Raw genomic sequence first — 1,112,716 nt, forward strand, 5'->3', positions numbered from 1 at the left:
CCTTATACTTTGTCAAGCCAGAGTCAAGGAAAGGGGAAACAGACCCCATCCCTCAGGAAGGGGCTTGTCAAAGAATCTGACCACCTCTAATCTGCCGCAGCCAGCCTTTCTCCTCTGGTCCCCAGTGCAATCAGCTCCATTCTCTCACAGACTCCTACAATCCTCCTTCAGGATTAGAATACCAGAAGTTTCATGTGGAGACATAAGAAACACCGTCAAATGCTAATTTCACCTGAGGGCAGCACCCCATCCCTCAGGCGGCCTTAGGGACAAGGACAGGCCTTTTGAACGTCTGTGCTGAACAGTGAGGCTCTGCTGCTCCTCACTCCTCCCACTTCTAGCCTGTGTGTCTGAGAATCACCAGGTGATACTTCCCTTCTGTTTTTCTCATCAGCTTGGCCTATGGTTTGCCATCAGAAGAGACTGACGATTGTTTCCAGTCCCAAGAGGGTCTGATGCAGTGTGACCTCCAGGCTCACCTGGCCCAGTCAAGGCCAAAGACCAAAAAAGAGCCATCATCTCGTTCGTAAGGATGCAAGGTTTGCTACATATTTTGGGCAGCCCTTATGACCTCCAGAAGAGGTCATCTCAGTGCTAGCAGAAAAACAGAGGGTGCTGGTGGGGCAGTGGTCTGGGGAAGCCCCAGCCAGCATGGTGTAAAGCTGGGAATCAGCCACCAAAGTGGCAAAGGAATGTTCCCAAGCTTCCTCCTCTGCAGCACCAATGACAGCTGCGCTTTTGTTGCCAGGGAAGTGATGCACCAGAATTCAAGTTTGTAGGGCCATGACACCCTCTGCCTGTCACCTAGAGGTACTGGGAGGCAGCCTGGCCCTCTGTGCCTTGAAACTGGGTGTGAGCTCAGTACGGGAGACCTGTCAGCTTCATCCCCTCAACATCTCCCTCCTGTGAGCCTTGTGCTCAGCCACACGCCCTGCCAGCCAGCTGGATCCAAATCCTTAACTTGCCAGGGAACTGGCTGTAAGGAGCAACAGGAAGTGGAATTGGGAAAAGACACAACCATGATCCAATCTGCAGGCTGCAGTGAGCATCTCCTGGTGTCACTGTGACCCCCTGAGATAGACGCTGCTCTGAAGTAGAAGGGACATCCTCATGTGTGAATGCCTCTCAATTTTCCAGCAATGTCCAGCCATGTCCAGCCAGTCTCTGCTTCCCCAGGTCCTGTGCTGTACAAAGGCTGAGACTCACTTCACGGGGGTGATGTTACCCACTGTCCCGGGCTAGGGACAGCCTCCCCAGGGACTTCTCTACCCCTCCCCTTTGGTTGGCTGTTCTGCAGCATAGTGGTGGGAAGGGGTCTGCATGGGGAAACCAGATAGGGGCCAAGCAGCGTTTTCCTTTCTCAAAAGGCAGGGAGACCCTAATCATCACCCTCTCCCTGAAGGCAAAGGGAAATACTTGCAATCAACGTAGTAAGGGCTGCAAAGTACACAAAAACATAACACTTTAAATATAATGATTACCTGAGTATTCATAACCTGCGAAAATTGTACTCAGTCCAGAGGCAGCTCCAAGTGTTGGAAAGTTCTTTTGCATCAAATCAAAATCTGCGTATCTCTAACTTCTACCTAATAGTAACGAGAGGTAAACTTTATTAAGCACTTACCATGTTTCTGGCACTTTGCGCAGGACCTCACAGCTGTCATCCTATCCTGGGGTGACTCCGGGAGCTCAGATGTACCAGCAGCCGCGTTTTACAGCTGCGCCGAGGATGAGAAGAGCTAAGGAGATTGCCAGCTCGCGCAGCTGGGACCCAACGCAGGTCTGCTGGATCCAGTGCCCTGGGCCAACGTGAGCCTGTCGGCGGGCTCCATTCCCTCTCTCCTGAGGCAGCCCTTCGCTGCTTGGAGGTGGCCGCCTTCCCGTCTCTATATACCAGTCTTTCCCCCAGACCAAGCATCCTTGGGCTTTTCACTGCTGCTACCTGCCCTCGCCTCTGTCACCTCGCCATCCCGGCCACGTTTGTCTGGGTTCCTTTCAAAGGCAGGCAGACAGGCAGAGATGAGCACAGCGTCCCAGCACTGGTTCCCACTGCTCCAATTCCGGATCCAACATCCTTATGATGCGGACTGAGGGCGCCCTGTGATCTTTGGCGTCCTCTCCACGTGAGCTCAGAGGCGATCCCGACACCTGAGACGTCGCCACGTGCCGTGTTTTAGGGTACTCCTTCTCCATGCAAAACAGGGGATGGGAAGAAGGCTTGGCACTTATCTCAGTTAAATTTCATCTTATGACTTACTGACCCATTCAGTCTGTGCAGCAGTTTTAACGGCGTCATTCTGTGATTAGCACAAAACACGTTAGACGTAAACATGAGTTCCACGCCGCAGGGAGGACCCTGGTAACGCTGCCGACTGCCGCGTGGCCACCACCCACCACTGTCCAGACTGGGGCCCGTGGTTGTAGACAGGACTTCTTGGGAAGTGTCACTCAGCCACGTGTGGCTCTCGCACCTACTGGCAGCCCCTCTTCACGCTTCTCCTTCCAGCGTCCCTCCTGGCTCCTTGGATAAGCAACGTCAATCCCTCCCGGGAGGCTCGTGGCATCCAGGTGGAAGCTATGCGGCGAAACCTCCGTGGTGCCTGCCGTGCAGGGAGCGAGCGGGGCCTTGAAAAATAACCAGGTGGCCCCAGTGAAGAACGTGGGCGCGAGAGTGGAAGAACTATTAGTGCCCATCTCCAGAAACTCACGCACCTGCCCTGTGAAATCTGCCGAGAGCACGAGCAGGAGGTGCAGACTTCTGCCTCCTCAGTACAAGGGCAGGAATAAGAAAACCTGGCCTGGCCGCCCCAAGGCTTCCAGGGAAAGGAGGCCGCTCTGCCCTCCCCGACTTTTTCCCTACGTTTTGCTCAGGAGGCGTTTCATCCCCGGTTTGGTTCGTTGCTGTGCTGGCAGTCAGCCCCTCTTTGGAAATATTACTCTGGCACACAGTACGGGGCGCCTCACTTTGAGAGCACCTTGTTAAAAAGCAGGCATTATCAGACAGCTGGCTAAGAAGTTGATTAGCTTCATTGCCAAAAGGTGCTTCTAACAAGCAATGAAGGCACTCAGGGCTCCCAGAAAGTCCCTCTGACACCTTCCTGCTCGCCCACAGATCAACCCGAGGGAAGAGGCAGCGATCGAGTTCCAGCCGAGAGGCAGAACTGTCTAGGGCGAAAGAATCCAAAAGGAAAGTCAGGTCCCTTTGATGGTATACTGTGAGTCTCTGAAAAGAGTAAAGGACAACAGCTGTATTTCCGTCTGATTATTAGGTGGGCACGTCAGGGTGACATAGATCAAGAATTTGTAAGAAAACCGCAGTGGGCCCCGTTTCCGATCCCTTGGGAGGCATTCACGTCAGTCAGTCTGTATTTTCCGCGTGTCCCAACTTGCACGGGAGGTGCCAGAAGCGCTTGCGCGGCGCCTGTGCTGCAACAGCGGGCCGCTGGCGCCCTCTGCTGTCCGCGTCTCGACTTGCTTTCACGTGCGGAGGGCCCTTTCGGTGCCGCGAGACGTTCTCAAGGCAGGAAGGCTTGGCTCGGAACCCAGGGCTCCCCGGGACCCGGATAGCCCCTAGTTTGAGGTGGGCAGGACCCTAGCCCTGCCAGTGTCTGAGCCCTCGGGTGGGGCTGGGAGTAACCATCCGTCGACCAGGTTATCTCCCCCCCTACCCCAGGGCTCAATTTCTGTCAAAGACTTTTCTGGGTACCTGGGGTGGGGGTTGAAGAGGGAGTCTCTGGAGGCAAAAGGATCCTTAGAGAACTGAGCAAATGACAATGGCTTTGCCTAAACCTGGAAGGCCATTCAGAAGAAAGAGAACTTCTGTTGATGGTTTGTATTGTTTTCTGCCGAGAATCTTCATTTTCCTCTCCTGAGGCTAATGGCAAAACTTCCCACCACCTATATAACCTCCTTCCACTGTACTCTACCCAGGGCGGCAGAGTGAGACTCTGTCTCAACAAAAACAAACAGGGCAACTGAACACCCCTCCTTACGACCCCCACCCCTTAAAAAATTTTTTTTAAATAAAAAAAAAAATAAAAATTGAGAAGAAATTATAAAAAAAGAAAATACGGCATTGACTCTCTGAAAAGAAAGAAGTTGAAAAGAGAAAAAAAGTAGAAAATCTTCAGAGAAATGGACTGCATAAATTTTTTAATAACTGGAAACACCAAAAGTGAGCAGGCTTGCATATCAAAAGTCCCTCATGCCGTGATTAAAACTGTCAAAGGCAGGCTGGCTAAACAGCCAAAAGTCAGGGTATTTAACAAAGACAAGGAAATACGTGTGAAGGCTTGAATTAATCATATTACGTGTCCAATATTTAGCCAAGTATAATGATGCCTTTGGTAATAAAAGCACAGTATTTACAGAAAACAAATAATTTTAAAGTTTACTAGAAATGATTTTGAAATTTGATGCTAGAATGGCTGAAACATGTAATCTGGATAAAAATTAATGAAATAATCCCTCTCCAGGATGGAGAATTCAAAATGAGATTGTTAGTTTATGAGTAATAAAGTGAGGAAAGAAACCCTACATATAATATATCCAAATCAATTAGATTTTACTAGGGATAAAAGTCATACTGAATGTCTAACATTTATTATATATATCATTGAGCTATCAGCAGAAACCAAGGAAGTTAAAATTAATCTTTTTAATTGGCTTTATAAATATCATATTAATAAAAAATATTTTAAAGTGAAGAACTAAAAAAAAAAAAATCTGAATTTTCGGCACTGATTTAAAGCAGAGGTTTTTATGTAAAGGGCTAGATTGGCCGGGCGCGGTGGCTCACGCCTGTAATCCTAGCTCTCTGGGAGGCCGAGGTGGGCGGATCGTTTGAGCTCAGGAGTTCGAGACCAGCCTGAGCAAGAGCGAGACCCCATCTCTACTAAAAATAGAAAGAAATTATATGGACAGCTAAAAATATAGAAAAAATTAGCCGGGCATGGTGGTGCATGCCTGTAGTCCCAGCTACTCGGGAGGCTGAGACAGGAGGATCGCTGGAGCCCAGGAGTTTGAGGTTGCTGTGAGCTAGGCTAACGCCACGGCACTCACTCTAGCCTGGGCAACAGAGTGAGACTCTGTCTCAAAAAAAAAATAAATAAATAAAAAAAATAAATAAATAAAAAAATAAATAAATAAAGGGCTAGATTGTCAGTATTTTAGTCTTTACAGACTGGACTGGGCCCTTCCAGTCCTTCTAGCTATTTCAGGCATAAAGGAGAGCTCCTGGGATTATACTGAGGTCAGCCTGTCCCAGACAGAAAACTTCAGGAAATGCTGAAAAGATCACAGGAGCCCCAGCCCAGGATGCTGGCAGGGTTCTTGTTTACAAATGTGCCATGCTAAGGGCTTCTGTCGATTTAGAGACCCCAATCTCAATTTCTCAACATCCTGTTTACTGCCTGCTCCTACAAGAACAAATTAGACATGCCTGTGACACATGATATTTCATAATCTCTTATTGATGTTGCACATTTTCTTTGTGAATGTTAGGACTTTCGTCATTTAATTGGATTCCCATATCTTCTAAGAGATCCAGCCTATTTGACTAACCAAGTCAAGCCTTTACATTGCAAATTCAGTGTAGAAGAAATTTCTTGGTTCTTTTAGGTTTCTTTCTGTGATCCAATCCATTGCCTTCATATTTCTGCAGGAAGGAACATGAAAAGAAAAAGAAAAAAGCCCTCACAGCCTCATAGGGGTTTCTATCCTGCTGATATCCCAAACAAACCAGACAGCAGAGTTACAGGTAAAAGTTTAAAAGTTGTGACTCAGTTTTATTGTATGTTCAAAAACAGTTTTTTTATTTCACTAATACCACATGCAAAGTCCTTGAAGTTATGGAATAGGGTATACGTGCTCTCCATTTTTCTTTTTCTGGGCTGGGATCGGACAGAGAACTTCAGAGAACAAAGGCAGAAAACCAGCCGTCTCTTGAAGTTTGCTGCTGGTCTCCTAGCAACTGGTTTCTTGTTGGAGGCACAACTGAGCTGTGTGGGGACTCGGAACACTGGAAAGGGGCACGGATTCATTTTCCCACTGGATAATTAAGTTGTTTTTCATTACTGTAATAGCAACACTCCGTTTAAGCAGCAGTGAAGGAAAGCAGGAAGTTTCCAGATCGAGCTTTTCTGAGTTATTGGATCTGCTTTTGAGACAAGAGAAGCAGGTGTGAGAGGTGACGGTTGGTTTCTGGCACATGGGAGCCTTGTCAGGGCCCGCTGGGCCAGGCAGGCTGCAGCTGAGGGAGGTGGACAGGTGAGGCACTGCGGAGCGGAGTTGGGACTAGAGGAAGGCACCTGGGTGAAATGTAAGGAGGCATCCGTAATCTAGATTCTCAGCCACCAGGCCCAGGCTCTCCGAGAACAGCTACCAGATCTGATTTACCTTTATTTCCTCGCTTCGCCTAACACAGCACAAACCACCCTTTACAAATCAGTCAGGGGGTGCAAGGCGGGAACTGTGGCAAGAGCCTAAAGCTCTAAGAAGGCACAGGCCTCGCTAAAAATAATGATAATAATCAGCCACTGTCCCCTGTTTGCTACTCTATAATTGCTACTCTGGAGTCGCATAGCTGGTGGTCATAAAGATTCTTAACTTTCTCCACAGATAACATCACCTTTTTGAAACCTAAAGGTAGTTTCTGAGATATCTTCTGGTCTGCCTTCCAGGGGATTGGCTGACCCACCCAGAGGGGCAGCCCATACCAAGAAACTGACTCAGCTGGAATCGTGACCTCAACCCAGGAACTGACTCGGACACAAGAAGATGATTTCTACACCCCCGTAATTTAGCCCTGAACCTAACCAATTGGCAAACCCAATTGCCTAATCCTTTTTAAACCCTGTCTCCCAAATTCTCGAGGAGGCAGATTTGAGGAATTCATTGCATCTCCCCGCTTAGTCCTTTGCAGAATTAAACCGTTTCTCCATTGCAACCCTAGCTGTCTCAGTGTATTGGCTCTTCTCTGTGCAGCGGGCAATACAGCCCGGTTGGGTGACGACAGCACCTGGCATATTGTAGATATTCAATATTTAAGGAAGAGATTCTGGAATTTCGCTGAATATCACCATGTGAGAATCACTGATGTTTGCAGATAAGTCTGTGCTTTGCAGCTGTTTTCAATATCAGGTTCACCTTTATTAATTTAGGGTAACCAGGAGTGGGCTGTTTACAAAGTTTAATTCTTATAAATTTTTTTCTCTGTGTCAATATTTTAAAAATTTTTTTTAATCCAGGGTGTAGCAAAAAAACAACAAAAAAAATTTTACCTTTCTGAATGAAAATTTTCATATATATATATAGGTACATAATTTTATTATGTGTATATTTCTGCTCTTTGAAGTAGAATATCTTGAGCATAGTGTGATCTTTCAAAGGACCATGACTCAGGATAGGAATTCTGTTTCTGCAGAACAGAAAACCTCCAAATGCCTATTGAGATGTAAGTTTCTTTGCACCTGTGTTAAGTTACTGCTGTGATTTTCAAGTTCAGGGTTTTCTATCTTCTCCCTTCCTTTTATTTGATACTCATCACATCTGACAGGGGCTTACCTCCAACATCCAGTTAGCTGCTTCTAGTTTTGTGTTGGCTAGGAAACCAGGTAGCTGGGACTGTCGTGACTGCGTGTTAAAAAGAAGAGTGAAAAGATTCCAAGTGAGAAGCTGAGAATGGCTGAGCTTTAGAGTATAGATATCACAACAGCCACACTCATTGCCCACTCTGCTGGGTGATTTCTGTGTCTGTCACCCCCAACCCCCTAGATCCCTCACAGGTGCTGGGGAGGTGTACAAGAGAAAGGGAAAACCCTGCCTGCGTTTCTAAATAGCTTTATTGAGATATAATCCACATACCATATAATTCATCCCTTTGAAGTATAAGATTCAATGGATTTTAGTATACTAATAGATATGTGTAGCCATCACCAGAGTAAACTTTAGAACACTGTTTTAACCTCAAAAAAGAAAAAAAAAAACAACTCCAAATCCTTTACCTACTTACTATCTATCCATTTATCCCTCCACCCCCATCCCTAAGCAACCACTAATCTACTTTCTGTCTCTATAAAGTTGCCTATTCTGGACATTTCCTATGAATGGAATCGTATAATATGTGGTCATTGGCAACTTGGATGGGTGATCCTGGTTGAGGGTCTTTCATGAAGTTGTAGTCAAGATGTTGGCGGGACTACAGTTGTCTGAAGACTAGACTGGGCTGGAGGCTTCACTTCCAAGATGGTTCCCTCACATGACCATTGGCAGAGGCCTCAGCTCCTCACCATGTGGCCCTCTCCATAACGCTGCTTGATTGTCCTCATGATATGGCATTTCGCTCCACCCAGAGCAAGTGACGAGATAGAGTAAGAGGAAATTGTAATATATTTTACGAGCTAGTTCACAAGTCACACACCAACACTTTCACCATATTCTATTTGCGAGACGTGAATCACTAAATCCGCACTCACAAGGAGAGGAATAGGCTTTACCTCTTGAAGGGAAGAGAATCAAAGAATATGTGGACATATTTTAAAACTACCCCAGCAGTATTGCTGGATTAAAGATCAATGAAAGATGCTATTTCTTTATAATCGTAATAATTAACTAGAAAATATAAGAAAAACAACAGCACACTATTCACCATAGTATCAAAAATAAAATGGATCAAAGAATTAACTTAACCAAGAATATCCAGTCCTCTATAAAGGAAATAAGAAAAGATCTGATAAGTGGAGAGAGACTCCATGTTCTAGGATAGGACAACATATTATAAACACGTCATTCCTTCCCCACTCCAATTATCTAAACATTTAATATTCTCACAACGAAGATCTGATTTTTAGCTATTTGAGGATTTTATTAAGCTTTTTGTTAAAATTTATAAGGAAAAAATGTTGAAGTCTATAAATAGCTAAGACAATTTTAATCAGCATACACAGGGGCATTTGCCCTATCAAATATAAAGCGTATCGTAGAGTTAAAACAAAAACAGTGTGGTATTGGCACAAGAACAGTCACATGGACTAAAGAGACAGAATAGAAAGCTCAGAAAGAAATACCCAAATGTATATGAGAACTTATCATAAGATAACTTATGCCACAAATTAATGAGGACTGGTTGGCTTGTCTGAAAAATGGTGCTGGGAAAAGTGACCACTAAATGGTGAAAAGTACAACTGGATGCCTACCTAGCATCACAGATAAAAATAGACTCAAGACAGAAGAAAGAACTAAATATAAAATATGAAATAACTAAGTATAAAAGGTTCGTATTAAAAAACTAAAAAATAAAAGAAGTATAAAAATTTAAACTCTAGAGTTAATAGGAAAAAGCATAGACAATATTGTTTTGAATTAAGCATAAACCTTAAGACAAAAATTATATTTGTTTAAATCGAAATTAAGTATTTTTTTAAATAAGATAAATGTTGCCTTTTGATAGAATAAGAGAAAATATTTGCAATGTTTAAAACTGAAAAGGGATTGATATCTGGAACAATGGTTCTCAAACTTCAATAGGCATAGGAATTCCTTGGGGAACTTGTTACACTGCAAATTCTAATTCAGTAGCTCTGGAGTGGAGCTGTGGATTCTGCGTTTCTAACAAGATTCCAGCTGAATATCAAGGATCTGGAATATGTAACAAACTCCCCAAATCATTGAGAAAATGACAGAAACCCCAATAAAAAAATGGGCAAATGTCATGAGCACATGACTTATGGACAGGAAACTCAAAAGGTTATCAAACATATAAAAGGATATATCAAATTCATTGATTATCAAATACATGAAAATTAAAACAAGATATGTCACATATAACAGAGTGTCAAAAATTCGAAAGCTTGATAATGACAATTATTGGTATGGATTCTGGAATATGAAAACCCTCGTGAACTGCTAGTGGGAGGGCAGACTGACATAGCCATTTTGCAGAACAGTTTAGCACTGCTTGGCAAAGTTAAATATAACCGCACCATATGTACTGCCATTCTAGTCCTGCTTATATTTTCCAAAAAATTTTTCACATGAGTTCATAAGGAGACATACATATTTGTGAGGATGTTTACTAGAGTACAATTTATAGTGCAAGGAGTTGGAGGCTCTCTGGAGGTCCATTCCTGAGAAAGTGGGTAGATTTCTACCTTAGAACATGCACCTTGTTTACGGACCAGAAAACTTAATGTTGTTAAGATAACAATACTCACCTAATTGATCTACAGATTCCACACAAGCTCTATGAAAATCCTTGTCACCTTTTCTGCAGAATTTGTCAAGCTGATTCTACAATTCATATGGTAATGCAAAGGACCCTGAATAACCACTTGTGTGGGACAGGGGACTTTTGGCATGGTGGAGTGAGAAGCTTCATAAAGCCAGCACCTAATATCTTACTGATAAAACTTTAAATACTTTTTCCTTAAGATGAGGAACAAAACAAAGATATCCAATTTTTTCGCTTCTATTCAACATTGCACCAGAGGTTCTACCCAGGGCAATTAGGCAAGAAAAATAAATAAAAGGCATCCAGATTTGAAAAGAAGAAGTAAAACTATCTCTATTTGCAGATGACATGATCATGTATATAGAAAACCTTAAATAATCCACTTAAAAACTGTTAGAATTAATAAACAATTTCCACAAGGTTGTGGGATACAAGGTCAATATACAAAAATCAATTATATTTTTTATATACTTGCTTTGAACATTACAAAAATAAAATTAAGAATACAATGTCATTTTCAATAGCATCAAAAAGAATGAAATACATAAATTTCACAAAAGGAGTATAAAACTTATACTCTAAAAACTACAAAATATCCTGGAAAGAAATTAAAAGAAGACCTAAATAAATGGAAGGACATCCCACATTCATGGATCAGAAGATTTAATATTGCCAAAATAGCAATACTCCCCAAGTTGATCTATAGATCCAATGCAATCCCTATTAAAATCCCAGCTAGTTCCTTTGTAGGAATTGACAAGCTGATCCTAAAATTTGTATGGGAATTCAAGGGAGCCAAAATAGCTGAACAATCTTGAAAAAGAATAATGAAGTTGGACAGTTCCTGATTTTAAAACTTACTACAAAGCTATAATAATCAAGGCAATGAAATACTGATAAAGTTAGACATAGACGGCAACAGAATAAACTTGATAAACTGTCACATTTACTGTCAATCATTTTTGACAAGAGTATCAAGAAAATTCAAAGAGCAAACAACAGTTTTCAGTAAAGATTGGATAACTGGATATTCACATGCAAAATAATAAATGAGGGCGGGCACAGTGGCTCACGCCTATAACCCCAGCACTCTGGGAGGTCGAGACAGGTGGATCATCTGAGCTCAGGAGTTCGAGACCAGCCTGAGCAAGAGCGAGACCCCATCTCTACTAAAAAGAGAAAGAAATTATATGGACAACTAAAAATATATAGAGAAAAAATTAGCCGGGCATGGTGGCACATGCCTGTAGTCCCAGCTACTTGGGAGGCTGAGGCAGGAGGATTGTTTGAGCACAAGAGTTTGAGGTTGCTGTGAGCTAGGCTGATGCCATGGCACTCTAGCCTGGGCAACAGAGTGAGACTCTGTCTCAAAAATAATAATAATAATCATAAATAAGAAACCCCACCTCACACCATTTATAAAAATTAACTCCAAATGGAGCAAAGATCTGAATGAAAGAACTAAAAGTATCAAATTCATAGAAGAAAACATAAGCATAAATCTTTGTGACATTGGATTAGATAATCAGTTTTTAGATATGACATCCAAAGCACAGATAAAAAATATTGGACATCATCAAAATTAAACACTTTTGTGCATCAAATGATACCATAAAGAAAGTAAACAGATAACCTGCAGAATGGGAGAGAGATTTTGGAAATCATATCTGATAAGAGACTTGTATCCAGAGTACAGGAAGCGCACTTACAAGTCAATAATAACCCAATTTAAAAATGGGCAAAAGATCTCAAAGAAGATATGTAAATGGACAATCAGCACATGAATAGATGCTCTACATCTTTAATGGCTAATACAATCAGGGAAATGTAAATCAGAATCACAACAAGGTAGCCAGACAATAACAAGAATCAGTAAGGATGTAGAAAAACTGTAATACTAATACATTGCTAATGGGAATGTAAAGTAGTATAGCCATTTTGGAAAACAATTTGGCAATTTCTTAAAAAGTTAAACATAAACTTACCATATGGCCTATCAATTCCACTCCTAGATATTACTCAAAAATGAAACATCATATCCATATAAAAATTTGTAAAGCATATTTGTATAGACAGGAAGCATATAGGTGTTTGCCTGGGGCAGGAGGTAAAAGCAGGTATTCACAGGTGGAACCAGTGAACTTTACGTGGTGTTGAAAAATGTGTTAAAAATAGACATTTGCAATGGTTGCATAGATATGTAAATTTACCTAAAGTCATTGACCTGTACACTTAAAATGGATGAATTTTATTATATATAAATTATACCTCAATAAAACTGTAAAAAAAAAAAAAAAACCAGCAAGAAGAAAGGGGTGTGGTAGTCTGGATGAATCAAGATTGGCAATATGTTGATAATCACTGAAGCTCAGTGATTGGTAATGGGGATTCATTATATTAATACTCTTCCTGGCCAGGCACAGTGGCTCACACCTTTAATCCCAGCACTTTGGGAGGCCGAGGCAGAAGGATCACTTCAGGCTAGGAGTTCAAGATCAGCCTGGGCAACATAGTGAGACCCCATCTCTACAAAAAATAAAATAAAATAAATAGCTGTGCGTGGTAGCACGTGCCTGTGGTCCCAGCTACTTGGGAGGCTGAGGTGGGAGGATCGCTTAAGGCCAGGAGTTTGAGGCTACAGTGAGCTATGATCATGCCACTGCACTCCAGCCTGGGAGACAGAGTGAGATTTCATCTCTAAAAAATAAAACAAAACATTATACTAATACTTCTACTTGTGTGAATGTTTGATAATTTTCATAATACTAAGTTAAAAAATAAACCAGTAGTAGCCTAGGAAAATTTTGTAGCCAAAAAGTCATGTGAAGGGAAACCTATTTAATGGTAAGAATATTCAGAAAGGAATTACACATTGAGACTAACTGCACATGTCTCTATTTGTAAATTCAAACTAAGCATTGTTGTCTTTAGTCAACCATCCTTAAAAAAGAAAAGTTTACAAAATCTGTACCACAATGGTTACAGGTCTGTGTCCCCAAATACATTATGTTGCCAGTGTGCAGCATCCTCCCCTGTGGAGAAACAAGCAAGATAGTCCACTGGATGACCCCGGACACTCTCTGCAGGTTGCTTGGCAACAAGCCATCTGGGCTCAGTGGCCCTCCCTCCCTCAGTGCAGAGGACTGCATGCAGTCTCGACTTCCCACAAGGTCTCCAGGTGCTAACAGCACTGGCCTGCCATCCCCCTGGACAGCCAGGGCTTATGTTCAGACTATTTTCTTCTGTTTGTGAGGGTGCCCTCATGGTTACCCTATAAAAATGCAGAGTGACAGAGGGGAAGTTCCCAGATGGAGCACGGGGCAGGGCATATCCAGCTGTGTCCTGACTTCTGACCTCTCCATGGGACGAGGAGAGCTTGGAGGGCCCCAAGTCTTCTCTTAAAGACTTTCTGCTTGTAAGTTTCCCCTAAAAGTCTGCCTTCTATCACGTGGGATATCCTTTCTCCCACATTCCACAGGTGATGCCCAATCTGGAGCACAGACAGCTTGTTCTGTTGATAGCCCTTTTGAAACAGTGATAGTGCTCAGTTAGGTCATCCTGGCTATTGGAGACCACCTGGCTGACTGGGATTGTCAGTGACCACGTGGTCGTGGGATTTATGCCCATGGGCTGCAGGAACCATCAAGTAGTGGGCCTAACCTAAAAGAGAGGTTGTAGAAGACATTCCTTTGTTTTTCTGAAAATTCTTTGGTGCTCTAAGGACCAGAGGAAGACACAAAAGAGGCCTTTAGTAGGCCATCATCAGAGTAACTAAGTCATCCTACCCACCTAGATCTGAAATCTATTGATATTGTGAAAGTCGATCAAAGGAGTTGGGTCATTCTTGTCATACCCAATTAAAACAGGGTTGAGAGGCAGGGGAAAAAGCACTCAGGACACAGAACATTGCTCTAAGAATGTAGTTCTCTGCAAGCCTGGCTGCTGAAACTGCCTGCTGTAACTTGGAACCAGTTTTATCTAACAGTTGCTGAAACAACCTCTTGTAACTTGAATAGTTTTACCCACTGCCGTCACGTATCAATCAAAACTTGCCAGTTCCTCAAAACCTTACTAGTACCAGTGAACTTTCTCAAAGAGCAATATGTAACATTTCTCTTTTTTTAAAAAATAAAACCTCTAACCTTCTCTTTGTTCTCTGGACATACCAAAGACCACCCAGTCTGCATGTACGTCCAGAATTGCAATTCTTTCTTCCCTAATAAAACGTCTTATTTCAGAGATTTGTATCTATATTTTATTTGACTTCCACAACATGCCATGTGGCAAGAAGGGTCGTTTTGTGGAGAATCAACAACAGGTAGAAGTGTGAATTGAGCTCTTTCTGTCATTACCACAAACGGCCAGAGGAGTCCCTGAGAAGCATGTTCATCAGCAGAACACAAAGGGGCTACATGGAGAAACTTAAGTGAAACCAGAGACAGGTAATAGGATGGAGAGTTAACTCAAGATCTCCTGTTGCTAAATGGATTGTCTAGAACCTATCCAGTTATTGAATTGAGTGGCAGGATAATCATGTCCGCATACCTGCACAAAGGAGACCTCTCTGAGACCTTGGGTGTACTGTGGAGTTTTACTGATGCTGTGGTTGTTTGAGACAACGTGCCATTTTATTATTGTTATATGCTAACCCTGCGCATTGTGACAAGCTCCCAACAATATTCCCTTGGCTGAGAGTCTGTGGGATGAGTTAACACAGAGACTTCCATGTAGAAGACATCCCTGGCCTTGTTCCACATATGGATGAGAGTTGGGGAAGTATCACGAGAGGCGGGGTGATGATTTTAGCTGGTCTATACCATGCCTCAAGGCAAAACATGAAGATGAGGGGCCAGATAAGGCTCCATGTGTTTGGCAGTGATAAAAAGAAGGGGACAGGGAGGAGGTGAGCAAAGGGCAGAGAAGAGCTAAGGACCAGACTCCAATACAATAGTGTGGCTGTTGATCAAGGGGTGTGACTGAGGCAGTGGAAAGACTACCACCTCTTTCCTACCCAGTCCGAGTCTGGGAAAAAGAGAGACTGGCAGATTTTTGAAGTCTGGGCTGCTGTGGGCTCTGGGATTCCCCTTCTGGCCCGTCCTGGGTCAGGGGTCTAGGAGGTTCCTGAGGGGCCATATCAGTTTCAGTGCTGACCCTGGAACAAATGACTTCCTTGCCCAGAGCGTTTCTTGGCCAATCCTGGGCCCTGCCTGTAGGAACACAGAAGACAGAGTCCTGAGCAGTTGTGGGGGGTGGGTGAGGTGCTGATGAGACATCCTGCTCCAGGCCTGGTGCCATCCAGGGAGTGTCAGGAATACAGCCTTGGCTTCAGGAGTTGTCTGGGGGCATCTGGTTTCCCAGGCTCATGCACTGCCTCTTTCCTCTCCTTGTTCTCGGGAAGCCTGTTGTAGCTGGAGTAATCGTCACAATGGACAAGTAAGCCCTGGTTTACACGGGGGAAAGTGTGAGGCTCAAATAGGCATTGTGACGTTGGGAAATGACAACAATAACGGCAGTAATAGCTAACCCTGAATGAGTGCTCTCCAGGAGTGATGCCCAGTGCTAAGGTCTTCACCCACGTTAACTCATTTCATCCTCACACTCAATCCATGAGGAGACGGAGGCCCAGAGAAGTTACATAATCCAGGGAAATACAGCTGGTGAGCAGAAGGACTTAGCTGTTTAGAAGGAGCCTCTGGTCACAGGGATGGACAGACATGGGAATCACACACAGACTGTCACACAGACTCCAGATGACCTACTTGTGGCTGCTTCCCTACCTCCCTCTGCTAGTTACCAGGAAGGCTGGGCAGTGAGCAGTGTGATGTGGTGTTGATGAAAGTAAACTATGGAGTCAGATGGCTTGAGTTCAAATGCTGGCTACTACTTCCGAGCTGGCCCACAGCAAGTTACTTAGCCTCTCTAGGCCCCAGCTACCTCATCCTTAAAAAGTGGATGGCTAAATTAGCACCTACCTCATGCATTCTTGTGAGTATGAAATGGGATGCATTAGCTCTAGGGCATGTAGGAAGGCCTCAGCAATGGTGGTCATTATCACTCACGCTGCTGGGAGCTACAACCAGCACATTTTATGGCTATATTATACCCATATGTCCTTAGTATATGCAGGCAGCGGGAAGGAAGATGGCAGGAAGGACAAAAGGGTACCCTGTTTAAGGGAGCCCTCCAGGAAGCCTTACCCAACTTTCCTGCTTGCATTTCATAGACCAGAACTCAGGCATGTGACCACACTAGCCACAGAGGAGGCTAGGAAACACATGGTGGTCCTGAATCCAGTGTCTGGTTCCAGGGAGGAAGAGATAGTGGATGATGGTGATAGATAACTAGCAGTCTCTGCCATACCTCCAGAGACACAGAAGTTTTCAAAAGAAAATTAATCGTGCAGATGTCAAATGCATTTAATTGTACCATTGTGTTTAATAGCATTGACTTCTAGTTGCTTACTCAATCAATATCCATTCTCCCTGTCTCTCCTTTTCTGGTAGAATCACTGTGTGTGTGTGTGTGTGTGTGTGTGTGTGTGTTTTGAAAATGCAATTTTGAGAAAGAGCTGTATTCTTCACTTCCCTTGTATACAGTGGAGCCACGTGATCCACTTCTGGTCCACCAGGCGTAAACCAACATCTTGGTATTTATGGGAAATCTTTGCTTCCTAGATAGAGGTCCCTTCTGTAGTTTCCCTCCTTCCTTCTGCCTGCCTGGAATGTGGACTTGCTGGCCAAAGCTGAAGCACTACCTTAGGACAAAAAGAGGAAAGCCAAGGGAATAGAGGAGACCTTAATCCTAACATCCCAGAGCCTCTCAGCTGATGTTGCCAAGTCACCTACCTGGACTTACTGTGCGAGATTAAAAAACAAACACAGGTATTTAAGCCATTACTGATTGGCTGTCCATCCTAGACAGATCATAGTACCCTTGCTGATACACTTTGTCTAGGAGAGAACCAGTCATCATCGATACCATTCATGGGACCAGAACACGCGGCCAGTGGACACCAAGATGAAAATCCATCCCAACTGCTGCTGCTCTCCCCTGCCCTGCCATTGCCAGGGCAAGGGGAAAAAACTGCTAAAACTTTGCAAGGCATAGAGGGGATTGATGAGATTGAAATTTGATTATTATGGTAGGGAGGTGTGGTTTGATTCCTAGAAGAAAAGATTTCAATTTTAACAGAACAAAAGAGATAAAGTGCATAGGAATAAACTTAAGAAACTTTAAAAATTCCCCTGCAGAAACACATTAAAGACTTGAACAAATGGAAAAGACATAAAATGTTTCCATATAAGGCAATTCAAATGTTAAAGATGTTAATTTTACCTAAGATAACTTATGCCATGATCCTGGTTAAAAAAGAAATATTAACAGGATATTATTGGGAAATGGGCAAGCCGGCAATAAAGTTCATAGGGAAAAATAAATGGGCAACTCTAGCCAGGTGATCTCCCTCCCAGACCCCCAGTGGAAGTGGAAGAAAGCACATGAAAGCTTCTCGTAAGGCTTGGCCTCATCAAGAACTAGTCCTCTGGCCAGACCTAGATGCAGAGGGGCTGGGGATGTAGGGGCCTCCCTGTGGCAACGCTGTACTGCAGAAGGGTATCTCTTACAGTGGCTGACAGAAGCCTTAGTATCATGCCTATTTTACAGACCTTCCTGAGCCTTAGGGAGAGTAATTTTTCCAAGTTCACAATTAGTAATTGTCAGAGCTGGGAATCAAACTGGGTTTGTCTCAAAGAAATGAATTGCAAGCCTGAGGCTCTCTTCTGCACAGCAGGTTAACATTTTAGAGCTGGAAGGAAACTTCAAGATTATCTAGTTGCACCCCAGACTGTAAAATCCATGTAGGCTTCTCTGGGGACCCTGCTGGGGATATTTGTCCAATGTATACATGTTGCCTGGTTGACCAATAGACTGGCTGATTCTGCTGCAGAGGAGTGCACTGAGGCCCCAGGCCTTTGAATGACGTGCCTGAGGTCCTCCACTGTTAATGGCAGAACTTCTTTCTTTTTTTATTTTTAGAGATGGGGTCTTGCTCTGTTGCCCGAGCTGGAGTGCAGTGCTGCCATCGTAGCTCACTGCAGCTTCCAACTCCTGGGCTCAAGCGATCCTCCCGCCTCAGCCTCCTGAGTAGCTGGGATTGCAGACACACACCACCACGCCTGGCTGCTGTCTTCTTTCTATGCCACACTGCCAAGATTCCCTCCTCTCCTCCATATGAACTCATTCTAATCAATCAAGTCCCTCTCATTAGCAAGTAAGTCCTTTATTCTTCAGTAGGAGGGTTAAACATTCTGGGTGGGCACCATGCCATTTTATATGTACTGATAACCTCATAGAAGAATCTGGCTTCTCATCTTAACTCTTTCCCCTCACTTCAGAAAACTTAACCAGCTACATTCCTCTCTTATTTACCCCAGTTCTGGGAGAAAACAAGTTCTTTTTGGCTTCCTCCCTCCCTGACTTCGGTTTGGACATTGACCTTTTGCCCAAATCTCCTCACACGGGCTTTTTCTCTCAGCTGCTTCTCTCCAAGTCTAGACTTTCTCAAGTTCTTTGTCCTACATACTCCTCATCTGAGGCCAGATCCACCCTTGGATTAATTCCGAGTACCTTCTGCCTAATAATTAACCATTACCATTTCTGGCAGACAAGGGGAAGAATCTCGCACCGGTCTAACCCTGTCCCCAGATGTCTGCCTTAGGTCACATCTTCTGCTCCAGCCCACGAGCACCGCCTGGTGCTTTCCCACACTATTCAGTCACCTACAAGTAAAATTTCTTACCCCTTAATAATTTGCAGTTGTGGGACCGACAGACACACAACCCTTACTGTTTATGTGGGTTTGTTCTTACCTGCAACTTAGGAGAGATACGTTTTTAACACCCCCAGAACCAGAGAGTTATTCATCACTGCTCTTGGAGCTGACTTCACTTTTGCTTGTTGGGGACGATTCTCCTGGGTGACAGGAGAGAGTAGGTTGATATCAATCATTTAGATGCAAAAACCAACCAAACCAAACCAAAAACACCTAAGTGCCTAAGGCACTGGAGGACTCTAACGAAAATCTCTTTAAATAGAATTATGAAAGGCAGTGATTATCTTGCTAAGTAATGCCTATTTAAGTTGTCCTCCAGAGTAGAAAAATTTTTGTCTGAATAGGCTAACATCCTTTAAATTTCATTTGGATGAAAAAAAAGTCAGACCATACAAGACAAATGAGTAAAAATGGTTCCTCCAACTCATGTATTTATTTGACACTGAGATTAATGGCTTCCATTTCAAGGAATATTATGTGATGTCTTGAGCCTATGGAGTTGGACATTTGGTTATATAATTGTTGATTTTTTTTTTTTTTTTTTTGAGACAGAGTGTTGCTTTGTTGCCCTGGCTAGAGTGAGTGCCGTGGCGTCAGCCTAGCTCACAGCAACCTCAAACTCCTGGGCTTAAGCGATCCTACTGCCTCAGCCTCCCGAGTAGCTGGGACTACAGGCATGTGCCACCATGCCCGGCTAATTTTTTTCTATATATATTTTAGTTGGCCAGATAATTTCTTTCTATTTTTAGTAGAGACAGGGTCTCGCTCTTGCTCAGGCTGGTCTCGAACTCCTGACCTCGAGCGATCCACCGGCCTCGGCCTCCCAGAGTGCTAGGATTACAGGCGTGGGCCACCTCACCCGGCCAATTGTTGATGTTTATTTCCATTCACCTTTGGATCTTATTTTAGAGATTATGGTACATTTGGAGATTTGTATTATGTTATTTTTAATATAAATCTAAAGAAGCACAATGGAATTAAGTCACGAAGGATTCTTTATGGACCAACAAAACACTGTAACTGTGACCCTCCAGGACTACATCTGCAAGCTAAGTCCTGAAGACAAGTGGTGGGATAAAAGGACTAAGCCCTGTTAAAAATACAAGCTCTCTTTCTATCTAAGCAAAAACTGGCCTTGCAGCCCAAACATCTTTGAATTTTTTGGTATTCACGTCCTAAGCCTTCAGTTTATTCCTCATCCCGGGAAGGAAAAGAAAGTTAGATGTGCTGCTCGACAGGATGCTGGTGTGTGATCTCCACCCCAAGTTAGCTGGAAGGGTAGGGATCTGCAGACATCCCTGCCTCCTGCGTGTAGAATATAATACAGGTTATTTTCTACACATTCCCAAAGGAGAGCATGTAATTTTCTCCTTTTTTTGTTTGCTCTTTTTACAGATGTTATAATTTTCATTATTTATTTTCTTACTGTAAAGAAAAAGGGAAAGGATTGAGGTATTTTGCCTATGAAGGTGCATGGATGTCTGGGCTGGTTACTGTGGTTGCTGGAGCCACAATAATGAAGCCAAGGGTTTAGTCCATTCTTAAACCTGTTAGCTTCAGTGTCTGATCACAAATTGTCCTCTTAATGTGACTTGCAAATGGCAAGCATTGGTCATGAGACTGGTTGTGAAGTACAGATGGCTCAGGGCACATCTATCACCCCCAGTGGAGAAGTAACACCGAGTGCATGCTGACAGCTCATTCCAGGCAGCAACAAATGGCTTCCTTTCTGGTTGTGTTGAAAGCCACAGGTTTTTCTTCTTATAAAAAGATGCTCTTTAAATTATTGTTTGCTTTTGCTCTGATGTGAGAAGAGGAAAAAAAAAAAAGTGTGAATTGCGAAGACCCTCTCCAGCTGAGATGAAATGAGAAGGGTAGGCCGCAAGCTGAGAGGGCATCTGTGGTTTCTGGTCGGCCACGGATCCTGGGGTAGCAGAAAGACACCTTCATTCCATTATAGGGGTGACCATGCAGATTCAGAAAGAAAGTAAAAAAGCCTCCAAGGTCATGGGCTTTCTCTGAGAGGAAAAGAGAGCTAATGAAGGAAGCCACAAAGAGATGGCAATGGAACCAAGGCAGGAATGAGTCTGTCGATAGCAATTTTCCATTGGCCTCTGTTATGCGCAAGACAATTAGGTGACATCTGAGGCTGGGTCCTTCAAGGACGATCAGAAACACACAGAGCTTTTTCAAGCATCTGCAGTAGGTTCACAGATTAACTGGGTCAGTGTCTCATTTACAGCTCAGCTGGTGAATGATTCTCCTGCCCTTCAGACATCATTTGGCAGTTTGTTCTCTGGGCTTTGAGGAATCCATGAAGATAATTGGTAAGTTGAGAGTGCTATTCAGAGGATAGTCTGTGTCAGATGAGGCAGGACCTCTTTGGGCAGTCGGGCACATTTGGTTTTGGTTTGTGTGTTCAGAGGTGAGGCAGCCCAAGGGACTGACTCACCCTAACTAAACCCATAAGAGGCAGATGCAAAAGTCTGAGCAACCATTCATTAATTTGCAGCAAGACACATAATTCAGCATACTGTGTCAGCTAGCTAGCATGCTGGCTCTCTGGAGGGATAAAAAACTCCAATGCGTAGGAAGCTAGGTAGGTAAAGAAATGAATGGGCCAGGTGCAAGGTGAAAGGGAGTTGTGGGGATTGTGCTGAACAGGGGACCCTATTCCCCTTCTAAAATATGCAGCCAGTATGATCTCCACCTAATTGTTGCTATTTGAGGTTTGGGGCTTCCAGAGCTTTTGAGGTTTCAGAAGTTAGAAATTCAGATTTATATGAGAAATTTCATGATTTATAAATAATAGCAACCAATTTGTAAAGATTTAAAAAAATCATCATGCAAGCCAAACCTGCCCCCACACTTCTCATTTGCAACCACTAATGAAGTTATAACCAGAAGGCTGCTTTGAGAGCCAATTTCAGGACAAGGGGAGTCAGCTGGTTGACTTCCACGGTTACTGTCATTAAACTGTGAAAGTTTGATGGATCTGTTTCCAAGCTGCAGACACCTCTGACGGGAAGGGTTGGAGCCTCCTCTTCAACAGTCGCATTTGCCTCAAACTTCCTAGATTTCATGAAACCGCCAATCCCTCTGCCAGCACACTTTCTTCGTTTACACTGTGGTGTTTGCCAATTAAGGCTCCGCCTTCCTAGACATCTTCTGAGCCTGCATTCTCGCTCCCCACTTAGATTTTACAGATCCCCTGCTTTTTTCCTGAGAATTTAGGGGCATTTTGTCCATGCAGTCACACAATCTTCTCCATTAAGGACTGATTTTGGCCAGGCGCGGTGGCTCACGCCTGTAATCCTAGCACTCTGGGAGGTAGAGGCCGGTGGATAGCTCGAGGTCAGGGGTTCAAGACCAGCCTGAGCAAGAGCGAGACTCCGTCTCTACTAAAAATAGAAAGAAATTATCTGGCCAACTAAAATATATAGAAAAAATTAGCCGGGCATGGTGGCGCATGCCTGTAGTCCCAGCTACTCGGGAGGCTGAGGCAGGAGGATCGCTTAAGCCCAGGAGTTTGAGGTTGCTGTGAGCTAGGCTGACGCCACGGCACTCACTCTAGCCTGGGCAACAGAGCGAGACTCTGTCTCAAAAAAAAAAAAAAAAAAACCAAAACTGATTTTTCTTGTTTAATTTTCCAAAGGTAACAGCGACAACATTAATAATATTCATTCAACAAGTGTTTACTGAGCTGCTACACTGAACTAGCCTCCAGCTAAATGCATCAGAAAACAAGCTAGAAGCTTACATTTGAATCATTACCAACAATTACCAAGCTCTTTCGAAGTGCCCAGGTCTGTGCGAAATATTTTACGTCCTTATTTCATCTTCAGGCCAACTCTACAAAGTCAATATTATACTGATCTTGGTTTTATGGTTAAGAAAACTGTGGCTAATCAAGATCAAATACCTGACCTCCACCCTCCAGAGAGGCACCGCGGTCCCCGTCTGTCAGCTTCAGTATCTAAGTAGGTACTGATGACTCAGCTCCTTAGTGGCGTCTTTAGGAGCAGACTTAGGACGTGGTAAATGACTTTTCTTCTGATGGAAATTCAACACATGTGTTGAAGGTCTTTCAAATTTAAGAGTTAATAAGTATTGAGATGCCATTTATTGAGTGCTTACTTTGTGCTAGACTCCATGCTAAGTACTTTATATATATTATCTAACTAATGCAAAACTGTCATATAAAGTATGTATTATTACCTCTTTTTAGAAGAAACTGTAGAGAGGTTGAACTTGTCCAGGATACAAACGGTCCCTGCACATCCCTAGGGGGCCACCTTGCAGACCATGGAGTTAGGTAGTGCCCGATCTATTCAGTCGGTCACAGAGTTAATACATGGTGACACTGAGAACTCACCCAGGGCAAAGTCAGTGAGATTGGAACACAGGTGAAGGGCTGGTGGAGGGGAAGAACACTGCCAAGAAGGGATTTGAGAGAAACCCCCAAGGAAGTGGGAGATGCCACCAGCATTTGGGAACAACCTCTCCAGCATAATAATTTTGCCTGTGGTCAATCCTGCCCATGGGAAGAGTGGGCTCAGCTAGTAACTGGACAAAAAGACAAGCAACTGGTTGCTTTACCTGTAAGGTAGTCAGTGTCTTGTTTGACTGTTTGACTCATTCAACTTCCTTGATCTGACTGATTTGGGAATGGAATTGCTTTCTTGATCAGTTATTTTGACATTGTGTGAACAAGGTAAAATAAACAATTGGCTTTTTGATCTAGAAAGTCTCGGCCAAGATATGGCTTTTTTCTTGAACTTCTTGAGGTTTAGAAGAGTCAGAATGTTTTGTAGATCATAAGGCTTTCTCTGTTTATGGTTTGTCCTATTGTCCTAGCTGGGTTTGGGGAAGGAAGCATTTTCCTAAGGCTTAAAAATAAACAAGTAAGTAGGATTCTATCAAAAGCCGTAAACTAAGAGTCCCTGGAGAGCAGCCAAACAGGATTCTTATCAAGGTGGGGCAGCCTTCCTGAGCAACCTGTCAAATCAGCAGCAGCCCAAATGGATGGCAAATAGAAAAAGTAGTCTTGGAATTCTAGAACGTTAGATCTGGAAGCTGTTTTAGGGCAGCTATGCCACCTCCCTTATTTTATAAATGAGGAAAAACCTTAAGAACCAGAGAGCTAGAGTGACTTACTCAAGGTCACATGGCTAATGAAAGAGGGAAATTAGGATAATGGTTCCCTGAAGCCCTTGCTCCATGCCAGAGCGGCATTTCTGCTATCCTTGATTGCTATTTAGCACTAATTGGGGTTTTAAAATGAATAGTTGATTTATTAATATTACAAATTCAGAAACCTAGTTTTTCCCTAAATGTTTATGTTCAATTTATGTCTTATATTTTTATTTCTCAAACAATCCTATTTAGCCCAGTTAATAAAATTCTTTTAAATCCTGTAAACATGATTTACAAAGGTGATATATCCCTTTTCCCTTTTAAGGCTTTTTAAATGTCTAAATAAAAAATGCAACTCTCCCAAGTACTTAAACACCACTAACAAATCTAATAAATCTAACAGGATCATCAGTGGCTATCAATCTTGAATGTTTTAGTAAAGTTGTAAAATTCTCTTAACACTTATGAACTAAAAATCATAATCTATAGGATCTACAGCCTGGATTTCACTAGAGTAGCACAAGTTTGCTACATCTGCTATAAACACTCAGATATTTTGTCAAATTCAGCTAAATATTTGTGTTAATACATAAAATAGCTAAAGGATCTAAAATTGTAAAATTATCTAAACACTTATGAACTGAAAAATCATAATCTAAACTTAACTACATAATCTTTTTAAATTGGAATCACAAGGCCTAATGTATTATTCCCTAACGTACTAAATTCTCTTCAATATCTTAGATATTTTAAGTACCAAATATACACAGATTGTCCCAATGTTTACAAAATCTATGCTTAAACATAGATTATTAAGTATGAAATGTCTGAATTCCTTACATAGTAAGTTTGACGTTAATATCTATGACATTTCACTTTGACACTTCTTGTTTTATTTTTATTGAAAAGGTACATCCTCATTCTTTCAAACATATGTTTTGACTTGTGATTATCTTTCAATTTTTTTAGAACTATTTTTGTACAACCATAGATAAGTCAAAAATTTGTATTATTTTCAAATATGAGTTCCGTTATAAAACCAATACAATGCAGATAGTTCAAAATATCAACAAGTGTTTGGGAAGGATGTGGCTAATGAACACACAGTACGTTGATAGTTTAAAAAGTTCTGTTCTGGTCATTTCAATCTTAAAAATGAGCCACATGGGTGACCTGAGAGCAAGGTAGATAGTGATGAACTAAAAACTGTAGTGGAAGTGAATCCATCTCAACCTACGCATAAATTAACAATAAGGTTTGACATTACTATTCAACAATATTAGACCATTTAAAACAAATAGACAAGGTAAAGAAGCTGGATAGATGGGTACTACATAAATTAAACAAACGTCAAAAGAACAATTGTCTCGAAGCTTGCCTTTCTTTGCAGTCACAACATAAAGGCGAATCATTTCTACACTATATTGTTACGTGTGATAAAAAATGGATTCTTTTTGACAATCACACATGTTCAGCCAATGACTGGATAAAGATGAAGTGCTGAAACAGTCCAAACCCAAATATGCAACCAAAAAAGCTAATGGTGTCTGTTTGGTGGTCCAGCGCTGGTATTATCCACTACAGCTTCATGAAACCTGGTCAATGGATTACAGCAATATCTACAGCAACCAACTGGATGAAATGATGAGGATGCTTGCGATTAAGCAGCTGAGATTGGTCACTAGAGACAGGCCAATCTTCTTGCAAGATAACACTCGACCACATGTGACACAAACAACGCTGCTCAAACTACAGAAGCTGGACTTGAAAACTCTCTGTCACCCACCATATTCACCAGACCTTGCACCAACTACCACTTCTTCCAGACTTTGGACCACTTCTTGCAAGAAAAAATATTCAATTCTTAACAAGCTGTGGAAAACGCCTTTTGTGATATCATCGCCACTTGCTCTCCAGGCTTCTTGGCTGCTGCTGGCATAAAACAGCTACCGTTAAGATGACAAAACTGTGTTGATAGTTTAGACACATACTTTGATTTATTGTACTGCTTCTTGTTTGAGATATAATAAACTAAATTTTTGATTCAAAACTGGACATTTCATATTTAATGACCTAATAGAAAAGCATTCATTCTGTGGCTTTGGTACCCTTTGTCATCTCCTTATTTAGGTCTAAAGCTTCTACAGGGTTAAAGAGGAACATCTCCAGGTTGAGGTTCTCATTTTAGTGAACTGAAGTCGCTAATGGAAGACCTTGAAGAATTTGACGTGATCAGTTGGGGGCTGCGGGCACCCTGAGAAATCTTCCCCTGGTGCTCACTACATCTTGAACTCTATAAAGATTGTTGCTCCAGCACAATGGCCTTACAGCCCAGTTTCTCCACTTAAAAATTATACATTCATTCTCTTGACTTTCATCTTCATTGCCTTCCCACTCTGGTTAAGTGTGCTTTGCAACTTGATTGCATTCTGCTCATCTGTTTCCTGTCTTATTGTCTTCTGAAGCTTCCCCCTTGTTTCTGTTGCCTAGATCACAATTCTTACAGATATTTAAATGGCATCTGTTTGGATTCTGCATGGATATCTCAGAGCTTTGTCCGGTTCTGTGGGCACTTAATCCAATGACACCCAAGAGGATTTTCCATCACACAGATTTTTTGTTAGACATGATTGTCAGCCTCTGGGCAGTATCTGGGAGTGGCTACTCTCCTCCCTTATCTTTCAGGAAAAATACCCCTAGATGCCAGTAGGCTTCTGAAGTAATGCTCTGTTGTTCCCAGGTAACTGGTCTCCAAGTCGCATAGAACCGGACTTATGATGGCACTGTTCTTACATTGAGGAGATTTTATAAGAATAAAAACTTATTAATGAAATTTCTGTTGTATATTAACACTTCACGTGAATATGAATTTTGGAGGGTATATTTGGGTGGCCATAAATAAAAGTTATATGATATGCCTAATTTTCTTTGGAGGGTCAATTTTACTTCTAAGGTCCTCATGCCTCTAAGAGATTGGGAATCACCCTTTAGAGAAATACAGTCCAAGTGGCTTCCCATCAGGAGTAACCTACTATATATGAAGGAAGCTGTGAACAGAGAAAACAAGCGATGGTCTCAAATATGAATCCCAAATCAAAACTAACCTTGAATTTCAGGTGTCTATGTGCAATTGAGCTGCTTCTCTCATGAACATACCTGGGTATGGGGCGGCTGGTGTGGATGATTGACCCACGTTTAGTTGAGTCTCCCACACAATACTGGTTAGCATGAATTTATTAAATATTTCATGTGTATATGATGTGTGTATGTGTGTGCATTATATATGGTTAGATTTTTCAAATTAAAAGAGAATTAAACAAAAGATCCTCTAGCTAGTTTATGTATTAACACAAACATTTAGCTGAATTTGACAAAATATCTGAGTGTATATAGCAGATGTGGCAAACTTGTGACACTCTGGTAAAATCCAGCCTGTAGATCCTGTAGATAGGGTTAGTTTAGCCCTTCAACATGGGCCCATACAGTGTTTAAAAAAACAAAAAAGAGATCTGGGCATGGTAATGTGCACCTGTAATCCCAGCTACTCAGGAGACTGAGATGGGAAAGTCACGTGAACCCAGGAGTTTGAGACCGGCCTGGGCAACATAGAGAGAACCCATCTTCAAAAAAAAAAAAAAAAAGGAAGAAAGAAAAAAGAACCGACATTTAGGAATAGAATGGAAGCACATAAATATCTAGATTTCTTGATAGTAGAAATACCTGGCTACACAAGTGTTCCCATGTGGTGACAATGCTGGTGCTCAGTGGCTGCTGCCCTCACTAGATGAGACTTGGACTCTCTGGTACTTCTCAGTCCTCTTATTTCCCATTTTTGACCTGACATTGAGTGTCGGTCACTGTTTATCAGTGACTTGGCCTCTGGGGTTCCCATTGGCATGTGAATATGACATGCAACCTCTGGGTTAAATTTGCTTGGGATTAGAACGTTGCCTTTGGCTTCCTGACAATAATGATTGTCAACATGCTGTAACCTATTACAATACTCATGGGCATAGAAGGTGGGTGAACTTCACAAGCTTCAAGAGCACCCCTTTTTAATTTTTATTTCTTAGACTCTTAAGGACTACTTACTCTCTAAGGCTTCCTTTTTCACAAAACTTGCAAGCCAGTTGTACTAACTTCACTTTACACAAACGTAATTGTCTTCACTGCTAGCTTTCCCTTTTCCAATCTCCCTTGAAATAATTGGGTTGTTATACTAGAAATGTTCCTGGCAAAGAAAGACCTAAAAGCTAATAGAGATATGTAACACAGAAGATTCAGCATTCCCTTAGGAAATTACTGTGGAATATAGTTGAAGGGGAAGATATTAAAACCAAGATAATGTTGAATGAGCTTGAAAAGGAAACACTGTAATTGGGGAGGGGAAAAAGAAAGTAGTTGGAGGGATTTCTTGATTTTAAAATTTATTCTATTAAAGGGAGATTGTCAGTTTAGAAAAGGCCCTACTCGTAGGTTTTGATTAAAAGGTCAGAAGAAGAAATAAATAGTTCAATCTTCAGTATGTGCAGAAATAGCATTATGGATCATTCATTTTAGAGAGGCAAGAAAATTCAATGTTTTCTTGCAGTGGTGGAAATAGCGTTGAGAAAGAGCCACATCATTCAGACAATGAATCTCATCTACCTAAATTCAGGGTCTGAGAAAAGGAAAACATAAACCACTAGAGAGTCACTGTAATCACGTTCTTTGTTTATATAGGACTGCTCTCTGGAGTGGTAACCTATTGTCACGATGAACAAAAAAATTGACTTCTCAGGTGCAGCCCAAAGCAACCATATTGGTGACCCAATTCCTGGGTCCTGGCTCAGATCTGCTCTGGGCAACTACTTTTCCTGACTCTTGGGTGAGATTTGAAGCAGGCCTTAGATTATCTTGGTTAATCTCATAGTAGAAAAAAATCTAGCGACATCAAGTCACAAAACCACTTGCATCTCAGTAATTAGGATGTTGGATTCCAGGAAATAGTCAAAACTCCAACTACATTTAGAGTTAGAGGTTCTCTTCTTCCTTAGCACAGGCCTATTTCAAGAAAAACGGGCCTGTGATGGTTAATTTTATGTGTCAACTTGACTGGGCTAAGAGATGCTCAGCTAGCTGGTAAAACATTATTTCTTAGTGTATCTGTGAGGGTGTTTCTGGACGAGATTAGCACTTGAACAGGTAACTGAGTAGAGAAGACTGCCCTCTCCTGGGCATCCTCCAATCTGTTGAGGGCCTGGGCAGAATAAAAAGGTAGAGGAAGAGAAGATTTGCTCTTTCTTCTTGAGCTGGGACAACCATCTTCTCCTGCCCTTGGACATTGGTGCTCCTGGTTCTTGGGCCTTTGGACTGGGACTTACAACATTGGCTCTGCTGGTCCAGGCCTTTGGGCGTGAACTGGAAATACAACCTCAGCTTTCTTGGGCCTCCAGTTTGTAGGACTTCTCACCTTCCATAATCATATGAGCCAAATCCTTATATTAAATCTATATCTATATATAGCATATATGCATATATAGAGGATAAATATGTGTGTGTGTATATATATAGGGTAACATGATATATACATAGGACATATATATGTATGTGTGTGTGTGTGTATATATATAAATATATAAAAAAAGATATTTATAAGGGATTGGCTCATGAGATTATAAAGGCTGAGAAGTCCCACAATATACAATCATGCACTGCATAATGACATATCTGCACTGCATATACAACGGTAGTCCCGTAAGATTATAATACTATATTTTTACTGTACCTTTTCTATGTTTAGATATGTTTAGGTACACTAATACTTAACATTGTGTTCCAATTGCCTGCAATCTTCAGTACAGTAACATGCTGTACAGATTTGCAGCCCAGGACAATAGGCTATACCATAGAGCCTAGCTGTGTAGTAGGCTATCCCATCTAGGTTTATGTAAGTACACTCTATGATGTTCACATAGCAATGTAAGTGCCAAATGATGCATTCTTCAGAACATATCCCATCGTTAAGTAAAACATGGCTGTGTGTACACACACACACACACTCTCACACACACACATATATAAAAGGATTATATGTATATCTTCTATTGGTTCTGTTTCTCTGAAGAACCCTGACTAATACAATATAGGGTCTGATTGCATTCTTCAAGATTTCCCAACTTAGCACTTATATCAACGTTTCCTACCCTCCTTCCTCAGCGTGCTAACCACAGTTTCTGAAATTCCAGGGCAACACAGGGAAGAGGGAGGAGAGTTAAGATGTCAGGAGATGTCTCACCTAAGAGGTATGGACACATCTGATATCAGCGCTGGGATTAGGACATAAAATGTATGGGGTACCCCAAATTAGTAATAAAAATAAATAACATTTTAATGCAAAATTTTAAAGAACTAAAATTAATGCAAAAGTCCATGGTGAACAAAATGTCAAAATTTTAAATAAAGACAGAATAAGTTGAAATTAATTTAAAAATTATTTCAGATCATCACTTAAGAGAAATTGTCAAACAACAATTCTCTCCATTGAAAATGAGATAAGCAAAGAAGTTAATTTTGAAAATATTGAGTTTTTGTCCACTAAAGCAAGGAAATTAAAATAATAAATCTTTTTGAGGTATAAATAAAATATTTAAAGTAATGTTTCAACACACTTTTTAATTTTTCCATATTTTTCAACTGTGCTAATGCTTTTAGCAAAAATTAACCATTAAAAATATACATTAAACGTGTACACAGGCATGCCTCACTTTATTGTACTTCATTTTATTGTGTTACACAGACACTGTGTTTTTTACAGATTGAAGATTTGTGGCCCCTGCACTGAGCAAGTCTACTGGCACCATTTTTCTAACAGCATTGTGCTCACTTTACGTCTCTGTGTCACAAATTTGTAATTCTTGCAATATTTCAAACTTTTTCATTATTATATCGGTTATGGTGATCTGTGATCAGTGATCTTTTATATTACTGTTGTATTAATAATTGTTTTGGGCTCTACAAACTGCACCCATATAAGATGGTGAATTTAATAAATGTGTGTGTTCTCACTGTTCTACCACCAGCTGTTCCCCCATCTTTCTCCCTTTCTTTAGGCCTCTCTATTCCTTGAGACAACAATAATATTGCAGTATTGTTGCAGTAATTACTGCAGTAATATTGCAGTATAATATTAAGTCAATTAATAACCCTACAATGGTAAGAGTTCCAGTAAAAGGAAGAGTAGCATGTCTCTTACTTTACATCAAAAGCTAGAGATGATTAATCAAAAGCTTAGTGAAGGAGGCATGTTGAAAGCTGACATAGACCAAAAGCTGGGCTTCTTGTACCAAACAGCCAAGTTGTGAATGCAAAAGTTCTTTTTAAAAATTTTTTTTTATTATTATGGGTACATAATAGTTGTATATCTTTACAGTGTGCCTATGATGATTTGATACAGGCATACAATGTGCATTAATCAACTCAGGGTATTGAGGTATCGTATCCATCACCTCAGGCATTTATCGTTTCTTTGTGTTAGGAACATTTCAATTCCACTTTTAGTTATTTTAAAGTATACCCTAACTGTTCATTATAGTCACTTTGTTGTGTTGTCAAATAATGTTCATTCTATTTAATGAAACAATTAGCTGGGCATGGTGCCACACACCTGCAGTCCCAGCTACTCAGGAGGCTGAGCTAGGAGAATTGCTTGAGCCCAGGAGTTTGAGGTTAGGTGTCAGTGAGCTATGATCACACCACTGAACTCTAGCCTGGGTGGCAGAGAGAGACACCGTCTCAAAAAAAAAAAATGTAGCTACTAGTCTAATTTATCATTTACTACCATAAAATATACATGAATCTATTAAAAAAAATTAAAATTTATCAAAACTTCTGTACACACTTATAGACCGTATACGGCACCATTTGCAGTTGAGAGAAATGTAAACAAAAATAAAGATGCAGTATTAAATCATAACTGCATAAAATTAACTATAGTACATTCCATACTAGTGTAATCATTTTGTAGCCTCCTGTTGCTATTGTGGTGAGCTCGAGTATTGTGAGTATCCGCTTAAAGTGCCATGTGAAGCTGTCATCTCCTCAGGAGCAGTTTGTCTCTCCAGTAAATTGCGTATCACAGTAAAAAATGATCTCTTGTGGTTCTTGAGTATTTTTCGTGTTTAGTGCAATACCATGAACTTTGAATAACACTGTGTGATCCACATGAAGTGCCAGTAGTGATGCTGAAAGTGCTTCCAAAAAAACAGAGACATGTCATGACATGACAAGAAAAGTTGAATTGCTCAATATAAACCGTGGATTGAGGTCTGCAGCTGTGGTTGCCCACCATTTCAAGATAAATGAATCTATCTGTAAGGACCATTGTAAAAAAAGAGAAGGAAATTCATGAAGCCGTCACTGCAGCTATGCTAGCAGGTATAAAAACCTTGCAGTTTTTGTGAAATAGCTTTTCAACTCATATTGAAAATGCAGCTTTTATGTGGGTGCAGGATTGCTATACGAAAGGCATACCTACAGACTCTAAGATGATTTGAGAAAAACCAACATCATTATAGGAAAACTTAAAGCAAAAGGAAACTGGAAGATCAAAAGCTGAAGAATTTAATGCCAGCAAAAGGTAGTTGGACAATTTTAGAAAAAGATATGGCTTAAAAAATGTCAGGCTAATAGGAAAAGCAGCTACTGCCGACCAAGAGGCAGTAGATAAATTAGGAAAGTCATTGAGGAGGAAGAATATCTGCTGAACAAGGTTTTTAATGGAGATGAAAGTGCCCTGTCCTGGGGTGGGGGAGAAGCAACAAAGGATATTTATTAGTAAGGAAGAGAAGCGAGCACCAGGATTTAAGGCAGGAAGGGATAAGCTAACTGTACTATTTTGTGCAAATACAGTCAGGTTTATAATCAGTATAGCCCTTATGTATAAAGTTGCCTACCCGCCCCCCCCCCCACCGCCCCGCCCCAGTCTTGCAGAGAAAAAACAAATTCCAAGCTGTTAGTCTTTTGGTTGTACAAAAGGAAGTCCTAGACAACCTGAAGGCATCCAAGTGGTCTTCCACTACACACATCTCTAATTCAGCCTTTGCATCGGGGAGTCGTAAAGACCTTTAAGGCTCATTATACACAGTAGTCTATGGAGAGGATAGTGAATGCTGTGGACGAGAACCCAGACAGAGAGAGCATCAGGAAAGTCTGGAAGGATCACACTTTTGAAGATACTCTCATTGTATAGACAAAACTTGTGAAAGCCATCAAGCTTGAAACGAAAAATTCTTGCTGAAGAAAACTGTGTCCAGATGTTGTGCGTGACTGCACAGGACTCACAACAGAGCCAATCAAGGAAATCATGAAAGAGATTGTGGACATGGCAAAAGAAAAAAAAAAAAAAAAAGAAAGAAAGAAAAAAAAGTGATGAGGGAGGGGAGGGGTTTTAAGAGTGTATCTTAAAGAAATTTAAGATCTGATGGATATCGAATGGTTCCCTTCGCAACCAGAGGAATTTGCAAAAGATGGCTTTGCTAGAGCTGAGTGCTTCTGAACCATGGCCAGACGATGGGAAGAAGATGTAGAAGCAGCAGTGCCAGGAAACAAATTGACATTACACAACCTGGCAGAAGGGTTCTGAGTATTCAAGACCGCCTTGGACTTCTTTTACAACATGGACTCTTCTATGATATGGGCACTGAAACTAAAGAAAACGGTGGAAGAAGGATTGGTACCACTTAGAAACCTTTTTAGATAAATGAAAAAGCAAAAGAGTCAGAAATTAGGATGTATTTCCATAAAGTCACACAGAGTGTGCTTGCCTCTCCTGCCTCCCCTTCCACCTCCTTTGCCTCTTCTGCCTCTGCTTCCCCTGAGACAAAAAGACCAACACTTCCTCCTCCTCCTCCTCCTTCTCCTCCTCCTCCTCCTCCGCCTACTCAACATGAAGATCATGAGGATGAAGACCTTTATGATGATCCACTTCCAACTGGAATAAATGTATTTTCTCTTCCTTATGATTTTCTTAATAACATTTTCTTCTCTTTAGCTTACTTTATTGTAAGAATACAGTGTATAATACACAGAACATATAAAATATGTGTTAATCGATTTTATGTTATCAGTAAGGGTCTGGTCAATAGTAGGCTAACAGCAGTTACATCTTGGGGGAGTAAAAAGTTACACATGGATTTTTGACTGTGCAGAGGAGTCAGCACCCCTGACCCCTGCATTGTTCAAAGGTTGACTGTATTTGCCATACAGTGTGTGGCTGTGATAGCTTATCAGACTGTCCTTATTTTTGGAGATCTCAGCAGTGTTGAGGGGTACTCATCAGTTATTTTGCAAGATGTCCCTCTATTGAAACTTGCCTGATGCTTTTCTCATGATTGCTCTGGGGCTGTGAGTTTTTAGAAGAAAATTCACAGAGGTAAAGTGTCATTTTTATCATACCAGATTAAGGGTACATATTATCAACATGATTTATGACTACTCATGTTGACCTTGATCACCTAGCCAAAGTAGTGTTTGTCAAGTTTCTCCACTAAAGTTACTTTTACTTTTAATCCTCTTTCCATACTGTACTCTCTAAGAAGGAGTCATTATGTGCAGCCCCCACTTAAGAAGTGGGGAGCTAGGCACCCCCTCCTTTAGGGCGGAGTATCTACATAATTTCTTCATGATTTTCTGCACAAGAGATTTATTATTTATTAAATGCTATATTTTTATGAATAGGACTCATGCATATTTATTTTATTTTTTCTTCTTTTAAATGTGTTTATAGCTATGAAATTCCCTTTAAGCACTGGTTAGCTGCATTCCATAAGTGCAAAACTGGTTTTTAACCAACTCCTGAGCAAGTCCTTTGACGTGCGTATTTGCTAGCTATGTCTTGGGGCTGAGTCAAAACTTAGACTGAGTGCCACTATAACATCCTGGTACCCTTATAACCAGATTCTTTAGCATTTTACCAAGAACCCCCTCTTTGACCAGGTCTACAATGGATTTGCATTTATTTCACATTTCTATGATATTAAGCAAAGTGTCAGAGCAAGAAACATGGTGTGGTTGGGGACTGACATAGTGGGCAATTAGAGTTCTAATGTTTACAATGGTTACTTTTGGTTTAATTTAGGTACACCCTGTGCCAGTTGTACAGCTGCAATGTAAGTTAAGCAGAGTGAACAGATGCATCTTTTCTAGATTATCTGGTTAGCTGGGATAAGCACGTGTGTGTGTGTGTGTGTGTGTGTGTTTGGAAGTGTGGAGAGAGGAGATGGGAAGTGAAGGGACAGAGATTGTAAACATTTGCAGTAGTTGAGGCTTGCCTCATAGTCCAGAGGGAGCCCAGACAAAAACCAAAGGGCAAAACTCTCAGGAAGCCATAGTGACTTTAGAAGTATAACAGCTTGAAAATCTTGTTGGTGCAAAACCCTAAAATGTAGCTTATTTGAAATAGAATATGTCCTGGCCCATTTCCTTGTTTCTTGGCCCTGAAGTAAACTAAAGTTGGGCTGTGGCTCTTGAAGGACTGATGTCCAGCATTGGCTCCTGGGGGAAGCTGGTATCCACTGGGGTAAGATAATGCCTTTGAGGGTCCCTCAGGCTGTAATACTGTTATACCTGCCCTGGCTGCCCCACGAACTTGCTGTGTGACCTTGGGCAAGCTCCTGAGCCTCAGCTTCCTTATCTGGAAAATGAGACTAGAATGGACTCAGTAAACAATCTCTACAGTCCCTTTTAGTTCTAATCTTCTATGTCAGATTTCCCGTCTGGTTTTAACCCATCTTCCATTATACGGCATTGAAAAAGACAGGAGGATTCCCATATATCTTTAACAAAGTAGAATGACTATTTTAATTAGTGAGGGAGACCTCTGCAAACCTAGCATAAGAAACACAGATCCCAAGGCATGCCTCAATTGTGATTTCATCCAGGGCATTTTCAGTTAACAAAACATAGTTACAATGAAAGAGAAGCAAAGAAAATCCATTTGTACCCATTTGCATTCTCTTCACAGAATGATGAATAATTCTGAAAGCAGTGGTAAAAAAAAAAAAAAAATCACAACAAAGAACCCTGTTGTGATTCAGTTGGTAAACAGCACACTTCAGTTCTTTTCAATATGTAAAAGGTTGGGGAAGTGGTCAAATATTGTTAGATCGCAAGTGCCTCGTTTGGCAAAAGCTCACTGAGTTTTTCATGTCTTCTACCTACCTCTTCTGAAATCTACTGCAGTATCTTTTCTGCTACATTTCAGAGAGTGCTGTAGGGGCACAGGGCAGAGGGAGAGGAAAAACAAAAGAAATCATCTCAGAGATAGGTCCAGCAAAGACCTAGTGTTAGACATTTCTGAAGAATGACAGTGTAGTGTAATGAAAAGAGCGCTGAATCTGGAGTCACAGGCCTGAGTTCCTAACCTGACTCCACCCTCAGAACCTTAGCCACCCTGAACTGCAACACAGAACTACAAATACTTGCCTGACATGACTGTTGCAAATGTCCAAAAAAGATTTGTTAACGTGCTTTGAAAACAGCAGCAACTCAGTTTGGCCATTGTCACGAAGAGGCCATGCTTCTTGGATACATAAATGCATTTTCAGCAAAGCAGGGCTTGTTGTGAGGGGGTCTGTGTTTCTGGGGTGAGGGCTGCAGCAACATGCTTGTAACCAGTGAGGCAGGGCCCTGTGTGAATTGCCGCAGGGAATAGAGGGGTAGCCAGCCTTGGGGACTCAGGCTGGGAAGTTATCTGAGGATCTTGTGTTATGCCAGGGAAGGGCTGGTACTCACAGGGGCCCAGAAAATGGCCGCAGCCTGCCTGCCGAGAACCAGCGCATCCCTCCTTCCTGGCCAGGACATGCGTTGAACTTCAATGTATGTTTAAGGCTTCCTTCTCTGCAGGTTCAAATAAACATCTCCCAAAACTACAGAGACAGAGGTTCAGGAGTTGTTATTCCTTTTGCTTAACTCATTTCCTTCTACTATCCAAGGGAGAATGGGGTCTTGTTCTTTAGGATTCCAGAGTCCTAACTCTTCCCAGCTTCACTCCCTTCCTGTGGCTTTCCACCCCCCCCCCACACACCCCACAGTCTTCCCGCTCTGCTCTTATAACCCTCCCAGACATCTTCATTCCTTGTACATAATGGGGAAGCTCTAACCTCACATTCCCATACCTTGCAAATCCTGGCTCCTTGGTCTTCAACAGATGGTAATGGAGGATTCCTTTGCTGACTCTAACTGGTATGTGGTAGGTGGGGCAGCAGAGAGGTAAGCTGGTTCTGGAAGGAAAATGCAGACGTAGCATGTGATGTGGTTTTCTAATCCAGTGCAGGTTAGGTGCTCCACCAGCCAAAATTGGGTTACCTCCTAAATGAACCTATAAGGAAACATACCTGTGTGTTTCTGGACAAAAGTATGAAAAATTCTGTGCGTTCGTGTGTGTGTGTGTGTGTGTGTGTGTGAGCAAGAGAGAGAGAGAGAGAGAGAGACAGAACGAAAGGGGCAGAGGGGTCGTGATGTTATTCTGTTTTTAAGTAGAATAATTTTAAATTTTCAACTGTGAGCATAGGTGGATGCTGAAAACCATTTAAAGTGTAAACTTTGATGTCCACGTAACAATGAGGGGCATCCAGAACAAACCGAAGTATATAGTAAATAATAATCATAGCAGACCTGGTGCAGCCTTGAAGCTCCACAATGAATCTCCATAATGAACAGCAAAGATAGCGCTACTAATCGATAACAAGTGAATCACACATCTGATGGAAAATTTCTTTAACTTGAGCAAAAGGAGTTTGCAGATCAACACATTTCTACCCACACATCATTTTAAATGAAGCAGACCAAGCACGATAAAATGTCAAATTCATTAATGGCTTTAGTCCAATGAGAAGGTAAAAATGGGGCTGACTTTAGTCTCTCACTCAGAGTTCAAGTATGCTTTTCAACAAGTAAAGATGCATCACTTCTGCTTGGCTGATCTCACATTGAGTCAGATCCACAGCATAGGGCTCAACCAAGTTTTCACCTATTAAGTGATTTTTTTTTTTTTTTTTTTTTGAGACAGAGTCTCACTCTGTTGCCCGGGCGAGAGTGCCATGGTGTCAGCCTAGCTCACAGCAACCTCCAACTCCTGGGCTCAAGCAATCCTCCTGCCTCAACCTCCTGAGTAGCTGGGACTACAGGCATGCACCACCATGCCCAGCTAATTTTTTCTGTATATATATTTTTAGTTGCCCATATAATTTCTTTCTATTTTTAGTAGAGACGGGATCTCGCTCTTGCTCAGGCTGGTCTCGAACTCATGAGCTCAAACGATCCACCCACCTCAGCCTCCCAGAGTGCTAGGATTACAGGTGTGAGCCACCAAGCCCAGCCTTACGTGATCCTTTAAACTTTGAAAGAAGTTTCAAGCAATTTTAATTTTGCTTTCCATTGTATTATTTGTAGCCAGACAGCTTTCTTGTTAGCCATAAGAATTTCTGAGAGTCTTTCAAAATTTGCATAATTGGTTTTTAAATGTGACTGCAATAATGATTGTTCAATGATCAGTTTTATCATACAAGAGACAAAAGTTTAGGCTCATTTGCATCTCCACCAATAATAAAGCCCAGATTTTAACTAAGCTGCTGAGTATATCCTACACTTTTAAAATTTCTCATAGTTCCTTACTACTAATTCACTTGTTCTGGTTTTGGAAGACCCATGTTATTTTTTAAAGATTGTGCATAAGAGGTCGTGAGCATGCATTCAATTGGTATGAGCATATACATATGTGGGGAGAGCTCAGGAGAGGCAGTCCACACCAACACACTGATAGTCACACCCCAATTATTTGGATCGCTTTACCTCAAAGGGTCTGAGTCTTGATCTTCTTGGGAAGCATGAGTGTTCTCAGCTCACTGGTAAAAATAGCATGTACCCTGTGCAAAGACCAGGGGTTTCTGTATACATGTGGTCTCCAACCCTCAGGCCACAGACCGGTACTAGTCTGTGGCCAGTTAGGAGGAGGTGAGTGTTGGTGATCCAGTGAAGCTTCATCTCTATTTACAGCCGCTCCCCATCACTCGCATCACTGCATAAGCTCTGCCTCCTGCCAGATCTGCAGCGGCATGAGAGCTTGAACCCTACCATGAACTGTGCATGTGAGGGATCTAGGTTGGGAGCTCCTTATGAGAATCTAACACCTGATGATCTTAGGTGGAGCTGAGAAGGTGATGCTAGCACTGGGGAGCGGCTGCAAATACAGATTTTCATTAGCAGAGAGGTTTGACTGCACAATAAATGTAATGCACTTGAGTCATCCCGAAACCATCCCCCACCCCTGGGGCTGTGGAAAAATTATCTTCCATGAAACCAGTCCCTGGTGCCAAAAAGGTTGGGGACTGCTGCTGTATACAATCTCAGCTGGGGGAATGTACTCATTAAACTTTTTAGGAAAAGAATTAAACCGCTGTTTGTGGAGAAAACTTAAGACCTGTGGCAAAGGCAAAGGCACAAATGGGTGAATGATTTCACTGTTGACCTTGATGATCAAAAGTGACTCACGAAGTTGCCTTTCACAACAGCAGTATGTTTTTCAAGAACAGTCTCATTCAACACAAAGGCAAAAATATTCTTAAATTGCATTTGATTTGATCACAAGTAAAAAGAAGTTTTTGAGAGTTGGATAAAGACAGTCAATTGTGAGCACTATGAGTCATTTAAGAGTCTCTCTTTATCTTCAACCAAAATTACAGCATTGCTGGTAAAAATAAAGAACAATGTGTCTAGTCATCTTTTATCATAGAAAAAGCCACTTCACCAATGTTCTCTGAGATATTAAGAGAGCCCAAAGAGGCTCCTTCAAACCATGATGTGACATGAGCAACTTGACCTCTTAACAAAGACACATTTGTTGCGTTTGCAACGCCTGAGCTTCAGTAGCCTGAGAACATTCTGCAACCTTTTGAGTATGATTCAGGCATCTCTCCTCAGTAGTTAGACATTTGTCAGGCTGTTAAAAAATTGCAGCCATTATATTTATGTAAATCTGTCTTTATAAATATTATGACAGAAAGGGAAGAGACTGTGCCTTGATGGCGAATGTCTTCTAACTCATCCCCTTTGTGCCCCAGCTGGCTCTGAGTCCCCAGACCAGCAATCTGTCCTGCTGGTGCAGCCATGGCTTTTACCATGGTGGCTCCATTTTCCCTGTTGCGTCCTGTCTGTTTCAAACTTGCGTAAGCAGGTCACTCAACGATCACTTCCTCCTTACAGTACAGTTCAAGGAGCTCTTATTGACCCAGGAGTTCTCTGCAGAGTGCTCCTTAAAGTCTTCTTTGGCTCTATTCCAAGTTTACATAGTTAGTACTTAATAAAGCTTCCCTGTTGAATGTTGTTCACTGCTATGTCATGCGGGCTTTCCCATTCTGGGTACCTGGGCTCTCGTTCCAGTTTTTGAAGAGTCTTCCTTTCATTGTGGCATTCTCTTTGACTTTGTTGGTTTTGAGTGCCTGGTATTTTGGTTTTGGGCACACTTTTTATCCTGGGTTCCCAGTAACTGGCCATTTAAATAGTATCTAGGTTTCCTGTGGGTTTTCTTCTTTAAAAAAAAAAAATCTTGTGACTCTTTCTTTACTTGTTTTCCTCTTAATTAATGCCACATAGAATCAAATTTCCCTTTTCTCAAGAGATATCCTTGTTTTTCCCTCTCCCTATGGAGAGTGGGGTAGAACTAGGGGTGGGGTTGGATGGTGCTGTGGTTTGAATGTTTGTCCCCCATAAAACTCATGTTGAAACTTAACCCCCAACATGGCACTATGGAGAGGTAGGGCCTTTAAGAAGTGATTGGGTCACGAGGGCTCTACCCTTATGAATGAAATTAATTGATCCATTCATGGATTAATGGATTCTTATGGGTATGCATGGGTGGCTTTATAAGAAGAGAGACCTGAGCCAGCACACTCTGCCCCCTTGCCATGTGATGCCCTGGGCCACATCAGGACTCGGCAGAGTCCCCACCAGCAAGAAGGCCCTCACCAGATGCACCCCCTTCACCTTGGCCTTCTCAGACTCTATAAGAAATAAACTCCTTTTCTTTATAAATGACTCAGTTTCAGGTATTCTGTTATAAGGAACAGAAAGTGGACTAAGAAGAATGGAGAGAACTAACATTTATTATATACACAATATAGACTTTGTATATGATTTTATTTAATCCTCATAAATGCTTATGCCCAAGATTATAATAATAGCCAATATTTATTGAGCATTTACCACCTAACTCAAGACCAGGGGTTTTTTTGCTGACTGACTTATGTGCACTGTGTCATTTGATTCTCATGACAACTCTGTAAGGTAGATTATATTATTTCACCCATTCTATTATATATTTTTTAGAGACAAGTTCTCGTTATGTTGCCTAGGGTGGACTCAAACTCCTGGTCTCAACCTCCCACCTCAGCCTCCTGAATAGCTAAGACTATAGGTGTGAGCCACCACCCCGGCCTTATTTTCCCCATTTTAAATATAAGCAGTTTCAGAGAGGCCAAGTGACTTGTCCAAGGTCACACGGTCAGTAAATGGCAAGAGTGGGCTTCATACTCAGTCCAAAGTTTCAGCAGCCATGCACATTGTTAAAAAATGCCCATCAATGGATGAATGGATAAAGACAATATGGTGTATATATACAACGCAATACTATTTGGTCATAAAAAAAGAATGAAATCCTGTCATTTGCAGCAACATGGATGGACCTGGAGGTCATCATGTTAAGTGAAATAAGCCAGGCAACTACTACAGACAAATACTGCATATTGCATATGTGGGAGCTGAAAAAGTTGATCTCGTGGAGGGAGGGGGTAAAATGATAGAAACCAGGGGCTGGAGAGAGTGCGGTGCATGGGTGGGGTGGGGTGGGGAATCAAGAGAGGTTGGTTAATGGGTAGAGACATACAGTTAGACAGAAGGAATAAATTCTAATGTTCAATAGCAGAATAGGGTGACTATAGTTACCAATATAGTTAGAAGAGAGGATTTGAAATGTTCCCAATACATAGAAATGCTAAATAACATCCTAAATACCCTGACTTGGTCATTACATATTCTGCACATGTAACAAAATATCATATATACCCCATAAATATGTACACATATTAGGTATCGATTAAAACAAAGACATTTAAAAAAACTAAAAAAAAAAAAGTGTTGCAGTCTGGGTTCACAACCAGGGTAGGCTGGCTGTGATGCCCAGGCTCCTTCTACTACTGCACCCCTGCCTCTCTCGCCATCGTATGCTATTAAATTCAACTCCAGGGTGTGTACTTTAATAGTCTTGTGATTAGTGGCCCGTGGTGAAAAGATAATATCCTTACATTACCTTTAATGACTTTTAAAGCCATGATATGGCTGAACAACTGTAGTAAAAAAATGGATATTAAAAAAGTCAAATGATCTGGTTTATATTGAATATTGAATAATTTGCAACAGGTTAAATGACATTGAGAGGTTATTTCCATACTAGATGCAAAAGATGCACCAGCCCTGTTTGAGCCTATCAACCACATTCCTGGTGGGCCATATTAGCCACAGTTTTGAAATAAAGAAAGTTGAGTTTGTAAAGGACTCTAATTCCTTCATTTATTCCTTCATTCGTTAAATAAATTCCAATGACGTACCAGGCATTCTTGTAGGTAATATGGCTATAAATGGAATAAGATTCATGAAGCCCCTGTTCTCTTGAATTGTGGTCTGAGGTTCGAACAGGGGCTCATGAAATGGTCTCATGTATGTTTTAAAAAGATCACTCTGGGTGCTAGAAGGAGAATGGGGGCAAGAGTGGAGGGAGGTAGGCAAGTAGGGAGGATTTTGCAGTTGTCCTGGCAAGAAGTGACAGCCACTTGGATCACCAAGGGTGATAGAGGAGATTCAGTTCTGGAAATGCTCTGAAGGTAAAGCCACTGGGCTTTTGTCAACAGATGGGTCATGGGCAGTGAAAGAGAGAGAGAGAGTTGAAGAAGATTCCCAGTTTTTTGGCTTGAGCAGCTCAATGAACAGAAATACCATTTTCTGTGTAGGGGAGCCCTGTGGGGGCAACAGGTTTGGGAAGGGATACAGATCAAGGTTCTGTTCCGGCTACTTTATGTTTGAGGTGTCCATCAGGTGAATTCCAGTGGCCATGTCAGAAGGGTGGGGAATGTGTGGGTCTGGAGCTCAGGAAAGTCAAGCACTCCTTGCGGTTGACTACCCCACCCCCCGCAACTCACCCTACCCGACCCTACCCCAGCTCACTTCACTCACAGGTAGATAAACTGGGAGCAGAGCTAAGGTTTCTGTCCTCTTCTGCTGGGTAGTTGGCCACACGTCACACAGACCTGGAGGAAACAAACATGTGTGGTTCCTCTGGTGTGGGCTTCTCGGAGACACCTGACTCCCTAGTGTTCCTCACACTTCCGTAGAAGAAACTCTTGGGCAGAGGACGTGGCTCCCAGGGCTCCAGCATGTGGCCCCAATGGCCAGCTGGAAGAGGTTCTGATCAACTGACAACTTGTTAGGTTATTTAACTTTCCCACCTCCACCGCTCCTGCCTACATCTGTGGGTTACAATAACAATAACTACTTTATAATGCTTACATGAGCCAGGCACTGTGTTAAGCACTTTGGTGTATTGTCTCATTAATCCCTCATTAAACCCTCGTTTTGCTGGAGTTCTCCTTCCTCATCCCTGCTCCTGCTGCCCCTCCTCGGCCCCCCTTCCTCTCTGTGCTAAGCCTGGCACAGGTGACGGGTTCCTGCTTAGTCTCCGGGCCTGATTTTTCTCCTCCGACACCCGTAGAGCTGAGGGAGCACCAGCCCAGCCCTCTGCTGTGGGGTCTTCAGCCACATCCTGTTTGGAAAAGACGAGGCCCCCTTCTCACTTGACCTGTGAAGCACCCAGAGCAATCCCCAGGGCGTTTACTGAGCAGAGTGTGACGAAGGAAGTTCCCAATCACGGGAAGAGAAAACTTTTGGTTCTTTGCACTGGGTAGAGCACGTGACCTGGATGAGGCCAAAAGCTGCCCGATAGATCCATTTATTTCTGTTATGTTTGACCAAGGCTCCTTTTGGGTCATTTAGTAGTACTTAAACATTTTCTTCATGTATCCTTGTATACTTTTTGTTAAGCTTATTTCTGGGTATTTTATTATTTATTTTTTTTGCTGCTACTTAAATAAAAAGTATACTTATACAATTCTTATTTAAATAGCACTACATCTGCTAACTGGTGGTTGTTTATAGATATGAAAACTATGGATTTTGTATATTTACTTTGTATCCAACTAAGGTACTAAACTCTTTATTGTGAACAGTGAATTTTCAGTTGATTTTCTTGAGTTTTACAGATACAGAGTAATATCTTCAAATAATGATAATTTTAGATTCTCCTTTAATTTTTTATATTTTTAATTTCTTACTCTTTTCTGACTGTCTTGGCTAGTACAGCTGAGATAGCATTAGATAATAACGGTGATTGTGAGCATACTTGCTTTTTCTTGACAGTAGTGGGACAACCTCTCATGCTTCTCTATTTAACTCTGCTACAGGGTTCATATCTATCCTATGAAATAGGATAGATATAGCATGTTGAGAAGTATCCATGTATTTCTACTTTACTGTGTGTTTTTATCAAGATGGCTTATTGATTTTGTCAGATGCCATTTTGGTGCTTATGAACGTGATTATATGATTTTCTCTTTAGAGCTATTAATAAGATAAATTATATGAATAGTTTTCCCGATATTGAATCATCTGACATTCCAGGAATAAACCTCACTTAGTCATGATATATTAGTTTTAAATGAGCTGTTGAATTTAGAATTGATATTCATGCATGAGATTGATTTACGGTTGGTTTGTTTTGTACAAGCTTTGGCAGATTTTGTTATCATTATTATACTGGCTTCATAAAAAGAATTTGAAAAGTTTTCTCCTTTTTCCATATTCTGAAACAGTTTGCATTAGAATTCTGTTCCTTGAGAGTCTGATAGAATTCTTCTATGGAAGTTTTTGATGCCGTTTTGGGGGTCAAGTCTGTGACAACTTTTCTTTTTCCTGCAGAATAAGACATTGATTTTCTCTTTCTTCGGGTTAATGTTATTAAGTTATATTTTCCTGGAAAGTTGTCCATTTCGTTCATGTTAATAGGTTGTAATTCTCTTAATTTCCTCTGTATCTATGATTATTGTCCTTCTATAATTTATTATACTGTGCTTCTGTGATTTTGTTCTTTCTTTCCCCTCTGGGCTAGTTAGTGGTTCATTGCATGTTGGGTTCCCAGGGGAGAGGACTCTGAGGCAGAGTTGAGTGTTATTCCAGCACATTCACCAATGTGCTGGAATAAATACCTGTAAAAGGGAGGGGAAGGAAGCAGGAGAGGGCAGAGGGAGAAGTCTCACTGTGATCAAGTTCCAATGACAACCTCTGGTCACTTCCCGGGCAGCTCTGGAGCTAGAATGGCCCTTCAAAATTCTTCCCCATGAGGCAGGGATGGCCAGGCTTCTACTCCTGCTTTGATCAGGTAGTGCATGTGCACCACCCCAGAAAGTAGCATGATCTGAGTGAGGGGCTGTAGCAGCATGGTGTAGGGGAGTGAAGAAGGGCTTCTCTCCACCCTTATAGGTTCCTTGGCTACAAATTAAATTGACATAAGACAGATCAACAGGAGAAAAACCATATTTAATTTCATATGTATGCACTGGAGTCCCATAAAATATGAGACTCCAAGAAGAGTCAGATGATTGAAGCTTGTACAGCATCCTGAGTTGCAGAAAGGAACAGGGTCTAGGGGCTTTTGGCGGGTAGTGAGGACACAAGCCGTGGGAGGGTGAGGTGAGGAAATATGTGGTGATTAAAGGTTGTCTTATTATGCAGATAAAGTTTCTCGGGTAATAAAAGTTGTCTCAGAAGAATAGTGAGTGTCTGGGCAGATGCCAACCAGCAGTCTCCCCGCCTGTGACCCCAGTTAATCTTCTCTGGTTGGTGAGAAGCCATATTTTTAATTTTTAGCATACACATTTGAATGCATATCAATTCAAATGTACCTTATTAATTATTTAGGTATTCTATGTTCTACTTATTCTTTATTTCACTTAATTCTTTTTAGCCTAAATTCTAGCTCACCTTGTATTTAAGACAATGACCTCCGCTTTTTTTGTTTGTTTCCATTTCCAACCTTACTATAGGCTTTATTTTTTTTTTCAGGTATGTGTTTTGATTGTTGCATAGAAGTAGACTTTGCTTGTGATCCAATCTGAAAATCTTTCTAATAAGTGAATGAAGCCATTTATATTACTGATGTGATGGATGTTTGGTTTTAGTTCTGGCATTTGAATCTAGGTTTTCTGTATTTAGCAAAGTCTGTTTACTGTATGGTCTTTTTTTCTTTGTGTTGATTCGCTATATGGTACTTCTGATATTTAGAAAGGTATCTATTTTTGTTTTGTTAATAAAAAAATAATTTATAATTATAATTTCATTTAGTGTTCTTAGTTGTTTGGAAAATACTTGTTAATTACTTAACATGGGAAGCGATAAAGTGAGCATCACTTTACTTCCTCCCTTCTTCTTCTCCATGACTTGATTTTTGTCAACGTTATCTTTCTTAGCATTTATTTTAAACTGTTTTGTATGCTTACACTTCTATTACTTGTTAAGTTTTAGATGATATCTTTGGATCCCGTTTTTACAGATAAAGCCATCTGTGAACTTAATTTACCCTCTCACAACTTTCTCCCTTTCTCTCTCATTCTCTCTTGTATAATTTTTACGTTGTCAGGAATAATTATATTTAATATTCCATCCTGTAACATTTGCCCTGACATGAAATGTGACATTTTAATACACAAATTTAAGATTCAGGAATGATCTCTTGAATTTTACCTTTAAATGTTCTCCTGTTTCATTGAATTTCTTGATTAAAAGTATTTTGGGTTTCTTTCATCTGTTCTCTATGTCTATTACTGTTTAGTCCTTTTTAGTGACCCTTTATTTCCATTTATTTTATTCTCTGTTTTTCTTTATATCCTCTGTATCCTTTATTGTGTTTTTCTGAAATGCCTATATTCCCTGTGCTCCTTCCAAATTTTGCTCAAAATGTATCTCCTCCTGAAGTTTTGTCATCTCTTCCTTGATTCCTTACCTTTGTGCTTGTGGCTTTTTCTTTATATCAATACAAGCAATTACTTCATTAGCTTTGAAAACCCAAAACGAGTGACTGAAGCGAGGATCTCAATTGAGGTTTATTAAGTCAGGTTTAGGATGTGCCTGGGAAAAAAACACAAGCCACAGATGCATCTGTGATTATTTTTTCTGAAGAGGTTTTCAGGAGGTTTAGTATTTATACATTTCCTTAAAAGGTGGGTAGCCAGGGATGTAGGAAGAGGGGCAGGTAGGTGGTAAGACAAATGGTTACATTCTTGTGGGACTTTAGTTAGCATCCAGGAAATCTACATTTTACATAAGGTGAATGTTTGAAGAGAAAAAGGGACTGAAGGAAGCACCAATTATGCAGATGTCTCTGGGTGGGTGGAGGAATGATTGATCTCCTCCTGTCTCTGTTCCGCACCTGGCAAGATAAGCTTGGGATCAATGTTATCAGTGTGGAATGGAACAGACTTTAGTTTTAGGAGCTAGCCGATTGGCATGTCCTTGTTTATGGGAGGCCAGCACAGAATTTCCTTGTGAATGATTTGTGCGGTAAGTCCTTCATAGATGCCCGAGGCTTTTTACCTTTCTGTGGGGATTTGGCTACTGCGTAATGTTAGTAACAGCTATTCATTTGGAAGGGGTGTTGCACAACTCAGCCTCCGGGCTTGACCTTCCTTCTTATTTAAGGCGTTGGGAAGGGTCCTGAGATTTTTATTTTCCTTTACAGTTTGTTTTAATCCTCAGCAAACTGTTTGCTCATGATTTCCATCTATTTCATTGTGACATTTTGAATGGTAAATGAAATTTGACATTTCAAATGATTTTTATCTGTTGGTAAGTTTTTCTGCTCTTTTTTTTCTTATGGTCTCTTTGTATCACCATTATGTTTATTTCTTTATTATTACTCACCTTTGAGTGAGATGCATTTTTGTGGAAGCTGTTTGCAGGAGATTCCTTTGGGACAGAGCAGTAAGGAACTTTTCAGGATTTGTAATCCAAAGGCTCTCTACTATCTGCAAGTATGGGTCATTTGGCTAAATCTTTGTGTCATCCATCTCCATTGCCTCTCTGACCAAACAAGACCTAGGAGGTCATACTCGCCCTGCTCATCCCATTTTCCATGCTTATATTGTAAATAAGAGAGAGAGTTTTGCACTTTGCATGAGCCCCTCCCTTGCTGGAAGAGTGTTTTACGGCACTTATTTTTAGATCTAATACCACTGAACTCTCTTTCAAATCTCTCTATTTCTTATCCTTACTGCTTTGGGGCACCTTTTAGCATATTTTGATGCCTATTAGTCTCCTAGTATAGCTGAAATTGAGTTTGTGGGTATTTTTTTCATTCTTTTTATTGCTTCTGTATAATTTCCAGGAGAAGGGGAAAGATGCTGATTTGCATAACTGTGTTTCTATCAGAAGTTCTGAAGACTGACCTTCTAAAAATAAAAATCAGATCATGTCATTTTCAGCTTAAAATCTTTCAGTGGCTTCACACTTCATACAGAATAAAATCCAATTTTCTTCCCAGTCCTAATAAGTCTCATGTGATGGTCTAGTTTCTGTTGATCTCTCCAACCTCACATTGGATCTCTTGTAACCGAATCCCAGCTTGTACCACTTGCCACGTGTCAGCTGGTAAGTTCAGAGACAAGGTGTTGGGGCAAAGAAAGCAGCTTTTATTCGGAAAGCCAGCAAACTGAGAAGATGGTGGACTAGTGTCCCAAAGAACCACCATAAAGTAGTATAACTTTGAGCTCCTTTTTATGTTAAATGAAGGGGGAAGAGGAGGTTAAGGTCAAGAGGTGACCACTGACCACAGACATCTGGGTGTCAGTGAGGGTCCTGTCAAGGAAGTTGTGAACTTCTTTGTTCTTGGTCAATTGACTTCCTATAAATCTTTAACATAACATTGTTGCTGTGTGCACACTTTCCTTATCTCCCTGAGAGGTCATTTTGGGAAAGGCAGTTATCATTTTTTCTCTAAAGTTAAACTAAATTCATCCTATTATTAGTTGGCCTTTGTACAGTACTAAGCAGAAGCTTTTAACCTAAGGGATATTACCACTGCGGGTAAGAGGCAAAAATGGAGTCACTCATGCCTAGCCTCCATCCCTGTTAATGCTCTCTCAGGTATACTCCAGAACATTGGCTTTCTTGGGGCCCTTCGAATATGCCAGATTCTTGCCTACTTAAGGGTCTTTGTCCATTAAACACTCCTTTTGCCCGGCCCCCTCTGGGCCCAGCATTCTTTACTTTATTGGCTCCTTCTCTTGCTATAGGTCTGAGCTTAACGCATTTGCAAAGATGCCTTCCCTGACCACCCCCTCCCACCCTCTCACTTGCTTCTTTCATAGCACTTAATACATATTTTTAGTTATTTCTCTTCACCTTCTTCTCTCCTCTCCCTCTTTCCTTTCTTTTTTCTTTCCTAATTTCTCTCTCACTCTCCATATTTCTTTTTTTTCTTTCTTTCTATAAGGTTTAGGAGTACAGAGCAGGAACTGTGATTATTCTGCTCTTTATCTTCAACACCTAACACAATGCCTGTCCATAATAGGTACTCAATAGGCATTTGCTAAAAGAATGAATACATTAATGAAGGAATAAATGAAGACTGTTTCACATATGGGTGTCATATTCCAATAGGGACCTCTGCAGTGTCTGTTGTTTGCAGAACAAACAGATCGGAAGGAGGTGTGGAGACCATTTCTTGGAAAGGTTGATTATAGGAACAAGGAATATTTAATTGTGGAAAAAGAAGTTTGGAGATAGATATTAATAGCCTTCAAATAGAGGAAGCGTCATCTTGTAGAAAAGTGTTTTCAACGCAAGACTCACCTGAAGAGCTTGTTAAAAATATGGAATCTCAGGCTTTTCCCAATATTCAGTTTGTTGGTGTGGAATGGGACTGGAGAATATTTTGTTTGTTTTGTATTTTAACAAGCACCCCAGGTAGTTCTTTCATTAGAAAATGTTGAGAAATACCATTTTATAAGAGGTAGTATTGTTACTGTGGGAAAAACTAGGACTCATGGGCTGAAGTTACATTACAGAAAGGCAGATTTTGACTCAGAGAAATTATTTCCAACCAGAAGGCCCCAAAGCAGCTGAAGCAACCTCCCTGGTTGGCTTCCAGTACAGCTCATCCGGCCTCCAGGGGCTAATCTTCTAGTGGGTGAAGAGATTCTCATGTAAGTGGATGAAATCTTAGGTTCAAGGAAATGCAAGCTCTTTTTAATGCCTGAGGATAGCAGTTATTGTGAGGGTGGGAAAGGCAGCCACAATAACAAGTAAACAAAGAACTAACGGACAAAAAACAAAACTACACACGCATAAAACCAAGGGAACTTTAGGGGAAAGGGGGAACAAAACAGTGGATATAATTAAACCCTCAAAGGTCTTGAGAGCCAGAGGAAACCTGACATTTTTAATATACTTGGAGCCGTGGGACAAACAACAAGATGATGAAGTGGACTGCAGTCTCAGTTATGAACTAGATTAACTGAAAGTGCAAGGGCCTTAGAAATTAGCATGGAGAATCAGCTTGCATTTGCAAGTAAAAAATTATGAGGAAATGGACTGCGAAACAGTGACCCCAAGGCTGCAGGAGATGAAGTAGTCAGGGACTGTTCATCTGCAGTCAAGAATTCCCCAGGCAGCCCTTGGAGGAGGAGGGAGGCCTGCGGCCACTCTGACCTCCAGGCGGGAACAAGTCAGAAACAAAAGGTCTGGTTTGTTTTTGGATCCCAGCGAAGTCTGCTATAGAAACAGAAGCTGGTTCTCGAAACTCATTCTTGACTGGTCTGAGGGAGGCTCAGAAAGGTAGGGGTGATCATCATTGTTTCTTAACGTTTATTATTAATAAGTCACTTATATTTTTTTAAATTCTCACAAGAATCCTGAAAGATGGATTTAATCTTTCCCGTCTTACACTGAGGAAACTGAGGCTCTGAGAGATTGTATAACTTGCCCAAAGGAACACAGCTAATCCCTTAACAAAAGTTTATTATTTCCTAGGGGCTGGTAAGTGAAAGATTTCAGATTTGAACTCATATCTAATTCCAAAGTACACACTCTTTTCCTTTTTAACAAAGAGCCAATATTAATAATAACTAATGTGCTATTACAAACCGGTAAGATAAATTCCAATAATCCAAAAGAGAAATTGGCAAAGGGCGTGAACAGGCAGGTCACCAAAAAATTAATGCACTGAGGCGGGTGTAAAACTGTAAAGACATCACAATAAAAGGAATGCAGTGACATATTTGTTGGGAGACAGGTAAACTAGTGCAACTAGTGCAAGTTCTACTCTAGGATTTTCTCTTTCATATGTATGTATACATACATACATATACATGCACACACAAATAAGATGTATCTCTGAAGACACTCGCTTCGGTGTTGTTTGTAAGAGCAAAACATTAGAAGCAACAGAAAAGATCTTCAAATGGGGACATATTAAATAAGTCATGGTAAAACATAAAATGAAAAGAAATGCACAAAGCACAATGCACTTAATTACTGGATGATTCCACCCTTCAAAAATGATGGGGAGCTCCAGTGATAGTCATGGCACCTTACAGAGAGATATAAAGCTTTGTACCACTTATTGATCATTATTTATGTGGAGCCTTTCTGCAACCGTGGGAAGCAGACAGGGCAGGTGTTACCCTACCCTATAGACAGACAAGGAGACAGAGCCTCTGTGAGGTTAAGTGAGTCCAATACAATGGTGAGAGATGATAGAGGCCTAGAACGCAGGTTTTGGGACTCTGCCCAGGGTGCTTCATGACACCCAGTTTTTGGACTATTGTCATCTATGGAGGGAGTGACAAGGAAGAAACAAGATCAAGGAATTACTGTGTAAGCTGATGTGGAGAGATCCCCCTTGGGAGAGAGTGGCTTGCTCAGCTAGTAGAATGGTTTCTCCAGCCCTTGGTGAGCCTGCTCTTTGGCCCAGGGGAGCAGACAGTTCTGGGCAAAAGACACCAGGTACACTGACCACTCTAACCGGATGACCAAAATGAAGGTAAAGGCAATTCTTATAACAGATAGCCTCTAATGTGATACTTCCCCCTTTGGATATTCATAGAGGCATAACCTGACATTGCTATCTTAAGACCAAATAGAAGGAGAAAAGGAGAGTAAAGCTGAACCAGCCCTGGAGTGGAGGAAGCCATGCAGGTCATCCTGTGCTCACAGGCCTCAGAGCAACAGAATCTCATCCTGTTTTCTTCTGTGGTAGGGTTTCCAATCCCAGTTGCCTGTTGGACTCTTCTGGAAGAAGTGATATTTTTGAGCCAGTTCATACTAGCTCATGAAAACCAATTCTAAAATTTTCAGAAATTTTGTAAACCAGTGGTTGAACCCATCACTACTAAAAATTGATTATATAAATGTATAATTAAATTATTTTAAAAGCGAAAGTAATAAATGCTAAAAACTCATTATTTCCTAATTACTCTTACCTATCCTCTTGAGGTTATTTATGTTCAATATATATACATAATAGAAATACTATATAATGATATATAACTGCTCATCTCTTCCCAATTCCTGTGCTCAGTGATGTCATGTTGTCAGCTTACAATTGACCATGGCGGGAGAATTTATACCATGGAAATTGGCAAATAGTACAATTAAGGGTTGACTTATCTTGATGATTGTATTGATGGGAAAAATGTAAATAATACAGATTAAATTTAAAAGTAAATCTTGTCTGTAACCATTACCTTGTGAATAGCACAAAAAGTTGAGGAAGTAGTCTTCTAGCATTCAAAATTATTATCTTATTTAGCAAATAATTACTCCTGTTATTGACAATCAAGTAAAACTCTGACATACTTTTACATGTTTCACTTTCCTTTTCCTCATTAACAACAATGGAAATATCAACCAACATTCATATCTGAACTACACTTACTTATCAACTGCAACCATATATTAACTATGGATATAAGAGTTCAGTGAAAATCAATGAGGACATTCTGTGAGGATCCATTGGATAAATTAAATTTACAATAGAGTATTATGGTTTTTATTTGTATATGCAAATTGTGTGCTACACATCCAAATTTATAAGAAACTTATGTATGTAAGATTATAGAGTTTTTTTTTTTCTTTTTGAGAGCTGGCTATTAAACATTAACACCACACCACTACTGCCTGGGAGATTTAAAAATCATTAATACCTTGTCCCACCCCCAAAGTTCCTGATGTAACAATTACATAAGCCTCATGTGATTTTAATGTGCAGCCAAGACTGAGAACTAGAGCTCCAGGGATTTTTAAAACTGAATTCCAGAAAGTCTAAGTTGGGCCAGTGGACTAAGACTGGCTTTATAGGAATGTGAAACTCCTTCCTAGGTACAAATGGCTACGGGGAAGCTGTGATATAATCCTCTGACATACAGCCAGCCCATCTTTGAACAAGGACATGCAAGCGCCCTTCCTTCAAAAAGATTCCAGCTAAGTCAGGCAGGGAAGATTGGCCTAAATGAAATGTGATGATTAACATAGAATTTAACAAAACTAAGCTCCAGATTATGGGCAGAGGAGAACAGTGTGAGGATAGATTTGTCACAGGCAACTAGTTAGGTGCAGGTTGGCAACAGCTAGAACTAGATCAGGGCCAAACTGAAAGAGATCTTATTTAGCAAATGTTACACATTTAGCAATTAATAAGGCACATTAAATTGTCTACATACTGAGTCATTTTTTATTTTCCTGAAGGAATGTATCTGTACTAGAGAGAAATAAGAGGAGAAAAAGGAGAGAAAACAGACACAACACAGGTGGATACCAGAAGCAGAAACATAGATCTTTTAGGGGAGATACCTGCCTAAATCAGTAGTTTAATCTTTTTCATGAAGAGTTTCTTTTTCTCCTGTTGGTTTTAAATTATTCTTTTTACACTGTATTTCTTCCTATCAATTCTTTTCTCTGCTCTTCTTATATGGCCTTTTACTCATTGAAAAAAAATCAGAGTAACTGCCATGTTCTTCCCAAGTCTCCTCAGAGCCCGCAAAATGCCAAAAAGCTGGCCAATTACCCCAAGTTGAGTTTCTCAGAGAGGTAGAAAACCAGAACTAGAAGCTGCAGAAAAATGTAAGGGAAAGAGAGTGGTTAAAGAGCCACCCCATGCCTTGCTCTTCTAACCAAACTCAGGTGGAATCCTAAGAGATCAACAGATAGAGGGAAGCCTGTGGGAGATAGTTGGGAGGGGCCAAAATATTCCTATTCTCTGATTTATAAAAATTCAGCTGCTCTGAAGTCCCTCACAGGGTACTACAGGGACACTAGTAGGAAATGCAGAGCAGCCTGTGTTGTTCTGCAATAATTCTCCATCTTCTATAATTTATTAAGGCTTCAGTTCTATACACACTTTGGAAATTTTTAAGAGGTTAGGATTAGAGCAAGAAATTGGGAAGAGCTCAAACAAAAACAGAGGCTGCCACTTATTTCCCATATATTAATTCTCTTCTTCCTTATTAATACCATTTCTTAATTGGGCAAATTAAGAATAGAGCCCCATCTGCAGTTTGTTGAGGCTTTGACAAAATTCTGACTGATAAGATGTAAGTGAGGGTTATGTGAGATTTCTAGGAAGTGTTCTTAAATGGAATGGATGTCTTCCTCCTCTCCCCCTCGTCCTTGGTGACTAGACTATAGACATAAAAACTAGAATGTTGGCAATGACTTTGGACCACTGAGGATGGTAAAGAGCAGATGGAAGGAGCCAGAGTTCTGGTTCCAGATAAGATGGAGTAGACACACTGTACCCTGTCTCTCCTATTGAATGCAGCTATAAACTCCCAAATCATTTATGACTTTACCCCCCTTTTTCCTCTGTTTCTCCCAGCCTGGACTACTCCAGGCAGCCCAAACCAGAAAGTGGGTACCCAGGTGTGAACACAGCACCAGGAGAAGCCCTTTAGGTCTGGCTTGAGGAATGGGAATGGGGGTTCCTAATATATTGAAAAATCCCCCATTTCTCTTTGTTTCCTTCATTCTCTTGCACCTGGCCCCAAGACAATTCTGCAATGGCAACAGCAGTAATAGCGGCAGCAGAGGGACCTACAGGGACCTAAAACTCTGAGAAAGGGAACTTCTTCTCTAATTAGGGGGGCTGTGGTCCCAAAAGTGTAAGGTAAACCTCTATTTTGCTTTTTCTCTCCATCTTTCCACCTCTTGGTTCCTGTCATAGGCTCAGTTGTAGAAAATATGCAGCAAAATGAAACTAAAAGCCCCAGCTTTGTGGCCAGAGGACCATAAAGAGAGCCCCAGGAAAGTATAAAGTACCAGAGATATCACAGGGAGGGAGGAGCTTGGGAAAGATCCCCTGTAAATCCCCAGGTTCACCCTCAAGTTGTGCATATGCGGACATGAGCCTAAACAGCATACTCTAGACTTGAGAAGTGAGCAGGATAGGTCCCTACCCGAGTGTCAGGCTGACCACTGGGCAGCACACATGCCAGACACATGTGAATAGCACAGGAAAGCCTTTGAACACAGAACTGACACTGGAATTACATCCCACAGAAGGCCATTCAGAACTTGAGGCCTGAACCCACGGTCTATTACCTGGCAAAACAAAAGTATCAGTGCTTTCCATGGGATTTAAACAAGGCTTAGAGTCTGACAACAATATCCAAAATGTCCAGGATACAATCCAAAATTATCTGGCATATTAACTCAATTTGTATGAAAAAAGACAGTCAACAGACACCAATCCTAAGGTGGCACAGATGTTGGAATTATTGGACAAGGACTTTAAAATAGCTATTACAAAATTGCTCCAAGAAGTAATGTTGAACATTCTTTTAATGAATGGAAAGATAGAAAGTCTCAGCAAAGAAATAAAAGAATCTTTAAAAATATGGATGTTTTAGAACTCACAAATACAATAAAAATCTCACCGGATGGAATCAACAGAAAAATAGAGATGACAAAGGCAGGAATCAGTGAACTATCAGATACGTCAATAGATGTTATTCAGTATAAACTATAGAGAGAAAAAGATTGAGAAAAAATTAATAGAGCCTCAAGAACCTTGGGACCATACCAAAAGGTCTAACAGAATCCTAAGTCAAAAGGTCAGCAGAGTCCTACAACATAAAGAGTGTGGTGCAGAAAAAAATATATGAAGAAATAATGGCTAAAAAAATTTTTCAGAAGATGTAAATTTACAGATTCAAGAAGCTCAGCTAACCTCAAACAAAATTAACCAAATAAATATATTTTCAAATATATCATAATCAAACTGCTGAAAACTAAAGACACAAGAAAGAAAAATCTTAAAAGCAGCCAGAGAAGAACAACATGTAACTTGTAGTGGGAAATCATTCAAAAGGCTATGGATTTTTCATTGTAAACCATGGATGCTAGGAAGAAGGAGAACAAAATTTCTAAAGTGCTGAAAAAAATAAGTGTCAACCCAGAATTGCATTCCTGGGATAAACCAAACTTGTTTATGAAGTAGTCATTTTTATACTTTCCTGGATTTGGTTCTCTAATATTTCATTTATTTTTTCATCTTTATTCATGACAGTGATTGCCTTGTAATTTTCTTTTATTTTCCTTGTCTGGTATTGGCATTAAGATTATATTAGCCTTATAATATAAACAGGGGAGTGTTCCCTCTTTTTCTATACTTGGCTATAGCTTGCATAGATTGTTTTTTAATTTGCATTTAAATTTGGTAGAACTAGCTAAGAAGCCATCTGGGGCTCAGGTTTCCTTTGTGAGGCTTTAAAATTGGATTAAATTTCCTTAATGGTTTTCAGACATTCGTATTTTCTATTTCTTCTTGAGTCAGTTTTGTTAAGTCATATTTTTCTAAGTATTTACTCATCTCAACTAAATTTTCAAATGTATTGGCGCAAAGTTGTTTGTAATATCCTCATTATCTTAAAATTTTTTTTCTTTATTTCTCCACTTTTGAAGGACTCATCTTTTTAATGGCTACATCATCTAGAGTTATGTTTCCCTTTTTATTCCTAATATTATTTATTTTGCCTTTTCTTTCTTTTTTTAGGAGTCTTTGTAGAGACTTTTCAATTTTATGAGCCTTTAAGAAATCAGCTTCTGATTTGGATTCTGTTTGCAATTTCTTCAATTTTTGGTTTTATCTTTATTATTTTCTTCCATCTATTGCCTTTGAAATTACTTTGCTAGTCTTTTTCTAAATCTTTACCTAATTTTCCAACTATAGTACATTAATTTCCAACCTTTCATATTTTCATATATTTATTTGTAGAAGCATGTAAGGCTATACATATCCCTGTAAGTTCTGCTTTATCTTATCCTTTAAGTTTTCCTATCTAGTGTTTTCATGATCACTCAGCTTTAAATAGTTCTAATTTCCTTTTTTTTCCCCCCAGGCTGGGGTGCAGTCGCATGATCATATAGCTCACTGCAACCTCAAACTCCTGGGCTCAAGTGATCCTCCTGCCTCAGCCTCCCTGGTAGCTGGGACTACAGGCATGTGCCACTATGCTGGCTAATTTATCTATAGACATGAGTTTCTCTCTGTGTTGCTCAGGCTGGTCTCCAACTCCTGGCCTCAAGCAAGCTTCCCACTTCAGCCTCCCAAAATACTGGGATTAGAGGTGTGAGCCGCTGCACCTGGCCTAATTTCCTTTTTGATGAGAAACAGTATAGCATTTTGATTATGACCGTAGAATCTGGGGCTTTACTGATTGAATCCAGCATCGTCAACTGTGTGAGCTTGGCTAGTAACTCAACTCCTTGGGTCATTAATTCCTTTGGTTGTAGAAATGGGGAAAATAATGTTGCCTACCTCAGGGGGATTGTTGTGAAGATTAAATAGAGCCTGGCACTCAGTAAGTGTAACATAACTGTAAGTTGTTATGTGTTAGCTGTTATTTCTTCTCTGATTCATTTGTTATCTAAAAGTGGTTCCTTAATTTCTAAACATGATTTTTTCTAGTTATCCTTTATAGTTTATTTCTAGTTTTATTGCATTGTGATCAGAAAACATTTTTTGTATGATTTCAATTACTGTATGAGTCCATACATGGTTAATGTTGAAAATGTTCCACCTGTGTTTGAAAAGAAAATGTCTCCTACAATGTTGAGTGCAATGTTCTACTTAATTGTTGTATAAGTCAGTATCCTCTCAAGGAAACAGAAACCATTCTAGTTATTTCAAACATTCAAAATTTAATACAGGAATTTAATACACTTATTAGAATGGCTAACGTTTAAAAGTGTGACAATACTGAGCATTGGTAGGGATGCAAAGAAACTGGAATTCTCCTGTACTGCTGGTGGGAATGTAAAATGGTACAATCCCTTTGAAAAATAGTTTGTCAGTTTCTAAAAAGTTGTTATGACCTAAAAGTGTATGTCCACACAGTGATTTATACATGAATGCTCATAGCATCTTTTTTTGTAATAGCCAAAAATAGGAATGTAGTAAAATATATGTAACATAAACTTTTATCATTTTAGCCATTTTTAATTGTACAGTTCAGTAGACTTTTAAGATTTTCATTGCTGTTTTTCTATTTTCCATTTTAAAATTACTGTTCTTACCTTTATCATTTTCTTTCTGTTACTTGTTTTGGGTTTAGTTTGCTTTTCTTTGTCTAGCTTCTTAATCTTAGATTAGCATTTTAAATCTTCCTTTTTTCCCTAAGATTAGCATTTATAATGATATATTTTCCTCTAAGCAGTGCTGTAGTTGCATCACACATATTTGTTATATTTTCAATATCATGAAATTTAAAATATCTTCTAGTTTCTCTTATGATTTCTTCTTTGACTCATTGCAAAGTAACTCAGGAATGGAATAATATATGCTGCATGTTCTCTCTTGTAAGTAGAACCTAAACTATGGGTACACAAGGGGACACAGAGTGGTATAATGTACACTGGAGACTCAAAAGGGGGGACAGTGGTGGGGGTGAGGGATAAACAATTACCTACGGGGTACAATGTACACTACTTGGGTGATGGGTACACCAAAAGCTCAGACTTTACCACCATACCATACATACATGTAATGGAATTCAACTCGTACCCCCTAAACTATTAAAAAAAAAAACTAATAAAAATATGTAAGATAAAAAATTTTATAACTATGATTATGAATTTGTCTATTTCTCCTTTTAGTTCTGTTAAATTTTCTTCATGCATTTTGAAACTCTATTATGATATACATAGTAATTTAGGATTATTACATCTTTTTGATATTAAAAAAACTTACCCTTTTATCTTTATGAAATGTCTCTTTATCTCTGGTCATACTCTTTGTGATTTTTCCCCCCTCCATTTAGTGCCTAAGTTCAGGACAGTTAATTCTCCTTACAGTCTTCTGATTGTGAGGGGGCGGGGTGGTTCACTCTTATACTAATGATGGATTATTTGGTGTTCTGGCTTTATAAATGGTAGGTGCAATTTATTTTTCTTTTTTTCTTTTTTTGGGATGGAGACAGCTGAAAGAGGAAGAGGAATTGGGAAGATGAATCATAACTCAGCTGTAGACATGTTATGTTTAAGAGCTATATAAGTAAAAGTGGAGATAATTTTTTGAGCCTTTTCTATATGACAAGCACAATTTCAAATACTTCATATGTACATAGATTTAATGCTTGTAACAGTCCTATGAGGTATCTGTGAGGAGGGTACCCTCATTGTTGTCTTTCATAGATGAGAAACTGAGGCTCAGAGAGGGTAAATTACTTGCAGAGGTAATAGAGGAGAAAGGCAGAGTGTGAGCCCAGGCAGTAAGCTCAGGAGCCCAACTCTGGACCACTATGGCTACATGGTGGCTTCAAGTAAACTGTTGGGCTCCGAATCTGAAATGCACATCTGGTCATGAAACTTTACTGCCCAAATCTTTGAAATGTTTTGACATGGTTCTTAGGTTAAAGACCAAAATTCTTTACCTATCTTATAAAACCCTACAAGATCTAGCTCCTGCTCACCTCCCAAGCCTCGTTTTGAATTACTATCTCTCTCGTGTTCTACTTCATTCATAGTGTTCATGTCTAAGATTTTCGAATATAATATGGGTTCTCCTCCAAGAACATGACACATACTATACTTGAAACCAAGCTTGAAACTCTCTTCCCCTTTCTCTTTGTGTTATCATCTTTTAAGTCTCAAATATTACCTCCTCCAGGAAGCCTTCTCTGCTGCCCCACCTGGGTTAGGTGCCCCAGCCCTATGTGGCCATGGCAATTGCCAACACTTACCCTGTTGGAACTGCTGTTGGAGGTGTGTCTTGCCTTCTAGCTTTAAACTTATTTAGGCCAGGGACAGTGACCGTCTTATTCACAGTTGTTTCCCTATTGCCTACCAAAGGGCTTGGCACATAACAGCCCTATGAAAAATATGTTTAAACTGCTTACGTCCCAGAAGTAAAACTGGCATCACTGAGATATATTCCTCTCTCTAGGTTCATGGCCTCTGAGAATTTTGGGTGTCTTAGAAACACTTCAGACACTTTAAAGAACTCATATCCAGGATTTAGTTCACCATCTGAAAATTAGGTTAGCGTTCTTATGGGAGCAACCCTCAGGAGATGAGATTTCTAGAACTTTTTGCCTTATAAAAGCTAGAGAAGCATTTTTTCTGGTATTTTGACCTCATAGATTACAGTCCCATCTGGAACCTAAAAATGCAAAGTCATGTATATTTATGAAGGGAAAAAGTGGCCAAAGCTGTTAAATTATCCTTTTTTACAGATTCCAGATAAATTTGCTCTAACCAATGGGAAGATGGCACATGGACTATTATTACTTAAACGAAGATTGATTTAAAGTATGAAATGGATGCAGGCAAATTCCCTACATCCCATAGAATTTCCTTGATGCTGCCTAAAATTCCACCCATAACATTTGTTTGCTTTGAATAAAAGCAAATTGTGTCTTTCAAAATGAAAATCTCACCAGGGGTTGCGGGGTCAGTGCTAAAGGAGATAAAATGATGAACTGCTTTTAGTGTTCATTTGTGTGTGTGTGTGTTTTAAATTTTTGCATGAATTAGCAAGATCAGCTCTTTTCCAAAGTGACAGATAAGTTAAGAATAGGTCCCAAGAGGAGGAATGAGAGAGAGAAAAGATTAAAGAAGCCACTGCCAGGATGATCCTTTTGGGGAATAGGATGGCAGACCCTGACTACCAGGCAAGCAGAAAATGCCACGGAATGCCAGGGAAGGAGGAAGATGGGTCCTACATAGGCAGGAAGGGAAGACTCACAAAGAAATTGCATCCTGTTCATGGTGCTTCTAGGGGCAGGTTTATTTTGTTCATTAAGCTCTGCTTAGTGACCTGTGTCTCTACCCTACCTAATTCTATTCTATTAATTTGAAATAAGGCAGTCTTTTTTTTTTTTAAAGACAGGTTTGTTAAAGTAGAATTGGTATACAATGAACTGCATATATTTAAAGTGTACAATTAAATAAGTTATACACTGTGAGATTATCACCATAGTCAAGATAATGAACGTATCTACCACCAGCAAAAGTTTCTTTGACCTTTTCGTCTCGCTCCTTCCCACGAGGCAACTACTAATCTGCTTTATGTCACTCTGGCTTAGTTTGCATTTTCTTGAATTTTATATAGATGGAATCACAGTGTAGGTATTCATCTTTTACTTGGCATAATTATTTTAAGATTCATCCATGTTAGACGCACTAATAGTTCACTATTTGTTTTTATTGCTTAGTATTCCATTGTATAGATACGCCATCATTTGTTTAGTCATTCCCCTGTTAATTTACATTTGAATTGTTTCCCATTTTTGGTTATTACAAAAAAAGCTGCTGTGAACATTCATGTAAAAATCTCTGTGTGGACATACACTTTTAGGTCATAACAACTTTTTAAGAAACTGACAAACTATTTTCCAAAGTGATGGTACCAGTTTACATTCCCACCAGCAGTACATGAGAGTTCCAGTTTCTCTGCGCCCTTACCAATGCTCAGACTTGTCACACTTTTAAACTTTAGTCATTCTAATAAGTGTATAATGGTACCTCCCCATAGTTTTAACTCCTATTTCCCTAATGACTGAAAACAATGAGCATCTTTTCATGTGCTTATTTTCCTTCTGTGTTATTTTCCTTTGGTGAAGTGTTTATTCAAATCCTTTGCCCATTTAAACATAATTTTTGAGTTTTGAGAGTTCTTAATTTATCCTGGATATAAGTCCTTTATTAAATATATGCTTTACAATTTTTTTTCTCAGTCTTTCAGTGTAGTTTTGTTCTCATAACAATGTCTTTCAACGAGCAGAAGTTTTTAACTTTGATGAAGTGCAACTTATCAGTTTTTTCTTTTACGGACTCCTTTTGGTATCATGGCTAAGAAATTTTTGCCTAACTCAAGTTCATAAAGATTTTCCCCTATGTTTTCTTCTAAAAATTTTATAGTTTTGGGTTTTGTATGTAGGTCTATGATCCATTTTGAATTAATTTTTATATATAATATGAGGCTTGGATCTACGTTCAGTATTTTGGGTCATGGAGATCCAATTGTTCCAGCACCATTTTTTGAAAAGACTATCGTTTCTCCACTGAATGGGCCTATTTCTGGACTTTCTATTCTGTGCCGTTAATCTATACATTTATCCATATGCCAATACCATATTGCCTGGATTACTGTAGCTTTATAATAAGTCTTAGATTCAGATAGTATAAGCATTCCTACTGTGTCTTGTTCAAAGTTGTTTTGGCTATTTTAGGTCCTTTGCATTTCCATATGAAGTTTAAAATCAGCTTGTGAATTTCTACCAAAAAAAAAAAAAAAAAAAAAAAAAACACCCTGCTGGAATTTGCATAGGGTTTGCATTAAATCTATAGAACAATTTGAAAGACCTTAAAAATTTTTCGTCTTTCAACCTATGTACAAGGCAAATATCCATTAATTTAGGTCTTATTTAATTTTCCTCAGCTATTTTGTAAATTTCAATGTACACTGTTAAAACATTTTTTGTGAGATTTATTGCTAGATATTTCATATGTTTGACATTATAAATGATAATGCTTAAAATGTAAATTTTTGGTTGTTCATTGCTAGTAAATAGAAATTTACTGATTTTAAATATTGATCTTATATACTGAAAACTTGCTAAATTCATTTATTAATACTAGCAGCTTTTTTTATAGATTTCAGTAGATTTTCTATGTAGACAATCATACCAAGGGTTGTTTACAATTTATTTGCTCTCTTTCCAATCTGGATGCCTTTTATTTCTTAATCTTCCCTTATTGCACTGACTAGAACCTCCAATATAATGATTAATAGAAGTGGTAAGAGCAGACATTCTTATCTTGTTCCAGATCTTAGGAGAAAACATTCAGTTTTTTACCATTAAGTATGATGTTGGGAGTAGGTTTTTCCAGGTGACCTTTATTTAGTTGAGAAAGTTCCTTTCTATTCCCAGTTTGCTGAGGCTTTTTATTAGAAGTGGACATTGGATTTTGTCAATGCTTTTCCTGCATCTATTAAAATGATCATATGGTTTTTCTTTTTTAGCAAACTTTTTGTTAATAGGGTGAATTACATTGAATGATTTTCCAGTGTTTAACTAATCTTGCATTTCTAGGATAAATTCCACTTGGTCATGATGTATTATACTTTTTATAGATTGTTGGATTTGGTTTGTTAAAATTTTGTTTAGAATGTTTATATGTATGCTCATTAGGTATATATTGGTCTGACGTTTTCTTTCATTACAATGGTTTTAGTACCAGGATAATGCCAGCCACAGAATGAGTCGAGATTGTATTCCTTAATTTTATGGGAATCTTTGTGTAGAATTGACATTATTTCTTCCTTAAGCATTTAGTAGAACTTATCAGTGAAGCTATATTGGCCTAGAGTTTTCTTTGTGAGAAGATTTTTAACTACAAAGTCAAATTCTCTAATAGATACAGAGCTATTCAGTTTATCTGTTTCTTCCTGAGTGAGATTTTGTATTGGTCTATTTAACGTAAATTGTCAAATTTGTGGTCATAAAGTTGTTTGTAATATCTCCTTATTTTTGCTTAATATCTGTAGAATGTATAATGAAGTAGCCACTCACATTCTTGATATTGGTAATTTTTGCTTTCTTTTTTTTCCTAATCAGCCTGGCTAGAGTTTCATCACTTTATTGACCTTCTCATAGAACTAGCTTTTAGTTTTATGATTTCCTCTACTGTATTTCTATTTCACTGATTTTTTTGCTTTAATCTTTATTATTTCATTTCTTCTGCTTATTTTGGGTTTAATTTGCTCTTTTTCTAGTTTCTTAAGGCGAAAACTGAGGTGATTGGCATGATACCTTCATTCTTTTCTAATTTAAGCATTAAAAGCTATAAATTTCCCTCTAAGTAATACTTTTGCAGCATTCCCCAAATTTTGATATGTTGTCTTTTCATTTTTATTCAGTTCAGAATACTTTCTAATTTCCCATTTTATTTCATCTCTGACTCATGGATTGTTTAGAAATGTGTTAAGTTTCAAATAATGGGAGATTTTTCACAGATCTTGCTAACTTAATTCTACTGTGGTCAGAGATCATACTTTATATAATTTGAATCTTTTTCAATTTATTGATTCTTATTTTATGTCCTAGAATATGGTCTATCATGGTTAACTTTTCCTTGTACACTTGAAAAAAATGTAAATGCTGCTATTGTTTGGTGGAGTGTCAATTAGGTCAAGCTGGTTATTTGTGATGTTCAAGTCTTTTCTATTTTTACTGGTTTTATCTATATTTGTTCTATTAGTTATTGAAAAGGGGTATTAAACTCTCTCATTATAGTTATACATTTGGCTGTCTTTGAAGTTCTATCAGTTTTCATTTCATGTATTTTGAAGCTCTGTTATTTGATACATAAACCTTTATTATTCTTATGTCCTTTTGACAAATTGATCCCTTCATCATTATGAATTGACCTCCTTTACACTGGTAATATACTTTGCTCTAAATATTATTGATATTAATCTAGTCATTCCAGCTTTCTTTTGATTAGTATAAGAGTAGTATATCTTTTCCCATTCCTTTGCTTTAACCTATTTGTGTCTTTAATATAAATGTTTGTTTCTTGTAGGTAGCATATAGTTGTGTCTCACTTTTTTCATCAACCTAATAATCTCTGCTTTTTGACTCTAAATTACATATTTATTAGAACACTTAAAGTTGTCTCACAGCTCATTTAAAAAATTTATTTTTTTCTGTTTCATTTGGTAGTTTCTACTATTATGTCTTCAAGTTCACTAATCTTTTCTTCTGAAATGTCTAATCTGCCATTAATTCCATCCAATATTTTTGTATACAAGTTTAATTTGGATCATTCTTATTTCTTCCATGTGTCTACCTAAATTTTGAACACATAAAATATAGTTATAATGATATTTTAAATTCTCTTGTTGGAGGATTATGACCTCTCTGTCACTTCTGGGTAAATTTTGATTGATTGATTATTATTCTCATTGTGGGTCATATTTTCCTGCTTCTTTGGATGCCTGGTAATTTTTGAATGGATGCCAGACATTGTGAATTTTACATTGTTAGGTGTAGGATATTTGTGTCTTTCTAAAAATATTCTTGAGCTTAGTTTTGTGATACAATTCATTTACTTGGAAACAGTTTGATCCTTTCAGGTTTTGATTTTAGGATTCTTCAAGTGGGACCAGAGGGTTCCAAGACCCTTCTGAGTTGCCTATCCGATACCCTGTCAATTCTGAGGTTTCTACTTTTCCATCTAATTCTTTAGGGTGGTTCTTTTCCTGGCTTGGGGTAGTTTCATTACATGAATGTGAAGATCACATTGCTGAATTCTCAAGGCAGATCCTCTGCTGATCTCCAGGGTTCTCTCTCTGTGCAGCTTTTTACTTTCTGGTACTCTGTTTTGCCAGTTCCAACTGCCTTGACTCTCAGCTCTCAGACTCTCAGCTCAGTCTCTTCAGATCAGGAATGGTTGAACTCTGCTTAGGTTCCCCGTCTCTGCATAATGGCTTGGAAACTCAGGACAGTAAGCCAGGGCAGTTGCAGGGCTTATAGCCTTTTGGAGATCACTATGCTCCATTTTCTGATGGACAGTGCCTGGAATATCATTATCTCTTATATTTTGCCAATTTTTTTTTTATTGTTTTAGGCTGGAGAGTAAAGCCAGACCCTGTTACTCTATCCGGCCTGAAAGAGTGAGCCAAGGAATTCTTTTTAAACTATAAAATTAGGTAATCATACTTAATTCCTCTCTGAATCCCTAGAGAACAGACTGGTTGCAGTCAAATGTCATCATGAGAAGGCTCCCACACAAGATTACCTGGAGCCCTCAACTCCTTCCTTGTCAAATCTTGAGATTCTCATTGAGATTACCATTCAGAGCCACAAAGGAGTTCTCCACAAGGGCAGGGAAATGCTCTGTTCAAAGGGGAGGTTTTGAGACTAGATGTCAGTGTTATTTTCCAGATTAAAAATAGGAGTAATTCTTTTTTCCATTGAAATCCTTTCAATGATGATAGATGATACGACTGAAGAGTTTCTTAAATGTATATCTCAGTTTCTTTTTTCCATAAGATCCAAACACTCTTAACAGGTATAGTAATCACTATGCAAACCAGGATCACAATCAAAGGGTTTTCTTTTCCAAATCCATTTCTTCACCACTGCTTCTGGCAGGCTATTATCTGTCTCGTATGTGTTTTTCTTTTTTCCACCATTCTCTGTATTTATCTCTCTCTCTCCCTCTCATTCTTTCTGTATCCCTTTCATCGTGTTCTTTCATTGTGTATCCCTTTCATTGTGAACTTTCTTACTACATTGGAACACAAGACGTGTGCATTTTATTCCTAGAATTATTACTATGCCCATGAAACTGGCTAAGTCACTTTACCCTTTGACTTTTAACAAAATAATAATAAGGGTTAAATTAGTTGTCACCTCTCTCCTTGTCTGCCAGGAATCCTGGTGCTAGGAAATGAAGTTTGTAGGTGAAATTTTCTCAAGGTCAAACAGATTTCATCTGTTTAATTCTTCCATATGGGCTCTCTCTTATTAAATGCCTACTGTGGCTCAGGGCTGTGTAAAGCGCTGTACCAGGAGAACTTCCGGGGTGTGCTGGGTGAAGAGCGAGCTTCCATGGAAAAGGAGCCTCCAGGACTCTATAACCTTATAATGCTATTCTCTTAGGTATAGATCCTGCTTTGGCTTCTTAGAAGAGTGACTGGGCTTACTATAATCGGATAGTGTTTACTACAAAGAAGGTGCTTTTGTGTATGTGTATATGTTCGACTAACCTGGCATCTTTGGATTTAAATACTAAGAATGTTTTGAATTTTTAAACCAGTCTCATTGGTAGCTGTTTTTACAGAGACAGTGACTTTTAAAATGCAGTGGAGTCAGATTACATGAGTTTGTTAGTCCTTTAAACATGAGTAGGAAAGGAACCTCTGATTCTTGATCTGAAGCATGAGAACACTCTATCCCCTGCAAGGGGTTAGCACGGAGACTAAAAGAGATGTTGCATGTAAAGCATTTAGTACAGATCCTGGCATGTAGTAAGCACTCAATTATTGTCAGCTACTGTCCTTATTCATCATTCAGTAACTCACTTATTCAGTACCTACTATGTACAAAATCACCTAGAGAAAAAACTGTCATCCCTGCACTACAATCTAGAGCAAAGGTTGGCAAACTTTTTCCATAATGGGCCAGATGGTAAATATGTTAGGCTTTGTGGCCCACAAAAGGCCATGTAATCTTTCTTACAACTACTCAACTCTGGTGTTATAGTTCAAAAGCAGTAATATATGTGACATAAACAAATAGGCGTGGCTATGTTCTAATGGTTTGCCAACTCTGGCTCTAGAGGGAAGACAGATTTTCAAAGACGCCATGACCGTACAGTGTGATAAGCGTCATGATAGAGGAAGTGGGAAATGATGCAGCCCGTCACTACTCAATGTGCCGTCCTCACACCAGCAGCACTGGCATCACCGTGGAGCTTGTTAGAAATCCAGAATCTCACAGCCCACCCCGGAACTGGGGAATCAAAGTCTGCGTTTAACAAGAGAAGCTCTGATAGAGGGCGACTTTATAGAGAGAAAAATATCCCATCTGAAGGATGAAGGATAAGTAGATTTCGAGGTGATGTATGCGTGGTGGCTGGGGGGACATCTTTCAGGCAGAAAGAACAGTAATTGCAGAGGCCTGGAGGTGAGAAAAAGCCCATTTGAGGAACTCAAGAAGTTGGAGACCTTGCTGGCATTTAGACATTAACACTACTATAGGTTAGAAGAGATTTAAGCAACATGACAGTCAAATCAGTGACTTCATTTTGTTTAGAGCCTGTTTTGAAGAAACTAAGTTATAAAAAGACATTGAGACAGTTAAAAATTTGAATATAGAATAGGTGTTAATACTACTGATTTTTACAAAGGTTTTATATTTATACTTTAAAATGTCTGTATTTATTAGAGATACACATGGAAGGACTTAGGGGTGAAATGGACCAACAACAACAGGAATCTGCTTGAAGAAATATCTATAAAAAAGGAAGACTGACAAAAGGGAATACAAGAAGCAAGTGTAGCAAAAAAAGCGAATAATTTTTGAATCAGGGATGGGCATATTGGGTTCATTATACTATTCTCTCTTTTGTGTACTTGTGAAAACCTTCATAATAAAAAGTTAAAGAGGAATTTTGGACTGCATCAAATCTCTCATCTCTGCTTTTATGTGACATTCAGCTCATGATTAAACTATCCCAAGAGCTGTGCACAAAGCAATATTTTTCTTCTTTGAAGACAATTCAGAAGTCCTTGACAGAAGGTCACTTTGAGCCCAGCGGATCTACGTGCATTTCCTTTTGGAAAGAGTGGAACAACAATGGCTTTGTGGAAGTTTTATTCCATTTCTTAATGTAGATGTGTCTGAGCCTCTGGGTGAGGCAGCCGAGACCCTCACCCAGCAGGCCCTTTGGGAGGAAGGCACAGCCGGGCCTGCAGGCTGGGGGACAGCATTCTGCCATGGGCACAGGAAGATTGTGTACCTGGGTTGGAATGAAATATACACAATTGTGGCCTTTGATGGTCAGGGTAATAGAGTCTTCAGTCAGGAACATTTACTGCGTCTCTGAGACAATCAGTAATAAGGAAATGAGGACAATGAAAAGTGGATAGCTTTGGACCCACCCTTTACCAGCTCTGTAGCCTTGAGAAAGCTACTAGGTCTCTTGAGGTCTCATTTCATCATCTGGAAAATTATTTAACCTACTCAGTCGGGTTGCTGTGGGGATTTAATGAGATAATGTGTATTGTCATGGTCTCATTACAAACTATAAGAAGTGATGACTAAATATTAGCTGCCTTTTTTTCCGAGTTGAACTTCATAGTATTCTCCCCTATTTCTTTGTTAAGCTTATCTTTCCTCTGTGCTTCACATTTGTCAGTGCTGAATTAGAGTTGCCAAGTGGTGGCCCCCAAGTTTTACTGCTCCCTCAGCACCCTTTCTTCATCTCTAATGCTGAGAGTGGCCCTTTAACATTTGCCTTTTTACCTGGATCCTCCTTCTTCATGCCTGGAATATTGATGTGATTTCTAGAGGTGCAGCAGCCTTATTGCCACCATGAGGATTAGCCTACAACCTGAGGGTGTCAGAGCAGAAAGATAGAGGGAGCTTGAGTTCTTGATGGCAGTGTGAGACTGTGCTAGGGCTCGACTACCCACCGAATCTCACCTTTAAAGAACACACACTTTAGAATTTAAAACTCCAATTGTCTCTAAAATCAGAAAGAAAATAGGTGTAGGTAAGGAAGTATGGTAGAATATTGATACATGATGAATCTGGGGAATGGACATATGGGTTCGCTATACTTTTCCATGCATCTGTAAAAATTTTCATATCAAAAACTTAAAAGAAAATTGAACTTCAACAAATTTCCTATCTCAATTATTAGATGAAGATGCGGCTCCTAATTAAACTCTTCCAAACGCAGAACACAATGGTTTCCTGTAGGCAGTTTTCATTAGCTGAGTCCACATACCCCAGGCCTGCTCAGTATTCCTGCTGTGCTGCTGCCCCCTGCTGACCCTGCCGTTTTATGAGCCTGAGGTTAAGCTTTCACGGTGTCACAGGGTCCTTTTAGATTACGTTTCATAAATGAGTGTCCCTTCTATACAAAAATTCTTAGTGGCTGCTTTTTAAAAGCACCATAGGCTTGTGGGGAGATACAAGAAACATAAAAGCCCCTGCCTTTGAGGTTCATTTTGTAGGGACGTGGGTTCATAAAATTCACTCCCCCCAGCTGATCCCCATTCCCCCTTTTATTCCCATCCCTCCGATTTTTTTCACTTGTTTGCTCCTGGACATGTTCTGGGATATATTTTTGAAATACCATCCTTTCTGGTTTTACTTAATCTTAGCTTTCAAGGGTGTGATGCTGATGAAATATTTGAAAACAGAATGACTAACTGAGATGGACCAGGGAGAGAGAAAGGGCTGGGTGTAGGTTGCTCTGTTGGCAAGATGTGCCCAGGTCTGCTAACTCCAGGGAACTATTGAACACAACATATTTGGCTGATTTGCTGGTTTCTGGAACAGCCAGCAGTAGTCTAACTCGGTGGAGAAACAATACTAACCCTTCCGTCCAGCAGAAGCCTATTGTGTTGGCCCTTTGCCAAGGAGATTGTGGAATGACTTCTGTAATCCCAGATCACAAGAGAAATTGTACCACTAAGGCTAGTGAGCAAGAGACTAAAGAAATTACAATATCTTTTCAGGTTAAAAAAAAACCAGATCCATATCCTCCTTTCTTAACATTAGGTTATATGGAGACGGCCTTGTAGGAAGGAACATTTTTTTGTAAGTTATTCCTGGGTATTCTTCTGGGTAACTAAAGACAGGGCATAGCAAACAGGTTATTTGCATCTTCCGTGTCCCTTCGGGAGCAGATCAAATGGTACTTGTAGAGATTATATAATTCATCATCCTCATTTTCCAGACATGAAAACTGAAGACCATGTGAGATGAGGTGACTTTCCAGATGTGTCATTGCTAAGTCAGTGGTAGGGCAGGCACTGGAGCTCAGCTGTCCTTCTGAGTGTACTTGGAAATCTACCAAGATAGACTATCTCCTGGGTCATAAAGAAACCTTAGCAAATGTAAAAGAATTGAAATTATTCATGTATATTCTCTAATCATAATGGAATTAAACTAGAAATCAGTGACGGAAAGATAACAGGAAGGTCCTGAACTACTTGAAAAATGGTAAACATCACATGTCTAAATAACCCATGCATCAAAGAGTAAGTCTCAAAGAAAATTAGAAAATATTTTGAACTGAATAAGAATGAAAATATAGCATATTAAGATTTGCAGAATACTACTAAAAGTGCTTGGAGAGAAATTTGTAGCATTAAATACTTATATGAGAAAAGAAGAAATACTTCAAATCAATAATCTCAACTTCCACCATAAGAAACTAGAAAAAGAAGAGCAAGATAAACCCAAAACAATTATAAGGAAGGAAATAATGGTAACAGTGGAAATCAAGGCAATTGAAAACAGAAAAAAAAATAGAGAAAAACCAAAAGCTGGTTCTTTGAAAAGATCACAAGTACAAAAAAAGAAAAGAAAAAAGAAGGAAAGAAAGAAAAGAGTAACCACCTTGTCCTGGTTTGCCTGGGACTTTCCAGTTTTAGCACTCAGAGTCCCACATCCCAGGAAATCTCTCAGTTCTGAGCAAACTAGGACAGTTGGTCAGTTGGTCCCACAACAAATTACTCAGGAATAAAAAAGGAGATTTCACTACAGACCCTACAGATGTTAAAAGAATAGGAAGGAAATACTGTAAACAATTCTACACACATAAATTCAACAACTTGGATGAAATGGACCAGTTCCTCAAAAACCACAAATTACCAAAACTCATCCAAGATGAATTAGATAACCTAAATAGTCCTATAAGTACTAAAGTAAGTTAATTCATAGTTAACAAGCTTCTGAAAAAGAAATCTTTAGGCTCAGATGCTTTCACTGGCAAATTCTACCAACCATTTTAAGAAGAAATAGCACCAATTCTATACAATCTCTTCCAGAAAATAGAACAGGATAAAACACTTCCCAACTCATTGCATGATTACTGAATTATTCTAATATCAAAACCAGAAAATATATTACAAGGAAAAAAAACCCCACATACCAATATTTGTCATGAAAATGGGTAAAAAAATTTCAATAAGATATTAGCAAATTAAATCTAGCACTTGTTCTCTCTCTCTCTCCTTCTCTCTCTCTGTAAAACACCATACCAAGTGGGTTTTATCCTGGGAATGTAAGAAGGCTGGTTCAATTTTCAAATGATAGTCAATGTAATCTGCCACATTTAACCAACTAAAGACAAAAAACCACATGACCAAACCAATTGGTGCTTTTGATAACAATAAAAATTTTCTGTTAACTAGGAATAGAAGATAATGTTCTCAACCTGATAAAAAGCATCTACAAAAAATGTACAGCTAACATTGTATTTACTGGTGAAAGAATGAATGTTTTTCTCTAAGATCAGCAACAAGAATGGGATGTCCACTCTCCTCACTACTATTTAATATCATACTGAAAATCCTAGCTACTGCAATAAGGCCAAAAAAAAAAAAAAAGAAAAAAAAGGCATACATGTTGGAAAGGAAGAAATACAACTGTTTCTCTTCAGAGGACGTGATTTTAAAAATTCCAAAGAATCTACAAAAAAACAAAAATAAAAAATACCTCCTAAAATTAATAATTGTGCTCAGTGATGCAATAGTAGGCAAGATCAATTCACAGTATCAGTCCTATCTTTATATACTGGCAATGCACAATTGGAATTCAAAATTTAATGTAATAATTTACAATAGCTCAAAAAGAAAAGAGAGAGAGAGAGAAAGAAAGCTGAGGTATAAATCTAACAAAACATGTGTAGGTCTATATACTGAAAACTACAAAATTCATATAAAAAAATTAATAAAAACCTAAAAACAATGCAGAGACATACTGTGTCCACAAATTGGAAGTTTCAACATAGTAAATATGTCGATTCTCCTCAAATTGATCTACATATTTAACATAATTTCAAAAAAATCCCAGAAGATATTTGTAGATGTGAACAAATTTATTCTAAAACTTACATGGAATGGCAAAAGAATCAGAATAGCCATAACAAGTTTTCAAAAAAAAAAGTTCGAGAAATCATACCACACAATTTTAAGATTCATTATGAAATTACAGAAATCAAGAGAATGTGATATTCATGAAGGGATAAGCAATAGATCAATGGACAAACAGACCTATAAAAATATAAGCAATTGATTTTAGACATAGGTAAAAGGCAATTCAATGGAGGAAGGATTATCTTCTCAACAAATAGTGTTGGAACAATTGGACATCCTTATGCAAAAAAATGAAACTCAACCTAAACTTTGAACCTATACAAAATTTAACTCAAATGGATCAGAGATCTAAATGTAAAACATAATTCTATCAAACCTTGACAGGAAAACATAGGAGAAAACTTTTATGACCTACAGTTTGCCAAAGAGCTCTTAGATATGACACCAAAACATGATCCACAATAGAAAATATTGATAAATTAGACTTTGTCAAAATTAAAAACTTTTTCTCTGATATTGTTAAGAGAATGGAAGTACATACTACACACTGGGAGAAAATATTTGTAAATCACATATCAAAGGTCTTATATGCAAAGTATATAAAGAGTTCGCAATAATTAACAGGACCAAAATAATGCCAACAGAAAATGGGCAAATGACTTGAACATTTTGCCGAATAGATGCATGAAAAACGCTCATCATCATCAGCCAGTAGGAAAATGCAAATTAAAACCATGACATGATACCCCTGAACACTTACTAGATTGACTAAAATGAAAAATACGATACCCAGTATTGACAAAGATGTGGAGCAACTATAACTTTCATACATTGCTGGTGGGGATGCAAAATAGTACCACTACTCTAGAAGGTGACCTGGCAGTTTCTTATAAAATTAAAAATACATTTACTATATAATCCAGCAATCCCTCTCCTAGGTATTTATCCTAAAGAAACGAAAACTTTTGTTCATAGAAGCTCTATTCAAAATCTCCCCAAAGTGAAAACAACCCAAATGCCCATCAAAAGATGAGTAAGTAACAAATTGTGGTATGTCCGTACAATGGAATTTTACTCAGCAATAGAAAAGACTGAAGTACTTATCCATGCAACAACCCAGATGATTCTTCAAGGTGTTATGCTAAATGAAAGCCACTCTCAAAAAATTATCCACTGTGTTATTCCACCTATATGACATTGTTGAAAAGGCAAAAAAAAAAAAAAAAAAAAAAAAAAGAGACAAAAAGACATTCTTGAAAAGACAAAGTGAGAGAGAATGGATTAGGACCAGGTTGAAGGTGTGATTACAAGATAACAGGAGGCAGTTCTTTGGAGTGATAGAGCTGTTCTGTGTCATGGCTGTGGTAGCAGTTATAGAAATCTATACATGCAATAAGATTCATAAGTTAATTTAAAAATAAAACACTTGAATCTTTAATAGACATTTACTTTTCTGAAATAATTTCTGCAATCCCTAAGAATGAGAGATTGAACTAAATGACCGCTCAAGATTCTTCTAGTTCCATCTCTCTGATTTTTATCAAGCAGTTCCTTTGAAAAACACGGAGAAATTTGTCTAAATTTAATTTATTGCTTACAATACTGTAATTTTGGGGCAAAACTTAGTCTCAAATACTGGAAGGATTAAAGGATGGTAGAAAAGGAAGAAGTGGGTATTTTACTGATCATTGAAATAGTCATTTCTTTAATGTGTGAGGCAAAAAGATGGAAGGGAAAAGAATAAGGAGTCATTCTTAACCTTATTGGAACATTTTTGCATTTTAGTCAGAAACTATTTTTGAACACAGTGGCTTAACCACAACAGAGACCCAATCTTCTTGGATTTTTCTGCTCCTCCATTCTTAGTATATAGTCTACACCCCGAAATTCACCTCATGCTCCATAGCTGATAGAGCTCTGACCATTATGTTCATCTTCCTAGGCAACAAGAAAGATGAAGGGGGTGAGGATGGAAAAGGGTGCAGCTTTCAGCTGAGTGAATTCTTAAAGAGCCTTCTTAGGAGTTCCATATATACTCCCTCTCATTGGCCAGACCTTAGTCACATGGCCATACCAACCTGCATGGGAGGTTGGAAAATGTAGTCTTTTAGAAAGGAGGGGAACTAGATCTTGGGTATTTAATTAGTAGTCTCTGCTCCAGTGTGGCAATAGGTCCTTCCATGGGAGAGAGAATTAACTTGATATCACAAGGAAGGATGGGCAGAAAGGCCAGTTTGCAGTAGTCTGGAGGAGAATTTGTCTTTGGAGTTTACCTGGTTGAACAAGCTATGGAGAACAATTCCACTTCAGTTTAAAACCAGGACTGTCAGTCTGACCAGGAGAAGACCCTCTCCAACATGCCAAGGTTGTAGAAGAAAAAGTGTCTTCTGTGCTCAGAGGATTTTTAGGGCAGTGGAAACACCGTATGATACTATGATGGTGGGAACATGTCATACATTTGTCCAAACCCACAGAATGTGCAACACTAAGAGTGAACCCTGTGTACACTATGGACTTGGGTGATAATACTGTGTCAATGTAAGTTCCTCAGCTGTACTAAAAGTACCACTCTAGCGGAGGATGTTGATGATAGGGGAGGCTATGGAAGTGTGGGGGCAGGGGGTATATGGAAAATCTCTGTACCTGCCTCTCAATTTCACTAGGAACCTAACTGCTCTAAAAAAATAAAGTCTTTTTTTTTTTTTTTTAAGTGTCTTCTGTTCCTGGAAGCTTTTGGGAAGAATTAGAAGTTATAGCTCCATCTTGACTGGGACTGGCCTGAGTTGAGGACCAACGTGAGCCTTCAGCCTAGCAGATGAGGTAGGACTTCCCAATGGTTGAGGCTAAAGGCTAGGTTTTAAGGGTTTGCACACATGGGGGTGAGCACAGGATCTTCCCACTGGCCCGCTTCTGTGAACCTAGGGCTTACCTCTCATTGCCTCTCCACCGTGGAGACGTGGCTGGCTTTAGTCTGGTGGGACACGTGCATAGTTTGTTTTCATACCTCCCATTTCGGCACCCTCATTTGTTCCCCTCAAGGACTCCCTCTTCAGGTGTCCATTAATGCTAGTTCCTGGAAAACAAATATTTCTCATTACTTGATCTTTCTCTTTCCCAACTATACCTCTCTTTCTAGTTGTGTCTTTAGTTCAATCTCTTCTCTCCCACTGTATTGCTTTATGGTCCATATGTGGTTATAAGTAAACTATGGAAATATTCTTGCATCTGTTTGGCTTTTGAGCACAGCAGTGGGAGGCGCGGAGAAGCCAGAGAGCTCTGGTGACGTTAGGGGTCTCTAAAGTGGTAAAATGTGGTGGCAATAATAACTCAACATGCAGAGTTTCTACCTCTGTAGACTTTACCGAATACATCCTGTGGCTGTCCTTGCATTTCCTGCCCAGATCCCTTCACTCTTCTCACTTGAGTGTCACCGCCAGCCTTCCCACTGGTGGCACTAGTGTGTCTTTACCTGAGGACCTTCTCTGGCTGCGGGAGTGCATTTTCCTGCTCACGTAGCAGGCCAGATGTGCTAGGTGTTGGGGCTCAGAAACCGATACCCCAAAATATGGCACTTTGACATGCTGGACTAAAGCAGCAGCCTCAAGTTCTCTCTGACCTTCCTCCCCTCCTGTGTCTCAGTTCTCCGTCTCTCCCAAAGCAGAGGATGAAGCTGTTCTCTGAAGTTCCCTTACCTGCCTAAAGTCCAGACCTGCCAAAGAAGAAAATAATTACCTTTGGTCCCTTCGTTGAGTTTTCATGAACTTACCTTATATCGCAGGAAGAAAGACAAGTCTGTCAACATACCTGGACAGACTTTTGTCAGAAATCATTACCTTTTATTTTGGTCTCCTTCAGTATTTCAAAGAGAATCATTTACTGGCCATCGTCTGCTCTGTGGACCGAATAGACTCTGTCCCAGGCCATTCTATGTTCTTCAAGCCCCTTCGTTTCCCCCTAAAAGTCATTTGCTACCCCTCAGATTGCCACATTTCCCCCATCTCCCCTTCCCCTATGTGGAAGGGTATATAAACATCTGTACCCCATTGAGTTATTGGGTAATCATTCTCCTGAGATTCCCCCGTGCTATGCACGTTAAAATAGATTTTGTATGCTTTTTCTCCTACCAATCTGCCTTTTGTCAGTTGATTTTCAGCAAAACTTCACAGGGTGAAGGGGAAGTTTTCCCTGGGCCCTACACAGGGCCCCAGGAGCAGCCCTCAACCAGTGACATCTGGGAATTGGTATATAAATACCTCCAGCAAACTGTCCCGTTGGTGAGGTGCATGCACTTTACACTGGCTGCCAGGGTCTCCCCAGCGAGTGAGCTCCAGGCATCTGTAGAATTCTTGTCTTAGGGTCTGCTTCTCATGTAACCCAAACTAACACAGGACTCAACTCAGAATACCATGAGAAACGGCATCTATAAGCTGATACAAAGAGACAGCACAAATTTCATGAACTTTCTTTTCTTTTTTCTTTTTTTGGAGTGCTCTGAATTTCATACCAATGACTTCGCTACTATTGCGTCATGCCAATCCTAACAAACTTGGCAATCTAGTTTCTAAACCTGGAACAGGTTAGAAGTAAAAAAAAGTAGAAGGGAGTGGTTTTGTACTACAGGAAAGCATAGAAAGAACTAAAATATGAATGCAAGGAAAGGGCAAAAACTTGATTTAAAATTAAGAGTCATGATTATCAGCATCTACAGCAGTGTAGGGGTCATTTAGTTTGGGCTAACAGCTTAATACACTCCAGGTGGCCCCGAAAGGATCAGTGTTTATAGACTTATAGATGAAACTGTTTCAATTTCTAAATCCTTGCTCTTGACTTGATATAGTATTCCATTGCCTGTTGCTGTTGCCCAGGTATAGACGGGATTGTTAAGGTAGCCTCCTCCCTGGTCTCTCTGGCTTCAGGCTCATCTGTCCTTAATTCATCCCCACTGTTGTTTCCAGAAAAATCATTTTAAAATGCAAACCAAATTATGCTTAAAATCTTTCAGTGGCAGTATTTCCCAAACAGGGAACCTCCCAGATGTTCCAGAGGATTCGTGCTCTTATAGTTTTTTTCTATTTCCTGTTTCAATTTTTATTTTTCTGAATTTGAAATATGAATGCTAGGATCACTTAAATATTCCCACCTGTTAAAGCAGAAGCATTTTTCTGCCCTCTGAATGGGGTGCATAGTGTTATGTGAGATCAGAAAGAATACTCTCTTGAAGTTCTGAGCCAGTTGGGATATCAGGGGACCACTGATAGGCACTGTGGGGTCTTAGCTGTTATACTATTTTAAGTTGTTTTTATTTTGGGGCATATATTTTAAAATTTATACCCAGAATGGATTAATGGCTAAAGATGGGACACATGAAGATTCCCACGTTGAACTACAACAAGCTATGAAAAACATCTGAAGGAACATTCTCTAAATTCTCTTCAAGATGATTTCATCAGATCTGGAAGTTGCAATTACATAATAAAACTTCTTATATAGCACTTCAAGATATCTCTGCTTATGTCAACATTAAAAAAAGATATCTCTGATACTTCAAAAAATAGTGACTGTTACATGCGATTGTGTGTCTAGTTTATTGGCATAAAGACCAACAATACCTGTAATGTGTTCTTTGCTGGGAAGAACTGGGAGAAGGCAGCCTGAAACCCTTTTCTAATGTCATCATTTAGAAACAAACATGAAAGTTTCAAAAATAAACCAGTTGGCTATTTTTTTTAATGGCAAAGGCAAGCATTCCAGCATTAGGTCATGAAAGCAGTTTTAATCTATTTTTGCTACTGTAAAATGCAGTCAAAATCCTTCTATATTAGGTGTGCTCAATCTCAAAACACACCCACAATACAAGATGCTAATGTTAAATGCATTGGTCGAGAAACCATGCTACATAATTAATTAAGGTAAATTAAGGAGCATATGTTGCTTATGAAGTGGAACAAAAAATTGCATTTTAAAATAAATATTATTAAAGATTGCATTAGAGAGTGAAACCTGTAATATAATCTGTAATATACTAATCTAAAAATATTTTTTACACAAAACTATTTCTTTATCATATACCACATATAAATGGCATTAGATTTTGTATATCCCTGGTGGGTGTCACAAGCTTATCTGCTATCTCCCTCTTAAAGGAGTTCAAGAGTCACTTTCAGACCCTTTGGCATAACTAAGTCTCTCTCTGGGACTTAGTCCAAATTTCTGCCATTCACCAATACACAATAGCATCTGGCTAGCCCAAACCACTGGAAGTTCCTCTAAGTATATCCTGAACAACTCTGGGTTTTTGTGTACTTCTTTCTGCCTGGAATGTTCTTTCTTCATTCGCACTGTTTTTGAACTGAAGCATTTCTTATTTAACCTTTGACGTCGATTTCTCTCTAAGGATTTCCCTTTCTGAAAGTCAGGGAGAGTTAAATGTTACTTTCTGTGTTACCAAACCATCTATTTCACAATTCATTCCGTCATCAGGAAGTGTTGTAACTAGTTGATTAGTTCCCTATCTCTCCCACTAGACTGAATTTTTAGCCATGGATTTTTTTGGGGGGTCTTATTTATATTTGTATCCCTTTAGCATAGTTCCAGGAACAAAAATTGGCTCCCAATACATGTTTAAAATGTTTTGTAAGGTGATTCCCATCAAAAAAGCCTTACTTATATTCAATGTATTCTGTTTAAAAGCTAGAAAGTATGACATGTATTCTGAAAAAGATTACCATCTCAAATGACTAAAACAAAATAAAAAAGTGCTGATGCTTAAAAAGGTGCCCTATCAGATGTTCACGGCCTTCCTGCAGAAACAAGTCCCTAAGGAAACCTGGGTAGATGGGCTGGCGTGGGTTAGGATTATCCACGTGTTTCCCTTGAGCCCAGCTGCACCTGCCTGATGGATGGAATCAAGTTGGTCCTTTTATCCCCAGAAAAAGCAGGGCTCCCTGCTTACCTTCGGAGAGGGCCTTGTTGCTGGAGTTAACGAGAGAAAGGCAGAAAAGTACAAAGAAGCCAGGCTTTTGCCCCGAGACGTTACTTTAGTGCCTTGCAAGGAAAGAGACTCGTGGACGAATGAATCCCTGGTCATGAGCACAAGAGGTTACAATTAATTTAGCTTCAGAGAAATCCTGAGAAAAGCCGAGGGAAAGGAGCAGTTCGTTCTCTTTCCAGCACGAGTATCAAAAGGAGTGAACGCCGAAAGCCTCCTGGCTTCTAACAACTCAGGGTGGGGTGGGTCTCCTTTCTTTGTATCTGAGGGATGTCAGAAAATCTCTAATTAAGTATTCTGAAGAGTGCTCCAAACTTTTTGGAATCCTATTTGAGCAAAACCCGAGGGCTGGGGAAAGAGAACGACGGGTCTTTAATGTACACCTTCTCTTTTGTGATTGAAAGGGCACTAGCACATTCTACCAACTGTACCCGAGCACGTCTCTAAAGAAAAGGATGCAGGTGGAGACTGGGTGCCCTAAATGCCTTCCAGGTGAGCTGAATGATTTATCTCAGCTCCAGGTGATTTGGCTGAAAGCAATTTGAGCAAAAGCCATTTGGTGAAACATAAACTGGCCAGTAAGATAATTTTGGTCAAAAATGAATGCTTTTAAGTCATTGACTTTTCATTTGTTAATCATTTTGGCAGAACACGAGGCAGATTTCTTTTTGTGTCCCCTCTCCTGCCTTTTTTATTCAATGCGGTGAGTTTTTTCCTTATTTTTTGATATTTTAAATTTGCAATTAATTTTCAAACAATTACTTTAGCTCCACACTGTGTATGGTAATGAAAAATTGGAAACATCCTGAACACTTAGCAAAAGAGAATTAGTTGAAATGACTCCATGTCTAACAATAGGTGATTGCTTAAAAAAAAATTACAGTATGTTTCAAAGAAGTATGAAAATCCTCAGCTATCCCCCAAATTAGCTATTTTTCAAGACCCAGACCTAAGGTACAGATATGTAATCCATTCTTATAGAAAAGACATATATGCACACATAGAAAAAAATCTGAAAGATGTATATCTTGATTATTTCTAATGGGGGGGTGCCTATGGGGGTTGTTTACAATTGCCTTTTGTCTATTTTTTTCTTTTAAAAATAAATCTATTGCTTTTTTAATAAGAAAAATAATTTGGGAAACTTTCTTAGTAAGGTAAACCATGAAAGAGAATGACCTGGAATTTTCCTGCCGTTGTGGCTGCTGTAGGGACTCCAGTTGCCTACGTGACCACGGTGTCATTCGAGGCAGCAGTGCACTCAGCCAAGGGCTGCCTTTCCCAGCCTCCCCTGCAGCGGGATGGGCCTTGGGACTGGGTCTGACCTTAGCAGAGGGGTTATGTGGTCCTTCCAGAATATCTCCTTAAAAGGGGTGGAGTGGGCCCTTCCCATCTTCAGTCCTGCTGCCTGGAACTTGGGTATGAGGCCTAGCACTCCAACAGCGGAGGCCGGGGATAATTGGCTGCAAATGAACTAAACTCTAAGGGAACAAGCGGCGAACCTCCCCCGCCTGGACATGAAAACATTGAGAAAAACAGACAAAAATTCAGAGAGGCTGCAAAATCACCCCCAAAGGCACCAGAGTTGCTAATACTTAAAAAAAAAAAGAAAAAAAAGTCAGTAACTAGAGATATTTATATACCAGGATGAAGGTAGGTGCCAAGTGGGAGTTTTTTTCTCATATTGGTTAGAACTGATAGCTAATTAACTGCTGAAAACAAAAGCACCCGTGTCCCCATATTGCACAGGCAGAGAATGGCCAGCAACTTGGGGACAGCAACATTCCAAAAACACTTGCTGGGGGGCCACACTGTCAGCAGACCCCACACCACCACCACAATCACCACCGACCCCGTCAGGAGAACGTACCATCTGGAAAAGGAACATAGTCGGTTTAACGAGGAATCCGGCACAGAATTGCAGACGGGATACGGTCCGGCTTCTCCGGTGCCTGCTCTCTACTGGGCTCTGTCCATACCCTTTCCCACTGGAAGGGGGATGACATTTTACTGTAAGCCCATAGCTCTTCCATGACCTTGTTATCGGAATCCTCTCCTTTTAGGCCTTAAAATTCAGTCTTGTTCATTGGAAACTTCCGATTTCAAATTCAATGCACGGCTCCCCACTGCCCACCCCTGCCCAGCCTGGGCTAGATAGGAGCGCTGTGGGGCAGGGTCAGCTCCCCGCCACACCCCTCCTATTTCCTGTGCTCTTCCCGCTGGTGTTGGGCTGGGAGGAGGAAGCGGGAAGATGGCATTGGCTCCGTCAAGGCTGGTGGATGTATGACCCGTTCCTTGGTTGGTCATTACTCCTTTTCTAACTGTTTTCTATTGTCTGCATATGGATGGGTGACGGTCTCGGCAGGCCTCGTGGATGTGACACTCACTTTCAGACTGGTTCTGAGGTGTCTGGGGTCCCTTCAGAGAATCAATCACATCTTCAGGGTGGCCCCTTCTTGGGAGGCTGTGGCTCTTTGCTCCTTCGTGTGAACTTGCCCTCTTATCGCAGCACCAGTCCCACTCACGACAGTGACGCCCTCCTGGCCTAATCACCCCTTGAAGGTCCCACCTCTTAATACTGCAGTGTGTGACCAGTGAGCTGGTCACATAGTACAGGTGTGGAAGTAAGTTCTAGAAAGCCAGTTTGTGATATGTTGTTGTGTTAGATACCTTTCATGAACCATTCAGATCCTCTTAATCTCACCTGTCCCTGGGAACGTTGAGCACTTGGACTGCTCCAGCAAACATTTTCTCAAGGGCTGCAGCCAACCTCAGGTGCAATTCCGTAGCCCCTTGGCCTCTCACCCTATTGCGCTCCTTCCACCTCCTGCCCCAGGGCATCCCTGCTGATGGGGCACCACGACGCCCCGCACACCCCCAGAGTGTGGGGTTCATGTCCTGTGGTGTGAATCTTTGACCAGTGAGACATGGAGCCCGCAGGTACATTCTTCCCCTCCCCTCCAGGGGCAGGCTGCCCTGGGATGCCCTCTTGAGCAGCCCTGCGAAGACCAGCCTTGGAGATCAAGCCGTCAGCTGTGCTTGATCCCAGTGCCCTCTGCTTTCCTGCCTTGCCCCTTTACTCTCCCGCCTACTTCCCTGGGATCCTGCTTCTTAACAAGGAGAAGCACATAAGCTTTTGCCTTGGGCTCTGCTTCAGGGGAACTCAGGCAGGGACAGGTGTGAAAACCTGCTTTGCATTTTCAGAGTACTGTATCTTGGGTTCTGTGCCAACTTTGCTTTTAAAATCAGCTTAACATTGGAAATGTTAGCACCGAAGACGCTAACAGCTAGAGAGGAGCCAGCAGGTTTCTTACCTGCATTATCTAACAAGACCCCACCTGTCTGCCAGAAGAAAGCGAAACTAGAAGTGTTCTCAGACTCCCCACCCCCAGTGTGACTACCAGGACTGCGATTCCAGGGGTTCTTTCCCAGGTGGAGGAAGGGTGACCATCCTTTGCTTTGCAAATGGAATTATGTTGAAATGACAGTAATTGGGGAAACAAAATTACTCTCTAGACACTGTTGCTATAGTCACTGCTGAGACTCAAATTGAACCTGACAAGCATTCCCAACAAAGGAAAATGACTTACCCTTCAATGGGCTAAATTAAAAGTAAAATATCCATTTTGAAAAAGAGAAAACCTATTACAGCGATAGAATGCCTGTCAAAAACATGAGGCAACACTTTCGGTTAAAACTCCCCAAACTTGATGGGCATGTAAAAACTGGGCACAGTGTAGTGGCTGTGATTTGAATGTTTGTTCCCTCAAAACTCATGTTGAAATTTAATGCCACTGTGAGGGTATTAAGAGGTGGGACCTTTAAGAGGTGATTAGGCCAGGAGGGTGTCACTGTCGTGAGTGGGATTGGTGCTGTTATAAAAGGGTGAGTTCGACCCCCTCTCGCCCTCTCACACCCTCTCACCTCCCACCATGTGATGACGCAGCAAGAAGGCTCTTGCCAGGTGCCAGCACCTTGACATTGGACTTCCCGGGCTCTGGAACTGTGAGCCAACAAACTTCTGCTCGTTATAAACTACCCAGTCTCAGGTATTCTGTTATACTATTAGCACAAAATGGACTAAGATAATAGTTTGCCAAAGGAATGATGTGCTAAACTCCAGGCCACTTTCTTTTGGGCATCCCTTAGTCTGTGCCTTCTGCAATCGCACAATGACCAATCCTATATGACCAGAACACAAATCCATCTCTACAGAGTTTTAGCATTTTTTTCCTTTTCTTATTTTTCATTCAACTATTAGCTCCTTTGCAACTAGGCTAAAGAAAGCCGAGTGGAGTCAGGATAACAATTACATGAATCTGATTCACCTGGAATGTGGGCGGAAACTAGAATGGAAGAGTCTTCAGCGTTAGTAAGGCTGATTTACGTCATCGCCTCCCTGCGAAACACCCAAGGCTGTTGGCGTGGGGAGGTGAAGGGGTGTGTGTGTGGGGGGGTGACTTTGCTTATGGCCCCTGGGTACCGTTTAAGGAGTTGTCGCTAAGGAAGTCTGAGGATTCACGCAGAGTGAAGGGAGTTTTGGTGGACTTGTGCCTGCCTCAGCGAATGAGGAGTGAGGCACTTCCACGGTGACGCAGGCTTGGTGTCACAGGAAGGCTGTGAGATCACCAAGGCTGTGAAAAGTTCCCAGAGAAATGAGTCTCCAAAGGCCTGTCATGCTCAATGGTTGTCACTGTGTGGTTCTGGCCGTCCCCCTGGAGGTCCTGGCTCAGAGCACCTGGGGGGAGGGCATTTGCAGTCGGGGATGGCAACGGGGACCCTAGGGGCAGCTGCCAGGTCCTTCCCTTCCAGTGTGGGCCTAGGACACCAGGGTTGTCCACTGTGACCACCCAGCTAAGGGCTGCACTTGAAAAGTATGCCTTTAGTTGGAGGCCATAGGCCTCTCCTCTGGGTCTCTCTGAAAGGCGTACAGAGGGTTGTACTCTGTGGGGATGGCAGAGGAGGGGAAAATGACAACAGTGGGGTGGGAGCATGGAAGAAATCAAATCAGCTGTTTAATCGTCTTGCCAAGGACTGGCCCAGCCCAGGGGCCCCGCTGACCTCTGGACCAGAATGGAACAGTGTAGGTAAAGCTTCCTGCTCAGAGACCCTGTTCCCATAGACGGAGCCTCTTTGGGTCTGCTCTAGCCCCTGCCTATTTGGGGGTGGGAAGCTATTTGGTGATTTCAGGGTGGTCTGAAAGGTTCAACCAGGCCCCCCACTCTCAAAACAATGACCGGGGAAGGGAAATGGAGGAGAAAGTCCCAAACCAGAGCATTTTCTCCAGAATCTTCCATTCACACAAATGGACATGTGGTTGATGGAAGCCACACTGCCTCTCAAAGTGACCAAAATCTCCTTCCAGCATGTCACTGACGGACTTTCATATTCTTTCGTGTTGTCTCTGATGACTGTTTTCCGTCTTCAGACCTTGTACTGTGTATTGAATCCAAGGTTTGCTCTTTGGCTGTTTGCTATGATTTTTTTTTTTTTCTTTATTTGAAAACTAATTCCCCAAGACCTGGTTCCCTAAATATCACCTTTGTGGATTCCTCTCAACCTATCTCCACTCTCGCCTATAGATCTTTCCATGAGGATGCTCCCCTTACCCAGGTGTCACCCACAAATCTGGAACTGTGAGGTCCCCCCAAAACTTTGTCTCCACTTGCCATACCAGCATGACCATCAAGTTCAGGCGATTTCCTTCTTCTCCTCCATTGTTTGCTGCTCCTGTATCTACCCCTCCGACTGAGGTCTTGATCATCACACACCTGAGCTAGCATGTCAGGGATCCAGCCCACAGTGCTCTCTTCCTCTCCAGCTCATCCTGCACCATCCTGTGGGACGAATCTGCCTTGGGCATCTTCCCTGTATCCTGTCGCCCACTTACATCCAAACCTCCAACATCTATTTCCTGGTGCGATGAATTTGAGCCCAACCAGCATGGGGGTGGACCGAGTGGTGGAGATGAGAGGGGAGGAGAGAGGGAGCAGGCAGCTGCCCCTGCTTGGCAGCTCTGTGGGGAGCAGGCCACGGGCAGCCACCCTGCAGGGCTCCGGCTCTGGTTTGGACCAAGGTTGATTCGGTTCTAATTGCAAGTGAACACTATACCCACCCCCCGCCCCGCCCTTAGCCACTAACTCATGTTACTCTCACTAAGAGAAGCTGAAAAATGAGCAGTTTCCCACACTTCCGCCCACAAGATCGGATAAAAGAAGAATGGATTCAGTGACTCAGGGCCTCCTTCTCCTGCTGACAGTCCCACCCCTGGTGCACATTTCCCAGGATTAGTGTCGCCTGGTCCATGCGGCGCGGCTGGCTGCAGTCTCTGATCAGGATGCAGAGGGGAATGATTCCTTTCCTCTAAGCTCAATAAACTGCTTTCTGTTCTCTCCTCTTTTCTCCCCTCGGGGCCTAACATGGCTTGAGGGGTGCTCACCAGCTGCTGCGGATACTGGGGTCCCCAACCTTCCCTTTTGTGTAGAAACCCCTTAAAGAGGATTTTAATCTAATACTATAATTGGATAGAACCTAGCAAAATTGAAGAGAGAGTATATATATAGAAAATATATTCTAAAACCTAATGTAAACAAGCTTCTTCTTTTTTTTTAAATCCAGCATTTTGTTTTCTCCTTGCCATATCTCCCTTTATTTAGGGATGATGATGTAAAATTCTTTTTCCTAGAGTCCCATCAAGACTTTGTTTCTGTGTCTGGTTTTGTGTCATTTAATCAGACATATCGGGCATATTTGCTCATTTTTCTGGATGTGTCCATTTCACGGTCCATTCTCTTTTACACCCAACACAGGACCCTTTTCTGGGTTCTCAACCCTGCAATATGCTCAGCCTGAGGTTTAGGAGAAGGAAGGAAAAACTCACCAAGACCGGAGCCTTCTAAGTTATAAGGCCCCGCCGGGGAAAAAACTCCATGTGGATGTATGGGAGAAAGTCATTTTCATGTGCCCTCTTTGAAAGCACAAGAGATTGAAGACACAACAAGTAATTCTGAAATCTGCTTTATTCAGAAATGAAAGAAGATTTGGCTGGAAAGAAGAGGAGTGGTTAAGAGCAGAGGCTTTGAGCAAAGACAGACTGGCTCTGCTGTGTGGCTTAGAGGAACTGACTTAACCTCTCTGAGCCTCTGTAAGATAAGCAAGGTAACTCCTCACAGTGTTGTGAAGACTAAATGGCAAGTGCTTAGCACAGAGCCTGACATGCACAGCAGGCAAAATCACAACCCCCAAACTAAAGGTGGGTCTGACAATTGGACAGTACATTTTTCTTTCTGTCCGCTTTCTTCCCTCCCTCTATTCCTTCCTTCCTCTATTTTTATTGTGGTAAAATCCACATAACATAAAATTTACCATTTTATCCATATTTAAGCGCATAGTGCAGCACCATTAAGTACATTTGCATTGTTGTGCAACCGTCACCACCTTCCCTCTCCAGAGCTTTTTATCATTCCAAACTGAAACTCTGTACCCGTTAAACACTACATCCCTGTTTGTTCTACCCCTCCCGCCCCCAGCTTCCGGTAACTACCCTTCTACTTGCTGTCTCTGTGAACTTGCCTATTCTAGGGGCCTTATATAAGTGGAATCATGTAATATTTGTGCTTTAGTGTCTGGCTTATTTCACTTAGCATAATGTCCTCAAGTTTTATCCATGTCGTAGCATGTATCAGAATTGTATTCCTTTTTACAACTGAATAATTTTCTACTGTATGTATACACTTGTATAGCACATTTTGTTTATCCCTTCATCTGTTGATGTGGACCTTTGGGTGGCTTCTGCCTTCCGGCAATTGTGAATAATGCTGCTGTGAACATTGGTGTACACATAGCTATTTGAATCCCTGCTTTTTGGACATCAGTTTTAAAAGATGTGGTGTGCTAAGAAAAATGACAAAAACTTGGAAATAGGCTGAAGGCCATTACTGATGTTGTTTCAATGAAGTTCTGGGTGCTGTTTAAGTTAACAGGTCTACCCTGATCTGAATTTTCTAGGGATGTTTACCTTTGTTTGAATTGCTATTTATGATTGATTCTGTTATTTTACAATCTATAAGGGTAGAGGTGAGTGTGTATAAAACCGATTGCATTACACATGATTCTTGTCCAATAGTAATGCAAATGATTTCTGTCCAGGAGCAAAGAAAGTTAACCAAGGATATAGTTAATGCTTTGTAGGATATTTTAACAGATTTGAAAGAGTCCATGAAAGAAAGAGAAAATCTGTTTAATTTTAATAAGGATGATTTTTGCTTCTTGGTCCGTATCTTGCTCTGCTTCCGAAAGAGTCCACGTGTAGATTTGCTTATCACTTCATCTACCAGATGTTTTCCCTAAATTGCCTTTCCTTAGGCCAGGGTTGGTCCTGGGCCCAACAGCAAAGAAACCCTTGTTTGGGTGCTAATGATATCCCAACTCTTCTTCCCACAGGCCAGCCTCTTACCTGCGACTTTCCTTCCCGGAGCCGCTGAGTTTGACTCAGTGTTCCTCTTTCAGGGGCATTTACATTTTAAGCTTCTTAACCGTGACCCAAATAAGCTCCATGGAGGAATTTCAGGTTTTATAAATCAATGTGATAACTCAGCAAATATTTATTTAGTACCTATAATGTAGTTTGGTTTTTTGTTTTTTTTTTTTTTTTAAATGCTGTCTTGATCCAGTTTTGAGCCCGACAAGTTCCCCTCTTTGAGCAGCTAAGTTCACACAACCAACCACATGCCTTTTCAGTCTCTCCGACTCTAGGCCTTGTGTACCGATCCTAATTTCCCTGGGGCCAGATTTAGGAACAGGCCCTGCAGCCTGCAAAATTATTCAGCTTAGCCAATCCACAGGGAGCCCATGAAACCTAGCTCACCCCACCCTGATTGCCATACATACGCTGCCGCCAAGCTCCAGCTCCATGTTACCTTGTCCTTGGACACAGCCCTATCTGTGGCCCTGCCTGTACAGAGTTCTGCCTTTTATCTACTCCAATGTCATTGTGTTGTGTCCCACCATCCACAGAAGCTTTAGTTCTTATCCAATGGCATCTACTATGTACCAGGTGCCCTACTGTGCCATGGTGGAGTGCGGGAGGAGGAGAGGTGGCTTCTGCCCTGGAGGAGTTGACAGTCCGGCTGGGGAAATACAAATCCTTACACTGAGAGGTAAAGAAGCCCAAGGTGTCTTGAACCTCTAGAGCTCCTGGGTGGTGGTCTGAGGAGGGAGTGAGGTTATTTGGGGGGGGGCGGGGGGGGGGGGGCTTTTTCTAGCCTCCCACTCAGCTTTTTGGTCAATAACCTTGACTCCTGATTGGAGTCCTCATATCATATGGAGACTCCTGCTCTCTAACAGTTCAGGTATATTCTCCCTCTTCTAGTTCATTTTGTGACTTAGACTTGTTTAGGATCGCAGTTGGGCAGTAGGAGAGGCGTTTAAAAGAGAGGAACATGAGCAGGCAGGCGGGAATCAAGGGGACAGGCTGAGTTTTCTCTCCTTGCCTGGGGAGAGCGATCCTGTCTCTTCTAAGCCAGGGCACACTTTGTTCTTCTTAGCCAGGAGCATAAGGGCTACTTCTTTTTTAGTGGCAAATCTGTCAGCTCTTCACCAATCCCGTTTTCCACCTTTGGATACCCATTTGTCATGATTATAAGAATTTATGTCTGGATCCACAGATTTCCTGAAAACCCTAATAGAGCTCATTTCCCCAGGGCCAGAACTGGGAACTAGGGTGCAGTGGGGCACACGATTTAAGGAGGCCCTCACTCTCCACGTGGTACAAGCACAGGTCGGCACCGGAGCGCCTCCTTAAATTTTGTACTCTGGATGCCTCACTTGCCTCACCTGGTCCTGGTCCTCAGACAGCAGAAGCCTTCTCTCCAGTGCTGTGGCCCTCCCTCAATACAGCCTCACCTGGGCTCAGGTGGCTTCACCAGGCCTCCTTTACTTCCTTGGAGCCCGGCCATTCTTCTAACTCACCTGTTGAAAGAGACAGTGTATTGACATTGTAAACAAATTGTTGTTTAATGAACACTAAAGAAAACAAACCAAAACCAAACATTTCTATTCCACGAACATAACCAAGCTAAAAAAATTTTTTCTTTTCCTTCCTGAAGTTGCTAGGCTAACTCAGGATATAAGGACATTGTGACATTAATTTCTAGAATGCCTGAACTAAGTGGTATCACAGCCTTCGCTGGGTTTTAGAAATTAAAAATGTTCTTCAGTTCTTACCAGAGCCAGTTCTGCCAGGGGCAGCTTGCTGTGGTTTTGGAGCTCAAGCCCTGGAGAGAGGGAAGAGTGCGAGAGGAAGTCTTGGTGGTTCTCCAAGGATTATGTGAGGCTCACTCATCACTCCAAAGAACCCAGAAGGGATTTGAGGGACCACAATGACTGAGGCTGTCAGAGGGCTTGAACATAAATGAGGGCTGCAAAATTAAAAATACAAGGTACTGTGCATTCTTTTTGTTTTTTTTTTTGACAGAGTCTCACTCTGTTGCCTGGGCTAGAGTGCCATGGCATCAGCCTAGCTCACAGCAACCTCAAACTCCTGGGCTTAAGTGATCCTTCTGCCTCGGCCTCCCGAGTATCTGGGACTACAGGCATGCACCACCATGCCCAGCTAATTTTTTCTATGTATATTTTTAGTTGTCTGGCTAATTACTATTTTTTTTTTTTTTTAGTAGAGATGGGGCATTCTTTTTAATATAGGAGAATTGGAAGGCTGTTTTTGTGGGACATTAGCCATTCTTCCCAGTGCTGTCTCCTTTCATAGAAGACCCTGCCTTTTGGCCTCCTCTTTCACCTGCACAGCGTCTCTCTGGCCACAGAAGAGGAAGCCTCTTTAATACTAAGGGATAAAATTCCTTCATTCCTTTGTTCTTTCCTTCTTTCCTCCTTCTCTCCCTCTCTCCTTTTTCTCTTTCCTCCTTCCCTTCCTTTCTTCTTTTCCCTTTCTTCCCTCCTTTCCTTCCCTTTCTTCCTTCCTTTGCTTCCTTCTTTCCTCTCTCCTTTCTTTTTTTTCTTCCTTCAGAAATGCATGTGATCCTAAATACAAAGAAGGGAAATTGACCTACTATCCCATGCTAGTCATTAGAAAGCAATTAGTTCTCAGAACTTGGGCTGTGTAGATTGAAATGATTAAGGTTTAAGCGATGTTGATACAGTGACGGTGAATTATGCTTAAGTACTGCCTTCCCCAGAACACTCCAGGGGAAGGCAATATTTAAGCATAATACCATCTTATCAAGGAATTATCATGCTTATCACGATCTGAAATCCTTTTTTTTTCTGTTTAAATGCGGATTGTCTGTCTCTCCTATTGGGAGGTAAGCTCATTAAAGGCAGTGGCTTTGACTTATGGCAGGATCTTCAATTAATATCACTGTGCACATTGCTTAGTAGGCAATCAATTAATACTGGTTGAATGAATGAATGACTATATGAATGAGTTGTGTTCCGATAATGAATAAGCCAAGTACATAGATAATAGTGTGTTTGAGTTCTTTCATTTAGTAGTCCTTCTATCCAGGGTACGTTTGGATACATAAGCCAGGCAGTGTGTTAGGCACTGAGGATAAGGCAGTGAACAAGACCAACATGGCCTTTTCCTTTAAAAGCTTAGAGTCTTGTAGGAAATGAAAGCCACAAACAAGTAGTTTCAGTGGATCACATGTTTGAAAGGTAGATCTTTAATTTTGTTGGTTTATTTTGAAGGAAAATTACTAAATATAACTTGAAGGCTGCTGGGTATATCTTGACAAATTTCTGAAAGAAACCCAGGGCTTTTGGAAGGGAACATTAGAGATTGCTTTTCCTGCACACATTGGAATCCTGACTTTGGAAGCTTAACCACATTGGGATTTGTTTTTCCTCCTAGAACAAGCAGGCGGGTGAGGTAATCTAAGGCTGGTGCAGTGGTTCCATGATGTTGTCAATGCTTCAGGATCTTTCTGTCCTTCTGCTCTGCCATCTCAGGCATTAGATTTTACTCCTTGTGGTTGCAAAATAGTTGTTCCACTTCAGGCCTCCATATTCACTTTCCATTCAAGAAGGAGGAAATGACAAGGTGGAAGGAGAGGCACCCATAGTGGGAGATCAAAACCTTTCTTGAAGTTTCATGAGACTTTCTCCAACACTGTGCAGTATGGTCACCCTCAAATACAAGGAGGCTGAGGATACAGCTTTTTTTTACCTTACACACATGCATTTCTGAAGCAAAAGCTATATCGGTGGTGGTGGTGGACAATGGCAAATGCTACCCCATCACAAAATCAGGTTCCATTAGTAAGGAAAGAGGGGAGGATAAACGTTGGGTAAACCATTAGTAACTACCAGAGACTTGCACGGAGGACTTATTTCCTCCCAAACCTGTTCAGATAGACTGAGCCTGCCTGCCTGGAAAATGGGCAGATGAGAGCTCAAGTATGGAACCTAGAGATAGTGTAGTACTAGATAGCTATTATTTATACTCCATTCTGGGAAGTAAACTCCAACTCTCAATAATAAAATGTAATCATAAGTGAGGGGGACTATTTTGAACAGAGCTCGAGGCAAGGATTAGCGTGCTCACCCTGTTTTGGGGGGAAGGTGCAAACTCAAAGCAGAGCGAGCAAAAGCACAAAGAAGTGAAGCAAGGAGGGTGGGAGGCAGCGTAACGCAACATACACCACCCTAGTCACTGCTTCACAGTGAGCTGCAAAGGGACAAGGGACACACAGCAGGCTGGTCGGCAGGTGTGTTTATTCAGCACGCAGGACTTCTCCCAGAAGGGTCACAAGGAGAAGTCACGCCCTGGAACAGCTAAAAGGTGAAAAAGAAGAAGGTGAGTTTGTCTGCCTGGCCCTCCCCTTTCCTGCTCCCTATTGATGAATGGTCACCCCACGGGAAGCAAACTCTCCCTCCCAGGATGCAATAGCTGGCTCCCTCGACGGCCACTTGGATCAGCCAGATCCCACACTCTGCAATGGGGTGTTTCATCTGAGTCTCTAAGTGGCGGGGTGACTTGGTATAGGTAGGATTCTGTTCAGGAAGAAAAAAAGGAGTTGGTCCGGCGAATTTGGGAAAGTGCACAGGTTTCTGTCCTAATTACGGGGACATATAGACTAGGATGGGAACATAAAGGTTCAAGAGGACCTACTTTGGTCTAACGGGTTAGCTGAGCTGCCTCAATATATCTTCTCCATTTGGCTGCTGAGTAGCTAAAAAATATATATCCTTAGAATTATTCCTAAGAGTTACTACATTTTTGGAAACAACCACCACCATGAAACACTTAAATGTGCTGGCTCCCTGCACCAAGTCAGGAGTCTTTGATGTAGACTGTCTCTTGACCGTGGCATTACTGTCACCTAGTACAAGCTCAGGGCTGGGCATGGTTCATCAGAGACACCAGAGATGTGTGATATTGTCACGGCCCTTCATTGAGAAAGAGAAATATACACAAATGGATAATATTCCAGCACAGCATGCGTTAAGGGCCAGATGAGCGATAGAGAATTCAGAGCAGAGCAGGATCACTGGGGCTTAGGGGAGAGGAGAACGCTCCATGGAGATGGTCACATTTGCTCTGGGCCTTAAAAGAAAGGTGGACTGAGGTCTGTCTGAAATAGGAGGAAGGGCATTCTGGGTTGGGGGCAAGACACAGACAAAGATATGGTTGTGGGAAAGTACATGGTGACCAACCGCAGCAGAAGGAGAAGCAATGAATATCTGCCTTTGTCTGGAGAAGGAAAGCGTGAGAAATGTAGCTGTAAAGACAGGTCGAATCTTACATTGTGGATATTCTTAAATACTAAGATGTGGAGCCTGCGTTTATTTCCTAAAGGCAGCGGAGGGTCAGTGGAGGGAATTTAGCTCTCAGAGAATGGGAAACTAGAGGCTGAGGGAAGCGGAGTGGGGAAAAGTGCCATTAGGAAAACTGTCCCTTAGCAAGGACATTTCACCAAGTGGGTCACACCTACCTGATCAGAGTGGTAGATGGGGTAGTGGGGATAATTAGGTAGGGGAGGACTGGGGGCCGTGCACTTCAGGGGGTATAAGGTACAGAAAGGAAAAGCAGGAGGGCAGTGAAAATTTTTTCTGTTTTAGTTTTGCCAGGTTTCTGCTCTGAGCAGCCCAGAGATTTGCTCAGCCTGACTCATGTTGGGTCATTTTAACGCTATGTGAAAGGCAAAAATCAGTGCAGGAGAAGTCTGCCAGGAAGAACGGCAGCAGGTAGTATAAGTCTGATATTGTGGCTCTAAGATAATTTTCTCTGTGTGTACATGTGCGTGAGACAGAGAGAGAGAGAGAAACAGAGATCTTGTCTAGAGGCTGAATTAGCATCTTCGGCTCCCCTAACATCTCATAATTCTATGGCACCTGTCCAACCTGTAAGGCCCAACTGTCAGCCGTTTTTGTTGAGCATAGATCTTCGTTCTAACCCACTCTTCAAAAGGTTATTTTATAGTTTATTCCATTTCTGACCACGTACCCGCTGCTAATCCTCAGCACGGTTAATTCTAGGGCTGCCTGCCGATTCTGCCATGGATGTTTTATAACTGTTACAACTTATTTTTCAAAATCATTTGGGATGTTTCCCCTGTAGTAACTTACCCTTCTAAAAAGCCTTTAGCTGCTACCCACGCACCAGATGAGTCACAACAGAATTTGATTCAGAGCTAGTGAAACCTTTACGAATAAAACCGTTATTAGCAAAAAAGATTTAGCTCAGGAGCAACTAAGAAGGATTCAATTCAGCTTTGGTTTAAAAATAGCAAAATACAGAACTTTTTAAATAAAAATTTCCTCTTTACATCTCAAATCTATATATTATGAGAAAATATTTTAATGCTCAGTAAAATACAACGTGAGAAAATGGATTCTAGCTGTAAGGGGTAATTCAGTTCGGTTTTATCGGATGTCTGAGGGACAGGGTACTTTTCTAGATCTGGAAAGAAAAGAAGGCTCCACAGTTGTTAAGACAGTTTGTCAGAATCTGCCAGTAATTTCCCAGGCTTATTTTTTAAAAACTTGCTTAATGCAGTTCACAGAATATTGTAATTTGTAAAATTCTCACCATGTCTCCTGTAGGTCAATGAATCAGCCCTCGTTCTAGTTATTGCTGATATAATAACAAATTACTCGAAGGCCAGAAATTCGGGAAAGGCTCAACTGAGGAGTTAGTTCTCACTAGGCATCTCTCACGTTGTTGCAGTCAGATGTCTCCTGGGGCTACAGTCATCTGAGGGTTTGGCTGGACCTGGACATTCAGGATGACGTGTCATGCGGCTGGCAGTTGGGGCTGGCTGTTGGCCAGGAGCCCCATTGGCACCTACACTTGGTCCATCCAGCAGGGTGATCTTGGAGTAGCCTGATTTCTTACGTGGCAACTGGCTTCTTCCAGAGCAAACATCCCCAACAAACCAGGTGGAAGCTATAAGCTTCAAAAGTCATATGGGACAGTATTGTTTATTTTATTTTATTTTACTTTATTTTATTTTTTACTCCAGAGTATTACCGTGGTACAAACACTTTGGTTACATAAATTGTCTTTGCACCGCCCGACAAGTGTGTCCATCCCCCAGATAGCGTGCACTGCATCTGTTAGCTGTGGATTTACCCATTCCTTTCTCACCCCTCCCACCTGCCCGACACCCTACCAAACCCTATGTCCGTGTTAGTGTTGATCAATTAATACCCACCAATTTAATGGTAAGTACATGTAGTGTTTGTTTCTCCGTTCTTGTGATACTTCACTTAGAAGAATGGGCTCCAGCTCCATCCAGGATAAAACAATAGGTAGTTCATCATTTATTTATTTAGTTATTTATTTAATTTCAGCTTATTATGGGGGTACAAAAGTTTAGGTTATGTATATTGCCCATGCCCCTCACCCCCCCACCCCCAGTCAGAGCTTCAAGCATGTCCATTCCCCAGACAGTGCGCATCGTACTCATTATGTAGGTATACACACATCCCCTCCCCCCGCCCCACATCTGCCCGACACCCAGTTGGTGTTACTCCCAAATGTGCACTTAGGTGATGATCAGGGAAACCAATTTGCTGGTGAGTACATGTGGTGCTTATATTTCCGTTCTTGGGATACTTCACTTAGTAGAATGGATTCCGACTCCATCCAGGAGAACATAAGAGATTCTATATCACCATTATTTCTTATAGCTGAGTAATACTCCATGGTATACATATAGCACATTTTATTAATCCACTCATGTATTGGTGGACACTTGGATTGTTCCCACATCTTTGCAATTGTGAATTGTGCTGCTATAAACATTTGAGTGCATATGTCTTTTTTTATAGAATGTCTTTTTTCACTTTGGATAAATACCCAGTAATGGGATTGTTGGATCAAATGGTAGCTCTACTTTTTAGCTCTTTGAGGTATCTCCATATTACTTTCCACAGAGGTTGTACTAGTTTGCAGTCCCACCAGCAGTGTATGAGTGTTCCTATCTGTCCATATCCATGCCAGCGTTTGTTGTTTTGGGATTTTTTGATGAAAGCCATTCTCACTGGAGTTAAGGGATATCTAATTGTGGTTTTGATTTACATTTCCCTGATGATTAGAATTGTTGAGCATTTTTTCATATGTTTCTTGGCCATTAGTCTATCTTCTTTTGAAAAGTTTCTGTTCATGTCCTTTGTCCACTTTTTAATGGGGTTGTTTGATTTTTTTCTTGTTGATTTTCCTGAGTTCTATGTAGATTCTAGTTATCAGCCCTTTATCAGATGTTAGCATGCAAATATTTTCTCCATTTTGTAGGTCATCTATTCTCTCTAGTGATAGTTTCTTTGGCTATGCAGGAGCTTTTTAATTTGATTAGGTCCCATTTATTTATTTTTGTTGTTGCTGTGATTGCCTCTGGAGTCATCTTCATAAATTGTTTGCCTGGACCAATGTCTGTAAGAGTTTTTCCAACATTTTCTTCTAGAATTCTTATGGTTTCATGCCCTAGGTTTAAGTCTGTTATCCATCGTGAGTTGATTTTTGTGATAGGTGAGAGGTGTGGATCCTGTTTTAGTCTTCTATATGTGACTTTCCAATTTTCCCAGCATCATTTATTGAGTAGGGATTCTTTTCCACAGTGTATGTTTTTGTCTGCTTTGTCAAAAATCAGATGGCTATGTGAGGATGGTTTTATGTCTGGGTTCTCAGTTGTGTTCTATGTCTATGTCTCTGTTCTTGTGCCAGTACCAACCATGCTGTTTTGGTTACGAGAGCCTTGTAGTATAGCTTGAAGTCTGGTAAAGTGATGCCTCCAGATTTGTTCTTTTTGCTTAAGGTTGCTTTGGCTATAAGGGGTCTTCTTTGGTTCCATATGAAGTGTAGAATTATTTTTTGTAGATCTGCAAAAAATGATGTTGGTATTTTAATAGGGATTGCATTGGACACAGTGTTGGTTGAAGCAATCACAGCCCCACTCACACACAAGTGGGAGGAGTATTAGATCATTTGCAGCCATTTAAAAAACAAAACCAAACTGCTACAGGTTTGGCTTAAGGATGTCCAGTCAGCCTTGAGACTTCCCTGAGCACTCTCTAGGGATTCTTATGGAGCTCATGTCTCCCTCTGTTAGCATCTGCACGTCCACTTAGCGCACTGCGTGTTTCAGCTTCTTTCCAGAACCTCCTTGCACTTTCCTCCCCTTTCTTTCTATCTGCTTGGACAAATCATCTTAGGTATCTCTTTCCTCCTTTTTAAGCACTTTCTAGCTGATTTGGTTCTAATCAGTTAATAGATTCCTAGCTTGCATGTAGAATGTCTGTCATAAAATTTTATTTTTATATGTCTTACAAAGTAGAAATTTTAATATAATAGCTCGTTCTTTGAAATATCTTTCACATGACTACCTAGCACATGCATCTTATTATAATACACATTATTTCAATGAAGAGTCTCTGTGTTTTTCCCCTTAATAGCATCTAATTGCCCTTCCCTTTCAAATGATACAATGAAATTCCTTCACAACAAAATATACTACTACGGACAGTTCATTTGGAAACCACTGTAATGGGTTGGGTGCACCTTAGAAAAGGAAATCTACTGGGAGCTGGTCCAATGCCTGAGAAATTATATTCTGTCTAACATTTTTAAGCAATTAGCCACCGGTAGGTAAGCCTCATAAAAGTAGATTCTTCCTTGCTTTAAAAATGGGATGATTGCCAATAATCTCTAGCTACATAGGTACAGCTTTTTCACAAGCACCTTAAGTTTTCCTTCCCAGGGTCCCTGTTCAGCCGCAGCATGATGCTTATATGAGCTGCTTAATAATGAAGAACCGAGGTGGACAGAAGGCAGCCCACCCACCTCCCTGTACTTGAGTAAGAATGCAGGTGTGGTTTCTCCTCTGGGAGGCAGTCCTGAAGATGGGCTATGCAGATAGAGAGCACATGGCCCAGGATAACCCAAGCATTTCACACTGAGAGCACTTCCCAGGGTGTGGACTTTGATTTGCAAACTATTTAAACGTATCCTGAGCAAAAGGAAACGGTGAATTTAGAAGGAATAGCATGCCACTGAGATGACAATAGGGTTATTCAGTAAACTATGAATGCTTTCTTAGAAATTAAACCTAGTTTATGTAAAGTAATAGATTATTGGGAATTGACAAGTGTAATATGGCTTCTGTAATATGATGGCATTTTATGGCTTTTTGTGGTGACTTTATGTTAATGTTTCATGTGTAGTTTTGTCTTACAGGACAAAACTTAACAAGACTTTAATAATATTCTCTACATACAGATCAGTACGTGGCCCCAGCCAGCCTCCTGGCATGGCAATGTTCTGCCTTAGGGTTTTTAGCTGTTGTATTCTCTGTTATTTGCTTTAAAAACACTTCTTTGTAGACCTTGTAAAATCTTTATTAGTTGGTTTTTATCTATACTTTAGAGGCAGTGAATATTTGAGAAATCAGAAATTATACACGAAAAGGATGGTTATTTAGAATTTGAAAGTTCTAAACAAAGTCTACACTCCAGAGACAGCTACTACTGAAGGGCTTCAGCATTCCTCATCTCTGATCTACACTAGAGGATTTGATTAAGAATTTTGTCCCTGATGAAATAAGGGTCTTCAAATGTGTGCATTTGCTAAAAACGTTGTTTGGGTATTCCTACCTACATAAACAGGATGTGAGAATCCTGCACTAGGATGTTGATTTGAAACCTGCCCTGTGCTCAGATGCTGATGGGAGGATTCTCATGACCCTGCTTTGGCTTGGTAGCTGAATCCTGCCTCTAGAATATTACTACATTGGAATGAACTTTTCCTGAATGATGCTATCCCAGTACCTAAAAGGACAGAAAGCAGGGACTTCATTGAGTTCACAGAATAGGATATATGACTCTTTTTGCATTTGCATTGTGAACATAACTTAGGCAAACTAATCACAAGCATATATCAAAAGTATTTTTCAAACTTGCCGCCAGGGAGGAGGCTTATGAGCAGAGCAACTTAAATGTTTCTTACTTGATACAGATTTTTTTTAATTCTTTTTTTAGCATATTGTGGGGGTACAAAAGTTTAGGTTATGTATATTGCCCCTGCCCTCCCCGCCCCCCCCCAAGTCAGAGCTTCAAACATGTCCATCCCCTAGACAGTGCGCATCGCACTCATTTGATACAGATTTTTTAGGGATAAAAATGTAGTGAGGCCGGGCGCGGTGGCTCACGCCGGTAATCCTAGCACTCTGGGAGGCCGAGGTGGGCGGATCGTTTGAGTTCAGGAGTTCGAGACCAGCCTGAGCAAGAGCGAGACCCCATCTCTACTAAAAGTAGAAAGAAATTATATGGACAGCTAAAAATATATATAGAAAAAATTAGCCGGGCATGGTGGTGCATGCCTGTAGTCCCAGCTACTCGGGAGGCTGAGATAGGAGGATCCCTTGAGCTCAGGAGTTTGAGGTTGCTGTGAGCTAGGCTGACGCCATGGCACTCACTCTAGCCTGGGCAACAGAGTGAGACTCTGTCTCAAAAAAAAAAAAAAAAAAAAAAAAATGTAGTGAGATAATCACTATTAGACTGTATTTTTTTCTTCAAAGAATGTTTAGATAAAGATCATTAGACCCCCCTGGGAGTCTGGTCAAAGGTTGTTAAGCAACTTGCAATGTTGAGGAACAGCTGGTGAGTGTGTTAGTCAAGGTCTTGGTAGAAAGCAAATGGCTCGCTCTCAATGGGTAACGAGAAGAAGGTTAAATAAAGAGACTACCTGGCATGGTGAGTGCAGAGTTTGGGGGTACTAACAAGGGGTGGTGCGGTCTTCGCAGCTAGCAACAGCAGGAGCCATTACTACTCCTGGGCCTGAAGGGGAAGGGATGGGAGCCGGTGCTGGAACTAAAGAAGGAGCTCCATGGAAGTTGCTCTCTGCCAGGAGCTGAGGCCTGTGGTAGAGGGATTTCGCCAGCCCGTGGCATCTCTGTTGAGAGAGACCAGGGGATGTAGACTCAGTCTTTCGTCCTGCTCTTTCCCTCCTGTCTGCTGCTGGCTGGTGCTTCTCATGGGTCAAATCCAACCCCAGCTGGAAGGCCAAGGAGCCTGGGGTTGTGGTCCATGCAGGCCAGCTTCTGGGACTCAGGGAGAGGAGAAGGGTGGGGAGTGGAACTGGAGGGGCAGACCGAAAATCTGGCACAATAAATTTTCTAGAAAGGACTCTTGAGCTCATTGGAGCTTATCAGAAAATAGCTTATGCAATTTATCAGGAATGATAATTACCTCTCTGAAGGAGCAGCTATTCAAATCAGATCACAAAGTTCTGCGTCGGTTTAAGGACAATTTTTTTTTTCTCAGTATGTGTAGCAGAAATTGGTCTGACCTTGCTTTTATTATAAATCACCACCTGGTAGGAGGCTTACTGCAGCTATTAATACTTCTAAGTAGTGGAGGCTATCAGAAAGAGGTCATGTTCTTGAAACCGCATACCTGCCAAGAGTTAGATTGGATTAGGCAAACTCACTGCCATCTCTATACTCAGCACCTGTTCTCCCTTGTTGCACTATTGCCATTCAGAATTATATATTTAGTAGTTTGTTGATCCGTTTATTGTTTCCATGTCACGCTGCCCAGTGATCTTATTCCATGAGGTCCAAGGGATGTGTCTCTCTACATGCCTAGAATGATGCCAAGCACATAGTAGGTGCTCAATGATTACTTGTTGAACGAATGAATAAATACACTGACTATCTGCCAGCAAGGCAGCACTAGTGGAGAGAGCATGGGTTCTGGAATAAGGAAGAATTTGATTTGAATCTTGGCTCTACTTAGAAGACAAGTGGCCTTGGCAAATTGCTTAATCTCTCAAAGCTTTAATTTCCTCCTTTGTAATATGGGGATTATAAAATTTACTCACTTGTTAAAGTTTAAATCAGATACACTGTCAAGTGCCAGGCAGGATTGGGAATATGAAAAAAGACAGCTGGGAAATAGTGACACCTGCTGCTGGTGTCACCACCTATTGTTAGGTTTTGCAAAGGAATGTTTACAGCAAGGGAGGACTCCTTTCAAATGAGTAACGCTCATTGAAAAAAATAATTTTCTTTAAGGAACAACCAGGGGCTTAACATACAATATAAAGGATTTATCCTTTTGAGGGTTTATTTGTTTATTTATTTATTTTTTTTTTGTCGTTGAACAAGTCTCTATTCCTTCCTAATTTTCTTTCCTTTTTTTTTTTTAGTAGAAAGTGATCTTTCCATATATGTATACATTGTGAAATAATTAAAGCTAATTAACAATTAATATATTGATCACCCCACAATGAGGATATTGTGATGAGAATATTTAAGATCCACTCTTTTGGCAATTTTCAAGCATACATTATTATTAACTATTCACAATGCTGTATAATAGATCTCCAGAGATTACTCATCCTATCTAACTGAAACTTTATACCTTTTGACCAACATCTCCCCATCCCTACCCCCCATCCCCTGGTAACCCCATCCTAGTCTTTTTTAAAAAAAATTAATTTTGGGGGCACATTATATTTGTATATATTTATGGGATACGTGTGAAATTTTGTTACATGTGTAGAATATGTAATGATTAAGTCAGGATATTCAGGGTATCCATTCCTGAGTATTTATCATTTCTACGTGTTGGGTACATTTCAGGTCTTCTCTTCTAGCTATTTTGAAAAATGCAAACATTATCATTAACTATAGTCACCCTACTCAGCTATAGTAGAATTTATTATTTGTTTCTCTAACTGTATGTTTGTACCCATTTACCAACCTCTCTTCATCCCCACCTCCCACCCATGCATCTTTCCCAGTCTCTGGTGTTTATCATTCCACTCTCTACCTCCATATGATCACTTTTTTAAACTCCTGTATATGAGAGAGAACATGGAATATCCATTTCTGTGCCTGGCTTATTTCACTTGACATAATGACCTCCAGTTCCATTCATGTTGCTGCAAACGACATAATTTCATTCTGGTTTTGTGGCTGAATAGTATTCCATTATGTACATCACATTTTCTTTCTCCATCCCTCCATTGATGGGTATTTCAGCTGGCATATATACCTTTGATGTGTTGATTTCTTTTCCTTTGGATAAATACCCAGTAGTGGGATTGCTGGGTCATATGATAGCTCTATTTTTTGAGAAATCTCCATAATTTTTTCCATAGTGGCTATACTAATTTACTTTCCTACCAACAGTGTACAGGAGTTCCCTTTTCTTCACATCCTCATCAAGATCTGTTATTTTTTACCTTTTTAATAACCATTCTAACTTGGGTGAGATGATATCTCACTGTGGTTTTGATTTGCATTTTCCTGATGATTAGTGATGTTCAGCATTTTTTCATATACCTGTTGGGTATTTGTATGTCTTCTTTGGAAAAATGTCTATTCATGTCCTTTGCCCATTTCTTAATGGGATTATTTGTTCGTTTGTTTGTTTTTACTGGTGAGTTGTTTGAGTTCTTTGTATATTCTGGATATTAGTCTCCCATCAGATAAGTAGTTTGCAAATATTTTCTTCTGTTCAAGAGGTTGTCTCTTTACTCTGTTGATTATTCCTTCTGCTGTGCAGAAACTTTTTAGTTAATATAGTCCCATTTTTTAAATTTTTGTTTTAGTTGCCTGTGCTCTGGAGGTCTTAGCTATAATATCTTTGTCTAGACTGATGTCCTGAAGAATTTACCCTAAGTTTTCTTCTAGTAGTTTTATAGTTTTGGGTTTTATGTTTAAGTCTTTAATCCATCTTCAGTTGATTGTTATATACAATGAGAAATAGGGGTCTAATTTTATCATTCTGCATATGGTTATACAGTTTTCCCAGCACCATTTATTGAAGGGTGTATCAAGAGGGTGTCCTTTCCCCAATGTGTGCTCTTGACAGCTTTGTCAAAGATCAGTGGGCTGTAAATATGTGGGTTTATTTCTACGTTCTCTATTCTGTTTTATTGATCTATATGTATACCAGGCTGTCTTGCTTACCATAGCCTTGTAATATATTTTAAAGTCAGATAGTGTGATGCCTCCAGCTTTGTTCTTTTTGCTCATGATTCCTTTGGATATTCAGGCTATTTTTTAGTTCCATATGAATTTTAGGATTGTTTTTTCTATTTCTGTGAAAAATGGCATTGGCATTTTGATAGAGATTGCATTGAATCTGTAGATTACTTTGGGAAGGATTGTCACTTTAATATCAATTCTTCCAGTCCATTAACATGGAATGTCTTTCTATTTCCTGTGTACTCTTCAATTGCTTCCAGGGTGTTTGGTAGTTTTCCTTGTAGAGGTCTTTCATCTCTTTGGTTAAATATATTACTAGTTTAAAAAATTATTTTTTGTAGCTATTGTAAATGGGATTGCCTTCTTGATTTCTTTTTCAGCTATTTCATTATTGTTGGATAGAAACACTACTGATTTTTGTATGTTGATTTTGTATCCTGAAACTTTACTGAATTTGTTTATCAGTTCTAAGAGTATTTTGGTGGCATCTTGGTTTTTCTAAATGAAAGATCATGTCATCTGCAAAGAGGGACAATTTGACTTTCTCTTTTCCAACTTGGATGCCTTTTATTTTTTTTTTCTCTTTCCTGACTTCTCTGGCTAGGATTTCCAGTGTTGTGTTGAATAGGAGTGGTGAAAGTGGACCACTGGGGGTCTGTTACTTTCCCTTTCCCCACATGGGGGAGTCTCTCTCAGCTCCCAGCTGATTCTGGCTGGGCAGGTTGCCTCATTTCCTTTCCTTTCCTTGCTTTAGGTGTTTCCTGTCACTTCTCTGTTGAATTCCAGTGTTCTGTCTTGGTGATCTAGTTGAAGTATAATTATCTACTCACTATTTTTGTTCTTCTCAGTGGAGGAGATGAGTAAGAGATGCCTCTAATCAGCAATCTCAAAGCCCTCTTCATCCTACTCTTTTTGAGGGTTTATTGAAATCACTCTTTTAAATGAACATTGATCACTGGTGTTTAGTGAAATTTGGTAGAGATATATTAAGCCTAGTGGAAGCCGTTAGCACCTGCAAGACAGGGTATCCCATGGAATTGCCATTGGGCTATGTGCAATAGAGATGTTCCTAAAATATATAGCACACTGTTATAAGTTAGAACATATTTTAAATGCATTGGAAGCATTCATCTTGTGATGAATTTTCTTCTAAAGCAAAGAATGACTCCAATGTTATTTTTTAAAATCTAATTTCCTTTAAGTGATGCTGGTATGGGAAAACCCATATGCTAATGATGTCCTCTAGGCTGGCTTGCCAAGTACTCATCAGTGAAGCACACTCTCTCCCATCCTGTTTTTTAAAGTAGCTTTTAAAAATATTTAAAAACCATACAACTTGAATAGAAAAAAATAAGAAATACAGATAAGCAAAATCAACAACAAAATATAAAACCCACCCATAATCCAAGTGTTGAGTAGCTAACTTGTACTTGCTTCTTGCTGTGCAGACTTCACCAATAAAATTCTTCATCAGAGCTACTTTCTCTTCCCTGGAGTATCCGCAGTATCAGCAGGGTTTCACCAACTTCAGTGAATATTTTTGTAAATGAATCCTATTTGCAAATTTCCTCCACTTTCTCATTTTAAGAAAACATTGTTGGAGACCTGCAATTGTCTCCCCAGCATTGATTTTACCTCTACCACAATGAGTAACAACCATGTTGTTTAGGGGGGATTGACCCAACCCCTCAATTTTAGAGATGGGTCCTGGGTGGTATAAACCAATCCAGACAATCCCATTTTCCTTGCCTGAAGTGATTGGCTCAAGTAACCCAGGCCTAAACCAATTGATATGTGCCATTCCTTTAGCACAGGTGATCTAATCAGCTGGTGTAATTTGAGATGTTTGCTGGGAATTCTAGGATACAAAATTTTCTCTCCTAGATATAAAATGTGGATGTGAAATCTAGAACTTCTATAGTCATTTAGCCCCTATTAAGGAAGCCAGGCCAAAGTCTAATCTTTAACTCATTGATCACCTTACAGTTGTGCCCATTCTGCTAATTAGCCTATTCAGTGAGATTTTAAGTTTAACAGTTGTATTTTGTTCAAGATCTGTAATTGGTTCTTTTCCTGTTCTTGTTTAGAACTACCTGTTCCTGTTTTAAAATACAATCCCCTCTCATATATCAGAAGACATTAATTCAATTTAAATTACTTTTCTGCTTGTTCTGTTAAATATTTCTTCAGGCATAAGTTTTTTGTAGTGGAGTTTATGACCTTTCTTTTGAAGTGTTGGCATTCTCCAAATGTTGGTGACTCTTTAAGTATATCTTTGCAGTTGGTATTCCTTGCTAGACTGCTTGCTATATCTGCTTCTATATTACACTTGGGAAAAGGAAAGAAGTATCTTTGGGGCTTGTATGCTGCTCTGCTTCAAGAGAGAGAGAGTGAGAAATATGCAGAATGTGCAGTTTAATAGGGTGCCTCACTGGCTGTGTGCTAGGCTTGAGTGTTCCCCAGTTCTCTGGCTGCCTTGAGGTACTCATTCTGTTTAATTTGGCTCTTGGCTGCTACCACTTCTGGATATGGAGCACACTTTGTATCACTTCTGCTTTTTTATCAACCATATTTGGTGATGAGCTACTGCACATGTCCTGGGATGCCATTTTCCTCTTCTATCCAATCTCCTGTCTTTTGGTTTCTCAGAGATTCTTCACAGTTTCAGGTCCATGAGACATTCCCATCTAGTTTTTTGCTGTGGCCACATATTGATTTTAAGATATTCTTCTATAATTTTACCATTTAAGAGCAGGGAGGGCTGGGAGTGGTGGCTCATGCCTGTAATCCCAGAACTTTGGGAGGCTGAGGCAGGAGGATCACTTCAGTTGAGATCACAGGGAGACATTGTCTCTACAAAAAATAAAAAATAAAAAAATTAGCCAGACACAGTGGCACACACCTGTAGTCCTATGTACTAGGGAGGGTGAGGTGAGAGGATTGCTTGAGCCCAGGAGTTTAAGGTTACAGTGGGCTATGATGGTGTCACTGCACTCCAGCCTGAGTGACAAAGTGAGTCTCTGTCTAGAAAGAAAGAAAAGCAGGGAATGACTGTCCTGTGTATTCATGGTATTATCTTGAATTTGGAACTATGATTATTCCTGGTATGCTTGTCATTTTTCCCCTTGGTGAAAAAATGATCAGATCTCAGAAATATTGTATTTTAATCCCCTGACATAGAGATTATTTCAGAAGTGGTCATGTGATCCAAGCTTGTTCAATCAGAGATAATCCTGGGATTTGTTTTTTTTCTAGAATAACCAGGAAAGAGGAGTTCTCTTTTCCACAGACTTGGAATCAAATATGAAAGACTAGAACATCAGAGAGATATTTTCTCCATAAGGGGAAAGCCTGTGAAAAAGGAACCAAAAGAGAGGAAGTATAACACTCAAGAGGCAAAGACAGAGAGATTGAGTTTAAATGATGTTATTTGGGCCCCTGAATGCCTTGGAGTCCAGATATACCACTAAACCATCCATTCACATTGACCAAGAGATTCTTGATCATTTTTGCTCAAGACAGAGTTGAGTTTTCTCTCACTTTGCAACCAAAATTTGGTACCTCATTTACTATTTTGCAGTTATATTCAATTACTGCTAAGCTAACCTTGGTCTTGCCTGATGTTTGTGTGGAACTCAACTTTCTAATAACTTGAATTTGTCTTGGATTTATGCTTTTCCTGCTATTTGTCTTTTACCTCTGGGGTTTAAACAATGATAGTGCATACTGGGCTCCATTAGCATTTTAGATTTCCTAGCATAGTTTTTTCCTCGGGCAACTTTAGGAATCACATGAAGTGGTCATCAAAAATGTAGATTCCTGGGCCACGTGCCTGAAGGATCTGACACTATGCATTTTTATATCACTCCTAGGGGGTTCTGTTATGCACTAAAGTTTGGAAATCAGAGTCCTAGTGCTAGACCCGCATCTGACTGCTTTCTGCTGTTCCCCCAAAGACCTTCAGTCACTGCCTGCCCTTGATCAGTTTCTTTTTCCATCCATGGATAGATGAATGAGCAATGGTAGGGCTACATGGACTTCCCATTGGCCATGTGACCTTGGGCTTTCCCGTTCACTCGCTTAGCTAGGAAAAATTTCCCGAATGAACCACCTCAAACCTCAGCTCCTTATCCTTTGGAAATCTGAACTTATATTTTCTAAGCAAGTGCATTAACATGTAGTTTTCTGTATTTTTGGCAGCTGCAGTTTTTGAAATGGACACAGAATTACTAAAACCCAGCCCAAATCAGAGATTAACAATATATATTTAAATGGAACATTGCAGGATATTCAAACATTTTTCTTTTTCTCTCCCCTTCTATGAGAGGCAGGAGAGGTCTGAAGCTGCCTGCCCCCTTTTCTGTAAGGTGAGCCCATTTATCTTGTAGGCTTGTATGGCAGCACCATATCTGGGTCTCAAAACAAAGATATCAAAGGATTTGCTCAAATCCGACAGACAGGATTGTTGATAACCATGATACATGAGGCTGAAGGAAAAGTTATGGGATAGGCATAGAAGCCAGCTTTGAGCTTTAAGCCTTTCCCATGGCCTTGGCCCCCAAAATAGTAGCTCCCTGCTAGCGACCATCTGAAGCCTTGACCTGACCATGCCAAAACATTTGGCTTGTGGAAGCTGGCCCAGCTGTCACAGAGCAAGGAGATAAATAAATTCCCCAGTGTTTATAGACTTCTCTTGGACCTCTGTATATCCTCGCAGTAATCGCTGTTTAAAAACACCCGATAAAATTCAAGAATGTGCCACTAATAACTCACTCATCCCAGGCTGGGCTGGATTTCCAAAGCACCAGATGCTGAAGGCTGTTCCTCTACAAGAGGTGGGCAGGGTGCTGTCTGCGCAGCTGGGGACACGCTTCACAGCACCCCAAACCAAAGGATCCGTATACTTCAGGTCAGGGGGTGTGGGCGAGGAGGGACATGTCACCCTTTCCACCTCCTGTTGCTTGTCTCTCTCTGCCCATCCCCCTCAGCAGATTCCTTGAAACTTCACGCAGAAAGTTTGAGTTTCTTCTCTTGACACCATTCATTCTCCCCCTGCCCTTCCTTCCTAAATCTCCTCTATGATACAAGGGAGGGCCTAAGACTTTGAGTTGAGATGTTAAAAAATATGTCTTTTAACTTAACAAGGAAGAGGACATACATGGTCTTCCATTTGTATCAAGAAATTGCAAGAAGAAACATGGAGTTTATTTAGGTACCCGTGTCTCAGAAGATCAGGCAGAAGTCAGACCAGTTTACCCTGAAAAGCATAATACTGACATTTCAGACACATCCAGGGGAAAGTTCCTCCAATTTATTGTATTCAGACATTTCTCACCAAAACAACTTTAGACAAGGACAGGAAGGGATGGGAAGCAAGGGAGGTCATGGGACTAGGTTGAGGTAGAGGAAATCCTGTATTTACATGTGTAAAAATTGTCCTTCCTCTTGGTAAGGACCTCTGCAAAAAAAGGGAGGCTTGGGTATCCACCAATCCAGGAGATTAATGTTGTTTCCTTCAATAAATACTGAATGTCCTATATGTGCCAGGCACGGTATTAGATGCTGAGGATGCAATGATGATCAAACAGATGTGATTCCTGACTTCGTGGAACTATGATTTGGAGGGGCTAATCCTATTAATAGATTAATCATTAAATAAACTTGTGAATGCAGCAGAGCTAAGTGCTGCAAAGGAGAGGTCTACCAGGCTGTAAGAGCCAATGTGGAAGACAATTTGACTTCAGCTGCAGGGTCAGGAAAAGCTTTCCTGAAAAAGTGATCACTGGGGCCGGGCGCGGTGGCTCACGCCTGTAATCCTAGCACTCTGGGAGGCCGAGGTGGGCGGATCGTTTGAGCTCAGGAGTTCGAGACCAGCCTGAGCAAGAGCGAGACCCCACCTCTACTAAAAATAGAAAGAAATTATATGGACAGCTAAAAATATATAGAGAAAAAATTAGCCGGGCATGGTGGCGCATGCCTGTAGTCCCAGATACTCGGGAGGCCGAGGCAGAAGGATCGCTTGAGCTCAGGAGTTTGAGGTTGCTGTGAGCTAGGCTGACGCCACGGCACTCACTCTAGCCTGGGCAACAGAGTGAGACTCTGTCTCAAAAAAAAAAAAAAAAAAAAAAAAAAAGTGATCACTGGATTGAGATCTGAATGATGAGCAAGAATTGGGTTGATAAAGAAGGGAGGATGGAACAGGAGCTGAGGCCTGTGGGGTGTGGGGCATGGGGGGAGGACCCTGGGCTGGAGCACGGGGAGCATGGAGAAGGGGCAAAGCTGGTGAGGTTCTAGGGCACAGATCAGGGAGGTCCTTGGTAGTGGACCATGTTGAGCATTTTAGTCTTTGTCATATAAGCCAGAGGGAGCCATTGAACAGTGGTGGTGACAGCAGTGGTAGGGGACGTGTTCAGATCTGTGGGAAAAGATTGTTCTAGCTACAGTGTGAGTGGGGGTGGGGTGGGGTGGGGTTGGGAAAGTAGATTCCAGGTGGGAAGAGCAGATAGGGTTTTGCAGGGGGCCAGGCAGGACATGATGGTAGCTTGGGCCAAATTGGTGGCAGTGATGGCAATAGAGATTTCAGAGGGGAAATTGACAGGGCTTGGTGTTTGTGTTCACCTTATCACCTTCAAGCTGCCTTGAGTGCAAATCTGACAGGAGCCTAAAGGTAGCACGCCCATTGCTGTGGGCGAGAGCAGATCAAAGCTAATTACATTGGTCTGAACAAACGGCGCTGGCACTGGATCCCATATTTTCCGTCCCTCCTGAATCTTCAGCATGAGCAGGCACTGAAAATGAAGCACGAGGGAAGGAAGCAGGCACCCCGGTTATTTTTAGCAAGCTATAGGAAATAGCCAACATTCTAATTTGAATCCTTCTCATTAAAACCCAGAGCCTAACCTCACACAGTTCTTGTTTCTAATGTCTGCAAACTTCTCTTTTTCCAGATAATTGACAATAGGCCCCCACGGAAGTCTTCTCTGCATTTCTGCAAAAATTTAGGAAACATTAGGTTTGACACCATCATCATGTTTGCCAAGGCAGCAAAAAATCCCAGCCGGCAAAACTGCAAATGTGATGAAGCGGAACAGCGAGGACAGCACAGAATGACTGATCGTTTCAGAATGTCTTCCAGCAAGTTTCCAATGTTGGAGTTTTCCATCGTCTTCGAAGCGGCAGAAGTAGGGAGTGGCTACTTTCGGGACATGTCATGGTCATGCAGGCAGGGTTTCCTTGTCTTTCTTTTCTACCTTTGCTCTCTGCCCTCAAGTGATTCCTTGAAGTTAGAATTATTTTGAAATATTTTCATGTAATGCCATCACAAACTTTTTTATATTCAGTAACTTGAAATTGTATAAAATGGTCAGTGTCTGATTTATTACTCAGCTGATCTTCATGATGGCATCCCAGGCCCTCCACAGGCTGGGCCTGGGGCATGTTATTTGGCTTCCCTGGGTCTTAATTCCCTGGCCAGTATCATGAGCAGGACTTAGACTAGCTCAACATTTCTCTAGTTTCAGTCGTTTCGGTTCCACCATCACAATATTGGCGTGTTGACTCTCACTCATATTATTACTTTCTTAACATTTTTTTCTCTTTAAATTGACTCATTTCCCCATTCTAGGAAACTCTGAATGAGCACTGATTTCTAAGCCCTCTTCTGGTGCTCACATACGATGTTTACTTCTGATCTTACCTGTGCAGGTGTATTTCCTGTGGCTTCCCAAACTTTCAGGTTTGGCCACATCAATATCCTTGTTGCTCTTTGTAGACAGTATACGCATGTTGTTCCCTCCATTAAATCAATAATAAGGAGAGAGAAACTCCGACTCTAGCTAAGAAAGAAGAAATTGCAAAAGCACATACATGGTTGGGTGGACAGTAGGCCAAGACAGTCCTCAGGGTGGGCAGCTGTTGGGGAACAGTCAGGTATAAAGAGGGGTAAAGAGGGGTTAGTTGTGTGTGGGCTATTTTTTCCTTAAAAAGAAAAAGAGGGTTACTCTGCCTGTTTATGGGGCAGATTTCTGAGTTCCCCCCTGGCTTCTTCAACCTCTCTAACAGAGAGGAAATCTGGTTGGAAAATTTGTGGTGAATAATCAGTAATTGCTGTAGAAATTCATTAATTCACTTATTTTACTGTGTATGATGTGTTTATTCCATGCTAGTCACTAGAGATACAAAAATAATTAAGATATTTTTCTCTATCCTTTAGGAGCTAAAGTTTTGCAGGAGGCAAAAAAGTAAATAGGCCAGTGGAATTCAAAGCATCACAGATCACACAGCAGAAGTACATTCAGGGCACATTGTGGCCACGGGAGAGGGAGTGTCATTTCTATTGGAGGATCAAGCAAAGCCTTCCGAGGAAGGTAACCTTAAAGCTGAGTCTTAACTTACAAGCAAGTGTTAGTTGGGTAAATGGGCAGTGTAGGAGGGAACGTCCTTCCAGGGAGAATAAACAGTTATAAAATTATGTGGCATATTCAGAAAACTACATGCAATTTAGTAGGTGTGAAACATACAGTTTGCTCTATGTGTGTGTGTGTGTGAGAGAGAGAGAGAGAGAGACAGTGACACACACATACACATGCACACAGAGAGATTGAGGTGGGGCTCCAGTGTCTATAAAAGAAGGAGCTATTGAAGACTTAAGCAAGGGGGTGGTATGTTCAGAGCCGCATACTAAAGCTCACTCAGCTGTGTAGAGGATAATTGGGCTGGAAGGGGATCCCCAATTATAGTCAAAGAGACCAATTAAAATACTTTTATAAGGGTGAAGGAAATCAGAATATGTCACCCCCAAATATGCTTCTTTGACACAAGTATTTTTGAGCTAAAGGCAATTAAGAAGCAGCAAACAGAAGAAGGGCTCTCCTATCCTCCCCTTTCTCTGCCTTTTAGTGGTGTAAAGGAAAATAAAAATCTCACATACTCCCCCTCTCCAACTCCTTATGCAAAAGGGAACGGCAAGGCTGGAAGCTGAGTCATGCAACACCGTCTTCCAAAGAAATAGCTGTTACTAATGTTATGCATCAGTCAGATCCCCTGGAAAGGTAAAAGGCCTTAGGCCATGCAAAAGGACTGCCCTCTAGATCATTCATAAGGAAATTCTTCACTGGCTTCCCGTAAACAAGGACACGCAAATTTTAACTTAGGGTCTACAGGCAAAGTCTAGCTCTTAAAACTAACATCTGTTCAACTCTACACTAAAGATGTTGATTACAAGTTTATCTTCCCAGGTGCAGAACAGAGACAAGACAGGATCAAACATTCCTCCATCTATCCAGGGACATCTACATAATTGATGCATCCTTCACTCCCTTTTTCTCTTCTAACATTCACCTCATCTTATGTAAAATATAGATTTCCTAGGTCTCATGAGAACATAACCATTTTTCTCACCCCTCTCCTTTTTTTTTTTTTTTTCTGTATGCCTTCCCTTAAATACTGAAGATCCCAAATTCCTCTTTGAAAAACTGTCACAGATTTGTCTTTTTGTTTTTCCTGGGCTGTCCTCAAACTTTGGCTTAATAAACTTCCATTGATTGAGACCTTTGTCTCAGTCACTTATTTTGGGTTGCCACTAGGGCCAACTCCAGTAAAGGAATCTGCAAACAAACCTTACTCCATTAGTTCCTTCCCATGTGTTTACCTTCCCATAGTTTCCCACCTTTGGAAGCCTAAAACTGCTTCCCTTTGTCCTGTCATTTCTCTACAAACTTATTGTTTTTTTTTTTCATTGAAGATGCTCTATAAGCCAGAGTACTAAGCCACTGCTTTCGTTCTTACATTTCATTGAGGAGTTTCTCACGTGCTGTGCACTGCATGTTAGTAAACTTGCTTATTTTTCTTCCGTTAATCTGTCTTTTGTTACAGAGACCTGTCTCAGCTACAACTTAAGAGGGTTGAGGAGAAATTATGTTTCCTCCCAGGCAAGGGTCCAGATGAGAGATGATGAGGACAGCAGCATTGGATAGAGAGAGAGAAAGAGAGAGAGACAGATTTGAGAGGTATCAAGAAGGATATGATGAGGGATATGGGGAATGAGAGAGTGTGAGATGTTTAGGAAGATGCCAAAATTTTGAGTTTGGGTGATTGGGTAGTGGTGCTATGCTCAGAGTGGGAACTCAAGAGGAAGGATGCAATCTGGGGAAACATGAGTTCCTTTTGGAACTAAATTCCTTGGAGTCTGCATGACACATTGACAGGGTATGGAGCAATGACACCTGAGTTCTTTCCCAGCTCTGTTGGTATGACCTTGTTCAACTTCCCATTCTTTCTGAGTCTTGTCTTTTTGTCCATAAGATATATTATTTCCAGCTCTGGCTTGATTTCTAATCTCATAGAGAAGAGACCTCTGAAAGTGCTTTGTAAATGTCCTCACAAATGTAAATATTTATGTCTTTGGGAAGTGCAAGGTGTAAAAGGGAGAGTCATCAACACATTTAGCTTATAAATAGGCAGAGTGAGTGGCTGCTTTGCATTGTGATGGAGCATCTGTTAGAGACCGCTCTGCAAAGTTGCCAGTGTCACTGCCTGTCCTTTGACCATGGTGGCTTAATTCCTATGGGCCTACAGGGTATTGCTTCACTACTCATCACCCTGATTCAAGAATCATCACACTTCTTTATTTTTTCTAAATCTTACTAAACTGCTTCTCCATTCCCACTTGCCAAAGTGAGCAAGACATCCATCTTCCATCAAAATTGGGATTCTCATTGGATCATACAAGTATCCCGTTTTCCACTGGTGAAATGAATGGGGTTCGAGACATGTAGGTAGGTGAGAAATACCACACAGGCAGCTCACCTTTGCATGACCAGGGTAGAACGATTGTCCTACCCTAGGTTTAGGCAAATCCTAACACCTGTTAATTCAGATGCAGGTCTTTGTGATTAGCTGCCCGTAGGACTCAGGCAAAGGTGAGTCTGGGGTACTGATTAATCTGTGCTCAGTGTTGGCACACTCAGCATTATTATCCGGAATAAAGAATCTACTGAAGGATCTACTTTTGGTTGTCATTGTGTTTGCAATTTGCTATAGAATAATCCTATCACTTATAAATGAGGAGAGTGGCAGTGTCAACAGTGTGGGGGAAATCAAGGTGGAAGGAAAATCCCTAAACCGAACAAGTGAGGGAGGGGCTGGTGAGGAGGGCTGATGGTTGAGTGTGTATGATGGAGCTGAGGTCTGCTGAAGAAAAAGAGGTAAGAAATAGAGACTTTATCTGAGAAAGAGGCCAGAATGGAAAAGGATAAGAATAAGGAAGAAAGAAAGAAAGGAATAAGAAAGCATTTTGAGTTAGTTGAAAAGAACTCAAAAACTTTTCTTAGAATTCTTTCTTGCAAATTGAAAAACATGAACTTGGAGCAACCACCCTTAGAATAAGCATTTCTGACTAGTGTATTTTAAATGCTAACTCACCCCCTGGGAGGAGAGAAAAGCCTACATCTTAGAGTGGTGTTTCTAGAGTAGAATGTATATACCACTATGAAATGATTGTTAGAGGTAAACATATGAAAATTCTTCTGTTTTAATAGTCGGATATTTATTTTTATGACTATCATTATCTTTGGCAAGTCATTATGGTGTTCTATTTAAGACAGTGACACAACATTTTCTTTCAAAATAAATTCATTTAAGAAAAAAGGTTGATTTAAAGAGAAAGTATTTATTAAAAAAAACAGCTGGTAGAACAACCTCACAAATCATGCTATATTTGCATGGAGAAATAGGGAGGAAGGGGAAACACGTGCGTTGCCTGGTTTGTGATGGCTCGCAGACAGTTGATTTCTCAATCAGGTTATCTCAGCACATGGGCTTTTCTCTCATGATGATTATTCTCTAAAGATGAAAATATTTCTGGGAAAGGGTTATATCTCAACATGGTATAATATAAGCATATATCTTAATGATCCACTAATACTTTGACCAGCACATATCTGGAGGGAGAAAGGCGTCTCCTGGGCTACAGTGGGCGTGAGAAGGAGCCAACTCTTAGATAGTTCACCAACCTCACAATTCTGTCCAAACCTTGAGCAGAGAGAGCCCTTGGGTGGTAGTAATATTGAATACAAATGACCTAAAGGTTTACCTCTAATGTGGTGATGAGGGCTGCTTGAGAGCAGACTTACAGCATTATGACATTTTTTATATGCAAACCCTGCAATGCTTAGCAGAGTGCTTTACGTGTGTACAGGGGCTCAGTAATCATTGTTAAATGAAAGAATGAATGGCTGTGAACATTGCAGATACTTTACAGTCAAATTTGCAAATGAGGGGAAAGAACTCAGGGTTGGAATTATACAGAACTGAGTTCATGTCCCATTTCTGCCATTTACTTGCTGTGTAACCTTGGGCAAGTTACTTAACCTCTCTGACTCTCATTTACCAAATGGAGCTCATCAGTGGTGTGCTGGTAAATGTTTTACAACTGGTTCTCCAGGAAGAAAAAAACAAAACAAAACAAAACAAAAACTCCTGCTTTATAGCACTTGCTGATTTCTGTGGTGTAAAAACTCCTATCAAGCTAGCAACCATTAAACAGCTAGCTGGAAAAATTCCTGCAAATTTAAAATCAGTTCCCATGAGCCACCAGGTGCAGTTCACCACTGGATACCACCTCACTAGGGGTGTCTATAATTCTTGGAGCACTTACTGCCTGCTAAGCACTGTGTTCTGGTCATCTCATTTAGTTATCATAATGATAGTATGAAGTAGATTCTATTATTGTTCCTGTTTTAGGGATAAGGAAATAGAGTGTTGGAGATATTAGGGGATTCGTGGATGGACACACAGCTAGCCTTTATCTTCTCTGCTAGACTGCCTCCCCTGTTCCTTGAATGGACTCAAATAGGACAAGTACCATGTACAACATCTGGCATATAATAGATGCTTAATTAATGTTCCTTCTTTGCCATTTCTATAAAAAATACATTGGTAGAAAATCTCCTGGACCAAATCCCAGACATTTATGGGAAGGGCTAGTCATAGAACAAGCTCAGAAACATTGTTTTTATTTTTGAAAATGGGCCTTAGGTATTGGGGGAGGAAAAAAGGACAACATAAGAAACTCTGTGAAGATAAAAAAAAAAATCCAGGTGTAGTTTTAAGCATTAAATATTTTGACAACCCAAAATAAGTGAGTGAAGCAAGTATCTCAATCAATGGAGGTTTATTAAGCCAAAGTTTGAGGACGTGCTGGGAAAAGCACAAACCACAGAAACGTCTGTGACCTGTGCTCTGAAGAGGGATTTGGGAACTCAGTATTTAAGGGGAGAGGGCATACAGAAAGAAAAAGGAGAACGGGAGTGGACACTGAGGCAAATGGTTACATTCCTGTGAGGCTCTAAATAGTGCTCAGTAAATCTACAGTTTACATCAGGTGAAAGTTTGAAGGGAAAAAGGGAGTGAAGGAAGCATGAATTATGCAGATGTCTCTGGGTGGGTGGAAGAATGATTGATTTCCACCTGTCTCTGTTCTGCACCTGGAAAGATAAACTTGTAATCAACATTATCAGTGTGGTATGCAACAGACTTTAGTTTTAGGAGCTAGACTTAGCCTGTAGACCCAAAGTTACAATTTGTATGTCCTTGTTTATAGGAGGCCAGCAAAGAATTTCCTTATGAATGATCTGGGGGGGCCAGTCCTTCATAGATGTCTGAGGCTTTTTACCTTCCCACGGGGATTTGGCTAATGGGTCATCCTAGCAACTGCTACTCATTTGAAAGAGGGTGTTTCATGACTCAACCTCCAGGCTTGCCATGCACTTTTGCATAAAGAGTGGGGTGGGGGAGGTCCTGAGATTTTTATTTTCCTTTGCAATTCCAAACATTACATTGTTGTCTAATGATCCACTTAACAAGCCAATGCCTTTGAACCTGTGTGGTTCCTCCACAGGAGGGCATACTCTAGCTCCAGTAACTTCTGGCCCAGCAAGAGGGCTTCTTAATGGTCTACTGGCAAAGTGAGAGCTTCTTCCAATACTCTGCATATCACACGATGAGAAGCCCATGAGTGTTTCTAGGAATTTGATATGCAGCTATTCATTGCATAGATAAGATTTGGAACCCATACATTGTTGTTTCATGGCATCCTGCAGAGATATGTTCATAACTTGGGTTGGAGGTGTAGGGGTCAAAGGGAAACTTCCCCTTTCCCTCGAAAGTTCACTACAATATCAACTCACAATTAAGGCAGATGAATAAGAGAAAGGTTTGTGTGTTGTGTGCACGGGGAGAATCACAGACTGATTACCCAACCCAATATCCCAAGGGGATCCAGATATTTTTATACCTTCTTTTGGGAAGGGGGTGTGGGGGGGATGAGCAATATAGTTAATTCTGTTTAGGGACAATAAATGGTTGCAAGGCAGGATGAATGGATGGGCGAAACAGATTGACTTGTAAATGATTCTCTTAGCAAATTGAATTAACCTGAGAGACAGGTATTATATTTAAAATGATTTGGGCCAGGTCTGGTTGCATTCTTGATCATTTTTTTCCTGCAATATACTGAGATAACACGGAGGGGAAGGGAAGCCAATTGCCCTTTGGATCTTTTGATCAGTCAGTCCAGTTTATGCACATAGGGGGAAAGCCCCTCCAGTGCTTTTTGATATGGAATGGCCTTTAATTCAAAATATTCTTCATACCAATGAGTCATATTTTGTGGTGAAATTTCCTGAGCTCCTCCAGAGGAAATTGGGTTGGGGATTTGGCTAAGGGAATGGGGTGTCCTGTCCAGCAGTCACTCCCCTCCCATGTCCTCCTGCCTGGCAGAGCCAGCTCTGTAAGAGAGGCTGGAAAGGCCAGCCACTTGCTTGAAGGCAGAATGGCCACATAACCCACCCAGTTCCTGCTGATGAGACTTAAGAGGAAGTGAGCTGAGGGACTTCTGGGAACAATATTCATTGCTCAAAAAAGGGGAGACATGTGAGAAGAAACTCCACCTCTCTCTTTCTGCTTTTTAACATTTGAGGATCATAGATTTGGAGTCTAATTCAGTGCAGAGCCTGGAAGTACCTTCCTCCTTGTTTCTTGTTAAACAAGATAAATATCCTTATTGTTTAAAAGCCTTTTAGTCATGTATTCGGTAATTTGCAGCCAAAAGCATCCTAACCAATAATTAAAATGGATTATCTCATTTTCCTGCTGGAACTTAACCGTTAGAACTCATGGTTATCAAAACCCTGGTCTATCTGTTAGGAAGATTTCTGCTGCAAGAAGTTCAAGATCCTGACTCCAGCTGGCTCAATACAGGGAAGATTATTGACTACAAAAGAGGAAGCACAGTGTTAGGGCAGGGTTCTGGTGCCATGTGTGCCTTGTCTTTGCTTCTCCGAGACTCTCCTGTTTGCTCCTAGGGGTGGGTTTTGTCCTCAGGTCAGCTGACTGCTAAGTTCTAGGCATCTTGTCCCAACAGGACAGTGCTGGCTGACGAAGAGGTATTGTCTATTCCAATGTTTCTTTAGACCAGTGAGGAAAGCTCCTTTTTTGGCCACGGTTTGTTTCCCCATTGTCTCCTAAAAAATCAGCCTCTGGCAGTGGAAATGAGATTGGTCATGGGCTACATTTCGGGTAGAATAGATTTAAAGGAACCTACACCAATGACCAACTCCAAGTTTCACTTTTCTTATCTTTCCTCTTCCTATAGATCTTTTGTGGACCCTGGCGAGTTTGTTTTCTACTCAGAATTTCTTCGAACACTAATTGATTTTAAGTTTTTCTCCTCTCTAGCTTGGCTTTAAGTCTTTACTCACTCAGGTCCCTCCTAGCTGATGAGTGTTTCCTTCATTTTACCAGCTGGTTTCTTTCAACAGAACCAGATCCTTTTTTTTCTTTGTGGGTACTTTACCACTCCCCTCCCTCCATCCCCCAGTATGAAAGAGGTATTTTTATTTGATAGAAGAAATAAGACCTGGGGTTCCACAGATCAGTAGGGTGACCATAGCTTATAATAATCTATTGTATGTTTCAAAACACAAGAGACTAATTTGAATGTTTCTAGCACAAAGAAAAGACAAATATTTAAGGTGGATGGATATCCCAATTATACTGATTTGATTTTTACAAATTATATGAATGCATTCCATTATCACAGGTACCTACCCCCCAAATATGTAAACATCTATTGTGTAGCAATAAAAAAAAATTAAAAAAACCAAAAAAAGACCAATAGAAAAAATGGAGTGTTTTTTTAAAAAACAATATGGTACCAATTTTTTTTACAAGAAAAAAAATCTAGACAGACACACTATTGTTTTCATGATTGAAAATGTTTTCTTCTATTTGTTCTTTTGCTTGCACATATTTTTCTGCTCACAAAGAGAAGCTGCGCCATTCCTTTAAGAGTGGATTATCTGTAGATTTTTATATGGATACAAAGTTACTTAAGAGGTGAAAACAATTAAGTAGGAAGCCACTTTTATCTGGAGCAGACTTCAAGATTCAACTTGGAAGAGAAAATTGATGGAAGAGAGAAACTTGTCTGTCAGTAAACTCTTTCCTCATTTGATGGAAACCCTATCCTTCCATGATCCCTTATAGCTTCTGCACCCATATATACATGTAGTGGACTAATTCTATACGTTGTTTCTTCTGCTTTTAGTCGGGGAGAGGCCTGTGAGGTCCCTGGGTGGATTTTGAGCCTGCAATAGCTGCTTTGGCCATTGTTGTGTGAGTACCCAGCGTCCTGGTTCCCCCTTCCCCTATCCTAACAGGACCAGTGTCCAGCACACCCCATATAGCCTATGTCCTGGGAGGACTCTCATCCCACTCCCAGCTTCAGGCTGGGATTGTTTAAGTCAAGCAGCACATTCTTCAGTTATTGGCTCAGGGATAGGCATGTGCCGTGGGCTGCCTTACATGTATCCTCTGCCCCCTGCCAAATACATATATTGAAGCTTCAATCCCCAGGACCTCAGAATGTGACTGTATTTGAAGACAGGGCCTTAAAAGAAGTAAGTTAAAATGAGATTTTTAGGGTGGGCCCTAATCTATTGTGAGCGGTGTCCTTTTAAGAAGAGGAAATTTGGACACAGACACCAGGGATGTATGTGCACAGAGGATAGACCGTGTGAGGACACGGCGAGAAGGCATCCATCAGTAAGCCAGGGAAAGAGGCTTCAGGAGAAACCAAACCTGCTGCACTTTGATCTTGGACTTCTAGCCTCCAGAACTGTAAGACATAAATGCCTATTATTTAAGCCAAACAGCTAGTTGTTTTATTATTTTATTAGGGCAGCCCTAGCAGACTAATACAGCATGTGACTGAAGTGGTCTAATTGGGTAGCATCTCAGGGTTCTTTTGCTTGGATGCTACGGCAGACATGTCCCTTATCCTTTTGTGGTTTGCAGATGGAAAGTTGGGTGTTGCTTATGTCAGGGAAGGCAAAGTAGAGAGATTGAAAACAAGACAAAACAGCAGAAGGAAAGAAGCTGAATCAAAGCAGGCCTGAGGCCTGGCTGGCTCTGGACCTGGACCTTCCAGTGACTTGAGCCAAAAAAAAATCTCTTTACTGTTGATTAAGTTTCCATTAGCAGCAACCTAAAGGCCCCAACTGATGGAATGGCTTATGCTTTGTGTTTACAGGCGGAGGAAGAAGCTGCCCTCAAGAAATATTATTAAATAGGCCTATGTATTTTATAAGTCTAGGTTCTTCAAGGCAAATAAGTTTTGTTGCCCAACAAAGGGAGAGAAATGAATCCTTTTGTGTTTTGAGGATTGAAAAGAAAATTAACCTGATTTCAAGTGTGGATTTGCAGTGTGGAGCTGCAGGCTTGGGAGACAACAGTGCTTTAGGAATTTTCCAGAGGCTGAGCCCGAACCCACTGGGAGACAGCCAGGTGTGGAATCTCTGAGGGGATTGGCCACGTGGATGCATGGAAGGATCGGGCAGTTAGGGCAACCGAGACTGGGGTAGGTGGCAGAACGGCCCATGGAGGTACCTCCTGGCTCAGTGAGGAGGCCCGTCTGTGTCTGGGTCAGCACTGTAGCCCAACGGGTGGAGGACCTGAGGGGTTTGTTAAAATGCAGGTTCCCAGGACACACGCCAAAGTTGCTGAATCAGAGCCCCTGGGTGCATAGCCTGGGGGTAAGCATTTCAACAAGCTCCCCAGGTAATTCTTAGGTGAGTACTATTGAAGAATCCATGCCTTAGAGTATGCAGAGGGTTAAGCTAAGGAGATTTAATTCCTTAGCCAGGCAGAAGAATGGCTGACAACAGGTGGCAAGAAAGCCAGTGGTCAGGGTTCTACCAGATCCAGAAATAGAATGCCACAGGTCATCACTTTGGGCCTATACTCATGGGTCAGGCTGCTTTAAGATCCTGGGTCAGGATGGATCTTAAAATAGTTTAGAGTCAATTACCAATGTTTCTGGTGTTAGAACCACCTTTCCTGTTACCAATGACCTTACTTAGATGCTTCTCCTAACTCATTGGATTTCCCTGCCAGCTTTGATGGTGTGGAGATGTGGGGTGATGGTGTATGAGCCCCGTTTTCATCACAGCTTCCCAGGCCTGTGTCAGGGTCATGTGGTCCATGTGACAGAACTCATCACAGAGGCCACCAGGTCCATGTCACACACCCTGTACTGTTGCTGCTCTTTTTTTTCTTTTTGAAACAGAGTCTTGCTCTGTCACCCTGGGTAGAGTGCAGTGGCATCATTGTACCTCACAGCAACCTCAAACTCCTGGGCTCAAGCGATCCTCTTTCCTCAGGCTCCTAAATAGCTGGGACTACAGGCATACACCGTGATGCCTGGCTAATTTTTCTATTTTTAGTAGAGACGGGGTGTCGCTCTTGCTCAGGCTGGTCTCGACCTCCTGAGCTCAAGCGATCCTCCCGCCTCGGCCTCCCAGAGTGCTAGGATTACAGGTGTGAGCCACAGGGCCCGGCCTGTTGCTGCTCTTAAAAGTATACATACAGCAATTGGGCAAGGAAAAGATTTTTACCACCACTGTTTACAAATGAAGTCTGTAGCACTAACTAATCAGGCTTCTCCAAGGTCAAGCAACAGGGGGTTAAGGGAGACAGGAAGCACCTGTTTTCTACCTGTGACCCTAGGAGCCCTCAGGGTTAGCAGAAGCCACAGCTTGGGCTGCAGACCCTCACGTGGCCCACCTCTCCTCCTGTCATTACTTTAGTCCTGAGTGTTCTTTAGCTGAAAAAGCAACACAGATCAAATGGCAGCAATAACTGTGAAAAGTGCCATTAGGAAGAACACAGGGCTGGAACTGGGAGAACTGAGCTCTCTTCCTTCCACTGGGCATCTTTCGGCGGTGTGACCTTGGTTGTTTCACGATTCTCTCTGGGCCTATTTCCTCATCTGTAGAATAAGTAGCAGAGGCTCACTGCACACGTTATCAGCCAGGACTTCTAACTCAGTGTTAGAGTTTTCTTGTCAATGTAAGCTTCTCTAGCATAAGGCCAACTTGGAGAAACTCTTTAATTGTATGTTTTCATACTGGTGGTTCTTAGATTTTTCAGCTTGAGTTTATCTCACTTGGAAAACACATCTCACAGTTACCATCATAGTGAGCTTAAAGGCTGCACTCACCATTTACAGGCTTGCTTCCACTTGCTACATTAAATCAGTTGCTAAACCCTGATTCTATGAAAGAATTAGCTAATAGGTTCCTTCTCTTAATTTTGCCTAGGTGTAGAGACCCCTCCAAGAGAACAAAACTGCATGGTTTATTGGGATTGGGATTTTACTGCTGAAATTATTTACTTCATTCATTGGAAGGAAAGAGATGCAAACAGAGATGTAGTTTACTGCAAAATAATTTTGTGCTCCCGTTTGAGTTGATACAGTAGTTAAAAAAATAAAAAGCTCTCCTGCTTAAAAATACTTCCTTGGTATAAATATTTATGTGTGTATATTTTCTTAAACCTCAATCTTTTTCCATTATGTGAAATAGTTTTCATTCCTGGTATGCAATCCTGTTAAACAATCTATGGCTCTCAGACTTAATCCCCTAATAATTTCCTTCGGGATTAGTTTTTAATCTTCATTTAGTCCATTGTTCTATTTTTTAGGGACAATATGATTTTATTGCATCCTAAGATACACATTTAAAAGAAAAACAAATATGTATGGTAAGCAGGGGGCTGAGTTCCAATGATAAAAGTTTGTTTGAGGCACATCTGATGGTACCAACTCTTCTCCCCTTCATGGTTAGAGAATAATTTTTCTTTTTCCCAAGACAGTGATGCTCCTAACAAAACCATATATAACCTGCCCCAGTGCTGGGTAGTTAGAAAAGAAACAAGGGCCTACTTCCTTTGTGGTCATGTGTTTGCAGGGGCTCAGGAACCCCGGGTAAGGAGTGGATTCTGTCATTCACAGCTCCCAACTGCAGCTTCTTGCACAGACTCAGCCTCTGAAGGGGGAGAACAGAGGTTGGTTCTTCCTTCGGCTTGTCCGTAGTTTTCTAGAGTGAGTGCATGTGGGGTCCAGGGCAGGTCCCTACCCTTGCTCTCCACAGCAGGGGTCCTCAAACTCTGGGGTGTTTCAGAGTGACCTTCGTTGCCCACAGAGCTCATCATAGCATGGATTTTTAGCTCCCATTGCCAGAGTTTCTGATTTACTAGATCTCTTCTGGGCATGAGAAAGCTGCATTTTAACCTACGTGTCATCAAGATATTTTAATAGATATGCATGCACGTGTGTCTGAGTGTGTGTGTGTGTGTGTGTGTTAAGTTTAATGGACACATAAGCAGGCAGTTAATATTCAAAATACCCTAATCAGGAATGCCTATTCCAGGAGTAGGCTGGGAGTCCATAAAGATCTCCTATCTAAAGCCCACAGATGTGTGTGTTGGGGGTGGGAGGAGGTTTCTACATGCAGCTTCAACTATATCTCTGATCAACGTCAGAGGACTTATTAATTAGCATAATGCACACTAGAAATAACTTTTCATTGATGAAATGAGTAGTGTTAAAATACACAAGTAGTTGAGAAACATTATGTAAGCATCCCATCTGTGCATGAATGGAATCGTCCTACCTTAGGTTTAGGCAAATCCTAACACCTGTGAATTCAGATGCAGGTCTTTGAGACAAGCTGCCCACAGGATTGAGGCAAAGGTGAACCTCAGGAACTAATTCATCTGTGCTAAGGGTTGATACACCCAGCATTATCATCCAGACTAAAGAATCTACTAAAGGATGTACTTTTGGTCACTGCTGTATTTGCAGTTTGCTGTAGAACAATCATATCGCTTATAAATGAGGAGAGTTGTAATGTCAACTGTGCAAGGAGAGTCAAGACCAAACAAGTGAGGGAGCGGGCTGGTAAGGGGAGCTGATGGTTGAGTGTATATGATGGAGCTGAGGTCTACTGAAGGGAAAGAGGTAGGAAATAAAGACTTTATCTGAAAAAGAGGTCAGAATAGAGAGAAATAGGAATAAGAAAGCATTTTGAGTTAATTGAAAAGAACTCAAAAGCCTTTCTCTTAATTCTTTCTTGCACACACAAGAGATCAACTTGAAGCAATCACCCTTAGAATAAGCATTTCTGCTTAGGGTATTTTAAATGCTAACTGCCTGCTCATGTGTATATTAAACCTAATGGAAACGCTTATATCTTACTAGAATTCAGGTTAAAAGGCATCAGTTTCTTGGCAATCATTTTTTGGATATGTCCCCAAAAGCACAGACAACAAAAGGAAACAGACAAATGGGATTGCGTCAAACTAAAAAGCCTGTGTCTGGCAAAGGAAACATCAACATAGTTAGGAGAAGAAGCGACGGAATGGGAGAAAATACTTGCAAATCATATATCTGATAAGGGGTTAATATCCAAAATATATGAGGAACTCAACTCAATGGCAAGAAAATAAATAATGTGACTGAAAAAATAAGCAAAGGACCTGAATAGACATTTCTCAAAAGAAGATACAAAAATGGCCTAGAAGTATATGAAAAAGTGCTTAGCATCATAAATCAGAAAAATGCAAATCAAAACCACAATGAGAGATCACCTCACATCAGTTAGAATGGTTATCATCAAAAAGACGTAACAAGTGTTGGCAAGGACATAGAGAGAAGGAAACTCTTGCACACTGTTTGCAGGAGTGTAGTGTAGTATAGCCATTGTGGAAAACCATATGGTGGTTCCTCAAAAAATAAGAAATAGAACTACCATAGGACCCAGCAATCCCATTATTGGATTTATATCTAAAGGAAATGAAATCTTTGTTTTGAAGAGATATCTGAACTCCCATGTGTACTGCAACATTATTTTTTTTTTTTTTTTTTTTTTTTTGAGACAGAGTCTCACTCTGTTGCCCAGGCTAGAGTGAGTGCCGTGGCGTCAGCCTAGCTCACAGCAACCTCAAACTCCTGAGCTCAAGCGATCCTCCTGTCTCAGCCTCCCGAGTAGCTGGGACTACAGGCATACGCCACCATGCCCGGCTAATTTTCTCTATATATTTTTAGCTGTCCATATAATTTCTTTCTATTTTTAGTAGAGGTGGGGTCTCGCTCTTGCTCAGGCTGGTCTCGAACTCCTGAGCTCAAATGATCCGCCCACCTCGGCCTCCCAGAGTGCTAGGATCACAGGCGTGAGCCACCGCGCCCGGCCGTACTGCAACATTATTTACAATAGTCAAGATATGTAATCAACCTAAGTGTCCACCAATGGATAAATAGATAAAGCATTATGATATATATACACAAAGGAATATTATTCAGCCTTTAAAAAGGAGATTTGTAGTACAATGTAGTTGAACCTGGTGGTAATTATGCTCAGTGAAATAAGTGTGACACAAAAAGAAAAATACTGCATGATCTCACTTATATGTGGGCTCTAAAAATGTCAAACTCAAAGAAGCAGAGAGTAGAATGATGGTTGCCAGGGGATACAGGGTGAGGAAAATGGGTGCATATTGGCTAAAGGTACAAAGTTTCAGTTATACAGATATAAATTTTTTTTTCTTTACAAAAGGCATCAGTTCCTGATGCCCCTGCTGAATTCCTCATAAGAGGGCCTAGAGCAGTGGTTTTCAATGGGAGGGGAAGGCCCATGGGCTTGTATCAGGATATCTGTGTGTGTGTGTGTTGTGTGTGTGTAATTTAACACATATTACATGCTTGGGGGATTCTTCCAACCTTTTTCACCCTGTTTTGCTCTCTGTAGACACTGTTGCTGCCACAGGAAATTCTCTAAGTTCTGTGGCTTTAAATCTTACCTATTTTATATCCGTAGTCCTGATCTCTCCAAAAGTAATGAAATACAACCTCCTGGTAGACATGTCAGACCTAGCAAGGCCCCAGACCCAGTGCTGTTCTCCAGCAAACCTGCTCCATCTCATTGTTCCTCACCTTGGTCAGTGGTACTATCATTTTCTGAAGTTTTTAAGGTTAAAATAATTAACTCCCCTCTTTCTCTTAACAATCCTCATCCAATCTATCAACAAGTTTTATCAACTAAATTTTATTCTGAACTCAACCATTGCTCATTACTTTCTCCTGTAGCACTGAAATCCAAGATAAGACACCGTCCTGTCTTGCCATGTTGGATTACTACAACAGCCACAATCCTTGCTCTCCTCTCCCTGTAGTCGATTCTAAACACAGCAGCTAGAATTGGAATAATACATATGATTGCTTTAGTCTCCTGCTTAAAGCCCCCCAACAGCCTTCCCTCACACTTCAAATAATGTCCAAAGTCTTCATCACCGCCCAATGAGGCCCTGCATGATCCCTGATGTTTAACATCTTACAAAACCATGGCTTTGGCCAAGAAATTAACACAGGTGCAACACTGTTAACTAAACTACAGACATCATGTAAATATTACCAGTTTTCCCGCTAATGTCCTTTTTATGTTCTGGATCCAATCCAGGATCCCACACTGCATTTAGTCATCATGTCTCCTTGGCTTCCTCCAGTCTGTGTTAGTTTCTCAGTTTTTTTTTTTTTAAATCATGACCTTGACAGTCTTAAACAGTACTGGCTAGGTATTTTGTAGACTGTACTGTGCTCTTTTTGTTTGTTTGCCACAAAGGTCAATGTGATGGAACCTAGACTCTATAGCTCTCAAAAATTCCGTTTCCGAAAGCCCACTGACAACCTTGCTAGAGCTTACCTGCTGTGGGTTCCTATGTGAATAAGTTTCTGATCAAACAATCAGCAGATTATGGAGACGAAAGAGATCAGGAGAGTAAGGACTGAGAGCTAAGTTGCCTTTTTCCAGAAGCCTCCAGCAGATTTCCCATCAAGTCTTATTGGTCATAATTCTACACCATGGCCAAAGAAATGGAACTGCTATGATTAGCTTAGTCTAGTGAAGCTCCACTCTGGTGGAGGCCGGATTAGGACTTCTTCTCTGTGTCATGGCTGCCAGAAAGAAGAGAAATCAGCAAAGAGTTGAGTAGAGGAAGGTCAGGGATAGAGATGGGATAGGGAATGGGTTTGGTAGACAATAAACAGTGGGTGTTACAGAGTCTATTTATATGTTCTATGTATAGGTAAAATTCAAACAAAGCATGGCTTCCTAGGGGTAGAGCACATCAGAAGTGTGACACTTATCAAAAGATGTCTGGTATGGATAAAAAAAAATTGTGGTAGAGCCAGTGCAGTGGTGCGTCCCTGTAATCCCAGCCTCTCAGGAGGAGGCTGAGGCTGGAGGATCCCTTGAGCCCAAGAGTTCAAGTCCAGCCTAGGAAACATAGCAAGACCTTGTCTCTATTTTTTTTTAAAATTGTTATATATTCATACAATGAAACACTACTCATCGATAAAAATGAATATGCTGCTGATACATGCAACATCATGGATGAATCTAAAAAACATGTCAGGTAAAAGAAGCCTGACACAAAAGACCATGTGGTGTATGGTCCTATTTACATGACATTCTAGAAAAGGCAAAACCACTGGGACAGAAACGAATCAGTAGTTGCAGGGCCTGGGGGCAGAGGGCGGTGATTGGATCCAAAGGGAAATGAGGGAACATTTGGGGGGCAATGAAAATGGTCTACAAATTAAAGAGAAAATTACTCATGGGTCTTGGGTGATGGTGTGAGAAGGGACAAAGGAAACCTTCATTTTCTACATAGGGTATAGTTCTGTTGTCTTGCAAAACAGAGTAATCTGTCCAGGCTTTTGTTTGGACAAATGGTATGAATTTCTATTTTTTTAATTAAAATTTTTCTTTGTTTGTTTCAAGTGTACAAGATGATGTTTTTATATATATACACATAGTAAAATGATCACTACAGTCAAAACTGGTATATCCATCACTTACCATAGTTATCTTTTTTTCTGTGTGTGGTTAGAGCACCTAAAATCTACTCTCTTAACAAATTTCCAATGTACAATACAATATTATTAACTATAGTCCTCATGTTGCACATTGGATTTGTAGATTTATTTGTCCTACATAACTGAAATTTTGTACCCTTTGACTTATATCTCCCATTTCCATCCTCCTTTCTCACCCCTGATAACCACTGTTATTCTTTCTGTTTCTATGTATTTGACATTTTTTTATATTCCACATATATGTGAGATCATGCAGTATTTTTCTTTGTGTCTGGTTTATTTTACTTAGCATATAATGTTGTTCCTTCTCATCCGTATTATCATAAATGACAGAATCTCCTTTTTAAAGGCTGAATAATATTCATTGTATGTGTGTATATATGTATGTATGTGTGTATATACACACACACATATATAATCAAATTTTATTTATCCATTCATCCATTGATGGACACTTAAGTTGTTTCCATATCTTGACTATTGTGAATTAATGCTTCAATGAACATAAGAGTGCAGATATTTCTTCAACATATGAATTTTATTTCCTTTGGGTATAAACCAGTAGAGGGATTTCTGGGTCATATGATAGTTCTATTTTTAATTTTGGGGGGAACATTTATACTGTTTTGCATAATGGCTGTACCAATTTACATTCCCATTAACAGTGTACAAGTGTTCCCTTTTTGCCACATCCTTGCTAATGCTTTTTAGTTTTTGTCTTTTTGATGATAGCCATTCTAAAGGCGTGAAGTAGTACCTCACTGTAGTTTTGATATGCGTTTCTCTGATGATTAGTGATGCTGAGCTTTTTTTTTTTTATATACTAGTTGACCATTTTTATGTCTTCTTTGGAAAAATGTCTATTTAGGTCCTTTGTTCATTTTCTATTCATACTATTGGTTTTCTGGATATTGAGTTGTTTAAGTTCCTCACATATTTTGGATATTATAACCTCTTATCAGATATAAGGTTTGCAAATATTTTCTCCCATTTCATAGGCTGTACTGTGTTGATTGTTTCCTTTGCTGGAGAGAAGGTTTTCCTTTTGATATAGTCCCAGTTGTTTGTTTTTGCTTTTGTTGCCTGAGCTTTTGGTGTGATAGCCAAAAAAATTATTGCCTAGGCCAATGTCAAGGACCTTTTCCCCTTTGTTTTCTTTGGAGTTTTACAGTTTCAGGTCTTATGTTTAGGTCTTTAATCCGTTTTCATTTTATTTTTGTCTATGGTGTAAGATAAGGGTCCAATTTCATTCTTTTGCATGTGGTTATCCAGTTTTCCCAGTATTATTTATTTAAGAAACTTTACTTTCCCCTTGTGTTTTCTTGGTGCCCTTTTCAAAAATTAGTTGACTGGATATTAGTAGGTTTATTTTGGGGCTTTCTATTCTGTTCCATTGGTCTAGGTGTCTGTTTTTATGCCAGAAATATTGTTTTGATTACTATAGCATACAAAATCCACACACAAAAACCACTTGCATTTCTTTACACCAATGACAATCTATCCAAAATATAAATCAATAAAGCAATTCCATTTATGATAGCATCAAAAACAATAAAATACTTAGAAATAAATTTAACCAAAGGAGTGAGAGATCTGTACTCTGAAAACCATAAAACATTAATAAAATATGTTGAAGAAGACACAGATAAAAGGAAAGATATCTCATGTTCATGAATTGGAGGAATTAATATTGTTAAAATGTCCATATTGCCCAAAGTCTCCAACAGTATTTTTCTACAGAAATAGAAAAAAAATTCTGAATTCATATGGAAGCACAAAAGACCTGGAATAGCCAAAGCAATCTGGAGAAAGAAAAACTAAGTTGGAGGTATCACACTTTCTGATCTCAAATTATATCACAAATTTCATTATATTATATGTTCTTTAGAATATCAGTGAAAAGTTGGCAAACACAGTACTTGGAAGAAGGGTAAGAATACTCTGTGATCTGAGCTCTGGTTCTTAAATACCCACAAAAGGATTTAAATTAATTGAAATATGGTTTTCATTAAGAAGAAAGCTTTCTCATGTTTTACAGGGTGTTATGCATTCAATTTTAGTGTCCTTAGTTTTCTGCGCTACCTGTGGTCATATATGACTAGGACTTTTGATAGGTTTTATAATTGACATATTTTGACTCAATAAGGGATTCTGCTTGTTGAAGTACATTCCCTGCCTATTAACCATGATCCTGACCAAATATACCTGTCACTGATTATAATCAACTAGGGGAATCCCAGCATCTAGCAGGAGGGAGCTAGAGGTGGGGGTGAGGTACAGATATTTTTGGTTAAGGGGACCTGTCCACCCTTCAAGATATATCATACATGCTGTTCTGTCCTGTTCTGTGACAATTCTGACTGTAAGATTCTGGAAGGCAGTGCATGAAATAGTGTCTAGGAAGTGCCTAGGTGAAGAAGCTTGGTCCAAACAATTGGTGTGAACAACACTCCATGGTTATTTTGGGCCCGACATAGGTTTTTAAAAACTTGTTATTGGTGATATAAATTTTCTCTCATGTATATTGGTTGTATATATACATATCCCTGCATCTTAATTATGAAGCATTGAGACTTCGTAAATATGCATTTCACTCTGACATAACATTATTTCTGAGTCTCAAAATATAATCATTCCAGCACCATGATACAAACACATTCATTCCTGGACACATAGTTTTTAAAACCATAGATCAAGTGCTAATTCCAGAAAGAGAAAAAGAATCCACTTCACTCTGTAATAATAGCTTGTTTGCCATAGGCCCCTCCTGAGAAGGAGATTATGTGACTGGTGGTGACAGAAATGCTGGTCATCCTATGAAGGAAGCATCCCATAGGCTGTGGTTCACAAACTCTTATTTAAAAGTAGGTTCCTGGGTTCCAGCACTAGACATTTTGACTTAGCAGGTCTGAGACGGTGTTTAAGAATCTTTACTGCTAACTTTTAATAAGTACCCGAGGTGATACTGATGCTGTGTCTTTGAGCCACCCTTCGAGAAGACTCTTTTCTAAAGTACCTAATCAGGACATTTGTGTTCTTTCAGTACTTCACATGAGGCAAAAGTGACTCAGAATCTTTCCTCCTTTTATTGCCTAAATGCAAGGAAAACAGTCCTTAGCTTTCATAAAAAGACTACACTTAAGAGTTGGGGAAAAGAAAATGTGGGGATTTGAGGAAAAGTAGCATCAGCTGTCAAAAGTCACAAATGCACCATCCTGGACAATGAATTTCATGGGTCCAAAACTCACTATTCTCTCCAAATCCACTGACATAAATACCTGCACTAACTGCACTGGCACAATATTTTTCAACCTTGGCCTGTCAATGCAGTTATTGAAACTAAATTGCCAACTCATTTTCATTCTTCTGTTCAATTTGTCACCTGGTTTGAGAGCCACACCACAATCAATTCTATTACACACGTTCCTGCAACTCCTCACTTGATAATGAAGTAATCAAAAGATTCAGGATTTTACCTATACATGTATTTCATTTTATACTTTGGATGAGTTTCAGGAAAGATCCTTGTATGCAGCATGCCCTTAATAAATAACTGCTGAGTGGATTAATGAAATGTTGGGCTGAATCATATTATTGTGTATATTCACAAAGTAGTAGATAAAATCCTATTTTTGGTACAGCTAACAGGGAGTTGATTCTTAAAGGAAATCCGTGGTGAAAACTTGAAAAGTAAAGACAATTTTTTTTTTATTTGGTAAGGAGAGCAATTACATCTTAATGTATTTTTAAAATATTTTATTTTGAAATCATTTTAAATTATAAAAAAGTTGTAAAAATGGTTTGAAGAGTTACCTTCTACCCTTCATTCACCTGTTAACATTTCTGAACCATCTGAGAGTAAGTTGCAAACGTTAATACTCTTTTATGACTTCATACTTCAACATGTACTTCCTAAAAACAAGAACACTCTTACATATAACTAGAGTTTAGTCTCAACATCAGGAAAATTACACTGATTCAATTTAATCCATCTAATTCACAGAATCCAGTGATTACGCCATTAATGTCATTTGTAGGTCTTGGATCCCATTCAAGATCAACTGCTGCATTTAGTTATCTCATCTCCTTTAGTCTCTTTCAATCTGAAACATTTTTTACTTTCATAGTCTTGACATTTGTAAAGAGTATAGGCCAGTTACTTGATTTTCCCTCAACTTGCATGTGTCTGATGTTTCACCATAACTTACATATTTATGCATTAGAAGTTATGCTGTATTCTCAGCATATTGTATCAGGAGGGAGCACAAGGTTGATTTTTCCCATCACTGTTTTTTATTTATACAAAATTTTCCAGTTGATTAAGATGGCTATCTCCCAAGTATTACAGCTGCAATGTTAATTAATAAATACTCTGTACTTATTAATAATTAAAAATATATTAATAAGTATTTTTAGAAACATACTTTGAGACTATGTAAATATCCTGTTCATCATCAAACTTTTACCCACCAATTTTAGCAAACATCGATGATTCTGGCCTGAATCAATTATTATGTTGGTGGTTGCCAAATGGTGTTTCTCTTTTTTTTTTTTTTTTTTTTTTTTGAGACAGAGTCTCACTTTGTTGCCCAGGCTAGAGTGAGTGCCGTGGCGTCAGCCTAGCTCACAGGAACCTCAAACTCCTGAGCTCAAGAGATCCTCCTGTCTCAGCCTCCCGAGTAGTTGGGACTATAGGCATGCACCACCATGCCCGGCTAATTTTTTCTGTATATATTTTTAGCTGTCCATATAATTTCTTTCTATTTTTAGTAGAGATGGGGTCTCGCTCTTGCTCAGGCTGGTCTCGAACTCCTGAGCTCAAACGATCCGCCCACCTCGGCCTTCCAGCGTGCTAGGATTACAGGCGTGAGCCACCGCGCCCGGCCCCAAATGGTGTTTCTAATCCTATCTTTCCTTCTTCATCTATTAGTTACATTCTACTATAGAGTTCCCTTCTCCTTGTTCCCTTCCCTTCCTTTCTTTTCCTCTTTTCTCTCTTTCTTTCTTTCTTTCTTTCTTTCTTCCTTTCTTCTTTCCTTTGTTCCTTTCCTCCCTTCTTTCTTCATGGACTATGGATTCTTACTTTACTCAAAGGGTTACAATCTGTTTCTGTCATTAATTATTTTGATCCTTAAATTTTCCTAGATTTGGCCAGTGGGAACCCCTTCAAGCTGACTCCTATATTCTTTTGACATGTCTCCGTAATTGTTTTAGTACTTTCTTATTTCTTGCACAACAAATTATTCTAGTATCATCCACTATATGAAGGTGCCATGGATCCTTTTAGTAGAGGATGGTATTTAGAAACTAAGGTCTGAGTGTTAGATGTGTTCATTGCTACTGAGGTGCTGTTGTTTTAGGCCTTCTCAGTAGACATAACTAGGAAATATATCAACACACACACACACACACACACTCTTACATTTTTCTATCTATCATCTTTCTAAGCTAAAAAACTATTTCACACCATCACCTCCAATTTCAAGTCATATCACTGGACTTTAATCCCTTTGTATATTTGTAATTCCCTTCTTCAATAGTGAGAAACCTGACTTCCGATATCCTGAATATATTTACTTGTTTGCTCAATTCCCCACTGAGTATGGAAACCAATCTCTTGGCCATGCCAGCAAAAAGTGTGGCCTATCTCTATAAAATTGGTCATTTTATCACTGTATATAAATAAATATACCACACATATCTATACATACATACATATGAAATCAGACATTTTATATATATAAGAAATCATAATGTATAGATATATCAGAAATCCCATATAATACATAAAATGTATCAATATAAATACATATATAAACATCTGATTTTATAGATATGTAATTTTTTAAGAGAAGTATGCACTAAGGCCTTTCTTCAGATGAGCCTGGAGCTTGTTGCTCATACTTCCATGTGGTGGTTCCCTCATACCCTGCCTGGCCCTCAAGGAACTGCTAGTCTCAGAAATGCAGAGCTCCGCAAAGCAGAAGCTCCAATCATTCCCTTTCTCTTAGTAAGCCTATTCTGTAAGTGTTACAAACAGCTGCAGACAGCTCCATAACACGCTTAAGCCAAATGTTGAACCTGGGGAAGGAATCTTATATTTCAACTTTAATGAATAACTGAGACATCTATTGAAATTCTATTTTACTCACTAGCTTGGGTGTGGCTTTCCTCCAGGTTTCCCTGGCACCTCTTTCGTGTACTAAGCCTACCTTAACACATTTATCTGCTTATTTATTTATTGTTCCATTAGACCAAGAGGCTTGAGGACAGAGACTGCTTCTTTTATTATCCGCTTCTAAGGCTAACAGAGGGTCTAACACATGGCAGGTGCTAATTATTGTTCATTGAGTGAAAGAATGAACACATCCATTAATCAACGTAGAATGGTGGGAAGAGATGCATGTTGGGAAGGAGACTTTAAATTTCAACTTCTGGACCCACATGAAGGAAGAGAGTCCAGGCATTTAGGCATTTTATTTCAAGTTTTTTTCCTGGTGACATAATACAATTCAAGAATAAATCTTAAATAAATTTATTCTTGATATAGATAACACTGATATTGCACACAAATCCCATGGTTACCATCCAGGACCAACAATCTTGTCCTTTTCCCACCTGCAGCTTCCTAAATCTTTAACTAACCATCAAATTTCAGAAGTCCCACATTAAAAGAAAGATATCAGTTCAAGTTACTCTTTCTCATTTTCTAAAACTTTTTTTTCTCCTTCCAAGAATATTTGATAACTAATTTTTATTGTAAGTTCTTTTGTAGTGTTCCAGATAAGAATAATCACACAACACTCCAAATACAGCGTGTGGTGTACGTGTTGAATAAATAAAAATGACGAGGTTAGGAACAATATCACTGACGATCGCGGTGTCCCGTTTTAATTTAGAGGGCGCCAGCTACACGTCAGTGAGGGATTCTAAAGCTACCGGGCACACAGCACCCCGGGCCAGGACTTCCTAAGATAACCTTGACGCCGCTAAAGTTTCCAGACGGGGCCAGCTGAGAATTGACAAAAGGAGCCTCCGCCCGGTTGAGTCAGTCTCTCAGTTTTCTCGGCGGCTGCTCAAGTGCCAGGAATTTCTAGGCTTTCTCTTCCTCGGGCAAATCACGGTCTCCACCTTCCGCGGCGCTGGAACAGGTAAGCCGGGCGGCTGCGCCCTTGGGACGCGCTCAGGTGCCCGGCCCCGCCCCGGCCGCCGGCCCCTCCCTGCTCGGCGCGGCCCGGGCCCAGGTGCCGGCGCCCAGGTGCGCTGGGCGCGGGGCTGCAGCTCCGCCGGGCACCCGACAGCGGGCGCCGCTGCAGTAGCTCGCGGGCCGCGGAGCTGAGCAGCTTCGCGAGTTGGGGCAGCTCGTCGCGCTCGGCCCTGCTCAGCGGCGAGAGCTCCGCCCGGGAGCCGGCTTCCCCCAGCTGCGGGAGCCCGCGGGCGCCGAGGGGGCGGACCGACCTCCGCGCACCCTGCCGGCCCGGGGCGTGCAGAGGCGGGCGAGGGGCGAGCGCCCGGGAGCGCGGAGAGCCAGGCGGGCCCGGAGCGCGCTGGAGACACCCCGAGCGCCCCGCGCCCCGGCACCATGCGACCTGCCGCGCCTCCTCGCGGGCCCCGGGCTTCGCTCTCCGCTCGCTGAGCCCCTGCGCTCGCCACCACGGAAACTCGGAAAGAGGAGGCGAGACGTTGGAGAGCCCCGCGGAGACGGACTCGACTTCCCCTCCGCCCCCAAGAGGCTGCGGGTCCCCGGCTCCCTGGGCTTCTCTAGCTTTATCATGAACCTGGCGCGAGCTTGGCTTTAGGAGAAATTCAGAAGCCGGAGGGAGAGTCAAGGCAATTCTTTGGTTGCTAAGGTAATTGTAGTTGTGACCAAAATGGGCAAGAAACAAATGGGGGTAAGGGTGGTTTAAAACAGCCCCCCCCAACCCCATTCATTTGTGTTTGTTTCTTCTCCAGGGTGTGGGTGCTTGTCCATTTAAGATGCGTGACAGGTGCCGGTGTGTGTGTGTCTGCAGTTTGGGACTGTAGGAGCACGAGCTTACATAAGTGGTTAGGCAAGCTGGCGTGTGGACTTGTGTGGGATGGGTGCAGGTCTGCATATAAATCGTGTTCTGGGTTTCTGGGTGTGAAGCGCTCACCGACTGGGACGACAGTGAAGAGGAAGGTGCTTTTAGATACTAACGGTCTTCCCATTTTGTGATCACAGGTAGGGCAGCTTTACCTCAAAAGCAGACGTTCGTTAACTTTTTCTCTGAATAAGCTCGCCCATTTGTGGTTTGGAAGAAAAGAAAGTGCGTCTCTGTGGTGAGGTGTGGAGGGCCCGAGCGGGTAGGGAGGTCTGTTATTTCGGAACTGCTGGAGGAAAGGAGGAAAGGCATCCTCTAGGAGGATGCCAAGCAAACTGGTCGGTGAGGACAGTGAAGAGACGGTGTTTACAGTCCCTGTCAGACTGCGTAAAAAGTGGCCCAATGAGACAGGGAAAGTGACCCAGAAAATTTAATTTTGTTCAGAATGAAAGCTGCTGTATTTCAATTTTTTTTTAATTTGATGGAGTAGGAACGTTATTTTCTTTCTCTCTTGTTGAGACCAGTGGCATTTTTGTGCTACAAATTGAAGATATTTTGGGTCTTGTTGGCTTAGAATTGTTCTCTCAGTATTTATCAGTGCATAGGGGCTGGATCTGCAGCTCAGACCTGTTTTGATCAGTACCTTTTAGCAGCCCCAAAGTAAAACTGCAAAAATAATCAGGACTGGGTAAAACCTCACATTGGACTCTTTTTTCTTCAGGGGTGGCGAGAGATGGAAGAATAAGAACTAGGCTTGTAAGTATCAGAATGGAGTTTGAGAATGAGCTACAAGTTTGTGTGTGTGGTGTTTGTGAAAGAGTGTTAGACTAAAAAGAAACTGTTAGGTTTACCTTAATGTGTTAACAACAAGGCTCTTACAGGTCAATTTTCTAGGCAAATGGGTGATTATGTGGCGTGGGAACTGGGCTATTGGTGGGAAACTTTCTGTGAGTTGTATATTCTTTATTCATATTCTTAGTTTATTAATTTTGCAATGAGTGAGACTAACCTTATGAAGAAAAGTAGAAGACTGAGGGAAATTTTAGACTTTTTGGAGAGACACCTTTGTAAACCAAAGCTTGCATGCTGAATAGGGAAAGTCAAGATGATAAATTCTTTTTTGAGTTCTCTGACACTGTACCACTCTTGGGCTAAATTGTTGTGAAAATATGGTAATTTCATGTATTATAAACTATATATAGAAAGTCTATTCCCAACAACTTTTCCTTTCCCTAAAGAGTCTACAAATTCTAGAAATATCAACTATTGGGAGGTATTGTGATGAAGGGGAGAGTGACTGCTGTTTCCTTTTTCATATTCATTTCATTGGTCCTTAACTTTACTTCCGGTTTCCTTGAAGAAATTTCAGTTAACATTCACGGAATTTATATTGCTGACAGTTTCGGTAAAACAAAGCTAGTGTTTCTTTGAAGCAACAAATTTGTCTTATCACGTGAAACATTACAACAGTGCTTTTGTGGCAGAAATGTCTCTTTAAAGGAGCCCATTTTAATTATTTATTTATTTTTGGCCTGTGGAATAAGAGATCTAACATAGATATTTTTTTAAGTGAGCAAACATTTCTTGAGAAAGAAAAAAAAATTTAAGGGCATTTTGGTCAATGAAAGTTGCCAGTAATTTTGAATGTCTTATTGTCCACAGGGATGGAATTTTATTAGTATCCTTCTGTTTTTTATCTCTCTGATCTTCTCCCATGCATTTTATCCCCTGAACTCCTAAGACTATGCCAGGAATTGCTGAACATTCTGTTTTGTGCCAGGGGTTAAACATCAGGGAGATATGAGTAAGGAGTTGTGTGTCACATAAACGTTTTTCAAAAGGGATGTTCTCAGAGATCTCAATACTGGGATTAATTTTTTTCTTCAGCTTCACAGTTAGCTTGTCTTAACTCATAGTGCTTTGAACCTAGGAAAGCATTTGACCTCTTCATTTTCAGTGCCAGCTGGAAGGAATATATTTACTGAATTTCATCCTCATTGTAACATAAGGCATGATATAAATAATTACTATACACACAATATCCTGCTGTATGGAAAGAAATAGAATTACAAAATAAACCTTCGGGTTGGGTGATATGGATATAATGTTTGAAAAAACAGTTTTACTTTTTCCCTGATTATAAAAGTTATATTTAGCTATTGAGGAAAATACAGAGAATAAAAGAAAGATTATTCATAATCTCCCATGGAGGGTGAACCACTATGAACATTTCTTCAAACTGTATGTTCTTCCAGATATTATTCTGGTTGCATTATTCATTATATTTCTACCCTTTCTCCCTCTCCCCCTCCAAATTTTTAAATCCTATAAATATTAATACAACTTGGAGATGTGTTAAAGGTTTGGAAAATTACTGCTTGCTTACTGGATCATTTTCGATAGATCAGCTTTTAATTTTTGTTAGTGGTCTTTGTTTTCTAAGAGAGTAGGTTCTCTCTTTCTCTTTGAAAACCAATGTTTTTACTTTGGGCCAGAAATACTTGGGGCTCCCCAACAGATTTAGAGATTAAAGCATCAGAAAAGAAGTAGAAAAAAACATTGGCCATTCAGGATGAGAGACCTAAGTTCTGGTTGCAATTCCTTCGCCAACTTCTTGTGTGGTTTTTGGCCTCTGGACCTCTGTTTCCTTAAAGTACAAATGACACTTTTAAATTTAGCTCAATAAGCTAATGACATATTTGTTGCTTTGACATTTGATGAGAATGATCTTTGTTTGAAGAAGTCTTATTCAAACATAGATGGCTGGGGGTCACCCCCAGAATCTCTGATTCATTCTTTCTGGGCTAGAGCCTGGGATTTTATATTTCTAACAAGTCCCCAGATGATGCTGACTCTGCTGCTCTGGTGATGACACTCAAAACTAGAGGGTAAGTTTCTTGAGGGCAAAAACCCTGTTTCATTTTTCTTTGCATCCATCTACCCAGTGCCCAACAATGTACCTGCCAATAGGTGTTCGGTGAGCATTGGTTGAATAAATATCAGTTTTCTCCATGGGAACATCTTTCTGAAGTAGTTCAGATAAAATAAAATAATCATCTAGAATTTGGAACCCTTAGGTATGTAGTAAGAGTAAAAACTAGTCACGAAACCCAGTTCTTCAAACTGCAAGGAAAGCAAAATTACTTACAAGCAGGCAGTTAAAATGAACATTAAACTTATTGAGTTACATTAAATAACTAGAAGTATTTGCTTGAGATATTACAAACCACGAAGTTTACTAAATACTTCTCTGTGGCCTCCCCTGGGACTTTTAAGAAGCAATTTATTTTCTACTACATACGTATATTTCAAAAGTGGAGGAGGGGAGTTCACTATTAATTACCCCAATTAACAAAGCAGCAGGTAAAGCAAGCAGTGGCACCTCCCCACTGTCCCCTTCCTACCAATAAAAAGGCAGAACAATGCTTGTTAGAGGCCCACCACCATTGTATAAGATAGGTCCCCATTTTATGATTGAGGAAACTTAAGACTTAGAGAAACAGATTAACCTACATAAGCCCACAAAGCTAATAAGTGGCAGCATCAGAAATCAGTCCTAGGCCTCTTAACAGCAAAGGGTGTTGTGCTTCACCACTTCCCTTTACTAATATGGAGTGAGTGTATTTGATATCTAGGAGATTCTGGCCTACTACAATACCCCAGTGAGAATGTTTGGTCATCCTTATATGGCTACTTTTTGAACAGAAACCTAATCTTTTCTTTCTACTTAGGTGTTAGAAACATAGTATACAAAGAACACCCATTTTTATGTATGGAGACTTTAAAAAAAATGTGTACATATTTGAATATGAACAAAGTAGATGCTCATTTAATTCAGGCTATTAAAATGAGTTGTTGCAGAGACTAGCTGTCTGGCTTCTTTAAATAGTTTGGTAAAACCATCAAAGGGAAAGGTCACCTTTAAATTTTTGCGTAGTACAATAGTACATATTCCCTTATTCACTAGTATCTACCCTACCTGAGAGGCTATTTTCTTGCCCAAGTGGAAGTGTGTATTACTCAAAGCTTTCTGAGCTGAGGGTCTCCCGCATGAATGGGAGCTAGTGGTGGCACTCCTTTGGAGGTACCCAAGGCACTTGTGTTGCACTCACAGAGATCTGGCTAGCCCAAAGCCCAGACAGAGAACTGCTATTGTTTGCTCTTAAGGTAGCACAACAAGCATTTACACACACTGTTAATTGTGTTTTGGAGAATCAATTTCCTCCTTTGTAAAATAACAATAAAAAATATACTTCTTGAGTATGTTTGACCACGAGGAGAACACAGGATCCTGTATAGAATACGGGGCATAGGAGGCGTAGTTACTTAAGAAGATGGAACTGTTACTCCATTGTATCTGTTATCTGATAATTTTGATATTGAGTCTGTTGGGAAATAAATGTTTCAGGGTAATTGTTCCTTCATTTTTCTGTTCCTGAGGACTTGCTGTATCAGTCTAGCATTTGAGGGACTCCCAAGTCTCTTTGAGAATCCTGCTCTGTAGTTCTAATATTGAGATTGAGGAGGCTTGCAGAAAGCAAGTGGCCCAGACCTCTAGTGGGAGAAGGCAGAGTGGGAAGATCTCCTTTGAGGTAGCCAAAGATGCCTTCATTTCCTTGAGGCTGAAGGCCATTAATCATCAGCAGGAAGAGAAGTGAAAAAGAGGAGACTGCTGCTATAATGGTATTGCTTATGTCAGACACCCAGAGCAAGCCCATGTTTTATTTTTTCTCTACCTCCTTGTATTTCTGATAGTGGTTGGCACATAGTAGGAGTTTGGTAAATGTTTGCTGAGTTGTTGACTTGCAGAGTGACAGCTATGGGTGGGAGTAAATGGGAGGAGGGATGGACTAGTGTGGGTGTGGATGTATGGATTGGTATGAGTGTGATGCAAGGTGCAAACAGCTATAACAGCCATTCTGATTGCTTGCTTGATTTTACCTGGCTAGATCCACTTCAGATCCATGATGTAGTGGGACCTTCATCTTAGCTTCCAATTATTCATTAGTGTTTGTCTTCCCCATGGGGGTGTGATCTGTTTGTCTGGATTTTTTGTTTTGTTTTGTTTTTGACCATATTTTTTACCTCCATGCCCATCACAAGGCCACAAACATCGTAAATGCTTGATAAAAGTTGGTTGCCCAACCTAAAGTTGCTCAGCCTAAAAGCTATGGATCTGTCATATAGTGGTAGGCGGATCTTATAAAATAACAACAGCATTTGTAAAACTTTTTGTAGTTCAAAGTCCTTTAACAGGAGTTAAAGGTGGTATAACTCCCATTTTACAGATGAGGAAACTGAAGCTGAAAAGAGGTTCAACTACTTTGCCCTAGATCAGATAGTCATTGAGTAAAGGAAACAAGACTTAAACTCAGATCTTATCAGATCCCAAAGTCTTGACCTTGAGATAATTTCAGCTGTCTTGGACAGATGATAGGAATAAACAGAAAATTAGTAATAAAGAATGTTAAGTGACAGTTTAGGAAAGAATGTCTGGAATTTTACAAGTCAGATTTGGTAACAAATAGATGATGAAGGCAATACGTATGGTACAGTTCAATTCAGAGTGAGGGCATTTTATCATCAGCTCTGGAAGACACAGGCTTTGGGAAACAGGAAGAAATTTCATAGGTGGAGAGAGGGATAACGACAAGATTTTCATGTGTGAGGTGTCGATGATACAGTCATTTGTCACTTCACTACGAGGATGTGTTCTGAGAAATGCATCCTTAGGTGGTTTCATCGTTGTGCAAACATCGCAGGGTGTACTTACACAAACCCATGTGGTATAGCCTACTGCACACCTAGCCTGTGTGGTCTGGCCTATTGCTCCTAGGCTACAAACCTGTACAGCATGTTGCTGTACTGAATACTGTGGGTAATTACAACACAATGGTAAATACTTGTGTATCTAAACACATCTAAACATAGAAAAGGCCTGAAATATTATGTGGTGCATGACTGTAATTGCTTTTTAAACCAATTATTGTTTGATTTCAGAGTAAGAACTGATATTTTCAATCTTCATAGTCAAAGCCATCCCAGACCACCGTAGCTGAAATAGTAACTCCTGCCCCTGTTCATTGCTCTTTGTTGTCTTACCTGCTCTATTTTTTTTTTATTTCATCTTATTGTTGTGGGGGATACAGAATTGCAGGTTACATACGTTGCCCATGTACCGCCTTTCCCGCCAAGTCAGAGCTCCAGGCGTGTCTGTTCCCCAGATAGTGTGCGTTGCACCCATCATGTAGGTATATATCCCTCCCCTCCCCACCCCCCTTTCCCGAGTCAGCACCTTCAAGCGTTACCATTCCCCAAACGGTGCGCAATGCACTCATTGTGTAGGCATACCCCCATCCCCTACCCCACCCCCCACCTCAGTCTGATATCCGATTGGTGTCGTTCCCAGATGTGTATTTAGGTGATGATCAAGGAAACCAATTTTCTGGTGAGTACATGTGATGCTTGTTTTTCCATTCTTGGGATACTTCACTTAATATAATGGGTTCCAACTCTCTCCAGGAGAACCATAGAGATGTCGTATCTTCATTATTCCTTATAGCTGAGTAATATTTCATGGTATACATATACCACAGCTTACTAATCCAATCATGTATTGATGGGCATTTGGGTTGTTTCCACATCTTTGCTATTGTGAATTGTGCTGCTATAAACATTCGGGTACATGTGTCTTTGTTACAGAATGACCTTTTTCCCTTTGGGTATAGCTTTATCACCATGACATTGCATTCTATGCATTTATTTACACATTGTCTGTCTCCTTCCACTGGAATATACATTCCATGAGAGCAGAGACTGTTTCATTTCCTGTCGTAGCTCCAGCATCTGTCACAGATTCTGGCTCGTAGTCATTGTTTAAGAACGATTTGTGGGATGAATGAATGAAGGAAAAAGCATTAGAAAATGAGTTGCAAACTCAAATGACAGGACCAGTTAGGGAAAGGAAATGAAGGAAACAAGTGGGGTTTCTTTCATAATGGTAACTTAAGTTGTATTTTTAAAAATCAAAACATGCTTTGTTTGTGTGATTTTACTCCCAGAAGGAAATACATTTATACCCATTTTTCTTTAAATATGGGGTCCTCTGACCCATTTAGAGAGAGACGTGGGTACCAAATAGCATTTCCTTTATCCTAAAAGCAAAACTGCCATCCATGTGTGATGATGAACGGCATCTAGCTCTGGACCTCAAGGTTGGGAAGGCTTTAGGGACAGGGAAGGACTGTGTTAAAGCAAAAGGTATGTGCTGCTCAGAAAGCCCTGTTGTTGTTATGTTTTAATCCATTTTTAAATCATTAACAATTAATTCCAATTAGAAAAATATATAGATCTACACTGCCTAATCCTAGAGAAACACTTGTTTGAGTGCTGTGTTTTATCTATTTGTGACCTCTCTAGAAAAAAGACAAGTTTAAATAAAATGTCCAGCGTATTTTTTCTCTTAAACTGCTATGTAAGTGCTACTGTGTCCAGATTCCAAACGAAGCAGGAAGGTGCCATTATGTTGTTTTGCTGACCGTACATCCTAATACAAAGACTGATTCAGCAGCTGGTCAAAATAGAAAGGACACATTCACAAAAAATAAATCTATTGATTATATTTTAGACTTTTTATTTTAGGGAAAGGCACTTTCATTTTCAGTATAGCAATATAGCAGGTAGTTTAGGGCTGCGGTCCCCAAATCCTAGGCCACGCCTGAACGAGCCCTTCTCTGTCTGTGGAAAAATGGAAAAATTGTCTTCCATGAAACTTAGGACCTGGGCAGCACAGCAGGAGGTGAGTGGTGGGCAAGGGAGCGAAACTTCATCTGTATTTACAGCTGTTCCCCATCACTTGCATCACCATCTGAGCTCCGCCCCACCCCCAGCCAGCACACCCCCCATCCATGGAAAAATTGTCTTCCATGAAACTGGTCCCTGGTGCCAAAAATGTTGGGAACTGCTGGTTTAGTGGCTTGGCTGCTGATACATGTTGGGATAAACTTTATCTAACAAACTGGGCATGACTGATTAGGAAGTCCTCAGATACCTCGCCCCGATGCAAAGGGTATTTAGTGTCATGCCAAAGCGTCTGCTTATCAATTCCAGGTTTTCATTTTTGGGGCTTCCTTTAGCTTTCAAAAGCTTCTGTACAAAAACCACTTTCCCTGCCTGCCCTCTGCCTTAAAACCCTCCCACCACTTTAAAAAAAAATCTGTTTCAAACCTGCAGTTTCCGGTATTTTCTAATTATCCTTAATAGGAGTGACCATCAGGCTATCAAAAATGTATTTGGAAATAGGTTTAAGTTTATCTTTGTTTATTGGTAATGCTTGGTTTGGGAAAGTTTTCTGTGGTTGAGACTGGCCATGTTGTTGGATATATGAAGATAGAGCAGTGATTGATAAAACTGGAAATGCAAGTTGGGGCCAGCCTGTGAGGGACTGGAATGCCACTTACATAGGATAATTGTGATGACAGTGGTGGTGATTCAGGGCTCACTTGGATGCAGACAAAACAACAACAACAACACACACACACACACACACACACACACACAAAACCCCCAACAATACCCCTACTGAACCCAAGAAAAGTCCAATATTTCAAGCAAAAATAAATTTTTCTAGCTATCTATCTGAGAATTCAGGCGTGGCTGGATCCAGGGACTTAAACGACATTATCAGCTCTCTTACCTGACACCTTTTGTGTTCTTTCTCCCTCTGTGACACTAGAGAAAAAGAAGATGGTCACTAATATTCCCACCCTCACATCCTTTCAATACAGTCACCTCCTGGGGAAGGGATTTTCTTTCTTCCAGTGTGCTTATCTCAGTCTCAGGGAAGGACTCTGGTCCAGATTAGTCGCATGGCTATGTTGGGCCAATCTGAGTGACCAGTGATAAGGTGCCATCTGGCTGGGACAGTTCACAGGCCTGTCTTTCTCTACTAGAAGAAGATAATTTGATAGGAAAATATACTAGGCAATCCGAAAGAGGAACTGCCTCAATCTTCTAAACTTGCTGAAGAACTTTGTATTTTATTTGTTGGGCAGTAGAAAGTTATTAAGAACAAATGCAGAGTATTTCAGTCCTTGGGGGAGTTCTAGAATGTTTTATGAGTTGGAAGACTTTCCAACTCTTGGAAGATACTGTGAGGCGTTCCTTTAATTGTATATTTTAAATCTCATTTCACTTCTGTGCTGGTTCTCTCATTCAATGATTACTGCTTCTTGTCTGTGCCAACTGCACAGACACAGGGCAAGTGCATGCAGTGGTGACAGACACCACCACTTCTGGCCCGCTTGCCATCCCTGCAACCATAGCCCTCCCATTGTAGGACTTGCGTATGGCTGTGCCTGAGATGGCTCAGATATCAACTTAAGGACCAGATATGCTGTATCCTTCTCTCAGATCTGCCTTTATTTGCACTATTCTTATTTAAACATACAATTCTATTAAATATATTAATATTTATAGTAAAGTAGACAAATCATTGCTCAATGAATTTTCCAACAGTAAACGTATCCATGTTCTCTCTCCCAGATCTAGAAATAGAATATGACCATTCCCCCAGGGACCACCTCCTGAGCCTTCCCAGTGAATACACACCCTCTTTTACCCAGTGGTAACCACTAACCTGGTTTACTTATTTACTTTTTAAGAGATAGGGTCTTGCTATGTTGCTCAGGCTGGCCACGAACTCCTGGGCTCAAGCACTCCTCCCACTTTAGCTTCCCAGGTAGCTACCACTAACCTGATTTCCAACACTATAGCTTTTTCACTTTTTAAATATATGAAATATATATGGAATCCTACATATATGTATGTATTCTTTTTTGTTTTTTGGATTCTTATATACAGCATTCATGTTGTGATACACGGGAATAGTTTATTCATTTTTTTCTTGCTATATAGCATTTTACTTTGTGATATTCCACAAACTATTTATTGATCTACCATTGATGGACATTTGGGACTTTGGCCAGTTTAGGGATATTATGAATAGTGCTGCTGTGAACATTTCCATGTGTTTCATGGTACACATATGAATGCCTTTCTGTTTGGTATACACCTAAGACTGTTTGCTGGGTCATGGGGTATGCATATGTTCAGCTTTAGTAGGTCCTCACAAAGAGTTTTCCAAAGTGGTTGTACTTTTTATACTCTTAACATCACTTTGTGAGTGTTTTAGTTTCTCTATATCCTTGACAAGTCTTGGGATCATTAACTTTTGAATTTTAGCCATTCTGGTGGGTATGTAGTGGTATGTCATTAGGGTTTCAATTTGCATTTCTCTGGTGACTAATGATATTGTGCTTTTTAAGTACATATATTTTTGCCACTTTTATTCATCTTTTATAGTGCCTGTTCAAGTTTTTTGCCTATTTTTCTACTGGATTGACGATCTGTTTCTTGTTGAGTTGTAGGAGTCTTTTAAAAAACAAATTCCTAATACAAATAGTTTTACCAGTGATATGTATTTAAAATATCTTTTCCCACATCTAATGGCTTGCCTTTTACTCTCTTTAGATGAATAGTAGATTTTTTAATATAATCCAATTTATCCATCTCATCCTTTATGGTTATTATTCTCTGTGCCCGCTTTAAGAAATTTTTGCTTACCCTAAGGTTATGAAGCTACTTTGTTTTAATTTTTAGAAGCTCTATTATTTTGCCTTCTATCTTTAGATCAAAAATCCACCTGGGGTTGATTTTTGTCTATGGCATGGAAAATACATCTGTATTTATTTTGTTTTCCATATGGAGATCTAGTTAACCCAGCACCACTTATTGAAAAATCTCGTTTCCACTGCCCTGAAATGTCACCTTTGTTGTCAGTCAGGTGATCCTACATATATGGGTCTGTCTCTGTGTTTTCTAGTCCCTTTTAATTTTATATTTGTCTATCCTAATACTGACGCCCCACTGTCTTAATTACATGAGATTTATAATAAGTCTTGATATCCAGTAGTGTATGTACTCAAGCTTTGTTCTTATTTGAGAATAGTTTGGTTATTCTTAGCCATTTGCATTGCTATGTAATTTTTAAAATCATCTTTTGATAGGATTTTGATTGGGATTGCATTACCTCTCTAGCCCAAAAGGGCAATAAATGAATATCTTTACAGTGTTGACTATTTCAACCCATTAATATGGTAGATCCCTATGTTTATTTAGATCTTTCATTTCTGTTAGTGTTTTTGTATCCCTCTATGTTGTAAAAGTATTGCGCATCTTTTTAAAGACATATTTCTAGTATTTGAAGTTATTTGATGCTATTGTAAGTGGTAACTTTGAAAAACATGTTCTCTGATTTTTTTTGCTGATATATAAAAATACAATTGAGTTTTATTTATTGACTTTGTATCCAGTGACTTAGCTAAATTAGCTTATTAATTCTAATAGTTCTGTGCAGATGATTTTGAATTTTCCATGTATACAATTAAATTACCTGCAAAACAGTTTTTACTTTTACCTTTCTAATCACTGCGACTTTTGTTATTCTTTTTATTGCCTTTTGCATTGGCTAAGACCTCTAATATAATGGGGACTAGAAGTGGTGATAGTGAGTATCCTGGTCTCATTTCTATTCTCAGTGGGAATGTTTTCAGAGTTTGACTATTAGATATTGTGGTTGCTGTAAGTGTTTTACAAATACCCTTTGACAGATTAAGCAAGTCCCCTTACATGCAAATTTGACTAAGAATATTTTCATGAATGCTCTTCAATTTGTTGACTTTGGCTCAATACTTTAAAGCAATAGTTCCTGGAATATCAGGCTCACCTCTGTACCTGCCTTTCCCTTGGATCTTGATCCTGTGTGTACTCAGTGCCTTGGGAACTCTTTTTTAAATATATGTTTTATCCACCTTTTCCAGTTGTTCTTGAGAGTTGATCTGTAACAAGCTAGATCCTCATTGTAGGAAGTGGTACTGTACATTCTAATTGTACTATTTTTGTCTTCCATCTACATGGTATGAGTAAAACTGTAAAACTAACCCCCAAGAACCTATTCAATTGTTATTTCTTTGACCTATATTGCTTCTGGCTGGTGAGTTTTGTGAATAGATCTTTCTTTTGTTAAGTTTTGCTATCTTAAGAAGAGGAAAAGCCTATTGCTGCTCCAAATGTATGCATTATGGAGGCATAGCGAGATACACCATATATTACATTTAAATGCCTAGTTTTAGGGTATAAACATACTGATTTTACCTGTTCTTTAAAAAAAAAAAAAAGAAAGAAAGAAAACAATGAGATCCCAAGAAATAAAACTGACATTCTTTAAAAAAAAAAAAAAAAAGCCAATCAGAGTGCTTTTCTTCTTGGGTCCCCTGGGAACATGTCATCCTCTTCATCTCTTAGTCATCCCCTTCTTGTGTATAAAAATTGGCAAAGCTTCTCTGTCACTCCCACTTCTTTTCTAGCAGTCATACACTCTTTCATGTGAAATAAGAGAATAATAAAATTTTACTTCTGCAGTCCCTACCGTCAGTCGTATGAGAAGCTATAATTTTAGAACCCATCCTTATAAAATGTCAGTCCCCTCATGTGAGAGGAGAGGCATTTGGGATCTCAAGACCCAAGTTCTAATGCTGGCCATATTACTAAGCAGCAGATCATTCGAATACACCTTGACCTCCCCAGGCCTTAGTGTCATCCTCTGAAGAATAAAGACTTAGACTTGTTCAAGGGACAGGAAAAATGTTTATGTAAGAGACTAAACAATCAATATGTTGAGATTTGTGGGCCACTACTCAACTCTGCCATTGTAGTGCAAAAACAATCATAGGCCATGAATAAACAAATGGGTGTTTTTTTATAAAACTTTATTAATAGGCCCAAATTTGAATTTCATACAGTTTTATGTGTCATAAAATATTATTCTTCTTTTAACTTCCTTCAACCATCTAAAAAATGTAAAAACCATTCTTGGCAAACAGATGGTCTAGAAACAGGCAGCAGGCTACATTTGTCCCATGGGCTCTGGTTTACCAACTTGTGAGCTAGTTGACTGTCAAGGGCTATTCCACAGCTCTGTGTTAGGACTGATCTACTAATCTTTTTAGAAAATATTTTTTCCTATCTCACGAACATTGTTCAAAAGGGGCTATTCCTTTCTTTTAGATTAAGAATAAGAAAAATAAAGGATTTTATTTTACCTTTATTCCTTCTCCCTTGCTTGCTCTTTCTTTTTGTAGATCCAAGTTTCGAACCTATATCATTTTCCTCTTTCAGAAGAACTTTTAGCATTTCTTGCGTGGCAGGTCTACTGGGGATGAATTTCCTCAGTTTTTGCTTGCCTGAGAAAGTCTTTGTTTTTCCTCCACTTTTGAAGGATAATTGCACTAGATGTAGAATTCTAAGTGGGTGTCTTTTTTTTTTCTTTCAACATTTTAAGTATTTCACTCCACACTCAGGCTTGCATGGCTTGTGATGAGAAGGGCTCTGTAATTCATATCTTTGTTCTTCTATAGGTGAGGATCTGGCTTCTTTCAAGATTTTCTCTTTGTCTTTTGTTTTCTACAGTTTGAATATGATGCACCTAGGTGTAGTTTTTTGGGAGGCGGGGTGAGTATTTATCCTGATTGGTGTTTTCTGATCTTCCTGGATCTGTGGTTTGTTGTATGTCATTAATTTTGGAGAGTTCTCAGCCGTTATCTCTTCAAATATTTCTTCTACTCCTTTCTCTCTTTCTCCTCCGGAGTTCTGATTACACTTATGTTACACCTTTTGATATTGTTTTGCAGTCCTTGAATGTCATTTTTTAAAAAATTTTTCCCGTAATTCTCCCTATTTCTTTTTAGTTTGGAAATTTTCTATTGACCTTTAAGTTCACTGATTCTTTCTTGGCCATTTTGAATCTGCCGATGAGCCCAGGAAAGGCGTTCTTCATTTGCACAGTGTTTTTGATTTTTAGCATTTCCTTTTTAAAGGAGTTTTTTAAAAAAGAGTTTCTGTCTTTCTGCTTTCATTACCATTTTCTTTTTCCATTACAACCCTTAACATTTTAAATCATAGTTATTTTAAATTTCCTGTCTGTTAATGACACAGATAATTCCAACATCTGTGTCATATCTGAATCTGATTCTGATGATTGCTTGTCTCTTCAGAATGTGTTTTTTTCCTTGCCTTTTAGCATGCTTTGTAATTCTTTGTTGAAAGCCAGACATGATGTATTGAGTAATAGGAACTGAGGTAGATAGCGGTTACGTGCGGTTTGATTTAATCTGGCTGGGAGTTGGGCTATGTTTAGTGTTTGCTGTGGCTGTATGTGCCAGAGGCTTCAAAACCCCCTAGTGTCCTTACTTTTGTCTTCTCTCTTGACTTTAGGTTTCCTAAGTACTCGTCCTCAGGGAGTTTGTGTCCTGGAGGTCTTTGAGCTGTAATCTGCTCTTATACTGGAGCCTGTTGGCGGGGCAGTGGTGTGTAAGTGAGCAGGAATGTTCTGTAACCATCCAATTAAGAGCCAAAATGGAAGAACTTCCCTTTAGTAAATGCAGTAATACTTTCCCCTATAAAATAAGGAAAGATGGAGAACATGGTGGCTTAGATGAGGGTGTCTGAAGATGAGGGACTTGCCTTCTGCTGGCTTCCATTTCTTTAGTGAATTTTGTGTTTGAAGAGAATAGGCTGGAGTGTAGTGGCATCATCATAGCTCACTGCAACCTCAAACTCCTGGGCTCAAGTGATCCTCCCACCTTAGCCTCTTGAGCAGCTGGGACTACTGGTATGTGCCACTGTGCTGGGGTAATTTTTTTTTTTTTTTTTTAATTTTTTGTAGAGATGTGGTCTCACTCTGTTGCTCAGGCTGGTCTCGAACTTCTGGCCGCAGCCTCCCAAAGTGCTGGGATTACAGGCGTTAGCCATCACCCCTCGCCCTCTTCAGTGAAGTGAGTCCATCAATGGAGGCTTTCTGTTAAGTGTGAGCAAGAACAAGATAGGAGATAGCCAATTCAAAAAGGGAGAAAGCAAGCTTGGTGGGAAAACATTTTAGGTTTGGCGGGCAGTGTTGACTACTCATTTAAAGTTTGTGGTCATGAATTTAAAATGCAGCCAGTCAGCCTGTTTGTGTGATTTTCTCCCCACCCCAAAGCATTCATCCATTTGGATGTGAGCTTGGAGTTGGTGGACGTGTGGGTTCCATCAGTGTTGGAGTTTTGCGAGGGCAGTATGACATCGCAAGGGGGAGGTGTGGCAGAAGAGGGTATTTGCAAGGGAGTGATTGGGAGTGACTGTAACCAGGGAGCAGACAGTGAAGGCAGAGTGAGGAGTAGTAATGGATGGTGAACAAGTTGTGCGTTCAGTGGAGTGACTGTCTAAGTAAGTTTGAAGGAAGTTTGGAGTGTGTGTGGAGGAAGGGAGCTGGGAAGAGCAAAGGTGGACAGAGTCGGGGATGCTTGTACCCGGAGCTGAGGTGATACAGACACTGGTGATGACAAGGTTCACTCGAGGTGGCGGCTGAGGAGGAAGAAGGTTCAGGTGGGGAAACAAGGAACTGAGAAACCGACTTTTCAGGTAGGTCTTTGGTGTTAAAGTTACTGAGATCGATGGAGAAGAAAACCTCTGAGAGCTGGAGGCTGGGAGTCTTCAGGAAATGAAAAGGCACAAGCAGGCGGGAGGTGGAAAACAGCAGTGAGGACGGGTAGACAGTGGCATAGCCAGATGGCCTGAGTGTCCCAGCAGGGATTTGTGTCAGAAGGAGGGAGGGAAATCGTTCGGAGCAGCAGCGGAGAGCCAGGAGGATGCTTCTCCTACTTCCTGTTCTCAAGATATATGGGGTGAGGACAGCTGGGCTGCCGGGGAGGGGATGTCCTCAGGGGAAGGCAAGTTTCCATGAAGGTCATAGAAGGTCAAAGTTCAGAGAGGAAGTGGAAGGACACAGTGGGCATACTGTTTACAGAAGAGGAGATCAAGGAGTGGGACGGGTCTGTGGGGAGTCGGCAGGGCTGAGACTGTCCAGAGCAGGGCGGATGGAGTTCGGAGCCCTCGGAAGAGGATGCCTGGGTGGCATCTGGCTGTACCTGCACTTCCAGCAGCGATTGGAGTAATAGGACTCCCAGGCCCAGCACATCCCGTTATGTGGCCGACTTTCCACCTCTCCCTCCCAGATCAATTTTAGGACTTTTGCTTAACATAGGGAGTGTAAAATACTTTTCTTTATAAGCAGCTTTGGTAGACTGATTTGTTTAGGCTGTCAGGCAACTGTAGCAATTTAGGATTGTGTTTGTTTATATTAAGGTAGTATTAATAGGGAGAAGTCAATTTCACTGATAAACTAGGAAGTGGAATGAAGGAAACACAGATTAGTTGAGGACCTACTATGTACCAGGCTTTGCACTAAATACTTTCTGCATTGGGTTTCACTGGAGACCTGCTGGATTTCACTGATGTGTTTGTGGGAAAGACCATGGGCATCGGAGTTAGTCCTGGGTTTGGATTTTAGTTCCTTGGCGGACAAGCTGTGTTATTTTGGGCAAGTTACCCAGGTTCTCCAGGCTTCATTTTCTCATGTATTAATAGATTGGGAATAACCTCCACCTGTTGTGGTGGCTGTGAAGAGCGGCCCAGGTGATTGTACTGAGCAGACCAGGCTGAGAGCCACTGTAGCAGGGTGATTAGTATGTGTCCCATTTTAGTGACGAGGACACCAAGGCCCAGAGAGGCTCAGTATGTTGCTCATGGTCTCACAGCACTGAAGTGGCATAGGCAGGATTGAGAGCCAGTTCTCTGACCCCAGGACCTTTGTTTTATCCATTATGTTGAGTTTCTGCCTTAATACAAGGGAAGCTAACGGAGCCCCGCATCAGCCTGTCTGCTCAGACGTTAGGCAATATGGAATGGGATGAAGGGATCAGGTGAAGGGAAGGCAGGCTCTGTGGAATCTAGGTCAGTGGTTTCCAAACTTGGCTACACTTCCAAATCACCTGGGGACCGGTTAAACTACAAATCTCCAGGGAGTACCCGCATGGGAGCCAGGAGTATGTATATTTATTTTTGAAAATTAATTTTTTTTTTTAGAAGAAAGCTCACACTTTCTGTCTCCCAGGCTGGAGTGTAGTGGCCATATGTAGTGGATCATAGCTCACTGCAGCCTAGAACTCCTGTGCTCAAATGATCCTACCCCCTCAGCCTCCTGAATAGCTGTGACTACAGGTATGTGCCACCATGCCTGGCTAAGTTTTAAAATTTTTTGTAAAGATGGGGTCTCGCTATATTGCCCAGGCTGGTCTCAAACTTGTGGCCTTAAGCAATCCTTCTACCTTGGCCTCCCAAAGCGTAAGCGTGAGCCACAGTGCCCTGCTGAGGAACATATGTATTTAGAATCTCCCCAAGTTTATTCTGAGGCTGCTGGTCTGGTTCAGTTCCTTGGACAGGCTTTCGGGAACCATTGCATTCTAACTGAAGTCCTCAAATGATCAGGTGATTATATCCCAGTAAAATTCTGGGTGCCTGGCAATGCCACCAAAATCAGCCTTTAGGGGTTGAGCACTATTGCCTTGCTTTAAGATCTTTGGTTTGTTACCTGAAACAGACACTCGATCTGTCATTGAGGATTTGAACTTTGAGTATATAGGAGATGTCAAGTTGGCAGACTCTGCTATAACAGAAAGAGTTATTTGTTATTTAGAGCTGTTGTTCTTCCTTCTTTCCCCTTGAGATTCCTGCCCACTCAGTCAGATTAGAGCTATATAAACAAGCTTGTACTACTGAGCTAGCACACATCTTGTAAATTTTTTTTTTCTGAAGTGCTTAACATTGCTGATGTCAGAAAAAAAAAAATCCACTGGATTTTAATGGGCGGGGGCAAACAACGTGAATCTGATATAACATGGAGGAGAGGGTAAAATATCAACAGAAATTCTTATTTGGCAGCATAAATATTCAGACTATATCACAGTCAGGCTGTGATTACCTCTCCTACATGACATTTCCCTGAATAGGTTTTGAGGGCTGGGCACTAAGAGTGGCAGGCATGATGTTTAAGGCTTTTAGCTGCATGTGATGATGATTTTAGTGGCATTGTAGGGTAATTGCAGTCGTCCTCCGTGTAGCGAGCTCTGCATCAGGATCACCTGAGGCGGTCGTCAGACTGCTGAAGGCTCCATCTCAGATGCAGGAGTCAGAACGGAGGGTGAGGGTTGGAGTGGGCTTCGCCATTGATTCTCGTGCCAGTAGCCTGCAAATTACACTTGGCCAAATACTGGCCCAGAACAAGACCGCTGGTCAGTCTCTACGTTCAGCCTATGCTAGGGCGTTTACGTGACGTCTTTAAAACCAACCCTGCATGGTAGAGGGTTCTCATCTTCCAGATGAGGAGCTGGAAGTCCAGGGTGGGAACATCAATTGCCAAAGGCCACTCGATAGCCTCAGTGAGGGTAGCGCTGCGATGTGATTCCCAGCCTGGCTTCAAAGCTCCTTCGTTTTCCATGTCATCGAGCCCCTTCCTTCCTGCTCTGCTCAGCGTCATTGTCTGCTACACCCTAGGCCGTGCTTGCTCCAGAGGGACTGAGCTATAAAGAAAACAGCAGGCATTTGTTGTAACTGCCAGTTACAAATGCCAGGTAAGTTTGGAATAATTGCAGGCACAGTCCTGACTTTTACAGGCTTTGCTAATCTGTTTGTCACAGATGTTCAATTGTTCTGTTATTCACAGGGTCTCTCCTCACTGTATTTTCTACCTTCCCCATGTAGTACCTTCTTACAAACTGCTTGTGAATTCCTGAGTTTAGGGCTGGCCCCTATCAATAAACCCTGGGGACAATCTTCACCTGTGATTCCACACATGGGTCATTTTTGGTAAAGAGCCTTCATTTGGGGGCAGTTTTAATGGCTTGTTATCCAGATGAATGTTCCAGAAAGTGTCCACTGCATTTTGGTGGAATCTCATCAGTTCCATCATTCATTTGAAAATATTTGAGTACCTACTATGCGCCAGGCCCTGTTCTAGGTGCCACAGACAGAGGGTGAACCCAGCGACAGAGCCCCTGCCTATGCAGAACTGGCCTTCTAGCGGGGGAAATCCCTAATCCACAAGGAAACGAAGAAGTCCTATGAATTCAGGTAGGTGCCAGTCCCTGTTAGCTCACCCTCCACTCTTGGCTGTCTCCCCCTTAATCTCTTTGAGATCAGATCATCTTCGTGGTATTTTTCTCCCGTGGGTTTAGCGCGGTGCTGAACCCCCTCCTGGGGCTGCAGGGTTCCATGCCCCTGTGTGCTGCAGCCTGGGCTGAATGGCAAACTCCGCCTCCCCCGGCGCCTCATCACCCTTCTACTCCGATCTCAGTTGTCACCTCCTCCTGCTCTGTGCCATCATAATGGAGCACTTACACATCACTATGTCCCCCTTGTGAGCATGTCTGTTACCTCTACTGGACTCTGAGCATTTTAAGGAGAGCGCCTGTGTCTGATTTCTCTGTGTATCCCCAGGGCCTAGCGTGGAGCCTTGTGAAAGTAGATGCTCGGTACATTTGCTCAAAGAATAAATGTTCGGTCTCACAGAACCTAGTGGCGGGTGGCGGTGTTACAGGAATTACTTCATGGGGAGGGATGCTGAGTCAGACTGGGGGCACTCCACCCTGGGATTTTTGTGATTCTTTGAGACGTGCAGCGGAGAGCACTGCCATGAATAGAGGAGAAGGGCTAGGTAGGCAGTGACGGTGGAGAGAGGTGGCATGGAACATTCTGGTGAGAGCCTTTGAAGCAAAGTTAAAACTTTGAAGTTCTGAGGTTCTAGATTGAAGCTGGAAGGAACTTTAAGGATGCTGGTTTTTATAGCTAATGTCCAGCTGAGGTCTAGACAAGCCGTGGCTTGACTTGCTTCTGACAGCTAGCTAGTTGCAGAGCAGGGGACGACCCAGGCCTCCCAGTTCAGAGGGCTTTCTCCTGGGCTGGGACTGTGATTTGTGATGGATAAGGGAACAGAAAGCACAGAGAGGTGAAGTAACCTGCCCCAGATCACACAGCCAGTAAGTGGTGGAGTCTGGGTTCAGATGTGGATCTGTCTGATGACAGAGGCCAGCTTGTAACCACTAAGCTATATTGTCCCTTCTTGGAGGTTGTAGAATGCATGGTCTTAGCTTATTTTCAGTTTTCCTCTTTTGTTAGCCATGAGTCATTATAGGAAAATAATATTTTTATTTTTATTTATTTTTTTATTTTTTGAGACAGAGTGTCACTCTGTTGCCCAGGCTAGAGTGCCATGGCATCAGCCCAGCTCACAGCAACCTCAAACTCCTGGGCTCAAGCAATCCTCCTGCCTCAGCCTCCCAAGTAGCTGGGACCACAGGCATGTGCCACCATGCCCGGCTAATTTTTCTATACATATATATTTTTAATTGTCTAGATAATTTCTTTCTATTTTTTTGGTTGAGACGGGGTCTCATTCTTGCTCAGGCTGGTCTTGAACTCCTGAGCTCGAATAATCCGCCTGCCTCAGCCTCCCAGAGTGGTAGGATTATAGGCGTGAGCCACGGCGCCCAGCTGGAAAATAATATTAACACACTTTCTTTCTATTGAAATGCAGCTATGTGTTTGCAGAAAAAACACTGACATTCTTCAAACATTAAAGTAAAAGTCCCTGGATTATTTACTATGTGTATGTACATGCAGTATATGTTAATATAAATAAAATAAAGAAGGCTCTCTTTTTCTCTACCACAAAATTTAAAAAACTCCTATTTCTTTCCATTGTACCCCATGTAAAAGAAGTATTTATACCATGTTGCAATGAATGAAAATCTAGTCCTTTAATTTCATGAGCCCCAGCCTTGCAGTCAATGAATTTAATTTAAACCTACCTATGTAGGTTTCACATCCAGTTCTCTCTGACATCTGTTGACATAGGGACTAGAAGGTAGGTACATTATTATTTTAGAAATGATTCTTTCTAGACACAGAAAAGTTAAATTGCTTGTCTGAGTTTCAAAAATGAGTTAATAGAGGAACCCAGAATAGAAGCTTTTCTACTGAGTAGTAGACTCACTAAAATTCCTAACATAAAGATTGTCTGCGTTCACTTAGTAGTTTGAAGTCCAGACCCTGGAACATCAGCCTGTTTTAACACCCAGAAATGCTTCTGTGGGTGGGAGGGGGAGGCCAGGGATAGGCAGAGGGAGAGCTGACACGTTTGTTTCTAGGTCACGTCCAACTTTACCATGATAACACAGTTTTCTAGGCGGAAGAGAATACGCTCATTAAAGTGAAAGTGTTCATTTTAAAATACAGCAACAGAAACCCACAAGGGCTGTGTTTCATAGATAAATGAGCAAACATTAATGGGCTCAATTTTTGTTTTTCATGCCCTGTCATATTCTGTATTAAGGCAAGGGAGTAGGCAACTAAATAGTTGTTTAAAAATGGAACCGTGTTGTTCATTTAACTTTAAAAGCCACTGATTGGAATAATAATCAGTGTTTCCATGTAGTACTATATTCATAGAAATACTGATATTACAGTGGGTAGAGATAATAGAATGATGCTCTTTATCTCTTTTTGTAATCTAATTCTAAAACATCCTTATTCATAAATGATGAAGAAAGCAGGCGATGTTATTCAAATGGGATATTTTGGGCAATTAAATTCTTAGCCTAAATTACGAATTCCTGTCTCTCCTCCCTCTTTCACTGAGATTTGTTTTTATGGAATGACCTTTGGTACCAACTTATTTTATAATACAATGTTTCCCGAGTTTTTATTATAAATTGAAATTACCTTTTCTGTGAAGTATGGTATTTATAAAAGTTTCTTTGATGAAAAGCCTGTGAATTTTGTACAAATAGCCCAGGCAGGTTCTTAGATTAGTGATAACATTTGTATAGGACTTTTATGGCTTTACACCATACTTTCACACTCAGCTTTTCTACCCTTCCTGGGCGGAACCCGGTGGAATTCGCGTTTTACTGATGAGAGTAGCGTAGAGGAAGGGGCCTTGGCATGATTCTGAACACAGAGCAGGCATTCGCTAAACAGAAATTAACAAAAGGAACCCAACAGGTTATTCAACTTGCTCAAGGTCGCGCAGCTAACATGGTGCCACACCAAGAATGGAACTTGCTTCTTTACTCAAAAATTCCACATGCCTATTGTGTCACTGTTGTCAGGCTTTTAAAAAGACCAAATTAAATATATTCATTTTTCTTGAGGTGAAATTCACATAACATAAAATTAACCATCTTCAAGTGTATAATTCAGTGGCATTTAGTACATCCACAGTGTTCTACAACTGTCACCTCTATCTAGTGCCATAATATTTTCATCATCTCTGAAGGAGACCCAGTATCCATTAAGCAGTCACCCCACGCCGTCCTCACCCCAGCCGCTGGCAACTAGTAATCTGTTTTTTGTCTCTATGGATTTACCTGTTCTGGATAGTTCACATAAATGGACTCACACAATATGTGACATTTTGTGTCTGGCTTTTTTCACGTAGCATAATATTTTCAAAGTTCATGCGTGTTGTAGCAAGTCTCAGTCCTTCATTCCTTTCTATGGCTGAATAATATCCCATTGTATGGATACACACATTTTGCTTATCCATTCATCCACCAGTGGGCATTTTGTGGTGTTTCTACCTTTTGGCTATTGTAAATAGTGCTGCTGTGAACATTTGCATACAAGAATTTGTTTGAATATTTGTTTTCAGTTATTTTGGGTTTGTACTTAGAAGTGGAATTGCTAGATCATTTGGTAATTCTATGTTCAACTTTTTGAGGAACCGTAATACTGTTTTCTACAGTGACTGCACCATTTTATATTCCTACCAGTAATGTATGAGGGTTCTGCTTTCCCCATATCCTTGCCAGTACTTATTTGAGGGTTTTTTTTTAATTATAATCATCTTAATGGTATGAAGTGGTACCTCATTGTGGTCTAGATTTGCATTTCCCTAATAAATTATTCATATTTTAATGCACAGAATTAATCAGAAAATGAGCTTTGGCAAGACAAAATCAACATCAAAATGATTGGCTTCATCTGTCTTCAGGAGATTATTTAAGAGCAGCATATATTCACTCCTAGGGTATATGATTCTGGGCTGAAAATAAAGAACATGTTGCTTTGGGATTAGAAGAATGTATGTGGGTAGTAAGACCACAATTATCCCTCCTTTTTTAATACCTCTTAAGTAAATGAGGAAAAATAAGAAATTATATCTTTTTTTTTTTGTTTTCATGACATCTGCCAAAAGATACTTAGTTCTTTGCATTTCAAAGCTTTCTTTGTATAATTCCTTCCTGACTTAATGGTCTATTCATTTATTTTTGCAGTGTGAGTGAAGACGCCCAGGATGGCTCAGGGATCCGGGGATCAAAGAGCGGTGGGGATTGCGGACCCAGAGGAGAGTTCTCCCAACATGATAGTCTACTGCAAAGTAAGGCATCTGGTTAAATGCTGTGCGTGCTGCCTGTGTGTAGGGTCGTGTTCTGTGTGGGGCTGACTGATGGGTTGGCGGCAAGACAGATGTTTTCTGCCTAAATTGCCTTGACTCATAAATGAATATTTTCTTCTCATATCCTCTGATTCTTTCGTTCTAAAATTCAAGCAAGTTAAGTTTTATTAGACTTGAACACTTGGTATCTAACATTTGAAAAATATTATACCGTTTAGTTTTCTTTAAATCCAAAGGTTGCCTAAGCAATGCAGTTGGAGACATATTCTCCTTCAGTATAAAGGCTTTAATGTAAGATTTATTAATGTAGGTTCTTTGAACTCATAGTATGTACAAGGTCTGGGCTGAATGCCATGGGAGATACAGAGGTATGTTCACATGAGATATGCTTACAGTTGGTAGGAGATATAAGATATACACAACTGAGTGTAATAGAGTCTGAATGTTAATTTCCAAAATGGTGGAGCATGTAGAGTGTTATATAATCTCAGAGGAGGGGGTGATTTCTCCCAGCCACAGCTGTCAGAATAGGCTTGTGGAGGAGTGGTCTTTGAACTCAGTTTTAAAGAATGGATGGGATTGCTTTATGTGGAAAGCAGAGAGGAAGAACATTCCAGCTGATGAGATGCGTTCAGAAGAGGCACAGAGCTGAGGAAAGTAAACAGTAAATTACAAGGAGTAAATGAAGGTAAGATTTTAGGAAGAGAGGCTGAATGGAGCCAGATTTTAGTGTTGGCTTATAGGCAATTTAATTGTGACAAACCTGTGTGCTGGGAATTGTAAGATCAATATCTTTTTGGAATTATGCGTCTTGCCCCAGTGTGCCCAGGGGATTGTTATCAAGATAGAGTGGAGGCTCTAGAGGGGATATTTCTGTATCTGTGTGAAAGGTAAAAAGGACACTAATCTTGCCTGGGAAATGCTTTCAGAAGTGAGAGGGACTGATAAGAAGTATTAAAGAGTTTGAATTAAAAATGACTTGGAAACTGACTGAATGTGGAATTAGGAGAGTGAGTAGAGGGTCAAAGATGAGTAGGTTTTTGATGTTGGGTGAATGAAAGCCATTGATGCTATGAGTTCAAATAGGGACATTTGGAAGAAAAATTCATTTTAAAGGAAGAAACTATGGCACATACGTTTATTTTTGCACATGTTGAATTTGGGGAAATAATTGCTTCTTATTATACACCTTCCTAATGTTTGCATGTTTGTGAACATTAAGCCTAACATTATATGTTAACAAGGAAATGAGTTAATGTTCATTCATTTCAGTAACTGTCTGAGTTGTCTGCTCAGTTCTGTGCATTCTGTAAGACTGTGTTCTATCTATGTTAATCATATGGGCAATGTTGGACTAGATATTCCTGGATGATCAATATGGCAAATTTTTGTCTTTTCCTTGTAAAAATAGAGCTCTCAAATTGTTCTTGCTTTGAGTGTAAAATTCTGTAATCTTTGCTTTGCAAGAGAATTCTTAGATAACCCATCTCTAAGAAAGATGCTTATTAAATTATAAATAAAACATAGATTAATGAGGCTAAGCAATTAGTGGAGCATCATACAAAATCATAGAAAGATGTTTATTCATTGTTACCTTCTTAACCAACCCCAAACTGCAGGACCCTGTGCCAGGCTGGCAGGAACATAAGCTTTGGAGTCAGACCTGGGTTAAAATTCCAACTTTAACACTTTCTAGCAGTATTAACTTAAGTTGGTTATTTAACTTCCATGAGCCTCAAATTTTTTCATTTATAAAAAGAAGAAAACATGCAGGAGGAAGGTTATTGTGAAGATCTATTTAGATAAAGTGAGTAGGCATCTTATATCCTACTTGTCCCATAATGTGGTCTATAATGAATATTTGTTTTTCTTTTATCTTTAGGTCTTGTAGAGACAGTGACACTTGGGGAGGAAATAAATTATAAAATGTATAAATGTTGGTGATGTTAATAAGTTGACTAAAGTAAATTCATACACTGAGTTGCTTTTTTGAGACACATTGAAACAATATAAATATTTTTTATATTATTCAAGGGATTGCAAAATCCATGGATTATTAAAGATGAATAGGAAATGTAAAGGTCATGCAATCTGAACGCCTTTCTACTAGCATGTTTGGTATTATATTGAAAGGAAAAAACTTCCTACAGGTTTGTGAGAACTTAGTTTTTACTTTCGGAGTAGTATTAGGGGATCTTTTCTGGTTTTAGAAGCAAAGTTGTCAATTGTTATAGTTCTTTAGAGAAATGACCACTAGTAATGACAATATTTCTTGCTTCCTTGTGACAAATTTGTGAACGGTATGTGTGTGTTCGTGTTATTTACTATATTAATTAATTGCTATAAAAGGGACGTTGAATCTGTTCAATCTATTAGAAAGAAAGAAGGTACACTTATTGCACAATGTGGACCCAGGCCCTGGAATAATTTTAAACCTAGTTAACTGGACATAATTATTTACACCATGGTGGTACTTGAACCATGGGATAGTCACATAAATTTCTACTGCCAGAGCTGTAGCCTGCCGTTTGGCTAGGACCAAGAACTTACCCACAGTAGGACATTATCCTCAAGGTATCGGTAAAGGTCAAATCTTGAAGCCTGAAACCAATGGCAATTGAAAGCATTTTCTATGGATATCCTTTTTGTGTAATCATTTATTCAAGATCGTAACCATCAAATCAAATCTTTTCTTAGATATCTACAACTAAAATTTACATTTTAAAAAAGGGTACTTTTGTTTTTGTTTTCTTTCGTTTGTTGTTTCTTTCTCTTGTTGTCACACATTTTCAGTGTGAAATTTTTGCTTGGACTGTGTTGTGTTGATTCAGACGCTGACATTTAAAAAGCCAATTCTAGAGAAATGAAGCTTCTGGTAAACTTTTGAGTAATAAGTGGGATGATTATGTCCATAATGTTGTTGTGACTTTTAAATGCCATTTAGAATGGTAACCTTCTGACATATGAGTAATGAGGGGTGGATTTCTTAAGCCCCCACACTTTTCAGAATACTCTTCATTTTCTTTTCATGTTTTCATGTCATTAACTGTGAGAAGTAGCATGTTCCCAAGGCATGACTTATTTATTGACTTGAACAGAGTTTCTAACTTAGTTTTTCATCCTTCATATTCACATTTTGGATTGGAGGTATGTATGAAAAATGTATTGGTTACATTAAAGATATATTTAAAAGAAAACCTTAATTATTTGTTAAGACACCCAGACCTGTTAACCCTTTTAATATTCCTAGATCCTAAGGATCCTGGGTTATCAAATTGCCCGATGGAATGATGAGATTTGAATCTAGCTATACATCATATCAGTTAGGGGTGCTTTGTAAAAATGCCAATCCTCAAAGGACCCCCTCCACAAGCCATTTTCATTTTATAGGTCTCAACTGGGTCCTAGGAATCTGAGTTCCAAGATGTTATCAGAAGAATCTGATGCCCAACTAAGCTTGAAAAACACTTATTTAGCATCTTTTACAATATCCAGGTATAGTGTGTGTTGCAAAGTAATGGGAAATTTGGTGTTTTGAATTAGAGTTTTGATTTCATAATTATTTGTAGATCTCTCAAGATGTAGAAGTGCCAAGCTCTTATCCTAGTGTTAGAATTAAGGGGCTTTAGTAGCTTTATCTTAGAGATTTTCTTGTCTTATTTTATAGATGAAAAAAAATGAAAGGTCTGGAGAGGATGATTAGCTTGCTTAAGGTTACTCAGCAATTTCCCAGGGAAGCTGTGATTGTATCCAGGAAGCCTGGCTGCCCCGTCAGTGTCCTTTCTACACACCATGGTTCTACCATGTCATCAACCACAAACTGCTATTGCCACATTGTTGGAGTCCAGTAGCCATAGGTTACATTAAATTGATGAAAATAATATGTGGCGGAACTTTGGCTTTCATGCTCATTCTGGAAGAGTGAGCATGGGTTAATGTCTCACATTTGTACTGCTACAGTTTCATTCTGCTTGCTGGGACTTCTGTTTCTTGGGTAAAGATTTTCTGAAATGTTCCCCCTCTTTTATGACTAGGAATTCTTTTGAGTAATATTAGGTTGCTTTCTGAATTTGTTTGGTTTTCTGAGTGGTATTAACAATGTTTGATATATTTGACATTTTTCCCCAACTAGACTGGCAATTTGATTTGGTAGAACTTTGGGCTCTTAAATGGTGGGTGGACAGAGAAAATTATATCTTCACTTGACCCAGGCTTGGGTCAGGAGGCAGTACAGTGGGGTGGAAGATGCCAAACTGGGGTCTGAGGGCTCTAGGTGTCTGGTTCCAGCTTTGGTTCTCTGCATGGGAAACTTCCTCTTCCTAACTCTGTTTCTTGTTCTTTCTCCCTCTTTCTTTCTTTCCCCTCTTCCTTCCTAATTATGAAATATTTCCAACACAAAAAGAACATATTCTGTGTTCATGAAAAATAGAAAGAAGAATTAAAAAATGACCTCTGTATATCCAGCATTAGCTTAATAAATAAAATATTACTTTGACTTCATTTCCTCTTCTGCCAAGTGAAGGAATGGATCTAAATAATGTGCAGGTACTTTTCTGAAATGATTTCAAAGTTCCATTCTATAATTTTTTGATCTTTTGGAAGCTAATATACTTCCTTGATATTAAAACAATGTTGTGAGACTTTATGCACATTTAAAGGTCTTTTGAACTTTTCTGGAAATATTTTGGACAGTTGTAGATAATCTAAATTGGATTGAGATTAAACCCAATTTAGTCAGGCATTGGAAGAAAAAATATTAATTGTAAAGATTTAACATTCAACAGGGAAAGTTAGATAAAGTATCTTCTTGGTGGCAGCCTGTTTTTTTTGGCTTGCTAATAAGATTTAAGACAATTGTACAATTATTTTGCAGTTACCTATATAATTGTATATTATATAGGTAACGGCAACAGCATTTAAGTAGCAACATTGTACAATGTCAATAATATATAGTGTCATGGATGAATTAGGAGTTTTAGAGGAAGAAGAAAAAGCCAATATTCTTGTATATCAAAGGGGTAGTTGTATAGCTTTGTTGTTGATGGCTTTCTTTACCCATTAGTTTCTAGTTATTGACTCCTTTTCTGCTGGTGAGTCTACCCTTTGTGTTGCTGTGATACCCCAAGGTCACTTTCCCTAATGAGCTAGGGCCCTTGGAGTCCTGGGCAGAAGTTGGTTTAGGCATACTTCCAGAAAGTAAACGTAGCACTATTTTAGTTACATTGGCCGTGGCATGCAATAAGAAGGGAAAAATCTAGCCTGGAAGAGGCAAAGCTATGGAGGAAGCTAGGACTAGGATGTTGTTTTGGAATTCACAGATGGCAGTGGTAGAACCCACATAATTGAGAGTCTGGAAACCTGCAGGTCCTGGTGACCAAGGCAGGATGAGGATTAGAAACTAATCAGTGAGTATGTATGAAGTGGTGTTTGTATGCCAGATATGTTAGATGTTAGGGCTGAGTCATGAATGAGCCCATAGGACAGTGAGGGAAGAGGTAGGGAACAAGCAATTGCAGTGCTGGTAGAGGCAAGCTGAGGGGGAAGGGAGATGATGGTGTCGTAGAAGACATCCAGAGGATTTGGACCTGCCTTAATTCTTGGAAGATGAATAGGAAAAGGGGAGAAAAGGTGCAGGAGGCAGAAGGACTAGCATGTACAAAGGCACAGAGTTGTGATGTTGTATACTGAGTTCTGGAAACTGCAAGTGGCTGTTTTCATGGAGCTAGAAAGATTGAGAAATAAAGGTATATAGGTAAATCAAGGTCAGATCGCAAAAGACCTTATGTGTCACGTCAGGTAGTTTGGAACTTGTACGGATATCTTTGCTTTGTGCCTCCACACCCATGTTCTACCTCTCTACATGCTGCTCTCTGCCCTAGAGGCTGAGCCATGTGGACCACGTCTACAGGGCTCCTGTGACTTCTATCTTTCAATCAAGTTTGGTCAACAGAAGTCTGAGGAGAGATGGGAGGGAAGGAGAAGAGCAAAGTCAGGGTGTTTCTTCCCCTGGCTTTCGATCTGCAAGGTCTTGCACTTGCTAGACGCCTTGACTGAAGGTCATTGACTCTCTCAAGGCAGGCCACTCCCCTCTTCTAGATGGTCACACCCTTTTCCTCTACTCATCTGTTTGGGGCTTGGGGTGGTTCCAATGTGTATTAATTATCTATTGCTGTGTCATAAATTATCCAAGAAGTCAATGGCTTAAACACAACATTGATTATGTCACAGTTTCTGTGGGTTAAATAATCCATGTGCAGATTAGGTGGGTTCTCTGGCTCTCAGCGTCTCTTAGAAGGCTGCAGTCAAGATGTTGGCTGGGGTTGCAGTTTCATCTGGAGTCTCAACTGGGCTCACCCATGCAGCTGTTGGCTGCATTCAGTCTCTTAAGGGCTGTTTGGAATGATGATCTCAGTTCTGCACCAGCTGTTGGCCAGAGGCCATTCTAGGTTCCTTGCTACAGAACAGCTCACAGCATGGCAGTTTGTTTCATCAGAGTGAACAAGTAAGAAGAGTCAGAGAGGGAGGGTGGGTAGGTGGTGGAAGCCTTAGTCTTTTATAACCTAATCTTGGACATGATATCCCATCCCTTTTGTTAGTAACAAGTCATTAGGTTCAGCCCTCAGCCAAGGTGAAGGGTTTACATGAGGGTTTGAGTATCAGGAGTCATTGGAATCCAGGAGATCATTGTGGGCCATTTTAGAAGCCATCTTCTTGTGTGGTCCCCAACCCCCAGGCTGTGAACTGGTACCAATCCATGGTCTGTTAGGAACTGGGCCTCACAGCTGAAGGTGAGTGGTGGACAAGTGGTGAAGCTTCATCTGTATTTACAACTGCTCTCCATCACTCTCATCACCACCTGAGCTCTGCCTCCCCTCCACCCCCATCTCCCGGTCCACGAAAAATTTATCTTCTATGAAACTGGTCCCTGGTGCCAAAAAGGATGGGGACCGCTAATTTACAGCATAGTTCTACTAGCCAGGGGTTTCCTTTATAATTGCTCTGTGCCCTCATGCTTCTTTACACTTGGTCATTTTGGCAATAAACTTTCCTTGAATTGTCCTATATTATGTGTGTCATTTATTTACTGATTAAGACCCTAACTCATGCAAGGTATTATCCCACAAGCAAAGGAAAACCATTGAGACTTTGTTTTACTTGATGAGAAAATTCTCCATAAAAGGATTGAAAGTGGGGGAATCGTGTGTTCAGTGTGGGGAATGGGATCTCAAGTAGAGAAGTCAGTGTGGAGCTCAACGTGTGGTCAACGTGGAGAGAGTTCAGTGTAGAGGGAGAGTGTAGGAGAAAGGGTAGGATCGTGGGCAGGGGCAAGGTTTGGAGATTTTACAGGAATTCAAGAGAGGAAAAATGATGTCCAAACCAGTGGCAGTGGTAATATAGATGAGGGGATAGACATGTTTGAGAGATGTTTAGGAAGGAGAATCAACTGGACTGGTTACTGATAAGATGTAGGGAGGATTTGAGGGTAAGGAGCAGGAATGACATGGGGTCTTTTCACTAGGTTATACCTAGGAGTTCTCAGAAAGTCTCCTGGGACAAAATTTTGAACCCAATACCTGTAGAACTGGATCGCCTGCCCCTCTCTTCCCTGTTTATGGATAAATTAAGAGTGCCGTGGAAAGAGTATGTAACTGGACCGAGATATCTGGGTATTTATTCTAGCTGCACCACTAGCTCATGTTTGGCCATGCTTAAGTTGTTTCTACTTTTTGTTAAGTTCAGTTCTTTCATTTGTGAAGTGGGGTTAGCTAGTCTGGGTGATCCCAAAAGCATTCTTCAGTTCCAACATTCTAGGGTTTTCATAATCTAAAATAAACACACATTTTATTATTTGTTCCTTCTTCCTAGCTTTTCTTTTAAATTTTTTATAAAAAGCTAACCCAGGCAAAACTTTAAAACCAGGTATGTCAGAATGTTTAAAACAATGTTTGGTCTTGAACACTTAGGGCTTGTTTTCTTTCTCTCTTCTCTTCTGTCTTCTCTTTTCTCTTCTTTTCTTTCAACATTAAATAAAATTCCCAAGGACTAACTTCAGAGAGTGTTTGGGGTAACTCATTTAATTGTTCAGTCTGCATTTTAAAATTCCTTTCGTTAAATTTTTTGAAGTTTTTTTTTTTTTTTTTTTAAATCGCCTTAGGAAAAAAACTGTTCTGTTTTCCTTTTCCCCCAGGATTAGACTTGCTGGAAGAAAAGCTCCCCCATCACATTATCTTGGTTGGCAGGAGACAGGCGTGCAGGCAAGTCCCAGACCAGTGGTATCAGTGTCCACAGATGAAGGGATGGTATATTTAGTGTGGGGAATAGCTCAATGTAGTTTAATAGGATGTGTTTCCATGAGTATAACTTTCTCATTTGAAAAACCTCTGGTGTGTTTAAGTCTTCATTTCATCTTTCCAATTTTTCTCCCCTCATTTCATTTCAGAGAGTGTAAGATTTTACATTTTGGCAGTTTATCACTCTTGCTGTTGACACTCCTTTGCAGTATTCTTACCCTCTGGAGAACTTGAATGGTCACAGAGCACATTCCCTGTTGGCAGGATTTTGAACAAGAGAAATTAAAAGCTAATAGTTAATCTGTGAAAAAATAAGTTTTAAATCATTGGAGGATAGGGGGATTACTTTTAAAGATTCTATTAGTTTGCCGATACAAATACAAATCAAAACAGAAAATAGAGCTTTTGATTAGTATTCTTGATTCTAAAAATGTATTCCAATGAGGGAATGGAAATATATGCAAAGACATAAATATATAGACATATGCCTACTTCAAAAGAATATTGATAGCTCTGTAGTAAATAATATCCAAAGATTGGAAATAAATCAAATATCCATTGAGAGGAAACTAGTTAAATAATTACAGTGGAATAGGATTCGTATTTGGAATGATCCTGTAGTTAGCCTACTGGATTTACCTCCTGGTAGACCCAATAATTGCCTTGGAAGGAAGATGGCTACTGACATTCTGGGATATGGTTAGGGGAATATTCTTTGCTTTGTAAACCCTATAAAATTTTATCATTATTTAAATAAAATTTTTGTTTTATTTGTTAAATACAATAGTTATGTAGATTTCCTCAAAAATTACCTTTTCCCTTACCCTTTATTACTTTCTTTATCTCCCTGCTTACACCTGAAATCATTTTTAGTATTTTCTTTAGTGCAGGTCTGCTGAAGATAAATTCGCTCAGTTTTTGTTTGTCTAAAATGGCTTTGTTTCATTTTTACTTTTTGAAGGGTGTTTTTTTCTAGAGATAGAATTCTAGATTGTCAATTTTTTTTTTTTCCATACTTTGATGATAATTGTCGTTGTCTCTTGGTTTCCGTTGTTTCTGTTTGGAAGTTAGCTCTAAGCTTTATTGTTGCTCCTTTGAATGTAATCTGTTTTTCCCCTTGGCTGCTTTTAAGATTTCTATGACTTTGGTTTTAGCAGTTTTTCTATGAGGTGTAATTTTATTTTTTATTTGTTCTCCTTAAAGTTCATAGCACTTCTTTATATTTGATTGGTACTTAGAAAATTCTCAGCCATTAACTCTCCAAAGTTTGTTTATATGTAGTTTTCTCTTTTCTGTCTTCTTGGGATTGTGTTCATATGTTATGACATTTTTCTTCTGAGTTTCATGTGTCTTATGCTCTTTTAAGTAATTTCAATTCCTTCATCATTTTGTGTTTCAATACGGATATTTTCTGCTGACTTATTTTCCAGTTCACTAATTCCCTCTTCAACAGTTGGATAATCTGGTTAAATTTATCCCATTGAATTTGTAACCTTAGGTATTACCCTTTTAACTTCTTAAATTTCCATTTAATTCCTTTTTATAGTTTCCTGCTAAAGTTCTCTATTTTGTCATTTGATTCCGAAACATATTAATAATAAAGTCTATATCTGATACTTAAAAATCTTTCTAACTTGGACTGTTTCTATTATCTTTTTCTTTCTTCTTCTTCTTTCTTTTAGTATTTCTAGTTATTAAGTTCTAGACATTGTTTATTTTACTAATGTCAGAGAGATAATTTGAGGCTCTAGGAGAATGTTATCTTATTCCTAAAAGAATTTAACTATTTTTTTAAGGTCAGTCAATTAAAATAGAGGCATGTTACCTTAATCTAGTCAGATACAGAAATTATTTGTAGCTGGAGTTTAGTTCTTCTTAGGACTAGTATGTTTCTAGATCACCTTTACTCTTTATAGGGAGTCTTTCTGGTTCCAACCAAAACTTTGGGTGTTCATTCCAGCCCCTTCTCCCTGGTGGACTCTGACCTCTAATTTGTGTCCCGTAAGCTCTGTGAGACTGCCAAAAGCTCTGTTCAGCTTCTCAGTCATGTTTTCACTTAAGAAATTGACAATGTCCTTGAGAGGAAAAAGTACCTGCACTTGCTGGGCTCACCTTCTTAGCTTTCTTCTTCTTTCAGATCACGGCCTCACAAATTCTTACTGCCTTGGTTGCTCTCTAATGCCTTCAAATACGTTTAACAAAACATTTTTCAGCCTTTCTAGTTGCTCTCAGCAGGAGAGTCATTCTGAAACATCCAGTTAGCCATTGCCAGAAGTAGAACCCCAGCACATTGGTCTTGAAAGAAGATGGATCCATCTCTTACAGCCTCAGTTTGCTCTTAAAATGTTTCAGGAAAGATGGTTTCCTGAGTGTTGTATTAGATTAAGTTGGTGGTGGTAGAGAAGAAGAAAAAGTGAGAGAAACTTTCATCACATTTAGGAAATAGAATTGAGAGGGTGAGAGAGAAGGACTCAAGGCTGGTGGCCAGGATCTGGCTGGCTAGCTGGGTTGGTAGTGGTGCCCGTCACTAGGGTAGGTAGCAGGAGGAGGATTATGCTGGAGCCTAATGTTACCACGGTAACAAGATGGTATTCATTCACTCCAACCTAGTTCTGCGAAACTCTAGAAAGGGGGAATAAATCCAGGCAAATAACCCTCATAGGACATGGACCTGAAAAGAAGCTTTATTTGGATTGGAGGAAATCTTACCCGGCTCCAGAGACATTTTTGGTTTAGAAAACAGGAAGTAGCTTCTGTCTCTCAGTATGACACTTCTGAATATTCCTGTATTGGTTTCCTAGAGTGCTGTAATAAAGTACCTCAGACTGTGTGGCTGAAAGCAACTGAAATTTATTCTCTCACAGTTCAGCAGGCGAGAGGTCTGAGATCCGGGCATTGCGGGGCCATCTCCTAAGGAAGGCTCCAGGGAAGACGCCTTTCATGCCTCTTCCTAGCTCTCTGTGGCTGCTGGAAATCCTCAGTGGTCCTTGGCTTGCAGCTGCGTCATGCCAGGCTCTGCCTCTGTCCCACGTGAGCTTCCTCCCCGTGTGTCTACCTCTGTGTCTTCACATGGCCTTCTCCTAAGGACACTGGTCATAGGATCGATTTAGGTTCTCCCACCCTCCCAATCCAGAATGACCTCATCTTAACTACTTACCTCTGCAAGGACCCCACTTCCAAATAAGGTCACTTACACAGGTACCAAGAGTTGGGACTTCAATATATCTTTTTGGGGGACATAGTTCAATCCATAACAATTTCTAGTTTGCCTCTGCCTGAAATGTAGTGCTCTTGGTAAAAATCAAATCAAGAAGTAGTGTATTTATTGAACTTTTGCTTCTGGCAAAGCACTGTGTGAGGAATGAAAAGTAGCATAGCACACAGACCGAGAGTGGTGCAACATTAAGGAAGAAAATAAGCATTTATTGGCCACCCACTGTGTACCAGATACTATGGTGGGTGCTGTAGGCATACCCAGTCATTTAATCATCAGAATAGCTTGTTAGGTAGGTGGTGTTCATCTGATATTTAGACACGGAAAGTGAGGATCAGAAGGCCTGAATAACTAGCATTAAGTTGGTGGTATCAGGATTTGAGTCTAAGTTTGCTTGATTACTTTTATTACAAAAAGTCTGTGGTTTGGGGGACGAAATTGAGTTACATAAAAAAAAAATTTAAAAAAACAAAGAAAATATCAAGATTGTTTGAATTAATTATAAAAGACTTGGTGTGGACAAGGCAAGCTTATAGAGGAGGAAGAAATTTGAAGAAAAGGCTTGCATTATGTCCTTAAGAAAGGGTAGGATTTGACCCAGTAGAAAAGACTTGAGAAGTAATTCTGGGTAATGGGAGGGATGTGAGCAAAGGCCTGGTGATAAGAAAACATCAGATGTTTTTAGGAGACAGTATATTTTACAGTATTAGATAGAAGAGATGTACCTAACCTAATTATAGCCTTACTCTTCATATGAGGACCCTGATGCAAGAAAACAGAAACACTTTTAGCTCTGTAACTCACGTGGTAAGATATTGGTAAAGCTGAGCTTTCCACCAGCTGATTTTCTTCTTTCCTTGTAACAAATAATTGTTTTCCATTTTAAAAGTAATAGTTCAATTTCAAAAGAATCAAAGCATGAAGTAGAGGGAAAAAAAGTCTCATATATTCCTACCATGCAAATATGACTAAAGTTAACATTTTGGTCTGTTTCCTCCGAGTCTTTTAATTTGTATCAGTAATATATATATAATGTATTAACCTAGGGCCGGGCGCGGTGGCTCATGCCTGTAATCCTAGCACTCTGGGAGGCTGAGGCGGGTGGATCGCTCAAGGTCAGGAGTTCGAGACCAGCCTGAGCAAGAGTGAGACTCCATCTCTACTAAAAATACAAAGAAATTATCTGGCCAACTAAAATATGTATAGAAAAAATAGCCGGGCATGGTGGCACATGCCTGTAGTCCCAGCTACTCGGGAGGCTGAGGCGGTAGGATCGCTTAAGCCCAGGAGTTTGAGGTTGCTGTGAGCTAGGCTGACGCCACGGCACTCACTCTAGCCTGGGCAACACAGTGAGACTCTGTCTCAAAAAAAAAAAAAAAAAAAAAATATTAACCTAGTGGATAATCACAGTGTATACTGTTCTGTGCTTCCCTACCATATCCTAAGCATTAATGTGTGCGTAATATGCCATCATCACAATTTTAAAGGTTGCATAATATTCTGTTAAGTGGATACTGTACTATAATTTAATTATTTAGTGTCTTACTTATTATTAGTAGCAAAATTTAGTTGTGACCTGTGTCACAACTCCTGATATATATTGTTTACTAGGAGGTCAATATTGGTTTCCGCATAGATAGACTGGGCTTCCCTGGGTTGTCGTAAAAATTCTGTGTCATTGAACTTCAGAGAGAGAGTGAGGGGATTTCTAACAGTTAGGGCCTGTGTTTTCTCTCCTTCCTGCCTCTGAACCACATCCCCGTCCCAGTGTCTGAGTGGCTTTGCAGCACCACCCTTATCCTGAGAGCTCTGTTGGCGTTGGGGTATTCAGAAATTTTCAACTTGGAACCTTTCCAAGCCATTTGCTATTTTATCCTCTATTTGTTTTTCTTAAGCAACTAACTAAATAAGAATAACATTTCAACCTCTTTCCACTCCCCACAGCATTTTTCTTGCCTGCACCACCTCTGCCTACAGTTTAACCGTGGGGTTCTTCTTGTATTTTAAAGCTAAATACAAAAGCACAGTTCTGAGAAGCAGCCAAGTTCTGCAGCCAAGTTTGAAGAATAAAACTTTAAAACAGCTCTTCTGTCACACACTTGAGAGGGGAGGCAGGCTTTGCTATAAATAAGTCACATTCCATTTCTATCTCATCCTTTGCAGTCCTCTTGGGCAATGCTTTTTGTATATGACTACAGTGTTCTCGAACTGCCCACTCACCCCTTTCAACCTTCCCTTTTATACCTCATTTTATTTAAATGTTCAGTAGTTTTGGAGTTTAGGGACCCTGCATGAAAGAGGAGTAGAACTTTCCTTTCATTCTTCAGGATTAGGTGAGATGAGATCCAGTGGCTGACTTTTTAGAAGCTACACTTTCCCTTTGTAGCATTTTTAGCAGTTGCTCAGTATTAGTTTCCTGTAGTAACAAACTTAGTGACTTAAAACAAAACAAATTTATTCTCTTGCAGTTCTGGAGGTCAGACATCTAAAATTATTTGGCAGGGCTGCATGCCCTCTGGAGGAGCTAGGGGAGCATCTATTTCCTTCCCTTTCCCAGCTTCTAGAAGCTGCCTGCATTCCCCAACTCATGGCCTCACATCACTCCAGCCTCTTCTTCCATCATGATATCTCCTTCTCTGACTCTTACCCTCCTGCCTCCCCCTTAGGGGACCCCTGTGATTACATGGAGTCCACATAACCCAGGAGTACCTCCCCATCTCACCATCCTTAACTTTATCACACCTGCAAAGTCCCTTTTGCCATGTAAGGTAACATATTCACACGTTTGGGGGATTAGGATGTGGATATTTTTGGAGGGCTGGTATTCTATTTACCACACTGTCTTAGAAAAGGAAAGGAAACTAATTTTGGAATTTTATCATTCTCATAGCTAAGAAGGGGTATGCTGATGTTTTGTTTTCCTTCCAGTATTTGCAGTGGTCAATATGTAGCCATCTGAACTAAGTCTGGGACCTTTGTTTGTATCAGCTGAAGTCCACTGGAGGGCAGATAAGAGAGTTTCAGAGACTGGTGGCGAGGCTAGGAGGGTGTCTTAGTTAAAGACCTTCACTCTTTGCTCACTGTGTGCCCAGAGTAGGCCCCGCTCAGGGCGTGAACAAGCCCAGGCTATCAAGGAGAAATGACCAAACAGACGCATTCAAAAGAAATAAAGGAAAATCTCATTTACTGTAGCCCCATCCAATGTGGCTTCATTATAGGACTGTCTCCAATTTTTTTATATTTCAAAATATATAAAAATTGTGAACTAAACAGTCCAGTTAATAAACACTCTTCAAATGGCTGGCCAGCCAGTATAAGAGAAGCCCTTAAATGTTTTCTCCGAATAATGAGAGTGCAAACAAAATGCACTTCCCTTAGCTTGAGAGGTGGGTGTCAATCTGCTTGCTGACTCTGCTGAGACCTCTCTTTCCATCACTTTTCATGTTCTGCTGCAGAGTTGTGATATGTAGTGGCCAACAAAAGGTGCACAAGCCATAGTGGAGGCAGTGAAACTGCCAAGGAAGAGTATGACCCTGGATCCCTGGACGGGAACATGACTCAAGGTAGATGAGCCCCTTCAAGAAGCTAGTCAAGTAAACAAATGATAAGCTGTCGATGAGTGGGTAGGGAGTGAGCTTGCTTTTCCCCTGAAGGGAATTATTAATGTCATTAACTTTACTGTGTTGATGGGAAGGTGAAGTCAGTAGTTGAAAAAAAATCTGTGGCTGATGACATGTTATCCCTTTAGGACAAGTGTCAGCAAACTACTTGCCCTTGGGCCTATTCTGTCCCCATGCCAGTTTTGGATCCCTCAAGCTCAGGATGGTTTTTACATTTTGCAATGGTTGAAAAAAAAAAATCAAAAGAGAAGCAATATTTCATAACGTGTGAAAATTATGTGAAATTCAAATTTTGGTGCCCGTAAATCAAGTTTTATTGAAACACAGCCACATCATTTGTTTATGAATTATCTATGGCTTTTTTGGAGCTACCATGGAGGAGTTGAGTGGTTGTGACAGAGACTGTCCGTATGACCGGTGAAGCCTAAAATATTTACTAACTGGCTTTTTACAGAGAAGTGTGCAGCTTCTGTTTTAGGAGATTTGGAAGAGACTGAAAAAGCATCTGCAAATGTCCTTGTTGGGACAATATTTCCATAGGAACCAAGACCCAGTGATTCCAAATAGTGCTGATTCATTTCCAGGAACCCATGGAGGATCTAACTGGGAAATGGGCATACAAGATAATTGAGAAACCAGCACACATCCATAGCCTATAAATGATATACAAGTCCTGCCATTCACCCCTGGATAATACGTTTCCTTTACTGAAGGGTCACATAATTTATACCAGTACATTATTAATGAGATTTTTGTTTATTTTTTAAACACAAAAGGACATGTTGAGCTGCTGGAAGTGTTGGGCTGGGTATTCTGAAATATCTCAGTAGGACATTCCACTTGCTGGCTGGCCACCTCCATTTCAGAGATAACGTCAAGGTGGCTTTCACTTCTGCAGGACCACTTTGTACCAGGCATTGGGCCAGTGCTTCGGGGACATGAGTTGCTCATACTGGCAGCACTGCTATAAGGTCATTGTTAGTCCCACCCTGCATATGAGGAAAGGGGCTTACAGTGGTTAAACCCATGCCTGGGGTTCTCCTGTAGTTGTGAAGCCAGAGTTGCAGCTCAGTCTGTCTCCTCTTCATAGACCATACTCTTTTCATAAGACCTGGAAGGAACAGGACAACCACCTTAGAGGTGCTTATTTCTGGTCTTTTCTCTGGGATGGCAGGGCTAGCACAACCTTATAAGCAATAAGCAAGATGCTCTAATCACAGAATTATGGTAGTTGGTGATAATATTGACTTCCATTTGATAGTTCCTTTCAGCACTCCACATCCTGCATGTTGTGTTTGTGAAAGTCCTGTGAAAAACATAGCACAGATATTATCTACCTTTTCTTTGTAAATGAGGAAACTGAGGCTTGGAGAAGTTAAGAGACTTGTCTAGGATCATCCAGCTGTTAGTGAGAGGCAGAGCCAGACTTTCTGACCTGAAGTCTGGTGCCCTTACGCTACTTCCCATGGCTTCCCCATGCAGCAGGGCCAGGCCTTCAGACCTAGAGCCATGTCCCTCACACCTGCCTTAGCAGAGGCTGTGCTATAGTCTGGGCATTATGATAATTAAGTTCAACCTCAGTGGTGGTCACCAGTTGACCACCAAGACCAATTTCACATCATGAGTGTTTGTGACTATGTTGAATACAGTGTACTGCAGAATCCCTTTTTCTTCCATATCACCACATCTGTTGCTTGAGTTTCAGCCCTGTATTAGTTTGTTTTGTGTTGCTATAAAAGAATGTCTGAGGCTGGGTAATTTATAAAGAAAAAGAAATTGGCCAAATGTGGTGGCTCACATCTGTAATCCTAGCACTCTGGGAGGCTGAGGCAGGAGGATCGCTTGAGCTCAGGAGTTCAATACCACCCGGAGCAAGAGCAAGATCCTGTCTCTACAAAAACTAGAAAAATAAGCCAGGCATGGTGGCACACACCTCTAGTCCCAGCTACTCTGGAGGCTGAGGTAGAGGATCACTTGAGCCCAGGACTTTGAGGTTGCAGTGAGCTATGATGATAGCTAGAGCCACTAGCTATGATGAGCCACTGCACTCTAGCCAGGGTGACAGAGTGAGACTGTCTTAAAAAAAAAGAAAAGAAGAAGAAGAAGAAGAAAGAAAGAAGAAGAAAAAGAAATTTATAAAGAAAAGAGGTTGTTGAGTTTTTTGAGTTTGTTGTATATTCTGGATATTAGTCCCCTGTTGAATGGATAGTTTGTAGGTATTTTCTCCCATCCTGCAGATTTTCAACCTACTCTTGTGATTATTTCTTTTGCTGTGCAGAAGCTTTTTAGTTTAAGTCCCATTTGTCTATTTTTGTATTTGTCACCTGTGCTTTTGAGATCTTAGTCATAAATTCCTTGCCTAGACTAATGTCCAGAAGAGTTTTCCCTAGGCTTTCTTGTCGTATTTTTATAGTTTTGGGTCTTATGTTTAAATCTTTAATCCATCGTGAGTTGACTTTTGTATGTGGTGAAAGATAAGGGCCCAGTTTCATTCTTCTGAATATAGCTATCCAATTTCCCCAGCACCATTTATTAAAAAGGGTGTCCTTTCCCCAGTTTATGTTCTTGCTGGCTTTGTCAAAGATCAGTTGGCTGTAAATAATCCCATTAAAAAGTGGGCAATGGACATGGATAGACACCTTTCAGAAAAAGATGTACAAATAGCTAACGGGTGTATGAAAAAATGCTCTACATCACTAATCTCAGAGAAATACAACCCACAATGAGATATCATCTTACCTCAGTCAGAATGGCCATTATTAAGAGGATAAATAACATGTTGGTGAGGATGTGGAGAAAAGGGAACTCTTATACACTGTTGGTGGAAATGTAAATTAGTACAACCTCTATTAGTACAACAGTATGGAGATTTTTCAAAGAACTAAAAATAGGAATACCATTCAATCCAGCAGTCTCATGACTGACCACTGTACAATCTGTGCATGTAACAAAATTGCACTTATACCCCATAAATTTGTACAAATAATAAAAAAAGAAGATAGAGAAAAAAACAACAAAAAAAGAAGCTTATTTAGCTCATGGTACTGCAGGCTATACAAGAAGCATGGCAACAGCATCAACATGGCGGAGAAGGTCAAGGCGGGCACATATGAAGAAGAGGCCAAGCCCGAAGGGCATCCTGGTTTTATAACAATGCACTCTTCAGGGAACCGATCCCCTCTTGCCAGAGAGAGAACAGCACCAAGCCATTCCTGAGGGATCTGCTCCCATAACTGAAACACCTTCCATTAGGCCCCACCTTCCAACATCACCACACTGGGGATCAAATTTCAGCATGAGATTTGCGGGGGACAAACCAGATCCAAACCATGGCAAGTCCCAAACAGAACAAAACCAAAAGCAGATTCCCATTCGTGGTTCTCCTTACCACATGACTCCAAATGAGGAAGGGCAGAACGCATGTGTTCTGCTTCAAAAAAGGCTGAAGAATCTCCAGAGATCTTCAAAGGTTTGTGCTCTTTGGGACACGGGAGTATATCCTTAATCAAGAGTGCTGCTTATAGCTACACAGGATATTTATTGAAATGGCTCATTTTAGGCAAATTTTAAACACTGGAGATCATTCTTGGGCATATTTGACAAGCACTGTCTTGGTTTTGCCCACATCTCTGCCATTCCTTCTTAGACTTCATCACTGGGGTAGCTTCCTCTGGCTGGCCCCACAAAGAATCCTTGGCCTCTTAGCTTCTATGGGCTTTGCTTCTAGGGTAGCAGTCTCCTCACCTCTGCATGCCAATTTGAGGATCCCCAAATTGCTATCCCCTCTCCAAACTTCAAATGTCTATATCCAGCATTGGACATCTCTGTTGGAATCCTCACTCACCCTAAACTCAACAAGTAGGGCGTAACACCTTGTTTGCCCTCCTGAAAGATTCTGCCTCTGAGATTCAATGGCTGGTGTAGCATCCTTTACCCAGTTGGCATCTGAGTGAAAACTTGAACCTGATTCTCCTTGACAAGAATCATCTCTCACCCCTCTCTGCCATATAAAATTTACATGCCATGTGAATTTAATGCCATGTTAAAAAAATTACACTTTGTTCATCTCCCTAGGATATTGTAAGTGCTTGGCACCAAGTGGGCAATAAACAAATGTTTGAGGGACAGGCCTGTGAATTAAGCATTCCTAAGGCATATCCTGTTATCGTTCTCAGATTAGAGTTTGTACCACATGACTTCTTATATTGGGTAGATTGCATAACTCTGAGGTTCAAAGATTGGTTAGTGTCTCTAAGCTTTGCAAAGTTTTTTATCATAGCAATTACTGAGGTTGGCTGCTCTCCACATCATGTAACAATTCTGCTATCACGTTCCCTTCCTTGCTTTCTTCCTTCCCTCTCTCCCCATCTTTCACATTCCTATCTGAGAGGGAGGATGAGGAAAAACAAAGATAAGAATATAAACCTGTATTTCTCTCACCAATGGAAAATACCTTTCCATTTTGTTTTACCGTTAAATGTATTATTTGTCTGCTCTCTATGTCTCAATTAAAATAGCTTCTTCCCTTCTTAGTTTCTTTCTTCTAAAATTTGTTTTCTTATTGCAGAAATGGTTCAGTTTATTGTAAAAAAATTCAGAAGTTATAGATAAGCACAGAGAAGGCAATAACATATAAAGGCACCCTCCCTCAGAGAGTTATGGTTAACTTCTGAAGTACCTACTTCCATGTGTCTTTCCTATGTACGTATTTTAACACAAATAGAGACTCACATACTTACTGTTGGGAAACTTCTTTTCACTTACTAGATTGAGAATATTTCCCCATAATAGTCAATATTCCTCCAGATTAGGAGTTGACAAACTTTTTCTGTAAAGGGCAAGATAGTAATTATTTTAGGTTTCATAGGACATACCGTCTGTGTTTCAACAAATCAACTCTGCTGTCGTAGTGCAGAAGCAGCCGCAGGTAGTATATAAATGACTGGGCATGTCTATGCTCCAATAAGACATTATCTATGAAAACAGGTGATGGACCATATTTGGCCCATGGGCTGAGCTGCAGTTTGCCTATCTATCTCTAGAATATCATTTTAAATGGCTAAATAGTATTCTATTTTATCAATGTCATGACTTACTTAACTAGTCAAAGTAATAACTAATGTTGTTTGAGGCATTACTGTGTGCTTAGAACATTGCTGGGTTTGTTCTATTTACTTTCTTTCTTACTCCTGCCCACAACCCTGTAAAGTGTAGGTATTATTCTTTCTATTTAACAGATGAGGAAACTCAGACAAAACACAAGTAGGTTATTGGCCTAAGGTTAGATGGCTATTAAGTAGAAAAGTCAAAACTGAAATTTGTTTGAATTTTAGAAGCCACGTTCTTAACTACTTATTATACTTTTATTCTCATTGGTGGTTATTTGCTTAGGATAAATTCCTAGAATTAAAATAACAAGTGCATTTTAAGGTTTTGATATCTGTTGTCTGGTTGATTTGTATTTCCCGGGTGGTATATGACAGGGCTGGGTTCCTACACCCTTACCTATAACAAAGACTCTTTTGAACCTTTGCTAATTTAATACATGAAACAAACTTTAACATTTTACATCATATTAAAAATTATAAGTGCAGATGAACATCTATCTTATGCCTATTTCTCACCTATATTTCTTCATAGGGGAAATTCTCATTCATGTTCTTTCCCCATGATTCTATAAGAGCATTTATCTTTTCTATTAATTTGTTGAAGCCTTTTTTTATAAGGGACTTATGTGGTATTTAAGGTGATGTTACATTGCTTGTTATGAACATGGCCCTTTCACTTTAAGGAGATGTTGTCTTTATAATTGAAGAGAATTAAACAGAGAAGTATTTGGTTTTAACATAGCACTAGTTAAACTGTTGGAATTGGGAAAATAACCTCAAAACTGTAAGGCAAGAGAGGACTTATTTCTGTTGGGGAACTTGTCCTTTTAGTTTCTATCTCTTTCTTAAGTCACTAAGATTTGTGTTCTTTAATTGGAACTACTGCTTTGCTGTGGCCATGGCAACACATCTCAGCTGCCATGAACAGCACACACCTTGACAAAATATTTTTTTTAGAGAGTGGCTTTTAGATGGAATTTATTATCCAATGTATTCATGGAATCTAGATGAATTAATGGATGAGAGACCCATAATTTTATAATAATAACAGTAATAACAGTGAAATTAACAGTTACTATCTACTGATTGCTTATTACATTCCAGCCACAATGCTAAGCGTTTTGCATTACTTCATTTGATCTTCACAGTAAGCCTGTGTCATAGATATTGTTCTTATCCCTACTTTATACCTGAGGAAATGGAAAGGTGAAGTGGCTTGTCCTGGGTTATGCAGCTGGGGAGTAGGGGGGCTTGACCTTGACTTTTCCTGTTGTCTGAGGCTTACAGGCTTATTACAGAAAGGCCTTTGGGGCATATGCTCAGTTCAACAGTGGTAGCATGGATGGCAAGTCTTGGCTGCCAACCTGGTCTAGAACTCCTGACCTCAAGCCGTCCTCCTGTTTTGGCCTCTCAGAGTGCTAGGATTACAGCTGTGAGCCACCACACCCAGCCTAGAAGAGCCATTTTTATTGGCCGCCTAAGTTACTTCAAGTTGCCTACTGATTTACATCCAAACTCCTTATCCTGACAATTAAGGTTTCTACAAACTGACCCCAAACTACGGTTTAGTCTTCCGTCACACGAGTCCAGTACACATACCCAATCCTCTGGGCAAACAGATCTGATCCCAACATAGCTTGTGCTTTTCCTTTTCTCTCATTTTTTCAGCCTGTTCTATCTACTTCGAATGCCCTTGATTTCTTTGCCCCAGCCCCAGTCAGAATTCTGGGTCTCCCTCAATACTGGGGTCAAATAATACCTAAGGATCAAATCCTGAGTTTTACAGACAAAAGTGACTTCTCTCCTGCTATTTGATTCTTATGGTTACTTATGTTGCTCTCAAGTCAATTATAACTTATTTGCATGACAGTTTTTTGTGCGGATGTCTTTTCCCTCCAGCTCCATTGGAAGGCCCTTGAGAATTGGGATCTACTTCATTTTTAAATTCCTTATAGAACTTGCATGATGCCTTGAATATAGTAATTTCCCGAAGGTAAATGATGGCATGCCTTAATTTTGTTCTTGGGGATTCTGGCTCTGGAAGAAATGAAACTGCTGTTTAGAGTCTTGTTATGGGTTGAATTGTGCCCACCTCCTAATCCACTTATGGACGTCCTAACCCCCAATATCTCAGAATGTGACCTTATCTGGAAATATGATTGTGCAGAAGTAGTTGGTTAAGATGAGGCTGTGCTGGAGTAGGGTGGGCTCCTGATCCGGCGTGACTTGTGTGCTTACAAAAAGGAAACTTTGGGCACAGACACACACAGGGAGAGGGGCTTGGAACACAGCCTTCCCCACAGCCTGCGGAGGGCGCATGGTCCTGCCGACACCTTGATCTCAGACTTCCAGCCTCCAGAACTTCCAGATAATAAATGTCTATTATTTAGGTCACTCAGTTTGTGGTACTTAGTTACGGCAGCCCCAGGAAACCGTTACAAGCCTGATGTTTTCACCACCCGCACAGCCAACAAGATGGGGTGTTTTGGATGGCCCTGTCCTATGTGGAACTGCGGCTGAGGTGGGGTGGCCTAATAACAAAGTAGCCAAGGCGCCATCCCCGTTATCTGCACCCCTGGTCGTGGCTCCAGCACCAGGGCTCTCCCGGCCTCTGGGCATCTTCAGCGCCAGCAGCTCAGTGTGCCAAAACCGCACGCCCTGTCTTTCCTCTGCAAACCTCTTCTCTCTCGTCAGCCCATCGCAGTTGCTGGTATCATGTTCTTCTTGGCGAAAACCCTCTGTGATCCCCCTTTTCTCATCCTCAACTTTTAAAAAATCTGGATTTCTGCCTCTTCTTGGAAGACAAGAAGACAACACCGGGCCCTGGTTACTGCGTGGCAGTAATTGGCCAGACTGATGGGCTGCCCCTTAAGGAGAGACTGTTCTCAGCCCTGGTTGACATCCCACGCCCAGACCCTGTGTGCTGTAGACTGGGACCCTGGTGGAGTGCAGGGCATTGCCCCTCCCTCACGGAGGCGGGGGGCGGGGGAGAGCAGAAAGCGTCAGGTCATGGGTTCTGAGTCCGAGTCAGATTGCCAGGATTGTATCCTGTCTTGTCACTTACTAGCTGGGGGCCACCCCGAGGAAGCTCCTTATCTCCCTGGACTTTCCTATTCTGTAAATGGAGATAATAAAGGTGCTTGCTTCACAGGGCTGTTGAGAGAGTTAAACGATTTAATGCTCATCAAGAAATTAGAGCCTGACCCGCAACAGGCACCCCACAAATGTTCACTTGTATCACTGTGCATTCAAGAAAATCTCGTCACCCTTTATCCAAACTGCTTTATTATTTTTCATAAAGAAGGGTGTGTTTACGCATCCGTTTTCCTGTGCTTCTCCCATCCCCCAGTTTCACACCATTAAGAAACGCGCTGTAGTTTATCCACACAGACGCAGGGCTGGCCTCGCAGGAAACTTGGACAAAGCTCCTGGGATCTAACTTGGCCGAGCTCCTGGGCCTCTCCTGGCTGCGAGTCCCCTGAGCTCACTGCCTTCTGTCTTGTTTAGGTTCCAGTGACCAAGGGCACAGTGTGGTGACTGGCCTCCCGAGGCGTTCAGAGTCACCAGGGGGTCTCTCTAATGAGGGACACTGTTGAGCATGCAGGTATTTATCCTGCAGGCAAGAAGGGCTGCTGGGAATAGCTGCTTAACATGAAATCCAGGCAGCAAGTGAGTGTTAGATAGAGGATGTTATTTGTGACTCGGGTGCTGGCAAGTCTCAGACAAGCGACAGTGAGGACTCCCCACACCAATTGCTTCCCTGCGTTATGTTCCCCTTATAGGGCCACTCCCCAGCAGAGCTGATGACTCATTCAGCTCACACTTGTCAACTGAATTTTTGTTAATCAATGGGAATTTATTAAGCACTTCCTGGGCACTGGATCCATTACTGATAAATAAAATGGTAGGTAAGACACGGTCTTGCCTGTGAGAAGTGTGCAGTCTAGTCACTGGGAGAGACCTATGGCCAACAGTGGGTGGTGTTAGGGGATGACAGGTGTTGGTTATAGGGTCCCAGAGAGAGGGATCCTGACTTGGGCTGGGATTGGGGGCTGTAGGGAAGCAGCATGCTTGCCATTATTGATCTAATGTCCCTATAAGACTGGGCTTTGCCAGGACAGGTGCTGTGACTGTGTCTTTATTGCCCTGTGTCTAGTACAAGCCAGCATGGTGGTTGCCATGTAATAGAGGCTCAATAAACATTGATGAATAAGGGAATTGACTGAGAACTGAGGGATGAGGAGTCAGCCAGGAGGAAAGGGTCAGGGGTGGGAGAGAAAAGGGGTGGCAGTAGGAAGAAAAATGGTGATAAATGACCTCTGGGGAGAGATGAGCATGTGCTCCTTGGGGCACAGTTCTGGGAACTGTTGGCTCATATGGTGGGTGGAATGGAACCAGTTCAAGGTGGGGGGGGGGCCTGGGCAGGGCTGAATGGTGACAATAACAGAGGTCTTTGTTCTTACGTGATTAGATTTGATATGCATGTTCTAAGATGCAGGAAATGGACTAAGAAGGACAGAGTAGAAGAAGCAAGCCCATTTGATGGCTCCTGCAGCAATCTTGATGAGAGACGGTGGTAGCTGGACAAATTACTGACACCTGCGATGGAGAAATGGCTAGATTCCGAAGCAGCTGGGGAGGTAGAATTGTCAGAACCTGGCAATTAACTGTCAGTAGAGAAGGAAGGAGAGATGTCTGAATGATGCCTGGGCCTCTGGGGGAATGCATGCAGGTACCATTCACTCATGTGATAAATTGGACAGGAAGAGGCCCTGTGGGAAGGTGACATTCAGAAACAGACATGGTGAGTTTGAGTTGCCCATGGGAAGTCCAGGGGGCAATTGCATACATCAGTCCTCACGGCTGGAGGGTGTTCTGGTTTGAGATATAGATTTGGACATTTCATTGGCATATAAGATCAAAGTTTCATAGCCTAGAAGTCCATAGATAACATTCAGAAGGCCCATGAACTTCAGAAATTATATTAAAATTGTAATGCATGTGCATTGTTCTGGAGAGTTAGTTTTGTATCAACTTTTCAAAATCTCCCCGTCCTCAAATAGGTTATCCCTTGATCTATACGGTTATTGAAGCTAGAAGGAGAGATGAGGTTTCTCAAGCAGAGAGAAAAGGGAGGAGGGCTGAGGGCGGTGCTGTCGGGAGCATTAACATTTCAGGGAGGGCAGGCCCTGTCCTGACGCAGAGCTGGGGGTCAGAGTGTGGGGGATGAGATGCGAGTTTACAGATAGCAATAGCTTTACTGTTTATAAAGCACTGTTACATACCCTATCATTTCATCCCTCAGTAATGCAGCTAGATATTTATAATTTGGCTCTGTGTCAGGGCTCAGTACAAGAAACAAAATCTTGGCTATAAATTTTAAAGAAGGGATTTCATACAGGAAACCAGGTGCTTACAAAACCACTAGAAGGGCAACCCCCAGGGAGAGACTTCCAGAACAACCTAGAACCCTGGTCAGGGTGCACCCCTGTAGCTGTTGTTCCAGCATTAGGAAGCTGGGATTGGAAAGCCACCAGAGCTGCTGCCACTGCTGCAACTATTTCTCCACCCTCATGAAGCTGGAGAAAGGGTGCTGGACACTGCTGTCACTACAAAGTCCCCTGTTTCCATGACCTTCCTTGACAGCAGTGAATAGTTGAGAAGGAGCTGAAAGATGGCCGCCATCCCGTGTCCACCTTGTAGAACTCCTTGCACAAATGCCTCTAATTAGAGGAGCTCATTTCACTCCTGGGTTCCTAGATGCAGAGAGGTCTGGAAAATATTTTTATACCACTTCTCCACCTAAAAGGAGAGTGAAATGGCGCTAGAGAGGGGAGTCTTTATTTTGTCAAAGTTGAGAAAATAACTATTTTAGTGTTAGTGAGCCCTGTGGTCTCTATCGCAGCTCCCAATTTTATAGTCGTAGTGTGAAAGGAGCCATAGACTATACCTAAGTGAATGAGCAAGGTCGTGTTCCAGTAAAACTTTATTTATAGAAATGGGTGATGGGCTGGATTTGGTCTGCAGGCCATAGTTTGCCCACTCCTGAGGTTAGTAAGTCAATTCACAATAATGACCACAGGTTCTTGTTACAGATGAGAAAATTAAAGCCAGAGAGAGTCCGTCCTTGAGCCAGTGCAAGTGAAAACACATCCTGGTTGTTTGGTTTCAAAGAGCATGCCCTTCGGCGAACCATGATGCTTGGTGCCTCCCTTTGCAAGGCTTGTGATCGCTGTCTAAGAGACGATGATGTGTGTGCTTTATCCGTGTGAACCACAGTAAGTGCTCCAAGACTGGTGCAAAATGCTTTTGAGTACAAGGTATTTTTGGCAGGAGAAATCAGAGTAAGTTTCACTGTGGAAGTTGTTTGAGCTGGGGGTTGAACAAAGGTGTGACTTTAACAGGCGGAGAAGGGGAGGGGAGGGGTCAAAAGAGCATTTTAGTTGGAATGAGAAAGGGAAGTTTAGGAAACAGGTAGGAATCGAAACTCATCTGAGCACTGGGAGTTTCTGGGGTGTTAGCAGAGATAAGAGTGGATTATGGAGCCCTTTAGATGTTAGGACTAGGAATCTGGACTCGAAAAGGGGAAGGAAGCACTGACAGTTTTTGAACAGGATTGTGATTCACATGTTACTTCAGGAAACACTATCTCACATTGCTCTGGGTCATTTTTTGAGAGTCAGAAGATACAGTCAATGAGAAGTCAGTTAGGAAGTTCTCGCGCTATCTCTGCATGAGGATGCAGAGGGAGCGATGGATATGAGGGATATCTCGAGCCATTCATGGGACTAGGAAACTTGTAAATGTAGGTGGAATACAAGGATGGTTTTGATAGGAAGAGATGAGATGAATCACAAAATTCGGAAAGCCAGGAACAGGGACTTGTTTTTGTGGGAAAGCTGGTGGATCCCCTCTTGGATATGAGGTGCTGAGGGGGGGAGAAAGAGAAATATGGAGCAGGCAATTGGAAATGTGGGCTTGATCTTCAAGATGGAGCTGGCTGGGAGTTGTCACATATGGTGGACAGAGAGCCACTAAGAGCTCAGCTGTCTGAGGGAGCGTGGAGGGGGCAGTGGGGGCAGTGGGGGCAGTGGGGGCAGTGGAGGATACCTGAAGGAGGACCCAGGAGACTCAGGTGATCAAGAACTAGGAGACGGACAGGAGATAGCAAAATGCAGCAGCTGGGGTAGCCAGAGAGACAGGATGGATGTTGTACCAGAGGAGTTAAGGGGAGGAGCTGTTTCCAGAAAAAGAAATGGCCAGTAGCGTTGTATGTTGCAGGGAGGTCAAGAAATATTCATGAAAGGCCCGTGGACTTGGTGACCACACTGTCATCATGGGTGACCCTGAGAGAGCTGTTTAGTGTGTGGACTCTTCTCTTGAGGAGTTTGATATTGAAAGACAAGAAGAGAGAGGATGGTAGGTTGAAATCTGTTTTTGTTTTAAAGTTGATTATTTCTTCAGTGCCTCAATACCACAAATGACTCAGACTCAGAATGTACCCTGATTTCTCCTCAAAGCTTTCCTTAAAAAAAGAAAAAAAGCAAATGGAAAGACCATCATTTAGTTCTTCTTTTTTGATTTCAGGATTCATTTTTTGGCCGGTTGTTTGTGTCTGACTTGACTCTGCTTCTGGCTCTCTCAGTGTCCTCTCCTGGCAACCCCAGGGGTCGTGCACAAATGTGCGCAGTTGTTAAGCAACTGCTTCCCGCCGCTGTGGCCCTGCTAAATTTGGAACGCGTATTCGTCCCGATCTAAGTCTTCATTCAGTGGGAGAAAAATAAGTCCCTGACTTTGAAATTTCAGGGGTTACACATTTGTGGAATATGAAATCAGTGGGTTGATGATTTTTGCCTTACCTCACAGAATTCTTTAAAAATACACTGGAGAATTGCTGTGCAGTGCTGTGAAAATTTAGTTCTTTCCAGGGCGTTTTCTAGAAAAAAAAATAGCTATGCCCAAATCACAGAAGGAATCACATATTTTACACCCGTGCTTTCTAAGATAATAAACAAAAGCAGAACATGCACACAACACAGCAACAACAGCAAAAATCAACAAAACAACAAACCGAACAAACTCTAGAGTTTCAGATAGAAATGATTTTGTCAGTCTAAATGAAAGACATATTCTATCTCTTCTTTCACGCCTTGGTTTGTGGCTTCCACAACATAATCGTCTTGGTCTCCAGTGGTTTATGAAATGAATGCAAGAAAAGGTAACTTGGATTAATATTTTCCCCCCATTGGAATTCTCTTCCTCACTTTCATATTTAAACAGTTATGTTGCACCTAAATGGCCCTAAATTATATTTCTCTAGGGCTCTTTAGAGATTAAAAGTGTTACAGTAGTCTTTCATAGCTGTGTAGAACTTGAGTCTTTGAAGTGTTTATACATCCATTAATCTCATTTGTCCATGAGATAGACAGCCCAAGTATTATCATTAAGTCCATATTGCCCATAAAGGAACTGGGATTCAGAATGGTTTATTAACCAGCCCAAGATCATACAGCTTATTAGTGGCAGATTCAGGGCTGAAGGTCGGATTTTCCAGTTCCAAATTCATTATATTTTTCCATTCTGCTTTGAGTGGCATTTCTGTCATTAGGGTTTTCTTTCATTCTTAAGCACTTCAATGTATAAGCTTTGTATAACATCAGGTTAAGTTGCTGGTAGTGCATTGATTGTGGAGGGCCCAGAAGCAGAAACCACAGTCTTTAAATGACAGTTACCCTTATCTGAGGTTTGGCCTTTATTGAATGTAAGTCTCTTGTTAAGGGAAGGTATACATTGAGGCAAGAGGCTTGCAACCCTTTCAAAAAATGGAAACGCCTGGGCTTCTTGGAGATGGTTAATGATGAGAATTAGTGAGGAGTTTGTAAATGTGAAGCACTTTATACATCCTGGAAGAGTGGCAGTGGGCTGTGTGTTTCTGGGGAGGCAGATTTTTGCATATGTTGTCCTCTGGACACTGCTACCTTTGGTGCATGCTTGTTTTTATAAACAAGCTTGTTTTGCTCCTTTTTAAGATGTGCGTCTGCTGTCTAGCTTCATGGTGGTTTTCTGTACGTGTGAGCTTGTGCTTCAGTTAAACTGAACACTTGTGCTACTGCAAAACTGAATTTAGTAACGTTGCCAATATCTTAGCCCTCAAGTAGGCTTTAAATATTCTTAACCCTGGGAGCTGGCCCAAGAAATTTCTTGTTCTTTTCCCTGTACCACTCAGCATATAAATCCTGAATTACTGCTGACCGATGATACATCAAGTACAAATCGATAAGCATTTTGTTTCTGTATTTTGGAAAATGAGGCAATGAGTGAAAGAGAACCCCTCTTTGAGGGCTTAAAATATTATCATTGTTCTATGGATTAATAGAGCTAGGGCTGCTATTTTACTCATTTGCTAGCCACCCTGTAATTACATTGCACTGAAAGGATTTTTAAAAACATCTTTATTGAGATACAAGTCACATACTGTACAATTCATTCATGTACAGTGTACAATTCAATGTTTTGGGTATATTAATTATTTTTTAAAATTATGGTAATAGTGACATAAAATTTGCCACTTTAACAATTTTTCAGGCCGGGCGAGGTGGCTCACGCCTGTAATCCTAGCACTCTGGGAGGCCAAGGTGGGTGGATGTCTCAAGGTCAGGAGTTCGAGACCAGCCTGAGCAAGAGCGAGACCCCGTCTCTACTAAAAATAGAAAGAAATTATCTGGCCAACTAAAATATATATATAGAAAAAATTAGCTGGGCATGGTGGCGCATGCCTGTAGTCCCAGCTACCTGGGAGGCTGAGGCAGGAGGATCGCTTAAGCCCAGGAGTTTGAGGTTGCTGTGAGCTGGGCTGATGCCACGGCACTCACTCTAGCCCGGGCAACAAAGTGAGACTCTGTCTCAAAAACAAAAACAAAAACAAAAAACAAACAAACAAACAAAAAAGCAATTTTTCACGTACGGTTCAGTGGCATTGATTACACTCACAATGTCGTGCAGCCATCGCCGCTTTCTGTTTTCATCACCCCAAACGGAAACTCTGTACTCATTAAACGATAACTCCCCATGAAAGGATTTTCAAATAGACTTTGATTATTACTTTCAGGTATGTGGAAGACCTTTGAGGAAGATTTTGTTCAGTCTATTTTTTAAGGGAAAGTTTTTTCTTTGAGGAGAAGTTTGTTCTTTTAGGGGAAGTTCCCTATAGCACGTGACATAGATTGGGTTCCCTTGGAAGGTGGCCTCTAAGAGTAGCATGTGGGACGCTGGGAGGGTCTCAGTCAGGATCAACACTTATCAAGGGAGAGAAGAAGGGAGGGTTGGGCCGAAGAAGAAGGTGCACAGTGTTGCAGTCATAAAGCCTCATCCTACCCAGTGGGACTCTGGAACTGGGATTTCCTGTGTTGGGGCAACAGAGATGGGTCTTTATACCATCATTATCATCCAGTCACAGCATGCAGCAGGCAGCTTCCAGGAAGAGGCATGAGCTTAGGCTGACTTTCACCAACCAAGGACAACCCAAGGCAAAGAGCCAACAGCTGGGGGGTGAAATGCTCTGTCCATAGTCGGCTGCACTTTGCTGCCCATTGAAGTCACCTCTGCATCCTCAAAAACACTATGCCTGATTTAGTGGGTATGGGGTGAGAAGTGAGTGGAAAGCTCCCCAGGGGATTCCAGGGGGCCCCACAGACTGGGAATGGCTGCTCTCAGTCCTGAAGGGGCATCAGCATAGCGTACACCACTGTGGAAAATGCCTCAACTTTGGATTCAGGAAAATTGAACTTGGTTCAACCATTTACTAACTCTGTGAGTTCTTATTTATATTCTACTAAGACTTTACTACTGGGGTTTGAAAAATACAAATGGATGGTGCATCTGAGTGGCTAGGAGGGCACTTACAAATCAATACAAAAACAGTGAACACCTCCATAAAAATTTGGCCAAAGCCAAGCCCGCATACCGATTCACAAAGAAGAAGTTCAAATGATCTTTAAACATTTGAAAATATATTGTTTTGGTAGTAACTGAAAGAATCAAAATTAAGACTATATTTGCTTGCTATATTGGCAAAGATGAAAAAGAATTTCTAGAACTCAATGACAGGGAAAGTGGTGGCAGAAGGCATTCTCATCTTCTTGGTATGAGCATACATTGGTATAACATTTGCGGTGGAACATGTAGCAATACGCATAGAAATTCTTAAAAAGTGAATGTCTTTTACATAGTGAATCTAATTCTAGAAGTTCATCCTGAGGAAATAATAGGTAAGTGTGTAAAGATATGTGCATAAGGTGTAATTTCTGAGTCTTGCTGGCAACAGTGGAAAATTAAGAGAAGCATAAATGCTCACTAATAAGGTATTAGTTAAATAAGTTCTGGTATATACCTATGTACTTCTAAATGAAAGACACAGTTAATAAACCAGCATGAGCCTATTTTTGCATTAAAACATATTTGCATTGAAAACGCCTGTAAGAAAAATATCAGATGTTAACAGTAAACAGTTTTTCTCCCTGAGTAAAAGAATTACAGGTGAAGTTTATTTTCCATCCCATGTCTCTTAATAATATTTGGACTTAAAAAATTTACATGTTAATTTAAATTTTTGTGTTAATTTTATATGCATAAAAAGCATAGAGCCATTTTCAAAAATTATATATTTCCAAAATTACACACACACATATCTCTATTCCTAGCTATCTGTCTGTCTCCCTGCTATCTATCTAGCAGCATAATCCAATTAGTAGTCGTCTCTGGAATTTGGGGTCATGGGTGATTTTTATTTTTTTTCTTATGTTTATTTATACTTTATAGATTTTTATAATGAGGTTGTATTATTCTTATAATGAGAAATAAGAAAATAGCTTTTTATATGTCAGTGCATTTTTCCTGACCTAATTTCCATTCACTCTTGCATCTATTTCATTTGAAGGGTTTTTGGTTAGCATTTCTTTCTCCATGTCTTTCTTCCTACCTTTCTTATTTAAATAATCATCATTATGTGTTGAATAGTTGTATGCTTTACCTAATTAGGAGCAATTATTCTGACTCTTGCATTTGTTATCAAGCTGTGCATTTTCACTGTATTTCTTATTTTCTTTTTCTTAAGTAAAGTTTGACCTTTAGGTGAGACATTGCTATGCATAGCATCCATCATCTACCATTATGCTTTTGATTCATCTATTAAATGATAATGTGTCCTCCAAAATTATTGATATTACATTAAATTATTCCATATTTGCCCTTGGGAAGAGCTTTGAGGCCATAAAATTTCCCAGGCAGGTAGGATATGCGAAAAGAGAAATACATAGAAATGTTTCCCACAGGCAGATGCTCTTCTATGAGTTTGACAGATCCTATTCATCCCGTAGGCCCTAAATTAAATGTCACCTTCTCTGTGATACTCGGCTTGGCTCTCCCTGGGTAAGCTGGAGCTGACTTCTGACATGTTTATTACGGCTCGTATTAAATTTTATCATAAGTAGTTGTTGGTGTCTACCATCTCATTAGACCTCCAGGTAGGAAATGTGGTAGCCATCCACCTATATGGATCCCAGTGGTCCCCACCTCCTTGAATTCAGCCCTTGACACATAGGTGATGACAGAAGTCTTGTATGTCATTTCTAAGATTAAGTTATAAAAGACCAAGGTTTCCATCTTGGGCTCTTTCTCTTGGCTCACTCGTTCTATGGAAAGCCAGCTGCCATGCTGTGAAGACAGTCAGGCAACGCACAGAGAGAGGCTCACGTGGCAACAGCTAATAAAAAATGGAACCTGACCAACAACCACATGAGTGAGTGTGGAAGTACATCCCCCTTTACTGAGCCTTCAGCTGCTGCAGGCCTGGCCGTCAGCTTGGTTGCAAACTCATGAGACACTCTGACTCAAAACCATCCATCTAAATGGCTCCCAATTCCTGACCCTCAGAAAATATGTGAGATAATAAATTCTTGGTTTTTTCTTTAAGTTCTGAGTTTGGGGGTAATTTATTATGCACCAGTACATGATTAATATAGGCTTTGGTACTGGAAGGGCAACAAAAAACTGACCTGTTATAGAAGCTTTGAACTAGGCAGTGGGCAGTGGAAAAGCTGTAGGGATTGAGGAATGTATTAAAAGCTTAAAGTACCTTGAACACACTGTTCACAGAAGTTTGGACTTGGAGGAGGCTGTCAGTGAAGGCTTGAAGGGAAATGGGAAAAATCCTATTGGAAACTGGAAAAAGGAGAATCCTTGCTATATGGTGGCAAAAACATCGGCAACATTGTCACCTGCAGTGATGTGGAAAGCAGAAAATGCACCTGATATAATGACATAGTTAAGGATGCTGTGTTGAAAGTGCTTTCTGATTTTCTTCCTGTTATTTAGAGTAAAATTGAAAGAAGAGAGAGAGAAAGTTCTGAAGGCAGAACTATTCAATAAAAAAGAGAGCCAGGGCTTGCTGGTTTTGAAGGATGCCAACCTCTCCACCTGGCACATAATGCTAAAATTAAGACATGACTTCTTCAAAGCATGAGGTAGGCTGGTAAAGAAAGAAAAGAATAATAACAAAAAAGAAATGGCTTCTGAGCAAAGATCCAACTCAGGGCACTTTTAGGAAAACAAGTCCCACACATTAAGCCAAAGGTGTGACTATAAAATCTTTTCTTAAGATCTCGGCAATCAAAGATGGTGTCTGGGGATACTGTCCAGTCAGACAGAGGCCACTGAAGAGCACCTCTGAGGGCTCTGCTTTCTAGATCCTCTCTTCAAGCAGTAGGCCTTCCTGGAGGCTCCAGGACCTTGAACTTCCACAGAACCCCAAGAAGAGCCTATTGCAAAGAGATTGGTGGAATGAAGTCTAAAGGGATTCCCAGAAGATCCTCAGAGTGTGAACAGAGTTGTACTTGAAGAAATGCTGTCAGCTTGACATGAAAGGGATCTAGAGAGTACAAAGTGAAAAGAGGCCTTTGGCCCACCAGTGTCAGCAGAGAGGAAGCGGCTGATACAGTCACTCAGCCGCAAGCACGCGCCACCTTTCCTGAAAACTGAAGGATGACTGAGAGGGCAGAGCCAGGAGTCCAGAGGGCAGAGCTGAGAGCCACAGAGAAATATTCCTAAACCTCAGTTAGAGACGCAATCCAGGAACTTCCAGCATTTGCTGGCCTGGATTTTGGCATTGCTGTCCCTGCATACTTCCCGTTTCCCCCTTTGTGAATAGGAGTGTTTATAGCCATTATCCTCTGCTTGTCCACTGTTGTCTGTTGGGTGTGGGGACAGATAAGTTGTCTCTTTGTTTGTACATGCTGGTGATCAAAAACCACCATAGTCCAGATGGTAGATACTACACCTGAGGAGGCTCGTCTGTGCCTACACCTGATTTGGATAATGAGGGTCTGAACTTGGAGCTGATGCTGTGATGAGATGGGACTTTGGGGGGTTATGGGAGGAGTCAGTGTATATTGCGTATAGGAGAGATGCAAACCCCTGGGAGCCAGAGGCTGGCTGTGGGGGCAGCCTGTGAGATGGCCCCCGGTGGTCCCTGACTCCTGGGACTCACAGAGTTGTTAATCCCCTTCTCATCCCACATTGTACTAGGGTTGGCCTGTGTGACCAGTAGCATGTGGTAGAAGTGATGCTTAAAGACTGCAACTTCCATCTTGGGCCTGCTCTTCCTCCCTTGTTCTCCTGGGTACCCTCGCTGCGGGGAGAGCCAGCTGCCATAGGTTGAGGTCGCTCAGGAAACCTTGTGGAGGCCCCCATGGTGAAGAACTTCCAGCTGATGGCCATGTGAGTCAGCTCTCTTGTAAGCGTAGCCTTCACTTCCACTCAGAGCTTCAGATGATGCAGGGCAGACCGACAGTTTGCAACCTCGTGAGACACTGTGTAGAAAAGAACCGCTCTAGGAGGCCTGTGACTGCTGTCCTTGGAAAGATCTGCATGCAAGATTGGGTTGGCTGACATCTAGGAATTTGGATTTAGGGAGGGTCCTCACCATTCCCTAATGGATAAGAGTGGCTCACTGGTCCTAAACTGTGTAAATACCATTATTTACACTGAACACCTGCTTTCCCATCTGGGAGTCTGGAATCTTGCTACATGCTGGGAAGTGGGTGTGCACATGAGCAGCCCCCAGTAAAAACCTTGGGCACTTACTGAGTCTCTAATGAGCTTCCCCAGTAGACAACCTTTCCAGTTTGTTGTCTCAATAGGATGCTGGAGGAATTAAGCCCATCCTGTGTGATTCTATGGGGAGAGGACTCAAGGAACCAAGCTTGCACCTGGTTCCCTAACCAGCAAAGGGAAAAGGTACTGATTTTGCTTTATATCCTTTTGCTGTAATAAATCATAGCTCTGAGTAATTCTTCATGAGACCTGTGAATCCTCCTAGCCACCACTGAACCTGGGGGTGGTCTTGGGGACTCCCCCAACACCAAGCCCCTGAGCTAGGAACACTCAGATCTTCCCAGATTCCTGACCCTCAGAAACTGTGAAATAATAAATGTTTGTTATTTTAAACCATTGAGTTTTAGAGTAGTTTGCTTCATAGCAATAGGTAGCCAGTCATTTCTCTATCCCCAGCATTTAGCTTAGTGTCTGCAGTGTAAGTGGTTTTTTTTTTTTTTTTTTTTTTTTGAGACAGAGTCTCACTCTGTTGCCCAGGCTAGAGTGAGTGCCGTGGCGTCTGCCTAGCTCACAGCAACCTCAAACTCCTGAGCTCAAGCGATCCTCCTGTCTCAGCCTCCCGAGTAGCTGGGACTACAGGCATGCACCACCATGCCCAGCTAATTTTTTCTATATATATTTTTAGCTGTCCATATAATTTCTTTCTATTTTTAGTAGAGATGGGGTCTCGCTCTTGCTCAGGCTGGTCTCGAACTCCTGAGCTCAAACGATCCGCCCACCTCAGCCTCCCAGAGTGCTAGGATTACAGGCGTGAGCCACCGCGCCCGGCCAACAGTGTAAGTGTTAAAGAAATATTTGTTGAATAAATGGATGATATTTCCACCTTTGAAGAATTTCATAGTCCATCTGGTTCCTTGCTGGAGAAATCTAAATCCTGGCTTGGTATTGTAAAGCAGGCTTACCCTCTTTTTTTTTTTTTTTTTCACCCCTTGTCTAGGAGAACCAATCCCAGTAGTAGCAGCTTCCCCTAAAGTTACGAGGTTCTGCCATCTTCCTTTTTGAATGAGATCCATGGGTATGGGAACTGGTGTGCCGCCATGCCTCTTCTCCGTTACTCACTTCTTCTTAGGTCCTTTGATTTTTATTTTCTGTTTTTTCTGTGCCATGACAATGGTAGCTATTCTTACCATTGAAATAAAAACTTCTTCCTGCTGAAAAATTAATTACCAAGTGTTTCAGGGCCTTATAAGATATTAATATTTCCCTATTGAGACTTGCCTCTTACTCTGTCATATGATCGCCTTGAGAAAAGTTCAAATTAACTTTCCGTTTTACATTGCGCCTTACTTCCTCTGGTTCCACAAACTATCTTGAAATAGTCTTACATACAAAGATAGGAACCATTTATGCTGAGATGACTTTAATGTGGGGGAAGATCCCAAAATATGTACTAGAAGTAGACTTCTTAGAGTTATTTCCAGTTTTTTGAAAAAGTATTTTAATCAAAGGGTGTATATGTGTGTGTGCACGTGCACATACCCCGTGTTGATTCCTGTGACACACCTCTTGGAAGTTGTTGGAACTGTTAAATAAAAATTACAGGAGGTCATTGTGTCGGACTAAGTTCCTGCGCAACGTCCCAGCAGACCAGATGAAAGATCAAAATGGAGTCACCATGGCCAAGGTCCAGCGCACCTTCCTATGAGTCAGGAGAGAGAGAACAGCATAACTTTCCAAACGGAGCAGTTTCCATCTTCCATTGGCCTGATAATGATGTTCCCTCTGCTGTAATCCTTATAACAAAAAGTAACCTGAAGGAACATGATGCTAACCAATCAGTTATTTTTCTATTGTTTCCCAGTTTCCATCTTACAGGGAAGGCAACTTTGAAATGACCAATAGCTTTTTATTATTTGTTTCTGGCTCCTTCAGCCTTTTTCTGTCTATAAAGCCAACCTCTTCTGCTCAGTTCATGGGAACACTTATTCTGTTTTATGGAATGATGTGTTGCCTTATTCTAGAATCTCAAAGCCAGTTGAGATCTTTAATTTGTTGTAATTTTGTCCCTTGACAGATCCTTTTCCTTTCCTTCAAGTCTCCTTCCCTCTTACAAGGTGACCTTGATTGCTAGTTTCCTGATAATGCTGAAGTGATCTAGTAGGAGCTCTCTCATTTATCTCCTTTCCATCTAATTTTTTAAAATTTGTTTTTCGACTTGTTTTACAAAATCATCTATCCTTTTTTCAAGAGATTCCCTCTAGGCTGGGCACAGTGGCTCACACTTGTAATCCCAGCACTTTGGGAGGCCGAGGTAGGAGGATCTCTTGAGGCCAGGAGTTTGAGACCAGCCTGAGCAACATAGGAAGACCCAAATCTCCACCCCCCAAAAAATAAGTAAATAAAAAATAAGAAAAATTAGCTGAACATGGTGGCATATGTCTGTAGTCCCAGCCATTCAGATTCAGTGGGCTGAGGCAGGAGAATCACTTGAGCCCAGGAATTTGAGGCTGCAGTGAGCAATGATCATGCTCTTGCACTCCAGCCTGGGCAAGAGTGAGACCCCATCCTCCATCTTTAAAAAAACAAAAAAGGGATTCCCTCTCTACCTTTGCAGTCCTACTTTCAATGCCATATACTTGGGCCTGATGGATCTTTCAAAAGTGAAATTCTTGCCCATGATGGCATCATTTGAAAACCTTCAATGATGGTTTTCTGACAAAGGGTAAATTTTGTCTCCTTACTTTCCCTTGCTTTCTTGTCTCCATTTTTTCCATGGTCCTCTGTTAAATTAGATTATGTGAGTGGAATACAGCTTTGAAGGCAATTCTAGAGATCCAAGAAAAACCCAGGAGTTTGGAAGCAATTAATATGTGTAAAGAAACATACAGCTTGAGAATATTCTAAAACAATACAGCAATAAAAATAATGCAAATTACAAAACCAGTGCAGGATAACAGCTATTTACGTAGCATTTAAATTGTGTTATTTCTTATAACTAATTCAGAGATGATTTAGAGTATATAGGAGGATATGTGTAGGTTACATGCAATTACTATACCATTTTGTATAAGGGACTTGAGCATCCACAGATTTTGGTATTCTTGGATACTGAACGATGACTATATTTTCAGTCCTCTGATGACACAGTGTGTTTATGCACTATTGTTACTTAGAGTAAGTGGATGATAATCCATGAGGATCTGAAAATAAGAGATTGGAATTCCAATTTATTTTATTTTTTGAAGTTTCTGTTTTCATGAAATTTTTAAATGTATATAAAGTTTGAAAGTGTAATTTTGAAATAACTAAATATTCACATTTTGGAAGTGCATGCTCAAATTTTGAGTGACTGAGGTACACAACCAAAAAGATCTGAAGACCAATAACAAATGCATGTCTATCAGCAGGCATTTTATAAATAGTCTTTGATATTAATTTGGGGTATAAATGATTTGACTAACACTTGTCATTTAATTGGATGGTTTGCAGAGAACATTTTTTAAAATTTAAACAAGCAAAAGTTAATTAAACTCACCTGTAATATGACCACTCAGAGACAACTATTAACATTTTATTGTATATTCCTTTCGGCTACTTATTTACACATACAGACATGGTGTTTCTTTTAAAAAAGGAAAGATCATGCTGTATTTATAATTTGTGAAACTTTTGTACATTGCTCTTTGCACTTTGAAGCATGTCATCAATATTTCCTTTGATCCTCAACATTCTTTTCCCATATATTTTAATGGCTTTATTCTAAGAACATATAAAAATAATGTATTTAGGTACCTTAATTCATGTGCTGTTAGAGTTCTAGGCTCTTCTAGATTTTTTGTCTTCTCTTTTTGCCATTATAAAAAGTTCTATAAAACAGACGCTATTAGGCTTGCTTTATATATCCATGATATTTCCTTATGAGAGACTCCTAAATATGACATTTTCCTTTCATAGTTAAGATTTTACCTCTAACTTTTTCATCTGTCTCTAGGGTAATTTTGTGTAGTGGTGAAGAGCTCAGACTAGAATTTGAATTGTCAACCACTTACTAGCTGTATGACTTTGGGCAAGTTGTGAACTTCTCTATACCTTGTTTTCCCTCATCTGTAAATTGGGGATAACAATAATACCAATGTTCCTGGGTCCTTGTGAGGATTAAATGAGTTAATAAGTGGGAAATACTTAACAGTGCGTGACATTGCATAAGCAAACAATACATTTTAGCAATTACTTCTAGGGTACTTCTCTTGTCAAATAAGCAAAGTTAATCAGCAAATAGCTCCTGCAAAACAAAGCATGGTTATGTTCTTCAGTAAGGTAAATGACACACTAATAACTCCATTATATTAGTTCTTATATCCGGGAACCAAGAACACAGCAATCCCATCATGTGGTAGTTTATAGAGATCGTGTGCAGTCTTGCAGATTTAGCGGGTAAACAGGAGTCCTTTGGTAGGCAGATTCATATATTGGCAAATAAGGGGGGAAATTAAAGTCTTGCTAGAAGAAACTTGTGAACAGGGTCGTTAATTTACTGCAGACTAGATGAGGGCAAGAATATGGCTATTTCAGTTTACTGTTTGTGTACAGGTCCAGCTCTTGGGCCTTAGTAGGCACTCAATAAATATTTGAGAAATAAATAAATATTCATGAGCAAACATGTCTTTGCTTTGTTGAATGTATTGCAATGTATGTTGTAAATACAATGAGGGCTTTGTATGAAGAACTGACAATTGACAATGAAATTATTGTCTGCAAAGTGGGATGGGGCCTTTCAGGCTTTTCTCCTGATTATAGATTCAGAAATAATGCAGGAGGCTGTTGCTCACTGTGAATCCCTCACTTTGAGCTGGTCATGTTCTTTAATTCCTCTGTGGTTCCCGTGTGTGTGCTCCGTCCTTATTGTAGCTGCTGGATCTAATCTCACTGTGAAAATAGTGTTTCCTGTCTGCTGACCCATAGGGCTCGGTGTTTGATGAACAGATTTCCCATTTTCTGAGCAAAATACCGAGGTAAATCCCCCTTGCATGACGCAAGGATCTGCAGTAATTTACAACCACTGTGTGAGCCTCGTGTGGAATGACTTACTCTTTGTAAGGATGTGCTGTAATTTATAATGCTGGCACCTACATCTACTCCTAGGGCATTCTCAGTGCAGTGCATTGACTCCAATATTGGATAACGTTGACAGTTATGGGAGGAATGACTTCAGTTGCTGCCACTGGATTTAAAAAAAAAAATCAGACTTACAGTATAAATGGATTTTGCTCTCTTCAAAGCAGTGACCTTGGGATAGATGTAATTCTTTGATGCTTCCATTGATGTTGCTATTGCCCCAAACATTTCCGGAATCCTTTTAAAATTACCTTTAGTGTATGTAGCACATTCTTTTCGGTATGTTTGAGTCTGACAAATGCTCATTCTTTGTAGGAGGCTTTGATTTTTGAAAAGAGCGAAGAGTTACTGGCATCAAGTCAGGCAACTGAGATGGGTATCGAGGGCAGGAAGTACTGGTTTTGTACAAGGCAACATATGGTTTTGGAGGTCTTTTAATAATGTCATGAGACTTGTACAACATTTCTTCCAAACATGATTTCTTTTTAAAATAATGTTGCAAATGATGAAATATTCCAAGGCCGCAGGACAGTCTGGAACAGTGTATAACAGATAGACATTTTCTAAGCATGGATGTTGAACAGATCCTGGCAGGTGCAACATTGGTTTGCAGGTGTTCTTTCACCTTTCTCTCCTCCCCTGTTCTTTCTTTTAAAGAAAACATTTGAGATAGTCCTAAAACCCTACCCTGCCCCCATGTCCACCTTCCTCCTTGTCTCCCTCCGTGTATAGTTACATCTCTGCCAAAGTTGCTGTGCTTCATTCTCAGTTGTATTTGTACCTTTTGGGGAGAGTTTTTTTAAAAAAATATAGAAATTATATTGTATGTATCCTTCTGATATTGGAGATGTATCCATGTGGATTTGTTTTAACTGCTGTCTTAGTCTCTTTGTGTTGCTATGAAGGAATACCTGAGGCTGGGTAGTTTATAAAGAAAAGAGGTTAATTTAGCTCGTGGTTGTGTAGGCTGTACAAGAAGCATGGCACCAGCACCTGCTTCTGGTGGGGGGCTCAGGCTGCTTCCACTCGTGGAAGAAACAGAGAGAGTGAGAGAAGAGAAGAGGAAGGGGATGGGAAGGATGGATTTATATGAATAAATCATTTTGTTCATCTATTCACCTGAGAGAAAGTTAAGATGGTTTCACTTTTTTTGCTATTACAAATGGCGATGCAGTAAATATCTGTGTGCATATCTGTTTAGAAATATGTACTGGATTGTAGAGCCAGTACCTAGAGTATAAATTGCTAGGTTCTCGAATATGCACATCTTCAATTTAGTGGATATTTCCAACCTATTCTCCAAAGTGGTTGTAATTATGCTCCTATCAGCTGTTACTGTTTACCTATATCCTCTTTTTATCAGAGGTTTAAAGATTTTTTTTTATCAGATTTTTAATTTTTGCCAATCTGATTGGCATGGAATTGTATCTCATTGTTTTAATTTGCATTTCTCTGCTTACCAGTGTGATCGTCTCTTCTGTACTTGATGGCCATCTGAGTTTCCTCTTTTGTGAATTGCCCATTCATATCCTTTGATAGTTTTTCTATTGCCATTGGTCTTTTTCTTAATGATTTATAAGCATAGTTTAAATTCTAGATATTCTTTGTAAATTTGGTGGGCCACAAATATCTTCTCCTAGTCTGCGGCTTATGCTTTTACGTTTTTATGATGTCTCTTATGAAACAGAAGTGCTAAATTTTAATGTGGTCGTATTTATCAATTTCTCCTTGATGGTATGTGTTGTTTTGCATGTGGTGTTTAAGAAATCCTGCTCTTCCCCAATGTCGTAGACATAGTTTCCTATATATTCTTGTCAAAGTTTTGAAATGGAGTATTTTACAGCCACCTAGAATTGATTTTTATATAGATGTAAATTGGAATCCACTTTTATCTTCTTCCATATGGATGTCCAGTTGTCTCAGTTGTGTGTGTCAAATCTTTTCCTGCTGTCATGCACACATTCCCACAGACGTCTGGCTGTATCCTGCTTCTGTTCCCTGTTCATAGTGTATTTGTCTACTTGCTCTAGCTCCACCCTATTTTAATCACCTTGGGCTTATAGGTTTGGGTAGTTTAAATTTGACCTTATTTTTCTTCTTCAGAATTGTTTGGCTAGTCTAAGGCTCATCATACTTTCAAATATCTTTTAGGAATAGGAAAACCCTACTGGGCTTTTGTTGGAATTATTTGGATGTTTTACCAGTAAATTGTGAGAATTTGCCCTCTTGGGATACTGGATCTTCTCATCCACAGCCATGGCATGGCTCCATTTATTTAATTCTTTTTTTAGGACCTTCAATAAAATTTCATAATTATCATACTTTTCATACATATCTTTGTTAAATGTATTCCTAAGTGTCCCATAGTTTTTATTGCTGTTAATAGCATCTTTCTATTAATATCATATCTTTTCCTGTGTTGCTGGTTGCTGGTGTATAGGAATGTTATTTGTTTTTGTATATCTTATTGAACTCATTAATTTTTATGTTTTGTCTTTAGATACTCTTACAAATTATGTAGACAGATATATAATCTTTTAATAATAATGACAGGCCTCTTTTTTCATGTCATGTGACTTTCACATATTTTTCTTGTCTTGATGTACTCACTGGGGCTTTTACTGTATCACCTGTTTTTGTAAATAAAGTTTTCTTGAAACACGGACACACCCATATTGTCTATGGCTTCTTTTGCATTACAATGGCAAAGTTGAATAGTTGCAACAAAGACTTCCTAGTTTGCAAAGCCTGAAGTATTTGCTTTCAGGCCCTTTACAGAAAGCTTGCCTGTTTTCGCCTGTGTGAACAGAGGCAGTGATAGCAACCTTTCTTGTCTCATTCTCCTGGCATTAAAAGTAGAGCTGGTGTCATCACTAGGGGCTCAAATCCTCCTGTGGAATGTGCTTCTATATGTTGTAAGCTTAGTGGGTCTGATTTTTCTGTAGGATGTGACTGCAGCGTGGATCGCAGAGTATTGTTTTAGTTTTCCTATGCCCATCATTGGTTCAGGACCAAGTTTTATGTTGATTTCCCAGGTTAGGCATTTCTGGACTGTACAGGAAGCCTAAATTTATGCCACCAACATGTTCCAGAGGCAGTGGTTTGGAGTTTAAATTTTGCAGGGAAATCTTGAGTTCTCCTCCCCTGGAGACAGAGACACAGAGACAGACAAGCCTCTTTTCCCTATGTGCTAGTTGACATACATCTAAACTCTTCCTTCCCTTGGATCAGTACTTGCTTCCCTCCTCCCCCTCCTCGTGACTAATCCCCTCATTCCTGAGAGGAGCTACCCAGCCAGATTCTGTGCTTACTTCCAGTTTTAGTTAATTCTGGCACCTGGTAATTTCGTCCTCTTTATTGCAGGTTCAGCTATGAATTTTAAAAAATATTGTATGTGCTGACTCGGGAAGGGGGGGATGGGGGGAGGGACATATACCTACCTGATGGGTGCAATGCACACTACCTGGGGAACGGACACGCCTGGAGCTCTGACTTGGGGGGAAAGGCGGTACATGGGCAACGTATGTAACCTGCAATTCTGTATCCCCCATAACAATAAGATGAAATAAAAAAAATATATATATTGTATGTGGTACTCCCAGGTGCTTGTAGGAAGAGTGTCAATGTGTGTGTCTTCTCCCCATCATGCTGGAATGCAAGGCTACCCTCTAAATGCAATTTCAATATTCAAAAGAAAAACAAAAACCCACAAATAAAAGTTGAAAAAAACAAAAAGCAAAACCCCAAAATCAGTTCCCTCAAGGGACTAACCATGAGCCAGGCAGCACGTGAAGTCCTTCGATATTAGCTCATGTAATTCTTGCAAAAACTCCGTAACTCTTTAAATGGAGAAGTTAATAAACTGGCTCAGTGGCTTCTGAGGACAGAGCTAGGCAAAAAAAATTCTGCTTTATCGGACATGATCTCGTCTTAAATGTCTGAACAGTGATAACACGGGGTGTTAAGCATACCCCGCCTCCACTGTAAAAGTCAATGCTGTTTTCCATTTAAAATTTCTAATATATTTACACATTAGTCTCACCTGGTAATCTAAGATAGAATAACGATTATGCTTGTCTTTGAGAATTTGCGATGTTTTCTTGGATTTAAATTCAAGAAAAATCAGAAGAGCAGAAGTGGTTCAGGGATTTCCCACATTTGAAAAAGGAACATGGTTGCACCACTGGCACTTCCTGCTAAGTCGCGTAGATCTCCAGGGAGTTAAAGGGCCTGTGGTTTTCCATGTCGGCAAGATTAGAAAAATGTGTCTTATTCCCAGATCTACTAAGACATGTTTTAAAGATTTGTTGTCATGTATGTGGCTTATGGAAGTCTACGGAGAGGTGAATGTTTATGTCTCCTCTCGGTTTATTTGTCCATGCTCTGCAATCAAGGCAGTGCTCCTGTAAGGATGGAGTCAGTGGTCACTATATTTTTTGATTGGGGGTTACAGGTGGCTGGCATTTTAATCTCAGTTAATGGCTGCAGATGGACTCCAGGGTACTTTACCACAGCTCACCCTTGTTCACCATCTAATTTAGCAGCATCATAATTTGAAGTAAAAGACAGCCAGGGGAACTTTAGCTCAGTATGTGTAAGAGCTTTCTGGAATGCTGCACATTACCTGCTGCTACCTGAGAGGGGGCGTTGGGGCCAATCATGGCCTCCCTGAGACCTGACCTATCTGGAAGAGGTTGAGAAGTGGCAGAACTTCTATTCTACCAGCTGTATAGACCTGTCTCACTATAGAGCTGTGCTAATGAGTTTGCCAAGAATTTTCTCAATGCACAGTAGGCACATTTGCTGGAGGAGCTGATCTTGCAATCTCAGTATATCTGGATCAGTCAATTATGAATCTGCTAATTAACTTGATGTTTGGTCTCCCAGCTAAGTGAGTTCTTGTGAACTCTGCCAGAATCTGGATTTCTGAATGATCTGACAAGAAGAAAGGGAAAGATTGGGCCAAGGAGGCCATTGTGGCCTTTCTGTGAAGTCAGAAATTTACTCAGACTGAGCGCCTTTCTTTTCTGTTGCCAGAAAATACCCATTCCTTGTCGTTCATGACCTCTAAGCTGCCCCAGGGTGACCTGGTTTTGCCCCCCTTTTCTGTTTTCTGTATCGGTACTTGGAAAAGCCTGTGGCTCCGTGGTCTGAGGTGTGGCCTTTCCAGTGGGCAGGTCTTGCCTCTCTTCCCTGCCTGAAAGGAGGCCACAGTTTTCGAATCTCTGTAACTTCTGTCTCCTGTTAATTATTCTTCCTCTTCCTGGCAAGCAAGGGTGACTATTCTCCAAGATTCAGCACTTCCCGCCTGCCTTTCTCTTTTTACAAGTTTTTGAGATATTCACCAATAAATGCTAACATTTATTGAATATGTTTTGTATGCCAGGTACTTTTTAAAGCACTTTAATAACAATAACTAATATTTACTAAGTGTCAACTGTAAGCCTGGCACTGTTTCCGGCACAGGGGATGTGACGTACGCAGCACAGGGCCGTCCCTCTCAGAGCCTATGTTTTATTGGGAGGCAGCCCGACTATAGAACACATCAGTAAACAAACGTACACTTTAAGAAACAAAGTTGGGGCAGAAAATGGCCGTGTGTGGTGAGTGGGGCAGGGAGAGCCTGTCTGATGAAGGGGATATTTGGAAAAAGTAGGGTCTCTACAGAAGTGAAGGAGCAAGCCCAATTTGCTTCAGATTTCCTCCTCCTAATGTCTTGCCACTCGAGCCAGCGTGCCTGGTGTGAGCCTCTTCCTGTTCTCTGCTGACGGCACCACTTACTCCCAGAGCCCAGTCTCTAGGCCTGAACCTAGACCCTTACCTCCCTTTTCCTTATCTAATTGCCAAACTCTTTGACCTTCCTTTGAAATATTTGTAACAACAAAGCCTTGTTTTCCACTCCCTTTGTGGAAAGGAAACCACTGCCTGGCTGAGCACTTTGCCATTCCATTGTAGAATTCCCCAAGCAGCCTCCTCAGTGATCTCAGCACTAGCCTTGCTCCTCTTCCTAATCTCTGACCACCGGAGTGCTGGACATTACCTGCTGCCAGGGTCGGAGTGCTTACCCATGCCATGATGACACTGGTATGGTTATTATTCCCATTTGACAGAGGAGGAGATAGACTTTTCCAAGGTCTCTCACTGATCCAGTAGGTGGTCAAGATTTGAACTCAGGTCCGACTGAATCTATAGGCTCCTTCTAGCCACTAGCCCATGCTCTCTACTCTGCTGTGAAGCCTGATCAAGACCCTGCTTTGACCTCTCACTCCTCCACTCAGAATTCTTTTATGCTTCCCATTATCTGTGGGGAAAAGTCCAAACACTTTGGAAAAATAATTCAAGGTCTTTCATACCTGGGCCATACTCTACCTGTCTTCTGCTTTTGTGTTTGAGTGCTGTCCTGTGACAACCTTTGCTGACCGTGCTCAAATGTGTCATGTAGGTAAACACAGCTACGCTGATGTTTATACAGTGAGCGCCTTCTTATTCCCTCTACCCAAACTCCTTCTTCATGCCCCAGCTCTGAGGCCACCTCCTCTGTTCCCTTCATCTGCCTCCACCTTTACTTCAGCCTCCACTCTCAGTTAGAAGGAGTGTCCTGCCTGTTTTAGGCCAGTCCTAACTTCAGAGGATGTGCTTGGTGGTCCTCTGAGTGCCTGCAGCTCTTCTAGTCCTTAACACCCACTTCCTATTCCCATTAATTTCCTTAGTACATTTTCACACGTGATCCTAAACTGCTGAGAAAATTTATGCATCCAAAAATGAGTATAACTTTTCTAAGCAACGGTCTTAAGAGATATAAACTTATTTCACTCGAGCTTCCCAGGGCTCAAAACATATTTGATGGAGCTTCTTTTTCTAAATTGCCTTCCGGCTACCCAAGAAAGTTAATTTCCTTTTTTTAATAGCTACGACTCACTTTTGGACTCATGATGGCATGATCCCAGTTCAGTCACCCATCTGAGTCATCAGTAGGGACTTCATTTAAAATTTGACTCCTTCCCTAAATCAAATCCATCCTTAAGGGATTAACACTGGATATTCACTAGAACATTCCATGGGAAATTCTGAAATAGGAGTTCTGAAGATGTTTGCTCAAACTGTCAAGGGATGAAACTGGGAGAAGGGTGGGACTGGAACATTCCATTTAACCTGTCGCTCACTTATCTGCTTCTTAGCAGAAGGAAGAGGAGGAAAGGGAAGCTTAAGAATGAAAGGAGAGAGGTTCAGAGGCATATGAATGAAGAACAGTTGAAACTTCCAAAGCAGAAAATGAATGACATTCCCCCCCTAATTCAAGCCTTCCTCAGGGGAGGACTGAACAGGACACTTAGTTTAAAAAATGGAAGGAGACCTGGTCTGGAGCAATTGGAAAGGTGGATGATAGGGACAGGAGAAATAAGATGGAAAGGAATGCCAGGAGGGGATTTCACAGAGGGGGAGGTTGAACAGCAGACGGCTTTGTCCAAGTTGGAACATGAACTTGATCCTCACTCTTTCTTCTGGGGAGAAAGAACTGCATATAACTCCAGCACTCAAAAGTTACCTTGACAATGAGTTCACTGAGATTCGCCACTGAATTTGATTCTACTTTGTACATCTAGCACATAGCACTGTGTCTGGAATGTCATGAGGACTCAGGAATCATTTATTGAATAAATAAGAAATAATGGGTTGCTGGCAGAGGTGGAGAGGCTTTGTATAATTCTGCACTGTCATTTCTGGTAGTGACCACCAGGTGGTGCCTTCTTAAGAGCAGGAGCGAGTGAAATCTTCACTCCAGTGATGGAGAATGAGAGAAGCCTCCAAGTTTACTGGGAACCCTCAGCCTTGTGCCTGTCGTCCAGCAATCCATCACAATGTCTTGTTCCCAGTGTTGAATGTGTGCACAGAATTCAGATTTGTGGCTGGCACTGACTTTCTTTCCTTGGAACAAGGTCACAGGGGCCCAAAAAGAATCCTTCTGAGAGGTTTTCATTTATGGCTAAACCCTGGGATTTGAAACCAGTTCTGCCCCATGTTGCACAGTGCCAAGTGGGTGCCTATTGTTCTGTTTATGCTTCGTCCTCCAGAAGAACATGCACTGCCCTTGGTTCTGTATTTTCTCTGAAATTCTTCCCCAGCATTACCAATGGAACCATACCCAGCTCTTTTAGCCTTTAAGTTGAAGTATTGGTTACCCCTGCATATTTTAAGCTGCTACCTGATGAATACCTATGTTGAGATAGGTTTCTATGGTTGAAATTCTCCCAGAATAGTCCCACAAGATGGGCGTAGATGAAGAAACTAGCTCAGCAGCCGTGTTAGTCCACTCAGGGGTGGGGAACCTGCAGCCTTAAGGCAAAATGTGGCCTTCTAGGTCCTTAAGTGTGGCCTTTTTGACTGAATCCAAATTTTGCAGAACAAATCCTTTTATTAAAAGGTGTGCAGCAGAGAAAGATGAAGCTTTTCTTGCCTCCTCTGGTGCTTCTAAAAGAAGAATCTTGAAATGAGAAGGCTGCAGGGTTCTGCAGGCTGTACAAGAAGCATGGCACCAGCATCTGCTTCTGGTGAGGGCGTCAGGGAGCTTCCAATCAAGGTGGAAGGCAAAGGAGGAACACGCATGTCACACGGCAAGAGAGGGAGCAAGAGTGAGAGGAAGAGGTGCCAGGCTCTTTTGAACAGCCAGCTTTCCAGTGACCTAATAGAGCAAGAACTCACTCATTGCCCCATGACCCGGACACCTCCCACTAGGCCCCACCTCCAACACTGGGAATCGAATTTCAGCATGAGCTTTGGAGAGGCCAAATATCCAAGCTGTATCAGCAGGTTTAGGCGGGTTTCCCAGAGTAACACAGATAAGTGAGCGGCAGAGAGAGGATTCAAACCCAGGGCCATCTGCCCACTGGTCATGGTGTGATCTCTGTTGCGTTTTATGTAGAGTGCAGTATAATGTATCCGCATTAATGAGATCCAGCAACAGTAATAAAACTAAAGTCAGGTAATATGAAGCGATGTCTTGGGAGTACAGTTCACTATCGGTGTGAGCGCACACTCTCAGCTCTTGGCAGTTTTCAGACAGTTGCAAAGGAATAAATAAGCAGCCTGAAGCTTTTTGGTGCCCATAAACCTAACTAAAAGTACTAGAGATTTTGATTGGTGGAGCTGGGGATGGGGATGCTGAGTCAGACTGTGTGTGTCCTGTGTTTCTGCATATGTTGGGGACGTTGGGGGGGGGGTGGGTAGATAATTTGAAAGAGAGAGAGAGAGAGAGAGACAGAGAGAGTGTTAAATCCTATGTAGACCTGGAAAATGATCATTTTTGCCATGGCAGGACTGGACTTAGGGAAAACAGCAGAGTAGATGGACTTTGCCTAGAGAGGTCCACAGAACCCTCTACCCCAACAGGGCCAAACCAGTATCTGAGTCCCCCCTTCAAAGTCTATCTGTCCTGTGTCTCTGTGTTTCAGGTTCCTGCTGTTTGGTAGGCTCACAATGAATTGTACAGGTTTCAAATAAATAGATTAATGCAATGCACTAGCTAAATAGCTTTTCTTTGGGGGAAAATGGTTTAACTCACCTAATGTATCTCCAGGCCTAGAAGGTGTTACTGGTGGGGATATCAGGGGGATTGGCTTCAGGAGGTTGCAGGGAGGCAAAAATCTGGATGGTAGCAGGGGCTGGGATTACAGGAGGATTGAGGAAAGGGGCTGGGGGATTTAGGGTCGAGGACACCGCTGAGAGTCTTTTATTTCAGACCTTACTCTACACCTTTCCATAGTGCCAAGCGTGGTCATCCTGTTTTTATGGTCAGAAATATCTTCTCTGAGTCCTTTAGAAACTTACAGAGCAGTAATACACACGATTAATGTGTTTGAATGTACATGCCAGGAACTGGGCATTATTTCAGTACTCCTCAGAGGAGCCTTGGGGGCAGATACTGTGGTTCCTTCTTGTGCCTTCTTTTGAATAATGGCATGGAGGTTTAGGAAGGCCGTAGGCTAGTTAATGGCAGAGCCAAAGCCAGGACTGTGTGATCATAAAGCTGTGCTCTTTACCACTAGATTATGCTGTAAGAATAAAGTAGCAAACCTCAAAATAAAAGCTCTCATTCTCTGTAACACAGCAAATAACATTCATTTACCCATCCAACAGCAAATGTGCCAGGGGCTGTAGTAGGTACTAGGGTTATAGGATGAATAAAACAGGTAAACCTGATTGCATGGGGTTTACCTTCAGAGAATAGTAGAATGAAAAGTTTCTACAAACTTCGGAAAAGCCTGATTGTTCTGTAGCCATGGTAATAAGCAGCCATCAGAATGAATTTTAAATCTGTTCATTTGGTCAACAACAGTTTGTCGCAGTGAAAGTTAGTTTTAAAACCGACTGAGCTGACCGGTGTCAGATCCTTACTTCAGCCAATCAGGGACAGATGCTCTCCAGCAAACATGCCTCTGAGTGCCAGCCAGTCAACAATAGCCTTACCTGAGCACCCTGAGCACCCACCTGCATCTGCCAATGACAGAGCTCCGTGTGTTCCAGAACTCGCTATGCGATCAGCCACCTGTCCTGCTAGGAGAGACTGTTTGGCCAGCATAGCCCTTCCTTCCTATAGAGAACAGGACATTCAGCCTTGTGGTTCTGTGTCACATACTGAGTGGTGGCCTCCTTGTTATTTGACAAAACAAACAAGCACACACACAGCAGATAGTATATGGCTTTGGAGAAAATAGTGCAGGTAAGAGGTTGGAGCACGACAGGTGGTGGCGAGGGCTTCTTTAGATGGGAAGGCAGAGCCTTTTTGGGGTCAGAATGTTTGTGCAGAGAACGAAATGATTCGAGAAGGTCCCAGACATTCATAGATCTAGACCCAGAGCTTCCAGAAAGAGGGAAAAGTCTCAAGGTAGGAGAGGATGCCCGTGTGTCTGGGGAAGGAGAAGACGATGAGGTCAGAGAGGAAATAGTCAACAGTGGATGGATAACGTGTTGGATATGGACATTGCTTGTAAGTCTCAGTGCACTTGTAAACACTATTGAATGTCGCCGGTAGCAGGAACTGTTTTTTCTTTATCCTTCCGGCAGTGACTGCTAGCTGGGCTCTGTCTTGGAGGCCTGTGGTGTAGTTTCAGATGCAATAGCAACTGCGTGATCCTTGTCACCCAAAGATTGCAGACCTTGGTGGAACTTGTATAATAATAGCCTTGCTGATTATTGATGTATATTTCTCTTGTCATTTGGCCATATAAGAAAACTATAGTCATTGCTATATTTTGAGGTATCAGACTCTGTGTCCTCTAAATGTGATTCAGCTGCTGGACTTGGTCATGAAGGTGTCTGGAGTACCTTGTGCTTAGCGATGTGAACTGCTGTGAAAGTTCCCTGGGCTTGTTGTGCTGGATTTCTACAGCTATATCCTCACAGAGAGCCCTGCCTCTTGCGCAGTGTGCATCCAGCACCCAAAAGTGGTCTCCTTTGCTTCAGGAGCAGGACTGAACCCAACTATGGATGTGGTGGGAATGTGTTTCCCAATTCATGCTAACTAGTAGTATGATGTGATGAATAAGTTCCAAGGCAGTGCTTGGTAGGAGTGTTCCCCTACCTACATGCGACCAAAAGCATTCCTCTCTCTTCTCTTTGAATAGAGGAAGGACTTTGAATAAGAAAGGAATGATGTTCTTGGACTATAAGATGAAGAGAGGAAGGTCTAGTGTTTTTATTCTTTCTATGATGAAAACCAGCTCATTGCAGAACTGAAGGTGAATGCTGAGTCTCATACTGAAACTAGGGGCTTGTATTGAAGTGTAAGTAGCGATGAAATTTGCATTTCTTCCTTGAGGAGGCCAACAGTCTGCTCTTATAACAGGAGTCTGAGTTTCAAGCAAAATATTCAGCCTTCACTCTTTCTTTGATTCTTATCCTGTCTATTGCTGCGTCTGGAAGGGGTTAAAGGGTAAAGGGTTCTGAGATCTTTGCATTGTCTGGGAAGAAGAAGAAATATCAGTCAATATTAGTCTTTGATAAGTTAATGACACCTTTTGTAATTGTTAGAATAACCCCCAAAAGAATAGTAAAAGAGCATATAACTTCCATGTTAACAGGTTGAAAATAAGACAAACAACAGCAACACAGGAGTAGAATAATTTGAACAGAGATGAAATTGCCGCACACAGTGGTAGATATAAACACAAATATTCCAGTAATTACATTATATATAAATGGGCTAAATGTTGTAATTAAAAGACAAAGACAGATGAATTAAAGAAAACTTCAGGAGACATATTTAAAAGATAAGCAAATAAGAGTTTGAAAAATAAAAGGATGGAAAAATATACCACGCAGATACTAAAGGAAAGCAGATGTAGGTTGATTGATATCGATGCTGATCATATCATGGACATGATTGATTATAGTAGGAGTTTGAGCTTTATATTGTATGTATTCATAATCAGAGTTGCCTGTAGTTAAAAATACTAAATGATCAAACTGTATGATTACTAGAAAGATTTTATAATTGTTGCTGGTTTCTTTTTCTGTTTGATAAAGATGTAGGCTTCTTACTGCATCTGAAGAGGCTTTCAAACACGATGTGAATTATGTACCATTATGTAAGGTAAGTGAGATAGAAGTACTTTGTTCAAACCATTGTAATTTAATTGGAAACATCTTGTGTTAACAATATCATTATCTTAATGGTGAAAGGGGTGGGGAGAATGCAGTAGAAATCAAGTTCCTTGGGGAATAGGCTCTACAGCCAAAAGTCAAGTCATTTTTTCCTGACCGGTGACGTAGCTTATTTCTGAATAAAACAGGTTAATGCTATTCTCTAAATAAAGCAAGATTTAATTGGATTCATTTGTAGCTGATATGGATTCTGGGGCCTGACTAGCACTTACATATTGAACTGGAGATCTAAAAAAAAAAGAGAAATAAGACCTTTAGCAATAAAGATTTTCTAGGATTTGAGATTAGTTAACACAAGACACAAGACATACAGTGTTAGGTGGTAACTTTGGGTAAGTATAAATATGTATGTACTGGGTAGATTAAGACATTGGCCAAGTAGACCGAATTTTTCAGGGGAACGTGTTCATGTAAAGGGATAATCTCTTCTTTCTGGAAAATATTTATTTTGTGAATATTAAATGATAGAATTCCCTTCTGAAATTTTTTTATTATGACTTCCATGCTCTTTAAGGAATGGTATTTTACCCATTAGAGGTAATCTATGAATGTATGATATGAATGGATGCACAGGACAAATCCCTTACATATCCACTGAGAGATAATCATTTTTAATATTTGGGTATATGTCCTTTTAATCTTTTTCCTGTGAATAAGCTGTTTATAAAGCATAGGTGTACTCATACAGCATAATGACTTTTATTGTGTTCTTTTAAGCTAATTACTTAATATAATTAGCATTTTTTCCCTGGAATAAAAAGACTTTATTATTTAGATACTGTGGTAACATAACTCCTCAAAGCTTAGTGACTTAAAATAACATGTTACATGTCTAATGCAGATAGACAGGAAAACTGCTCATTTGAATTCAGGGATCTGTGCTGACACTGATGGAGGCTCTGTCCTTATGCACTCATTCACTGTCCCCAAGGCAGAATAGGAAAATATGGTAATTCTCACACTGGCTCTTAAAGTCTTCTTTCTAGAAGGGAAATATCACTTCTTTATATTTCATTGGCTAGAACAAGTCATATGGGCAGTATCTTCAAAGAAGCTGTGCAAGTGCAGTCTTACTACCTGTCCAGAAGGAAAAGATCTGGAATATTTGGTAGCAGCCTTCATGACTACCCCAGATTGCCAATGAAAACATTTTTTTAAATGATTGGGATAATACTTCAATGAATGTCTGTGCCATAGATTATAGAGTTAATCCCCCCTTATTTTAATGTTTCCAATGCCAATACTTCATTAATGATGCTGAAATGGACATTTTGGTGTAGTCACCATCCCTCCACACTGCTCCTTTGTATTTGGTTAAGCTAATCCTAGATTAAGTCCCCTGCTGTGCATCTAGTTTGTAACACTTAATTTCTGCCTCCACACTAAAAGTTTCATATAGAGACCATGCCTCTTTTTGGTGCTGTGTCCTCTGTTACATGATAGATATTAAATAAGCATTAATGAAGGAAAGAATAAATTGGGAAAGGGGAAAGAGGATAAATTGATAAAACCATTATTAAAACTTTTTCTATATGTCACCAAATTGCTTTCCTGAAGAATTATAGCAATGCACATGTCAATCAGCAATGATTTATCAATTCACCATCCATAGCCACCACTGGTTATTTTTCTTTGCTAAATGGAAAGGCAAAATAAATAGTATCTCAATGTTTTCAGCATTATAATTTGCATATCTTTGATTATCAGTAAGATTGGATATTTTTCATACATTTGGTTTTTGTTATGGTAAAAAACATAAAATTTACTATCATAACTATTTTTAATTGTGGAGTACAATAGTGTTAATTATATGTACATCATCATGCAACAGATTTCTAGAAATTTTTCATTTTTGAAAACTGAAGCTCTATAATTATTGAGCAGCAACTTGCCTACCACCCTCCTCCCAGCCTCTGGTATCCACCATTCTACTTTCCATTTCTAAAAGTGAGTGTCTTAAAGATACCTCACATAAGTGGAATTCTGCAGTATTTGTCTTTTTGTAACTGGCTTATTTCACTCAGCATAATGTCTTCAAGGTTCATCCATATTATAGCATATGACAAGATTTCCTTCATTTTAAGGCATGAATAAGGCTCCATTGTGTGTGTGTGTGTGTGTGTGTGTGTATACACACACACACACACACACACACCCATATATTCTTTATCTGTTCATCCATTGGTTGACCTTTAGGTTGCTACTGCTTCTTGGCTGTTGTTAATAATGCTGTAATGAACATGGGTGTGCAAATATCTCTTCAAGATCCTATTTTCAATTTTTTTTGATATACAGATGCTTTTCTACTTATGATGGGGTTGCATCCTCATAAACCATCATAAGTTGAAAATGTTGTTAGTTATAAATGTATTTAATACTCGTAACCTATTGAACATGATAGCTTAGTGACTAAGCTTTAGTCTAACCTGCCTTAAACATGCTCAGAACGCTTACATTAGTCTGCAGTTGGGCAAAATCATCTAACACAAAGCCTATTTTATAATGAAGTGTTAGATATCTCATGTACCTTACTAAATACTGTACCAAAAGTTAAAGTCAGAATCTTTGTATCGGTTATTAACCCTTACGATGTGTGGCTGACTGGGAGCTGCGCCTTGCAGCCTCTGCCCAGCATTGTGAGAGTATCACACCTCATGTTGCCAGCCTGGGAAAAGATCAAGATTCAAAGTATGGTTTCTTCTGCATGTGTATTGCTTTTGCACCATCATAAAGTTGAAAATTTGTTAAGTTGAGCCATTTTAAGTTGAGAACCGTCTGTATAGCCAAAAGTGGGATTGCTGAATCATATTGCAACTTTATTTTTAATTTTTTATGGAATCTCCATACTGTTTTCCATAGCAGCTACACAATTTTACCTTTTTACCAACAGTGTACAAGAGTTCCAATTTTTTTTCTCATCTTCGTCAACACTTGTTATTTTCTATGTTTTCAGTAGTGGCCATCCTAACAGGTATGAGGTGAAAGTCACAAAAAGACAAATACAAATGAGATGATATCTCATTGTGATATTTGAGCTTAATTTTCTTGACGATTAGTAAAGCTGAGCCTCTTTTCATAATGCTTGTTAGCCATTTATAGTATATGTTCTTTAAAGAAATGTCTATTCAAGTCCTTGGCCCATTTTTTAATTGGGTTATTTTTATTATTGTTGAGTTTTAGTTGTTCACATATTCTAGATATTACCCTCACTTACTGTTTGCAAATATTTCTCCCATTTGATAGATTGAATTTTATCTGCTGATTATTTCCTTAGCTGTGCAGAAGTTTTTAAGTTTGACGTAGTCCCATTTGTCTATTTTGTTTTTTGTTGCCTATGCTTTTGTTTCGTAGCCAAGAAATCATTACCAAATCCAGAGTCGTGAAGCTTTCCCCTATGTTTTTTCTAGGAATTTTATAGTTTCAGATCTTATGTTTAACTCTTTAATCTATTTTGAGTTAATTTTTTGTATATGGTATAAAATAAGAGTCCAACTTTTGCATGTGGATATTTTTCCCAGCACCATTTGTTGAAGAGACTATCCTTTCCCCTTTAGGTAGTCTGGACACCCTTGTCAAAGATCATGTCACCATATACCTGAGAGTGTATTTCTGGGCTCTCTGTTCTGTTGCACTGATCTATACGTCTGTATGTTACTATCATACTATTTTGATTACCATAGCTTTATAATGTATTTTGAAATCAGGAAATGTACGGCCTCCAACTCTTAGTTTTCCTTATCAAGATTGTTTTTGCTATTCTAGGTCCTTTGATGTTCCATATGAATTTTAGGATTGTTTTTTTCTATTTCTGCAAAAAATGCCATTGAGACTTCAATAGAGATTTTATTCAATCTGTAGATCATTTTGGATATATAGATGTCGTAACAATATTAAGCTTTTAAGTTCATGAACACTGTCTATTTATTTGTTTTCTTTCATTTCTTTCAGCAGTGTTTTATAGACTAAGTCTTGCTTTGTGGTGAAGTTTATTCCTAAGTATTTTGGTTTTGATGCTATTATAAATGCATTGTTTTCTTAAATTCCTTTTGGGATTGTTCATTGCTAGTTTATAGAAACACAACTGATTTTTGCATATTGTTTGTGTATCCTGCTACTTGGCTGATTTTGTTAATTCTAACAGTTTTTTTGTGTACAAAATCTTTAGTATTTTCTATATAGAAGATTATGTCATCTGTGAAGAGAGGAAGTTACCACTTCTACTCTAATTCAGATGCCGTTTATTTCTTTCAGTACCAAGTTGGCAGAAGTGGCAAGAGTGGGCATCTTTGTCTTGTTCCTGAACTTAGAGGAACAGCTTTCAGTTTTTCATCATTGAGTATGGTGTTAGCTATTGGCTTTTCATATATGGTCTTTATTATGCTGTGGTAATTTCTATGTATTCATGAAATTTATTGGCTGTTTTTATCATGAAAGGGTATTGAATTTTTTCAAATGCTTTTTCTGCATCAATTCAGACAGTCATGTGGTTTTTATCCTTTGCTCTGTTAATGTGATATATCACATTGATTGATTTTTATGTGTTGAGCCGTCCTGGCAATCCAGGAATATATCCCACTTAGACATGTTGTATAATTTTTTTAATGTGCTGTTGAATTTGGTTTTTTAGTATTTTGTTGAGAATGTTTTTATCAGTATTCATCAGGGATATTGGTTTGTATTTTCTTGTAATATAATTGTCTGGTTTGGGTGTCAGGATAATGCTGGCCTCATAAAATGAGTTTGGAAATTTTCCCTCCTCTTTAATTTTTTGGAAGAGTTTGAAAAGGAGTGGTGTCAATTCTTTTTTAAATGTTTGGTAGAATTCTCCAATGAAACCATCTGGCCCTGGGTTTTTTCTATGTTGGGAGATTTTTGATAACCGATCCAATATCCCTACCAGTTTTTATAGTCCCCCCTTATGTAAGGTTTTGCTTTCCATAGTTTCAGTTACCTGCAGTCAACCATACTGCTAAAATATGAAATGGAAAATTCAAAAGAAGATATAAAAATGGCTAACAAACATATGAAAAAGTGTTCAACATCTCTAATCATCAGGGAAATGCAAATCAAAACCACAATGAGATATCACTTAACTCCAGTGAGAATGGCCTTTATCAAAAAGTCCCAAAACTATACATGTTGGCATGGGTGTGGAGAGATAGGTACACTCATACACTGCTGGTGGGACTGTAAACTAGTGCAGCCCCTGTGGAAAGCAATGTGGAGATACCTTAAACAGATTCAAGTAGACCTACCATTCGATCCAGCAATCCCATTATTGGGCATCTACCCAGAAGAACAAAAGTCATTCTATAAAAAAGACACCTGCACCCGAATGTTTATAAAAGCACAATTCACAATCACAAAGATGTGGAAACAACCCAAATGCCCATCGATTCATGAATGGATTAGCAAAATGTGGTATATGTATACCATGGAATATTATTCAGCTATTAGAAATAATGGCGATATGGCATCTCTTTGGTTCTCCTGGAGAGAGCTGGAACCCATTCTATTAAGTGAAGTATCCCAAGAATGGAAAAATAAGCACCACATGTACTCACCAGCAAACTGGTTTCCCTGAGTGCACATTTGGGAATAACACCAATTGGGTATCGGCAGAGGTCAGGGCTGGGTGGAAGGGATGGGTGTATACCTACTTGATGAGTGCGATGCGCACTGCCTGGGGAATGGACACGCTTGAAGTTCTGACTGGGGGGGATGGGGTGGGGGGAGGGGATGGGTGCACACCTACATGATGAGTGCGATGTGCACTGTCTAGGGAATGGACACAACTGAAGCTCAGACTCGGGGGGATGGGGAGGCATGGGCAATGTATATAGCCTGATCTTTTGTACCCCCATAATGAGCTGAAAAACAAAACAAAAAAAAACCAAAAACAATGGATAAGTTTTAAATTGTATGTCATTCTAAGTAGTGTGATGAAATCTTGCTCTGTCCTACCCTGTTCCACCTGGGGTGTGAATCATCTCTTTGTCCAGCATATCCATGCTGTATACACAGCCTGCCCATTACTGTACAGGAAAAAATCCAACATGTATAAGGTTCATTACTATCCACAGGCCTTGGAATGTATTCCCTGTGGATAAGGGGGAACTGCTGCATCAGTTATGTTCAGAGTTTTTATTTCTTCATAATTCAATCTTGGTAGATTTTATATTTCTAGGAATTTATCCATTCCTTCTAGGTTATCCAATCTGTTGACATATAATTGTTTATAATACTCTCTTATAATCCTTTGTTTTTCTTGAGCATCAGTTATGACATCTCCTTTTTCATTTATGATTTTTGTTATTTGAATCTTCTCTCTTTTTTCTTAGTCTGGCTAAGAGTTTGTCAATTTTGTTGATCTTTTAAAAAAAACCCAACTCTTAGTTTTGTTGATTTTTTTTTTCTATTCTCTATTTTATTTCTTACACTAACCTTTATTATTTCCTTCTTTCTGCTAACTTTGGGTTTAGTTTTTTTTTCTTTTTTCTAGTTCCGTGAGGTATAAAGGTAGGTTGTTGATTTGAGATCTTACTTTCTTTTTTTTTTTCATTTGATCTTTTTTTTTTATTTCAGCATATGATGGGGGTACAAAAGTTTAGGTTACGGATATTGTACCCCACCCCCACCCCCGCCCCGAGTAAGAGCTTCAAGCGTGTCCATCCCCTAGATGGTGCACATCGCACTCATTATGTATGTATACACTCATCCCCTCCCCCTACACACATCTGCCTGACACTCGATTAATGTTATTCCTAAATGTGCTCTTAGGTAAACTTTCCTCCTAGTGTAAGTTTTGGTATGCTATGTTTTCTTTTTCATTTTTTTCAAGATACAATTTCCCTTGTGATTTCTTCTTTGACACAATGATTGTTCAAGAATGTGTTGTTTAATTTCTACATATTTGTGAATTTTCCACTTTTCCTTTTGCTATTGATTTCTAGGTTCATTCCATTGCGGTCAGAAAAGATATTTGGTATATTTTGTGGCCTAACGTGTGATTTATCCTGGAGAATATTTCATGTGCACATAAGAAGAATACATATTCTACTATTGTTGGATAGAGTGTTTTGTACATGTCTGTTAGGTCCAAGTGTTCTATAGTATTATTCTAGTTCTCTGTTTCCTTATTGACTTTGTATCTATTTGTTCTGTTATTGAAAGTGGGGTATTATCGTGTTACTATCTTTTTCTCCCTTCACTTCTGTCAATGTTTGGTCCATAATTTGGGTTCTCTGATGTTAGGTACATATATATTTGTAATTATTATATCTTCCTGGTGATTTCTTATTATATAATGTCCTTCTTTGTATCTTCTGATTGGTTTTGACATAAAATCTATTTTGTCTGATATTAATATAGCCACCCTTGCTCTCTTTAGGTTACTATTTGGGTGGAACATCCTTTTCTACCCTTTCACATTCAGCCTATGGGACTCTTTTGCATCTAAAGGGAATCTCTCATAGACAGTATATGGTGGAGTCTTGTTTTTTTAATCCCTTCAGCCACTCTCTGTCTTGTCTGGGTAGTTTAATCCATTTATACTTAAGTAATTACTGGTTGGAAAGGACTTACTGTCGCCATTTTGTTCATTGAATTTGATGTATGTTGTGCCTGTTGTCCCTTTTCCTTTTTTGCTGCCTTCCTTTGCATTTTGTTCATTTTTTATAGTGACTTGCTTTGACTCCTTTCTTATTTTCCTCTGCCTGTCTTCTATAGCTGTTCTCTTTGTGGCTGTCACAGAGATCACATAACACATCTTATAACAATCTATTTTACATTGATAACAACTTAACCACACTTAAAAACTATATCCCTTTATATCCCTCCTCCCACATTATATTACCGATCTCACAAATTACATGTTTTTATATTGTGTATATGTTTACATAACTATACAGTTAAAGTTATTTTTAAGCTTTTATTAAATTCTATACCATAATTGAAAGTGATTTATGCACCATATCAGTACAACATCACAGGATTCTGCATTTGTCTGTACATTTACCTTTACCAGAGAGCTTGGTATTTTCATGTGCTTTCATATTGGTGTCCAGCGCCCTTTCATTTGAAGAACTCCTTTCAGCATTTCTTGGAAGGCACATCTAGTGGTGGTAAACTTTCTCAGCTTTTGTTTATCTGGGAAAGGTTTTATTTCTCCTTCATTTAAAATATTTTTTACTTTTAATTATTATGGGCACATCATAATTGTATACATTTATAGGGCACATGTGATGTTTTGATACAGGCATACTATGTACATTAATCAAATCAGGATAATTGGGATATCCATTATCTCAAGAATCTATCACTTCTTGTGTTAGGAACATTCCAATTCTACTCTTTTAGTTATTTTAAAGTATACCCTAACTTATTGTTGACTATGGTCACTTTCTGGTGCTATCAAATATTATTCATTCTATTGAACTGTCCAGTTATATTTTTATACCCATTAACCACCCCCCACACCCACCCACTACCCTTCCCAGCCTCTGGTAACCATCATTCTACTCTATGTCCCCATGAGATCGATTGTTTTAACATTTAACTCCTACATATGAGTGAGGACATGTGAGATTTGTCTTTCTATGCTTGGTTTATTTCACTTAACATAATGTTCTCCACTTCCATCCATGTTGTTGTACATGATGGGATTTCATTCTTTTTTATGGCTATATGATATTCCACCATGAATATGTGCCACAATTTCCTTATCCATTCATCCATTCATGGACAATTAGATTGACTCCAAATCTTGGCTGTTGTTCCTCATGAGTATTATCTTTTAAAAAGTTTTAGCCTACTTGATTGGTAAAAATTATATTGTACTTTATTTATATTTTTTGCTTATTATAAAGGCTGAACAGGTATTCCATTTATATATTCATTGTTCTGCTTCTGTCATTTATTTATTCTTATCTCCTGTGCCCTTTTCTCTAGTGGGATATTAGAAACTTTCCCTTTAGTTGGTTTTTACTCTTTATATATTAAGGGCATTAACATTTTCTCAGCTTTGTGGTAAATATTTCCCCCTGGTTTATGGTATATATAGCTTTTCATTAGTCTTATGTTCTGGCATGTTGAACCTTTAGTCAGATTTGTACAACTTTTCTTCAGTAATTTTTTGCCTTTGTTATTGTGTTTATAGACATCTCCGATTCAGATATTAGGTAAATCTCCACCTAAATTTTCTTGTAAGTTTTTAATATATATACAAGTTTCTGGCTATGGCATTTTTCTTCTCCCTGAAGAACCTATTTGTGGGGCAGATCTGCTGGCAATGGGTTTCTTCAGTTTTTGTTTGTCTGAAGTATTAATAGTTCTATTTTTTTCTTCACGCTTGAAGGATAATTTTTTGCTGAATGAAGAATTATAATTTGTTGGGTTCCTCCCCCAACGCTTTAAATATTTTATTCCATTCTCTTTTTGTACGGTTTCTGACAAGAAATCTGCTCTTTTATCTCTATGGGTAAGATGTTTCCCTCCTGTGGTGGCTTTCAAGATTTTATCGTTTTTTTTTTTATTATTATTATTGTTATTTCAGGATATTATGGGGGTACAAACATTTTGGTTACATGTTATGACTTTGCCACATCCAAACCATGATTTGAGGCATACCCTTTGCCCTCTACAACGCTTACTGCATCCATTAGTTGTGAGGATGTGGAAACAACCCAAGTGCCCGTCAATCCATGAGTGGACTAATAAAATATGGTATATGTATACAGGATGGTAGCTGTCTGCGTGCAAGGTTGAGAGCCTTCACTCAACTCTGACCTTGCCGACACCCTGATCTTGGACTTCCAGCTTCCAGAACCATGGGAAAATAAATTTCTGTTGTTTAAGCCACCCAGTCTGTAGTATTTTGTTATGGCACCAGGAGATGGCTAATATAGTTACTCTTCCCTTTTTCCTGGTAGAGCCATGAGGGGATCTGTGGAATTCTTGATGGTAAAACTTGTTAGAATGTGGGGGCCCCACTAAGGCCACAGTACTCCAGAATTTCTTATTCCCAAGCTAGTCCAAACTCAGTCTCCAGCATTTGGGAAAATTACGATTTAAATGTTTCTACCGGTTTATGGCTCCAGCAGCTTCTGCTCCAGGTGAGCAGATCTTGGCTGTGACCCACTGGATTTGCCTGTCTCTCTAGATTTTGGGGTGGCAGTTTTCCCTGAAACCTCAGTTCTTTGATGGGTCCAAGAAAATCATCGAAAAATTCTTGTTACCAAAATGAGAGTGACAACTTCCAAGCTCTTTATGTGTCAGAGCTGAAACTGGAAGTCTCTTTGTATTTTTGAGTTTTAATTTTTTCCTCTGAGTTTCATAAAATATTTAGTGCTCGACAGTAAAGAATATTTTGAAACTTCCCACAAATTGCCAATTAGATAGTCCATCTCTTTCTCAGTGATCTATGATGCTTTCTTTATCACATTAAACACACATACATTTCTTTCTCTTGCCTCAGTATGTTTTTCAATACTATCTAACTTGCTCTTCTATTCAGTCTGGGTTTTTTTTTTTTGTACTTAAGCCATACCATTTTAATTTTTTATTCAAAATACATTTTTTTATAAGGCAGAACACATTTCCCCTTGTAAACTCTTCCTTTGCATCTTCTATCCTCCACTATAAATATTAATCCAGATGAATTTTGTCTTTTCTGTCATCTCCCCAAATGTGTCCCTGCCCAAAGCAATCCTACTGGGATTTTGGTCAGAACTACATTAAGCCTATAAAATAAAATGGGAATAATTGTTGTGGTATTAATAAGTCAAGTTAAAAAAAATCTCCATTGCCTTTTTTAAAAATAAACTTTTTATTTAAATATTTTTAGCTTTATAGAAAAGTTGTAAAGATAGTACAAAGAATTCACATATGTACACACCCAGTTTTCCCGATTATTTCTATCTTACATTAGTATGGTATTGGTCACAATTAGTGAGTTGATATTGATATATTATTTTCAACTGAAGCCCGTACTTTATTCAGATTTTCTTAATTTTACCTTTTTCAGTTTCAGTATTACATGCAGGAGACCACATTACATTTAGCTGACTTGTCTTCATAGACTGCTCTTGGCTAAGAGAGTACCTTACATTTTTTCTTATTTCTGATGACCTTGACAGTTTTGAGGAGTATTTTTTATAGTATTTTGTGGAACATCCCTCAATTGAGGTTTGTCTGATGTTTTTCCCATTGTTAGACTGGGATTATGGGTTTTGGGTAGGGAAGACCAGAGAGGTAAAGTGCCAGCCTCATCACATTGTGTCAAGGGTAATGCTATGAACATGACATACCACTGTCAATGTTGACCTTGGTCATCTGCTAAGGGAGTGTTTGTCTGGCTTCTCCGCTATGAAGTGACTCTTTCATCCTCCCTTTCCATACTGTACTCTCTGGGAGGAGGTCACCATCACAGCTTATACTTAAGGAGCAGGGAGTCATGTTCTACTTCCTTGAGAACAATTAATTGGATATGTTCTGTGTGGGAGATTTGTTTCTTCTCCTCTACTTGTTTATTTATTTCAGTATAGATTCATAAATATTTATTTCATACTTAGGGTTGTAATCCCGTACTACTTTATTTTGTTCCTCTAATTGTTCCAGCTTTGGCCATTGGTAGTTCTTTCAGTTGACTCTTGGGCCCCTTTAACAAACACCCCTATCATCGTGCGTATGTGGGTGCATGTTTGTTTGTTTACTGAGTACTTCCTTACTTCCCTGATACTCCACGATCATCTTGTATATTTCTTCCTAGGCCTGGAATCTACCATTTTTCCAAGGAACCCTGGCTCCTTTTATTGGAGAATGGTATTAGAAACCAAGATCTGGGTACTGGGTGTTCCATTGCCTTTCAAAATCTAAATTTAACAGAAACTTGAATTTTTGGAGAAATTTTCTTTGCTAAAGGAATTTATTACAAATTCAACATATTTATCTCACTTCTTAGGAGATATAAGTTTGTTGAGCATCCACCCTGTGCCAGGCATTGTGCCAGCCACTAAAGAGGAGCAGGAAGTGAGACACTTTTGTGTGTGTCTGGCAGTACATATTCTAGTTTGTGTCTTATGGGGGAAGGATGGGGGGAAAGGAGAAATAAATAAATAGATCATTTGGATAAGAGATCATTAGAGGATCAAGAAGAGGGTCACTGTGGCAGAGAATGACTTGGGTTGGGATTGGTGCTCCTCAATCACTGATCATCAGAGGGGGTCACCCTGAGAGGCTGCTTTTGTTATCACTTGAATAATGCAAAAGAGGCAACTCTGATACTTGGGGGAAGATTGTTCTCAGCAGAAGAAACAGAAAAGCAGAGAATTTGACATGTTGGAGATACAGAAAGGAGACCAAAGGAGGATCAGCTGGAAGATAGTGATTGAACAGGAGGATGGAGGAATTGGAAATCAAAGGTATAGACAGTCCTGTGTGGCGGTGGTGGTAGTAGACAGCAGGTAGAGCGATTGATCATGGGACACCGTACCTGGGGTTCTGAGCACCCTGACTTTCTTTCCCTCTAGACTTTATTCCTCTCTCCAAACCCTGATGATTCTTATTTTCAGGTTCCTTAGGGCCATTTTTGGCTCTTGTCTGCTACTTCGGTCCTGGACCAGCAGACTTGCTTTGGGAAGCAGCTCAGTGCTGAAGAATGATGATGGGGCTTTGGATTCGGAAAGTTCTGGATTTGAATCCTGTGTGATCTTGACCTTGGGGAATTTACTTAACATCAGAATTCTATTTTTTCTTATAATAAAACCTTGTTGGTATCTTGTGTGGATTGGAGGTGATGTATGTAAAGTGCTTTGGAAGTACCCAGTAGATGTTGCTTATTATTTGTAGTCAAAGTTTAATTGTACATCACGGAAAGACGTTTCTGGCACAAACTGTAGGTAGTTAAATCGTGTCTCATGAAGGGTAACTCAGGGATACATACTCAGGGTCACAAACCATTAAGCAGATACCGTGGTCCTGTTTAAATTTACAAATCATCCTTGTAGGGGCTGCTGGGCAGAGCTGCTCTCCCCTGTCACTGCTGCTTTCTGGTCTTCCATTTAGTCTCTACACTTGCTTCTGGGTTGTCTCCCACCCCCGCCCACCTGCTGGTGCTGAGTCCCAGCCAGCGTCTGCCTGATTCTGGGGCTTCTACAACCACGTGTGCTGTTTGTGATTCTCTTGTGTGCCCACCAAGCATTTCCTGCGTTCAGAGATACTGACAGCTGGGGGCAGGGTGACACAGAAGACCACACCCCTTAGTGCTGGGCCTCCCTCCTACTCCCTTGTCTCTCTTTTTTCTACCCTGCTTCAGGAGCAAACCAACTCTTCTCCACCCTTCTGGGTCAGGCCTTTGGAGGTCCCATCTTCTACCCCAAACTGGCTTACCAAGACATTTCCTCCAAACAAATACAGTAAATCTCCCTAAGAAGAAATTCTGTGACTCACATTTTCTCCATATGTTTTTTTCTGAACTTCCATGTTTCTTGAGTGATTGCTCAAGGTCGTCTTTTGAGAGAGGCCTTTTCTGACCATCCTATCTAAAAGCTTCCATCGTCCTCGCAGTCCTCTACCTCCCCAATCACTCCTCATCTCTTCCCTGGCTTCATTTTTCTTCATGGTGTTTCTCACTACCTGCTGTTGCTTTATGTGTGTGTTTGTTGATCAATTTCCCGAATGCCTATTATTTGACAGTCCATTGTACTGGGTTCACGAAACATAGAGATGAATTAGACCAGCAGGTAGTGCATAATTTAGTCTCTGGTTGCCTTTTGTGGACTTTGTGTTCTCTTTTCTGAGGGCTATTATCTGTCTCTAGTTTCTTGGCATCATCCACTTTTATATTTTAATAGGGGGGCCTTGGTCACATCAACTGGAGCTGTGAGAGACCAGATGAGTAGAAACCAAGACAGAAGCAAGTTGGCAGTGGTGGCTCACACCAGAGAGCTAATTGGCACCCTGATGTGTTCTCACAGGTCTGGCTGCTCTAATGAACTAAAGGAAATGCCGCCCTCTTAATCTGTGGTGGCCCTGGTTCCAGGGTATATCCTAGAATGTGTGGTGTATATTCCTTTGTGAGTGTATGTCTGTGTGAGGGTGTGTAGCAGGGTGTGTGTGCAGGTTATTGGGGAATACAGACTCCAAAAAGTTTGATGGTCATACAGTCCTCAAGGTCTTGAGTTTCTCCTTTGTGCACCAGATTCTCACTGACGTCATCCATTCCTGGTTATGGAGGTCAAAGCAGTAAAGCCAGCAATTTTTTCCCTAGGAGTATCTCCCCCCTCAACGGCCAGGCTAGTGTTGAGGGAGAGATTTACTACCTGAATTTTGTTTTTCTTACCCTATTATGGCTTTAATGTTGAAATTTCTGTTTTGGACATTTAGGCCTATCTACATATACCTCTCTTTTATTTTATTTTCATTGCTTATTAAACTCCCATGTCCAGTGTTTATTTTTAATCTTATGTTTAGCAACCTAAAACATTTTCTTTCTAAAATTAATTCTCTAATTATATAGCATCCATATGGCTTGTAATAACATCAGTTAGGCAGAGTCTAGGATTAAACTCGGGTTTTTTTTTTAAGAGTAAGTAGCTTATTTTGATCAACGTAGTAAGAGGAGGTTCAAAGTTTCCAGTGTGTGCATGTCATGTGTGGGGGGTGAATGGTCTCTCCTCCTCCCCCCTCCTCTTCCTCTTCCTCCTCCTCCTCTGCTTACTCCTTCTCGTCTCATCCCTCAGTAAAAGGGTGATGTTAGCATAGAAATATTCCTTAATGGCTCTACTTTTCAGGTATTATTATCACTTCAGAATTTCCTAGCTGATAACAGAGGGATTCTAGGGCAAATGTCATATAGGATATGGCTCTTTGAGTTCCAACACAGCAAGAAATTTATTCCCTCTATTGAAGTCATATCATTTTCAGCTGTTCTGAAAAACCTCACAGCCTTCCAATATTGACAAATAGTAAAAACTGACTCCACCTTTATTCGCCTAGCCTTGTGGCCCTCTGATTTTGTTTGATGATCCACAGGCTAAAAAATGCACTGAGAGTAATGTTCAGATAAAGAGTAAATGTCCATTTCTCTTGACAGTAGATGCTTTCCATACAAAGTACCAGTTCTGGCAGTAATAGGAGTAGGCAGCTGTTCACATGACATAACACAATGTACACCAAGAACTGGGATAGCCCCAGATATTATTGTACTCCGGCATACGCTGGTATCTGGAATGTCCTCCTAGCTGCTTTGGATGGTTAAGCCATAGAAGCCCATGATTAAATTATATTATTTCTGGAAAGAGTACTGGAATCAATAGAAGTGGTTATTACTTAGTACTTACTGTCTGCCAGGCCCGGTAGTAAGGGGTTTATGTGTCTTGTTTTGCTTAATCCCCAAAGCAAACCTGGGAGGTATCCTCCCCCCTTTACACGTGATGACAATAGAGGTCAAAGAGCTAATAAGTGGAGCTAGTGATATGTCCCGTTCTAGCCACTGACATCTATGAACTGCATCATACAGACACAGTTTATCAGACTAGTCAGCCAGGCAAGTGGCCCCTGAAGGAATGAGGGAAGCAATGACTCGGGACTCAGGGTGGAGAAAGATTCCTTCCTTACCTGAGAGTGGGTCTGGAGTTACTTGAGATGATGCCTAGCACAGGTGGCATTAACCCTGGCTGACGGGCTTATCCAAATGTGGTATTTGACCTTTGCCTTTCCAGCACAGTTTGAGTTTGCATCAGATGGGGGCATTGCGTCCAGAGTATATTGGCCACCATTGAGGCAAGCGGCCACGTGGGCCCTGAGTGAAGATTTCATGTTCATTCAAATCACGAATTATCCAGGCAAAGTGAGCCAAATGGGAGAGAATGTCGATTCAGATTTTTCCTGTGTAGTCATCCTTCTGAGCAGGCAGTCACAGTGTGTTTGAGGGTAGACGGTAGCCAAATTATCACCCGTTTTTAAATGTTTTCACTTTAACAGAGATACCAAATGGTGCTTTAGCCCTAAATTTCCATCCAGCTTCAGAACCACAATTTTTTTTTTCTCAGGAGCTTTCTAAGATTGTCTAAATCAATGAGGCCCTTAGCTCACTTCTCTGGATATCAATAGTCTTTTAAGTCTTTGCCAAAGGTGAGAGAGTCTCTGCTACCTCCTTTTAACACCTATTTTCCTTTCCATTTTCCTGAGTACCCTGCTGCTTTCTGTCTCCCTCTGCAATTCAGCAGGAAGAGAGAGAAATCACAAAGCAGTATGGAATGAGGGCCTTTGCCAGGCTGATTTTCCGTTTGAATCGGAATGGAGATTATGGTCATACCACTTTCCATCAGGTATTTAGACGTTTCCAGGCAATCAGTGCTCTTATCAGCGGCTCTTACAGGCTCTGGGAAATACTAGGTTAGGCTTCTTGCAGTATAGACTGCCCTTTGTTACAGAAACATTTTCTTTTATGCAGATTTGTTTCTTAAACAGAAAACAGAGACATAAAATTGTTTCCTTAATCTCTAAAATAATAGACCAAACCATAATCATTCCTATTCTATTTGTTAAACTTTTAAATTTCACTATCAATATGTGGCAATTGCAGTAATTTAAAAAATAGCAGCTAACAAAAATTAATAAAAACGTCTATAATTTCACCACCCGGAAATAAGTTCTGACCCCATCCATCTCATAAGTTCCATGCAACTACTGCATTTCGTGTTGCCTCCTCATTAAGTATCGAGAGAATGACATTACTTTTATTATGGTGATGATTTATAAATAATTGCTCAGAGTTAGTTCATGGAAATTTGATATTATGACCGTAATTGAAAAGTCAGGATTTTTCTTTTCAGTTGGAAAGTAGAGAGAAGAAAACAATGTTAACAGTGAAAAAAATTTTCCCTAAGTGTATATTTCTATTGGGTGGTTCTAATTTTAAGGCAGAAAAAACTTTTAACTTCTACTTTCATAGTTCATTCTTAGAAAAAAAGAAAAAAAATTATTTTTCCAATAAAGCCTTGGAAGCCCCCGTAGTGATAGCAGGGGCATATGGAAGTAGGAAATGGCAAGTGGAAGGGTTTTAATTTGGAAACTGCCACCTTTTAGAACACAGAAGAGCTGGTCATGGCATTGGCCCCAAGCTTTACTTGCCCTTAATGTGGGCATAAATCTGGGCAAAATGAAGCAGGGGCTTCAAGCCACAGGTCAAGTATTGGGAAAGCTCAGCAAACTGTGCCAGTCCCCTATGATATCTACCTTTATAGCTTATTGCTGTTCTAGGATAAAAACAGATCCTGTCTTTTACAAATACTAAGATCCCATCAGTAGAAAGAAAGGGCTGGGTGAGTGAGAAGCGGTCAGCCAGAAGCGAACAAATGGGTTTGGACGTGTCCCCGCCAGTAACCCACACAGAGTAGCTGCCCGCAGCGTCTGCCCCTGGATCCCCCCATGAACACAGTTAGATACAGTCGGAGCTTTGTCTCTGAGGTCCCCGTGTACTCACCTGCCTCATTTGCTGATTGGTGTCTATTCTTGAAACTCTGAACGGGAAACCTTCTGTTGACCCATCCCTACTGTTCAGACAGGAAAGGACTAGCAATTTTATCTACCGCGTATAGTCTCTACAAATTTTTTTCTTTGCAGATAAATGTATCAAAAGCAATTTAAGAAAGTAGAAAACATAAAAACCCAAAACAAACACACAAAGCAATGACACTGAAAAAAAAAATACAACTGAACAGAAGATGTGTCCAAAACTGACCAGCTAGACGATCTTGATACAGTAAAGACACGTTTCTTCTGCCAACAAGAAAAAAAAAGGCAATTAGAAATTCTTGGGAAAACAAAAATTCACAAAGGAAATCCCAATTTAATGTGAGATAAACTGAAAATGTGACAGAATTCTGAGTGATGGATGATGTATCAAAAAAAATTAGAACTTGATGCTTGGAACTGGTATAGTGACAAAGGATTATGTCTCCTTTAACTGATTTAGTTTCGACATCTGGATTTGTACTGAATAAAAATATTTACCTACCTGTCATATTAGAAATATTTTATTAGTTTTCATTTTTTGTAATTAACCTATATTCAAAGCATGGAAGATAAATTTACTGAACAAAATGGAAATACTTTAAAAGTCGATGTAAAATAATGTTGTAGGTAATACTAATAAAATGTAAGAGAGGAGCTCAGGTGGAGCATAAGAGTATATTTTCTCCTATCTCATAATGGGTAGTTGAATGATATTCTTTAATCTTGATAAATAGAGAAATAGAGGTCTAGGAATGTAATTACATGATTATGGTAACAAGCAAAAGATTATATATGCCTGAAGGAGACAAAGGGGAAAAGAGATGCTGTATCACCAAATTGTTTTCTCTCATAGCAGGGAATCAATATAAATTGTTTGAAGTTCACAGAGGCATATGTGGGTAAGGCAAGTTCGTATTTTTTACTATATCCCTGTTTAGTGTGTTTTTTTTTTTTTTTAAAAAAAAACGTGTATCTTTTGAAATTGAAAACAATGAAAACAAAAGTGAACACATAATTTACAAGAAACTGTGATAAGCAATTGTACTAGCAAAACTTCATTATCTTTCCCTATGAGAAGACACACAGTCTCAAATGCAATTAAAAAAAAAAAAAAAAAGAAAAGCAACATCTGCCTCCATGTTGTTTTCAAGAAAAGGACCAGAACAAAATGGCACCAAGTTTGACAACAAATAAATGGGCACAGACCCTAGGTAAGTGCAAGCAAAAGAGAAAACAGGGCTGGCAGTATTAGTGTGGGGCAATTTCCGGGCAAAGACCGGTAAGTGGTAAGGCGCGATATTTTGTAATGGTAAAAGTTACAATCCACCAGGAAATTACTATAGCCGTGGATCTTTACATATGGAAAAACAGCACTGAAATGGGTAAAGCAAAAACTGTATAGGAGATAAAAGAATTAAAGAATAAGGTAAGAAAATGCTAGCGCATTGAAAATTAGAATAATAAATTAATGTACAAAAATAAAATATACTTAAACAGAAGTCTGCATCTACAAAGGAAACATGAAAGGCAGGGCCCTTGGAGATGGGGTGTGTGTGTATGGGGTGCAGACAGTTTATCCTAATCTTAAATTTTAGTCACTTCCTTGGAGAAGGAAGAAAAGGTTTTATTTCTGTGACATTTTCTCATGATAAAATCCCATAAAATTGAAAACTTTGAGATAAAGATATTATCAGGAGTTACTGTCATGAGTTTTAGAATATGAGCTATAAATTCTGCTCTTATCACTAAATCACTGAGAACTAAGACTCCTGATTTTCCCAACTCAGTAAAACAGAGTGACCTGACCATAAAAATGTTTCTATGGACTTTCATTCTCCTCCATGCAACCCTAATACTCTTCCTGACTCTATTGATTCTAGTTTATATAAGAAATTTTACTGGGATGATCCTCTTCCTCTAATGGAAACTAAGGTTGAGAGCAAAAGGAGATCTGCTAGGTACCTGTGCAAATGTCAGGTGGGTGAGGGGTGGGCGGGAAGCAGGCAGGGGACTGAGGAAGACGTAGTTTGAACATTAGGAACAGCTTTTCTAGCACTAGAGACTTGAAGAAGAAATTTATAGCTAAGTCAGAAGAGCATAGTTCATTTAAAAAAAAAAGGCTCTTGGTATATATCTTTTAATCAAGTAGCATTGCAATCTATGCTATGGATGATAGATATTTTGAGCACATTTGATACTTAGCATAGAACATGTTAATGTGCTGTTTTATCAAAAATCTGTAAAAGAGTCCATTAATGGATGACTAGAATGAACATAAGCCATAGCAGGTCCTTGCCCTCATCCCCCTCCCACTTTTCGTAATGTACTGATTGAAACATTTGTGAAATCAATACAGACAAATTAACTTGGTGAGCAACTTCTCCCCAACCTCTTGCTGCAGTGATGAGAAGCCTCCTTCTGAGTGTACTTGGTCCTAGATGGTAGACAAGGCTTATTCCAACACGTGGAGTGAAAACAGGGCAGACCAGTGGTTAGGACACCTGTGTAGGTGTCCTAATCTAGTAAGATCTCAAAGAACTAGATTTCCCAGCAAGGAATTTTTCTTACTGGGTTTTTTAATGCTACTAGTTGGCAGTAATTTATTTCAATTCAAACATCGGGATAGCTAAAGAAAATAGCAATTTCAAGTGATTAAAACTGGCCCATCACTGTACTATTCCTTAAAAATGGCTATCGGGTTTTGTAGGTAAGGAATTGGAGATATTTTTGCAAGTGCATTAACTCTCAAAGGCCACAAAAGTATATCTTTAAACTTAATGGTAAAGTCGAGTGGATACAATTTCAGACCCCCAGGAGTTCTTTGAATGTGTCTAATGTCCAGGACAGTTCACGTGTTTGTTGAGAGTTTCAATGTAAGTTATAGGACCGTGTTTTCTGCGAAGTGTTGTCCAGGGCTCGCTGTGTCACTGTGGCCTGAACCGCATGTTAAGAATGCAGCTTCCCGATCTTACCATCCAGTGTCTGAATCAGTAGGTCTGATTCAGGTAAGGCTTAGGAGTCTGCATTTTATTTAGCGTGGTCTCCAGGGATGTTTTTAGGCTTCCCAAAGTTTGAGAACCACTGCTTAAGGGCCATTCTATTTCTGCAGGCAAACCTATTTTTCTGTTTTCATTTTATGTCATACAAAGCAGGAGTTTAAGGATTTATTTCTGGTAAAACCAGAACACCGTCTTCAAATTAATAAGAGCCTTGCTGTGTAGGAGAAATATTCTCTTCAAAATCCCTCTATGAAATTGATCTTAAAAAGACCTGCTGACTCAAATGCTAAACAAATCTGTCCTGTATCTGGCTTCTGCCTGTCAGAATTGCTGACCTTACGCTGATATATTCAAATGCTTCCTGAAAGTCAAAACATATTTTCAAAAGTTTCTAGGGGAAGAGAACTAAGCCTATCACTTAGTTTTAAAAGGCGGAAATCGAGATAAAACAAAATGGTTGAGGTAAATTTCACATCACAAGAGTAGAGCTGAGAAGAGGAGAATAAAAATGTTCACAACTCCTATCAATTATCTTTTGTGTGAGGATATTGTGAAATAATCCTTCCCTTCCCAACCAACAATACAGATAATTGATACAGCCATCACACTAGATGATTTATGCTTGTCAGACATTCAATCACATTAATTTCTTATAGAAATATAAACAGTATAACCTTCAAAGACCTGGGAATTGTTGAATTAGAAATTGGATATTTTTTGGGTATTATTGAGAGTTTTCTTTTTTTGTTTTTCCTTTTTTCATAACAATTCACTCTCAATTAGCTATACCAGAGGTGTCTCTGGCTGGTACCATGAAGGAGTCACTGTGCTTGAAGATGACAGTTCTATATCTTGTCCTGACAGTTTTGAGATTCTTGCTTCCAAAATGGGATGGAATCTGGAAGGTGAAATGATCCTAGCATACTAAGTATTTGACTTGAACTAGAATCATTGAAAGTCCTTTGAATTTTCTCCTTATTGCTATTGTCTTTACTAATAGAATTTTCTTTTCTTTCCTTTCTTTGGAACCCTAGTGGGCAGAATTAGAGTCATCATAATTCCTGGTTCATGAAAAACCACCAACTGTCCATGCATGGCCTTCTTTCATTTTATTTATATTTTAGATGAAAACCTGTGAACACATCGCCTAATCTAAGAATCAGAGTCTTATTTCTTTCTTACATCTACCAGAGGTAACCATCATTCTGAACATTGTTTATCATTCTCTTGCTTTACCTCTCTTTATCTACATGTATGCTTAAGTGATACATTGTTTCATTTTGCCTGGCTTTGAACTTGATGAAGAGATATCATCCCTGGCTTATACAGTCTCTTAAGACTTGCTTTTTCACTCAGTCTTATATTACTAAGGTTCATCCATGCTGTCACTGCTTTGTAATATTTTGATTTGCGATTATCCTATAATTTATCCTATAATTTATCCATAAATTATAGTATAATTTATGTTATGATTTATCCATACTCCTCTCATTGGGCATTTAGGGTGTTTCCCGTTTTTGCTTCTAAGACCAGAGCTGTTTGTAAGCATTTAAGTTTTCTGGTATGCATGTGCTGAGGTTTCCCCTGTGTGGGTACTAAAGGTAGAACAGCAACCACCACTGTATTGCAGCATTTATGAAATCCTTCAACAACAAGATAATGTGAAGGTGCTTTCCAGGGTTTTTCTATCAATTTACACTCCCACCAGCAGTACAGAAAAGATCCTATTAATCCACATCTTCACCAACTCTTTGTATTTGCAGACATCAATTTTTGCCATTTTTGTGGGTATAAATCTACTGATATACTTTTAAAGTATTTCTTTTATCACTTAGGAAAAAAAAAGGTGGGAAATAAAATTGGTTCCTTTCATGTGTAAGGGCCAGAAAACAAAGTATCATGCCTGCTTAGTTTAACGGCATCCCAATTTTTCTACTAGTTATCTCACTGCATATAGTTGACATTCTTCTCTCATACTTGCTAGAAATATTAGAACCTTGCCTGCACAATGGAATCAGTTGGGAAATTTAAAAAAATGCTAATATCTGGACCTAAGCTCCAGAGACTCTGATTTACTTGTCTGGGGCATAGCTTTGAGCATTGCGATTTTTTTAAAGCTTCCCAGGTGATTTTATGTGCAGTCAAGGTTGAGAATCGCTGCTCTAAATTATGGAAAACTTGATAAGTAAGCACAAGCTCAGGGTAGCCTGATACTGCTAATTATTCTTTTTCTCATTTCTAAAGTACACATTGTTTGTTGTTTTGGAGAATTCTCTTGCCTCTAATTTCAAGCTCAGCATCCTTTGAGAGTTCTTTGCTTTTTGTTTTCATGTGTTTATTGTTGGTAGAAGTAAATAATAGACATTTAATAAAAGTTAGTATGGGCTATCAATTGTGCTTGGCACTTATTTTGTGCTTACCATTGTGGATCTCAAACTTCAGTGTACATAAGAAACACCTAGGAAGTGTTTTTTTTTTTTTTTTTCAATGTAGACTTCAATTCAAAAGGTCTGGGTGTGAGCCCAGGAATCTACATTCCAACAAGGTGATTATGATGCAAGTGGTTCTAGAGTCGCCTTTGGATTCAAGGTGATTATGATGCCTCATAATAATCCTATAATATAGGTAGTAGTATTTACAGATGAAGCCCAGAGAAGTTAAGAAACCTGCACCAGGTCACACAGCTACCTCGGGGTCAAGGCTTTGCTCTATTTGTTCTCAGCCCTGCTCATAGTGTGCCTCCAGCAAGGCTCCCAGAATTTGGGGAAATCTGCCAGGGTTTCGAACATGTGTTATATTCTCTATACTTACATTCTTTTTACATCTGAGATGACTTTCTCTCCCCACCAAAAAATAACCTTTAATCTCCTTTCCAGATCTGTCTCATTCCTGTGGACCTGTAGGTAGGCTGCACTCTGAACATGGCCCTGGGCTGCATGGTATTTTTTACAGTGTGGTTCCACCCCATTGATGTATAACCAAAAGCAAGTGTTTTCTTTTAGACTTGCATGGATGAGTTTCATTTACCTCTGGGTTTTGATTGTTTGGGACACTTTGGGTTGCAAGGGAGAGAACAGCAATCCAAGCGAGCAGAGAAGAACTTACTGGTTTATGTAACAAAGAGCAGGGCAAGGGTGCAGCTGGGGTTCAGGGACCTCTCGACATTCAGGATCCCACGCCTCCACCCCTCTATACATGATGGTGTATCTCTGACTGCCCTCTCCTGCTTAGTGGCAGAGGTGGCTTTTGGCAGGAGTACTGCCTTGTCCTTCACAGCTTCAGGACTGGAAAGGGTGTGCATTGCCTATGCTAGCTCCACTGTGCACAGCTCCGGGAAGGCTCTGGCTTGATTTTGGTTGCGTGCCTGACCCAGGATCTGTCAACGGTGAACAGAAGGTGGGCTACTGTGATTGTCAGCCTCATGGTGGGAATGGAAAGAGGGACAGTTTTCCATAAAGGGGGGAAATGTGTCCCAGATAAGGGGATGGGGGCCTGCTGGACAGTTATCAGTAGATGCCTTATTCAGTGTGCCTGTGGCTAATTTTGAAGGGGCATAGTGTATTTGGCTTTTTGTGTGGTTAAACTGTTGAACTTGACTTACATGCAAGTAACTTTCTTTGGTATACCTATCCCCATAGATAACCAAAGAGAAGGCTAAAAATGCTTACTTGCCTGTAATTGGCTCATTGCTCTTGATTTTGACTTCGAGGTAGATTAATCTTTTTCTGAGAAAACTGTACACAGAATTTCTTTTTTTTTTTTTTTGAGACAGAGTCTCGCTCTGTTGCCGGGGCTAGAGTGAGTGCCGTGGCATCAGTCTAGCTCACAGCAACCTCAAACTCCTGGGCTTAAGCGATCCTATTGCCTCAGCCTCCCAGGTAGCTGGGACTACAGGCATGCGCCACCATGCCCGGCTAATTTTTTCTATATATATTTTAGTTGGCCAGATAATTTCTTTCTATTTTTAGTAGAGACGGGGTCTCGCTCTTGCTCAGGCTGGTCTCGAACTCCTGACCTTGAGCGATCCACCTGCCTCGGCCTCCCAGAGTGCTAGGATTATAGGCATGAGCCACCACGCCTGGCCAATATTCTTTAATCTTGGTAATTAGAGAATTTATTTATTCTCTCCCGGCCCACAGAATTTCTTATTAAAAAACTGAGCTTACAAAAATCAAATGTGTTACATTTTTGTTCTTTGCCCTAAAACAATGGCTTTAGTTGACAGTGACTTCCATGCAGCGTTAAGAATTCTTTCTAAATTCATGTACAAGAGGACAGAAGTATTTCAGTGCATGTTTCTAGAACTTATATTCAGTGCATGTCCCCCCCCCCATTAGGACTTTGCCATGAAGTTTGGGCCTCTGGCCTATGTATTTTTAATCATGTTCGTATTGTACTATATCTGCAACCATCTGTAATACAGCTGTATGTGTTTACATGGAACACAATATACTTTTAAGTTTTAATTCTAGTTGTGAGCAGATGGGAGCTTGTCAAGGAGACATTGTGATGACGTTTATGTCCATATTTTGCCATGAAAACCCCATAATCACTCTCAATCGCATGTCCATGTCATGTTACATGTAATAAATGCGGTGCTGTCATATGTGTTGGCACTGTGATATATCTCCTTTGTATGTAAAGACAATCCTCTTACGAATGTTTGCTTCTGTAGGCACATTTCTGTCTACGCTGTGGATGTCAGGGAGTATTCCAGTTTGTATCTGTAGCTACGACAAGAAGGGTGCCGTGGGGTCTGTGGTTACACTCTCTCTCGATTACCATCTGGGTGCGTCCAAGTGCATTTGCTGCAGGAGAGTCACTGGTTCTGTTGGCTCCATGCATCTGTCTGTTGATGCCGTTTCCCAAGACAATACTCACTGCTGAGATACTTCTTAGAAAGTTTTACTTTACGATCACCTCCTTTCCTTTAAGTATTCTCCTTTTAACTCATTATCAAACTGGCAGACTCGGGTTGCAGTGAATTTTTCGTGAATGACATCCAAACACTTCATTTCAGGGTCTCTTGAGGGTCATTTTGTGTTTCTACTTACTGATTACAGGTGGTACAAAGTCAGCTTCTTAAGAAGCAAACCTGCCACCCTGATCTCTCCAAGTCCTCAGGATGTTCAGAACATTAAAATTCCATTCCGTAGAATTTCCGTCTGGCTTGGCAATCACTGCTGGATTTGCTCAACGTGTTCTCTCCAAGTCTCTTGAAGGATGCGCGAGCCTCGGCAGTGAACTCTGCTTCAGGATCACACCATCTCTGCCTGCCATGAGGCAGGAAGGACGTATATGAGTGGCTGCCAGTAAATTCTCTGCAGTGAAAATGTTTGCTTATCCCGATATATGACGCTGGTTATCATATTGTCAGTTCTTGATTTTTTTTTGCTGATTGTCCATGTAAGTATTTCTAGAACACAGGCATTGGCTCACAGAAGGCACCATTGTAATCAATCCAGTTTCCCCAGATGTGCTGAGGCTTCAAGAAGATTTTAAAAACTTGTGTTAATAGACTTATCTTCAGAAAATTTTCTTTAAGTTGATGCAATGAAATGGCTGCCAACTAAGCATACATTTTGAGGTGGTTTTCTTTCTTTTTTTTTTTTTTTATTTTTATTTATTTATTTTTATTTTTTAAAAGACTTTATTTAAGCAAGCAAGATTCATGAGTTGGGCAGCTCCAAACCAGAAATGGTTCAGGAGCCCCACTGAGGATACGCCAGGGGGAGGTTTTTATAGGAAGGACACAGAAGTAAAGCAAAGAAAATATGTCTTCGGTTACAGTTATACTCTTGCCACATTTGGTCTATCTCATTGCAAAGTCCCTATTTCCATAATGATAAGTTTGTTGGCTACTTCTTTTTTTTTTTCCGATATATTTTATTTTATTTTTTTGTTTTTCAGCTCATTATGGGGGTACAAAAATTCAGGCTATATACATTGCCCATGCCTCCCCATCCCCCCGAGTCTGAGCTTCAATTGTGTCCATTCCCTAGACAGTGTACATTGCACTCATCATGTAGGTGTGCACCCCTCCCCTCCCCCCACCCCATCCCCCCCAGTCAGAACTTCAAGCGTGACCATTCCCCAGGCAGTGCGCATCGCACTCATCAAGTAGGTATACACCCATCCCTTCCACCCAGCCCCGACCTCTTTTTCTTTTAATGAGAGTATGTGCTCATCCACACTCTCTTTCCAGTGTTACATATTTTAAGAAAGGTGGTTAGAGTTAAGGGTTCCTTCTCTGGCCATGAAATGATAATGACAAAACTCTAAAATCACATGGTTATTTATCATCATCAAAACCATTCTTTTATATTCATTCATTCATTCATTCTTTATAACTTCTGTGGAGCAGATATAAAAAGTGTTTTTTGTTTTTGTTTTTAGTCTACCATTATTTAAGAGCAACATAAAACCTGAGAAAGGAAAACATTATTAGTGACCATCCAGTCTAATTTCCTCATTTTACAGATGAAGAAATTGAATTTCAGAGAGATTAAGTCACTCGTTTAGGGTGCCATAGCTAGTTAATGGCCCAACAAATTGTTTCCCAGTCCAGCGCTGTTTGTGTGGTTAAAGCCACAACATTGTTTAAGACCTGACTGTACTTTTGATTATGTGGTGCCTTCACATAGTCAAAAATTTCTGGACCTCAGTGTTTTTTTTTAATCTATACAATGAATTATTGTAAATATTATATTAGACTGCATCTAAAAAATGTTATTAACTTACTGCCTACCTTTAAATAAGTAGTTGCTTATCTAGTTCATGACTGCATTTATTTTCAATACTCTTTGCTCAGGGACCTTGGAAATCAAGGCAGGATGGCAGTTTTTCAGCTTTTATAATGCCATTGTTTGGAGCCCTTGTATGTGTGTATCTGCTCCAAAGTTCTCCTAATGCCATTTAGAAGGGTTAAATGTGGAAGAATAGCAGGGACATTGTTTAGGAGAGAGTTTGATGATAGCTTGTCATGTGTTGGTTCCCTTAAAAGCTGAATGGGGTGGTGTTTTCCTTATTTGTACACTTTTATTGAACTGTGAAGTACCCTGGTACTTAAAACAGGTGCTGTTTTGTGTTTTGAACCTGGTACTGTTTTGAACATGTGCTTCAGAGCGGGGTCTGTGTTTGGTTATCACCCAGTCATGGCATATGTTACCTCTTGTTATGGACCAAATGCTCGTGTCCCCCCCAGATTCATATGTTGAAGCCCCACCCCCCATGTGATGGCATTTGGAGATGGGGCCTTTGGGAGGTGATTAAGGTTAGGTTAGGTCATGATAGTGGGGCCCTCATGGTGGGGTTTGTGGTCTTATAACAGGAGGAAGAGACAGCTCTTTCTCTCTCATTCCACAGAGTAAATTCCACATAAGGATTCAGCAGGAAGGCAGCAGTCTGGAAGCCAGGAAGAGAGGCCTCCCTAGAAACCAAACCCTGCCTGATCTTGATCTTGGCCTTTCCAGCCATCAGAAGTGTGAGGAAATAAATTTACATTGTTTAAGCCATTCAGTCTATGATATTTTGTTATGAAGCTGGAACAGACTAAGATACCTACGCTGGCATATGTGTTGTTTAGCCACCTGCTTCTTTGTTGTCCTAAATTATACACTTTCAGTATGTCTCTGTGATGGAAGGGGCATAGTTGTTCAGATGCATTGAGGGTCCTCTCTTCCCCATCTTCCAAGGTCCTATCTTGTGAGGGGACATTGGGCCAGGGACTCAAGCAGGAGCAGTGATCAAACTCCCTTCTACTCAGTCTTTGGTAATTTAAAATCTTCTCTTGGCCGGGCACGGTGGCTCACGCCTGTAATCCCAGCACACTGGGAAGGCCGAGTCAGGAGGATTGCTTGAGGTCAGGAGTTCGAGACCAGCCAGAGCAAGAGCGAGACCCCGTCTCTACTAAAAATTGAAAAAATTAGCCGGGAGATGTAGTGCACACCTGTGTTCCCAGCTACTCGGGAGACTAAGGCAGGAGATCGCTCGAGCCCAGGACTGTGAGGTTGCTGTGAGCTAGGCTGACGCCACGGCACTCTAGTCCAGGCAACAGAGTGAGACTCTGTCTCAAAAATAAATTAATAATTAATTAAGTAAAATAAAATCTCCTCTTATATAAATCAAGAGTTGGGAGAGTGCTGATGTCCACAGGTCTTTGTTGTACATGAAAGCTTTGTAATACAATTATTTTGTATGGTATATAAATAATTTCCTTGTAATTATTTATTCATTTACTCTTCATTTCTGTAATTGCTTATAATCCTTTTTTAAATATTCCTTTCCCCTGTGCCACCCTCCTCCTTTTGCTTTTTAACCATCATTCATGGCTTTTATGTAACCTGAGCTATAAAAGATGGGAATACTGCAGATATTCCTCACTTTCGTACTACCTGCCACATCTGTCATTTTCTTATGAAGAGTACTTAGTCTATCACATGCAAATCTCTGTATATACACTAACATCTTTTTGGCTATTTATTAATCTTATCTTGTTCCTTTGGCTTCTGGTCATTTATCTGAAGTCAAAATCATCTGAGGTCAGAGCTAGTTTTTATCTAGATAGATTGGGTACAGCTAAACTTGGGTTATAGCCAAGAAAGATCTTACATCAAGTGCCCACAAAATTAGAAGCATTGCCAAGGAAGCATCAGCAGAGTGTTTTATTTACTGGAGTCTTATTCTCAAATATATTTTATGCATTGGTGATAGAAGCTTTTGGTTGCTGTTGGTAGAACTCCTAGTAACTGTAGCATTGTTTAATTTTGCCTTTCATTTTTTTTTAGTAGGAATTCTCTCCTTCCTTTCTTCTTTCCAGGGACTTGGGGGCTGTCCATTGGTGGCCATGTGTGTGTTCAAACATATTCCAGGGTAGAAAGAATAGAGGTAAATAAGAAAATATTCACCTGCTATCAGTTACAAGTTATTATTCAAGGCTCTGTAAGGGGATAGAAGCAGTCATAAAGGTTGCAAATATTTGGGCAGGATTGTAGGATTGCATGTCCCCTCCTCCTTTGAAGGGGCCATGGGACTTGCTCTGGCCAGTGAAATGTGAGCAAAGCGTTGGAAGCTTTGTGAGCCAGTAGGTGATTCACCATGTTCCCATCCTATTGCCATAGCTATTATGCAAGAGATTGTTGAGATGGAGCCTCTGTTTTCTGGGTACTTAATTGACTGTGATAAGCTAAATTGTAGCCAACCTGTACTAGACATATATCTGAAGCAGTATTCTTTTGTTGGGATAAGAGGCTATGATTTGGCATACTCAGTGTAACCTAACCTATTCTGACTGTCCTAGAGGGTCAACAAAATATCCTTACCGTCTGGGAGCTTGTGGTTTAATAAGAGAGAGGAGACATATTTGCATAATGAAGAAATAACCAGCCACTTCCCTGTGATCTCTATTTAGCTACATTTATTACTGAACATGAGAGAAGCTGATTATAGTGTAAGATTGAGCTTTTGAGTGTATTCTTGAGACCCTAGTTTAAACTGGGAAAAATAACTTTTTTCCCCCTCTGAGACTTGCAGATCACAGTTTATCAAAACACTTATGTAAGGAATTAAGATTTGCTATTAATTAGCCACTAAATGTATGATGTCTTTAATCTGAAATTGGGGGTAAGAAGACCAATTATGAGTATCTCTTTATTCTTTCTATATTATAATCTACATAGGAAATGGAATGAACATCTTTATAACAATACAGATTTGTTTTGCTGGAATCTATTAATCTAAATTGTTCTTTATCTTTTCAGTACATGGGGACAGCCTGCCTGACTATACATAGTCATGGCTAATATTGGTTAAATTGGTAATTCATTCATTCCTTAATTGGTAATCCATTCAACAAACATTTATTGGGCACCAGGCACAGCTCTTGATGCTGCAGGTACGGCAAGGAGCAAAACAATGTCTCTGACTTCCTGAATCTTACATTTGAGGGAAGGAGTTGGGTAACAAACAAGTAAGTAAAGGTACAGTGGGACATCAGTGACGAGTGCTATGGAGACAAGCAGGAATGTGAGATGAAGAGTGGGAGGTGCATGAGTTTAGACAGAGTGGTCAGGAAAGGCCTCTCTGAGAAGCTGACATGTGAACAAGAAATTAAAGGTAGCAGGGAGATAAGCCATTTGATGCCCTGGGCAGAACACTTCAGGTAACAGAAATAGTCATTGTGAAGTCCCCAAGGCAGGGATGTAGAAGGATGTTTGAAGAGCAGCAAAGAGGCCAGTGTGCCCAGAGAGGGGTGAGCAAGTGAGGGATGGGGAGGAGATGAAGCCAGAGAGGTGGTCAGGAGTCAGACCACCAGGGCCCTGTGGGCCTATTCTGCATCTGATGGGAAGCATGATCTGCCTTATGTCTTAAGTGGATGAGTAGTTGTGGATGAGTACTTACTGGAGTAGTTGTGGAGGGCAAGGGACAAACAGAAAGACTGATTAGGAGGCTTGTGCATAGTGCAGGTGGGAGATGATGAGGCTTGGACACAGTTGGCAAGTGGTGGTTATGAGAAGTGGTTGGGTTCAGGATATATTTTGAAAATACTTCTGTTAGGATTTACTGATTTGATGTAGATTTTGGCCTGAGAATCTAGTTGATTTATGATGCCATTTTTTTCAGAGATGCTGTTACCTACCCAAGAGAAAGTGGCCATTGCATACATGAGCCTGGAGTTCAGGGGAAAGATTAGGACTGGAGAAGGAAGGTTGGGCATTTGATGGATAGGTGCATTTAGATCCTTGAGTTTGGATGAGATCTTTGAGGGAGAGAGTGTAGTGGGAGGAGAGAAGGTGTCTGAGAACTGAGTCTGGGGTGCTCCCAAAATTTAGAGGCTGAGGAGCTGAAGAGGAGCCATTGAGTGGGACTGAAAAGGAACAACCATTGAGGATAGGAGGAAGTGTTCCAAAGCCACGTGAGGAGAGTGCCAAGAAAGAGGAAGGAGTGAATAACTGTGGGAATACCAACAGGTTGAGGACCTTAATGGAGACCTGAACACTGGATATAGAAACATGGAGATCATGGTGACATTGACAATGTCATGTCAGTGTTTGGGTAGGGGCACAATCCTGATTGGACTTGGTTCAGATGAGAATGAGAGATGAGGAAACAGACAATACATAGTTCTTGAGACATCTTTGCTGTGGGGTAGGGAATAATAGAGAATAGCTATATAGGATGTAAAGTCAGAAACATTGTTCATTTTTTTAAGGGTGGGAGTTATACTTGAAAACTGATGGAATTATTTAGATAGATAAAGGAATTGACAGATGATCTCCTTCAGTAGGCAAGAGGGGACAGAATCTAGTGCACCACGTGGAGAGTTGGCTACTTTTTAGCTGGAGCTGAGGCCCTGTGAGCTCTAGATTTGTACAGCTGCGTGTAGGTGAGACACACACTTGTGGGAAGATGCTGTGATTATCTTCTGCTTGCTTCTGTTTTCTAAGCAAAATGAGACTCGAGATCCTCAGATGAGTGTGAAGAAGGGAGAGAAGTGTGAAATAGTTTTCTAACAGTAGGAGTTTAAGTTGGCCAAGGAATTGTAATAAAATTGTTGAACAGAGCGAAAAGTCCTTTGAAATTAGTGTCAAATCTTTAAAGCAAACCCAGCCAGTATAGTTGTCTATTTTCCTCTAGGTTGGGTCAGTAGCTGTGGTGTAGGGAGAGAATCCAAGGATGACCATAGGTTTGACGCCTGAATAGTGTGGAAGTGGAGATGGGCAGACATGGACTGGGGACAAATGCAAGGGCGTGATTATTGTGTGGTGCCATGGACTGGGCTGAGCAAGCAGGGGGTGAAGACATAAAGGGGTGATGACCCATGAAAAGGTGGTCAAGTCAGTGGATTCAAAGACCACTGATGTCAAATGGTTGAAGATGGGGCACTCCAGGGAATGAGCTGGAAATTCCTTTGAAACAGAATGTTGGCAGCTTTCCTCAAGCTTCATCTCAAAAGAGACATTTAAAAATTACTTACTTTTGCTGCATGGCTGAGGAGAAATGTATTTTTCAAGCATGACTTCAACTCATTTTGTACCAGGATATTCACACTGATATTCTTGGGTAAGTCATTAAAATTAGTCAACTATTTCTGTGTCTTCACCCATAAAAGGAGAGGAGTGAGAAAGCAGAACTGAACTTAGTGATTGTTAGATTCCACTGAATTTTCACTGCTTTGATGAAGTTTAACGGGCAGGCTAGGATTGCAGGGCTGTCATTTCAGTTGGGCTGCTAAGCCTCGTTCCTATAAGGAGATAAACTGGAAGATAAGGTCTTGGTAGGCACAACAAAAGAAGCTTTTGAGAGATCGTTGGAGAGATGTCATCTGTTTGGTTGTTAAATAATAGTGCACAAAGAAATCTCCCTTGTGTAGATTTGTCATGTGTATTAATCTTGAGGAACATCCGTGAATTAGAAAAAAACTTGCTTTGGAAATATAAAAATGTCCTCATCAAAGATATGACAATGGTAAAGTACATTTATATATAAATATATTTAATATCACAGATGAATCTTATTGTATTTTACTACATCTTGGGCATTATTACTGCTAGACCTATTACAGTAGTCAGATTCATTTCATATGTATTAAAAATCTACTGTATTTTCACATATGTTCTGTTTTTAGGGGAAATTTTCCCGATGATTAATATATGTTGTCTGGAAGCAGAGCTATCTGAATTGAAGCTGAAATGTGACAATTGCCACTTTTATTAAACATCCAGCTGAAACACTTTGAAAATGTTATCTCAGCATCTAGCATTGGTTTTATTTTGGTATATTATTTTATTCTTTTTTTTTTTTTGAGGGGCAATGGAGATCAGGGTTACAAATTTCATTTTTTCCCTGCATTATTGGTTTTTATTAAATGGTTTACAGGTCAAAACTTGTGGATCTGTCAGGGACTTCATCTCAGAACTATTGAAATGATTTTAGATTGATTTCTGCATCAATATGTGTGTGTTTCGGGGCTGACAGTGCACAATTCTTTAAGTGTTAAAAGGGCTGTTGGTTTAATTTGGCAGAGTTGGATGAGGTGCACTCGTTTAATATACCCATCCTTGACTACCCAATACAATTTCTCCCTTTTAAAATGATCTCTTTCTCTTGCCATGCTCTTTTTGCCTGAAAACAACCTCCACCCCTCAAAAGTCTTTGGTGTCATCAGGATGTTTATTTATTTTCAAACCTGCAAAAGCCTCTCCTTAACATGGAGGTTTTCAAGGGAGTAGAGAGCTGAAGGCATCTGTACATCACTTGGCTTTTGAAAGTGGTCCTCATTATTAAATCATGTCTCTGCCTGTTGATTGATATGTTAGCTGTCTGTTTACTCTGTGGACTGAGGTCAGGATGTCAGCTGCAGATGTTGGGGAGGATGTCTTCTTTCTATGCAGCTGAGGTTTAAAAATCCCCATAGGATGCCCTGGCATCTCCGAAGGAACAATTGTAGCAGTGCCCGATGTGACCACTTTATTGCTGCCTTCGAAATACTTTTAATCTCTGAAAGCCTGTGGTTTGACTGTGGCGAGGGAACAAGTCACGGGTCATTTTGCCTTTGCTGTGTCTCCAGGTTTCCTGCTTTGACAATCAGAGGTAGGTAACAGTCTGGAAAAACCCTGTGGGGGGACCAAAGATTTTTCTAAAGGTTTTTCTATCTATATATAGCTCTGTATGGTACTCCTTCAAGCCCAGCGACTAGCAATTTGGGTTTCACTGAAATTGTGTTTCCCTTAAATATACAAGTTAACAGCACTTTAACTAGAATTACATTTTATAGAGCTATATTTTATTTAATCTTGTCAAAAGTTTTTAAGGTGCTTTTATGCTAATTTGGCACCTTTTTTCTTTTCAAAGAGCGGCATCTCTAAGGATCAGCTCTGCCTAGAAGGTGCTCATGGCTGTCCACTTAAAAGCTGAAATTAGGTCAGTGTTATTTTGTCTTGAGATAACAGAAATCAAACTCCAAGTGAGTAATGGCTTGGGGTTTTACTTAAGTACTTAATTTCCAGAAAAAAACAGTTTTTGAGACTGAATAATTATTACACTACTGAATAATTCCATTTTTTCTCTGCTCCCAGTGCTCTTGTACTTTAGAGGCAAATGTTTTCTTAAAAGATCACGAAAGCTCTGATTAGTCAAAAAAATGAAAGAAACGCATTATGGGTCCACAGGCTCTTATCCACAACCTCTGGGACAAATGTATTTTGGAATTCAAGATTTTTTTTGGATTTTAGGAAAATAAGGTATTTGGATTTTTAAGCCAGGTCTGATACAGCACTTTTTAATCAAACACACGAATATTTTTGTAGTGAAATACAAGTATTCAAACTGAGATAAAGAGTACTAATAACCTCACCTCAGTTTAGGTAAGATTTTGCCTCCGGTTGAATCTTGACACCAAACTTAAAAAACAAAAAACCCGAACAAACAAAACAACTTTGTTTCCAAAACTTTTGATATCTGGACTTGCAGTTAGATGGTGGACCTGTCCTTATTTTTCTCTGGATTAGATCTACTTTATTTATTAGTCTTTGTAGAGAATTTAAGTGTATGTTTACCACATACTCTAATATTTTGCCACTGCGAGTGTAGACCAGAGACCAGCAGTAGCAGCCTCCCCTGGTAGCTTGCTAGGAATGCAGAATCACAGGTCCCACCGCAGACCGGCCCAATCAGTCTGCATTTTCATAAAATCCTCAGATGACTCAAGTGTACATTAAAGATCAAGAAGCATTACTCTAGTATTGTATTTGCTTTAATTTAGATACCAATCTTGGAGGGAAAGGCTAATGGGGGAATACTGTACTTGTCCAAACCTCTGGACAATGAAGATTTCTGTGTTCCCCTCCCCAGTGGTGTGTCTCTTCCCTGGAACCCCTGCCCAGAAGACCTTAATATAACCGACTTTTATATTCAATATTCCCTCCCTCCCCCCACCCTGTTCCTCCCTCTCCTCCTTCCTTTTCTTTTTCTTTCTTTAAAAAAAAAAAATCAGTCTGAAAATGTTAGATTTTATTGGTCATTTAGTCCACTTATTTACATTTAATTCTCGATACATTTGGATTTTTAGTTCTTCTGTTTTATTTTATACTTTCTATTCTGCTTTTGTTTCTCTCTCTTGTATGCTTTTGGATTGATACTTTTTTTCTCATCCCATTCATTCCTCTGCATTCCTCTGTTTGTTATATGCTCTATTTCTGTATTTTAGCAGTAATCTTAGAAATTTTATCATACATACTTTATTTATAAAAGTCTAAATTCAGTCAGTCTCTTTTCTTCCTCCCAAACAATAGCTTAGAACATTTTGACTCCCATTAGCCTCTCTTGTACTATCTACTATTGTTATTATCTATTTAAAAAATTATTAATCATATAAGACTTTGTTATTGTTTAGTGGATATTTATTTACATTTATTCACACATTTGCCACATTATTTGCTTACTACCCATTTTTGCGTTTTAGACTTTCAACCTGGGATCACCTTTTTCAACTTGAATTTTTTAAGTGTTTCTTAACTGAAGGTCTCTTAGTGACAAACTCTCTTGGTTTTTGTCTGCAAGTGTCTTTATTTTGCCCTTCTTCTAATCTGTTGTTAAATCTGTCCATTTCGGTTTTTGTTTCAATTTCAATATTTTTTATTTCTTGTATCTGAAGTATATCCAGTTTCTGAAGTCTTTGTGTCTGATTCTGCTGGCTGTCACTCATTGTGCTTGTATGTGTGTGTGTATGTGTATGTGTGTGTGAGAGACAGAGAGAGAAATTAACTAATTCTTTGATTAATTTTAACTGTGAGCTGCTCGTTTTTCATCTGTGAGGATTATTCCAGGTCTGGGTTACTGAAGAATTCTCCGAGCAAGTATTTAAGGTTGCTTCTCCTATGTACCTGAGTTATTACCAGCTATGACCCTTAACATTTTTTGCTTCAGGGTTTTTTGGAACCCTGATAGTTGTATGAATTTATGCTGCAAACTTATGGGAGTTTTGTTGTATTGTAATCAATTCTCAGGATTGATTCTTCTTCTAGCCATGGCCAAGATTTAAGACAGGTAAGTCTCCTTGCACTCCTTTAGGAATATAGCTTGACTCAGTGTTCTTGGTGGTGGTAGTGATGCTGTTGATGACATCTCCTTAGCATCCTATCTTTGTCAGGCCTTAGGCTTTGTTGGAGGTACCCTGAACCCTTTGTACCGTGCTTCTATTAGCCCATATGGCTCCTTTATGCAAATTGAAAAGGTTCCATTCTAGAGAGATGGGAGCACTCAGCTTGATAAAGGGGGCTGAGGCTGGATTTCAGCAAGTTCCCTATTTGCTGTGGTCCTGCCTGCTAGGCTTTAAACCAAAGCTCAAGTACTCTGGAGTTAGACAAGTGACCTCAAGGCAAAAGCCAGCTTCAGTGCTTAACTTACTTTGCAGAAATCATTATGTATGTGTATGTGTGTATGTATATGTGTTATATGTGCATATATGTGTTGTGTGTGTGTATTTTACCACTGAGTATTAATTGCTCTCTTGTTAGCTCATGGGTGCATTTCAATAAGACATTTAAAATATTTTAATGTACCACCTTTCTTCTTGGTTTTCAGCAGAAATGTAGGTCAGGTAGACCACCAGAAAATATTGGGCTGGCTAGTTGTGGTCTTCTTTGCTTTTCTTAATTTTACCATCGATATATTATAATATGTATCTATAAACAATATAAACAACGACAGTTTCTGTTGCTCCACGTCCTTCCTCACCAGCTCTTGGTATTGTCAGATTTCTTAATTCTTGCCTGTTAGGTGAGTGGACTTAATAGCTTCTTAGTTCGGTTGTTATAACCTGTTTCTTAAAATTCAAATATCTTTATACATAGTCATATATGTTTGTCTTGTCATATAGGTATTTACATATACTATAGCAGACTCAGACTAGAGATTAGCTATGGCAACATATATGTCACAGTCTTTGTATTGTCACATTTAAAAACAGTGATGTTATATTTACATAAATATGAATTGAATATATAGAATTAAAAACTTTCAAGATGCCTTATCTTATCCTTCATGTTTCATAGAATTCTCTATGTTATTGGCCAGATTAATTGCTTTTGAATTGTTCTTACTTAGAGAAATTACAGATTTATTGTTCTCAATGCTGTATTTAAGTTTCTTCTCTGTAACAATCAGGTATGATAGTTTTTATAAATTCATTTTACACGAGTAATAAAAATAAAAACAGCAAAAGTTACTTTGCAACTTTCTGTGTGCCAGGCAGTGTGCTGAGAGCATGGCATGCATTGTTTCATTTAATTCTCTTTACTCCCTTTGGGACAGGTACCGTTATTAATACCCCTTTCACGGGGGAGTGGCATTGGTCCCCAACCTTTTTGGCACCTATGACTGTTTTTAAGGAAGACAATTTTTCCAAGACTGGGGAGGTGGGGGATGGTTTCAGGATGATTCAAGCTCATTACATTTATGGTGCACTTTACTTCCATTATTATTACATTGTAACATGTAATGAAATAATTACACAACTCACTACAGGTTGGGGACTCCTGAACTAGAGCATGGAGAGGTTAAGGGTCTTGATCAAGGTCTCACAATTTTATTCTCAACCAACCTTCTCCGTCTTCAACCTAAAGCCCCCTCCCCCTTTTTATTTTGGGAAGTGAATGTACATCTGGGAAGCTTGCATGTGTTCTAAATTAACAGGCAGATAGCACTTAGGGGAAGCAGAAGCTCTGGTCTGAGAAGACAGTGGTTTACTTATTAGTTCACAGTCCTTTCAGGTACTTATCAGTCCTCCACGCAATTAGCAACTTAATATATGTTTTACTGATTAAGTTAGTTTCAAATTGATATTAATTTTCATGTCAAAATATATTAAGCAGCATCACATTAGAGTCAAAATTAGCCTTGTAATCATTAGAGCAATAAGGCATCATGCTGTGGTTCTCAAATTTGGCTGCACATTCGACCACTGAAGAGCTTTAAAAAACGCTGCTGCCTGGGTCCCATTCCCATGAATTCTGATTTACTAATATCTGGTCTGGGTGTGGTCTGGGGCACCAGGAATTTTTAAAGCTCCCCAGTTGATTCTATTGTGTAGTCAAGCTTGAGGATTACTTGACAATAGTTAATTATAATATACGGGCGCTATGTTCAGATTAACAGGGTTCAAATCCTGCCTCGGCCACTCAGTAGGTGTGTGACCTTAGGCAAGTTTCTTAATGTCACTGTGGCTCAATTTCTTCAGGTGTCAAATGGAGATGAATAACAAAATTAGTATCTATATCTCAGAGTATTGTTGTGAGGATAAAATGAGTACAGTAAATCCTCACTTAATGTCATCAAAAGGTTCTTGGAAACTGAGACTTTAAGCAAAATGATGTATAATGAAACCAATTTTCCCATAGGCTAATTGATATAAACAGGAGTTAGGTTCCGGTAGCATATTTCTGGTCACGAAAATATCACCAAAGTTCTAAATACAAACCAAAACACTTCTAACATTCAACATTGAGATAAATGTGAGCTATACATACATTGATTAATAAGAAAGATTAATAAACAACCCCTGTGGAAAACAATATGGAGATACCTTAAACAGATTCAAGTAGACCTACCATTTGATCCAGCAATCCCATTATTAGGCATCTACCCAGAAGAACAAAAGTCATTCTATAAAAAAGACACCTGCACCCGAATGTTTATAGCAGCACAATTCACAATCGCAAAGATGTGGAAACAACCCAAATGCCCATCAATTCATGAATGGATTAGCAAAATGTGGTATATGTATACCATGGAATATTACTCAGCTATTAGAAATAATGGCGATATGGCATCTCTTTGGTTCTCCTGGAGAGAGCTGGAACCCATTCTATTAAGTGAAGTATCCCAAGAATGGAAAAATAAGCACCACATGTACTCACCAGCAAACTGGTTTCCCTGAGTGCACATTTGGGAATAACACCAATTGGGTATCGGCAGAGGTCAGGGCTGGGTGGAAGGGATGGGTGTATACCTACTTGATAAGTGCGATGCGCACTGCCTGGGGAATGGACACGCTTGAAGTTCTGACTGGGAGGGATGGCGTGGGGGGAGGGGATGAGTGCACACCTACATGATGAGTGTGATGTGCACTGTCTAGGGAATGGACACAGTTGAAGCTCAGACTCGGGGGGATGGGGAGGCATGGGCAATGTATATAGCCTGAACTTTTGTACCCCCATAATGAGCTGAAAAACAAAAAAATAAAATAAATAAAAAAAAAAAGTAAGATAATTATTTACCCAATTATTCCAGTCCAGGTGGCCAGAGCTTCTCCCAGTAGCTCAGGGTGCAAGGTGGGAACTGACCTTAGACAGAGAACCATCCTGTCACAGCGTGCACACACACATATGCACCCACTCGCTCACGCGGGGAACATGTAGACACACCGGTTCATCTAACAGGCGCAGCTTTGGAATGTGGGAGGAAACAGGAGTACCCCAAGAAAACCCATGTGGACATGGGGAGAACATGCAAACTCCACACAGACCGTGGCCCTGGCTGGGAAGTGAGTTTTTTCCCCTCATCATTATAATGAAATGACATTATTCGAAGACCTACTGTATAATATATATAAAATGTTTAGAATAGTGGCTGGCATGAAATAAACATCTATTTTTAGCTACTTTAAATAAACTACTCAGAAAAAATTACCACTATTATTGGATGTTCTCCATGTCAAAAGCATCTTGGGGGGCTAAAAATTTAAATCAAACCAAGTTTTGCATATTATCAATCCCATTTTGGTGTTTGCTTGGTTTTGTTTAATTTTTCGTCCCATGGTTTTATTGAAAAGTTAATCCTAACCACCCTCTGAAGTTAGCAGGTTATCTGTTGGAGTCATTTAAGATGTTTGTTTCCAAAAGACTGAAGAAATTAAATCAAGATATTTTCAGAGGAATGATTGACAGCTTGTAGGTAGATTGGAGAAAATGCTCCCACCGTTAACAAAGAGGAAAATGGTAGTATAAAAGTGAGCACTTCTTTAAAGTGGAAATTTGCACTTTTAGAATAATTTCATGCATAATATTATTGTGAAAATATTCAGATTTTTAGAAGAAATCTTCATTGACATAAATTATATTACTTTTTGAAATCATACCAGCGTAGAGCCTATTTTTCCCAGGATCTACATGCTTCAATGCTGTTTTTCCAGTTTTCCGGAATCTCCACATTGGTTTCTATCCAATCTCATATACAAGAACGTGTAGATGATTTTGTGTCTTGCTTTTTTTAAAATTTATCTCTCAAGTGGATAGTGAGACAGTCATCAACAAATGTTGCATTTGGAGGTCATATTCTGTTTTTCCATTAAATTATTTGATCATTTTGGAGAAATTTTCTTTCCATTTCTGGTTCATCTTCAACTGGCAATACCCCTGATTCCAGGATTTTTATTTAGCTTTTGTCCTTGGTGATGTAGAAACATACTTTTAAATGAACTGTCTTTTTAAAAAAAATATTTTATAAAGTGAAAGATCTTTTTGTAATGCAAATAATGTTTTGTTCAGGATTTTCTTGAGAAAATCCTCCATGTTCTGTAAGCCTTTGCCTCCATACTGAATGTGCCTTCATTTATTTTTATTGTGAGTAAAAGGCATGTGCAAATATGGTTTCTAATGATTTATCTGTCTGGTTTCTCCAATTAGGTATCCTTACGATTAAGAAAATTAGCTACTTTTCCCATAGTGTTTAAAAGTAAACCAGGATTTGTGACACCATGCTAATCAGGGCATTTATGAAATATAATTTAATTATTTTGTTCCCATTGTAAAGAGTCAGTTTCATTAATTCCTAAATTCATTTATTCATTATTGGTATACCCAGCAAGATAAATATACATGGTACAGCCTTGGCCTTAAAGATTTTATAGTGCGTTTATGTGTATCATGTCTGAAATATGAACAGACTTAAGATGAAGATGGGACCCAAATCAAGTTCTTTTTACATTTTGTCTTTCCCATAATCTAGTCTATTTTTTCTTTCCCACAAAACAGAATGGATTACCTTTTCTTATAAACATAATAAATGTTCACTAGAAAAGAGAGACAAGAAATAAAAAGAGAAAATGACCTGTGATCCCACCACCTAGAAGTAATAGTTATTGTTAACATTTTGCTATTTACTCTTACAATTTTTTTCTGTGTATGCATAGGCTGACATTTTTTTCTTGCAGACATTTTCTCCTCGTATTCCTAAATTGCTCCAATTGTGCGAGTTTCATGCCAGCCTGTGCAGGCTGTCAGGATGAGCGCCTTCCTCTTTTAGTCCTGGTATCTTGTGTCCTCCAGAGAGCACTGCCAGTGTTGGAACTGGTGGGTTGATAGAAATATGCTAAAACCTGATAGATGGTCTTTAAGTACCTGACCGAAGTCAGTGGGAAGGACAAGATGTCAGGGATACCCAGGAGTTCTCCCCAACACATGGCTCTCATTAACTCCCATTAACTTCAAATTCTTTCTTCCCATTCTAAAATCATTTGTTTTTCACAGTACAAAAGCCTTCCAAACCTAGACATTTTCCCCCAAGCAGTCCTGGGGAGACCATATGTGACTTTACCTCTATCTTTATAGCATTTATACTTTGCTCCTTCTTTTTATTAATATCATGCCATGACTGGAGGGAGAATGACTAGAGGTCATTGCCGTAGCAACCCAGAGGTGAGGACTCACTGTGCAACCTCAACAGGCACCTGAACCCTGTCCTTCACTCCACCATGCTAAGAAGAGGAGAAAATATTCTGCAGCCATACCTTTTTCTGTTCTTGTCTTGTCTTTCTCACTCTAACTTTATTGCTGACCTTACTAGTTTTATTTTTCCATTTCTAAATCTCAATTCTTTTTATTTCTCCTATTCAGTATAGTTCCTAATAGTTACATAACATTCCATTTTATGGATATCCCTCCACTTATATAATCAACTGTTTGGTATTTATTTCCAGTTTTTCAATAATCTAATTAATACTCTAATTCACGTCTTTTAATTTAGGATTTATTTCTAAAAGGGCTATTGCTGGCTTAAAAGATGTGTACATTTAACATTTATATACACACATATATAAAATTGGCTATATACATTTTAGCTACATATAAATTTTGGCTATACATAGCCAAATTTTAAATAGCCAGTTTATATATATATATGTGTGTGTGTGTGTGTATATGTAGATGTATAAATGTTATATATATATAAATAAATGTTTTATATATAAGCCAAATTTATATAAAGCTATATATATAGTCAAATTATCCTACAGAAGATTTGTACCAATTCACATTCCTGTAACAGGGCATTCGAATTCCCTTTTCCCAGAGCCTCACCAACACTGGCTATTTACAGTCCTTTTAAACTTTGTAATTAAGATCAATATAACAAACTTTTATTAAATTGATTGGTAATTTTTGCTGGTGAAGTTGAACATCTTTCCATATCTTTATTAGACTCATGTATATGAATTCGCTCTTCATAGTTTTGCTAACTTTTCCACTGGGTTGTTTTCCTATTGCTTTGTAATGGCTCTGTATATGGTGAGGACATTAATCTTCACCTATTTTACAGTAATAGTACAAATATTCTCCCCAGTTGTCCATTAGTCTTTTAATTTTTGTTTAGTTTCTGTTTCTTTCCTTTAGAAATGCTAAGTTTTAGTAGTCGTATTTTTCATTCTTTTTCCATATTGTTTCTGGCTCTAGCGTCATGCGTTGAAAGCCCTTTCCCACTCCAAAGTTATCAAACCATTGAAAAATGATGTTGAAATGTCACTTTTAATATTTATTTAATGCTATTGCATAATTTGTTCTATTTTGAAGCCCTCTGGTTGTGTTCCTTTAGTCTGACTGTCTTTTCCTGTGCCTGTTTCTTACTTCCTTGACTACTGCAAGATACATACTTACATCTAACAGTAGAGCAACTACACCTGTTCTCTTCTTTTTCAAAAAAACTTTTTCAGCCTCTTCTTGAATGATTCTTTCAAGTGAATGGTAAACATTATATAAAGTTCCAAGAAAGACTCTAGGGGTATTTGTATTTAGATTACGTTAAAATTTTAGCTAATTCATGGGAGAATTGACATCTTTGTGTTAATAGTATTATGTCTTCCAAACTAAGTTATGGTATAGGCATCGTCTGTGTTTATCCCCCTAAATACTTTCAAATTCTTGGGAATGGTATTAAAGTTCTCAAATGCCTCTCCAACAGGATTTCTGTCCCCTAGAGCCCACTGATGGCTCTCCAGGCCCACAGTGTCCCAGCCTGACGTTACACTTGAACTTCCCCTCATTACTCTTCTGAAACCACGTCTGCAACGTCATTGCCCATCATGGTTTTAGGTTTTATCTTTGATTTTATTTCTTTCATCTTCCATTATAATTTTAATATTTTATTTTCTACTTTCTGCTTCTATACTTTTACTGGATTTATCAGAATCTGTAAATCTCCTTTAACCATTGTATTAATGATTGTTAATTCAATTAAATATATCTGTTTTGCCAGTGCTCATCTTCCTATTTTTAACAGTCATATGTCAAACTACATTTCCCCACTGATATACCAAAATTAAAGGACACCTAGATGCATCCCCCCCCCACTAAAGTGTTTATTACCATGTTCCCACCCCATATAGTCTCCCGAATTGAAATGGGACATTTAGAAGGCTTTTGTGTCTTTATTTTTTTTTTCCCTATTTCTTCCTTGAAAATTCTGCAGCTTGTTGAAATAATTTAGGATTTTAGTTTTAAGATAATATTATTATTATTAGTTTTTGGAGCATGCCTCTGTTTAAACAATCAAAGGTTTTTAAACACATCACATATATATTATCTATTTTGACTTAACTCCATTATCATATATTTAATCTATTTTCATAAAAAGTAGTACTCAGTGCTAATTCTTCTTTTAAATTTTTAATTTTTTAATTGACAAATAAAAATTATATATACTTATGGTCCCTCTACTTATGATGCTTTGATATACACATACATTGTGAAATGGCTCAGTCAAATTAAATAACATATGTATACTCACATACTTACCTTTTTTTTTTCTTTTTGTGGTGAGAACACCTGATATCCACCCACCCAGCAATTTTCAGGTATGGAATACATTATTATTAACTGTAGTCACTGTAATGTACAATAGATGTCGTGAACTCATTCTTCCTTCCTCATTGGAACTTTGGTCTCCTTTGACCAACATCTCTCCAATCCTCCCAGCCCCCAGCATCTGGCAACCACCATTCCCCTCTGTTTCTATGAGTCTGTTTTAGATTCCATATGAGTGAGATCTTGTGGTGTCTGTCCTTCTGTTTCTAGATTATTTCACTTAACATAATGTCCTTCAGGTTCATCCATGTCACAAATGACAAGATTTCCTTCTTTTTAAAGGCTAAATAGTATTCCATTGTGTATATATACCACATTTTCTTTACCTATTGATCTGTTATTAGACACTTAGATTGGTTCCGTATCTTGGCTGCTGTGAATAATGCTACGATGAACATGGCAGTGCAGATATCTCTTCAACATACTTCAACATACTGATTTCAATTCCTTTGGACATATACCAATAGTAGGATTGCTAGATCATATGGTAGTTCTATTTTTAATTTTTTAAAGAACCTCCATATCATTTTCCATAACGACTGCACTAACATACATTCCCACTAACAGTGTACAAGGATTCCCTTTTCTACACATTCTAACGCTATCTTTCATTTTTTTTTGATAATAGCCATTCTAACAGGTATGAGGTCATAGCTTAGTGTAGTTCTAATTTTAATTTCCCTGATGACTAGTAATGTTGAGCATTTTTTCATATACCTGTTGGCCATTTGCATGTTGTCTTTTGAAAAATATCTATTGAGGTCCTTTGCCCATTTTTAAAATTGGGTTATTTTCTAGCTACTAAGTTGTTTTTATTCCTTATTAATATTAACCCCTTGTCAGATTATAAGTATATCTTCCTATGCTATAGATTGTCTCTTCACTCTGCTAATTGTTTCCTTTGCCATGCAGTGTTTTAGTTTGATGTAATCCCATTTGTCTATTTTTGCTTTTGTTGCTTGTGCTTTTAGGTTTATATCCAAAAAATCATTGCCCAGATCAATGTCATGGAGCTTTTCCCTTATGTTTTCTACTAGTAGTTTTACAATTTCAGGTCTTAGGTTTAAATCTTTAATCCATTTTTAGATGATTTTTGTATGTGGTGTTAGGTGATGGTCTAGTTTCATCCTTCTGGATGTGGATATTCAGTTTTCCCAGCACCATTTATTTAAGAAACTATTCTTTTTAGTCAATATTTTATAGTTTTCAGTGTATAGATCTTTTGCCTCCTTCGTTAAATTTATTTCGAAGTATTTTATTTTTTTGTAGCTATTGTGAATGGGATCATTTTGTTGATTTCTTTTTTGGATAGCTTGTTGTTAGTGTATAAAAATGCTACTTTAGCACTAATTCTTACATGCTTTATCTTCTCCTTGAGATCTTTTCTTTCAATTTTTGATTGAGATGCTTTCTTAGAGCCTAGTGTTCATGTGCATACTTTCTTGAGTTTATTTCTAAATTATCTTTCCCTCCTCAAATATGTATTCAGGCTGTGTGGTCTTGGATTGCAGTTCTCTTTATTCAGATGTATATAAATACTGTTCTGCTGTTATTTGTTGTCAAATGTGGCAGACGAGAAGTCTGATGGTAATTATTTTTCCTTTTTAAGTTACTTGCTGTGTCTGTGTGAGAGATTATAGAATTGTTCTCTTTGTCCTTGAAGAAATTTCTCCAGAATGTGTACAGATGTCTTTTTTATTAAGCCTTACTAGGATTTCTGAGGCTTTTAATTGAGAAAATGCAAATCTATCTCAGCAAAAATTTCAATCTGAAAATTGAAGTTTTAACATCAGTGAAGCTTTCTTCTACTTTTCAATATTATTACCATACCTACTTTTTCTTCTCATAATCTCTTAAATTAAAAAAAAAATACAGAAAGTACGGAAAATAATGCAGAAGGTTCTCATTTAGCCCAAACAGCAAGAGGTCACTGTTAACCTTTTGTCATGTTTATTTCAGATCTTTTATAAAAGTATTATTCTATTTTAAAGTATTATCTAGAATACTGGGGTTATAGTCATCCAATCATTTTTTAATAGTACTTAGTTTGTGAATTAGAGGATAATGAAATTTGAGGAATGCCAGGGCAGCAGAAAGAAGTTCTAGGGGCTGTCTGGGGCTTTTGTGCTTTCATATGAATGTTAGGATTTTTTAAATCTCTGTGAAGAATGTCATTGGTATTGTGATAGGGTTGCAGTGAGTCTATAGATCATGGTTGCTGAGAAGAGGGCGTTTTCCCCCAGATCACAGGGCTAACGAGGGGCTGTGTGGTTGTTCTATAGACCACCAAGAGTGCTCACTGCTGTGTTCCCCTGGTGAAGCTGGTCTTCTGAGCTGCCCAGAGTAATGGGAGGCTTGAATTTGTGGGGTTTAGACTCCTACTAAAAACTAATGGAGTGCATTGAATTTATGCTATTTTCCTCATTCATACCTAGTCTTTTTGCTTGCCAAACTTTCTGCTAAAGATAATTCTAATCCATTTTTGAACACATTTATAAGAAAAATATCTGAGATCCTGTATATTGCTTGACTAGAAGCTGCGTGGGGAAAATGTCCTGAATTAGGCAATTAGAGAAGACTGCCTCTCCGCCTTGTCTTGGGACACCCGGGACAGTCCAGAAGACAGGGGGTGGGGGGCTGTTCATGCTTTGCATAGTGGGTCACTAGCACTTGTACCTCCAAGCACTGGGGGCTGGGAATTGCCAGAAATAGTCAGGTGGTGAAATTCTGCATTGTATAGGCCTTTGCATTTCTTTCGTTCTAAAGACACAGTGGTTTGAGAATTAATTATACCCTAGAACTTTCTGGATTAAGCTGTTAAGGGTCTCCTGCAACTCCTAGCTTGATGGCTCAACTTTTAAAAGTTGTTCGACTGTTTTCAACTTTGAGTACGTCATCTGTAAAATAAAGGGATTGAATTGTAAGATCTCACAGGTCCTGCAATAGTAGCTACAGTTAGCGTTTGCTCATGCTTTTATTGTTTTTGGCAATCAATGGGAAGTACATCAGGTAAAATCTCTCAGGCCTGCGTATATCTGGTCAAAGCTCATTTATTGATTTTTTTCCTGCTGAAACTTGCACATATATAAAAAAAGCTAAGAAGCCAAAGTTAATTTTCCCCAGCTCAGTGTATAGTATTGTGGCTGTTCATCTCCCTGAAGCCTAGGTTGTTCTCAAATAATAAACTAAGCTGTATAATCTTTAAAATATTTGGCCAGGTAGAAAGCCTTTCTGGAAGGAATAATACATTTGTGCATATTGTGTTTAATCTTTAATCTCCTGGCCACACCTCTGACTTGTTTCCGGGGAAATCTGCTACATAAAGAGCCTACCACTTTGGGCAACATTATCTTCATGGTCAGCACGCACAGGATGGTAGATATTCCACATATGCATAATTACTGAGAGTAATTATCTTTGCAAGAGTAAGGCACAAGAGCAAGGAATCAGTAAAGCAAAAGGGAAAGTTATTAACATTTACCTGCTGCCTTCTGCAGGAAGCCACCTTAGATATTTTAATCACAGTAGGTCATTATTACAATATTATCTTAATTTATATGTGAGGAAATTGTTGCCCTGAGAGGTTAAGTAACTTCCCCAGGGTCCCTCAGTGTTAATGGGCAAAGCAGAGATAACCTCCTGGGCTACTCTGGCTCCACAAAGTTTGGCTTCCTCAGTCTAGAGCTGTGAGCACCTGGGCCCAGGTAGGAGACAGGGTCCCAGCTCAGAAGCTTGCTTGGTCTGTCATTTCCTCAGCAAACACAGATTATTTCCAAGAGTTTAGAAATGGGGGCTGTGCTTCATAGGAAGAATAAGCATTGGGAGGGTTACAATGACACTGGTGAGGAATGTTACCTTTGCCTCATCTCACACTGAATGAGAAAAGTTTGCCTTCCCTGGACTCTCTCATGTTCACCTTTTTCCCCTCCTCTTCTTGCTTATGATGCCAAGGCTGTGGTATTTATTTCTGCCCTTTTCCCTTAGAGACATACTAAAGTCATTAAAAGAAAATCTTAAGAATAAAATGCACTAAATGATGACTGTCTTAGAAGAGACTCCAATGAAGCTGTGTGGGCACCCAGAAATGCAGCTGTGCTGGCCTGTCTCTGCCTCCCACGCCCTCCTGATGGATGACATGCAGTGGAAGAGGAAGCCCTTTTCCGAAAGTGTCCTGGGTCCCCAAGACATTTGCTCAACAACACCTGTGCCCTCCATTGGTCTAAAGACACCGGAGTTGTTCTCCCACAATATCTGGCTTTGTTATTTTGAAATTATGACAACTTGGTTGTTGGAATTCTTCTTTGCACTCACACCTGATTCCTGACCTCCAAAAGGGTGGGTACATACATTTTACTTTAGGCTGGAAATTTCTACTGTGTAACCTTGACAAGGACCCCTGTGATATTTTGCTTTTTATGAAGGCCTTCTCTTTCTTCGTCGCTTTTACATCTTCTCTTTTCACTTCATTACACTGCATCAGAGCACATTTAGTTCTTCTCCGAGCCCTCTGCAGAGGGATTTTGCAACTGATTTAAGCCATGTGTTTTGGTGGAGTATCGACTCTCTGGACCTTCCCATCTCGTGGTTGACTATGAACCCCCGTCCCCTAAAAAGAACTCTACATCTAAAAATGCCAAGATTCATGGGATTTGTTCAAAGGGAAGCTCTGACACATCTGAAGCTGACTAGTTCCTTTGCAATTAAAGGGCAGAAAAAAAAAAATCGTGTGAACTGGTTCTTAAAAGTATGAGATAATAAATGTAAAATTTCTAACTGAAAGTTAAAAACACAAGTTTTCCTCTTGATTCAGTTTCTAATTAGCTAGCTAAATGGTTTCTGAATATTTATAGCTAATGAGCAACATTCCCCAAACAGTTAATAATCCTGACTCCTAAATATTTATACCACATTTATTTTCCCTGAAGTGTTTATTACTATGTGTTCTTAAGACCATAACTGTAAAATATTGAATTAGGAAGACCCAGAATATTTTTTCTCTGAGTATTTTTGCCTTCTTATAATAATCATATCAGATGAAATAATTTTTTTTAATGTGGAATGTAATGGAATATTATGAAATAGTGAAACATGAATAAACTGTAGATATATACAACATGGATGAATCTTAGGACTGTGAGTGAAAAACAGACGTTCCAGAAGAATGCAAGGTGTATGATACCTTTTTCATAAAATTTGGAAATGTACAAACTTCAACAATACACGTTTCTTTTTTTTTTTAAAGAAGGAGACAAACATGAAATTTAGGATAATGGTTACTATGGGGGTGAGGTGAGCACATAAGTATAATCAATATTGGTAATGTTCTAATTTTTAGTCTAAGTCATGGGTTCACAGCTCTTCATTATATTATTAAAACCAATTTTTTAAAGGCCCACCTGTGGACCAATGATGATAGTTTCTCCTAATTATGAACCATCAATTCTGGTCATCCAAGACCCTTTTAAATAAATTGCAAGGATGAGGTCATTCTTTACAAATTCATGATCTTTAAATTTTCTGATGTTCCCATTTCTTCTTTGGATTTATAGCTACGATCCTGAGGGAGCAAACAGGCCTCTACTTCCTAAGGGCAGAAATAACGGTCTGATGGGAATGCGCGATCCATCAGCTAGAGACCAACGAGGAGGAGTTTGTGCTTTGGGCTGAGCAAAGAGAAGCCCAGAGTGGTTCTGCATTTGAGGTGATACTTAGTCTTGTAAAACACAGGTAGTCACCTGTTCCCTGTGTTGCCAGCAGCCTGAGCTAACTTTGGGGGCAGGGTTTTGATGAAAGGGTATGCTTTGCTCATCAGTAACGTTCAGGCTATTCATAAGAAATAAATGTGAGCACCACTCATTTGAATTAAAGCTGAAAGTGCCATCTGCGATGCACTCCTCTTTCTCATTAGCACATAAATGTGTTTCTGAGTGACCGGCTCCTTGATTTTTTAGGCTCTCTAGGCTGCTCCGATTGCTGGCTGAGAGGTTATCGCAGGTCAGCCTTCGCCATGTATCACTACATTTCTATTAAGGCTTCTGCTCTTGGCACAACAGAAGTGGGACTTCATTTGAAATGATGTGCTGCAGAGAGGGAAGGAGCCGTCTCCCTCGTGGCTCTTGACCTCAAGCCACTATCATCTCTCGTCTGGACCACTGTGAGGTTTCTCAGCTCCCTTCCTGCCTCCACCCCGCACCTTCCCAGCCCATTCTGTCCTCAGCCAGAGTTATGTTCTAAAGGCTTCAATCAGACCAGATCATCATCTGCTTAAAAATCCTCCCATGATTTCCTGTTGCTCTTAGAACTACAGCCACACTTTTTATCATGAGCTGGGAGGCTCTCCGTGGTCTGTGTTTCTCACCTCATCTTGTGACGCTTTGCACTTCGTTCACTGTGTTCTACTCACCTGGGACTTTTCTTTTCTCTGTCACCCCAAGGCCTTTGCAGATGCTGTTTCCTCTGCCTAGAATGTTCCTGCTCCAGATCTTTGCAAGGCTGGTGCATTCTCATCATTCACAGAAGGGCCTTCCCTAGCCGCCCCATCTGAAGCAGCCCAGCCCCACCCCCAGGGACATTATCTCATTGCAATTATGGCTCTCTGAAATTATTCTGTTCACTTGTGCGTTTATGGCTGTTCCAATTAGGATTAATTTCTGCGAGGAGAACAAGAATCTTGATTGGCTCATCATTCAATTCCTCCTGCCCAGAACAGTGCCTGGCACATGGAAAGCATTCAAGAAATGAAAGCATGGCTAAAGATTGGAACTCACTCATTGCCATGTGTGTCGGTCACATACAAAACCAAATTAGATTGCTTCCAATGAACATAGGGGAAACCTTCTCATTTTTATAGAGTAATATTACAGATGGAAAATAAGTACATGCAACTGGAAGGACATTTAATAAATACAGTGATCCACCAGTATACATATCAATAAACATTGCCAAAGACATAGGCCAACATCAGATCATCTGAGTTTATATTCCTGCACAGTGTGTGTCGGTCTCCTGATGACCAAAACTGGATTAATCAGTATAAGATGTGTCTTTCCTATTAGGGATATGAAGATTATCTGCTCTATCCAATTCGTGTTTTCGTAGCTGAGAAATCACTCTTGAACTTAAAAAGTGGTGTGCCTGGCCCCTGTTTCCTGGGCTTTTGATGGAAATGGTTTAAGGAAAGAAACTATTTACTAGCATCAGATAATTAAGATGTTTTATGTATTTTTCATATGCGAAGGCTTAGTTCCTTTGGGGGAGAGCTCCGGGGCACAAGGCAGAGTGGAGAAGATGCTTCTCATCCCTTCTCCCAGCCTCCTCCCCTGTCCAGATTTGGAACCTCAGGGCTCCCTGGGACTGTCCTTCCTTCTTCCTTCCCCAGTGGCCATCCCCACACTAGAGTGTCAACTCCCAAGTGGGCTGACAGGAAGGAAGAATGAAAACAGCTTTATCCTTAATTGGTACTTTATGAGACATGTTGTAAGATATTAGGTAAATACAACACATCCAATTGTACTGATAATAAAGATTCTTTAAAAGCTTTCAACAGTGGGTGAGCATAAAACCAGAATCCCTTTCGCTTTCTTAAAGTGCCTTTATAGTTCCCTTTACCATGGGTCCTCGTTGGACAAAGTTAATTGTTTTTTTATAGGCAGCTCTCCTTTAAAGGGTCATATTCACATAGGGTGAAAAAGCAGATCTTCTTAAAGAAAGTGAAAGGGAAGGTAGGACAATTCCCACAAAGCTCCCTTTATGGAGAGTGCCAAGCTAGTGTGCTCGGTGGCGTAGAGCCTTATGGGGACCCACCCTGGCCTTACTGATGTCTTTATGTCCTTGAAATCTACATGGGATTGGTGCAGGATCCCATTGTCGCACTCAGTGAGGGTCCTCTTTCCTCCTCAGTGGCTCTCATTTCCGAGGGCCTGCCTTTCTCTTGGTCATCTGGGCACTGAAGACCTGCTTCTGGTGGGCCATCTCTGTCTCCCTGTCACCCTCAGTGATCTCTGCTAAATAAACCCCTCTGACTGAGCAATTGCGAGTATGGTGGAGATAGAGAGCGGCACAAGTGTTTATAGTGCACTGGGGCGAGAGAGTCACTCCCAGTCATAACACGCCCTCCAGCTGCCCTGCGCAGGGAGGGGACTTCACAGGGCCCTTGCCGTCTCTCGGGCACCTGGCCTTCTCTCCCCTTCGCTGGCACCCTCTGTTGTAAGCAGCTAAGCTTAGGCAATTTCTTCCCTAGGAGGACCTTGGTCACTGCCAAGGTCACATTTTCCCTTCCTTAGATGAAGAGGACATTAGGTGCTCTTAGCTTTGGAAGGGGCACTCTGGAGGGAGGGGACCTGGACCAGATCACTCCACCTCCCTAGATCCTGCTGAACTCATCCTTCAATGAGAGGCCAGGCGAGCTGAGCTCCAAGCTGCTTTCCGGCTCTGCGTTTCTGTGACTTTCATCTCATCTGAGGTTGGCTTTGAGAATACAATGTCTTTTGAGTATATTGGAATCCACGTGGTACAACCCTGTTTGCTGAGGAGTCTTTTTTACTTCATTTTACTTTAAAGAGAATGTAAATAGTTTGGCTGTACTTTACTATGAAAATGGCCTAAGCAAGCAGGACAGAGAAGCTGCAAGGAGAGAAGTCGGGAGTGGAAGGAGGCCAAGCCATAAACAGTTTGCTGTAGGCCTCTGTTCTCAGATGTACTCACTTCATGGGAACGGAATCGTGTTTGAGTGCTACCCAGTTCTTACAACAGGATACCTGAGCCATCTGATATTTGAGAGGAATACAGCAATCCAGGGGATATATTAACTCACCATTCTTGAAATTCCTTCCTAGAATAAGTCAGATCTTTGAAAACCAACACACTTGGACTGTATTAGCTTCCCATAGGAAGACCTTTACTGAGTTTAGCAGTTTATTATAGCTCATGCCTTTTTTGAAGGATTGCTATGAGAAAGGTCTACTTGGAGAATATTTTTGTGTCCTTTACTTTTTTAAAGTAAACTTACTATTTTAGAACAGTTTTACAGAAAAGTTGCAAAGATAGTTCAAAGAGTTTCCACATACCCTGCATCCAATTTCCCTAATTGTTAGCATCTTATATTAGGATAGTACATTTGTTACAATTAACAAACCGATATCAAGACATTATTATCAAATAATAATTTTTTCACCTTCCCTTAGTTTTTACCTAATGTCTTTTTTCTATTTCAGGCCCCCATCCAGGATACCATATTATATGTAGCCATCATCTCCCCATGTCCCCTTGGGTTCCTCTGCAGCAATTTCTCAGACTTGCCTTGTTTTCATTACAGAACACTTCAGGCATACAGAGAGAGAGTAAAGAACACCAATATAATCACCGTTCCGCCTCGGAAGCAGAACATTACAGATAAGATGGAAGCCCCATGTGTACCCTTCTCCATCCCATTCTGCCTTCCTCTCCAAAGAAAGCCAATATCCTAAATTTGGTGTTTTTGTCCCCTGCGTGCTTTGAAACAGCCATATTTAGGGTTGCTTTGCATATTTAAAAACGATATGAATATTATCCTGGAAGCATTGCTCTGCAGTTGGCTTTTTTTCACATAACATTTTTTGATCTATATTGCTCCAATTTGTTTATTTTAATTTCTAAATCAGATTCCATTGTCTAGATCTACTCTCTTCTTCATGGACATTTAGGCATTTCCCTTTTGTTATTGCCATGGTCATTGCCAGCAGTGCTGAGCAGACACCCTTTAGGAGTCACTTCATGCATGTATGCAAACATTCCAGCTGGGTGTTTGGGGAGAGGGATTTCTGGGTTTCAAATTTTACCTTTGACAAAACCATTCATTCATTTATCAAGTAAATATTGATTGAACATATAAAATGGGTCAGAAACTGAGCCAGGCTCTGGAGGTAAAAAAAAAAACAAACAAACAAAAAAAACCACAAATAATCCCTCATCGTGGCTTTACAGTCTATTTAGGTAAACAAACATTCAAGAAGTAATTAAAGATATGTATGTACTATACAGATGTCTTATAAAAATATAGAATAATAAATTGTGTTGTATGCCATGAAAATAAGATACAGCTTATTAAGGGATGGTGAACCTTAAAGTTTCTTATACCATAAATTCCGTAAAGAAATTCCTGCCAGGAACATGCTACTCTCCTACTGAATTTATGTGCTTCCTTTTCTCTAACAATGGGAGCAATGTAAAGCAAAGTGTTTCTCCTTTTGCCTTAGCCACTAGGAATCTCACATGTACATACTGTGCCCAGCTGTAGTGTCTGGAACATTCCAGCTACATTTAATGTATTCATATTTTGTCTTTTTAAATAAGAGAGTTTTCTTTTTATACTTTTATATGGCCTTGCTTTGCATACCAAATCATTTTGGATGTAATGAGGTATAAATCTTGAAGAGAGGACAAGACGTTGATAAACCGATGGTCATCCCCACTTTAGCTTTTCCAAGACAAGTGGCCTTCCTTTTCCTGGTTTGGGGGTGTTTTTGTAGGGGTCTTACTGTATTAGCATGTTTGCTTGATTTCAATAGAAATTTCCTCAATTAGTTTATTATCCATCAAGAGTCAATTTGTCCTCTAAATATTTCACTCAGATGATGATGATTTTTAATCACCACCAACACGCACACAAACAGAACTCCTTACCATTCCATTTGGCTGTACTGCTATCTTTAGGAACATTTGTCTTGCCTTAACTGCTCTCCTTTTAAAGACATCTAGCTTTCTGTGACATTGTTTACTTTCATTATGCCTTAATTATGGGATTCTGATAACCATGGAGGAGTAGGAGAGACAATAAATGGGGTTTTGCGGATGATTAAATGCTAAAGCAAAGCTGAGATGTTTGATAACCACAGCAGTTGTTTCTGCAAGTATATTCCAAAGGCAGGAATATTATTGCTATTACACAAGAAGCAAGGGCGGGGAGGGGGAAAAGCCTCCCACAGATCACTCTGATATTTTTCTTAACCACTGTGCTTTTGAAAGCCTCGTGCTCTTTCTTCTGATTTTTTTTTGACTGTCAGTCTGAGTAGTTGGCTCTTCCTTGGCAGAATGCTATTTAAAGGACAGGCTCTCAGTGTGGATGTGTCGGTTATCTAAATGAGTGGTTGAAGTGGGCAGAAATGTACCCCATCAGCAACCATGTGGACCATGGTATGGCCTCAGAAAATCATATTTGGGCAGCTATGATTGAGCTCAACCTTACAAGCGCTTATTGGGTTTTAACGAATAATTTAACACCGTCAAGTGGAAATGCATGTGGCTGCAGGTAATAGAAAACTGAATGGAGGTTTTTAACAAGTAGGGTTTATTTTTCTCACCTGGGGCATCTAGGGATAGGCAGTTTCTAGGCTTTCTCCAGCTGCTCCGCAGTGCTGTCGGAGTCCCAGGTTCTTTTGTGGCTTCTGCTCTGCTCGTCTTAATATTCTAGCTTTTTTCCTGTGCTCATTGCCTCATGGTTGCAAAATGACTGTTCTACCTGCCGATTTTCAAGAAGGGAGGTGTGGAGTGGTGGTGCTGGCCACAGCTCTCTCCCTCTTTGTTGAGACAGCAAAAGTTTCATCAGAACTTCGCAGCAGACTTGCTCTCTTAATTCTAAATGTCTGTAACAGTGTCACATGGCTGCACCAGTTTCAAGGAAAGCTCAGAAAGTTGGATATTTAGCAGACACATTAAGATTTCAAACAAAGTGGACGGCATTAACAAGGAACAGGGAAGGAATGAACGCTGACGGCAAAGAACTGCCCATCATCAGCCTATTGTGTATTGTACAGGAGAGGTTTGCTGTTAAGCATCAAATATAAAAATGAACGTTAGCACCACGAAATGGAAAACCACATTTTTTTTTATGTCATGTCAATTCCATAGTTAAAATGGAAAGGTAGGAAATGCTGGTGCATAGTCTATATCAATATATTTGGTTGTTGGCTTTACTGCGTAAAAGATAAGAGTGGAAGCAAACTAATCTGGCTTAGTTTCAGAAGATTTTGCTTTTGTTCTTACCTTGCTAAAAACTGAACCTTAAAAATAATTAAGAAAGATACCTGGACATATGAAACATATCTAATTAATTTAGTGTGTATTTATAGAATTGCATATTTTTATTTATCTGCTCTCATTATCTGTAGGTGATCACTGGGAATAGGAGCCTAGAGATAATTAACAACTACACTTAGAAAAAAAAAATCATTGGGCTGCAGATTTCAGTATCATTTATCACATTGCCACAGGTAGAAAAGACTCTTCCTGAATTTCAGGGTTTTTTTTCTTCCTTGGCATCCCACTTCTGGTTATGTCTTGCTATGGGTTGACTGAGCTCAGCTGGGCGGTTCTCCTGGGGTCTCTCATGCTCTTGTTTTCAGTGGGGCTTGGGCTCCTACACATGGCTGCTCCATGTGGCTTGGGCTTTTCATAGTCTGGTGACTGGGTTCTGAAGCTGAAGTTTCCAAGGGGTTAAGGGGGATGTGCTAAACATATTTTGATCTGGCCTTGCAAATCATGCAGCGTCCACCTTCTAGTGATTGTGTGGGACAGCCCTGATAAGGGAGGTGGGCACACAAGGACACAAATACTTAGAGGCACGTTTCGCTAGGAACCATCTTTAGAGACAAGCTACCACAATCTCCTTCTTTCTTTTCCCTGAGGGCTGAAAGGGTCATCAGAAGCTAGTCAGAAAGAGAAGCAAAGGGTGAGGATACTGCGGCAAGCATGAACCCAGGATGCTAAGAGTTGCCACCTTAGTCCACTCAAGTAGGCTTTTAACGACATTTGAAGCATGACAGTGGTGATTGGGAGTTGAAATCTTCAGCATTCTTTTTATTTTCCCCTTCAGAGCAAAAGGAAATAAACATTCACTTCCTAAAAAATGTCTTTTAATGTTAGTAGTTGCAAATAAAAAACAAAAACATGTGACAACCCTAAGCTCAAAGCAAAACCAACCCTGAGCTTTGATGTGCAATGTCTGTTCTTCATGTGTGACTATCTCCTCTTGTGTTAGAGGCTGAACAGACAATGCCTTATTCCAAAACAAATAGGATCAGAATTGATTTTATTAACAGCATCATCTTGCATATCTGAATGTACCATGGACACTTTTAATCATCTGCTTTACATTGGTCTTTGGTGGATTTTCATCTTCATTACCTTTTCATGTGAGTGAATGGCAATAGACTGAGTTTTAAGAATCCATAAGGATCTCCAGAGATTCCCATCTTGCCATGCAACAGGAAAGCCATAATTAGCAAACAAACCAAGAATGAAGAGGTGGCAAGGAGGGCGGCTGTCTCAGTTGTTGTAAACTACTGGTTTTCACCATTCTACGCCTCAGCCTGTGTTGCTGCCACTGCCTGGAACATCCTTCCACCCCTCCCCTGCCCGGCCGACTCCCAGTTACCCCCAGATGCAGCCCAGCTGCTGGCAGGCATGAAGCCCACCTCATCTCCCTGGACAGGGCGCCTTGTTGTCCCTCACACCCACAAGTCCTGTGCCTACCACTTTATCTCTGTATAGTCTGTTTCCTGCCCTGGATTGTGGCTTCTTAGGGTCAGGAACCAGCTCTTAGCCTGGTACCCATCAGCCAAGCAGTGTTGTGTACAGAGGCTCGGTAAAAGTTTGAAGCAGGAATACATAGTCAACTCCACAGACGTCTGGGTCAAATATCATTTTTCTGATATTTGGTGGCAATTGTGTTAGGTGGCTTATCCCTCTCTCTGACCCAAACAAGACAAACTCTAACAATAAGCTGGACCACGCAAACATTCCCAAAGCCCAGTATGGGCAAGATGTTATAATATGCTGACACAGCTGTGCTGGTGCTCATTTGGCCTCTGTTACCTAGACTGTCCCCCTCTGTCTTCTCCAAAGCCTTTCCCATCCTCAGGGTCTGGTTCAGGACCTTGATCCTCAAGTCCTGTTTGAACCCTCTGAACCTTAGGGTCTCCCCTTCCCCCAATTCCTCTGATGCCTTGATGTGACACTTTAACCTTTGCTATCATTTCACTTGCATCTGCTTGGCTTCTTGGCTAAGATGGTAAGCTCGTATCCTCACTTTTCTCTGTCCCCTGAAAAGGAGAAGTAGTGTGGACATCCAGCGTGCACTCACTGGAGCTGTGTTCGGGTGCCTGGAACCTGGGGCGGTGTGTGGCTGTTTGCTGAGCACGGGCACTCCTCTGGCCTCCCAGCCACCACATGGGGGGAATTCGTTCTTGTGAAGGTGTGGACGGGGACAGAGCTTAGGGGCACTGTTTTTCTTTAGCTTAATGAGAACAAACTCAGAGTTCAGGCAAGTTTGTCTCATAGACATATTATAATTGAATTGCACATGGTCTTTTAGAAACAACTAAAAGAGTAGCCAACATTTAACAATCAGGAGACTGTACTTAAGAATACACAGTTCTAGTTTCTCTCAAAAATATGGAAGTTTTGGCAAAATTGGGTCCCAATTCCCAGTTAGCAATAATTGCTTCTAACCAAGTGGCGACTATTCTCTTTGGACAGAAGGTGAGCTTCCCTTCCCTCATCCCCTGTACTATTGCACCCCACATTCTCTCCTTTCATTTGTGTTACCTGCCTGTTCCTGGATAAATTATTCTAGAAGATGTCTATTATTAAAATAAGTGCGGTTGTACCACGAAGTGCAAAGAGCTCTAGTATACACAGGGCTGCCAGAAACAAACCTGATAAATGGTCAGCTTATGTGTGGAATTCTTTCTCATTGAACACATGCTAAGAGGTATCAGAATCTCTGGGCATCCTTAGAATTGTATAGATTTTTTTTTTTTTCATCATCTGGCTTGTTCAACAATGATCATAATAGCACCTTTTTATCAAGCACTTACTATGTAGTAGTTACTGTTCTAAGTCTATATTAACTCGTTAATCTCACAACAGCAACTCCATAAGATAGGAGCTTTTATTATCCCCATTTTACAGGTGAGAAGCAGAGTTCTAAGTACCAGGCTGCACAGCCAGGATCAGGCTTTGAAGTCAGGCACAGGTGGAGGGAGTCATACATCTTTAAGATTCATTCCCAGGACAAAATCATTTTCTTTAAATGGCTGTTTGGGGGGGGGGCACTTAAAGGAGCTCTCAGATATACACACCCAGTTCCGGGGAGTCTTGTGCTGCTATTGCTTATAAACAGAGCCCACTTGTGACACGCAGAACATCAGAGAACTATGCTGAAGTCGAATGCATTTTCTGTTGTTAAGCAGTTTGCACTGAAGGAAGCTAAATGTGGGGGGTCTCGATGTTTAAAGTATTCGATATAATTAACCTTCAGAAGCACAATCTTTTTTTTTTTTTTTTTTACATGAATACAAAAGAGGAATTAGTAGCAAAACACTTTCACGGTGAGGGATTTAGTTACATCTTTAATCCTAACCGTGTCTTTGAATCCTTTCTCTGAAGCCACCTACTCGTAGCGCAAAGTTCCTAAACACATGTACCTTTCGTTCCTGATTGTCCTTCCCTCTCCCCCAGCTTCTCCCCGCTTCCTTTGCATCTTTTCTTACTCTCCTCCTTCTCTCTTCTCTTTTGCTTCTCTTTTCTCTTCATCTCTACCAAGATCGTTATTGAGTGCTGATGCTATAGAGAAAAATACAAAAATTTCCACTCTCAGAAGACTTCGTTTAGTGCGGGCAGGTGGACATGTAAAAAAAAACTTAATCACTTTTTAAAAACTTCACTTTGTAGTGCATCATTTTTCATCAGTTACATGGTCAAGAGCACAAACCAAAAAAATGGTTCCTAATCCTGGCAAAACTACAGTGAAATGGGGATACTCTTATACATTAGTGTTATTAGAAAATATTTTTTAGAATTAAAAAAGTGTATAATTTGTATATTATTCAGAATACAAAACAAACTTACATGAACTTCAAATATGCTTTCATCTAAAACAGATTAGTCCATTTAATTGTAGGCATATTTTAATATCTCATCCATGAGAGAGTTCCCTGAAGAGGAAAGGAGAGTCCAAGGTATACCGAAGAGAGAACTTTTAGAAGGGATTCTGAACCAAGGTAAGATATTCTGGGTGCCTATAGACAATGTGTCCCTACAGAATAGATTTTCTACAGGGGATACTATGGACAGTAAGGAGGCACTAGTGAGTAGACAGAATGTGTGACAGAAGGACGTAACTGAGAGTAGATAGGATGAGTTGCTTGGAGAATGAGAAGCAAATGGGTATTTGTACACAAGAAACTTTATATTCTTTTAAAAAATGATTCGACAATTTATATAAAATGATTTGACAGTATATATCCGAAGCCATCGAAATGACCATTCTTTTAATCTAGTAATGCATCTTCTGGTAATCTAATACTAGGAAATAACTCAAAATATAGAAAAATCCATATGCATGAAAATTCTTATTATAATCCTATTTATAGTAACCAAAAACAAGGAATGTTCTGCACATCCCACAGTAGGGGCATGCTTAAGAAAATTTTAAAAATTTCTTTCGTGTGTAGTCACTCATGCCTGTAGTCCTAGCAATTTGGGAGGCTGAGGTGGGAGGATCACTTGAGGCTAGGAGTTTGATAAGCCTGGGCAACACAGTGAGATCTCATCTCTAAAAAAGTAAAATAAAATAAAATAAAATTAGCTGTCATGGTGGTGTGTGCCTATAGTCCCAGCTACTTGGAGAGACTGAGGCAGGAGGATTGTTTGAGCCCAGAAGTTTGTGGCTGCAGTAAACTATGGTTGCACCACTGCACTTCAGCCTGCAGTACAAAAACAATCTCTGTCTCTTAAAAAAAAAATTTCCTTGATAGAATGTTATGGGGCAATTAAATGATGATGTTGAAGACTGCGAAATAATTTGAAAAATGCCCAAGTAGGATAACAATTGTACATTGTGAGCAAAACTATGTAAATATGCACGGGAAAAAGAGATGGGGATGAAATATAGCTAAATATTTGTAATTATTGTGCTAGATGTGGGATTTTTAGGTGGAAAGTTATTATTTAATTATCATGCTAATCCCAGTTGTATGATGGATTTGTGATTATTTTAACTATAAAAGTGGCATAAGTTAAACTTTTAAAAATAGCACCATGGTAAGTAAGTGCATGATAAAGGCAGATGCAGAAGCCTTGGTATGATATGCAAACAGAGTGAGTCAGAAGCACAGTCGATGGAAGCTTTGCTTGGGAGACAGGGCTAAAGTTGAACCCAGTGAAGGCTATAGCTTGAGCCAAGGGACCAGGACTGGGAAAAAAGGGCTGCAGAGGTGGGCAAAGGTCAGATGACAGTGGCCATACTGATTTAAGAGTGTGTGTTTGGACATGGTATGTGGGTCCCACACATCCGAATCCCATCTGCTACAGCTGGTTTGCCAAGGGAAATACTAATTTTTCTCTTCTTTCTTTGGAGACTCTCTTCCACTTGATTGGTTTAGAAGGTCTGGGTTGTTCTCCTCGGGAACTGTTTATGCCCTAGAAAAAGGCTGATGCAGATGTATTAAGACAGCTCTGCCATTGGTCTTGTAAGGAGTTCTCGGGATATTGGGACTTTGAGACAGTAGTCTGCCAACCATCTCATTTGCTGGCAAATGAATAAACGTTTTCCTTATCCTCAAAAAAAAAAAAAGGAGTTCTCCTTCACTTTTCCCTGTGACTTTGGCTAGGATTAATTGTCTTTGGACTTACTTCTTTTTGTGAAAGTGATAGTAGTGCTAATCATAGCAGTAAGTCCTGGTTAACTTTGTTGAGCATTTACAGCGTCAGATGTTGAAGTACTTTGGAATGTTACTACTCTCCCATTTTGTAGATGAATGCATGGAGGCTTAGATAGGTTGAGTAATTTACTCAAGATTATACATCTAGTAAGTGGCAGAGTATTCCACTGAGCAAAGTTGGAAATGAGCTTCTTTAATATGTTTCTGGCAGCTCAGTTAAATGGAGTCTTCCAGATATCGGCCCAACTCACCAGGAGATAAACGTCATGTTTGAGACAAAACCTTATAGTAGCAAATAATGTGCATTTGGCTGACCATGTCGTCTGTACATCTCTCCAACCCTTGACTGTGATGTCCTCGATGGGGATGGCTGTGGCAGGGCAGGATCTGGCTGTTTGGAGCCTCTAAAACCCGTATCTCTTAAATTCTTGCCCCAGAGACATAACCAACACAGAATCTGGGAAACTGAGTACTATCCTGTGTGTGATGGAGACTTCTTGAAAGATCTTAAACATGGGAATGCTGTAATCAGGTTGGTATATCCTGAATTTGGCTCCTACAGCCAAGCAGAGGGTGGGCCACTGGAGCAGCATTAAGTAAGAGGGAAATTGAGACTTTTATGTAGGGGTGAGAGGTTCCAGGGGCTTAATTAGGGGGATGGTGAAGACAGTGGTAGATTTCAGAGGGATTTTAGAGGAGAGAAATGGAAAGGCCTGGTAAAAGAGGGGAATCATTTCTAGTTCTTTTAGTTTGGATAACAGGGTGGATGAGACTGTAAAAAGGAATCAGGGGAGAGGAGAGTGAAGACTCATAAGTTCAGTTTTGAACTTAAGTTTGCAGTGCTTCTATGCCTTTCCATTGAAGATATCCAAAAGACTATCATAAGAAGCTCCCAGTTTCTTCACATAGTTTTCCCAGCTTACCCAGTAAATATTTGTTCTCTAAATGAATTCCATAGTTACTGAGTAAATACTTGTTTCCTAAACGAATCTGTCTGTAGACAACTTAAGTAATATCCCTTCCTACCACATATCTCAGTGTCTGAATTCTACCCCCAGCCAATTAAATCAGTCCCTAGAAGATGGGACCTAGGAATTAGCATTTTAAAATTGGTATTCACAGATAATTCTAATTTGTGGCCGGATCTCATGACCACTGCTTCAATTTTAATGAAATAACAGGTGAGAAGAAGGTCCACTGAGATGTTCATTCACTCTTTCATCAATTTCATTTTTGAGTGTCTACCATGTTTTGGGCTCCATGTTACTTAAAATTAAGCTTTGATGGGTTCACCTGTATATTCCCAGTACCAGAACAGTACCTGGAACAGAATAGGTGCTCAATAAATACTTGTAGAATAAGTGAATGTCATAGGACTTGGAGCACTTAGAGAACTTGAGTGCTAGTAAAGTACCACCACTTGTGCTATAGCGGCAGTGGGAGACCTTCTGCTTCTGAGGCCTCTGCATCTGGATAGTTGTGCTGTGATCCTCTTGTTTCTTTGGGGCAGAGGCGTTGCTGTCTGGGAAAGGTGTGTCCTTTGGAACATGAAATCAGGCTTTGCCAAGTGACCACTTGGATGCTTTTTGTGCATTCCATTTGCTCCCTAGCACATTGTCTGCTGTGGACTGAATTGTGTTCCCCCAAATTCCTATGTTGAAGCCCTAATCCCTAATGTGATGTTATTTGGAAATGGGACCTTAGAAGATAATCAGATTTAGGTGAGGTCATGAGGCCAAGGCCCTCATGATGGAATTGGTGCTTTTAAAAGAAGAGAAAAAGAAACAAAATCCCCCCCCTCCACCCCACGTCTCTCTCTGCCATGTGAAGATATGGTGGGAAGGTGGCTGTCTGTGAGCCAGGAAGAAAGACCTCACCAGAACCTGATGATGCTGGTACCCTGATCTTGGACTTATACAGCCTCTAGAACTATGAAAAAATAAATCTCTATTGCTTAAGCCACCCAGTCTGTGGTATTCTGGAATTCAGCAGCCCAAACAGACTAGAACATTCTCTGATCTCTTGGAACTGTATTTCTCTCCCACCCTTCTCTCAATTACCTGCCCTCAAACTGCATAGGTGGGGTTGACCTCTTGGTTTTGACAAATCTTATAATATCAAACTCTTTGTAGGGCATAGGTGTCAGCTTTTGCTGCTTTAGTATTTCCTTGTATTAGGCTTTTGAAAAGGTGGTCCTGGATAGAAAGCATTTTTACTTGTCCACTGGTTCTGGCAGAGGAATGGCAAGTCTGTCTGTTAGTCTTGCAGTATATGCAGGACACCTTTCTCTGTGGGGTACATGCTCTTATGCTCCTCTAGAAGGTCCCCTTTGTAAGTTGAAAATGGTCCCAATTCCTAATTCAGTGGCTGTAGCTATTTTCCTCCTTAAGTTTTTTTTTTTTCCCTATTTTTGTTTCTCTTCTGCTTTACCAAAACACATTTATATAAGCCATATTAGTATGTGCACAGGAAATATGAATAAATAAATGAATATAAAAAGCTAAGAATTGGAGAAGAAGCCCCAAATCCCAAGATTGACCTAAGCTAGAGGAAAGGGTTTTTTCATACATATTTATCGTAATTCTACCATGTGCTAGTCATTGGGCTAAAGGTTTTATTTACTTTCTTTTAATCACAGAACTTTACAAGATAAATATTATCATCCCCATTTTATAGAGTGGAAAACTTAGGCTCTGAGGCTCAAGATTGTGTAGCTAGTACACAGTGGAGTCAAGATTTTAGTGTAGTATGCCTGAATAAAATCACCTTGCCTTGGTCTAAAGAGCAGTGACAATTCCTGATGAGTCTTCATGGGTATACAATGAAACAAGAAAATGAAGACAATGTAGAAGATTTTTCATAAAGCAAAATACAATTGACTTTCAAAAACCTGTTTATTATTTTTAAATACCTTTGTTGGCTAAAAGTTGACAATCTAATGCCACACTTTCAATCATTATTATTACTTTTTTCCTAAAAGTATACTTGTTCATGAAATCACAAGGTCTGACTCAGGGTCCGTGATTTGATAGTGGAGCAAACTATTTAAAGTAGAAAATGTTCCAGAAAATCCTGATTATATGATTGTCATAAGACCCAGAAGAAGAACCCTGGCTTTCTGCTCAGAGTTGAATACTGTATACAAAATATCTTAGGAAGAATTTGATATCTCCATATGTAAGATTTAGGAAATAGTCCTTTCTTAGCTCATATCATCTTGCCTGTCTCTCAGTAAGCAAGCCCTTCCTTGCCATGGTAATAGCAAGCCTGTGGAGCCCCTTCACAAATGCATTACAACAATTCCAGTGCCTGCCTTTCCCACTAGGAATCCAGGCTTGAATCATCTTTTAAAACGTATTTAAAAGCCCGGCGTGGTGGCTCACGCCTATAATCCTAGCACTCTGGGAGGCCCAGGCGGGTGGATACTTTGAGCTCAGGAGTTCACGACTAGCCTGAGCAAGAGCGAGACCCTGTCTCTACTAAAAACAGAAGGAAATTAGCTGGACAACTAAAAATATATAGAAAAAATTAGCTGGGCATGGTGGCACATGCCTGTAGTCCCAGCTACTTGGGAGGCTGAGGCAGTAGGATTGGTTGAGCCCAGGAGTTTGAGGTTGCTGTGAGCTAGGCTGATGCCATGGCACTCTAGCCTGGGCAACAGAGTGAGACTCTGTCTCAAAAAAAATAAAATAAAAATAAAACGTATTTGAGTTTCAATGCGTGGATATGTGAGTGTCAAGTATGGCGTGTACTGTATTTAAGTATTAGGAAGAAAAGCAAAAACTTGAGCACTTTGAAATGACTTTTAAATTAATATTTTGGTGGACGATTTCTGTTTATCTATGCAACTTACCTTTTGTGCAATTTTAGCCAACTTCTGGAAAACACAGGAGGAAAACAACTTTTCACTATCCCTTTTTCTCCCCATCGCAGCAATCAAGCCACCTTCTACCACCTTCTGGTTTTCCTAAACTTATATTAATATATTTTTGAACATGAAACAACTTAGGGGAAAACATAAAGGTAGAACAAAACTTTTCTCCTCAGTAAGAAAAATTCAGAAAATCATAATTATAATGTGCCCCTCAGGGAAAGAAAATCAAATTGTGAAAGGTTTCTTTCCCAGATAGAAAAAACTAGGTCCAAGCTTGTTCCCATGGTGGTGACAGGGTCCCTGGGAGTGTGCTAGAAGCATGCGAGGCCGCCAGCAGCCTAGACTCAGAAATGGTACATTGTCACTCCCGTGGTGACATTGGCCAAAGCAAGTCATTAAGGGCAACCAAGATTCAAAGGGTACAGAAGCAGGTGCCGCCTGTGAAAGAAGGGTTGTGACCATTTTTGCAAGTTACCAAAAGACTGACTTGGTCATAGGTTATTAATCTAGTTAAAGGCGTTAATGTAGGCAAAGCTCTTAGAAGAATGCCTAGTGCATGGTAGTTGTTATTTTGCTATCTATTATTACTGTGATAACGCTAGGCATTTCCCTCAGGAGCTTATTGAACGTCCTTTAATCTTACTTTTGTTTTTAAAAATGATGCAGGAAGAGCAACAGTGACTTTTCAGGCCTTGAAAGTGTTCCATGTGGGCTCCTATCCTCATGAGGCGGGAGAGAGGTTTCTTTTGGGCCGTGGCGGTCCCCACTGTGCTCTCTCTCCCTCTAGGTGGCGCTGTCGGGGATGCCCAGTTGTCCTGTGTTTTCACGCTTTTCCTTTCTTCTGTCAAAACAGATTCTGATCCTCGATTCTTACCATTGTAGCATTTACCAAATTTAAGTGATATTTCTCTTTTAAAGGAAAGCAGTCTTGTGAATTTAGTTGTTGATTTATATTTGTATGATAATGTTACTTCAATATGTACAAACCTAAAGCTATGTATAAACTAATTATGCTAGCTTGTGGTGTTTATGCATTGACAACATTTTAAAAACTGAAAATGAAACTTGAACAGAAGAGATTTGAAAACTAAAGGAAAAAAACTTCAAAATTTCAAACAGCAGCGTTAACCTAGCATGACAAATGGTGTTATTTTTACCCAAACTACATCCAGACTCAAAATCACCATGGCCTTGGATGCCTCAGCTCTCCCATGCGACTCTGTTTGGACAACTGCAAAGCCCTCGATTCCACAGTGTGCTGTGACATTATTCGGCCTTCATTTAGATACGAAGTCCATCTCTGCTGCCTTCTCTTTAGCCTACAATAATTAACCTGGTGCCACATGGTGTCAACTTGATTATAAACACAGATACGAGCAGTAGAGTCACCTGGCAGTACTTGGTTATAAGACGGATATTTCATTTAGTGCCTCTCAAACTTTAATGTGCAGATGAATCATCTGGGGTCTTGTTAAGATGCTCTTTCTGCTTCAGTGGGGCTGGGGTGGGATGTAGGATTCTGTACTTTAAATAAGCTCTCAGGCTATGCTCTTGGTCCAGGTATGACACTTTGAGTACAAGGACAATCTGATTACGTTTCAATTTTTTTTTTTTTAGATTATTGTTTAAAAGAAATACAGAAACATTTAAAAGCCAGTGGAATATTAACATGTTTGTGGACAGGTCCACAGTCCCAAGTCTAAGAATCGCTGCACTAAAACATACAAGCTGCTAGGTTGTTAGAGTGTTATAGTGGCCCCGTAGGAATCAAATCCTGACACTAAGTAGGAAGCTGCATGCATTGAGTGTCAGGCATCGGCCAGTAACATATGAGGAAATTAGGATTATACGAAGCCCTCTCTGGACATTCCAGACATAACTCATAGATGACTCCTCTACCAGCGAGACAGGCCAGCTGTGTTTTTGCCTCTAATAAATCAAATCTCTCTCCTTTTACCCAAACAAAATTTAATTTGTACCTTTCCTGTATCAGCACTCATATTTTGCCTGGTCTTATAGTTAAAAATGTGATATAGTTTTTTTTCTTCACTTTTAATATTCTGAGTGCAAGGATCATGTTCTATTCATTTTTATAGTTTTCATACAGCAGGCATATAAACATTTGTGGTATTGAATTTATTAGCTAGATAAATCTTGTGAATGCCCTTTGATATTTGCATAGCCAAGGTTTGATTTTCTTACAATTCCAGATATTTTGCTCTTTCTGTCATATTTCAGACTTGCCATTTTATTTGCTACTACTGCTTTTATTTTCTAAGAAATATTTCTAAAATTTAAATGACGAAAGCTCTGCCTATGATATTTGAACATATGTCACATTTTTATTCTTTGTTCCTGGCTCTCAGGTGCACTTTGCTTTTAATTTTGGGCTGAGAATAAATGTTGAGAAGATTAGAAGCACTTTCTTAGTTGGTAATTTGTGTGACCAGAACTTATTTTTTCTAAATACTTCCATAGCAATCCTCTGGAGAAAAACCCTGTCAGAAGATGAAGTAGAGTGAATTGTTCTTTAAAAAGGAAATGCAAGATTGTAGAGAGATACCCAGATGTAGACTTTTTGCATAAAATATTTTTCCTGTGATGAAAAAGAAAACAGTGCCTGACTTTGTCAGTAAACCATTACAAGATGTCTTCCATGTGGGCACCAAGGACATCCCAACTCTTCTTTTGGACTGAGAAGCTCTCAGGTAATGGTTGGGAGAAAAAGATCCAGTGGTCTCAGTGGGATACCTAACAGACAAGAATCAAATGGCACATCGGTGAACAGAGAGTGGATATATGTGAGTGGTAAGGCAATCTTCTCATGGTATTGATAAGAACTTTTTTCCCAAGTTCTACCTATCTCTCTGTCTCCTGGCCTATCTTTCCACCTATCCACCCACAAACCCATCCACCCATCTATTTGTTCAATCTTGCATTTAACCTTTTATTGAAAAATAAAGCACAGACTCAAAAAAACTACACAAAACAAATGTGTTATTATCTTAGTGCAAAGACTCTTGAAGCATGGTCTCCAGATCAGCAACATCAGCACTGCCTTAGAGTATAAAGAAGGAAGCGTTTGAGCTCCAAACTCTGAAACTATAGAGATGGGGCATCCGTTTTAACAGGCCCTTCCGAGGATTCCCATGCATGCTTGAGTTTGAGAACCACTGGCTCAGTGTGAACTATTATGAGGTGGACACTTTGTAACGACCACCTAGGTCGAGTTCCCAACCACAACCCCTTCCTCATTCCAAAATAACCACTATCTTGAGTTTTACAGTAATTACTCCCTTGCTTCTTTATACTTTTGTGATTGAATTGTACATCCCTAGATACTATGGTTTAATCTTTTCCATTGATATTAACTTTGTCCTTCAATCTACATGTTCCCCTGCTGTCCCTTTCTTTTTCACACAATGTACCTGTTGAAGAACTTGGACTGTTTGGCCTGTTGACATTTCCCAGAGTATGGATTTTGCTGACTGTGTACTCGTGGTGCGGTTTAGCATGTTCCTCTGAACTTCCTGAGTATTGGCAGTCAGACACAGGGGCTTCATCAGACCCAAGCCTGATCCTTTTGCTAAGACTATAGATAGATTGTGTTTTCCATCAGGAAGTACATGATGTCTAGTTTTCAGTGTTTTTTTGGTGTTAGCAGCCATAGGTGCTCAGTACCTAGATCTATTGGGAGGTGCATAATGGTGATATTCTGTCATTTTGTTTTCATTTATTAGCTGGAAAAACTTATGTGGAATAAATTACCATATGGCTACCCCATGATAGAGTTCATACATGAAAAGCAGGTCAAATATTAATTTTTCCTTTTATTTACCTAGTTTTCAAGACACTGAATTGCTTTCCTGCCATGTTCAGAAGGTGACCAATTAAAAAAAATATCATGAACTACTAGGTTTAAGCATCCAACCATGGCAAATCTTATCTTTATGGAAGCTCAAATTGTCCCATTTTTGGCCAGCAGGAGCCTCTTCAACTTGGACTCTGGTTCCTTTTGATATAACTCTAGCACTCTTTGATTCCTTCCTTTTTTGTTCTGGGCTCATCTTATACATTTCCTGCCCCAGACCAAAAGTCAGCCATTTGTCCAAGAACCCCCTGTTTCTTTTAATGGGAAAATATGTCAAAACCACAAACTAGGTACCCATGACTACTGGCTTGGTTCTTTTTTCTGAGTCTTTTCCATGGGCAAAGCTGGGATATATCTACATCTGTATATCTTTTTCCATACCTGTATATAGATGTAATATATCTATATATTTTATAATTATGTATTTAAATATATTTAAAATTAAAATGCCTCATAAATTTATACTGTTATTTCCAATTCAGAGCTATAGGGTTTTAACCTCTTCCATATATCTTCCTGTTCTTTTCTCCACCCCAAGAATCTTGGTTCTCAAGGGCAGAGAGCACACTAGGTTAGAATATCTCATAATTACTCCTTTGCACTTTTCAACAGTACATACACAACGTTATCACTACCACCACCAATAATGGTTACTAAGATGAGTTCAAACATTTTTGTGTATATGCTATTCCCATTTTCCCCTATTATTTCATAGTTATACCTCATCTGTGTTATCAGATAATAGGTATTACATGTTATATCCTCTCCCATTTAACCCCATTTAATGTTAGTTCTTAGTTTTATGTATTTAAAGCTTACCACCTTCTATATGTCAATGATGCTCCTGTCTTTTGGTTGTCTGAAGCTCACTGTCTAGTAGTTGCCTTAGGAAGGGGTTATAGGAACAACATGCCCCGAGTGCTCAAGGTTCAGTTTTGCTTGGATATAATGTCCTTGGCTTATACTTTCTTTCCTTGAATATCCTAAATATGTTAGATCATTTCCTTCTGGCATAAAACCTGTCAAATTCTGATGATAATCCAGTTTTCTTTTCCTTACAAGTCACATTCTTGTTTTGCCTAGAAGCCCAGGGGGATTTTATTTTTTCTTTAAAGTTTTGTCACTTTACTAGCATGTGTCTTGGTGTTGGTAGTTCTGGGTTGTTATTCTCACATATATAGTTTCTTTTTTTGTATTTCAGGAAAATTTTCTTGAATTATAGTTTTTTTTTTTTTTTTACTTATTATGTTTTCTTGTTTTACTTTTACCCCCCTTCTTCAGAATCTCCTATTATCCTTATGCTGGATATTACTTGCCTGTCTTCAAAATGTGTCCTTTTCTTGACATTTTTTAACCTTTCTTCATTTCTTTTGATTTTTAGAACTTTCCATTTCCCTCTTCTATTTCTGAAGGATTATTATTTTTATTTACTTTTATGTTTCTTCCGCTTAAGCCTTTATTTTTATTTTTATTTTTTTTTTATTTATTTTTTTTTATTTTATTTCATCTTGTTATGGGGGATACAGAATTTCAGGTTACATACGTTGCTCCTGTTCCGCCTTTCCCCCCAAGCCAGAGCTCCAGACGTGTCTGTTCCCCAGGTCGTGCTCATTGCACCCATCATGTAGGTATATATCCCTCCCTTCCCCACCCCCCAGCCTTTATTTTTAAAATTTTTAATTCTCTCCTAAGTTCTGTCATCTTACTTCTGAATTTTTTCTACTTCTGATTTATGTTGTTCCTGCATTAACCAGTATATTTTCTTAGTGTCTTTTGGAAAATCTGGAAACTATATCTTACAATTGGGATCTGCTTTTGGAGCCAGTCTTTCTGGTGTGCTTTCATTGTCTATAGAGATGTTATTTTGTTCCTTTTTCTCTTCTTCTTTTTTTTTTTTTTTTTTTTGAGACAGAGTCTTGCTCTGTTGCCCAGTAGAGTGTCATGGCACCAGCCTGACTCACAGCAACCTCAAACTCCTGGCTCAAGCAATCCTACTGCCTCAGCCTTCCGAGTAGCTGGGATTACAGGTGTATGCCACTATGCCCCGCTAATTTTTTTTTTTTTTTTTCTTTTAGTTGCCTGGCCAAATTTTTTTCTATTTTTTAGTAGAGACGGGGGTCTGACTCTTGCTCAGTCTGGTCTCGAACTCCTGAGCTCAAGCAATCCTCTGCCCTCGGCCTCCCGGAGTGCTAGGATTACAGGCGTGAGCCACCATGCCCGGCCCCTTTTTCTCTTCTTTTCCTTAGAGTCATATTGTATGCAATTTGACCTCCATACGTTTCTGTTGCTCATTTTCCTGAAGTTTTAGAAAGAGACTTGGTTCCGATAGCTTTTTCTAACTTCACAGAGTTCCTTATTCTATTGTTTTAAAAAAATAACTTGCTGTTGAAATTCCCTTTTTTTCCTTTCCTGGCTATTATCTGAATCTTCTCATTTTTTAAAATCTTTGTTATTCCTGTTATGCTCAATTTTTATTTTCCTACCAGCAGTTTCTCTCCAGTGTGGGGCTTTGTCCAGGGAACAGGGGTTGGCCAGTCATATAGCTGTTGGTGGTTTATCCTTACTGCTTGTATTCTGATGTTTGTGGGGGCACCTTGTCACCTATATCTGTTGTAAATGTTCATGAATTTTTGGTTTTTCTATTCCATTGCTCTGTCTCTATATATGTAGGGATTCTCGGAGATCACAAAGAGAGGGGAAAAAAAAAAAAAAAAACTATGTTGCTATTACCACTGCCATCTCCTCAGAATGCCTCTGTTTTTAAAATGATGATTATGGAACTTTAGACTCTATAACTTGAGAGAGATAGCATTTTTGGAGCTGGGACAAAAAATTTATAAATGTAATTGTGAGCAGTAATGAAAAGAATTGGCTTCTGAAATGTAATGGATTCTAATGCAGAGGTGGGTAAACTTTTTTCTTTGTCTTGCCCAATTACAGAGCAAAATAGGGACAATGATGACAATACAGAGGTAAATATGACCTGGATTAGAAGTAGGTTAATCAATGTGGTTGAGGCTCCTTTTCAGGGCATACACCTTATTTATTTCTTCATGAAATGAAGAAATGTATATATTACCTTACAGTGGACACACACCGTCTTAAGTGCTTTAAAAACTTGTTGGCCCTTGCCTGTCTGGCACGATGGCCTGTCTGGCCCATTTCATGATGCTGTTGTTTACCAGAATCACACACAGAGGACCTGAGATGGGGCAGCGTAAAGTGAGAGGGCAGTGACTTCCCCAACACCACCCAGGCACTTCGAGAATTAGTGCGCAAGTGTGGGTATCTGTGACTCCCGATCCAAGATTCCTCCCATCCCAATATTCTTATCTTATCACTAAGTATCAAGAAGATGGATTTATTAGCCAAAAAAGAAAATTTCCTGGCATGGAGTACATGCTGTTTCTTGAAGAATATTATGAATTCTCCTTTCTTAAAAAGTCAGTAGTGCGGTTTTCACTGTGGAGTTCTTTTGTTGCTGTCACCATTCACCAAGTGACTTGCTGTGTTCCCCACACCATTGGCTGCTCTGCATACGTGTCCTTATTCAGTCCTCACCACCTGGCATAGCGTTATCATCATCCCCAGTTTACACATCAGGAGACTTAAGGCAACTTAGAGTATGTTGCCCAAAATTACCCTGCTGATAGACTGTGGATCTATGGACATAGACAGTTTCTCCTTTTATATTTAAAGTGTTCTGGGCAGCAGGTAACAGACTCTCTTCTCATCACTATGGGCACCACGGTCTGTGTGCCCCATTGCCCTCTCTACCCAATGCATACACAGGTACACACACACACACACACACACACACTCACATGCATGCACACGTGCCCACACAGAGGAGAGGAAAGCCGAGTCCTGAATGACTGTCTTGGGGCTGAGTCTACCCTGTCTAATGGGCCTTACAGGAGGCCGCAGCCACTTCTATTTTCCTGCCTTCTCCCTTCCATTTCCCTCCCTACTAGCAGTTAGCTCATCGAGCATCAGAGTGCAAATCCAATTTCTCTCCCTTACTCGTACCCACATGTACATTCTTGTGCCATTTTCTGTATAAAATTTTACTTGAAGTCTGTACAACCTGTTGCTTTGGTATATAGGGCTGTAAAATAAACAATAAATAAAACCAGAAATGCTTAGGGAAATAGAACTTTTCGTCTGATCCTTTATTTATACCCATTGGCTCAGATAATGGCCACAAAGATCATGTGAGGCTGGATTTATTAGCCAAAAAAGAAAATGTTGAATGTGAGGGACAGGGGGCATTGCCCACGCTTTGCTGATGAAGAAATTGAACCTTCATATTTTAAAAGGGCTAGTCACATCCAGCCCAACCCAGATCTTTCTTGAATTTGTGGCACACTCTAATCAACCCAGGCCCCAACACTCTCCCTTTGCAAAGTCACTTTCCTGCCCAGAACCCATGGACATTTTCTCATTGTTCCCCAAATCAAACCTGCCTGACTTCCAAGACTCTCTGGAATCTTTCCTGGTGCTCTTTTCCTGACCAACTTGGCAGACTGAGCTCTTTGAGAAGAGAGTTGGGATTGATAATGGTCAGATTCTTCTCTTCCTTCCACTCTGCCTAGCTCCGCCCCCTTTTGCTTTCGTGGAGTAACATTTTCCATTCTGCAGTTACTGTAAAAAGAAATCGATTCTTTTTAGCTAAAGTAAATGACATCTAACTCTCCTTACATGGAGAAAGGGCACTAAAGTGTTCTTGCTGTTTCCCTTCCAAGACTATCAGGAACAAACCTAACTGGTGCATGGCCATTCCACATTCCACACGGAAGGGAAGCGGTAACTAGCACTAACCTAGTACACCTCTCAGTAGGATTCCTGGCATTTCTGTGTAATTTCCATTCATAACTCTCACAGAACCTCAAACGGGAAGACAGGGTGGGTCGTATACTCAAGCCACATTTATGCCTTTAAAATGCAATTTGAGCAACAAATCCATATATACATATTAAAAGGCCTAGTAAATTTCTAGAACATAGGAGAACCTCAAAAATCCTGATTGCCATTATATATTAGCCCACACCACCCCCAACATTGTTTGATAAAATGCTTTGTGCCATCAGAGGTTACCCCTGCCAAGACAGAGAAGACCTGGGGAGGAACACATTTGTGTGAGTGTGGCCAGCCCCGTCCACAGGGTGTGTAGCTCAAGGAAGCTTCGAGTGGCCATTCAGCATGGCCTCGAAAAGGTGTCCTCAGAGGAGCATTTGGACCATTTGCTTAAATCATTTTATGTCCATAAAAATGGACAGACCTGCAGCCAGCTTCCACCAGTGAGCTGCTAGTTAATCCAGGTCCAGATCTTCCTTAACTGAACACGTTAGAAGAGCTGGATAGGCTGCTCACTAGTGCGGTTCCTCAGCCTCGCTTTCCTCCTTGGCTACAGTGCTGTTTGACTGTTTGGTATAATCCCTCCCCGAGAAAACAGAATCCACTGGCAGAGCTCTGGGCCTTAGAGAAATATGGCTGTAAAATGTACGAGGTTTATTCTGATGGTCCTTGTCACGCTGGGCAGATGGTGGCATTTACCATGTTGATCGGTGAGGAGCCTCGGTGCTCTCAGCCACAGATGGGCCGGGAGGCCTCCCAGCCGCAGCGCCCCCACCCTCTCCAGCACACAGCAGGGTGGTTACTTGTTTGCTCTCTTTGCTCCTGTAGCACCTGTGTTTGTGTGTCTCTCATGCTACTCACTGGTGGTTGCTATAATGATCTGTTTTGATGCATGCTTCCCACTAGGCTGCCATGTCTTTAAGGGCGGGGACCTGGTTTCTCTACTGCAGGGCTTAAAGGGTTCAAAACTGTGCTCAAGGTCACAAGGCTGCTAAGTGGCAGCAATGTAGGAGTCTAAGCCTCATTCATCAGCCTCCAGAGTTCAGCTTCTTAATTAGAAGGCCTGTCACGTTGTAGAAATCATAACGATCCTCTTAGGACATAATAATGGGCATGAAATAGTGGATCGTCCAATGAAAATTATAATAGGAATTGTTTATTAGGTTCTCAGAAACTGTACTAATCATTTTATAAACATTATTTCAGTTATTTCTTCCAATCGCCCTGTGCATGGGTAATGTCATGACCATTTTCAGATGAGGAAATTGAGAGTCACAAAAGTTAAATGATTTGTCAACCAGGTCACACAACTAGCAAGTAGTTCCAGCTCTAACCCTGTTTAGTCTGATTCCAAAACCCTGGTCTCGTCTGCTGAGCGTTAGTGCCTTTGGGCACAAACAGGGCTTGGACATCTGAGGAGACTTCCAGACCGGGCCCCGCCATCAGTGGGTGTCACTCTCTTGCTCAAACCCTGTGATTCATTTGTTGTTACCTTGAGCATAACAAACACACAGAGGGATAAGCAGACTCTTTGAAAACATAATGTATTGTTTCCCTGAATCAAACTGCAGAAAGGAATTCTTTTACCTGTTGTCCCACTTTTCATTTGAACTTGGAGAGGAGCGCAGGAGGGACTCTTTCATGTGTCAGGCCTCCTACACGCACACACACGCACACACACACACACACATGCGCACACTTCATGCTGAGGTAATGGTAGAGGACTGACTCTGGCAAGTCCTTCCAACATGTGGGTGATTAAGGTGGTAGTGACGCAGGAATGGTACCTCATATCAGTGCATGGTTACACAGATCGTTATTTGATCTACCTCAGAGGTGAGTGACCAAGTATTATTATTTTCTTTTTCCTCATTTAGGAAGGAGCTGAGTTTCAGAGTGGTTAAGTGAGATGGAGTGGATACAGACTTAGGACTTCTGTTTCCTGATCTAGTGCGCTTTCTGCTAGCATAATAGCTGTCAAGCTGTGGGGTGTGGAGGTGCCCCAGAAACTGTCATACTGCGTAGGGACAAGGGGGACTCAGGGACCTAATCCTGCTTCAACTAGAGCAGCTCTGCTTTCATCTGATTGATTTATAGGGTTTTGCATGCGGTTTTGTTTCATAGAGTCTGGCATTCTAACAGTTCTATTGCTGTGTAACAAACCACTACCAAAATTTAGACAATTATTACTGCCCATGCCTATGTTGGTTGGCAGGTGTGTGTGTGGCGGTGGGGGGAGGCAGGTGGTGTTGGCATGGCTCTGCTAGGCTGCTGTGCTGCAGGTGGCAGCGGTGGGGTGGCTGGGATGGCTTCGCTCCACAGGCCCCTCATCCTGCTTGGACCAGTGGGCCAGGCAGGGCATGCTCTCATGTCAGCTTCCAGGCTGAGGCTTGGAACGGGTATATTATCACTTCCAAAGCAAGTCACGTGGCCAAGCCCAAATTTAAGGGGCAGGGGATTACACTGCTCATAATGAGGCCATGGCAAGGGTATGGATGCAGACAGTAGTGAAGAATTGGGGCCAATAATGCAATCTACTGCAATGCCTTGAAAAAATTATAATATAATTGCTCTGTCTAAATTGGGAAGCTATTGAAGTTTTTCAAGCCCTATGTGCCCATAGGATCTATAGGAGGTGGCTGTTGTATTGTAAAGGACAAGGAAATTGTACCCAGAGAATCAGGCCTGATGAATGCTCCTTGTGAGCAGCTGCCAATTTGGGTTGTGGTCCATGTTCTCATCTTTTTATCCCTTACTCAGGGTGGGTGGGTGTCTAAGTGTGAGTGTTTGTGTGTGTGAAACGCAGAGAGAGGTGCATAATACAGACACGTCTCCATCCCCCAGCTTGTCGACTTCCATCCTTGTTTCGTTCTGTGTCTTCCCTCTCCCTCTCGTCACTGCTGTCCCCCGACGTGTACATCGGGTTAGTCTGCAGTCCAGTCTCTCTCCTTCTCCCATCTCTGCAATTGTCGCCCTTGTGTTATCGCCCCCTGAGCTCTACGTCTTTACCTGCTGAAAGCCATTCCTAGAAAAGTTGCCAGCACCTGTGGTAGTGTGTACCTTCTGGCCCTTGCCTGCTAATCTGCCTTCCTAAACTGTCAGATGCTGCTCAGGTCATTTAATTCTGTCGTCTTTGCAATGTGGTTCAAGAAAAATAGATGAGAGGCCAAACAGAAAACTCTTTGTTCTAGAACCCTAGAGGATTCCAGCATTTTTTTTTTTTTATCTCAACAATTGGAAAATGGTGCAGGAGTTACCCAGTAGAATATTTATGGAAATGGGCTCTCTGAGGGGTTCATAAATACAAATGCAGAGTATTTAAATATGCAGAGTTACATTTGCAAAATAACAATTCTGGAGGATTGGGGAGACAGAACGTATTTAAGGATGATTTTCCCAGTAAGTTTAATTATTTGGGCGACAGTCATTAAACATTGCAAGTCACATATCCCAAATGTCTGAGTGGGAAGGTGATTACCTTGTGGGACAAGTAATTATGATAAAGAGAAACAAGAAAACAAGTAATTATGATAAAGAGAAACAAGAAAAACCACACGTCCAGTCCGTTTAGTGGAAAGAATCACAATCACAGACACTGTATAAGTATGGCCACTTTATCTGATTTAACAGATCATTTACTAATTATCTTGAGTTAGTGTTGAGTGTATCTACATGCTGAAATTTGTTTCCTTCTAATGCGATTCCATCCACCTGGACCTCAGCTGTATGGCAATCTGCTGACGTGGAACACGTCTCTGAAAATGGCAGGATGTGGGAAGGCCACCAAATCATTAACCCTAGTGTCTCAATCAGGGTTTGATCAGAGAAGCAGAACCACCGGGATTATTTTACAGGATTTATTATCTGGATTTGACTTACACAATCATGGGCTCTGGTCCCACAGTCATTAGAAGGTTGTTGCATCTTTGTCTGATGCTGGGGTCTGAGGCCAGCAGGCTGGCAGTTGGGAAGGAAAGATGGACAGGAAGCAGGGAAAGCAAAGATGAACTAGAACCCGTGAGGATAAGCTGGAATCGCGAGGATGGGCTGGAACACATAGTGGTCTCTCACTGCATTTAGCAACTTCCATGGTGGAGGTGACCTGCAGGAGAAGCTGACGCCCCTTCCTTGTGGAGCTGAGCCTGCACCTCGCCAGGGGTCAAAGGAGGTGAGGGAGGAGAGCTAGGAAGGGCTGGACAGGCCTGCCTGCTGCCCCCTGACAACCTGCCGGTGACCTAGCAGATAAATGAGGACCTGCAACAGCCCCTGGCACCCGCATCAACTTTCAAATGCACAAATGCAAAAGACTACAGCTGCCACTTCAGTTCCTTCCTCCCAATCTCACATGCAATGCCTGTTGGGGTCCGTGCTGACCCAGAACCGTGCAGGAGAGGGAAGGCTGGGAAACACTGTCCCAGCCTTGCTAGATTGATGTGATATAAACTTACCACACCTGCTCTCACTAAGCCCATTTGTCATGCATGGCCTGGAATAATCTCTGTTAGTTCACCGTTTTATAAGGGCCAATCTTTACCTCGTTTGCCCACCTAGGGCATTAGCTTCTTAAATGCAAAGGTCAGTTCTGTATTCCCTGCTAAGAATCTGCTTACCTGATAGGAATCTTTAAACTGCTGAATTTGTAATGACATCAAAAGGATTATTTGAAACAGACCAGTAATAGAGTATGACAAGCTGCACTTATAGTCACATATGATGTAGAGATACATAAACATAAATGGATATGACTGTTATACGTACATATATGCTGCAAATAGTATACAAATATTGATATAGGATGACCCAGTGGTAACACCAGACACTCACTGGTGCACTGGTAAAACCCTGGAACAAGAGTGTGTTAGCCAGTCAGTAAACGCCTGTTGAAGAGCATCCACTATGTGTCAGGTAGTCGGCTAGAGGTGGGCCCTAAGGGTCTTACATTCTGTTCCATTGTGTCTCAACTGTGGCACTGTTGACATTTTCGGTTGGTTAGTTCTCCGTTGTACAGGACCGTCCTGTGCATTGTAGGGTGTTTAACAGCGTTGCTGGCCTTTGCCTACTCAATGCCAGCATTCCTGCCTTACCTCATCCCCATCCCTCCTGCAGTTGAGACAATAAAAACGTCATTAGTTGTTGCCAACTGTCATGTTTGGGGCAAAATCACCCCCAGTTGAGAACCACTGTTTTAGGGAAAGAGAGAGAGAAATAGCACTGAGATACCTTCAGGTACTATTAGGTGCTCTTGTGAGTATAAAGTAGGATGATGTGGTTATGAGACTGCTAGGATGGTTAAGAAAGGCCTTGTTGAGGAATGGTTCTTGATTTGGGATACAGGCAGCCCTTCAGAGATATGGGGGCCAAACACTTCAAGCAGAAGGAGGAGCCAGTGCCCAAGCCCTGGAGGGGAACAAGCCTGACACGTTGAAATGGCAGAAATGCCAGGAGTCTTGGAGCATGGATGAGAAAGGGGAGAGAGGGAGGCATGAAGTAGGGAAGGATGGCCAAGACATTTGGGGTTTTGGGTGTGGGTCATGGTGCGGGATCTGCATTTAGCTCTGGTCACTCTGGCAGTCATGGGAGAGATGTGACCCAGGGAGTATGTCACCTGATTCATGCTGGGACCATGCAGGCTGCTGTGTGGTGGGTGGGCAGATGCCTCTGCCTCTCCCCTCTTCCCTCCTGGTTTTGCTCTCTGCTTCCTCTGTCCTGTGACTTACAGGGATCCCTGACACCCACCTGCAGCTGACTGTTTCCATCTCTCAGGACCTATCTAATGGTAAAGATCTTTGAGTCTCTGCGTCTATAAGTGGTCAAAATGGGGCTTGAAAATGTGACTCCATCATCACTAGAATTTCTTGAGCACTGGCTACTTCTGGCTCTGGTCCTTGTGTGCACACATGCACTTCCTTGCCGCAAGCGCTGGGCCCCATCCTCACCTAACTCACGTTTAAAAAACAGGTCGTTTGCAGCCTGTGGTGAGCGACATCTCCCTAAGACTATAATGGGAGGGATCCCCATAGACTGTGAGTTTGGGTGAAATACAGAAGCCTCCTATCCCAGTTACTGCCTATAATATTCTTTTCCCTTTGATCAAAAAGCCTTTACTCTGTGAGCTATTTCCTTCCATTTATTCCCCACCCCACTACTCCATGTCTCCATGAGGTTTTACTCTTCGCTGGTTTCATGCCCATTTATGTTTGAATTACACAAGCATAGACATTTATGCTCTTTACTTATAAAAAGAAGCACCTTGTTCTTCCTGTAAAAATGATTTACTTTCATTCTGGATGTCTTTGAATATGCCCAGTTGTCTGAGTAGAAGCAGAGAAGCAGGTGGAAAGCAGGACGCTGCTGTTGGCAGTGGCAGTGGTGAGACACAGCCTCTGACAGCCTGGGAACAGGACAACAGACCTGGGATTCCAAAATATCTTTCTGAGGTCAGCACATGGTCACAGCCTTGGACACTGCTGTCCCTGAGTCATCCTTTGTGTGACAGGCCAGCATGGCAATGGACTTCATAATGAAGATCACGAGATGCTGAGATAAAGTTGATTTCTTCTTAGAATGGTCTATTTAACAATGCAGGATAATGTTACACTCTTTAGTTGTACTTACCTAAAATGCTGAAACACAGGAATAGTTTTGCTGCTTAAAGAGTTATCTGGGAAAACAATTGATTATCCAGAATGCTTCTCTAAAAGTTACTCCTTCCCCAAATTTTATTATTTGGCATAGTTTCAGTGGAATCTTCCAAAAGACATTATTAGTCCATTCTTTTGCTTCAATGCATGTTTGCTTGATAGATATTATCTATTTTTATATTATGTGGTGAGGTTTCCAGGACACATAAAAGTTGGAGGATATATAGTTGGTGCAAAATAATTCTATAGAAAAGTAAGATTGATTTTGGGGGAGGAGCAGTTTAAGGAATATAGATGCTTTTCTTTTAGCTTTCCTAAATAGCTGTACAAGGAGGGAAAGGAACAGTATCCAAAGCTAAGGAAGGAAACATTCGAGCTGGAGAATAACTAGGTAAGAGATAAATAGAGCCTTTCAACATTTTTCGAGATAGCTGTTGACTTAGACCATTGGCAAAAACTGGCAAGGCAAGGATTCAGGAAGCGTTTTTGTTAGTTATTATTGGGCTTTCATGGAAACCATACCCCAGAGGTCATAAAAGAAAATTAGAAATAGTTTTCCACGGGCATTTTGTGTTAGTGGTAGTTTTGTTGGAGAAAAGATTCATAAAAATGACCATGTATTTGAAAGATCACTGATGAAGGTAAGCTCGTGAATGAATTTTCCGTGGATGTACTATAAATTTTGCTTTTTTTGCGAACAGCTTGAACTTTTCACTTGGTTTGACAATTTGGGGAAATAACAGTGATATATACTTATGAATTAAATTCAGCCAGTATTGATCCTTCTATGAGCAAAGACTATTCTTGGTGTTAGACATGAAACAAAGAACAGAGAAAAAGGGAGGGAGTGAGGAAGGGGGGGTGGGGAGAGAGAGACTGCCCTGGACCTTTTAATTTAGAACTGAAGATGTAGGTACATGCACAAGGAGATCTGATGTGAAACATGGGTATCATATATGTCCGTCAGAATACACAAAAATATTCTAATGGGTTTAGGAACATTTCTAGAAGGGTGCAGATTTCAATCTGTTTTAAAAGAAAAGCCAGGAACCTCGGCAGATACAAGTCAGCAAGTGTTGCCTGTTTTGTTTTGTGAGGTCAGTGGGGGGAGTGGAAGTGTTGGAGAGGGTCCTTGAGAGTACCCAGACTGACTCCAGAACAATCGCGAGGGCCTCACCGATGGATTTGTACTGTATTTCTCATGCAGTGCAGGATCCATTAGAGGGATTTGTGGAGGAGATTGTCATGGAAAATTTAGAGGACATAATTTAGATCTAAACTATGGGATATGTTCCTTGAAACTATTAAGGGATTATGAATTCTTTGAGCTAAAAGGAACTTTAGAGATTATCTATTCGGGTGGTTTCCAAATATTGTTTTAACATAGTGGAAACCTTCTTTCAAATGCCGTCTTACACAAATGCCTCAGCTGTAAAACAGAAGAGCAGTTCTTGTGGAAACATACGGGGTAGAGTCTTGCATTTGCTGTTTTATGTTTCTTCACTCCTGTAGCAACCCCCAAGGTACCTGTATAGAAAGCTCAAAATCATAGGACAACCTGCCATTTTACAGATGATGTAACTCAAAAGAAAAGAAAACGTGCTTACAAAAAGACATGTACAATAACATTACTGGCCACTATTTTCATAGTAGCTGAAAACAGGACACCACCCAAATGTCTATCAATAGCAGAATAGATAAACAAATTGTATTGTATTCATACAAAGGAATAGTACCCAGCAATAAAAGGAGAGACGTACTGGTACGTACAACAGCATAGATGAGTCTCAGAAACATAAATGAAAGAAATATGACACAAAAGAGTGCACACTCTTGGATTCCATTTACATGATATGCAAGAACATGTAAAACTAATCTATGGGGAAAGAAATTAGGAAGTGGTTGCCTGGGTGGCAGGGTGGAGAACTGATTAAAAATGAGCACAAGAGAACTTTCTGGGGTGTTGGAAATCTTCTCTTGTTTTGTAAAGTGGTCACATTTGTGTACTCAATTGTCAAAACTCATCAAATGGAACACCTAAGATGTGTGCATTTTATTGTATGTTAATGACATCTTAATTAATAAGAGCTGAGTTCAAAGGTTCTTGGAGAGTTGCTCAGTTCCTGTAGCCTGTTATGAGAAAGACTAGAGGCTGGGGCTTAGTTTTCCAGGATTCCTGGTCTAGCAAATTTCACCATATTCCCCTCTCGCAGAGTCATCCTCCTCTTCACCAGCAACACCAAGACTGACCCCCGCACCTGACCCCCAACATCACTAGCTTGAAAACGTCACTGTGGCTGAGAAGTATACACTGCAGGGTTTCTGACTCAGCTTTTTCATTTTCCTACCATGAGACCATAACTGGCAAACACAGCCACACTTTTCTTACACCATGCTTCACCTGCATTGCCAACCCACTGTTGATGCTGTGTTCCATAGCCTTGGGGGGCTTGTGCAACTTAACCATTTTATTGCTCAATGGGAATGGGGCAGCAGAGAAGGCTCTGGAGGCTTCCATTGCAGGCCCGTCTACGCGGAAGGAGTGCCAACTCTCCAGCACACCTGTTGTTAGGTAGCCTGGAGGCTCACCTCCACTGACATGCAGTTTCACTCCATTAGGGATCACACTCTTAGTGCCACACACTGTGCTGTGCTATTTGGCCTGTTATCAAGAACATTGTTCCCAGAGAAGGGGAGGTGTTGAGAGTTTACCACTGCCTTCTGTCTCATGGAAGCATTGGCCAGTAAGGCAGCCCAGCCCCAATGGATTACCAACTACTCTTCAAGAATATCTCACTCTTTAGACTTCCTGAGTATTTGTACTCAGTCTGTTTTCCTAGAGAGTCCTGGGCTACGTTGCCCAGCCATAGTGTCACATGTTTTCATGCCAGACTGTCAGTCTACTGAGGACTCTCCAAGGACTGGAACTGCATCTTCATACTCTTTGCATTCCCAGTATGCACTGCAGTGCCTCGGTCTAGAAGGGTGGATCTTAACAGGGAGCTCTTTTGCCAGCACCATCTCAAGGAAGATTTTGCCGTGTCTGGAAGTGTTTTTGGTTGTTGAAACTGGGAGGAGAATGCCCTGACATCTAGTGGGTAGAGGCCAGGGATGTTGCTAATCATCCTACAGAGCACAAGATAGCTCCCCACAAGAAAAAACTACCCAGCCCCAAATGTCAATAGGGCCAAGGTTGAGAAACCCTTGTCTAGAATATACTTTATTGTACAGAAGATAGTAGGTCAACAACATCATGTAACCATTGCTTACTCAAGGCTAGGACCTATGCTTTCCATCATGATGGGTCTCTCAGCTTCTGCCATTACCACTCTTGATTCTCTAAGCATCATATTCATACCCTGATATGAAGGGTGTCAGATTGAGTTAGGTAGCCACTATCCAAACTGGAATAAACCTTTTTGCAGAGTTTGAACCAATCTATCTCTTAAGTCAATGTTGCCTTGACTCAGGTTCAGATACCTTATCTGATCATCTGTAGCCATAATAAAAGGGGCCCTTAGCACAAACCACCGAGATCTGCTGTGGGGGTAGAAAGTGAAGTCAGATTAAATTTACTTGTGCACAAATTGGTACTAACTGATCAACACTGTGGTGCTCACATGGTCCAGGGATTAGGGGGTTGGGGGGGGACAAACTCACAACTAAGGGTCGCAGACACGGTGAGCATTGTAGAGGGGAAGGGCATGCCTCTAAACCTCGCTTGGGTGAGGCAAAGTCATAAAATGTAACCAGAAGATATTTGCACTTAGTGTTTATTGCAGCATTATTCACAATGGCTAAATTATGGAATCAGCTTAAGGGTTTATCAAGGGATGAATGGATAAAAATGATGTGGTGTATGTACACAAAGGAATATTAATTAGCCATGAAAAAGAAGGAAATTATGTCATTTGCAGAAACATGGATAGATCTGGAGGACATTATTTTAAGTGAAATAAACCAGGCACAGAAAGACAAAAAAAGAAATTTACTTGTGCGAAGCCACACAGCTAGTATGTTTCGGAGCCAGATTCAAACTCGGGCTGTCTGAAGACTACTCAAGTCATCATTTATCATTATAAGTTTTCTTTTTAGCTTTCTTGGATTTCCTTAAATGTTCCCTCCTCTCCCCAGTAAAACTGATTTCCCTCATAGTAAGTTCTCTAAGAATCTTGGTCCAGGGTTTAGGCTCTTAAATAAGTGCAGGGACTTCATCATGTTTGTTATAAACTGTAGTTTCACCATCTCTGTTCTCAATCTCAATAAGGCCAGCACTCGGGGCTCTAGTTTATCTTTCTGTTCACTCTGTATACTTTCTAAGAATCTTTCTTTGGTTTAAGGTAAAAGTTTAAAAGTGGAAAAAAACTGGAGTGAAATGAAAAGCTGAACATTTTCTAGTTATGTATCACTAATTAATTGTGTGACTAAAGAAAAGTTACTTCTAAATCTCTAATCTCTAATCTTTAAGATGATAAAAAAAGATTTCCTTCAAGATCTTAAAATTTATGATCAGAGGGATAGGTTTTTTTTTTTTATTATAACATATCCATTTTTCTTGGTTTAAACCTCCGGTATTTGACAACTTTGGATGTAGGAATTAAGAAAGAACTGTCCTAAAGCAGGAAAGGCAAGGTCTGATGAAATTGGCAGAAATCAAGAAATACAGTCTTATAAGCTTAGATTGGGTATGGATTGGGAAGCTATTTCTTATTTCTCCAAGAGTGCTTAGCTTCTCAGATCGTCTCTTCTTTTTCAGTTTACCCCTGTTTTAATGAGGCAACCAAACGTAGAATATAATCACGCATGACATGGTCGTAATGATAGTGTGACTGGCCCTTTGGAAACCTGAGGTGGCAAAAATCAAACCTAGAATCAGGTAAATTGGGAGCCACTTTTTGGCTTTTTTGGTGAAAATTCGTGCAGGAAAACTAGTAATAAGTTTTCTTAAAATAACAGACTTAATTTTGAATTTTAAGTGATACAATTTTTCAAAAACTGGACCTGTCCAAAACCTTTTGCAAGTACATTATGTAAAGCAGAGGTAGTATATCTTTACTGACAAATATGTATTCCTCCAAACTTTGAAATACATTCAGAAGCTTCAGATGACAAACATGTCAATGGAAATGGAAATGCCCTCTGTTTGACTCCATGACAGATGTTTCCTGTCCCTGGTGTGCTCAAGGACTAAGTTCATCCCAAACTGGCCAGAGCATGATTACTTTGGGTAATGACCCAAATGACCTTAAAATATCAATAACTGACAGACTATTCAAAGTCACAGTTTATAACATTCACTTAAAATTTCCCCTTAACCTGCTGGCTGAAGCACTAATTAAGATCTGAAACGGAAGCTAGGGGACAAGATGCTTTGTGTCTTTTTCTTTTACTTGCTGTATAATAATAGTAACAAAAGGCATTTAATCTGTTTGCTGATAAGGTCTCCTTTGCTTTATTATGTTGTTTATTCCATGTGAGCTTTCAATATTAGTTATAAAAATGTCACTGTGTCTGCTCCTGCATTTTTCATCTTATAAACTCCCGGGGATCTCATCAATTTAACCTGCCTTGTACAGTTTGCAGCAAACCACTACAGGCAGATAGGCTTAATCAAAGTGTTTTGTTAATAACGAACACAATACACAGAAAAGCATGGCAGTGAATTAGCCTGTAACTCTAGGCAAGGACTTATTATATGAAAATCTATATTTAAATTAGGGGCTTTGCAATAGGATTCTTAACTGTACAAGACAAATCACCACAGGATGCCTCTAAACGCAAGTGTGTCCTAGGCATTTGAAATATAATTTAATCTAGAAACTGTTTACCGTAGGTTTTCAGCAATTCATTGCTGATGAGAAAAATCTAGATTCTTTAAAATAAAAATAGAAAAGCATTTGCAGTACCTGGCCATTATTGTAGCTACAGGAATACAAAGGTAATTTTCTTTTGTATAAATTTTGAATTATAAACTGTTTATCTCTCCTTAATAACTTTCACGATAGAAAGAGCTCTTTTTCTTGCTCAATTTACATAAAAGTGTCTGGAATAGTTCAGGGACAACACAGATGCTGGGAATTAAGGACTGACTGGAGACTGAAGCTTTTCAACCCCCACCCTCCACCCCACCCCCTTTACACTGAGCAGTGTAAAGGCCAAAAGTCAGATAAAACCACATGAGAGGAGAAGGTGTCAGCACTAGGGACGAGAATGAGGCTGTGTCATCATGTAATGGAAAGATAGTAGTTGACATTTTCCAAAGATTTTTAGTAATAATCTTTTTTCAAAGGTTCTCTTTTGCTAGTTAACAAATATAAAACATGCCAACTCCCTCCAGATTCCAAGTGCTTGAAATAGAATTAGAGGGCGCTCCAACTTTTCCTTCCAGATGTCCTAAGAGGGAAGTCCTTGTTGGCACCCCAAGGCTGAGTCATTACACCACCTTGGGGACTCCACTGTTGCTTGGCTTCCAAGGGGGGCATCAAAGGAGATTTCACCACCTATCCAGGTGCTCAGTAGAGCTTTTCCTGGCTGTGGTAACCGTGCCCGGGGGAGACTGTGCACCTCATGCTTCCTTAGTAGTGCTGTAAAACTGCTCAGTCAGCACTCTGATGGATCCGGTTTGGGTTTCCAGAACTGCACGAGCGCTGCACACGTGCAGTCTGCTTGGACGCCTTGCCTTTCCCAGCACCCCCAGGCCGCCGCCTCCAGCCCCACTTCCAGTACAACAGGGGACCATCTGCCCGGGTGCAGTGAGCAGATAAAGCCAGGTCCTTCTTGGATCCTTTTCTGAGAAGTTTGGGTTGCGGCTCTTTCTTCCTCTTAGCTTTCCCCTCCAGAGGTGGAAATCTTCAGTTTCCTCATATGCTAATTTTTTGCAGTTAGTAGAGATCGGTGGTGTTGGGCCACCTGCTAGCAGGGACTGCTGTGTCCTGAGTGGCCCCTGCTCTCTGGAAAGCTCTGTTAGGTGAGGAGGAAAGCCCCCGAGTGGCTGGTGTAGACTGCAGCTCCACGGGAGCCCTCCTGTCTCCAGCCACCCGCTCCGGAGCACAGTAAATTGTAGAATCAGATTTGCTGTCTTCAGTCATGGCTGTCTCGTTCCTTCTGGAGGGTTCCCTCTGCTCACACAGTGCCTCTGGTTAAGTGGTGGTGTTCGTTTTCCACTGTGGAGACCCACAGATGGCTTTATGCCCTGCTGGCTAGTCCTGGGACGTCATGAGCATTTTTGTCTCGTCATATATTTGGTCAGCTGATATCTTTGAATTCCTTCAGCTCTTTTGGGTGGGTGCTATATAGGCAATTCTTACTAAGAAACTAGAAAACGCTTGAGTTCTGTGTTTGGCATGTTGCTGTCTTTAAATCAGGACATTGGAAGTGACTGACTGTATGGAGCCAATTTCATGAGACTCTTTTAACCGGGAGGACGGTTTGTCCTGGCTGGGCTTGTGCAGCTGAGTCAATAAGGAAAACACAGCTTTTGTCTGCTTGCTTGTCTTTTAAGTGGCTAAATAATGAAAAAAATACATCCCTCCAGTCCCACCATCACTCTAGTAAAGCCTCATCCCTGCCTCACACCCTGTAGTCTCCCATCTCGTATGGTAGCTTCAGCCCGGCTCGTGGTGGGGAACTGGAGAGGCACGAGGCTAGGGGTACGTGTATGTGTCAATATTACCTGGGAGAGAAAAAGCTGAATGCTTAATTGTTTTGTTTTGGTTTTTATTAAAAAGCTCCTAAGTCAAAAGAGCAGCGTCAAAATTGTCTCATCAAAATGTCCTGTCCCATTACATTTTTCTGTTTAAAGAGACTGCCAATCTCTAAGGGGATGCCCAGGTGAGAATCTAGAGATTGTGATTTAAAATTAAAGTGATAGGGCAAGGGATAAAAATAGGAAAAAAATTGCTTTGGCTATAAAGTCTCTGACTTATTAAACCACCCCTTGAATGGTGAGCAAAAATAGCAGTAATTACTAAAAAATGTATGAATTGTTACCTTTACTTTGAAATTAGTATGTAAAGGAGCATTTTGTTTACTACACTAAGTCTTTATCTTCAATTTTTAAATTATGAGATTTATATCACCTAAGTCTTGCCTAAGTACATTTTAATATTGTTTAATATATTGTCTCTAAACTGTGATTGGAAAACAAGAGATAATTCTTAATGTGGGTTTCATTACTTTGGGAAATAACAGTGCTTTCTGGTAGAACACCTTACTGATTTGAAAATGTAATGAAAAAATAGTTTTCACTTAAAGTTTCAGCAGAGTTCTAGCCCGGGGCATACTTACACAGGACTTAAAAAATTAAACTTTTAATTTGGAGACAATTGTAGATTCACATGCAGTTGTAAGAAATAATACAGAGAGTTCTGGTGTTACCATTTACCCTGTTTTCTCCAATAGTACCGTCTTACAAAGCTGTGGGACAATGTCACAACCAGGATATTGGCACTGATATATTATTAGTAAGATGCGGAACAATTCCATTAACACAAGGGTCCTTTGAGTTACCCTTTTATAGCTGCAGCCTTCTTTTCCATCCTTGACTTCTGGCAACTACTAATCTGTTTCTATAATTTATTATTTCAAGAATGCTACATAAATGGGATCATATAGGATGTAACCTTTTGGGATAGTCTTTTTTTTTCCCCTCAGCATAATTGCCTCAAGATTCATCCAAGTTGTTGCATATATCAATAGTTGTTTCCTTTTTATTGCTGAGAAGTATTCTATGATATGGGTGGACCACAGTTTAACCATTTGAATGACATCTGGGCTGTTTCCAGGTTTTTGTCTATTACAAAAATGCAAACAGGACTCTTAAAAATCACAGTTACAGAAATTCTCGTGGATATGTCTTCTTACAGAGTACTTATGGGGAGAGGGAATAAGATTAAAGGCTTAGTCATTTAGGATGAAAACAAATGTTATGAACTCTGACAGTCTACCTCAGAGTAGCTTGATTTCATAAATGTATTCTATTTATGGTATTTAATCAAACTTAAGTAAATTATTGGCCCATGTCCACAATGGAATTTGCAAATAGGTATATTGTGCCCATGTTTTCATTTCCGTTTTCAACCTGAATGATTGCTCAATACAGTATGCTATAAATATTCTCTCTTATTAAGCACTGCTCACACATCGCATTGTGTTTGTTGAACCTGGCAATGTGATAGCATTTGATTGTGTTGGTTTTTTTGCTGCCAAGCCCAATTGTGGGGTGTTTTAAAAACATTAAATACCCTCATGCACTTGGACTCTATGAAGAGAATTCATTAACTGAACGTTTGATTATGAACAGAAGACTCAGCACAGGCACAGTCGGTGAAGTGTGCAGCTTATTGATGGATGGTAGGAAACCAGCTGAGGGACACTCAGAAACATGTGGTTATGTTGGTAGGAAGGAGAAAGAAGCCTGTCTGCTGACCACAAAGTGTACGTGTGCACCTGCTCATGCTCCAGGTGAGCCCTGACAGACGCAGAGATGCAGAATGACTGGCCTCTTGTTTGCCCAGCAGATACTCCCAGGAATGGTCATTTGTTCATGCTTTTAACGTGATGCACAGAATTTCTCTAGACACGTTTTAAAACTGACAGTACAATGTCGCCTGCTTAGTAAAGTTTTTCTAAAAGGTATGAACACGATGTTGCCCAGGCTTGCATGACAATCTTTTGGAAATACCCCTCCTTTGGACTTTATTTTAGAGTTAGAGAAATTGAAATACAGAGATCAGGCTGGTCTGAGAAAACCACATGGAGAATGGGAACTTGAGTTGAATCTGTTTGCCCCAGAAAGAGGGGAAGCTACAGAAGGAAATACTACTGGAGGATGCGAACCGACAGATTTATGGAAGAAGGAAATAAGCAAATGAGAATATTTGGCTGGGAGCTCCCTGAAAGCAAGAATTCTCTTTCCTCTTTGCCCTCAGTGCCTAGAGTCCAGCCCCAAGGAAGGGTTAATAAATATTTGCTTAATGAATAAAGAATCAAATGGATGAAGAAACTGAAATGATTTTTGATGTTGTTATTAAAGATGCCTTTCTCAGACTGCTCCACATACCTTGCCCTGGGTGTGCTGTTGCTGCTGAGTGCCTATGGCCGTATAACCAGCTTGTCCAAAACTAGTGGCTTATAACAACAGCTGTGGAGGTCCACTGGCTTCCACGGGCCAGGTCTTCTGGTTGTCCTTGACATCTCTCCTGCAGTCAGGAGGTGGGGCCGGGATTTCTGGAGGCTCTACTTGGCTGCAGGGATGCTGGGCTCGCTCCCTCTCAGGGTCTCTCTTCTTTGTATGGCTTTTCCAGAACGGTAGCTGGACTCCTCCCGTGGTGTGGCTTGGGACTCTCAAAAAGCACAAAGGTGGAAGCTTCCAGGCCTTCCAAAGGCTGAGGCCTGAAACTGTCACTGTGTTGCTTCCTCTTTTAGTTAAGCAGTCATGGGGGCCAGACAGGATTCAAAGGGAGAAAAAATAAACTCCACGTTGTGATGGTGCTCAACTATTTTCCCAATAAACACTGTCTCATACCAACTGGGTTCAACTCAGTTCAATTCTGACACTAATTACCCAGAGTTAGTGCAGATCCCACAGGTTAAGGACTCAGTCCCCAAAGACTGCCCCACGGCTCATGCCAGCCACAAGTGGAACATTTCCAAGTCATCCTCACTTCTGCGTAGCCGACTACAAATTTGGAGGTTTCCCTGACCACACCTCTGGTCTGGCAGTTCACTGGAAAGACTTCCAGAGCTAAGAAGTGTGTTGTACTTATGGTAACAGTTTATTTTAAAGGATGCAAATGAACTACCAGATGAAAAGGTACATAAGGTGAAGGCCGGACGAGTCTCTAGTGCAGGATCTTCTGTCCCCAAGGAGTGGGGATGCGCCACCCTCCTGGTACCTCAGTCTGTTCACCAACCAAAAAGTTCCTGAACCATGTTGGTCAAGAGTGTTTCTACAGGATTCATTACATAGGCCCGATTGATTAACTCATTGGCTAATGGTGATCAATTCAATCTCCAGTCCCTCCCTCCTCCCCAGAGGTCAGGGATGGGGTTGAAAGTTCCCACCCTCTAATTATGTACAAGTGTAGCTGGCAACTGCTTTGAAACTATCTAAGGGCCAACTTGAGTCACCTTGATAGTACAAATTCAGACGTAGCCAAAAGGGGTTCATTATGAATAACAGAAGGCACTCCTGTCACTCCAGAATTTCCAATGATTTTTGAAGCTTTGTGCATGGTGAACCAGGGACAAAGACAAAATAGATTTTTTTTTTTTTTTATTATGCCACAGGAGTCATGACAAAGAATGTGTAGCCATCTTTAATCCACCTTGCTGGTCTTCTGCAGACTCAAGCCGGCTGGTTACCTTCTGCAAAATAGATAACATTTTAAAAGTGACTGTTTTCCTATTATTTGCTTGGAAAATGACCCTATGTATACATCCAGATTGCCCCTAGAGCAGGTTATGTGCTCCTGCCAGATATATAAATCAATGAATAAGGAAAATTTGTTGCATTGATGTGTGTGTAGGGCAGACAGGAGGGAGACGGGAGAGCCTCCTGGGACAGCCTCAACGTAGGACCCTGTTTTCCAATCACGGCTCCTTTGGCAGCTCCTTCCTGATCCCCTCAGCCCTCAGGCCTGCTACACTGCATTGGGGGGAACTCACACTCCTCTGTTTCCCTAAACCTGACTGTCTCCATTGTCGCCTTGCCTACCTTTGTTCACCCAGCCCTGACTCAGACCTTCTAGTCTTTGCCTGTCTTCTTCTGTGCTCAGATGATTCTCTTGGGCCAGATTCCTAGCCCCCCAACTCGGTCATCTTATTTTGGCTTCTTAAGTGTTTTTTCAATCCAGTCTTGCTAAAAAGCTATTTTAGTGTCTGACTGTGGATTTTTGGCATCATTATCTCACCAGGCATAGCTTGGAGGTTCCTCTGAGATCTCTTACTGGAATATTTTCTTTTTAGGATTTCCCAGTCCACATTGGAAACAGAAGAAAAATTATCACCTTGTGTTGGGAAGGATATTATTGTCTCTTTTCAAATATTTAAAAGTTCTGAATGTTCCCCCATATGGAGTTTTATTTCATAAGGAATATTTTCTGATAAGCTGTCAGTGACAACCTATAATATGAAATTCTATATGCCTGTTTGGGTTCGACAGTCATCCGTATGAGATAATTTCATCTCCTCCTCTCTCGCCCAAGGTTACCGTGTAACTGAAATCCTCCAGTGCAAAGAAACTTTTGTATCCCTCCCACATCCCAGAGCTAGCTTGGAGTTTGCCTCAGGCAACCACCAACTAACTGTACCTTGAAGATAATTCTCTGGGGAATTAATTAGACTATACTGAATAATTTATGGGGCAGTTTTGGCGAATTCAATAGAGTAGAGATTTTTGAGTGTCAAAGGTTGAAGCATCTTCTCCCTCATTCAGCTCTTACCTCCACTTTCTTAATACACATGAAAGAAAAGTAAACTTGTTTGATAGATTTGATATCATCAATTAATTTTGAGTGCTTACCATGAGCCCACAATTGGGCTAGGCTCCATGAAGTTTGAATCATGATTATAAAGTAAGCTTTTTTGTTGTTTTGTTTTTAAATGTGAAGTAAAATCTTAGGCAATCTTCAAGACCACCCCAGAAGCCACCACTGTAGGAATCTGAACTGAACTCTTCTTCAGGATTAGTCATTCTCTTGTTCATACCCTGTACAACTTTTTACACAGCTATATTACAACCTTAAGACCTTGTCTTGTAATTATTTGTTTCCCAATCTGTCTGACCCACTGGACCCGTGCAACTCATAAGTGGGGACTGTTGGCTTCATTTGTTTATTCCTCATTTTAATTAAGCACCTGATATGGACGGGGCACTAATTTGGTCCTAGGCTTCCACAGAATAAAGATGATCCTCATCTTATGTGTATCCTGTATGTTTGATTCGTGTGTCAATCATTTTGCAGCTGTATGTCCACTTAACACTCTCTTCTTCCTATGGACAGTGAAGAAATTCAGCCATTTTGAAAAATTACTTGACCACAGTTGGGCTCTGTTGACACATCTCTGGTCAAAGATTTGGAAGCCACACGTGTCTTGTTTGTAGTCTTTTCTCTGTCAGAGATGGCCTGCACCATCAGCTTGGGGCAGACTCTTCCAGGCCAGAGACTTGGCTTCATTGGTCAGAGTATCTTTGGCAATGTTTTGCTTTTAGGAAAGATTCAGTAAAATGGTGTTTGGCATCAGACTAAAGGAAATGCCTCCACTCTGCATTTATATCCCTGTGGTTTATTTTCAAAGCCATAGTTTTGTGGTGTTTCTTTAAAATGGGATTGACTTGCAATGCCCAGGAATGGCTTCCTCTTAGAAGAAGGAACCTGGAGGACCAAGGAGGTGTGGCAGAGGCAGGGATGTGTTCATCTCTCCTTGGGCAGGGATGGTGTCCATTAATCTGTTCCTGCATCACCTTGCAGATTCCTTTTCCGCTCTTACGCTGGCTGTATGCCTTTCCATCTCAGAGTTTCAAGATCTCTGGTGCTATTTGTTTTCTATACACTCTACCTACCCTGCCTTGTTCCTCCACACTTCCAATACTTTCCATTTTTGTCCTCTCTATTCTGCTGTTTTATGTTTTATGGATTTTGAGATATGCTCTAGTTATTCAAGTCTTATCTTAGAATTGAGGAACTGAAAGAATCCAGACTTTCTCACTGGGTATCCTTTGCTATGCACGAGAAAGGGGATGTTAAAAGGAGCACTTTGAGGCTTTAAGCAAGAAAATTAGTAAATGCCGACCCTGATGACCAATTAAGTATTAATATGTTAATACTTATTGGTTCTCTCCTTCAGCGTATTAACTAGGCTTCCCCTTTCCCAGACTTGGCTACTGTCCCCTGGCTTGTGATAACCATCCACCCCTCCTTAAAATCTCATTGTTACTAAACCAAAAAGGGATCCAGCCTAGGTGCAGTTACTCACCACACAGCCAATCATTGAGACAACGAAGATTGTCAAGGAAGAAAGGAATTTTTTAATATGAAAGATGTCTGTCTGGAGAACAAGAGAAGCAGGCTCAAATCCATCTCCCCGACAAATGGAGAATGTGGGCTTTTTAACGAGGGGCTACGTGCACTGGGGCAAGTTGTGTTGAAATTAACAGGTTTGTGTGCATTGGGGCAGGCTGTGCAGGATGGTGAGTCTTGGCATCAGGAAGTCTGCCCAGGGGCTTTCAGAATCTCAACCCCTTTGTCTTGCAGAAATTTCACCATTTCTTGGAAACAACTCAAAAATATCAAGTAGTTGTTAAGGGGGAGGATTAAAAAAAACCATATAGGGATCATTGAAATTTGTTCATAGAGCTAGTTACGCCATGTCTTACACATAGGCCTTTTTCAAGTGCTCCTGCCCATTCAGAGCATGGGAAGATACTGAATGTTAGAGGATCACAGGGTTTGATTGGAGGGACATAACTGATGTAGCCCATTCCTCCACCATCAGATAAGTCCCTGAATTTGTGTGGCTCCTCTACTTTCTTGACTACCTTCTGCCATGAGCCAAGCTTCCCTAGTAGGTAGACAGTCCACTCATCTCATAAATCAAGGGACACACAATCACATGATTGATGGCCAAATCATATAGCTGCTTTCTAGAAGACATCTTTCATATTTAGTCTTTTACCTTTGCTAGTAGTGTTGTGGTCTACACTTCATGAAAGTGGTTTCTCCATGGCAGATCTTTCCCAACATGGACTTAGCATCCTTCTCAACTCAGAATTCGAGGCAACTACTTTCGATTGATTGGAGTTGTCATTTCAAATGGAGCCTGTTTGGATCCCCGGCAGCTAGTCTTCTCTTGCCTAGATATTAATAGTTTCTCTTTGCTTATTTCCACTTGCTTTAAGCCCCTTAAGTGTAAGTACTGTCAGCTTTGCCTGGAGAACCTATTCATTGAAGGTGTCTGGTGATTTCCTGCCACACCCAGTTGCCTCTGAATGTTTTGGCCGTCTCTGAAAGAACAGGTGTTCCTGCACACACACCGCACGTTCACTGAGGCTTTTGTCTGTGGTTGGTCCGTGACTCCTTTTCATATGTGGTGACCAGTTCCTCATCCATTAGAAATGATGTTGAACATTCTTTTCTCTAGAGATGTCACATAGTTGTCCCAGAGTTGCCTGGAGTGATATTCTCACACTTCAACAATGTAGAGGCTCCTGGGTAGATCCTACAGAGGCATTTCCATTTTCCCTGGTTCTGTGTACACTAACATAGTCATTAATTAGACCTGTGGGCACATAAATTGAGGCAGGAATGTACCATTTAATGTATGTATTAGTGAGGGTTCTCTGGAGAAACAGAACTGGTAGGATATAGAGAGAGATATCAGAGGAGACGACTTATGGATGTTGGCTGGTGCGGTTATGAAGGCTAGGAAGTGCCATGACTGGCAGTCTGCAATCTGGAGAGCCAGGGGAGTGGTGGTATATAATTCAGTCTGAAGGCCTGAGAACCAGGGCAGCTTATGGTGTAACGCCCAAGAACCAAGAGCTCTGATGTCCCAGGGCAGAAGATGGATGTCCCTGCTCAAGAAGAGAAGAGCATAAATTCACCCTTCCTCCACCTTTCTGCTGTATGAACCTTTCTGTTGTATGTGGGCAGGCCATCAACAGACTGCATGATGTCCACCCACACTGGTGAGGACAGATCTTTACTCAGTCTACAAATTCAGTGCTAATCTCTTCCAAAACACCCTCACAGACTCATCTAGAAATAATGTTTTAACAGCTATTTGGGTGTCCCTTAACCCAATACAGTTGACACATAAAATTAACCATCAAAATATGCTTTGCATGTGTTTTTAAAATAATTTTTGTCTTTATTTCTTGTGTACATGTGTAATTGTTGAGTTATCATCTTATCACTTGAGTATGCCTACCCCTAGGGTAGGGTCAACGTCTTAGAGTTCTTTCTATGGCATTTAACATACTGTCACAAAAACCTTGGCCTTCAATGTTTTTCATGACAAACTTCAAGGTATTTTGGTGTTTTTGAGAACTTTCTGGACTGTGGGGCAGAGACTCACTTGGTTCTACTCCTGGTGCAGGCTTTAACTGGCTGCTACTGTGGGGTCCTCTAAAGTCACAGAAACTCAATTTTCTCATCTGTGAAATGGGAGAATGGAATTAAATAATCACCAGGCTCCCTTTCTGCTCTAAACTTCTGAATCCTCTTTTCCCCTGCTCTGTATCATACTTTCTGACATGTATTTTGCATTTAATATCATAAACTTGTCCCCACTTCCAAAGCTGTTATAGCATGAGAGAGAGGTAAGCAGTAGTTAACAAAATTATATACTGAACAGCCTAATACTCTTTTTCTTTTCCCCTACCAAACTTTTCTTTCCTCCCTTCTCCCAACATTTTTTGGGGGGTGGGTGGATGGGTGGGTGGCTGTAGTGATATTGATATTCAGAGAGGAGTAGAAAATGCAGAGTTGCAAGATTAACAGCAGATGGTTATATGGTGCTATTTTAGGAGTGTTATTAAAATAACAAATCTATTTTCCTGAATAGTAGGATGTCTTCATGTTTAGGCTTGAATCTACTGTTGAAATAGAAAAAGAAAGAGAAGGAGGAGGAAGAGTCAAGGAAACACTGAGAACATTTTTGCATGATCTCAATTTTCTTATTGTCCCTTAAGTGTTTAATTTGGACCATGGTGTCTATTTGAGATTGACTGCAGAAAATTTGTTGCAATATTTGCCTGACAGTTATCATGTCCCTTAAAAGAATGCTTTGCTGGAGCTACCTTCTCTGTTGCCTGAACAAACTTACCTGCTTAAGTCATAGATGTAGCGGATTGACAGAACCTTTCTAACAAGAAAGTATACCATACTCTGGGTAGATCTAATTCATACTTCCACTCTCCCCCAAAGAAGAAACACTGTCTATATTGATAACCACAAAGAAGAAACTGATGTGGGAGTCTGAGGACCTAATATTTCCAGCATAGAGTGAATATGTGGTTTGTGGTAGGTGTTTAATAAAGGTTTTATTTTTTTAAAACTTTGTAACCAAAGAGAACTGAGATATGAGGAAATAAAGAAACTTATCAGGCTTATTTAAGGGAGCAGTCTTTGAACCTTTTTAGCTCTGTCCACTGGAGTATGCTGCTCATTAAATTATCAGTTGAGTGGATTATCATGCGAACATTCAGTTACATTAAAATGACTGTTTTCTTACTTGAGAGCCTAACTCCTCTGAAAGATATCATCCCATGTAATTTCCAAGTGAAATGGAAAGAGGATGCCTTAGACTGTTATTTCTTTTATTTTTATATTCTCAGTGCCCCTTTCTTTATCTAACCCCAACCCCACATATTTTTCAGCAGAGGAAAGTAACTTGGATTGTAGTAGCTCCTGGACATTGGTGAGAGATGTGCCAAAGCTTAGAGGAGCCCCAAGTCCTCAAACACTGCAAACTGAGGTGCAACCTCTGGGTGTCAAACTAGGTTTTCTTGCTGGCTCAATGACTCTAGTCTTCACATTCACATTTGTGCTGGGAGTCTTACATATCTTACTCCGTAAAATCCTTTCTGCTGCCCTGTATGGTAAGTGTTAGAGTACTGAACCCAACTGTAAGAGATAGGAGACACCAAACTTTTTCCTACTCACATATACTCGCCAGTTAACACAATTCTCCAGCAGACACCAGCTGGATGTCCTATGAGTCAGTTCAATTCTGACCCTATCTACCTGGAGATAGCCTCAGATCTCGCAGGTAAAGGGCTCAGTCCTACAAGACTGCCCCCACTTCAAATGCCAGTTGCAAGTCCCAGATTGTGACCTGTGCTTCTGACCAACCAGCCATAAATTTGGGGTTCCCACTAACCCCTTGCAGGTTTGATTAATTTGTTAGAGTAGCTCACAGAACTCAGGGAAACACTTTACTTGCTGTTGCCCATTTATTGCAAAGAATACAAATGAGCAACCAGATGAGGAGATATACAGGACGTGGTTCAGAAGGCTCCTGAGCACAGGAACTTCTGTCACTGTGGAATTGGGGTACACCACCTTCCTGGTACGTTCATGTGTTATTGTTCACCAGCCTGGAAACTCTTTGAACCCAGTCCTTTTGGATGTTTATGGAGACTTCATTACATAGGCATGATTAATTTAGTCATTGATGACATAGGCATGATCGATCAACCTTCAGCTCCTCTCTCCTCCCAGAGGCCAAGGGTGGGATTGAAAGTCCCAACCCTCTAATCACAGGGTTGGTTTCCCTGGCAACCAGCCCTGCTCCAGAGGCTTTCTAGGAGCCCCCATTCACCAGTCATCTCATTAGCATACAGAAAGACACCACTTTGGAGATTCCAAGGCTTTTTACAAGCTATGTGCCATGGACAAAGATGAAATGTGTTTTTATTATAAATTACAATATCCCACCTGTTATTAAGCACTGCACATAAAGTTTATGTACTCTAAGGATAAAAGATACAAATATGGAATCCTCAAATACCAAGGGCCTGCTAGATACTGTGAATGGGAATCTAAGCTACAGCACCTGTTAATGAAAACCAGAATACAAATGTAAAATTGGGACACCTGCAGAGTTGGAGAAGTTTGATACCTTCCAGCAGCATCATAAAATGAACACCATGAATACACTAACAGAAAGGGTTAATGTCTTCATCACTCTTCCTCTGGTAGAATTTTATCTGCATCCTCTCCAAAGGAAACTTGGTACTTCACTACAGTGGGCCTTAATTTGTTTTTTTTCTTTCTTGAAAAGAAAGTCCTTCTGTCTCTGAAGCCAAAATGGCTGGAGACTCCATTTCCCTGTCCCCTAGCAGCTAGAGCAAGGGTACTTTACTTAGACTTGACCAGTTGAATGCTCTTGTTCTGGATTTTGGATCTGGGAAGTCTTGCAGAGATCAAGCAACACTGGAAAAAGGTTTTAAGGCAAGAGTGCTGTTGGGGGAGTAGTTTGAGCCCAGTGTGCTAGTGTTTGTTGCCATGTCTTGGGCAGATACTTCCTGTGATAAGACCTGCTTCCCAGGTACTCTTGGTTTCTGCCTCGTTTTCTAACATATATGCCAATTCTCTATTCTTGAATATTCTTCCAAAACAGTCCTTTTCTGTTCAAGGCAGCCAGATAGAACTTCTCTTGCTTGCAACCAGTGACCTTGTCTAATTTGATTACTTAATATTGTGTAGCTTTGCTCAGTTATTTAGCATAAACCACCTTCTCTCGGGCAGCTTAGACACAACCATGGACCATATGAATCACTATTTATTTAACTTTCATAGTAAAAACTTTCTCCATGTGGGAGAGCATGAATATTTTGGTTTTTGAGTTTAATACGCAGAAAGCAAAGGAGAAAGAAATACTGTTTGCACTGAGCATTAAAATATACGGAAGTAAAGTTGTTTATAGATAGAGTTTGAGCTAAGCACTAAAGGTTTATTTATATTTTCTGCATAGTTCTGCCTAGGAACTAGGAAAATCCGTGGCAAGGAGAAAATAAAGCATCAAAGAGGACAAAAATGTTGAATAAAGTATAAGGACCCAGAACACTTAAATCTTTAACATTCATTATGAGAGTACTTCACATTTCTCAGGCAGATTTTTTTTTTTTCACCACTTGGTATTCTGTGCCTATACTTACATATTTAAATAACAATTTAAAAATCACGTAAGAAATGATCAGCATTTTTTTCCCCACTTGACTCTCAGTTATTTCAATTCCATGAGACTTAGTGTTGTAAATGCGACCAAGTTATTCCAGAGTAAAGATTAGAAATTGTCTCACGGATTCCAAGTTGAAAAGGTCCTGATGTTTCTTGATGGAATTGGCCTGTGTGACCATTTACCAGTGGCCATCTCACCTCCATGCTCAGATGCCCCCGTATGTGTATGGTCTTTGCAAAACGTGGAGAGAAGCTTCTTGGGTACCAGCAGCCATAACCAGCCTTGTATAAAGCAAATCGGATTCACAGTTAGCTTGATTGCTGGGCAAGATCTCCGGTAGGAGGAAAAGGAACCACAACCACACCTCTATCCCTAGTTCAGCTTTTGTACACAGTCTTTATAGTTAAAAAATGCTTTACAATCATTTTAATTAATGGTTTCTCACCAAAGCCCTGCATTACTGGCACCATTTTCCAAGAAAACCATGTGTCCTTGAGATGGAATTGACACAGGACGTTAGTTGGTTGAGAGTCATGGCTTAGGGCTCAGAGAGCCCGGTGAGCCCTGCTGTTTCCTCCATTCTCAGAAGCCCAGGGAGGGTGGTAAAAAGGAGTTGATGATTGCTTTTAGTTAAAAGGCATAAATGATGCTTAAAAACACTGTTATAAATGTTAACAGAGGTCTGCTACAGAGTTAAAGTGAAGTTTCTCAAAACACACACCTGAGTAAAAGCACCCTTGCTGCATTAGTCAGCATGAGCCAGGGTCTGAGATCACGCTGGGTTTGCCCCTTTCCAGAATGGCTATTTGTGCTGGCTTTTTGTCTTGACCTGAGGGTTTTCAGCTGGGCTTTTGAGCAGGCTGGGTCTTAAATCTGGGCATAGGGTAAGCTAGCACAGAATTTTGAGGATCCTTGCAATGGTCTACTGGCTCTCCCGTCTCCCTCTTCCACTCATAAACACAGACTTGGTCCCCACTGCTTTTGATTTGGGAGCAGTTGTTTGCCCTTTCAACTCTTCCCATGTACAATGCGCACCAGTCCTTGTCAAGACACAACAAACTGTATTTGAACACTGGTGTGTGCATGTGGCCATATTCTCCTAGTCAGATGGTAAGTTCTGTGCGGGCAAAGACTGAGTCATTCTCTATTTACATCCAGGGACTTGGTGATATTCTGAGTCTGTATTATTGATCAAAGCCTTCACCTGGAGTTTCTGCTGACTCATCTATACTCAAGAACGCCAGTCTTCATGCACATTCTACTACCCTGAGCACTTACTTCTAGGAATGTTGGTCCTCGGCTCCCAGGTTCTGTCTCCTCTCCGCACCCAGCACTGGAGACTCTGGATCTGCCGGACTCTCCTGTCGCTGAAGCCCTAAGTCCTCTCTCTGTGATGAGCGGCAGACACCATGCCCCTGGAGGGATGATGCTGAGTCTCCACCCTCTTGTCAGAGTTGATTCTCTGGCCAATGTTTGAAGCTCTCTAAAGCTGCAGAGAGAAATAAATCCCTGATACGCCTCACCGTTGTCATTCTGGCAACTCTCCTTGAGCCTGTCCTCTGAGAGACTGTGAGGAAGTCACGATTTCGTGACTCTCAGTGATTTCTTGTCCTTACCAAAGGTGTCCATCCTTGGTGTGCCCTTTATGAGCCCATCACTTCTTGTTCGCTGTGTTCCCCACTTGGGTTCCTCCAGGATGTGGCACCCTGAACACATCTTTGTATATTCCCTCATAGGACCTTGAGGTTCATGTTAAATTTAGTGCCAGGAATAACCTCAGTACTCACATTCCTTATGGTTCCTTAGATTACGTTCCTCAATTTCACATTTTACATGGGAGGAAAAAAATGCCCCAAAATATCTAGGGCCATGGTGGATCCTTGGCAAATGCTTGCATCCATTAAATACATATTGAAATAACTTTCTCTGCTTCAGTGACCCTCTCTTGATCCCTACTGTTTACTTCCCTACTTTGGGAAGCTACTCAGACAGGACTTTCTGAGAGAGAAGAATTGGTATATTTAGTAGACATCAGATAGTTGCTGTTACCGTGCTGAGTTCTTTAAAAACCTGTTAATTGTACTAGCTTGAGGCCAAATTATATGTTCCTCTCTTCATAAGGAGATGATGATGATTTTATAAATACTGGTTGGATAGCACTGTAATTAATGGGCACCAGCTTCTATTTTGGTAACAATTTATTCTTATACCACATTTAAGAGATTTCTCTTTCCTGTGGTCAGAAAGAGGTAAAAAAAAAAAAAAAAATGACATTCTTTTTAATAAGGCATCCCAAGCAATCTGAGTACCTATGAATTATAAATGAATACTTTTCAGTGATGAAAATAAAGATACTGATGCAGTCCCCTTTTCTGCGTCACTGCTTCACTAGACCTGCATGAAAATCATTCAGGGGCAGTCCCAGGAGTCCCTGAGATCATTTCCGTCTGTTTTGTGCGTTTCTCTGATGTAAATAAGAAGGAATCAAGGGCTGTGGCATCCCGGTTGGTCTGGGAAGAGGGACTCTTTCTTCCACAGGAGTCCCCAGCAGATTGCTGATGGTCAGTTAGGGCCCTGGGCTGCAGCTCTTTGTAGACTAGTCTTTGCAGTAATGTGCTCATAATATAACCTGGTCCATGTTTTCTTCACTCAAGAACCAATTTACAACATTTAATGTTCAATGATGGTTCCATTCCTTCTTTATTTACACAGGTGAGGCCTTATTTAGTTGTGGCAGGTGATTGGGCATATGGCTGAAGGGGTTCTTTATGCTGCAAGAGAGAGACCCATAAATTGAGAAATCTTAAAGTCTGTCCCTTTAAATAAGAGCCAAACACAATCTCAGGCAGATATTAATTAATATTATTCTTAGGAACCTTCTTTCCCATTTCTCACTCATCGCAAAGCTCTTACTGACGTGGGGGGGGGGCTTGTGCAAGAAGTGGGTAGTGGGGCAGTCGCTCTCAAAGACCATGTGGAGGTACACGAGGAAAAGGAGGGAGAATCCTGGGTGAAGAAGACAGATGTCTTGCTCTAGCTCTATTTCTTCCTCTTTACCCTCCATTTACCTTTTATATGAGTGGTTGTTGGTTAAATACCATTAATTTCTATGGTGGGATTGTACATAAGAGACTGCTGGCCTTTTCCTGTTTGAGCTGGAAATGAAAAGTTATGGGCATTCTGGGTCATCAGTTCTAAAATGGCCCATTTTGCTGACATGATTAATGGCTTTTGGGGAACAGTTAAAGTCAAAGCAAAAGCTGTGAATGCTTCAGCAAACTGGGATGTTGTTTCTGAGTGAAGGGAATATTCGCTTAGCCTTTCTTAGACCTTTCTCCCATCAGAACATGTCTTAAAGGTGCAATGTCTAATATTTTCCAACATTTTAGTCCAAATTTCTACCTTATTTAGAGTTCTGTTGATGGTCTGTTTAGATTATGAAATCTTAATTTTCTCTCAGCAATGTACATAACAATAAGTAATGCAGGAAAGACAGTGTTTAGTAAAATCTTTAATGTTAATAGTGTTTATCACAATCAGATTAGAACCAAATCAACTTCAGATTAGTAAGTGGCATCTTAGTCACAGAACTTTTAGGGATATGAGGTAAAGACAACCAAAAAGCAAAAAAAAAAAAAAAAAAGCAAAAAAAAAAAACCTGAAGAAACAATTGGATTCATCTTTGAAGAATTTCAAACTTACATTGAGACTTTGGCAACACTGAGAATATTATTTCTGAATCTTGAGCACGTTATACCTCACGACCAGACCATTTGATCATAATGTGTTTAGAGAGCTGTAATGCTTCCTGCTATATTTAGTCTACAAAACCTTTGCTCTCCAAAATTAGGGAAAAATTACAACTATAATAAATTGGTCTGAATTGCATGGACTTGTGAGACCACTCTCTTTCCATTTCTCTTTTATGTTGTTTTTAAATAGTGCTCACTTAATAAAGTTTGGGAATATAACTGGCAAAAAAACCCTAAAATTATTAGGCCCTAGAGGAAAAGTTTGTAAAATTGTATGGAATGATTTTTTTTTTTTTTTTGAAACAGAGTCTCACTCTGTTGCCCGGGCTAGGGTGCCTTGGCATCAGCCCAACTCACAGCAACCTCAAACTCCTGGAGTCAAGCGATCCTTCTGCCTCAGCCTCCCTAGTAGCTGGGACTACAGGCATGCACCACCATGTCCGGCTAATTTTTTCTATATATTTTTAGTTGTCCAGCTAATTTCTTTTCATTTTTTCAGTAGAGACAGAGTCTTGTTCTTGCTCAGGCTGCTCTCGAACTCCTGAGCTCAAGCAATCTGCCACCTCGGCCTCTCAGAGTGCTAGGATTACAGGCGTGAGCCACCTCGCCTGGCCAAATTGTATCTAATGGTTTTAAACCCCTTTCTCCCAATGGACCTTAATGTAGCCTTAGGATAACCTTCTCTTTCATGAGTTCATAGATGAACATTTGAAAGATGATTGTATTTTTTAAACTTGGAGGTTCAACTTTTTCTCTTCTTAAGTCTTATATTCTGCAAGAAACCTTTGGAATGATTTGAAGTAGCATTCTCTGTTTATTCATAATTTATTGAAAATCTATTTGGAGCAAGGTATTATGCTACATTTAAAGATAGAAGAGCAATGACTCATTCACTCAGTGAATATTTATTGTGCACACACTGTGTGGCTAAGAACCGGGAACAGAGTGGAGAGCACAAGATGACACCATTCCTGCCCTCCTGAAGTTGAGTCTAGGAGAGGAGACATTCATGAATCTTTTGATCATTCAAGTAAATGCAAAATTATAAATATAGTGAGTGACAGACGATGTATGATAGAGGAATCTCATCTGTCTGGGGGCAAAGGGCTTCCCCGAAGAAATGATATTTAAGGGAAGATTGAAGGATAAGGAACAATTAATTTGGCATGAGATGGTGTCTTATTCCATTTTCTGCTGCTATAACAGAATGCCTGAGACTAGATAATTTATAAAGGACAGAAATTTATTTCCTGCAGTTCTAGAAGCTGGAAAGTCCAAGGTCAAGGTGCTGGCTGGCGTTTGGTGAGAACCTTCTTGCTGCATCATCCCCCAGGGGAAGGTGGAAAGGCAAAGGAGCACACATGCCAGAGAGAGAACAAGAGAGCAAAAGAGGGCTGAATTCACTTTTGTAACAAGCCCACCCTCACGATACAAACCCACTCCTGCGATAATGACATTAATCCATTCATGAGGGCAGAACCTCGTGACCTTATCACCTTTTTGAGGCCCCACCTCCCAACACCGTTGCATTGGAATTAAGTTTCTAAAATATGAACTTTGGGGGACATGTTCAGACCATAGCATTCTGCCCCTGGCCCCCCAAATTCATGTTCTTCTCCCATGCAAAATACATTCATTCCATCCTAATTTCCCTAAAAGTCTTAACTCATTCCAGCATTAACTCAAAAGTTCAGAGTTTCATCTAAATCAGACATGGGTGAAACTCAAGGCACAATTCATCCTGAGGCAAATTCCCCTCCAGCTCTGAGCCTGTGAAAATAAAGTTTATCTACTTTCAAAATGCAATATTGGCACAGGCATAGGATAGCCATTCCCATTCCAAAAGAGAGAAATAAGCGAGAGGAAAGGGGTAACTAGTCCCAAGTAAGTCCAAGTAAGGAAAAATGACAGAAACTTTTAAAGTTGTAGAATAAATCTCCTTTGATCCTATGTCCCTGGGCACACTGGGTGGGGGTTGGGCCCCCAAGGACTGGGGCAGCCCTGCCCCTGTGGCTTTGCTGGGCTCAGTCTACCCGGCAGATCTCAGGAGTTGGAGTCTCATGCCTGCAGCTTTCCCAGGCTAGGGTTGCCTGCTGGTGTAGCTGGTGCTACAGTTCTGGGTCTGTCCCATGGCTCTACTAGACATTGCCTTAGTGGGGACTCTGCCTGTGGTACCTTTGCCCCTGTGTCAAGTCTCTGCCTGTGCCCCCAGGATGTCCACAACATCCTTTGAAACCTAGGTTGAGGCCACCTTGGGCCCACAGTTCTTAACATTCTGCACACCTGCAGAATTAGCACTACATGGACACCAAAGTTTATAGCTTGTTCCTTCTGGAGTGGCCAGTTGAGCCTCATGGGGCCCCTTTGAGCTGTGGTTGGGGCAGCTGAGGAGCATTGCACCAGAATCCAGGGAGCCGTGTCCTGAGGTGGCACAGGAGAGTGAGTGCTGAGGTCCCATGGGCACCTTTCTGGAAACCTGTCCTCAAGGTCCTAACTTGCCTGGAAGCTCTCTGCAATGCCTTTGGGAGTCATCCTCCCATTGTCTTGATGAGTAGCACCTGGCTTCTTTCTAGTCTTCTTAAGCTCTTTAACAAATGGTTGCTTGGCCACACTGTTGGTGTTCTCTCTGGGCACGCCTTTTCCTTCTTTACGTGGCCAAGCTGAAAATTTTCAAAACTTTTACTTCCTGCTTCCCTTTTAATTATAAACTCTGTCTTTTCACTTTTTCTCTATTCTCTCATTTTACTATAAATGACCAAAAGAAGCTCTACAGCACCTTGAACGCTTTGCTGCTTAGATATTTCTACTGCCAGGTATCCTAGTTCTTTGCTCTTAAGTTTTGCCTTCCACAAAGTCCTGGGACATGGACACAATTATGCCAAGTTCTTTGCAACTGTATAACAAGGATGGCCTTCACTCCAGTTTCCAATACATTTCTCAGTTTCATCTGCGCCCTCACCAGAATGGCCGTTTCTATCCGTGTTTGTACCAGCATTCTGATCATGACCACTTAAGTCATCTCTAAGAGGCTCCAGACTTTCCCTACAGCTCTTCTCTTCTTCAGAGCCCTCACCAGAATCACCCCCAGTGCTCCATTCATGGAAATCTAGGCTTTTCCCAAATTCTTCCAGCCACTACCCATTACCCAATTCCAAAACTGCTTCCACATTTTTAGGTATTTGTTGTAGCAACAGACTCACTTCTTGGTACCAGTTTTCTGTCTTAGTCCATTTCGTGCTGCTTATAACAATACCTAAGACTAGGTAGTTTCTAAAGAATAAACATTTATTTTATTTTATTTTATTTTTATTTCAGCTTATTATGGGGGTACAAAAGTTCAGGTTATATATATAGATTGCCCATGCCCCCCCATCCCCCCCAAGTAAGAGCTTCAAACGTGTCCATTCCTTAGACAGTGCGCATCGCACTCATCATGTAGGTATATACCCATTCTCTCCCCCCACCTCCCACCTCTGTCTGATACCCAATTGTTGTTATTCCCAAATGTGCACTTAGGTGATGATCAGGGAAACCAGTTTGCTGGTGAGTACATGTGGTGTTTATTTTTCCATTCTTGGGATACTTCACTTAATAGAATGGGTTCCAACTTTCTCCAGGAGAACAAAAGAGATTCTATATCACCGTTATTTCTTATAGCTGAGTAATACTCCATGATATACATATACCACATTTTACTAATCCACTCATGAATTGGTGGGCATTTGGGTTGTTTCCACATCTTTGCAATATAGCTCTTGAGGCTGGAAAGCCCAAGGTTGAGGGGCCACATCTTATGAGAACCTTCTTGCTACAACATACCATGGCATAAGGTGGTAAGGACAAGAGAGCACGTGTACAAGAAAGAGCAAGAAAGGGCCAAACTCACTTTTACAACAAACCCACCCTTTCAGTAACAACACGAATCCATTCATGAGAGCAGAGACCTTGTGACCTGATCACCTTTAAAGGTTCTACCTCTCAACACTGTTGCACTGGGGATTAAGTTCCCAGCACATGAGCTTTGGGGAACACATTCAAACCATAGCAGATGGGGTGCAGAATGTATTGCAGGCAGAGGCAGCAGCTCATGCCAGTGTTCTTGTGGTGCAAGGAAGCATAGAGCAAATGAAAGAATAGACACGGGTGATGGCCCTGGAGCCCAGAGAACAAGGGAGAGTACAGGCTAGATAAATCTGGAGTGGGAGGTGGAAGCCAGGCAATGCAGGACCTTATAAACACTTTAAAAATTTGAAGTTTTATCCTAAGAACAGGAGAAAACCATTAATGGCTTTTGGGCAGTAAAGGTGAAGGGAACACGTTGGTGGTTTGCAAAGACTGCTCTAGCGCCATTGGAGAGGAGTGATAGCTAGGTCACTCAGGGCACTGCTGCATCCGGGTGAAAGATGACAGCAACTCAGGTGGACATCATGAAGAAAATGGATTCCAGAGATGTAGAAGAGGCAGAAGCAATAGAACTTGGTATTAATTGAATATGTTGTGGGGGAGGGTGTTGGCATGACCCCTAGATTTCCAGCCTGCTGAGTAGGATGCATGGTGGTACCATTCTCTGAGATAGAAAGCTGGGATAAAATAAGATTTGGGAGGAAAGCTGAGTTTTACTTTGGACATGTTGAATTTGAAGTATAGTATGGTGTCATAAAGTAGGCTCTTGTTACATAGCCTAAAAAAAATGAATGGATTTTAGGAAGGTCAAGATGGCTAGAGGGAGAGCACTCCAGTTATCTGATATTGCAAAACAAACTCTCAACAGTTTGGTTCAAAACAACATTTATTTTGCTCATTAGCCTTCAATTTTCACAAGGCTTGGTGTGCATAGCTGGTGTCTGTACCACTTGGTGTGAGCTGGGGTAGCTCAAAGGCCAGGGGCTGGAATCATCAGAAAGCTTGCTCCCTCATGTCTATGGCAGTTGATGCTGGCTGTTGGCTGGAACCTGTGCTAGGGCTGTGACCAGAACACCTACATGTGTCCTTACCATGTGGCTTCCAGGCAGAGATTGAATCATGACCTTTCATAACCTGGCCTCAGAAGTCATCCAGCATCACTTCTCCTGCATTCTATGCATTCGAAGTGAGTCATTAGGCCTGGCTGTATTCAGGGGGAGAGGAATTAGAGTTCACCTTTTGATGGAGTATTGAAAGACTTGAGAACATGTTTTAAAACCACCACATGGGGTAAAAAGTGGGGAGAAGAAATCAATGAGCATTCCAGCTGGAAGAAACATGTTGAAACAGGAAAGTCTGTATTCAGTAGAAGTTAAGTTGTTGATGTTGACTGGACTGGAGGATGTGTGAAGGGTCATGAACAGTAGGAAATATTGGTTAAAAGAAAATTTTGGACCAAATTATGGTGAAGCCCAAATTTTTTCTTGAAATCCGTTTTTTTGAATCCTGAAACGAATTGTCAGGGAAGAATACAAGATCAGATTTATCAAATCAAGATCAAAAGTAGACATAACAGGCCAGGTGTGGTGGCTCACACCTATAATCCCAGTACTTTGAAAGGCCAAGGAGGGAGGATTGCTTGAGCCGGGAGTTTGAGAACAGCATGGGCAACATGGGGAGACCCTGTTTCTACAAAAAATAAAAAAATTAGCTGGGCATAGTTGTGCGTACCTGTAGTCCCAGCTCCTCGGAAGGCTGAGGTAGGAGAGTTGATTGAGCCCAGGAGTTTGAGGCTGCAGTGAGCTGGATCATGCCACTGCACTCCAACTTGGGTGACAGAGCAAGACCCTATCTCAAAAAAAAAAAAAAAAAAATGTAGAGGTAACAGTTTGGTGATTGGTGTGGGTTAAGAATAATTCTACTTGCTAATAAAATGATTCATACCAATTTTCTGGTTCTGTTCTACAGATTTTGGATCATATGTCTCCAACTTTAAATTGTAGACATGTTCAAATCTCTTCAGTTGGGCTTTGTGATTTACTTTATGCCAGTTGAAAATGTGAGTCAAAAGAAAAATCATGCCTGGATGGTTCCATTAGGAGGTATTTCTCCTTTATCCCTTAGTGGATTAACTGCAAGAATCTTGGTCTTTCTGTTCCTGGCTGTGGCTTTAAATTCTTCCCATCTCATTATTGATCTACCCAAGGGACTGCATCAGGAGGAGTGTGGTTGATTGGATAGTGTTCCTCCAAATTTCATGTCCACCTAGAACCTCAGAGTGTCACCTTATGTGGAAACAGGATCTTGGTAGTTGTAATTAGTTAAGGATCTCAAGATGAAATCATCCTGCATTTAAGATGAGCCCTAAATCCAATGACTGGTGTTGTTATAAGAAAAGGAGAGGACACAGAAGCAAAGAGAAGGAGGCCATCTGAAGATGCAGAGGAAGAAATTGGAGTTATACAACTCTTTATAGAAACCAAAGAGTGCCAGGAGCTACCAGAAGCCTCACTACAGCCTTCAGAGGGAATGTGACCCTGTTGACAGCTCCATTCCAGACTTCTGGCCTCTAGAACTATGAGAGAATAAATTCCTGTTGTTTTAAGCCACCCAGTTTGTGATGATTTGTTAAGGCAGTTGTAGGAAATTAACACAAGAAGTTAGAGCCAGGTATGGAAAATGTGGGTGTTGGTTTGCCACATGCCAGACAGAAACAATTTTTGGTCTGTTGGTAATTGCATACCGTCTTTATCAAGTCTACCTTCAGGAAATCAGAGAGTTTAGCATATTTCTTTTCTTCATGTCATGGCTAAGTATAGACTGGGACAGGAGGCAAGGAGAGTGGATGGTGGACTCTGCCACGGTGCCCTCTGATATAACTCTGGGCCGGCCCTTGCATCTGCACCAGTAGATGATCAAAACAAAGGGAAATGGTAGAATGTGTAACCTGAATGCCTAACCAGGTTCATTCACTGCACAGGTAGTGCTGCTGTGTACCTAAGAGGGAAACCTGGTTCTTTGTCTATCGTGGTAAGTAGAGAAGAAGGCAAGGCTTCCTATGGCAACAGGGGATTTGTAATGAAGTAAAGGAGACAAAAGAAGTGTCCCACTGGAGAATGAAGTGTGTCAAAAACAGATTGTGCACGTAATTACTTTCTCCAACCTCCCTGACATTATCAGCAGGACTGGTGTTTTGATGAAAAAACTTAATTAAAACTTAATTTTTTTAAGTGGAAAATATTCAGCATGGTTACAGGAGGATTGAAATCAGGGCACTGTGCAATTTTAATTGCCTTCAAGAGATGCACTTCACGGAGACTAGTATGGGGGAGGGGGAAGACGCCAAAGGGACAAGACTAGAGGTGAGTGGCCATGTGGAATCCCAGCACTGGCAAGAGAGGTGGTAGTTGTGTGCACGGGTGGGGCTTTTCCCACTTGTATGGGTGACTGATGGCATCTCAGGTTCCATGTGTAAGGGAGGCAGTGGATCCACTCTGAAGTGTACTGGTTGGGCCGTGCTTGGAGTACATATCACAGGAAGAGTCTTGATTTTTATTCCCCCAAAAAAGAGAAGCAGGAAACTGAGAAGGTTAAATATCACGAGGCAGCAGTTTTTAAATATTGATCTCTGGATCCATTCTCTCAGAATCAACCGGTTCCGATTCATGTAGTCTGTTTTAGGACCTGTGTGCAGTATTCCTATTTTAAAATGAACCTGCCTAGCTGATTCTGGGAGTTAGGTATGGGAACCACTGGTATGCAATGAAAGAAACATAAACTTGGAAACAGGTAAATATAGGCTATGCCCTTTACTTCTGGGGTAGATTTGCGTTGACTGCTTAGCTTCCTCCATCAGATGGGGATAATATGCTGACCTGGTGGGGTTTTGTGAAAATTAAAGATAACACAGGTAGCGTGACTGAGACACAGTTAAGTGATCCAAAAATGGTAAAACTTTAAGAAGAGTTGGAGCAGGCTGCTTGCTAAACTGGGGAGGGATAGGGCAGCTTTCTTCAAACATTTAAAGGGCAGCTCTGTGGAGGAAGAAACAAGTTATTTTTTGTGGCCTTTAGAGGTCAGACTCAAGTCCAGCAGGTGGAAGTCATGGGGAGATAAATTTCAATGCAACAGAAAGTGGAACTTTCTGACAAATGGCCCGGGGATGACATGGGCTTGCTTCAGAGGGTAGTACGTTCCAAATCACTGGAGCAATTATAGCAGCTGCCATGTTTTGCAGCCATACAGGGCTCTGGCGCAGCTGCCGAATGGGAACACTTGGATCAGCTCCGCAGTGGGGTTTCTGGCTTCCTGTGGGGCCATGGCTGACCTACAGTCGTTTTATAAACTGACAATACTTATTCAAAGGAAGTTTAGCAGATGCGTTTACAAATAAGACATATAAGAGCAGGAGTGCTTTTCCAGGTGTTCTCTACCAGGGACATTGTTGTCATCCTCATCCCAGGTCATTCAGAAAGGGAGGAGGGCATATTTAGATTTTTTTTAATGACTGCACAGCTCCACTGGCATTTCAGGGGTGAGGGCTAGAGCTGCAAAGTGTTCTGTAATGAGGGGGGCGGTCCCAGGTGGTGAGAAATGATCCCACGCCAAAGGCCAGCTCTCCATTGAGCAACTCTGCACCTCACTGAAGCCCAGAGCATCTCCCTGAATTGGCCTTTGAGGGTCCTTTTTGGAGCACAGTTTGGAAACCTCTGGTATAGGATGAGTTGGGTTTTAGGGCTGCTCAGCCTTCCAGCCTGGCTTTCCCTGGTGACCACAGAGGTAGAGCAGAGCATCAGGAAGGAGGTAGATGGCCAACCACACAAAGCCGAGTGTGAGGACCATGGTGGGAAATGGAGGCAGTTCACCCCCTTTTCACTGGGGACCATATCTGGATGAATGCTGACCCACTTTTGAGCAGCACAGGTAACCAGTTTCCCCATCTGTTCCTCTTATTAATGAGACATTCAGGGACCATTTGATCAGGGAATAGGGAGCAGTTTGTGTTCACAGAGTTTGATCTCCCCGTGTGGCACTAGCCAGGCTGCGTGGGGATCTGATATCTGACTTTGGCCTTGCCATCAGGCTCCAGCCAACCAACATTAAAGCAATTTTTAATTAATTTGCTATTAGTCCTGGCGAACTCAAGTTTCTAGATCTTCCCTTTCTAAGTAGATAAATGATACTAGTTGTTCCTTCTGCTTTTCTTTTTTTAAAGATTTTTTTGTAAATGCCTGCCCCCCAACTATTATGTCATTTGCTCTGACTACAGAGTGAGGAGGAAACCCCTCATCCCTTCCCCCTTGGTGTTCCCCAGTGAGGCTGGTTTTCACGAGGGGACCTTGATGAGTGACAATGACATGACCACGTTCCCAAGCCACGTGCTAAAAAAATAAAACAATTCTCAGAGGTGCCCTACAAGCCTGAGAGAGGCACTACGCCACTGGGTGGTGGGTAGTGACAAAATCCCTGAGAGAATCTGGCCTTCTGGATGAAGGTGATCCAGAGTCGAGTAAACGGTTCCACTGTCACCCTGCAGGCTTCATTGCTGGCTCTCTGGGGAGCCAGTAAATAAGACAGAGAAGCCGCTGATTCCCTGCAGGGTTCAGGGGCCCCTCTCACCCACACAGTCCTTCTGGCTGTCACTTTGAGTCACACCCCCGGCTTTCTGGAACCAGCATGATTGTCCCTAGTTAGCTCAGGTCTTGCAGCGACTCCAGATCCAACCTGTGACATTGTCCGCACAGCGGGCGTTCTGTTCCCCTGGCGTGGTTTAGCTCCTCGGAGCAGAACAGTGGCCCAGGCAAACAGCAGATCATTTCCTCTTCCGTTCTTTAGAACCCTGAGGGCTTGTCACCGGCAATCAAAGACTTGTCAGAACTAAAGAAGACCTTAAGGGCCAGCTCATTCAACCTCCCACCCAGGGTACGCCTTCCAGAACTGAACACCCGCATTGCAGATTAGTAACATATGTAGGTACTCAATGCACTGTGTCATTTCAGGAGAAATGACCTGTCCCCAGGTGTCATGAAACCCATACTAGCAATCTGGGCTGTGAGGGAGGTTTACTCTGATTTCCAACAATAATTATTAGTCGTTTGGATTCCTTAAGTTTATGACGAGTTTTGTGATTACCGATTATGATTCACTCATGAAGCATTTTTTGAATATAGCAAAGCTCTGACCCACTTTCAACAACACAGTGGTAAATGCCCAACAATTGGCAATTTCCCTTCTGATATCAGCCCTTTGAATCATCACACCTCCTAAGGCAGCTGGGGACCACTTTATCTTCAGCTCTCTCTCGCTTCCAGATTGTTTTCTGGTGGTGGTGTTCCCTACCTAGATGCAGCCTTGAGCCAGGCTGGGGCCCCAGCGCTGGGCCAGCGAGAAAATGAGGTTCAGCGGGGGAGGAGGCCTGGTGCAGTTCTCAGACTTGACTGCACATTAGATCACCTGGGGACTTTTGAAAAGCATTGAGGCTTGCGTCCCACTCCTGAAAATTCTGATATAATTGGTCTGCGGTGCAGTCTGGGCATGGGGAACTTTGCAGTCTCCCTGAGTAGTTCCAGTGTGCAGGCAGGCTGGCAAACCGGTGTCTGGAGGGACCGGTCAGCAAGGAGGATGGTCCAAATAGCAGTGCCCAAGGTGGGTTAAAGACAGAGTTGTATGTTAGCGCTTTCACCCTTGAGGTCTAATTTGGTGGTAGCGGGAGTTTGGGGGGGATGTTTACTGATTAGATTGGTGAGTGTACAGAGATAAGATGTGGCGCTAAGGGTCAGATGGATGGCAAAGACTGGGCAGATTGATAGTCCTCTAGCTATTAAGATGGGCTCTACAGTTCCAGCAGGAAAAGGTCAAGTAAGGAACTCACACAAAAAGCCAGTGACGAGGGCCATGTCCACAAGCTGTGGTTAAAAGAGAAGGCCACAGCCGATTGGCAAGCTCACACAGGGGCTTGCCGATCTCAGGACAGTGGGGCTGACTCCAGAGGCTGCCTTCTGGTTGGCTTCTCCAGACTTGAGGCAGAAAAACCAACTGAGTTGTTATGCCCACCAAGACTGAGACACTCAGAGACTGGCAGGCTTGGAAACAGGAGGTCTGGGCGAGAAGCCTCTTAATTTGCCTTAATGATTTCATCAATACTGGCTGGAAAGGTAAAGATACTCTTTGCCTTCTCTTCCTCTGAAAGTGTTGGACCTCCCAAACCGCAGCTGATAACACCCTTCGGCTCTTGTAAAGGAATGTTAAGGTAGGTAATACCTCTGAGGCAGGGGTCCCCAACCTATGGTGAGTTGTATAATTATTGCATCATATATTATAATGTAATAATAACAGAAATAAAGTGCACAATAAATGTAATGTGCTTGAATCATCCTGAAACCATCCTCTGCCTCCCTTGTCCATGGAAAAAATTGTCTTCCATGAAAATGATCTCTGGTGCCAAAAAGGTTGGGGACTGCCGCTCTAAGGAACTCTCTGGATTCCTTAGAGAGAAATACCATTTGAACACTTGCACTAGCAGGAAAGCAAATGCAATTTAACTAATTACTGCACTAGGGCATTCAGTATTCACCCCGGAGTGGACTGCTGGCAGTGAGAAGCAAGTGCCTCAGTGGAGAAGGCTGGCTCTCTGGCCAGTGGAAACAGGGATGGGCTCAGGTTTTACGGCTCCTGAAGTTCGGAATCTTTGGGTTCCCAGGCAGATACATCTGTTACTCACTTGAGCGTCGAGAAAGTCTCTTGTGTAGAAAATCCTGCTTCTCATCCTTTGACTACCAGTAGCAGCACAGGTGGTATGTGTCGGTGAGGAATTTCCTCCTTGTTCTGGGAGATGAGTCCCAGGTTTCCTTTGCCATAGTGAACGTGAACATGTGTGCTGCTGTGATAGGATGTTTGTTTTCTGGCTTGAAAACGACAAGATGTCTTCAGGACCACTTGGGAGAAATTTGAACTTTTCCTTCGAGGCAGAAGGGGAGCTGCCGGAGGCATTTGGGGGCAGGTGGGCAACATGCTGAAAGAAGTATTTTAGGAAGATGAACTTGGCAGTCACGTGTGGTGGGGTAATATTCCAATACTTAACCGCTGGCTTGTTGGGAAGAGTAACGGAATGACATAAGTGAAGGTAAAGATGCAGGACCACCTTCCTTCGTCCTTTCTTTTGCTTCCTCTGACGCCTGGTGCCCCAAGGACACCACATTCTCCTGGCCAGTGTGTTAGTCTGCCAGGGCTGCTGTGACAGAATGTCACAGACCAGGTGGCTTCAACAACAGAAATGTATCTTCTCACGGTTCTGGAGGCTGGAAGTCAGAGATCGAGCCGGTTTCCTCCCAGGGCTGTGAGGAAAGGATCTGCCCCAGGCCTCCCGCCTGGCTTGTGGGCGTCCGTCTTCTCCCCGCGTCCTCACATCCGCTTCCCTCTGAGAGTCTGTCTGTGTCCAGATTTCTTCTTCTTATAAAGAACTCGGTCATACTGGATTAGGGCCCACCCTGATGACCTCATTTTAACTTAATTACCTCTGAAAAGGCTCTATCTCCAAATACGGTCATATGTGAGATACCAGGGCTAGGACTTCAGCATATCGTTCTTTGAGGGGATACAATTCAGTCCATGACAACCAGTCTTTTTGAAGATTTCCTCCTTTGGGGGTCTTACACTTAGTCCATTACAGGCTATTTGAAGGGGTATTTCAAGACCCAACAGCCCTCTCCTCCACCCACCATCTGCCCAAAATTATGTTGTTCGTCTCTTAGTACCTGTTATATCATCATTAGAATTATTTGGTTGAATAAAGTAGTGTTTTAAGATACTTTCTGTAAAACATGCACTGCTTTTACATAGGAGCAGTAATGAACTACTGGATGAATTTGTTTACCAAATTGCATAAAAGCACTAATATGTGACAACTAGTCAGGGAACCGAAGATGTGGGACACAGCGCAGCCTGTTTAGAACACCCAGTATGACGTTGTGGAGAATAGCAAGGGCTCTAGAGCCAGTCTGCCTGGGGTTCAAGTCTCCGCTCTGCCTATTTCTGTCAATGTGGCCTTAGGCAAGTTACTTAATCCATCAGTGATTTTCTCCATCTGAACAAGTAGCTTAATAATGGTACCTACCTCCTGGATCTTTAGAATGGTTCTTTAAAGTACCATGGGTTCTTTAGAGCTAATACATATAAAGTGCTTAGAATAGTGCCTTGCCTACAGTCAGTTTTCAGTGAATGTTAGCTGCTGCTGCTGCTGTTGTTACGATGTTTTACAGATTACAAAGCACATCCCTACCTGTTTTCTTCTTTGCCCTTATAACAACCCTGTGGAGTAGAAGGAATTAGTCCTATTTTACAGATGAAGAAACTGAGGCTTTGAGACATTAAGTGAACCATCCCAGGGCATATGGCAGTGTCCCTGAATTCTATTTCACCATTCAGGACATCCAGGGCAAAATAAAAAGAACTCCAAAAATATAGGCTTTTCCCCAGGGAGGAGGGTCAGCGGGTGGGCTACTATAGATGGCCTTGGGGCGGAGGAGGGTATGAGCCCCTAGGACTAAGGAAAGCTGAGAAGAGAAAGAATGAAAGAGACAAAAGCTGGGTGAGAGGTTCTCAAAGCAGAACTTTGCCTCTTGGTCGTGCGTCACAGATTATGTTACTGTGCAGGTGGCTGAACTTTGAACCTTTTTTGACTACTTGATGCTAAAGGCAGTCTTCGAATGTGATGGTACCCTTGATTGGATTTGCAGAATTCAGTTGCCTCGTTTCCCAGTCATGTGCTGCCTCTGCCAAGTGGTCCTCCATGTGTGGGCTCTACCATGTGTTTTTGGTGCTCAACAAGCAGCCTGTGGTTTTTTTCCTCCTAATGATACACTCAGAGCACTGCACAGAAAAAAAGTTTCTCCCTAGTCTCTGGAGTGTGTTAGTCACCAGGATCCTTACTGCATCCTCAAGCATGGACACCAAAAGCAAAAGAGGAAAAATCACTGTCCTCTTAGTGATGACACAGGTTTGGAGGAAGATACCATTAACATGACCATGTACAGCCAGCCTGGAACTTTGCAAATGTCTGTAAGGTTGGCCAATACTGTTAATCAATTTAAGGTACTTTATAAAATTGTTTTTGTCATATTGAATTATAGTTCTTTATGCATGTGTCTTTACTGATTAGATTATGAGCCAGTTTCTCAGTGAGCCCTAAGATCTACTTAACTTTGTGCCAGAGGGCTCAATGATGCCTGGGAAATAGTAGGTGTTCAGTAAATAGTAAAAGTTGTTCAATTGAATTATAACTGTAGATATAGTCTAAACCTCTTTCCTGGGCAACTAGGGATGCTCATGTTATGCCTTAAAACCATTGAATTCAGGTGGAAAAATAGAATTTATTTTAACAAATCTAGTATGCTTTGCATTAGAGCAATTTCCTTTTCCTCTTAAATCAACTTATAAAATTGGAAGCTAATAAATATATAAAAGAGTTATCATATGCCATAGGAGAAGATTCCTATTTGGTTCATGTGTGATTCTTATTGTTTAAGTGCATGAGGCAGGGATGAATGGAAGTGGTGTCAGGTGAAGAAAAGCTCAGTCCTGTCAGTGAGTCATTTACCTTCACCATTGTTATGGACTGAATTGTCCTCCAAAATTCATATGTTGAAGCCCTAACCCCCAGTACCTCAGAATGTGACTGTATTTGGAGACAGGATCTTTAAAGAGGTGATTAAGTTAAAGTTAAAATGAGGACCTTAGGGTGGGTCCTAATATCCAATATGACTGGTGCTTTTGTAAGAAGAATAAATTTGGACACCCATGAAGACACAGGAGTGCGTGTACATGGAGAAGAGGCCATGAGCGGGCACAGTGAGAAAACAACCATCTGCAAGCCCAGGAGAAAGGCCTCAGAAGAAACAAACCCTGCAACACCTTGATCTTGAACTTCCAGCCTCCAGAACTGTGAGAAAATAAATTTCTGTTGTTTAAGCCACACAGCGAAGGTATTTTGTTATGACAACCCTAGAAAACTAACATAACTTCCTATTTTTCAGAACTTGCAGGATCCAAGGATTCAAAAATGTAAAAAAATAAAGGAAGGAGAGGGTGGTAGATGTAGGCTGCTTCTTACGTAGAGAAGTATCGTAAGGATCACAGCAGGCTGTGAAAGAATCTGTGTGACTCTCCATCGTATCTCTCATGGTGCCGGTTCCTGATTCCTCCATTCTGACCCCCAGCCAGTCTTAGATAAGGCGGGATGGAATTTTTCACACAGGTGTGTGAGCTAGTGGGCTCAAAACAGACACTGTGGTGAAATCATTATTAAAATAAAAAGCTTCTGCAAAGCAAAGGAAATAATCAACAGAGTTAATGGAAAACCTACAGAATGGGAGAAAATATTCAGAAACTATGTATCTGATCAAGGGCTAATATCCAAAATCTGTGAAGAACTCAAACAAATCAGCAAGAAAAAAAATGAACAACCCATTAAAAAGTGGGCAAAAGACATGAACAGTTTTCAAAAGAAGATAGACAAATGGCCAATAAGCCATTTGAAAAAATGTTCAACATCACTAATCATCAGGGAAATGCAAATTAAAACCACAATAAGATACCACCCTGAGGTGGTATTACCCTGTCAGAATGTCCATTATTAAAAAGTCAAAAAACAATATATGCTGGCGTGGATGCAGAGAGAAAGGAATGCTTATACAATGCCTATTTGTGGGACTGCAAAGGTTAGTTAGTACCACCTTTATGAAAAAGAGTATGGAGAGCCCTGAAAGAAAGAAATGTAGCCTTACCATTGGATCCAACAATCCCACCACTGTGTATCTATCCAAAGAAAAAGAAGTCGTTTTATCAAAAAGACACCTGCACTCGAATGTTTATCACAGCACAATTCACAATTGCAGAGATGTGGGGTCAGCCTAAGTGCCCATCAATTCATGAGTGGATAAGGAAAATGTGGTATATATACCATGGAGTACTACTCAGCCATAAAAAGGAATGGAATAATCTCTTTTGTAGCAACTTGGATGGAACTGGAGACCTAAGTGAAGTATCTTAGGAATAGAAAAACAAATACCACTTGTACTTGCTAATCATTGGGAGCTAATTGATGGGCACACATGGGCACAAAGAGATATAAAGGTCATTGGAATCCAGGAAAGGGGAGGGTGGCAGGGGATGAGGGGTAAAAACTTACCTGTCAGGTACAATGAACACTAGTCTGGTGACAGGCACACTAAAAGCCCCTACCTTAAGCATTATGCAGAGTCTCCATGTAACAAAAACATTTGTGCCCCCTTAATATTTTGAAATAAAACAAAATAAAGAAAGAAATAATCTGTTTCCATGAAGTTTTTGCATGTCATTCTAGGCCCTTTTCCTGTAACCTTAACAATTTGCCAATCTACAAAAGTGCTGAGTAACGATGCCTTTCACATAGAATTTTGTTCATGGCCAGCCTTGCTTGAATTAAACTATTTGACCATTTCTACCAACTAGAGTGCTGGATAATGGATGAGAAAAACTAAATTCAAGTTCTTTTTTTATAATGTATAATGGTGTCTCTGTTTTGTTTTCCTCTTGTTCTTAAGTTCTGTGGGAAACCCATGGGAAGCGAGAGCGTCTATCCAGGGTATTTGACTTCAAATCATTTCATTTCTTCTGTTCTCCCTCTCATCTGTTCCTCTGTGTTTTTGTAATATACTCAAGGGCAAGATTAATAGGAGAGCAGAATTCTGCTATGAAATTCGAGTGATGTGAATTCTTTGTCCAAATTTCAAGAATTAAAACTGACTATGATGTAGCCCATAATTTGCACTTGTATGCCTTTGACATTGTTAATTTACATTACTAGCATACAATGCCTAATTAGTGCAGCAGAAAAAAAAAAAACTTGCTATATGGAAAAAAAGAAATGATTGCTTTTTTTTTTCTCATTCAAGGGAAAGGTTGGATTTGTTTTAACTCCTTATTTGGGAAAATACCTTTGCTGGGCTTTTCTGGAGTGTGAAGCATGTAGACCCTGGCCCCGCCTTTATTCTCTGCAGGGTTGTCTGGAAGGACGCTTCAGAACAGGAATAAGGTTGAACTACTCTGCAAAATGAAATTGGAGAAATTTTGTGAGTTCTGGGAAGTCAAAAGAAGAGGGGTGAGATATGAGGAGAATGTTGGGCTTGGGCGACATGATGTCTGGAGTGGAGGACTGAGGCCAGCCAAGAAGATGGTCCCTGAGGTGGGACCTGGTAGCAGACAAGACAGCGATGCCTGATGTCACTGAGCTTTGCTATTGGTAACCTCTGTCTACCACATTCTCTGAAACCCTCATAAAAGACTGCTGCATGCACTAGAGCCTTCTCTGGGAAATTGCAATTCTAATGGTTTCCACGTTAGAGTTAGTAGAGTTAGGTTTTTTTTTTTTTTTTTTTTTTTTTTTTTTTAACTTTAGTACCCTCATCCTTATTTGGGAAGGGGAGAAGGGAAATCCTGGGACACTTGCCCCCACCTGGCTTGTCCCAGCTAAGCTTGCCCCCTCTTTCATGGGCAAGGGGAGAGAACCAGGTGGGCATGGGGGTGTCTGGAACGAGTGGAGGTGGTGAGTGGGGCAGGAGGTGGAGGTGAAGGTAGGAGCAGATCTGGGACCCAGAGGGGAGACGCTGGGTGCCCAGGATGGGGATGAGACAGCTGGCATTGTGTTTGCCTGCACTGCCAGGGCAGGAGCTGTGGCATGTGCCCTGAGGGGCCCAGCGAACAGACTGTCAGTTACGTGTTCAGAACAGGGGAAATGCTGTGCGTGTTGGATTTCTTGAGGTTTTGCTCCTTCTCACCTGATCTCCCATTTGCCCCTGCAAGCTTTAGCTTGCCTCATCTATGAGCAGGTATTCATTCATACTACAGGGGATGAAACAAACGCAAGTGAGACTGAGAGTTCAGTGGGACCAACAAGCAAAGTCTACCCATGGCAGAGAATGTCAACCTACCAGGAATCCACAGAAATTTCAGGGCAGGTGCTGGGCTCCCAAGAGTATGTGAGATTGGTGAGGCATTGGTTTGAGCCATTGAAAATAAATGCATTAATAGTAACACCTAGCAGGCTGGAAAACTTGGGAGAGAGGGTGAAATGCAGATCAGAGACACTTGGGTGTTATTATTAATAGCAAAAATGCAGTTGTAGAAGCTTTGAAATCCCTACTGTGAGGATGCGGAAAGAGAATGTTTCTGTCCAGGTATCACTGGAGACTTGGGCTGTGAATTTTTGTCAGGGGAATGGCAGGAGGAAAGTGTGAAAATCAGATGAAAACATTCCAGCTTCTGGTGGTTAGTCACTCCAAAGGTTTCAGGGGGAAAAATTGACCTGTTCCAGCCAGCACGGGGATTGTTTAAATCTGCCCTCTACCGGAGTCCACGGCACTCCATTCCCTCATCTACAGCTTTCCTTTTGGTTTGTAGAATTTTGTTTTATGCAAAGAGATTTTCTTGTGAGAGTAAAGGAGGGCCCAGGACAGGGAAGGCATTTTCTGCCTTCCGGGCACAGGGCTTCAGACATGTACTGCTCTGTGGCAAAAAGACAAGCAAGTCTTTGATTTGCAGGTTGTTTATTTTGCTCTCCCTATCGAGGAAAACTCAGATGGAATTTTTCATCCTGCTCTCCTCTGGATGTTCACCGCAGCCCTGCCTGAGCAGCCAGGGCAGGACAGAGCAAGGCGGTGGGACGAGTGAGGAGAGAGAGAAAGGGACCCGGAATTCATCCTTGGAGATCTTCCATGTCGGTCATCTTAAAGGAATCATTTCACAGAATCTTCGACACAACTCTTTGATAGAGGGATTATTTCTATTTTATTATGAGGAAACTAAACCTCAGAAATCCTGAGCAGGTAGCTCACAGTTAGACAGCCATGAAGTGGCAAGGTGCAGTTATGTGACTCAAAACCAGTGTCCTTTTGTCAGAAGCAGGAAATTTCATGACTTAACTCTCCTTCCCTCCTCCCTCCCCTCCTTCCCTCCCTCCCTCCCTTCCTCCCTCCTTATTGTCTATCTTGAGATGAACAGTGATACCTTTTAACTAGTGGAGGTATATTTCGAATAAATAATGATGACTTAAATTTATAATCACAATTTTATCCTAGAATTTAAACAACTGTAACATTTTAGAGTTATTTTCCATAGGCCCGATAAGGTGGAGTATGACTGTGCCTGTTGTCATTTATTTTCTATTTGTATAATAAAATTCAGGGTAAAATTGCAAACCTCTGATGCAGACGTGGCATCAGCAAGCAGGGCTGTGGTGAGATCAGGAACGTGGGAGCCCGTTGCAGGTCCCCCCTCTGTCTAAGGGGCACCTACTTCGGCAGGAGCTCAGCTCATGCTTTGTGGGCTCCAGCAAGGAGCCAGGGACTTTGCTAGGGATAGAAAAGCAAAGAATCCCCGGCTCTCGCCTTGAGTTGCTCACAGAACACGAGTCAGACTCAGACGCAGAAAAGTCAGCATAATGCGTGTGTGTGGTGTTTATGGGATGCCCAAGCAGCACCTTTATACCCGCCTGGACATGCAAGGAAGACTCTCCAGAGAACATCGACCCAGCAGGTGGCTTTGCTTCTGGGGAACAGAGTCTGAGAAGGAGGAACAAAGCAGTTCAGTGGCTGCATGATCATGAGGAGTGACGGCGTGCCCCATTAGATCCTAGGTGTCCTTGCCCATAATGAGCAGTGTGTTCTGTCACCTTAGCTGCACGCAATTATGCTTTACAGCCAATGTCTTTCTCCTAGCTCAGGATTCAAAAGAGCGTTGCTGGGGTTCCTCGGAGACCCTGCTTTTATTTGTTGAGGTCTGGTGGTTTATTCTGGTAAAAGATACTGCGTGGATTTTTACAGCTTGCGTTGTGCTTGGGCATCTTTCCACCCAGCAACATGTTTACAAATGCCAGCCCGTCGTTTTCTGAAAATACTGCTGAAAAGAGCAAATGCATTGGGATGTTCCGTGTGTTTGAGCAGACCAGGCAGCCAAACACCAGGATTGCCTCTTCCTGGCAGTGTTGTTACTCAGAATCATTCTTTTTTTTTTTTTTTTTTTTTTGAGACAGAGTCTCACTCTGTTGCCCTGGCTAGAGTGTAGTGGCATCATCACAGCTCACTGCAGCCTCAAACTCCCGAGTTCAAGCGATCCTTCTGCCTCAGCCTCCTGGGTAGCTGGGACTATAGGTATGCACCACCATACCTGGCTAATTTTTTCTGTTTTTAGTAGAGACAGGGTCTCAAACTCCTGAGCTCAAGCAATCCTCCCAGAGGGCAATCCTCGCCCTCCCAGACTGCCAGGATTACAGGTGTGAGCCACCGTGCCTGGCCGAATCATTACTGTGCCTGGTTCTCCAGAACTGTATAATCCAAAATGGACCTGTCCTCTGTTGCTATGCAGTTACTTTGCAAGTTAAAATTCTTTCAGGCAATTCCTGCTATGTTTAGTGTAATAATGCACTGATAAAAATTTGTCACACATTATAGAAAACTCACTAGCAGTATTACAGGATTTACCAAAACCACATAGGTAACATTCTCAGGGATCTTAGAGTTAATCTATAATATCTATCTGAATGTTTTAAAATTTGTCTTTCCTATACAAATCCCTTCAAACCGTCCCTTCTATCACCATTTTTGAGAGAGAGAGAGAGAGAAAGAGAAAGACAGACAGATGGACTGACCTCACATATCTTACTGGTCAGATAAGTCCCTCTTCTCTGCTAATTCCATTATCTTCCTGCCTTCAAACTCTACACTTTTATTGCAGTTTTGTTTCTTTTACTATATTTCTTACTTTTAAAAAACATATAGGTAAGTAAAAATTGAAGAACTTCCAATATTTGGTTGTATTTGTGAGCTCTTTTATGTATTCATTTTTCCAAAGTTAATCCTGAACATAGACTAATACATTTATATGACAGAATAGTAAATTATATTGTTTCCCACCCTCAGGAGCTTCGGAATTCAGGAATTTTCTAGATGGGGAAGATCTGGTTATAATACCTGATGGCACTAGCTAGCCAGGTGTCCTGCTGAAGCCTGTCTGTGTTAGACTTCAGAAATAGACCAAAGATGGAGGGAGGTTTGAGAAATCTAAGGAAGGAAGGAAGCACAGAAGACATTCTTGTTTGAGGTCAAAGAATAATTGGTAGGAATGGTTCCATTTAACAATTTGAAAATGCTATAAGGAAAAAAAATATGCTTTTCTATAGACCTCTTGATTCCAGCAAATACAGCACAGCTGGTGAAGGGTCATGCTCAACCTCCAGACTCCCACCACTCTATTTTCTTCTTGTCACATGGACTGAATTTATTGTGAATGTTTTCTCCACCTGATTTTTCATGGCGATTTTTGAGTACTGGTAGCTGAACCAATTTAATTCTCATTCATTCCTTTGTTCATCTAATCATTTTGCGTGTGTGTTTTGCCAGATTCTGTTTTAAATGTTAGGTACTGTTTTAGGTTCAGTAATTTAACCTGTTTTAACCCCTTACCAGCCTAGTTGTATATTTCAAATAAATAAGCCATTTTTATATGCCAGGTTTTTTTTTTAAGGGAGAATGCTTGTTTCTTAATTGGGCCTAGTGGTCTAAAGGAAAAGATAGTAATGACTCCAGTTACCCTCACTTCCCAGTCCTGGACATTCTGCTTTGAGCCAGGTGACAGATGTCGAGTTGGTGTCCCCTCTTGGTCTAAGACTTGGCTCTGTGGACACTTAGTTTCCATTGTCTGCCCTTAGATAGAAGTTTAGAGATCAAAAAAGCATGATCTGAAAAAGTAAGAGGTAACCACAGCACTGCCTCCCTAACTCAGTTTGGGTCCTTTCAAAAGGTCCTGCCTCACCCACCTGAGAATCCCACCTGTGAAAATTGCAAGGCTAACCTCTCTCGGTCCCTTTCTTGAAAACCTAGTGCATCAGAACTATGGATTCATGGTTTGTCGGCTTAACAGTCATATCTTGGTTAGAAAGATAAGATTGCAGTTCTAAAAATTAAAATATTTTCCAGGACAGATTATTATGTTGTTTGGAACAAAATTGGTCTCAAATCTATTGTACATTTAAGTTAGTTTTTTTTTTTTTTTGACTTTATGAAAATAAAACACAAACCAACAGCAAAACTAAAGTAGTACAAAAGGCTATACAAGTAAAGTGAAATCCTCCTTCTCTCCTTCTGAATATGTCTCTTTCTCTGAAGAGTTAACCTGTTAAGAGTTTGTTATTTGTCTAAAATTTTTCTACACATACACAAATTTGTATGTGGACATGTGTATATACGTACATATTTGTACGTTTTAAACAAAAATATACTTGCTAACTGGGTTAGCCAGCTATTGCTGTGTAGCAGATTACCACATATATAGATGCATAACACACATTTGTTATCTCACAGTGTCTATGGGTCAGAAATATGGGCATGGCTTAACTTGAGCTCTCTGCTTCAGAGACTCTCATGACGCTACACTCGAGGTATTCCCAGGATTAGATCCCATCTGAAAGCTCAGCTGGGGGAAGGGTCCATGTTTGAGTTCATTTATGCAGTTGTCAGCAGGATTCAGTTCCCATGAGACTGTTGGACTGGGGGCCCCAGGTCTTAGCTGGCTGTGGGCCAGAGACCACCCTCAGCTCCCTACCAGACGGGCCTCCCCATCAGGGCAACTTGCTCATTAAATTCAGTAAGGGAGAGATTCTGCTAGCAAGACAGAAGTCACAATTGTAGGTGATGTGATCACCGAAGGGACATCTCAGCACCTTTGTCATATTTTATCGGTTAGAGGCAAGTCACCACCCCTCTCCCCACATCCAGGGCGAGGGTATTACACAAGCACATAAACACCAACAGATGAGAATCACTGGAGACCGTCATGGACGCTGTCCTCCTCGCCATCTGAACATCCAATATTAATGTAGTCTATACTGCTCCATAACAGTGCTCTGGGGAGGAAAATTCGCTGTGTGCAAGACAATACCTTTTGATCTTCTCGCTTTACCTTTCCTTACTCTATTCATCATTATTACCATCAAAACTTCGGGCCTATCAGTGCTGGAACAGAATCCTTATTTCAGAAATTTAATTAACAGCCAAAATGAAATATGGGCCATTTGTATATTATGGCCAAACTAAAACATTATCATCAGTAGAAGTGGGTGAGAATATATAAAATACAATAGCTAATATTAAATAGCTAGGGGTGATAGAATAATGAGCAGCCTGCCCAGTGCAGGTGTTGATCGATGGCTCTGGCCCTACTGGAACACCTGCCTAGAAGACATCGCTGTGCCCGGTTAACCCATCAGTTGCTGAATAGTGGGGAGGTCTCTGGTGGAGGACCCTGGAGGACCTCAGGGCAGTTACTATTTACTAACCATTAAAGACATTTTAATTACTTAATAATCAACATGGCCAGAACAGTCCAAACTGCCTGAATAGCAGCTCTCTTGTTAATAACTAATAATACTAGCTAACCCTTATATTGCTCTATAGACTCAATATTAATATTTGTATACACAGAAAGGGAGTGCAGCCAGTATTGCCTGTGCCAGCATCTGAGCTCTGTTAGAGGGGCGGGAAGTCCATGTGATTTATAGCTTTTTCTATAAAGATCCCAGAGTGTTTAGGACAATTTATTCAAAAAATATTTATTGAGCACCTACTATGTGCCAGGTTCTGTTCTAGTTGCTAGGGGGTGAACAAAGCAAAGGAACAAGGGCATAACATGAATTGCAATGTTTAATTTCTATAGTATAAACATATCCAGTAGTATCTTTAACCCACAGCTTCTGAGGACAGTGACTCACCTGAAACCTCCTGGCATCTACCTGTTGGACCTATAACAAACAGTCAAGTGCAGAGGCACAGTGATGACCAGGGAAATGAAGGGCAGGTCATTAAAGCATTATCCATGATCATACAGAGGGCTCCCCGGGGCTTCACAAATTGTCTCATGTTATCCACTCACTTGCTTTAAAATTAAAGAATGAAATTCTCTCCTCTCCTCTGATGGCTGCAGAGTTTGTGACTAGCTGCTGTTGTTGTTTTTATCAGACTTTTAAAGCAGCTCCTCTTCCTTAATACTTATGGGGCTGAATCAAGATATAAAAAGAAGACCAAATACCCTGTGGCTCAATATTTTAAAGAATTTAAAATCCTTGGATGCTTTCAAGGTTGGAGCCAGCACACGGGGTGGTGAGGAAGCTGTCTCCTGGCCTGCAGTCCAGTCCCCTTCTTTTTCCACCCCACCCCATTCCTCTCATGAAGTGGCAGGCACACATGCATGTGACCCATCTGTAAGTCAAGGCTCTACCCAAATGCCCCTTAGACAGCTGCTCTTTGGTCCCCCTGAGGCCTCGGAGTGTGGCATGGTCTGCCCTCGGGAGCATGGACTCAGGGAGTGGACGTGGGATCCTGCTGGTAGGGAATTCCAGGGTCCTGTGACCTAGAGCTTGGTCTAGAACTGTGCCCAGCAGCCACTGTTGGCTGTAGAGCATTGGTTGAGATGTGCCAAAAATGTAAAGGATACACTAGATTTTGAAGACTTAATATAAAAAATAAAGGATATAAAATATCGATAATTTTTTATTGATTATATGCTGACATAGTATTTTGGATGTAGTATTGGGTTATAAAATATACACTTAAATTAATTTACCTGTTTCTTTCTCACTTACCAATGTAGCTACTAACAACTTTGAAATTACATATGTAGCTCACATTTGTAGCTTCCATAACATTTCTATTGAGCAGTGCTGCTCTAGAAGGGGGAACTATGGCTCTGCTAAGACACATGCCCCGGTACCTTGGGGTCCTTGCCCTGTGAAGAGGGGGAGCCATAGCAGAGCCCCCTGAAGCACTGGGTCCCAGGCAAGGGCCCTTCTTGCCCTATGATGATTTCCCTTTAAGTGATGTTGATAATTTACTTGGTCTCTAGCTCTCATAGCTAAATGACTTCCAAGTCTCACTCTTCTTTGCTCACATGTGGTTTTAGCCAAGGTAAGAAGAGAGCCCCTCCCTGCCCTGTGGGGGTGCCCCACCCAGTGCTGCTGCCACTACCGCTTTTGAATCGGTTTATACCAGGCATATTAACAATTATCTTTGGAGAAGCTGTTATACTTTGGGTAAGACAGAATCTAATCACCAAGCAATTTTTCTACAGGGGGAGGGAGTCTTTTTCCCTCCCCCTTTTAGTTTGTTGAATATGTTTATCTTCAGAGTTCTTCCAGTGGATTCTTCTAGTAGAGTGATGACGTAAGGATCAGGAAACGTTTTGGGGTTCAAAGGGTGAACAATTTGCTGTATGTGTTGGGGTTAATGTAAGTTCTGTTGAATTACACTGCAAATGTCTTCTAAGAAGAAAATTTTCTTCTCTGATCCTTACAAAAGGGAACTTTAAGTCCCTGAGGACCTAAGAAATTTGTGTTTATGGTGTGTTGCTCTATGGCAGCTTTAAGAATTTAAGACAAATGCTTTAGATTGTGGCTTTAGAGTTTCACCAGACACAATGACTTACTTAGGGTGGTTGAGCCTCTTGCTCCTGAATAAATTTAATCTGAGCTTACAAGTAGGAAGGAGTAATGATTTAGATGTTTGAAATCTCTTTGGTTTATTGCTTCTTTACTTATTATGACAGAGAGTGGCTAACTGTTAATAAAACTTTTTCCTCCTGGACTCATAGCTGGACCACATTACCCAGCCTCCATTGCAGTTGGGTGTGGCCATGTGACTGAGACTGGCCAATGGGATGCTGGTGGAAGTGGTACATTCTTGCCCACGTGATCATCTACTCTTTCTCCTTTTCTTCCTCTGCCTGTGAGATGCAGAGTATCTGGGGCAGGTGGGCATCACCTGGGAGCTTGTTAGAAATTCAGAGTCCTTGACCACACAGACCTAGAGAACCAGAATCTGCATTTTAACAAGATCCCCAGGTGATACTTATGCACATTAACATTTGAGAAACATGCCCTTGGAGATGATAGGGCCACTAGGTAGAAGTAGCTTGGGTCACTGCCTTATGGCTTGAAGGAGAGCCACCCAGGAGAGCTGTCCCTAGGAGCAGGCAGCTTCAATTGGCTCATAAACAAGAAATCCAGTTTTATCACTATTAAGCCACTGAGATTTGGGAGTTGTTTGTTACAGCAGTTAGCCTTCCCTGGATAATATACTCACAAAGTATTTAAAGAATGTTGGGCACCTATAATGTATTCCCTTCTTACCAATAAATTCTGTCCAACAAAATGATCATATTGTACTCCCAATACCCAAAATATTTAGTGAAGACTGATATTATATATATTTCATATATATTTATAAAGGATATCAGTAAAGCCTCGTGGACAATTTTAAGAAATCACCAACATTACAAAATGTTGACTGGCAAATTTGCATTCACCCTTAGATATACTTTGTAAATTTCCCGATCTCCCTCATCTTTCCATCCTTTTCTTCTTCAACTGCCTCCTTCACTTCTCAGCCCAGCAAGGTCAAGGAGGTGAAAACCGCCATTGCTTCTGTGCATGTGGGAGGAGATCGCTCATTCACACAATCTCTACAAGAACCAAATTGAAAGATGCAGAGATAAGCATACGTTTTCATCTCTTTTAACTCTGTTATCTTATTGTCATTTGCCTTTCTGTAATTTATTTAGGTCCAACCGTTGATTTCTATAGCTTAAATATACAAGTTAAAATGATAAGATATATGTTTGTTATCATGGGGACTGTGATTATTTATGTATTTATCTGTTTATCCATTCATTCTTAATATATAGAACAATCCACTCAGGAACAATCTGTTGTACCTGTGATAGGTATAGAAAAGCCCTTAAAGATCAGCCTTGAAAGTGTTAATATGAGAGATTTACTGATTTTTTTCCCCCCTATTGGATCTGAAGACAAGGTTTTAACAAGACGGATGAGTTTATTGGGTTTGTATTTGTATGTCTCAGTGTGCATGCTTTTTCCAATGATAGCTGTCTGTGTTGGATTGGGCACAGCCAGTATTTTAAAACCTTCATCAGAATTCCCTATATTGAGATGGACGTTTTGAATTTAAAAATCTAGGTAATTTTTCCCTATTGGTTTAAATTACACATAGAACTAAATTAGTAAAGCACCAGCATGTTTAAGCCTCACCATTTTCCTTAATTATACACATATGTGTGCATATGCATGTATGCTGAAGGGGGCAAAGAGAAAGAAGGAGAAGCTGAAGGGATTTGTGCACACACATACATATGTGCACACACGTAAGAATGTAGAGCACACATGCATGAACACACAAATCCCATCAGTCTCTTTTTTTTCAACCACTTATTGTAGAGACAACTGTACAATAAATGGCAGCTTCTATTTGTTACAAAAATCAAGCAGACAAACGTCACATACAAGAACCACCAGCCCAGTGGTTGAGAAAAGAAGAATCTTGGATGCTTTTTGCGATTGATAATCTTCATTAGCAACAGGCTAGTGTTTCCCCACAGTCCATCAAGGTGTTGAAAACGTTAGGTACCAGAGTGATAGGGATTTTACCAAATTTTAACTTTCCATCACTTCTCATCTAAAATATCTTGGTGGTGATCTATGCTTGGATTTTTTTTTTAAGGAGTGGGAGGGTAGTCTGCTTCTGAAGTAAAAGGAGAAGGAACCACTTGTCCTCTGGTTTCTATTGTAAAACCTCACAGTCCGATAGCACATCTTGACTTCATTGTTATCTTTAGTGGTGTAGGAGAGGAAACAGTAAATAACACCAAAAAAAAATGTGAATTTAATTAGCCTGACCTTTCATACTGAAATCTGAATTATTAACAACAAATACTTTACATGCAGTTTCTTATTTAATCCTTACAACCATTCTGTGAGATAGGTACTGTTATCATACCATCTCGGGGAGGAGGAAACTGAGTCTCAGAGAAATTAAGTAACCTGCCCAGCATCTGTTAGGATTCTAACCCAGGGCATCTGGCTCCGAAAGCTGGGCTCTTCGCCGCACTGCTCTACAGCAGCGTTGATGGGCTTGCCATGCCTCGTGGCCTTTCCCTAAGGGGTTGCATTTTGTGATTCTGGAGCTGGCCAGCTCATTTAAATGTGGAAGTTTCTCAAAGATTCAGACTGCTGGGGGAATACAAAAATGGCTCATTGGCAGGGTGGGGCTTCCAAGGAAATCAATTTCATTCCCTTCCTAATGGGCTATGCTAGTTTGCAAAAATCAAGAACTGTGATGATTTAAGATGCATTTGAACTCTTTCAGATTTCCATAGAACCTCACTCAGCAGTCCTTTTGAGATGATGTCATAGTTCTTTTGTGTAAGCTAGTAATGCCTTTTAGAGGAGGAAGCCAACGGATTTTACAATGTTATCCTTACAACACCCTTGAGGCTTAGTGAGTGGTATTTAGTTACTGTTTGGGGGACTATAAAAATTAGGTTGTGGTTTTTAAAGTTTATTTTTATGACAGTAAGAACTAGTACACACACCCTTATATGCATATATATAACATATGTTATGTATTATATTATTGTGTACATAGACATCCCCCCAGCATTGGTGGGTGTAACTCAGGTGGTGGTCTGCTACCTCCCTCCTAATATTTTGCAACTACCATCAATTGTGATGCTTATTGCACTTTAAAATGTTAACTTTTTAAATATATGAGAAGCTAGCAATTTGGCACTAGATCAGTATCCTTGAATCCCATTCACAAGCTCAGTGGTTTTTGTTGAGTGCCAACTGTGTGCTGGGCACCAGTATTACAGCAGTGGCCAAAACAGTCTCTTCACTCGAGGACCTGACTGTCTAGTGGGGGAGCCAGAGAGAAAACAAATGCATCACCTACTAGGTGGGTGTAAGTGCCTCTGACAAAAAAGTAATGTAGGTTGAGGTATGGTGACATTTCAGCAGAGGCCTACGTGAGCTCTCTTCCCAAGTCTCTCACCTCATCCCAGGCATTTCTTGCTCTAAAGTAGTGATTCTCAACCAGGGGTGAGTTTGTAAGAGCTGGAGACATTTTCTGCAATATTTGGAAAGTTTATAATATCTGGAGACATTTTTGGTGGTCATGCTTCAGAGGAGGGTGCTACTAGCATCTAGTGGGTAGAGACTGGAGATGCTACTAGCATCCTACAATGTTCAGGACAGCTGCTCACAACAGAATGATCTGGCTCACGATGTCAATAATGCCAAAGTGGAGAAACCCCGCTCTAAAGCCACACTGCTCAGGGGTCCAGTCGATTTCCCCAAGTGGGCATGGAAAGGTAAACTCAACTCCCTTTCCCCTGGGATCCCTTTTTCTGGCCTATGAGAGCCTATGCTGTGGCCCGTCTCAGTGACAGAATTGTTTTGTGCAGGGCATCAGTGATAATGGCAATATCAAGATGCTGCCTTCATGCTTGGACTTGCCAAGGATGTTTGCCGATAAAATGTGCATTCAGGGAGAGAGCTGTCATGACATGACATGTTTTTTCCGTGACACGTTTTTTTAGTCCCTCTGCATTAACCTCGTCAACTTGAGTGGGTGAGGGACATTTCAACAGGATCTGTCTATCAGGGCTTGGGGCCTGTCTCATGAATTGTATTTAAAAATACTCAATGACCCCAAGATCTTTGGATCAAAATAACCATCTCCCTCCCCTTATTGCTGTGGCTCCAAAAACGAAAGATTGACTCCTTTTTCAAAAGCACTTCATACTTCTCTCTTTGGTATCCTCTTGATAATTGGTCCTCAGCTGCCAGGATTTCCCATCCACAGAGTGATCTGAGAGGATTCTTAGGCCAGCTGTAAAAAGAAGATACCCTCTTAGATTTATTTGCAGGACCACAGCCTCTCATGCAATGCATAGAACGTGCTAGAAGACCTCTTTCCTGCTCAGTGTGGGGGCAGGGGCAGTGTGGTTGCTTCTCCTTGCAGACGATTCTTCAGCCCGTTGTGCTCCTGCATGCCTGTGCTTTACTGAGGCAAGACTGTGCAGGACAGCTAAGAAGTCTGATGCTGAACCAAATGCGATTCTTGGGAACTGGCTCTGAGTCTCCCAGCCACAGGCAGGGGAGCTCAAGAGCAAGCCTGGGAAGGGGATCTCAGAAAAAAATCATTTTTGTTTAAAACTCCCCAGAATATCCCATGTAATTCAACTCTCGAGGGTCCCTGGAAACACCACTCACCACCCCAGTATCTAGCCAAGCCCAAGGTGGACCTGGTCAGAGTGTGTGGACTGTCCTGTAAGGCTTATGTCCTGGTGTGCCCCTCCTGCAGGCCAGGAGCCTCCACAACTCCCCACAGGTTGGAAGGGACTTGGTGCCTGGATATGGCTTTAAGTGACCTACCCACCTGTCAGAGCTAATCACCTGTGGGGCGGCATGGCTGTGAGGCTCAGGGTCACAGTGGTGTCAGGAGGCGGCGGTTTTGGCAGCTCATAGCCCTCACAGAGGCCCTTGTGTGGAATGGGCCTATTAAGCATTTTTCCCACTGGATATGAAATGGAAAGGGATTCAGGACATTCCACTATCACACAGCTAGGAAAGCGGGTGGCCCCTTGAGCCTTCAGGTCCCAGGCAGGCCCATTCTCCGTGGAACACATGAAGGGACTGATGTACCCTGCCGTGGAGCTCTTCAAAGTGTGGAAGAGGGACTGTCTGAGTGTCATGGAATGGCCAGTCTCTAAGCGGAACTTCTTTGTTACTGCAATTATTAAATGTTTTCCTGGCAATTTCTCTGTTTTGACTAAGGGTCTTTTCCCAAAAACCATTCTTTCCATCCTCGCAGAACCCTGGATAATTCTCTTCTTCTGTTTGCCAGTATTGTGACATGGACCTGGCATGCTTGTGTTCTGGTTAAGTATTCCAGCATAAGAAAGAAGCAGCAAATCAAGGCAAGAGAGCATATGTCTCAGCACTCTGTAACTTCTAGAATCTTCGGTTAGTCACACTTGTGTTTCATAGTCTCTACACTGAAATCAACTTTTGTTTTCAGTAGAGGGAAAGTAACATGGTTGTAACCTATGGTGTCTGTGCTGACTTGCGTCATTCATTCACACGTTGAACAAAACGTTATTGAGCACACATTATGTTCTAGGCATGGGGCTGGGCTGGGCTGGCCCTGCGGGAAATTTCAAGATGAAGTAAGACATGTTCCTCCTCTCAGGTGAGTTTGAGTTTGAGTGGAATGGAGAAGATCGGACACTGGTTTAGGAGATTGTAAACTATTTTGGAGAACAGCGGTTTAGGATGAAGTGAGCAGTGCACAAGCCAGTGAGACTGGATTAGGGAGAGGTTCCTCCAGGGTGGGGACTGGGCTGAGTGTCCCCAGATTCCCAGGGCCAGTGCAGTGCCCTGTGGCTGGTGTGTGCTTCCTAAGTGTCCGCTGGAATGTTGTGACGGCAATGCCAGGTCAGGGAGAGAGGGGAGGAGCGGAGGAAACTGACCTGGTGCAATGGGCAGTGCTGGTCCTCACTCTGCCTTGATCTGGGAATGAATTACACGCTCAGTCCATGTGGTTTGGGTACCTGAGTCTGTCTCAATGCTGTGAAGTATCCCTAAGACATGCCCTTCCTTGCTCCCCCAGTTTACCACTTCTTCCTCTCCATCTCAGGACTTGTTGGAAGGACAGGGAGTCCTGTGGGAGGAGCTCTCTGTTGAAACAAAAGCAATAACTTCCAAGTGGCAAATCTCATAGGGAGCCCCAAGTTCCTGTGAAGATTTTTCTAACCCACCCCTTAGTTAGAATGAGGCAGAATTTGTCTGGAGTGGGGAGTGGTCCCATAACAGCAAGATATATCCATTGTTTTCAAGCAGTTTTTGGGAGAGAGAAGCATGCATTTTGGAGAACCATATTTGAGGAACCTGAGAAGATGATGTATCATCCCTTCTCCCATCCAGCCCCCACCCATGGGGAGAGATGATGCAGAACGTGCTTCTCCATGTACTCTGGGGGTCTCTACAAGAAGGGGAGAATGGGATTCTGGTCATTTCTTAAGTTTGCTGAAGGTAGGACCTGCAGACCTGTTCTGGCACCTTCAGAGCAAGGAGGAAAGACCCCAGAAATAGATGCCAGCATAGGTAGGAGGATTTCAGTGGGGCACACAGAGCCCACTGAGGACATGGCACTGTGTCCTCTCTCCACTAACATGCCTTTACCCACATAATAGATAAACTCGTCTCTGTCTTTGCTGCCAAGAATAAGCAAAGAGCAAGCCCGAAGCCTCTGGGAATTCAGGCAGCTAGGAAGTGAGGCAGGCGGCCGGGGAGGGGCGAACTTAGGGCTGGGAACTGTGATGAGTAATGAAAATATTTGAATCTGCCAAAATAGAAAGAGTATTTTAAACCAAGAAAGACGTTAAACCAGGAGAGGCTGAAAATATAAAGTGCACTAATCTTATCTGTCTCAGTGAACTTTTACACATACACACGGTCTCGCCTGGATAACCTTCATTTAGGTCGAGGCACAGAGCATTCCAGCACCCCAGAAGTATCGCTTGTGTCCCTGTCCAGTCAATATCTCCCCAAGATAACATTTATTCTGATTTGTATCACCATCGATTAATTTTGCCTATTCTTGAACTTGACATAAATGAAATCATTTAGTATGTACTTTGTTGTATCTGGCATCTTCCCTTCAACATAAGTGACATTTATCCAAGTTGTTGCATGTATCAGTTATTTTTTTTTCTTTTTTAATGTTGTATAATTCCATGGCATGAATAAGCCACAATTTCTTTATCCATTCACCTGTTGAAGGAAATTTGAGTTGTTTCCAATCTTTGGTTCTTTCGAATGAAACTGCTATGAACATTCCTGTGCATGTTGTTTGGTGGATGTGGGCACTCACGTCTCTTGGACGGAGGTCTGGAATTGAGTTCCAGAGGCCACATAGGAAGGCCTGTCTGTAGCTTTACACCTGATTCATTCTATTCTGTCCAGGACAAAGGTAGTCAACAGAGCGTGTGAAAGCAGGAAGGCCGAAAGCGTCTCCTGGGAGCAGCGTAAGTAGACGGTTTGTGAGGGGCAGAAGAGCAAGATGATGGAAATATCCCAGAGGAAGCGTGATGCCAATCCAACCAGAGATGGGGGAAAACTTGTTAACAACAGCTTTTTACTACATCTAGGTCCAGGGAAAGCTGATATGGGGAAAATGATTGAAAAAAAAGACCCAAGTAAAGGACCAGAGAGGTAGATTTAAGATGGAAAGATTTTCCATCTGGTCTCTAGTTTTGTCCTCTAGCACAATACAAAATAATTGGCCTTGGGCATATGACAGGATCTCTCAGATCCTGTTTTCTCATTTATAAAATATGAAAGCTGTACAGGGTAATTCCTAAATGGCCTTTGAGCTCTCATCATCTTGTAACTGTACCAATAACAGCTTAGTTGTGAATTACCAATTCTAGTGGTAGCAGAAAATTGCGTGGAGACTACTAAGGAAAGCCCACCATACTTCCCAGCTGTTATCTTAACATCCACGACTAGATGTTAAGGGAATATGAGAATATGTCCTTCCAGGGCTTTCCTCAGTCCAGTCACGTGCCGTTGGTCCTTCTTGGGCCTCGGCTGAGCCTCTTTTCCTCCTCCCCCATTCTTTGCACCCCACCAGAGAGCACTGTACCCTGACAGCCATAGGTACCTGTCCGTTCCCTTCCTGACTCTCGCTGCTTCAGCCACTGCACCTGCCGGCTGTTCTGTGTCACTCACTGAAAACCACATCTCAGGACGGACATAGATTGGTGGACCATTTTCATTTATTTATTCACTTACAAAATAACAGTTACAGTCACCACACACACTGTGCTACCCAGTATCCTCCCGACATTGCCGATGGCCAGGGCCGCCCAGCATTTTCCCTCTCCCAGAGGTGCCGCAGACCTCACTCTCCTTTCTTGACTTGGGCCAAATCACCAAAACTGTCAGCAGACCCCAGAGGACACTCCTATGTCTTACTGCATCTCCCCCAGCCTTTCAGCTCGGGGACTGGAGAAAAAAGGACAACCCCAGGCTTTCTGATGACCGTTGGGGTTGTGAAATGACTCTCCCACCAGCATGGGTGGGGGGCTCTGGAGAGAGAAGCTGGGGCCCTTGGGGGTTGCTAATTCACAGCCTACTGGGTGCTGTCCCCACTTTTGACACCTCAGAGTGCTTCCTCCATCCAAAGAGCCCCACCTCTGCAGCAGGGAGGCCCTTTGCCCCTCAGTCTTGGTCCCGGGGCCAGGCACATTGCCGGAGGCCAGTCATTCCTGACCTCCTCCTACTCTGAGCAGCGGTTCTAGACTTTACTGAGTTCTAGTTTGTTCTTTCTTTTAAGAGCTGCATGAAAATATCTTTACCACTTGTGTGTGTTTGCTGAAGTTTAGTTGTTTTAATAAAGAATTATATTTGTGATAAAGTTAGAGCCAGGTCAGTTCGTCTTTCTATTCTGGGTCTCTGGCTTGATATCTAATGTACACAAATATTTCAGGGAAATCTTTCATATTGAATAAGGAGAATAGTTTTGCCAAAAGCCCGACTCAAGGTTGGGAGGTGCTGATGCATTACTGCCACCTACTGACAAATTACCTAAATTGCAGGGTCATGGAATATGTAACAAGACAGGAGTTGGTGGTGAACATCTCAGATAATTCCGCATAATTTTTTTAGAGGGGAAAGGTCTTCTTAATTTCTATAAATAGTTCAGCCTTTCAGACTTTTAAGAGAATAGTCCTGCACTTGTGGCAGTGCCCTCATAGATCAAGGAAAAAACTGATACTATCCGATCTAGGGAAAATCCCTCCCTTAGGTTTGTTATTATCCATAAATATATTCGCTGGACTTTTATGTACCACATTTCGTCATGTGGGACCCAGCACATACTTATGAGCTGGTGAAAACTAAGAGAAGATCGGTCATAGAAATACTCAGAAAATTATAAAACAGAAATCTGGCCCAAGGCAATTTCTCAGGAAAAGGAAGAAGCTGCTTTGAGAAACGAAAATAGACAAATGAGCCCCAGCATTGAAACAGATTATTCCAAAAATTACGAGCAAAGGTCTTTTTTGCTATTATGCAAGTTTATCTCCTCTGCTCCTTCTCTATGGCTGAAATGTTTGCCTAATCTGCATATGAGTGCCAGCCCCAGGTGTGGTGGGCATGCTGGGAGTCCTAAAATTCAGCTGGCTTGGTTAAAGAGAGCTATCAGGCTAGATTTCACGTTTCAACAATTTCTACCCGCCCACCCTGGGCTGGCAAGCCCTGCTCAGTTTATCATAGTGCCTGGCACGTGGCAGGTCAAGTGTTTATTAAACTAGCACATATTCCCAACAGGTACAGGCAGCAGCACTGCTAATGAGCAGTAGCATGGCCCCATGGCAGGGACAGGAAAGGCAAGCCTGCTCTGAGCCCCCACTACGTGCAGAGCATGACTCTAATCCCAAAAGAAGCAGAGAATGCTCAGCCAAATATTTGTGTTGACCCCTTTCAGTGCCAATTTTGTATGACTTGGATGTCCCCTCCCGTGTTGTACTATTAACTCCATAGTTAATGGTGCTATAATTTTAGGTTCGTTGTGAGTTGAGTCAAGTCATGTAACAGCAGTTCTCAAACTGTGGTCCCAGAACCAGCAGGATGGGCATCACCTGGGAACTTGTTAGAAATGCAAATTCTTGAGTCCCACCCCAGATCTACTGAATCAAAAATTCTGGGGGCGGGGCCAGCAATCAGTGTTTTAACAAGTCCTCTAGATGACTTGAATGCATAATAAAGTTTGAGAACTGCTGCTGTATAAGGGCCACAATGGATCCAACACCAGTCTCAGAAGAACACAGCTGCTTGTTCTGATAGGTCAGGTGCTTTCTCTGTTAGTTCTGCTACAGAACATCTCTGCTGATAATTACTTGGATTTTCAGGCCTAGAGGTGGAAAACTAACAGGTGTTTAAGAAAGACTTGGGCTTTTACTGCTGGGAGAATCATAAGCCAGGTTTATCTCTTCTCCATTATTTGTGTGGTGACTAAAATTGCCAAAGAACTACTGTGATCTGTTAAAACGTCAGTGTGTTACATCTCTACTTACTCCTGACCTGGCATTTTGGGTGTAGCACTTAAGTAACAGATGTATTCCCCAAGCCGATGAAATCTTAGCAACCAGAAAACTTGGGTTGGACTAAACTAAGGCACTTCTCCGTATAACAGCTGTTGTTTGAATTGAGGAGATGCTCAATAAATGTTTGTTTAATTGAATAGAATGGGAAATGAATGACTCACTCTAAACTTTGTAAAAGGCAGATGAAGGTAACTTCAATCTTAGCCTTTCTGATAGATACACTTTCTTACTACCTTTTAGAAAATTTCAGTCTTGGTTGTTATAGACTCAACTGGCTATCATGGTAAGTGCTATCTCAGAAATGCCCTCAGATCTATGTGGCTGAGGTATATTGCAGTTCATTGTCAATTTCAAAAAAAAAAAAAAAAAATTGAAAATTCACCCCATGTATCTTGAGTAGCCAAGGTAGCCAGAGTGTATGCTATGGTTTAAATGTGTCCCCAAAAGTTCATGTGTTGGAAACTTGGTTGCCATTGTGGAGGTGCTGAGAAGTGGGCCTTTGGGTGGTGATTGGATGAATGCCTTTTTCACAGGAGTGGGTTGGTTATCTCAGGAGAGGGCTCCTGGTAAAAGGGTAAATTTGGCTGCCATTTTCCTCCTGTCTCATGTGCTGGCTTCCAACTTCCCTCTTCCACCATGGGATGACCCTAGCCAGATGCTGGTGTCATGCTCTTGGACTTCCCAGTCTCTAGAACCATGAGAAATAAATTTCTTTTCTTTATGAATTACCCAGTCTTGGGTATTCTGTTATAGCAGCACAAATGAACTAAGGCAGTAGAAGAAAGCTCCTCTGTTGGCTAGGTGCAGTGGCTCATGCCTATAATCCCAGCACTTTGGGGGGCCAAGATGGGGCAATCATTTGAGCCCAGGAATTAGAGACCAGCCTGGGTAACATGGCAAGACTGCATCTCTACAAAAAAATTTTTTTTAAAAATTAGCCAGGCATGGTGGAATTTGCTTTTAGTCCCAGCTACAAAAATTAGCCAGGCATGGTGGAATTTGCTTTTAGTCCCAGCTACTTGGGAAGCTGAAGTGGAAGGATCTCTTGAGCTCAGGAGTTTGAGAGTGCAGTGACCTACTGCACCCCAGCCTGGGCAACAATGTCAGACCTTGTCTCTAAAATAAATAAATAAATAAATAAGAAGCTCCTCTGTTATAATTCTCTACCTCTATTTGTAATCATGTACTCTCTTAATTCTGGAAAGCCTAGAGAGGGTATGGGAATGGGAACTTGTCATTCTAATACATCCCTTTAGTGTCTCTACAATGTTGCTTTAATTAAACTACTTTGCTTTATTTGTCCCCCTTTAATTATAATTCACATCATAGAAAGCTATCGTTGGGACTTTTGGGTTAGTTCAGTGTGGGAAATGGGATTTCCTGTCCTTGACCTTCACATCTACTAGGTAAGTAGCAGATGAAATAATTTTTTTTGCTAGGTAGTTATTATGCCACAGGGGCAAGTAATATCTATTACCTGATATTTTGATTCAGGCTTTCATAATTGCTGTGCAGGCAGTGTTCAAAACCAGATCCTTCCTGACCATAAGGAGCTGACAGGAGACTCATTTTTTTTTTTTTCGTCATCATTCAGAGCACTGCAAGGGAGCAAATTGCTTGTTACTTAAATGTGTTACCTTTGAAGAATAAAAATATGAATTGGTACTGCTGGTATTTGAGCCCCCCCCCCCCCCCCAGTGTAGGGACAGGGGCAACCCATGTATCCCACAATCCTTAGCAGGACTAAGCTGATTCCTTCTGTCCTATATCCTGTATACTGATCTGCAGTGTGAGGAGTGAAACCTCTTGAACCAGATTTGGCTGATGGATATTTTCTTAAAAATACCTTGATGATATGGTAAAATAACCAAGTTCTCTATAACCTTGAATACTAGTAAGCTGTTTCTTTGTAGTCCTGGTATTGCATGAGAGGCTTTCCTTTGTTTGTTTTGGGTTTTTAAGCAGCATTTGAGTGCCTTCTATGTGCCTAATACAGGGAGGAATAGTAACTCAAATGACAATTATTAGAATTACTAACAATGTGTCCTTATTACACAAGTATGCAATGACAGCAGTAAAAATGATTATCAGCAATGAATGTGTATGTACTCACAGATCACTAAGTGTCTAATTTGCCACAAAAAGGAAAGTAAAATCAATTAGATTTGTTGCTTTCCACTCCTTATTTTGCATTATGGTTCAGTTTGGATTTTCACCACAATTCAGAAATGAAAACTATGCTTTCCATAATGAAATCAGGTGTGGGTTTTCTCCTAATTTTTTTCTTTAGAAAATATATAGCTTGTACATGTATATGTTTTTTTTAAAAAATTCATTTTAGAATATTAAAGGAATATAAATGTTTTGGTTACATGAATTACTTTTGCACAGTTTGAGTCAAAATTGTAAGTGTGCCCATCCACCAAATAGTGTGCATTGTACCCGTTAGGTGTGAATTTATCCATCCCTTCCATCCCTCTCCCACCTGCTGGATTTCTGATGAATGGTATTTCCACATGTGCACATAAGTATCTATCGATTAGTTTCAATTTAATGGTGAGTACATGTGATGTTTGTTTTTACATTCTTGTGATACTTCACTTAGAAAAGTGGTCTCCAGAGGTATTAGTTCACCATGTTTTTATAGCTGAGTAGTACTCCATGATATACATATACCACATTTTATTAATCCACTTGTCTATTGATGGGCACTTGGGTTGTTTCCACATCTTTGCAATTGTGAGTTATGCTGCTATAAACATTCACATGTGTGTGTCTTTTTTATAGAATGTCTTTTTTTCCTTTGATTAAATACCTAGTAGTGGGATTGCTGGATCAAATGGTAGATCTACTTTTAGTTCTTTGAATTATTTCCATACTAATTTTCATGGAGGTTGTACTAGTTTGCAGTCCCACCAAAAGTGTATGAGTGTTCCTATCTCTCCACACCCACACCAGCATTTGCTTTGCAACTTTTTGATAAAAGCCATTTGCACTGGGTTATGGTGATATCTCACTGTGGTTTTGATTTTCATTTCTCTGATGATTAGAGATGTTGAGCATTTTTTCATATGTTTGTTGGCCATTAGTCTATCATCTTTTGAAAAGTTTCTGTTCATGTATGTTGCCCACTTTTTAATGGAGTTGTTTGATTTTTTGCTTGCTGATTTGCTTTGAGTTCTCTATAGATTCTAGGTATCAGCCCTTTATCAGATGTATAGCATGAAAATATTTTCTCCCATTCTGGAGGTTGTCTACTCATTCTAATGATTGTTTCCTTGGCTGTGCAGGAGCTTATTAATTTGATCAGGTCCCATTTATTTATTTTTGTTGTTGCTGTGATTACTTTTGGGGTCTTCTTCATAAATTCTTTGCCTAGGCCAATGTCTGTAAGAGTTTTCCAACATTTTCTTCTAGAATTCTTATAGTTTCATGCCTTAGGCTTAAGTCTCTTATCCATTGTGTGTTAATTTTTGTGAGTGTGAGAGGTGTAGGTCTTGTTTCGGTCTTCTACACATGGCTCTCCAATTTTTCCAGCACAATTTATTGAATAGGGACCCTCTCCCCCAGTGTATGTTTTTGTCTGCTTTGTCAAAGATCAGATGGCAATATGTGGATGGTTTTATATCTGGGTTCTCAGTCTTGTGCCAGTATCATGCTGTTTTGTTTACTCTAGCCTTGTAGTATAGCTTGAAGTCTGGCAAATTGATACTTCATGATTTATTCTTTTTGCTTAGGTTGCTTTGACTATACAGGGTCTTCTCTGGTTCCATACAAAGCGTAGAATTAGTTTTTCTAGATCTGTGAAAAATGATGTTGAAATTTTAGTAGGGATTGCATTGAATCTGTAGATCACTTTGGGTAGTATAGACATTTTAACAAAGTTGATTCTGCCAATCCATGAGCATGATATGTTTTTCCATCTGTTTATATCCTCTGCTATTTCCTTCCTCAGTGTTTCTTAGTTCTCCCTATGGAGGTCTTTCCCCTCCCTAGTTAAATATATTCCTATATCTTTTATTTTCTTTGTTGCTATTGTGGAAGGTATTTAGTCATTGATTTGGTTCTCAGTTAGACTGTTCTTGGCATATATGAATGCTAGTGATTTGTGTACATTGATTTTGTTGGGGGCCTGCTGCTCTCTGGTCAATTCCCATGACCAGGTCCTGCTGTGCTCTAGGGGTGAAGCACCTGGCTTCAAGTTCTGGGTTGCATGTCTGGGAAGTCACAAGTCAGTCCACTCCCTCCTCAGCCCGGTGTAGACTGGTGCGGTTCACCTGAGAGTTCAGGATGAGTTTGGCTGTTGCCTGATCCCCCCAGCACCTACTGTCTAATGCAACGGCTCTGCACAGACTCTAGGCAGGTCCCTGTCTGATCAGGTAGGAGGTCTGTGGGGGTGTTGGCAGCCATCTTGCAGTTCAGTCCGCACCGCCCCAGCAGGGCAAGCATGACACTCCCACACTCTATTTCATTGTTCCCCTCTGTTCTCTGATTTGCTTATACGTATCACCCTATCACCCTTTTTTCCACACTGTGTGTCCCATGTTGCTTCTCTGTGAACTCACAATGCTGCTTCAGGGGCGAGCGATCCATATATAGGCAGCTGCCTGCACCTTTCACTTCCTTACTTCGGAGCAGCAAGCTGGCAGGCTGCCTCTGGTCTGCCATTTCTTTCCTCCTGTAGCTTATATTTTATATTAACTCTAACAAAACAAATTTTAAAATGCTACCTTGGTGCTGGAGGTACAAACCAATAGCACTGTGCCTTTGTAATTCACTGAAAGAGAGATGGTGGACAGGACATTCTAGGAAACTGCTGATGGAAGCAATTGTCCATACCAAAAGTCAAGTGGAAACTTGGTCTGGATGAGAGCAAATTAAAATAAGCATGATGTTTTCAAAGAAGCTAGGAATAAGTCGGGCAAGTGCACATAACCATTTTAGATAAGGTTAGCGGCAATTTTCTAGTATATAAGAAGGAATATCCATTGTGGGGAAAAATGCCAATGACTATTTTTGGTTAAAGTTTGGAATGGGCAAGATTTGGCAGAACTTTACAAAATGTGTCTTAAAGCACTTTGGGAAAACATTTAGCATCGTCATTGATGATGTCTTTTGTTGAGGTCATATGCAAACGAAAGAAAATATAATGTAGTGTCAGTCCATGTCCATGTCCCACCCTAAGCTAGCACCTTCTTCAACCATGGCGTAAGGTCCCTATGACATTTTATAGAGACCACACAGGTCAAAGGCAGATGCTTATGCAGCTGTGACTTTTGAAATACATTCTTCCTAGCCTTCAGATGTGCTATTAATTACAGGTTAAAAAATCCTCTTCTATTTGATCTGATAGAATAGCCTTACTTCATGTCACCTTAAAATGAGGTCAAGCTAAGTACTGCAAGATATAAAATATTCAATGGTTGTTCTCCATTTCTGCTGGGACAAAGAAAGGCTGGCTTAGGTAATTGCATTGTAATGCTCAAACCTGGCTGAATTGCTTCTGTCCCTGCAAACCTCTCCTCTGTCTTTTATGTTTGCAACCATACATCTCTTCTGCATGTATATCTAGCCTCTTGTATAATTTTGTATGATTAATAAACTGTGGGTCTGGCCTTATATTTATACTGTAGCTCCATAAATTATCATAATAATATAGGCATAACTACAGGTACATTTTTATATCTGTTTGGTTCTGCAGCAGTTTTATCATTCATTCACTGAGAACAATTATTAATCTTCAACCCCAAGACAGGACACACAGTTCCAATTTGATACATAAATAGTACATCAGTCTACAATACAGTGGGGGACAGTATCATTGAAAGAACATGAGCATTACACTAACCCCGAAAGCAGGGAGGGGCACATGCAGCAAGTGGAGAAAGAGATACTGCAGAGAAGTTTAAAAACAAAGAAGAAGAAAAGATAATATCAAAGCAAGTATGTTCACATCTTAAATTAGATGCAAGGAATTCTTTTTCCCTCTGTGATTCTGAGCTGTCTCTATGTGACTATAGGTGCCTTCGGGAGGAAGGAGCATGGTATGCCTTGAGTATGACGATTCTTCATCTCGGAAGATGTAGGTGCTTATGTTGGTTCAACTCAGGGTAAATATTCTAGATGCTTTATACACAAAAACCTAATAATATGCCATTTAGGAGATTGTTTACTAGCAGTCTACACATTTAAAGTCTTTTTTGCCAGTTTGAACCTTCGGTAGTTTCTGTAACACTAGATTCCAAGGTTTGCTTTTCACTGGACTTTTCTAATTAAAAGCAAATTTATTGTCCCTACACCTTGTCTCTTACTTAGCCCAAGCTTACGTGCCCTTTGAGGCTTTCTCAGATGTTATTTGTCCTTCATGAAGTTTCTTACAGGCAGAAACTGGACCTCATTCATCTTTTTATCTTTTACAGTGCTCTCCACAAATATTTATTGAATAAATGAATAATGTGATTTACAGAGCCTGTGAGGCTTACAAATACCTTCTTTAAGCTATTTAGTAAAGTGATAATTGTACCGGCATTTAGTGATTTCCCGTTTATATAACAAAGGTATTTTACATTCTCTCTCTCTCTCTCTCTCTCACACACACACAGACACACACACACACACACACAGAGAAAACAAACTCAACCCAAAGAACCACTTAAGGGAAACCATTAAAATGATATCTTTGTTGAGGGTTACTGAGTTTATAGTTAATTTTTGCTTTCCCCTAAATATATATTATACTCATGTAATAGTTACAAGTAAACTATGACCATTTTTATACCTATCATGGATATTCTAGATCTAGAAATACTTTAAAGCAAAAGGCAGAAGGGGGACTTGGGCATATTCCTTTATATATTAAATAGTTATTCTTGGGTCTCTTATGGAGTAAATGCAAAAATGTCAAATTTGCCTTTCTGTCATTTGGCAAAGTTTATTATTTGCTTAAGCACAAAGGGATACATGTTTTTATCCAACTGACAAAAAGTACTGTTGATGCAAATATAAAATTCTGTTTAACACATTGATATGTATATTCCTATCTGAGTATTTCTATAAATGACATGCTTTATTTTTTGACAAGTCAGCTCCTATCAAAGAGCCCTCATAGAAAACTCTTGATAATAATAATAATTATATGTGAGCCCTTTCAATAACAAATTTATTTCAATCAGTATTTAATATTACAAAATGACAGTGTGACAAATGAAGGATAGCACGTGGTTAGTGTATAGTGTGAACTATTTGGACTGGATTGTGAAGTAGACATAAATGATCGCCATGAATGAAATTGTAGTCATTACAAATAATAAAAAATTCTCATCTGTACATAATTTTTTTATATATCAACTACTTTCCAAACGTTATGTCACTGATCTTCAAAACAATCCTGTGTGTAGTATCATCTCTTTTGCATACATGGAGGAATCGAGTCTCTAAGAGGTGATTGGCTTTCCCACGTTGCGGCAGCTGGTGAGGAGGGTGTCAGTGATTTGAGTCCAGTACTTCTGACTCCAAAGCCTGTGGCTGGAGATGTCTGTCAAGCCGACTGTCCTCACTCTTTCACATACCAAAGCAGACCTCACCAACTGATCTCATTTCTTTCTCACTAAACCAGATGGAGCCCAAGAATCCTTCTCAACATAGACAAAAACTGGTCTCCTCACATGTGTTCTTTCTACATGTATTTTGCTGGGCATTCATGCAGATAAAATCCAGCCAGAGTTTGCATAAGCACTGAGTGGTACATCACCAGGTTCCCTAACATGAGCCTGCAAATCGCCTTTGTTTGAAGGAGGTAGATTTAGCATGAAAGGCTTTCATCTATTTATCTTCTCCAGGAATTTTGGTCTGTCTCCTTTGGGAGTGAGAAGTGTTCTGCTAAGCATCTGCTTCCTTTATTTCTTGTTGCACAAGAACTTCGGTCTAATTGGCCAACCTTGAGTGTACTGGGGTGACCTATTTCTGTCTGGAATAATAAAAACATTCCAGATGACTGATGCCTTTTATTGGGGACAATTTGACCTGATTCTAACCCTCCTGCTCTGCCTGCCAAGGAAGATGACCACTGCAGGTCTTAGCGCCGACCTCTTTTTATTTCAACTACATTGTTTTTCCATTTTCTTGCAAAAATAGCAGGCTTGTCCAAGTGCCTAGCTACTATGGCAATAAGTGCTATTTAAATAGATGCCGAATGCATGTGTCCCAGCTTAAATGAGTCAGTGGAAGCAGTTGTGGGATCTGATTGCATAAATGCATGGGAATGATGTCTGTCTCTGGGGCAACAGAACTTCTTTGAGCTCTTGAGAGGACCGTGTTCAGCTGCAGAAAGGCTGATGTAATGATCATACACATTCAGGTGGAAGGGTCAGTTTCTCCCTGAATGGAGAGTGTCAAAAAGTGGCCATTTAGATTTTCTGCTTTGTGACCAAAGCAAATGCCCCTAAGAAAAAGAATGAACAGGAGAGCCCTTATAGGCTCTGAAGGACTTTGAAAATGTAAATTTTTATTATTAGTTTATGATATTTATTTGCCTAAGCAAATACTCTAGCTTATTCAAATGCATGTGTTGATTTTTTAGAATCTACAGTTGACATCAAGAAACTTAGACCTCAGTAAATGAACACTGCTTTACAGAATACTGCAAAACCAGAATATGTTTTGAAGAAGTTGGAAAATCACACTGCTATGTATAATTGCAAACACAAAACTTTGTTGACACAAACACGACATATTTTTCAAAGATGTCTCTATCATGTGACTACAAGTATGTTGTGCTGACTTTACCACCCCACGAAGTTCAGGGTGGTCTATTATAGTAACGGGCTATTAGCTCTGCCATAAACACACGGTGTGGTTCCTTTGGTTAAATTCCTTCAAAATTGGCAGTGGACTTGAGTGTTTGCATATGCATAGAGATTTGCAGCCTTTTTTTATTTTATTTTTTTTTCTGCTTTGGTAGTGGGCAAAGAAACAAGGAATAGGCTTGAAATTTCAGTGAAACGTAAATTCAACATTAGAAAGGACTCCTTGATTTTAAATGCCCACAAATATTTCCTTTTAAAAAATCCTGACGAATCCACTCTGGCTCTAGCTCTTCTCCCCTTCTCCTCCCCCATTCCTCTCCTACCTCATGCCCTTTTCCCGTCCTCAGAGATTCCCTGTCTGTTAAATGAAGGAAATGAGAATAGAGTCCACCCTCATTATTCATAGATTCTGTATTTGTGAATTCACTACTTGCTAAAATGTATTTGTAACCTCAAACCAATGCTCACAGTGCTTTCAAGTGAAAAACTCGAGTCGCTCCACATGCGTGTTTCCAGCTGGAGTCAAATAAGGTGGCACTCGGTCTCTTTGTCTCAGCCCTCGTACTGTAAACAAGCGTCCTTTTCGTGATCTACTTACTGCCACGTTTTTTAAATTTTTCTACTTCTTCTTGGTAATTTTTCTATTTAAAGTGGCCCAAGCATAATGCTGAAGTTCTGTCCAGTGTTCTTGAACACAGTAAGGCCACGATGTGCCTGATGGAGGAGATGCACATGTTAGATCAGCTTCATCCAGGCAGGAGTTACAGTGTTGTTGGCCATGAGGTCAATGATAGTGACTCAACCCCATGTATTAAATAAACTGTCTTTAAACAGAAACACACGTAAAACAACGTCACGTATTTACCTGTTGATGAAAACATGGCCCGAGGCACCTGGCCCTGTATCTCCCCCAGGGACAATGTTCCAGTATTTGCAAAGACTTTAAAGTGGGACATAATGACCAGAAGTCACAAGAGTAGCCTGCACCTCCCTCTTAGGTCATCGTAAGGATCTGACAATGTCTATAAAATGCCTGGGGCCCTGCCCTGTGCCCAGTAGGTGCCACAGCAGTCATCGTCACCATCCTCATCCCCATTATAAGTTAAAACTTGGGAAAAGAAAAAAATTACCAATAATCCCACTATTTTATCGCAATAGCTCTTCTCTCGTTGAGTCTTTGTTTCCCTGCTTCACATTTTCATAAAACCGCCTCAAAATGCATACAATTTTGAATAGTTTTTCCCCCACCATCCTGTCTCGCGTGTCGCTCTGTGTTATGACACAGCCTTCATTTCTCTGGTCTTGTTGACTGAAAGTGTTGAAAACTTTCTTCCTGGGATGACTTAAGAGCAGCCCTTTTCAAGTATAAGTCTGACTTAATCTCTCACGACACTGACAAGCCTTAAAATTCTGTGATTCATTGTAAAACAGAGCTCTCTCTGAGCACCAGAGAGAAGACTCTTACCCAGCAGAGAAATTTATTATGCAACCTTTTTCTCTCCAGTGGAAAACTGAGTGTTTTAAGTCAGAGGATTTGGGTTATTAGTCAATGGAATAAGGTGCTTGAGGAATTACAAAGGAAGAATAATTCCAGTCTTAGTAGAGTGATGGTCTAATTCGAGGGTTGGCAAGCTTTTTCTATAAAGGCCCAGATAAGACATATGTTAGCCTTTGTGGACCATATGATCTCTGTTGCAGCTACTCGATTCTGCCATTGTAGCTGAAAGTAGCCATGGATGATCCTTAGACAACTGAGTGCAGCTATGTTCCGATAAAACCTTATTTACAGTTAAGGCACAGTTCCCCACAGAACATGTCTGAACACCAAAGTGGGCAGTTGGTTCATTACTTTATTCTTTCCCAAAACTGCTGTTATGTCAGGCCTTATACTGGTTGCTACTAACAACAACAAGAATAGCAAGAAAAGATGCCTCATGAATTTTACAATCTGGAGGAGGAGAGAGAGGTCTTAATAAAATGATCATGTAAATTAATATCTAATTGATAATTGCATGCCACAAAGGAAAAGAGCAGTGGGCAATAGGCTGTACAAGAGAGTCAGGAACTAAGGTTAGAGAAGGGGCCGCACTTTGAAGCAGCCACCAGAAACTCACTGAAATAGCAGGGCCTGGATCCTTGTGCAATAAGTGATTTGTATTAACAAGAACTGAAATGATCTACATAGCTGGCCATAAGTAGAGGCTGGCTCTGAATAGATTTGCAGTGGTCAGTTGGTCATTCAACCAGGGGCAAAAGAGGGGCTTTCTACTTTGAATTCATCATCCCACAGGTGAGCCCTCAACTTTTACAACATGGTTACAACATCCATGTCACCTGGCTTCTTATTACAAAACTCAGATTTCGTTTTTGTCCTTTGTACATAACATCCTGTTTTCTTATGGTTTTACTTGCCAGCTTCTCATTTGCTAACTTGGGGCTGGATTTACCAGTGTCAACTGCTCCCTTTGTATTTTGTTGTTTTGTACCATTGGTCTTTCTAAGGAGAAACAATTAGTGCATGGTAGTGCATGCTTGAGACATGCTTGAGATTCAGGCCTGTCCTTAACCTTGGGCATCCTTCTGGTAACTTACACATGAGCCATATTTAATTTCTATGTGGGGTGTAGGATCTCATTCATAAAAATACACACCTATACTTCTTAATCTTCCCTTGTTTTAGTTCTCTCATCCCCTGCAAATGGTCTTCCTCTTCAAACCCTCAATTTCTTCCCCGCATCTTATTTGGGTTGGGTCATTCTTATTTCTTTAAGGAAAATACTGTTTTTTCCATGGTTTGGTTCTATGAATCCAGTGGGGAATAAGGAGACAGACATCTTGGAGTGTGTGTGTGTGTGAGAGAGAGAGAGAGAGAGAGAAAGTGAGAGAGAGTACTTTTGCTTGGGCTGGCATGATGTCCACTCGTAGGATTTTCTGAAGTGGCCGTGACACAGGAAGAGGCCCTGGCAGCTGCCTGGCAGTGGCTGCTCAGCAACACCGAGTACTTCAAGGGCAGCGGAAAGTCGCTGGGGTGATGCCCCCAGACCTTAATTCTCCACGGGCGGCACCGGACGGGTCCAGGCACCCTCATGGGGCTTCCTGGGATGATGTACACATGCAGGAGAAGCCCAGAGTCTTCTAGAAGTATGTGGAAGAAAAGCTGGGGGATGAAGTGCGGGGACTGAGAATTCGGAATAGACACTTTATTACTGTTAATGTGATCTCAGCTTGACGACAGGCCGTGCGGCCCACCAAAGCACGGATTACACTGTTCACGTGTGAAAATTCCTGATTGCGCCTCTTTTCTAGCTGTTCAATCCTCACATTAGTCCTTTTGAAATCTCTGTAAATCCTTGGGGTTGCAAATGTAGGCTATCTCATCTGGTGCACTCGTCAAACCACTGCTGGGTATCAGGTAGAAATAGATTTCCCCGTTCCACTAGCAACATGTTTATTTTCTCAATGGTTTGTTATCCTTTGCTCATTTTCCATGACAGGTCTTCCTGACTCCTATATTTTAAGCTATCTCATCAATATTATTCCAGGTGACTTTCTCAGTATCTTTTAAAGAGGAAAACTAACCATGTGATTCCCTTGCTTAAAACCCTTTGCAGCTTCCCAAGGGTATTAGGATTAATGGGGTTGGTAAAATTTAAAGAATAGCTAAAAGAGTCAGTAGTCAAGATAAATAATATTTTAATGTACTATTTTTTAAAAATCTAATTGACAAACTGTGGCCCACATCAGCATTTGTAAATGAGGTTTCAACCCACATTCTTCATGTGGCTGAGGTCACAGCACCCCCTCCAGCCTCACTGAAACTCCCTGTACCTCCCATGTTCTGCTGACCATGGTGGTCTTTTCTACCCCTGGCCCTTGCATGGGTCATTCCCTTCCAGCACACCTCCCCTGGGCTGGCTCCTCCTCCAGAACTCGCTCAGGGGCCCCTTCCTGCACTCCCATTTGGAATCCGGCTCCTCTGCTGCCTGTCCTCATAGATGTGAGCGCCCATCCTCAGAGTACTTGGCAAGCACCCACACACGTGCACCATTCAGTTCATCAATGTCTAACTCCTCCAGTTGATTATAAGTTCCATGAGGGCAGGACTGAGTTTGTTTATAACTCTTACAACACAGTGGCTCACACATCAGTGATTACTGAACAGTTCATGGGCATTTGATCTAATGTGCTAGGTGTGATTTCATGATATTGGATCTGGAGACTTAAATAAACAATTGTTTTCCTGCTGGTGAATGTAACACCACCATCTTGTTCACCGTTCGCAGAGTTCTTGTTGGTCTTCCCGGTAACTCTGGCAGGTAGACTTGGTTGTATCATTATTTCTGTTTATAGCTGTCTCAAACAAATCCTTTAGAGGAGGCAGTAAGATGAAGCCATCACTCTACAGATGACGAAAATGAATCTCAGAGAGGTTAACTGACTTGTCAAGAAAGTCTTCAGCTCAGCAAGAACACATAAAAATGTGGAATCAACCCAAGTGCCCATCAATTGATGAGTGTATTAATAAAATGTGGCATATGTGCACTATGGAGTAAGACTCAGCCATAAAAAAGATGAATTTATACCTTTTGCAACAATCTGGATGGAGCCAGAGACCATTCTCCTAAGTGAAGTATCCTAAGAATGGAAAAACAAACACCACATGCACTCACTATTAAATTGGAACTAATCGATGAGCACACATGTGCACAGAGGGGAGTAAAACTCAGTGGAAAGTAACCAGAGGGGAGGGAAGGAGAGGAGGGGAATAGACCAACCTAATGGGTACTGTGAACACTATTTTATTTGGGTGATGGGCACACCTATAGCCAGGACTCAAGCCTTACAAAAATGATCCATGTAACCTAAAACATTTGTACCCTCTTAATATTTTGAAGTAAAAAAATGCATACCTGCGTTTTATACTCTGAGCATCATCCTCATTCTCCTCCCCCTCTCTCAGGAGAAGGTCCTGGAGAAGAGTCCCCTCTCACTGTCCAGCAAAAGGACAAAGGGGATTAGGAACATTTTCTTAGGGTTAATGCTTTGCCAATTGCTAAACCTTCTCTCCTGTTCCTCCCTGAAAATATCCAACTGGCACATTTCTGCTCTTAGAGGCTGTTTGGTTTAAGCTCCACAATAAATAAACGACAATAAAATAAATAAATAAAAGGCAATAAAATGTATCTCCTGATAGAACATAATTTTCTTCCTCTCATTCACTCTCTTGGATTTATTTTATCCTTTTCACCATGAGGGGCTTAATTGGAACTGGCTGTCTTATTAGCCTTCAAGTTCAACTGGCTTCCACAGAGACATTGTCTCCTATTAGCTTTGTTCACTTGACAGACCTCTGCAGACGTTTCATCAGTGTAAGGCCCCAAAACACAGTCCTCCTGGCCCCGTGTGGTCATGGCAGGTGCCCTCAGTTGCTGTTTGCGCATCTGCCTGAACCCCGCTGTGACAAAAGGACAGGCCTTGAAATGTCCCATTAGTAGCGATTGCTCCCTCTAATGTGAGGGCACGTCCTTTCCCCTGTGGACAGCCCAGGCCCCAGAGAGGACTGAGTGATGCTTCAGGAATGGGTTTTCCATTCACTCACTCAACAAATATTGACTGAGCACCACTATGTGCCAGGCCCTTCTGGACCCTGGGGACACAAGGGGACCAGCTCAAAGATCTCTGCCCTCTTGGGGTTTACATTCTCATGAGAGACACAGCTAATGAACAAATAATCAGATAAGTACTATTTCCAATAATCAGTGCTATGGAGAAAAATAAGGAGAATGGGGATAATGTTTGTTGATGGTGGAAGGTGGCAGAAGAACCGGATCTGATTTATGCTGTAAAGAGACCTTTCTGGCTACTGTGCAATGAAGATGGATGTGAGTGGGGCAGGACAGGAGGCGGGCAGAGAGATCAGGTGAGAGGCTCCTCCAAGTAAAAGACGAGGGTGACTTGGATTGGGGAGGTAGCAGTGAGGTGGTGAGAATCAGTCAGGTCCTTACTAATTCACAGTTGTTGCTGGACCAGATATGGGCTATAAAGGAAAGAGGTGAGTCAAACATCACTAGTTAGTTTATTTACAAATATTTATTGAACACCTGTTATGCACCTGCCATTGTTATAGGTGCTTGGATATACCAGTGAATAAAACAGTCAAAAGAGTTCTGTCCTAGTGGAGCTTACATTCTAGAAGAAAAAAGACAGAAACAAAAAATAAATGTAAAAACAGTAAGTAAATTATATTGCATGTTCAGAAGATGATATATGTTATGGTAAAAAGGAAAAATAGAGCAAAGGAGGGATGCCAGAGGAGGAGAGCAGTTGACACTTGAACTAGGGTGGTCCGAGTGGGCCTTTTTAAGAGGTCCCCTAGGTTTGAGGCCTTCATAGTTAGATGGATAATAATGCTATTTAATGAGATGTCTAAAAAGAATAAATAAATAAAAGTGGAAAGAGAAGCAGGTTGGAGGTCAGGTTGGGGTAAAGAAGTTATTGTTGTCTTTAAATATTGAGTTTTCTTCCTCTTAGTGCAGATATCAGGTAGGTGATTGGATGATATTCAAGTCTGGGGCTCAGGGAGAGGCCAGGGCTACAGATATAAATTTCAAAGTCGTCAGAGTCTGGAAGGTGTCTGAAGCCATGGGACCAGATGACATCTCCAGGGTTGTGTGTGTAGAGAGTGAAACAAGAGCCAACGGCTGGGGGCTGCTGGGTCCTCCAAGGAAAGAGAAGGAAAGAGGAATGAGCAGAGGGGACCCAGAGGAGCAGCCAGGTGGAAATGAGGCGCTTAGAAAGAGAGTCGCAGAGGAGGAAGCTGTCAATTGCACCCAAAGCATCAAGTAAGACGGCGAGTGGCTTGGGGGAAGCAAGCTAGAAGGTCTTTTTTACAGGCTACTTCTTGAGCGGTAGGTAATCAAGTTACCATGTTGTTAGCTGTTTGTCAGTGGTGTGTAGAGTCACAGAAAGGTGGCCTCTTGCTGTGTGCCTTTGGAAACACCAGGACTGAGCTCTTTGTGTTTGCCGGTGTCGATGTGTTAGCTTAAGAACAAATACTACTCTGCAAGGCAGTGTGGCTGGTACAGATCACAGGAGGCTCAATGCCACACCTGAGAGTTTAGACTTAATTGTATGGACAATAGAGATGGAGGTAACGGGTTTTCAGCCCAAGAGTGACATAACACAGACCTAATATTCATGTAGATATTTGGGGGAGCAGAAGGGAGGATGGGATGGAGGAAGGAGAGGAGACAGGGAGGGAGACCAGGTAGGAAGAGATGGGAAGGGTCTGAACCCAAGGAGAAGCAGCCAGAACACAAAGGGGAGGACAGATGTGAGAGACGCTGGGAAGGCAGATTGGATGGCGTTTGCTAAGTGATTGTGGGAGGGTATTGAGAGAGGGAAGAGTGAAGACCACTCTTGGGGGACTGTCTTGTGTGACTCGGGGATAGGGCCCACTGTGGATTTTTGCTGGGAGATGGGGAGAAGAGGCTGTCAGATTAACCAGTTTAGGGCTTAATTATTAAGAAACAGCGGGGACCTGGAGCGCCCCTCCTCACTAATTAGTTAGCTGGTAATTAGGCAGAGGCTGACAAATGTTATTGCCTGCCCCCCGTGGGGTGGGAGGCACAGAGCTGAGCCACCGCCCCGGAGTTGCTTTGGTGCATGCAGGAGGGGGACTCGGGAATCTCTGCTGTCACGTGACATGCCCTTCACTCCTCCCGGAACCCAACTCTAAAGGGGTCTCCTTGACACCAAATTTTCTCCTTCCATAGCACTTTGGATGTTCTTGCCTAATGGAGAAAAAGCAGAGAAAAGGGGAAATATGTGTACCACAGAATTACAATTCTCAGTAGTGGTGTTTTGCAAAAATGCCATGGCAACTTTCCTCTTCAAAGACTTAGGACTCGTTTTTCATGCATCTGTCAAGCGCACATCAAAGTTTAATTTTCCACTGTGGAACTGCGACTTGCGTTCTGCTTCTTCCATCTGGGCTTCCATCCCCCTGAAAACTGCCTATCCTACTATGAAATGAAAGTTTCCCAAGGCGGATGCAGCAGCTTAACACTAATTGTTGGGCAGAAACCTGAAGCTGAGTTCAGCAAATGCTTTTGAGATCTATAAATTCCCCAGAGACCTAAGTTGCTTTAGTTCATGAGGTACATCCTGACCTCTCGTTGGAGCACTGACAGAACAAAAAGCAAGGATTGCGAACAATCGGAAGAAATGTTCAGCATCCCCCGCCTTCTAGCTTCCCCAATTCCAAACGTTCTCTGATTGCCAAGTCCAAATACCCACGTCGGAGTGCCTGTCTCAGACTTCCCCACAAACCTCTGCCTCGGGCAGGAGTCCTGGGTCCACGTTCCCACCGTCCTGTGCATGACCGACATATATGCAGAACACTTTGCAAATGAAGAAGAAAAAGCCAGTACGTCAGTGGGTAGGGGGCAGTGGGTACCAAGGGGGTACCTCAGCTTATGGGCTGAATGAGGACTTTATTGAATGTAATTTTAAAATTAAAATTAAGTACAAAAGTTTAAAAATTAGTAATTTTTATTTAAAAATCCAAATATCCTGCTTCTCTTGAAAAGTCAGAAGACATGGCATCTCAGGGCCCAAATTTCCATTTGGTGGCCATCAACTGGAGGTGACTTGGTGTCATCCCAAACTCAGAGCATGTGGTCCCCGATGGGTCACATTCCCCACACCCCTTACTGTCTTGATAGCTCCGAGGTCCTTCAGGACTCACTGGGGAATGATGTTATTCTGGAAGACTTCCTTGATCCTCCAGGTCTAGGTTAGAATATTTAGTTGTGAAATTCTGTTGCTCTGATGTTTCTCTTTAAAGAAACAAATATTTGTATGTTTCCTAGTAGAGTAAGATACTGTATTTGTCTCTACCTATACCTGAATAAGAATATTTTGCCTTTGGTTAGTTCTTTCTCTTTTTATTTCATGGCATATAGAATGTAAGGATTGGAAAGAACCTTGAAGTTCAACCCCCTAATTTGCAGATGGGGAAACTGAGGCTCAGAGAAGGTAAGCGAAAGCGTACCATTATAACTGGGTTAAAACATGAGCCTCCAGAGTAGAGTCCACGTGCCTTGACCTCTAGTCTGGAGGAGCCAGTGACCAATGTAGGAGGAAAGAACAGAGCGTATGCAAAGCTTATACAAAAGGGTAGAGAGAGAGAAGGACAGCAGCACTAGACAGGAAATGTCAGGTGTCACCTTAATGGTGACAACAGAAAATGCTATAGAGGTTTATAGGAAGACAGAAATCACTTCAGAAACATAACAAGGTTGAACTAATCCAGTGGTTCTCAAACTGGGGTGCGCAGGTGCATTCTCGGGGGACTTTGCTTTGCCTTTGAACACAGTGGATGTGCACACATTCTGCATCACTTGCTGCTCAGTTTCGGGGTTTTCATTTGTTTCTGTGAGTCGGTATGACACTTTCCTGGCCAATGAAGAGGAGAAAGAAGGGGAATTGATTTGTAAATGATGTGTATACACTAAGTGAAGGCCCAGTGAGGCATGATGTTTTGCAGTAGCTTGGAGCTGTGGCAGTTAGTGACATTTTTTACATAGCAATGATTTAATCACAGCAAAATGCCATCAACCATTGTATTATTTTAACGCAGCCAAATATTACTGGTTTGATATTGAAGTTTTACATTTATTTCAGTTTCAGGATTGTACAAGAGCTATAAACAAAATCACTTTGCATCTAGTTGCATTAGTTTTACATACATTTAAGTAACATGGTGATACAAATAATCTAAAACAATGCCGAAGTTCCAGGAGATCTTATCTTTCCTTTAAAAAATCTATGCATTATTCAAGGATGCTGTGAACCCCTAGCACTTGCATTGAAGTTATGAGAAACTAAGGTGTGAGAGATAATTTAAGCGGCATGAGTTCTTCTGCTGTCACTGAGGACGTACTTGGGAAGAAATTGGTGTAGGAGACGTGATACGCTCTTCCCTCAGGAGGTGGCTGTTCCCACGGGCAAGTCTAGAATCTAAGAGGTAATTCTAACTATGATTTTGCTGACTTTAGAACTGAGTCCTTTCTAAGATGCTATGATGTACTAGGTCTGAGTGGTGGAAAGAGGTATCTTCCCTTTAACACACTAGAGAGTCCCTCTGGCCCAGAGTCTAAAATCTTTACTACCTGGCAGACCCCTGGTGCACGTAGTCTAAATAGAATCACTTCTGCACTGTGCTTTCAGCCTCTGTATATTATATTTGTTTGATTCTCTAAAATGACTTGATTAATCTGTCTTGTGTGGGTAATTGGGAAATTCTAGATGGTTGTTGCTTGTAGAGGATTCCTTGATTTCTCTAGTGAGGGAATCTAGTCTGTTTTCAACACGGCTTGCTGTTTTCCTAAAATAGGGAATCAGAGGCTAGGAAGATGCTGTTTGACTCAGGGCACTCCCTGGCAGAGCTGGCTCTAGGCTGCACTGTGAGCTGGGTGCTTGTGTTCTCACCACAGCCCCTCCCTTTCTGAGCCTCCGTCCTTCATCGCATCTTCCCCTCTGTCCTTCTCACTCTGTCCTGCCTCTCTAGTCACATCAACAGAGGGTCGGTGTCTCACTTTTATCTCCATGTACATTCTCTTAATTTGTCACTTCTGGCTTCTTCCAAGGGTATTTGCACTTGAAACGTTTCATCCCTACTGCATACGAGAAGCTTTGTCCTCTCTTAAAGGTTGGACCAGCTCCCAGGGATGCAGAGAGAGTGGAGCCTGAGCAGCACAGGGAGGGAGGACGTGGTGTGGACAGGGCTGTCCTGGAGATGGCACGAGTCCTCCTTAGCGACTGCACGGCTCAGTGCACCTGATCCCAAGACTACTGGAGAGATCAAAGTCTACACCTCCCTCACCTCAAAGGCCCCACATCGTCAGGGGGATCCCAGGCTTTTCACAAATAAGCTCTGAATGTGTTTGAATTTTTTATGGAACCACCAACACAAAAAGTGCAAGAGTCAATGCTCTTTGGAACCCTTGACTGGAGAGGGCTTTCTGCTTAGACATGCCTAGGGAAATCATCAAAGAGTGGTGTGTATTGGGGGGGGGGGGGTTGCTGCAATTTAGGGACCATTCCTAAAAGGAGATATTTACTCCCTCAATGTGCTTTGCTGGAAAAAAAGGAAGTTGTGTTGGGAGTAACCACGATAACGAGACTTCTTAAGCAACCTGAGCTGGTGGTGCTCACCGTCCTGGGACTAGGTCAGCCACAGTGAGCTTTCTCAGGGAGGTGGCGTCCTCTGGGAGCCGACAACTGGAAAGCAAGGGCCGGGGTGACGGTGGGACTTAACCTGGTCCTGCTTTGTTCATATGTAGAGAAAAGGTCCTACACTCTCTTCATCTTCAAACATAGCAGGATTGTTACAAGGTAATTGCTTATGCTGGCCACTCGGGATTTGCCACGTCTTGTGTGTTCCTGCCTCTAACGTGGCGAGCACCTGCTGTGCACCAAAAGACTCTCTAAGGTTTTCCCTGTCTTGGAGGAACTCACAGTCTGGTAAGAGTGATGACTCGTGAGTGATTGCGATCTAGGCTGGAGAGACTGGGAAACTGTCCTGTAGGGCTGTGTTCCCCTCGTACACTTCATGCTGAATTTGACGTTTTACATTCCACAGTGATTATCTGAAGCCTGACCTGTTCAGGTTGTTAGATAACAGTACTCCAAGTTAATCCACAAGAATTTTAATGAGAGAAGTGAATTGGGATATGTTCACATCGTGACTCTGTTGGAGAACAGCTTCTCTGCTGTGCGTCCCCCTCGCCATTTCCACCCGCCGAATGTACTTGGTGCGGTCGAGTGCGAGGGGTCCGGCCAGAGGCTGCCAAGCTGCATTCCACTCTGTCTTTGTAAATAGAGCACTGGAGCACAGAAGTAGCCGCTCGTTTACGTGACGTCTGTTGTCTATGGTCACTTTCAAGCTACCATGGCAGCGGTGAGTAGTTGGGACAGAGACCGTGTGTGGCCAGCAAAACCCAAAACATCTACTCTCTTGCCTGCACAAAAAAAGATTGCCAATTCTTGGTCTAGACTGTATTACTAAACACCCATATAGAGTAAAAAAAAAAAGAAAGAAAGAAAAGGAAAGGGAAAAAAAACATTACTTAGCTCCTCTGACTGCTAAAACAACTTAAAAACAGGGACGTTGGTACGTTTTAACATTGGTTAAAAATCTAGACAGATTTGGATTTAAATTGAAATCAAACATCCACCTCTTCACGATGAAGAATTAACATGGTTAGCTAGCTAAGAAATATTTAGCACTCATATAGTTGAAGTCTCTCTTATTTTGGTGTGTGTCTCTTTACACAAATCAGGGAATACGAAATATGTTTATGAAGTAAGTCATCTTCACCAACAGGAGGGAAACAGTACCCAAATCGCTGAGAGCAGGCATCACCCCCACTGCACAATTAGAAGAAGGGCCCAGTTAGTTAGCTGAGGATATGAGAGCTTTTTGGAAGAGAGGTGGCCTGGAGAACAAGCGCATATGTGGTGCCTTGCAGTGAAGTTCCCCGGCCCTCCAGACTCCCCAGGGGACCTCCTCTGAGTGTATACTGCAAGAGGACATCTCTCTGCATCTGAGCCGCTCAGATCTTACCCATTCTGCAGCCTTGTACAGAGGGGACTCCAGGAAGACCTTATACAACTAATCTATGTCCTACATTTAAAAGAATATTTTAAAATATCTGGCTCTCCTGATTCTAGCCAAACTCAGAATCAGCAAGGCCACTTCATCTCCTGGGAGAGGAAGCAAACCTACTGCCCAGATGTCCATGCAAAGTGCCTTTGCCTCAAACTTTGCTGCAGGCTGGAAAGGCTATTTCTCCACAGATACTGGAGATGCAGACCCTCGGAGGGAAGGGACCAGGGGAGGGCAGGCATGTGTTAAACGAGCAGATGAAAACAAGTGTGGCTGCAATTGTCCACCTCTGCTTGAACAGCAAGTCTGTCCCATGATACGACAGTCAGGGAGTATGTAGAATGGATCCTGTTTATTTAGAGAAAGTGGACTGTTAATACATTACTCTATGATTGTCTCTAACATAGTGTTTACCATATAGATAGGAGCAAATACATATTTAAGTGAATGAATAAATTAATAAATGAATTAAGACCTCAGACTCTAGGCCGGGCGCGGTGGCTCACGCCTGTAATCCTAGCACTCTGGGAGGCTGAGGTGGGCGGATCGTTTGAGCTCAGGAGTTCGAGACCAGCCTGAGCAAGAGCGAGACCCCACCTCTACTAAAAATAGAAAGAAATTATATGGACAGCTAAAAATATATATAGAAAAAATTAGCCGGGCATGGTGGCGCATGCCTGTAGTCCCAGCTACTCGGGAGGCTGAGACAGAAGGATCGCTTGAGCTCAGGAGTTTGAGGTTGCTGTGAGCTAGGCTGATGCCACGGCACTCACTCTAGCCTGGGCAACAGAGTGAGACTCTGTCTCAGAAAAAAAAAAAAAAAAAAAAAAAAAAAAAAGACCTCAGACTCTAGAGACAAGTAAAATTGGGTTTTACATGCCAGCTTTGCTAGTTAATAGCTATTAGTTATCTATTGCTGCATAACAAGTAACCCCCCAAATTTAGTAGCTCAAGTTATTATCTCACAACTACTGTGGGTGAGGGATCTGGATGTGGATTCCCTGGGTACCTCTGGCTCAGGGTCTCCCAAGGCTGCAGCCATCTCAAAGCTTGACCACGGGAGGACCCACTTTTGAGCTCACTCACGTGGCTATTAGCAGATCCTCGCTGGCTGCTGGCTGCAGACACCAGCTCCTTGCCACCTGCGCTTCTCCAAAGGACAGCTCACAACATGGCGGCCTGCCTCTCCTGGAGGGAGGAATCTCAGAGAGAGTCCCAACATGGAAGCTACAGTGTTTTTGTTTTCTGGGTGGCTTTTTTGAAAAAAAAAAGAAGAAGAAGAAGAAACTTTGTGGTAAAATATATACAACATACAATTTGCTATTTTAACTATTTTTGTGTGTGAAATTCAATGGCATTTAAGTGTATTGACAATGTTGTGCAACCATCACTACTATTTCCAAAATTTTTCATCACCCCAAACAGAAACTTGAAGTGACAATGTTTTTATAACCTAATCTCAGAAGTGACATACCACCATTCTGTTGTGTCTGTTCCTTGGAAGCAAGTCGCTAAATCCAGCCCACACTCACGGGGAGGGGACTACGAAGAAGACCAGGAGGTGGGCATCTTTGGGGGCCATCCTAGAGGCTGCCTGCCACAGGAGCTGTGGGATCTTAGGCAGTTACTTAACCTCACTCAGCCTCAGTTTCGACCTTCGTCAAACAGGGAGGATGTCTTAGGTTAGGCTGCCATAACAAAATGCCATAAACTCCGTGGCTTATAAACAGCAGAATTTTATTTCTCATAATTCCGGAGGCTGGAAGTCCAAGATCAAGGCAGATTCGGTGTCTGGTGAGGGCCCACTTCCTCACAGACTGCGCCTTCTTGTGGTGTTCTCACGTGGTAGAAAGGGCAAGGGTGTCTCTCTAAGACCTCTTTTTCAGGGCACTTATTCCATTCATGAGGGTTCTGTCCCATGATCTAATCATCTCCCAAAGGTCACACCTCCTAATACCATCACCTTGGGGTTTAGGATTTCAGCATATGATTTTGGGGGGGACACAAACATTCAGACCACAGCAGATGGTTCTCTCTACCTCACAGAGCGGTGCTCATATCCAGGGGAGGAGCCCCAAGTTTTCTAGTCATCAGCATGAGATGCACCAGACAGCCCTGAGCCACTCCAAACAGTGTCTTCCCACATGGCCTCTTGGATCTCAGTGATGGTTCAGCGGCTCTCACATCTCCAGACCCCTGACAGCATGAGCAGATAGAGGACAGAAGAAGCAGAGAAACAGCTATGGAGACCCAGAGTGTGAGTCCTAAGCCTCCCTCCCAGTACAATCCGTGCAGAGCAGAGCGTCCTCTAAGGAAGGAGAAGCCTACTCTGGACAATACTTGGCTCATACATCCTTGTTGTAGCAGCGCTGGGAACCGACCCACCCCTCCCTCGGCCGCTCACATTCACCACCAAGATGCTGTCCTTGCTTCCATGCAAATTCCCTCTTTCCTCACGGAGCTGTCCTGTGCAGTGACTAAGAAACAGCCACTTCCTCTGGAGCTCCACCTGTGATTATGCAATGAGCAAGCAACTTCTTTTAAAAACTCTTCTTTAAATCTCTCCAAAATGGCAGTATATATTTTCGTTCTTGTCTCCTCTCACGGGTCAACTCTAAGCAGATCAGGGTTTCATTCCAAACACCCTCTCCTGGGTGTGTCCTAGGCCACAATATATTCCAGCCTTATCTTTATACTTCCCTTCTGTAGTCCTGTAGGATACTACCAGTACAGATCTATACTTAATCAGCTGAAAACTAATTCAGATGATTGTACTTTTAAGCCAAAGAAGTGAATTAATATTCTGGGCAAAAGTTTCTGGTGATAAGTATTTTGGAAAGACTATTAAAAACATTTGAAATAAAAATAGTTCACTGGCTAATGCTCACAAAATCAAAAATAATTACTGAACAGTGTTTTCCAAAGTGTGTTCTGTGGGTTGAAATACTATTTGTTTGCTCACTGATCACGATTAAATTGGTAATCTCTAGGGTTGATGAGAATATGGTGAGACAGTCATGGATAGTTTGCTGCTCAGGGTGTAAATTGACGTACCTCTAGGGAGGCAATTTGTGGTATCTATCAGAATTTAAAATGTATGTGCCCTTTGGCCCAGCAATTCCACATCTAGAAATTAATCTTAAATCATCCTTGCACATGTGCAAAAGGGCATATACATGAGGGGCCTCATTGCAGTACTGTTTTTAATAAGCAAAAGTTGGAAACAAATATTTATCAATAATAGACAGGGTAAATCAATGACAGTGTGCCCCTAATCTGGCAACTGTGCAGCACTTAAAATAATCAGCACTCACATGGAGAGATGGACATGGTATTTTGTTCCCTGGAAGAAGCAAGTCCTAGAGCAGAACTTCAGTACGATCACTTCTGTAGTGAAACATACATATATGTGTGTATAATATTATATGTATAACTTATATGTATTTGTACAGTATTATATACATATGTTTAATCTATGTACAACCACACAGATTTGTTTGGAAGGATACACACAAAAACCATTAATAGTGGGTTACTCTTCCCCTTAGGAAAGAAATAGAATTTGCTAAGGGGCGGTGGGGTTGCTTCCTGCTTTACTGTGTATACTTGCATATTGTTGGAATATTTTTAATTAGTGTACATTGCTTTTGTAATTTTTGAAAGAATTTAAAAATTACCTCTTAAGTATATTACAGAAATAACTGTATTTTTAAGCAAAGAAAGAAAACTCTATGATCTCTCCACCTAAATTTAATTACTATTAATCTTCCGTATATTTTTCTACACTATTTTTTTTTTTTTATTTTTTGAGAGAGGGTCTCACTCTGTCACCCAGGCTAGAGCACAGTGGTGTCATCATACCTCACAGCAACCTCAAACTTCTGGGCTCCAGTGATCCTCCTGCCTTAGCCTCCTGAGTAGCTGGGACTATAGGTGCGTACCACCGCACCCGGCTGTTTTTTTTTTTTTTCTTGTTTTTTTTGTCTTTTCTTGTAGAAATAGGGTCTTGTTATTGCTTAGGCCGGTCTCAAACTCCTGGGCTCAAGTGATCCTCCCTCCTCAATCTCCAAAGTGCTGGGATTATAGGCATGAGCCACTGCACCTGGCCTATTTTTTTTTAATGTCATTATTCCATATAGACCATTTTGTAAGCTACTTCATTTATTTCACAATTATGGGATAAATGTGATTATTCCCAAAAGAGTTTCATAATAAATACATTTAGGTGCCAGTAGACATTCAATTATATTTCTAGTGATTATAATGCTATGGTTTTTAGGTACATGAGATTACTGGAAACTAGGAATTTGAAATGGACAAGGTAAACTCTTCATGCAGTACCCTGTTACCTGGCTTCTTGGGTTCAGGCTTGCCCACCCCTGCGTCCACACTGCCCACCCTCCACAGCTGCCCTTCATCAGCGTCTCGAATTGCCCATTGGCCTCCATTGAAATTTCTGCCTTCCTCAGTTGGATGACAAGGCCCCTCATTTTCCAGCTCACATTTATCCTCAGCTCATCCTTGGTCAATGCCTTCACCTCCAACTCCTGTCCCGGCCCACTTCACGCTGGCTTACTCTCACTCCTCCCCAAGGTTTCAGCTCCAGTGACTCCATTTCTGATGCAGTCACTTCTCTGATTCCCAGAGCATCTTACCCTTAGTCCTGGGCATCTCTTGTTTTTGCCACCCAATAGTCATTCTCCCTTTCCCAGACAAAATGGTCCATTGTGTGTAAGAGACCTTGGGCAAGGTTATTAAGCTCTCCATGCTTTGGGCTCATCTATTAATAGGATAATAATAGTACCAACTCCTAGGATTGTTAATTGGAGGAACCAAGTGAATATATCTCAGTGGCTTAGAAGTGCCTAGAATATAGTTGGGGCTCTATATGTTTGAGGCTGTGGTGGGTGTTGTAGGAATCACCTCTCTTACTCAATCCATGTGGTTTGGTTGAGATTGCTTCCACCCTCTGCTGTAGAGGTTGTTAAGGTAATCAGCTAGTCTCATCCTCCTAGATGCTGTGATTGGTTCGGAAGAGGGCACAAAACCCCATTTGAACTACTAATAGTCATTATGAAGAACTTAATTTGTGAGGGAGAGAAACCCTTGTTTCTCTAGGCATGAGCATAATGTTTGCTGGGCTTATGGCTGTTGCAGCCAAGAGATTGCAGGTGGGAGCCCCTCTGAGTGTGGAGCCAACACAGATGCAAACAGAGCAGAGCAAAGAGAAAGAAATCCTGTCCTGGGGACACTGTGTGGGCCATGCCTGACCGGCTTTGCCCTCAACTCCTCCATCAGTTGAGCCAAAATACTTCCTTTTTGCTTAAACCACTAGGGTTGCGTTTTCTGTCCCTTGCAACCCAGAGTTCCAAGGGATGTTTAACCAACATCATACCTTAGTGTAATAGTCATTCTCTTAGTCTTCGGTCTCTCCTTTGCATTTGACCTTAAACTCTGTGAGGACCAAGGCCTGGGTCCTGTTTCCCTTTGTATCTCCAGCTCCCAACATAGTGCTTGACTGTATTAGATGCTAAATATTTGTTGAATGAATAAAATGTCTCAGAGGCTACCTTGACTATCTCAACATAACTTGTTCAATGCTGCTAATTTACCCAGGCTAAAATTGTGCTGATCCTATTAGGAAGACATAAAAGGGTGGAGAAAGGAATTAACATTATTGAATGCCTATTAGGAGCTAGGTAATATATTGCAATACTTTATATTACAGTATGTCATATGATCAGAAAGCCTTCCACTTCCTCCCTTCCTGCTCTCCCATGATAGGTTTATTACTTTACTTCCAAATGAATGAAATATCAAGGAAATAAGAGCAAAATATGCATCCCTTTAGGCATCTAATAAGAAAAATGAAAGACAGATAATAAGTGTATTCTTTAAAAGACAACAATCATTTGAATCTTTTGAGTTCAAGAGGCTGTGTTTTATAAAGTTTTCCCCTCTTTCTTCTTCTCCTTATTATTATTGAAATGAGTGATTTCATTAAAATATGTCATTTCAGTAGTAAAGCATTTAAATTGAAAGTCCCCTTCAGAGTACAGAAAGTGATGTGCTTATACCCACCCAGCCACTTAATTTGCTGGGAAGGTGATGCAGTTGTCTGCGTGTGAGCCAGTGTGAAAGACAAGGAAACCCTCTCCCCTCTCCAGGGTGCCAGCTCATTGTCCCATACTTGGTGACATTCAGGTTTAGGGAGGGATGACAGGAGAAGAACACTGAACAGCCTTCACACCAGAAGGTTTTCTGAGCTTGGCTCTCTGACTTCTCCTTTTGTTCAGGGAGCGTGCAGTAGGAATGCCTCAATCACGAGCTTTCCCTCCATCAGGGAAAATTCGTGTTGTTTTAGGTTAGTTTCTCAGAGCATAAGAATGAAGATTGTCATATAGCCCCAGCTCTTTCTTTCTCTCTCTTTATTTTTAGTGCGAGACTAGCTCTTCTTATGAAATTACTCTTTATAATCTATATATGTCTATTGACCATTTAAATATAGTTATTAATAGTTCAGTTATCTGTATAATGGTACTTATCAAAACCGATTGTTGCTATATTTATATTTACTCAGTAAATATTTATAGAGCACCCTCCTGTGGACCAAACTCTTTGTGGAATACAAAGATAGATATGGCGGAGCTCTTGTCTTGAAGGAGCTGAAAATCAAGTTGAGTTTTCTTTAAATCACTTTTTTCCTATAGAGTTGGAATTTTGGTGGATGGAGAGAAACATTTTAATAAAGTGTTCAAGAACGTGGTTGGCCTGTGTGTGGGTTAAGGATTAATCCATTAGTGAGAGCCATACGCAGATATTCTTTGAATAGAAGAAGCAAGTTATTCAGAGAAGGATGGGAAATTGCAAGCTACCTCTAGTGTCCTTTTGTCATTAGAGCGGTTAGCTTCCAGGGCCTCCTAGTTCAGATTGCTTATATTTTTCTCACCTATTTTGGGGTTCTACAAACCTTCATTTCATCCTCAAATTTGTCTGAAGTTTAACACCTACCTGTGTCTAATCAGGGGATGACATGATACCATATCATGAGTACATCTAGGTGGGAAATCTTTGAGGAAAATGATTTTTATGTCATTTGAAAGAAAGAAGAGTGTTTTATTTTTTAGTCACTTCAATTCTGGCAAATTGAAGTGACTGTGTCACTTCAGGTCTTTGTCCTGATAACAGATTCGCTCTTGTTTAAACTCTGTCTCAGTGAGAATGTTCAAGGATTGGGGGGTGGGGGGCACTTCTAAGTCCTTGCATCCAATAAGGAGATGAAATTGAGACTAACATTAACAGTGGAAGCCCTTTTAGGATTGATTTACTTGGTCTTCTGCTTTTTCTTTCTCTACCCTGTTAAGTGCCATCTTAGAATTCTTCCAAAACTGTCTTCCCTTCTGTCCTTCCCTGCCAGTTTTGTTTTGTTTTGTTTTGTTTTTTTTTACTATCTTCTAGAGGGACAGCTTCCAAACAGTGCTCTTTAACTGAACAATAAGCAAAAAATAGTAAACTTGTATCTGTATGTATCTATACTACCAATCAAGGTACTTAGTAATAAAATATCAACCAAGAATGGCCAATGTCACATTTTCATCCTCTGTCAAAATCAGAACCTTCTACTTTACCCTTTGCTTTTAAATCTGAGGGAGCATAAATTTGTACAAAATGCCAAGCATGTCAAAGAATTCAGACAAATATGTGTGAACAGAGGAGGACACTGACACTCATCTTGGCCACAGGCTGGAGTTACTCAGAAAGGATATCTAGAGACAAATCTTAGAGATTTTGAAGAATCAGAAAGGTAAGAGGGAAACCTGCATATAGAGGTGTCACAGAAGACAAGGAAAGTGTTTTAAGGAGGAAGAAGGGGTCAACAGTGTCAGGTGCTGCTAAAATATCAAGTATAAAGAGGACTGAAAAATATAGTTTGGATTTAGAGACTTGAAGGATATTAGTGACCTTAACAAGCATTGTTTTTAGGTGAGTTATGGAGCTAGAAATCAAATTGGTAGATTGAAGAATGAGTGGAAAGTAAGAAAATTGAGCTGTAGGTATGAACACTTCAAATCAGCTGTGAAGAAAATGATAGGACAGTGGCTGGAGGAGTACAGGGAAATGAGAACTAGGAAATTCTTTATTTTAGATGGGAGATTCTTGAACAGGTTTAAAGTTGACAGGAAGGATTCAGCTGGAAGGCAGCAGTTGAATAACCAAGAAAGAAGATATTAATATAATATAACAGATATTAATTTCCTGAGATCTGCAATGACCTCAAACCCAAGAATCATCTTAGAATAATAGAGTTGAGATACAAGGTTCAACTGGAAAAGCCTCTGAATTTAGGAAACCTCAGGATTGCCGGCCTGGCCTGGAGTTTGAAAAGAAGAAGAGGGCTGAGTTACCATTTCTTCCATCTTTCATCTTCCATTCAGGGTTATGTTAGATATTACATCAAGCCTTGGAAAATAAGGGAAGAAGCAGGCAGTGAAGATACATGAAATTAAAATAAAAAACGAGACATGGCAAACAGATGCATTACAGGTGAATCTAGCTTTGCCATAACCTACGAGAGGTGAGGTGGTCGGGCAGCTAGGTTTTATCTCAAGTTGGACTTCCAAATATTGAAGACTATCACCAAAGAAACTGACGTGGGGAAGGGTGCCTAGAGCCATAGATCTTGGTTTGCCTGAGAAAGGCCACAGTTACAAAAAGTAAAATTAGAGTAGCTGTGACGGATGAACAGTGCTCAATTGCACACCACTCCCTTTGTGTCCATTTTGAGGACTTGGCACCAGGATTTCTAAGGCATGAATCACTGGGCAGTGCTTTGGGGAGATGGCGCTGCTAATTATGCTAAATACTCCTGATTGGTCATCTAGTCTTATATTTATATTGACAACTTCGTCTAACTGAAGACTCACTTTAACCAAGCCAACCTTGCTGAATTGCCTGGGTTAGCCGCCAACGATTTCATCAGAGAGGAGGGCAACGGGAAAACTGGAGGCAGATTGTGTTATGATTTATGTGGGACCACGAAGGCAGTGTTTTTGTCAGTGGGAGCTGTGAATAGATGCTGTGGGTAGCTGAATATGGCTGAGATTTTTCAAAAATTGGCAGACATGTTACATTTGGAAATTGTCCAGGGAAACATCATAGATTTAATAAATTATTACAGTTTTGTACTCTTGCTTTCTGTGACATCTCTCCCCTTTATGTTTAATTAAGATTTGTTTCCCAGGTGTGCTTGTCACTGTTCGTAATTTTGGAAGATAACAAGAAAAGCCCCAAATCAGTACATGACCTCAAGGAGTGATCCTCTGGTCCTGGTCCTGTGAGTGGACACAAACCCACAACATTACCCCTTGTGTAGGCTCATGCAGGAGTCAAAGAATGTAGCTTCCCTGGTGGTGGGGTAGGCCCAGTCCCAAGGATGTTGTTGGTATCTTCACATTAAGAGAGGATCATGGCATCTTCCTGACTCTTTTATATCGCTTTTTGAGAGGAAGAGAACATCCCAAAGCAGAGCCATACACAGGTACCTGACATACCTATCCCCTTTGAAAGCCCCACCTATCAGGTCTATACACCAATTATGTTCCATTACCTGGATAAGGAGTTAGGTGGGAAAAGGTAGAGGGGAGAACAAAGCCAGTGAAACCAGCATTCCCCTGCGTTATTTTGTAGTTTCTCTTGTTAATCCTAAGAGCTTACCTGTGGGGCCTGTGGTTAACTGGGCTTCTCCTTAGGAGAAAAGTAGTCTCATCAGCATCTGTGGGCTGCTTTCCCAATTCTTAACACTACTCCTGTATATTCCCCATTGGAAACTGTGAAATAGGCATGTTGGCCACTCAAGACGTTCTGTGAAAGCTTCTTTGAGGGTACTCCTGGGAGTTCCTGAAATGAATCAGGAGAGATGCCTTGAAGCCACCCTGCATACTGGGTTAAGTCACATGCCCTTTTCTTTCTCATCTCAACTTGCAGTGCATGATGGCATCCCCCCAGGTTGGCCAGAGGGTGCCATGAATAAAGCACCCCAGGGGTCAGCACCGTTCAGTGGGAAAGTAGCCCTCCCCCTGCAAGACATTTTCTTCATCATCAAATCCTCATTAACAACATCTTGAGGGACAGCGTGTAAGGGCAGGTGTTTCGATTATCATCAAAGCTGTGATAGATTGGCAGCTACCATTGCCTAAAGTCAGATAGCCAGTGGTTCCAGGTAGGTGAGGGTTTATTCATAAACATCAGCAGGTTTGGGTAGAGATTTTTTGAACTACTGACAATGTTGAACGTCACCTGAGCCCTGTGCTCCTGGAAAACAGCAACAGTTAAGAAATCCTGCATCCCCTTGTGTTCTGGGGAACAGCTTAGTGCAAAGAATCTGCATCCGCATACGAGGAGTGTATGACTTCGTGGGTCAGGGTTTGCCTGCGATGAGGCCAGACACAGCCCCTGCACATTTTCATCCTTCGTCTCATAAATGATGAGCTGAATGTTTGCTCCCACTGACCAATCTGGACCGAGGCCCACTATAATAATTTCACTTGCCCGCATTAGTTAAGCTTGTCTGCTCCCTGCAGGCCTCAGGACTTTGACTCACCCCTGAGGTTAAGCAGGCTTTGGGGCGAACAACCCGTCCTTACCGGCCCCTCCTGAAAGTCTCCCCTGGGTGCAGAGAGGAAAGTCTTCCTTGCTGTCAGCTGGTACCATGCGCTTATCCCATGCACCTGGCTCCGGCTGTCCTTTTTATTCTTCCCCATTGAAAAGGAGGCCCTCTCTGCCTGACCTTTTGGACACTTCCAGATGTTATGGTCAGTGCCTTCTCCCTATTGCAAAAATGACCCTCCCCTTTTGAAATAGTCTTGTAAAATAAAGTCTCTCCTTACCTAAGTCTGGATTTGTTTTTATTTGATTTATAATACTCTCTCTATATTTTAGTATTTAGTACCGCATATGTTGAACATGATCTTTTCTTGATGACCTAGCTTCATCCTGAAGACTGTAAGTTATCACCTTATGTGGAAGAGGTAGTTGTCAGTGAAGCCAGTTCTGGGTGGGATATTGACTGACCTGGCATTAATGCTGGGGACCATTTATTTCTGGGACAGAGCAGCTGTTTTTATTTTATGCATTTTTGAGTTACATTAAGCTCATTTGGGTAGAGTATAATGCTGATCTTTCACTTGGCCAGAAAACACAACACTATTTGAAAAACTTCTGGAGTTTCACACTTTCTGTCTAGCACGAATGAGCATGTGTGTGTTTGTGTATAAAATACAAAAGTCTTATATTTAGACATTAGCCAGAGGAATCAGATAATGTGAGCTAATTTTTCTGAAAAGCTATTGAGATATAATGCAATCATCTGACCACCATCTTATTTTTATCCCAATATATGCAAATGTTAGCAGAAAAAAAAACCTTTAAAATAGCAATTGATAGTAAATTGCTAAATTATCTGTATGATGTCTGGAAGAACATGAATATACAGTCCTTTATCAAAAAAGGGGGTTAGGAAAACCAGATATGGAGGTGTGTGCCCATAGTCCCAACTAATTGGGACACTGAGGTGGAAGGATTGCTTGAGCCCAGGAGTTGGGGTCCAACCTGGGCAACATAGTGAGAACCCGTCTCTACTACATTTAGAAAAAAAAAAAAGTGAGGGTGGGGACAGGTAAGGAAAGAACCAGGTAAGAAAACCGTCCTGCCATGAAGCTTGTGATATAAGCTTTGCCACAGAGCAATGTGGTATAAAAATTATTCTCATTTACAGGCCAGGTACAGTGGCTCAGGCCTGTAATCCTAGTACTCTGGGAGGCTGAGGTGGGAGAATCACTTGAGGTTAAGAGTTTGAGACCAGCCCAAGCAAGAATGAGACCCTGTCTCTACAAAAAATAGAAAAATTAGCCGGGCATGGTGCCAAATGCCTGTAGTCCCAGCTACTCAGGAGGCTGAGGCAGGAGGATTGCTTGAGCCCAGGAGTTAGAGGTTGCAGTGAGGTATGATGACACCACTGCACTCTAGCTGGGATGACAGAGCAAGATTCTGTCTCAAAAAAAAACAAACAAAATCCCATTTACAAATTAGAAAAATGAGATTTGAGAAATTGTGACTTCCATGAATGCTCCTAACTTGTAAGTGGCAGAACCAGGGTTAGAACTCAGTTATTGTGTTTTCTGGTCTAGGGCTCTCCCCAGTATGCCATGAAGCCTTTCCTCTGGTAAGTTCCAGGGAACAAAGATCAGAGAACAGTTCTCATTTTGTTCTTTGTTGTTCATTCCACTGTGAAACTCCCTGCAACGTGTCGCCTCCATTGCTGATTTTAATACCAGGGGCTGCTATCCACTCTTGTCTCCTTCCTTTTATACTAGGCCTTCCTCTTTGCATGTGTAAGAGCTCATTCCTGACTTCAGACCAATTGGTGGCATGATCTTCATGCGAGCTCTTCACGATCTTCCCTCATCTGTCGGAGGCTGTGTCTGTTTCAGAGTACTGGGGGGCCACTGCTTTGCTGACAGTGGTGGGGACAGAAAGAAAGGGCATGTTTCTGTTCCTTCCTCACCTTCCCAGATCTTCTGAAGCTCTTCCTCAGGTTCTGGAAAACAGAACATATCCTAAATACCAAAATAGTACCATGTTCTACCCCGTGGTTCACTCTATCATCAAAAGATCTCATGACAAACAGAGCATGGAAGTATAGGTTTATCTCATCCAGTAGGGCCATATTTTCTTTTGATAATTACATGGACTGCAAATCTAGTTTATTCCCTGGAAATAACATTTTCATTTCAGAGAGGCTTAGTGATACAGTCAAAACTGCTCTTGGTAAGACACTGGCCTCACCCAGAACAAGTTACAACCTTTGGTCTAGCCAACCTCACTGGGTATTGTCCAGTATTTTAGCTCTTGGATTATGCTTTCTATAAATGCAAAGATGACATGGAAGCTTGTATGTATTCTGCAGGCTTTGCCATTTATCCCAAGTCCTCCTATTAGTCACTGCAGGGCCAACAAAACACATGTAAGGCACAGCATCAACACAGGCATTATCAATCATGTTATTAAAAAGAGAGAAGGACCCTACCATATAGGGTAAATTTCTTTCTAGGCTCTTTAAATGTGAAATGTAATAAAGTATTTAAAGAACATTTCACTAGCATGTAGAGGAAAATACGAACGTGTGCACACTAAATTGCAGGTCTCAGAATTTTGGTACTAAGGAAACAATAATTAATATAAGTTCAAAATGATACTTGCTGACTGGGATGAACAGTTCTGGTGAAATAATGAACCTGTAGAAATAGTACTGAAGAGCTAATCAGCCTTGAGAAGCATTGAGATGTTCTCTCTCTCTCTCTCTCTCTCAGTGGTTTATCTCTTGCTTTTCTGTCTGCTTTCCTCTTTCTATGCCTTTGATGAGACACGTAATTTTTACTTTGGGCAGCAAGGTCACAATTCTCTTTGATAATTACATAGATGAGAATATATTTGGTTTTGAAGGGAAGAAACATTTACTTTACAAATGAATAAAGGAAAGAAAGAACTTTGACCTCGTGGTAAAGGATAACCAAGTCCTTCCTTCAGCAACAGAAAAATAGGCACACTGCGGGTGTGACTTCCATTTTCAAGGGACGGCTTCTCCTAATAAAGGCCTTGGTAAGGAAAATGACAGGAGTCCTTGGTTCACAAGTCTAGCAGCAGATCCCTTCCCCCAATAGTTCAAAGATAGAGAAAATCAAGGTGCCCCCTGAGAGTTAAATGAGAGAAAACCACACACAAAGGATGCCATTAGCCATCTGTGGTCGAAAGGAGCAGCGCATGGTTAAAGAGCTTGAGAACACCCCAAACCCCAATCAGGGTGATACGGGAGGCATCTCATGGAAGCAGAACTGGAGGATGGTTGCATTTAACTGTAACAGCCTCATCTGCTGATTCGCATAGGAAGACTGCCTGGGTATTAGGGTGATGTCAGCCCAGAGCTGGGTTTCTCACAGTGTGGTGAGAAGACCACAGCGTAAGAATCTCCTGAGATACCTGGAAACATGCAGGTCCCAGGAGTGTACTGCACAAACGCTGAAAATATTCAGGGTGGGCTCAAAGAATCTACATTTTGTTCATCTATTTTTAACCAATTTTTTTATAGCTTCTCTTTAATTTTATAAAAATTAAACATAATATGGGCTCACTATAAATAAGAATATAGATATGATTAAAAGAAAAATAAATCTTACCTGATCCCTCTGTTTCTTCTACCCTGAAGTAACAATACCAGTAGCCTGGTGAGTATCCTTCAATCAAATTCTCCACAATCTTACAAACATATATACAGTTATTAAGATGCTTTTTTTTGCCTATTGTTATTTTTATGTATTTATAGACTGAGTCATTATAAACAATATTTTGAAATTTATTTTTTTCAAATTTTAATGGAAAACCTTTCAGGTTTTTAAAAAAAATATATGTATATCTATGTATTCACATATATGAACACATATACACACATATATGTGTGTCAGGCTGCTTAGAAATGCAGCTCAAAATGGATGGTAAACTCTATCTAAAGCCAAATATTGGCACAATAGTCAACAAGTTCCATAAGGAAAAATTATGTACATATAAATCTTTCAAACTGTATAATTTTCCATGGTATGGATTATTAAGATACTTAAGCATTTCCCCATAGATGAGCATTCAGTTTCCTATTTTTGTTATATGTGTTTTATTTCATTGCCATTACAAATGCATTAGCAGAAATAGTATTTCTGGGTCAAAGGCTATCTTCACTTTTAATTTTATTAGTATTACAATATCACTTTCCTAAAAGCTTGAAGCAAATTACAGTCTATTATCATTATTCTGCCTAGTTATATTCTATGAAATCACCTTGAGCATTGAAGTGGTAAATACTGAATTACTGTACTAATGTATTAAACCATTGTATCAATAGATTAATGATTAACCCTTGAGGAAATACCAGGTTAGGTTTCTGCAAGCTTCTGGTCACAACATTTTTGTCAACCCATGAATACATAATCTTGTTTTACGTGCATTTCTGTTTAAAGACAGATTATATCCTATATATTGTTGATTCACCAACATTGAACTCCTGCCCACCAATATGTCTTCTGCCTGAACAATGCTTATCTAACACATGGATTTTCCCCATAAGGCACCTCACAGATTTCTTGTGCGTAGGAACACTAGACAGCACTTCAGCACTATACTTGGGGGCTACTAAAACAGCAAAATCACCGCCAAAAGAAAAAAAAAATTCAGAAAATCTGGCACTAAATTGACTGCAAAAGGATATTTGTTTACATTGTGAGGACTGAAACAAGAAAGCAGTGTCACCTGGTGCTACTTGAACTGGGAACTGGCCTGCTGGGTGACTCAAATTGTTCACCACTCTGCACATATCTGTGAATGACCACAAATGACCGCAAAAGTGCTGCACAAGTATTGATTGGGGCTTACAAATTAAGTTGAGCAAGTAGGCAAATTTGTAAGTGTGGAATCCACAAATAAAGATTGACTGTATATTCCCACCAGCAATGTGTTTGTCACGCCAGTTGTTCTTCCTCTTCACTGGATGTTTTCATTTTTTAAATATTTTTGAAGTTTGGGGGAAAAATAATTTCCTTGTTGACAACTACTAGTGAAGTTGAGCATATCTTCTTGATTTATCATACATTTGAATGCTGACTTTGATCACTTACCTGTTCATATACTTTGCCCTTTTTCCTACTTACTGACTTACTTTTTCTCATCAATTTGTAGAAACTTTGTATATTAGTGTTGTCAACACTTTGTCATATGTTATGTAAATATTTTCCATTCTATTGCTTGCCTTATTTTTGTTTTGGGTATCTTTGCCATATTTTTAAGTAATCAAATATATCTGTCTCCCTTTTGTGACTTAAGGTTTCCTTTCTTGTTATATCTCCAAGATTATATCAACTTCAAATATTTATTTCAATATTTTTAGTGTTATATATTTTACATTTAAATCTCAACTCCTTCTAGAATGTTTTTGTATGTGGTGTAAAGTGGGATCCATGTTTGTTTGTTTTCTTCCAGATGAATATACCCAGTTGTTCCAATGCTAATTAAAGTTTGAGAACAGCCAGCCCATGGAACAGAATAGAAACTTGGTAAGCCACAAGTAGGTAGTGTTCATTCAAGCACTTTGTAGAAAAAAGAATACCCTGGCTCAAAGACATAATCTGTATATCTGTGTGGTAGAGGTAGCTCTTAAGTCAATTAGCACCTATGTTGCAAACATTAAGTAGCCAAATTCAACTAACATAAATAATAAAAAATTCATTCACTTACCTCACTGGAAAACCCAAGGTAGAATGGGTTTTCAGGTTGATTTATCTAGCAGCTCAATGACATTTCAAGAACCCAATTTCTTTTTATTTTTCCTCGGCCTTCCTTGGTATTAGCTATAACCTAAAGTTGGCTGTCTTCATTTTTAGAAAGTATTTTCAAGCAATGAAGGCTATATTCTTTCTCATTCATGCACAGTGGCTGTGGGGGACATATTTCCACATTAGCATGGTTCTTCTGTGGTGGCTGTGATCTGGAACCAAGCAAGGTTGGCGTCAAACAATGAGCATCTATATCAGTCTGTGATGTGGTTGAATGTTTTCTTCCTGTCTGGGTTGTTCCCAGATCTGCACCATTCAAGCCTGGTCCCCAAGTCCTCCCAGAGATTCTGTGAGCTACCTAATAACCTTTATTGATCGCTTTCTACTTAGTCTGAGTAAAGTAGATTATGTGTTTGAAACTAAGAGTAGTAATTGGTGCTGGACACGTTTGCATATAACAAACTGTCAAGGAAATGGGAATCTGGAATTAGTTATTTGATCCAGTTGGGTTTGAAGCCATGTAGAGTGAAAAACATTTTCTTAAACGTTGTCTGTGGTTAATTAGAGCAAAGTGCCTACTGAAGGCAATGTTTTGATAAACTCACTGGTAAACTATATGACTGCTTCCATATGATATTTTAAAGAAATGTGGCTGTACTGGCTATGTGTAATTGTGCTAGAAAGTGTAAAGAAATAAAAAGAAAACAGGCTCAAGGTTTTAGATTCTTGCATCAGTAACAACTCAGAAAACAAGGGAATTTACAACTGGCCTAAAAGAACATCATCTCTTATAGCCACAGGGTTGATGAAGCTGAACATCAATGTAAGTTCTGATCTCGTGACTTGCTGAATTAAAATGTAGGCTGAATTCAAAGACTTGCCAGGTTCCTTAAGTGAAGGTTAGGCCATTGGGAGGAAAAGAATGGGACCCTGAGAACTGGAGTGGAGACATTTGGGAGGATTCAGATGACTCACACACCCAACCTCCAATACCTCCCTAAATCTTCCTTATCAGCTGGAGCATCCGTTCTCCTCTGAAGGACACAGACCTGTCTCAACACCCTGTAAAGACCTTACCTGGCTTCTAAGAGATGACAGTCCCTTGTCACCCACTGCTATGACCCCCTCATTACCTCCATTTATCTATTTGAGACCAGATCAGTATGTCCCAGAGAACTAATCATAAAGTCACACCTTGGGAAAAATATATTACAATTTTTTACATGCCCTCCCCAAATTGCAAGATTTTGCAATTTGTATAGATAAAAGTTTGCACAATGTTAACCATTACCTGTCTTAATTTTCTTCCTAATAGGGACATCTGTTTTTGCAATGACTCCACTAAAATACTACATTTCCCAAACTTCCTAACATCCAGGGGTGGCCATGTGACATAGTCAAGGAGACATTACTATAAGTCTGCTGATTATGTCTAAAAAAGTTTTGATATCCTAAGTGCTACTCTTCCTTCCTGTACCTTTGTCCTTCTTACTGTCTGGGCATGATCATAATTTCAGGAACTGCAGAGGTCATCTTGCACTCGTTGTTACCAAAAGCTTGGCACTTGTCCCCAGGGCCGCATCAGAAGAATGAGGACAAGTAGTTTGAGGAGAAGGAAAGAGAAGTTTATTAATTTGCCAGTAAATGAGGAGGTTGGCAGACTCCCATCTCAAAGTACCAATTTCCTGCCTCTGAGCAATAGCCTCAGGTTATTGCTGTTCAATTATAGTTGATGGTATTTGATGTTTCTGACTCATCCCATCTTTGGCTAAGACAATCTCATAACCTCCCCCTGGACAATTCCCTTGAGGCATTTTCTGTGGTACAAAGAACAAAGGACACTCCCCTTCCCCTCCCAACCACTGGCCTGAGGCAAGGATGCAGGTTTTGATTCTCAAAAAGGGTGAGGTGGTTTTGAAGAGACAAAACATTTTTATCCTTTTTTAGACCATTCTCTCTGTTACCTCATAAGGGTAAGGCCAGGAGAACTGCTAGGACCTTTGGTCTGACATTTTTAAGCCCTTACACAAGTGACAGCAATCACTTACTTTATCACTTCCTTTTATTGCTTAATGGAGGGAATAGAGAAACCTAATTTATTTAAATCATTGTTTATTTGAGTTTACTCTTACTTTTAGCCAGACACAATCATAAACAGGTAATGAGGCAAAAATGTAGCATAGATGTAGAAAGCATGTATTTTCCCCTCGAAAAAGTAAAAATCCCAGGGCTTTACTGATTGGGCAAATTTACATCCTATACCAACCCTTTATCCGATAGTTTGGCCAGGGAAATGCTGTGCGCTAATTGGCTTAGGCCAATAGGGTCCTCCCTAGGAGCTGGGGGTCATTCCCATTATATCTGCTTGTTTGCAGCTCCATGGGGGAAAAGGCTGACGGGGAAAAGAAAGAGGTTTGGATGTGAAGCAGGCAAGTAACACGTCCATTCCATCTCTGTTGTGGATATGGCATTTAAATTTATTGCTAATTACTCTTTTTCTGCTTTCATAGTCACTGAGCAACCGGCTGGTTAGACTTGACTTCCCGTGTAATTTATAACAGAGTGACAGGAACTAATCCACTGACAAGAGCCTTGGGGTCTGACTGCCAGTTTAGTTAACAAACGTACATAGAAGATTTCATGAATCAGCATCCCTGAGCTTAGCTAATGTGATTCCTCCACCCTTACCTCCAAGACATGGATCTGCTCTGCCAGTAATAACTAACCAGATATTGAGTCCGTAAGGCTGAGGCCAGATCCCAGACCAGGGAATTTTCCAGGTAAAGGAAATTCAACCCACTAACTTCTGGGGTTCTCCCCCTGCTGCACCTCTTAGCATCTACCTGAACCCCTGAAACTGTCACAGATGCCATGTTATGTTTTCTTTATGTAAAATTTCAGCAGTAACATTTGTTCCATCTCCAGGAGTACCCAAGATACAGGGTGGGACAAATCTAGTTCTTACCTTCATGGAGTCAACATGATTCCAGAACCTTCACCACTATAACTTAGGATCACTTTGATCAGCTTCAATTCAGTTTAAGGATGCTGTGGCAGCTATAACTAGAATTATACCAACCACAAAAATGTAGGGTAAGTTTGTAAAACAAAAAGATTGATTTTGTAACCCTGATGCTACCAGTGTCCTTGCAGAACATCTGGGCTATCGTTAACTTACTAATACTTATTGAGTACAATAAGATACACATCTGACTAATAGAGATCTTATCAATGACAATCAATAGGATGAACAGAGGCCCGGACTGGGAGGTAGAAGCCTTAAGTGCTAATTTTGTTTACTGTGAGTGTGACCATGCACAAATCACCTCAATGGAATGATCTTCAAGATTCCTTTTAGCTCCAGAAAACTGAGTATTATACTCATTAAAGTTAAATATTTCCTGAGCAGTTTTACTTATCTCATTAATTTACTTAAAAAGGCCTTTTGTAATATCACAAAGTCCAATTTCTGAACAAATTATAACAAATTTTATGTTTGTGGAATCCAAATTAATGAGGTTTAACTGCATCTAATTAAAATCCATCAGAATTCTATGAAGACTTTCCCTTCAAGAGTTCAAATTTGGTGCTTGCTTCGGCGGCACATATACTAAAATTGGGACAATACAGAGAAGATTGGCAAAATAAAAGAAAAGAAACATTAAAAAATAAATAAAAAGAAAAAAAGAATAAAAGACAAGAGTTCAAATTTGTTGATGAAATTTTCTCATTAGACTTCATGATGAGCTTGGAAAATAAATGATAAACCTATCAGCCCTAAAAATAAAAACTCTGAAATATTCTCTCCAGTTTTTACTATGGAAGGCAGTAACAGAATAGCCTTACAAACCTGGCCTTAAGGTTGTCTCGCAGGTAATTCACTCTCTTAAAGAGAGTCACAGGGTGAGGTGGCTCATGCCTGTAATCCCAGTGCTTTGGGAGGCTGAGGTGGGAGGATCACTTGAGGTCATGAGTTCAAGACCAGCCTGAGCAACATAGCAAGACCCCATCCCTACAAATAAAAATAGAAAAATTAGCCGAGTGTGGTGGCAGACGCCCATAGTCACAGCTACTCAGGATTGCTCAAGCCCAGGAGTTTGAGGTTGCAGCAAACTATGATGACACCACTAAATCCTAACCTGAGTGACAGAGTGAGACCCTGTCTCAAAAAAGAAAAGAAAAAGAAAAAAGAAAGCAACAAAAAGAGATATTTATGATGATTGAAAACCAACTGTAATGTGATGTTGAGGTACAATTAGCAGGTTCATTTGTTGGGTCTTGACCACCTCTGATGGTCACCTCTAATAGGGACTAATGACTGGAATGAATGAAAACTTTAATATACTCTGTCAGTAATAGGGTTGTGAAGAAATCCATTTGTGTTCAACTTCTAAATTAGTGTATTAAGTGGTGTCTCTGCTTAGAACATTTATTGGTTGTGGATCAAGGGTGTGACCCATTTAAAAACTATTCATGTAGATAAAGTCTAGGAAGTTTGCTTGGAATAGCTAAGGCAAGGTGATACCACCTAGTCTGGTAATAGACAAGGGCAACTTAGAAGGTCAGATAAGTCTTTTTCCAGAGTCAAGAAGGAAGGTGGTTTACCCCAGAGGAGAGAGGTGATTGCTTTAACCAATCCAAAGGGGTTCTTTGCAATGGAAAGAAGGGTTCCATTAGATGAGTTTTACTCCACAAGCTTGGGAAGACCACCTGCATCAGGATCGTCTGGGAAGCTTGTAAGAAATGTAAGCTCCTGAGCTATACTCTAAACCTCTGTCCTAGACTCTAGGACTCAGAAAATCTACACAGTTAATAAGCACCCCAGGCTCATGGAAATTTGAGAACCATCACAGAAGATGCTTGAGAAAAGAGGAAGAGAAACAAATTAGGTACAGCAAAGACATCAGAGCATTTTGTAATCAAGTATTGAGAAGCCATTCAACTTGTATTTATTATTGGGATTTTGCCCTCAACAGCTGAGATATGCTGTTAGAGTGGAGGGAATGTTCAAATTTGCAACAAGTAGTAAGAAATGGGTTCTTGGTACTTAGGAGGCTTTGGGATTTTGTTTTTCTTTCTTTCTTATACTATGTAGTCTTATTTAGTTATGTGTATTTGGGTTGATCACATAAAAATTTTTGTACTTTTAATTTCTCCTACTCCTGAAAAGTTGTGCACCAGTAATTCATAATTTTTCTAGTATACTTTATATTTTGGGAATCTGTTGAAAAGCATGGCTCCTGATTTCCATAAATGCATTGCATCAGTGTATAATGTTTTACATTTAATTTCTGGTGATTTATAGACGCAAGATCTGTGAACTCCAAATTAAGAACATCTGACCTGAGCCTAAGCCACCCAGGCTGCTGCTCAACAATCCAAGTGGCTACTTCTATCACACTGTCAGAGCCAAGAGGAAAAGGTTTGTGTGGGTCACATAGATGAAAGCAAAACTGCAGAATTCAGCAGTTCTCAAGCCTTGATTCAGACCCTTAAATATGTCAGAATTGCCACAAAAATATTTGCTTCTGCACGAGAATGTTAGAGGTTTACCTATGTTGGCCAGCAAGTCCCAGATTTACCCTATTCACTCATCAAGCCCTGGTGCCATCTTTAGCAAAAGAGCCATAATTAAAGGTACATTTAATGAATTTAATAGGATTACCTCCTACTAATGACATTAGTCTTCTGGTCAGGCTTAGTGTCTATATTTATATTTTGTCATTGCAAATGAAGGTGACATTCTCTAGCATATGGGTTTTGTAATCTCAGTGTTAGTTTAGAGATATGTGAAGTGGCCCTTGGCTTGGTCTGGGCCCATTATAAATTAAATTTTTAAAAAACCATTCACTTTGGAAAAAAGAAAAATCAAATCTCCTATAATGCTATTACCAAAGACACGTCATGTGAATAGAGTTTTCCTCTAGCAAGCATTCTACACTTTTTTCACAAATAGAATCATCCTGTACTTAATCTAATAAAATCTGACTTCTTCACTTAATATATCTTAAGTATTATCTCAGTAACTTATATCTGTTCTATCATGTTTGCTGGCTGTGAGTATTCTGTAATATTTATGAGCACACTTTAACTAAGTGCCCATTAATGGACACTTAGCCTCATTCCATAGATTGGATTTCTAACATCCTTCTGTGCTTATAGCCATTAACTTTGGGGATTTTTGCTGCCGTTATGGTTAATCTTCATGTCTCTGAAGGAACAGGTGCTTTGTAGAGTCCAGTTTTCTTGCTTAAAAGCAAATTCCTCAGAGTTAAGGGTGTTTAGATGTAATTTTCACTTTTCACTTTGTTCTGGAAAACTAAAAATAAATAAAACTTCAAATCTATAGCTCATGCCCACCCACCCCCTCTCGAAAGTAATCAACCTCAGCCTCTGAAATTTCAAAGGAAAAAAACCACTAAAATCATTTTTAATTAGACATTTAGCAGTTCCTAAAGCAAGTTCTAATTTGGCCTTCAAAAGCAGTATTTTTTAAGAAGGGAGCATTTTAATTGGTATGTTCTTATTTAGAATATTTTATCAGACATTAAAGTTTTAGAATCTAGATATCATATCTAAGTGTACCAGACTAAGAATATGATTTCTTCTGTCTTCTAACTAGCTAAACCATGGCACATAACTGGATGTGTCTGTATAGATGGGTCTCTTGAAGACAAGAAAAACTATTCCATTAACTGTGGCTTGGTATCATGTTTGGGGGACCCAGAGCTGCCAATTTAATCATGGATAAGCCCTGTAGAGCCTGATACTCAAAGTGGGGTCCATGGACCAGTGGCATCAGCATCACCCAGGAGCTTGTTAGATGAATAGAACCGTCAGTCCATGAATCCCACCCCACACCTCCTGGATCAGAATCTTCGTTTTAACAGGATCCCCAGGGGATTCTTATACACTTTAAAATTTGAGAAGCACTGTGTTGAGAACACCAAATAAATCAGACCAACCAGATATATACACAACCTCCATCTACTTCTCCCCACTAGATATACTTGGAATTCCTTTCAAAGGAATTGATTCTTGCAGTAGTGGTTGTAAAGTGATTTAAAATAGGAAGATGGGCCGAGTGTGGTGGCTCACGCCTGTAATCCTAGCACTCTGGGAGGCTGAGGTGGGTGGATCGCTCAAGGTCAGGAGTTCGAGACCAGCCTGAGCAAGAGCGAGACCCTATTTCTACTAAAAATAGAAAGAAATGATCTGGCCAACTAAAATATATATATAAAAAAAAAATTAGCTGAGCATGGTGGCACATGCCTGTAGTCCCAGCTACTTGGGAGGCTGAGGCAGTAGAATCGCTTAAGCCCAGGAGTTTGAGGTTGCTGTGAGCTAGGCTGATGCCACGGCACTCACTCTAGCCTAGGCAACAAAGCAAAACTCTGTCTCAAAAAAATAAAATAAAATAAAATAATATAGGAAGATGCATGTGCCTTAATATTGGAATGCATGCATTGAATCAAATCAACATAAGGAAAAAGTTACATATATATAGTGAATAATATTATTTCTCACTTAATTTTCATAATAGGGGGTTTGGCGAACACCTTCATTTATTCCTTTCATTTTAATACTGTAAACTGGAGAATTATCTTAATCTGGAGACATCTAAATTTAGAAAAATCTCCCAGTATACAACATTAAAATGAAGAAAACAGTGAATGAAGGTGCACCCCAAACTCCTGGTACCCCAAACTCCTGGTGTTTGGGGTGACAGTGATCTTAAAGGCTTTGGAGCCCCTTCTCAATGCCAGTCATTCAACAAACATCAACACCTACTGTGTGCCAGCTATAACATTTCACTGGGGAGAAAAGAAAAAAGCAGGTCATATGCCAATAATTATAAAGACAGAAGTGTCCTGGGATTAGAGCGGACACCTACTTTGTATGAGGGTGCTGGGAAATCTCAACAGTGGAGGGGACATTCGGACTGAATCTTGGTGGATAAGTAAGATTCCCCCAGGGGAACCAGGAGGAAACAGCACATCAGGTAACTATAAAAATGAATCTAAAAATACAAAAGTAGGTAGCCATGTTAATACATCTGTTCTTTATCTTCTTGTTAGGGAGCCATTGGAGGATTTTATTCAGAGAAATGACATCAGCTTTGTACTTGGGAAAGATAATTCTGGCGGTTCAGTGGAAATTGAGCAAGGTGAGGCAGAGGCAGGGAGATGGACTGGGACTGAGTGGGGGGAGATGGACTTGGATGGGGGCAGAGAAGGTGGCAATAGCAGTGCTAGGACTGACTGCAGAGATACAGTGGAATAGAACAGACAGGGTTCGGGACTAAGCACAGAGGTGGAGTGGGGAGAGTATAAAGACAAGACGGACTTTGAAGATTCTAGTTAGAAGAACTTGATGGTTGTTGGTGCCATTAACTTAAGATGGAAAATAAGGTGTTTTCCTACCTTTTCCACTTCTCCTACAGTTGCTCCTTGTTCATCTCCCCTTCCATATGAGGTCACTGTAGACACAAATGTGGCCCATAATGCAAGGAGTTTCTATATACTCTTAACCCAGTGTTTCTCAATGGTAATACCTTGCAAAGCTATAGTAAAATAAGCCCTCCTAAAAATTTTATGATCTATGGGCAATTTTGAGTTAAAATATTCATATACTTTCGTGCTTATTTCTAAGTAGTCACTTTCCTGACACCTCCTCCCTGCCCCCCTATACTCAAAGGCTCTCATGTACCAGCCCCTGTCCCCATGCTCCCCCAGTAGGGAAAATCATGTCCCTGGTGGTCACTGGATGCCTGGTGTCCATCTGGTACCCCCAGGCTGGGGCTGTCCACTGTGGGCTGGTGCCTCCTATGGAGTTGCTCTCAGTTTCTACTTGTAGGGACCACAGCTTCAGCAGTGCTTTTTACCAGATTGTTAAATATGTAGCATGTCGAGTGTTGATTCTGGTCTCAGCTCTCCCCAGATGACTGGCAGAGTCACTTAGGGTCTTCGTTCCACATTTCTGGGAAATTTGTTCCTATAATAGTTAGGACTTGGGTATGCAAGTGACAGATGGACAGATCAAATTAACTTAAGAAGCATAAATGTACTCGCTCACTGAGCTGGGAAGTCTGGGGACAAAATCTCCCTTCGGAGATTCTGGGACTCAAACAGTGATCAGACTTCTCTCTTCTTCTCCACTTTTGCCTGTTTGTTGACCTCATGCTCTTCGTAATGTGGTTTGCATGGCCGTTGGCAGATCTGGAGTCGTATCCTCATGGTTCAAATGCAGCATGAGGAATAAGACTTGCCCCTCCACCATCGAGGCAAAACCCTACCAGGGAGGGGCGCTTTTGGCCTCATTGACATCCTGTGTCAATCCCGTGGGCGAATCACTTTTGTAGCATATGATAGGTGTAGCAGTATATGATAGGTGACTCAGCCGCGACTCAAGTTGAGCTGCCTGTCCTCTGATGGTCCTGGGATTGGGGCATCAGGTTTGCAGCCTTAACAGAACCAGATGAAAAGAGAATGATTCTTCCAAAGGAAGGGGTGCTGACGGGCTGGGCTGGGCAAAACAACTAATGTCCATTTCAGTTCTGCTTAGATTCGGCATCTTCTGTGGTGGGGAGAGAGGGAATGCCGCGTGGTCCCTGTGGGTGTCCCTTCTGGGAGTTACGATCAGTGCCGAGAGAATAAGGCAAGGGTGGCTGCAGGCAGAGAGATGGCTATGTGTGTGAGGCTGGAATCTGAAGGACTCTAGGCCTAGTAGCCTCAATCGCCTTTGTGAAATTGAGAACAAAGTCACCTGCTAGAACAGAGGAGGGCAGAGTGGGGAACTTGAAGAACTAGCTGAGGGTTTGAGGAATGAGCTGTAGTTGACCAGGGACAACAAAAAGGACTGCTAAGAGATATCAAGGACCCAACTAAGATTGAAGACTTATCAGTCAGGGTTCTCCAGAGAAACAGCAGGGTGTGTGTGTGTGTGTGTGTGTGTGTGTATACACATACATTATATATTTATATATACACATATACACTGTACATACATTATATATACACACATACTACACACACACACACACACACACACACACACAGATTTATTTCAAGGAATTGGCTTACACAGTTGTGGGGCTGCAAGTCTGCAATCTGTAGGGCAAGCAGAAACTCAGATGTTGCTGCAGTCTTAAGGCAGAATTTCTTCTTCCCGTGAGAAACCCCAGTTTTGCTTTTAAGGCCTCCTAATTATTTAGATGAGGCTCGCCTGCCTTATCAAGCGTACTCTCCTTCACTTACTGTCCACTGGTTATAGCTGCTAACCACATCTACAGACTGCCGTCACCGCAACACCTAGTCAGTGTTTGATAGAATAGCGGTCACTAGAGCCTCACCAAGTTGACACATACAACTGTCACAGAGACCTAAACTCCATGAGCCAATCTGCGTAATATTTGATTATTTTTTCCTCTTCAGTTCAGCTGAGGTAAAGATCTGACAAACAAAAGCCGAGAACATGAACTGTTAAATTGATTATGGAAAGACTGGAGGCATTTTCAGGGATACTGGAACCGAATGGGGAGATCCCCAAGCTGCCAGAGAATGGTGGGGTGATGTCCTTAGGGTCGCAGCAGGACTGAGAATTTAGTTCCCCAAGTGTAAAGTGGTGGTAATCAGAGTTAGCAACCATATAGCTTATAATAAATAATGCATGAAAAATGCTTATGTTGGGCACTGAACTAAGTACCATATTAATTTTAAATTATCATCATCGCTGTGGTTTCATTTAACTGTCAAGGAACTGACAGTTTCCATAAAGTCAAAGAGAAGATTTAGTGGAGGAAGAGAATGAGGTAAGTGTGGTGTATTGTAGTTTATTTATTTACTCAACCAACCGGTTATTTAATAAGCATCGATTATGAGCCAGACACTGTTTTAGGTGCCAGAGCAGTGAACAGAACAGAGTCTGCTCTCCTGGGGCTTACGTTCTATTGGTGGGAGGAGGATCAGCTAATAAGCAAACAACTTCAACAAACAAAACAAGCAACCAGTCCAGTGGTAAACGTGTCTTGAAGAAAAGTAAAGCCGAGTCAGGCAATAGATGGGGCCGGGCAGAGCTGGGGCAGCATAATAGACTCACAGGGAAACACTTTCGGATAAAGTGATCTTTAAATAGGAACCTGGAGGAATGAAGTGGGAGAAAGCGGTATGTGCAAAGGCCCTGGGGTCAGGGCCTAACTCTCCCTGTGAGGATGAGAGGGGTGGGAGATGAACTTGGATAGGCGGCAAGGGGCCAGGCTGGGTGTGGTAGGTCGTTATAAGTTCTCTGGAGTTCAGGCTGGTGAGGTGGTAAGCCAAAAGAGAATTTTTAACAGGGAAGTGACATGATCTGACTTGCCTTTTATAAGGGTCATTTTGGAGGCTGTGTGAGGAATGGTCTGTAGCAGGCCAGGGAGAAGGAGGAGACAAGTTAGGAAGCTGTTCTCACAGTCCAGGCAAGAAGAATCTGTGACTTGAGAGAGTGCCAGGCATTAACTCGGCCAGGGTGTGGCCGTGGCGCGGCAGTACTGAGGCGACCTGCTGGCAGGGATCAGGGTGGTCCAGGACCCTCGAACAGGGTCCTGGAGGTGTCTTCTACACTGACGTGGAACTTGTTCAAGATGGGGCAGGATGGGTGGGGGCAGGGAGAAGGACTCCGATCTGAGTTCCAAAGTCTTCCCTGATTGAGAGGGTGTGACTGAGACAACGGTAGGGGACGCCGCACAGGGGTATAAAGAGGAGGATGGCTGGATACAGGTAGGCTCTTGAGGCTCCTGCCTCAGGGCCTTTGCACGCCTGGCTTTCTTCCTTGGAACATTCTCTTCCTGATATACATGTGACTCAGTCTTGTCCTCCCTCCTTCACTCAGGTTTCTGTTTAATAGACTGGAGGACTGTTTGGTCAGGAAAGAGCACACGTACGATCTTGCCTCCCTCCCTACGTCACATGGAATGTCGTGGTATGAGTGGCGTCCGCCAGGGAGGTCTGTGTGGAAGTAGCGTCCACATGGACGGGTGGAGTGTGAATGCTGGAGACTTTATGGACCATGGGCTTGGAGTTTGAGTGGGCGTAACAGGGAGTATCTGAAGGGAGGTCAGTAGGTGAGGAAAGAATCAACAGGGACAAAGTCATGAGAGGACCAGAGGGAACAGGTGCTGGGATGGGAGCCGGGGCTGCCGAAAAGTGGGACCGACTGAACTCAGAAGTCCTGGCAAGACTGACGCCGGCAGTGTGTGCACCTCACGCTTCCCCCAGGACAGTCCCACCAAGCAGGACGTGGGTGGCCACAGGCGCTGTCAGTGGGCGTTGTCGGAGGCGGTGTGAGGAGTGGCCCGGCCCTGAGCGCACCCTGCCTAGGTAGCTCTGAGGATGCTCAGCTCCTGAATGAGCTGGAGCTGGAGCGGCTGGAAGCCCTGAATGCAAACCAGGTGCAACTGGCAGAGGGGAAGTAGGCTCCAACAGGTCTGTACCCGTCATGGCCAAATCCTCCACACTGGAACACATCAGGGTCCCCAGGGCTCTGTTTCCAATGCCAGCCTCTTTGGCCTTTGTAGAGAAGTGAGTTCCCTGTCATTGGAGGTGTCTAAGCCATAAAGTGGACAGCCACTTGGGAGGAATGTGGTGGATGGAAGGAGGCTTAGATATTTCTTGGGGGTTGAACTGGGTCACCTTTATTTTCCGCTTGACCTCGTCCGTGATTCTCTGTCAAATACTGCCTCGGTATTTACCTCCGTAAGGACGCAGAGCAGGTATGTCTCGGGCGGGTAATTGTGAAATGAAAGGCTTGTGGGACTTAAAAATGGTTTATAAATGTGAACACTGTATTAAAAATTAGTTGAGATCAGCAACTTCCACAGCCTCTGCATACGAAGTGTCACATTTAAATCCACACCAAAGGATCTGGGTTAATTATTGGTATACTTGCTAGGAGTGGAGACCATTTTCCAGTAACCGTTCTTTAGTGTGTGCTTGGCAGGGCCGATTCCACACCAATGTTCACAGTGAGCGGAGGGCAGCATGGTGCCTCCCTCTGCAGTTTCAGAGTTAGCAGAAGGGAGAGGGCTGCAGGCGTGCTCAGACGGACCACAGGCTCCAGGCTGGTTTCAGCAGTGGGGCTGCAGCACAGTCCTCTCTGCTCATGACACAGACGTCGGCAGATGGGCAGGTGGGCAGCTGGGCTCTACGGAGGGCAAGCCGTGGCTGTTTGTGGGGATGGTGTGAAGGGCAGACCGGCCAGAGTTCTTTCTGGGTGTCCGTGATGCAGGGAGATGCCAACCACAGCATTCAGGGGTGGCGGCTGCACTCAGGGCTGGTTAAGGGAGCCCTGAGAGGGCATGGGGAGGCATGTGCTATGCTTGAGAGTATGTTCACTGCCCAGAGGGAATGAGGGCCAAATCCTTCTACCATTGTGTGGCTTGTATCTTTTATTGAACACCTACTATATTCCATCTTCTGATAAGCACTTTGCACACATTGCCTTTAATTTTCCCAATCATTCCACTTTGCTCTTCGAGGAAGCAAGCAGTTAAGCTGGTCCCTGTGGACAGGACCCCACATAGTGACTACATCTCAGAAGGTCTAGTCTCTATTTCCTGAGGTCTAGATCTCAGCTATGTTAGGTTCAAAACGCAGATTTGCATAGCCAGTGGTGAATGGGTGCCTAGGAGACTGACACACACTTTCCTGATGTATAAGGAACTGATGTATAAAAACAGAAATGTCAGCTGGTTATTTTGTGGTGAGAAGGAAAAACACAATCCTGTGAACCAGATACATTGTTTTCTGACCAGAACATTCTATCTGAAGGCAAGTTTCTATGAGAACATAAATCCAGACCAGAAGGTTATTTATGAGCAGAAGCAGTGCAGGCTGAGTGAGGTCGGGGATCTTGCTGGCAGGGTCACAGCCTGTAAGAGTCTCGGCTCCGACACCGACCTGCCCGCTGTGAGGCTGGATGCTAAGTTTGCTCTCACAGTGAGGGGGACACTAGCCTCGCTCCTCTCTGCTTGCAGTGCCACTAACATTGACCGTCACCCCGGTGGACTGACACCTCCTTTCTTTTGACATTTTAATATTGGGTAATATTAATATTGTTATTAATTGAGTGATTATGTTAATTCATGTTAATATTAATATTCAGTAAGTTGTAGTCTTACTTTGAGAGCAAGTTTTCTCTTTGCATATCACTATTTCAGTCCATTTTTTTTTGTTTGTTTTATGGCTGTAAGCCCTGCAGAGAAACTTTATTGCTCCATTTCCAAATTTGTGGGAAAGGGTAAGAAAAGAAGAAAAAGCACCATATTGTCAGCCCCATCTCCCACCCGAGAGAAGGTATCGTTATCCCGTTTTCAGCTGAGCAAACTGGGTTACCCTGCTTTGCTTCTTTCCTTCGCTCCCATCGCCAGCTGATGTGATGATCATTTAGTAGTTTATCATCTATTTCTCTCAATAGAATGTGGACGTCATGAGAGCAGGGTCTTTATCTTATTCACCGCCAAATTCCCAGCACTGGGAACAGTATGTGGCGCGAGGCAGGTGAGGGCAGGCGGAAATAACACATGCTGGGTGGAAGAATGACCCAGCGGGCTCCATCGCAGGTCTGCACCGCACCCCCAGCTCAGGTTGGTGATGTGGTGGAGGGAAGGGAAATGCCATAAGGCCTGAGCCAAAATGAGGATCCAGCGCAAACTCAGGGCATGGTCCGCGGGTCCTTGTGCCCCAACCTCCTCCTAAAGATCCAGCCTGGGTGGGCGGGGACTGGAGCCGCTGACCCACAGTGACACAAGAATGTGGAAGGCCTTTCTCTGGCATAGCTGAAATAAACTGCAATGAACAATCTGTCTTGTTTTTAACACCTTCATAGATAATATCTAGAGGCAGATGAATCGTGTACAATTTCTACTTCCTTTGTCATTTTTCTCTTTTATCATTTTTATTTCAAGCATATCCATCTACAATGTCTTATCAAAGGTAACATCATTTACCTGGTAGCAGCCACCTGCATTTGAGGCCTTGATAACTAAGAGAAAATGAGTTGGCTCAGTAGCTGCCTTTTTGTAATCCCACACCGGAGTATGATTATGTGGCTCAAATGCACTGGTTGTTAACAGCTCATTGATGGAATATGTATGTATTCTGCAAATAACCCACAACATATTAACTCAGTGTCCAGTATTGCTTATCAGAGGTAGCTTTGATATAGAGATACATACATTCTAGACATTGTCCCGTATTTATTGTATTAGAAAGTGGAATTATTTTCTCTAAATCTTCTTAAAGGCCATTAAAATAATATGTTGTTCCAAATCAAATGGAGCTACTTACTACCAGAGAGTTCTTCAATAATTAAAGGATGCAAGCAAGATTTGTAGACAATGCAGTTTTCATGATGCATTGAAAAATGTGTTCTTACAGCAGCTGTTTATCACATACTTTTATTTTCTTAATACCTTAAAATTGCTTGGCAAAAGGAAAGGGAGGGGAGAGTGGTCAGGGACCTTCCCAACATTTTATTAGGATCATTTTCAAACAGAAAATCTCAAGTAATTATTCAGTGGGTGCTATGCACCCACCACCTACAGTTTACAACTAATGTTTTATTTGCCTTATCATGGTCTACACATGTATTCATCCTTCTCTCCATTTTGTTTTTGATATATTTTAAATTAAATTGCAGAAATCAATATGCTTTACCACTAAAGAGTCTGGCATGCATATCACTAACTGGAGTTCAATATGTATTTTTTCTTTTTTTTGTTTTTGTCTGTTTTTCAGCTCATTATGGGGGTACAAAAGATCAGGCTATATACATTGCCCATGCCTCCCCATCCCCCCGAGTCTGAGCTTCAATTGTGTCCATTCCCTAGACAGTGCACATCACACTCATCATGTAGGTGTGCACCCCTCCCCCTCCCCTACTCCATCCCCCCCCCAGTCAGAACTTCAAGTGTGTCCATTCCCCAGGCAGTGCGCATCGCACTCATCATGTAGGTGTGCACCCATCCCCTCCCCCCACCCCATCCCCCCCAGTCAGAACTTCAAGCGTGACCATTCCCCAGGCAGTGCGCATCACACTCAACAAGTAGGTATACACCCATCCCTTCCACCCAGCCCTGACTTCTGTCCAATACCCAATTGGTGTTATTCCCAAATGTGCACTCAGGGAAACCAGTTTGCTGGTGAGTACATGTGGTGCTTATTTTTCCATTCTTGGGATACTTCACTTAATAGAATGGGTTCCAACTCTCTCCAGGAGAACCAAAGAGATGCCATATCGCTATTATTTCTAATAGCTGAGTAATATTCCATGGTATACATATACCACATTTTGCTAATCCATTCAGGAATCGATGGGCATTTGGGTTGTTTCCACATCTTTGCGATTGTGAATTGTGCTGCTATAAACATTCGGGTGCAGGTGTCTTTTTTATAGAATGACTTTTGTTCTTCTGGGTAGATGCCCAATAATGGGATTGCTGGATCGAATGGTAGGTCTACTTGAATCTGTTTAAGGTATCTCCACATTGCTTTCCACAGGGGCTGCACTAGTTTACAGTCCCACCAGCGGTGTATGAGTGTACCTATCTCTCCACACCCACGCCAACATGTATAGTTTTGGGATTTTTTGATAAAGGCCGTTCTCACTGGAGTTAAGTGATATCTCATTGTGGTTTTGATTTGCATTTCCCTGATGCTTAGAGATGTTGAACACTTTTTCATATATTTGTTAGCCATTTTTATATCTTCTTTTGAAAAATTTCTATTCATGTCCTTATTTTTAAGGTAAAATTTACATACAGCAACATACACAAACTTTACGTTTCTCACTCAATGAGTTTTGACAGATGCGCATACCTGTGTAATGCCAATCCCTAGCCAAGTTGCATACGTTATTATCACCCACAATGTTGATGCTAATGCCCCTTCCCAGTCAATTTCCACCCTACCTGCCCACACCAAGGTAACCAAGGTTCTGATTTTTCTCAGCCTGTTTCAGAACTTCATACAGTTCTAGAAACATATAATATATACACTATTTGGGGTAGGTACATAGAGTATATACTATTTGGCATGAGACTTCTTTCACTCAGCATATTTTTGAAATTCATCCTTTTCTTTTTTGCATATGTCAGTAATCTGTCCCCATCTTGGTGCTGAGTAGTATTTCATTGTACAGATACAACATAATCTGTTTATTCACTTATTGATTGATGGTCACTTGGGCTGTTTCCAGTTTGAGGCTAATGTGAATAAAGCTTCTTTGCAAGTCTCTTTGTAGGCATAATCTTTCTGCTTACTTTTGACATGCCTGGAATATGTAGCCTAGCATAGAGTCTATACATAGTAGGTACTCAATATTTATTGCCCTGGCACAAAACTTACATAATGTATAGGGTTTTACGGTATACCACACACCACACTTTTTTTCTCATCTGTTCTCATATGAGCTTCATAACTACCAGGTGAAGCGTCAAAGGCCCTCCACAGAATGGAAGCTGAGAAGTGAAGGTCGTTGCTGCCTAATTGTTAGAGTTAGACGAGAACCTAGGTTCCCTGACTCCTAGCGCCATGCTGTTTGGACTGCTGCTGTCACAGGGCCGGATTGAAGGTGTCTCCACTTTACATCCTACCCTTCCCCACTGGCTCTGCACCGTGGTTTTGGCCTTTAAGAGAAAACTAATGGCTAGTACAATTTAAGCTCCTGGTCACCAGAACTTAGGATCTTTTTTCTCTTCCACATCACCTTGTTTTCTCACTGCTAGGTCTTCACTGTGTGTACAGGGAGAAGGGGGTGGCCGGGGGTGGGGGCGCTGGGGAGTTGGGGAGTTGGAGGTGTTGAGGAGCAGCCTAAGCCAATCCGGCAGTTCTTACTGGTGACTCGCAGCCTCCTGCAATCAGACGAGTCAGCCATGAAGTCCCTAAGTCTCTCTTTCTCTACTGTCACTCCACCAGCTGCTCTGGGGTCATGAAAACCAGCCTCAGACCTGATTCTGCAACACATAGAAACATTTATTAGTAAGGAGATTCATACACCACCTAAAACACTCATACAACCATTCTGTGAACCCAAGGAGTCCCCCATCTGTGGTTTTAGGCCCTCCAGTGTCTGATAGCAGGATCAGATGGCTTCCTGTTCAGGGCAGAGTCCTTCAGGAAGTGGTGGGACAGAGTCCTGAATGAAGTTCTGGGCCTTAGCCCTCCTCTGAAAGCGCTAGTTGGTTAGGCTAGCTAAGCCCGACACCCTTTGCATGCCAGTCCACAGATCCCTCATAGCCTTCATTTCACCTTTGAAAATTGATTTCTAATGTCCTTTTACACTAATCAATGAAATTTCCCATGCAGATTCAGATAGAGGAGACAGAAGCTTTAGTGAAACCACCTCTAGGAATGTGAACTCTGATGGGGTCTTTCAAATGCTCACTAACACCTCTATCTATAGATTTCTGCTTAGGGTACTTCAGATGGTAACGAGTAACTGTTGGGGGCGGCCTAACATGAATACACACACCCCCCTCCTCAACACACCCCTGGAGTATTTCAACATAAAACACAGATTGTGTTGGGGAGATACAAGAGTCCATGTATCCTTCCCTTTAGCCCCCACCCAGGAACCCTGCAATACTGGCATTTCCACTGGAACTCTGAGTTTTCAGTTTAAGAGAATCTTTGAGTAAATGCAGTTTTCTGCATCCACACTTAACGTGGTTAGAGCTGCAGCCCTGTTCCTAATCGCCTGCATCTCCTTTCACCCTCACTGACAGCAAACCAGGGAGTGGGCAGCTCAACTGTGAGTTAACCAGTGGACGGATTTACATGGAGGATTTTTAAATGCAAGTCAGATGTTTAAATGCAGCTCTGATTCTGCTTCTTGGCTGTCAGATGTGACTTTCACTTGCATAGAGAGCCACTTTACTCAGGCGAGCAGCACAGAGATGAGCAGCTGCATAATGCTTTCAAGTGACTCTTCGGGCTATTAAAGTGCCACTCATTTAGTAACTGCTGCTGTTAATTAAGTTTATAGCCTCATTATTCCTGGCTATGCTATTGTTATTAATTATGTTTATATAAATTTATACTGGTAGCTGGTTCCGCGGGGAATTTTTTAAGTTGTATATTAAAATTAGAAATAATAAATATTTAAGCTTCCTTCTCAAAATACTAAGTTTGGTGTTTTTGTTTCTAATGCTTTGTACATTTGAAAGGTACATGATTGTATAAGAGTTGAGCTTTTAATTCCATTTCCTCTCCTTACTAAAATGTTATCTTTGTAGTTTGCAGCAGAAATTTCTTAATTTTTTTTCTTTTAAGAGACAGCTTCTCACTCTGTTGCCCAGGGTGGAGTGCAGTGGCTTGATCATAGCTCACTGTAACCTCAAATTCCTGGGCTCAAGCCATCTTCCCGCCTCTGCCTCCCAAAGTGTTGGGATTATTGATGTGAGCCACTGTACCCAGCCGCAGCAGAAATTTCTATTACATATTTAACCAAGTGGCTTAATATTTAAATGTTTAACCCATTCAATGACTACTTATAGCAAATTCCAACAATTAAAATTATGTCTTTGCGAGAGTAAGGATATAAAGGAAAAGGAAAAGCCTGGCGTGGGATTTTGTGTACAATGGAACTCAAATAATGTTGGTCAAATATGGATGTAAACAAGTCAGTGTGCATATTGACAAACCCCGCCACACACACACACACACACACACACGCACATACACACACACACTGCTGTGTGCTTTGATTTTGAAAATGCTTTAAATCCTTCCCTATCTCTTGATCCAACTCTCCAGACAATGTTTACTACCTGGCTTCATACGTAATTATGGTACATTTTGATTCTTTTACCTGCAGCTTGGTCTTTTTTTCCCCCCGTCTTAGTCTAAAAAGGAAAAAAATCAACCATAAGTCTTTAGGTTAGAGAAAACAACCACTGGCATTTTGGAATATTTCCTTCTAGATTCCTTTCCAAGTGTATATCAAACATAATTTAGATCACACAGTTTTATGGCTTGATTATACCTCTTTCTTTACATTTTATTTAACTATTCTTTATTATTGTACATTTAAATTGTGATTTTTGTTCTTACAAATAATAGATACATAGTGTGTTGGAAAGTTCTTTAAATAAATATTTGAGAGCATCTCTATCTCTTGATGCCTAGAAATAAAATGTTTATGCCTAAAGGCATGAACATTGTTAACATTCTTGATACATACTGAAAAATTGCTTTCCAGAAAATTGTGCCAATTTCCAGTCCACTAGAAGCATTTCAGAGTGCCTGTCTTACTGCAGCCATATCATTTAACATATCTGATAAGATCATAATAATATTCACTTGCTAACTTTATAGTTTCTGAACTCAGAAACTTGATGAATGAAATATGCTGGAATATCAACTAATGGCCTATTTTATTTCAAAGCTCCATTTTGCTTTTGTTGGGAGGAAAAACTTTTTCCTCTCCCAACTTGGGTCCAGTAGTTGGAAGCCTGTCAATTAACTGACCATAGACAGATTAACAAGAAAAATGACAGCATTTATTCACACATGCACAGGAGAGCTGCTCAGTAATGAGTGACTTGCTGAGTAGCCAAAATAAAGGTTTATATACCAACTTAACAAAGGTGGGAAGGTTTATATACAAACTTAACAAAGATGGAGAGAGGGCACTCAGGGCTTCAGTGGGAAAGCGTGAGGTTTTATTGGGCTTTTAGATGCTGTTGGGAATAGGCAGTATGTCTCCATGATAGCTGAATTCCCAGAAAACTGCCTCAGAGGGGGATTAATGGTGGCTGTATTTGGGGGAGGTTCTGCTTTAGTCAGATAACAGACGTTCAGATAAGATTTCTTTCTACAGCTTCTGCAGCTCAAATATTTCACTTTAAAATAACATTTATAACAACTCTGGGGGTCTGAGTGGGTCCTCTCACTTTCTTTTTTTTTAAAATATCACAAATAAATGTGCTCAATGATAGGTGCATTTTTATCATGAATTATGCTGAAGATTAGTAATAATGGTGTCTTCTCCTATTTTTAACAGGTAAATTACCAGTAAGAAATGATAGGCCAGGCGAGGTGGCTCACGCCTGTAATCCTAGCACTCTGGGAGGCCGAGGCGGGTGGATCGCTCGCGGTCAGGAGTTCGAGACCAGCCTGAGCAAGAGCGAGACCCCCGTCTCTACTAAAAATAGAAAGAAATTATATGGACAACTAAAATATACATAGAAAAAATTAGCCGGGCATGGTGACACATGCCTGTAGTCCCAGCTACTCAGGAGGCTGAGGCAGAAGGATCGCTTAAACCCAGGAGTTTGAGGTTGCTGTGAGCTAGGCTGACGCCACGGCACTCACTCTAGCCCGGGCAACAGAGCGAGACTATGTCTCAAAAAAAAAAGAAAGAAAGAAAGAAAAGAAAGAAAAAAAAATAATAAAAAAAAAAGAAAGAAAAAAAAATTAAAAAAAGAAAGAAAGAAAAAAAAATGATATAGGAGGATAAAAGGAGAAAAGAAATGGCACAAGGATAATTTTTATCACAGATAGGAATATATTTGTTTGGAACTGACAACTACTTTTAGAAGATAAATTATGCAGAAATGGACACCAGTGTATGGAGGGGGGTGAACAGTAGTTGTGGGTTTCTAATAATTTTTAATGTGTTTCTTGACACAGTATTATCCCAAGTACATCATTTCAGGATGCAGTCATGGCATTTGTTTAAAACTTCTGAATTATATTATTTGGGATGAATAGTCATAAATATCAAGGACGGAAAATTAGATTAAATCCCTGTTTTGATATTCTCCTAGGAAGTAGTTTGTTCTATAGCTATTATTCAAGCAAATCTCAGTTCCTTGAATCTTGACTTTTGTAGCCACCCTTGATTTGAACATCCCCTAGCAGCTTTGTGGATAATGCAGTGTGACAGATATAATTGACAGGCATGACAAGTGAGAAAACGGCCTCCTGGCCACACATAGTCATTGCCTTCCAACTCTTCCCAGAGCCTTTTGCCAGTCTTAAAGGCATAAATCACCTGGGTAGAAGGATATTTTTCCATTTCAACCAGATAAACTCTTTCCCCTTCATTTAAATTTAATATGAAGGTGAAATGCCTTGTTCTCCATGACCCACCTTGTTTCCTTTTATTTTATTTGGGGAGGGGGCATTTAAACATTTCCTACATTCTCTAGGAAAAGCACCTTTTTTCTCTACCTTCGTAACCCTGGTATCTGGTGTCACTGATTCAGCTATTCAGGCTGGGACAAAGCAACTTTTAAGTTCTAGCGCTAGGAGAAAGCCATAAAGAAAATACAATTCACTCCATTAGAGAAAAAACAGCCCGGGAGCTCAGGGACCAGAAATGTTGCTCTCCAAAGGTTTGCTAGAGCTTTACTTTGAATTTTATTCCTCAATATTTTTGTTGGCCTGAATCTGTGACTCTAATTATATACAGAAGATAGAAACAGCAGATATATTTAGCAAGTTGGAAACGTCCCCACAGTCTACCCTTGGAACAGCTAAACATACGGAGCCAACCTGAGACCCTGAAGGCTCCATTTATCCCCTGAGAGATATCGAGGACTGGAGACACTGGTAGTGCAGGGAACACAACAGAGCCAGCGTGTACGGCAAGGAAGGGCAGCAATAAGACCTCCAGGAGAATGCCTAGCCCTGCCCCACACTTTTGTTTTTATTTGCCTAACTTTTCTGGGGGTGTGGGGGAGATTTTCTATTTCAGGCTTCTGTTACTTTCCTAAAATGTCAGCTCTACCTACCTCTCTCTGAGCAAACAACCCACACTTTCTACTTCCCCGAGAAAACTGCGACCACGGGGCTGATATCAAACCCACTGCTTTGTGATGCTGTCTATTCCTGAGCCTGTGCGCCCCACGTGTTCCTGTCTTCCAGGGAGAAGGGGACTAACTGGCTGCCCCAATCTCTTAATGTCATCCCTCTGCCCCCAGTGAAGACTGTGACGTTGCTCCAAGGACAACCACTTCCCCTGCCACAGCTGCTGGCTCCTTCCCCAACACCAGGAGCCAGTTAGTCACAAGGTAACTGAAGAAAAAAAAGGCAGAGCTCCCCCTAATCCTTCACTCCATGTTCATACTCAAAGTGTGTCGTTCTCTCTCCCATTCCCAAATCTTCGGTTGCGAACCAGGGGGAGACCATGGGCGCCACCAGCCCCAGGTGCTGGCAATAACAGGTGCATTGTATGTGGAAAGTCTTAAAACAATAATAAAACCAACTAAGAGTCGGTCTCTTTAAAGTTATCACCATGTTCCAGCAATTCTAAATGATGTCAGCGTGGGGAAGGAAATAATCTTTTCCTTCTACCCACCTTAGGGTCACTGGCTGGGGCCCCTGTAGCAAAAGACAGACCGAGAAGAGAAAAGCACACAACTCCGTTAAATGTGAGTTTTACGGGACACAGGAAACTTCATAAGGAAATAGAGACCCAAGAAACAGTTAAACCTGAGTGTTTTTATGGTAGGTTTGATGAAGAGGGGAGAGTCATGGAGAAATGTGATAGGACAGAGAAAAAGCATGAACCTAGGTAGTTAAACGGGGCTGGGGTGGGAAGACAGCAAGGCCTGCATGTTCTGATTCCTCCTGCTGCCCCTGAATTCAGACATAAGGATGTTCTTCTCCTCTGGGCATAGGCAGGGCACCTCTCACATGAGGGTCCTAGGACTTGCTCTAGGGGAAGGACAGAAAATCCTTCCTGCACATGCTGTTTTTCAAATTCCTTCAGATTAAAATATTCAGTATGCCAAAGTGCCGTATTTTGGGATTAGTGTGTCCTGAACCTTATCATTAGTGCATCCTCCCCAGAAAATTCTTTTTTTTTCCCCCCATCTTTTGTTGATAAGTTCTAAACAATTGCCCTAATGATTGTTGAGTGTTAATAATAATAATCAAAGTAGCACATTATGATTTATTTTTAAGAAACATTGTATTCTACTTGGAATTGATCGTGGAGAACTCTCATTTATACCCATTGGCTCCCTACAGGTGACCCCGCTGTACACAATCAATGTTAAGTTCATAAGGGTCAAAATCATTTGAGTTTGCTGCCCGTGCAGCCTGTGTCTCTAAGCCCTGGGACACTACCTAGTAATATGTTTAAAGAGTAGATTCAAAATAATTAAAATGCAACAATTGTAAGGATGAAGTAGCGGGGCTTGCCTTATTGGAGTTCTGTGTGCAAATCTTTCTCTAAGGCATTAATTCCTTTGAAGTGTTTCTTTTATGTGCCCCTTCTCCCTTAAAAGGAATACTTTAATGTAATTAAAAATTATTAATCCATTACTTTGTTTCCTTTTCTGTACTGTAATAACTAATTGATTTTTAACTGGTCTGAATATATATATGTATATATATACAAAATTTAACAAAAGACCATTTGTTATGTTTGCCATCCTTTTCTGTCTTTTGTTATTATTTGCTTTATTTTAAAAGTCATTCTATAAAAAAGACATCTGCACCCAAATGTTTATAGCAGCACAATTCACAATAGCAAAGATGTGGAAACAACCCAAATGCCCATCAATTCCTGAATGGATTAGCAAAATGTGATATATGTATACCATGGAATATTACTCAGCTATAAGAAATAACGGTGATATGGCATCTCTTTGGTTCTCCTAGAGAGAATTGGAACCCATTCTATTAAGTGAAGTATCCCAAGAATGGGAAAATAAGCACCACATGTACTCACCAGCAACTGGTTTCCCTGATCATCACCTAAGTGCACATTTGGGAATAACACCAATTGGGTCTCGGACAGAGGTTGGGGCTGGGGGCAAGGGATGGGTGCATACCTACATGATGAGTGCGATGTGCACTGTCTGGGGAATGGACACGCTTGAAGCTCAGACTCGAGGGGATGGGGGGGCATGGACAATATATATAACCTGAACTTTTGTACCCCCATAATGAGCTGAAATTTAAAAAATAAATAAATAAATAAAGAGGGTGTTGAAAAGACAAAAAAAAAGAAAAAGCATTACTGGAGGTAATTTTGTTGTATGGAAGAGAGGGTCTAAATGATGCGCTCTGGATGTCAAATATGCTGCTACGCCCTCTGCCCTGCCATCTGCCTGGGCTCTCTCCCTCCTGCCTCCCCCATTTCTATACCTAAAACATTTCAGAAAGTTATTCTAAAAGCCTAGAATAACTTGGCTTCTTCCATGAAGACTTGCCCTGGTAATTCCAGCTCCTTTCTTTCTTCTCTCAATTCCTTTAACATGTTAATAGTTTCCTGCATGATTTAGCATGTGGTGGTAGGCCAGCTTAGACTCCTTTCTAGTATTTTTTTCCCAAAATAGAATGTTAGCTCCCCAAAACCTGGCTTATCCCTCCTATTTCCTCTTTTGTGTCCCCCTAAACACACTTAATGGAAGTATCTGATTAAGATATATGCTCTGTAGTAACCAACTCAATCCTTCAAAAGCAACTCTTCTACCCCTAAAAACTTCATTATGCTCTCATTACTTCATGTGATCATTTCTTATTAGGTTTTTCTGAAACTTTGATCTGAGTGACCACATGCAATTGCTTACCTTCAAGGAAATACAGTTTGATTCACACATTCGTTCCAAAGGCACGTGAGGAGAGAGAAGTGAAGTTAACATCAGCCATTAATTTCTGGTTTTACCCCCGAAATAGTGACTGCTGTAGTTTGAACGTGTTCCTCAAAATTTGTATTTTGGAAACTTAATCCCCAATGCAACAGTGTTGGGGTGGGGCGTTTGAAAGATGATTAGGTCATAAGGGCTCTGCCTTCATGAATTGATTAATGCCGTTACCCTGGGGGTGGGTTCCTGATGAGAAGGATGAGTTCAGCCTCCTTCCCTCTTGCTCTCTCATTTGTGCTCTTCCCCTTCCGCCTTCTGCCGTGGGAGGATGCAGGCCCTCGACCTTGGACTCGCCAGCCTTTAGAACTGTAAGGAATAAATCTGTTCTTTGTAAACTGCCCTGTCTGTGATATTCTGTTACAGCAACACAAAATGGACTAAGATGGTGAGTCTGCAACACTAAGGAGGTACGCACTGAAGAGAGACTGGCTTAGTATCAGCTGTGTCAATGAAAGCCATTCCTTTGCGTCCCCTCTCTTAGGCCAACAGTTCTCAAAACATGATCCAGGGACCTCCAGCAGTCCTAGGGACCTTGTCAGGGGTCCTGTGAGGTCAAATGGTTTTTATAACATTACCTAGACATTATTTGCCTTTTTCACTCTCCTCTCACAAGTGGACAATGGTGTTTTCCAGATACCACATGACATGTAATATCATAATGGATTGAGTGTGAAAGAAGATATGAAAAGTCAGCTGTGGCCCATTAAGCCAGACCATAAACAGATTTGCAAAGAATGTAAAATAGTACCAGTCCTCTCACTAGATTTTTTGTTTGGGAAATTAGAGTTATAATTCATAAAATATTCTATTTATGTTAACATGTAATGAGTTTATTGTTAATGTTCAATAAATTAGTAAATCTATATTTTTTAATTCCTCAGTTTTAATTTAATATACAGCAAATAACACTGTATGTAACCCACACAAACAAAAGCTCTTGGAGGCCCTTAATGAGAGTGTGAAGACCAAAATGTTTGAGAACTGCTATCTTAGGCCAAGGCAGGTATTTTAAGAAACATATTCTTAAAATTCTTTCTTTAATTGCTTGCCTCCAAATCAAATCAATGTGTTGCAACTGAATCTAGTGGAAAAATTATTTAGCTCTTATGTTAATTCTCTGGCTTTGTTATTAAAAGCCTGATCTTTAGACCACTGGCACCTGTTAGAAATTTAAACTCTGGGGCCCTACCTGACCCAGACCTACTGAATTATACTCTACATTTTAACAAGATCCCTGGGTAATTTTAAGGCACAGTTTGAGGGTTAAGAGCAATGCTGAACTATGCCTTCCTTAATCTTGCTGGGATCATTTTTTAATTTCTCCTGGCTGTGTTGATCAACTTTCTCTTGCTTTGATTCTCTCCTAATTAGGCTTTCAGCTATAACTCAGAGTTTATCCTGGTAAAACTTCTTTTGCATAATTTTCTTCCTACCCTTCATGAGTTCTTAGTCTGGGACTCCCTGTAACAAAAGACAGATTAACAAGAGAAGTTCAATAACACGCACATCTCCTGTATATATGGGAGATAACTCAGAGAAATTAGTAAACCTGTAATAGATTTCAGATATGGTCTCTTAATCTTTGTGCTTAAATACATTTGCTGAAACAACGAAAAGGATATGGGGAGAGGCCTCCTTAACATGACATGACCAGGAAACGCACCAAAAACAAAAGCAAGGTGTGTTGTGCAGATTTAAGGCATGCCTTCCCCATTGATAAGTGTCCTTTTCAATTTAGACCTTCTTCCCTTCCCTGTGCAGAGGGGGAGACACCCTTATAAATTGCAATTTCCTGTATAGATGTACATTTCTCTTACAAAAAGGTAACGTTTTAGAGCCTTCCGTGTGTATGGTTTCTCAAAATAACCAGCTCAAATTAATCCTATGCCAAAGAGACATATTTAGGTCGGAATATTCTGGTCTCCTACCATCATATTTTGAGGTGACGTGTCCTGAACCCTGTCCCTTCCTAATGAAATCTGATAACGGACTGACTTGTCTGACATTTATGTCCACCTTGCAATGTGAATGGAATGAAAGATCAGTTTGCAATTTTATTTTTCTGTGGCCTTTTGGATTTGTGCAGTAGAGAGGTGGTGGAGCTGACAGATTGAATCAAATGAGGAGTAAGAGGAGTGAGAAATTGTCAAAAACCTGTGTTTTCTTCTGTTTCATCATCACTACACTGTCCCATAAATGCTCCTTATGGAAATTTCCCTAGAACCCTTCTACCTTGAATTTATAAGGGAGAGGCCTTTTGGTGGGTGACCTCTTTGCTTTTACATGTAAATCAAGGGACCAAAAATCCCAAGAGATATAAAAACATTGACAAAATTCTTTTTTTTTTTTTTTAAAAGTCCAATCTGACCGGGTGCGGTGGCTCACGCCTGTAATCCTAGCATTCTGGGAGGCCAAGGCGGGAAGATCGTTTGAGCTCAGGAGTTCGAGAACAGCCTGAGCAAGAGCAAGATCCCGTCTCTACTAAAAAAATAGAAAGAAATTATATGGACAACTAAAAATATATATAGAAAAAATTAGCCGGGCGTGGTGGCATATGCCTGTAGTCCCAGCTATTCGGGAGACTAAGGCAGGAGGATCGCTTGAGCCCAGGAGTTTGAGGTTGCTGTGAGCTAGGCTGACACCACAGCACCCTAGCCTGAGCAACAGAGTGAGACTCTGTCTCAAAAAAAAAAGAAGTCCAATCTGTCTGTTATGACTATGATATAGAAGAAATTCCCAGGATCTGAGGAAGAAGGGAAAAATATTCTGGTTTTCAAAATTAAACTGTCTTATTTATGTACCTGGGAGAATAATAGTCATTGAGATAGGCCAGTAGGTTTCACTCTTGAATACACATTGGAATTACCTCAAAATAAATTCAAAAAAACCAAATGCCCACGTCTGGGTGATTGGATCATAATTTGGTAGGGGCTAAGTACCACTTGTGTATTTTTTCAGTTCTGACAGGGTGATTCTGGGGCACAGTGAGGATGAAGAGCTGGGGACATAGTCAAATATGTGAGCAGAGAGCAAACAAAGGGTGTAGTTTTTAAGTATAAGATTCAATTGTTTATTCATTTTCCTTTATCCAGGGCTAGGACCTGTGGAAGCAAAGAGAATTTTCCCGCCCCCTCTGAAGGTTCAAGTCTGCTGAAATGACCTGACAAGAGACAGATCAGTAGGAAAAGGGGCATATAAACTTATTCATGTGCGTACGCACGGGAGCCATACAAAATATAAGACTCAGAGACGAGCGGATAGCTGAAGCTTAAAAGCGCCCTCTCCATAGGCAACAGGGAGATGAGGGGGGCAATTTTGACGGACAGTACATGATATTGGGAGAGTTTGATGGGCCCAGAGAGCAGACAATAGCTTGAACATGATTCTCTTTGGAAACTGAATGGGACCAACAAGTTATGGGATGGTGAGAGGAGGAAATACCTGCAAACAAAAGTTGTCGTTTTACGCAAAGTCTCTCAGGTAATCGCTGGAAACTGCCCACATGGGAGAATAGGTGGAAGGTCTGTCTGGGTGTGATCAGACTTTTACTCTCTACTCTTCTCCTGTGCTTGATCTTTCCTGATTATGTAATGAGATCTCTAGGGTGGGGGTTTAGGACTATTGCATTTCTTTTAGAAAAAGTTTCCTCAGATAAGGAAATTCCAGAGAGAGCCCCTCCCTGAACTTGGGGGCAGGGTGGACAAGAGAAGTTTAGAAAGTCGTTGGTTCTGAGGCAGCTTCTAAGGTCTTCCCATTTCTTTTAATTCAGAAGTTCTCGGCATGTCAAAGCACCATTTTCTGAGCCCCAACAGGCCCTTCTGGAGATGTGATTTTAAATCCTGTTTAACACTGGAGTATCCTATGGCCTTATACCTTTTCTAATGACTGATTGCTAGCCCCAAAGGGAAACTTGTTGAAGGTGGGGATGAAACCACCTTTTGCACAAATAAATAATGGGGTGCAAGGCGAGAACTATGGTAAGGGCCTGGCTAAAAATAAAACACAGGCCTGGCTAAAAATAATGATAATAATTAGTAACTGTCCCCCTGTTTGCTTCTCTATAATTGCCACTCTGAACCACACAGCTGGTGGTCATAAAGATTCTTAACTTCTCCCCATAGCTGGTGTCCATAAGTTTTTAAGATATCTTCCGGGCCCCGAATTCCAGTGGATTGTTTGGCCCACCCAATGGACCAGAGGCCCATATCAAGAAACCAACTCAACTGGAATTGTGACCCCAGGGACTGAAACAATACAAGAAGATGATTGCTACACCCCTATAATTTTGCCCCATATAACAAACCTAATTGCCTAATCCCTTGCCTGTTAAACTACCCTTAAACACCCTGTCTCCCAAATTCTCAGGGAGACATATTTGAGAAATTTCTCCTGTCTCCCCACTTAGCGCTGTGCAGAATAAAGACTCTCTGCCTTGTAAACCCTGCTGATTCAGCACGGCTTCCTCTTGGGCAGTGGGCATATGAACGTGGTTGGGCAACAGCAGGGAGAACTAATCTCAATCCCTCAAATACAGTTTACTACCTGGATGAGCAATGCCATTGGAATGAAGACTCTGAACTGAATTAAAAAGAATGTGTTAGACTAGTTTTTGCACTATAAGGTGGATTTGCCTATGTTTCTTTGTCCAGGGATCCAAACTCATGGACCAGAGATCCCTGGAGGGTTAAGGAAGTGTTACAAGGAATGCAAATCCATATAAACAGCAAGCATTATCTGTAAAGCAAACATGTAATATGATTCACTCATGCATATGCCCGCCATTCTTCTTCAAAGGTACGTGTGGGCTTGATTGACAGAAAAGATTAAAAAAAATCATTCAAAAGCATTACTGAATACATGATTCCTTTTATCAGTTAGTCTAAAAATAACTAATGAGCATCAATTACATATTAAATCCCTGGAAGACAGTATTGAACAAGACAGTCCTAAATCAGACAGACATACAGATTAACAGATGATTACCATCTAGTGAATTTAGTACCAATCCCATTATATCTATCTGTGGTATAAATTTAGATGTCTGTAATTCCAGAAAAGCTGCTTTAAAGCCAGCATGTCTGTTCCCATCTCCTTGTTAGTCTGTACAAATCTGCTCAAGTGTTAATTAGTAATCTCAGGAGAGTATTGTCATTCACAATTTTCTCAAAATTACCTTTAGAAATAGTAAACAATGGCTTACAATTGATAAATATGATGGTTTTTAGCCAAATGCATGTTCTCAATCTATAACTACTCAAAGTATTTGGGTTGTAGATCATGGTGATAGAATTTACTTAGATGGTGTTTTGATTATAACATCAGCATAATATATAATATTACGTAATATCTCATGCAGCACGTGCGTGAGAGTCACCTTTCCACTGCACCTGTCTCTGTCCCAGGTCTGGGTAATTGCTTCTCTGTGTAATGCGCTTTACATTGTATTACCCAATTTGAGCCTACCGGGAACCCTTCTGCAGTTACTGCGTGATCACCACTGATATTTCTGGTCACAGGGGACTCTTCTCCCTTCTTTATGCTCAAGGGAGAACAAATCACAGAGAGGAGCAACAATGCCTCCCTGTCTTAAACTACAAAGCCTGGGTGGAGCCACAAAACAAAAGGCAGAATCCCTTTGTTGCCCAGACACCGCCCAGTCCTGTGCAGCTCTCTGTCTCGGGGTGTCTGGCTCATCAGCACCTAACAATGGCTCAGGCTTCCCATACGTTCCTGCCAGTGTCACCCCCAGTTAGCCTTAGAGGTTTTTGGGTTTTGTTTTTTTAAATCACGAAAGGTTATAGACTTGTGCTTTAATCATATCCCCTTGGGTGAGGTATGGTATGTTGAGCCCAGAAGCAGATCAAGAAATAGGAAGAGTTTACAGTTGTGCCGGGCGCGATGGCACTCGTCTGTGGTCCCAGCCACACGGGAGGCTGAGGCGGGAGGATCACCAGGGCTCATGCGTTGGAGACCAGTCTGGGCCACACAGCACGACACGTCTCTTAAAAAAATAATAATGAAGGATTTAAAAGGTCATTGTTTTCTTTCTGGTTATGTATACCTGGGAAAAAATTAAAAAATATAGTTTTGTCACTCACGGCTTCCAGGGAGGACACAGCAGGCCATGCAGAGCCACTCAGGGGAAGCACAGGTGGGTGGTGAGGGACAGGGAAGGGGAGAACAGTGGACAAACATTTTTATTGTGGTTTTCAGGGAAGGAAAGGGTGAGGCAGGGCGAGCAGGATTAGGACTGGCTACTTTCAAACATTTCTTCACACTCTGGGGCACAGGGGCTGTCCCTGGCTGTCTGGTACCTGGCCTCAGGTGATTAGGGTGAGTGCACTAAGTGTGGCCCAGAGTGTGACAGCTGGTTAAGGGAAGTGAGTGGAAGTGTGAACTTATTCGACTCCCCAAGGAGGAGAACTGACTGGCCTCTAGCTTGGGCCTCAAAACAGGGTCAAGACAGCACAGAAAAAACTACAACTAGGACAGACACCAAAATGTTGGGGACTTGTACCTGCCACAGTTATTCCTTACACAGAAGTTTTGTCTATTTCCATTTTGTTTATTTGTTTATTTCCATTTTGTTAGGCCTGCTCAGAGTGGGAACCCGGAAACTATGTATAGCACGGAATGCGGTTAATGGAAAACTTAGCTAGTGGTCGTAAGGCCTGTGAAGCAATAGCCGCAGGTGTCTGGAGAGTCCAGAGGTTGTAAATCCAACTCTGACCACACACGGTTGCAGCAATGCTGGCAGGAACCAGTTACTGTTCAGAGGAAAAAAAAAAAAGTTCACCCTCCCCAAACTTCCACCCAAACCTCCTATAAACCTACCACTCTCCCCTTCCTAAGGGTGTATTTAGGTACGTAGCCTTTGCCAGACCCCTCGGGAGATAAAGAAATGGAATGCAAGAGGGGAACTTGTATTCCTCATTCCTCCTGATAAGGCCAAAGGGACCCCTGACTATCTCTGCAGGACATGACTGACCAGGGGTCCCAGGAACTAGCTGTTTGAAAAGAATTTATTACAGCGGCTGTTCTGGCCCAGTTGCTCACTCCCCCTGGAAAAACCCTCTATAAAACCCAAGGCTCTCCCCTTCCTCATGTGAACGCTCTTTTTGGCCTCCACTCATCTGCACCCAGATGCTCAAATAAACAGTCTTTTACTACACCTGAGGCTTCGTGTGTCTCCCTCTCTGCTCTGGGCCTAACATATTTCACATTTTCTACCATTTGTTACTAAATAGAGTAAGTTGCTCACATTCCCCAGGGATAGAACTAAGTAATAACTTACAAGGAAAGTGTTATTCAAACATGCATATTTTTTCCTGGCTTTTATATCAGTAAAATTCTTCCCCTTTTTTGTAGCTTTCCTTTGTGATTTCTTTTGTAATTTTGGAAGCAACTTCCTTTGACACATAGTAATTGTTTTAAAATTTAGATAAGAAAATAAACCACTTGCTCTTAGTAGACAGTACTGTAGATGCTTCATTCAGTTTTAGAATTTCATTTGAACTTAGCAAATAGCTACAGACTGCTGTCACCTTACTGGTGTTGGGATTGGGGCAAGGCCTGTAGCAGGCCTCTGAAACATACATGTGCACTGCAAAACGTGTCATCGAGAGGGGTAGCCACCTGCAAGAGGAGTACTTTTAAAACATTTTCTTGTGAAGGCTCTTTCTACTTTAGTGGGTATTTTGTCAATGTTAGAAGTTGCCATGGAAACCAGAATTAGGGGGCACTATATTTTTGATTTGTTCTAGTGATATAATGTCTTTCACAGTTAATCATCCAGATGATTACTGGACTGACAATATGTCCTGAAAAAAAAGTAGTTTTTGTGCCAGGTTATATGTATGGAACCCTAAGACTCTTCAAAACTACTTCAGAGGTTCCCCTAAACATTTGTATCACATTAAAGCAGGCTCAAAAATAAGAGCGCAGCTGAGGGTGGGCCACCCTCTAGGAGAAGAGGGGAGAGGCCAACCTAACTTTATAATAGCTCTGATCAAAGAAGGGTGTCCTGTCCAGGGCCAAACCACAACCCCCACCCCACTCCCGTGTATCACCAGCCACAGAGCACTGGAGTTCCATGAAGCGATTGGGGAAAAAAAAGAGTTCTACTGCTTAAACAGGTTTCAAAACTACTGCTCTAGCATTGTTTATGAGAAAAGAAATGAAGAACAATACTGAATTTGAACAACTAATTCCTTAAGACCTGGGAACGTTCTGTTGCTCTTGTACAGTTATAATTTAATCCAAATACATTGGAACCACACTATCATTCAATTCTAGGCCAAGAACAGAGTTTTGTGCTTAGCAGATTCATTTTGGATCCCTCTCTGGGGATTCGGTTACAGAAAAATCCAAAGGATTTCTTTGTGCTCTCTCACCCATAAAGCTGCCCCATGGCCTAGATTTTAGAGATGGCACTACAGTGAGGCCCTCCCCGGGACATGCCATGGGATACACCACGATACGCCACTTAATCTTCACGAGGTTCATTGAATCAGTTCTTTTTTTTTTTAATACAGTATGTCCACATGTTTCATTTGGCCAGATTCTGTAGCCTGATTCTCAAACTGCAGTGCCAGTTCCAAGTCTGGCCCATTAATTTGTTGCTGAGCTTGTGAGAACAGTGGATTTTAATGCCTTCGGGAGAGGCGTGCAGTACTGCACAACTCCAGGGGACATGATTTGTGTGGTGATCATGTTGTGTTTTAGGGCACTATGCCGCCTGACGATGCAGTGGCTTTGGGTGTGTCATTCAAAAGACCACAAGGATGACTAAATAGTAGAAAGGAGTTTTATTGGCCATATCAGTTTGCAAACCAGGAAGAGACAGTCTGGCACATACTGAAGGTGACTTCTCTTAGAAGAGGAAAAGGGCAGGTTGGTTTTTATGCCCCACAGGGTGTGTACTGAACAATAGAGTCATCCATAATCAGAAGGTTTGGGAAAAAAGCTCTACATATTTTTTTTTTTTTTTTTTTTTTGAGACAGAGTCTCACTCTGTTGCCCAGGCTAGAGTGAGTGCCGTGACGTCAGCCTAGCTCACAGCAACCTCAAACTCCTGGGCTTAAGCGATCCTCCTGCCTCAGCCTCCCAAGTAGCTGGGACTACAGGCATGTGCCACCATGCCCGGCTAATTTTTTTCTATATATATATATTTTAGTTGGCCGGATAATTTCTTTCTATTTTTAGTAGAGATGGGGGTCTCACTCTTGATCAGGCTGGTGTAGAACTCCTGACCTTGAGCGATCCACCCGCCTCGGCCTCCCAGAGTGCTAGGATTACAGACGTGAGCCACCGTGCCCGGCCCAAAGCTCTACATATTTATGAAGCAGTGGAACACACACTGGGTGAACATATATGTAACATACATCCAATGTTCACTTTGGGCTGGGGCTTTAGAATCAAAATGAGGTGGAATTTGGCTCTTTATGTCAAAAGGTGAACTAGGGGACACATAAGCAGTTTGTCCATGGTCTCTATTGTCTGTCTGACATTGGCCTGCGATCTGCAGTCGCTTACCAGGAAAGAATGTTTGTAAGGCTGGCTCTGTCCAATCAGAGTAGTGGTCTGGGTTGTAAATCAGAGTTAGGAAGGGCCTGACAATGTGCCAGATAGCACCTATCATTGGGGAGTTTAGCAAGAGTGTGGTTTTTCTAGTAGCTGTGGGAATTTAGGAAGTTGCCGTGCCAGTGGAGCCCTGAATCCTCAACCCGTAGGTAATTTTTGTTTCTTTAACCTTAGGGTCTGTCTTGGTTGATGAAGGGGTGTCTGTTTTGGTCTTTCCAATCATAGGTGACACTCTCTCCAGCTTCTACAGTATCCAAGTCTAGGTTGCATCTGAGTTTGAAATCTCCGCTATGTGACTACATTGGTTTTTTTGTTAATAGTCAATGGAGCACTTGACTTGGAGCCGGAAGAGAGAGGTTGGGTCTTCACACTTCTTGATTCATTAATGAGTCAGTTAACCTTGTGGAGCCTTGATTTATTTATTCATTTGTCAAATGGGACCAATGATGTCTCTTTCATGGGGGTTGTTGTGAAGATCATTTATACTCTGCTTTGTTCCAAAGAGGATTTAAAGTGGACCTATGGGTTTGTATGAAATACACCAAGATGACATATATTAAAAGTAGATGATAAAGAAAAGGGGAGGAGGATAAGGGTACAAAATGGGGCCAAGAGGTTGTGCCTTCTGTGCAGATCATATGCTTGCTAAGAGCGTGCCACAGATTTGCTTCTGTGCTTTCTAGCAGCCAAGGAAAAAATGGAAGCCTTATCATCTTCTTAGTCACAGTGTCTCTGAGATCAACAACAAACTAGGAACTCAGGGAAAATATTCGTCTTTCTGGTACCTAACTGAAAGAGTTTGCTCTCAGGGTCTGCACAGAGAAGATACTGCATAATGCAACCAACAGTATCTGCTCCATAGAGAGGTTGCAAACTGACAGCTCACAGATGTCAGCATTTGTGGAGTTTTTGTATAGTTTTGCTTTGGCTTGATGTCTAAAAAATTTGATCCAACATTTTAAAAATCAGTATATTTCATTATAATTAAATTTTTAATTTTTCTTTAAGAATCTGGTGCTCAGATAACATTGCAGCTGCATGTCAAAGTTAATTGGCACAAGTAGCAGGGTTTTTTTTTTCTTTAATGTGGCAGTGATTTCAGGTTTGCCACAGTCCCCACCATTCCCTACTGCCTTACTTCCTGTATTATATTTTCTGCTTAACAACTTAGGCTACTGATTTAGTGACTACTATACTATAACATGCTTGTAGTAGGCTCAGTAATATGTTTTATAAGGCTGATAATCCCTGAGAGGACTGATTAAGATAATATATGAGAAAACGCTGACACACTATACAACACTGTACCACAATAGAAGTATAGAATATTGCTATTACTGTTAGTACTCTGAAATTAGGTCACTGAGGGTAAAAACATGCTTAATGAACAAGAGTCTCACATAGCTAATTAACACAACCTTAGCAAAGTAATGAATCTTCTAAAGTACTCTTCTCCTAGCAAGAAGCTTACCTAGAATATCTGTTCCAATCACTCTTTAATCAAATAAGAATTTAAGAATATTTACATAGCTATATATTTTAATCAGAAAACAGTATTATAGGAAAGGCATGCCTTAAGTATGCCTTTAAATGTATAAAGTATGATTGTTAAGGTCTATTATACAATTATAATTGTCATTACTGTTAGAGTAGAATCCCTATAAAGTTAGTATTTTTGGCAAGGTCCTCTTCTGACTTCTAGACTTGTTGCATTTGGTAAGATGTTTTCAGCACTGAGCTGCTAATTTTCCAGAAACATAATTTGAAGTGAGGATGTTGAAGGAGACTTTTCTAATTATCAGAAGGAATTAGTTTTCTCCTAAACTGAAAATGAGTGATAATTAGCCAGTGTTCTAAAACGTGCTGCTAGACATGGATATGGAGTGTTTAATAAAAGATGTCAAAGTTGGTCTAGTGGCTATCAGCCCCCGTCACTGCTCTGGCCTGTGTTAGAGATGACTCGTGATGGAGGGGTAGGGAACCTGTGGCCTTCTGGTTTCAAGATTGTTCTTTTTTAAGCACCAAAGGAGACAAGAAAAGCTTTATCTTTCTCTGGTGCACCCCTTTTAATAAAAAGACTTGTTTTGTAAAATTTTTATTCAGTCAAAAGTCCGCACTCAAAGATCCAGAAGGCCACATGTGACCCAAAGGCCGCAGGTTCCCGCCCCCCCCACCACGCCGGCCCAGTCAAAGAGGCCCCTGGAGGGAATTGGGGCACCTCCCCCCCATTGCCATGGAGAGAGGAGAAAAGTGTTCTTGCCCTCACCACCAGCCAAGAGAGAAGGGCTCTAATTTCTAATCTCCTAGCAAGAAACTTACCTAGAGTATCTATCTGTTCCAGTTGCTCTTTAACCAAATAAGAATTTAAGAATATTTACGTAGAGACTGAGGCTATGGCAACAGCGGGCATCTCACCTCCCAGTCGCACACCTGCTGAGCTGCCTCCGGGCCCGTCAGAGTGGAGCACGGTGATGAGCTGGGGGTATGTGAGCCTGTATTTCGACATAGAGGATTAGGTAGATGCAAAGTTGCTAAGGCATCCCATGAAAGTGAGGCAAAGAAAAAGGTGTTCATCAGTTGGAAAGCTCAACTTCCACCATTTGGCAGAGTAAAATATGTATGTTTTTGTTGGGCCAGGCAGCATGGGGAAAGGTAGGGCGTTTGAGCGATTGTTGCTGGTTTGTTGCCTGGAAGGTGGTCTTTTGGGTTGAGGGGACCCAGACAGAGGATGTGAAGTGTCTGTTGAGGTAGGAGGTGCATGTGTGGGGAGGGGTCACAAAAGGCCAGTCAAATGGGTGTTCCACCACGTGAGGGACCTGGGCACGGGGAGGCCCCTATGGGCCTCTGAATAACCTGCAAATGCCCCCCGTGAAGGTAGCAGTATGTGACTGCCTGCCTGCCTCTCACAGATGACTCTGATAGCCAAGGAGAATTGCAAACAGCACCACCTGGTGAGAAAGATGCCCAGGCCCTCCCTACTGTGTCCCATTCCCTGCATTGACCCCGGAGGAGCTACAGCAGCAGGGTGAGGAAGAGGAGCAATAAGAAGTGGGGGGTGGGGGCTGAAAGGAAAGGCCACAGCCACCTCCCCATTATAGGTCATGCAAGGAGGGGAGGAGGGGGAAGCTTTAATTGGACTGACGTTTTGATATGCGGTCACTAGACCTTTAGTAAATGCGTGAGTCTTCGTTTCCATGAATAAGACTATTTTTACAAATGAAAGTGATTGAAAACTTGTGGGGTCTTCCTGAGATGTTGTCTGGCCACCGGGAATGCAGATCCAACAGGACATGTCAAAGATAGTGATGAGAGGGAAATGATCCTTAAATTCCCACCATTCAGTGAACCAGTTTCCAAACCCATGTAACACTGAGACATCATTTGATAACATTCCAATATCAATCTTTCCACAAAGAGAGCCTTCTTCTCTTGCCATCTTATGTATCTTATAACCATTTTTTGGAGGGTGCTTCTTGTTCAAAAGTCTTAGAGCTAAAAGTTGAAATCATATCCTTCTATGCTTCACTTAAAAACATTTTCTTTTACAGTTGAATTAAAACAAATTCTCTTGGTTTATTGGTGTTAAAGGTGAATTTATTCTAGAGATAATTTCTGACTCATGATACCTAATAGTTAAAAACTATATTTTGATTTTGATCTTCAGTCATGGTGATTTCAAATGAGGTTATTAAATCACTGTAACTTCATGTTTCATAGAAAATATGAAGAAATTAACTAAAATATCTTGGATTGCTTCTTTCATTGTGTTGGAGTCACTGGTGCCTTCTAGCAGTTTTGGTTTTTGGAAGGCAGGCTCAGGTTTCCTGTTTATCCTCATCATAGCTCTTCCTTTCAGAGAGTGATAGAGAATAAAAGGACAAAAAGTAACCCTCACAGTGTGACAAATTGTCAAGTTCGCTTGCTCAGAAACTTTATGGGGTGTATATTAGTCAGGTTGGGCTGTCTTAACAAAATACCACAGACTGGGTATTTATTTTCTCACAATTCTGGAGGCTTGACATCCAAGATCAAGGTGCTCTCCGGGCTGGTTTCTTAGGAGTCCTCCCTTCCTGGCTTGTAGACTCACCTTCTCACTCTGTGCACCTAGGAGAGAGTGAACTCTCTGGTGTTTCTTCCTTTTATTCTAAAGACACCAGTCCTGTCATTAGGGGCCTTCTCTTATGACTTCATTTAACCTTCCTGAAGGGCCTGTCTTCACAAATAGTCACATTGGGGGTTAGGACTTCAACATACGAATTTGGGGGTGGGGGCAGGACAATTCAGTCTGTAACAGGGAAGAAAGAAGAAATTCTTAAAAAGTTTTCTCTTCTTGAAAGTTGACATTTCTGAAAAATATGTTTATTCTCCAAATTTAAATTCTAGACTTCTAGAACTAATTGCCTGTGAAATTTTCCTTTACAAATGACTGAAACCCAACTCGCACTAGCCGAAGCAAAAGTGGACCTTTTGTGTTTGGCTCACATAGTGGATGGCTAAGGGTCAGACATGTCAGCCACAGCTGGGTCCAGGGGTTCATGTCATCAGCTCTCTCTCCTCTCCCTGAGCCCTGTTTTCCACTCTGTTGGTTTCCTCCTCAAGTGGTCCTCTCCCTGGGGTGGTATTGATGACCCGAGGCAGCTCCAGGCTGACCTGGCCCTTGGCATGTGCAACTTTAAAAGGAGAGACACTCTCTCCCAAGGGTCAGCCCTGACTGCACCAGCCTGGGTTGGGGATACATGTTGGCAGCCTGGCCCAGGGCCCACCCCTGTGGTCACAGGCTGGGAGTACCAGGCAGAAGATTCCAGCCAAATGAAATTGTAAGACATGTCCACAGCCTTCCCTTCTAGTTCCCATTTTAGGTTTCTGAGCTAAGATAACTTATTTGTACTTTGTGACTTATATAATTGCATATAGTCCATAGAAGGTTCAAATTAGTTCATCTTTATTATCCTCTGAGGAATTCTATCTGAAGGTCATCAGAACCTTTTCTGAAAGTCAATTGATGTCATGTTGTTCTTTGCAGATGTCACTCTGCAGACCCTTCAGATTATACGGCCTTATCGCTGGCTCACATGGGCTGTTAACGTGCTGGCTGTGGTCTCTGCACTATTCCTCCAGCCTCTCCCTTCTCTGCCCTATTGTGCATACCCACTGCTGTGGTCTGAATGCATGTGTCCCCTGAAATTCATACATTGAAATCCTAACCCACAAGGTGATGGCATTAGGAGGTGGGGCCTTTGGGAGGTAATCAGGTCATGGAGGCAGAGCCCTGATGAATGGGATTAGTGCTCTCATAAGGGAGGCTTGAGAGAGACCTATCACCCCTTCCCCATGTGAGAACACAGAGAAGATGCCATCTGTGAACCAGGAGGTGGGCCCTCCCCAGACACTGAATCTGCCAGCATCTTGATCTTGGACTTCCCAGTCCCCAGAACTGTAAGAAATAAATGTCTGTTGTTTATCAGCTTCCCAGTATTTTGTTGTAGCAGCCCAAATGGACTAAAACACCTAGTGTCACCCATCTCATGTGAGTGCCAGTGCTTGATCCCTTATCTGAAATTCATGGAGTCAGATGTGATCCGGAACTCACTTTCTAGTTTTAGAAAGGTCACACTGTACATATGCTGTTTACTGACACCTCTAGCAGAATCTGGGGCAGCACCCTTCCATCTCATTAACATTTCTGCAGTGAAACGCATGAATATTCATACTACATGGGATAAAGAAAGTCGATAGTAGCCTTACATCAGCTCATGTCAGGTTTTGCTATTAAAGGAGTTATGAGAAAGATTCGTTTTCAGGGCTCTTTGTATTTCAGAATTATAAACAAGGGATCCTGAGTCGATATTTGCTTGTAAGTAGTAAGTGCTCATCAATACTTCTGTTGGAATCTCAGTAGCTCTGATTGGTCTCTGTAAAATGTAAAACTTAAAAAATACTTCAACTAAACACTTTTAGCAACACATTCCAATGTTTAAAATATGTAATTATATCTTTGTGAGTAGATAACTATAAAGAAGAATAGAGTTTGAGCCAATGTCTTCACTTTGAGAAGTTACTGGTGGGCAAAGAGTTAGAAAGCCACTGTATAAGAAATTAAATGTTTTTATTTATTCATTTATTTAAAGTACATTTAATATACAGTGGAGAGAAAAGCATTCTCACCAAAAAAGGTTATCACCAAGTGACATTAGGTTAACATGAAACTTGTTGATAACTCTCTGTTTCTAACAACCCTTGTGGGGGGTTTGCAAAAGGATTTTCCAAACGTTTTGTCTTTGTGCACAAAAATTAGAGGATACGCTTAGCAGGAATGAAAGCAGTTCAAGCATCCAAAATAAGTTAGTTTACCACTTGGAATCATGAAGTTCAAGAGAATTTTTCAAGTTTGCAAGGCTTGGTCTCTCCCAGGGAGATTTAGAGGGCAGAATCAATTCCAGTTTTGCTGACGTTCCTGCCAGCTTGTGTCAACCATTTACCATCACGATGTCTCAGTTATCCCATCTGTCAGCTCCAAGAGTCTTTGATGTATTTCAACATAGCGTGTTTTCAAGAACTTCTCAGTACTATACATTCTGGTGCTTGGCAACTGTCACTAAATTTGATGCACCTCCTTCCTGATGCCTGCCCAGAGGGAGTGAGAGGAGGGGCTTAAAGGGTCTTCTAGTACATCCAGATGATCACATATAAGCTGCCATCAGTAATGAAATTAGGGGTAGCTGTCTTATTAGAATTGTGGAAACTTAGATGAGATCGGGTGCGTTCAGGGTGCTATGGCCACAAGAATTGTGGAAACTTTGGATTGTAGAAATACTCAGCATGAAGACTTTTGGGTTGGCTAAGAGCATGTAAAATGTCCTAATTCAGAAAACACTTTGGAATTGATTTAATTAGTGGTGCTCGGTACAGGTGGTGGGTTAGACGTGGTGACAAGGACTCAGCATCCTTGCATACATGAGGCATCAGAAAACTGGCAAGCCAGGCAACTCTGTCAGCAGGACAGCATTTCCGGCCTGGTCCCACTGAGCCTGCGTCTCTCTCTGCTTCATGGGGATGCTGCCACCTGGTCCAGCCACAGGCCTGGTGGGTCGCGTGGAGCATTTCCTGCCAGGTGCTGGCCAGGGCACTTGAGGGTGGACAAGACCCTTGGGAGCTAGAGGCAGGCTGCAGGGTGGGTGTGTTTGCTTGCTGCTATGTGACAGGCCATTGGATCTCATCCCACTAGTAGGGAAGTTGCCAGAGGTAGGGCTTACAACAACCCTTCTCACTGCCACTGCCACCACTACCTGCCACTAACTACTGAAGGCTGCCGAGTGGCCAGAAGAAACTTGATGCTCACCAAGAGCCAAACCAGCATCCCCTGCATCACTACCACAGCCCTCCTTGTTGAGGGTCTCTTCTCCCCATGCCTCTTTGCCAACACCCCTGCCTTCACACACACACCCCTCCCTGACCTAGGGTGCTGCTCCCATGCACCCGCCAGGCCTTCCCCACGCTGCCTGCACAAAGCCCATTTTTCCCAGCCCATCAGCCTCAGTCTCTTCCCATCCCCCCTTCCCTCAACTACTCCAGCCCTTACTGACCTTTTCCTTTTCTGAATTTCAGCCATACCACTTTTTTTGGGGGGGGGGGAGCAGTGGGTGATGCATCTCCTCATACTTGCTGTTTTGCTTATCTAAGCTACATATTAATAACAAACTACCCCAGAATCTAGCCTCAGAGCAGCCAGACTTCCCTGCCACAGCTGGCTTCTGCAAGGGTGAGCATTGCAGGAGAAAGGAAGTGGTAGCTGCCAGCCCCCTAACCCCAAGCCCAGTGTCACTTCTGCCGTATGCTAATGGCCAGGTGCTGACACAGTCCTCTCAGCAGTAGGGAAAGAGGACCCTAGACCCCAGCTCTCCACGTGTGGTGTGGCAGAGTTCGCCACTGCCACCGACCTTCCACACTTGCCTTGTTTGTTAGCTCATGTCCTTGAGTAGCGTGCTGCTTTCCCCAGAGCTAGAAGGTCTCATAAATGTTTAGTACCGAGGGCAGGTTTCAAGAGATATGAATTGAAATGCAAAGCATTGGAGGAAAGAAAGTTTTCCCCTCTGATCACTTTCTCAGAGGGGTATCTGGGCTTTTTGGAGGGGATACCTCTTCTGATCTCATCACTCTGGGCTCGGAACAAAGCTGACAGCCATTTCTAGATTTTCCTCCCCAGGTGTGTCAGGCTGGGAGGTAGGAGGCACTCACTGCTCTTTCTGCCCAGGGCTCAGCCGAGGACCAGTTCCCCGTCAGGCTGAGCGAAGGCTCCTGCACCCCAGGCTGTGGCACCTTAGGCCAGGGTCCAGCAAATGGTGGCCCACAGGCCAACTCCAGCCCGCCACCGGTCAGGTGCCACCGCCACCTTACAGCCCATGAGCCACACATAATTTTTACATTTTTAAATGCTTGGGAAATAAATTTTTAAAAAGAATATTTCACGATACATAACAATTGTACGAAATCCAAATTTCAGTGTCCATAAATAAGGTTTTATTGGAACACAGCCATGCTCATTCATGTACATGTTATCTGTGGCTGCTTTCCCACGACAAGGGCAGGATCAAGCAGTTGTGACAGAGATTGTATGGCCCGCAAAGCAAAAAATACTTATTATCTTGCTCTTTACAGACAAGTAACTCTTTCACTGACCTACCCGAGACCAGTTGCATTTCTCAAAGCTGGATTCCAGGCTCAGGGTTACAGCAAGGGGAACAGAGAGTGCAGCTCATGATTGGGCGCTGACGTGATACGGGGGAAAGATGAAAACCATTATGAGCGTTAGCAACAAATACATGCTTTGTCATTCCAACTCCATGGAGCACATGGCTTACTAAAAGCCAGAGAAGAAACTAATTACTCGAACTGGGAGAGAAATGAAAGGCTTCTGCTGTTAGAATGGCCCTCCCCATCGAATCCCTTCGTTCAACCCATTGTATTTCAGTGATTCTTAATAAAAGGAGAAAAAAAGTATCTTTGTCCTCATAGCCAATTAATTTCTGCCCCGAAGCATGGAATATGATTATTTCTGTCATTGTCTTAGTTGCCAGAGTGACTAATAACACAGGGAGCGGCGCACACCTACTGACACACGGTCGCACGCACTCAGGCGGTGCCTTAGATAATGTGTCGGAAGGATCTGCCTTCACTTTCAGGGGCCATCGCTTCCCCCCAATTATTCTGCACATGATTCTTAAACTGTTTTATTTACTGAAGTTTGCCGACACTCTGGCTTGGCTTGTAGACGACTGTTCTCGCGTCTGCACATTGCGGGAAGCACTCTTTCAAAATAGCCCACGCGGGTTCCCGGCCAGCTCGCGTCCAGAACACCACTGGGCCAAGCTGGTACCTGAATGTGAGTTTTTTAAGGTATGGTATTGGAAGTTTTCTGTTTTACTCTTCTCAGCTGTTTTTGGTTTTTTTTTTTAAATTCCACAGCGATTTTTAAAAACCTCTCCACCTGGTTGGATAGGCAACGACTTTCTCTCACGGGAGGTGTCTCCCCCTGGGGGAAATGAAATCGCACCCACATGATATTTTCCTTCCTCGCTCCCTCTCTCCTTCGCAAATCAGTGAGAAAGAGGCTGCACGGATGTGTTCTGTGGCATGTGATTTTTCAGTTACTTTCACTCGAAATAGGATTTCATTCACCAGTTACTGTAAGTTACTTGTGCCTTCTAATGTACTTGGCAGCGGTGACTTACTCTGGGCTCAGAGAGAGAGATTTTAAGTGAGAAAGGGTGGTAGGGCGCGAAGAGACACAGGAGACAGAACAGCTGCAGCAGAATCCTGCCCCGAGAGACTATAGCAATCTTCAGTGTCACATGCTTTAAACCGGGAAATATACCGGGACATAGCACCCGGGGTGAATCTTATGAGGAGTCTGTAAGCTAAATAGACATGGCCAAATACAGAGGGGGACTTTGAGGTTCAGAGAGGTTAAGTGACTTGCCCAGTGACACGCAGCTTATGCTTCAAGCTGATCCTCCTCTCCTCCTTCAGCCTTCTCCATTTCAGTTAGTGGCAGGCCCGTCTTTCCACCTGCTCATGTCAAACTTACTGGTGACTCAGTTTCTCTTGTATTTCTCTCGCATCCTACTTTTAATACAGCAGTAAATCTGTGTTTGCTTTGTGTTAGGTTTGTTCCAGGTGGGAACCCGAAAAGTATGTCTAGGACAGAATGTGGTTAATGCAAAACTTAGGCTCGTAAAACAATAGTCCCAGGAGTCTGGGGAGTCCCTGGACTTTGTAGATCTGGCAGATGACTGCAGCCAGCATTCCTTCCTCCTCCCTCCCTGATGGAGACCAAGGCTATCCCTCCCTAGCTCTCCTGATAAGGACAACACCAGAACAGAAGGATGAATGCGACTGGGGCAAAGGGGTCGTAGCAGTTGATTGTTTGAAGAAAAATTCACTGCAAACAGCTGTTCTGCCCACTGTCGTCTGCTACACGTAGCAGGAAGCAATTCTTCACCTGCCACTTTGGCCCAGAAACAAAGAACTGAGGGCCAGTGGGAGGAGGTCGGCTATCCCTGTTTATAAAACCCTCACTAAACCCCCTGTTGTGCTGACCCTCTTTTCGGACTCAGCCCACCCACACCCGGGGGATACACCAGCCATATTGCTCCCACATAGCCTGTGTGTGAAATGTGTCCTTTGGGTCATTCACCCTTTCATTTTGCTTATAAAATATACCCAGAATCTATCACTTCTGCCCTTCCTACCCTGTTCCAATCCACCATCGTCTCTCTCCTGGACCATCGTGAAATCCTTCTATCTGGTCTCCCTGCTTCCGCCCTGACTTTCCTAAAGTCAATTCCCAACACATGCAGATAAACCAGACTCGTCACTGGCTTCCCATGCACGGGGCAATCCCATTGCATTCCAAGTAAAAGCAGAAGTCCTTACAGGGGCTGCGATCGGCCTCCTAACCCACATTAGCTCTCTGGCCTTGTCTCCCATCACTTACACGCTCTGCTTCAGCCACGTTGGCCTCCCTGCTGTATCTTGAGTAGTCACGGCCTTTACACTTGCTATTCCCTCTGCAAGAAACACTCTCGCCTGGAGAAACTTCATGATTTAGTCCCTTACCTCCTTCCTGTCTTTGCTGTGAAAGCCACCTTGCCCATTCTGTCTAAACACCTTTCTCTTTCCCTCTCCCCCATCCTGCTCCACATTCCTTATTTCTTGTACCTGCTTTACCTTTCTTCATAGCACTACTCATCATCTGATATGCTGCATATATTATTTATGTGTGTATTGTTTGTCTCCTTCTATTAGAATGTAAGCTAAATGAGGGTGTGACTTCTGCCTATGTCATTCAGTCCTGGGTCCCTAGTGCCTTTTACAGTGCCTAGCACTTAGTAAATGCTCAGTAAACTTTAATAAGTGAATGAATAAGTTATTGAATCCTAGGACTTGAGACCGAAGCCCCTTTGCTTTTTCCAGATTCCCACCATACTGCTGATTAATTTTTATATGATTCCTTGAGTAGAAAGCCGCTCATTTCAGGAAGTAGCTAAAAAAGCATGTTCAGGAAAGACAGATGACCCCTGATTTCTGAGATTCATTTGGATATTGATATTCTAAAATTACAAAAGCTGATTTCATGATACAAAATCCCAGATGATGGGCTTCCCAGATCTGTGCCTTTGGGAACATGATGTCATCTCTTTGTTAGCTTTCCTACCTGTATAATAGGGAAGTTGGTAGACAATCATTATTCTTCTTTCTATACCAAAAATTCTATCATTTAATCTGGTGAGTTAAATAAGCCAACTCACTGTTCAGTTTGTGTTGCCTTCTTCTGAATGTGTATCAAAGGCTTAAGCTCTTTGCAGACCAGAACTAAGTTTTCTTTTTCTTGATTTATTTCCTCACGGTCCTAGATGCAGTGTCCTGCACTCAGTTGCATGTCAGTATGCTTGGTTGACCCAGCGACAGACAAATTGCATTGAGCTCTGAGCTCACCCTTAGTCTGAAGTCTGTTGGTTTGATGAAGTGGTCAGAGGCCACTATACCCCTGTGTGCTTATAGCTGTAGTGGGTCTATCCATCGTCACTCTAATCAAACATACTTCTGTTGGGTAAAGTTAACACAGAGCTCAACATTACAGGCTGTCAAGAAATATTAGAAATATGTTGGAAATCTATGGATTCTATGGATTGGTGTGAGGTTCCACTTTCAAAAGCCATGTTAAACGAAGGGGTGAATGTTAAGATACATGTATAAGGTTGGAACCAACTTGGCTTGACCAGCATTGAGGGGCTGTTACTTATTACGTAAGATTAGAGGAACGAGTACGAGGGAAAGGAAACACCTGCCATTGTCCTAAAACTACAGCTTCAACGAGGTTAAGGCATTCAAGATGTGAAAATACGTTTTAAATCTTCATGGACCCCAATGACTGAGGTCTTACTCCTTAAGATTTTTAATGCTAGAAAACTCAAGGCAGATCTGTTTTAATGTCACAATCATTACATTTTAGTAAGAATTGGTTGTTTTCTGTTTAAGTTTGAGATTTTGGAAAATATGTTGTTTTAATATGTGATTTTATAGATGATATTATATAATAGGACATAATATTTTCTCCCTCCTGGGGGACACTTCCTTAATTTTATCTCAATGAAGTACTATGTAGCTTTAATTTTATGCATCAAATATGGGCTTTGTCCCTACTGTACAAACTATTGTACAGTAAATTTAGATGATAAAAGGATAAAACAGTATATATGTCCTGCCTTCAAGAAGTTTACATTTTGAAGAGGGAAGAAAACGAAGAGCTAGAATTTGTAGCAGCGTATCACACGTGCCGGAAAAGTTGCAAGTCAGGTGCTATGCAAGGAGAACCATTTGGCAGAAATCTGGAGAGATTTCCTGGAGGAGGAGCTAGAAGAGGAGACCTTGACAAATGAGGACTATGCCACGTGCTCCTTTTTGCACTTAAAATGCTCTCGTTTGCAAGATTTCAGGCACATGCAACTTTTCTGGCACTCACTCACAATGAGGTTCATGGCCACACTGTTGGTCCAAGAAAAAGAATGAGACTGGGTGACAGCCAGAACAAATGGAATCCTCTAGGGCACGGAGAAAACGAAAGAAAGAGGAAATGAAATGGCATAATCCCAGGAACTGCCAATAGGAAAGGGCGGGAGAGAGGACAATTGGCAAAGACTGTGACGTGTTGTGCATTGTCAACTGTCCAGGCTTTCAGATGTCACCCGAGGACACTGCCACAATTAACATGCAACCAGACGCGCACAGTGACTACACATTTTTGGCTTGGTTGGCGGCATTAGTTGAGTCTTAAACAAAAGCAGTTTCAGTTGCAGATCTTGTGCCAGGCTTTCAGAGAAAGAGAATAAATTATGCTGCTGTGACAAGCTGTTCCACTGTAGCAACAATAGTTTGGACTTCCAACACTGCCTGTCAACCAGGCCTTAAAATACATCTTCATTTGTTGTTGGGCAGTTGGGGAAGATGAGTCACTAAAGAACTTTATAATACATCAAAGGCCACAATTTTCTCCCTTTCATGCAGTTACACCTTATCCTAAGCCCTCATTCTGCCACAGAAAACTTTTGAATGCACCAGAAGTTAGGTAGAATTCCTTTGTTTTATTTATGTTCTGTGTACATATTTCTGTGGAAAGTGCAAAAGATACAGGGCATTCCCTTTCGGCAGGCATTTCCATTCCAAGCTTTGTTGACCGCCTACTGTATGCCAGGCATTATGCTAGATGATGAGGTTAAAAAGATGAAAAAAATTTGGTTGGAAAGCCTATGCCTTTCATTTGGGCTGTTACGGTGCAAGAGAAGCTGCATCAACCATGCATTTGGAGGCCAGGGGAAGGAGTGAGTGAGAAGCTGTTGCACCTGTTCCCTGCATTTCGCCATTGTAGACCTGACCCGGTTCACACATGGTCAATAGTCAAAGGAGCCCACGAGAGAATGATTGGTGCTGCATCTTCCACGTAAGTGCACAGCATTCTAACCCCTGATGGATCTATGTGCAATCATTCCAACTCTGTCTTAGTTTTCTACGGTTGCTGCAACCAATTACCATGAGCTTGATGGCTTAAAACAACACAAGTCTCTTGCCTCACAGTACTGAAGGTCAGAAATCTGAAACAGGTCTCCCTGGGCTAAAATCAAGGTATGCCATGCTGTATTCCTTTCTGGAGGCTCTATGGGGAGAATCTATTTCCTGGCCTTTTCCATCTCCTAGAGGCTGCCGGCAGTCCTTGGCTTTTTGCCCCCTCCCTTCCTCGAAGTCAGCAACAGTGAGTTGAGTCCTGCTCACATAGCATAACTGACCTGTTTTGTCTCCTTCTTCCACTTTTAAGGACACTTGTGATGACATTGGGCCCACCTGGATAATCTTGCTATTTTAAGAATGGCTGATTAGCAACCTTAGTTCTGTGCAAAATTTTCTTTTGCCATGTAACCTAACATAGCCACAGGTTCTGGGGATTAGGATGTGGGTATGTTTGTTGGGGGGAAGGCATTATTCTGCCTGCCACAAACTCTCATCCAGTCCCTAAATGCACTGATGGTGACAAGTCAGGTAAGGGCTGGGGTTTGCACTCTGGGCTCAGGAAAGAGCAGGGTTCCCTGGCCTTTGTCAAGAGTGACCTCATTATCATCATACTCAGTGCAACTGAGGTTGCTCAGCTGAGGGGAAACAGGTGGCTGGCATGTTATGTGGAAACAGCACTTGTCTGGTAATCAAGAGCCTTGGATTTTAGCTTCTCTTCTGTAAACAAATGGCTGAGTGTCTATAGGCGAGTTGTTGAACTGCTCTAGGCCTCCATTTCCTCCCCTGCGAAATGAAGGTGGTGGTGGTTAGATGTTCTCAGATCCTCTTTCAATTTCAAGCTATCCATGGATCTCCAATCCTACAGGGAATGTATTTAAAATGGAAAGGGGCTGGCCTGTTGAAAATGTAGTGCCCCATTATTTCAGCATCAAAATGCTGGAAGAATGTACGAAATATTGTCCAATCTACAACTCAGTGTCTGTACCCCACTTAGCTCTCTCCTGGGCCCAGCCCCGTCATCCTGCCCCTGATGGCTATAACATATGGTATCCACTACCTGTCTGTTTTTCCTAAATTGTATATTATGCCAAAAGAGTAATGCATGAATTAGGTAAATGAATTAGGTGAATTAGAGATAAAATTGTGGCTCTACAGTTGAAGTATGGCTTTAAGAAAATCGACTTGGAGACGCATGAGGTCACCTGTAATTGAAAGTTAGCATTCCAGAGTGACTTGGGAAGGTTAATTTGGGCTTTCAAAGCTTGCATTATGGGTAGGAAGTTTGAGCCCAAAGAGAAATCATACATACGACGGTCATTAGGCAACCTCCTTCCTCACTACCGTGTTTTTCTTTAATCAAAGAATTATACATATGCAAGTAACTGAATCACCTCTCCTTCTCTCCTTTTTTCCCCTTTAATCACAACTGAGAGGAAAGTTTCCAGCTAGGCATTAAATTGGGTCAACAGCTAACGCAGCGTGAGTGTAGACAGCAGGGACAGCGAGCGGCACATACACAGGAAATAATCGACACTGTGCTGCTGGCATTGATAAGCTGTTGAATAGTGCAAGGGCCTTATTAAGATTTAAAGTAATAAAAGATGAGAGGAAATATGGCTACCAGCAGCTGATAAACATTCCTGCCTTATGAAGGCATTAGTTTCACTTAATAGCTTCTAATGCCTCGAGTATAATCTCTCATGGTAACCTTTCTTCCCCAGAGCGGACCTAAAGAACACCTAGAAAATCTCACCTTTGTAGTCACTCAAAGAATAGCTTTGGGTGGCTGCCAACAGACCTGAAAACATTCAATGTGGCAGGTACATGGAGTTGCATCCATTTGCAAAAGCTGTCCTTGAAGGGAGGTGTAGAAGGGATGACCTTGACTCCAGTATGTACAGATAGAAGTGGAATTTCATCAAGAGTGTACATGGAAATGTGCTTAGCTGCCTAGACACTTGTCTAGGGCAAGTATTCCCTGCTCAAGTGTGTAGAATGGCTTGGAACCATCTATTGCTACCGAACAGTAGTATTTCCTCACCAGGAAACAGTGCTAATACCAGACTAAGACAGTCCATGCAGTTGGTGGCTATGCCTGGGTCATTCCTAGAAATCTGAGGGAGGCAGTCGTTCCTTCTCATGCCACACCCAGTTAGAGGTATACCAGATTGTCATTTCCTCCACACAAACCTACAGTGACCAGGATGACACATCAGGAGAGGCTTTAGCACCAGTCCTCACCGGGCCCAGAAACTGCTGCAGGTGTTACAGCAGAGAAAGAGCTTAATGTCACAGGCGCCATGTAAAGAGACAGGAGGAAGTTCTCAAATCTGTCTCCCAAGGAATTTGGGTGAAAGGGTTTTTGAATATAGTTAGTTTGGCAGACAAAGGGCTAAGGAATTGGATCTGCTAATTGGCTGGGTTTGGAGTGGAACCTTAGGGGTGTAGAAATTGCCTTCTTTGCTGAGTCAGTTCCTGGGTGGGGGTCGCAAGACCAGTTGAGTCAGTTCCTTGGTATGGGCCACTGGTCAGGATGGAATGCAGGGCCTAGAAGCTATCTCAAAAATTAGGCTTAGGTTTCACAGGGGTGATGTTATCTATGAGAACAATGAAGAAAGATAAGAATCTTTATGACCATCAGCTATGTGACTCCTGAGTAGTGAGCAATTATAGGAAAGCAAGCTAGGGATCAATGGCTGGTTTTATATATATATATATTTTTTTTTTTTTTTCTTTTTTTAACTGTGCCTATAGCTTCAGGTCCCTACCATAATTCCCATCTTGTGACCCTTTATTAATTTATAAAGGACAGTTTCAGGAATGAAACTCAGGTGCATGTCCATGGGCTTTCCAACCATGAGTGCTACATCCAGGGCTTGTAATGGTATTTTTTTCAAACACTACAGTTCACTACAAGACATCATATAGTGATGCATCTTCTGACAGGTATGCTTCCATTTGTATAATGGACCTAGCTATTCAAGTTCGCCTAATATTGCTGCCATCAATGACTTGATTAGGGCAGCTCAACCCTCACCAGTGGCACCACTCCCGTCCTCCCCTTGCCTCTGAGAGTGAACCCGAAGCCAGAGGAATTGGTTCTCTCCTTCAGGCTCAAGGCTTGTGTGGTAAACAAAATGATGATCTCCCACAGATGCCCAGGTCTGAATACCCTAACCTGTGTATATATTCCCTTACCTGGCAAAAGAGACTGTGCATAGGTGAGTAAGTTAAGATAGAAATTGCCCTGGATTATCTGGGTGGACACAATGCAATAATCAATAAGAAGGTGACAGGAAGGAGGGTCAGAGTCAGAGGAGTTATAATGATGGAAGCAGAGGATCGTGAGCCTAAGAATGTGAGTGGCCTCTAGAAGCTGCACAAAGCAAAGGGACTGATTCTGTCCCAGAGACTTCAGGAGGAACGAAGCCCTACCACCCACACTGGATTTCTGACCTCCAGAACTATATGATAATAAGTTTGTGTTGCTTTAAGTCACGAAGTTTGTGATGATTTGTTACAGCAGCTGTAGGAAACTAATACAGTTCACCCTATTCCTTTCCTCAGGATTAAGCACTTCATAGGTTAACTAACAAGAGCACATCTACTGCCTTCAACAGAAAACTTACCCTCACCCACCAGAATGAAAGTTTGCCACCCTTGTTCCAACAAATGCCACAAACCACCGCAGCATCAACTTTGGGCAGGTCAACTCATCTGCTACGGAATTTTTCTTTCACGTTGCAATTAACCAAATGCTCGTTTGTCTTGTGTGATGATTATATTTGGAAGGTAGCATTACTGTTCCTACTATCCTGATTTTCTAAAAATGTCTTTAATGAACATGTATTAATTTTGCAATTAAATGACATAATAATTAAAAATTTATAATGGAAAAAAGAAATCCATCATTGCTGTGGCACCCTAATCTGGGTTACGTAATCATTAATGAAAACATGAGTGTTGTTTGCCCAAACAGAAGACAGAAGAAGAAAAATAAAAGAGCAGTCCTCTAAGTGAAATCAATTAATTCCCTCATATCCCAAGCACAATGCACAAGAATGAGTATTGCCTGTAGATTTCCAGTTTGTTATGAGTTTAATAAGGGCATTATAGTAGGCAAAATTCTAAGACAACCCTCAAGGAAGTACATGCCCTAAATCATCTCTGGGTCTATGGAGATGATGGATTTTGCTTCTGTGATTAGGTATGTCATATGACACACACTTTATGACAGGGAGATTATTTGAGTAGGCCCGGCCTAATCACATGAGCCCTTTAAAAGGAGACATTTTTTTCAATCTGGTAGCAAAAGAGGATGTCAGATTTGAAGCATGAGGGGAATTGATGTGTGTTGATCACTTGGAGATGGAGAGGCCCCATGTCAAGGAATGTGGGCAGCCTATAGGAGCCGAGTGAAGCCCTGGCTGACAGCCAGCAAAGAAGTGTGGACCTCAGTCCTGCACCTGCCAGGAACCGCATTCTGCCAACAAGAATGAGCTCAGAAGTAGATTTTTCCCTAGAGCCTCAGCTCAGCAGACGCTTTGATTTTGGTTTTGTGAGACCCGGAGCAGAGAGCTCAGTCACATTGTACCAGACTTCTAACCTCATGAACTGTGAACTAATAATATGGGTGCTGTTTTAATCCACTGTATTTGTAGGAGTTTGTTATGCAGTTTACAGAAAACTCATACAGGTCCTATAAATAAATGGTAGTTTTAGTTATTTAGCATCTAATTATCCCAGCAAACTCAGGCCATGTGCTCTCTCAATTGGTAGTCCTCAAAATCAAGTTTGGTTCATAGCCCTAGAATTTAGGTTGGTTCATGAGGCAATTTGGATGGCTGAGGGGCCTAAGTATGCTGCTGGAAGATTGGGTATTAGGATGAAAAGACATAACTACAACAAAGCTTCGTGGCCCATCAGTTTCACAGTAGGGGGACTGAAATCCAGGCTACAGACTCAAAAGCTTACAACCTAGCAATTTATGTAGCTTAGGGAGCCCATGTCTATAGTCTCAATTACATGTAGGCTACGGCCTCAATTATCCTATTTCTGTGGGCAGAATTGCTGTATAACTCATGGCATCTCTTGGCATAAAACATTCTCAGTAGCACACACTCTGTCCTGCTGCACATTGCCGGTGCCTTTCCACCTCTCCTTTATCTCCCCCTCACTCTAACGTCCATATGTGGGTTGTCTGAGCTTCTGAGTTAATTCCTTGCCTATGAGTAAGGCAGATATTAGAAAATTTTAACCATAAGTAGAGTATATTACAGAGTCTCCACCTGCCGTGAGCAGCTGTGGAGGGCATCTCAGGAGAGGTCAGCTGGCGGTAGGTGGCCAGTGGGCACTGGGCCTCATTCCACTAGGGAGCCATCACCTTCACCAGGGCTAGCACCTCTGTCCAAGATCTAGACCTCTCTCTCCCAGGGGAGTCCGGGGAACAGGGCTGGGCAACAGGGCAGAGTTGTGGGGAGGAGGCACTTAAGAGCTTTGGGCAGCTGCTATTTAAAGTACAGACTTTTTTCAATATTCTAACCACCAGTGAGGGTGTGCTGCTGGTACATTTCTGCCCATAAATAAACATTGACGTGTTAGTTGTAACCCCCATTTTTATATAGAAAAACCCATGTCACCCTATCCCTTTTTGCATAAAACTTGACAATTTACAAAAGTTGTTTTTAAATTGCTTAGTCCCATACGTTGAACCTATCTTTCCTCATCTGAGACTATCTAAGCAGCCAACCTTTTTTTTTTTTTTTTTTTTTTTTTGAGACAGAGTCTTGCTCTGTTGCCCGGACAAGAGTGCCGTGGCGTCAGCCTAGCTCACAGCAACCTCAAACTCCTGGACTTAAGCAGTCCTTCTCCCTCAGCCTCCCTAGTAGCTGGGACTACAGGCATGTGCCACCATGCCTGGCTAATTTTTTCTATATATATTTTTAGTTGTCCAGATAATTTCTATTTTTTTTAGTAGAGATGGGGGTCTCGCTCTTGCTCAGGCTGGTCTCGAACTCCTGACCTCCAGTAAACCACCCGCCTCGGCCTCCCAGAGTGCTAGGATTACAGGTGTGAGCCACCTCACCCGGCCCAGCCAACCATTTTAAATGAATGGAAAGAATGGGTCTATAAAATGCATTCTCAGTGGGGACAATATGGCCCCCAAGGGATCAAAACTTGGTTCTGGGTTGGAGTGGTGAAAAATATCTTACTCTTTTGTATATAAATCACAGATATACATATAATACATAAGTTTATATACTTTGGTATTAAAATTTCATTTGGAGGCAGTTGGGAAAAAAATGTCTAAAAAGCCTCCTTAGGAGGATGATATTGAAAAAATAAGAAACATTGATCTACAGTAAAATTTAACTATCTGATTTCTACTGTTTTTGTTTACATTTTTACTTTTTTAGAGACAGCGTCTCACCCTGTTACCCAAGCTGGGCTGCAGTGGTGCGATCACAGCTCACCGAAACTATGAATTCCTGGACTCAAGTGATTCTCCCACCTAGCCCCCCAAGTAGCTGGGACTACAGGCATGTGTTACCGTGCCCCGCTAATTTTTTCATTTTTTATAGGATAAGGTCTCCCTATGTTGCCTTGGCCTCAAGTGATCCTCCTACCTCAGCCTCCCAAAGTGCTGGGATTACAGATGTGAGCCATCGTACCTGGTTTTGTTATTTCTATTTATTTTTTTTTTCTTTGCTGTCTGCTCCTAGTAGAATGCAAGTTCCAAGAAGGCAGGGATATTTGTTTTGTTGACTGATATATCCTAAGTGCTTAGAACGGTGCCTGGGAGGTAGGAGGTGTTCCATCAATATATGTTGAACTGAATGAATGAATGAACCACTTCTCCGAGTGTCCCGGCGTCAACTTTCTCTCAACACTGCAGTTGGCAAGTTGGAAGGTTTTCTAGCAGCACAGGAGCTGTGGCTCTTCCTGGTGTGTTCAGTAGTTTAAAGTGGCAGGTGCATCTCAGTCTTCTTGTTTCTTGTATCGTGCACATTGATCTTCATAGCGAGCTCCCTGCAGACTCAAGCATCCCTTGTGTCCCTTTTTAATACCTCTCCTGTCCAATCCCCCCACCCCTAATATCCCAGCTGTGTGGCCCAGGTATTTCTTTAGCCCAGTCCGTAAAAGTGAAGGATGGTAGACTGTATCTTTGATAGGAAGGTGAAGCAGAGTGACAAAAAAAAGCATTAGTACCAGCGTAGAGGTGCAAGTAGGGGCCAGAGGAAGGGGCTTTACAGACTATTTTCATGTTTTAAAGTCATTTGGTGTTCACTTTAACATACAAACATGTAACGTGAATCTCTGAGCACCATTCAGTGATTACTGAATTTTCACAACCAGTATGTCCAAATGACACACCTTGTCCAGAAGCAATTTAGTTTTGATAGAAAGAGGAGCTGAATGGAAATGTTGACTTACAGGCTCATGGTGAGGAGCCCAGGGAGAAGGCCAAGAAGAGAATATAAAAGGGATGTCAAGAGCAGGCTTAGTGGACTTGCTTAGGAGACATGTGGCATTAAGGCACATGACACATGCCAACAATATTTTGCATGATTTGATAGCTTTTTTAACATACCCAACATCTTTTTAAAGGAACTTCACTGGCGGGGTGGGGTTGTATTTATAGTCACAGTGGGGATTAGGGCTTCAACATAGGAAGTTTGTGGGGACACAAACATGCAGTCCATAAATATATAAAACATATATATACATGTTATAAATAAATAAACTTATAAATAAATAGGTTTGTTACAGGAACTTGGCCTTACACAATTGTGGGAGCTGATCAGTCTCTGTGAAGCCGTTGTCTGCGTCTGGTGCTGGAGTTTGAAGTCTGTAGGACAGGCAGTTCGGAAGGGAAGATGAATGCTGTCATCTCAGTACTTTGTTGTAGCTCAAGCTGCCATAAAAAAAGTGCCACAGATTGGGTGGTTGAAACAACAGACATTTATTTTCTCACTTCTGGAGGCTGGCAAGTCTAAGATCAAGGTCTCACAGGGTTAGGTTTCTGGCGAGGTCTTCCTCCCTGGCCTGTAGGCAGCTGCCACCTCACTGTGTGCCCACGTGACCCCTTCTTTGCACATGTGTGGAGAGAGAGCATAAGCTCTCCAGTGTCTCTTCTTGTAAGGACACTAATCCTATTGCATCAGGGTCCCACCTTATGACTTCATTTAACCTTAGTTACTTTTGTAAAGGCCCTATGTCCAAGTATAGGTGTATTGGGGGTTAGGGCTTCAACGTACAGATTTCGTGGGGACACGAACATGCGCTGCATAACAGCTGTGAGACAGGGAAGCAGGAACAGCCTGGAACCTACAAGCAGAAGCTGGAACCTGCGAAGATGGACTGAAACCCAGGTTAGTTCTTGCTGCCTCTGACCTTGCTGGGCGTCCTGGAGGAGAAGCTGGCGTCCCTCATCAGGGAGCTAAATGCACGAGGGGCCCAGGAGCTGAAGCTGGGGAAGGGTCTAGAAGAATGTGGTGGGTGCGACTGCTGCTACTGCCAATGAGGTGAGCAGCAGATAAGTAACAAGGTGTGTGAGCCGCTCAGTGTCTGCTGCAGTGTCTTCTGCCTTCCCAGTCCCCCACATGAAGGTCTCTTATGGCCAGCTCTACTCAGAAACATATAGGGCAGGGAATTCTGGGAAGTCTAGTTGAGTCCCGCCACGTTGACATGTTACAAAGCTGCCATGGTCTCTAAAGAGATATTATGTGTAGGGCTGGGGCATGGGAGCCATTAGCAGTACTTGGATGAACAGTCAGTGGCCCAGAAACTGATCTATAAAGGGCCAAGGGATCTTTGTGGATGAAAAACAGACAGTGATGGAAATAAAGGGAGAGTGGTTTGGAGATTGGAGACAGGGTGTTGGCTCAGAGTTAAAGACATGAGAATGAGAAAGAAGGGCAAGGGTGGCCATTGTGAGGGCCTATAGTAAGTATAGAGTATAAAAGTATAGAATAGAGTAGGGAAACAAGAGCAAAAGGACCAAATAGCCAGAATGCACTAATGCAGAGAGTAAGGCATATGAAGCCAGCTAAAAAGTGAGAGGTCAGGCCAGATTGTTAGCGCGAGGGAACATCAGCGAGAACTGGCCACATTTATTGCACGGGCTCAGTGATACTGAGTTTCTACTACTAGAGAGCACTATGTTTGGTGAAGGAGTGTGAAGTCAGCACAGTCCCCACTGCCCCCCAGCCCAAACACTAAAGGTGATTACCTGCATTTCCTTTCTAAAAAGGAACAGATCTTCTTCTTGAGGAACCAAAGGTTTCAAACATTGCAACAAGCATCAGAAAAGATGAACAGGTTTCTGAAATAGTGGGGAATGAAATGGGGAATGATAGAAAGCAACTAACAAGGGTTGTTTTAGAATTAAAACTCTACAAAGTAGAAGAGGTAGCATGAATGACCCCTGACATCGTATGTATAGGACCTGATTCCCTCCGAGTCGTGGTACAGAGAATGCACGCCTCGGAGTCAAGTGTCAGCTGCACCATATTGGCCGGCCAGTTATAGCTTCCGGCTTGCCATGGGTGAATGGTGATGATGCATTTATCTCCCAGCACAACTGTGAACATCAGTTGCTAACATAGTTGCTCTACAAATGTAGTGGGCACTAACTATATGCCAGGCACTCTTCCCAGCACTGCAGACACAGGAATGGAGAGAGAGACACAATGTCTTTGTTCTCACAGAGCTTATGATGTAATGAGAAGAGACAGATAAAAGCAAATAAATAAATAATCATTAATCTCTCACTGCCTGATATCACTGAAGTTATCCATTCACGTTTACCCTTTTTCAAATGCTGAAACAGAGGTTACGCGCCTGAAACCTCTCTGCTGTCGAGTATCAAGAGTGAAACTCGGCCCAGGCCTTCTGATGCCACATCCAGCACCCAAATCCCTCTTCCAACCAGAAGATATAAACCTGCAGTTCTCATGTACTTAACAAAACTTAAGTACATTATCTCATGTGGACAGATGGTTATGACTTTATATACTAAGAAATTCTATTTAGGCAGATGTTTAATTGACGACAAAAGGTGTAAATATGACCCTAATGAATGCATGTGCTGCAAGTTATTGGTTGCTATTAATATAGAGATAGTTGTGGTGTATTAATTGGACACGTAAGGCGTATGTAGCAAGCTAAAACGTGGGAAGTAGAACAAGATTCTTAGGCCAAGAGAAGCCACTGGGGACCAGGCACATCTGTTTCATGCATTCAGATGATATTGAGTGATAAGTACAGTAAGGAAAATAAAAGGGGGAGGTGTGATCCTGTGACTGGGGGAGGACATCTCCTTAGACTGGTTGGTGAGGCAGGGCCTCTGTCAGGAGACTGCTGATTGATGGGGAGGAGGCAGATCTCTGAAAACCTAGAGGAAGCGCATTCTAGAAGAGAGAATATAAGTGCAAAGGCTTAAGGGCAGGAATGAGCTTGAGGTGCTCGGGGAACAGAATGAAGACCAGAGTGGCTGGGGGTTGGTGAGCGAATAGGCCATGGGACCCAGGCATCTGGAAAGGTAGAAAGGAGCTAGATCCTGCAGGGCCTCGCAGCCCACAGTGAGGAATTCGAATTTTATACTTGGCACAGGGGAAGCCATTGGCAGATTTTAAGCAAGAGTGATGTGACCTTATTTGTATTAAAAAAAAAAAAAAATCACTGTGGCTGCTATAAAGGCATCGCTTACAGAGTGCTTCTAGACTTTTTGTCCTTTTTAAAGATTCTTGTGCACTGGATCATTCGTACATGCCAGACTTGGAATGGACAAGATGGGGAAAATGGGGAACTTCTGGAACTTCTCAGTGAGAGTAAAGGGACTGCTAGGATCCTGGCTGTGGTGTGGACCCTTGAGTGCAGCAGCCATGAGAGATGGATGTGATGGCTGTGTGGTCCCATTTGTCACTCTTCTAAATCAAATATGCATGACTTTTGTATGACCCTTTCACCTTTTGGTGATGGAATACCAGTAGATTAGCATCGGTTAATTATTGTGTTGCTATGACAGATAATCAATGTGCTACCCTTTTCAGGTAACACAGTTCCTTAAACCACTTGAAATGCCTGAATTTTCAGAAATCCCTTAATATCTGGCTCCAACAGAGTGGGGATTTCCAAGTCAGTGTCACATCACTAAGAGAGATGTTGGAGAACAGGAGAGAACCTCATAGGTGGCACTGGCCACCCCTCTGGACATAGCTATGCCACTCCCGGTTTAAGATATGAGCCCAATTTCTCTGTAGCTGGTGGGAGAACAGAAATACTTTAACAGCTTTTTGAGGTATAATTAGTATATACAGAATAGCATGTATTTCATGGGTACACTTTTCTGAATTTGGTCATAAGCAAACACTTGTGATACCATCACTACAATCACGGTGGATAACAGACTTAAACCTTAGGCGTGATACAATCAGAATTCTAGAAGAAAATGTAGGAAAGACTCTTACAGACATTGGCCTAGGCAAAGAATTTATGAAGAAGACCCCCAAGGCAATCACAGCAGCAACAAAAATTAATGAATGGGACATGATTAAATTAAAAAGCTTCTGCACAGCCAAAGAAACAGTCCAGAGAATAAACAGACCACCTACAGAATGGGAAAAAATTTTTGCATACTACACATCAGATAAAGGACTGATAACAAGAATCTATTTAGAACTCAGGAAAATCAGCAAGAAAAAATCAAGTAACCCTATCAAAAAGTGGGCAAACGACATGAATAGAAACTTCTCGAAAGAAGATATAAGAATGGCTAACAAACATATGAAAAAATGCTCAACATCCCTAATCATCAGAGAAATGCAAATCAAAACCACAATGAGATATCACTTAACCCCAGTGAGAATGGCCTTTATCAAAAAAACCCAAAACAACACATGTTGGCGTGGGTGCGGAGAGACAGGAACACTCATACACTGCTGGTGGGACTGCAAACTAGTGCAACCCCTGTGGAAAGCATTATGGAGGTATCTTAAACAGATTCAAGTAGACCTGCCATTTGACCCAGCAATCCCATTACTGGGCATATACCCAAAGGAAAAAAGGTCATTCTTTAACAAAGACACATGTACCCGAATGTTTATAGCAGCACAATTCACAATAGCAAAGATGTGGAAGCAACCCAAATGCCCATCAATACATGATTGGATTAGTAAGCTGTGGTATATGTATACCATGGAATATTACTCAGCTATAAGGAATGATGAAGATACGACATCTCTATGGTTCTCCTGGAGAGAATTGGAACCCATTATATTAAGTGAAGTATCCCAAGAATGGAAAAACAAGCATCACATGTACTCACCAGAAAATTGGTTCCCCTGATCATCACCTAAATACACATCTGGGAACAACACCAATTGGATGTCAGACTGAGGTGGGGGGCGGGGGAGGGGATGGGGGTATGCCTACACAATGAGTGCATTGTGCACCGTTTGGGGAGTGGTAACACTTGAAGGTGCTGACTCGGGAAGGGGGGAGTGGGGAAGGGAGGGATATATACCTACATGATGGGTGCAATGCGCACGACCTGGGGAACAGACACGTCTGGAGCTCTGGCTTGGGGGGAAAGGCGGAACAGGAGCAACGTATGTAACCTGAAATTCTGTATCCCCTATAACAAGATGAAAAAAAAAAAAAAAAATCCATGAGTAAGAGAAACATAGAATATAATGTCCTTAGAGATAATACTAGAAAAATATGTGACCTTTATAGAGAAACAACTTTTTTTAATTGAAAGAAATGAACAGTGTCTATACAAATGGAGATAGGAGGATTCAATATCATAAAGGTGTCAGTTGTCTTCTACTATTCCTCTAAGTTTAATTCCAATAAAAATCTCAATATAGTAAAAAAAAAAAAAAAGATAATAAACATGTCCATCACCTCCCCAAATTTCCTCATGCTCCTTTATTTTTATTATTTGTTTGCTTGTGTAGTAAGATTACTTAACATGAGATCTACCTTCTTAACAATTTTTTTAAAGTGCACAATACGGTATTGTTAACTACAGGCACTATGTTGTACAACAGATCTCCAGAACTTACTCATCTTGTATAACTGAAACTTTATACCTGTTGAGTAATGACTCCCCATTTCTCTTTCCCCCATTCTATTCTCTGCTTTTATGATTTTGACTATTTTAGAATCCTCATATAAGTAGATCATGTAGTATTTGTCTTTCTGTGACTGAGGTATTTCACTTAGCGTAAGTGTCTGCCCTACAGATTCATCCATGTTGTCACATATCCAGAATTTCCTCTTTTTCAAGGCTCAGTAATATTCCCCTGTAGGTATGTACCAAAGTTTCTTTATTCATTCATCTGCTAATGGACATTTAGGTTATTTCCATATCTTGACTATTACGAAGAATGTTGCAATGAACTTGGGAATGCAGATATTTCTTTGAAATCCTGATGTCAATTCTTTTGGATTTGTATCTGGAAGTAGGATTGCTGGATCACATGGCCATTCTACTTTTAATTTTTCGAGGAACCTCCATACAGTTGCACATAGCAGCTGCCCTATTTTATATTCCCACCAACAGTGTACAATGGTTCTAATTTCTCCACATCCTTGCTAACACTTGTTATCTTTTGTCTTTTTGATCATAGCCATCCTAACAGGTGTGAAGTAATAATATCTTATTATGGTTTTGATTTGCATTTCCCTCATGATTCTCAATGTTGAGCACCTTTTCATATATTCAGACATTTTTAGGCCTTTTGAGAAGTGTCTATTTATTAACTCACTTGCCCATTTTTTAATTTTGTTATTTGTTTTATTGCTATTGAGTTGTAGGATTTCCTTATATAGTTTGGATATTAACTCTTATCAGACAGATGGTTTGCAAATATTTTCTGCTATTTACCAGGTGGTTTTTTCACTCCGTTGATTGTTTTCTTTGCTACACAGAAGATTTTTAATTTGATATAGTCTCACTTGTCTATTTTTCTGCTTTTGTTGGATGTGCTTTTGGTGCCATAGCCAAGAAATCATTGACAAGGTTAATGTCATGAAGCTTTTCCTTCATGTTTTCTGCTAGGAGTTTTATAGTTTCAAACCTTATGTTTAAGTCTTTATTCCATTTTGAGTTGATTTTTTGTATATGGTGCAAAATAAAGGTTGAATTTCATTCTTTTGCATGTGGATATACAGTTCTCCCAGCATCATTTGTAGAAGAGATTTACCTTTCCCCAGTGTATATTCTTGGCACCCTGTTGAAGATCAGTTGACTGTATATGCATGCATTTGTTTCCTGTCTCTTCTGTTCTATTACTTTGTAGGTCTGTGTTTATGCCAGTACCATACTATTTTGATTACTATAAATTTGTTATATATTTTGAAATCAGAAGTTGTAATACATCCAGCTTTGTTCTTGCTCAAGATTGTTTTGGCTATTCAGGGGTCTTTTGTGGTTCCATAAACATTTTAGGGTTTTTTTTTTTTTCTATTTCCATGAAAAATGCCATTGGGATTTTGATGGAGACAGCATTGAATCTGTGGATCACTTTGGATAGTATGGATATTTTAATATTATTACATTTTCCAATCCATGAACACAGGATGTCTTTCCATTTATTTGTGTCTTCTTTAATTTTTTTCAGCAATGTTTTATAGTTTCTAGTGTATAAATCTTAAACCTCCTCGTATATAAATTTCCTAAGTATTTTATTCTTCTAATGCTATTGGAAATAGGATTATTTTCTTAATTTCCTTTTCAGATAGTTTGTTGTTAGTGTATAGAAATGCAACTGATTTTTTGTAAGTTGATTTTGTATCCTGTAACTTCACTGAATTCATTTATTAGTTCTAACAGCTTTTTGTGTTGAGTCTTTAGGGTTTCTACATGTAAGATCATGTCACCCGCAAACAGAGATAGTTTTACTTCTTCCTTTCCTAATTGGATGCCTTTATTTCTTTTTCCCACCTAATTGCTCTGGATAGGACTTTCAGTACTATGTTGAATAGAAGTGGTGAGCATGGGCGTTCTTGCCTTCTTCCTGCTCTCAGAGGAATAGCTTCAACTTTTCACTATGAAATATAATATTAGCTCTGGGCTTCTCATATATGGTCTTTTGTACATAGAGGGAAATTCCTTCTATACCTAGTTTGTTGAGAGTTTTTATCATGGAAGGGTATCGAATTTTGTCAAAGGCTTTTTCTGTGTCTGTTGATGATCATGTGATTTTTGTCCTTCCTTCTGTTAATGTGGCGTATCACATTAATTGATTTGCATATGTCAAACTATATCATATCCCAGAGGTAAATCCCATTTGGTCATGTGTATAATTCTTTTAATATTAATATACAGTAGAATTCTGTTTCCTAGATTGTTGAGAATTTTGCATCTTAGTTCATCAGGGATATTGGACTGCAGTTTTCTTTTCTTGTAGTGTCTTTGTCTATCTTTGGTACCAGAGTAATGCTGGCCTTATAAAATGAGTTTGGAAGTGCTCCCTCCTCTTCAATTTTTTGGAAAAGTTTGAGAAGGATTGGTGTTAATTGTTTTTTAAATGTTTGGTAGAGTTTACCATTGGAGCCCTAACAGAAATATTATATATATATATATAAAATTATATGTCAATAATTATTCCTTTAAAGTATTAGAAAACTCAATTCTTGCTTTTAAGACTCTTCTCATTATTCTAGTGTTTTGGTTTCTTAAGTAACACTGTAGTGCTGAAATTCACTCCATGATACTATTGAATGAAAGGGACCCACTGCTAGAAATAGGCTTTATATTTGACCAAGTGCAGCCTCCAATACTAGGACAGGTTGCTAGGAGGCCGCCCCCACAGGTAGAAGGGACGTAGGTCATATTGGTTTGGTTGGGATGGAAGAAGAATAATCTAAGTGCTCTGTCGGCGACTGCCAAGTCAAAGTGGAAAGATGAAATTGCAGGCTGGATGGAAGTCAAAGTCACCATTTGGGGAAACTGGCTGCGTGTTGACCTGAAGGGGCACGTCTGGCATATAAGGGTGGAGGACGGTGAGGGCTGCAGGCTAAGGAGATTTAGTGAATGAAGTGAGGAGTCAGGCTTGGGGGAAAGAAGGTCAGGCATGTTCGAAGTCTCAAGGTCGACAAAGCGTGGGTGAGAGTGCCCCCGGAGGGCTGTCTCCTTGAAGGGGGTGCTTCACCATGCTTTTGTCATGGATTTTCACCCCACCAGAAACACCTTATTAAGACAGAGTTTTTAAAGGGAGGCAATTTCCCTGGTTTGGCTCACTCTGAGTACCTGAATCTTGATTCTAAGACTTAGATACGATTCACTTGGCCTAGCTATTTATAAATGCCAGTATCTAGGGGAGTCCTTGAAATGACACTCAAAATGGCAGAGGGTTCTGTTGAGCCACTAAACCCAAATTCTGAAATGGGATTATAACCAATGTGTATACAATATACCAGAAAGGATTATATAGTATTTTCTGGTGTCTGCCTTTAAATTCTCCCTACCTGTAAATTGATGTTAACCCTTAATCAGCAGCTCAGGAAACAGCCTTAGTCCAGTGTGGATCCTCTTCTTTGTATTTCTTTTACTGTCTGGTTGCTTTCCGAAGAGTGGTGGTTGAGACCAGATCTCTTAATCTATGCTCTCCCTCTCTATTTTCATTGGCTCCCATGTTCTCCCTATCAAATTAGCATTCTCTCTCTCTCTCTCTCTCTCTTTTTGGGGGGATATTGAAAACTTGTCGGAATGAGTTCTTTATTGCTTAGAACCCACTTTATTGATGAATTGCCCATTTCACAGAATCATGAATGCCACGTTGCTTCCTGGGCAACACAGCTAAGTGGTACTACACACCCCTACCCTTAGCAAAAGCTGCTCAAGACATTATGGTTTAACCACTCAATGCCCAATATCGTAGAAGTTATATATTCACGTTCATCCTGAGAGGTAGCTATCATTGCCCTTTTACAATTGCTGAAACAGAGGTTACTTTCTGGAAACCTCTCTGCTGCAGTGTCAAAGGTGAGACTCAGCCCAGGCCTTTGACTCCACATCCAGCACTTTTTATACAGCCAAATCCCTCTGCTGCCAGAAAATATAAGCCTGCAGCTCTACATACTTATAAAACTTAAACAGAGTACATTATCTCCTGTGGACAGATGGTTATGACTGTCTACACTAAGAAAACCTATTTAGGCAGATGTTTAGTTGACGACAAGAAGTGTAAACATGACCCTAATTAATGGATTTGCTGAAAGTTATTGGTTGCTCCTTGTCAGAACTGTTGTTTTTCCTGTCACTCCTCAGATTGGATTAAAAAAATTAAGTGTGAAGAAAATTGGCATTTAAAATGTGTTTATTCTTCACCATCAAGACAAATGAACTTTTTATTTGAAAAAAAAAATGGGAAGTTCATTTTGGTGTGGTAAATCACAAATAAGAAAAGGGGAATAGGGAAATTCTAGGAAGATCAATCTCTCGTAAAACAAAAAAAGGAAGCAGGAGAGATTTTCTTGCAGGAAATTCTGCTGCTCTCAGAGATCAGCCTGAAATTAATCCTTTCTTGCAAAGAGTTGGACTGATCTTAGGGTTCGAGCGTCAGACCCAATAGACTGCAGAAACCCTACTCACCATTTGGGCTTATTCTCAAGGAGTCGATATGGTTCCCGTGTCACCTCCCTGGTCCACCCCTGGACTAGGCCACAAGCTTTTCAGGCAGTTCTCATTCTGCCTTCTTCATTCTCAAATGACCCCTGCCCTCAGGCCCTCGCTGGCTTCACACCTAGCAATTGGCCATTTTTCCTTCCCACTTTCTGCCCTCACCCTTCCATCCTCAGCTCCTTTCTTCTGTCCAGCTTCAGTTTAAGGCAATTTGGAAGTCCCTTTCAACGGATCCTTGGTGAGTCAACCCCTTATTGAGTCTCAAACTTTAAAAAGTTCTTGGCCTTACAGGATGCCCTCTTCCACTACACACCTTGGGAGTTGACTTGAAGAATCATCTGTTGCTGATAAATCAGTGTCGCTTCTGTTGTTGCAGAAGCAAGGGGAAAACTAGGCATGTGGTGGGAAAAAATATGCCTAATTTGAATTTGGTCCTCATTAGAGGCCCTTAAAGGAAGCGTTCAGTTTGCACCCATCTTAGCAGATCCTCGCACGGGTTAATTAAAAGCAACTACTCTCACCAGTGACACCTTTATGGCCGGGTTGAATTGTTTACAGCTGCCAAACATGTACAAAGGGCAGAAAGGTTGGAATCTGGGTTCTTCCAAATGCAGAAGGTTCTTTCGCTCACTCTGCAGAATCCGGGGACCCAGAATCTCAGGGGAAAAGAGCAGTTGGCCTCCAGCCTCTGTTGTCACCAGGTGGCCACTGAGCCTCTCAACCCCACCCTCTGCTCTCCTGCCTGTGCTCCAGCTCACATCCGTCCTCCCGGGGCTAGGCTGCGGCCAGATCCTTCTCATTGCTCTCTTATGCTCCAGCTTCTCGGCTCCTCATTCCCTGTGCTGTTAAGTTCAAGCTCTTAGATCTGTTCACGTTCCTCAGTGACCACCCTGTGTCAGTCGCTACCCCCACAGCATTCCAGGACCTCCATAGTCAAGCCACGAGTGCTTCACATCCTCTAGGTCCCCATGTCGTCATTTCAGCCAGACTGCCCCTTTTCTCTTCTCCACCTAAGGAAATTCTGTTACTTCTCCATGGCTGGTTTGGAGTCCACCTCCTTCGTTCCCTGGTAAGAGTTAACTGTTCTGTTCCCAGTGCTTCTAAAGCACTCCTCATACAGCACCGGTGCACGGATTTTGTTCTGCTTTTTGCTGCAGTAGTCTGTATGGCTTTTCTCCCCACTGAATTTAAAAACTTCAGGGGCTTTCTCTGCGTCTTATTCATCTCTCTAACCTCACAGTGCCCAATCAGGTCCTTTGTACAAAGCAGTGTTGAAAAGTGTTTGTTGAATGGAGAACAGCAAGCCAACCTTTCTGATGAGCTAGAAAGATACACCTAGAAAGGCAGAGCAGATAAGCTTTTCTAAAGTGGGACGGGCATGGCTGGGCAAAATCGTTCTCTAAGAAAGGTTTTCTGTTAGGATCCTCATCACTTCACAATAGTAGGTTTTAAAAAGGACAAAAATTCAGGGCTGAGCTCATCCGTTTATTTACTGAGTACACCTGCATATAGGGCAAAGTCCTGCACACAGTAGAAAGTTACTAAAAGAGCAGAAACTTTTTCTACTTTACAGCTGATTGTTTTTTTGCAAGTGAGGCCCCAGAGTGCATTCCATTATTAACCCTGAAATAGCTGTACGTAAGTGTCCAGATATAGACATGCCAACGTGCTTAAAAGTCTGGTGTCACATACCACACTCCAGAGGAACCCAAGCCTACGAGACATGAGCACAGCCACGGGACGCAGCCCACGGCCAGTGAGCAGCGAGATGCAGACACTTGTGAGCAGCAGAGGCTATGGGTGGAGAATCCTCACACCAAGAGCTGGGGAGCCTGCCTTCCCAGCTCACTGGTTTTCCCAAGGCTTCAAGCATTTTCCTTAGTGGGCTTATATTCAGTCACAAGCACAGACTTGACACCCTTGCACGGCCACCTCCAGCTGTCATCAGCCCTGCTTTCCTCTCTTCTGGCACAGTGGTTGGAACCTGCATCTAGGATGTCACAACACTTCATTTCCCTGACCACACGGAGAGAGGAGTGACAGCCACTTCTCCCACTGCCAAGGACAGGGGAGGCCCTGGCCGGACAGGAGAAATGCAGGCTGAGACAAGGCAAGTGGACGATGGAATTAAAAACGGCTGAGAAATCCCAGATACTTAGAATTACTCATATCTGCAGACTAGAGGGAAATGAGTTGGTCCTGGTGATAAAACAACCCTTTCTTTTCCCTTTTATGTTCAGTTAACTTGCATTTTCCCCGTCAGACTGTTTTAACAGTGCCCTCTACTGGCTATTTCTAAAACTACAGTGTTCTTCCGGCCTTGCTCTTGTTCTTGTTTAGGAATTCCCTTCTTGTTTAGGAATTCCCTTCTTGTTTAGGAATTCCCTTCTTGTTTAGGAATTCCCTCTGCAGGATGGGCTGAGCCCAAAGCTTTCTTGACCTAAGCAAGATGTTACTGATTTATAGCTTCTTAGGAGTACAAAAAGTGGACCAGCCCGTTCCACTGGAAGGAGGGATGCTCTTTGATTTAACTATATGGGTGTAACTCCATGAGTATACCTTACCGGGTATTCCCACCAGAGCCCCCACCCATCTACTTTGGTTCATTCTAAGCCGCTATCATATAACAAGTTCGGGAAAATTGTGTTTTCATCCCCAATTATTATTCACAATCCCTCTTCATGTTGAAGATTACTGAGGCAGCACAAAAAAAAATAGTAAAGCAAAAGATAAGGTCTACTTTGCAAAAACTGTGGAACTGGTACACGGTGTTCTTCAAATTATAATTGGGGAGAGGCTTTGAAAATTTCTTCTGTTGGGCTAGTTTTTGTTTTCTCTCCCTCTCCTTCCCCCTTTTCCTCTTCTTCTCCCTCCTTTCCTCTCCCTCCTTCCATCTCTCTTAAATAGAAACAGAGTCCCATGTATTCTTGGACTCAGTAGGATCCCAGCACTGGGTTGTGTTTATGCGCAAATGCTGACCAAGTACTGGAAGTATCTTTCAGTTCCCAGTTCTGACACTTGAGTGGTATATTCTGTACCCAGTGGTAGGTTCATTTCATTATTTGGTAGTAAGGGCCCAAAGACAATGAGTATTAGACATGGGCTAAGCCAAGGGTCAGTAAACTTTTCCTGTAAAGGCCAGACAGATAGTAAATGTTTTCAGTTTTGTAAGCCAAACGGTCTCTGTAGCAACTGCTCAACCCTGCTCTTGTAGCCCTAAAGCAGCCACTGACAATAATAGTAAACCAGCAAGTGAGTCTGTGCTCCAGTAAACTTGTTTTCAGAAACAGGTGACAAGCAGGATTTGGCCCCCGGGCCCTCATTTGCCGACCCCTGGGCTCAGCTACTGCAGGGCCACTACTGACGGGTGTGCAGGCTGTGCCCTGCGTCACGGAGCCCGGCCCAGGGGGCGGATGGGACCTGAAATCTCACCCGTGCTCTGCTTCTCCACGCCTCCTCCCACAAGGAGTGCTTTTTGCTTTGTTTTTCTTTTGAATCAAAAGTTTAGTTTATTATATCTCAAACAAGAAGCAGTACAATTAATCAAAGTATGTGCCTAAACTATCGACACAGTTTTGCCATCCTTTTTTAATTTCAGAATGTTACCGGGTTACAAACGTTTTGGTTACCTGAATTGCTTTTGTGCAGTTTGAGTCAAAGTTATAAGTGGGTCCATCACCCAGATAGTGTTTTGTAATTCACACAAAGGCACCGTCTGCTCACAGGCATTCGTCCAACCAGAACAAGCACCTTTCCTAATGTATTAGGGTGCTTAGAGGGTCTGTGTAAGTTGGAGGGAGAAGGACTAGACTCTCGTCACTAGAGGGACGGGATTAGACCAAACTTTGCTCCAATTGACGGTTACTGAAGTGAGTAGATCCACATGGTTCCAACATGGCTGCCTTGGCCCACACCCAAGGTCTGGGAGTGGGTGGCGGGAGAAGTTCCAACCGAGGTGAAAGCTGGGCAGGCACCCCAGGTAAAGAAAGGTAAAGGGAACCCCAAAGAAGGTATGTTCATTGGTTACAGGCTTGTTAGTGGTTATTGCCAAAACCATAGTATCTTTACAAAATTTCTGCTGCCCAAAAACTGTGATTTAGGCCACTAGTCTCCATCTTAGGATGGTAGAATATTAAAAGACGGGGGAAACAAGGCAAGCTTTGACCAAGAGTGCCACTCACTAGCCCCATCCCCAGAGCCTGCCTGCCCCAGCAGTGGCTGCTGACACTCCTCCAGGAGCCAGATTGAGAGCTACTGACCTCATCACTCTGCAAGTGAGACAACTGAAGCACTAAGAAATGAAATAATTTTGAGTAATACCATTTTCTATCAGCTTTTGTTGGTATAAAAAACCGTTTCCTTTCCAGTTCCCCGACTCTAAACTTGTTTGTTGCATATATTCTTAGAATATTTTTATAGAGTGTAATATAGAATTGTAAGGCTTAATATAATATTAGTATATGACATTCTATTGGATCTAAGCAGCCAATGGGAAGAAAGTAAAGAAAAATAACGACACAAAGGAAACTGCTTTCAGTGTTTGTTCCCATGTGAATGAAATCGCACCTCAACTGTGCATTTAAAGATCTCAATAGAAGTTATTTCACTTATTTGTTTGTATTGAGGTAGAGTTACACACAGTGAAATGCATAGCTTGTAAGTGCACAGTTTGATCTGTGTTGACAAATGCATATACATGTGTAACCCACGGCTTTGTCAAAACCTACAAAATTTCTATCATCCCAGAAAGTTCTTTCACTGCTCTTCCTAGTAGGTCCCTCCTCACCCAGAAGCAACCACAGATGTGATGTCTATCACCATACGTGATTTTTCTATTCTAGACCTTTGTATAAATGGAATCATACCATATGTACTCTTTTGTGTCTGGTTTCTTTCCCTTAGCATAATATTTTTGAGATTCATCTATGTTGCAGCATATGGAAATACTTTGTTCCTTTTTGTGCCTAAGTAGTGTTCCGTTGTGTGAATGAATATGCCATAGTTTATCCATTCTCCTATTGATGGATACCTAGAGTGTTTCTAATATTTGGTTAGTATGAAAAAGCTGCTATGAAAATTCTTGTTCAAGGCTTTTTGTGGACATACATTTTCAGTTCTCTAGGATAAATACCTAGGAGTAGAATTGCTGAGTAATAAGATTGATGTATAACTTTAAAAAAAAAAAAAAAGGTCAAAGCGTTTTCCAAAATGATTATCCATTTTACATACCCATAAAATATATGACCATTTAGGTTGTTCCACATCCTTGTCAGCACTTGATATTATCAGTCTTTAAAATTTTAGCCATTCTAGTAGGTTTGTAGTACTATCTCATCATGGTTTTAATTTGCATTTCTCTATAACTAATTTGTTGATTGCCTTTTCAAGCACTTACTGGCCATTTAGCTATCTTTTATGAAATCTCTGTTCAATTTTTTGCTCTTTAAAAAATTGTGTTGTTTGTCTTATTATTAAATTATGGGATTTCTTTATATACTCTGGATACTAGTTCTTTGTAAGATATAGCTCTGGAAAATATTTTCTCCCAATCTGTGGTTTGCTTATTTTATTTAAACTTTGAAGTTAAATGTATGAATATTTTTCTTTTATGGTTATTGCTTTTTGTATTTGAAGAAATCTTGCCTTCTCAAAGTCACAAATATATTCTTTTATATTTCTTCTAGAAGATTTGTACTTTTAGCTTACACATTTATGTCTGCAATTCATCTTGAGTTAATTTTTGTATATCATGTGAAGTAGGATTCAAAGTTCTTTTTTATTTTCATGTGGATATCCAGTCATTCCAGCACAATTTGTTTAAAAGAATTTCCATTCTCGTTTGAATTGCTTTGGCATCTTGTTGAAATTTATTTGACCATATATATGTGGGCCTACTTCTGGGCTTTCAATTTTATTCCATTGTTCTATTCATTTTTTCTTTCATTAACACCGCACTTTTTGATTTTTGTAGGTTTATAGTTATTCTTGAAATCAGGTAGAGTAAGTCTTACAACTTTGTTCTACTATTTCAGGAATGTTTTGACTATTCTAGGTCTTTTGCATTCTGAATAAATTTTAGAATCAGCTTATCAATTTCTATAAAATATCTTCTGAAGTTTTACTTGGGATCTATTGAGTAATTAGATAAATTTGGGAAGAACCAACATCTTAACAAAATTGAATTTGCTAATCCTTGAACATGGTGTATCTTTTCGTTTATTTAGATCTTCTTTAACTTCTCTCAGTAGCATTTTATAGTTTTTATAGTATATAAATTTCACACGTCTCACTAAATTTATTCCTAAGTATTTTATGATTTTGGATGCTATTATAAATAGTATTGTAAAATGTTACACTGATGAATTATTCAGCTTAGAAGATTTTTAAAGTATTGTCTTTATAGAATTTTATTTTTCTATTAGGTGTGCTAATCTGTTTTTGTTTGTTTACAAAATTAATTATAGCCTTATAAAATATTCCTTAAATATTGTACACTTGTGATTTGCTGTTCTATCTTTTGTTATTTTGTTATTTTATAGCTGACATCAGTCAAGAAACTACATTATGGTGGAATAAAACTTTGATTTACTAGAGTATTCCAGTTAAAGAAGTTTTTTTGTCTCTTACAGAGAGTTTTAATTATGGATCTTTTCTCAGGTTTTCTTTTTCTGCATCTATTTAGATGATCATTTTGTTTTTCTCCTTTTAATCTATGAATATGTTGAATTATACCGACTAATTTTAGAATGTTAAATGACCTTCCATTCCTGAGTTAAATATCACTTGGTCGTGATATATAATCCTCTTTATGTATTGACACATTCAACTTTTTAGTATTTTGCTAATGATTTTTATGTCTGTATTTATGAGAGGTATCTGTCATTAATATTTTTTTTCTTTTGATGACTTTATTTTGGTATCTGGGTAATACTGGCCTTATAAAATAAGTTGGGAATGTTTCCTCTTCTGTTTCTCAGAGAGTTTGTGGAGGATTTTTTTTTTTTTTCCTTAAATGTTGAGTAGAATTTGCCAATGAGCCTCTGCAAGCTGAGAGAGTTCTTTTTGGGAAGTTTGTAATTATGAATGAAATTTCTTTAACTGACATAGGGCTATTCAATTTTTATGTTCTTTCTTGGATAATTTTGATAATTTGGGTCATTTGTTCATTTCAGCTAAGTTGTTAAATTTATTGGCATAAATTTGTTCATAAAATTTCCATATTATCCTTTTTTCTGTTTTATGTAGGGTTTTTTAGTAGCATCTTTATTGAGATATAATTCACATATCATACAATTCATCTTTTTAATATCTATAATTCAATAGTTTTTTTTTCATATATTCAGTTGTACAACTGTCACCACAATCAATTTTAGAATATTTTTATCACCTCAACAAGGAGCCATGTACCAGACTGGTGCTCCTCACCCCATTTCACCATTTCCCCATTTCCCCAGCTCTAGGCTACAACTCATCTACTTTCTGCCCCTGTAGATTTGCCTATTCTGGACTTTTTATATAAATGGAATCATATATTATGTGGTCTTTTGTGACTGGCTTCTTTCACTTAGAATAATGTTTTTAAGGTTCAAATGCTGCTATGAACATTCATGTACAAGTATTTGCGTAGACAGATATTTTCATTTGTCTTGAGTATGTACCTACATTTCCACCCGCAATGTATGAGGGTTTCAATTTCTCCATGTCCTTGCTAACACTTATCATTATCTGTCTTTTTTATTAGAATCTTCCTAATGGGTGTAAAGTAGAATCTCATTGTGGTTTTGATTTGCACTTCTCTAGTGGCTAAAAATGTTGAGCATCTTCTCATGTGCTTGTTGGCCATGTGTATATATCTTCTTTGGAGAAATATCCATTCAGCCTTATCCTTTTGACGACTGTAGAATCTGTAGTGATGTCCCTTCTCACTTTCCTGATATCAGTAATATCCGTGTCTTCTCTCTCTTTTTCTTAATTAATCTAAATACAGGTTTATCAATTTTATTGATCTTTATATAATACCAGCTTTTGGTTTTAATACTTTTCTTTGTTGTTTGTAAATTTTCTATGTCATTTCTCCTCTTTACTATTTCCTTTTTTCTACTTACCCTAAGTTTAATTTGCTCATTTGATCATTCAGATCAATGATCTAAATTTCAACCTTAAGAACCTAGCTTTCTCTAGCATATGGTCTATCATGGTCAATATGCCACATGAACTTGAAAAGACTGATAACATTGTTAGTGGCTTTCAAATTTTTTATCTCTCTTTTTTTTTTTCTGGTACTATCAATTGATTAGAAAAAAGTGCTTTAGATTTCCTCATTCTAGTCTCACAAAACTTGAAGAGGATATAGTCTACCCAGTTTACAGATAAAAAACAAAAACTGAGGCTCAGAAGTGTTAAGCAGATGGCTGGTCCAAGAAGAACCCAGAGATGAAAGTTAGGGAGACTCCACTGTTTGGGTTAGAAGGGTGCACAGCAAGGGAACCAGTGGGAAGGGGACAGTACAATTTACCTGCAGACCTGTTCGTTCCAGTATAGCAAAAACAGCTTGTCACAATTTGATGAAATGTATTTTGGGGAAAATAGTGAGATTTTGGTTTATGTGTTAAGCACCTGGATTTTTGTGGTTTAATTTTAGTTTTTGACTAAGAAAAGTAGTTGTTGACTAATGTGACAGAATTGTGAAACATCTCTAGATGACATTTCAGCTGCTGTCAATGAATGGGGTGGCAGAGACCAATGATTCCTTTATATCCACTAGTCTGAGTCTGGACTCTCCCTGAAGGCAGATATGCAGAGTGTTCATGTGCTGGCATCTTGCTGGTGGTCAGTAAATGTTAGCTGAATGGAGATGATTCATATCCGGCTTCTTGGACTTTTGTCTGTGAGTCAAGCTCCAGACTCATCTGAATGAGAAAATGCCAGGTGGGTGAGACTGTGATAACATCTGTACACTACAAAAGATCTCACCGCGATCATTACTGAATGGAAGTGTTAAAAGTGGCAGTGTAGCCACAACAGAAATATGCACGTATCAGAGAATTTTAATAGTTCACAGAACCATACAGGGAAAACTTCAACAACAGAAGTGTATCGTCTCATAGTCCTGGAAGCCAAAAGTCCAAGATCAGGGTGTTGGCAGGGTTGGTTCCTCTTGCGAACTGCAAGGAAGAATCTGTTCCCTGCCCCTCCCTTAGCTCTCTGATCTCTGCATTTGTCTTCACAGGCTGTTCTTCCTGTGTGTCTCTGAACTTCCCCTTTTTATAAGGGCACTATACGGGATTAGGGGCCTACCCTTCTCCAATTGGCCTTAATTACTTACCTCTGCAGGAGCCCTGTTTCCAGATAAGGTCGCTCTGGGATACTGAGGGTGAGAATTTCAACATTTGAATTTTATGGGGACATAATTCAACCTGTAATACTGCTTATAGTTGGAAAAATCCTGCATGTTTATGAACAAGAAACTTCCCAAATCACCAGCTTTGGAAATCTAGTTTTTCTTCAGTCTGTTCTTAGCATCTGTGTGACCTGGAATAAATTACTTTATTATCTCAACCTCAGTTTCTCCATCTGTAAAGTGGATGTGATAGTACTTGTCCTTCTTATCTCACAGGGTTATAGTCAATTATAACAATAGCTACTGCCATTTATTGAGTGGTAATAATAGTAAGTACTACAATAATACTAGACACATTTTTCAGAAAAGGAAACAGTGGCACAGAGAGGTAAAGTAATTTGCCCAAGGTCACACAGTAAAGTGGCAGAGCCACGACTCAAACTTAGGAAGAATGGCTACAATGCCATCTCTTTCAACTAGTAAACCAGGAAAGCACAACTACACAAATTCTGTGCAAAGTGGAAAGCACAATGCAAAAGTTAGATGTCATTAAAAGGAGAATTCAGGACAAAGTTGTGTCCTTTCCACCACTAGCTTTTTTTTTTCCCCTACCCCCATGTTTATCAAACTTCTCCCCTTTTGGAATATTCATCAAAAAACCCACACAAAGCCAGGTACAGTGGCTCACACCTGTAATCCTAGCACTCTGTGAGGCTGAGGCAGGAGGATTGCTTGAGCCCAGGAGTTCGAGACCAGCCTGAGCAAGAGCAAAATCCATCTCTACCAAAAAATACAAAAAATTAGCTGGGTGTGGTTGGCGCACACCTGTAGTCTCAGCTACTCTGGAGGCTGAGGCCGGAGTTCAGGGTGACAGAGCAGGACCCTGTCTCAACAACAACAACAACAACAACAAAAACATACAAAACCTATACCTCCTTTAATGTTATTTTAGTTTAAAAATCTGCATCATTACTGAAGTAAATCCAAGTAGTCATCATTTTGAAATCTACCTTTTCAAACTGCCTCAGCTGGCCCCCAACACACAAGCACTCTGCTCATGCTACCTCAGTCCTTCCTGTCCTCTGTTTCCACGGTAGAGCCATGGAAGGCTATTAATAATTTAAGCTTTCCTTCTACTTTTTTTCTATTATTTACCCCTTCTCTTTGTCATGTACCGTATGATTTATGTGAACTAAAAATACCAGTTTCCCTTACATTCCCCCATGATTTTCTGACTCTGTCAGTTAATTCAATAAAGATTTATTTTTAAGAACCATAAATCATATATTTATTTATGGGTATGTGCACGTGATACAAAATATTTCACAGCAAAAAAAAAAAAAAAAAGGCTCCTTTCCATCCCATCACCCAATCAACCAGATCCCTTTCTTATTAAAATCCATCATTACTAGTTTTGTGTGTGTTTCTCATTGCAGAGGTATTCTATCAGAATACAAGTATATTAGCCTACATATACTACTTCCATCTAAAAGAAGCAAACTAAACATAGCGTTCTAAACCTCTTCTTTCGCTTATGGTAAGAGAAAAAAATAAAGGGTAAGGCTGTTCTTCATTCCTGTATGTTAAGAATTAAAATTTTTTTTTCATTTGTTTAAAATTTCAAAGTATTACTGGAGTACAAATGTTTTTGGTTACATGTATTGATTTTGTTATGCTTGAGTCAGTGTTCTAAGTGTGCCCAACACCCAGATAGTGTTCATTGTACCCATTAGATAACTTTTCATTCATCCTCTCCTCCCCCCTCCCCCCTGCTTGATTTCCACTGAGTTTGGCTTCCTTCTGTGCACATGTGTGCTCATCATTTAGTTCCAATTTAATAGCAAGTACATGTGGTGTTTGTTTTTCCATTCTTTAGATACTTCACTTAGGATCATATTCTCCAGTTCCATCCAAATTATTGCAAAAGGCCTTAACTCATCCTTCTTCATAGCTGAATAGTATTCCATAGTATACATATACCACATTTTGTTTATACACTCATGAATTGATGGGCACTTGGTTGATTCCACATCTTTGCAATTGTGAATTGTGCTATAATAAACATTTGAGTGTAGGCATATTTTCAATAAAATGACTTCTTTTCCTTTAGGTAGATACCCAGTAGTGGGATTGTTGGATCAAATGATAGATCTACTTTTAGTTCTTTGAGTTATCTCCAGACTGCTTTCCATAGAAGTTGCACTAATTCACAGTCCCACCAACAGTGTATAAGCGTCCCTTTCTCTCTGCATCTATACCAGCATCTGTTGTTTTTGGACTTTTTAACAAAGTCATTCTAACTGGGGTAAGGTGATATCTCATTATGTTTTTAATTTGCACGCCCCTGATAATTAGTGACATTGAGCATTTTTTCATATGTTTATTGGCCATTTGTCTATCTTCTTTTGAAAAACTTCTGTTCATGTCTATAGCCCACTGTTTAATGCGCTTGTTTGTTTTTTCCTTGCTTATTTGCTTGAGTTCTTTGTATATTCTGGTTATTAGCCCTTTGTTGGCTTATAGCTTGAGAAATTTTCTCCCATTCTATAGGTTGTCTATTTGCTCTGTTGATTATTTCTTTGGCTGTGCAGAAGCTTTTTAATTATTCAAGTCCCATTTATTTATTTTTGTTGTTGCTGTGATTGCCATTGGGGTCTTCTTCATAAATTCTTTGCCTAGGCCAAGATCTAGAAGAGTTTTTCCAATATTTTCTTCTAGAATTCTTATATTTTCTTGCCTTACATTTAAGTCTTTTATCCATCTTAAATTAAGTTTTGTGAGTGATGAGAGATATGGATCCTGTTTCAATCTTCTGCATGTGGCTATCCAAGTCTACCAACACCATTTATTGAATAGGGCTTCTTTTCACCAGTGTATATTGTTGTCTGCTTTCTCAAAGATCAGTTGGCTATATGTGCATGGTTTTATATCTGGGTTCTCTGTTCTGTTCAATTGGTGTACATCTCTGTTTTTGTGCCAATACCATACTGTTTTCATTTCTATAGCCTTGTAGTATAGTTTGAAGTCTGATAATATGATGCCTCCAGATTTGTTCTTTTTGCTTAAGATTGCTTTGGCTATTTGGGATCTTTTCTGGTTCCAAATGAAGCTTAAAATTATTTTTCCTAAATCTGTGAAATATGATGTTGGTATTTTGATGGGGATTTCATTGAATCTGTAAGTCACTTTGGGTAGTTTGGACATTTTAACTATGTTGATTCTGCTGATCCATGAACATGACATGTTTTTCCATTTGTCTGTGTGTTCTGTGATTTTTTTTTTTTTTTAAGACAGAGTCTCACTCTGTTGCCCAGGCTAGAGTGCCATGGCATCAGCCTCGCTCACAGCAACCTCAAACTCCTGGGCTCAAACAATTCTACTGCCTCAGCCTCCCAAGTAGCTGGGACTACAGGCATATGCAATCATGCCGGGCTAATTTTTTCTATATATTTTTTTAGTTGTCCAGCTAATTTCTTTTCTATTTTTTTAGTAGAGGCAGGATCTGGCTCTTTCTCAGGCTGGTCTTGAACTCCTGAGCTCAAACGATCTGCCCTCCTTGGCCTCCCAGAGTGCTGGGATTACAGGCATGAGCCACCGCACCCGGCCTGTCTTCTGTGATTTCTTTCTTCAATGTTTTGTAGTTCTCTTTGTAGAGATCTTTAATCTCTTTGGTTAGGTATAATATATTCCTAGGTATTTTATTTTCTTTGTAGCTATTGTGAATGGTATTGAGTCTTTCATTTGACTCTTAGCTTGACTGTTATTGGTGTATAGGAATGCTATTGATTTGTGTACATTGATTTTGTAACCTGAGACTTTGCTGAATATATTTATCAATTCCAAGAATCTCTTGGTGGAGTCTTTGGGGTTTTCTAGATATAACATCATATCTTCAGCAAAAAGTGATAGTTTGATTTTCTCTTTCCCGATTTGGATATCCTTTATTTCTTTCTCTTGCCTGATTGTTCTGGCTAGGCCTTCCAGCACTATGTTGAATAGAAGTGGTGACAGTGGGCACCCTTGTCTTGTTCTAGTTCTTAGTGGGAATGATTTCAACTTTTCCCCATTCAGCATGATATGGGCTGTGGGTTGTCATATATGGCTTTTATAGTCTTGAGATATGTTCCTTCTCTGCTTAGTTTGTTGAGAGTTTTTATCATGAAAGCATGCTGAATTTTGTCAAATGCTTTTTCTGCATTGTGATGATCATATGATCCTTGTTTTTGCTTCTGTTTATGTGGTGAATCACATTTATTGATGTATGTATGTTGAACCATCCTTGCATCCCTGAGATGAAGCCCACTTGGTCATGGTGGATTTTTTTTTTTTTGATGTGCTATTGAATTAGATTTGCTAGTATTTTATTGAGGATTTTTGCATCTATATTCATAAGTGATATTGGTCTGTAGTTTTCTTTTTTTGTTGTGTCCTTTCCTGGCTTTGGTATCAGAGTGATACTGGCTTCATGGAATGAGTTGGGGAGGATTGCTTCCTTCTCGGTGTTATGGAATAATTTTTGCATGGGTACCAGCTCTTCTTTGTAGGCCTGGTAAAATTCAGCTGTGAATCCATCTGGTCCAGGACTTTTTTTTGTTGAAAGATTTTTTTATTACTGCTTTAATGTCATTGCTCATTATTGATCTGTTCAGGAGTTCTGTTTCTTCCGGATTGAGTCGTGGAAAAGTTGTGTGTTTCCACGAATTTGTCTATTTCCTCTACATTTTTGACTTTATGTGCATAGAGATTTATTTACAGATGATATTTTGTATTTCTGTGATATCAGTTTTAATATCTGCTTTTTCAATTCTGAGTGAGCTTATTTGGGTCCTTTCTCTTCTGTTTCTAGTTAATCTAGCAAGAGTTCTATCAATTTTGTTTATCTTTTCAAAGAACCAACTTTTTGTTTCATTGATCCTTTGTATTGCTTTTTGTTTTTCATTTCATTTGTTCTACTCTGACCTTAGTTATATATATACATATATATATATATATTTTTTTTTTTTTTTTTTTTGCTGGTTTTGGGTTTGATTTGCTCTTTTCTGGTTCCTTGAGATGTGTTATTAGATTATTAATTGGTGATCTTTCTGTCTTTTTGATGTAGGCCTTTAAGGCTATGAATTTTCCACTTAGGACTGCTTTTGCTGAATCCCATAGAATTTGGTAGATTGGGTCCCTTTGCCATTCAGTTTGAGGAATCTTTTCATTTCCATCTTAATTTCACAATTGATCAAATAATCATTCAGCAGCAGGTTGTTTAATTTCCATGACTTTGTATAGAATTGAGTATTTCTCTTGGAGTTGATTTCTAGTTTTATTCCACTATGGTCTGAGAAGATACATGGTACGATTTCTATTTTTTTTAATTTGTTGAGACATTTTCTATGATATGAAGTTGAAACTTGTCATTACTCATTTGATTTTGTTTATAGAAGGTTTTGCTTTCCAGATTTTTATTTTATGTTGTCAAGTTTATCTTCTTTTATGGATTCTGGTTTTGGGGTCATATTCAGAGGGACCTTCTCCAGTGTGTACAGGCACACCTCATTTTATTGTGCTTCACTTTATTGTGCTTCACAGATAGTGCATTTTTTACAAATTAAAAGTTTGTGCGTCAAGCAAGTCTATCAGTGCCATTTTTCCAACAGCATGTGCCGACTTCTTGTCTCTGGGTCACATTTTGGTAATGTTCACAAATTCCAAGCTTCTTCATTATTCTTATATTTGTTATGGTGATCTGTGATCAGTGATCTTTGATGTTACTATTATAATGGCTTTGGAGCACCATGAACTGCGCCTATATACGATAGCAAACTTAATAAATGTTGTGAGTCTCTGACTGCCCACCCACTGGCCATTCCCCATCTCTCTGCCTCTCCTCAGGCCTTGATATTCCCTAAGACACAACAAGATTGAAATTAGACCCCTTAATAACCCTATAATGGCTTCTAAATGTTCAAGTGAAAGAAAGAGTCATACGTCTCTCACTTTAAATGAAAAGCTAGAAATGATTAAGTTCAGTGAGGAAGGTATGCCAAAGGCCAAGACAGGATGACAGCTAAGCCTCCTGGGCCAAATGGTTAGCCAAGTTGTGAATGCAAAGGAAATGTTCTTGAAGGAGATTTAAAGTGCTACTCCAGTGAACACATAAATGATAAGACAGTGAAACAGCCTTAATGCTGATCTGGAAAAAATTTGAATAATCTGGATAATCAAACCAGCCACAATATTTCCTTAAGTCAAAGCCTAATCCAGAGCAAGGCACTAACTCTCTTCAATTCTGTGAACCTGAGAGAGGTGAGGAAGCTGCAGAAGAAAATTTGAAAGTTAGCAGAGGTTGATTCATGAGGCTTAAGGAAAGAAGTCACGTCCATAATATAAAAGTATAACATGAAGCAGCAATTGGAAGCTGCAGCAAGTTATCAAGAAGATCTAGCTAAGATCATTGATGAAGGTTCCTGCATTAAACAACAGATTTTCAATATAGACATAAAAACCTTCTATTGGAAGAAGATGCCATCTAGAACCTTCATAGCTAGAGAGGAGAAATCAATGCCTTGCTTCAAAGGACAGGCTGACTCTCTTGTTTTGGGGTAATGCAGCTGGTGACTTTAAGCCAATGCTCATTCGCCATTCTGAAAATCCCAGGGCCCTTAAGAATTATGCTAAATGTACTCTGCCTGTGCTCTATAAATGGAACAACAAAGCCTGGATAATAGCACATCTGTTTACAGCATGGTTGACTGAATATGTTAAGCCCACTGTTGAGATGTATTTCTCAAGAAAAAAAAAAAAAGATTCCTTTTAAAATATTACTGCTCATTGACAATGTACCTGGTCACCCAGGAGTGCTGGGTGCCAGGAGATTAATGTCGTTTTCATGCCTGCTAACACAACACCCATTCTGCAGCCCATGGATCAAGAAGTAATTTCAACTTTCAAGTCTTATTATTTAAGAAACACATTTTGTAAGGGTACAGCTGTCATAGATAGTGATTCCTCTGCTGGATCTGAGCAAAGTAAATTTAAAACCTTTTGGAAAGGATTCACCATTCTAGATGCCATTAAGAACATTTGTGATTCATGGGAGGAGGGCATTAAATCAATATTAACAGGAGTTTGGAAGATGCTGATTTCAACCCAAATGGATGACTTTGAAGGGTTCAAGACTTCAGTGGAGGAAGTAACTGTAAATGCGTGGAAATAGCAAGAGAACTAGAATTAGAAGTGGAGCCTGAAGATGCGACTGAATTGCTGCAAACTCATAATAAACCTTGAACAGATGAGAAGTTGTTTCTTACAAATGAGCAAAGAAAGTGGTTTCTTGAGATGGCATTTGTTCCTGGTGAAGAATCTGTGAACATTGTTGAATTGACAACAAAGGATTTAGAATATTCCATAAACTCAATTGATAAAGCAGCAGCAGGTTTGAGAGGATTGACTCCAATTCTGAAAGGAGTTCTACTGTGGGTAAAATGCTATCAAACAGCGTCACACGCTACAGAGAAATCTTTCGAGGTAAGACCCTGCATTAGCAAAAAAATTACAACTTGCCAAAGATTCAGGTGATCATTAGCATTTTTTGGCAATAAAGTATTTTTAAAATTAAGATATGTACATTTTTTAGACATAGTGCTATTGCATACTCAATAGACTATAGCACAGTGTAAAGATATCTTCTATATGCACGGAGAAAAATCACGTGACTTTCTTTATTGTGGTCTTAGCTTTATTGCAGTGGTCTGGAACTGAACCTGCAATATCTTGTAGGTGAGCCTATGGCTGTATAGAGAAATTCCCCTGATGTTTTTGTTGAAATTTTAATGGTTTAATGTTTACATTTGAATCTTTGATTCATCTGGAATCTATGATGATATAATGTATGAGATAAAGATCCAAAACTTTGTTTTTACAACTGATTACCTACTTGAGAATAATTCTTTTCTCCACTAACATGCAGTGTTATTGTTATCAAATACTGAGAGATTGTTTCTGGTCTGTGTTCTGTTCTATGGATCTATCTGTCTCTTCATTCACTAAAACAAGAATGTTTTAATTATGGTGTATTTAAAATGTTTTAATATCCATTGTTTCTATATTTGCCTTCTTTTCCTTATTCTTGCTTATTTTATTTTCCAAATGAGCTTTAAAATCATCTTGTCTATGACTCCATGAAAAAAATTCTATTGCTGTTTTTGGATTATTGAAAATTTATATACTAAATTAAGGAGGATTGAATCTTTAAAATGCTGACTTTTCCAATCAAAGAATGTGATAAGCATGTTATTTCTTTAAAGATCTTTATGGCCCTAAATACCATTTTAAAGTTTAGTTTATACAGATCTTTCATGTCTCATTATATTTATGTCTAGGTGTTTAAATAATCGTCTTTTCTTCCTTTGAGATTTTCTAACTAGTTGTAATTTATAAATACTAGTACTGTTGATTTTTAGATACGAACTTCCCACAATCTGCTGATTATAATTTTTTTATTATTTATAATAGTTATCCAGGTATACAGTCATATCATTCCTTTCTCACTTTCAGTTTTGATAGTCTCCATGTGTTTCTCTTGTCTGTTTTGGGTTGTCCTGCAGAACAATGTTGAATAAAACATAACGGATGTCTTTATCTTATTCTCGACTTAACAGGAATGCTCCTGTGGTCTCCCCACACTCAATATTAATCAAATATCCACTACGTTATGGGAACCAGGATATAGCAAATCCAGCTGTCATTCAGGACTCAACTCAAATCTATCTTCTAAAGCCCATTCTGATCATCTCAAACAGAAGTTGTGTTTGCCTCCTCTGAACTTCATATTTTCCTCCCTTGTGTCCATTCCTACTTTTTATCCAGTTTTAGGGTTATTTGTATACTTGTCTTATGTGGTCCCCTAAAATTCCATAAGCTCAGAGAAGGCAGTCTTTGATGAGTCATCCAGTCATGCTCACAATTCTGCCTTGCCCACAGCAAACACTCAACGCAGTGCTGCTTAATTAATTATAAATAGATTAATTAATATGAAGATCTGTTCAAATCTACTCAAAGTCTAAGTAAACATCTGCCCACATAAAATGCAGCATTCTCATGCAGAGTACTTAGCCATGAGTAATAAATGTAAGCCCAGCTGATAAAAGATACACATATACATATTCATATTCAGCACTAGCCAAAAAAGGGGTGGGGGGGCAACATTTACCTTTAAATTGTTATAGAGGGACTGATATAGAAAGGAAAAAGCCACTTGCAGCCAGCAAGCTTGGAACCTTTGAACCTCGATCAGTTCTCTAAATCTAGACAAAATAATATAAATCATCAAGTCATTTCATGCCTTTTACACTTAACTTCAGAATCTTTTTTTCTAAAAAGCCTCTCTCAACAGGGATAATAGAGTGAGTGACCTTAGTATCAGTGTTTGGTTTCTTTGTAATGTGCAATTCGTTTTATCTAGTGTGGAATGTCCCCTGGATTTAAAATTCCTAATTTTAGCTTCTCTGTATATTCTGTTATGTGTTCACTGTCACCCTCACAGCCTTGCAAGTCTATATAAAAGGGTTTAATGCAAGCTGGAGCTGTTCGGGGGAGCCTGTCATCCATCAGCCTGCCCCCACCTCCCTGCCAGCGTCCTCAGGGCCCGGAGTGAGGATGCAGAACCTCCTCTGGTTCCAAGCCATAATAGGAGGACGGTGTATCCAGGCCAGGAACCGTGATTTGTAATCGTGGTTACAAATCCAGCACCGTAAAACCTAGCACACTGGTTGGCACATGCGATGCATGAATGACGAAATGACTAAGTGAAGGAGTGGGTACACTTGTGTCTCATCAGGAGCTGCCTCATGAACTGATGGCCACTATGGGCTTTTCTCATTTTTCAGTACGACTGGAGTTGGTAGTTTGTATATTTGCACTTGGTTTAGAAAACTTCCCTTAACCTAGTCCTCAGGCGATATTGTGAACTTTGGTTTGCTTACTTGGTAAATACGGTTCTATTATTAATTCATGCACTTGCAAGCACACAACAGCAGCAAATCCTTTTAAGCTATATGCTCTTTGGAAGAGGTTTTTTTTTCATGCTCAGGAAAAAAATCGCTGGTGATGATGGCAACAGTCTGGTCCCTCAAATCTCTGGCCACAGCCCAAGGAGGAGAGAACTGACAATCACAGGTCACCTGCATTATCATTCCTGTGATTGGCCAAACTTCTATGATGAGTTTTAAACTCAAACAATGTCTTTGTAATTACAGACATATTCTGGGTACTGTGGCTGTTAGTGCATCCCAGCCTTTGTTTCAAGGCACTATCTGCATTCTTTTCCTTTCTTTCCTCCTTTGCCACCAACGCTGATATCCACTGAGTTTTGGGGGTGCCAGCTGCCTGTGTCAGCTCCTCGAGAGGGCAGCTTCTCTCTTCCTTCTGCCTCCCCATCCTTTCCTCTCTGCCAGCTCTTCTCGGCATGTTGGTCATTCATTATTGATGACCCTTCAGCACCTTCATCACCCTGGTGTTCCCAAAGCCCTTGTGCACCGCTGAGCAGGACCAGGTGCAGGATCTACTGGGGGTCCGGGACCGCTGCTCAGAGGCTGCCAGGGGTCTTGAAAGATGCCTGGCACCAGCGATACGGCAGCAGCCGCAGCAGCCGGTCTTAGGGAGGGTTTGTTTCTCTCCTCTGTTTTCTAGGAAGCAAAAGCTTAAACTGTTCATTTTTAGAGACCCCCTAGGTATAAAATCCTGAGCTTTGTCTTTCTGGAGCAGGCTGAGTCCCAGGCTTTTGACCTTTACTCCGGCGCTTCCGCTGCCCAGTTCTTAGAGTGGTTTTCTTTACTTTCTACTCAGTCAGGAGGAATGAGGCTAATGTGTGTTGTTAGCTTAGCTGCTGGGGACAAGTGTCAGAAGAAAAGAAACTGATTCTCTCCATTTTCCTATTTCTTATTCAACCAAGTCTTGACAAGATACAATTTAGTGAGTAATTTGCATGGGGTGCCCTTTCTGAAGGCAGACGCTCTGCTTGCGGATTCTGCAGAGAAGGCTGGAGTCAGACCGTGGGGACACCTGTCCACCCTCACGTTCGTATTCATAATTTACACACACCGAGCTCCGTCCACAGCCAGCCTCCCCTGAGCCTTCTCAAGACACAGGCTGCACTTCAGGGAATGTTAACAGCCCAGGGACTCCTCTGAGTCTGGCTTCTCCCATAATGGTCAGAAATCATATTTGAGAATTCAGAAGTCATAGGTACCAGGATAATGTTAGAGAAAGACAATCACATACCTATTTCCCAGGACCCATAATTAAAGCAGATATTCTTCTTGACAAAATAAGGAAACCAGATCTTGCTATGTTCCAGCCACTGGGCAACTTTGTTCTTAGAATTATCTAGAAAGTAAGGGAGTGATCTGTGTGATCACGGTAGCTAAGGAGTGTAGAGAGAAAGGAAAACTGTCTTTTTAGTCCTCATCTCCTACAAGGGACAATGTCCCTAAAGTTTTTCAAGCCTTGCTCAGAATCATACCACAAAAGGAACAACCCTTTGCTCCACAAAATATTTTAATGAAAGCAAAACAGAGACTGAGAGTCTCATGTACTACTGGTTCTGCCTATTTCAAATCTTCAAAGGGCTTTAATAACCTCCATTATGTGACTATGTGATTTTTATCACAAAACCTCAGACTCTTACATTTTTTAAATAATTCACCAGCAAGAACCAATGTCAGAACTAAATGCTAATAAGATTTGGCCTGGGAGAGTAACATGGTAAGATTGTTAATGTTTAATGCACTCACATCAAAGTGGGATAATCCCGCTGCTGAAGGTCAAGAGAGCCTTTTTTTCTAATAGGGGAGAAAACGTTATTGTAGCTGTTCCATTTTTCTCACTCAAATGAATCCAGCCTAAACTTATTACAGCCAAGCCCAGGATAGACATTTCCTGGCGATCTGGCAATTTCCCTTGCATTGTTCATGTCGTTTGTCGCTTCCCTTTTCCTCTGTGTTTCTAATGATGATGATGAAAAGCATCTCTGGAATATGCCACATCTTCAAAGTGCTCCATTATTGTCACTAGAAAAGACCTCTGCTGGGCTTTATTATGATCGTTGATATGCACAGATAATTTGCATGCAAAACTGTGGTTTGGTTTTAGAGCTGTGGCTACTGGAGTTATCACTTCTCATGGGAAAAGGAAGAATGACCTCCAGCGATGCAATGGGAAATTGCAGAGAGTTCTGCTCCCAGTTCTCTTGCTAAATCAAAAGATTATGAGGGTCAAGATCGATTTCTTCATTTTCTCTAGGCAGCAATCTGAAGAGGCTCCAGCAGCAAACTCCTGCCCTAGAATTTCAAGTAATTGAAAAAAGCAGCAACTGTTCTTGGGTGACGCATGTTGCCCATAAAAGGGCATCAGCTCCTGGGGGCAGCCTGAAGTTACCAGGTTCACTTTACTCACCGGGAACAAGGATGGCTTTATGCAGAGCCTCTGCAGGGGGGTGTAGACTCTGGTGTTCAGTATTGGGCATCTACACAAACTTGTAGAATGGCTTTCGATTGGCTGGTAAATATTTTCCTGGTATCCAGCACTAATTTTCCCTGGCAAATATTGTTCCATAGCTTTGAGATGAATGCACCTATTGAAAACTCTGGGATAAATTCTCATGCAGCTCTATTATCACTCATCAGTTTGTCAAAACACTAGCGAAGAAAGCTATAAAGTGGGCAGTGAAGTTGTTGTGTGTTCGCTTGTCTTTGCTTTTCGTCTCTTTGTGTTTTAATAGGAGAAGAATCCAAGATGAAAGAGCCAGGCTCTGATTTTAGCCTTGCCACTAACTTAATGTGTTTCTTTATGCAAATATGTGAAGCTTGCTGGGAATTCATTTCTTATTTGTCACATGGAGCTAATGATACCTGCCCCAGCCAACCTATAGCATGGCAGTGTGGGTAAAGTAAAACCACAGATATCAAAGTGTCTGCAAAACTCTAAAATGTCTAGATAGCATTTGCTTGTGTGTCAGCAGGAATAATGAATTATATACCTGTAGCAAAAGGTGATTGTGAGGATCCAGTGTCTAAGGGCTTCGAAGAGAGCCTGACATTAAGTAGCATTCCGTAGACGGCAGCTGGAAGACCTAGCAGCAGGGGTGTTACTCCCCAATCCTTTCCATAACCCCTTTCTCATATAAAGCAAACGAGCCTAGATAGCCTCACAGTCATTTCACTGCTACTAATACTCTTTGGCTTTGGAGACTTTGCTTTTTCGAAACCCCACATTCCTGCTTTCCAGACCTTTGCAGAGTTCAGCTGTGCTTTCTAAGGCAATCTGGCACTAACACAGAACGACCTTGTAGTTGGAATGACCTTGGAGCTGTAGCAACCTGAGTTTAAATTCTAGCTCTGCCCCTTACTTGCTGGGTGTGATTGAACCCGGGCAACTGTCAATACCTTGTGCCTCAATTTCTCCATTTGGGGTTAGTGCCATACCATCTCCTTCACAGAGGAGTTAATAGATTGAAATGACACAGATGTCAGTCAGAAGCAGCTACCTAATTTGCAGGCCCCGGTGCAAAATGCAAAATGCAAAATGCAGGGCCCTTTGTTCAAACATTATTGAGGATTTCAACAAGAGGACAGCAGAGCATGAAACCAAGCACAGGTCCCTTCTGAGCACAGAGTCTTGTGTAACTGGTCAGGTCGTCCTTGAGGCTTGAAGCCCACCCTGGCCACAGTTCCCAGCAGTGGCAGCCCACCATCTATAGGCACTCGATAGACTGTTCACTTTTCTCTGTCCTCTCCCCTTTTCTCTCTTCTTTCCTTGATAGCTATAAATCTCTAAGGAGAGTTGGGTTTACTGTTAAACTTCCTGTTGCAATTTCTCTTGGAAATTTCTTAGGATAGTTCCTTCTAATGGTTAAACTACATCTTCTCTTTTGCCCCTGAAATCGGGAGCCAAGTAGTGGCATCTACACATACACCCCATTCCTCTGTCTATATTTCTCAAGTTCTTTCAAAGACAACCCAAGAAAATAAAGGACCAACAGTATCATGGTGCATGAGAAGTGGCTGGGATGTACGTGTGTTGAGGTGGGGAGTGAGGAAGAGAAGATAATCTGAGGCAGAGTAAAAGGGATAAAGGCAAACGAAGGCGTTAGGAGAAGATGAGAACTTGCACTTCACAAAGGATATTATTTTGCCAACACATATCTAAGCACAATTGAGGAAGATTGGTTGTAAAATCACCTCATATACTTTTTTCCTCAACTTTTTTCAGCCACTTTCACTAACTAAACCAAACAAACGTTTTCAATGGGCTTGGGTCTCTTGTCTCTGAACTTCATAATTAACAAAACATTTCATTTTGCATTATTTTATTCAGGATTCAGAGTATCTGCGAATTTGGATGTGGTACTTGTTTCTTCATTTTATAGAGGAAGAGATAAATTAGCCATCCATAGTTATTGTGTTCGATGAGAATGTCTTGGCTCCAGATAACAGAAAGCTTGACTTACGGTGTTTGTGTTGGGTGAGAAGGAGGGGTGGGGAGGGGTCCTCCTAACAAGAGGTTTAGAGGCAGACCAGCCTCTCAGGGGTTAGGCAGCCTACCTATATCCTGCCTCCTATCTGCTGTTCTTTTGGCGTTTCCTTCATTGTCACAGAATGGCTGCTTTGGCTCCAGGCATCACACCATGGTCAAGAGAAGAGGAAATGTGGGAAGGAACAGTACCAGACATATTGTTTCCTTTTCTCAGAAAAGTTACACTTTCTCAGGCATCCACTGGCTTACAGTCTTCTGCTTATGTCTCATTGGCCAGAACTATGGAAGTTTCTAGGCTACATGAAAGGCTGAGAAAGTGGGTGGGTAGCTTTTCCAGCCTTCATACTGGTAGTGAGAATGAGGTGTGTTGAAGCACCTCTTAGGTGAAGCATACAACAGTGTATAGTATATAGTGACACAGCTAGCCAGTGGCAGAGATAAAGCTGGAACCCAGGTCCTTGAGTCCTGAGTTTAGAGACTTTGCCATTCTGCTATATTGTTCTTCTTTAAGAATCCATTCACTAGCATCCAACTTGGCTACTTCCTGCTGAGACAAGCAGGCAGAAGTCACTCCCAATTATGGAAATTGAAAACAGGGAATAGGTTTACTGTGCCTTGCCTTAAGGTTCCTCAGAGGGAACTTCCTCCAAGTTATGTAAAACTGAGAGATAAGGTGGCTTATAAAAAATTTATGCCTCGTATGAGAAATTCTGTGCATTTGAAGTTCCATAGAACTTGTTGTAGTATATTTGGAAACACGTCACAAATCGTATAAAGCACTGCTTTAAGCCCTGTGCCCTTCCAGTCGTAAACCGTTTCTCTCCTCACTTTGCTGTTCTTCAAACAATAGCCAATTTATTGTTTGGTAGGAACTATTTACATATGAAGATCGTATTTGGATACCCTTAGTAATTTATTAAACTCTCTTTTCCTGAAGCAAGGCCAGAGTCAAAAACATATATAAATATCCGCTTGAGAGATTAGAAACAAAAGCTAAGATGAAATTTCTCCATTGTAATCACCACATGCAGCTAACAGAGCAGGGAAGCCAAGCTGGATCATTCAGTCCAGGAGAAATAACAGAATCTGGAAATGTGAATGTGTTTCTGTTGGAGACGCTTGAAGAAGTAACATTTATACCAGTTTTTTCCTTTTTAGCTGGGGAATGTTGTGTGAGGGATTTTTGTTGTATTCTCCTTAAATGCTCCGGGCAGTAAATTGGAAGTACAGCACCTGCCAAATGTTTAGTCAGTAGTCAAAACACTGAATAAATCATGAAATCTGTAGGTGAACTGAATAATAGATGCCCTGGAGAGCTTTGTAACTCCGTGTTGACAAAATAAATCCCCTTACATTTCTGTGGAGAATCTTTTAGTTTTAGCCAGAGTTTTTGCTACTCCTAAGATAATTAAGAGCTTTGGGATGTTATTGAATCTAGCGGTGATGTTTGAGAACTGATGTTTATGTGCCGGCACCAGGTTAGGTGATGTATAAGCATTGGATCATTAGATTCTCCCTCAGCCCTATACAGTTCTTAGCTCTGCTTTTTCAGATGAATAACCAAGACCCTGAGAGGTCGTGTAACTAGTCCAGGGCCACACGGCTGGGAAGGAATAAAGCTCTTCCACCGCTTATTCATACACATAAGTTCTTCCCAGGCAGTGCGGCAGACCCAACAGACTGACTTACTTAACTCTCGTCACAGCCCCCCTCTATCCCGTCTGCTGCTCCCACGGAGGCCAGACCTCAAATCCCAGCCTCCTGTGGCCTGGCTTGGGGACGCCGTCAGACACAGTTCTGTCCAGGGATGTGCAGACAGAGCTCTCCGGGGAAAACTCCCCTCCCCTCAAACAGGTAAAGCCTCCTTGCCCTTCACCCTTGGTCGTTCCTGTTCTTCCTTCATGAAAAGAAGATTCACTTCCTAGACACACAACAGCCACCGCGTAACCATGAGAAGCAAATACACAATGAAGGTTGATGACACAGGAAAATGAAAGTATGGTTGCTTGATGACATTCTCAAACAGTTGCTCTGGCCCTTGACTGCTGGCCATTAGATTGCTTGTTACACACAAAAAATAATAATCTCTTAGTGTATTGGAGTCATTGATTGTTATTCTTTTTTCCTTTTTTCTTGATAGCCAAATATATGGCCAAATCAGCAAACCTACGTTTCTCAAACTGGCCATCTGATAGCTGCTAGTGTATAAGCTAGTCCCTAGGTATAGAGTATAGATAATTGGGAAAAGGTGAATATATATACATACATATATTTATATATATGCATATATATATCAGTCAGGTCAATGTTGCTTTTAAAATTAGGGTATAAGTCCATTAAAATAATAGTGTACAGTAGGTAACTGATCACTTATAGTGATTAGAGTAAAAGATGTAAGAGCCAGCAGACCTGGGTGCTCATGCTGGCGGTAGCACTTATTGGCTGTGTGACCTTGAGCTAGTTAGTTAACCTCGCCAAGTCTCCATCTCACAGAGATTTAGGGGGCATTCAGCACAGGATCAGGCACATAATCAGCACTCAGTTGGTGGTATTGTTGCTATTAGTAATAATAGAATTATTTCAGACTTATAGATTGAGGGAACTTTTATGAAATGTATAACAATTGAGGTTAAAGTTAAAGTGTTCTAATTTTCTCTGTCTGGAATCATCTATAATGGTCTCTTACTAATTTAATCTAACATCAGTGTCTTTCCAGAATTAAACTGTTTTTTTCTTAAAGGTCAATGACTTTGCATCCTAGAGAGGCTCCTTTAAGCGCTTATGAGTGGTGAAAATGTATGTCTGCTCTGCTTTCTATTTCCATTGTCAAAGACCTGAGCTATTTTCCCTAATGATTCTAGCAACTACTTCCCGACATGCTTAGGAACTCAAAGTCCGATACTTGATTTGGTTTTTTTGAATTCAGTTCTCAGTATTGTGTTGAGGGCAAATTTTTACAAACTCACACAGCTTCCTGACTCCTAGCACACAAAAACATCTTCCAAATATCTGGATCAAGAAGAATTTTCCACATTCAGAAGAGAGTAACATAAAAAAAAAAAAAAAGAAAAAAAAAAACAGAACCAGCACAGGATACTATAATATATACTACAGAGATATTGCAATATAAAAAGGAAAAAAAAAACCCTAGAAAACAAATGATAAATGCAGAACACTCACTAGAGGTGATACCAACAGACAAATGAGAAAATAATGTCATGAACTCAAACAATTTAAAGAAACCACCAAAGAGCTCAAAACAGAGATAAAGAGGTCAGAGATAATATGTTGAAATGAGAGGAGAAGAAATCTAAACTGACATAGCTCACCAAAGAACTGAAGGAAGAAAATCATCACAGAATCACAGATATGAAAATAGATGATTTTGGAGCAGCACAAAGTAAAATAGATAGTAGATACAGCTGAAGATAGATTAGGGGATATGAAGGACAGGATTATCAAAGCAAATGAAATAAAATGGAAATAACAATTTAAAAGTATTAGAAAGAAAACGGTATATTTGGGTGACAAGGAAGACCCCACAGATAATCAAATGTCCCTGAAAAAGAGAACTAAACAAATAAAACATAAACAGTCAAATATACAATTCCATATAATTTTAAGAAATAAGATTTGAATTTATAGATTAAAGGGGTCTACCATATTCCAGAAAAATTTGCTAAAGAACCATCAACATTAGAGGGTATTATAGAAGTATGAATAGACTTTAGAGATAAGATTCATTTGGTCGACCCAGCAGGAATATCAAATAAGCTATACAAGATAAACTTTAAAAAAAAAAAATCAGGCTAACCTAAGCCTTCTTTTTTTTTTTTTTTTTTTTTTTTGAGACAGAGTCTCACTCTGTTGCCCAGGCTAGAGTGAGTGCCGTGGCGTTAGCCTAGCTCACAGCAACCTCAAACTCCTGAGCTCAAGGGATCCTCCTGTCTCAGCCTCCCGAGTAGCTGGGACTACAGGCATGCACCACCATGCCCGGCTAATTTTTTTTTTCTATATATATTTTTAGCTGTCCATATAATTTCTTTCTATTTTTAGTAGAGATGGGGTCTCGCTCTTGCTCAGGCTGGTCTCGAACTCCTGAGCTCAAACGATCCGCCCACCTCGGCCTCCCAGAGTGCTAGGATTACAGGCGTGAGCCACCGCGCCCGGCCTAACCTAAGCCTTCTTTACAGCAACATTCCAAAATAAAAGAGAATAATGCCCATGAACCCCTCAGTGAAAGAAAAAAACGGGTGTGGCCTAGGAATTTTATGCACAGCCAACCTGTTAGTCAAATAGGAAGACAATAGGTAAAATTTTTCTAACATTTAAGGACCCAAAAAAGATAATTCCCATGAGTTATTCTTTTAAAAACTATTAAAGGAAAGACATTCGCTAACAGCTAACTAAGAGATGAATGAAGAAACCCTGGCAAAGGACTTTCAGTGTGTTATAAGCTCTGAATGTACATAAATATTATAACTAATATAATATTAAGGATAGGAAAGACAGAAGGTGGTATATATTGATTTATTCATCATTTACAGCTAAAGATCAAAGGATCTCATTTAAACACAAATCAAGTAATTGATGCATAAGTATATGTAAATATATGAAGGTAAAAAGTACAAGAAATAGCATACATGTTAATTTAAATATATATAATATAAAACCAAATTCAGATGATAGACTGAAGGAAGAGAAAGTAGAGTAGAACAAATTTTATTGTTTGTGGTGGAAAGTTAAATGTCAGTGTTTCAAGAAACACAGAATTTAAATAATTAAATAAGGTTTAGTTATAAGGTGATCACTGAAAGAATTGACCATAATACAAACCCGACCAAATAGTACAAGGAACACTCACAAAACAGAACAAAATGTACACTGAAGAGTAAAAGATTTTTTTAAAAAGCAATAGAAACAGAAAACACAAAATAAAATATTATGAATTAAGACCAAACATGAATTTTAAAAAAAGACCAAACATGTCTGTCATATCAACAAATATAAATGGGTTAAATTCAAATATTAAAATAAGATTCTCAAATTGAGTAATAAAGTAAAACTGAACCATCTGCCAGACACCAGAGATATACCTAAAGCAAAGTGTGTCAGAAACTTGAAAATAGAAAGATGAGTGAAGGAATATCATCAAATGCCAATAAAATGTAAAGCAGAAGCCAATGATCTTAAAATAAAGCAAGGTTGAAATTAGAGCAAAAAGCATTAAGCAAAAAAAAAAAAAAAAAGACACTTTGTATGATAAGATGTGTAGTTCACAAGGAAGATCTAACAGTCATAAATATTTCTGCACCAACTAATGTAGCATGAAAAGTTATTAAGCAATCAGCCAGGTGCAGTGGCTCACGCCTGTAGTCCTAGCACTGTGGGAGGCCGAGGCGGGAAGATTGCTTGAGTTCAGGAGTTCAAGACCAGGCTGAGCAAGAGCGAGACCGCATCTCTACTAAAAATAGAAAAAGTAGTCTCAGCTACTTGGGAGGCTGAGGCAGGAGAATCGCTAGAGCCTAGGAGTGTGAGTTTGAGATTGCTGTGAGCTAGGCTGATGCCACAGCACTCTAGCCCAGGCAACAAAGTGAGACTTTGTCTCAAAAAAAAAAAAAAAAGAAAGAAAAAAAAGAAAAGAAAAGTTATTAAGCAAAAACTACAGAAAAACAAGTAAAAATAAAAGCACTTTAGTTATAGGAGGCTTAACAGATAAAATAGACCAAAGAAAGCAATGATATAAATAGCCTAAATAACATAATTAGCAAAATTTACATATGTCAAACTCTATCCCTGAAAACAAGAATCTCCTCCTTTTAGATGTCCATAAAACATTTCCAAAAACTATACTTCAGACCACACAGAAAACGTAAATAAACTTCCCAAATCAGAAATGGTACCGATATTGTTCTTTAATCACTCTGTCAAAAAGGAATCAATTTGAAATTATAGAATATTTAAAATTAATGATAATGATTATAACCACATTACCTATCCTGTAGCACCAGCTAAAGCATTTGGTCAAAGGAAAATTCATGGACATAAGTAATTAATGAACAAAAAAATAAAGGAAACAAATGCATTGATTCTTCTACTTATAAAGTTAAAAATAAGAAAAATAAAATTAACCTCAGGAAAACATAACAATAATAAAAGCAGAAAACAATAAATTAGAAAAAATATATAAATCTTTTAGTTCTTTATGAAAAAAGAAATAAATCATCAGTAAACTAACCAAGATGGATGCAAATAAATTATTTTCTAGGAAAATATAAATTACCAAGCATGACCCTTGGTGGAGAGGGGAAAAAAGAAATCTAAGGAAACTAATTAGCATGGAAGAAATACAGAATGTGGAGAAAAAAGCAAACAACTCCAAAGAAAAAACATCAGTCCCAGATGTTTCACAGATTACTTCTACTGAACCTCTAAGGAAGCTCACATACATCAATCATATTTTGATAAAGAGAGCACAAAAAAGCAAACTAAAGACCAATTTTATTTATGAATATCAATACAGAAGAATCCTAATTAAAGTATTAGCAAACAAATCCAAGGGCTCAGAAATACAAGAATTTGCTATGGCCAACAGGGATTTATTCTTAAAAGTGTAAGAATATTCCAAAATCCAGAACTGTATTAATTATATTCATAAAATATTGCCAAATTTAGGAATCACTTTATCATCTCTAGTAATAACTGAACAGGCATTTGATAAAAGTCTTCAATCTTGATGAAAAACCCCAAATGATACTTTATTACACAGACAGAGACATACACACATATATACACTCACACATGCTTAGTAACACATGTCCTCAAAGCTACTAATATACGGGCTGGAGAAAGAGTAGATACAGTGCCATTAATGTCAGCTACAAGAAAAAATACCTTCATCAACAGCATTAATTAACATTACTCCAGAGATCCTACTCAGCCCAAGCAGACAAAACAAAGAAATAAGCACAGCAGTTGGAACCAAGAGTTAAAATTATCATTATATGTAGATGATATGATTATATGCTATAAAATAGAAAGAATCAAATGGAAAAAATAGTATAAACAATAAAGAAATTCATTTAGGTTTATTGAGTACAAAAATACTATTCCTAATAACGTTTCCACAAACAGAAACTGGTTAGAAAGTACAACTGAAGAGATCCCATTTATAAAAGAAAGAAATTTAATTTTAAAAAGTGTCAAAATTATAAACAAAACTTTTAAAGGCTATTGAAAAACATGAAACATGATTCAAACAAAAGGAGTTTTCAGATTTTGAATTGACAAGGATCAAAAAATTTATTCACACATTGTTGGCAACACTGTAAGGAAATAAGCTACCCTCATACATTTGGCGGGGGGGGGGGGGGACTGTGAATAGGTACAATGTTTGTTAGGAACAAAATTGCCAATACTTGTCAAGATGTTGCATGTATCTTCTGACTCAGAAATCCCACTTGTAGGAATTTATCCTACATAGCACTTGTGTGAATGATGTATATATAAGAATATTCTTTGTCACATCGTGAGAGCAAAAGATTACAAACCACCAGACGATGATCAGTACAGACTCATTATCACAAAGATCTGGTCTTGGCCAGGTGCAGTGGCTCATATCTGTAATCCCAGATCTGTAATCCCACTTTGGGAGGCCAAGGTGGGAGGACTGCTTGAGGCCAGGAGTTCAAGACCAGCCTGGGGCAACATAGCAAGACCCCAATCTCTACAAAAAAAAATTAATGTATTAAAAAAAGGTCTGATCTTATACAAAGGAATCCTATTTCCATTAAGGATATAATCCCTAAGAATACAAAGTTCTGAGAACATTGCTACCATTATTGTAAAATAATGACAATAATAATATATAAAGTACATGCATATATATGAATAAAATGTCACTGACAGTATACCTAATTGCCTAATTGCAGTAGATGCCTCTTAGGAAGGGACTTGAGTAGCCAGGGTCAGTAGTAAGAGGTACTTTTAATGTACCCCCTTTTCTATCTGTTAGATTTTGTACTGTGTGTATGTATTACTCATTCAAAACTCAATCAATTTTGAATTAATTTAGATCCCAATTCAAATCCCACCTCTGCTATCTCCAGCCTTGTTACCTAGAGTGAACTGCATACCAGTTTCCTTCTCTGTGGGGCAGAGACCGTTAAAATTCCCCCCTCCCAGAGCGACATGAGATAATCATGGGAAAATGCCTGGCAATTGCATGCAATTGTTTAGCAAATGCCCTCCACCTCTTTACCCCAGAATTAAAGTAAGCTGCATCTAACTATTACAGCTTAATAAGATGCATAATTGTGCTTTGCTGTGTTTTTAATTTTCTTTGCAATACTTGAATGAGTTAAACATCTGGCCTCCTTAGGCGTAATGAAGTAAAAGTGAGAGCAGTGTACATCACCACTCGGGCATGCGTCTCTCCCTGTTGTAAAAGTAACACTTTTGATTCAGAGCCAAGATTAGGTATTAACCAGTCCTTGGCACAACTAGAATAAGATTCAGAGGACTAAAGCTGCCAAAGCACAATTGTGTACCAGCCTTGGACTTGAGATACCTGGGTTCTGTCACTCCTGACTGTCACTTAGCGTTTGTCACTGGAGATGCTTTATTACGTCTGTGCCGTTCCATAGCCTCGCTTGTAAACTGGGAATGACTACCTCACAGAGGCGCTGTATTAGTCCGGGTTCTCCAGAGAAATAGAATGGACAGGATATAAATTAGATATGCACCAATAGGACATATCTTACGAGAGGATTTATAGTGGGAATTAGCTTGTGTGGTTATAAAGGCTGAGTAGTGCCACCATAGGCCATCACTAAGCTGGTTCTAAGTAGGCTTGAAGTCAACGTGAGTGAGGGTCTGCTGCTGGCATCCCAACCCAGGATGACATTTGCAATCTTCCAGCCCACTCCTCCCCATGATTGTCAGTTTTTGTTCATGGCAATGAATGGCCTCGATGCATGTATTAAATGCCCGCCGAGTCTGGCATTTGTTAGGTCGGTACCAGAGAAGAAGCAACACTTCTTCAAAGGAGCAGATTTTCCAAGCCCTTTCCATCTCTCCTGAGCATCTGCAATGTGGGTGTACCTACTGCACCCCTCAGCTATAAGCTGTGGATGTAAATGGAGAGGAAATCCTCGGGAACCTGTGTTGAGTCCCTTGGGGCAGCCGCACCCTGAACACTCAGCGCCTGGGGAGGAGGCATATGCATCCCTCCCTCGTGCCAGGGAGGTCACTGGCAGGTTGGAAAATCAAGGATTTTAACCACGTGTCTCTCTGAGTTTGATTTCTCTCCAAGGGCATTAACTTTTCATATACTTCAGCTGAGTGGGATTTTAAAATCTGTGTTAGCGGCAGGATATTTCATTTCCGATCCACGGGGCCTGCGTCTCCACTTAATATTGCATGCTTGTCAGAACAAATGCCAAACCCTCTCACAGCAGGCCCCGCTTGGGACCTAGGGACTCCTGGCCAGATGAAGGTGATGAGGGTCCCGTCCCAGCTCTCAACGAAACACTTGCAAGGGTTTTTTTTCCTGAGATAACATTTTAAAACTTTTAGGTGTGCCTCCTCGTCCTAGACAAGGTGTGCGTTTCTGTCACTCTGTGCTCTTTCCAGAGCCCAGTGTTCTGTGGGGTGCCTTGGAGCGGGGACTTGCTGCACCAACTAATCAATTACTACTGACAGTGCAGACGGGGCTGCCGGCCCAGGCCAGCGAGGGCTTTCAGCCGAGCCCATCTGGAGGGCTGGTCTGCAGAGAGACTCTCCCAGGGTTCTGGTAGACACAGAAAGTCACCTGGCCAAAAGCAGAGGCCAGGAAGACCCAAAAAGGGGGCCCTGGGTCCACCTGTTCTTTCCCCATAGCCCCAGCACTGGCCAACGGTTGTGAATCGTCGCCAGGCTTAAAACCACCCCACTCTTCAAAGAAATTGGGCTATTTGCCCATGGAGTTTGGACAGTTCCCTTAGGGAGTATAGCAGTTTGTTAGAGAAGTGACCAGGCAATAGGACATCATTTATAACCTGGGAATAAACACAGGCCACCAGATAATATTCTTGAAGGGTTTGTTTATGGCCTCTGCTTTGGGAATATGGGAACGCCCCACTAAGTTTTTATTATATTAATAGAAGGTTGAATATGGTGAATATGCACTGGAGGCAATCGTCCTGGGAGAGCAGCCCCCAAGCCACATTGCGTCGGTGTCAAGCAGGGGCTGCCTTACCTGGGTTTCAAGGTCCCTTTCAGCCCCTGGTTCCAGAGTTAAGGTGACTGTCCTTTGCTTTTGTCATTATCATCCTCTCTCTCTTCTTCCACTCACTCTCTCACCCTCCTTCTCTCTTGCTGCTCCTGGGCACTTGCTTTGGTGCAGAGCTCAGGTGGTGCCTCCCACTGGCCTTGGGCACCGTTGAGGGCATCCCCCGCGTGGAGGAGAGGAAGGGAAGGTGTGTCTGATCCATTACTGTAACAAACGCCAGATTCTGTTGTTCTTCCTGGGCTATCCAGATGCATGCATCTTTTACAGTTCATGTTTGAAATATTTTGCTCCTTAGAGAAAAAAGCCATTTACAAATTTGAAATTATTCCAATTATCTAATCTCAGTTGCATTCCTCAGCACTGCAAAGAGTTAAATGATGCATAAAATCACCTGTCAGCCTGCATTAGCCAGAGCCGTGTTCACACACGCAGAGGCGGCCCGTAAATTATTTAACTGAAGGGACTCCCAGCTCCGCATCTGGCTAGACACAGTTCAGCCCAAGTTACTCTGGAGGTGCGGTTTGTGGCCCCTGAGCACCCACTTGGCTGAGGAAACCGTCTGACAGACACCACGGGCTGTTGCCAGAACCAGGTTTCCTTGAGAACGTCTTGAACTAAGCTCCCACGGGCTCCAGATGGCTCACAGACTAGGGAGGAGTTTTGCAGAGTCCCGAAGGCTTTGCCAAAAAAGAGAGGGTTGGCAATATTTCAGTCCAGGAGGTAGGTTTGCCGTCACGCTGTGAACTCAAGGGTTATCGCTGGGGGGTTAGAGAGTCCATTTAATAACACCCCTGGGTCCCATCTGAATTTGGAACCAACGAGAGAGAGAAAGGGAGAGGAGTGAGGCAGATGGAGATTAAAATGTCACCTTTGTTACTGAGTGACCTACTGAACCTGGGGTCCGCGACACTGGACATCTTGATTTGGAACCCCTGAATGCAGGCGCACTTCCTCAACCAATGTGGGAAACCATAGGCCGCACCCCGTGGGACAGGATCTTGGGTCCCTTGACCAGGGGCAGGGAGCAGACACAAACCATACTTTCTGCAAGCACCCAGCTCCTTCGAGGAAGAAGCCAGGGCCCAGTCCCTCGGCTTCTCCTTGGCCGTTTCACCTTTCAGGTGAGTTTCTCCCCTGTCCTGCCAAGGAGAGACTGGAGGCTGTTGCAAGAGCCAGGAGCACCTGGGAAAAACCTGCCTCAGGGAAAGCAGCATTCCACGGTGTCCTGAGGAGATGTGACAAGTGCATATTTGCAGGAGGAAGTCACAGAGATTGCAAGAGCTGGAGCGGATTTTAGAAGCCATTGAAACCCTCTCATTTTGCAGAAGGAAACTGAGGCACAGAGGCAGCAGGGACTCCCCTATGGTTATACAGCCAGTTAGGAGCAGGGCTGGCTTCTGTGTGGCACGTTACAGTTTACCACCCCACCCCACCCCATGGTATGAAGAGCACCTGTGTGATGGGCAGCAGTGGGCTTTGCACACCCGTGATCTCACGTGGTGGCCACTGCCTCTTGGTCCATGGGGTTCTGCCCCACTGTGGGTCTCAGGCTAGGTTCCCAGCCCTACTGCAATAATCCCTCCTTGGGAACGGGCTGTGCTTAGAGGATGCGCAGTAATCAGACTGCTATTTGTGGCAAATGATAATACAGGGGAACAATGTAAATATCACAAAATCAAGTCAAATAAAGGTGCTTTGTTGGTGCTTAGTCCCTGAGCTTTTCAGATTCTGAACAGATGGTTGGGAAGGCAGTCGGCTCCTGCCAGAGTCGTAGGGCAGGACAGCCAGCTTGGGGGGAGACGAGGGAAGGGGGGACCTGAAGTGGATGTCCTGGGGAGGGTGCTATTGCCTCCCTGACCAATGGGGATTGTTGTCACACCTGCTTCTGCAAGTGCTCAGAACTGCAGGCGGCTCCTTGGCCTTCCTTCTGTCCCCTGGACACAGCCCCCACCCCACTGCTGTGTGTATTACTACCTCATTGGCACACCCCACTGTCACAATCGCATTCCTCCCAGCCGCTCACTGTGCCACTGCCTGGGCACTGGATCTGGGCACTGTCTTTTCTTCAGCTGGTGTTTGGGACTCAAGCCCTGAAGTGCTTCGGTCTGGGCCCCACTGGAGCTCCCACACTGTGTGCTAGAGAAGGCAGGAAAGGGCCCACCCCACCATGCCCATGACCTTGGGGAGGCCAGCACCTTTGTCCTCACATTCCCCAAGGCCCCTCGTTCGCTCCCTGCCAGGGAGCTATGGTAATCTAAACACCCACTGGCTGCATTTTATTTCCAGCACTGCAGGGTAACAAGTACACACACACACACACCAGATTTCCACTCCCATTAAATCTCCGCATCCTAAAATGACCTACCTGTTGGCAAAGGCTTTTTATCTGTCAGAAGCTGTTATCACATGGAAGTCGTCTCTTTCCCTTCACCGCACATGCATTATCACAAATGCAGGTTGTGCAGGTCTGCCTCCAGCCCGCCCACACCCTCCTAAAACCTCTGCCTCCCAACTCCCCGGAGTCTGAAAGGCCCCAGGAGAATTTCTGAAGCTAGTGTGTAATTGCTGTCCAAAAAGAAGCCTCTTGGGGACCAGAAAGGCATTTTGAGGGAGGTCACCCCTATGTGTAATGGTCACCCCTATGAGGCACAGTGCTGCAAAGCCAGGCCCCTCTCCCTGGAGGCTCATGCTGAACCCCACTCCTCTGCAGGGGAGGTGGGCCTGGGAACTGGGCCAAGCACAGCCCCTCCCAGCTCTTAAAAGAGCTTTCATATATGTCCCGTGTGAACCCTACGGACACAGGGGAAGCTGGCAGGGCAGGCAGCTGAGAGGTTAAGGCCACAGGGTAGGCAAGTCACAGTGCTCTTCTCGCTTCTCCTTTCCGTCCCTTTCCCCCTCACTTGTCCACCCCATCCCCCATGAAACCATCCTTCACCTTGATGACAGGAGGGAAGGGCGCTGGGCTGGATTGACCTGGAAACACCCAGAGACCCAAATTGCACCCATGGAAGCACTCAGATTTCAGGGAAATGAAGAATGTCTGTCTTAAACATTTCTGCAAAAGTGTGTTCCATGATGGAGCTCATCCAATTCAGTCATGAGGAGAGTGAGACCTTCAGGGGGAAGTGATGTCCTTGTGACCCAGCAAGGGTCAGAACCGTGTGCAGAAAGGCTGCTCACAGGGCTTTCCCAGATGAGACCCTTCCCCCACCCCCATTCAGCCTGTGCCCTCCTTGCTGGACATCCTCTCCCGCCAGGTCTGGCCACTGCGGGCTTCCCCTGGCTCTAGAGAGGCCCTGCCACCCCACAGCATGTACACCCCTCACCTGCAGCCCCTCCCCTGGGCCTGCTGTCCTTAGATTTCAAGCCTCAGACTCCATCCCTTCACCCGCACTGCCCCCAGCCCCATTCTTTTGGGGTGCTTCCACCCTCTGGGTTCCCTGGGGAGTCTTAGCTCATCAGATGGACTAATTCATCCTAAGGAGGACTAGACCAGTAGATTACCATGTTTCCTTTCCAAGCTGACCTAATTGCATTTGAAGGTGGAAAAGTGTCTCCTAGGGACCAGGGCCTTGGCTTGACAAGTGCTTCCAGAGCTTGGCAGCGGCAGATCCTGAATCTCTACAGAGCAAGGGCCAAGGGCTGCCGTCCTCACTTGAAGCTGCAAAGCAGGCACACAGTTTTTAACTTGGTTTGCGGTTTTGTTGAAATTGATACATATTTGGGAAGAGGAGCTAATCCCTGTCCTGCCAACCTCTATCCCTGTCATTTAATACTTTCACAGGATCTAGGTCACTTGCCTTTACAATCACTACAGTTTGTGGATGTCCTAAGTCTAGTGCCCTAAGTCCAGATGGGAACTTGGTATTCTTAAGCGTGGCCTCCTTAGTACAGATAAAGGAGCTATCACCTCCCTCACTCAGATCACTATGTTTCTGTTAATGCACCTGTCCTAAAATCACATTAACTTTTTTTTTTTTTTTTTTTTGCTGTCATATTGTAAGTTTTCAGTTGACTCAAACACAAAGTAACTTATATTTAGTCTTTTGGATCATTTCTCTCTCAAATTGTTTGTGTGGTGTTCTAACTATATATCTGTGCCCGCTCTTACCCTGAGTTTACATTTATCTTTTTTCTATATATAGTTTCAGAACAAACAAAAGACAAACTCTAATCATGATACTCCTCATTCCTGATTGTAGAAAACTGTGCCTTCCTGACCCTCCTGGTTTTCAGTCTGTTCTGAGGCTCTAGTATTCCTTCCCATCCCCTGATGTTAGACATGGTACTGGCTTTCTAAAGCCAGAGCTTTGACATATATGCTGTGGGGCTTACTGGACACAGGACAATGTGCAAGAAGTCAAATTAGTGAGTTTGGCACTTGGGACACTGTCTAATTTGGAAATAATTGGGTACCATCTCCTGAGAGAGAATGTGCTCACATGCGTGTGTGTGTGTGTGTGTGTCTGTCTGTCTGTCTGTCTGTGTGCATGCACACACATTCAGGGAGAGGCAATGGGGGAGGGAAAGAGAGGACAGAGGAGGAGGATGAGAGGAAATAGTTTTCATGTTGTTACATGTTAGAGAGAAAGAGATGGAAAAAATTAATTTCCAGGATCTATAAAGTCGTTTCAGGAGTGTGTTAGTTTGCTAGTGCTGCCGTAACAAAGTTTCACAAACTGGGTGGCCTAAACAGAGAAGTTTATTGTCTGACGGTTCTGGAGGCTAGAAGTCCAAGATCAAGGTGTTGGTGGGGCTGGTTCCTCCCGAGGACTGCCAGGGCGGGGCTGTTCCAGGCCTCTCTCCCTGGCTGCTAGGTGGCATCTTCTCCCTGTGCATGTCTATCCGTGTCCAATGTCCCATTTTTGTGAGGACACCAGTCATTTTGGATTAGGGCCCACACTAATGACCTCATCTTGACATAGTTACCTCCATCAAGGCCCTATTTCCAAATAAGGTCACATTCTAAGGTTCTGGGAGTTAGGACTTCAATGTCTGGATTTTCAGGAAGGGCACATTTCAATCCACACCAAGGGGATCCACAAAGAGTCGTAATAAGAACATCACCAATCCAGCGAGGAGCCCCATGAAGCACATAGAACTGCCACTGTGGAAGTCACCCGTGTGACTGTGGCCTTTCTGATGTGACTCAGCTCTGGAATGGGTCCCTACCCCTACCACCCACTTACCTATCCAACAGCCCCTCCCTTGTAAAAGCTTTTCTTCTTAGGTGGGGGGGAAATCCCACTCTCTGCCAGATTATCATGGACAATGTTTCAAATGCAGTGGTTTTGTGAATTTGCATCCTTCCTCTCCACTTCCTGGTTACCTGCAAGTAAGGGAAAGAGAACAGAAGGACCCTATTGTTTAGAGGAAAGGTACCAGGTGCTCCACGTGTAACCTCTCTCTCTCTCTCTCTCTCTTACTCTTCCTGATGGCTGTGTAGGGTAGACAGCAGCAGCCCCATCTAAACATGAAAAGTTAGGCTAGTGGCCCAATGACTGGGGGGCCCCAGGCCTTGTCCCCTGGGTGGGGCTGGGCGCCCAGTGGTTCTCCAGGCTCTGCCTCTCCTGTGAGCTGGGGCACCACACTCACACTCGCCTCCCTCCGGTTGCCGAAAAGCTGCAGGGAGACGAGCTACAGAGCCACTTAGTCTATGTGATTAACAGAAGTGATTGACAAGTGACCCTGCCCTTGTCCCAAGGGGCATGCAGGGTTTATTTTCGGATACTGGTATTTATCCCACTGATTTCCAGTGTGCGGCCTACAGGCCATCAGATGCTTCCCAGGGTTGCTTGGGCTCCTTCTTAGATTAAAATCAGAATTAAATCAGATAGATACATAACTTTATTAAATCTCATTTTCTTGGGGATGGAAAGAAAGTTTCTCTTTCAGTCTGTGATTTCAGGAGCAGGAGGCAAAAGGTTTAGAAATTTAAAAACACCTGCTGGCCTTGCCTTGCGTAGCGTATCCTTTCTCCAGGCAGATGTGTCCCTCCCCTTGGCAAGGTGCCTCCTGTGGGCAGGAAAGTCCTGCTGCTTATCCTGCCATGTTGTAGAACTTGGGGTAGAAGGTGGTAAAACTAAGGCTGCTCCGGGGAGCCCAGAGTTATTATAGAGTTGGTTAATGAAATAATGATTTTCTGTGTAGTTGGAAACCTATACAAAGTGGGGCCTGTTAAGTTGGAAGTGACTTTGGTGACACTTGTTTGGAAAGCATGGCTCTCCAGCCCCAGCTGCCGCCCTCTGGGGCGTTGGCGGGCAGCTGCGCAAAGGAAATTCTAGTCATGCGCTTCTGAAGGGAGCAGTAGAAGCTTCTGTGTTACTCATCTGCTTCAGATAGAGGACACTAAAACTGATTTTGAAGGAAAGGGAAATGAACATTTATGGAGGAGTGAATAACTATGTGTCAGGCACTGTACTAAGAGCTTTTGCCTACACGCTAATTTAAATTTTAGAAGTTAAAATATAAAAACTAAGTAAATTTTAAAATAAACCAATAGCAGGATCACAGCGACAGGAGCAGCGTTCTCTCTAGGAAGGGTGGTGGTCCTGCTGAGCCAGGCAGAGGGCCCGGGGTGTTGGGGCGGGGGGCGCTGCAGGCAGGGAGGACCCCAGAGGGTGGGCAGCCTGCAGGAGTCACCCTTTCCAGACCTAAGAGCAGAGTAAAAGGAACGGGAGAGGCCAGGGGATGGCTTGGCCTCAGGGGCAGACCAGCTTTTTCTTTTTAACTCTTTCAGCCTTCTCTGGGCTTTCTGGTCTTTCCAAATGCCAAGAAAACTTCACTCTGTCCCTTCTTGTTCCATCTGGAAAACCACTTCTCTCAGGATCTCTGGGAGACTTTGAAGGGCTCTCTCGTTGCCCTGAAACATTTTTTAAGGAATGAATCTGATCCTCTCTGGTCTCTATTTCCACTCAGTGCAGTTAAGGCGTGGAAGATTAGGGACGCTTTAGAGATGAGCACTGTCACCTCCCTCCAGGAGGTTACGTCCCAGAGAGAAAGAAGCGGGATTCTAGTAACAGAGAATGAGATAAGTGCATGTGGCACTTGTGATTGGAGCAGAGGGAGAAACACTTTATTGTGGTTCTTGCCTCACATCCTGGGAGTGGGAAAAGGGCATGAAAAACCAAGACATTCCTAATGCAGACCGGGCATGTCCTGGGAACACCAAGGGGAGTTTCCTGGAGGAGGTAGCTTTGGAGCAAGGCCTGGAAGCACAACAGGGGTTTGCCGTGGGTGGATGAATTACATGAGGAGCAAGGGCAGATCCGGGGAGGTTTGTGCAGATCAGTGTGTTCAGAAGCAAAGAGGCTTGGGAGGGAGATTGATGCTGGAAAGGTAGTTGGCTCCAAATAACAGAGGACCTTGAATTCCACAGTTGGAAACTGGGTGTTGATTTTGTAACTGTGGGAAGCCACAGCAGGTTTTCAGTGAAGAAATAACTTACACCAGTTGTTCCAAGCCCTCCAATCCACCCCAGTGGCCAGTTCAGTTCAGATTGGGGTAGGGGAAGGCGTTGAATAAGGGTCAGAAAGGAAGTGAACCAGGAAGACTGAGTGATCCCAGAGTCCAGGGTATCCAAGGGGCAGAGGAAGGACAGGCCCTTATGTCCCTTGCTCTTCTCCAGGAGGAAGAAATTGTAGTAATATTCCAGGACCCTGGATGGACCCGTTTTTCTTTGGAAAAAAGGGTATTGACCCCTCTGTGCAGCAGTAAGGGAACTTGAGACTTGAATATTTCTATTGAAATATAAAGTGAAAGGCCTCGTGTTTGAATTGGGAGCATTTTACGATGCTGGCTGAATTCATTGGGCCAAGTTTCCATGTGGTATTCCATGTACAATTCTCCTTGGTGGGCTAAGTTGGAAAATGCGGCTAGGTAAAATCAGAGGTGAGAAGTAAAAAAGGATCTTTGCTTTTTCATGTGTAGACTGTGATGCTTAAATGGAAGACTGTGACCCATTTAAGAAGCTCCCAGATATAACCTCTGAACCACCCCTCTAATTGGTCCCAGGTAGACCAAAAAAATGAAGCATTGAAAATGCCATGGAGGCAATTACTTGGGGTTGTAGACAGACATCTTCCCCAAGTGGGCTGCCACAGGTCTTGGTTGATGGTTAGTTTGGCCATTAAGCTGTTCAGAAGGTTCAGAGAGCATCAGAGTGTGGGGAAATCCACTCACTGCCTGTCCCGAAGGAGAAAATGCAGACTAATCTGTTTTGGAAACAGATACTGATAGTGTTTACTAGTGGGTAGGGATCGGTGGGTGTAATCATTTTCTATCCACTGCTGTAACCAATTACCATAAGCTTAATAGCTTAAAACAACAAGCATTTACTATCTCACAGTTCTGAAGGTCAGAAGGTCTTACTGGGCTAAAATTCAGGCGCTAGCAGGACTCTGCTGCTTTCTGGAAGCTCTAAGGGAGACTGTTTCCTTGCCTTTTCCAGCTTCTGGAAACCACACTCCTTGGCTTGTGGCCCCTTCCTCCACCTTCAAAATCAGCAGAGTCCCATCTCCCTGATGCTTTCCCCATCATCCCATCTTTTTCTCACCACCTACAGCTGGGAAACATCTTCTGCTTTCAAAGACTCGTGATTAAACTGAGTCCACCTGGATAATCCAGGACAATTCCCCACCCCCCCATCTCAATGTCCTAAACCTCGAGCCTATCTGTAAAGTCCCTTTTGCCACTTAAAATAACGTATTTGCAGGTTCCAGGGATTAGGATGTGGACATCGTTTGGGGAGGTGGACATTTTTTTGCCTTCCGTACTGTGCATTAAACTTGTATGCATATGATGTGGCCCCATTTTCTGCATCTTCTGCCACTCAGCTAAAGCCATAGGTGAGCCAAGGCCTCTCTGGCAGCTGCCCTGGCCAGCTGGTGTAGTGATCCAGGGAGCCAGCTCTGGAACAAGCTCTGGGTTTCGTACCAACAACCTCATTTATTCAGCCCTCTCATTTGGCCTTGAACGATTTACCCTTCCTAAATCTCAGCATGTTTTTCTGTAAAGGAGGGATGGTTCCCAACAAGAAGCAGATGACACATTGAATTTAGGGTAATTTGAGGAGATTATAATAAAGGTCTTCAGCATTTGCTAGAAAGTTTCATTGGCCAGTGTCCTTTGTCTTCATCTGCATTGTAGCTGGCCTGCAGTCAGAGGTTCCTCAATCCATGGCCTGCCCAAAGGACCTCCTCCAATCATATTGCAAAGCAAACAACAGATTCTTATACAAGAAAAATGATGTCTTCTAAGGCTTGGCTATGTCAGCCAAGCTCAGGGGAGACATTTTCCCTAAGGTATCATTGACAAGTCATTTGATCTCTGACTTAGAATGTCATTCTTGCCTGCTTTTCTCTCCACTTAAATGGGAAAAAATTAAGTGTTTTCCATAAAAGTAATTTATGTAGCACTACATATGGCAATATTAAAAACATAAAAGTGAGCTTCCAGGGGACAAAACAAATAATGCTGCTTCATCCTTCTGCCCTGGTACCACCTCTGGGTAATGCCAGGCATGGTACATTGGGGACTGGCTCCTAGCTCAACTGGTCCTTGGGTGCCAGTGGAGCTTTTCCCTGAGCATCGTTGCTAAGGTTCATGAAATCTCGAGATTTCTGTTTATAGCACCCATTCCCAAAGCAAAATGATCTTAAATGTAAATACCAAATTTACTTTCAGTTGAAAACATCACTATCCCCAAGACCTTTTTAATATATTGAGAGCCCTACTCAATGCTGGAATCCAAGGTGAAGTTCTTTAAGAATACAGCAGTCATGCCATGCATGCATGCATTCATTTATTGATGTATTCATTCAAGAAATAGTTCCTGAGTACTATCAGGATTCAGTGGTGAGCAAAATAGTCTAATGGGAGATGTAAATACAAATTAGAGTGATAATTGATACGGAGGAAAGATAGTGGGTCCAGTAAGAGCTTATAACAGGATAAACACTGGATACCACAGACGAATTTTAAGTGTGGGGGGTTAAATGATCAAATTTTCCCTTTTAGCATCATACAGGCTGCAATGCGGAAAACAGATCAGAGAGGAATCAGGGCCTGCCCTACCATCCTTTATGAGTGTTCTTTAATACAGGGTCTTTGTGGCAGACGGTGTTATTTAGTTAACCTAATCCCATTTCCATTCTCTCTTCCCCTGCTCCTTTGTGGTATAGAGGCTGGAAAGGCCAAAGACCCTCTTCCCCCACCCACCTTTGCAGTTAGACATAGCCATGTGACCCTGTTCTGGCCTCAGACTTGAGCAGCGATCTGTTGGGGTCTTCCAGGAAGGACCCTTCCCTGTTCTTCCCACTTTTCACAGAAAGGGTATGCCTAGAGCCGGGCAGCCATCTGGCAGCCATGAAAGAAAGACCAAGACAGTGGCTGTCATAGAACCAAGCCACTGTAGCAATGTCAGCACCACCCACATGCAAACTGCTTCATATGTGGAAAAAAATCAACCTTCATGTTTAGAGGTCAGATTATTTGTTGTTGTTACTTTCCATCAAAAGCATCCTACACCGATACAGTGATGATTCAAAAGTAGGTTTAACCAAAAACAAATTAACAGACATTTCAGTCATTGTCATAGTTAGCATGTGGAATCTCCAAATTCCCCCTCGTGCCCTTGAAATCAGTCTTGTGAATGGGATAGTGAAAGAGGGTGGGCGCCTGGACGGTTCCCACCCCAAGGGCCTCCTAAGGTGGTATTTGTTAGCGTTTCACCTCTGACGTCTTTGGAACCCACACTTAGCTCTGCTGTCTCCAACACAGCCTTAGCTGTGCGCCTGAATCCCTGAATCGCTCTGAAATGTGCTCATCCATGAGCAAGGAGAATAGATTCCATCTTTTACCTACTTTTTAGCCGTACAAACTAAACACAGTGCTTGAAACTTCACAGGCGCTCAATAAATGTCCACTAAATCAATGAGTGAACCTGAGTACCTTTAAAAGTTGAAAATAGCAGTGTGTTGTGTTTTTAAAAATAAAAAAGAGAAATGGCCTGATCTTCTGAAACACATGTGGGGCAGAGCCTGCCTGGTGAAGCATGCACATTGTGGATTAAGAAATCTGATTGTCATTTGCCAGCTCCCGTCCTTGCCTCCGGGCAGATAAGATGGTGTCCAAGGAGTCATTTTCATGCATTCACAGACATGAGAACAGGAAGGGTCTTTAATGAAAGGCAGAAGGTGAAGTGACAGTCATTAGTAGCTAGGAACAGGCAAGTGATTGCAAAGTCAAGATGAAATGCTCTGATAAAAAGGACCTTCACGCTTGAGGCACACACTGCCTTCTTTGCTAAAGTTGTGGTGGACATTTTTTTTTTTAATAATCACAACATTGTTTTCCTATACTTGAAGTTTTTTTTTTTTTAAATCTCCATGGAGAAAAAATTGGAAGAACTAAATAAATTTGTTCACTGGATCATTAATTTGCACAAAGAAAACTAATATTGGCCCTTTGTCATTTCCATTAGGGGTGTCATCTGTCCAAGCACAGACAAGAGGCAGGGGCTGGACAGGCCCAGCGGTGTCAGGACCTGTCTAGGTCGTATCTCTGCCTGGCTTCTGATGCCATTTGTCTGACATGGTTTCTAAAAACATCAGAAACTCCCCAGCCCTGCCCAATACTCTTCCCTTCCCCCACCTTGCACCTCTTAGTACAGGGAAGTGTTTTGCGTGAATTCCCCTGGGGAGACAGGCAACATGGGGAAGCAGGTTCCAGACACCTGGCTGCCTGTCCTTCCTCCTCGCAGACATCATTTTGCATTTGTCAAGTCAAAGATGTCAGAGAAGTCTCTCATGTGTTAGAACTAGAAACTTTAGTTTAGCAACCAGGCTGATCGTTGTAGACATGAGGTAGGTCAAGTCCAGAGAGGTTAGGCAACTTGTCAAAGGTCAACACAGCAAGTGGGAGAAGCCACGGCCAACAGGTATCCCAGGCCTCAGTCTGGCGTTCTTCCTACTGTCCCGCTGTGGCTTTGATTCATAAAGAGAGGATTGCTTCTTCTTACTCCCCTCTCACACTCTGGGGCTACTGCAGAGAGTTGTGTATACTTTTTAAATAATACTTCTTATTTAAAAGAAAGCCCATTCCATAGTGTAATGGTTTCCATCTTCCTACTGTCTGGAGAATGTTTTACCTGAGCGTCAGTGCTGAGCTCTGAGCTCCTTGGAGAAGAGCATCCCGGTTGTTGTGGCCCATCCAGGCAGAACTGGCAGAGCTGCCAAAGTGCTTTCTCTGCACCGCTTGGCTGTCAGATAAGGGTCACCTGCTTGGCACAGGGACACTTAAGGCCACATATACTCCCTATTGACACAGAACTTCCTATTAAAGTATGTTAGGGAATTGGTTTTGCTTTTCCTTAGGAACAAAAGGTGTCAGATGTTAGAAGGAACTGAACAGTAAAGAAATCATAAGTATGTACCTTCCCATCTCCCCATCCTCCCCCCAGGAGCTGTGATCTTCCAGTGGAAGATAAATCTAACCCAACCCATGGGACAAAGAGAGACCCCTGAGCAGCGAGGCAGTGGCAGTCACTGGCAGAAATAAATCCTGGGATGGTTGAGAATCAGATTATTTGGACTGATTTCTCTGCATCCTCCTCTGCCCCTTTAGGACTGCGATAAACTTTCCCTTTGATGCAGATGGTATTAAGGGCCTGAAAGTGTCTAGAAAGGATGTCAGCAGGCACTGGCTGAGGATACCAACATGAGTCTTGGTTCCCTTGTCTACGTCATGCAGATATAAGCATCTACCTCCTGTCAGATTTAAATAAGTTTGTGTGTCTGGCCCAGAGTAAATACTCAACAAATGTTAGCTAAGAAAATGGAAATGAAAGCCCAGGTGCAGCCCCTGCCTACAAAAGGGTTTGAACCTAAGGAGGAAGATGAGAGGCTGCATATATATGCCTCTGTTCTGCACTGGTAATCAACTAGTAAGGCCATAGAGGGCAAAGAGTTGCTCTTTTTTAAAGGTAAAATAAATTATACTTGTTGTCCAGCAAGGAAGACATGAATCAAAAATACTAGAAGTGGGAAAGTTAACGTTTGGAGTCCAGTAGGTAGCACTGGGACTGAGAGCTTTCTCTGGGTGCCACGTTCAGCTCAAGATTTCATGGGTCATGTAGTATAAGGGGCGACACCAGGCTCTTCTGGAAAGTGCCCTGGGATCCACAGCAAACTAAGCACCAACCTTGGTATATGGCACTGGGAAAGGTAACGTGCCCAGAGATCAGCCCGGCTCTGGGGCACTCACTGGGTTCATGCCTCCGATAACCCCCCTTCCAGGATCTGCCCCCATCGCTAAACCTCATAGCCACACGACTCAGAGAAGGATTGTAGTCACGTTTTTCTGAATATCTGAGAAATAGAAGATGAGTTTTAGATCTGATAAACAGGGCTGTACACTGGAGGCATTAAGACTTGGGTAGGAATCTTGGCTTTGCCGCTTACTAGCTATGGGACCTTGGATAAATCACATAACCTTTCTGAGCCTCAATTTCAACATCTGTACTGAATAACTTTTAAGACTGAGGAATAAGTTAAATAATTAAAATACCTAGGGGAGTATTGATCATAAAATAGATGTTCTGAAAATGCTTGTAATTATTTTTATCAGCTCCTGAGAGTCCACTTGTAATTTTTACTGGATCTGTACCCTTGAGAATTCTCCAGAAACCATGACAAAGAATTTCAGAAAGAGTATTATTGACCAATATTGTAGCAGAGTATGCTCAAGAATCAAACACAGTTATCAAAAATTTATCTGGCACAACAGCGGAATGGGCTACCTGAAGTAGTGTAGCTCCCAAGAGTTTTTAATAGATGGCAGATGGTGTAATTGAATTTCTGTATTCTTCAAAAGGGTTAGATTCAGAGATACCCCAATTCTAAGATTCATTGCCTCTGATTGTCAAGTATTTGTTATGACTTCGGCAATTTTTGATAAATGCATTTTTTCAGAGCCCTGTTAGATCTTAATTTTTCTGTAGAGCAAATCACCCCAAACTTAGTTAGTGGCACACAACAGTAAGCATTTCTTGCTCATGAGTCTACAGGTCAGCTGAGGTGTGGCTGATCTAGCTATGGGTTTGGTACCATTTGCTCCAGATGTCTCTCATATTCCTTGGAATAACAACCGTCTGACACATGTTCTTCTCATGGAACAGGCAAGAAGGCAAGAGAAGAGAGTGAGCACAACCATGCAGGTGTATTGCAAGCCTTTGCTCACATCACATTCAGTAACATCCCAGTAGCCTGGCAAGTCATATGGCCAAGCCCCAACGCCAAGGGGTGGACTCTCTGCCCACCATGAGGCCAGGGCAAGGATTCAAGTATATATTCATACGATGGAGAAGTCAGGAATTGGAGGCCAATAATTCATCCTTCCATGCCTGTGATGTTATAAACTACTGCTAAAGTGCAGTCCCCTTTCTGGTCAGTTGTGGGGATTGTGCTTTTGATCTGGCTGTAACCCTGATGAGTGATATGCCTGCTTGGTACATTGCAGGCCAACATAAGACAGGACTTACTGTTTAGTAAATAAGTCCTTTTAAGGTTCAACCGTGTGATGAAGCAACTACGCTAAGCAGAGGAGAAAGGCGTTGTGGCACCAATCCTTAAAATCCAGCCCACAGCTGCAAAGACTGGAAATTATTACCATCTCATGTCTAGTCTGGGGTCTAACCGAATTGAATTATTGGTTTCCCTCCAATTCTCAGTGATTTTCTGGCCATTTTCTTAGAAACCATCAATGTAACTGATACTCCTGCACTAAATCAAAAGCATAGATGACTTTGAAATCTGACCATTTTTCTAGGACTAGCTCTCTTTGGCTATCAGTTAGGAATATTCAAACTACTCCAAATTTTTGTGTTTAGGAGACAGGAGGCCGGCAATAGCTGAGACCATTATTAACACGAATGTGGATGCAGATCCTTCTTCTATGGTCATTTAACAGACGCAGGTCTTCAGGGAATGACCCCCTCTTCTAGCTTGATACCCTCATCTACCGCCTGAAGGGCAGGGAGCTTAGGATTCCTTCTCACTCTCAGTACTTCTCAGGGAAACCCAGAAATATACAGGTGAGAATGGTCTCCCTGCTTGGTTGGTTTTCTGAGAATCTTACTGGGAGGCAGGATGTCTCAGGGGTCAGAAGCCTGAGCTCTGGGGTCTGCGGCTGACTTCTGTCTGGGCTGCGCAACTGGGTAGGTGTGAGACCCTGTGAAGGTCGTGAAGGTTGCTTAACTGCTTCAGTCATCACTGATGTTGATCACAGATGTTCAGGTCCACTCTCTTCCTGACACCCAGAGGACTGAGCCCCCCTGGCTCCTTTGTGGTTGAGTGGTACTGTGTGACTTGTTCTGGCCAAAGAATTGTGAGCAAGCATGTTATATGTAGCTTCTGGGCTATATCATTTACTAAACAATGAGATACTCTCTAGAATTCTCTCTTGGCCCTCTGGCACAGTGACCAGCAACATTGAAGATGGTGACTGCTCCATCAGCCCAGGCTCTAGAGTGACTAGAATGAGCAGTGTCACCCTGCTAATCTGCACTAGACAGATAGCAGGAGAGAGAAATGAACTTGGTTGTGCTAAGCCACTCACGTTTTGGGGATTACTTGCTACCACAATTTAACCCACACTACCCTGATGGATATGCTTCACTAAATCTTAGTTTATTTATCTGAAAAAGTGAGGATAATAGTGGAATCTATTTTATAAAATAATTATGAAAATTAAACAGGATATTGTCTATATAATACTTAGAATAGTACCTAGTACATAATACATTTTTGAATACATGTTGGCTATTCATAATGATGATGAGGATGATACTATGCCAAAGCCAAACTTTGTCTCTAACAAATTATCTATTTCTATCAAACAAGTTGTTAGTCATTTGTCTTTGAGATAATCACTTAACCTCAAATTGCAATAGTAGTATGTTAGATTATATGAGCTACAGCTCAAATTTCTAGCCTTAAGATTATGTGACTCTGTTAAGGAATCATTCAGAGAATCCATCCTGGTGTTTCAAAGCTATTGCTGCTATTGGTTAGGGGAACACAATATGTGATAACAGTAAACATTATTTCCTCCTCTTCTCCAGTTTTTCTCCCTTCCCCAAACAGAAAGATATGTGTTCTTGTTACAGAATTTTTTTTCTGTATCTTATTCTGAAGATATCTTCCCAGGAAATTACACCCAGCTTATAAATTCATAGCTACAAATTGGCTTCCTAGATTAGGCACCTACATCCTCCTCAGTCCAAACCCAATCTCTGTTCTGTTTTCACCAATAAGATGTCACGTGGATCCAGGTCACAAATCACCATGGTCTTTCTCCTGATAATGTGGTCTCATTTAGCTCAGCAGGAAAGGATCCTTAGTCCTGGCTAAGGTGACCATCCACAGGCCACCAGGCCACCACCCACAACCACTGAGACCTATTTTCCAGCTTCTCTAGATCAGGGCTTGCCATGTCCTGATTTACAGTCTTGTTTTTCTCTCATGTGACTCTGGCCGTGTCCTTCTCTGGTCCCAAAGGCAACTCTGCCTGCAATTCCTAATAGCAGTATGTTAATCTACATTAACATATTAAACCATAGGGAATTGCCATGGGGAGGTTGAAGATAGCAATTTCCTATGGTTCAACCTATACATAAACCCAGTTTGGGGAAAGAGGAGGAAGCATATGATGTACATATTGAATTACATGTTGGATCCCATCGAGAATCCTAATGTATTTCTTTCTCCTCACCTTGTTGACCTGGGGGGATATTCTTCTAGAACATATTCTATGCTCTTTTATAGTACCTTCCAGACTCCCCACACCCAGCACTTGGTCCACAGCAGATACTGATATTTATTGACCAACTAGGTGGGGGCTTGTCCTGCTATCTATTGTTGGCATCCATATTTACATATTTGGGCTATGTATAAAGGTACCATTTACTGTTATTTTTTGTGGGAGAAAATAACACTTCTTTAACCTCTTTCAGATTGAAGACATCATTACGAAGATGCAAGATGACAAGACAGGGGGTGTGCCCATCAGAACAGTCAAGAGCTTCCTCTCCAAAATCCCCAGTGTTGTCACAGGTAACGGACTTCTTACAAGGTATTGTTGACAACCAGAACTACTGAAGAGTTTTGTAGTCCAGATTGTGTCCTGGAGGGTGTCTAAAAATCTGCGAGTTCTCAAAATGAAATGTTCAGTGTTTTTCTTGTCTCAGGTCCCATCCTGGTCTTGATTTCTAGGAAGAAGCTGCTCTTTGCTAGCCATTCAGAATGGCTCTACCATGACCAGCCCTTCAAGTGCCTATAGATAGAGGTCTATGAGAATAAACAAACCCATCAATAAACTGACCCATTAGCAGTTTGGCCTGTGGGATATTCATAAGCACTAAAATATTTAAGAAATTACATTTAAACAGGTTTTTAAGAAAAAATTTTAACAAAGTATGTTGTTCAAATTCTACAAAATGCTTTTATTTATAGTTTCTTTTAACTCAATGTACTTGAACTCCTGAAAGAGAAGTTTTACAATCTTTTCCTGCATTTCTTTTTTTGTGTTCTGTGCTCAAACATATTTCTTTTAAATTTCTTATTCTGAAATATATTAAACACATGGGTATAGTTTCAAGAATAATAAAACACATCCTATGCACCTACCGTCCTGCCTTATAAATAACATATTATCAATATCTTAGAGTCTCTTTGTTACCTACTGGATTGCATCCACCTCTCTAACTACTATCTACTTTTATGCCCATCAATTCATTGTTTTTCTTCATAGTTTTGCTACATAGGTATGGATCCTTTGCTATCCAAACAAATAACCAGATGAATTAAGATAAAATTTTAGAAGATTCTTTCATTTTCAAAATCTTACTATATGCTGTTCAAAATTCAGGAGCCAAAAAGGCTTAGTTTCCTCTATACACCTATGAGAATGGCTAAAATAAAACATACTAATGATACCAAGTGCTGGTGAAGACATGAAGCAACTGGAATTCTCATATATTGCTGATGGGAATGCAAAATGCTACAGCTACTTTGGGGAATTCTTTGGCAGTTTCTTATAAAGTTAAACATATGCTTGCCATATGAGCCTGCAATCCCACTGCTAGGTATTTACCCAAGAGAAATAAATACTTGTGTTCACACAAAAACTTGTACATAAGTGTTTATAGCAACTTTATTTATAATCTCCAAAGACTGGAAGCAACCCAAATGCCCTTCAGTGGGTAAATGGATAAACAAACTATGGTCTATCCATACTAAGCGATAAAAAGGAGTAAACTATTGACACAGCAACTTTGATTAATCTAAAGTAATTTTTTCTGAGTGAAAGAAGCCAGTCTCAAAAGGTTACATACTGTGTAGTTTCCTTTAGATGACATTCTAAAAAATACAAAGCCATAGTGATGGAGAACAGGTCATGATTTCCAGGATTTGGCAGTTAAGGGGAGAGTGTGACTACAAAGGACAGCATGAAGGAGTTTTATGAGGTCATGGAACTGTTCTATATGGTGGTGGTAACATGCATCTATATATGGGTTAAAATTCATGGAATAGTACACACAAGAAGAGTCAATATTACTATATGTTAACTTAAGAAATAAATAGACTCAGTTGAAGTACCCATAAGTATCCCAACTCATTATCCAGACTGTCAGGGCTTGAATTCAGGTACTGTCTTAGTCAGCTGGGGCTGCAGCAAAGTGCCATAGACTGGATGGCTTATAAACAACAGAAATTTATTTCTCAACAGTTCTGGCAGTTGGAAGTCCAAGATTGGGTTGCCATCATGGGTTCTGGTGAGATCCCTCTTCCAGGTTGTAGACTGCCAACTTCTTATTGTATCCTCACCTGGTAGAAAGATAGATAGTTCTATGGCCTCTTCATGAGGGTGCCTCCTTCATAAAGTACCTCCCAAAGGCCCCACATCCTAATGCCATCACACTGGGGATTAGATTTCAACATATAAATCTTGGGGAGATACAAACATTCAGACCATAACAGGTACCAAATAGATTTGAATGATGAAGAATACTTGTATTGCTAGTGTTCTCTAATTTTGTCATTTATATAATTAGAATTTTATTTTATATATTGGCTATAATAGATTAATTTTCATACATTGCTGGATTTTGTTTGATAATGTTGTTTAGGATGTTTGTATCTATTTTCATGGGCAAGATTTGTCTATTTTTCTTACCATCATTGCTGGTTTGGGTATCAGATTTATGCTAGCCTCAAAAAATGAACCATGAAACATATCTCTTTTGTTGATATTGTGTTGTTCTTTGAAAAATAATTGTCCCTTTAATCCAGATTTTAAGTGTGTCATTTCAATTATTTATTTTTTATTTCTAAAATTTCCTTCTGGTTCTTTTTCCAATGTGCTTGGTTATTCATTTATTTTTAATTTATTAATTTAGATATTTATTGGATGTTTAATATTTTCTAAGCATTGTTGAGCACTTCGGATTCAGAAATAAATTAAACATAAAAATTTCTGCCCTCATGGAATTTACATTCTAGTGGAGGATACAGTAAACAAGATAAATAAGGAAAATTTGCAGAATTTTGGGTAGTTATAAAGGCCAAGGAGAAAAATAAAATACTAAAAAAGAATAGGGAATGTTGGAGTGTTATAATTTTGGAACAAGGGGTCAAGGAAGAACTAACTCCCTGAGAAGGTGACTTTTGAGTAAAGATGGGATGAAGATAAAGGTTTGAACCATGTGGATATTGAGGAAAGGAGCATTCCAGACAGCCAGTGCTAAGTGCCCAGGGCAGGGATGTTCCTGGTCTGTTGAAGATCTGTGAGGAGGGAGTCAGAGCAGCTAGAGTAGAGACAAGAAAAGAAAGATGGTAGAGATGAAGTCACATGATAATGGTGAGCTAGGTCATGTGGCCTCTCATCATTACAAGGCCACTGGAGGACTTTGCACATGCTCTGAGTTACCTTTCCATGCAGCGATGTTGAGAATACCCTCAGCAGTTGGAAGCTTAGGTGCCAGATAGGATGCTATTGTAAAAGTGATGACTAAGACATCAGCATTGGAGATGTGTGAAGTAGTCAGATTCTGATTCAAGTTTGATGGTAGAACAGACAATATTTGGGGATAACTCAGATGTAGAAAGTGAGAGAAGTAAAGGAATCAACCATGACTGCACATTTTTTGGCTTGAGCAACTGGAAAATTGGAGTTGCTGTTAATTTTAATGAGGAAGACTATGAGAGGAGCAAGGGGTTGTTTAGCTGAAGGGTAAGAAATCAAAAGATAAATTTGAGACAGGTTAAGTTTTAGAGACCTGTTAGATATTCAATTGGAGATGACAAGTAGGTATTTGAATATGTGGCTCTAGATTTTAAGGGAGTGTCTGAGCTGGGTACATAAGTCATGAGCATGTAGATGGTACTCAGAGCCATGGGATTAACAAAGTCACCAAGGGAGTGAGTGTAGCTAGAGCACATAGTCCAAGTCCTAAAACTGGGGATATTCCAATCCATAGAGGTGAGGGAGAGAAGGAGAATACAGAGGAAATTGAAAAGAAGTGGCTGGAGGTAAGGAGGGGAATCAGGAGGGATATGGTTTTTTGGAGGCCAAATTTCCTAGAAAGTGTTTTAAGGAAGAGTGGAATGATCTACTATGTCAAATACTGCAGATAATCAGGTAAGCAAAGGGCTGAGAATGGACCATTGAATTGAATAACACTAAATTCATTGCTGACCTTGATAAGTGCACATTCCATGAAATATTGGGGACAAAAAGCCTTATTAGAATGTGTTCAAGTCAGAATGGGAGGGGAGCAATTAGAGGTAGTGAGTGTAGTTAATCTTTGAGGGAGTTATCCTATAAAATGAAGAAATGCAGTAGTATCTAGAGGGGTACATTAGGTCAGGACAGGAAGGTTTTCAAATGAGAAGAAAATGACAGTATGTTTGTATGATGATAGGAATGACTCAATAAAGAGGGGGAAATGGCACAAGAGAAAGGAAAAATTCAAGAACTGATACCAATGAATAGCTAAGAGGGGGTTGAATCTAATGTGCAGATAGGTGGGTAGCTTTAGCTAAAAACATGTACCATTTATTCATAGGAAGAAGAAGGGAGGCAAAACAGATGCACAGAGGCACAAATAAGTGGGGAGTTGTGATGGGAGATGGTGGGAACTTGTAGAAGTTCTCTTCTAATTGTCTCTGTGTCTTCAGTGATATGGGAAGCAAAGGTGGTAGAGAGGTTGAAAGTTTGAGGAGAGATCAAAAGCTATGAAATAAATCGGGCATCAGGCAGATGGGGAGAGGAGGGGGAGGGGGAGGGGTGCTCAATAAATATATGTTGGTTGGTGGAATCCCAAATAGAGCTGTTTAAAATAATTCTCAACCTCTGAAAATAATCAATATATTTTTTGTATTGATTGGGTGTATACATACATAATGAGTGTGATTGCAAACCGTCTAGGGGATGGACACACTTGAAGCTCTGATTGGGGGTGGGGCAAGGGCAATATATGTAACCTAAACTTTTGTACCACCATAATATGCTGAAATAAAAAAAATAAAATATTTTTTAAAAGCTACAAAATAGTCACTAAGAGAGTAAAGAGATTGACTGGACTAGGGAAATAGAATTTTGATTGTGACCCACTTAGAATTATTAACATTTATGAATTTAAGAAGAGACAGTTCTTTCTTCAGGCAGTTAGCTCTGTGGATTTGGGCACATATCAAGTAGAAAGCTGGACTTGATTAATGCTAGAGCAAGTGCGAGGGTGTGATGAATTGAGAGAGCAGCTAAAGGGACTGGCTATTACATTTTAACCAAGTAAGGATTGAAGTGAGAACATGAGATGGATGTGGAACTGTGAAGAGTAATAATTGCAATAAATGGTTAGTCCAGTGGCAAAGGAATTTTGGAGTTAGAGGCAAGAGTAAGAGAGCTGGAAATATAGGAGCTGGTGGTTGGATATTGGAATGTTTGAAACTGAGATTCTGGAAAGGTTGTGATTATTGGCAGTGACAAGATCTAAGGTCTGATCCTGTGAACAAGTGACTGAGATAGGATGGCGGGCAAGATCGCTGCAGGAGAGAAGGGTAAAGAACTGAGAGGCTGTGATATTGGAACATTGAACTGTATGGGTATTGAGATCACTACTGGGCGAGTGTTAGAGAGGGCGGTTGTGAGTTAAAGTCTTTATGGAATGAGAGGCAGAGGCCCAGGGATCAGTACTGTAGGTGGTTTCATTTGATGTCATGGCTGAGTGTTTTTTAGAGGAGAGAGAGAGAATGAAGATAGTCTAAAAGAAACCACTAGAAGTGAAGAGGTCACTTATCAGCCTTCAAAGCCCATGGCATGTAAGGTGTAGTAGGGAAAATAGCCACCACCTAAGAGGTCTGCAGGGAAGCAGTGCCACTGGGTAAGAACAGAGGATGAAGGGAATAATAGCTGATTTTACTGAAGACCGGACATGAGTTCCAGAGGGCAAGTGAAAGGGTTTCAGGAGATGGTGAGTATATATATATGACTCAGGTAATAAATGCCTGCTGTTTCTATGTGCCAGGTACTAGAGTAGTCACAGGAGATAAAAGATGAACAAAAACCTGATCTCTTCAAAAGCTATTGATCTGGTGGGAGAACAGACACATACAGATCAATAATTATATGAGCTATGTGCTATAACAGAAGAATGGACAAAGTGCTGTTTGAGTCCAGAGGAGAGAACCATGATTTTTTCTTGGGTATGCCTAGAACATTTCTCTGAGGAGGCATATCAGTTATCTATTGCTGCATAACAAACCACCACAAATTGCTTAAAACTACAATGATTTTTAATTTCTCATTAGCATGATTCCATGAACTGGTAATCCAGACAGTTCTGCTGGTCCCATCCACGGCCGTAGTCATCTGATGGTTCAGTTGAGGCTGGGGCATCTACAGTGGCCTCACTCACTTATTTGGCATTGGTGCTTATTCTTAACTGGGGTGTCAGTCCTTCTCCATGTCATCTCATATCCTCTAGAAAGTTCGACTGGGCTTCATCACAGCCTCATGGTTTCAGGGTTCCAAGTGGTAGAGGGTGAAAACTGCAAGGCCTCTTAAGGCCTAGGCTCCCGAATTCATACAACGTTAAATCCACCACATTCTGTTCTTCAAAGCAAATCACAAAGCTAAGCCTAGACTTAAGGGTAGTAAAATCAACCCCACCTCCTAGAGTAGGAAGGGCAATGTCACATTGACCCTGGGAGACATGATTCATTGGAGGCCATTAGTGTAATGATCTACCATGTGAAGTAATTTAGAACTGAGCCTTAAACATAAGCAGAAACCCAGGGAAGGAAATTCTGGGTGGAGAAAATAGGATTTTCATAGGCTCCAATACATGAAAAGTATGCCAGTTTTCAGTAAAGATGAGCTTGGTTATGTGGTTGGAGTTTGAAACACATTTATATGTTTCTGAGAAGAGGAGCATATAGGTAGAACAGCCACAGGAATTAAAAGGATATGAAACTTAAACTTAATAACAGATTATAAAGGAACTTTGACTTGTAGACTTTATCTCAAAGGTAACCCATCTGCCCTGCTCCGATAGGCTGCTGTCAGGGGTTTAAATAGGAAAGAAATCACATCTATGAAGTGGATGAAAGACTGAGCAGGAAGAGGTGGGGAGTATGGAGACTAGTTAGGGGGTCTCTAGGTGAGGGGGTCTATGCAGGAAATGAGGAAGGCCATGGCATCACCAACCCCACAGCATCACCAGAAACTATAGCTTTAGAACCGTACATCATTAAGTCCTCACAGAACTTCTATGAGATAGGAACCGTTACTATCTCCATTTTATAACAAAGGAGACTACTAATTCAAGAGCTTAAGTGACATTTCCAAGGTCACACAGCTAGTAAATGTCAGGATCTCTGCCTCCGGGGCCACATGTAACGATAGTAGCAGTAGGGAAAAGACATCAGAGGAAAAAGTAGAAGATAGGATTGATGGTGGCTAGAGGTAGAGCATAGAGTAACTCAGTCAAAATTGCTCCATTGTGGACCAAATACATCCACCTAACTTCTTCTTCTCTGAAACCCAACAAAAATTATAGTAAAGGATTTTTATTTTAAAAACATAATCTCAAAGTTAGAGGCCACCATTCTAATGATCTACCATGGGAAATAAACATCCTTAATTTAAATATCTTTGAAAAGATAGTCCAATACAAAGGGCAGTCGATGCCTCACTCTCAAGATGTGCAGATGTGTGAGAGACTGCTAGAGAATTGTCCCCCAACACAGGTCAGGACAACAGCAACAGAATTCATAGATCTGAAAAACAAATGGATGAGTGGTAACTGACAATGACCCTGAGACAACCTAACCATCACTTCAGTAGAGAAAGCTAAGAAACAACACTGTTTGTATGGTGGAACCCTCAAAGGCTCAGAAACTAGTAGCATCAGCACACTGTTCTATCTACTTGGAATGAATTTTGCCAAAATACTCACCTGCTTAACTACTGCACAAGCCACTCACGAGCCCAATGTTCCCTGTCTATCAATATCAGTTCCTACACTAAGCCGAGACAGCTCAGGCTGGTGTTAAAGTGGTCCCCAAGAACAGTCAAACCCCAGGACAACAGGTTAGCCTCATCCTCAACCTGTTCAAGGTATCAGACGTGGCATTCGGCCAGCACCTGCTGTGGCATAGGGAGTAGTCAGCAATCGGAACACAGGAAATCCACTCAACAACGCCAGCCAACACACAAGGACTTTAGTCTGCACCAGTGCGTACTCAGCAGCCACAGACTGAAACAAAGAATTGAGCTGTATTGTCAAATAGAGCCGCAATTGTAGCCAGCCCCATGAGCTGTGTGTTCAGACCAGGGCAGGAGCACTAGTGCCAACACAGCAGCCACAAGCTCTTCACCCCCTTCACCCTCCTCTAGAGAAAAACCCTGGGATGATATTTCAGGATATCTTACTTTTCTTCACCATCCTAAAGATGCTATTAATAGTACTAAAGAGGAGAGCTACATAAATAAAAAATCCAGGGTACGGTGGCACATGCCTGGAGTCCCTACTTGGGAGGCTGAGGCAGGAGGATCACTTCAGCCCAGGAGTTCAAGGCTGCAGTGAGCTATGATCGTGCCACTGCACTCTAGCCAGGGTGACAGAGCAAGACCCTGTCTCTAACAAGAAAAGGAAAGGAAAGGAAAGGAAAGGGGGGGAGGGGGAGGGGGAAGGGGAAGGGAAAGGGGAAAGGGAAGAAAAATCACCCAGACCCGTGGATACTAAACCTAAGGTGGAAATCTATGAATATGTGGCCACCCTGTTACTGTGCCAATAGAGGTTGTATCTACACAGAACAGTAATCAGCCCACATTGCGGCCTTTCCTCCAGCTCAGCAGCCTCCATCAGACTTTCTAACCATTAGTGAAACAGCCACTCTCCCAACGTTGGAGCTTCCCCTCCAACAGCAACAGCTAGGGAAGTAGCTTTATCTCTTCTGTCCTGGACCCTAGTTCTTGAGTAAAAATTGAAAGTAAGGATGAAAGAATGATGAACACAATGAAGCTGCTTGAATCAACACAGTGCCTTTATCTCTTGCATTGCTGGACAACAAACTGTCCGTACCTATATGTGACCTTCCATCTGCATAAAGAAGAAATTATCTCAGTGGAAGAGGGCAAGAAGGTGGAGACAAATGGCATGATGAGAGTCCTCTGGTGAAAGCTGCTTCCCAAAGACTACTTCGCAGAGGGGTGTGTGAGCGTATCCCAGTGCATCCAAGACTCCGTCATGTCAAAAGCTCTAGGAAGCTGCTTGTCACCACTTTCTCAGCAACATGGTGAAAAATCACAGAGTAATGTTAATCTGCAGGAAGCAGCATCCTGGAAGGCCCATCTCTGTGCTGTTCGGTTATGACTCTGAATTGAAAATCTGACCAACTTACCCAAATCCTCCCAAAGGCAAACAGAGAAGCAACTGTTCATGACCCATATCAAATAAATATGTAGCAATATGCAGATGTGTCCCTTTGTAATGGATCGAATGAGTCTGGGTGAAAAAACTATAAAACAAAGGTTTTAGAGTATAAGAAGGTTTCAGAACCAGAATGTATTTGCCAAAATAAATAAATAAATAAATAAAAGTCAAATTGAAATAAAGGAAAAAATACTGACCTGGGAAATATGGATTTTTAAAAAAAGAATTTGTGAGCAATGAGGGTTGGAAGGAGGAGGAAGGTAAAACTATATAAGCAGAGCAGAGAATTGACATAAAGAAAGTTTTCTAGAATTCACAGGTGACATCAAAGGGATTCATGGTGCCAAGTGACACAAAAAAATCAGAATTGCAGAGATATTATTTCTCTCAGATGAATCTCTTTTAAGCAGACTTTGTGGTACATTTGTTTACAACCTTTCTAATGCGTTGGTGCCTACCAGTTGGAATAGCAACACAAGAGGTCGCGGGCATTTCTTGACCTTCCATCTTACAAATTAAATCTGTCTGGTGAATTCCTGCAGGACCCATGCAGGGCCTGGACTGAAAGCATCTGTTAGGATCTTCAGTGCTGAAAATAAAACCTTTTCCCATCATGTTATTCTCTTCTTTGTCTTTCTGGCCTCCAAATGTCTGCTCTAAACTCATTGGTTACATCTTTATTAATAATAAATGTTTTAAAAAAATTCAGTAAATTTAAATAAATACCTTTAACAAAAATAAAGATAACCTGTATTGATCTAACCTATATTGAGTAAAAGGGAGAGATAAGAGATGGATATATTTGAGATAAGAAAATCAAACACAGGAGATAGTCATTACAATACAATCCCTCCCTTAAAAAGTGAAAAATTAAGAGCTATAAGGGGTGAGGCTTAGCAAATAAATGTTCCCTAAGGGAAAGTAGATGGAGTATTGGGGAGAGAAGAAGGAAGGAAAGATTAAAGGAGAACCCAACATTAGATCAAAAGTCAAGGCTCACTGGCTCATTCATAAGAACTGAAAATCCATGCCCAACCACCCTACCTTCCAGAAGCTTCAGATTTCTGAGCAAGGTGCCCACAGAAAGGGCACATCACGGTCATCCTACTACCCCCTTTTCAGGGCAGCAGATCAGCCTCCTCACACTTTCCTTTTCAAGTAGTAAGTAGGTAACAAAGATGATAGTTGGAGTCAAGGTGGTGAGGTATCTGAATTTCTAACTTCCAGCATGCCAGCTCTATCCATGCCCCACCTGCCCTGCAGGTGATAGCCATATCCTGGGCAGAATGCCTGCCCGCTCCAGGAGAGCAGCCAGATTGCACAGCCTTGCCCAGCTGTCACAGACTGTCATTCCAGGATAATGCTCTGTCACCTGAATGTCATAAAGAATTTTCCAGAGACTTTGGAAATTTATTTCTTCCAGGCCAACCTCAGAAACACAAATTCTTAACATGTAAGAGCCAAAAATCTAGTCTCACTTATTCTTGCAGACAGGAAAACTGAGTCTCAGAGACATGATGTAATGTGCTCAAAAATTGCACAGTTTGTAATCCTGGCCCTTTGGGAGACCAAGGTGGGAGGATCACTTGAGGGCAGGAGTTTGAGACCAGCCTGAGCAAGAGCAAGCCCCTGTCTCTACTAAAAATAGAAATGTTAGCCAGGAATGGTGGTAGTCCCGGCTACTTGGGAGACTGAGGCAGGAGGATCACTTGTGCCCAGTAGTTGGAGGTTGCAGTGAGCTATCATGATGCCACGGCACTCTAGCCCAGGCAACGGAGCCAGACCCTGTCTCAAAAAATAAAACATAAAAAAAATAAAAATTACACAGCTTGTTAAGGACAGAACCAAGACTGGAATATGGATTCCTCACTACCATTGCAAATTGTTTCCACTACCTCATGCATAAAATTATAGACTCTTGAATTGCAACTGTTTCTTAGATGTGTCTGCTGCATTCCTCCTGAACATGAGAATCACTTGTGTAGCTTGTTTTTTCAGCATCTTCCCACATTTATCTCTGACAGCCTGTCTGAATTTGGGAATCAGCATAATCCCTGCCAAGTGCTCTCCAGCCTCATTTTAATAACCTCCAGTGATGAATGTCATCATCTCTCATTCCATCTTTGGACAACTTTGACCTTTTGAAAATTTCTTCCTTATAATGAACTTACCTGCTTCCCTGTTGCTTCAATTCATTAGTCCCAATTCTACCTCTTTCTCACAATCAAAGAATAGAGGAATGGATTTGATTAAAATTATACTCACCTGGCTCTTCCTTATGAATTTTTATTGCACAAATAATTTTCAAAAAATATACTAAGTGTATACCTGGCACTTTTATTTGGCTTATCTCAACACATTTTTTTTTTCATAAGTACATTTCTGTCTCTTTTCATGGACCACAAATTTATTTTTAGTGACTTTATGTTGACATAAACATTTGAAAGTATTTTCCTTATGGCTTCTTGTCAGTGCAGTTTGGAGTCCAGGGCTCCAAAGAGCCTGTGTAACTTGAGCTGGGCACTGTGTCCCTTGAGCTGGTCCCCAGCCGCTTTGGGCCTCAGTTTTCTCATCTGTTAATTGATAAATTTGTATTAAACAATATCTGTGGTCAATTCTGGCTTTGATTTCCTGTGATGCTTCACAGGATATGTACAAAGGTCTGTCTGAAGTTAGTGCTTTCCACTTTTCTTCTAGATGTTCTAACCGAATATACCCCTGGGTTAATCCAGGCCATTAGTTTTCTCTTAAACTGTCTTAGTCCATTTTCTATTGCTAGAACAGAATACCACAACTGGGTAATTTATAAAGAAAGGAAATGTACTTCTTACAGTTCTAGAGACCTGGAAGTCCAAGAATGTGGAGTCAGCATCTGGTGAGGATTATCCCAGGGAAGTGGAAGAACACACATGAGGCAGGAAAGAAAAAGGGGGCAGAACTCATACTTTTATCGGGAACCCACTCCCTTCAAAGTAACCCACTCCCATGATAATGGCATCAATTCATTCATGAGGGTGGAGCCCTCATGATTGAATCACCTCTTCAAGGTCCCACCTTTTAATACTCTTACAACAGTAATTAAATTTCAACATGAATTTTGGAAGGGACATTCCGACCATTGCACTGTGGTACTCCCAGATCATAAAACAAGAGAACCAGGTTAGGGAAGCTGAGGATGACCCCAAAGTAGTCAACATTCTTAGCCTTTGTTATTCTCTTTCTGCTTCTATATCACTGAAAGGAAAAAAAACTAGAAAAATGCCACAAAATAGACATAATTTGTTGGGTGCATGAGGTGGGCTGAATAACTACCCCCAAAGATATTAACTCCTAATTCTTTAAATCTGTAAATATTAGCTTATGTTAATAAAGGGTCTTTGCAGGTGTGATTAAGTTAAGGATATTTATATGGGGAGATTATCCTGGATTATCTGGGTGGGCCCTAAATGCAATCACATGTATCCTTATAAAAAGAGAGTCAGAGGCAGGGCACGGTGGCCTATAATCCTAGCACTTTGGGTTGGGAGACTGAGGTGGGAGGATCACTTGCGGTCAGGAGTTCATGACCCCATCTCTACAAAAATTAGAAAAATTAGCTGGGCGTGGTGGCCTGTGCCTGTAGTCCCAGCTACTCAGGAGAATGAGGCAGGAGGATCACTTAATTCCAGGAGTTTGAGGTTGCTGTGAGCTATGATGACACCACCGTACTCTAGCCAAGGCAACAAAGCAAGACTCTGTCTGGAAAAAAAAAAAAAAAAGGAAAATTTGATACAGACAGAAGAGGAAAAGGCTGTGTGACCTCAGAGGCAGAAATTGGATCCAGAATCTTCTCTAGACCGTCCGGAGGGAGTACGGCCCTAGCAACACCTTGATTTTGGCCCAGTGGAACCAATTTTGGCCTTCTGGCCTCTAGAGCTGTGAGATGATACATTTCTGTTGTTATAAGCCACAAAATGTGTGGTGATTTATTACAGCAGCCATAGAAAACTAATATAGTGACAAAATTGCACTAAACACATTAATGAGAGATAAATGACAGAGCTATTTTTTTAGAAAATTGAGATGTTAATAATTGAAAACAAGAAACAAGCAAAAGTTTACAAATAGTTTTCTTCCAAATCTTAGGGGAAAAATATATATTATAATAATATTGAAAGCAAATTGCACTGACATAAACTTATGTAGTATAATTATTCCATGAATAGTCAGCTTACATTGCTTAATGTTATAACACAAATTGTATTTGTCCAGGTCTTAATGCAGTTTAAAATATCTTTCAGATATCCTAAGTAATTATATTATTCCTACATTTGTGGTGGATTAAATCAATTATAAGTACATAAAATCTAGATTATTTTTCATTAGCATGCCAGAATTTATACATATATATTTATACATATATATATATATGTATATATTCACATATTCACTTTGAGAAGTGGCATATTTATTTCCAGAATGCTTTCATTGCTTTGATTATTTCCAGATTTTCTCTCTGGTAAGAGTTTTTAAAGCTTCTAGAACTTGTTTAAATATCCTCAACAGAAGCAAACCATAAATCCATATTCGTACATCCATATAACCAAAATTTATTTGGGGATTTCTGCTTTGGGGAATAGACTAGTCTACTCAGAACAATTTTCTGGATGAGAACAATTATAAAGGCCACAAAAATATCAACTTAATGTGATTGGAGAGTTAAGAGAATGAAGAATTACTAGGCCAAGATTCATGATGATATAACGATCCATAGATGTGATCCTGGCTGTGGGTGCTGTGTTTTCCCCTGGGGACATTTGACAATCCAAGAGAGAACCTGTGGAAGTGTCTAGGCCTTTATTGCGGCCCACGGGCATTATCCCTTAGGCTTTCCTGTGGGGGTTGTGATTGGCTAGTTTAAAGGGGAGAACTTATTTACATGACTCTGGCGTCGGTCATTCGGTTTTACCGTGGTCAGCCTCTGTGGGCTGTGTTGGGTTTGAGTCAGCGAGGTGAGGAACAAGTGGGCTACACTGCAAACCACAGCAGGGGGGTTTTAACTAGGCCAAAGGTGATGAGATACACCTGTATTAACTGTAACCTGTATTAACTTAGGCCTAAAAGTGGATGCCAAGGCAGCAACTCTATTAAACCAATTCATGACGGGCAGGGATTGCCATTTACCTGGAAGGGGCAAGGAATACATTGTGATTGGGACAACACATGCAAGGGAGTACTGGAGTGTTGAAAAAAAAATTTTTTTAGGTTTTATGGTAACATGATTTTTTTAAAAAATAATTTAAACTGTATATACAGTGTTGGTTTTGAACACTTTTCTGTTTGTGTAATATTTCACAATAAAAAAGTAGCTTTCCTTTTTCTTTTTTCTTTTGTTTTACAAAAAGTAATTTATAGTCAGTTTGGTGAATAAGTCCTGTAAATCAAAGAGGGAAATGCCAATTTTTGTTTAAATAAGGTGTGACTCTGAGTAAATGAAATTAGTTTTCTTGTTATCCTTAAACCCCAAAAGGGTTTCCAAAAACATCTGTAGCACAGGCCATGCTGATTGAAAGAAGGCTTGTCTTCTGTTGGCCACTCTGAAATAGACGATGCTCAATTAAATATTTATTATTCCGAGGTTGCCTTAACAAATACAACTCCACTGCCACACAGTTTCTTTAAATCTGTGCATTTTTACTTTCTCCTTATGAGGTTCATTTTAGTAACAACATCCTGAAACCCTGTCAAGTTAAAATTGTGAAAGCAAAAGGCATAACTCTGATGTTCCTGGCCTTTATGTCATTAAAATCTTACTCTAAATGTCACATTAATTCATCTTTTCCGTATTTTTTCTTGTTTTATTTTTTTCCATTTGAGAAGAAATGCTAAGTGGGACGAAGGAAGGAAAAGACAGGTCATTGATTAAAATTAGGAATACACCATACATACAGCTCTCTAATTATACTCTAAAAATTCTTTTTAAGCATTTCTGTAAAAAATTCTATCTCTGATGAGATAAAATTTGAGACGGGAATAAGATCCAGAGTTAATGAAGCTGACCTGGGGTCACTGAGTCTTTTTTTAAAGAAAGAATCAGGAAACTACATCGTGCCCTGTAACAAGGGGTTGTGTTAGCAACAATGACTACAGATTTCATTGTGTCAACTATTGTAGCGCTGAATTCTATACACTCAGATGGCTGGATGTGGTGCTGGTAGAAGACCCTAGACCATGTTGCTGGCCAGAGTCTATGCCACGATTGTGACTATGGAGACAACTAATTTTCAGCTTAGTTCCTTGTGCAGTTTATTTTGTTACTGTGTTCTACTCAGGACAATGGTGCCAGATAATGTTTTAATTTATGGAAACACAAAACATTTTTACTGGCATGTTAAATAATTATGGGATGTATTATGTATACAAAATTTAGAAAGGTAAATTTAGAAGTTGTCACTATATAATTGTCATCTATATAGGCTTTCTTTCTCTTAAACATATTGGCTTTAATAAGACATGGTTTGTACAAATAAAGTCTAATTCTATCCTCAGCTGCAGCCAGAGAACATTTGAAGTTATCTTTATATAAAACTTGGATTAAAACACTTAGCCTAGTTTTTAGTTCTAAGGTATCATTTTCTAGATCCAGGAACAATATCATTGTCTCTATTATTGCCTTCTCAATTTAAAGACATAATAGTTGATAATGTTCCTGAGTTGATTAAAAGTATCAGTCCTCATATTCCAAAAGAGTTCTATCCTATATAGTCCTCAGATAATATGTCCCTGGAGTATTATATCTCCTGAGCATTAATAACAGAAACATTTGTTGAACTTAGTCGATTAATAACATTCATCAACTACCAATATTGTCTAAAACCTCCCACCTTTATCCACATATGTACAAGCAAACTGCTGGGGTGGTTTGGAAGGTAGATTACGGAGTCAAAAGAGGGAACTCTACAGATTCAGTTTATAGGTTTTCCTAAACAACACTGTCTGAGTCCAAGTATTTCCTCCCACTAAGCCAAATGAGGAGGGCTCTGTGAGAATCCCTGGTAATGATTAGGGGTGCCACAAGAAGGAGATATTAACCCCTCTCCCCAGTTGGATTCTTACTGAGCTGTCGGACCTGTAGCTCTTCCCTGCTTCTGCTGCCAGAGAGGAAAATGTGGAAAAATTCACGGGAAGTTTGCCAGGTGCCTCTTGGAGTTTGTGAATATATGTGAACTGAAATTGATGTCTGCTTCTTGAAGCTAAGAAGCAGATAGGGTAGCCCACACCAACAGGCCTACAGGAACCGTAGTGTCATATGACGCCAGTGGAGGAAGATATGGAGCACTGACACTGCCCCAGGATCCCCATGACCCTTGGAAGCACAAGGAAGGATCACCATGGAGACTGAAGAAGAAGAGAGAGAAGGAGAAGAAGTGAAGGAGCAGAGCCCACCCTGTTCCACTGCAGGGTCCTCCAGACAGACCTGGTAGAAGGGAAAGAAATACAAGTTAAAATGGGATTGAAATTTCAAATGGAACTACCTTGCAAGTGACCATAAAGCTAAAAGGTCAGCCCAAGAAGTCATTAAACAATGGTAAAGGATAACTGACTTTCGTGTTTGAGGGCAATAATTAGAGAAAAGTAAAATCGTTTCACGTTGATACCTCATTGAGTTCATATTGTTTAAGAAACTGGATATAATGCCTAGTGACAAAAGGAGACTTGGACTTCTGTTTCTGGTCATTCTGTTTCAGCCAGCTAGACATCTCAGGAGCACCCTTTGGTGCAGACCACCGGCCTGGTGAAAAAGTAAAGGAAATCTTTAGAGACCTTAAAAAGGGCAGTGAGAATCCACAAAGTAAACTAGTGCCGGACTAGCATTTTCTCAGAGGACATCTGTCCATCTAGGTAGCCTAGGCCCTGGATTTTAAAGCCCATGAATATAAGTATCAAGAAAAAAATGAGTAGGGGGGCAGTCATTTCAGAAACCCCCAGAGAGCAATATCGTTATTGGTGAAGAAGGTGGAGGGGAAAGGCTTTAGAGAAGGAGATGAAGGAAATAATTTTTTTGGCTTTGATTATTAACATAGTGAAAGAAAGGGAAAAAAGTCTACCTAGATAATTCCTAATTCCAAATTCTAAGTTTCTCCTCGCTGGTGTGTCTCACTAAACCCTGTGTGGCCCCAAAATCCAAGCAAACAATTTAAACTTTCTTCATATCAGTATTACCCCCAGGTATCTGGCAGAAGCAAACCCATCTCCTCTCTGGAGGAACACACTTTAAATATGGACCACAAAGATCTCCAAATAAAAACAAAAATCACTAGAAACATAAGAAAACAAAACAACATTAGTGAATGTCAACAGAAAACACAAATGGAAGAATCTAACCCATGAAGATTGCAGACATTGGAATCATTGAATCAGTAGTAAAAAATCTCCCAACAAAGAAAAGTCTAGGACTGGATGGCTTTACTGCTGAATTTTACTGAACCCTTAAAAAATAATTAATACCAATTCCTCTCAAACTACTCCAAAAAGCTGAAGCAGAAGGACTTTTTCCTAATTCATTCTAGTAGACCAATATAACCCTGATACCAAAACCAGACAAGGACACAACAAAAAAAGAAAATGACAGGCCAATATCTCTGAGGAATATAGGTGCAAAAATCTTCATCAAAACACCAGCAAACCAAATCCAACAACATATCAAAAAGAAAATACACCATGATCAAGTGGGATTCAAGGATTTATCCCAGGGACTCAAGGATGGTTAAACATATACAAATTAATAAACATCATACGTCACATCAATAGAATGAAAGACAAAAAACATATGATCATCTCAATAGATGCAGAAAAAGCATTTGATAAAATTCAACATCGCTTCATGATAAAAACTCTCAAAATATTGGGTATAGAAAGAAAATATCTCAACATAATAAAGGCCATATATGATAAACCCACAGCTAACATCATACTGAATGGGGAAGGACTAAAAGCTTTTCCTCTAAGAACTGGAACAAGAAAAGGATGCCCACTCTTACTCAACATGGTACTGGAAGTCATAGCCAGAACAATTAGGCAAGAGAAAGAAATAAAGGACATCTAAATTGAAAAGGAAGAAGTCAAATTTTCCCTGTTTGCAGGCAATATAACATTATATTTAGAAACACCTAAAGACTCTACCAAAAAACACTCTTAGAGCTAAGTGAATTCATTAAAGTTCCAGGATACAAAATCAACATACAAAAATGAATAGCATTTCTATACATGAACAACAAACTAGCTGACAAAGAAATCAAGAAGGCATTCCCATTTACAATAGATATAAAAAATAAATAAAATATCTAGGACAGAACAGAGGACCCAGAAATTAATCCACATATCTATAGACAACTTATTTTTGACAAAAGTTTCAAGAACATTCATTTTGGGAAAAACAGTTTCTTCAATAAATGGTGCTGGGAAAACTGGATATCCATGTGCCAAAGAATGAAACTAGACCCTCACCTCTCACCCTGTACAAAAATAAACTCAAAATGGATCAAAGACCTAAAATTAAGATCAAAAACTATAAAACTTGTAGAAGAAAATACAGGGGAAACACTTCAGGACATTGGTCTTGGGAAAAATGTATGAATAAGACCTCAAAAGCACAGGCAACAGAAGTGAAAATAAACAATGGGATTATATAAAACTAAAAAACTTCTGCACAGCAAAGGAAACAATCAGTAGAGGGGAAAGACAACCTACAGAATAGAAGAAAATCTTTGTAAACTATTCATCAATAGAGGAGTAATATATCCAGAATATACAAGGAACTCAAACATCTCAGCACCAAAAAAAAAAAAAAACCATTAAAAAAATGGGCAAATGATCTGAACAGACATTTTTCAAAAGATGACATGCATATCGACAAAAAAAATATGAAAAAATGCCAACATGGCTAATCATCAGGGAAGTGCAAACCAAAACCACAATAAGGTATCATCTCACCCCAGGTAGGACAGCTGTTATCAAAAATACAAAAAATAACATATGCTGGTGAGGATGCAGAGAAAAGGAGCTCTTATACACTGTTGGTGGGAATGTAAACTAGTACAACCACTATGGAGAACAATATGGAAGTTTCTCAAATAAATAAATAAAACTATCAGGTGATCCAGCAACCCCACTATGGGGCATTTATCCAAAGCAAAGGAAATCAGTATATTGAGAAGACATCTGTTCCCCTGTGTTTATTGCAGCGCTATTCACCTTAGCCAAGATACAGAATCAACCCAGATATTCAACAACAGATGAATGGACAAAGAAAATGTGGTGTATAAATGCCATGGAAGTTATTTGTGCTATTCAGCCACAAAAAAGAATAAAATCCTGTCATTCACAGAAACATGGATGGAACCGGACAGCATTATGTGAAGTGAAATAAGCCAGGAACGGAAAGTTAAACACTGCATGTTCTCATATGTGGAAGCTATGAAAAGTTGATCTCATAGAGGTAAAAAGTAAAACAGAGAGTAAGAGAGGCTGGGAAGAGGAGGGGGGAGTGAGGGATACACAGGGACTTTTTAAAGGATACAAAATTACAGCTAGCGAGGTGGAATAAGTTGTGGTATTCTATAGTACTGTGGGATAACTATAATTAACAGTAATATATTATATAGTTTCAAATAGCCAGAGGGAGAATATTGAATGGTCTCGATACATTCAATAGAAATGATAAGTGTTTGAGAAGACAATTACCCTGATCTGATCACTGTACATTATGTGTATCAAAATATCACTATTGACTTCATAACTATGTACAATTATTATATGTCAATTTAAAAAATAAAATAACACAAAAAAACAACTAAGAGAAAAGATATATTGGCTACTGAAAAAATGACCGACAAATGATTTCTTGGTAAAAATGGAAGCTATGAGGTAGTAGAAAAAAATCTTTAAAGTGCTTAGAGAATATAACAATTAACTCAGAATTCTACATGTAATGAAACTATCTTTCAACAACAAGAGCAAAATAAAAGGAATGTATTACTAACTATATTACAGAATATATTTCAGGAAGAAGGAAAACTATCTCAGAGGAAAAGTTTGATATGTTCAAAGGAATGATAAGCAAGAAATATGGTAAATGTGGGTTAATCTAAACAATCGTGGACTGAATAAAACAAAAACAATAGTGTCTACTGTGAGGAGTTAATAAAAAAAAATGACTTCTAATACTAGAAAACAAGAGTGTACAAACTGAGAGACGGTTGATCAATTAACATGTGTAAAGGTCTCGTATTGATTGGAAAAGGAGTAAAGATACTTAGTAGCTCTAGACTGCAACTGTCCAAGATGGTAGCCAATATTCACGCGTGACTTTTTAAATTGAAAGTAGAGTTAAATAAAATATTAAAATTATCAAAAGATACTATAAGGAAAGTGAAAAAAGCCACAAACTGGGAGATGTTTGGAACACACAAAAAAGCATTAGGATCATGAATATATAAAAAACTTCTAAAAACTAAGGAAAGAGCAAACAGCACTATAGAAAAATGGGCAAAACTGAAAAAACATTTCATAGAAGAGGAAATATAAATGACCAGTAAGCATATAACAGTTGTTGAATGTCATTAATAATCATGGAAATGTACATTAAAACTACAGTGAGATATCATTTCAACTCACCAAACTGGAAAAAATCAAGGACTCTGACCATGCCAGGGATGCACAAGTACATAGGGCAAAGGGAATGCTAATCTAGTGCTGGTGGAAGTGTAAATCGACAAACCACATTCGACAACATTGTGGCAATGCCTATCCAAGTTGAACTCATGCATATTTTATGACTTGGCATCTCCACTACTAGGAATATATTACAGAGAAGACTTTGTGCAAGTGAGCAAGGACATTTATGTTGGCAGCACTGTTCATATTAGCAAAATTCTGGAATAATCTGGGCATGGCCTTTGGCTCTAGAATGAAAAGAGAAAGCAGGTTATGAAGTCATATACACTTATATACAGCTGTAAAAATGAATTCTTTATAGGCTTTAACATAGATAAAATTGAAAAACTTATTGACAAAAAAATAAGCAAGCAACAGGATATTTCATGATCCCATTTGTATAAAATTTAAAATCAGACAAAATTAGTATTGTGTTATTTAGAGATTCCTGCATATTTGGCTAAATGGTAAAAATACAAACTCTAAGAGGGGCTAGCTCTTGTAGGGAGAGTAGAGAACAAGAAATGCTTAAGGGGGGAGGTATACAGGGATCTCAAAGTATACTCATCATGTTTTCTTATAATTACCAGGTGGTAGGGACATGGATGGCCATTTTATTGTTTTTAAATATGTCTGTACTTTATACCTTTATATGTTTATGATATATTTCACAATGAAACTTTTTTCAGCAGTTTACAAATGTATTTTTATATACGCTATAATTACAGCTATGTAAAAATTGTGTGTACATGCACATAACTAGGTGTGTGGATGGATGAGGGAGAGAGATTGATTTTATTAAATGAATACCGTGAGGTGAGACTTAGTGAACACATTCACTTATAGAAGATGAATTTGACTTTGCTGTGCTTTTGGATTATACGCTGACTCATAAATCTAACTTTGGGCTTTCAGCAGACAAGAGATATTGAAAACCATTCAACCTTACGTGTTTTCAAACAGGCTGTATCACTTTGGGTGTCGTGTGTTTCATGCACACAGCCAAGCTTCTGTAAACAAATCTGCAACATGATCTATCTGACTGCTCTCTACTTACTATCCAATTATCAGCTATTCCACTTATTAACAGCCATAAACAGGCGATATTTCTGCCTGGAGCTGACACCCTTCCTTATGGATCACTGGTCCAGCTCTAAGATTGTGAAGGGAAGGAGAACTTCATCATCAGCACGGAGTTCTCTCACCCAATCCCTTCTGTTTTCATCCTTCCCAAAGATGGTCATGAGTCCTCCAGTGGCAAACCAAGGGCAGGCTGTGAGAGACAGCCACCCCAAATGGAGGCATTAAAAGGGGGGAAGAACTGTTAGTAGAGAATTTTAAAACAATAATAAAACAATAAAAGTTGGTCTGCTTTATGTTATCATCATGCAATTCTAAACAATGTTGATATTAAAATACTCCTCCCTGAAAAATTATTTTGTTGGTCTAAGAGTTTTAAATTGCTACAGTTACTATTAAGCTATAATAATATATATGCAATATCACCAACTGTGTGGCCGGATATTGGTCCCCTTGGGGGTGCTGCCCCCCACTCCAGGTTCCTTTCGTTCCTTCCTTTGCCTCCATTCCTCGCTAGACTGCTTTGCCCCAGAGTCCCTAAAGAATAAATGGCCTTCTGCAACGCAAATGCTGAGGACTGATTCTTGGTATGTTGGTTCTGCTGGGTCACCCCTTACAAGCAGGAAGTATAGATCACCCGCTGCTCCCTGCGGTGAAGGGCAGGACACACACTGGGTGACAAGGTGTGGTGGGAAAATCACTTAACTTACCAAACTACAATATTCCCCAGTGACACTAGAGAAAACTTATAAAGGCCCCTCCATCATCAGAGATTGAGGCTATATCTCCCATATTCCATCTCTCAATCCCCAGGGCCTGAAACACAGGCCAGAGAATATTTGGAAACTAATTGTCACAGGTAATAACAACCTCAATGGTATAATTGCGCACCTCCTAGGATCTACCGATAATTATGGGGGTGTTTTGTTTTTGTTTTTTAAGTCATTTAGACACTAACTGGTTTTCAAAAATGAAGGGGAAAAATCCACATAAAAACTGTTTGAAGAGCTTATATTCAGGTTTGAATGCTTTGTATAAATAACATTGAAGTCTAGCCCATGTGAGTAAAAATCTTAGGGTCATGTTCATTAATGAGTCTATTGAATTAATTTTCGTAAAATTTTCTGGTTCAATTGCGTATTCTAAAATTAACAATAAAAGTTGAACTTAAAGACTCAGACAGATGGTGGAAACAGCAAAGTGTAGGAAACTGGGGGAAAAAACCTTAAAAATGGGTCCCTAAAATAAATGAATACCATATAAAACAGAAGAGTATAAAGAGCCACTTTGTTAGTGGAAAGTGAAGCCTTTCCCATCAGCTATAGTGGTGTCTGGAAAAGTCCTATGTATGGATGTGACAAAAGGCTTAATGGGGAGAAGAAGGAGAGCACTGGGACAGTTATGAAAAGTTTTAATTGTAAATTTTAATTGTCTTGTGAAATGAAAGTTATCGTATACTTTTATGCACACACACGAAGTCATTCTCAGATTAAAATATTCATGTGGGACATGTTCAGAGGCAAAATGTTTAGAGGAAAAAAATGTTTGAGGAAAGCCAAAGATAGTCATTTCATAAATTTATTGTTTTACTGGTTTCCCCAAAATCATTTTATTTGTCTAATAAAAACCATATACCATGATTGCTTCCAGACAGAGGAAACCTTCAAATCATAATATTCCAGAGTGTAAAAGTCCTTGGTGATCTTCTGGTCTAGCTGACTCATTTTGCAGGCAAAGACACAGAGACTTGGACTGCTTATGTGAGCTCCCCAAGGTCCTGTGGCCAGATAGTAGCGGAATTCAGAGCTACAGCCAGATTTCTTAGCTTTTATTCCAGGGCTGAGATGTTGCAATCTGATCCTCACAGATTGCTGGCTACTTCCTTTTGGGGCCACAGATAAGCACCAATCTTCTAGAACCTTCTACTCAGACTTCATGCCCCAGGGTTTTTTACAGGGCTTATGAGAGTGTTGTCCTAGGTTAGAAGCAAAGATAGTGACATTCAAACATACCTCAGCAAATGCAAGCACATGGATAAATCAATGAACATCAGGATAGACAGCTTTTCTTATATAATTGCCCTCGGAAAGAAAGGTGAAAACTTAATCATAATTCATGAACGTGTTAATTGTTTTACTTTTCCACAGACACTCACTAATTTGTTCTGAAGCGGATGATACATTTTCAAATTCTACTTTCACTTTAAAGAAATTCAAACTTTGAGAAAAAAGTTGAAGACCGTATTGCAATTGCTTTAGTAGTTACAAATATTAGCTGTCATGACTTTGAAAAATAATTAGCAAAAATCGGCCATTGAAAAGGGAAGTCTATCTAGTACACAGCAGGCATCTTATGTGATTTAGTATTAATAATTCTTCATCTCTTACTGGGGAAAGATGCGGCACCTGTGTGCTGTTGGGATGGGCTTTCTCCACAGCGGTGAACCGGAGAGAGCCCCAAGCCTCAAATTCCTTTACATCTCAGCCCCTCAGTCATTTCCTGCTGCTCTTCCTCCGTCTTCTTCATCTGTCTAGCATCTTTTGTTTATTCACTCATTCAACTGCTATTTCTTGCGCCAAGAAGAAAAGTTAACAGCCTGCAACGGAAGGTACTAGGCGTAGGGAAAACACAAGGAACAGCCAGCCCTCCCTGCCCTTCTGGAGCTTAGAATCCAATGGAGGAAAGAAGTGTTAGACAAGAAATCACACAAACAAATGAACAGTCAAGTGTGTGCTGGTGTTCAGAGGAGAGGTAGAGCGTGATATATGAGATTACCAGGGAAGACATTGACTCAGCTGACCCAGGCGCTGAGATATGAAAACTGAGTTGGTGTTGACCTGGTGATCCAGGCAGAGGGAACAGCATGTGCAAAATCCTATTGTGAATGAGAACAGGGACTAAAAGATGATCGTGGTGGCTGGAGCAGACAGAGGAGGCAGAGGGGACACGGTATGGGGGGAAAGGTTGGGGGGCATGGAACAGTGGGAAACCATTGGAGGTTGTAAATGGGGATGACATGTCAGATATGAATTTTGAAAAGGTCACTGTCAGAGTTCAATCAGCAAAGCAGAACCACTAGGATAAAGCATTCTGTGTGTGTATGTACTTAAATATATAAATTCCATTATAAATATGCATGTGTGTGTGTGTGTATGTTTGTTGTGAGGATTTGACCTTCTGCAGTTGTGTTTGCCAGTTAGGCAGCCTCTGCAAGGCCACTATCTTCACGTCTGATCACATGACATTGGAGCTTGAAGTCCATGCAGCAGGTGGTCAGCAAGGGAAGACGGATGTGAGTAGGGAGAGCAAGGACAAGCCGGGACCCACACTCTGGCACTCGTGTCAGTTCTCACCGCCTCCCTTGATGGTGTAGCTGTCCTGCAGGATGTGGCAGCTCCTGCCATCACAGAGACAAACACACACGTCTGCCCAGAAGTCAGAGAAGCCGAAGGAAAATCCAGGGAAGGTGGCACAGTTGCAGCCTGGCTGCTGCCCCGCCCAACACGTGAGCCCAGGATAAGTGAGAGATGGGAGCTACCAAACGGCTGCGGCTTCCCTTCCCCCTCCGAATCTCACACACAAACGTGGCTTGTGGCCCACCCAAAGGAGAGCTGGGGAAAGTGGTCCAGCCTGGCCACGCTGACAATTTACAAAGCCACCCAGGCAGCCCAGCTGCAGTGCGGAAAAGGGTGTGCAAAGCCTTCCTCATTCCTCTCTGGCAATTCCCACTCTGGTCTCCTGGGCCATGTGTGCACATTCTAGGGGTGTAGCCTCTTCACTCTGCACTCCAGCTGTCCCAGAGAAAAATCTGGAATCCCCAAATGAGCTGCCAATGGGCAAAACTTGAGAAGCAGCAGCTAATAACATTACAAGTCCATTTGGCAGCAGTGCAAGCCTTCACCAACACAATTACAGCACATGGAGGTGAAAGAGACTCTTAATGGCCAAATCAAATAAAAAGTGACAGGTTTCTGAAAATAATACTGAACCCTACATGGCATGTTCATGAAACAAAGGGTCTGATTTCATTTCATCTCTGGCTTATCTGTTTAGATAGATGGAGTGTTTTTCTGCCTTGTCCTACCTAAGGATCTCCAAGCCATCCCCCACATGAAGATCTGACACATCTTGGCCCCCACTTTTCTCAGGGTGTTTAGGAGCCAGGACGGAGCCAGCAGAGAAATATTCTGTGATGTAAGATGGAATTTAGACTAAAGGTACTCGGTGGTCAACTAGTCCAGTGGTTCTTAACCCTGATGGTACATTAGAATCACAAGGAAAACCTCAGAGCCTTTGCAATGTCCAAGCTGCCTTGAGATTTCTGGGGTAGGGCCAAGGCATACTAGTTGTAAAAGCTTCTCAGTTGATTCTAATATGCAACCAGGGTCTAGAACCAGGGATCTAGTCTAATATTCTTCTCCAATAATGAAGCTAAGTCATGGAGACGTTGGATGTGCTGGCCAGAAGTGCATACAGAGAATAGAACCCAAGTCTCCCGACTCCTAAACTCATCACTTTGCACTATGTACCCTGCCATATTCCCTGTTGAAAACAGGAAGAAACATAAATTAAAGCTCCATTCTCTACTGTGTTCTGAGAGTGTGATGATTTTGAAAATACATGTTATTTTTAACAAGTAGGAAGACTGACACTTTGTCATTTACTCACATGTGTAAAGCATGTGACCCTACAGCCTTAACGCTTCCTGGCAGACTGATTCTCTTAGTTCACCTTTTCCATAGTGTGAGAAAGGGAAAGGAAAATAGACTAGTCTAGGAATGTATTGTTCAGTGGAATGCATTTTGGAGTGATTCTATAAATTACAGGAAAGCCTTAATAGCCAATAATTAGGTATCTTATAAATGGACCTATCTTAACTAGTGCATGGACACATGATCAGTCTAAAATAGGCTTGAGCCGGGAGCCTCTGTGACAGCGTGCTTGAGAGAGAGAGAATTAGATTAAGAAAACCTTTGTAAATAAGCAAAGTAAAATTCAACCTACAGTCTGTCCTCATCACATCATTAATTATTTTAAAACAAACAAAATCAAATTATTGGACATTTTCAATCTGATGGCAATAACATGATATACTAGTATCTACTTTCATCATCACCTTACTTTATTAAAAAATTTTAAACAAAAATTGCAGTATGTTTCCATGAAGACCATGTGTGCTCATTTTAAAGAATTCAAGAGTTGCAGAGAAGTTAAAAGAAAAAAGTAAAATCATTTCCCAAATCTCACATTCCAAAGATAATGATCTTGAGCATTAGGTGGACATCATTTCATACTCTTTCAAGGATTATGTAGAAATGTGTGTATGTGTGTGTGTGTGTGTGTGTGTGTGTGTGTACATATACAGATACATCTATACGAGAGAGAACCTGGCTAGCTGGACAGATGGATATATAAATGGGATCATACTCTAATGCCTTTTGAATTCAAAAAATATATACTCAGGTTAGTTTTGCTTATATACAGAAGTAAAAGAAATCAAAGTAACACTGGAGGGATTCTGATCCTCATATAAATGTTCTTTGTTATCCAACATACTGTTTGTTTAAAGATGCCTTATCGAAAGAGATTATAAAAGACATTGGAATCATATTTTTTATTAATTAATGGTTCAATTTTATATAGTATCCATCAACTCTCTGCCTTGAAAGAAGAAGATATTAATGCTTCTTTCATTTCTCTATCCCTCACCTCCTAATTTTTGTAGTTCCTTCTCATTCATTCATCAGCTGGTGCTTATTTAGAGAGTGCTTTGTGCAAGGCACTTTCAAGGTGCCGGGCCTAGAGCTATAAGCTATCGATGAAACAGACAAAATCCTCACCCATCATAGGACTTGCACTTTAATAGAGAGAAAAAATAAATTACTATTTTGACATTGTGCTGACTCTGTTCCCTAACCATAAGCCTCATAATCGTTCAGTATTGTTTCTATATTTGATTCTTTCTATGCATATACATAAGTAGAAGTCTGGCAGACTAGAGAGATAGCCAAACTCACTTGTATGAAAATGGGATGATACTATAAATTCACTTCCGTCACGAGAGTCAGTCCATCCTCCACCTACCTCCTTAGCTTGGTTCCGCCCCAGCATCCTTCTCCACCTTTCCCTTATTAGAAGAAGAAGTGCTGTCCTTTCCCGATTCACAGGGAAAGTTTCCCTGGCATGCTCACTCCCAGGTTGCTTTTGAGGAGTGAGGAGGGGTCGGGGTGGCAGGTACAGGCTGAGCCTTTCTCCACTGCTTCTCTGCAGACTTTCCTGGACCGCTGGTTTTGGAAATGTGTGGCATTCGGTTTTGCCTCTTCCCTTGTTTGGTGGCTGCTGATAAAAATTTTGATGGGTTTCACTATTTCAATGCTATGATTATGCATTTTATTAGGTATTGTTAAGTTAGAGAAATATTATAATCAGTCTTTCCTATCTTATCTTTACCCAAAGTCTAACTCTTTAAAGGACTGTAATGAACACAAATCCCTGGTGTAAAATCAAGCCATAGTGTGTTTCCTGGAGTAGGAGAGGACAAATATGTTAACTAAATTTTCCTTGCATGCTTCATGTTGGATTGATTCTTAAAGACCAATTTTTGCTCAGTCCAGTCTGTTGTAAGCTTCCCAGGTCTGGCTTGTTCTCCTGAAGAGCTTCAGAGCAGATGGGGGAATCTTTGTCCATTAGCCAGGTCAGCGGTTCACAGGCCTCATTGTTGTGATACACACCACATTTGTGAGGGTGTTCCAACTACATTGTTACTAGAAATAAAGAGCCAAAAGTCACAAGTGATTTTCTAATGTGAGATGTTGCCCAAGGGCGTGGAATGAGAAGAGCTATACTAGGCGGCCTCCCAGGTCCCTTTCAAACTTGAGTTTCCACAGCAGTTTGGGACTTCTGAATGTTTCTAATGAGAAAGAAAAGGAAAAGTATCTAAATAAATTAGAAAACTCCGTAGCTCTTTCTGAAGAGCTGTGATTTTTAAAGGCTGCATATAATAAAGCAAGGAAGACAAGGAGACATAAATGTCAGACATCCGAAGCTGAAAGGATAATATTCAGACAGTCTGACGCTGAGAAAGATTGCAGTCTTGCAAAGCATCCTGAGGTCAGCCTCCACCACAACAAAAAGTTTGATTTGGGATGACAAGAAGGATGATGGGATCTCAGAGGAAACGGACGGTCGCTGAAGATATTTGAGGGTATTTTAATAAAAGGGCTATTTAAAAAGGTGTGAGTAGAGTATAGGGAAAGTATTAAGAGATGGGGCAAGTTGGAAATTGATGGGAGTAATTTGGGGGAAGGGGACACGTAACAAAAGCAGTGGCTGTCAGCGGCAGACCCCAGCGGAGCCACAGAATTGGGTGGCAAGCGAGCTGACCCCCTGTCTTTCTACTCCGCCACCTCCTGGTGCTGCCTCCCCTTGGCTGAACCCAGCCAGAAGCCAGAAGGCAAAGAGATGCACTGGTAAGTCCATCCAGGAGAGCCTGTCGGGGCTCAGAGCAGGGTGGAGAAAGGTGGTGATTCTGGAGGAAGAAATAGAAGATACCTTGCCAAAAGGACAAGGAGGGACAGAACTGCTTACTACTTCGAGGGGCTGAGTTGTTATGGTAGCTGATGTTAAGAAAGCAGATGAATTCAGTAACGACTTTGCATTTATCTTGTCTACCAAAGACAATGATCTAACTGGAAAGAAAATCACACAGGATTGTGATTTTAAAATGGGCAAGTGGTCTAAATAGACATTTCTCGAAAAAAGATATACAGATGGCCAGCAGGTATAGGAAAAAAATGCTCAATATCACTCATCATCAGGGAGATGCAAATTAAAACCTCAATGAGGTATCATCTCAGTTAGAATGGCTATTATCAAAAAGACCAAAAAGAAGAAAAGAAAAAAAAAAAAAAATGCTGGCCAGGATTCGGAGAAAAGGAAACTCTCATACACTGTTGATGGGAATGTAAATTAGTATAGCCATTATAGAAAACAGTATGGAGGTTTCCCAAAAAACTAAAAATAAGACTACCATATGATCTAACAATCCCACTGCTGGGCATATCCAAAGGAATGGAAATCAGGATATTGAAGAGATGTCTGCACTCCTATGTTTGTTGTGGCACTATTCACAATAGCCAAGATATGGGATCAACCTAAGTGTTCATCGACAGTTGAATAGATAAAGAAAATGTGGTGTATATACACAGTGGAATATTATTTAGCCATCAAAAGTAATAAAATCCTGCCATGTCATTCTCAGCAACAATAGGATTAGAGGCAAAATAAAACCAAAAATGGTCCAAACAGTAAACCAATACCTAACTACTTTAAACCAATCTGTGGGCCTATATGAATTTTATCTAAGAGTGCTGAAAAAAAAAAAAAAACTATACCAAATTTCCAGAAAGGGTCAAAATAGTATATTATTGAACCTATGATAAAGTCACTGAAATGAAAAGAAATGTTAAAGATCTTGGGTATCTTAATTGCAGGAAGCTATGTGATGGAGCCTCTCAAAGTTTATAGGTAAAGAACCTGCTGGAGAAATGTTGGCAGTGCAGTAAGGCGGGACTTACCCTGGCTGGACGATATACGTGAGTGTTGATTACAGGCCATGAGGAGAGAGGGGCACAGAATCCTTCTCTTTGACCCACTCCTCCTATTCAAGTTTTTGTGAAGGTCTTGAATAAAGCCCGGAGGTGTATGTCAAAGTCAAGGTTATGACTGATTCAAGGGTAAAAGTGAAAGTTCTATGGATGCCTGAGCAGCTCCCTTAAGATGCCTCAGGCTATGAAGCCATGAGAGAGGTAGAAGTTCTGGCTAGGTGGGAAAACATTTCCCGAAGCTGGAGGGAAGGTGTTACATGAAGTTTGTCTGATATGCTCTGGGTGGCACCAGAACCAGAACGTTCCTGCTGCCCTGGACTCGCACTGCCTCTGATCTTCAGATTCCAGCTCCTGAGAATGACCTTTCATCCCCAGGGTCGCCCCAATGTCAGTTCCTCTGCTGCCAACCGTGATGTGGTGTGAGCTGTCCCCAGGAAGGCAGGGCCCCTGCCAGCAGCCCAGCATGTGTCAGAACCCTCGGTGTGGCCCGCAGGGCAAGCATGATGAAGGGGCCAAATGACAGAATTTACTAAGATCTCAACTAATGCACTAAATTAAAGGACATGTTACGTAATAAAATTTTCTGGTTTATGGAGCTAATTTGTCTACCCCAGCCAGAACAAAGGCCAAAAGAGTTGTGGGGCTGTCACCGCACTTACTGCCACAGGCGGAGTTAGAGTGTCCAAGTTGCGTGTCCTCCCGTATCCCGACACAGGAAGAGCACATCAGAAGTGCTGTCTGCACATCAAGGCTCCCGCTTTAAGAGAATCAGGATAAACCTCAGCCTCTCCCTGGGGAGGGTGCCCAGCAGGGTGATGAGCTGGGAAGATTTGTGGAGATGAGGAATGGTGACAGGAAGTGGGGACCCTGGACAAGAGAGGAGCATAAAGGGATTCACAGCAAGCCGAGGAGGGCAGAGCTGAGCAAGGTGAGGTTGCAGGGAACAGACTTTAAGATGAGTGTAAGGGGAAAAAATCCTTGGCAATCAGAGATGTTTCGAAGTAGAATCGGCAGCTTCTTGGTCTTGGGTCACTCCAGGAAGAATGTGAAGGATGGGGCTGGATGATCCTCGCAAAGAGGCAGGAAGACCCTGCAAGGTCTTCGTTGTCTTCCAAATCCGCTGGCTTGTGATCCTGTAAACCAGGAGGGAGGGTGGAAGGTAGCATAGAAAAGAGAGGCAAGAGGGCGTCATGATAGTATTTCCATCTTTTCCTTTTCCCGAAAAAATGGACCCGGCAGTCGACTCTTAGCAGGGAAGCAAACTGGCCACTAAGTAATAATAATCATCCCTGATGTTTCTTTAGCATTTAAACTTCTGAAAGGACATTAACAAAGCAAAGCAAAGAGTAAATAACTTGCTTTCAGGATGGGGTTCAGAATCTGGCTCCACCAACAACCAACGGTCACCTTGGGCAGTTGCATAAGCCTTAACTTCCTTCTTTGTGAAGCATTTCTGCCACCTAGGTTGGTTGTTGAGAGCATAGGCACAATGACATATACAATCTTTGTATACATATATACAAGTAGGTATGTATGTATAAATGGTGGCCACCTCTAACCCATGTGGCTGTGTGTCGTCACACATAAGTGCACTTAGGCTCCTAGTGACCAGAGTTTTAGGGAAGCCCAAAGCTCAGCATTTGTATCGCGTATCCTTGCCTGTCCCCCTTAGCTGGAGAAATCCTTGGCAAGGACTTCCTTTGGTGATGGGATTTAATTTTCTATGTCCTGAAACGTAACCAGCTTTCACTTCCAATTGTGGTCACTCCCTTCTACCTTCTTTCAAAAATTGGAATGCCACCTTCGTTTCTCAGGGCTGCTCTTGTCCTTATACAAGATGACTCACTTTCAGGGTATCCTCTTCAGGGCTGCACAGGCTGTCTGAATCCAGATTTTAACATTACTGTAGATAATAAATGGCAGGGGGTAAGGAGGATGCTTAGAGAAGATTACCCAGTCACCTGGAGGAAAGGCTCTTAACTACAAAACAGGAAATAAGATACTGTTATGTAGCAAAACATCAAATAAGCAGGTCGTTGCAGGTCTGCGTGTTTACTGCTGTGAAAACTGAGGTGGAGGCAGTTGTGTGTGGGTGTTGGTGACGAGGGACTGGAACTGCACAGAGGCTGTGGGGGCTCCCGAGGCTCGTCAATTGTTTATGAAGTTCAGGCTGCAGGGTCGGGTGGGTGGAATGTTAATTTCTGCCACTAGCTACCAGCTTTCTCTTAGAGATGGAAAAAGCCCTATTTATAGTGACAGCTCCATTTTGTGTTTTCTTTGTGTCTGGCAATGTCTACTCTTTCCTTGTAGCTGATGTGCAGCAAGATGGGTGTGGTCATCTGAGTATTTTGGGGCTAAGACTCCCAAACCAGCCATCACACAAAGGTGTCTGTTGGTTACAGGTAACAGACGCGGGGGAAAGCCAGCCTCCCTAAGGCTGGATTTGGGAAGGATCATGAAAGGCAGGCACAGCTGCGCCTTGGTTTTGCCCACTGTCGGGTGTCCCGCCTTGATTGCTGCAGTCAGGTTGGCCACACTGTTCAGGTATCGACACGTAACATTAGCTCAAACTTAAAGAAAATAACTGAGAATGACTAACGCCATATTAAGTAATGATAACTATTATATATACAGTTTCTTTAGTTACATTGATGTTGCTACATTCTGTTCACAATAAATTATATTGATTTGAATTGTATCATGTCCTATTGTATTGTAGGTTCTAATGCCAAGCCCCTGGGGCTTCCTCTCTTAAAAATTGGTGACCACTTTTAGCTCATGTGGCAAAACACTGATACTTCTGGAACAGTCTGGGTCCTCTCCTGTGTGTCCCACGCAACATTGCCCCATGCTAGGGTGCCTACATTTTTTTTTGCTCTGTGACCCTCAGAGCTAAGTGTTAGCCTTTTCTTACACTTATTCAGAGAATGTCTTGTAGTATTGAGTCTGTATTGGTTGATGTCTATGGAAGGCGTTGCTTTCTTCTAGATGCTCAGTGGTGTTGCTGCCTCCAGTGTCTTTCCGATGAGTGCTGTGTGCATGGATGTGTAAAGAGCTTTCTTACAAGGAATGGGCTCATGCGATTATGGAGGCTGAGAAGTCCGCAGATCGGCAGCTGCCACCGGGTGCGCAGAGACTTGCTCCAGCATTATTGCGAGTGCTGTATCTGTTAGCCGCCCCTCTCCCCTCAGCAAGGTCGGTGTTATTCTCAACAGTGAGCTGGGAAAGGAAAGCCCCCTTTGTCAAGAAAAGTTAGTGTTTTTAGTCTCTGCCCTTGTGTGAAACACAGATGCCAGGATCTTCCCAGGGCAATGTTATGAACATTCTCTCCGCGCAGTTGAAGTTCAAGGGAAGTAGCTCCACAGATCAAGGGCACCATCACCACTGCTGCTTTCTTGAGTGTGCTTTTCTCTTAGGGTCACATTTGTTGCAGTCTGTGTTAAAGAGGGAGGTAGAGCGGTCCTGGAAAGGAGCCCTCGATTTGAAACAGTATAGCCAACTATTCCTGGAAAGGAGCCCTCGATTTGAAACAGTGTAGCCAACTATTAAACCTCCGGCTTCCTTTGCTTTCGGATCCCAGGCAGGCTCCCCCTCTGCTCCCCTGGAGAGAACTAGAGCAATTGGCCCTTGCTTTATGTGAAGGATATGCTCCCCCCAAAATTGCATTTAAATCCAGTTTTAACTAACTCACTCATGCTTGTTAATCCACTTATAACACTTACTACTTAAAGAAAGTGATGGAGAGTGCTTTTTTGTTGTCCCAGCATAGTTGGCAAAGCCATAGCTTCTGAAGACTGACTTGCACCAAGCAGTTTTAGGTCAAATCGGGTTCATTTATACTAAGATCTGCTCTACAGACCCCCGGTAGTTCTCAGATGACTTGAGGATTTGCAAATTCTACTAATTTTTTAAAAATTCTGTGGGTTTTTAAAATCATTTTTTTCTATTTTTATGACAATCTTTTCAATGTTTTTGATAATTATATGTATATATAACCTAGATGACCACCTTGTAATCAGGTACAACTACGAGATTTCATTGCCTGTATTCTCAGTCCTGTTGATAACCTAGACATCATCTAAAACAACATTGTTTAACTTTAAATGTTCTCAAGACACATCTGGCTGTTGTTCTGTTGACAACATCTGTCTTAATCTCACTTTGTACTGTGTCGGACTCTATCACTAGATTCAAAGCAAAACTTTTGCCATGATAGTGCACAGTTGAATGACATTCTTACAGACCAAGAGTTTAGTTTTGTAGAGTAAATATTAAATCAATTTGGCATCATGGAAATGGCATAGTACTGAGAGTCACATACTGTGGCAAGTGTCACAGTCTAATGGTAAAGGACAGAAAAGGGCATATTAGGTAATTGGTGCATTTCTGCTAAATGAAGCCATGGCAGGCTGAACAAACAAGTTTAACAGCAATTTGGAAGGATAAAAATGATGGGATAATTGATTCATCACAGGGTCCTGCCCAGGAGCATACATACCTGGCTCACCTTGCTAGCAGGTGTCCTCTTTGGGTTCCATCTTGGTACATACCAACTTGAAATAATTCAACAGCCCAAAGTAGATCAGAAAATACAAAATGACTCTTGTTTTCATAAAACAAGGTTTTTGAAGTTTTTAAGTCATGTGTTTTGGGGTATACTTGGATTGGTTCTGTGAAAACTAGTACATCTTTTTAAAATAATAGTAGAGTCTTCAATGAGGGGTCCCTCTTTGTTCAGAGTCAAAACATTCAAGTCAACAAAAATGAAACGTGTGTGCCTTCCTTTGGTTGTACATTCATGTAAGAACTAAAAGCACAAAAAGTTTATTCCTAGCTTTATGTTTGTAACATTAAAGTAAAAATATTATATAAATAAGTACTAGAGCACTGTGAGAATTTGTTCTTTAACAGAGCTCTATATACATTACTCAATTTTGAAAAACATTGATCTGAATATTTCTATCCCATCCCTCATGGACCCCACGCCCTGGCAACAGGCATAAGGACAGGAAAAGTTTTGCAGATATGCCAATATTTTGTATTATGCCTCAAACTTACAAAGCATCAGATTTGTAAGTGAATTGTCTTAACTTTAACTTCCTCAAAATGTTTTCAGTTAATTAAGTTAACATCAAACTATAAAGTGGTTCCTCAAACCCACCCCCCCAAAATTAATTTTAAATCACCTGTTTAGAGTTTTAAACCCTTTGGTTGAACTTCCCAACTCTTCTAAGGAAGTAGCAGTAAACACCTGACCTTAGGTTCTGTGTCAGTACCTGCCCGTTGAAACAAGGAAATGCTCCCTGGACTCAGACTCAGGGAGGAACAAGTCCCTTTAAGTTCTCTAAAGCAGCTCTCCAGAGAGTGTGGTTAAGCACGTGGGCATTGACAACAGACTGCCTGGGTTCAGGTACCACCTCTGATGCCTGCTATGTGACTTTGGGCCAGTTTCTTAATTTCTTAGCATCTCAACTACAACATGGTTCTGATAATAGTATATATACCCCATAGTGATGGCATGAGTATTAGACAGGTTAATTGATATGGATTAAACACTCAGAACAGTGCCTGGTACAGGGTAAGTCTGTTAGCACCACTGCTGCTGCTATGACTGCTCCTCCTGCCACCGTTGCTGCTGCCACTGCAGGTGGGGCGGCGGAACTTAACCCTTCAGTATTAATAATCAAGGCCGGGCGCGGTGGCTCACGCCTGTAATCCTAGCACTCTAGGAGGCCAAGGCGGGTGGATCGCTCGAGGTCAGGAGTTCGAGACCAGCCTGAGCAAGAGCGAGACCCTCGTCTCTACTAAAAATAGAAAGAAATTATCTGGCCAACTAAAATATATATATAGAAAAAATTAGCCGGGCATGGTGGCGCATGCCTGTAGTCCCAGCCGCTCGGGAGGCTGAGGCAGGAGGATCGCTTGAGCTCAGGAGTTTGAGGTTGCTGTGAGCTAGGCTGACGCCACGGCACTCACTCTAGCCCGGGCAACAGAGCGAGACTCTGTCTCAAAAAAAATAAAAATAAAAAAATAATCAGCACTGCTCCCTGATGGTGCCACCTGCACGAAGGGAAGAAATGGGACTGTGGATGACCGGCATTCTGATTCCAGGAACACTCCCTGCCAGCTGCATCGTGTGATAAGCACCAGGCTCTGAAAAACCTGGAAAGATTTATTGAGATATTGATTATGTCGTTGTCAAACCTTCTCCGTCTGCTGACAGACTGCAAATAAGAAGACGATTTCCCCAGGTAAGCCTAGGAAGGCTCGCTCCTCCCTTCCCTCCATTTACTCACCCACACCATTGCTTCACTCTGCCGACAGCTGGCTGGAGTGCAGCACGTTCAGGGGGAGGTGGCAGCTGAGTCCAGAAAGGTGTTTTGGCATTTGGCTGGGAGGGGGCAGAAAGCCAGGCTGAGGATCTAGGGCTTGTTATTTTTCCCCAGGAAATAGGGAGTTGGATTTGGAGACAAGAAACCCTTCAAGACCCCCGGACACTCTCTATTCATAGGTCATTGCCAGGAGGCAGAGCGACTGGGTGAACAGCCTGGACTCCGGGGCTGGCTCTGGGTTCAAATCCCAGTTCTGCCACTCTCTGGGTGGATGACCTTGGACTAATTATTTAGCAAGCCTGTGCCTCAGGTTCCTTCCCAACCAAATATGTGTCAGGTAGCGGAATGTACGTCATGGAGTCTGTCTGAGGCTTCAATGATGGTCTGTGAAAGCACTTGGAAGAGTGCCCGACGCAATCAGAGCTACGTGGCGTTGACTACTCATCTGTTTTGCCCTCCGAGCCCAGTTTCCACACCTGTGACCAGAAGCAACCGGACTACATCATTTCACATCCTTTTATCCTCGGGTTTTTGATCGGGGATCCTAGGCCGGACTTTCAGCTTGACGTGGCAGTGATTTATAGGGTAGTTTAGAGGAGGTCTGAGCCCTTGGAGGCAGGACAACAGGTCGAGCTGTCCCTGTTTCCGTCATTCTCCTGCCTTTCCGCCATTCATCCCCCATCCCCCCCGGACATCCTTGCCCAGAGCCACGGCCCATTTTACTGTTAATAGACCCAGGTGGGGTGGGAGACGTCCATGGGCCAGACAGAACAGCATCTCTTAGTGCCAGTGTCTAACTTCAAAATAAACTTTTTTTTAACCAGGAAATAGGATTAAGAGAGGGTAGAAGAAAATTAGCACAGGATCACAAAGACAGGAAAATGAGTTTTCTAGGAAATAACAGCACAGCCAGACACCAATGGAACAAGCCACACATAGAGAACACATCCGCCACCGCGCTCCAAGCTGGGGAGAGAAGGTCTCAGGGCTCCCTGCGTGGAAGGTGCCTTGAAACGTATTAATATTTATTCTGCTGGGTGGCAGCTTCTTCCCACCTCGCCTCATCCCCTTTCCTTTCTTCTTCTGTCCTTGACTCCCACCAGACAAAAGGACAAATCCGCTGACAGGATGCATGTGCAAGTGGTCAGATGAGTTACAGCCGTAGCACCACACAGATAAGAGGCGAGGCTGGCGCCTGGGCAGGTCTGAGAGGGGGCAGGAGGACACTCGCCATATCAAATTGTGCAATTTAGCAAATGGCTGGTGGCAGGCTGAAATGATAGCGAGTTAATCTGTTTTCCATGCACTCAAGGCTTTTGCCAAACTGAGGTTCACTCTGCAGACCCAGGGCTGGAGCCCACCCAGGGTGCAGGCTGTCTTGGTTGCATTTTCTGACCCTCGGCACTGGATGTCAGCTAAACTAACTAGAGTCATGAGTGTGTACCTGGATAAACACAAGGGGATTTTTTTTTTTTTTCTTACCATGAAAGAAAGATACTGTTAACTGGCAAGAAGTCCTGAGGTTTTTGAATTTTAATTAGTAAAAGTGCTATTCAAAGCTAGCATTTATTGAGAACTTGCTTTGCACTGGGTAGTGTTTTAAGTGCATTACAAGTGTTAGGTAATGCACAGACAAGTGTTTTATCTGCACAGCGTCCACATGAAGTGGGTGCTATCATTATCTCCATTGCAGAGGGGAGTAATAGCGGCTCAGAGAAGTTCAGTAACTTGTCCAAGTTCCCCCAGCTGGCAAGCGGCAGAGCCAGGGTATGAACTTGGGCAATTGACTTACAGTCCAAGTGCTAAACCACTGTGCCAGCCTGCCTGAGTTGTAGGAAAGACACAGTGTGAGTGTGCTTGGGGCCAAATCCTATCAGCTGAACATCAGTGTTTGCACTGGGCCCAGATGCTCTGCATACGATGCAATGTGCGTGTGCGCGTGTGTGATTGTGAACTCAATCATCCGTCCCTGGGTTTCTGCTGGGCCCTGGGGGGAGGGGGGGATGAATCAGATGTCAACCATGGTCCTGAAGACCTGGTTGGCACAAAAAGGCTCCAGAAATCATAACAACACACAAGAGAAAAGGGCAGGTGCTGAAGAGAAGTATAGGCAAATTGCTGCAAAAACATAAACGACAGGAAGACTCTTTGCACCTGTGATATTGAGGAAGGCTTCTTGGAGGAGGTGACTTTTGCCCTGCGACTTGAAGTAGAAATAAAATGGCTGGGTACAGTGGCTCACGTCTGTAATCCTAGCACTCTGGGAGGCCAAGGCAGGAGGACCACTTGAGGTCAGGAGTTCGAGACCAGCCTGAGCAAGAGCGAGACCCCGTAGCTACTAAAAAATAGAAAGAAATTAGCTGGACAACTAAAAATACATAGAAAAAATTAGCCGGGCATGGTGGCGCATGCCTGTAGTCCCAGTTACTCCGGAGGCTGAGGCAGTAGGATTGCTTGAGCCCAGGAGTTTGAGGTTGCTGTGAGCTAGGCTGATACCACGGCACTCTAGCCCAGGCAACAGAGTGAGACTCTGTCTCCAAAAATAAAAAATAAAAAAGTAGGAGGAAGGACATTCTAGGCTGAGAGAAATAGAGCAAAAGTAGACAGAGAAGGGAGGCTCTGTCCAGAGCTCAGTAAAAATGGTCCAAATGGCCACCTACGGGTGTGAGACACAGACATGGGCTGGAAGACCAGAAAGACGGTCACAGGTGGGCCAGACAGGGGCGGGGGAGGTGTTTGCCAGAATCAGAATGGACTTGAGGGCAGCTTAGCCAAACGCTTCCATTTATAGATGAAGGGAGGAAGACTTCAGATAAGCGACTTGCTCAGTGCAACAATGAGTTTGTGGCAGAACTAATTCTCAAACCCGGGGCTGGCCCCACACTTTCTTTGTGCTGCCCACCTGGGGCAAACGTGTGGGTGACAAGGGTCTCACAGTGCCAGAAGTACGTGGCGTTTTTTACCCTATTCTCTTTGCGGGTGTCCAGAGTTGTGTGTTTGAAGTTGGCGTTAGCCACATCCTAACCCTGTCCACAGGCAGGAACAAGCACCCACTGTACAGCGGGCGCAGCTGAAGATGTGGGGAGCAGGGTTTGCTGCAGACACGGTGAGGAAGCCAGGCCTCTGGCCCACAGTCTCCTAAATCCTGGAACTGCTGGCTTAATTACACTTCTTTAATAACCGGTCATTATTGCTGCATAATTTACGAAGCCCGATATAATATGGTTCCTGCTGGCTTCAGCTGACTCTGCTCCCCCACGCCCAGTACTTTAATAAATCTATTTTAATAAAATGTTTCTTTCCTGCCCACTCGTTTTGTTGTTGTTGTTTTTTTTTTTTGCTTTTTTTTTTATAATTCTATTTATATATTGTAACATTTATGAAAATGACAAAATTACAGAAATGGAGAACAGATTAGTGGTTGCCAGGATTTAAGGATTAGGAGGTGAGGGTAGGGGGAGGGCTAAGTACAGCTGGTGGGACTGTAAACTAGTGCAGCCCCTGTGGAAAGCAATGTGGAGATACCTTAAACAGATTCAAGTAGACCTACCATTCGATCCAGCAATCCCATTATTGGGCATCTACCCAGAAGAACAAAAGTCATTCTATAAAAACAAAAAGACCCACTCGTTTTTTTTTTTCTTTTACATCCTTTGGACCTCCACAATTAACATGTTAATTTAATTCATATAACCTGAAGCTTCAGGAACACTTTTAAATGCATGAGAAACCTCCACAAGTAACTTTAGCTGTAAGCAAAGGTTTCCCTCGGCCTTCGTTATTTGCTTCTGGAAAATGCCATAAACGACATCAAACAGTCTTCAGATCTGAACCTCTGCAACGAAGAAAATAAGCAGTATTCAGAACGCCAATTATTATTAATTTAAAAGAGATAAAAAATCAATATCGCACTCCTGGGTCCTGGCGGTTTTTCTTAGCCAGAGAGAGCTGCCTGCTGCAGCGTCGCGGCTTTTAAGGGCAACAGCGCCCTCACGTGGTGATAGTGTGCATTGCACCCCTGGAGCGATTGGAAATAGGCAGAGAGGAACGCAGGACCCCTGTTGGTTCATCCCCAGGTAACGTCTGCTTTAAGTCAACAGGCTGTTTCTGGCCAAGCGCAGAAACCTGTGGCTCACACCTGTAATCCTAGCACTCTGGGAGGCTGAGGCAGGAGGATTGCTCAAGGTCAGGAGTTCGAGATCAGCCTGAGCAAGAGTGAGACCCCTGTCTCTACTAAAAAAAAAAATAGAAAGAAATTAGGTGGACAACTAAAAATATATAGAAAAAATTAGCTAGGCATGATGGCACATGCTTGTAGTCCCAGCTACTCGGGAGGCTGAGGTAGGAGGATCACTTGAGCCCAGCAGTTTGAGGTTGCTGTGAGCTAGGCTGACGCCACAGCACTCTAGCCAGGGCAAAAGAGCGAGACTCTGTCTCAAAGAAAAAAAACAGGCTGTTTCTGCCAAAAGGTGAATGTAGTTAGATTTTTTTGTATTGAGATTCTGTCTTAAAACTCAAAGAGGATCTCTTTTTCCCTGGAAACCATAAAATGGACAGCAAGCAGCATGGAGTGGCTGGAATAATTTATTTCCATGGGTAGGAAGTGGGGGGTGAGTGGAAGGATGGGATTGGAGAGAGAGGAGCGAGCTGGCAGATGGAGAGGAGACCAGTACAGAGATGAGGGTGACACCGTGGGCGGGAGGCAGGGAGTAGAGCCAAGGGAGGGTAAGGTTTACTTGGTCATCAAAATTATGGGAAATGTAATTGTTTGGGCTTTTAACTAAATCAAAGGCCTCATTAAGGTATCTTGCACCCAGAACAGAGAAGTCAAGTGGTGTTGTCGAAGTTCAGGATCCCAGCTCTAAGGCGATGCCTTTGGTGGCTGCCTCCCTACCCAGGCTGACCTAACACATCTGCTCAAGAAAGGAGAATTTAGTTTCTCCTGACTGTGAGTTGAATATGTGAGATGCTGCCTCTAAAATCATCTCTGCCCTGACCTCTGAGGGGCTGTGCTAGAGGGAGACAGCACCGGGCTTGAAACTATTGCCAGCATCAGTGGCGTGCAGGGGAGAGGGCATCCCTCACGGACGCCCTTCGTGGTTCTTAAATTGTTTCTGGACAGTGCCCCCTTGTGGTCTGCACCTGAGTGGGCTGCAGGTACGCTAGGGCCCCAGTTTCCTCCTCTGAAGGGTGGAGATCACGCTCCCTGCTGCCCTCATATATGGTTCCAAGGATTAAATAGGACATGAGAAGGAAATCCTTGTATCATTGTAACCACAATAGACAGCTTTATATCTGAGTTATGCTATAAAATAAATCAACATGTATGATAACATAAAGATACCTAACATCTTCATTACGTAATAAGGGTGTAAAATAGCCTAGTAATTTCTTTTTAGTGTATACATTCTTGGAGAAACCAAACCTAGAGACATGAGAAGTCTGAAACGGAGCTGTGGAGTTTAAGTGAGTGAGAGAAAGAAGTCTCTTTTTTTTATCATTGTTATTATTTTCCAGAAAAACTCAGCTCCCACTCAGCAAGCCAGCCCAGGAGACTGGGAGTGCACTGTGTGCTCAGGAGAGCAGCCTCGACCCTCATTCTTGCTCAGGCATGGGGGTGGGTGCCCACAGCACGTGTGGGTCCCCATGGGACTGGGTGGAGTCGTCTTGAGGAGTATCAAAGGGACAAGCTTGTGTCAAATGTGGAGGAACTGGCTGTTCATTGGGCAGGGAAGGCCAAATGCAAGTGGGCTCACTAGGACTTGGAAGAGGCCCTGGAGAGGAAGGCCCCGTGAATGCGCAGGCAGAGGGGGGTGGACCTGCAAGCCCGGATGCCAAGGCCGGGATGCCAAGGCCAGGACACCAAGGCTGGGACACCAAGGCCAGGACAGCAAGGCTGGGGGAGAGGAGCGGAGTGGATCCTCCCTCGGTGCCTCTGGAAAGAACCAGCTCTGCTAACTCTTTGATTGTGAACTTCTGGCCTCCAGAACTGGGAGAGAATAAATTTCCATTGTTTTAACCCACAAAGAAAAAAAAACTACTACTAGGAAGAGTGGAAAGACCTGGCCTGTGGTCGTGTGGTGGGCGGGTGGGAGAGCTGAGTCACATGGGGGGCGGCTCTGAAAAGGCTTCATGAAGAAGGCGATCCTTCAGCCGCGTGTGAATGTGGTGAGGAATACGAGTGGGAAAAGACTCTTTTTAGGGACCTTTAGTGTCAGGGATGGCCATAGACAAAATTGTGAAATAGACGGAAATTTGTCCCGTTATGTGGCCTGTGTTTCTTCGCCCACGTTTCCTCTCATGTACTGTTTCCCTGGCCCTCTTGCACGTGCCGGGTGGCCCCGGGCTGCCTTCTCCTCCCAGGAGCCAATGGCTGGTCTCACATTCTAAGACACAAGCTGAGGTGGGAATAGCTGCTAACAATGTATCATCCCCACGTGACTATGAACAAATCCTAAACCGGATCCCGCCCTGCCCCCAGGGCTTCTTCTCATCCATCCCTGCCTGACTGGAGTTAAAATGCCCAAACGCAGACCATCCCCCTCCACACGTAGCTTCCCATCTCCTGGGAACATCTCCTCAGAGAGGGAAGGCATACGGGTGGCATTTCAGGCATGTGTTCCAGTAAATGGAGGTGGGCAGGTGTCCTTGGGTTGCCACCTGCTTGGGGACATTCCGGGTGAGGCTTGGAGCTCTGCCTGGAGAAGCCCACGTCCCCTCTCCCGGGGTGACAAGGGTGGGTCAAGTATTCTGTCCTGTTCCAGGCTTTGCTAGAAGAATGTCCCAAGTGCTGTGGGTTTCGGTCCTTTGCAATTTTTTTGCCCGGCACTTAGTCTTGGGATAAGTTTTCTGAGCATTTAATATGTCTCACTTAAAAAGAAAAATGTGGGACACAAAGGAGTCCAGTGTACCAGAGAAGCAGTCGGAGGCTGGTTCAGTCTGGAGTCAGCCCTTCTGGAGTCGGTGAGCATCCAGAGATTCGCGACCCCGAGCTGCTGCTCCCTCCCTGACAGGCCTTTCCCAGGGAAAACCTCTGAGGAGGAGTAATTCTTTTCTTGCTGGGATCGTTTGATTCAGAGGATTTGTAAAAAGTGTCCCAGGGGATAGATGTCTACATTAACTTACTAATGCAATGAAAAATTATATCATTGCTGATTATTCCTCTTTGTTATAGGAGAAAAAGTGCTATTAATACTTTTTTTAAACTGTCGTTTTAAGCCTTCTCACTCATGGGTGTTCGCGTTACTGTTTCTTGGCATGTCCACGTTTATATAGATTTCATTTGTTGTAAAATGCCCTGGGATCCAGGACTCTGAGTTCTGAGGGGCATCACTATAATCCCTGCTCAGGACCGGGCATGTACCTGTCAATTGCTGTATTGTTTATCATTATTTAAAAAAAAGTGGAAAACTGCTTCTTCAGCAAAAAAAGAAATCTGGACATGATATATTACTAGAACATTAAAAGTAAAGAGGGTGGGAAGGGAGTGAGAGAATCTGAGGGAGAAAATTGTGTGTGACATTTATTTTCTTCTATTTGCTTAGTTGTATTTTCTAAAGTTTATATTAAAACAAACTTTTACTTTTGAATTGACTAAAATAATTTTTCTTCTAATATAAAAAGTTATGGCTACTTAGACAATAGCATAAATGTAATATTCACGTTATTTTGTGTTGCAAAGCATGTTAGATTTACCAAGTGCTCTAACCCACAGGCCTCTGAGTTAACCTATCTTTATAGTCCTTGCCACGGGTCTCAGAGTTAAGCAGGGCAGGTGGCATTATCCTTCCATGACAATACTGAGACTCAGAAGAGTTAAAGGACATATTCTATATCACACAGTTAGTAAGCAGCAGGACTGGCCATGAAGCCCAGGGTGCCACACTCATAGTTAAGAGTCCCTTCTTCTGTTGCTTCAGAACAAAAATCCAAATGACAATTAGACAATTGTTGTCCCATGAAGGTGTAGAGCAAACTGTTTTATGGTTTTGACAGCACTTACCCTGGCATTATCCTATTAGGTTATTAGCATCAAGTGGGCAAGATAAGTTTCTTATTCCCATTTTACAGATGGAGAAGCTGAGGCTCAGAGAGGTTAAGTGACTTTCCCAAGGTTGTACGCTGTAAGGGTGAAGTTAGAATTTAAACATTTCTAGTCCAAATATCTTGCTCTGTCTACTTCAGATTGGCGTAATCAACTTCATTAACAGCTCCCAATTTGTCCCATTGTAGTCCTAAAGGCTTACGATTTGCTTAAGTCTCTCTTAAGTGCACTTTCCACATGGGTGGCATGTGTTGACAAGATTTTGAGGGCTAACCTTGTGTGGCAGATTGTGTCTCCAAAGATGTCTGGAATGATATCTCCAGTCCCTCACGCTGTTATAGAACTGTCACTCCTCCTCCCAAAAGGTGGAATTGAAGCAACACTATGTGACTGCCAAGGCTAAATCATAAAAATTCTGTGCACTTCTGCCTTGCTTCTTGGGGTGTTTGCTCTTAGAATTCAGCCCCCATGCTGTGAGGAAGCCCAAGCAGCCATTGGAAGAACCATATGGAAAAGAATGAAGCCCCCAGTGTTGTATACCCCTGGCTGAGCTCCTTGCCATCAGCCTGACTTGCCAGCCATGTGGGTCATCTTGAAAGTACAGTAGTCTCCCCCCCATCCACAGTTTTGCTTTCCACAGTTACCTGTGGTCAACTGTGGTCTGAAAATAGGCGTGTATAGTACCATAAGATATTTTGAGAGAGAGAAACCACATTTACATAACCTTTATGACAGCATATTATTATAATTGTTCTATTTTATTAGTTATTGTTGTTAATTTCTTACTGTGCCAAATTTTATTATAGGCATTATGTATAGAGAGGAAAAGAACGCAGTATACATAGGGTGTGATACTATCTGCAGTTTTAGGCATCCACTAAGGGGTCTTGGATCATATTCCCCATGGATTGGGGAGACCACTGTAGATCCTGTCCCCAATCACCCCAATTTAACTGATGCTGCTATATTGAACAAAGTAAGCTGAACCTATCAACCTCTGCCCAAATTGCAGATTTCTGAGCAAATTAAGTGACTGCTGTTATGAGGAAATTTGTTATACTCATTTTCTAATGTTAAGCCCATTTAGGTGGCAAGGGTAGGGGAGTCTTGCCCATCTTCTCTGTATCTTTTTTTTTTTAACTCTTCCTCCTTCATGGCAGACTTTGGCACATAGATCACAATCTTATCACCCTAAATCCTGCCATTATCCTTGGTGACACCATGATCCATGAAGGGGACCTATTTGATATGTTAGCTTGTCAGTTCCCTGCCCTCTGCTCCAATGACCTTCAAATTCAAACCATCTTACCCCTTCTGTTTGTAAATTGCTTGGAGGAGTAGAGAAGAACCTGGTGGAATATATATGCCGCAGATAATCAGGAATTTTTACATGAGCGAAAGGAGAAATGTCATGAAGGGCATTAAAGAGCAAGAAAGATGCTCGTTTTCCCTTCCAGCCCCCAATTAGGTGGCAGGGCTGGAGGAAGGTGGAGGGAGGTCAGAGGGTGTTGGGGAAGACTACAGGGGGAGTCAGTAAGGACGGAGAGGTGGGGGATCTCTTCTGTGCTTAGGTGACAGGTGGATGGGGACGTTTTTCACCAGTGGGGCCAGAGAACACATGTTCCAGATGTGTGCATGGGGTGTGGGGCGGGAGCTGATTAAGAAGTTCAAAACAACATAGAGATGACATTGAGAAATAACAGGGCCCCAGAAGCACTGGGGTTTTCCTCCCTGACTAAGGATGATGGCACAAGTTGCAGGTCATCTAATGCATATTTGTGAGCTAGCTGATAAAAGAAAGGGTGGATGGATGGATGGATGGTGGATATTGGGGATGGATGAACAGATGGACGGAAGGATGGACAGGTGGAGGTTTTATCCATGGGAGACAGCCTCACCCTGGATCAGTGGTGTTTCTGGGAGAACCTAGCAGGGTTTGTGAGGTCCCGGGCCCTCTCTGCATTGGGGAGGGGAAGCAGGGGATGGTGAAGAGGACGCTTCTTGAACATCCCGGCCCTCCCTCCATTGACCTGTTCCTGGGGCCTGCGGGCATTCTGTGCAGATTTCCCTTCATCGGTGGGCAAGTACCTCCCGTTGCCCACTTGTGACAGCTCCCGTAGCCGCTGGTTAAACTCCACGTAACAGCTGGGGAAGTTCAAATACCCTGGTGACAGCCTGAGTGGCGGATGTGCAAGTGTTGCATCATGCATGCAGCAGACATTTATTAAGCACTGACACTATCCGTTGCTACTAGGTGATCCATACGTGTTAGGATCTTGCAGTCTAGTTGGAAGGAATGGAAACAAGGCGGCCAGATGTTAGGACCTTTCAGGTAGACCAGATGCCTGCTCTGTGCAGCAGCCAAAATCTTCAGTGTGGATCATAGACTGTTTGTTCCAATATCACCCTGGGGAATTGTGAAAAATATGCAGATTTCAGGGCTTATCCTACGCTTGATAGGATAGGGCCCCCAAATCTGCCACCTTAACCAGCACCTGGTTGTTTCTGCTCTTTATAATCAAGGCCACTGCTCCTCTACCGTGTGAGAGGGTACAAGAGGGGAGTGGCGTGGGAGGGGCTGTTGCTGTCGTGCTTGTGAGTTTTCCATTTATATCTCCAGCACCCTCCCCTGGGATTCAGGCATCTCTACCCCCCTGGATTCTTGCCAGGCCTGATGTTGTATCTGGGCCTCCCGTGTCTGTGTGATCCTCGCCTCCTGCACACGTTTGTCCGTGGCCTCCCACTCTGGTTTTCAGTCCTGTCCTCTTCGCTCCCCCTTTACCTCTGGTTTCAGATGGTCTGTGCTGCACGACCCCAGGAGTTCTGAAGTTGGCCTTGGCAGTCCTGGAGCTGTCTTCTGCCTTTGCATCTAAACCAAATATCTTGCTCTCTGTTTAGCCATGACTGAGCTTTTGAGATAAAACATAGGGCAGTGTTTGTGTGCCCTTGCTGGGACAGCCCAAAATCCTGGGAAGGGTCTTGTGGGGACAGGTCTGTCTTGGGAATGGTGGTATTGGAGAAGTCCCCTTGGAGGTGGACGCCGGGTGTTTTGAGCTGGGGAAGCCCTTTGTGCAAAAGCCAAGAGGCAGGAAATCCCAGCGGTGTGTCTCAGCGTGGGCTGCAGAAGTAAGCTCTGGCCCTGCTGGGGAGGAACAGGAACGACTGCTAAGGACTTGGCACCTGCAGCCTTTGCAATCCAGGTGGCCCTCAAGATAGGCAAACTACTATGTTGAGATATTTGATACAGTCATTGTCTTAGCTCAGGCTGCTGTACCAAAAATACCATAGGCTGGATGGCTTAAACAACAAACGTTTATTTCTCACAGTTCTAGAGGCTAGGAAGTTCAAGATCAAAGTGCTGCCAGGAGATCCATTGTCCATGAGGGCCCTTTCCTGGCTTGTAGGCAGCCACCTTCTCACTGTATCCCTCGTACGGCCGAGAGAGATCGGTGTACCTTTTCCTAAGAACACCAATCCCACGTGGTGGCTCTACCCTCATGACCTCATCTGAACCTAATCACCTCCCAAAGCCCCCATCTCCTGATACCATCCCATTGGGGGCTGGGGTTTCAACATGTGAATTTGGGGGAAAACATAAACATGCAGTCCATAATAGTTACTGTTAATTTCTCCCCAAAAAGACTGAAAATTCTTTGGGGGCAGAAACTCCCCTTTGCTTAGGTCTAAATTAATCTCTAATCTAGTACTCCTAACATGATATTTTTCATATTATATGGTACCATAGAGAGCTTTGTGTATATCGTTCTCCCCTACAAGAGGTCAGCTCTTAGAATTTCATCCTATTGCTTCCCAAGGTCCCTGTACCCATCACCAGGTCCCCAGGGAGGTGTGCAGGGAGGGCTCTCTGGCCAATGCCTGTCTGCTTCTCCCAGTGGCCATCCAGGTGGGCCACTCTTTCTCCTCTGATGCTAGTGGCAGGCTAGGGGATCATTTTGCCTGCTTTCCCTTAAGACTTCCCTGGTCTTGGCCCTTGGGATTTTCTCATTTTGAGTTTGCGGGGAGAAAGCATAGGGGACATTGTTCATTTGTTTTCTCTACCCAGATGTGAATGTCTTGATTGGATTAGTCAATTCCAAACTAATGAGTATTGTTGGGGGCAGAGACCACTCCCAGTGATTGAAGTTGAAAATATTAGATACGGTCTTGCCCAGCTCAGGGTACAGCCAGGTCACAGGATGTGATCCAGGCCCTGCCAATCAGATGTGCTCCTGCCACACATTGGCTCAGGGGCCAGAAATATAAGAGACAGGAGTTTTTTATCCTCTGGCTAGAACAATTTCCTCCTCAGAACCAGCCCCAGGCCATGTTGATGGGCATTTTCCAGTTGCCTTGTGCCAAGTCAGTTTCCAATCCTCATGGATGGCAGGCTTTGTTCTAGCAACTAGAAACTGCATGATCCGAGAAAGGGAGGGATGCCATTGAAAGAGAGAGGGAGGCAGCCTCTGCCTTTGCCTCTCACCCTCCAGGAATAAAGACAGGCGGCTCCGAGCTGGTTTCCCAGCCACCATGCACAAGGGAAAAAAGATAGTGCAGAAGAAAAGACATCCAAGAGGAAGGATAATGGAAGGGAGACCAGACCTGTTTATAAGTCCTGGTCCTTATTAGAAAGCACTATACTTCCCTTAGTGCAGTGTCCTCATGCATGCCCGGGGTCCCATTTTGTCCTTGCACCTTGTCCTTGCTCCTGTCCAGGCAGGTGGAACAGAAGAAGCGTCTTCATCTCACTCAGTTAAAGCACTTCTGCTTCCAGAAAGCGTGGGTGAGTGGGAGCCATGAAGCTGGGAAATAAGCGACATGCTTCCCTTCCTGGGGTTTGGTGGTGGTTTATGTTAACAAAATTCTATGACCTGGTGATTCTAGGAGTAGCCACATGAACCAAAAGGAAATATTCAGCCAAATTCTACAATCACAACCTAATACAGTGTCACAGCAGGCAGCAGGCTCTGCAGAAAGGAGGAAAGGAAGTGTCGCGTGCCATTGCCGTGAGGGGAGCACGGAGATTAGGGATCAGTCCACCTGGCTTGTCCTCCTCTGGGGAATGGAAGTCACGGGGTGCAAGTGATTGTTTCTCGTGTGTATATGACTGTTTCTTACTCTTTTCTTTAGCTTTGTACCCTCAGAACGACCACATACAACTTGTCTGACAAGCAGAGGTGTTGGGAAGGCTGAGCTAGGGTCGGATACGACAGGCAGTTTCCCATGGTGAAAAGGATTTCCCACACCCTGCCCAACTGTTGTCGGGGTGGCCAGTCCTCAGAAATTGCCTGAAAACAGATCACAGGTTGGAACTGGAAATAACTCCCCTCTCCTAGACAGCTTGGACACTGGCCATCCTATTTCTTAGTTTGGTAAGAATAGTCCAGAGAGCCAAGAAAAGCCTCACTAAACAAGTTTTTTTAGGCAAGAGTGCATCTTAAGTAGGATTTAGAGGAAGCTCGCCTCCTTCAAACCCTTTTGTGTTCTTCTGTAGCTTTTGTGCTCTGGCTTTGCTTGCCTCCTTAATCGTACCCTCCCCTATTCCCTATCCTCCCACCCACCCCTAGAGCGTTGACCCTGGAGCCAAAAGTGCCTGGGTTCAAATTCTAGCTCTTTGCCATCAGACCATGTGACTTCGGACAAGCCACCTAACCTCGCTCTACCTCACTTTTTTAATCTGTAAAAAGAGAATAATGACAGAACCTATTTCATCAGGTTGCTGTGTATATAAATGAGTTAATGTGTACAGAAGTGCTTGGAACAGTGCAAGGCAAACAGTAAGCACTATATAAATGTTTACTGATACAGGGTTGTCTCTGTGGCTTTAAAGATGCTGCTCTGTCGTCCTGGAATGCCACCTCACCTTACCTAGCAAATTCCAATGTGGCCACTAAGACTCAGCTCAAGCCCTACCTCCTGCTGCAAAGTGCTCCTGGCACCCAGGTCTGCTGCATGTCCTTGTCCCTGTCCCCACAGTTCCCTGCAAATACATCTGCTGCAGCACACAGTGCACTGAAGTACGGCCATTTGTTTGCTTGTCTGTCTTCCCCGGTTGTGAACTTTTGGAGTGCAAGAACCACATCTTACTTGGCTTTGCACCCAGCAGTTAGCATAGAAGGCTCTCATGCTGAACCAATGGACAAGACCCTACTGAAATCCACTGAGTTCCTATTTTACTTACTTCCTCATTCACTCCTTCCTTCCTTCAAAAAATACCTATGGAGCATCTGTGATGTACCAAGTACCTTTTTACAAGCAACTGTTTTTGATGATCTCTCTGTAATCTCTGTGTCGGTCCTTGCATTTAGCTAGGACAAAAAGAAAAAGGAGATTCTGAGTTCTAGTTGCTCAAGGCCTGACTTTAACAAAAGATATTTTTAAGATCTTCACAGCTGGACTCAGACCATCCTCCAGGACATAGCATTTCTGAGAAGTAACTTTTTGCTGAAGTGGACATTATGGAAAATGTTCTGCCGAAAGAATAAGTCTAATCCTTTTTGCATTGGTTGCCACAATACTTGTAGAGTTTTTTATGCCAATTTCTTAGGTATGCTTCCTCAAGATGGATTCAAAGTGTTGTCAGCTCTGTTTTGAGAATACTTTTCTGCTCTCCTAAACATAGATTCCCTTTGGTTCCAGTGAGGGACCCATGAAGCCATTGCTGTTATCGACCCCAGCCTCCATCTTTCCTGCCCTCCTTAGCAATAAAGCCCCATTTCTGGCTGAGCATATTTTTGAGCAGAATGAAAGACTATTTTCCCAGGTTCCCTTGTAGCTGGGTGTGGGCAAGTGAATAGGTTTGGCCGGTGATGTGTGTGTTCGTTTCCTACTGCCGCTGCGACAAATTACCACAAACTTAGTGGCTTAAAACAGCACAAATTTATCATATAGATCTGGAGGTCCCAAGTCTGAAGTGGGTCTTAGGGGCTAAAATCAAAGTATTGGCAGAGCTGTGCTCCTTCCGGAGGCTCCAGGGGAGAACTCGTCTCCTTGCCTTTTCAAGCTTCTAGAGGTCGCCTGCGTTTCTTGTCGTGTGGCCCTTTCCTCTGTATTCGACGCTGGCAGCTCCCTAGCATGTTCATGTTCTCTCTCTCTCTCTGCCCCCCACCCCCACCTGTGATCACATCTCTGACCTCTGACCCTCCTCCCTCTCTCATGTAAGGACCCCTGTGATTACCTTGGGCCCATCTGGATCATCTCTCCATTCTGAGATCCTTAACTTAGTCACATCTGCAAAGTCCCTTTTGCCATGTAAAATAACATATTCATAGTTCCAGGGATAGGTCACGGACATCTCTTTGGGGCAGAGGGCATTATTCTATCAAAATGTGTAAGTAGGGTATGAAACTTTCAGAAATGTAGTTAAAAGGAAGTGACTCAGCTGGGAAGAATACTCTTCTGCCTTTCTTCCTTCCTTCCTTCTGGAAGCCAGGATGTGATGGCTGATGTTTTGCAGCTATTTTGAACCACGAGGTGACCTTGGGGCTGGAAGCCAAGCACTAGGATGGTGGAAGGGAAACATTAAGACATGGATGCTTAATGACCGCATGGAGCTACCTCCAGACTTCTTTTACCAAATATACTTCCATTTTGTTTAAGCCACTGTTATTTTGATTTTTGGTTTTCTGCAATGTGCAGCTAGACCTAATCCCAACCCTTTAAAACAATACACAACCATATTCTTAATAAAATGCAAGGCTGGTTCTCTCAACCTACTACCCTGCCTAAGGAACAGATAGGTAGTCAGCATGGATATGACCATTGCTGAGAAAATGTTTTAGAAAAATGGACAGTGTTTTTATGATGCATTGATCCATCATCAGCCTTTAGTTCTTCCTGTAGGCTGAGCCATACAACCTCAATATTAATCTGGGCTGTCAACACAAAAGAGCTTTGCTCCTAGTCCACCATACTCCCAGGAGAATCGGGGTAGGCAGGGATGGGCTACTGACATATCAACTTCTAGTTCTGATTAGCTTAAAATAGAGCTGTGTGGCGGCCTCCTCTTCTTTGACATGCAGGTATGTAACAACCTGCAACAGCAAAGAGCAGGGTGACTTTCCCACACAGAAGATCTGACCTGTCTTACTGTTGAGATTCAGAAGTGGCCCTAAAAAGTAACCAAACCCATCCCAACGATGTCTGTGAGGAAAAACAGCAGGCTTAGTAGCAACACCAAAATGCAAGTCGTTGATTTTGGCAGTGTTCTTTAGTAAATTCATCAGATTCATGGAGAATCGCGGTGTGGCCCCTGCAGAGAGTCAGGGTGCAGAGCTGCGGAGATGGGGGGGTCCCTCTCCTCAAGGACCCCCATTGCATTCATGGAGATACAGGCGGCCAAGAAATGCATGAAAGGGACTTTGGTGTTTTATTTTATTATTGCCAAGAATCACAAGCTAAATTCTGCAATCACAGACGCTTTCCTTTGCCAGGGTGTCCTCATCCAGCTCTCTCCCCATTCATTATGTGGATCCTGTTGTATTGTCTTTATTAGTTTTTGCAATTTTCAAAATTATTCACTGCTTCAAGTCTAATCCATTTGAGAGGTAACCAGCACTTGGGGGCAGGGGTGATGATGAGGAAATGAGGCTGGAAAGAATAAACTTGTGGTGAGTTTTATATTCGCACCATCCTTTCCTAGTAACAGGGTTTGCCCGTTTGAGAACATTCTCAGCATGTTCCGTTAACAGAGGCAGTTCCTCTGGGTCTGGAGCTATCGATGTGGCAGGAGGATTGCACATTAGAAAGACACCTGGCTCTGATGACATTGCACCCCACGGTCTTCTAACACGGTGGAATCTGGGGCTTGATGTCATTTGTCTGGCTGCGTGACTGTGTCTAGCTGGAAGCAGAGTCCACACCACGGTGCTGGGCCACAGGCCAGCTGCCGTGTCACACAAGGTGCGCCAGGGAGTCTGCTGTAATTTAATGATAGGAAAGGCAGAAAACACGTAATAAATCAGATGAGAACACAGAAGTCCTTAGCTGTCTGCTTGGCTTGGTCACAGGGTAGTGTCATCAGATGCTATAAGGATTTTTCCCTGAATCAAGATAGGAGCAGGAAGAGGGGGGTGGAGACAACAGGCAGGTGCCAGGAGGGCCTGGCAGAGGGGCCAGTTGCTTGGGCTCATTTTTATTGCTTTCTCTTGCGAGACGGCAATGGGCTGCCGTGATCCCAGGGCAAGTCGCAGAGAGTGAACCTCCAGCACTTCCAGGTGACAAAGGCGTCCAGATGGAGAGTGGCCAGGCTGGGTCCCTGCCAGTGGTGTGACACACAGCTAAGGGCGTGGTTCCAAGGCCTCTCTCTTCTCTGTACATCTTCTCCTCGGGTGACCTCCTCCAGCCTCACTGCTTGAGTGCTGAGGTGCGTTCCTACAACACCAGTGACCCCCAAATAGTATCTCCAGTCTGGCCTCTCCCTGAAAATCCACACTCACATGTCCAGCAGCCAGTCGGCCTCCCAACTTGGATGGCTCCTGTAGATCTAGACCGAACGTGGCCAACACGTGCAGCCAGGTTCCTCCCCACCTGGTTCCCCCTCTCAGACGCTGTAAGCCCCACCGTGCGTCCAGTGACTAACGCTAGAAACCCAGAGTCGCTCCTGACTCCTCTTCTCACACACAAGCCCACCCTCCACGTGCATCCCAAGCCCGTTTTCTTCTGATCTCACCGCACCGCCCGCACCCAGCCAGCCTGCAATCTCTCTAACACGCTGGAAACGGCAATGAGCCTCTGCCCCCGGCCCTGTACAACCCGCTCTGCACTCAACAGCCAAAGCCGTCTTTTAAAAACATAAACAAAGACCCTCACCACCACCACTTGAAGCCCTCCAGAGACTCCCTGTTGCTCTTAAGATCTGACAGGTCCCTAGGGGGTGCAGCCCCTGCCCTTCTGGCCTCCTTTCTGCTCTGTCCTGAGTGCCAGCCTCCCAGCGCATCCTGCCTCCTGCTCTCTGGACGACTGATCTTGCTCCTGCCTGGGGACTCCAGCCCCGGCTGTCCCTCTGCGGGGGGTGCTCTTCCTCCACAGGTGCTCACAACCGCCTCCTTCTCTGCTCTCAGCTCCAGGTGTAAAGGTCATTGTCCTCCCCGCCCAGTGCAGTAGCCCCCAGTAGCCCCCTGTAGCCCTCTCTCCCTTCACCCCATTCTAGCTTCAAGACTGCACTGTCTTCTCTTGTCTTTGTGCTGTTTCCCTGTTAATCCTCTGACTCCTCCGTTAGAGAATGAGCTTGGCCAGGGCAGGGACTGCGTCCGTCTCATTCACCACTGCAGCACAAAAAACAACATTGGGCACAGTAGGAGCTCAATAAATGCTTCGTGGAGTGAATAAATGAAGTAAGAAACCATTAGGCACCCCAAGCCTCAGTTTCGTCAGCTGTGAAACGGGAGCATCTGTGCGAAGGCTCAGGTGTGCTGTGCGGGTGAAGTGAGCGGCGAGGCCCTATGAGCTCCGTGTCTCCTTACGGGTGTTATCGGTACTGAGGGGACCAGGACATTCGGTGCTGAAGCAGAGTGTGCTAGATGACTGCTCTCACCTGCACAACGCTGGTGGCCAAGCCTGTATGGTAAACGCTTTCTCCTCCACGTCTGGGTTGGATGCCGTCCGTTTGTCCCACCAGAACCACTCGCTCCACCCTTCTCGCTTGCCTCTGCATCCTCGGAGCTGTCACCATGGGCTGCCTCAGTAGGCTCCCTTGCCCTCGGGGTACAACGGATCCAACTGATGGGTGACACCAGAGGATCAGAGGGCAGGAGAGGGGCCGCAGTATTTATTTTCTAGCGGAGCTTTTTCAGATAGTAGTTACATTCTTCTGCTGAAGGCTATGGCTCCCGTCTGGCCACCTTCCCCCAAAAAGACCACACCCTCAGGGTTCCCCGAACTGCTCCCTCGTGCTGCCCCATTGGACCTAACGTTGGAAACGTCCTCTAGCTGTTGCTCTAGCTGCAGGCTGCTCCTCCATCCCTTAACCCACCAAACCCTTGTCTACAGTACCTGCATTCCCCTCTCCCCCTGCCGGCATCCGCGTGATGACGCTGTCTGCAATAACTGTGCCTGTTTGCACTCGTGCTTTGCTTTCTCTCCTTTCTTTTCTCATCTGGTATCCCAGCCTTCTGCCCTTAGCCCCGAGACCACCCCTTCACCACAGGGGACCAAAACCGTCCAGAAGCCTGAAAGGGAAAACATGTTCGACATCTTGAGAATGAATGTAGTTTGCTCAGGGGATTCATTTCTTCCTTTGCTGGGCTGTGTTCAGACCTTCTCTTTTCCTCTCTGGCTGCTGTAGGCAGGCAGCGAAGATTATTTCCCAGCAAATGGACCCAGAGCAGCTGATGATGTTGAAGTGTGACCTATGCTTCTGATTGCTTAGATTTCCAGCAGATAACTTTGTTCTTAACCTGAGCTGTTTTTTGTCATTTTTCAGCATTTTAGGTACACTAAAGAAGCAATTAGGTGTATGAGTGTGAGTGTGGTATGCGTGTGTGCAGGTGTGTGTGAGTGGGTGTGAGCGTGTGCGTGTGCAGCATCCGTGTAAATCAGCGATGGGCAGTCACCGTGCGCGGGTGTCGAGGGGCAGGGTGGGAGGGCAGGACTGCAAGGCTGAGGGAGTGAAGAGGGAGCCTCAGAGACCCTGCCCCCCTCCCCAGCGCCCCTTCCTGTCCCCGCCTGTCAGCATGTCGCTGATCTGAGGAGCTGGCCTGCAGAAACCAGGAGAGGCAGGTGTGGAGATCTGAATCGCAGGCTCTAAAAAAATACTCCCCTCGGTCTCAAGTGGCTGGCTTCACTTTCCTCACAAGTCCTCCGAAGCACAGCCTCAATCCCTTGCCTAAATGCCTGAAGAAGCAACGGAATTAGGGATTTTAGGAGGAAAGAGTGTGGCGGGGAATGTGGGCAGCGTGGCTGGGCCCTGCCAGCTCCCTGTGGGCAGTGCCCCGGCGCCTCTTCCTGCCACCAAGGGCACAGAGCGCCCTCCACAGGGCCGGGACACACAGGCTCTGACGGCTCCTGTCACTGCTGCCACACTCCTGCTTTGTGGTCCCCAGCACTTGCCTCCCTCACACTGCCCAGCGCTCTGCCTCAGCCCCCAGGGCTGCCCTTCCTTGGTGGCGCCAAGGTGGAGAGCTCCTGGACAAAGGGCAGTGGACCCCGGAGGAGCTCGAGGCTGCTGGCTCTCCCCTGAGCAGTGGCGAGGGGCAACAATGTGCTGTGCTGCTGTCCCGAACACCGAGCCCTTCTGCGCTGGGGCCTTCCAGCAGCCGAGGTGAGGGGCTGCACCCACACTGCGCAGCGGCCGGGCTCCCTGTGCTGTGGCCTCACCGGCAGTGCACCAGCTACCCGAGGCAGGATGCAGGAGGGGCTCACTCAGGGCAAGGCGGCACAGGCTGAGAGCTGGGATGGAGCGAGGGCTACATCCTGACGCTGGGGGAGCCTGAGATCATCCCTCAACCACCCTGAGACCGTCTCCCTCTAGCGCCTAAGCTCAGTTCTCTTTCTGCTTCATGCTTGACTCTGGCGTCTGGTGTAGCGCTTTGCACGTAGGCGATGTCAGAGCGTGCCAGTGACTCTGCCCTCCTGGGACCCTTTTCCCTTTCACAGGGGCCTGCTGTTCAGCCCCCCTCGACCTGGAGATAGAGGTCGGATGTCACAGAGTCCCATTAGCGTGGTGAGCTATGGGCTGCTGCTCTGCTGCGGTGCTCGATTCCGCATCCAATACCTCCCTGCTCCATCCATCTGCCCGCGCTGTTTCCCATCGATCCTAAGTGTGCCCTTCTCTGTGAACCTTCTCCTGACACTGGGCCAGGCAGAACTGAGTATCCCCCCGTCTGTGGCGCCCTAGCCCCCACAGATACTCCAGTCACAGCCCTCGCAACATTCTGGTGCCCTTGTTTATTTGAGGTCAAAGCCCTGTCTTATTCATCATTGCAGGTAAATGAATAAAACTGCTCAAGTCAGTAATAACAGCAATAATAATGATAAAGTAAACATTTACTGACCATTAGCCATGTGCTGCAGGACACAGGACTGAACCTTTTACAGGAAGTATCCTCACATCCACCCTCTCAGACAGTGCTTCTGTAGTATCTTGTAGACACTGAAACTTGGAAAGGGACAGGCACACCCCAAGGTCACGGAGCTGGTGGGAGGGGAAGCTGGACTCACACTCAGGCCACATGCTTCCTGGCTGCTCCTGTGGGAGGAGGAAGGCTGAGTGCCTCGCTGCATCGGGGATGGAGGAGAGACATCAGGGTTCATCTGATGTTTGGCCTCAAGCACTGGAAATTGATCTGGAAGTAGATCCTATGCCAGAGGACAAGACCCCAGACTGACCCTGAAAGGATGGGCTCATCTATTTGAATGAGACAGAGAAGTTTGAAAGAGCCAAGCTAGAGCAGTCTCTGAACTGCCCAGGACTAGAGACCCGCAGCAGAGGTCTGGGGAGAAGGGGCAGAAAGGCTGGATCATAAGTTGAGGATCCCCACCCAGGAGGTCAGTGTTAAAACAGATTCTAGTCCGGGCAGATGGAGGGAACATGTACCAGCTGGACATGGAAAAGGAGGGAGGCTAATAGGTGCCAGGGGCGACACTAAGTGTCTTCGCCTACATTTCCTCATTTGAACCCTCATATAACAGAATCTGAGGTAGATTCCAGGACTGGCCCCATTTTGCAGATGGTCAAACTGGGGTTCAGAATGCAACACCAGTAAAATCTTTGCTCAAGAACCTGTGTGTCCCAAACTGTGCCTGGAACCGGGCTTGCCCACACACCCTGCTGTGCACACCTCTTCCGTTCCGGGGCGGTGGCAGACTCCAGTGCGCTTTGCAGGCTTTGAACCTTAGAGCACGCTGTGGCCGTGTTAGCAGTGTTCTCGCTCTGACAGTGCAGCTAAGCTGAGCAGATTCTGGGGTGAGTGACTGCAGCCTGCAGCCCCGGCATCTAAAAGGACACCCCTGGTTCCCCTCTCCCACTCTCCTCAAGAAAGAGTTAGACCCCCAGATTAATTTCAATATAAAGTGTTCATGAATCACTTTTCAGATTCAAACTTGCACAAATGAGGTGACGATTAGACAACACTGGAAGGCAAAGATGCCCCCAGCCTGCCAGCCGCCGGGTCCCTCCTAGCACTCCAGGAGCCGCTCAGCTGCCCTCAAAACACCTGCCACGCTTTGTGGTGGGTTTTCCTGGGCACCTGACTTTAGATCACTTCTCTCCCAAAGCAGTGGCTCTACTTATTTGAATTTCATTTCCGCCTCTGGATGGAGCGGAAGACAGTCATCAGCAGCAGCTGCCCTTGGGGAACAGAAGCGACGCCCACAGTGGCTGCAGTCCTCCCTTTCCCCGGCTGAAGCCTAATCAATGTGGCCGTCTCCAGCCTTGCCTTTAATAAGCTGATTGTTGAGCTAAATCCCGTGTGCTCTCCGCCTCACCCTGGATGCTTTTGATTGACAAAACTAATCTCCCCTCCACCCCCCTGCCTGCCGCTGCCCACATCCTCTTGCAAATCATGTACTCGGCTGCTGACAATTAGATATGAGACTTGGGGTTCGGACGCGGCAGGTTACGAGGTTATGAATCAATCGCAGGGGCTCGGGTGAGATAACAGACCCAGGGAGCCCATCTCAGACACCTCGTCACAGCCCTCAGAGCTTCCTGGTTGATTTATGAGTCGGTAATAACCTCGCCAAGTCTCCTGGCCCCTATTATTTTTCGTAATGCACAGGGAAGCTTTAAATTTCAGAGAACGGGAAGTGCAGAGTCTGAGCGAGGCAGGGGGGTGGGGGAAGAACACCTCCCACCAAGGCTTCCCTGCAGCTGTCTCTCCGCTGTGTGGGCTGGGAGTCGCTGAGGGGTACGGCTGTCACATGCCCGTGGAGGCCAGCAGCCGATTTGGCTGGCATGGGAGATGACCCCAGGGAGATGGCTCTGGCAGACCCTGTTTTAGGACTGCATGTGGCAGGATGCTTGGATATCCCGCATCCCACACACCCAATACCATGTCCCAAGATCATATTTGGTGTGTCTGGGTGTAATTCCTCCCACCTGTTCAAAGCCATGTGAAAGTGACTCAGAGGCCTTCCTGCTAAGAAGGGAAAATCACACACTGGACCAAAGCCAGTTCAAAGGCAGCGTCGCCCTGCAGTCTGGAAGCCAGTCGAGCAGTGCAGACAGGCCAGAGGCAGAGAGTTGAAGACTGGACCTTTCTGCTTGCTGTCCTCTTCCAGGTGACAGTCAGTGTTTAATAAGGAAAAGGAGAAGGCTCTGAATTGCTACCTAATTTTTTTAAGTATTAATTTGTTGAGATTTTTTTTTTATAAGAAAAGATGAGATTTTCGAGAGAAAACAGTGTCAATGGATGAAAACCCCTGAACATTTCATCAGCAGCAGGGTTTGTAAAATGCCCTTCCAAGGTCTGGGGTTGGTTTGTGATAAAGTTTTCATGAGCCACAAAAAATTGAGAAAAAAAATTGTAAAATGTAATAAACATGCACATATGGGTGGTTACATGTTATGTGATGTATATTTGAACACAACCATTGATGAATAAGCATTTATTAAACCCCAATTCCATGCCAGGTATTTGCTCCGTGAAAGGGGCAAAACCAACATCCCCTTCCCCCTCAGAGCTATAGTTGGGTGGGTACTGTGGGTTGAATTGTTTCCTCCCTAAAATTCATATGTTGAATGAAGTTCTAATCCCCAAAACCCCAGAATGTGACCTTATTTGGAAATACAGTCATTACAGATGTAATTAGTTAAGATGAGGTAATTAGGATGGGTCTTAATCCAATATGACTGGTATCCTTATTAAAAGAGGAAATTTGGACATAGAGACATACACACAGGGCGAATGTCATTTGAAGACAAAGGCAGAGATGAGGGTGATTCGTCTACAAGCCAAAAACACCAAAGATGGAACACGGCCAGCAACCCGCCAGAAGCCAGACGCGGAACAGGTGCCTCGCAGCCCTCAGACGGAACCAACCCTGCCCACACCTCCATCTCAGACATCCCGCCTCCAGAACCGCAGACGATACATTCCTGTTGTTTAAGCCAGTCAGTGTGTGGTACTCTTTTATGTAGTCCTAGCAAACTAGTACAGAAGAGGAGACAGACATTGATCAAATCATCACACCGTGGCTAATTCCAAACTGAGATACGTGTTCCAAAGGGAAAGAACCTCGTCATCTGGAGGCTGAAGTCTGGAGAGCAACGCAGTCTTTCCCAAGGCAGCGGGGCTGAGGGATGTGCAGGAGTTGGCTAGAGGTGGAGGTGGGTGGAGAAAGGGGAGGGCGTTAGCAGCCCAGGGGACAGCACTGCAAGGGCCCCACCCTGGGGTGGAGCACAGCGGATCCTGGGAATGCACAGGCCGTCCTTATCCTCGTGGCAGGAGAGGAGGGGAACAGAGAGGAGGACACAGGGATGGTCAGGGCCCAGAGCACCCCAACCCAGAACAATGCTGACTCTGTTACCCTAGACCGAATCCCAGTGGGGTGAGGCTGCTTTGCTTCCTGCCCTCACTTCCCAGAGTGCACCTCCCGTGGAGCGGAGTCGGAAAAACCGTCCAACTCTCTGTCCCGCAGCAGATCCCTTCTTGAAGGCATCAGAAGACATTTTGAGATTCTCTAAGGCCTACAACGAAAAGGCAGGTAAATAACAAGAACTCCAAGGGGCTGCCGTTTCCCCCGGCCATGCGGATGACTTGGTGAGACGCTGGCTTGGTAAGACGAGGTCCCTGAGACACCGACGCCCCTAGGAGCTAATGAGTGCTGATGCTCATTACTCTGTGCACGGGCTCATTTAACTCTCACAGCCTGTGTGGCAGGTCCCATTACTGTTGTCCGCTTTTCATATAAGGAAACGAAGACAGAAAGCAGGCAGGTGACGTGATAATAAACAGGCCATTTTAGCAAAACCGTGAGCCAGGCTTTGTCAAGAGGGTGTCGTATGCGTGATCTTATTTTATCTTGTAAGCATGTAGCATTTCCCCCAGTTGACTATGAAGAAATGGAGATTGTGGGGGGTGGTGGGTGAGGGAACTGCCGAGGGTCCCACAGTTTGTAAATGAAATGCTATGAGTTGCACTCGAGTCTGTCCGACTTCATAAACTCTGTGCCTATTGCTTCATGTGCTTGGTAAGAAAATGTTAAATAAATAATATTTGCCATGAGATTGCCTAGATTCCAACCCTGGTTCTAATAGGTACTAGTAAGTGACCTTGAGCTTCTCTGGGCCTAATCTTTAAAATGGGTATAATAATTATTATATTTTACACAATTATCATCAAGATGGTATGTGATGACAGGGTCAAGTGCCTGGCTCTGGCCTGGTGCAACGTGGGCACTCAGGAAATGTCACTGCCCCTCCATAAGCATTGGCCTGCACATGGTACTTATGTGATGAGGTAGCATGAAGCTGCCCTTTCTGCCCAGAGATGCAGCAGAGACCTTGGCAGGTATGTGAAAATCCAGTGGTGGATGGAGTAACCTTGACCTAGGAGAACCGTAAACTCTCTCATGGCAGGAACCATCTTACCATGCGTTGGGCTCCAGAAACACTTTACTTAAAAGAAAGTCTTTCCCCAGCAGTGAGGATTGATAATTAACTTATGAATTGCTTCAGTTATCCGTACTGTGATACATGGTATAATCTACCAGGTTTCTGGTAACTTGAAATTTGCGGGTAATTGGAACCAGTCTTTTATTAACTTTGCATCGTCTGATTTGGGCTCAGATTAATGACAATACTTTGGGAAGAATGTTTCATGCTAGGATCCCTGGGGATCTGACCCATTAATGGGAGGAAGGCATCGCTGTCAACTGCTAAATCTTTGGAGGAGCTTAAGACACCTGAAGACAAGACCCCAAATTTTATAATAAGGGCCTCCCCCAAACCAGCACCACTGTCAGGTTTGAATATAGAAAGTGCTCAATGAATTATTAGTTCCGTAGCTAATGAGAGTAGTAATTATTATTATCACTAAATTAATGCCTCTGCTTCAGGGAAAAAAAAACTGAATATAGAATATCAGAACCCCCTTACCAGCTTACTCAAATCTAGTTTGTATTGATCTAGAGTTAACACAGCATGGGAAGTCAGCAGGAAGAGGTCACTGGGTCTTACTCTAATAAGTCAGTCAGCAAACAAGGGGGGTTGTCACCCTGAGTCCCGCACTACAAGCGAATAGCCCTGTTAGAGCCTCGGAAGGCCTCTCTGAGGCTCCAGGGGTGGCAGATGGCCAGAGAGAGCAACCCATTCGAGGCCCACGATTGAGCCTCATGGTCGAGCCTCCCATTGTTGGAGAGGGAGAAAGACAGCTTCGAGAAGACTGCATCTGTCCGTGCCTCTCACCAGACAGCAGGCGATGCCCGGGGACTGAGGCCAGCCGAGGCCAAAGTCACCCTGCCCGCTCCACTTTGCTCTCGGAGCCCAACGCTTCCTTCTCTGCTCTTGAAAATCAAAAGTAGTTTTCTCAGTGCAAAGCATTTATTACATAAATGTTCGATGAACTTCAGATAATACAGAAATGTAAAGAATAGAAATTTCCTGTAATTCGATGCCTCCCCTCTCCCCAACAGAACCTAAAGTTAACAATTTAAATATACTTCCAGAACTTTTCTTCTCTATATCTGTGTAGATATATACATATATAATTAATAGAATATAAATGTAAGTATTTTTTCTGTTGCAAAAATGTCATCTACAATATACACTGTTCCCAATATGCTTTTACACTTAATATACTGGTATTCAATAAATATTTATTGCATGTGTGAGCCATAATTTGTTATTCAATCCCCTGTTAGAGGACTTTTGGTTGTTCCCAAACAACTGTCCAATAAACATGATTTTATATAGGAAAAACATAATTGAGATACATACATATTACACATAGAAACATAACATATAACTACATGTAATAAATATATCCTTAAATATACTAATAAAAAACAAATGCAACGGGAGGGATGTTTTGGGTGCCCTCTGGTATATTTCATGGATACCCCTGGGATATATGTTGATAAATTAGCCTCAAAAAGAAAACTTTCAGATAAAGGGTGTCTACCCTACGTTTATTATGTTGTGATAACATAACGTTTGTTATATTGTTATGTTGTTATATTGGTTTTAAATCTTCAGCCAAACAGCTTGACTAAGAAAAGATTCAGAATCCAATCGTGGTAACAGAGCGACATTAATTTTAGATGGAACAGAAAAAGAATCTGCTTCAAATTCTTTTTAGAACAGGAAGGAAAGAATGGTTGTGGGTTGGTGGGAGGGAGGAAAGAGGGAAGAAAGGAAAGTGAAGAAAGAATAAAAATGCTTTCTTCTGCTGGTCATTTGAACTATTCCTTGTCTGATTCTACAGCATAGTAACTGTAGGTCTTTTAAAGGATGTTTCATGACAGATTTCCCGTTCTTACTTGCTCCTGGGGCTGAAGGCATAGCGGTTCACTTCCTGCCCCAGGCTGGAGGCTGGCCGCTCCTGGCTTAGTCCCAGGAAGCCTGAAATACCCCACACCGTGACAGTGAGCATGTCCTCTTGTCTCTCCGTGTTGTCTTGTTTGCTGAAGTCCACCAAACAGTGCCACAGCGTGGAAGGGATGGTGGGGGGTTGGATGCCCCTGGGGAACAAGCACAGTGGGCCAGGACCGCCGGGTGCAGCCGCTCGGCCCTTGCCTGGGCCTGAGGGAGGTCACCCCAGTCCCAGAGGAGATGACTGTCCTGGGGGCTGAACCAGGGACAAGAAACTCAGTTCTGTGGTCCCCACAGAGCCAGGGAAAAAAGGAAAGGGGCTTCTGTGACTTTTCCTTCTTTGCAAACAAAAGTGCTTAAATGTGAGCCTTTAGCTCTGTGAATGCAAACCAGGGCCTGATGCTCTGGGCAGAACAATCAGGCCGGAGACTGAGCCCACGAAGACCAAAGGGGACAGAAACCCAGACAATGGTGCTGGAGCCGGGGGTGTGTGGAGGGGGGAGCGGATATGATAGCAAGGAAGGAGTTTCAATGTGAATGAATACTAATTAGTGACGTGGATATTAATGATGACAGTAATTAACAGGGGAAAGGAAGGGCTGTCATTGTCCCAGGGTGAGTAATCAATCTTGGCAGGTGATAAATAATGGCTCAGCAAGCTCAGCAGAAAGATAATCCGCCTGCCTGGGGGAGAGCTCGAGCTGATGCTGGAAACCTCGCAGTTTCTAGGCAACCCACAAAAAAAGAACTATTTTTCTTTAAAAAAAAAAAAAAACAGGTTAGAGTCTCTCTCCCACCCCCAACTTGGGATTATGGTTCTTATTTGATTTCCGCTTTGTTCTTCATTTCCTAGGACAAATGTTGAACTTGTATAATTTGGAGGAAATGGACACACACGCTCACACACACAGACACACGCTCACCCACACAGACACCCTCTGTCTCTCTCAAAGAATGTGAATGAATAGGACTGTTTTTGATGCAAAGTTTAGCTCATAGATGACATCCGGGAGCAAGAGTGTGGAGAAGCTGAGACGTCCTGCTTTTGAGATTGAAATGTGGGGAAATGGGAAATTGCAAGGCTGTGTCAGTGGCCCTGGGGGAGCACAGGAAGAGGATGGGGCCGGGGCAGTCCCACTGTGCAGGGTCACTGCACCCTCCGCAGAGCTGGAGAGCAACCAAATGTCCAGGCTCTCGGTCTGCATCAGTCCCGCTTCTGGCCACCAGTCAAATTTCTGAGAAATTAGATTTCTGGGGAAAGGGTAATCCTCACTAAACCCCCCTGCTGGACCTCCAGGTCTTCAGGTGGGAATCCAGCCCAGGACAGCTCTTGGAAACCCTCTCCCTCGCACCCAAACCTCAGGACCACAGCAGGACTTGGATATCTAGAAATGTCTCCCCTTGCAGGCCGTTTTCCATCAACATTCTACCCTGGGATGACAGAGCCACCTTTGATGGGCTACACTAGTTTAAAGTGTGATCTTTGGGTGACAAAGATGGATTGACCAAAAGCTCAGGACCTTCTAGAAAACTGGACCCCTCTATTCCCACTTGAACCGTGCTGCTCTTAGAACACTGGTTCTAGGTGCCACATTTGCAAAGGGCGGCAGACAAAAGGAAACATGTTCCAAGGATTGTGACCAGAATGGTGAGGAACTCCAGGTTATGTCCTGCGAGGAAACAGCTGAGGGTCCAGGCACATCTCACCTGGAGTGAGGATGTTGATGCTAAACCAGAACTGTCCGGATATCTGAAGGACTGTCTCACAGAGTGATTAGTTTGTTTTTCGATCATCAAAGTGCAAAACTAAGGCCAAAGGGAAGAAGTCAAAGAGGGGCAAGTTTCTTTTCAAAGGAATCAAGGACAATTTAACTGGAACAGGCTGAGCAGGGGGGAATTTGTGAGTTCCCAGGTACTAGGGCTTTTCTACACGCAGGTTACAGCACCTCTTGTCTGGGGTGTTGTGGATGGCATTAATGTTCGCAGCTGGACCCATGGCTCCTTCCCTACTGTGGCTCTGCACTCCCCCAGGTCCTTGGAGTCCTCTGTATCCAGCCACGATGGGGAATGGAAGGGTGGGGAGGTGTGGAGGACCACATGGGAGTTTTTATGGTCCAGGTCTGGATATGGTATATATCATTTCTTCCCACATTCTATTGGTAGAACTTAATCCACACCCAAGTGCAGAGGAGTCTGGAAAAATAATCTAGCTGTGGCCCAGCGGGGAGAGGAGAGAGGTTTTGGTGAACACATAGAAGGTTCTGCCAGAGATGCAGGGGCACTTTCATTCAGGAGGGCCCATGATAGAAGAGATGAGAGAGTTTTGCAAGAACCTGTGGGACCACCTGTGTTGGTCAGCCCTTGTCACTAAGGGCAGGGAGCTCAAGAGGCCCCCTTCCTCAGGAAATGGTCAGGTGTGATCAAACTCCACCTAGCTTGCCTTGGGAAAATCCTCTATAGACGCTCCTGGAAACATGGATAGGAGGTCATCCTGAGTCGTCAGAAGTGAATGTTTTTTAGAAAAGCACAGAATGGTAACTGTGGAAGTGTATTGATGGATGGAAAGGGTTGATTAGGGCAGAAAAGGCTCATTATTATTCAGCTCTGTGGATTCGTGCTGACTGAAATTAGGATTCTCTTAAGAAAACATGTTTCTTCTGCTACAGGGTTAAACACTCATGAGGTCTTCACTTGAAATTGCTTTATCATTGCAGGTACTGACATTGTGCAGTGGCTTATGAAGAACCTTTCCATCGAAGACCCAGGTACCTGACCCATGACCCTGCCTTTATCTCCCCTATTATCAGTAAACATCCCATAACCAAGTTCCAAACTGGATTCTGCTGCCCTCCTGAGAACTGGGGTTATAGATGGGAATTCCAGGACATGGAATCACTCCATTTACAAATAAAATTAATTTATCTTCTCCACTGAATATCCATCTCTAAATTGAAATCATGCCTTAAGGAAATGAGCAACTATTTAGAATGCCAAAGAGCCCAATACAACAGCGTGTGAAATGAGTTGAATTCTCGTTAGCCACAGCAATTAAAGGTAAGTTGTAGCACTGTTACTGAACAGCCTTCTAGAGCCAGCTCTTAAAATTAGATTGCCTGATCCACAATTAAGATGTTTAATTATTTGCTAAGACTCCCGTTTTCTGCTTCTGCAAGAAGGTGAAGGAATCATTTATTTTTCAACTTTAATTGTGCATTTCAATTAGGAAGACCTTACCAGAAAAACAACAACAAAACCCTGACCAATAAAACAGTTTCCAAATCTGTCCCCCCACCAGAATATAAGCGGTAGAATTTATCTTCACAGCATAATTAGGAAATGGGGAGGGAGCCCAGAAAAATGAAAATTCTAAATAAGTAAAGCTTATTATCCATGTGCTGTTAATTAATGCTTTTCTGAATTTATTTTATATTCCTTTGTCTTACTTAACTGAGTATTCTTGATGACTGAAGGTCACATTTATAAAGACCCACTAATATACTCTGATATTCTTAATGGACATTGGAGTAATGAGACTTATCTACCCCAAATTAAATGGCTCCAACCATTATGGTTTTTCAAGATTTTTTTCCCAAGTGCCCCCTCTAGGTGTCTGGCCTTCAGCTGTGACTCCTCACTGGGATCAGTATGTCAGCTCTGGCATTCCTGTGTTCTAACCTGAGGCTTCTAATCTGCTGGCTATGAAACAATACAATTTGTATACAGTTCAATTAAATCTAGTTGCCAGGAATCTGAGGGCAGAAAATCTGGTCATTCATGGAAATAACCCAAGCCTTTTCACCACCCGGATTAGTGACCACTCTCACAACTGGTAAAATTGCTTAATTCAATTCAAGTTCTTAATTCACAGGGAAAAAACTACAAATGCTAACCCTTTTAAGGGATAGAACCCAAGTCAACTCCCACAGATGCAGCCTGGACTTCTGAATGTCCACCTGTAAAACCTGGACTGGATCCTGTTGGCCTTATGCATCCTGGACTTCTGAGTGTCCACTCATAAAACCCGGACTGGATCACCATCTACCAGTGTAGTTACATTTATTTAAAGTCAACATTTCTTTTGAATATGATGCTAAACTAAGGAACACCTTTCCCCTTTCCTTGTGGCAGTCTTTTCTCTTCCAAGAGCACTGGTTTCTTTGCCCTTCCAAAATAATCATTGTATATTTCCGCTTTATTTATTTATTTTTATTTATTTATTTTTTCATTTATTTTTAAGACTAGGTCTCCCTCTGTTGCCCAAGCTGGAGTGCAGTGGCCCAATCCTAGCTCATTGCAGCTCAAACCTATTTTCTATTATTATTAATAATATTGTTATTATTCAGAGAACACTAAACCAGCTGGTGGTACATGAGAATGGGCTTCGGGAATCCTCTGGCGCTGGCAGGAGAAGTTTCTCTGAAAGGTCCCGAATGATGAAGGTCACGTTTATAAAGATCCGTTATATTCTGATGCCCTTGGGAGGACAGCAAGGTGTTGGAACCTTTGGGCTTCTGAGAACTGGCTGAGTAGTAGCAGCTAAAAACACTCTGCCAGCTGGGAACAGAGGGGTGGGGAGGAGACAAAGCAAGGCTATGGGAAGCCAGGCGTACCCACTGCATGACCACATCTTTTCTTTCTGCCTATCTGCCAAATTTCTAAGCGAAAACATTTTTGTTCAAAGAATGAAGTGAGAGTTTTAGCTTCGAGGTTGGTGACATAAAAGTCACCTTCTTACTGGATTTTGTTCTTCTTTACCTGGGGAAGAAGTGGCTGCCAATGATGAAACTTCCCTACTTGCTGGACCCATGATTCCTGAAGCACAGAGAGTTTAAAAAGCAAACCGGTCATCACTTAGCAATTAAAGCTCCATTCATTCTAATTCCACCCATGACGCGTGCAAGTTCTTAATAAGCAAAACATTTGGATTATATTCAACCTCTTGACAAGTTTGCAAATAAAGCCAAAACAAATCACTTTTTAAAATTCAGAGCTTCTGAAATTAATAATCGCTAGAGACTCCCTGAGCATGTCAATAATCTCCATGTCCAAAAATTCGTTTTAACCAGTAAAAAGTACTTTTATATTTGGGAAAGATTATTTTTATGTGTGGTAGGAGCATTGGGGTTTTTAATTTTTTCTTAGTTCTGCTCAGGATAAATTCGTAACTCTCTATGTGAATCTGTTTATGGCTGGTGCTAAAGGAGCAACAGTCTGATCGTGGCATTGCTGGGTGTGATAAAACATGATGAAACTACAAATATGAGTCAAGGCTGCCAGCACTCAGGCAGTATTTGCCCTGAATCAGACACTGCTAAGCACTTTATGTGAAATATCTCACTTAATTAAATACGGGTTTATCTATGCCAAAGCTCATGACCTTAACCATGACGCCAAACTTTCTTCTCCAAGTCTAGGGGTGGGGAAGGGAGGGTAAGCAGTGTCAGACTCTCAGAGCTAGAATCCAGAGGAGTCCCAGACACATGGTGGCCATTCTCACCCTGAGCAAATGCAATCCTGTCATCAACGCAGATGACACTTAACTTCTGATTGCCTTTCTGCTCTCCTGGCTTACATTTCAACTAAGTGACCTGCTTCCTAATTCCTTCTCTCTCCTGTGTCCTGTTCCCGCAGTTGAAGCAATACACCTGGGAAGCCTTATAGCTGCCCAAGGCTACATCTTTCCAATCTCAGACCACGTTCTCACCATGAAGGATGACGGCACCTTCTATCGTTTCCAGGTAGGCCTGCTGGCTCCTGCTCTTGAAGAGCCATTTTCCCTCATCATGATCTACTCTCAGATTAGAACAACCCCCACCCCCCCAAAAAAACTAAGCAAATTTGAAGGAACAACCCATCACTCCTTGCCAGCACTGGCAAAGCCAAGAGAACCTTTGTCTGGGCCATTGGCTGACCCACTTAAATAATAGTAAAAGGCCCTCATCGAGAGCCTACTCTTTCTTGGGCACTGTCTTAGTCCATTTGGGCTGCTATAACAAAATACCATAAACTGGGTAACTTACAAACAACAGAAATTTATTTCTCACAGTTCTGGAGGCTGGGAAGTCCAAGATCAAGGTGCCAGCAGATTTGGTGTCTAAGGAAGGCCCACGCTCTGGTTCTTAGATGGCGCCTTCTAGCTGTGTCCTCACATAGCATAAGGGATGAGGAGGGTCCCTCTCAGGACTCTTTCCTAAGGGCACTAACCTAATCCACAAAGATTCCACCCTTATGGCCCAATCACCTTCCAAAGGCCTCACCTCCTAAAACCATCACCTTGGGGATTAGGATTTCAACATATGAATTTGGGGAGGACACAAATATTCAGACCACGGCAGACACTTTGCACATATTTCCTCATTTATTCTGAAGAATACACTTGGGGGTGGGTAGGTAAATATCACCCATGTCACAGACGAGAAAACTGAGGTGCTCAGACAATTCATGTGACACTTAGTAAATGCAGGAGGCAGCCTTGATCTGAACCTAGGTGAGCCTGATAGCACAGTCCTTGATCTTTCTACTACACCATGCTGCCTTCCTCGAGTGAATTTGCTACCTACTCATCCTCCCCACTCATTTTACACTCCTTCTTCCAGGTCCTGCCCCAGAGGGAATTGGGGCAAAGGATGGGAGATTGGGCCAAGGTCCAAACCAAAGGGTTTGGAAGCAAATTCGGACAGAGTTAAAGGGATAAAAGGAACTCAGGCTTGTGTACCCAGTAAACTGTGTCAGCCTCACTTCTGTAGTTAGATTTCTATTGTCTTGGGTTAAAAAAATTTTTGCCCAGTAAACTAAGCTCATTTTTGCATTTATTTTGCTTACTTTATCTCTTATTTCTCAACACCTAGATTAAAATGTTGACTCGCCTCAGCTGCCTTAGAGAACGGGAGAGAGTTGGAGCGGTGTCAGCAAGAGGGGGACGGGGAGAGCCCGTCACATGGGCAGCTCCTCCCTGGGTGCAGGGGAGGGCAAGTCCCAGGGTGCCTCTGAGTCCTGACACCTGTGCTCTTTTGCAGGCTCCTTATTTCTGGCCTTCGAACTGCTGGGAACCTGAAAACACTGACTATGGTGAGAACTGAAGCCAGGGCACACACTTTGTGTCACTCCTGGGAGTGCGGAAGACAAATGCTTGGTGTCTGCGTGACCACATGCATGGGGAGGAAGGGTCTTGACTCTGCTTTGGCCTTTCTCATGTTGTTGACACATAGTAGACTGCCTGTTGCAATAATGGAGGAAGGTAGAACACACTGGAAGATGCAGTCCCAGGAAGGGAAGGGGAAAGGGATGAAAAGTTTTATCAAGAGGTGCTCAATAATGTTCATTCTGTGGGGCCGGGAAGAACTAGGATCCCACAGCAACACTATGGGACAGTGACTTGTGATGGCTCCTTCCAAGGGCAGGGTTTCAGGGAGGGCTGGATCAAGGGGCCACCTCCCCCTGGCCCTTTCTGTTCTCATGAACTTATTGAAACTTACTAAGAACTCACTGGTGCTTTGACAGTTGGAAGGTAGGAGAAAAGGGAGAGAGATCAGGGTGGGATGTACAGAAGTGACCCTGGACTAGGAAAATAAAGAGCAGGCTAAGTTGGGAGCTATCTCTATCCAGGCAGGGACCTATTAGACTTTTGCCATATAGTCTCAGTGGAGACTATTTAATATTTCGATGTGCCAGTCCTCTGAAGAAGTTATATTATCACTATTCTGCTTAAGAGAAAAGACCTGAGGCCCAGAGAGGTCACACGCTCACACTATCACATTTGTCTGGATGCCCCGTTGATCATGAGCACCATGAGGGCAGAGACTGGTCCACCTTGTACGTTCTCATATCCCCCGGTGCATAGCACACGCCTGAGACATAGCTGGTGCCCGGTAAATATTTGCTGACGGTTCTGGTTCCTTATTGAAGGTGATCAACAGATACTCACTAAAGGTGGCAGAACTTGAACTCCGATCTAAGTGGCTCCAAAGCCCATGCTTCTTTCATGCTCCCATGTAGGATGTGCCTGAAGGTTGTAGCAACAGACTGCCCCTTTGCACAGCATCCTTGCTGCTGACTCAGCTGCTACAGTCCGTGGCTCTCCTTTAGACTGAAAAGTCAGGGAGACCTGCAGCTTCTCCCTGGCTTCTTTGTGGGATTATTTGGGGCAGGAAGGTAGGTGTAGCTGTGGTGAGCGGAAGGTAGGTTTTCAGATGGATTGTGCTCAGGGGACTGTGTCTGTGAGACCTACGGGATAAGCTACAACCTCCAGGTCACATGTTCAAGGAAGGGGAAACTGGCAACTGGGAGCCATCCTGAGGACAGAATGCAAGCTAGTCAGGCCTAATAAGGCTACGGTTGTTCTTTCTCCTACTCTGGAGGATGACGATCATGCTGAAGGGCAGACCTTGGGCTGTCTGCTCAGCTGTCCACAGGGCCATTGTGGACCCTCTGACACTGTGCTGCACCCTAAATGACGCAATAAGTGGACCCAGCAAGGCTTCGGGCTCTGAACAGGAGCTACATTTGGCTGCTCATAAAACAAGTACTTCTGGGGCTGGAAGATCACTCATGAAAGCCCAACTTGGAATTTGAATAATTAGACCTCAGATCCATGTAGCAGCCATGTGCCTTCGTGAGCGTGAAAACCAATATTTTTCCAGGCAATGGAGAGGGTGGGAGGATGGTAAGACCAGATATTGCAATAAAGCTTAGGACATCTTATACTGAGTTCAAAGGGCTTCAGTTCCCTGTCTCTCCAGGTATTCTCCATTTTGTAACTTTAGTTGTGCATCGTGAACAAGGATAGAAATAACGGTTTGTTTCAGCCTCTCATTAAGACAAAATTATTCTGAATGCTTGTGCCTTAGTGTCTGGAAAATCAGAGGGAGAAGTCAAGGTGCAGAATGCAGAAGTGCCAGTGTTTCCAAAGCAGTGTAGTCAGAATATCAGGAGTATTTACCAAGAGAGAATTCAGCACAGTAGGCCCCAGGATCAACCAGTTCCTCCAGCTGTGTGATCTTGGCAAGTGATTTAGCCTCTCTGTGCCACAGAAACCTCATATTAACATCAGAGTAATAATAGTACTTGTCTCCTAGTGTTGTTTTGTTAGGATTAAATGAAATGCATGTAAAGTTCTGTGTGTGGCACATAGTGAGGAGTCAGTACTGTGATGGTGGTTGCTATGACTACTACTGGGCTGGTGGTTGCTATGATTGCAGCTGTGATGGTGGTAGTTGTTACTGCTACTGGGGTGGTGGTTGGTATTACAGCCGTAGTGGTGGTTATTATTGCAACTGTGGTGGTGGGTGGTGTGATTACTACTGGGGTGGTGGTTGGTACTATTGCTACTGAGCTGACAGCTGATGTTATTAGCGCTGTGCTGGTGGCAATACCATTTCCACTGGGCTGCTGGTTGATATTACTGCTACTGTGGTGGCCCTCTCACCACAAGGGACGTGAAACTGAAACGAAGAATTCAGAAGAGGTATGATTTAGACTGACGAAGAACCAAAAACTTGCATTCATTCAACAAACATTTACTGGTCACCTACTCTGTCAATTCCTATGTCGCAGATTTGAATAAGTGACAGCCCTTCCTTCCCAGCATTCCAGGCTGGGGGAGGAGCACGATGGGGGAAGAAGGTCATAGTGAGGGTCTGGTCCAAGTATCTAAAGGTTTTCTGCTGATAAAGAATGATTGACGAGGTTGACCAGGTTGGGAGGGCAGGTTTATAAAAAGGCCTTGGTAGTCTAGGAGAGATGTTTAGAATGGATTCAGCAGTTTTGGGGAGCTACTGTGGGTCCCCAACAATGAGGAATGACTTGAAAAAAGTTCCTTCATCTGTAAGATGGGGGCAATAACAGAACCCACATCACAGGGTCTTTATAAGGACTAAGTTAATGAGCATTTGGAAAGTCCCTAGAATGGTGCCTGACATTTGATGGCAGGCGTGAGCAGCAGCTGCTACTCTGGCGCCTTCTCCAGCACCTAAGACAGTACTCGACACAGGGGAGGCGCTCAGCAAGGTTTACATGGTTATATGAATAAGTGGGGCAGTGAATGTCACAGGGGAAACGCAGAAGTCTGCGCTGGACCTCAGTTCTAATTCCAGCTCTGTCACTCACAAGCCTTTGGGTAAATCATTTCTCTGGGCCTTTGATTTTCCCATCTGTAAATGAGGGGTCTGCACTTGATGGTTGCCAAGGTTACTTCCAATGCTAAAATTCTGTTGTTTAAAAAGTAATTAGAGGTTATAAGAAAAATAGAGACATAAGTGATTTCTATGTTCCCTAGTTTAGGAGACTGAGGTAAATAGTGACGTCACCAATGAAGATAGTTTGGAAAGGGGTTAGTTTTTTAAGTACGCCAAAATCCAAAAAGTTTAATATTTTAAAAAAATTCGTAATTGCATATGCAATAATGAACCAGTTCCCTTTATAAAATATTTAAATGTGTTCCATTTTAATTGTGGTGACATGGTGAGCCTGAGGTGGCAGTGGGTTCATCCAAGTGAGGCACAGGTGAGGTTGGAATGCCAGGTGTGAGGGCAAGGAGACAAAGATTTTTCAGTAAGAAATTAAATAGCCAAGAGAAATCTGCATCTGAGCTTAAAACTAGTCCCCCAGCTGCCCTCCTGTAGGACTGGCTGTCGTTGCCGCGGTCACTTGAGTTGGTTGAATGTTACAGCGAGCTCTGGCAAAGGCCCCGTGGGGTGTAGACAAGCCTCAGGGAGGTCTGTGCCGAGAATGGCTATACCCTACCTGGTTGTGGGGAACAGACTCCTAGTGTGGGACAGTGGCCATGCGGGAAGTGGGCTGGAAGCGCGTGACCAGGTGACTTGCAGTCATCAGGAGTGGCACCAGCTGTACATCCCACACACAGTCCCAAATTTCAAAACCCTGCTGGCCCATTTTGACCCAGATGGGTTGGAAATTTCTTAGGATGACTCTGACTGCATAAAACCCATCGTCCAGATCCGGGTTAGCCTCTTCTGAGTTTTACATTTGGCCAATTCAAAATACTGTCCAGGGCAGTCTTGTCAAAGCAGCTGCCACCTCCACAGAGCTACACTGCTGGCAGGTCATCCTGACCAGGCTTTGTAGGGCTGGTGACATGCCAGTCTTTCTTCTTGAGGTTGCCCCCAGTTCCATAGGCTGCCTGTGGTCCAAGAGAATGAAGAAGGTGCTTTGTAATAGAACTGACAGCTCTTTATCAGACACAATGGCTGCTTGATTCATTGGAAAAGGTGGTAAGTAGAAACTCATTTAAAAAATGATATATGCAATACCTTAAGAACCTGATATGAATATAAGGAACATTGACAGCCTTTTGGGATAAAACCAAAGACTTATCTTTGATTACGAGCCCGAATAACTTGAGTTTCTTTCTTACATAAACCATACTCAAACCACCCAGTTTTGCTATCTTTAAAGTGCATCAAGAATTTAAAGGCACTGCTGAAACCTTTAAATATTGGCCTCCCCTAGATTTGTATTATTTTTCTCATCTTTTCCAGTTATCTCACCTTTACCAAATTCACTAGCAATTATCTTAGCCAACTTTCCTTTAAGTTGTTCCAAACCATTCAACTGAGTCTTCATAGGAACAACAAATCTCTCTCTTTTCACATTAATTTCATTGGTATATGTAATATTATTTAGTGAACTTACATGATTAAAACAACAGCTATGCCTGACATAAGCAGATTTAGGAACAAGCACAATGGACTCTTGTGAGCACACAGTTCGCCTGGAGAAGGCAGGAGTGTGGGCATGCCAGAGGGTAGACTCCTGGCTATAAAGGTGCTAAAATATCATAGGTGCCATCAGTAAAATTTTTATAGCAAATGGAGGAAGTTGGAAGACCCGTTGACTAGAGATCTCTTAGTATAGTTAAGAGATCCTGTTGTCAGACAACAGAATGACCATAGGTCCCCTGTGACCTCCCCTCCTGACCACTCTGTTGTTGGGTCATGCCATTCCTCTACTGTTTCCCCTGGGTCATTCCACTTGGCGCTGGAGAAGGAGGAAGACACTGACGAAGCAGGGGGACGGAGAGGAGGTGATGAGGGCCATGTTTGAAGAAGAGTGTCCTGACAACTGAGGGTCAAAAGCCCTTCCCTAAATTGTCCTCCCTTTCGACTGGCCTCTCACTTCAGGACAGGCCCTGGTGCTAGGGACAGGGATGAAAGTGGCATAGGACAAAGCCTCTGCCCTGAATAGCCCTCAGCCTAGAGCAGGGGATAGTCCAATAAACACAGGATCTCTGTGCCATGGAACTAGGTTCCATGGTCGAGGATGTACAGATGCTATCTAGGACACCAGGCTGGGTCTTCAGAGGTTAGTAGGAGGTCACCAGATAGACAGAGGGAAAGAGAGAAGAGAGAAGGACCTTCCATGGAAAGGACACATGCAGCGGAGTGGAGCTGATAGTTTGATGGCCTTGCAGTGCCTGAGGGAGGGAGGAGAAGAGGTTGGCTAGATAAGCAGAGACTGAATCACAAAGAACCACATTTACCGCCCTAAGGAGCCCGACCTCATCGCTGGGGCCATCGAGGATTCCATGCAGAGAGCTTTCAGATGCAGAAGTAACATGGTCATATTTGTGAAAGGTCGCTGAGCGGAGGACATTTGGGGTGAAGCAGAGTGAGGAGGAAGAAGGGGAGTTGTCAAGATTGGAAGATATGGTCCCCATCTGATCATGACCTACGGGAAGACTCCTAGGGAGCAGGTGCCGTGGCTTCCACCTAGAAAACATGCTCTTCCCAGGATGGTGCTGGGCTGGCTGGCTGGCTGGGTGGGAGGACTGATGGGCGGAGGGGTTTATGATTCCACTGCACCACCGCCGGCTTTGTGCATATCGTGCTTTCTCCTCTTCCTCAGCCATCTATCTCTGCAAGAGGACAATGCAGAACAAGGCGAGGCTGGAGCTGGCAGACTATGAAGCCGTAAGTGTGATTATTCTCCAGGCCAGGTGTGAGAGGAGAGTAAAATCGTACCTGCAGCTCGGTTGAAGCTTGTGTTTTTCCTTTTTTCCCCTAGTCCCTTTCAGACAGTGGAAGGGAAATCTCTTCTATTTCCTTCCTTCATTCTTTGCTCCTCTTACCATCACAAAAATGTTTACATACATAACTCTCAAAACTCAATACTAAAAAAAAAAAAAAAACTCTGTGCCCATAATAATTGAAAATTAAAAGATAAAAAAATAAACAACTCAACTTAAAAATTCAATCTGGAACATAAGACAAGATGCATGTCACATGTGGTGTCCACTCCCCAGCTTTCTTACCTTCCTCCTGCATCTTCCTGCTTAAGATGTGGTTCCTTGCAAAAATTAGAGCCTCCACCACCATGCTTATATCCATCCATGTGACAGAACCTGGAAACCAAAACACAGAGAACTTGAAAACTCACAGATAATTTAAAATATAGTTATAACTTTCGGTTGCAGAATTTTACCCCAAACTGAACTTTATATGGGTCACAGAGAATCTGGGAAATCTTGTAAACTTCCATGTACCTCCCACTTCCCTCTCCCTGCTCCAGGGCAGGTGCCACAGAGCCAGGAATGGCCAAAGGGCCAGCAGCCATGGCAGGAAGGACGACATCAGGGTAGTGGAGAATCCTTCCCTGGGCAGCCCAGCATTAACGTCATCTTCAGGCCCTCACCTTCCAAATGCCCTTCCCACTTTTACCATCTCAGTTTCCAAAACAAGTGTGAGGTCCTATCTGCCAGGCCTTGCCTGTCTTGGGTGCCCAAGCCTACCAAGCCGCTGGGCCGTCACTCGCCTCTCTCCCACCCAAGTGTGAATGCGCATGCCATTGGAGAGCAGCACCCGTGCATGGCCCTTCACCCTCTTTGATCCCACTGGCATCACGGACCTATGAATGGGGGTGGGGCGGGACCAGTAGAGGGGAATGCAATGCAGGAGTTTGTCCAGAGCCTTGGGACCTGGCTAAAGTTTGCAATGTCAGAGCATATGTTGGATATTATGATCGTCCCAAGAAAACCCTGGCATGATCGTTCTGTGGCTCTGAGCATCCAGGGAGCCCAGTCCTGCCCCTGTCTGCCCTGATGCCCAGCAGTCATGTGACCCCCCCCCCTTTCAGAAGACTGCTATTGTACTCTGTGCACCCAGCACAAAGAGCTTTGACTTGATGACATCACCTCCCCAACACGACCTTTAGGAAAGACCCAGACTGCAGAAGCATGTGGCACCTCCATCCTGTGTTTCTCTTCCCCATATTTTCCATGTTTTAGAAACATGGAAATAAGAAATACGACAGCCTCCACTCCTGATGTATTTTATCCAGTTTTCTCTTCTCTTGTCCCATAACGTTCTGCTCTAGTATTTACAAATGGTATTAAGATGTTCTCTCAGGTTGAAGTTCTGTATAAACATGGTTAGAAACTAAAAAAGCATTTTGTTGCCAAAATGCAGTAATTTTATTAAAATTTTCTGATTACATATTCTCTTTGCAGAAACAAAAACTCAAACAACAAAGAAAGGAAAGAAAAGAACCTATGATTTCTCCCTCCCCCCAAGTTTTTTCTATACATACATTTTTTTCTTTACCAAAAAAAAAAATAGAATCAGACCATAAACATTACTGTGTCAGCTGCTTCTTTTCCCAATCATGTACTGTCGGCATCTTGGGAATCCTTCCACACCCATAATGATAATCGACGCTATTGTTTTTAGTGGCTGCCTAGAATTCCGTGCTATGACTGTGTCACAGTTGTATAACTACTCCCCAACTGATTGGCATTTGGGCATTCCCAGCGGTATATCCTATGAACAGTGGAAGAGTCGAAGAGACAGTTTTTTAGAAGTACTTGCACACCAAGCCTTGGTAATGACTGTGAGTTCATGTGCGGCGCTCTCCAGTTGAAGCTCCCTTTGTATTCATAATCCACTAATGAGGATAATCAATTAGTGTTGGCGTGCGCTCTATGAAAACACACAGCATCGTGTGGGCTCCAGCCTTGCATCCATCTGAATTAGTAGGATCATTAGGGAACCTGTCAAACTCTCCTCCCCACTGTCCTAAAGTTCCACAAGGTAACTCTATAGACTTAGAGAAAATGTACTTCCTTTTTCTCTAAAGGCGACCCTCCATGGCTTTTCTTTCTGGTTTTGGCTTTTCTTTTCATGAACATCACAAACATAGACACCCCCTTTGGACCACTTTTCAGTCCTGATCTTAGAAAGCACCGCCAGGTCCTCTTGGTTCATCTTTTCCATGACCTTCCCAGCTCCCTGCTGGAGGACGAGTCCTGAGAAATCCAGCCTTGGCTTTGCTCTAGAGACGCGCTCCAGGTAGCAGGGAGTGCATCGTTCATTCCCCGACAGCCACAAACCATTCCATCTACTCCAGCAGCCTTTATAGCAAGTGCTGTGTGGGTTCTGTTCTTGTAAAACACACATGAGGAGAGGAATCAGGTGGACCATAGAGACATCAGACTTAATGGGTGTGCAAATTAATATGAATAGTTCTTCTCTGTGCAGCGAGGTCTGGTGCAAAGTCAAATCGGGTACATGTCCAGTGGATTTAAAGTGGGCCCTGCTGTTTTGTGGAGAGTAACCCGAATGGATGGCTGCGCTATAGTAAGCACAGGTGTGCGTGTGCTAACGTACAGTGATTAATGCCTTCTTGTTGGTTTTCATTTCTCACAAGGAAAACTTAGCACGACTCCAGAGGGCCTTTGCGAGGAAGTGGGAATTCATCTTTATGCAAGCAGAAGCACAAGTAAAGTAAGTGAACTTAATCGAGACCCTTTCAGAGAGAAGAAACTCTGGAATTTGGAGATGGTGTAAGAGGAGGATTGTCAGAGTGAGATTTCCAACTGGTGTCAGAGTGACTGAGTAGAAATTCAGGGCAGGATGGATAAGTTTCATCTTTATAACCAAGGTCGCCCTAAAATAATGACAACAGTGTGTGCTTCAGCAGGCAAGGGAGAGCCTCCCGAATGTAGAGCTCTGGTTTTAAGAAGGTGGACCTGTTTCCCCGAGAGATTCCCAATTATTCTTCTGTGCTCAAAGGTTGAAAAACATCAGACCCACTTTACCTGGAGGACTGGAGATTTCATCTTCATAGGAAAACATATTGGAGTTTTAGGGAGGACAACAAGTACCCCCTCTTCTAGTTCTCCCCCACAGGGGAGGGGTTTAGAACCGATTGAAAAATAAGGCACAGAAGTCAGACATTTGGAGTCCAAAAGGTCAGATTATTACATTCATCAGAAGCTAGGTTATAGGGCATGGCTTTGGAGCACAGCCGTCCTGGGCAGAAGGGAGCATCTGCAGGCTGGCCCAGAGCAGAGCCCAGCCCTGTGAGTTCACTGCATGCAGAGAACACATACCCTGAGGATAGCCTGATGCAGATGGGGCCCAGAAAGGGCCAGCCTGAGCTTTCTCAATTTCTTCTTTCAAATCTACCCATAAGTTAAGTCACTCTTCCTCCCTAAAGGATAAGCGATGAAAGGAAGAAAAAAGTTGGAAGGGTTTCTCCCATATTTTTTTTCTCCCACATCTATCATGGAAATTCCTTCCTCTCTAAGGACACGTGAGGGCTGCGGAATACGAGTCCCCCAGCCACACACGTGGGTGTCCCCCAGACCCATTTAATTCTGGAAAACAGAATTGCTCAGTCCGGATCTCCCTTGTCCTTTCTGGGCATGGTGTCTGGTTTAGCCGGGAGCGTTAACGGAAGTGGGACAGGGAGGGCGGGCAAGGGATGCTGAGCTGGGAGAATGCGAGTGCCTTTTCTGCAGGCACCACCTGCACATGGGCGTGCCCGTGGTGGGCAGCGTAGCAGCCCAGGGCCTGGAGCCGGGCCTCAATCACAGCGTAGTCACAGTGGGAAACGACCTAGGACATCTGGTCCGGCCATTGTCTGCACGCTACCATCGCTGTGACATGCCCCCTGCACCCCAAGGGAGGTGGACACCAGCCACTGGGAGCTGAGCTGCAGCAGGAGGCACCTGAGGAAAAGGAAGGTGGGAGAGTGGGTGGGACGGAGGCTGGGACTCAACTGGGCTAAGGTGGAATTGCGCCTGTGTACTCAGAAGCCACTGGGAAGCAAAGAGGAGCGCTAACTTGTTCTTCCAGAATCAAACAGCATCACAAGGTATACAAAGGAGAGGAAACTGTCACTTTGTACATATATGGTATTTCTCGATTCACTTTTTTGATTAACTAGGTGATTACATTATAATTGTGGACTATTTAAGTACACAGTAATTGTCACAAAAATCATGGGGTGATTATGGGTTTATTTCAGTCCAGTACACTGAAGTGTTCCCAAGGGAGCCAGGAACCAGAAGTTACACAGCAATTAATCTGAGTTGCTCTTTACTTGGAGAGAAAATATGAAGTAATACATGCTTTAAAAAAAAAAAAAAAAAAGCCTCTTATCTGTGCTGCAGATCAGAACGTAAAGAATCTGTCCTTGTCACCTGTAATTTTCTTCCTGCAATTTGTGCCTCCCCCAGCCGAGGCCGGTGATGCTTGCCTTCTGGATCTTGTCACACGCTAGGGCCATTACGCTGCCTTTAGAAAGCCAGGGGGTTAAGTGACTTTAAAACACATCAATTGCAGCATTTTAAAGACCTTTCTACGATTCTAAATCTAAAGCAAACTTTCAAATTTCAAGATGGAACGCTGGCAAGGTGGTGGCTATATTCCTTCTTATAATTTATATACGCAGTATCCACTTTGATGAGGGGAGTATATTGAATGGATAATTCACTTCTTACTAATCCAAATCTTAATACTTCAGATGAACAGCTGCTTTCTCGTTCTTCCCTTAGGCCACCAAGTGCATTACATATATATGGCAACCTGTAATCTAGCCTACAACAAGTTCTCTCACCATGTGTGGGATTTCTGAGGTTTCCTGGAGGGAATTGCACACCTGTATTTCCCAGCTCTGCAGAGAGCAGGGGCCACGCAGGGGCCAACAGCCTTGTGTGCACTTAGCTCCTAGAAGCTGGGGCAAGGGTCAGAAGGAAAAAATAGAATACAAAAGCCTCTCACTTCCTCTCTTTACTCTTTCAGGATTGATCGCAAAAAGGACAAGACAGAAAGGAAAATTTTAGATAGTCAAGAGCGGGCTTTTTGGGACGTCCACAGGCCAGTGGTGAGAAAGCTCTACTTGACTCTCTGGTCTTTGGTTTTGTTTTGTTTCTGAATTTTTCTGTTTCCTTCTCTTGAAAGAAAAGACTGTCTTTAGCCACCAGGTGTCTCATTCTTAAGAAAATTGCAACGCTTTGTGGAATTGTTTTCCCATTCATTCACATAATCTCAGTAGATTTTCTGGAATGTGTGTCAGTTCCACCTTTTAAAAATTATCCATCCATGAAAATATGGAGTTGGAAATGGAGGAGCTCTGGAAATTCCACCAGGGGGACCTTGGGGTCCCAAAAGTTTCCATTCCCCAAATTAATAATTTCCATTTCCACTGCCATTTAACTCTGAATCTTAAAATATTCCCTTTCAAATACAGTTAATTCTTGTTATTCATGGTAGTGGTGTTCTATAAAGTCTTTGCAAACACTGAATTAGCAAATATTGTAGGCTTGCTCCTGGGGGAAATACAAAGTTAGGTGCCTGTGACCCTCCGGTCACAACCGATCAATAGGGAACCTTATTTATGTTTCTGTGCAAAGACACCTTATTTAGTGTATATTGTTGATTCATTAACATTGCGCACACAGCCAACACACTGTAACTCCTGCCTGAACAAAGCTTATCTAACGTGTGTATTTTCTCCTAAGGCACGTCACTGCCTTCTTGCATTTAGAGACAGTGGACAGCACGTCAGCACTATGCTTGGGGCCATTTTAAACAGCAAAAAGCACAAAAATGCAGGCAACTTGGCACTAAATAACCTCTAACTAGACTGGTTTACAGTGTGAAGTTTGAAACAAGAAGGCAGAAGGTCATGTTGCTCAACCTCAACTGGGAACATGCCCATCAGGGGACTCAAAATTTTTACCACTTAAGTAAAAAACTTCTCTTTCCTTCTCCTCAAAAAGCAAAATTGTTACCACTCTATGAATGTTCGCAAATGGTCATTAAAGCGCCACGAGCACCAATTTGGGGGTTCCAAATGAAACTTTAGCAAGTAGGCGAATTTACAAATACAAAATCCGTAAATAATGAGGTTTGATTGTATTTCTAATTTCATGTTACTAAGACAAATCTTGCATTTCCCTCATGAAATGGAACTAAAAATGAATACACTATTAATATTTCAGTCTTCCTAAAAACTGATTAAAAGCCAAAACAAAAAAGTAGCTGCCCTTCCCGATATTGGAGTCTTTGCAGATGGTGAGGTGTGTAAAATCACAAAGGCTGTGGCTAAAGCATTCTTGCCATTCGAATAATACACTGATGATAGTACCTGGGCTAAATTGGAAGAGTAATTTTTCACTTAGTAATTTATATGATGATTTTTTTTTTTTTTCTCAGCCAGGCTGTGTGAACACAACAGAGATGGATATCAGAAAATGTCGACGTTTGAAGAATCCACAAAAGGTTAAAAAGGTTCGCTAGTTTGGCTGAACTAAAAATTCTTAAAGTAAACAGCCCTCCCAGGGCTAGTACTGTTCAAACAGTCATTTGTTATTTGTAATTCGGATACATTTTGTCTTTTGAAGCCATTTCATTCATTCTACAAATATTTCTTGGGTGGCTGACGTGTGCTCGGCGCTGTGCTTGCGCTGGGATGCTGTGGCAGGTCCTCGCCCAGCCCACGGTCTGGCGGGGGGCGAAACAAGCCGACAGGAAACAGGCTGTGAGTGCGGTGTTAGGGGAAGGACAGGGTGGTTGAGGAGCCCGGGAGGGGCAGCTACGCCAGATGGGGGCTTCCCAAGGGCTTCCTGAAAGCAGGGTCCGGTGTGCTGAAGGATAAGTAGCAGCTGGCTCTGGGGAGGTGGCAGAGAGGGAAGGAAAGGGAACAAAAGGAACAAAAAGTGGGAGAGCCCACAGGGGAAAGTGAGCTTGGTACTTAGAAGCAAATGAAAAGTCTTCTAGGAGAGCCAGTTCGTCCAAATTCAAATGGTCATCTTGCCCGACTGTGCATGACCCAGTGGTCACTGGTCTTTCACTTGACTAAAAGGCATAGTGGCCATAGCACACCCATGGGTGCCACACTCAGACTGCCCCACAGTCCGTATGTCTCACCCTCACCATGGCGCCAAGGTCAATATTGTGGGAGAACACGGCCGTACTCCATAATATTAATTTCAAAAAGTTGGAGACGTGTCCCCAAACATTCCTATTTCTTGTAATGACCAATTATCTGTCTCTCATATATGTATATGAGACACACATACACACACACACGAGAGAGATACATGACACACATATATATAAACTTCCTGAATCTACTTATATATTTTGTTCTTCACTGAGATACTGTATTATATTTTAAACTATTAATTTTAAAGTATCCTAATTCAATCTTTAAGGGCCCCCTAATTCTGATATTGTAGAATTTCATGGAGTCCCATCCACTTTATCTGGTTTTGTTTCTTTCTCAAAGCAAAGATTGTGTTTCTCTGTCCATACCATCAGGAACAACTTAAACAGTGTTAATAGCTATAGCTATGGACATGTTGAGAAACCGAGGCCAGAAAACTGTTAAAAGGGACCACCTGAAACCTGCCATCTCAATTTTGTACCACATGGGCATGCCATCTGCTGACCCACAGAAAATCTAGAGAGGATCTTTTGTGCATCATCTTCAGCAGTTGTTCTTGAACTTTCTTTTGCCTCAGAATCATCTGGGGTGTTTGATAAAGGTGCAGATTCCCACCCCACCCACAAAGATTCTAGTTCAGTAGGTCTGGGGTCGGCTCAGCAATGTGCATCTTTCCCAAGAGCCCCCAGAAGGCTCTCTACAGATGGTCTATGGCCCGTCTTTGGAGAAACACTGATATACCAGGAGGGCATTCTCAGCTCCATAGAAGGCAGGATTTTCTAAGTGGTTCCCCAAAGGTGGGGTGAGATCCTTCAAGAGGCAGAGATCTCATCATTGAAGAAACCAGAGCGGAGGCCAGTCACTTACTGTCCAGATGTCAGGAGGGGATTCAGAGAATCGGATGAGCGGTTGAACCGGCTGACCCCCGGGACACCCTTCAGCTCCCAGGTTGGATGACTCTGTGTCCTTGCTTCTTCCTCTAGTCGGTGTACGGTGTGACCGAAGAGACCCAGTCGCAGAGCCCCGTGCACGTCCTCAGCCAGCCCATCAGGAAAACTACGAAAGAGGACATCCGGAAACAGGTGACTGGGTTGACAGCTGCAGGCCCGGGAGGGGACGTGGCCAGCTGAAAAGCCCTTGCAGTGTTCCCCTCTGAAGGCGGAGTGAGCTCTGGGTTCCCGGACACCACAGGAGAGCCCAGCTGTGGGGGACTCCGACCTTGAGTGCTGTGTGTGAACAACCCCAGAAGCCTGGGAGAAAGAGTTGTGTACGAGGTTCCAGTAGAGAAGGACACGAATGGGTTATCCCGGTGCCACTACGGCTGTTTCCTCCCTGGGAGCTAGAGGAGGGGTCCTTAAAATGGCAACGCGCTTCCCCAGCAACCCAGCTCAGGACCGCCCTTTATTTATGTACTGCTGTGATTCGAAAGGAAAGTTTAAGAATCAGGAAAGCCCTACTCCCAATGCCATTGCAGCATGATCTGGTCGAATGTTATTTTCCTTCGTGATGGGGAGCCCAGGTGGACGACAATGGCCAGTTTCGTTACCCCCTTCTGACGTTTGCTGGTAACAGGGCACCACAGGGCCTGCTATTCACCTTGTGCCTTACTGGCTTCTGGGGGGACAAACCCAGAAGAGTAAACTTTTAGGTGCCTGCCCTGGACAAGTTTATTACTGGGTGGAGGGGAGGAAGCAGATGTATGTGACAATAGCTATTTGATGATTACAGTCGAGCACACCAAGCACACAGGTGTGACATGCGTGCAAAAGGTGGGCAGAGCAGAAGTCACCAGGGCTTTGTGAAAACAGGTGTTAACGGTGCACATATTACCTGTCCATGCTGTTGCTGAGCTTTGTAGAATCTACATTGCCTTTAAGTTTTGGAAATCAAGATTTACATCATGACCCAATACAGGGGAACATGTGACATGGGTGAAACTGTGGATTGTGAATGTTAAGTGCTGTAGGAGTGTCCAGAGGGCAGAGTGGTTGCTGGCGTGCAAGGCTGGAGGGTTGGCGAGGTCTTGCCAGAGGAGGTGTTTGGATCTTGGTGGAAACAGAGGATTTGGATTCATGGACTGAAGGGAAAAAGAGAATTCTATTTTGGTCTCAACATCCCTGTTTTCTCTTTCCCCAGATTACGTTTTTGAATGCACAGATTGACAGACATTGTTTGAAAATGTCCAAAGTGGCTGAAAGGTATGTTTCCCCTCAATAATATTGCTGCTTCCTTCTAATGTAACAGGGGAGAAACGTTGTAGGGTTATGGTTAGCAAGTGTGTTCCATTCCAAGACTCAGACTGTGGCTCCTCCTTAGACTAAGGTGCAAAAACCCCGCGGGCTCCGCGTGAGCATAACCAGGATAACAGACCTCCCTTGAGTGACATGAGGATATGGTCCGTTGCTAAAGCTTTCCAGGCGGTGGCCACCGGACCTTGTCAATCAAGGAAGAACGTCCTTAAAATCTACATAAAGCACCTTTGCCTTCAGCCTCTCGGTTAACTCAAATGGAATTGCTCACCTTTCAGCTATAAAATGCCCAGATTCACTTTATAGGGGGAAAGAGACTCTGTGTGTCCTTTAAGATGCTGGCCATGCAAAAAGGAGGGCCTGGACCATCGGGAGGTGTTTTCCCTCCACGCGCCACCGACCGCTGAACTGCATCGAATCAACTGGAAAGAAAACATTTGGCCCCTCCAGCCTGGCTTCCGCAGCAGCGTTTGTGCTACAATCAGCGCCAACAGCAAGTTCCACTCCGTTAACTCACGAGAGACTCAATTTTATCAACTAAACAGTCTGTTTTTAACTCTTCAGTGAAGAAGGGAGACCACCTGGGGAAGCTGTATGGAATAAATCTAATCAGACAGCCCAGGACTGAACATTTATTCATCCATCCGCCACCGTCACAGCGACGACCAATTTCTGGAGGAATCAAGGGCTTACATCGGGTCTTACTTAGTATTTACTGGACGTCAGATGAACTGAGTCTTTTAAGCCCGGCTCGCGCAGGGAGCTGGCTGCGTGATCAACCTGGAAGCCTTTCTCTGCCGACCCTGGTGTTAGCCACGTCACCTTCTAGATAAATAACAACAAATGGAAGCTACAAACACTTCAGCCCCAAACAAAGAGCTTGAATTAACACTCTGCCTTCAGGAGGCTAAGGGTGTCCCTGGATCTGGACTCATGTCTTTGGTGGCATCTCGCATCCATTCCGGGGTTTCTCAGTAGTGGCACAGTTGACATTCTGGGCCAGATAATTCCTTGTTGAGCTCTTCATGTCCTGTGCATTGTAGGATATTTAGCAGCATTCCTGACCTCTCCCCGTAGAGGTGACAGTGCCCTCTTTCACCTTCCTAACCGCCCACCACTACAGTTGTAACAACCAAAAATGTCCCCAGACACTGCCAAATGTCCCCTGGGTGGGGTCGAAATCACCCCCATTGAGAATAACTGCTCTTCCTATTGTCCCTAACGCAAGTGCTGCAGAAAGCTGCCGTGGCTGGGACCCAGTCATTCTGGAGTCGCACTTGCAGCTGGCTGCAAGCTGCCGCGCCACCTCACACCTGCACCGTCAGAATGTGGGGCTTCTGGCCAGAGTACCAGGCCCTGAAAATGCCGTTTAGGTCTCACTGTGGTTGCCTTTGCTCCAAAAGAGTGGCTGTGAGGGACACAGCAGGATGGCCTCAACTCCATTTTTCATAGCCCGTGAAGTAGACAGAAGTGGCTGTCCTGGTATACTGTGAGAGTCGGTGTCCTAGCAGTGCTAGTGTCTGGCCTTGGAAGGGCTCCTTGGGGTTCGCAGTTATGGGAGAGAGTATACATGGGAGCATCTTTCCTTGAGTCTGGTTGCTCATGTCCCATGGTTCTGAGCACAGTAATCCAGGTGAGGGACAGGGGTTAAAAATGGAATTTCCCAAGCCTCAACCACAGGGGATTCAGATTCCGTGTTTCTGGGGTAGAGCCGAGGAATCCGAACTTTGGATAATCTTTGAGGCTTCACCAGAGTGCAGCCCCTGCCTGCTACTCAGACTGACCTGAGAGCTCACAGCAGAAGGGACACCCAGTTTGTCTTGTCTTTGGGGCGGGGGAAGAGCCTGCACCACTCAGTCCAAGGTGGGCAGAGGCCAGGCAGGTGTGCCCAGGCCAGGGAAGGGGGAAAGCCCAGGTGGGGGCGGGGAGCCTGGCACATCCTATTGTTTGTTGTTTACATCCCCCCTGGTACCTTCTAATTACACTTGAAAGGCTGCTCACACTGAAGGGATTATTCCAACCAGCTACTCCTCACCGCCCAGCTAGAAGCATCTGTGAGGCTCTGCCCAGCGGAGGCTGGATTTTATTCCCGGCAGCAATAACTGGCAACTTTTCAATGTGACACGGGGGTTTTTCATTAGAGCCACAAGGCTACCCCCAGATAGGGAGGAGGAGGGAGAGGAGACGGGTGTTAGCTGGAGATAAAGCAGCCAGGAGCCCCGGCCTGTCAGCAGCTCTGCGGGGGTGGGGCTGGGGAGAAGCTTCCAGAGGCACAGGCTGAGCTGGCTCAGGTGGGCACACAGAGCCCATCCGGCATCTGCTCTTCCTGGGCCTGCTCCAGGTGATAAATGGCAATTAGTCAGAACCACACCCACTTAGTTCCTTGAGAATTGACTGTGGGGAGAGGGAGGAGGGCTGGTTCTGAAAAGGCAAGAGCCAGGGTTGGGTTAATGGTGCGGCCAGCCCAGCAGAGATGGAATAAGGGAATTTTGCAAAGTACAGGGCAGAGCAGACAATTCAGGGCATGGGTCTGGAGCCAACCCTCCGACTCTGCATCCTGCCTCTGCCATTTCCTGTTTTCCAAGTGATGAAGCCAGTCGCTTCACCCCTCAGTGCCTCTGTGTCCACCCCCTTAGAGGGGAGAGTGTGGAACCTTTACCTCCAGGGCTGATGAGTTGGTGCGTGGCAGGAGCTTGGTCCAGGCCTTGGCACTCAGTATGGACGCGAGGAATGTGAACCATTATTATTATTTTTCAGTGTGGCGCATAATGGTGCTTTGGAAAGGAGCAGAATTCAAGTACCCGAGACAGAATGAACCGGGAGTTTGGTGCTCAGAGGAACAAACAAAGGGCGGGCCAAGGAGGGAGGCTGCTAATGTGATTCTTTCCATCACCTGTCTCTCTTCCCAGTCTCCCACTCGGAGCTCTCTGCAAGCTGCCCGAGGCTGGTCTGCAGGTCTCACCGGCTGGTGCCTTTGGGGAGGGAGGGGTCACAGGGAGAGACTGACTCTTCTAGACAGATTTTCTCAGGTCATCTCAGTTTTAAATATTCTGTCCATTGTCCCCATGCGTGCTTAGATGTCCCCGAGATGCCAGCATCATGGCAGCCAAACTGCATTTCCTGGGCTCTCTTTTGCACCTGGAAGCTATACAAAAGCCTGTCAGAGATGTTACACAATTTGTGTTTCAGAAAGTATTGTCTCTGCACACATAAATGAATTTTCCAGATAAATAACACTTAAGACCATAACTTTTTTATGTTAATAACTGGAAAATTTTTAAATGGAAATCTTTTAACATCTATTTTAAATGGAAATCTTTCTTAAATATGGTTCATACCCTTGCCTTCCTAAAGAAAGGACATTACGTTTTGGTTAATTTTTCTGGATGACTTCAGATCAGTATTCTTATGTTGTGCTCTAAAACTTTGTCAGGGGTCAGGATCTTGTAAGGCCCTACAGCCTGCTTCTCCTTCCTTAAAGGGCCACACACACTTATGTCCTGTGAGTTCCTGCTCCTGTCTTATAGCTGTTGGTTTATTTGTTTATTTGTTTTCTTGTTCCCATAAACATGCTTGTCTCTACTGGCCCTTCCTCCTCTCTACCCAACCCCTTTACAATGTATAGCAGACCAGGTGTATCAGTGAGTGATTGCTGAGTAACAAACAAACCACCCTAAAACTCAGTGGCTTAAAACAGTAGGCCTTTACTGTATTGCCCACATGTCTATGTGGCAGCTGGCTGCACTGGGATCAGCCATGTGTCCGTGTGCAGCTGCGGACAGGACAGGGAGCTCTGCTGATCTTAGCTGGGCTCTCTCTCATGTTTCGTTCCATTGGTTTAGAGGGCCTCAGCTGGGACAATTGGGCTCCCCTTCCTGTAGTCTCTCATCCTCCAGCAGGCTAATATGACATTGTTCACATGGGGATAGCAGGATTCCAAGAGAGAGAACAGAAGCATGCAAAACCGTTGAGGCTCAGAACTGGCACTCTGTCACTTCTGTTACATTTTATTGGGTAAAATAAGTCACAAGCCTAGACTAGATTCAAGGGCTGGGAAAACACATTCCATTTTTGAAATTGATCTACCACACCAGGAAATCAAATAACCAAGTTCATTAGCCTTGATCCTAAAGCAAGAGTGAAGAGGTGTGCTCTTCTAAACAACAGACAATGAACCTTGAGGCGTAGAGTTTATTTCATCTGCAGACTCAGCTCAGAGGCCTCTTGGTCACTTATCTCCTCTGTGTTCTCTGGATAATTGGAGTTGCCAAATAAATGAGGTCTTGCTCTTCTTTGCAAGAGTCCCCAAGGAAGTCCCTTTTATATTCACCCAAGCCTCACAGCACTTGACAAACCAACTTTGAGAACGCAAAAATCTATACATTTGAGTTCCAAATTGTCGGAGTCTCTATGTTTTGGTGCGTTTTCCCAGAGACTTCTCCCCCGCCGTAGTGAGTCACCCCGCAATCTCTGCAGGTGTCCCACCTCCCCGCCCGCACACGCAGAGATCAAGTTGTTTCATCTCATATCTGCATCTGTGCCTGGCCCACCCTTAGCCTATTACCAGGAGCCATTTGTGCGTCACAGCCGACTGCCAAATTGATTTTTGTAGCATCGTCTCGCTTGCCCGGTCTGAGATTGCCACTGCTCCCCGAAATTGAACGCTGGTTCCTCCTCCACCTCCCGATCCTCAGTGATCATGAAATGTAATTAATGAAATGAGATAAGACAGCAAGGGCCTGAATATCCTAAGGGTCTATTAAAAGCCTGCTAGGGTGATGGAGGTTTGTAAACTTAGCGTTTAATGATAGTTTCAGGGTAGGAAAAAAAAGGGGGGGGTCAAAGAAGTCGTTACAACTTTACTTTTCTGTAATTCCAGCCTTGCTAGAATTCTTGGGGTCCTCGCTTCTGCTTTCTCCCCGCCCATCTTAGGTGACAGAAAAAAAAAGATCATAGGTAACATTAGAATCAAGGTGACTGTATCCGGACCAGGCTCTGGAATCTGTGGCACGTAGCAAAAAACAGGGCCCCGTGCTGGCCTGGCATAAGCTCTTCCTCCTGAAGGTCTAAATTCACAGTCAAGTTCCTGCAATCATCCCAGGTTTCTCTATTGAATGTATTTTCTCTGGGCGACCTGCAATTAAGGAGTTCTTTCTTTATATTCTCTCTCCTTCCCATCTTCTCCAAGTGAAAAAAATTAGGTTAATTAATTAATTAATTGATGGGAACCAAACTTCCGTCTTTCCTCTCCACAGTGCTGCTCTCGACTTCCTTTCTAATCTGGTGCTCTTCCTGTCCAGTTCCTTTCCTGCATCACAGTTAAGAAACCATGCATACCAAAGGCGCATACCAAAGGCGCATACCAAAGGCAGGGTGCAAACATACTCCCCTATCCATCCCCTTTCACATTCAGTTTCCAGATTCTCTTCTCAGGTACAGGCCCTTATTTCTTAATGAGTGCTTTAGTGCACTTTGGTTGTATTTCTAATGTAGGAATGACGGTCACTATCCCATAATACTTTAGATTCCATGCCTTCTTTTCCTTGAATAGTAGTTTCCTATAGCTGCAGGCCATACTTCCACGGCCCTTTTTCCTCAAACCTAACGAGGTCAGTGATTCCTCTTTTCCCACATCGCTCTGTAAACCAAACTCCATACCTGTGTGCTTAGCCCTGGGTGCTCAACCCAGGATAAACAGCCTCTCTTCTCTCTCCAACTTTCTACAACCTGTCATGCTATTTTTTGTCACATCTGTACAATTTGTGACAATATTAAGAGTCTTTTTTTTTGTTAAGCGAGAGAGGATAAAATCGAAAACTTTTTTTTCAGATTTTTTTCAAGTGGTTGAACTAACAATATTTACTAAACTTTTTTTGATTGTGTCCTGCCTCTCCAAGTTTATCAAAGGTAGATGCTAATTAGCAGTCTAAATGGGCAAGGTTTTGTATTAATAACCGGCCTCCTACCGGGACTGGTTAGTGTAGGTAGAAACTGTGACTTTGCCGTTAGCCCACACTGACATCTTCCTGTGATCTAGAGAGCTGCTTGCTAGTTCATGACATCAGTAGGTGCTGGATAACGTCTACCAAGTGACTGGCCACAGGACGCACCCCTGGCAGCCATCTGGTAGACTTTCGCCACTTACTCCGGGGAGAAGGGGCATGTGGACAAATCCGCCAGCTCCACAACCCACCCCAGACCCAGTTCAAAACCCCCGACCATGGTGGGTGGCACATTTGCCAAAGGTTTAGAGGTCACAATCTTCTAATGATGCGAGGATTTGTCATTTGAAAGTAACAAAACCATATACTAATCAGGAGGCGTCAGGGATAAGAGGACAAGAATGTTAACATTGTTCAATGAGAAATGTTGTTTCTAACAGATGACTTCTGGGTTTCCTAGATTTATTTTCTTTTTCCCGTCTCCTCCCAATTCTGCTTTTCCACCACGCACACCCTGCTGCCTGCGGACCACTGTGGCTGTGTGCACTTACGTGATGGGCGCCTCACAGAGCCCTTTGCATGTCTCTGTTTTGCCCTCCCTTCTTGCTCTTCCTATCCCCCAAGCCTTTCCAAGGTCACTGGAATTGACTTTGGACTCAAATAGTGCTGCGTATCGACCAGAGCTGCTGCCCTCACTGCCTGCCCGGCCTTTGCACCATTTTGTGTGCAGACTCTGTTCGCCTTGCTGTCAGGGCACCCCCAGGAAGCACATGTTCTGAGAGAGAGGGAACCAACCTCTCTGGCTAATTCTATAAACCCTGCCTCAATGAGCTCCACATTCATCCCCTTTCCACTGCATTAGTTTGGTTCCCAGCAATAAAACCCCAGCTTGAACCTAGTTCAGCAAAACAGAGCATCCCTTGGCTCCCAGAGCGCAAGGAGGGGTAGAGTGAACTGGGGAAGGTCAGCAATGACGCTGGGCTCAGGGAGGGCTGGAGCCGGGGCCTCGGGGGCCTCTGTGTCCTGCTCACTCTCCACACCAGCCTCGCTGGCCTTATCCTTTCGTGACAGGCAGTTGTTAGGAAACGGTGCGTGACTGTACCCCTGCTGCTGCTGAAGCTGGGGAAAGAGGCCGAACCCGCTTGGGTCAGGGTCTGTCCTGCACAAATCAGCCCCGGCCAGGGCTTATAAGAGCATGGCAGCCCCTAAAGCAGCCCCGTGCACAGGTCCGTGCAATTCTCAGGAAACAGGCAGCACCGAGCAGAAACCCAGAGGTACCTGCCGGCCCACCTGGAGGACCTCTCGCCACCCAGCATCGCCATCTGCTCTGCTCAGGTTCCCAAAAGACCCAGCATAAGTGTCACCACAACCAAGTACATTCACTGTATTCCCCGGCGGCACTTCTGCCTCCATTCGAACCTCCTGTCACACCCAGGAAATGGCGCTGGACAGCCTAGACGCAAACCCAAAAGCCTTTTAATTTCTCTGCATTAAGGTTCGATCTTATCTTCTGTGGCCAGCCTTGATTTCTTTCCTGTGTCCCACCTTGGAAACTCTAGCCCGCAAGCATAAGCCACCTCCAGCCCGCATGAGACAAACAAGAGGATGAGAAAAAGGCAAGTGGTCCTTGCTTTCACCCCTTGCGGGGTTGCTGCACGTCTGATGGTGCTGAGAGTGGAGGGAAGAGGAGACCACCTTCCCTCTCTGCCTGGTGTGGGTGGTCGCTCACCCGCTCTCAGGCCTCCACTACCCCCATTATCAAGCTAACCCTCTCGGCCGCCCTCCCTGGGAAGTATCACACCCCCTAAAACTAAGAGAGCAGCTGAGGCAGCAGTGAGCTAAAAGCCCAAGTCACCCAGGGAGACCTCCAAGAAGATGCATTTTGCTCTCTCCTCTCTTTTTCATGAAGTGTGATGGCAAAAAGGAAAACGAGGAAGCATAGGTCCTTGAACACTGGGTTTATTCACATGGGCTGTGACAATGGCACTGAAATAAAACATGTTGGTGCCATTCCCAAAAAGTCCATGCAAGCCTCTGTATACCTTTTATGTACTGCCACACCCTCCTCCAGGTGACTTCATTTTCTACTTTCAGCATAAATTCATCTCAAACTATACCTGGCAGATTAATGGTTCCCCAGAGATGTCCACATGCTAATTCCCAGAACTTATATTAATAAATAGGTCGTTATATGGCAAGGAGAATTAAGGTTCAGATGGAGTTAAGGTTGCTAATCAGTTGACCTCAAACTAGGGAGATTGTTCTGGATTACCCAGATGGGCCCTGGGTCATCACAAGGGTCCTGAAATGTGGACGAGGGAGACAGAAGAGTTGCTGTGAGAGTAATTAGCGTGAGAAGGCCACGGCAGTCATTGCTGGCTTTGGAGATGGAAGTGGGGCCGTGAACCTGTGGGCTTCTGATTTCAAGATTGTCCATTTTATTTTTTTACTTAAAATTTTTTTAATTTGAATCTAGCATTTTCTAGGCCAGTGTTTTTCTTTTCTTTTCCTTTTTTTTTTTTTTTTTTTTTTTAGACAGTCTCGCTCTGTTGCCTGGGCTAGAGTACCATGGCATCATCAGTCTAGCTCACAGCAGTCTAGCTCACAGCAACCTCAAACTCCTGGGCTCAAGCAATCCTCCTGCCTCAGCCTCCCAATAGCCAGGACTGCAGGCATGTGCCACCATGCCCAGCTAATTTTTTCTTTTTTTTTTTTTTTCTTTTCTTGTTTTCATAGAGACAGGTCTCACTCTTGCTCAGGCTGGTCTCAAACTCCTGACCTCAAGCAATCCTTCCACCTTGGTCTCCCGGAGTGCTAAGATTATAGGCTCGAGCCACCACACCCAGCCAAGATTGTTCTTTTTTAGGCACCTAAGGAAGCAGGAAAGGCTTCATCTTTCTCTGCCAAACTCCTTTTAATAAAAGGGTTCGTTCTATAACATTTGGATTCTGTCAAAAAGCCACACTCAAGGCTCCAGAAGGCCACGTGTGGCCCCAGGGCCGTAGGTTCCCCACCCCCAAGGAAACACATTCTCCCCAAGAGCCTCCAGAAGGAATGCTGTCCTGCTCACACTTGGATTTTAGCCCAGTGAGACTCATTTCAGATTTCTAGCCCTTACAACTATAAGACGATACATTTGCATTGTGTCAAGCTACTAAATCTGTGATAATTTGTTACACCGGCCATTAGAAATGAATATAAAACCCTAATCTCTCCTCTTCTCTTAGAATCTCGGAAAGATCAATTCGTTCATCCTCTTTCTCTTTAACATACGGGCATCTCCATGTACCTTGCTGACCAGGAGTTCTTATAGCCCCAAGACAGGCATGTCTATGCTGGTGATTCAATATTTCCTACATCAATAAAATGCAACATTCAAAATACACACGCCCATATAATTTCACTGTTTCCTTTACAAAGCCTCTAAACTTTATTTGTGTAACTTAACCAAATAGAGTTCCCTCTTCTAGTACAATAAATTTCCCTTCTGACCAATACAATACCACTCATCACTGACGCTGACCGACTGATGAGTCAATCATGCCTTTAGCTCTGTGGCCTTGGTTCGGATTGTCGGGACTTTCTGCAGAGAAGTTTGTACCCCCCTCCACGTGTTCCTCCACGGTATGTCCTGATGCTTCCCAGACCTTTATCTGAGCAGGCATGGTGTGGCGCTAGCTACAGGAACAGCGCCATGCATGCTTCATGCCTGTTGCAAAGCCCTATCTTGTGCTCTTAACTTGGTAGTTACAAAATCCTGCCTTGGGCTCAATCACATTCTCTTGAACAAACATCCCCAATAAATCTCACCACCTCTCCTCCACCCACTTCTCTGAAGGTATTCCCAAATTTCTCTAAAGCAGACCTGGCTGTGAGCCTGTCTTTCATTGTAGCTTGAGTCATCACACAACATGTCCCATGTCGTTAGTTGCTTTCTGGCCTTTTCACATGCTGCTGCCTTGGGCTGGTCAGCGGACGGCTGCCGTCATTGCTGTCGGCCGCAGTAACAGCAGCCGGACCCCCGGGCTCCTCAAGTGCCCGAGTGCTCGCTGACTCTCACCCCAGCCTCCCTTGAGCCTCCCCTGCTCTCTCCTCTCCCCAGCGCTCACTCAGGGCTCCATCTGGGGACCTGTCCACGGGACCGACCTGGCTGGTTGGACCCTCCTTCTCAGGTTGGAGGTGTGGCCAGGTGGAGGATGCGAGAAACCACAGCCTGTCTCATTGAAATCTGAGGGGGAGGGGAGGAAGGAGAGGAAGAAATTTCAGTTTTTAATCCTTATGTTGTACTTCAGGTAAATCTATTTCTGGTTTTTAAAAAATAGTCCCCCCATCACTTGTATTTAACTAGTTAAAAAAGCTCCCACCTTTTGCCTTGGGCTGCCAAGTTGATGTCTTTTATTTGAGCTACAAAGCCAGCTGAGGCTGAGATGCTTGGAATGGCCAGGGCAGGCATCCTGGGAGGACTGAGGGGAGCCCCCTAGACTGTACGGATCATCTCGGATTCTGAGAGCTACGGACGCCCAAATGTCTCATAATCAGGACAGGCTCGATGCCTCCTCATGACTCAGACACCCCAGAGCGCCTCAGTACGCCCGTCACCCTTGAACAGGACTTAGGTTACCTGCTGCTGGCTAGCCTCTGTGACGATCTGAGCAAAGGAGATAGGTGGCCAAGTTCTTTCATGTTGCTTGTAGTGGGTTGAATAAAACACAAAGCGTTCCCCAAAGGCAGAAGGAGCTGAGAAACCAAAGAACAAGACAGACAAATCCAGTTTGTCAGTAAAGGGTGATTTACGAGCTTACGGATGGGAGCGTGGTCTTGGATGGCAGCAAGACAGGTAGCTCTCCGCACCCCAGGGTGATACACCGTGGTGAAAGTGCGTACGTGCGCTGCAGAGACAATTAAAGCCCAGCCTCCAGAACAGGCTAGAATGCTGTGTGCGGCACAGCCTATAATTTGTGCGATAACATCAGGGTTGCTTTGATCTAAAGGCAGGATTTATAGTAATAAATACATGTTATTACACTAAGCATAGTAAATAAAGGAACCAGGAGGCATTCACAGGACTGGGGTTATTCAGCAGGCAACAAGGCAGAGTAGCATCCAAGATGGAGTCACTTTTGTCTCCAGGGTCCCCCAAAAAGATATGTCCAAGTCCTAACCTGTGGAACCTGTGAATGTGGCCTCATTTGGGAAAGAGTCTTTGTAGATGTAATTAAGTTAAGGATCTCAAGATAAGATCATCATGGATTATCTAGAAGGACTTAATCCAATGGCCAGTGTCCTTATAAGAGAAAAAAGAGAAGATGACACAGACACAGAGGAGAAGGCCATGTGACGACAAAGGCAGAGGTTGGAGCTACGCTGCTGCAAGTCCAGGCATGCCTGGAGCCACCAGAAGCCAGCAGAAGCAAGGAAGGATTTCTCCCCTAGAGCCCTGGGAGGGGGTGCGGCCCTGCCGACACCTTGATTTCAGACTTCTGGCCTCCAGAACTGACTATAAACTTCTGTCATTTTCAGACACCAAGTTTGCAGTGATTTGTTACAGCAGCCCCAGGAAACTAATACATCCCTCCATAGGCAATGCCATTTCTGTCAGGAAGAGTCAGATCAGCCCAAGTGGCAAAGGAGAGGCTCCCTGTTGCAGCACCAACTTGTGGCTTGATCCTTCCTGCCAGAGTGACTTCTTAGAGCCCCCTGGACTGTTCATTCTGCCCGCAATGCTGTAAAGCTCTTATCGATGAGGCTGTGCCTGGGCAAGATGAGTACATACCTTGCAGGAGATTTACAGGACAGATGATGTGTCTCTCCTATGCATGGTGGTTTCAGTCGTATATTTTATATTTGTAGAGGATTTTCAAGATTCTTTTGAAATGCTGTGCCATTTTCTATCCCAATGGTCGTGAGTGCTCAACAAGGCCATTATAAAACATACGGTAAACTTGACAAAGATCAGTTAAATGACTCTACCAAGAACTAAAACCAAGGCTTTTCAACCCGGACCACTGCTTCTTCTACCCTGGGTGATGGTCTACACCTAGGATGGTGAGGCGGCTCGAAGGTGTCAGAAAATCCACGTCCATCTTTAAAACCAAAATTAGTGGAGGCTCCTTCATTTTGATTTGATGAATCAAACATCTTGTGTCCTGAACCCTTCAGAAAATTGAGGAATAAAATGTGGTTCTTCTCAAACTTTAATATGCATATGAATCAACTGGGAATCTTATTAAAATACAGATTTCAACTCGGGAGTTCTGGGGTGGAGCCTGGAAGTCTGCATTTCTAACAAGCTCCCGGGTGATACTTGTGCTGCTGGCTTACAGGATCACACTCTGAGTGGCAATGAGATGGAGATGCTGACTAATTTCTCTACATTTTCAGCATTAAGCTAATTGGACACGCTTGCCCTTTGCAATTCAGGAGTAAGAATTACGACTCTGACTTTCTGTTGTGAAAGAAATTGCTGATGCACGAGCTGGCACTGCATGGGGAAAAGTTCTGTTGTGGATCGATACCATAAAAATATTGGCCAGGCGCGGTGGCTCACGCCTGTAATCCTAGCACTCTGGGAGGCCGAGGCGGGTGGATCGCTCAAGGTCAGGAGTTCGAGACCAGCCTGAGCAAGAGTGAGACCCCGTCTCTACTAAAAATAGAAAGAAATTATATGGACAACTAAAATATATATATATAGAAAAAATTAGCTGGGCATGGTGGCGTGTGTCTGTAGTCCCAGCTACTCGGGAGGCTGAGGCAGTAGGATCGCTTGAACCCAGGAGTTTGAGGTTGCTGTGAGCTAGGCTGACGCCATGGCACTCACTCTAGCCCGGGCAACAAAGTGAGACTCTGTCTCAAAAAAAAAAAAAAAAAAAATATTTATACCTTTTGGCCAAATAATTCACCTGATGGATGTGAATTCTAAATAAATAACCCAGAAGATGAAAAAACCTCTATGAACAATGGTGTTCTACTATAGCAGTGTGCATACTGAAAGAAAATTTAAAGTCTGTGTCTAATATAAAGTAAATGATTAAGTAAATTATAATAAATTCACTCAAGACAATATTGTAGACATGTTTATCTTATCTCTTTCCCCCAAAGCAATATGTCACTAAAGGAATAAAAATGGTATGAACTCACAAGGTAAACAAATTAACAGATTAATGGTTTCAACACATTTTTCCAAGATAGAAAGTCTACAGAATTGGGGAACATAACCACAGGCTCCTGTTTCTCTGTTTGTAATGTTTTAATTTTTTAACTGGGCAATGAGTACGATGGTGATTGCTTATAGTGTTTATACCTTTCTGTATGCCTGAAATGTTTTAAAATTTAATTTAAGGCCGGGCGCGGTGGCTCACGCCTATAATCCTAGCACTCTGGGAGGCCGAGGCAGGCAGATCGTTTGAGCTCAGGAGTTCGACACCAGCCTGAGCAAGAGCGAGACCCCATCTCTACTAAAAATAGAAAGAAATTATATGGACAACTAAAATATATATAGAAAAAAATTAGCCGGGCATGGTGGCGCATGCCTGTAGTCCCAGCTACTTGGGAGGCTAAGTAAGGCAGAAGGATTGCTTGAGCCCAGGAGTTTGAGGTTGCTGTGAGCTAGGCTGATGACACGGCACTCTAGCTGGGGCAACAGAGTGAGACTCTGTCTCAACAACAACAACAAAAAATTTAATTAAAAAAAAAGTGAATGGGACAAGTGACATGTCGGGAGTGGAAGTATTGTGACAGAGTGAGCCAGTTTGCCCAGCCAAATCTGGCTTTGGCTCTTGAAGGCACAGGGACCATGGCAGGGGAGAATGAGGCGTGGGCTAACAGCTGAGTCGAGTCTGTTCCGGAAGCTTCGGGCCCCTAGATCTCCTGCCCCACTGGGAGACAATCTCTCCCGCTCACCACTGCCACAGGGGATGGGCAGTTTATTCTCCAAAGAAGTTGAGCCACATGAACTCAGAACTTGGCATGTCAGACATCCTAAGGGGTCAGGCTGAAAACAAGAGCATTAATGGAAGCTCCACGTACTAAACTGTGGGACCTGGAGGGGCAGAAAGGTGTGATCCCTTTCATCTCCATCATGAGGCTCAGCCAGCACTCCAATAGCAAAAGACAGATTAACAAGAGGAAAGCATAACAAATTTAGTTCATCAAAGTTTTATATGACACAGGAGACTTCAGAAATGAAGACCCAAAGACCCAGGGAAAACTGTCTCTTTTTATGCTTAGTTTCCACGAAGAATGAACAGCCACGTAGAAATGTGATTGGATGAAAGGGAATCATGGAATAGTAACAGATTGAGAGGGGAAACCCAGCAAGGCCTGCCTGTTCAGATTCTTCTTGGCCTCTCTGAGTAGTATTCCTTCCTCCCAGGCATGGGGCAGGGGCAGGACCCCTCTGGAATGAGGGACTTCAAGGGAGAAGGGAGAGAGTGATCTTTCTAGGTTTTATGGCCGGCTTTGGGAGAAAAGGATTCTAGTTTCTCTGACCTCCCTTGGGGAAGAAGAATTCTTGTTTCTATGACTCGCTTGGGGGGAAGAAGAGGGCAAGAGATAGGAGGGTGGGAGAAGATCAGAAAGAGTTTGCTTCTGAGGCCTTTTCAGTCTTCTTTAGTGCAAAGTATTCAGCAGGCCAAGGTGCCATACTTTGGCGTATCATGTTCTGAGCCCCGACAGACCCTTGGCCCCTCCTCTCCCCTACTCTTGGGCCTCCAGGAGCCAAACATATATACCCACAGGCTAGAGACTGTCAAATTAACAACCTGTGGGCCAAATCTACTTCATTCTGTTCTTGCAAATAAAGTTTTATTGGAACACAATCACACATATTTGTTTGAAAGTTGTCTATGGCTTTTTTCATGCTGTAACAGTGGAGCAGAATAGTTGCAACAAACACCATCTGGCCCACAAAGCCTAAAATATTTACTATTTGGGCCTTGCAGAAAAAGCTTGCCAACCCCTGCTCTAGGGAAAAATAGATGTCTCCAGAGGAAAGATGCCGGATTCCTCATTTGAAGCCTAGTGACAAGACTGGCAAACTGCCGCATAACCCAACGCTAAGGCCCATCAGTGACAAGCCCTGTCCACATGCACACTCAGCCTCCAAGCAGGTGTTAGGGCCTCTCTCTTAAAGCACAAACGGATGTCCAGAGATTTTTCAGACACTGGAGGAAAGCCCCGGTGTGAAAGAATACGATCAAAAAACAAAAAAAAAGGAACTCGGAGGAACCAAAACCAATTCAACAAACAGAAGAAACTTACAATAAAAATATAGAATTAATATATTCTGAGACACGAGAAGACACTTCGTCCATAAGACAAGAACTAGATACCATGATAACCAAGAGTGTGAACCCTGGAACTGTAAGTAACAGCTCAAAATAAAAAAAAATAAAAAAAATTAAAAAAAGATCAAAATACAAAAAGATACAGAGTTAAAAGATGGGAGGGAATATTATTAATAGATCAACAATTCAGGATGTCCAATATTTTAGAAACAATTACAGAATGAGAAAACAGAGAAAATGGAAGGTATGAAATTAGCAAAAAAATTTCTCAGAAATATTTTTTATGCATTGCACATTGTGCCCAGCACAGTGAATAAAAACAAGGGCCGTGAAATTTCAGAGCACTCTAGCGATAAAGAGAAGATTCTAAGTTGACAGAGAGAAAAGAAGCTGAACAAAAGAACAGAATCAAAATGGATCCAGACTTCTCAATAGTAACCTGGGATGCCCCCCAAAAAGTGGAGCAATGCCTCAAAATTCTGAAGGAAAAGAATTTTTGACCTAGTGTTCTGTGTCCACCAGTATCAGTCAAGTATGGAGAGAAAACAAAAGCGTTTTTAGACCTGCAAGGACTCTTGTGCACCCTTTGTTAGGAAACTGCTAAAGGATGGGCTTCAACACGACCAGAGAGTAAAACCGAGAGACAGACATATTAATAGCATCTGGGAAACAAGGGCTCCGACACGGAAGTAAAGAGAGTCCCAGGGCGATGATTTTACATCAGGCTTATAGAGAAAACAGTCCAGATTGGAGCAAGAAGACTAATGACTTTGGAGCAGAGGACCTCCAGGAGACAGGGGGATGGAACTGATCGACGATTTGATGTGTTTAAGATGTAGAAATATTATTGCTTGGTGTTTTACAGGTTTGTTAGAACACTTGAAGAAAAGTGGTATGCTACTTACTTGAATAGCAAGCAGTTTCTATCTAGTTTAATAATGTGGGCACTGACCATGGATTTAACAAAAATTGTTTTACAAGTCTATTTGGAGGATTGTTAAAGGAAAACGAGAGGCGAATTGGGAACTGATGGATAGAAAGTTAAATCTTTATCTAAAATCAATAAATCAAGAACAGCTATAAAAGCATATAATTTAGAAATATACAGGTAAATGTTAGAAGAAACAGAAGGTAGGAAGTTGGTGCCTTTCTGCAAAGGGATAAGAGAAAAAAAATCATTGCTTTTGCTTTTTTAATATATTTAATCATTTCATACTATTTTATTAACTGCCCACATGCTTTTTGATAAAAAAAAATTAGTTTAAAATAAATTATGTTACTCTATTAGATTAAAATATCTATTCATTTGTAATTATAACTGGAAAAATTAAGTTGGTTTTTTGTAAAAATGCTTATGTTAACTCCTTGTGGTCTGCCAGATTTAAAGTCTTTATAATAAGGAAGTCCTTCAGGTAGGAGTGCTGGGCTGGAAGGCTGGAGAAACCCTAGCGTCTCTTGTGTGCTCCAGATGCCTTGAGATCCATACTCTTTGCGGGTGGGCAATACAGAAGCAGGTTTGGACCAGTGTATCAATAAGGCTAGCATAACCAGGGAGTGAACACCAAGGTTCAGGTGAAGAGTCAAGTGGGGAAAAAAGACATAAAATGCATGTGATGTTGCATACTATGACTGCAACGGTGCAAAAGTGATATGTTCATAACGAGAAGGACAGATGAAAACGGTATGATTTGATATGTCGGAAGTGGGAGTGGAAATAATTTTTCCCCTTAATTTAGAACTCTGTGAAGACTGCTATCATATTTGTGTAAAACAGGATTAAAGGGTGGTTGTTTTTTTAGGAAATCAGTGGCATTCTTTGCTCTGCTTCCATCTTGCAGCTTAATCGCGTACACGGAACAGTATGTGGAGTATGATCCTTTGATAACACCAGCTGAGCCATCCAATCCTTGGATCAGCGACGACGTCACTTTGTGGGACATAGAAATGAGGTAAAAAAAAAAAAAAAAAAAAAATGTGTTTTTAGGTTTGGGAAGAGGAGGGATATAGAGAAAAAATCCATAAGATCATAAGATTACCTTATTTCCTATCTTAATTTGACTCTTTTTATTGCTAAAACAGAAATCCCTCAAGTCACCTCCCAACTGAGTTCTACTTTCTCACAGCTTCTACTCCTTACAGCTTTGATTTGTACGTGGATCCTTTGGGGCTTCCCTCTGACCTCTCTCTGACCCTTGGGGACAGTCCCTTACCATTCCCTAGTTCTGATTGCTGGAAGGAAAGAATCTGTAGGTCCATTTTTTTTTTTTTTTCTCGTATTTGACAGCAACAATAATAGCACTGGCCACACCCCCCGGCAAATGTCACCCATTGAATCCCCTCAAGGGGTAAACATTTTTATTCTCACCATTGAGCAGATGAGGAAACTGAGGCACAGAGGAGGTCATGGACTTGCCCAAGGTCTCACCAATAGTTCGTGGGCGAGCTAGGACTGGAACCCAGGCAGAGGGCTCCAGAGGCAGGATTTGTGTCCCTCTGCTCTTGGGGAGTGTCTGGCAGCAGGAATTCTGGGCGGTAGCCCCTTCCCCATGAGGGAAGCCGGGGTGTTTACTTCGTAGCTGAGGAACTGAAGCCCAGGGAGACGGGGATCACTTTCAGAATGGCAGAAGGAAAGGCGGATGAGTCTGGCGTGCTGTGCCCTCGCACTCGCCGCCCTCGGCTGGACGGCCTGTTAGTTCACGTTCCATTTCTCCGCCACTCTCACGTTGTCTTGCACGTTTGCTCTTTCTGGCATCTTTCCCAGAAATGGAAAAACCTTCTAAAAAGTAGCAAATGTCATACATGCTGATTATGAAAGTTCAAACTATCCAGATGTGCACAAAGAAAATAATTCTCTCCTCCTCCAACCCGACCTCATCTTCCAAGAAGAACCTTTGTTTACTGTCTGGGATGCTGCGGTTCCCCAACTGCACCAGGGCACCCTGGGGCACTGCAGGACTCACGCGGTTACCGCGGGCGATTCTAAATATTTGAACGAAACACAGTGGTGTTGGACACAGGGCAGATACTGCATCAACTACCAGCTTAAGGTAGTACAGTTTCAACATCAGAGAACATTATACCCCTTTCGATCATGTCTCATCTTTGCAAATCTAGGTTTTCAGAGCAGTTTGGGGGATAAAAAGCAAATACTGTGCAAAAATCAATGTGGAGTAGGAAACGAGGATGATAGGGTACGATATGATTCCAAAGTTTATGAAAATGTGCTGTGCCCAATAGGTGCACGTTGTGGTTATTTAAGAAGGAAATTAAAATATTTTTTCTTTGAATTTATATGTATTTTAAACAGCTACTAAGTTGTTAGGACATAAATACATATTGACTTGATTGGTCAAGACCTTAATTAATGAAACCATTAGGTATTTCTTTTGGCCCAGGGGCACTGTGGAAAACTTACTGAGATACTGAGGGTACCGTGAACTCAGAAAGTTTTAGTGTCTGTCCCTTTGGATTTTTATGCATATATAATATCCTATTATTTTGTATAATTGGGTTCATTATACATATATTGTTCAATAATTTTTTAGTTAACAGTATGTCATGACAATCTCTCCATATAAACACGTGTTAGATCTGCCTTATACTTTTTAAATAGCTACATAATGTCCTCTGGCATGAATGAGGTAAAATTTATCTTACCAATCCCTGGGTCATAAATATTGAGGTTGTGTCCTTTTTTTTTTTTTTTTTTTTTTTTTGCTATCATAAATAATGGCTCAAGAAACATCCTTTCATACGAGTCCAATGTTTTCTTCAGTATAACTTTTCCAGGAGTAGAATTAGGAATGGCTTGCATGTTTTAATTTTAGTTCATGTTCCCAGACCCCTCCTGAGCAAAACTGTAACAAATTGTTTTCATGCCTTTAGCTTAAATGTGCCCATTGCCCCACATCCTTACCGACCCAAGCATTATCAATCTTTTTATCTTTGCAAATCTGATAGCTTTAAAAAAATTCTCATTTTACTTTTTATTTCTTTGTTAACGTACTTGAGAATCTTTTCACATGATCATTAGATATACATTTTTCTTTTGTGACTTGCCTGTTCCTGTGTCCTTTGCCCATTTTTCTGGTGGTATGTTTTGCTTTGGATATTGGAATTAAAACAGTCATATTTACTTAAATCATATATTTTACCTTTTGCCTGATATATTTTCTCAATCTCATTCTTTCTTCTTGTTTCTTTTTCTTTTCCCTGGCTTGCTTTTTTAGTCAAGTTTTATATTAGCTTTTTTAAAATTCTAGTTCTATTTACTTTTAAATGTTTTAATTGAAAATGTCATGCATTCATACAAATAATCTTAAAAAGTAAAAGTTTCCTTTACCTCCTCTAAATCCCATTCTTGGCCGGGGGCAGTGGCTCACACCTGTAATCCTAGCACTCTGGGAGGCTGAGGTGGGAGGATTGCTTGAGGCCAGGAATTTGAGACCAGCCTGAGCAAGAGCAAGACCCCCGGCTCTACTAAAAATAGAAAAACTACCTGGGTGGTGCAAGCCTGTAGTCCTAGCTACTCGGGAGGCTGAGGCAGGAGGATCCCTGGAGCCCAGGACTTTGAGCTTGCTGTGCCACGGGGCATGGAGCACTCTAGCCCAGGTGACAGAAAGAGACTCTATCTCCAAAAAAAAAAAAAAATCCGATTCTTCCCTGAGGTGTGTTAACCTGATACATTTTAAACCAACATGTTTTAACTTCTATTTCTATGAACATTAAAAAAATAGTATGTAGCATGTGTCTTCTTTTTAATATTTCTGATATGCTCTAGGTAGTTCCTTTTGATCTAATCCAAGAACTTAACTCTTTCTTTAACTCAGGATTTTTTCTCTCAGTTAGTTATTTATTTAAATTACTGCTGCTCTTTTGTTCTGCCTTCACCTTTCGGGAAATCTTTTTGTGGGAATTCTGGGTCTCTGGAATGCAGCTGCCATATCGCTTATATTTTCTCTGTCATGATTTCCATCTCTTAGTCTTCATTCCGTATTCGAAGGAGAGGGTTCCTGGGACTGCTCTTCAGGGTCACCAGTCTGGTTTTCAGTGGCGTCTGTTCTGCGATTTTGTGCTTTGATGAGTTTCTCTTTTCCTGCCGAGTGCTGGGAGGAGTGGTGGACGGTCATGCTTTTCATTCCCGAGGCTTCTTCATCTAACTTCTTGGGCTGTTCCGTTCTTAGCAGCCTGCTCTGTTCTGTCAGTCTTTATCCTCTTGAATCCCCCTGAAGGTGTGGTACAGATTTTTTTTCATATTTTCATCTCTCTCCTCTGTTTCTGCCACTGAGTCTGTTTCATTGGGGGTTATTTATTGGACGATGGTTGTTTCTAGTCGTTGCTTCATTACTGTGATCACTGCTCAGAGCAGATCATTCTTTTCCTCTGCCCAGTAAGCTGGAGGACTACTCATTTTGATACATGAAGTTTTCGGCTTTTAATCCTGTACCACATGGGGATTTATTTAAAATACTGATGCCCTGGCCCCACCCAAGCCCAATGAATTCAGTGTTTCTGGCAATAAGGTATTGGTGTTTTTTTGTTTGGTTTTTTTTAATCTCCCAGGTGATTCTAATGTGCAACCCTGGTCTAGAACCATGTGGGTAGCTGGTGAGGGTTCCCTCAGCAATCGTGTGGGTGAGTTGTTCTCAAACCATGCTGCATGCCAGGACCACCTGGGGTGCTCATTAAAAACACACATGTACCAGGTGGCACTGGGCACTCTAGGTGATTCCTGGGTGGCTCACCGAGTTCCCCCGGCTTTCCTCTGAGCAGCTCACACAGCTGCAGGCGTCACCTGAGTGTATGAGTGGGTGGACACAGGTAAATTGTCAGGGTCCCTTCTGGGTCCCAGGTATGTGGTCCAAGAACAGACTGAAGGTCTGGGTCCTCCTCTGAGTGTGAGACAAGTGGCTATAAGGGACCTCAGATGGTAGAGCCCCACCTTCCTAGCATGACATCCCTGCAACCGTGCTCTACTGTGTTTCCGGCCCAGTGGAGTTTCCGCTGTCCTTCCCCCGACAGGGGGCTCCCCAACGAGTCCACTCTTCTTCTGCTGACAGGTCTTAGGAGAACCGAGTTAGATCTGCTGACACAGCGAGAAGTAGGGAGAAAGCTAGAGTGTCTTCAGAAATCTCCCTGCTTCGCAGAGTGTGCAGAGATGTTTCTTCTCTATATATTTGCTGTACTACCCTTGGGTTAACAGAAGCACCGTCCTTTGGTCATATTGCCCATTTCAGAAGCTGACCAGGAAACATCACTTTAACTCAGCAAACCCTTTCTGCTGTGTGGAGCCTGTTCCATGTTTCTGCATGTCTCCATATGCCCCGTCTGGTGCCCACCGCCCACCCACTACCTCTGCTTCCAGTCCTGCTGCTCAGAGCTTGGGGTTTCCCCAGGCTTCTGCTGGGGACACCCATCTAGTTTCTTCTCTGCTGGCTCTACTGGAATCATGGGCTGCTCTCACTCAGCTATGTCACAAGTTCAGTCCTCTGCTTCACACCTTTCTGAAATTCCTCAAAGTTTATCATCTGCTGATAGGAAATGCCTTTGCCTCTACATACCATGTTTGGGGTTTTGTTTTGTTTTTTTATATACTTCACTAAACTTCAGGCTCTTGCCTGTTCTCTCTTCCTGGGCCACTCTTCCCCCAGACCCTGGCATGGCTCGCTTTCCTTCTCTTCCAGGTCTTACTCACCATTGGGTCCCTTCCTCATAAAGACTTACTGTGACCACCAGTCTAAAGTGGCCACCCCATCCCTCCAGTGGTTCGATCACCTCCTCCCCCTCGTTCACTTTCTAAATAGGACTCAAAACTATTTTAGCGCCTAGGCCTGTATGGCATGCAGTAGGCACTATATAGGTTGGAAGGAGGATGGATGGATAAGTGATTCTTTATTGGATCATTTTATTGGTATTTGGGAGAGGAAGGGAGGTAAGCACGTGAACCTAATTCACCATGATAAAATGAACTTCCTCTTTTGTTCTTGAAAGTCGGCAAAGAAGCAGTAATAGTTTAGAAAAATGGCAGTCACGTGGCCTGTTGGTTTATCCCAACTTATTCAGCACTTTTTCCCCAAGAGGATGCTACCTGCCCTACAACTCGTGCTCCAGTTCTGCCCTTACTGGTCAGGCATCTACTCTGATCTTCCTGCCTGACCTAAGACAGCTGCAATGTTCTGTGCACCTCTGAGCAAAATCAAGTTATTTAGATACAAATGAAAATGAAGCCCTGCTTCTTCTCCCAACAGAACATTTCTACACACTCAGACGCTGGCAGTGGTGTTAGGAAAAAGAGAGTATGGGATCAGGGCCAACATCACACTTCAGCCTAGGGATGGTTTCTGTCTGTGAAACAAATGCTGAAAATGACCAATAAAATAACCAAAAGTGATTTTTTTTTCTCAATTTCAGTTTAATTCAATACATAAGTACTGAAACCTACTATGCATTGTATTCAGAGCAAGAAAGTCTCTCAGGCTACAAATGTAGCATGGCAAGTAAAACACGCTATCTTACCACCTGGCACCAGAATTCCTCCTTGCTTGCCCAGGGACATTAAGCCACTTACGGCAGAAAGGAAGGCCCTAAGGGTAGGGGCACTGGCAGAAACTTGAACAACAAAGGGAGAGGGTTGTGCTGCTAGAAAACGAGACAAATGAAATCTCTGTTCCTGAGAGGGAAGAGCTAAGGGCCCTGAGGAGCAGGTGCAGGAGAGAAGCCAGAAGGTGACAGAAGCTAGTTGCTGTGCAAGGCTGGGGAAATCTCAGCACTGAGGCAACGAAGGACTTTCCAAAAGCAGGATTGTCGAGTATGTGATTTTTAAATTGTGGGCTTCCAGGAGGTGCAATATGTACCCCCTTCTCGAGACCCTCGAATTCCAGGAAAGCCTCCCACCCTCACAAGTACTTTGCGTGAGGAGGTTTTGGTGAACGTGGGAGAAGGTGTGTGATAGAGCAGGACTCGCTCAGGGACTCGTGTCCATCCGAGCTGGGCTCGCACTCCCCTGGGCTGGCCGAAGGGGCCCAGGCAAACTCGCTGTGATGACCGGGACAGAGGACATCACAGACAACGTCCAGGTCCTACAAAGATGGAGAATACACTGTCTGTGCCACAGGGAAGTTCCAGGACAGCTCAGTGGAGGATGTTGAGAGCAACTTACAGAATAATGGACAGGATGACATAGGATGCAGCATAAATAATAGAAAAATCATGCTTTAACTCTTTCTTCTTCTCGGGCAAACTGTTAGATGCTGAAGTCCAAGAATAAGAAAGTGTATACTCAGAGGGAAATGAAAAGCTACTGTTTTAAAGGATGGACAAGCTACACTTCAAGTCCATACAATGTAAATTCTGAGAATAAAGTTTAATTAAAGAAAATAGTGATAGCCAGGGCTTATCATTGAGGAAAAATCAGCCAAAACCTACCAGATCGCAGTTGGAGAGAATTCAGTCATCTGACCACCACCAGAAGAGTGTCCCAGGGGAGCGTATTGGAAGTGTTTCTGCGAGTGCCATTAACCAGGTGCTGGAGTCTGATGACACCCTGATGTGGCCAGCAGAACATGGTTTGCGATTTGTTCAATCCACATGACTTAAGTTTAGGTCTCCTCTCTGCTGGGTGTCAGGCACATGACAGAGCTACAAGGAACCTGGCTTGTCCTGCTTGGCCGTCAGCATCTATTCCCAGCCAGTCTGAGCTGCTGAGAGGCAGAGATTGTCCCTGAGCTGCTCAGACACAGTGTGTTTAGCAGAACTATTCATCCAGGATATTAGTCAAGCTCCTTTCCTGTGGTAGTCGGTCCCCAAACATGTCGCATCAGTGCTTTCCCTCTCTGCATGCATGTGCTGCTCCTTATATCAAGAGGGGACACCTCTCTTTCCATCTGGACTGGTCTTGGTGTCTTCCTTGACCAATAGAGTGTGGCAGAAGGGACATTCTGAGAACAGGTCATACAGAACCCCTGTGGCTTCTACCCTAGTCCTTTGAAACATTTGCCCTTGAGACATTCCTTCTTGGAACCCATCTGCCATGCTATGAGACATTCAAGGCACTGGAGAGGCCATGTGTGGACATTCTGGCCAATGCCCAGCATCAACTGCCATGTGATGAGCCATCCTGGATGTCCAGCCCAGTCAAACCTTCAAGTGACCCCACCTCCAGCTGCCATCCAACTGCATGAGATAGACCCCAAATGACAACCACTCAGTCGGGCCCAGTTAACCCAGAAGATAGTGAGAGAGAACAATAAATTGCTGTTTTAAGCCCTTGGGTTTGGGATGGTTTGTTACACAACAGTAAATAACTGGACAACTCCCCACTGGAGCATTCAGGTCCCTCGGGTTATTCTTGGGATGTTGAGTAAAATTGTGATTATTGATTCAATAGCCTTGGCTCTGAGATGGGGTCATTGTATATTTTATCTTTAAGGAATGGTCTCCTTCTTTTGTTATTTTCTATAACTTGTCTTAGTCCATTTGTGCTATTATAACAAAAATGCCATAGACTGTGTGGCTTATAAACAACAGAAATTCATTTCTCACAGTTCTGGAAGCTGGGAAGGCCAAGATCAAGGTGCTGGCAAATTCAGAGTCTGGTGAGGGCTTGCTCTCTGGTTCATAGAAGGCCATCTTCTCACTGTGTCCTCACATGGCAGAAGGGCAAGAGAGCTCTCAGGAGCCTCTTATGAGGGCACTAATCCCATTCTGCTCTAATCACTTACCAAAGGCCCCACCTCCCCTAATACCATCACACTGGGGATCAAGACTGTAATATATGAATTGGAGGGGGATGCAAACATTCAGTCTGTAACATAACTCAAAAGTATTTTGGCTGGGCATGGTGGCTAATGCCTGCAATCCCAACTATTTGGAAGACTGAGGCAGGAGGATCGCTTGAGGCCAGGAGTTCAAGACAAGCTTGGGCAGCATAGTGAGATATCATCTCTAACAAAATTTTAAACTTTTTAAAAAAAGTTATCTGGGCATGGTGGTGCACATCTGTAGTCCCAGCTACTTAGAAGGTTGATGTGGGAGAATTGCTTGAGCCCAGGAGTTCAAGGCTGCCAAGAGCTATGACTACACCACTGAACTCCAGCCTGGGAGACAGAACAAGACCCTGACTCTTAAAAAAAGGGGGGAGCTTTGAAGATAGTTTTCCATCTTTCCCCAAGTCTTAATTTAGACATCAAATGAGGGAAATATAGTAGAAGACAGGGTGGTGAAGTGGAAAAAAGAATAGCCTTTGGAGACAGGCAGACCTGAATTCCAATTCCAGACTGCCACTCACCAGCTGTGTGGCCTTGGACAATCTGACCTCTTTTGAACCATGGAAATTTAAGTACAAATATCTGCTTCCCTGGCTTATGTTGAGATTTAAATGGAGCACCATAAGGACAGCTCCTTGCCCTGAAGAAATGAGCATTTTCAGAGATGGTTGCTTCTCTGAACCTGGCTTTCTTATTCTCGGTTTGGGAGATTTCCTCCATGCTCTTTAGCTGGGAGATCAGCTGGGATCAAAGATAGACGTTCTTGGAGAGCCACCTGTCTTTGCAACATGTTGGCTTGGGCTGCCCAGATGGAGGCAGGAATTTGGTGAGATTCAGTGGGCACAGAAGACAAATACGAGTTAGAAAAAGGCAACCAGCTAGTGATTAGAAAACACTTCCAGGATAAGGACACATCACCCACATCACTGTGCACATTTTTTTATCGATCCTTTTAGTGTCTTGCCATGTGAAAAGTACTGTGGTGAATATCAGGACACGGGAGGCAAGTTCTCTGTCCTCAAAGAGCTCCCAAGACAGCTGGAAAGACAATGACATAAACTCTTAAAAACCCAAATAATGATACAAAACTATAATAAAGAATACATCACATGGAAGCATCTCTACACAATGGATATAAATAAAGGGACTATGAGTTCTGTGGATTATTTGCTTGAGTTTGGCCAAGGAAGAGTTATTGCACCAGTTACCTGGGGATCGATATTGAAAGAGATTTTAATTTTCAGAATTACTGTATAACCACAAGAGACCATTTAGTAGTAGCAACGTGTTCAAGTCTGTTCTTGAACCTTACAGTGGATGATGTTGGAAGTACCAAAGTGATACAAGAAAAATACGTATAGGGAAGTTGTATGTATCCAAGAAGCTTTTAATAGAAGAGAATCCCAATGACCAAATAGTACCAGGAAAACAAGGAGAAGATGTGGAGCATCAGTTGTATAAATAGGATGGTGAATAATGGATAGGTGAGGAAACCCAGGTATATATGGTTGAATAGCATTGCCCCCAAATTCATGTTTTTCCCAGAACCTCATAATCTCCAAATTCTATTTGGAAATATAGTTGTTGCAGATGCAATTAGTTAAGATGAGGTCATACTGGAGTAGCGGGGCCCCTAATCCAATATGACTGGTGTCTTTGTAAGAAGAGAAAATAGAGACACAGGCACACAGGGCGCAAATGCTGTGTGAAGACAGAAACACAGGGAGATGCTATGTGATGGCAGAGGAGAGATTGGAGCAATGTGTCTACAAGCTGAAGAATGCCAGGTATTGCTGCAACATCAGAAGTTAAGAATATGGAACAGATTCTCCCCTAAAGCCTTCCTAGAGAGCATGGCCCTGCCACTGACTTGATTTTGGCTTCTAGCCTCCAAAATTGTGAGAGAATAAATTTCTGCTGTTTTAAGCCACCCGGTTCATTAGTACTTTGTCATGACAATCCTAAGGAACTGGTACACCAGGGTATCCTGTCTCTGCAGACCCCCTTATTTCTGCTGAAGGGTAACCTTGTAGCTTTCTAGATATTATCAACTTCTGTCCTAGGCCTCCCTCTGACTCTACATCCATAGTGACACTCCACGCTTTCTGGCTCACCCCAAAAATTGTCCTTCTCCTAGCCTTTCCACCACAAGGAATCTGGTGGGGTGAATGTAGTTCACTGTTTGGGTGCCAGGAAGCGGTGACACCTGTGGTGGGCGTGTGTCCATGAGGCCATCACTACAAAGACTATGAGTGCCTTTCCCCAGCTGGTTCGCTGAGCACAGCCTTTGATCAGGGTGCAGCTGCCACCAGCACCATCCCTACAGAGCCCTGAACCCTTGGCCAGCAAAGAGCAGATGGTTGTGCCCATCCCAGGTCACAGCCTGACCCAGCAGAAAGAAATGATGTCCTGCAGCTCTGTGGGGCTTAAATTTGCTGCTAGCCTCCACCCTCGCATGACTTTTCCATAAACAGTATTTTTGGTCCCCTGGAAAATTATTGAGTTTGATTAGTTCTGTGGCTTGTGTTTGAGGGAATCCAGGATCTGTCTTCATGAGTTGTTGTAAAAGGCCCAGCCTGGTGCTTTGGGAGAAATTGTTCTTTGACTTGATGGGCTTAGTCTCCCACCGTGACCATATTGAGCTATGCCTGGAAATGCAAAGTTGTACAGTAAGCCACTCCCTGATCCCCAAGTGCATGGTCTGTTGATCACTGTCCTTGAAATTAGAAAATACTTTTGTTGCTAATTTCGTCTATCTGTGTAGAAGTAGTTGGGTTTGGATGGTTTGTGTCTAGAGCTGTGTACCTAATACAGTAGCCACTAGCCCCATGTGGCTATTTAAATTTAAGCTTTAATTATTTAAAATTAAATAAATTTTAAAAGTCAGTTTCTCAATCACAACTAAGCCACCTTTGAAGTGCTCAATAGCCACACGGGGCTAGTGGCTCCCATACTGGAACGCACAGTTGTAGAATATTTCCATCATCGCCGGAGGTTTCACTGGACGGCGCCGGTCTAGAGTTATTTGCTTTTCCAAGCCTTCCAACACACAAGCTCTCTTCTGCTTTCTACTAAGTGTAATTTTCTAAGATAAATATTGAGAATATGTCAACTCCATAATGAGAGGAAACATGGTTTTATTCACTTACTGTCAGTTAGAAAGAATAAAAAGTACGTGTCTGTTTTTAAATATTGCTAGACCGATGTTTCCCAAATGTTAATGTGGACGTAAATCACCCGGGATCCTGTTCGACTCTAGGTTCTGGTCCACAGGCCACACCTTGAGCAGGGAGGGGTTATAGCACGTGACTTGTGAATTAGGACCCCGTTGCTGCTTGAAGGGTCGGAGGAATAAATACAGTGAGTGAACTTTAATGGAAAGACAGAAGCTGCAGGAACTATTCTCATAGTCCAATACCAGAAGCATAAGACCAGCGCCCCTTCTTTCGTCTGCACGTGAGATAGCGGCCAAGGTGAGCCACGTGGCACAGCAGCGGCAAGAGCTGCACCGTGGGGCAGACGGTCTAGATTTGATCATTGACTCTGTCACTTCCTAGCTATGTGTCCTTAGGCACATTATCACCAGGCCTCAGTTTCCCTATCTGGAATATGGGAATAGTACTAGTACATTTCTCCTAGAGTAGTTGTGAAGACTCAGTGAACTAGCAGATGTGAAATGCTTGGAACAACGTCTAACACGTTGTAAGCACCGTACGTGATTGTTAAATCAATAAGCGAAGGCAACATTATGCCTCTAAACAAGTGAATATGATTTATCCTGGATGAGTTGATGCATTTCTGACCAGCGATACTTCACTCGACTCCAAACAGGACCCTAGCATCTTCCCCTGTGGGTGGAGGAAGGGGTGGGGGATGGGGGGCAATGTCTTTGATGAAAGGTTGGGTTCACAAAGCAGCCTCGGTAATAGTACAAGTGAACAAGTGATGGAGTCGAAAGTTGGGCCCACGTTGACAGGAATGGTCCAGGGAGGCCTAATCGATGGTGGCGTTGCCTCCTGTAGACAGCAGCCACGGGCACCCTGGTGACCCTCCCTGGACACCGCCCCTTTTGCATGCCTCCTTTAAAGGAACTTTTGTACTGTTTGTTACTGTTGGTGTACAAAGTCTACATTTTGAATGTGTGCAGCCTTTGTAGACTCTGTCCCTTACCTATGGGACATTTGCCTTCAGTGTGTGTCAGCAGAATGGATCTGAGTCACAGGAGAAAATATGACACAGCCCTTTCCCTGGTATTGACCATGTTTTAAACCTTCTCCTCTCCACCCCAAAGCAAAGAGCCCAGCCAGCAGCGAGTAAAAAGATGGGGCTTCTCTTTCGACGAGGTATTGAAGGACCAGGTGGGGCGGGACCAGTTCCTACGATTCCTGGAGTCCGAGTTCAGTTCCGAAAACCTCAGGTAAATCTCTCCAAGGTGTGAGCTGTGTGCAGAATGTGTGTGAAGACATTTGCATAATCTGTCTCTCCACCTGTCCGTCTCTCCCTTTCTCAATAAAACAGTATCAGGGTTCACATTCAAATGCCAGCTGATCTAAGGTTGAAATGGAGAAGAACAAATTAAAATATGCAACCTGTTGCCACCATAATGGCGCCTACCAACACTAGCATTTTTTAGTTCAAGTCCAGATAACATTTGTTCAACTAATTGGGAACAAGTCTTTAATAATAATTAAACAGATGGATTTGATGATACCATCCATTGGGAACAGCTGTAGAATCACGGAACTTTGGGGCTGGGGGGTGGGGCAGCTCAGAGGTTCTCTCCTCCAAAACTTCCCGGTCTGGGGTCCTGAGCTAAACAGAAGAGAGGAGTTAATAAGCACATTTCAGAATTTCAAAGAGCCAAAGTAAATATCACTCAATAACTGGAGATGTAACTGGACAAGCTAATTAAAATATACCTCTTCCTTTCTGAGAGAATTCTGTCAACTCCATGTAGTGGTTACTCTGATCATCTGATGCCAGTGAGAACCTCTGATTGTTTCTACTTGTCTATAAGTAATACTTTATGAGGGAAATGCATTAATAATTACCATTTGATAGGAGACAAAAATAACACATTCAAAACATGGTGTCCAATGTAAGAGGAAGAAAAGCGGGTGCATTAAAAGGAAAAGGCCCCTTGGTCGTGAAAGATTTAGGGACTTGTTTATTCAGCCTTTTATCGTATTACTTGAAGAATCAGGGACCCATGGAAAACATGACTTATCTAAGCCCTCTTAGTGATCTTAGCAAACTGATGACTTCTTAATGGGTAAGATGGATCTCTCTCTCTCTCTCTCTCTCTTTTTTCTTTGCACAATGTTCTCTTTTTTATACCAGCTTAATTCCCATCTTCTAATGCTATTTTCTTTAAAAGGGTTTTAATAACTTTTAAATGGTTTTTGACTTTAAAAAGTCAGAGCATATACCACAGGCAAAGGACTGCCCCCTCCAATGTTAATATTCAAAATCCATGTAATTAATTTGAAGTTAGAGACCATTTCGAGCCCATACATCAATCAAGTGATATTTATGCCACGCCTATGCCGTGTCAAGCCCGGGAGAGTCTGCTGAGGGGTGCAAGTTAGGATGCACGACCTTTGCCTGCAATGACCTTGTAAGTTCTTGATGAAAAAACACAAGAAACCATTAAATCACTAAATGTGCATAAATGAGTGTAAACTCTAAAAACTATTTTGGAAGTATTTACCGGAGGGAGGAATCAACGTAAGCCTGAGTAGACAGTCATAAGCTGGACTTTGGAGAACACACAGGATGTCAATAGACAAAGATGAAGGGGGAGAACATTCCAAGCTGGAAGACAATATGAGCAAAGGGGTGATGGTGGGAGTCTCTCACGCCACAGAGTCCTGGGGGGAGTGCAGATGCCAATGAACTGCACTTGCCCATGCCTTTTTAGGCATCCACCTGTCCACTATAAACCACATGAGGTCCAGCATCTTGGTTTCGGTTATGACCCACCCACGTGTTCTTTCCTTATGCCAAAGCACATTCAAACACAGCTCAGAGCTTCAATGCCTAATGAAGGATTTGTAACAGAAGGTTTGACGTCTAATACTCTTTACTGGAGCGGTGCTCAGACCAGCCGCCCAGGCTACGCCCCTCCGTGGTCAGCTTGATGTACACATGTGGCCTCTCAGTGTGGCCGGCTCAGTCCCAGGTTCCACCCCAGCATGGGCCCTTTGAGCCACACCTGGGCATCCTTCCCATCTCCCCTCTCACCCCGTCCCCCTGGGTCCCCAAGATGAAGTGGTATCAAGGCTCCCCCCTTACCTAACTCTGTCTCAGCCCACAAGTAGTCATGTGACCCTCTGCTGCCTGCACTGTTACAGGGAGTTTGAAGAGTGACCACAGGGTCCTGGTCACTGTGAGGGTCCCGGGAGCACCTACTGGCTCAGCTGCCACCTTGCCCAGTCTGGGGCATTCATTCTGGAAGGCCCTTGGTGTAGCCACAGCCACATGTCAGCTCAGACTAGTTTCACAAAATGTGCATTACGCTCAGGGCCCGGAGTGCACCAAGGAGTGTGTCCCTGGAAGGTGTTCAGCGCTTCCTCCTGCCGTCACCTCTTGCATCTCTGCCAGCTCCTTCCCCCCTGCCAGGAGCGCTCCCTTTGATCTTGGGTGAAAGCGTGTGCGTGAGCACGTGTTAGCGTGCCAGGGCCGAGTCTGCACCCCAGCGTGCAGGCAGAAATCCAGACTTAAGAGGATCACCTCTCCGATCCATAACAGGAAAGCAGTAAAGAAAATAGAACAGCAGGGAGAAGACGAGAAGGATAACCCAAAATCCTCTCTGGAGGCCACAGTTCCATTTTTATGGTGTTCAGCATAATTGGACACATCGGGGGAAGGCTCAGTTTTAAATCACACAACTCAGACTCTGGTCACCCATCACAAGGGGGTTTCCTCTCCGCCCCTTTGTGTTCATTCCTTCCACCGCTGATGCTGGCTTAGCGCCTACCAGGAACCAGGTCCCGAGGATTCACTGCTGACCCCGTTTCCCCTTTTCCAGCTCAGGCAGACTCACCTCCACCTTGGTCCATGGAAACGGTGGCCCCTGGGAGTTGTGCAGTAGGGCCGACTGAGGACCCTGCCAATCTGTTGTGCTGGCCGTGCTGGGGTCGTCCCTTCTCCCCAGGGCTGGCCAGGGGCCCAGGCTGCCGGCATTGGACCATGTCAGGAAAAGAGACTGACCAGAACCCACGTGGATAAATCGCAAAGTGCCTCTCCACATCCGTCCTTCCGCGCTCCCTCGCATCTCTCTAGGGAAAGGGGTGCTTAGAGCCTAATATTTTTACACAGCACACAGAGCCCAGTTCAGTAGGCAAGTGGCCGAATTTATAGCAGAGCTTAAGAATGTGGGACGGAGGAGCCTCAACGTGTCACCCTGGATCCTTTAAGGAATGATTTCTATGAAGCTATAATAGAATTTGAAGTCCCTTTTGCTCGTTTTCTTCTGGGTGAGTCTGTGAGCTGAGATAGGGGCACTGTCTCCAGGGACGGAGGGGGCGCGGCCAGCAAGGCATTTTGCTGCAGCTGTGAGCGCTTTGTGGCAGGGGCTGCCCCTCTTCCTCCTTTCCCAACCCACCCGGAGCCGAGCCCAGGGCTCCTTTCACACTGGGCAGGCCCACGGAGACAGCTGTTTGCTGAGAGCCTTTGGAAGCTCACAGCTTTGCATCTGCAAGGTTCCAAAGTGGGGCGCCCCGCTAAGTTATGTGGCCACGTCCTGCCCCCTTCTCTGGGCATTTTCCCAGAATGGTGACAGTCGCTCCTTGCCACCTCTGCCCCCCCTCCCACATCCCTGGCTCCACACCCTCTGCCACATGGCAGAGCACGAGTTAAAAATCAAAACTCACAGCAAAGAGCATCCCCTGTACATTTTTTATGAGCTGTAACATCTCCTGAGAGAATGTAGTTGTTCTTCTAACCTGCAGATTGATGATCCGAGTTCCACGCGGTGTCAGCTGAAGGGAGAAGCAATTAAAAGAGAACACGGGGGGTGCCCGGTTTGCATGGAGAGCTCCAGTCTCTGGCAGTTGCCCCCCCGTCCCAGGAAGACCTCATGCGGCTCAGTAGGCCCAGTGGGACCCTCCACCGACCAGAACACGGTTGATCAGAGCAGAGGTGACGTGACTCCCATGACACCACGGCCACTGGCAGCGTTGCCGGCACTGCCCGGTGAGCTTCACCAGCTTGGCCGTGCTGCTGGGGGCTCCTAGTGCAGGCACCCCAGAGTTTCAGCCCAGCCAGGCCAAAATCAAGTTTAAGCTGTTGTTCCCGAGTCTCTGGTTGACCAGCAGGGGGCACAGAAACACTTTCTTCTGCCGTGGAGTTTGGTTTTTCTCTGGGAACGAACCAAAAGCTGTATTTATTTACTAACCCTTGAAAATTCTAGTTTATGAAAAGATATGGAAACTGGTGATTGAGGGGCCGCCCAGACCTCCTGGCAGGGTGGAGAATGACCAACAGCTACACGGTTTCTCTTGCTCCAGCCGGCAGCCTGCAAGAGAGAACCCCAATCCTTGTGGGCACCTGGGGACAAAGGAGGCCCCCCGGGGCACCCCCTGGACGGTCTCAAGCCCTGTCCCCACTGCTTCGCCCCAGTGGCTTACGAGCCCAGCCTGGCTCTCCCTGAAGGCCAGTTTCCCCACCAGCGTTTCTGAGCCAGTAACGCAGATCAAATGCCGGCACAGGGGCTGCCTCCCGCTGCTCCGACGATTGGCAGGGACCAGAGGCAGGACAGGTGGTCTCCCAGATACCAGCCCTTGCAGCCCGCCAGTCACCACGGCCCTTGTGCTGCAAGCCACGGAGGCTTAGTGCAGGATGGGTGGATTTGACACCCGCTGCTGCTGGCATTTTACTCCCTGCCTGCGCCGTTGGGGAGGAGCAGTACCTGCAGGCTTTTGATAAGAGCAGGGGCTTCCAAGCCTCAGTGGGCCTCCCGTGGGCAGTAGATGGGCGGAACGGGGCTTTGGTGGCTCTGTGTGGGGGGAGTGTGGCCACACAGCCCGGGCTTGGAGCTCCCAGCTCAGGCCTGTGGGGCTTGGAGATGGCAAACAGAGACCACAGCCTGTTCTGAATTTCAAATTGACACAAAGGTTTTCGAAGCCAGGGAATGTAAACACATATGGGATGTCAGATGCCGTTGTGACAGCATTTTTGCTGTCACCTGAAAGGGACGAGGCGGGTCATCTCCAAGGCAGACGAAAGGCTGAGGAAAGTCCCCGCATGTGTGGGGAGAGAAAACTGCTGTCTGGGGAATGTCACCCTGACACCCTCCCCTCCCCCTGCTCCCCACCCCCAGCATGCCTGCTGTTTTTCCTTCTACTTTTTTGTAATTCTTGGTTTTATTTGCCAAAGGGAACCTTTTAATTTTTCATATAAAAGTTTATTAAATTTGATTCTGACGTTTGCACTGACGTCAGCTCCAGATCTTCCCTATATATCCACCTAAGTGACGTGCATTCGTGTGGCTCCCAAATGACCCTGCGAAAGGGACCCTCAGGACTCCGGATGCACAGGGAGCCTGCAGAGCTTGGAAGCAGCCGGCGTCCTCAGGGCCTTCCCAGAGGGACCCAAAAGCTCCTCCTCAGAGCAGACTGGAGCAAGGGACAGAGGTGACAGAAGGTGACGTCCTATAGGACATTGATTGAGGGGACAGGAGATCACTGGCTTCATCCATTTGTGCAAGAAGTTGCAGGGCCCTGCTGGGTGTGGGATAGGTGCTGACCCAGAAGGTTGCTTCCAGCCCAGCATTCAGCCCAGAGGAGACTCCCTGAGTGAGCCAGTTGTCCCGTCTGCCCAGCATGTGGTCGAGGAGGACTCACTGGCTTAGGCTTTGGAGAGTTGCCCCTTAGCACACCTTCCAGTCTTTGTTAAAATCAACACAGCTTCTTTCTATAGAGCCAGGTTTCCTAAATTTTTCACCTGCCCATCAAACCCCGTCTTCCAAGCAGGGAAAGGCTTGAGGGTACTCTCCTCACCGGATGTCTGTTGTCGCCTTTAAGCCTTCTGGCCCCTCCCCCATTCCATGGCAGACCTTAGCGGTGGACAGAGGCCCTAAGGAACCTAGGGAAAGGCCTGGGAGAGGGAGGAGACCCACACCCCAGCTCGAGCTTCCAGGGCCCACGTGAACAACCCCGCAGGTTAACAGCTCGTTTCAAACTCTTCCGCACCCGCCCCTCTGGACTCCAGTTAAAGACACACAGCTGCTGTCCTCTCCTCTGGTAGCCAGAAGGACCTAAGTAAGGTCCCAGGATCCTGTGGCAGAAAGAAAGAGCCTGGCACTGAAGGGTGGGGGAGGCCAGATGGCAGCAGCAAGAGCCTCTGACAGCTTCTGCCCAGGGAAGTGAAATCCAAGGGGTCACAATGGGGCAGTATTGAACCTGTGGCTGCCACACTGACCCCCTCCTCAGCTTGGGACCAGAAAGCATTTCTGAGTTAAATCTGGGATGGGAAGTTCTCCAGACCCCTGCCACATGTCCCTCCACCCACTTTGTGCCCATTTTACAGATGAGGAAGAGACACCCAGAAAGAGACAGCAATTCGAGACAACGCCATAGACAGGATGAGGGCAGGACCGTGCTTCCCGGTCCTCTGAGGGAGTGAGGTCGTCTCCTTCCCTGCCCTGCACTTGGCTCTGCAGGATCAGTGCAGGAACCACGAGGGCTCTCTTTGAGGAGATCGTTAGAATCCCAGCATTCTGGGAAAACAGACACATGCACACACACACACACGCACACGCACACGCCTTCTTGCCTCATGGAAACGCAGCTGCATTACCCCAGTCTGCCACTGAGTGACACCTGCGAGCTGTGCACTTGGCTCCAAAGACATTTCTCTGAACAACAGAAAAACATGGTTAACCTTTAAAAAAAAAAAAAAAAAAAAAGTACATCTTACGTTGGGTGAAATTCGATGACAGACTGAATGCGCTTTCCACCATGTCGTGGGTTAGCTTTTCTCGTCCCTTCCCTTTCATCGGCTAGACGACTTGTGATTGCAGTGACTGCAGGAGCTACCTGGGACCTGTCCCCCTGTCTCATTGATGGGGAAGCTAGCCTGTCCCACTCACGGGGCAAAGGGCATGCCACCCAGACCTGGGTCCTGCTGAAAGGCTGCCGTGGGAACCATCCTCAGGACCTGGGAGCTGTTGTCACGCTTTGGCTCTGGTGGCTGCTGCTCTCAGCAGAAAAGAGCTCCCACGTGACCTCCCAGTGGCTGCTCCCTGGCAGAATTTTTTGGCAGAGAAGTCCCCACGTATGCCTCTTCAACAGTATTCCAGATGAGCCCATTTTCAATCTGAAAGCCATTTATGGAGCACCTACTGTTTGCCAAGCACAATGCTGAACACTGATGTGAATGGGCTGGGTCTCTCCATCTGTAACATGAACAGCTGGTTCATCCCAGCTCGCACATTCTCTATGACTGCAGGATTCTGCCTGCTTCTCTGACCTTTCCTTCATTTTGACGCCCGCAACTGGTCCCAACTAGATTTGACAAAGGGACTCGTGTTGTCTGTGTCGTGGCACCTATGTAGAGCAGTGGTTCTCCACCAGGGTGATTTCACCTCCCAGGAGACATTTGGTAATGCCTGGAAACATTTTGAGTTGTCGAAAAGCAGGGGTGCTATTGTCATCTAGTGATAATAGATGACAACCTTGGTAGAGGCCAAGGTTGCTGCTAAACATCCTACAATGCACAGAACAGCCCCCACAACAAAGAATTGTCCAGCATGGAATGGCAATGGTGCTGGGGTGGAGGAACTTGGATGTAGAGGGAGAGAAATCTCTTTTGGATAACCAGAAGCACATTGGCCTTTGAATGTGCACATCCGTTCTCCACAATAGTGGAACACCCTTTGGGTTTTCAGCAGTCCCCATGGTCTTTGTGACCTGCAGTGGCATCAGGGGAGGCTGAGGGATGCAGTATAAGGAGTTTCATGGGACATCAGCTCTGGGACCATCTCCAGCAGGTTTCAGGTGCTGAGCTCCCTCGAACAGACTTTGTTTCTGCTTCCACTTCAGGTTCTGGCTGGCTGTCCAAGATCTCAAGAAACAACCCCTACAGGATGTGGCCAAAAGGGTGGAAGAAATCTGGCAAGAGTTTCTGGCCCCAGGGGCCCCAAGTGCAATCAACCTGGACTCTCACAGCTACGAGATAACCAGTCAAAATGTCAAAGACGGAGGGAGATACACATTTGAAGACGCCCAGGTTTGCTTATCTACTTGAATGGTTGTGTCCATTTGTCCACTTCACCACCTGGCCCATTAACACAAGTCCCAGGTACGGTGGGTAGTTGGAATTCAGCTTTTATTATTTGTAAGTCCATCAACAGAAACCATTCCAGACAGGCACACAGCAAAACTCCAGGATTGTTTTCCTAGATTAGTTGTGTTATTACCTAGAAACTGAAATTTTGAGTTACATGCTTTACCTTTTCCAGGAAAATCTCAAAGTGTTTTATAAAATCTAAAGTCTTATAGTAAGTCAGTAGTCGAATCTGAAAACCCTAACACAGCATTGGTAAAGGAGGTATAGTGAGTTGGCAGAGCTGTGAGTCAAACCTCCATCTGTCTAACTGTGAAGCCCACACTCAAACCAGTGCTCTGCACTGCTTCCATGGTGGTTTCCAACTATGCAGCTAATATTCCTTGAGCACATCTATATTCCAGGCCCTGTGCTACGTGATGAGACACCACAAAGAATAGACTAAAGCCTGTGCCCTCGACAAGGTTACAGGCTGGTGTGGAGGACAGACAAGTAAACAGGCAATTTCAACGGTACGAGAAGTGCCCCAAAGGGGTGAACTCTAGGGTTAAAGCAAGCCCACCCTGTATGACACAATTAGGTTGCTCACAGAGGCTGGTGAGGCTGGCGAAAGACACAGAAGCTACCCCAAACAGCAGGTTTAATCTTGAGGGCTGGGAGGTGCATTTCTAAACATAAGCATTGGATTGGTTTCTTATTTCCTGGCCCCTAATTTTTATTTGCTTTCACCATCCCAGTGACAGGGCTTAAGATTTTGCTCTTACCTCCTAGACCTCACTCCTCATTTCTCTCACCTGTGGGGTCCCCAGTAGAGAATTTGGGTAGTTTGCCCTCCTGTAGACGTTATTATCTACTTTAGGAAACTCAGTGTAGCTGCACCAAGGCAAATAATGGTATGAGAACACACCCAGTGTCCCTTGTCACCGGATTTGCCTTGTCATTTGCTGAGAACGTCAGGACAGAAACACCTACTAACTTCAACATTATAAGCACCTTTCGATAGAACTCCATCGAATTTCTACGCCGGCAGATTTGGTTCTCTGGAGTTCCGTGTCTTTGCCTCATGAAATCATGACCCTTTCACACCCTTTGCAGCTTCAAAGCAAAATGCAAAAGGAGTCATGAGAACTCCTTTTCTCCTGAGATATTCCGGTGTGCGTTTGTGCTCCCGAGCACCGTATTGACACGGCCCAGGGACAAAGGTAACAGAGGAGTTCCATGGGGTTCCCTGCGCAGGTGATCGATCTGAAGCACCAAGCTCAACTCTCCATTAGTCTTGGAACACAAGGGCAGACCCATGAGGCATGCACACAGTGTGTCGCTCTGAGCATGACACCAAGGAGGATTTACTTGAATCTTGTATTATGAAAACTTTTAAACATGTGGAAAAGTAGAAATAGCAAAACAACCATCCGTTGTAGACCCTCATCCAGCCTCAACACCCATCAATACATGACTGATCTCATTTTATCTGTATCCTCGCCTACTTTTTCACCTGCCGCTGGGTTATTCTAAAACAAATCCAAGACACTGTATCATTTCAGCTGTAAAACTTGGGTATGTATCTCTGGGAGAAACTGACCCTTTTGTTTTAACATTAACACAATACCACTGTCACATCTTAACAAATTAGCAATAATCTCTTAATATCATCAAATGTCAGGTAAGTGTTCAAACATATAGAGGTCCCATAAATGCCTTTTTAAAACCTTTATTTAAAATCAGAATCCAGGCCGGGCGCGGTGGCTCATGCCTGTAATCCTAGCACTCTGGGAGGCCGAGGCGGGTGGATTGCTCAAGGTCAGGAGTTCGAGACCAGCCTGAGCGAGACCCCGTCTCTACAAAAAAAAAAATAGAAAGACATTATATGGACACCTAAAAATCTATATAGAAAAAATTAGCCGGGCATAGTGGCGCATGCCTGTAGTCCCAGCTACTCGGGAGGCTGAGGCAGTAGGATCGCTTAAGCCCAGGAGTTTGAGGTTGCTGTGAGCTAAGCTGACGCCACGGCACTCACTCTAGCCTGGGCAACAAAGTGAGACTCTGTCTCAACAAAAAAAAAAATAAATAAATAAATAAAATAAAATCAGAATCCAAATAAGGTGGACACATTGTAGTAGATCGACATTTGAGTGTCTTTTAATCTCTAGGTGCCCTTTGTAATTTGATGAAGGAATTGGATCTTTTGTGCTGGAAAGATTTCCAAGGTCTGGATTTTTCTGATTGCAGACCTGTGGTGCTATTTAACATGTTCTTCTATCATCTATATTTCCTATAAATTGGTTGTTTGATTTAGATATTTAATCAGATTTAGGTTTTATTTTTGTGGACAAAACTACTTCATGGACTGTGTTGTACTCTCTTTATTAGAAGGCACACAATGTGTACCTATCTCATTTTTTGTCATTTTAGTAGCCATTGATATTTATTGCTTAGATCCATTAGTTAATTAGGAGTTACTAAATGGCGATGTTCTAATTTTATCATTCTTCATTTATTAGCTATAATGCTTTCATAGATAGAAACTTCCCTCAACTACTGTTTTATTAACTAGCAGTGCAGTTCATGTAAAAAAAAAAAAAAAGGCAGGATAAATGTTTGATTTCTTTTCCTTTATTTGCTTCAAAAGTTTTCAAAAAATGAGTGGTTTACTATTATCTTCTTATCGTAACCAATTAGGGTTTTTGTTTTGTTTTTAGTATCTTTGTAAACTCATGAGTTTAAACATATTTGATATGTTTTAATTTCTTCTGCTTATTATTTTTATTGATACTTGGATTGTACCATCTCTGGCCAGTTGGCTCCTTCTGACTTTGATATCCAAATAGCAAGGGAGTTAAGATGTTCCAGGCTCTGCCCTAGACCTGGAATAAGCTGGGTCTCTAAGGATCCCTAATTCCTCTTAGTGGGAAACGGTTTTTAGAGGCCACAATCTAGGCACTTAGGCGTCGTGCTCATTGTTCCTGGATTGTTCATCATTTTCAGTGGACAGAATTAGGAATATATTGTTGTTTGCAATAAAAATATATCATGAGTTCAAACTGATATTTTCAATTCAAATTCAGACCTACAGGAGATTTTATTTAACCTCTTCTTCCATCTGTGCCTCCTTTCTCTATGCTAAGAATCCTGGTTCTCAAGGACACCGTGGATCACAGCATAATTACTCATTTGCTTTATCCTACATCACCACGGAGCAGTCCCAAAACTGTAAGGCCAATGCTAGAGCAATAGTATGATTATTTCCTGTTTTTTTTTAATTATTGCATAGTATTATTCCATTGTGTAGAGGTATCATAGTTTAGTCAACCAGCCCTCTCTTCTTGAACATTTATACTGTTTCTAATTCAAGAAAGATTTGATGGGAGAACTTGGGAAGTCAGCATATTGTGCCGTGACAAGTTTCCTAATAACCAGCTTTCATTAGTACATTGTTCGGCCATTTTCTAGGTACTTCCAAACACATCATATCTCATTTCCACAGCAATCTTGGGAGGCAGACTAGACACGAGGATGTCTTAAGCATCCCTATCTTCCTCATTATCTGTTAGGATTGGTCTCCCATGAATTCCTATAAAACACTCTTCCTAAACCGATCCCTATTTTCAGCCTGTTCCTTATTGCTTCTTAAATGTGTTTCCACCATAAATATACAAAGTGTTTCTTACTAGCAGAGTGACCTTGAGCAAGTTGCTTAAATGCCCTGAGTCATCCCTTCCTCATCTGTAGAACAGAGATACAGTGGAACCTGTGCATGGGGTAGAAGGGGGACCAGAAGTGAGCGTGTCACCCACTAACAGGTCTGGCCCACAGGAAGATAGGGTAAATAGTTACTATGTTATTTTCTTCATGTCATTAATATTTTTATACTTATATGTTTAACATATATTAAAATAATATATGTTAAAAATTCAAATAATTGCATGTAATCTCAGCACCCAGAGATAACCCCTATTTTGGTATATTTTCTTCCTCAATTTGTGTGTATGGGTATATGTAAGGTGTGCTTGGAACAAAATACCACAGACTGAGTGGCTAAAACACAGACATTTATTTCTCACAGTTCTAGAGGCTGGAAAATCCAATATCAAGGTGCCAGCAGACTTGCTTCCTGGTGAGGGCCCTCTTCCTGGCTTGCAGATCACCACCTTCTTGCTGTGTCCTAACAGCAGGAGAGAGAGAGAGCTTTGGTCTCTCCTCCACTTCCTGTAAGAACAATAATCCTATCATGGGACCCCCCACATGATCTCATCTAAACCTAATTGCCTCCCAAAGGCCCCACCTCAAAATACTATCACACTGGGGGTTAGAGCTTCAACGGTATGAATTCTGGGTTGATTATGCAAATAGGGTGATTCTGTAAGCTTCCTTTTACATGAAACTAGAGGGCAGTTTAACAACTAAACTTTTTCTGTAAAGTGCAGGATAATACAAATTTTAGGCTTTGTGGGTCATATGGTCTATGTCACAACTATTCAATTCTGCCATATATTAATAAAAACAACTACAATTAACAATATAACAATGTCAACAACATAAATAAGGGGGTGTGGCTATGTCCCCCAGAAACTTTATTTATGGACAGTGAAATTGAATTTCATAGAATTTAATATTATATACTTCTCTTTGAAATATTTATTTATTTATTTCAATAGCTTTAGAAGAATAAGTGGAGTTTTGGGTTTTTGTATAGTGGTGAAGTCTGAGCTTTTAGTGTACCCATTCCCAAATAGTGCACGTTGTACCCAATAGGCAATTTTTCATCCCTCACCCTCCTCTCCCCTCCATCCTCCCCCTTTTGAGTCTCCAGTCTCCATTACACCACTCTGTATGCCCGTTCGTAGCCATAGCTTAGTTCCCACTTATAAGTGAGAAAATGCAGTATTTGGTTTTCTATTCCTGAGATACTTCACTTAGGATAATGGCCTCCAGTTCCATCCCAGTTGCTGCAAAAGACATTATTTCATCCTTTTTTATGGCTGAGAAGTATTCTGTGATATATATGTATATATATCACATTTTCTTTATCCACTTATCAGCTGATGGACACTTCATTTGATTCCATATCTTTGCAACTGTGAATTGTGCTGCAATAAACATATGGGTACAGGCACCTTTCTGGTACAATGATTTCTTTTCTTTTCGGTAGACACCCAGTAGTGGGATTGCAGGATGGAATGGTAGATCTACTTTTAGTTCTTTGAGAAATCTTCATACTGACCTCCACAGAAAATGTACCAATGTACATTCCTATCCACAATGATGTCAATTGTTTCTTGACTTTTTAATAATGACCGTTCTGACTGGAGTAAGATCATATCTTATTGTGGTTTCAATTTGCATTTCTCTGATGATTGACCATTTTTTCATGTTTGTTGACCATTTGTATATCCTTTTGTGAAAAATTCCTGTTCATGTGATTCCCACTTTTTAATGGGGTGGTATATTTTTGTCTTGCTGAGTTGTTCGAGTTCCTTGTAGATGCTAGATATGATCCTTTGTCAGATGTATAGTTTGTAAGTATTTTTCCCACTCTATAGGTTGTCTACTTACTCTTTTGATTATTTCTTTTGCTGTGCAGAAGCTTTTTAGTTTAATTAAGTCCCATTTGTTTATTTTTGTTTTTTGTTGCATTTACTTTTGGGGTCTTAGTCATAAATGTTTTGCCTAGGCCAATGTCCAGAAAAGTTTTTCCTAGCTGTTCTTACAGAATTTTTATGGTGTCAGGTCTTATGTTTAAGTCTGTAATCCGTTGTGGGTTAATTTTTATATATGGTGAGAGGTAGGGGTCCAATTTCATTCTTCTGCATATGGCTATCCAATTTCCCCAGCACAAATTATTGAAAAGAGTGTCCTTTCCCCAGTGTATGTTTTTGTCTGCTTTGTTGAAGATCAGATGGTTGTAGGTATATGGCTTTATTTCTGGGTTCTCTATTCTGCTCCATTAATCTATATGTCTACTTTTATGCCTGTACCATGCTGTTTTGGTTACAATAGGCTTGTAGTATAATTTAAACTCAAGTTAATGTAATGCCTCCAGATTTGTTCTTTTTGTTTAGGATTACTTTAGCTATTCGGGCTCTTTTTTGGTTCCATATGAATTTTAGGATTGTCTTTTCTAATCCTGCGAGCCAGTGGTGGTGGCTTATGTCTGTAGTCCCAGCTACTCAAGAGGCTGAGGTGGGAGGATCACTTGAGCCTAGGAGTTCGAGGCTACAGTGAACTATGATTACACCTCTGTATTCCAGCCTGGGCAACAGAGTGAGACCCTGTCTCTAAAAAATGTAATAATAATTCTTCTTTTAATTTTTTTCCAACCATTTGGAAATGTAAAAATCATTCTTAGCTCATGAGACATAAAGATATAGATGGCAGGCCAGATTTGAACCATAGGCTGTAGTTTGCGACTGCTGTACTTAATAATACATCATGAAAACTATTGAAATGCTTCAAGAAATTCAGAAAACAGGATGCAGGGTTGGGAATGGTTAATCTTTGGTTTCTATGGGGAGAGTAGGTCAGAGGCGACTTCATTTCGGTGCAGTCATGGCAACACAGCAATCTCTGCGAATGTCTCTATATCACAGTTGGGTGCTACAGAGCAGAAGTCGGCCAGTACCAGGATGCTCACGCTGTCCTACCCTTCCCAGCCGGCACTGGCTGCCTGCACCGGCAGAGCAGGTGCAGTTCAGAAGTTTCCAGGTAAGGAAAGGAGGTTGAAATCCTTAGCAGCCCATGACCAGCAAGGCCTTGCACTCAGGTCTCCCAACCAAATCTGCTGCTCAGACCGCACCCTCCCTGGATTATTAGTGATGAGGGCTTGGTCGTCCCACTGAGACCTGGAGAAACTCTAGTCCCTAGAAAAGGAACCAGAGCCAGGAAGCAGACTCTGATCCTGTGTCTGCAGTACACTTTTCCTACAATTGTACATTTAAGTACTTTAAACTTTCTCTCCTCAGTTTGCCCATCTGCTAAATAGAGATGGTGACAGCTAAGCCCTCTGAACCCCCCATTCAGAGCAGGAGCTCTGGGTGGCTTCCTCAGCTGGTTACGATGGTTCTCAGGTGCCCCCCACAGTGGTCATGTGCCCTAACGTTAGCGGTCAGTGGCCTAAGTGAGGGCCCAACCAGATGTACGAAGTCACTGGAAGTGGGGGTGGGGGGTGGGGCCCGGCCTCTAGCCGAGGGCTTTGTTTCGTATTGACCACATGCATTGTTACAGCGAAGTTAATTGCCTGTGTTTGCTTCCTGTGGAAATATTTCACAAGACAGCCTGTCAGCATGGGCCCAGCATTTACACTTGTGTTTTGCTGATCTCTTTGGCTCTTTTGAAAATTTGGGCCAAGACCAAATCTTCCATAAAGTTCTGTGGGCTGTGACCATAGCCATCAGCTGTTTGTTGTGTTGTTCCAATTTCATGGATTTAGCCTTGTGAGGGGAGGGAGAAAAATGGGCCATGATTTTTGTTCCTTTTTTTTTTTTTTTAAGGACTCAGTTCTCTATGCCAGGGATTGGATTCTGTGCTCTCAACTGTGGGGCACGAGAGGACCTGCACTCTTACCTACGTGCTGTGTGGCCTCAGGCCAGGGCCTTGACCTTTTGTACGTTCTATCCTCATCTATAAAATGAGGATGATGTCTTCTCTACAGCCCCCTAAGGATGTCAGAGAAATCAGATGAGCTAATAGCCCTGCAACTTCTTCGAAAAAGTAAAAAGTGCTGTATATATTTGTAAGTGTGAACTCACAAAAATTAATGGCTTTAGTATTCTCTGCAGTCTCATAATTCCAAGCTAGATCCAGAAGAAAGTCTCTCAAGGAAATATCTGCCTTTGGAAGGCAAAAAATGTAGGAAAAGGATATAAGAACAGAATGCATTGGCAGAGGGGGGCGGGGGGGAGGGTAGTTGAGTGTCACCCTAAGGAATTTGCACTTTCTCATCCTGAAGACAGTAGCAAAGCATTGAGGCTTTGACCTGGCAGAGGGTGCATCCCAGGTAGTGAGCAGAGTGGGCTGGAGCCCAGAGAAAGAGATGACTCTTGGGGCATGTAGTCTGAAGCTCTGCTGGAAGTTTTTGGAGTAGAGAATTACACCACCCGAAGTGTTGTGAACCTAAGGCTTCCTCTTAGAGCATTTACCTCTTCCCAGAGCCTCCATAGGCTCTAGAAGGAGACAGGAGTCCGCTGGCTGGCACCGTGGCTGCTTGGCTTCAGTTTAAAAAGTCTCAGAGTAGCCAAGGATGTTCCAAGGACTGTGTCCCTGGGCCCATTCAATCATTTGTCCATCTGCCCATCCATCCATTTCATGAACATCCATTCTCCCTTTCAAGTCGGAAGACCTTGACCTGTGGGGCATGAAGTTCTCTGCCAAGGGAAATTACATAGGAAATAGGAGGCCTGGATGGCGTTTTGCTATCAGGCAGAGCTTGACTAAGAGCACATTATTCTTTACAAACAAAACAAAACAGGTCTAAGAAAGCACTTTATTGAGATTGGATTGGATTGGAAATCCGTTCTTCAAATGGATTGACAGTTGAATAGGGTGAGCCAGCCCAGCCCGTGTGGGTCCCTGCGGGTTCTCACCTGGCCTTCCTAGTTGTCTAAGGTCCACTGCTTTCCTGACCTGTGACAGCTGCTGAGACGCCCACCCTGCTCTGTACCTGGAGTGTCTGAGCCTTCCAGGTCTCTGAATTTGGAAGTTCTTTGGTGGGGGCAGAAATATGGTCTTCTTAACCTTTTATAAGTCCCTACCACATTCGGTAATGCTTTGTATGTAGCTGAGGTTTTAAAAAATTTCCTTGACAACTCAGTCCAGAATTATAACATTCTCAGCTGTGCCTATTATTAAAAAAAAAGGGAAAGGGTGCAATTTGTCCCTTAGCTGTCAACTTTAAAGAGTCTCACCAAACAACCTGGGGGAGCACATGCAGTAGATATCAATAAATGCTGGGTAAATTAAATTTCTACAGCATGCCAAGTCAGCAAACCTTGAAATACCTGCTAAGTGCCAGATGCTCTAGGCTCTGGGATTATGCAGATGGTTAGGCAGGTCCTTCCCTTAAGCAGTCCTCAATCCGAGTGAGCAAAGCTCTGCTCAGCCATCCTCAATTCATGGAATGACCAAAGGGCAACCTCAAGGCCAGAATGAGGTCGGGGTGAGAAGAGAGCTGAGAAAGATGCCAAGTCTATGCCCACCATGAGAAGACAAGAATCCTCTAGCTGAAAATTTATATTATCACCTAAGCTTCCATGTTTAAAAGCAACTTGAGTAAGGAATGCAAGGTTTCTAACGTTTGCTTTGTTGAAAAGCCAAAGCCCAGTGGAATACAATTTTATGTTTCCCCCAGATTGCTCAGAAGTGGAAGTCTTCCTAGCCTGATAAGGTCTGTTCATCTTTGCTCCAGTGGTGGAGGTGGTGGCATCATGTGCCAATATCACAAGACCACACCAAGTTTCCTGGTATTAATCCTCTATTGGAGGGCATTTCCTGGTAGGCTCCCAGGCCAGACTTATTTTAATAAAGAATGCCATGGCACTGCTTGCTCCAGGAGTTACTCATTTTATTCTGTGGGTGGTTTTATTTTAGGGAGATGAACAGCAGAGGGAGGGGTACATTTTGAAAAGAACAAATCAGTTGTTTGCGATCCAGTTCTGTTTAATACCACACAGACCAGTAGTTCCTGGAGAGAAGGCGTCAGAGAATTAAATTACGAAATTACTTTGTTGCTACTTCTAAGCATAGATTCTTTGCACCAAACCGCTTGACCTTGAAGAGGAAAAGGAAAACACTTTTCTAAGTTGACACCCCATGGTATTTTGGTAGGTAAAAGACAATATGAAAAGCTGTCTTTGAAGTTACCCCTATCTAAGAATAGGGATTGAACAGCATGAGAATACTGCACGCGTTGGCCAGTTCAATGGAAGCCGTTTATGCAGATGTTTTGCAGGGTAAAGGCAAACGATCACTTACTCTTACACCCTCTCGTGACCTTGAATGATGCCTTACATGGAAACAAAGGGCCCCCATCTCCTGCTTTAGAGGCCAGGGAAATCCAAATGTGGGTTCTCCTTTCACATCCATGTGGTCACCCAACGCTGTGTCCATGAGGAGCAACGGCCCACTGTCATTCACTTAAGTGGGTGCCCATATTGCTGGGGGGTCTTTTCTGTTGCCTCTTCTGTGTTTAATAAGCGGATACTGATTTGTGATCCACTTTAAGTCCTTCCCCCGCACCACCTCCCCCCCCCCCATGCAGTGTGCTGTCCTGCAAGACCCACATTGAAGAAAAGTTAATTTCCTTTAGGCTTCAGCTAACCTAAGTTCGGAAGACCTTTGATTTAAGATATTCAAGAGTCTCTTGAAAGATGAGACTCAAGGATGCAGACCTCTACTTAAGGACTTCCTAAGGGCTCATTAGCCCTCAATGCTTTGCCAGGCTGGGACCTTGCAAATTCCATTCACAGCTTCCTTCAAGTTTGCAAGGCAAGTTGTGCATGGCCTGTCTGGTCATGTAGGTGAGGAACCAGGGCCTGGGCCACCCCTGGTGTCTTGGCCGTTACTATCACTAACAGTGGCAGGTGTGACTCGTTCCCAAAAGGGAATGGTGAGTGGTGAGCTGTCGCTACATCTGCTACCAGGATGACTCAGACTGGGGACTCGAGAGAAGGCCCCTAACGTTCGTGTGACCACACAGGGAGGAACTTTGTCTCAGCCGAGCAACATTGACTCCCCTGGGAACCCCAAGTCAAGGACAACGAAAAGCAGCACGTCAAAGTGGGAAGAGTGTGAGCTTTGGGGTCATGCAGCTCTGGGTTCAAATCCTGGCTGTGCACTTACCTTGGGCAAGCCGCTAACGAACCTGTTAGAGTTTCAGTGTCCTCGTGTGCAAAATGGGGTTGTTCAAAGCTATGGCTGCTTCAGAGTAAGCAGCACCGACGACTAAAATCGCACAGCTAGCCTCTGCTCCCAAATCCTCTTTGCTTTCCCTCTCCAGAAACTTCGGCCTCATCCGCATGTCGTCCCTCACAAAGACCGTCGCTACGTGAGCGCGCCATTGTGACTTGACAAGCATAATCGTTTCCGCAGCGCTTCCACTTACATTTCTGTGTTTTGTTGAGTGATTGACGGGGCTGGAAAGGCGGGGCCGGGACCTGAGCCCGAGCCTTTAACTCCCAGCCCAGTTCCTTCGCCGCCGCCCACCCGGCAACCTCACCTTCTGTCCCGCAGCCTCGTCTTCCTTTAAGGGACTGCACGGGCCCAGCAGCCCCCAAAGTCAGGGTGTTGTTCTAGGAAGCGGGGTATGAGGGCAGAGATGAGGCACATACACCTGCAAGAAGAAAACAGGACACTCGAAAACCGCAAGAAGAGCTCTCGGCCGGCGTGCAGTGCTCCGGCTTAGTGGTCCTCCACGCCAAGAGCCTGTTCCGAAGCTGGGAAATGAGGTCTTCGCTGCCTTAGGAACCCACCGCCAAGGGGAGGACGCCCCTGAGGGTGCTCCGCGTGCTTGCAGCCCAGGCCCCAGGTATTTGTCTGAGTACCTTCCCCTCTTGTGAGAGCCACTGGGTTTTGTCTAAAAAGAAAGGAGATTTCCAAATGAGGACTCTCACAGCAAAAGATTGATTTGTAGCAGGTGTGGTTTTGAGACAGCCGGTGCCGCTCACTCCTCCAGCGCTGGTGTGTCTCGGACCCTATTGATCTCGGCTGTGTTTGCTTCTGCCTCAGGCCCCCAGGCGAGCGGAGGCCCTCATCATCCTCAGAGCATCCTGGCCCAAGAAGGGGAAGTGAAGGTGGAGTGTCTCAGGGTGACAGCCCTGAACTAGGACTGTCAACCACCATAGGGGTGTGATTCCCTCCCACCGCTGAGAACTGCAGCTAAAACATTGGTGTGATTTAGGGCCCTATAGCATTGGCTTTTCAATGTTGGGAGAACCACCCTCATCCTCACTGGAGTAGGTGCCACTCCACTGGGTCCAAAGACAGGTATGGCCACTGGTAGTTCTGCTTGTTCATAGTCAACTCACTCAAGCATCTCTCTTGGAGAGAGTGGGGGAGGAAGGGAAGGAAGAAGATAAGACAAAGGAAAGAGAGAGCAAGAGACAGAGACAGAGACAGAGACAGAGAGAAGTTCTTTTTCTCTAGCCCCTTAGGAATTTCCTCTCCATGGGGGCTTGGCTGGTTTTGCCAGTGGTTCCCTTGCACTTTGCAGATTCTGGGTGTACATTTCCCTTAAGACTAGTTGTCTGCAGAACAGGGGAAACAAACCAGAAACCCTCATAAATCAGTAGAGGTCACTGCCAAGAGCTTTGTACACTTGCTGTCCCTGGCAGTGATAAACTCATTGCATTTGGGAAATGGCCAAAGACCCTGAGTCCGATCTTAATTCTCATTCCCAGAAAAATCCCAGCTCTCTGCTCACCCACCCCCTGTGTGCTGTCTTTGTGTTTCCTAGACAAAGCTGGCAAGGGGGAAGGAACACAGCTCCACAACTGGGTACATCAAAGGCTGCATTTCTTTGCTTGGGGGCGGAGGAGCAGGGCAGGGAGCGTCCCAGATCCCTAGGCTGTGGGAAAGAGAGGCCCAGGCCAGAGGGAAGCTGAAGCCATGGGCCCTGCAGGGGGGATGGGAGACCTGCAGAGGCTCTGGGATGCTGTTTTTCTGAGACCTGTGCCTTGGATCTGCTATTACTGCTCTGGTTGTTGTTCCCTTGAAGGGTGATCGAGACTGTCAAAGTGATGGCCAAGGGCCAGTGATGGTCTTGGCGGGGTAAGACCGCCTCATGTGGCCCATCCTCCAAGAGGCTGTGTTCTTCCTCCCTCTCCCCACACCATCCTTGCCTTGGTACCTGGCTTTGGAGTTGGCCATATGACCTGGGGAAGATGGGCATGGTGCCAAACTGTGCCTCTGACCCATGTAGACCTCCCTGGAGAGGAGACCACCACTGTTTGCTGCTCTTTTCTCCTGTCCCTGTCAAGACCAGACCCTCCCTCCCCCTTTCCCACAGAATTAGTAGACACATTTCTCTCTGTCTACTCAGATCTTTCTACCTTGGCGAGGATCTTTCTGGTTGATGGACCACCATCCCTCACCCGAAGCAGGGGAGGCCATCCCCAGGGACACCCATTCATAGCACCCTGCACTGGTACTTCTTCTCTGCAGCCCTTAAGCTCAATTGGCTAAATGCATCTTTGTGAAAGTCTGTCTTGCCTAATAGAATCTAAGCTTTATGACAGCAAGGACTTATTAATATTTGTCTTGTTAAGGCTGTAATCTCAGTGCCTAACACAGTGCCCGGCACCTAGTAAATGCTTAATAAATATTTGCTGAATGTTGCTGTGATGAACATTTAGTCATCTGCTTTATCCTGTTCTATTTTGATTGACAAGTTCTTTCTTTTAATGGATCAGGTTTTTTCCTGCCCACAATGAGTCTATAGGAATTAGCTGGATTGGGGGTGAAATTTGTTGCCAAGGCCAGAAGGGCTGGGCTGGAGAAGGTTTCCTTACTTCTCTTGGGGGAACAGGCGGGTGTTGTGAGATATATACTGGGGACTTAGGTTCCTTTGAGAAGTCAGAACAAGAAGCAGGCACCTGTTGCTTTGCAGAGGGGTTTGGAGGGGGTCCAGGCATTACGAAAGGCCTTTCCAGATGATTCAGGAGCTCTGTCAGCCAGACAGAGCAATGCCCAACACAAGAAGGAGACAGCGAGTCATTTTTACTCTGGGCTAACATTTGTACCTACGATGTAAATGTTAAAACAATTTATAAAGACAACGAATGAAAGCAGAGACCAGTGATGTTCCTCAGTCTGAGCTCTGAGGCCTTTGGGGATAGCTAAACCAACAGCCTTGCACTCTTTGGAGCAGAGTGGAATCCTCACTCTCCTTCCCTGCAGAGAGCCAGAACTTTCACCCACTCACAATCCAAAGCAAGTGTGGAGCCTGCAACCTTGCCGGACATCAAATTCAAACAGGCATTTCAGTGAACCAAGAATCCATGTCAATTCAACTAACATTTGACCCTGTGCTACCCTCTATGTGCCTATAGAGGATAAAAACATATTGTTCCCACCCTCAAGGAACTTAAACTAGAGTGGGCTGGATTTTTGTCTGAAATTTGCAGAAAAACACTTAGTGAGATATGTCCCCACTAAGTTAGTTAAATCAGAACACATCTGGACTATCAAAGTAGTCTCAGGACCAAGCCACTTTTTAATTTCACTTGATTCCTTGCAGTGGGTTCATTCCCATTAGTGGGGTAACCACCCTGCTTTTGTACCTATGCAGGTTATCTCAGGAAGACTAAATCTGGTTCCAGAAAAGGACTCTTTGGGGTCCAACTAGTGATGAGACAGAGAGGGCCCCACATGAGACCAGGACATTTCTTGCTTTCTGCTTTCACTTTCTTTTTATTTATTTTTTAATTGGGAAGTAAAATTGTATATATTTGTGGTGTACAACATGATATTTTGATATATGTAGACATTGTATAATGGCTAAATCAAGCTATTTAATATATGCATTGCCTCATACACTTATTGTTTGTAGTGAGAAGTATACGATATATTGTTTTCCTTATAGTGAATAGCCACCATGATGAGCTCTTGAATTTATTCCTCTTCTCTCACTGAAATGTTATTTCCTTTGACCAACATCTCTCTGATCCTTCCCACCTCCCACCAACCTCTGGTGACCACCGTTCTGCATTCTTCCCCCATGCATTTGATTGTTTCAGATTTCACACCCAGGTGTGCCTAGTTTTATTGCACGTTGCTTTATTGTGCTTTGCAGATGTTGTGTTTTTCACAAATTGAATATTTGTGGCATCAGACAAGTCATTCAGCACCATTTTGCCAACAGCATGTGCTCACTTAGTGTCTCTATGTCACATTTTGGTAATTCTTGCAATATTTCATACTTTTTCATTATTATTATATCCGTTATGATGATCAGTGATCTTTGATGTTACTATTGTAAGTGTTTTGGGGGTGCCACAAACTGTGCCCAGATAAGACAAGCGATTTAATTGATACATGTGTGGGTTCTGACTGCTCCACCAACCGGCCGTTTCTCCCGTCTCTCTTACTCTCTTTGGGCCTCCTTATTCCCTGATTAACAGCAATATTAAAATTAGGCCAACTAATAACCCAACGGTGGCCTCTAAGTGTTCAGTGAGAGGAAGAGTCGCATGTCTCTCACTTTAAATCAAAAGCTAGAAATGATTAAGCTTAGAGAGGAAGGCAAGTTGAAAGCCAAGAGAGGCCAAAAGCTAGGCTCCTTGAACCGAACAGTTAGCCAAGTTATCAATGCAAAGGAAAAATTCTTGAAAGAAGCTAAAAGTGCTACTCCGGTAGACACATGAATGATAAAAAAGAGAAACAGCCTATTGCTGATAGGGAAAAAGTTTGAATGGTCTGGATAGATCAAACCAGCCACAGCATTCCCTCAAGTCAAAGCCTAATCCAGAGCAAGGCTCTAACTCTCTTTAATTCTATGAAGGCTGAGAGAGGTGAGGAAGCTGCAGAAGAAAGGTTTGAAGCTGGCAGAGGTTGGTTCATGAAGTTTAAGGAAAGAAGTCATCTCCATAACATAAAATACAAGGTGAAACAGCAAGTGCTGATGGAGAAGCTGCAGCAGGTTTTCCAAGAGATGTAGCCAAGATCATTGATGAAAGTGGCTACACTACACAACAGATTTTCAATGTCGACAAAACAGCCTTCTATTGGAAGAAGATGCCATCTAGACTTTCATAGCTAGAAAGGTGAAGTCAATGCCTGGCTTCAAAACTTCAGAGGAAAGGCTGACTCTCTTGTTCAGGACTAATGCAGCTGGTGACTTTAAGTTGAAGCAAATACTCATTTACCATTCCAAAAATCCTAGGGCCCTTCAGAATTATGCTAAGTCTACTCTACCTGTGCTCTATAAATGGAAAAACAAAGCCTGGATGACAGCATATCTGTTTGCAGCATGGTTTACTGGAAGATTTTAAGCCCATTGTTGAGACCTACTGCTCAGAAAAAAAAAATTCCTTTTAAAATATTACTGTTCATTGACAATGCACCTAGTCACCCAAGAACTCTGATGGAGATGTAAAGGAGATTAATGTTGTTTTCATGCCCGCTAATGCAACACCCATTCTGCAGCCCATGGATCAATGAGTAATTTCTGCTTTCAAGTTTCAATGTATTAAGAAATACATTTCATAAGGCTCTAGCCACCATAGATAGTGATTCCTCTGAGGGATCTGGGCAAAGTAAACTGAAACCCTTCTGTAAAAGAGTCACCATCCTAGAAGTCATTAAGAACATTTATGATTCATGGGAGGAGACTGAAGTATCAACATTAATAAGAGTTCGGAAGAAATTGATTTCAACCATCATGGATGACTTTGAGAAGTTTAAGACTTCAGTGGAGGAAGAAGCTGCACATGTGGTGGAAACAGTGAGAGAACTAGAATGCTAGAGTGAGAAGTGGAGCCTGAAGCCATGACTGAATTGCTGCAATCTCATGATAAAATCTTAGTGGACAAAGGATTTGCTTCTTATGGATGAATAACAAGAGTTGTTTCTTGAGCTGGAATCGACTCCTAATGAAGATGCCATGAACATTATTGAAATGACAACAAAGGATTTAGAATATTCCATAAACTTAGTTGATTAAAGCAGCAGACAGGTTTGAGAGATTGACTCCAATTTTGAAGGCAGTTCTACTGTGGGTAAAATGCTAGCGAACAGTATCGCATGCTACAGAGAAATCTTTCATGAAAGGAAGAGTCAGTCGATATGGCAAACTTCGTCATCTTATTTTAAGAAATTGCCACAGCTACCCTAACCTTCAGCAACCACCACCCTGATCAGTCAGCAGCCATCAACATCAAGATAAGACCCTCTGCCAACAAAAAGATGACTCACTGAAGGTTTAGATGATTGTTAATAATTTTTTAGCAATAAAGTATTTTTTCATTAAGGTATATACAATGTATTTTTAGACATGATGCTATTGCACACTTAATAGACTACATATGGTATAAACATAACTTTTATATGTACTGGGAAACCAAAAAAATGGTGTAACTTGTTTCATTGCTATGTTTGCTTTATCTTGGTGGTCTAGAACCAAACCTGCAATATCTCCGAGGTATGCCTGTATAAGTGAAGACACACAGTATCTTCTTTCTGTACCCTAGCTTGTTTCCCTTAACATAATGTTCTCCACATTTATCCATGTTGTCACAAATAACAGGATTTCCTTCTTTTCTAAGGCTGAATAATATTCCATTGTATACATACACCACATTTCCTTTATCCATTCATCCATGGATGGACACTTAGGTTGATACTGCATCTTGGCAATTGTGCTTTCACTTTCTTTTGTGCTGGGTAGGGAGGGAGTCTTGGTGAGCCCTTACATTGCTCCAGCTTCCTCTGGCCAGGCATCCCTAAAATGTGCTCCCAGCTGATGGGTGGCTTCTGCTTCCTCCTTTAATATCCTCCTTGGGGAGAGGACCCAAGGAAGAGGTTCTTAATGACCAGTCTTGCCTCCCAGCTGACCAGCTGCCCATTCCCCACAGCACTGGAGCCTTAGTCTGGCTTCATGGGATGGGCTATGACCATACAAGGGGAAGATGCTTCCTCCACCAGGCCAGCCACTAACAACCCCACTCTCCCTCCTAAACAGGTCCCCTTTGGTACAGCCAAGCTTTCCTGTGCAGCTAAGCTGAATCCACTTTAATGGATAAAAAATGCTTTTCTCAGCAACAAGTTCTCCCTTTTAATGGACCAGGATTTTCCTGCCCTTTGATTAGGACAGATCTATTAAGAAGGGACCACGAGGGTGTAGGACTTAGCTAGAAGTCAGGAGTGAAATCCATTGCCAAGGCCAGAATGTAAATGCCTCTAGGAGCCCAGGCGGCCACAGCACTGCCCCTCCTGGATGTTAGCCGCAGGCCTGGTCTATTCGCCCCCATGCTCCATGAGCTGGTTATCAAAAGCCCCCTTCCAGGATGAGATAGTGGCTCTGAAATGTACAAACCGACCCAATTGCATCATTGTCTGTGGTTTTTTTTAATTAAACTTTTTATTTTGAGATACTTACAGATTCACAAGCAGTTGTAAGAAATAATACAGAGATGTGCCATTTACCTGGTTTCCCTCGATGTCAATGTCTTGCAAAACTATAGTCCAGCATCACAGCCATGAAATTGACATGGCTACAATCCACTGATTTTATTCAGATTTCCCAATTTTATTTGTGCCGTGTACACATGTGTGCATTTGGTTCTATGCAACTTTACCACCTATGTAAGATATGTGAAGATACAGAGCCCTTTATCACCACAAACATCCTTCCTGTTGCCTTTTATAACTGCACCTCCCTCCCTCCCACTGCTCCCCATCCCTAACCCCTGGCAACCGCTAATCTGCTCTCTATTTCTATAATTTGTCATTTCAAGAATGTCATATAAATGGAATCCCATAGTACGTAATCTGGGGGTTGGCTTTTCCACTCATTGTAATTCCCTTGGGAGTCATGCAATTAGTTGGGTATATCAATAGTTTGTTCCTTCTTATTGCTGTGTCTGTGGTTTCAATCATTAAGCACCCCCACACGGCACCCAGGCCCAATTACAGACCCTTTGGGATATGATCCTCAAGGATCTTTTACTCTAAGAGAGAAAATATGCTTTGTTTGGTGTTTCTGAGTTTGGAGGGGCAGGGGGGTAACACATTGCAAGTTTTTCCACGTCCATACAAACATTCCTAGATTCCTTTGTGTCTTTCCCCAAACAGTGATCAATTGGATTGCAATTTCCTTTAGCATTGATTGACAGCTCTTCCTTGTGTCCCCCAGGAGCACATCTACAAGCTGATGAAAAGTGACAGCTATGCCCGCTTCCTCCGGTCAAATGCTTACCAGGACTTGCTGCTGGCCAAGAAGAAGGTATCTTTCGGAAGGGCAGGCTTGCCTTTCTTAGCACTGTTGACTCTTGCCTGCTGCTTGCTGCTGGTGTGAGATGAGAATATCATCCCTTGGGTTTTATTTACTTTCTCTTTTCTTCTTTCCCTTCTATATCCGCTCCCACCCCAATGGAAAAGAGTTAGGATGGTCACCACCCGCCCTCCCCCAAGGTCCAGGATATGGCCTCCTACCTCCACATCCTGCTGCCTTTGTCTGCATGCTTTGCCCATGGCAATGGAGGGAGTGTGACTGAATACAGGAGTGCAAGGCTGGCAAGAGCACCAGCAAAACCCTTAGCACACCAGAGACAGCCCCTTACTGCAAAGACCAGCCCCCTCCCCACAGACTTCTCTCCCTGACCAGCCCAGACGGGTTTGAGGCAAGGGTTTGGGCAGCCCCTTCACTAGACAGGAACCTTGTCAGTTTCCAGGGGGTGATCCAGTCCCTGGAGTCATTCCAGGACTGCTTTCTCCTCAACGCCTCCTTCCTCTCTCTCACTTGCCCCCACAGTGTTTCCCTTTTCTCTTAACCAAGAGGTAACTGCACCCAGCTCCTCCTCCCTCTTCCACTTAGAATTAAGCCATGGGTCCCTGCAGCCCTGGGAGTCATGGATTTGGGGTGCAGGGACCTCAGCATGCAAGTGGTGAGGGGTGACAGAGCAGGGCAGACTTAGCTGGTTTCTGGGAGTAGGGAAGAAAGGAGAAGGGGGCAAGAGAGATAGCTCCTGGGTCCAGTATGCCTGCCTGATTGCTGTACCTGTCACCTGTGATCTGAGGCCCACGTGCGGTTAGGTTGGCTCAAGTTGCACCAGACTCCACGACTTCCACTCCATGCCATGTAGGAGCACACACGTCCCTTTCTTCTCCCCTCCCAACGCCAGGCCCTGACACATGGTTGTCCATCCACACGCTCTGTGCTGGGCTGCCTCTCTCAGCCACACAAGGCTTCTGTGTACTGTCACCCCATGTGCCAGGATCCTGTCCGCGTGTCTGGTTGGTACCACACAACTCCAGAGTCCAGGACAGCATTGGCATCCTGCTCTCCTGCCCATATGTAGCCCTAAGAAGAGCCCTAACAGTCTGAGAAAGGGAAAAAGACCTCGGGAAAGTCCAGATTTTCAGAAACCCAGCTCTCTTAACTTCCTGCGGCCCTCCCGTCAGGCGTAGCTCCTACGATGGAGCGTGCGAAGCCTGGCTTGCTGCCAGCTCCCTTGCTGAGGGATGTCTGTGGAGGGGCTCTGCTAGAGGGGGCTGACACCCCACAAATGGCTCAGGTGTTCATTTTTTTAACTGGAGGAAAGAAAAAGTTTATATACAGACTTTTGATCTCTCTGGCCCAGATCTCATAGGAGAAGGTCAAAGTAAGTTTTCCTCATTTCCTGTTGCTCAAGACACCTGAACAGATCATAATTTGAGGACATTCTAAGGCGTTGACCTATCTGGGTGAGTCTACACTCCTGACAAGGAGAAGTTAGAGGCTGTTCAGTCTCCTTGCAGGTTTGAACACAAGGGAAAACGCATCTCAAGCCAGGAAGTGGGCTGAGATATCTGTGCTTCCCAATCCTCTCTTACAAGAGGAAAACTTCTCAGAGGAGGGTCTCTGAGCCAGGAAGGAACTGACAGCCTTCCTGTGAAATGTTACAAATGAAGTTCACTAGAATTATCCTCCCAGGCCCCAAATTAAGGGATGTTCTTGAGGCAGCAAGCCCTTGCAGATACCATCAACTTTTCAACATCGAGGAGTTATTTCCCAAAACAATGACAAAAACCTACTTTCTCCTCCCATTTCTTCCTGAGAGTCTCCAGGTACAGATCTGATTGATAACTCGGTACTTTCAGGTAGGCCCACAGTATCTTCTGACTGCAGGGACAGGCTCACCATGTGATATTAATGTCCAGGTCATAAAAGATATGCGAGAGTCACAACCAGCCTCCAGCTAGGAGAGGGCATAGAACTCAGCCTCACTCTTCTGCCGTGAATGGCCCCCGGATGGGGTCTGGAGGCACAGCCTTCTGCTCCTTTGTCCCTAATTTGTCCTCTTTCCTAATGTTTTCAAGGTAAAGCATAGTCACTCTGAAGAACCAGGTTCCCCGGGGGTAGGTGAGCCAGGTGTGAGGGCCACTCCAGGACAGTTAAGTACCAATGATGGTGGTTTTCCAGGGCAGCTTGATGGCCCGCGCAAGGCCAAGGAACTGGAATGAGTCAGGCCAGTGGTTACCCTCTGCGAACGGCGACTCGGTAGCCAGAGGACGAGAACGATAAGCACAGAATGCAGGGCCTAGGACTGGCCCAACTTGAGACAAATGTGTGGCACCTGGGCTGCCATGGGATGAAAGTAAAGTCCTGCCACCCCCACAATGGAGACGTTTATGGTACCCAGGGCTGAGTGTGGATCCTTCAGATCCTTGTGCAAGAAGAAAGCCCAGCCCAACCCTGTGGTGGTGTGTCGTTTGCGTTGTGTTTTCCTTCTGCAACCTCATATCTGCCTCTGGCAGCTGGCTGAGCTAATGGGGGCAGGGTTGCTGCCAAGGAAGCCCCCCGACCTCATCCACATGACAGATGGCTGCCTTCGGCCTGCCCTCTCTGCTTTCGGCACATCCTGCAGACCCACAGACAGCTGGCTGCCTCCTCAGCTCCCCAATTTCAGTTATTTGCCACGTGTGTGTGTGTGTGTGTGTGTGTGTCCATGTGAGCGTGTGCACTCTCCGAATTTCCCAGCCTCGGGCTCAGGACCCTGGAACACGGTTCCAGGATAAATTCTCCTGGGACCCCTGCAGGTGGGAAACGCGGGGCAGGGTCAGGAGCACACCACCCCTCTCTTCCTCGGGCGGCAGAGGTGGGCTAGGCCTGGGAGAATGTGCGAGGGCTTCGCCCCCCTTGCCCCTGCTGAGAGTTCCCCGGGAGCTTCCTGAGCCTCCCCTAGCCCGGCATGAGTACACCTTGGAAGGTGTCACCTGCCTGGATCATGAGAGAGCATTTTCTGTTCAGAACAATCCCCATGTTATTGTCTTCTGAGGCTGAAGACCCTTTGTCACTGCAGAGGACATGGTAGACCCTCCTTGCTCTAAGGATACAGAACGAGGGTCATTAGAAAGTCACTGAAGTTAGCGAACTTTCTGGCTGCCCCTGGGCAGGGAAATCTCAAGAGAGAAAACAGTCCTAACCAGACTCCCAGCGGAGGGGATGACTTCACCTCCCCAGTGGCTACTTCCTGCCATCCCATCAGCATCCCCGCCCCCCACACCCCACCGGCCCTCAGAACTAGTCTGTTCTGTGTCGCCCCTTGGAGCCCCCAGATGGCCACCTGGGGACTCATGGCCACAACCGCCAGGGCTCCTGCCTATGGGCACGGCCAGGTGGAAGCGGTCAGCAAGGGGCTCAGACCCGCGGCTGTGACGGGGGGCAAAGCCGTGGCGGCTCCTCGCCCAAGCCCTGCGGCACTCGGTGGCCCCTTGAGAAGCAACCCACCCCTCTGCTCACTGCTCACGGAGGCAGCACCACCTCGCCCGGGCTTCTGTCTTCTGTCTCTCCCGTCCACTCTGCCAATGGCGCTGGCTGCTTCTCTTTTCCCGTTTTTCGCCCCATTTTGCTTTGGTTTTTGTTCTTCTTTAGCTGCGGCTGCTGATGTTTGGAAACCACGTGTAAGCTGAAGATTTTTTTTTTTCTGTATTTTTCTCCCTACCTTTTTTTTTTCCCCCCTAAAGCCAGAAAGTGAGCAAGGTCGTAGAACTTCCCTAGAAAAATTCACTCGCAGTGTGGTAAGTTCAGTCGGTTTTCTTCCCTCAACGTTTCTTTTGCTTTTGGATTTCTTTCTTTCTTTCTTTCTTGTTTTCTTTACTTATTTATTTATGTTTTGATTGTCGTTTTCTTCGGGGTGGGAGGGAGTCCAGTGCTTTCCCCTCCACTCAGCCCTTTTCTTTTGCGAGTGTCTGCAGCTTCCCTCCTAGGGTGAATTTGCAAAGAGTGAGCGGCTCCCTCTGCAGAAGGTGCACGCTCGATCGCCCAGCCTCGGGCCTGGGCACTTGAGCTTCTGTCCAGGGCTTTGAGGAGGAAGGACCCTGCTGCCCTCGGGGCTGCGCGGTTTGTGCATCTTCTGCAGCAGCCCGGGGAGAAGGCCATCGAACTATACCATGAAATAAATTGGCTGAGAACCATAACTCATCCTAAAAACAAAACAAAACAAAACAAAAAAGCCAAATTTCCCTCTGTGAACTCTGGCAGTCACACCGGTGCGGGTCGCGAGCTGTGTTGCTGTGTCGGCGGCTTTTGCTGTGTGCAGAAAGCGGCCGTGCTGCATGGGTTCTGGCGGCCTGGTCTAGCTGGCGTGTGTTAGTCGCCTCTGCATGAGTCCCTGTGTCCCGCCCAGCCCCCATCAGCCTCATGCGCACAGCGTGACAGGGAGAAGAGGACAATAGCTGAGTCCCAGCGGTGTCCCCGGAGCTCCCCAGCAGTAGGGTCTCACCAAGTTCCTGAGGAAAGACAGGCTACAGGTGCCTTCAGGTTCATCATGCTTGTAGGCCAGTGGCTTTGCCCCACGCACACCCCCTTAGAGAGCGGGAGGACCCACGGTGGCACGTGAGGAGGCCCCCAGTAACGCGAGAGCAGGGAATGAGTGGTCCCTCCCTGCAGCGCATGGTGGAGACGCTCTGCTGTGGTCTGCAGGACAGCATGGACCTGCCTCCTCTTTCCGTGGGGGTCTCTCTGACGTGAGCGGAGAGCTCGGTGCTCAGGGGGTGCTCGATCCGCTCATTGACCGACTCGTCACAAGCAGGCGCAGAGTTCTCGGTCCCGCCTGCCCTGTTACATCAAGCCAGGGGGAGCCAAGGTGGCGGCCAGGGGGGCAAGGGTTGCACATAGGGAACTGGCCATGTTTCCCTTCTCCAAGGGGGAAGCCCACGGATGCTGACTTGTTTTTTTGTTTTTGTTTTTATTTTTTATTTTTTTGGTTTTTGTTTTGTTTTTGCCTCTGTTGAAGAGGAAAGTCCTTGTAAAACTTGACAACTGTATGATTAGCATCCTTATGTCATCCTTCTGACACAAATTCTAAGAATCCTGGGTTGAAAGCAACCTAGTCATTTACCTGCCAGAGCTGGATGCATTTTAAGTGCATTTAAACATTATTTTGAATTCACTAGGTGTAGACATGACAATAACTCCGGTAGGTGGCAGTTAAAATAGCGGTACGCATCCTTTTCTTCTTTGGTCTTCCCTCTCTGTGGCTTTTCCTCGTAAGAAATCAGAACACACCGAATGCAAGGCCTGCTGGCCCCGTGTCTGACTCCGTGGCTGGTGTGCCGTGGCCACGTGGCTTCACACACACCAAGAAGGTGCCACAGGCTGTCAGAAGCAAGGCCTGTGTGACCTCCTCCACCCGACAATGGCCCTATAGAAAGTGGGGGGATCCCATCTCTCTCTCTCTCTCTCTCTTCTGAGGCCCAGATGCTCTGTGGGTGGAGGACATTTACAGCTTTTATTGATAGGCTGAGAGGACAGTTTCCTCCGGTGCAAAGCACAGGGAAGCAGAGATTTGACGGCCCCAGGGAGGCTCCTCAGGGTGACATGCAGGCAGAAGGTGTGAGAGGAAGCCTGGCACTTGGACAAGATGGCCTAATATCTTCAGGCTGCTTTTCGTGAGAAGTGGGTCTCAGGAAAGGCAAGAATGGTCTCTGTGAAGCCCCGTGAGGAGCGTTCATTGATTTCCCTTCATCCCAGAAGTGGCGTAGGCGTGGTGGTTCTCCAAGGTCTGTTGACGGAGCGTTTGGAGCAGGAAAGCACCAGACACCCCACAGTGTATGAAGTGTGCCCATGGGAGAACTTACGGAGATGTTTGCAGGGCAGACTGAAGGAGAAAATTACCCCAAACTCCTGGCCCAAACTTTTAAAATACACCTAAATTCCTAAATTCCCTGCTGCTCCTTTATGAACAGGAGACTCTCACGGGTGGTGCGTTCAGAATTTTTGGTCCCGGTGCCACAGATGGATGTCCACTGATCTAGCCCTGCTCCTTGCGCTCTTGGGGTAAAGCCACGTCCCCACAGGATGTGGCTAAGTTTGGGGATACGGCCCGTGGCTATAGAGCAGTTCTGGCTCTCAGATTACGTAAGGCTGCAACCCAAGAATTTGGTCTCAACAGCCCAGCGTTCTAATCAAACAGAGCTAACCACCCAACCAGCGTGCCTTCCAATTTGATATCCGGTCTCTGAATATTATATACATAAAGTGTTTGGTTTCTCTAAGAGAAGATCTATATGAATGCTTCATTGGCTACATACTGCAGGCCATAAAACTAAAGGAAGGGCTAGAGCATTCCCACGTGGCTGGGAGACATGGGTAAGGAGACCACCCACATCTTGGGGCTAATAACGGAAAAAAGGAAAGTGAAGCTAGGCAGCTCACTTTCTTATCTTGGTAAAGGAGGAGCATTTGGAGAAAGCAAATTGTTTTTTCCAGTTCTCAAGGTGTGCTTTGACATGGAGGGATTGTCCGTGGAAAGCCAAAAATGCCCCCTGTACATGAGATCCTAATGAGTAGTTTACTGTGGCTCAGGGAAGCTTCTAGGCCCATCCTAGTTTGGGTGCAGAAGGGACCCAGCACTCCCTAATCAATAGAGGCAGTGCTGTGTGAGCTTCTCCTTCCAATGGAAGTTTCATTCCAAGTCACCCAGGACTTGAATATAATAGCAAGTGTCTGGGAATGCGGTGTCAAGTGTCACATTATGTGGCAAACTGGAACCACAGAGCCTGTCTAAAATCCTGCTTATTTGACAGGGAAGGCCCAGGTTCAGAACCAAATATGACTAAATAAAGTCCATGGCAGAGCACAACTAGCCCATAATGTGCCTTTATTCAAAATAGAAAACAGGACTCCCTCTGGTGGGCCAGGCCCCAAAGATGCCCCTCTGGCCAAGGGAAACACAGGCTGATTTCGGCCCCAACATGACCCTGAGCCACCCTTGTACAGTGAATAACCCACACCACTGTACATGGTGGCCCTTGTCCGAGGAGCCTCAGTTTCAGAGGAGCTGTAACACACAGCAGCTTCTCCAGGGGCCTCCAGACATGGCCACGGGCCAAAGAAGCTGGAGTCTGTTTCTCCCTAGTCTTGCTCCCTGGGAAGCTGCCTTTCACGGTGGCTGTAAAATAGGAAAACCACAGTAGGAAACATCTGGCTAGTCATTGTTCATTCTACCTCTTCTTCTGATTCTTTCGTAGAAAGGCCCAGACGTTACTGATCAGGGAGAGGAGGCAGCTTCTCTAACTAAAGGCCATTTCCTGGTGCTCCCGGCCAGGCTGCCAGTCTCTGCCGTCTTCCTGGTTTTGTGGTTGACAGATGACAGTGGGGGCACCAGGGTGCCCAGAGCTGAGAGGCTTGTCCCCCGCCTTGCAGGTGTGCTCGTTCCTTCAGATTCCACAGGGTCTCTCACAAACGGGTGAGGGCCCCCCCAGGGCCTAACTCGGACGTCGAGGACCAGGAAAACGTGTGGGAGGGGGCGAGGGAAGCCAAGGGCCTCAGCCAAGCCACAATAGCAGCGCTGTGACTTGCCCTTTTGGGATGGTGGCAGGAGGAGAAGCTGGAGGAAGTCCTCTGCTCCCTGTGTACAGTTCACAGACGAAGCCGCAGAGGGTGGTGGCACATCCGTCAGGAGAAATGGCAGCTGCGAGTGAGGACAGCGTCAGGCTCCCTGGGCACCTCTCCTCAGCTGCCTCCCGACAGCCTCGCCAGCTCCAGCCTGGGCTCCTAAGGGGGACATGGGGTTGCTGGTGCCTGAGCAGGCTCTGGAGGCCGCGGAGGAGAGGGGAGGTGAGGCCCAGGCGGGCTTTGCCAAGGTGCTCCTTGCAATTGTGGCAGGGAGGGCCGGAAGCGGAGGGTGCCTCGGCACGTGATGAATGCTTCTCGGTGGCAGGCTTTCCTGTCCTGCCTGCCAAGGAATGCAGCAGGCAAGTCAGATGGAGAGCGGGAAGCTCTGGGAACCAGCTGCCACCCACCCTCCCTGGCCCCCTCCCTCCCTCCCCAGCCAGAAGCCAGGGAAAAGCTAATGAGAGCCAAGAAGTCAGCAGCTCCCCTCCCCCGTCCAGACAGCCCTGCAGGAAGAAGCCCCAGCTCCAGCCCGGGTGCTGACCGGAAGTGGGGGGGCTGAGGCTCCTGGCAGGGGAGGAAGCGGGCAGACACCAGGCCAACCCAGCAGCAGGGCTCCTTCCCTGGGGGTGGTTTTCTCCTCCTCCTGGGCACGTCACGGGGACAGCCATGCACCTGGTGGAATGAGTTCCTAATACCCAGACTCCGCAGGTCCCCAGAGGGCTTTGACCTCCGCTGAAAATATCTTTCCAGGCCTCCAGCATCTTTGCAAGGGTTAATTTTGATTGCAGACAGTTCTTAGAGCCCTTTAGGACCGCTGGGTCACAGACAGTAGTGCCAGCCTCTCCCATCTCAGAGCGCTGAGATCCAGCGGTCGTGAAACCCTGGCCCCTGCTAGAGATGGAGGGAGGCTTCCGTAGTAGTATTCGGGAGGGAAAGCAGGACAATCTGCCTCCCTTGAGCAGCAAGGACATCTCCTGGGACTCCGAAACACCTCAGCAGCCCCCACGCAGAGTGGCTCCTACTTCCAGCCTCTGCTTGCTAGCTATGTGACCTCAGGCAAATCACTAGCCCTTTCTGGTCCCTGGTTTCCTCTTCTGTATAATGACATGGACTAGATCATCTCTGTGGTCCCTTCCAGCTGGAAGTGTTCTGTGGGGCTGTACTTCTCTCTGTCCTGACACTGCCGAGTTCTGTGAATCATCCCTTAGAATCAGAGAGGAGCTGCCTTCTGCCCAGTTGGCTACCTGATTTGGAAGTGTCCACCAGCCTTTGAGGCTGGGAAATAAACCAGTTGAGTTGGGTGTATTTACAAACCCAGGACAGGTGCTGGCAGGAGAACTGAGTGCCCTGGGCTCTCTACACCTGTGTGGCAGGCCCCTCCATTGTTCAGGGCTCACTCCTACACTGGGAGCAGCTGCGGGCACAGGGTGCTCACCAAGACCAGGGAGAGGGACCTCCACCCTGTGGCCTGGACAGTTCTGCAGCCCCTGTGCTGCCATCTGGATGCCCAGCTGTGTGTGTCGGGAGAGGGCTGACCAGGTCAGCTGGGCAGAAGGCTGGGTGCCACATCATCACCTGCATTGTGGGGTCCCATTGGCCCCATGGGCACAGGAAGAAATGAAAGGTGAGCACTCGAGAATCTCAGCATCACTCTGCTCTCACCTGCTCACAGACTTTCTGGTTCCCTAGGGAACCCTGGGCCAGCTCGTCACTGTCCTCTTTTAGAGACAGGAAAGAAGGGTATGAAAGACAGTGTTATCCTGGTTACAGTCCATGGTTAAGTCTCCTCTGGTCTCTGTCCTTCTCTCTTTACCTTGGCTCCATGTGAAATTAGAAAAAGCGTATTTACTATTCTAGTTTTGTATCTGGAAAACAAAAATGTAAAAATCTATTTTTATAGACAAACTATAAAATGTAAAACAACAGCATCGGCATGGCTGGTGGGATACAGAGAAGACACAGTAACAAAGTGATTCTCCGTGGCGAGGATGGGGGGATCTTTCCAAAACTCTGGGGAGGGGTGAGATTTTTATTTATCAAAAACGGCCAGAGATTGGTTGTTGTTTTTGAGACACCAGGCCCCAGACCCTTGCATTTCTCTTGGAAGGAGGAACCCCCAGCTGTTGCAGCTGATGGTTCAGCCTGTCAGCCGAAAGCAGCCAAAGGCCCTCCCCGCCCAGCGCCCGCTCAGAGAGAAAGCCCAGGGGTGGTGATTCAGCCTCCGGACGCATGGGGCGAGCGGGGCTCTGTGGGGCAGCTGCTCCCCACCTCCCCTGCCGGCCTCCCTCGCCCCCTCCCAGGCCCTGTCCTGCCTTCCCCAGACCCCAGTGTGCCAGGCAGTCAAGTGAAAATCAAACTCCGCCGAGGCAGAAAGGCACAGCTGTGTGTTTACAGCCACCGATTCCCATCCAAATCGCCTACCCTGCCAGTCTCCTGCGAGGCAGGCTGGGGCAACCGCGAGTGTGTGCCAGGTGGGATCTATTTCGGGAGGTGGCCTGCAGCCCTGTGCCATGGCGTTGCCTTCCTCCCACCCCACGCAGGAGAGACATCCTTCTAGAAAGGTGCTCGCACTGTAGAAGTGGCTGATGGGGTTGTGGGGTTTCAGCCTGCTCTGTGTCACTTGTGCCAAGGGACAGACAGGATGCCCACCTCTGCGGAGGATGGACCCTGCCTCATTCCCTGTCAGGGGAGCAGCGACCCCACAGCGGAAGGGGCCGGAGAGAGACGTGTCCAATGGCAGCACCTAGGAAGGGGACAATGCTGCCAATGTCAAGGTCAAGGAGAGGAGACCCAACTCTGCCTGTTGTCCGAACTGTAGAGTTCAAGGGGCAGTCATAGAACTTAAGGTCTAAGGAACTCAAAGGCCAAGAAGTAAGACCCCCATGGAGTTCCCCCCAAAACAAGCTCCTGGTGAAGCAACTAGGGATGCTTCCCCTCTTTAAAGCAGCTAATGAGTCTCCCTGGGTGGAGTCGAGTCAGGAAGGCACGGCGTTGTGGAAGGAGGGCAGCTGCGTGTTCGCGGGGAGGAACGATCTGTGAGATGATGCTCGAAGCAGCACGGCTGCGTGAGACACTGCAGGGGAGCTCAGGAGGGCTCAGAGCAGTGGCACTTCCAGTTTTGTGATGTTTGTGCAATGGCCAGTGAGAAAAAGACCCTTGGGTGTGTGCTTGGTGGCTCCCCATTGGGTGGGAAGGTGAGATAGGATGCGAGTCTGTAGCCACCCTGACAGTGCCAGGCCCCACAGAGCAGTGGTTCTTCCACGCTCCGTCGTCATGGTCAAATCCTGTCCACCTGAGCAACAGCACCTTGGCCCCAAATGGGAATGGTTCTCACTATTGTGATATTGTATTTGGCGAGAACTGTCCATGCCCCCCGTGCAGTCTGGCTGAGTATAGGATGGTAACCGTAATAACTACACCGCCTGCTCCAAGAGATATTTGTCTGTGACCTGTTAGTACTGCAATGGAGTTGAAAGTAATGTTTTCTCCTGCCCCCTCCACTTCCCTCTGTTTGCCCAAATATAGGCAAAGCGAGTGTATCCAGTGTCTCGGTGGCTGGGGAGGGGGGAACTAATCCTTCTCTGTCAGCTGGAAAGGCAGTCTCTGGTCGTGGGCCAGAACGGTCCAGCCATGGCCCATCCAGCATCCTTTTTGATGACTTGGATGAAGAGACAAACATGCCAACCGTAATCAAAGATCCAAACCTGCAAAGTATTGCTCATTTGGTAGATAATGGAGTTATATTTGCAAATCATCTCCTTCCACTGGACAGAGGGGTCAAAAACAATTATATAAAATTTTACCAGATAATATTAATGTTTTTAAAAACATTCAGCTTTCACAACTATAGGATTGCATTCATTGCCTTTACTAATTCAAAGTGAAAAAAATTCTGGGCTTGTAGTTGACTGCAAGCTTAATATAAGCAAAAGCAGGATGTAGCCACTTAAAAACAGGCGGTTTTAGGCTATGATAACAAAAGTGGACTGGTCAAAGAAGAGAGGTTTTGTGTTGCACTAGAGTAAGACTTGGTTCTAAGCCCCAACATTTTATCAGGAAAATCCAGAAGAAAATGATTAGAGAGAGAAAGGGATTCTGGAAGCCATGTCAGAAGAAATTGAAGTGAAGACAGCCAGCCCCCAGCAGACTTGATGGCCATTGTGAAACCTGTTTACGTTTGTCTTCCAGAGTGAGTAGACACTTCTGGATTGCTCCAGAGGGCAAAACTAGAACAAATGGCTAGAAAGTATGGGGAATGTCACTCTGCTAAAAATATTCTAACAGTAGCCACTACCCAACAATGGACTATGTCACCCCAAAGAACAGTGAGCTCCCTGGCAAACCGTTTAGAAGCTGAATGGCCAGTAGAGTAGCTTTCTGCCCTGGATCCCCGGGCCTCTTACAACTGGGATGCCATGCTGCGTTAAGTGTTTCTTACACGGATCTTACTGCATTCCATTCTGTGGTTTACAAATGAGTCGTGGAAAAGGAGAATGGATTATATGAAGGAAGTTTCCTGAGATTGGAGGAGAGGAATCCAAAGGATTCAGATTAGACCCTGCCTTGCGGGAGAAAATGCCAGATCATGGCACACTCAAAGCTAGGGCGACTGTAAAGAAGTGGAATTACTGCCCTTCACATGTCATTCTTGCCTGTTTTTTTGTTTTTTTTTTTTTTGTTGTTGTTGTTGCTATTGTTGGTTTGGGTTTTCTTGTTTTGTTTTTTTGTCATTTGCTGCTGCAGCAGCTGAGCTTTGGGCAATAGGGCTATCTCCCCTGAATGCCTAAAAGGAAGTCAGCAAGTGGAGGACACAGGTGCCCGTTGGCACAGGAGGCTGGCGGCTGTAGTGCAGAGGCTGAGCACAGCCAGGAGTGGCCATGTTCGTGGGGTGCCTGGGCCCTGAGTTGGAGAAAGCTTAGCCTGTCTTAGTTCCCATCCAGAAAGTGTATTTTTTGAAAGCAAAAAAGATAGTAAAGCCACTTGCCTTTTACCCATTGCCAGTTGCAGATTCCAGGTGGGCAAGCTGATACCAAAATTGTCTCAGCCTGGCCAAAGGCAGAGCATGCCCCCTGAGACCTCAGACCGAGGAGAAACTGCCTTCCTAGGTTCCTCTCCTCTGAGCCCTGCCTGGGACTCATCCTCAGCCCCACCCAGGGGAAGGGAAGGGCCTCCATGTCACATGCTTTCCAGCTGTCCTAAGAACCAACCCAAGTGCAGATGACATTCCCTCCTCCCTGGGCTTCACCAGGGCTGCTTTCAACTCATCGTGGGATTGTATAATTATGGTGATTACAGCTTGTGGCTCTTTTCCTCTCTTCATCTTTTGCTTTCAAATTCCTTGAGGCCTCTCATTAAACATGGCGATCATGGTAAAGTCAGCAAAGTTTTAATAAGACACTTTTAAAGCTAAAGAAAGCCCAGTCAGACTTGATTGTTACTGTGTTGTCTCAGACATTCCTTTAAAACTGTTAGGCACGTGGTAAGAGGCGGGGGAGAGGCAGGAGCAGGAATCCCGGGCACCTATACTCACTCACAGGGCTGGAGGGCCAGTCTACACCGTGCCCTGGCCTCTCTCACTTGCACCAGGAGTGTGGTGCATCTGTACCCCCATGCTCAGTAGGAAAAGACAGACTGTCAACAAGGGCAGAAAGCCCGGCCTTAGCATCAGAGCAGATCACGTTGCGAAATGGAGATGGAGCATCCAATACAAAACTCAACCCATCTTCTAATCTGCAGCAAAAGTAGTGGGGAAATTCTGATGGGTTCTCTGTCCTGGATGGTGCTGGAAGGTTCTGGGGCATTCATAATTCTGCATATTAAAGATGTAAAGCAGTCATCCGTTAGCATTCATGAGTGATCACAAACCGGTGGTCACATACTTGGTGGAGGGTTCCTGGGTGATGACACAACTTCAGATCTCATTATCTGCTAGTCCTTGATCATAGCTTTCTTGAATGGTTATCATATCTGTAGGGCATCATGAGAAGGACCACCAAGAAGGAATTGGGCTAGTTGGTGGCCTCCAGAGCTCCCTGACCTGCTATTCAGCAGGTCCGTCCAGATTTGATGTCAGGGTCCCTTCACTTCCATGTGCCCCAGGAATTGCAAAGACACCTGCACAGAGAGGTGCATCTTGCTCCAGCAGGGGTGTGTTTTGGAGAGGCCCCTGATTGGTCCCTCATGACTTGGGCAGCTTCTCTAAGCCTTAGTTTCCTCATCCATAAAAGAGAGATAAGAGTAAATTACTAATTGGGAAAAAATAATACATAAAGCTCTTCGCACAGTTTACAGTGCATGTGCTTAACAGGTATAGCTCTTAGTATTATTTTCATCATTATGATGCTATTTGCAGCCCATGCTTAGCTCTGTACTTATTACCTTATTTAATTTCCAACAATAGTCTGCCAGGTAGGGATCATTACATTTATTTTGCAGTTGAGGGTGGGTAAGTGGGTATCTCCTTTATGACAGTGTACACAAAGTGCATTTATTATAGTGATTGGCTCATGGTAAATACTGAATAAAGGTGGCTGTTATTATTGGCTTCTTTTTAAAGTCAACTCAGAGAGGTAGTTTCTCTGTTTTCCCTGGGAGTGGAGAAGCTGTGGTGCCCAGCAGGCCAGCTCCGGCTCTGTGGTCGATTTCTTGAAGCCCCCGAGCACTTCCCAGGAAGCCGTGGGCGATGGGGGGCTTGTCGGCCTGTGAGGCGCCAAAAGGCAGGCAGAGCCACTGGTCAAACACTATATATATTGGCAGGATCTGGCATTTGGTCCCCTGTGCAGGTTCAGGACCCTAAGATGCCTCCTGCTACAAGACACAGATCAAAACTGGTTCTGCCCACGATAAGAGCATGAAATCCAGTGCTCCAAATGCAGCCCTCTGCATGACTGAAGCCTCATTCCAGAAACACTCGCCTCCCAGCTGCCTGCCTGCCTGGGGCCACCCTGAGCAATCCAACCTCAACAAGTCCCGTTGCTCCCTCTGCCAGAAAAACACAGGTTTCTCTTTGTTAACCACTTATTCCAAGGTGAGGTTATGGGAGGAGTCAGAAGCAAGTGGCAGGGGATGCTCTGAAATCCCCCAACAAACCAGCCCCCTGGGGGGGTGCTCCTACTGCTTGTAGCACCCCCAGAAACAGTGGAGAGGCCGTTTCCACTGACCCGAATGGATGGCTTTTTCATGGGGAGAATTCCGTTTTTATATATGTATTTTAAGGTAAATCCTTTAAGTTTGTATTAGTATCTGTAGTATTAGTGTCAAAGATTGGCACCGTAGGAGCTGATATAAAACTCTACAGCCAATTATGCGATGGCTTATGCACCTTGCATGCGATGCTTCTGTGAGTGCCTGTGGTGTAAACGTGCACGTGAACGTGTGCACAGGTGTATACACGTGTGCATAGGTATACACACGTGTGCACAGGTGTATACACAGGTGCATGTGCCGCCTGCCTGATGTGCGCCTCCGTGTTCGGTGTATGGTGCGTGTGTAACCATATGCTGCGGACCTGCACGCGCCTGTGCTGCATGGATTGCATGCCCACCGCAGCTGTGTGCATGTCTGGGCAGGGGCTCCTCTAAAGCCACAGGTCTTCACAGTTTCAGCTGGATAAGTTATTCTTCACTTCCCTTCCTAAAAACACAATTGCCTAGTGCTGCTGGCGCAGAGTCAGAATGGCCGCTGCATTTCCCCCCCGAGGTGGCTTCCTTCCAGCAGTGGGTGAGTGATCCCGGCGTCTGCACACTCTCTAACCTCTGGGCTCCTTCTGCACAGAAGGCGTCCCCACATCCGAAAGAGATGGGCTGTTTGTCCGTGGCCTTGTCTCTGCCCACCACTCCTGTTCTCATTCTAGGGACGGTCAGCAGCACCCATTTCTTGGTGTCCCCACTTTTTTGCACCCAGAGTTTTTCCTTACTAAGAAGCAAGGAGCTGAGGGATCCAGAAATGATGCTGTGATGAGTCTCTTGTCCCAGAGGCAGTGTACAAATGACATCCTTAATAACACTGATCCAGGAACTCGCTTGTCCTCGTTCCCTGGCAGACCAGGACAGAAGTGCCTACTACCTTGGAGGGCGCTTTTAAATCCAGTAGCAGAATCCTTAGGCTTCATCTCCTGGCTAAAGATTTCATCACCCTTCCTCCATGGGCACAGGGCCAAGTCCTGTAGGAAACTTAGAAATCTCACATCTCCACGTACTAGACCACCAGGGGAGAAGGACGCTGGGAAACACTGACCATCCACTGTCCCATGGGGACCAGAAACATCTCAGCTACATGTGAAAAGAATGTGTAGGAAAGTAAGAAGGCTCTCTTTGGCTAGGAATCCCAGCAACCCAAGTTTCTATCCCAGCATTTCTTGAAAATTCTGCTGTACTTTTGCAGGTTAGGAATGCATGCCTGATAAATGCCTGCTGAATTGCATTCTGGGTAGGAGGGAGAAAAGAGGAATGAGCTGGCCCTCTTTGTGTCTGCATTCAAGCGGACATGGACATTCACTGAAGTGCTGGGCTTTTTTAGGGGGTGTGGGGGTTAGCAAGGTGACCATGCCTTCTAGGCTCTATCTAGGCAGCTGGTTTAACCAGGGACCCCAACCAATCTACGTGCTTTGAATGAACACATTAACAGGAGATGATAAATGCCCTTAGGAGGATGGAGTTACAGTCCCCATAGGTCCTGGGGGAAAATCACATATTGCCAAGCAGGTGACTTTCTCTTGCTGCTTCGTCCATAATATCGAGTTGCTGAAATGCAGCTATACTCTCCCCTGTAGTCATGGTCAAAGGTTATTTGAACTTCCTAGTTAGAAAAAAGTAGCATCAAGTTGTTGCCTATAGCAACACAGCCGTGTCACTGTTTCCTTGAGTCTTTCAGCCTTTGCCTAATTTGGAGTGAACCAGAGCTTAGATGCCAAAATATGTTTGGGAAGAAGGAACAGGAGAAGGAGAGGAAGAGGCGGGCATAGAGTGGGCCATAGGAAAGCATGCGACTGAGGGGTCTTGCAAGCAGAACGACCCCCTGCACTCCACTCCTGAGGCCACGAACAATTTCCTGCAAGCTCAGTGTAGGAAGAGCAACAGGGTTGTTCAGTAGGTTGAGAGGAAGGAGAGAGGAGAGATCTGCTATAAAAAGTGGGCATTTCCACTGCATCGGGATTAAGAGTAGCAGAGAGAATGGAAATGCACAGCTTGGGAAGGAGACCAGGGAGTCTGTGCCTGGCATTCTACTGCCAACGTAGGGCTCAGCTGCTGAGCCTGGCCTTGCCTGTCGTCCCCACCTGTTTCCAGATTTGTCCCTGCACAGCTGGGGGGCCATGAGGAGCGTTCCCCATCACTCACCAAAACTGGCAGGCAGAAGTCGGCCTCTGCGAAGAGCCCTGTAAGTGATGAGCATGGTGGGGGTAGAGGTCAGAGGTGCCAGGAACAGCGCTAGGGAGGGCTCCCTCAACCTGGCTGGGCACCCCCACTTAGGCATTTGGCCTAGAATGATTTGAAATGAAGTTGGTTCTAATTGGAGTAAGGCACCCCTGCCTGTCCCACCTTAGAAAGGTAAACATCACACCTGCTTTGTCCTCCCTGGAACATTTGCCATGTGTGTTCCCAGAGGCATCGGCACCCACAACACAGGGCCACGAACAGAATGGTGGCTTCACCCGGCCTGACCTTAAGTCCACACACACCACACCGTGGCGACCTGCGCCCTAGCTCAGTGCGGTACCCAAAGGCTCCTTTCGCCAGGCTTGTCCACCCGAAGACAGCCCCTCCCCTCTCTCAGGGGGAGGGGAAGCAGCTTAGCGGAGGAGAAACTCCTGGGATGAGCTCACGCATGCTCAAGCCCTGAAGCTGCTTTCTCCCAGAGGTCGAGAAAATCAGCTTGCGCTGTCCAGAGGGGTTGTCCAGTGTGGGTGGGCCTGGGGGCGTCCTTAGTCCCTGAGCAGAGTTCACCTCTGCCTCCTTCCTTGCAAGTGACGGTCATGTGCAAAGTAGAAAGTGTGTGGGTCACGAGGGTCGACCCGCTCGGCCCTGCCACTGACTAGCCACGTGCTCTCAGGCAAGTTACTCAGGCTCTGTGGGAGTCTGTATCCTCACCTGTTTGGTGGATTTGCAGGAATTCCTAACTGGCAGGGACGTTATGGACATTAGGGCAAGCGTTTATGAAATGCCTAGTGGGCTTGACACAATGGCTGCTCAATGGTCAATCAACGGAGAGCTGTCAGTAGCTGTCCGTGGCAGCTGACTGTGTCCCTGGTCATGGGACCCTCCCTGCCCTGCCACCATCAAGGCCCAGGCTGTTCGAAGACAAGGGCCCTGGAGAAGGGAGGGTACCTGCGATGTCGATGCCACTCTGTTGAACAGGAATAAGAAATTCAAACCGAAAAGCCCTGGGAGATCAGGGGATAGGTTGGGCCTTTTAGATTTAATCCAGATAGATATTTAACAAAAATGTTAAATAAAATTTTTAGAAGCACTAGTAGCTGCCAATACAGGATAGAGTAAGGTACCTGAACCTGCTAATGGTTTCAGTGACATTTTGTGGGCATTGCATTCAGGTAGATTCCATATCCCTACTGTTGATGTGGCAAAACCTGGGTGTTTATGCCACTGTACGTAAGACGGTGGCTGTTTCAAAAGAATCCATTATTTTATTTTGATCATATTCCTTTTTTTTTTTTATTTTGAGACAGAGTCTCGCTCTGTCGCCGAGGCTAGAGTGCCGTGGTGTCATCATAGCTCACAGCAACCTCAAACTCCTGGGCTCAAGCGATCCTCCTGCCTCAGCCTCCCGAGTACCTGGGACTACAGGCACGCGCCACCATGCCCGGCTAATTTTTCTGATTTTTGTAGAGATGGGGTCTTACTCTAGCTCAGGCTCAGATTCCTTATATTTTTAATAGGTCTAGGCTTAACTACACATGAGTGTACTGTATCTTAATTCTTCAGCCAGTGAATAACTTTTTTTATTAATTCACTTTTTACCTGTTCCTTGATTTTTTTAAAAATTCCGATGTTGTTTTATGTTTGTGGTATATCTTGTTATAAAAACAGTTGAATAAAGAGAATATTTTAAAACCACATAAAATGCCCTGACATTTCTGAGAGCTCAGAAAGCGTGGCAAGGACCCGGGAGACACACAGGCCCCAGGAACGGACGTGCCGCAGGCCCCTGCCCTACCCACCGTGGAAGGGCGGGAAGGCCGGGGACGGCCCCTGCCTGCCTGCGCCGCGTTGGCCAGCTCTGCCGCAGACGACCGTGTGTAATCTTTAATTTTTCCATGTCATTTGCCCCACCTTGCTTCACAAAGCTGAATGGAGGGGGATCAGAGAAAGAGAATTAAAAGTGGTTTGAAAGTATTCTATATAATGTACGGATATTCCTAACATCCCCTGCCAGAGTTTCTCAGACCCTTTAACCATCCCAAGCAGACGGCACTCTCTCTCCGCCTAATTTTAAACATCGTTGAGAAAGGAGGTGCCATGGAATTCCTTGTACCCCCTTTTAAAGTCATTTGTTTTGCTTTGTTCTGTGGAGAAGGGGCACAAAGGGGCGACAACCTCCAGGGCGTCACCTGAGGTAGTGAGACAGGTCCTTGGTCTCTCCCCCCTGCAGAGCCCAAGCATAGCCCCTACCTGTCCACCTGGCTCTTGGGCGCCTCTCCCCACCTCACCCCCAGGCCTGTAAGTCCAGCCTTTATGAACTTGAGTGTCACCCACTCCTAGGTGACCTTCAAGCTGCTTCAGGACAGCACATCTCTGAGACCTCCCACCTTTTGCCTTTGCCTCCCAGGTCACTTGGTGAGCCCTGTTTCGCAAAACACCATTTTTCTTTAGCAAGGATGAAAAATGCCTGCGTGTCACACCAAAGGGATCAGTTTGGGTCAGTGGGGGCTAGAAATAGTGTTCCAAATTAGTTCTGTTGCAAGCCCAGTTCCCCTAGCCAAGGAATCTGGGTTTCTCCCATCCTGGAGGGGGAAGCATCCAACTTCTCCAAAGGCAAAATGGGCCTAGCAGCTGTGGAGGAATAGGAGATGGGAGACTCCAAGGCAGGGGGTATGTGATAGCTGGGTTGTTTTTTTTTTAAATCATTTTTCTGTTTCTTTTGAGGTATAATTATATACAGTAAAATGGACAGATCTGAAGTGAATTTGACAGGTGTATGCACCCGTGTAACCTGTGCCCCAGCACCCTAGAAAGTTCCCTCATGCTCCTTTCCAATCAGTTTCATCCCTCTCCCTGGGGGCAACCATGGTTGATCCCTTCCCCGTAATAGCCTGGAGTTTGACCAGGTGGACTGGAGATCTGTAACTTTGGTCTTATGTCACCTGGGCAAATCAGCAAGAGAATCTCATCAGCAGCTTAGATGTCCCTGCTCCCTTTAGCATTGAAAAGGGCCCTCCTCGGGCCCCCAGTGCTTGGCTCTGCTGCCCCCAACATGCCATCTGACCCCCAGGGCTACTCTCTGGGCCTCAGCCCTCTTCCCAGCCAAAGAACTTAGCATCAGTCTCCCAGGTAAGTGGCAAAAGCTCGCGGTATCCCAGATAGTGCATGCTTTGTTGATTAATATCTGAAAGTGCAATGCACAGAGCCACAGCATGTCAAGCAGCATGTTGATTTTTCTTAAAATACTGCACAAAAGGGAGCTATTCCTTTTGTGCGTTTCCTTTCAGAAACAAAGGATTCTATGACCACCTTCTTCCAGGCTTCTAGCCATCAAGATGGCCGCAGAGCTGACATGATTAATCAGAGCGGAGGGTGGGAGTTGAATGTGTGGGTGTTTGTGAACCCAGCACTGAGCCCACGGTCCATGAAATTGAAGGACCCGAAATTCTACTGGATTACACTTTGCCAAATGTCTTGAAGGTGAAAAGCGCTTTGTCTGTCCGCAAAGCTCTGGTGTCCCTGGAATGTACCTTCTGCAGCTCGGTTCTTAATCACTGTATATTTTTTCACTTGGACAAAGGCTGCCTGCTAATAGCATTTTCAACCAGCCTCAGCTGCTCTGCTCAGCTACGCCAGGGCCTCAGGCTGAGCTGGCTGCAGTTTCCTGGCACCATGATCCGTTCCCAACTGACCAGCACTGAGGAGGAACATCACACATTCACACCCTGAAAAAACTGCTTCCTCCATAACTATGCAAATGCCAGGCACAGGCAGAATTACCACTCCCCTCCCTAAGCGGTTCCTTCAGATCCCCCAAACTGGAGGCAGGGATGACGGCACAAAGGAAGGAGGACGGAGCCCTAGAGGGTACAGGGAGCTCTCCTCTCTCTGGGCAGAGCAACCAAGTGCTTCCAGCAAGCCCACAGGGGCATATACTTTGGGGCAGCTCATCTCTGAACATAGGTAGCCTCTGCTATCAGATTTCACTTTGATCACTGAAAACTACAGGCGCCTCAGCTCTTCAGAAGGGAGGCAGCTGCTGAGCAAGTGTGATTGCAGGATTTCTTCCCCAAAGCCCTGGGCCAGGCATCTAGCCATGCCTGCATCCTGCATGATTAACCGCCTTCTAGCTCGCGCCTGCCCTCGCTCGCCCGGGAGGTCGCCGGGTAGCGGGTAGATTGCAGCTGGGCTGAGCTGCCTCCCGAGCCGACCTGAACCCGCGTGACCTCCATCTTTAGCAGCAAAACTGGCATTTGGTAAATGCGTGAGCGCGGGAGTGGGGAGAGGGAGACAAAAATGCCAAGCAGCTCCACCTGGATTGCTGAGAGGTTGGGAACGGTCCCAGGGGTGGCCCCTGGGCGGGTCAGCTGCACCCTGCCTCCCTGAAGACCTGGGAAATGGAAGCAGTTGGGCGGAGCGGCAGTGACAGGCTGGCCACAGGTCCTTGGCTCAGACCTGTGAGGCTGAGCTCCAGGGTCTAGGCAGGAAGAGATTAATTAGCACCTCCAAGCCCAGCCTAGCGGGTTCTGTAGAAGTGGGAGGGGTTGGGGTGGGAGAGCCTCAGGGCCCAATTCACCTAAAACAAATAGACAGAGGTATAATCCTCCAGAAATAGCATCTCCAGCCTCCCTCAACCCACAGCCCCTCTCCAGCCCAAAATGACCTTGCAAATCAGGATGAGGCTACGAGGGTTTGGGCAACTGGTAAACCTCACCTTCTTTGTCTCTGGGCCTTTAACATACACATTGGCAACAGACTGTTATTCAGGAGCTTCAGAGATTTTTTTCCCCACATCCTCCAGCTAAATCAGAGCCTTAAACTCTGTGTATAGTAAACCCAGACCGTATATATTTGGGTACACGATGTGTAATGTGGGGCCCTGGTGGAGGAGGGATGGGAGGAGGGGAGGAGCGGGAGTTTGGCGTGTGGTTGCCACAGCAATAAGCAGCACCCAAGAGGAAAGCACCCCCATGCTTCCTGCCTTCAGGCTTGTGCCGCGCAAGCCCATTCCCGGGTGACCCAACGGGGTGACAAATGCCTCGTGCTACACATAAGAAAGGGCACTCCAGGAGGGTACTGTGCCAACAGAACCCGGCCTCGGGGAGTCCCTGAAGGTGAGCCTCTGCCTTCTGAGAGCTATTGTTGGGCCTAACCTACTCTAGACAAAGGAGTAGCCATCCTGGTTTAGTGATTTTCAAAGACCGATGTTGTAGCCCTCTAGGATTTAAAATAAAAAAAAAAAAAATCTGATTAAAAAATCCTTAGGCTAGTATAAATGTATACTGCTGCAGGCTAAGGTTAGTGTATTTGAAGATTCAGATAAGGTTGCTGATGGGAAGATTTTGTGCGTGTGTGTGTGTGTGTGTGTGTGTGTTTAAGATAGGGGAGGAAAAAAATGAAAAGTTTTGTCTCACTAGTGAAAATGGGGAGTGAACCAAAGGTAAAAAACAGAGCAAGGAGAAAGGTAGGGAAAGGTTTCTGGCAGCTCCGGAGGGCAGTTCTGTTTCTGGACAAGCTCCCGTCCGTGCCACCAGATGGGAGGCCACGTCCCTCCATGGAGATCTAAGGCAGATGCCACGTTGTCCTCCATCCAGCAAACCCGTAGCCTGTGTTGTTCATTTATTAGACATACCCATTATCCATCAATTCATCAGTCAGCAGGTTTATTGAGTACCCTACCAGGCTTCGCAAACCTGATCAATTGTTTTTAATTACATCTAGCTCACACGCAGCCAAGCCCAGTAAACAAGACGAGCCCTCACACCCCACTTGGAAATGGCATGAGGAATTGCTGGCCCTTGCACACTCGCTAGTAAACCCCGCAGCCCCTGCTGACGCGCGATCACGTGCCACTCTGCACAGATGGCGATGGTGTCACTGACCCGCTGTCAATAGCAGGATGGATTTTGAGTGTTTTCCCAGATGCAGTGACCAATCTGCTTGGGTGCAGCCACACTGTCCTCTGGCACCCTGTCCAGCGGTATGGATTTCCAAAGCGGGAGAACGGGAGCGCGGGCACAGACCACGCAAGGAAAATGAGCAGAGCGACAGCCTCGCTCATCTTCCCCTCCGCTCTTGGCTCCCAGGCCCCAATCCCCTCCTAGATCGGGGGTCCCCGGCCACCTCTAGGCATGCAGATAGCTGGGCTCCCTGAGCACCTCTGTGCCTTGTGCACCAGGCCTCAGGGGCCAGCTTACCTTTTTAGCCTCTGAGAAGAACTGCCACGTAGGTTGTAGTTGAAGGGCTTGTGGACTTCCTGGTGGGGGTCACCAACTCGGCCTCTGGGTGCCACAGATGGGAGCAAGAATGTAGGAGACAGTGGGAGCGCACTGCCCTGGGACCCACCGTGGCTCCAAGCCCCCGCAGACACCCTGTCACTTTCACAGCCCCAGAACCTGTCATCAAGAGGCCCCAAAGCCTGTGTCTATCCTGCATTTCAAACAGGATTCCTGGTTCTTCTGCCTTCTTAAGACCAGTTAATTCATTAGTTTCTAATCACCCAGATCCGTGGCCACCATCTCTTTGGGCCAACCCACGCTGCCTGACCTCGATCCTCCCCAGTCCACCTTTTCCTTCCCCACTTGAAAAATATCAAGTTCAGGGGCAGCCCACAGGCATTAGGAAACGGTCCACCTGAGGGTTGAAATGCCTGGTTTTTGGTAAGTAAAATACCCACGCCCCAAAAAGAGCGCCAGCAACACACCGCTGTTCCTCCAACCCACCCCGGAGCGCTGGTTTTCCCACCTGTCCCAATTGAAGGCCCCCACACCTAGAGGTCAAACATCAAGATCAGGCAGGGTTGGTCGGTCGCTTGACCTCCATGGCTCGTGCAATTAATTAATTAATTCACTTGTCTGGCTGTCTGTCTCTGTCCCTGTCTGTGTGTGTGTCTGCGCCTGTGCGTGCCTCTCTGTCGCTGTCTCTCTGCAGGGAAAGTCTCTGGCGGGCAAGCGCCTCACCGGCCTGATGCAGTCCTCCTGACCGGGCCCGCGGACCCCACGGCCGGGCGGCGGCGCTCCACATCTGCGGACAGAGTTTCCTTGCAGGGAGATTTGGTCACTGTGAAGGAGAAAGAGTGAGGGCGATGAAGGGTGACAATGGGGAGACTTTGGTGGGGGAACGGGGAGAGCAGAAAGAAAGAGCCCAGGGTCGGAGGCGGAGGCTCCGGTTTACAACCGTCTCTTCCTTGCACAGTTGTGGCCCAACACTCCACTCTCTAAGACGCCCCTGACGCTAACTCCTTCGGGGGAGAACACCGAGTGGGTTCCTGGCGCAACTATCACTTGAGATTATATTATCCTCACTCCTCCTGCTGTCTGGGGGGCGGGTCACACCTTCTGGCAAACTCAAGAGGGACAAGAGCACATCCAGTATTCTGCATCGCCTCCCTGCCCCGTCTCTGGTGCAGCCGCCATAGTTACAGCTGCCTTGTCCCAGCTGCCACCTGTCTGCTCACGTCTCTGCAGCCACCCTGGTATCACTCTCACGTAAAATGTGCATTTCACGTCCTCAGCGTTAGAGCAGCCCCATGGTTTGCTTCCCCTCGAGTTCTCCCCACCCCTTTTGAGACCAGCTTTTGGAGAGGTCTCTGCTGGCATGGTGGCTGTCCTCTCTCTGGTCCTGTCAAATGTCTCAAGGGTCCAGCACTCGAGGAAGCGCTGCTGTAGATGACGGAGCTTGTTCAACAGCTGTGGCGGTTCTGATGGCCACCCTTTAAAAATGATTACTTCATAATCCATTCTGTTTTCACCCCCTTGCTCCTTGGTTTATTCCCTCGTGTTTTACAAAATAAACATGGCCGTGAACTCAGGGGCCATTGGCAGTGTCCCCTCGGGCAGCCCCAGGCAGGAGCTGGGAGGGTCCCCAGGCCAGAAGGTGGCTGGGTTGCAGCGCTGGCAGCCCCCACGTGGTGGCATCCTGACAGGCACGGCCAGACCCTCGCAGGGTCAGATCTCGGTTGGGTCAGAGGCTGGGGCAGAGCGTGCTACGGTGGGGCCAGGCCAGGGCCACGCGGTTCTCTTCCCAGTCTCGATCTGAGGGCCGAGCAAACCGATCATCTAAGGGGAAACAAAACCTTCAAAAACCTGCAAAAGATCCATTCATATTCCCTTTGTGTGTGTGTCAAATTGACTATTTGCCAACGTGCCTGTGAGGTCGTGTCTGTAAAGCACCGAGTAAGTGCTTGGCAAACGGTAGCTGATGCTATCACCATTGTCATTGTTGTCATTGTGACGCCTGTGAGCCCGCGGATGGAGCCCGGATTAAGTAACCTGTTTTCAAATTCAGACCCTCACTCCCCCACTTGCTATGACTATATCCTCCTTTGATCTATTTTTGAACATAGGTAAAAAGTCTCCCTTGGGAGTGTATAAACAGGAAACACAGAAGCAAAAAAGTAATCACTGGTATTTCTTCACTCATGTAGCCAAATTTGCCAGCTGGTGACCAAAGGCTCCCACGCTTGCTCATCTGCAGTCCCGGCCACCTGGGCACTCCCCGTGGCCCATCTGTCCAGCCCGCACCTCCGAGTCCTGTCCATGTCTGTTTCCACACGGCCCCGTCCCCAGGGCACCAGCCTTCCATCCTCACAGCAGAGCCACACGGGTATTCGGGGTCTTCACGATGTTGTATCCTCGTGAGCTCTTGGCTACCATGCCTCGGTTTCCCCCACTGGCAGGAGTGGAAGGTACAATGGAAACTAGAGAGGGGCCACATGTTGTGGAGTCCTCAGAGGGTCTGCAAAGGTGGCAGTATAGACCCAGATTCTTGTCGGACACTCACACTTGCTCAGCACAGAGGCTGGCACTCCGTACACACTCAGTAACTCCATGATGAGCGAATGAATGAAATGAAGCCCTGTGCTAAGTTGTAGGGTCTTTCGACTTCCCCTCTCCTCGTTCCACCCATTTTTTTATCCCCTTTGTCTTTATACAAATCTCCTGTGTCAGAACAAAATTAGAGTCCAAATTGATCTGCCCCCAACATTGCGCCCCAATCACTCTTCCCTGCCTGGGACCCCCAGGTTGTGCTGGTATCCAGGCATAGGGTATGTGGACAGAGTGTTCTCAAGCAGCAGGCTCCTCTGTGCCCTCAGTTATCCAGGGCAAGGGTCCTGGCTGCCCCCTGCCCCTCCCTGCGGGCTGCAGGGGACGTGCTAAGTCAGGCTGTGAACAGGACAGGGCTGGTGGCTTCCCTGGCCATGACTTCTGTGCTCCCTTCTCCCTCTGACCCAGCCTCACCCTGGAGGTCCCCAGGGGCCTACCCAGAGCCAGGCAGACTATAGTCCTGAGATGGAGCAGGATGAATGTTTCCAAACACCTCTGGGGACATCCAGAGGGCAGGGTCAGTAGGTGCAATAGAGGTAAGGACCCTTCAGATGGATTCAGACCCAGAGCAATAACCCCCTCCTACCTATCCCCCAACTAGGGCCTGCCCAGTCCTGTGACCACCACCATGTGCTTCCCAGCAGATCAAGCAAGAGGCTTGTAGGAAAGGTATGGAACAAGGCTGTTCCACCCAAGGTGGCCAGTCCAAGGTCAGTCTACCACGCAGACCTTGTCGTGCAAGTGCATTTGGAAAATCTGGTCTTGGCCTGTTCCCCATTGGCCTGGTCTACACAGCCAAAGAGTAAGACTAGATTAGACTGTTGAAGGCAGTTCTGTAGCCAAGCAGATTCCCCTGGCCCACCCTGCCCTCTAGAAGCTGCCTTAGCTCCCTGAGTGGAGGTGGTCTCTGGCCCAGACTCTTCCCTATGTGGGCTCGCAGGGCAAACACCATTTTGGCAGCCCCACAGCCAAAGCACTGAGGGCAGCGTCAGCAGGTGACCACACACCCATCAGGCCAGACACACAAGGCACCAGACGCTGGGCATCTGACTGAAATAAGTTTTCCCTACATGGGAAGAGTAAAACTTATCAGCTGGCACCTATAGATGCCCGGCAGCAACCAGATGGCCTGCCCCAAGCAGCAGAAACTCTCCGGGCCGGGGAGAAGGCTCCTGCCCTTCCAGAAAGGGATGCATCAGCTTTGCTCTCCTGGGAAGGTGTCGTGGTACCCCAGGAACAGGATCGCCACTGCTGAGCAGTCGGGTACCAGGCCAGTGCCCTGCGAGGGACCTCTTGCAACTCTTGAGTTGCTGCTTGGACTAGCTGAACACATGGGGACGCGCCCCAGGGCCTTTTTCCCTGGCAGGATTCCTGGGATGTTCAAACTACCTCACCAACAGGACGCTGAGCCAGGAGCCTGCCATCCGACTGGCCCCCTTGCTGGTCGTGGAAGATGATGTTCTTCCTAAAATGCATCCCTCTCGGCCTGTTCCCGGAAGCCTTTCCAGAAGGTGGAGAGGACTGAGGGCCGTTGTTCTTTGAGCCTCGCAGAGCGCATCGGAGGGAGGTGTTCCAGCAAGGTCCAGGAGCTGGGAGGCCCTGGGCTGGGCTGGGGACGATAATGTGCCACCAGTCTCTATAAGGAGCTGCCCACACTGAATATGTAGCAAGGACCGTGGCATAAGTTGAAAAGTGGCCAAACGAATCACTAATAATCACCATGGGGCCCTCTGAAGAGAGGCCTGTGCTGGTGTAACCATGGCAACAGCGGATGCCAGCAACCTACTCATTAGTACCACCCCGTGATAAGGCATCCCCTGGGCGAGGCCCAGGGGTCATAAAGTAGCAAAGTAGCAAATGTAGCAATAAGGGGCCTGGGGCCATACAGGGACAGGGCCCAGATGACCCGGCCTTGGCCATCTCCCAGCCCCGATGAGGGCTCAGAGCCAGCTGCTGTCAGCTGTCCGTGGGGGAGGCTCTGCTCCCCGCCCAGGACCCCGTTCTAGATTCCAAGCCCACTCACCGCATGATCACGGACACGTCGAAATGGCCTCTTCATAGTGCATGTGGTTCTCATTAGTTTATTTTTCTGGAATTTGGGGATTGGACCCCAGAACCAAACATGCTGGTACACTCTAAAAATAAATGACTTGAACCCACTACAATCCAGCTAACTCTGTGTGGCTCCTTGGTTTGAGGGTTTTTTGGACAGGACTTAATGTCTAGAAAAAAAATGATAAACTATTACCCCTCCCCAGTCCTTGCCTTGCCTCATTAACACACACACACACACACACACACACACACGCATACACGCACAGAGTCTGTTTCCATCTCACTCCCAACAGGATGCTAAGGGGCTCGGAAAAGCCAGATCCCTGGGGTGCCAGACTCCTCCTGGATGGGTGGGACAGTGGTGTCACCACAAGGCTGAAGCCACCAACCCTGCGAGGGTCTCCGTGGCTGGATGGTCTCTGTGCTCAGGTGCAAAACCCAGTGACGGCTCTGACACCCTCTTGAATAAAGTCCCAGGACGGAAGTCGGCTGCACACAGACGGTGCTTCTCACGGGGAGTCTCGGTTTCCTGAGCGACAGACAATCTCATTTCCCACTAACACTACAGCAGCGGGACTCTGAGAGCCCGAGAGCCGGGCTGGTAAGAGGGGGTCGAGAGTGAGGTAGAAAGGAAACACCGCACGCAGTCCCTCTATTAACGAGGAGGCTGGCACCTAGCAGCACGCTTCGGGGGCAGAAATTCTGCACCCAAAGATAGAAATGATTTCAGAGGCATGGGAACTGGGCTGCAGGCACATCTGGTTGGAAATCAACTTGTCTCTGAACCCCTAACCACCTCCTGGAACAGGATTTCCTGCCCCACAAAGTCAAGATTAAGGTCACACTTGCCCCAGGTCCATAGTGCATCCCTACGTCAAATCCTGGCCCGCCCACAAAGGAGCCATGTTTCCCTGTCCTTTTTGACCATGGCCACCACCTCTAGGGAACCTGAGCTCCTCCTGCCCAGCTGGACCATCTGGCTCGTTTCCAGAAGCTTTGTTTATCAGGCCGTTGCCATGTGTGCACACGATCCTACTGACCACCGAGAACACAGGTCTGCTTTCAGGTCCGGGGCTGAGGTGGAGATTTGGGGCTGCAGTTATAACACAAAGAGCTGTGCCCACCCCCAAGACTGTCTGCGAGCTGCCCTGACAGCTTCCTCTCTCCCTACACCCTTCTGGGGACATAAGGCATAAGGGGCGTGATGCTGTCCTTTCCCTTGGTGCCAGCTTCCAGTTGTTCATTGGTTCTAGCATCCAAGGGACCATGAGTGCCTCAGATAGGAGTCTCAGATCCTAGGACTGTCGCTGGGCTGTGGCAGCCTCCAAGCTCAGGTGGTCCTCTGAGGGGCACGTCCCCCCTTGGGCCCACAGAGCTCTGCCGCACAGGCTGAACCTCAGCCTGACTTCATCCCCAGCAGCATGTGACTGCGGCTCCCCGAGATGGCCCTTCCCTGCACCCAGCCCTTCAGCACTCACAGTGGGGGTTGCAGGACCTGTCTCAGACGCCACACAGCGAGGGGCAGGGCTTCCTGGTCAGGAAGAGGCTGCGCAGGATCTGGCTTATATTAAAGGGGCCTGGGGTGGGGAATTACTCGGCTTGAGTTGCACCTGGAACAGAGCTCACTTAAAGCTGGGCTCAGTCCTCCTCCTCAAGCCCTGGGGACGTCCTGGCCAGGTCTGGCTTATTTCAGCAGACAAAACAGAGAAGCAGCCCCTGATTGCAGAGGCTGAGCCACACACCCAGTCTGAGCATTCGTTTCGCCCACTGTGATACAGAAATAAGAATTTCAAAATCTCATGGTGGCTGCGAATTGCTACAGAGGGCTGAGCCTTGCCTGGCACAGAGGAAATGTTCACGAAACGGGTGCTGCTAGCGTTGGCTGGTGCTGCATCTGAGATGGGCGTGGAGGGGCGGTGAAGGTGGAGCACATCTGCAAATCCCGCCCCGCCCCAGCTCCCCGTGGCCGGCCCCCAAGTGCCAGCCTGGAGGCTGGGGGCTCTGTTTGCCTGTGCAGGCAGTGGCGCCTGCCTGTGACAAGCCGCTTGCTCTCTTCTACCCAGCAAGGGCCTGGTTCCCTTGCTATGTGTCCTTTGGATGGCCTCAATCAATAACCCTGCAGTCAGCCTCAGTAGCAGCACCGGGGAGGGCTGGGGGCTCCTCCTTCAGACCCTGGGCGGAGAATGGAAGCAGTGGAGACCTATACTGTCCGTCTAGATTCCCATTTGTCCAACAGGCCGCATGGCTGCGTCATTGGGATTGGGATTCTGAGCTCTTGTTCAGAAATATTCCAAGTTGAGCCAGTGACTTTGACCTCAGAGCCAGGACGAGGGGCTGGGCAAGGCTTCTGTCCTCTGAGACCAACCGGCATCCGCAGGGACACGTGCACACCTCCAAGGAAGGAGCAGCCTCGTTCCCAAAAGGGCCACCAAGCAAATGAAGCCGGTGTTTGCTTCCTCCCAGCACATCATGGAACGACCAGCCATTCTGAGTTGGGAAGGGGTAGGAGGGATCAGGGACGGGGAAGTTTAAAAACTGAGACAAGACCTTAGGTGTCTCTTCCTGCTGCCTCGTCCATGATCACACCCTCAGGAGAGAATCAGGGAAGATTAGCACCAGGGGACCTTCAAGATTTTCTGATCCAACTCTGTGTGTGTGCGTGTGTGTGTGTGTGTGTGTGTGAGAGAGAGAGAGAGAGAGAGAGAGAGAGAAACAGTTTTTTTTGTTTATTGAGCCATAATTTGCCTACATTAAAACTCATCCTTTTTGCATATGGTGTTATCAATTTTGACAAACTTATACAATGATGTAACCACCACCAAAAATCAAAATAGAGAGTAATTTCCTACTCCAGAATGTTCTCTTGTCCCCTTTTGTAGTTAATCCCTCCCCTGACCCCTCTGTTCCTGGAAGCTATTGATCTGTTTCCTGACCCCATAGCTTTGCCTGTTTTAGAAAGCCACCTGCAGGGAATCATACGCTGAGTGACCTTTGAGCCTGGCTTCCCTCCCTCAGCTCCACACGTTGCTGCATGTATAGGTAGCACATTGCTCAGCGTGTTGTTCTTACACAGAAAGAAACAGAGGCCCCTCGTGGGAAGAGAAGAGAGGGTCAGAGGAGCAGGGCTTAGCGCCCAGGCCCCAACATCCACCCAGTCTCTCAGGCCGGTTGGCCACACTTCTTCAGTAAAAAGTCATCTTTTAACCCCCCAAAATCTGTGAGCCCCTGTTGGAGAGAGCACATGATTGCAGAGCCTGCTCACTGCAGAGAACACATGCCTCATTCCTCTAGCAGAGCTACTTGCAGTCGCCTCCGTAGCTGGGACTCTGTATCCTCAGATTCAACCAACTGCGGATGGAAAATATTTGGGGAAAGAAACCAATAACAAATAACAAGATGACAATTAAAAATAATACAAATTGAAAAACAATACAGCATAACAACTATTTGCAAAGCATTTTCATTGCGTTACGTATTTTAAGTATCTAGAGATGATTTAAAGTATGCAGGAGGGTGTGCGTATGTTATATGCAAATACTGTACCATTTTATACCAGGGACTTGAGCATCCTCGGATTTTGGTACTGAAGGGAGGGGTGTCCTGGAACCAATCCTCCATAGATGCTGAGGGGCCGTACCTGGAAAGAAAGGGAAGCAATGACACATATCAAAGTTGGGGTAGGGGAAAGGATTAACTATAAAGAGGCACGAGGGAACATTTTGGAGCGATGGAATTGTTCTCCATCTTGATTTTTTGTGGTTGTTATGTCACGTATAAGCAATAGTGCATATCAAAGTGAGGCATTATTTATCCAGTTAGCAGGCAGTGCTTGGTGTATTGGCAACTCTGGGTTGGCTGCCCCCTCCCAGTGACTCTGGAGCACTCTCGGGCCTTTTCCAAGTAGATTAACACAGAATGACAAAGTGGTCAAAGCTGACTGGAAACCATGTGGTGGAACAGCCCCCGGGGCCCCATGGTACAGGGGTGCATCCATGAAAACCAGGCCCCACGGAGGGTATGACCAGGGGTTTTCTCAGTTAGAGATCTCAAAATCCAGAAGTCCCGAATAATTAGAGGGTTTTTGTTTTAAGCAGCATTATGAACTTATGTAATGTATTTCAATCCTTCACATTTATTATTTTTATTGATGTCTTTGGTCAGTGAGAACTTGCATCCTTTAGGTAAGACCTTGGTAGTTTTGATAGCATCACTGCTGTCTGGTATGATCCAGACTCCTCTTGCACATTTTCTGTCCCATGTACCTAAGCTCCAAATGACCGAAAGACTATGAGTGCTCTACTATAAAATCAGGGGACCCTGTAATGGATTTTGCCTGTGTAAACTGAGTCTCCTATGCTTCCAGAATATTAGAATTGAAAATTCTGTAACAATCAGCTAGCCCAGAACCTTCATTCTACAGAATGGGAAACAAAGGCCGGGAAATGCCAAGTGATTTACACAAGGTTACTCAGGACTAAGGCAGGGCAAGGGTTAAAGACCAGGTTCCCCTGACTCCCAGTCTCTAATGCTTTCCATGACCTTTGCCTCCTTAAACATCCTCAGCCCATCCAGTCAGACCCTTCCACCCAAGCCACACCCCAGCCTGTGCTGTGTGTGCTGAAAGATGGACATCAAAAGTGTAAACACATTGACTTCAAAACTTATGACAAGGCTACAGTAATCAAGACAGTGCAGTACTGGTGTAAGGATGGACATATAGATGGATGGAATGGAACTGAGACTCTAGAAATAAACCCACACATTCACAGGCAATTGATTTTTTAACCAGAGTGCCAAAACAATTCAATAGGGGAAAGAACAGTCTTTTCTACAAATGGTGGTGGACTAACTAAATGAAGTTGAAGTTGAAGAATGAAGTTGAATCCTTGCCTCACATCATATACAAAAAGTAACTCAAAATGGATGAAAGAGCTAATACTATAAATCTCTTAGAAGAAAACATAATAAATCTTCCTGATCTTGGATTAGGCAATGGTTTCTTGGATATAACACCAAAAATACAAACAACAAAAGAAAAAATAGATGATTTGGACTTCACCAAAATTAAAAAACCATTGTATTTTAAAGGATACTGTCAATAAAGTAAAAAGACATCCCCAGTTTGGGAGAAAATATCTGAAAATCATATAACTGACAGGAATTTATATATAGAATATGTATAGAACTCTTAAAACTCAATAAGACAAATAATGCAGTTAAAAGACAGGCAAAGGATCTGCATAGATATTTCTCTAAAGAGAAATGCCCAAAAGCACAGGAAATGGCCAAAAAGCACAGGAAAAGATGCTCATATCATTACCCACTGGGGAAATGCAAAGCAAAACCACAGTGAGATACCACTTCACACTCTCTAGGATGGTGAAAATAAAAAAGACAGATAATAAAAAATGTCAGTGAGGATGTGGAAAAATTAGAGTTTTCATGCGACGTATAGAAGTCTGGAATGTAAAATGGTAGGAATGTAACATGCTGTAGCCACTTTGGAAAACAGTCTGGCAGTTCCTCAAAAGGTTAAAAATAAAGTTACCATCTGACTCAGCAATTCCACTCCTAGCTATATACCCAGGAGAAATAAAAACATATGGCCATACAAAAATTTGGACACTAGTGTTTATAGTGGCATTATTCAGAACAACCACAACAACAAAAGGGAGCAACACAAATGTCTGTCAACTGGCAAGTGGGTAAACAAAACAATGGAGTATTATTTGGCAATAAAAAGGAATGAAGTACTGAAACATGCTACAATATGGATGAACCCTGAAAACATCATATCAAGTGAAAGAAGTCAGTCACAAAAGACTGCATATTATATGATTCCATTTATATAGAATGTCCAGAACAGGCAAATCTATAGAGACAGAAAGTAGATTAGTTGTTGCATAGGGTTACAGAGGTTGGGTGTGGAAATGAAAAGTCACTGCTAATGGGTAAGGAATTTCTTTTGGGGGTGATGAAATGTTCTAACGTTGATTGTGGTGATGTTTGCACAACTCTGTGGATATACATAAAACCATTGACTTATACATTTTAAATGAGTGAACTACATGGAATGTGAATCATATTTCAGTAAATTGTTCAAAACCAAAAAAGAAAGAGAGAGGGAGGAAGGGAGGAAGGAAGAACAGACTGAAGGAAAAAGAGAGGGAAGGAAGGGGGAGAAAAGAAAGAAAAAGTGAGAGAAAGAAGGAGAGACAGAGGGAAGATAGCTACAGATCAGGAATAATCCAAGCCTGTTTTTCTAGGTTGCCAAGAGAACAGGGTTGGCTCCCAGAGAAAGCGGGTGAAGGCAGGACTTTGAAATACTGCCTGGTGCCAAAGACAGGGTTGCGAGCTGCCAGGTCACCTCGGAGCGAGAGGCCCATTTCAGCTGTCTCTGCCCAGTCTGGGAACCGAAGCCCTTCGGCCCCCATTGTAGGAAACGAACTTAACTGGGTGGATGAGGGGTCTGCAGGATAAGAAATCCACTCAACACTCACCCTTGCAGCCAGTAGGAGCCTGCCTTGTTTCCCAAAGTTTTAAGCCCAGAGACACTTGGGCTGTAAGAGGAAATGTCCCGGTTAGAGAGTCAGAAGTCCCGGGTTCTAGTCTTGGATCTGCCACCATTAGCAGTGTGGCCTTAGGCAGCTGGTAACCCAGCTCACCTGGAGCAAGTGTTTAAAAGAAAGAGTCCCAGGCCACACCTCCAGAGATTGCAAATCAGGAGGTTTGAGAAGGACCCCAGGAATCTACATTGTTAGTAAGTAATCCTAGGTGATTCTGATGCACAAGCAGGCAGGACCCACTGGACTAGATGCTTTCCTTGTTTTCTTTGAGCCTGAGAACTATATGACTCTGGAAAGGGGGTCTGATTGAAGTCCAAAATAGACATATACCTCCTATCCATCTCTTCTCCAACCAAAGATACCCACTTCCACCCTCCCCAGGGTAAAGGGCACCGAAGTGTGTGAGCTGCTGTCTGGCTGCGTCCAGAACTTCCCCAAAGCAGCTCCGGCCCCTCTGCTGGCTCTCTGCTTGCCACCCTCACAACGCTGAGTTCTGCAGTTACCAACCCTGGGTGCCCCTCCTGGGAGGGAGGCCCTACCTAGGGGTTAAGGAAGCTGGGTGTACGCGCACACGTGCACACACAAGCACACGCGACTGTGAGCTAATCTATTGAGTTAAATGCTTCTGTTCATGCAAGACTTTGCCAAGGTGAACTCACTGAGCCCTCAGACAAATGCATCAAGTCAGAAACAAAGGGAAGACATTGGGAGCGAACCAAAAGATAAATTACAAATTGGATTAGTGGCTCTTCCTCTCACTCTGCAGTGGAAGCACGCTATTAGCTACCTAGACGTGCCCAGTGGTTTGCAACACCCACACACACGAACACACACAACATCCACGATGCCCCCTCCCCCACCCCGTCAGGCACAAAGCAGAGGTGACCTTGCCACCTCGTTCTCCTAAGCCTTTAGCACTCAGATTCATGACTGCTCTCAGGATTCTGAGCTTTGGGCAGGAAAAAATGAACTTTCCCTTTGGCTGTCTCCCAGGGTGCCAGCTGGTGAGCCCACAGAACTTCTGCAGGTTCACACAGTGTTCTGTGACTGTCCCCAGTCCCTGCTGGCTCCCCCCCCCCCCCACGGTGTAGCCTGGTGTTATGGCAGAAAAAGAATGACCACCCCAGCCATCAGCAGTGCAAGGGAGAAGGACGAACTGGCAGGAGGCAGGAATGCATCTCCTCCCAGAGAAAGATAAGTAGGAAGGAGGCTGGGCTCGGTGGCTCCGCTGATGCCAACTCAGGGGGCAGGTCTGATGGAAGGCACATCTGGGACATTTAGGTCTACAGGTGCTTATTGAGATTGGCCGTGTGGCTGGCGTCATGCTAGATGCTGAGCTTAGAGAGTTGAGTAAAAGTGGTCTTTGTCCTCAAAGACCACAACTTCTAACAGAAGATGCAGATGAGTAATGGACCTAGTGTGACACAGGTCAGAGGATCCTAGGTGCAAAGAGAATGCACAAACCAAGCGGCGGCTAGTTCGACCTAGGAGGAAACCGGAAGGAGGGGCTTGAAAATCCCCAGCCTGCTTAGGGTGTGGGGGGTGGGCCCTGCGAGCAGAGCATGCAGGGTCGGGGCTGGAGTGGGCATGACGGCTGAGGAGGGCTGGACCCGGAGACCACAGACAGACATCACGGTGGCTCAGACCAGGCTGCAGCCTGGCAGCGAGAGTGGTGAGGGACAGGCACATGAGATGCTGCGATAGGACGGAAAGCCCCCCGTGACTCAATGAATATTGGGGTGGAAAGAGAGAGATGGGCGTTGAGATCTCACAAGATTCAGACCAGGGTGGAGGGGCTGTGTGGAGCCTGTGGACTCAAGAGCTGGTCCCAAAGTGGGAGAGGACAGAGCTGGCAGCCCAGGAGCAAGTTCCCCGGGAACAAAGGCAGGAGGGGAGGTGAAGTGATAGGAGGTGTTGCTGGGAAAGGGCATTGCAGAGTGAGTTATTTCAGAGGTGGAGCGATGTTGAAGCACCCAGGGCAGTCTGTGGGGGTGGCCGGACTGGAGAGGCACAGGAAGGGGAGTGTGGAAGAGGGCAGGGCCTTGGCAGCCAGGGGTTGTGTGGGCATCGGGGACATTGGAATCACTTGGAACAGCAGCTGGAGGTGGAATGGGGGCAGAGCCTGAGAGTCGGAACTAGAGTCCTCGTCCTGGGGGAATATGGAGACGTGACCTGCCCACAGACGAGGGCACTGAGGCCGAGGGAGGGTGGCATAACCAACCTGTGCTCCTTCAGAAGGGGACAGGCTCCTGGGCAGAGTTCACAGGTCAGCAGCCTGAGGTGGTGATGACAGGGAGGGGATGGGCGTGATGACAGGGAGGGGATGGGCGTACTTCCAGGTCCATCCAGATGGCCCTCATAAGGACATCTGGGACCAGGTGCAGTGGCTCACACCTGTAATCCCAACACTTTGGGAGGCCAAGGCCAGAGGATCGCTTTAGGCCAGGAGTTCGAAATGAGCCTGGGCAACATATCAAGACCCCGTCTTTACAAAAAATTAAAAAATTAGCTGGGCATGGTGATACATGCCTGTGGTCCCAGCTACTCGGGAGGCTGAGGCAGGAGGATCGCTTGAGCCCAGGAGTTTGAGGTTGCTGTGAGCTAGGTTGACACCACTGCACTCCAGCTTGGGTAACAGAGTGAAACCCTGTCTCAAAAACAAAAACAAAAGAAGAAGAACATCTGGAACAAGCCTTTCTCCACCACCTCCATCACTTCTAGAAATAATGTACTGTATATTTCAAAACAGCTAGAAGAGAAGATTTTGAATGTTCCAACCACAAAGAAATGATAAATGTTTGAGGTGATGGATCTGCTAATTACCCTGATTTGATCATTACACTATATATACAAGTATTGAAACAGCTCATTGTACCCCATAAATATGCACAATTATGATGGGTCAGTTAAAAATTAAACAAAAATAACAACAAAAAGCCAGTCCCATTGGAAGCCAGTGCTGCAGTGTGGCTCTCGATGCGGCCCAGAGCCCCACACCGGCTGGCCTTGCCCTGCCTGACCTCGCTCCGCTCTGGCGTCCCGCCAGTCCTTCCCACACTGCTCTGGGAACGCCCCCTCAGATGGCCAGAGGCTCCCGTTCCTGTCTTTAAGGGCCATCTTGCAGAACTGCTTCACTAGCAGAACAATCTGATGACAACATCCATTTGATTTTTCAGTCATTAGACCCTTCCATAGAGTTCAAGGTGAACTGCCTCATACCAAATTTCAGTCTCCAGGAACACCGTTGAGAAAAGCTCTCCTGTCACATCTTACTCTGCTTTCCCCGAAAGCAGCACAAATTTCATTCTCCCAGTTTTTCCATGTAGGACAATTCCTTCAGGCCCTACAACACCGGTTTCTAGACATCTCTGTGGCTGTGTAGGGGCGGGCATATCACACCCATGTACAGCGCTCCCAACAACCGAACAAGCGGTATTGTTCTCTGCCAAAACAGTGCATACAGAGTCTCTATTGAATAACATCATCCTATGATCTGTAATAGAAATAAAATAAATGACGATAATTTGTAGCAAAAGGACCTCGGGCTCCAGAACAATGATGTCATTCCTTTAATATACTGCTGGCAGCAGACAGATTAGGACACTTCTGTAATCTCAGAGAATACTTTCAGCACCTGGAAATGTAGACCCTTTGGACTGTTTTAGTCATTTGGAACAGAATTATGTGCAAAAACATCATCAAAATGAGTATCTGTTATGATATTGTTTGTGACACAGACATGTGATACTCATCCGCAGAGCCGTGCTGTGATCCTACGATGCGAGCAGACTTGGGGAGCTAGAATCTGGCTCTCTTCTTCCTCCCTGTCAATCAGGGGTTCTCAGCATGATAGATCCAACTGCCTTTTCCCAGCCCCCTGTACCTCTCACCCGCTGCCCATTGTAAGTTGGGAAGAATTGATGGCATTCAGAGAACTGAACTGTTAGTAATATTAATGTTAGTAACATTCATTTGCACCAAATTCTGAATTCGGGCCCCACTTTAAGAGCCTAAGGCTCTGAGATTCTTTGTGCCTTTCAGGGGACAGTATTTGCCTCTGCTCTGAGAACTCCTCCCTTTTATTTCTGGAGCCATCGGTGGGATCTGAATAGTGAGGCCGCTAGAAGAAGGCCCCCAGGCACACAAGGCTGCACCTCCCTTTTGTCTGCTAAACTCACCTTCACGCATATCTGAACTGCAGTTCCCAACAGGGGGCTGTAACAGGTATATTATTATATTCACCAGTAACAATGGAGCCTAAACTGCCTTCATTATGAATATATCTAACTTCTCAGTGATACAATGTTACCGATAATTTCTCTTGCCCAGAATTCTATATTCATGGCCATATGAAATTCATATCTGTATGAAAATTTTCTGAGCAAATAAGTTGAAAGCTTACAATGCGATCTGCTAAGAGTGGTCCACTGTGGCTAAATTCTAGACATCGGAGCAAATACTCTCAAAAAAGAAACACAGAGTTCTCCCATGGAAACATGGCCAGGAGTCCACATTCCTGTTGGAGTCGCCAGCTCTTGGTGCTGACCTCTTATGCTTTCTCTCCCACCCTTCCTAAGTCTATAGTTGGCCCCTTTTTACCCACCTCTGGGAAACACTCGCATTTCCAGTGCAGCCCGGGTCCTTACCATCCTGACTGTGCAATGGCCGGAATGTCACCGGGAAAACATCCGAGAAGAGTATAATTTGAAGAAAGCTGGATTAGGATGCCCATGTATGTAATAAAAATGGCCTCAGGGAAAAGAGAAGTGTTTTCACACCACACACCTGTTGGGACCGTGACGCTAGAGCTCTTGGTACACATGCTGTCGGGAGCACTGCCTACCTCTCAGGCACCTCAAGGCTGAACAGTGACTTCTGTGTCCTGATGTCCTTGGAAGGAGCCCAGCACAGCCCCCACAGGAGAAAGCACTTCCTCGTGCCACTGAGCTGCTATTTCCAGATCTTCGGGACACAGGAAGAACCAGATTAGTGGCGATCCAACCTGAGCCACTGGCCCCAGTAACAGATGGGTTTATTGCTTTCAAAGCCCAGAATATATCTCACTTTAAACAGAGGAAGAAGTCAGAGGTAAGACTCCCAGTGTGAGTTACCTTCAGGCAAAGTGCAGAGGCTACATGGGAGGCTACATGGGTGTCCAGGGAATTGGTGCAGGATAAAAGCATCCCCTCTCCCTCCAGGGGGCAGAGCCCTTGACCTCTGAAATGTCCCAGCCCTTACAGTAAGTGGCTGAACTTAGCTGACCTTCCCTCCGGATTCTGACTCAGGGCATATCTACTTCTCCCTTCAACCCAGGACACAAACAGCCCAATCTACCTGCTCTGACCATTAGAACTTAATTTACTTCATTCTAAAGATGCTCATTTTACTAATTTGGGAAAGGAATTGCTCTTAGAATTTTTCTTTGGCTTTGGAGAATCTTCACCATCTTCTGGGACACACCTACATCCTCCTCCTCCCATATGACATGCCTCCTTTAATGGCACCCACGGGCCTCCTAATGTGAGAGCCTGGGAGTCGCCCTTTCACCCTCCTTCTCCTTCAGCCTCCATGCCCCACCTGACTCCAAATCCTGTTCATTCTGCTTTCCCTCCATCCTTTCCTACAGCTCTGTCTCAGCTGAGGTCCAGAACTGGACCTTGGCTATTTGCATAACACCCCAGTCTCCAGTTGAAAGCCTCCAGCTCTAGCAAAATATATCTGTTTCCTGCTTAAAACGTCTCAGTGGCTATCTGTTGCCATCAGAATGCACTCAGCTCAATTCCACAGACGTGTGTCGCGCACCCACGAGGTATCAGACACTGGGCGAGTGTCGGGGACGCAAAGGTGAACGAGACATAGCCTGAGCCCTCCAAGAGTTCACAGTGAGATAGGCACAGAAAGGCGTATGCTCCCTAGGAAAAGTGCTAGGGTAAAAGGCACTTATAAAACATTTTGGAATTCTGGGGGCCAGGGATTGGAAGAGATTATAGAAGACTGGTGGTATTTGAGCTCAGGCTTAATTGGTAAGTAGGCATTTGTCAAGTGGACAGTGATGAAAGGTATGGTGAGGGTCTTTCAGGGAAAGGAAATGGCTTGGGAAAAGCTATGGAATGATGATCATCTATGGCATTTCAGGAATAAGCAAGTGGACTGGTGTGAGAGCCTGGAGAACAGGACCCAAGGTAAGGACTCCCAAGTCTGGACTCCTTAGGAAAAAATATCGACCTGCATTTACCACCAGCTTCAGCTTATGTTTCCATCTCTCTCTCTCTCTCTCTCTTTCCCTCCCTCCCCATGTGCCAGATCTAACCAACTTGGCTCTTGATCAATGGCTGGCCCTAGGGAGAAGGGATGAGCGCTGAGAAATCTGAATAGAATAAGCGTAGCATAAGGTGCCACCTTCAGCTCCTAGCATGTTCCTCTCTGTGCCTGTCTCACTGTGAACTCTTGAAGGGCTCAGACAAGCCCAGATCCTCCATGACCACCGCATGGAACCCCCGGAATGGTTCAGGGCCTCCACATGGGTCGTCATTGCCCCTGGCCATCACTGTCATGTGCCGCATGTACCATCTTTAGCAAAAAGGCGATCGAAATCAGGCCATAGTGCGGCACTCCGCCCCCGCTGCTGCACCAGATGGAAAGCCAGTCATCCAAATAACAAACCCGATTCAGAAAGCGCCCCTCTCCCTGCAGCTCTATCAAGGGCTGAGGAAGAGCAGGACGAGCAGGAAACGTCCAGCCCTGTTTCCCAGAGACACTAAAGGAAAGCCCGTGGCCCCATCTTCAGTAGTGTCTCTCCTGGGATGAGGCATTCCCACAGCCCTAGGATAATGACATCCGGTGGCAATGCCCAGCCCCACTGAGTATCCTGGAGTCTCATCCCTTTGAGTGCTGGCTGCTCAGTACTAACCAAGTGACATAAGACACTAGCAATGGACAGCAAAGGGCACCGGCCCTGAGCACAAGGTCTTCCAATCTCACTGGGTAGCTGGGACCCAGGCAGAGAGACGGTAAGCATGGCATGACACCACAGAATAAGGTGCCACCTTCAGCTCATAGCAGCAGCTGAGCTCTTCAGACAGTAAAAGTCACACTAGTGTGGGTTGGAGCGTGGGGGTGGGTTCAAAGAGTAGGTAGGTGGGGCATGAACCAAACCACGAGGACTGGGTGGGATTTGGACAATAAGAAAGAGGGACAAAGAGCAACCTGGGATATACCATCAGCCAAAGCACGGGCAAGGGCACCTAGCCCCTTAGAACTGGAAGACACCTGGATGCTCAACCGTCCACACCTTTAGTCACTGCAAAAATCCTCCTGCAGCACCCAGACCGGCCATCCTCACAACTGGTGCTATGAGGGTGAGGGGCAAGAATCGAATGGAGCAATTGTACAACAGACACGGACTCCTCTCTGTGTTGCCTCTCCTGATAGTGACACATTTCTCCAAGTGTCCAGCATCCTAACTTTTAAAATATCCTACCTTGTGACTCAGGAGACAGCCCTTCCCCCAACCCTGTATCTCAGCAAAAATGTCATCCCCACCGAGGGCGACAGCTTTGCCCTGCAGGACAGAAGCAATCAGCAGCCACCCTCAGCATCCATATTCATGTGGAATTGTTCATGCTCTGACCTGTGGCCCTGAGTGGGATGTCAGGCTGGGAGCTGGGGCTGATGGGCTCCAGAAGTGCACTTAAGGAATTAGCCCACAGTCATCTGCCTCTCCTCCAAGTAACTCCAGCCCTGGGAGGAATGCACAGCTGTTGTCATTGCAGTCCCAGAGAAGCATGAAATAGGGCAGGGAGGAAGGGAGGAGGAGCACCTTTCAGAGCCAAGGCTGCCCCTGAGAATGTTTGAAGGTTATTAGTGTGGCTGTGATCAGGCTGTTAGCCAAATGCAGGTGGAGAATGAAGTGGCTTTGAAATTGCTTTTCAGAGAAAGCAGAGCCTGTATTGGTATAATCTATGCATATGATCTGTTTCAAGTAGCTCTTTAGCTTCCTACATGACCAGGATAGAACTCGGGACTCCAGCGAGCCACAGCCAGAGCTATCTACTTCCCTGGCCCTCAGAAGGCAGGGGGATCTGCCAGGCAAAGCCCTGCCCTCAGCCTGCTCCACCTGCCCTGTGTGAGCAAGTGCAAACCCCAAGCCCCCTTCACCTATCCCAAGTCAGGGTCTAGAGTCCCTGCATGGCTGGTTGGCTCAGGTATATTTCAGTTCAGGTAGGTGGCCTCATTCTGCACCCCAGGGTGGGCAATGCCCAATGCCCAGTGTGGCCATCCCAACCCCTTCACATTTTCCAAGGGGACTCAATAGCAGTCTCGTTTCTAGGGGCAGCCTCTTGAGGAGAGGGGGTCTTCAGGGTCCCCAGTAGAGGAAGCCTCTTGTCCAGCCCCTTGGTGGGTCCAGGCCTCCTTCTTCAGAGGCTACAGAAAGAGGAAGGCATGTTCCCACCTGCTCCTCCTTGGGGTTCTCTGTCTTCACTCATGGCACCCTCCCCCATCCATTTCTCCAAGGCTAAGGTTTGGGTCTCACCTTTTCCCTCAACCCCCGCCACATCCAGTGAGTTGCAAATTCTATTCTGTCTTTCAGCCCAACCACTTTCCTCCCTTCCCACTGCCACTTGAGTTGTTTCCAGCTTCCACCACGACAGCCCAACAGGACTTCTGTGTACAGTTCAGCCCCTCTCCAATCCATTTGCTACACTGCAGCCGAATTGTCTGTAAGAATTTCAGGCCTAATCCTGTAATGTTTCTGATCAATCCTTGCACAGCTCTTGTTGTCCTTAGGATGGGTGTCCAAATGGCTCCTCCGACCCCTTGCACCTCTGTGAACCTAGCTGCAGCCATACTGAAACTACCCTCAGTATCCCAGTAATTCTTCCTTCTCTCACTAACAGTGTTTTCACATGCTGCTGCCTTTGCTTAGAACGATGTCTCTTCTCCTCCCTGCTACACTAAGTCCTATTTCTCCTCCAGAACTTGGCTTTGGGAGGCTTCTCTCTCCAAGAAGCTTCCCTGGTCCCTCTTTTCCCCAAATGTGGGATAAGAGTCTGTCTTAGTTCATTCTGTGTTGCCACAATGGAATACCGAGGCTAGGTTAATTCATAAAGAAAAGGGATTTATTTAGCTCACAGTTCTGCAGGCTAGAAAGTTCGAGGGCATGACCCTAGCCTCTGGCGAGGGCTTTCATGCTGTGTCACAGCATGGCAGAGAAGGTCAAGGGGAAAGTGGACACGTGTGAAAAGACAAAGACCAAGGGGAGTCCTGGCTCTATAATGACCCACTCTGGTGGGAACTAATCCATTCTTGCAGGAACTAATCCAGTCTTGCCAGAGTGAGAACTCACTCACTGCCACGAGAACAGCACCAGGTCATTCTTAAGGGATCTGCCTCATGACCCAAACACCCTCCACTCGGCCCCACCTCCCAGCACCACCACATTGGGAATCAGATTTCAAAAGGAGTCTGGGTGGGGACATACAAGCTATATCCAAACCATAGCGGAATCCCCTTTTATGAGCTATTACAGTGTATCATCATGTCATGTAATACAGATGTACTATCTCAGCTGCCTGGGCTGCTTCAGGGCAAGGAAGCTGTTGTAGCCAACTTTGTATCCTCTGTGTCCAGGGGTGGGGAACCTACAGCCTTAAGGTCACATGTGGCCTGCTAAGTTCTTCAGTGCAGCCTTTTGACTGAATCCAAATCCTACAGAACAAATTCTGTTATTTTTATTAATACATTTTTGTTCATCATTTGTACTTTTATTTTTAAATTAATATATTTAAAATACCAAGGAATAAAATAAGTTTCAACAAAATAATCCTCCCAGATTGACCAGCACAATTAGAACATTAGTCAGCCATAAGGGCTAAATTGACGGCTGCTATGCTCGTGATTTAGTTCTAACTTCCCCCACCTGACTGGCACCACTACCACATGAGGCTGGTTGGCGAGAGTTTATGGGGGTCAAGTACACCAGTCTGTCACCAGCTTTGACAATGGTGCACTGTTTCTGTTTGAAGTGGAATTTGTGAATAGTTGCACAGCTTGACTGTACTTTTTAATTCTGTCTGCTTAACGGCCCATCATGTCAAAGAAGACCAAGAGAACGCTGAAGGAAGAAAACAGATTTTTTAATTAGGATTGGAAATTGCAGTATTATCTTGTTTCTGCTAAAGATAAGATTATTTGCTTGCTTTGTGATACTGCAATTTCAACATTAGAGAAATTCAATACTCACCACATGATAACACTCATAAGGACCACAAATAGTTTAAATCAGAGGGAGAGTTGTGAAAGGTTATATTGCAGAAATTAAAAGATGAAAAGCAAAAGCAAAGACAATTCTTTCACACAGCAATAAGACCTAGAAATAATGCCTCTGAAGCAACTTATAAAGTAGCTTATATACTCGGGAATAAAGGGAAGCCATTCAGTGATGTAGAAATTGAGAAAGAATGCATTGTGGAAGTTGTAGGATGCTTAGACCCCAATAACATTTCAAAGTACAAACAAGTACTTGTTTGCCTCTTCCAAGGAGAACCATAACTGATTGCCAGCATGAATTAGCCTTCAACTTAACAGAAAAACTTCACACAATACTTCAAAATGAAAAGACATATTACTAAATCACTTTGGATAAATGAACTGATGCTACTGACTCGGAGCAGGTTTTATACTTCATTCAGATCATACCGGAAGATTTTCTTTGCTATGAAGAGTCACTCACTTTGGGCACTCTTGTGAACAGAACATGGGAAATAGATATCTTCAACAACTTTCAAGATAAATGTTGTGAAGTTGGACTGAATTTGGTAAATTTAGTGAGTGTATGTACAGACGATGCACCTTCCATGACAGGAAACCATGAAGGATTTATTGCACAGATTTAAAAAAAAAACATTAACAGATCCACATGCTCACATTTCTTTTCATTGTCTCTTACATCAGCAAAACCTCTGTGCTAAAACTACTATTTTAAGTGACGCTTTGCAACAAGTTATAAGTATTGTTAACTATATTTGTGCAAATGCAGCACAGCATCATCAGTTTCATAATATACTGAAGTTGAAAGATGAAGTATTCAGTGTGGATTTACCTTATCATTCTAAAGTATGTTGGCTATTTCAGGGACAGGTGTTAGCCAAAATTTTATCTCTGTGGGAACAGATAGTTAAATGTTAAAGATTTCTATAGGAATGCAGAATTTCTGTGTGATATCATGTCAAATCAAAACAACTTGAATATTTCTTTGCAAGGTAAAACTAAGTCTATGTATGATATTTGGTTAAAAAAAAAAAATCCATGCATTTTAAAAAAAAAGCTATCTTTTTTCAAAACACTTCTTCAAAAGGAAATTTCAGATGAACATTTTCCCCAGTTAGCAAAGGTCATTGATGAGCAGGATGATACATTGAATCATTTGAAGAATATGCAGCTATTATAGAACGATTAATTGGAGAATAAGATGAAAAGTTCACTGACTTTGAGAATCATGACATCACACTCAAATTAGTATTTCAGCTCTCCTAGTTGATATCACCAAGGCACCTAAAGAACTACAGATGGAATTGATTGAGCTCTCAGTAGATGACATTTGAAAGTCATTGTATGATGCTAATAAAGATCCAATTGAAATATGGAAAAATGCAGTAGAATACCCACGCCTTCGGCAACATGCCCAAAAAAACACTTTCTTGCTTTTCAACCACTTATTGCTGTGAATCTATATTCTCCTACCTAACCCAAATCAAGACGCCCCGAAGGTCACAAATGACTGATACTCATCTAGAGGATCCACTGAAACTGTGCACCTCCATGCTGCAACCAAATATTCAAATGCTTTCCAACAAATAGTAGACACAACAAAGTCACTAAAAGGTTAGTTAACTTTAAAATTAATAAATAGTTTTCATTTTTTGAAATTGTTAAAGTACACAGTAGTTAGATTTTTTAAAAAATAATGTGCATTTTAAGTATATCTAATTGAAGTTTCTTGAATGTGGCCTTATTTGATTATAACTAGATTAATGTGGGCTTCCAACATGAAAAGTTTCCCCACCCTGCCCTGTTGTCTATTACAGCATATAACAATAACCATTTCAGAAGCTTCAAATGATTGAATTCATGAACAAAAAAAATAATGGAGGAGGCTATGAATCCCCTGATGGGCCAATAGCTTGGGGTGAGCATAACTGAAGATTAAGATGGCAGAATCACACATGCAAAATAGATGGCAAAATCACATATAAAAATCACACATGCAAAACTAAGAAATATTTTCAAATGGAGCCCTTTATTTAGCATAGAGTTTCCTCTCAGGTCTTGGCCGGTGTGTTCCACCTAGACTCATACAATCAAATGCATTGACTGTCGGTTTTATGAGTCTTATCACTGACCCAAAGAACAATGGTAATAAGCACACCTGATAAGCAATTTGACTGAGTATTGGATGAACAACTTGGCTATAATGCAATAACTAGGAGAATAATCACAGCCTCTGCCCTGCCTAATTTCCCTACCACAGTGTGATGGTTAATTTTAGGTGTCAACTTGGCTGGATTAGGGGATACCCAGATAACTGGTAGAGCATTATTCCTAGGTACATCTAGGAAGGTGTGGCCAAGAGAGGTTGGCATTTGAATCTTCAGACTGAGTAAAGAAGATCTGTCCTTACCTAATGTGGGTGGGCACCATCCAGCTGGCCAAGGGCCCAGATAAAATAAGAAGGTAGAGGAAAGACAAATTCACTCTGTCTTCTGGAGCTGGGACGCCTATGTTCTCCTGCCCTGGACATCAGGACTCCAGGTTCTCTGGCCTTTGGACACTGGGACTTGCACCAGCAGGCTCCCAGTCTCTCATGCCTTCAGCCTCAGACTGAGAGCTACACCATCCATCAGCTCCCTGATTCCCAGGCCCTTGGGGTTCTCTAGGTTGCAAACAATGTGTCAAGGGGCTTCTCAGCCTCCATAATGGTGGAGCCACTTCTAACAGACCCCCTCTCGCTTATCTATATCTGTATCTATCTAGCAGATAGATAGGTCAATGGATTGATCGATCCTGTTTGCTTTGGTTCTCTAGAGAACCCTAACTAATACACGTAGGAATGGGTTGCTGTGCCAGGATGTGCTTTTCAACAATGGGTTGGGGTAAAACAACCTCTGACGCATTTGTCCCCTCTCTTGAGAGTGGGTCTATGGGAATGACGTGAGAACACAACCTTGTGAGCTGGTGTTCGCAGGTTTCACAAGTGAAGGGAGGCCAATTAAATTACAACCAAATCACAAAGTGGAAGCTGCTTCCCTCTGGCTCAGCCTTCTTCTTGGGCTAGCTCTTCTGCCAATCTGCCTCGATGCCCTGGGCCTCCTCAGTTCTCTTTTATAAGCTGGCAGATGTGTTCAATGCAGTTCTGGCAAAATGTCATCCAGGTGGCCACCCATCTGGTGCCAGTTTGGATCTGACTCCTGAAGAAAATTCTGCGAGCCCACTCAACCATGAAGGACACCTGCCAGCTTCCTGCACTGGGTCCAGAGCTGACTGCTCGTGGTTGGGGGGGGAGGGGAGACACAGGTGGGAAGCAGGTGTTTCTCATAAATGGACCACCCTCTGCTAATCACCACCAATCAAGCCAGTGGTGCAGGAGAAAACAAAATGGGAAAGAATCATCATCCAGGAAGCGAAATGAACTGGTGGCCGAAGAGGCAGGGGATGTGCCTGTAGACCCGTGACATAAATCATCACTTTTCAGGTAGGCTTTGCTTCAGAGCATGATGGAAACTCAGAGACAGAGCGTATGAGAACTTCAGATTGAATTGTAGTTGATGTAATATCTGAGGGTGTTCAATCTAATAAATGCAATCTAATAAGGATTCCCAGCAGCCAAAGAACAGATTCATTTAGCCAGTCGTTCGATGTTTATTGAACACCTACCATGTGCCAGGCAGCATTTTAGGTGCTGGGGACAGAGTGGTAAACAATTTTCTCAAGACCCTCCTTTTTAGAATTTACGTTCCAGTCAGAGGGGGAAGACAAAGAGACAAATATGAAAATGTCAGATAATAATAAGTGCTATGCAGAAAAGTAAAAACAGGCGATGTGATGGAGGTGACATGATGGGTGGTCAAGGGGGTCCTCTCTGAAAAGCTGGCATTCGAAGCTGAATGACAATCTGAATGACAAGGAGGGACTGGCTAGCCATGCAATGGCCCAGGGCGAGACAGGTTGATGCTGCACCCTGACAATGGGTGATCCTGCGGAGAATAAAACTCTAGGCAACAGCAGAGGGTTCTGGAAACTGATAGAGCCACGGGTTGAAGGCATCCCCACCCGCACCTGACAGAGTCTGAGGAAGGTGGAGACTGACAGTGACCAGCTCAACAATATTTCCCTTTGGGGTGCTCAGAATTATGAGAGGGACTCACATCAGGACCGGGCTTGGCATAGGGTCATGAGACAGGGAGGAAAGCCAGGCTTGGGGGGTTGGGTCAAGGCTAAAGATGAAGCAGGCAAGTTTAGGAGAGGCTAATGTCAAGTTTAGGGTACGTGTGGAGCATGGAGTTGAACAAAGCCCAGGCTACAAACCAGAATAACCCAATGGACTGAGAACCCAGGATGCAGCCAGGAGCCAGATGCTAAGACAGAGGCAAAGAGACCCAAGGATTGTGGCATTTTCATTTCCAAGAACTTTGGTATATACTTTCTATTGGGCTGGGGCCAACTGAAGATTCCTCTAACCCCAGAACACTAATGATGCTCAAATCTCTACTTGCAGCCTGCACATTTCTCTTAAACTCCAGTCTCACCTCTCTGAAAGTCTCAGGAAGCGAGAACTCAACTTTTCCAAAGTTGGACTCGTGATCTCCCTCCCATCCACTTCAGATCACCCCTCTTCCTGTATTCCACACAGGAAGAGCCCACATCCACGCTCCTCACGCCGGCAGGGCGGCCATTGCAGGTGTGAGTTTCTTCAGACGCAGACTCTGAGATGGAAATGGGCCTAAGGAGATGTGTTAAGAAGAACTCTAGAGATTCCCACCTGCAGAAGGGAAGGGAAGAAAGCAGGACTGGAAAGAGAGAGAGTTCAGGTGCAGTGAAGTCTCAACCAAGGCCTCAGCCAACCCCTCAGGGAGCTCTGAAGCCGGGACGGCCCTTCGGAGTTCACTAGAGTTGAGGCGAAGGCTCCAGGATGTATGTAGTTTTATACCCAGAAGTTGACCAGTCACGGGATGCAGTGTGACCTTGGACAAGATGGCTGTCTTCAGCCAAGGGCAACTCTGCCAGCAGCTGGCGGAGTAAGTGCTCTCGCCTTAAAGGGTTTGGGGTAGCACATAAACGCATCCACTCAGTCGCCCTTAGCTCCTTCTCTCTCTGTCTCACCCCCATGACCCTGTGAAGAATGAGTCCACCTTCTGCACATCTCTCCCATGCGTCCTGTTCTCTCCTTCCATGCTGCCACTAGTTCAGCTCTCAAGATTTCTCACCTGGGCAGTCTTCAACCTGCTCTCCCCGGCCCTCTCCAGTCCATGCCCCACATGACTGCCAGAATTATCTTTCTCAGACACAATCTGAACACTGTACTCTGCTGTTTAACGCCTCATTAGCTGTCTTCAGAATAAAATCTGAATTCTCTTCATGATGAAAGTTGAATTTCAGATCCCAGAATTCCAGATCCTTCATGCCCTGGCCCCTGCTGACTCCTCTGTCCTCATCTCACCCCACTCCAATCCTTGGACTCTACTTAGCCTTTTGGCACGACTTAGTGTTTTCTGATTCTTTGGACGTGTGGCTCTTTGGTCAGAGAGGCCTCTGTCGTCTCCACCCTCTCTGACCTTTAGTACAGAGCTCGCTCTATCCTGAAACAACATACCCAACACAATCCATCCAGCTCTACCACTGAACATCCTGGTCTTCGGCTCTCTCGCAATGGCCTGATGCTTGTCCTCCTTCCTCAGGAGACGGCAAAATTCTTGAGAACAGAGATGGTATCTTATTCTTTACAATAGTCCCAAATACCATTTTGCAGTGCTTAGGCACATAATAGGTGCTCAGTGAATGTTTGGCAAATGAATCAATGAGTCAGCCAATGAGAATGAGAGGAAGTAGTAATAGTACCTGAATATTTAATACTGAAACAAGACACTCTAATGAGCTCATGTACCCGATAGGTATAATCGTCACGAAGAACAGACAGGTTGAGGGAATGCAACTTCATTTTACACTGAAGCCCACGTCTCCCAGTAACAAGCAAAAAAAAAGAACAGACATATTGAATCATCATAGTAGGGCAGCAGCCCCAGAGGGTGTTAGGACTCTGTCCAGCCATCATAGCCCTTTGTCCCTGAGCACGGTGGAACACAGGCTGAGGCCCAGCCACGTCTGTGTGTTTCTGGCGAGCTGGTAGGACGTGTCCGTGGAGGCCTGCCGTGGCCCACCTAACACCCACGCCTACGCCCCCAGCATACCCTCCGGCACTGTGGACACTGAGAACTGAAAACCATGTCCACTTCCAGATCCCACGTGACCTACTTTCCACCAACCAGACACACCCATGAGAGAATTGGAAAACCGGGGTGAGTGATTTGAGGTGGCAGCCGTGTGCCGGGAGATCAGAACCGGTCACAGAGGTGTTTAGCTCTTTAGAGCAGCTGTGGTGGGAGTTCTACTGCCTGGTCCCTGGCCTTGGAGATAATGAGGCGCGTCCACATGGGCCCGGCGCTGGGTTTCTGCTCGGATAGTCACTGGGCCTTTCTCCTGGCTCATTTCCTGAGTCTTCGGTAAAATCTATGCCATACCTTATAATAAATCCCTTTATCCTTAAACTAGCAACTAAACAACACACCCATTTGCAAAGAGGCCTGCGGATTCTCCTTAAAAGGGTTCAAACGGGGCGAGGCGGGCGTGTGTGTGTGAAAGGAAGTCAGATGTGATTAACTTAAGCCAACAACAAAGCCTCAATCATCAGAAGGATAATTCTGTACCTCAGATTCATCTCCTAGCCCAGCCCTCCGTGACTCCTACCCAAGGCTCGTTCGGAACAGGAGACCTGTCCGTAAAACCAGAGAGAGCTGTCTCTCTAACACTGTGTAAGGCACCGGGGCACGACCAGCCCCGCTCGGCTACCGAGGAGAAAGATGGGTTCAGCTCCACTTTGCTTCCCAACATCCCACAGCTCTGACACCCCAAGGGCTCCAGGTGTGGGGAGACATCCTCGGCCAGCAAGAGACGGCAGCATCTGATCAGATGTCTGGGGCAGGCTCTAGAACCCGGCAGCCACCCGCTAGAGCAGTAGCCACGCGGGAAAGAACAGGCCCTGTTGGTGGATTCAGGTGCAGCTCTCCCCGGGGACTTGGGGGGATATCTGGTCATGGGAACATTTTGTGGTACACATATAAGCTGCTCCATGGGGGCCCCCCTAATATTGGGGGAACTCTCATCTATGAGCCCCTGTGAAACGCCCCCTGGGAGTTCTCAGAAAGACTTGGGAGGACTTGTTTGTGAGCTCATGTATGGGACTCCTGAGGGACTCCCGTAAATATTGTAAGAGGGTCTCTCACCGGTGAGCACACGGGGACATGCCCTGGGGATTCCCAGAAAGACCTGGGAGGGACTGTTATTCATAAGTCAAGAGAGACACCTCTGGGGACTCCCACCTCCATGTGTGGCACTTTTCGTGAGAGGATGTGAGGCGCTCACAGGCTCAAAATACCTGGCAGCCCTTTGCGGGGTTGGACATTCTGCATGATCCGTTCAGGGCAAGATCCAGGGGATTACAGCTGTAATCGGGGATTACAATTCTTGTGACCGTCTTTACCCACAGACCTGAGTCATTTTTACACTCATTTGATTACTAAGAGCTACACCCCTTCCCCCTCCTGAGTGACAAACTTATTATTTAGGCCTGGCAATTCTTTTGTCGGGGTTACTAGGAAAACTTGCTGGCCTGGGAGCCATTCTGACCCTGTCTGGTGACCTTGCATGGCCCTGCTGTGCTCCACTGGGCAACAGAGTTACATTTTAACTCTAGGATGGCAGCTTCTGTTCCTCCTTTTTAGATACCTGCTGCTTGTTGTCCCCTCGCCATTTACAGATTGGAACTTCCACAAACTGGTTGGCCTGGGTGAAGAAAAGAGCGTGCAGGAGAACACAGACGGGCAGTCATGTGCAGGGTCCCCAGGTGTCCCCGGGTGCCCCATCAAGCCAGTAACCGCCACCCCGATTCCAATGCCAAACACTTCTCCCTGCTGCAGCTTCTTTGCAGGGTTGGGAAACTTGCCTCAGAAACCCGTTTGAGAACAACAGACATAAATAAACAATTCATACAAGAGCAAAAATAAATGACTATGAAACACTTGGAGGGATGTCCAACTACACTAATAATTTAAGAAATGCAGTTTAAAACCAGCTACCATTACCACCCATTAAATCAGTGCTCAAAAAAAAAGATATCCTGAGCTGGCAGTGGTGATATTAAGTGGGGGTTTTCACCTTCTGCTGGTGGCACTTCAAATTGATACAAACTTCTTAGGGAGCAATTTGGCAGGATATATTAAAAGCCCTTACATTGTTCTGCTCTTTGACCTTGTTACTCTGCTTCTAGGAATCTATTCTAAGGAACAAACCAGAATTCCATGAGAGGACCGTACTGTTATTAGAGCAATCACAAAACAAAAGAGGAAACGTAAATGTCCAAAATAAAAAGAACTATTAAAATAATGATATATCTATATGATAGGGTGTTAACAAGTATTAAATATCATGTTCTCAAACAAAGCAATTGCACAAAGAATTACTTACAATGCAATATTAAGTGATGGAAACACAGGGTTCACAAACACATAAAGGGACCACCCGAAAAAAGACCTGACTCCAAAATATAAAACAATCTTACAAATACATAAGAAGCTAACCCAGTTGAAAAGGGGGTAAAAGATATGAACAGGCACTTCACAAAAGAAGATATTCAAATGACCAATAAGCACATGAAAAGATGCTCAACATTAGTAGTCATCAGAGAAATGGAAAACAAACCAATGAGATACCACTATACACCCACTAGAATGTCTAAAATTAAAAAGATGGACAATAGCAAGTATCGCAAAGATGGGGAGCAACTGGAACTCTCATTTATTGCTGGTGAAAGTTTATAATAGTCCAATATTTTGGAGAACAGTTTGGTATATTCTCATAAAGTTAAATTTCCTCTGACCACATAACCCAACACTCTCAATCCCAGGTATCTAAACAAGAGAAATAAAAATATAAGTCCACAAAAAATACTTGAATATGAACAGTCATCATAGCTTCATTCCTAATAGCCCCAAACTGTCAACTCAAAATGTCCATCGATGGGCAAATGAGTAAATAAATTGTGGCACGTACATACAATGTAATATTACTCAGCAACAAAAGGAACATACAACAACCCAGAAGAAACTCAAAAACATTACACTGAGAAAAATAAGCCAGATATAAAAGTATACATACTGTATGTTTCATTTATATAAAATCCTGGAATGGACAAAACAGTAGTTACCTGGGGCTGGGTAGGGAAGGGGATGCAACAACTGACTGGGAAGAAGCATGAAAAAATGTTTTGGAGTAACAGAAATGTTCTGTAACTTGACTGTAATGCATTTGTTAAAACTTAGCAAACTATACACTTAAAGGGGCTGCATTTTATTTTATTTTATCTCAGTGAAGTATTTTTAAGTTTTACAAAATGCATAGGTACTTCCAGTAAAAGGTGGCATATTAATTGTGTGCACCTCTCTCCAAGACACCCCCAAAAGTTAATACAGATAAAAAGGACAAGTAAGAAGACCAATTTTAAAAGGTGTGGGCAAGTTGGAAATCTGATAGAGGAGTGCTAAGTGACCTAGTGGGGTGATGAGCTCTCAACCTAGAGCACATGCACTGGGCGGTTGGCCAAAAGAGGAAGGCTGCACAGTCAGAAATGCCAAGTGTGAATTAGAGCAGGGGACAAGGAGGTGACGGCAGAAGAATTCATTGAACATGTATAGGTGGGACAGTCTATTCCCACAGCCCACCATGCTGTGAAATTATCAAAGAAATAATATAAGAAAAGTTTCTAGAGCTGAAGGACACGAGCCTGCAGAATATAAGGACCTATAAATGTCTACCACAATGACTGAAAATGACCTGTACTTGTTAATTATTATAAAATTCCAGAATATTTTGGATGAAGATAAAATCCTAAAAGCTTCCAGTGAGCAAAAAATAAATCATCTATAAAAGAATTGAAATCAGGCTGAACTCAGTTTTCTCATAAACAATGCATATGGTGATTTCAATGTCCTGAAAGTAAATTACCCTGAACCTAGAATTCGACAACTAACAAAAGTATCAGTCAAGTATTATAGTAGAATATGCAAGGGCTCAAAAAATTTACCTCCTTCCCACCAAGTTTTTAGAAGTTACTTGATGTGCTGCAACCAAATAGAAACATAGAAAAGGGAAACCATGGAACCCATGAAAAAGAGGAACCAACCATGAAAAAGAGGAAAGAGGAAGAGGAAATCTCAGCAGGGATCGTGCAGTACAGGCCCAGGGGACAGAAGTCTAGATTACAGCAGAACGAGGTCCCGGAGGAAAGTCTCTGGATAACAGCAATTACAGAAACTTGCAATTTCTGATTGGATGGAAAATGTGGGGAGAAATAGAGAATTTTCTAAAGACAGAAAGTAGACAATGAAAATGTAGGCAAAACACAGAGCTGTTCAAGACAGCAATGTGTCCTTGCAGCACTGCAAGGAACCATAGTGACACAGACACAATGACATAAATGCTCTTTCCTGAGTCTTGATGTTCCAGATGAAACTATAGAAAAAATGGAAAACTTAATTGCTGCAGAACACCATGTGAATGCTGACATTGTCAAAGTACTGTTCAAAGGAGAGTTGAAAAGGGTGTGGGGGTGTTAGTTTCCTCTAGGTAGAAAATGAAGGGTCGAAATAACTGTTTAGAGTTGATAGAATGAGATTTAAAAGATCAGTTTGTTGCTTACAGCAAAAAAGTAGCAATAGAGGAATCGTAACCATTTGGAAGGCAGAGACAGAGGAGCCTTATCTCAAGAGCAGGAAGTCTAGCAGATAATGTCAGACATTAATAAGCAGGAAGTGGTGGTAGACCTGTGTCATCGGGAGAGATAGAGGCTGACATAACCACCAGAAGGAAATACCAGAAGGGCTAAAAGCAGCTGAGGATCAAGACTGAGGATGGGACGGGAGGAGGCAACAGGACTGCTCTTCATCCTAAGCCCTTCTGTACTTGCCATTTTTATTAGCCATATGTACATATAACTTTACTAAAAATCTTAAAAATACATTTAAAACAATTGTAGATGGCATATGGTTACCAATGTTGTAAAGCATATACAAATAAAGTCATAGAAAAAAAGACTTAAAGGAAATACAGTATTATATATGTCTGGGTGGAAGTTTTACAATGCTATTTTGCCTCTTCTATATACTCTTCCATTTTGCCAAATTTTCTACAATGAGCATGCATTATTTCTATAAATGGGAAAAAACATTATATAAAGAATCAAAATTTCTAAGATCCATAGAGCTGCAATAAAAGGAAAAACAAAGAATCAAAATGGTGTTTAGAAACAAGTTTTAAGTGATACCGGAAATGAAGTGAAGGAAACAAATTGAATATAAAAATGAATTCAATTATGTAAAACAATATGCAGGAAAGTAAAGAGATTTAAGAAAATATTAATAATTATCTTGGTGGTAGAATTATTGGTGATTTTTTTATCTTATTTTTCCTTTTGTTGTAATTTTTTTCCCATAATAAGCATGTATTAAACCAGGTTTGGCTGGAGTACTAAATTTGATCTCTCTGTGGGCTTCAGACCAAAATAATTATGTAATGGCTTCATGTGGTGCTGGGCACCTAGAAAGCCCTCAGTGAACACTTGTGGCATTAGCGGAACTGAATGTAAATGAAGTTTGCTGGTGACTGCTTCTAATTGAGCCCATTCAGCTTCAGTGACTTAGTCAGCATTGACCTAGTGCCTACTGTGCCCAGTGAAGTGCACGAGAGACTCTGTGTGGGGGTTGGAAGTGGAGAATGCAGGTACACTCTGACCTCGTTGTGTGGCAGACCAGTCTGCAGAAGAGAATAAACACCCACACGTAAAAACGGGGAAAACATACCCAGCACTACAGCAAATGGATGCATCTAGCCTGAAGGGACAGGTGTCCTGTCCAGGCCAGCCCCACCCTGACATCTTTGGTGGAACCAAGATGGCAGCTTCTCCTCTTCACTGTCATGTCTCCTTCATCTCCTCAATGCCCACTATCCCCTTCTGCCACGTGAAAACCAACACAGGCCCTGGGAAGTCGATTCCCCCAGTCCCAGGAGGTCAGACTCCTCCAAAATGTCCGAGACAATGACAAATAGCAATACGCATCTGGGATTCTTGGCCATTCAACCAAACTCGAGTTCAGGAGAGCTAGGCTTCATCAGCCATCCCATGGGGAAGTGAAGAAGCCAAGAAGAAGACAGAGAAGAGCACCCTGAGCTCTCTCTGAAAATGTTCTCCATAGGAAGGCTGAGAAATTGCCAATGTGTTCTCGAACCACTTGCATCCATCTCTCCACCATTGCATGACAGGCAGAGGAAGAAGCCACAAAACTTTCAGATGGTCATAGCCAAATTTGATGGTTCTCAAGAGACTCAACAATGAGAAATGTGTGACATGAACATGAATGCATAATGGTGTCTATTTCAAGAATCAGAACATTCATTCTCCACCTGCAATTGCATTAAGACCAAAGTAAATATAACCAGATGTTAAATTGAAAATTTTGCCTGAGACACCAGGATACAACAGACATGACATACCAGAGTGCCAAAAAAGATGCAAATTTTCAGGAAAATATCCAAAAATTTATTACAGAACTCAAACTTGTCACCCATACCCCATTGAGATTATAAAATTGTCTGGCTTGTAGACATTAAGGGAGAAGATTTATTTGGGAAAAAAATTTATTGATGGGCTGTGAGCCTCACCCTTTCCAAGAAGGAGGATGAGAGCCATCAGTCCGTCATCTCAAATAGTGAAAGAAACTTCAGGGAGACCACTCAGAAGGCTCAGTAAATGTCCTCTGTGATAGAGGGGGACAGAGTGGACTGGTATTGGACTCCAGCCTGGAAATCCAGAAGGCAGGGAGAGATGTGCTGGCTGGCTGTTCCCGCTGTGGAAGGAAGGGGATGTCTTTGCAGCATTCGGACTGACCTGCAAACTCTGACTGTGTCTGGGCAGGACACCTGGGAATTTCCTTGGACCAGATGTGAGCCAGCAGTGCAATACAGTGCTGATGTGGTTACATTGGGCCCTGTCCAAGAAGGGCCACCTCGAGGGGTGAACCATCCTCATCAGAGAAAAGCTGAAATGATCTCCAATTCCTATGAGCTGTGGGAGGAGTGTTGTATTCAAAAATGTGCTACAGGAGAGTGTCCATCCTGGACAAGGGAGCTGCAGGGGAGGGCAGATGGACAGCCTCCTAAGGACACACGGCCACACCCAAAAAGACCACCAGGGGCCCAGAGGCCACCTTTCCACACTGCCAGGCAAGTGAGACTTCAGACCAGTGCATCTTAGCAAATATTCACAGACTTTGACCCTAAAGATCAGTTAGACTAGTGTTTGCCAAGCATACCTGATTATGTGAATCACCTGATCATGGGAATCACAAGAAATGAGACTTTTTAGGCCCATTCCTAGAGATACTGCAAGTCTGAATTTTTATATCCACCCTATAACTCTCATGATCTGATATATCCAGAAGATGGTGATCCCATCCAGTGTTTCCCAAACAGCTGCAATGGTAAGAAACAAATTCCTATACCTCCCCACACCTTGTGAGTTAGATTCTCTAGGGAAGCTGAGTCATCAAGGTGATACTTATTGTCAGCAAAGTGTGGGTCCACTTGGTGTACCCCTTTGTTCTATGTTAGAGGAAGCTGAGGGTTCACTAGAGATGGGGGTGATTTTCCTAAAACCTCCCAATAGGTTGGTGGTGGAGGTGGGACCTGAATTAAGATCTCCTAACTCCCAGGACAGTAGTTTCTGTCTCACCACAAGCCCCCAAAGATGATGTGGATTTATTAAACATTGATTAATCTTCATAAAAGGTAAGTATTTTGTGAGGTAAGTATTTTGACCCTTACTTTGCAGAGGAGCCCAGAGCAGGTAAGGTGACTTTTCCAGGGTCCAAGAACTCACATGGTAGAGCAGAGATTCAAAGCACAGGCTCCTGCCCCAAGCACAGGGTCCTCCTCATCTTCTACCAGGGACCTCTCCCAGCAGGCAGCCCGGTGGGATTCAAACTCACCTGCAGGAATCACGTACATTTCCCTTCAGTTACCAGCTGTAAAGGAAATAAAAAGCCTAGGTCAAACTGTACCCTTGGGCAAGCTCCTGCATAATTCTTTAGTTAGTTGATTGCTTCCCCCCAGCCTTCTAGAAAGATCTTTTTTTTTTTTTTTTTTTTTTGAGACAGAGTCTCACTCTGTTGCCCAGGCTAGAGTGAGTGCCGTGGCGTCAGCCTAGCTCACAGCAACCTCAAACTCCTGAGCTCAAGCAATCCTCCTGTCTCAGCCTCCCGAGTAGCTGGGACTACAGGCATGCGCCACCATGCCCGGCTAATTTTTTCTATATATATTTTTAGCTGTGCATATAATTTCTTTCTATTTTTAGTAGAGGTGGGGTCTCGCTCTTGCTCAGGCTGGTCTCGAACTCCTGAGCTCAAACGATCCGCCCACCTCGGCCTCCCAGAGTGCTAGGATTACAGGCGTGAGCCACCGCGCCCGGCCTAGAAAGATCTTAACAAGTTCTATTTATAGTTGACCCAGAGAGCACGAATTCTCTCCTTTTTTGGGCTCTGAGGCCCCTATCAGAGCTATCACAGCTCTGATACTCTGAGTGTGGGCAAAGTTGGGATTAAAAAACTTTTTGCTGGTTGCCCAAAAGCCTTGATAACATCACACCATCTTTCGCTGGCTGTGCTGAGAGAAAACCACTTCCCTCCCTCTCCCTGAACTGCTTGCATATTTAAAAGTTAATTGCCAAACCTCCGTTCTGTTAAATTAATTGCCTCTCCAGCAGACCTCTCCTCCTCTGGTCCGTGGTGGGAATGTGCCAAGGTAACCAGCAGAGTCATCCCGTGCAGAAAGTAAGGCTCCTCCTCAGCTAAGGGATGACTGCAGTGTGGCCACCACCACACGGTGACTTCTGAAGTCCTCCCTTTTGGACTCAACCTCTGCCCACGTATTTTCCCTTCCATCCTGAAGGCTTAAATCTTGCCGGTATGTCCAGGCCCTTTTCTGTGGCCCATGGTCATGCTTGAAAGCCATCCAGAAATAGTGCCTGAGTTGCCCTTAATAGCCATATTTTCATAGTCTTTGCTAAGCATGGTGTCTTCCATAAATGATTCATGGGGGGACTCTAAGTGCATTTTATTTTCTAATAACCATCTCTCTCTGCCAGTCCATTATAGATGAACTAAGATATGGAAGAGTGGTGAACCCTTATGAAAGATTACCCTCTGTGTGCCCAAAATGACCACCCTGACCTTAGCAATATTAATCCCTGGCCCAATTTTGCTGAATATGTCATACACATCCTCAGGTCACTGGAACTAAATACACTGGTTCAGTGTGTTTTTCTATCTGTATTAAGCAACCTGTATATATGGTTTAATCATGAGTGTGAATGTGCAGACATAAATCACAACCTTTGTATCCCAGAATGAAAAGGCAGGACGAACCATTCAAAGATCATCTAATCCGTACATACCCCTGCATCTCCAAAGGCATTGCCTAAATCATTCCAGGCAGATTCATATGCAACCTCTTGGTTAAAAAAATTTTTTTAACCCCAGGAAGAGGATGCCAAGCCTTTGTCTGTAATCTGTTTTGGTGTTCAGCAGGTCTCATGAAGGACCTCATGCTGTTGTGATGAATGCCCTCCTCTTTCTTCAGTGCGGACGGAGAACAGCCCACCGAGTGGATAAAGCCCATTTGCCATCGGTAAATTATGAGATGGCGTCTGTGTTTACACTTCCATTCTCCATCAAGGGATCTGTTTATTTAATTGATGGCCTCTGCCTTCTTTAAAGGTTACTCTGGTATTTAGCAGGGTGTGGAGAGAGCCTGAGAAGTGATGAATTACACCTGCATTTCCTCTTCCCCACGCCGCGGCCATCGCACAGTTGCAAACCTGTACAGTCTACACTCCATCCATTAGGTGCTGCTGAAATTGCTCACCTCTGTGGAAAGTCACCAGTGACCCACTAATTGCCAAACTTAATGATCTCATCTTGGTTCTGATAGAGTTTGAACTCTAAAACATTCGTGTGAGGGGCACTTGAAACCGGGGTTGTAGAGCCTAGAGCAGAAGACATACCGGTGTTCGAGGATCTGATGTGCTTGGAGTGCATTCCAAGTGTATTCATTTTTCCATTGCTGCTTAACAAATATAATGGCTTAAAACAACACAAGCTTATTATCTTTCAGTTCTGAGGCTTGGGGGTCCTAAAGTCAAGGTGTCAGCAGGGCTGCATTCCTTCTGCAGGCTCCAGGGGAAAATCTGCTCTCTCACCCTCTCTGATTTCGAGAGGCTGCCGGCATTCCTTGGCTCACGGCCCCCTTCCATCTCCAAAGCCAGCCATGGCCAATCCTTTCTCCCATCTGATTACTCTGATACTAACTCTTGGGCCTCCCTCTTCCATCTTTTAAGGACCCTTGTGATTATGTTGGACCCACCTGTGTAACCCAGATTAATCTTCCTGTTTTAAGGCCGGTTGGTTAGAAACCTTAATTCCATCCACAACCTAAAGTCCCCCATCCTGTAACATAACATATTCTGAGGATTAGGACATGAGTGTTTTTCAGGGACCACGACTGTAACCGCTGCCCGGTGGGTTTAGGGCCAGTAGATAGACGTTACTGAGAGTTCAATTTCAGTCCAATCCAAAAGTTCAGGAAATAAAGAATTTTTTAATAGTCAGAACTGCCTACAGGTAGAATTGGCTGCTATTAGAAGTCTCGAATGCCTAGTTCTTAGAGGGTTTCAAGCATAGACCAAAAAGCCACTTCATCATAAACAAGTGGTTACTCCACGACAAACACTCTGATAAGCACTTGTCATATCTGACTTAAGTTAATCTCCATGAGAGTCCTACTCAACAGAAGTTATTATTTTAGAGACGATAACGTGATACTCAGAGAGACTCAGGTGAGAGTTCCAGCTCGGCCTAGTATTAGCCGTATGACCTTAGGCCACTTACTTAACCTCACTCTTCAGGTTCCTCATCCATAAAATGGGTAGAATAATGGAACCCAGCTGAAGGGAGGATGGAATGTGATAATAGTGGCATCTAATGCATCAGTTTGTTGACTATAGTGTGAAATGTGTTTAGCACAGCATATGGCTCATTGTAAAGGCTCAGTGGCTGTCACTGTAATTCAGCTTAGCAGGATGTGGTGGACCCCTTGGGTGTCTGCCCAGCACGTGAAACCTCCTCCAGGAGCCAGGGTGATGGGCCTCACGCAGCCATGTTTCTCCCTCGTGTCCCTGGCCTCCTGGCCGTGCCTGGTTGGACAGAAATGGTGATCACCTGACTCAAGCCAAATTAATTTTATAGCTGTTTGCTCCTAGTTATATGGAATCAGGCCTCCACCAGACATTTTTTTAACTGACACATAATAATTGCACATATTTCTGGGGCACACAGTGGTGTCTCAGCACATACACTGTATGGTGATCAGGTAATTAGCATACCCGTCATCTCAAACCGTTATCATTGCTCTGCATCGAGCCCCGACAGACATTTGACTCAGTCTCTGTGGGTCATTTTTCCTGGAGTTGGGTGCCGTGGGACATTCATTTTGCACCACGTGTGCTGAGGAGCAGAGAAAAATCAGTCTCCAGAGACAGAGAATTGGAGCAGTTGCCCAGAAAGGAGCTGAGAAGAGAGACGGAGGGAGCAGGCCGTGCTCCACACCCCCACACACCGAACCCACCCCATTCCCACTCAGGATGTTCTCGAGATACCCAGTGTCTTCCTAAAATGTCCCTCTATTTCAATTTAGTGGCCTTGAGTGGGTGTCTGTTATTTACAACCAAAGAGCCCTAATGGGCAGGGGTTCACAAACATTTGTAGACTGTGGGAGCCAGAAGGGTCAGCAACCCCTCCCTCCCCTTACCCGTCATGGGCATTGTGTTCAGAGAGGTTAGGAGGCTCACCCTGGTGACACTGAACCATGGCAGAGCCAGGACCAGCACCTCCAACAGGTGAACTCTGCCCTCCACCCCTGGCTGTCTCCAAATCTGTTCCTTCAGCTCCCACTCCGGGAGTTTGAGAAGCTAAAATGACTGGAGGGGGTGGGACCTGGGACTGGGAAGGGTCCCCGGGTCTTGGAAGGAGTTCAAAGGAATTTTCACATTAAGAGACCAAAACAAAAAACAAAAACAAAAAAAACCCTTTTGAGAGGCTAATTTCGATGCAGGATCGGGAACTCTTCCAATAGCACCTGGATCGCCTGAATGGTGCTGGGAAAGAGAGGAGCCAGGCATTCATTTGCATATATGCAAACGAGGCCTTGCACAGCTGTCCAGAAGCCACCTCTGCGCAGCGCACCCAGCACAGCAGCTGGGGAAAGCGCTCATCTCTCCGTCCAGGCTTGGAAGACAGAGAGGCAGGCTTGCCACAGATTCCCACCAAGCTGACAAGGACACAAGAGTCATCCGAACACCCCTGGGCTGGAGAAGCAAAGCCTTACCTCTCCAGAATGAGGAAGGGGCCCCGCTCCTCCCCCAGCCCTGCTGCAGGAGCAAACACCAGACCCGAGCTCCTGGATTCTGGGGAGCAGGGGTGTGGGGAGGACGGCTCCCTCTGTGCCAGCTGGGGAGCTGCCACCCTTCTGGGCTCTCCTCATCCCCTTTCCTTGGCCTCGCAAACCACCCAGGCCCGTCCCTTCTCCCCTGCTAGGCCTTTAGTCCCCTCTCCCCGAGACTGTGCGCCCTGTTCTGGGAGAAGGAAGAGACCAGGCAGTGGGACCCAGGGGAGGGGCAGGAGGATCAGAATTCATGTTGTCAGCCAAGGAAACTTTTCCCCAGCCAAATCTTCGCTGGAGCACCACTCAGCCAGTGACAGTGGTGCTGCTGGGTTGAGGCAGCGCTGGGGTGGGGCCGGTCAGCCCTCGTCCCCCCGGGTTATCCCCTAAGACCACGTTTTGAAAATCACTGGGCTACTGGTCCCTACGGTCCCTTCCAAAGCCAGTCCTGGCCGTCTGATGAGGGTGGGGAGGAAAGAGACAGCGGACTAAGGGGGGCTGATAAGATTTTAAATGGCAAGCCCTGTGGGTTAACACACACTCAGCCCTCAGGAAAATTCTGTCAGGGGACTCAGCCTCCATCCACACTCGTCCTGGCCCCAGGGCCTGGGGAAGACCTCCTGAGCCAAGAGGAAGGCTCCCTCTGAGGGCAAGGAAGGAGAGGTTGCTGGCCTGTGCGCTCTCAGCCTCCCTCTCCACCTGTGGTGTGCTTCTCCCCCTCCCTCCGGCTCCCTCTCCATCTCTCTCTCTCTCTCTCTCTCTCTCTCTCTCACACACACACACACACACACACAGAGTGCACTCATTACAGCCTTCCATCTCTCCCCCTCCCCCTCTGCCCAGCCCGGCCCAGTCCATCCTGGGAAAGTACCTGAACAATACCTGGGAAAGGGATCAGGTGTCCTGGCTGGGCCCCGGCCCCTCCAGAACACACAGATGGCTACTCCCCAGGCGGTTCTGGGCTTTCCTCCCCTCCCCTCCCCTCCCTGCTCTCTGTCCCCACCCTGGGCCAGCTCCGAGCACCCCTGCTCTCCCGACACACATCCTTCTCATTCAGTTTGCCCGGTATGGCAGTTAACTAGCTGTGGGACCCGGCAAGTCACTCCTCCTCCCCAGGCCTCAGTTTCCTCATCTGGTAAATAAAAGGCTGCACCAACAAGGGGTGTTTAAGCTTCGAAATGTCACAGATCCCTTTGAGAATCTGCTACACATACACACACAATCCTACAGACAAGTTCAAGGACCCCTGAGCCCAGACATGGCCTAGAGAAAAGCTCTCCAGGGGACTTGTCCCTGCTCATGTTCTGAGCCTGGGAGCCTGGGCCCAGCTCCCCAGCATTGTACCAGCTGCCGGTCCCATGGCCTGGGCCAGAGACACTGAAGGAGTGGCAGGAGGGCCAGCCAGGCCAGGCACACCACACTGGCCATTCCAGCTGCCCAGCCTCTCCCCTACATCCTCCCCCACTTGCCTTCAGCCCACCCCAGCCTGCTGAGCTGCAGGGGTGAGGCCAGGAGGAAGGGAGGAAAGGGGAAACAGGAAAGGGAGTCACTCCCTGGGTAGAAGGGTGCAGAACAAGGGGTTGCAGCCTCTAGCCCTTCATCTTAACCCCTGGGGGCCTCAGCCCAGCCCAGGGTTTGGTCTGCAGAGCACCCAGCCCACAGCCTGGGCTTCTGCCGTGGCCTGATCCAGCCTCCCACGGTCATCAGCTGGCAGTGGGCTCTAAGTGACAGGGCCCCGGCTCAGGACCCCTCAGCAGCACTGCCCGGCTTCCGGCAGGAGCTGCCCACCCCTCACTGGAGCCTCTCGGGGTCAGACCCAGCCCCAGGCGTTCCTGCCTGATCCTCTAAGCCCACCTTAAGGAGTAAGTCCTGGTGTTCCATGGCACAGTAGGGTGACTGTAGTTCACAAAATGTGTTGTGTATTTCAAAATAGCTAGAAGAGAGGATTTTGAGTGTTCTCACCACAAAGAAATGATAAATATTCAAGGTGATGGATTTGCTAACTACCCTGATTTGATCATTACACAATGTCTATGGGTATAGAAACATCACATTGTGCCTCCTAAATATGTACAACCATTATGTGTCAATTAACAATAAAGCTTAAAAAGTAAAAGAAAATAAAAACTCTCTCCCACGCTGGCCAGCCTGGACTGCTAGCCACGTTTTCCTGTCCCCACGCATGTGCAAATAATTTCTCCCCCTCCCCTCCCACCACCCGGTGTCCAAGTGAGCTCAGATGCTGCCTCCCCTCCGAGGCCTTTCTGCCTTTCCCTCCGGCCGGAAGCTCTCTCTCCTCAGTCTCCACGGTGCGGTGCCTGACCGCCCTCGTGGCCTTTGCCACATTCCCCCAATGTCTGTGAGTAAACTTGACATTGTGAGACAATGCTACTGTGTAGTAGGAGCCCGTCACGTGCCAGGTATAGGGCCAAGAGTTTTCCCTACATTGTCTCATTGGATCTTCCCACAAATGCAAGATAGAAGGTTGCTGTCCGTGTCTCCGTCGGGAAATAGGAAGAAGCAGCAAAGCCACATGTCTGTGACTGCCAGGCCCACCTACTTTCTTCTGCCCTATTTTGCCACCTGAGTTTCTGGAGAGAATTTCTGTCTTGAGGGAAGGATCCTATTCACTTTTATCCTAGGATCACGTTATTGCCACACCTGTGATCGGATGGCGGGGAGAGGGCGGTAGGAGGATGAGAGAAGAACCATACGTGCCAGGTTCTATACACGTGTGATAGTGTTTAATGTTCACAGCAACCCTGGAAAGTAGGTGTCATTATCCCCATTATACAGATGAGGGAACTGAGGCTCACGGAGGTTATGTGATATGCCCACCACCAGTCATGTCGGTGGCATTGTCAGCCTTCCCTCCAAGGGTTCTCAGGCCCTGACGCCCCCTTTACTGGTGTTCGCTCGGTGTACACCGAGGCAAGGACCAGCTTTCCTGGTGCCTCCCTCCAGTCCACAAATGGATCGCCAATGTTAGAGTCCAACGATTTTTGTAACTGAAAGTATCTTCTTACTGACTTCCATTATGTAATTGGAAATGTATTCCCAAGGGCGATAATTTTGGCCTCAAAACATAATTAAAACCATGCAGGAGTGCAATATATATTTTTAAATGGCATAACTAGAGGAAAGTTAATGATTTTATGACACAAAAAAAACACAACTAAAAGATCACACCAGAAACTGCATTCCATCTCCCCCAGACCCAGTGAGAGAAAGGTGGGTCTTGAGTCACACCTAGTCCTTTAAAATCAAAGCATAGTTATAAACCACTGGCTTTAAACCCCGTCCTCTTAGGTGCTCTTTATGAATAGCTTTAGCCTGTGGATGCCTGTTTAGGGACTAAACTAATAATGTATTTTTTTCAGGGTCCTTTATGAGCTCTTTAAGGAAAAAGTGGGTCTTTTTGCCCCAGAGAAGCAACGAGATCATTTCCATAATTTATTATTTAAGTATATAGTGGATTTCCTTTAAGAGGAACACAGGGTGGCCCACTTAAAACAGATCCTGATTAATAATGCAGCGGGACTTCAAGGATTTGGGTTTTAAGTGGGCTGTTGTAACCCAGCAGAAAGAGACAGATAAAGGCCCCTCTGCCCAGCGCATTCCCAGCGAGGGAGCTGCCGGGGGGGAGGGGCTGCACGTTACCCCAGGGCTGTGCCCCACAGGGAAAAACCTATGCGTGAGAGGCAAACCGGGCTGCAAGCCCCTGATTTGCTCATTCATTCATTCACTCACTTAATCATGTGTTCAAGTATCCATATGTCCATCCATCCATTCATTTATTGAATGCGTACCTGAATAGCTGGGATTCAACAGTGAACAAGAAATTGTCGGTGCCCTCAAAAGAGCTCATCTGATGGGGGAGGCTGGCGAGAAATCTGACAGGCGGGTGCAGGGAATGCCGGGTGCTGTAAGAGAGGAATAGGCAAAAGGTGGTGGGGCTCTGGGGAAAGAGGGGCTGCTCCCTGGGCAGGTCAGACAAGGTTCCACAAGGAGAGGGTTGAGCCTAATATGTGTGGGTGGAGAGAGAGCATGCGTGCGAGAGAACAGGCGCTTTCTACACAGGAGAACTCTATTAAAACACGCTGGCAAAAGACAGAGGGGAAGGTCGGAGTGGCTAGTTGTGGGAAATGAGGATTGTAAGAGAAGATGTAAAAGGGATTCCGACGAAGGTTCAAGGAGCTGAGAAGAGCTTTTGGGGGCTATCTTTCAGGGGGACGCATAGAGAGTGGAGAGAGAACAGAGGTTATAGTTTGACAGGATCCAAGCGCACATATCAGAGTGGCAGGAGAGAAGCTGGAAGATCTCAGGCTCATCTCTCACAGATTAAAAACTCTGAGATCCTGGCCAGGCACGGTGGCTCACACCTGTAATCCTAGCACTCTGGGAGGCCGAGGCGGGAGGATCGATTGAGCTCAGGAGTTCGAGACCAGCCTGGGTAAGAGCGAGACCCTGTCTCTACTAAAAAAATAGAAAAAAAAATTAGCCAGTCAACTAAAAATAGAAACAAGAAATTAACTGGGCATGGTGGCACATGCCTACAGGCTATGTCCCAGCTACTCGGGAGGCTGAGACAGGAGGATCACTTGAGCCCAGGAGTTTGAGGTTGCAGTGAGCTAGGCTGACGCCACGACACTCACTCTAGCCCAGGCAACAAAGCGAGACTCTGTCTCAAGAAAAAAAAAAAAAAAAAACCCAAAAAATAAAGCCCTCTGAGATCCTGACATTAGCTCTCAGCTTCAGAAAACAGCCCCCTGTGCAGTCATGTGGCAACAAGGGCTCACGGGAGAGTTTGCCCTGTGTCCAAGACACAGGTCCCAGACCAGCCCAGAGCAACATCCCTAGAACAAAGGGGGCCTTTGCTCAAATTGCCCTCCCCACTTGGAAAGCCCATCCCCAAGTTACTGCTGTCAAATCCTACACACCCTTCAGCGTCCTGCTCCGATGCACCTAGCCAGAACTCCCTTCTGTATGCCATCTCCCTTCCTGCGTACCTAAGCGGCCACATATCTGTGGTTCCGTCCGGAAGTAAACCCACCAGTGTGCGTGCTAGAACCCTCCATTGGCCCATTGCTTCCAGTGAGAGGTTCTGACGTTGATACCAAGTTCTGTGTCTCCTCCGTGTCTGCAGCCATATGAGACAGTCAGGTCGTGTGCAGGAAAATGACTTGGATGACCCCTGAGCATCTCAATGGACACGGAGGACCCAGGGGTTTAAGGGAAGCAGAAAGGGGAGACAACCGAGGGTCTGCGCCCCTGTCAGACCCCCCTCAGCTCCCCGTACCCCCCAGGGAGGCTCTCAGGAGTTGTATTTTCCCTCTTTGTTTTGGGTTGAGCCTGTGTTTAGGCCCTGGAGGGGCTGGCATTATTTTCCTCAAGGTTTCAAGGGGGTTGCAGAACGTTTCATATTTCTCTGTTTGGCAAATAGTCAGTCCCCTGCCTCCCCTCCCAGGAATCAGGAATCCCAGAAATTAAAGCCAGAGGGACTCAGGTTTCTTTCCGAGGAGGGGCTGCCGCAGCAGATGCCAGTCGAGCCCAGGAAATCCAGCCAGCAGGTGGGGGCCTGGGTCTTGGGATTTCTGGGAGGCAAAGGGGGGTACAGCCCTGAACAAAATGCCCAGCACTGCGGAGGGCAGGCTCGGGTTCCCTGTCCAGAGCAGAAACCCTTTCTTTCAGGGCCGAGCCAGCGGCAGCCATTCCGCTCCCCGCTGTGGGCACGTTTCTCTTCAAGGAAAGGGGAGACAGAGCTTTCCACACCGGAGAAGCGGGTGGAAGGAGCAAATCCCAGCTGAGGGAAGCAGGCCCGGCCCAGATGCCAGCAGACAGGGAGCCGGAGCAGGAGGAGGATGGGACGAGCCAGGCTGCCGCAGGAGGCTTGGAGGTGGCCGGCGGGCGCCTGCGCGCAGAGCGGAGCTGACACCTGGATCTCAGCTCACTTCCCCTGGAGAACACTTTAATGAGGCTCACAGCTGTAATATCACAGAACGAGCATTAACAATGCTAATTACCTGAAGTTTAGCCCGAACATTCCTAACCCACCCGCCTTGGGGACACACTGTTGTTCTGGCCCTGCTAAAGCGCTGATGGTTCAAAACACGGCTGGGGCTTATGGCGCGGATGTGACTGCAGAGCACCCCGGTGGGCCAGTGAGCGCTGCAGGCTGCAGGGACGCCCAGGACAAAGTGAAGCCTCCTGGTCCTGACACCAGTGTCCCTCTGCCCTGCTTAAGAGACAGCTGAGGGAGAAGGGCCGGCTGGAGGCCACGCCCCCTTGGAGAACCTGGGAAGGGCTGTGTCCATTTGTACCTTCAGAGGGTCATGGGCCCAGGGTGGCCTCCGTCATCACACCACCCTCCACAACCCAGGGCCACCCTGTGCCTCTCCCACCGTCTGGCCCCAAAGATGGTTTCAAACCATTGTGTTTTTAAAGCAGCAGAACCACCAATATAAGACACAGATCAGGGCTGTGCTGGTCAATGGTTTGGGTTGAAGGTTGAAGCTCAGGAAACTTCTTTCCACCCCTATACCCTGAGGCCTCTGGGCATCCTCAAAATCCTTCCCAAAATCCTAGGCCTCTGCAGAATCTACTTAGGAAAACCATTGTTCTAGAACAACCCAAACCTCTGGCTTCATCGTGTCTGGTGTTAAACCACGCCATGCTGAGGGGCTGCGTGGAGCCAGGCTTTGTGGGTTGCCCCGGAGGGCCTCTGACTCCAGCCACCTCAGACACTGAAGGGCAGGCATGTCATTTGCGTGCATGTCCACCTTTGGCTGGCTGGCTCCTTACCCAAACCCACCTGGGTCCAGGGCTGGCTCTATGGAAACTCATGCCTGTATCTGTAAAGTCAGAAGTCACCTGGATAGAAAATACAAGACCGAGAACTTCTGACTTCTCTCCCAGTGTCCTTTCTGCCAACTCAGGGCGGGGTGGCCGTGTCACATCCCTGTCACAGTCCCACCCCTCAAACTCCATCCACCACCAGGTGCTGGGCAGCACCATCATCTTATGCCATTGGTCTCTTCCTCTTCGTCCCCCCGCCCCACCACACACCGTCCCATGCCTTCTCCTCTCCCTAAGGAAAACTCAGAGGAGATCCATTCTGCTCCATGTTTGCTCGAACATAATTTGGATCCCTCAAGTTTTCCCTCCCTCCCCCATCTGTCAGGCTCCCCAAAGCAACGTCAGGTTCTGGTCTGTGTTAGTTAACGTCCCCAGGCCCAGCAGGTTATGGTGTGTCTAATGCCTCCTCCAAAGCCTTCTCTCAGCAGTCGGTGGGATAAGACTGTCTTAGTCCATTCAGGCTGCTATAACAAAATACCATAGACTGGGTGGCTTATAAACAACAGAGATTTATTTCTCACAGTTCTGGAAGCTGGGAGGTCCAAGCTCAGTGTGCTGGCAGATTTCGTGTCTAGTGAGGCCCCACTTACTGCCTCAGAGACGGCCATCTTCTCGCCTTACCCTCACGTGGTGAAGGGGGAAGGAGTCTCTCTCCGGTTTCCTTTATAAAGGCACCAGTGTCATTCATAAGGGCTCTGCCCCTGTGACCTAATTGCCTTCCAAAGTCCCCACCTCCTAATACCATCACCTGGGGGGTGGGGATTTCAACACACAGATTTTGGGAGACATAACGTTCAAACCATGGCACACTGGGATGCAAAGCTGGGCTCGCTGGGGTGAAAGTGGACACACACAGAGCCCTCTGTGCAGAGGAAAGATCTGACAGTGGGTGTTTGTGTGATCTTTTCCTGCCTGGACTTCATGGCGAGCCCAAGCCTCCGGCTGCTGGAACAAGCAGTTCGGCATTGCAAGCCCAGCTGTCACCTGAAACCACTCTGGGCAAAGGCCTGGCCTTTCTTCTCCAGCCCCTGGATGTGGACATCACTCCCTCTGCAGAGATGGCTCAACAACCTGCTCAATAGCCCATGTCTGCAGCAACGATCAATGGCTACCTCTGCTGAAATAACGGCCCCATATTGCACTTAGGAAAGCAAAGGCTGAAGGCACGTGAATGACTTATTGAAGCACAGTGGAGCATTCCCACTGCCACGTCCACCTGTGTCTTACTGAAACGTACAGCAGATTCCAGCTAAAAGCACCTTGACTGGACCAGACCAGGGAGGGTGTGTTCTCCCAGCTCCCCATCCCCCACCCACCCCTCGCAGGTTGTGTCATTACCTGGCTGGTGCCTGCCTCCTCGGCAAGATTGTAAGCCTCTGAGGGGCGGGGCCTTGTCTTCTCTGCTGTATCCCTAGTGCCCAGCATGGAGTAGAGGCTTTATTTAGTTGTTTATCTTAAATTTATTTTTGGAAGACTGACTTTTATCTTGCAGCCTCAGAAAACCAATTCCTGCATGGACCAGGAGTCCTTACCCTGAGGCTGCTCCTTTAAGGCAGTTGCTAAGCAGACTCCGGAGACTCTCAGGGCAGATGTGTCTTCAGTGATGCCTCTTGCCCCCTGCCCAGGGCAGCGAACTCACTGCCTTCATGGAAGGCGGCCAAGAGGGAGCGAGCAATGACTCAGCCAGCTTCCAGATGGGTCCTGTGCCTCAGGTCTGTCTGTCCCCACCAGCCTCCGCACCTCTGCTGGGAGCTGTCTCTGAGTCATCGGCCTCCCCTCCCCCAGAAATTCCAGTAGGCTCCCTTTAGGATGCCCCGGGATCTTCTCAGAGGGGTCTCCTGAGAACAAGCTATTCTGCTTCTGCAGATGAAGCTCTCAGTGGAGGCCAGAGATTGTGCCGCTTGCTGTGCCCATGAGCGCTGCCATGACTATGGCTTCCCTGGCGCTTGTGTATGACGGGGTCAGAATTCCGTCACCAGGGAGCAACTGAGACCTGGAATTCGTTGCTCCTGGAGTCTCCTTGCAAACATGTAACCACTAGTGTTCCTCTGGAGCCTGAAGCACACGCACACATGTGTTCTCACACACATACACACACACACACTCACACACACGCTCTTACAACACAGCCCCACTGCACGCCCCGACACGAAAGGGCTCTCCCATGTCTATGCATTTGCAATTGATGTTTTAAAGATTGGAGGTAGGGGGAGTAACCAAGAGTTCCCAAGCTTTTTAAAGCCTTTTATTTGTGTACACATTCTCTAAATCGCAGACAAAAGATTTGCTACATGGGTAGTCAACACTGCTAACCAATCACAGAACGAGATACTAACCACAGCAAGGAAGGGATGGGGGCTTGTGGCTCAGTCTTTGTGAAGGTGCGAGGGTTCCACAGAGGGGCTGGGATATCGGGGGTCCCAGAGAGGAAGGCTGCTCGATCCCCACGCCGCTCTTCATCGCATTAGCTGCAGGTCTTGGCCTCTCCAAGCCCTGCTGCCAGAACCCGGTCAGGACGAGGGAAGAGGCAGGGAGAGGGGAAGTGGCCCTGGTTCACAGGCCACCAGGCTTCTGAGTGAAGAGCAGCTGTCTCTGCCTCTGGGCAAGTCCTAGGTCAGGGAGTCCAAATCCAGATCTGGGCTATTCCAACCTGTAGGTCCTCCTGGAGACTTTCACAGTGTGCCAGCTCTCTGGGAAGCCACAGAACCAGCGTGTCCCCTTAGGACGGTGGGAGATTCAGCGCAGCCTCATCTCCAACAATGAAACGCTGAGAGATCTTGGTATATCCCTCAGACAGGGCAAAAACATCTTCACGTTAGGAGCCACACAAGAGCAGGAATTTGACACATTGGGGAAAGGAGCACCCCCAGGGGACAGAGGAACAGCGTGGCACACACACCTACAGACAGAGACCACGACCACAGCACAGCTGACATGGAGGAAAGGGAGTGGGGCGGGAGATGGGGCTTTTGTTTGTCTGTTGCTGGGGTTGCTCTGTAGAGAGGCCAGAGCGAGCCACACGGAGATCTCGCCTTCGGACCGTCACACACAACTCTCCAAATCCGTAGCCCTTTTCTCCGACCTCGCGAAAGCCGTGTCAGCCTATCCTTCTCTGAAGAACCCAAGCAGCTCAAGGCAAAAACTCCAAGGTGTCCGGTCACAAGAGGCAATGGGTGTCGGGTCCTTCCACTGGGGAAGGAGTTCAGGAGCACAACGGGAGGAGGCGTTTCTATCTCGGGAGACCAGCGCTCTGGGTCATTCTCTCATGACTAAGAATTTCAGAAGGAGTTGGGGAGGGGAGTGTAAAAGAGACAGGAGCATTTTGGAATGATGGGGATAAGATGTTGAAATGGCTTCCCTCTCTTGCGCCCATGCCTGGAAGAAGTGACCCCAAGTTTGCATCTTATCTACAGGTCCAGAGGTGTCAGTGGAGACACAGCAAGGGGGACATTTCCAGGGTCCCCTTTCCAAATGCAGCCCAGAGCAATCCAGGGGCAGCACCTTCCTAAGGCTGTGAGACATCCGGGTCCCGTGCACCAGCTGGGACAGAGCAGTGAGGACTGAAACAGCCCTTTCCGCAACACCTCCTGCCCTGACGGGCCCCCACGGCCCGGGGCAATGGGGCAGCCGTCTCCTCCTGAGGGGCTTCTTCACCCTTCCACTCCAGGGGCCCCCTGCCAAAGCCCACCCAGGGTTCTTAAGCCGTGGCAGCCCTCACCAAAGCCACCAGACCAGCCTGTCCCCAAGGAGAGACACAGTAGGGCTTCAGCAACTAGAAGAAGGAAACCAATGTCTTTTGGCTTTTTGGCAGAAATGCTTCATTTCTTGGCTGTCAGAGGGAGAAAGTTATCGAACCTGGGCTTTAAAATCACCCTCAGCCTGAAGCCATTTGGAAAGGGGAGCAGACCCAGCTGAGGACTGGCTCTGGCTCTTTCAGGAATCAGCCCTGTGACATGGACAGGCCACCACTCCTCTGGATCAGCGTCATGCGTGGAAGGTCTGAGCAGACTGGATTCTCAGCCTGAGAGTGCGCTGGAGTGTGGCGGGAGAGGAAGTCCGCTCAGAGCTCGGCCCCTGGGCTCCGGGGCTCATGGAGCTGGGGGCTGGGGGCTCAGGGGGCCCCACCAGCTCCCTGGGGGCAGTGCTGCCTGTCTGGCCTGGGCAGGATCCCAGTCGGAGGCCCTTCCCTGCCCCTTCCCACCAGCACTGAAGACAAGACGAGGCCGGGCCATTCCGAGGAGGCTTGGTTCTAAGAACCTTGCCCACGGGCTTCCAACAGACAGGTGGACCAGACCCCGGCACACCTCCAGGCTCCGAAGCCCTTTAAAATCAGACTCACAGTCAGACCTTGTGTCCCTGACTGCCCCCACAAACAGCACCAGCATTCCCGTTGCTGGGAGCCAGGTGCTACCCGGGGACCTGGAGGCGCCTACCCAGGGCCTCCCCCACAGAAAAGCTACAGGCTGCGTCAGGCCAGCTCTGAGCCGACACCCGCACGTGGGCAGATACATGCCTTCCCCCAAGCCCAGGCGTGTTGAAAGCGAGCTTGGTGTGGCTTCTTCAGGGAATAGCCCAGAGCTGCTTCTTCACGTCTCTGGCTGCGACGTGTTCAGAGAAAAGCAGAGAAGAAACAAACCGTTTATGGCTGATGTCAGTACAGAGAACTGGGAGTGTAGGGAAGCGTGAAGCTGGGGTCTGATGGGCACCTGGCCACAGGTGGGCATGGGAGGTTTGCTGAAAATGCCTCTGACATTGGCCTTCATCCCGACACACACCAGCCACGCCAGACACGGGCACGGTGCAGCGACCCCACCGGGGGCCTCCGTGGAGTCTGCCCAGTCTGAGCATGAGGCTCCCACCACCGTCCTCCCACCCCTGACTTTCTCTACTGGGGACTGGACAAGACCACCATGTGGGCCACTTTCTGCCTCTGATCAGGCCTGGCAATGGCCCCCCTGCTCTGCACCCCAGAAACAGGCAAGCAGCATTAGGAGGCACAGCCCGAGATCCTCTCCGGCTGCCCACACGCTCCAGCCCAGGCGCCTTCCTCACTGCACTGTCACCCAGTGCTGGGGAAAACAGATCAAAGCAACGGGGCTGAGGTCATCTGTTTTCCTCCCCTCAACCTCCAGAGGGCGGAAACAACTGAAGTTTTTGCCTGCTCGACTTCCACTGATGAAGGTGCCCCCTGAACAGAGAGACCTACGTACACATACACCCTCCCTGGCGGCACAGCACTTGACATACGATCAGGATTCCTTAGGAGAGTTTAAAGTTATGGCTGAAAAGCAACTCGAAGGCTGGGCCAGGATGTGGTTTATTTTTCCAGCCCCTACAGGACCCGGTGCATTGCCTCGCACATAGTGCCCTGCCAAGTGTTTTTCAGCCAGTCCCAGCAGCCCTGCAATCACACGGCAGGCAGGCGATGTGTTCATTTGCCTCTGGAGGAAAAACACCCAGAGGGGTCAAACGTGGCAGATGAGTGGTGCATGGACACTCTTCCCTTTCTCGGCCGGAGGAGCACAAATGCTTCCTGAGCATTGACCGACTATGGCAAAAGCGTGATGGGTCTGCCTTCTCCCTTCCCAAACGCCACCTGGCCCAGAGGCATTGATAAGTCAGGACTCCGGCCTGCCTGCCCGGCTCTCTCCAGCCCCCCGTCCCCCGCCTCACCTCCTCCGCTCTGCGACAATCGCCCCATATTTTCATGCTCTCGCTCACATATCTAGCAGCGTTTCCTCCTTTTTTTTTTTTTTCCTAGTACCTAATTTAGGCCTCTTCAGCTACATGTTGAAAAAGTGCAGGGGGTCTATTTTCTTTTTCCTTTTTGCCACTGGTTCTCCCCTCCCTGCCTTTAGCATCTAGCATGGCAGGTGGGCAGGGGGAAGGGTGCACAGAAGGCAGAAGGCAGGAAAGGAAGAGGAGGAAGGTCTTGGTGGGGAACAGATAGGAAAGGGCAAACCATGCAATAAAAACCACAACCCCAGTTCCAGCCATAGAATCACTGCCTCCCATCGATAGCAAAATTGCGATTTTTTTTTTTTCGAGTCCCCAACTATTGCCAACCATTTCCCTCAAAGAAGCAGAGACGAATGAAGGGAAGAGATGGAGACAGTCCGTGGAGCCAGGGGCTCTCGAAGAACATATGTCCCTTTGCAAGCCCCCGTGGCTGCGCGGGCCCTGCCAGCGGGAGGAGGGGGCTGGAGGCCACAGGAGAGACGTGTCCTGCCTGGCGGCTCCAGCTCTGCCTCTCAGCCTGGGGCAACATCGGAGTTTCCCTTTAGCTCGTTAAGCAGGGGGTGTGTGTGTGCACACGTGCACGAGCGACCCTGTTCTCCCCATCAGTATTAATAGTATTGACACGAATAATAGAAACGCAGAGAGGCCAGCAAGCGGGATGCAGGAGTGTGACTATAGCCCGGAGGTCCGTGGGGCTGTGTAGCTGAGGGAATCTGTAGGCCCCAGGGACGCCCCTGCGACCGCTCACCTGCCCTCCTGTCCCCACCACCGCAGCGCCGATTTGCCAGACGGGGCTGGTGCCGGCCGGAAGGGCCGTTTCGGTCGCTGCTTGGGCTAGAGGTCATTATTAGTAATTATATCTCTGTCCGAGAGGGTGCTTGGCTGCCTGCCAGTCCTGGTCCCTGCCTTCCCCTGGCTTGCCCTGGGAAATGTCACCATCAGCAAAATACTCCCTTCTCTGGTGGGGCCGATGAGGGGGAGACTGTGGAATGTCCCTCTTTCAAGGCCACCTGCCCACAACCTGAGGCTGGCGCTGGAGCAAAGAAAGGGAGGAAGGAGGGGACAGACTGGAAGCCAAAGGTCATGCCTGTGCCCTCTGAACCCCCACAGCCTGGCAGGGCCCTGGGGAGTTACCTCAGGACTCAGCCACCTGGGAGGACACAGCCAGGGCTCACTGGGGACCCACTCACTCCCAAACCTTCCCCTCACACAGGAGCTCCCTGTTCCTTCCTGGAAACCCACGAGATGCAGAAACTGCAAGGCCCGGACCTTCCCCCACAGTTTCCTGAAGGTTTCCCTTGGGCCCCTCTCCTGGTAGCCTGGGCTGGATGGCGGAGTGGTGCCACGTGGCGTGGGTGCCGTGTGGAGTGGGTGCCGCCACGCCAGCCCCCTGGGGGCAGGGGAGACGCTGAGAGGAAGGTGCCCTCCATCTGCCTGGGGGCCGTTCACCCTCCCACATCCAGGGTGCCCGCAGCCAGCACCTACCTCTTCCTCTCCCCCTTCCTCTCTCCTCCTCCTCCGCTGGCCCCTCACACAGACCAGGGGGTCTCCAGCCCCCCTAGGAAGGGGTTCCCAGCTCTCAAAGACCCTGCAAAGGCCCTGAACCGGCCCATCTGTCCTGCTGTTCCCGCACTTGGGGCTGGTGGCCATGGGAGTCATAAACAGACTCCCAAGCCCTGGGAGTGCTCAGAAATGGCGCAGGGAGCCCCGACGCACAGACAGCTACAGAGCCCTCCTCTGGGCCCAGGCCCCAGGGCAGTTGGGGTTCAGGCCAGAGACATGCAGGCCTGGGGCAAATTAAAGTATCTGCTTCTTCCCACCATCCCCACCCCCCACCTGGCATCCAGATGAAACTGGGCTCATCGGAAAACAAAAAGCATCCTTTGGGGGTAGGAGCAAGATTCCAAAAAGGGCAAAACACAAGTGTTGGGGGGAAACATCCACTTTGCCAGGTGGCGGCAGGACCCGCCAGGCCTCCCGCTGTCCACTTCCCAGCTGGAGGACAGGGTCTGCGGGCCCGCCCGCCTCCGCTCCCCAAGCCCACCCTTCGCTGCCATCCCTCTCCCCTTCCACCCTCCCCTGAGCCCCTGCTCTGCCCTCAGAATCCCCCCCCACCACCACCACTACCAACCAACAGGGGGCCTCGAGGAAGGGGGATCTGGCTCAGTGTCCAGAATTGGGCAAAGGCTCCATCTTTTTATTTTTTAAACAATTCTGTTGTCCGGGATCACCGGTCTCAGGAAAAATGGGTTCTAACTACTCTTCACTTAGCTCCAGGATCCCCCCCCCCCCGAGGAAATCGGGCTTCCCCCTCCTGTTCTGCCGCAGACCCTCACCCCTCCTCGAGTGCCCTCCCCTCCCTTCTCTTCATGATGCTTGGCCCCCCTCCCTGCCCAGGACCCCCCCCCCAGAAATGGGAGCCTGCTAAAGGTGACACAACAGCACCACCCCTAAAAGGAGCCAGGCCTGGGACTCACGGCATCTTCTGTGGGGGGGTGAGGGTGGCTCTGGCACGGGCCACCAACTTCTCCCTTGGGCACCGCCGTGGCCCTGGGACTCCCTGAGGAGGCCCGGAGCGGGCGGCAGGGCAGTGAGAGAGGAAGGGGGCTGCTCCCGTCCCAGCCTGTGGGACAAGGAAGGTGGCCCTCAGGGGACCCCGGCCACCTGCGGAGCCGTGCCCCCCACCCCCTCGCGCACACGCACCCAAAGAGGAGACTACAAACCCCTCTTCTCGGAGTCCTGAAGCCTGAGGTTGCTGGTCATCTTTAACGACACAAAGGAAACATAGTAACAATCATCTCATTTTTCTTCCTTAAAATATCTAAACTTTGCGAGGGGAGGGGTGAAAGGAATCGTGCTCTATTCAAAGCACAGAGACAAAAATGCACCAGGAGTGTAAGTCTCCAGGGTATCATGAAACCGTCACTGTGAAACCCAACCCCTCCCCCAACCTCCAAACCTGTTATCTTCCCCAGCTCTGAAGGAATCTGGCCTCCCCCCTCCCTCCCACAGGCGCTGCCCTGGTTCCAGTCAGGCGTCTGAGCCTGAACCGCAGGGAAGCAGCTGCTCCCGGCCTGCCCAGGCTCCTACCTCGCCCTGGGGCCACATGGGAGCAGGGGCCCTGGGACCTGCTGGCTCCTGCCCCAGGTGCCATGAGTCAGTGCGGCCGCAGCAGAAAAGCCCTGTCTGCATTTCCTCAGAGTGTTGCCCACACTGGATTTGCTACAGGCCCCCCAAAACCAGCGCTTCAGAGACGTCTGTAGCAAACAGGATTTCACCTTCCAGCGTGGGTCTTGCAGCCTCACCTCTCTGGTCCGCTGGAGCCACCGTCTAGCGGGGAAGCAGAGCAAAGATACCCTGGTCGTCGCAGGGATTTGAGCTGGGAGACAACAGCATCATTATCTCCACTCGGTGGCCTCTGCACAAAATGACAACAGCTACTGCGCACTGTGGGCCTTCATCATGCCAGGCCTGTACCGGGATGGTCACAAGCATTACCTCTAATCCCTGGGACGACCTTGCCGGACAGGCCATGTTCCCCTACCCTACAGATGTGGGACATGAGGCTCCCAGAGGTGAAGTTGTTTGCCCAGAGCTGGGCTTGAAGCCAAGGTCATAAAGTAAGTGTTGTAACTGCCCTGCACTGAATGCTGGCCCTTTCTGGAAGTTAGCGCTCCATTCTAAGCTACGCTGGTCCTGCTGAAGTCCCCAAACCCATGGTAAATCCCTCACTGGCACCAAAGCCCACTCGAGTCACCATTTCCTTGGTCACAGCTTTGGCCTCGTGGCCCTGACCACAGGCAGCCTGGCTTGTGCAATAGAAGCCCCTGTGCTCACAGGGAAGATTCCAAGGTGACATCTAACTTCGCTCACCCGTACAAGGTGGGCAGGGACAGCATTTGCAGTTCCTCCCAGACAAGCACGGTTCTGCAGTGGTGGTTTTTGTAACATAATGCTTTTAGGACTCCCAATGTCACTGTGGAATGGCCAGGGCAAGTGCTACAGTCTCCAGTTTACAGGGGGGAAAACCAGACTGAGGCTCAGGGATGTTAAGGGACAGAGAGGAAACTAAAACCCTGACGCTTCACCTGCACCCTACGATTCTGGCTCATTCTCTGGGGCTCGAAGAAAGAGACCAATTTGAAGTTTAACAACACCTTCCTTTCTTCAACACACAAATGACACATGTGACTCTGGAGACTTCTGTCTGCTTACACTACCCTGACAGCACCATCCCACAGCTGGGTTTGCTACCCTTGCTTTCCAGATGGGGAAACTGAGGCCTCCAAAGATGAAGGGCTTGGGCCCCTTCTGCAGGGAGTCACGAAACTGAGAGGGGAACTCTGGGGCCTTCCTAATGTCACTTCAAATCTCCGACCACCCCCACCACTGCGGGCAAATTCCAGTGTCCTGTGTTGGTCTGGGAGGCCCAGACCCGACTCAGCTCCTGGGGGCAGAGCAGACGTGGTGGCTGGAGATAGCACCGGGCTGCCCCACTGTCCGCACTTCTGCGGGGAACGGATTTGCACATACTCCAAAGAGGACCTGTCGAGTCGTAGAGCCACAATTTGGGGTTTCGTATTTGCTTTTTTAGCTTTTAAGTCCTTGTGGCATTTAGGAATATTTGGGGAATTTTTTTTCTCCAAAATTAAATTAAAGTGAATCACAAAACCAATAATCTGCCTTTAAAGACACCCTGCTTTGGGTTTTGTGGGAAGAGAGAGGTTTTGTGGGGAGAGAGAGAGCGAGCAGTCAGGAGAGGAAATGTGCCCCTCTGATGTGATGTCACCCTCCCCGGCCCTCCCTGGGCTTTCAGAATCTAGATGGGCTCATCAGACCAGCAGGGGGGAGGAATTATCTTGTGAGGAAAATGAAAATTCCACCCAGACAGGGGCCCTTTAAATGAGATCATTATGCATGTGTGTAACTCTCGGGCCCCTGCAGGAGAGTGACCCCCATCTCGGTCCTCAGGTCACTGTGCAAAGGAGTTGGGGAGACCCACAGTGCTCAGCTCCACGCCAGGCTGCCCTGGGGCCACCAGCCAAGAGCAATTAGCCGGGAGACGAACGCTGCTGCCCGGTGGCTGAGCGAACACTGCAGCTGGGCAGGGGTGGCCCAACTGGCCCGAGTCTCCCGGCTTCTTCAGGAGCTGAGGAACTAAAAATAGCCGGAGTCTTTGTTGCAAGCAGCCGGACCACAGAGACAGAGCCGATTTCAGGGAAGCCAAGCATGCGCGAGGGTCCCGCTCACCGAGACCTGCCCTTTGGGCAAATGATTTTTCCAGAAATGTGTCAGTGATTGTGCTGTTGCTGCGATTCAAAGACAGCCAATCCGCTCCAGCCCGCAGGGCTATCTTCCAACACACAGAGTTCTCGGAAGCTGAGCCTCCCCACCTCTTTCTTCTAGAAACATTTTTTTGAAAACAAGAGTCTGGCACACACTGGGGGCATGAGGAGACACAAGCCGTCCTCCAGCCGAGGGTTCCGAATCATCGCCACCCTGATCATACACAACCTCATCACCCTAATTATTTGTGTAGGTAACAATCATCTCTCCCCCGTCCTAATATTTCCAGTGGGGTCTCGGTAGACGATGGCAAACATACAGTGGAAGGAAGAAATTACTTGGGAAAAGGAATTCGTAGCTTTGCATCAATACTGAAGCGTTTCTCAAAGCTGCCGTCCCTTGTACCCGACATTGGGAATCTTGACTGGGCAGCCTGCGCTCCCCTTCCTGGTTCCTGGGTCCCCCCGCCAGGGAAGCTGACTCAGGCCTCTAGACCCAGGTGGGCGGGAGACAGAGTCTTGAGCATCTTCCTCTGTCCACAGGCTGTGGCTTGTCTCACCTCAAGGATGCCCCAGAGCTGAAGGTCAGGGAACCAGCCTGGTCCCTCGCAAAGTCTCTCCCGATGGGTAACAAATACTGACTGGCCATGGCGGGGCCACAGCATTATTTTCACAATGTTCCCTCCCATCTCTCAGTGCCTCTACTTCCCTGCCCACCCCCGTAAGTCACCTAGCACAGTGGACCAAGCCCATCCTGGCTGTGGGGGCCACTGCTGGGGTCCTAGAAATCAACTCTTCCTCTCCGCAGAGACCAAGGAACAGGAAGGGGTTTCAAGGCTCCAAGTCAACAAGTTTCTGGTGAGGCTCGTACCAAACCACAACTGCTCCACAGCCCTCTGTTCCTCCGGCGAGAGCTCAGGATGCAGAGCCTGAGCCGGCGGTGGGGGGCAGGCTGTGTGAAGATTTCTTGGAACACGATAGATAAAAAAACACCAAACTACACACGAATGATGGATGAGTGGTCACAAAATGGCTTCCCTGAAAATGGGAACCAATGAGAGGGCCGTAGCGCCGGGTGAAGGTGAGAGGGGTCCACGGGGCTGGGGCGGGGGGTGTTCTTCAAAAGTGCAAGGTCCTTCTGGAAGAAACAGGGAGGTGCTGGCTGAAGTACCACACGTGGGGGGAGGTGAGCAGATACCTCCCCGTCTCGGTGCCGTGTGTCCGTGCCCCTCTGGGACCATTTCTTTTCCTTACAGGCGGTCTGTCTGGCTGTGCGGGAGGAGGGCTTGATCTGGTTTGAACAGGGCTCCGCGTCAGCCTCTCCAGCAGCAAGTCACATGCTGTGACCTGGGGCCCTAGGCCTGGCAGCCGAAGGCTGAGGCTTTCTCTTTGAGCAGTTCCCAGCATAAGTGGCAGCTCCAGCTTCCTACAAGAAACAAGACGGCATTAGCAGCAGCCCCTCTCCCAACCCCAGCGGCCCTAACTGCTTGGAAACCCTGTTTTCTTCTGACGTTCACAACTCAGAGACCAAGTCCGAGTCCTAAAAACAAGCCGGAGTCCGTTGCTCTGCAGGAAGCACATGCTCGGAGATGATCCTCTGACCGGCCGTGGCGGCCCTCACCCCTCCGTCAGGCCTCCTAACCCCGCGCCAGCTCCCCTGGCAGCACACACCGCCCCCGCCATCGCAGCTGCGTGTCTGGGAAACATCTCCTCGGCCCTCAAGTTGAAATGCCAGCTGGTGGAGCTGTGCCTCAGTTTCCTCATCTGTGAAATGGTAGTAGTTATACCTACCTCGTAGGGCTGTGATGATTAAATGGGACAAGACATGCAAAGCCCTTAGCACGAGGCCTGCGCCACAGTGAGGGCTCAGTAAGTGGCAGTAGTGGTAGCTGCTGCTGTTGTTAGGGCTGACCTCATCGTCATTACCTTCTGGGGGCTCAGCCACTGGGGGGTTTAAACAGTACATGTGATAGCCGCGGTCACAGTCGTCGCAGAAGAGCAGCTGGTCCTGGGGGGGATATAGGGTAAGTACAGAAGAGAGAGAGATCCAATTATTTGGGGCCAATATCTGGCCTCCACTTAACCGCCAGCCTCGTTTCCACAGATCAGCCTCACTGGCCCCCCTTTCCGGGCCCCATCTGGAGTCCTTGCTGTCCCCTGAGCATGCCTGTGCTTTGCCCACACCTGGAGTTTCCCCCTCTGCCTCCCAACCTCTACAAATCCTACACGCTCCCACACTGTGGGGCTCTGCTCAACTCACACCTCCTCCAAGAAGCCTTTCCTGACTACCACCTCACATCTAAGCTTAAAGGGATTCCTTATTCTTCTGAACTCCCATAGCCAATAACTCTGCTTCCAAAGGGAAGAAAACTAATTTTATGCATGTCTCTATTCCTTATCATTTTTACCTAGAATGTAGAAAGTACAATATTTGAACATTTTAATTGAATTCCTCTGGACTCCACTCTTCCCACTTGTGAAAAGGACAACAGCTGGACTGGGTGGTAACGTCCATCACACCTCAGAACCCCTGCAGGGTTTCATTGTGAGAATGTAGAGGGGCCAGCAGTGCCATCCTCAGCTTCCAGAAGCCTCCTCACTGTGTGGAGGCTGGAGCCCCGGTGGGAGCAGGACCCCCCAGGCCGCAGTTAACTTCAAGGGCCGCACCCATACCTTGGCTCCTGTAGTTCTTTCTGCCTGGAGGCGCTTCCAGGCCCTGAACCTTCTCTGCGTGTCCATACCCTGCCTTCCCTTCTGGTCCACAAGCACTTCTTTTCCAGAAAGACTTTGCTAACCTACCTCAACTGGAAGTCATTTCTCGCCTTACAACCTGTGGCACTTTCTCTTTCTTCTTCTCACATTTAATTGCATTTTTATTTTATGTTATGATGCCTGCCACATGGTAGACATCTATGCGTTTGTTTTCTCAAATAGTTCACTTGGAACATGCCTCTTTTGTCCACCTCTTATCCCCTTTATGGACTGACTATAAGGCCCTTGGAGGAAGAAATTTGTCTTACTCATCTCTGAGTCCCCTGTACTGACTTCCTTGCATATAGTAGGTGCTCAGAAAGTGTTTGTGACCTGGCCCCATTACCCAGGTTCAGCCCTGTTCTATTTGGTGATCTTTGGACCTGCCTGGATGGTTTATGAAATGTTTACAAAATAAAGTCTTATATCAAATCTCACCTTGGCTCCCATCAGCACAGAGATCGTGGATAAAATTAGATCTAGAAGTTGGAAACCCCATTGAGCAAGCAATGAGGCCTGTTTTGGTCATGTTAAGGCCTGTCAAGGAGGCAATGGGGATGCTTTTGAAGAGTTATTAACAGGGAAGTGATATGATCAGATTGCAATTTGGAGAGATCTCACTAGCTGCTGGGTAATGACAGATACCCACGTGGGGAGAGGTGTGTTCAAGAGAACAGGAGACCAGTTAGGAAGCTGCTAGAGCCATCCAGGTGAGAGATGATGCTGGCCTGAACCATGATTGTGGCAAGGGGGAAATAAATGGGTCTTGCTCCTATTTAAGAGTCATTGATTAGATGTGGAGAGTGACAGGGAAGAAATCAAGATGTCTTCTGCCTTGTGGCTTGGTCAGCAAGCCAGATGGATGAAACCACCCACTGAGACATGGGTGGAGGAGGGGACCCATGGGAGGGAGAGGGCAACCTCAGCTGCAGACATGTCCTATGGGTCTACAGATCTATGGGATGACCTGGAAGCAGCTGGAGAGCAAGAGAGAGGTCTGGGCATGAGATATGATTTGGGAGTCATTGGTGATTCGATGACAAATGAAGGAAGGTCCTAGGAGACGAAGCTCAGAGTGTGTGAGCGCAAATGTCTTTGAACTTGTGCACATGGAAGAGTATCCATGAACCCCTTGAAATGATATGCACAATTTTGAGCATAGGTGTAAATATACATTTTTTGAGAAAAGAGTAAATCCATAGCTTTCATTGAATTCTCTGAAAGATCAAGGATCCAAAAAAGGTTACTGAGAAGAAGGCTGAGAATAGACCCTTGGGGAACACCAACTATAAGGGACAGACAGAGAAAAATGAGACTAAGGAGCAGCAGTCAGAGAGGAAGGATGAAAACCATCACTGTGGTTTACTCCAAAGCAGTTACATCATTACTGTCAGAGCTCAAAGACGCTATCTGACAATTTGATTTAGGGATGATACTAGGAGAAACAGGTTAGATTAAGCACAGGAAACAGGGAGAGACTTGTCAGAAACAGTATTAGTAAGGTCCTAAAGACACTAATATCCCCTATATAGCTCTGATGTGATAAATACAAGAAGGTAGAGTACCCTGGATTAAACTTTCCCAAGGGAAAAGTAGGTATCTGAGAGTTTAAGTGCATTTTTCATGGGTTGATCATTGTCTAGCACCATATTCTCTTCTCTTCCATCTGCTTTTTGGGATGATTGCCTGCCAAAACCACCAAGAACACCCAGCTCATGCTAACGTTCATGAAAAACACAATTTAAGGACCTCTTGTTCCCAAGTATCCAAGAACCAGGATTCACCTGTGGCTACAGTTCCAGTAGAATGGGAATCCCATGCAGAGTGAATCCCTGACCATGTGAGATGAACCCCAATGCCCAAGCATTCTCAGTCCCTGACTCCTCCCCTAAGGCCCTGCCAACAAAAACTCTCTGTATTAACACGATTTGTAAAGCCAAAGACAAAAATCAACCCAAGTGTCCATCAGTAAGAGGCTGGTTGATTAAACTAATAAAAAATTATGTAGATGCAGGAAGGAATGAAAGATATGTCTATATATTGCTCTGGAGGAATCTCTGAGATATTCAGTGACAAACAGCAAGGTGCAGGCAACGTGTACATCTGTTACCATGTTCTTATGGATTCATATGTACACATGTACACTGACATTCAAACAAAATAGAAAGATAAACTGTGCATGTTTTTAAATGCTCACCTATAATCAGAGTGAGGAAACAGTGGTGAAGAGGTGGGGTTAGAAGCTAGATTTCTTTAAATATATTGTTTCTTTATAGATTTGACTCTGGAACCAGTAAATATTTTACAAAGTCATAAAACAAAATTGCAATTGTAATATGTCCCTAAAAAACAAAAGAAAAATGAAACAAATGAATTTAACTATGTATCCCGTTGGTGGTACAACCAACAACGGAAACTATTGCAAGTGACTTTAAAACAAGTAATTTGACTGTACATACCCAGTAGAATATATCTTAAGGACAAAAATAAATGAAAATATGCATATATACATATATTTCTTCTCAGCAGTTATTTTGTTGGTGATAATATTGAAATTGATATTCTGACACTGTTGTGTGTATGTCAAATGAGTAATTATGTTGGTACCATTGAGAAGCAAGATTTTTAACATAGTTAAAAGAACATACAGATGTAAGATAAATGAGGTTAAGTAGAAACTTGATAGTCCTACATATGAATTGGAAGTATCAGTATAAATTCATGGTGTAGTTTGCCTTTAAAACAAAGCAAAAAAAAATTTTCAATATCTGTCCACTGAAAATGCCCCAAAACAATGACTAACACAGTAAAAATTAAGCACTATGGCACCCATATTATATTTTCTAAAGACCATTGCCCACCAAAACGAACACAGAGTCCTTGGAGAAATAGCTGAGTCCAGGTTTGGTATGTGAAATGTGCAAATATCTTTACATATTAGAAAGTAAGGAAGCTGTCAAATACTATAAAGATCATGTCAAAAGGACTCAGGATCCAAAATGAATATGTTCCACTGGCCAAAGGTTGGACAGTTTTAACTATAATGGTTCAAAACAAATAAAATATGTTTAAATCCTTAAGTTCATAAAGATGCTATATAAAAACTTAGCACCTTCAGAAGATGCTAGAGAAACATAACACTATATTTTTATTTATTGTTTTGGGATAATTTTAGACTTAGAGAAAAATTGCAAAACTGTAGAGAATTTCTGTATACACTTTACTCAGCACCTCCTAATATTAACATCTTCCATTACCATAGTAAAATCATGAAAAGCAGGAAATTACCATTGGTTTAATACTATTAACAATCTATAGACCTTATCTGAGTTTTGCCAGTTTCCCAAAACACTTATGTCCCTTTTCCCTGGATCTAATCCAGGATACCACATTGCATTTAGTTATGGGGTTTTCTTAAGTGTCCTTCAATCTGTGACGAGTTCCCCAGTCTCTTTGTCTTTCATGACCTTGACACTCATACCCTGGGGAAATTGATGTTGGCATGTCTTATTACTTGAAATGCTAATTGTGATCATATAATTAAGGAAGTGTCTGCCAGGTTTTCCACTGTAAAGTTACTATTTTTCCCTTTGTAATATATTAGTGAGTAATCGCGTTGGGAAGATACTTGGAGATTATACAAATACCGTTTCTCATCATACATTTGCCCATTAATTTTGGCATCAGTTAATGGTTCTTGCTTACAACAACCATAATTGTGATGTTTGCCTAGTGATGATTTCCCCTTTCCCTCTACATTTATTCATTGGAATTCTGCTCTAAGGAAGAGCTTATCATCTCCTTATTATTTATTTATTTATTCAATTTTTTCGATATCAGTATGGACATTTATTTTACTCTTTAGGTTATAATCCAATAATTTCTTTATATATATATATATTTTTTGCTCAAATTTTCCTACATCTGGCCATTAAGAGTTCCTTCAAGTTGGCTCTTGAGTCCTTTAGATATGCCCTGTCATTTTTTGAGCACTTCCTTACTTTCTGACATCAGATGATACTTCAGGCTCATCTTGTATGTTTCGTGTTCAAGCCCTGACATCAGCCATTTCTCCCAGGGTCCCTGGTCCCTTTTATTAGAGAATGGTATTTAGAAACCAATATCTGGATGCTACGTGTTGTCATTGCTTTTAGGCACTCGCAGCTGACCAAGCTAGGAAATAAATGCTTGTGTAGGTACAAGTGCACACATCTATATTAATTTCTATTCCTGCATGCATACATATAGCTAGATATAGATATAATATATATAAACATTTTTATATATATATACACAATATATGACATTAACAACCAAGAGTTCATACTGAATCCTCCCATTCCAATCCACCACCGCAGGGTTCAGGCCAGCCTTCCCCCTTTACTGGATGATTCTTTCTCTGACATCGAGAAACCTGACTCTCATTAGTCACAATATACAGTTATTAGTTCAAACTCAGCACAAAAAGTAGTCTCAGAATTACTAATTCATATACCTGTGAAACTAAATTTATTAACTGGAATATAATATTTGTGGCATAGTTGTTTCTGTCTTTAGCTTCACAATACATAGTCAAAATACTGTTTTCCAAGTTACTTAGGTTAGTTCTTTTCTTCCTCACTCTTCAGTATGGCCATGTTATCTATTTATATTATAGTTAGATTCATTTGTTACTGTTTGTATTCCATTTTAGGTTTTCCCTACATCCTGGCTCATTGTAAGTATTTATCTATTTGAAAGGTATATGAAACCTTATCTTAGCTCTAAGAGTCAGAACTATACAAAAAAGTATTCTCAAAAAAGTGTTGCTTCTGTACTGTGAAGAAATGCAAAGAAAAGATAAAAGAAAAAAAAAAGTGTTGCTTCTCTCGTATCCCTACTATCCCGTTCCCACCCATTTTCCCAATTTTTTTTTAAAGAGATGAAGTCCCGTTACATTGCCCAAGCTGGCCTTGAATTACCAGGCTCAGGTAGCTGCCATTCCCCCATTCTTTCTCTACCTCATTTATATCCAACGTCATTAGTTTCTTGTTTATTTTTCCTGTATTTCTTTAATACATGTGAGCAGATACATGTATATTTTATTAGGTCATTAAATATGAAATATATGATTTCAAATAAAAAATGTTGTTTATTATATCTCAAACAAGAAGCAGTACGATTAATCAAAGTATTACACCTAAACTATCAACACAGTTTTGCCATCTTAATGGTAGCTTGTTTATGCCAGCAGCGAAGAAGCCTGGAGAGTGAGTGGCGATGTGATCGCAAAAGGCATTTTCCACAGTTTGTTGAGAATTGAATATTTTTCCTTGCAAGAAGTGGTCCAAAGCTTGGGAGAAGTGGTAGTCAGTTTGTGCAAGGTCCGGTGAATATGGTGAATGACAGAGAGTTTCCAAGTACAGTGTCTGTAGTTTGAGCAGCATTGTTTGTATGACATGTGGTTGAGAGTTGTCTTGCAAGAGGATTGGCCTGTCTCTATTGACCAATCTCTGCTGCTTCATCACAAGTATCCTCATCATTTGGTCCAATTGGTTGCAGTAGACATCCGCCGTAATCGAGTGACGAGGTTTCATGAAGCTTCCGCGGATAATACCAGTGCTGGACCACCAAACAGACACCATTAGCTTTCTTTGATGAATATTCCGTTTTGGACTGTGTTTCAGCACTTCATCTTTATCCAACCATTGTGCCAAAATGCCTGCGATTGTCAAAAAGAGTCCATTTTTCATCATGTGTAATAATACAGTGTAGAAATGGTTTGCCTTAGTGCTGTGACAGCAAAGAAAGGCCATCTTCGAGACGATTTGATTTCTCTTCTCACGCTCATTTAATTCATGAAGAACCCATCTACTCAGTTTCTTTACCTTGCCCATTTGTTTTAAATAGTCCAATACTGTTGGAATAGTAACATCAAACCTTGCTGCTAATTCACACGTGGGTTGAGATGGATTCATTTCCACTACAGCTTTCAGCTCATCATTATCTGCCTTGGTCTCAGGTCACCCACGTGGCTCATTTTCAAGACTAAAAATCACCAGAAGAGAATTTCTCAAACCATCAACATACTATGTGTTCATTAGCCACATCCTTCCCAAACATTTTGTTGATATTTTGAGCTGTCTGCGCTGCATTGGTTCCACGACAGAACTCATATTTGAAAAAAATATGAATTTTTGACTTGTCCATGGTTTCACAAAATTTGCTCTAAAAAAATTTGAAAGATAATCACAAGCCAAACCATGCATTTGAAAGACTGAGGATGTACCTTCACAATAAACATAAAGCAAGAAGTGTCAAAGTGAAATGTCAGAGATATCAACTGTCAAACTTAGCACTTAAGGAAATTGGACATTACATACATAATAACAGCATGATACCTCTTTATTTCTTATAATAAGGGCAGCATACTATAGGTACTCTATTTTATGATGCTTTTTTCATTTAACAATATATCCTGGAAATCACTCCAAATCAATTCATAGACATCTGCCTTGTTCTTTTTTACAGCTGCATGGTACTCTATTGTATGGCTGCATCATTGTTTTTTTAACCATTCTTGTATGGATGGATATTTAAGTTGTTTCCAATATTCTATAATTAAAACAATGCTACAATAAATAACCTTATGCATATGTATTTTCATAGTGTCGGGAGTATATCTTCAAGGTAGATTCTCATAGGTAGGATTTCTAAGTCAAAATTTAAGTGCATAGTAGTTTTGTCAGGTATTGCTAAATTTCCTTCCAGAAGGGCTGTGCCGCTTTTTATTCCCGCCAACAATGTAGGACATCAACAGAAGCTTGTATCGACTTGTCTAACTCCATTAAAAAGTTTGTTGATATTTTTATTGGACATGAAATAAATTTGTCATTACTTTTTAACTTTTTTCCATTTAATAGGTAGGAAATGGTATCTGCACTTTGAGTTTCTTTAATTATGATTGTGTTTAAACATTTCTCACATGCTTACGGGTCATTTTACTTCTTTTGTGAATTGACTTTCATGTATTTTTTTTCATTTCCTATCAGGTTTCCGGCACTTGGTACTCAATTTTTAATAGTTCTTTATATTAATATTAGGTAATTAGCCCTTAATCTGTGGTACATGCTGCAAATATTTTCTCCCATTTTGTCAGTTGTCTTTTGACTTTGTTATGTTTTTGACTATGCAAATTTTTTATATAGTCAAATTTATCAATATTTTCTTTCATTACTTCAGGATTTTGAGGCACAGTTAGAAAACCTTTCCCTATGTTTAGATTAAAGAGGAATTTACCCATTTTCCTCTAGTACTATCAGGCTTTACTTTTTACATTCAGATCCCCAATCTATTTGGCAATTGCTTTTATGTATGGTGTGAGATATAAATCTAATTTTGTCTTTTCCCAAATGTCTACCCCATTGTCCCAGCACCATTCATTAAAAAGTCTACCTTTGACACAGTCATTTCAGATGCAAACTTGATCCTATATTTCCATATGTAGTTGGGTCTACTGATGGACTTTCTACTCCAATCCAGCTGGTCTAGTTGTCTGCTCATGCATCAGTACCACACTTGTTCAACTATGGAGGTCTTATATTGTTTTAATACCTTGTAGTGCTAGTTTTCATCATAATTTGTCAGTATTTTCTTGACTATTCTTGCATGTTTGTCTTTCCATATGAACTTAAGTATCAATTTGTCTAACTCCATAAAAAAGTTTGTTGATATTTTTATTGGACTTGAAATAAATTCGTAAATTAACCTAGGAAGAACTGACATCTTTGTCATATTGAGTCATTCTAGCCAAGATCACAAGATGTCCTTCCATTTGTGATTTGTGTCTTTTCAAAAGTGTTTAAAATTTTTCTATACATAGGTTTTGTACATTTGTTGCTACATATATTTCTAAGTATTTCTTCTTTGTTGCTATTACAAATGGAACTATGTTCTCTTACTGGTTATTGTTTGTGTATATGAAGGCTCTTAATTATTATGTTAGTTGGTATCCTGTTACCTTTTGTGTTTGAGTTAGCCTTTTCATTGATTCACTAAGACTTTCCAAATATATTATCATATAATATGAAAATAGGGTTTTACTACTTTGTTATCCATTCTTACACCTCAACTGATTTCTTCTGTCTAACTGTATTAGCTAATATCTCTAGAATAATGTTGAACAGTAGAAGTAAAGACAGTGAGCATCCTCACCTGGCTTCTAAACTTAGTGGAGATGCCTCTAGTGTTTTTCCCATTAAATAAGACAGTGGCTTTAGTTCCAATGTATAAATATTTTATCATGTTCAGAAGGTATCCTGTAATTACTATTTTCTTGAATGTACTTTACCCTGTTATTTTGAAAAAATCAAGAGAAAATCAGCATCTACCCTGCCTTTTCTATATGATCTATCCCTGAGGGTAACCAAATATAAGGCTGGGAAAGTTTCTCTTTACAGAATTACTAATAAACAAAGAAATTATCAAATAAGAATATCACATTTTGCAACCCCTAACAAAATAGTCAATCTAGTTGAAGATCATCAGTAGATGCTACCTTCTCAAAAAGAAAGACACCAGGCATTACATACCTCCTGATGAAAGATACACCACCATCTATGAAGCAGTCTTGCCAAAAGAGAGAGAGACAGAGACAGAGAGACAACCTGAATCAAGCTGCTAGCTCTACCTACCAACTTACAAGAAATACAAGAGACAGAGGAAAATGTCAAATACCAACACAGGGATGCACTCAGTAAAATACAGTCATGGGAACTCTATTGAACTAATGATCTAATTTCTTCAACAAAGAACTTAAGGAGGGGGGGAAAAGAGAGTAATGTAAAAGAAAAATCTATATGTTATTTAAAGAACCTTTATATATGTTTATATAAGCCTATAAATATTTAAAGAAACTTCAAAGACATATCAACTAATTGCAATATATGGGCCTTATTTGGATCCCGATTCAAATAAATTGGCTGTAATAAAAACACTTATAAGACAATTCAGGAAATAAAAATGTTGACTGGATGTTTGATTATATTAAGGAATTATTGACTTTTTAGCTATGTTTATATTTTGGTTATTTTTGTTAAAAAAAAGAAGTCTTTTATCTTTTTGAGATACATATGAAATATTTACAGGTAAAATGCTCTTATGGCTGGGATTATGAAAGGGGAAGTAGTTTTCATGAAACAAGGTTGGACATGTATTGATCAGTGTTAAAGCTGATGATAAGGTACATCACCTTCATATTCTCTTTACCTTTATATGTGTTTGAAACTACCCATAACAAAAAGAGTTTTTGAAAATTCTGCATTTATTGTATTTGACATTTAGACTGATGAGATCATACACCGTGGAATGGTGGAAACAATCAAATACATCCCAACCATAAGCAATGGTCACCATTGTCACTCACTGAACCCCCAATGGCTAATGGCCAGGTGGCTCCCCAATGCCAGGGTAGAGGGCAAATGGCCATGAGGGCAGCCCCTGGTGGCCACCTCCTGCATCTCTCCCCATAGGCACAGCAAGAACCCAAGGACCCTGTAGTGCAAGTGTCCCAAAGGTCATGGAAGCAAAGAGCAAGATGGACTGACATTTTTTCCAGGAGCCCAGTGACAATAGCCCTGCTTTCCTCTCCACCCTCTCTCCCTGCCACAGAGAAAGCCCCAAACTCACGTCATTCTCCGAGGTCCCACAAAGGATGCAGGATTTGCACTCTATGCACTGCCACTTGTAGGTCTTGACAGCCTCGGTCATGTTCAGGGTGAACTGCAGACAGGTTGGGTGACCTGGAGGAAGCCAGAAACAGCAGTGTTAGGGTGGAAGGGTCTGACCCATCACCTCTCCACACCACTAACTGAAAACACATCGGCCCACCGTGCAGGGAGGGCAGGGTAGCACTGTTTGGGAACCAAATTGGGGCCTAAACAGGGCCCTGCCCACACTCCTCACCACCACTCCCAGTTCCATCAGATCGAGGGCAAGAGAGAGAAATAAGCACATTCAATTCCCCTTGCCCTAAGAGCCAGGTGCCCCCATGGGTGTAACCAGTTGATGAGGACAGAATGTAATGATCAGAGAGAGCGAGCAAGGAAACTGCAGAGCACAGAACACAAGGCAGCTCCATGAGAGACACCAGCATTATCTTCTAAACCCTAGCATCAGTTGTGGCAGGAGCAGCACATAAGAGCTATTTGGAGCCGGGCTTTCTGGTGCAAGAAGCTGTTCACACTGCCTTGAGGCACCGGTGAGGATGTGGGAAGGATTGTGGAAGGTTTCCAGGGGCAGTGCTCAGGGACAGTAGGAGGCACTGCACTGATATCCAGAGTGTCCATCCCCACATCCATGAGACTAGCAAAAGTCCCAGCCACCAACTGTGACAGGGACTATACAGAAGGAAGCAGCCTGTCAGGGAGGCCCAAGACATGGAGCATCACAGCAAAACAGCCAGGTCTATCCTAAAAGGAGTGGTCACTGGTTCTAATTCTTTTTCTACATCCTGAGTATCATGTTAACCAACCCAAAAGCAAAATCAGGGGAGGGACATTAAGCTGTGAACTTAGAGCACACAGCCCCAGTGGACCAACATCTGAGGCTTGGCCTGCAGAGCTGGACTCTGACCTCAGCCCTAGGTCACCTCTAGTGAGAGGATAGCGATCAGCTATGGAATGTGAAGACCCTTGACCTTCTCCGTGGCAGGGAAGGGAAACGTGGATGACGTTCCCAGGTCTCCCAGTGCTCTGAACCAGAACAGAATCTGCCCAGGGCACCCAGGCCAAAGCCATTACTGACTCTGTCACAAAGGAACTGGCAGTTATGCCTAATGCTGGGCATTCAGCCTTCTCCAGAGCTCCCAGCTCTGCCAAACCCATCACACGGTGCATCGTGTGGCCTCTCTCACACGTGCTTTCAAGGAGGATTCTATGGACAAGAGACACTAATTAGGGTTAGCTCCACCAACCTAGCGCCCTCCACAGACAGGATCCCAATGGTGCCACCACCCCTTGGCAAAGTCACATCCCAGCAAGACCCCCGCTTGCCCCCTTTCAAATCTTCAGAGAGCTGGCTACATCATGGCCATTCGGATGAAATACTGTCTACTCAGTCAATATGAAGACTCTTCAAATTCTGGGCTCCACAGATACAAACCACACTAGGTTATGTCTGAGAGAGCGAGAGTGGGTGTGTGGGGAACGGAGGACCCTGGGCAAATGCAGATGGAAGCATCAAGACAGGGCAGATCCCAAAGCTTGTCAAGGGGGTATGGGTGCAATCATACCTAACGGGTACAATGTACACTATGTGGCAGATGGGAATACTCATAACTTTGTCTCACGCAGTACAAAAGCAATCCATTAACCAAAATATTTGCACCCCCGTAATATTCTGAAATAATACAGTATAAATAAATAAATAAAGGCGAACTTGTCAAGGACTTGTCAGGAGCCATGCTCTGAACTGATAACCCTCTCAAAGTGACACCACGGGAGTGGCCCCGAAGAGAAAGAAGCCTTACATTAAAAGCCTGGATGAGTAGCCAGCTGATATTCTTGAAAGCATCTCGGAGATCTAAGGACACTAGCCAGGGCAGTCCCCTACTCCGATCTCTCAGAGAGAACACTGGGATGGGAACAGGGGAGGAAGTATCAGTTTGGGCCTCTGGCTGGTGGGGGCCATGGATGCCCAGCTTCTCTGACAGGGCACCCTGGGAAGGATGAAGAGGAGGTCACAGTGCAAATACCCCCAAAGGCAAGTGGACTTTGCCCAGTTCCATGGCCTCAGGACACCCCAGCCACAACCAGCCGGCTTATAATAACCGGTCACTAACTTACCAAGTGCTTGTTGAATGCCTGCTAGGCCAGCCATTGTGCTAGACAGAAAAGATACAGTGGTGAGAAGACACCGAGAGCCCTTCTAGTCTAGGCAAAGAGACCTCAGATTAATAAACTACACACATATCTAGTAATTCCGGTTGCGTGAGTGGTGCCACGAAGGAAAAGCATAGTTGGCAAAGAAAACAAATAAGCAGAGGATCTAACCGAGTCTGAGATGACAAGGACACCTTCCCTGAGGAAGGTCTCTAGGCTGATACCTGGCAGACGAGGAGTTAGCTGAGTGGGAGCGGGGAGAATTCCACGTAAGGGAAACAGCATGCATGGAGCCTTGGAGCAGTGCAGGAGCTTCAAATACTGCAGGAAGAGAAAGGCCAGTGAGCAGAGGCTTGGGGAGCAAAGGGAGGGTGGTAAGAGGTGGCTGGAACCAGGCTACGCAGGCGCTTGCAGCCCTTATTTAAGGTTCTGGGCTTTAAGGTCATTAAAGCCTTTTAGGCGAGGCAGTAACTGCATCACATTGTGTTTTTAAAGGAGCTTTCTTTATAATGAGGGAAAGTTGGGGTGATGAAGCCATTCTGTGTCTTGATTGTGGTCATGGGTACATATGGGATGAGATTGCATAGAACTATACATATACATACATTGACACACATGTACACATGTCTGTGTGCATGTAAAACCAGTAAAATCCGAATAAGGTCTATGGTTGCATCAATGTCATTGCCGGGTTTCAATATTGTACTATTATTTAAGCTGTTACCCTTGGGGGAAACTGGGTGAAGGGTGCATGGGACCTCTCTATAATACATTTTGTAACTTTCTATGAAGCTATAATTTATATCAAAATAAATAGTTGAAAAGATCTTTTTAAATAAGGAAACCACAAATAAAAATTTTAATTATCAAGAGGGAAGGCAGGAAGGAAGGAAGGGGAGGGGAGGGGAGGGGAGGGAAGGAAGGAAGGGAGGGAAGGGAGGGAAGGGAAAGGAAAGGAAAGGGGGAAAGGACAGCCTGCTATCTAGGGAAAGAATTGGCTGGGGGGCAGGAGGATGCACAGATGCAAGACTCGTTGCCAGGAAACTAGTTAGGAGGCTGATGCAGCTACCAGGAGAGAGACAAGAATGATTAAACTGAGATGGAAATTTGAGAAATATTAAAGAAATAATTGACAAGACTTGACCATTGTTTGAACGTTGGGAATGTGGAAAAGTGATGAGAAATATTCCCAAGTGTCTGACCGTACAACCTAGGTAGATTTCAGTGAAACTGACTCAGGTGAGGAAGACTATAGAAAGATTATAGGGACCAAAAGGAGGAAAGGACCCATTCTGTGTTGCACGTGTTAAATTTGAGAAGACTATGAGACCTCCAGTGGAAATGTCAAGTGGATGCCTGGGTTTAGAGTTCAAAAGAAAAGTACAGCCTAGAGAGAGAACTTTCAAAGTTTTTGCTAAATAGGTGGTAATCGGAACCATGAGAATTAATGACATTACCTAGGGAAAAAGGAAACAAGGGGAGAAAGGAAGAAGAGAGAAGAAAGGAGAATAGAGAAAAGGGTCTAGGACTGAGCTTTGAGGAACTCAGCTACTTAAAGATCAAAAGAAAGAACCAGCCCTGGACACCGAGAATGGCCAGAGAGTAAGAAGAAAATCAGGCAAGGATGGGGTCACAGTGGCCAAAAGAAGAGATTTCGAGAAGGAGAAGGTAGTCTGCTGTACTGACTGCCACGGGTTCTGGGTTCGTCGTTGCTCACTACAGACCCTGAGTGAGGGAGCGTTGATAGATGAGAGCAAAAGCTACCCAACTAATATTTAAGAATAACGCCCAACGGTAGTGCCATCTTCCCGGGGAAGAAGGTCAGCACACTCCAGAGCAGGACAGGGAACTCAGCGGCCACCTGTGCATCTGGAGCTGGCCTCATGTGTGTGCTTCATGCCTCCAGCAGCACGTTGCAAATGTCTATTGAGAGCCAACCCTGTGTTCGAGTCCTCCTAGACCACTGTGCTAAGTGAGCTCGGAAGACATTTTCTGGGATAGCTTTGCACCAGCGAATGGTAACAAGTCGGTTTGGGAAACTTCTGTTGAAAGTCACTGAACAAAACCCCTTGGGCTTTTCTGTATTCCCATCTTGAGAAAGTCCTCAGCTTCCCAAAGACCTACAACCCCGAGGGAGGGGAACTAAGCCCTCGCAGACTCCAGCCCCCGGTAAAATGCAGGACTGCTACAGAGCTCCGCCTCCCCAGAACTCAAAACATCACTCAAATGCAAGAGCAAAGCAAGGGATGGAAATATTATTGCAACGTATGAGCCAAGAAGAGGAGGCACAAAAAGTTAAGTCACCCAAGCAGCCACCATCAGGTGTCAAAAACTGTGCCCAGAACTAAATCCTCCTGTCTGTACCACCATGACAAGTTGGCTGTTGCTTGTCTCGAAAAACTGAAAAAATCATTTACCAGATAAAACTGCAAGAATGATTTTTTATCCACCATGGAAATGACTTAAATAATGCACACTGTGGGACAAAAGGAAAAGTTCCTAAGGAAAGAGGTAGAAGCTCATTTCTAAGTTTCACTGCTAGAACCCCTTATTTTTGCCCAGAACTAATTCTGAAACTCCTTGAAAATAAGAAAATAACAGATAGAATCTTTCCAATTCAAGGGTGGAAGAAAAAAAAGAGGCACATTGCTATAAAGCAATTTACTTATGGTCACTTGCTACTTGAGGAGTCCTATCTTTATCTCTTTTTGTAAAGTTAAAAGTCATTCTCTAATGTACTTGGAAACTTAGATTTTCCTATCTCTAGTTTTCTTAACGCAAGGAATACCTATATTGCTATTTAAATAGCCCAGTGTTGTGGAGGGGAGACAACTCTTCCCTGGTCCCCTTGGGTGCAATGATTCAACAGAACATTTATAAGATTCCAATTACCAAAATGAATTTAGAAAGTGGTGCAGTGTGCATGATTCATCCCAGCCCGATCATTAAAACTCAAGTCCTTCCTGAGTGTTCCTCTAAATTCATTCTATCAGGAGGTTCAGTAAATCTCCTGCCCGCTTGTTCAGTTGGTTCAGTGGTGAACTTGGGGTAAAGAGGTATTCCTAATCCCTTCCAGCCATAACCTCTTCCAGAACTGACCTCAGTCCTCCCTAGAGGTTGAAACAAGACATGTCACCCACGGCCACTAACTCCTGGACTGGGCTTTCAGGTAATCGGGATTTGGCTTCAGGGTGCCATTTGAGCAGATAGGAAGAAAAGGGAAACCAGCAGGCACAGGAAACTTCTCAGACAGGAGAAGATGGCCCGTGAGGCTGGGAGTACCTGGTGTTTATGACAGTACAGTCTACCGAGCTCAGTAAAAGAGAGAAGGCAGGCGTCTCAGGGTACTGACTGCTGGAAGGACACATCTCATGCCTTTACAGAACACACGTGCATAGATGCTGAGAATGTTCACGGGACAGCAAAATGGGATTTGAGGGGATTTGAGGGAGAAGGCACGGAGATAAATATCCAGGCAAAATCAGCGCTAGTTTCATATTCACAGCTGCCTGTTTCTATGATACCAATACACAATAACCCCCACATATGGATGTTTCCAACCTTTTCAGGGAGAAAATATCTAAATATACCTTTGGATTAAGCTCACATTATGATTGTGACTTACAAGCTAACCTAAGTCATTAACTAGTCAACCTCCTCTATAGATATTCAGTACAGTGAGAGAAACAGTTCATTTTCAATAAACCCTGGGCAAAAAGAATATACAAACTGCTATGACATGTGTCTCTTACTTTATGATCCTTATTAAAAGAGTGTTTTATTTCATTATCGCTAATATTTAATTTGGACTAGGCTAAGCCACATTGCTGATTAAATTAGAGCTCTAGGAAAAAAAAGATTATCTTGCTAGGTGTGTGCTGAAAACATAAATAAAACAGATACAAATAACTGTGGAACTAGCATGGTCTATTATTTATTCATTATAAAATTATAAACATCTAATTATATTTTATTACCTTATTTATCAATGTTGATCTCTTAAAAACTAATTTCTCAGGAAAGGAGAACCTAAATATCCATGGTTCTCAGGCAAGTAAGTGCAAAACTCAAATTGTGCTCCTTGGTTTCATGCTTGGTTTATAGAAATTGTAGTCTATGAAATACGTAGGATCAATTCCAAGCTGAAATAGCACCAAAAACAAGTCTCCATAGACATTCATCAGAAAATAATTTGGCTCAAATTTCTAATAGTTCTCTAAATTCATACATACATAAAAATTCTAATATTTACATATTGCAAATATATATATGAAGTTGTAGCTAAAGCATTTATGCAAAGTACAGTCAAATCTGAATTGTGCTAAAGAGTAACTTGAGGAGAAAAATAATTATTAGTTTACTTTGGGAAGCCATCTCATTCAATCAGATCAATTCATTTTCATTTTCTCTCTCTCTCTCTCTCTCTCTCCCTCTCTCCCTCTCCCTACCCTCCATTCTCCCCCTCCCCATCTCTTCACTCTCCTCCACTTTGAGACCCAGCTTGTCAGGTAGAGGGAAGGAGGCTCTGAGTCATTATCCTTAATCTATAAAGGGGAAAGGAGTGAACCAATTCTGAGCAATCAAGAATTCAACCTCTTTATATATTATGACAAGTATGTTAAGCAGGCTCTGCTTCTGCACGTGGACTATTTCTCAAGCTCTGCTTTGTAAACCGTGTGCAAAGGTCCACAGATTCACCTCTATCTGCCCCCAGATGTTACTTCTAATGCTGAAGACATCTGCAAATCGATGATCACAATGGCATTCAGAAGGCACCTGAATGGCTCCCTTTTTCTCTCACCACTTTTATTGTATGTCAAAGAGGATAAAGAAGAGAAAGAAAGTGGAAAGGACAAAGACCAAACAAACAAAAATGCATTAAAAATAAATGATGGTGTGAGCTGTGGCTGCCTTGTGCTTAGACAAAACACCTTCCTGTGCAGCCAGCTCAGTTCCTCTTGGAGGTCTACTTATTCTCCCCTCCAGCTGTCAAGGTCTGTGGCACCCAGGTACCACATGGGATGCAAACCACAGGGGCTTTTGCACCAGTCACTATTATAAATAACCATACAAAGCACACTCACACCAGAACAACAGAGGCACTTTAATGGGCTAAATAGCTAAGGGCTATTTAATGGCCTTAGCCATTCCCCATTCTTAAATGGCCCTAGAAATTCCCCAAGTTTTCATGGTCAATTATAGTCCAAGGTAGAGTCTCCTGGAAATGGATCTACACCCATCTACAGACCAAGGGACACTGTGGCTGGTCCTCTTAATGGGATAGAGAAGCCTTGATGTGGATTTATATAACTTACTTGACTGGCCCAGGTTGGGTCCAAGGTACAGCACTAGAAATAGTCACAGTAATGACCCCAGAGCCTCTAATTAGACACTGCAGCTGAGGATCAAAGATAATTTATTCATTTATTCATTCCTTTGACAGTATTTGTTGGATAAATAAATGTGGCAGGCACTCTTTGCTATATACTGGGGATATAGAGGTGAGTAAATTCCAGTCCCTGCCCTGATGCCACAATTTGAGATATATCGCAGCATCTGAGTCCTTTGGAGAAGCCACTTTGCTTCTCCGGGCATTAGTTTTCCAATATATTGAGTTAACAGCCTGGAATCTGTTGTCCATGGAGCTGTGACTCTATGCCACCCATACATGGTATTTTTAGCGATATTCCTGATCCCCAATTGCCCCTCTGCTTGGTGGGATAAACAAGCCTTCTAAAGTTTACCAGCAAAAACTCAAAGTGAAAAAAACTAAAGAAGAAATTTAAATAGCCAGTAAGTTCTGCTGGAATTCATGTCAACTTTCCCATGTTGGCCAGCCCAGTCCTAGTCCAGTATCAACACTAAAATATGGCCATGACAGAAAGCAAAAGAAATCTAGAAATCTAAAGCACTTCTCGCCAACCACACCACCCACCCCCACGCATTAAGTTGGGCCTGTACAGGTGAGCTGTCATGAATCCGCGGGCAGACAGAGGCCTTGGGTAAGGTTCCGTCCATGAGGAATATCAGATCTGGGTTGAGCTGGTTGTGAGACAGTGGCAGATATTGCCAGGAAAGGGGTGGGAGAAAAGGCTCCTCAATGTGAGCAACTCAGGTTGACTCTCCTTTCAAATTCTTCGCTGGAATTGTAGATTGCAGGCAACCACCTGCCACAGTGATTCCTGCCCACGGTGGTATATGGACGCCACCTGAATTATCGTCCAAAGCCTGGCATCAGTCTGAGATACGAATCCCTGACATTGGCTGTGCATCTCAGGCCCCTCTGGACATCAGGGGCATGTACCCACAGGCTCCGGCTAAAGGCTCCGGGTTTTCTTTAGGAAAGTGAGCCTGGAGAAGAAACTGTTGCTCAGATTGTAGACCCCGTAATCCCTGTGCTTCCTTCTGTCCTGAGTAGGTCCAGGAAGGGTTGTATGATGTCTGCAATTGATGGGTAGCTGGTGGAAAGCAGCAGTGGTTAGTCAACACTTGATTTCTGGTGATCCTCCAACTGCTGATCTTCTATGAATTAGAAGACGAATTCCTGGGTAATCTAAGTTCTTGGTCATTTTAGGACCTTTGAGGTGGTATTTGCATTTTTTTCTTTCAAAAATATTTCACAGAGTTGTGCTATAAATAAATAAATAAAAAAAAAAGAGACTTTCTTGCTTTCCTATTCTTTCCTAGGTGAGACTGGGGAGCAATCATAGAAGTGCCTAGAAGCAGAAGAATGACAGTGTGCTCACGAACTTAGATACTTTGTTTTACATTTTTAAATCATTTTAGTCTAATTTTGAGGGTTCTTTTGACTTTACAATCTACTTGATTGTAAAGAAAAATAATTGCACCTAATTTGACCAAATTCTTTGAGCACCTATTAACTGCCAGGAACTGTACTAGGTGCTGTCGTTGAAAAGATGAAGGAGACATGAATTCTGCCTTGAGGAGCTCAGTTTGAGGAGCTCCTCAATTCTGCCTTGAGGAGCAGGTGTGGTAGGCAGCCTCTAGCATGGACACCAGTAATACCCGCCTGCTATTCATACGCTAGTGTAATTCTGCCCCCTTGGATGTGGGTTGAACTTAATGACTCTCCTCTAATTAGTAGAATATGGCAGAAGTGATGAGATAACCCTTCTAATATTAGGTTATAAAAAGACTGTGGCTTTCATCTTCTACACCCTCTCCTGTGCTTTCTTGCTTGCTAGCTCTAAGGAAAGCCAGTTGCTATGTTGTGAGCTGCCCTACGGACAGGTCCATACAGCAACAAATGAAGGGAGGCCTTAGTCCAACAGCCCAGAAGGAACCAAATACGCCAAAAATAACATGAGTGGACTTGGAATTGGATCCTCTCCCAACTGAGCCTTCAGATGAGACCATAGCCCTGGCTGACAACTTGACTGCAACGTCACGAGAGACCTTGAGCCAGAGGCACACAGATAAACCACACCTAGATTCCTGACCCACAGAAACTATGAGATAATAAGTTTCCATTGTTTTAAGCTGTTAAGTTTTGGAGTAATTTATTATGCAGCAAGAGATAACTATTATAGGGAAAGAGACATTTTTTTAAAAAGAAATACAATGTGATAAGTGCTATAATAGGGGAATGAATAAAGTTCTTACAGATGAGGAAGAAATAAATAGTGTTGAGGAGGCTCCGGGAAAGTCCCTGAGAGGAGGTGGCATTTGAGCTGGGCGTTGAAGGATAAATAGGAGTTTTCTAAGTAAAACACACACACACACACAAGAGGAAAGAGCATTACAGGAAAAAGGAAGAGTGGGAAATGTACATGTCACAAAGGCAAAGCAGAGGAGCTCAAGGACAGCAGGGAGAAGGGGGAATGGCAGGAGATGATGCCAGGAAGGTACAGGGACAGATTGTAAAGGGCCTCTTAGGCAAGCATCAGGATCTGAATTTGACTCTGTAAGCAGTGAGGACTCCTCAGAGGTATTTAAGCAGGAACCTGATTTGCTTATATCCATGCTTTAGAGAGACGACGCTGGTGGGAGGGCAGAGGGCAGAGGTAGTGGACATGGCTGGGGCAGGGGACCAGCTGCAATACCCATTTATTCAATAAATTTTTATTCAGCACTTACGATGTGCCAAGGTAGGTGCTGAGCAATGAAAACCAGACAAAATCCTACCCTTGTGGAGCTTACGTTCTAGTGAGGGCATTAGTCCAGGGCAGTGGGGACAAAAGAAGGAAACATTTGAGAGACAGGTCAACAGGACCCGATGCCCACCTGGACACGTGTGCGAGGAAGCAGGAGGAGAAAAAATTGACACCAAGATTCCTAGGTCGGGCCACAGAGTAGATGATAAACCTGTTAGCAGCGATGGGGACGGAAGGCTCACAGAGTATAATAATTCACCTCGGGCACATTGCATTTATTGCACAGATGGGGCATTCAGTAGACATGGTGAGAAGATACAGGTCTCCATGCAAGAGACAGGACCAAGATGGAAATACAAATTTAAAAGTCATGTGGTATTTGAAGCCTTGGAACTTGGTAAGATACTCATGGAGAGACCACAGAGTGAAAGATAAAAAGGACCTAGTTGGGGGTAAGGAGTAGGGTAACCATTGGAACTGAGCGCATCAAAGAATGTCAAGAAGAGAACCACCGAGAAAGCTGCAGACAACGTGGCCAGAAAGGGAGGAGACCCCGAGAGAGGCACCTCATGGTGTCCACGGAAGGAGAAGGCTGGTACCATGGAGTGAGAGATGAAGTAGGATAAGAACCAGAGAGAATGTGTTGCCCTGGTCAAGCCATCGCTGGTTAGAACTAACACCATTGCCGGCGGTAGCGGGCCCTTGTGCCTCTCTAGACGAATGGATGGGTTCAGCAGCGCGGATGGTGTCCCCACATGCTTGTCCTGCTGCAGGCTTTGTCCAGCGTGCTCAAGCTTGAAGTACCACGTGCAATAGGCTCAGCAATGTTATCTTTACTCAACTCCCTTCATCCACAGCCGGGGCCATATTTTGATGTAGGTTCTAAGGTCAAAGCGAGGCCCTGCCAGCCTCAGTTCTGGTCCTTCCCCAGGAGAGGCAACAAGTCCCACTGGAAATCATTTCTTTCCTTCTGACCTTGGATTGAAGCTCTTCAGTCCTAGGTGACTGAGCCCTGCCCATGAGGCTGGGGCAGGTTCTGGCAGAGCCTTCTCCCACTGCCCCAGAGTCTGGTCCAGCAGGAGCCGTGCAATTCTCCAAGAGGGGAGTTGGGGCCAAAGGCAGGAGGAGCAGCGCTGGGAGCCAGACGGAATGGCTAGGCAGGATGGAAATGTGGCAGGCGGCAATGTCGGGGCCTGCGGTGCTTCATAAAAATACCCACAAATCCTTTGATCCACCTCTTTTTGAGAGGTGGAGGCTGTTCCCGTCTCCTTGAATGTAGGCCGGACTTAATGACTTGCTTTTTAACAAATACAGTTCAGAGGGGTAACGATATGCAACTCTGGAGACTAAGTGATCACAAGGCACTGTGGTTTCCATTTTGATTGTGTGCTCTCTGTCTCTGTCTTTCTCTCCCCGATCACACGCTCAGGAGGCGGCCAGCCGCTGTGGTGTGGGCTGCTCCACAGAAAAGTCCACGTGGAGAGGAACTGGGGGAAGCCTTTGTTCAGCCAGCAAAGAACTGAGGCTCTCAGCCCAATAGCCCATGAGGAACTGAGGAGCACCAACATGTGAGTGAGCTTGGAAGCAATTCCTTCAGCCCCAGCAGAGCTTTGAGGTGACTGTAGTCCCAGCCAACACCTGGACTGCAGGCTCGCGAGACACCCTGCGACAGACCACCCGGCCAAGCCATTCCCAGATTCCTGACCCTCGAAAACTGTGAACTAACAAATGTTTGTAGTTTTGAGCTGCTGAGTTGGGGGCAACTTGTTACACAGCAGTAGTATAACTAATACAATGGCAAAGGGGGAGCATTAAGGGGTCTGCTTGGAAGGCTCTAGAAAACCAGACATTTGACAGGACTCCGCTTGTGCTCCCAGCCACGGGGAGGGCCAGCACTGGGCTGAGCGATGAAGGGCAGAAGTGGGGATTGGGGGTTTGTATCATTTCTCCCCTCCATGGAGCATTGTTAGTTTTTTAAATGAATCTTCATTAAAAGAGCTGATAGTAGGAACTAAGGTAACTTATGTGGCAATGTGGCAAGGACTAAAAAAAGAAGTGAAACGAGGGTGTCCCCTCACCACCCACAGCAACGTCCGGGCGTTCGCCTGCAGTCTCCTGGGCCCAGCCTGTGCCCACGGTGTGGCCGGAGGGACACGCTGCACCAAAGCAGCTGCCTCCTCGGCCCTGGTCTTGCCCTTGACTCCCCTGCCGCCCCCACTCTGCTCTCCCCGCATCCACCTGCCTGCACCTGCCTCTCACCCCTGCGAGCTTTCCATTTAGGTCTCCGGGAAGAAGTCCCCAGTGTTAGAACGTCAGGGGCTTCCTAGAAGTATGTTCAGACTGACACGAGCAGAGCAAGAACTCCAGCCAGCACCGTGGCCCAAAGAAGGCAGAGCTTGGAGACCTTAATGATCATCACTCATGACGTCTCCAAGTAAGCACCTTTACATTCACTGACTTTGATTCCCCACAACAATCCTGTGAGGCAGGCAGGACAGACACGAATATTCCTGATTTACAGATGAAGAAATCAAGGCCCAGACGGCTCAGACAGACGGCAAGTAGTGGAGCCAGGCCTAGAACCCACGTCTTCACAATCTAGTCCTTCGGTCTCGCGCTGCGTCCTGTTCCAGGATGGCCGTCCGAGCTCTACTTCAGCTCTTAAGCTGTTATTCCTTTTATGCACAAGAAGTTTGCTATGGCACGGTGATGTAGGTCACTGAATCTCTCTGTGCCTCAGTTTCCTCAATTTGCACCACACAAGGGTGGACTAGCTGGCCCCTAAGGCCGCTTTGGGCCTCACTGTTCCGTGCCTTTGGCAAAATCCCTCAGGAAGCCAGGCTCGCGTATGCGAGGCAGGGCATCGAGTCCTCACCATCTGGCAGTGACTAATCCTGGAAAACCCTGGGGAAGAACCGCGTGGGACTGAGCGAGTCCAGCCCACACAAAGGGCCCTGGAGGCTGCAGGAACTAGGCCAGAGGCCTGTGGGGTGTTACCGGGCTCCAGCTCCTGAGGATCTCAACAGAGGTGCCTCGACCTCACTGGCCACAGCCCCTCAGCCAGTCATACCCCCTCCCCACCTCACAGCCCCACTCAGACGTGCTGGGCCAGTTGTTCCCACGTGGACCAGCTGTCCAGGCCCTCCCTAGGGCCACCCCAGAGGACTGCCCATCTCCAGCTTTCCCCGTGATGCCTCTGAGGGGAACACAAAAAGACATCTGGCACCCAAGGCCAATTTCAAGCCACACTTCCCTGACACTGTCGGTCAAGAAAGGACAGGAATGTTCCTTACTCACCTTGTCCCAGAAAGGAGCAAAAGAGCACACAGGAAGGGTCCCCTTTGTGCAGTCACCAGACCGTCCTGCAGTCGAGAGGCCTGCAACCCCACCCACCCAGGCCCTAGCAAAGATTCGCTGTCTCCTTTCGATCCTTTTCCCCTGTCCACTCTTCACCTCCCGATTTCCCCAGGTCACTAATTCACTTTCCAAACTGCAACGGCAGGAGAATGGAAAATGAGGATGATGATGATGATGCCCAGTTTTCCCTGCAGTCTCTGACCCGGACTCCTTGAGCCCCAGAGCTCCCCGATGTCCTTCAACACCCCCAGCAGGAGGGTAACAAAAATCATGCTGAACCGACACTGCTTAAAGGAGAAACATCCTTGGGGCTCCGTGGGAGTACATCAAACCCGGCACCATCTGGCCTTGTATTGCCTCAGCATTTGCTTCCAACCCCCCGTGTGCAGGCGGCACTAGGCCTGCGCTCACCCTGCGTCTTTGATCACTAAGTCCGGCTGATAGGTCTGTTTCCACCAGCCAAATTTTCATCTAAGATTAATCCAACTTTTCCTGACAATCAAACAAATATTTATCCAGCAAATTCATGAATGAGAATTGATCTTGCTGTTTACTTAGAAAGCTAGAGGGGTTGACTTTTACATGGGCTTTATTTTTTCCCTCTGGAGAAATTAAAGAGTTGGAATAGTACAAGAGAAAGCAAATCAATGGCTATTTCCAGTTACTAGCATCTGTCTTCGGATTTAATAGAAATGATGCCCTAAGACACATAGTCTATTCAGTCTATTCAGTACAAAAACACCCATCGATACGAGAGTAATGCACAAGGACAGCCTTTCCTGGTACTTCGTAAATGTAGACAAGAGCCTCACAGCTGTCTGAAGAGTCACAAAGCCCTTCTGGGTAAGCAGTGATCAACTCTGTTCCATAATCAGGAAAATGAAAGCACCAACCACCTCTTAAATGGTCACCCGAGGAATAGGTCTGAAAGAACTAGGAATACATCACCAGAAATCTGATGATCCTTCAGGGATAGCTACATATGTAACACATGCACCACCATTCTAGCCCATACTCAGGGCAGACATTACCAAGCGATTCAACATTCTCTTCCAATCCACATGGATAAGACCTTAGGATCTTTCTCAACATAACCTCCAAGCAGCCATCAATAGTCTGTCTATGAGTTTGCATACAAGAGGAAACCTACGGGCTACCTCTGTGCTGAGGAGCTATTAGCTTAACAGGTTAAAAGGTTCATACGAGAATTAAGGACTCACACCTTAAGCAGGTCACTGATTAAATATGTAACTTCTATTTTCCTTTCTGTGAGTCAGAGATCCTATCAAAACAACTAGGACCCAAACCAAATGGTGGCCTCTTTTGTAGTTAGACTATCACTCAGTCTTCCTACAGTCACATACCTTCTTTTTCATAAAAAATCATCTGAGAGACCCTTTCTAAAAAGGCATTTTTCCTTAACGGTGGTTAATATTTTTTCTACTCCAGCAGCTAGAAGATATAAACCCACCCCTCCTTAAGTAATTCCCCTGTTTCTCGTTGCCTGCAGCATGAAGTAAGCTTCTTAGCACTGCAAGCCTCTTTGCTGTCTGGCCACAACTGTCTATTTTAGATTCATCTTCTTTCCCCACCACTGATCCCAACCACCACCATACCCTATGCAATAGTCACTCAGAAAAGTATTTACCATGTCCCTCCCTTGCCCCTCCCCCAAAAAAACAACTGTTCTTTTTGCACTTTGCACTTTTGCACACAAAGGTGTCTCTGTCCTATGGTACTCATTCACAGCCAAACCTGTCAAACAGGTTGTCTACCCTCTGGCAACACAAAGTAGGTCCATGGGCCATTAGCACGAGCATCACCTGGGAGCTTGTGGCCCCAGATCTGACGTATGGACTTTAAATCTGTCGTTTTAAAAAACACCCAGTTATTCATGTGCATAGTGAATTTTGAGATGCACTACCCTTAATTCACTCCCTCCCTTTCTAGAACACCCAGTCAGTCTTCATTCTCTCTGATCGGACTTCTCTTCTCACCTTTCCACCAAAAAACTCTCATTCAATGAATGAATCCATGAATTCAAATAGGAATAAAAGAATAAATGAACCACCACTTCCACCTTTTACCTGTCCTTGGAACTTCTATTCATTCTTCAAGTCCCAGCCAGTGACCCCACTTCTGTGAAGCTTTCTCTGCACTCCAAGGCAGATGAGGAATCCAAAGTGCTGAGAGGACAGGGAACCTGCTTAAGGTTGTGCAGCTACTAAGTGGAGTCCACCTGCCCCCAGCCCAGTGAGTGCTCTCGGCGTCCGCAGTGTACTGCCTTTGGGAATGGCCTCAGAAAGGATGCCCTTGACCTCCCATAGAAGCTGCTTGCCCCCATCACGGGGAGAACTCTGGTTGGAACCAGGAAGACCAGTCTAACCTTTCATGTGGATGAGGCCCTAGGTGGGCTGGTCATAAGTCAGGTTCCCTTGATCAGGTTCTTAACCACCGATGCCCACTCCTGATCCAGGTCACTCAATGCCCCTGAAGACCCCTCTCCACTCTCTTCTTTCACACACACACATCCCAAGCACCCATCTCCTTCACCCTCCTTGCCTCCATGGGGAATTTTTCCTTTGGAGAACAAGGACCTCAGAGTGGAAATGGCAGTCACTCGTGTCCCCATTTCTCCAAGCCACAGCAAAGCCATTGTGGTGACCCAGTGGCTCTCAACCTTCAGAGTGCAGAAGAGTCACCAGGGGAGATGTTTTGAACATGCAGATTCCCCAGCTACAAAGCTTCTAATTCACCTGCGCTGGAGTGGGTAGGAATCTGCCTGTTTAGCTAGTGCCCGGAGGTGATCTGATGCCGGTGGTCCTGGGCCACACTCGGAGACCCTCTGTCCCGCAGCCTCTCCTGGAGGCTCCTGCAGATCAGCAAGCTGTGCTATGATGCAGGCATGTGGGACCTTGGCCAAGTCCACTGACCATTCTGATCCTGAGTCCGCCCTGGTCAGTGAGGGCTCCAAAGCCTTTCCCGCCCCCCTCATCCTTCTATTGTGAGCATCAAGGCCATAGGGGATGTGCTACCGCTTTGTTAAACTGGAAAACACTTAAAAATAAAAAAGGCAAGGTTTACCACTCTTCTGCTTTATTTTGGCACCATCAAACCTCTATTCCCATTCCCAGAAATTCTGTATTTCTCTCAACCTCATAGCCTGCTGTCAACATACCCTTAAATGTTTCAGACAGGCTTGTGATTTTTGGATGCAAAGAACATCAGTTCATACTGGCCAGTGTCCAGGCATAAGCTGTCTTCCTGATAGCAGTTCTGTCTGCCAGAGACCTGTGTGTCCCTCATAAACAGGAGGTCTTAACTTCCTCTCAGCACTTGCCACAGGCACCATACACTCCTCAAGATAAGGCGTTTTAGAAGACAAAGCGTTTCGAATATTTCCTTTGTATTATTAAGAACAAACACAAGTTGCCCATCCCAGTGTTTGTAGGACTGATCCAACCAGAGTAGGAAAGATTTAATTAAGATAGATTTAAGATACAGTTTCCATTGTGTCGTCATGAACCTTTGAATATCTTTGCAACCTAATTCAATTGCACTCATTAAATGATGAATGGATTATACAGCCCCAGAACAACCATTGCTTCTCGCCATTTTCTATTTTAGTGTCTATTCAACTATTGTAAGAGAAATATACCTGAGCCCAAATCAAAAGGGGACAGCTAGTACTAGCGAGCTTGGTCCTACCTTAGTGGGGGCGGTGAGGCGGATATCATCCATTCACTAATCCCGTCGAGAGCTCCAATCCACCCACTCTACCGTTCTCACCATATACCACCCCTCACGTCACCACCTCTCACATACGCGTCTTGGATTCCATACCCATCCTCGCATGCATCTTCTTACCCTCTAGCCCTCTCTCCTACTTTCCAACTCTCCACCTACTCTGCACCTGTACCGAGCAGAGAAAAACACAGCACTGCGCTGAGCAGTCACAGGTCTTGGCAGTGCCCCCACATCACCCCAGTCAAAGCCTTCTCCCAAAGCTCCTATGCCTCATACCCCTTCCTCACCCTCTCCTTATTTAGTTGAAAAATATGTAAGCAACCAGAAGAAAACAATTTCCTCTTCTCCACACCACATCTGCCCAGCGCCCTGCACCTGGGCCCCTACGCTGGCCTCCCTCCAGCTTCCAGGAATGAACAGTCCCAGCTCCTACTCAGCGCCCATCTCCCACCTCCACCAGGATCCCAACCTCTCACTGGGCACTTTGTTCCTGCTGTCCTCCCCTCTTGCACCATCATCGTCATCGTCTCTCTCTGCAGTGGACCATTCTGCCAGCGCACAGATATGCTGTGAAAGCGCCCATCTTTCCAAGAGACCAGTCCTGACACAGCAACCCCCCGACTGAGCGCCCAGTTCTTCTGCTCCTCCTTTCAGCACAACTCGAAAAGGCCAGTTCTCTCCACCCCTGCTCTCCACACACTCTCTCCTCCACACGCTCACCTGGTTCTGCTCCTACCTCCCTGGCCGCCTCTTCTCCCTTACTCTCAACTCTTCTTTTTATCTAGTGAGACTCACTTCCCCTAAATACTGTCTATGTGCTTGTAATTCTAAAATGTATACCTCCAGGAGGAAACTCTCCCTGAGTTCCAGACTAGTATATCCACTGGCCATGGTGGTTGGGAACCCAAAGAACAGAAAGTAAGAAAGAGCCAAGATGGAGAAGGATTGGGGGAAAAACATTCCCATCTTAAGGGGTGGTGGGGACCCTGCCAGCCGGGACAGGAGCCTTCGGTTGGGGGGCTGTGGCACCATCATGGAGGCAGGATGGAGAACTCACAGCAAGCAGAAAATTAGCTGGATGGCACCAGCCTTAGGAACTGCCAAGATGCACTTTGGATCATGAATAAGTAAAGAAAAGAGGTCACGGCAGGTTCCAGAATAGTGGGAACAGAGAGGAGTGACAGAGTGAGAAGGGAAAGAAAGGAGGCAAAGAAAGAAGATGGGAGCTAAAGAAGGAAGAAGCCAGAAGGAATGGGTGAAAGGATGAGAATAAGAGCCGAGAAAAGAGATTTGGGTCCTTGCTTATTCAGGAGACACAACTAGAATCCTGGCTGAAGTCTTAAAAAGATGCAGAAACTGAATTCCACGACTCACCCTAGAGGGGTATTAGTACTAAAACACTAATAGCTACAATTTAATGAGGTGCTCCCTTTGTGCTAGGCACTTTGAACACACTTCCTCATTTCACCCTTAAACAATCTGTGACTCGGGTATTACTGCCCCCATTTTATAGAGGAAGAAGCTGAAGCTCAGAACAGTTAAGTCACTTACTTAAGACAACCCAGGAAGGGGCTGGCAGAGACAGGAGGCAAACCCACATCTTATTCCAACAGGCACACGGGTACCCCCCACTCCACTAGGCCACAGGACACCATGTTGGGGAAAAACCTTCCCGAGATACAAGGAGCCACGGGGGTGGGTAGGGTCCCCTGCTGGAGGGCCGGGCAGAAGATGCCCCCACCTGTGCTGGTGTCCCACCTTCCCCTCCACTGTGCTCCTGCCCCTCCACACTCCAGGTGCCCTTGAGGACTCAGAGGGTGGCCTGGGGATGAGGGAAACTGCTCGTCCTAGCCCTAAAAGCTAATCTCAGATCCGGATTAAAGGCACTCCCAGAACTACCCTAGGGGAAAACCAGGTCAAGGCCACCTCCAAACCCCGCCCCCACAGAGGTAAAGGTGAGGAAATAGAACTGCTGAAAAGGCAAAGAAGTTAAGAAACATCCTGGATAGAGAAGCCAGCTGGAGGAGGAGGCCTTGCTAGGAAGACAGCACTCAGCTGGAAGTCCGGGAGCCCCGAGATCTTGGCAGTGACTCTCCTATGCCTCCATGTCCTCCTCTATCCCACCAGCTCCAGGGCCTGCTTCTCTGCACCCAATAGCCGAGGGTGGGGCGGCACCAGTGGCCCACACAGCCTCATCTGGAACGGGTCCAGCCCCCGGACGATGGGGCCTGACCTCTGTGAAGCCAGAGGTGGGAGAGACCAGGGGTTCTCTGCACACGCGCACCCCACAGGTGTCCTGGATCCGCACAGATGGCCCATCTCATTCCAACCATGCTCTCCATCTGCCTCTTCAATCAGGGCGAGAGGCAGGGGCATCAGAGGGAATCACAGGTGTGGGCCAACCAAGAGGACAAAGGAGGCATCTGCCTCTAAGACATGATCACCGCGGGGCAGGGGGGGATATAAAATGCCATCTCCCCGCCACAGACCCCCCTAACAGTGCCTGAAATTTCCACCACTGAAGTTGCTCCAGTGGCTTAAAAATCAGACTTCCAAAAATCCGCAGTTAAAATAAAAACCAGCTTCTCAAAGAGGATAACACTATCACGGCTTCCTTACTTGACCAATTCAGACACTATGGGAATCAGAGGGAATCCTGGAGACCACCCAGTCCGACCCCTTCTTTACACACAGGAGGAAACTGAGCCCCTTAAAGGTGAAGTGATTTGCCCCAGGTCACAGGGCAAGGTGGCAGCAGAGCTGGGACACTACCCAGGTCTCCTAAGTCCACGGCATGGCCACAGCGTCCGAAGGGTGTGGCCCAGGGTGGGGGGTGGTCTGGAATCTTGGCATCCTGCTCCTCCAGCTGCCCTTCTGCTCAGAGCCCTGGGGCCCCTGCCAGCTGACCGACTCCTCCCTGACCCTGCCTTCCGGAAGGATGAATGCAGATCAGAATCCGGGGGACAAAATATTCCTGGGTACTGTCTGCTCTGCACTCAGATCTCTTTTTCCCAACCTTCTGGGAGGGAGAAGTTTCCAGAAGGGACAGTTCTAAAAGCTTTTACAAAAAGGGGACTTAAGCAGCTCGCCTCCATTTGGGCAATGGGGGTGAGGCAGGAAGACAGAAGGATAGAAGAAGAAAGCAACTTTTTAATGTCACACTCTCACCAAAATGGCAGCCTGGAACTTTCAAGAGCATCAGACTAATACCAGGTTGGATTCATTATGTACAAAGATGGAGGCTGAATTTCTTTTGAAGGAGTATATGCAAATGATGCCTGTGGCCTTAAAATGAAGTAATAAGAGGCAAAAAAAATCCCAGGAAAGGAAGAGTATCCTGCCTGGGACTGAGAGGGCTCTCTGCTCCCTCCCTGGCAGGCTCACAGCCACCCAAAATGGGCCAGCGGAGTTGCCCACCATGGGGGCGATTGGCTCTTTCCAACCACCCAGCCCGTCCTTGCTGGCTTAACCCTGCCCGACCAGTGGGACTCGCAGCCAGGACGGAGTCTCCCAGCGGCCTGCAGGACTCTTGTTGCTACAGGAAAAGTAAGGTTCCCCCAGAGGAAGCTGGATGAGAGGAAACAAGAATGAGGGGAGGTGCAGGAGAGATCCTCCTCCCTGGACAATGGCAGAAAAAGGAGAGAAAGAATAGTCTTTGCGGTCAAGCAGACGTGTGCATTTGCCTGATCTTGGGCAAGCCACTGAACCTTTCTCAACCCCAGCTCCCCAGCTGCAGCATGGGGACAGCCCCTACCTTACAAGGTTTTTAAAGGAGACAGTGAGGTAGAGACCCTGGCGTAACATGCAGCTGACACTCAGGGAGCCTGGTTCCCTTTCTCGCCCTAAAACACAGAGCAGGCCTCACCTGGTCCAGAGGCCAAGCCCCGGGACTCTTCCCCAGTGAGCCCTGGAACAAGGCAGAGGCGCCTTCCCGGCGAAGCGCCCCAGAGTCAGAGAGAGGAGAGTGGGCCATGGCTGGTGGGCTGACTCACTTGGCCAACCATCCTTAATTTCCCTCTTCACATTTTGGGAGCCCCGGAGCACTCTTTCCCCAAATAAGCATGCAGCAGGAACGAGCTGTGATTACCTGGCAGACAGACCAGAAACGGGGTTGCAGAGTGCTGCAGAGAGTTTTCTGGAATTAATGCAGGAAGAGCAGGGAGGCAAGATCTCTTCCCTTGGCCATCCAGCAGGCAGGGACTTCCTTTAGAGCCAACCTTCTTAACCTCTGCAGGGCAAAGTCCACTCTGAGGGTGGCTGCCTATACCTCATACAGCCCTCAGGGGTGGGCCTGGGGTGTTTTCTGCAGAGCACACAGTATGCGGCATTCAAGCCAGTGTGTAGGTAACATCGGTGGGTGCATAAAATAGAACATCACCCCATTGCACTGTTAACACTGAGCCCCAGAACGCAGGCTGTACGTGATCTACATAAACAAGAAAGGGAGCTTGCAAACAGCGCTGTACGAGGCCCAGGCAATGCACACATGGTGGAGTGAGGCCCAGGGGTCTGGAGGCCCATACCCAGTTGTTCTTCCTTTCCTGGGGGCGGGGGTGGGGGGTGGGGGGGGGGAAGGTGTATATTCTTCTATTGTGGGTTTCAATTCTGTGCTGTCGAATAACCTTTTTAGTTCAGCGCTCTGACACTTTCAGCCATGCGTAAGCCAGGACAGTTGTCACTGATCATTACAAGGGGTAACACGCAGTGGCCAATGCACAACGCAAACATCCAAAGGAAGACGCCGAGTCTACTCTGGCCCTGCCACTTCCGCATAGCTTTGGCCGAGTCACTTCACCCCTCAAGTGTACGTCTACTCATCTGCTAAGTGGGACAATAACTTCTGACAAGGCTGCTAGGAAGATTACACGGAGAGTGCAGCGGCGATTATTTAGCATGTCAGGAAGCGCCAGCCGCTCCTGGCCACTGTGGAGAAGATGGCCCGTACCCTCCGGACTCACAATCCACACTCCGCACACACGGCTGCACCTCTTTCAGCCTCAGGGGCCGGCACGGACCCCATCAAGGGAATCGGTGACAGAAATGGAAGTGAGGACTCAGGGACTGCCAGCCCAAGACTTCTCGATTCCTCCAACATGCGAACCAGCCATCTAGACAGACCGCACGGCCAGCCTCTAAGCCTGGTTTCCTCTCTTTTCCTCACATCACACTCAGTGCCCTATTCATCTAAAGGGTACTTTTTCTAACAAGCCCTTTTCCAACTTGACTAGGAGAACAATCAGATTCTGACCTCTAATTTAAATTGGCCTCTCAGATATAAAACTCTCTGGGGCCAACCAGCCTCTCTGGGTATCCTATACTCCTCCCAAATGCACTGCAAACCAGCAGGTAGTGTAATAGCAGTTTCTCTGGTTTCGGAATAATTGGTGGGAAATGCCCACGGAATCGGAACCGCCTGAGTTGGCACCAGCAAGATGATCATTTCATCAGCTGGACAAGCATCACACAGGAGATGGGAGAAACTGGGTTCTGTTGCCACATCCAAACACAGCACAAATGCTGACAAATGCTGACCACTTCTCTTCCCCACGAGGGCTAGCATCTTACAATCACAGCAGCATCAGAGGCAAGCGGTAGGGAAGGGTAGACAAACCCCAACTTCAGGACGTGCCCATGTCAGCTGTCCCCACAGAATCATCCTAAACATCACATCCATCCTGCTCAAGAGCCCATGACGGGCCCCTACTTCCTACTGCTGCTAATTCCTTCATTGTGGATCAAGCCCCAGCACAGTGTGGACGCCGGTAACACACCCACGACGCCCCACACAGCCCAGGATCCTCCTTCCACTCCAGTCAGGCTCGTCTCTGCTCTAGCTCCAAAGCACCTGTGCCCACCCACACCTCGGAGCTCTGCTCAGGTGTTTCCTACTGTTGCCTTCACTGCCATCTCTGTGTCCACCCCAACTCCGCTCCTTTCTATGAAGTCTTCCCACTATTCCAACCTACACTGCTAACTCCCCTTACTAACCCTGTGTGGCACTCACATTTTGCACCAACTTGCCACTTAATTACAAATGCTCTTGTCTTGAATAATATGCTCTGTAAAATAGGAATAAGAATCTTAACCCAAAAGGGCTGGTTATGGCTTTAACAAGCTAACCTCTATAAAAAGCCTAGACCTGGTAACTAGTGTATAGGACGTATTCCCCAAAAAGTTGGTCCCAGTTCCCCTTTGCTTCTCTTTTATGTTTTTAGCACATTATTGCAACATAGAAGACATCCAATAAATTTTTGATTAATTGATCAGTAGTAAAAAGCAAACCAATAACTGGAGGATCATTATACAAAGTAACAGCATGTGGTCAACACATATTGAACTGTTTTTCAATTATGGACAAAAGGTTGAAATCTACAGAGGGTAAAACAATCTATTTTAACGAAAGAAGTTTTTAGGATTACAAACTGCCAGTCTCTCTGTACCCATAATGCAGCCAAGCAGAAGTTTCGGCATAAATGTTCATGCTAGCAATTCATCCTTCATTCTTTTGCACACCCCCAAACTCTGTTACATTTATGGTCCACAGAAAGTTCACTTCATATGCTAAAGGTAGTATTATCCTTGCTATTTCTTTAAATCAAACACACAGCAAAATTATTCTGTAGGAGTTCTTTTCAAAGTTATTTAGAAAGAATGCTGATCACTTCTTTTCCCAAGCAGAATTTTTGTCGTTTATATATACACATTGCATACATGTAAACATAATTAAATATAATTAACCCTGTCTTCTAATAAGCTCTTTCCTCCCTCGCTAAGTTGGAGAGAAGGTAGTAGAAACCATGAACATTAGTGAGGTCATTCAACCAAAATCAAACTGAGAATACTATCCGGGTCCTATGAGCAATTATGAATTCCATGCACCAAGGATGAGGTTGGATGTGGTGGTGTCCAGTGAGATGAGAACTCAGATGGTGTTTTCAGCAGGACCTCTTTGACCTGGTGGCCTTTTGGGCTTACTGTCCTTTTCAGCTGCTTCTCACTGTTCCTTTTTCACATACTTGGCATTTCTCTGGAGGACAGTGTCTCGTATCCACTTTTCAGCAGGTATCTAACGCTACCAAAACAACGTAAGTCAACAAAAGGCTTGGGACAGTGCTTCAGGATGCAGAGGAGCAAGCCCAGAGATGTCATTTCAGTGAGTGAGTGACCATAGTACGTATCTGTGAAACTATTTTCCCACATCTCCCCACTCCCTGGTGGTGAGTTAGGCACCAACTCCTTCAGGTTACGTAGCTACAATTCAAAGCATTACAGAGCAGATGGGACCCCGGGAGGTCATCTAGCCCATGCCCCTAACTCCACATGGGAAATGTTTGGCTATCAGTGAGTTCCACATCAGCCTCAATAGTCTCAAATTCTTGGCATCAAAAGAACTCTTTGTCTATCTGTTTTAAGTCCCAAGATGCTTCCTCTGTCCTCCTTGGAGACCAAAAGAAACTGGTCAGTGTATTTTTCTCAGTGATACACGTAACAAAAGCTATTAAGTGGCCCTAATTTCTCGTCCCTAAATTAAACAACCTCAAGTCCCTAAACCCTTCCTTAAAGGGTTTATTGTTTATCCCATTAAACACATTGTTAATAATCTTTTCTGCACTTTTTGGATTTTCCACAGTCTTTTTCAGCTAATTTGAACACAGTGGTGTCAAATATTAAATAGAGCTAGAGAATCTCTTTCCAGCCCTTGTGCATTATTCCCAGTTTAATACTTGGTATAATGCTTTCTTAAAAATAAACAACACAAAACTTTAGCTAGTGTTCCACTAGGACTTCCAGATCTATCTCAGCTATAATTATGCCATGCCAAGTGATGACTGGTTAATATAATTGGATAAATCAGTTTGATGCTAAACCATTTATAACCATGGTCATCCCCTCTCAACAAAGTAGTTCCTATTCTGGAGTAAAGAAACATCAGGTAACCAAGAGATGTGTGCTGCTCAGACCACATTTATGTAAAATACAAAACACAGTGTTTTCTAACTTTCAGTCTGAAGACTCTTTCTCCTCCTAGTCTACGCCCGAAAACTGACTTCTGGGTGACCTCATAGGTGATCACAGGGTGGAGCTTGGAGAAAATGGAGCAGACATTTAACATGCTGATCTCAAACACTGCCCCTGTTCCGGAAACTCGGAGTCAACTCAGGAACTTACCAACAAACACACTAAATGGTACTCTGAGGTCTAAAAGTCACTGATCTTCTCAAATCCACTAAAGAGAATCTCTTCTTCAATTAATGTGGCTTGGCTGCTGCCACACACCATGACCAGCTCACAGACCACCCTTCAGGATCATCCCATGTTCAGTTAGTAGGAAGGTTTCAGTAGTAGGACTGGTATCGGGAATCTTCTCTACCATCCAAGGAAGAAGTTTTTTCTTATTGGTTGTTTTGGGAGGTGAAGTAGGAAGTTGAGAAAGTATTACGATTCTGAATATGACCATAAGCATCTGATTCTTGGGGAGAAATATATCTCAGCAACATCCTCAACATCCCATAATTAATTATTTCACAGAGCCACAGCCATTAAAGGATCAGTGCTCGCCAGAAAGAGACCATTTCTTTCCCTGCCACAACTCCATACCTCCCACATTGGGCTCCACTAAATGTCCTTCACCATCTGCCACATATAGATGACACTCTGCCACCTAGGTTCACTTATCCCGCAGGACTCATTTGCCTTTTTTCATAGTTAAGTTGCTAGAGATGAATAATAGTAGTCATCATGTTCCCAAGAGTCATTGTTATATATGGCTGGATTAGTCATAGATACTTTGGCTAAAAACATTACACTGTTGTAGTTTGGACTCAGCACCAAAACTAGAAAACCTAGTAGAGAATTTTCTAAAATCTTATGGTGGGATTTTTTTGGCTCTGAAACATTTTTGCATTTGGCCTCAAAACAGCTTACATCACTGATCATAAAATGCACCACTAACCCTTCACCTGGTGATGTGAAATTCTTCTCTTTCCTTAGTCCTGAGGCTTAGAAAACTCCTTAAATATTACCACCATCACCTCCAATTGAATAGAGAATATTGTACTATTTCTAAATCATGGATCAGCAAACTATGCCCCATGGACCAAATCTGGCCAACTGCCTATTTTTGTAAATAAAGTTTTATTGGGATACAGCCATGTCCATTCGTGTACATATTGTCTACAGCTATTTTCATGCTACAACCCCAGAGTAGAGTAGCTATGACAGACATATGGCCTGCAAAACCTAAAATATTTACTATCTGGGCCTTTATGGGAAAAGTTTGCCCTATTACAAATCATAAGGAAAACAAATCGTTTATTCAGAATAACCTCGTCCCCCTCCCAACAAAAGAAAATGAAACCAGAAAACCACCCTGACCCAAGTAAGTAGTGTTTACATACTTAAGGGCTGGTCTAACTCTCTTACAAAGTACCCTCTAAAATAAGATGCATATAAAATACTTAAAAGATAAATATAAATGACAAAAATTCTGGAGGGATATATATATGTATTTATATTTATCAAAGGAATTCTGAGTTTGCTGGTTTGGGGACATGATAAAACTCAAATTCAGTTCCAGCCACATGGAATGACTTGGGGTTCTTAGAAGAGAAAAGAGGGGTAAAAGGAATGTGATGTAACAAACATTGGTCATCAATAAGAATAAAGTGAAATTTAAAAAGTATCTCCAAACTATACAACTCTATTCAGAGTTTTAAAGTTTTATGTTTTCTACTGAAACCGCATCCTGAATCACCCCTACCATGTGCTCCATCCAGAGACCAACCCAGGGGCCCATTCCCACCACAGGACAATTCTAAGTCAGGACACCGCTGGATGCATCCATAGGGTAGATGAGGATCTGGTGTTATGAAGGATTTTGGCCAAGGCATTCCAACCTCAACTTCAACCTTACCCAGACTGGCAGCCCTTGGGGCTGCCCCAAAGCCACCCAAGTGTGTCTGGTACATGGTCACATTTGGTTTAGTCTACACAAAGCTGATCTTCAATGTTCATTTTTAATTTACTACCAACATTTAAAAATGAGGAGATCTCACCAAAATTTTTGAATTTGGGGCCTCTCTTGAAAACCCAGAAGACCTGAGAACCCTGGGCCCACATCCCACATTCCTGCAGGCAGCACCCCTTGAGCTGAGTAGCAGCTGCCCCAGTGAGGCACAGGTGTTCTCTGTTTCCTGTGACCTGAGGTTGAGCATCACAGGCTGTTCCCCATGTCCCTGGCACTGTTATTTTTCTCACACCCGGCCTGCTTTGCTCACCAAAGATACCTGCTCTGTAGGCATCTGAATTTCAACCCCAGAGCTAACCCTTTAAAGCAACTAATATGTTTCCAAATGGGTGAGGAAAGTGATTTTTCTCATTCCCCAGCTCATGTACACACTTTTCCCCCCTCTCTTGGCCAGTCACCAACTGTAGACATAAAGCCCATGTATCCTTGGCCAACAACTCACCATCAGACACCCGAAAAAGGCAGCTCCTGCCCTCGTGGCCTATCATTATGGACATTTGATCATCTTGGGTCTCTTCTATCCTTAGTTACTTACATTGATATTACAGCTCCACGCCAGACCTCTAATCGTCATAAGCAGTCCAAAGACAATATCTACAAAGAAAGCCTTAGGCATGAGGAAAGTCACACTTTAGGTAGATAGCCTTCGCTTATCAGAATCAAGGTACACTTTTCTGGAGTACAAATTAGGGAGAATATTTTGGGTACAATCACTTCCCCCTACAGAAGATATTTAATCCCCTAGCTGACTTCTGAATTGGATCTAATGTCTCAAATTTTGAGTCATTATAGGACTTGGGTGGTGTGTAATAAATATGTAAAACTTTCTTTTTACTCCAAGTATTGATTGACAGGATAAATGGATAAACAAACAAAATAAATTATGGTTTATACATATAATGAAATATCCAGCCTTAAAAAGGACATTTTGGGCTGGGCACGGTGGCTCACATCTGTAATACTAACACTCTGGGAGGCCGAGGCGAGTGGATGGTTTGAGCTCAGGAGTTCGAGACCAGCCTGAGCAAGAGTAAGACCCCATCTCCACTAAAAATAAAAAGAAATTATATGGACAACTAAAAATATATATAGAAAAAGTTAGCCAGGCTTGATGGCACATGCCTGTAGCCCCAGCTACTCGGGAGGCTGAGGCAGTAGAACTGCTTGAGCCCAGGAGTTTGAGGTTGCTCAAACGCCACAGCACTCTAGCTCGGGCAACAGAGTGAGGCTCTGTCTCAAAAAAAAAAATAAATAAAAATAAAGGATATTTTGACACATCTACATGAATGAACCTTGAAGATATTATGTTAAATTAAATTAGTGACAAAAGGACAAATAACTGTATGATTCCACTTATGCGAGGTACTTAGAGTAGTCAAATTCACAGGGACAGAAAGTAGAATAGAGGTCACCAGGGGCTGGGGGAAGGAAAGAATGAGGAATTAGTGTTTAATGGATACAGTTTCAGTTGGAAAAGATGAAAAAGTTCTAGATGTGGATGGTGGTGATGGTTGGACAACAATATAAATGTACTTAATGCCACAAAACTGGATACTTAAAAATATTTAAAATGGTAAATTTTATGTTATATATATTTTATCACAAGAAAAAGAAAAAAACCCTAAGAAGTGTAATATATCAGGGGGAAAAACTTTCTTTTTACTGCCAGGGAAACTTATAAAGTCCATAGTGAGAGTCGCAATGTGACATTCAGTCTAAAAGAAGACAGAGCACACTAGTAGCAGCATTACAATGTCATGTTCATCTCCACCTTGCCCCAGTTGGGGGTAGGGGGCAGCAATGTTCAGAGGGCAAGGCCTGGCCTGACATGCTGACCTGGTTCTACGTGACCTCTAAAGGACCCATCAGATAAGAGTGTGCATCTCCTCTCACAAGGGAAAGCCTAACACGGGGGTGGGTGCAGCTTGGGAGGCTACACCTACAGCCCTGTTCAGGCAATGAAAACATTATCCTCTCATCTTTTCCCAGGCTTACACTAAATCTTGCATTTTTGTGCAAAACTTCTATTCTTGGCACGGGTGTGACAGCAACAGTGCACAGGTATGTTAACTCTGTACACATAATGTTTTGGCCACCTAGAGGATGATGATGGTGATGGGGAGTGACAGAACCCTGGGCTCAGAGAGCGGATGCTGGCACTAGCACTAGCCCTGGGCATCATTCACCTTCCATGCCGCCACCTGTCAGCCAAGCCAGTGAATAAAACAACAGGGTTCAACAAATCTTGGGCATGCAAGTGGGCAGGACCCTTTCAGGAGTCCCTTCCACACCATGGCGTGAAAGTGGAACTCAAGTAGGAGGTTCGCTGGTCAAGCAAATTTTACAGAGATGCTATAGGAGCATTGGGAACAGACTTTTATTTAACAGAAACTTAACACAAACTTGATACAAACCCTACATTATGCAAAGTTTTATCACAATTCTACACACGTCATAACTTGTGGGAGTTGGTTGGAGAGCAGATTATTATTGTAATTGTTAGCATTTTGACAAGGGACGTTTTCTATCAAAAGGGCTACAAAATGATACAGACTCTCTTGGTGATGCCACTACCCCAGGACTGGCCCTGAATGGGAAACCTGAAAGGACTGGCAGGAGGTCTCTGCCTGCCCACCTTCCCCTTGCAGAGGCAAATGACAGTCTCAGGTTTGGGACCATTTCAGTGACACTGAAATGACTCCAGGACCTTTGCTGACAAGACTATCCAGCGTTAGACTGTACATGGATTATTATGACTCTGCTTACAAGGACAGGAAACCCAAGAGCGTGGACGTGTAAAAGCCCAGCCCAGTGAGCCGGGGGGCAGCACCCAGCCAAGCAGCCCCACTCCTTCGCTGGGCCCCCGACACAATGCTGAAGTACATTCCGTCAGCCGTAACGCCCACCTCCACCAGCATGGCCGTAAAGGGACAAGCTGGAACACTCGCCTTCCTCCGTGGCCCCCACCAGCAACTGCATTTGACGTTTTCGTCATTTGGGTTGGCCCTCCTAGCCCTTGGGGACCTCTGTAGTATCTTAAGCCCCTGAAGCCAGCTCAGCAGAAGGTCCCCTTGGCCAATCTCCTCTAGGAGTTGTTAGATGACTGAACTAGTATCATCTCAGCTAAGGCTTCCTTTTTGCTGTTTTTTCCCCCCTCTACCTTATTTTAGACAAAGCTGTCTGTGTTCAAATCTGTTGCACTCGAGATGTCTTCCATCGCTAGAAGGAATCCCCTTCTGACCCGGTGCCCCAGGCCTGACAACCAGGAGGCAGGCTGCTTCTCCACGTCAGACAGAAGGGGCCTGCCTGGGGTGAGGGGCAGTGGGGATGGGGAAGCTGCTGATTGGTGGCTAATTTAGTGCAACCAAGTCAACACACAATCATTTAACATCACCAACACTTTCAATAATAGACTTTTGAAGAAGGAAAAAGAAAAACTGATCACTCCTCACTTACCACATCCAACTCGCAGAAATAAAAATACCTAAAGCACATACATGAATGGCTTTTTCAAAAGCCCGAGAGAGCGGAGTTGATCTTTATTTTCTTATTAAAAATGTGGGGTATTTTTCCTTAGAGTTAATATGCAGTCTTTATTTTACATTAAGGACTCTTTTGATTTCATGTCTTCACAAAATTGCTCTTAGCTTTTGAAGTAGGAGGTACTTTAAACAAAAATACTGTGCAATGTCAGCACTTTTTTCTTTTAAATATTGAAATAAATAAAATAGTTAACTCTCTTTTTTTTTTTTTTTTTGTCAGTTTGTTCGTGTCCAGTTATTTCTGTTGTAGAGCAATTCCAGTCTGACCTGGGTACTTTTCTCACAGACACGCAAAGAAAATGTAACGAAGAATTTTAAAAAGGAAAAAACAAAAATCTTCTTATTGCACAAACTTAGGCCATTCCCGAGACTTCTCTGAGCTGAGCTGAGTTGTGCTGGAGGATTTTCCACTCCTGTGTTGGCTGAAACACACTCACAGGAGGGGGCCGGGCAAGGGAAGAGGAAGAGGAGGAGGAGGAGCCAATCACCGTGGCTTCTTTTCACCTTCTTCGGAAATGGCTTGCTTGAAGGATGCCGGAGTCCCCGGGTCATAGAGTTGACTGCAGAGGGAAAGGCAATGAAAGATAAAACAAAAAACAACAGCACAGAACAACTACCTAAGAAAGAAAGATTAAAATTAAGGGGGTGGCAGAAGTGAAATGAATTGAAAAGAAAAGAAAAAAAAAGAAAGAAAGAAAACCACTAACTAATGGCCAATCTAGTGAGGCTATGGCTATGTGCAGTGAAACCCAGGCTGGTGTCTCCGGTGCCTTGAACGTCAGCAGCAGGAATCAGCCGTGAGTGGGGCAGGTCAGTTGCTACTGGGCAAGAGCCAGAGAGAACACAGCTGGATTTTCGATTCCTAGGTGGCACAGCAGGCAAAACTGGGTGTTAGCAAAAAGGTTTTTCTTCTCCTCCACTTAGAAACAAAACAAACTGAATCTTTTCATGACTAAAACATCCCAGAAAGGACCATTATGATGTAATCTGTCTGTCACCTAAGTGGAAATGGTATAGGACTAGTTCAGCCACTGAAAATTCCAACTGCTGTCCAGTTGGCCTAAGGCCAAAAGGACGCTCCTTCACAAGCACACACCCTCACCTCCAACCCTGCCCCAAGCCAGGGGATCCCAAGTGACAGCCTTGGAACTCGGTGGCAGTTCAAACCAGGTGGACCCTTTAGCTTGGATGGGTACCACCAACCAGGCATAGATTTTGCTTCTAGCTAAACTACACCTGCTAAGTTATTCTGGCCTTTGGAATGGAGTAGTCAGTACAAAGGAGTAACCAACAAAGCCAAGTACCATCACGTTTTACACCAGAAGTGGTTCCTGAGGGCAGAGATGGGTGCCCCACCAGTGCCCAAATCACGAGCTGATGAATGAGGAGGGAAGAGGAGAAGGAGGAGGAGGGGGGGACTAAATGGAAAAGGGCAAACCAGCAGGAGATAAAGCTCAAAATCAAATGAGCAGTTCAGTTTCTTCCAAGCTGAAAGTCCCTCCCCTCCGCTGCCTGGCTCTACTGCTGACACCTAAGCCATCACGCAGGGGCCAGGCCTATGGGCCTGGATTAGATGCACTTCCACAGCTGGGACTCCATGGTTCACTTTCCTCCGCCACCGAGTCCTCCCAACACACCTGCTCCTGCTCCCTCTCCACTCCCATCCCTCCCCATCTCTCCTCTCTGATGGCTATTCTGGTGCCCCGTCCCTAGCTTGCCCCCTTCCCTCATGCTCCTCTGCTCTTTCCTGTTGCCACCTGCCTTGGCCCCTCCAATTTAGTGACAAAACCTATGTGGCTGGTCCTCTGACCTCCCACAGAGCACCCTCAATTATTCTCCTGTGGGCATCCAGTCATGAGTCCACCCACTGCCAGAAGTCTTTCTGTCCCTCTCCCAGTGCCCTGACCCACTGGTCAGATACCACCTGCCACTCTTCAGTGACTCTGTCTCATCACCATGCCTCATGCCCTTCTAGTTTCCTCAAATTTCCACCCTTGATGCCCCCAAGACACACACACACACACACACACACACACACACACACATTCTTCTTTTGCCCCATTTAAGCTACCTAGAAAATCACTGGTTAGTTCCCAACTTTGCACTCTCAACATCTGTTTTCTCTTTCATTTCTTCAGGCTAGGCCAACTGCAGGCCGTGGAAAATGTCCTGCTGTGTTCTCAGCCTCCTGCTCTGATCCCCTCCTGCCCCTGTAGGAGGATTTGTTTTCCATCCCTCCACATATGGCCAACTTGCCCCCACCCCGTCCTCACAACCTCACTTCCTCTCCTTCACCCCTCACCACCAACTCACTGTCACCTGGCTCTCATCTGAGCCCCAAAACTTGACCAATGCATGCTGCATCCAGAGATGACTTCTCCAACCTTCTTTCAACAATACTTATTGAGCACCCACTACTGGCAGGAGATTTAATAAGACTTCTACTAATTAGCTCAGTTCTCGGTTTACATCACCAAATAATTATGGCACATTGGTGTCGGGCACTGTCCAAAGGACATGAGTGATATCACCTTTGCCCTTAAGAAACACACCATCTGTCTGAGGCAAAGGACTACAATCATAATGTGTTATGATAAGCACAACAGGACTAGCAGGAACAAAATGCTACAGAATAATACCTAAGCGTGTTTTCAAATTGTGATTTTTGCCATTTTACATGGCTGTGATTGTGATTCCCAGCTTTGCTTTTTGTTCAACTCCTGCATTCTCTCTGACAAGAGACATTCTTGCCTACAAATTAAATAGCAGTAATCAATCTAGACTTCTTTGCTGATCAGGATGGCTTCCTCCAAGGAAATCTCCTTGCCTACTGTGATCCACAGCAAAAATAATCACATACTACCCCATGACAATGCCTACACATTTTTAACTATTTCTGAATATCTAGTCCGACCTACTAGCTCACAAATAAACCCACTGGCCAATAAATCCATTGGCCCCCATGTTTAATTTTATCCTAGCCTTCACAATGCTAAGCATCATATGCTATTACTCAGTCCACAGTTACCAAATGAACAAAGGTATATCTGAATGAAAATATTATGTCCAAGGTCTATAAACAAACCAGCCAGAAAGGCCAAATGTCTCAGTCACCAGTAATGGGACAAATCTATCATGTACCTCCTGATATAATGCACTGTGAAGGATAAAACATCATTTCTATAGCGTTCTTACCAAAAATGCACAACCTCATTTTAATCATCAGAAAACAGCATACAAACCTAAAGTGAATGGCTTTGTATGAAATGACTAGCCAATATTCTTCAAAAGTATCAAGGCCATGAAAAACAATGACTGTGGAACTAACTATTACAGATTAAAGGACTCTAAGAGGACATGGCGACTAAATGCAACATGTGAGCCTGAATTGGATCCTGGACCAGAGACAGGCCTTTAGTGACACAACTGGCAGAATTTGAGTAAGGTCTGTAGATTGTAGTATTGTATCCATGTTAATTTCCTGATCATGATAATCATACTGTGGTTATCCAGAGAATCTGGGTGAAGGATGTATGGAAATTCTTGTTATTATTTTTATACATTTTTTCTAAGTGTAAAATGATTTCAAAACAAAAAAAAAAAATTTAAAGTCAGTCATTGGTTGATGGCTAGTGGGGAGATACTTTGAAAACCTAATTGCCAATGTTTTTCAGCTAATAATTCAGTTCTGACAGGGATCCTCCTTCATTCTCAGTTATTTTATAAATCAACCAAGCAGAATGGCTTTTCCTATATTGCCATTTTGAGTAGATGGTCAGAAATCACTTTTATTATACAAATCAATGTTTTAGTGTTAGAAGCACTTGGGCATGTGACTGAAACACGGCCCAAAATGTTCACTCCCTGCCACCTCACCACCGCCACCGTCACCACCAAAACATTGACCGTTAAGGAAGCTCGATCTTAGTTCTTTTAGAGAGTTAATGAGGACTTAGACATTGCTACATCCAGCCTAATGTGTAATGGCTGTTTTGGGGGTTTTTTTGTTGTTGCTTTGTTTTTGTTTTTGTTTTACAGCATCAAATACCTTCTCTTAATCCAGGGAGGTCTTGAATAAAAGACTTCAATACCCTTTACAGATTTTACTCAAGAAGTTTTCAAACTGTGATCTTTGGCGAAGTCAGTGTAGACTAAGGAAAGATTATTAGAAGACTCAGACATTTACTGACACTGGGACTTCAGACCAGTCACCAAACCTGATCAAAACTCAGGTTCTTCATCAGTCAAATGAGAATAAATAACATCTATCCTACCTTACACAATAAGAACATCATGAGATAATGTTGGTTACGTATTATGATAGGGAAAGAAATGTCCATATCGCAGGAATAGAGAAACTGAGGCAGCGCTCTATGTCAACAAACTCACACAGGGAGTTGAGTCCAGAACCCAGAACTTTTCATCCCTACTTTAGGACTCTACTCACCAGATCGAAAAATGCCTCACTCAGAAAATATACACTACAAGTAACTTCACTTTCAAAGGCTAAACAAAATCGACTACGGAAAAATACCTAATACGCTATGCTGCTCAAACTTGAAGTACATGTTCAAGATAATATTCATCAAATGTAACAGGAGGCATATTGGGATAAAATTAATTAATTTTATTCCACCATAAAGTGAGAACCTCCAAGCAGCCTTAGTTCTTTTCCCGAGTAATGATCTTGTGTTCCCTCAAGTGCTATATAAAGGCAGTATCTGGCTGCAGCCCATTAGGTGCATGGAGAGATGCAAGGTAAGCAGGAAGACTTAAAGGGATACTATTGATGTGAACATCATATTTTTTTTTTTTATTAAATCCTTCTCTCTAAAATACCAGTAGTGAATTGGATTACTGACTTTAAAGTACCTTTAAAAAATTAAATGCATATTTCTAATTCCTAGTGTTACAGCGATTATAGCATTTGATCTCTAAATAGTTTCAGTAACAGAAATAAAGGATTAGACCCTTCCAGGTAGGAAAAAGCATCACATTGACAACAATGGTCACCTTTATATCAACAGTTCCCCCCAGGGGATTTGAATGTTGTAACAAATTTTAAAAGTTCTATATCTTTGGTTCCTCTAGCTTTGGGCTGGGACTCACAAAATTAGGTGACATTTCTGAAGCATTTTGGGTGGTACTTTACTGAGCTGAGGACAAAGGAAACTGGTCAGATCATTTTCATCTTGATGACTCTAATTTCTTTTGTATTTTAAAATTTGAGTAGCGATCCTTATTTAACAAAAGAACAACAGAAAGATAGGTGCGTTGACAGCTCACACAGCTTCTACAATTTCTGAGGTCACAAAAAAGAAAATCTCTTTAGACATTGGGAGGGAATGTCTAGAAATGACGGTTTAGCAGATGAGTTATCTCCAATATTCTGTACAGAATCTTAACAGGAATTCTCTTTTACAGGATCTAATTGCTTACTCTTCAGTTGTTGAAATTGCTTTTAATAAGGTTATCTTTTAAAGCTACAATGATTACAAATACCCTTTGCTTCAGTTGAAACTGAGAAAAAGCAAAGTATGTATACACGCACACACACATATATATATTCCTTACCTAAAGACTATGCAAGAGGCAGTACAAGCAATGGTAAAAAGTATAGGTTCTAGAATCAGACCAGGGATCAAAACCTGGCTCCCTATTGGCTGCACATTTCTGAACCTTATTACTAAGTCTCAGTTTCTTCATCTGCAAACTGGGGGTTAATACAAGCACCTCTCTAATGGAAATGATCCTGAGGATTAAGTGAAACATTACAAGGAAACATTCAGAAGAATGCCTCACACATAAATGTCGACCATTGTTATCTAGAGAAAGGGGATAAAGATACAACACTGACCATCAAAGTGGCTGGAATCCCAGGACAGCCAGCTTCCTCCTCCTATATCTTCCCTTCCAGAGTTTTCTTCCTTTGCCTTAAGACATTTGCCTCCAAAGCAATGTCCATTTCACTCTCTCAACTTAACTGAACCTCTCTGGGTCAACTATTCTCAACTGAAAAGTGAAAGATTTAAACTTGATCATCTTAAAAGTCCCTTTCAGTTCTTTTTTTTTTTTTTAAGGATATAAATTCTGAGTCTATTCAAAGATACTACAAGCAAGGTGAGACAAGATGCTCAAGCAATGCTAAGAAACATTACAATGCTCATTTTGGCTATACTAACTGAGAAAAGTAAGGATATCTACTACTCCCAAAAAGAGAAATTGAAGATCAAAGCAATACCATTAAAAATAAAATAGAAAAGAAATACCCATCTTCAGATAAACATTCTCTTAGGAGTATGCCTTGTCAGACAATTCTAAACTGTTGGTTCCCCATTAGAACACCAAGCTAGACACTGAAATTAAGTGGTCTTTTATAATTTGTTTTAATTACATGAATTAAAAAAATACTCAAGTTTAAAGGCAAGCTGTCATTGAGAATTCTGGGACTATGAACAACTAGACGGATTTCAAATGATAGTGTGGATTGGTTGAACAAATTTTTATTAACACAAAAGCTCATATTTCATCAATGAAAGCAAGCTCTAATTCTATGAATCCAATATCTGAGTCAAAGGAACACAATAAAGAGGTAGAAAATGACAAGAGTGGGTTGTATCCCTTTAGCAGAAACCTACTGGAACCAACTGTATTGGCTTATTCACACATGTGAGCATGCAGAAATATTACAACATTGGAGGTTTAAGCCGTATTTCCTAGGAACAGGCCACATACAGATTAGGCAGAACATCCCAAAAGTGGATGGGGTTGTTACTTTCATTCTCAAAACTGAGAATAAACACTCAGGCAAGCACATCTCAAGCATGAGAAAAGTGGAATCCCTTTCTGTCTCAGGCTACCAGGAAAGCACAAAGGGTCCATTTGCAGGTATCTTTGCTTGTCCTTGCTTTTGTTGGGTTGGTTTGTTGTTTTAACGAGCAGTCTAATTCATGATGATCTACAAAGGCTGGGTTGTCAAAGCAGATCTTCCCAGACACTTATAAGCAGCCTGTTAACTGAGCAGCCACTTGGATCTCCCAACCCAAGTCAAATGGCACTGCCTGTGTCTCTGGACCTGTGCTCTCCCGGAGGCTGGAGACCGTGGCCACTCTTAGTGGGAGTTCAGAATCTTCGAAACAGCCCAGTTGAGTGTTGTGCCTAATCAGGATCTTCTTTAATTTGAACTCATCCCCTTGGCTTTGACATTGGTACCCAGAGCAAGGAATACCATCTAGACATGCAGTGCCCTGTGGCCGCATCTGCTTATTCCTACACAAAGCCAGCAGCCAACACCCAACTTCTGCTCCCTGGACTCTACTTCCAGGTTTAGCCAAGAGAAGCAGAGTTAGCCAAGCACTTCCCCAGCCATTTTCTCCTGTAGTTGAAGCCAGAAGCCCACCATTCTCCACACAAAGCCCTCCCATGGTCCAAGCAAGCCTCTGTTCCCACACCTACGCCCAGGCTCGCATGGGTCCGCATGCACACACGGGCACAGAGAGCAGGCGGAAGACACTCCAGTAGCCGCTCCCACACTAAGAAGGAGGTCCAAACCCAGGAAAAAAAAAAGAAAAAAAACAAGCTGGTGGGGTGGGGTGGGGACAAAGCAAAAAGAAAGAAAAAGAAAACTAAAAAAAACAAAAATTATGATGGTTTTGCCCGCATTGTAAGACAAGTCAGCCAAGACATACCTTCTGATTAGGACCTCGCAGCTGGTGGTTCTTGGGACTGTCAGTGAGGTGGGTGTTCTTCTCCATCGCCCCAGGGGCCTTGAGCAGTGTTGCTTTGGTTTATTTCAGGAGACGCTATTGGAAACATAAAACAAAGTGCCTGGCCGGCACTATAAAAAATAGAAGAAATACAGGAGACTTGATCATCCAACAAGTATTTATATGTTTTTAAACAGGGGCGAGGGGCTGGGGAAGATACTGTGAGGTCTCCTTCTTTCTTCCATGAGCGTGGCCTCGGGCTGTGTTGTCACTGCTGAGCCCATGACTTTCTGCTCATGTTCCATTCCTGCATTTGGAAGTTGTTCTTCGCTGGGAGGAAAGTGTGGAAAAACCAGCAACAACAAAACAGCAGCTCTGCTGACGGAGGAGGAGCCAAAGCGGAGGCTGGCCAGGGCCCTGGTGCTGGAGGGAGGCCAGACAGGGCGCCCCGACTTCTCTGGAGCCGCTGACATTTTCTTGCAAGCAGAGAGGAAGATGGAAAGGTCAGGGAGGAGAAGGGGAGGGGGTCTGCCGTGGGGAGCCTCAAACTCCGTGGGGCACGGAAAGTGCAATCATCTCCCAGTGAGGAAATTCTCCCCCCAGTGGCTTGCCTCTAAACAGGATATTACTACGGTTTCTTTGATTTCCCTTCTCTCTCTCTCTCTCTCTCAAAAAAAAACTCTGATTCTAATAATAGCTAGAATATATAAATAATAATTTTTAAATGTTATCGGTTCTTTGTTTCCAAACCCAAAGCTCCTCTTCTCTTCATTTGGCCAATAAATATGAAAATTGAGGAAATCAACTCTGCTCGTGTCAAAAAGACCCCCTCCCCTCAAAAAAGAGATAATCCACCTAACTTCCTAGTTCTATGGAAAATAAATAGCACATCACAATGCCATCTCTCTGAAGAACTCTCATTCTGCTCTTTTGTTTTGTTTTGTTCTGTTTCAGTAGCTTGTGCTTCTGATGTTCATACCCAAAATAGAGGGATGGCGGGAGGGGAAGGGACACACGTGTGTGGGAGGTGAGGGAAAAAAGCAAGGATAAAGGGAAAATCTAAAGTTGTCTTTCATTAAAAGAAGTATATCAGAACCAGCACAATGACCAAAGTCAGAGGGGGGTGGCCAGTTGCCCAGAGAGTCTGTTCCGTGCGTTTAGCAACTGCCCTTTTTATCTGCTGTGGGTGAACCCCGGCCACTGCGGCGTCCTCGACAGGAGCGAGGCTCCTCCAAATCGTCCTCATCAAAGCCGTGGAAAGTTGAGGTGTCACTTTCTGACGTGGAACCGAATAAGTCCTCCGTGGTGCGTGCTGCAGCCGCTGCCTCCTTCTCCTTCCTGCCTTCTCCTCCCAAATGAGCTGACATGTATGATGAATATATCAGCACATGGGTTAAGCAACAGACAGCATTATTAATATTCTCATTACCTTATTATTCTTAATAGCATGATACTAAAACCATTGTCACACCAAAAGGGAGTAAGCAGGTACGTCACCTGGTGACAGGGATTTGGGACAAAGCAAACATTTCCAGGGAAGAGGCTTCCCCCCTCCCCCAAAAAGCATCGTCTCCACTATGATACATATGTCCACAGCTTCCGACAGCGAAAGATTCAACCATGATCTTCCTTCTCTTCCGCATGCACACTCAACCCTGCCCCAGACAATGAGGTTCTTTGGTGGTTTTAAAGCCTGGTTGGTATTTCTTTGGTGTTTTCGGTTGGTGTTTCTTTGAACAATGTTTGCCCTTCACTTTGACAGTCAGCTTTACAAAGGTATTACTGTCAGATAACCCATTCAAGGTGGTTAAGCCTCCATCCATTTCATTTTTATTTTTGCCCGCTTTTAATCCCATTCTTTCGGAACCCTTTCAGTTCTGCCCTTACACCATGTGGTTCATTTGCACTGAAAGCGAAAAGAGGTTGGAAAGCCTGATAAGTGGTGGGTAATAAAAGAGTTTCTTGTTTTCTTTAACCACTGGAGGAAATTTCTGTGATCTGTTCCCATATATACACACACACATATGCACGCATGCACACACACACACACGTACACTCCAGCCACTAAACATGCCCAAGTCTTGGTTACTCCAGAAAGTCCAGAGTTGTCAAATCTAACTCAGAGCAGTAAGAAGGTGAGAAATAGGAGTTAAAACAAAAAGCCTAATAAAACAGAGCCTCCTGAAATCTGTAAAACCCAGGTTTAAGCTTTTTCACATTCTAAATGGGCCCCAGGACTGCACCCACAGAAAGTAGTAACACACCACTGAAGGTGCCAGTTTCAGGAATCTCACTTTCCCCCAGGAAACAGAAGTAGGCAGGCCAATGGGAGGGGAAAGACAGCTCTTCCAAGCCCCACTCTCTTCTCTGGAAGGACCCTAGGGAAGCCCCAGAGAAGTATTTGCCCACCTGCCTTAACAAGCACATCCCATGGGCTAATGCCACCTGTTTATTCCCAAGATACCAACTAGTTTAGGAACATCAGAGTCAGACCTTGACTAAATGATCCACCAAAATTAATCCTCAGAAAATGCAATGAGAATACCTAGGCTGTGTTAAAATGGGCCCCTGTGTCACATAGCAGACAAAACCTGGGGGGAAAGCTGAGTGAAGGTTGTAGAAAGAGAGGCTTTGTGTAGAAAATCAACTTCCCATTTCTGATGCCCCATGGATTAGATTCAAGTACCCTATCTTTTGTAGCAAAGAAAGGGGGAAATCATAGCGGTTTGCAATGAGATTTCTGAAGCTGCCCTCTCTAACCCATCCAAGCCTACAGCAGTCCATGACGCTTTGCTTAGAATATCACTCCACCAAGTGACCTTGCTTCTGGCAGTAGAGATTTTGTCCAATTGCTTGCTTTTAAAAAACAGTGAATTGAATTTCATTTGTTTTATTTTCTTTTTAAGTATCTAAAAACCAAAGTCCACTATCATAAGGGCCTTGTCTTCTAAGCTAGCACCAGTAGAGTAAAAAGTTCAGCATTAGGTATCGTGTTTGTACAGTAAATGAATTGATGGAATTGCACAAATGACTACCCTGTCAGGGGCCTTGAGAGTTAAGTGTTGAGGGTTGTGTGCAATGGAAACCACAGTCCTTTTGAAATTACTGATTTGCCACTCAAGTCAGTCTTAAGCCCTAAACAACCCTAACATCAAAATAGAAAAGGGCCAAAGCCAAGGTTTGCAGACAAAGCAAGGGAAGAACTGAGTTGTCACAGTAAATCACGATGTGGTCATTTCAGTCCTCTTGGGATTGGGAGTGAAAAAGACACTGGTTAGAAAAGCAGAAAGGAGAAATGACTCCTCACTGCTGGAACCATCCACCCAATCGAACTGTGTTTCACCTACTAGTCAGTAGTTGATGAGACTAAAAATAAGGCCCAAATCCTCTCTCCACTCTGCCTTGCACTTGGGTCTAGTTGTGACATAACACAATATGCAAAGTAGGTAGTACCAACCAACCATGACCGGCCAAAAATAATGGTTTGGTTAGAATTGAAAAAGAAAACAACCACTTGACAAAACTTGAAGACCTAAATTCATTTTAGGAATGAAGGAACAAGACCAAAAGTCTCTTTTTGTTATTTTAATTTTTGGATAGGTTAAAAATGAAAAAAGTTACACCAAATCAAATCAGATTAGCTCTAGGAATGCCTGCCTTTTTGCCTCCTTGATCTCTCAGGGTTTCTTTTGCCTGTTCCATGTGAGGAAATGGCATGAGTGGCCAAGAGGGTGGTGTTCATGGTGCTTCCCAGGAGCCCAGGGGTCTCTGACTCCCAGGGAGTTATGGTTGCTCTCCCAATATTCATGTTTCCACACTCTTCAGATTTGCCCCAGGTACTTCCACAGAACAAAGAGGTCTTTTTATACATGTGCATCATCCAATACAAGAAAGCATGTTGCCTGTGTCTCAGGAGTTTCCACTCTACCTCACAGTGGTTCACAACAACACACACAAAGAAAAATCCACCTTATGGAAAGGCCAGACACAAGTCAAAAACTTCTCTTTCCCCTTTTTCCGGGATCCTAGGGCATAACTTTTGGCCCTTAAGACCCAAAGAAGAAAAATATCAAAATGATCTGAAAACCCCTCTCCACTCGAAATCACTGCCACCATCATTCTCCACTCCACTCTCCAAGCCCACCGCCACAAGATGGCAGAGGAATGAGGGCAGACCAGTTCTTGGTCTATGGGCACCCAATGCAGCAAGGGGCCACACTCACCAGAGCGTCCACAGTCTGCACAGGACACCAGTTCTTCAGGCCGCCCACTCTTCTTGTTCATGTTAGAGCCCCCCAAGCAGAAGTCACAGTAGTTATTGGGAATGACTGTTCCATCCGGTCCTTTCTGAGCTGTGGGAACATTAAAAAAGAATTCCAAATTCAGGCTGAAATGAGTTTCTCCTGTCCTCTCTTCTCTTTCCACAGTATGCCAGAATCTGCTTCAGAAAGAACAAGAAGTCTAGAATCTGAGCTTTTGTTACAACCAAGTTGTTAAATTGGGCTAGGTTCTCTTTTGGATCCTTCTGGGTTCGATGGTACTAATGTCTTGCAAGTCATCCAGAATTTAATTTTTATAGTATTTCCCAGTTCTGTGTTTTTACAAAAATCACTTGCTCCTCTGGATGACCAAACCATCCAGAAGGCCTACTGATCAAGTGAACACTGCTCTCAGCCCTGACCAAGCAGCCCTCAGGACCAAGGCCCCAAACATCAGATGACAACCATAATCCATGGTGTGACTAGAGGGAAAGAACATGGTCACTGCCTGGACGTTGTCCTTGGGAAAGATGTTGTTGTTTAGGAGATATTCTTCCTGTCCCTGAAAAGGAAAACAGAAGCACCAGTGGGTGGTCATTTCCAGAAAGGACACCAAAGATGTCTTGGGGACTTTGATAAGCATCTCGGCAGGTACACAGGTGTCTGTTTTCATTCAGCCTCATCTCCCTGAAGTCCAGACTCGCTGAGCATGGGAAATGCTCAGGAAAAGTTAATCCGTAGACTGGACACAGGTTTGCCAGGTACTCAGCTCAGCCTCATGCCAGAGATGGGTTAAATGGGTTAGTCGGTATATCTCTAGGCTCAAGACCTTCACAAGTAACTGAACACACCAACTTCATAACATACCCCTCCTGAAAATCCTTAAACAAAGGCAAAGAAAGATCTTGGGACATGACCTTGAAAACAAAGCCTTTCGAGTACAGTGTACATCCTCAAGCACCGAAATCATTCAATTTCAAGGGGCTGGTTGAGAAGCCTTGAACAGGTTCTTTACAGGGAGAGAAATGCCTCCATTTTCTTCTGCTTCTCTCTCTCTCCCTATTGTGGACACTTCTTTGTCACATTCACACTCCCTGTTTGTTACTAGGAAGAAAAGTCTCTCCATTTATGGGATCAGCCTTAACCACAGGGGTATCTTCCTCCTCACCATTGCCCAATGTCTGTTGCTATCTTTCATTATTCACTAGCTAACATTAATCAGGGTCCCGTAGGGTACAAATCTGTAAAAGGAAGCAGATATGTGAGCAGAAATGCCATCCAGACAGTAAGTGATAAACGGATTCACCCACTTTAATATGATTCCCTCTGGTCTTCACTTCCTCCATGCCTCTGTTTTGCCTCCAGGAATAGAAAACTTACCTGGGGAAGGCGGAAGACAAAAGCTAGCAGAATTACATTAGAGAGGGTTAATCCATTTATCAGTTGCTATTTGGATTGTTTAATCAGCTTCTAAGTCATTGATTTCCATCTTCAGGGAGGCAGATAATTCTCTGCAAGAGAAGTGTTGGCTGTTTGGGAGAGAGGGGGGAGCTGGCCACACACTGGGTTCTGTTGGGTGCGGGCTTTTCTTTATCAGTTACTGGATCCCAAAAACATCTGTATGGCATCCAGAATGATTTTGCAAATAACCTCCAAAAACCAGTACATCCACAAAAATTTTACTCAGCCTATAAAATTTTCATTGCCCAAATCCAGAAGTACCAGTGTCCCTTTCTCCCTTCTCCTTCAATTGCCATCTTTGTCATTTTTAGAACTCTCATAGGAAAATCCAAACTTGTCTATGAAGCAGATAAACTCAGGATTTCCTCATCGAGAGATGGCTAGACATCTATTAAATGATGAACTGAAAGAAGAGTAGGGTACGTTAAATGTAAGGCTGAGGGTGAACCAAAGCTAAGTTTCACGATTGACATGAACTAGATATGCAATGTGGAGATGCCAGCCACAACTTAGGTAGCTTCCTACATGGAAGGTGATCAAGGAATCCCATGTGTGTCATTCCACAAAAACTCTCAGGGGGTTCAGTCTCCTCATCTGTCTCTCTCCTATATCTTAAGGGCTTCCTATAATGTCTGATTTCCTCCCCATTCACGAAATCTTTAAGCAACCAAAGAATTTGATTTTCTCCAACACACTGTATCCCTTGTAATGTATGAGGATGGAGAAGTAAAATACAGAGTATAAGAACTTCCAGATAATTCTTTATAGTATTCCCTACCAAGAGACCACTGGTAGAACACTTTGTTGAATCAAGAACTCTAATACAGCAAGAAATAAAAAAATTCAGAAATGATCTAGCAGAGCCTAGCAGAGCCCAGCAGAGCGACGGAGGAATTGAGCTATGTAAAAAGACCACAGGAACAGCATTTCATTCATCTGAAGGAGAGAAATTTGTGAGGAGACTGAGTCAGAGCAGGATCCCCATATATATTTGTGTGGGCTGTTGGCCATACACTGTGCCTGTCCAACAGGGTGAAGGAGGTTCTAAAATCCCACCTGCAGGTCCTGGCATATGCAGTTGTGATATGCCAGGCTAGCAGGGGTGAGGAGGTACATTTTCAGTCTAACAATGTCCCGGTATAGAAAGTGATAGTGCACAGCTATGTTTTATTTTCAGAGAAATCATATTTGCTTCAGTTCCTACTCTCTTCTTAACAACAGGGAGTTCAAAACATCTTTCCCTTATGGTAAAATGGTATGAGATGGACTAATCGCTTATACATCTGGTTCTCTTACATTTTTTGGTATTCAGGGATTAGATTCAGAATGAAGATTCTCCCATGGAGCTGTCCCAATTTCCAACCAGAAATGACCAGTCATGCCTTGGGGAGGACATTCTGTTGGCATCACTATCATGACCCTTCATTTGTTTATACGTGTGTGCACCTGCCTCATATCCCCATATTAGATGATCTTCTACTCCTTCAGGTTGGGGACCACATCTTACTCACTGTTGGAACACCTACCTGTCCTGCACATCAAAAAGGGCTGCCAACAATTTGTGGAAAGAATGACTTAGAAAGGAATGGCAGAGATGTCAGTAGGTGCCACAGTGTTGCCCCTGGGACCTCCTCCTAGGAGGATGATGCTTGCTTCCCTGTGACACAGGTATCTGTTACTCTGAATGTCACTCACTGCCCCTGGTTTATTTCCTCACTCCTCAGAGGAGAGCTGGTCCATGTCCAAAGGGATCTGACCTGGTCTCACGGCCAGCTCCTGGAGTAGGCAGGAGTAGGTAGCCGAGGACCCTGCATTGCTAGAGGAAGAACGTTGCACCCCTCCTATGGGAGGGAGGTATTATTCTGTACCAATACATAAGAATATCTAAGACTATGATTCATTGTCTCTTGAGAAGAGGATATCAGGTTGTGCCTATCCACTCAGCCTCCCTTTTGTGCAACTGCTTATTGAGAAGAAAAAGAAGCAGATGTTTATTATACTACACAGGGTGGATCTTATGCTGGATGCTTTACATATGTTATTTCATGATTTTTACAAAAACTTTGTGAAGTAGGGATTATTTGACAGAAGAGGTAAAAGAAATTTGAAAGGATTAAAGTGCTGGCTCCAGGCCCCAGTCACACCTCTTTGGAGGCAGGGTTCCCCCCTGGTTTATCGGTGTCCTCGGAGATTCTGCCTCTAATCACACCTCTCCACCTCCTGGGAAGTCCAGAGGCAAACACTTTCTGGCCAGACCTTGCATATAAAATATTTCATAAATCTCTTTAGAGTCAACCTGATTCACCTAGTACGTTATTTACGAAGCTCAAAGCAATAAAAATTATTGAGATTGGCCTGATAAAAGAAGAAATTCCCTTTGAACTTAAATTTAAGTTCCCTACCGAAGTAATCCATCCCAGGTGATCCTGTTTATTATCATATACTCTGTGAAAACACTTCTCTGGAAAATTTCCAGAGGCTCATGGAAGAAATTTTTTTAAGTAAAGCTCACACCATGGCTAGATTGGCCTATGGCCTGACCCAGCCATGAGCAATTTCCTGGTACCGTATATGAGATCATTATAAAAAGGATTTTACTATAAATAGGAAGCTCGCCCAGACCTTGCGAGTGGGACTTAAATAGAAATGCTTCTGCTTATGGGAAATTGAGTCCTGCTTTATAGAATAAGATGACAGGGAGGGCAAAGGCCCAAGTGGTATCTCTATGTCAACGACCGTGATGATGAATTTGGTTTTCTGTTGATTAATGCTCATGGGCTGAGATCATATAAGAGATAAAAGTAAGCTGCTGAGAAAATAAAGTGAGCCTTAAGAGTTTAGAAATTTACCTGGGGGAGATAAGTCTTATAAAGCTCAAAGGAAAAAAAAAAAATGGAAATCAGGAACAAAGTTCATGAAGAAATGTAGAAAAAAATAACAGGAGGTACGAGAGAGCATTCAAATAAATCAAAGCAAGAAAAAGAACAAGAAAAAGAAAAAGCCAAGCCTCCAATAGTCCTGCCATCATGCTCAGGGACGGGAGAGCAGGCATTCTAGAAAGGTATTCCTGCACACCACAGGATTGTTGAGCTAAATCAGGCCTTGTGTCTATGGCAAACAAGGCCCCAAATCTTCCATAAAGCCACCACCCAGACAGGATTGTCTTTCCCCCTTTGAGTCCGTTCTCTGTTGCCATGTGCCTGCCGCTCAGAAAAGAATGAGTGGTGGGGACAATCTGGCCACCAGTAACAGCCCCTCATCTGGGTTCTGCTGAGACCAGAGCCACATCCCGAGTGTCCCAGGGAAATAGGAAGCAGGCCAGAAGTTTAGGCTCCTCCTTGGCACACGCACAAAAGCATGGTTTCACATCGTGAGCAGACACCAGGGCCTGGTGTGCACAAACACGCAGCCACACTCGCTACCCACCGCCCAGCCCCAGCCCCAGCCCGGCAGCTCTATTTCTGGGGCCCGCTCGGTTGGGGCATGCAGCCCTTGCGGAATTCCGGGGCAGTGAGCAGAGCCCTCCGGGAAGAGATATGCCTCTCCTCGCCCCTCTCACTTGTTCCCCCGCCACCCTCCATGGCTGACAGTTCCTGTGTCCCTCTACAGGTCTGACATGTTTCCATGGTAACCGGGATCCTGGGCTGCGGCAGCTCCGCTCTTGCCACCTGTTATTACTTCATCTCTCAAGTGTAAAGCACGCTAGCCCGGCGCCACTTGGCTGTGCAGAGCGCATCTTCAGAGGACAGAGAAAAGAAAGGGGAGAGGAAAAGAGGGAGAATAGAAAGGCAGCCCTGGCTGGCCACGCAGGACACGCTGGACAGGACAGGCCGGAGGAGGAAGCTCCGGAGCAGGAGCCGGGAGGGTGAGGAGGGAGGATGCAAACCGACGTGCCTGCCCTTCAGAATCAGGAGCAGGCCTCAGCTGGAGGCCACCGCCACATCCTGCTACCTTCTGCCCAGCCTTTAATGAGGGCCACAGGAGGGGAGGCGAGGCGGGCGGCGGGCTGGGAAGAGCAGGCAGCTGCGGGGAGATCCGGCAGGCCCGACGTGGAGCGGAGCCAGGAGAGGGTTAAAAGTGGCGTGCTAACGACTGTGGGGAAGGCTGGACCAGAGGGCAAACAGAGCATCAAAGCCTGGATAAATGGCCTTAATTCTCATGCTCTCGCTCGCCCTGCTCCTTACGTGTTTACTCATATAAATTATCCCCACGGCCTGACACCTTTTTTCATTGCTTCGCTAGAACTGATGAAAAAATAAATCCCACAGATCCAAGGAATAAAAGTGTTGGGCTTCCATTCAGGCTGCTTCTTCCTGGCCACCTAATAGCAACTCAGGCCCCGCCCCAGGGCTCCAGACGGAAGACAAATGAAGCTCTTCTCCCCACCGTACAGAGGCAGGGAGGCCGGGAGCTGGAGGGGAGATGGACACCAGGTCCGCTCACCACAGGACCTTTAGGCCACCATAGCCCTCGGTGGCCGAGAACCCGCTCTTCCTCACGGGCCATCCTGCCGCCTAGCACTGAGGACAGCGTGAGCGGATGGTCGGGATTAAAGTGGGCGGGCACGGGTGCTAATGCAGCGACTCCGGGAACTGAGATTAGCGCCAGCAGAAGAGAAGGCCCAGGGCTGATTGAATAAGTCCTCAAGTTTATGGATGGAGCTGATAAATCATCGCACTCCATATTGTCAAGGACAACGTGAGGCAAAGCGAGCTGGAATGGCAGCGTAGGCCACACGAAAGCTAGCAATGAAGGTGGTCAAACGACGAAAGTCATGGTCAGAGGACGGGCTTCTCTGAAGAGGCTGCTGCACGAGGCAAGGGGCCCCCGTGACCCAGTTGTGTGAGTGCACTGCCAATCCAGAGGTGAGAGAATATGCTAGGTGATGTGTTAAGGTCCCTTACAGGCCTACCACTTGAGCATTGCAATCGGGTGAAAGAAGAAACAGAAAAGCGAAGTTTTCCAAACCCAGAGGAGCTCAGCCTGCCATCACTGTGTTGTATTTGGGCACGTGCGTCTCTCCCTGAGGCCAGGGGCAGTGCCCTTCGTCTCTGTACCCCTGCACCTGGCGGTGACTGATGCAGAGCTCACAAAAAATGCTTAATAAAAGGAGGGACAAATCTTCACAGAGGCTTTGTTGGGGGGTGGGAGGGAATCTGCCAGGCAAAGGGAAGTAAAAGACTAGAAACTGAGAAGCGTAAAGTCCCCTGAGGGCAGAGTGGCCATTCTAAGGCACTGCAAACTCCAGTCCTTTCATATCAGGGCACAGAGACGGTGCGGAGTAGAAATCCTGGGGCCCGTTGGAGAGAGCAAAGCTGTGGCGTGGAAAACCAGCAGGTCTCCCTTCCCGTGGGAATCCTCTCCCTGAGACATCTCTTGGTCAGCCAGGAAGGAAAGGATCAAAAATGCCCAGACTCAGATGGCCCCAGGGCCTTGAGTCACATACAGTCTCTCGCCAGGGGCCCAGCCGCAGCCAGTGAGGAAACAGGCCCTGTCTTACTGTGCATTTTGGTGGCTGTAGAAATATCACAAAAATTTTAAAATGTGGGGTCAGCCCTCCCTCCCTTCCTATGCCTGCCTTCTTTTCCTCCATCTTCAACAAAAGTAAAACTCAAACCTTTAGCTACAAACCTTGTGAATATTTACTTCTAAAAACTGTGCCGTTAAGGACAGAAAACGTACGTCCACTCACACTGATGTCTCCACCTCCATGGATGTATTTGGTTAGAGTGACAATTTGCAGTTTGCAAAAAGGTTGCAACGATTTGCTAGGAGTGTGCACACCATGTCACCAGCTCTGGGGCCAGACAGGTCACATGCCTCCCGCACCCCAGGAATGTCCTTTGCATTCCAGCTTTAGGTGGGCAATCCCAGGTCTGTCATTAATGCTTTGGAAAAGTGAGAAAAAGACCAAGTAAAGCTTATGAATTTTCTCGGTGTTGATTAGGGAAAGCACAATGAGATGTCTCGATTTTCCAGTGGAAGGTCATGTGGGTCAGTGCATCCCCTGGCGTAGCAACTTGTTATTGCCACCAAATGAGTCAGTTGAGGGGGAAAACGTTAATTTGAGAGAAACTAGATCAACAACATGGTTCGGAACAAATTGGTGTCCCTCGTCTTAAAGAATTCCAGGACATCCTGGTGTGTCAGAGCCGGATAAGCTTCATCAATTTAAGTTGTTGGGATATATTTATTGTCATGATTAGAATCCCATAAGCCCCCTGCTCCGCCGTCCCCCCACCACTCCTGGACACAGTCCACAAATGGACCCTCATTGACTATGTTCTTCAGACTGAAAAACAGCATTTAAGAAAAGGAAAAGGATGAGCCTCATGCCTCAGACCTGAGGATTAGGAAAAAGTCAAGGGACCACAGAGCTGAAGGGCAGCATAGCCCAGGGGTGGGGGCCCAGCCAGGAGATACACCCAAAGGCAGGCCGGGAAGTAGGTCCTGGGAAACAGAGACATCTGCCCTACATGGGACACAGCACTAGGAAAAGAACAAAAACCAAGTCTACCCCCTTAGATTTAACAATACAACCCAGTTCCTGCCAGTTACCCAACTCACAGCATCCAAAAGAAAAGAGAATTAAAAGGAAATCATTGATTGAACATCAGTCTTAGAGAACTAGATTTCTCTAAGGTAGTGGTTTACCTGGGAACTTGTTAAAAATGCAAATTTTGGGGCCCCCCTCTGACCCACTGAATCAGAAACTCTGGAGCTAGGGTCCAGCAGTCTGTGTTGTAAGGAGCCCTTCAGGTGGTTCCGATGTGCCCTCAAGCCGAAGAACCATGGCTCTAACTTGACATGTGACAGTCATATCGCCTTGTATCACATACATCTTCTGTTAATGCTGTGCTTTATATAAATTCACGTATTTAATCATCATCATAACCTATGAGATGTATTCCATTAATGCTCTGATTTTATACAGGTGACACAAGGGGGCTATGCAGCTTGTCTAAGGTCACATGTGAGTAAGTTGCCAACTTGGCTCTGAACCCAGGCAGTGTGACTCTCAGCAGGCCCACCGGATACTGCCCTGCCATGAGCACATCCAGCCGTGCACCTGAGGGAAGTTACACCAGAGAGACTGGCAGGACGTAAGCACACAGGGCCTTATAGGCCAGGGCTTCCCCAATTCTGCTGTGCAAATCACTTGAGTAGCTCATTAAAATCTGATTAGAATGCATAGATCTGGGGTAGGGCCTGAGATTCCACATGTTTTATAAGCTTTTTATCCAGTAGGATGGCCAAACATCGAACTTTGCCTGGGCACCCCGAGTGGGACTTTCAGTGCTACAACTGGGCAAACCCAGGCAAGCTGGTCACCTGAGTCCCAAGTGACTCTGATGCTCAGACTCAGAAGCAAAAATGCAGGCCCTTGAGGTGAGGAGTGTGGCTTGCATTCAGATATGATAAAAGTGTGGCGAGCGAGATGTGGCGTGATCTGTTTTGTATTTTAAAAAGATCACTTTGGCTTCTCCATGGAAAATAGATAATAAGAGTCAAGAACAGAGACTGGGAGACCAATAGGGGAGCCGTAGTGACCTGGGCAGAAGCCACTGGTGGCCAGGAGATGGAGAGAAGGAGACAGATGTGTGGCATATTTTGGAGGGGTGAAGGAAACCAGAAAGGCAAGGATGAAGCCTAGGATTTTGCTTCAGGCACAAGCTTTTTCTTTTCTTTTTTTCTTTTATGAGCAAGTTCAAAAAAAGATACAAGAGCTAAGAAAGACAGCAAGACACAGAACAAGAGAGAGATGCAGGGAAAATATTGAATAGAATGATGTATAATTTTTTTTTTCCTACAGTAAAACTCATTTACCAATTAAAGCCTCAACCAGAATTTGTAATGCATGGGGTGGGATGCACATAACATCACAAACAGCCGAAATTAGTAAAGATCTGTGAAGGACAAATGTCCACAGCCCCCTGAATTCATATGTCGAAGTCCTAACCTCTCCATGTGATGGTATTTGGCCTTCGGAAGGTAATTAGGTTTAGTGAGGTCATGAGAGGTGCCCTCATAATGGGATTAGTGCCTCTCTCTTTCTCTCTCCACCCACACACGCCGAGGAAAGGCCATGTGGGGACACAGAGAGCAGGTAGCTGTCTGCAACCTAAGGAGAGAGCCCTCACCAGACAGGCACTGACCCTGCTGGCACCTTGATCTTGGACTTTCAGTCTCCAAAACCGTGAGAAATAAATTCCTATTGTTTAAGTCAGCCAGTCTATAGAATTTTGTCATGTCAGCAGATGCTAAGACAGTACCTATTAACGTGTTCATCTTTTTTGAAAAGCCACTATCCAATATGATGCATTAGGCAATTGGCCTAGAAGTGAAAATTAAGGAACATCAGGACTATGACAAAGACATAAGCCTGGGACTGGGACCCCTCACTTGGAGTTCCAATGTCCTGACATAACTGGATGGTGTCCAACTCAAGCCCATTTATATCTCAGCTTCCCATCTTGTTGACTGTGTGACTTGGGACAAGTTACTCAACCTCTCTGAGGCTCAGGTTAAATAAGAGTAACAGCATATGCCTCACGGACATATGCTCTTGGTGTCCTCTGAGGAATATAGCACCTACCTTACAGGGTTATCGTGAGGAATGAATGAGATAAATGTGGCGTGCCTGGCACAGTGTCTGACACACTCAAGGAATGCTAGCAAGTGTCACTGTTGTCACAGTTGTTGCTCAGTACATGGATCTCTTCAATCCTGAACATTCTAGGTAATTAAGCCAAAAATATGAGAAAAATAAAAGAGGTTCCAAGAAAGTCAAGAGATATGTGGATGCCCGATCCTGGGGAAATGGCATGATAGATAAAGGAGTGCCACTCGGCTAGGTTCCACTCCACAGCTTTCTCTTGCTGGGTTTTATGCGTTCATCTTGTTTCCCCAATTACACCAGAAGTTCTCCTAGGGGTGAGACCACATGTTATGTCGTTTGGGAGACCCAGTTATATTTATCCCCACAACTGGGTGTGCCTACAGTAAGTGCTCAATAAATACTCTTGTTCAGCCTGCATAGAAGGATCAGTGTCCCCTATCTAAGATTTAGCAAAGGATGTGCCAGGGCCAGGTCAGGCTCTGATAGTTACAACTGATGCCAAGGAGACCCCACAGGCAGTTAGCTGCACAGCGATGGAAACGCCCCATCACATTGCCTCAGCTGGAGCCCCTGACTCAGATGAGCCATCTGTGGTCACAGACATGCTCTGTTGGTCCCAATGGGACGGAGGTGGGAGATCAGCTCACAGTGTGCAGGACAGTCCCCAACGCTCACATGATCTCAGTTAAGACTCATAGCAACCCCATGAGATCAGTGTAATTATTATCTCCACATTACAGATGAGGCAACTATGGAGCAGAGAAGTGTAAGTGAGTGACCCACATTTACCCAGCTAGAAGATGGCAATGTGGCAGGGTCACAATCCACACCCTGGACCGAACGTTTCCAAAGCCATTTCCTCAGCCACTAGGTCAAAGATGTGCATGGCCCATGGCGCTGGGAAACTAACTCCATGTAGGATACCTCCAAGGACCAGAGTAGCCCCTCAGGGTCTTTGCTTTATAATCTACAAACTGTATAGTTAATAATAATTCACCTAAACAACACTTGCAGCTAGTTCCCAAATTTGCTTTTCGGGAAGCAAGAGGCAGCTCACTTTCCCAGAAAGAGCCCCGTATCTAAAATTTTCCTCTATCACCCCTACGACAAAGGCTGGGTTTCCTGTGTTGAAGTTGAGTATGTGGTTGGCTGTGTGGGCTCTATGGTTTTTCAGGCACCTTTCAGAATGATCCAAATTTTTTAAGTTTGTTTCAAAGGTAATTTTCACTCCAGCTCTTAAAGCTGTTAGCTGCCCCTGGGCCGTATGTTAGAGGACAAGAGATGCCAAAAGACTAACATCTGTTAGATCTTTCCCATCCATGTGCCAATGACATCATATGCTTCTTTTAGATAATTTGCACATTATCAGACTAATTTTCAGATTATCTAATCAGCAGACATTACCCTTAATCAACTCAATTCTCCCCTTTCAGTTCCATGGAGTACAACATGCCCTCCAAAGGCATACGAGGGCTGAGGCCTTTTTTTCTCTCAACGAGGATGGAAAGCCTAACTTTGAACCAGGCACACCACCACTGCACAAGCCTGAGACCTCCAGGGACCTAGGACAACCCAACTTCAATTCCATGGACCTGAAAAATAAGCTGGAAATAAATTTTATACTCCCATATTTTTCAAAAAACATTTCCCTCTTAGGCACTCTAAGTATGTTATAGAGAGCACGTTATGCTTATTTACGCTATTAAACAAAAGAGACATACCACATAACAATAAGACTCCAAACAGACTTCTTTGTAAATCATTTGTTCTTGCCTTCTAGTCATTGCTACTGCGGCTCCTGTTTCCTGCAGGACAAAGACAACACAGCCTGGCATAGAAGACGCGTCTGACTGTGGCCTCTGCCTGCATGCCCATCTTTCCTCCACATCCCCTACAGCCAATACTACTGTCCAACCCGAGCGTCTGAACAATAGCTGTATGCTACTTCATACCTCCCTGTCTTTGTAGATACTGTTCCCTCCACCTAGGAAGCCATCTCCCTCCCGGGAAATCCCTCCTCACTCTCCAAGGGCTAACTTGAATGTCACCTCCTCAGTGAAGCCTTTGCAAATCCCCTCATGCAGTGGTCTTCAAGCTTCAGTGTGCACCAGAATGCCCTAGAGGGCTTTTTTAAACCCAGATTGCTGCTCCCCAACCTCGTAGTGTCTGTGTCAGGAGGGCTTGTGGAGCCTAAGAATCTGCACTTTCAACAAGGTCCCAGGTGGAGCAGATGCCACACTTGCAACACCACTGTCCTGAGACATAGAAAGTATTCTGTGCCCTTGAGCCCTGAGCTCCTTCACCAGTCTGTACGCACCCACTACACACTCCCACTCACGACTGTGAGCTCCTCAAGGACAGGAACAGAGGCTTATTCATGCCTGTACTTCCCAGTCCCAGCATATAGACAGTATTCAATACACGGTTATTAAACCAGTAGGTGGCTGGCCGGATGGATGGATGGATGGATGAGGCTAAATTTATTTATACAGCTTTGTCATTCAGGTCCAGGACTTCAGAAATGCCCATCCCCTCCCCAAAAAGTACCTTGAGGACATTATCTATGATCAATTCCCACTGTGCAAAGAAGGTAAAAAGAAATTCAAGAAGGGTGTGGACATTGTGAGCCCATGGGGCTTTGACTTCTAAGCCAGCACCTTTCTACTGCCCTGTGCCCCTAGGGCTGCCTACCAAGCTGCACGAAAGAAGTCACAGTGGGACACTTCTGAGGGCACCCCTCAGAGTCCTCGCCTGCCCAGCCCTCCTCCCTTTGTGCACGTATATGCGTGTCTGCGTGTGTGTCTGTGTGTATGTATGCTTGTGCACACACACACACTGCATTTGTAGAAAGCAGAAAAAGGTGATGAGTGAAATGGAGAGAGGGAGAAGAATCCAGCCTCACACGGGGACAGGAAGGGTGCAGCCCACGTGGGGAAGATCCCATCAGAGAACTACTCTCTCCCAAGGGGGTGTTTGTGCCCTAAGCACCCCTGGGCTGCCTGTAGTTGGGGCAGAGTGGCAAGGTACAAAGGAAAGGGGACAAGTCCACAGGAGACACAAGAAATGTACACTCAGGAGAAAATGAGAGACCAGGAGAGAAACAAAGGCGAGAGAGCCTCCGCAGGAGGCAGAGATCAGGAGGGTGGCAGTCATTGCTGAGCTGGCAGCACAGGCAGCGGGGAGGGGAGGGGAGGGTCAGCACCGGCTTGGGAATGCCACTGTGCCCTCCGAGCAGCAGCAGGCGCAGTGAGCAATGGGCTCTGAACACACAGTTGGGGGGATGGCGCAAGGGACAGCAGGAGGACCAAAATCCAAAGGTCTCTGCGGCTGCAGGCGGAATGAACCCACTGCCCAAAGCCCTGCAAACCCCTGCGTCTGTAGGGCTGTTTCTCCATTAGCTGCGCCCCCCCCCTCCACCCGCCCCCGCTCACAAGCAGCTTGGGTCACCCTGCAGCTCTGCTAAAGGGGGACGGTCAGCATTTCCATTCCACTAGTGTCCAGACCTTCCCCAGGGGGCCTGCAGATTAGCCCCTTGGATTCAGCCCTCCTGCCTCCCTCCCCCACTCCAAGAGCCCTGGCAAAGGAGGCTCATGGAGCTGAGACCCTAGGATACTGCCGAGCTGTCACATTCAATTCAGCACACAGCCCCAGTGGCACTTAGGGGCAGGATGGATGGGAGCCACCCCCTACCCCCAAACAGTGGGAGCAGCTAATGACTGGGTATTAATGATGCTGGCAATTAGTGCTCACAGGAATAGTTGGGGGGCTGCTCATCAGGGGAATGTGGGAGGGAACAGAGCACGCATTTGAAGCAGGAAGCAAATCAGCAGCGTGTGTGGTGCAGAGAACCCGGGAAGAGCAGCTGTCTCTTCAGTTTGTCCAAAGAAATCGGGGAAGGAGGAAAGGACGGCTTCTGTAGACACTAAAGGCCTTTCTGTTGCACCCTCCACACTAGCAAAACTGGGATTCATCACAGAGCTCTAAGAGAGGATGTTGTGAAGAGATGTCATTAAAAAGGTATTTGTGAGGGTTCCAGAACTTTCTTCATGTGCAGAGGTACCAGATCTGCTCAAGTATAGTTATTCTTTTCTCTGAGGTTTAAAACCTTTGGCCAGTCAAATGATCCTTTTTGAGAAACCCAATTTCTCATCAGCAAGGTAAGAAAGAGAAAAGGGGGAGGGAGGAGGTGGGCACATGCGTGCTCCCTGACAAACCCAGAGAGACGAGAACGAGCATCTCATGAGGTCTCTTAGAGAGGTGTCTCCACGTGGGAGGAAAGACAGGTGCAGCTTCCTTCCTAAGCAAGGCTGTCTGGCCTCGAGGGGAGGACACATTAGGCCAAAGATGCCTACCGATAGAGGACAGAATAAAATACACCAGTGGCCATCTCAGAAGTCAACAGCCAACCCAGAGGGGACTGAAGGAGACCACAGGAATGGCTGAGGAGACTGTCTCCTTCCTCCGAGGGTCTGCAATTCACTTTCCCCTACTTGGCCAAAGCCATGCACATGTACACATACTTGTACACACACACACGTACTCAAGACATGAACATACACACATGTACTCAGAGAGACATGTGTGCACGCACTAGTGCATACATGTGCACGTACATGCACATATGTGCACACAAGCACGTACACACATGCACGCACATGTACACACTCATAATGAAGCTATAGGAGAACCAGGAAAAATGAGACACAGACAAGAGAAAAGCATTCCAAACCCCGGAGCATGAAGAAAGCACCTATACGCAGGAACAAAACGGCCTGACATTTGAGAAGAGACGTAAGGAGATAAGCAGCTCCGGGGAGTGAGAAATAATACCAAGCCAGTAAACACTTTAGAGAGGACAACAATTGCTGATAAATACTTTCCAGATAGTGAGTGGCCAAAATCAAAGGAGATTATTCTCAGCCTCCTTGTGGTAAGAGGCAACAGCTCCTTGTGACTTCGTGGTCACTTAGACCAGAGAAGAGGAGAGAGGGGGAAATGCAAGTAGCAGATGCCCCAGCACAGGTCAACGTAGTTTCCTTTCGGAAAGAGAAGGGGGAGCTGATCAAGGAAACCTCCTCCCAGAGAGACGACCTCAGCGTTGCGGCTACTCAGGAGCCGGCGAGGAGCGGTGGGCGAGCTCTGGGGACACCTCCTGCTCTGCTCTTCAGATTCTGTCTGGATGACAGCAGTAGGTGAGGAAACAAGGCTCTGTCACTCTCAAGGCCTGAACCTTGAGAGTAAGCAAAAATTAAAGCAGGTGCTATGAGCTGGACTGTGCCCACCCCCACCCCCAAATTCATCTGTTGAAGCCCTAACCCAAGGTAGCTCAGAATGGGACTATATTTGGAGGTAGGGTCTTTAAAGAGGCATTTAAAGAGGTAAAGTAAAAATGGGTCTGTTTGGTGGACCCTAATATCCAATCTGACAGGTGTCCTTATGAGAAGAGGAAATTTGAACACACAAAGAGACACCGGGGCATGTGTACATAGAGGACAACCCCGTGACGAGGTAGCAAAAGGGTGGCCCTGGAGGAAAGCAGCCCTGCTGGCACCTTGACCTTGGACTCCAGCCTCCAGAACTATGAGAAAATAAATGTCTGCTGTATAAGCCCCACAGTCTGCGGTATTTCGTCACAAGAGCCCTAGCAAACCAGTAAAGAAGGCAGTGTTACAAGCGGAAAGTGGGGTGCGGGTATGAGAAATCACACACGAATCCAAAGAAAGGTATTGGCCACAGGTATGTTAATTATTCCAAATATTTGGTGAAGGTGGCCAACTGGTGTCAGTTGACTAAATTGATCAGCTGAAATGCATAATAGTCATCTTCGAATCCTAGGGTCTGAATATTTTTAAAGATCTGATCCCTTCAATTACATTGAGTTGCTCACTGTAGTACACCTCCCACCACATCTTGCAAAGTTTTAAAAAACACAGCATGTCCACAAGTACTCTTCACAAGAGATCTCAGCATGGCCCGCATCTGGAAGCAAGCCCTAAAGAGTCCATGTTCCCATCCCGTTTTGAGGTTTTTAATAGGCCCCGAGACCATAAGGGATGTTCTAGAAGGAAGTTAAGTGGTAAATGCTAAGCCCCTTCTTGATTCCCTAATTCATAACTAGAAGTTGAGGTAGAAAAGAAAGAACAGAAATGAACATAAAAATCTTTAGGATCGTTTTGGGTCTTCAGAGTCCAACATCCCAAATGGCAAATCCATCCAGATGACATTTGTCATTTGAGTGCTCAAGCAAAGAATATGGGGTCTGCAGGCAGGAGAGCCTTTTACCAAAATTGAGACCCCCCCCCCCCCATAACAAAGCCACAGCAGAAGATAAGAATATTCTAAGGCCCTGAGTGGCCAAGCTGACATGCGGAATGTCTGTCCAAATTGACACACCCAAGAGCGACGTCCAACTCAGTCTAGCAGCCGTGCGTGGTTCTTCTGGAGCTGAGGGGACAGAGCTGTAGGTCTGGCATCTGACGGAGGCCGGGTAAGGACTTTCTCTTCTGTTTAACATTCACCTTCCTTCCTCTGGGGACAGAGCTGGGTGTGTGAGCGCTGCCCAGCTCACTATAAGCCCGGCTCTTGGCTGAGCCACGGGGACAGTGGGCTGGCTGATACAAAAGGGCCACCTCACTACAGGACATTGAGACTAATCAACAGTTGCCACCAGAAAATGCCAGAGGTGAAACAAAGGAACACTCCCCAGTCCTGCCCACCCCACTTCCTCGCTGCCCAAACTAACAAATGGGACTCACGTCTGTGGTTCTCGTTTCTGTGGTTGGGGGGAGACCGGGTCTCCTGATCTTGGGCCTCATCCCCCTCCTCGCTGGCCAGGTGAGTGTGAGCATAGTGGTAGCTGAGTCCCGGCCGGTTCTTGTAGCGCTTGCCACAGACTAGAGAGGAAAAGAGGAAAAAAGGGGAAATGCAAATATCAGCAACCTCTGCAACCACTGCTATCATTCTCCAAGCCGTGACCACCCCCCCCCACCTCAGAGCCCAGCTTCCCTTAAGAAGTGTCTCCTACCCCCAACACCCAGTGCCCCCACCCGACAGAACCAACACCTCTATAATGACAAGGCTCCTGTAAAGAAAAACCACAAAAGTAGAGCACGGAGGTTAAGAGCTGCGTGAGTGCTCCACGATTTCCTAGCTGTGAGACCCTGGGCAAGTCACTCAACCCCTCTGTGTTTCTTCGGAGAGAAAATGGGAATAATAACTTACCTCACAGGGTTGTTGTAATGGGTTAACCTCTACGCAAGGCACTTAGAACAGCGCCAGGCACGCAGTAAGGGTGACGGTTATTATAACTTTGAATTCAAAGGGCACTGGGAACCTATGCAATCCAATATCCCACGGCACAGATGAGGCAAGGGAGGCCTGCAACGCTAAGTGACTTGCCTGGGACCACACAGCTAGCTGTGGCAGAGCCACCAGAACCCATGTCTCTGGATGCCCATGCAGTGTTCCTCCCACCACCCTGTGGCTGACTCTGTATGAAGAAGAAAGGTTTTATATGGATAATACTTTTGCTGTATCACCCAGTGATTTTGTGCCAGAAAAACATTTTCCACCTTCACTGTGAAAACCATGCAGCTGCGGCATCCTTGGTCGGTGTGACAACCAAGAGCTCGTGGCCCTGAAGCCCTGGAGCAACTTCAGATACCCCAAATCTGTAAAAGCCGTTCCCACAGGCACTGCCTCTCAAATGAGACAGCCTGCGACACGGGCACGAGCCACATAAATATGGTTCCTTGTTGCCGAGAAGAAAGGGGAGCAGTTCCACTGGATGGCTGTTCGGTACCTGGGAGGCAGAAGTCTGGCTGAATGGCTCAAGACCAGACGACCACCCTCAATCTCCCTAACACAGAGTTTAGTGCCCCAGCCCCGTGGTGGTCGGCGGGAGGCATGGTTCCACTGCTAGCAGAAGCCTCAAGGGTCTTCACAGTCAAACTTCCATGCCAAGCCTCTAAGCTTGTCCCCTACCTCCCCAGCAGAGCAAGCCCAACCTGCACTGTTGGAGTGCTCGAGGGTCACAAATTCTGGGAGACTGTCCCTTCTGCTTGCACTGACATGACTGAGTTACACCAATAACCATAAATAAAAGCTTTCCCAAGTGGAAAGAGCAGAGACTGCAGCACCGAACCTGGGTTCAAATCCCAGTTCCAGTTGCTGAAGTTCAGTGCCGTGACCCCAATGGCACAGAGAAGAGCCGTTATCGCGCTGTCTTACCCAGTCCCCTTCTTACTTCCAGCAGGGTTTCTTTTCCTACTACATTCTCTTGGGGTTTTTTGCTAGATAACCATTGGCAAAAATAATGTCATCTCTTCTTTCCCATATTTACATAAACTATTTTATCTTGGCTTAATTCATTTGTACAAACCACCAAGACAATATTTTAAAATGGCAAAAGCAAGCATTTCCTATTTTAATAAAGTTGAAGTTAGTGTTTCACTGTTTAGAATGATGCATGCAGCTAATTTTTAGTCTTTACCAAATTTAAGTAGTTCCTCTCCTTCTTGTTTTAGAATTTTATTACAGAAGAATTTTATCAACTGCCCTTTCTATATCTACTAATATACAACTCTCCTTTAGTTTGTTGATATGGTGAATTATGCTGATTTCTTAATATTTCCTATTATCGAATCATTCTTGCATTCCTAGAATGTACTATTTGGTCAGAGTATACTATTTATTTGCTATACTGCTGCATTCTATTTGCTAATACTATATTTTGCATCTGTACTCAGATTTGAGATAGATCTAAAATTTTCAGACTATCTTTTATCAGGTTTCAATTTTACGGTTGTGTCAACTTCCAAAAATGAACTGAAGAGTTTTACTGCATGAAATTGGACAAGATATATCTCCCTGTGCCTTTTCTTTCATCTGAAAATGAAAATAATAATACTTACCTTGAAGGATGGGTAAAGAGATTATAAATAGCATTTGTAAAGCAACTCACTCCGTACCTAGCACGTAATAGATGCTAAATTAATAGGAAATGAGGGACGAGGGTCATCAGCTCTGGTTGGCATGTCTTAGGTACTGGACTCTCCTCAAAGAAGGACTTTGACCCTTGCCTCATACTATGGAATCTGGCAATTGGTTGGATTCACTTGATAAGGTAGATAAGAGTCTGAAATTCAAGTTGGTGACCTAGTGACTAAATTCAAGGCCTACAACTGGCTGCTTACATTCATATGCAATTTCTCTCTCTCTCTCTCTCTCTCTCTCTCTCTCATTGCAAAAAAGATAAAATGGCTCCATGCATCTCAGTTCCATTGACTCAGGAAGCAAGACCCAAAGAGGCCCCTGAAGTACACATTGGGCCTGCTTGTGGCTTTTTCTATTTAAACTTTTCAATGATCTGAGGTTAATAAGCAGCAAATTATGGGGTCATTGGATATAAATCTATTTAGTCACCAAGCATACCGTGGGTGAGTAACAAGCGTTGATTAAAAGTAATGACAGTATCACCAGTACTTACAGCCTCAGCTGCCTCTGCAGATCTCCCAGAATAAACTCCACAACATCTCACTTGTGCCATTTTGTCATGTCAATCACTACTGCTTTCCTTAATCACAGAATTTCAGGATCTTAATGGTCATTTGCTCTAATCATCCACAGAATTGTTTTATTCCCACTAATACTCTAGAAGCCTGTTCTGGGATAACTCCACTGATGGGGAACACACTACTGATCACAGCAGGCATTTCTCCTTTGGACTCCCTGAATTATGGCTGTATCTGCACTGGAGGACCTGTCTTAAGGCCAGTTTCATATCTATTTCATCTTGATGTCAACAACTCTACCTTGTTACGTGTACTACACCTTCAAAACATATTTGTTGAGTGGCTGATGAATGAACACAGGACTCTTTGTGGGAAGGCCAGGAGATGGGAGAGGAGGTACTTGTAGAACCTGACCCATCTATCCCATTAATCTCAGACTAATTGTTCTTGCAAAAGCTCCCTCTATCTCCTTCTGCAACACAGTAGAGAATAATAATTTTTAGAGCAAATCTTTTTGCTAGAACAGAGATTCTCAAAAGAGTAGTCCCTGGACCACAACCATCAACATTACCTGGGAACTTGTCAGAGATGCAAATTCCCAGGCTCCACCCCAGACCTGCTGGGTCAGAAATCATAGTGGTTTGAGAACCATTATGCTATAAGATTGAATATATTTAGGCTTGACTCCACCCACCTGTGTCCACCTGCCCTTCTGGCTGGATGGACATGCGGGCAAGGGCAGTGGAGGCGACCCTGAGACCTGTGCTTGGTTATTAGAAGAATCAGAACCACATAGTACATAAAGGTCCTAGAAGCCAGACTTCTTTTAGAAGAGCCCTCTGGAGGGAGCTTCATTTTTAACTGACTGCTTGTAACCTGTCACTCTTCATCACCAGGTCTTCAATTCAAGAAACACCTAGGAAATACCTGACATGTGCCCCACTCTGTGGCACTAGAAGGACAAAGATAAACAAGCCCCAGACCCCTTCGTCAAGGATTCATGGTCTCGTAGAGGAGATGTACATATATACAGGCGAGCAGGAGGTGGGGTAGATGCAGCAGCGTGAGCATGTGCGGGGCAAAGAGGGCCCCAAGGAGGGGCTGGCAAACTGGGGGGGGGACGACTTCCCAGAGAAGGAGCCCCTGAGATGAACGGGACTTGAGCAGGCAGACAACATTCCAAGCACCAAAGCCCACTAGCCAGCACTCTGCAAACTTGAACTTCAAGGAATCTAATAAAGCTGGAGGGAAGGAAGGGTTGGGGTGGGGGGGCTCTAATAGCAGAGAAAGCTGGGCAGGGCTTTCTCCTGACACTGGGGGAGCCAGGGGAGGGTCTTATCCAGGTTACATGCTAGAAATGCTGCCTAAGATTGTAGGGCAGAAGATGGACTCGAAAGTGGCAAGGGGCCATGACTGTCTACAGGTGAAACAATGAAGACTTAGGCATGGAGAGGAACAATGGGGTGGGAGAGGCATTAAACAGAGAGAATGTGGTGGAAGGGGTGTGGGTGAGAAAGCAAGGAGGAACCTAGAAAGACTAACTAACATGGCCTTCCTGGACACGCCTCACCAGCCCACCAACCTCTCCAGCCTCTTGAGACACCACTTCCTGCCTCCTGCTCCGCCCTTTGGCCTTTGCATTTATTAAACATTTTTCTTCCCACCACCTTTGCACAAGCTCTTCCCTCTCTGCCTAGAATGCCTCCCATCCCCAGTTTGCCTGACTAAGCCCTAATCATCCTTCAGATCTCAGTTCAAATGTCCTTCTCCAGGGAAGTCTTTCCAATCAAACTTAGGACACCAAGTTTTTACCTTCCCAGGACTAATTATGTGTCAACACAGACAGTCCCCAATTTCCAATGGCTTGACTTATGATTCTTGCACTTTATGATAGTGAGAAAGTGATATGCCTTCAGTAGAAACCATACTTTGAGTACCCATACTACTATTCTGATTTTCACTTTCTGTACAGTATTCAATAAATTATATGACTATTCAACAACTTATTATAAAATAGATTTGCGTTAGATGACTCTGCCCAACTGTAGGCTAATGTAAGTGTTCTGAGCACATTTACGGTCAGGTAGGCTAAGGTAAGGTATTTGGTAGATTAGGTGTATTAAATGCTTTTTTGACTTGTAATATCTCCACTTACGATGGGTTTACAGATGCAGCCCCATAGTAAGTTGAGGAGCATCTATATGCGTCTCTCCCCTGGCAACAAGCATGGCAGGCTCTGTGTGTTCGCAGATGTTGCAACCCCAATGACCAGCGGCAGGTGCTCAACATCAGCTAAGGGAAGCAATGAAGATGCCCAGGTGTCTGACTTGGGCAACTGGGTAGAAGGATGCAGGAGAAAAACCAGATTTAAAGAAGGAAGAGAATGATTTCAGTTTGAGGTTGGCTTTGTATACCTGGAGCTTGAGAAAGAGAGGTGGATTTTGGAGTTGGCAGGGTGGCAGTAGATGCTATAAGTATGGAGAGAAGAGCCAAGAGAGATTGTGCAGAGAGAAAAGAGAGGTGTGGACATAGGACAGAACTCAGAAAACACCAGTATCCTAAGAAACTGGTGGAGAAAGAGAAACAGATTTTTTTTTTAATTTGTTAAGAAAGACACAGAGTGAGCAACAGAAGCTGAGGGAGTGGGGTTTCAAGATGACAATGACAACGATACCACCAGTCACGGCTCCTGCTAACAGCTGTGGAGTGTCTGCAATGGGCCAGGCCTGTTCCAAGTGCCTCAAGTGAATTTACTCACAGTGACTCGCATCCCCACTGTAAAGAGAGATGAGCTGACTCCGCACAGAAGCAGAGCCACGGCAATGTCAGGTGCCTAGGAAGGTTCAAGAGGGGTGGGGATGAGAAGAGATTACTGAATTTGGCAATTGGGAGGTCACCTTAGTGAGAGGAGAATCCGCAACCTCATGGAGGACAGGACTGCAGCGAGCTGGGATGCTCTAGAAGGGAGGAAGTGGTGACAGGGCTGACACATGAGTCCTCCCAGCATGGCTGTGAGGAGGGACCAGGGGGGCTGGAGGCGAGTACAAGGCCAGGGGAGGCCGGGGTGGAGCCTGTGTTTTACCACGGTGGCTCCTCCACCGGGGTCACAGGCTAAAAGGAAGGCAGCAGGGGGGAGGGGATTTGAGAGGCAGGGTTAGAAGGGATTGGAGTTAATGAAGCAACAAGCTGACCCCAAAATGAAGCTTCTGACCTCAAGTCCTAGTCCTTCAAATGACTTCATCTTAGGGGCAAGAGACACAATCAAGACTTCCAAGATTTATTTTGGTTGGCTTGCATCAGGATCAGACTGCAATGTTTCAATGGAAAGAAATGCCTTCAAAATCCTTCTATGACTGGCTTGGAAAAGCCAGCACTGTTTCACCTTCTGTATTTAAGCACGTCTTCCTGTCACTGCAAACGCTATGGGCCAGGTTTGTGGGCACGTGGCCTGCGCACCCAGACAGGGTCCATGTTCAAAAGGGGAGCCCCCCACACCTTCCCATGCTTGGTTTAATGCTCTACTGTTGCCATCTTGAAATTCCTGATATAACCCTCACTTTCATTTTGTACCAGGTCCTACAAATCACGTAGCCAGTCCTGGAGACCTGGTGGGGCTGGGAGTGGAGATCTGGGACTCAGGTACTCCAAACAGCTGGCCTGATCGCGGGAGAGCTGCCAGGGCAAATTCAGGTCCCAATCAGCCCTGAGTCCAGAGTACAATTCCCTCCTGAGATAACCTTGAAAGTCTAGCCAGAGCAGTTAGCCAATCAGTAGTCGTCATTTCACTGCCATCGACTGCTCTGGCCGTGCTTCTGGGTCAGCCCTGCCCACAGAGAGGCAGGCTCTGCAGTGGGTAAGCGGGTGGGCTCCATCTGATCTGCCTGGGTTCAAGTCCCAGCTCTGCTGACGGCCAGCTGTGTGATCTTGGGCAAGTTGCTAAACCTCTTTGTGACTCAGTGTCCTCTCTGGACAACAAGGATGGTGGGGACAGCACACCTACTCACAGTGGTGAGAGCCGCATGAGAGAATGCACTTCAAACAATCCCAGCTCACAGGACGGCTCAGCCAAGAGAACAGACTCTAAGGGGGGGGAATGTAGTCATTTTTCCTCTGAAGTCTTAGGTGGTGGAATAGCAAGGAAAAGAGAGTGAGGAAAGAAACATTTTGAAAATAAAGTATTGGAACCATCTGCTATCCTTTTACCCTGTCGGCAATCTCACTTTGGAAATGTCTGTCGTGCGGAATCAGACTGAGCCCCATGACTGCTGAAGCATGCAGAGAGGGCCCTGCTCCATCCTCCCACTCCTGTCCCCTTCCCCGGGGCAAGCTCCTTTGCATCAGCACCTCGGCAGCCACCACCCTGGGGACCAGTCAGCTCTGCCTGTGCACAACCTAAGGTCCTTCTTTTCACCTTGGCAAGCATGCACCTGGATTTTGTGTTCCTGGCACGGTGTGCGTGGAGAGCGACGGCTGTGACAATAAGGGAGGTCCGGCTTGCCTTCTCTCTCTCCTTCCCCCTGGGGCGGATCCATCTGTCAAGCTGCAGAAATAGTGTTTGCCCACTTCCCAATCCAGAACTGGATTCTCCCTGCAGGGCCTCCTGTCTGCGGTTACGAATGCCTTCAGTGTCACCCCAAAATATTTACAGCATGCCCCTGCCTCCCTTTCAATCCTACCCTGCCCGTTCCTTGTCTGGACAGGGGTGGGGGAGGAGGGGGACGAGGGGGAGGAGGGGGAAGGGGGGCAGTTTGTGTGAACAAAGCCAGCTGCAGCAGACAGCAGAATCCTTCCTGCCTGGGAGAAGCGGCCGCCTTCCCCACTGATAACTTAATGACTCTGGCACATTTTCATCAGCCCAACTTGGAGCACGCAGTGGGCATCTGAGCCAGTGGTTTCCGAGAGACGGAAAGCAATTACGGGATGAGCGTCCAGGAGACAAAGCCTGGGCCCTGGAGTCACCAGCCGCATCTCATTCCCAGCTCTGCCCCGTGGCACTTACACACAGCCCTGAGGACACCACTCCCTTGTCTCTGCAGATGACTTCCTCATCCACAACCCAGGCCCCGCGGTGCCTGTCACCTGCCCACGCCTCCAAAGCATCATACCTGCAGACCATCACCAGGCGCACGTTCCTACGCAGACTCTCAACAGCTCATGAGGTGAGGGGCCCCATTTTACAGATAAGGAAACTGAGTCTGAGGGAGTTTAAGCAACTACCTCCATGGCAGAGCCAGGATGTGAACCCAGGTCTGTCTGTGTTAAAAGCACAGGACTGAAAGATGCACTGGTCAGTCTCTGTTTGTCACTGCCCCCTCCCAACCCACCCCTAGGACCCGGGGCTAACCTCCCCGGCCTGCCTCACTCACACTCCCTTGCTCTCTGCTTCCGGCGGAGTGTAGCCAGAAGGAGGCACTGGCAGGAGAATGGGGTGAGAAGACAGAGAAGTTGGAGACCTGTGCCCTGCACTGCTTGGGCCCTGTGCTGGTAGAGGGGCTACCCCTACCCCAGGCCCCAGCCCTCGCCTGCTCTGGGAACCATGTGTCCCTCCCCTGCTCCTTGGGGTTGGAGCTGGGAGGGCTTCCCACTCTCCCTTGTCGGTACCATTACCCTGCCCACACCTCCATAATCATTCTGTCATCAAACTCCCTTGCATTCAGCTCTTCTGAGCAGAATCCTGTGTCCTGCCAGGGCCCAGGCAGATTGACAGGAGAATCACAGCCTGCCAGGCTGGTCTGTAGAAGTTCGGAGCCCCCCACACCTTCCCAACAGCCCTCCATCTTCTCTCTGGGGGATGGAGGCATGCCCATGACCAGTCCCCCCGAGTGGGGAGAAGCCCGGTGTGAGAAAAGCCCCATGTGACTCTCAGATACAAACTTGCATTGGGACAAAACCTAGAAGACACTTCAAAACGCCATCAGCTCAGACTTGCGCACTCAGGGTGAGGCTGTTAATCAGTAAGATAATTTTAACTGTCCAGGCTTTTCTCAGGAGCCGATTTTGGCTCCACAAAACTCAAAGTGATAAAAGTCGTGGCTTCAAGATTCATCCAGGTGCTGCAATATTCAGGCCCACCCCTGTTTAAGTGACAAGAAGCCCCTCTTGGGCAAGTCCAGGCCTCCCATACGCAGGTGGGCTTCCCCTCCCCAGGGGCTCACCCTTGAAGCTCAGAGGCCAGCAGAGCACGTGGCCTCCCAGAGACCTGAGGCCTGGCCCTGAGTCTGATACTAACCTGCCATGCACCTTGGACAAATCTCAGAACTTTCTGGGCCTTGATTTTTTTAATCTGTAAAATATGGAGGTTGGATCAGATGGTCTCTAAATCTCATCCATTCTAGCACCTTCACAGCTCTCTTTTCTCTGGGCCTTCGAAAGCCTGTGCACCTCCTGAAGCTATTATTCCCTCAACTGCAACCGAAAACTGATGCAGCCTCCTGGCCAGGGGCCGCCCAAGGGCTGGCTGAACCCGCCTCCCACCCCGGCTGGCAAGGTCCGCCAATGCCCTCCTGGGCCTTCATATCTTCTTTCAGGCCACCCCTGATGCTTATTTTAAACTGAATTCTTCTGGATAGCAACACGGGAAGCTGGAGTAGGGATGGAGCATAACATCCTGATATTTTACAGCCGCATTCCTCGGGGCCTGGCACCGACCCAGGATCTATCAAACTCCAGTGACCCACAAGTCCTGTGTATTTATCAAGGGAGAGTGTTCTGCTTATTTTAGGAATTCACTACATGTAAATGTGACTCCTGGTTAAAGACAGGAAGAACGGAGATAAGCAACGAGACCCTCATTTCAAAACACTGTATAATCTGATTCTGGAACCCCAGCAGAGAAACACAGAAACCCCCAGAACCAAAGCATTCACTGTGTTAGCAGGACTATTTCCTGCCCTGCTGAGGGGCAGGGTGACAGAATGCTGGCATACTCCAGAATCAGCCTTCCTGGGTCAGCTCGTTTGCTTTGTGACCTTGGGCAGTTAATCTCTGTAAGACTCAGTTTCCTTGTCTATAAAGTGGGGATAATAGTTTGTACCTCGCAGGGGTGTGATGAGAACTGAATGAGTTCATCCTTGTAATGTGCTTCTCACAGTGCCTGGCACACAGCACATGCTCAAAAAACATTAGCTATTTTTAATAACTCATTTCACTTTATCAGACTGCTTCCCTGGACTCTGACAACTCCAGCAGCTAGTGCATCAGAACACAACTGGGACTCAGCTTAGGTGTTAAATAAGTACCGTTTCTTGATTTGGTATTAGGAAAATAAATATTTATTGAGAACATCTGTGAACCAAGCAGTGAGCTAATTGTTTTTGCAAGTTGTCTCATTTAACCCTCTTGGAACCCCTCTAAGGTTAATAGGAAATAACCCAGCAAAGACTCAGATCCCGGGCTTCCAACCCTCGGCCCTTGTAGGGCCTTATTCTCGGGAGTCCTACATTAGCATGTCTTTAGTTACCTTAAAGAATAAAATGGAATTTTTTTTTACTCTTACAATAAAAATAATGTAAATATAATTGTCAACATTTCTGGGGAAGGTAAACAGAGAAAGGTCAAAAGTCAGACCCAATTATCAGAAGGTGTGGCAGCCCCCAAACATTTGGGAATCTTGCCAGCGTCCCCTCTCAGGATCTCCATGTGCCTCCCATGCCTGGGTGACATCTGACATCACTGCTGCCTCAGATGCAGAGCAGGCTTTATTGGTGGGTCCCAACCCATCACGTGTGACTCACCACTGCTCACCAAGGTGGGCCTTCTTCCAGCCTACAACATCAGTGTAAGTTCCTCAATTCCTTTAGGGAAACAGATCTCCATTAGCATCTGTTAGACATTTCTGCCTGGGTTTCCCACCATTTCCGCAAACTCATATGTCAGCTTCTTCACTTCCCCCAAATTACTTCCCCCTTTAAAATATTCCAGTTAAAGCTTCCCCTCGTGTCTTAACTACCGAGGTGGGAGATGTCAAGAGTCACCGCTGTCCCCTCCCTCACTCCTCTCTCCTGCTCCTACAGCCCATCTATCTTCTGTCAGGTTCTGTGGGCTTTTCTTCCACAAAGCCCTGTCCATTTCATTCCTGCTGTCACTACCATCCAGACTTCATGCCTTCTCCTAGCTGACCAGAAAAGGCTCTTCTCAACCATCAGGCTTTGAGCTCTTCTCTGAACGCCCCGACCCTGCAGAGTCACCTTCCTAGAAATGTCTCTGGAATTGTCAGGATTCACCATTGACTACACAACTCAGCCTGGCGTTCCCAGAAATCCACCACGCCCTCAATCTTCCTACCCAGACACTCTGCTGGGGCCGTGCTGATCTATATATACTGACTGGTAAGTACGTCTCACACTCCCCTCTCCAGCTATTCATCAACAGTTTGGAAGCCCCGCTGTGCCGGGACTGGGATGCAACCGGGACTGGGATGCAACTGACTGTGACATGGCCCCGCCTTCAGAAGGCTCACGGTCCAGCTTGAGGGAACAGACAAATAGACAAACGGTTATCACACAATGTGAGAGGTAGCCCAGGTGGAGGTATGCACAAGGCACCAGAAGGTTCCAGAAAGGGGTAAGTGTGTGTTGGGGCTGCTAGGGGAGGGAAGGAGAGAGAGAGGGAGATCAATGACTAGGATCAAATCCTGGCTCTGCCTCTTATTCACTGTGTGGCCTCAGGAAAGTGAATTAACCCCTCGTCTCTCCAGTTGCCTTATCTGTAGGATGGAGACCACTGAAGCATCTATCTCATGGCACGTTTGCGAGGGTTGAAGAGTTAATACAGATGAAGCCCACCGAACATTCCAGTCCCATAATATAAGTCGACAAACTTTAGCTTTACTATTATTACCTCTTCCCCCAGCCCCACCCCAGCCCCACACAGAGAGCAGCATCAGTTCAATCCACACTCACTGAGGGCCTTTTTGGCACCCTGGGGACAGCCTCCGCTGGTGTGACCACTGCCCCCCTCTGTTCCTGCAATGTTCACTGTCACCTCAATTAAATACCACCTGGCACTGTGGTATCTCCTTGTGTGATATCAGCCTTCTCGCACTGAAGAAAGAGGAAATAAGGAAAGGTAAAGCCGAGGGGCAGCCTCATGGAGCACGTGCCAGGTGCAAACCTTTTCACGTACACCATCACAGTTAGCTTTCCCAACCACGCCCCATGCCCTGCAGAAATGGAGACTCCCAGCGGCAAAATGACTGTCCCCACATCCCAGGTAACAAGCAGCAGATCCGCTCCGGAGTCAGTGAGTGTCCCCCTTCACCTGCTCTCTCCCACCTGGCTGGCCCCGAGCAGGCTGCCTGCTTTCCTACACCTAAGAGAAACCAAACGTGTGGACCCTCTGACCTCACCATTCCGCTGCTAGGAATTGATAAAAGCATTGTGCTAAGATATAGCTGCAGTATTGTTTTTTAATAGTGAACAGATTATAAGATGTCCAACCATTTAATAGGTAGAACATTGATTGAGCAAATTGGGACATGTTCATAAACTGTGGCATGTCCATGTAATGGAACACTATGCAGCCCTGCAAATGAGTCATAAAAATGTATTTATTGAGACAAAAAGTTGTTCCTCCTGTATTGTTGAGTGTGTGGGCGGCTGGGTTAAAATGGTATGTATCATTTATTGGTCAGGTGTGTATGTGCACATGTGTGTGTGTGTGTCAGGGGAGGAGAGAAAGAAAGAAAGAGAATGAATTCTAGAATAGTACACAGCAAAACAAAATGTAGGTTATCTCTGAAGGGTGAGATTATGGGTCATTTTTATTTTTCCTTTTTTACATAACTGAGTTCATATAAATTCTGATTTTTTTCTGTAATGAGCAAATACTATTTCCGTAGAAAAAGTTATTTTTAAAAATAGTAAAAAGAACCTCTACGGATGTGAATAGTTACCCTCTATGGGTCATCCACAACCTTAATGGGCATTATTTGTCACAAGGTTTGCACCAAGTAGCAGCTGGCTGAGAACGAGGACCCACGTCCAGAGGGCGTGGGTCACCGCGCAGGAAAGGCGAGCCTAGGTTAGCTAGTCAGTGGGCAAGACGCCAGCCCTGGAGGGAAGGGGACAGGCTGCAGGAGCAAAGGAGGCAGAGACAGGAGGGTCTGAGGGCAGCAAAGAGAAACTTCAGCCTCTCCCCAGCCCTGCCTCCAGCCAGCCCTGCTTGGACACTCTGCAACCTGTGCCCATGACTCAGTGGCACTTAAATATTTAAACAGACCCAGCTTTGCCGCAACAAACACACTCAATCTCCAGGGATTAATCCCATGCCACAGGCCCCGCTCCACAAATCAAGTTTCTAGGACGCCGAGCCTTTCCCACCCTCCCCCACCCCACCCCATCCAAGGACCCACCAGACAACTGAGTGATGAGCCCGCTTCCCTCCAGCGATGAGGCCCGCCAGCCTGAAGGCCGTGTTATTGGCTTTCCCACTGCAGCTCGAAGGTAAAAAGCACACGAGTCGCCACGTGGGCCTTAATGCCCTCAAAAAAATTTTTTTTTAGTAAGACTGCAATAGTCATCTGATTCTCCTTGCTGCACTCAGGTATGGGTGAAACCAGAGTAATCTGAAGGAGGGTGACGTCAAGCAGATTTCCTGGGCCTGCCTCAGGTTCAACTGTACCTGCCCCATGGGGGATCCATAGCCCCTCTTGGCCTGTGGCATAGTTTCTGTGGTATCCCCTAAGCCAGTCCTCCCTTTGTGTCCTTGAGACGTCTTGTCTCAAGGTAAAGAGCCTCATTGTTAAGCTGCTGTCTGGGAAGAACGGAGCCCACAGTGTGGGGGAGGGGTGCTGATCGGGGCAGTCCCAAGACCCAAGAGAGGAGCCACCCCTTGCTGACAAATGAGGACACTGGTGCCATAGACGCTGAGAGGTAGAACCAGGACTAGACCTCTGGACTCTTTGCCTTTAGCCTGATATCCTTCTCCCTGTAGTAGGCCACCAGCACGGAGCACGACATTTCAGAGCAGGGGGAGACCCCAGACCCCAATCTGACGCGGGCCCCACTGGGCTGGTTAGCCCTCCCCTAGGTTTCCAGAAGGGAGGCAACGCCATGAAGTGGTGAGGTTTTCAGTCACAGGCCACACAACCAAAAATACATGTCTGTGAGGAGGAGGTGGCACACGAACATTCCAGAGGCTGAGGTGAGAGGCCGCACTCCTGACACGGAACACCCGGCGGAGGAGACTCAGAGGTGAGTCATGCTAGTAGGAGGGCTCCAGTCACGGCTATTTGCCTTTTGTCACTAATCACCCTTGGGCCCTAGTGGAGGTGTGGGGGGGTGATTTTAATAGGTTTCCATTTAAAAGGCTCAAAATCACACAATTCATTCCATTCCACTTCAGTTATAATTACTACCTGACACCAGCTTGCCACCCTGACACTTAGAAGTCCGTCAACAGTGGACAGGGCTCCACCTCATAAATAAGGTGCCACTAATTAACTTTTAAAACACTTTTTTCCTCAGCTCTCAGTAGAACCAAACTCCAGGATAGGAAGGGCATATTTAACCAATTTGTGCAAGAGATGTCCTAGGGTGTGTCAGTTCTGAGCTTTGGTATTGACCAGCTGTGTGACCTTGGACAAGTTCCTTCACCTCTCTGAGCCTTTTAGTTTCTTCACAGTAACGTGAGGTCAACTTGTCCCTGCCTCTCAAGATTAGCATGGGGATCTACGAGACCATCTACATAAAATGCTTAGCATCACGCTCTGCACACGGTAGCATCCACTAGCAGGAATTATTACCATGATTTAGAAAAAACTGGAAAGGAAAAAAAAATCTTCCCAAGTCACTCCCCTTGTGCCCTGCAAAAGGACAGAGGTTTGCTCTGCCCCTCCCTAAATGGCTAATGCTTAGAGACAAAATGTTCTCCCTGAATATCACCCCCTTCTCACCAACTTCTTTTCTATGATGTTCCTCGAACAAAGAAAATGGAAAAATGGGTCTCTCTTCAGGAGTCTGCCCCAATGACGGGAACAGAAAAACTCAGGATTGGGAGTAGTTAGGAAGAAAAATGGCAAACTCTTTAAATGACTTTTAAAACATTCTAGTAGCCAAACCCAAGGATTCCTTTCACATGTCCAACCCCAGTTATCATCCTGCCTATAAAATGGGGCTAATGATACTATTAGGCTTTAAAGCTAGTAAGTAAATTAAAATCAAGTGCTGCATTGCTGAGTTTTATACTGGACCGCTGAGTTTTATATCAAGGCTAAAAGAACTGGAAACGAAAGATTCTAAAGAGACCAACTAAAACAGTGATGCAAGCCAGTGGCAAGCTGCCTGGAGAATTCCTGGAGACTCAAGAACTTCCAGATGCGAAAAGCAGGGAATAATAAAAGGGCTGGGCAGTCAGAGTCCGGAAGCCTTCACGTTTGGATACATAGACCAGTCATTCTCGAAAGTCAGTACACGTTAGAATCCCCTTTTGAGCTCTCAAAAAATGCAGGCTCCTGGACCTGCCCTTCCTGTGATTCAGATACAGGACATCTGGTGTGGAGCCCAGGAATCTGCATTTTAATTAGTAGGTATTTCTGTGCAGATGGTCCAGGTCTACCATTTGACAAATACTGACAGCCTTTCCCACAAAGTCCTGTTCTGTTGCTTCGTTTGTGCGCAATGAACACATTTCCTTAGGCAAGAGACTGAAAGGGAAGAAACAGTACTTTAATCCTTAAGCTTGGTAAACTTTCAAGATAATTAATAGAGATTAGTTACTTGCTGGAAAATGAAGTATTCATACACATACACACCATGGACTGGGTAAAAAATAAATTACATTCAGATGATTTAATACTTCTCGGAGATAAAATTAATTCAATGGTTGAGTGAAAGGCAATAGGCAAACTATCCAAACTATCTATCACCTGAAGTTAGCAGCCAAGGTAATATTTCAAGCACCCATTTTGAAAGGGAAGCTTGGACCAAGAGCGCAACGGACAGCCATATTTAGAAACTCATGCCAGGAAGAGTTAAACACAACCATGTCTGAAAACTGCTCTTACCACTCCACATAAACCCAGAAAGAGGTGTTGGGGTCCACGGTGACCTAATATATTCATAAATAACTTGAAAGATAGAGGGAGAATTATGCAAATCAAACCACAGATGATACAAAAATGGCAGGGATTGCAAATCTGTGGAGAGTGAAATTTAACTACTGGGCAATGTCTTTAAATTTGCCTTTATTGAATCTTGTATATTGAAGTCACATATTATTGGATGTGTTTATTCAGACTCAATAGGGCCAAATGCAGAGTGATTTATGGAAGAAGGAATAATCAAAGGCTTGAGCAGAAGCACATGCACCTGGAGAGGCAGACACCAGGCAGGACAGGCTGTGACTGGAGGTTGTTGAGATGGTGCACAGCACAATGGGATAGCCAAAGGCCTCTACCCTCTGCAGATATGGGTTGTGCTAAGAGCTGATGCGTGAAATAAACAACAAAATTTGTCTGTTGCTCTTTGAGCCACTTGGTCTTGATGCTACTTCCAATGGCAGTGCTGTGCTTAAATGTAGACCTGGGGAATTCAGAGCAGGGTGCCACAGAGATTATGGGGAGGGGCCCTAGGTCAACTAAGAATACAAGGGACATTAGGAGAATGTGCCTCTTTGTTGGAGAAAGATGCACAAAAGACAAGAGGACCTGTAGGAGAGAAAATTTTCAGCTCCTATTAAGGAAAAACAATCGTTCAAAGCACAGCTGGCATCATGGAAGAAAGGGCAGCTTATGGTAACACCACCCCTGGGGACACTCAAGGAGGCAGCCAAACACCTCTCTACTTAGGATGCATTAGAGATTATTAAAAGCACTCCTTGCCCGGTTCAGGGGTGGGGGTGGGCCTCATGACCTCTCCAAAGGTCATTTCTATCCCAAAGGATCGCATGTCTGAAGGGCACCAGATAAAAATAAAGTCTATTAATCACTGAGCTGCCACACAATTTCCTAAGAGAGCCAGAAGAGAGAAGCGTAATCCACAGTGGCCCTCGCTCCACCAAGGAGCACATGCACGAGAAGAGCCCAGACAGCAGCTGCAGAGACTTCCAGAAAGCTGACAGTAGCCTGCGATTACCAGGTAAACAGAAGGAGGAGGAGACCCTGCGGGGAGGACAACAGAAAGCAGCAAAGGGCACTGAGAGCTCCTAACAAAGCCACAGGGTTTGGAGGAGAGGGGGTGATGCCAGCGCTTTGTGCAGAAAAAGAAGAGCCAGGCAAGAGAGGGACGTGCACAAAGGGGACTGCATGGAGACAGTCCATAGGAGGCCGAAGTCCGAGACAAAGGTGGGAAGAGAGGAAGTGGGGGTGGGGGGGGCGAGGTCAAAGAAAAGGGCACACGGGTGTGTCTGGGAACATATGGGATTGCTATTGGCTAGGGGTCCAATGAAAGCTGTAGAGATAGAGCAAAAAGTCATCCCACTCTCTACGGTAGCAGAACATCGCATGATGAAAATAAAGCTTTTAAAAAGAGGAAGAGAGTGGCAACGCTCCAGCTCCAAAGCAACTGTTGGCATTCTTGACAGATGGGCTGCCCCAGCCAGACACAGCTGGAAAGCCTGCTCCGTGGGGGTCTGAGGACCCTTCCCAGCCCAAGCCCGGAACCAGTGTCCCAACGGCTAGCACGCTTGGGCTGTTATGCCTCAGAACGAGACTGCGCCCCAACCAGGAAGCAAGACCCAGGCCAGAGCAGGCTCCTCCTGGTGTTGCCAGGAGGCATCGGACCCCACGCCCTGCTCCCTCCTCAGCCTGGCCCGGACCTGCTTTGCGGTAGAGATGTTACCTGCAGGAGTCATCTCAGGAATGGCATCTGCACGGTGTACTAAGCAGCCAAATGGGGGTCATGGAGTTTGAGTTCTTCTAGCAAAATGTTCTCCAACCAGCTGTCACCCCACCAGGCACAGAATAACTTTTTGAAATCAAAAGAGGCCAGTGAAGGAGGAAAAAGGCACCACCCCACCGTGTTCCCTGTGCCCCCTTCTCCCCTGGCTCTCTGTCTGCCTTCGCAGAGACTACAGACCCTGCCAAGGTGGGTGGGGCACCCCTAGAGACACCATGCCAGGGTCCTGCCTCAGCTGGCTCACTGCGGTCCCTCACTGCAGCGCCTTCCCTCTGATGGCAGAGCTCTGCGTCCTCAGAGAGGAGAAGACGGGAAGGGGAGATGGTCAGGAGTGTGGTTTTGAGGGCTGCCCTGCCGTGGAACGAGCAGATGGCACCCAACGCAGCAAGAGGACAAAGCGGGCAGAAACCTTAATTCTACCACCCAGCGCTCTGGCAAGTGAGAAGGACAAAATCTGTCCGGAGCAGACCACATCCTCCTCAAGCAGCCAAGGCTCCTTGCTGCTCCTGTCCCTCGGGCCTCCCTAGCTCTGTCTGCAGACCCTACACCCAGGAGCCAGGCAGCCGCTTGTCCAAAAGATGTTTCTGAAGCAAGCAAGAAAGGCTGGAGATGGATCGAGGGCCATTTATTAAATAAGTCATCGCATAGGAAGATTCATAACTTGCCCTACCTAGGACAGGAGAGAGAGAGAAAAAGGAAATTAAAGGGAAACAAATGAAAAGCCACAAGAGCCAAGTACCTTTGTCGGAGGGTTTTGAGTTATGCTTTTGTTTGTAACTCTCTGAAATAGAGAAAGAAATAGAGAATGAATCTTAAAGGAGACAGAGGGAAAGAGAGGGAGCTGGAAGAGTGCACGCAGGAGGGCACTGCCGGAGCGAGGAGCGCAGCGCCAGGGCGGGAGGCCCCGCCTGGCTTCTCCCACGCAGAAACACCAGGAGGAAGTGGGGGCTGCCATGGCGGTGGCTGGCAGCAAGCTGGGGTGTGGCCCGAGAAGGGTAGGCAAGGCCGGTGCTGGACTGGCGAGCCGACAGCCAAGGAAGCCCAGGGAAGGGTGGGCCGGGGGCAGGGGCACAGGAAGGAGGGCAGGACCTGCCCATACTTACTGTCGCAGACGTAAGGCTTGTCATGGTCTTCCTGAGAGGCGGCGTCGTGCCTCCTCCGGCCCCCTGCAGAGCCACGAGCCTGGGGAGACAGGGGGTATGGGATGCTTGTTATTACAGCCATCGCTGCGGTGCCGGAGCACGCTCTGTGAGGCCCTGAGCGCCCCTCTGGATCTCCCCAGGCCGCCCATCACGACCTTTGTGCCCACAACAACCCCATTTTACAGGCAACGAAACTGAGGCCCAGAGAGGTTAGGTAACTCACCCCAAATCACTCAGCTACTCCCCTATGCATCTCAGTAAGGCTTCACAACCCCAAGAAGGAGTTACTACTGTGCTCCCCCTCTTACAGATCAGGGAACTGAGGCAACAGAGAGAGGTTAAGTAGCTTGGCCAAGGTCATTCAGCTACTAAGGGCAGAGCCAGGACCTGAACTCAGGACAGTCTGCCTGGAAAGCCCACAACTGCCAAATTCCCACACACTGTTACAGCCACCAGGACCTCTGCTCCAGCTCCTCAGCCTTCTACCTTCACGGACACAGCGGAAGATGCCGCCCTGCTCCGCACGGCCGACCAGCTCATGGGTGTACTGGGGCAAGTCCTGACGGGGCGAGAGGTGTAACTGCAGTCATCACCCCAGGTTCCTGTACCCACATTTCCCACCCCCCGAGTGTCCCAAGCACCAGCCAGGCCTGGTGTCTGGGCCCAAGGCACGAGCCCAGGCTCAGGAGAGTCCCTGGCTCCTGACCCCAGGCCTGGCCTACTGGGTGGGGGCGGCCATCAGCTCAGGCCTCCTGTTCTTGGTCTACCTGGGGCCCCCAGCCAGTGACAAAGGCCTTGGCCCTCGTGGTCTCCTGACACCACCATTCTGTGTGCATCTCCCAGAAAGGGTCAGTGTGACCTGGGGTGGGGGTGGAGGGAGCTCTGCCTTCGAGAATCAAAGAGACTATCCAGAAAGGATGCTGGCAGCCCCACAGCCCCAGGACAGTGGCTACAAGAACACAGCAAGGTTTATTTTTAAACCTTTGTAAGTCCCACACTGGTCACGTGTGTAGCACCCTTGCCTCCTCCAGGTCATTCTTTGGTAATGAGTACAGTGAACTCCCGGCCAGGGAAAGGGCCTGCGGAGGTCTTTGGGGACAGAGAGAAGAGGGCGGCAGATGAGGACTAAGACAGGACAGCAGCCTGGGACGCAGGGGAAATGGGGCGGTCCCGGGGGCTTGGTCTGGCCTGGAAGAGCAGTCCTGGGGACCTCACGGTGGAAAGGTCAGGGCTACCTCCACACACGCTCACGCACACACTCACACAAGTGCACACACTCACTGGGGACCTGACGGTGGGAAGGCCTGTATCCAGGCCTGCGACACTCACACACTCACAAAACACAAAAACACGTACTTCACAATCAACACCACCTGCCAAGCTGCCACCTCTGCCACCTCCTCAGCTTGTCTCTCTCCAAAACAAATTCCTCCTCCCTCCCTCCCTCCCTCTCACCCACCGTCTCCCTCCCACCCCACCCCTGCCCACGCTGACAGCCAGCAGCCCTCCTCCCCTCGCCCTCATTACTCAGAGTTGACCCCAAGAGGGATCTGTTGGCAGTCACCCCAGGCGCTGACAGGCCTCCTGCCTGCCCACGCTGCCGAGGGTGGTCACCCTCAGCTGCCCTCCCCCCGACACCCCTCGAGGAAGCCAGGGACAGCTTGATGTGCCGCCCGCAGCCCTGTCACTGCTGCCTCTGAGCAGGTGAAAGCAAGTGAAGCAGAATGGCAAGGCAACAGCAGCCCCTGGGAAGGGGCTCTGTGAGGCTAAAAATACCTCCAGGGAGAAGGGGAGGAGCCGTGCGGGACTGGAAGTCACCAGCCCTGCTGGGGGAGATGCCAGCAGGAAGGCAAGGGCCCTGCTGAGAGCCAGGCTTTAATCCCACTCTGCAGAGCTGCCGCTGGGCGCCCACGTGCTTCCATACTCCTTGGGCCTCACTTTCTTCAACTGCAAAACAGGGATCATGGCTACAGGGCACTCGAGGGGACATGCCAGGGATTCTTCCCGAGGCAGCAGCACTCTTATGGTCTCCTAGAAGATCTCAGGCTTGGAAACTCAGAATCCTATTGTCCTACTCAAATGTCACCCCCTCAGAGCCCTCCCTGACCAACTGATGCCCACTCATACCCTCTCCCTCATCCTCTCTTCCCCTCCCCTGCTTCATGCTTCGTCATGGCACTTAGCACTTCCTGGCATTAGATGGTACAGGTGTTAGTTTACTTGTTGATTTTCTGTCTCCCCCACGTAAGGGTGGAGACCTTGTCTATTTGGGCCACCACTATTCTTGGAACCTGGCATAGAGTCAGCCACATATTATTAATATAAGAAGCACCAAATAAACATTTGGAAATAGATGAACCACCAGTCAGGCAGCATGTCAGTCATCTCTGGTTCTTCTCCTTCATTCTCTGTATCCAAATGCTATTGCTTCTTCCGTTCAAAGGCCATCCCAGGCTTTGTGTTTTTCCTTTGTGTTCCACACGCTAATCCAGGAGCTCACCAACTGACCCCTGAACTGCTCAAAGAACCCACCATGTGGGTTCTCCCTCCACATGGCCCCCCAGTCACTCCTGCATGATTGCCAGACCACTTAGACAAAAGGGATAAAGGACAGGAGCCCATGGTCATTCATTCATTCACTGCCACCTACAACCCACTTACACAGCCAATGGCAACCTAGTACCAATCCCATCAGGTTCACCCCAGGCTCAGGCTATGTCCATTTTTTGTTTTATCGATCCCTGTCATGGACCAGCCTGTCCTCTGCCCATCCATATTCAATCCATGCTTCACCCTCACTAACATCCCACTCCTCTAAGAATCCTCCTCTTGCCACACTGAGGAGTGAAAAGAGGATCAGCTTTAAACTCAGTTGGACATAAGTTTAAACACCAGCTATGCGCCTTGGACAAGTTACTTCTCTGAGCTTTAGTTTCCTCAACTGTAAAATGGGCAAAAAGACACCTATATAGCAGGGTTATTGAGAGGGTTAGCGCTAAGAAGATTTGAAACTGCAGGGGACAGCACTAAGTCCGCAGGAAGTGCCCAATAATTTCCCCTTCTTGCTATGTTGGTCTCTCTCTCCTCTGAACTCCTGTTGCATTGGGTTAGTGCACAGTCAGAAGTCTGCTGTTTTCTAATTGTACCGTAGGTGTTAGCATCTTCTCCCCAATTTGATTCTAAGGTCCTTGAGGGCAAAGATGGCATTTTACACTTTATTAGGAACCCCTAACACTTAGCACACAGCATGCAAAGCTCTATATAAGCTCAGTTAATTCCTACAATAACCCTATGAGTTAAACCAAGTAGTGTTATTATTCCTATTTGGCATTTGGTGAACCAGGTTCTGACCTGTCCACAGTCACAGGACCAGCAGAAGGATCAGGATCTAGGTGTCCAGCCTCTGTTATGGAAAACTTTGAAGCTAACTAGCGAAAAGAAATCAACCCCCCACACACACCGCCCCCAGAACTGCCCACCACAGTCCACTCCGCCCCACCCCACCTCCTATACGCACCCTGCTGGGACATGGCAGCCATGAGTGTACCACATGCCCTGCCTCGCTGGCCTCATTTGATTGGCTGGCTCAGGAGTAGTCACCTGACCCAAACTAGGCCAATCAGATTCTACCTCCAAGGGGCTTGGAATTAGAAAACAGTGACTGTAGTTAGTATAGGCCACTTGAACTGCAGGCCCATGAATTCAGGAGCTATGGGGCTGCATGCACAGAGAAGCAGGAAAATCTGTCTTTAGATTGAAGAATGAAGGAGGGATAAGTAGAGGCCAGAAGCTGCCTGGGTTCCTTACTCCTTCTCAGCCCTAAATCCCTGCCACTTTCCTACCCTTCCTGTGGTTTGGATCTTCAAGGATTGTTCAAATGTGGGGCAATGGTCCAGCAGCTTTTCAAATATTTTCCAGCTTTGCTTAAGCTAAAAGACCATTTGTTCTCCAAAAGTGACCCAGCCATCCTTGAGGATCCCTGGGAGCCTTCCAGAGGGTTTGCAGTGTCTAAACTATTTGCACAATAGCACTAACACAAGATTGCCTTTTTCACTCTCATTCTCTCACAAGTGTACGATGGTGTTTTCCAGCAGCTACATGACATGTGATGATGCTATTACTGTGTGTGTGCTTGTGTATTCTCAGGTTTAAATTTTTTTCTATTTTTATTTCTAATATGGTAAATATCATTAGTGACATGAATATCACTGCTTATAATCAAAACAATAGCTTTTGGGAGTTCTCAGTAATTCTTAAGAGTGTAAAGAATTCCTGAGACTAAAAAAATTGAGAACCACTGCTCTTCGCTCTTCCTATTTAAAGTGTGGTCCTCAGACCAGTAGCCCCAGAATCACCAGAGCTTATTAACAAGACAGGGGATCTGTCCCCACCGCCAGACCTGCTGCATCAGAATTTGCACTTTAACAAGATCCGTGGGTGCTTCAGGTACATATTAAATTTGAGAAGCACTAGACTACACTACAGTGCAGCAGTAATTGTTTACTGATTGATTAATTGATAATACTTACACAAATGACCCACAAGAATTTCATGGATTTTAAAAAGTTTTTATTTCTTGGGCTAAAGTCATCATAGACACAATTATTAGTTGTTGGGTTTGAATTTCCCTTACCCCTCAGGAAATAACCCATTATCAAAACTACAAAAGTTGTTCTCTTTGCTTTGCACCCTCCTAATAAAATATCTAGCCTTTATTAAGCACTCAAAACTTACCAATGAAGAAACGGAAGCCCAAAGTACTTATACAATTTGGCCAAAGTCATAGGTGGAGGCAGAGCCTATTCTTATAATCAATACCTTGCCCCTGGCCTCCTGAGTGAGCACACAAAGCACCTGGGTCTTGTCAAAGTGCAGACTCTAATTCCAATTAGTCTAGGGTGGGTCTGGGCCCCTGCATTCCTAACAAGTTCCCAGGTAATGCTAATGCTGCAGTCCAGAGACCACTCTCGGAGGTGCCAGGCCTCAGACTGCCTCTTAGTTCTGACAACAAAAATGGAAGTAGTTGTGCCCAGTGCCAGCAGCAGCTGGAATATGCCACTTCAAAGGGTGGGCAAGACAGCTTAATTGAAGCTGTGGGAGAGGCAGCTTCACACACTTATTCCAGCACAAAGAGATTCATCCACACCCTCTGGGTCCTTCCATGGCTCCCATCATGGGTAACATGTCCACAATGTCACTGTACAACACAGAGCCACATTCAGCTGCTGCTTGGCCAGCATCAGGTGGGCCCAGAGCTAGTCTAGGCCCCATCTAGCCCCCTCACCATGTTCAAGCCTTCTTCCAGCTCCCATAAAGCTGACATACAGCTTTTCTTTCTTTTTTCCGTTATTCAATAAGCTAATCATTGGCTACATGCTGAGTACTGGGCCAGGCATAACCTGATGGAATAAGCACAGATCTGTGTTCAAACCCTGGCCTCTTCATTACTAGGTTGAGTGACCTTGAACAAGTTACTTAACCACTCAGAGTAATAATGCCACTGTAAGGGAATGAAAAAGAAGTTCTGTCCAATAGAAATACAATAGGAGTCACACTTGTCATTTTAAATTTTCCAGCAGCCACATTTTTTAAAAAGAGACAAGTGTAATTCATTTTGGTAATATATTTTATTTAACCTAGTATATCCAAAATATTATCATGTTAAAATTTAATCAATATAAAAATGAGATGTTGTACATTCCTTTTTTCATACTATATCTTCAAAATCTCGTGTGTATTTTACATTTACAGCACATTTCAATTCGGACTAGCCACATTTCAAGTGCTCAGTGGCCACATATGGCCAAGTGGCTGCCATAACAATGGACAATATAGAACTAGAGAAGGTAGTAGAAAGTACCTGGCACAAAGTCATCATTCTCTATGGGGTAGCTCTTACTGGAAAGAGCCCATCACACACCTGGTCTATAGCAAGTAAACAGTACGTATAAATGACTGTGGCTGCCACTGCCAATGTTCTCACAGAGAAGACACCCAATTGATTTTCACTGACCACAGGCTCAATCTTCTAGATTTAGGTTGGGAGTGGAGAAGGTGTGAAAAGGACTGTTTTCTACACTAGTAAGTTTGTTGGGTTGAGGGAAGGTATGGAAGAAGATTTGGAGGTATACAGCTCCTGGAATTCACAAAAGGCCCAGAAACTCCAAGTTCAAAAGTCTTCTTTAATGATGCAGTTAGATATTAATTATTTTGCAACACACCCACCCCAAGAGAAGTGATGGGTCTAGGCAGGTTCATCAATGGCTGCAAAAATCATGTTTTTTTAATAGATTCCCCTTTTCATGTTAAGGAAGTTCCATTCTAGTCTTAGTTTGCTGAGAGTGTTTTGGGTTTTGGGGGGTTTTTTTGAAACAGAGTCTCACTGCATCGCCCCAGGTAAAGCGCAGAGGTGTCATCGTAGATCACTGCAATCTCAAACTCCTAGGCTAAAGTGATCCTCCTGCCTCAGCCTCCTGAGGAGCTGGGACTACAGGTGTGCACCACCACGCCCAGCTAATTTTTCTATTTTTAGTAGAGATGGGGTGTTGCTCGTGCTCAGGCTGGTGCAAAAGTCATCTGGTGAAAACTTGATGAGGAACTTGATAAAGGAGCAATGAGACTGACAACATTCATATCTACTGATCAATTTTAATACCACTCAAAGCAGAATAACTGGATAATATACACCTCCTGATGTAATACAAGAAATACCACCCCTATCACTAGGAAAGATTCTTGCCTCCCTCCCAAAAATATTTATACACACACACACACACACACACACACGCATACACACACAAAAATATCCTAAATCTAATCAAGTCTCTAATCAAACTACCAATTTTCAGGAAATATAGAGGATAGAGAAAGAAATTAAACACTACCCCTTCACCAAATCCAGAATGTGAGAAATTCCACAAGACAACCCAAGTTCTTCAACAAAATAAACGGCATGGGGGGAAAAAAGTGTGTGATAGAGTATAATAAGGAAGAGGTATGCTGTGGAGTAAAAGAGACTTAAGTTTCAAACAAACCAACTATAAGGAAGAAATTTTTGAGAAATTGGGGGGAAATAATCAGGGACTAGATCATAGATATTAGAATAATTGTTATTTTTATTGGGTACGATAATGATATCTATTAGAGATACACACTGACATGGGTGCCAGTTGAATGATAAAATGTCTAGGACTTGCTTCCAAATACTCCAGAAAAAAATCAAACACGTAAACCAACAAAAAGTAGGAGAAAAGAATGGATGAGACAGGATAGTTGAAATACTGATAATTGACGAGGCTGGGTGGGTGCCTGCTGTATAAGGATGTACTGTCAGAGGGCTGCCCTGCCCAGCTCCTGCCAACAGGCCAAAGGATCGCAGCTCACAGCGTGGGCAGCACTGTCCTACTTGCAACAGCTGCCTGGGAACTTGCTTACTGTTTAAGGCCCTAGCCCAGACCTCCTGAATCAGCATTTCTGAGCTCGAGTCCAAGGGTGCCTGCATTTCAATAAGCTCTCGGTGATACTAATGTTTGCTAAGGCATGAGAACCACGAGAGTAGAGACGTTTGCCATAATTGTCATTGGACTCAACAAATGGGGCACCCAGGACTAACCTCTTATTCATCCTCAGGCCCAAGAGAGTTAATTCTCTAGGTGAAGAACAGCCGTTTACCCCTTGAGGTCCCTCTCTACCTGCTTATTGTCACATGCCCTTGCAGACCCTGACGGTGACCACAGAAAGCTCCTTTGGGCTTGAATGGGAGGACTCTGGAGCCCCAGCCTGACTGCTGGGCTCGCGCCCCGCTGGAACCACTCTCACATCTCTATCCTTTTCACCTTGGATTCCCCCTCTGCCATTGCCCAGGCTCGACCCCTTCCTCACCACATTCCAGGACCACAGGCCTGCAAGCTCACACGAAGCCCAGAAGGGAGCCATTAGATGTGGCCCCGGTGTTTCCCCATCATGCGCCTACTATCTGCCTACTGAAACACACCCCAAAAGCAGGTGTCCTGACCCTGTTGTTCTGGGGCAAGAACCTCAGGGACAAGGCAGGAAACGTTCAGCCTTCTTTCATGACTGAGTAATGGGCACAACAGACACACTCTCCTCGTCCTGCATGCTCACCCTGAGCCCAGCCCTCAACCTTCCCCAGACCCCACCAACCCCTCAGGGCACCTTCTGCCTCCTCTTCTGCCTCTTGTCAGCTCTAAACTCTTCCAGGCCATGACCTGGCTCAGAGCTCTCCTGGAGCTTTCCTGTCTGAAAGTTCTCCGAGACAGACCAGGCCCGTGATCTTTATCTAGTGCAAGGGGATCAACTGTTTGCTGACCCCAGCCTCCCTGGCCTCTTCCCTCCCTCATGGTGTCCCCAACTTACCCGTCCTCTTGTCCTATTCTTCCGCTTGGGAATATCCTCTTCTAAATCTTCTTCTTCATTCCCTTCTTCTACATTTTCATCATTTTCTAAAACCCTCTGAAATGACAAGAAAATAAATAAAAGAAGTGAGAAATAAAAGGCTTTACCGTCTAGTAAAGGGAGAACAGACTTAAACAGCTTCCCCGTAACTCTAGAACCTCTGCCTAGGCCCTGGGCCTCACGTGTGATGGCAGCTGCCCCAGTGTGTTTGCATTTCCTGTGATGCGGCCTTGACCCCAGAAACCTCTCTGCATAACTCAGGAGGAGCCAGGAGTTCCTGACAAGCAAAGCTCATTTCAGGGCTCAGAAAGCAGAGGCGGAGTCCTGTGTTAGGAGTGAGGGGCAGGAAGGGTCCAACTATAGTGCTAGCTGACCCCCCACTAACAGACTTGCACTCCCTGTCTAAGAACATTATCTGGAAAATAAACACATTTTAAAATAACTTTTCTCCCTCTAACTCTTAAACAGTCTTTATGGGCATGATAACAGTGGTTTGTGGTTGTGTTTTTTTTTAAAAAAAAAAAAAAATCCTTTTTGAAGCCTACATTATCTCTGGCCTGGAACACTGCAAAAATCTCCTGATATCCCTCCTTTCTACTGCTAGCCCTGCATCCAATCCACTCTCCGAGCAGCAGCCAAAGGAATCTTTATGAAATATATATTCACTGTCCTGATCAAAATCTTCCAAATGGCTTCCTTTTTCATTTCATATGAAACCAAAAGCCACTTCCATTTCCTGTGGGACCTGGGTGGTCTGGTTCCTGCTGACTTGTCCAACTCCATCCAGGGCTCTTCTCTCCCTGGTACTGTACTCCGGCCACACGGGCCGTCTGTCTGTTCTCTTGACACGATGAGCTTCGATCTATCTGGAGCCTTCACTGAGCACACCGTTCCTCTACCCGGAAAGCTCTGCCCTGGGAGTCTCACTTTGCTGGCTCCTCTCATCCCAGAGGACTAAGGTTAAATCTCTTGTCTCTCTCAGGCTCTACCTAGAATCTGTCCCTCCTCTTATATAATCTTCATACTATTTGTTCTTCTCATTGCATTTATCCTAAAATGCAATTATTTTATTTGTTTTCATTGCTTTCTGTTTGTATGAGTGGAGGGGACAGGTCTCTCTTGGTCTCTGTGTCCCCAGCACAGTCCCTGCTCAGAGAAGGCCCCCATTAAACTTTGGTCAAATGAATGAATGAATGAACAAATGAAAAAATATAGTCCATTTACTACATCTGTATTTGAATAGTGTAAAGCAATACAAACATGTACATTCATTTGACTCATGGTCCTGGTTTTGGTTTCCGGCACAGCAGATAGTAGCCCCAAGCTCTGCGCACAGCAGGCATTCAGTTTACACTGGGGATGATGGTGATGATGATGAAAGGACAGTGATGACCCATATACTGGCCCAGCGCTGCAAGAGAAGAACCTAAACCCACCACCAGCTTTAAAGGAAAAGGGCCACATGTCCCTAGAGTATCAAGGGTCGGTTCTATTCATTGATTCTGTTAAATTACACAAACTGAGCAAATAAATAAATAAATAAATAAACTCTAGCAGGTAACACAGAGATAACAGATCTTGACTACAAAATCTGAAAGTCCAAAAACGGGGAGTAATACATGAATAGCAAATACACACACACACACACACACACACACACACACGGAAGAAAACAGTAGGTATCTTAAATGCCAGAGGCAAGAAGAGATCCCTCGGGCGTGATAGGGAAGGTGGCACTAGGGCTGAGCCTAAAAGATGAGTGGAATTCGTACACGTGGAGATGGAAGAAAAGGCATGCCAGATATAGGGCACAGCATGACCAAAGGTACAGAGGGAAGAAGGCTGAAGAACAGAGGGAGTGAAGGAGTAGTGGAAAATAAGCCTGAAAACTAGGTTAGGAGCAGAGAGGGGAGGCCCAGGAAGGTCACGCTCATCATATTGGATTTATTTAGTAGGAAACCAAAGGTTTTTAGCTCCAGAACAAAAGGTCGGCTAGCAAAGTAGGACATGGCAGAGAGGGGAAGAACTGGGACGACCCACTGGACTCTGTTCGCCATGCATACAGCCAGCACATCTTTATTGCACACCTAGTATGCACCTAGCACTGTTTGGGTGCTTGAGATGTATCAGTGAGCAAAGTAGACAAAAGTTCCTGACCTTGAGGAGTTTACGTTCTATTGGAAGAAAACGGACAATGAACAATAAGATAAGAAGTAAGTAAATTACAACGTACATGAGATGGTGAGAAGAGCAAGGAGAAGACACGAAAAGCAGAGTGAGGGAATCAGGAGAGCAGGGCGGGCGGGGCACAGGCTGTGGGATGGGAGCAAGCACTTGAAGAAGGTGAGAGTGACAGCCACGCAGACGTCTGGGGAAGGACGTTCCAGGCAGAGGAAACGCCAGAGCAAAGGCCCGAAGGCTGGGATGTGCCTGGTGTGTCCTACGAGCAAAAAAAAGAGAGGTCCGGGTACCCGGAGCAGATCAGCCAGGAAAAGAGGAAGGAGCCGAGTCAGAGGCTGATGAGAGGGCCTCAACTTTCACTCTGAGATGACAGAGCCATGGCAGGGTTTTGAGTCCAGGAATGACAGGAACTGACTTGAATTTTAAAGAGCTCCCTCTCCTATGGTACATCCAGACAACGGAATATTATCGGGCGTTAAAATGAGCTATCAAGCCATGAAAAGAAGGAGAGGAAGCTTAAACACAGTAAAAAGATCAGTGGTGGCCAAAGATTAGAGGGGAGGGAGAGATGAACGGCAGAGCACTGAGGATTTTTAGGGCAGTGAAACTCTTCTGTATGACACTGTGACAATGGATAGTGCCATTACACATTTGTCCAAATCCACAGCACCAAGAGTGAACCCGAACGGAAACTACGGACTGAGGGTGGACATGATGTGTCACTGTTGGCGCATGGATTGTAACAAATCACTACAGTGGGTGATGCTGATAATGGGGGAGGCTGTGCACGTGTGGGGGCTCCCTCTCGGGTGTTAGCAAGGAGACCACTGAGAAGGCAATCGTAGCAGTTCACACAAGAGATGAGAGCCTCTTGCACCAGGGCAGCAGCAGTGGACGTGGGGAAAACTGGACTTATGTCGAAGACACAGTCAACAAGATTCCTGATGAACGGATGTTGGATGTGAGAGAAAGACAGGAGTCAAAGATGGCTCCGAGGCCTCTAGATGAGGAAAGGTGACAGTTAACAAGGACGCTCACCAGGCTGTAGCTCATGGAAAGTAGCGGAGGGAACAAACATCAGCCATGTTGTGGCAACTAAACAGAAAGACCTGAGCATTCTGCTCCCACAGCAATGGCACAGAAGGAGGCCACGTTCCCTGATTCATTCGACTCCTTCACTGAGACCCATCTCTGTGCTGGGCGTGCAAGGCCCCGCGGACGTGGTGGTGAACACGGCAGCCCAGTCCCTGACTCGATGCAACTCACAGACTGTGGTACTTAGCAAGCAAACCAAAAAGGTATTATAATATTATCATTAATAATGTTAATAAATTAATGTATTAAATGTTAAATGTTAAATTGAATATGAAATTAATGACTGCATAATGTCTATAACATAAAATATAAAAATTTAATATATAATATAAATTTAATGTGAATATTTCATTTTAATAATTTAATTCTATTGAATTATTAATACTATTATTTAATGTTAGTGTTAATTAATATTATTACAATGCTCTGCGCCAAGCATTGTATTAGATGATAGGGATTCAGGACAAGTAACAAATGAGGAATGGTAGGTGCACCCTGTTATCACCTGTGCACTGAGGGCTTGAGAAGTGGTGGCCGCCCAGGGACAGAGCATCCGTCCCTGCCTGGAGGGTCGTGACTGCACGGGCTGAGGGATGAGTGGGTGCCACCAGGAGAGGACGGCGCGGTCTGTGAGCCAGGCCGGGCTGGGTGTGTGCAGGGAGGGGCGGCTGAGCAGGCCTCAGTGGCACCAGTGGCTGCAGACACCCAGCGTTTCCAGCCTGCACAACGGACCGTCCGTTCCCCGGGGGTGAGGACTCACTCTGTTTTGTTCGCCATGTGCCCCCAGGACCTAGCACAGGACCTGGTACTCAGTAGGCTCAGTAAACAGACACTTTGAATGGATAAATAAGGAGATCATAGGAAAGGAACAGATTTGAGGGGAAGAATGACTTCTTCAGGAGGACGTGTTAAATCAGAAAAGAATTTGTGAGCTTCCCAGCAACAGAAACAAGGCAGTTTGAGATGCAGCCCTGGCCCTTGGGAGAAGGATGCAGAGCTGGTGCTGGAGTTGGGGAAGCCCCACAGTGACGGTGACTCTCTGCAGCGTCCTCCAGCAGGCACAGAAATACCTGTATCTCCTGCATGCTCTCCTCCTCTCTGGCATCCACCTTCTTCTCCACCCCCTCACCGCGGAGCAAGGCCTCCAGCGTGGTGCTTTCCGAGGTGAAGCCATCCTTCTTCAGGGGCAGCTCCACTTCTGCAAACAAAGACAGAAAGGCAGGTCAGGCCGCTAGAAGCAGGCGGGACGGTCCTCGAGCGAGGGCACGCAGGGACCAGAGCTCCCAGGTGGGACTCGAGATAGCGTGTGCTCTCCCCTCCTGGTGGGATGGGAAAACCGGGGCTGAGTGGAGTTTTCCATCTCCATTTCCTAACCCCAGAGACAGGTTCTGACCCTGCCTGCACCCTCAGAGGAAGCTGAGGCAGAGCAGAAAGGTGCCGGGTGATGGGGGCTCACACGGCCTGAGTCACAGTCTTGCTTCTGCCTCCCCGGCCGTGTGCCGTTGGGCAAGGCATTAAGGAACCTGGAGCCCGTTTCTGCATCTGTAAAGTGGGGATAACAACGCCCAACCTCACAGGTGGTTTTGTGGGGCGGAAATGCATCCATTTGCATGAAAGTGTTTTGAAAACTCTCAAGCAGCACACCGACATTGGCCTCGATCGTCCTCCTTCCCTCCCTCTAGTCCAGCTCTTGTCTGGCAATGCCGTGACCTCCCCTGGGCCATGCTGGCTGCCCAGCTCTGCTTTGCTCCATGAAAGGCTATTTCAGCCTCAGAGAGGCTGTTCTTATCCGACTCACACGGAGGCCTCGGAAGCCAAGGGAAGGGAAGGAGCCCGGCAAATGCCTAACAGGCCCCGGGGCAGCAGAGCGGGTGCCGCAGGGCCCACGTAACCAGGGCGGTTTTCTGAAGACATCAGGAGTTTGATCGGCTACCTGGGGCCTGAGGTCACTGGGCCAGCTGAGCAGTGGTCGCCAGAGTCAGCCCTGCCAGTGAGAGACCAGAGAAAGGAGCTGACCCCCTCCTCAAGGTGTCCCAAACACCTAACCTGACAGGGGGTCGTCTTTTTAAATTAGAAACCTAAGGTACAGTGATCTATTCTGATTTCCTACAAAATATTTCTCCAGCATCTCCTCTGATCCTGTACCTCACACGTCCCCCCACTGCCACACTGAGACATATGGTCCCTTCCACTACATCAGGTAAGAAGAGTGCAAGAATTATGATGTAGTGATGCCCTGGAAAGAGTCAGGGAAACAAATGGCCCACTGTTATGGGGGAATTGACAGTTGAGTGTAAGGACTATTTACAGAGGCAGGGGCGGGGAAGTAAGGGAACCAATGAGGTATGGCGAAACGCCCCAGGGGAGGGATGGGTGTAGAGCCATCATCACTGCTATTCCTGGAGGGAAAGAGGGAGAGTGTTTGCAAGAAGATGGCCATAGAAGAGCCCTGGGGCCCAAGCTTGCAGCACCAGAGCCCAGAAGACAGGGAACCAAGGGAACCAACAGCCCCACTGCTCTCTCCTCCCATCCTCCATCTCCCTGCTATGTCCTCTCCAAGTGGCCAACCTTAACTGGAATCCAGAGGACAAGGGAGCTGCAACCCACCAGGGTCAGCTTCTGGAACACAGAGAAGCATCAAGAAAGACAAGGAGCAGATCTGGAAGGGCAAATGGAAACAAGCAGCACCAGCAATCTCTGCTCCACTGGGCTCTATCCTGACCCCAGCAGAACTCTACCTACGCTTTCCATTCCTTCCAGCAGAAACAGACATAGGCTAACCAATCCACGAGGAAGGGGCACTCAGACATCCCGCTAAAACCGAAGACACGCACACCCATGGGTGACCAGCCGCAGAAAAGGAAGGGGGGAAGGAGAGACAGTATCTAAAGTACCTTGAGAGACAGAGTCTTTGAGATTTTTCTTACCAAAAAGGGAGAGCAAAGGATCTACCTCTTATCAAGGAGCACTACCACTAAACCAAACACCTCGGAAACGCATCCATCCACCTGTTCATTCAACAAGCATTTACTGAGCACCTGCCAGTGACAATTGCTGTGCTGGCACCTGGTACACAGGAGGTGAACCAAATAAAGACAGGCCTTGCCTTTAGGCAGTTTACAGTCTAAAGAGACAGACGTTAAATGCTAAATACAAAACAAAGACGCAATTACGAATTGTCATAAGTGCTAAGGAAGAAAACAGCAGGGTAAGATGTGAAAGAATAAAGCTGGTGGGAGTGGGGGAGTCCACTTTAGAGCAGGGAGCAGGGAAGGCCTGGGTGATGAAGTTATATTTAAGCTGAATGTCAGAAAAATATTCAACTGTCTGCTTTAATGAGTTCAGAGTGTGCAGCTCCACAGCCTGCTCTGATGACATATTATTTTTTCTCCCAAGTCAGAAAAGTCTTCTAAATGCCTAATCTAAAACAATTAAAATGTGTTGCCTCATGTTCTGTCCTCAGTCAAAAGAGAACAGCTGACCACCATCTCTCAAACCTATTATAATCACATACATATATATTTGAAGTTCATATTTAGTACCTCCCAGTAGCCTTCTAAATCCTATGTCCAGAATTTCACAGCATTTTTGAGCCGGAAAAAGCCTTACAGATCATCTAATTCAATCACCTTATTTTACAAATGAGTCCCCTGAGACTCAGAAAAGTTAAGTAACTTCACCAAAGCCACACAGCACGCTGAGAATGCAGCCAAATGATCTTTCAAGATGCCACTGAGATCATGACAAGAGCCCCCACACATCGTATTAGTAGTTGGCAGGCCCGGGCTGAGACCCGACTGTGCTTTGGTACATTTGTACTCAAGCAGAGGGCCTGGCAAACAGTAAACATTCGAAATGAGGCAGCTATTATTGCTAAGTATCACTCAATCCCCACCACAGCCAAGAGCACAGCTACCCCATTACACAGATGAGGGCAGTGCAACTTAGGGAGGCTGAGAACTTGCTTAATATCACACAGCTGGTAAGGGGCCAAGTCCAGCCTCGAACTCAGTCGGCCTCCAAGTCCACTCACCTGATTAGGCTGTATGGACTCCACCCTGCCTCTCTGTGGTCCTTCCTTGTAAAGTCTTTTTCCAAACCTTTGTGTATTTTCATTGTCTTCCTAGACTCTCTCCACAGTTTTTATATTTCAAGATAAAAGGCAGATCTTGGCTGAGGCCGAGGGCAGGTTTGTGTCATGGCTCTGGGCTCCCCTCTATAGGATTGTCCCCATGTGGTGTTCGCACTTCCACATCAGTGTCAACCCCATTCAGGACTTCCCATCAATTCTGAACTTCCTCCTCTTCCTTCTCCTGCTGCTTCTTCCTCCCCTACTAAATATGCCTCCATCCTGCTTTCCCGTAATTCAGTCTACTCCCTTGGTCTTCTTTACTCAAACTTTACCAGGTAGACACAGTATAAGAATTAAGAGGGAAAACAGAATCAAAATGGGCTCTCCTACACCCAAAGAGCTTGAAGCGATCTCCAATAGCATCTAGAGTCCAATCCCCTAATGAGGAAAGTGATAGAGACATTCCCAGGGTCACGGCGGCATTTAGTGGCATCATTCTTCCCTATTTACCAAAATATTTGGCTCATGTCAGTTCTGCTCTCAGACAGCCCTGGAGTCAGACCCTAGCCTTGTCGTTTATTAGTAAGGGGCCCTGTGCTACTCACTTACCCTAACTCTTTGTTTCTTTATGTGATAAATGGGGACAGTCATAGTATCTATTTCATAGTGTTGATGTGAGAATCACACAAGGTATAAAGAATCACACTGCATAAAGAAACTCTGAAAGTACACACACACGCACACACACACACAAACTAGTGTGAGAAACGGTGTAAAATCAATTTTTATTTGTTTTATTCTATTCAAAACTTTAGATTCAAAATTAGATCACATAGGAAAAGAGCCTAGGACACTGTAAGTGCCCTACAAATGCTAGATGTTGTTATCAGAGTTTGAATGGTTCTGATTTTAACAGTACGGCTGCACCGCCCCACAGACATATAATGCAAGCTGCTCATATAATTTTAAACCTTCTAGTAGTCACATTTTAAAAAGTAAAGAGAAGCAGGTGCAACTAATTTCAATGTATTTTATCTCACCCAGTATTTCCAAAACAGTGCCATTACAATATAAAATCAATATAAACAATATTGATGCAAACTTTGACATTCTTTTATTCGAATTAAGTCTTCAAAGTCCGGTGTGTATTTTCCACTTACAGCACATCTCAACTCAGACTAGCCACATTTCAAGTGCTCCACAGCCACGTGCAGCTAGTGGCTATTGTATTCGACAGCTCAGGTTTACGGCATTAAAAGTAACATTTACCATGATTTTTGCTTCCAAAAAAATGGAAAGAATTTAAATATGGTTTTTAATGTTGCCAACTTAATTCCCAGCAGAGCACCATTCCAAGAGCAGCGTTCTAGCTAACCACTGGCAAACCCTAGTTGCAAAGCACTATGGGTAAGCCTTATAAGGTCAGAGTGAAAGGGTTACCACCCCTCCCTACAGACCAGCAGAGGGTGCATTTCCTGGCTCCTGACCACAGGAGGCCCCAGAGTGAAGGGGGGGAAAGGGTAACAGGTCCAAGCTCGTGCACAATGTACATCCTAGACACGCTCCTGTTGATCCCTTAGGGATTTCACTGATTTAATTTTATTCTAATGTGGCTCATCTGGATAGAGGATTTAATAATTCTTTAAAAGTATACTCCTTTTGAAGCTCACACACAAATTTGGGGACCACATAATCTGACAGGAGCCATCAAACATTTAACATTAAAAGAAAATGGTCCAAAACACACACATAATTCATCTTTAAATTAGCCTGATTTTATACACATGGATATAAACTCATGGATCGTTACTCTCTCCAGAGCGGCAGCAGCTGTCACCCAAGCCAGCCACCTCCCTGGGCCTCTGTAAGCAGCTCTGCCTCCACTTCTAATTGGGAACAGAGATACTCCTTGGGTGACTTCCAGCACGATCCATCACACCAGAGACAGCTTCTGTGCAAACCGAAGCAAATCGGTTTCCAAATAAGAAAAAAACCTCTTAGACAAACAAGGATTGAAGCATAGAAAGTCTTAAAACACACACACACACACACACAAATAAAAGCAAAGCAAAAAAAAAGTCAGTTAAGAGCAATGGCTTCTTCTCTCCAGGACTACAGACAGGGCAGCCATCCTCTCGGGTGCAGATCAAAGCCACAAGCTTTTGACACAGGTGCCCCAAGCCTGCCACCCAACGCACTGAAAGAAAAGCTTCCACTGGGTTGTTGGAGCCACCGAGCTCATTAATAGGATGCAGGCGAGATGAGTCTGAAAGTGCAACATGGGAGCACAATGAGTAATTAAATCCCAGGTCATTTAAAAATGCAAACGCCTTGGATGTCACAGGCTCACAGAGCCTCTGACTCTTTCTCCTTCGTTACTTGGCTCAGGATGGAGGATTGGGAACCTGCAAGTCATATATGGATTATAATAAAATATGCCATATAGAAAACAGATTAAGACAGTTCTTCTTTGGGGAAATATACAAAGAGAGGAGCTGTCTGTTAGCTGTCAAGTTTGTAAGAGATACCATCTTTCGGGAGGCTGTGCTCTGCCAACAGACAGACTGCCCCAAGGGAAATTGTGGTGAAACACCCCGACAAGGCGCATCCATCCGTCCATCCATCACGGGCTCCCTCTGACGCAGGGGCCTGGAGATAGAGTTATAGTGCAAACGGGAGGGAGAAATCCCACAGACAATGGCAAAGAATGCTCCTGCTAGATCGTGAGTGCTCGATTTTTTTTTTTTTTAGCTGCCTCTAGTCTTTCTTTAAAAATATAAACGTGCAGTTTTCTCTTCTGGGTGCTTATTATTTTGAGGAGTTAAGCTCATCATATTTCCTTGGATTTATACATCAATTTACACCAACGAGCAAGGAGCTTAAGAATCATTATTTCATTTATCCCCATCAGACTCTCAGGCTCATGAGGAGGGAAAAGGAAGGGGGGCATTGTAATCTCTCACCTCACAGGGGAGAGACTGGGAAGACCAGAAACCTGATTTTCTACAATGGTGGCAGGCCCAGGAATACATCTGCTTGTTTCCTAGGGGTGCCACTTTCTTGGCTGCATTTGACTCCCTGTTTTGTGACTCATGAAGCTCAAAATAGATGAGGTTCACATGGAGGACCCATCACCCAGGCTGCATCCTACAGGCCCTTGTTACTGCCTATTTTAGAATCCCAGACATCCACACGACAGGAGGACTGATCTCTCCCCCACCTGGCCTCCGCTGTGCCTACCCTCTCACCCCTACGTAGGCACGCAAGGGTGCGTTCCAGCATCCAGATGTCAGGACCAGATAAGCATCGCTGACTCAAGACACAGAAAAACACCCACACTGCCAAAGGAACCTCACCACTGGGCCGGCCAGCAGACCAAGTAAATGCTGCTTAGCAGGAGGGTGGGGGAAGGACAGTGGGAATGGATGGAGTGGGTGAAGTATTTCCAAGTGGGTGGGGAGATGGGAAGATGTCAGCCAAATGGTACAAAGTTTCTGTGAGATAGGATGAAGTTCTGGAGGTCTACTGTACAGCATGGTGGCTCCAGCTATTAATAATGTATTATAGGCTGGGCGTGGTGGCTCACGCCTGTAATCCTAGCACTCTGGGAGGCCGAGGCGGGTGGATCGCTCAAGGTCAGGAGTTCGAGACCAGCCTGAGCAAGAGCGAGACCCCGTCTCTACTAAAAATAGAAAGAAATTATCTGGCCAACTAAAATATATAGAGAAAAAGTAGCTGGGCATGGTGGCGCATGCCTGTAGTCCCAGCTACTCGGGAGGCTGAGGCAGTAGGATCGCTTAAGCCCAGGAGTTTGAGGTTGCTATGAGCTAGGCTGATGCCACGGCACTCACTCTAGCCCAGGCAACAAAGCGAGACTCTGTCTCAAAAAAAAAGTATTATATACTTAAAAAATGCTAACAGAGGAGATCTTAAATGTTCTCCTCACAAAAAAAAAATGACAAATATATGAGGTGATAGGTATGTTAGTTTCACTTAATCATCTCACAATGTAAACATATATTTTAAAAATCTCATTCTACACCATAAATGTATATAATTTTTATTTGTCAATTATACCTTAATAAAGCTGGAGAGAAAATAAAATAATAAATAAAAAATAAAAATACATAGTTCAAGGGAATACAGGCAACCGTAAAGTGCAAGAAGCTGCCCTGGGGTGAAATCTCAGCTCTACTGCCCTAAACCACACACTTGGCCTTGATCTCCTTATCATCAAAACTGGGAGAATAAAACCCACTTCCCGCTGTTCTTACAGGGCCACACGAGGTAATGGATACAAAGTGTCTGGCACGAGCAGGCGCTCAATAAGTGTGAGCACCCTTCTTTTCACCTCCTAAGGTTTCCCTCTCCTTGTGCTTGTCGGCAAAAACCCCTCACCTTCTGACACTCTCAGACCACCATGTGGGGAGGCACGGTTTTCCCCAGCACGGGCATGGCCCAGGGAGGATGGACGCCAAGGGGCAGAATATCGGGCAGTGGAGAGGACAGAAGAGCCTGAGGAGACTCAGCAGGGAGCCGAGATGCTGCCCCACTTCCAGTCCAGGGTGGGCACTGCTCCTGCATCTTTGGGGGGAAATCATGGCAGAACTGCAGTGGAAGATGCCCTGCTTTATTCCTTCATTTGACAAGTAATTATTGAGCACATACTATGTACCAGGCTCTGTTCAAGGTGCCGGGTACACAGCTGTGAACAAAAAAGACAAAACTCCCTGCCCTCATAGAAATTTATGTTCTAGTAGGGGAGAAACAACACATAAAGTAAACAAGTGAAACCTTTGGTATGACAGATGGCAATCAGCTTTGGAGCAAAAACCAGAGCAGAGGAGGAGAGGCTGGCACATTGAGGTGGCGAGAGGGTGGTTGCACTTTTAAATGCGGCCAGGAAAGCACAAGCCCGAAGGAGGAGAGGGAGGGGGCCGCGCTGACATCCAGTGCAAAGGCCCTGAAGCTGGCTGTCTGCCTGAAGCAGGGTGAGCCAGGGGAATGGTAGGAGACCAGCTCCGGGAGCTACAGGGGCCTTGAAGGGCTACGTAGGCGCCTACAAGAATGTTGGCTTCCACCCTGGGTGCAATGGCAAGCCATTGGAGGTTCTGAGCAAAGCATGACAAGATGATGCCTATATATTAATAGAATCACTCTGAAATTAACTGAAGAGGGCGAGGGCAGAAGCGCCGTGACCAGTTAGCAGTTACTGCGGTATGTACGGAGCCCCACCTACGAGCCTGGTGCTTGGGAGGGGGCTGTGCATGATGAGGATAGAGCTCTGTCCTTGGGGCTTCAGGTGTCAGATGTATCCAGGGGTCAGCACACACTGGAGAGCAGTCACCTGGCCCCTGCACGGGGGTTCCTAACACAATGAACCAGGAGAGGCCAGGTGTCCAATGCTAAAGGGCAAAGGTGTGGAGCCATACCAGGGTGAGTCCACGGAGGAATGGCTCTCCACGAAGACAGTGGACCAGCCAAGGCCAAGGATAGAAAATAAGACCCAGGCAGATGGGTGTGGCCTAGCATTCCAGAGGCTAACAGGTGTAATAAACGCACAGAGGAAGCCGTCCAAGTTCCTCTCTCTGCCCTGGGAGATGGGCACCAGAGGCCTGAGTTCTGGGACACAGAGGTGAGGTCGTGCAGGCAGTGCTTCTGGTATAGGTGGGTCCCACAGCCAGGCACTTGATCTCCACTCCTCAGTGTATAAGATACTAGACTGGGGCCTTTTAAAAGACCCTGAGGAAGACTGCGTTCCCATTCTGGGCCAGATGGCACACACTTTTTCAGCTGGGCAGTGAGCTGTCTGCAGAGAGCTCATCACTGGTGCTGGGGACAGACAGTGCATTGCGGGGACCCACCAGCAGGGCAGTGTGGAGGCAGCATCATGGTGCTTCTTACTAACCAGGCCCTCCCTCCCCACCCCACACTACTCTCAGAATAACCCCATGAAACTACCACAGTCCGCATTTCACAGATGGAGAATCGAGGCAGGAGTGGCTAGGTAACTGCCCCAAATCACAAAGCCAGTGAGTAGAGGGATCTGGACTTGAACCTCAGCCTTGCAATCCCTGCTTGGTGCCTCTTCTCTTGCAGAGCACAGCTACTTGGCACAGGGAAGGCCCCTCCGACCCCACACCAAAGAAAGGCAAGATGGTCAAACTCTGATGAGACCCACAGGCCAGGCTGGGAACTGATGGCAAGCCCAGCTCAGCGGCCCAAGGCCTCTCCTCTCCGGCTCAGTCTCCCTCATCTATGAAACAGAGATGATGAGAGCTAAGTCACGTTCTCCAAGCTTGAGATCAAATACCAGACACATCTCTTTTGTCATCCCTTTAATAAACCTTTACTGTCAATGCTCTAATAGGTCCCAAGCCTCAGGCTGGGTGCTAAGGACACAGATGAAGAAACTGTCACCCTCAAAGAGCCTACCTTCCAGTGGGGTGAGACACACGTACACGAGCAATGGTGTAACTGGGTGATCCTTCAGACTTACAACCCAAGCCCTACATGTGGCTCTGCTGGGTCCCACTGCAAAGCACAGTCATGGACACTCAGCAGCGGCCATGCGCTGCCCTGGCCACGCCATCTGTGGCCCACTTCCTCTGCCAGCCCAAGCTCCCAGGGCCCTGCAGAACACACGCAGTGCCAAGGACATCCTGACTCAGTCCCCCAGCCTGCCTCCATTCCTGAGACTGCCAGGAAGGCAGAGGTACAGGTCACTTCCAGCACATAGGCAGGCGCAGCATGAGTGGGGGCTGGAGTGGCCTGCCCACCTCACTCCAGCTCCCCTACTCACGAAGCCAACAAGAGCTGAAGAAGCTGCCGTTGCAGGCCTCCAGATGGATGGCTGCAGGCTCTGACACTGCAGGAAAGAGATAAATGGCTGGTCATTTCCCCCCGATGCACTTGAAGGCATCCATTCTCCCAGCTGTACCAAGCTCAGGCAACCCCCCCGCACAGAGACAGATAAGCACTGACAGATGGGGGTGGGAGCCGGAGCGTCCTTCCCCCCTCGGAAGGACACAGCCAGACTCCTCTGCAGGCCGGGAGAAGGTCACGTTGCCCGTTGGCTCACACCTGGCTCGAGGCTCCAAGGGTCCCTTCCCTCACCTCCCCCCATCCTGCCCACCCCGCCTGGCTCATGCGTCTGAGGACACTCAGCAGAGGGGGAGGGCCGGGGGCAGAGGGAGCCAGCTGACAGGCTCATCAATCTCAGGCTACATGCTTGGCACATCGGCGTTCCCTAAGTTGTTCCCGGACTGGGAGGGTGTCGGAGGAGCCAGGGGCACTGTCTCGAGGAGAAGAGAAATCACACCGAACATCAGAGAGCAAATGGTGGAAGAAGCCTGGGGACTATTAAAATGTGGGCCATGTACAAAAGCAGTAGGGAACTAATTAAGATGCAGGATTTTCAAAAGCTGGGGAAGTTGGCCGCAGCCTGCTCCCATCTGTAGAGTTCTGGCAGTTCAGTGTGGCAGGGACAGCACCCTAGGCAGGCCAAGCAGGCCTCTCTGCTCCTGCCCAAGCAGGCGACATTCAGGCCCCTCTGCCTGGACCACCCCCTTGGAAGACATCCCTCTGAGGGTCCCCGTGCCTTGCTTGCTGGCCAGCTTATGGCCTCCCTGCTTTGGGACACCCTAAGCGACCACCTCCTTCAGTGCCCTCCTGGTCGAGTTTTCCCCAACAGCGTGTGATGAGGGGTGATCATCCTGGTCATTCATCCCCCGTCATTGAAGGGCTGCCAAAAATAGGAACAAACCAAGAGAAAGAACCAGAACCCTATTCCTGGCTGTGCTCCCTCCCATCACCCTTGGAATTTGGCAAAAGTGGCAAAGAGCCGTGCTGTTCCCCGAGTGTCCCAGAGCGGAAGGGATCAACTGGGCCTCAGGTACACTCACGCACCAGAGGACCACCTGCCGTAAAAGCCCTGAGAGCGCCAGGATGGAAGCGTGTGTGGGCTGCAAGGCAACATGGCGCCCATTCTAATAGGCTCCCTGGGGCTCTCTCCTTGGTTCACCATGCTGCCCCCTGAAAATTAGCTTCCCAATTCTGTGCTGCAGGTCCCAACCTCTAAAACAAAGATAATGTCTGTCCTAGACCATGGGGACCGAAAGTTTAGGGTTAAAACCCTGAATTGATCTAAGCATTTAATCCAAAGGGACACAAGGAAAAGTTTGTTGCCAACCTTTGTCTTTTCTTCCTTCAAAAAGAAAAAAGTGAAGTTAAAGGCCTCTTTTTTAAACCAGCTGGCTTTTGCCCAGCACCTGCCCTGCTTCAGGGCCTTCTGGGGGGTATTTACTATCTACCTTTCTCTCCCGCCGGCTCGGCTCCCCCTTGCTGAGGACAGAGCTCTGTTCTTGGGGAGACAGTCCAGGGGAGGCCCCTCACTGGCCCCAGGCCCCTGCCCAGGCCTTCACGTTGTAGGAATTGTGATGTCTGTGTCGTGAAACACCTTGCGTTTGCCGCTGTGGCCAAGTGCAAGCTGCAGGAGACACTGAACTCGATCGTCAGTCAGCGGAGAGAAATAATGTTGTGTGTGTTGTCCTTCAGACGCCCAGGCGAGTAGGAGGTTGCGAGATGTTTATTCAAGACCGATTGGAGGAGTGATGTTTGGCGTGAGAAACACATAGGTCCAGGGACGCTGAGAAAGCTTTCAAATTCCAAAGGGCTCTTCCTAGTTCTCAGCCCCTTCCCACCCTCACAAAGACAGATTTTTATTTTCAGCAAGTAGTAAAGAAACACAGGAGAGACAGCACATTTACAGCGCGGAAGATGGGATGAGGACAGCAGGCCTGGGGCATCACTCCCTTGGGAGTAATTTCACCCAGGGACAAATGACTCAATGGCAGCCAAGACCCACCTCCCCACTCCCCACCCTGGAACATCTCCTCATCCTAGATGAACCTGATGCTTGGCGGCACTGAGCCAGAAGCGGGTGGGGTTCTGCAGCCCTGTCCTGAGACCTTCTCCAAGGGCCCTCAAGATGCCCGAACCTGCACCCCCTCCCTCTGCTCTGACCTGGTTTCCTAACAGAGCTCTGCAGACCTGGGGCCAGGGAGACTCTAACCCTTGTGACACTCTAGCCTTTGCTGCCGAAAGCTGCCTGTCACTGCTGGACTCAGGCAGGGACACAAGACGGGAGGGACAAGCTGAGTGTCGGCATGATAAATTGCTTGTGGCATCTCCTCGCTGTCCGTGGGAGAGTGTGACGTGGAAGGAGATTCGTGCCTAGAGACAATTCTGCTGAGGCCAGTGGTCTCTGTCTCTCAGCCCAGGCAGGCTCTTCTCCCCTCCCCCAAAGAGAGGAGGACATGTCAGGGTGTGCTGATGTTAGAACCTGGGGGGACTTCGGGAGTCCTAGACATAACTAGATTCCTGGGGAGTGCCAATGGGCACTCAGGGGGGCCCACACCAGGAGGCTGGGAGGCAGAGAGAGGAAAGGACAGGCACCCTCAGGGGCTGGGAGGTAGAGGGTGCCAAAGGGTAGGTGGGTGGGTTGGTTTTCTTTCAACATAAACTCAGTTTTGTAATTTCCATAAATTTAAAGAGATTCAGCCCAGGATGGACAGATTGATTACTGATTTTCAGCAAGTTTTGTCCAAAGAGGATTATATATAATGTTGTGTGATTTGCTGGGTTTTTTCCACTTAGCAAATGGACATCTTTCCATTTTTTTCTACTCACTCTTTTAAAAAACAAAATAGTATTCTCTTCTATGAATGTACTAAAATATATATTTAACTAGTCCCCTATACGTGGACCTTCTGGTAGTGAATGAATATGTGTCTGTGTCTGTGTGTGTGTGTATACATATATACCCACACACATATATATACACACATATATATAGGCTAAGTTCCTAGCAATAGAATTTCTAGGTCAAAGGTATATGAGTTTGGTATGCGAGTTTTAAATACTAGTAGGTACTTTTCATTGTCCTTCAAAAAGGTTACAACCAATTCCTAGCCACTCCCTCCATCTCCATCTGTTTCCTTCCCCTGCTTCTCTGTCCTTGGGAAGCCTCAGTCTACCCAGCTGACTGCCCCCACCTACTAGGAATCTGCAGCAAGTTCCCCAGGGACTCTGGCCAGTGACTCTACTCTGAGTCACACTAAAAGTATCAACCAAAAAACTGAGTTCTCCTTGAACTCAAGTCAAATGGAATAAAAATAAGAGATAGTCATTTAAAAATAAGTCACTAGGGAGGACATACCGCCCCCCCTCCAATGTCCCTGTGCAATTTATGAATGATGTGGGCAGAGCCTCAGGAAGGTGGACAGGTTGTGCCTGCACAGGGACACCCGCCGAGGGCGCAGAGGAGGGGCTGAGGTCCAGCTTTTGCTCTAGTAACAAAGGGGCATGATTTTGTGAATGTTCCCCAGAGGGGCTGCTGCCTTCTACTTTTGCACAAATGCACCACATGGGTTAGCCGAGGCCCTGGATGAAGGTGCTTTTCTGAAATTTTGGCTTGTACAAAAATTCAAATGCAAACTTGTATCCCTGCTAGGAGAGTGGTTTCTTTAGTTGTGCTGTTTTGCATTCTCTAGATGGGCCCTGACTGCTGCGAGGCACCAGGCTGAAGCTCGTTATCACTGACTCCCGGGCGCTCCCAGGGCATCTTCGCTCACCACCTGCAGCTGCAGGCTGGCGTGATGGTCCATTCTGAGAGCCAGGCCTGGCCCCGGTGGTACAGACTCAGAACAGGATCGGGAAATGACAAACATTTGGCCAAAGGCTTTTGGGGTTTTGTTTTTTGTTTGTGCTTTTAGTAGGCTTAGCAGTAGGTCTGCTTACCCAAAGAGAGGAACAAGTGCATCTGAGAAGGAGCTCTGTCATGTGAAAGGCTATTTATTCCAGCCCTGGCTGTTTATTATATCTCAGCACCTGAGTGCTGGCGTGGAGGAGTGAACCTGCCTGGGGGAGCCCAGTTTTCCCCACCATGGAATATGGGTGCACCTCAGAGGGCCCATCCTCACAAAGGATGGAGCTTGTCTCTCCAGAGAGGGTCCCTGCCCAGGACCCTGCCCATCTCTGGGGCTGGGCCTTTACCTGGAACCTGGTACAGATGCTCTGCCTCACGCCTGGAGCAGAAGCTGAGGCGACCTTTCGAATGATCACAGATACAGACACTGTGTGCTAGTAGAGACTTGGCTATAGCAAACCCCCAGCCCTGGGGTTCCTTTTCCCTGCCCTGGCAGGTCATGGTAGGCCCGAGGATGGGGCAGGTCCAAAGCCAGCTGAGAAGGCAGCTGCTCCATGTTCAGCCATAGGCAACGTGTAAACGCTGGGAGGCCAGCGTGCCCAAAGGAAATGTTTGTAGACAGAGGATCAAACACTCATGACGTAGTTTTTTGCCTTAGTCCCACTAACAGTGGATAGTTGGTTCTCTAATACACAAGCAGTACAGCAGATTTCTTGGCTCTGCCCACAGCCTGCTTTACCTCCCCCATAAAATGGGCTTCTAACACTTTCATCCTCCTCTCTCTACCTCCCTGGGCTAAGGATAGGGACCAAGTAAGTGATATGAAAGAAAGTGCTTTGTAAAGGGCTTTGTAAACTACAATGTGCTACTGAGACACTGGTTCTGATAATAATTATTATTCAATCGAGTGTCCCATCCCCTGAGTGGCAGCGATTTGTGGGAAAGATATAAACCCAGCCAAATAATCAGTCCTTCCTGGGACTTCTCTGCCACAGCTGTTGAAGGGTGCGGCACATGTTGAGTCTAGAAGTGCCGGCAGCCACCCTGTCTGCCCCACGGTGGGAAGAAAGTGTAGTGTTAGACGTAGAGAGAAACATATAGCCCTCACTACAATGTTTGAGCACCTGGATGCAGCTATGCCTGAAGCCAGAGAAACCCTGGGATTTACTGTTACATCAATCAACTTCCCTTTTTCTGCTTAGGCTAGTTTGATTTGAGCTTCTAAGATTTATGACTGAAGGAATTCCAACTATCTCCTTGTTTAATAATTAATATGTATTAGTTTTATAATCATAAAATAAAGTTTTTAAGAGAAAAGGCCTTGCTAAAGTTTCTTTAAGTTAACATACCTATCAGCAGCATGAAGAAGGAGAAAAAGCATTGAACCAGGAAACCAAGCAACCTGGCGTCTCTCTTGGATCCACAAGAAATGCTGCTGTGTAACTTTGAACAAGTTTCTTAATCTGTCTGGACCTCAATAAAATAAAGAATTAAAGCTAATGACATTTAAGGCATTTTATAGTGCTAATCATCTTTGATTCTATGAAAGAAGACCCAATTAGTCTGATATAAAATGTTCTTAATAAAGACTTTTTATGTAAATGTTAAGAATAAAGACTAATAATTTAAAATTAGTGGCAAGTATTTATAAAAAAATCAACAAATTACTTATGAGACATCCTCATATACATGCAAAATACTCATTGCATGGTTAAACTGGAAAACTGGAAACTGGTTAAACTGGAAAAATTAGAGACAAACATTGGGAATAGTTCGGTTAAACAAATTCATTCATTGTATGAATGGTACCATTCATACAATGGAGTATTATGTAATTATAATGAAGAAATGAGGAAACTCTTTATGGTCACTATCTAAAGTGCATTTTTCAGTGGAAAAGGCAAAATCCAAGGTGGTTGTGCTGTGTAAAAAAAGGAGGGGAAAATCAGACAGATGTAACTCCTGGTGCCTGGGTAGACTATTTTTGGAAGGAATCTCAAAAAACTGGTACCATTGATTACTTTTTGGGAGACTGGGTTTTCTTTTTCATTATGTAATATATGCTTTTTATCTTTTGAATGTCAAAACATGTAACTGTATTACCTACTCAAGATAAAATAAATATATAAAAATATTAATTAGAAAATTACATATAGCTTGTTAGATCCTCACAGTCATGCCAATGGGTCTTGCAGTCCAGCTACCATCAGCCTTTGAGACCAGTGTTTGTCACACCTCAGTGTGCGTTCTGGGGTTGTACTCCAGGAGATCGTGATAAAATGCAGATTCTGGATCAGCAGGTCTGGAGCAAGGCCCAAGATCCTGCATCTCTAACAAGCCCCAGGTGATGCTGCACACTTTGAGTATAGTTCTAGAACCACACTGACCAATATGGGTACCACCACCAGCCACACGTGGCTATGGAGCACTTGAAATGTGGCTAGTCCAAAATGAGACATGGGGAAGTGTAACATACACACTGGAATTCAGAAACAAAAAAAAAGAACATAAAAGATCTTACTCCTAATTTTTACATTGATGACATGCTGAAATAATACTTTTTAAATGTGGAGTTAAATAGAACGTGTTATTAAAATTCATTTCCCGTGTTTTGTCTTCCTTTTTTCAATATAACTACTAGAAAACGTACAGCTACTTGAGGCTTGCATTATATTTCTATCGGATCGTGCTGCTCCAGGAGACTTGGATCTTCTACAACCTGCATCGCGGTGGCACTGAGACAACCTCAGTCATCACCCTGGAGTACTTGCGAGGATCTGGAAATTGTGTAAGGACATTGGAGAGCTGGGGTGGGATGGAACACACTGAAGAATCTAGTCCCCACTCACACCCAGCAAATAGAACTTCTACACAAGTGAATCTGAGTTAAAGCAAACACTTAAAACAGTCTTAACCATGGAACTGTGAGTGAAAACATTCCAAACAACTGTAGGTAGAGATTTTGCAGAGCAAACGTGGCCTAAGGGGTCAGCGTGGAAAGGAAAGAGTGACGTGACAGCCAGCCTCCACTGGTCTGCAATGCTTTGGTGACAGTGGGAGGGAGCATGTCAACCGTGTATTTGCACCACCGAGCAGCACTGTTCCCACCACGCTGAGTCACATCCCAGCTCTGGTACCCCCCAAAACAGAGGTGCCCTTAAAGCTAAGGGCCCAGGGCAATCACTCAGCCTTGCTGCAAGCCAGATGCAGGCAGGTAGTGTAAGACAGCCATGTAGTCAAAAGTGGAATAACAGATCAGTGTAAAGATAAACCCACCAATTCCTTCTGTGTGGCCACAAGGAATCTGCATCACTCAGAGGTAAATTATGAATTCAAACTCTTTCATCTCTGCATCAGAGGTGAGTGTAATTTCTAGCAAACTGGCCCTTTCCAGGCAAGATGCCCCAGAGTTTTACGCAGGGCGAAGGACGGGAGGGTCTGTGGTGTATTCTCTTCCCCTCAGAAACACACAACCTGGGACAAGGTTTCTTTACTTGAGGCCACAAGGAAGGTATCACATGACCCAAAGAGCTGCATTTCCTTCAGTTCTGTTGGGAAAGGAAGTCATTCTAGAACATCCCACCCTGCTGCTGCTGGCTTTACTCCCGGGGAGTGGCAAGAGAGAAGACAAAAGGAAAGGGAAGGCACGAGACACCCAGCGGGGAGAAAAACCCAGGTGAACATGTTTATACACAAAAGCAGGCACAGAGGCACACCTTTGAGCTCCATGTGGACATGTTTTCTCTCCTGGAAAACTTAGCTCTACAGACAAAGGAGCAAGCCAGCTTTGTCCTGGGCCCAGCCCAGCCCTCCCCGCCTCCTCCATCATGGGCCCAGCCAAGATCCAGGGGGCACTGACCAGGTTTTATTTCCAGAAGCCGCAGCTTTGGATCCTCAGGTGGGTGCAATCGTCTCTTCTTGCGCCAGCAGCGGGCAGGGTATGTATACAGCTGGCCCGGGGCAAGGCCTGTGGACAAAGACAATGTAAAGATTAAAGGCTCCTGGCTGGAAGGGGCCTTGGAAACTACCCTGACTAACCCTGTCATTCACAATGAGAGGAAACTCAATCCCAGAGAGGTGAAGTGACTTGTCGAGGTCACACAGCTGGTTGATGGTGCAGCCAAAGCTGATCTAAGTCATCTGACCCCAGGGCCCTTGCTCTGTCTGCCCCACCATGCTGTTCAGCAAGCCCATGCCAACAGGAGCCATTATCTTTACCAAAGCCAGTTCTGCTCCCCTGGCCTGGGAGAACATCGGCTGGACATTTAGACTACAAGAGGAACCTTCCCAGAGTCAACCACACCAAAGTGTTCCCAAGGCAGTGGCTGCCCATCTACTGCCCCTCTGTCCAGATCCAGGTTAAGCAGGTTCCTTCAAGGTGGAGCAACAGAAGTCAGTTGGCCTACCCTATGGACAGCCGGGAGTGAGAAGCATTTCAAGGAAACTGAACCAAGAAAACCAGATCTAAAATACTTACTGGCTTCTCCCATCCACCGTTAGCTGCTGGCAGCTCAATGCAGCTAAAGGAAGCCCTGTGTGACCTCCAGGAGAGGTCACACAGGTGGTCAGGCTCCACGGTCTACAGAGCCAGGATGCCTGTAGATCCCTGTCTACCTGCCTGGGCCTTACAAGAAGAAACGGGCAGAAGTCCAGTGGCTGGGCTTACGTAGCACACTGTCTCCCAACAAGTCTCCACCTGTGTATGGCCTTTGACACCACCAGCATCGTTGTCATGCCAGGCACCCCATGGGGAGCCTTCTTCCCCATCGGACAACACTTTTGTGGCTCCTGTGGCACATAATGTGACAGTCAAAGGCTTTGGAGGGACGTGGACTCTCCGCACTAAACTTTAGTCTAGTCCCAGAGAAAAGGGCAGGGGTGGAGGCTGAGGGAAGAAGAGGAAGGTGCTTAACACTGACTCGGTGATTTGCAGTCTACAAAGACTGTCTGACATCCCCCATCATAAACCAGCAAGCCAACCAACCCCTGCTAGAGTGAAAAGACTTTTCTGTCCAGTTCTAATCAGAATCACCAGAACCACAGCTATGCCTGACACAAAGAAGAACCAAACTAAATATCTGTTGAATGAATATGTTCCAGCTTCATTGTAAAGTCAGAACTGTCTGCAGTAGGTACATGTGGCACGTTACAGCTGTTAGATGCAGAGAGCCTCACGTGAAAGTATCACTGTACACACCTAGGACCACGGGGTTCAGAAGACATCAGGACTCAATTCTCATTTGCTGTCTTCTGTTTTAGGGCCCTTAGAAGTTAAGAGGGGAAACTGACTTCATTTTTTGCCTTTGCAGAGAAAATCTACAAAAGTTTCATTGCTACATATCCATTCATTCATTTTCAACTGTCATTCTACCCTTGTATAAGGTTGGGTCTGAAGCAGAGTCAACTATCCCAGCATTAAAGGAATAAAAATGTTCAGGTCTCTTTCAGTGCTAAGCATCACTTTATTAATGCTGCTGCTCCCACAGGTTGCAAGACTGTGAATAAGCTGGAGGTTCTGATCCCTCTCCCTCTGATTCTTAGAAACCAGAGCAGAGCCAGACTCAGAAATGCAAGAATTGAATGACCATTGGCCCTGCTGTTCCTGACTCCAGGCGATTCATTCACCTACACCCAAACCATCCATCCAAGAGGGACTCTAGAAGCGGGGCTCAGAACCAAGCCCAGAGCCCACCCCACCCACCCCAGCATGGCAATCTCTGGGCCTTAGCTTCCCTTCTTGCCATATAGGCTATTTCACAGTATTTCCAACCTGATCAAAAGCAGGTCAGCAAAAAGGAATCAGTCCAGACCAGCGCTCTCAAAAGATCCAAGCAGTAAGAGTTCAAAACGGTCAACACTTGTCCAGCTCCTACGTCCTCCCTGAGACAGTAGTCACTGTGCTTGTTGGTCAGTGGCCTGAAGGCAGCCTCAGGCCACTCCCCTTGTAGCTGCAGGCCCACTTTTCTGGGAGAGTCAATTTTAGTAAGCAGTTTGAATGTCCAGAAGAGGGGACTGTTTGTTTCATTCTTTTTCTGGTGGATTGGGGAAGCTCCATAGTGCAGAGGAAAAGCATATGCATCCTGGGAAATATGCTAACGCCTTTCTGAGCTTGTCTTCTTACCTGTAAGATGGGAGTTAATAATAGCTACCTTATAGGGATTGTCATGGGGATTAGCTTACATTCAAGAGGAAGCTCTTTATAACCATGAAGATGACAAATGACAGTTGTTAATCATCACGAGTTAGCTGACCTAGACAAGTCTTGGACTCGATGCCCACGTGGTATACAGTGTGACAAGGCCCCCCCTACCCTGCCCACCTTGCTGCTGCTTGGTCCTTTAGCCACAAGGAGGGAAGACAGGCTTCTTGTTGATGTCTGCTTTCAATCCACCTTGTCTCAACAAGCAAATGGCCCCAAGAACTCTCTAGGGGCTCCTTGCCCCCTTCCTCGCCCTCCTCGCTAGGCTGACAGGCACCAGGGTTCCTTCCCAGGAACAACACATTCGGCCCTGGAGTTCCACTTACACAGGGAAGAGCCGGGCCTCGTGAGACTTGTGTTGTTTATCTCATTAGAACAGGAGGCACATAACTCAAAGCCTGTGTGTGTGGTGGTGGAGGAAGGGGGAGAGGAGGATGGAGTCACAGCTGCTGTCAGGGAAATTAACCTTGAGGAGTAAGCCTGGGGCTAGGAGTGGGGATGAAGGAAGGAAGCAGGAGGCTGGAGAGGGGAAGCCAGGCCTCCCTGGTAACCAAGGCCACCGCCACCCCTCCAGTGACATTCCCCACTGAGCAAACTGCTTTTCTGTTACTTTGAGCTATGACTCCAGTTACAACACTCATGCTCACGTGCAAGCAAAAGCATGATGAACCCACACACACATACACATACACACACACAGAAACTCACACACTTGCTGGGAGAACTGGCTCCGTGGAAAAATCCAGCATGACGGGCTCAATGCCTATGTGGTCGGCAGATGCCAGACAAATAGCTTGTTATACACATTGCTCAAGTTCAGCAGGTGGACACCGAGTGTTCTAAACATCTCTGACAAAGCAAGAGCTATTAAGCATTCACAAGATAAAATGGGATAGAAAAGAGAGGGAAGGGTGATATGAGGTAGGAACAGCAATTGAAATGGGGAAGAAAAGAACTGGAGTGGCTTCCTCTTCTATTACCCAGAGCTGAACTGTGGCCATTCAAGCCTGCCCAGGGAAGGGCTCTCCCTTCAGCATTTCAGAGAGGTGGACCTGCAGCTGCCATTGAACCTTCCCTGCAGTGGAAAACTCATTAGGTCACAGGACAGACTGTCCCGCTGTTGGCCAACTCTTATTGTGATAAAGAGATTCATGACCCTGATTCTGAATCAAAATCTACCTTCCTATAACTTATGTCAATTTGTCCACTCTGTGTCCCAACAGTGAATAAGAATCCTCTGCATCCCAGCCCTCCATCCCAAATACCCTCTTGGGTTTCAAGGGGAGCTAACCAAGAAGCCAAGGAACTAGAGAAGAAAGAGGTGGTGACTCCACCTACTCAGACAGGTAACAGGATCAAAGCTTCCAAATTAAGAATCCAAACTCTGCTGCCCTTTCCTTATCTACCCCCATCCTACCTCATCCTAGATAGGAAAGGAGGCTCCTCTCCAGGCCATCAGCACCCTTTAAAGAACTCCTCCCTGTCCTGCTCCTACCATGTCACCGCAATGGGTCGTTTACAGCCTCCATGTTTATAAACAGATAATGACATGAACCAGGGATTCGTCACCAAGACTGGGCATCCGCAGTGCATAAGTAGTTATTGAAAGGGCAAATGCCTGGGCCCCAGCCCAGTCCTACTGAACCAGCATATCAGAGACACCCTGAAGCAGTTGTAGTTGGAAAAACTCCCACATAAGGAACTCTGTGCTAGATCAAATCTTACTCATATTTACATCCCCGGGGCCTACCAAGCACACAATAAGTGTTCTGTCCATGTTTGTGGTTGAAAACACCAATTTGGACCACCTCTACAGAGTTGGAGGGATGAATAACAAGCCCCCAGGGAGGGCTTGAGGAGTGGGCAAGATTATTTCACAAGCACTTATACCAGTGGTGTTTCCCCGGTGCTCTACCCTCCCCTCTTCTCTTGGCTTATTTAAAAACTGTCCTGACTTCAAGGACCACCTCTTCAGTGACACCGTCCTAAGCCACAGTGTGTTTTCCCTTCACTGGAAATCTGGAGTCCTGAGCACTTGGCACCACACTCCAGGGCTCAGCGTGGCTCTGTCTGCTGAACAACCATCCCCTTCCTGCCTGCCTTCCTGTTGCTGTCTTGGAGTTTCCCTCTGTTTCTCTAAGATGCAATTCCGGTCTTCCTTGTGCAAAGACCACCCAGACAAGGTAGACCTCAAGTCCAGAATTCTGCCCACCTCTTCTGTCCCAGGGGTTCCCAGGCCCTTCACTGGGCCCATCACACTCAAAGCTGACACAGTAACAACAGCTACTATTTACCGAGCTCTTATTCTGTATGAGGCTGGCACCTTCCACTCACTACTATCTCATCTTGGCAACAACCCTATGAGACATTTAAAGGCTAAGGATGGTGAGGCAAACAGTGATCAAGTAACTGGCCCAAGGTCACAGCTCCTAAGGGGAGTCTAGTCCACAGTCCATGCTCAGGACCTCTCCACTATCCTACCTAAATCCCCACTGAGCCAGACACAGCAGGACTGAAACTCAGAGTCCTGCCCTTATGGGAAAACAGCTCTCCACACCAAAGCCAGTCCTCAGCCACCCACCCACCCCCATCAAGCCACTTCTTGCTACCATGTCACCAGCTATAACTGCTCAGAGGGAAATGCACCCTGGCAATATAAAAGCACCATAATAAGGAATATAAAATGGATGAAGAAGCAGAAAAACTACTAGGACATACTTTCTAAATTCATCAGCAGAATTTTTTTTAGAAAAATTGGATTATAAGTGTGAGGAGGGAGCTTAAAACTTCTTGCATCTAACTCCTACCTCATACAAGAATCACCTCTATGATGTATGTCCCTGTCAAGTGTCCCCTAACCTGGCCCTTGTTTCAATAATTCTAGTTCTCACCCTGACATGAGGCAGTCTACTATGCTGTTGAAATATTCTGTTGCTAGAAGTATTCCTACCCTCATCTACTGCTGGTGAGAATACAAATGGCACAACCCTATGAAGAAGAATTTGGCATATTTAGCAAAACTATGTATGTATTTGCCCTTTGACCCAGAAATTCAACTTCTAGGAATGTATATCACAGAGTCATATGCAAAAATATGAAAATATATGTTCACTGTAGCATTTTTTATACTAGAGAAAGACTGGAAACCATCCAAATCTCCATCTATAAGGGATCTTGTTAAATAAACAATAGTACATATACACAATGGATTATTACAACGCTATTAAAAGGGAGACAGAGACAGACAGAGAAGAATATACTGCAATGGGATATACTGTTAAGTGAACATGACAAGTTAGAGAATACAGTTGGGCCTCCATATCTGTAGGTTCTGCAGATATAGATTCAACCAAACGTGTTGAAAATATTTGGGGGAAAAAAACAATGAAAAATAGCAATGCAACAATTAAAAATAACATAAATTTTAGAAAACAATATAGTATAACAAGCATTTACATAGCATTTACATTGTATTAGATATTATAGGTAATCTAGAAATGATTTAAAGTATACAGGAGGATGTGTGTAGGTTATATACAAATATTATACCATTTTATATCAGGAACTTGAACAGCTGTGGGATTTCCATGGGATTTGGTATCTGCAGGAGTCCTGGAACCAATCCCTAGTGGATGCTAAGGGACAACTGTAGTATGTATAATATACTATCATTTATTTAACAAATGGGGACACACATATATTCATACATAAACATGTGTTCTATGTTTGCATAGTTTTGTTTAATGGGATGATAAATCAAAAACAAAAAATATACTTAAGAAAAAGAGCAATAATAGTAACAAAAAGAAAAAGAGGAGGAAGAGGAGAAAGAAGAAGTTGCCTATAGCCAGAAGGAAGAAATACGGTAAAAAGGAAGAAACAACTAGATTTTCTCTTAATATACCAGGCTTTCTGAATTTGACTTTAGAACCATGCAAATATTTTACAAAATTATAAAGTAAAATTAGAAGCGTACATCTGTTTCTTACTAAGATGGAGTATGAAGGCCAGATTTAGCTCCTACCTAAAATCAGAAGAGAGAAAGAAACATGAAACAACAGTTTTCAAGATACTGGACATCAGGCATTGAAGGACAGTGATCCCTGAGACACTGGAAACAAACAAGATGAGCCCTGTGATTGCCCCAGCTTACAGCCTTGAGAGTTTCCAGACCATAGCACAGGAAGGAGGAATACAGGATGAATTAGGTAGAGCCCAGCAGACTCCCTAAGTCTGAGTTGAAGAGAAAGAACTGAGAGTCTGAGGAGGTCACAGTGACTAGAACTCAAGGAACACAATAGTAAATAGAAGAGAGTTACAAAGAAAAAGAACTGTGGAGATCCACAGAGGATCCCCTTCAAATATTCAGCTTAGTATTAATCAGTGCATGCTTATGAGGAAAATACCCAAGACTAGGGGAAAAAACACCCCGAAAGATTAGAGGTAACAGTGCCTGGTGTGCACAAGTGGCCAGGAATAGTCTGTTCCCGCCAGCCAATACAGAAAACCTCATGATTCATGGGGTACTAGGTAGAGTCCAAAGAAAGGTCTTGCCTCACTAATAGGGAATACTCATTAAGTCTGCTCCAGGTCACCTAACAAATCTTAAAAGCAAGGCTGGGCACAGTGGCTCATGCCTGTAATCCTAGCACTCTGGGAGGCCAAGGTGGGAGGATTACTTGAGCTCAGGAGTTCAAGACCAGCCTGAGCAAGAGCGAGACCCCGTCTTTCTTATTTAAAAACAAAAACAAAACTTAAAAGCAAAACAGGTAAACATAAAGCTGTTTCCAAATAACTTAAATGTGTCCCAAAACAACGTTCAAGAATATTTATAGGAATAAAAAAATATATACAGCATCCAACAAGGAAAAATTAATAATGCATGGAATCTAGTCCAAAATTAAAAGGCATGTAAAGTAGTTGGAAAATATGGCCTCTAATGAGGAGAAAAATCAATCAATTGAAATAACCCCAAAACTTAAAGTGAAATTAAAATTAATAGGAAGAATATTAAAATAGTTTTGTAAGCTATATGTTCAAAAGTTTAGTAAAAACTTAGGATATATATTTCCTTAAAGATGAAAACTATAATGTGTGAGATGAAAAACATACCAGATGGAACTAATGTCAGATTAGGCATTGAAGACAGAAGAAAAGATTAGTGCACTGGAAAACACAGCAATAGAAACTATCCAAAATAAAAGCCACAGAAAAAGGAGAATTTTTGAAAAAGAAAAACAGCATCAGTGAACTATGGGACAACTTCAAGTAGCCTATTAATATGCATGTAATTGAAGAGGGGGAAGGAAAAATATTTGCAGAAATAATAGTTGGAAATTTCTGAAGTTTGATTAAAACTATAGACCCATATATCCAAGAAATTCAACAAAACTAGGAACAAGAAACATAAAGAAAACTATAGCAAGGCACATCATAATCAAAATTGCTCAAAACAGTGATGAAGAGAAAATACTAAAAGCAGCCATAAAAAGGAGACATGTTACATATACAGGAACAAAGATAAGGATAATTTCTCATCAGAAACAACGCAAGCAAGAGTGGTTCAATACCCTTACATTACTGAAAGAAAAAAAAAAAAAACCTGTCAAACTAGAATTCTATACCCAACAAAAATATCTTTTAAGAACTAAGGCAAACTAAAGATGATTTCAGACATACAAAAGCTGAAAGAATTCATCAGCAGCAGACCCACATTAAGGAAATGTTTTAAATGTTAGGCAGAAAGAAAGTAACACCAGATCTATGTCTGGATCTACACAAAGGAATGAAGAGCATCAGAAATGGTTTAGTATGTGAGTAATCATACAAGCTGTTTTTCTTATTTAAAACTCTCTAAAAAACGACTGATTATTTAAACAAACATAATGACAATGTAGCATGGGATTTATACCACAAGTAAAAATAAAATGTATAATAATTGTGCAAAGGTCAGTAGGGGAAAAATAGCAGTACACTTGTATTAGTTTCCTATTGCCATGTTAACAAATTACCAACAAGGCTTACAGCAACACAAATTTATCTTATAATTCTGGAGGTCAGAAGTCCAGTATCAGCTTCACTGGGCTAAAATCAAGGTATCAGCAGACCTGCATTCTTTCTGGAGGCTCTAAGGGAGATTCTGTGTCCTTGTCTTTTCTGGCTTCTAGAGGCCACCTATATTCTTTGGCTCCTGGCCCCTTCCTCCATCGTATCACTTTGACTTCTGCCTCCCATCACAGCTCCTGCTCTGGCTCTGACCTTCCTGCTTCCCTCTCTTAAGGACCCTTGTGATTACACTGGGCCTACCTGGATAATCTAGGATACTCTTGCCATCTCAGAATCCTTCACTTAATCACATCTGCAAAGTCCCTCTTGCCATGTAAGGTAACATATGCACAGATTGTAGGGATTAGGACATGGATGTCCAGGGGCAGGGGGAAGGGCATTATTCTGTTTATCACAATACTATTGTAGAGTTCTTATACTATTCATGAAGTAGAATAATATCACTTTAAAGTTAACTGTAATTAGTTAAAGATCTATACTATAAACACTAAGCAATCACTAAAATAACAAAACAAGAGTTATAGCTAATAAGCCAACTAAAAGGAGATAAAATTGAATCATAAAATTTCAATTAACCAGACAGCAGAAAAGCAAAACAAACAGATGGACTAGATAGAAAACAAATAGCAAAATGATGGATTTAAAGCTAACTAAACAATAATCACATTAAATGTAAACTGTCTAAATACTGCAATTAAAAGATAAATTGTCAGATTACATTTAAAAAATGACACAACCATATGCTGTCTACAAAATAAAAAAGACTACTCTTAACATAAAGACACAACTAGGTTAGAAGTAAAAGAATGGAAAAAGATATTACTAATCAAAAGAGAGGTGAAGGAGCTATATTAATATTGGACAAAGTAGATTTTAGAGAAAATAATATTAGTAGAGATGAAGTTTATTTCATAATGATAAAGGGGTCAATTTTTCAAGAGCACATACAATCCTAAATGTCTATGTAACTAATAACAGAGCTTCAAAATACATGAAACAAAAACTAACATAATTGTAAGGAGAAATAAACAAGCCCACAATCATAATCAGAAGTTTTAATACTCCCTTCCTCAATAATTCATAGAATAAATAGACAGAAAAATCAGTAAGGATGTAGAAGATTTGAACAACACTATCAACCAACTTGACCTAACTGATATTTAAAGAACATACCAACCAACAACAGCAAAATATACATTCTTTTCCAGCACAAAGAGAACACTTACCAAGATAGACCATATCTGGAGCCATAAAACAAGTCTCAATAAATTTAAAAGCATTCAAATCATACAAAGTATTCTCTGACCATATGGAATTAAATTAGAAATAAATAATGGGCACATCTTTGAAAAATACCCCAAATGTTTGGAAACTAAATAGTGTACTTCTAAATAATCCACAGGTAAAAGGAGAAGCCAAGAGAAAAATATTTTTAACTGAAAATAAAAACCCAATCTCAAAATCTGTAAAATGAGGCTAAAGCTGTATTTATGGGGAAATTATATTACAAAATGCCTGTAGTAGAAAAGAAAAGTCTCAAATCAATGACTTCACTTAGAAGATAAGGGGATTTAAAAAACAAATCAATGACCTCAGTTTCCACTTTAAGAAATAAGAAATGGAAGGGCAAATCAGATCCAAAGTAGAAGAAAGGAAAAATAAAAATCAGAACAGAAAACTATTAATATAAAATAGACAACAGAAAAACAATTGAGAAAATCAATTCTACCAAAAGCTATTTTTTTGAGATCGATAAAATTGATAAACCTCTAGTCAGAATGATCAGGTAAACAAGAAAATTCAAATTACCAATATAAGGAATTAAAGGATATACCACCACAGATTCTACATGTATTTAAAGGATAACAAGGCCCAGCACAGTGGCTCACAACTATAATCCTAGCACTCTGGGAGGCTGAGGCAGGAGGATAGCTTGAGTCCAGGAGTTTGAGGTTGCAGTGAGCTATGATGACACCACTGCACTCTAGTTAGGGCGACAGCGCTAGACACCATCTCAAAAAAAAAAAAAAAGGGTAACACAGCAACTAATTCTGGCAACTTAGATGAAACAGACAAAGTCACATACTGCCAAAGCTTACCCAAAATGAAATAGATAACCTGAACAGGCCTATATCTACAAAAGAAATAAAATTTATAGTTAAAAACATTCCTGCAAAGAAATTGCCAGGTCAAGATAGATTCACTGGTAAATACTATAAAACAGTTATGAAAGAAATAATATCAATTCTATATAAAGTTTCAGAAAACTGAAAAGGAAAAAATATTTCCCAAGTCTATATGAGGCCAGCATCACCTCCAACCAGACACAGATATTACAAGAAAACTATAGACCCATATCTGTCATAAATATAGATGCAAAAACTCTAATAAAACTTAAGCAACATGAACCCAACAATATATAAAAAAGATTATACATCACAACAAAGTGGGTTTATCCTGGGAATCCAATTATTAGTTTAACATTCAAAAATCAATCAGTGTAACTGATCATATTAACAAATGACAACAGAAGAACCACATGATCATCTCCATATATAAAGAAAATCAGTTGACAAAATCCAATATCCATTCCTGAAAAAAAAACCCTTAAACTAGAAATAGAAGGGAGCATTCTCAATCTGGTAAAGAATATCTACAAAAAACCTACAGCTAATATCACACTTAGTAATAAAAAAAATGGTTTCCCCTTAAGATCAGGAACAACATAAAGATGTCTAATCTCACCACTTTTACCTAAAATTATATTGGACAGACTAGCCAGTGCAATAGACAAGTAATAAATAAAAGTTATCCATATTGAAAAAAAAAAAGAAGTAAATTTTCTTTATTCATTAACATAATCAACCATGTAAAAAATGATATGGAATCTACACAAAGCTATTAGAACTAATAAATGAGTTTGGTAAGGAAGAATATACAAGATCAATTGTATTTCTGTATACTAGTAAAGAAACATTAGAAATTGAAATTTTAAAAATTCACTTACAATAGTATCAAAAAATATTAAGTACTTAGAGATAAATGTGACAAAAATGTGAAAGATCTATACACTGAAAACTAATATCATTCACAGGAAAAATTAAAGAAGACATTAATAAATGGAGAGATACGCCATATTCATGGGTTGGAAGACTCAATAATGAAAACTGTTGATTTTCCCCAAATGGATCTACAGAGTCAAAGTAATCCCAATCAAAATCCCAGCAGACTTTTTGTAGAAATTGACAGATTGTAAAATCTATATAGAAGACCTAGAATTATCAAAATACCTGGTTTCACAAATGTGAAAACTTATCCAATTATGTATGCTAACTATGTATCATTTATTATATGTAATTATACTTCAATAAAGCTGTTAAATTATTTTAGTGAAAAAGCAATTCAGGGACTTCTGCTTCTGGAAAGATGGAGTAGATAAACTTTTCCGTATTACTCTCACTATGTACAAATAAATATCATGGACATTATTCAGACAACAAACATTTAAAAATACTGAAAAGTGAAGAAAATAAGGCAGACCAGCTAGGGACTCTGGGACCTAGGGAGCCTGAACTTCCACTTCAACCAGCAACATGGTGCTCCTCCCCCACTGGGGTGTCAACAGAGGCCAAGTGGGGAACTTGAACTTCCACACCCATCTCACAGTAATGAGGGGCACCTCCCCTGCCCTATTAGCACAGTATCAGAGGAGGCCTGCTAAAATAGAAGATTTAAATAACATCTAGAGTCTCATAACATGAGAATCACTTATCAAAAAACCAGGAAAATCTCAACTTAAGTTGAAATGGCACAGATGTTAGAATTATCTGACAAGGATTTTAAAGCAGCTTTTAAAACATTTGTAGAAATGTTTCAACAAACAATTACGAACACATCAAACAATGAAAAAATGTAAAGTCTCAACAAGAAATAGAAATATAAAGAAGAACCAAATAGAAATTTGAGAACTGAAAAAAAAAACACAAAAAAACAAAACAAAACAAAAAACCCTCAATAGATAGGCTCGACAGCAAAATGTAAAAGACAGAAGAAAGAAGCAGTGAACCTAAAGAAAGAACAATAGAAATCAATCACCCAAGATGAGCAACAGAGAGAAAATAAAATGAAAAAAAAAAATGAACAGAACCTCAGGGACTCTAAGGAGTATAACAAAAGATCTAGCATTTGTGTTGCTGAACTCCCAGGAGAGAGGAAAGAGGGTGGGGCCGAAGATGTATTCAAAGAAATAATAGCTAAAATTTTCCCAAATTTGGCAAAAACCAGACATACACGTTCAAGAATCTGAGTCAATTCCAATAAGGATAAGCCAAAAAAAAATCTATGTCAAGACACATCAAAATCAAATTTCTGAAAACAAAAGACTAAGAAAAAAACTTGAAAGCAATAAGAGAAAAATGATACCTCATCTACAAAGGAAAATCTATTTGAATGATAGCAGATTTCTTATCACAAACCACCAGAAGTAGCAAAATATTTTTCAAGTGCTAAAAATAAAAGCACTGTCAACCCAGAATTTTGTATGCAGCAAAAATATCCTTCAGGAATGAAGGCAACATCAAGACATTCTCAGATCAAGGAAAACTAAGAGAAGTTGTCACCAGCAGATTTACTCTGAAAGAGTGGCTAAAGAAAGTACTTCATCAGAAAGGAAATGATAAAAGCAGGAATCTTGAAATGTCACGAAGGAAGAAAGAACAATGAAGGAGTAAATATATGAGTAAATACAATAAACACTTCCCTTCAGTTTTCTAAATTATGTTTGATGGTTGAAGCAAACATTTTAACACAGTCGTATTTTTCAATGTACGTAGAGGAATGTTTAAGATAGCTCTATTACAAATGGAGGTAAGTAAAGGGGTTTGAATGACGGAGTTGTGACTCTAAAGGGGTGGTTCTTTGTAATGATTGAATAGTTTTGTATCTTGATTGTGGCGGTGGCTACACAAATCTATACATGTGATAAAACAGCATAGAGCTATGCCTGGTTTTGATATTGTAAGATGTGTTCATCTTGGGGAAAAGTGGGTGAAGAGTATAGGGGATCTCTCTGGACTATATTTGCTATATATTCCTATATCAACTTCTAGTAGATATATAATTATTTCAAAATAGAAAAAAGTTAATGTTAAAAAGAAGAAGAAATTATATGAACCTCCCCCCTATAATCCCTGATAAGTGAAAGCAAAATGAAATAAATAAATCCAACTGGGTATTTAGTGGCACAACCACAGAAGAACTCTCGCAATTGACCTTAAAGCAGAGTAATTTGACTCTCTATCCTTAATGGAATATACCCTAAAGATAAAAAGAATTGTAAAAAAAAAAAAAAAGAAAGAAAAAAATCTCAAACCTTTTTCAGTAATCTTATCATTGGTAGCCTTACTCATTATTCTGATACTGTATGTGTCTGTGTGTGTGTGTGTGTGTGTGTGTGTGTATAATGGGATAAAGCAAATAAGTGACTATGTCAGTATCATTAATACCCAGGATTCTTTTTTTTCTTCGTGTGGGAGAAAGGAGATACAGAATTAAGATAGCTAAGTAAAAAAACTGTTTTAAACTGAATTGAACACTGAAGAGAAATATAAATTTTAAAAAAGGAAAAAAACTGAATTGAATTGGAAATATCAGTGTAATTTTATAATGTATTTTCTCTTAAAAAGAAAAAAAATCCTATTTCTTAGTTCTACTCACTGACAAGGTCTAGAAGCAATGACCAACCCAGAAGCAATGACCACCACCAGAATGTGGTCTCTAAATAACATTCCCTATGAAAAGGAACCAGGATTTCTTAGAGAAATAGTTGCTTCCAGGCCTGGGGCAGGAAGTATACAAAATGACCTTGAAACATCTTGTCCGAGTATTAGGGTAACACAGAGGCTATCAGAAACTACTGAGGTTATTTCAAAACACCAGCATTGCTCAAAACCCCTAATGGTCAAAAAGATAGGACAATGTAAGTATCAATAAGAACAGTAGCTGCAATGGATTAAAATACATCAGATACATTTAAATCTGCGAGTTCATGATGGTGCTCAAAAAAAAGTAACTTTATTGATCACCTTTAAAGAATGCTAGGGAACCAACTCATTATTTTGAAAACTGGTAAATAAAGGAGAAAAAATCATTTATCCTGCCTTTCATTTGTGAACTGTACCCACAATAACCAAAATTTTAATGAGGGCATGTTTTTCTTTATACAAGCTGTAGAGCTAATAAATGAAGATACAATGATGGCCTCAAATTGAATGTCACCTTTTTGCAACCCTTAATGAAATAAAGAATCTCAGCAATTACCATGAAGGGCTGCTAACATCAGTAAAAGAGATAACCAGACTGTGTGAGCCTCGCGTTCAAAGTACACACTACCACTTAGGAATTGCTCTTGCCAAAAATATTGAACCTGAATAAGTCTCTAGACCTAACCGCCAATTCACCAGAATAACACTATGGGGATGCAATCAGCAAACCCAGATCCTGCTAAACCCTAGAGCTCAAACAATCCAGTGTCTTCAATTAATAACATGCAAGGAGGAAAGAGAGAGACAGAGACAGAGAGAAACCTACAGATCTTAAAGGACACATCAACCAAATGCAATGTAGGGATTCTATTTAAACTACAGGGGGAAAAGGACTGTTGACCAAATATTAGATGACATAAAGTCTTGTTAATTCGTTGAGCTTTGATAGCAATTGTGGGTTTGTTTGTTTAAGTGCTTGCCATGTAGAGATACATAACAAAACATTTACAGATGAAAAAATGTGCTGTCTTGGATTTGTTTCAAAATAATCTGGGGTCAGGGAGGAAAATGAGGGGTGAATATAAAGGAAACAAGATTGGCCATGAGTTGATTATTGTTGAGACTGGGATACATGGAGATTCATTTTGCTACTGTCTCATTTTTATATGAGTTTGAAATTTTTCAAAAGAAAACGTTTTCAAAAATATATCCATATACAGCCAGAAAACCACATTCCTATAGTTGCCTCCCTGATAAAGGTCTTTATTCTGCTCTCTGGAGCCTAGAAAACTAATGTCAAAGTAATAATAATAATAATATAGTAATAACAATAGTAGCATTTTTGGAGCACATACTTAACTATGTACTAAACTCATGTTGTGAGTTTTTTCCTGCATATGTTCATTTAATTAGACAAAATCCTACATGGTAAGTACTTTGTATAATATTGTCATTTTACAGATGAGGAACCTGAGGGACAGAAGTTTGGTGACAAAGCTAAGCCTCACACCCAGGTCTGACTGCAGATTTCCAGCTCTTAACCAACACCCAAGGTAAAAGATGAAGACTGCTGTCATATCCTCAGTCTTGCCTTCTTTGGGAAAAACATCTCGACTTCTTTCACTCCCTGCCCCGCCCCAGTACATGGCTTCAGTGCCCCACAGCGGCACACCATCCTTGTTGCAATCCTTGGAACACCTGCCAGGAGCTATAAAAGTAGCTGAGTTTCTTGAAAGTATCTCAGAGGCCCAGGTGCAGCTTTGCCACAGCCCCTCCCCACCCAGGCTGCCTGGATTCCCAGGTGAGTTCTGGTCCTCCTCCCTCCAGACTGGGAGCCTACACATACGCATGTCCCAGGAGTGGCCTCATGTCCCAGGAGTGGCCTCGCTCACCTGGGCCTCGGTGCCTCTTCTCCATCCAGATGTAGCAGTTGTTCTGGGCAACCCCAGTCTGTGAGTCCAGGAAGGGAAGACGCACACTGCGCTCTGCGCACAGACGCGAGTTATAACTCCGGCAGTGCTCGATGGCTTCCTTGTAGAACTGGTCCCCAAGCCTGCCAGAGACAGAGAGTGAAGGGGTGAGGCCAGGGAAAACCTAAACACACCCAGAGGGAAACTGATGTCACCCACCCACCTCCCTGGGAAGACTTCCCAGTTGTGAAGACCAAGGCAGTGAGCACCAAGAGCCTTGCCAGCAGGCAGAATGCCACCCAGTGTCAGTTTTCCACCAGCTTCTGTTTCCTATCCTAAATCCATCAGGTAACTTAGAAATTTCTTTAATGAAGAGCCTAGGGCCCCAAGAATAAACCACTACTAAGAGAGACAAGTCCTGCTCCAGAAGCAAGTAGCTCTGGCACAGTCTTCTGAATGGGATCTAGAGGACATCAAGCTTCTAGAACCCTCTCATTAACATCCCCCATCAGCCACACTTTGTTCTCAGAGGTCACCAGCAAAGACACTGTAGATGAACCCTAACCACCAGCAAAGATACCCAGATCTCCATTACTATGAAAGAGAAACACTCCCTATAAACAAAGACTAGAAGGGCAGAGGAGACATCCTATAAAAGTAGAGCTATCGTAGGGGAGAAGGTATAGAAGGACAATCACCAATCTTTTAAAATCACATATTTAAAGAAAAATAATTTTCTGATGGAAAACAAAAGAAGCATTTTAAATAATAATAGCTGAATTTTGAATTCAAAATAATTCCACTCCTGGAGTTTAAAACACAATTAGAAAGACCTTTCTGGTTTGGTAGAGTGATGATCTGATTAAGCACAGTAAATTTTATGTTCCTGACTCTTTAGTATACTTGGATATGTGGTGATGCTATTAATTTTAAGATAGTGCCCTTTCCAAAGACCAAAAAGAAAGCATTGATATAACTGATCAAATGTAAAGCACAAAAATAATCAATGAGATTAAATACATAATAAACAAAACATAGGCATACAGTGGAGGGTAGTAAATGGTTCAAGGAAATTCAAATGTAATAACATAACTTCTACCAGGTAAACTTGAGCCTCTTATTTGGGGGTGGTGGGAAGAGGGGGTGTGAGAAGGGGAGGAGACACAGGAACTGCAGGGGCAAAAGGGAGAATCCAGTTGCTCATTTTGAAGCAACATTATGAATGTCCCTTTGTTTTAGTTCTATGTAGATTTGAGGAAGCCAAAATCTGAGAGGGAAAGTCTCTAAGTTAAAAATAACATTTTTTAACCTAAGTATTTTAAGAGGAATTAAAAAAAAAAAAGCAAAGCTGGGATTTTTTTCTTTTTCAGTTTTTTAAATTGTGGTAAAATACACATAACATAAAATTTACTATCTTAAATAAGTGTACAGTTCAGTGGTATTAAGCAAATTCATATTGCTGTACAACCATCACCACCATCCATTTCCAGAACTCTTTTCATCTTACAAAACTGCAACTCTGTACCCATTAAACAAAAACTCCCATTCCCTCTTCCCCTGAGCCCTGGCAACCACCATTCCACTTTCTCTTTGATTTTGACTACTCGAAGTACCTCCTATAAATGATACTGTACAGTATTTGTCTTTTTGTGAGCAGCTTATGTCACTTAGCGTAATGTCCTCAAAGTTATCCATGTTGTAGCTTGTGTAGGGATTTCCTTTATTTTTACATTTGGATAATATTCCATTGTGTGTATATACCATATTTTGTTTGCCCATTTGGTCAATAGAGACCTGGGTTGCTTCCACATTTTAGCTATTGTGAATAATGCCGCTATGAACATGGGTGTACAGATATCTCTTCAAGACCCTGCTTTCAATTCTTTTGGGTATATTCCATGAGTGGGATTGTTGGGTCATATGGTAGTTCTAGTCTTATATTTTTTAAGGAACCACGATACTGTTTTTCATGGTGGTTGTACCATTTTACATTCCCACCAACAGTATACCAGGGTTCCAAGTACTTCACATTCTTACCATGACTTATTAGAAAGCAAAGTTTTAAATGGACTTGTCTATACCCTTTTTAGAAAATCAGTGAGTCAGATTCTACCAAAAAGCCTAAAGCAAATATCTTATTATGGGAGAATACAACCTTGGAAGCTTCTGAGGCATCATTTGGAAATTACTTGTTGACAAGAGTCTGGAGGGGAAAAAAAAAAAACCAAAACAAAACCTTTTGCTCCTTTTTTACCTCTGAACATCTTCACAAGGAAGGCATAACGTGTTCAGAAAGTGTCCTGGCAGTTGCAAAACCAAACTGTATTCAAATTATAATAGTCACACAGCTGGAAATGAATTGGGGGAGGGAGTTGAAAGCCCATTAAAATACTGGAATCAGAATGGCACGTAAGCTGATGTAATCAAAGCTGGTAACAAGGATCATGAGATTGATCAAAACTAAAGAACCATTTTCCACAAAGTGTTCATCTGTGTCACCCCAGCTTACATGCCTTCTGCTAAGGCGATGTAGCTCAGTGGAACAGAACTTTCACAGGCAGCCTGGCCCAGACAAGATGACACAGCCTGTTCAGGGTGTGCTGGTCGCTTTAGCGCCCATCCACAAAACAGCAACCAGCCACGCCGCATGGATGAGAACATGTGCTGGGGAGGTGTCCGAAGTGCGAAACGGTAATCTGCTTTCCCACGATCTTTTGACAGGCTGCCAAAAAAGATGTTAACTATTCTAGCCCCAGAAATTCTGCTGAAAAAAAGAACCCATAAAATCAGGTCCGAAAAAAAAAAAGAAGAAGAAAATTGTACGCTAAAACTCATCGACTAGAGAGAACAGGATTCCAATTTCAAAACCAACTTCTGGAAGCCAATACAAAAGAAATCTACACAGTAGGATTCAAATTGCACTTTTTCTGATATGCTAGTAACTCAGTTCCAACAGGGTCAATCCATACAAGAGGAACAAGAAAGTGAACTTGCTCCAAATGGAAAGAGAGATTGGCCAACATTGGTACTTCACACCAAATGGGGATTGAGAAAGTCAAACAAGGCGGCATGCCAGGAGAAAATTAATTTCACCTTAAAGACGTTCCACTTCCATAACATGCAATGTTATTAGTAACAGGCATGCTGGGGGGACACGTATATTTTTAAACGTAATCTTTGTGTGAATGATACCTCTCTTATGTAAACAGAGACTTTCTGCTAGAACAACTGTATTAAAGATCGAAGCTGCAAAAACGTGACATTCAGCAGCCCCTTTCCATCGCCTCCAGGGAAGTCACTTTTAAACAGACCAGGTGTTAGCAGAGATTCAGAACCAAAATTTAAAGCCTTTTTCAAGATATAGGAGGAGAAAAGAGACTTCAACCTCCTTGATAAATTCAAGTAACACTTCTCCAAAAGTTAATTAGCCAAAATCTTCACAGGGCTTGCTACGCTCTCTAGAAGAAAATCAATGGCTAGGTCTCACTAACCCGTAGCAAGCAATTTAAACAGTAGAGAGGACAAACGTCCTTTCCAATATGGTATTTCTACCAAAAAATAAATCCCTCAATGATGGGATTCAGGAGTGACATTTGCATTAAAATTGGAAGGGCAAAGGGAGCAGGAAAAGGCTTTTGGGGGGTGGTAACCAGCGTGTCCCCAGTCAGGCCAGCCGCAGACCAGCCCCAGCAACCACCTGTTTGTACCAACTGAAGGGGCTGGACGGCCAAAGGATGATCAATGTCTTGGACCCAAGGAAGCTGGCACAAGGCAGGGCAGAATGATGTTCTCATAAACAACTGACTTCAGGCTACCCAAAGCTACAATCAGAAATAGGGAAGGCAAGAGGAACAAATTGCTGAGTTCTCCAAGAGAGCTGAGCTGGACACCTCCCCGCCATGGCCTGCTGGTTGGAGCAGCAATGGCTGCATGGTCCTGGTGGGCTTTGCAAGGGGTGGGGGTCCCTTTGTGATCCCATCTGGAGTGAGGATAGCTCTGAGAGGTGAGCATTGCTATGTGAGATTTCCAGTGACCTGCCTTGAGCATATCTGTGGAGAGAATGGATCATTCCAGGGAGCCAAAGAAGACTCCGGGTGGGAAAAATGAGACTTTTCCAAAATGACTGCCAACCAGGCTCCAAATGTGATTTTCAGAGCCTCTCATACCCGCACTAAGACCCTCTGCTCCTCTTCATCCAACCCCCGACTCTCGAGACTTTTCTGGCTCTCTCAGACTCTATGTCCACTGCCCTGAGATGACTCTCAGGTCCAGTTCTCCAACCCAGACACCTGCGCTCGCTCCCTCACGCTGTCCCTCTGGTTCTGTGTTCTGACACAAGGGCAGGTGTCCTGCCATATCTGAAATGTATGTCCAAAAGCAAATTCCTCCTCTTCTGCCAGAAGCCTGCTCACTCTCCAAGTCTCCATTCTTCTAGGGCTGGGGCCTGAGGCAGCGCTGCTCTCCATCTCCCTAGCAAGTTGGCCTTGACTCTTCCCTCGCCTTCATCCCATCTGGCACTGAGATCCTTCATTTCTCAGGGAGTTATCTTTTCTCTCCATTCCCAGTGTGTGGCCACAAGTCCCCTCTTGCTGTAAAAACAGGACCTTGGCCCATCACTGCTATCTGTGCACACAGCAGAGATGAACAGAGATAAAGAGAAGCCTGACCTGTGGCAGGATTTCTGATCCCTCCTTCCCCAGTGGTGCCTCTTCTTCTCTGTGGCCACCTGGTCTTCTTGCTGTCTCACTCAGCTGCCCCTACCTCCAGAGCCACACACAGACACACATTAAAGCTCATCTACACCGATATGATGACTTCCCGCTAGTTGCATTTAAATATGTTTAACTTGAACTATGCACGGAAAGCTCTGTCTCCTGTGTAGTTTTTTAGAATAACTGGCAAGCAGGGGGCAATATTTAGCAAGGTGGGGGAACCTTTTCATTTTCCTTGAAGCTGTAACTATTCCTAAAGAGGCCCTTGGAAAAAACCAAATTCAGTGTTTGTTACAGACTGAATTGTGCCATCCCCACCAAAAACGTATGTGTTGAAGCCCTGACTCCCAATGTGATAGTGTTTGGAGATGGGAGGTAATTGGGTAGAGCCCTCATGATAGGATTAGGGCCCATGTAAGAAGAGACAGAGTGTTTTCTCTCTCTCTCTCTCTCTCTCTCTCTCTCTCTGTGTGTGTGTGTGTGTGTTTCTGACATGTGAAGATACAGCAAGAAGGCAGCTGTATGCAAGCCAGGAAGAGGACCCTTACCAGGAACCTGACCATGCTGGCACTCTGATCTTGAACTTCCCAGCCTTCTGAATGGTGAGAAACAAGTGTTGTTCAAGCCACCCAGTCTATGATATTTTGTTATGGCAGTGGGAGCTGACTAAGGTGGTGTTTCTAGATGTTTCAAATAGGAAAGGGCTAAGGAGGATGGGTGAGAGAGATTTCAATCCCCTTCCTTATTTTCTCTTCTTCCAACAAAGACAATAATAATAACACTATTAATAATGCCAATTTCAACTCAATTCAATGTTTAATATTTGTCTTCCCTACTAGACCACAAACTCCATGAGGGCAGGGACTACATCTACAGGACCACTGCACACAGTCACTGTGGCTGGGCACTGAACAACTCCAGAGGTGTCATTCATATCAACTTCAATGTAAAGGCCACCCCTTGAAGTTGTATAGCCCAGTGGCCCTGCATACCTGACCTTCTTACTGATTCACCCTCAGAGACCAGCACAGAGCCCAGCACACAGTAGGTGCCCAATAAGTCTTTACTGAGTTGCATTAGACAACACCTCCTATTCCACTCACCTAGGGCAAGCATTTAAATGAAAGTAGTTAAGCATACTTGGCATGTGTGTGCACAGTCTTCAGAGTCTTTTGCACACATAGGTTGGTGATTTTAGACTGTGTGGCTGTCTACTTGTAACCTCAGGGAAAAAAAAGTCACTCTCAGACCCAGTTTTTAGTCTTTCACTGCTCAGTACAGAACCCAAGTTGGTTCCCAATGTTGCCCAAATTCCTCTGCCAAGCCATCGAGGCTCTCAGAAAGCCAATGTATTGGAGTAGAGTGGAAAGACTTAGAATCGGGCAGATGTGGGTCCAGCTCCACCACTTACTGGCTACACAATCCCGGGCAAGTTACTTACCCTCCCTGAGCCTAAAATTCCACCACCCACAATATGGGTAACATAACCCCTATTTCAGGTCTATGAGAGAGAACCTCTGGCACACATGCCTACAATCAATAGTTGTTCCTTTCTCCTTTCCCAAAGAGCAGTATTTTCTGCCACTTTGTGGCATGAGCCTCTGCCTGAGCAGGCTGATGCCGCCCCCTGTGACACCACACTCACTATGGCAGTGTCTTCGAGGCTGTCAGGCCCACCCAAACCTCCCTCCCAAGACAGAAGGCAGCCGGGTCGCCAAACTGAAGCTCAGGCATCAAGGAGAGCAGAGCAGCTGGTGCACAAGGACCCCCACCGTCCACCCAAGGGCTGCCTTAAGTGCAGAGACCACACATGGCTTGTTTGTTGCTTTAGCCCAAAGCCCAGCAGTGTTGCATTGAATGAATGAGTGAATGAATGAGTGAATGAATGAATGAATCCTCCTCTGACCTCCCTGCATATATGAAGCTGACAGCTCCCCCCCTGGACCCCAACAAAACACTGTACTCATTGTCCTTCCTCCCACCTGGAACTCCTGCCTTCTGCCCTTGCCCTGGCTGATCTTAGCCTGTTGGGCTGGCTGAAGTCCTGCCTTTTGTAGGAAGCCTCCCAGGTTATCCCTGCTTGCTCCCTGCCTTCTCTGAGCTACCCAACAGTCTCATTTGGTTTTTGCCGATCTCTGCCACCTCCTTATCTCTCCCCACTGAGTAAGACTGTAAGCATCTTAAAGACAGAGACAGAGCTATGTACTTGCATGCTACCCAACCAAGTGCAGTGCTGGGAATATATTATAGAAGCCCGTAATAAATATGGATTGCTTGACTGAAATGCCATGATATCCTCAGCAAACTAATGGAAGCTTCACAGTTGGAAGATGCTCAGGATGTTCTATTTCCACATGAACATGAGGTCAGCCTGAAGTTACCCGGTTTCTTCTCTGGAGCGCAGGATTGAGCATCTGAAAACAGACATCCTACAAGTTCAAATCCTACTGAATTTTTCCCATGTCCTTAAAAAAGGTCACTTCAGCTCTTGAGATTTTCATTTCACCATCTACACAATTCATGCCCCCTGCAGGATGCCACAGAACTAACATTCCCATTCTCTGAACCTCACAAGAAGCTCACTGAATACTCGACTGTGATGGCATCAGACCTACCCCAGGAGAACCAGCTAAGTACAGGAAATGGCCCTGTGTACTTAGCGAGAATGCCGTCACCCCACTCTCCAAAAGAATGGTCTAGGCAGTGGCTTTCAAACTTGGGTTTGTGAGGGAATCACTAATGGGTGGAAGGCTGTGAAACTCTGATTCTGGAGGTTTGGGATGTGATCCAGACACTCCAGATCCCCCAGTGAGTCTGAGAAATATGAGACTCACTGATGGAAGGATAGATAGCTCCCCAACCTCTAAAACAAGAGTACGAACAAGAGGGCCTTGTGGTGCTCTTCAGCCGCCATGTTTGAGTGGCAGACCTGGACAGCCCAGTTAGCTGACTTTGTTTCACTCAACTGGTTTTATTCCTGTGGGAAAACTTCTTTCAGACAGCTGGCCTGGATTAACCTGGCAGCACTAAACCATAGCAGACTAATCCCACAGAAGTCCTCATCCCTAACAAAATGCCCAAGAGGTCTGGTCAAGGCAAAAGTATGGAGAAGATCCACATATCCTTAGAGGAGTCATTCTGTCGGGGGCTCTGATCTTCATAACACCACAGGAAGGACACATTGGGGTTGAGGGTATCCCTTGTGAAAGTCACGTCAGACAAAAAACTTGGACCCTAAAACTCCCACCATGACTTAAACACAGCTCAGTCTGATGTTCAGGTCCACTAGACCCGACGAATCCCTCTTCCACCATCTACTCTGGTGAAGACTTTTCAGGGACTTATTATGCAAAGCTGCCTAAGCAAGACGGAATTTATATTGAACCTGGCCATGATTTCTGAGCTGCCACTGGGTGTTCTGATGACATACGCATCTCGGGGTTGAAGTCAAGGGGCTGCCAAGGACAGGAGACCGGGGGCAGGAGAAAAGCAGTGTGATTCCTTCCAGTAAATAACTGGGGGAGGGCTGGGAAAGGGGGGTGCCCCAGGGAGGAAAAGGACTGTTGCTTTTCTTGTATCCAAGGTTTGCCTTTCAAATGGCATCCAGACGTGGCAAAATAAATCTCTCCTCCGGAGGCTAAAGAATGCAACAAAAGTGGGGGTGGGGAGAACCTTGCTTTATCTAGGGTGAATCATACCTAGAAAGAAAACACATAGGCCGGGCGTGGTGGCTCACGCCTGTAATCCTAGCACTCTGGGAGGCCGAGGTGGGCGGATCGTTTGAGCTCAGGAGTTCGAGACCAGCCTGAGCAAGAGCGAGACCCCATCTCTACTAAAAATAGAAAGAAATTATATGGACAGCTAAAAATATATATAGAAAAAATTAGCTGGGCATGGTGGTGCATGCCTGTAGTCCCAGCTACTCGGGAGGCTGAGGCAGTAGGATCGCTTAAGCCCAGGAGTTTGAGGTTGCTGTGAGCTAAACTGACGCCACGGCACTCACTCTAGCCCGGGCAATAGAGCGAGACTCTGTCTCAAAAAAAAAAAAAAAAAAAAAAAAAAGAAAGAAAACACACATCCATCACAGAAACTTCATTGATTAAGAAAGCATTTTTAGTTTCCCTGGACTGCGTCCTTTCTGAAACCCTAGCTCTGAGCAGGGCACCGGTGTTTTCTCTTGGGGGTGATCGCCTGCAGAAGCAAACCATTGATTAGAGGCAATTCTTAGACAAATAGACCCTCAGCCCCCATCTTTGCTGCTGGAATACAAGGGTCTCAGTGCTGCCCTCCTCAGTAAAGGAAATATTGGTCTGGCCTTTAACACAGCCACAAAGAACATGTCCTTCTATAATCAGTTCTCTATACAGCAGCCCAAGTGGTCTTTTCGAAATGAAAATCAGACCATGACATTCCCTCCTCCTAAAATATATCCAGTGCCTTCCTACTGCTCTCAGAACAAAACCCAAACTTTTTCCCATGGCTACAGGGCCCAGACAGTCTGGCTGTGCTCACCTGTCCTTCATCATCCTGTCCCCTGCCCCATGCCCACTAGGCTCCATCCTCACTGTACCCCTTTCTGTTCCTCTCATATACCAAGGTCACCTCACCTCAGGACCTTTGATTATGCTGTCTCCTCTACCTGGCAAGCACTTCTCCCAGATCCTCCATGGTTGGCTCAGAAAGGCCTTCTTTGACTTACCCTATCTAGAGTGGCCCACCCGACCCTCTTCCTGCCCTACCCCTGGCTGTCTCATATCCTACTTGGGTTTTTTCATAACACTTGCCACTATCGAAACATTTCTCTTTGCCAGCTGATGGTCTCTACACAGCTCAGTTGTAAGCTCCATGAGAGGAGGGTCCTTGTTTCACCAAACCCCTGGCCCCCAACACAGGATTTGGCACGTGGGAAATGTTCAACAGATATCATTGAACAGATAAATGAAAGATCTAGGCCTACTTGCAACAGACAGTTTGGATGTGGGAGCCTGGCCTTCTAGAGGGTGACAAGTCAATGCTGGTGGGAGGCACCCAGCACAGGGAATGAGAATCACACTGCCACCGCATCATGTCTCACCCTCCCTGCCCTATACGCCAATGACAGCAGGCCAGTGGCCCATTCCACAGTCCATACTCCAGTTGTGCTCATGGTTCCACAATACCAACCAGGCACCCCAAAATCTGGAGGGGGTGGGGTCAAGTGGACACACGAGGCCATTCATGACATCAGTCACTACGTTCTCTGCCCAAAAGGGACATGCTAGGCCTGATATTGGCACTATAAAGTAGCAGCACCAGAAGACGGTCTCCAAGGCACCATTCCATTTCCCTGAAAGGGTCTCTGGATTAACCTCTGCGTGTTCTTTCCCAGAGAGCTGATCCATGTCCTCATGCAGAGCCCCAAGCCCAGGGGTGGTGCCAGGGGCAGCAACGGGATGGGGGTGGGGAGGCTGCTTGACAGGAAATCAATGGGAACTGAAGGTCATCCGGAGGCCGCTGTCTCCCCATCATGCACCTGCTGGGATGGGATTTGTGGTCCTGACCTCGCTTGGGGGCCTCTGCCCTCCTGTCAGAGTTGGTTAAAATCAGCCTGCAGAAGCAAATGCCCCGCACACCAAATGATCTCCAGGCTGCCCTTCTAAGGGACACCCAGTCAGACAAAGCAGCACTGAGTTTCATTTAACCTGCCACAAGGTTGACAGTCACCCCAATTTCTCTTAGCAGCCCCCTAAGAAAACTGTCTCAGGTGCACCATTTTTTTGAGGCACATACTTTTACACCTTTTAATACAGACAGAACAAAGCCGGACTGACCAAGAAGCTGACTGTCTCCCCAAACTTAAGTTCTCTGGTGGAAGAAGTGAAAATATGCTGGGAACCAAGAAGACCAAACTAAATCTTGAGTGCACCCTGGAAGTGCCCTCATCACCTCTGCATCCCAGAATAATGACAAAGGATACTGAAACCTCTATACTGCTTAAGAGAGATCTCTTTTTTCTTCCCATCCCCCAAATTATCAGGCAGCTTGACTGAATTGAGAATCCGATTCTCCTTTCCTCGAACACCTGTTTTCCCAAGTTCCCATCCTCCTCTCCTTCCCACGCCTTCCCCTCCACCATCTTCCTTCCCAATCCTTCCACCTCATCAAGAGTCACTTAACATACAGGTCAGGAGCAAAGCAGTCAGCCCAAGTCTCCAATCCAAAAGCTGAAGATGAACCTGGCATAAAAATAAGGAGGAGACACCCTCAACATATTTTTAGAAGAATGACAGGATGATGGTCATAATAATAAAAGTGGCATATAGCTAATATTTATTGAGTATTTACTATATGTGCCAGGCACTGTGCTAAGTACTTTACATGTATTATTATCTCATTTTATCCTCATACGAACCCATACTATTATTCCTCCCATTTGACAGATTAGCAAATTGAGGCAGAGAGAGTCTTAAGTGATTTGCCTAGGGACTTATGTGGCACTGTCAAGATATAAGTCCAAGCAGTCTTGGTCCAGAACATTGCTCTTGGCCACTGTACCATCTGCCTCTCATGAGGGCACTTTCGCCCTTTCACAATGAGTTTTGCCTCCGGAACGAGAATAACCTGAACAACACTTCTTTTCTTAGAGGCACTAGGTTTTTAAGAGCATTACCAGTTTGCTAGGTAATCTTAGCTATTTCTCTTCTTTGTGCCTCAGTTTCCCAAACTGTCAAATAATCCAGAGATAAGCCTTCCTATCACAGAGCCACCCCTCAGTAACTCAAAGAGAGTGGAGGATGGGGCTTCCTGAAAAGATACCATCAGAGAAGTACAAAATGTTATTACACAGGTTAGAAACCAAATCCACCCCAAATGTGAGCATGGGGTGATGGACTGTAAGAGGCTCTGTGGTTCTGAAAATCGACTAAAGGCAGGAAAAGAAAAATGCCAGAAAGTCATAAACTAAAGGGTCAGATTGAAGAATTCCAGAATGTCAGAGACTGTCTAGTCTGATCTTGGTTTTATTGCAAAGAAAATCAATAACCAGAGAGGTAAAGTGAGGTCCCCCAGCCACACAGAGGTGGAGGTGGGATTAGATCCTCAGTCCAGACCCCTAGGTTTAGGGATTTCTCCACAATGTATGGTGAGGGTCTGCAAGCTACAGCCCCTGGGCCAAATCCGGTCCACTAAGTATTTTTGTAAATAAAGTTTTATTGGATGACGGCCGTGCCCATCAATTTACATATTGTCTGTGGCTACTTTCATGCTACAATGGCAGAGTTGAGTAGTTCTAACAGAGACCACGTGGCCTGCAAAGCCTAAAATATTTACTTTCTGGACCTATACAGAAAAAGTTTGCCGACAGTTAGTGTACAGCCTAAGGCTTGAATAATGAAAAGTCTCTACCCTCGGAATGAAAGGAAATAGAATAGGAGACCTAAGAGTCACGCAGCTTAAGCAGATAGTTTTACAATTATCTCAGCTTGGTACAACTTAATGAAAACCCATAAATACAGTTAATAATAAGGAAAACAGGCCGGGCGCGGTGGCTCACGCCTGTAATCCTAGCACTCTGGGAGGCCGAGGCGGGTGGATCGCTCAAGGTCAGGAGTTCGAGACCAGCCTGAGCGAGACCCCGTCTCTACTAAAAATAGAAAGACATTATATGGACAACTAAAAATCTATATAGAAAAAATTAGCCGGGCATGGTGGCGCATGCCTGTAGTCCCAGCTACTCGGGAGGCTGAGGCAGTTGGATCGCTTAAGCCGAGGAGTCTGAGGTTGCTGTGAGCTAAGCTGACGCCACGGCACTCACTCTAGCCTGGGCAACAAAGTGAGACTCTGTCTCAACAAAAAAAAAAAAATAATAATAATAATAATAATAATAAGGAAAACAAGCACTGGCTCACCCTACCTATTTAATAATTATGGTTAACTACAGCAAGCAAAACTCATCACTGAAAATTCATTTTTCTCCAGTCTTCCTTGAAATCCCTGTTTCCTTTGGGAAAACACTGTTGGCCAATGGGTGAAATGATGCTTCTGATAGGTGCACAGCCCTACTTTCCTCCTGTTGAGTTAAAGGCTACTGCTGAGGCAGTTGGAGACTTGAGAGCATTGCCCTCTCCCTAGAGCAGACTCTGAGGGTCTTCAGCAAATCTGTCAACCTCTCTGGGCCCTGGGTTCCCATGCATCACATGGAAAGAATTATCCTCTCATATTCCAAATCATGGAATATGTGCAGAGCCTAATTAAAGGGCAGGGCAGGACAGCCAGGCACCACCCGAGGTCCAATGTCTAAGTCTTATCAAATCACCAGCAGGAATGTAAAAAGCTGGAGAGGCTTTTGTTTTCCAACATGGGCTCAGGTGGAGAACTTTGATGAATGGCACCCAGTTTTCATGAAACAGTCCTGGTTCACATCAAGGTCCCAGCATAATTATTATTACACCTTCCCCTCTCAAAAGTGCGCTTATTTGGCTGATACATGATAAGTTCATCCTACTGATAAGCTAAGTGGAGTCAGAGAGAGGCAAGACACATGTCCAGAGGCTGGACATGACACTGATGCCAATAAATGGGCTTCTAAGGAAGACAGGTCCAGTTTGGTTCAGAGTTGGGGTACAGGTCTAGGGCCAGAACTGAGTTGCTCAGGACAAGAGAGGAGAGGCTAAATCTGGCAGCCCTGCTTTTCCATTTGCCCTGCACAAATCCCTCACCTCTTCTTACATTTGTCAAACAAATGTTTAGGGAATATCAAAGTGTGAGCTCCCCAGGAGGCCCACAGGCTCTGGGGTGAAGAGAGGGCTTCAGAAAGCACGGGGAAAGAGACGGGGAAAGAGACGTGCCAACAGGTACCTACCACCTGCCTGGCCGTGCTAAGCACCTGATCCTCGGGACAAGGTACAGTCCCAGCCCTTCACAGTGCCGGACACTGACTGGCACACACTTGGTTAAGTGTTCCTTCTGGGGACCTGGACCAAGCGGAGCTCAGACTTCCTGTTCTTAGGAAACTCCTCCCCACAGGGCTGTACTTCTGCCACCAATCCTGCTGAACCACAGGGGGGCAAGAGGGCCAAGCTATGTGCCTGTGTGTCACTAAGAGAGACCAGAGGCAAGCAATAAGAAAGGTCCAGAAGAGCTAACTCGAGCAGGAGGCTGTGGTCTGCCAGGGAGGAGGGATAGGCAGGGAGCTAGAGAAAGAAGTAACAGAGACAGAACAGGAGGGGGAAGAAGGCTGGAGAAGGAGCCAATGTGGGTGGAGGGAGAATGGCCTCCAGCACACGCCCCACAGCCATCAATATCTCTTCGGAGGACAGGTTATCTGGGGAATTTATGCTCTCTAATAATTACCTTGCAGAGGGTTCCACTTATCTTAGCAGAAGAATCTGCCAGTTGCCAGACACACAGAGTTCCAGTTAATTTCATCAACATTGCCCTCCACCTCTGCCCCGTCTCCCCAGTGCTCCCTGACTCCTTTCGGCTTGGCAGCCCCCAACATCTGACTTCCCTTTGCCTCGCTGGCCTAGGGGAGAGCTGAGCGTGGAAGGGTCTCAACAACTTCCAGCAGTTTTAAGGGCTCAATAGGAGATGACAAAATGGTTGGGGGGGTTGTCCTTTATGCATAGACAGGAGAGGTAAGAACCCTCCCCGCAAAGTTGAGGCTAGGCCTACAGAAGTATAGGCTGTGTCCAAAGGCTGTGCGGGAAGGGCAGAGCAGAGCTTTGGGGCAGAGTGATTTGATATTTTTATCTTCTTCTGACAAATGCCATCAGATCAGGTTAGTATTCATTTTATTTTCTTGTCTTCACATCCTGTCTCAAAGCCTTCCCATGCCTATTCCAGCCTTCCAGTGATGCCTCCTACCAATGATGGTCTGGCTACTTATTCCCTAACCATTGTACTCTGCCTTGGGTGGCTGGATCTCTAAATTCGTGTCCCAGCCCTGGCTGTGAGCTCCTGGGGTGCAGAGTCCTTGGTGTGCATCTCCTCGTACCCTGCTGTGGAGCCTGGGCAGCAATGATAGCTCTCAGGCAGTCCTAACTGCAGGCCAGGCACTGTCCTCAGTGCTTAGAAATAGTAATGCATTTCATCTTTTTTTTTTTTAAGAGAGACAGGGTCTCACTATGTTGCCCAGGCTGGACTGGAACTCAGCCTCCTGAGTAGCTGAGGCTACAGGCACACACCACTGCATCTGGCTTCCTGGCTTGTATTTCATCTTTACAACAACCCTATGAGAGAGATGCTATTACCATCCTCCATTACAAGATGAGGAGCCTGGGCTCAGAAAGCCTAAGTCACGGGCCCAAGGTCACTTAGGAAGTGGACTAGTAAGTGGCCAAGTCAGGATTTAACCAGGCGGTGTCATTTCAGAGTCTGGGCTCTTAAACTCTCCATGCCACACTGTCTCTACAGTAAATGTTTGCTGACCTATTGGGACAGTTCATGTTGTATCTATCCACTTATTTATGCCATCCTTTTCTAAAATAATAATTTTTATTTAAATAATAACAGTAATAACCATCAGTTAATGGTCATTGAACATGCACAGGTGCCAATCACAGCGCTAAGAGCTTTCCACTTACTAACCGCATCCACCCCAGCGAGAGAGTGGCCATTGTCAGCTCAATGCTCCACGCCCTGAGCCACCTCCCTGCCCCACCAGCACCAACCTCCTCCTTGCTCAGGGCCTTTGCACTGCGCTCCCTCTAGCAGATACTCTCCCCTCCTTCTTGGCAGGACTAGAGGCTTCTGCTCCTTAGGGCCCTACTCACTCCCAACCCCCCAGAGAGAACTTCCCGGAAGTCCTTATCTACAGCACTCACTCTTTACCCATCACTCTGGTTTAGGGTCTTTTTAGCACTATGCCAACTATCAAAAATAATTTTTTATATGTTTATTTACTACCTGACTTTCTCACTAGATACATCAGCTCCCTGGAAGAAAGACTAGTCTAGTTTTGTCACCCTGTATTACAGTTCCCAAAACTGGTACCTGGCAATAGTAGGCACTCGATTAAATATTAACTGTGTGATGAATTGTTTGATGTTCTCACTGAGCCTCTGCAATACAGTTGGCTACTTAATTGGACACTTTCTTTCATGTAAACCCCTCTATCTGTTCTTTCTTTCTTTATTGAGACTTTACAGTATACCAAGCATCTTGTTGAGTCTGTTAGGATTTCCTTGTACCCCACTAGGGGGTAGAGAATATTGTCTTTATCATTCCCATTTTACAGATGAGGAAACTGAGGTTCAGAGAGGTAACACAGCTTGCCCAAGACCATACAGAATAGAGTAAGAGTCAACCCCCATTCTGTCAGCCTCCCTGAGTCCAGGATATTAATCATTCTTCCTCATTGGCTCTGGCTGGCTCCTCTCAGCAACTCAACTCTCCTGACCCTGTATCCCTAAAATGTACCCAGCCTTACTTCTCCCCTCTGAACACCCACCACCTCTTCCCCATTGAAATCTCCCTCACCATTCTTCTCACTGCCCAGGGCTGCAGGAGTCTGTCCTGTATGGCCAGCCACTTGTCCCCTTCCCTCTGCTTCTGGTGGCCTGGGCCAATAGCAGGTGCCAGGAGCAGATTAGAGAGAGACGGGTGTGCATTTCCCCAGCCCCTCCTTGCTGGGCACTGTGGCTGGCTGCATCATCTACTGAAGGTCACAGCTCCGTGGGGCAGCCCTCTCCATACAGCTAGCTCTGTGATGCACTGACCTGACCCCAGGCTTCTGCACCGTCACCTTTTACGTCTCCCTGCCCGCACTTCAATAACCAGGTATGTTATTGGACATACCTCAGTTTACTCCGCATGAAGCTGCTGCTTTGCTGGAACCCTGACACCCCAACACTCGAGTGCCACCTGGCCTCCGCCCTCCCCATGCCTTCCACTGCGCTGCCCCGTCCCTGCCCCCGCTACTGCAGCAGCCTCACAGGCCCTTCCTCACTGCCTGAGGCTGCCGCCTTTCTCCAAGACCTATAAATAAATGCTGATCTGCTGGCTTGAGGGTTTGCCCTGGCAGCCCCCTACCCGCTTGCTGACTGCAGAGGCAGTACGGGGGCGGGGTACTGTGCTCCAGAGGAGTCCTGCAAAGACCATGGCATGCTGTCTGCCCAGACTAGGATGAAAGCTGGGGTTATTGGGTGCAATGCAGGGATCCCCTATGCTGGGACCAGGTATCTCCCATGCAGAGTGTTGGGGGACCCCTCAGATGGTGTAATGGTAGCTCAAACAAAGCCAACCTCACAGCTTTAGCAATCGCAACACCATTTGTAGAGCATCTACTATGTGCTGGGTTCTGTTCTGGGCCACCGTTTGCATATATTCACTCTGATATTAACGGATGAGGACACTGAGGCTCAGAGAGGTTAAGGAATTTAATCAAACCAGCCACTAAGTGGCAGAACTGGAGTCAGAACACAGGTCATCCCAAATCTACAGGCTTTGATTTCCCACCACTGCACAGCCTCATGGCCAATCCCTCTACTCAGCAGGAGGACCACAGACTTGAACCCAGCCATGGCGGGCAGCTCAGAAATGCCAGCCACCCGTGACCAGGAGGAGGGTGAGAGTTAGGAAGAGTGTGGAAGGCTCCATGCTGCCTGGAGAGTCACCTTGCCCAAGGGGCATGGCACAGTTTGGCCACAGCAAGTGCTGCCCTGCAAGGGGGCTGGTTCAGGCCCCCACTGCTCCTTCCTGTGGAGCCAGCCCCATGCTTGTCCCCGGGCACACACCAGCATTTCAACACAACAGGCCTGCAGGCAAGGACCCCCATGTCATGCCCAGGACAGTCACAAGGAAAGTCTGAAGGACAGAGTGGCACAGAAAGGGGGAAGGCTTCCTGCTGCAGGACCCGGAGCCGACGGTGCTTCTGAAGTCCTCCCTGCAGTCAAAGGCACATTCCCTGTTAACGTCACTCAAGGATCAAAGGCTTAGGCTTTGGCTTTGGCTTTTTCCGAAGGCAATGGCAAAAAAAAAATCCCACATTTCTAGCGTTAGGAGTGATTCTTGGAGGCAAACATACTCACTCATACTCGTATGTGAGCATGAACGCATGCGCGCGCACATATATACACACACGCGCACATATACACACACACACACACACACACACCCATACCCACAAAGCTGCCGCAACACAGCCCAAAATAGTCTAAACGTTGGTCCTGGCTCTCACGGGCTCCTAGAGAACCCAGCTCAGCACAGCCTCTTGACCTGGGTCCACATGACGGCTGGCCAGCCCCCAGTCCCCAGAATAGCAAAGCACTCTAAGGACCAGGCAGCGGTAACGTCTGCTCCTACAGACCATTCTCCCCACCCAGTGTGGCCCTGTCTACTGTGCCTTGACAGGACACGGTCCAATTAGCAGAGGCCATTTGCAGTGACCCAGTGTGAGATGGGACCAAATCTCCAAAGATGCCCTGACCTCCTCTCCCCTAGTCCCTCCAAATCTTAGGTCATTGATGAGACTTCTCTAGGGGAATGACTGCCATAACAATTTATCAACTGTGGGGAAATATCCAGAATGGAGCATGCTCTTTAAAATAAAAAAACAAAACACTGCTGAAATACAAAACTAAGTGTCATCTTAAAATCTCCACACTACTAGAATTTTTTTTTTTTTTTTTTTTTTATAGACAGAGTCTTGCTCTATTGCCCAGGCTAGAGTGCCGTGGTGTCAACCTAGCTCACAGCAACCTCAAACTCCTGGGCTTAAGCAATTCTCCGGCCTCAGTCTCCCCAGTAGTTGGGACTACAGGGACATGCCACCACACCCGCCTAATTTTTTTCTATTTTTAGTAGAGACAGGGTCTCATTCTTGCTCAGGCTGGTCTCAAACTCCTGACCTCGAGCGATCCTCTCGCCTCAGCCTCCCAGAGTGCTAGGATTACAGGCATGAGCCACCACGCCCAGCCCACACTACTAGAATTTGAACACTCTCAATCCAATCAAAAATATTCTCTGTCCCTCCATTTAAGCACCAAATTCAATTCCCCCTAAAGATAGGATGGCAGACATGATTAGACCCAACTAAGCTATAGGGAAACTGAGAACAAAAGAAGGAAAATCAATAGAATTGGGTTGGTCTGACCACTGTTACAAATGAAGTAATAATTTAAGGGAGATTTGGGGAGGAAGGAAACCAAAAGTGTGACACAGTAGCCATGAGGCCATTTAACAAAGCAGTATTGCCCCATATGGTCTGGGTGGAGAAGACCACTCAAGCTGAAAAGACATTCTTGGGGACAGAGGGAGGGGAGAGACAGACAAGGTCACCTGCTTTCTATTCATGTAATGGCACAAGGTTCATTGGCGTTAAATTCTTCTCTTTCTCTCTTTCTCTCTCTCTCTCTCCCCCTCTCTCTTGTAAAAGCAAGACATAAAAGAAAGTAAAAGGCAGAAAATATCCACACAAGCTGCAAGTCTATTAAAGTCACTGGTAATTTCCAGACAGGCAAAGGCCATATGGGCTCCCCCTGCAGCTTCACACCAAGTTTATCTCCATCCTCACGCTCTGCCACCATCTCTCTTTCATATCCAGGGAGGAAGAAAGGAATTTAACAAGCCTGCATCCAACATCAACCCTGGATCCCCAGTTGGCCACATAGAGCATCCAGGGATGGGAGGAGGGAGACCCAGGGAGAAAGAGAGACATTGGGAGACCACCAACCCCACCTCACGCTTGTTGCCAGCAGCTCCCTTGTGTGAAGGATGCTGGCAAATTCAACAAGAATTTAGTTGGACCTGCCCATGAGTCCAGATATGGGAGCCTAAGGAACACAGCCAGCTGCGTATGATCCTTGCACCTGCAAGAGAAAATGCCTTGCTGCCCTGTTGGGTTCCCTGGCCCCACTTCAGCCCACCTTGCCGCCTCTGGGGAGGGCTTCATGAAGCTGTTCCTGGCCTATCTGAGTGGCAGCCATTCATTCACCCAGCCAGTAAACGTCTGAGGAGTCCTATTCCATGCCATGCGGCCCCACGTGGGAGAGAGCAAAGCACTTCAGTGAAGTGCTGAGGCACTCACATTAGGATCCAAGGTTTGTTGTTTTGTTTTGTTTTGTTTTGTTTTTCTGAGACAGTCTCATTATGTTGCCCGGGCTAGAGTGCTGTGGCATCAGCCTAGCTCACAGCAACCTCAAACTCCCAGGCTCAAGCAATCCTCCTGCCTCAGCCTCCCAAGTAGCTAGGACCACAGGCATGAGCCACCATGCCCGGCTAATTTTTTCTATGTATTTTTTTAGTTGCCCATATAATTTCTTTCTATTTTTAGTAGAGACGGGGTCTCGCTCTTGCTCAGGCTGGTCTCGAACTCCTGACCTCAAGTGATCCTCCCGCCTCGGCCTCCCAGAGTGCTAGGATTACAGGCGTGAGCCACTGTGCCCAGCCTGGGGATCCAAGGTTTGAATCCCAGCTCCTCACTTACTTGCTGTCATACCTGTTGACCTCTCTGAGCTTCACTCTCCTCATCTGTAAAATGGGGATAACACTAGAACCCTCATCACAGGCTCACTGACAAGAACAAATGAGATAACCTCACTGTGAGTGATCAGTAAATATTAGCTGTTGTTACTATGATGCGAGGTCCCACCTTCCACTCGTTGCCACCACCAGTGGCAGAAAAAGGCAGCTAACTTCCTAACTCTGAGCTCCCAGAGAGTAGTATCTGTTCTGTGGGCCAGGAGCAGAACTCAATGCTACTGTTCCAGATCGTGCCACCACCACCACTCCCCCAGTCAGCTGTCTGGCCAACAGGGCCAGTGGTCAGAACACAGCTGGGAAGGTGCGGATGATTCCGTGCAAAACCATCCCAACCAGCAGAAACATAAGTCATAGCACAGATCCTCCCCGAAGCGGGTCAAGGGCATCCATCGCCTTTGTTTAAAGGGCACTGGGTCACAAAGGAGGAGGATCCACAGCAGGGTGGAACTTTGCAACATTCAATAGTACATGTGCAAAGATAAGTATTGGTTTCCCACAGCTGCTGTAACAAATTACCACAAACTCAGTGGCTTAAGACAACATAAATTTCTTATCTTACAGTTCTGGAGGTCAGAAATCTAAAACAAGTCTTATAGGGCTAAAATCAAGGTTTCCGCAGGGCTACATTCCTTCTGGAAGCTCTGCAAAAGAATCTGGTTCCTTGCCTTTTCCAGCTTCCAGAGGCTGTCTTTATTTGGTGGTTGTGGCCATTGCATCACTCCAACCTCTGCTTCCACCGTCACATCTCCTGCTTGGACTCTGGCCCTCCTGCCTCCCTCTTTTCAGGCCCCCTGTGATCACACTGGGTGGCCAACCCACATAATCCAGGCTAATCTCCCCATCTCAAAAATCTTAATCTCACCCGCAAAATCCCTTTTACCATATAAGGTGACATATTCATAGGCTCCAAGGATTAGGATGTGGACATCTTTGGGGTGCCATTCTTCTGTCTACCAAAGATGGGTTCTGCTGCAAAGCATACTTGAATACTGTCAAAGCAATGGTGAGGAACCGGGGGAAATATGGTTCTGCTCCAAACTCAAAAATATTGAAGCAAAATTTGACAAAAATTGAAAGAATAAAGCACATGGTGCCTAAAAGCATGAGATTTGGAGCCACACAGCTCTGGGTTCAAATCTCAGCTCTACCACTTAGTATCTGTGTGAGCTTCCATTCCTCCAACTAGAAGTGCTAACTTTCCAGGGTCCATCAATAATAAGGAATAAAGAATAAAATGCATGCAAAATCTTTCACTCCATGCCTGGCACACAGTAAACATCACATAATACCCTTGGCATATTGGATTTATACAGCATGTACTATGCCTCATATACTAAATACTATATGTATATTAATTCACTTAATCCTAGCAACGTACTATGCCTCATATACTAAATACTATATGTATATTAATTCACTTAATCCTAGCAACAAACCCTATGAGGGAGATACTGCTTATTATTCCCATTTTCCTAGAATGTAGGCCTCTTGAGGGCAGGGATATTTTTTGCATCTTCAGCCCCTAACTCAAATACCCTATGAGTGGTTAATGTAAGCTACAAGTATTATTGATGATAAAAAGAATTGGGAGGTCAGTTGAGTCTGGAATCACCCCAGAAGATTTTATAAAAGTAGAATCTAAAAAGTAGGTAGATTTAGAGAAAAGGAGGAAAGAGAGAGGGTAGGTCATCCCCAGCGGGCGAGGTGAGGCATGGAGAAGTGACAAGAGATGCGAGGTATGTAGGAGATAGGCCTAAGCACCACTACACATGGACAGGAGACTAAGTAGAGCTGCCTTCCTGCAGCTGAAGAGTCTGCTAGGATACACTCATTGACTTGCTTTGGCCAATACAGTACAGCAGAAGTTAGGTCATGGCAATATCAAGCTCAAGCCTCAAGAGGCCTCTGCTCTCCTGAAACCCTGCCTCATTGCTTGGCGTGTGAACAAGCTTGAGCTAGCCTGCAGGAGAATACAGAGGGACATGAAACAGAGACAAGCTGTCCTAGCTGAAGCTTGTTCTAGATCAGTCAGCCTAGAATTTACCCAGGTTCTGACTGCAAACACATAAGTGAGCCCAGCCAAGATCAGAAGAACCAGCTAGTTGAGCCAAGATCAAAATGTCAACCCACAATTCCATAAACAAAAATAAGTGGTTGCTATTTGAAGCCATTGAGCTTTAGGGTGTTTTGGTAAGTAGCAAAACTAACAGATACAGGCAGAAATCAGTGCTTCCTTCATCTCCCTATCCTCAACAGCCAATAAAAGGCCTGGCATATAACAATTAGATAGTAAATGTTTCATAACTAAAGTATTGAATTGATGAATCAATAAAACTATGAATTAACAAATGACATATGCTGGAAAGTTGAAATTATATAAGATCACATAATTCTATTGAGATACTTTGGCTTAAGGCATATTTTTACGTTGGGTTACCAGTTACCTAATTTAAAAATCCACTATCAGATATAATATTAATATATACTATTCAGGTGACAGGTACACTAAAAGCCTTGATTTCACCACTACACAATTTATCCATGTATCAAAAAACCACTGGTACCCCCTAAATCTATTGAAATAAAAAAATATAAATTAAATTAAAAAATAATAAATAAAGAAATAAAAATACATTTTCTCTGTTCTTCACAGTCAACAGTCTTTTTCAGCAAGCCTAGTCAAGCATAAAAGAAAGTTTCACATGAACTTATAATGTAGGGTGAAGTGATTAAAAATTAGACCAGATTGTTTAGAGATCTGGGTTCTAGATTCAACTCTCCCAATAACTGGGAGACCTTGCTAATTCTCTTAACTACCATTTCTGCATCTATAAAATAGATATTAAATGACAATTACCCCTCCCTGTCAACCTCACTGGTTTGTTGTAGCATGTAAGATAGAGTGTGAAGGCTCTTGGGTGCTTTCGACCATCAATAATTCTAATTCCTCTAGAAGAGTTTTATTTTTTGATGGTTTCTAGTGTTTTTATAATATATATTCTTATGAGCCCCATTTACCCTTTTGCTATCTTCCTTTTAATATTCTGCATCCTGGTAGCCATATTTTCAATAACAAACAAGCAAACAAACAAACAAATAAATCCAAGGTAGGAAACAGTTAAAATTATCTTTGATAGTGGAGCAAGCTGTTGCTCAATCCAAAGAGAGCTGGTGTTTCTGGCACTGAGGATTACATGTGACTAAGGTCAGGCCTGAGACCTGCAAGAGCTATCCTCTAGATCAGAGTCCCAATGGAGAACTCTGGGTCCCTATGAGGCTGCACCAGGGGCTGCCAGCTGCTGAGTATGCAGCCTGGTCCCTTTCCTTTTCCAAAGGCTTCTGTCCAGTGTGGGAAATCAGAGGCTCCAAATTCCAAATATGGCTCTTCCACAGCCTCAGTTCCTGCCTGGGGCCAAGTCATGGGATTAGTGTAGCTGAGTTCTGAGCCTAGGTCTGGCACTGCTAAAAGGAAACTCTTCATCTTGGCAATTGCTCCTACAATGGCAGAACCAGGTTGGAAGTTCACAGAGTGCTCCAGGCATTTCAGGACCCTCTTGGATTACTGTCGTCTCCCAAAACTCCCAAGACCTTTGAAACTCACAGTTCTGGAATAAGGATCAGGTGTCCTTATATCAAGCATCCTTGAGTAGTGCAGGCAGCCTGTGCCCGCCAGGCAGTGTGCTGCCTTTATCCTATGGATGATGGGGCTGGACAGAAGATGTCAGGGTACCCGCTACTCAACTGGGGGTGGGGAGAGGTAGGGCTGAAAGGATGGGCAGCTCTGGCTCTGCTCAGAGTTCCAGCTCTTACTTCACAGTGCAATTGTAAGACCCCCTTCCACCCATGAACCCATCGTCCCTACTGTGGGTATAGGTCATCTGGCTGCCCAGCTGCCATCACACCTCCTTCTAGTAACAAGAACCTCCATTTTCCCTGGGGACCACCTCTCCGTCACCAACAGTTGTGTAAAATCAACCCCAACTTACCCCCTGACTTCAGAGACTGGCTTGTGACCAGCTCTGGCCAATGAGAAAACCACCCACCCAGGCCTTAGTGATCAGTTCAAGGGGGAACATGTGGTCTAAGGCAGGTGAATTGGAATCAGTCCTAGAACTTCTGGGGGAAAGAGGCACTTTCTTTCTCTTGGTATGGAAAAACAGATAAAAATGTATACCTGAAGCTGCTGGGAGCCACCCATCAAGCAGGCCTGTCTGCAAAGGACACCAACGTAAAGGAAAGTGGAGTTGGGATATGGAGGGCAGATGGAGGAGTCCAGTGACCTTGGTGGGCCCCTAGACCTAGGCACAAGGGAAGCAGAGGCTCTCATGAACTTTCAGTTATGTGAGCACACACTTTGCTCTGTGCTTAAGCAGTTTGAGTGAGTTTCTTGCAACTTGCAACCTTAAAAAGCCCTGACTAATGCACATCCCAAAATTTGATTTTCTTAATAGACTCTACCTAAGGCTGAGGAAGAGCCCAGGGGGTCCCATCAAAACACCTCTAGGCTGCTTGAACCCAAATGCTTCTGAAATAAGGATGGTTCACTGTAGCCATCAGGTGCCACATATCAAACCTGAGAGGCCATCTTAGCCAGGGAATGCAGCTTAGTGAAATGCTCTCTCCAGCTCACCACTACCCTCCACTCCCTATTGTCTTTACTAAGTCCATTTCCTCTTTTACTTTACCTGCCTGGTCCCTTTAAATACATGAGTTTACCATCCTTTATTGGAGGGATGGATGCATGGATGGGCAGACAAGCAAGTGATCATGTATTTGCAAGTTGAGCCTATACAAAAATAGGCATGACACAACTGAAGAATTAAAACCTCAGGCCACTGAGGACCATCTGATAATATGGTAAAAGAGATAACCACAGACTGACTTCTGCATGGTTTTGGCCTTTGGAACAATGCGGAATGACTCTCTGGGTAGCTCTCACTCCATAGTTGCTCTCCTCCCTCCCAAGCCAGGGTGGTTAACACAGTATCACCAATAGCGCAGCACAAGGAGAAACCATTCCTGGCATTCACAGGTAGCTGTATCAGATGAAAAGCCTCTCTATAAAGTAGCCTCTTCTCAATCCCCAGCATCTACTTGCAGCTGGGCAGCAGCCACAGAAACAGAAAAAGCTACAGAGGATGCAGGCACTGAGTTTTGGTCTCTGGACTTGGAATAATAGCAGGCAGATATCCACAAATGTATCCATGAGGCTCTGGCCTTGAAACGAGGATATGAGGAGTCCAGGCTGGCTCCTCATGAGGGACACTAGGTGGTTCAAAGAACTGAGAAAAAAAAAATAATATTAATAGCAGCAATAGAGGGCAGAATCAGAGCCGAAACAAGGCCTGTCCTTCCGCCACCTGGCTGAAGGCATCACCATGACCTCAGGGAGGTAATTGGTGATTCACACAGAACCACACTGTGAACTATTCATTATGGTTTATATGCTCACAGTTCAGGCAATTGCTTAGAAAACTACACATGGTTCACTCTACTATGAATCATATTCCTCCATTTGTTATCTTTGGGAAGTCATCCCAAAGTTCTGAGCAAAGAATTCTTCCAGGGATTGCCAAGGAGTAACAATGTAGCCAGGTGGGTTTGGCTGTCTCTTTGCTCAGGATGTGGGTGTCTGGTGGGGACAGATCAGAAAAGCAGCCCCATACTGATTGGCACCTGGACAAGGCCAGTCATCCTTGAGTTTGCTGCCTTGAACGTAAGGCACAAGACACAAAACATGAGGACTTTTCATCTCACATCTCCCTACAGCCAGGGCCGTGGGAGAAAGTAGAGTTTCACACACCAGTACTCCAAGGACATCAAAGAAGGCTAGCTGCCAAGAGGTAAGAAGAACTAGCTTCTCAGGGAAGCTAGTTCATGGCTGCTACCGCCCTGCCAGGCATCCACCTTCAGGGCGACTCAGTCCTGGAGCCAAGAAAACACAAGCATGGGATGAGCCATGGAAAATAAATTCCTGCTGAGTAGCAAAGAGAGTGGCACCAACAAATGGCAGCATGTGCGTGACAGCAAGCAAATGCTTGCCAAGGAATGGTGGGGTATGCAGGGCTGTCACTGGCCCCCCAAGGACACCACAGAACAGCTGGGACTCATGGTCCCTGCCCTCAGCAAGCTTGTATTTGAAAGAGGTAACTAGACTGGAGAGTGCAGAGTCACAGTAGACTGCACACCACCTGGGAGGCAGGGCACCCGCGCTCTCATCCTGCTCGGTTGCTCTGGGGCCTTGAAGCCCATCACTAAGTTTTCTGGGCTTCAGTTTCTTCATCTGCAGAGGGAGACCCCGCACAGCTCCTAAGTCCTCGAGTCCCTGATTCTCAGACCAGCTGATCTGCAAGGGCCTGCCCAGCACTCACACATATGCTTGTGAGAGTCACACAGATATGAATGCTGAAAATTAGCTCCTGGGAGTGGGGGCAAAGATGTTAAGCCCCCAACCTCTTTTGTCAGTACACACCTCCAGGCACATGCCCCCAACAGCCCCGGGCCTGAGACACACTTTTGACACTCCTGAATACATGGATTTTCAGCCCTGGGTGTTTATTTTAACTTACCAGAAGAAAAGAATTTGGATTCTTTTTAAAATATATACAAAGGGAATACATTTGTGTATTTTCAGACACAAACTGAGGGAGAAGCAAGGCTAAAGATGACCCTTTTCCCTTGGCTATGTGAGTGCTATTCCTCCACGGTGATTTCTCCAAAGACCACAAATGGCAGAGATCTCTGCTCTCTTGTCTTCTAGCCTGTCTCAATTTGATACCCTGGACATGGGAACTGTCACACCATCCTTCAGGACCTCAGCACTCCAATAACCAAACCCTGCCACCATCACCCCACGGGGGTGCAGGGCCCCTGCCCCACTGCCCACCTCTCCACCCACCTACTCTCCCCCGTAAGGTTGACAGATAAAATACAGGACTCCTAGTAAAACGTGAGTGTCAGATAAAGAACAAAGAGATTTTTAGTGTAACATTTGCCTTCCCAGGTAGCACAACTGAGGCACGGGCCCCTTCCAAGGAAAGAAAAGACCTCCTCTCCTTCCAAGCTTGTACTCACAGAATCTCAGCCCAGCAGCTCTGTGTCCCCTGGCTTCAGTGAAGCCTGCCACTGCCCCTCTCAGGGTGAGGCATGAAGGACACGGCTTCTGAGGCTAATGGTAACAAAGGTAATCATCCCATTCAGGTGCCAATGGTGCTCAATCAAAAAAAGCTGCTTATGGCTGGAGTGAAAACCATGTCTAAACACAACTACCGGCCCCAAAACAGAAGGGTCTGGGCAGAGGGAGAAAGGAGACAGGTATTATCATAAAAACCTCTAAGGGAGATCTCAGTCTAAGAGATCTCACACCAAAAATAAATGTTATTGCCTTATGATGGCTGGCATGTGGGCCGTGAAGACTTAGTTCTAATTTCTAGCTACAGGAGACAAGCCCAGCATGTCACCCAGTCCTGGATCCCACAGGGGCCAAGTGGGCTGAACAACACCTGCCGATCTTTGACCTGACGGGGTGAGCAACTGGAGTGGAAGTGCCACAAAGCTAGGAACAGTGTCTTTTTTTTTTTTTCCCCTCATTAGTATAAACTCACCATCTAGCCTCAGAGTGAGCACTCAACAAGCTTGTGGTGAATAAATGAATGAATGAATGCCTGCGTTCTCCAACATGTCCCAGACAGAATCAGGAGCTTTGTAGTGCAAAAGACTTCTGAATAACTGAAAGGGGAACACAAACATGTCCAGTGAAAGGGGTTGGCCTGAATGACCTCTGAGGTCATTGGCAATGCTGTGAGCCCTTGAGCCTGTCATACTCTGGCAAATAGCTTCACTGAAAGAATTTTAAACACTTCCTTCAACACCCTAGCTCAGCATCTATGGTTGAAGTTACCATGCCCAGTCACGGTGATAACCCCAAAGGGAACGGTACAGAGAAGCCAAAAAACAGGAACTTGCAGAGGGCAGCAGGGACAAACAACTGGGGAAATAAGGCATGAGCAGGCCGGGATCCCAAGAAGCAAATAAGAAAAATCACTCAAGATGCAACACAACTGTCCAGCACACACACACACACACACACACACAGCACGCCCCCCTCCAGCCCCATCCCATCATTCTATGACAGTGCTTCTTTGTGGAACAGAACAATAGGTACATTATGCCAACCTATAATTATCCTAAGAGAAGTGATAGCAAAGTCAAGGCATTACGTGAACACTGGAATACTGGATACCATCCCACAAGAAGCAAACAACAACAAAAACAACAATCCACAAAATCTCTCATTTAAATAAAGACTGCATGCTGCCCAAGCCAGTATCCTTTCACATTTACAAGAGATTTTTTCTTTTCACATGATTATTTAGGCACAAGGCCTTCTTTCATTGGAATTGATAGAATACTGGGGGAAGCGGCTGGGGGCCTGTTTTTTTTTTTTCCCCCCAGTACGAAGGCAGAAAGTAAAGAAGGCCGCAGTGGGGCACAAGAAAGTGCCATGGCTAGGGTATGGCTCACAGGAAGCCCTCAAATGTATTGAATCTGATTCTACTGAGTGAAGCTGTTCCATTAATAAAGAAATTTCTTTTTGCTGCTCCAGTGAAACTAGTTTCCAGGGACTTTGGTATAAGATACGCACAACGCTGGATGGTGTCATGGAAAAAAAAGGGACAAGAAATCAGAATATCTGAATTCTCCTATCACTGTCACTAACTAGTTGTTTCCTTGATTTAGTCTACAGATATGTGTTCCCTATCTGCCACATGCGGACATCAAGCTAGCAACTAACTGAGGGAAACAACCAAGCAGGAGTCACTTTCCTCTTTGAGCTTCGGCTTCCTGTGTGCAAAATGAGGGAGTGTCATCAGCCCTGGAGACACACACGTGCTACTAAATCCAAGGTGCAGCCCCATCCTCAAGTGGGACCTGGCCCCCAGGTGGTGACTGAGGAAGGAGAATACCAACTGCGTCTAACACTGAACAAAAGCCCAAATCCTCGGGGCAAAGGGACAGAAGCAACATGCCAGGCACACACAGGGTCGCCTTTGCATGGTCGCCTTTGCATGTCCCGGTGATAGCAAGAGTGTGAAAAGTAGGACTGGTGTTTTCAAACACCTTTCTCATTTCTAAGGAAAAGGTCTCTCTTCTCTCTAAAGGAGGGTCTCTCCTCTTGAACTACCGTCCCAGGGACCCACCTCTTCTGGAATTCTCAGGGCTTCTTCCTTCGCTTCAAGGCAACTTCAGCCTTGACACTCCTCAGCCTCCTTTCTTTTCACCTTCTCAGTGAAACATAACACAGGGACTTCATGAGAATTCTTTTATGTCTGCAAAGGGCCTTTCTAGTGATGATCCAACTTCATTCCTTACATTTACTGAAAAGCTCCTCAAATACACAATCCTCCTATCTGCCCATTCCCCTCAGCTTTTAACCATCCTTGCTCGGAAGCTACTTTTTCACAGTTACTAATTTCTTCCTTCTTGCCAAATCCAATAGCCACTCCTGGTGGTCAGGCTGCTTGACAACATATGACAGTATTAGTACTCCTTGAAACTCTCAAAGTCTTGATTCTACTCATTCATTCAGTTCCCTCCCCAAGCATTCCCTGAGCCTGTGCTAGGTGGGGAGACAGAGCAATAAATAAGACCCCACCAGAGCCCTCTCCCGTCTCTCCATACTCACTCTCATAGCTCAACTCCCATCTCTGTCAGCAAGGGGCTTTCAAAGACTCAAAACACCTCCACACTCATCATTATTGTAATAATAAAATTCAATTCTGTAAACTTTGGAAAAACACTTTACATTGTGAAAAATGTTTGCACTGGGAAAGAGGAGAGCCTGTTCTTGCAACCAAGACTATTCTGGAAGTGTGGGAAACCACTAATGGAAATGCAACAAAATGCTCCAGAACTGTGATACGCATTGTGTGTCTTTCCTGCCCCAGATTCTCCACTCACTGCCCAGCTCTCCCTTCACACTTTGCTTGTCTACTTTATTATGGACTTCATTTTGTCAGTCTCCTCTAAGTTTGGTGCCCCTGGAGAGCTTGGAGAATAGACTGATCTCTTTTTACATATTTGTTGAAATGCAACAAGATCAGGGAGTAATTCAGCACCAATTGCTTGCCTGCTCCTGGAAACCTCATCTCTGCCCCCTCTATTCCTCTGGCCAGTCTGCCCTTGTGAAAACCGGTCCCAGGTTTATTTCTAGCACAGCCTACCTCCACGGTCAAGGAGCTGAGTTTTCTCTGACCCTGGGCACTTCAGAGGCCACCTTCAGACAACACTAAAACTTCCAAGCAAGCCCACAAGTTGGACTTCCAAGGACCTTGAAGCAAACACTTCACCTATTCAGGATACAAACTCAATGAGCTTGTGTCACTTAGTAATTCTGTGATTGCCTTACTAACTGTATGCCCTTGGGCAAACTCCTTAAAATATTTGTTTGTTTTCCCATCAATAAAATAAGGATTGAAATACCTATCTCTTAGGATTATTGTGAGAATTTGACAAATGAGTACTAGAGAATGTGCCTAGCACTATGTTTGATACCTAGCAGAGGCTGATACTTACATTATTATTATTATTACTATTATTGACAAGTTCAAAGGGGTACATGATATGGATTTCAGTATAACTCTGATATTGCCCCTCTGACTTGGCTAGTTTAGACAGAAGGGCCTTTTGACAACACTTCAAAAAAAAAAACATCAAACTTTCAGCTTTTTAAAAAATACCAGGTCATGTGAGAAACAGATGCCCTCACTCCCTCCCTGAGGGTCACTCCCACCCTGACCTCAGGGAAATTCGGAAAAGACCAGAGATAGGACAGGGATGGGTGGCAGTTAGGAACGGGGCAAAGGTCAGAGGGAGAGTGCAAACTGGGGAGGGGGGAGATCAAAGGTCGATGTGAGGTCTGGAAAGGGGAGGATCAGAAATGGAGTAAGGGTTGGGGTGGGAGGGTGCCAGAAAGGAGGCGAAATTTAGAACTATCTGGTTGATGGACACATTAATAACTTCCATTTTTCACTACCACCCCCTACTACAGCATCCAACTGTCTTGTTTTGTGACGTGGGGGCAGGTGGAAGAAGAAGAGAGTGAACATTTTAAAACAAGCAAAACATTGTGAATTCAAATAGTAAAAGTCACTCTGATAAGGAAAACCCCCATCTACTACTTAGCACAACAGCCCCCTGAGACCCCCACCCCTCACGGAAGACCCACATCAGCATAATACTAACCTAACACCTGGCCCATCAACTAATGTATTACCTGGCACATCAGCATAACACTAAACCTATTAGCTGGTGCATCAACATAATACTAACCTATTACCTGACACATCAACTAACCTATTACCTGGCAGGCATTAGTCACCTGAGACCCCACCCCTCGGATCACCCCAATTTAGTAAAAGTGGGAAAAATTGGGTAGATGGGGCTCAGAATTTGGTGGCGAGACCCCTCCGAGCCCGCCGACGAATAACCTTGATTCTCCCACTCTCCATGTGCCGCTCGGTTTGTCCTCGGGACCACCCGCTGTAACACTCGCTGTAACAACCATGCTGACCAAATCCCCCTGAGGGTCCTCACTGCAGTACCACAAGCGGTGCTCACAGGCGGGACCCGCAAAAAGGTTCTAGCAACCAGCTCAGCACGCAGGATATAAAATGTCTGGTGAATTTTGCATTCCAAGGACAGGAGTTTTCCAAATTAAAATTTTAACAGTGTGTGAAAATAGTTCACCATTTACTCTCAGGATGAGGTAGTATTTAGAATGTCAGCCTGGAAATCCAAGCCAGCATTTTCAGGGATGCCGCCTATTCTGGGAGGGTAAAAAATCAGCTTGTTGCTTCTATCCAGATGCACAGAGCAGCTTGGGGCCAGAAAGAGAGAGGGGTCTGCACAGCTTCTGCCAGGGAACCAGCCGGAGGTCTCCGGGCTCGTGAGGATATCCGTTCTCAGAAGCCATGGCTTAGACTTTGGCACTCTTGAGAGTCCAAGCACAATCCTATTGATTTGTTCCAACCACACCACTTACTCGCTGTGATTCCACCTCTCTGAGCCTCCGTTTGCTCATCTGGTCCTTCTAGACAAGATTAACTTGACAGCGCCTTTCCGCTCTCATATTCATACTCTCGAGAGACTGGATTAGTTCCCGCGAGAGTTGGTTGTTCCAAAGCCAGGACACCGTTCAGACTCCCTTTTTCTTCGCACATGTCCACTTCCCCTTTGACTTTCTCTGTTATGTTATGAGGCAGCAGGAAAGCCCTCGCCAGGAGCGGGAGCCATGCCCTTCAACTTCTCAGCCTTCAGAACCATGACCTAACTAAACTGCTTCTCTTTACAAATTACCCAGTGTCGGGTACTCTGCGATAGCAACACAGAACAGACAAAGGCAGGGACACTGCCACATCATCATCACACAAGGCTCAGGCCTGCCCGGCCGCCCTGGCCGCTGCCTGCTGACACCAGGCCTGGCCCCTCCACCCAGGGCCTTAAATGGCTCAGGGCAAGGACACGGGGATCTCCAGAAAGGTCAGCAGGGCCATACAAGCCACCTCCCGCCCCATGTGCAGGCCTGATTGCCCACCCTCCACCAGCACTCCCTGGGCCACCAGGGAGAAAAGGAGGGCGTGGAGAAGCCGTTCTCACGTGCCCTTCCGTCCAGAACCCTGTATGCGCCAAGGGGCAGGTTCTTGGCAGCCTGGGTAGAACAAGAAGGGAAAGCAGCACTGGGAGAGGGTCCCCTGGGTGGTGGGCTCCATGGGCAGGGGTTCTCAGCCCCGTGTGTACCAGAGTCACTCGGGAGTAGGTTTGAAGTGCAGGTTCCTGGGCCCCACCCCAGTCTCTTGCGATTTAGTAGATCAGGGGGAGCCCCAGGAACCTGACTTTTTACTCAGCTCTCCAGGTAATTCTGATTTTAAGTGGCCATTGCCCTCCCCTGGAGGTACCCTGTGGATAAGAGAGTGCAACTGGAGGTTCTAGAAATGAGTGTTTAAGCCCCTCGCCAGCTGAGTGACTCTAGGCAGTTTCCATTTCCTGTCTAAACCTCAACTACTCATCTGTAAGATGAGGATGATGAACGGACCTGCTGCTCGGGATTATTGAGAAGAATAAGGAGGAAAAGCATGGAAAGGACTTAGTACCGTGCCTGATACACAGTAAGGGTCCAGTCAACCGCCCTTACCATTCAGGGGGTGACTTATACAAATGCCTGCTGCCCTGTCACTCTGTCACTAAACTGGAGCATGTCATGGGGAAACTGCAAACGACAGCAACAAACACAGAGGGCCGCAGGGTGCCGAGGTGTCCCCACACCCTCCCACGACCATCCCCAACACGATGGTGCAGCACAGACCCGCTCTGATCCCTCCAACTCGGAACATACTCGTAGATGTGCCAGCACGCAGGTCAGATGGGGGCATCCACAGATGGGGGGGTTCCCCCGTTAGAGATACAAGTTGGAAGGACACTGTGGTCCAGCACAAAGTGGATGGCAAAAGAAGAAGGGGAGGGGGAGGAGAATTGAACCCCATTCACATCAGAGGTATCATACCTCAGCCACTATGTACTGAGCTTCCGAGCCATAAAGGAAGGTGGGCCATTCGTGTATGGGGTCTGCAGCCTGAAGGGAAAGAGGGGTGTGGACAAGAAGGGTGTGAAGAGTGAGGACGGGTACTGCATTTGGGTGTAACACACAAATGGGGTAATTCTACTCAACAGGAGCTACTCAGAAAGGCAAAACTAAAAGTGGCTCTAAGAAACAAAGATCTTCCAAAAATCTAAGAATGGGAGTAGAAAACGGGGTCCCTCGCCCAGCAAGCACCTACATCAGTGTTTCATCAGAAGAACCCTCCTTCCCCAGCCAGGCCTGGCACAGTGCCTGACCTCCCCTATCCTGGAGCTGGGCCCTGGGCTCAGAAGACCCTTGCCCACTATTTTTAGAAGCAGGATTTTTACAGATACAATCAGTTAAGATGAGGTCATACTGGAGTAGGTTGAGTCCTACTCCAGTATGACTGGTATCCTTATAAAAAAAGGAAAATCTGGACACAGAGGCAGGCACACAGGAAGACTACCACATGAAGATGAAGGCAGAGATCAGATTCCTTCTACAAGCCAAGGAATGCCAGAGATTGCCAGCAAAGCACCAGAAGCTAGCCGGGTTCAGTGGTGCGCGCCTGTAATCCCAGCTACTCAGGAGACTGAGACAGGAAGATCACTTGAAGCCCAGGAGTTTGAGGCTGCAGTGAGCTATGATCGAGCCACTGCACTCCACCCTGGGCAGCAGAACAAAATCTCATCTCCAAAAAATAAAAATAAAAAGCACCAGAAGCACAGCTAGCAGAGAGGCGTAGAACAGATTCTTCCTCACAGCCCTCAAGAGGAACCAACCCTGCTAACACCTTGATCTCAGACTTTAGCCTCCAGACTGTGCCAGAATAAATTTCTGTTACTTAAGCTATCCAGTCTGTGGTACTTTGTTATAGCAGCCCTAAAAAACTAATACACTCAGAGCCTTATATTCTTCACCACATTGATCACCAATGGGGCAAATCAGAAACTTCCAGAAAGTCACCGTATTCACTTTTCTATCCAATAAACCAGATATTGTGGAGGAATTTAAAGATAAGGACATAGTCCCTGCCCTCCAGGAGCTCACAGGTATATAAATGTTTGTACTTTAACACTTTAGAAAACACTTTGACCTCCATCATCTCTTGTAGAGCCCTCAGCCTTACATTGAGGTGAAAAGGGCAGGCCTTGGTATTTCCACTCTACAGATGAGAACACTGAGTTTTGCAGAGTTGGTGACTTGCTCCAGAGCACTCAGCTACTAAGTGGCAGAAAAGGAACTGCAGCAAAGTCTTCTGAGCCCAAGACTATGTTTAGTGTGGCTGTTTCCTCGCAGCCTGTCTTGCCGCCTTGCTAGCACTCTTGGAGCCTCTTGCCTCCTACAAAAAAGAAGCTGCTACACTGAGGCAACTTGTATCCAAGGTTTGTTCCAAGCAAGCTCTGGAAGACAAGAAGGGAGGCCAGCCAGGTAGGCCTGTGAGAGACGAAGGCAGCCATGAGGGACTGGCGCAATCCACCCTCCCTCTCTATCTCTTGCTTTGCTGCTGCTCCCACCACCCGCCTTGCCCTCTCCCCTCCCCCACTCCAGGCCCCCAGTCTCTTCCCCCTCACAGGCAGGGCAGGTTCCGGGTGCTGCCGAGTGTTGTCAAAATAGCGAGGAGCTGGAAAGAATTCCAGAATGAAAGCTATGTGCCTCTGCAGCCTCCTAAATGACAGCCACTGTGGCAGCTAAACCCGCTAATGTGCTAAGCATTTTCTGGCAGGGCCAGAGGGCAGGGCTGGTATTTTGGGAGCTGGGAGGGGCTTGAAGGCATCACCCTTGGCAAGTCTGGGAAGGAGGTGGAGGCGAGTAGAACCAACCCAGAGCACTTCCCGTGAAGTCACCGAGAGCCACCCAAGCTGCATTTCGGGATTCCTGAAGCGCCCTGGCAGACAGAGGGCAGAGAGCAAGCCTGGCCTGGTGGGCAGGGCTGGGCAGGGCACTGAGGCCTCACGGCCGCGGCTGTGGGGGAGAGGGTGCTCTAATATGCCACTTGTGGTAGATACTTTTTCTGCTGACGCAGAGCGGTGTGTAATGCTGTCCGGGAGGCTGGCAGCCAGGGCCGGGCCCTCGCTCTGTTTGCCTGAGTTGGCAGGGGCAGGGCCCATGGTGACCAAACAAAGGATGAGAAGCCAAATGCCCAGAGGCCAGCAGGAAAGAGGGGTCTGAGGATATCGCCACACACAGGGAGGGGCTGGGGGACTTGCAGGCATATAGGGCTGGGACAGTGGGAACCTGCCGACAGGGGCCCCCTGATTTCCCAGACACGCTCCATTTCCTCTAGGCACTAGCCTCTCCACACCATGCCTATCTTTCAGGGGCTCCTTTAAAAGTGTTTCAAAACATGAGACCAGGAAGGGGAGCAAACCTCCAAATCTGACATCAAGACAAGGTCCTTGTGTTTCTTTGTCCCTGATGGGCTCGACTCTACACTTCTTGGAGAAGCAAGAGGAGTTTGCTGCCAAAAGATAGGGCTGTTGAAGAATTCCTTCCCTGAGCCGTTTGGTGACAGGAAGTACGGTGGGAGGCCTGGCTGTGCTGCTCAGGTGAGGGGACACCACGTCATTCTGGGAACAGATGACCCAGTAAAACCCTGACGGGATTCAATCTGGAGGGAAAGAATGCCAGCAGATAGAAACTGCTGAGAGTTTGCAGCTTTTAAAGCCCCTCTAGCAAAAGGATCTGTGTAAGCTTTGCAGCCCTGACCATGCAGCCAGTCGGCCACCTCCCAGCCCACAGCGCCAAGAGTGTTTTTGCTACATCAGAACAAGCTCACTCACAAATATCCCGTCCTGACCTGCCCCGCCACCCATTCCTTTCAGGTCTGGGTGACGGCCTCCCTCAGAAATGAAGTCTTAAGAGCAGCACGAGACAGTGTTGCAGGGGCCAAATGGAGCCAGCGGGCAGGACCACAATCTCAGTTCCAATACTCGCTAGCGGCTGACCCCAGGCAAGGCACTTAACCTTTATGAGTCTTATTCTATAATTGGCAAAAATGGAAATAATGAAGCTACTCTTGAGGAGCTGATAGGAGGCCTGAATGAGATGGTGTATGCCGGGTCCAGGGCACAGAGGCAGGGGAGCTCCGTGAGGGCTGGGCCCGCTCCTTCCCATCTTCCCCTCCAGGATCCTCTGGCACCATATTCATGGGGAAGGACGCAGATCAATAGAAGTATTTTTTTTAATTTATTTTATTTTATTTATTTCAGCATTCTACAGGGGTACAAATGTTTAGGTTACATATGTTGCCTCTGCCCAACCCAAGTCAGAGCTTCCAGCATGCCCATCCCCCTAGACGGTGCGCACTGCACCCATTAGGGGTGAGTATACCCATCCCCTCCTCCCCCCTCCCCCCCACTCAACACCCGATGAATGTTACTACTATATGTGCACATAAGTGTTGATCAGTTAATACCAATTTACAATGAGAGTTTAATTCAGAGGTTGGGGAGACAAAGCATGATGATATAAAACAAGCAGTGCCGAGTTTAATGGAATCATCTCTAACCTAGTATGTCCTTTCCTGCTCACGCTACCCTACTTCTCCCATCTCAACCAACTGATAGTCTCTTGGCTAGTAGACATTTTTTTTTTTTTTTAGCAGAGCCAATTTCTTTTAAAACTCCAAGTGGGCACCATCTATGTTTCATTCTGTGTGCCCTGGAGGGAACATCATTCAATAGACTATCATTTCAATGATGCCCCCAGATTTGGGCAATATTGCAGCCCTACTAAAGCCTTTCTTTAGTGTGATCTCCTTCATGAAGACTATCCTGAGGCTGCCCATGGCTTCTCCTTTCTTTGAAAGCCAACAGTGGTTGATCTGTACTTCTCTTATGAGCTCATCAAACTCTGCCTCTATCATACTTGGGGGATGAGTGAGATTCCAACAGGGATTGACTCTTACCTTTGTAATTCCCTACAATACCTAGCACAATGTTAATTTGTTTTATGAGGCCAGCATTACCTGGATACCAAAACCAGTTAAAGACATTACAAAAAAAACAAAAAAAACTTTATTTTAAAAACTTTAACCCTTACCTCACACCTTATATGACAATTAACTCAAAAATAGATCATAGAGCTAAATATAAGAGCTAAAACTATAAAATTTCAAGAAGAAAACTTGGAAGAAAATCTTTGTAACCTTGGTTTAAGCAAAAATTTCTAAAATAGGACACAAAAAGCCTGAGTCATAAAAGAAAAAATTGGTATATTGGACTTCATCAACATTTAAAACGTCTGCTCTTTGGAAGGCACTGATATGAAAATGAAAACACAAGCCACAGACTGGAAGAAAATATTTGCAAAACATATATCTGATGAAGGACATTTAGTCAGAATATATAAAAAAAACTCCCAAAACTCAATAATAAAAAGACAAATGACCCAATTTTTTTTAAATAGGCGAAAGAACTAAACAGACATTTCACAAAAGAAGAGATACAGATGGCCAAAAAGCATGCGAAAAAATGTTCAACATCATTAGTCATCAGGGAAATGCAATTAAAATCACAAAGAGATACCATTAAACATCTATTATAATGGCTAAAATTAAAAAGACTGACAATGCCAAGCGCTGGCAAGGATATAGAATAACTATACTCTCATACACTGTTGGTGGGAATGCTAAATGGTACAGCCACTTTGGAAAGCAGTTTGGCAGTTTCTTACATACACTTGTGTTTTCATTTCTCCTAGGCATTTGCCCAAGAGAAATAAAAACATATGTCCACACAAAGACTTATATATAAATGTTCACAACAGCTTTATTCATAACAGCCAAAACTTGGAAACAACCCAAATGTTCCTCAACTGGTAAATCAATAAGCAAGTTGTGATACATGCTAACAATGGAAAGCATCCATATATGCTATAACATGGATGAATCTTAGCTTCATTGTATTAGTTTCTTATTGCTGCTATAACAGATTACCAGCAACAGTGGCTTACAATGACACAGGTTTACTATCTTACAGTTCTGGAGGTCAGAATGTCCAAAATTAGTCTCACTGAGCTAATGTCAAGGTGTTGGCAGGACTGGTTCCTTCTGGAGGCTCTGAGGAGAAAATCTGTTTTCTTATCTTTTTCAGCTCCTAGAAGCAACCTGCCTTCCTTGGCTTGTGGCCCCTTCTCCAAAGCCAGCCATGTTGCATCTTCCAATCTCTCTTTCTCTCTTAACCTCTGCTTGAAGAAGCAGGAAATTATCAAAGGCACAGGGAGGCACAGTGAGTTTGGGAAACTAGTAAGTAGGTCCGTATTTCCAGGGAGTGTAATGTAACATTTTAAAGACAAGGAAACAGATTCAGAGAGATCAAGTATCTAACCCAAGGTCCAGAACACGGTGAAAATCATGTTCAACCCCAAGGCCTCTGAATTCAAATCCAGAGTTTTTCCTAGTACATGTGAGTCCTCAGACTTCCCTGCCTTGACCTGGGAGGACTCAGGCTGGAAGGGCATCTCCACCATGGCTCAGGGCCCTGCACCCCCACCCGAGTCCGAAGGAGACTTCCCCTGCCTCCACGTACCACACCAGCAGCTCAGCCCGTGGAGCCAGGCACAATCATGGACCTCCTCATCCTCCCACCCTAGGACCAGCTGATTCCCAGCCCCAGTATGATGATGAAATTATAAACTTAATAAGGATGATGTTTGCATCCTACTTTATATTTATCAGCATTCTTTCACTTAATCTTATTTGGCCTTCCTCATTGTGTAAGGCTAATGGTGTAGATATTCTCAATCCCATACTATCAACCCCTCTGCAAACTGAGTTACTTTCTGACACAACAAGTGAGCAGAAGTCAAGATCAGAATCTTTCCGCCACTCCAACCCTCAACACCACAAGTGCCTATCGACTCAGCGAATAGAATTCAGGCAAGCCCGGAACCTAGCTGAGCCTCATCCTCTTCATCTGCAAGATGGAAAATAGGGTAATTCCTGCCCTGCCTATCACACCAGGCATAAATGAGGGGAAAAAAGTAGGGGGGAGTATTATGTAAAAGCACTTTGGCAACGTTAAAATGCTGCACAAAATATAAAGAACTGTTCTGATTATACTCTCAAGGAATGTCATAGATTTTCTCCAGAAGTGAATAATTGTCATTTCTTTTCAACTTCATCCCCTTGAAAGCCAGTTTCTCCTCCTGTCATCTTTATTTCTGGCTAAAGCAGAGACATTCTACCCACCATTTCAACTTGAACCTCAAGGTCTATCTTTAATTCCTCCTCCCACCTTCACCCTTTCCAAAATCAAGAACTGGCAATTCCCAACCCTCAATCTCTCTCGCCATCAGCCCCTCTTTAAAGCTAGAAATTGCCAGTGGCCACTTGCAGTCCTCATCCCTCTGGTCTCTCCCCAGTCAGACTAACCTGCATGATGCTAACGCACCAACCAATCACATCTCTCGGAGCCTCACGACCGCCCAGTGGACAGAGTCCAGGGGTCCTCCAGGGGCCGCCCCAGCCAAGCTCTCTGGCTTGTCTCCCACGACCCCTCCGCCCAGGCAAGCCTCAGCAGCCCTGCTTCCCAGAAGCTCTACCCTCTTCCCACTTTTACATGCCCACTATATCGGAACTCTCTTTCCCACTATTCAACTAGCTATGGGAGTAGAGGAAACGAAATAAGACCCTCAACTCTTACATAACTCAAACATATTCCAAGGGACTCAAAGAATTAAGGATAAAAAAAAACTACCTTTTTAAAACTCCAGATTATATAGGTGAATACCTATCTGATAGGTGAATGGGGGTTGGAATTTCTAAGCTACATAGTAATGGAATAAATCAGAGGAGAATAAAATGAGTGATCATTTAACATTTACTTATTTTTTGCTTCTTCTAACTGGATATCCATATTTTTAGGTAAATAAACCTCAACCTTTACCTCACATCATATACCAAAAATAACTCAAAATGAATCACAGAATGAAAGAAATGCTAAAATTATAAAACTTTCAGAAGAAAACTTAAGGAAAATCTTCATAACCTTGGTACAGGCAAAGATTCTTAGGACACAAAAAAATGAGAACCCTGAAAGGAAAAACATCATTTGGACGTCACCAAAATTAAAAATTTCTGCCCTTCAAAGACACTGTGAAAGATAGAGGTAATGATTGCACAATAGTGTGAGTGTAATTAATACCACCAAATTGTATACTCAACATGATTAAAATGGCATCTTTTATGTTACATGTATTTTACCACTTTTTTTAAAAAAGACACTGTTAAGAAGATGAATAGACAAGTCACAGATTGGGAAAAAGATTTCATAGTATTTATATACATGTAGCACATATATCCATAGGTACATACATATGGTACATATTTGTATACATATACACAGTACATATAGTATACATAGGTACATGCGTATATGACAAAGGATCTATATCCACCTATATAAAGAACCCTAGCAACTAAGTAATATGAAGACAATACAATGAAAAAAATGGGCAAAGATTTGAACAGATTTTTCACAAAAGATAAACAAGCAGCCAATAAAGCACATGAAATACGCCAGCATCGGTAGTCATCAGGGAAATGCAAATTAAAACTACAAGATATTATTCATACCCACTAAAATGGCTAAAATTAAAAAGACTGATAATATCAACTGCTGGTGAGGATGTATAGCAAATGCTCATACATTACTGATGGGAACGTAAAATGATGCAACCACTTTGGAAAAGAGTGTGACAGTTGCTTATTAAAAAAATGAGCTTGCCATATGATTGAGAAGTTTCACTAGTAAGTATTTACCCAAAAGAAATGGGGGAAAAAAATTATGTTCAAAATTTAAAAAAAGAAAGAGAAACATATACAGATGCTCATGGCAACTTTATTCATAATAGCCCAAAACTGAAAATAACCCAAATATCCATCAACTGGTAAATGGATAAAAAGTTGTGATGTGTTCATATAATGGAATATTCTTGGCAATAAAAAGAAGCTACTAATATATACAACATAGATAAGACTTTTTTTAAAAGGCTGAGTGAAATAAGCTAGATTTAAGAGTACATAATGTATAATGCTGTTTATATGAAATTTTAGAACCAGCAAAACTGATTGATCTATAATGACAGAGATAGGTTGACTGCAAAGAAGCACAGGGAACTTTTGGGGAAAATAAAAATACTCTGTTGTGGTTATGGTTACATAGATATATGCATTTGTCAAAATTCATAGAACTATACACTTAAAATGAGTGCGTTTTATTGAATATAAATCATACCATGGCAAAGTTGGCTTTAAAAGAACTTTCTAAAAGACAAACCACAAACTGGTAAAAATTTTTGCCACCTATATGACAAATATGACAAGTTAATTTCCTTAATATATAAAATGCCATACAAATTGAATAAAAAGCATTAAGACCTTAATAGACAAATGGCGAAAGGACACAGATAAGCCACAAAAAAAGAAATAAGAATAGCTAATAAACATGTAAAAAATTAAAACAATGAAAGGCCATATTTCATATACCAAATTAGTCATTTTTTTTTTTTTTAGTTTTTGTTTTAATGATAATACTAATATTATAGGGAGAGATGGGCACTCTGCTGGTAAAAGTATAAATTCATACATTTCTAAAATACAATATAGCAGCAATAAGGTCCAGAACTTTAACAATTTTCAGATTATTTGACCCACTTCTAGAAACCTATGCTAAGGAATAAACAAAGATGAGTGATCAAAATTAGAGATTTATATGCAAGAATTTTCATTACTGATTGTTTCCAGCAGTAATAAACAGTCTAGGATATATCACTGGGCTTAGTAAACATTAGTATGATAAAATATCAAATATTGTCCATGGTACAAACTTAACAAATATTTCTTCAATGTACCCAATTTATATACTATATAAGAACCTTGGGAAGGAGTGAGATGTGCAAATGACTTACACTCAGGGGTAGAGAGAGGTATATACAAATTTTTTCAATTGCAGCAAAGATTGGAAATCATCTAAATGTTCATCAAGAGAGGTGAAATTGGCCAGGCACAGTGCCTCACGCCTATAACCCTATCAGTCTGGGAGGCCAAGGCAGGAGGATCACTTGAGGTCAGGAGTTAGAGGCAAGCCTCAGCAAGAGCGAGACTCCGTCTCTACTAAAAATAGAAAAAATTAGCTGGGAATGGTGGCACAAGTCTGTAGTCCCAGATACTCTGGAAGCTGAGGCAGGAGGACCATGTAAGCCTGGGAGTCTGAGGTTATAGTGAGCCATGCTGACGCTACTGCACTCTAGCCCAGGCAACAGAGCAAGACTCTGTCTCAAAAAAAAAAAAAGAGAGAGAGAAGTGAAATTAAATAAATCATGGTATAACCACACAATGAAATGCTACACATCTGTTAAAAATAGAACAGATGGGCCAGGTGCTATGGCTCACACCTGTAATCCTAGCACTCTGGGAGGCCAAGGTGGGAGGATTGCTTGAGGCCAGGAGGACCCTGTCTCAAAAAAACAAAAAGATAGGACAGATGTATACCTCTTGATATAGAGTAATCTCTGTGCTATATATTGTTAAATTTAAAAAGCAAGATGCAGACCAGGGCATTTGGAATACAACAATTTAAAGGGAGAAAAAAACAAAAGGATAGGTATATTTTTACGTTCATAGAACATCACCAGAAAGATACAGGGAAGAAACAAAACAGGCAAGTCTATATTGGAAGACCAGGGTCTGAGGATATGGGAACAGGAATGAGGAAAACTTAGATTTACTTTTCTCTCCTAATTTGCTCTTCTGTAGTGTTTGAATTTTTTACCATAAATAGGTTTTTCTTTTTCAAAAAGAACACAAAAAATACATATATATACATGTATATATACACACACACATACACACCACACACACCACACACATTTTTTAAGAAGGAAGGGGAGTGTTATGGGTTGAACTAGGTCCCCCCAAAAATTCGTGTTGAAGTCCTAATTCCCAGTAGAGGTTGAGCATTCCAAATTCAAAAATCCAAAATCCAAAATGTTCCAAAATCCAAAACTTTTTGAGCACCAACATGACCCCATGAAGACTTTACCCAATTTCCCAGAAGCTCTTGCTCCCATCAGTCTAGAGTCTTCTCCAGAGGCCTTTCCTTTTCTCATCTCTGTTGGTACCAGGACAAAAAGCAAAACAGAAGGATGCTAAAGCAAAACCAAAGTCTTGGTCACGAAAACCAAGTGAGCTCCGGGGGATGAGTGAGGGGGCAGGGGCGGGCAGTTTGCAGGGAAGGTTTTAAGCTCACAAGGCTCCTATGGCCGAGGTGCCAAAATGGCAGCTAGCAACTAAACGCCATTTGGTCCAAATCTGCTCACCCAAACCTCCCTACCATTCTCCAAGGGATGTCCATAATTACCAGCACAGCCACCTGCAAACACGGAATCTGGGTCTCCCTTCTTTCAAAGATCAGAGAGGCTAGACTAGACCAGAAAGATTAGTTCCCGATGCCAGACAAAAGGCTAACAGGCAGGAAAGGGAGGAGAAGAGAGACCTTCACTGCGGCACACAAGGACATGGCGGGCTCGCCCCATCCCATATCTCAGCTATTATGCATTCCCAACTGGCTTGGCCAACATCCAGAGAGACTCCAGGCTGGGGAGTCTGTGAATGTGAGGCAGAGATAAGCGAGGCGGCGAGGGGGAGCTCGCCCGCGGTTATATATGGGCTGCAGCACTGCCGGAGCGAAGAGTCAGGGGAATCCTCCATTTCCAAGACATCACTGTACTCGATCCTGCTCCCCAAGACCGAGAATTCTTTCTTGGCTTTCTCCCACTCCCGGGAATGTAACTAAGCAGTTACCTTGAGAACATGGAAAAATCGGGGAGGTGGGGGATTTATGAGTTTTTTAATGTGTTAAAATCACATGGACCCTGGGTATTTGTTGTAATACAACAGGGAGCAGGAAGCTCCATTCTTTCTTTCACCTATGGGACAGCCACCCAGTGGCAATCATTGTGGGAAATAGGGAGCCTCGGATGTCTGGCCCTGCGCTCAACAGGGAATACATTCTAAGGGCTCAGAAAAGGTGTGCTTCCTTCCAGCTGTAGGCAAGCTGCGCTGCTGGAGCAAACAGGAATGGGAGGAAGGCCTTCTAGAAGACAGAACAGAGTGAGCAAAGACTGGAAAGGCGGCAATGAGGAAGGCTGGGGGAGGGGCAAAAAATGTCCTGTGGAAGCTGAGGGATCAGGTGTTTGTCAACCTCCACCAACTCCCAGGCCTGCCTGAGTTTGTCCCATGCACCCCCCAAGGAGAGCAAACTCCAGCAGCAGTGAGCACAGAGGTGGAGGAAAGTGGAGGAAAGGAATGTCTGCCCTGAGCCTTGCCCCCGGGGTCAGATGCCTGGAAAAAATTCTTGGGATTATTTGGTGCTGTCTGTGATGGATTTGGAGCCACCCTGGCTGGAAGAGGGATGTGACTTTGGACTGCGGCTGCCAGGCCTGGTCTGCGTGGCAAGATAAGTGCCCCAGCACCAGCCTGGATCTCCTTTCCCCTACTCTCTTCCCCGTTCACTGAAATCCTTAGAAAGCATCTCCTCCATGAAGTTCTCCTGATACCCTCATTCAGAATTAAGCCACCATGCTTCGTGATCCTTCAAAAGTTGCTTGTATCTCTCTTTCCATTTGTGCTTTCCTATCTTGTCTTATAATCAGCCTCACTCACCTCTAGATGTGAACTCTGCAATGTCAAGAACCAGGTCTTAAGCATCTTTTTGACACTCTCCCAGCACAAACTCCTCCCCGGAGCAGACCCTGGTAAATACTTATTGCAAGGGCACACACGTGGTATAGTGGACACTGGAGACTGGCAAGGGAGAAGGGGGAAGAGATGAAAAATTACCTATGGGGTGCAATGTACACTACTCAGGTGATGGGTACACCAAAAACCCAGACTTCTCCACTCTGCAATATACACATGTAATGGGATTCCACTTGTATTTCCCTAAATGTATTAAAATAAAAGGAAATCCAGGAAAAGAAAAAATACACTTATTGAATTGAATACACAGACCCACAGGGAGCGACCTGGCACAGGCTGACATTCCTGATTCCTACATCCATTCATTCACTTGTTCAACAACCATGTGAGCGCATAATATCTGCCAAGCTGGCTCAGCCTCTCACAGAGCATGCTCTAACTCTTTAATCAACCAGCTAAAAGTAAGTTCAGTGGCACTTGAGGGCTTCATTTCAGCTCTAAGACATAGAAAATCTCCCAGGATCACTGGGCAAAAATCTGCACACTGCAGGGTGGGTACAGCCTTGCCTGTATCTGTCCAGATGCAACGTCACACCCTCAAGGCAGCTGCTGGGGCAGACAGATTGCCTGGGATGGGGGTAAGGGCTCTGCCCAGCCCACCCAAGGGAACCGTGGATATACCTATCACAGAAGATGGCAGTTAAGACAACTCATTCATCTATGCACACAGTCCTCTGGGGATACGAAGCAGGGGACTGGTCATCTGGAGTGGGGCAGGGAAGCTCTAGAAAGTCTTCACAGAGTAGAAGACGTGGCCGTGGAGGTGGGAGGATTAGCTGAAGGTCATGAGAAAAGTCTGCCCTGCTCAGAGATCAATAAGTGCAAATTACTTGAGAGTCCAGGAACTGCTCTGCCACGGATGGGGGCGGGGCGGGAAAGGGAGGAGGCAAGTTAGGGACAGTCATTTATCTCACAGGTCTCTTCCAACTCCCAAATTGTAGGATTCCAACCTGAAACTCCCTGCCAACAACTTGAAAAAGTTGTCTTGAGATCAGGGACATTTGAACAGAAAGTTGAATAGCATGTCAGATAATAAACCAAGAAGAAATTCTGAAGTCAAAACAAGGGATAAATTTTCCTTATCTCTCTAAGACATGCATCAAAGCAGCTAGCTGCTGTCTGCCTAGCCTGGGAAGATGATAATGGTTTTAAATGGCCTGTAAACAATAGGACCAGCCTTTGTAATAAAGTTTAACCAATTAATCCTTTAGGCTTCCTCCCTGCAGTCTGTCTACTCCTCGCTCCCCCTTTCTGTGACTTTCTTGGATGGAGCAACCTTCGGGGGTCTGAGAGGCAGAGGGATCCAGGCTCAAGGCTCTGAGTCCCCAGGTGGTGTCCAGAGGAGAATAAAACCTGTGGGTGACAGAAGGGCTGCCCAGAGGGAGTGTCAAAGAAAATTGCCTCTATCCTGATCTGGGTAAAAGGAGGGAAAATCCCTCCTTTTAGGAAAAAAACAAAAAAACAAAAAACAAAACAGAGACATGGTGCACCAAGGAATTGGCACAAGAGGTCAACTTCGTTCTTACTGAGTGAGCTCCTCTGTTCAGCTAGCAAACATTCCTGTCTCCCCACTGCCTGCGAGGCACCTGCAGAGGGTGCAAAAGTATTTGAGGAACATACCTACCCTCGACGGAATTACAGTCTTGGGGTGGTGCCAGGAATAAGACACACTCACAGATACCAATCGTGAAAGTACAACAGCCTTTGCAAAGTGCTATATAAGTCCAGTTTTCTTTTTCCATTTCTTTACTTCTTCTTTCACTCATGTACCGTGTTCAATTTGGGGTGACTAAAACACACAATATTCAGAAAACAGAGGAATCAGAGAAGAAAGAAAATGGGACCCATTTTTCAGAAAGAGAAAGAAAACCAAGGCCCTCCCTCCCGCCGCAGCTCTTTACTTTAAGCCTTCGTTCTGGAAAAGAAAAGGACCTGTTGTCACTAGAGGTCTCTGGGCAGGTCCAAGCCACTGAGTCACAAGTCAAGCCATATGTTTGCTGAATTGTACAAAATTCAGGCCACCTGGATTTTTCTACGTGACCTACCAAGTACTCGACAACCATTCCCTTTACTCTTAGGAATACAGGAGGTAATGGTGATAGTAATAGAGGAAATTCTAAAGTTTTTCATCCATAGTGCAAAGGTTAGTAATCTCTACTTCTGAAAACAATGATGAATACATTGTTTTCCATTTGTGGAGCTTTACATTTTTTCAAAGTTCTGCAAAAAATATTATCTCAGGCTCATGCCACAAGCAACCTTGGGTGGTAACAAAAGGTGAACATTATTATCTCCACTTTAAATTTTTCCTCCTTTATCCATTTGTTTTCTACTCAACAAACTGGTTGAGCACCTAGCACATGCTAAGCGCCATGATGGGTATGTCATCTACATGACAGAGCAAGATAAACCCAGGTCCTGCCTTCCACAGGCTCACAGGCCAGTGCTCAAGAGAGATGGGGAACTGGACTCTGTCTCCAAGGTCTGGGGCAGCTTCCAGAGGAGATGATGGAGTTAAGCCTTAGGAGATCAGTATGATTTCACCAAGTGGAAAAGAGAGGAAAGGGGAATCCAGGGAGGTGGGTCAACAATTTGTGCTCAGAGCAGAGTGAGCCATTTAGCGTGCCCAGGCCACAGGGTGAGGGGCCGAGGCTGAGAAAGAGACGACAGAGCCAAGAGCGCCTTGCCAAGGCATTTGGACTTTATCCTGTGGGCAATGAGGAAATCACTGAAGGTTTTAAGCAGAGGTGGATGACATGAACGGATTTATGTTTTAGCAAGATTATTCCGGCGGCTGGGCGGAGAATGCACTGGACTAGGAAGAGACTGGGCAGACTCTAGAAACATTTCTAAAATAGAATCAGCAGGACTGGGTGTCCCACTGGGGCCAGGAGGAAAAGGAGGCACCAGGGACAGCTTTCTCACTCGGGCCTGCAAGGCTCTCGTTCAAGAGAAGGAACCAATAAGAAAGCAAGAGGCAGAAAAAATTAAGTGCCTTGCCTAAGGTCACATAAGTCACTTGATGGCAGACACAAAGCAAGAACCTAAAATTCCTTCTGGTGGAAACCCCTTGGTTTGCCACGTTGGCATCAACTGGTGAATAATTTGAACCATCATTTGCCAGGCTTTCCTTGTTCCCTGCTTTACACGTGTTCATTTTTTGTCCTACGGAGATCGTTAAGATCATTAGGGCCTTTTGACTTCCCATAGGGCCTGGCACAATACAAGGCAATAAGGGGTCAGTAAATGTTTGTTATTAAATCAAACTCCAGGAGTCCAAGAACTGGTCAGCAGGCATTGCCTCACTTGTAACATGAGACGCTTTCCTTCTTTAATCCCTAATACACAGTATTTTTATATAATTCCTAGATCAAGTAATTCCTAGATATTTGAATTTCAGTCCAAGACATTTTTAACAAAAAAAGAAGAAAAAATTGGAGGGATCATCATAGTCTTGACAACTTTTTTTTAACACCATTTTTTTTTTAAAGAAAGGACATTTAATATATATCCCCAAAGTCAGAATAATAAAATTTTAAGATTAAAGATAAACCTTCAAATTAAATCAGAGTTCCTCAACCTCAGCACCTCAGACACTTTGGACTGGATGATGCCATGTGGGGGGGGGGGGGGGCGGGGGCGGGGATGAGGAGCCGTCCTGTGCGCTGTAAGAGGTTTAGCTTTTAGCAGGGTCCCTGGGCCACTAGCCATAATATGCCAGCACCACTCCCCAGTGTAACAACACAAAAATGTCTCCAGCCATTTCCAAACGTCTCCTGGGGCAAAATCGCCCCAGTTGAGAACCACTGAATAAAATAACGTAAGCTATTTTAGAAATCTAGTTACATTGTCCTTATATTCTGGGACAGTGAAAACTATCACAGACTGGCACCAGTCCATGAACTTAGGAAGAGGAGACAGAGGTTAAGAGTGTGGGATTTGAAATCCGATTTGCTAATTTCTGAGCAAGGGACAGCTCTAAGCCTCCCTGTTCCTCTCCTGCAGAAAGGAGACAATACTACATCATCAAAGTTGTTGGGAGGATTACATGGAATAGAGGTAACACACTTAGCATGTGATTGTTGAGAGGAGGTACAACAATCATTAACGTTATTTCTACCACTTCTGTAACACATAGCACGGTGTCTGGTACACATTAATGATGGCTACCCACGGTCATCTTTCTGGGTAAAAGAACCTTGTACATAATAAGTGGGTCTCCAGGAAACACTTACCGAATGAATAAATGAACTCCCATCACCCTGTTCTCACCAGTTCCTTTCCTCAACCCCTAAGTCCTTTTCTCCTTTATGAGAACTTTCTCCAATCCTACTCATGGGAATTAAACCCACCAAATCAGTCTGGCCCATCTAGGACCTCTGCCCTGGGCTCCGTGGGTAGGCACACCGTGGAAGCCTCTAGCAAGCAGTATCGATCACCCCTACCTATGAGACTGCAGCCTTTGTTCACGTCCAGCCACGAGAGTCACCCGTGTCATCAACGTCTTCAGGCTGCCGCTGTCCTTCTAGGATATTTAACCTGGAAGTGGGCCAGGGACAGAAAAAGGAGGTGGCAAGATCCTTGAACAAAAGTAGCTATAAAAGGGTGTGGGGTGAAGCCAGGCAAACAGCAAATTAAACACACAGGCACCTCAAGGAAATGTGGCGGGGGAGGGGGGTTCTAAGCCTCTCCGGCTGCTCACTCAGCAGCAAGCAGGTCAGAGTTCCTGCTGCTTCCTCGGTCCCCCCACCAAGCCTGCCTCCCGCGCTGGTGGCTCTCTCAAGGGGAAAAATACTCCTTGTTATAAAGCAGACACTGTCCTGGCCAAAGCCCAGCCAGCAATAAATTTCTGGGGTTCATCTCACAAGTACATTAAGTATCTTCTTACCATTTTCCCAAAGGGCTGAGTTTTTCTCACCATCACAAGGCCATAGAATGTTGAGCACAGGGAGAGGCCTTAAAGAGCAGGTGATCCAAGCCCTCATGCTATAGACAGGGAAACTGAGGCTCGGAGAAGGAGAGGAACTTACTCAGGATCATCCAAGTGTGCTCCAGTCAGCGGCAGCACTGAGCCAAGAACTCAAGGCTTCGGTTTTGGCGCCGAGTTTCACCAGAAGCTTGAAAACGTACCAAGAAGAAGAAGGTGTACTACACACTAACTCTCGCTCTTCCTGAAATACAGATGTGCTCTCACACAGGCACGCACGTGTGCATAAAAGGTGGGGAGAGAGAGGAAAAGAAATGTGGCAAAATGCTAGTAAATGGTGAATCTAAGCAAAGAGGATAGGGGTGTGTTCATTGTACTATTTTCATAATTTTTCAGAAGGCTTGAAATTTTTCTAAGTAAAAATTTGAGGGAGAAAGAGAAAGCACTAAATAATAATCTAAGGTAAATTAAATATTTAAAAATATTATTTGGAAAGGACGGGGAATCACTCCTTCGGTTGCATTCTGTTTCTCTGGCTAGGGACTAATATCCTCCGAAAAGGTTATAAGACATCCAGAGGTTAAAGGTGTAGGACTCCAAACAAGTATGGGATGCTGGTGTTCATACTAGTCGGTTGCTATGGCAACCTGGGGAACCAAATCTGACTTCAAATATTTTGTCCCATCAGCTTCCAAAATACACATATGCTTGTCACACCCTGTAACCTGCTGGTTTTGGTTCAGAAAGTAAATAAAGTCACTATGAGCTATGGATGGGGCAAATGTCAGAAAATTTCCGGAAGAGTCCATCACTTTTGCAATACAGGTGGTTCATAAATGCAATAAAATGCAGTTTAATTTCCATTCGGTATGGAAATCATTGTTTCACAGGAATAAGTTATTGAATCAATATCTACATCCAACACAGTCACCATGTTCTCTATCCATAGTAGTATTTAGTTTGGGCCATTTTGGGTCCATAATCCAGCCCTAAAAATCTACCTTTGGCCACATAAATAAAGCTCTTACCAATAGCATGGCATTCGAGGCGTGGCAGTTTAAGGAAACACAACCCATTTAAGAAATCTCAAGGAATTCCTTATGACTGGAGAAAGGACAGGGGGTAGTGTGCAGGGGAATAAGAAGTTGGAGAAATAAGTAGAGGTCAAATCCAGGAAGGCCCATACTCACAAAAAAGGAGCCAGAAGCTTATTCTTCAGGCACCAAAGGGTCACTGAAAAGTTTTAAGAAGGCGGTGATATAATTGGATCATTCTAACAGAGTCTGGATGGATGGAAGTAACTCGAAACAAAGAAGTCTAGTTGGAATGACAAAGACCTGGAACTAAAGCAGCAGGAATGGGAGTGAAGAACTGAGGGCAAATGAGAAGGAGCTATTGAAAAGAGCAAATGGACAAGACTGGTGGGAAGAGGACAGATGTACTTGGGAGAGAGAGGAGCGAGTCCAAGATGACTTCCAGCATGACTGCCAAGCTAGATGACAACAGTGCTCATCCAGGCATAGAATCAGAAGGTGAAGGGTTAGCAAAGGAATGTGATAAGTTTTGGACATGTTGAGGTGCCAGGTAGAAGTGGAGCTGCAGGCCAGGCGCAGTGATTCACGCCTATAATTCTAGCACTCTGGGAAGCCGAGGCGGGAGGATCGCTCGAGGTTAGGAGCTCGAGACCAGCCTGAGCAAGAGCGAGACCCCATCTCTACTAAAAAAAAAAAATAGAAATTAACCGGACAACTAAAAATAGAAAAAATTAGCCTGGCCTGGTGGCACATGCCTGTAGTCCCAGCTACTCGGGAGGCTGAGGCAGGAGGATTGCCTGAGCCCAAGAGTTTGAGGTTGCTGTGAGCTAGGCTGACGCCAGGGCATTCTAGCCCGGGCAACAGAGCAAGACTCTGTCTCAAAAAAAAAAAAAAGAAAGAAAGAAAAAAAAAAAAAGAAGTGGAGCTCCAGAGGGCAGTCCAGCAGGATAGATATATGCATCTGGGAGTAATCAGCACACATGTGGTGATGGATGCCATGGGTGTGGGTGAGGTCAGCTTGGGGGGAATTGAGGACAAAACAAGGACTGAGTCAAGGACAAAAACTCTGGGGGAAAAAACATTTAAGGGCAGCCAAGGAAGAGGAGACCCCAAAAAACATGGAGGAGTGGCCTAAGAGGCAAAGACCTACGCCTGCTTTTAAGTGACCCACTAAACTCCTCCACCTCCACAGGATGGTCCCACCAATCTGGAGGGGGGAAGGAACACTCTTGTGTTAAAATAAACCCACTTCTCACCAACAAAAAAAAAAAAAAAAGACAAACAACCCAATTTAAAAATGGGCAAAGGATTTGAATAGACATTTCTCCAAATAAGATAGCAAATGGCCAATAGGCACATGAAAGGATCTGCAGCATCTTTTCGTCACTAGAGAAATGCAAATAAAAACCACAATGATATACCACTTCATGCCCACTAGGATAGCTATAATCAAAAAGACATTTCTCTATTTCACTGGTTCTTAAAAGAAAATTTTAAGTTAAAAAAAAAAAAAGACAAGAATCACGAGTGTCAGTGAGACTGTAGACAAATTGGACCCTCATACATCACTGGTGCGAGTGTAAAATGCTGCAGCCCCTGTGGAAAACAGTCTGGCAACACCTCAAAACATTAAACACAGAATTATATGATCCAGCAATTCCACTCCTAGGTATATCCCCAAGAGAACTGAAAACAGATGTCCGCACAAGGACTTGTATGTGAATGTTCATATTAGCACTCTTCATAATAACTAAAAAGTTAAGGTAACACATATGTCCACCAACAGATGAATGGATAAAGTGTGGCATATCCACACAATGGACCATTATTCAGCCACAAAAAGGAATGAAGTATTGATATACACTACAACATGGTTGAACACTGAAAACATTGTGCTAAGTGAAAGAAACTAGACACAAAAGGCCACAAATATTGTGTGATTTCATTTATACAAAATACCCAGAGTAGGGAAATCCATAGAGACAGAGTAGATTAGTAGTTACCAGAGGCTGAGGTGATAGGGAATGAGGGGTGTCTGCTTAGTAACTACAGGATTTCTTTTTAGAGTGATAAAAATGATCTGGGATTAGATGTTGGTGATGGTTGCGCAACATGGTGAATATACGAAAAACCACTGAATTATGCACTTTAATTGCAATGGTGAATTTTATGTTATGTAAATTTTATGTCAATAAAAAAATTAAATGATACATAAACTCACTTTCAAAGTTACCCAGAGCCACAAAGAGCTGGGTAAGCATTTTCTCCTGCATGCAGCAGGAACTCCAGATATTCTGGCTAAAGCACAAAGAGCATGCCTCCCAGGGGACCCTTGATGTCCTCACATACCCACAGCAGGGGACGTAGGGCTCTGCTGAAGAGTAGAGGACGGATCATCCAGCCTCGTCAGAGCCGCTCACCCACCTCTAAGAGCCCAAAATACCAGGTGGCAGGAAGACAAACAAGCAGCTGATAAAAAAAGTTTTTATTTATTATTTAACATAACAGCCACCTAAGGCCCCCATGGAAGACCCACATTAACATAATACTAACCTAACACCTGGCCCATCAACTAATCTATTACCTGACACATCAACATAACACTAAACCTATTGCCTGACACATCAACATAACACCAAACCTATTACCTGGTGCATCAACATAATACTAACCTATTACCTGACACATCAACTAACCTATTACCTGGCAGGCATTAGTCACCTGAGACCCCACCCTTTGGATCACCCCAACTTAGTAAAAGTGGAAAAAATTGGGTAGCCGGGACTCAAAACTCTGAGCCCACCAGCAAATAAACCTTGATTCTCCGACTCTCCGTGTGCCACTCGGTTTGTCCTCGGGACCACTCGCTGTAACACTTGCTGTAACACAGCTCTGATGTGACCCACAGAGAGACTGCAACCAGGTCAGACCTGGGCATGGGACCCCACACTGACAGGAAAGGAGGAATGGTTTCAGGGCCCAGGGCACCCAGAAGCCCTGCAATACCGACCTGCTGTTTCAACCTCCTTATTCAACTCTTCGACACCTGAAACCCATCACAGCGTTCAGAATACACCTGCCTGAGACAACGTTCCCAGCTGTCCTGAGTGCAAACGTTCAACGTGTAGCTTCTTTATTTACACCCAGGGGCCTCAGGAGCTATTCAGAAGGGTTTGTCTCTTTCAGCTGGAGACACAAGTGGCTTTGGAATTGGCACAACTTACATGGCTTCCAGGCAGCGCAACACCATCTTCTGCAGAACTGCAGGCCGGAGAAGCCAGGGAGGCACAGGACACTGACCGTGCGATCTCAGAGAGGGTCAGAGCGTCTGGGGAGGAGTCGCCGAGGACGGAGCTCCGGGGTTCTGCAGAACTTCCTGGCGATCATATCCTATCTCTACTTCACCCTCCAATGACGCGCTTCCCGCTCCCTCTTTGCTCCCTCTCTCCTGCCAAACTCCCAGGGCAACCCTGGATGATAAAGCCGCAGAATGTGAATGCTTTGAAGTGGCACACCACCACCCCCAGAGGGATTTTCAGGGCAGGAGGGCAGTTCTGGGGTGAGACGCCAAACCCCTGGCCTGTCCTAGCCGTCGGATAAGCATCCCCTCCTCCATGCCTCCCTGCTCCTGCCTGCCTAAAGGAAAAAGGAGCTCGATGAAACTGGGTCTTCCCCTGGGGTTCTGACCACCTCATGGGGAGATTGTGATTACCCCACGGTTGCCATGCCTACTGTGATGTCACTCCTTTATCATTCCATCTGGGTGGATTTTTTCCCCTTTTCTCGAAAGGACACCCCCGCATCCAGTGCCCAGGAGCCCACTGGGAGCTCCAGCCCTTGTCTTATCTGGATCTGGGTAAACTGCACTGCCCAGAGACCTCAGAGGACTCTACGTTCCTAATGGGGGCAGCTCTAGGATAAAGAAAATCTCTGCTACTAATAAGGAAAAGCCCCATCTATTACTTAGCACAACAGCTGCCAGAGACCCCCACCCCTCACGGAAGACCCACATCAGCATAATACTAACCTAACACCTGGCCTATCAACTAATCCATTACCTGGCACATCAGCATAACACTGAACCTATTACCTGGTGCATCAACATAACATTAAACCTTTACCTGGTGCAGCAACTACCCCATTGCCTGGTGCATCAACATAATACTAACCTATTATCTGACAAATCAACTAACCTATTACCTGGCAGGCATTAGTCACCTGAGACCCCACCCCTTGGATCACCCCAACTTAATAAAAATGGGAAAAAATGGGTAGCCGGGGCTCAAAATTTGGTGATGAGACCCCTCTGAGCCCGCCGGCAAATAAACCTTAATTCTCCGACTCTCCGTGTGCCACTCGGTTTGTCCTCGGGACCACTCGCTGTAACACTTGCCGTAACACCACCAAGCTGGTCATTCTACTCCTAGATTTAAGCTGAACCAAACAGAACACATTTCAACACCCCCTCTCAGGATGCGAACAGGAGAGTGGCGTGCGGTAGGGTCCTATCAGCTCTACTTAAGTGGTCAGAAGGAAAATGCTGTTTAAGCAACATAAATGAAAACAAGAATGAAGACAGAGGAAAGGTGAACAGATCCCACACTTTATCAGGCACAGAAGAATGCAAAGGAAGAAGGAAAGTGTTTCCTAAATGATTACTTGTCATGCTGCCCGGCCATGGATCTATAGGGGGTTCCATATCAGGGAAACGCATTTCTTTGGGGTCCTACTATGTACCAGGCCCTGTGCCAGATACCAGAGACCTGGTCCCGGCCCTTAAAGAACTAATAATAAGGTCACTGTCCAAAATCATGACATCGTTCAAAAGAATTTTGCCCCTCTAGAAAGACAGACGGAGGCTCTGAAAGACCAGGTAATTTGTCCACAGCCATGAGGCTCAGTCTACAGTCTCTGTGCAGAGAGCAAACGTCCTGGCCGTGGGCAGCCCTGGCCCCAGGCCTGCAGCGAAGACCCCAGCCTGCAGCACACTTTCTCCTCGTTCTGCCCTCCCCTCCGGGGATCTGTGGCGGCTTCCAAGAGCAGTGAAGGAAGGCAGCAGGCAGTGGCTCTAGCGCCAGCTGTGCCAACCCACCAGGGGAATGGCAGCCATCTGCCACAGAGAGGGCAGGAGGCCCAGGGAAGGCCGTCCCTGCAGCCGGCTAACCTCTGCAGTCAAGTTAACCTTTACAAAACAGGCCTGTTCCTGGAAGTCACTAATGCCATTGTTAAAACCCAGCACCCTGTAGAATACAGTGGTCCAAGGCACCCTGGAAACATGCAGACTTATGAAATAAAAAATGGCAATTAACTATTGGTGTCAGCAGCGCTGTTGTTTTCAGCTAAAACCTAAGACACAGAACTGGCCTTATCTTTCTAGCATATAACAGGTCTCCTCCTGTTTAGAAAACAAAATACACATCATATATCTTCTCTTAATGGCAAGCAAGAGAAAAATCAGATTTCCATTTTATGAATGAGGAAACCAAGGCAAAGAAAAGAGAAGGGGTCCCCAGTGCCATCAACTTGCAGAACTGTGATTTTTATTTTAAGAACTCAGTTTGGGGGACCTTTGGTGACAGCACAGGCACTCGGTGATTACTGGGCCACCAAACAAGCCACTACTGTTAGTTCCTTGTGGTTAGTGGGGCTGGGGGCGTGGCAAGCAGAAGTGGAAGAGAGATCCCCATGAAAACAGGAGCATTCGCTCCCCAGGTGGCTGGTGACAGGGCTCAAGGGCCGGATAGATGTCACACTGGGTAAAGCTGTCCTCCTTTTTAACAAGCCCGTCTGTCTTTCACCTGTCCTGAGGTAGGACAACCAGATGCCCTACTTTGCCGCGTAGGCCTGCTTTCTTGGGGACAAGAGGCCCGAACAAGCTGTTTTCTCTCACACAGGTGAGCAGCTTTGCCCTCCAAAACCAGGAAAGAGGCCAGCGAGTGCACACAGGAAACGCTCGCTAGGGAGTGGCTTGGTTCATTCCAATAGCAGCAAACCTGCACTTTAGCACCCACAGGGGTGGCAGGGCCCTGCAGGACTCCCAGCTGGGATCAGAGCGGCAGGGGGCCAGCTCCTGCTGTGATCGCACATTGAAATAAGACCTCAAAACCAGGAGTTCTGGACTCAAACAGACCTGGGCTTGAATCTCAGCACCACTCACTCACCCTGTGGCCTGGAGTTACTTGCCCTTGTTTTTCCCCATCCATAAAATGGAGATAAAAATATCCAACTTTGAGAAATTATGAGGACGCCAGCACATAGTATACACTTCAAAGATGGCAGCTACAGTTGTTGGTGTGCCAGATGCAGCGGTGTGCTGTGCTCAGCCTCCCGCTTTTGATGAGCGTCCTTCACTTGCCACACGCCCGACCTGGAGGGTAAAGCCTGCAGCCGCAGAACCTGGCTCTCGCCCTTGCCAAGCTAACTGGCCCGTGCGGAGCTCAGAGCCCTGTTCTTGTTAGAGCCACTGTTTTGTTTGTTTGGTTTTTTTTATTTACACACATTTTTATGCATATGTACACACATATATGCATATATGTAACTTACTCAAATGGCATTATATCACTATGCTACTTTCCCATACCCTCCCCCCACAGAATCACCCCATTCCTGTTTTCCCAGGTAGCCCATGTTATTATCTTAGTTTGTGTCCTTTCACAATTTTCCCCATACTCATGTAATTTTACACACACACACACACACATACACACACACAGAAAACGGAGTTTGGCGGTGGGGGGTGTTTATTGTTTGTTTAACAAAAATGCAATTATGTGATACACACACTTCTTCCTCTTTTTATATTCTGCCAGACTTTGCCAAAATCCTTTTAACGATTCTGTTGTGATTCATAATATAAAGGCATCACAGCTATTGGACCATTCCCCTACTGATGGGCATTCACTCAGTTTCAATTCTTGGCCACTATAAACAAGTAATAAATTCCTTGACAATATGTCCTTACCAAACACCACTTTCTAACGAGATAAGATGCCAAGCACCAGGATGGGAATGTCATCCATTAAAGGGATGATGATAAATTCCTGATACGGCCACATCATCCTTGAGATTCTCCTGAGTAAAGGGACCCTCTGGCTCCTAGAAGTCCAAATCCCCAGGCGTGGGTCTGGCTCCCAAACTCTAGTTCTTCCATTTCTTACTGTGTCAAGTCAACTCTGCAGGTCTTCATTTTCCCATCTGTAAAATAAAATAGTAACTGCTCCGATTGCAGGACTTGAGAGTGCTTTGGCAAGGAATTTTAAGAGGGAGCAGTATATGAAATAATACTTCTACTGTTATTCTTTGGGATGTTGTTTCTAGCTGCTTGTTTGGGGGTCAGGGAAGGGAGAGGAAGCCAAAAGTAACAGATTAATTAAATTCCCTCTGAGACACAGAGGTCCCTATTTACAAGGTACCTGGCGCTGGCTGGGAAGACCCTCTATCTTCCGCATTTCCGAAGCACCATGCACTATGGTTGTTTACAAGGAAAAGTCAGGAACTGGACAGAGGAACTTTAGACTCGCTATACTTGCCCGGCTTTGTCAGACTCCAAAGAGGGATAACTTTAATGGAAGTTATGAGAGGAATGATCCAGCCATCAAATTTTGGAAAAATCAGTAATCTCATTGGCATTTGAGTTTCACTCAAAAGTTCCCTAAGTTCTAAATTTCATTCAGTAAAACGTAGGGTGGGGGGGACAGGGGAGACTTCTTTTGTAGGGAGCGTAGTGATTGTATTTTCTGTTCTGGGGGTGGAAAAGGAGAAATTTTAGGAAAAAGAAAATCCTAAGACTTCCATTTCAAGTAGCAGTTCTAAAAGTCTTTCAAGAGCCTCCCCGAAAAGAAGCAGTTACAGCAACTTGAGTGCATTTACCTGGTTACCACATGGCCCGTAAGCATGAGAGGAGAGGAGGAATGGTAAAACCAGCAGAATTAGTGTAAGGGTATTCTGCTTTAAAACCCAAATCGAATCTGAACATAGAATCATTTTCTCCATCAAAATCAGGCGGGTGATCGGCACCCCGACTTTGGAAAAGTGGCAGCATCTGCTAAACATATGGTTGGCCTTCGACCCAGCAACTCCACGGCAAGGCACGCACACTCTGCGGTCTCCACAGACACGTGCGGGCGTGTCTCTGCCAGTGCTACTCACAGAATCCCAAACCAGAATCTACCCCATGCCCGTCGGGGGTAAAATGGGCAAATAAATCGTGCTATATTTGCATAACAGAGTACTATACAGCAATGAGAATGATCTACCACTGCCGCCAACACGGCGGGTGAATCTCAGAAACTCTATGGGGAGGGAGAAATCCAGACACCAAAATGGACGTACTAGAAGATTCTACTCGTGGTTAGAATCAGCATCGTCACCCTTGGTGGGATTGGGTAGGGAGTGCTATGGTAAGTGTGGGGGACACAGCTAGGCTTCCGTCACGTTGTTTCTTATCCGGGTGTTGGTGACACAAGTATGTTCAACTTGTGAAAAGTTATTGGCTGAAAATATGTGTACCTTTCTGTATATATGTTATACTTCAATTTCTAAAACTTAAAAAAATAAGGCAACAAACAGAAATAACCATGATTAAAGATAAAGTAATCAGGTGGCCGAGGCTCTTGGAGCCGTAGTTTGTCTGGCATGTGTCATTCCAGGGAACTCGCCCCTGTCAATCCAAAGACTGATTAGTTGAGTGTGGAAGACGAGCGTTCTGTGCAAAGAGATGAAGGGGACAGAGAAAGTGGCTCTTTCTTTGGAAGAGAGCCGTTTCCAAAAGCTAGGTGTGCAGCCTCTACCCCAGGTAATTAATTCAACATACTATCCATTCCAGCTGGGCCAGGTTTGCTTCAAAAACATCTGGGGATTTGCTTTTTTTTTTTTTTTTGCTTTTGCTTCCCCTTTAAAAAAAAATCGTTTGGAATGAGGGGGGAAAGCAGAGTTATTTTATATGGAAATAAAGTCTGTTTTCACAAAGGGAGACTGGATAAGAGATCTGATCAATGGCAACAAAATGGAAGCCAGAGATGGAAAAAATTCACTGTGAGGCTCTGGCATCACAGGCAAACTTAGGTTTCCATTCCGTTCAATAATAATATCTATATTAGTAATAGCAACTAACATTTATGCAGAATGTACATAGGCTAGGCATTGCTCTAAGAGCTCACATATATTAATTTATTCAATCCCCATCTATGAAGTAGGGATTGATATAGTCCCCATTTTACAGACTGAGACTGAGGCCCAGAGAGGGTAAGTAACTTGCACAAAGTCACACAGCTAACAAGTGACAGAGCTAGGCAGTCTGGCTACAGAGTCTGCGCTTTTCACCATTCTACCATATTGTTTCCTAATAAATATTTATGAAGCCCCTACTGTGTGCTGGACACTATGTTGGGCAAGCAGGGTACTGAGATAAATGAAACATTGGTCCGTGGGTTATAGTACAATCCATTCACTGATAGGGATCACAGAAGCATCCAGGTTTAATTTCAGAATGAAAAGTTAAAAAACCGTCTCTAAATGCCTGGATATTAAGTTTTCAATGACTACAGGCAGTGCCCATTTTCCCACTGATGCTAACCTACTCAGCAGGGTAAACTGTAAGGCTAAACACTCCTTGACACCTCACCCACTCCTGGGTCGTGGGCAATAAAGCTCTCTTCATTTTGATTGGAGGAGGAAAAACATGCCCCATAAATATGTTTATTTATTTTTCCAGAATTGCCCTCTGTGTAAAAAGGATTACTCACCACTGATTTAGCAGGTTTGAGTACAGGATCTCTCAGAGGGTGAGAGAGGCCCAGGTGCCCAGGTTATTAAAAATAAAGAATTAGCTGGGTGTGGTGGTGCGTGCCTGTGGTCCCAGCTACACAGGAGGCTGAGGCAGGAGGATCCCTTGAGCCCAGGAGTTTGAGGCTGTAGTGAGCTATGATGATGCCATGGCACTATAGCCTGGGCAACAGAGCGAGAGCCTGTCTCAAAAAAAAAAAAAAAAAGAAGAAGAAGAAATACAAAGCAGGATTACAACGTTTATGGCACATTATAGATGCTCACACAACAAATTCACATTTTTCTCACATACACACACAAACTCAAATACGATGCAAAATAATTACGATCACAAGAGACTTACAGGATCTATTTTTTTAAATAAATATTAATTCAGAATGTCCTGTGGATGACGTGATTCAGGCACAGACTGTGCATTTGACACTTTGTGATGAACATCTTGGTGACTGTCCACATAATGTAGTGCAGAGATAATGTCAAAGTCTCATTGGAAGCCTTTGTGAATGGGAAACCCAAGTGAGATCAGCTCCCACCAGCACCCCAGCTTCCTACCTTCCCAAGCCCTCCCTAATGGTAGGACAATAAAATGTTGAGCCCAGTGCTGAAGAAAGGACAGCTAAGCCCCAGTTAGGAAACCATGACAGAGAAGAAGTGAGGTAGACAGAGATGGAAGAAATGTGTGTGAAAACCCTAGACCATGCCCACCAACAGGCCCAACTAGCCAGGTATAGGATCTTTGTGACACCTAGAGGTCAAGCCTGGGAGGTCAGCTAAGGTCACGAGAGGCAGGCACAGCCAGCTGCTACCTGCCCGTGAGCTAGTCCTACCTGGGCCCGCACAAGCTACGCTCACGTCCTGGCCCCCCTCTGCTGACCTCTCCACAGGCACAGCTGTAGCCCTAAACACCTATGAATCTTCTAATATGTGCCACCTTCTCCCCCATCCATCCCATTTCCTGAGTCAATTAGATGCTTTTAGAGAGTCAGAAATGGTGCCCACTGCAATCACAGTACCCAGGGCTACTTTCCCGAGTAGTGTGAAGTCCAAGTCCAAGACCTGGGGGAAAAAGATGTTAAACCTCCTCAGACCCCGAAAAACAAGACAGAACAGAAATCCAGTAGAAAATCATTTCCAACATTTGTTTCTTTTTCTGCTAAAATCTATCCACTGTGTGAGTTGCCAAGGAAAAGTTAAGGTTCATGTTCTAACACAAGGAAGGTTCTCTTTGCACCTGACACCTGCAGAAGATGGAAAACGTGATACCCTCTGCACATCACAGGACACCTGGCTCCCTGTAAGAGGACACCCCAAGTTCTGCTGGTGCAGCACCCAGCGCAGGCAGCTTTTCAATTTTTCTCCTCTTGCTGAAGGGGCCCTAGAGAGGCCATCAGGGCTTTCCCCAAGAGTAGAGTTCTCCCCAGCCCCTATGAGTCCTCACTGCCCAGCACCCCTTTTATTTAGCTAAGTAGTGGACTTTTTAAATAATTTCTAGAGCTCTTTATCTGGAGACACACCCAAGAAAAGGGCTCTCACTCTTCCCACACAGGCCTATAGACCAGGCACTACATTCACTGGCTACTACTCAAGCTACAGAAAGCCACGCAGGACCTTGAAACATCCTCTCTGAATTCCTCCCCGAGCTGCAGCCCAGGCCAACACCAATTGATTCTATTTTTGCAAAACACCAGCCCCTTCAGATGGCCTAGTTTATCTTCATTAACATTTCTCAATAATAAGAGGAGCTGAGGGTTCAACACCCCACTGTTGCATCCATGGAGACAAGGCCCGTGGGAAGCTGTAACACTGAGGGAGGAGGTAACTCCAGGAGTGATTCTCCAGATATCCTTGAGTTGGTTGACTTTCTTGAATGTATCTCACCCTCACCTCCCAAGAGTAATAGCTCACGTTTACTCGGCATCTACTCTGGACCAGACCTGTCCCAAGAGCTTCATGTGGGTTAACTCATTTAATCCTCGCACCAACCCTGTGCGTGGGGTACCAGAGGTAAGCGACGGAGCTGGGATTTGAACCCAGAAGTCTGACTGCAAAGCCCAAGCTTCCAAGAGGGCCACATATTTCTCTATTTCTCATATTTCTCATATTTCTCTTGAGAGGAGCATTTACTTAACCACCATGAGCGTTGATTTACTTCACTATGTCCCTGAAGCATGATCTGCTAACTGTGCCTCAGTATCCATTCTCCTTTCTTCCTGTTTATGATAACCCCTGCCCCCGAGTTTCACCCAAGCACATGGCCATCTGCTCCAAACTACATTTCCCAGCATCCCTTGCAGCAATATGTGGCCACGTGACTGAGTTCCAGCCAAATGGGATGGCAGTGGAAGCTCCTGAATGGCAAGCTGCATGCCTTGGACTTTCTCACTTCTCACTTCCCACATCCTGAAACACAGACTTCAAGATGCAAAATAGAAAGGAAAAAAAAACCTGGGTCCATGAATAACTTCATGGACTTACGTTGCCAGCCTGGTGTGCTTACTCAAGGATTTATTTGAGAGGTAAATAAATCTCTGTTTTATTTAGCCATTCCATTTGGGGATCTCTTTGTGATAGCGGCTTAGCCTACATGTGAGATTCAGTGCCTAAAGGCCCACACCTTGCCTTAGTCTACTCAACATTCCCAAAACCCTTTCTTAGTGCTTGGAACATGTAGTTGCTCAGTAAACATTTCTTAGACCAATGAGAATGCCATTATATAAAGCAGGTGGCAGCAGGGCCAAACACACTGACTTACCCAATGGTGTAAATGACCCTTATCCAGGAGAGTACAATGTCTCCTGCTTCCCTGGCCAACAGGAGCTCGGGCCAGAGAGCCTATGTTTAGGAAAGTGTTTGCAATAGGGGAAGGGTAAACTTTCACTGCATCTGTTCTCAGCTCTCTGCTGAGACAATGGATTTTATTCTTAACCACAAGTTAGCTGAGGTTACTGTTTTTCTCACAGCAATAGTGAGCTCAATTTGAGCACTTACTATGTGCCAGGTTCTGTGCTAAGAACTTCATCTACATTATGGCATTCATTTTATTTAATCTTCCTAATAACCCTACAAGGTAGGAACTATTATTATCTCCAGATTAACAAACAAAGCCCCCAAAAGAGTTAAATGACTTGCCTGAGCAGCATGGCTCGTAAGTGACAAAGGTAAGATTCAAACCCAAGCTATTTGAGCCCAAACTTATTCTCTTCTGTGTGTGTGTGTGTGTGTACGTTGGTTTTTTTTATTTGTTTGTTTTTGAGACAGGGTCTCTTACTTTGTCTCCCGGTCTAGAGTGTAGTAGCCCAATCATAGCTCAAGGAAAACTCAAACTCCTGGGCTCAAGCAATTCTCCTGGCTCAGCTTTCTGAGTAGCTGGGACTACAGGCACACAACATCATGCTGGCTAATTTTTTTAAATTTTTTTGTAAAGACAGAGTCTCACTGTGTTGCCCAGGCTGGTCTTGAACTCCTAGCCTAGAGCAATGCTCCCACCTCAGCCCCCCAAAGTATTGGGATTATAAGTATGAGCCACTATGACTAACCCCAAATTATTCTCTTCTTTTTCTTTCTTTTTTTTTTTTTTGCAGGGGGCAGGGAACAGAGTCTCGCTCTGTTGCCTGGGCTAGAGTGCTGTGGCATCAGCCTAGCTCACAGCAACCTCAAACTCCTGGGCTCAAGTGATCCTCCTGCCTCAGCCTCCCGAGTAGCTGGGACTACAGGCACGCATCACCACACCTGGTTAATTTTTTCTATTTTTAGTAGAGACGGGGTCTTGCTCTTGCTCAGGCTACTCTCAAACTCCTGACCTCAAGTAATCCTCCGCCTCAACCTCCCAGAGTGCTAGGATTATAGACGTGAGCCACCGCACGGCCCTTATTCTCTTTTTCACCACTGTGCTACTCTGCTTCTCTACCTGTGTGACAGGTTTATATTCCCAACTGCAATTACAACTTTCGAGGGCTGAACCAAGTTTGTGCTTATCTCAGTAGATGCCAAAGGCACAGAGCTTCCACTGGTGGTGGTGACACTTGTCTGTGTGTGCTTGGTGAGGGGTGCACACACTCACCAGGCAACATAGGGCAGAGGGTGAACAGCATCGGCCCCTGGGTCCACGGCCGTTCTCTCTTGCCCTTTCCTGCTCCCTGGGCTGCGCTTGCTGCCTCCCCGACCTCTGCACCCTTCCTGCCCACGCTGCTGCTGCCGCCCACACTTCCCCCCAGTGGCCTTTTCTCGACTGGCCTTCCCGCCTGCCTCCATGCACAACTCCTGCCGCTCTCCTAGCGGAAGCTGGCGAAGTCCCGACCTGCCTGTCTGGCCTGGTGATGGTGTGGGCCAAGTCTCACATCCCACCTTCGCCCCAACTTCATACTCACAGCCATTCTCCATCCACAATGACACCTTCTTCCTCCTCCCCTTGACTCAGCAAAGTACAGTCAGCAGCCAGGTAGGGAGGGCTTATCCCACAGGTCACGAACCTGGGGTTGGAGGTCAAATATGGACACTGGGTATGTTTTCTCTGGTCTGCACTATGCTTTTGGAAAACTGAATTAGCTCCATTTAAAGTCATTACAGTTCATATACGAATTCAGATTTCAAACCTCTCTTGCAAAATCAGGAGCCCGGACAGCATCGGCTCACCTTCCCTGCAGCCAGTGGCAGGAGTTGAATGCAGACACCCCCTGGAGTGGCAGGAACTTCCCAGTTTACCCCAGTGCCCTCCACTCCCTGTTCTACTGCTCCCACCCAGATGTGTTCAGTGGCTCATTTACATGCCTGCCTGGCCCCTGTGGGCATTTGAGTTTGTCACCCCTGCTGCAGTGTCTCCATCCTGCTGATGAGCAAACCGGGAAAGGGAGAAATTAGTCCTCCCAGCAAACCCATGCCTAGCTGTCATTAGACAGTATTTATCAAGCTCCCAGACGTCCTAGGCTCACAGGGGTTTAAATCCAGTTCCCTTGACCCTACCTCTGTCCAGTCACTGCATTCATCCTCATGGCCGCTCCAAAGCCCTGGGCACGCCAGAGAGAGGCATTCATTGTTTCAACACACAGGGTGCAAACACCTTGTATTGTGTGCCCTGAGAATCTGGTCCTCCTCATCTCACCCAAGATTAACTCTTCTCAAGTCTGTCGTTCAGATTATACACGCTGAACCTGCTGGAGGGCGGGGGGGGGGGGGGGGGGGGGTGACCCTTCTGTACGGTTAATCCCCCCAGGCCTGAGTCCTGGTGATACGTGTGTGCATACACCTGTGTGTGCACATGTGTGCTCACCCACACATGCCCATGCATGTGCTTCTAGATTAAGAGTCTTTCTTCTCATTAACTTCCCAGACAGGCGAGAAGTCAACCTTTGCCCTAGTTGGTGAGCCAGAAATCGTCCACCCGACTGCCCCATCGAAAGGGGCAGGAGCAGCTGCTGGTGCTTGCCAGATCTTTCCATTTTTCAAGAAGTCAGAAATGTAATTTAGAAGAGGGGAACAGTGGTCTCTATTAATAAGACCTGTGCTGAGAAACAGGCCCCCCACCCCCACCCCCAAGTGCTTGAGAGATTTTTACAAAAGGATCAGGTGCTAAAAAACACTGGGAAATGAAGGGTCCCCTTTGACACCCCCATTGGTAGGGTCAGCACCAAATCCTCCGTCCTCCTCATGCCCATCCCAGGACTTGGAAGGGAACCCCAGCAGGCTGGGCTGGCCCTGCCCTGCAGTCTTGTCCTCCATGATGACAAGACAAGATTGTCTTTGACTAATTTTTTTTTAATCCCTGTCTGGTTTGTCCTCAAAACAAACCTTTTTTTTTTTTTTCTTCTTTTTCTTTTTCTTATCCAACTTCTCCGTAGAGCCCTCAGGTTCTAAACCCACAAGGCATTATCTGGATCTTTCCCCAAAGTAGGTTGCAGTTTCTATTTCTTTGACTAAACAACTCTAACAAAGAATTCATTGAGATGAAAATGCTTATCATGGAGCAGGTAACATCCTTTTCCTCCCCAAACCACACGCAATTAACATATAAATGGTCTGGCAATGGGGACTTCTTTGAGAGGTGGCAGATTATAACTACTCCAGCTACTACGTGTATAAAGCTTTAAAAACAAGAGACAGAAAAGAACAATTTCCAAACGAGAAAATGTCACAGATGGCCACAAACCTCCCAAGGGATGAGCATTCTGATGCAAATACTCCTTCTCCACGTGAAAAAGGCACAAGGTACAAAATGTCCACTTGAAGACCTGTTCCTCCCTATTTGGGTGATCACCCCTCTACTAAGGGTAATGGGCCAGCAAGAGCCAGCAACGGATGTGCCCAGAAAGGCGGCCATGGGAGGACCACTCGCTCTGCGTCCCGATTGGGCAGGGCTGCCACCAGCTAGAACTGGGGGAGCTTTGAGGACAGCAGAGCAACTTGATAGGATTCTGTCTGTCTTGAAAGCAGAGAGCTGTTACAGCAAGTGTTACAGCCAGTGGTCCCAAGGACAAACGGAGCGGCAAACGGAGAGTCGGAGAATCAAGGTTTATTCACCGTCGGGCTCAGAGGGGTCTCACCACCAAATCCTGAGCCCCATCTACCCAATTTTTCCCACTTTTACTAAGTTGGGGTGATCCAAGGGGTGGGGTCTCAGGTGACTAATACCTGCCAGGTAATAGGTTAGTATTAATGTTGATGCACCAGGTAATAGGTTTAGTGTTATGCTAATGTGTCAGGTAATAGGTTCAGTGTTATGCTGATGTGCCAGGTAATAGATTAGTTGATGGGCCAGGTGTTAGGTTAGTATTATGCTGATGTGGGTCTTCCGTGAGGGGGGGGGGTCGCTGTGCTAAGTAATAGATGGGGGTTTTCCTTATCTGAGCAAACACCAATTAATCCTCAAAAGATGCTTTCAAGAACGTTATCCCCTTTGGAGATGAGGAAGCTAAGAAGTGGCACAGGTAGTTGAAGGGAGGACAGAGAGCAGAAAGCAGAGCCCAGGGCTCCCAGCCGCAGAGCTGGTTCTCAAGAGGGAGTCGAGTTGCAGGAGAAGAAAGAACCCACAGAGGCTTGGCAACAAGGACATGGTGGAGAAGCCACTGCTCTTGAGAGCGGCCCCTCAAGACTTCCAGATCCATCCCCCAGGAGGCCACAAAGTAAAACAGGGTCAGAGGCCTGAGCACAGCCCTGTGTGCACCAAACCAAGAACCAGAGAAAGAGTTAAAAGGACTGGACTTGTACTCAAAAGCCCTTCTTTAGCATAATGACCACTAAGTCTGCAGGAGGAGGAACTACTGAAATCTGGGTCCAACCTGCCACACTGAATCTGTTGTGGTACCCCTCCCCCCCACACACACACCCTTCCCTGGTGGGGAGGGGGCAGGATGGGTGTGCGTAAACAGAGGCAATGCCCTGGCTGGCGAGTCTTCCCATCTTAACAGAACCAATCCAGAACTTCCCTCAGCTCACACTTTGTGACCACAGCCTGTCACCATGATTGGCAAGAAACGTCACACATTCTTACATTGCACGAGTATTCAACCTTTAATATTTTGCTCTGGGATTCCTGGAAAAATTGCATGTCACTAGTCAAACGTTATAAAAACAGCCCACAGCCTCTTCCTCACTCACACGGGCAGTGTTACTGCCTTACCAAGTGCTAATTTCTATCCTGAATGTTTTCAGCCTGCGCTGTGTTTAACACTTAGACTAACTTTCTTTGCCACACACTATGTACTGTTTGCATCACGAAACAGAGGCCATGCCACGTGCAACATTATAGGCTCGTTGGAGGTAAAGTGTTTATAGAAACGACTTTCCTAAAGAATCTAAATGGGATTTCTCAGTTTACCAATCATCAAAGGAAAAGGAAAATTGCCCTACAACTGAGTTGTTTTTAATTCAACTAGCAACAGCTATTCCGACATGGCCTCACATATACGTATGCATGCTTGCTGAAGCGTAGAAAATATCTGGAAAGATGTACAAAAAACTCCTTAGCTGTGGGGAACAGAATGGGGACACGGGGGGGGAGAGGGGGGAGCTCTCTCTCTCTCTCTTTTTTTTTTTTCTTGTTTTTATGTCCTTCTGTACTGGGTACTATGCATTTTTTACAATCAGTATGTTGCTTTTTAAATGTTTAAAATCACAAAATGAAAAAGTTACTCTAAGATCATTTCTTTCCTCCCAGGTGTGGCATTTTGTCCCCATGCCTGTGCAACATAAGCCAGTAGATTTTGGAAATATCTTTTACACGCAAAAAAATTGCAAACTTTCACGAAATACTGCTAACATTCAGGTTGCTTCCTCTGCAATGTACCACGCTAGAAAGAACAATATCTTCAAAAGAGGAGGAGGTTGAAGCTGCGTTTGGCAGGACGCTAAGTCAAATACACATCTCCAAGGCCTGGAAAATGGCTCAGGCTTCTTAACTCTTCTTCCTCAAGGTTAACCTGAGAAACACCAGAATGGGCAGAACACACAGACACACAAAACCAACCAATAGACTGGAATCCCTCCAATTATTAAAATCATCTTTTTCTTCTCTTAAAGAATGGACTTTTCAAGTGACACCAACCTTTTTGGTCATTTAAGTGTTTATTTATACAATATTTCAGTTGGAAGCTTGAGCAATGGAGACCTGACCTCAAAGGGCCCTTACCAGTGGCCAAGTAATTAGAAGTGAAGTCAAAACAGGTTGAAATGATGAGACCAATAGGAAAATCCAATTTGCTTGCAAAACTTTTCACTTACAGCTGTTTTTCTCAAGAATACAGCCAGATACAGTTGTTATCAACATATCAGTGACTTGGCATCTGAAATGAGGAAAAAATGTACATTCTGGGTCTCTTGAACTCCTAGTATTTGACAGAGCTGGGCAGTGGGATCAAATTGTCAATTTCAGCCTGACCCTGAAATCCAACCCCTCTAATAGGCGCAGAAGTTCTGCAGCTCATCAGTTACTGTCCACACTTCACTCAGCACAATCCTTAAAGTCACCAGAGGGAACCCAAATTTGCAGTAAACTGAATGCATTCCTTCTGGGGCACAGACGTCCTTCCCATTCTGCTTTTGCCTTCTCCTTTCCAAGGCTGGTTTAGAAACGAAGGGAAGTAGGCTAAGAAAACCCTCACCTTTAATATTAATAAGACTTGTGCAGTCCCTGGCTGATCAGATCCCAGACTACACAGGACTTGAAAGAAAGATGGAGACTTTGATATGGAATATGGAAAAGTAACAGCGGGAGGGGTGGGGAGACCAAACTGGGAGGCCTAGGGCCCAGTTTCTACAGCTCCATCACAGACTCGCCTGGTGGCGATCACTCCTATTTATCAGGCAAGGATGAGCTACACTTACCTCTCTACCTTTTTATCTGTGAGATGAACAAAATGAAATGTCTAATGGTTTATTTGCCATGACAATAAAAAAAAAAGTCAGTAAGAATGAGGGAACTAGGAATTGAGCCTACCCTTTACCTTCTTTTCAAAGACATTTCGCATGTGCCGTCTCATCCTTATCCCAGATGAGACAGTAGACCATTATTACCGGCCACATTTTACAGGAAAAGTAACTGAGGCACAGAGGGGTGACCTGACCAGGGCAGCATGGTCTATATAGAAGCAGCATTGGTCTGTTTAGCACATTGAAATGTATTCCAGCCATACTGGTGTGTGAAGACCTCCCTAGGATGTGTCCAGAAGTCTCAGCCACCTGGTGGCAGACACAGACCTCAGGCCTCCTCCATACCAGCCTGGAGCTGTCTGTGGACTTATCCCACTTCTGTGCAGCTTAGTTTTACAGGAAGCCTTTTACTAAGCCAATCTCAGAGTCCCACTGGCCAAGGGGGAAGTGTGGGAGGCAAAGGGTTCTGCTAGGCCAGTATATAACCCATCTGTAAATTTGGTAAATGCACAACCCTGGGTCTCCAGGACAGGAGGAAGGGTGGCATGAGGGTGCTGTTAGCTGGGACCTCAAACCTCAGGGGTGTTAATGGCTTGAGGCATGAGTGACCAGAAAGAGCCTCACAGCATAACCGCTGTGCTCAGGTGTGAGTGCTGTTCTTGGGCAGGGAATGCCAGGAAACTTAGGTTCTAGAATCTAGATCAACACTGCTACCAAAGAGCTGGGTTGGTTGTAAGAAAAGAAAGAAAAGTGTTTAATGACTTCACTTCCATGGCCTGGCCTGCGCTTTGGGCTTTCACAGAGTGGACTCATGTGATAGCTTCAGGCAAGGCATGACTTCTCTGGACTTTCTCCATCTGCAGAAGGAGGAGGACAATGTCTATGGTTCTTCCCATCCCTAGACACAGTGTCAGTCATGGCCCCACCTCCATTCCACTGCTCAAATTCTCCCCTTCCGAGGGTACCACAGGGTGCTGCTATAGGGTCTCCAACCCCACAAAATCCTGCCCCCGGGCCCTTCTCCTCTGAAGCAGAAGGAAAACATCTTTCCTTCTTCTCTGATCATCCTTATTGCAGCTGGCTGGACCCCGGGCCAGAACACCCTCAATTTACCCAGGGATCCATGAGGCATCTTTGGGGAGGTGGAGAAGGGGTGGGGGAAGAAAGAAAGGAAGGTCACAGTGAGAGGGGGAGGTGCTTCTGGAAGCAAGCCATTTCCCAGCCTGCTTTGTGAAGGCCCCCCAAACCCTGCACAGATCTAGGAAGGGAAACTGCTTTCTAAGGATCGTGGGGTGGGGCAGCAGCACTGGATAGACCCTCAGGAGCGTGGATCCCTCCCCACAGGAGACTAGATTCTGAAAAGAGCACACGTTTAACCAGGGAGGAAGAGCCCATGGCCAGGCTTAAGAGCATAGCTATTTCCTACCCAATCTGCACCCCCCCCCCTTTTCTCAGCCCCAACTGGAGCAAGTAGCTAAACCAGCCTAAATCCAGGAGTGTGAATAATACATGAAGCCAGCTCTCAGGCCTCCTGCACAGGAGGGCACAGCGGGTACACAGATGGCCTTTTCACCTGCTCAGGCCGTGGCTGTGCTGTGGAGGGGCTGGGGTTGCAGTGTAGCCTCTCTGCTCCTCAATAACCATGCAAGAGAAAGTGGGGCTCCCCAGGAGAGGTATGAAATGGGAGGTGAGGACTTAGGAGCGATGGGGAAGTGCCAGGCATCCTGGGGCAGACACCAACAGCTGGAGTGATTTGTTAGCCCTTTTCTCATGAGTTAATTTGCTTCCAGCAGATTCCATTAGTGACCCGACAGACCCAGGGCCTGGAGGAGGTCCCCGGAAGAGCTGCTGAATCAGCAGACCGAAGGGACGCCCAGGAAGGCCAGGCTTCTTGCACCCAGCCCTTTGCCCGCCCATGGTTTCTATTTGAAGAGCTTAGAATAACTATTTGCTAAGCTCTTGTTAAGGCAGCACCTCTAAACCATATATAGAGAAAAGACACATGAACCTTGACCACCAAATGTAAACGGCCAATCAGAAGCTGACGCAATACAGGAAAATGATTCCCACACAAAATAATCTTTTCTTCCCAATGGCAGGAAGAAAGCAAAAGTTATAAACTTGGTTCCATCTGCAGCTAGGAACCTGAGTGGGGGCTGGGGGGGGTGGGGTAGGGGTTGAACTTTGAGTTCTGGTTTGCAATCCCCAAAGAATAAGAAAATAATGATACTATTACTACTGCTGCTATGATTATTACAAATAATAATACCGACCACAGTTAACACTTATTTGGCACCTAGTACATACAAGAAACTTTATGCAATGAGCTTTTTATGCATGATCTAATTTACTCCCCGCAATGGCCCTTTGAGCAAGGTAAACTGCGTGGGTAAGAGACATCACACGGCTGCTAAGTCAAAGAAAAGATTCAGAGCAGAATGAAGCCCAGGTGTGTGTGACTCCAGGCTTGTGCACTTAACCACTGTGCTACACGGCTAAATCCCATGGGCTGCAGAAAGAGCACTGAAATGGGACCCAGGGGAGCTGGCTTCAGTCTTACATGTGCCCTGACAGGCTGTGGGTTCTCAACAAGTGATTTCAACTTGTGGGCCATCCCACACCATGAGATGACTGAATGATTTCCTAAGGGGCCCTTCAACTCAAACCACAGTTTTTGACAGTCCCCTGAGTACCAGGCCCTGTGATGGGGGTGTAAGCCACGGTCCTTCCCTCCGGGAGTTTACAGTCTAGTCCTGCCTTATGCAGAAGCTAAAAAGCATTTCAGCTCTCAAATACTACTCAGAGATTCCTTTTGGACATAAAAAGTATTTGTGACAGCATTTAGACTGATCTTCTATTTGTTCTATGTGGACATATATACAGAGAGGCATCTGAAATGATATTCATCTAATGGAGTTAGGCTGATACTTTGCTCTCATCTTTTTACTTTTATGTGTTGCTTGAATTTTTAGTAACAAATATGAAGGTCAGTCTGGAAAGTATCCAGCCATTGTTAATGTAACAAGAATGGTTACTTGGCTGGATACTTTCCAGACAGACCTCGGATACATTGTTTTTATAAAAACAAAGACATTTCTAAAATACTGCTAAACAATACCACATTTATGCATATATATGTATATATGCACACACATATATACACAAACATTTCAATACTAACTGGATATTTGATAATATTATGGAATTATTATTAACTCAGAAGAGATTGTGACTGTTTTGTTGTTTTTTTGTTTGTTTTGGTTTTTTTTTAGAAGCAGGGTCTCACTATGTTGCCCAGGCTGGGTTCTAATTCCTGGGCTTAAGCAATCCTCCCACCTCAGCCTCCCAAGTGACTGGCATTACAGGCATGCACGACTGTGCCCCTTTAGATTGTGACTATTATATTTTGTTGTTTTGTTTTTTGAGAGAGGGTATCACTCTGTCACCTGGACTAGAGTGCAGTGGCATTATCATAGCTCACTGCAACCTCAAACTCTTGGGCTCAAGCGATCCTCCTGCCTCAGCCTCCCAAGTAGCTGGGACTACAGGCACCCACCACCACACCTGGCTATTTTTTCTATATTTTATAGAGAGGGGGTCTCGCTTTTGCTCAGGCTGGTCTCCATCTACTGGCCTCAAATGATCCTCATGCCTCAGCCTCCCAGCGTGCTAGGATTATAGGCATGAGCCACTACACCCAAAGTGTGACTATGTTTTTTAAAAAGATTCCTTATTTTTTGCAGATATATAGCAGAATATTTACAGACAAAATGATATCTTAGATTTCAGAGGGTATGAGTAGGCTGTAAGTGAGACAAGACTGGCTCTGAGTCGCTAATGGGTGAAGCTGGGTGATGGGGATATGAAGGTTCATGATACTGTATATGTTTGCAATTTTCCAAACTGTACAATAAAAAAGGAACCCTTTTCAAGGCCAACAGGGAAGCAATATTTCCCCAAAGCTAAGCACAGCACCCAGCTGGCAGCCTTGTTACCTGGGCTTTCCACCACCCTTGGCTTCCTCATCTCTTTTGACTATCACAGTTTAATGTCACTTGTTCTCTGCAGCTTCCTCCCACTCCCACACCATCCCCCAAACCTTCTAGAATCACACATCAAGTCCACTGGTACATTCCAGTGCCCAGGCCATCCCTCTTTGACCTTACCCTTGCCCAGGGGACAGAGGGTATAGGCCCAAGCAATGCTCCCACCCGCCTCCGCTCAAAGTCAGCTGCTGTCGGGCTGTTTGCTCTAGAGGCAGAACAGCTGTTGGGGGGTGGGGAGGTGGGACACATTTCTCTCGTTCCCTCCGTAAATACTTGCCAATCACCTAGTTTGTGGCAGGCACTGAGCCAGATGCTGGGGATCCAGTGGTGAACAAAACAAAATTGCCACCTTCGCAGCGTTTTCATGCTACAGAGGAGCTACTAGAAATGCCATCTCCCCATCCCTCCACGATTTAGGGCTGGGGGTATATTCTCCAAGACATCCCCAAATCACCTGGGATCTTGTCCAAAATAAGGGATTTCAACCTGAAAGACATAATCTTGTGCCAAGAGCTAGAATACCACCCAACTACCCACCCCCAACCCAGCTCCCCATTTCATGGGACACAAAGACGAAAACCATGTAAGCCCGCCATGTAAGTGAACGGTGGCAGAGGAAAGGACGCCCAGGCCTCACTGTTGCAGGCCCCCCAGGGCCAGATTCACACCCTTTGCTGCCACGTTGGCCAGAGCTCTCGTCCACTTTTTTTTTTTATTTGCTTGAATTTCATCTGTATTTTTATTAACATTTTAAATTTAGTATTATGAGGCTTATTACACAAAACAGTGGTCCACTGTGGCTTAATTCTTTTAATTGATGATTTTTTTATATTTACCTATACATCTCTAAATAACATGTTTTTAACTGGTTTTCAGTTTTGAACTTTATTTTCTTCTCAGTAAGGAAGAGTGAACTTACCCTTCTTTTAACTGTGCTTTCTCCTTTACCTGTCCCCATGACACACGGCACTTCCTTTCTCTCCATCCTCTACCCTCCACCTGTCTGCCTTCCTGATACCTGTCGTCTATTTATCAGCCATCTCTCACCCTTCTTCCCTCTCTCTTTATATATATATATATAATATTTTTATTTTCTCAATGATGACTGTTTTTATTATTATGATTTTGTAAACTCTTTTCAGAGCTGAGCAATGTAGCATTCTATGGTTATGTTTCCTCCCCTGGATAACTTGTATTCCTTGGAATTAATGTCTCATTTCATTAATTTGCTTAGTGTTGTATGTACTCACCACTAATTCAAACCCCTAGCTCTCCTTAAGTTGTGTATATTCTTTCTCCATGTGTTGACTACATACTTCGCACCCACTTTTGAGGATGAATTAGGTAATTTTATTAGCACACATGATTGTAGCAGTGTTTAAAAACAAAACTTCCCTGCCAGGGATAACTTATATGACCTTGATAATATAACCAGTGACCTCCAGTATGAATGTTTGATTGAGGGAAAAGGTTTAGCCTTATTTAGCGGGTCCTAATAATGCCTGCACTCGGTGCACAAGGACTTCCAAATCATATTACTTGGGCCAAAAAAAAAAAAAAAAACTCAATTTGGAAAAGGCATATTTTCAAATTTTCTTGCTTTATCGCAATAACAGAAATTGAGTGTCATAAGTAAAGGTTTTGATTTATTCATCAAAATATAGAATCTGTTCTATATGTTAGTTGTGGATTTACCATTGTTCTAATAAAAAAAAATATGCTTTCTGCACTTTCACCCAGACTATAAGCCCCAAGAGGGCAAACCGCTTCAGTCCTACTCTTGTGATATGTCCTCAGCACCAAGCACAACGTCTCACATACAGTTGGTGCTAATAAACAATTCTTGGATTGAATCCCAATAAACTTTTAAAAATAAAATTTTTTTAAAAATTAAAGCTCAAGGGCACAGGCCCAGCATTAGTTCCCTGTACCTTTGTAGGAACCAGTCTGCATCCAGGACCCAGTGACACCCACGGGACAGTGCCCTAACCTCCGTGAACGCTCCCAACAGGGCACCTGCTATCGGACAGTTCCACCTGGATGTTGAATCAGCATCTCAAGCTCTGCAAGTGCAAAGCTGCTGCCCCCGTGGTCCTCGCTGTCTCAGCAATGCACTGTCTCATCTTCCACTTGCTCAGGCCAGATACTGTGGGGTCATCCCTGATGCCTCTCAGTTGTCACATCCCACTTGCAACTCCTTTGAAAATACTGTCACCTCTACCTTCAAATTGTATTCTGAATCCAGACACTTCTCACCACTGTTGCTATTACCACGCTGGCCCAGCCCGCTGCCTCCTTACTGGTCTCCCCGCTCTGCTCCTGCCTCCTCCATCTACTTCCAACTCAGCAGCCAGGGTGATGCCGTGAAAACCCTCCAGTGGGTTCCCGGCTCCAGAGAGAAGGCAAAGCTTTCCTCCTTCTCCCCTCCCTCTCTGCTCCAGCCACACTGGCCTCCTTGCCGTTCTTCAAAACATCAGCAATGCTGCCACCTCAGGACCTTTGCACGTGCTGCTCCCTCTGCCTCGACTCCTCTTCTCCCACATGACTCTCAAATGTCACTTTTCAATGCAGCCCTCCCCCAGTACGGCCTGTCCCAACTCCCTGCTTTAGTTACCTCTTTGGACGTACCACCATCTCATTTATTTACCACCTGCCATCTCGGTACCCCCACTAGAATGGAAGCTCCATGAAGGCAAGGATTTTGCCCACTTTGTTCACTGCCCCATGTCTAGCACCCAGAATAGTGCTGGGTGCTCAGTAAATATTTGTTGATTAATAAGTTAATCCCAGAACACCTGGAAATATTCTTATATCCCCATAAGGGAGAGAAAATGACAGAATCCCCTTAAAGATGTATGATTCGGTTTATAGTTTATCTCCCCCCACCCACTGAGCCCTTTCTCAAGCAAACAAATAAGCTCTAATGAACTTCAAGAGGAAAGCAAATTTCAGATCGTTTTTACTCCCTCTCACCCTTCCCAAGTCAGGGACCACCCCCTCTCCTCCTGGGCCCAAAGCTGGAAGCCATCTGCTCAGTGGACGCAGGAGGTGCCACCAACCTGAAGGCAATTACCACCCACAAGTTTGAGGGGAAGAGAAGATTACTGAGAAAGGGAAGAGAAATTAGCACATAGATGAGAAACACATGTTTAAAAACTCCTTCTCAGGCCATGAGTCAGCTGAGTGAAGCTGGCACCAGAGTGACAAATTAATTTCATGACCCTGTTGCTTTCACTGGGAACTGTAGGACTCTTAAAAAAAAACAAGTGATGTGTAGAAAAATGGCATATCTGCCCACACACCTGTGCAGAGTGGTCTGGTAACAAAATGAGTTGTTTTCCCATGGATTTTGCTTTGAACGTGCATTGAACACCTACTGTGTGCCCAGCAGACCAGGAGATGGCTAAGACTCAATTCCTTCTCTTGAGCAGCTCTGGCAGGTGGGAGTGGCTGGCCCAGGCACCGCCCACCAGAAGTCACTGTGCAAGTGCTCCACTAGCAGGAGCTAAGCACCTGGGGACCCGCAGAGGGGGTGGCTGGTTCTGCCTAGAGAAGGCTCAGGCCTTGAAGGATGAGCAGAACCTGGAAGAGTTCCTCAGGTAGGGGACGGGGTTCAGGGAAGAATGTCCTGGCAGACAACGTCACAGAAGCAAAGGCCTGGATCATGGGACACAATTCAAGCTCAAAGTCCGTGGACAGGTGGTGCAACCGGAGGCTGGACTGTGAATGTCGGGCTAGGGAGTTTTTCCCCCACTGTCCCTCCAGATTGAATTGATCCTGCCCTCCTTTGCACCCTGCCACACCCCAGAGCTCACTCCCAGCCCGGGCCTTGGCACAGGGCATCGGCTGTTCCCTCAGCTTGGAATGCTTCCCCCCCCAGACATCTGTGGGTACCACTCCCTCCCATCCTGCAGTGCTCTGCTCATCTGTCGCCTCCTCGGTGAAGCCCTCTCTGAGCACCCTCTACAACAGGCAAACTACACACGTGTCCAACATTCCTTCTCTCCACAGCATGTACACTTGTACATGTATGTGACCACTGTTGGTGTCCACCACTAGAATGTGTGTTCCATGAAGGCAGGGACTTTTGCAGAACTGACTGTTGTATCCCCAGCACCTACAATGCTTGGCACATCGTGAGAGCTCGGATCAATATTTGATGGATGAATAAAAAAAAATCTGTAACATTTGAGTAGTTTGGGTTCTTGATTTCTGTCCCCTCCTGCAAGATTGAAAATGGATGTGAAAGCAAAGCTCTTGTCCCCTGTACCTCGCACAGTGCCACGCAGGTCAGCCCTCAGTGGATAGCTGACGGACGGATGGATAGATGAATTCTATAATCAGCAGAAGCCATCAAAGGGGCAAGGGAACTGAACCATGCCACGCTCTCCCAGTGGGGAGGGGTGGCTTGATGGGGTGACACTGTGGGCTGGGAGGTCAGCTAGGAGGCTCCTGCCAGTGTCCCCATAAGCCACAGTGTGGTCTGAATGACAAGCAAACAGAGAAGGGGACAGAGTCCAGAGACATTCCCAAGGTCCGATCAACAGGACTCGGGACTAAGTGTGAGTAGGGCGGAGCCAAAGATGACGTTGAGATTTTTTGCTTCCATGACAGCAGACCCCAAGGAGAATAAGCAGCTTTAAGGGACAAAGTTAGATTCATTTAGGATGGAAGCGTGAGGGGGACATGCAGGCAGGACAATGTCAGGAGGAGAGAGGAAGACTGAGTCACGGGCGCCGGCTGAAGCTGCGGGAACTCACTCATTCACTGATCCTTCTGAGCTCCTGCCGCGTCCCAGACATTTACCAGGGACTGTGGACGCTGCGGGGGCGCCCACAGACTGCGGACAGCAAGGTCTGTGCTCTCACAGAGCTCACGTTCCGCGAGGAAAGGCAGACAAAAGACAGGTGAACAAACAGGTACATGGAGATAACTTCCGATATTGCATGCACCGTGAGGAAAGTAAGGCAGGGGCGTGGGAGCGGGATGCCCGGACAGTATCAGAGGGGGTGGGCACGGAAGACCCTTTGGAAGAGGTGGCTTTTACCACAATGAGGCAGAGGAGAAGGATAACAAGGGAATTCCTGCTTCGTGGCTTTTTCTTGAGCAAGTGTGGGGTGGAATCACCTGGTGAGAGTGAGGAGGTAGAAAGGGTTTTCAGGTGAATGGGAAAATATTGAACACTCCCTGCTATAGGGAAAAAAACGGAAAGGGTGAGAAGAGGTTATGATGGGGCACTGAGGACGTCGCCAAGGGCTGAAACCATAAACGTATAAGGGAGCCACCAATGCAGAGCATATGTGTATTTTACGAATATGACATACTGATGAAGCTTTATGTCCCTGCAGCTGGACTGAAACCGGCATTGATGGCCTAGTAGTGATCTGGAAGCTCTGTCCCATTTGGTATGAGATGGGTTTGCTGGAGTGTTTATTTGATTTTAATTAAGTTTCATGGGCTGCGAGGGTTTCATTACTTGGTTTGACCAGGCACCTCCCCTGCCCCCCGCCACCCCTGCCTAAACACCCCAGTTGCCTCGACTGTTTTTCTGCCACAGCCTCCCCGCTCAAGCCATCCTGCAAATTAGTCACCCTCGATGTCCATCCTGTCACACCTCAAATAACCCCCCAGCACCTGCAGGATCAGCAACAAAATTTTCACACAGGTGTTTATAACCAGGGCCTTCATTACCTGTCCAGCCTTCTCTCTCCCAGTGACCCAGGTTGGCTGGTGTCCTCACAGCTCCTTTTTGAACCCAAGCTCACTTAGATGGACAGACCTAGCTCCACACGTGCCTCGGCGCCACCTCTACCAGCCGTGGGGTCTTGGGCAAGTTGCTTAAACTCTTTAGGGTTTTCTCATCTATAAAGTTCATACTACCTGCTTCACAGAGTTGTTGGGAGAATTCAATGAGCCAATATGTATAAAGCACATAGCACAGGGCTGCCGAGCAAAGTATAGGTGCTCAAGTGACAGTCCAGTAGCTGCAATGAGTTTGATTATTACTTTAAAGGGCTGCTGTGTAATGATGCAGTTATTGCAGCATCCAGCACACAGAAGACATTGGATACAAGGCCATTAACACTGTTCCTATGTTCTGCTTTACGATTTATCTCTGGTTCCCATTGCACTCCTCCTTGGGCTGATCTTAAAAGTCAACTTACATCTTATAGCCTTGCAGTCTTCAACTTATGTTAGCATTCAACATATGTCTTATCCTTCAAAAGACAGAAACTTCCTGGAGAACAGAAATTGTAGCTTCTACTTCTTAGCGTAAGGTACAGAGCCTTCCACTTTGGGAGGTGCTAAATAATTTCTGGTTGATGCACTGTGCTGAGAGATTGGTTTCCCTCCCCAGAGGTGAGGCTCCCATCTCATCAGCTTTCTAACTTCTGTGCATTTATCAAGACCCCCTTAGTTCCTGCCTCCTCCATGAAGCTGGCCAGTGAAACTGATTTCCTCCTTCCCTGGAATTCTATGGCACTCATTGTCGGAAGCACTGTTGTGTCGTACGCTGCGGTAGAGCCTGCAGACTTCTGGGGCAGGTAAAGCTAAGGGAGACTGAGCATGAGGCCCAGCTCACCTCCATTGGTACTCTTTCTATAAGTGTATTCTTCTCTAGCCTGACCATGAGACCTCCAGACTACACCAAGGGTCTTTTCCCAAGGAGGAAGCAAAGGCCTAGGTGGCCAAATACTGGCATTGCAACCACTGGAGCTCTGGACAGCTTCTTTTTTTTTTTTTTTTTTTTTTTTTTGTTGAGACAGAGTCTCACTTTGTTGCCCAGGCTAGAGTGAGTGCCGTGGCGTCAGCCTAGCTCACAGCAACCTCAAACTCCTCGGCTTAAGCGATCCTACTGCCTCAGCCTCCCGAGTAGCTGGGACTACAGGCATGCGCCACCATGCCCGGCTAATTTTTTCTATATAGATTTTTAGTTGTCCATATAATGTCTTTCTATTTTTAGTAGAGACGGGGTCTCGCTCTTGCTCAGGCTGGTCTCGAACTCCTGACCTTGAGCGATCCACCCGCCTCGGCCTCCCAGAGTGCTAGGATTACAGGCGTGAGCCACCACGCCCGGCCTGGACAGCTTCTAATAGGAGTTCTTTCTCCCGTGGCTTCATGCTCAAAATACTAGAGCAAAAAGGGTGGAGAGCCTCTGTTTTGGGTAAGGGAGGCAGGGCTGCGCTCCATGCAGGACCTGGGCCCCCAGCCTGGCTCCACCTCTTATTAGCCCTGTGAGGCCTGAGGACCATCCCAGACCTTGTCAGGCCCCTGGTGTCATGTCTAGACAGTGAGGGAGACCACCAGTGGTGTCTAGGGTACCTCCTAGACCTAGCAATCCTAGCACTAGCTCTGCCTAGGAGCTGTCCTGTTGAGCAACAGATGAGTCAAAAGGTAGCTAGTAGGGGTACTTTGAAATCTTCTCTGTTCCTTCTGCCCATTCTCCTCTCAGGTATTCCATTCCCTAACAGACATAAAAACAAGAGCATCAGCCGGGCTCGGTGGCTCACGCCTGTAATCCTACCACTCTGGGAGGCCGAGGCAGGAGGACTGCTTGAGCTCAGGAGTTTGAGACCAACCTGAGCAAGAGTGAGATCCCGTCTCTACCAAAAACAGAAAAAATTAGCTGGGCGTGGTGGTGCACGCCTGTAATCCCAGCTACTCAGGAGGCTGAGGCAGGAGGATCGCTTGAGCCCAGGAGTTTGAGGTTGCTGTGAGCTAGGCTGATGCCATGGCACTCTAGTCAGGGCAACAGAGCAAGACTCTGTCTCCAAAAATGAAAAACAAGCATCATTACACTTGTTATTGTATATGCAGGGCTGGGAGGAACAGCGGTGTTCAAACTTCCCAGATCACATGGCCTCACTCACCCCCAGACATTTTGATTCAGTGTCTCTAGGAGAAGGCCCAGGAATCAGTCAGTCCATTAGTCACACAGGTGCCCTTCGTGTAGGTGGTTCTCAGACCACGCCCTGAGACACCCAAAAGGCAAAGGCAGGAGAGGGAGGCAAGCTGCTAGACTAGACTCAGGAGGAAAACAAATCTGCCCACAGCATCAAAAACTTCCAAGCATAGGGAAGGGGCCTCAGTTTATTTAAACTACCAAGCGAGGTTGGGAACGAAAGAAAGAAAGGAAGCAGTTATAGGGAAAACTCAGGCTGGGTGCAGTGGCTCACGCCTGTAATCCTAGCACTCTGAGAGGCCGAGGCAGGAGGATCTCTCGAGGTCAGGAGTTCAAGACCAGCCTGAGCAAGAGCGAGACCCCGTCTCTACTAAAAATAGAAAGAAATTCTCTGGACGGCTAAAATTATATATATAGGAAAAAATTAAACGGGCATGGTGGCGCATGCCTGTAGTCCCAGCTACTCGGGAGGCTGAGGCAAGAGGATTGCTTGAGCCCAGGAGTTTGAGGTTGCTGTGAGCTTGATACCACGGCACTCTAGCCTGGGCAACAGAGTAAGACTGTGTTCCCCACCCCACCCCTCCAAAAAAGGGAAAACTCTATTGGCAAAGCCTTCTCCAGCTAATACCTTGTCCTTCCTGCATACGCTCATATCTCATTTTTATTTTGTAATTTTTACCCAGAAAAGCCTCCCCAGAACCCACTTACCCTGACCTTCCCAAGCGCCATCACTTAATATCCCTGTAAACGGGGTTGGGGGGATGCCAGAGGTGAGGGGGGAATTTTAGAATGTGAATTGGATCAAGTCACTTCCTAACTTAAACCCTTCCACAGCGCTCACTGCTCTTAAGATATAAAGTACACAATCCTTGAAATTATCCATCAAGGCCCTGCATGGTCTGACTTCTCTACCATACTCACCCTCCCTCTCTACTGCTCCAGCCACAACGGCCTTCCTTGGGTCCACCAACGTACCACAGGACTTTTGCATATGCTGTTCCCTCTGCCTGATATGAAATGCTTCCTCTTCGAGGAAATTTTCCCTCGCTACACTACACCAAAACAGTTCTCCCTACTATATACTCTTATATCCTCCTGAACTTTTCAACCAAACACAGATCCTACTTGCATTTATATATTTGTGTGATTACGTGATTAATGTCTATAAGCTCCACGATGATAGGGTCTTTGTGGTTTTGTTTATCATTGTGTACCCAGGGCTACAGTAGCTGGTACACTGTATGTGCTCAACTAATACAGCATAAATGTCCAGTGCACTCTGGTCTAGGCAGACATGTGGATTACGAAGAAACATGAGACACAAGCTAGAGAAATTCGTGATGCAAACGACAGGCCACTGTGAGATGGTGCTCTTTCTCCTGGACGCGGGCAACTGAAAATCTTCTCAGCTGTCACAAGGGTGTACGTCACTGGACACCACGAGAGCCTGTGCTTTCTTAAATAAGAGCATCTCTGTAGGACTGTCCCCAGAGGACAGTGAGAAACTGGCTTCCCTCTTGGGGAATGTGGAGGCTGAAAAAGAAGGCCAGGAGAGAGAGAATGCCAACCTCCTCAATGCCCTTCTTGTTATCTCCCTGAAAATGTAGCTTTGTGCCTCACTGTCGGGACTCAGAGAGAGTGGTGGGGAAAAGAAGGTCACAAGCAGAAAGGACCTTCCTCCCTCCTATCTGGAGCCACAGAAACAGGCGCGCTCAGGTTATCTTCGAGCGTTTTTCCCCTAGAGATGAGGGGGGGGACTAGGGTGGGCAGGAAGATTTAGAACAGAAAACCGGGTGTTTTTCTGCTTGGTTATCAGACACATGCCCATTCAAGGGATGCAAAACAAGCTGAAGTTTAGATTCTCTGACTCGGCTCATGAGCCCCATCAGTTACACCACGTGGAAAAAACTTTGGACAGTTAAAAATAACACAGGGGTCTGGTGTTTGGAAGATCTGGAGTTTGGAATGCCAGCTTGTCAGGCACAGATCCCTGCCTACCGAAAGCACGTGCTGGGAACACACACACACACACACACACACGCCAACCAGCACAGGAGGGCTGCGAATGAGCAAGGTGCCCCGGCCTGTTACCTACCACCCCGACAACAGGGTGGCGGGCCATCTCAGAAGACAAGCACACAGACCAGCTCTCAATCGTCACCCCCTTTGGTCTGAAGGACTTTCAAACCCTTTTCTAGCTGTGCAAAGGGCAGAGCTCACCCAGGCAAGAAGCGTTCGCCACCCCTTGGAGGAGGCGGCCATGAATGGGATCGTTAGCCAGGAGTCCAGTCACATCTCACACTCACTTCACCTCCGTGTTGTGTTTCCGCATCTGCAAAATTCTCGTTCTTTCTCAGAAGGACCCAATATCAGCACCAATTCAATAGTATGCCACAATCTGAGCTCCTGGACAAAGCATCCCATAGATAAATCTTTCTCAAGGTCTCTCCTAGCACATTTTGTTCTAAGAATAAAAAAACAAATAATAAAATCATAATGCCATATTTCCTAGAATGTCTTCTTTCTAAGAAAATCAGAGCTTCTCCTAATTATTATCTTATTTTCCTTAAGATGCCAAGATGGGGGGAAAAATCAGCTAATGTGTCTCCCAGTTTTACAGGTAGAAAAACAGGGTCACTGCAAACATCTATTAAGAGGGTAATATGTGCCAACTCTTCCAAGTGTCTTATATACATTAACTCATTTAATTCTTCCAACAATCTTATAAAGGCTGAAACTATTATTCCCACTTTACAGATGAGGAAACTGAGGCACAGAGGTTAGGATGCCTGCCCAAGGTTATGAGGCTTGGACTTGAACCCACAACCTCTGGCTCCAGAGCCTGCTCTCAAGCCACAGGTCACACGGTAACTGCTCACCACACTCCTGCTCCCCCAGGATGGAGAGTCTGAGCCTACAAAAAGTACAAGGCTCTGAGGAACCTCAAGGACCCCAGCCACCCCCTAAAAGCCAGCTCCCTCAGCCCAGGGCCTTCCTACAGGAGGGAGTAGCCAGCATGCAGGCGGACAGCTGGCCAGGTAACAGGGCTGCCTGGGTGGGGATGGGGAGGCGCTCGCTACCTTCAGAATAAACCACTTCAATCCCCCCAGGTGGAGACACACTCTCTCAGAGACCCACAGCCTCGCTCTCCCCCATTTGGATCAAGAAACTAATCCTCAGGGCACCAGGCATTAAGCTACACGGGTCAACATCTATGTTTCCTCCCTGGACTGGATTATATTTTATTTACACCATTTACACATTGTCGTCATTGTTGTTGCTAAAGAAAAGGGGCAGTGATTAAGTGTAGAAAGGGAAGAGGACATTTAGATCCCTGCTTGGACGGGCTCTGCCCTGTAGCCGACATGATGGATGGCTTGTACCAGTGCAGGCCCCACAGGCAGCCCCTCACCCCGACCCCCTGTGGGAGGTGTCCTAGAAAGTACCCAGAACACACAACAAAGGAAACCAGGGACCAGATTCAGTTTAACCACTTAGTGAGAGGAGCAACTGGAGATGGATGGACAACTCCTTCCCATCTGGCCTTCCTTAGAAGGAAGGGCATCCTCTAAGGCTGCGGTCCCCAACCCCTGGGCCGCAGACTGGTACCTGTCTGTGGCCTGTAAGGACCCTGCTGCACAGCAGGAGGTGAGCAGCAGGCCAGGGAGCGAAGCTTCGGTTCATCTATATTTACAGCCACTCCCATCCCTCGCATCACCGCCTGAGCTCCGCCTCCTGTTAGATCAGCGGAGGCGTTAGATTCTGCATTATGGTGAGTTGCATAATTATTTCATTATATATTACAATGTGGTAATAATAGAAACAAAGTGTACAATAAATGTAATGCATTTGAATCATCCCAAAACCATCCTACCCAACCCCGGGCCCATGGAAAAATTGTCTTCCATGAAACCAGTCCCTGGTGCCAAAAAGGTTGGGGATTGCTGCTCTCGGGAATCATTCAAATGCTTCCCAAGTCTTTGTCCACTTCCTTTTCATGCTTGAAGTCCCCCAGCCTCATTCCCCATCCAACCAGGCCCCCCTGTCCTGAACTCAGCTCCTCCCTGAAGCCTTCTCTGACATCCCGACCACAGGACCCGCTTTCTCTCCTCTGGTTACAAGGACCCTTCGTGGCCTGGGCCAGTCATTTAGCCCAGTCATTCACCACCGTGGAACCTCACACACCCTGTTTCTTCTCTCATGGATGCCTCCTTTGCCATGTATAAGCTTCATCCTTTTCCTTCTTTCCTCTCCCCACTCCCACATTCATGAGACTGAGTGGGTCCTCCTTGCGGACAAAGCCAAAACACTCTTCCCTTATTTTGGTGCCCCTTCAGTGCTCTTTCATCAAGGTGCTACTCATGAGGGAAACAAAAAAAGAAGTAAATAGGCCAGGCTCAGTAGCTCACGCCTGCAATCCTAGCACTCTGGGAGGCCAAGGTGGGAGGATTCCTTGAGCTCAGGAGTTCGAGACCAGCCTGAGCAAGAGTGAGACCCTGTCTCTACCAAAAAGAAAGAAAAAAAATCCCAGCCTGGCCTTATGGGCACGTGCCTGTAGTCCCAGCTACCCGGGAGCCTGAGGCAGGAGGATCGCTTGAGCCCAGGAGTTTGAGGTTGCAGTGAGCTACAATGATGCCACTGCACTCTACCCGGGGTGACAGAGTGAGACTGTCTCAACAAAAAACAAACGAAGCAACTGAGCACCCCTCCTCACAACCCCCACCCCTTCTTAAAAAAAAAAAAAAAAGTAAAGAGGTAATGGACAGGGCCGGGCGTGGTGGCTCACGCCTGTAATCCTAGCACTCTGGGAGGCCGAGGTGGGCGGATCGTTTGAGCTCAGGAGTTCGAGACCAGCCTGAGCAAGAGCGAGACCCCATCTCTACTAAAAATAGAAAGAAATTATATGGACAGCTAAAAAAATATATATAGAAAAAATTAGCCGGGCATGGTGGCACATGCCTGTAGTCCCAGCTACTCGGGAGGCTGAGACAGGAGGATCGCTTGAGCTCAGGAGTTTGAGGTTGCTGTGAGCTAGGCTGACGCCACGGCACTCACTCTAGCCTGGGCAACAGAGTGAGACTCTGTCTCAAAAAAAAAAAAAAAAAAGAGGTAATGGACAAAGGGGACAAAAGGTCAGAAGGAAACCTAGGCTGGTGGTGCAAACCTTGATATTAAGCATTAAATGGATTATTCCTCCATCCAGGGCTCAGAGGGCCTTGAGGCGGCTTAGTTCAGAGTCAAGAAATGAAATAAGAAGCAGAAAGCAAAAGAAAAATAAAGGGGTTACCAGTGGGCTTTTTCTTCCCAGGGATTTGAAAAGCTGCGGAAGAGCCTGGAGGAGCGATGTCAGGACCCTGGGCTGCCCACGGCTGCCGGGTGGGTCTTGGAGAAAAGTGGAGATATCTTAGAGCCTTGACGTTGCCCAGACCGGTTCGTCTGGGCAGCAAAGGAGATAGACTTGGGCAACACTGGGCAGTAATACAGATTGTTCCACTGATCGGAGCTTCTTTTGTGCTATATTTCTCAGGAAAAAGAACTCATCCCAGGCAGATAAGGGACAAGAATGAATGACCTCCAGAAGAGGGACTGATATCACTGGGTCCTCTCAGTTTGGCAGATCTTAAAATAATAAGAGCTCTGTTGCTCCAAGGATAGCAAGAGCTAGCTAGGTCTCAGAAAGTTCCAAAACGCAAACTCACAAACCAGCCAGCCTCCATCTGTCCCACTCTACTGGCTGGGATTCCCCGCCCCTGAGATGGCAAATCATGTCCCCTGGTGTGCTCTGCGCCAGGGAACTATGGGAAATTTCTAACTTTCCTAGAAACCTACAGATCAGTGTTCATCCCCACTACCCTGTGCATAACTGACCTAAAATCAAATGGTCCAAACCTGTTTCCCATCCCCCAGAGATACGTGTAATTAGATAAAATGAGGACAGAATATGCATAAGTATCTGTTATACTGGGATGGCTGCCCAGAAAGGAAATGAACACCAGGAATTGGACAGCCCCGTTGTCACCCTCTGTACTGAATTCTGTCCACCGGGATGGAGGGAAAGTTACCTTCGGGAGTGGGTGCTGGTACAACATGACCTTTCTCACTTGACAAACATTTTTGTACAATTCTGCTTCTATATTTTGCACAGTCAGCATTTTCTCTGGCTTTCCATCTTGAAGGACGTCTAGCAGACCAGGATCCAAACTAAAACTTGACTCTAGGAGTCTGTTTCCGCGTTGGCTCTTCGACTTCCCCCTTTAGGCCTCTCCATGGTGGTACCTTCTTCCAAAGGCCACCAACACAGAATTATATGGAGGGTGGAAAAGCCATTAGAGGACATACAAACGTTATAAGGACAGATTGATGTCTTTGTCTCTCCCCTTGCACGATCCCCTGGGGCAGCCTTTTTGTTTCACTGTCAAATGAAGTTATCTGTATTGTACTAGGTTGAGACATTGAATCGTAGGGAAAGTCACTACCTATCTAGGCATGGGTACTATGAAAGTATATAGGAAGCACTTTCTCGATGAAGATGTATCTGAAAACAGTGACTGGGCTAAAGTTACCGCCAAAGCTGGGTAGAACAGGCAACAGATGCTCACCAGATCCCAACCTTGGCTTAAACCAAGTACTCTGCATCTTCTGGTCTTCTCTATCTTAAAAACCCAAAAAAGTCCTCTGGTATAAATAAGGCTAAAGGCAATCCCATACACTGCTGAGTGCATAGTAAGTACTCAAAAAAAAAAAAAAATGTGGTTGTTTTATCTGGGGCTATTTACAAGCCAGAAGTCATTTATTCCCTGAATGAAAGCAAAGCAAAAAGGCTTGTCTTTACTTCCCAGGACCAAAGGGGGAGAGCTAAGCTTTTTATATCTGCAGGGTAAAGTGATCAAGAAACAAGGGGCTAGAAGGAGTGAGGCTGCCACGCGTCACAGCTGCATATCCTACATGCAAGCAGGACCAAGCCTGGTCTGTTTCCTGACTCCTAAGATTGAAGAATCTTTGGGGAGGAACTCTGCTGCCTTTTCCACACTCTTGCTGTTCAAAGGAGAGAATGAGAAACACATCAACTCTAAAGGGCTAGAAGCAAGTTTAGGCTGCAGAACAGGGTGGCTACCTGCTGCTGGCTTCATTTGCTCAGCTATTCCCCACATGTTTCCTGAATGCCTACTAGGCTAGGTCCTGGGGTAGAAAGGCACAGGCGGCTGCTGCCCCTGCCTTCCAGGGCCTTACACGCTAACTACAGCCACGTACTTCAGGGGCTGAGAGAGAGGAGCGTGCCAGGCGCTGTGTGGCCAGGGCGGGTGTGGCCATGTGGCCAATTCTACCTGAGGTCTGCAAGGCCCTCACCAGGGAGGGGGGCTACGTGAACTGCCTGGAAGGTGAGCAGACAGATGTGCAGGGAGGGGCAGGTGGGGCTGGAGGACAATCAAACTGCCCACCTACAGGAGCCACAGGCAGTTTAGTGAGACGACAGGTGGATATGAGAGGCACTGTCTCTCTGAGCAGGGATACAAGCCCTTCAGCCTCCAAGTTCACCCACATCTCTCATGCTGAGGTTCCTATCCTGGAGCACATGGGCCCCTCAAGGTCTGTGAATCCCATGAAACCACATGGATGTTCATACCTATATGCATTTTTTCTGGGGAGATGATCCACACCTTTCATAGGATTCTTGAAAGGGTCTGTGATTGCCAAGGAAAGGAAGGTAAAGAAATGCCCAGTAGGACACTGAGTAGCTTGAACACTAGACCAGTGGTCCCCAACCTTTTTGGCACCAGGGACTGGGTTCATGAAAGACAATTATTCCATGGGCAGAGCAGGGCAAGGGGTGTCGTGGGGTGGTGGGTGTGGAGCTCAGGCAGTGATGCACGGCCCATTTCCTAACAGGCCACGGTCCGCTACAAGGCCTCGGCCTGGGGCTTGGGGACTGCAGAACTAGACTATGAAGTAGAAGCCGTATCTTTCCCTCTCTGTCTCCTGCATATAGCCTAGTATCTGACATAGTAGGTTTTCAGAAGTGGCAGAGCTAAAAGGATGAGAAGAGCATCCTAGTGTGAAATCACCATTTGCATCCCCAAAACAAACATCTATATATACTGACTGTGTGCTAGGTTCTGGGCTAGACTTTAAGCACCAATACCTCTTTCCATAAAGGCCCATGGAAGAGTATCTTCTCAGCCTCCTGTTCCCAGAGCCAATATTGCAAATTGAAGTCCCTAAGTGTGGATACCAAGTCACCTAGGGCAATTCACTGCAAACTTTAGTTGGCAGTTGCCTAGCAACAGGTAACCCTGAAGACACTGCCAAACCGAGATGCCAAAAAGGGCAGTTTGTGGACAAGCTAGTTCTGAAAACTAGCCCCCACATGGTGTCTGCCAGGCCTCCCCGGGGCTGTTGGGGGAAGGAGCAGACTTTGCAGCCAAAAGCAGGCTATGAGCAGGGAGCTGGGAAGGGGTTCCGATGGTTGTGTGTTTTCCTACCTCTAGGGAGTAGACATGAGAAGGGGAACGAGGGTTGAAGGAAAAGGCAACCTTGGGTAGAGAAGGCAACTGGCGCCTCTTCACTTCCTCTTTTAGATCATACCTACAATGACTCTTCTGAGCAGTTGCTGAACAGATCCCAGCCGTCCCTAAAGACACATAAAGTGGCAGGAAGACTTGACTGAGCCTACATCCAGCCCTGCCCTATGGCCAACATCCTCCTGCAGCTAAAAAACCCCATTGGACTATGCAAGGTTGGGTTGAGCAGGATAAGGCCTCAATCTACAACAAATAGTGAAACCAGGGAACAAATTTCTAGCTGACTGTCCAAAGACTCTCTCACTCTCTCATGGAGGCAGCAAGCACAAAAGAGGCAAAGAGAACTCACTTTCTAAAATTCAGGATTTTTTTTTTAAATGAAAAGCTCAGAAACTCCTTCAGCCAAGAGTCGGGTGAAACCAAAGTTTCCGATCCAAACCATCACACAGGCCAACACTGGGCACCTCTCCCTGTGCAGACGGACGGTGGGAAGCTTGGGAAGACAGCCTTCCTTGGAACCCATCATCCCTTCTCTTGAAAGGTCTTGGGGGCAGGGGGAAAGGGGCAAACAAATATATCAGTCTGAAAGCAATTCAGGAAGAACAAATGTGGAAGTCAAACAACAACAAATAAGGCGGGTATAAATCCAGATAAAATATTAAAATCATTAAAGGGCTGCTGCTCCCCGAAGATTGGGAAAAATGAAGAGAGTTAATTAAAAGCAATCTCCATGCACCGCTGAGCCGGCCAGCCCTGATAAATCAACAGCTGGGGCTGTTGTGGAGGGCAGTCAGGGGGCTTCAGGGGGGTGGGCTGGCCAGGGGAGGGGGATCTGCCGCCAAGATGGCTGTGACCGCAAATTGAACACAGTGACTTAAGTTTCATGTTTTATTAAATATTTTATGACCACTGAATAAAGTTGTTCTTCAGAGAGGGAGAAAATGATCGACTGGGTAAATGCAGAGGGGGGAAGGTAAGGATGAAGGGGTATTGTTTGTTTGATTCAAAACACGTTAGCACCGTGATGGCAGCACCTATGCTATTGCCCCCAAATGCAGAGGCTTTTGGGTTTTTCTTCCTACCTGATCTGCAAAGGGAGATAGATGCATCTTCTGTCTTCTAAAATCTCTCTACAAAGCTTGAGTTATGTTTGTTTGGGGGACTGGGGGAGGCAGAGCAAAGTCAAGGAAAGGAACGGAGGGGAAGAAGAGATAGAAAGACCTTCAGAATTCTCACTGCTGAGCCAAGCCAGACTTTTAGCACAAAACTAAAAGGTCAGCAAAAATAGTGGGAACTCCTTTTTCTTTCTTTTTTCCTTCCTTCCTTCCTCCTTTTTTCTGCAATTAGATAGGTGGGTTGTTTTTTTTTCTATTCAAAAGAAAAAACCCAGAATTTTCGGTCCCAATCTAAGTCAAAAGCCAGCAATTTCGGAGGTATTAGCAGAACAGACCCTTCTCTATTCTAAGGGAAACCCTCCAGTTCTTCCTTGATGAAAATATAATCAAGAGAAATGATTGGGGGAAAGTGTTTTTTCTCCTCCATAGAATTGGGATTGGAAGGGGAGTGTGTGCATGGGGAAACATAAGGAATTATGCATTTGGATATGCATTTTAATTAGGTGGACAGAAGCAGCCGCCTGTTAATTTTTCTTGCTTGTTTCCACTTAGCATTCATCACAGGCAGAACCACCATAGAGCGCTCCCACGATAATAGATGGTTCTGCATTGGCTAAGTCCTCAGGGAAAATAATTAGCAGGAGAGAATATATTCTCTCCACTCCCCCTGCCCCATCCACCCTGCCCTCCCCCATCCCCAGCGCCACATTGCCTCCCCTCTCCCCGCTCCCCCCAACTGACAGTGCCTTCCCTAAGAGAGGCCTAGGGAAGCAGCCAGCCTCCTGGTTTACAAGCACTTACTTTGCCCTGCCAAAGAACAAGAGTCTAGAAGAAGAAATAGACCAGAGGCTTCCATCGGAGTGGAAGCTCCTAGTTGCAGGCAGGGTGTCTACTATGCTGATTAGTTCTGAGTGGGTCTGCCAGCAATCCGTGTTGGCCAGGACAGCACCAATTTGAAGGAAGCTCCCAAGAACGGGAGACAGTTCTCATTGAGCTCAGCTGGTGGCAAACAAAGATGTGTAGAGAGAGTCATTGGTTGAGGATATGGGAGCAGGAATGATGTTTTTGTTTCATTTGCTCTTCTAAAGTAAGCAAAAGTTGTAGCTTTGCAGCAAGATTGAATCTGAATCATTTCCAAGGCTGGCAATCAAGATGTAAGTCGGTAATTCTGAGATCTGATCACCTCTACGATGCTCTGCATAGCTGACTTTTCTGTAAAAGGCCCATTCTGGCAGCTGGCCTCCTATGCCCACAGCTCGCCCAAGTCCCCACCCCACCTTCACTCCTCTCTCCCTCAGCATCATCCTGGTTGAAGGAGGAGCCAGAGACTGGACGAAGGCCCAAGTTCCCAGAAAGCCCTCCTCTCTGCCCACTGAGCATCCACTTGCTCTGATTCTGCAGGTGGGCTCAGTTTAGGGTTGATGACGGAAGTGAAATGAGGGTTTCCCTTGAGCTCATCTCACCTACTGCAAACCCAGACCACGGGGAAATCCGACTGAGCTCCCAGGGCTATTTATGCACAGCTGGATGAGTAAGGCCTTGCAGTTCCTGAGAAACAATAATTAGATATAATGTGGAATGCCAGAAACATTTCATTTATTTTGGTTTTAATATTTAAAATACTGTTTAATAATGTTTAGGTATTGTTGACTCTCTGAGAAGGCCTCGGTCAGCTACAGGAAACTTTTTAGTTCTCCTAGTAGCACCTTGCATGTGTACACTTTCCACCTTCTGAAATGTTTTTACGTCCATTATTTCATTTGGGCCCCTTGGGAGTAAGCAAGGCTGGGTGCAGTGGAAGGGAAGATAAGGGAGATATAAACTTCTCTCACTGTTGATTGGTAACTCCTGACTCTCAAGCTGTCCTGTTGTCCTCGGTGTCCCCTCCCACCTCCTGTGGTCAGACAATACACCTCCATCTGCCTAAGGAACCTTCACTTCAAGCCTTACCAGGCAACTACTAGTGCTACAGCCGTGGAACCTCCTCCAACCCAAACTCTGAAAATATGATATGATTTCACTTGTATGAAGTGCTTAGAATAAGCAAATTCATAGAGATAGAATGAAGAATGGTTCTACATACTAAGGGCTGTGGGAAGCAGGGAATGGGGAAGTTATTGTTTAATGGATACAGACTTTCTGTTTGGGATGATAAAAACATTCTGGAAATGGAAGGTGGTGATGGTTACACAACATTATAAATGTACTTAATGTCACTGAATTGCACACTTAAAAATGGCTAAAATGGTACATTGCATGTTATGTATATTTTACCACAATTTTTAAAAATTAAGGGAATGCCTCTCTCTACTGGAGGTCAGAGTGACCACTTTGTTTTTTCTTTTATTTTCAGTCTCAGAATTTACACACCTGCATTTTCTGATGAGTTGTGCAGCCTCCTCTTCCTCCTTTTTAGGCTTGTGGAAAACTGCCATGGGAGCTTTCAGCCAAAGAAAAACCAGATAATAATGTCCCCAGTGGAATCTGGGATGTTCTGCAGACATGTCACTGAAGAGGAGGCAGTGAAGTCCAATCTAGACACTGCTAATACTCCACCCAGGTGTGGGCCAGCCCCTGCGTGTCTGCTGGGCTCCTCCATTTCCTCAGCAATAACACTCTAGAGGAAGCTCAGTGAGACATCAGTACAGCTCCACTTACTTCAGCTCACTAAATATCCAGGTACCTGCAGCTATCCAAATGGAAATAAAATAAGAGCTTTATTTCCACGTTCCTTGGGATGGATGCCATGGTAGAGGAGGAGGCCAAAGAGACTGTGGATAAATGAAACCATCAGGATTGGCTGGAGGATTGATTCGCCTTTTCCCTCCAAACACTTTGAAAGATAAAAGAAGAAGAAAAAGATGTTCTCAGTAATTCCAGAATTTTTCACAACAAAAAACTTTATCTGAGTGCTCATAAACATCAAAATAGACCAATTGGTTTTCAGGTTCCTCATGACTCTCTTATTGAGATGCTAATGAGAAGAAAAGCACGACTCCCAGGAAAGCCCACCTTCTAAATGGTCTACCACCTGGTCCTCAGCCTGAGGCTGGAGAGTCTCATCTGGGTTATAGAACCCAAGGTGGGAGCACCACGTGGCAAGACTGGACCAGAGAATAAGAAATTGTGGAAGAGTCTCCCAGTCTTACAACTCCTCTTTGGAGCCACCACTTTAAAAACAAGAAAAAATTGAAACTCTGGCCCCTCACTGTCCTCCCTGCCCTAATGGATCACAGTAAGAGCCAGGAAGTTGCTGACTTGAAAGGAATTTTGGCAATCAAGGTGCATCACCCTCATCTTCAAGACAAGGAATATGCAGCTCAAAGAAATTATGTGTCAAGACCACAGAGCTAGTTGGCAGCAGGGCTGGGAGCAGAGCTTAAGGCTCTGGGTCCTTCTCCCAGGGCTTTTTCTCCTTCAGTTCCCTCAAGTCACCAAAGCTACAAAAGACTAGTCACTGGTGAGAAATGAATATGGAAGAGGGAGAGTTTGAGACTGGACCACACCAACGGCAGGTGACAGTTTGGAGATGGGAAAAACTTTCTGGTGGAGCATCCAATTGCAGATAATACAAACAGCAGATTTTCAAGGTGAATAATAACAAAAAAACTCATCATTTCACAGTAACCTGAGATGACCACAGTCCTTGGATGCGGGGAGGGAGGAGAGCATGCAAAGGGGGATTAGACATGTGCCATCATTGTTCCCTAGGCTAAGGACTGAGGCCTGGGTTGCAGAGGACTCAATGTGGGCTATTTGAACCCCATTATTAGGAGCTCTGAGCCTAATCCCCTCGCCCCTCCCTGCTTCCACACATAGCCCCTAAATCTTAGCCTCCTCAGGCTTCCCTCTCTTCCCTTGCCACCGCCCCCACCACTGCCACTACTGTTCACAAACACACAACCTAGAAATTCTCCACAGTCTGCTCCTCTTTTCCCACCCCCCCAACACCTCCTAACCACTGCTTTTAAAACTCTAATGCAAATCACAGGCTTCAAAAACCTTCCCTCAGTGACAGTTTTACGATGCTCGCTCCATTCATCCATATGGGTTGACAGACTGTGAAACACCAGTAACCGGACCAATAAGAAAAACAAATTACAAAAACTCCACCACACTTCATCTCTCCCCAGTCACTCACACAACTAGAAAACTTTGGGACTTGCAATAGATTATAGTATCAGTTGCTCTTGCAGTTAAACAATAATCTCTTCGGAGTTCCAGACCACACTGTGGTTTTATCCACTCATTCTCCTCCTCCCATCCAAGGCTACTCTTTATCTTTCCTTGTTAAATACCTTCATATTTAAAGACTATTTAAAACTAGGGTCACACTTACATAAGACCCCTAATGGAAAACCACAGCTGGGCAAAAAATATTTCAGTGGTTGTGGGATTTTTTTGGCCAGAGGTTTGCCACATTTGGCTACATTTCTGTCTTCTAGTGACTTTCAAAACACTCAAAAACCACAAAAGTTACTTTGCAGAGGTTGGGGTAATAAACAGGCCTGGATTCTGGTGCCTTTTTGTGATCCAGCCCCCACCACCACTACAATCAGCATGGCTGCACTTAGAAAACTGAAACATTAGCCTCAGTTTCCATTCTTTTTGTGATGCATGCTCAGAACAAAACATGCTGACCATGGCATTTTAATTTTTTGCATTGATCTGAGCAGATGGCTCTAAAACAGCTTTAGACATTATGGTATTTCTCAGATGTATCCAAATTCCAGCTACCTTCAGGATTCCAAAAAGATAGAAAAGAATGAGAGAAGTCTCCAAGCTGACTCTGACTTCAAGCCCACCTTGTGGGCCCGAGTGGCTCCCCTTCCAGTGGTGACCTTGGATGTTTCCCACGAGGTCTGCAGGCCAGGCTGTTTTCAGAGGTTTGCCCTGTGACAATGCCTTCACTTTGGTTCTCGCAAAAATTAATCGCCTTTATGGATATCTCATCAAAACCATCAAAATCAGACATTCATCCCGCTGAAAAATAATGTGTGCTAATGAAGTTTGGAGAATTTGGGGCATTATTTACAGTGGCAACCAGAAGCAGATGGAGAAGGTGGTTCTTAGGAATCTGTTGGCTTAAAATATCTGAGGGTCCTTTTTCATAAGAGGCTAAAACAATGTCCATAAAAGGCAGCAAGTTCACAAAGTCCCAACCCCAATGCTGTCCACTTAGTACCTACCCACATCCCCCCACCCCAACAGAAAGAGCTAAAAGGAGATTAGAACAAAGAATGTGGCCCCCTACCCCTTCCTCTCTGCTATCTAAACTGAGTGCCACAGCAAGAGTGAGGTCTGGCTTCTAACTTTCCCATGCTCAAAACCACTTTAGATTAGAATACACTATATCCAGCTCATAGAATGTATAAGGAGATGAAATTTGAGGTCCATCTACACACCTGACCTACTGTTTGACCTTGGTTAAGTAAGTATATTTAGTTCTCCTAAAATTGTGTCCTTAATAACAAAATAGGAATATAAACAAATACCTCCAAACAAGGGTAACTCCTTACCAGAAAAAGTTTCAATACAATTACATACATGTGTGTTCAGTTATAAGTGTGACAAAATAGTTTACTGGTCTCATTCTTTGTAAATAGTTACTTGAGGTAAAATCCTGTTGGTTTATATGGAATACTTAAATAATAATAAGTTATTCTTTTCTAAGCAGGCAGTTATAGTAATAGATACATACGTGCATAATCAAGTCTGGCAGGAGGTGGCAGACATTCCCAGTTAAATGCATACAATACAGGGTTTTGATAACTTAAGAAAAAAGTTGTTTAAAGTGCTGATTACTGATTAAAGGAAGGTGGCTTACTTGAACTAGAATATTAAGATTAGAATTTATATTAAAAGCATTATGTTCCCTAAGTATGCAGAAATTGACCAGAATGCAAACCTAATGTAACTAACTTACGCACAGACCTTTATCAAATCCGTATTTATGTTATGTTCATGTGTTTACTTCACTACATGGGCCTTATCTTGCTTGTATATGTAAGAAATGAGGGTGACTCGCATACATTTTTGCCCAGACAATGTAGCTGCTAAATTAAATAATGTGTAATACACATTTACACATCATACATGTCCACCAGTGCTTTTAAATTCTATTTGTCCAGATGTGACTGCTTGGTTGTGGGGCCACCTGCCGCGTCCCCTTTGTGATCTGATCAGTCCAGGCGGCTCCTGTTTCTGCCTCTAACACCCTGTTGGGCAGTAATAAGATGTTAAAGGCAACAACAGAGAGAGAAGCCAGGCTGTCAGCTTCAGAGAGGAAGGGAGTTAAGGGTACAACAAGGAGGGAAAAGAAAGGGAGTTGAGGGGAGATCAAAGGCAGGCAGGAAGAAAGCCAAACTGCTAAGACAGGAGATGCGGCTTCAGGAGCTCAGGGCCCTAAGGAAGACCCCAAAGCAATGAGATTCTAATTGTGCCGTTCAGTTACCCCAGCTAATTGAATTATTGAATGTCCCACATGGAAAAAGCTAGTATGGTGAAAAATAGCCCACACTCAGAGTAGGCAGAGTCTTACACGGTGTTGCAGGAAACCTGAGCTTGTTTCTTCCCAGCACATTAACTACCACCACTTTACCCCCCAATCCTAGAGGAAACCTTTGTGTGACCAGTTTCTGTAGGGGGCGTCCGTGCTGTGGACTTTTTTTTCTTCTTCTTTTTTAAGAGGGGAGAGAAAGAACGCACACAGAGAAAATGCTAATGTCGTTCAGCTCCGTTTCATTGTCAGGAGGGACACATGAGGATAAAAACATAGCTCTCCAAACCATTCTCCCCGCTCCCCCGCCTCCCTGCACCACCAGCCATCCCTTCGGCTGGATGTGTCTCTGCGCTTTGTTCTAATTTATCCCATGCATAATTTATTCACGTGTGTATTGTTTCCTGATCAGCAACTTTTAAAAACAAATGAAATATATAAGATGATTTATTAAACAAGTTGTTTAAAAAAAATAAAGGCAGATGGTGTCGGTCTCCCAATAACAACATCTGAGCTTCTTCTGCGTTAGGAGTTGTTAAAAACCGTCCAGGGCACAAGAGGTTCGCCTGGTCGGGGGTATTGTTTACATCCCCTACCCCCAGGGAAAGGGGTTGGGATGCAAAAGGAGCGGCTAATTGTAAATGACCACTCAACTCCCACCTAGGAAAAGCGGACAGGGCTGCTGTGTGTATGCTAGTGTGTCCGTGTGTGTGGCGACACAGAATTACAAATACAGCACATTGCAACTGTTTCTAATTATACAAACTACAAGTATAATTGAGAACTAATTCCACTACCAGCCAGGATTCGGCCACCCTCTTCCCGCCTCTCTGTCCCTTCCCCCACCTCTAGCCCCACCCCATACAGACTCCCTCCCCAAACACGCACCCTTCTATGGTCAAAAAAAAAAAAATCCTGGAGCAGGGGGAACCCTGGAGCGTAGAGATATTGCGCCCACCAGCGTAAGAGCGGGCTCCCGGGTAACATGGGTACGGCTTTCTCATGAGAAAACAAACCTAGCGCACATGTGAAATAGATTCTCTAACTTGAGTTTACCAGGTGGCATCAGCCCGGCTGTCTGATTTCGGCTGGAAATGGGGAAACTGCAAATCAGCTGTGGGTTCGCGAGAAACTCGCAGCATCAGCGGTGTTGCGGCGAACGAGGATGCGGCGAAGTTACGCCCATTTATTCGGCCATAAAACATTTTCTTTCTTGGGCGAAACGCTGTGGCGTTCAAGTGCAGGGTTTCCGAGCTACCGAGAGAGAACCGAAGCCGGGAGCTCCTCTCGGATCAGCCTCAGCTTCCAATGTCCTCTTAACGGCAGCTTTAATATGCGTGTACTCCAAAACCTGGGCCATTCCCACCCCTGTGCCTTAGTACTGGTGGGAGATGAACTGGTGCAAAAACGTCCGCTTCTCGCTGCGCGGCAGGAACCCCCCTGCCGTCCCCCGGAGCGAACCTGGTTTTCAACTCCAGAAGGAGCCCGGGGTGAGGACGCGGACGCGCGGAGTTAAAAGAACCGGGGTCGACATCGGCCACGCACCAGCGAGAATTCAGCACGAAAGACTCCCCCGCCCCGCACCTCCCTCTCCCCTCGCCCGCGGCTTCCAGCCGGGCGGGGAAGTCCTGGTCCAAGGGACGCGGACCCCGAGCCCACGTCGCGCCGCGATACAGAGGGGCCACCCTCTGCCAACATCACTGCCAACAGCACCCCTTTTAGAGCCACACTAGTTTTTCGAGGCCACCCCCCGCTCCGCGATCGCGAGCGGACTTGGCGGCTTAACAGTTCCACCGACTGGAAGGAAGGAAGGAAGGAAGCCAGATGAAAAGGAGGAGGAAGGAAGGCAGGCAGGAATTGGCCGTCGGACCCGGGGACTGGCCCCCGCGAGTGCTCGCTCAGCCCGCCCCCCTCCGTCCCGGATCTGGGCAACCACTCAAAGTCTCCCCGAGGCGCCCAGAGGCACCTGCCCCTCGCTCGGGCCGGGAGCAGAAGCAGCCCAGACTCAAACCGCCTCTCCGCCCGCCTCGGCTTTTCACCCAGAGGTGGCGAGAGCACCATTCATAAGACCTGCAGCTTCCCTGTCTCCAAATCAACCCCAAGTAAACCCGAGTCGTTAATTTACTACAGCCAGTTCGCTCACAAACACACACGCAGACACACCGACGACCGCCCGGAGCGCCTTCAAGACCGGGGGCTGCGGGGGAAAGCCCCGGGCAACCACCTGGGCCCCAGGACTCCCGGGACCCGCAGCTCCCCCCGCGGTCCTCCCAACTCCGGAAGGTTTGCACAAACTCCCCGCGAGCGATCGGAAGGCGGAAAGCGCCCTGCAAACTCCGGAGCCGCCGCGGTCCGTCCGCTGGACCCGGCGGACCAAGCCGCTGGGCGGGGAACGCGGGCTCTGGGGGCGCGGGGCTCGGCCAAGTGCACCGAGGCGGCCCCTACCCGGCGCTTGCCCCCAGCTCGGCCGCCCCCCGCGCCGCGCTCGCCGCCCGGCGAGGCGGGGGACTCCAGGGACCGTGCAGTCCCCGAGCCGCCCACGACCCCCCGGCTGCAGAGCGCTCCAGCGCCTGGCTTCTCCTCCGGCAACCCCTCGCTCTCACTCTCTAGCTCTCGGTCCGCCAATTTAGCACAACACAAATGTAACAATTTTCTTCTTGTTAATTGCATCTCCTGACATTTCTGCGCGTTGAGGGGAAAAAAAAAAAAAAAGAAGATGAAGAAGTAAGAGCTGAAAGAAGAGAGAAGCCCCGCCGCGGCTGGAGGCGCCTGCAAGCGCAGTGCACTGGCAGCGCTCGGCACGCAGAAGGCGCCTTTTTTTTCATATTGAAACCACGCGGAATATGTACATTTTTTAGTCTTACTTACGCTTTCAGGGGGTTGTGAATGACAGTCGCCATTTTGCTACAATGTAACAGAATATTGTCTGTCTCAGAGTTCTAAAGGTTCGCTCAGGGGAAGCGGCGGGCCAATCAGAGCACGGGATACCGGCCCGCTGGCCAATCGGCGCGGCTGGTCGCCAAGTGGGCGGGGCCTGCGCGCTGGTAGTTATTAGGGGAGCTGTCAAAGCCCAGAGGTCACTCCCTTTTGTAGAGCCCGAGAGCAAGCAGGTCTTAAAGGGGCAGTACCACGCTAGCAGCTCCTTTTCGGATTGGGGAAAGTGGAGACGGATGGGAGAGTATTGTAGTTTGGTTTAAGTCCCTACTTTTCTAAATTACTGCAGAGAGTTCGCTCTCCTGGACAGAAATATTTAAATATTGCCAGCAAACCACTGAATCCCATTCATTAGCTTTTGGCTTTGCGTATCAACGCTTTTAATCCCCCAAAGGGTAAATCCCCGTGTTCCAGTGCAAAAGTTGGAAGGCTGCCGTTTTGTCTAACACATTACTACACGTGTCCTGCCGTTTGCTAATGCTCTGGGTCCTGCGGCTTTTTAATATTCTTATTCCCGAAGTGTTTTCTTTATCTCGGCCACCTTCCTCTCTCGTTTCTTGGAACTGCCGCCTCTGTTCCTGGCGACTCCAGGACAGCAACTCCCCTCCCCCTGGAATGTCTCAATGTCAGGCTCGCTCCCTCCTGCAGCCAGGGCTTTCCTTACGTAATGCGCAGTGGTCACTTTGCGCGGTTCCCCACTACCACCCCTTCTGTTCTCCCCTCTGCACCACAAACTTCCGAAATGATCCGATTCCGGCCGGCTGGAGAGCTAAGTGGGACCTGGAGCTCTGACCTTTAGTCTTAGGGGTAGGGAAGATTAAGGCAACCTTTGAAATGCTGCTAGGAAAGCAAGTAACTAGGCAGAAGTTGTAGAACCTAGTCTGGGTGTTGCCAGAGTCCCTTTCCGGGAGTGGCAACACGCGATTCTGGCGTCACCTTTCACTACTTCGAAGGTGAAAAAGAATTTGCTAATGAATATTCCGAAGTGACCCCAGGCGTCGAGAGAGTCGATGTTCGCTTCAAGTCAGTGTGAACTCTTCCCTGACGAACCCCTGACAAAATTGGGAGACTTCTGCGAAGTCAGGCTTCCACTGGGCGCTGGGAAGCTCGGGTTGGATGAAATCGCATTAAATCACGAATAGGAAAGGGGCCTCGTTAGCATACAGAAGTCTAGCTACCATTCCAAAGCTGTTTAATCAGGTCAAATAGCTACGATAGTGGGGGAGGGGTGGAAAGGGGGAGAGGAGATGCCAAATTGCCATTTCTTCAAAGCTGTGCCCTCTCACTTCCTTTGGCTCCTCTCAAGGCAATGAATACAATGAAAATAAAAAAATAAAACGTTCCAGAACTTTCAGAGTTCAACTCCATTCACTATTAGAGTTACCAATGAACAGAAGACGGCTGAATCAGTATGTTTGTAGTAGACTTGAAATTTTTAACTCTTTCTCTCCACCTAGCTAATAGCAGTGTCAAGTTCTACAGATTCCTTTGTAAATTCTTTGCATAGCATCTTGGCAGAGGTTACAGTTTGAAAAAGTTATCTCCTTTTCCAAATTAAAGTTTGAAAAATCCCTTCTTTATTAATTTGTCAAGAGATTGGTTCAAAAGCTAGTACTTTGCCTGTGGGTGGACCTTGACATCATTAAAAAGCAAGCTATATTCTGACAAGAAGAAGTATGAGTTTGAAGTATCAGTAGAACTCCCACTAACCTCTTTGAGATATCAAAGGCACAGCAATTCAGATTGGAAGACAACATATTTTAATATATGCAGTCTAATAAAGGAAGTAAGCAATGAAGAGCCTGCCCTGAACAAGATTTACAATTTAATGCCAGAATAAAGGAAAAACAAATTTATATCACATAGTAAAGAAAAATATGTACTCTGAGCATGTACATATCATTTATTGTGTTAAGGCCTGGATGCGAAAACCAGCATAATCCCTAATTTACTTGGTGTACTTGAAAATGGTAGATCAGATCTATCTTCACTCTGAGAAATTTTAATCTAGAACTTAAATATTTGTTACATTTTGCAATGATTAAATTGAAAAATAGTGAATTAAAGACAGCACATAAAAGGAAGATAGCCTTGCTTTTCATAACCCAACATATTGTCATTTTAACTCCGTCAATATAGTCATGACTTTTATTTATTTATTTATTTATTTTATTTATTTATTTTTTTTTTTGGAGACAGAGTCTTGCTCTGTTGCCCGGGCTAGAGTGCTGTGGCGTCAGCCTAGCTCACAGCAACCTCAAACTCCTGGGCTCAAGCAATCCTTCTGCCTCAGCCTCCCGAGTAGCTGGGATTACAGGCATGCACCACTATGCCCAGCTAATTTTTTTTTATATATATTTTTAGTTGTCCAGATCATTTCTATTTTTAGTAGAGACGGGGTCTTGCTCTTGCTCAGGCTGGTCTTGAACTCCTGAGCTCAAACAATCTGCCCGCCTCCGCCTCCCGGAGTGCTAGGATTACAGGCGTGAGCCACCGCGCCCGGCCATGACTTTTAAATATACAGAATTATTGTGAATTCACCTTTTATCAATTCTGGGACATAAAAGGGTTATTATTATTTTAACTTTCGTTTTTACATCATAAGTCAAAAAGACACAGATTTTTTTTTTGCCGAAATGCTCAAAAGTAAAAGAATATAGAGTAGATATGTTTAAAGAAGATAGAACCCTGGAACAGAGTTTTGGAGAATGTTAAATTTTAAAATTTAACAGTGCTGTATATATGGTCAGGAGTGTGGATTCTAGATTCCACTTGCCTAAGTCCACCACTTACCAGCTGAGTTATCTTAGGCAAGTTTGCTTGCCAGGATTAAATAAGGTACTACACATCAAATGTCTGACACATAGCAAGCTCTCAGTACATGCTGATTATTTTTTATAGAGAGACTTAATTCTTTTCTGATGGCATAAGAGATATAGAGAATCTGAATAAAAGCATACAACAGAAAGTGAAATTATCCATGTTTAGTTTTTTAAATTCATTCATCCAAGTATAATGAGCAAATGAACAACTTTGATGAGAATAAAATGATAAATAGAAAGGTTTCAGTGAGGGGTCATATAACTTTGTAAACCTAAAAAAGTTCTCTTGCTGATTGTGATATCAAAACACTTTTAAAACCCTATTTCTAACACTCTGTATTCTTTCTTTTCCTTTTTTTTTTTTTGAAGCAGAGTCTCACTCTGTTGCCCTGAGTAGAGTGCTGCTGTGGTGTCACCCAAGCTCACAGCAACCTCAAACTGCTGGGCTCAAGTGAGCCTCCTGCCTCAGCCTCCCAAGAAGCTGGGACTACAGGTACCCACCACGGGGCCTACCTAATTTTTTTTTCTCTTTTTAGTTGCCCAGCTAATTTTTTTCTATTTTTAGTTGAGCTGGGATCTTACTCTTGCTGAGGCTGGTCTCGAACTCTTAATTTCGAGTGATCCTCCTCCCACCTCAGCCTCCCAGAATGCTAGGATTACAAGCATGAGCCACCGCACTGGGCCTCTTTCATCTTGATTTAGCTAGTTAGGCAGCTTAATTTGGAGGGCAGAATGGACCCAGAATTACCACTTTCCCATCTCTTCTGGAGAGTGTTGAGCGTCACTGTTCATAAGGGAACCATAAGCCACAGGTGACTACTGACATGAACTATGCTAGCCCCCAGTTGAGATGTGCTATAAGTGCAAAATATGCACCAGATTTCATAGACTTAGTACAAAAAATCAGTAAAATATGTCATTAATAATTTTTATATTGATCACATGTTGAAATGATAATATTTTAGATTTACTGGGCTAAATAAAATGTTATTAAAATTAATTCCATCTGTTTCTTTTTACTTTTTTTAGTGGCTACTAGGAAATTTTAAATTACACATGTGGCTCATGTTGTGTTTTTATTGTACAGCATTACCCTAGACTGTGTGTGTGACCAGGGAAAGAAGTATGGGAGCCACTCTAGATCATGTTCATTCGCCCTGTGTAGCCTTTTCAAATTCAGCCTTGATGTCAGTTAGCAAAACTTCCTGGCCCAGCTCTAGTATGTGTTGAATGCCACCCATCCGAAGGAACATTGGGTGCAATAAAGGACCCAACAACCTAAACCACAAGGAGCACCCATCTCTCTTTAATCTTAAAAAAAGTTTGAAGGCTATTTCAGCAGACAATGAGACAAAGCCATGAGGAGAGCCCAATTCAGAAGCAGGAAAGAATAGCATTTCTGTAGCAAGTGCTGATCCTTCCGGCTGAATTTTTAAAGACACATCTAAACATGAGAGAGAAGTAAAGGAAGAAGACATGGGCCTTCCAAACAGCCAAAGAGTTCATTTGAAAGAGGAAGTGTGCCACAAAATCCATCCAAGATAAATGCAGTTCCTAGAGGGCTCTGGGAGCTGAAGGAGTTTTAAATCCTGTGGGGATTAAAACAAGGACAAGTTCACTCTCAATCCCTCCATTCAGCCCCAGAACAACCAGTCATGGCCTCAAGGGCTGGTTGGCCATGGCTGCTTTCCTGAGATCCAGAACCAGCTCTGGTGTGTTCTAGGCACTGAACTGAAGAAGGATTCTTTGCAAAAGGGGGGTGGGGTGGGGCATCAAAACTGTAGTCTGGTTTTCTTTCTTCCTGCAGGAATGTGGGCTGAGGAGTTCTTTCGACCTTCACAGTATCTCAAAGCACGTGTACGCACGCACACATGCACACACACACACACACACACACACACACACGCCAGTTCTGGCTACGGGAGATGCTCCCAAGACCAGCCCTACGAAACCTCATATTTCAGATTAGAGTCAAATAGAAACAATGCTCGCTGCTTCCCACTAACTTAGTTCATTCATTCACTCACTCATTCACTGGAGGCTTTCTCTGAGGAAACCATTGTGCTGGGCACAGGTGGCAAAATAAAAATAAACCAGACATGGAAACAACCCTCAAAAAGCAATTTCCATCCATCTGGAGAGAGAATAAAGATAGTAGGCCCACCCCACGAACAAGCAGAGCAATTACTTGCTGAGACTTAGAAGGGAACAGCAGCCTGCCCAGCCGCTCTTCTCTTCCTGGCCCAGTTCCCATATCCCAGTGGATGCATCCTTGGGTGTTTGTTGAGTGCGTTCATGCCTTTGGGTTTTCAAGGTTTCAAGGTATCAAGATTTTCATAAATTTAAACAAAACAAAGGAGAAGTGAGTGATGTATGTCAAGGAACCTCAGTGGAGGGAATGAGTAGTTCTAACATTGGGAGAGGGAAAGGCTTCGTGGAGAAGGTCACATTTACTTCGAGCCTTGCTTGGAGAGATCCTAGAAATGAGCCAGGGGTAAAAGGCCTTCCAAACCAAAAATATAACCTAGCAACAGCTAATTCAGAGAGCAAATATTTGTAGATTCTCTAGTGCTGGGCCTCGGGGTACAGAAAGACCTAAGCCAATCCCCACCTTTAAAAGGGATCAGATTTGAAAGGGGGCAGCGGGCAGGCACAGTGCAGAGCCAGGAGGGGGAAGAGCACCAACCCAGCTGGAAGGTCAGGGTTGCCTTCTTGGAAGAGGTGATGCCTGAGCTGAGTCCCAAATGACCTGGAGGAGGAAAGGATGTCCCTACAGAGATGCAGCACCTTTGGGGAAGTGGGAGAAGGCATCATGATTTCAGAGGATCCTTCTGGTAGGCAGGTAGTTTACGCAGGGAGATGAGTGAGGCAGAAAATGCTGCAGAGGCGGGAGGGGCGCCAGTCCTAAAAAATGTGGCCTTTCATTCAGGAGGCAATCAGGCAACCCTGGAAGATTTTAGGAGGGAAAATGAAGAGATTTGCCTTTTTAGAAGGTTCATTTCAGCAGCAGCATCACCATGGATTGGAGGAGGCTGAGCTAGAGGCCTGGGAACCTGCTAGAAGGCGGCGGCAGCCCAGGCTTAGGCAGGAGAGTGAAGACACAGGTCAGAACCAGGGACCTCTAAGGAAGTGGAACCTGCTGGACTCGGTGCCTGACATGCTGTGGGCTTGAGGGACAAGGGAGGCACCCAGGGCGATGCTCCTGAGGATGGATGTCAGTCCGCTCCACCTGCCTGGAGAAACATGAAGTCAAGGCTAAGGCCTGAGGGCTGGAGGCCACTGAAGCACCCGGACTTTCTGTGGAGGGAGAGGGCTGGCCTCACTAGAAGACCGCTATCCTCCACCCCTCCACCTTTCTCCAGTGTTGGTATAAATCTCTCCCCTGGGGGGATGGTGGTTGACATAGGCTGAGAGGCTGGGATTCTCTCTCGACCCAACCCCACCTCCACCAGGGCCAGCTTCTCCTTTCTCTGTGGACTCCACCTTCCAGGGCGGCCTCTTCCGAATCCCCTCCAGCTAATCCCTCCCTTTCCCCAAAGTCATGGTCTGAATGGGCTTCAAGGAGTTTCCCTTCTCAGTAGTTGCTTTTTCTTTCTTTTTTTTTTTTTTTTTGGAGAGAGGGGAGTCTCTCTGGCGAAGTTGCTCAGGCTGGCCTCGAATCAGCAGTGGCTTGATTAGAATCTCAGGCACCAGGAAAGACAGTAGATGGGATATTTTTATGCAGGAACTTTCTCCACTCAAATCACACAGAGTAATCACAGACGCCTCTAGGACAGGCCCGGCCCTTTTCTCTCTCACTAATGCCAGACTATCTCAAAGTGGGCCTAGGGTTCCTCCTCCTGATAGAGCCTCTGGCTGCAGAGTTCTCACGGTGTCTATTTTTTCAAGGTGGCTAACTCCTCTCTCTTACACCCTCCTCTACCTGCCAAGTCCTCCCTCAGCCTACCCACGTGGACACCATATTTAAAATCCTGGTAGCTTCTGGGCCCCAAGTCAAAGCAACTGGCCAGGCCTCCCGCAGAGAGGAACAGAATGAAACAGGGAAAAACCTGTCCCCCATCACCACCAGGGAGACGGACCAAGACATACGTGAACAAAACTCCCCCAAGACTATAGACACACATGTGAAGACAGAAAATTGAGCCCCTTGGCCACTTCCTGGGTAGAGAAGCTTCTTTTCATCTGCAAAGGTGGCTGCCCTGAAGGCCCCCCAAAAGGGCTTTCTACGGTGTTGCTTTAAGTGTGGTGACACTCCCAAGCACCTGTTTCCCTCACTCACACCAATTACATGACCTCAGGCTTCTACTCTGTCATTAGGCAGGAATCATCCAGGAGACATCTACAAGCCAAGCACAGGAGGGCATATTAAGTCTCATTCTGCAGATATTTACACCACCATATAAAAATAGGTGTCCACAGCAGGAGAGGTGGACGGACGCCATAGGACCTAAAATGTCCCCCACTCTGGCAAAGAGAGAGATGGAGGCCTGTGGAATTAAAGCAGGTGTTTGCTATTCCCTGGCAGCCCCAGGCAATGAACTCTGGCCTGCATAGCTGCAAAAGGACCTCAACTCCATGTTTATTCTACTCCAGAGGAAAATGTTTCTAAAGTCCAGAAAGGGCCCAGTGCATTTTAAATGCATCTGAGCCCACAGGGGCAGCCAGCCTGAGGACAACTTTTTCAGTGCAGCATTTGGGTTCTGGAGCCCAGAGGGTCTAGAATCCCAAAGAAAATAATGAGTAGAGAAATGAAGCAAGGGGAAATCAATGAGGTAGGACTGCTGGGAGAAGGAACAAAACGGAAGTAATTGGTTCTGGTAAGGGGAAAAGCAAAAATCCAATAAAATGGGACTTTTAAAGACCTAGGCAGCAAAGGAAATTTATTTTCAGTACCTGGATTCCCAAAGTCATCACATGTTCTCAGTTCTCACTAATCAAATGATGATACAACTTATTTTATCCCTGTACAACAAAGGAAAATTTCATATAGTTGCTATATTGTAACAGTGGGAACTCAATGACAATTCTGAAAATCAGGGCTATGTTCTAGACACAAACACTCAGAAAGCTAACAGCAACTCTAAAAGCTGCCATGTTTCTAGAAAGGCTTTTTTATGAAGCTGGTATTAAATATTTTAATCCTACCCATTTAGCAGCTTGATTTAAACCTATTTGGATTAAATGGATCTCAAGTGAGTCACTTGCTACTTTGGGCTTTCGCAGAGTTTTAGCCATAGCTTTATTAAAATACTTGTATTTTGGTATATCTCATTTTCTGTTTCCCTACCCCACAAGGTGTGGAGGCCAGGAATGGCACCATGAAATCTCTGCAGCCTGGCCCAAGGCCTAGCAGACAGTTAAAATAATTGGTAGCTGAAAGAATAAATAAAAGCATAAATAACTAAATCTAGTGGCACAAATCCCTCCCTATTAAAAGATAAAATCTCTACTCCACACTATTAGGATGGCTAGAATCAAAAAGTCAGTTAACAACAAGTGTTGTCAAGGATGTGGGGAAACCAGAACCCTTATACACTGATGATGAGATTATAAAATGGTCCATCTGTTTTGGAAAAAGGCTGGCACTTCTGCAAATGATTAAACATAGAGTTACCATATGACCCAGCAATTCCAGTGCTAGGTATATATCCCAGAGAAATGAAAGCATATGTCCACAAAGAAACTTGTACATGACTGTTCATAGCAGTGTTATTCATAATATCCAAAAGATGGAAACAACCCAAATTTCCATCAACACATAAATGGATAAACAAAAGGTGGTATAACCATATAATATTATAATATTATTCAACCATAGAAAAGAATAAAGCACTGATACATGCTACAACATGGATGAATCTTGAAAACAAACGTTATGCTAAGTGAAAGAAGCCAGTCACAGCCAGGTGAGGTGATTCATGCCTGTGATCCCAGCACTTTGGGAGGCTGAGGCAGGAGGATCGCTTGAGCCCAGGAGCTGGAGGCTGCAGTGAGCTATGATTGCACCACTGCACTCCAGCCTGGGTGACAGAGTGAGACCCTGTTTCTAAAAAGAAAAAAGAAGAAAAAGCCAGTCACAAAATGCCATGTACTGTATGATTCCATTCATATGAAATTCCAGGATAGGGAAATCCACAGAGACAGAAAGTAGATTAGTGGTTACTTAGACCTGGAGGGCCAGGTATGTGAGAATAGGAGAGTGATAGCTAAAGGATACAGGGTTTCTTTTTTTTTTTTTTTTTTTTTTTGAGACAGAGTCTCACTCTGTTGCCCAGGCTAGAGTGAGTGCCCTGGCGTCAGCCTAGCTCACAGCAACCTCAAACTCCTGAGCTCAAGCGATCCTCCTGTCTCAGCCTCCCGAGTAGCTGGGATTACAGGCATGCACCACCATGCCCGGCTAATTTTTTCTATATATATATTTTTAGCTGTCCATATAATTTCTTTCTATTTTTAGTAGAGATGGGGTCTCGCTCTTGCTCAGGCTGGTCTCGAACTCCTGAGCTCAAACGATCCGCCCACCTCGGCCTCCCAGAGTGCTAGGATTACAGGCGTGAGCCACCGCGCCCGGCCAATACAGGGTTTCTTATTGAGGTGATGAAATGTTCCAAAATTGTGGTGATGGCTGTACATATCTCTGAATATACTGAAAACCACTGAACTATACACTTTAAATGGGTATATCATATGATATATAAATTATAGTTCAATAAAGGTGTTTTTCAAAAAAATCTCCACTCGAGCTTGCTTCAGCAGCACATATACTAAAATTGGAATGATACAGAGAAGATTAGCATGGCCAAAAATATTTTTTTAAAAAAAATCTCCACTCATAATAGATGCCAGAAGCCCACTAACCCAGAAATCTCTATGGCTATTTTCTTCTTTAGAAATGCATTCTTTTGGAAGAGATTCAGTTTTCAATTAGGTGATTCTATATTCACATTAGCCTCTTGCTTCATACCAAATAACAGTGAGAAATTCCTTACCCTGAAAAGCTTAAAATATTGACATTATAAATGTCCAAACAAGTGAGTTCATTAACAGTGATTCTCAAGGCCTTAGAGTTTCTAGAAGGTCTTTCTATAGAGGCAAATATAGGTATTTTATTTTATTTTATTTTATTTTTGAGACAGAGTCTCACTCTGTTGCCCTGAGTAAAGTGCCCTGGCATCAGCCTAGCTCACAGCAACCTCAAACTCCTGGGCTCAAGCTATCCTCCTGCCTTGGCCTCCCTGAGTGCTAGGATTACAGGAATGAGCCGCCCTCCCTGCCCCCGACAACCTGTTTTAGTTAGTGACCAAAGCTACTCCTATCTCAAGTTTTGGTTTCTTTTTAATTCTGCGATATAATGAGAGTGGGAGGGACAATTTCATCAGAATTGAGGTTGTTTCTCATTTTTATAATATCTTTAGTTAGTTTTGATCGTGAATTCTGAATTTTGGATAAACTTTCACATGGTAAAACCAAGGCACAGGACAAGGAATATGACTGGAAACACCAATGACAATATTAAAGAGTTTGAAAGTCTGAGTAAGTAGGGAGGTGCGGAAGAAAGCAAAATCAGAAAACCTTAGAACTAAATCCTGGCTCAACTTCTTACAAGGTACACAACCTCTGGCAGGTGACTTGATCCTGAATCTCAGTTTACCCATCTATAAAATGGGGCTATCCATACCAGCTTCTACATGTGATAACTAAGTGACGTAAAGAAGAGTAAGTGACACATAGTAAGCACCTGAGAAAAACTTCTCCCTACTCCTTAGATGGAAAATGAAAGAGAAAGTACTGGTAGGTGCTGAAAAGGCACAAAAAAGGGAAAGAATAGAAGACAAGGAATGGTGGAGTTAGGGGGAGTCAGAGCTTAACAGAATGTGACCCACCCAGATAATCCTGGGCCAAAATGGGGACAAGACTTACCTGTGTTGGAGAAAAGGGGGTATTAGACAAGACAGAAAGCCTTGGTCTGTAAACCCTTTGAGGTTTAGGAAGGAGACAGCCCTTTCAAGAGTTTCCTTTTGCGATATCATGGAATGATTATAGATATGGATGCATTAGATAACAGTAAGATGGGATTGAATGTAACATCCAGAATATGCACTTACCAGCAAGTTCCTCACTGTTAACAGGGATATTTCAAAAGCCTGGATTTTTTTTTTTTTTTTTTAATTTCGCACACAACACGGATATAAAAAGCCTGGATTTTATGAAAGAAAGCCTTAATGGAAACCAACGTCTAGTCCACATTAGAGTGTCTCATCTTTCAATGCCCCGTTGGGAGAAGGATGGAGTTTCTGTTCTTTACTGAAAAGAGTAAAACCAAAGTCTCGAAATAGTGGCCGACGTGCCAGTGCCCAGATTTGTTACTGGCAATTGAGCGCCCTCTAGTGTCGATTTCTGGGGAAGCCACCCCTTGAAAACCATAAAGTTGAGAAAACCTGCCGGTTCCAGCCCCAGAAGAAATTGCCAAACAGCAATATTTACATGGACACCCGAAAAAGGTTGAAAAGCCACAAATACATTACAAATGAGTCTTTTTGTCATGAGATTATGGAACATAGTAGGTATTCACAAGATATTTGTTACGTGAATGAATGGCATTAGGTCCATGGCACCTACATCGGAGTATTGAGATGTAATGAATACACCACCAGTACAGCAATGGAAAACTTAACTCAGCTGTATCTGAGTGATACAGCTGAGTAAAGACCATGGCTAGGTCACCTAGCTGAAATTAAAGAAATTGCTCCACTGCATCAACAAAAATGCATATACTGTTATAAAAGCAAGTCACCTTTTCCTCTCTGAGCTCTGGTGAGTTCATCTGCAAAGTTGGGGGGAGTGGGGAACACGGCTTGCCTCTGAGAAAAGGTTACCCGTGACCCCACACACTGTTAGAACAGTAAAACACATTGGATTTATTTATCACATATGCTGAGTCAGGTGGAAAAAACATGCCCAGTTCCATAGTCAAAGCTGTTTTGGCATCAGATCTGTTATTCATTGAGAGGGGAACAAAAAATTAACCACACAGACTTACCTCAAATTGCTTGCTAGTCCAGTTCTTTTGTTGCCAGAAACTTATATTCAGTGGATTCAACAATCCATGGAGCAAGCATTCCCTGGCTATTCCAGTTTTGCCTGGAAGAATTTCAAGGCTCGAGAAGAAAAAAACCAGCCCTAGCATGTAATGATCCACTTTGATCAGAGTACCTAGATTGCTGGGATAGCTGGCAATGCTTTGGAACCTGTATTCTCCCTGCTTTGAGAACTTGGAGAGACATGCCTTGTGTGACTCTGCTGCCAATGTATGACACACACCAGGCTAATTTCTCTGCTTATGAAATATACACCATATTCTGATTCTTCCTATGTGGATGCCATGTCATACCTATAGCCTATAGTTACGTCCCCTGAATGGTCAATTACCTGAAATTGAGCATCCAGCAGAATGGCCTGAGACGTTGTTTCTCACACTAGGCCTGTCCTGCCTTTTGGAAAAGCCCCAAAGGCCACACCTACTGATGGCTGATGCTTGGGATGACTATTCATTTGGCCTGGAAGTCACAGACAGATTTATGCTTCTGACACTCTGCAGAGGGGTACCCAGAGAACAGACTGCATGAAAACTCAAACTCAAATAATGATTCCCAATCTTCTTTCTACAATCAGGAGAATAAAGGGAGATCAGATACCTTAAATGCATCAAGGACATATGGGGTTGTTGGGAAAGGGGTACAAATCTGTCCCCAGACAATGCCTTTTAGGAGACAGTGCCCAAACAGGCTGGGACTTGCTCAACATTCCTAAAAGTGAGGCAGGTAGGTTAGCCGTAGGAGTGAAAATCCAGGCTACCAGCTAGCCACCACATTTAGCTGGTTTCTATTTTGAGTAAGGATTACAAGGAATGAGGTGGGAGACAGGAGAGTCCTTCTGCCTCTGCTCTGCAGAAGCATTTCTCACCAGGTCATTACTTACCAGGTCATTACTCACCAGGGTGCCTTTAAAATCTGGGAGCCCTGCAGGGGGGTTCTCTTGCAGGCTCAAAGCTAATGCAGAAGAATGAAGCCTTCCCTTCTCCTGCCTTCTTTTCAGGGCTTCTGACCTTCCAACACCAAGAGTGCTCTCCCAGGGGTGGGTCAAAATAGCTAATCTCAAACTCTAGGAGGGAGGGGAAGGAGGTACAGAGAGTTAGTAATGGCATTCCAACACTATGCTGTCAGAACTATAGAGGTCATAAAGGTGGTGGGACATTGTAACAGTATGAAACAAAACACCAAACCTAAGAGCAAAACCCTTTAATTCATCCTCATGGCATCATAATGAAAAATATTCCTTTCTTAATTATTAGAAAAAGACATTCTTGATAGAACCTGCTAGATATCCACAGAGCTAAACTTGCTATGTGTCCTATCTCAAATAGAGCATCAATAATGCCTGATTTTATTGTAAAAACACTTTTATTGAAAGAAATTGAAAGTATTTTTAGGCCAGACATGATGGCTCATGCCTATAATTCCAGCACTTTGGGAGGCTGAGATGGGATGATCACTTGAGCCCGGGAGTTTGAGACCAGCCTGGACAACATAGTGAGACCTCGTCTCTACAAAAGAATTTTAACAATTAGCCCGGCATGGTGGCACATGCCTGTAGTCCCAACTACTTGGAAGAAGGAGGTGGGAGGATTGCTTGAGTCCAGGGGTTCAAGGTTACACCGAGCTATGATCATGCCACTGCACTCCAGCCTGGGCAACAGAGTGAGAGACTGTGTCTCTAAAAAAAAAAAAAAATTTTAACATCCTACTAAATCCCTAAAATCCCTAAATCTCATTTATAAGTTGACTATAAGTAACCATTAATTGAATTTTGCCATCAAATAGAATTTAGTGCCCTCAAGTTCACGGTGTTGGGTGAAGTACTACATGCAAAGTAATTCAGACAGTATCTCAGAATCCTAAACTACAATACCTGATATTATAGGCCATTTCAAAAACAATTTTTTTAAGGTTCTTCCTGTTCAAGCAGACAGCAGGGTCTGACCAATGAGAAAGGATTCATAATAAGAGGCGAACTGATAATGCTTCCCAAGTGCAAGCGCTGCTCTAAATCACTTTATCCGCGTGAGCCCGTCTAAGCCTCTCAACAACTCCTTAGACATACTCTCAGGATCCTCATTTTATGGGCAGGAGAGATTTCCCTCGTTTTCTCAGCTTGTAAAGGGAGTAAAAGCACACCTATACTAACTAGCAGCCTCAACTTAAAACTAGCTCAACAAGTTTACCGATCTCTAAACTTGTCCAAATCACTCTTCTTTCAAGTTCAAAACATACAAATGAATTTTACTCTCAAATCTAAAATTTGTAATATCACATAATGCTACTAATATTTTCATTAGCGATCTGAAAAGCAGGGAAGAAACTACTTTCTCAAACGGATAGAACCATACACCTTCAAAGCAGCAAGCAATACAGGGCAGTGCCCTCTGCTATGGGACAGGTCTCCCCCTAGTTTACTTTATACTGTTCTTTCTCCTCGCCTGGCCTTTCTGCCACCTCAATGTGCCCCTCTGAGGAGAGTGGGGAATTTCAAAGCCAGATTACTGTAGTACATATGCCATAAGGAAAAAAATCAAATACCAAAATATCACACTTCTACTCAAAGCTTTTAAGTGCACCAAAAACAGCAAATAGTTCTGCTGACACAGTAAAGCCATCAAAAAGATGTGCTATAAAAAATGTATGTGCAACTTTAACCATTTTCCCAACTGCCCCATAATTTGCAATGGAGGTAATACTTCAGAGCACTCGGTGTTCCCTGTGTTCATTTTTTTCCATCCCTTTCTCAAGCTAAACCCCCTCAAACCAACAATAAATAAGAATGTGTGCATTATTCAATCACGTTGGTATTATGAGTCTGGAGTTTACTTATTTTTTTGTTGTTGTTTTATTTTCAAAGTGAAAATAACTTCCTCTTTTTCCTAGATAAAAAAAAATAATGCACATCCATTATAAAGAATTGGAATAATACAGAAAGATACAGTTCTAACCAGCAACAATGAGGTGAACGTCGTTCCATGTATTTATGTACACATGTATGTACACACAAACACACCTGTGCACAGACACTCCCGCAATCTTACATGAATGGGATCATATCACAATTGCTGTTTTTATTATGGGCAACTGTTCTCTTTTCCTCTCCTGACATTAACAACCTAGAGTATGTCCATATATTTTTTCCTTTGTAATCATACACACATACATGTATATGTTTTCATATATACCAACATATATAGGGAGGGTTTTTGTTCTTTTCTACAATAATGGAATCATATTGCATCTTATTTTTCTCACTCACCAGTATCTCATGGAAATCTCTCTCAAACATCTGGTAAGGCTATAATTCATTCCATTGAATGGCCATATAATATTCTGTAGAGTAATATATTTTAATTTTTCAGCCATTCCCTGATTAATGACCATTTACCATGTTTCCAATTCTTGGCAGCTACAAACAATACTGCAATAAACATTCTTGCACACATGTCTTTACAAATTAGCACTGTTATTTTTATGGAATAGATTCCTAAGAGTAGGATTCTGGGGTGAAGGGAAATATGCATTTTTAATTTTAATAGATATTGCCAGATTGCCTTCCGAAAAAGGTTGGAACACTTTACAACTCCACCAGCAATGGATGAGAGCACATTTCGCCCCACATCCCTGCTGGCAACAGGTATCATAGTGCTTCCTAATTGTTTTTGCCAGTTTAATGGATAAAAAGCAATATATCATTATCCATTTGCATTTCTCTGAGTCTGGGCCACTGCCTACACTGTGCAGTGTGTGCAAAGGATGTTGGGGCGGAAATCTAGCCCACAGATGGCTTGCAAAACCAAGCATCCTGACTGCATTCAGGGCAGAGGAAGGGGCCCGGACCTTTCCTAGTTTATAGGTAGGTGCTGACAGTGGTTCTGCCCTGGTCACCAAGAAATTTGAGCATCCTTTTTATGGCTGTTGGATATTTGGACCTGTTCTTCTGCGAATCTTTTCTTCATATCTGTTGCCCATTTTTCCATTGGAATGCAACAGAAGCATTTATATTTGCATTATTTAGCATTTCTCTTGTCAATTTATAAGATTAACTTGATAGAAATTAACTCTAACTACCATCTGCATTCCAGATACTAGCATTTGTCCATTAACTTTGTTTATGGTATCATTTATAATATTAAAATTCTTTTAGTCAAAAATATTTACCTTTTCTTTTATGACTTTTGGCATCCAGTCTTGGTTAAAAACATCTCCTTGATCTCTAAAAAATGCAAGTAGTCTCCTAAATTATCTTATAAAATCTTTATTTTATTTTTACATTTATCTTTCTTTCCCATCTGGAATTTATCTGTGTACATAAAGTAAGATAAAGGTCCAAATTTACTTTCTTTCAGCAGGATAACCAATTGAATTAACATCATTTAAAAAGTAGCCCATCTTTTATTTATCAAATGCAAATACCTCCTTTATTATATATTAACCTCTCATGTGTACAAATTCTGTATTCTCAGTTCCGTTTCACTGTTCTATCTAATAATTCCTATATCAATAAGTTCTGATATTTGACATTCTTTTTTTCCATGGTATCTCAGTTATCCTTTATGTAAAATTTAAGATTATTTTATCTAAGTTAGAAAAACTCTATGAGCACTCTAAGTGGAATTGCATTAAATATATTCAGAGTGTCCCAAAGGTCACCATACATTTCCTCAAGGAAAAATTTTGTAAAATTTTATAATGAATATTTTGTAAATAAAGGTACATTTAGCTACAATTTCCCATTTTCCCTATGGATGGTGACTTTTGGGACACCCTGTATTATGTTGTGGAAAATTGACATGTTAAATATTGTCTCCATATCCTAAAACATGGTATGTCTTTGCATTTATTCAGATCTTCACTTGTGTTATTATATTTTATAATTTTCTTTCTATATGTCCTGTGTCTTATTCAATATATATCTAAGTATTTCACTAGTTTTGTTGCTAGTGCAAATGCAATATTTTTCCCCATTTCCATATTTAGTAGGGAAAGTTCTTGGTCTTTATATTTATTTCAAATCTATTCCTATCATCAAATTGTTATTAATTCTGATATCTTTTTTAAATTGGAGTCTCTTGAGTTTTCTAGGTAGTTAATCATATTATCAGGAAAAAAGGATAGCTTTTTTTCTTATTTTCGAATTTGCCAGTCAAATTATAACAGTCATATTAATGGAAATTGTTTTCATGTTTCATCATGTAGGATAATATTTGCTGTTAGTAAATACCTTTTGATATATTTAAGTTGTCTCATGCTATTATTATTTTCTTAGAGTTTTTGTTAGGAATGAGATGAATTTTATCAAATGCCTTTTTAGCATCTATTGATATGATCACTATCAGCAAGTTCATTACATAAATCATAGATTTTATTAAGAAATGTCCTGATATTGAATCACCTCAACAAAGCCTTTTGATTGTGTTATATCACGGTTTGTTTTGATATATTGGTAGGCTATTTTCATTAGATTCCATTTGCAGGTATTTTATATAAAATTTCTGCAGATATGTATTCATTAGTGAAATTGGTCTATAATTCTCCCTATTTTTGTACTACTTTTATTGGGCTTTGGTTGTAAAGTTACACTGGCTTTGTAAAATGAATTGGATTTCATTTTTTCCCATAGCTTGGAATATTGTGAATAACTTCAGAATCATCCATTCTTTAACAGTTAGATAAAATTCATCTCTAGGCAGGTGCAGTGGCTCACACCTGTAATCCTAGCACTTTGGGAGGCTGAGGCAGGAGGATCACTTGAGGCCAGGAATTTGAGACCAGCCTGGATACTGGCAAGAGCTCATCTCTACAAAAAAAAAAAAGAAAAAGAAAAAGAAAAAAGGAAAAAAGAAAGAAAAATTCATCTCTGAATCTACCCGGCTCCGTTTTTTGTAATGATAGATTTTGAAACATTTTTTCCCATTTCTTCTGTGTTAAGTAATCTATTCTGGTTTTTCATTTCTTCTTTACATTTGATAGTTTGTATTTTGATGGGAATAATTTCTTTTCTCTATGACTCAAAATTTGCTGCCATAGAGTTGTATGTTGCAGTCGTTCAAAATTCTTTTCATCTTTTTCTGTTTTGCACAATGGTTATGTCTCCCCTCTCATTCCTAAACTTGCTTGTTTTTGCTCTTCCTCTTTTTCCTTTCAAGCCCCTCAAAACAAACATATACAAGAAATGGATGCATTTATAAGTCATATTCAATACTGTGTTTTCCTAAAAATAACCTGTAAGATACATAGTGTGAAATTTAAAAGGTAAAAATGATATGCAGTGAAAAATAATTCTCTTTCTATTCCAACCCCCAGCCAGCAAGTACCCCTCCCAAGACACAACCACTGTAGAGACATTCTTTTTCTCACTTCTTGAGGTGAATGTTTATCCCATTAATTTTTACTCTTTCATTTTTAATGTATGCTTTAAGTATAAATTTTCCTCTAAGAACTGCTTTAGCTGCATCCCAGGATTTTAATATATTGGACTTTTAAAATTAGTAATTTAATTTTTTTCTAATTTCCATTATGATTTCTTTCTTGATCCATAGGTTATTTAGAAACATACTTCTTCAGTTAGGGCATAGATTATATTATTTTTCTCAATAATTTACTCTCTTCTAACCTGTAGTAGGATTATACAGTGTCTACCCCATTGATTTGGGATTTGGCCATGTGGCTTTCTTGGGCCAATGGACTGTGAGCAGATGTATGCCATATTGGAGCAGAGCGTTATGTTTGACTGAGTGGTTTAGCAAAGCCTTTTGTACTCCTATGCCTTCTGACATGAGAAAGATATGTCCTGGCCAGGCTCGGTGGCTCACACCTGTAATCCTAGCACTCTGGGAGGCCGAGGAGGGAGGATTGCTTGAGCTCAGGAGTTCAAGACCAGCCTGAGCAAGAGCGAGACCCCGTCTCTACTAAAAATAGAAAGAAATTAGCCAAACCACTAAAAATAGAAAAAATTAGCCGGGCATGGTGGCACGTACCTGTAGTCCCAGCTACCCAGGAGGCTGAGGCAGGAGGATTGCTTGAGCCCAGGAGTTTGAGGTTGCTGTGAGCTAGGCTGATGCCACAGCACTCTAGCCTGGGCAACAGAGTGAGACTCTGTCTTAAAAAAAAAAGAAAAGAAAAAAGAAAGATATGTCCCACATGATGTTTGCTCTTTCAGCCTGGGACCCAAAATTAAAAGACAGAGAAAGCAGACCTGAAGCTAACCTGTAGCTGGGAACAGAGAGGCAACAGTGACATCATTAACATGAAGGAGAAATAAATATATAAGTTTAGGAGATTCTAAGCTGTTTATTTGTAGGATAACCTAACACAGGGGTGAGGAACCTATGGCCTTAAGGTCATATGTGCCCTTCTAGGTCCTTTAGTGAGGCCCATTGACTGAATCCAAATTTTACAGTAAGAACAAATTTGAGATTATTTTCATTCTGTCTGTAAAAAATGTGCTTTAGAATTCCCTTTGCTCAGTTTGCTGGTAGTAAACTCTCAGTTTTTGTTTGTAAAAAAAAAAAATTTTTATTTTACCTTCATTTTTTTGTCTAGATAATTTTATAACTTTGAAATAATTTTAAGTGCACAGAAAGTTGCAAGACTAGAACAAAGAACCTCTTTTTTTCCTGAAGGATTTGGAAATAAGTTGCCAATGTGATACTCCATATCACCCTTGAATACTTTAGTCTTTAATTCTTATAAACAAGGACATCCTCCTACATAACCAAAATACAAACATCAAAATCAGGAAATTAACATTATATATTATAACCATCTAATCTAGAGAATCATTCAAGTTTTGTAAATTTTTCCAATAATACCCTCTCGAAAACAAAAGATCTGATTCAGATGACATGTTGCATTGTTATTCTCCTTCAATCTGGAATATTTTCTCAGACTTTACTTGTCATGCATGACCTTGAAACTTTTGAAGATTATAGAACAGTTACTTTGTGGAATGTTCCTTGATATGGATGTGTCTGATGTTTCTCATGGTTAGATTCAGGTCATGTGTTTTGGGCAGAAAAACCATAAAAGTGACACTGTTCTCGATCAGATGGTACCAAATCTAGATTTGGGTCATTACTGGTGATATTAACTTTGATCACTTAATTAAGGTGGTATCTGCCAGCTTTCTCCCCTACACAGTATCTCTTTTTTCCTTTGTAATTAGTAAGTATTTTCAGGGGATATTTTGAGATTATGTGTATATTCTTACCTCATCAAACTTTGGCCCTCTAGACTCAGTATCTATTGACATTTCTTTGCTGAATTAATTTTTACTCTTGATAGTTGCCAAGTGGTGATTTTCTAACTCCATCATCCCTTCTCCATTTATTCCTTGACATTCTACTATGAGAAAAAGTTTTCTCCTCTCCTCATTTATTTATTCATTTAATTATTAATAGCTATATATGTGTGGACTCAATGATTCCTACTTATCCAATGAGTTGTAGTCCATTACCGTCATCATTCATTTTGGTGCTCAAATAGTCCCAGATTTGGCCAGTATCCCTTCATATTGGATATTCCAGACTCATCATAGACCACCTCTACCCTAAGCCTAAAACAGCCAGCTCTCAAACAACAATAGCAACAACAACAAACCTGGTTCCTCTTAGTAGAAAACAGTATTTAGAAGCGGGACATGGTGGCTCGTGCCTGTAATCCTAGCACTCTGGGAGGCCGAGGCAGCAGGACTGCTTGAGGTCAGGAGTTCGAGACCAGCCTCAGCAAGAGCAAGACCCATTGCTACTAAAAATAGAAAGAAATTAGCCAGGCAATTAAAAATAGAAAAAATTATCCAGGCATGGTGGTGCACAGCTGTAGTCCCAGTTACTCAGGAGGCTGAGGCAGTAGGATGCCTGAGCCCAAGAGTTTGAGGTTGCTGTGAGCTAGGCTGATGCCACGGCACACTAGCCTGGGCAACAGAGCAAGACTCTGTCTCAAAAAAAAAAAAAAAAAAGAGAGAGAGAGAGAAAGAAAGAAAAGAAAATAGTATTTAGGAATTAAGATCTGAATGCTAGGTGCACTTATTGCTATTGGAGTGTTGCTGCTCCTGAGCCCCCCGGAGGCCACAGGTAGGGAACATGTGCATGTCTATATGCACACATTTACATCTGTGTGTGTCCATGATTTTTGTACCTCGATTCCAATCTAGTTTTCTATCTTTCCACATTTATCGCTCCCTTCTCCAACAGTGAGAACCCCATCTCCCATTATTCTCAATATATTTCCTTTTTAGATCATGTTATGGGCTGAATTTTGTCCTCCAAAAATTCAGGGAACTCAGCCAGGCACGGTGGCTCACACTTGTAACCCTAGCACTCTGGGAGGCCTAGGTGGGAGCATCACCTGAGGTCAGGAGTTGAAGACCAGCCTAAGCAAAAGCAAGACCCTGTCTCTACTAAACATAGAAAAAATTAGCCCGGTGTGGGGGTGCATGCCTGTAGTCGCAGCTTCTCCGGAGGCTGAGGCAGGAGCATTGCTCAAGACCAGTGGTTTGAGGTTGCTGTGAGCTAGGCTGACACCACAGCACTGTAGCCTGGCTGACAGAGCAAGACTCTGTCTCACAAAAAATAAAAATCAAAAATTAAAAAAAAAAAAAATTCAGGGAACTCCTAGTAGTCACCAGTATCTCAGAATGTGACTATATTTGGAGATAGGGCCTTTGAAGAGGTGATTAATTTCAAAGGAAGTGATTAGGCTGGGCCCTAATCCAATTTGACTGGTATCCTTATAAGAAGCAGAAATTTGGACACCCAGAGAGACACCAGGGTTGCCTGCACATAGAAGGCATCTATAAGCCAGGGAGAGAGTCTTTAGAAGAAATTAAACCTGCCCACACCTTGCTCTTGGACTTCTATCCTCCCAAACTGTGAGAAAATAAATTCCTCTGATCTAAAGCCACCCAGCTGTGGTGTGTTGTTATGGCAGTCCCACCAAACTAATACAGATCTATCCAGACAAAAGCAACCTCGTCTAAAATCAGCACCTGCAAATGTTTTGTGGTAATCCAGCCTACCTGAAGCAAGCTCTGAGAAGCAACCATTTCTGTTGCATATTCTATTTAAATTCAGTATTTTCTGCCAATCAATTGGTTGTGCACAATCCCAGTGTGTTTGCAGAAACTGGTTTGGTCTTATAGTTAAGGGGCCAATGGATTTTGTCACAACTTACATTCTGTGCATGTTGCACTCTGATGGACCCTATTCATTCTGGTGATCTCCCTGTTGGTTCAGCCAATCCGCAGCACGTGCAATGCATATTCACTGAGCACCAGAAAGTGCGATCTCTGACAAGGAAACCAGCTCAGAGCTTAGCTGGTTCCCTAATAGGGCATTGCTCAAATTGCTACCTCCTTAGGACGTGTGCTTTAAATTGCACTACCATATTACCTTAACTTTTTCAAAATTTCAGAAACCTGAAAAATGACCCTGAATCATAGACCCCAAATCCTTTATCTCACCCATTTTTATTTCTCTTGGAATTTATGTCCTGACTTCACAAGTCTAAGAATGATTGCCCTGGCTGCCTGCACTGCATGATCTGCTGGGGCCTGGGAGCCCCAGCTGTGCTTTCTCTGCCTCTGACACCTCCCTTGGCAATAAACAGAGCTCTATCAGGGCTTCCCTAATGACTCCTGCAGCAATGGGCAGCAGTGCAGCTCATTAATAGTGGCACCAGCACTATGAGGCTAGTGGGAATGAATGCTTATTTGGTTCCAGAAAATAAGCCAACCTACCATTAGACACTGTCCACAGACGTGCAGTGAGAAGCATTTATAGAAGGAGAAGCTTATTTTGTTGAAACCTCCACTGTAAGATGAGGTGGTTAAAGCTTCAGCTATAGAAACACACCATGGCTGCATCTCAGCTTTGTTTGAAGGAGCTGCCTCTTTAGGGGAAAAAAAAAATTGAGGCATGTAATTGTTCCAAATCTTACTGCCTCTCTGGTTTCTTCTGCATTTGAATTTCTGTTTACCACTGATAGGAGGATTGCCTTTAGGGGACAATGAGGAAGGGAATGGGGAAGACTTCAGCTTCACTTTAGCCCTAGGAAACTACAGAAGCATTTGAAACCAACTGAATTCATAAATCAAGAATCCAGTGTATGCTATATGCCTTGGGAGGCTTTTTAAAAATCCGATGGGAATGTTGTTCCTGGCCCCAGGAAAGGGCATAGGGACTGGGATGAGCCTTTCTGTTGTGTTTGTTTTTTTTTTTGGAGGGGGGGTGGTCACATATGTACAAAATGAGGTAAACCAAGAAGGCTAAAGAACCTCTTCAGGCCCAAATTGTGCTCCCCCCACTCCATGGCCCCCGTCTCTCTGATGAGTCAACACTGATGGGCACATGCTTTCGTAACAGAGGGAATGGCCTGAGAAAGGGTAAAATGCTTTACAAGTTGTCTCTTTAAATCCCCCCCACACACACACTCTTTTTTGGAATTAAGCCCTGCATTCCTGCCAGTAATCAAAGGACAGTAATAAGAGGGGCAGGGGACTATCCTTTGGTCTTTGTACCAAAGGAGATGGCTCAATGGAATTGTCCAGGCAGAGGTCAGGAGATTGTCTTCAGCAGAGGGCTAGAGTTAAACAGCAATAGCCTGAAGCTGAAAACTCCCTTTAGAAAGGAGTTTTAAAGGGAGCAATAGATTCTGTATTTCTGCTTATAGATAGGACAATCGTACTTTAAAACAAAGGTCTCCCATCCTCCTCATTTGCTAGCAAATTAATAAACTTCTCTTTCCTTCTCTTCAAACCATTTGTAGTCTATTCTTCTGAGGTAGACTTGGGGACAAGTGCTAAATGATCAGTAACACTTTCATAAAATTTTTTCCTGCTCTTATTCTGTGGGATTTTTTCCCTTTCTCTCAATCTGTAGCTTTTTATGTTTATAAAGCTGTCGACACCAATAACTTCAGTCAGAGGAAGCAATACACATCCTTTTAATGTTCTTTTATCTTGCTGTGGAAATGAATGATGCTCATGGAAGCTATAGCAAGATACTTTTCCTGTGAGCCCTTCCTCATTCTCTAGTCTAGACCATCCTTGGAAGAAGATCTTCTAAGTTTGCAAATGTTTAACAGAGAGGGAAAAAGTTTTAAAAATTATTCAAAGAAGCCTCCAAATAAAAGCAAAATTTTTGGCACCAACCCCTGCAATGGCTTGTCTGTGTGTCCAAGAAAGGGTCCCATTGATTCCTAATGACCAAGACCCCCTACGGCAGGGAGTGCAGAAATCACAGCTAAGGATGAAGCCTCATGAAGGAAATACAGCTCTGTACCCTAAAAATCCAAAAATGACATTAATTGGAAAATCTAGATGCCTGTGGAAGTAGAGTCACAACAATGTGTGCACTACTCACTTTAGTGCACAACTTAAGATACTTAGCATCAGGTCAGGACAACAAGAAAGTAAGCCATTCTGTACTCAGATCCAGAAAGACAAGCCTGGCTAATGTTTTCCTTTTGAAATTAATCAGACTGTGCTTTTGAAAATCATATGGTATAAGAGTACATATTGAACCCCCCAACATTGTTTAAACAACAAATAATAATAAATTGTTTATTATTTATAATAAATTGTTTAAACAACAAAAAAAGTAATTTCCTCAAAGAGCCCTTTCCTGAAATAGAATCCAACTTGGATGGTTCAAAAGAACTATTAACAGAAACATAGGCAGGGTAGAGAGAAACAAGACCATTGGTGCACCCAGAGGCTAGCAAGAGTGGGAAGCTACTAGTGACAAGAGGATAGAGGGAACAAGGATAGAAAATGAAATTTCTGGGGCCAAGAGGAGGGGCCACTGCCAGAAAACACATCCCAAAGCAGGGAGGGAGCATGCCAAATCCTCATTTCTCTCTCCTCCCACCTGTCTACTATGACTCCCATTGGTTTAACACAACAAGAAGGCTGGCAGCAGAGGGACCAAGGCAATGCATTTTGCAGACACACACAGAGCAGGCCAAAGAAGAATGGAGAGTAGATGGGGGAGGGGAGGCACAGAAAGACAACAGTAAACTAACCCAAAGTAGCACCCTGTCACTTACCACATCATCCTGTTTTTCATTGCACTTATCATTACCTGGTGTTTATTTCTGTCCTCTACCACTCCTACCATTAGAATGTAAGCTCCTTGAAAGCAAGGAATTTGTCTGTCTTGTTCAAAACTGTATCCTCACACGAAGTGTTAGAGCGCAAGAGGAGTGAGGAAGGCATCCTCATGGATAGAGGGTGGAAGGTATGGCCCAGCGCAAGTTCTCAGAGCCCAAGTGTAGTGAGCAGGGCTTCTGTATTGGGGATAGGGTACAGGCAGAGACAGAAGATGGCTACATACAAGGGGACTGATCAAACAAGTACATAAATTAAAGATACTGGAACTTTATTGTTGGAGAAGAGAGACACAAATAAGGAAAGGGAGAAAACCGGAATCAGCCCTATAGTGACAGATTGGAATTGGAGGTATTGGTGTGAACTCATGGTTTTCAAGATAGATAAATATACAAATAAATATAGATATAGATGTAAATGTGGTGTGTGTGTGTGTGTGTGTGTGTGTGTGTTTCCAGCTGTAACCAATGAGCACACTTAGCACTCACATCTTGGCTTCTAAATACCAATCTCCAGAGACTAAATTACATTGAATTAAAGTGAATGCAGGTGAGGATTAGATGGTAATCAATGGTAAATTCTTCATTTTGATGGTTATACTTTGGATACATAGGAGAATGCCTGTGTTTGTAGAAAATATAAATTAAAAGTATTCCAGACTAATGGGGTATCAAGTCAGTACTTACTCTCAGGGAAAGAAAAAATTCTGTAGTTGGAAGTTTTCTATTAACTTGTGATTGTTTCAAAAAGAATTTTTTATTTTTTTTTTAGAGACAGTGCTCAATCATAGCTCACTGTAGCCTCGAACTCCTGGCCTCAAGCAATCCTCCTACCTCAGCCTCCTGATTCACTAGGATTACAGGTGTGAGCCACTGCACCCAGCAAGAGTTTTTTGGGTTTTTTTGTTGTTGTTTTGAGACAGAGTCTCACTCTGTTGCCCAGGCTAGAGTGCCATGGCGTCAGCCTAACTAGCAGCAACCTCAGACTCCTGGGCTCAAGCAATCCTCCCACCTCGGCCTCCCAAGGAGTTGGGACTACAAGCATGTGCCACCATGCCTGGCTAATTTTTTCTATTTTTAGAGACAGAGGTCTTACTCTTGCTGAAGTTGGTCTTGAACTCCTGACCTCAAGCGATCCTCCTGCCTCGGCCTCCTAGAGTGCTAGGATTACAGACGTGAGCCACCACACCTGACCCAAGAATTTTCTTAATTAAAAAGAAAAATACAACTACATCCCCAGTACCTAGAACAGGCCCAGCACTCCAAGTGCTCAATAAATATTTGTTGAATGAATTAATGAAGTATATAAACAACTACAATAAACACATGCTTATAAAAAAGACATCCAAATATTAACAGTGGTTTTTTTTTTTGGAGGGATGAATTTATCACAGGTAATTGAGTATTTTTTTGCTTTGAGTTTTCTGTTTCTTAAGTTTTCTGCATCAAGCATGCATTATTAATTTTTAAATTGGCCAGGCCACACTGACCAGCTCAGACTAATATTTTAGAGGCATAAGTCCTATCCTTGAGTTTGTGGGTTCCCACATTTTATGTTATCAATTATTTGAACCAGATCCTTGGGAACCTCTTCAGTCTACCCAGGTACATAGAATACCAATATGATATTTTAATTATTGGGATATGTAACTCCCTGTTGTGTAGAATATTCCTGCCCATTACTCAGGGCTCCTGCTTTTACAGAATCATGGTAGTGGAGTCAGTCATCAGCAGTCTGGTAAACATATAATCATACAAGGGGTGTGGAGAGTTTTGTCGGATATTTCGTTTGGGTTAGGTAAGGGACTAGAGAATTATTCTGGATCCAGATTTCCAGTGACCAAGGCACTCACATCCCTTGGACACTAGTGAATAAACACTGAAAGATTCTGATGAAAAGGATCCTTTTTCTGGGCTCTGGGTGAACTGTTACCATACAATGGGCATGCTAATTTAATTGTTTCTCTTGAGCAATTTTTTTTTTTTTTTTTTTTTTTTTTTTTTTTTTTTGAGACAGAGTCTCGCTCTGTTGCCCGGGCTAGAGTGAGTGCCGTGGCGTCAGCCTAGCTCACAGCAACCTCAATCTCCTGGGCTTAAGCGATCCTACTGCCTCAGTCTCCCAAGTAGCTGGGACTACAGGCATGCGCCACCATGCCCGGCTCATTTTTTCTATATATATTTTTAGTTGTCCATATAATTTCTTTCTATTTTTAGTAGAGACGGGGTCTCGCTTTTGCTCAGGCTGGTCTCGAACTCCTGACCTCCAGCGATCCACCCGCCTCGGCCTCCCAGAGTGCTAGGATTACAGGCGTGAGCCACCGCGCCCGGCCTCTCTTGAGCAATTATATTTTGGATTAATGTCTCCATGATGGGAGTTGATAGACATTCTGGCTCCTTTGAGAAACCATGTACAAGTCACTTCTTAAAATGGACAACCCCTGCAGTTGGTTGCTGTACATAATATGTTGATTTGCTTAAAGTAACATTTAAATTTTATATTTCAATAGGTAATACATTCACAGTCAAAATTCAAATGGCACAACAAGGCTTTTAGTAAAAAACTCCCTCCCATCCCTCTTCCCCTCTCTAGAAATAACAGACATTATCAGTTTCCTATGTATCATTCCCAGAAGATACACACACACACACACGCGCACTTTTCATTCTATATGTACAATATACAGTGTTCTTCACCTTGCTTTTTTCACCAAGAATCCATCTTGGAGGTAATTTTTTTTCAGTATATAAAGAGCCTCCTCATTCTTTTTTTTTTTTTAAACACTTGCATAATAGTCCACTGAATGAATGTACCCTCTCCTTTTTTAACTAGTCTCCTACTAAATGACATTAAGATTGTTTCCAAACTTTCATTATTATAAACAATGCTCCATGTTTATCTTATCATACAGTTCCTAATCACTTTGTATATAGGCAATATATTTTAGGATAAATTCCTAGCAGTGTAATTGCTACTTCAAAGTTATGTGTATTTAAATTTTTTCTTTCTTTTTTTCACCCGGAACCATGCCCAAGAAGCCTTGAGCAAGTGGACTCCTCATTTTAAATTTTTGACAAATATTGGTTATATTGTCAAATTATCCGTCTTAGAGATTGTACAAGAGCTTCACTGAGTATTAACAACTTACTAGATAGGCACAAACACTGTGCCTATCTGATTATGAAAATAGATATGTCAGAAGAGTTTTAAGCTACATTTTCCTCATATTGAGTGAGGGTGAGCATCATTTCATGTTTATTTCCTTTTTATATATTGTTTATTTATAGCCATTGCTCATTTTTCTGTTGAGTTTATTTGCAGGAACATTTTATAAAAAAAAAATTATCCCTTTCCTGTGATATGAGTTGCAAATATTTTATAGCAAACTGGTATATTTCTTTCAACTTCCATCAATTTTTTTGCCTTGACAGCACAAACTCTGGAATCAGACTGCTTGGATTTGAGTCCTGGCTCTGCCACTTCGACCTGTTGTATGGCCTCGCACAAGTTACTTAACCTGTCACTCATCAGTAAAGTGGTGATATTAACAATACCTACCTCACAGGGTTGTGGAAATTAAAAGAATGAATCTATGGAAAGGGCTTAGAAAATATTTGGCACATGGCAAGGACTAGAAAAATACTGTTGTTTTTTTTTAAATACAGTCAAATTTAATGTTGATTCATTCTAGATCCCATTTTCTTACAGCAAGTGTTACAGCGGTTGCTCCCGAGGACAAACTGAGAATTGGAGAATCAGGGTTTATTCGCCGGTAGGCTCAGAGGGGTCTCGCCGCCAAATTCTTAGCCCTGTCTACCCGATTTTTCCCACTTCTATTAAGTTGGGGTGGCCCGAGGGGTGGGGTCTTAGGTGGCTAAGGTAATAGGTTAGTTGATGAGCCAGGTAATACGTTTAGTGTTATGCTGATGTGCCAGGTAATAGATTAGTTGATGAGCCAGGTAATAGGCTAGTATGCTGATGCACCTCTTCCACGAGGGGTGGGGGTCTCAGGTGGCTGATGCGCCAAGTAATAGATGGGGGTTTTCCTTATCAATGTCAAAGAAAAATCTTTATTTGCCTTGTCTTCAAATTCTGGAGGTGAAATGAAAAAAGTAATTATTTTTACTTTTGATGGTAATACATTGTTAGGTTTACTTAGAGTGGGAACCCGAAAAGTATGTATAGGACGTAATACTTAGTGACTAGAAAGCCTGTGAAACAAAAGCCACAGGAGTCTGGTGAGGCCAAGGTTGTAAATCTAACTTCAACCACAGACTGCTGCAGCAACACAGGCATTCCTATCCCCCCTGATAAGGACAAAGGTGCCTCACTCCTCTGGGGAAAACCCTCTATAAAACCCAAGGTTTTCGCCTCCTTCGTGGTGGACACTCTTTTGGCCTCCACTCATCTGCTCAAAATAAACAGCGTTTTACTACCTCAGGCTTCGTGTGTCTCCCTCTTGGCTCCGGACCTAACACACATCTAGATACTAAGCCATATTCCTAATAGAGGGTGCTTCATCAATGGGACCTGGGTGAGGTGTTTTATCATCATGGCATTTACTTCTCAAGACAAACTTGTAGGTACGTTTTACCTGTGAGGAAACTGCAGTTGACATATCCTATAACTACCCTAATGCCAACCTTTTGTGCATTGGTTTGCAAATGTTCTTTAATCTTTTTCTCTGTGTGTATTACAGATCCCCAAGGCATATCCAGTGCTCACCCCATGTCCCCTTAGTGGATATTCAGGAGAGCTGGCTGTTTGCCATTCATTCACTCAGGGAGCTCAAGCCAACTCCTCTTCCCGAATTCCTTCTGCGAACCCAGCTTTTGAGCGTGGAATCCAGCAACTTAACTCCCCCCACCCCCAGCATTCAAATCTCGCAGATTGTCCCTCCGAAATGTGTCTCCCATCTACCTCTCCTTTCCATCCCTGCTGCCAGCCCCCTGGTTTGGCCCTGACCACCTTTCACAAAGACTGTTACTGCAATAAGTTCCTAAGGAGTCTCCCAGCTGACTTCTGCAATCTTTCTTCCCCAACCCCCTCCACAGTGCTGCCCAGGTGATGTTCCCTGAGGCACAGCCCTAGCCTTATCACTCTCTTAACTCTGAAACCCTCGGAACTTCCTACTACCTGCTCTTTCCTTGGCATTTGAGGCCCTGCACTATCAAGCCCCAACCCACCTTGCCAGTTTTGCTTCTAAGACTCCCCTCCCCTTCAGCCAATACTCCTTGAATAGGTTTCCAGCCATGTTTGTTCAGCTTGCAATTTCTCTGATTTGATTGTCCTCAGAGTTCTTGGGGGCAAAAACAAAAAGAATTTCTGTCTTCTCTTCAAAGCCGTTCAAGCTTATGAAGCTGTCCTTTACTGTAACTATATTCATTTCTGTTATTATCACCTAGCCCCATTCCACACTCTGCACTTGTCAGTAAACTCCTTCAGAGCCCAAATCCTACCTTGCTTGTTATTGACTAAAATGTCTGCACACAGGGGTACAACTGATAAACCCCACGACCTGGCTTCTAATGGGTCCAGCCACTTACAGGGGCCGAGGTTAGCAGAACATTAATACATGGTGGTCCCCGCCAAGCCCGGCCCATGTGGATCCAGCTTTCCTCATAAAACTGTCACTTCTGGCCAAGAGCCCAGCACAGGCTTCCATTTTCCTTTTGGAAAAGCTCAAGGGTGCCAGCCGATACCTGGAACAGGCACAGCACACAGATCATTCAAGAAATACTGGTTGTAATGAACAAACTTTGAGCTGGACAGGACTTCACAATGTTAGATCAATTTCCTTGTTTCGGGGCGGGCGTGGCTCACGCCTATAATCCCGGCACTCTGGGAGGCCGAGGCAGGTGGATCGTTTGTGCTCCGGAGTTCGAGATCAGCCTGAGTTAAGAGCGAGACCCCATCTCAACTAAAAATAGAAAGATATTAGCCAAACAACTAAAAATAGAAAAAATTAGCCGGGTATGGTGGCGCGTGCCTGTAGTCCCAGCTACTCGAGAGGTTGAGGCAGGAGGATCGCTTGAGCTCAGGAGTTTGAGGTTGCTGTGAGCTCGGCTGACGCCACGGCACTCTAGCCCGGGGAACAGAGTGAGACTCTGTCTCAAAAAAAAAAAAAAAAAATTTCCTTGTTTCCACAGGAGAAATGAAGGCACAGAGCCAGGAAGAGACTCCCCTAGGCCACACAGCGGGCAGGAAACAGAACTAGACTCCTGATTGCCAGTTCAGGGTACGCTATTCTACAGTTTGATCCACGAAGATCTGAGGTGAAGACTCCACCACCTGTTTACCACTTACTACTTTTTCTCTCCCCCATCTCACAGTCTCCTTTGCCTTTCCGCAGCAGTGGCAACAAAGCTGCTTCAGGCCGATCAGTCGCCTGCAGACCAAGAAGGAACCCACCACTCCGGAAGAGCCAGCCTGCAAGCTACTCCGCCCCCGACGCCGCGCCCGGCCCCGCCCCCAAGCGTGCCGGGCCCCGCCCCCAAGCGTGCGGGCCCAGACACGCCAGGCTTGGGCGGAGCCGAAACCACACGCCCCGCCCTCTCCGTAAGCTCGCCCCTATTGGCGTCAACAGACAGAAGCCGCGTCCAATGAGAATGAAGGGGGGGCAGCCATAACCCTATCGGTTGCGACCACACAAAAACGGGCACACCCAACGGGCTGACGCTACGCCTTGGTTTTTCTGGGTCTTTCCATGCTTGGCTCTTACTCCTGCACCGCTGAGCCCGAGGGGGAGCCGTAAAGGACCCTCTGAACAGGTAGGCCCGTGCAGGCTGGGGTTCCCGTTGGCGTCGGTCCGAGGGCTATTGCTGGCCCCGCTACAGAACTCGGGGTGGGACCGGGCGTTGGAGGGGAAGGCCGGAGAAAGGGGCGGGGAGGAGTGAGCACGTGGAACGCTGGCCCGGCCTGGCATGGCGGGGGCTGGGTCGGGCTCCGTGGCGCTTTGGGCCTGGCGAGTTCTGTGCAGTTGGACCTGCGCTCTTAGGGTGAGGGTACCCGAGTTTAAGGTACCCTGAGACCTGTCGCAGCGCAGGGTCTGACTGGAAGAGCGTTTTTCCAAGCCCTGAGGTAGAAGGCCCCACCCATACCGGCACCGGCCAGCCTGCGGGCCCTTGGGGACAGTTTCCCCAGGTTGTGGTCGGCCCTTTCAGACAGGTGGACGCAACAGCTGTTGCGTCTTGAGCGCGTAGTAAGTGCTGGGCACTGTGCTGACTGCTTCACAGGCATGGTATCTTTGCCGGACGCAGACAGGGGCGTAGTTTGGGTGGCACTTGCCCAAGGTAACGCGCGAACTCGTGAATGGTGGAGCCGGTTTGGACCGGGCCTTCTGTGTGTTCACCTCCACGCTGAGGTGTGTGTCGGCGAGAAAGCCCGCTTTGCCACATCTGGTGGCCCGCCCAGTGGCTTCGGTAACCACGACACACCCCTCCCCTCGGTGGTCTATAGATAGTGTCTTGTGAATCGAACAGCGCAGCAAGGAGGGAAGAAAACTGATGGGACAACTTTCTGGAGGTCATAAAAACTCCAAAGCCCCAAACTCTCGTTTTAAGTAACAGTGGAAAATATACTTGGGGTGGTATCCTGTGGGTAACCAGCCCAGGGGTCCGACACACCGAGGTGGAATCCGTGTTCCACCGCTGTTTGGGTATGGTACTTAGCCGTTTAAGCCTGTTTCCTCATTTGTAAAATAGAGTTTAAAACATCAATTCATGGTGGGCGTTAGTACAAAGGCTGCCGCCTGAAGTATTTCTTATGTAAGTTTTAACAGAAAACCTTATTTATTTATTTATTTATTTTTACACTAAGCAGATAGTCCTTGCCGAGCCATCTGCATTTTTCTGCTTCCCTCCAGCTCTCATTCGTGTGTCCACTTTTTGTGGCAGCTTTGCAAGCCCGTGCCATTAGCATTTTTCCTGTTGCAGTCCTGTGATCTCCAGGATCTTACCAGACTCCCCTGTTGGATATTTAGGCTGTTTATCACTTTAAATATTGTAGTATACCATAGTAAACAGATCTTTCCTGGTTTTGAGATAAAATCAACATACCATAAAATTCACCCTTTAAAAAGTACAATCCAGTGGGTTTTTTTATTATATTGGTAAGATTGCAACCAGTACCGCTAATTCCAGAACATTTTTATCCTCCCTTGGCCCTAACGTCTCAGACCCGTGATTGTGGGGCTCCAGCCCAGGCTAGGCAAGGGCCCCCAACCAGGAGGGATCGGCCAGGGAATTCTGGAGTCTTTCTCCTGCTATGAATTTTGGCTCTGTGCCGCCCACTGCGTTCAGCCACCTACCCGGGCTGCTCACAGGGCTGTGCCTGGCCTTTGCAGGGCCTGCACTGTGGGGGTATTGAGGGCAGGCTTGAAAATGGAGTCTTGGAGGCAGGGAAGGGCTTTCAAACCAAACGAAGCATATTGGAGAGTTCTGCAAAATTTTTGCCACTCTGATTGGGAAAATTTCGCAACATAGCTGACTTCACATTGAATGAAGTCTACAGAGGTTCGTCTCGATATATTCTGTATACTACATGTACATACACCGCACATATACTGGTTTGCTGTGTTAAACCTCAAAGTGAATTGCTTTTGAAATGGGGGAAAAAAGTAAAGGAAATTTGTGCTGACCCAAAATGAAGGTTTTAAAAAATAGTACACATCCAGTCATTTCAGCACCTTGCCTAGTGATATGTGATTTTACAGTGGATGTTCCATGTGTATGTGTGTATTTGAGACAGGGTCTCCAATATGTTGCCCAGGCTGCAGTGCAGTCAGTGGCTGTTAACAAGCTTCATCATAGCAAACTGCAACCTCCAACGCTTGGGCTCAAGCCATCCTCCCGCCTTAGCCTCCCAAGTCTGGAACTAGGGGTGCCACTGAGCCCAGCTTCTCCTCCTTTTTTTTTTTTTTTTTCCTTAAGGTTATGGGTCCCAAAGCATTTTACTTTCTTTTTTCTCTTCTTTTTTTAATTATTTGGGGGATGGTCTTCCGGTGACGACCAGAAAACCTGCTAGACAAATTCTAAAAGAGCTGTAACACTCTAGAACATTTTATATTAATGCACTGCACCTATTTGGTAATGCTATAGTAAGTAGGTATAAAACCCAAAAGATCTAACAATTCCAACTTCAGTTCTATTCCATGAAGCCTTAAGTAAAAAGACCAGTTTGTTTTGTTTTATTGAAACTTTCATTGAAACATGAAATTTCATTACTTGATCTGTAAGTTTACCTTTCAACAAGAACATAATCAAACAATAAAAAAAAAATGTGACACCACGACAACAGTGTTTTACAGATACACATAAAGCATACGTTTGGGCTTAAATAAAAGTCCTGTTCAGCTTGATTCTGGTTTTAAAACAAAGTTGCTGTTGTATTAAGATACCATATGTGGTACCACAGTTTTTGGAAAGCTAATGATACAGTGGAATGTTGCAGAGGAAAAAACAAGCAAATGTGGGGGTGGTGCAGAATGCTGCAATACAGGGCTCTTCAACCTTGAAAAGAAAGGAAAGTAGCACACATGGAACATACATCATTTAAAAGCCTAAAAATTTTACTAAGCTACCACCTAGTTAATAAAAGGGTACACAGTTACTCTTACTCCTGAAAATATAAAACAGTTTAATTAGATCCTTTACGAACTCATTTGGGATAACTGGAGAAAAGACAGTTATTCATAGCAGAAAGACTTTCTAGAAAGTTTTTTTTTTTTTTTAATAAGTTCTGGCAAGTTTTATTAAACAAAAAATGTGCATGGTTTACTTTCCACCAGTCTGTTCTGGCATACTTCTAATGAATGGTATCAGAATCAGCTGAATCAATGGTAGCCAGTGTGCATACTCTGTAGTATTTTCCGCATGCTTTACCCAATTCAATATGATTGCCACTGTAGTGATGGACACCAGTTTTGGCCAACATGGCGTAGTACTCTATTTCAGATTTCCTCAAAGCTGAGCAGTTGTTGGGAAGGATGACCAGTTTTGGTTTGCCTTGTCTGATCAGAGTCTGCTTGCACCCCAGCACATACTTTCCATTTTTCATAGCAAGTTGGAGCCTCAAGTTGATCTACTTCTGCCACTTTTTTGTCTTTGTGGCCACCATCCTCCTGCCTTAGGTGCGAGATGCCCCCAACCAAGAGTAGCCACCAAGATGGCCAAGGAGCGAGAAAGCTAGAAAGCTTTAAAAAATAAAAAAATAAAAAGCCTATACCAGTTAACAGTCACTCCCCATTCTCTGCTTCCCCCAACATCCCCCACCTCACCTCTGGAAACTACAAATCTATTCTCTTTGGATTTGCCTATTCTGGAGATTTCATGTACATGGAATCACACAGTATGTGGCCTTTTGTGTCTGGCTTCTTTCAGTTAACATGTTTTCAGGGTTCATCCACACTTAGCGCATATCAATACTTCATACCTTTTTAATGGTTGAATAATCTATTGTATGGATGTGCCACATTTTGTTTATCCATCAGTTGATGGAAATTTGGGTGGTTTCCACTTTTTGGCTATTATGAATAATGCTGCTGTGAACATTAGTGTCCAAATTTTTGTATGACTGTGTTTTCATTGCTCCAGAGCATATACCTAGGAGTAGAATTGGTAGGTCATATATAGTAACTGTATGTTTAACCTTTTGAGGAACTGCCAGGCTGTTTTCCAAAGTGGCTGCAGCATTTCACAATTCCTACCAGCAGTGTATGAGGGTTCTACTTTCTCCACATCTCACCAACTGTTATTATCTGCCTTTTTTTTTTTTAATCATGGCCACCCTAGTATGGAGTGGCATCTCATTGTCGTATTGATTTGCACCTGCTTAATGACTAATGATGTCGAGCATCTTTCATATGTTAATTGGCCACTTGTGTATCTTCTTTGGCAAATGTCTATTCAAAATTTTTTCTTTTTTTTTTTTTTTTGTTGAGACAGAGTCTCACTTTGTTGCCCAGGCTAGAGTGAGTGCCGTGGCGTCAGCTTAGCTCACAGCAACCTCAAACTCCTGGGCTCAAGCGATCCTACTGCCTCAGCCTCCCGAGTAGCTGGGACTACAGGCATGCGCCACTATGCCCGGCTAATTTTTTCTATATAGATTTTTAGGTGTCCATATAATGTCTTTCTATTTTTAGTAGAGACGGGGTCTCGCTCAGGCTGGTCTCGAACTCCTGACCTTGAGCAATCCACCCGCCTCGGCCTCCCAGAGTGCTAGGATTACAGGCGTGAGCCACCGCGCCCGGCCCAAAATTTTTTCTTTTTTAAAAATTTTTTTGTCTCTTTGAGTTGTAGGAGTTCTTTATTCTGGATCCTAGATTCTTATTAGATACGGAATTTCCAAATATTTTCTCCTATTCTGTAGGTGGGCTTTTTGCTTTCTTGATACTGTCCTTCGATGCATGAAAGTTTTTAATTTTGGTGAAGCCCAATTTATATATATTTTCTTGTGCTTGAGGTGTTATATTGAGAAACCATTGCCTAATCCAAGATCATTATGATTTACACCTTTGTTTTCTTTTAAGAGTTTTATAGTTTGTATAGTTTAGTTTGTATAGTTTCTGTAATTTTCAGGTTGTTATTGCTAGCGTATAGAAATACAGCTGATACTTAATATATTGATTTTTGTATCCTGCAACCTTGCTGAACTCATTTATTAGCTCTGGTAGTTTTTGTATGTGTGGATTCTTTCAGAGTTTCTATATATAAGATCATGTTAGCTGCAGATATAGTTTTACTTGTTTCCTATTTTGATGCTTTTTGTTTCTTTGTCTTGCCTAATTGCCTGGCTAGACCTTCTAGTACAATGTTGAATAGAAATGGTGAGAACAGACATGTTTGTCTTATTCCTGATTTTAGGAGGGAAAGCATTCAGTCTTTTCACCATTAAATGTGATATTAAGTGGGGGGTTTTATTAGATGCCTTATCAGATTGAGGAAATTACCTTCTATTTCTAGTTTATTGAGTGTTTGTGTCATGCAAGGGTGTTGGATTTTGTCCAGTGTTTTTTCTGCATCAATTGAGATAACCATGAGAGTTTTTCCCTCATGTATTCTCTTAATACTGAGTATTACATTGGGAGTTAGGAGTATAAAGAGAGTGTAATGCAGAATGATAAGTGCAAGCATGAACTGTAAAGCAGCCATTGAGAGTGAACTTCGTTTGCATTTGTGGAAGACATACTTCCCACTCCTGAAACAGGCTTCTGAAAAGAGTCCGGGCACGGTGGCTCACGCCTGTAATCCTAGCACTCTGGGAGGCCGAGGAGGGAGGATCGCTCAAGGTCAGGAGTTCGAGACCAGCCTGAGCAAGAGCGAGACCCCGTCTCTACTAAAAATAGAAAGAAATTATCTGGGCAGTTAAAAAATATATAGAAAAAAATTAACTGGGCATGGTGGCACATGCCTGTAGTCCCAGCTACTCAGGAGGCTGAGGCAGAAGGATCGCTTGAGCCCAGGAGTTTGAGGTTGCTGTGAGCTAGGCTGATGCCACAGCACTTTAGCCCAGGCAACAGAGTGAGACTCTGTCTCAAAAAAATAAAATAAAAGTACTGAAAAGATACCATCTTCGTCCTAGCCTTTAAGCCCTTTCTGTATTTGGAAGGCTTCTGTTAGTGTGGCTTTTTAAAATGATTTTTGCTTCATCTTGCCTAAGGACATCAGTTGATGTTGTCAGCCACCCTTACTCTACTGCAGTGCATGAACCTGTGCCATATGAGTTAGTGGTGTGGAAATGTTCTCCCTAGCCAAAATCAGCGCTCACCAGTGATCCTGTTATCTGCTGTGTCCTTCTGATTGGGCAGCCCCTGTTGAGGATAATGGTATAGGCGGGGCATGGTCCTGCCTCCTGGTGATCTGAAGTCTTTGATACGTGTCTCTACCAATACATGTGTTCCTCACCGTATTCATGCATTATTACATAATGAAAGCAAACTAGAATCACTTCAGGTGCAGAACGTGTGCTATGAAACTTTGACCTTTTTATAGAGTTGATAATAATAATAAACTTCATGTCAGCATGGCCTATGTTTCTTACCAGTCCTCTCGGCACTGTCCATACATGCTTTGCTTCCTGTGCACAGTGCCTTTCAGCTTATAACTTAACTAGTAATAAATACAACTTTATTCTTTGGCTGGGGAATAAGATAATTGATTCATAGGGAAACTCACATGTGTTTAGGAGCCGTTGTTGTGGACAATGAATAAAATGATGATACCATTGGACTTGGTGAGGGCAGTGATATTATTTACAGAAGAGGGAAATAATAGATAGGTAAAAGAGCAAATTGGGAGTTAGGGAGAGATCATGAACTCACTTTTGAGCCTGTTAAGTTTGCTGGGACTATGGAAATAGAAGACAGCAGTTTAGGAGCTTGATACTCAGTAGGGATAATAGGGATGCCAGGGTTTGAGATGCACCTGCGTTGGTGGATGAGATGGTGTTAAGTGTGAAAAGAAGAGGATCTAGGCGGAAAACACACACAGAGTGTGTGACCCAGGAGAAATGAGCAAAGGATTAATTTGGCAAATAAGAAAACCAAGAGAAAGATATTGCAAAAGCCAAAGGAAGAGTGAAACTTCGTGGTTTGTGCCACATGTTGCAGGAATAAGGGCCAAAAAGACACCACTAACTTGGGCAAGTAGGTGAGCATTAATTAATATGTCAGCAAGAACATTTTAGGGGAAAGGTGAGGATGGAGGAGGCCTGACTGCAGTGGATTGGGGAATGATGAGAAATGAAGATGTTGAATTTGTATGTGTAGACCATTCTTTCAGAATATTTCCATTCCTTTTGGATTAGAGATGGAGCACATACAAATGGAAAACCTGGGCATGTTTGTAAGCTGAGATAAGGAACGGGAGACATTAACATATGTGGGAACAGATGTCCGCAGAGTCCCTGGGAAGGGATGAGCTCAACTGCCAGGTGGGTTGGGTTTGCCTTGAAAAGGCACAGGGACACCTGTTTGTCCAAGACAAGAGGGGAAACAATTAGTAAAGGCAGGCATTTCTGGAGTGGATGGGAGAGAAGTTAGGGTATTCATGCCTGGTATACCTCTTGTTTATGGGATGGAGAACTATGCTGTCTACTACAGGAAGTGGGAAGGGATGTCAGGAGAGTGCTGGACACAGCGCTTTACAGTAAAGTAAGGCTTGGTGTGGCAGATTTGATGATAACCTGGAGTGGGCCATCCTCTTACGTTTTTTTAAGCATGAAGCAACTGTCAAGAAGCAAACAGAAAAGCATGAGCACACACGCATGTATGTAATTTTCTTTTTTCTCTTTTAGGAACAGAAATGAGTAAAAATTGGCCAACTAGGAGACGACATGGGAGAAGAATCTATCAGCAGAACCCTTGGTTCAGACTACGCAATTCTAACGAGAGGCAAGTATGCCCGGGCTGGGGGGCCAGCTTGGCCCGGTGTTGTTCTGTCATTATCCATTATATCACAACTCACACACTGGTGTGTGTGTATCACTGGGGGCTCGTCAGAATGCAGATTCTGATTCTGTGAATCAGAGGTGGCGCCTGAGAAGAGTCTGCAGGGCATGTTGCTGCTGCTGGTCAGCCCACCACACTGAGTAGTGGGGAGATACGGACACACTGTTCCTTCTTTCCAGAGTGATCATCACTTCTGGTCAGAGCATTAGCCATGAAGCTAGAATTAGATATCTGAAACAACTGGAGAGCCATTTCTCCACACTGTGGGCTTTATATTTCAGCCAGTCTTTATGGAAACCTAATTTTATTAATTCAGTCTAAGTCTTGGGAAAAGGATATACAGTCATGCATCGCTTAGTGAGGGGGATATGTTCTGAGAAATGCGTTAGACAATTTCATCGTTGTGCAAACAGAGTGTACTTACACAAACCTAGATGGTATAGCCTACTAACACACCCAGGCTATATGGCACACTCTGTTGCTCCTAGGCTACAAATCTGTACAGCATGTTATTGTACTGAATACTGGGCAATTGAAACACAATGGTGAGTATTTGTGTATCTAAATGTACCTAAAGATAGAAAAGGTACAGTAAAAATATGGTATAAAAGATAAGATAAAAAATGGTACACCTATATAGGGCACTTAACATATATGGAGCTTACAGGACTGGAAGTTGCTCTGGGTGAGTGAGTGAGTGATGAGTGAATGTGAAGGCCTAGGACATTACTGTACAATGCTATAGAATTTATAAACACTGGACCCTTAGGCTACACTAAATTTATTCAAAAGATATAGTAATTGTGCTACAGTGTCACTAGGCGATAAGAATTTTTCAATTGCTTTATAATTTTAAGGAACCACTGTCCTATATGTGGTCCGTCATTGACTGAAACATCGTTGTCTGTCACGTAACTGTAGGGTTATATATATTTATGTTACAAATGTGTATGTATTAATAATATGCTACACAAAAATGTATAAACAATAATACAGCATCACCAATGCGGTGGCTCACTCTTATAATCCCAGCTACTTGGGAGGCTGAGGCAGGAGGATCACTGGAGTCCCAGAGTTTGAGGTTGCAGTGAGCTGTGACGATGCCACTGTAGTTAAGCCTGGGCAACAGAATGAGACCTCTTCTCTAAAAGTAAAATAAAATAAAATGGACAGAGTCCTAGTTATAGGATCAGAAGATGTCAAATATCAAGATGCTCTTCTGGAACAGATGAATCCAAACAGTAACAAAAAGCATTTAGAGTTTGTGAAAAGAACAAGGGCTTTAGAGTCAGGAGGTCTGGGTCAGACACCCTGCTTTCCTGTGTGAAATTAGGCAAGTTACTTAGTCACTCTGAGTCACTGAAATTCTTGTACAAAACAGGACTAATAAAACCTTTCATGAGGTAATGTATCTAAAGCCCTTAACTGGCTGCCTGGCTCTGAATAGGCCTCGTTACATGGTGGGCCTCATTAGGTGCAGATTCCCAAATCTTACCCATATTGTAGAAAGATCCGGACAGTGCCCAATGTTTGTATGTTTTGTAAGGAGAACCGTGAACACTTTTTGGGCCCCAGGCTCTTCCCACAGGAGCACATTGTGAGCAAAATGTGATCTGTAGAAGAGAGTCCCAGCTCAGTTTTGGCAGAGTAGCATGGAAACCTGCTGGACAGCCACCTTCTGGGCTCCATGTGGAAAGAATGGAGCAGCGGTCCTTGGACTAGAAACACACATTTGTCATGACACTTAATCCTTCTTCTTCCTGCTGATCACAGATGAGCTGCCTTGTGAAACTCTGGGCCATGAAAAGGGGAATAAATAAATTTCCCTGAAACTGTGCATAGCATTAATATTTATAGAAGAAAGAGAATGTTCTTTCATTCCTTCAACCTACTTTTGCAGTTTGTGAGTTTGTGTTCTTTTTGGTGTATGTGGTGGGGTGGGGGGGTGTTCTTGATTTTAATATCATCATGTCCTTTTTTTTTTTTTTTTTTTTTTTTTGTGAGACAGAGTCTCACTCTGTTGCCCAGGCTAGAGTGCCATGGCGTCAGCCTAGCTCACAGCAACCTCCAACTCTTGGGCTTACGCGATCCTACTGCCTCAGCCTTCCAAGTAGCTGGGACTACAGGCATGCGCCACCATGCCTGGCTAATTTTTTCTTTATATTTTTAGCTGTCCAGCTAATTTCTTTCTATTTTTAATAGAGATGGGGTGTCGCTCTTGCTCAGGCTGGTCTCGAATTCCTGACCTCGAGCGATCCTCCCGCCTTGGCCTCCCAGAGTGCTAGGATTACAGGTGTGAGCCACAGCGCCCGGCCTTATCATCATATCCTTAAGTCTGTAATTGCCACAGAAGCTGCTTGTGTGACTGGATACATTGAGTGTGTTAACCATGGCTCTATCCCAGTATTACTGAGCAAATTATCTCTGTCCCCTGAACCCCAGTTTGTCTGTAAAGTTGCATGGGCAAGTAAAATTTAAACTCTTTGTACTACTGAATCCAATAAAGAGTGAAATTGACCTGGCTTTGAAACTGCTGTTAAGCTGACAAATGAGCACGGCTGGTAACATTCTCATTGGCAAATTTCTCTTCTCCTTTTTATCTGAAAAATTCCAAAAGACCTCACAAAATGCTAAAGTGAGGAGATGAGGAAATTACTGTGACATGCATCCTCTTTTTAAAATAAAAGAAAAAGAAGCCAAAACCTTGCTCTTATTTTGGTGTATTTATAATAGGGGTTAGTGCTCCCCAAGGAATCAGGTCAGATAGATGTTCAGGAGGGAAAGCTGCAGAACTGCCTGAACAAAGCCTCCCAGTCAGAGAATGACTGGGAACTCAAGCCCTGAGCTGCAAGTTACCGCCACTGTGTGTCAACAGGTATGACCCAGGAGCAGTGCAGAGCACTCAGGATTCTGGTCCCGGTGATGATGAGTCCCCATCAACCTCATCTGGTGTATCCGGGAGTTCTTCCGCACCAGGTAAGGCAGTCTGCTTGGTAGGACTCCTCTGGCCTTGCCCCTGGGGAAAGGTGAAACCTCATCTTGCCTTGTCATCTGGCTGCCCTTCCTCCTCGGCCAGGGCTCAGATGTGTGTATGTGTATCTCTTCACTTGAATGGATGTCACCAGCCCATTCCTGGCTTGGAAGAAATTCTAGAAGCAAACTGAAACACTCAGTGAAGGAGCTGAGTGCATCAGGAACAGTGATCCTGAGGCAAATAGTCTCCCCCAGGACTGAATTCAGTCCAGGATAGTACCTGACAGTGGCAGCCCACCCCTGGCCTGCAGAGGACAGGCAGCTGTGAGGGGTGGTAGACAGGCCACTGGGCTCCTTGTGAGGTGGTCATTTACAGTGTTTTAAGTTAGTGAATTTAGTTTGTTTGATTGAAGACCTACCAGGGTATTACTTCGACCCTGAAAAGAAACGCTACTTCCGCTTGCTTCCTGGACATAACAACTGCAACCCCCTCACGAACGAGAGCATCCGGCATAAGGAAATGGAGAAAAAAAGACTGCAGCTGCTCGAGGAAGAGGACAAGCAGAAAAAGGTAGGCTTCATACCCCTAGGGTTACTCTGTCCCCTCCACTCCTGCCAGCATCCATCCATCCACTGCTGAAAGGGGTGCCAGTTAGACACCCCTGTGACAGTTAGCTTGGCCACCTTAGGGAATGTGGCCCCAGATTTTCCTAAAAAGAAAATAATGATGAGAATAAGAACAGGTAAGAAATCCCTTCCTCCCACCCCACTTTTTTTGTTTGCTAAGTATCACCAGTAGTTCTAACGTTTTGTCATTTCCCAGGAGAATCTTGGGGAGCAGTGAGATGTTAATTCAGTAACTATTGTAGGTAGAAAACCAGGATGCGCAGTTTGGATATGTGTGATTTGCAGTGCCACAGGCAGTGGTGAAGACAGCCTTAGATGCACGATATTCTGTTGGTTGTGGGGGCAGTAGAACAGAAAATCCTGGCCCACGGGTGGCATGGGGAGTCCGGTACAGACCTGAATTTCCAAGTCCCATTGCCACGTTCACTAGCTCGGTGGCTTCATCAGGTGTGGATGGAGGGGGAGGTAAGACAGAGGAGCTGAACAGACTTTCCAATTCACACATACTTTCTTGTGCTGGGCTTTTCCTCTTGTCAAGGAGTGGAGGCTTGCAAAAGACACTGTCAGATTTTTATGCATACAATTTCTGCCAGTTTAGTACCTGTTTCTTCATTGCATCCTATGGAACTAAAAACATTCTCTGTTATCCTTTAACAAATAAATTTTCATTGATTTTTTTTTTTTTTTTTAACTTAGAAAATAGCCAGATTGGGATTTAATGCATCTTCCATGCTGCGAAAAAGCCAGCTGGGTTTTCTCAATGTCACCAGTTATTGCCGGTAAGACAATGCCTCATTGTTATGTTTTTTTCATGAATGTTCTTTTCCTGTTTCTTATTTCCATGGTCCATGAATCCAATCAGGGTAGACCATGTGGCTGCCCCGTGAAAGTCTTCACAGTTGAGGGACTCCAGTTCACAGCCTCTGTCTGCTGCTTAAGCCAGTCCTGAGACACTCATTCTCTCTCTAGAGCAAGGGAAGGAGAGACTTGCAGGAAGCTAGGGAAGGAGAATAGGGATTTAGGCAGAAATTACGTTGTTTACTCTTCTGTCACTCATAAATCATTTTTAGTAGAGGTCCTACGTCTTCATTCCTATGAGATTTCTGCCTCCTTCTCTTACCCATCTAATGAGTTGTCACCAAAAATGGGTCGTTATATGGATGTATATGTACTAAACTTTATCAAAATACTTGGGACACAATTCTAACTAAAACACTGTGAGATAGGTTGATACTTCCCCCTGTGTCCTGAAGAAGAGACTGAGGCTCAGAGTGGAGGGATTTGCTCAAGGTCAAGCTAGAAGACTGGGAACTGTCTGACTCTTAACATCAGAGCTTCAAACCCTGCCATCTGCTGCACTGGCTGTATGTGGGCCGGTGAAGAAACACATGCATTTGAGGTGCTTCCTGGGGGCACAGCCTTCTCACTTTGGGGCAATGCCCCCTTCGGGGAAGGCCAGCCATGCAGAAGGTGTCAGGCAGGTGTTATGTGGGAAAGAATTAGAGGTCTACTTAGAGAGATCTGGTTTTCACCCTAAAATAGGCTTCATCTTTAGTGGGAAAGTAGCTGTGCTGTGGGAGAGGGAAAGAACAGCAGGGTGGGTGGCCACATACCTGGGTGCATCTCAAAAGCAGCAATTGTGCTAGATGTAGAAACAGACTCCTCTAGTTGAAGCTCTCTTTAAGTCTGTGAATGGACTACCCAGTTCTTTGTTTGAGACAGAGTCTGATGCTTGGGCTAGAGTGCCGTGGCATCAGCCTAGCTCACAGCAACCTCAAACTCCTGGGCTCAAACGATCCTACTGCCTCAGCCTCCTGAGGAGCTGGGACTGCAGGCACGTGCCACCATGCCCAGCTAATTTTTTCTATGTTTTTATAATTGCCCAGCTAATTTTTTCTGTTTTTTAGTAGAGACGGAGGTCTCGCCCTTGCTCAGGCTGATCTCAAACCCCGGACCTCAGGCGATCCTCCTGCCTCAGCCTTCTAGAGTGCTAAGGTTACAGGCATGAGCCATGAGCCACCATACCCAGCCCCACCCAGTTCTTTGTTTTCAGTTTCCTCAGCGTTCTGTGGGGAAGCTCAAATTCACATTTTCTGGAATTTTGCTGAGCTGCATTGCTGAGAAGTAACATGGAAAGGGCCAACTAGGAGAAGGGGTGGAGAAGGGCAGAAACCCCTGGATCTTCTTCACAGATGTCGGTCATGGCATCCATGCTCTCCCCTCCCCCCATTTCCCTCTGCAGTTTAGCCCATGAGCTGCGTGTGAGCTGCATGCAAAGGAAGAAGGTCCAGATTCACAGCTCGGATCCCTCTGCTTTGGCAAGCGACCGATTTAACCTCATACTGGTGAGTGGAGGGGGCGGGGACATGTGTGGATGCTGGTGTGGCTGCCACTACCTGGATGCTTCCGGGCTTGGTGTTGGTGGTCATCAAGCCTAGCTGTGTAGGAGCCGAATGCTGTGAAAGTGGCATTGTCTTTGCTTTACCATCCTAACTTGCCCGCCAGTTACCCATTGCTAGGTGCTGAGTTGGTAGGGCAAGCTGTGCTGTGATCATCACCACCTCCACTTCAGCTCCTCATTAGACACTAGAACCTGGGCCCAGCCACACCTAAGAACTATCACAAAATAACTTCTTGGCTGTGTTGTGTATGCAGTTGAAAAGGTACACAGTGGACCCAGGGGTTTCTAACCTTTCCTAAACTGGGGCAGGATTTGATGTTAAACCTGAAGCTCCAGTGTGCCTTCAGGAGCAACCAGGTATGACTCCCTTGCTTGCTGCCCTGACCTCAGTGGCGGGGACCTGCAGGCCTATGTCCCTGAGCCTGCACATCAGCACACCTCCAACACATCATTTGCAGGGAGTAGAAAGTCGTCTCTGTTTTTGGTTAGATCTGAGCTGGAAGCTGAGGCCAGGGAAATGTTGGCGGAGAGGTAGAGGGTCCACTGCAAACAAAAGGAGCATGACAGCATAGCCTGCCTGGCCAGCCCTGTCCTCCTGGAGGCCAAGGGGAGGGAGAGGTGGACACACAAGCAAAGAGAGCCTCAGCCCAGTGCCCTGCTGGCAGGAGCAGAGACTGATACTACACATTGACCCTTGAGCTTGATGCTGAGTCCTCTTGCCCCAGGGACCTTGGTAGTGGGGCCCTTTCACATAAGGTGTGTTGGGGGACAGGGCCCATATTTTCTCCTGCAGCTTTGTCCTCCATTTGTGTTTGGGTTACAATCTGATGTGAATCAGGAGAATTTTTTCTTATGGTGGGTTCCCCTCAGGAGCCCGCTCCCTGGGATAAAGCAGGTAGGTGGAGGTCAGTGGTGTGTGGAGTCTCCTGGTGCGCTTGCTGCCTTGAGCCCCTTGATCCACATGCTCATCTCACCTTATATAAGCTGTGTGTGCAAGCCGCTGCCCAGAGTTACAGGTGACTCTGGCTGGCTGGTGTGACCGGAGAGCCAGGAAAGGCAGTTTGCCACCCGGAGAGCGTTTTTCAGATCTGATTATCGTCACCCGTAATGATTGTTCCAGGAATATAACTGTTCTTCCTGAGTGTACTTGCAAAGTTGGTACAGTTTCACCAGCATCCAAACCTATGTGTATGTGTATATATTTATTAACATATACAAAGCACATAAATAAAGTTTTTGCTTTGAAATAATTACTAATCATATCATGTTTTAAAATGAGAATAGAAAATCTGGGGGAGGTGGAGGGGCATGGGCAATATACATAACCTAAGCTTTTTTACACCCATAATAAACTGAAATAAAAAAAAAAAAAAGAAAATCTTAAAAATAGCCCACATTCTAGGGTAGTCTTTTCCTATTGTGCTTTTTATTCAGTTCAGTGTTTTTTTTTCCTTTGGCGGTGATCATCGTGCCTGCGTAATAGGAACTAGCATTGTCTGTGTTGCTGCATGGCTTTCGTGATGGCACATGACACATTGCTCTGGGTGGATTGCTGGAACTCTCCCAAACCCAGTTCTGAGTGGGGTCTCAGATCTGTGCAGATCTCAGACTTCCTGGCCATGCCTTCATACCGCCATCCTCATCCTCTGAATTGTTGGACCAGACTCCTGCTGTTTTTGCCCAGAGATAGCTACGCTGAGTAGGGGAGAGTTAGGTTGTCTCCATGCTCCCTCATGAAGAGGAGCTGTCACCTAGTTAAAGTGCACAGAGTGTGGGGCCAGGAGAGATGGGCAGGTGGTCCAAAGCCGACTCACCTCAGCTTGGGAGGTCACCAACTGCCCACTGCCCTCCTCTAGGCAGATACCAACAGTGACCGGCTCTTCACAGTGAACGATGTCAAAGTTGGAGGCTCCAAGTACGGCATCATCAACCTGCGCGGTCTGAAGACCCCCTCACTCAGGGTGCACATGCATGAAAACCTCTACTTCACCAACCGGAAGGTATATTGCTCATCCCTTTAGACTTGTGGAACATTTGCCTTTGGGGTGGTTGGCCAAGTTCAGAGTAGAGAACTTTGGGAAGAACGCAAGGCATGGTTATCTCATTTTCCCAAGGGACAAATGGATTTCTGGCTCCTGAGAACCCTAGGGGAAGAAAAGGGACCCAGGAGTTTCTTGTCTTGGAAGAGAAAGTTAATTTAGAAAGTTGAGGTAGGTGGAGGCAGTGCTTCTTTAACTGGTTGTAAGGACCTTCCCTCCAGGAGGGTCAAGAGTTGCTCTGAAGGGGCCCACACCAAGGCATAGAGTTCCTGGGACATGGGCCACGGTGACCATTGCCTGGATGGAGGGGTCCTGCCCTGTGCCAGGACAATGCATCAGTCAGCCAGTCTGACCAAACCTGAGGTTTAGATAAATACAGGAGCTCCCTATCGATGGGGGCAACCTTTAAATTGCAGTGGGGTTATGGCTGCATCTGGGAGAAGCTGTGACTTTTTGTTCCTTTGGGACATGAGCCACAAGATGGATACAGGTTGAAAATGGTTTCTGGGTGAAGTGAGATACAGTACACCTTCAGAGTTAGGCTTGTCCCTTGCCATTGTAGAGAATTAAGTTCTGCCTGTAGGGTATACCAGATACAGCAGATACCTCCTTGTTGGACCCATGCTGGTGTTGAAGGACTGAATCCTGAGGGTTACGTCCTCCCTGTCCTGTTCAACTCCTACCTGGCAGAGTAGGCAGATCCCCTGTCCTCAGAATTTTTGTTCAGCCCATTTGAAGAGGAGCAAGACCTGAGGAAAGAAGTCACATGTCTATATCCCCACAAGTTATTCTACAGGAAAATGTTTTACTATTTCTCTCCCCATCAGTTGGCAGTCAAAGCAATCTTTTCATCTTGCTGTGTGCTTCCTCACCAGGTGAATTCTGTGTGCTGGGCTTCACTGAATCACTTGGATTCCCACATTCTGTATCCTTTGGTAGATGAAGAGGTTTGGTGGGCAGGCCACGCCCTGATGTGGACCTAAGCATCTGTGGGCTTTGTGAGACGGCATTTTGATGGCCAGAGGGCTGGGCCATTCTGCACTTATATTTCACATTTTATAAAAAAAAGCAGTGGTGCTGGGCGAGGTGGCTCATGCCTGTAATTCCAGCACACTGGGAGGCCAGGACAGGAGGATCACTTGATGCCAGGAGTTAGGGACCAGCTTAGGAACGTAGCAAGACCGTCTCTACAAAAAATTTTTTACAAAAAAGCAATGCCCCTGAGTAGAAAACAAGCATTCCAGTGGAGCACAGAGAAGCAGTTGAGGTCCTGTGATGGCCGTTTCTCAGGATGACATTGATGTCACTATGTGCCAGACACTGTTCTAGAACTTGATGTGTAAGTGGTGGAGACAGGATTAGAACCCAGGCAGTCTGCTCCTGAGCCTGTCCACTATCCCACTGTGGCACATGGCATCAGGCGCTGGGGTTAGTAGACAGACCCAGCCTTCGTGCCAGAGAGTTGGTGCTTTAGCAGATGAAAAAAAGCAGAAGGGAACAGTATAGCCTTGGGAAGGAACTCTAAATCTTCTAGGTTAAGGAAGAAAGCAGGGATGGTCTTCCCAGGGGAGGCTGAGGGCAGAGTCAGAGAAGGGTGTTCCTTTGGCATTGGAAGTGGGTCTATGGGTTCTCAGCCTAGGGTCCCTGCTGGTGATGGCCTTTTCACAGCACTTACCTCTCTAGTCTCTGCCTTCCCAGAGAGCAGTCAGAGATTTTTTGCTAGGAGCACAATAGTGCAGTGTCATGGTGCCTGGGTCCTTCTTCTGGTACCCTTGGGAGCTCTTGATGCTGCACAGGACTTGTTTGACCCAGAGCCACATGTCAGTGACTCTTGTTCTTTGTGCATTCGCGTACCAAATGAGTTCTTGAAACTGTGACCACTCATGGCACTTAACACCTACATCATGAGTTGTCATGAGATTAACATGAGTTAATTCTGTGAATGCACTTAGCACAGTTTCTGGCACATTATTGGACCTCTACAAATGATTGCTCAATCAGAACCTTTTTTTTTTTTAAATCTGTTTCACAGCACTCTATTTCAAACAGTTTTAAAGCCTAGAGTACATTAGAGATCTGATTATAAATTCACTATAAGGCACAAAACTGTGCTCTATAAATTGAAAGTTTTACGTGGCCTCCATTTGATCAGGCTCTGTAGGGCTAATAGGCTGATGGAACCACCTGTTACTATGATGCTCTAACCAGAGGATAGAAGAGACCAAGCTTTGCAGAGAAAGAACCTCACTCTCATTTCTGAACTTAAAACACCACGGTGTGCTCTCCTGTTTCTATGGGCTAAGAAGAGGATAACAGTCCATATAATTGGGTTTAAAGAGGATGATCTGGTGTAGTTTGATCAGTGGCTTGTCCTCTCGTGGTTATTTTGGGTAATCAGGTTTTTGTGCTGAAGATTTTTTGTGCTTCTAAAGTTCATGGAACTTAGAAAGTTCCCCTTTCCAAAAAGGGTTACCTTGTTCAGACCTGTACTCTGCATTTTTGCCCCCAAGAGTGGTGGGAAGTTAGACTGAATTCTTTCTCCACTTAATGGGCCCTTAGTTAACCTGTGGTTTGTTAAAGGATTAAATCTGTGATACTGGTTCCATAAGTGCTGTACAAAGTTTGAGTGTAAGCTGGGTTTCAGCCATAATAACCAAAAGTACATATGCCATTTTCTCCCACATTTTGCTCTCCGAAGAAGAAGCAAGAGTGGTTTATTTAGGAAGCAGCAGTGTTCTCATTTGTAGTTTCAAAAGCCTTCATATACTAGAGATATTTAACAGGGAGCTTAACACCCAAGGCGATATGTCAGGTACACATCACACATTTAGATGGTTAAGAGGGTTGCTTGGTTGTTTTGCAGATTTTTGCATTTTTCAGTGAGGTATGTGTGTAGTCATCTAACCAACATCTCTTGAGCATATATAATGCCTGTGCAAGGTGCTAGGGACAGGCTGCTCAACAGGTAATCAGTCTGTGAGGGAAATTGTATGCAGGAGAGATTCAGGAGTTGCAGCAGCCTTTCTAGAAGGTGATAGCCACATGGGAGAGGAGACAGGAGCTCCTAGGAGAAAGAAGAGTCAAGAGAGCTTAATGTGGTTGGAAACAGTTTGGTATCCATGATGTCTCTGGCTAAGTAGGGCCTTTCAAGACTGAATCCTTGGGGCTGTGCGATGCCCCTGGAGGATTGTGATTAAGGAGCCATTTATTTAAACAATTCCTTTGGGGTTGGGGATAGACTGGCGAGCGTGAGCCCTCAGACAAAAGGCTGCTGCAGGACCGCAGGGGCGTGAACTGATGCAGTAGGAGTGGTGGAGAGGGACTGAAGAAGACAGGCTTAGGTGCTAGCCCGTCAGTCTGGTGATAGGAGAAGAGCCAAGGATGGACCTCCGAGAGACAGGTGGGTCAGAGGCCAAGAAGGAGTGTGTAGTAGAAATTGGGCTACTTGGCCACAGGGCAGGACTGGCATGTTTGCATCAGATTTAGAAACCAGCAGGTTAGACATCGGTGAGAACATTTTAGTGGAAGATGACGATCAGGCCTGGATTTTAGTGGGGTGAAGAGTGAAAGAAAGAAAAGGAAGTGGGGATACACGTAGGCTCCTTGGGAGAGAAGTTTCGCTGTGAAGGGGAAGGAAGAGAAACCAAATGAGCCAGAAGACAAACAGTCCAGCAGATAAGTAGGCGAAGGGTATAAAGAGGCAATTCAAATAAACAGAAACTCAAATGACTATAATCATATGACTCGCTACACCCACTTGTAGTGAGAGAAATGTAAATTAAAATAATAATGAGATGTCATTTTGTACCCATTCAGATAAGCAAAAATTTTAAGGGCTGATAGTGCCAAGTTTTTTCAAATGTGAAGAATCAGGAAAACTGCTGGTGTAAGTAAATTGATATTTTAGGTTGAAGACGTAGGGTCCCCTGTGATCCCACATTTCTACCCTAGGTACAGACCCTAATGCAGCATGTTCAGTTTGCAGGTCATGACCTGCCAATGAGCCACTAAATCAATTTACTGAGAAATATTTTTTCTTAATGAAATAATTAGAAAACAATCAATTTCATTATCTAGTAAGGGTAAATATTTTATGAAACTTTTCAAATATTTTTGTGTGTATATTACATTTCGATGTAAAATGAAACTCTTACCATGGGTTTCAGAAACACTGCCTTAGGGAAGCTCCCACACATGGGAGTGGGAAGCAGGGTGATAGGAAGAGCTGTTCATCCTGGTAGGAGAGCAAAGAAACTGAAAACAACCTAGGTTCCTGTCGGTAGGAGACTGGATAAATTGTGGTATATATACTACATATTATTCACATTATATTCACAATTTATCCAGTCTGGTATACAGATGAATGAACTGGAATGATATGCATCAACATAGATGAATCTAAGAGACGATGGAGAAACAAAGTTGTAGAAAAGTCTCATTGCAGAGCCACTTCATATGTTTAAAAACAAGCTGGCTGGGTGCAGTGGCTCCTGTCTGTAATCCCAGCTAGTAGGGTGGCTGAGGCAGGAAGATTGCTTGAGCTCAGGAGTTCGAGACCAGTTGAGCAAGAGTAAGACCCTATAAAAAATAGAAAAATTAGCCCAACTGTGGTTGTACCCCTGTAGTCCCAGCTACTTGGAAGGCTGAGGCAGGAGGATCACTTGAGCCCAAAAGTTTGAGGTTGCAGTGAGCAATGATGACACTACTGAACTCCAGTCTGGGTGACAGAGTGAGACCCTGTCTCAAAAACAAAAAAATTAGCTGGGCATGGTGGCATATACCTGTAGTCCTAGCTAATTGGGAGGCTGAGGTGGGAGGATCACCTGAGCCAAGGACTTGGAGGCGGCAGTGAAGTACGATTGTGCCCATGCACTCCAGGCTGGGTAATAGAGTGAGACTCCATCTCTAAAAAAAATTAAAAAAATTAAAGTTAAAAGCAGATGGTACTATATATTGTTCATGGACAGATATATGTAGTGGAAGTATTATAACATGGCCTAGAAGAACTTATACCAATTTGAAAAGGGCAATTCCAGGTAGAAGACGAGGGAGAATTGGAGTGGAGAGGGGTCAGAGAAGGCTTTTAATTATTTCTGTGACTTTTTTCCTTTAAAAAAATATCTGAATCTAAGTGTGGAAAATGTAAACACGTGTTAAATCTGGATACTGGGTGTTATTCTCTGTCCTACTTTGTGTGGTGTATACTTTTTTGAAGGGTAAATGTCCATTCTTCCTCCCAGAGGGGAGCCTTGTACTTGACTGTCCTTAACAGCTTTTTCTAGGCTGTGCCTCATGGGACTTGCAGAGACTCCAGGCTGTGCCACCCTGCTCCCAGCATCACTGTTCGTCAGTAGTCACCCAGGTACAGGGTCCTTTTCTTTTGCATAAGTCAGTGCTTTTAGGAGGTCTCTGTCCTCTGCCCCACAGGAGCTGCATGGGGGTGGCTCAGAGAGGAGGTATGGGAACCCCAGGTTGGCTGAGCTGGAGTCAGCGCTCACAGTGTAGGGACACTGCAGAAGCACTGTGGGAGGATTCCTTAAGCCTGTCTCAGGATTAGTACTAGAAGCATGTGTGTTTTTACAGCGTCTGCTCCTTTTTACCCCTTTTGGGTCATTTCAGCAGCCAGACTAGCGTTAGAGTTTATTTAACCAATGCGGGAGATCAGAACATTGATTTGGATTGCCTGTACAGATCATTCAGAAGACATCTGTTAAGCTCCTACTGCACTGTTGGAGATACTTACAGCATTTCTGGCTGAAGGCAGTTTGACTGCTCTCTCCTGGCAGCATTCTAGATACTAAGTTTTCAGTATTTTAGTGAATTAGGATCAATAAGACAAGGATCAGGCCTCTAAGCGTGCAAGCTGCAGGCCGACCTGGCACAGATCCCTGCTCCGCCCTTTACCAACTCGAACAGACTGCTGAACCCCTCTTTGAAGTGAAGACAGCACCACCCCTTTAGCTCCCATGGAGAATGAGATGAGCTCATGCACACTTGGCCCAGTGCCTAGCGTTTCATCACACAGCAAGCGTATGGGGCAGGGATGTGTCTTATCACCATTTTATGGATGAAGAAACTGAGGCAAAGACAGGTTCAGAACTTGCTTTACAAAACCAAATTTTAGTGTTAGAAACCAGGATAGTGGCTCCCTTTGGGGAGGAGTTGCGGGGGAGGTAGTAATTGGAAAAGGGATGTGAGAGGGGCTTCTGGGGTACTGGGTGGTTGTAATTCTTAGAACCTGGGTGGTGAGTGCATGGCTATATTTACTTTGTGATAACTCATTGAACTAACCATAGCCTTAGGATTTGTGGCCTTTTTCAGTGCAAAAGTTTAGTTTTAAAATGTTTTACTTGAGATCACATAGCTGATAGTGTGATCTGATAATGTGACACTACGCTGCCTCCCTGATAGCTGTTAGTACTGTTAACACAACTCCTGGGAATGTTAACATACATTCTCTCTCAGAATAACCACTTCTGAGCCAGGCAGCCCAGCTGAGTGTGTGTATGTCTCTCTCTGTCTCTCTCCCACAAAACCCAGAATGGAGCCAAGGTATAGACCCTCAGAGCAGCTCAGGGCAGATATGAGTGTTTTCCAAATCTAGTGGTCAGTGGCCTACCTAAAGGACAGCCATGCTTTATATTTTCTGATCCCCTCAGCAGGAGTGGACCGGCCTGGCATGCTCTGCAGTTTCCGGATCCCTGGTGCCTGGTCCTGTGCATGGTCCCTGAACATCCAGGCAAATAACTGCTTCAGTACAGGTGAGCCTGCCTCCACAGGTACCCGTAGAAGAGGATTTAACAGACCTTAAGACCCTTTCCAGGGCCGGGCTTGGTGGCTCACTCCTATAATCCTAGCACTCTGGGAGGCAAAGGTGGGAGTATTGGTTGAGGTCAGGAGCTCAAGACCAACCTGAGAAGAGCGAGACCCTGTCTCTACTAAAAATAGAAAAACTTAGCCAGGTGTGATGGCAAGTACCTGTAGTCCCACCTACTCAGGAGACTGAGGCAGGAGGATCACTTGAGCCCAGGACTTTGAGGTTGCTGTGAGCTAGGCTGATGCCACAGCACTCTAGCCCAAGCAACAGAGCAAGACTCTGTCTCAAAAAAAAAACCCTATCCAGCAGTCCCTTCCCTCAGACTACACATGACACTGTCTCACTGGCCCCTCTCTGTCTCTGCCAGGCTTGTCTCGGCGTGTCCTGCTAACCAATGTGGTGACGGGGCACCGGCAGTCGTTTGTGACCAGCAGTGATGTCTTGACCCAGCAGTTTGCTCTCTTGGTTGGTTGGATTGGGAAGGGTATAATATAAAGTTTTCCCAGAATGGACATTTGGCTGGATTCAAATTGTATTCCCCTGTATGGCATCTAAAAAGAGCCTCAGAAAGGATTAACAGGTCACTTTGTGAATATGTCTGAGCCAAGTGAAAATTGGCTGATCCAGAAAGGCCTGCCTAAGCTGGCCTTAGACAACTTCCTCTTTAAATGAATTGTTAGCAATTCTTGGGTACTTGGACCTAGCCAGCAGGACAGACCATTTTTAAAATGTATAAATTAAGTCCCAATTCATAGCACTTACTAGTTTCATACACAGCTTTCAAGTTGTACATCTTATATATAAAAATCAAACTCCTGGCCAGGCGCGGTGGCTCACGCCTATAATCCTAGCACTCTGGGAGGCCGAGGCAGGAGGATCGCTTGAGGTCAGGAGTTTGAGACCAGCCTGAGCAAGAGCGAGACCCCATCTCTACTAAAAATAGAAAGAAATGATTTGGATAGATAAAAATATATATAGAAAAAAATTAGCCGGGCATCGTGGCACATGCCTGTAGTCCCAGTTACTTGGGAGGCTAAGGCAGAAGGATTGCTCAAACTCAGGAGTTTGAGGTTGCTGTGAGCTAGGCTGACGCCACGGCACTCTAGCCAGGGCAACAGAGTGAGACTCTGTCTTAAAAAAAAAAAAAAAAAAACAAAAAAACCAAATTCCTAGTCATTACTGTATTTCAAAGGCTTGCCTATAGAAAATGCTGTCTTTCTTTGAAAGCGGGGAGGAGGGAGTCTGCTGACCTACTTTGGCAGCAAGCACAGAGTTCATCGTTCAGGCCGTCCTTGGCCATCTGCCCTTCAAATCAGGACCCCACATCTTACCTGCATCTCTGATCTCCTACTCTGCACTCATCACCGCAGCCTTACCAAAGACCTTGGAGACAGGGGCTTCAAAGAGGGGCCAAAGGGAACAGTGAAGCCAAGGGGCCAGCTCCTATGTCCTGTGTGCTCCCCACTAGGAGGACGCTGGAGGACACAAGGGGGTCCAGTGCTTTTTACCCTTTCACAAGGACTCACCTTCCCGCCCGACTCCACTAAGACCCAAAACCTGACTGACACGTGTCCACCCACACCTGACCCAGAGGCTGGGAGAGGGGAGGAAATGGAGGGATGTATTCAGGAGGACACACTCTTCCCAGCCTCAGTGGGAGGGGTACTAGTAGCTGGGCACCAAATAGTCCCTCTTTCCACAGGCTCCTTTGCTGTTTAATGGCTGTCGCTCCGGGGAGATCTTTGCCATTGATCTGCGTTGTGGAAATCAAGGCAAGGGGTGGAAGGCCACCCGCCTGCTCCAGGACTCAGCAGTGACCTCTGTGCAAATCCTCCAAGAAGAGGATTGTGTGATGGCATCAGACATGGCTGGAAAGGTAGGGAAACACTGCCCTTCTCCAGCCACAGGATCGTGTGGCCCAGAGCCCTGCCAGGTAAAGGGATTCTGCAGAAGAGACCCTTGTGCCGAGACACCAGGCAGGGGAAAGGTAGCTGGAGACCAGGCGAGCTGTAGGCAGTCCCTGAGGGCTGCTTTGCTGCTTGGGTGAGCATAATCTGGCCTAGACAGAAGAGAAGGGGTTCTCTGGTTACGTTCTTTTGATGGGCTTCAGGGCTCAGGAGTTCGAGACCTTCATGAGCTGAAGAGGGCACTGTAGACCACCTCTCCTGGCTTCAGACCTGGGGTTCACCAGTGTCCTGCTTCTCCCCACAGATCAAGCTGTGGGACCTGAGGGCCATGAAGTGTATAAGGCAGTACGAAGGCCACGTGAACGAGTACGCCTACCTGCCCTTGCACGTGCATGAGGAAGAAGGAATCGTGGTGGCAGGTACTTGAGGAAGGAGGGGGAGATTCCATCCCACCAAGTAGTATCTCTTAGGGGCCCGAGCAGTTTAGCAGAGGGAGAGTTTACTCAGAAACAGAATTGAATCAAGGGATAGTTGGGTGGGGAGACTAGAAGGGAAGTAGAGTTGTATATTAATAAGCAAGGGTTTAAACATCCACCAGTTGGAGAGCCTCTGTCCCCATGTCAGTGGGCAGACATCACTTCAGAAACAGGCAGGTGAGGTGCTGAGGGACCTGGGTTTGGGGTCTGGGTCTGTTCATCAGGCCAGCATTATCCCATCATGCGCTGGCTTATCAAAAACTTGGGCTCCTGTTCTTTCTGCTCACATTTGCACCAGGGGATGCTGAGAAAAGAAGTTATGGTCATTATGAAGTAACTGATTCCTGGTCCTTTTACCACCATCCCTGTGGATCCCTGAACTGTAGAACAGGGGCAGCTATCTGGCCACTAAACCCCATGGAAAGGAGTTACCAAGTGATTACAGATTTTATCGTTTCTGGGCTATAGAATAATCTGAAAGCATGAAAGATCTGTTTTTACATATGAAATATGCCCTTGACATTAAGGAATATGTTCTCAGTCTTCATGAATCCTCAAGGTTGTTAACATTTTTACAGAAAGTACTTATTCTCCATGACATGCTTTTGTGGCTAAGAAGTATCACTTTGTTAGAACTTCCTTATTTACTACTCTTAACACCAGCATTAAACTTCCTTTTTAAATCTATTTTCCATAAATTTTTATCTCAGAAGAGCTTCTGTGTGCTAGAAAATAGAGAAGAGCTAAGCCTTTTTTTTTTTTTTTTTTTTGAGACAGAGTCTCGCTCTGTTGCCCAGGCTAGTGTGCCATGGCGTCAGCCTAGTTCACAGCAACCTCAAACTCCTGGGCTCAAGTGATCCTCCTGCCTCAGCCTCCCGAGTAGCTGGGACTATAGGTGTGCATCATGATGCCCGACTAATCTTTCTATTTTTAGTAGAGACAGGGTCTCGCTCTTGCTCAGGCTGGTCTCGAACTCCTGAGCTCAAGCAGTCCTCCAGCCTTGGCCTTCCAGAGTGCTAGGGTTACAGGCATGAACCACCACATCTGGCTGAGAGCTAAGCTTTGTGGAAAGGCAGCTGCAGGTAGTCACCAGCTTCGGTAAGAAACTGCAGCCATGAGTCAGCCTAGGGGAGGTAGCACCATGGTCTTAGAGTCACTCAGGTGGTCAAAATCACAAATGCGAAATCCATGACTGCCCAAGGCCTGCCCTCCTCCTCCTGCTAAAGATCTCCAGTAGCATATATCATGTGTCTGGGCTCCCATAACGCTGGTGTTGTGGTCACATTCCTCAGAACCTAAAGCTCTGAAGACTAAGTGGTCTTAGGAACTGAACCATGAAACCAAAAGAGCTCTGGGAGAGTTGTCAACCTGGTCTGTCATCAGGATGTAATGAAGTTGACAGATCTTCCTGGTTACTATTTCATAAAAAGAAAATCAGTTGTCTATCATCTAGATAGATGGGGGCTGGGCTCCCACTTAATAATAAACATTCCTTGACGCGAAGAGAAACAAAATGCCCAGCTGTTAGCCAGGATGCCTGTTGAGCCAGCCGTGGCATTACACAGCCAACCAGTGTGTCTTGTCACTTTAAATACCTGCAACTAGTTGTGGTTCTAGAGCACCAGGGTGACTCTTGTTATCAATAAAGATACTTTCTGTTATTGAGTTTGTGTTTTGGCTCCCATGAAATTATGCTTAGCTCTAAAGAATCATGAGAAGCCATGTCTGCATGTACCTAAGTTTCGTTTTGCATTCTCTCAATAACCTGCCTTGTGTCTTCCCTCTTTCATAGTGGGCCAGGACTGCTACACAAGAATCTGGAGCCTCCACGATGCCCAGCTGCTCAGAACCATACCCTCTCCATACCCCACCTCCAAAGCCGACATTCCCAGTGTGGCCTTCTCTTCACGGCTTGGGGGCTTTCGGGGAGCGCCAGGCCTGCTCATGGCTGTCCAGCAGGACCTTTATTGTTTCTCCTATGGCTAATTCTGCAGGGTGCAGCCAGGAGGAATGTGGATTGACTGAGGGAAGTAAAGAGTGGCTTATTACTGTTTCTAATGAGGGCATTTTAAATGACACAGATCCCATCCATCTGGCTGCAGGGGGCAAGGTGCTAAGTGTTTTATGTGGAGACACTTCAGCAAAGTTGTTTCAGTTAAATAGTGTGCTCAGAGAGCTTGAAAGTCCTTTTCATAAAAGGTACCTCTTTCCTTTTCTTGTTGAATTCCTTCGAGTAGTTTCTGTCTCCCTTTTTTTGTTTAACAGAAAAACCTAGTTCTAAGGAGTGAAGATTGGTGAGAACTATAGTAACCAAATTAAAGCTGCTGCTTTCACCACAAGCTGTTTGGGAGAAGCCTAATGCTGAGACCGGTGAGATTGTTTGACTAGTCAGTGCCTGGGTTGCAGGAAGACACGCATCTTCTGTACTTGAGGGAGCCAGCAGGAGAGGAGGGGGGAGACTCATTTCCCTGAGTCTCGACAGAAACATTTAAGGCTGGAATTAAGACTCATTAAACTAGCCTTCTCAAACTCAATATCCATAGCAAATCTCTGAGATTCTCCTTTTGTTATTATCTATAGGCATTGGAGAAATGATTGATCTTTTTCAATGCTAGAAGTTTAAAACAGTCCTTAATGCACCTTTGTTGAGGCACCTTCCAGAATGCAGGGTACAGCAGCTCCAGCTTCTGGTGTAGTGACATGAATGTCAGATTTAAAGGCCCAGGGTCAAAGAAAATTGGCTTTAACTTTTGTAATCTAGGAGTGGCGGCTGGTGAAATGTTAATAGAAAAATGTTAAAGAACCTGTTTTTCTACCCAACAGTAAACTACAAAAAAGAACCATGGTGTAGCATGTTGCTTCTGTTTATGAGTTGGGAGATTCTGAAGCTTTTAGTGAAAGACAAGTATTTAATGTTACTGTCCTTTGCCAAGAGAACCTCTTAGGACAGTTGAAATTATTAAAGTTAAGCTCTCTATACACAATAGTAGCAGGTACTTTTTTTTTTTTTTTTGAGACAGAGTCTCACTCCGTTGCCCAGGCTAGAGTGTCGTGACATCAGGCTAGCTCACAGCAACCTCAAACTCCTGGGCTCAAGGGGATCCTCCTGCCTCAGCCTCCCAAGTAGCTGGGACTACAGGCATGCACCACCACACCTGGCTAATTTTTATTTATATATATTTTTAGTTGGCCAGATAATTTCTATTTTTAGTAGAGACCAGGGTCTCGCTCTTGCTCAGGCTGGTCTCGAACTCCTCACCTCGAGCAATCCTCCTGTCTCGGCCTCTCAGAGTGCTAGGGTTACACACATGAGCCACCGCACCCAGCCAATACCTTGATTTTTTAACTTCCCCCTTAAAGAAAAGATACTGACTTTATCTGGAAATGTAAAAGAATTCACAAGCTGTGAAGGAGAAGGAAACCTTGAAGAAGCTCTACAGTGAGATACCAGGGAAGGCTGCACAAGGCAGAGTATACACTCTTCACTTTGGAGTTGTCCTGGCCTCCTGAGCTTCAACTGATTCGCCAGGCCACTCTGGGATTCTGAACCTCTCTGAGCCAATGTCTTCAGCTGTGAAGTGTGAACACAACTGCCTGCCTTCCAGGGTGGGTATGAGAATTAACCATATGTGTGTCTATCTTATAGACTTTTTTAATATTTTATATATAAAGTTCCTAGCATAGTGCCAACATGTAACAGGCACCTACATATCTGTTCTCTTTGCTTTTCCGATTCCCAAATAAGTAAAACCAGCAGAGTTAAACCCAAGGGATGTGTAATGATCCCCCTCGGCCCACTGTTCAGGAGACCCCTTAGCTTTCAGCCACGAGCTAAAATCTCTAGTCACTGCTGTCAGGGATAGATTTAACAACTCCCTCCACCTGTGAGCAAGTCTTTTACACCATAAAGTGATGAAAAGTTTTTATGTTGCACCTCCCCCTAAAGAGGAGGGAGATCTAAACTATGTTATTAAATGTCAGTTTATTAAATAGTGGTTACTCCTAGTTGGGGGGTGGGGGAGGATGGCCATGTTCTGTTTCTTAATCTGGGTGCTGGTTGGTTATGTGGTTTTCAGTTTGAGAAAATTAAACTGAAGTGTAGATGTATCATAGTTCAGTGGGTTTTTTAAGACTTCATCCTGTATTTAGCTGGCTTTCACCCCAAATAGTTGAGGCTGGGATTAGACGCACACAGAGCAGGAAAGAACCTCCCATTAATTGGATACTGGTACACTTCCTTTCCTCCATTAGTCTGACTAGTGTAAGGGAGTTTAGATATTTCTGCCTGATTCCTTTAAAAAGAGCCTTAGACTAGGATAGTGACAAGCTAGAAACGTCACTACCATGGGGCCAGGTGGACTCACACACTCAGGAGTGCCCCAGCGCAACAGAACCACTAGGTCTAATATGGCTGCAACACTTCACCTCTTTTCCCAAACTTTTCCCGCCCTGCCCCACTCACCCAAAAAATTGAGAGAAGATATGGGTGAAAGAGACGGAGGCAGGAAAGAGACACGGGGAGAGAAACTGGGGCAGGGGAGGGACAGAGACCACAGCATCAGTGGCCACAGAGACAGGAAAAGAGTGGATCACTGACACAGGAATTGGACAGACAAGGCAGAAGAAAAGTGTCACATTCAAAGGGAAAAAAATTTTTTTCAGTGCTCCCATAGGTCACTACTAATACCTATTTTAAACCTAGAAATGACAAATCAGGAGTAATACCCAGTCTCTGCCACTGTGAGAGAAGAGTTCCCCCCCCCCATGACCTTGATATGACAGCTACAGAGTCGAACTCAGAGAAGCCAAGCCACGAAACCGCTTCCCGAGCTGCACGCACCCGCCTCGCTGCCCACCGGGGCCAGGCCAGCCCAGCCCAGGCTGTGCTGCGGCTCCCACCCAGCGCTCACCCCCACTGGGGAAGGGCCAAGGAACAGCCACGTACGGGACACCTGTGTGATGAGTGAGCACATGTGGAACCATACAGTCGCTAGAAAAAATCCTGTGACCAGTCGGCTTTCATCTCTTCTAAATAAAGGAATATTCATGACAGTCCGCAAAGTTCTGGTCCCAGTACCAGACTGATCAGGGGCATGCCATCTAAAAGCTGAGGGGGAACAATCTGTTGTCATGAGATTAAAACCCACTCCATATGACAATGGATGTAGTATTTTGCAATGCTTTTTCTTAAAGTTCTTATGTGTCAGAATAAACATTCACAGGAAAATATTACCACCGTAGAAATATGCCTCTTACTTGGCTTCTGCTCTGAGAGCCACCAGCTACTTTCCCATCAACGGGGAAGAAGAGGTGAGCAAGCTCTCCTGATGGAGCTGGAGGAAAGAGCACAGTCCACATTCAGCAGGAAGATTCCTTTATAATGGCAAATTTGATAATACACAGTTCTAGAGTAGGGCCTCAGTCACTGGGCCACAGGAGGTGGTAAGGAGCAGGTCTGAGAAGGACCAACACACTCCAGGGCTCGTGTCACACTGATACGCCAGGAATGACCACCCATGTACCTCCTTGAAGCTCAACCCATCCACCAGTTCAGTTAAGTATGCTTTTAAGTCTTCATTTTTGGCCACTGAAGATAAAATCCACCATGATGACAGGATTTCAGCACAACAGTCTCTTTCCACTCACAATAGATAAGGATGTCCAAGCTCTTGATGAGAAAAGTTTGTTGACTTCTCTTGCAAGGACTGAAAAGAATTTTTAATGATCTGTTGCAATATTTATATATACTTTAAAAAAACAACTAACAGTCCATTCTGTGCTCTGTTTCCCTGGAAGGTTTCTCATGATCACCCCCTCCAATAGCCAGAGAGGTTATGTGACTGGGAACAAAGATTTAAGACACTTTAAGCAATAAAAGTCCTAGTGCGACACTCAGAAGCTGATCATGGGCTCGAGGGGGATGGAGGAGGCAGGAGGGTGGCAGGTGTTTCGATTTAGGAGCAGGGCGCAGCCTTTTAGGAAGGCCTAGAGGGGACAGAAGCGTCAATGAGCAGGAAGCGCTGCCGGGAGGGCCCGTTGCCTTCCTTGCTCTCCCAGGTACGAGGGATGGCAAGGCAGCTGCATTTCTACTTCTCAGGGCCGAAGACCCAACCTCTGACCCTCCACCCACTCCGGTGACCTGCACACTAAGTTGGGTGGTCTCTGACCAAAACAGGCTTAAGCCAAGAACTGGGATTCGACTCCCCGAGGCCCAGGTGAATTACCTTCAGGCTGTTTCAAGCAAAAAGTCCCTGGGAGGCTTAATTCCGGGCAGTTGAGGCAGGAAGGGAAAAGGCAAGGAACGGAGAGGTTTCTGAGGCTTGGGGAGGAACAGCAAGAGGGGACCAGCAACGCAGTGGCTTTGCACCTGGCTCGGCTTTGTGGGGAAGACCTGCTGCCACTGCCACCTTTTCCCTGTGCTGGGGACAGACTGGAAAGTCTTCGCAGCCAGCGGCAGGCTCGATACACTCCAGGTTCCTTTCATATGTATATATGGAGATACATACACACATATATACTTACTCTTAAAATGAAATAAATGCAACGGATTCAGGTTCATTTCCCCTTTGCTATAGTTGCTCGGCCCCTGCCCTGAGGGGTTCACGCCTTCGGGCCTGCCGCCAGGCTCACCCCCACTGAGGGAAAGTGGCCCCAGGATGAGTAGAGGAGAGGACACACACCACAGTAGGTGACCGGGAGGAGGGCCTACCTCGACGAGACTTCAGTTTCTAACCCTGAGAACCTAAGGAATTGTGAAGGACTCGGAGAGGGGACTGGGGTTAAAGGTCACCGGGCTTTTTATTGCAGTTGAAGCAGACTCGGACGGGATGGTCCCAGCCACGAGAGGGGACAGCCCGGCGGTCATGGGAGCACTCGTCACAGAAGCCCTGTCCACAGGCCCGGCAGTGATGCTTGGAGAGCTTGATGCTGAACTCCTTCCTGCAGTTGTGGCAGTGCAGGATCTCGTGGTCAGGCACCCAGTACGCCGGCCTGGCCGCGTCCTTTACGAGACCTATGGCAGAGAAGGAACAATGGTCAGGACACACAAAACCCAATGCCCTGAGTCCCAACTAGCAAGAGGGCATCCTCAGACACTTTCTGGCTTGTAATCCCAACTGCACATAGTCACCAACAGAGACTTTAAAAAATGCAGAGGCCCGGCCTCCGCCCCTTACCATCCGGATCAGAATCTCTGGGCTGGGCCTAGGCCCTGCTGCTGACAGGCGCACAAGCTCTCCAGGTGACCCTGAAGGGCAGCTGCAGCAAGAACCACTGAGGGAACTGTAAGGAAGGCTGGGCTCTGGAGTCAGACACTCAAACCCCAGTTCCACTGAGGACAAGTTAATTAGTAGCTGCAGGATTAAGACAGGTTACTTAACCTCTTGGGTGCTTACTCATCTTTAACATTCCACCTTGAACTGTTGTGAGGATGACAAACAGTGTGTCTAACACACTGGCCTGGGACTTCACACCCAGTGGGTCCTTGGTAAGTGAGCACTTGGTGAGCATAGCTGGAAGGTCATCTGTGCCAAGGGTGGCCCTTCCCTCTCAAGTGCCCAAGGGCAGGTGCAACCTGAGCTTCAAGCCTGGGCACATCCATCCATTCCTACATCCTTGTGTAAAAGCTCATCATCTGCTCATTTTGTGAGCCACAAGGATGAAATCTGGTCCAAGCCACTTTCATCACCACCCACCCAGAAACCTTTGGTGTCTCCTCTGTGATGCACCAAACTGCCCCATGGCTGGCCAACCCTGCCACACACTGGCCGATTTCCCTTCTTCTCCCTCTTCCCATCCTGGCTACAAGAACCCCCCCCACCACCACCCCCTCCCCCGCCACATCCGGAGCTGGGTAGCTATTAATATATTAAATCCTAAATTAATAGCAGTTTGGCTAGTGTGTCGGATTAAAGACAGTCACAAATCTTTGACATGCCTTTTATCTTTGACACTCCTGCCTCCTCCCTTGAATCCAAGCAGGCTCTGTGACCGCAACAGAATACAGGAGACTAGACTACAGAAGCGCCAGTTTACAGGCCCCGGCCTTAAGAGACTGGCAGCTTCGACTTCCTATCTCTTGGACTATGAACTCTTGGAGCCCTGAGCCACCATTTAAGTCCAGCTTCCATTGGAGAGACATGTGAACGGGCCCGGAGAATACATGCAGAGGGCTCTGCGGAGCCCAGCCTTCCAACTGCCCTGCGCCAAGGCACCTGGCACCTAAGTGACATCACCATACACCCTCAAGATTAGCTGCCACCCTGGAATATCAGGTGGTAACTCCAGGCAATGCCATTTGGAGCAGAATCATTAACCTTCCCCACTTCTAGCCCAACAAAGTTCAAGACATCATAAAATGGTGGTTGTTTTAAACCTTTACATTTTAAGGTAGTTTGTTACACGGCACTAGATGGTGTAAGAGAATAAATATGAAACCACTAAGGTACTCAGCAGAAGCAAATGTGAATTTTTTCCTTGTGCCCAATTCAATCTAGGTTGGCAAGACTTTGACAAAATGACAAGGGCACTCCAAAACCCCTCATCCCACATACGCTACACCCAAGAGAAACACTGCCAGGCCCACCTAGTGGTATGTCAATGGCTGTCACCACGGCTCCCAGAGTGTTCTGCACAGCCTCGCCCACCTTCCGAGCAATCAGCGTTCCGCCTTCATCGTCCGCCTGTGCCTCAGTAACATCTGTAGACAACGATAAAAGAAAAGCTGTCACCTCTTAAGTCATTTCCCAAATGTAAAACTCAGCAGGCGATAGCAGAACACTTCTAGATTCTTTTCCCAGGGTACCACTGTGCTATCCTGCAACGATTGCTACAGGTGAGGTCAGCCCAGACCCTGAAATTGGGTGACATCTGTTAGTCTTTTACCTGCAACCTTCTGAAGCTATTTTGTAACTTTTTAAAGTAAGGCAGAAAGGTTCCAGGAGCGTGACCTAGAACCCCAGTCTAAGCCATCTCTGGTAAACACTGCAGCCTTTTCAGAAATCAGCTGCTAGGTGTGTATTCCCTTCTTGCAGAAGCACTTCTGCAGCTTAGAGAGCAGAACAGGTTCAAACACACCCCCCTAAGGAATAGCATCCCCAAGACTCTGCTAACGAAGAGTTTAGAGGACGATTGGCCAAGACCAGACGAGCAACTGTTCTCAGAAGAGTGCTGTGGTTAGAAACAGGGTGGGGCACGTGGGGGTCCGGTTCCCAACACCCAGTGCCAAGGAGGGAAGTTCTCCCCCTACGTGTTTGCAGCAGCCGGGCCCCACATTACCTAACTGGACATTCCTGGCTTCGTAACAGTTGTCACACACCCGCACGGGCGCAGGGCCCCAGCCCCGCTCGGGCACTGGCCGAGTCTTGGATGAACAGCTGTCACAGAAGCCCTCCCCACAGGCCCGGCAGTGATGCTTAGTGTCGTTATCTTTAAAAGACGTCGCGCACTTGTTGCAGCTCTGTTCCAAACCCAAAACAAAACAGAGAAGCAGGTATGGTATGTGTCTGCTCAGCTGGGGAAGTCAACAAGACCCGGGGAAAAACTAGAAACTGAAGGAGGCAGGTTTCAGCTCGGTAAGGACAAAACCTTGCTAGCAGTAAGAGTTATCTGAGAGTGGAAAGGAAGCCTGGTAAGGAGCGAGTTTCCAGTCACAAAGTGTTTGGGCTGAAGCCAGGGGTCCCTTGCTGTAGGTGCTGTAGACATTTACGTATCAGGCGGAGGATGGCCCCTTTCCCTCCAGACTCTGTATCTGCAACCTCAGACATCTGAGCAGAATTAACTGGCCCTTGCAGGTAAGGAAGCGAAAACCCACCACAAAGGAAATATCTGCAGAACACCAGAAAGGGAAATCAGTGGGCAAAGAGAAAACTGGCTGCCTCAACAAACCCTACCCTTCCCAGTACTGCTGGAGCCAATTTTCCTGGGAGAAAACGTTTGTGCCTCCCTCACAGAGCAAGCTGAGCACGGGGAAAGCAGCCTAAGCAGGACGGGATGTGCCGGGGCCGCGGGGGCAGCCTGCCACTCCATACCAGGATCTGGGAGTTGGGTCTCCAGTAGGCAGGGGCGATCTGGTCTGTCAGCCAGGAAGTCACGGCCTTGGTGGGCCCCAGGCTAAGCTCGGACACTGACTGAGCCATGAAGCTCATCCCGTCCAGCAGGCGCTGGGCAGCGTTGTTGTTGTCCTTCAGAAATCCATCGGTCTGAAATGAAAATGCAGGCTCCCATCATGCTCTGGGAAGGGGGTAAAAGGAAGGAAGGAGAGTGGTCTCTGGTGAGTTGCACACTCACCACGGCCAGCTCAGAACCATAAACTCCCTGGCTCACATACAGGTGAGACTGACAGTACGTAAAAATAAAATTTAAAAATGTAATAAAAAAAGACAGACAAACTCCCTGGCAGGGCAGAATAGAAACAGTAGGGATCTCTCTGGCATTATTCCCTGCAAGGACCATGAGACTTGTGCAGCTGTTCAATTCAGGACTCGCTTTGCCCAGAGGACACAGGAGACAACACCGCGCCAGGAAGCCGCCTCAGTCAGGAGCCCTTCCCCCTGTTCCTCTAATACCTGTAGATCTCTAGGAATCCTATTTCTGTGTGTAAGTGCAACATCTATTTATGTATCTGACTCCTTATTAAACTGTGAACTCTGAGAATAATGTATCTCCTTCCATTTTTGTATTTTTGTAAAGTATCTAAGCTCAATTCTGAGCACATAGTACTCAACACAAACTATGCTGAAATAATGAGTGAGTGAATGAATGAGCCAAGAAACAGACGGGGAGGCGCCTGTATTCTCCTAATCCCAAGGACTATGAGGAATGCAGCAGCCTAAGAGTAAACTACTATATTACTGTTTTCCTGGAATATTGTATATCCAAGAACTATCTCAGCACTTATAATTCACCACTTATAAACTACCTCACCACTTATACTTTCTCACTTTAAAGTTATCCTGGCAAGGGTGGGGGACCTGTGGCCTCAAAGGCCACATGTGGCCCTCTGGATCCCCAAGTGTGGCCCCTCGACCACATCCAAACTTCACAGAACAAATCCCCTTATTAAAAAGATTGGTTCTGCAAAGTTTGGATTTGGTCAAAAGGCCACATTCAAGGATCTAGGAGGCCACATGTGGCCCCAAGGCTGCAGGTTCCCCACCCAAATAACAGTGCTCTAATACATAATGAAAGCTCCATATCACTGCCTTGTAAACAGATTTGTTTTTCTGACATCCAGAATTCAAAAGCCAAATTAAAAACAGTGATTAAGGGTTTACAGTAACCCCACTGCTTAGAACATACTTCAAAGAAAATTTCCCAAAACAAGGAAGTGCTTTTCTGACCAGGTACATGGCTCATGCCAGTAATCCTAGCACTCAGGAAGGCTGAGGCAGGAGGATTGCCCGAGCCCAGGAGTTTGAGGTTGCAGTGAGCTACGATGACGCCACTACACTCTACCCAGGGCAACTGAACAAGATTCTGTCTCAAAAAGAAAAAAAAAAGAAAGAAAGAAAAAAAAAAAAAGAAAGTGGTTTTCTCACATGAAGATGGTCACTATAGCATTTTCTTTGTTTTTGTTTTGTTTTTTTGTTTTGTTTTGTTTTGAGACAGAGTCTCCCTTTTTTGCCCGGGCTAGAGTGAGTGCCGTGGTGTCAGCCTAGCTCACAGCAACCCCAAACTCCTGGGCTCAAGCGATCCTACTGCCTCAGCCTCCCGAGTAGCTGGGACTACAGGCATGCGCTACCATGCCCGGCTAATTTTTTCTATATATATTTTAGTTGGCCAGATAATTTCTTTCTATTTTTAGTAGAGATGGGGTCTCGCTCTTGCTCAGGCTGGTCTCGAACTCCTGACCTTGAACGATCCACCCGCCTCAGCCTCCCAGAGTGCTAGGATTACAGGCCTGAGCCACCGTGCCCGGCCTATAGCATTTTCTTTGGCAAGAAAAAATCGTGAACAGCATAAATGTCCAAAAAGAGAATGGGGAGTCACACCATACCACTGGACAAAATATTACAGTGACCACAAATGAGAATCATGAAAAGTAGCAGCAGTGTGGAAATAAAAACTAAATAAAATAGTGTTATGAGAAAAGACAAGGAAAATGGCATGTAAATTATAACTGCAACTATAAATCACATGGATATAGAAAATGAATGAGGAGAACTTGAATAAATGAAGTTTTATTTGCCAAAGGAGAACTATAGGGTCATTTTTAGTTTATTTTATTTACAGTTGTGCTCCTAATATTTATGCAAGAAAGAAAAACAATTAAAGGTCTTGAATAAGAAAGGTTCTCCAGATCCTGTCTTTCTAAACCACCAATATCTTGAAATTCACGATTAACCTTAATTCTAACAACTTCCACTTTCCCACACACGTATATAACCAAGTGATACACGAGAAAGAAAGCGAATCAAAGGTTCTTACCCCGGGCCACACGTGCACGATCTCCGTCCGCACCACCGTATCCACGGGATCTTGGTTCCCATACCAGTACTGCCGACTGCGATAGACCACGCCACAGTTAGGACACTCAATCACGTACCTAACAAGGGAGGCAAATAAACACCGTTACCCGGCCAGGTGCCTGGGGAGACAGATGCACCAAACACCTTTAGCTGTGTCGTTTCAACTCACCCAGACCAGGCATACTTTGCGAGACCCATCCAGGGAGAGTCGGTGGAAGCAGATGTTTTGGGCACTACGCTGACTTCCTTGCCCCTCTCGTAGCAGGCCTGAAACACAGAGCGCTCCGCCAGCTCATTTTATTTCCACCACACCCCGCGGCCTCGTCACACCCCCAGCCACCCCAACTCCCCACAAACCATACCAGCTGAGGGTTCCAGACCCTGAGTTTAGCACCTCAGAAGGTTCATTGCTCTAAAGAAACCAGTGCCCTGAATGATAATGAATTGAGTGTGTACCCCTCCCAGGCCCAAACACTGAGCTTTAAATTACAGACCTGTCACAGACAGGAAAAAAAAAAAAAAATCAATCAACACTAGTTTCCTGAAGAACGTTTCTGCTCTTCAGAAGAATGAATGGGGGGCTCACGCCTGTAATCCTAGCAATTTGGGAGGCCAAGGTGGGAGAATCACTTGAGGTTGGGAGTTCGAGACCCCGTCTCTACGAAAAACAAAAAACAAAAAATTAGCCAAGCACGGTGGTGCAGGCCTGTAGTCCCAGCTACTTGGGAGGCTGAGGCAAAATGATCGCTTTGAGTTTGAGGTTGCCGTGAGCTAGGCTGACGCCACAGCACTCTAGCCCAGGCAACAGAGCGAGACTCTGTCTCAAAAAAAAAGTCAGTGTATATGGTGTATATGACCCCGTACATACAAGCTCAACAGAATGAGGAGGAAAATAAGCCTAAAATAAACGAAGGGGGCCCCAGCAATGAAGACATGTGAGTTCTTTTGGCTAGAGCTGGAGAGAAGTTTCAGAGATACTCAATTTGAATATTAAACACTTTGGGATGCAGCAAAGAGCAGCCCCAAGACAGCCCTGCCGAAAGGAGAATGTTGCCAGCAAGTCAGCTGCTGGGGCAGAGAGAAGCTCGGAGGACTCACCTTGCAGGTGTAGACGCGGTTGTCATACTGGTGGGAGTATCTGCAGCGGCTCTTGGCTTCGTGCGGCACTCCTTCCTTCCCATGATTCATGCTGTTCTTACATCCAACCCTGAGTGAAGCCCAAAAACTGACAATGAGTTGGCTAAAGGAGCCAATACCACTTACACAGAACAGTGTGACCCTAAGCCTGGCTCAGGGCCAAAACCAGACCCTTAACTGGGTCTCAGATGCTGAGCACAGAAAGGGGGCTCTTGCAATCAACAGCACTGCGGAGGTACAGCAACTGTTACTACCCTTGTATGAGGGCAAACAAAAAATCTCTTCTTGGAAAACTCCCTATCCCCTCAGCAGGAGTGGAGGGGCCAAAAGATACTAACTTGACCAGAGATGAAACCTGAATGGCTCTCAGAAAACTCAAAAATCCAAACAAGATGATATGGAAAGTTTAGCCAGAACAGGCTGCCAAGATGCAAAACAAAAACCAACTCCCAAAATTTGGCAATGCATTAAGGGAAGGCTTAAACTGAACGAGAAAACCTTCCAAATGAACAGTAAGCTCTGTCATCCTGACAATGCAAAAACAGAGATCAGGACTTTAGACTTTCACTATGATAAAAGGGAAAATTCTGGAAATCCTGGCAAGGCTCAGAATGGAAAAGCAATGATCTAACAGGGCTTGAGCCTCTCACGCTGGGCTCATGGAGCGAGCAAAAAGGAAGGTAAACCACACTGGCAACTAACACCCCTCTCCCCTTTTCAAGCTCAACTCGCCAAGATAATCCTTAGTTCTACCTGGCCCAGGCTGTATAATCCAAGAACCAAGTTCTTTTAACCAAGGTCAGAGGTGGCTCAGTACCTAGCAGGTGGCCTGCAGGGTTCAGGGCAAAAAGGCCATTCATAACAGAAGCAGGCTCAGGTCTCCTCCGGTAGAAGGGCTAGAGTAGAGGACACGGGCAGTGGTCCTGATAGGAGTAAAGACAATTTGGTGGTGACCGGGGGGGGGGGGGGGGGGGGGGGGGGGAGGGCGTGTCTACAGGACCCGGAGACTACAATCTGACCTTGATGCGCTGCATTTAAATCACCTGGGGCCCATCAGACAAGTCACCAGGCTGGGACTTAATAGCCTTCAAAAGCTCACGCTAATCCAATGATTGTCAAAGCGTGGTCTCAATAACCAACAGTGGCAGCACCGGGGAATTTATCAAAAAAATAAAAACTCTCAGGCCCTACTGAATCAGAAACCTCGGGGGCAGGGCCCAACAATCTGTTTTCAGACACCCTTTCAGTCTTCCCATGCAGGCTACAATGTGAGATTCTGCTCTAGTCCGTGTGTGGCAAAGTGGGGTGCGTAGACCAGCGGCACGGCATTGCTAGAAATGCAGACTCCCGGGCCTCATTCAGACCTGCTGATTCAGAATCTGCATTTTCCCAAAGTCTCAAGGGGACGCACGTGCAGAAGAGTTTGCAAGGCACTGCCCTGACTCAACGTTCTCCACTCAGGCCACACACCAAAATCACCTGGGCAGCCTTTTACACACACTGATGCTGAGGCTCTACCCATGATCCACTAAATGAGAATCTCCAGAATGAGGTCCCAGACTCAATCATTTTGAATTTTCCCTGGAAAATTCTAACATGCTCTAAGTATCTGTTCTCACAGTGAAACGAATCACAAGGGGGGCACTCAAATATGAGTTGAATAAATGGAATGCTAGGAGTAAATGACCAACAGCTGCAGTAGAAGAAACACAGAAAAGCAGGTGAGCCCAAGTCAAAATCTACAGCCACAAAAACTGCCTAAACCAGAAGCCAGTCAATTTCACATCTACACCAGCTGGAATGTTCAGGGGATTCTTCATGGCCACGTGTTCTTGAAGCCCTTGCTACCTCAAAGTGTGGTTTCCAGATGACCAGGATCTTACAGGAACCTGCTGGGAATGCACCATCTCGGGCCTCACCCCGGATGATCGAAACCATACCGTGTCATTTAACCAGACCCAGGTGATCTGCGTGCTCACTGGCGTTGGAGAAGCACCACTCTAAGCCCCGACTCCTACGGCGGGGGCCAGGGGAGGGCTGGCCTCACTTACCCACAGCTGAGGCACACGGAGGAGCAGGTGAAGTACTCATCTGGAAAAAAGGAGCTGTGCGCCATCTGGTCATCAGGGATCTCACCGCTGAAGCGGTCGCTCAAGGCCTGCCGAGGAGGAAGGCGACACATGTTGGCACTCAGCAGAGAGCCCTGTGCTTTGGCCCTTCTGCGATTTGCCTTTCTAAGATGGCCTCGCTGCATATTTCTTACAGGCATCACAGCCGGAGGGGGAACCCAACAACTTCTCTTCATTACCCTTGACCTTCCTGGCCCAACTCACACGAATCCTCCCCACAGGAAACCTCCGAAAGAACCGGCCGGCCCATTTCCCAAGGGGTCAAGAGAAAGCAAAGTCACTTTCTCTCCTAATTGCCTTGGGGGTTACAAACACCTCACAGACTCAGTCTTTCATTCCAGCCCATCACAGATACTGACTAATGCCCACTTCACCTTTGGGAAGCTGGGGCCAAGAAACCGAGAGGGTGGCTCCCCTTTAAGTCAGGGGCAGAGCCCTCAAGTAAGCTGGGAGTTTCCTTGGCTTCGATCCAGGTTCTAACCACAGGCACTGGAGCTTACTAGGCCACAGAACTCACTCAACACAGAAAAAAAAAAAAAAAGGCATCATCCAAAAAACAAGTGAGAATTATTAGTGTTTGGCAGCCGTTTCTCAACTCTACTAACCTAGAAGGCAGCAAACGGCCTAAATAAATACCAAGAAAGAAAGAAAAAGTATTTGCAAAGCAAACCAAAAATTTCATGTTGAGAGGTAGCTTGCATTTCTAATCATGTTTTCCCTCATTACTTTACATTGAAAGTATTCTTCAGGCTGATCACAGAAAAGGGCTTTCCGGGCTTTAACAACCATTAAATACAAGCTTCTACCTTTCAGTCTCCCAGCGTGAGGCAGCCAGGCACTATTCAGGGAAAGAGAAGGGAAAGTAGCCTAAGCAAAAGGACAAGATGTTACTTCCTTTAGCAAAAAGGCATAAGAAATTTTAAGATGAGATTTGGGAAAAGGACAGGTTAGGTTCTCGAGCTCTGAAGAGAGCGTCACTGAACGAGAGCTGCTTATTTAAGGTCCCTGTTCCTATTTTCAATTCAGTCTTAACACCTGGAGTTGCAACTGCAAGTGCCTATCGGGGCACGTGGTATCAATGAAGACTCAGGTCAGGTGTGAGGCAAGGGCAGCGGCAAGGAGGATGTTAAACTGAGGGTGCACAGCTCACCCGAGGGCATTCAAATTCAGATTCTGCAGGGACAACGTGCAGGACCACAAAACACCATCTGTCGGCGGCTGACCAAGTGGCTATCCTCACCTTAGACTAACAAAAATACAGTGTGACAAATAATAACGGATATAAGTCCTGCCCTTCTCGGGGGTAATTTTGTAAACCGTAACTTAATGAAAAAAATGAAGATTTTGAGAGCATATGAATGAAAATATGTATGAATATTAACAGAATAAGTGAGAAGCAGGGCAAGTGGAATCACTCTTCAGCCTACACACCATTCTCTCTCCTCCTTTGAAATGTGACCAACCTTGTTTTTTTGTTTCCCTCTTCCTAGGAAGCCTTCCCAACCACCACATCACTCTCTGCCTTCTCTGTTGTACTCAACACCTGAACTAGGAATTGAGTGATTAGGCAACGATGCAAAGCTATGGGCCTGTTGTATTTTACCTCCCAGACTGCATCTAAACAGTCTGAAAAATGTCTCCTACCTTTGTATCTCCTCCTTCAACGCCAGCAAAGATCCCAACAGGTAGTCAACTAGAACCTCTGGGGGGAAGTGCCCCAGCGCCAACCCCACATTCACATCCCAACCCTGGCCTCCTCTCCTGGCCCTGGCCTTGCCCTGGGCTTCATCCCATCCCCACCGGCCCTCTCAAATTTAAGGGTAACTGCTCCCTAACTGGCCAGATTATTGATAACTCTTACGGCTGTGTTTCTCAAACAGGTGTGTGCATAACACTCCTGCTATCCCTGGACAGCAAATAGAGCATTATCTTCCTAATGCATCAACTCACTGAAAGATGTGGAGAGGAAGGCCACTCACGCCTGTAATCCTAGCACTCTGGGAGGCCGAGGCGGGAGGATCTCTCGACGTCAGGAGATCAAGACCACCCTGAGCAAGAGTGAGACCCACATCTCTACTAAAAATAGAAAAAATTAGCCGGGTGTGGTAAGTGACTGACACCACGGCACAAAAAAAAATAAATAAAAAATAAAATGGGGGAGGAAGTTATCTTTATATAAAAACCAAACATGGATATAGTATGAAACTAAACAGAAAATCTGCATAAATAGAACATGAGACCTCCAAAGTAATTTCGGCGTGTAGTTGGCAGCTTTGCACACTCCGTGCCTCTATTTCCTTGTCTATAAAATGGGAATCCCAGTAGTACCTTCCTCAATAGGTTTCTTCACAGATAACACTGCGAAGATCAAATGAGGTCATCCATGTGGAGCACTTGACATAGACTGGGCACTCAGAAAATGTTATTAATAAACATTTTTGTTGTTTTTAATGCTGAGGATTACTCTACATTCTTCAGTAGGCACTCGTACTAGTTAATCCACGTAACGTACGGGATGTAAGAACCTCCTTTCCATGATAGCTCACTGGTCTCCATGGATAACTGCATTTGCGGGGGGAATATTTAGCTGCAAAGAGATGTTCAAATATCTAATGAGGTGATAGAGAAAGTAAGAAAAAAAGAGGAGATAGCTAAAGAATATAGAAATTAGAAATTTAGAAGCCACTACAGAAGGTATGGGGACTTTTTTTTTTTTTTTTTCAAAGAGACAGGGTCTTGCTCTGTCACCCAGGCTGGAGTGCAGTGGCATGATCATAGCTCACTGCAGCCTCAAACTCTGGGGCTCAAGCAATCCTCCTGCCCCAGCCTCTCAAGTAGCTGGGACTGTAGGCATGAGACAGCACACCTGGTTACATTTTTTTCATTTTTTGTAGACATGGGATCTCACTATGTTGCCCAGGCTAGTCTCAAATTCTTAGCCTCAAGAGATCCTCCCTCATCACTGGAATTACAGGTTTGAGTACCGCAAAGCTTGGCATAAAACAATCTGCAGCCTGATCTCCCACAGTGCTTATGCCCACAGACCCACCATCATCCCCGGCCACAGACAAATTCACTATTAGCTTATGCTGTCCAATGCAACAGTAACCTCTTATGACATCAGAAAAAGAACTCCCAGACAAACCAGCCTTGACAATTCAGATGGTGCTCTACCCACCCTCTCACGTGCTGCATAAGAGAAAAAGCACCTCACTTCTTTCACAAGTCACAAGCTGATAGTAATGACTCAAACCATGACAAGCTTCAGGAGGGCTTACAAGAATCAAGACTATGGGAATATAACAGTAACTGCTAACAAGCAAACTCAATGTTAGTGTGTTTTAGATACAAGGGTAGAGAGGAACTGTCCTCCTTTCGCTATAACGTGAATTTTCTTTTCCAGTTCTTTACCTACTACCTGATCCATATATTAATACCTAGCTGTTTCAAAAGTTTCAAACCTCACATCATTCCATGGTTTCTTGGGCTCTCCTCCTCCTGGGGTCCCAAAGCTGGAAGAGGAGGACCAGGAAGGGCCTCTCCTGAGAAAGCTTGGGAAAGCATTTGAGGCAAGTCTGGAAAAGGTTGCCTGGAGACCAGATGATCTTGAACTTCAGTTGCTTTGACAACAGTGTGGCTCCTTCTATTGTGCCTAAAGGGTTAGCCCCAGTCATCAAGGGCTAGCTGTGACTTCCCTGATTCAAAATAGACACTCTTCTATAATCTAATCAAAGATGCCACCCCCACAAAACACAATAACGTTATAAATACTTAACAGATGCTTCCTGATGTGATGAAATTGGAAAGTCAGTTTTTACATTTAGAGATCAGAAGCTAAAGGATTACATAAAACCTATACAAATTCAACTTTAAAATGGTTCTCCCAGGAGTCCACTTGCTCAAGGCTTCTTGGGCGTGGCTCCAGGTAAAAGAGAATAAAAAAATAAAAGAAAATAAATAAAATGGTTCTCCCAATTACTAAGAATTTTAAGTATAGACAACCATAGTTAATTCAATATTCAACTCCTTTATTTAATATTAATTCTGTTATTCAGTAGGGACCTTAGCGTCTCTTTTTTTTTTTTTTTGAGACAGAGTCTCACTTTGTTGCCCGGGCTAGAGTGAGTGCTGTGGCGTCAGCCTAGCTCACAGCAACCTCAAACTCCTGGGCTTAAGCGATCCTCCTGCCTCAGCCTCCCGAGTAGCTGGGACTACAGACATGCACCACCATGCCCGGCTAATTTTTTTCTCTATATATTTTTAGTTGGCCATATAATTTCTTTCTATTTTTAGTAGAGACGGGGCCTCGCTCTTGCTCAGGCTGGTCTCGAACTCCTGACCTCGAGCGATCCACCTGCCTCGGCCTCCCAGAGTGCTAGGATTACAGGCGTGAGCCACCGCGCCCAGCCATTAGCGTCTCTTTAAACAGATTTACCTGCTCAGTGAGGGTATGCTCTGCTTGTAGGTTATGTGGGCTGTTGCTACTGTGGATGCTGAGCAAAGGAGTGAATGGTACAGAAGTGAGAAATAACCCAGCTAGAAAAGAGGGGAGTGGGGCCTGGGAGCCTGGACCACAGGGTGGCTGAATGGCAGGGAAAGTGATCCTGTCAGCAGGGTGAGTAGGAAACTACTACCAGGCATATATGGGCAAGCCACTAGGGCGGAAAGTGGCTGCAGATCTCTCTCTCTCCAAACTCTTCATTCCTTCTCATTAATCATATTTCCAAATCCACATTTCCTGGTCAATAATGAATGTGAAAAGTAGTGCTTGTGCTCCTTCTGAATCCAATAGTGCTGCATCAATCAGGTGGAGCCTCATAAATAAGATATAGCTAATAACTTTTTTAAAGTATACTAATGGCATTAGAAAGAATGAGACATGTATTATGGACTAATACAGAATGATAACCATATACTTATTATGCACTTATGTAGCACTGAAAATTTCTGGAGGCTTATGCAAGAAAGTATTGTTACCTCTACAGAGTGAGAAGTAGGGAGGTGAGAAGGAAAAGGGACTTAACTCATGGCTCACACATTTTCTGTAATACTTGAATTATCAAGAACATGCATTGCTTTTGTAATTTTTTTAAATGACATCTCTTTTTTACCTTTAAGAGACGGGTTCTCACCCTGTCACCCAGACTGGAGTACAGTGGAACAATCACAGCTCACTACAACCTCAAACTCCTGGGCTCAAGCCATCCTCCTGCCCCAGCCTCCCAAGTAGCTGGGACTATAGGTGTGCCCCACTGTGCCCAGCTAATTTTATTTGTTTTGTAGAGACACGGTCTCACTATGTTGCCCAGGCTAGTCTTGAACTCCTGGCCTCAAGTGATCCTCCCACCTCACAACTTATGGGAATGTCCTTTCTAAAGGCAACTGGAAATATGGATCAGGAACCTTTAAAAATGGTCACATCCTCTGACCTCTTTAGAAGTGGAATAACTAGTGAGAAGGAATATAGCATACGGTTAAAAGCTCCTGGGAGTGCTCGGCCGGGTGCGGTGGCTCACGCCTGTAATCCTAGCACTCTGGGAGGCCGAGACAGGAGGATCACTCGAGGTCAGGAGTTCGAGACCAGCCTGAGCAAGAGCAAGACCTCGTCTCTACTAAAAATAAAAAGAAATTACCTGGACAACTAAAAATATATATAGAAAAAATTAGCCGGGCATGGTGGCGCATGCCTGTAGTCCAAGAGACTCTGGAGGCTGAGGCAGGAGGATTGCTTGAGCCCAGGAGTTTGAGGTTGCTGTGAGCTAGGCTGACGCCAGGGCACTCTAGCCCAGGGAAAGAGTGAGACTCTGTCTCAAGAAAAAAGAAAAAGCTCTTGGGAGCCAGACTACCTGGTTCAAATTCTCCGCCACTTACTAGATAAGGCATCTCAGGCAAATTAGTTAACCACTCTGTGCCTCAGTTTCCTTACGTCACAGAGTTGGTATGAGGATTACAGGAATTATTAATACATGTGAAGTGCAGAGTACATGGCATATAGTGAGCATGTCACAAAGGCTAGCCAGTAGTAACCATGGGAGTCATAGTTCTTCCTAAGGAAATAGCAGAATGTGGACAAATACCTTTATATACATGGAGAATATCACAGGGAGAAATGAAAACCACTATTATCCTAGGGCAGAATTACTAAATGTAGAACATGATCTGTTCATACAAATAAAAAGTATGCAGCTATTTAAAAATCATGTTTTCACAGAATATTTAATGGCATAGAAAAAATGCTAGGCTTCAATGTTCCATTAAAAAAGCATGGTATAATTTAGGAATAACATTAATCGCGTGTTGGGCAGATGTGGCGGGGGCGGGGGCGGGGGGGGGGATGGGTGTATACATACATAATGAGTGCTATGCCCACCGTCTAGGGGATGGACATGCTTGAAGCTCTGATTCGGGGTGGGGGCAGGGGGAGAGGGGGTAAGGGCAATATACGTAACCTAAACTTTTATACCCCCATAATATGCTGAAATAAAAAAAAAGCATGGTATAAAACTGCACATGCATACAACAAGACATCAATTTTATTTTTAAAATAAGTAGCGAATAATCACATTAGTCATATTAAAACTTGTCCCTGGCCTTCTCAAAATGTTTCCCAAGTGAGTTAGTGAGGAACTACAAGTAAAGAATAGCAAGGAGAAAGGGAGAAACAGGAAGGTAAACAAATTATTCTGGCATTTATAATTTATCTGTTTATAGCCACCTCTACTCTCTTGTCCCAAAAAGGATTCAGGCTAGTTACAAAAACAAATACAACAGCATAAAACAAAATTTAAAATAAGTGGATGTAATCCTAGCACTCTGGGAGGCCGAAGTGGGCAGATCGTTTGAGCTCAGGAGTTCGAGACCAGCCTGAGCAAGAGCGAGACCCCATCTCTACTAAAAATAGAAAGAAATTATATGGACAGCTAAAAATATATATAGAAAAAATTAGCCGGGCATGGTGGTGCACGCCTGTAGTCCCAGCTACTCGGGAGGCTGAGGCAGGAGGATCACTTGAGCTCAGAAGTTTGAGGTTGCTGTGAGCTAGGCTAACGCCACGGCACTCACTCTAGCCTGGGCAACAGAGTGAGACTCTGTCTCAAAAAAATAAATAAATAAAAATAAAAATAATAAAATAAGTGGAGAACAGGTAGACATTATAGTATACACTGCTGTAAGTTATGAAGACTTCAATTAGAGTCAATTTTAATGGCAATAAAACTCTACTTGGTCAATTTGCCTAATGCAGACCTTAAAGGTAGCTGTCTATTAGAGTGACAATCAGAGAATTAACTACTTCTAATTAAAGAAGGGGGATAAAAACAACAAAAAGCGATCAAAAAAAACAATTTTTTCAAGGATTTGGGTAAATTGCCAGAACTGCACAATTCTCTGGGGAGAACCCAAATCACGTGCTTAAAGAGATGACTCCTTCCCATAGACAGAAGGAGCAAGTCCCACTCCTCACTGGAGCACAGCCGCTGCACCGCAGAGAACAGGAAATACCAAGTGCAGGTGAAATTTGGGGGACACCAGTTACCAAGAATCATCAGAATTCCAGCTGACCGGGCTCATCTGAATCACAGAAAGCTTCATGAATCTTATCACCTCATAAGAATACAGTGTAACTGTATTTCTCAAAAGTGCCTAACAAACTGGCCTGAGGCAGCACATCCCAGACTCCTGAGGGGAAAAACCCTGCGCGCTAATGACCACGTACAGCACTCAGTGTCCCTGATAGTATTATTTAAACATCAAGTGGGAGTAGCTTCCAGAAGAGCAAAATATCCTGCTGGAATCCAGCCACTAGCCTATTTGCCTTGTAATTCATAGTGATCAGATTTATAGCCCTTTGCACATCACAGCATGGACTCAGCCTCTTCTGAGAATGTTTGCATTACTAAGTGTTATCTTCCACTCTGACTGCCTTTGAGCCACTACAAGGACATTATTAGCCAATAATATCTAAGTACACTTTAAATTCTAACTAGAATAGGTATTCCATGAATTATTCATGACAAAAATCATTTTTCATAGTTTTTCCTTACCCTTATTCACAAAAATGAACATTCACTGAACATTTACTATATACCAACTACTTTGTTTCTTGAGTAGGTTCTCATTTAATCCCCACCTCAACTCTGTTAGGAACATTCTATTATTACCCCCATGGTATAGATGAGGGAAAGGGTTTGAAGAAGTAGTACTGTAAGGGCACAGATTTTTTTGTCTATTTTATTTACCACTGTACTTCTAGCACCTCAAACTCTAGCACCTGACACATAGGGGTGCTCATTTACTTGTTGAATGAATGAATGAACAAATAAACTATTAATAATTTCCCAAGGCCAACCAACTGGTACAGGCAGAACTGGGATTCCAACACAGGTCTGACTTCAGAACCCAAGCTTTTAACTACTATAAAAAAAACCTCAAACCTTTTTTATACATATAATTAAAATTTACAGAAAAAGTACAAAAACAGTACAAGGAACTGCTGTACACAATTTTCCCAAATTCACTAATTGTTTCCAATGTGACCCACTTCAAACCTCTTTAAGTCAATGGATTAAGCCAACCAGTGTATACCCAAGGTCCTATGTAAACTAGGGGTTATGCTAAATCCCCTTCTCCTGTCCCTTCTGTCCCATTCCTTCCAGTCCTACATCTCTCCCCTGACCCACTGGGCATCCTCATACCGAGTTCAAACCCTCTTGACATTTCCCGTGCCCTCTCTCCAAGATTCCCCACTCCACACCGGCCCGAACGCTCCGTTCCCTTCTGGTCCTCTGCCCTGGGCCTGTAGGCATCAAGCATGGTAACACAAGGTATGCACAAAGCAAACTGTAGAAAGGAAGCAGTGTTCTCAGGGAATCAAGATGATGAATTCATCATAGAGAAGAAAGATAAATTGAAGATGTACAATTTTTTTTTTTTTTTTTTTTTGAGACACAGTTTCATTCTGTAGCCCCGGGAACAGTGCAGGAGCATCATCACAGCTCACAGCAACCTCAAAATCCTGGGCTCAAGCGATCCTCCTGCCTCAGCCTCTCAAGTAGCTGGGACTACAGGCATGCGCCACCACGGCCACTTAATTTTTCAGTTCTTAGTAGTCACGGGTCTCACCCTTGCTCAGGCTGCTCTCGAACTCCTGAGCTCAAGCAATCCTCCCGCCTTGGCCTCCTAGAGTGCTAGGATTACAGGCGTGAGCCACCGCGCCCGGCCAAAAGAAGTATAAATTTAAGATGAGAGATTATGAAGTAAAATCCTTGAAATACTAGAAACAGATAAATAGAAAAAGACGCTGAAATGCAAAAATTCTTAAATATGATTATATATCCAACTATGTGAGATGATGGAAATGTGATGTGTTAAAAATATATATGTTTATAGTCATGCACATTTGACACCATCTTCTATTTCAAGAGACTATAACCTAGGAAAATAATTCCAAATATAGAAAGAGCTTTTATGATATTTATTTGTGGCAGCATCTATAATAGAGAAAATTTACTCACAGTATCTTGTCCAACAATTGCTATTTTGGTACATTTAAACAATGAAATATTATGCAGCTATCAAAACTATTTATATGAAGCTCAGGAGTTTTGGAGGAAAAAGAAAAAAAAACTATTTGTAAAGACTACATAAGTGTTTTTGATGTTACATGGAGAAAGGATTACATGTGTACATCTATAATATGATGGCAAACTCTATGCTTACTTTTCAATGCACAGAACATACTGTGAGGGCACACATTAAAATGTTAACAGTGGCTATCCCTAGTTGGAGGGATTATCGATGGTCTTGGTTTTCACTGTTATATTCTACTGAAATATCCACATTTTCTGTAGTTTGCATTATATTCCTTATGTAAACCAGAAGGATAGGAATTTAGAAAATGTAATACAAACTGACCATTGAACAAACTATCCTAAAATTAGAATTCTTATTTCCATAATGATATGACCAACTTCTAAATTCTTTTGGGAAAACTTTTCCCAGCTTTAGTGGACCCAGGGAATGCTCTGACCAATGCACGTGTGATGAGACATCACATTTCACGGAGACTACCAACCAATTCTAAAATGGCAATTTTCAATAATCAGTAATACCGCAAGTCATAGTTTTCAATCCTATTCTGTTTCCCCCCATTGCCACTGCTCCAGCGATTTCTTGCCTGTTGATGGCTGTGACAATGTAGGAGTGGTACAGCAGCAGTACCACTGTAGGAGGGAGATGGTAATAACCAGTACAGTGATCTCCTCCTACCTACTACCTGGGAGGCCTAAGATGCTATTTCATAAAGCAGGGGCGACAGATTAATCCCTGAGGGCCTCAGATGGGCTCCGCAGCACCTGTCATGGCTGAAGGCCTAGCAGCCCACCCAGGCAGCAGGTTCTCTGCAACAAAGCAGCCAGCACCATCTGGACGGGCTACAGCGGAAACAATCTGTGGAACAGCAAGGTGCTAACAGGATTTTACTGTACTTAGCTAAACAATACATTCATACTGCTGGGATACAAAAGACAAACAATTTACCCGATTTTAAGAAACAAAAGATATAATGCTTAGAGATCAGTTTCCCAAATGGTAGGCTTCATATCACTGGTGTTTATGATGGATTTTAGGTGAAACAGGATGTGATTACACACGATACCCTAACACCAAATTCTACAGTAGAAATCACTCCCTTTCCAATTCTTTCTCAAAATTTCAGATTCTGTTAAGGAGAAAGTCTCACATAGGTAATAGTGTATCTTTATCATCTCTTGAACACCTGCTAATCTCCCTTTGAAGTAAAGAAAAAACAGGCCCCAGTCTCTGAATCTTCCATTAGCAACAGCCTCTAACTAAGAAATACTTGTTGAGAGGCAGGAGAGCCTTCCTGGTCGTGAGAAGGAGCTCTGGAGTAAAATGGCCAGGGTTTATGCCTGCTGTCACTTAGTGACTATGTGTAACTAATTACTTCATCTCTCTGTGCCTCAATTTCCTGATCTGCAAAATGAAGATGACAATAATACTTAACTCATGGAGTTTGTATAAGGATTACATGAACTAACCCATATAGAGTAGTCTGAACTTTGGCATGTAATAATAAACAGCAATTATTATTATTGTACGGCAGGTTTTTATGTTTTGTCTTGGTAATTTTCCATCTGTGATACTAGTTTTCCACTTACAGTGATAATAAAAAGTTTCCTTCTTTGAACAAAATAACGTAGGTAAGGAAAAAAAGTGAGTTGATATATAAAGAAAAGCATAAAGGCTGTCCAGATTCAGTGAGCCTCAACATATCAACTCACCAGGGCTGGACCAAACCACCCACTACGTTCTCTGCAAATGAATGCTTTTTCCTTTTCCCCAAAAACCTAGTATTTCTCCCAAGATGAGGACCTGTCATTTTTTTTACTATCACTCAGGACTTCTCCATGCTTGCACTCCTAGCGAGATGAAGGCACTCGACAAGTGCCAACTCCATTTGTGTGCTTCCTCTTCTTCTGACCTCTCTTTCCAGCCCCAATTTCCTACGGCCAGCACCGAACAAGCTGGAGAACTGCGTGTTCTCACCACCCACTGGTACCCAATGAGCAGCACGTGGGGCAGAAGCCAACTGACCTTCAGGGCTTTGAAGATGACCCCCGGGTGCCGGGGAGAGCGGGTAGTGTTGTTCTCCAGTAGCTGCTCCAAAGCACGCCGAAGCCCAGAAAAGTCTGTGGGAGGGTTGTAAGTCCTCGTCCCCTTGTAGTGAATGGAACTAAAGGCCTCAGGGAAGCGGCCCAGCTTCCGGAACCGGTCCTGGATGAGCTTCTCTGGCACCTCTGAGGGGTGATCTGTCCAAGCAGAAACACAGGCACGTGAGCACTGAGTGACCTCTCCTTTCACAAAAAAAAATCACCTATGTTTCATTATAAAAGTAAGATACTCTGAGACTCCATATATATAAAGTGCATAAGCAAGCAGAACTAATCTATGCTGTTAGAATTCAAGTTCTGCTTGCCTAGAAATGGGCATGAGGGGGCAGCTGGTGTTCCATGGTCTAGTGCTGACTGCACAGGTGCATCTGGGTTGTGAAAATTCATCATGTTACACGCTTTCGATATGATGTACATTTTTCTATGTGTATACTATACTTCAAGGAAGAATCTTTTTTTTTTTTTTTTTTTTTTTTTTGTTGAGACAGAGTCTCACTTTGTTGCCCAGGCTAGAGTGAGTGCCGTGGCGTCAGCTTAGCTCACAGCAACCTCAGACTCCTGGGCTTAAGCGATCCTACTGCCTCAGCCTCCCGAGTAGCTGGGACTACAGGCATGCGCCACTATGCCCGGCTAATTTTTTCTATATAGATTTTTAGGTGTCCATATAATGTCTTTCTATTTTTAGTAGAGACGGGGTCTCGCTCAGGCTGGTCTCGAACTCCTGACCTTGAGCAATCCACCCGCCTCGGCCTCCCAGAGTGCTAGGATTACAGGCGTGAGCCACCGCGCCCGGCCTAAGGAAGAATCTTTTTAAAAATTAAAACTCCCTCATTGTAATAAAAATCTAGACATGCCAAAGCATAAAAGGAAAGAAATGTATGTCCTCTGTTCCCTCCTACTTCCCAAAGGTAGCTCAATGTTCACCCTTTCAGACTCTTTCTTTTTCAGACTCTAGCAGGCCCAGACAGACTTACACAATTACCAATAGATATGTGTAACTTGCTTTTTTATCACTGAATAACATACTGTAAGTATCTATCCTTGTCATGATATACTCTGAAAAGTTCCTTATTCTTTTCAACAGCTATATATAGTCTTCCATCCTGTGGATATATTTAACCAGTCACCTACTAATTAACATTTAACATTCTGTACTTTGAAAATTCTGGTCTTATGTGATGAAGCCGTGGGCAATCTACCAATGTATGAGGGTATTAGCTTGCCCACAGCCTCAGCATTTGTCCAGAAATTTAAGCAGTGATAGTACATATGGATTCAATAAATGTTTTGGAGGTAAAGTTAAAAAGCCTTTCTGTTTCAATTTCCTTTATTTATTTTATTTTATTTTTTTGAGCAGAGTCTCACTCTGTTGCCCAGGCTAGAGTGCCGGGGCGTCAGCCTATCTCACAGCAACCTCAAACTCCTGGGCTCAAGCAATCCTACTGCCTCAGCCTCCCAAGTAGCTGGGACTACAGGCGTGTGTCACCATGCCCAGCTAGTTTCTTTCTATTTTCAATAAAGATGGGGTCTCGCTCTTGCTGAGGCTGGCCTCGAACTCCTGAGCTCAAGCGATCCTTCCACCTCGGCCTCCCAGAGTGCTGGGATTACAGGCAGGAGTCACCGCGCCCGACCTTTTCTGGAACATTTAGATTTCTCATCTTCCTATAGGTCATGACTAATTGGTACCACCAGAATCAACTGGTTCCAGCTTCTTCAGATTCAATCTCCCTTATGGCCTAGTCCGTCCACTTTCCTCCTGCTGCCACTGACCAGATTCAATCTCCACCACTTCTCATCTGGGTACCTTGATAACCTCCTCCCAGCCTCCAGGCATGCCTGCGATACCCAGGAATCTTTTGAAAATACAGATATGATCATATAACTCTCTCTGCCTAAGATCCTTTAGGGACTCCTGTCATTCTTGAGAACTGAGTCAGGGCTACCCATGACCTGATCCCTGTATATCTCCATGATTCCCTCCCTTACAAGCCATGCTTCAGACACAGGGAGGGGAGGGAGGGTGGGGACGGTGACGTTCAGTGGATAGGAAGAGAAGGAAGGGGATAACTAGAGAAGGAGGTCAGAGACTTAGGCAGGAGTTAGAATGAAATGCCATATTTAGGAGTTTGGATTTTATTTTGATGTAGTCGAAAGCCATTGACAGACTGTAAGCAGGAGTATACCATGATCTAAAGTATAAATTAAGCTTTTGAAAAGATCACTCTGGATGCTACGTGGAGATTGCATTGAAGGGAGCAAGAATGGAATTTTGGAAGCAACTACTTGTATTTCTCCGAACACAACTTACTCCTTGAAGCCACTAGGGATTTACTCTTCCTGGAACATCTTCCTCTCTTCCTCTAGCCAAGTCTCTCAGAGTTCAAAGTCACTGCCTTTTGCCTAGATCCCATCAGGAGGTATAAAGAGTCCTTCCTCCACACTCCCACAGCTCCAGTACCTACATCTACAGAACGGAACACGGGGTGGTCTTCCCAACTAGACTGTGACTGATTCAAGGGTAAGAACTGCTTTTTGCTTTTTTTTTTTTTTTTTTTTTTAGCTGTGTGCCTCGGTGCTCAGGACATATGTGCTCAATAACCTTTGATGACTAAATGAACAGGTGAATGGTGTAATTGTTTTAGGGCCAACACTACTGTCCTCCCCATCCCCAACCCCATCTAATTACTGTTGTGGCACCTCCTCCCTCATCCTCCTGCTCAGGTGATGATCTTGATCTTGCTCCTATTTCTCTAAGAAAATGGAAACAATAAGACAAGAACTTCCACACATACACACCACACCACCACATCTACCTGTTTACCTGCAACTGGGTCCATGCACTCTCCTTTCTCTCCTTTTGTTCTGGATGAACTGTCCATGGTCCTAAGGCCAACCCTTCCACCTATGCATCACTCCAATTGTTCCTGCTTTCTTGCATCTGCATTGTTCCCTTTCTAATGAATCATCCCCATCAGTACACAAATATTTGTAATATCTCACACCTTAAATTTTAAACAGGGAAAAACCCCTTGAAATCCCACATCAGCCTCCAGCTACAATTTCATTGTTCTGCTTCACTTTATAGAACTCTTTGAAAAAGGTGAATATGCTCACTGCATTAATTCTTCTCCTGCTATTCTTTTCTATTTACTTTTTACATATTTTTTATTTTTTAGAGATGGGATTTCACTATGTTGCCCAGGCTGACCTTGAACTCCTGGGCTCAAGCAATCCTCCCAATTAACTGGAATTACAAGCAAGCCACTGTTCCTGGCTTCCTGTTTTCTCTTGATCCCACTCCAATTAAGCTTTCATGCCCACTACACCTTAGGGAAACAGCCTTTACCCAGATCACCAAGGACCTCCATATTGCCAAAGCCAATTGGCAATTCTCAATCCTTATGCTACCTGGCCTTTAAGCAGATTTGACATGGTCAGTCACTTCATCCTTCTTCAAACACTTCCTTATGTCTTGCCTGGGCAGAAATTTTTCTGGGCAATCTACCACTACCAAGTTGCTATTGCAGTCCAGTGGCTGCCTCCCTGTATCTAGAAAGGCCAACATGTAATGTAGTATCCCATCTACTCACCAGTGCCCAGTAGTTGAGTGTGCACAGTCTCATGGAAAATGATAACTGCAGGACCCAGAGTGGATAAAGGGACATCCAGGCCACAGCGGGCAGTGGTAGCCTTGAGCTCCTTGGTAAAGTGCTTCAGATAAGCCTCTGAGGCGTCCCCAAGGAATTTGAAGAGGTCATTATGCAGTCGGTCTGCATGAGTTCGATAGATGACCAGGTCTGAGATGGCCAGGACCTTAAGTAGCAGCCGTGTTCTCTGGCTTAGATTCACGGTAGCCCCCAAGAGCCCCTCCGTGTCTATCACTGCTACTTTGTGGACTGGGTCATAGGCTGCCCACACTCCCACGGTGCAGGACTCCTGGGCAGGGGAGGTTTTGAAGACTTCACGGCCATAAAAGAAAGTATGGTTGAGAGTATGAGACTTTCCATCACCAGTATTTCCAAAAATGGAAACCACCTTCAGATGTTGATCAGGTTTGCAGTCCAATTTTCTAATAAAGTCCTCTTCGTTTGTTACCTTTAAAAAAAAAAAGACAATGAAATACAGGAACTGCAAAATAGCTAGAAACACAAGAAGAACAAGTGCTTTCCAGGGTCAAGGTCCTTGCTTGACTTGTCAAAGTGACAAGGAAAGGAAGCTCCAGGATAAGAGCATCCCAACCTCCCACCTGTAGCAAACGGCTCACAGGAGCTTCTAAGCCTAAGTCAGTACGAGAACTTAGTGGTCATGAAAGAGTTAAAACTATAACACTCTGCGAAGAAAACAAAGTAATTAATCTTTGTGACCTTGGATTAGGCAATAGTTTCTTAGATATGACACCAAAAGCCCAAGTAGCAAAAGCAAAAACAGATAAATCAGACTTGATCAAAATTAAAAACTTGGTGCTGTAAAGAACACCATCAAGACAGTGAAAAATCAACCCACAGAATGGAAGAAAATATTTGTAAATCAAATATCTGATAAGTGACTGGTGTTCAGAATACAAAGAAATCTTATAATTCAACAATGAAGTCAAGTAACCCAATTAAAAAATAAGCAAAGAATTTGAATAGACATTTCTCCAAAAGAAGATATGCCATCAACCAATAAGCACATGAAAAGACAGTCAACATCATTAATCATTAGGGAAATGCAAATCAAATCCACAATGAGATACCACTTCACATCCACTAGAATGGCTATGATCAAAAACACAACAACCAGCATTGGCAGGGATGTACAGAAATTGCAATGCTCACTGCTAGTGGGAATGTAAAAATCACAAAGCCACTCTGGAAAATAGCCTGGCAGTTATATACAGAGTTACCATATGATGCTAATTCCACTAAACATATGTCCACACAAAACTTGTATGTACGTGAATGTTGATGGAAGCATTATCCATAACAGCCAAAAAAGTGGAAACCACCCAAACACCCATCAACTGATGAATGGATAAACAAAATGTGGTGTATCCATACACTGAAATACTATTCAGCTATAAAAAGCAATCAATCTGCTTCCACCCCTTACTTCATTGTGCATTTATTTTTCTCACCTTTAGGATATTTCTTAAATGTGTTCTTACTTTGACCTGGCTCAGTAGAAATTCTTATTTATGTCTTAAGTTTCCTGTCATGACTGTATCCTTTATAGTCTTCCTAATTCCTTGCTCACTAAACTTCAGAGGGGGCTCAGAATGCTGTATTGAGACTACATAGTTCTACTGTTGGCAAATAATGGCCCTTGTATTGAAGTAATGTCCACTGACCTAGTATTGGTTTCTTTTTTTTAACTATACTATTGTATTTCCCTATACTTACATGATTGGTTAGAAATGGATGAGACTAGTATTTGGAAGGAATTGTACATTTGAAAGATTCTGTTGGAAAATGTATTCTGAATCATTTCAATTAGTTTTCCAGCGGGGAAAAATTACTATGATGGCAGATTTTCCTTAAATCCATGGGATTCTTTTGAAGTTTCACTTACCTAAACTTAGACTGGGAGAATGAGAAAAGCATATGAAATATCATCACATTTTTCTTATTCTAAAGACAATAAAATACTTTTCAGTTATAATTATAGAATTTGTAATATTTTGTATTATATTTCCAAAGTATGTTTTTATTAGTAATTCAACTCACCAAATATGTTTCTGAAGTGGACAAGTGACGGTTTGCCCCCCACCCCCACCCCCAATTGTCAGATAGAGAGGCTAAAGTTCAATGATTTTCTCTCTAGAAATAATAAAAATGAGAAGTATTAACAGACATGTCCAAAAAATTTGTGAAATGAAAGTAACTGGCTATCAAATAATATTTGCTTGACAGTTCTGGGGGAGGGAGGGGAAGGAATGAAGTACTGAGACATGCTAGAACTCGGACGGACCTTGAAACCATGGTAAGTGAAAGAAGCCACACACAAACAGCCACATGTTGTAAGTTTCCATTTATATTAAATGTCCAGAACAAGCAAATTCACAAAGACAAAAAGTAGATTAGTGGTTGCCAGTGGCTGAGAAGAAAAGGAATAGGGAGAGGCTGCTAATGAATACAGGGTTTCTATTTGGAGGGATAAAAATGTTCTAGAATTAGATAGTGGTAAGGGTTGTATCACTTCATGAATACACTAAAAACAATGAATTGTATACTTTCAAAAAACATTTACTGAGCAAGAGTGAGACCCTGTCTCTACAAAAAACAGAAAAATTAGCCGGGGGTTGTGGTGCATGCCTGTAGTCCCAGCTACTCAGGAGGCTGAGGCAGGAGGATCACTTGAGCCAGGAGTCTGAGGTTGCAGTGAGCTTTGATCACGCCACTGCACTCTAGCAGAGGCAACAGAGCGAGACTCTGTCTCAAAAAAATAAAAATAAAAAACTTTATTGGTCAAACTTCATCTACCCATAATTTCTCTGCTAATAGTTTAAAGAAAATTGAAGTCCTTATAAAAAGCCAGGCCAGGAAGGAAGAGACGTGGGGCCAGTGAAATCCCAGATTGGAGCTCCAGAAAGATGCTCAGAGCTCCTACTCTCAGGACACAGAACCCTGGCGTCAAAGCTCCTAATCCAAATAGGTTATGTCACTCCAGCAAAAGGAGTGATAAACCTTTACACCAATCTTCCAGCCATCAAAGACAAAAAAACCACCTTTCTGATTCTCAAGCATCTGCTGGTTCGATAAAGAGCAAGTAAAGAAATAGACAGAGGCCGGGTGGCTCAATCCAGTGCCTTGGGAGGTCGAGGTGAGAGGATCACTTGAGTCCAGGAGTTCAAGACCAGCATGGCCAACATAGTGAGACCCTGCCTCTACAAAACATTTAAAAATTAGCCAGGTATAGTGGTGTACACCTGTAGTCCCAGCTACTCAGGAAGCTGAGGTGGAAGGATCACTCGAGGCCAGGAGGTTGAGGCCGCAGTGAATTGCAGTGAATTATGATGACGTCACTGCACTGTAGCCTGTGCAAATACACTGTCTCTTAAAAAAATTAAAATTAAAATTAAACAGTAATATAGACAGAAAATATGATACGCTCTGGTTTTCTAAAGCCTCATCAAGATGGTAAACCACTCATTATTCTACTAATGACATCACTATTGTTTCATCAGGAGCCTGAATGTTAATGATAATACTAACAACTCACTGAATGCCCACTCCTGTGACAGTGCCCTTCACTAAATCCCTGAGGGCAGGACCATGTCTTTCTTATCTTTACATGCACAGCACTTAGGACACGGCCTGGCACATGGGAGCTCAGTGTCCAGTTACTGAATGAACGAATGAGTGAACGAATGCCAGGCACCCTGCTAGATACTTTAATCACTTTTCCCCACCATGCGTCTTCCACAGGGCTAAACACATGGCAGCGTTCCATAAACTCGGTCCTGGGCTAACTGATCTAGCAGACAACTGAGGGAAAGAAGTTACACAGAACCACCCATTTTGGCCCAGTGTCACTCGGCCACCCTGGTTCCAAGTTGCTAAGTTGGCCAACAAGAGAAACAAAACAAAAGCTCCGTAAACCTCCACCAGAACGGAGTCAAAGTCAGGGTGGCCGGCTGGATAAACCACTGACCTTCTCAAACAGCCCTGGCGGGGAAGACTAGGCCTAAGGATGTTCTCCCTGGGGAAATCTACTCTGTCAGGGATCTGTTCAACGAAACAGCAACTGTCACCCAGAATATCGAAGAGCGGGCACCTGAAAAGGGGCACGTGAGAGCCTTTAGGTACAGAATTAATGCCTCAGGACTCATGTCAAATGCCTACCAAATGATGTACATAATATAGATAAATAAATAACTCATTTGGGATGGAAATAAAACACTCCCTGTCAGCTTCTGGAGACACTGGTTTGGCACTGGGTGTTCTGGAGCTGCAGTCCCCAACCCCCAGGCCGGTACCAGTCTGTGGCCTGTTAGGAATCGGGGCCCACAACAGGAGGTCAGCAAGGGAAGCTTCATCTGCATTTACAGCTGCTCCCCACAGCTCACCATCTCCCCCAGCCCCCACCAGTGGAAAAATTGTCTTCCATGAAACTGGTCCCTGATGCCAAAAAGATTGGGGACACTGTCCTGGGGTACGCTAAGCTCACCTGTTCATGTGTTGGGCATATGCACCTGAGTCCACTGCAAAGATCCCTGGGTCGAGGAGCTCAAAGCCCTAGGCTGGTTTTTCTACTGATGAGCAGTGGACGATCACTTAATATGCACGGACTGCATTTTTTTACGTGTAACCATCTCTGCTCCCCTGACTGGGTGGTAGTTGCTAATCAAATAAATAGATAAGTCAGAAAATTGCTGGCAAACTCCCATCACTTTCCTTTTTCTGCCTTTCATGCTATTTTGCTCCCTGTTATACTACTAAATTCATCCTTAACCTGTGGGTATTTTCCCCTGAGCCAGAAAGGAGAGAACAGCCTAGGCCTACGCAAGTAGCAAGACTGGTTTTCTTCCCTTTTTTTTTTTCCTGCTGTCCAGTCTTCAGAGAGCAAGACTGGTTTTCAATCAGGGAGGCAAAGATAAAGAAAAGATAAGAAGATTCCCTTTGATGAGGAAAGGAAGAAACCAGAAGGGAACAAGACCTCTGCTCTACTAGTTCTGCCTGTCCACAACGATCCCACTCTGCTCCACTCCTGGAGTGAATAAGCTACCTGACTGTGGGCCCTGCCAACTCCACGGTACCTTTGAAATGGTCTCTGGCCCTTACACAACAGCAAAAGCAGAAACAACACCAAAGCTACCCCTCCCCGACATCTGCCTTCCAGCCTCCCTGAACTTCCTAGATTCATATCTCAGGCAAGACAGAAACACCCAAATTCCACTCCTTACCTTGCCACTGTGTGGCCATGCCAGAGTTACTTAACTATTGGAGCCTCAGGGAAACGAGGTAATAACAGGTTGTACAACTCTTAGGGATACTGAGAAGACTCAACAAGATAAAGTATGTAAAGGGCACAGCACAGTGCCTGGCACACTGTAAGCACTCGGTAAACGTGAGCCATTAGTAGTTAAAGACCAGCCCACTGGGAAAAGCCCCAGGTGCATGGCAGTAGCAGCTGGGCATGTACCTGCCTGTTGCTCATTCAGGGACTAATTCAGCAACAGGGTGAGATCTAAATTGATTCTACCTAAAAACGAAAGATCTCACTGCTTGCTTCAGATAATTCCTTTCCTTTCCCTCTAATCAAGACATATTATTATTAGTATTAATGCTGGCTTTATAGCTGGCTTTTAGTAAAGTAACCATCTAACATTGTATTAATCTTTAAGAAACCCAACAGTACCTACCCCTCCTTCTTTCTCCCTCCATTTCACCCACAAAGATTTTTACTATGTATAGAATTCCAAGTAGAGTTTGTAAAATGAAATATAACAAAACTCAATGATCCCCATTGTTCTAATTTAGAATTCAGAACAGTTCATGGTAGTGAAAAGCGTCCGGCAGTCTGACTCTACCAGATAAAGGGAATGATGACAGTCTCTCCCTCAAGAGATTCCTTCTTGGCCCTCAGAGAATCATTCCAGAATGAAAGACCATACCCGGGCTTTGTTCTGAGGAGGCCTGGAAAGGGAAAAGCAAGAGATGCGGAAGGAAGTTAAGAACCTTGGAAGGGGGTAAGTTCAACAGCAACAGAGAACAGTTGGAGACTCCAGAAGTTAAACCCCAAAGAAACCAGAAAACATTCTGAAGGAAAGTAGCTCAGCATCAGGATCTTTTCAATTCTGGCCATTGTATTAAAAAAAAAATCTAATTTGTACCAACTATGATAATAACATCCCTCTAAATTTGTATAAAGGTATTCCCTGTGACCAAGGACAAAAATCAGGTCCTTCTCCAAGTAATGGAAAGAGCTATGGGAAGGTTGGTTGCTCCCATCACAACCAAATGCTTATAACAAATTCCACCCCTGCACCAACAAATTATTTTATACCTTTGAATTGAGATCCTAGAACTAACCCAAGTTAATAGTTATTCCCAAAACTAAGTTCCCACTAACGACTTTTATTTGTAGGTTTCCAGTTTATTTTGTGTTCAATCCATTTTTGGCTGAGTCTAGTGGAAGAGAGAGAACCAGAGAAACCAAGTAAGATTCTCACACTTATCAGAACTGGGACCAGTACCCCCAAAAGGCACCTAGAACCTGATTCCTTCATTTATTCAATAGATACATATCAAGCTTCATCTAACATCCAGTACTGACCTGATGAAGTTAGACCAACACAGGTATAGAACTTAGGTAGCAACATTTTCTTTCTTCTGGGTAAGGGGGAGGAGAAGTGAAAGGCGAGAGACTTTTCCTTGAAAAATCCAGAGCCACCTTCATCATACTGAAAAGAACTTCAGGCAATGATTTAAGTCCATGGCCTAATTTTCAAACAGGATTTTACTTAAACTATGTCAAACATATCAGTAGCCAGTCTATTTTGAAGTCCAAATGACAAGGAGATTCCATTCCAACAGCAAGCCCCTATTGCCAGGAAGTTCTATTAAACCTGTTCCCCCAGCACAGCAAGTGCAGAATATTTCCTTTCATTCTGTCTTAAAAGGAGTGTAAATATTGTGTTTATCCATGTGTGTGTTGCTAGAGCTTCACGTGAAAACACAATCATTTCTCAATCAAATGTTTTCTTAAGACACTGAAGTCATAAGGTTGGTCTCACAAACACACTGAGCACATTTGGCAAGGGCCAAGATCACTTTCTTCCACTCCAGCGTCCCCAAAGTGTTCCATTACTTGAGAGGTCAGGAATTCTCCTCCCATGTCTTATAACTACCAGTGGTGCTTCTGACACTTTGCTGCACAGACACTGCCTGCTGCTCCTCGCCTATCCTCGCAGGAAAGAGAATGTTTCTATGTAGAGATGATCCACAAATTCTTTAAAAAGAGTCATTTTTTTAGCTCTATGATTGGTTTCTTTGACCACACCCAGTTCAGCTCTCCATTTATATGTGAATAAAAAACTTTCCAAGGCAAAGCTGAATTCTGAGTACAGACCGGAAATATCGAGTCATACTCAAGACCCACATCATCCTCAAGGGACCTTTCTGAAGAGCTTCTGGATGAGAGATGCAGCCCCCTCTTAAGTGGCATGGTCTACCTATATTTGGCCAGCTATGAAACCAGATGTAAGCTCTGGTAAAGGCCCTGGGACTTAGCAGTAAAAGCTAAGCTAGACAAACCAGGCTAGACCAGACAAGAAAGTAAGGTTCAAATCACACCATAGGCAAAGTAGTCAACCCTTCTCTTACTCAAAGACTCCATTCCCACCCACCATCTCTGTTAACATTTTCCTACTCTTCCCAGCTCTGACCTTCCCAGCTAGAATGTACTCCATGCTGGTAGGGATCTGGTCGGTGCTGTTCATCACTGTATCCCTAGCACCGCACTTGACACATGATAGAAAACCAATACGTATTTGTTAATAAATGAATGAACACAGCACAGAATGTCTAGATGTTATATTCTCTCTGGGGGAGGGAACAGTGCAGATCCACCATTAAGGGTTCAACCAGCCTGACTCTACCATTCGCTGACTTTAGAATAACCCTGAAGAAGTCATTTAACTTAACTTCTCTGGGCCAGGTGTCATGCCTCATGCCTGTAATCCCAGCGCCTGGGGAAGGAGAAGTGGGAGAATCACTTGAGCCAGGAGTATGAGACAAGCCTGGGCAATATGGCAAGACCCTGTCTCTACAAAAAATTTAAAAAATTAGCCCGGAGTGGTAGTACACACCTGTAGTCCTAGCTACTTGGGAGTCTGAGGCAGGAGGATTGCTTGACCCCAGGAGTTTGAGGTTATTATAGTGAGCTATGATCACATCACTGCACTCTAGCCTGGGTGACAGAGTGAAACCCTGTCTCTTAGGGGGAAAAAAAAAAAAAAAAAATCGACTTCTCCGGGTCTCAGTTTGCTCATCTGTAAAATGAGGATAACAACACAATCTACTTCATAGGGTTCCTGTGAAAAGTAAATGATATTATATACAGCAAGCACTCAGCACAGTGGAGGCACGTAGTAAATGCTAGAGAAGTACTGACTGACACGATTGTTGTCGTTGCCCTGGTCTGCCCCTGAGCCACAGTCATCGCTGGCACAGCCACAGAATTTCATCCCACTATCCCAAGTAAAAACCCTCCTTAGGGAAGGTTTCCAATAAACGCCTCATTAAAGAAACAGGGGTAGCTGGACAAGGAGGATACTTAATACTTACCCCTCCCTCTTTCAAAAGGATTTATCTTTTCAACTTAAAAAAAAGCTGTAAGATTGTGTAATGTATATATTATGCATAAGAAAGCATTTAGTCTTCTTTAAAAGAACGGTGTGACATGATTCCAAGTATTACAACACCAGAGATTCACTAAAATGTTGTCCTCACAGTTGATGCTGAAGATCTTAATAGATGACACAGCTTTACAAGGAGATCTTTGATGTCTGAGGTGGAGACTGAAAGCGGCCTGATTTCTGTTCTACATGGAATATGATAGTGGAGCCCTGGTGAAGTAACTACAGCACATAACTCTTTAGAATTAATAACAATTAACTTTAAATTCTTATAAAATTTGATCCTAACACTTTGGGAGGCCAAGGTGGGAGAATCACTTGAGGCCAGGAGTTTGAGACCAGCCTGAGCAACACAGTGAGACACCATCTCTACAAAAAATTTAAAAAGTAGCCAGGTACGGTGGTGCACCTGTAGTCCCAGCTACTCGGGAGGCTGAGGCAGGAGGATCGCTTGGGCCCAGAAGTTTGAGGTTGCGGTGAGCTACAATGACACTACTGCACTCCAGCCCAGGCAAGTGAGCAAAACCCTGTCTCACAAAAAAAAAAAAAAAAAAAAATTATAAAATGCGTTAAAAATTTGTTAAAGTCGTTAAGACTTAGTGCCCTTTACATCTCCCTCAATTGTCAGCACATAGTTAGCACTCCTTAAATGTTTGTTGAATTAAATTATTTATTCCCATTAGCTCATACTATGGCTTGTGTGTTTATGTCCCCTCCAAAATTCATGTAGACACCTGTAATCCAGCACTTTGGGAGGCCACGGTGTGAGGATTACTTGACGCCAAGAGTTTGAGACCATCCTGAGCAACATAGCAAGACCCATTCTCTACCAAAAAAACCTTAAAAATTAGTCAGGCATGGTCGTGCAGGACTTTGGGGTTGCAGTGAGCTATGATCAAGCAACTGTACTCCAGCCTAGGTGACAGAGTGACAACCTGTCTCTCAAAAAAAAAAAAAAAAGAAACGAACTACTAAGACAAGAAAAACATGGATGAACCTTAAACACATTATATTGAGTGAAAGAAGCCAAATACAAAACAATACTATATGATTCTATTTATATGAAATTCTAGGGAGGTCAAATCTCTGATCTATAACAATAGAAAACAGACCAGTGATTGCAGAAGACTGACTTCTTAGAGGCACAGGGGAACCTTTTTGGGTGGCAGAAATATTCTGAGTCTTGATTGCAGCAGTGGTTACACAGATGTATACATTTATCAAAACTCATAGAATTGTACAGTTAAAATGTATATATTACATTATGCATAAATTATACCTGGATAAAGTTGATTTTTAAAAAGACACAGTATATCAAATAGTGATATTACATACATAGTATGAAGAAAAATCAGAAGACAGGAGAGGACTATAAGGTGAGGAAAGGGATTGCTCTTTTAACTATAGTTGTCAAGGAAGGCAGCACTTCAAAACCAAAGCCTTTTTTAGGCCAATCCTTTTTTTTAAAAAAAAATGGAGCAAACTCAATTTTCTGTGGCAATGGAAGGAAAAGAAATGTCATGAACAATCTAAAATAGTACATAAGCCTAAAATCCTTTATGTTTGGTTCTAGAAAGAAACTCCTTTCCCCTGGCAATGGTAGATTTAATTTCTTAATTCATGAAAGAGATGAGGGTAGGGGAGGAGAGGGAGAAGGAGCAAGAGGGAGAAAGGAGAGGAGGGAAATAACCCAGACTTCAATAAGAGAGTTTATTGAGACTGTCAAATAACCCAGACTTCAATAACAGAGTTTATTGAGACATGGGGTGAAAACAATAATAGTGCACCCATGACCTACCGATTACAAACTAAACCCATGGTCACCAGGACCATGACCAGGGTGTGCAAAATGAACTGTGGAATTCTCAAGTAACCTCTCCTCAGAGACAAACACAAAACAGAGCTGGGTCTTCCAGGGAATGAAGGCCTCTGCCATCCCTCCCCAGACTCACTTAATCTCTGAGTTTTCATTTTAATTCTTTCAGAGAGATTACTCAAATTCATAAGGCACACAACTGACACTCAATAAATGTTTGTGACTGTTGTGGAATGATACATGTAAACTCTACTGAGCTCTTTGAAAGAAAAAGGTTATGAGAGATTATGGAACAGTTTAGCCATGCAGATGACATATTCACCAGAAAGAAGGGATTGAGCTAGAAAGTAGAGGAATTTCTAAAATGTTCTCTGACTGCTTGCTCAGGATTATCTTGCCCCTTAACTTGAATCTGAGGTGTCTGCGACTACATGCCAAGACTAGGCTCTGTCAGTTCTTTTCAAGTAGCCTAGCACCTAGAGTCAAATTCCCTGAGAAAAACAGCAATAATCCAGTCTCAAGTAAAAGGAAATCAAGAAGGGAAAAAAAATTCCAGAAGCTACCTGAAAGTCAAAGTTTGTCCTCCAGTGAAGTCAAGCCAGGTGCTTACATATAGCTGGTATCCATCTCTGCCCAAGAACTCCAGCCACTAACCAAGCTGACCACACAAACTGGTCAAACAGAGCTTCTTAAGTTCTGGCCAAAAGTCATTAAAAAGAGGGAAAAAAGGAACAAAACATACTCCAAGGAAGCATCCACCCTTTCCTGCCTTCAAAAGTCCCTCTGTGTCTCTTCACATAGGTCTTTCTAATTCTTCTTGCCTAGAACCTTCTATACCCTTGTTTTCCTTCCCTTCCGTATAGTCTCCCCACAACTTTCCTCTGACTTCCCATTGCCAATCAAATGTGCTCAATACATTTAGGAGTTCTAATCTCAGATAGAAATGATCTCATGGGAACTCCTCCCAGAGCAGGCAAGACTCCCCAGAAAAGTCTGGGCAGCCATCAGAAGTGTTTCTGTGCTACATAATCTCCAGGATAAACTCAAGGGTGGTACAGCCAGAGATGCATCCACAGGGAAGACATTTACAATCAAATTAATAAGAAATCTGCCTATTATAGTAACCCCAGCTCAAAAAGCCAAATGCTTGCCCAATCCCAGAAAATTCAATCACTTCAACGAATGGACAGACTAGAAAAAACAGAATCACACAAACTGGAGGTAACTTAAAGATAGGTTCCCTAAAAAGCTGACTCACAGTTGGTTTCAATGGTTTACATGGATCAAATTTAAACAGCCCTGTACTAAATAAAATAGCCTCCCAAATTAAATGCCAGGAGTCTGTTCTAACCGAATGAGCCCAAGGCTGAGCAAGCTTACAAGATGCTCAGCAGAAACTGAAGGCACATAATAGGGGCTCTTTCATCTTTCTGTGTCTGAGTCATCCTCAACCCTGTGTTTCCCAGTAAATCCTATATAATGCCTTCCCTACGCCACCATCAAACAAAAGAGGCTTTTACTTGGGTTTCTATGAGTAAAAGGAGCAGTGAGGAAGGGGACACTCTGCTACTCATCCAATTATTGCTTATTATTTTGACAGATAGGTTCTAAGCAGATCTGTATTTTTTTGTTGTTATTTTTTTATATGGCACCTCAGAAACCAATAGTAAATATATGTTCTGACCAAAATTTGCCAAAGGGCTAACCAGCCACAGTACCAAAATTAGTCTTTACACTGTAACAGTTTGGCCATTTGAAGAGAAAAATGGCAAAGTTCAACAATTTAGTAGATTAAGTTAATCTGGATCATGATCTATGGACCAGAAGGAAGTCCTAAGGGGCTTCCGCCAGCCCACCTGAAACACAGGGCCTGGAAAGAGCAAGCCCCAAGACCAGACTCTACAGCAAGAAGCCGAGGACACGGCCAAGGAGGTCAACAGCAGATGGCACTAAGACAGAGGCAGGACAGAAATCCGGCAGACCAGCACAGCCAGTTTGTGGTAAGGAATTCCCATATAGTAAGAAAGCACCCTCAGCTATCTTCCATTGCTGAATCCCACTAGACTAATGTCTCTTTTAGCCAATTAAAAAAAAAAAAAAAAAAAAGACAAAGTCCCTGTATTTTGAGCCACACTATTCTGGGACTGTAAACAAGTGAAGCAGCCAAGCTACGTGATGGGTCTTCTTAAAGGAACGGTCTCAGTGAGAGGATGTCCACCCATGACTGCACTGAAGCGAAGGGCAGAATACTTTGATCTTGGGCTACCATTTCAGAGAGGGCCCAGAATTATTTCAAGAGGGACTGCCCCAAGTAGACACCTTCTCAGCCTCTTACTGACCACTCTTGGGTCACTGGACTTCCTTATCAGCCAGCATGCCCAGTGTAAGGGGACTTAACTTTAGGAGTCTCTTGGCATGAACAGGTCCTTGGCTCACCTAACGTTCCAGGCAGGGGTCAGTCAGCATGAAGGTGAAACCTGTGAAACGTCTTATCAGTGTGCTGCTCTACTCTCTTGGAAAGAAGACAGTCATAGAAGTTTATAGAAAAGAAACAAAGAAGAATGGGGATTGGGTTCTATGGGGTTTTTAAAAAATGTAAGAATAAAGAAAAAGAAATGCTTTTCAGTGTTTCACCTTTTTTCCGAGACAGGTAAACATTATGATCAAACAAGATGTCTGACTCTCTCACAAGACTCAACAGATAGGAAAATACTATCCACTTCCTCCATTAAGAACTCTAATTGCTAGAAACGTTATTCTTCTAACCTTGGAGTTATTTGCTAAGGTGCTGCCTCTGGCTTCCAGAGATTACAGATGACTTGTCAGCATGGATCATTTATTCATTATGGGCTCTAAATAATGGATCTGCAAGTCCTTTGGTTTTCCTAGTACAGTTCCACTGAGGCTTAGAAAAATCAATGACTATAACCCAGAAAGTCCAACAATTTCACTAGAGAGGTTACAAAACATGTCAAAAGAGAATATAGACTTCACCAGCTAGATTACTTCTGAGGAGCTAACAGAACCAAAAGAAGGAAGAAAAACTGGTGTTTGGTTATATTTGTCCCTGACATATTTTCCACTTCATTAGCATCCAGATCTCCTATTAGACTAAACCTTTATCTGTTAGATCATTTTCTCAATCTCAGCACTACTGACATTTTGTACTAGGTAATTCTTTTCATGGGGGGCTGCCCTATGCCCTACATAAGATATTGAGCAATACCCTGGGCTGGGCACGGTTGCTCACGACTGTAATCCTAATACCTTGGGATATTGAGGCAGAGGATGGCTTGAGGCCAAGAGTTTAAGACCAGCACGAGCAACATGTGGAGACCTAATCTTTACAGAAAATAGAAAAATTATAGATGGGTGTGGTGGTACATGCCTTTAGTTCCAGCTCAGGAGGCTGAGGCAGGAGGACCACTTGAGCCCCAGTGTTTGAGGTTGCAGTGAGCTATGATGATGCCATTGTACTCTACCCCAGGCAATACAGTGAAACCCATCTAAAAAATTTTAATTAATTAAAAAAAAATAAGCAGCACCCTGGGCTCTACCCACTAGCCAATAGCATATCACCCCCAACCCTCAGTTGTGACAACAAAAGCTGTCTCCAAACATTGCCAAATGTCCCCTCGGTAAATAAAATCACACCTGGTTAAGAATCCCTGTGTGAGATTGTATCAAATAAGACTAATTTTGCTCTCTGCTCTCTTTATTCTACCAATCAGGTTCTTAAAGACTTAGTTTTATCAATTTAAATCAATAAAATCTGGGGTATTACACAGGTATTATTTGTACAAACCAAGTACCCATGAGTCACCACTGAGTTATTACTCTCTCACTCCTCCACCCAATACATCAGCACTCCTGACAACTTTACCTGCAAACTTTGTCCCAGATTCATCAATGTTTCTTCACCTCCCCATCTCAGTAACACCAAATCTAAGCCATCTCTCATTGTATCTTCTGCAACAGCCTCCAACAATGCGGTCTCTCTGTGTTCCCTGCTGTCCCTCTACCATCTTTAGCAGGTCACTAAAACCTTTATCTGGTCATGTGACTTACTACCATAAAGCTGTCTGGCACTTCCCATCACCCTCAAAATAAAATCCACACTTATTTCTGTGGCTTGCAAGGCCTCCCATGCTCTGACACCTGTTTCCCTCTGCTCCTCTTTCCTTACCACTCTGCCAGCTCGCTCCAGCCACACGGGCATTCCTTCTATATCTCAAACATGCCATCCCACCCTCACTTTTTTCCCATTCCCTCTACCTGGAGGTCTATTTCCCCAGTTAGTGTTAACCATTAGGTCTCTGTTTAAAAGTCACCTCTACAGTAAGACCTTCTTTGACCATCCAAGTCACTCTTCCTCAATACTTACTACACCTGAATGATCTTTTCATGTGTTTACACATGTGAAATCTGCTTTCCCACGTGAATAGAAAGTTCTATGAAGGCCTGGACCACATCTTATTAACCACATATCCCTAAAATCTAGAAAGTGCCTGGCACATAACATATGCTCCAAAAATGTGATGAATTAATGAGTATCTTTGCCTAGCAGGCCAAATGTGTCAATTTAGGAGCCACGAGTGACTTTCTGAGACCAAAAATCAGTCTCTCCTCAAATTTACCACGATAGTACACACTGAAATGACAAGGTTGTGTTAAAATTCTCACCTCGAAAAGGAAGTGTTTTGTCCTTTTAGGTTTTCCAAAAGAAACTGAATAATACTCAAACCCACAAGAAACAAATCTTAGGGACTCCAGGCCATATACTGTGAAGAGATCACACACAACAGTTATAGCTCACAAGGGGCTAAAATAATCCCCATGTACTAAATTGACAATGCTTAAAATCCAGAAATACCTAGAATCATGAAAAGAAAAAGTCAGAACCTAACTTATAGACTCTTTACTGCTATGAGTAAGGAGTTTTTCGATATAACATCTTGATAATGATAAATAATGCTACATTTATATAGAGCTATGGTTCATTTGATCCTCAGAGCAGTCATGAGGAACTGGTGAGCCAGTGCTTTTGACCATAATGAAGTTTAATTAGAAAGTTTAAAAGACTCTGTCAGAGGCAGGAGGAATAAATAATTAACAATATAGATTTTAGAGCCAGATGCCTGTGTTCAAATCCTTTGCCACTTACTGTAACTTGATCTTGGCAAGTGACTTCACCTCTCTGTGCTTCAGCACCCTCATCTAGACACACAACCTACTTTAGACAGTGAGGGAGGCTGAATAGTGCTCTCCCCAAAAGTGATGTCTATGTCCTAAGCCTCAGAACCTGTAAAATGGCACTTTATGTGGCAAAAGAGACTTTGCAGGTGTGACTGAGTCTTATCTTTGAGAAGGGGAGATTATGCTGGATTATCTGGGTTGGCCCAATGTAATCACAAGGATCTTTACAAGAGGGAGGCAGGAGGGCCACAGACACAGAAGGTGATGTGACAACGGAAGCAGAGAGAGAGAGAGCAGGATTAGAAGATGCTACACTACTGATTTTAAAATTGGATGTTGGGGGCCACAAGCCAAGGAAGGCAAGCAGCCTCCTGAAGCTAAAAAAGACAAAGGAACAGATTCTTCCCTAGAGAAGGAACACAGCTCTGTTGACCCATTTTAGGACTTCTGATCTCCAGAACTATAAGAAAATAAACCTGTGCTGCTTTAAGCCACTAAATTTGTGGTAGTTTGTTACAGCAGCAATAAGAAACTAATACACATAGGGGCATCATCAGGATTAAATGAGCTCATCTATGTAAAATGCTAAAAATAGTTTCTAGCACCATTTAAGAGCTCTTTAAATTTTAGCTATCCTGAGCCAAAACCAGAATCCAGGGGACACTCATAGAAGTACTTCAGGAGTCAAGAAAATGAGGTTCAGAAATTTGGTAATATCCAACCAAATTTAAAATTCACATATTATTTGATGAGAGATTCCATTTCTAAACAGATGTACAGGATGTTCAACACATCCTTGTTTGTAATAAATACGCATTAAAAGGCAAAATTATAGAAATACCACTCGATGAAATACTAGGCAACCTTTAAATAATGAGGCAAACCTCAATGTGCTGATAACGGACAGGTCTACAAAATGCATTCTTTAGTTTTAACAAAAAAATCTAAGTACAGAACAGCAAGTATATTTAGTTCCATCTTCGTTTAAAAACAAAAGAATACATATATATTCATAAGTATACATGAAAAAATTCTAGAAGGACATGCAGTTAACCTTTAATGGGGATTGTTTTAAGAAAAGAGACTAGGAGTACGGAATAGGAAGCAAACTCTTTTCATCATATGCCCTTTTATAGCTATGTGTGTGATATGCATTTAAAAAAAATGAAGTTGAGATGTGACAATTCCAATCAATACGTGTTTATGCACTGACAACGTGCTTACCATTGTATATGGTATAGGGCATAAAACATGGTCCTGCTCTCCAGGAGTTTACATTCTAGTTTAATTTATGACCTAGAATTGTATTACACAAACATCTCTCCAATTGTTTTGAATATTCACCTATCAGAAAACTGAACTAGGAAAAAAAAAACTGAACTAGATATTTTCTTTAAGTATTTTTCCACTTATCACTCTATATGAATGAATCTCCCCCTAAAATGAATGCATCCTATGCCTAATCTGTTAGCCCCAACCAATGCTGCTTATTATTAACAAACCCTTGTTTCCTGGGAAGTGGTTAATGTTTATGAAGGGAGAAAAAGCAGGAGGGATCTTTACAAACAATCCAATTATTTATATATATAAAAATATATATGTTATATTATTTATAACATATTAATTAAATTAATATAATATATTAATTATATATATTTTACAGACAAGGAAAAAAAGATGAAGGGCCAATACCATCTCTGGGTAGTTGGATTTGTCTTCTTCATTATACTTCTTTATGTTCTCCTAATTCTCAACTACGGAACATGTATCAATGTTACAAACACACACATCTCCCAGTTTCCTCCCCTCCAAAAATTCTTTTTTGTTTGTTTAGATTGGGGATGTCTGTGGAAAAAAACATTCTTTTTACAAGTGCCAACACTCAGTTCTTTCCTATGGACAGAAATTTATTTTAAAAAAAAATGCCAATACAATATCCATGAGGGTTACTAGTTCATCCCAAATTTTCCCCTCACTTGACAAAAGTGACAACCCAAACTATGATTTCCCAAAGGCTGACATTAAAGAGAATTGACAGCAAAACCAACAAGAACCATCCAAATCCAAGTGTTCCATTTATAAATTATTTAGTCCACAATGTCACCCAATTAGAGTATAATCCATAATGAAGACATTATTGCTGACAACGGAGGCAGAATGGGATCTGGGTCACTCTTCCATAACTATTAGCTCCTCTCAAGCCAATAAAGAAAAGTCTGTGTTAGCAAAGTATTTAGCTGACAATGGAAATACATAGGATTCATGATGTAATTCACTTTCATAAGCTTATCCAAGGAAGAAAAAAGAAAATAAGAGAACTAATTAGTGGGTAATTGGGGAGTTTCTCAAATGGTAACTTACATAGGTACACCTCCAATCTGGAAACTGAAGGAGTCATCACCACAAACATACTGAGTCAATGGACCACAAATACTTCGGTGATACAACAACAAACTGGTATAGGACACTATGTGTCAGGCTCTGCAGTAAATCCTTTCTGTTCCTAATCTCTCTGAATCCTTTCAACAATCCTATGAAGTCAAAGTGAAACTGAGGCACAGAGCTTAAACAATTTGCCCATGGTTATGCAGTCAGGGTGTAAATTCAAGCAGCCTTCACTTGAAAGCCCACTGGGAATTAAAAAAATAAACATTATACTGCCCCTTCCCCAATCACTACTAGCTGTCACACACTACTATCCTCCCAATTTGCCCCAATCACACACTACCCAGCCCCAACTTGGAATCAAACCAAATATCTAGTCATCCTGTCCTCCCAGATCCCCTCACTGGCTTTTACTGATCAGAAGCCTATATGCGACAGTAAGAAGAGACCATCTAGGGAGAGTGTTGTCCTTACTAAAAGCCACTTTTTAGAGACCTACCTCTCTAAATCGAGAGAGCAGGTTCATGCCTTATTCCCTAGCACTCCCATGGGACCCATTGTTAGTGTTTCTTTCCCTGGACAGGTACAGTTCCTCATCACTGACATTTACTCACAACTTGCCCAAGTGCTCTCACTCAGAAATCTGTTTTAAAGCAGTTCCTCCTAATAATAATACAACAGCTACCATATACTGACCATTTATTATGCGGCAGGCTTCACAAACACTGTCTCATTTCATCATCAAAACAACCCAATAAAGAGTAAAGAGTAAGCACTGTCTCCATTTTCTTTTCTTTTTTTCTTTCTTTTTTTTTTTTTTTTTGGAGATGAGGTCTCACTATGTTGCCCAGGCTGGAACGCACTGGCTACTCACAGGCACGATCACAGCTCACTATAGCCTGGGAACTCCTGGGCTCAAGTGATCCACCCATTCAGCCTCCTGAGTAGCTAAGGTTACAGACAGACCTACCAAGCCTGGCTTGTCCCCATTTTATAGATGAGAAAGCTAAGGCTCAGAGAAGTAAAGTAATTTAGCTTGAGGTCACAAAGCTGATAAGCAACTTAACCCAATTACATGCAACTCAAGTCTTCAGGGCCTTTGTCTTTTAATGATTAAAATGTGATCTCCTCTTGGACTTTCTTTTTGAGAGCTACCTTCCAACAACAGATCTCCACTACATGAATCCCACTATACCCAAGTGCTTACCTGAATTTCTTCATTTTCATCTACTAGGAGGAAACTCACAACCTTCTCAGTCATCTTCTTCCTCTTGGTCTCCTCATCCATCTCTTCTGCTTCCAGTGACTCCTGGACATTACTGACATGGTACACAGTAATGGGATGTCTCCTTTTGTTACCCCCAGAATGAGTCCTCTTCTGGCACTCCAGGCACAAGTTGATTTTGCAGGTCTGGCACCTCACGATTGCTCTTTGCCTAACACCTGGCAAATGCCCATTGGGACCCTTACAGGGGTCACAGTAAGGGACATGGCCGGGTTTGAGTCTTATTCGCTCATGGTTTCGCAGGCGCTCCTGCCGATGGAGTTCCTCCTCACAACGGAGACACTGCAGACTGCCGCACTCATCACACTCAAAGACAGCTTCATCAGTCCCACTGCAGGCATAACTTTCCTGGCACATCAGCCCCGGATTCAGGCCCTTTTCTGCGGGGGAAGTCTGGGCACTCATACTCAGATTGGTAAGGAAACACACCCACCATATAACAGTCACTGAGCTTGCCCCAGGAATGAAGACAAAGGCTTTGAGTCTGAAGACTGCACAGAACTTCCACAGGGTTCTGAACACCTTAAAAAAGAAAATCTTCAGTGTCCTATTATAATCTTCACACACTCACAAATGTTCAAATTTTTAATTTTCTGCCTCCAAGACTCTTGTATGAGCAGCAACGTTGATTTGGTTTGATGGTTTCATCCTCCGTAAAGTGCAAGCAAATATGTGGCCAAATTAACTTGAAAGGGTCATTTATGGCTATTTGAGAGAGAGGTCTGTTGTGTTCACAGAGGTGGGCTCATCGGTTGGTTGGGCCTCAGCCCCAAAGTTTTGGTGGTGAAAGTGGTCAGGAGCTTTTCAATATAAATTCAAGCTCAAGTCAATATTTCAGAGGATACCTAGAATAGAGGAAGAAAAAGGATTTCACTCATCTAAAAACCAGAAGTGCACCTTAAAAAAAGATTGTGATTAAATACTAGGCCAAAACTATAGAGAAAAATCTCATTATTTCTTGTAACACTTAACACTGGCTTGTTCTGATACTAGACATTTCTCCTCAAAATCATGGCTAAGGCTCCTTATGAAAACAAATACACTACTAGGCCCAAGACATTTAAGAGACTTTGCTGTTCTATTTCCCAAACTGAATTCTCTATTCATTCAGTTATTAAATTCAGACTCAAAATCACTAAAATCACTAAGCAAATACTGTTTGGAAGGACAACCCTATGCACCCCCACCTGCACCCACAAATGAGAGAGGTGGAGAAAGAGGTCTGTAAAAAGCTAATGAAAATATAATAATAATAAACTTTAGATCCATCAAAGACCTGAGCAGATCTGTAACTGGATCATTTCAACTCTGGACAGATGCCTGTTAAGGACTCTAAACGTGGAAACAACAGTCACAATTTCATGTTTGAAAACAATAAAAAACAATTGTACTTCCTTTTGTCCGTTCTTTAACTGCAAAAAAAGGGAGCAACAGGAGACAATTCCTCCGCTATGGCTCACGGCAAAGCCAGGCCTGCAGTGAGTCAAAACAAATAAATTTTCTCTTTGCCACTCAAAAACTAACTTAAAATAAACTTTAAAAAAAAAGGGAAAAATGATAACTGGGGCAGGAAAGGGGCTTTTGTCACTTCTACAATTATATTAATGATATTCTAATTCTCCCTAGATGTGAACCCCATTCCAATGCCCCAACAAAGTGTAAAGCCCTCCTTTCGGATAGTCACTCTTCCCCTACAGTAATCAATCTATCAATCTTCTTTTTATATAAACAAGGAAGTCAAAGGGAGTAGAAGACCTTATTTACACCCTAACCTCAGATGTGCCCAGCCAGCTCCCAAATGGAAACAAAACTTGTCATAATTGAGAAAAATACAAAATCATCCTTCAAAAGCACATCTCACCCCCGGCCAGGCCAACCAACCAATCTGCCGACTGGGGCCCCCACCTCGACGCCTCTCTCCAGCCAGGGGTTCCTCACCCTTCCTTCCTCCCCGACAACACCACCACAACCCGAGAGGCAGGAGCGGAGCCTAAGAACAAAGAAGGTACCCCAAAATCCCCCCCACGCCGGCAAAGCCCGGAGCTGAATCCATTGTTTATAACACCCCACCCCCACTCCAGCCGCACCCTCCCCCCCTTCCTCCCGGGGGCAGCCGGAGCCCCAGGACGGTCGCTCGGCCAGCGCTGGGCCGTGCCCTCCCCGCCCTGCCCTGTCCGCTGCGGCCCGGGGATCCCACCACAGAGCAGATCGGCCGCTGCGACGCGGCGTTGGGGGGCCGCAGGGCGCCGGTGGGGGCGGGGGTTGTTCCTCAGGGCACCTGCAGATCCATCCTCTTCTCCATCTCCGCCCCCCCCTCCTCCTTCGTTGCCTCCCGGGCTTCCTCCTCTCCTGTTGTCAGTTGGGATCAGCTGATCGGAGTGAACTTCTCCCAGCTCGGACTAACAGGAAGGCGTGAGCGGTGCAGCCCCGGGAGGGAGGAGCGGGAGAGGTGGTGCCCGACGCCAGGGGGCGGGGAAGTACGCGCGTAGCCACCTGGGAGTTGTAGTTCGCCGCGGCACGCAACCCCCAAGGGAAGGCGCTGAATGACTCTGAGTGACTACAACTCCCAGGACGGGAGGGGCTGCTCTGGCTAGGCGCGATGGGGAGCATTTCGGGACTTGGAGTTTTTGAATTGAGTGTGGTTTCCGCCTGTTTCAGCACGTTTTTAGGGGGTAGTGGCTGGGGAAGGAATGGCAGTAAATTAGAGAACTGATGTAATGATGTTTAGCATAGGTAGGAAATGGCGAGGCAAATAACTCTTATTGCACACCATTCCTTCAGAAGTGTGTAAAAACAGGCAGTCTCCACTTCCCCAATTTCGCCTGGCAAAAACTAGGAAAAGACCAGAAAGAAGTGATAAAAGAATATAAGCACTCTCTTGGGATGGGAATTTTGTTTTCTCTTGTCAAAGGACAAAATTACGACAAATTTAGTTTAAAGATCTCAACTGACTTTATTGCGATTCTAGAATAGGGCAACACTTCATTCTATAAAATGGAGTGAGTGGATAAGTTGGGCGAAAGAGGTTGGCCTTATAGACAGATAAGACTTGAAGAAAACAAAGAACAAAGAGTGTATGAGTCATTTCAAAGCTACTTTCTTGTAAGGCAGAGACAAGGAAACCCAACAGCAGAAAAATAACTGGTTAACATCAGTTTACTTCTGGCTACTTCTTTTGGTAAGGATTAAAGAGAGAGTTTCATTATCATGCAAGATTAAAACTGGCATGTTTGGGAAATTGGCTGTTAACTTTTGCTCTCCTGATTTCTCAATAGGTCAAGATAACTTAGTTTGGGTTTCGTGCCATGGAACTTTAGCATGGGTGACTCCATTTTATTATAATTTTTACCCTGGTCTGTTGGGGCCTATGCAGGAGATTAGTCTAAAACAATGGCCTCCTAGAATTTTTATTTAACCCACTTCAAGGGTATTGTCCAAGCCAACCATTACTTTTCTTTCCTACCTATTATTTTTCTGACCTTTCCTTATGTAGTTTCAGAATGTATGAATTTTAAATTATCTTTAAGTTAGACAAGGTACATTTTCAGATAAGTTTCCAGTACAAGCTAATGGTTAACATTTCTCTGACTTTTTTGGAATGGCCTTGTATTTGTTTAGTGCTTTCACTTTTTGTTTGTTTGTTTCTTGAAACAACACTGAAAGAAAGCATAATGAAAAGAGTACTGGTCTGTGATGCTGAAGACTGAGTGCTTCTAGAAAAGCTGCTGACTATATAGGTGACTGGGGTAAGTTACTCAACTTCTCCATAAAATAAAGGAATTTTACTGTGTAATTTCTAAGGTCCCTGCCAATTCTAACGTTCTATGATTCTATCTTGATAATTGTTAATCCAGGAGAGAAAACTAAGGTTAAGTGACTTGCCAAGGTCACATAGGAAATTATTGACAAAGGGACAAGACCTTATGTGCTGACTTGAAGTCCAATACTTTTATGATTCAAGGGACATAATTAGACCAATAGTAAAACCAAATCTACATAATAATATATGAGGATTATGTTGCTGAAAATTATGTTTTCAATACTGGGCAGAGAGCCAACAGTTGGACTAACTGCACAACATGGCTGAGAATTTTTTTTTTTCCTATGCCAGATCACAAACCAGGGTATTAAGAACAAAACAATCTATAGCACTTTAAAACTTCAATGTTGGCCGGGCGTGGTGGCTCATGCCTGTAATCCTAGCACTCTGGGAGGCTGAGGCGGGTGGATCGCTCGAGGTCAGGAGTTCGAGACCAGCCTGAGCAAGAGAGAGACCCCTGTCTCTACTAAAAATAGAAAGAAATTATATGGACAGCTAAAAATATATAGAAAAAAAATTAGCCGGGCATGGTGGCACAAGCCTGTAGTCCCCAGCTACTCGGGACGCTAAGGCAGGAGGATCACTTGAGCCCAAGAGTTTGAGGTTGCTGTGAGCTAGGCTGACGCCATAGCACTCACTCTAGCCCAGGCAACAAAGCGAGACTCTGTCTAAAAAAAGAAAGAAAAGGAAGAGTTTGAGAGTCTGGAATTCAGAATGGGACTCCCATTTCCAATAGTATGCATGATTTAATATTCTAAAAAGGCTTATGTAGCAGAATACACGGATGTTGGATGAACCTCAAGTATATATTTGAATGCATTACTAAACTGACAAGAAAACAAGAGGAATTCCCCAGTGTTAAAAAAAATAGAAAAAGGAAGAAAGAAGGTAAAAAGGGAGCTAATAAATTGCTTGAGAAGCCCTGGGGGCTTATCCTAGAGTCCCGATGATTAATAACTGTGTAGGAGAATGTGAGACTAAGCTTTGGGCAATAAAAGAGAGCACTTTAAAAAGAGAGCCTGCAGACTCAACAGGCTGAGTCAAATATAGGCTAGAAAAAAATTTGCCTGCCAGCAAAGGGAGGAAGAAAAGGAAACTCATCTTTGTGTGTGTGACTCCAGGTGGACTATGCTATAATAATGATAATAATAAGAGTCTCTTCTGAGAATTTGTGAACATAGCTTTACTCTCTGAGTTTGTATTGAAGTGATCCCAGGATGATAATGTACTTTGGCATACAGCAAGTATAAATGCGAACCCTCTTTGGAGGAAAGCATCCTCAACTCCAGCTTCTAAGTATTGTCACAAATAAACTTAAGCTAAATATGAACTCACAGAAACAAGTTCCCATGAATAAGAATCAGCAACAAGTTGGCCGGGCGCAGTGGCTCACATCTGTAATCCTACCACTCTGAGAGGCTGAGATAGGAGGATTACTTGAGCTCAGGAGTTTGAGACCAGTTGAGCAAGAGCAAGACCCCATCTCTAAAAAAAAAAATAGAAAAATTAGCCCAGGTGTGGTTGCACCCCTGTAGTCCCAGCTACTTGGGAGGCTGAAGCAGGAGGATCACTTGAGCCCAGGAGTTTGAGGTTGCTGTGAGCTAGGTTGACGCCACGGCACTCTAGCCTGGGCAACACAGTGAGACTCTGTCCCCCCAAAAAAAAAGAATCAGCAACAAGCAAGATATTTTTTTTTTTGCCTCTGAGATTCTCAGATATTATAATTATCAAATATGTATAAGTGAAGGCAAAATGAAGACTTTTCAAACAAACTAAGTCATAGAGAATCATAAGCAGATCTGCACTACAAGATAAAAAACATAATTTAAGCAAAAGGAAAATGATACTAGAGGGAAATTTAGAGTCACACAAAAGAATAAAGACTGTCAGAAAATACCTGCTTTGGTTTGAATGTTTGTGTCTCCTCCAAAATCCATGTTGAAACTTAATCCCCAATGCAACAAGATTAAGATGTGGGGCCTTTTCGGAGGTGAAGCCGTCACGGATGGGAATGGCAACCTTATAAAAGGTCCGGAGGGAACTAGTAGGCCCCTTTTTGCCCTTCTACCTTCCACCATGTGGGGACAGAGCAAAAAGGCACCAGCTTGGAAGCACAGACTGAACCCTCACCAGGTTCAAAACCTGCTGGTGCCCTGATCTCGGACTTCCACCCTCCAGAATTGTGAGAAATAAATTTCTGTCTTTTATAAATTACCCAGTCTCAGGTATTTTGTTAACAGACAAAGATAATATCTTTAAAAGTCAATTAACTGTTTAAAACAAACAACAAAAAAATGACAATATATCATACAGTTTATAACATACATAAAAGTAAAATGTGGAAAAATAACAGCACAAATGTTGAGAGGGAAAATGGAAGTATTATATTTTTTGAAGATAGACTGTGATGAGTTAAAGATGAGTTAAACTGTGCTTGCTTCGGCAGCACATACACCAAAATTGGAACAACACAGAGAAGATTAACATGGCCCCTGCGCAAGGATGACACAAAAATTTAAAATTAAAAAAAAAAAGAAAAAATAATAAAAAAATTTTTTTTAAATAAAGATGAGTTAAACTTCATCAACCACTAAAAAACAAAGCAAAGATATATAATGAATAAGCCAATATTAGCAATAAAATTGAATAAAAAGTACTCAATACAAAATAAGACAGGAAGCATGAATAAAGGAGTAAAGGACCTATAAAAAAAGTGGAAAACAGAGCAAGATGGTATGTTTAAACCCAGCTATACTGAACATCATATTAAATTTAAATAGTCTGAACATTACAATGAAAAGGCAAAAATTGTTGGATTGATTAAAAAAGCAAGACTCAATTATATGCTGCCTATAAGAAACTCACTTTAAAAATAAAGACATTGAGTAAAAGTAAAAGAATTAAAAAAGATATATTATGCAAACACTAGTTGAAACTCATCTGGAATGGCCACAGTATTATAAAACAAGGAAGATATTAATACAAAAAATTTTACCAGGGTTAGGAAGACTTTTTTTTTTTTTTTGAGACAGAGTCTCGCTCCGTTGCTTGGGCTAGAGTGCCGTGGCATCAGCCTAGCTCACAGCAACCTCAAACTCCTGGGCTCAAGGGATCCTCCTGCCTCAGCCTCCTGAGTAGCTGGGACTACAGGCGTGAGCCACGACATCTGGCTAATTTTTTGTTTCTATTTTTAGTTGCCGGGCTAATTTTTTCTATTTTTAGTAGAGATGGATGTCTTGCTCTTGCTCAGGCTGGTCTAGAACTCCTGACCTTGAGCAATCCCCCTGCCTCGGCCTCCCAAAGTGCTAGGATTACAGGCGTGAGCCACCATGCCCAGCTGAGAGACATTTTATAATGATAAAGAAGTTACTTTATCAAGAAGACATAATTCCAGATATGTATGCACCTAATAACAGAGCTTTAAAATATTTAAAGGAAACACTAAAAGAACTGACAAGGGAAATAGATAAGTCCACAAATACAGTTGGAGATTTCTAAACTCCTCTGTCAGTAACTGACAGAAAACATAGGCAGGAAATCAGTAAGGATATGGAAGACCTGAACATTATCCATCAACTCGACCTTACAGCATTGATAGAATGCTCCATCCAACAAGAGCAGAAATACATGCTTTTCACATGTACACAGGACACACATCAAGATAGACTATATTTGGCAATAAAATAAACCTCAATATACTTAGAAGAATTGAAATTGTATAAAGTATTTATTCTGACCACAATAGAATTAACCATTATAGAAATCTAAAACAGAAATATAACTAGAAAATCCCCAAATATTTGGAAATTAAACAACACATTTCTAAATAATGCTTCAGTCAAAGAAGAAATCACAAGGAAAATTAGAAAATATTTTAGGCTGATTGAAAATGAAACAAAAGTGATGTTAAAGAGAAATTTGTAGAAAATAATGCTTGTCTCAGAGAAGAGGAAAGGCTCAAATCAATTATTTGGACTTCCATCTTATGAAACTGGAAAAACAAGAGCAAATTAAATGCAAATTAAGCAAAGAGAAGAAAATAATAAAAATAAGAGCAGAAATCAATGATGTAGAACACAATAGACCCATCCCATTAAAGTTGGTGGAGCCAATCAGGCCTTATAAGTGAGAAAAATTCTTCTGCTTTATTTGGCATAATAAAGTATATCATTGTACTTTAAAAAAAAAAAAAAGAAAGAAAAGATCCAAGAGTCCAAAAGCTGTTTCACTGAAAGGATTTTTAAAAATGGATAACTTTATAGCCAGGCATATGGGGGGAGAAAAAGAAAGAAAGAATGACACAAATACCTCTAAAGAAATGAAAAAGAAAACCACTACAAATCCTCCATACAGTAAAAGAATAATAAGAACATACTATTATTAATAATATTATGTCAATAAATTGAACAACTTTCAAATAAATGGCTAAATACCTCAAAGGATACAAACTGCCAGATATCACTCAAGAAGAAACATATAATCTGAATAACCTTATATCTATTAAGAAAATTGAATTTTAGTTACAAACATTCCTTCAAAGAAATTCCAAGTGCAGATGGCTTTGCTGGTGAATTCTACCAACACTTAAGGAAGAAATAATACCAACGCTACATAAATTCTTCCAGGAAATAGAAGGGGAAGGAACAATTCCCAACTTACATCTAATAAGACCAGCATTCTCCTGATACAGAAAGCAGCCAAAAAAACACTACAAGAAATAGAACTACAATATCCCTCATGTAGATAAACACCAAAGTCTTTAACAATAATTTCAAAGTGAAATTCATCAATATATAAAAAGAATAATTCATTATGACGAAGTGGGCTATGCCCCAGGAATGTAAGGATTATGTAATATTTAAAGATCAAACAATATGATTTATCATATTAATATACCAAAACAAAACATGATGATGTCAAAAGACATATAAACAGCACTTGAAAAAAAATCAAGCCTGAGCAAGAGTGAGACTCCCATCACTACCAAAAATAGAAAAAATTAGCTGGGTGTTGCGTGTGCCTGTAGTCCCAGCTACTCAGGAGGCTGAGGCAGGAAAATCACTTGAGCCCAGCAGTTTGAGGTTGCTGCGAGCAATGATGACGCCAGTGCACTCTAGCCGGGTGACAGCGCAAGACCCTATCTCAAAAGAAAAAAAAAAATCAACACTCATTTATGACAAAAATTCTTAGCAAACAAGGAGAAAACTTCCTCAACCTGATAAAGGACATCTACAAAACAGCTACAACTAATAACATACTTAATGGCAAATGAATAAATTGTAAATTAATGGTAAATAATAATAAAATAGTAATAAAGCATGATTGTCTTCTCTAACCACTTCTGTTGTACTAGAAGTTCCACCAATTACAAATAAGAGGGGTGGGGGAACGGGTAGAAGAAAAAAAGAAAAAAAAAAAACAAATAAGAAAGAGACAGAGAGGAGAAGGAGAAGAAGAAAGAGGAGGAAGAAGAAGGGATAAAGGAAAAAGGAAGGAGAGAGGGAGAAAGAAAGAAACAAACAAAGAAAAAGTGTCCAATGGTGCAGGAAAACTGTCATTATTCACAAATTACATGATTATTTATGTAGCACACCTAAGGAATCTTAAAAAAAAAAAAAAAAAACTGGATTTCCAGTTCCAAAATGGTGGACTAGAAGCAAGCTGACTTTACTCCTTCCAACAAAAACCCCAAAACAAACATACAGTGTCAAAATTATCACCAGAAATATCCCAGAACTCAAACATGAAGTTGATACAGTTCCCAGGACCAGAGAAGTGAAAAAACTCTGAGCAGATGGTAAAAGAATCAGACTTCCACATCTGTGACACCCCTTCCCCCATTCTGCCTGACACCAAACACATGGAAAATTTCCCCCCAACTTACTGTTCCTACATTGGGAAAAGTAAGATTGAAGTGGACAACCAGCTTCCCCACCATCTTGAGTTCCCTGTCATGAGACTCATCCCTACATTAACCCAAAGGAAGCACTGCAAGTGCCTACAGGGAGAAATATCCTTGAGGACAGACAGAGACAAAGTGGGGAGGTGGGACTACCATACCTAGCGCTGGAAACTCTGCTCTGTGACTCAGCCGGAGAGGCCAAATCAGAGCGGCTGTTTAGCAGCACCACACTGTAGGAGGTTCTTCCCACAAGTCCCCTGGGCATGAACCCCTAGCCCGCCTTCCTGCACTGCCCAGATAGCCTCCTTGGGACCTCCCCCATTTGGGAAGGACAGAGTTCCAATTTTTTTACAACAGCCAAGGTGAACCTGGGCTTAAGGCACCACCTAGAGCCAAAAAGGAGGCAGTTGACCTACCAATAAAGAACCTCTAACCTTGAAGCAAGATGACTGAACAGAGACACCTAGCATTCGTTCCCCACCCCCCCACACACAAGAAAGGACTAAGGCAATAAATAAACAGGTAAGATTTGATTGGAGTGTAGAATGGAGAGTGCTGGAGTGCAGTGGGGGAGTGGTCCAGGGAAGCAGCGTGCAGGCACCTGACCTCTACAGCCCCATGGCCCCTGCCTGGATTGGATCTGTCTGGAGTCAGGAGAGTCTTCCTGTTGTGAGGAAAAGGTAAGCAGAAGATCCCCTCAACCCTATTGCTATGGCAAACACCTACAGTCCTAACAACAGGAGAATCCCACATTCTCCTGGTTTGGAGACCTGCTGGGAATTCACACAGGCGCATTGCCCCAGATTAGGAACACAAGCTGTGCACTCCCCACCCTTCCACCCACTGCGAGCCAAGCTGCTGAAGCACAGCACCATCTTGAGACCAGAGTCACCTCTGGTGTGTGCTCTTCTCTCTGCACCTCTCCAGCACTGGGGCTCCATCTTCATTCCCCCAAGTCCACACTGGTGGCTGAACACCACATATTGCAGGGCCCAGGCCCAGGATTGGCTGTGATGCTGCTCTGGCACAGCAGGGAAACAAACTCCCACGACCCTCACTTCCAGCCAGAGGAACAGTCTGGCAGTTCCACCCAGGGCAAACCCACCCTTGAGCCAGCCAAACTGCTGCATGCCCTGCCCCAAGCAGAAGAGGCCCTCAAGGCTCTGAGCAGCTGACACACTCCCTGACCAGTGGAGCAGCTACATGTCCATACCCAGAGCCTGAGTAACAGTGCCAAGGTGCCCAACCCCTGCAGACAAGTCCCTGACCTGCTTAACAGCCCTGTGCCCACAATCGGAGCCTGAGAAACAGCTCTGTGGGCTGCCCCTAGCAAATCACCCCCAGACCAGCAAAGCAGCCCTGTGCTGATGTCCTGGACCTGAGAAATAGCCCCATGAGCCATGCCCAGCAGACCAGACCCCAGGCCTGAGAAACAGCTTTGCAGGCTGCTCCTGGCAGACATGCCCCCAGGTCAATCAAGCTGCTATGCAACCACGTGCTGGACCTGAGGAGCAACCCTAGACCAGATGCAGTGGCTCACACCTATAATCCCAGAACTTTGGGAGGCTGAGGCAGGAGGATGACTTGAGACCAGGAGTTTGAGACCAGCCTGGACAACATAGTGAGACCCCATCTCTTAAAAAAAAAATTAGCCAGGCATGTGGTGCAGGCCTGTAGCCCTAGCTACTTGGGAGGCTGAGGCAGGAGGATCGCTTGAGCCAAAGAGTTTCAGGCTGCAGTGAAACACACACACACACACACACACACACACACACATACAAAGAAACAAACAAACAAAAAAACCCCACAATGACCTAGCTAAAAAAGAAATCAACAAGGCAATCCCATTTGCAATAGCTACAAAAGAATACCTAGGAATAAATTTAACTAAGGAGGCAAAAGACAATTAGAAGGAAAACTACAAAACACTGATGAAAGATATTGAAGACCATACAAACAAATGGTCCCATGGTTGTGTATCAGAAGAATGATTATGGCTCAGAAGAATTAATAAATGACAATACTATACAATACAATACATTACCCAAACTAATCTACAGATTTGATGCAATCCCTATCAAAGTACCAATGACATTCTTTACAGTAATAGAAAAAAATTCTAAAATTTATCTGGAACCACAAATGACCCCAAATAGCCAAAACAATCCCGAGCAAAAAGAGCAAAGCTAGAGGTATCACATAACCAGACCTCAAAATATACTACAAACAGTAGTAACTAGAACAGCATGCTACTGGCATAAAACAGACATATAGACCAATGGAACAGAATAGAGAACCCAGAAATTAATCTACATATCTGTAGCCAACTGATTTTTGATAAATTGGCAAGAATACACATTGGAGAAAGGACAGTCACTTCAATAAATGGTGCTGGGAAAACTGGATGTCCATAAGTGGAAGAATGAAACTAGACCCCTACCTCTCACCCTATACAAAAATCAACTCAAAAATCATGAATGAGTGGCCAAAGTGGCTCACACCTGTAATCCTACCACTCTGGGAGGCCGACAAGGGAGGATCACTTGAGGTTAGGAGTTCAAAACCAGCCTGAGCAAGAGTGAGACCCCATATCTACTTAAAATAGAAAAAAATTAGCCAAACAACTAAAAATAGAAACAAAAAATTAGCCCGGCATGGTGGCTAGCACCTTAGTCCCAGCTATTCACAGGAGGCTGAGGTAGGAGGATCACTTGAGCCAGGATTTCGAAGCTGCAGTGAGCTATGATCATGCAGCTATGACCCTGTCTAAAAAAATTAATTAATTAATTAAAATAAAAAATGGGCAAATGATCTGAATAGACATTTCTCAAAAGACATACAAATAGCCAACAAATATATGAAAAAATCCTCAGCATCACCAATCATCAGGGAAATGCAAATCAAAACCACAATGAGATATTATCTCACCCCAGGTAGGATGGCTATTATCAAAAAGACAAAAAAAAAAAAAAATAACGAATGCTGGCAAGGATGTGGAGAAAAGGGAACTCTCATACACTGTTGGTAGGTATGTAAACTAGTATAACCACTATGGAGAACAGTGTGGTGATCCCTCAAAAAACTACAAATAGAACCAGCATATGATCCAGCAATCCCACTATTAGGAATTTATTTTAAAAAGAAAGAAAATTATTATATCAGAGAAGCATCTGCACCCCAAAATTTATTTATTTATTTATTTATTTTTTTTGAGACAGAGTCTCGCTCTGTTGCCCGGGCTAGAGTGAGTGCCATGGCATCAGCCTAGCTCACAGCAACCTCAAACTCCTGGGCTTAAGCGATCCCTCTGCCTCAGCCTCCTGAGTAGCTGGGACTACAGGCATGTGCCACCATGCCCGGCTAATTTTTTCTATATATATTTTTAGTTATGTAATTTCTTTCTATTTTTAGTAGAGACGGGGTCTCGCTCTTGCTCAGGCTGGTCTCGAACTCCTGACCTCAAGGAGGTGTGAGCCACCACACCCAGCCTGCACCCCAAAATTTATTACAACACTATTCACAATAGCCAAGATACGGAAGCAACCTAGGTGTCCAACACAGATGAGTGGATAAAGCAAGTGTGGTGCATAGACACTGTGGAATACTATTCAGCCATAAAAAGAATGAAATTCTGTTATTCTTGGCAACATAGATGGAACTGGAGGACATTGTGTTATGTGAAATAAGCCAGGAACAGACGGTTAAACACTACATGTTCTCACTCATATGTGGAAGCTACAAAAAGTTGATCTCATAGAAGTAATAAGTAGAATAGAGAATACTAGGGGCTGGGAAGGATGGGGGAATAGGTGAGTATGGAAAGATTTGTTAAAGAATATAAAATTACACCTGGATAGGAAGAATAAATTCTTGTGCTCTATACCACTATAGGATGACTATAGTTAACAATAACATATAATTTCAAATAGCTAGAAGGATATTGAATGTTCCCAAAGAAATGATAAATGTTTGCAATAATGGAAGTGTTAATTACCCCAATCCAATCACTATACATTATATGTATTGAATCATCACTGTATACCCCGTGAATATGAACATAAATAATATTTTAATGACATTAAAGTAATTATAAAAATAATAAAAAATGTTATTCATAATAAAAAAAACTAGTAGGGTGAATAAGTAAGTTAAATTCACAGGATAAAAGATCAAAAAATTTATAAAAAAAATAAATATTCTTTTATATTTCCAACAAACAGAAATTGAAATTTAAGAACCATTTTTATTTATGATAACATTAAAAAATGAGATATTCAGAGATTCATTTAACAAATTATGTGTAAGACTTGTACACTTTTAATAAATACAAAACATTGTTGAAAAAAATTTTAAAAGACCAAAATAAATAAAGAGATATACCATGTTTGTGGATCAGAAAACTCAATATTGTTAAGATGTCATTTACATCTATCTTGATCTCTATATTCAATACAATAGCAAAAAACATCCCAGCACATCCTATAAAAATTAACAAGCTGATTCTAAAGTTTCTATGGAAAAGCAAAAGACCTAGATGAGCCAAAAAATTTATAAAAGATGAATAAAGTTACTTATACTACATTATATCCAGATTTATTATAAAGCTACATTAGTCAATTCAGTGAGGTAATTGTGTAAAGATTGACATATAGATCAATGAAACCCAACAGAGAATCCAGAAATACACCACATTATATATGGTGGATTGGTTTTTCTGTAAGGTACCAAGTGAACTTAATGGGAAAAGGTTTTTTGAAAAATTGTGTTGGAACAACTGAACATCATATGTTCAGTAGATATAACCATAAAACATACAATTTTATCTCTCAGCACATTGTTCTGTTTTATATCTGTTTTTATCTCAGCAAACTCATTTCCATATTCCTTTTCTATTTGACTATAAATCTGTTTTCAAATGCTCTTTGAACCATCTTCAGCATCCTGCTAGGTCCCTTATCTATGAGTTAAATAAATCTCTGACCTATCTTCCTTATATGTTTGTATAAGTCAAGTTTTTAACCTTTTGAAATATGTACTATGATACTCCTTAGTAAAAAAATTCAGTTTATAACCATAAATTTGTCCCTGTTTTCATGATCTTCACAAAAAGACTGCAATAAATGATGATGTATAGAAGAACTAAAATTTAGTAGCTTTTTATTGTGGGATCACTTAAATACCAGTATTGAAAAACTGTTATTGTTAGAGCCAGAATTGGGAATTGTACTCTATTCTATAGTTTCCAACCTCTTAAAATAATTATAAAGGTCTGATGATATATTTGGATCATACATTTGATAAAATGTTTGATATTTCTTTATAACTCCACAATCTATAATAAGAGGGAATAAGAACTTGAAAGCATTTTAGAATTTCCTTTTATTTTGATTGAGGTGTAACATACACACAGTTAAGTGCGATAATCCTAGGTGTACAGCTTGAGGATAGATAGACACTATGTAATTTCTACCCAAATCAATATATAGAATATTTCCAGCACCACAGGAATCTCCCTCTTCCCATTTCCCAGTTAATACCGCCACCTCCATTGTCATAGATTAGTTTGTCTACAACACAAATCATGTTTATCACATCATCATAAAAATCAAACAGTGAGAAAAAACCAGTACTACCAATCCCCAACTCACTGATATATTCACAATACCTACGTTACTATCTCTTATACTAAGGGCTTCAAGGCACCCAAATGAGAATCATTTGGGGCCACTTAAAAATGTAAATTCCTAACCCCACCCAGATCTACTGAATTATAATCTCTGAAGTGGAGTAAAGAAAATCTCCCTGTTAAATATCGCAGTGGTTACTATGCACAATAAAATTTGTAAAATAGGACTAGAGTCTCTAAGTAGTTGAAATGCACAGTGGTATTCAACCCTGATCACACTTTTAAATCCTCTTAAGGGGTTTTGTTTTGTTTTTATTTTCAGACAGGGTCTTGCTCTGTTGCCCAGGCTAGAGGGCAGTGGTGTTGTCATAGCTCACAGCAACCTCAAACTCCTAGGCGCAAACGATCCTTCTGCCTCAGCCTCCTGAGTAGCTGGGACTACAGGCACACGACATCATGCCCAGTTAATTTTTCTATTTTTTTCTAGAGATGGGGTCTCACTCTTGCTCAGGCTGGTCTCAAATTCCTGGCCTCAAACAATCCTGCCGCCTCAGCCTTCCAAAATGCTAGGATTACAGGCGCGAGTCACTGTACCCAGCCTGAAGGGTTTTTGGGGTTTTTTTTTAATTTTTAATTTTTTTTTATTTTTTTCGCTGTCAAGACAGGATCTTGCTATGTTGCCCAGGCTGATCTCAAACTCCTGGCCTCAAGTGATCCTTCTGCCTCAGCCTGCCACCTGCTGGGATTACAGGTGTGAGCCACCATGCCTGGCTGTTTTTAGTTTAGTTTTGTTTTGTTTTAAATACTGATGTCCAGTTTTTACTCCTAGAGATTCTGATTTACTGGGCATCAGTTTTTTTGTTCTGTTTTTATTTTTGTTTTTTTCCCAAAGGTGAATTCTAATGTGCAGCCAACAGTGGGAAAACCTTCAATCAGATAAATGAGAGATGAGCTAGGAGCCTCAAGCACAAACTGTGTTTCCTTTGGCTTGAAAAATTGACCTTAAACTGAATCACTTAAGGAGGTATATCAGAGACAAATTCGCCAGGATGACTGCTAAAATAGAAAACAGACCCAGGGAATGGCTGTAGGATAAATATGTTTGGATGAATTTGGGGAAGAGGCCAATTTACATATAGCAATTATAGTATTTTGGCGCAAGAAGGAACTCAAGATCATTTTGTCTATGTGAGGGGGTGGCAAACTACACATCACCTGCTTTTGTATGGCCCTCGAAGAATGGTTTTCACATTTTTCAATGGTTGGAAGAGATGCTCTCAATCACTATAATCAAACGCTGAATAGTTTTGGAAATTAACTTTTACTGCAGACTTAATAATGTTTCTTAATTAATTCAACCTATAGTTACATGGCAAAACAATCTTGTAAATATGTGATATTTACACTGTAGTTTTGTAATCTCAATGACAACTGATGTCATTTCAGTAACAAGTAATCTCAGGCCGCTTAGTATATTTCCCATGCTGTCAAGAGGTAAAACAAGGCTGGTCCAGGGCCAGTGGGTTATCAGAACTTATTAACATTAGTGTCACTAAAGTTGGTATACAACACCCCACTGCTAAATTTGACTGGTTTTAAAAAAAAAGAGTTAAAACAAGAAGCAAGATCTGCATTTTCCACAAAATTTACAGTGAATGTAAATTCTGAGCCCAAACTTCAATTCCAGCACCATAATTCAGACCTCAATGCAAAGTACACAAGAAATTTATGTTTTTCAAAATCCATTTAACTGTTTAATAGAAGAGCTTCCCTTCCACCTAACCTTTAAATGGAAGCGATTAAGCTTCAATGCAATAACATGCTATATAACAAATATCAAGAAAAAACTTAATATTTCATAAATGCCTTCCAAGTGTTGAATATGCTCCATGAAAATCATATGCTTGTGGATTACAATCAGTATTTAGAAGTATCTGTGTTAAAAAACAGTTCTAAAGATAAAATACATAAAATATCATCCTGGCTTGTAGATTTTGATAATGGGGACATAGCTTTGAGACCTCAATTAACCAAACGTATCATCCCCCCTCAAAAAAGAATTCTATTTTTCAGATTAGTAGACCTATATTACAAAAATTGTACTGAATTATTATATTTTCAATTCTGTCAATTGAAAAGTTTGTGAAAATTTTCCTTCCTTGTTATTATTGTTAGATAAGCACCTATATTATATCCTTGAATTTGCTTCATGGCTGGCAAAGCCTAAAATATTTACAGAAAAGGTTTTCTGACCCCTGACCTATACCGAAGGAAGTGATTCTAAGCTTTGACCTAAAGGATAGATTAAGTTATCTAGGGTAGGCAGAGTAGAGGAGAATGTTCCAGACGGATGAAAACAGCATAACTGAAAGCCCAAAGAGAGCAGGGGCATTCTGGGAATGGAAATAATTCCCTATGGAGTGTAGGATGTAGCAGGGATGTGGTGAGAAACTGGGCAAGAGATAGGCTAGGTGGCAAATAATGACCAGATCAAGATGGCCTTTATAAAGTAGGTTGTTGAGTCTGCATTTTATACTAAGGGCAATGGGCAAGTGTATAAGGGTTTGGAGAGGAGAGAGGGAATAAGGAATAATGCCCAGGATAATGGCTTGGGAATTGGGTAGGATGAAGACCTTACTGGGATAGGAAACCCAGGAGAAGAAACAGGGGAAGTTAGTGAAAATGGTAGAGCGGGAAACACCAAGAGTCTGCCCCTCTACAAAAGCAAGGACTAAATTGACAGAAACTGACAAAAGAATCATTCTCAGAACTGTGGATACCGATCAAAAGCTTGCAACAACCAAGGGAGTGCTTACTCAAGGAAAAAACAGCTGAATCTTGGGAGAATTGTTTTGTGGCATTTTAACTTACATGGGACCATCCTCTGCCCCTCGGCACAGCAATGACCTTGAAGACAGCCTCCATTCTTTTTTTTTTTTTGAGACAGAGTCTTGCTCTGTTGCCCAGGTGAGAGTGCTGTGGCATCATCATAGCTCAATGCAAACCTCAAACTCCTGGGTTCAAACGATCCTCCCGCCTGAGCCTCCCAGACTAAGAGTGCTAGATTTACAGATGTGAACCACCCTGTCCAGCCAACAGCCTCCATTCTTAGGATGAGTACCCAGCATCAGAGGGAGCAGAACAGACTTTATTCTCAAAGAATTTTTCAGTTATTTATTTTAATCTATGTGGTAGTTCTTATAAAAAACTGACTGAAAGGGCTTGTTTTTATTTCACCTAACTCAGAACTCTCCCAAGGCTGATGCAGCTACCCAGGAAGGATTTGTCCAGATATAGTTTGGATATTTGGTTTGGCTCCTCTAAATCTCATGTTGAAATCTGATCCCGAATGTTGGAGGAAGGGCCTAGTGGGAGGTGTCTGGGTCATGGGGGAGGATCCCTCATGAATGGCTCGGTGCCATTCCTGTAGTAATGAGTGAGTTCTCTATTAGTTCACACAGAGCTGGTTGTTTAAAAGATCCTGGTACCTCCTCCTCCTCTCTCCCTTTCTCCTTTTGCCCTGTGACATGCCTGCTTCTCCTTTGCCTTCCACCTTGATTGGAAGCTCCCTGAAGCCTGCAGAAGCGGATGCTGGCACCATGCTTCCTGTACAGCCTGCAGAACGTGAGCCAAATAAACCTCTTATCTTTATAAATAACCCAGTCTCAGGTATTCCTTTATAGCAATGCAAAATGCACTAAGGCATCCTGGGTTTAAAAAGCATTTAAAGGCAAATGGGTTACTTATTGTCACTTGTGGCAAGAAATAACAGTTGCAGCAAACAATAGACTAATCAAAAAGCTAGGGAGGATAGGCTTGGAAATAAGATTCTTTGGGAGAATAAAGGCTTTGAAAAGTTCTTACATATTCTGGGGATCAATAGGCAAGCTCAGGAAAGACTTCAAAAGGCCCTACACTCTCACCTCTGGCTGACCTTCAGGATCTGCACAAGCAGGCAGTGAAAGGAAAGAGAGAGTCATAAACTGCCTGGCTTAGTGTTGAAGGTGTGTCCTAACATACACATACACACACACACACACAGATTTTATCTGCAAAGATTGGAACGTGTGTATGTGTATGTATATGTGTTGTGCTGTATTCTGGACATTGAAAGAAATCTCTATCAAATTAGTAGCTGATCCAGTAAGCTAACAGAACAGTCTTCAGTGGCTACACATAATAAAAAATACAGACTTTATGAAATAGTTCAGAAAAATCACTAAAGAAACAAACAAAACCTATAAGTAGCAAAAATTAATACAAACCCTACGAAGGGGAGAGAATCTTGTTTCCAGAGTTGCCACTTACAATATTCAAAATGTCCAATTTTCAAGAAAAAATTATAGGGCTTATAAAGAAAAAAGAAAGTACAGTCCATTTACAAGCAAATAGGAAATTAATAGAAACTTCCTGAGGCGGCCCAGACATTGGACTTACTAGACAAAGACTTTTAATCATCTCTTTCAAATATGCTCAAAGAGCTAGAGGAAACCATGGATAAAGAGCTAAAGAAAACCAAGGGAATGATGTCTCCAAATAGAAAATGTCAATAAGGAGACACAAACTCTAAAAAAGAATCAAGTAGAAATTCTGTAGTTGAAAAGTACAATAACTGATATGAAAAGTTCACCAGGGGAGTTCAACAGCAGATTTGTTTCAGCAGGCAGAAGAAAGAATCAGTGAACTCGGAAGATAGGGCAATTGAAATCATCTGGTCTGTGATACAGAGAGAAAAATGAACAGAGCCTAAGAGCCCTATGATACATCCGCATATGTACTGTTACGCTGTGAATATTTGTTTCCCTCCAAAATTAATATGTTGAAACATAATCACCAATGCAACAGTACTAAGAGGTGGGGCCTTTAGGAGGTAATTAGGTCATGAGGCAGAACCCTCATGAATGATATTAGTGCCCTTATAAAAGAGGCTTGAGGGAGCTTATTTGTCCCTTCTGCCATATGCAGATGCAGCAAGAAGTCACCATCCATAAGGAACAGACCCTCACCAAATACCAAATGTGCTGGTGCCTTAATCTTGAACGTCTCAGCCTCCAGAATGGTGTGCCATAGATAAGAGATTCCTGTTGTTTTTTACTTTTCTTTTTTTTTTTTTTTTTTTTCTGGAGACAGGGTCTCACTCTGTCACCCAGGCTAGAGTGCTGATTCCTGATGTTTATAAATTAGTCAGTATAAGGTATTTTGTTATAGCAGCCAGAATGGACTAAGACCTATACCAAAATATACATAATATGGGAGTCACAGAAGGAGAGGAGAGAGAAATAAGCAGAAAGAATAATTAAAGAAATAATGGCTGAAAACTTTGCAATTTGATGAAAAATATGAATGTATACAACCAAGAAGCTCAATGAATTTCAAGAGAATAAACTCAAAGAGATCCACACTGAGACACAGTAAAATGAACCTATCAAAAATTAAAGTCAGGCCAGGCACGGTGGCTCACGCCTATAATCCTAGCACTCTGGGAGGCCAAGGCGGGTGGATCATTTGACCTCAGGAGTTCAAGACCAGCCTGAGCAAGAGTGAGATCACATCTCTACTAAAAATAGGAAGAAATTAGCTGGACAACTAAAAATATATAGAAAAAATTAGCTGGGCATGGTGGCACATGCCTGTAATCCCAGCTACTTGGGAGGCTGAGGCAGGAGGATTGTTTGAGCCCAGGAGTTTGAGGTTGCTGGGAGCTAGGCTGACACCATGGCACTCTAGCCCAGGCAACAGAATGAGACTATGTCTCAAAAAAAAAAATAAAAATTAAAGTCAAAGAGAGAATCCTAAAAGCAGCAAGAGAGAAGCAACTTGTCAAATATAACCAATCCTTAATAAAATTAATAGATGATTTTTTCATCAGAAACAATGGAGGCCAACAGGCAGTAGAATGACATAAAGTGCTGAAAGCAGAAACTATCAACCAAGAATTCTATTTCTGGCAAAACTATCTTTCAAAAATGAAGCAAAGTCTGGGTACAGTGGCTCACATCTGTAATCCCAGGACACTGGGAAGCTAAGGAGCACTTAGGGCCAGGAGTTTGAGACTAGCCTGAGCAATACAGCAAGACCACCCTCTCTATAAAAAATAGAAAAATTAGCCAGGCATGGTGGCATGCTGGTAGTCCCAGCTATTTGGGAGGCTAAGGCAGGAGGATGGCTTGAGCCCAGGTTGAGGTTGCAGTAAGTGACAATATCAAATAAGTGAGAGAGAAACAGAGTTATATAGGAGCAAAGGTTTTGTATACTATTGAAACTAAGTTGACATTAATTTGAATTAGATTGTTATAGAATTGCTATTGTTAAGATGTTAATTGTAATCACCAGGGCAACCACTAAAAATAAAAAATATATGGTGGGTGGTGGTACATGCCTGTAGTCCCAGTTACTCTGGAAACTGAGTTGGAAGGATTGCTTGAGTCCAGGAGTTCAAATCCAGCCTGGGCAATAGAGAAAGACCCTGTCTCTAAAATACATTTTTTTTTTTTTTTTTTTTTTTTTGTTGAGACAGAGTCTCACTTTGTTGCCCAGGCTAGAGTGAGTGCCGTGGCATCAGCTTAGCTCACAGCAACCTCAGACTCCTTGGCTTAAGCGATCCTACTGCCTCAGCCTCCCAAGTAGCTGGGACTACAGGCATGCGCCACTATGCCCGGCTAATTTTTTTATATAGATTTTTAGTTGTCCATATAATGTCTTTCTATTTTTTAGTAGAGACGGGGTCTCGCTCAGGCTGGTCTCGAACTCCTGACCTTGAGCGATCCACCCGCCTCGGCCTCCCAGAGTGCTAGGATTACAGGCGTGAGCCACCGCGCCCGGCTAAAATACATTTTTTAAAAAAATATGGTCAAGGAGTAGATAAAAGAATCAAAAATGTACACTAGAAAATATCTATTTTGCACAAAATAAGGAAGTAATAGAGGAATTGAGGAACAGAGTCATAAGATATATAGAAAACAAATAGCAAAATGGCAGAAGTCTTCTCCTGTCAGTAATTACATTAAATCCAAATGGATTAAAGAATGGGTTAAAATGTGTGCTCTAGAGCTAAAACTATAAAACTCTTAGAAGAAAATATATGACAAAAGCCTCATGATATTGAATTTGGCAATGATTTTTTGGCTATAATACCAAAGGCAAAGGCAACAAAAGAAAAAATAGGTAAGTTGGACTTCATGAAAATTAAAAACTTTTGTACATCAAAAAACACTATCAACAGACTAAAAGGACAACCCAAAGAATGGGTGAAAATATTTGTGAATCATATATCTGATAAGGGATTAAGATCCAGTATATATAGAAAACTCTTAAAAATCAACAACAAAAAGCAAACGACCTCATTAAAAAGTGGACAAAGGACTTGAATGGACACTTCTCCAAAGAAGATACACAATTGCCGATAAGCACATGAAAAAATGCTCAACAATCACTAATCATTAGGAAAATGCAAATCAAAACCACAAAGAGATAGCATAACAACCCACACTCATTAGAATGGCTACAAACAAACAGAAAATAACAACTGTTGGCAAAGATATGGAGAAATTGGAACCCTTGTGCCCTGCTTGTGGGAACGTAAAATGATAGAGCTGACATGGAAAACAGTTTGGCAGTTTCTCAAAAAATGGAAAGTAGAATTACCATATGATCCATCAATTTCACTTCTGGGTATATACCCAAATGAACCGAAAGCAGGATCTCCAGCTGATATTTGCACACCAATATTTATAGCAGCATTATTCCTATAGCTAAAAAGTAGAAGCAACTCCAAGTGCCCATCAGTGAGTAAATGGATAAACAAAATGGGTATATACTTATAGTAGAATAGTATACAAAGTCTTTGCTCCTATATAGCTCTGTTTCCCCCTTACTTATGTTGATACTGTCACAAATTACATCTTTAAAAGGAAAGGAAATTCTGATGCATGCTACAACTGGGCAGATGTGTCAGCTGAGGAATCACTTAGAGCAGGAAGAGAGAAAGGCCTGCGACAGGACCCTATGGAAGACCAACGTTTTAAGTCATGAACATAGAAAAGGACCCCCTTTAGGGAGAAGGAGAAAACTGAGTGATAGGAGGAAGTGTGTAGGGATGTGGAACCCAAGGAAAGAGGATTTGCTAAAGTGTAGTGGTCAGAAGTGCTAAATGCTAGAGGAGTAAAGTAAGATAAAAGTTAAGAAATGTCTATTGGTGGGACCATATTAGGATAACAGTTGTAGGAAAAGATACCTTCACTACAGGAAGACAGGGAAATGAAAATTAAACTAAATTAAATGCCATTATAATGGTAGACTTAAGTTTAAACTATTTGTAGAAATATAATTAGCATAGCTTTTTGAAACAACTATTTGGTAGTATCCATTTAAATTTCAAAATTAGCATACCCTTGCACCTTGCATTTGCACTTGTAGGTATCAGCCATAGAGAATTACAGAGACATACTTAGAAGGAAGCATGTACAAAGATGGTAATTGCAGGATTCCTCAAATGTGTAGAAATTAGAAACAAATGTCCATAATTAAGGGAATGATTAAACAAATTGCATAGCAGATGATGGTTGCCTTCTTGGTATTCATTTTTCTCTTCCTCTTTTATAACAGAATTCAAATTTTGTGCAAATATATACCTTTCCCCAGGATAGACTTTGGGTTTCAGAGAAAGCTGACTTTATCCTTACTTGAATGGGTAGGTCTGATTGTCTAAAGGTAATTGTATCTGCTTTACCAATGATTGTTTCAGGAAAGAGCATGAGACTCCATTTGGCACGTGACTCAATTTCAGGTTCCTGAGGCTTCCAAAAAGTTCTTCCTTGATTTTCTGGGAGAGTTTCTGAAATCAACTCAATCTCTTTCCTGAATTTAAAAGCTTGTGGTGCAGCTGTAGGTGAAATTGGGGTAAGAAAACAAGGAGAATAAAAGCTTGTGGACTCAATGTAGCCATCCTGGGACCATGAGGACGGACAGCCTTAGAATGAGGCCAATATTGTAGATGGTAGAACAGAAACAGGAAAAAAAAGAGACAGGAAGAACCTCATTCTTTTTTTTTTTTTTTTTTTTGAGACAGAGTCTCACTCTGTGGCCCGGGCTAGAGTGCCGTGGGGTCAGCCTAGCTCACAGCAACCTCAAACTCCTGGGCTCAAGCAATTCTACTGCCTCAGCCTTCCGAGTAGCTGGGACTACAGGCATGTGCCACCATGCCCACCTAATTTTTTCTATATATTTTTAGTTGTCCAGCTAATTTCTTTCTATTTTTTTTAGTAGAGACAGGGGTCTCGCTCTTGCTCAGGCTGGTCTCGAACTCCTGACCTTGAGCGATCCACCCGCCTCGGCCTCCCAGAGTGCTAGGATTACAGGCGTGAGCCACCGCACCCGGCCCAGCCCCTTTTCATTCATTCTTGATGTCCTGGCATTACATCTCCCAATAAAGCATTAATCTTCAGTTTAAACTCTGCTTTTTAAGGAATGTAGGCTAAAACAATCAGTTATATGTGTTGCAAATATCTTCTCTCAGTTTGAGGCTTGTCTTTTGTTTTGTTTATGATGACTTTTAATGTATCAGAAGTTCTTAATATAGTTGAATTTATTGATCTTTTTTGTTTTTTAGGTTATGTTTATGGTATCCTGCTTAAGAAGTCTTTCCCTGCTATGATGTCATAAAGATACTCTCAAAGTTTTAAGGGTTTATCATTGATATATAAGTAACATGATATTTCAACATTTGCTTAAAAATAATTCTGTAAAATTCAATACTTGTTGATGATTTAAAAGTCTAATGGCCATATAGGAGTAAAAGGGTACCTCTTTAACTTGATAGCGTGATTCAACCATCATTTTTTGTGTACTTCCTCATTTTCTAGCAATCTGCCATTGCCACCTCTGCCATGTATCCATTTTTCACATATGTATAGGCTTTTCATGGGCTTGCTAGTCTATTAGTGTGTCTAGTCCTGTACAATTACCACACTGTCATAATTACTATGGCTTTAAAATAAGTCTTGATATAGGATTGGGTATATTACTTGGGTTACATTAACTTCATAGTAAATTGACTCCAAAATTTCAGTGGTTTAACACTATTAAATCTCATTAATCCCTCATGTATTTTTTCTTTCTTTCTTTTTTTTTTTTTTTTTTGAAATGGAATCTTACTCTGTCTCCCGGGCTAGAGATGCAGTGGTGTCATTATAGCTCACTGTAACCTCAAACTCCTGGGCTCAAGCCATCCTCCTGTCTCAGGCCCCCCAAGGAGCTGGGACAACAGGTGCAGACTACCACACGTGGTTAATTTTTCTATTTTTTTATTTTTTATTTTTTGAGACAGAGTCTCACTCTGTTGCCTGGGCTAGAGTGCTGTGGCATCAGCCTAGCTCCCAGCAACCTCAAACTCCTGGGCTCAAGCAATCCTCCTGCCTCAGCCTCCCGAGTAGCTGGGACTACAGGCATGTGCCACCATGCCTGGCTAATTTTTTCTCTATATATTTTTAGTTGTCCAGCTAATTTCTTTCTATTTTTAGTAGAGGCGGGGGTCTTGCTCTTCCTCAGGCTGGTCTCGAACTCCTGACCTCGAGCGATCCTCCTGCCTCGGCCTCCCAGAGTGCTGGGATTACAAGAGTGAGCCACCACTCCCAGCCTAATTTTTCTATTTTTTGTAGAGATGAGTCTCACTATGTTGCTCAGGACAGCCTTGAACTCCTGGCCTCAAGCGATCCTCCCTCCGTGGCCTCCCAAAGTGCTAAGATTACAGACATGAGCCACCATGCCCAGCCTCATCTGTCTTTTTACTCCGCCTGTTTTTAAGATCTTTGTCATTGATTTCTGTCACGTTACCATAATGTATCTATGTGTGGATTTCTTTTTATTCGCCTAACTTGATAACAGTTGGACTTCTTGTATCTGAATTATCTCTTTGAATACTGCCTCTCACTTTTCTTTTGCAACTCCAATTAGAGGCCTATGAGAACATTTAATTTTCTTTCTTTTTTTTTTTTTGAGACAGAGTCTCGCTCTGTTGCCCGGGCTAGAGTGCCGTGGCGTCAGCCTTGCTCACAGCAACCTCGAACTCCTGGGCTCAAGCAATCTTCCTGCCTTAACCTCCCAAGTAGCTGGGACTACAGGCATGCGCCACCATGCTTGGCTAATTTTTTCTATATATTTTTAGTTGTCCAGCTAATTTATTTCTACTTTTAGTAGACACGGGGGAGGGGGGGTCTCACTCTTGCTCAGGCTGGTCTCGAACTCCTGACCTCAAGCGATCCACCCACCTTGGCCACCCAGAGTCCCAGGATTACAGGCGTGAGCCACCATGCCCAGCCCTCTCTATGTTTCTTAACTCTCATATTTTCCATTTACTTATCTTTTTTCTTTCCTTTTTTTTTTTTTTTTTTTGAGACAAGGTCTTGCTCTGACACTGAGGCTAGAGTGCAGTGGCATCGACATAGCTCACTGTAGCCTCAAACTGCTGTGCTCAAATGATCCTCCTGCCTCAGCCTCTGGAGTAACTGAAACTACAGGTAAATGCCACCACACACGGCTAATTTTTCTATTTTTTGTAGAGACAGGGTCTCACTATATCACTCAGGCTGATCTCGAACTCCTGGCCTCAAGCGATCCTCCCCCCTCGGCCTCTCAAAGTGCTGGGATTACAGGCGTGAGCCATGGCACCTGGCTTTCTTTATTTTTTTTGCTGCACTCTGGGTAACTTATTTGTATCCATCTTCACTATTTTGTCTTTCAGCTGTGCCTAATCTGCTCTGTAACCCATCAAGTGAGTTTTAAAAGTTTCATTATTTGTATTTTTCATTTCTGAAAGTGCATTTGTTTTTTATATTTGCTTCATTTTATTGGTCTCTTGTTACTTGCTAATTAAAAATTATTTCTTTAAACATTTCATACATAGTTATTTTATGTTCTGTGTGTAATAATTTCAATATCTGAGTTTATTGGAAATTTAAATTTATTGGTTTTATGTGTGTGTATGTGCCACATTCATGGTGACTTGTTCGTAATATTTCTAAAATTTTTAAGCTAATATTTGATATCTGAATTCTGGAGCCTAAATCCTCCATAGAGAATTTGTGTTTGCTTTTGCTAAGAGCCTTGGACCACTACTAATATGGGACCACTTTAAGCTCTTGTCACGGTTCTAACAACTTGGTAAACTTCAGATACTCCACCTTGTTGAGGACTCCAGGCTTGATCTCCAGATTTTGTGCTAATGCCAGTGCTATATCATTTGTCCTCCCTCTGCAGTCCTGGTTAAGATACAGCTCAGGATAATACTTCCTCTAGCCTTCCTTGACTTCCACAGATCACCAGGCTGGGTGAGTGATGCTGCCAATACTCTGCATATTTCTAGCATTCCATTTCAACAAACCCTCTACTTTTCTAGGCTACCTGAGTATCTGTTTTTCACAACCCAAAGCATAGTCTAATTCCCCACTTTATATGGAAAACTGCCTTTTCGTCAAACACCCATTTCCTCTTTTACCCAATATTATTACTTTTTCTTCGATAACTTTAGAAGGTTATCAATAACATATCTAGCTCCTATCATTACAGAAATATTTTAATAATGTCAAGTGGTAGTAGTTTGAAATTTACGTAAAGTCTGAATCTTGATGCAAAGGAGCCTGAATTAGAGCTCTAGGAAAAGATGTAGAGAAGAAAACTGATTGCTATCTGGCTGTTTAAAATTATTTTGCTACATTTTAAAGATGTACTCTCATTTTTTTAATCAAACATTAACTTTGTGAATATTATGTCTAGCTTGGCCATTTAAAGTTGAATAAACACATAGTTCCTTCCTTTAGGGAACTATGTGAATAAACAGATGATTTTCACGCAGTGGTATATACCCTAAAATGATGAAGCAGGACCTGAAACTACATGGCTGGGCTTCTGGGACACTAGAACATCAAGATACCACCTTAGCTCCAACAGTTCTGATGACAGCTTAGGTGCCTTGACAAAAATTCAAATCTTCCTCCTAATCTGGAGTACAAAGGTGCCTATTCTAGTGACCTTCTGTTTTTAACATGATTCACCTACCCTATCACTACTTTTCTCTTCTGCTATCAATTAGTTAATTGACTCTCCCCACAACAGCTCCAGTTTCAATTCTTGAGAAGATCTGCTTGGTCCAGCTAAATAATGTTTTTCCTTTTAAGCAAAGTTTTCTTAATTGGTCACCTGATATGGGTCAGATATGGCCATGGAAATAGGGTCAGAATGCACAGATTATGGCCACCAATATCCAAATATCTATAGCCACTTTCCTCAGCAAGGGCCTGCAAAGGAAAAACACCTTGGAGGAGGTTGATTGGCATTGCAAGTGAATGGCTTGGTCTGTTCTCTACAAGAGATATGTAAGTGTTATCATTTAGGGCTATTTCTATAGAAGGAATAGAAAATTCAGTTCGAACTGATTTAGAAAACAGAATTTATTGGCTTAGAAAGGAGAAGTCTAGCAGTATAGCTGTCCTCATGAATGGCTGAATCCATGTTCTCAACTGGTAATATCAAAAATCTCTCGGCCGGGCGTGGTGGCTCACGCCTGTAATCCTAGCACTCTGGGAGGCCGAGGTGGGCGGATCGTTTGAGCTCAGGAGTTCGAGACCAGCCTGAGCAAGAGCGAGACCTCATCTCTACTAAAAATAGAAAGAAATTATATGGACAGCTAAAAATATATATAGAAAAAATTAGCCGGGCATGGTGGTGCATGCCTGTAGTCCCAGCTACTCGGGAGGCTGAGACAGGAGGATCGCTTGAGCCCAGGAGTTTGAGGTTGCTGTGAGCTAGGCTGATGCCACGGCACTCACTCTAGCCTGGGCAACAGAGTGAGACTCTGTCTCAAAAAAAAAAAAAAAAAAAAAAAAAAAATCTCTCATTCTCTCTTAGCTCTGCTTTCTTCAGTGATGATTTCATTTAATCCCAAGCTTAAATCCTCCCAAATTCAAGTTAGGTGAAAAATATAGAGTTCCCTCCTCCTCTTTTTAGCATTATTCCTGATAGGATGAAGCAGTATAGTGTATTGGTTGAGAGCGTGAACTCAGAAACCAGACTGGCTCATTTACTATTTGTAACCTTTGGTGAGTTATTTAACCTCTCCAAGTCTTAGTTTCTTCATCTGTATCACAACAGTTTCTATTTTAAGGGGTTGTTGTGAGGGTTAAAGGAGTTGATATTTGCAAAATGCTCAAAATAGTGCCTGGTACAAAAAAGGGCCAAATTACCGGGCTTTGATTAGGTTATAAGTTTATCCCTGTCTTAAGGAAGCAGGACTGGTTTCATGAAAGACAATTTTTCCGCGGACTGGGGGGTGGGGACCGTGGAGTGTGGTGGTTTCGGGATGATTCAGGTGCATTACATTTATTGTGCACTTTATTTCTATTATTGTAATATTGTAATATATTATATTGTAATACATAACGAAATAATTATACAACTCACCATAATGCAGAATCTAATGCCACTGCTGATCTGACAGGAGGTGGAGCTTATGAGGTGTTACAAGCTTTCTCTTTAAGGCTTTATTTTATTATACAAGTAATATCGGAATTTGTGTACAAGGTTTCTAATATAGAGGGATACAGAGTAACCTGAGAGGATTTCTGTTTATGCCTGTGCTTGTAAAAGAAAAGGCACAGTCTTCTTATTTACAAATTGTAAATAGCATTTGACTAGCACTTGACTGAACAAAATACTTTCATATACATTTGTTAATTTAACCCTTGCAATAGTCTTGGGGAGTAGGCATTACTAACATTACTTAATGGTGAGGAAGCCTGGCAAGCAGAAATAGAGATGGATGTAAATTTTACGGATAGTATTAATGAGTTATATTGTAAGAACCGGTTTCCCTCAGTCCCAGGAACAGATAGGCAGAGTCACCAAGGCTGCAACAGACAAAGGAGTTTATTTTCTAGCCCAGGCTAGGGTCCAAGGCTCAGAGCACCAGCGCAGTGGTCTCTCCACGAGCCCGGACCTCGCCCTGGGGTGGAAACAAAGCTTTTATACTTATCGATAGGTTACATGTATCGGGCACCCCCCCACCCCCCTTTTAGTTCATTTGTTCCCTCAAAAGTGGCCGATAGCTTTGGCTCCTGATTGGCCAGTTTCCAAGCCAGGGCCCTCAGTTGTTACCAGCGGCATTCGGGGTGGGGGAGGGCCTGCGTTGGGGAAACCAAAACTTAGGCCTTTCCTAAGAGGTCCAGTCTGTCATGGAGTTACTCCTGTTTTCCTTCCTGCTCTACAATATGTAGACTTTCTTATTAGTGTTCCCCTTGCATTTTGTGTTCTGTTGGTACTCATTTCTTTCATTCAACAATTGAGTGCTTGCTGTTCTAGCACTGAGGCTACAACAGTGAACAAAACAGACCATTCATGCGCTCTAAGTTTTTACAATCTAGCGGGGTAGGGGCAAACCATAAAACCAGTAAGATAAATATGTGGCATGGTAGATGGTTATAAGAGCTTTAGAGTAAAATTAAGCAGGAAAGGCATACAAGAGAGAGTGTAGGTATGTTTCAATTTTATATAGGATGGTTAGGGTTTGTCATGGATTCCACCTTGCCCGCTGCTCCTCCAGCATAGGAACAAATCTCACTCCCATTTACCTTCATACTTCCAGCACTTAGCACAGCGTCAGGTACTCAGGGAGGCAATAACTTTATACTGAATAAATTATAAGCTTTCCGAGAAGCAAGCAGTTGGGAACCAAAGGCGTATAAATAGATATTGCCTATAACGTACATAAATTGATCTAATACACGAATGTGAACTAAAATAAAATTTTAAGGCTCACCCCCCCCCCCCCACCGGCTCTCCTGGCCAAAGGAATATCCTAAAACTAAATTGCCTGCCAGGAGGAGGGAGGTCACGCCCCTCTCCCTTCTTGGGGACATCCTTTGTAACCCATTAACAAGCCTAAGGGTATACAAGACAAACCTACAGGCCCTCAATTTACACGACAAATCTATGTCCGGTGGCTTATCTCTGATAAACAAGAGGTATGTTAAAACATTCCAAGCCTTTAGACAAAACTTCCTGTCTTTAACCAATTACAAGCCAAAAACATCTTTAAACCCACCTATAACTTACAAGTCCCCGAGATGGCCCACCGTTTGGGGCCAAACCAATGTATGAGTCCCACGTATTGATTTATAACTTTACATATAACCCCTGTCTCCCTGAAATATATAAAACCAAACTGTAACCCAGCCACAGTGAGGCCTCTTGGGCGTGAGTCGGGGTCATGATCCTCAAATTTGGCTCAAAATAAATCTCTTTAAAATTACTTTACAGAGTTTGATTTCTTTTCCGTTGACAATAATTCGTGATTAGTTTTATTCATTTCCACTAATAAGCGAAGTTCTTTTAGCATGTCCACATTACATAATGAAAGCTGTGTTAAACCGTCTTATAGGTCTTTTTATGTTTTCAAACATCTAGCCAACTCTTTGGCCCTGCTACAGCGCATCACCACAGCCTTTGCCAGTTATTTCTTGTTATCAAGAGTAGTTGTTTTCTAGGCAAAAATTAGCACTCGGGTTTTCTACTGAGGTTGTGGGTCGGGC

The 1,112,716-nt window shown here is 43.6% G+C and overlaps 4 protein-coding genes, 2 non-coding genes and 2 pseudogenes across 8 annotated transcripts; 4 read left to right on the forward strand and 4 right to left on the reverse strand.

The window, feature by feature from the left end:
• Positions 1 to 136,287: 136,287 nt before the first annotated feature.
• Positions 136,288 to 677,651, forward strand: RGS6 (regulator of G protein signaling 6). The gene is made up of 19 exons (XM_069465091.1): positions 136,288 to 136,311; positions 160,491 to 160,594; positions 510,607 to 510,706; positions 577,530 to 577,580; positions 580,447 to 580,553; positions 581,832 to 581,883; positions 587,677 to 587,741; positions 590,473 to 590,549; positions 592,854 to 592,935; positions 594,270 to 594,344; positions 595,986 to 596,084; positions 597,139 to 597,200; positions 614,316 to 614,426; positions 626,533 to 626,658; positions 634,286 to 634,472; positions 653,371 to 653,460; positions 657,183 to 657,236; positions 668,709 to 668,775; positions 677,361 to 677,651. Exons 2-19 carry the CDS (start codon positions 160,511 to 160,513, stop codon positions 677,507 to 677,509), a joined length of 1,638 nt encoding a protein of 545 aa, XP_069321192.1. The 5' UTR covers positions 136,288 to 136,311; positions 160,491 to 160,510; the 3' UTR covers positions 677,510 to 677,651.
• A 108,822-nt stretch (positions 677,652 to 786,473) lies between these two features.
• Positions 786,474 to 971,909, reverse strand: DPF3 (double PHD fingers 3). The gene is given in 10 exon segments (XM_069465092.1): positions 786,474 to 787,089; positions 789,953 to 790,081; positions 806,825 to 806,962; positions 825,519 to 825,597; positions 833,934 to 834,029; positions 838,319 to 838,446; positions 855,888 to 855,995; positions 871,948 to 872,108; positions 971,721 to 971,836; positions 971,838 to 971,909. Coding segments are annotated over 10 exon segments (1,230 nt in total). The 3' UTR covers positions 786,474 to 786,886.
• Positions 971,910 to 983,201: 11,292 nt separating this feature from the next.
• LOC138381097 (U6 spliceosomal RNA) lies at positions 983,202 to 983,291 on the forward strand (annotated as a pseudogene).
• Positions 983,292 to 1,005,386: 22,095 nt separating this feature from the next.
• Positions 1,005,387 to 1,033,137, forward strand: DCAF4 (DDB1 and CUL4 associated factor 4). 3 transcript variants are annotated; one of them, XM_069465094.1, is made up of 14 exons: positions 1,005,387 to 1,005,430; positions 1,012,953 to 1,013,049; positions 1,015,982 to 1,016,082; positions 1,016,493 to 1,016,650; positions 1,017,403 to 1,017,485; positions 1,018,949 to 1,019,051; positions 1,020,964 to 1,021,107; positions 1,022,022 to 1,022,071; positions 1,026,429 to 1,026,508; positions 1,027,806 to 1,027,907; positions 1,028,331 to 1,028,428; positions 1,029,666 to 1,029,839; positions 1,030,175 to 1,030,289; positions 1,032,139 to 1,033,137. In XM_069465094.1, the coding sequence occupies exons 2-14, from the start codon at positions 1,012,961 to 1,012,963 to the stop codon at positions 1,032,330 to 1,032,332; spliced, it is 1,491 nt and encodes a 496-aa protein (XP_069321195.1). In that variant the 5' UTR covers positions 1,005,387 to 1,005,430; positions 1,012,953 to 1,012,960; the 3' UTR covers positions 1,032,333 to 1,033,137. The 3 variants fall into 3 exon arrangements, with proteins under 3 accessions (XP_069321195.1, XP_069321197.1, XP_069321196.1); XM_069465096.1 differs by lacking the exons at positions 1,005,387 to 1,005,430; positions 1,012,953 to 1,013,049 and having other exon boundaries at positions 1,015,968 to 1,016,082; XM_069465095.1 differs by lacking the exons at positions 1,005,387 to 1,005,430; positions 1,012,953 to 1,013,049; positions 1,015,982 to 1,016,082 and having other exon boundaries at positions 1,016,531 to 1,016,654; positions 1,017,410 to 1,017,485; positions 1,018,949 to 1,019,055; positions 1,020,968 to 1,021,107; positions 1,027,809 to 1,027,907.
• On the reverse strand, positions 1,007,650 to 1,007,711 carry LOC138381110 (U7 small nuclear RNA). The gene has a single exon (XR_011233046.1). It is a non-coding gene; the product is annotated as a U7 small nuclear RNA (small nuclear RNA).
• On the reverse strand, positions 1,008,465 to 1,008,716 carry LOC138380711 (large ribosomal subunit protein eL30 pseudogene; annotated as a pseudogene).
• A 2,579-nt stretch (positions 1,033,138 to 1,035,716) lies between the features above and the next one.
• On the reverse strand, positions 1,035,717 to 1,083,151 carry ZFYVE1 (zinc finger FYVE-type containing 1). Its single transcript, XM_069488468.1, has 12 exons — positions 1,082,989 to 1,083,151; positions 1,080,714 to 1,081,636; positions 1,061,360 to 1,061,864; positions 1,057,693 to 1,057,907; positions 1,046,002 to 1,046,108; positions 1,043,912 to 1,044,020; positions 1,042,983 to 1,043,080; positions 1,042,773 to 1,042,890; positions 1,040,375 to 1,040,545; positions 1,039,623 to 1,039,803; positions 1,038,931 to 1,039,044; positions 1,035,717 to 1,037,358 (listed from the first exon to the last, which is right to left on the reverse strand). Exons 2-12 carry the CDS (start codon positions 1,081,194 to 1,081,196, stop codon positions 1,037,126 to 1,037,128), a joined length of 2,334 nt encoding a protein of 777 aa, XP_069344569.1. The 5' UTR covers positions 1,081,197 to 1,081,636; positions 1,082,989 to 1,083,151; the 3' UTR covers positions 1,035,717 to 1,037,125.
• Positions 1,083,152 to 1,087,041: 3,890 nt separating this feature from the next.
• LOC138381055 (U6 spliceosomal RNA) lies at positions 1,087,042 to 1,087,148 on the forward strand. The gene has a single exon (XR_011233005.1). It is a non-coding gene; the product is annotated as a U6 spliceosomal RNA (small nuclear RNA).
• Positions 1,087,149 to 1,112,716: the final 25,568 nt, after the last annotated feature.

This window comes from Eulemur rufifrons, chromosome 2, assembly GCF_041146395.1.
Source record: "Eulemur rufifrons isolate Redbay chromosome 2, OSU_ERuf_1, whole genome shotgun sequence".
NCBI lineage: Eukaryota > Metazoa > Chordata > Mammalia > Primates > Lemuridae > Eulemur > Eulemur rufifrons.

Bases quoted from the DNA above. Each gene is read 5' to 3' on its own strand.
- RGS6 (XM_069465091.1), top strand. From the start codon at position 160,511: ATGGCTCAGGGATCCGGGGATCAAAGAGCGGTGGGGATTGCGGACCCA. The intron at 634,473-653,370 runs GTTTGCTTATCT...TGTGTCCCCCAG, and splicing joins ACACATTTGAAGACGCCCAG to GAGCACATCTACAAGCTGAT. The intron at 668,776-677,360 runs GTGAGTGATCCC...GTCTCTCTGCAG, and splicing joins TGGCTTCCTTCCAGCAGTGG to GGAAAGTCTCTGGCGGGCAA.
- DCAF4 (XM_069465094.1), top strand. From the start codon at position 1,012,961: ATGAGTAAAAATTGGCCAACTAGGAGACGACATGGGAGAAGAATCTAT. The intron at 1,026,509-1,027,805 runs GTACAGGGTCCT...TGATCCCCTCAG, and splicing joins GTTCGTCAGTAGTCACCCAG to CAGGAGTGGACCGGCCTGGC. The intron at 1,027,908-1,028,330 runs GTGAGCCTGCCT...TGTCTCTGCCAG, and splicing joins AAATAACTGCTTCAGTACAG to GCTTGTCTCGGCGTGTCCTG.
- ZFYVE1 (XM_069488468.1), bottom strand. From the start codon at position 1,081,196: ATGAGTGCCCAGACTTCCCCCGCAGAAAAGGGCCTGAATCCGGGGCTG. The intron at 1,061,865-1,080,713 runs GTAAGCACTTGG...TTTTTTTTAAAG, and splicing joins ATGAAAATGAAGAAATTCAG to GTAACAAACGAAGAGGACTT. The intron at 1,057,908-1,061,359 runs GTGAGTAGATGG...CTGCTTGGACAG, and splicing joins CACTCAACTACTGGGCACTG to ATCACCCCTCAGAGGTGCCA.